General features: G+C 43.5%; 10 protein-coding genes across 32 annotated transcripts; 1 reads left to right on the plus strand and 9 right to left on the minus strand.

The window, feature by feature from the left end:
- Positions 1–21,185: 21,185 nt before the first annotated feature.
- SIAH2 (siah E3 ubiquitin protein ligase 2) lies at positions 21,186–46,162 on the minus strand. The gene is made up of 2 exons (XM_068280805.1): positions 45,602–46,162; positions 21,186–25,143 (listed from the first exon to the last, which is right to left on the minus strand). The coding sequence occupies exons 1-2, from the start codon at positions 45,995–45,997 to the stop codon at positions 24,586–24,588; spliced, it is 954 nt and encodes a 317-aa protein (XP_068136906.1). The 5' UTR covers positions 45,998–46,162; the 3' UTR covers positions 21,186–24,585.
- Positions 46,163–46,238: 76 nt separating this feature from the next.
- Positions 46,239–788,558, plus strand: MED12L (mediator complex subunit 12L). 13 transcript variants are annotated; one of them, XM_068280808.1, is made up of 54 exons: positions 46,239–46,344; positions 71,198–71,350; positions 113,102–113,410; positions 138,282–138,407; positions 167,843–167,948; positions 172,855–173,088; positions 191,543–191,654; positions 208,287–208,402; positions 217,970–218,455; positions 232,937–233,045; positions 250,872–251,050; positions 265,718–265,822; positions 268,946–269,137; positions 270,654–270,813; positions 273,772–273,941; positions 292,552–292,662; positions 313,971–314,240; positions 315,619–315,768; positions 321,494–321,593; positions 323,849–323,985; positions 336,118–336,249; positions 341,375–341,501; positions 347,987–348,195; positions 349,488–349,589; positions 352,562–352,726; positions 635,242–635,389; positions 650,888–651,006; positions 654,675–654,818; positions 664,143–664,306; positions 669,599–669,730; positions 672,992–673,219; positions 679,685–679,826; positions 683,162–683,282; positions 685,200–685,301; positions 696,034–696,147; positions 702,220–702,407; positions 702,498–702,686; positions 703,522–703,596; positions 703,717–703,907; positions 705,943–706,104; positions 720,045–720,156; positions 722,243–722,332; positions 722,564–722,673; positions 727,422–727,557; positions 733,763–733,924; positions 735,172–735,540; positions 740,651–740,801; positions 741,442–741,659; positions 749,158–749,241; positions 752,115–752,335; positions 764,869–765,022; positions 767,387–767,449; positions 779,327–779,408; positions 788,109–788,558. In XM_068280808.1, exons 11-54 carry the CDS (start codon positions 250,952–250,954, stop codon positions 788,159–788,161), a joined length of 6,453 nt encoding a protein of 2,150 aa, XP_068136909.1. In that variant the 5' UTR covers positions 46,239–46,344; positions 71,198–71,350; positions 113,102–113,410; positions 138,282–138,407; positions 167,843–167,948; positions 172,855–173,088; positions 191,543–191,654; positions 208,287–208,402; positions 217,970–218,455; positions 232,937–233,045; positions 250,872–250,951; the 3' UTR covers positions 788,162–788,558. The 13 variants fall into 13 exon arrangements, with proteins under 13 accessions (XP_068136909.1, XP_068136911.1, XP_068136910.1 ...); XM_068280810.1 differs by lacking the exon at positions 113,102–113,410 and adding an exon at positions 156,707–156,743; XM_068280809.1 differs by lacking the exon at positions 113,102–113,410 and adding an exon at positions 192,609–192,810.
- MINDY4B (MINDY family member 4B) lies at positions 73,022–159,816 on the minus strand. Of its 3 annotated transcripts, none has more exons than XM_068280821.1 (13): positions 159,676–159,816; positions 129,898–130,016; positions 129,746–129,773; positions 101,615–101,782; positions 99,736–99,855; positions 97,911–98,005; positions 96,089–96,254; positions 93,247–93,312; positions 86,089–86,159; positions 83,815–83,887; positions 78,922–79,092; positions 76,388–76,568; positions 73,022–73,487 (listed from the first exon to the last, which is right to left on the minus strand). In XM_068280821.1, the coding sequence occupies exons 1-13, from the start codon at positions 159,754–159,756 to the stop codon at positions 73,345–73,347; spliced, it is 1,482 nt and encodes a 493-aa protein (XP_068136922.1). In that variant the 5' UTR covers positions 159,757–159,816; the 3' UTR covers positions 73,022–73,344. The 3 variants fall into 3 exon arrangements, with proteins under 3 accessions (XP_068136922.1, XP_068136923.1, XP_068136924.1); XM_068280822.1 differs by lacking the exon at positions 159,676–159,816 and adding an exon at positions 147,252–147,601; XM_068280823.1 differs by lacking the exons at positions 129,746–129,773; positions 129,898–130,016; positions 159,676–159,816 and adding an exon at positions 122,322–122,518.
- On the minus strand, positions 165,703–199,406 carry CLRN1 (clarin 1). The gene is made up of 3 exons (XM_068280837.1): positions 198,932–199,406; positions 172,892–173,071; positions 165,703–167,898 (listed from the first exon to the last, which is right to left on the minus strand). The coding sequence occupies exons 1-3, from the start codon at positions 199,182–199,184 to the stop codon at positions 167,633–167,635; spliced, it is 699 nt and encodes a 232-aa protein (XP_068136938.1). The 5' UTR covers positions 199,185–199,406; the 3' UTR covers positions 165,703–167,632.
- Positions 362,036–373,532, minus strand: GPR171 (G protein-coupled receptor 171). The gene is made up of 2 exons (XM_068280835.1): positions 373,421–373,532; positions 362,036–363,311 (listed from the first exon to the last, which is right to left on the minus strand). Exon 2 carries the CDS (start codon positions 363,274–363,276, stop codon positions 362,302–362,304), a length of 975 nt encoding a protein of 324 aa, XP_068136936.1. The 5' UTR covers positions 363,277–363,311; positions 373,421–373,532; the 3' UTR covers positions 362,036–362,301.
- P2RY14 (purinergic receptor P2Y14) lies at positions 435,844–500,881 on the minus strand. Of its 5 annotated transcripts, none has more exons than XM_068280829.1 (5): positions 500,806–500,881; positions 469,246–469,303; positions 455,690–455,804; positions 446,036–446,162; positions 435,844–438,084 (listed from the first exon to the last, which is right to left on the minus strand). In XM_068280829.1, exon 5 carries the CDS (start codon positions 437,587–437,589, stop codon positions 436,582–436,584), a length of 1,008 nt encoding a protein of 335 aa, XP_068136930.1. In that variant the 5' UTR covers positions 437,590–438,084; positions 446,036–446,162; positions 455,690–455,804; positions 469,246–469,303; positions 500,806–500,881; the 3' UTR covers positions 435,844–436,581. The 5 variants fall into 5 exon arrangements, with proteins under 5 accessions (XP_068136930.1, XP_068136929.1, XP_068136932.1 ...); XM_068280828.1 differs by having other exon boundaries at positions 446,036–446,167; XM_068280831.1 differs by lacking the exon at positions 446,036–446,162.
- Positions 516,704–545,701, minus strand: GPR87 (G protein-coupled receptor 87). 2 transcript variants are annotated; one of them, XM_068280824.1, is made up of 4 exons: positions 545,530–545,701; positions 535,997–536,044; positions 533,570–533,669; positions 516,704–518,177 (listed from the first exon to the last, which is right to left on the minus strand). In XM_068280824.1, exons 3-4 carry the CDS (start codon positions 533,613–533,615, stop codon positions 517,150–517,152), a joined length of 1,074 nt encoding a protein of 357 aa, XP_068136925.1. In that variant the 5' UTR covers positions 533,616–533,669; positions 535,997–536,044; positions 545,530–545,701; the 3' UTR covers positions 516,704–517,149. The 2 variants fall into 2 exon arrangements, with proteins under 2 accessions (XP_068136925.1, XP_068136926.1); XM_068280825.1 differs by lacking the exon at positions 535,997–536,044.
- Positions 555,190–578,722, minus strand: P2RY13 (purinergic receptor P2Y13). Of its 2 annotated transcripts, XM_068280833.1 has the most exons (3): positions 578,653–578,722; positions 575,563–575,849; positions 555,190–558,602 (listed from the first exon to the last, which is right to left on the minus strand). In XM_068280833.1, the coding sequence occupies exon 3, from the start codon at positions 558,598–558,600 to the stop codon at positions 557,602–557,604; it is 999 nt and encodes a 332-aa protein (XP_068136934.1). In that variant the 5' UTR covers positions 558,601–558,602; positions 575,563–575,849; positions 578,653–578,722; the 3' UTR covers positions 555,190–557,601. The 2 variants fall into 2 exon arrangements, with proteins under 2 accessions (XP_068136934.1, XP_068136935.1); XM_068280834.1 differs by lacking the exon at positions 575,563–575,849 and having other exon boundaries at positions 578,653–578,684.
- On the minus strand, positions 620,344–631,462 carry P2RY12 (purinergic receptor P2Y12). The gene is made up of 3 exons (XM_068280826.1): positions 631,338–631,462; positions 625,514–625,766; positions 620,344–621,975 (listed from the first exon to the last, which is right to left on the minus strand). Exons 2-3 carry the CDS (start codon positions 625,524–625,526, stop codon positions 620,933–620,935), a joined length of 1,056 nt encoding a protein of 351 aa, XP_068136927.1. The 5' UTR covers positions 625,527–625,766; positions 631,338–631,462; the 3' UTR covers positions 620,344–620,932.
- Positions 788,559–811,110: 22,552 nt separating the features above from the next.
- On the minus strand, positions 811,111–974,233 carry IGSF10 (immunoglobulin superfamily member 10). 3 transcript variants are annotated; one of them, XM_068280839.1, is made up of 8 exons: positions 974,049–974,233; positions 933,441–933,853; positions 891,368–891,594; positions 880,520–880,649; positions 855,598–855,988; positions 841,373–846,481; positions 828,304–829,204; positions 811,111–813,294 (listed from the first exon to the last, which is right to left on the minus strand). In XM_068280839.1, exons 3-8 carry the CDS (start codon positions 891,565–891,567, stop codon positions 811,386–811,388), a joined length of 8,640 nt encoding a protein of 2,879 aa, XP_068136940.1. In that variant the 5' UTR covers positions 891,568–891,594; positions 933,441–933,853; positions 974,049–974,233; the 3' UTR covers positions 811,111–811,385. The 3 variants fall into 3 exon arrangements, with proteins under 3 accessions (XP_068136940.1, XP_068136941.1, XP_068136939.1); XM_068280840.1 differs by lacking the exon at positions 933,441–933,853; XM_068280838.1 differs by lacking the exons at positions 933,441–933,853; positions 974,049–974,233 and adding an exon at positions 913,165–913,608.
- Positions 974,234–1,153,433: the final 179,200 nt, after the last annotated feature.

Genomic DNA, 1,153,433 nt, shown 5'->3' on the forward strand with positions numbered 1-1,153,433 from the left:
TACCTGGTAACATCCTTTTTAGTAACCTCCAGGACAGGTCCGTAACCCACCCGGATAACGGGAAAAAATATATACATATATATGTTTACAGATTGATTTAGATGTGTATAGATATGTAGTATGATGATATTATGACCCTCTTTGATGGAAAACAGTTCTTGTGGTTGACTGAGGTTAGAGGGGTCAGTTGAAAATTTATAGAGTGCTCAATTGGTACGTTTCCTGTTCCTGGGAGGAGCCTAGGTCGTCTCATGGTGGACCTGTCCTGGAGGTTACTAAAAAGGATGTTACCAGGTAACTAACACTGGTTTCTAGTAGTGGTGCCGATACAATTTGAAAAAAAGTCAAATTGTTCCTGGACATGCTCCTCTGAATACCTCCGATCCTCGGAGGAAGGATACCATCACAGGGCTTTTTAACTTTTGGTTTTGCTGGACTTGAACTTTAGGGCCTGGTGTCCCCGAAAGACACTACCTGGGTCACAACCTTGTGCCTGTTGCACTGCACCTGTAGTCCTGCACCTGTGCCTTTGATTCCTCTTGTTCCTTACTTTGTTGATCCTAATCACTTGCACAAGACCCTTGGAGCCATGGGTGAAGGACACCTTCACTGGTCGGTGAGAGGCCTAGCCTTTTCACTGACCTGTGTCCTTCATCCATGGCTCAGAGGGTCCTGTGCCAGTCGTTAGGTTTTAGAAGCACTAATAATTTAGGGCCTGGTGTCCCCGAAAGACACTACCTGGGTCACAACCTTGTGCCTGTTGCACTGCACCTGTAGTCCTGCACCTGTGCCTTTGATTCCTCTTGTTCCTTACTTTGTTGATCCTAACCACTTGCACAAGACCCTTGGAGCCATGGGTGAAGGACACCTTGACTGGTCGGTGAGAGGCCTAGCCTTTTCACTGACCTGTGTCCTTCATCCATGGCTCAGAGGGTCATGTGCCAGTGGTTAGGTTTTTGAAGCACTTCAATTTTAGGGCCTGGTGTCCCCGAAAGACACTACCTGGGTCACAACCTTGTGCCTGTTGCACTGCACCTGTAGTCATGCACCTCTGCCATCGGTTCCTCTTGCTCCTCACTTTGTTCTTGTTCCTAACCACTTGCACAAGACCCTTGGAGCCATGGATGAAGGACACCTTGACTGGTCGGTGAGAGGCCTAGCCTTTTCACTGACCTGTGTCCTTCATCCATGGCTCAGAGGGTCATGTGCCAGTGGTTAGGTTTTTGAAGCACTTCAATTTTAGGGCCTGGTGTCCCCGAAAGACACTACCTGGGTCACAACCTTGTGCCTGTTGCACTGCACCTGTAGTCATGCACCTCTGCCATCGGTTCCTCTTGCTCCTCACTTTGTTCTTGTTCCTAACCACTTGCACAAGACCCTTGGAGCCATGGATGAAGGACACCTTGACTGGTCGGTGAGAGGCCTAGCCCTTTCACTGACCTGTGTCCTTCATCCATGGCTCAGAGGGTCATGTGCCAGTGGTTAGGTTTTTGAAGCACTTCAATTTTAGGGCCTGGTGTCCCCGAAAGACACTACCTGGGTCACAACCTTGTGCCTGTTGCACTGCACCTGTAGTCATGCACCTCTGCCATCGGTTCCTCTTGCTCCTCACTTTGTTCTTGTTCCTAACCACTTGCACAAGACCCTTGGAGCCATGGATGAAGGACACCTTGACTGGTCGGTGAGAGGCCTAGCCTTTTCACTGACCTGTGTCCTTCATCCATGGCTCAGAGGGTCATGTGCCAGTGGTTAGGTTTTTGAAGCACTTCAATTTTAGGGCCTGGTGTCCCCGAAAGACACTACCTGGGTCACAACCTTGTGCCTGTTGCACTGCACCTGTAGTCATGCACCTCTGCCATCGGTTCCTCTTGCTCCTCACTTTGTTCTTGTTCCTAACCACTTGCACAAGACCCTTGGAGCCATGGATGAAGGACACCTTGACTGGTCGGTGAGAGGCCTAGCCTTTTCACTGACCTGTGTCCTTCATCCATGGCTCAGAGGGTCATGTGCCAGTGGTTAGGTTTTTGAAGCACTTCAATTTTAGGGCCTGGTGTCCCCGAAAGACACTACCTGGGTCACAACCTTGTGCCTGTTGCACTGCACCTGTAGTCATGCACCTCTGCCATCGGTTCCTCTTGCTCCTCACTTTGTTCTTGTTCCTAACCACTTGCACAAGACCTTTGGAGCCATGGGTGAAGGACACCTTGACTGGTCGGTGAGAGGCCTAGCCTTTTCACTGACCTGTGTCCTTCATCCATGGCTCAGAGGGTCATGTGCCAGTGGTTAGGTTTTTGAAGCACTTCAATTTTAGGGCCTGGTGTCCCCGAAAGACACTACCTGGGTCACAACCTTGTGCCTGTTGCACTGCACCTGTAGTCATGCACCTCTGCCATCGGTTCCTCTTGCTCCTCACTTTGTTCTTGTTCCTAACCACTTGCACAAGACCCTTGGAGCCATGGGTGAAGGACACCTTGACTGGTCGGTGAGAGGCCTAGCCTTTTCACTGACCTGTGTCCTTCATCCATGGCTCAGAGGGTCCTGTGCCAGTGGTTAGGTTTTTGAAGCACTTCAATTTATTAGGGCCTGGTGTCCCCGAAAGACACTTGGGCAGCTATGCCCTACAACTCTTCCAGCACAAAGTTGGTGGTTGGTGTTCCTTAAAACTGACCGGGCTATACCATAGATATGTTATTTTTTTGTCTTCCATGTTGGAAGAATGTTTCCATGTTGGAAAGTGGTTGTTTTTGCAATAAAAAAATTTGTTTTTACATACCTCAGTGTGATGAGTAGTTGTTCTTGTGGTGTGACTGCTCTCCTGAACGTGGTATCCTTCTTCCTAAGGTCATCCTTCACCATCTCCAAAAGGGTATCAAACCTGTCAGGAGATGTAAAGGAAGAAGCTGTAAAGTATGTTGTGGGACAAGGTGTTGGGTGGAGGATGGGGGAGGTGTGTTTACAGAGGTTTGGAAGTGTTGTGGAGGGTGGGGGTGTAGTGTATAGCTAGGTATACAGGGATGAGGTGTTGTGGGGGTGAGGGTGGGGTGTTTAGGAATGGTGGGGGTTGGTGTATTTAGGCCTATATACTTACAGGGGAATAGACATCCGAGTGTAGCTGTAGAACTTCTGTGGGTGTCGTCTGAGGTCCCGGTAGAGGGCCTGGAACTCTCCCTTCCTCTGCCTCCTGGCTAGTAGAGGGTGCACCCACCATCTCCTGCGAGGAGCACGCCTTCTCCCCACATAGTAGTAGGTAAACAACAGGAAGGAGAGAATTCCCAGGTAATAAGCGTAAAAAATGACTGGATCCATGGTTCCAACTGCTGTCTCTGTATCCAAGGATGGTCTCCACACGTCCAGCTGTCTCCAACAATGACCCCAGAGCTTCTGCTGACCTCCCAGAACCCCAGGTATTTATACAGGTTGTTATCTCTTTAAGAATCCGGATCCGGACCGCAACCGTGTTCATACCGCACGAAAACCGTATGCAACCGGACCGGATCCGGACCGGATCCGGACAGGAACCGTACGGTTCAGGTCCGATCCGGCTCCGGTGCGGTCCGGACATCCGGTGCGGTTTTTGCAAAACCGCAAGTGTGAACGGGGCCTAAATGGGGTAAGATAAGGATCCTTGTTTACTCCATTGCTCACAGACCTGGTATTAGGATTGACCCAGAGGTATCGTAAATTCTTAGTTCACAAGTTCAGCTAGAGTGGCTGAGACAGTTCATATATCATCAATCTCATACCAATATAGAAAGTTGTTGTCCTTATTCAAACCCTTCTGCACAGCTTTGAACCAATTTATAAATTTTGTTTTTGCTATTAATCGGTCATTTGACGTTTTGAAGCTGCCCTTCAGGGCAGTGACACGAAGATCATCCATGCTGTGTCCGTTGGACCGAAAGTGTGTAGCAACTGGGAGTCCAGATTTGGTATCATTAATAGTGTGCCTGTGTTCATTCATACGTTTGCGCAGTGTTTGTCCAGTTTCTCCCACGTACATAACATTGGGGCATTTAGCACACATGATCAGATATACCAGATTGGTGGACCCACAGGAAAATTTACCTTGTACTCTGTACTCCTGTTGTGAACCTGGTATCATTACCCTGTCAGTGGAGTAAATGTGTCTGCAGGTCCCACATATTTTTTGTCGGCAGGGTGATGTTCCGTTTTGTTGAGGCCTATTCAAAGAGCTCCTGACAATCATCTGTTTTAGATTGTGTAGTTGCCGATATGACAAGAGTGGAGGTTTAGGGAATATCGTTCTCAGTCTGTGATCCTTGTGTAAAATGGGATGAAGTTCCTTAGCAATCCTCCTTAAGATTTCCAGGTGTGGGTTGTAGGTGACAACCAAAGGGACACGTTCCTCTTTCTGGTTTTGCTTATATTTCAGGAGTTCAGTCCTGGGGATGTTGCCGGCTTTCCTGATTTGGGTCTCAGCCATGGGAGGACTGTAACCTTGTTTAATGAAAGTGTTCTTAAGGTGATCCAGGTGCTTGTCTCTGTCCATCCTGTCAGAACAAATCCGGTTGTACCTTATAGCTTGGCTGTAAATTATAGAGTTCTTAATGTGCTTGGGATGAAAACTGTCATATCTTAGGTATGTGGGACGGTCTGTAGGTTTGCGATACACAGAGGTTTGTATGTTGTTACCCCTGATGTATATGGTGGTGTCCTGAAAGTTAATTTCTGTGTGAGAGTAGGTAAGTTTCAATTTGATTGTAGGATGGAAGGCATTGAAGTTCCTGTGGAACTGGAGAAGATTATCCTCACTTGCGGACCAGATGATTAAAATATCATCAATGAAGCGGAAGTAGGCCAAGGGTTTTATGCCACATGCATTGAGGTATTCCTCTTCGATTTTGGCCATGAATAGATTTGCATACTGTGGAGCGAATCGCGAACCCATTGCCACGCCCATCTGCTGTAAATAGAGGTCCTGTCCAAAAGTGAAATAATTATGAGTGAGAATGAATTTGATCAGTCCAGTAATAGGCTTTACAGGTATGCCCTGACCCTGAAGATATTTACGGCAGGCCGCAATACCATCATCATGGGGAATGTTCGTGTACAGGGACTCCACGTCCATCGTGGCCAGTATGGTTCCCTCAGGTACTGGGCTGATGGCTGTCAGTTTGTTCAGGAGGTGGGTGGTATCCTGTAAGTAGCTGGGTCTTTTACAGACAAGAGGTTTCAAGATGTTTTCCAGCCACCCTGAGATGTTCTCTGTAAGAGTTCCGCTCCCTGAGATTATGGGCCTGCCTGGGTTTCCCTCTTTGTGGATCTTGGGAAGCATGTAAAAGCAGGCTGTTCTAGGCTCTTCAGGGATAAGGGTCCTTACATGTAGTCTGATGTTTGCAGGCAATCTGTTAACCATCCTATTAAGTGCCATCCTGTAGCCTTTTGTGGGGTCCCCCTGTACTTTGGCATAGTGAGCGGTGTTGGATAATTGTCTTTGTGCCTCCTGGATGTAGTCACTGGTGTTCATTATGACTATGGCACCACCTTTATCCGCTGGTTTAATAATAATGTCCTTATTCTCCTTAAGGGATCTGATGGCCTGTTGCTCCTGTGGTGTTACGTTCTGGACCAGTGTCTTTCTTTTATTCAGGATCCTGTCAGAGATTCTGCGTCTGAATTTGTTGATGTATTTATCCAGGGCCGGTTTTTTCCTTCTTTGAGGGTCCATCTTTTTTTTTTTTTTTTTTTTTAGATCTGGTGCGTTTTGGTCCATTATCCATTATAATAGCAAATAAAGAATAGATATACAGAAGTAAAGAATAAGAGAAGAAAGATGCATCCCTCCAGAAGGAGGCCAAATGGAGGGAGGCTGTGTAAAACACACGAGCGGCCTGTTCTGTGCCTGGTGGGCACAGAAGGGGCCTGGTTCCCCACAAAGAGCTCCAGAACCTGAAGCATCAGCATGGCTAAACAAGGGTTGGTAGCCTCCCTCAGCCGCATCGTCTAACAGTAAAATTACAGAAAAACATAACATCTTTCAGAAAGTTATTCATTAACCATGTTCTGGGACTGCCTCGGCCTAGGCAATCCCGGGACATCTCATAGCTAACTATAACTGGATAGCAGTCCCTGGGGCACACCTGAGAAACACAAGAATATATTACACTTAACTGAGCCAACCTGATTAGCAGGACATCATATAGGCCAAATATAGGTGAACAATAGCCAGGTGAGCCTACCGCTGCTGAAGCAACTACCTGGATCCTCACTTGGATCAGGAAAACAGGGGGAGGATGGGAAAGGAGGGGATGGGGTTGAGTAAGGGATTCAGAGGGGGCGAGGGATGAAGAGAGGGGGAGGGGTGGGATGAAGGGAGGGGGGGGGCGGACAAGGGGGGGGGGGTAACTGGGATAGGGGGAAGAGAAGGTTCAGGGCAAACAGTTGTTAGACACCTCTTGTACAGGGGGACTGATGTCCGATTTCCAGTGCTACCCCCTTGTATGCAATTATAACTCTGTCAGTCCGTGTGTCTAAGAGACCTTGTGAGGTGGCAGAACAGTTAACTGGATAAGTTATGAGTGATCACAACCACTGGTGGCCTGGGGATCTTCTCAAACAAGAGGAGAGCCCAACAGTTTGTTCAGGTGGAGTTTGTTTGAGCACCATTAAAGCTTATCAGTGCTAAAGACCAAACAGTAAACTCAGGTTAGTTATTTAAAGCCACGAACACCATCTGGGCAGGTGTAGTATGAAAACAAAAATAACTATCAGACAGTATGAATGAGGGCATTTTCTCGTCCCCCATACTTATAACTCACACAGGAGAAGTCTTAGTTCAAGTTCCCCCTAGGCTGAGAGGGGTTCGGATGCTTCAAAAGCCAGGTAACCAAAAATAGACAAAAAATGCACAAGAGGCCAAAAAGAAAGGCTTAATACATAGTCAGTCTGAATACTTAGCCATCCTGACGTTTCACAGTTCTTCAGCCTGGATCCTATAACTGAGAGAGTGGGGCGAGATTCTTTCGGCGTCTGGGTTTGTTTCGGCGGGGTTTCACCGTGTCCCAGAGAGGGAGTGATCTCGAGGTGTGCTGACCGTGAGCGGGCGAGCTCGCTGGGAGACAGAGGCAAAGTTGTTCAAGTTTCTGCTGGGCCTCTTCTAGCGACGACACAGATATCGGTTCATCTTGGTAGGTAAAAATCAGCTTGAAGGGGAAGCCCCATCTGTATTTTATCTGCTTAGTAAGTAGGATCTGAATGAACGGCTTCATTGCTCTCCGACGCTGCACCGTTGCTGGGGCTTGGTCCGCGAAAAGTTGATAACTATTCCCTTGAAAGGACAACTCGCCCTTATCTCTTGCGGCTCGGAGCAGCGCTTCCTTGGTGTTATAAAAGGTGAGTTTGCGAATAATGTCTCGCGGAGGACCATTTTGTTTTAAAGGAGTCAGGGCTCTATGGATGCGGTTGAACTCTAACCGATCTATGGGGATGGTTGGGTCGAGCTCTTGGAAGAGCGCAGTGATCGTGGAGGTGAGGTCGGTCACTGTTTCTGGGATTCCCCTGACTCTCAGGTTTCCTCTTCGGGCCCTGTTCTCAAAGTCCTCCATCTTAACCACCCTGGTGTTCTATTAAGATCGCCAGGGCGGCTGCGGGAGGGTTTTTTTTAAATAAAAAAAAAACTATTTCATGCAGCCAACTGAAAGTTGGCTGCATGAAAGCCCACTAGAGGGCGCTCCGGAGGCGTTCTTCCGATCGCCTCCGGCGCCCAGAATAAACAAGGAAGGCCGCAATGAGCGGCCTTCCTTGTTTTGCTTACATCGTCGCCATAGCGACGAGCGGAGTGACGTCATGGACGTCAGCCGACGTCCTGACGTCAGCCGCCTCCGATCCAGCCCTTAGCGCTGGCCGGAACTTTTTGTTCCGGCTACGCTGGGCTCAGGCGGCTGGGGGGACCCTCTTTCGCCGTTGCTCGTGGCGGATCGCCGCAGAGCGGCGGCGATCAGGCAGCACACGCGGCTGGCAAAGTGCCGGCTGCGTGTGCTGCTCTTTATTTGATGAAAATCGGCCCAGCAGGGCCTGAGCGGCAGCCTCCGGCGGTGATGGACGAGCTGAGCTCGTCCATACCGCCCGGCTGGTTAAGTTGTGAAGAGTGAGCGTCGGTCTGTAGGGTCCCGATGTCTCTATCATGGACCTCTAGGTCTATTTCTGCCTTGTCCATTTGTTTCTCGAGTTCACGAGTCCGGGAAAGTAGCTCCCGGATTTCTTTCTTAAGTTGGGATGTAATGCGGGCTGTAGTCTCGTCCAGCCTACGCAGCATTTGCTCAAACTGTTCTAGCAGGGCTTGGTCGCGGGCTCGCTCACCTGCTGCATCCCGCGGGGTGGCTGAAGTTTTCTGCTTCGATCTGGTAGACAGGCGGAGTGAGGAGACTCGCCGTCATCTGAGGCTGGGCTCGGAGACTCGCCACGCTGGTTCTTCCCTGGCGCCATCTTGGGCGTTTTCCGTGGCTCGGGGAGAGTTAAGTATCAGCTTCTCGGGTGGTTTGGTCCGCTCGATATCGGTGTCCCGTGAAAGAGGGTTATCTTGCCGTCAGGTCCAGCGTGCTAGACTGGTTGTGAGATGCCTAAGGTAGGTCGGATTACTACGGATGCAGCTGAGGGGTGCAGAGCGAGGTTAGATTGCGGCCATTTTCCTCGGCTGCCGGCCAAGCCCCCAAAAAAATAAAACCTTCTGTGAACTCACCATACACCTAACAGAATACCTTGGGGGGTCTTCTTTCGAAAATGGGGTCACTTGTGGGGTTCCTATACTGCCCTGGCATTTTAGGGGCCCTGAACCGTGAGGAGTAGTCTAGAAAACAAATGCCTCAAAATGACCTGTGAATAGAACGTTGGGCCCCTTAGCGCACCTAGGCTGCAAAAAAGTGTCACACATGTGGTATCGCCGTGCTCAGGAGAAGTAGTATAATGTGTTTTGGGGTGTATTTTTACACATACCCATGCTGAGTGGAAGAAATATCTCTGTAAATGGCCAATTGTGTGTTAAAAAAAAAAACAAATCTAAAAAATTGGCATTTACAGAGATATTTCTCCCACCCAGCATGGGTATGTGTAAAAATACACCCCAAAACACATTATACTACTTCTTCTGAGTACGGCAATACCACTTGTGGCACTTTTTTGCAGCCTAACTGCTCTAAGGGTCCAATGAGCACCTTTAGGCTTTACAGGGGTGCTTACAATTAGGCACCCCCCAAAATGACCCCATTTTGGAAAGTAGACACTTCAAGGTATTCAGAAAGGAGCATGTTGAGTCCGTGGCAGATTTCATTTTTTTTTTTTTTGTCGCAAGTTAGAAGAAATGGAAACTTTTTTTTTTGTCACAAAGTGTCATTTTCCGCTAACTTGTGACAAAAAAATAACATCTTCTATGAACTCACCATGCCTCAGTGAATACTTTGGGATGTCTTCTTTCCAAAATGGGGTCATTTGGGGGGTATTTATACTATCCTGGAATTCTAGCCCCTCATGAAACATGTCAGGTGGTCAGAAAAGTCAGAGATGCTGGAAAAATGGGAAAATTCACTTTTTGCACCATAGTTTGTAAACGCTATAACGTTTACCCAAACCAATAAATATAGGCTGAATGGGTTTATTTTTATCAAAAACATGTTTGTCCACATTTTTCGTGCTGCATGTATACAGAAATTTTACTTTATTTGAAAAATGTCAGCACAGAAAGTTAAAAAAAATCATTTTTTTGCCAAAATTCATGTCTTTTTGATGAATATAATAAAAAGTAAAAATCGCAGCAGCAATCAAATAGCACCAAAAGAAAACAAGAAAAGGAGGTAAAATTCATTTAGGTGGTAGGTTGTATGACCGAGCAATAAACCGTGAAAGCTGCAGTGGTCTGAATGGAAAAAACGCTCTGGTCCTTAAAGCGGATCCGAGATGAAAAACTAACTATAACAAGTAACTTGTCTATATATGTTACCTAAAGTTTAGATGGTTTACACAGCAAATCTAGCTGCAAACACTTTTAATGGAATATGATTATTTATTCCTGTGATACAATGACAGCGGCCATGTTGTTTGTAAACCTTACACAGAGGCAGGCTTATCTGTATCTTGAGCCATCAGCCTAATCCCCCTCCTCCTCCCTCCTCCCCTCTGCCTCTGAAATCAATGGCTAGTATTACCTCCCCCTCCTCCTGCCCAGACTGAGCTCCCATGAGCCCTTGCTACTGCCTTGGCTCTCTGAAAACTTGTGGGCGTGGCTTTTTTAGTTTATAGGGAATTTGAGTATTAAAACAAAAACAAAAAGGTATTTGGCTTGAGGAATGCCCTATAAACAATAGGAAAGGAACACAATTATGCAATGTGTAAAAGTTCACCTCGGATCCACTTTAAGGGGCGAAAAGACTGTGGTCCTCAAGTGGTTAAATATGCTTTTAAAAGTAAGTATGCTTTGGGGGGGGGGGGGGGGGGGGGGGTTAAACTCCCCCCCCCCCCCCCCCCAACAAAATCCATGTCTTTTTTGGTTGTGGATTTTGCTGCCCATGGAGGCAGAGCTTAGGGCTGCAGCTCTGCTTCCATGCGCGTCAATCTGCCCGCGGATCTCCGCCTCTCCCAGTAAAGGAAGATTGAGAGGGGCAGGGAGAGGCGGCGATCAGCGAGGATTGACGTGCTAAGAGGCAGAGCTCTGCCTCAAGCAGGAGGCGCTCCCCGGACTGAGCAGAGGGGATTTGAGTGGTATAAACCCCTTGTTTTGCCGCGGGGATGCGGCGGTTTAGCAGGGCTTATAGTGCTTAACAGGATTACAAGTTTAAAAAGTGAATTTAGACTCGCTTCAGAGTCTCTTTAAAGGACAACTGAAGTGAGAGGTATATGGAGGCTGCCATAATTATTTCCTTTTAAGCAATGCCAGTTGCCTGGCAGCCCTGCTGGTCTGTTTGGCTGCATTAGTGTCTAATCACACCAGAAACAAGCATGCAGCTAATCTTGTCAAGTCTGAAAATTATGTCAGAATAGCTGATGTGCTGCATGCTTGTTTAGGGTCTATAGCTAAAAATATTAGAGGCAGAGGATCAGCAGGAAAAACAGAACAGAACATTTTTATCGCACTTTTCTCCTGGTGGGCCCAAACCACCAGAACTGCAGCCACTAGGATGCCCTCTATAGGCAGTAGCAGTAAGGTCTCCTACTGAATAGGTGCTGGCTTACTGAACAGGCAGAGCAGAGATTTGAACCCAGGTCCTCTGTGTCAGAGCCCTTAAAGAGACACTGAAGCAAACTTATTTTGCACGTTACCTTATAAGTCGCTTCAGTGCTCTCATAACAAGTAATCCACCGTGTCCCCGCCGCTAAACGAGGGCTGCAGAGCCCCCAAATCCCCGGGGGGCAATCCAGCCGGCATTTCCTGAAAGGGGCAAAGCTTTCAGCTGTAGCTCTGCCCCCCCTGATGTCAATTGCAGCGCATTGCCGCCTCTCCCCGCCCCTCTCACTCTTCCTTCACGGAGAGGGGCGGGGAGAGGCGGCAATTGACGTCACGAGGGGCAGAGCTACAGCTGGAAGCTCTGCCTCTCAGCGCAGCAAAATATACGACCAAGTTGGTTGTGGATATTTGCAGAGGGATTTGGGGGCTCTGCAGCCCTCGTTTAGCGGCGGGGACACGGCGGATTACTTGTTATGAGAGCACTGAAGCGACTTATAAGGTAACATGTGCAAAATAAGTTCGCTTCAACCATTACACTATCCTGCCATAGACAGCACAGACAAGACACAGGCAATTGGTATTGCTTTAAAGGAAATAAACTTGGCAGCCTCCATACCCCTCTCATTTCAGTTGTCCTTTTAATACACCAATAATTATAAATCCCAATAGGGGAGCAATGTAATGGTTAACAGTTCTTCCACTTTAACTACCGTATATTCCGGCGTATAAGACGACTGGGCGTATAAGACGACCCCCCAACTTTTCCAGTTAAAATATAGAGTTTGGGATATACTTGCCGTATAAGACTACCCCTCTTCCAGCGCACACCAAATTAAAATAAAAGTTAAAAAATCCTGTACTGGTGCGGTGTATGAACAGATACTGGTGCTGTACTGTATGTGTTACCCAGTATATAACAATATATAGTCAATTGACTTGTTGCATTGGTCAACTCTCCTTAAGTAGACTGGTCAGCTCTCCTTGTCTACCTGTTTATCAGAGCGGTATGGAAGAATAGATTGCGCTCAGCAGGGAGATCTGAGAGGCGGTAACAGGATAGGGCGTAACACCCCGCATCAATGACACCCGGCGTAAGACGACCCCCAACTTTTTAGAAGATTTTCAAGGGTTAAAAAGTAGTCTTATACGCAGGAATATACAGTATTTAATTTTTTGCAAATGAAACAAAGCAGCAAAGCTTTACTGAAATCCAGAAGGGAGGCATAATTTCTCTGCAAATAATTACAAGCCAAAATTATAAATTGACAACCCAGCAATGTTATCAATTAACTTCAGTGATGTGGAAGTGCTAATTAACCTGTCCAGTGACTTTACGCCAGTTTTTTATGCAGCGTTTAATGTTTTAGCACAGAGATGAAATTTCATACCACTTTAAAAACAAAAACACTTCCTCATTTTCCTTCCCATTGGCCTACTGTGATTGTTAGCTTTAACTTGAGAGAGCAGTTTCCAGTAGGGGAATTCTTGGTATGTTCTGGAAAAAAAAAAAAAAAGACTTCTGGTGGCCACAAATATTTTCACTCAATTTTTTTTAATCGTTTTAATCAAATTGGTGTAAAAGCCAAAAGAAAAAGGATAACGTGTGACCACCATTAGGTTCCTTACATGCTGTCTGTTGCATTCTATTACAAATGGACAATACCATTGCATTGTAACAAAATGCAGTGATATTCCTGTGGTGCTTCCACTTTGGAGTGCAGTGCAGCAGGTTCTGATGCAGTAACCTACAGCATGCTGTGCATTTACAGTGGCAGTGAAGCATACTTTAACCACTTCAGCACCACAGGGTTTTTTGCTTAAAAACCAGAGCAATTTTCACATTTCAGCGCTCCTCCCATTCATTCACCAATAACTTTATTGCTACTCATCAGATGTAAATGATCTATATCTTGGTTTTTTTTGCCACAAATTATGCTTTGTGAGGGTGATATTTGCTTTTAGTAATTATGTTATTATCTGTGCATTTTAAAGGGAAAAATGAGAAGAAAAAAAAAGTAAAAATACACTATTTCTCCATTTCCATCCACTATAGTTTTCAAATAAACAAGGTTACCATAGGTAAAACCCACACATTGTATTTGCTAATTTGTCCTGGTTATCTCAACATTTAAATAATGTTCCTAGTACAATGTATGGCGATAATATATTAGTTTCTGGTTTGTGTTTTTTGTTTTCTCATTGTACTCTATCAGTAATTAAAAGCCCTTATCTTCATGATTAACAGTAATACACTCTCTTGGCATACATATTTTAAAAGCTAAGTCCCTAGGGTAACTATGTATTCTCTTTTCAATGCTGTCACTTTTGTTTTTACAAGTATTTATTTAGGGGTATGGAGTACATGAAAATAACAGTTTTGCTTTTCATTCAGTTTTCCGGTAAAAAAAAAAATCACATGACTTAGCCCTCTGTTGTCAAACAACACAAAATCTATTCTCTCACTTGTCACGGTTAAAATGATACCCTATATACATAATCAGATAGCTTATTGGGCATACAGCACACTGTTTACCACAAGTACGCCTATCTACTCCCCTGAGCTTTAAGTGAAGTTTTGTGGGGAGTAGATAAGCGTAGCAAGGGATTCAAAGTGGTTAACTGTACTGTATGCTTCATTAAATAGTCACACCGCACATCTAGCACGAGGTGTGACTGTCAGCACGGTTGTGATGGTATTGCAACGCAAATGGCACCAAAGAGCTCATTAAGATAAACTGCTTCCACTGGTGAATTGGCAGAGAATGCTTCTCTTGATAAAATGTGTAAAATCCCTTCTAATTCACGACATCTGCATTCTGCCAGAAAACCAAGAACAAGTGGCCGGGGGAAGACTTCCACTTTGAAAACAGCTACTCCAAGTCAGCTCAATCTGACGACACGCAGTTTGGGTGTTGGAGGAGGGTGGGTGCATAGATGTTCCCGGACAGCACCAGGGCTGTGGAGTCGGTACAAAAATCTTCCAACTCCGACTCTGGGTACTCAAAATGGCTCGGACTCAGACTCCTCGACTCCAACTCCTTAGTCTAATACTTACCAGGGCTGTGGATTTTGTACAAAAATAAGCCGACTCCGACTCCAGACTCCTCAGTTTATGAAATCAACGACTCCAACTCAGACTCCGGGTACCCAAAATTGCTCCAATTCCGAGACTCTGCAGCCCTGGACAGCACACAGACAAGACACTGAATAGGTAATAAATAGCCTGGTACTACATGACACACATGATTTTAACTGGCGTTTTTTAATAGCTTTATCAACCAGGGCTGTGTAACCAACCAATACAAAAATACATATTTAAACATTCAACAGTAATGTACTATTCAAACTACATTTCTGTGTTTTATAGCAACTTTCATGTAATGTACATAGACTCAAATATAATGTACAAACAAACAGAACAAAGTACATTCTCCACAGTAATTCCGTAACACAATGAAAGTCATTAGGAACTAACTATGCTGTATGAAAAAAAAAAAGTATGCAAAGGTAATAGAAACACAAATACAGGAATTGCTGTATATAAATATATGGGGTTTATAAAAGTAACAGACATCCCTGCGTAAACTGTTCATACATCCACTGGTAGGTAGGACTGTCACAACTGGCAGGTGACAAACATATGGAAGCTATGGTACAGCAATTACATAAAGACTTGCCTCCTGGAGCACTGACTTCTGATTTTAGCCTGCTCTCTTCATGTAGCAGCTGGATGGAAGCAGATCCTGGAGCTGAACATGGTGCAGATAGAGGGTGCACAGCACAAGAGGACACATCTGCAGTAGCATAGTAAGCAGTGCAGTATGTATTAGAAAAATCAGTGTAATCCGTATCAGAAGTAAAACACATTAAAGTGCAACTCCAGGCACATCGTTTAACCTTGTCAGCACTCGGTGGCAATGCTCATTTTTAATCTAAGCATTATCTTCCTGATGGTATACAACCCATTTTGAAGTACTCGATCAGGAGTCCTTTCACCAGCTACTTACTGTAGCACAGACCTCCAGAAAGTCTGTCTCCGCCTCCTCCACTGTACCCACCATACTGAAGCAGAGCCAACTACCGTATAAACTCACATACAAGCCGAATTTTTCAGTCCAAAAAATGGGCTGAAAAGTCCCCCCCCCCGTCGTATGCGGGTCAGTTGCCTGTGCCCCCTGCTGTGTCTGTCCTCCCATGTCCCGCAGCAGAGCAAGTGCGGCTGTTAACAAGATTGATGTGCCCCAGAGCGTGAGGCATTGCAGAGAGCAGGAATCCCTTTCGTGTAGCTTTTGCCCTCTCTCCCAACAGGCTGCAGCCAGGAAATGTACACCCGCTTCTTGTATTCTGAATGCTGCATTGTCCTTGGCAAAGCTGCGCTGTTATGTGCCGATACATGCGTTTACGGACAGGCGGCCACACACTGTAATTATGCTCAGAGATGTATACGGACTGATAGTGAGCTGCAGCCATGTCCGTATACATCTCCGAGCATAATCACAGCGTGTGGCCGCCTGTCTCATAAACACATGTATCAGCACATAACAGCGCAGCTTTGCCAAGGAGGATGCAGCATTAAAAATACAAGAAGCTACATTTCCCGGCTTCAGTATGTCGGGAGGGAGGGAAGTAAACGGTGAAAGTTACAAGCACGAGTCTTCAAGAGACTACATCTCCCTGCATGCTTTGCTGCCATCTACTGGGCATGTGCAGAAGACAAGCAGAGAAAAGAAGACAGCTCATATAGTGCACATGGAGATCTGCAGAGATGGAAGGAAGTTATTCATGGCAGATGTGGGCTGTGTGTCTCAAGGCTCAGTTACATTCTCTGCAGCTTTGCAGATCCTGTGAGAAGCACCTAGTGCCCTGGTGGCGAGTCCGGCTTCACCTCACTGATGTGTCCTTTGTTTGGCTGCTGTGAATTATAATCTGCCATCATGGGGAAATTCTCCAACTCCAGGTAGCAACATTTGAGAGTCCAGACTCCAATATTTGCCTTGTTCCTGGTTGTCAGAAGGATTTGCGTCTAGAATAGGTTGGGAGCTAACAGATGTGAGGGGCAATTAGCAGAGACATGGATGCACATCTGGCTATGTGGAGGGGGCTGCTTTGGGGGTTATTTGGCTATAGGGAGGGGGACTGTCTCATACTGGGAGCACATCTGACTTTACTGGATATTGGGATGCCTCTTATTGGGGGACCATCTGGTTGTTTATCCTGGGGGAGGGGGCTTATATGCAAGTCAATCACTTTTTCCTGGTTTATGGGGGAAAAGTGGGTACCTCAGCTTATATGAGAGTCGGCTTATGTGTGAGTATATATGGTATTACTGTTTGAGCAGTGGATGGGAACTATAGATATGTTCCTGGAGTTGGCCTTTAACATCAGAACATCTACACAGAAGTATTCAAGACTGCTGTCAGAGACAGGAAGAAATTGTTTTGTTTTTTTTTGCAACAAGGAAGAAGTAGAAAGGGGTAGGGGGAAGATAATACTGAAGGCAATATCTTTAAACACACACAAATAAATAAAAGGAGAACAACCTTTGGCCTGCATTATATAAGTCAATGCTTTGGATGCAGGGGTTTTGCTCAATTTGTGATAACCAGTAAAAAAGAAAAAAAAAAACACACACAACACAAAAAACTAAGAATCTTGCCCCAAAGTGCTCCTATGTACCAATACGTACAAGTTGGTGTGGCGTATACATGCAAGTCTTACTTTTATTAAGTAAAAAAGGAATCCTACTGAAATGGTTTTCAGATATAGCTACTGGTATATTAAATGCTATAGCAGCTGAATGAAGAATGCTATGTGTACGCATCCACAAATTCTGTGCCAGCGTGTCTATATTTCGGTTTTGTGTATCTGTATGGACATTGGCAAATCTTGCATGCATGGCATACTGCCTTCTATATAGCATGTACGGTAACTTGCTGCTGCTCTTTGTATATAAATTTGGCACAGTTGTAGTAGTGCATTTATGAGTGCATCCCTTTTGCTTTAAAACTGCAAAATACATTTTTCATAGAATTGTACACACTTCTTGTACTGCTAGTATAGAGATGCAGCAATACTGCGAAGGACATTGCTTGCTTCTTTCTGTTCCTTCACTGATATTGTATGCAAAGCCCTGGAGAAACCTCATATACAGTACATAAATGCTGTCTTCTGATGGACTTTTTTTTCCCCCCCTGTACACACATCACCACACTAGTGTGTTATGTTAAAGAGTAACTGTCGGGCATAAAATCAATTCTTTTTATCTGGTAAACAAGTATTAAGGATGTTACCCAGGCAATCCAAAAGTTTAAAAATCACTTATTTTTATTCTCCATAAAATGTAAATTCCCCAGCCCTTATTTGGTACATCTGCAGCACAAAGAAAGTTGCAGGGCATGCAGGTTTTTTTTTCTTTCTTCATTACTTACCCTCAGACTTAACTAATGCAGCCTGATTGGCTGAAGGGGGGGGGGGGGAGGAAGAATGGGACAGGGATGGGCAATAAGAGAGTAGAGTAAGGGAGGAAATGTCAGGATTGGTTTCAAGATGGACACAGACAAAATGGAAAATCCTAAGGAGGATTTTTTTTTTTTACTATAGAACTTTCACTAAAATACAAATGTGGACAGTGCAATATGGTACGTAATTAGAGCAAGTATTTATCTACTTATGTGTTTTTTTTCTTTCTGAAATAGTTTGGCTGACAGCTCCACTTTAATGTACTGTAGACTATTTGTACCATCATTACTATAATAAAAAGCACAACTTCTGTCAGTGAGAAAGATCAATTGGCAGGCAAGTGCAAGCGTTGAATATAGGGCAAAAGTGCATATTCAGCACCAGTCTTTGGCAGATTTAGCAACATTAAACTCAGAGCTTAACTGCTTCTCAAACAAGCCTTATGTGAGAGAAATAGGCTTTTGGAAGCAGCGGTGAACTGAATGAAACAAATATAGGAATAGTCACTGCTAACACTAGTTTAAAAAAAGGTAAAACATACCAAGGCAATTATCCCATTCCTGACTTCACTACCTAGGCAAACTTGAGCAAGCAGCCAGTCAAGTCTGGATAGTCTGAAGTCACCTCACATACGTCATTTCATTGTCAGGAAATAAGTAGGCAATGGAGCCAGTTTTTCCCTTAACAGCCCTGGAGTTTGCACGTTTTATAAGAAAAGTTGCTAATCAGAATATAAGGCTCATGATAACTCCCCATGGGAGATGCCATATCAGTTCTGTGACTGCAAAAATGTTTTTCTGGAGTCTTAATTGCGTACATGGTCATAAGTGGCAACCATATCACAGCAATACAAGAGCATGCAGTTTTGGACCTGTTCCAAGGTGTATGCATATTGAGGTACCCATAAATGTATGAGGTGATCTGCATTAAACCACTTGACAGAAAATAGCACTGCTATATCAAGAGAAGAGAATCTCAATTATCAATTAACCCACGTTATGCAATATATATATATATAAAAAAAAAAACCAAAAAAACAAAAACAAAAAACACACTTGCACAATTACAAAGACTAAGCTTAAAGAGAATCTGTATTGTTAAAATCGCACAAAAGTAAACATACCAGTGCGTTAGGGGACATCTATTACCCTCTGTCACAATTTCGCCGCTCCTCGCCGCATTAAAAGTGGTTAAAAACCGTTTTAAAGAGTTTGTTTATAAACAAACAAAATGGCCACCAAAACAGGAAGTAGGTTGATGTACAGTATGTCCACACATAGAAAATACATCCATACACAAGCAGGCTGTATACAGCCTTCCTTTTGAATCTCAAGAGATCATTTGTGTGTTTCTTTCCCCCTGCAGCTATCTTCCACTGAAGTGCCAGGCTGTTTCTTCCTGCAGAGTGCAGACAGCTCTGCCTGTATGTAATTCCTCAGTATGTGAAAGCCCAGCCAGCTCAGAGGAGGATTTATCCAGCTTGTAAAAGATAAGAGAAGAGAAGAGAGAAGCTGCCCTAATCTAAATAACACACAGGCAGTGTGCAGAGAGGGGCCTGGAGGGGGAGATGCATCACAGAACCACAACACTGAAGAACTTGGCAGCCTTCCAGACACAGGCTGACAAGTCTGACAAGAGAGAGATAAGTTGATTTATTACAGAGATGGTGATAGTAGAACGCGCTGCAGTAAGCCAGAGCACATTAGAATAGCTTTTGGAACTTGTAGGATGATAAAAAACAGGATGCAATTTTTGGTACGGAGTCTCTTTAAACACATTTTATCTAACTTGGGCAGACTATATGCCCTGACAACAAATACACAGAGGATGATGGCAGTCTGCTTTATTTGCAGCAAACAGACCTGGAGGGGTTGGGGGATTAAGAGCAACACAAAACCTGATTACACAACCTTGACCAAGTATGGAAGGGTTTATCGAAATACAGCCCATCATAGTGGCCATGATCCATATCATGGTTGTATAATCTTACCACATTTACACAGTACTAAGGCAAACTGAGAAAATACTTTTAAAGTTCCTACTAGGTTAAAGAGACACTGAAGCGGAAAAAAAAATATGATATAGTGAATTGGTTGTGTACTATGAATAATTACTAGAAGATTAGCAGCAAAGGAAATATTCTCACACTTTTATTTTCAGGTAGTGTTTTTTCTAACATTGCATCATTCTATATTATGTGCAGATTACACAACACTCAGCATTTAAAATGAGTCTTTCAGAGATAATAAAAGTCAGATAACAGCGCTCTCCACCACAGACTTAGTCTGAGAGATTAATGGCTTGTTTGCACAGAGATAACAACTGGAGTTTCTTAACTCTTCCTGTACTGGAAACAATTAGACTGATGTATCTGATCTTAAAACATTTCTTGGCTGTACTACACATACAAATCATAATATAATTTTTTTTTCGCTTCAGTGTCTCTTTAAATACCTCTTTGGGACTCCTCAAGCAGGCTCAGGAGATGCTCGCATCCCTGAGTACTTCCAAATATGAACTGATCAGTATGGCACAGGCCCAGGCTTGATAATGCGCAGTATGGATGCACCAGTCTTCATAAACACTTGGGGACACCAGTACACCTACCTGTAGCCTGCTGAGGTGTAGCAAAGATGCATACAAAAACGTAAATTTAATGGGGGACATCGGCGGAACGATGAGAGAAAGGCTTTCCTCACTTCAAGTTAACTTTAAATGTAAGTTTACCAGTTTTAGTAGTCAGTCTTACATTTATATCCTCTCCCCTATAAAAACCGCAGTGTCTGTAGTTTGAAACATGGATTAGCTTTGTGGCATGTCACAAACTTTAATAGCTTCTTGAATTACTACCCTACATAAGTACACGTCTCTCTAAATGGCAGGAGAGTACCATTACGGCCACTTCTGAATTTTACTAGATGCGTACACAGAGCACATCAGCCACTTCCTGATTACTCCTTACAGAACCAGCCACATTGAAGCACAATGATTTAAAGGGAACCTGAGATGAGAAGTGTCTCATGTACCATACTTACCTGGGGGCTTCCTTAAAAAGGGATACTGTAGGGGGGGGGGGGGGGTTCGGGGGAAAATGAGTTGAACTTACCCGGGGCTTCTAATGGTCCCCCGCAGACATCCTGTGCCCGCGCAGCCACTCACCGATGCTCCGGCCCCGCCTCCGGTTCACTTCTGGAATTTCAGACTTTAAAGTCTGAAAAACACTGCGCCTGCGTTTCGGTGTCCTCGCTGCCGCTGATGTCACCAGGAGCGTACTGCGCAGGCACAGACCATACTGGGCCTGTGCAGTACGCTCCTGGTGACATCAGCGGGAGCGAGGACACAGCAACGCAGGCGCTGTGGTTTTCAGACTTTAAAGTCTGAAATTCCAGAAGTGAACCGGAGGCGGGGCCGGAGCATCGGTGAGCGGCTGCGTGGGCACAGGATGTCTGTGGGGGACCATTAGAAGCCCCGGGTAAGTTCAACTCATTTTCCCCCAAACCCCCTACAGTATTCCTTTAAGCCCCCTTAGGGCTGCTTGTCCTTTGCCGTCTCCACGGGTGGCTCTGGTCCCCGGCAATTCAGTCCGAAAGCCTGGCTGAGTTGCATTTTGTCGTGCATACGCGGCCCGCAGGTGCAGATTGATCCCAGGGAGCACAACAAAGCGCAACCCTGTCAGGCTTTCAGGGTGAATTGCTGGGGACCGGAGGCACCCTTGGAGAGAGCTAGGGACAAGCAGCCCTAAGGGGGCTTAAAGGATTATCAGGCAAATAGGGAAGCCAATTTACTTACCTGGGGTTTTCTCCATCCCCTTGCAGCTGTCTGTCCCACGCTGACTCCGTTCGCAGCCATTGGCCCAGGGTCCCCACACGGTGCAGAGGACGACCTCGAGGTCTTCCTTACTGCACCTGCATGAAGCGCCCTCAATTAAGCAGTACGCCGCGGGCACCTTCGAGATCAGTAAGGACCACTTCAAGGTCATCCTCTGCACCATACGGGGACCCCAGGCCGGCGGCGGAGCTGGCAGCATGGGACAGATACCTGCAAGGGGTTGGAGAAAGCCCCAGGTAAGTAAATCTACTTACCTATTTGCCTGATGATTCCTTTAAGGAAGCCCCAGGTAAGTATGGTACCTGAGACGCTTCTTGTCTCAGGTACACTTTAAGCACTTTCACATAAACTAAACCTTTTAGGAGGAAAATCTTACAAACATAAAATGCTTTAGGATGCAAGCAGATAGGCACATAGCCTAACAGGAAACGTGTATGTGAGCATCTAGGCTGACCGTAAAGTGGAGCGGTACACCAACATAGATCAGTTGTATCTTGATTTGAGTTGGTCGATGAGATACAAGTAAGTGATTTGCATGCAGATTTCACGCAAACTATACGCATCTTCTATCTGGGCCAGGTTCACTTGCTGATATCAATTAGCCCAGCTCCATGCTGCATACCATTTGCATGAAATATGCATGCAAGCCTTTTGTTTACCTTCTCTAGTCTTGATACAAGCCACATCGACATGTTCCACAAATGGCTACAGATGTGTAATATCCAGGGAAAGAAGCAGAGAGTCTGAACTGGTAGCCAATTTTACACAAAAACTTTTAAAGGGATCCCCTGGACATGAAATACCCTATACATATATACACATACCCAATTGTGACTGAATTACTCAAACCATAAAAAAAGGAGCCTATCCTTTTGATATACAGTCACATGATTAACTTTACCTGTTCACAGTTCTGTACAACTGGGTGCCCAATGTTATACATACACAAAAAGCAGGATTTTGCAGTGCAGCAAGAATGAGCTATTCCCATGTAAAATAAAACAGCAGAATCTAATGATGATAATAGCACAAGAGTGACAGGAAAAGGGTTGCAAAATTTAGACAACGACAATCTATTTTTCAAACCTTAAAAATAGCACGGCACCAGCAGAACTTTTCAAGGATTTCCAACGTTGGCGTGTGAACGTGCAAAAGCATTGGACTGAACAAGGCTAAATATACTGGTTAATACATTTCAATAAGGCTTCCTTCACACTGGGGTATTGCAAATCGCACTGCTAATGCAATGCAGTTATATTGTAATGGCACATTTACATCAGAGCAGTGTTCTCCCCAGGCTCTTTTAGCCGGGTGCTCCACCCGGCTAGATTTGGTGACCACCCGGCTGTCATCAGCGCAGCTCCTCACCTCCTCCTATGCTGTAAGCAGAGTTGCCCTGCATTTTCATCTCGCCCCACCCGGCTACTTTTTTATGCCACCCGGCTACTATTTCATGCCACCCGGCTAGAAACAAATTCTGGGGAGAACACTGCAGAGGATTCCACTGCGGTGGAATCTGCTGCCGTAATGCGAGGCATGCTATGCGGTACCAGACAACACGTGCATTTACAGTTGCAATGTAGCATACCTTTTATTAACTGTATGCTTCACCGAATACTTTGCAACGCACGCATACTGCACAATGCCAATTTTCCCCTCTGTTGGTATCCTGTTTTTGCAGGGTATGACATCCAAAACCCCAGTGTGAGTCTAACAGAAGACAGTATGGCTGGCCAAATAGGTACATTGCTACTTTAAATACTGTAGTCTGCTTTTTTCTATGGATCATTTACAAGGACCACGAGATCTCAATTGGTCTTTCAAATGGGGCATGTCAAACATTCACAGAAAAAAAGCTGTTTGGTAAGGCGACATTGAATATTGACTAAATCCTATCACAAAATTTTAGCTTTAGGTTACGTCTAAATTCTGGTGAAGAACTTGAGGGAAAGACACAGAGGTGTGACCTTATGAAGACAAATATAAATAAAATAAAAAAGACAAAAAAAGTAGAGTATTTACTTGGTAAATGAAACAATGATTCTAACTGGATACTCCAGCTGCCTAATTCTGCTCGAGTTATCAAGCATCTGGCTTGCTACATCAGTCTTTCATTCGACACAAGTCTTGTTCTACAGCAACAACTGCATATTGTATTAGCAAATATTTCTCATTGCACATGAAGAAAACGAGCATATTTCACATAAGCATTGCCCATGTGATCATTGGTAAATCCAGAATACATCAGTAGAAACCTACTTTAACCCTACACTCCACTCATGGTAGAAGGCTCAGCCCTCTAACAGTTATGCGCCTAGGGAAGTTTAGCTGCATACAAATCAACTTCCTGTTCATACAAATCAACTTCCTATGCAAGCCTCTACCTTTCAAACTGACAGGCAGCAGTGATAAGAGGAAAGCATATATTTCAATCTCTGCAGTTAACCTGCTGGGACAATATTTGCAATTCTTGTAACTGTGTTAAATCTCCTACTTGCAAGAGACAAATCAATATTCTTTGAAGCAGGAGGAATACTCACTAAAGTAAGGAAACACAAACGTGTTGCTCATAGCACCAAAATTACAGCCATCTTTCTATAGCTAGCATTTGTTTTTTTTCACTGTGCAAAGCTTTTGCTCTCTTCCAGTTATCCTACAGGTGGCCTAACATAATTAAAGCACTAGTGAACATACATTCTAACCTAACAAATGTGTTTAACCATAGACAAAGCTTGATTACAACATATTGGCCCAGCAATATTCCGCCGATCATAGTGCATATTCTCTATACACCAAAATGTTTAGCGGGACTGCATCATACAGCACTGCTACAAATTCAACTGCTGTACCGTAGCTTCAAGTTTTGGCAATCTGAAATCAGTGTACATCCATTTATTTTTGTCAGAAAATAATTTAAGTAAAAGATATTTCTCATCATAGCTCTTTTCAGGTTAATAATTCACAGTCTCGTTATTCTTATATACAAAAAGCCTCTACAAAAGAGATTGGCAATGTTTCTACAAGATGCTTGTTGAAAAAAAGTGTGTCCCTTGTAATAAAAATAAAATGTAGACAGCACAGATGAAGCTGCTTAAATAAGTCTTCTCTACAAAAGAACAATGAAATCATGGACAACAAGTAGATATGGTCACATTAATGCCCAAGTTCCCATTATCCGCGAAGAGGTGTGCAATTGCAGTATCAAAAACCAAGCAGTCACTGTTCATAATGGCAGCTGCTACACCATCATGAATGGACCTTGGTGTGGCTTCCCAGGTCAAACGCCTGCGGTTTCCATTCAATTCAAGTCTGTAAGCAAAGTTCTCAGCTTGTTTCCGCGTGCCGATCAAGAGCACAATGGCGAAGAATTGCTGGTGTCCCTCGTACTTTTCCTGTTTCTCCAGCACCAACATGAAGTGATGGCTGAAGCAGAACTGCATCATCACCCAATCGACTGCCCCGGGCAGATTAATGTCTGTTGCAAGGAAGACTATGTCTTCACCCTGAAGGGTGGTGATACTTTTGTGAGCATGCGTTAGGTGGGGCATGACTGCTTCCAGTGAACCCTGCCATTTGCAGGAGGCTCCAGGACAGGGACACGAGTATGGACGATATTCACAGATATCCTCATGTTCAGGTTTTTCAGTGTGATGGAGAGACAAGGAGCACCCTGTAGATGCATACTAGAAGAAAAGAAAGAAAAAACAAAAACATTGTTTTAAAATGTGTATACATGATTTGTCAATCAATAAAGTACTTAATACAGAGTCATAGTGATCACCTAATAGGTCATTTGCAAAAAGTAGCCTGTAATAATAATAAAAAAAAAATACTCGCTACATCTGCCTTCCAGATAGACCACTGATTTCACTCCATAAAAACTAGAGGCTACTTACCTTACCACCACACCGTAATTAAAGAGAACCCGAGGTGGGATTTAACTAGGTTAGTGGGGCACAGACGCTGGTTGTGCACACTATCACCAGCCTCTGTTGCCCCATGGTGTCCTCCAGGACCCCCCTGCGCGCCGCTATCCCCTCCGCAGTGCTGGCGACAAACAGCGTGTCGCTAGCACAATGTTTACCTATGCCGTGTCTGTCAGCGCCGCTCCCCCGCCTTCTATGCATCGGCGTTACCCGCCCGCGTCCCTTCCCTCCCGCTGATTGGAGGGAAGGGACGCGGGCGGGTAGCGCCGATACAGAGGAGGCGGGTGAGCGGCACTGACAGACACGGCATAGGTAAACATTGTGCTGGCGACACTCTGTGTGTCGCCAGCACTGCGGAGGGGATAGCGGCGCGCAGGGGGGTCCTGGAGGCACACCATGGGGCAACAGAGGCTGGTGATAGTGTGCACAACCAGCCTCTGTGCCCCACTAACATAATTAAATACCATCTCGGGTTCTCTTTAAAGATGGGAGAACAAGTTCCAGAAAATCTGCCGTGCCGGTGCACTTTTCCAAATCTAAGAAGTGGTTCAAAGCCATTTTTCCCAGTGCATTTGCAATTTTTTGAGGACTGTTTCACTGGCAATAAAAGATCCACTTTTTTGGCATTTTTATTACCTCAACCCTGACACAATTTCAGAGGGGGGGTTGGGGGGAGGAGAATGTATAGCACACACTGCATTAAAGAGGGGGGTGTCATGGAAGAAGAGAGGGATGAAAGAGACATCGAATCAGCAATGGCAGTGGAAGCTGCACAGGTCGATTTCTGTTATGCTGACAATAGGCTGTATTCACTAAAGTCTCATAAATGACTTATGTATCACCTAATTGATAAAAATAACCTTTCAGCACATTTACAAGCACAAGAGTCACTCAGAGTAAGTTGTTCCTGATTAACTTTATTTCAATATTACTTTTCTCTCCTTAATTATATTGTATTTTTGCTCTTTGGAAGCTCAAAAATGTAACATAGGTAAGGTGAAAACAGGTGAGAAAGCTTTGTGAATCATGCCCAAAGTCCTTGAAATGAGCCAAAGAAAATCTGTTTGGAACACATGCAGTGGAGAAGGAAGGGCCTAGTGTTTTACCCAGGGCTGTAAAGTCAGTACAAAAATCATCCGACTCCTCAGTTTATGAAACCACTGACTCCAGGGCCCATATTCAATTCCATTTTTCACTTGGGTTATCTCCTAGGAGATAACTTTCATATTCCCTTTAAAATAAATTTTAAGCATTTTACAATTGAAAAAGTACCCAAAAGTGAAGGAAAAAGTACTATCAAAAGGATTTGGAATATTTTCTCGCTTGCTGGTGGTTCAATAGGCATTGTATGACAAGGTGTGAAAATATCACGGAGGAGAAAACTCAGGAGAAAAATGGAATTGAATATAGGTCGAGGTACCCAAAAGTTGCTCGACTCCTCAGCCCTGGTTTTACTCATAAGCTGGCTCAGAAAGAGGCGTTATGAACAAGAACAGATGTGAAGTTTTCAGATTCCTCATAAAGATTGTTACCATTCACACCCAGTACATTATTGCACAGACTTTTTCTCCAGTATTTTTGAGGACTACTGAAATGACAAAGCAGCAGCCCGATCTGACACGCTAAGATCTTGGTCTTCTTACATGAACAGTTTTCTTTGGTTTAATAAGGATGCTTTTGAATATCTGAGCCTTTTCTATACCATTACTTCCAATGACCTTCACTGGATTAACAAACTTGTTTTCCTGTATTTGCACTCTATTCCCTAGTGAAGCATGCCTGGGAAATGCAAGAGTATTTAGTAGCAGACACACAAAGGGTATGATTGTGCAGGAGGCTGAAAAGTTAGGTAATCTGGTTGATTGTAAGATGCCCTACATTCTTAAAATACCTTCTGAGTACAGAACAGGCATTTACTGGAAACTGAATCAAATATCTGATATTTCCTCGGACCCCGAAGAACTGGATACTAATGTAGTAATCTGGAAAAATACAAAAAGCTATAAGCCCAGTTAGGCCTGAAAGATAAATCGAATTTAAATCGAAATCGCGATCACAATTTCAGAGTCATCAAAGTGGCGAATATCGTGATCACGTCATTTCCACATGAGGAAGTTTGAAGAAGCGCCTTCAAACTTTCCCAAAGTCCCAGTGCCCGCAGCGTTGAACATACCTTCCATCCTCTATTGCCCTCTGCCGCCTCTTGTGCTTGGCAAAACTTCGGAGTCTTGTATGTCACATGATATGCAGGAAGTATGCCGTGCATTAGAGCCTGCAGGAGGCAAAGTGGATAGACAGGCATCGCTGGACTCGTGCTTGAAGCAAGGACTGATGCAACTTGGGGGACAGAGGAGGCACAGAGAAAGACAGCGTGGGCACAGACACAAAGGAGGCAAGAGAGAGACCCAGAGGAGGCATGAAGAGGCAAAGGGGGCACAATGAGAGACGGTAACAGAGGGGGGGGGGGGGAAACAAAGCTTGATTTTAAGGAAATCGTGGATCGGAATCGTAATTTTGGACAGAAATCGCTTAATTCAGTTTTTTCCTAAAATCGTTCAGGCCTAAGCTCAGTCAACATCTCAATGTTGTACATATTTGTGCTCCATAAACTAAAATGTCAGTCAATCTTAAACAATACACTTATCACATCCACTAAATATTCAAATTCTAAAGGTGGCCATACATCAGACGACTAGACAGCCGATAGACCATCCAATTCGATTATTGTAATCAAATTGGATGAAAATCGGTGCCGCCAAGTGCATGCCCCGACCAACAAAGACAGAAATTGGTTGCATTGCCGATAGAGCAAGCTGCAAGATATCAGGCCAAAGTTGGTTGGTCGGGTGCGCAGTGGGAACAGCACACAATTTCCCAACGACTGACGAAACCATCCGCCACCTCGCCGATATGCCGTGCCAAAGTGTATACATTACCTGTCCGTGGCCTCCACTTGCCCCCTGCTGCTCCAGGCGCATTTTCCTTTCCCGCATACACTCACGCCCCACGTGGTTTCCTGGTAAAGACGCGCGTGTGATGCCACACACGTACGCCCTTACTAGGAAACCACGTGGGGCGTGCAAGTATGGAAGAGGAGAATGAGCCCGAAGCAGCAGGGGGCAAGTGGAGGCCACGGACAGGTAATGTATACACTTTGGCACGGCGGGCATTAGGGGGGGGGGCACAGTGGCGAGGCAGCACACCGGGCCAATTTCGGATCGATTTCAGCATGAAATTGAATGGTAAACGACCTGTGGTGTATGGTCAGCAGACAGATCTCTCTCTTATCAGATTCGATGAGAGAGATTTGTCTCTTGGTCGAATCTGCCCACACATCGCTAGACCTTTACTGTACTTATTTGTATGTAAATAATCCAGGTCAAGGAAGGAAGTGAAATGTGAAAGATTTACAATGAAGTTTTTTTTTTTTTTTATGCATGAACATGGATAAATAGTGCTTTCCACTAAGCATTGCATTTTTGTAATAGGGTTTAGAAACGATGCAATTGCAATCATCGAGGATTCCCAAGAACATCTCACCCAGTATTACAAATCCAACAGACATGTGCCTGACTGCCACTCCTCTGACAAGACAAACAAGTTCAGCTATTTTAATAAGTACTGCATCATCACTTTTCTGTTATAAACCGTAGCTATGGCTTAGGTGTAACGCTGCACACTGTCACACAAATACAATACACAACGTGCTCTACCAGACAATAGGGCTCAACAAATGACCTGTATAACAGAGAGCACAATAAGAATGCAATGCAAAGTATAAAGTAATGCTAGGTGCGCACACACTTGAATTTAATAGATCGAATGCTTGACCCAAAAAAAACTCTAACACATTAATCTACTGAAAGTAATTTTTGGTACATATTATACCATCTACTCAATCTGACTGGCCTGTTTAAAAGATATTTTCTCCCCTATGGTACCACAACTTACATTTACACCATTCCCTGTGTGAGTGCGATGCACTGTTCTTGAGTTAGCGGGTGTTGACCAAGTAGTGTCCATTGCGTCTGGCTGCTAGCAGCACTAACCTGGCGACCAGAGTGTCAGCTCGAAGCGAGCAGATGAGAGTCCTGGGGCCATTTTCACCTGAGTTTTCTTCCTAGGTAATATTTTCACCAGGGCTGTGGAGTCTGAGTCGAGGCAAATTTTGGGCTCCCGGAGTCGGAGTCGTTGATTTCATAAACTGAGGAGTCGGGAGTCTGATAATTTTGTACAAAATCCACAGCCCTGTTAAGTATTAGCTTGAAAATGGGGGAGAAACAGACAGCCCAATATGGTGCAGTATGTTAATATGGAGAGATCTGTTGTGAATAAATGAGATGATTATACTCACAAGGGTGGGTCGCCACAAAGGCAACCACTGGACAGGCCGGCGGGGAGAATTGTAACCTGACCCCGCTCAGGTTTAAAAAGTCGCTCTCTGTAGATAGGAGAAAATGGGGATACACCCCTCCACCAAGGGTGGACTAGGGAATATTGAAATACGATAACAGAGGCGCCAAGCAGAATAAAATTAGTTAAAATTGTTAAAAAAGGGGGAAGTGGGTGGACTCACCTCCCTTCTAAAAAAAAAAAAAAAAAAAAAAAAAAAGCCGGACAATGGACAGGTTACTTACAGTCTAAAGTAACATTTATTAGTAACTCCAGAGTAACCAAGCAGCTCAGGGGAGTTACTAATAAATGTTACTTTAGACTGTAAGTAACCTGTCCATTGTCCGGCTCTTTTTTCCAGAAGGGAGGTGAGTCCACCCACTTCCCCCTTTTTAACAATTTTAACAAATTTTATTCTGCTTGGCGCCTCTGTTATCGTATTTCACTGTTAAGCATTAGACAAAGGAGTCGGAGTCGAAGCCATTTTGGGAACCCAGAGTCGTGGTTTCATAAACTGAGGAGGAGTCAGAGTTGGAAGATTTTTGTACTGACTCCACAGCCCTGATTTTCACATATATTTTACACCCCCAGCAAGCAAGCATATACTCAATATAAATTCGACAGTACATCCACACATACTCTTTGGTACTTTTTCCATTGCAAAGTGATAAAACGTTAATTTAAATTGAAGATGAAAAATTACAGTATCTCCTAGGAGAAAAAAAAGTAATGAGAAAAAGTGACTTGCATATGGCCCCTGGAGTGCAATGTCCACTATCCAAGTGAACATAGAGTTGGACATCATTTTTTTTTTTCCCGAGTGAAGAGATGACTGAGCCCTCAGCCCAGCAATTGAAGTGAGCGGGAAAGGATACAGTAATTCAAGTTAAAGGATACCCAAATTGACATGTGACATGATGAGATAGACATGTGTGTGTACAGTGCCTAGCACACAAATAACTATGCTGTGTACTTTTTTTTTCTTTGTCTGAAAGCGTTAAATATCAGGTATGTAAGTGGCTGACTCAGTCCTGACTCAGACAGGAAGTGACTACAGTGTGACCCTCATTCATAAGAAATTCCCCTTTTTACCTCTTTCTTGCTCTTAGAAGCCATTTTCTGCTAGGAAAGTGTTTTATAGTTGGAATTTCTTATCAGTGAGGACTGAGTCAGCCACTTACATACCTGATATTTAACTCTTTCAGGTAGAAAAAAAAAAAAAAAGGACCACAGCATAGTTATTTGTGTGCTAGGCACTGTACACACCCATGTCTATCTCATGTCACTTCGGGTATCCTTTAAGTGGGGGCTATCACTTAAAAAAAAAAAAAAGTTGAGGGCACTCCCTCATTCAACACCTTGCAACGCAGATAAATGTATTACACCAATGTGGGGCGTAAAGAAAATGAAGGGCGAAGACTTAACTTTTCAACTATGTGTATGTTACCAAAGCAGAGTAAATATATTTTTTTTAAACAGGACAAAAGCGTTACAGTATAAAAATGTAAAGCGGACCTAAACCCAGGACTTCCTCTCTGCACTACAAGATCAGCAACAGCATAATACCCCTTACAGAAAAGCATTTCCTTGTTACAGCTTATAGAGCCCCTTTCAGAGATGCTGCAGCGTAGTTACTTAACCCCCTTGCCGTTCCAATTATTGCGGCAAGGGGGCAGCGCAGCACTTTATTTTTTTTTAAATCCTGTAGCTAGCCTAGCGCTAGCTACATGATAGCCGCTGACAAGCGGCATCCCCCTATCTTCTTTGATCGCCGCTGGCGATCTGCGCAAGCAGGAAATCCCGTTGAGAACGGGATTTCCTGCAGGGCTTCCCCCGTCGCCATGGCGGGATGACGTCACCGACGTCAGAGGGAATCCCGATCCACCCCTCAGCGCTGCCTGGCACTGATTGGCCAGGCTGCACAGAAGTCTGGAGGAGGAGGGGGGGGGGGGGGTAGCGGCTAATCGGCGGCGATCGCGTAACACACGCAGCGTAAAAAAAAAAAAAAAACCTATGCAAAACGCCAGAGCAATCCTCCTGCGCGAGTTACCCCGAGCTCAGCTCGGGATAACCGGCAGGGAGGTTAATGGTTTGCTGGGAGCGCAGAAAGGTTTAAACTCCTGTTCTTATATATAGCCTCTTCTTATAGATTACAACTCAAATGAAAGTGGCTCATTACTTCCAGATAAGGAAGAATTTGACAGGATGTTCTCTCTAAAAAGACAGCATGGGTTTCTCTGCGTTTTCCTTCTCTCCCACATCAATCATTTTGATGTTCACTGATCAGCAATTATTTTGTGCGATTAGGGGAGGGTGTTTGCATCTATAACAGGGAGAGGGTTGTTAGGATCTCTGCTAAAAGCTAATCTAATAAAGCAATGTGGCACAGGTTATTTAGCCATCTGCTAAGGTGGATCGCAAAACAATGAGGAAGCATGTTTCATTACTCATGTGGGGGCTTTGCAAGATGCTGTTCATTCTTCCCCCTCTCCACTAAGCACCTACAGCATTATCTGTATGGCGCCCTTTCCCCAAACTGCCAGCTTTTGCTCAACAGTGATTGACAGTGTGTGCAAACAGCCCGGTACTGGTGTCATGCAGTAAAGATACCTCCAAGAGAACATTCCGTCCTATTAGCAGGGATGGCAAATGAGATGCTAAATCCAATTTGCTGTATTTTTAATGCAAATTTACATAACTTAATTGGACTAATTTAAACAGCATCTGCATTTGACTGGTCTATTTTCATGCTACATACATTTGCATAAAGTTAGCATCAACTCGGAATTCTTAGCATTTCATTGATCATCCCCAGTTATAAAACACACTCTGGTCTACTACCAAAGTAAATTGCTGTAGATATATCTTTAGTCAAAGTTCACACTCTAAAAACATTTAAAGAAAATCTGTAACGGAAAAAAAAAGTTCCCCTGGGGGATACTCACCTTGGGTGGGGGAAGCCTCCAGGTCCTATCGAGGCTTCCCCGATCCTCCTGTGTCCCACGGTGACGGCGATAAAGCTCCCCGAACAGCGGGGATGTAAATATTTACCTTCCCAGCTCTAGTGCAGTATCTGCTCTCCGCTCGGAAATAGCCGATCGCCGTCGGGCCGCTCTACTGCGCAGGCACAAGTCTCCTGTGCCTGCGCAGTAGAGTGAACCCGTCGGAGATCAGGTATTTTTGCCTATCTCCGTGGGAAAAGCCGCAACAGCATCCCCGCTGGACCCAGAAAAGGTAAATATTGCACAGCCTAACAAATTGTCGGTTGTGCGTTCCGTGGGCTGCGAGACATAGGACACAGGAGGATGGTGGAAGCTTCGATAGGGCGCAGAGGCTTCCCCCTGAGGCGAGTACCCCCAGGGGAACTTTTTTTCGTTACAGAATCTCTTTAAGAGAAAAATAAGCCACAAAGGTTGGTAGGATTGATTTGTAATATGCATTGACAACACTTTTACTTAAGAGAACCTGAGATGAATGATATAAAGATGTATACTTACCTGGGGCTTTCTCCAGCCCTTTGACCACCGTTGCCTCCCTCAATGTCCTCCTGAGTGGCTCCATTCGCCTGCTATTGGCTCTAATAATTTTCGCTCTTCTACGTATGCGCAGCCTGACCTCGCAGAGCCATCGTCTGGAGCGTTCTAGTACGGCGCATGATGCATCTGGCACAGGAATGTGATGCGTGCGCACACCGCCAAGCTTGCACAGAAGAGCACAACTGAAAGAAGATTACAGAGGGCCAATAGAGGTCGAACACAGCTACCCGGGCGGACGGCGAGGGAGGCAACGGTGGTCATAGGCCTGGAGGAAGACCCAGAAACTATTTTACATCCATCGTTTCAGGTCACCTTTAAAAAAGGGAAGGTTCAAGCAAAAAAAAAAAAAAAAAAAAAAAAAAAAAAAATAGCCAATGCATCTTAAAATTACATCTAGTGCCTTATAATTTGTGCACCCTTTAACTTAAAGGGAAGGTCCAAGCAAAATAAAAAATGAGTTTCACTTACCTGGGGCTTCTACCAGTCCCATGCAGCCATCCTGTGCCCTCGTAGTCACTCACTGCTGCTCCAGTCCACTGCTGGCAGCTTTCTGACCTCGGAGGTCGACGGGCCGCATTGCGTACATTTTTACGCATTCCCGCTTGTGCAGGAACATTAACACATATTTTTACGCGTTACTGGTTCAATGCGTACATTTTTATGCATTGAACCAGTAATGCGTAAAAATGTATGTGTTAATGTTCCTGCACTAATGGGAATGCGTAAAAATGTACGCGATGCGCCCCGCCGACCTCCGAGGTTGGCAAGCTGCCAGCGGGGGACTGGAGCAGCAGTGAGTGACTACGAGGGCACAGGATGGCTGCATGGGACTGGTAGAAGCCCCAGGTAAGTGAAACTCATTTTTTATTTTGCTTGGACCTTCCCTTTAAGTTAAAGGGTGCACAAATTATAAGGCACTAGATGTAATTTTAAGATGCATTGGCTATTCGGAATCGTCATGCCCAGCTTCATATGTAAAAACGATCCTCAGCAAATATAAACACTGCCCTACATAAGCTGCCAAAATGCAAGGGTGGAAGGGTTATAGGGCCGCTGTCATAATCTAATACTCAGTTTTGTTATGTCTCACATTCATGAGCAACCAACTGAACAGAAGATTCCTCTTTGTAAATCCACAATATGAAATGGTGAAACGGGTGACTTCATGGAAAGCTGCTTGCAATTATACATTTGCAGAAATACCTAGTCTCAGTGTTAAGCAAGTCTCAATTCCGCCTTCTGGCTACTTCCTCCTGTGTGTCACAATGTACAACCACACATTTCAAAACAACTCACCACCCAGTGAACACGTCAGTTCTAGGTGCGCCTAGCTAGACAGTGTGACATCAGCTGTTATTGTAAACTTATTGAAAAGTAACATGTTCCATTACGGGCCTACAGAGCTTGGTAGTTAACTTATTACTACTCAGAATCAAGGTTATGGATTTATACCAGGGCTGTGGAGTCGGTACAAAAATCCACCAACTCCGACTCCTCAGTTTAGGATTCCACCGACTCCGACTCCTCTAATTTGCATATTACAATCTTGTTGATTGAAAGTATGTAACATGAAATTCGTCTCTTAACTACCAACGTTTAGGAATTTTAAAAGACAACCGAAGTTAAAAGGATATGGAGACTGCCTTATTTATTCCCTTTAGTCATAGACTAAAACTAGTCCTTGGTAAGAGTACTTGTAAAAGGTACAGGCCGGAACAAAGAACATCAGGCCCAAAGCAATGTAACTGGGTACATATAAGAGTGATGTGCAGGTACTTTGCAGGGGAATAAGGAGATTCTTCCTCTATTACACATTCTTCATGCACAATCTGAACCAAGTTTATGGGTGATAGACAACACCTCTGTGCTCAATGTGCACAACATTCTCAGAGGATTCCCTGCAGCTCTGTGGGGAGTGTATATGTAGAGTATAGTACTACTGTGTAACAAAGTAAACCTGAGACAGGTGAAATTAAAGTTGTATACATACCTGGGGCTTCCTCCAGCCCCCTTCAGGCTAATCAGTCCCTCACTGTCCTCCTCTGCCACTTGGATCTTCTGCTATGAGTCCAGGTACTTGAGCCAGTCTGGCGTAGTGCGCATGCACACACTCTGCCGCCGGGAGCGTACTACACCTGCGCAGCACTGTAGCGCAGGTGCAGAACGCTCCTGGCTGTGGAAGCGGCCGGACTGCGCCGACTAGCTGAATTACCAGAACTCATAGCAGAAGATCCAGGTGGTGGAGGTGGACAGCAAGGGACTGATTAGCCTGAAGGGGGCTGGAAGAAGCCCCAGGTATGTATAAAACCTTCTCAGGTACCATTTAATTTGTAGTCACCAAACCAAATACTAACATATCAAATTATTTGATTTCATGAGCAAAGAGAGTGCGTACACATTTGCATAAATCAGAATCAACGCAGAATTATTTACATCTCATTTAGTGACACGGCTACACATCAGGCTTTATACTTACAGCATAGATGTTTAGTGTATATGTTATGGCCAAAACCAGAAATCGGCCAATTCTAGAATTGGCCGGCCGTTTCTAGAACTGGCCGATTTGACGTCGGCCAAAGTCCAAAATGCTGGGAATTTCTGACATTGGCCGGCCAGTTCTAGAAACGGCCAAAGTCAGTCGGCCAAAGTCCAAAACGCACAAATCCCAGAACATCCTGGGTCCTGTCCAGCACCGTGAATGGCACTCGGAACTTCCTCTCTGCTCTGAAAGATGCAGCATAATAATCTTTTTAAAGAAAAGCATTTCTTAGTTACAGCTGATACAAATCCTGCAATAAATCGGCAGTGTGTCTACATCCTGCTTTCTTGGGAGCAGACATATTGATAACATCCTGTGCTTTTAAATTAGCTGCTCTGCTGTGGCAGTCAGGTGACACAGGGGAGAGATCAAATTACAGTGGTGATTAGTCATAGATGAAGGGGGCTTTTCTGGGTGCTTTGCTGGGCACTTTGCATGGCTGTGGGTGCTTTGCTGGGGGGCTGTGCATGGCTGGGGGTGCTTTGCTCGGGGGCTGTGCATGGCTGGGGGTGCTTTGCTGGGGGGCTGTGCATGGCTTCGGGGAGGTGTCTTTGCTGGGTGCTTTGCATAAATGCAGGTGCTTTTCTGGGGGGCTGTGCGTGGCTGTGGGTGCTTTGCTGGGGGGCTATGCATGGCTGGGGGTGCTTTGCTGGGGGGCTGTGCATGGCTTCGGGGAGGTGTCTTTGCTGGGGGGCTATGCATAAATGCAGGTGCTTTTCTGGGGGGCTGTGGGTGGCTGTGGGTGCTTTTCTGGGGGGCTGTGCGTGGCTGTGAGTGCTTTTCTGGGGGGCTGTGCATGGCTGTGGGTGCTTTTCTGGGGGGCTGTGCGTGGCTAGGGGTGCTTTGCTGGGGGGCTGTGCATGGCTGTGGGTGCTTTGCTGGGGGGCTATGCATGGCTGTGGGTGCTTTGCTGGGGGGCTATGCATGGCTGTGGGTGCTTTGCTGGGGGGCTATGCATGGCTGGGGGGTATTTGATGGCTGGAAATGCATGGTCGGGGGGGGGGGGGGGGGCTATGGGCTTTGCTGGGTGCCTTGCATAGCTGGGGGTGATTTGCTGGGCTGGGGGAGCTTTGCTGCAGACCTCCAATCAGGGCGACCAGAGAGGTGGAGAAAGGCAGAGCAGCGCAGCGCACTCGCTACCCGCCCGGACCCATACACTTCATATGCGGAAGTGTTCAATGACACTTCTGCATTGAAGTGTTCGGGTCCTGCGGGTCTCGCGTGAGCTGGCAGCTGCTCTGCCTCTCTCTGCCTCGCTGGTGCGGTCGCCCTGATCGGAGGTCTGAGTAGCGGGGGAGGAGAGGGGAGCTGAGATTTCTGGCGGTGGGGAGAGGAGAGCAGCTGGCCGGCAGTAAGGGGGACTTCGGGACTTGGCCGGCCGGGTGAAATCACAACGCGTTCTGGCCGGCCAAAGTCCGATAATCACACACATTTCTTACTTTGGCCGCATGAGCCGGCCACTTCGCATTCTGACCGGCCAGAACCCGAAGTGGCCAGACTTCGGGTTCTGGCCGTAACATATATAAGAGATTCCTGTGTACACATCATATATACAGTCACAATCAGATGTGTATATCTGACTTTAAAAATACGGGGACTGCTTTATTGAAGCAGCACAAGTAACTAATTTTGATTGGTTTATTTCATTTTTGTGAACTAAGCACAGCTATTACTGTATGTATAAATTATTTATGATGAATATTATCTGAGAAATAGAACATTTTATCATATTTTCTATTTTAATTACAGTTTAAATTTATTAGGAGTCGGAGTATTTTCTCTCGACTCCAGGCACCCAAAATTGCCCCGACTCCGACTCCACAGCCCTGATGTATACCAATAGTCTTGTTAAAGCACTTAGGGCCCATTTCCACTGGCCGCATTGCGGTTTTATCATTGCACTGCACTGCGTACAACTGCATGCACTTCCAGTCGCACCGCAATGCTTTTCAATACAACCCCTATGGGACCCAGATACGAAACTGCAGAAAACTGCAGCATGCTATCCATAAATTTAGGCGCACCGTATCTCATCGCAACAGGAAATTTGCAACAGTTCCATTAACAAATTGACTGCAATTTGTGTGCGTGAGGTGACATGGACATTTTCATGACTGCAGAAGACCCGACCTGTCCTGGGGTCTCCGATCTTCACAGGCTGACAGCAGGAGACAGGAGAGGACAAGAGTTGCAGAGAGGGACAGAGTGAGGCCCAGTGCACACCGAGCGGATCTTGATGCGATCCGCCGGCCGCATCCGCATGTAAAGCCGCTCAGGTAATGTATTTGAATGGGCTGGTGCACACCGGCGGTTTGAGGTTTTTAGCAAACCGCAAACGTGCCTCTTGCTGCACGTTTGCGGTTTGCTTGAAACCTCAAACTACCGGTGTGCACCAGCCCATTCAAATACATTAGCCACGCGGATGCTCAGGCGGATGTGGCCAGCGGATCACATCAAGATCCGCCCGATGTGCACTGGGACTAAACTCTGTCATCCTCACCCAAAACCGCTAGCGTTTTGTGGATCTGCTAGCGGTTTTGGTGTGCACTGGCCCTGACTTGTAGGGGCTTGAAAAAGCTCCAGGTAAGTAAAGATAAAGCAAAGATATTTTTAAAGCCCTCACCTATACGAATATGTCCTGTAGCCACCCTGGCGTTCAATTGTCCCAGGATTTCTGTGCAAAAAGTGGTTTAATTAATTTCAAATACCGTAATTTTCAAGGTTTTTTTTTTTGTGTAAATTTTTTATATTGAAATCAATCTAGGTTATTGTATTGATTTCTATAAAAAAAATAAAAAGTGTTTGCATTGAGATGTTGATGATGTTGTGTTACCTTGGTGTCATCAACGCCAATCGGCGGTGGACATGTCATTGCCGAAGGAGAAGAAAAATCTGCCAAGGGACATGGAAGAAGGCACTAGGGAAGCTATCACTGGTATGCGACGAGGGATCAGCACGCCAATGGTGAGTATAAAACCCAGATGTATAGCAAGGTATACAGGGAGCCAGATGTATAGCCAGGTTTTTAGGTAGTCAGATTTGCAGCCAGGTATATAGGGAGCCAGGTTTGTGGGTGGGGGGATCCCCATTCTATGTGTGCAGATGGCCTGGCCAGGTGGGGGATCCCCCTTCTAAGTAAGCGTGGGGGTTCCCCTTTCAATGCGTGCGGATGTCCGGGTGGGGGATCCCCCTTCTATGCAACGTGCTGTGGGTGTCCCCTTCCCCCACATACGATCTGCCCCCCCCCCCCTCCAGTCTGAAGCACCTTGAGGTGGGATCTACTCACCCAAGGGCTCTCTCCTGCTGCAGCTGGCGCACTTCCTCCTCTATTGCTGAAGTCCCGGGCTGTGTAGTTACAGTACAAGGCTTGATGACGTCACCAAGCCTCGTACTGTAACTACACAGAGAACGAGACTTCGGCAATGGAGGAGGAAGTGCGCCAACTGCCGCAGGAGAGAGCACTCGGGTGAGTAGATCCCACCCCAAGGTGCTTCAGACGGGGGGGGGGGGGGGGGGGGGGAAGAGATCGTATGGGAGGAGGGGGGGGGGGGGAGACACCCACAGCACGCCGCATAGGAGGGGTATCCCCCCGCTTAGAAGGGGGAGCCCCCACCCAGCCATCCGCACACATAGAAGGGGGATCCCCCACCCGCATAGAAGGGGGAGCCCCAGCTCGGCCATCCACACAAATAGAAGGGGGATCCCCCCACCCGCAGTGCCAGCACATACTCTGCCCCGCTGGCTGCACAGGGATTCCCCAGGGTGGCTGGATGCTAGTTCTACACGCTGGGGGTAGCACAGATCGCTACCCACAGCGTGCAGACAGGCATCCAGCCATCCTGGGGAATCCCTCTGATGAGGGAAAGTGGAGGCGGCGGCGCAGAGAAACAGGAAATCTCCCTGGCAGTATTGACGAGCCTGGCTCGTCATGACCACTTTCAGCAGGTTTCTGCTGGAGGAGCCAGGCTCGTCATTACCGCCAGGGTGGTTAAATTAATACTTGAACTGGGCTACTTTGCAATAAGATCATGACTGTATGCAAAGAGTACTAAACTGTCAATTTACCATTTTTCACTCATCTGTCTGGGTACCACAGTCTATAATCTGGTAAGTCTGGTTTTCTCCTGAACTGAGAGGGAAATAGAGGCTGACATATGCATTTCCTTCCCATGGCCAAGTTGATTGTTCCCCTCCTTACTTCTCCCGTGGAAGCAGGTCAGTTCCCATCATCCCTCTTGCCTTTTTCATAGACGCAGAATGCATAACTTGGCCATTGCCCAGTGACATGTCTGTTCAGCATTGAGACCCGCTGTGTGAACCACAAGATAATAAGTTTGGTCCTGGCAGGCAACACAAATGAAAGGGAAGCTGTGCACGTGAGCACCTTTAACCTCCCTGGCATTATGACTATTTCCAGATTCAAGGTTTAAAAGCCATACAATTTTTTCCACAAGCTTTTAGACCCTAAAAACAAGAAGAAAAAACATACTCAGATAGGTCTGCACCAGCTCCCGCATGAAACTCACTCAGGCACGGGACTACCACCCTATTCTGCGGCTTTCCGTCCCAAGCCTGACTCGGGATTACTGCTAAGGAGATTAAAGCAAAGCACTGTGCAGTTTCAGGCCTGGGGCCACTAGAGCGCTTTTTGGAGCTCCGACAATTGCCAGTGCTTTAAAAAACAAAAAAATTGCACTTGCAGGACATGCAGCATTTTGTTAGCCTTTGAGCTCGATACAATACCGAAATCGCTGAACCTGATCTTTATACAGGAAGTTACAGCCTAGTGGGACACCTCGGAGTACATATCGGCACCTGGCATCTCCATGGAGAAGGCAGTAGCAGGTATTTGTATGGGTATGTAATTTTGTGCCTTGTGAGCGCGCCCTCATCCCATTGTGATTGGTTGTATACCAGTTGGAGACAGGTCTACAGTAGGCATGCACACGGCATCTGTGCCCTTCCAGATCTTATCTCCAAAAGCTGCAAGCAAGCCTTTTAGCTCGAAATAGCCACCCCATCACCCATCTGCTTGGGCATCCTATGATACAGATGTAGATTAAAGTTTGCTGTGAGCACATTCATAGAATAAAGTACACAGCACAGGCTGGTACTTTTCACTACAGATGGCAACGCCCTGCCTTCCTATCCAGAGCAGCACACCAGTGCAGTGGCCACATTTAGGTTTGGACCCTGACATATTTGGTTGCCCAGTACAGACTCCCACTGTTAAATTTGCCTAAACATTTTAGCCCGCAACTTGTTTTTTTAGTTCATGTGTATTTTACAGACCAAAGACTTAGGAGTGATTACTGATTGAGAGACAGAGCGAGCGGGTAGCAGCATTGGCACGAACGACATGATTGTAAGTGGTATGAGTAAGTGGCAGTTGAAATCTATGCCCTGGCAGGGATACGCGGACATTAAGAGGGGGTAGATTTAAATTACAGCCGCCTGGAAGAGATTAAGATGTGTTTTGTGAATTAGACAGTCCCACTGATAAGAGAAACTAGTCAAGGAATAAAACTGAGGCAGAAGGGTAGTTATGGTTGTTGACATTTGGGATCTGCAAAAGCCTTGCAGACACTATGTAAATAAAAGTCTGTTGGTTAACAAAACAGAATATGCAAATGCATAAAGAAAACAGGTTATGCTCAACCTGTTGGGATCCATGATTCACACTAAGCTGAAGGCAACCATGCACTCGATTCTCCCATTTCATTCCTGGCAGATACAAAGTGTAACAGCCAGTCAAGCATGTGTATTAAGAGGACAACAGGTGGGAGTTAGGCATACGTTCATTGTCCTGTATGGTTGCAATGCAAACCTACTGTGCGGTGCAACTTTTCGGCTTTCGACTCCAGCCTTCAGTTTCTCAACATCTTCTGAGCAACAAGTCTTCCTCAACACTTAAAGGGAAATGGCCAGCATCCATTATTCCTGACCGACCTGCCCAATGGCTGAATCCAGACAGAAAGTAGCGCAATTTGCCAAGGATAACTTGTTATTGAAATGGCTACGTTTTCAGTTTTAAAAAGACAACTGAAGTGAGAGGGATATAGAGGCTGCCATATTTATTTCCTTTTCAGTAATACCAGTTACCTGGCTATCCTGCTGATAAGCTGCCTCTAATACTTTTAGCCACAGGCCTTGAACAAGCATGCAGCAGATCAGGTGTGTGACATTGTCAGATCTGACATGCTTGTTACTGATGTAATTCAGACACTCCTGAGCAACATGCTTCTCTTAATTTTTTTTCCCCCTTTTAAATTTTAAGCTCACCTCATTTGTAATCTACAACCCTTAAAAAAAAAACTCAGAAGAAATAAAAAAGAAAGGCTATCATCTTCCTTACCCTGTATGAAAAGGCCTTCCGTGTGGCTGTCCTGCTATCTCTCTCGGTTTCTGTATTATCTTAGTTATTTGGAACAAATATGTAGATACTTGTGACTCACTGAATTAGAAATAAGGCTTGGTTCACATAGCATCGGATTCTTTCCACGCATGGTAACAATGGATGTGCCGTCACTGTCCACAGCATGGAACCCTTGTCCCCAGCATCTTCGTTATGCCTGTTACATTAGACACATCATGCTATGTGTGACCTTTCAGATGTCTGGAAATAGTGTACCGCACAACAGAGTGATCCACTTACCACAATGGACATATATGAACAGATCTATACTTTACATAGGATCTGGCAGTGTGCCCATTGATCCGCTACTCTCTGATGCGGTAAACAATGATTTTCATTGCAGTGTGAACCAAGCCCTAGAATAGAACTAAGGGAATATATTGAAAAGTCAGCAATGGCACCTTACGTCATGGCAGGTTTCCTTTAACCTGCTGGGTGTTTAAATTTCCGTGGCCGCGGGAGGGTTTTTTTTTTTCGCCCGATTTTTTTTCTTCTCATCATGTAGCTAGCCTAGCGCTAACTACATGATTCTCCCCTTCCTCCTCTCTCCCTCCCACCCACCGGCGATCACGCCCATAAGGAAATCCTGTTCTGAACGGGATTTCCTTTAGGGCTTCCCCCGTCGCCATGGCGACGAACGGAGTGAAGTCGTAACGTTTCTGGGACTCCCGATCCACCCCAAAGCGCAGCCTGGCGGTAAGTCAGATACTTACCTACGTAGTGGGAAGCCTCTGGATGCTCTATCCTTTTAGAGTTTAGGACCTACAACACCAAGTTTTAGCATCACTAGGGATTAGGAATTGGAATTTTTTTGGGAGTCGGCGTAAATTTTGTTGCAATTTATAAGCAGACTAAGGGCCCTTTTCCACCAGCGCTTTTGCGCTGGCTGAATCGCAAAGACACAAACCGCTAGCGATTTAACATAGGAATCGCGGTAGGTCATTTCCACTACCGCGATTCGTTTTTTACGGGAATGCGAGGCGGAGCGATATTTGCCGCGATTTTGCTATTCAGTGCATACCATAATCGCAGCCGCAAACGTCGGGGAATCGCCGGTAATTGCGATTCAGCAATCGCTAGAGTTCAGCGTGAACGCTAGCGACTGCTAGTGGAAAAGGGCCCTAAAAATGAACAACTCAATTGCAAATCATATTGATTGGGTTAATGACAATCTGCAACTGGGAGTAACATATACACTGTCAATGTAAATTACAATTTTTATATATTTTGTTAGAATTCATGTCTACATTTTATCTAATGTCTAACTCCCTAAAGTGTAAATTATTATTTAGTGTATGTATATCAGTACAAGGGGCTAAATCAGAATGCTGAACAGCCTAGTGCAAAGATACAGCTTCTATATATCCTTTTATTAAACAATACCAGTTGCCTGGCGTCCTGACTCTTTAGCTGCAGTAGCGCGAATCACAAGCCTGAAGCAAGCATGAGGCCTCTTCCGGGATTGTCGCTGACAGCACAGAAGTGCTACCCGCTTACCACAGCAGATCCAATGCAGACTGTGAATGGCTCCTATATATAAAATTGGTGTCATTCACTGTCAGTTTTGCAATGAGCAGAGGGCAGACAAAAAAAACAAAAAAAAAAATTCTTGACTCAAGTGGGGACACAGACTCAGAGGCCAGCCAATCTGCACTGTTCAAAAGGAAATAAATAGGTCAGCCTTCACATCCCTCTCAGTTCAGGTGTACTTTAAAGACAACGATATTCTACAGACAAGACAAGACAAATAACATTTATATTGCGCTTTTCTCCTTGCGGACTCAAAGCGCCAGAGCAGAGCAGCAGCCACTAGGGCGCGCTCTATTGGCAGTAGCAGTGTAAGGGAGACTTGCCAAAGGTCTCCTACTGAATTAGTGCTGGCTTACTGAACAGGCAGAGCCGAGATTCGAACCCTGGTCTCCTGTGTCAGAGGCAGAGCCCTTAACCATTACACCATCAGCCAACTGCAGTCCAGTTCATATTTACTTGTTCAGTTATTGTCCATTGTGTGAAAAATGCAATATGTGCACTATCCCAAACAGCTGACTGTGAAACCATTTGATAAGAAACTTGCCTCCACTCCAGTGTGGCAGCAGGGCACTGCCAACAGTATAGCACATCCATCAGGCCACATTCACACTATGGTCCTTATTCAGTTCACTTTTTCTCCTACATGGTATTTTTGCCCTTACCATAATATGCTCTTTAAACCACCAGCAAGCAAGAACAAAGTCAGAAACTTTTGACAAACACTTTCAAGTACTTACTGACTTTTTATTGCATAGTGCTGAAAAATGTATCAGCGCTACCCTAGGGGACACAGCAGGAGGCCTCATGGGGAACAGTTCTCCACAGCATCCACTACAGCACAAAGCATCGTGATTGGCCGAATAGTGTGGGCAGTTTACTACAACCTATTTGAAACCTAGCAGTTTGAAAATGTGCTGTCAACTCAATCACGTTAGCGTAATTCACCTATGAGGATTCCAGCTGGATCCCCTAAACTAGACTAGCTCCAAATTTTCTACGATAAAACTTTGTAGAAAAAGTGAAGTGTATAAGGCACTATGTGCGCTGCTGTCAGTTATTGCACATGGGGCCAAGCAATTAACCTTTTGTCCAAAGTTTTCTCCCAAGTGATATGTCCATACTTAATCAATAAAATGAGTTTTAAGCCACCAGCAAGCAAAAATACCTGAGATGAGCAAATAGGAAAAAAAGTTATACACATACCTGAGGCTTCAGACAGATCACTCCCTCACCGTCCACCACCTGGATCATCCACAATTGGCCCCAGAAAGCCCTCCAGTCCAGCCACACACACTCCCGTCTCCAGGAGCGCTTAATAGTACCGTGCAAGCACAGAACACTCCTGCCTACGGGAGCACAACCAGGCCATGAATGCGCAGAACATCCCAGACCAGAGAACTTTCTGGGACCAATTGCAGATAATTCAGAAGTCAGAGAAGGATGGCAATGGAGCAATCAGCCTAGAGGGGCTGGAGGAAACCCCATGTATGTATCGTGTTTATATATTTTTTCTATTTACCACCTCAGATTTACCCTAATTTCTTGTTAAAAAAAAAATGAAATACGAAAAATAAAATCAATGGAAAAGTTGAAAGTAAACATCTTTAATGAAGAAAAAAAAAAAAAGTTGTGTTTTGCCCATATACTTTTACACCCTAGCTATGCACAGCTGTCAGATGTCCAGTCAGCATGGGCTATAGTAGCACTTCTTCACTGTCAGTCCTACAAGCGAAAAGCTGCACACTTCTGGGTGACAAGTTCTCACATACACGTCTATTAGGCGACAGGCAGACTGGCACCCACCTTACATGGGAAGAGGACAGCCGAGGCAACCTTCTCCATGGCCAGGTTCCTGATGCTGGGGGTGAGGGAAGCCCTGCAGGAGGGGCAGCAGCTCAGCTTCTGGCGACATTGGTTGCACACCAGGTGCCCGGCCTGACACTGCAGGATGGGGGGCAGCACATAGTCAAAGCACACAGGACACTCGAATAGAGAGGTCAGTTCGTGCTGCTGCTGGGACACCGGCCCGGAGATCGCTGCTGCCGCCGCCGGAGAGGAGGTGGAGGCCGCGGCGGGGCCGGAGGCAGCAGGGACCGTGCTGGTGAGCGCAGGAGACGGGGTGTGAGGAGGAGGCGGCGGGGGCTTCTGCTTCCCGCACGGCTTGTTAGCACAGGGCCCGGCTGAGGACGGGCGACTCATCGCTGCATGTAGGTCCCGGGACACGTCAGCTGCGGGCAGTAATCAGCAGCACACTTCCAGAGACAGCCCGCACCTCAGCCCGACACACCATACCAACACGGCCTGTAACACGCTGGGCCCCGCCCCCTACAGCAGCACAGACCAACAACAGCTCTGCCTACCTTCTGGAACATTGTCAGGCGTCATCTGCCTGACGTCACCTCGCTCGGCGTGAAGTAGACGGAACGTAGCAAGAAAGGCTGGGATAGGCGTGCTCTGCGTCATATGACCGCCGAGCCCTGATTTGAGTGCGCATACGTATTACCAGTAAGCGACGGCGGCATTGTGGAATACAGTCACTAGCGTTGGTATGCTACTAGAAATCCGTCTTGTGTGCAATTTAATTGTGTGCAGGTGTAATTGGGCAAATCAAAATTTTATGAAGTGTATCTCATTAGGGCCATTACTAGTTGATTGGAATTAAGTTAGCAAACATATCAAGACTGTGGGTATAGTTCAGCATCCTAGAATAAATTAGCATAATCAAGTTTAGGGGACCCAGCAGGAAAGTTTATAGAGCAATGGGTGCTCCCTGCTCCTGGCAGTTTACTGCTTTTTTTCACAGGTGGCTGAATTGCACACTGAAGGCCTGAGCGCTCTTTCACAGTAGCTAACGTATGTACGAACCTGGTGCAGGGCAGTTTCTAGGCGAAATTGCACCCAGGGCGAGGGTGTAAAAATTGCGCCCCATTCCCCCCACTCCCGTGGACTAGTGAAAACTTAAGGTGGCCACTAACAATCCAATTTCTAGCGAAAAATTGTTCAAGCGATCAGAAATTCTGATCGGAAGTGAAATATTGTAATACATAGTTCACACCACCAATGAACCAATCTTTGCTTCCTATCTATCACAAACAACAAGAAAATCCAAATTTTGGTTAGACGAAAATTAATTTGGCCGACATTTTTTTCACTCGTTCATAATCGATTGTGTCCACCAACTGAGATTATTTACAACCAATCTGATCAAAATTTCTGATCGCTCGAACGATTTTTTGCTAGAAATTGGACCGTTAGTGGCCACCTTTACTCTCTAGGGACAGTCGCACAGCCACAGGTCACAAGTAGATCTGCCTATTTACTAGTGACCAACCACTCATCCAGGAGGAAGCAGGGACCAGGAAAACACACAGGCGAAGAGAGCTCGGAAAGCCGACTCCTCCATTGGCGCTGCACACTGAGCCTGCAGTACCGCTACAGGACATCAGGTGTCATCACGCGGTAGTAACGTGATGATGACTTGACATCAGATGCAGGCATCCCAGGAGGAGTCAATGAAGGTGATTACGCTGGTGTTCTTCTTTGTTATTGCATTCGGCTGCACCGCGCGTCACCAGCTCCCTACCGCCTAGCGGTTATGTCCTTCTGCCTGCACCCCCTTCTTCAACTTGCCGGTCTGCGCCCAGGGCGGTCGCCCCGCCCGCACTGCTCAAGAAACAGCCCTGACCTTATGTCATGCACTTGTTATGACCTACAACATGACGTCAGGAAGTTGCCGCTCGCCGCGTATCGGTGGCCCTAGTTCCAATTCACCCAATAGGAAACCGCTTGTGCCATACAATTTAAAGCTCCCAGATGCACTACAACTTAACGTTCTGGAACACTTTGTCTAATGTGAAAGGAACATGAATCAGAACCCGAGGCGGGTATTTTAAATCTTAACAGAACACAGAGGCGTGTTCTGTGCATAATTACAGGACTCTTTGGGCTCTATTCACAAAGAGACAAAATTACCGCAAAAGTTTACCGCTAAATTTCCGCCAGCGGTAAACTCCACATTTTTTCCACATTCACTAATATTTTCCGCATGTTTTACGCATGCGGGAAAAAAGATTCGGAAACAGCCATTATTCATGCGGTAATCATGCGGTAAAAAGGTCGCATGAAAAAGTGTTTAAAAAAAAAAAAGTTAAAGTCCAGCAAGCACAGCCCTTAAGCCTCCACACTTCATTAAAGTCAATGGGATGCGGAATATATCACCTACTACTTGTAGGTGATAAAAATAAATAAATCGTTAAATAACGACGAAATGATGCGCCTGAACAGTTTTGAGAATTGACTTTCTATTGCGGAAAATACCGACTTTTGCGGAAATTTTTCCGCATGAATCCCGCACTTTTACCGCATGCGGAGAAAACATGTGGAACATTTTGAGAATGTGAACTTGACGGTGTTTTGGTCGCAAACTTCCCGCATGTACTTTACCGCATGCGGGAAGTCTTTGAGAATAGAGCCCATTGTCTCTGTATTGCCGCCTCTAGTCCCCCGCGGGGTCTGCTGTGCCCCCGAGAAAAAAGCGACAGGGTTTTCTTGAAGGTCAATACAGTTTCATGTTACTTTTCTTACCGCATTCAAGGCGCATTCCGTTAAAATGGATGGAAAAGCTCCTAGTGTGAAAGAGCCCTGAGCCCACTGCTGCATTTTTAGAAATTCATATGTTTTTCAAGCGTTTCAAAAACGCATGCTCAGACCCTCAAGTGAGCAGTTACCAAGCAGCAGCAAGCAATTCCAAGACAGCAGCAAGCAGTTGCTAGGCAGTAGCAAGCAGTGTGAGTTCAACTGCTTGCGGAAAAGGGCCAGGACAACTGAAACAAGAGGGATATGGAGTTGGCCATATTTATTTCCCTTTAAGCAATACCAGTTGCCTGGCTGTTCTGCTGATCCACTGCCTCTAAGGGCTGGTTCACATGGGCTTCTGCTGAGCTTCTGCTTAGCATTTCGTTCAAACGGTGTGGTTTATTTTTCAAGAATGCCAGCATTTAAAGAGACACTAAAGCCAATTTAAAATCGGCTTTTTAACTTTTATTTATGTAAGGCATGTTTGCACCTGCTAAAACGCCGATATCCCGCGTCCAAACGAGGGGACTTTACCCCCGAAATCCCCTGGGGCACACTGCTGGGAGCGCTTCCGTGAGAGGCAGAGCTTTCGGCTGCAGCTCTGCCTCTACATGCGTCTTTCAGTGCTTATCTCCGCCTCCGCCCGCCCCTCTTAGTCTTCCTTCACTGAGAGGGGCGGGGAGAGGTGGAGATCCGTGGCTGATAGACACGCATGGAGGCAGAGCTGCAGCCGAAAGCTCTGCCTCCATGAGCAGCAAAATCCACGACCAAGAATGTAGTGGATTTTTCAGGGGTGATAAAGACTGCCGGATTTGGGGGGTAAAGTTCTGCCGCAGGATAGCAGCGTTTTAGCAGGGGCAAACATGCCTCACATAAATAAAAAGGTAAAAAGCCGTTTTTAAACTGGCTTCAATTTTTTTTTGACAGCTTAGCTTTTAATGGCTTTTGAAGGCTTTTAATGGCTTTCAGGAGAGCGTTGCATTTTCTGGGCTTTTGGTGACTTTTATAGGAAGTATATGGAAAGGCTTGGGCTTTCTTTGGCTTTTATGGGCTTTCAGTGGCTTCTGCTGGCTTTCAAACGCCTTCTAGAAGCTGCATGTTAGGGCTGGTTCACACGGAAGCTTGGCAGTGTTTACCGCCAAGCGTTCTGGACTCGTTGGCTAAACGCTCCCATTCAAGTGAATGGGAGCGATTAGCATCGCGCGGTTACTGGCGATTGCAGTCGATTGCGCAAACGCGGCGTTCCGATCCCGATTTAACGTGACGTTTCGGCCGGCCCTAGAAGCAGCATGCGGCGTCCAGGGCCGGCTAGCCGAGGCGGCTTCATGTCCCCCTGCGGGGACGAGAAATGCTGATCGCGACGCAAAGCCGACAATCGCCGTACCGCCGCCCCCGAACTAGACGTCACATGACGCCGCGGCTTCTCAGTAGCCTGAACGCCCCATGTCGTCCGTCTGAACCAGCCCTTACTTTTCAGATGAGACGAGACGCTGAGATCAACTGCCAGGCTTTCATGAAAGCCTGCAAAAGCTTGTACTAAACGCTCCCATTCACTTGCATGGGAGGGCAGTAGATCCCTAAAAACATTACTTTTAGGGCTGGTTCACATGGCTTCTGCTGAGCTTCTGCTTAGCGTTTCGTTCAAACGCTGTTTTTTTTTTTTTTCAAGAATGCCAGCATTTAACAGCTTAGCTTTTAATGGCTTTTAATTGCTTTCAGGAGAGCGTTGCATTTTCTGGGCTTTTGGTGCCTTTTACAGGAAGTATATGGAAAGGCTGGGCTTTCTTTGGCTTTTATGGGCTTTCTTTGGCTTTTGCTGGCTTTCAAATGCCTTCTAGAAGCTGCATGTTGCTTTTGCTGGGATCAACTTCCAGGCTTTCATTAAAGCCTGCAAAAGCTTGTACTAAACGCTCCCATTCACTTTCATGGGAGGGCGGTAGATCCCTAATAACATTACTTTTAAAATGCTGCATTTAATGCCAGCAAAACGTCCATGTGAACCAGCCCTTACTTTTAGTTTCAAAAACTTTTTTATTAAGTAGCAACAAAGTCATATGAAGACATATAAAACCATAAAGTATCATGGGGTAACATAAGTACAGGTTACACAAAGTTAAAAGTTTCATTTTCTGATGTAACAGTTTCCAGGCATAGATAGGTGATCGTCAAGAGATGGGCTCAGGGTTTCAAGATAACAAGTGGAGTGCATTTTAGCATGGAGTTTTAATAATATTTAGTAACTAAGTATAAGAACATGAGGCTAAAGTGATCACCTGAGGTTGAGGTAGACAAACAGGGTCCGGGCCCAGATAGTTAGAAGGCCTGGAGACATTAACTTTGTGGTAAGTATACTAGAGTATAATAAGAATAATATGCTTAACAAAACCGAAATAAAAACATAATAGATCTAATACCGCTCATGTAGGGACACATAAAACCTTTGATCGATGACAAGCTGCTCATGGATGGAGGCAGTTAAAATGCCTGTAAAGCGCTTTGGACTCCAGAGGGTGAGGCCAACCGAATCCAGGGGTGCCATATTTTTTCAAAGTGGGGGGTCCTGTCCCAAAGATTGGCTTTAATCTTCTCGTTTATCATAGTGTTATGGATACGAGTAAGTACACATTGAAAGGACAGGGTCTGCTTAACCCCCTTGGCGGTATGAAAAATACCGCCAGGGGGAAGCGCAGCAGTTTTTAAAAATTTTTTTTTTTTTTTTATCATGTAGCGAGCCGAGGGCTCGCTACATGATAGCCGCTGCTCAGCGGCATCCCCCCGCCCGCTTCGATCGCCTTCGGCGATCACCGATCAGGAAATCCCGTTCAAAGAACGGGATTTCCTGGAGGGCTTCCCCCGTCGCCATGGCGACGGGGCGGGATGACGTCACCGACGTCAGCGACGTCGGGACGTCATTGGGAGACCCGATCCACCCCTCGGCGCTGCCTGGCACTGATTGGCCAGGCAGCGCTCGGGGTCTGGGGGGGGGGCCGCGCGCCGCACCGGATAGCGGCGATCGGGCGCGCGGCGGCGGCGATCGGGGTGCTGGCGCAGCTAGCAAAGTGCTAGCTGTGTCCAGCAAAAAAAAAATTAAGTAAATCGGCCCAGCAGGGCCTGAGCGGCACCCTCCGGCGGCTTACCCCGTGTCACACACGGGGTTACCGCTAAGTAGGTTAAACCACTACAAAGCAATGTAAGTTTTAGTGGCATTCATAATAAACTGTATAAGTTTATGCTGGGAGTGAGGCATTTTTTCAGGTTGTAGGCCTAGCAGGCATATAGCTGGATCATTTCGCAGATGTAGTGAGAGGGTTGAGTTAATTTTGCAGATCACCTTCCTCCGTAACTTTGCAACGATGGGACAGGACCACCATATATGGTAAAAAGATCCCGTGTTGACACATCCTCTAAAACATAGGTCTGATCTATCTGGATTGATTGCGTGCAGTTTCTTAGCAACAAGGTATGACCTGTGCAGTACTCTCAAGGCAACCTCCATGTCTGTCACACATAGGCTCCCTCTCGATAAGGTATCAAATGATTGGACCCATTGGTCATCTGAAAATGGTAGGCCAGTGTCTGTTTCCCAATCTACTTGAAAATAAAATTTGGAGCTTGAAGGGTTTGAATTAAGGATAGTATACAACAGGGATAGGGTGCCCTTACGCAGTGGGTCAGTGAGACATAAAAGTTCAAAGGAGGTTGCCTTAATTTCCTGCCCTGGTCTAGCTATCGATAGAATAAAATGATAGAGCTGATGTACTCTAAAGGATTCGGTAGCCGGTATGTGATAATGATCGCAGAGCACTCGTTTCGTAGGAACTATGCCTTTCATTAGCATCTTATGGAGACTTGTTAGGTCCCTTTGGGCCCACCTTGTGTCCTGCCCAGCTAGGAAGTCTGGGTTACCCAGGAACTCTACCAGCCGGGAGGGTTGCGATTGAAGAGGATATTTAAACCTGACTCTCTTCCAGATCCTCAAAGAGTGATGAGTGAATGGGGACACTGGTCCTTTCAAGTTAGAACTCGTAACCTTTGACCACAAAGCTCCTCTCCAATTCAAGGGGTGCAGTAAACTGTTTTCCAGATCTACCCATCGAGGAGTGTGGATTCCTGCATAAAGTGAGGAAAGTATTGCCATTTGCGCTGCAAGATAATATTTGTACAGATTAGGGACAGAGAGGCCCCCCTCTTTTTTGTGGAGCATCATTATGCTTTGCTTAATTCTGGGTTTTTTATTGGCCCAAATAAATTTAAATATCTGAGACTGGAGAGGAGCTAAGGAGCTCTCAGGTACATTAATGGGGAGAGTGCGAAAATAATACATGATCTTGGGAATAAGGGTCATCTTCACAGCAGTGACCCTGCCCGCCCAAGAAATATTATGGTTAGCCCAGGAGTGTAGGAGATTGTGTAGGGTCTTAAGCAGGGGGGTGTAGTTCCATTTATAGATTTGCGATATATCATGTGGGATATGGACCCCCAGGTATTTAATGTAGTGGGGTTGGTACTTAAATTTAAAAATATTACTGATATAGCTGCCCATGCCCCGAGGAAAATTACTAAACATTGCCTCGGATTTATCATAGTTTAGTTTGAGACCTGACATTGTTTCAAAATGTTTAAGTAGTTTTAACAGATTTGGGATAGAGACCACAGGGTTAGTAAGGGTTAAAAGCACATCATCAGCGAATAGGCTTATTTTATATTCTATTTTGCCAATTTTATATCCTTGGATGTCGGAATTGTGGCGTATGGCTGCTGCTAGGGGTTCCATTACCATAGCGAATATTGCAGGCGACAAAGGGCAGCCTTGGCGCGTGCCTCTTTGGATAGCTATTGGAGTAGATGAGGAGCTGGGTAGTTTTAGATGGGCATGAGGGGTAGAGTATAACTGTCTTATCAGGTGAGCAAAGGGTCCCGATATACCTGCCCTAGCTAATACACCTGACAGAAAGGGCCAAGAAATTGTGCCGAAACCTTTTCAATATCTAAGGCAAGTGTGATCAATTGCTGACCTGATTGAGACACATGATGGAGTATGTTGAGAGTTTTGCGAATGTTGTCTGAAGCTTGCCTGTACGGTATGAATCCCACCTGGTCTCGTTGAATTAGAGCTGGCAGGAAGATATTAAGTCGGGCTGCTAGGATGCTAGTTAGGATTTTGTAGTCTTGGTTCAGGAGGGCTATAGGTCTGTAATTTTTGGTATTTAAGGGGTCTCGACCTTCTTTAGGGATGATAGAAATATGGGCATCAAGAAATTCGGGGTGATTTAAAGGTTTAGTTCTCAGTACGTTAAGACACTTTGTTAGATAGGGGATTAGAATGGCTGAGAATTTTTTGTAATATAAGGCGGGAAGGCCATCTGGGCCTGGTGATTTATGTAGTTTGAGTTTTTTAATAACCTCCTCGACCTCCTCCAACCAGCCCTTACTTTTAGCCATAAACCCTGAACAAGTATATGCTGATCAGGTGTTTCTGAAATTATTAGCAGATTTGACAAGATTAGCTGCATGCTTGTATCTGGAGTCATTCAGACACTACTGAAGCCAAATAGATCGTCAGGGGCTGCCATTCTAAAAAATGATCACTTCCCTATTTCTTTTATTCCCCCCTCAGCCCCCTAAATTAGCCCTAGAATGTGATACATACACTACCCATACATAGGCATCAGGCTATGAAATGGATTGGATTGTTTATTTCAGCCTGTCAGCTTCAATTGTGGCTGGCAGGCTGATCGTGCGGCCCCGCTCTGTTTACTGGAGGGAATGCTCGTTCCCTGTACATCTCGCTCCTCGCAAGATCATGCCACTTGGCAGGACCAAGGAACAAGAAAACCGCTCTGCGACTGCCTAATGCAGGATGGTGGTCGCAGAGCGGCTCTCTTGTGGTTAAAGGGTCTCCGAGCTCTAATTAAAATAAAAATCTGAACTTACCTGGGGCTTTGTTCAGCCCACCATAGGTTGGGAGGTCCCTCGACATCCATCTGGCTCTTCTCCCAGGGCCTGGTCAGAAATAGCTCCAGCGACACTGGGCCCGAGTGTCAGGCTCCTCTTCCTGAAAGGTGACGTCAGTCGTCATCACACCGGCCGGCGTGAGAGTACTGTCATGCCGGGCGCGGTGATGACGCGAGGCGGCCGGCGTGGTGACGACTGACGCCACCTTTCAGGAAGAGGAGCCCGACACTCGGGCCCAGTGTCGCCGGGAGCCGCTGGGGAGCCATTTCTGACCAGGCCCTGGGAGAAGAGCCAGATGGACGTCGAGGGACCTCCCGACCTACGGTGGGCTGGAGAAAGCCCCAGGTAAGTTCAGATTTTGATTTTAATTAGAGCTTGGAGTCCCTTTAAAGATGATCAATGAGATGTCAATAATTTCATCTTAAATTTAAATTACAGTCAAATTTAATGTAAATGTTGTGCAGCTTGAACTTTGACCAATAAAAATTGACAGGATTTTTTTCTGATTGGTCCAATTTCAAGCTGAATATAATTTATATGAAAACTGAATGCAAGGAGAAATTATTTGCATCTCATTGTTAATTTCTATTCCATATATGGAAAAATGAAAACAATCCACGTGGTTCTCTGTATATGCTGAATCTTATTTCAGCTTGCTCTCTGTTTTTGTGTGCATATAAAACACATTCCACAGAGCTGCTTACAGTAACTTGGCAGATTGGGCAGCATGGTGGCGGAGTGGTTAGCGCTTTTGCCTTACAGCGCTGGGTCCCCGGTTTGAATCCCAGCCAAGTTAACATCTGCAAGGAGTTTGTATGTTCTCCCCGTCACTGTGTGGGTTTCCTCTGGGTGCTCAGGTTTCCGCCCACACACTAAAAACATACAGATAACTTAATTGGCTTCCCCCTAAATTGGCCCTAGACTATGACACATACACTATACCAGAGATGCCCACACTTTTTTGGCTTGTGAGCTACTTTGAAAAATTAGCATGTCAAAATGATCTACCCATCTACAATTTTAGGTGCCCACATGGATATACAGAATGGAAAATGTAGTGGGGTCGGGATCTACCTAATTTGCACCCCTGCACTATACGATACATACATAGACATATGACTATGGTAGGGACTAGATTGTAAGCCGCTCTGAGGGACAGTTAGTGACAAGACAATATACTCTGCACAGCGCTGCGTAATATATGTCAGGGCTATATAAATACTTAACTAAAATAAAAATAGATATAAAGCTCTCAGCATTTGTTAAGAGCATTTGTTACATTGGGCTCTATTCACAATCATTTTGCGGAAATGCACTTGCGGTAAATTCACGAATGAAACATCTTGACATTCACTTAATTTTACGCATGGTTATTTACTGCATGTGTAAAATTGTACGCATTGTTTTTCCGCAGGCGTAAAACATGCGGTAAAAGTCGGTAATTCGGTAAATTCACAAAGAAAAAGGGGTGCATTATTTCTGACTTAACTACTGATTTTATATCACCTACAAGTATTTGGTGATATATATTGCTTCCCATTGACTTAAATGGAGTCTGGACCCTTGAGTGCTGTGTTTGCTGGACTTTATTTTTTTTTTTTCTGTCAACTTTTTTTTCTTTTTTTCTTTATTTATTTTCTGCCCCTTTTTTAACACATGTTTACTACATAATTACGCATGTTTCCCCATTTTTTTACGCATTGTTCTCACATGTGGAAAACATGCAGAACATTTTTAGTGAATGTGGGAAAAAAAGCGGAAATTATCACTGCCGGTAATATAGCAGTAAAAGAATCTCTTACCACATGTGTGATTGTGAATAGAGCCCATTCTCTTTATAGTAGACACTGATATAGTAGAATTTCGGGTACAGTGAACCAAGTGTCCAGGTCCTGGCCAAGCACCATTATAAGTATACGGGAGTAATGCCTGGTATAGTAAACCTGGATATAATAGAACTTCTGTTATCCACAGCGCTCAGTGATCAGTTCAGCACCTGTAGTATCACCACAGTGCTCAAAAGTAGCATATCATAGTGACCATCACCAAAAAGCAATACAGCATCAGGTCACTTTTCATCCTTTTGACAGGGACCCTTAGATATAAAGCATATAGTGTATCACCAATACACGCAAAGATCAGTCTCGGTGTCAGACAAATACCCAGTCTCCAGTTCCGACCGGTTTCGGCCTTCCGCCATCATCAGGGAATGGGTGTCTGACACCGAGACTGATCTTTGTCTGTATACTATTGGTGATGCACTATATGCTTTATATCTAGGGGTCCCTGTCAAAAGGACCCTGGATGTAAGTTATTGTATACGAGATTTTTAATGCAGCTTGAATAAAAGCATTGTTTTATGGATGGAAAGTGACCTGTTGCTATATTGTTTTTTGGTGATGGTCACTATGATATGCTACTTTTGAGCACTGTGGTGATACTACAGGTTCTGAGCTGATAACTGAGCACTGTGGTTTTGTCTTGACATGTTACCGATTGTGGATATGGTTATTCAGAGCAGCTGGTGTATTCTACATTTCTGATTTGAGGCTGGAGCAGCGCCTGTATCTACTATAACCAGAACTTCCGTCATAGTAAACCTGTTTTTTGGCCCCTGTGCTATTCTGTATCCAGCTACATTGAAAAGTGGGTGGGCGGATTCGTCATATGTCAGTTGGTGACGTATGAGATGTGGGCTGGCTTTCAGCCACTTGTAGCCTGCTCTCTATTTTTACAGTATTCTGGGCCAGTGTGAAATACTTTCAAAGTACCAGCTGGTGAGACCTATGTTTCCTGTGTAAGCTGTTACCTGATTATTGAGGGAATTGCTTGTCAACTGTGATTTGCTTGTGCATGACTGCAATGCTCCAGTATGAGGTCTGGAACCCTCTTGGCAGCGTTTTGGGATCGCCCGACGATCGCCAGCGTTTCTCAAAAACGCTTTGCCAATGAAAGTAAGTGAGGGGGAACCCATTGGCACGATTGCGATTAGGGGCAATCACCATCGCAGGACATGCAGCATTCTGAGCGCGTTAGCATGCAATGCAAAGTATATAAGCTTATGAAAGCGATTATGCAGCACTTTGGGGGTCTAGAGAAGCACAGATGACTTCTTCCTTTAGGGGGCAGGGCTACAGATGGAAGAAGAACCGGGTAAGAATAATAAAGTTTTAGTAAAAAAAAAACACAATTGCAAATCAGAAGCCCTGTACAGTTTACTGTACAGCGCTTCCAAGCACCAGGGAATCGCAATCGCCCTAGGAATCGCTGCACACAGGTCTGCGGCCATTTTAAACCACTGCAGCGACCTAGTGGGTTCCAGGCCTTATACAGGTTGCACAGAAATGTGGACAGAGGAGCACACTATAAGTACTGTGCCAGCATTAACTGGTGAGAGGTATGCTTGCTGTGCAAGGTGTTATTTGCATACAAAATCCCTGCAGATTGAGAACTATATATTTTCATCTAGCCGACTGACACGGTCTGGGTTCGCTTGCTGAAACACTGAGGCTGGGAACACACTAGGCGGTGTGTGAAAGGTTGCGTTTTGCTGCATATGCGTTTGTGCGTTTTTTTGTCATAATGAAGTGCGTATTGAGTGCGTTTGTGTTTCACACATGTATTTTATTGCATTTGCATTTCACACATATGAATCCCAAGTTCAGTTTTGTGCAATTTCTATGCGTTTTTTGCAATATTTGGGAAATGTGGCCAGTATAAAAACATGCTCTTGCATCATTTCTCTTTTGGGTTGTGTAGGAGAGCTTAGACGTTTGTGGTTGTTGGAGTTTACACGTGTGTTTGAGATGCTTAGCCTGCACTTCAAAGATCAAACTCTCTACTGTAGAAGTTTTCATTTAATGATCAGCACACATTTTCAGTGTCCTTGGTTCATCATCTGGTACATCACTAGGACGTCAACAGGAAGCTGAAATACTGTAAACTTCTTTTTTATACAAAACACCCAAAAAAACGCAATAAAACGCTATACCTCTGCGTCACCATTGACAGAAATTATGCGCGTTCTAGATGCGTTTTGGAAGAATATGCAGCAAGTTCTGCATTTCAGAAATGCACATTGCAGAACGCAAACAAATGTGTTTTTTGACTAGAGAATGGAAACAGTTAAGGGCCCGTTCAGATCAGAAATGCGGATGGCCATGCGTGCGGAACGCGTGCGGACCGCAACGCGTACGAACGCATGGCCATCCGCGTTTGTGTGCGTTGCAAGGCTGATCCCATCACTGAAAAGTGAATGGGACAGCCATGCGTTTTTGCAAAATCTGCGTGCAGCATGCGTTCCCGGACCGCACAGGTCCGGAACGCATGCAGTGTGAACATCAGACATTGCACTCTATGCAATGCCTGATGTCGTGCGTTTTGGCCACCTGCACGCGTTTCCAAAACGCGGCTGGAAACGCGTGCAGTGTGAACGGGCCCTAAATGTATGTTACTAAGGGGGGGGGCACTCAGTGGTGGCGAAGTGATTCCCGGGTAGGGGGGGGCAGTGCCCCAACATGCCACAGTGTAGAGCCGCCACTGCTCCCATCCCCGCAGTCGTTCCTTCAGCCTCTTCCCCTCAGGCTGCTGGACCATCCCCACCAAAATTCCCAGGCTCAGGAACTACTCCTGAACTCAAGCTTCCTCTCCACCGTAACCTCAGAGACTCCCCCTCCAGCATCTCTGGAATCCTAGCGTACTGCACCTGTGTCTACTCCTGTATGCGTGTCCTTATGTCTTTTTATCGCCTGTTGCACTATGCCATATGCTGTTAATTGCACTAAATTAATTTCTGTGTGTACCACACATAATTCGGGGTAAGGACACCTGTTGCACTTGGCAAATAAAATTGATTCTGATGCGCCAATGCTGTTCCTTCAGGAAGAGAATTAGGAGGTGAGTTGCCGCCATCTAGTGGTGGCTTCAACACTGCAGGCTGAGCTATTGGTGTCCAACCTGACAATCCTTAGAAAATCCAAGGGAATCTTAATTGCACTTCTCTTATAGTCTACTAAAGCCCTAATCCCTTTCGCGACAGAATAGAGATGAGGCTGTACATATGTGTGATTAGCCTCCAGGCTAGAGACGTGCCTGTTGCTATTCTGAGGGAGAAGAGCGTTGTGCAACAGAGTGGTTTCCCACAGGCGTTGGAGTGGGGGGAACAATACGATCATGATCGTAGCAGTGCTCGGTTGTCGGGGATCGCTAAAGATCCAGCTTCTCGGATCTTTAGCAGTTATCATGCGCCACAGCCAAGTTCAGAGCAGCATGTGTGTGTAGCTGAAGGGTGTCCTTGCTGCAATCTAGCCTTGAATCTAATCCTATAGATCAGGTTTTCTCAAATGGGGTTCTCTTACTGCCAGCTCCATAGCCTAAATAAATGTGTGGGGAATGAGCAGGAAGCTGTATATTGCAGAGGAGGAAATAAGGAGGTATGAATTGGTGCAGCAGGTGTCTTTTTTTTATGTCTGCAAAAATAGGGCTGTACGATTAATCAGCTTAAAATCGAAACCGCAATGTGGGGCACGACAATTACGTAATCGTGAAAGCAGCGTGTTGGTAACAAAAAAAACGCAACACACAAATTAGCCACATGGAGATTGCCAGCATATCAAAAAATTACGCCCATCAGTCTTCAATGAGACACCATATATACAAGAAAGAAAAGAGAAGCCTGTTTGGGCTTTAGAAAATGATAATATCTTGGGACAAGTCAGATCTTTGGTGCAAAAGTATAAATGTCCTTTATTTAACAAACAAGCACATCATAAAAACAATTAAAATACAAATCTCCTGAATCATGCCAAATGTACTTGGCACTATCTCCCACTGGTAAATGTATCTTATATAGCCAATAACAATAATATTATATAGTGCATTCACTGGCAAGGCAGGGTGCTAAAAAACATAATAGTGGAAATGACCTAACACTGTCCCCTAATAGAAGAACAATGACACCAAATTTCCATCACTAAAAATTACTGTACATCCATACAAAGTGCCTAGTGCAGTAAACGATGCGACTGTGTGCATGCCTGCGCCCCCACCCAAAAATGCGGGCGCACGCATACCCACATAATGTGCAAAAAATCTTCCTTATTTGTGTGTCCACAGACGACACAATATACAGTACATATCACTCACAAAATACCTAAAAACTATATTCAAAATGCAAAACATAAAAATGCAAAGGTTGAACAAAAAATTCTGCAAGAGTAAAATGCAGCTGTATGTGAACCCATGGATACAGTCCAGGAAAGTGCTAAGTGAAAATATGCAGAGGAAATTGCACCTAGAGTTGTGAAGAAAAAGGCACCCGCTTACCAGGGAAGTTCCCAGCAAAAAATCCAGGAGAGCGCCTTGCGCGGTCGCAGCTAGCGGCTGCTTTGGGAGAGGCCTTGTGAGTGATATGTATATTGTGTCGTCTGTGGACACATAAATAAGGAAGATTTTGTGCACATTATGTGTGTATGCGTGCGCTCGCATTTTTGGGTGGGGGCGCAGGTATGCACTAGGCACATTGGCCTCAATTCACTAAGATCATGCTGGAGATAATAAGGCAAGAGAAAACTTACCTCCACACAGTGAGAGAGTTAACTTATCTCTTCATTCCTTAAGTTACCTCCTCTGTAGTTAATTTACCTCCTCTGTAGTTATTTTCACACACAGTTAATAAACAGCCTGTCTTCAACTCTGGAGTTATTTTAAGGATTGAAGAGTTTACTCAAAGACAGAAGAGTTAACTTTAGGTTTGCCTGAGGTAAAATGTTTCCTGAATACTACATGCCTTATCACCATGGTGATCACTCTAGAAAGGTTATTAAAGACAGGAGATAAGCTTAGTGAATTGAGGCCTTTGTATGGATGTAATTTTTAGTGATGGAAATTTGGTGTCATTGTTCTTGTATTAGGGGATAGTGTTATGTCATTTGCACTATTATGTTTTTTAGCACCCTGCCTTGCCAGTGAATGCACCATATAATATTATTCATATAGTCAAAAGCAGCAACTCGTTCTAAAATATATACCGTATTTTTCGGACTATAAGACGCACCCAGGTTAAGAGGACAAAAACAAGGAAAAAAAATATTTTCTAAACCTGATGCGTCTATAGTGCAGGGGCATCTTGTAGACATTTTTTCCCCAAGCTGTCTCTGTCTAAGCTACACTGCCCAGCTACACTAACCCTTGCTGCCCCCACTAGCTAGACTAAATAGCCTACACTAACCCCGATGTAACATTGAGCTACACCACATTATACTAACCCCTGATGCCCCCACCAGTTACTACATTACACACTACACTAACCCTTGCTTACCCCACCAGTAACACTTCACTACATTAAACTAATCCCTGCTTCCTGCACCAGTTTTACTACACTACACTAAACTAACTCCTGCTTCCCCCACCAGTAACACTAACTAAACATTACAGGGTGATTATCTCACCTATCCAGATGACCAGGCACCTATCCAGAAGCAGCGCAATCCAGGCATCTCCAGGCATGGTACTTAGGGCAGCATCAGCATGATCCAGGCATCTCCCCCCGGTACTTGGGGCAGCAGGGCAGCATCAGCACGACCCAGGCATCTCCCCCCCCCCCCCCTGGTACTTGCGGTGGCAGGGCAGGCTCAGCGCGTTGCAGGCATCTCCCCCCATGGTATTTGTGGTGGCAGTGCAGACTCAGCGCGATCCAGGCATCTCCCCCCATGTTATTTGTGGTGGCAGGGCAGGCTCAGCGTGATCCAGGCATCTCCCCCCTGGCACTTGCGGTGGCCGGGCAGGTTCAGCGTGATCCAGGCATCTCCCCCCATGGTATTTGTGGTGGCAGGGCAGGCTCAGCGTGATCCAGGCATCTCCCCCCATGGTATTTGTGGTGGCAGGGCAGGCTCAGCGTGATCCAGGCATCTCCCCCCTGGTACTTGCGGTGGCAGGGCAGGCTCAGCGTGATCCAGGCATCTCCCCCCATGGTATTTGTGGTGGCAGGGCAGGCTCAGCGTGATCCAGGCATCTCCCCCCTGGTACTTGTGGTGGCAGGGCAGGCTCAGCGTGATCCAGGCATCTCCCCCCATGATATTTGTGGTGGCAGGGCAGGCTCAGCGCGATCCAGGCATCTCCCCCCTGGTACTTGCGGTGGCAGGGCAGGCTCAGCGTGATCCAGGCATCTCCCCCCATGGGACTTGCAGTGGAGGGCCAGGCTCAGCGGGATCCAGGCATCTCCCCCCCGGTACTTGCGGTGGCAGGGCAGGCTCAGCGTGATCCAGGCATCTCCCCCCATGGGACTTGCAGTGGCGGGCTGGCTCAGCGGGATCCTGACATCTCTCCGTGGGACAGAAGAGGGTGAAACTCAGCTCTAGCTGCAGCCGCTATCAGGAGTCCCGATGCCTATGTACTTCCTGTACTTGCGTCCCACGTCATTAGGGGGCGCATGTAAACAAGGAAGTACATAGGCATCGGGACTCCTGATAGCGGCTGCAGCTAGAGCTGGGTTTCACCCTCTTCTGTCCCACGGAGAGATGTCAGGATCGCGCTGAGCCAGCCCGTCACTGCAAACACCTGGGGAGATGTCAGGATCGCGCTGAGCCAGCCCGCCGCTGCAAATACCGGGGGAGATGTCAGGATCGCGCTGAGCCAGCCCGCCGCTGCAAATACCGGGGGAGATGTCAGGATCGCGCTGAGCCAGCCCGCCGCTGCAAATACCGGGGGGAGATGTCAGGATCGCGCTGAGCCAGCCTGCCGCTGCAAACACCGGGGGAGATGTCAGGATCGCGCTGAGCCAGCCCGCCGCTGCAAATACCGGGGGAGATGTCAGGATCGCGCTGAGCCATCCCGCCGCTGCAAATACTGGGGGAGATGTCAGGATCGCGCTGAGCCAGCCCGCCGCTGCAAATACCAGGGGAGATGCTGTAATCACACTGAGCCTGCCCACCTCCGCAAGTACAGGGGGAGATGCTGTAATCACGCTGTACCTGCCCACCACCGCAAGTACACGGGGAGATGCTGGGATCGTGCTACCAGAACTTTGCAAGTACCTGCTGGTTTGAGGCACATTCGGACTATAAGACGCACTGACTTTCATATGATCTCCTATAGACCTCCTTAAGTCCGGACTATATCCTGTTTCCAGGTAAAAGAACCATATATGATCCAAGATAAGGATATCACAGTGGGCTGGATGTATGTCTCACAACTCCGTGGACTCCTTGCAGAGTAATATTGTACTATTTGCATACAGTCATTAGTGCAACTAATTGCCGTGTCTCCACTTGCCAAATAGTGCTGTGTTGTTAATATACAGTTAATCAGAGTGGCCGATTGCCTACTCCCCACTCACCAGATCCGTTTATGTCAGAAATCCAATCTGGACAGCTGGCTGCTGTACCGATCTCCGCTCGTTGCCTCACCAAGCTGGTTCCCCGTGGCGGCCTACGTCACTTCCGTCTGATAGGCTCAGAGTTCCGCTCGCCGCACATCAACTCAGCTGGTCTTCGGCTAGCTCTTGTTGGTAGGTGACGTCACCTCAGATCACTGGACCTTTGTATCCAGGCAGTCGCTGCGCGCTGATGCGGCTGCCTGAGTTCAGGATCCCACAGCGGATTTTTTTATATATAGATGTAAACCTCATAAACCTCTACGCGTTTCAGCCGATATATAGTTTTTAGGTATTTTGTGAGTGATATGTACTGTATATTGTGTCGTCTGTGGACACACAAATAAGGAAGATTTTTTGCACATTATGTGGGTATGCGTGCGCCCGCATTTTTGGGTGGGGGCGCAGGCATTCACACAGTCGCATCGTTTACTGCACTAGGCACTTTGTATGGATGTACAGTAATTTTTAGTGATGGAAATTTGGTGTCATTGTTCTTCTATTAGGGGACAGTGTTAGGTAATTTCCACTATTATGTTTTTTAGCACCCTGCCTTGCCAGTGAATGCACTATATAATATTATTGTTATTGGCTATATAAGATACATTTACCAGTGGGAGATAGTGCCAAGTACATTTGGCATGATTCAGGAGATTTGTATTTTAATTGTTTTTATGATGTGCTTGTTTGTTAAATAAAGGACATTTATACTTTTGCACCAAAGATCTGACTTGCCCCGAGATATTATTATTTTCTAAAGCCCAAACAAGCTTCTCTTTTCTTTCTTGTATATATGGAGTTGCGTTGGTAACAGCACCCCCTGTGATGACGTAACTGGAAGCCGTCACAGGGGGCGCTGATATTAACGTGATGGACGGCTGGGAGAGGAAGAAGGAAGAAGATAGAAGCTGCTGGTGTCATCCCGGAAGGTAAGTTGTTACTATGTCTGCTCTCCCCCGCTGCTACTCCTATGCTGCCTGGCTACCTATACTGGAGGCAGGCACCTACCTAGCTAACCTATGGGGCAAATATACTGGCAGCACCTACCAAGCTAACCTTTACTTGTGGCAACTATACTGGCTACCTATACTGAAGACGTCTACCTAGCTAACCTATACTGAAGGCAACTATACTGGCTACCTATACTTTTGAGGTACCTACCTAGCTCACATATACTGGGGGTATCTATACTGGCTACCTATACTTGAGGCACCTACCTAGCTAACCTATACTGGGGCAACTATGCTGGCTACCTATACTGGAGGCACCTACCTAGCTAACCTATACTGGGGCAACTATACTGGAGGCACCTACCTGGCTAAACTATACTGGAGGCATTGTGAATTTAGTGCTAAAGCTTGATTTGAATAAAATCGTGAAAAAAAATAAAAATCGCAATTTTTGAGAGGAAAAATCGCAATTTCAATTTTTTCCTAAAATCTTGCAGCCCTAATAAACTTTTTATTCTTAAAGGGACACTTAAGTCACCAAAAAAAATGAGTTTTACTCACCTGGGGCTTCCATCAACCCCCTGCAGCTGTCTGGTGCCCTCGCAGCCTAGCTCCGATCCTCCTGTCCCTGCCGGCGGCTACTTCTGGTTTTGGCGACAGGCGCCGGCAGGCTGGGAACGTGAGTGATTCTTCGCGTTCCTGGCCACAATAGCACCCTCTATACTGCTATTGCGGCAAGGAAGGCATTTGTGATGCCCACACACAGCATCTCTGCCTGTACACCGTGTGACTGCCTGCCCCAAGACTAAGTTGGTCCCCACACAGCATCTCTGCCTGCAGGCCACTTAAATGCCTTCTCCGCCACCACCAACAGGGTCCAGGACTCCAAGTGGATTCCCGAATTTTTAAGGGCGCTGCTAGTAGCGGCCGCTATATAATAATTTTTCTGGTGTGTATACATGCCTGCCTAATGTTTCTGGTTGCACTGCGGCTGCAACAACAAAACAAAAGGCATGTACATGTGTCAATTGCCCTTCGTGATCATTACCTTGCCGCGGTGAAGGGGCTTGCGTATCACAATGAAGCAATGACCGGCTAAATGAGTGTGTTGGGGTTGGGGGGCACACCTGACCCAAGAAGATAATAAAGTCGTTGCTTCATTGTGGATAGACCAAATTCGATCAGCTGGACACTCAGTCACTGTTGTTCTGTCATTGAGCTACCTCAGCCTGACCATATGGGCTTGAAAACTGCCATCGCTTGCACTCTCGCCATGGTGCGCACCAGTCCAGCACGGCCGTCACTACACAAACAGCTGTTTCCGGTGCGTTACACAGTGAGTTTAGTCTGTCAGTGTGAAGCAGTACACTAATTACACTACCTGATTGATGTATACACATGCAAGATGGTTTAAAGCACTTTAGGCCTGCAATTTAGCAATGCTATGGGATTTCTGCCCTTAAACCCTGCTGTACGTCAAATCCGGATTTTTCCTCGGGACTTTTGGCGTGTATCCCACTCCGCTATGCCTCCTACAGATGTTAGACCCCTCAAAACATCTTTTACATCACTTTAGTGGCCAGAATTAGTGTTTGAAGTTTTGAAAGTTCGCCTGCCCATTGAAGTCTATGGCGGTTTGAAAAGTTTGCAAACTTTTTTCGCATGTTCGCGTTTGAGGTCCGCGAACCTAAAACCGGAGGTTCGAGACAACTCTTTATAGGAGAAAAGTCATGTATGGCTCATTTTACTCTGGAAGAAATGTACTTCTTATATGTACCGGTATATGTTTACATGTATTTTAAATTTTAAGATTTTCGCGACAGAGGTCCTTTAAACTGATCATTGTGTTTAATAGATCTTATGCCACACACTGTCACCATTGCAGTCAAAACACACGCAATATAGATGTTTCTCATACTGTATGTTTAGCCAGGTAATAAAGCCTTCTGCTAAGTGAAACCTTAAGTGTACTTATGCAGTACTTGGAAAACAATGAAAAATACATTTACCTGTTCTGAACTGAAATGTAATGACTCCTGAGAATTGGAAAGAATAATAGATAGGCCCTTAGCATGCCAGTAAGCAACAAAACAAAAGCATACAGTGCTGCTTGAAATTTTGTTAACATTTACTAACTGTTCTTTTAGTCCTGCTCATCAGCAAGGAGACGTTTAGATCCTTCCTTTGTACAGTTTCCTTAGTTGCCAGGCAACTGTTATTGTCTAAAAGGTAATAAACATGGCAGCCTCCATATTCTTCTCACTACAGTTGTCCTTTAACCTCCTTGCCGGTTATCCCGAACTCAGTTCGGGGTAACCTTCGCAGGAGGATTGCTCAGGCCCCGCTGGGCCGATTTGCATAATTTTTTTTTGTTACAAGCAGCTAGCACTTTGCTAGCTGCTTGTAACTTACTTTGAGGCACCTGGCTCAGATGTCATCTATCCACAGGTATTAAAGGGAAGGTCCAAGCAAAATAAAAAAAAAATGAGTTTCACTTACCTGGGGCTTCTACCAGCCCCATGCAGCCATCCTGTGCCCTCAGGGTCACTCACTGCTGCTCCAGTCCCCCACTGGCAGCATGCCGACCTCGGAGGTCGGCGGGACGCATTGCGTACATTTTTACACATTCCCGCTAGTGCAGGAACATTAACACATACATTTTTACGCGTTAGTGGTTCAATGCATACATTTTTACGCATTGAACCACTAACGCGTAAAAATGTATGTGTTGCTGTTCCTGGACTAGCGGGAATGTGTAAAAATGTATGCAATGCGGCCCGCCGACCTCTGAGGTCGGCATGCTGCCAGTGGGGGACTGGAGCAGCAGTGAGTGACCCTGAGGGCACAGGATGGCTGCATGGGGCTGGTAGAAGCCCCAGGTAAGTGAAACTCATTTTTTATTTTGCTTGGACCTTCCCTTTAATGGAGAACTCCTTTTATATATTGATTGGCCACTTATCTGATTTTCTGTCAATCTCTTTCTAAGGGGGTCACCTCTATACAACTTGTGTACAGCTGATGATTTCCCACAATCAGAAGTGAGATACTATGCACCTGTAAGCTTCAGTTGTCTATAAACTGTTTGAAGGCATCCTAAATGACACTATACAAATTTTTATAGCACAGAATAGTCACATTTTGCATACATAACATGGGTTTACTAAAAATAAATCTTGTCTGACCAACATGTCTTTTATGAAGTGGTAAATGCAAATATAGATATTGACAAAGCAGTAGATGTAGGAAACATGGACTTTGCAAAAGCTTTTTATACTGTGCAGGAGCTGAAGTTGCAAGGATTAGGAAGAAATGAGTGTAACTGGAAGTGGATAGAGAACTGACATTTTCTAAAAAACACTGCTCACCCCAAAAGGAATGTCACATAGCAAAAAAAACCACTGCTGGATCCTTATGCTGGGCATACATGGCGTAATTTTGCCGCTCAATTCTCTCGCTCGATTGATTCCCTGCTCGATTCCGCAGGTGATTCTCTTATCTTCCACTTGTTTTTTTTATCTTTTTGCATTGTCTTCAATCGAGCGGCGAAACGATCGGGCTGGAAATGGGACATGTCGGAAATGATCTATCGAGCCATCTAAATGGCTCAGAACGGAGCTATGTATGACCAGCATTATGAGACACCACTCAGTGATAATGTCCAAAGGAAGTAAAAACGATCCCCACTTGTAATAAGATGCTACTTACCAGACTTATCCAGATAAAACAGGGCATAAACAACCACATTCTACAAGCTGGATAGAGAACTGGTTAATGGAAAGTAGACAAAGAGTAGTAAATAGATCCCACTCAAAATGTAAAGCTGTTAGTAGCGGGGTCCTGCAGAGTTCAGGAATGAGTCCAGTTCTCTTCAATTTATTTACTAATGACTTTGTAGATGGAATGGAAAGTAATCTTATTTATTAGCGGATAATACAAAATTGTAAAGCTTTTTCAACATAGTTGCATAGTCCAGTAGAATAGTGATTGTCATATTCTCTGCTCTGCTCCGAGTTCCACAGTTATGCATCCATATTTATTCCAAAGTTCAATTATACTGCTGCGCTCTCCAGTCCTGTAAATAAAAAAACAGACTCCACATAGGGTAATATTGTTCAGTCCTTTTGCTGCCTCTATTCCAACCCTTAACGGTCACCCGTGTTCCGTGCTCCCCAGGTGATAAATCACATCTATCTCCCTCGTCCCCTCTCACTAGATGCTCACCAGATTATGTCCACCTCAATTGTCAGGTGGATCTTAAGCATAGCATTATACTCATATCCAATTGTTTCTGTAAAGAAAGAGAATCTCCACATAGGGTAATACAGTTCAAGCAAAAAAGTTCAATTTTTTCAAACACCGTGCCTCCGTATTCACACCCGTTATCAGTGCCAATCCACCTCAATGCATGCCAAACTGCTCACCAGACGTATCCCACCTCTTTACACAGGTGGAGACTGCGCTTTTTGTGAATCCAATCAACAACACGATCCTCAGAGATTTGTAAAAAGCCTCTTGTAGGGACTTTACTTTATTCTTACTGTTAAAATTCCTCATAAAAATATAAAAAGAAAAAACCGCATATAGCGTAACACTGTTTAAACTGCCTCTGTGCGCAATAACATAATCTCACTTACGCTTTCCGAAGCACTTTGCGCATATCAAATACAGATGACTTCCGATGCCCATCCGTCTGGCTCCCGGGTGCGCCTCTATACACTTCCACGCTCCCCCGTTCCGCCTCCTCATCCAGTCGCAGAGTCTATCTCCGTGCGCTACCTCAGTTGACCGGCCGGTCCGTGCGCTTCCTGTATTCTTGCGACGTCAGACGCTTAGCTCCGCCCTACGCGGGTTTCGTCCTCACACCTGACTCATCAGGGAGCCCGGAACACCTGGGGAGCACGGAACACGGGTGACCGTTAAGGGTTGGAATAAAGGCAGCAAAAGGACTGAACAATATTACCCTATGTGGAGTCTGTTTTTTATTTACAGGACTGGAGAGCGCAGCAGTATAATTGAACTTTGATATCCATAAACTGGACTATCTGCAGCGAACCCACTGACTGTTGAATGCATTAAGTGGTAACTACTGTATGAACTCTGGCGCAGTGTTTATGATTTGATCATCCATATTTATTGCTTTAGTTGCTGCTGCTTGTCATTGAATTTGTAGCTTGACTTAATATGAACCAATATTCCTAATGCTACGTACACACTATTTCAGATCGATTATTTCCAACATGTCCGATTTCCGACCATTTTCTACTCGATTTCTGATAGAAGTGAATGGAAAACAGTCGAAAATCAATCGTAAAATGATCAGAAATCGACCGGAAATCAGATTGGACATGGTGAAAATAATCAATAGTGTGTATCTAGCAGTAGGAATATTGGTTAATATTAAGTCAAGCTACAAATTCAATGCCAAACAGCAGCAACTAAAGCAATAAATATGGATGCATAACATGGGAAATAAAAAGTTGGAATAATAATTTGCTACTGCCTTTGTAAGAATCACTTTGAGGCAAGATCTGAAATGTGAAACACAGGTTTGCAAATTGCACAAAAAGAATTGAAGATTTGGATCAGGTAGAACAATAGGCAGCTGTAATAATTAGAGGAATTTAAATTATCACTTAGTAAGAAAATCTAGACAAACTGGGCATATTTAGCATTGAAAAGAGATGGCTTGGAGTCAAGGTAATGAATATTTATAAATACATCAAAGGACAATAGAAATTCTTGCAAAAATTAGCTCGTTATCTCTGTCTGTAGGAAGGACAATAGGGCATGAACTACACATGGAGAGAAGGAGATTTTACCACCTGAAATTAGTTCTTCCCAGCAAGAGTGGTAAGGATGTAAAATATCTTATTGCAGGACATAGTTATGATGTATTCTAAATTTACAGTTAAAGGGGGCTTGTATGCATTCCTTACTTTTAAGAGCATCTACAGCTATGATGGTTAGGTGTTTGAAGGTGATACCTTAATCCAGTCAATGAGATCCAGTCAAGAGGCTTTCTGCTCTTTTACCATTTCTTTTCTCTGGATTGAGGTGCAGTGAGGCTCATGAGGTTGAACTTGGTGGACACAAGTCTTTTACAAGGAATACAATTTAATCTGTTTCTCTGCACATAAAGTGATGGTGGTGCACCAGGTCATCTGCTGCATTTACTGGGAGGTTTAGAAAGAGATCCCTCTGACGAAGAAGAACTCTGATCAATGAAAGAGCTTCTTTTCTATGCAGAACACTTCATATCAGTTTGACAATTCAGGTACATTGATTCAGAGTTATTCGAAAGTTAGGGAGTAAAAATGATCAAAAGAGAATTAAGAATTGAGCAGAGAGAGAATTGAACTTTGTCCATTAAAGCCATTAGCAACTGGCTAATTAACTAGAATCCGGGATGAAACATACATACAGACACTAGAATTTTGTAGCCCAAGGTGATTGTTTATGGCTTTCTTGGGTATTGCTAAATTACACAAATAACTGCTACTGTTTGTCACCTTTTGCTCATCTGCCTCTCATCCCTTCCCTTCTCCATAGGACAGAATAGGCTGCTTGGCTGTAACTGAGCATTGTGTATGCACAGCAATCATTCACAGAACTTCTATTTAATACAATCTCCAACGATTGTTTAAAAAGGCAACTCTTGAGAGTCTGCAAATACCTTCCGTGTGGATAGATGCATAGTTGCAGGTAAGCGCAGCTTCACACTGCATATCTGAATTTGTACAAATCAGGATGGAAGGAAATGCTTTTAATTTACACTTATCAACTTGTTTATTATGACAATTTCACTAATTCAGTTTTGGGTTTAGTTAAATCCGTCCATTGTAAAATGGTAAAATTTCACAGCTAATTTAGTGATGTGATGCAAGCACAGCAGAAATCAGCCTACATATGACCCTGCGTCACACTGCGGTGGTAGGGTCATTTGCGTAGCACCGCCCCCGGATAGTGATTTACCCCCTGCTGGGTAGGAAGCACGTCACTGGGAATTCCGGCTGTCCGCGCATGCGCGCCACATCGCACCACACTCCCATCATGCACGCTTACTGAGTCGCCCATTTGACTTGCATTACTGCATCATTTGTGTGGTAGGCTCATACGGTAACGCGCTGCAGACTTTACGTGGGGATTGCGGCAATTACGATACTTCAGACGGACAGCATCACATCTCGTGAACTGCCCTTGCAGCAGGGATGCAGCATGGAAGCGTACAGCGGGGTGATGCAGTGAGTACGTTTTCCAGGGGTCTAAAGGTGACAAAAATAGTATACCTGTAGTTTAAAAATGTTGACATAAAAATTCAATTTGTGAGGTTTACGGCAAACCATACACTGGTTGATAATAGAAATTGATTGGATACTGATCAGTTCTTTATCATGTTGTCCACTTACATCTGAAATCTAAAATCTGACTTCCCATGATCCTTTGTGGCAGTAAATTGATCTCTGTGTTGATAGTAGGTAGTATAAAGGTGCGTACACACGCACTACGGCCGCCAACGACGGGTCCGTCAGACCCTCCCACTGGGCAGACTTTCAGGCGACAGCAGCGCGTGTGTGCGCACTGTCGGCGGACTGATAAGGCTGTTGCTGAGCGATTCACTCAGCGGATCGTTCAGAAACAGCCTTATAAGTCCGCCGACAGTGCGTACACACGTGCTACTGTCGCCTTAAAGTCCGCCCAGTGGGAGGGTCTGACGGACCCGTCGTTGGCGGCCGTAGTGCGTGTGTACGCACCTTAAGTGTTTCCGATGCTGCAACCAGAATAATATACCTACAAATATGTATCCTAAATAAATGAGTACATTCGTCTATAAGTCGTTGCAGTGCCTCGTTATATTCCATCTATGATCTGAAGCATTAAATACAGCTTAAAACTAGGAGCTAAAAACTTGACTTTTTACTGGAGGGGTTGATAGCCAGACTTTTCTCTTCATTTAGCTGCTAATCGATAAGATTGCCCTTGCTATCCTGAATTATCAGATTGTCTTGGAAGTGTACTAGCAGGTATAAATAATGCAGGGGGGAAGCAGAGTGATCCCGGGGACCAGGTGGAACGAGGAAGAGAACTGACAAAGCACAGTGGTATGTGGATCCAGCACGAACATACCTGTGTACTTACCTTAGGTAGCTTTGCCTTAGGTCAGTTGTGCTTTAAAGGATGCACATCTATGGGAATACCAGAGAAGCTCTATATTAGCTGGATTGGAATGTGCAGGCCTTTCTATTTACTTAGATTGCCTTAAAAATCTTTATAGCATTCAGACGGGCAGAGGCTGAAATACTTTTCACCTTTCAACACAATTAGTTGTTCCGACTAGAACTATATTTTCAACAAAAGTGAAATTATATTTTAAGGTCAATAAAGAAGGAATTAGCTTCTCTTTTTATTGGCTGGTTGCTTTTAATAAAACGTACAAAAATGGATTAAGCATGCATCCAGTTTCCATGTTCAACGTCATAGTAATAGCATTGAAAATGTTCTTCTACACAGGAGTGCAATGAATGAATAATTGAATATTCTTATTATAGGCTTGTGATATTTCTAGCTAGTAGTGCATAAGAGTACATATAATGTAAATGTCACATGGATGTGAACTTCCTTCTGATTGGCATAATGCAAACTGACTGAATTCAAAGGGTTAAGTGAGAGATGTGTGTTTTTTACAGTTCATGTCTTCTTCAGTAAAATGGTATGGTCCCATTCCAATTAATGACAGCTCCCTCCCATTTGGTTCTAATGGTCATCTCTAGAGAGGGGAATCGCTTCTCGTGATCATCATCGTCTGTTTTGCAGCGTCCTTCCCATGGGTGTGATTGGGTGTCTACAAGTGAGAACAAGTCATAATGAAAGTCCAGCAGCAGTTATAAATAACGTGAAGCCCCATTATGGCTACAGTATGGTGCCTATTTATAAACATGACTATCCTGATTTCCAGAAAAAGTGCCAGATTACCTAATGTATAAAAGTGGCAATCAGTTTCAGTAATCGCCACTTTTAAGGGATCATTACTTCCGCAGTTAAGGCAAAATTATTTGAGATTTAGGCTTTTTTATGTTTCAAACACTTGTTTGCCACTGTGCTGCCGATCACCACTTTTAAAAGTGCCACAGTGCAAGCCAATAGGGCTACAGTTTGCCATTTTGGGGGCAAAATGTCTATTCAGCATCCATGAAATGGAACTCTATTAAAAAAAATAAATGGAGCTTCGCATTGTAGGTAATTACAGCAGGTAGGTGATCAGCATCTTTTGGCGTTTGATCCTGGTGGGTGACCCAACTTGTGTGAAAATTGTGCATGTTTACGCTCCTTTCCCCTCCCTATAGGCTACAGATAATAGTAAAATGTTTACAAACCCCGTGGCAGTGGGAGGTTTGGAGGGCAGCGGTCCTTGGCACTCATGGAAGTTGGACAATTGTCTCATTCAGACTCTGCCCCACCCTCTCCCTAGAACCTAGAATTCTACATTGTTGTGAATGTTTGAGGTTTAATGATTGTATGTAAATTGACCACTCCCCTCAGCACCTTCTTTTTGATTGAAACATAGTCCCAAAGCAGGATGAGCATGGCTACCCTTGCTTGTGTGTATATCTTAGGAGCCATTGTGGTTTGGCTGCAGGCTGTAGTTCTCCAGCTCCAGATTGTTTTATATGCGTGCATGTATTCCCTAGAATGGTAGAAACTGAGAGTCCCTCAGCATGACTCTTGGGTTCAAGAGCATGACATTTTTCCTTGCTCCAATCAACACCATGTAGAGTATGGCTCTTTCAACCTGTAACCCTATAGTGAGATTGACGACAGTCAGCGATCTCACCTGGGGGATGCTCTTGGTTACCACTAAGGAGGTTAACCCTCATAACACATCGTAGTTTATCATCTTAAGTATCATCTATCATCTTCACTAGTTAAATAGAGGAAAATCATAAGTTTGATTTCTTAAAACAGAAGGTATTTGAGTGCAAGTCTTCAGATTCATTACACACAACTGAAGTAGTTCAAGCCTTTTATTGTTTTAATATTGATGATTTTGGCATACAGCTCATGAAAACCCCAAATTCCTATCTCAAAAAAATTAGCATATCATGAAAAGGTTCTCTAAACGAGCTATTAACCTAATCAGCTGAATCAACTAATTAACTCTAAACACCTGCAAAAGATTCCTGAGGCTTTTAAAAACTCCCAGCCTGGTTCATTACTCAAAACCGTAATCATCGGTAAGACTGCCGACCTGACTGCTGTCCAGAAGGCCATCATTGACACCCTCAAGCAAGAGGGTAAGACACAGAAAGAAATTTCTGAACGAATAGGCTGTTCCCAGAGTGCTGTATCAAGGCACCTCAGTGGGAAGTCTGTGGGAAGGAAAAAGTGGCAGAAAACGCTGCACAGCGAGAAGAGGTGACCAGACCCTGAGGAAGATTGTGGAGAAGGACCGATTCCAGACCTTGGGGGACCTGCGGAAGCAGTGGACTGAGTCTGGAGTAGAAACATCCAGAGCCACCGTGTACAGGCATGTGCAGGAAATGGGCTACAGGTGCCGCATTTCCCAGGTCAAGCCACTTTTGAAGCAGAAACAGCAGCAAAAGCGCCTGACCTGGGCTACAGAGAAGCAGCACTGGACTGTTGCTCAGTGGTCCAAAGTACTTTTTTTGGATGAAAGCAACTTTTGCATGTCATTCGGAAATCAAGGTGCCAGAGTCTGGAGGAAGACTGGGGAGAGGGAAATGCCAAAATGCCTGAAGTCCAGTGTCAAGTACTCACAGTCAGTGATGGTCTGGGGTGCCATGTCAGCTGCTTGTGTTGGTCCACTGTGTTTTATCAAGGGCAGGGTCAATGCAGCTAGCTATCAGGAGATTTTGGAGCACTTCATGCTTCCATCTGCTGAAAAGCTTTATGGAGATGAAGATTTTTCAGCATTACCTGGCACCTGCTCACAGTGCCAAAACCACTGGAAAATGGTTTACTGACCATGGTATTACTGTGCTCAATTGGCCTGCCAACTCTCCTGACCTTAACCCCATAGAGAATCTGTGGGATATTGTGAAGAGAAAGTTGAGAGACGCAAGACCCAACACTCTGGATGAACTTAAGGCCGCTATCGAAGCATCCTGGGCCTCCATAACACCTGAGCAGTGCCACAGGCTGGTTGCCTCCATGCCACGCCGCATTTAAGCAGTCATTTCTGCAAAAGGATTCCCGACCAAGTATTGAGTGCATAACTGAACATAATTATTTGAAGGTTGACTTTTTTTGTTTTAAAAACACTTTTCTTTTATTGGTCGGATAAAATATGCTAATTTTTTGAGATAGGAATTTTGGGTTTCCATGAGCTGTATGCCAAAATCCTCAATATTAAAACAATAAAAGGCTTGAACTACTTCAGTTGTGTGTAATGAATCTAACATATATGAAAGTCTAATGTTTATCAGTACATTACAGAAAATAATGAACTTTATCATAATATGCTAATTTTTTGAGAAGGACCTGTATATGGAGCTGAGGAAGGAAAGTACCAGCAGTAAGGATCAATGCAGGTGTCTCAGTGCAGCATTTAGCAGTGTTTCAAAGTAATATAAATATGCTGTGTTTTTACTCATTAGGTTTCAAGCTAAAATATGTCTTTTTTTCATGAATCAGGTAAAATTGTCATTTTACATACAAATATTCCATTATACAAAAGGTTTTGCAACTGTTTTGATGGATATGCTACTGTTTCTTGTTACCTACCAACTGTCAGATGCACTGTTTTGGTCTGAGAAGATTGCCCAGTGTAGAAGTACAGGTCGAATATATGTTCCATTTTCCAGTCACGTAAGAGAAATGTATTTGTCCCGAACAAGACACTGTGTGTTCCATTAATATTGCACAGCCACACAGGATATTTTGGAGTCTTCAACATACTACCCACCTGAAAGTAGAGGATCCAAAGTGACTTGTACAGTTCAGCAGGCATTAACCACTTAAGCCTATCTGGATGAGTATTCTCGTCCTGATAGGTGCCACTAAAGGTGAATTGGATGAGTACTCTTGTCCAGTGTTTATGCTGCGGTGCGCACGCATGTGTGGGACTGCGGCCCTGTGCACCCCAGCGGTTTTCCATTTCGGCGATTGGGGAAGGGAAGCAAGGCTTCCCCAAACCAATCGCAGTGCCTGTCATGACTGGCCATGTCCATTCAAAAGAATGAACGTGAATAAAAGTGAAAAAAAAATGAATACACTTCCTGGTAAATAGGGAGTGTTTCTAGTGCCATCTAGTAGCGAAAATTTGAATTAACCACAACAGATTTTTTTTTATTAAAAAAATTTGTATAATTAACTCACTTCCAAAGCCCCTCCCCCCACCCCAGTTACCAAGCAAGCACATTGAAAAAAAGAAGTAAAAAATCCATAGGGACTTAGCTTTTTTTTTTTTTTTTTTTTTTTTTTAATATGTATGTCATGAGGGTATATTTTAGTACATAAGGGCTTACAATTGATGGGACACAACCCCCCCCCCCCCCCGGAAAAATACACCTTTATTTCCACATAATATATTGACACCATACATTGTACTAGGAAGATAATTTAAATGTTGTGATAGCAGGCACTATTGGGCAAATAAAATGGGTGGGTTTTATTTATAGTAGCATTGCTTATTTTAAAACTATAGGGGATGGAATTGGAGAAATAGTGTATTTTTTTCTTTTTTTGTGTGTGTATTTTCCTATGAAATGCATAGAAAATAAAGTAATTACTGAAAACAGCTTAATTTGTGGTGAAAAAAATCAAGATATAGATCATTTTCATGTGATAAGTAGTGATAAAGTTATTGGCGAATGAATGGGAAGAGCGCTGACAGGAGGAAATTGCTTCCATCCTGAAGGTGAAAACACTTGCAGTTTGAAGTGGTTAATTAAGTCAGTTTGTATATTACTGTACAAAAAGTTAGTCTTGCCTCGCACTCACTACTGGATCTAACCTTAAAGAGGAACGTCAGTGAAAATAATCTAATAAAAAAAGTGCTTCCTTTTTACAATATTTATGTAAAAATTTTAGTCAGTTTTTGCCCATTATAAAATCTTTTCAATCCCCGATTTACATTCTGACATTTATTACATGGTGACATTTTTACTGCTGGCAGGTGATGTAGCTGCTGCTTGCTTTTTTTTGGCAGTTGGAAATAGCAATGTTCACAGACAGGAAACTTCCAGGACCATGGTCCTCAGAGTTTCTTGTGGGAGGGATTTTACCACAATATCAGCCATACAGAGTCTCCTGATGGTCTGTTTGTGAAAAGGAATAGATTTCTCATGGGAAAGGGGGTATCAGCTACTGATTGGGATGAAGTTCAATTCTTGGTCACGGTTTCTCTTTAGGAGAGAGTGCTACAGCTGAAAAAGGGGGATGATGCCCTCTATAAATCTTCAAATAAAGCAGGAAGCTGGCACATCCAATATGCATCTTCATTCATTCTGTGTATAAAAATGTGAATGTTCTGAGCCACGTAGGACCCTTTATCAAGGCAACATTTGCTCGTAGGCAATCATCTGTCTGCTGCAATGTGTCAATCAATCTGCAATGTCAAATCGAAAAGAATGGGAATCGGAGTTCCTCTCCGCACTCGCAGGACGTGATAAACTCCCATTCTTTTTAATTTGACATTGCAGATGGGGCTCCCCATTGCTTCAGAGTTTTGACCAATGAGAATCCTCCCTGAGGAAAATTTAATTGGTTGCTGTAGCAGCCACATCCTCCAATCGGCAGTGAATGTCCTGCATGTGTTCTGCAAGGACTGCAGGATGATGACGTGGCCTTCCCTCCTCCAGAAGCTTACAAAGCCCATGCTGGAAGCCTTAGGGCCGGTTCACACTTGGCACTTGGAGCGCCGCTTGCCCGCGATCGCGTTTGGCTCTGCAGTCGCGATTTGCAGGCAAAATCTCGTGATTCAGCCCGATTTGCACTTGTGATTTCCGTTCAATAGAATGAAAATCACAGCGCAATCGCCCCCTAAATGCTGCATTCAGTGCATTTGCGCTTGATTGAAATCGCAAACGCTGCTGTGTGAATGTATCCACAGGGATACATTAGTAGCAGTGCTTTGCTGATCACCGGCGATCAGCAAAGTGCTGAAAAATTGTCCAGTGTGAACTAGCCCTTTGCTTAATGTCATCACCAGAACTTCAAGGGATCATTTGAGCATGAGAAGGAGTATTGAGGGTCTCTTCTTAGTGTTAGGTGAGGGTGGTGAGAACAATCGTATAGCTAGGCTTTAAATATTTTACCTGGGGTAGTTTGTCCTGTTCCATTTCTTCCCTACTCCAGCACAAGTATCCTACATCACTGCGTGTAACAACTCCATGAAGCTTCTGCTCCACCTTCTGTTCATCTAGTATCTGATCTCCATTGAAGACATGAGGGCTTGCCCTTCCTGTAAGCATCAGGTTTAATACAGCCTGTAGGTACATTTGTTTAAACATTAACAAGTCTGAACTGTTATAACTATTATGTGAAAGACAGCTTCTATTTAAACTACCCCTTCCACCAAGACTATCCCTTCCACCAAGTTCCAGTTTTATTTAAATGGCATGATAAGTCACTGGATTACTTAGGGGGGGGGGGGGGGGGGGTAAATCACATTTGGTATAAAAGATTTGGTGAAATATAATAATATACTAACGGAACGTAAAAGGCAGGATTTGCTGGCATGGAATAGACCAAACTTCTCTCGGTTTGGCAGGAGTGCCATAATTATAATGATGGTTATGTCATGGTTATTATATCTTTTTCAGGTCCTTCCCATACCAGTACAGGCTTTGTTATTTAAAAAACTCACTGGCTTGTTCACAACATTTATTTGGAGGAGACACAAATCTAGAATTAATTATAGGTTACATACAGCAGCAAGGTTGAAGAGTGAGCTGGCTGTGCCATATGCAAAGGTCTACTATACATCAGCTATTCTTACCAGGATAGTTGACTAGCATAAGCATGTAGAGCAGAAGAGATGGGTCCGGGTACAGGAGGAGCTGCTTGGTACCATAATAATTAATACCCCACTGATTAATGATTTTAGTCGAATAGAAAGGAGTGAGAAGCCAGGTTTAAAGGAATACTGTAGTTGAACTTACCCGGGGCTTCTAATGGTCCCCCGCAGACATCCTGTGCCCACACAGCCACTCACAGATGCTGTGGCCCCGCGTCCGGTTCTCTTCTGGAATTTGAGACTTTAAATTCTGAAAACCACTGTGCCTGCGTTGCCGTGTCCTCGCTCTCGCTGATGTCACCAGGAAAGTACTGCGCAGGCACAGACCATACTGGGCCTGCGCAGTACGTTCCTGGTGACATCAGCGGAAGCGAGGACACGGCAACGCAGGCGCAGGGGTTTTTATACTTTAAAGTCTGAAATTCCAGAAGTGAACCAGAGACGGGGCCAGAGCAATCGGTGAGTGGCTGCACGGGCACAGGATGTCTGCGGGGGACCATTAGAAGGCCCAGGTAAGTTCAACTCATTTTCCCTCTACCCCCTACAGTATTCATTTAAGCTTAATTGTGCACACTTTATTCAAGAAAGTCAGAGAATAGACTGAGATGTCACCCTGGCTTACTCTTCAACTCTCAATCTTGGATAATGTGAACTTCCCATTGGGGCTGCATCGAGCAAGCTACTCCAGTTGGAGGGGAGAACATCTGAGAGCTAGAGATCTGATAGCGGATGGGGATTGGAAAGCATTGCCGATAAAACTAATCGGTTGTTCCAAAAAACTGTACGTTTTTTTTTTATTCTATTTGATAGAGAAATCAACTTTACTGGTTTTCTTACATAGTTACATAGTTATTTTGGTTGAAAAAAGACATACGTCCATCGAGTTCAACCAGTATACCAGTGATATAAGTTGATCCGGAAGGCAGATTTTTCGGATCAATTTTTCAGACAATTGAATAGGATAGCTTGTCAATTACTGAGATTAAAAACCCAAGGAATTTTTTTCTGAGTTTCCAATTTTTTTTTCCTTATTAGGGAAAGATTGAACACATGTGGGTGATGCATTGAGATTTTTCAAATGTTACAATCAATCTAAAAATTGATTGCAGCTCTTAAACTAAAAAAAGGTCAATTGAAAAGTGTGTGGCCACCTTTGGTGTACTTTAGATGTTGCTTACATTAGGAACATTGCATGAAATGCTGCCAAGTGATCCTTCTCATTTTATTCTATGTGCCCGTTCACAGCAATATGGCACATTTAAAAGGAAAAGTAGTCTGGCAGCAGTGGCGTAGCAAGGGTATTTGACACCCGGTGTGGATGATTTACCAACCCCCCCCTCCCCCCCCCCCCCCCAAAAAAAAGCAAAGCGTGCCGCTGCAAATAAAAAATTGTGTGGCCATGACATCACATGGGCGGAGCTAACTGTAATGTAACTGTGTAACATTAAGGCAGTGGGCTAATATAGGTAGCCAGCCAGAATAGTTGCCCCCAGCATAGGTTAGATGGGTAGGTGCCTACAATATAGGTAGCTAGTATAGTTGCCACCAGTATAGGCTAGCTAGGTATGTAGGTGCCCCCAATACAGGTTAGATAAGTAGGTGCCCCCAGTATAGGTTAGATAGGTAGGTGCCTCCAGTATAGATTACATAGGTAGCTTCCCCCCAGTATAGGTTAGATAGGTAGGTGCCTCCAGTATAGGTTAGATAGGTGGCTGCCCCCCAGTATAGGTTAGATTGGTAGCTGCCCCCCAGTATAGATTAGGTAGCTGCCCCCCAGTATAGGTTAGGTAGGTAGGCAGGCAGGTGCCCCCCCCCCCATAATGGAGGGGGGAGTCAGCCGCGGGGAGGGCAGCCCAACCTCTCCCTCCCTTCCTCTCCCCGGGCCGCCCTCCGTGCTCCCCCCTGCGACTGCAGAGTTAGCGCAGGGAAGCGCTGTAAATAGTCAGTAACTCACCTCCCTGGCTCCAATCGCTGCTTCCTGCTAAACAGCAAGTATAGTGTGTATAAGCGTCTATGCAGAGGAGAAGACCAGCGGCAAGTGAGCACGATTGGAACCAGGGAGGTGAGTTACAGACCATTCACAGCACTTCCCTGCGTTAACTCTGCAGTTGGAGGGGGGAGCATGGAGGGCGGCCCGGGGAGAGGAAGGGAGGGAGAGGTCGGGCTGCCCTCACCGCGGCTGACTCCCCCCTCCATTACAGCGCCCCCCCCCCCTCCCTCAGCACTCAGGGCGGCTGCACGGCCCTACAAACGGGCCTCACCGTATATCACCCCTGCACTGCCAATCTATCATCCCACCTGGTGCGGGTCGCACTCCCCGCCCAAATCCTCCCCCCCCCTTCACGACGCTAGTGTCTGGTAGCGTTTTGGTGCACTAAAATGTTTGATCCTATTCAGTTAAATTGAATGGGACCACATCTTTGCAGCCATTTTCCATACAACAAGCTTCCTTTGCACATTATAGCGTGTAAATACCCCTTCAATGTCTACCTGTCCATTTTAAGTTTTAGCAGAGAAATCCAAGGGCCTGATTCACAAAGCGGTGCAAACACTTTGCACGCCTGTGAAAAGCCCTTTATCATGCCTAAACTTAGTTTAGGCGTGATCTGAAGGAATTCGCGCGAACTCCCGCGCGCAAAGTTTTGCGCGCGGTGCGCTACGCGCGCAGCGCACCGTACTTCGCGCGAAGTGCCCATTAAGCCCTATAGGACTTTGCGCGCGCGCGTACGCGCGGGAACTTCGCGCGAGTTAGAGCACAAAGCGGTGATAACTTTGCTGGTGCAAAGGTTATCACGCCTAAAGTCTTTTAGGCGTGATAACTGAGTTATCACCGCTTTGTGAATCAAGCCCTTAGTGTTAGGGCTTGTCCATACCAAACACTTTTGCATTCTTTTGTGCGAACGGAAATAATGTGTTTGTGTATTTGGTTTTCCAAATGCATTGCTGTATGCATATTTGGGTACATATTATTGTTGTTAAATGCTATGGGCCTGATTCACAAAGCGGTGCTAACAGTTAGCACGCTGGTGAAAAGCCCTTTATCATGCCTAAGCTCAGTTTAGGTGTGATAAGTTTAGGTGTGATAAGTTTAGGCATGTTAAGTTTAGGTGTGATAAGTTTAGGCATGATAAGTTTAAGCACCAACTGGGTTAGCACCGCAGTGCACAGCTGATCAAAAGTTTTGCGCTAGCAAAGTCTGGTGCACTTCGCATAGAGTTTAATGGCGCTGCTTTGCGTGCGGGACTTTGCATGAGATCTAAACTTATCATGCCTAAACTTATCACACCTAAACTTATCACGCCTAAACTTATCACGCCTAAACTGGCTTTTCACCAGCGTGGTGCAATGGTTATCATGCCTAAAATCTCTAACTGGGTTAGCACCGCTTTGTGAATCGAGCCCTATGGGTCTGTAGTATACTGAAAAGGCAAATGCACAAAAAATTGCATGGGACAAAATCATTAAAAAAGCGTGTTTTTCAGTGCATTTGTTGGTGTAAACGAGCTCTTGGAGTGTTCTTGCTTTGGCTGCCATTTAGGGGCCATATTAGCTACTACTCTAGTATGTGTACTATGTGATATCTATAATGCATTTTCTTATTTTAGCACTTTTTTGCACTCTAGCACTTCATTATAATTTACTCCTGACGAAGTTTCTAATTTAATGAAACGAAACATGTAGGGTTCTTGGTGTGGGGTTTATAATAAATTTACAATGGGAGATTAGTAGGTCTGTCGTTACGACTAACAACCTTATACCTACCAACCCAATTGTTTTCACGTTGTTCACTATTAGTAGTATTTATATTCGATCTATTTTAGCAAAATGAATTAAAAGTTACGTTTTATCTCTACTTTTCCTCTGAAAAGGTATCAATTGTGAATTGTTATAAATCAGGTGTGTTGTAAATAGTGTTCTTGCTACTAAGCTTTCACTGAGCATTCTTCTGTATTTTTTGGCTTTTCCCATGGATTTAAAGAGAGCCAGAAGTGACTTTAAATTTTTTTTTATTTGAAATAAAGATATTTACCTAAGGAGAGGTAAGGCTCTGGGTCCTAATGAGCCTTCCCGTTCCTCCTGAGTGGCTGCGCGGGCACAGAATGTCTGCCGGGGACCATTAGAAGCCCCTCATTTTCCCCCGACCCCCCCCCCCCTAAAGTACTCCTTTTAAATGTGCAAACTATTTGCTCACCTGTCTAACTGTGTAGTTCCCCAGACAGAAATGCAAGAGATGAGTTGTTGTCTGATCTAAGTCGTGTCGAACCCTGGGAAAAACAATATTCATACTCAGAGATACTATTTTGCCTGCAAAAAATAGAATTGTGTAATATAAATGTGTATTTTTGATTTTTATAAAAAATGTCTGTTTAAAACTATAGTAAATCTTTTGCTTTCCATGCAGACATAGAATGCTAAACCCACTTTCATATGTATTTAAAGTTGACCTCTGCAGTAAATTCCAAAGTGAAATAGAGCCAGAATGATACTTTCTGCGACAGTTCCCCTTCTTTCTATGACAGTTCCCCAATGCAGCAACAGCTGACTACGTTATTAATAGTGGGGAAGCATTGTGTCGGCTCTGGAATGCAACATAATGTGGCTGGGGCTGCATTTTGTCTCTCTTCATCTTCTCTCGCTGAGATAGGCTGTCTCAGTTGCACAGGTAGAGGCAAAGGACCCCTCAACCAACAAGCTCCTCCCAACCACTTATGATACAATCTCTTAGCAGTCATTGTAAAGGGAGAAAACTGCCATGGCAGTTTCTTAAAAATGGGGTGTGGTTTACCAACAAACCCTGGATTATATTGCGCAAGTGGACAGTTTGTAGAACTTTCTCCTACTACTCTGTAATAATCTGCTATTATCTGCTGCCTGCGCTGGTAGTGTGGGTATTCTTTTTCCACTGTAGGTCCGTTTTAAAAAACAGTGAGAGTGACTGTTAATTTTAACTGCCAGAGTTTCACGGGCACCTTAGTGCCACTTGTTATCTATGTTTATGGCTAAAAGAGAAGGGATTGTTATGCCCCCATAGCTAGGATGTTTCCCCATCTTTGACTGTTAAAGAGTAACTGTTAGCCCCAAAACTGAAAATGAAATCTCTCTTGCAATCTTTAATTTACTATTTAAATGAGCCAAAAAGGCATTGTAGAAGTTAAAAATCAATATAATTTTTTTTACTATGTATCCTTTTACCCCAGCTCCGGACGCAAAGCCGCATAGCAGATACTGCTGAGCATGCATAGCATGCCTAGCTCTGCCCGACCCCCCTCTCCCCCCCAGGTCCAGGTGCCAATATATGCTCACTCCAAACAGCTGACCGCTCTGACACCAAGAGAGAGCGGGAGCACTTCCAGCGCAGCCACCGCAGAGCAGCCGCCGCCGAGTCACATGTGAGAGATGCACGTGCATCTCTCACATGTGACTCGGCGGCGGCTGCTCTGCGGTGGCTGCGCTGGAAGTGCTCCCGCTCTCTCTCCGTGTCAGAGCGGTCAGCTGTTTGGAGTGAGCATATATCGGCACCTGGACCTGGGGGGGAGAGGGGGGTCGGGCAGAGCTAGGCATGCTATGCATGCTCAGCAGTATCTGCTATGCGGCTTTGCGTCCGGAGCTGGGGTAAAAGGATACATAGTAAAAAAAATTATATTGATTTTTAACTTCTACAATGCCTTTTTGGCTCATTTAAATAGTAAATAAAAGATTGCAAGAGAGATTTCATTTTCAGTTTAGGGGCTAACAGTTACTCTTTAAGGACATGCTGGCTGCAGTAAACTGTAGCTGTAAAGAAGTTTGGGGTGTTTACTTATCATTATAATTTTACAAATTTACCTTTTTATAAATTCCGCAGTGCCTTACTGTATACTTCAAGGAATGGAATGTGTGCTCTTGTGGCAGGAGAAAAGTCCTTGAGGCTCTGACTAAGGGCGTGCAGCCGAAACATGTTAGCCAATTTTAATATTCTGCTACTCTGGAGTACATTAATTATCAGCCCAGGCCATTTCGGCGCAGGGTGAAGCCAAAACATTTCTCCCCCTGCTCCTGCACAAACACCAGGCCCACGCTGCTTACTATTCCCCCTCCGAGTTGTAGTAACTCAGGGAACCATGTAATTTGGGCATCAGCTGTTGTTGGCGGCCGAATTACCTTTTCTTTTTTTTACTAATTTGTGCAGCACCCAGCTAAAACTCCAGGTGCCCAAATCAGGCATGCAGCGCTGGCGCTGAAATCAGCTGCCTCGTTCTGTTTTTGCCTCAATAACAGTAGACTTTTCTCCTACCCCAAGAGTGCGGATTCCATTCCTTGAAGTGTACCTGCTATTTTGTTTCTGCTGCACTGAATTGGAAGGCGGAGGTTTGAGCGGTTCATTTGTCCTACGCCGTAATGTATAATTTTTAAATATTCTCTGTTCCTAATCAGGACGCAAAAATCTGGGGTATGCCTCAAAACTTTGTTGCCCGACAGAGCTTACCTTGAAATTGTTCTGGAGAAAAGCAAACTGTAGAGTAATAATATCACTCCATGACTTCCTTCATCGTTGAACTAGGACAGAAATGTGAATAAACGAAGGCTATTCAAATACAACATTCACATACACTAGAATCTTATTGTACCGCAAAGTCCCCAGTATCCAGCACCGGCGGGATTTGTTGCTTGAGCAACCAGTCTAAAAAGCCCAATCCCTTACCCCTAAATACTTAGAGCCTCCAGTGACATCTAGCAATGGCTTCCCCTGTGCATGCAAGCTGGCGTGTCACCTGACTCGCCGACTTGTGTGCACAGACAACGGAAACTGCTAGGTGCTGCAGGAAGGCTGCTAGACGTCGTTGGAGGCTTTGTAAGTATTTTAAAAGCCTCAAATCTAGCTAAAAGCAAAGTCCTCGTTATCCCCTCAGGCTTACTGGTTAGTTGAGACATCTAGTTGCCTGAGTTCTGGATATTGGGGACTTTCCAATACATTACAAAGTATTCAAAATTAATTTTTCAATGACTTTATCTTATAGGCACATGTGCTGTGTAGTGCAGTTGTACATATTTACACTTATCCTGCATGTTTTCTAATAATACTGTCCTACATGATATTATAGTTATATTTTTAGGTGCAAACTACATTTCCCAACTACTTTTCAATTTGGGAAATATCAGTCAAACATATTATTTGGAAAGTATGGAATCACATAACATCATGTTTTCATATTAACCACTTGAGGACTGCGGTGTTAAACCCCCCTAGTGACCAGGACATTTTTTTTACTTAAATGGCCACTGCAGCTTTAAGACCTAGCTGCAGAACTCTGCACACAAGTGATTCCCTGTTGGTGGGGTCTGATTGCTCCCCAGTTGTTTGTTTATATTTTTTTATAAATATTATTTGTTGTATTTTTTAATAAAATGTGCTCATTTTTTATTTATTTATTTTTATTTCCCCCTCCCTCCCTCCCCCCGCCAGCCAATCAGCGTGATCGGCTGTCATAGGCTTCAGCCTATGACAGCCGATCACTTCCCAGCCTATGGAGGGGACAGCCGTGTCACACGGCTGTCCCCAGTACAGCACTGCCTTAGATCGCAGCGATGTATGGGGTACGCCGTTTAACAGTCTCCGAACGGATATCGACACTGGGAGACTGAAGGCGGAGCCCCATAGGATGTTCACACCAATCGGCATGGAGCAGTCCTGGGGCTGCCGCCCTGTCCGCGCCAATCTGCGTCGAGCGGGCGGCAAGATGTTAATCAGATGTGCCCTAGTCTATAATTTATTATTGATAGATTCAATGTCTTTATTAAGACACCTGAAGTGAGAGGAATATGGAGGCCAGGGCTGTGGAGTCAGAGCAATTTTGGGTGCCTGAAGTCAGAGTCGAGAAAAAATGTTCCGGCTCCTAATGAATTTAAACTGTAATTAAAATAGAAAATGGGTTGTCTGGAGTATATAAATAAACCTGTTGTTGTTAAAAAGCTGACAGTATCTTGTCTACTTAAAGGAGGCGAGTCCACCACCACGTCCTGAGGAGTTTTAAACTTTTTAGTACCTTTTATCCTGCTGGCGCCTCTGTTCACTCTTACTGTATATTATCAATATACACCCCTAGTGGAGGGGTCAATCCCAATCTCTTTTTTCCTGATCTACGGAGAGCGACTTTTAATCCTGAGTGAGGACAGGTCTAATCTCCTCACCTGCCTGTAAAGTGGTTACCTAGGAGGTAACCCACTTTTGTGAGTATAAACACTATATTCTTTTCAATTCCAACCTATTGTTTTGCTTACTACACTAGATTGGGCTCTCGGTGTCCCCACTTTTGTTTATCAGTATACAGGGAGTGCAGAATTATTAGGCAAGTTGTATTTTTGAGGAATCATTTTATTATTGAACAACAACCATGTTCTCAATGAACCCAAAAAACTCATTAATATCACAGCTGAATATTTTTGAAAGTAGTTTTTAGTTTGTTTTTAGTTTTAGCTATTTTAGGGGGATATCTGTGTGTGCAGGTGGTGACTATTACTGTGCATAATTATTAGGCAACTTAACAAAAAACAAATATATATCAATTTCAATTATTTATTTTTACCAGTGAAACCAATATAACATCTCAACATTCACAAATATACATTTCTAACATTCAAAAACAAAACAAAAACAAATCAGTGACCAATATAGCCACTTTTCTTTGCAAGGACACTCAAAAGCCTGTAATCCATGGATTCTGTCAGTGTTTTGATCTGTTCACCATCAACATTGCGTGCAGCAGCAACCACAGCCTCCCAGACACTGTTCAGAGAGGTGTACTGTTTTCCCTCCTTGTAAATCTCACATTTTATGATGGACCACAGGTTCTCAATGGGGTTCAGATCTGGTGAACAAGGAGGCCATGTCATTAGTTTTTCTTCTTTTATACCCTTTTTTGCCTGCCACGCTGTGGAGTACTTGGACGCGTGTGATGGAGCATTGTCCTGCATGAAAATCATGTTTTTCTTGAAGGATGCAGACTTCTTCCTGTACCACTGCTTGAAGAAGGTGTCTTCCAGAAACTGGCAGTAGGACTGGGAGTTGAGCTTGACTCCATCCTCAACCCGAAAAGGCCCCGCAAGCTCAACTTTGATGATACCAGCCCAAACCAGAACTCCACCTCCACCTTGCTGGCGTCTGAGTCGGACTGGAGCTCTCTGCCCTTTACCAATCCAGCCATGGGCCCATCCATCTGGCCCATCAAGACTCACTCTTATTTCATCAGTCCATAAAACCTTAGAAAAATCAGTCTTGAGATATTTCTTGGCCCAGGCTTGACGTTTCAGCTTGTGTGTCTTGTTCAGTGGTGGTCGTCTTTCAGCCTTTCTTACCTTGGCCATGTCTCTGAGTATTGCACACCTTGTGCTTTTGGGCATGTTGCAGCTCTGAAATGTGGCCAAACTGGTGGCAAGTGGCATCTTGGCAGCTGCACGCTAAACTTTTCTCAGTTCATGGGCAGTTATTTTGCGCCTTGGTTTTTCCACACGCTTCTTGCGACCCTGTTGACTATTTTGAATGAAACGCTTGATTGTTTGATGATCACGCTTCAGAAGCTTTGCAATTTTAAGAGTGCTGCATCCCTCTGCAAGATATCTCACTATTTTTGACTTTTCTGAGCCTGTCAAGTCCTTCTTTTGGCCCATTTTGCCAAAGGAAAGGAAGTTGCCCAATAATTATGCACACCTGATATAGGGTGTTGATGTCATTAGACCACACCCCTTCTCATTACAGAGATGCACATCACCTAATATGCTTAATTGGTAGTAGGCTTTCAAGTCTATACAGCTTGGAGTAAGACAACATGCATAAAGAGGATGATGTGGTCAAAATACTCATTTGCCTAATAATTCTGCACTCCCTGTATATGATGTGTACACAGGAATCTCTTATATATACTAAATAACATCTATGCTGTAAGAATAAAGCCTGATGTATAGCCGTGTCACTAATAGAGATGGTCAATGAGATGGAAATAATTCTGTGCTGATGCTGATTTATGCAAATGTATGCACTCTCTTTGCTCATGAAATCAAATCATTTAATATGTTGTTAAAATTTGGTTTGGTGACTATGAGTTAAAAGGTACCTGAGACAGATGAAAAGAAAAGTTTTATACATACCTGGGGCTTCCTCCAGTCCTCTTCAGGCCAATCAGTCCCTCGTTGTCCTCCTCCGCCACCTGGATGTTCTGCTATGAGACCCGGTAATTCAGGCAGTCAGCGCAGTCCGGCCGCGTGCTGCTCCTACAGCCAGGAGCATTCTGCACCTGCGCAATATTGCTGCGCAGGAGTAGTACGTTCCTGGCGGAGGAGTGTGTGCATGCGCACTACGCCCGACTGGCTCAAGTACCTGGACTCATAGCAGAAGATCCAGGTGGCGGAGGAGGACAGCGAGGGACTGATTAGCCTGAAGGGGGCTGGAGGAAGCCTCAGGTATGTATAAAACTTTAATTTCATCTGTCTCAGGTTTACTTTGTTACACAGTAGTACTATACTCAACATATGCACTCCCCACAGAGCTGCAGGGACTCCACTGAGAATCGTGCACATTGAACACAGAGGTGCTGACTGTCACCCATAAACCTGGTTCAGATTGTACCTGAAGAATGTGTAATAGAGGAAGAATCTCCTTATTCCCCTGCAGAGTTACCTGCACATCATTCTTACATGTACCCACAGTTACACTACCTAGGGCCTGATCCATGTTCAGATTGTACCCGAAGAATGTGTAATAGAGTAAGAATCTCCTCATTCCCCTGCAGAGTACATGCACATCACTCTTACATGTACCCACAGTTACATTGCCTCGGGCCTGATAGATGTTCTTTGTTCCGGTCAGTACCTTTTTCAAGTACTCTTACCAAGGACTAGTTTTAGTCTATGACTAAAGGGAATAAATATGGCAGCCTCCTTATCCTTCTCACTTCAGTTGTCTTTTAAAATTCCTAAACGTTGGCAGTTAAGAGACGAATTTTATGGAGTCGGAGTCGAGGAGTCTGAGTCAGAGTCGGTGGAATCCTAAACTGAGTAGTCGGAGTCGGTGGATTTTTGTACCGACTCCACAGCCCTGATGGAGGCTGCCTTATTTATTTCCTTTTAAACAATACCAGTTGCCTGGAAGTCTTGTTGATCTCTCACGCGTCAGTAGTGTCTTAATCACCCTCTTGAAACAAACATGCAGCAAATCCAGTCAAACATCTGATCTACGTGCTTGTTCAGGGTCTATGGCGAAAAGAATAAGAGTCAGATGATCAGCAGGACAGCCAAGCAATTTGCATTGTTTAAAAGGAAATAAATATGGTAGCCTCCAAATCCCTTCAGGTGTCTATTAAATCTATTATCTAAATCTATTATCTAAACTATTAAAATATCTCATAGTGTAGGCCTACTTTCATTTTCATTCTCATTGATTAATGAGAAATTCAAGAGAAATTTGATGATATAATTTGCAACTTTAGAAAAGTGGAGCATTAAAAATTAGATTGTAATAAACAAATAGTGAAAGATACAAACAGTATTTAATTGTAAATAGTTGAACTCTGTAAATTACTACTTTATGTGTTGGTGGTATATTAATACAGGTATAAATAAATTATATAAATAATCAGTGTTCATTATTCAGTACTTCCATTAGGTGGCGCTAATAATCCAATCCAAATCAAGGTTCCAAACTGACAGCTCAGTCATATAAACTTACTTGACTAACTAGCTCTGCAACCAAGGTTGTCAACACATGGCACACATTTCCCCCGGGGTACTAAGGTTAAGTCCAGAGGGTACTTGAACTTGGCACGGTGAGTTTGTTTTAGGGAATTTGGGTATTAAATAAGTTGTAAATCATTTATAATACAGCCTGAATAAGTATTTTGACTCATTAAAAACATAAATAAATGTTTGAAGAGCAATTGTACAAATATATTGAGTATGCTTAAAACTGCTCTAGAACCATAGCTAGAATATTTGTGTTAAATGTGAAAATGTAAGGTGTTACCTAGCAGTTCTGAAACGTGCAGGCGAAGTGTGCTAGTCCAAAGAGTGCTGGCAAACCAACAATATCCTTTTTTTAAAAATTAATTTAGGCGAGTTAGCCCTCTTAACCCCATTATCGTTATGCATTTTTATAGCTTTGTTACATTTTCCACAGCAATTATCCCTAGTCCTGATTTAAAATTAACATTAACCTTTTCAGTCTGCAGCCTGTAGGCCATATGTTTTTTTTAAGCAGGTCTCTTTTAACGGGTATTACATGTGGCCTACAGGCAATAACAACCCCGGTGCGTGCAACTCCACAATTTGAATGATGTGCGGTGGTGGATTGATGTGTGCAATCTTCATATTGTAATATTTCTATGGGTTGGGGGCTCGCTGAATATTGTTAATTCAGGAATATTCTTCATATTAGTTAACTGACTAAATATAATACATGTAGTGTACCGATGTGTAATTAGAAAATGGTGAACCGGCCCTTTGTTTAAAAAGTTTGAGACACTATTTTCCTGACCTTCCTGTACACTAAAGTGTGATCAAGGAAAACTGAAGGTTTGTGCAAAGGAGATAAGCTATTATATACCCTCATGGCAAGACTACTAACCTGTCTATCTCTACTGGATATAGAGAGAGAATGTGGCCAAATCAAAGCAGGAATAAATGGCGCAGGAGCCCATTCAGTAACAGTGGCGCCGCCATAGGTGTCTATAATAAAAGCCGCAATTTGCGGCATGATAGGGAGATTTGGGCGCAGGACAGTTCCACAAGCCTTTCTGTGAAAATAGCCCCCTCTTGTCACCAATCGGGCGCCACCAGGTGCCTAAATTTAACCTCATAGCCCCATACCATGGCTTTGCAGAAAAGGGGTGTTAGATTTAGGAGGGGGATTTAGAGTTAGGCACCACCAGGGGGGTTAGGTTTAGGCACCACCAGGGTGGGGTCTTAGGGTTAGGCACCACCAAGGAAGTTTTCTGTGTGAGAGTAGGGTTAGGGTTAGCCATAGTAAAATATCAGTAAATGTTACTATCAAAATGCAGTAGTAATATATAGCTAAATTTAGGGATATTTTTCTAGCATCAATCCGCTGTGCATTTTTTTCCATGCACCTTTTTTTTTTTTTTTTTTTTTTTTTTTTTTTTTACATATATGCTGACCAAATATGTATCATTCAATATCCAAGGACCATCAAAAGAGCAGAGCTTAAAGGCATAATCCACGCCATTGATATGCCATTGACGAGAAGATGTCCTTAAGACTGTGCTCAGTAGTGATGGTCATGTCTAGGAGAACTCGTGGAGAAGCATGTGATCTGTTTAATTCGCTCATAGATTTGCAAAGCTCTGATTAACTGTGATCACATCCTGATTTAGCACATGATCATGACTAGCAAATTTAGAAATGTACATATTTATCACCTGACCAAACTGATCACATGCTTCTCCATGAGTTCTCCTAGACATTACTATCATGAGTGCTCATAGATATGAGCACCACAAACTGAGCAGCATGTGATAAGGGCAAGGCTCACCACTTGGCTAACACCACTTGATTTGCGTACAGCTTTGGTTATGAAACAACATTGGCACTAACGAATACAATATGTGAGAACTCATTTGGACATATTTAGGAGACTTACACAGTGTATATGGGCACAAAGGAATTTCTCCAACTTGTCTTTATCCGTGAATTCAAATAGGTGGAGCTGTCAATTGAAGCAAACTTCTATTATATTACATATCAAAGCAAGTATAGAGTTAAAACTACTGTTTAGAGTAACATACACCCCCTGTTTATTACTGATGTTACTATAAAAGCGTAACTCCACAACTAGCAACAATATCAGTTTACTACAATCCCCTTCACAACATCGCCTAGACTGGTGAAGGGAGGGTGGCACTGGGAATCAGATTCCATTCCACCGCACAATGCTGTTACTGTACGGACTATGACACATAAGCAAAAAAAATCCTTTAAAGTGGACCTGAACTCAGAACTTCCTCTCTGCTCTAAAAGATAAGCAACAGCATAATAACATTTAAAGAAAAACATTTATTTGTTACAGCTGATACAAATCTTCCTACTTTCATGGAAGCAGACATATTGTTAACATCCCATGCTATGAAATGAGCTTATCTGCCGTGGCAGTCAGGTGAGACAGATGAGAGATCAAATTACAACTTATGATTAGACACAAATGAGGGGTAATTAAACAGGCGAAACGCTCTAAAAACATACAGAGTACATTTCATAAATATGGCAGCCTGTGTATTCCTCTCATTACAGTTGTCCTTTTGAAAATAAACTGATGAGACAAACAATTGTATATATCCTCCTACTCCTAAAAAATAACTTTTACAGTTAATGTTTTGAAAAACTTAAAAAAGTAGATTTAGTATTTTGTCTCAGCTCAATGACACATAGGCATAGATATTTGGATGCTTGCCACTGTACATACACATGTCTATCTAATCATGTCACACATCATTTAACCACTTAAGGACCACAGGGTTTTCTTTTGATCGGTGCTGCGTGGACTCTCCAGCCCGCAGCACCGATCAGGAAATAGCCAGGGCGATCAGACTTCCCCCCTTTTTTCCCCACTAGGGGGATGTCCTGCTGGGGGGGTCTGATCGCCGCCGGCTGCCTGCACTTTCCGGGGGGGGGGGGCTCTTCAAAACCCCCCTCCGCAGCGCTTTCCGCCCTCCCCGGCTTTCCCTTCCTCTCCCTGTACCTGTGAGTGGCGCAGGACGGAGTTCCGTCCTGCGCCGGATAGGACAGGCTTCTGCCTATCAGATGCCGGCGATCCCCGGCCTCTGATTGCAGCAGCGCCGTGTGATGTAAACAGCGGGGATTTCTTCCCCGGATGTTTACATTATGCGTGCGAGCCGCGATCGGCGGCTCGCACGCTGTTCACGGAGACAGTCTCCGTGAACTAGCATGGAAAGGCCGCTTGATCGAGCGGCCGTTTCCATGCTATACCACTAACGACCCGCCGACGCCTATGGGCGTTAGGCGGTCGTTAAGTGGTTAAGGTTCCCTATAATGCCTGCTGCCATGGACTGCACCCCTGTACATGCCAGGACAGTTTTGCATTTTGTGAAACTTTTCCTGCTTTTCCCATCTTGTTGGTCTTCATCAATGCAAGGCATGGACTAATATACATCTGTGAAGTAAGACTTTGGCAGAGCTACAGAGTACCCAGTAAGCTCATGGTAAACCAAAACCACTAGGAGTTTGTGAGGGACTTAATGAGACACTGAAGCGGAAAAAAAATTATGATATTATGATTTGAATGTGTAGTACAGCTAAGAAATAAAACATTAAGATCAGATACATCAGTCTAATTGTTTCCAGTACAGGAAGAGTTGAGAAACTCCAGTTGTTATCTCTATGCAAACAAGCCATTAAGCTCTCCGACTAAGTTAGTCGTGGAGAGGGCTGTTATCTGACTTTTATTATCTCAACTGTAAGTAAACTGTTTACTTTTTCTCTGCTAGAGGAGAGGTCATTACTTCACAGACTGCTCTGAAAGACTCATTTTGAATGCTGAGTGTTGTGTAATCTGCACATATTATAGAATGATACAATGTTAGAAAAAACACTATATACCTGAAAATAAAAGTATGAGAATATTTTCTTTGCTGCTAATCTTCTAGTAATTATTCATAGTACACAACCAATTCACTATATCATATTTTTTTTTTCGCTTCAGTGTCTCTTTAACCCTCTGGGGGATAATCCCGAGCTGAGCTCGGGGTAAGCCGCCACAGAGGATTTCTCAGGCCCTGGTGGGCCGATTTGCATAATCTTTTTTTTTTGTTGCACGCAGCTAGCACTTTGCTAGCTGCGTGTATATACCGATCGCCGCTGCTCCGCGCTGATTCGCCGCTACCCGCCGTGCCGCTCCCCCCCCCCAAGACCCCGTGCGCGGCCTGGCCAATCAGTGCCAGGCAGCGCTGAGGGGTGGATCGGGACTCCCTCTGACGTCACGACGTCGATGACGTCATCCCGATCGTCGCCATGGCGACGGGGGAAGCCAAACAGGAAATCCCATTCTGAACGGGATTTCCTGTGTGCTTTGATTGCCGGAGGCGATCTGAGGGGGTGGGGGGATGCCGCTGCACAGCGGCTATTATGTAGCTAGCGCTAGGCTAGCTACATGATTAAAAAAAATTAATAATTTAAAAAAAATGTGCTGTGCCGCCCCCTGGAGATATTATTGCATCACCCAGGAGGTTAAAGGAACCGAACAACCCCCTTACTGAAGAAGCTATACTAAATATAAATTTGTCTGCTTAAAACAGAAGGTGTTTGCTGTATAAGCGGAGAAAGCAGAGTACTGACAACTGAGCTATCAATGTTTATAAAGGACAGACTTATGTATATACAAAATGGAGCTCCTGTACAAAATCAGAGCGTTGAACCATTCCTGATTGTAAGAATTCACCATTTTAAGTGCATGTATATGCGGTGCATACCTTTTCTGTAAAATTGTCTGTTTTGTAGTTTGGACTTTCTGTGAAGTAGGATTCATTAGTGATGAGGCAGACAATGGCTTTTCTCAAAGTGCCTGCGGTCCAAAGAATATCGGCTAGAGATGCTGCTAAAGCCTTTTCCTGTTGTCTTTTGCTTATTTCAGATAAACTGGAAGTGCAAAAAAAAGTTGGGTAATCGATCATGAAGAATATAAATAATAATAATAAAAACAAAGCCATTAAATGAGTATTTTTATCTATTAATCCACTGATTATTGTAATCCCTCACTGGGTTAAGTGATTGGCATAAGGAAGGTGAAGGTGCCTGTGCTGACTTCCTTTGAACACAATGCCAGTTGGTTGTTGTGCTGAGCCGCTGCCTCCAGCGCTATCCAAATCACCATTTTAGAGTGTGTGACTGTGAATATTCACTCTCCATACTATAGTCAAGCACAGAATGACATTTCTGTAAATTATCATTCATGCTTATTTTGCATGACAGTCTCATGTCTATACAGACATCCTCTGCAACTGCAGCTCTTGCAATTATTTTAAGTTTACTATTAAAATATTATTTCACGTTGCTCCTCCTCCTCTTTTCATATAGCAACACATGTTACTTGTCAGAGAGCTAAAGAGTATATGTCTGTACAGTGATCAATGTGTACAGGAAGGGATTGTTAGATCATGCCAATCTGCTATCTCAAGTCTAAACCTAGCTTGACTTCACTGGCTGTATTCTAATGCCAGGTGTGATAGAAACTATAGCAAAATAAAAATCAGCATGACAGCCAGGCAACTGGCATTTTTTAAAAAGAAGTGAAAATAGCAACCACCTCTTCATTTAATTTCAGGTTTCAGTTGAACATGCTAGTAAGCTAAATCTTGGCGACTAAAGTAACTTCAGCACCATTTGGTTTTTCCCTACCATGACAGATATAAAATACAAGGTTTTCTGTTTGCACCGAAGCTTGGGCAAACATTTTTCAGTACCAATGAACAGCAGAGCTTCTATGTGGACTAATTTTTCCCATACTAAAACATCATAAGGGCCTATTTCCTCATTGGCCCCTCTACATATTTTTTATCCTTATAAATCATTTTCTTGTATTAATGGGGACGGGCCAAGGCAGAGGCGAGAGAGGCTCCAGCCTCGGCACAGTGTAGGAGGAGGCGCACAACTCATTCAGCTATCATTCCTCTGTCTTTGAAGCAGAGAGAAATAAGGAAAGGGGATACATGGCAGTGACTGCAAGCCAGATAACTAGAGATTAAGGGTCGGGGGCCCTGGGGTGCCTCTAAAGGTGGCCACTAATGATCCAATCTTTTTTTTCATCCAATTTTACCAAATCTATATAGTAGAAGGGTAAATTGAGTGAATATATAATACATGCATAATTTAGTCAGTTTGCTTATATTACATAGAAATGGTAAGATTGGATGAAAAAGATTGGATCATTAGTGGCCACCCAAAACACACCATACAATCTTGGTTGTACAGATGTACCAAATCTATGTAGTATAAGGGCCAACAGATTGAAAATATCTTGAATGATTGATTGGATAAGCCCTTACTACATGGAAGTGGTAAGATTGAACAACCAAGATTGTATGGTGTGTGTAGCAATCAGTGTGTGACAGCTGGGAGGGATGGAGGGGGGCACTTTGGTGTGTAAGCCTCGGGTGCTGGAGAACCTTGTCCTGGCTCTGAATAGGGGTGAAACAGTGAGAACTTAGTACTAACATTTAGCGATAGCTATATTTCAAACATTCCTCACTGTGTTCATAAACTTACAGAAGTACATCTATTTGCTTTATAGATTACCTCTTGAAGGAGCTGTGTTCTTGCTCATTCTTTGTAAACAATAGATGCTTAATGATGTGTCCCTGAACCACCATCTGAATGGCTCGTGTTCCACCCTTTAAACAGCAAAATATTAATTATTTTGAAATTTCTATATACTTTAAGCAATAGAAGTGGACTTTTAAGTGTAGATGGAACCGGGTGAGATAAGAATCTATGCCAAAATCATTAAAAAAATATCCGAGCCAAAAGGTACAATTTAAGCTTAGCTTACCTGTGGCTTCTTTCAGACCCTAGCAAGTCTGTCTGGTCCTTTGCTACAGTTCTGCTGCCTCCAGTGCGCAGCTAGACCTTCTGAAAGATCACAGACCTTAGCTGTGTTTGTGGGCTTCCTCGCATGCGCAGGCGTGTGCCTCTCCCAGTCTTGCTCCTGTAACCGGGAGCATTCTGCGCTTGGGCAGTTCTGAGTCCCCAAATCCTCCATCTCAGGTTTGGGGAAGTGGGCATGTAATCTGGAGGCACTCCAGAGGAAGTGTTTGTTCGAATTGTGTTATGCATGGGCCCTATTGTCCTTTTCCCTCCACCACGTGGCAACTTGAATTTAATCATTCAACATACCTGTGTCTAGTAGATAGATATCTAGAACTATGTTTGCTTTATTCACAACTGTTGTAGTGATATTTTCCAGCATATGTTTTTTTTTTTTAATAAGCACATTGACAATTGTTAACTCGCACACTGATTTTTTCCCCCTTTTATCAACCTTTTTTTGGGGGGGGGGGGGGGGGGTAGGACTTCCTAGTTAGAACACATTTCTTGTGGGCTTATTTGCTGTTTTTTGTACACTGATAATTTGTTGCCACCAGCCTTTCTGATGCCCAGTTCCAATATTTGACCTCAACAGTAACCTTTTGCTAATGCCTCACTGTAACCTCTATCCTTAACATTGACTGCTTTTGATCCTTAACCTTATTCTCATCCCCCTATTCTTAACATATTCCTGATGCCTAACCTTAATCTTCCAGTACTGACAACTAAAGCTAACCTCTTTCCCCTTCCATATCTCTTCAGAGTAAAGTTGGCCATACACTTATAGATTTGCAGCAGATTCGACCATAAGATAGATTCCTGTCAGATGCCTGTTAGGTCGAATCTGACAGGAATGTATCTGATGTGTGCAACACGGTAGAAACAGATTTCTAATAGATTTTACAATGAAATCTATTGAAAATCGATCGAAATGTAGTGTTGCACTATTCGATCCAATGCAACTCTATGGGCCATCGATTGCTGCCAGCAGCCAATCGACCTAGATCAAGTAAATCGTCAGAAATCGATCAATCGGCTGACTGATCATGCTTCCTGCTGCATCGATTTCTAGCTGAGTCGATCAGAACAATCGAATCGGTCATATTTAGATGGCAGAAATCGACCTGTGTATGTGCTCCTTAACCCTTCCACTCTTAGCCTCTTCCTAAGTGGTATTTGCCTTTTTTCATCTTTTTCAGTGCAGGGTGTTTTGGTTGTGCAACAGGCAAATGCCTAGTGCAACAATTAACCCTTCAGGACTGAAAAGTGTGCCAGGCATTATGGCTATGGAGTAACCAAACACCCAGCAGCAAAAATAACCCAGCAGTAGAAAATTGTGTACAGCTATATTATAACCAAACAGTAGCTTCTCTAGCAAACTCAACCAGCATTGATTACAACCATACAATTGTTTTGGTAACGTAGTATTTCTAGATTTATTAGGTATTAGCCATCTCTGGCAGATTTACTTGCAAACGCGTGAAGGTCTAAAAGGCAGGTTAGAAAGAAGGAAAATATACCGCACAGTAGTTCTTACCTTTTCTGCTTCCAGTGCATAAGCCAGCTCTGAAAAGGTTTCTCTGAATTTGAAAAAAGATCTTTTCCATTCATAGTTGAATGTTTGAAATGTATTTCCAAATAGAACTTTTCTCAGTTCCTTGAAAGAAAAATCCATTAGAAAGTGTCACTGAAGAAAAATAAAAAAACAGCTGACACTAAGTAAAAGTTAGGCAGAAACGTATTGACCTTTTATCTGTAACACTCAATGGGTATGCGGTTCCCATTTCGAGGCTCATAGTAAACCGAAGATATAATCCATATATTAATGCCTGTGACGTAAAGAGCTGGGCACTAGGATCCTACAACTAGTAGGATGAAGTTGAAAGAGTGCATCACACAAGCAGCAGATACAAAGTAGCAAAGAGTCATTTGTACCTGGCCTGACACCATGTCACTTGCTGGCACTGGAGGGTTGCAAAGTGACAGAAGCCGCTGCAGCCATGGAGAGTGGGTGCTTGACAGGAAGATTTAATATGTGCATCCTGTCACTGGATCCAACAGAGGTAAGTCAACTCTTTGCTCCACCGCGCACTCTGGCCCATATGCAATTACATTGTTCTCCTGACTTTTCTCCTAGGAGATAATTTTTCATCTTTGATTCAGAATAACTTTTCAAGACTTTGCAATAAAAAAAGTACCAAAAAGTAGGTGAAAAGTACTGTCAAAATTATTTTAGTATTTTCTTGCTTGCTGGTGGGTTAAATGGCAATTAACTGACAATTTCAAAAATACTCAGGAGAAAAAGTCACTTGCAATATGGTCCTGTGTGTGATGTAGGGCTCGGCTACTTAGTACTGGGGGCTTCTCTGTCTATCTATATGGGGGGGGGGGGGGGAGATATTGGCTACCTAATACTGGGGGCTCCTCTGGCTTACTATACTAGGGGTCATATCTGGCTACATATACTGGGAGCCCGGGTTACCTAATACTGGCCGCACCTTTAGCTACTGAATCTCAACAGTATTCCCGAGTCTGTGAGGGATGGGCGGATTTTTACACACTCGCCCTGAGAGCTATTTAGCCTGGACACTGCCCTGTGTTTAACACACAGTTGATAGTTGGCATTCACAGTCAAATGTATGTTCACAACAGAGACAGTGTACAGAGTAGATGGCAATTGGCTAATGTATCTAATTATCACTTGTTTGCCCTGATTTTCTCATTAATTGTATCTTTAACCACTTCACCCCCCCAGTGCTAAATTTCTCCGTCCCTCTGCGCACCGCTTCACCCCCAGGGACGGAGAAAGGCGCACTTGTTTGTTTACTGGCTGGGAGTGGGCGGGGAACTCTCGCGCACACTCCAGCCAGCCCGCACAGCAGGTTACTAATTGGATGTTAGGAACAAGCGTTCCTAAATCCAATTAGCCTCGCCGATTGCGAGTAGAATGAAGACGGCTTCAAACAAATGCCGTCTTCATTCAAAACAATGCAAGGTAAACAAACTTGCAGCCCGCGATCGCGCGCCCCCGCGACCCGCGCGCGCGCGCACACACCCCGGCTCTGCAGTACAATGATTGGTTATGGGGACTCTCCAGTCCCCAATAACCAATCATAGTACATCAGTACAGTAATGGAAGCAGCGCTGAAAGGGAAAAATCGCGCTGGTGTTTCAGGGGTAAAACCCCTCAGTTGTGAAATGGTTAAACATTACTGCTGTCTATATTGAATAACAAATATTTTTAAATGACATTAATAAATAAGTATTTGATTTTTATTGTCTTAGTAGAACATTCTGCAGTTACCGTGGCTTTAGTAACAGAGTGCTCTGTGCTGCACAGCAGATAGGATTCCTCAGGCCCTTTACTGACTACAGATTAGATTTCATGTGTTGTTTTATTGAGGAGCTCTACTTACCAGTGCCATGTCTATTGTGATAGGCTGGCCACCAAGATCTGAAGCGATAATCAGCTCTCTTGGAATGGAATAGAATACACTACCAGGGAAAATGCCATGCTTCTTACTGCTTGAGGTCTCGGCTCTCTCTTCAGCCTCTTCATCTCCTTTATGGTTATCCTGGTTTGTCTTAAAACATCAATGTAAATTGTTATAGGTTGTAGCAGAATTCTTATTTTTGAAGAGACTGAATTATTATTATTATTTAGTATTTATATGGCGCCAACATCTTCCGCATCGCTTGACAGAGTATACAGTGGAGGAAATAATTATTTGACCCCTCACTGATTTTGTAAGTTTGTCCAATGACAAAGAAATGAAAAGTCTCAGAACAGTATCATTTCAATGGTAGGTTTATTTTAACAGTGGCAGATAGCACATCAAAAGGAAAATCGAAAAAATAACCTTAAATAAAAGATAGCAACTGATTTGCATTTCATTGAGTGAAATAAGTTTTTGAACCCCTACCAACCATTAAGAGTTCTGGCTCCCACAGAGTGGTTAGACACTTCTACTCAATTAGTCACCCTCATTAAGGACACCTGTCTTAAAGAGACTCTGTAACAACAAAAACCTCCCCTGGGGGGTACTCACCTCGGGTGGGGGAAGCCTCCGGATCCTAATGAGGCTTCCCACGCCGTCCTCTGTCCCACGGGGGTCTCGCTGCAGCCCTCCGAACAGCCGGCGACAGAGCCGACTGTAGCTTCAATATTTACCTTTGCTGGCTCCAGCGGGGGCGCTGTGGCGACTTTCGGCACGGAAATAGACGGAAATACCCGATCTCCGTCGGGTCCGCTCTACTGCGCAGGCGCCGGAAACTTGCGCCTGCGCAGTAGAGCAGCCCCGACGGCGATCGGGTATTTCCGCCTACTTCGGCGCCGACAGCCATCAGAGCGCCTGCGCAGGAGCCAGGAAGGTAAATATTGCGTCACGGCTGTATGGAGGGCTACAGCGAGACCCCCGAGGGACGCAGGACGGCGTGGGAAGCCTCATTAGGATCCTGAGGCTTCCCCCACCCGAGGTGAGTACCCCCCAGGGGCCGTTTTGTCATTACAGTTCCTCTTTAACTAGTCACCTGTATAAAAGACACCTGTCCACAGAATCAATCAATCAAGCAGACTCCAAACTCTCCAACATGGGAAAGACCAAAGAGCTGTCCAAGGATGTCAGAGACAAAATTGTAGACCTGCACAAGGCTGGAATGGGCTACAAAACCATTAGCAAGAAGCTGGGAGAGAAGGTGACAACTGTTGGTGCGATTGTTTAAAAATGGAAGGAGCACAAAATGACCATCAATCGACCTCGCTCTGGGGCTCCACGCAAGATCTCACCTCGTGGGGTGTCAATGGTTGTGAGAAAGGTAAAAAGCATCCTAGAACTACACGGGAGGAGTTAGTGAATGACCTCAAATTAGCAGGGACCACAGTCACCAAGAAAACCATTGGAAACACATTACACTGCAATGGATTAAAATCCTGCAGGGCTCGCAAGGTCCCCCTGCTCAAGAAGGCACATGTGCAGGCCCGTCTGAAGTTTGCCAATGAACACCTGAATGATTCTGTGAGTGACTGGGAGAAGGTGCTGTGGTCTGATGAGACCAAAATAGAGCTCTTTGGCATTAACTCAACCCGCTGTGTTTGGAGGAAGAAAAATGCTGCCTATGACCCCCAAAACACCGTCCCCATCGTCAAGCATGGGGGTGGAAACATTTTGCTTTGGGGGTGTTTTTCTGCTAAGGGCACAGGACAACTTAATCGCATTAACGGGAAAATGGACGGAGCCATGTATCATGAAATCCTGAACGACAACCTCCTTCCCTCTGCCAGGAAACTGAAAATAGGTCGTGGATGGGTGTTCCAGCACGACAATGACCCAAAACATACAGCAAAGGCAACAAAGGAGTGGCTCAAGAAGAAGCACATTAAGGTCATGGAGTGGCCTAGTCAGTCTCCGGACCTTAATCCAATAGAAAACCTATGGAGGGAGCTCAAGCTCAGAGTTGCACAGAGACAGCCTCGAAACATTAGGGATTTAGAGATGATCTGCAAAGAGGAGTGGACCAACATTCCTCCTAAAATGTGTGCAAACTTGGTCATCAATTACAAGAAACGTTTGACCTCTGTGCTTGCAAACAAGGGTTTTTCCACTAAGTATTAAGTCTTTTATTGTTAGAGGGTTCAAAAACTTATTTCACTCAATGAAATGCAAATCAGTTGCTATCTTTTGTTTAAGGTTATTTTCCCAGAACGTCCCTGGGACAGCACCCCTCCTCTGAGACTTGTCTCCCTCCCACTTCTGGACAGGAAGCTATTAATAAAATAAATTTGCATAATGGACAGCAGACATAAATACAAGCCACTCACAGATGTTCTCCAGTTGTTTTTCCTGTCCCGGACGGAGGCGGTGGGGAGGTCTCTATGCTCCCATGTCAGGTGGCAGGTGCAGCGGTGGAGCAGGCAAATCGGGCTGAGCAGGGGACTCAGTGTGCCGCGCGTCCAGCGTATGGGAGACTTCTCCACGGAATCCGGAAGATTTATGGATGGCAGAGCGCTTTCCGGAAGTTCCGGTGGAGGCGCAGTGACGTCATGCGCAGGCGTCCCGCATGACGGAGATCACGTGACCGGGCTGAGTGCAGGCCGCGGCGGTGATTGGAGGAGCTGATGCGGAGAAGTGCGGACCAGCTGAGAATCATCAAGGAGGAGGAGCTGGAGGTGAGGGTAGGGCTTTTAAGCCCAAAATTGTTTTATGGTCTCAATGCTGCTGGTGACCATGGAGGACGCCGCAGGCCTTTCTAATCTGCAATCTGCAGAGTCTGGCCCTGACCCCTCTCTGGTGAGCAAATGTATGGTCTTTTGCGGACACTGCTCTTAGTTTACACTGAGGGGACTGATGACTTTTTTTCTGTTTGATATTTTTCAGCCCAAACCTGCTAAATCTGACAAGAGTGATAAAGATAAAGACAAGTCATCTTCTCAGTCCACTCAGAGTAGACATGCATCAACCTCCAAAGAAAGACGATGTGTTATATGTAGTAACCGTATATCTTCATCAGCTCCTACCTCCAGGAAATTATGTCAATATTGTACCGACAAAATTGTTAAAGACGAATCGCCAGTTGTTTTCAAGGATTTAATGGGGTGGATGCGTTCAGAGATGTCTTCTGCTATAAAGGATATAAAAGACTCAGCTATAGCCTCTACTTCTGCTGCGGCTGCTGCTGCTGTTGCTTCTGCTTCAACTTCTGCTTCTGTGCCTCTGGATAGCGATGTTCAGATTCAGGGGCCCCCCTCTATTACTGATATCTCTGTTCAGGCAGTTCCACCTCCTCCCCTCAGCTCAAAAAGAAAAAGGGGTGAGGAGTCAGAAGGATCGCAAATTTCTGAGGAGGAGGGAGAAATCTCCTCCTTTGAAGAAATATCCGCTGAGGATACTGTGGATAGATCTGATACGCATCAGAAATTTGCCTTTTCATCAGAACTTATGAAAGAATTATTGTCTGATATGCATATTGCCATGGGAATCACTATTGAAAAGAAACCTTTGACGCCCTTGGATCAGATGTACGAGAGCTTGTCAGACCCCCAGACTTGTTTCATCCCAGTCCATTCCTCTTTAAAAGATATGATTAGGAAGGAGTGGGATGATCCGGAGAAGAGGGCCTTTTGGCCCCGTTCCTTATGTCGTAGATACCCGTTTTCTGCGGAAGACCAAAAATTCTGGGGTAATTCTCCCAAGCTTGATCCATCTTTTTCGAGGGTATCAAAGAAGACAGATTTACAGTTTGAAAATTTTGGGAACTTAAAAGATCCCATTGATAAAAAGACTGACAATCTCTTAAGAAGGGCTTGGGAGTCTTCTTCCCTAACATTTAAACCCTCAGTAGCCTCTACGGCAGTGGGTAGGTCCTTAAGAACCTGGCTAGCAGAAACCCAGGATAAGATAGCTGCTGGAGTCCCTAGAGAAGAGATTCTTAAAGACTTCCCTAGGTTGTTTAATGCCACCAATTATCTCACTGATGCGGCGGATGATACGGTAAAGCTAACAGCTAGAACCACGGCCCTGGTTAATTCAGCCAGGCGTGGGGTATGGGTGAAAACTTGGCAGGGGGATAACTCTTCCCGTTCTAAGTTATGTGGTTTACCATGTGAAGGAGAATTCCTTTTCGGTTCTAAATTAGAGCAAACACTAGAAAGAACTGCAGATGCGAAGAAAAATGTTCCCGCGAAGAGGAGGCCCTTTCAATCTAGGCGTTCCTTTCGCCCCCCTAATAAACCAGATCCAGACCCTAAAACCTCCTCTAGAAGGAGATGGGGGCCCAATAAACCACAAAGAGGCAGGTCTAGCCTTGCCCAAAATCCAAAACAAACTAAACAATGACGCCAGGCTACCAGTGGGAGGAAGGTTATCCCACTTCTACGAGCTGTGGCGTCACCTCCTTCCTCACAATCAATGGATGGAGACAATTGTGTTAGAAGGTTATACCATAGAGTTCAAATCCCCACCTCCGCTAAGATTCTGGATAAATCAGGAACAGAGGTCTCGAGTACAGAGAGAGGCCCTACAAAAGGAAATTTCAGCATTGCTACAAAAAAGAGTAATCAGGGAAGTTCCAGCATGTCAAAGAGGACTGGGGTGTTATTCCCCGATATTTCTGGTAAAAAAGCCTCAAGGGGAGTTTCGATTTATTCTCAACCTAAAAATATTGAACAAGACCGTAAGGTACAGAAAATTCAGAATGGACAACATCAAATCAGTAGTAAATCTGTTACAAAAGAACTGTTTCCTGGCATCACTAGACTTAAAAGACGCTTATTTGCATATCCCGATAAATCTGATATCGCAACAGTTCCTGAGATTTGCCACCTGCGTTCAGGGAGAGGCAATGGGTTCGATCAGGTTGAGGAAAGCCATGTCGGTCCTAGGACTACTAACCTCCTCCTTTCCAGCAGTCCAATGGGGTCAGTTACATTCCAGAATTCTTCAAAAATGGATTCTCAGAAACTGGAACAAGGACATTGCTTCTCTAGAGAGGAAGGTATTAATTCCATACTCAGTGAAAGCATCTCTCAGGTGGTGGCAAGATCCTGTAAGACTGTCACAAGGTCGACTGTGGTGCTTTCCAACACAAAAGACTCTGACAACGGATGCCAGCTCCTGGGGGTGGGGAGCTCATGTGGACGATCTTCCAGCACAGGGTCCTTGGTCAAATCTGATGAGGGGGAGATCATCAAACAGCAAGGAGTTACAGGCTGTATGGAAGGGTTTACAACATTTCAGCAGTCACATCAGTCAGTGTCATGTTCTGATACGCACAGACAACAACAGCGTTGTAGCATATATCAACCGGCAGGGAGGAACGAGAAGCCAACTATTAGAAAAACAGGCGTCCAGAATCCTTCACTGGTCCGAGGCCAATCTGAAATCCATCAGAGCAGTGCATCTGAAAGGGACAAGCAACCATCTAGCGGATTATCTAAGCAGATCTGTGTTGAGGCAGGACGAATGGTCCCTGAATCTGGAAGTGTTTCAGATCATCAGTTCAACATGGGCTCAGGCATCTGTGGACCTGTTTGCAAGAAGAATAAACGCAAAATGTCCAAAGTTCTGCTCTCTGTACCCTCAGGACAAACCATGGGCAATAGACGCTTTCTCGCTGAATTGGGGGTCAGAGCAGATGTATGCCTTTCCCCCGCTATCCCAGATATCGAGGGTTCTCAGCAAGATTTGTCAGGACAAAGCACGAGTAATTCTGATAGTTCCCTTTTGGCCAAAGAGACCTTGGTTCAGTCTTTTACAGAGATTAACAGCAGATGCTCCATTAATGTTGCCTCAACGTCCGGATTTACTCCAGCAGGGTCCAGCGTTCCATCCGAACCTACAGCAGATGCATCTCTCTGCATGGAACCTGAATGGAACATCTTAAAGGCAAAGGGTTTCTCGGATAGTCTTTCGGAGACCTTAATTCAGAGTCGCAAGAAGGTCACTAGAGTTATATATCAGAAAGCCTGGAGAATATACAATGAGTGGTGTAGGGATAAAAAGATGGACATCCATTCATCCACTTCAGTATTGGAATTCCTGCAGTCAGGATTTAGAAAAGGTTTAAGTATTAGTACTTTGAAAGTACAAACGGCAGCAATTAGTGTTTTTTTACAGCGAAAGTTGGCTCAGGAAGAATTCTTTGTGCGTTTTTTTCCAAGCCCTGAAAAGACTACGACCTGTAGTTAGGCCAAAAACCCCTACTTAGGATTTGAATATTGTATTACAGGCTATGTGTGATCCCCCGTTTGAACCTCTGGATCAAATCTCCGAAAGAATGTTGTCTTTGAAGATCGCATTTCTCATAGCAATTACGTCGGCCAGAAGGGTAGGCGAATTGCAAGCTTTATCAATTAGGCCACCCTATTGTGTTGTCACGGATGATAAGGTTACTCTACGCCCAGATATAGCCTTTCTTCCTAAGGTAGTTTCAAAGTTTCACAGATCGCAAGAAATCTTTCTTCCTTCCTTTTGTGAAAATCAGTCAAATGATAAAGAGAAGCGTCTACATTGCCTGGATGTCAGGAGATCTTTGCTTCACTATCTGGATAGATCCAAAACTTGGAGAAGAACGGATGCTCTATTCATACTTTTTGGAGGAAAAAATAGAGGTTTACGTGCATCTAAAACTACTATTGCCAGATGGATAAGACAAGCTATTTCCACAGCCTATCAGTCGCAAGGAAAGACTGTACCAACATCTGTCAAGGCTCACTCTACAAGAAGTGTCTCGACATCCTATGCAGAGAGGGCTGGGGCTTCCATCAAGCAGATTTGCAGAGCGGCTACCTGGTCCAGCCAAAACACATTTGTAAAACATTATAGACTTAATCTTTTGACAAGTGGTGATCTGTCTTTTGGTAGAAAAGTTCTACAGGCAGTAGTCCCACCCTAGTTATTCATCTTGTTCATCGTCTCAGAGGAGGGGTGCTGTCCCAGGGACGTTCTGGGAAAGACAACACTTACTTTCGGTAAAGTCTTTTCCAGTAGTACAGGGGACAGCACCCCTACTTCCCACCCTATGTGGGATCTATTAAGAAAAGAAATTATGCAAGCACAGTACGGTGAGTCCGGGTCATCTTTTTTACTTACTGGAGAACATCTGTGAGTGGCTTGTATTTATGTCTGCTGTCCATTATGCAAATTTATTTTATTAATAGCTTCCTGTCCAGAAGTGGGAGGGAGACAAGTCTCAGAGGAGGGGTGCTGTCCCCTGGACTACTGGAAAAGACTTTACCGAAGGTAAGTGTTGTCTTTTTCGATTTTCCTTTTGATGTGCTATCTGCCACTGTTAAAATAAACCTACCATTGAAATGATACTGTTCTGAGACTTTTCATTTCTTTGTCATTGGACAAACTTACAAAATCAGTGAGGGGTCAAATAATTATTTCCTCCACTGTACATAGTCTTGTCACTGTCTTTCAGATGGGTTCACAATCTAAACCCTACTATAGTCATATGTCCACTCTAGTCTTGGGCCAATTTTTTAAGGGGAAGCCAATTAACTAATTTGTATGTTTTTGGGCTGTGGGAGGAAACCGGAGTGTCAGAAGGAAAACTACGCAGACACGGGGAGAACATACAAACTCCATACAGATAGTTGAGAGACCCAGTGCTGCAGGGCAAGAGTGCTCTTCACTACGCCACTGTGCTGCCCACAGACTGAAAAGGATTTGGAAAAAAAGAACGAGTCAAATGATGTAACAATGCACACCACTGTATTTTGAAAATCTTATCAGTTGTATACCATATTATATTGCTGAAATACAAATACCGGTATACGTAACTTGTACTGTAATATAAAGAAAAACCAGTAATCAGAATCATTTTATTTGCCAAGCTCACCTGGACCATGCTTTGAATTGGATTTGACACATACAGGACTCAAAGTAGGAGATAGGACACACAATGTACAGCAATCCTTAATGCTCTAGATCGCAGTCTGGAATTGTAGAGGAGGTCAAGTGGAGGGAGGGGTGTCCCAATGATCCTCTAGACTAATCTGATGACCCTCTGTATTTTGTGTCTGTCACTGGTAGAGGAGCCAGCGTACCATGGAAAGGATGGAAAAACAGAGGTCCCGACAGTTTGCTGTCTTTTAACCTTGTTGCATTGTGGGAAATAATGGCTTTTTTTCCAACTGCAAGCAAGCAATATCTCCCTTTGTGCATAGAACTCTCAGTAACAAACATTCCGTAGATATCACCTGGCAGAACTAAGGATATCACCACCAGTGAATGTAAATCAGACAGAGGAAAGATTTTACTATATGCAAACATTGATTAAATAATCTATAAATGAATATTGTAAACAATAAGCAATTTTATTCATTTTGTTATTTTCACTACAGTTCTTAAATACAAATACTTGCAAGGAAAATAAATATATCAGTACATAGCTGTGATGCATATAAAAGTACATATGCCTGTCCAATCAGCTGATCCCTTAGTAGTCCTAAATATCTAAATAAAAGCACCATATACTCCTTTGTGCTATGTCTTCATGAACTATGATACACAATAGGAGGAAACAGGGATATCATGCACGAATATGTAATCTTTATGTTCGCATGTGCAATGATTGTGTTTAAAAGTTGAACTGTTTTAACCAAATAATATCTTTAGTTTTAGTAGCGATCTGTTTCTATGGGCCACTTCTGAAGCACAGGGAAGGTATAAAGTAGAGTGTGGAAGGTATGAAGTATGGAATGTGGTATAAAGTATATAGTGTACTGTGTTTAGAGAAGTAACCGATCTGGGCACCGACTCCATGCGTAATGCAAAGTGTCACCTTTAATCCATTTCCAGCAACCTGACAGTAAAGTGTAAGATAAGCCTGACTGCCGTTTCGCATCTGCCTCTGACAAAGCAAGTGTATACTTACGAAATGGCTGTCAGGCTTATCTTACACTTTACTGTCAGGTTGCTGGAAATGTATTAAAGGTGACACTTTGTATTATGCTTTGAGTCGGTGCCTGGATCTGTTACTTCTCTGAACACAGTTCAATGCAAGTCCTTTATCTGGTGGCACGACCTTTGCACCTGTTTCTTCCAGCAGTGCCTAAGAACAGTGCCGATCTACTCTCTCTATATACCTGGATAAAATATATGGTGTGGTTGGTGTTATTGTCAGCTCAGCGTAATTGAATGGGATTTTTCAGTCACTCTACAGATGGTCCAAAAATGCAGAGCATGTGCAGAGGGAAAATTGTGTTCTTCTGTACTGCCTGGTACACACCATGCAATTTCCTGTTAGATAGACGGGTCAGCACTATAATTTCCGACAGGTCCTATCTCATTTCCAATCCTTTTTCTGATCAATTTTCTGATCACTTGTATATAAAATCAATCAGAAGAATGATTGGAAATCATATCAGACCTATCTGTCTGATGGGAAATTGCATGGTGTGTACCAGGCATAACTCTGAGCAGCCTAGACATGTTAAAGGTGGAACCTCACATTTATGGCAGATAACAACAGAATAACATACACAAAAAATGAGCACTGTCAATAAGAATAACAGACTTTGTAAATAAATCCTGATGCCTATTTTTACAATGTTTACTGTTACCAATTAAGAATGTTTAACCGCGTAACCCCACAGGCTATTTTACCTTTACCGCCAAGAGCCATTTTCTTTTGGCTATAATTTTGTCACTAATTATCACACCTAAATGATCTATAGCTCGTTTTTTTTTTTTGGTCACAAATTAGGCTATTTGTTGATGATACATGTTTTAAAAATGGCTCCTGATTGGGGTCATGTTCATTCATATACAGGCACTTGACTGATTCAGGGAACACATGTTCCTGTTCCCCATTCTCCAAAGTGTAAGTTCCGCCAAGTGGGAGGAGCATGTGTGCACACCAGTCTTAATTGACAGAACGCACAACCTGATTTTGTTAGGGAGACTCAAACTGGATGCATAAAAATGTCCAGTTTGAATTAACAGGTTAAGATGAGATTCTGCAGGCCCTATTCAATTAACTTTTTTCCTGAGTTTTCTCCCTGGAGGTATTTTCACACATAAAAAAAAAGCCAAATACTTACCTAAGTAGAGGGAAACCTCTGGATAGTCCTGAGGATTTCCATCTCCTCCACTGAACATACCTGACAAGAGCTAGTCTGATATGTTCTTGGGGCACCAATCCCTTCTGTGTATGAGCATGGCCATACTGCACATGTTGCCGCATCTGCGTAGTAACCCGAAGCCGCTCATACACAAAGGAGAGCATGGCCACGAATTAGAAGGGGGCCCCGGCCAGTGGCAGTAGGTTTAAAAGTGAACACAGGAAGCCTTGGACCATCCAGAAGGCTTCCTTCTCCTTAAAGAGACTCTGTAACAAAATTTTCAGCCTTATTTCTTCTATCCTATAAGTTCCTATACCTGTTCTAATGTGGTGTGGATTACTCCAGTCTTTTCTAGTTGCACTGTCTCTGTAATATATCTAATCTGCTTTTCTTTGTCAAGCTTTGTCGACCCAGAGAAGAATGGGCTGTCTCTGTTGTAATAGGTGCAAGTTATGCACACCCCCTGCATGCTTCCTCCAGGCTCTGTGTGTGTGCTTTGTTTATTGCAGTTCGTGGGGCTGAGGGGGAAGGGAGCTGCTGCCTGTCACATGCAAACTGTGACTAATCCCAGACTGGAGTGCAGATAATTCACTATGTAATAAATACTTGTAGTATACTGTAACCTGAGATATACAGTATTGGTGCGTTGCGGTTTAATGCACCCGGGAGCTTTTAATCATCTGGCGTGTTCCCCTCGTGAATTCTAACTACCACTGCTATCAGCGTCGCAACGCAACTTGCCACGTCACAGAAGTGTTTCAGCAGAAGACTATATGCAGAGTTCTCCCTTAAGAAATATATTCTAAATCTAGTAGATATAGATGATTCCGGTGAACATCACAACACTGAAATTTTAAACCGCACAGGTTTGCTTTACAAGCAAGAAAGTACTCATAAGTTTGATATTGCCTTTGTATTACCGACTCTTTGGTACTTTTTTCAATTACAAAGTGCTGAAAAGTTAATTTTTGTAATTTCACATCATTAAATTATTTTTCTATTTAAATTTGCAGCCAGGTATGAACTTCCAAAACTGAAAATTTAACTTTTTTTGCAGGCATAATAATGGTTAACGCTTTGACCTATGGGCTGCCTAGAAATACCAACTCCTACCTAAGTAGTTAGCTCCACATAGCTGGAGCCTTCTTATACATTTTTAACACACGGTCTACAGTAATCCAGTGACTGACAAATGGTTTTGGTATTCTCATTAGGAATATTGTGGAATGATTATTTAAAGATATCATGCACAAAGTTGAATAGAATTTCACTATAAATATCGCTTGCTGTCATTTGAACGCTGTGGTACCTATGTCATTTTTTTTTTCTGTACTAGCACTGAGACCGCTGTACAACAACTCACATGAAAGAAAAGAAACATTTCTGCTATGTAAAGCTATGTTGTGTGAAACAACTGATGAAAGATCGTTCCCCGATCAATTACAGAAAATTTTAAGTGATCTAATGTAAACAATGGCAGAAGTCTACAAACAAAATGCCAAACAATTGTTAACCAATGGGATCATTAAATGATGCAGGATCCAGGCCAAGTGTCATAGCCTTTGTAGACACATCGTCTAATAATTGTTTGTAGCTCTCCACACTCTGCTGCAATGAGGGATTATCTGGCGAAGTCATCCGTCAGGTAGGTTGTTTAAAATGTCCAAACACCATTGTGAATTGTTTATCATTCCTCTAAGCCATGCTTTGTGCTCTACATTCTTAAAGGACTAATGTAGTGGGCTCGGGGGGAAATGAGTCGAACTTACCCGGGGCTTCTAATGGTCCCCCGCAGGCATGCTGTGCCCGCACACCCACTCACTGAGGCTTTGGGCTACGCCTCTGGTTTACTTCTGGAATTTCCGACTTTAAAGTCGGAAAACCACTGTGCCTGCGCAGCCGCGCCTTCCCTCCCACTGACGTCACCAGGAGTGTATTAAGCAGGTCCCATATGGTCTGTGCCTGCGCAGTACGCTCCTGGTGATGGCAGTGGGATTGTGGACACAGCCCTGCAGGCACAGTGGTTTTTCGACTTTAAAGTCGGAAATTCCTTAAGTGAACTGGAGGCGGGGCCCAAAGCATCAGTGAGTGGCTGCGCGGGCACAGCATGTCTGCGGGGTACCATTAGACGCCCCAGGTAAGTTCAACTCCCTTTGCCCCGACTCCCCTACAGTAGTCCTTTAAATGGCATCTAAACAATGAGTCATTCATCCTTAGTTTTGGAGCAATTTGTCCTCCCGTGTGTACAAAGCTTTAAAAGGGAAATTTAGAGTGTCCGTGCAAGCGTCACAAAACACACCAGATAGTAAATGCTATTTACAGAGTTTATAATTTAATTATCCTGATTTACATGATTAAATCTGTCACAAAGGTGGCAAAAGGGGGCATTATGGCAAGATGGGGAATGATCCGGATATTGCAGGTATCGGTCATTTATCATATGTATGACGTACATGTTTAGCATTATTTAGTCTAAGGCATATAGTAGCCTGGACCATGTTGCAATATCTTTAGCCAAATCATTTTTCTAAAAGCCCTAATAATCTCCAGCATATGGCCTGTTTGAGACATTTGTGTACAAAAACCCCAACCCAATGGGTCGGTTACTTAGTATTACAAACTGTGTGCCATTATCTTCTAATGGAGAAATCATACATAAATATATGGAATAATATGGACTTTCAGAAAGCCGAGAAGGTTAGCAAAAAACCTTGCTTAAAGCCACAACTTTGCAGTCACTTGACTGCTCCATCCCTTCCAACATGTTCTTTTTTTGGGGGGAATCTAACAAGTTGTTAAAGGAGCCTATGGGAGAATGTGTGGTCTGTACCTCCAGACTTCCTGAATGTGCGAGAACGTGCTTGGCAGTCCAGACTCCAGGAGAAGGGAAAGCAGAGAGGCAATCATAGGACACAGTTATGTCCTGAATTAAAGTGAACCTCCGGACTAAAAATCGACTCAGCAGCACTGAAAAGGCCTGGTGTTTCTTTAACAGTTTCACAGCATCAGAACTTTGTTTCTTTTATACAAGCCTCATTTTTAGCTGCACAGAAGAAAACTGCCCGGGCTTTTTTCCCCTGATGCTGTGCAAAGCATGATGGGATTTCTGATGTTGTTGTTCTCGTTCTGCTGTTTTGGTGCAACTTTTTTTTTTTTTTACATTGTGAATTTGACATTTGAAGCCTAGTGTGTGCAGCTGGGAGGGGTAATCAGGACACAGGACAGTTGAAACTGTGTCTTCTGCTCCCTGTCACCTCCTTTCAACCAAAAAGATGGCAGCCCCCATGAATCACAAACATTTGCCTGTTCTTTTAAAACAGAGTGGGTAAGAGATTATATTACCTATCTAATCTAATTAACATAACTAATGCAACTTGATGACAGTATGTTTGTTTAGGCAGAAGTTCCCCTTTAAGAGTCACAAATTGCTTAGCAAGCTCATGGTGAACCGGAACTCCTAGAAGTGTGTAAGGGGCTGAAAAGAACTAAAAGCCCCCATTCTAAAAATGCTGCGTAAAACAGAATTTTGCTGTAACGGGCAGCGGAACCGCCGCCAGAACGCACGTGGCGGCGGGTTCCGCATCACAAGCGGTAGCCTCCGCATCCTTGCCGGCGGGCGGGGTAGTGCAGGCGGCGGAGTCCGTAAGCTCGGCGGACTCCGCCGCACAGTGGCTGCCTGGGGGGTCGTCCGCTCCCTCGCCGGCTCATAGTCTCCGCCTTGCGCGAGGAGACAGGAACTTTATGCCTCTAGAAGGGGAGTCAGTTGACCAGGCCGGTCAGCTGACTCAAGCAGGTCTTTGGATTGGCTGGGGCTCTGGGGCGGCGCTGGGCAGCTCTCTAGCTACATATAGGACTTGCTTGTCAGTAGCAAGTCGTCTGCTGTCGTGAATACTGCTGTGTTAGCGCTCAGACCTTAGACTAGATCCCAGGTGTCGAAACCAAGGACTTCACACCTCAGATTAGGATTGTATATGATTATTTACCTGTGTATGACTCTGGCTATCCCTGACTATCCTTTGCTCTAATCGTTATTGTGCTTCTGCCTATCTGATTCAAGTTGCCGACCCTGCCTGTTTACAGACTCTGAATCAGCCTTCTGTTTCTGTACTTTGCCAGCCCGTACCGTTATCGACTATTGGCTTGGTTTCTGACTATTCTCTCGTCTCACGTTTCTGTACTGTTGCCGAACCTCTATTTGTCTGACCTTTCTCCCTTCAGTGGAACGTCTCCCACTGTAGGGTTATCTCTGAGGCTTACCTCTCCAAGACGCCTGCCCTAGCAGACCGTTACTGCCAGAGGCCGAGACTCCACCTCTGCCCCATTGGAGGATCTCACACACGGGGTTCCCATTCAGAGGTAACCACACCTCTGAGGAATCGCCGTGTGGTGGACATTTCCACTACTTTGTGAATCTATACTGCATTAATTCCGCAGATTGCTATATAATCGGGTCTATCCTTGTATTATTGGTGATTCTGAGGATCCCCAATAATCAAGGCTCTGGGTGTGACACTGATCTTGTCTGATCGTTACAAGCACTAACATTGTTAGTGAGCCTTCCGCTGATTTACTATCAGGAAGCTACTGATTACTTTGCTCAAATATTTCTGCATTGGTGGTGATACTGCAGATCATCACGCAATCAGATATCTGTGCTCTTGCTGACAGATTGTTACATTTGCCTTCTTAAAACAGAAGGTGTTAAATTTTGTTGTGATTCCTAATTATTTAACAGCTTTCAGAATATCCAGGATCAACAAATAAAAGTGTTTTTGTTTTGTTTTTTTAGAACTTCTGTGGGGTTTGTATTGCTCCATGCTCTCCCATTAGACAAATTACCTTCATTTAGCGTTGGTGACTTAACCCGAATTGAATGAATGTCTCTAGTGGCACATTGGGAAGAGATTATCAGGTTTTTCTTGCTGCCTGTGATACCTTTGGAGGTATTCATTCTCATTGTGATATCTGGTTCTAGTGATGAGCAAAAAAATCTTATAACATGCTTATTTTTACTGATTCAGGAACGGAAATAATGTAAAGCGAACCTGAGGCGTCAGGAAAAAAGTTAGATACTTACGTAGGAAGAGGCAAGGCTCTGAATAGTCCAGGGGCTTCCCTTGTCCTGCCCCACCATTGCCACACACGGACCCTCTAAACATATCTGACAACAGCTTGTCATATATGTTCTCATAGTCATGCATGCACAGTGAATCGAAGCCGCTCGTACACAAAGGAGAGTGCGGCCACAAACTAAAATAGGGTTCCGGCCCGTGGTGGTGGGGTCAAGGTGGATGTGAGAAGCCTCTGAAGGAGCCAGAGTCTTCCCTCTTCATAGGTAAGTATCTAACTGTTTTGTTTTCTGGCACCTTAGGTTTGGTTTAAATCTGTTAAGGTCCGCAAATGCTGACTTGTTTGAAAACAGCTAGGTGATTAACCTCCCTGGCGGTTTATTAAAATCCGCCAGGGGGCAGCAAATACGTTTTTTTTAATTTTTTTATTCTTTTTCATGTAGCGAGACAATGTCTTGCTACATGATAGCCGCTGCCGAACGGCATCCCCCCAGCCCCTCCGATCGCCGAAGGGATCTCTTGGAGGGCTTCCCCCGTCGCCATGGCGACGGGGCGGGATGACGTCACCGACGTCGTGACGTCAAAGGGGAATCCGATCCACCCCACAGCGCTGCCTGGCACTGATTGGCCAGGCAGCGCACGGGGTCTGCGGGGGGGGGGGGGCTGCGGCGACGCGTATAGCGGCGGATCGGCGGCGATCGGAGGTTACACGCAGCTAGCAAAGTGCTAGCTGCGTGTAACAAAAAAAAAAATTATGCAAATCGGCCCAGCGGGGCCTGAGCGGTGCCTCCCGGCGGCATAGCCCGAACTCAGTTCGGGCTTACCGCCAGGGAGGTTAACCAGGGCTGTGGAGACGGTACAAAAATCCTCCGACTCCACAGTTTAGGATTCCACCGACTCCGACTCCTCTAATTTGCATATTACAATCTTGTTGATTGAAAGTATGTAACATGAAATTCGTCTCTTAATTGCCAACGCTTAGGAATTTTAAAAGACAACTGAAGTGAGAGGGATATGGAGGCTGCCATATTTATTCCCTTTAAACTAAAACTAGTCCTTGGTAAGAGTACTTATAAAAGGTACAGACTGGAACAAAGAACATCTATTAGGCCCAGGCAATGTAACTGTGGGTACATGTAAGAGTGGTGTGCAGGTACTCTGCAGGAGAATGAGGCGATTCTTCCTCTATTACACATTCTTCATGCACAATCTGAACTAGGTTTATGGGTGATATACAACACCTCTGTGTTCAATAAGCACAACATTCTCAGTGGATTCCCTGCAGCTCTTTGGAGAGTGCATATGTAGAGTATAGTACTACTGTGTAACAAAGTAAACCTGAGACAGATGAAATTACAGCAAGGGATTCATTAGCTTGAAGGGGACTGGAGGAAGCCCCAGGTATGTATACAACTTTTCTTTTCATCTGTCTCGGGTACCCTTTAATTCGTAGTCGCCAAACCAAATTTTAACAACATATCAAATTTTTGTTTTCATGAGCAAAGAGAGTGCCTACATTTGCATAAATCAGCATCAACGCAGAATTATTTCCATCTCATTGACCATCTCTATTAGTGACACAGCTACACATTTATTCTTACAGCATAGATGTTATTTAGTATATATACTGTATAAAAGATTTTTGTGTCCACATCATATATACTGTACAGTCAGAATCAGATATGTATATCTGACTTTAAAAATACGGGGACTGCTTTATTGAAGCAGCACAAGTAACTAATTTTGATTGGTTTATTTCATTTTTGTGGACTGAGCACAGCTATTACTGTATATATAAATTATTTATGAGGACTATTATCTGAGTAATAGAACATTTTATCATATTTTCTATTTTAATTACAGTTTAAATTCATTAGGAGTCGGAGTCGCAGTCGGTGCATTTTTTCCCGACTCCAGGCACCCAAAATTGGCCTGACTCCGACTTCACAGCCCTGTGATTAAAACAGCCACATGATTTAATAAGCTACATTTAAATGTATTCCCCTATCAATTGAAACTTGCATGTCCTGCCCTTATTCAATTTACTTTTTTTTTCTTAGTTTTGTCCTAAGAGATAATTTGTTTTATCTTCTGTAACTTTTTAGCACTCTGCAAAAAAGTAGGTGAAAAGTACAGTCAGGAATATTCTGAGTATTTTCTTACTTGCTGGTGGCTTAAAATGCATTTTATTGATAAGATGTGAAAATATCACCCAGGACAAAAGTTAGGAGAAAAATGTATTGCATAAGGCTCACAGTCAGCAGTAAATATGTAGCAAAGTTATGGTGCCCATACACGGTAAAGATTGTTTTCAATAAAAAAAAAAAAAACGATTATTTTCAATAAAAATCTGATCGGACATGTATGAAAAATCTTTATATTTGATGTAACGGAATAATCGAACTAAATGATATAATCGAAAAAAATGAAAAAAATTGTACCATGTATGGGCACCTTTACTAATAGTTCTATACACAATCCACAGCTATAGTAAAGTTTTGGCTAGAATTCTGCTTTAAGAAACATATTTTCAGATTAAAAATTATTTTATTGTGGATAGATCAGGAAAAAAATGGCTTTCTGTGCCTCCAACTGCTCTGATTTCAGTGTCTTCCAGGAAGGACTGATTTTTTTCTTCCTATACAGTGGGGAACTTTATCAGGACCAGGATCAGAAGATTCACATTAAATCTCAGCAACAGTAATTATGAGAAAATCCTAACCGTGCACAGCATGGACAAGCTGATTTCCAAATACACAAAGACATCTACCATGCACATGTTAAAGAGGATCTGTAACATGAAAAGATCCCCTGGGGGGTTCTCACCTCGGGTGGGGGAAGCCTCCGGATGCTAATGAGGCTTGACACGCCGTGGTCCATTCGTCAGGGGTCTCGCTGCAGCCCTCCGTGGAGTCCGGGCAGCGGTGACGTCAATATTTACCTTCCTGGCTCCTGCGCAGGCGCTCTGACGGCTGTCGGCTCCGAACTACACGGAAATACCCGATCGCCGTCGGGTCCGCTCTACTGTGCAGGCACAAGTGTCCTGCGCCTGCGCAGTAGAGCGGACCCGAATGAGATCGGGTATTTCCGTGTAGTTCGGAACGGAAAGCCGCCACAGCGCCCCCGCTGGAGCCAGCAAAGGTAAATATTGAACTGACAGTCGGCACAGTCGCCGGCTGTTCGGAGGGCTGCGGCGAGACCCCCGTGGGACAGAGGACGGCGTGGGAAGCCTCATTAGGATCCGGAGGCTTCCCCCACCCGAGGTGAGTACCCCCAGGGGATCTTTTTAATGTTACAGAATCTCTTTAAGTGCTGCAAACACAAAATTCTTTTAACCAGTTAAACGGTTTGGGAGATGAACGCATTGATAATCATTGACAAACTCACTGAGTATAGGAGCACATGACTACTGCGCTTGGAATTGTGGGTTACTGCACAATTTATTTATTTATTGTACTTATAAAGCGCCAACATATTACGCAGCGCTGGACATTAGTTTAGGTTACAGACAATATTTAGGGGTGACATACAGCAAAATGACAATACATGAATAGAAGAAAGACCAGATCATGCAGCACAGTATGAGTACAAGGTAATGCTTAGTCAGTATATAAAGTTAGCGCAGGTCTATAGTAATACAGCTTTCGTCATTTTCTGGTATACAGAATCTTCGAACAAAAGGGTAAAGAAGCAAGGCTTACTAGATTCCAACAACCCACATTATAAGGTTGTAAACGAGATTGATAGATGGTCTGCAGAGCTTTCAAATGGTGTTGTTTCACCAGCGATGTTGCACACCACAACTTCCTCTGGAATATAGTAGATGTCCTGAGGTCGCAGAGACTCGCCAAAGGAGAGTCCAGTAGGATAGTGACATGAAAGAGATGTACGGCACATCTAAGTGTAAACCGTCTTTATTACATAACAAGTAAAAATTTAAAAACAAGGATAAAAGAAACTCCCATACGGGGCCCGTGCACTGGGAACCCCGAAAAAGTAGCGCGCATAAAATGGTCTGCAGACCATCTATCAATCTCGTTTACAACCTTATAATGTGGGTTGTTGGAATCTGGTAAGCCTTGCTTCTTTACCCTTTTGTTCGAAGATTCTGTATACCAGAAAATGACGAAAGCTGTATTACTATAGACCTGCGCTGACTTTATATATTCATTGCTTGTGTGGACTTTTGGACATTGTCCTTCTCGGCTGCGGTCGCCTTCTGCCTTGGCGCTGACACTTGTTGTTTATTAATGCTTAGTCAGTCACTGGATGGGAGCATGGAGATTAGGCAAGTTAGGTTCACTCAGATGCATAGCATGGATTTACAGTAATGGAAGTGCATGATCAGGTAGGACACAAAAGGAGGAGGACCCTGCCCAAAGGCTTACAATCTAGAGGGAGAGGTAAGGACACAAATGGTAGGGGACCAGAGTTCAGCTGTGGGTTTTAGAGCACTTGTGAGGGCTAGTAGGCCAGAGTGAAAAGGTGAGTTTTGACAATATAAATCCATAATGGGCCAACAATAAGGGACACTAACCAAAAAAAAACCCAGCAAAGTGACCAACACAGGTAAAAGAATAAGCTTGTAGATGGCTAAACTAGCTGGAAGTTGGAATGTGATTAAAAAAAAAAAAAAAGCTGGTGTTTACATTTTAATTCCCGCCATTTTTTTGTTAAATTGTTGTTTTTGTTTTTTTTTGTCACAAGCAAGGAGACAACCATGTAGGCCACTTGTAAGTTTTACGGTTCTTTGCTATGAAAGTATAACATAAAAAAAAGTCTTGAATCTTGGCAGAATTTTTAAGTCTTTTTATCCTTTTACAAGTTTACTGTTGCTGTCTCCCATTTAGAAAAATTGGCACTTCTTTCTGTCATGATAGAAAGTGAGCAAAGTCGCCACATCAGCACACCAACAGCAATGAAAATTAAAATGTGTATTTAAAACTTTCTACATTATCCAAAACTAAAAATGTATCTTTTCCAGAACTCAGATTTTAAAGTTCTACTTTGCTAAGTTAATTTATCTGGGTTTTATAGAACAGTCCTATAATAAAATGATCTAACAAAATAATATAAATATATATATATATGGGCAGTATGGTGGCACTGGGTCCCCAGTTCGAATCCCAGCCAGGGTAATATCTGCAAGGAGTTCTTATGTTCTTCCTGTGTCTGTGTGGGTTTCCTCTGGGCACTCCATTTTCCTCCCAAATCCCAGAGGGAGAGAGAGAGAGAGAAAACTAGAACTTATGTTCTGTATAACATAAGGTTATCTGTCAGTGCATGTGTGTACATACATGATCAGTAAGTCTTTAACAATATATTGCTCGAGCTTGTAGTGATGGGTGCAGTTTGAGTATGGTATGACCTGCAGATCTAGACCAGCTAGCAGCACATACCCTTTCCTTACAGACATGCCATGGAAGATTCCTGTATCTGGGTTAAAGCATGAAACACAACACAGCACAAAAGACTGATTGCACTTACAACTGGTTTCTTCCTCACGTCTTCCTGAAGTAATTCAATATAGCTAAACCTTGAGATGTCTGCATTCAGAGGAGCATTTGGGCAAATATTCATAACAACAGTGTAACAGAAGAAGTCACAGACGAAGGCACTTGTGATGACTGATAGCGAATGTGCAGCCTCTATACCTCTCTCTGCCAAGATACCGCCCCTCTTGTCTCAATTACAGGACAAATGACTTACAATGATAATAAACAGATGCCTCAAGACCTATTAGCAAGTGAGAACATTTGTGAAAACTCACATGACAGTATGAGCATATCAAAATCAGATTAATGTATGAAGCACATAAAGAACTACATTCTCTTATTGCTTTAGTGGCAAGTACATTATTACAAAAGATAACATTAGTGTGTGTGAACCCAGTTGATATGGAAACTATTAGCTGAAATTTGACCTAATAAACTGCATTGTGGTTTCAGGTAAAAGTAAATAAATTCAGCTGCATATCCCATATCCGTTTCCTTGCTATAAATACTGTGTGTGCGTGCGTGCGTGCGTGTGTAGGTGGTGGTGGTGGGGGGTTAGATTTACTTACCTGGGGCTTCTTCTGAAATATCCCCAACCACAGCTGTAGTCATGGCTGCTGCCCATGTGTGGGCCCATCTGCCCACCTTTCTTCGTTGTGCTCCAAGGGCCAGGAGCATTCAACGCTTGTGCAGTTCACAAAGATGAATCAGCGCATGCGCAGAATGCTGCTGGTTACAGGAGCATGATTGAGATAAACGTGCGGACAGGCCTGCACATGCACTATAGCCTCCACCACAGCTGTGGTCGGGGATCTTTCAGAGGGGACAGCAGCACCCTGGAGGGCATCAGAACTACAACAAGGGACCTAATGGAGAGCTAGGGGCTGGAAGAAGCCCCAGGTGAGTAAATCTAATCTCATCCTCCAAACCTCCACCTCCCACATCAGATATCCTTCCAGAGTTCCCGTAGAATACATCCACATTTAGGAACTTCAGTATTACTATTTGAATGTAGTGGAGGCAATGTCAGAATCCACCTATAGGTCATTCTGGGATATTAAAGTGGGATTGTTGATCCATGGTTATTATGCAGTCTACACTCTGATCCTGCATGGCAAGCATTCCAATAAAAATATAAATGTTTATGCTGTAATAGATCTTATCTCAGTCAGCCTGGTTCTATTTGATACATTGCCGGGTAGGAGGAAGTTTATCTCCCCTCCCACATCCCCGGCTCCTCACTGATTGGCTGAATGCAGTTCAGTGTGAAACAAGGCAGGGAAGGGAAATGCACCTCACCCCCTGCATAAGCTGTTGAAACCTGAGTTATGCTGTGTGCAAGTGTGTTTACAAAGCAAGCTAGCTATTACTGTGCAGTTTCTAGGAGAAAAAAGAGTAAGGGAGGAAATAACATCAGGATTGGCTTCAGTCAGAGGTAGTAAAGATGGAAAATGCCTGAAAGAATTGTCTCTTTATTTACTATATAACATTCACTGAAATCAAATTGTGGACAATACAATACATATGTTATATAAGTAGAACAGGTATTTATCTACTTATAAATGTGTTTTTACTCCCTGGTATAGTATGGCTGTCCCTGCTGCTTTAAGAAATTCAGAGAAGAAGAAATTTAAAGCCTATATACACATACCCTCCAGTCTTTCTTCTATCTACAGAATAGTAAGAATAAAATCTTGATTAAACAGTGGACTTTCAAATAACTATAATAAAGTGTGAATATTGCTTATCAGCTTGAAATATTCCGAGCTGACTGATTGCATGCTACAGTTACAAATACATTGAAAGTCTTGTAATGACTTTCCCAAACCTTGCTGTGCGAGTCTGAAGCATCGTTTATCTTTCCCGTTTTAATTCCTGCATGAAACAGACATTTGTTATTATAAGTTATGCTTCCCTGCACAGTGTTGCAGTGTGAAATAGCTCTCTAAAGATTCTCAGATAGCAGCAGCTCCGCAGTGGGAAGCCTGTCCTCATTTGCCTCTGATGAGTGACTATTTATTTTATGCTTGCCTAGGAATTTTCTAATTGATGGAACTGAGTCATTCTATTAAGCGATGTTTAAAAGACTGTAAGGCATTTACACGGTCATAGTAAGAGGTCTGTGCTGCATTTTTAGAGCCAATTTATTGACTTGTGGATTGTTAAGGGTTACAAATAGTTTTTAAACCAGTTGTTTGTATGTATCAAATTGCATATGCACCTGTAAGCCACTTAAGGAGAAAAGCGCTTCACCGTTCAAAAAGTGCTATCTGCACTCGATAGGTTGGAGCTGCTCCTTCAATTCTTTATATACAATCAGTTCACACTGAAGGTAGCGCATACACAACCCTATCACATAGGCTATAAACGTTCGCTAGTCCCTCACACAGTTCAAATCTGCCAAAGTGATGCTTGTGCAATCTACACTGGTTCTTGCCAAATCTTCCTACTACCTCCACCAACACCCTGTAAGCTCACACTCACCGGATTGAGAGACCTCCACTCAGATCTATTCACACATTGGGACACTTCGGGCCGTCCCCCACCACACCAAGCAACTTGTTACCACCACTTCTCCTTTCCCTGATTGCTGCAGGTAGATCACCATGTATATAGGACCTCGGGAACAAAGCCTCACATAGTGTAAAACCGTATAAAATGTATTGTTATAAAATCATGTTGCACTTACAGATTTCCTTCTTGTATTCAACGCACAGAGTTTGGGTACTGGCTCTCCCCCGTTCAGTTGGGCCCGGACTGGCACTAGATGCTCCTACACTTCGCCCAGGATGGTGTGCGCTACCACTCCCACCGCTAATAGGATCGCCGCTTATCCGCCCTCGTGTCTCTCATATCTCTCTCTCACATCCGCGAAGCAAACCCCGCCTTATACAGTTTTACACTATGCGAGGCTTTGTTCCCGAGGTCCTATATACATGGTGATCTACCTGCAGCAATCAGGGAATGGAGCAGTGGTGGTGACAAGTTGCTTGGTGTGGTGGGGGACAGCCCGAAGTGTCCCAATGTGTGAATAGATCTGAGTGGAGGTCTCTCAATCCGGTGAGTGTGAGCTCACAGGGTGTTGGTGGAGGTAGTAGAAAGATTTGGCAAGAACCAGTGAAGATTGCACAAGCATCACTTTGGCAGATTTGAACTGCGTGAAGGACTAGCGAACTTTTATAGCCCATGTGATAGGGTTGTGTATGCGCTACCTTCACTGTGAACACATTGCATATGCAGTTTTCACTAAACAGGGGCATGTAATGTTGACATAGGAATCCATAAAATAGGATAAAACTCTGACATAACATTCAATAAAAATGTGTTTTCCTACTTTTTATTACCCATAAAGTTATTATATTTGCTTTTGTGCACAAATATTGTTGTCTGTCTACAAATTCCCAAAGTACAGTTTTTCTGCTCTGAAAACTGCCATTGCATTTTATTTCATAGCTGCTGTATTTGTATACTAAAATCTATCTAGTGACCACATCTCAGCTCTTTTCTCTTTTCTGCTCAGTACAGCTCAGTTTCAGGAGTTTTCTAGTGTTAACTAAATGTATCTGACAAAGGGAACAAAAGATAATTTTATCACCTCTTTGGATGTGGCCAGATGCTGCCCACTGAAGAAAAGAGCTTTTCACTGAAATGCTGTGCTTAACAGTTCAAATGCTGTTCTGCTACAATTTTTTTTGTGGTAGATTTTATACTGTAAATAATCTTTTAGAGAAAAGAGTAAATGCTGGGTTTTATACCATTTTAAGCAGTCTACTTATTTAAGATTATGTTACCTAGGGAGGCAGATCTAGATATTGAAATTTTCAATAGTTAAAATAAAACCACTGTTGCACATGACCCAGCAATCAGGTTATTCTAACAGAATCTTTCATAAAAATGTAACAGTCTGCATAACATACAGTATACTTGGTCCCTGGTTAACCGGATGTAAACAAATCAATTTCAGTACGTGTTTCAGAGTCTGCTGTACTCCTTGGGGGTATCAGCAGTACATGCTGGTGGCTAGGCACAGTGGTAAAGTACAGATTTGTGGAAAGGAGGCATTTGCTATGTCCTCGGTATATGTGAGTTTAAGGTGAACTGGTGCCCAAATCCAGTGTAACAAAGCAAACCTTAGAAAACATAATACATTCTGCTATTTTGTTCAGCTGTAAATTGTGCTTGCCTCTTCCTACCTCACTAACGTACTCCTATTAGTCAACCATCTCTAGTCATAGAAAATTGGGGACCCAATAAGTGAGTTGTAGGGACATATGCATTTAACTTTTTCTCTTGACTTTTCTCCTAGGTGATATTTTCACAACTTGCCAGTTATATGCCTTTAAACCACCAGCAAGCAAAAAAAGTAGTGTTGGTGTTTGAATCCGGTATAGTGAACTTGAACACCCAAATACTCCCGACAGCCAATATTCAGCACACGAATGCACAGACAGGATTGTTAGGAGTTCATATGACTCCAAGGTGGCCACACACCATACACTAAAAAGATCCAATTTTACACCAATTAGATAGAAAACATCAGTTGTGCAGAAAAATGTAAAGGTTTTTTTCTATTCTAGTGAGAAATCTGGTTGAATTTCCCGCATTTGATATGTCCATCGGGAGTGGTGGATTTTTCTGATCAGTTTTTCTGAAAATTGAATGGGGTAGGGTAGATTTCTTGATGTATAGACCCAAGCAATTTTCTCAAGAGTTTTTAGTCATTTTATTTCATAATTGGGTGAAAATTAAACACAGATGTGTGATACATTGGTCAGATTTTTCAAATGTTACAATCGACCATAAAAAAATTATTGTAATTCGCAGATTGAAATGAAATATATTAAAAAAATGTATGGTGTGTGGCCACCTTAATTCTTTTTTAGGAAAATATTAAACTGCAGCCTAGGAACTCGTGTGGGGAGAATTTGTTCTTGTTGCCTATAGCAACCAATCATATTTCTTTTTTAATTTGCAAATGTATTTTATAAATGAAAGAAAGCAGAACACATTTTTCAGGGGATCCAAAACAATGAGGAAGAGAGGACTGACCTTGTGTGCTTAAAGAACAACTGATTTGAGAGTAATATGGTGGATATGGTGGCTGCCATATTTATTTTCCTCGAAACAATACCAGTTGCCTTGCATCCTGCTGATCTTTTATGCATCAGTGGTGTCTGAATCACACACCTGAAACAAGCATGTGGCAAATGCAGTCAAACTTAAAACAAACATCTGAACTGCCTGCTTGTTCAGCGGCTATGACCAGTATTAGAAGCAGAGTATCAGAAGGACAGCCAGGCAATGTGCATTGTTTAAAAAGTTGCCTTTTAAGTAAACGAATTTGAGTTAAAACTTAAGTTTTAATACTTACAGGACACTAGGAAATACTTTAAAGGATGCATGAGGCGAAGTAGCCCCTAAAAGTCTCTGTGTCCTTCGGCGCACCTGCTCAGTCACCCACTCATCAGCTGTACCCTCCATAATTGCCGGCGGCCCCGCCAGGTTGGCTTCTGCACATGTGCGGGTGCCGACCCGATAGGGTCACCAGCCATTACAGAGGGGACAACTGACGAATGGGTGACTGCGCAGGTGTGCTGAGGGACACAGAGACTTCTAGGGACTGAAAGAAGCCCCTGGTGAGTCGCCCCTGGTGAGTCAAACATATATATATATATATATATAAGAATGATGTGTGTATATCAGAATAATGTGTGTTAAACGCTATGGTGATGATTTGATAAGGATTTTTTTTTACCGTAGTAAAAGACACTCATAAATGTTGCCTAGGAACATTTTTAACTGAAGTGTGGCCTTCCCTGTGGTAATTTTACTTTCACTCAAATGTAATGGGCTTGTCTGTTCAGCCTTATTCAAGGTCATTTTATAAGTAAGCACTGATGCTACTCCTGGAGGATAAATAATTAAAGAATATTGAATAGCTTTGGACATCCTTCTGACATCCCAGCTGTACCATGGCATATCAAACTGATGATGCTGGTGCAAACTTGATGAAAATGAGAGGAAACTGATCTTGTAATGACTTACAAAGTCAAGGTGCTCTAGCTGTTAAAAATACTGTGGAAAAGCCAATTTAGATTATTTAAATTGCAGCTTGAATACGTGTAGTGAAATACCTCATGCATATACTGTATATTGCCAACATTAAGGTACACCCAAAAAATAAAATGTTTATACAAGAACATTTTCCCACAATCGAGACATTCAGCCTTTACCTTTGAAAACTTGTATTCTTACCAATGAAAACTTGTTTCTTTCCTTGGCATATATTTAGCATAAATATGACCTAATACTATACTTGTTACTAACATATCCAGAGTTTAATACATCTATGTTGTATTTGTAACTATTCTAATAGAACCTTAAAACTAGCCCTCTGCAAACAGAAATTGGCTTTTCAACTAGCTACATTTTCTCAATAAAAGCTACTAAAAGTAAAATAGGAATGATTTTGTTCCTCAGTGACATGACTTAATATCAATAACTAGTAGATTACTATGTTTTAAAACACCTACGATACAATAGAGCTTGTATGACTTCTCCTGCCTGGAGTATGCTACAAGCAAGGCTTGTGGTTAACTTTTACTCGACTGGATGACATAATTGATCATTTAGTAATTTTGAAGAGGAGAAAACACAGTACCTGGCACCAAAATGCAGCAGGACAGACACACCGGACCCAGGACCAAGGAGCGTGCACATCCACAAATAGGTTATATCCAGCAGAATTGAAGATGAAAAGAAGGGGCACCGCTTCTTAAAATTCCTTTATTCCAGTGGGGGAAATAGCAGGTACACAGCAGTGGGGGTGGAAAGAGCCTGACAGCTGTTTCGCTGGTTTAAACCAGCTTCTTCAGAGGCAGAGTGTACACTCTGCCTCTGAAGAAGCTGGTTTAAACCAGCGAAACAGCTGTCAGGCTCTTTCCACCCCCACTGCTGTGTACCTGCTATTTCCCCCACCGGAATAAAGGAATTTTAAGAAGCGGTGCCCCTTCTTTTCGTCTTCAATTCTGCTGCATAATTGATCATTTACTTTTATTAATGCTTTTATAAATACTTTTATAAATCTTTAGATTGTAAACTGGCAAGGGCAGGGCTCTATCCCCCTTTTGTGTCTTGGTTTTCAGTATACATTTTATTTATCATGTTACTTTTGTCACTGTAATTACCAATTCTGTATTTTGGATCAATTCTGTATTTTGTCACCAATTCTGTATTTTATATATTGGTGTATTTTATTGTCTGTATAATTATGTGCCTCATGTTCGTTTCTTATTTTCTACAGCTCCATGGAATATGTTGGCACTTTATAAATTAATAATAGTACAGTATATTCAGAGTATACAAATCTGTCTTTTTTACTTTCCTAGCTATTATAAGTTAAATATAACAAATTACCTTTATGAATGGTCTGCTGATTTCCAACCTATAGGCAATAAAAATAAACAGTTTTACAGTCAGCTCTGCCATCTAACGGACTACTACAAATGTTTACTTCAAATAATTGCACCATATGCATTGCCAGTGGTCCATGGATCAGTGCATCTTACCCTTGGGAGCTGAATATTGCCCTCCATTTGTCAAGAGCTGAAATTTTGCTTGTGATTTCCTCTAATTCCATTGGTTTGAGGTTGGACTCTCTGTTTACAGGTCTTTTGTCCATCAGATGCTGGAGGAACATGGAGACAAAATAAATGAGTCCTTCTTTTATAATCCCCATTGCAGGGAGATGTTTCATTGCTAACAATGGCCAGGCTGAATCTTACTGACAAAGTGTCAACATTGTGAGCAGGCTGTAAGCTCACACCGTCACCTCATGATGAATCTTTTATCAGAGTTCAACAAACTTGTCTGGCTTTTATATCCTTTCCTTTTTCTCGCTGTATAAATATAGTTCACCCCATCGTTTAAACAAAATCATGGTTTAGATTGAGCCTATCATTACATATCTGGTTCCCAGCACCATGCATAATTTAGATGTGCGAATTGTACTCATTGAACTAAATAAATGTTTTCCTGCCTTATTATAGATCCTCCTTTATCAGCACTCTAAAATGAAGCTGAAGACTGAGATGTGTGGCATCAAAGGTTACACATTCTCCATTGTAATTTAGTCCATCTCTCATCTAAAGAAAATCTAGACAATCGCTATACTGTTTTTTATACATAAGGGCTGTATTTACTATGTCGTGATGTTTAGGTCAGGAGAACTCATGGCAAAGAATGTGATCAGGATGTAATCAAGAGAATCAATTTGTAATGTAGGAAGTGGACAAGAAAGTGGTATAAAATGCTTGCCAAATGCAAGAAACAGAGGTCAAGCCTTTGGAAGAAGCATCGACGAGCGAAACGGCCGTTAGGCTTGCCATATTTGCACCCTGCACCCACTGTCATCCATCTTACCTGATATAATTAGACCAACAAAGATAGAGCAGACATATTGCTACAAAAGATATTTGGTAATATAAACACAAGTGTGTATTAGGGAGCGGGGGGGGGGGGGGGGGGCAAGGTCATCGACCTGATAAACAACTAAAATGCATGGAAGAAAAAGGGGCACCCCCCTGTATAATGAAGGTACTTAACAAATGACTGGTGCTGAGACCAAGAAGTATAGGCAAAAAATCCACTTTATTGACCAATGCAAAAAGAATAAAAACAATTTAAAAACAAGGCAGAACCATGCCCCAGCCCAATGGCCCCAAATAAGTAATAATTATTGCCATAAGCCCGCCAATATAATAAAAGCACTGTATATGCTCACTCGTGGATGACTGAAGACAGCACCCAATAAGTGATGTCTGAGAAAGCACTGGTATAGTGCTATTCCAATTCCACAGGAGCAAAAAACAATGCAATTAACGTGCAAATCAGAATAAATAGACTCTCCTAAACTGAGCATCCATGCAATGTGCAATGGTAAACTACTGGTGAAAAATAATTATAACAATATGACCTCATAGAGGATAACAATGATGTTTGATACAAACAGTGCTAGTGCTGCTGAAAATAATACAGTTGAATCATAGTGAAATGACACAAAAAAGGTGAATACACAGTGTATATAAAAGGAGATGCAAAGGATGGGAGAAATGCGGCAAGGCTTACCAGATAAGGTGTCTGAATGGGACCGGGGACGGCTGCGTCCTCGCAGCCGTCCCCGGTCCCATTCAGACACCTTATCTGGTAAGCCTTGCCGCATTTCTCCTATCCTTTGCATCTCCTTTTATATACACTGTGTATTCACCTTTTTTGTGTCATTTCACTATGATTCAACTGTATTATTTTCAGCAGCACTAGCACTGTTTGTATCAAACATCATTGTTATCCTCTATGAGGTCATATTGTTATAATTATTTTTCACCAGTAGTTTACCATTGCACATTGCATGGATGCTCAGTTTAGGAGAGTCTATTTATTCTGATTTGCACGTTAATTGCATTGTTTCCCAGAACGTCATTTCGGACAGCACCCCTGGATGAGACCCATCTCCTTCCGCACTGTGGACAGGAAACTGTTAAAACAAACATTTGCATAAGCAATAGGCAGCAGTACATAAGATACATTCAGGCCATAGTACCTCAGTTTAGTTTCCTGTCCCGGACGGAATGCGTGGGGAGATGTCTCCAGAGGTGCCATCCATGTCAGGCGGCAGGGGCAGCGTTCTCAGGGCTCCAGGTGCAGCTGTACAGGGAGACAGTCTGGAGCCCTGCAGCGTGTAGGAGGCTTCTCCATTGGTGGCAGCGGATTTATGCGCACAGGCGCGCGCATGGAAGAAAGGTCACTTCCGGTTGAACCGGAAGTAGTCGCGCGCATGGCGTCCCGCGTGATCTGAGGTCTGAGCTATGCGGCAGGGGCCGCGGCGGTGATTGAAACAGCAGGCAGCTGTTTCCTGGAGGCGATATTTGCATACAATGAGCGGCAGCTGCCGCTTAATTAAGGAGGTAAGCAGCATCTATTTAAAGCATATCAGGACATGATTCAGTTGGTTTGTGACTTTGAATCATGGAGGACGCCGCTGGGTCAGCTTCTACACAATCTGTTAAGACTGCCCAGGAACCCTCTCTGGCAAGTAGATGGATAATGATATTCTACTTAACTAGATATACATTGATATACATATTTATATCTGGAGGGAATGATCTAATGGCTGGTTATTTCTTATTATGTCTTATAGCCTAAAAGACAAGATAAGAGTGATAAAGTTAAAGAGTCTGACAAATCCTCTGCTCATCCCAGCCAGCATGGATCTAGCAAGACGGATAAGAAATGTGCCTTTTGTAACAGCCATATATCTTCTTCTTCTACTAAGAAGTTGTGCCGACATTGTACAGATAAGCTTGTTAAGGAGGAGTCTCCTGTTATATTCAAGGACTTAATGGGTTGGATGCGGGCCGAGATGTCCTCAGCAATTAAAGAAATTAAGGAGTCAGCCATTGCCTCTACCGCTTCAGCTGCTTCAGATATCGCTGGAACCAGTACTGCTGTAGATCCAATACCTATAGTAATTAATCCGTCTTCTCCAGAGGTACCTGTAGTTCCTTCCGTACCTCCTAGGAGACTGAGAAGAGAGAGCGATATAGAGGGTTCGGGTTTATCAGAAGGGGAGATTTCACCTTTTGAGGAGATTTCTAATGAGGAGGATGATTTATCTAGGCCAGATAAACCTAAGTTTGCATTTTCACCCGAATTAATGAAGGACTTATTAATTGCCATGCATGACACGATGGGTATCAGGTCTGAGCAGCAATCATTGACACCTCTGGATGAGATGTATGAAGGCTTGGCGGATCCCCAGTCCAGGTTTATCCCAGTCCATAATACTCTTAAGCTTATGATTCAAAAGGAATGGGATAACCCTGAAAAGAGGGCCTTCTGGCCCAAATCCCTGTCCAGACGGTACCCTTTCAGTCCGGAGGACCAGGGGTTTTGGGGTGTTCCGCCTAAGTTGGATCCATCTTTCTCAAGGGTGTCAAAAAAGACTGATTGCTCTTTGAAGACTTTGGGAATCTTAAAGATCCAATTGATAAGAAAATGGACAATATCTTAAGAAGAGCATGGGAATCTTCTTCTCTAACATTTAAGCCTGCCATAGCCTCCACAGCTGTAAGCAGATCTTTAAGGACCTGGCTTTTGGAGGTACAGAACAAGATTGCTTCAGGAGTACCTAGGGAGGAGATTTTAAATGACTTTCCTAAAGTTTTGAATGCTTCTAATTATTTGATTGATGCCTCAGATGATACAGTTAAGTTAACTGCTAGAACTACAGCTTTAGTTAATTCAGCAAGAAGAGGAGTATGGGTGAAAACTTGGAATGGTGACACTGCTTCAAAGTCAAAGTTGTGCGGCATCCCATGTGAGGGAGGTTTGCTTTTTGGCTCAAAGTTGGATGATACCTTGGACAGAACAGCAGATAAAAAGAAAAATTTTCCAATTAAAAGGAGACCTTTTCAGAACAAACGTCCCTTTCGTCCTTCACCCAAAAACGAGCCAGATCCCAGGTCCTCTAAGGGTAAAAGATGGGCCCCTTATAGACCACAAAAGCCCAGATCCAATTTTGTTCCCTCAAAAAAGCCAGATAAACAATGACGCCAGGATCCCAGTAGGGGGGAGAATTGCAAACTTCTTCGAATTGTGGCAACCTCTATTTTCAAACCAGTGGTTGCTAAGGGTAATATTGGAGGGTTACAGTATAGAATTCAGTCATCTGCCCCCAACTCAGTTCTGTCTTACTCCCCGCCCAAAGAATCCAGAAAAAGCTTTTGCTCTGCAACAGGAAGTTCTCTCCCTTCTACAGAAAAGAGTAATTCGAGAGGTTCCAAGATGCCAAAGGGAACAGGGTTTCTATTCCCCGGTTTTTCTAGTAAAGAAGCCACAGGGCAAGTTTCGTTTTATCCTAAACCTAAAAAATCTGAACCAATCAGTAAAGTACAGGAGATTCAGGATGGACAACATCCAGTCAGTAATTCGTGTGTTACAAAGGGAGGATTATCTAGCATCCCTAGACCTAAAGGATGCCTATCTCCACCTGCCAATACATCCATCCTCACAGCAGTACCTAAGGTTCGCTATACAGATGGAGACAGAGGTAAGACATTACCAGTTCAATGCTTTACCTTTTGGATTATCTTCAGCCCCATGGTTATTCACCAAAGTGATGTCTGAGGTCCTGGCAGTTCTTAGACAGAAAGGCGTTAACATTATTGGTTATCTTGATGATTTCCTATTATGGGGTAGTTCACCTGATCAGGTTAACAGGCATATTGAAACTACGATAGACCTCCTACAGCATCTGGGCTGGATTATTAACTGGGAGAAATCTTCATTAATCCCTTCCCAGCTTATAGAATTTTTGGGGTTTGACGTATCTACTAGGGAGGAAAGACTGTTTTTGCCTTCCAGAAAAAAATGCACGATTTTTAATACTGTCTTTTCATTTCAGAAATCAAGAAGCATATCATTGAGAAAGGCTATGGCTCTACTAGGTCTTCTCACCGCTTCCTTTCCAGCGGTCCAGTGGGGACAGTTCCACTCCAGGTTCCTTCAACTGTGGATCCTCAGATCCTGGAACAAGTCACTTACAGCACTAGACAGGAAGGTATTAGTGCCTCACAGCATAAAAGTGTCTTTGATGTGGTGGCAGAACCACACTCATCTATCCACGGGACGCCTTTGGAGTTACCCAGTTCAGACAACAATAACAACAGACGCCAGTTCATGGGGCTGGGGAGCCCACCTGAATTTCCTACCAGCACAGGGTCAGTGGTCTACGGAAGTAAGTTTGCAATCCTCAAACAACAGGGAGTTAGAGGCTGTATGGCGGGCCTTACAACATTTCAGTACACAGATCAGAGATTCTCATGTCCTAATAAAGACGGACAACAGGAGTGTTGTGGCCTTCTTGAACAGACAGGGGGGTACGAGGAGCAGGAGTCTATGGAAGCAGTCCGCAAGGATCCTTTTCTGGTCAGAGGCAAACCTCAGCTCTCTAACTGCTGTACACTTGAAGGGGACGTCAAATCAGACGGCAGACTGTCTCAGCAGAAAAAGGCTGGACCAGAAAGAATGGTCCCTGGATCAAGGGATATTCCAGGAGATTGTTGCTCAGTGGGGACATCCAGAGGTGGATCTCTTTGCCAGAAGGATCAATGCAAAGTGTCCAAGGTTCTGTTCCCTTTACCCAGAGGATGCTCCTTGGGTAATAGATGCCTTCACGATCAATTGGGGGAATGCATTAATGTACGCATTTCCCCCAATTCAGTTAATCCCAAGAGTAATAAGGAAGGTTATTCAGGACAAAGCACAGGTTATACTGATTGCTCCTCTATGGCCGAAACGAGCATGGTACACAGGTCTTCAATTACTAGCAGTATCAGCACCAGTCACATTTCCACTTTTACCGAATCTATTGACACAAGGACCAATTGTCCATCCAGATCTGGGTCGCCTTCACCTATCAGCATGGAACCTGAATGGGAGATGTTAAAATCGAAGGGTTTCTCAGACGAATTATCACAGACTTTAATACAAAGTAGAAAGAAGGTTACCCGTGTGATTTACCAAAAGGCATGGAGAGTGTTTAATAACTGGTGTTTGGAAAGATCATCCAATACATCTTCACTCAAGTCTATTCTGGAATTCCTTCAGTGTGGGTACAAAAAAGGTCTCAGTGTCAGTACACTTAAGGTACAGGTCTCAGCCCTAAGTGTCTTTTTGGAAAGAAGATTGGCACAAGAAGATCTGGTGATCCGTTTTTTTCAAGCATTAAAAAGGTTGAAACCTACAACTAGATCTAGAGTTCCAGCCTGGGACTTGAATACTGTCCTTCAAGCCTTATGTGAGTCTCCGTTTGAGCCTTTAGAGCAGATTTCAGACAAATATCTAACGCTTAAAACTATTTTTCTTCTAGCAATTACTAGTGCTAGGAGAATAGGGGAATTACAAGCACTATCCATAAAGGAACCTTACTGCATGATTTCTGAGGATAGGATAACACTGCGACCAGATATGTTGTTCCTTCCAAAGGTAGTGTCTTCGTTTCATAGGAATCAGGAAATTTTCCTACCATCCTTTTGTGAGAATCCATCGAATGACAAGGAAAAAAAGCTCCATAATCTGGATGTCAGAAGGTGTCTTATTCACTACCTAGAGCGTACTGTTTCCTGGAGGAAAACAGAGGCAATTTTCGTTCTGTTCGCAGGAAAATCCAGAGGTAATAGAGCTTCCAAAACTACGTTGGCACGATGGATTAGGCAAACAATTGTTTCAGCATACCAACTTCAGGGAAAACAACTGAAGACAACTATTAAGGCTCACTCTACCAGAGGTATTTCAACATCTTGGGCAGAGAGGGCAGGGGCCTCCATAGATCAGATTTGTAGAGCTGCAACCTGGGCAAGTCACAATACATTTGTGAAGCACTATCGTCTGAACGTTTCTGCAAGCACAGATCTATCCTTTGGGCGAAAGGTGTTGCAAGCAGTGGTCCCACCCTAAACCTTTATCTCTTGTATATCGTCTCATCCAGGGGTGCTGTCCGAAATGACGTTCTGGGAAAGACCTCTTTACTTACGGTAAAGTCTTTTCCGGTAGTCATGAGGACAGCACCCCTGCAACCCGCCCTTAATTGGGTGGAAAAGAAGATAAGTATTTGTGTAAGCAGGATTTATGTCCGTGTCATCTTTTGTATTAACTGAGGTACTATGGCCTGAATGTATCTTATGTACTGCTGCCTATTGCTTATGCAAATGTTTGTTTTAACAGTTTCCTGTCCACAGTGCGGAAGGAGATGGGTCTCATCCAGGGGTGCTGTCCTCATGACTACCGGAAAAGACTTTACCGTAAGTAAAGAGGTCTTTTTTGCTCCTGTGGAATTGGAATAGCACTATACCAGTGCTTTCTCAGACATCACTTATTGGGTGCTGTCTTCAGTCATCCACGAGTGAGCATATACAGTGCTTTTATTATATTGGCGGGCTTATGGCAATAATTATTACTTATTTGGGGCCATTGGGCTGGGGCATGGTTCTGCCTTGTTTTTAAATTGTTTTTATTCTTTTTGCATTGGTCAATAAAGTGGATTTTTGCCTATACTTCTTGGTCTCAGCACCAGTCATTTGTTAAGTACCTTCATTATACAGGGGGGTGCCCCTTTTTCTTCCATGCATTTTATCCATCTTACCTGATGGTAGGACCATTTTTGCATGTTGCAGTCCAGTGCTCAAAAGTATGTATCTACTATTGGTGTCCTATGCTGAATAAATGACACTTTTGCACTGCAGTGCCGGATTTTATATTCTCTTGATTACAACCTACATCACTACTGTTGACTCCTGAGCACGCAAAGCTGGATATAAGTGAAGCTGCCCTGGTCATTTATTAGATCACGGGCTCATTGTTTAATTGGATATTGCCGTAATGCCGATAAGCTTTTTCTTTCACTGTGTGAGCAATGTGATCAGTTTGGTCAGGTGATAGATATGTTAGTCTCTGATTTGCTAGTCATGATCATGTGCTAAGAAGGATGTGCAAACGTTTAAAATCTAAATGTTAGGTTCCAAAATAACAACAAACCAAACATCATAGGTCCAGAAATATATCAAAATTTATTGAGGGGACTTACCCCTAAAAATAAAGCAGGATTTGATAACAGAAAATCAGTACGTTGCAAATCTATAAGCTGATCAAACACATGCTTGAGTTTTCCTAGGCATGACCATCACTATTACTAAGGTTCTTCAGGATTGGAGAACAATAGAGACCTCACTGCACAACTCTATTCACTCCAGTGGAATTTGTTGTTGCCAGTGCAGAAGCTCCTTGACTAGATAGTGTAAAATAAATTACTTTTTCTGTATCATAAATTGTCATTGCTATAGGCTGCAATCTTATCAGAGAAATTCAGTCTATGCTATTTTTGCTACTTTTCTTGCAGTTTGAACTGGAGGATGTTGGAATACAGGCAACAGCAGCTCCACCCACAGAGCCTTAATCCTGCCTCATTGTTCTCATGGCTTCTTTTGGTGAAAATTTGAAGAAAGCTACTGCATCATGCAAAAAGGTAACATTTAAGCACTCTGTTTACTACATTATTAGATAATCTTTGTAGATTTGTGACGAAGATGGGTTTTAAAACCACTTCACAGCTTTAGTACAGATTTCAGACTTCATTTAAACGCCCAGGGGAGTAAATAAACGTACCCCTGCTGCTACCACTGCTGTACGCGCTCCCGCTTATTTGTGCGCTCGTTCACGTTGCCATCTGCCCACCAGGAGATGCTACACATATCTACGCACCTTAAAACTTTACTTGAGCACCAGGGGTGTAGATATGCATACCTGTTTATTTACCTTGCCGATCGCATTCGCCGGCATGTTCCTGTTCATTTCTGTTGCCATCCTGCCGGTCTGTGATCAGTGAATAGGGACAGCTGTTCCCAAAGACGATCACACTGCCACACAGAGCCTGTAATGAATGAAAGCCGGCATCAGCAAAATGCCGGTATCCATTCACAAACTGAAAGTAAAGAACACACACACAACACTTCCTGTGTACTGTTAAAGAGAAACTGAAGCGAAAAAAAAATTATGATATAATGATTTGAATGTGTAGTACAGCTAAGAAATAAAACATTAGGAGCAAAGACGTAAGTCTAATATTGTTTCCAGTACAGGAAGAGTTAAGAAACTCCAGATGTTATCTATGCAAAAAAGCTACTGAGCTCCATGACTTTCAAAGTCGCAGAGAGCTCTGTCTTCTGAAGCTTGTTATCTCAACTGTCAGTCACTGTATTTTCTTTTTTCTCTGCAGATGACAGGTCAATAGTTCATTGGCCTGCTATGTAAGATAATTTAGAATGTTGAGTAGTGTGTAAACTGTAAATATTAGAGAATGATGCAATGTTATAAAAAACAAAACTATATAACTGAAAATAAAAATATGAGAATATTTTCTTTGCTACTATGCTACTATGCTACTATGTTGCTATGTACTTATGTTGCTACTATGTTAATTTCTGTGTGGACACCATCACTGTCAACAAAAGAATTACGGTTTACCCAAATCATAAACCATGGATAACAAAAGAACTCAAGGGACTTCTAAAGAATAGAAACAAAGCTTTTAAAATACAGGACAAAGACGCATATTCTTCAGCCAGAGCAAGTCTGAAAAAAGGCATACGAAATGCAAAACTTAAATACAAACAAAGGATTGAGGAAAACTTTGAAAATGACTCAAACCCAAGGAGGATGTGGCAAAGCATTCAACTATTCACAGATTACAAAAAGAAGAATAGCACTCAATATACACTGGACAATAACATCCCCAGCCTAGCAGAGGAACTTAACAACTTCTTTGCTAGATTTGAAAAAGACAACAATCGGCCTCCAGTCAACTTTGGGCCCACTACAGACTCACAGCCATTAATCCTTCACATACATGAAGTGCAGCAAGCACTCACAAATATCAACACCAGGAAATCTGCAGGTCCTGATGGTGTGCAAGGACGTGTGCTCCAGGCCTGTGCTGGTCAACTAGCGAAAGTTTTTACACAAATATTCAACCTCTCTCTGTTCTTGGGTGTAGTCCCATCATGCCTTAAATCTACAACCATTGTGCCAGTCCCAAAAAATCCTAGGATAACCTGTCTTAATGATTATCGACCAGTTGCTCTAACCCCTGTCATCGCCTAGTGCTTTGAACGACTGGTAGCCACACACATCAAGGCCTCCATCCCAGCAAATCTAGATCAACACCAGTTTGCTTACCGAACAAATAGATCGACTGAGGATGCCATCTGTGTAGCTCTCCATGCTGCCCTCTCACACCTGGAAAAGCCCAACTCCTATGTTAGGATGCTCTTTGTTGACTACAGCTCAGCATTTAACACCATTGTACCTAGCCAGCTGACCAACAAACTCCATGCACTAGGTCTTGCTCCCTCCATATGTACTTGTTTTTTGGACTTCCTTACTAATTGCCCTCAAACTGTCAGACTAGGAAAACAGACATCCTCCACCCTTACCCTGAGCACTGGCGTGCCACAGGGCTGTGTATTAAGTCCTCTCCTCTATGCACTTTTCACCCATGACTGCCAGCCTATCCATACCTCAAACGTAATTGTTAAGTTTGCAGATGATACGACTGTCATTGGGCTTATATCAGACAATGAGGAAGCTGCATACAGAGAAGAAGTTAGGAACCTGACTGCATGGTGCGACATTAACAACCCGTTATTAAATACAAAGAAGACCAAAGAAATTATTCTAGACTTTAGGACCACCAAAAAGACTACTCACCTACCGCTAATGATCAATGCAGAGGCTGTGGAGAGAGTTTCCAGCTTCAAATTTTAGGGAGTCACCATCGCAGAGAACCTGTCCTGGGCTGACAATGCTTTAGCTCTAACTGGCAAAGCACAACAACGCCTCTACTTTCTGAGAAAACTAAGGCGCGCTAACCTCCCACAGAAGCTGCTGGTTAATTTCTACAGATGCACTATAGAAAGCGTTCTGACCAATTACATGACGGCCTGGTACAACAGCTGCACGAAGGCTACTAGAGAAGCCCTGCAGCGAGTTGTTAAAACAGCAGAAGCCATTATTGGCACTGAACTACCATCACTGGAACATTTGTATAATACTCGCAGCTTGAGAAGGGCCAAAAACATTATCAAAGACAACACTCACCCTGGAAATGCCTTGTTTGAGCTTCTTCCATCAGGTAAACGTTTTAGATCAACCCGCACACACACAAACAGACTGAAAGACAGCTTTTTCCCATCCGCCATAAACTTGATAAACTCTGAATCCTTTCTGAAATAATTAACACTGTGTATATAGGTAGAAAAAAACGTTTTGTAAGAAATAATACCTTTTAATGGCTAACTAATAGAGTTAAATGATGCAAGCTTTCTGGGATCTAGTCCCCTTCTTCAGGCATATTTCCAGATGTAAGCTGAAGTAAAACACTGATGCAGATAAATGGTAAACACGAAGATGACAGATGACAGATGGATTTAACACTGTGTACAAATTGTTTAAACATCTGTAATACCTGACATACTTGTATAATTTCTTCTCTTCCTTGTTACTATCACTATGTTCCCTATTTGCACCGTGGGGTTGTCATGAAAAGTAATTTTGTTGTGTTACGCAATGACAAAGTGAATTGAATTTAATTGAATGTTCTAGTAATTACCCGTACTACACAACCAATTCATTATATCATTAAAAAAAATTCGCTTCAGTGTCTCTTTAAGTGTGAAAACATTTTGTGGCTATAAAGTAAAAATACACCTACATACACTATTTTATATAAAATAAATACATTTGTATTAGTTTTTTTTCCGCAAAATTTTTTTTTATTAATTTTTCAATACAAAATAGATAAACATTTCAGTTTTAAAGTGCGTCTTACCATATTGCGAATAACACAAATTTAGTACATAGTACAATAGGGTGTGCAAAAGCAGAAATTATTTCACATAAACAAATATTAGATGCCAGCAGCTCTGAGGCAACATGTACTGGCATCTTAACAGTCAACATTTGGCTAACCAAAGATTTCTGTATAAAAAAGCCACTATTAGTTTCAGTGGCTTATGTGCTCAAGACTACTTGTACCATACAGCAAATCAGATGGTCTGGGTATCTAAATATTGTTATTTTTCTTCATTAAGATTTAGGCCTCTTTCCCACCAGGACGTTGCGTTTTAGGGGACGTTATAGGTCGCATAACGTGCCCCTAACGCAATGCCTGGTGGTGTTGTAGGAGGACGCTACCAAGAGCCGCATTATGCAGGTCTTGGTGTGCCTTTTTCATGCTATGGGATGCGGAGTCCACATGATCCACATAACGTGGTCCAGTCGCCGTACAGAGCAGCCGCTCCAGGAAGTAAACGCTGCACGTCCCTGAGTGCAGTGAATATTAATTAGCCATGTGGCTGGCCACGGAGGAGGAGGGGAGACCTCCTCCTCCAACATTATTGAGCATGTGCAAACAATCCAATGTGGCTTAGCCGCGTATAACGCACAACATGCAGCACTTTGCTTGAACGTGCTGCGTTACAATGTAACGTAACGTGGCCACTGTGAACAGCCCATTGATTTTTTATTGCTGTGCGATGGGCTGCTTTACAGGCTGCACTAACGTGCGCCTGTAACGTCTTACTGTGAAAGCAGCCTTAACCACAGACTACATGAACAGTGCAGCTAGTGCGCTGCGCACTGTGGTAAACAGATGGGACAGCACCATCTGGAAGGAACTAGAAAATGAGAAGAGAAGAATAAGAAAGGGAAAGAGGGGTGATAGTAGAAAAGAGGAGGGGAGGGTTTACCGAGTCGTCTCAACTCCACCCAAAGTGTTGGACTTTATTGAACCTACTCTCTCGAATATAGGCTACGGCATAACCCTGCTGCCCTATACTTCAGTGAGAGAGGCCGGAAGCCAAGGAGTGTAATGTGTAAAATATGGTTTCCAATTTTTTTTGAATTGCGGTAGTGTATCCTCCACAATGGCCTTCATTCTATCAAAGCATAATGCGTGGCTAAGATTTATTTTAAAAGAACTAAAATGTACTGAGTGTGTCCTCCAGGAACATGCAATCACTCTCTTAGCAGCCAAACAGATATGCATTAACAGCTTATATTTGTATTAGTTTTTAACCCCTTTCAACCTTACTCCATAGTTAACAAAATAAAACACTTGTAAAAAAAAATATGGTTTAGAAAAAAAAATAATAATTACTTAAGGGACTTTGTTAATATGTATGTCATGAGGTTATATTACTATTCGTTTTGAAAATAAAGGCTTGTAATCATTGATATAGTATAAAAAACACTAACCAGAAAAACCACTTCTTTATTTCTAAATAAAATACGTTGTACTAGGGACATACGGTAAGTTAAATGTTGTAATATGTGTGTATTTTATGTACAATAATACATTTTATGTTAAAACTGGCTTAAAACCGAGAAATAATGTTTTTTTGTCTTGTTATTCTTTTTAAAGTGCATAAAGAATAAAATAATTCTTAGAAAAAAAAAGTACCACCCAAAGAAAGCTTAATTTGTGGCAAAAAAACAATATAAAGCTAATTTTGGTGTGAGTAGTAACAATAAAGTTATTGGTGAATGAATGAGAGGAGCATGATGTGAAAATTGCTGTTTTTTAAGCGGAAAAAAACTGTGGTTGGGAAGTTAAGTTAAAAAGATTGTTTAGCTGCGCTTCCATACATTGACTACTAGCACCTTCGTAGTTTCCTGTAGCCAGATTAAAGTCTAAAGGTGGCCATACACTGGTCGATTTGCCATCAGATTCGACAAACAGATAGATCCTTCTCTGATCGAATCTGATCAGAGAGGGATCGTATGGCCACCTTTACTGCAAACAGATTGTGAACCGATTTCAGCCTGAAGCCGTTCACAATCTGTGGTGGTGGGGGAGGTGGTGCTGCCGCCCCCCCCAACCCCCCCGCCCCCTGCATACATTACCTGCTCCGCCGACGCGAATCCCCGATGTCACTGCTGTCTTCTCCGCTCTGGTCTGGTCTGGTCTCCGGCATGCTTCACTTCTTCCTGCCCGGCAGGACGTTTTAAACAGTAGAGCGCAATACAGCGGGTATACATCACCTGCTCCGGCCGGCGCGAATCCCCGCTCACTGCTGTCTTCTCCGCTCTGGTCTTCGGCATGCTTCACTTCTTCCTGCCCGGCAGGAAGTTTAAACAGTAGAACACCCTCTACTGTTTAAACTTCCTGCCGGGCAGGAAGAAGTGAAGCATGCCGAAGACCAGAGCGGAGAAGACAGCAGTGAGCGGGGATTCGCGCCGGCCGGAGCAGGTAATGTATACCTGCTGTATTGCGTCGGTCGTCGGGCATTCGAACGCCGCTAACAACGCACTCCCAACCCGCCGGCGACCGAGAAAAATCTTCCGCACGGATCAATCGACGGGAGCGATCGATTCCGGACGGAAATCGATCGTTCTGTCAGCAGTGTGCGCGCTGATATTACAGCCGTTTCGATCACTGTGATCGAAATGGCTGTATATCGGCGGGAAAATCGTTAGGTGTATGGGCCCTGTTACTTTTGTTCATCACCTACTTCTTTCCAAGCACAAATCCAGCCTTTTCATGCAGACACATGGTTTTATGGTTTCCGCTGTAATAAAGGAATGCTGTGAAACGCAATCTGGCATAATCTGCCTACTTTGTGTGTCCTATAGTCACACCTGACTAATCCACCCACCAGCTGAATTCAGAGAGTAGAGGATGCTGCTGCACTGCAATGTCAGGTTCATTTGGCTCATAAAATAGGTATTGTGTTCCCCAGTTTGCTTCTAGGCACCATTATTTGGGTGTAGTTGGGCACTAAAGCTCAGTTCCCCAATATAAGTTTTTTTTTTTTTTTACAATATTGTAACAAAGGTTATCTGTGAAGCTTTGTTCTCTGGCTGCCAAAGTTTGAATGAATACCTATGACTCAGCCTTTATTCCAATCTGTCATAGCTGTGATAATGCCAACCCAACACAAAAGCATTGCAACAATGGTTTCCATGCTAATCGCTTCTCATGTTGCACTTTTTGTGTTCTGTTATCATTCAACAGCTTCCATGTAATGAAAACATCTGACTGTTCAGTTAGGAAGACTAAACACATTTCACCATCACCCGTTACTTATCTGCCTCATTGCCTGGCCTGTAACATTACCAAACAACTGCTTTGTGTACTAACAGAAAATATCTCTATAGATTTCCTGTTACAGGAGCCAGACAGGTCAGGTAATATGCATTCCAATGACACAGGATTTGCAGTTATGTTTTCAGCACAAGTCACTTCCTGCAAAACTGATCTGTCGCACTCAACACCATTAGTGATACAAATTACTCATTGGGTTACCTGTCTTTCAAGCACACCATTTGTAAGTTCTCCCTACAACAGTGTTATGCTAGGTACACACCATACAATTTTCTGTTACATTTTCTCTTAGATTTACCTGCCAGATAGCTTTTCTCCATGTTGTAGGTAAATCTAACAGAAGAATCTAACAGAAAATTGTATGGTGTGTACCTAGCATTAGAATCTACGGTGTTGGAATCTTTCTCTGCTTGTTGCAGCAGGGTGAGTTGCACCTCTGCACCTATGTTCATCATTATCTACCAGCGGACCGAGCGAGTATGAATCTACGGCGGGCAGGGGGCGCTGCGGTCCTGACCTGACATAAACTCTACGTCCCAGTGACCGTGCGCCCCCGCCCGTCCCCGTCGCTCGGTCCGCTCTGCCCCCGCCGCAATGTGCTGCCCTGCCGCCTCTATGACGGCCGAGCACTGTGAGCCGGGCAGGAGCCGTTTTCATTGGCTCCTGGCCCTGTCATTCATGTAAGCCGTTCCCATTGGCTTACATGGAATGACAGGGTCAGGAGCCAATGAAAGCGGCTCCTGACCGGCGCACAGCACTGCCGTCATAGCGACGGCAGAGAGAGCAGCCTGCGGCAGGGGACAGAGCGACGTGACCGGTGGGAGCGACGGTAACTTGCGGCGATTCGTCGGGAAGCGGCGGTTTGCTGGATCAGCACCCTCTGGTCCTTAAGGGGGCAGAGGGTGCTGGTCCCGAAAGGGTTAAACAGAGAAAAATAAAAAATCTACCAGTGAAAGTTTAGACCAACTTATGTTAGACAAGATAGGTCCGCTGATCCAGGGCCATATGCATAGAAGGCATTCCAAAAGGACCTGGGAGAGAAAGCTTTTGGGTTCATTAACTTACACTATCAACCAAAAACAAACAATTTAAAGGAAAACTGTAACGTGAGCGATATGGAGGCTGCCATGTTTATTTCCTTTTAAAGGACAACCGAGGTGACATGTGACATGATGAGATAGACATGTATATGTACAGTGCCTAGCACACAAATAACTATGCTGTGATCCGTTTTTTCTTTCTCTGCCTAGAAGAGATAAACATCAGGTATGCAAGTGACAGTTTCTGTCCGTCTCGGGACCAGTTCGGACTGGGTCAGACTATAGCAAAACCTTTACTGATAAGGAAATAAAGCTATAGAGTACTTTCCTGTCAGTAAATGACTTCCTGGAGCAGGAAAGAGATAAAAAGGGTCAAAAGTTCATAGATTTGAGCCCAGGCATACTTCAATGAATGTGTCATTGAGCAGAGGCAAATGAAACAGTAAAAACTTAAAAACTAGATTCAAATATAAAATAAAACTGTGGGATATCTAAAAAAGTCAGTTTATTTTCACCCCGGATCTCCTTTAAGTAATACCAGTTGCCTGGCTGTCCTGCTGATCATCTGACTCTAATACTTTTAGCCATAGACTCTGAACAATTGATGGCCCTTCCTCTACTTCCTTCCAGGGGACCTTGCCACCTGGCCGCCGGTGCTTACCCCCTGTGGTTCACCAATCCACAAACCGGATACAATCAAATAAATGATGAAGGAAGCACTCTTGATTGGCACTATGCCATATATTGTACACAACAGTACACAAATGTTTTCGAGCTCCTCGCTCTTCACCTGTACACCTGAGGAAGAGCAAGGAGCTTGAAAAACATTTGTGTACTGTTGTGTACAATATATGGTATATTGCCAATCAAGAGTGCTTCCTTCATCATTTATTTGATATACCCTGAACAAGCATATGAAGATCAGGTGTCTGACATTGTCAGATCTGACAAAATTTGCTGAATGCTTGTTTCTGGCGTTATTCAGACACTACTGCAGCCAAATAGACCAGCAAGGCTGCCAGGCAACTGGTTTTATTTAACAGGAAATAAATATGGCAGTGTCAGGCCTGTAGGGATGCCCCAATATACAATGCCTCAATATACCTCCACATGCTTCAAGCTATGTGGCGCGTCCCCGCTTGAACGAGAGGTGAGAGACAACACCTACCCGACTTTGGTTACACGCAGGCCTTTAGTGTGCAAGGTATTGGAGCTGAATGCAGGGTGAGCAAATAAACTTCCAGGCTTAAACAGGGATACAGAGTAGTAGAGTCCAGTAACAGTCCAAGATCATACAGGGGTAAACAAAGATATCGCAGTACAGGAGGACTAGGCAGTAGCGAGGTCAAGAACGGATCCGAGGTCAAACCAGGCAGCAAACAGTCGTAACGATAATACAGGCAATAAGTCGGTTCAGGCAGCAGACAAAGGAGGTCCAGTAAACGAGCAGAGGTCAAAGTCCACATAATCCAATATAATAACAGCAGGTAAACAGAGCACCCAGCTACCGGCAAGCTAGAGCTATCACAGGCAACATGCAACTGTCACAGCAAGGTTTAAATACTGACAGCATCCAATCAGTGGCCAGCCACATGCACACAACAGCCAATCACTGCCAGGCATTAATCCTGACAGAGAAATCAGCTAACACAGGTGGCAATACATGTCATCTGACTAACCAGAACAGACCAGCAAAACATCCTGACTGTGTGTCAGCTATAGCATACTGGCCAAGGGAATCGCCTCTGACGCAAGAGACCAGGGTTCAATCTCAGCCAGGGTCAGCATACACCATATTTATATTTATTAAATAAACCCCTGCCTAAGTGTCAGCTGACTATCCTGTCAGCTGACACTACCTCTGGCGCCGCCTCAGACCATACTGCTGCCGAGAGGAGCGAGACATCCGCCCGCCAGTATGTGCAGAGCAATCCACAGTGCGCAATCCCCAGTGCGCGCGTCACCAACGGAGGATGGCTGCCGATATGCAGAAGTGCCAGGACGCGACCCGCTCTTGGCAGAGATGGCCGCTTCGCTGGATCCCGGAGGTAAGTCTCTTACAGGCAGCCTCCATATACTTTTACTAAAGTTGTCCTTTAATGACATGAGATCCGGGCTGCAAAGTGTTTTATATTTTAAGTGTAGATGACAGGTTAATAAGAAATACTGTAGTTGCTGTACCTTCCTGGAGAGGCAATCCTATATGGAGATGGTACCATATAACAAGCAGTAGTGCAGGCGTCACCAAAGCAGCCATAGTGCCTGCTATGGGACCCGTAGCTGTGGGCGGCCCGATGTGCACAGGGAAGTGGGGGTCCGCAGCAGGCCTCATGGAGAACTGTGTTGGGGCTACTTCAAGTTACCTTTACACGGGTCATCTCTGGCTACTTATACTGGGGGCTTCCTAACCTGGGGGGTGCACTACTTCTAGCCTCTGGCTACCTATACTGTGGACTATCTGGGGCTATCTAATACTGCGGGATTCCTATGCTACCATTAATAGAGGGCTACTTAATAATGGGGGGCAGGGGCGCTCTGGCTAATTAAATTGGTGCGTAGTAATTTTTTGTTATATTATATAACAAAATAAACTGTACTTCAAAATGACTTTTATGTCTCAGTACAAGAATTTCAAATACCGTATATGTGGTTATTATGGATTTTTTAATTTTCAAAAATCAATACTGACAAAAGAAATTTGGAGTCTAATGTATTCAGATTTTACTAATGGTGCCCATACATGGTACAATTTTTTCATTTTTTTTTTCGATTAGATAATTTCTTTTGATTCCTCCATTAGATCAAATATAAAGATTTTTCCAACATGTCCAATCCTATTTTTTAATCGAAAATACGGGATCATTGTTTGCTTTTACTTGATTAAAAAAAAATAGATTATTTTCGACTTTCATTCGATTTGATGGTTTTGGTCAAATAAATGGGAAAATTGAATGTTTTTATTGTACCGTGTATGGGCACCATTAGATCTACTATTAGGTAGCACACAGTAGCTTATCTAAAGAGCTGTGGGCCCCAGTGCAACTTTTACTTTGTGCTCCCTCAAGCACTGCATAAATATTGATATGGAGCATCAAAACCTGCTAAAGGCCGCCACAGTGTCAGAGAGGCGTTAGCAGTGGAGGGGATTGGTTTGCTAATGGTTACCACTATTCAAAGCACATTGAAGGACCTTGGTGCAGTTGCACTCTCTACATCCCCTGTTGCTATGCCACTGCTACACCACTAGTAGCACAGGCAAAGGCTGCTGATCTGTATATTTTAATTTCCTGTTCATCCAACATGGATAAATAGAAATTTTGGTGGAAAATGAAGCCCCCAGCAGGACATTTTTGAAATAACTGCCAAGCATTGCCATTGGTCCATATGAATACCAATGGAGACCAGGATTCAGATAATGAATGCCCATACACACTGTGTATGTATGCAGCTGGTTTTTGCTTAGTAAACGAGGGATTGCCTGTAATTGTCGGGCACACATTTATTTTCTTTCTGTAAATCAGTCTCCAAGTGCTAGAGGAACCTGAAACATCCAAGGCATTCTAATATGCTACTACTAGCTTGGTAACACCTGCACCAGCTCATGAGCATCACAACTGGTTATAAATGTCACTCATTAAAGTAATGGGGAAATGGCAAGCCTTGGTTGATAGGAGGGGTAGAGCATGTCAGTAATTGCATAGCAAAGCCACTTTGTGATGATCCGCTCAGCTGGCTGCACAGGCAGACAGCTGTTTGTCCATTCCTCTAGTCTGTGGGCTGCAGGACTCTGGAACAGAGACCTGTCTTTCCATTGCAAGTTTCTGGTCTGTTCTCTTGCTGGGGAATTGCATACATTCGTTATGCAAATCCCCTACCTGCCTCCTTTGATGACTGGCACTATAAGAGCTTTATGTTTCCCAGAAGGCTTGGCTGGTCATTTCCTTTCCATGGTCTGTTCCTGATGGACACTGCTGGAGTGTCAGCCATTGCTATCTAGTATAGTTAATTCCTGGGGGTTGCTTTAGGCTCCCCTTCTAGCCCAGTCAGGTTGTATTATCTGTATTGCCTGTTCTGTCTTGTCTTGCCTGTTGCCATTGTCCTGTCCCAATGGTGGTCGACAGGAAATGGTTCTGATCTCTGTTCTTGGAGTATAGCTGGTGCAGCGGTTGCTACCAGCTATCTCTTCTGTTCTGTCTCCTGGGATCGCGCTAGCTACTTTTCGCTAGCGCTGGGGATCCTTCTGTTCTGCTACTCTGTACCTGGATCACGCTAGCCACTTTTCTCTAGTGCTGTGGATCCTATCTCTCGTTTGTCCCTGTTTTCGTGTGTCTGTCTTGTCCGCTACGCTTGCTGGAGGCTCGGTGAGGTATACGTTAAGCAAGCGCTCGCGTCCTCTGTTTCATGTTTGTCTGTTAATGGTTAGTTAGGCGTGCTTGTCTCTATTGTGCTTATCACGTGGAGATCGCGCATAACCGCGTGCACTTTTGCGAATGAGTGCGGTGTTCGCGGTTAGCTAGCGTTTGTTATTTTCCGTATCTCCTTATTGTATTATTTGCTGTGCCTTTGCTACCCTCGTATTCTATTCTGATCTGCCTTGTGTCACGTCTGGCGATCGCACCTCTCGCGATTGCGTTCCTATTTCGTATCTGCTGTTGTGTGTGCGCGGTCGCGGGGTGGCGACTGGATTGGCGCACACACATACAACCTGTCCCTTTGCTCAATCTCATTCGCAATCTCCTCTCTTGCGATTGCGTTCTGCGCTTCGTGCAATTCCTGTCTGGCACTTGTGGAGGTACAGAGGATTGGTTCCTCTGCACTCCCCAGCGCCATCTGCCGACAGGAATTTCCCTCTACAGGTGTGTAGCACCTTTTGCTGGGTGCCTCCAAAGATACGCTTGTGGAGGATTTCCGCCGTGTCAGCGCACGCGTTGTGCGCTGATCACGGAGAAAGTTCCACAATCGTTACACACTTGGGTTTTGTGGGCTTTTGGGGAGATCTTCGAGTTATACAAACATATGTGCTGGCACCAGTTAGTGTGTGCTTGTAATGCATGATTTAAAGCAGTGGTCCTCAAACTTAGGTCCGCGGGCCGAATGTGGCCCCCTGAGGCTTTTTTACTGGCCCCCCACACACAAAATGTATTATAGATGCAGTCAGCTACATCTTTAAATATTGGTGGTCCGCATTTAGAATGAAGCCAGAAAGCAGTAATTCACTGGTTTCCAATTAAATTTCACATCGGGTGACACTGTTGTCCAATTGGACTGAAGGTTGTCACCTTAGTATGCATCACTGTCTGGCCCGCAAAGACTTCTATGTATACTCCGGCCTCCCAGCAGTCTGAAATATGTTGACCCGGCCCTCGACCCAAAACGTTTGGGGACCCTTGCTTTAAAGTAACAGTTTGCTTGTAAACACATTTTACCATTGGCAGGAGGTCTAGGTAACACCAGAATACCATGAGGGTGACTTACAGCTAAAAAACTAACTTAGTCCACTCATGCACAGTGGGAAATGGAAATATTTCATTGGTTGTATTTATTATTTGTTATGACTTACATCAAGTTCAGGTTAAGCTTAGGCCAAGGTTAATAGTTGGTGTCAATTTAAATTGTATGACCAGATTAGAATGAATAATAGGTCTAGAGACAGGCTAGGGTCATAGATTTTTATTTTTTTAATCCAGTGTTAGTGGTAAGCTCTGATGAAAGGTAAGATTAGTGTTAGGCATATATATGTGAGGAAATGGTTAACAGTTAAAACCAAGGGTAAAGGTTAAGACTACTTTCACACTGGTGTGTTGCGGTGCTTTAGGATGGACAATATAATCCAATTAAATACTAAGGACTTGGTATAAAAAGGGGGCATGAGGGTAAGGCACAAGTCAGGGAATTAGCATAGGACCAATCTAAGCTGGGGGCCAGAAAGGGCCAACAGGAATATAAAATACATATGGGTTACTCATTTTACCCCACCATCCTTTGCACAATCATTTCCAATTTCAGGAACACACATACATAAACTGAGTGAGAACTGCATAGGCTTTGATGAAGGGATAATTAAACTGAGGCTAGACTGCTGACTTTTTTAATTCACTGTAGATCTCACACACCGTGTGCATAAGAGAGTACCTCAGAAATGTGCCAAACTTTCCTGATACATACTCATATATGTGATAAAACAGAAATAGGTTAGGCTTTTATGCACTGGTCTGAATATGAGAACAGCAGTTAAAGAGAAACTCTGACCAAGAATTTAACTTTATCCCTATCAGTAGCTGATACCCCCTTTTACATGACAAATCTATTGCATTTCACAAACAGACCATCAGGGGGCGCTGTATGACTGATATTGTGGTGAAACCCCTCCCACAAGAAGCTCTGGGTACCGCGGTACTCTGGGCAAACTGCCACAATGTAACAATGTTCACAGACAGGAAATGGCTGTTTATAGCTGTCTGTGACAGCCAGAACAGCTAGAAACAGCTACATAACCTGCCCACAGTAACAATGTCACCATGTAATAAATGTCAGAATGTAAATCGGGGAGAGGAAATATTTTACAATGAGCAAACACTGACTAAATCATTTATACATAATTATTGTAAAAATGAAGCACTTTTTTTATTACATTATTTTCACTGGAGTTCCTCTTTAAATTCATACAACACACAGGCTGGATCTATTTTTCCTCATCATAAAACTACCATTTCACAGTTATTTAGTAAAAAGAAGTGTCTTGAGGAGTTAACATGGGTGGTGGAGACTTGCATGTACAGGTGACTATAGCATTGAAATTCCAAGATTTTAAAGATATTTCACACATGAAAAAGTTACTTCACACATGAAAAAGTTTAAAGCTCGGTCCCTTATTCCACATGACTGCCTCAGTGGTAAACAGCCTGAAAGTGTTGAGTTTCAACAAAGATTTCTGTTGCTAGGAAACAAAGAAGCCAGTAACAGAGTATCCAGCTTGCTAACAGGCTCAGCTTAGTGTATTAAATTATTAACACCTCTCTTGTCCATTGCTGCTCATACTCTGACAACAGCCACCTGTATCAAATTAAAACTCAGAGCAAGAATATTATTTTACTTTACAAATGTTTGAAAACATACAGAAAGCATTGTCAGAATGTGTTTGTTTGAAATGCTTTTGTCAGACTGCTGTCTTTTGCTTTGCTGTTACATTTCAAGTTCCCGACTACTGCCTATGGCCTCAATTCATCAAGCATTACCGCATTCAGTAATGCTGAAACAGCTTAATTTACAGAGCACTTAGGAAAATGTCAATTCATGAAGACTGTTACTGCTTGAAAAGCTGAAATTGCCGAGCAATGAGGTAAATTACCGACTTGTGCGGTAAACACCTTAACAAATGTCAGTAAATGTCAATTCATAAAGACTAGATCATGCTGTAAAAGCCTGAAATTTTACCGGCACCTCCGGTGTGGCGAAATAAGAGCGCAGACTGTGCGAGTCTTTGGGAAGCCAGCCGTGACTCACACAAGCAGAGAGGCATCAGCTTTGACTGACAGGAGCAGAGCCAATAGAAACAGCCCTCTCCTGCAAGTCGGGATGATGCATTTTGATAGCACCCGCAGGCTTCTGGCAAGTGTAGCTTTTCTACTCCCAGGCAGTGAGCAGAGAGATCACAGAACAAAAGAGTTTTCCCCTGCCTTCCTTTGGCGGTTTAACCTCTTAGGTTCCTGTTTGAAGATGCAGAGTAGCTAGTGAAGAATTCAACTAAGCAGGGCATTTGTAATGTCTCCTGGAAGTTCATCTAAGCTGTGACAAATAAATAAAATGTTAAGAAACACTAATAGTCAGATTCAGAGTGAGCAGAGGCAGTACAACAAACAGTATAGCAAAACATGTACGTCTAAAGGGATGTCGGATGCCTCTTACTATTGTAATGCACTCTCTGCACTGAGTTTTTGTCTATTGAAGCCGGTAAATTACCAAACTAATGTTAAGAAACACTAATAGTCAGATTCAGAGTGAGCAGAGGCAGTACAACAAACAGTATAGCAAAACATGTACGTCTAACGGGAGTTTTTGTCTATTGAAGCCGGTAAATTACCAAATTACTACCGCACCTGTGAACATTTTTATGAATTAGCACACAAAAGTCTAAAATACAGAATGCGATGATTTACTGAGCACTTTACATTTGCCGCACTGTGCTCTATGAATCGAGGCCTATGTGCTTGTGGATCTGAGGAAAATGTGATGAATTCACCATATCAACTCTCACCTAAACCTGCTGAGAAGACAGCGCAATGAGAGCTAAGATGGTGCTTGAGAGCTACAGCAGGCTGTGCTAGCATAGTGACTGACAGAAATTCACACACTAAGCAGCTAAAGAAACAATGCTCCACTTGTGTCAATGTCTCCGCCCTATGCAACTATCCTCAGCTACATGTTTATTACTGTAATTTTGGGAAATGTAGTCTAGTCTCTATTATTCTTCCTATTACAAGAGTCATTTGGTTACTCATGTTTTCCCCACCCACCAACTAAGTCTGGAGGGCAGGAAACAAGCTGTAGTGCACTGGCAAGGATACGTAAATCATGAAAAAAGATGTACTTTGACCAGCACTTTGTCTGTAGACACAGTTTGTATTCAATTATCAGTCTGATTGTTATGAGAATTTGCTTAGTACAGATCTGGGGTTAGCTAGGCTTCCAAAATAAGCATCAAAAGGGAATGTGAGAGGGCTGCATTGAAAGTTTATCACATGGCCCTGCATAGCAAGGTTACTACATGGCCCCTCATAGCAAGATTACTACATGGCCCCTCATAGCAAGTTTACCACATGGCCCCGCATAGCAAGGTTACCACATGGCTCTGTATAGCAAGGTTACCACATGGCCCCTCATAGCAAGGTTACCACCTGCCCCTGCATAGCAAGGTTACCACATGGCCCTGCATAGCAAGGTTAGCACCTGGCCCCGCATAGCAAGGTTACCACATGGCTCTGTATAGCAAGGTTACCACATGGCCCCTCATAGCAAGGTTACCACCTGGCCCTGCATAGCAAGGTTACCACATGGCCCTGCATAGCAAGGTTAGCACCTGGCCCCGCATAGCAAGGTTACCACATGGCTCTGTATAGCAAGGTTACCACATGGCCCCTCATAGCAAGGTTACCACCTGGCCCTGCATAGCAAGGTTACCACCTGGCCCTGCATAGCAAGGTTAGCACCTGGCCCTGCATAGCGAGGTTACCACATGGCCTCTCATAGCAAGGTTACCACCTGGCCCTGCATAGCAGGCTTACAAATGGCCCCTGCTTAGCTTTCTTTTACAGATTTAGATAGTGTAATTCAGGCTTTCTAAAACAATAACACTACAATAACATTTAGTAATACTTTAGTATATTAAAAGAGAGGGGAATCTAATCATCAAGTCTATGCCCCTACTTCTTGCAGTCAGAACAACAGAGATGATGCAATCCAGGCACGAGAAGCCACGCCTAGAGCCTGAAGAGTTCCATTCATCAGTCAGGAGCCAGTTTCATTGGCTCCTAACCCTGTGAGTCAATTCCAATGATCACAATTTAAGTCTGAATAAAAAGGCTTTGGATGTAAGGAGCCACAGCATACGTGTCCGGAAAAGGTTAAAATGAATCAAAATTGTTTGCTTGTTCAGTTCCACAATTTGTTTGACTATGAATTTTTGTGACCATATGTAAGTAGTAGAAACAAATCCACAACTCTCCAACAGCTCCAATAAAACTCCACACTATTAATGATCAAGGCAGGACAGACAAAAATGGCTGACACATTTCAGACAGCATATATCGATTTATTTCTGCCATCAGTTACCTGGGGAGAAGGTCCTTTTCCAGCACCTCTATGGTTTTTCTGGAGTATGAGCAGTGTCATCTACCTTAAATCTTTTTGACCATGCACCATTTTTGCATGTCCGATGTGGCTGTCAACCACTGCTTCTTGCAGTTGTTGCTTAGACATGTTCATAGCTTCATATATGCTGTCTTTTCAGCTTAGCCTCTGCTGTCCTCTTCTTCCTTTGCCCCCAATTTTTACAAGCATCAAGGATTTTTCCAAAGAACCTGGTCTTCCCATTATGTGACCAAATATTATAAATAGTAGTATCAACCCTTCTAGTGAACACTCTGGCCTTATTTCTTCTAGCATTGACTGGTTAGATCTTTTGGCAGTCCAGGGAACTCTCAGTAGCTTTCTCCACACTGACAATTTAAAAGCATACATTTTTCTATGCATAACACTTATTTCTAGTTCAACTTTTACAGCGATAAGTGACTACTGGAAAAACCATAGCTTTAGCTATCCTGATCTTTGTTGGTAAAGTGACATCTCTATCCTTTAGTATCTTGTTCAAACTTGCCATAGCTTTCCTCCCAAGCAACAAAAATCTCCTAATCTAATGGCTGCTGCCACCATCTGAAGCGATCTTCAATCCTAGGAAGATGAAATCTCTTACAAATTATACTTTTTTCCCTATCTGCAAATGGTTCATTGGAGCAGACTTTAGTTTTTTTTTTACGTTGAGTAAACCAGTTTTGGCACTTTCTTGTTTGACATTCGTGATTAGGCTATAAAATATATACCTTCACCAAAATTCTTTTTTTCTTCTAGGCCCCGCAATCCTAACTGCAATAGACATATGGCTATGGTAAGGATTAGATTATGAGCTCCTCTGAGGGACAGTTTGTGACAAGACTATATATACTCTCTAAAGCGATCATGCGGCGCTATATAATTACTAAATAATAATAAAAATCCTTTTTCATCATGCTAGTAAAGCTATCGTGCATCTTTACTTAGCATTCCATGCCAATCTCCTCTCCTCCAGTGACATGCCAGCAGCCTGACATGCAGATGGCCTTATCGGCAGAAAAAGTATGGGCCAGGAGTAACAATTTGAAAGGTAAGAGGAGAAGACGGCACCTAGAGCAATTGTTAAGTAAGGGCTGGTCCACACGGGTGTCTGCCCAGCTTTCTGTGGCGTCGCATTTGGTGGCGTTGCAGCGGCGACGCATTCAGGCTTTCAGCAGCCTTCACATAGCTTTCGGATGCGGTCAGCAGTTTTCTTCCCTTAGGGGGAACATTACCCGTGGCGGTTAACTGCCCCAGGACACTACATGTAGCGTCCAGGGTCACCTTGAACGCCAGGGAAAATTGGGACCCAAACGCCGCGTTCGCATAAACACCGGTAAAAGCCTGGTACAAACGCTCCCATTCACTTGAATGGGAGCATTTAACGCCAAGTCCCGAACGCTGTCGGTAAACGCTCCGCAGACGCGCGTCTGAACCAGCCCTTAAGGGTACTACATTCAAATTAGTAATAGAAGTTATTGCTCAGAGACTCATTTTCATTTAGTATATGCACACTTTGGTAATAGCACTGAACACTAACACTCATACATTATTACTTGGCCTTGTTTCTGAAAAACATTTTGTAAATGAAAAATATTGTTTTATATAGGAGGAATAAAACAGAAACTGTACATGAGTATGAACCACCACTACAGACAGGGCCATTTCTGGGTATAGCCCATTAAAGTGTACCCGAGGCGACATTTGACATGATGAGTTACACATGTGTATGTACAGTGCCAAACATATTAATAACCAGGCTGGTGTCCTTTTTTTATTTTGCTGCCTGAAAGAGTTAATTTTCAAGCATGCAAGTATCTTCTTTTCTCTTGTGCAGGGAATATATTAAACCTCAGTGATAAGCAAATTACAGCCATAAAAGTTTTCCTGGCAGAATACAGCTTCTGAGGACAGAGTAGAGATATAAAAAGGTCAATGTTCTAATTCTCAGCCACTTAATAGGCTACCACTGAGCAGAGACAATAAAATATTCAAACTGCTTTGTAAATGTTTAAATATAAAATAAACCTATGGGTTATCTAAAAAAAAAAGTACTTTTTATGAGTAGGAAGATAAATACAATTATTTATCTTATCAGTTTATTTTCACCGTGGGTTCACTTTAAAACAAAGGCCTTGGGTGCCCTCTAGTGCAGTGTTCCCCAACCATGTTCTCAAGGCCCACCAACAGTGCATGTTTTATGGATATCCACACAGGTAATGAATCAGCTCTGCTGAGACACTAATTACCTCACCTGTGCTTGTTTGTGGTTTCCTGCAAAACATGTACTGTTGGTGGGCCTTGAGGACAGGGTTGGGGAACTCTGCTCTAGTGTACAGGGCACAAAATTTCAACCTCCATAGTTATTAAACTCTGTCAGTATTTTCCTGCCTTTGCAGTTCCCCTGTGATTTATCACAGCTTTCCTGCATCCCCTGTAGTGTAATCCTTCCCACATATCCTCTCTTCTTTCTATGGAGTGTGTATGGGGGGGGGGGGGGGAGGGGTGCGTTCCCTGAAGGAACCACATTGATCAAAAATTGATCACGTAAATATGTAAAAGGGGTGTTTCAGCGAGTGCCTTACTATTTACCACAAAAATGGTGAAATCATAGTCAACAGAACACGATTGTCATAATGTTTTACATTATTTTTAATGGTGCTGGAAGTCTTCAGGCTTCTTTCCCTGGACCCTACCATGATCTGCTCCTAATTCTGGTTTCTAGAAGTTTTCTACAATGTTCCTAGAAGAATCTTGCCATCTTGCTTGTAGCCAACATTGTTTAGTGCCTTGGCGGCTTGCTTGTCGCCAAGCACACACAACCGATATTTAGAAGTCTTCTGTCTCACAGTCTTCTTTTCTTTGCAAAAATCTATACTGATTAACATACTGTATGTCATAGCAGCTCAAACTTTTGTAACAGAATGCCACTGCATATTAGTTTTCACCTTCAAGTCGGAAGCTGTTATTACTTTTAGGAAGCTTGCTGGCACTCATAGCAACAGAATATGACTAAGCGTAAGATACCCAGAATTCTGCTGTCTCTGTTTATCTAATCGGTCCAGAGATGCCAGACCTGCAGAGGGGAGGATCATTGCTCTGGAAATATTCATACACAAGCCACATGCAAATGGAGGTCCTCAAATCTCTTCAGTGTTAGTGGTCAAAATCAATAATGAATGATAAAAGAATTATTAATCATAGGATAGTTTTGGCTTATCTAATCCAGTCACAAGTATACTTATCCTTTAACCTTTGCTATAATGACTTTTCATTATAATAAGTCAGCAGGGTGTTTGGTATAGAAACGTGTCTGCATTCCCAGAGTGTAACTAATATAGTTACAGTCATAGTGTCACATAATTACAGTCACATTGTCATGCTTTTCCCTTCAGCATATGGAGTTCTCTGAACTGGCATAGTGAGTGTGTGTGAAGTCTCCCTATGACCTCTGCTGTGAGTAAAGCAATATGTGACGGAGTTCTGCAGGTGGAAGGCACAAAGCACTCTCAGCCATGTGAAGTTATGGACTAGTTGCCTTGGAACAGTTCCCTGTACCTGTGGTAGCTGGAGCTCCGGTCATTTATCAAGCTGTGATTCACTGTTGTCAGGTCTGTCCTTATGTACATAATGAAACTGAATAACTGAAATGTGATTAACACTGCCTCCTCAAGTACAGCAACAAAAGCAGAATGCAATTTAGTTCAAATGTTCCATTGAACTCACACCTTTTCCAGTTTTTGATGTGGAGAATCTGTTTCATCAGCAGCCTCTCTCCCAGATCTGGGCTTAGTCCTGACTTTCTTCATTTCATAATGTGCTTCTTCCCGTGTGGTAATACAGACAATGAACTGCTTAACCACATTCTAGAGGGATGTCTCTGCACAGCATGTAAGTGTTTAGAGAGTGACAAGGAAAGGCCCTCCCCTATCACTATGGGGACAGATACTTCATCCATTTTTTTCTGCGTGTGTTTGCTAGTGTAAATCATGGGGCATGCCAAAATACAACCCAACCAGTTAAATATCCTCCTTGCTGTCCAAGTCAGCAGGTTACAGGACAGTGCCTTAGCCACAAACCACACTTAATTGCAGTCTTGAGACATGTTTTTCATGTTCCGTTTTGTTGAGGCCTATTCAAAGAACTCCTGACAATCATCTGTTTTAGATTGTGTGGTTGCCGATATGACAAGAGTGAAGGTTTAGGGAATATCTTTCTCAGTCTGTGATCCTTGTGTAAAATGGGATGAAGTTCCTTAGCAATCCTCCTTTAGATTTCCAGGTGTGGGTTGTAGGTGACAACCAAAGGGACACGTTCCTCTTTCTGGTTTTGCTTATATTTCAGGAGTTCAGTCCTGGGGATGTTGCTGGCTTTCCTGATTTGGGCCTCAGCCATAGGAGGACTGTAACCTTATTTAATGAAAGTGTTCTTAAGGCGATCCAGGTGCTTGTCTCTGTCCATCCTGTCAGAACAAATCCGGTTGTACCTTATTGCTTGGCTGTAAATTATAGCGTTCTTAATGTGCTTAGGATGAAAACTGTCATATCTTAGGTATGTGGGACGGTCTGTAGGTCTGTATGTGGGACAGTCTGTAGGCTTTTTAATCAGTTTTAACATCCGATTCCGATTACAATTTGCAGTTTGCTCCCTGCACACTGCAAATCAGAATCTGAATCGGATGTAAAAACCGATTAAAAAGTGGAATCTGAATCGGAATAGCTTACACTACAGTGTGCAAGAGGCCTTAAAGTGATTGGACCCGCAGGGGCTCAGGGCAGGACGAGTGGAGCTCTCGTCATTGCCAATTAGCAGGCATAGGTTTGTAGCGCTCGCTATGCTACTGTGATAAGGCACATTATCTCTGATAAGGCATGTTAACTCTTATAAGTCATGCTATTTGTTATAGTGAATCAACCCCTAACTGCTACTTGATCTTCATGACTGTTTAGTGGTTGTAATTTCTGTAGTTCTTGTTTGCTAGACCTCCTTCTATTTTCTTAAAGGAATACTATCGATTCACATATTTTTTTCAATTGACACAGGAATTGTTTGGGAAGTGCTGCTAAGTACTAGTGTATACATTTTAGGCCTCGTTCAGACTATACGCGCTGCCGTCCGCATTTTGGCAGCGCGTATAGTGTGCGACACGCAAGAACGGTAGAAGGGCATAGACAGCCCTTCTACCGTTCCCATCATATGCGCTGCGTGGCAGCGCGATTGCGCTATCGCGTGCTGCACGCATTTTTGGGAATCGCAGCGCAGATCCCATTCATTGTAATGAATGGGATCTGCAGCGCAGCGCATAGGAGCGCAGATGGCGTGCGATCGGACGCGTTGCGTTCCAATCGCACAGCCATCTGCGCTAAATGATGTGAACGAGGCCTTAGTAGCAACTTCTTTGTTTACTGTTAGCAAAATACATTCAAAGTTTACTGACGCCAAATCTGACGACTGACTGAGCCATGAGGAGAGGGGAAATTCCCCTCACACTTGATCAGTTAACTTTATGGGCCTGATTCACAAAGCGGTGCAAAGTGTTTGCACGCCAGTGAAAAGCCCTTTATCACGCCTAAACTTAGTTTAGGCGTGATCTGAAGCAACTCTCGCGAAGCTCCCGCGAGCCAACGCGCGCACAGCGCCCATTAAGCCCTATGGGACATTGGCGCGCGTGAGCTTCGCGCGAATTTCAGCACAAAGCGGTGATAACTTTGCTAGTGCAAAGGTTATCACGCCTAAAGTCTTTTAGGCGTGATAACGGAGTTATCACCGCTTTGTGAATCAGGCCCCAAGTGTAGCTTTGTGTGTGACAGAGAAGAGAGCTCCCAACAGCTGCAGCTCCTGTGTCCTGTGTTTCTGACTGAAGTGTCTGCAGAAAACAGAGGAAATGTAACTAATTGTCACAGCTTTTCATGCTGTTTTTGCTTACAGAGTTTGATATGTTTGCTATTTGCTTTCTGTAGTCTGATATGCAACACTGGCTGTGCATTGAAGCAGAGACCCCTTCTGCAATTGATTTGTCCCAATATAGCTAAATCCTACCCTCAATAAATTACAGCTTTTGCCTCTGATATTTAACATGAAAAGTAGGAAAATGTTTACACAGCTACTTAGACATTATTTGTACTGTCATTTTAGAACACTTGGGTATCGATAGTATTCCTTTAACTATCTATCTTCTCTGTGATAGGAGCACACACTTTAACCCTGTGGGGACCTTTATCCTTTCCTTACTTTTTTAAGGAGAAGTGTGATTTTGCTGATTCCTATGAAAGTGAGATGGACAATTAGGATTTAGATTCACATTCCCCCCCCCCCCCCCCCCCATGTTTTTGGTTTATCTTTTTCTCCCAATTTGTATGTAGGTTTTTTTTCCTCACCTAATTTTTAAGGGTTTCCCCACTGCCACTAATATGTGCAGACAGGAAACCAGAGATGAATGCTTTGGCACAAGATAAACATATCCCCAATAGATTTTACAAAATAAATACTATACCTGGTATTTTCACCGCTCTGGTGTGCTGTTTTTTTTTTTTTTTACAAAGTTTCTGTCTTGTATAGATCAAGTCTTTATCATAGTGACTTTAAATAATGACTTTATTCATACTTTTAATCCAATAAATACACAAGGGAATAACATTTATCACCAGAATGTTTGGCACCATGATTATTAGTGGGAAACATTTAATTATCTCTTTTTTTCAATTAATCATTTTCATAAAACATGTCAACCATATTTTAATTAACATAATTTCTAAGATATATGTGTCTGCTGATTGAAAGCATCTGAATAGTTTTGCTCCAAGAAGCTTGTCATTTTGACTGCCATTCAGATAGAAAATGGCTCATTTTAAGCCTGTACAGGAGGTTGAATCTGAAGCACAGGTCTGTAGGGCAAATCATTTGGCATTTGTTCAGGATGTCTATAGGACATTGTGTTCACAACTGAAGTCCTGCCTGGTTCTTCTTGCAGGTTGAATTGAGTTTGTTGACTTCTCAGGTCAAGCAGATGCCATTATGAAGTCTTGTAGCATCAAGTCCAAATGCTACATAGAATAGTTTATATGTTGTTAGTTGCTGTGGTCTTGTCAAACTTTCTGCTGGGATTTAGGATAGCAGCATCTACCAAAAGCTAAACAAAAACCCTTAAAAAAATCATATAATAACCCTCAGTCATTGTTGTACAGTTATCTTTGATAGACCTCATGACAGATTCCTGCAAGTGCTTAAAATGTAACTTGCAAGCACTGCAATTAGACAACCAACCTTTCAGTGCATAGATAAATCATTTTAAATTGCAACATTTTTGCAGTAGGTGAGACAAATTTCTATTTTCCAATACCAATTTTAAAATACAATCGCGTTTTGATGCGATTTTACTGAATGCTAGAAACACAAGAAGATGCAATTGCAAATTTGATGCAATTTTCACTGGATGTTAAAGAACACAAACAGAAAATGTAGACAAAATGCAGCATGCAGTACTTTTGCGATAGTAATTAATCTTTAATTTGTGTCAGACCTGAACAAAATCCAGTGAGTGCTAGCCTCCTTCCCCCTAAGGGACATAAGTCCCACCCACCTTAGCCTCATTTCCCAATAAGATCACATGACAAGGGAAGGCGGCAAGGATTTATGTGAATCAGGAGGAGGAGACCCATGCTGCATCTGGATCAGCTCCTTTTGACCTGCCATATGATTGGATAGGATATCAGATTACTGGAGAGGGTACCACTACAATACTAACACGGATGAGGGGAAGGATATCACAGATCAGAAGTACCTCCCCCATCTACCTGGGGTCACATATACATTACCACTTCTGTGGCTACTACAGGGTTCCTTTAATGCTATGCACTACTAAAAGAGGGATTCCGGAGGTTATCTTTCTCCAATAAGCAGTGCCTCCAGTACTGTGTTGCTTTTGTCAGCTGTGACAAGAAATAGTCACAATGACCGACTCAGAATAATGTATTGCACATTTGAAATCTTTATTATATGAACAACACTTTTTTTGCCCTCAATTCACTAAGCTTTATCAAACACTTTATCAAACATTTGATAATTTACCTCATGGGTAAAATCTAATTTTGAATTCACTAAGGTGTTATAGATTTATTGAATGTTTTATCAATAAATCATTCAATAAATACAGTGGGTTGCAAAAGTATTTGGCCCCCTTGAAGTTTTCCACATTTTGTCACATTACTGCCACAAACATGCATCAATTTTATTGGAATTCCATGTGAAAGACCAATACAAAGTGGTGTACATGTGAGAAGTGGATCCAAAATCATACATCGTTCCAAACATTTTTTACAAATCAATAACTGCAAAGTGGGGTGTGCGTAATTATTCGGCCCCCTGAGTCAATACTTTGAAGAACCACCTTTTGCTGCAATTACATCTGACAGTCTTTTAGGGTATGTCTCTACCAGATTTGCACATCTAGAGACTGAAATCCTTGCCCATTCTTCTTTGCAAAACAACTCCAGCTCTGTCAGATTAGATGGACAGCATTTGTGAACAGCAGTTTTCAGATCTTGCCACAGATTCTTGATTGGATTTAGATCTGGACTTTGACTGGGCCATTCTAACACATAGATATGTTTTGTTTTAAACCATTCCATTGTTGCCCTGGCTTTATGTTTAGGGTCATTGCCCTGCTGGAAGGTGAACTTCCGCCCCAGTCTCAAGTCTTTTGCAGTCTCCAAGAGGTTTTCATCCAAATTTGCCCTGTATTTGGCTCCATCCATCTTCCCATCAACTCCGACCAGCTTTCCTGTCCCTGCTGAAGAGATGCACCCCCCGAGCATGATGCTGCCACCACCATATTTGACAGTGGGGATGGTGTGTTCAGAGTGATGTGCAGTGTTAGTTTTCTGCCACACATAGCGTTTTGCATTTTGGTCAAAAAGTTCAATTTTGGTCTAATCTGACCAGAGCACCTTCTTCCACATGGTTGCTGTGTCCCCCACATGGCTTGTGGCAAACTGCAAACGGGACTTCTTATGCTTTCTGTTAACAATGCCTTTCTTCTTGCCACTCTTCCATAAAGGCCAACTTTGTACAGTGCATGACTAATAGTTGTCCTATGGACAGAGTCTCCCACCTGAGCTGTAGATGTCTGCAGCTCGTCCAGAGTCACCATGGGCTTCTTGACTGCATTTCTGATCAGTGCTCTCCTTGGCCTGTGAGATTAGGTGGATGGCCTTGTCTTGGTAGGTTTACAGTTGTGCCATACTCCTTTCATTTCTGAATGATCGCTTGAACAGTGCTCCTTGGGATGCTCAAGGCTTTGGAAATCTTTTTGTAGCCTAAGCCTGCTTTAAATTTCTCAATAACTTGATCCCTGACCTGTCTTGGACCTGTCTTGTGTGTTCTTTGGACTTCACGGTGTTGTTGCACCCAATATTCTCTTAGACAACCTCTGAGGCCCTCACAGAGCAGCTGTATTTGTACTGACATTAGATTACACACAGGTGCACTCTGTTTAGTCATTAGCACTCATCAGGCAATGTCTATAGGCAACTGACTGCACTCAGATCAAAGGGGGCCGAATAATTATGCACACACCACTTTGCAGTTATTTATTTGTAAAAAATGTTTGGAATCATGTATGATTTTCATTCCACTTCTCATGTGTACGCCACTTTGTGTTGGTCTTTCATGTGGAATTCCAATAAAATTGATTCATGTTTGTGGCAGTAATGTGACAAAATGTGGAAAACTTCAAGGGGGCCAAATACTTTTGCAACCCACTGTATATAACACCTTAGTGAATTCAAATTAGTTTTACCCGTGAGGTACCGGTAAGTTATCAAACATTTGATAAAGTGTTTGATAAAGCTTAGTGAATTGAGGACTTTGAGTCATTTTTCACTATTACTGATTTGTTGTGGTGATATTATCCTCATATGTGCAATGAAACTTTTGATCAGTAGTGCTTCCCTTTATACTTGTGTCTTTTCACCTTCTATGCTGCACCTTATAATTAGTCTCCTACATTGTGGTATTGCCTTCAATGACATTCAGTTCAGTCAGTTCTAGCCTCACAGCAACAAGTACATCAATACTTAGCAAGGTTGCCAATTGCAGTTTGCAGGACATGTATACCATATACATTACTGTGTATACTTGCAAAGTGGGTAAATAAGGGACGTTGAAGAACTCGTCTGCCATTTTGTTTCTGGTAAAACAGTTTATATCATGTAACAAACACTTGTTTTTAAATGTATTGCCTTGTTTAATAATGAAGTGCAAAGATTATTTGCAGTGCCGGTGAAAATGGAGTCAAAAAGGGTCGCAAGAGTTACTGCCATTTGCTTGTTGCCTTTTGCATTGCTGAATGAACCCATATGCTTTTGCATTATACAAGTATGAAGGCTATCTACAGAATTGTTGAGGAACTACTCACAGCAATCAGAGATCTTCTCACTGAGGTTTAAAAATGTAAAGTAAGCGCAAAAACTGCAGTATGCAGTGTGTTTGCCAATTGCAGAGAACGGGATCACACTACGTAGTGAAAACACACACTGTGATTTACATTTTCACACCTTGTGATTGGCAAACTGTGAAAGGGCCCTAGAGCTCCTTACACACACTAGACCGCGGTCGTGGTAAAACATGCAATCCCTGACGGTTACCAACGAGAACGACATTTTAATTTAGCAAAAGCACAACGACGGTCTGTCAAATGGATGGTTGCAGTAAGTGAAAGAATGAGGACCCAGAATTTCAAAATTCTCCATATGTACCGGTAAGTACTTTTAATTGGGTTGGTTGTTATCATTTGATACAAATGACTGTGATTATCGTCCAAACCTATCTTCCAGGATAGATCGGTCTACATGGACAATAATTGCTGTCTTTTGCCGTTGGCAGGACACTTTTATTTTACATGATTCTCGACTGCCTCATCGTTTGTTGTAAATTTCCAATGAATACGGTGTAGCGCATGTATGGAGCTTAAAGTATATCCAAGGTGACACTATGAAATAAACGTGTATGTACAGTGCCAAACATATTAATGACTAGGCTGTTTTTCTTTTTCTGCCTGAAAGAGTTAACATTCATGCATGCAAGTGACAGTTTCTTTTTTGTTGGACCCTCGTCGAATTACAGCTATAAAACGCTTACCTAGCAGAGAAGAGCTTCTGACTGCAGGGGATAGATAAAAAAAGTCAATAGTTCATGGTTTTTTTAGCTCTGGGACACTTAATAGACAGCTATTGAGCAGGGACACTGAAACATTAAATCTACTTTTTACATGTCTTAACCTAAAATAAAACTGTGGGACATATTAAAAAGTCATTTTTTAGGAGTAGGAGGATAGATACAATTGTTTATCTCATCAGTTTATTTTCTCTTCAGGTTCACGTTAAGTGTAGTTCACCTCACATTTATCACTTCTTCAGAGTATTGAGTTGATCTTTGATTTTGTGTATATTGACTTACAAATTAATTGACCTCTGTTTCTTGCTAAAGCTGCATAACATCTTCTAGGGTTAAAAGGCATGTTAATAACTCAACTTGACAAATATACTTCTGTGCTTTGGGTGAGCTCTATTCATGATCATGATTTTAGTTACTCTCTTTTAAGATCAGTGGGTCACCATAGTATTTTTATCAGTTAGATGAATTCCTTCACAGAAATTGATTTTGCAGCCAGCTTTACAGATGACAACCTCAGTACATCAGATCAATTGTTCCTGGGCTAGAATCCATGTTCTTTGATTTTGTGAAAGGAAAATCGTAACCTGCTAATCTAATGAGAAAAATGTTTGAAAAATGAATTAGTGTGCTCATCAACACAATCCAAAATGACTTCCCAAATTGCTCAGTCTGAGTTTTAAATAGGAAGCCTCCTTCTTTGTAATTGGCTATTTTCTCTGACAGATTGTGCATTTTGACTTCTGAAGAGAAGAGGATTAATACAAGACTTCCACAGGAACCTGCACACAAAGATAAAAACAGGTATTAGCTACAGGACCAAGGCTTTACAGTAAGTTTACACCTGCATTATATTTATATTTTCTCACAGTACATTGTTTGTGTTCAAGTATGTACTCCTCAGCATTATTCAGCATGTGTGGGTCAATTTGTATTCAGATCTGCTTAATGCTTGGTGAGCTAAGATGTAATGGTGGAAATGCTAATGTTCCCTGTACACCACAAGGAGTATGTTTATAGTGTAAACACAATTCTCACCCATACACAGGCCTACCATTACCTAGATTCAAAAAACAAATGTATTCAACAAGGGCCACCTCTAGAGTCTTAATTTTGAGGAAAGAGGGACTCAGTTTATCTGCTGGCCTCTGGCACAATTCAATCTTTGCACATGGGGAGCTCCCAGGTTGGTAAAGGGCTTGACACACCCCTATAGACATTCAATGAATGCAAAATAATTTCAACCAAACGCAACCCTTTCAGGAATAATTTTATATTTATTTGAGTATAGATAGCTTGTTTGTTGCTATTTAAATCTAATGTAACCCCATTAAAAAAAAAATCAGATACTCACCTAAGGAGATGGAAGGCTCTGAGTCCTAATGAGCCTCCCCTCTCCCGGTGCCCGGTGGATCATCTGTGCAAATACGCCGCCGCGGGGACATCGGAAGTCTTCGGGAGCACTCGGGATCCATACTGCGCACGTGTGAGTGCGTCATAGACACGCACGAGCGCGTCATAGAGGGCGCTCGCGCATGCATAGTATGGAGCGGCCGCGTCATCGGGAGCCCGAGTGCCCCCGAAAGCTCCTTTCGGCAAGCGGAAGTGGCAGTATTTGACCGAACTGGTCGAATACTGCTACGGGGGATCCTGCGCGGGACCGGGCATCGGGAGAGGAGAGGGAAGACTCATTAGGACCGAGCCTTCCCACTCCTTAGGTGAGTATCTGACTTTTTTTTTTTTTTTTTTACACGGGTTCCCATTAGCTTTAACAGCATCTATACTCAAATAATTTAGAAATTATTCCTGTAAGGGTAGAGTTTAAAGTAATTTTGTATTCATTAAATCAAGGAGTCACCCTTTTACGCCTAGAAAATCATAGCTAAAAATGTTTTTCAAAGTAAAGAAAGTACTGTATATTTTACATACTAAGCACTCCAAGAACCTCCTTCCAACCAGGTTGTAAAATCTCCTCTTCTACATGCCCACTTTCATATTGCTTTGGACAGGTCACTTCTGAGTCAACTTTAATACTAGCTTCATCTTTTTTTCCATCCCTGTGATTAATGTAGTTGCCCTTCTATGTACCTGTTATAAAACATCAATGTCTTTTCTGTAGTGTAATGGCAAAAACTGTACCCTATACTCCATGTAGCTACACAAGTGATTTATACAGAGGCAGTAGTGTACTAACACCTTGTAATTTTATCTCCCATTTTATGCATCTTAAAATCTTACTTGCTTTAACTGCTGCTGTTTGGGTTAAATATGTTTGCTTAAAGGACAACTGAAGCGAGAGGGATAAGGGGGCTGCCATATTTATTTCTGTAAAGGTTCCTGGCTATCATGCTGATCCTCTTCCTCTAATACTTTTAGCCGTAGACCCTAACCAAGCATGCAGCAGATCAGGTGTTTCTGACATTATTGTCAGATCTGACAAGATTAGCTGCATGCTTGTTTCTGGTGTTATTCCGAGACTACTGCAGCCAAATAGACCAGCTGGACTGCCAGGCAACTGGTATTGTTTAAAAGGAAATAAATATGGCAACCTCCATATTCTTCTCATTACATTTGTCCTTTAACTTATTATCCTTATTATCCACCATTGCTCCCGAGTCCTTCTTCAAGTCTGATGATCCCAACTGTATCCCATTTCATTTATATGGTGCAATGCAACTGGCGTTGCCACAATGCATGAACATACATTTTGCTGCATTAAATTTCAACATTAGCTATGCTGTCATGATCCTGCTGCGGTATGTCTTATTTTCATAACTTTGTATGGCAACTTTAGTTTCATTACAATTTTCTAGGTCAATAATAAGTTAATTTAATGAGAACTGGACCCAGCACTGACTCTTGCAGAACACAATACTGATTCTTGCAGGACCCCATTGATAACATTTTGAGTGTGATCTATTTACTACTAGTTTGCCTTCTGTCATTTAGTTAGTTCCCTATCCATGTAAACACATTGAGTATATTTACTAAACTGTGGTAAGCAGAATAAGGTGTGTAAAGTCTTACTCACGATGAATAGAGCGTGATGCATTGCATGTAATGTATTGCATTACACTCTACTCGTCATGCGGTAAGACTTTACACAGCCATTCTGCTTACTGTGGTTTGGTGAATGTACCCATTCTATCTGAGTTTTTGAACTATTCTGTCTTAGTTTTTGAACCATCATGAATCGTGGGAAACATTGGCAATCACTTTTGGAAGTTCCAAGTAAACTACAGCAATTGTTTTCCCCATATATAGATTTGCTTCCACCAATTCATAAAACCTAAGCATGTTGGTCAGACAAGACCTATGCTTTGTAAATTCATGTTGATTATTCTATGTCATATCATTTTGCATAACATACCTTAACCACTTCACCACTGAGGGGTTTTACCCCTTGAACACCAGAGCAATTTTCACCTTTCAGCGCTCCTTCCATTCATTCGTCTATAACTTTATTATTACTTATCACAATGAAATGAACTATATCTTGTTTTTTTCGCCACCAATTAGGCTTTCTTTAGGTGGGACATTATGCCAATAATTATTTTATTCTAAATGTGTTTTAATGGGAAAATAGGAAAAAATGTGGGAAAAAATTATTATTTTTCAGTTTTCGGCCATTATAGTTTTTAAATAATGCATACTACTGTAATTAAAACCCATGAAATGTATTTGCCCATTTGTCCCGGTTATAAAACCGTTTAAAATTATGTCCCTAAGGTAACTATGTTTTTTTTTTATTGTATTTTTTTTTTATTACAAAGTGTGTTTGGGAGGTAATGAGTTAATTTATTGTGTAAAACTAATGTATTTGTACATGTAAAATGCTTTAGGGAGTAGTTTTACTATTTGGCCACAAGAAGGCCACAGTGAGTTTGTTTACATGCGACCTGTAAGCGTCCGGAAGGACGCTTACAGGAAACTTTACGAGGCTGGGAGAATCACAATGATCACGCTGTTTCTCAAAGAAGCAGCAGATCATTGCGGGGGCTTAGATCAAGGAACTGGAATGAATTTTCCCGTTCATTGATCTCCGGGCGAGCGGGCGGGAGCGGCGTACACGAGCGGCGGGAGCGCGCGCACGAGCGGCGGGAGCGTGGACAGCGGCGGTAGCGCGGAAGGTATGGATTTCTCCGTCCCTTTTTCCCCCCTAAAAAACCAAGGGACGGAGAAATCCATACCTTCCGCTCGCTCCCGTACCGCAGGGGGTAAAGTGGTAAGATACATTTTAACAGTTTGAAGAAAATTGATGTTAAAGGGAACCTAAGATGAGAAACATGCTGTATGGAGGCTGATATATTTAACAGTAACATCTTCCGTAGTGCTGTACATAGTACAAAACTAATAGTGAGAAACATACATACAAAACTTGTATAAAACTTTGTTCTATGTTGTTTAACCTTGTTATGTCTGTCATCCTTGTATCGCTGTATATATTTATTGTCCAGCGCTGCGTAATATGTTGGCGCTTTATAAATACAATAAATAATAATAATAATAACTCTGTACAGTCAAGACATCCAGCAATAGAAATACAATGTTGATGAGTAGTTTGAGACATCACCAATACTGGCATATATTTAATTCCTTTTAAACAATGAACTTTGCCTGGCTGTCCTGCTGATCCACTGCCTCCAATGTTTTTAGCCATATACTCTGAAAATGCATGCAGATCAGATGGTTCTGGCAAAAATCTGACAAGATTAGCAGGATGCTTGTTTCAGGTGTGTAATTCAGATACTACTGGCCAGAATGAGCAGCAGGACTGCCAGCAGACAACTGGTATTGTTTAAAAAGAAATATATGTGGTAGCCTCCATATGTCTTTCATCTCGGGTTCCTTTAAAGCTTATTCTATAGTTTCCCTTTCCGTGAGACTTTTATGTGTTAAACCTGTTAGTGGCAGTCTGTGTTTCCACAGCAAACGCCTACTTATTAAGTTACGGATATGCTTACAGCCTGTTGCTTATATTAATTATATTGTTGCAGAACTGACAATTGCTTGATTGTTGTTCTGTGGTACTTTTCATTGTGTATTTCACCCTGATGGGCTACGTCAGTCTGAAGAGAATAAATATAGCACATTTTATTGGCGTCTGCAGGATTTTGAGAGAGAGTGCAACTTAGGGCCAGATTTACTATAAGGCACTGTAGGCTCGCTCCTACAGGCTCCTGGTGATGGAAAGGCGGCTTACTCCTCTCCTTGAGTGCCTCCCTCCTTTCCTATGGAGAGTCCGAATTGGAGCATAACTGAGAGGTTACTCACCCTGATCTCCGCATTCCACTGACAAGATCTCCCTTCAGTCAGGGGCACCTCTAGCTACCTAATTCCTGGGGGAACCTGTAGCTACTTAGTATTAGGTAGCCAGAGGTACACTCAGTACTAAGGGACACCTGTGGCTACCTACACCAGGCAGGGGAAGTAAGGGAGAAGTGACCACTGGACCAGCCAGCCCGTTTGAGGTGCAGTTTGGACGGGGTTTGTAGGATCACGGAGGGTGAAATGTAGGGTGCCAGAACATCTGTGCCTATAGGCCCCAGTGATGTAAATCCAGGCCTGGTACCACTAGTTGCAGTGACCACTGAGAGACACCTCTATTGGTAATCCATCAAGCCTATCATATAGTAAAAATCTCTCCACCTACCATCTAGCTAAATATTATGTATTGTCTGGTGATCTATTAACCCTATCATATTCTAAAAATATCTCCACCTTTTGTTTACTTTTAGAGTTAAAGCTTTAGGAAGGAGCTTAGTACTCACTCACATGAAATGAAGCACCACAGGTACAATCCCACTGGACCATGAAGGGTTTCATATGGGTTACCAAATGCATTGAACATGAAGAAGCCGGTTCCCACTAGAGCAAATACAATGAGTGCTGTTGTGAATATGACCACGCTGACATGGATGCTGGCTGGAATCACATTCAGCAAATCTGGAAAAACTGTACAAAATATAATGGTTAGTCACTGGATTACAATGCAACTTCAAAGGTAGCTATACATTTAAGATGGCCACACACCATACCATTTTTTTTAAATATCTGTTCAATTTAAGAGTAGCAATCAATTTTTCTGACTGATTGTAACAATTCAAAAATTGGACCAATGTACCACACACCTATGGTAAATTTTTCCCCAATCGTGAATAAAATAATTGAAAGCTCATAAAAAAATGTTTGGAACTGTACATCAAGTAACTGACAATCCATCACACACCATACAATTGTTGATAAAGATGGTCTGAAATTTCCAACATGTCCAATCCCCCCCCCCCCCCCCAACAAAACCCTGGGAAATTCGATTGGATTTATCAATCGAAAACAAATAAAAGCTCTTGATTTTTCGGGGCAACCGATGCAAATTATGGAATTGGTGAAAGATTGGATCCTTTAATTGTATGTTGTGTGGCCACCTTTAGGCTTGCAGAGAGGCACTGTGTGGACTCTCTATTTAGTTTAGCAATGGCCGTTGCCCAGGTCAGTTGCTGTACTGGAAACTGATCTTATGATCAAGATCAGATTGAAATGGAGTTGATTAACTTTTGCATAATTTCCTACCAGTGAAATAATTTGGTGAAACAGGAAGTGAAAGTTACATGTGCGACCAGTTCATCATCACTTCCTGATGGGGTTATCATAATCATGTGATTTTAGATAACTTCTGCATCCTGTTTTATCCTGCATGAGACAAGGTGTAAGATAAATTCATTATCTCTAGTTTAAAAGGAGTTGGTAAAAAAGGAAAATGTGTGCAACCAGTCAGGCCATTCCGTGACTCAAGTGATTATGTGAATAAGTAGAACCTTATTACTATAGGACCCTTCTGCTTCATTGAGGACCCAGTCACACAGGTGTTTCACTCTATTGCAGTCAGAATACCGAATATACTCAACTATAATTCTAGACATTTAGGTCTGACCACTAAATAAAACTATAAGGGTCGACTTGTACACAAAAACAGGCTGCAGCGGTGGAGGTGGACCTGCTTCCCTCTGGCAGCGGTGGTGATGGTATCCCCAGCATGTATTCCAGGCCTATTGGGGCCTCCTTGCAAGCCTGGAATACATGCTGGGGATACCATCACCGCCGCTGCCAGAGGGAAGCAGGTCCACCGCTACAGCCTGAGAGCCTGGTCCCCGGCTACCAAGTGGGACAAACGCTACTACAGGCTGTTATTCAAGCACAGCCACATCTTAAAGGGAACCTAAACTGAGAAGGATATGGATTTTTCCTCCTAAAATAATACCAGTTGTCTGACTCTCCTGCTGATCCTTGGTCTCTAATACTTTTAGCCACAGCCCCTCAACAAGAATGCAGATCAGGTGCTCTGACTGAAGACAGACTGGATTAGCTGCATGCTTGTTTCAGATGTGTGATTCAGCCACTACTGCAGCCAATGGGATCAGCAGAACTGACAAGCCACTGGTATTGTTAACCACTTCGTCCACAGGTAAGTAGATATACGTCCTCTGGGACTTCATCTAAGCCACAGGTCAGTAGATATACGTCTTGTAGCAGAAGCAGTGCTGTGCAGGATTGGGCTTGCTCCTGTGCATATTTCTGGCACTATCTGATGCAGGACTAATTGGTGAATGGGAATATAAGTTTCCTGAGCTAATGAGATTGATTTTTACTATTAACCACCTTAGCGGTATGGACGAGCTCAGCTCGTCCATTACCGCCAGAGGGTGCCGCTCAGGCCCTGCTGGGCCGATTCTTACCAAATAAAAAGCAGCACACGCAGCCGGCACTTTGCCAGCCGCGTGTGCTGCCTGATCGCCGCCGCTCCGCGGCGATCCGCCGCGAGCAGCGGCGAAAGAGGGTCCCCCCAGCCGCCTGAGCCCTGCGCAGCCGGAACAAATAGTTCCGGCCAGCGCTAAGGACTGGATCGGAGGCGGCAGACGTCAGGACGTCGGCTGACGTCCATGACGTCACTCCGCTCGTCGCCATGGCGATGAAGTAAGCAAAACACGGAAGGCCGCTCATTGCGGCCTTCCGTGTTACTTTTGGCCGCCGGAGGCGATCAGAAGAACGCCTCCGGAGCGCCATCTAGTAGGCTTTCATGCAGCCAACTTTCAGTTGGCTGCATGAAATAGTTTTTTTTTAATTTAAAAAAAACCCTCCTGCAGCCGCCCTGGCGATCTTAATAGAACGCCAGGGTGGTTAAAGGTACTTTATTTTCTCATTTCATAGTGAAAAACACACTTTGTAGCACTATTTCAGAATCAAATATCTTCACCATAAATTGTGACCCGGAACATAATCGAAGTTTTGTGATAAGCAGTAAGAATAGCCAAACAAAATGTGTGTTTTTTATCGACAGTAGCACTTTTTATTTTTACACTGGAATTGGTAAAACTGAGAAATACATGTTTTTTCTATTTTTTTCTTTGTTTTCCTATTAAAATTCATAGAAAACAAAATTGTTTAAGGGAAAAAATGGCATACAATGAAAGCCTAGTTTGTCTTGAAAAAAACAATATATATTTCATTTCTGTGTCATAAGTAGGGATAAAGTTATTTCTGATTAAATAGGGACATAGCTAAACTGTCAAAACTGCTCTGGTCAATAAGTTGAAAACAAGGTCTGGATGCGAAGTGGTTAAGGAAACATCCATATCCCTCTCAGTTAAGGTTTCCTTTAACCATTTCAGCCCACGGGTATTTTTCATCTTATGGATGAGAGGAATTTTCCCCTTTCAGTGCTCCTCCCTTTCATTCCCCAATAACTTTAGCACTACTTATCACAAATAAATGATCTATACCTTGTTTTTTCCGCCACCAATTAGGCTTTCTTTGGGTGGTACATTATTTTAAAAATTATTTTATTCTAAATGCATATTGGAATAATAAAAATGAAAAAAAAAAATCATTATTTCTCAGTTTTCGGCCATTATAGTTTAAAAATAATACATACTACCATAATTAAAATCCACACATTTTATTTGCCCATTTGTCCCGGTTATTGCAACGTTGAAATTATATCCCTAGTATAATGTATGGTGACAATATTTTATTTAGAAATAAATGTGCATTTTTTTCAGTTTTACATCCATCACTAATTTTGAGCCCATTATTTAATAATAAGATGCCCTCTTGACATGGATATTTTTTTCCCCTATAGTCAGTAGGTGTATTTTACTATTTGGCCACAAGATGTCCCCGCTGAGCAAAATTGTATGTACATAGGATTCAATGTATTGTTACATTGTAACAAGTGGAAGTGACATAGGCTTCCATCGGAAGCCTCCGATCACAGCGGCAGCGTGGAGATTATGAATGGAAACATTGTTTCCATTCATAAATTTAACGATCGGGCGATGGAAACCGGCGGAAATGACGGCGGGAGATCATTTACAGAATAAACACTGTTTTTGAACAAAAACTGTTTTTATTCTCAGCGGACATGCTCGGATTGGCACAGGGGACTTTTGTCCCCTGCAGCCAATCCCCCCCCCCCCCCCCTGCTAGCAGCAGCAGCGCGATCGCGGGCATCTGGCCGCAGGATCACTTGCAAACCCCCCAAACTGCAGGGACGTGATTAGCGCGTCCCTGCGGCTCTAGCACCTGCCGCTGCGGACGTGAAGCTCACGTCCGCACGGCTGAAGTGGTTAAGGAGGTGAGACCTGTCCTGGATAGGGCCCTACACCATATTTACACAATAGCTGAGAGCGCTTTTTTTCTTTTCTTGTTTTTGTACTAAAGTGGATACAGAGCTGCCCAGCTTAACATCACGCCTGATCGCTGCACCTAGGGAGACTATGCAACTCCTGCCATACACTGACTTGTACACAAGTCATACCTACATTTCTGACTCATAGCTAAGGGGGCGCACTTCTCTCTTAACCTTTGTGGATCAAGCCGCAGCGGCAGCATGCTTTACAACCTCCTTCGCACCACTTTGTATAGATTACTTTCGATATGAGAAGGTTTTAAATGCATCCATTACCAACCAATGGCTGTAACACTGAGCACACTGAGTAATGTGTGTACTGTTAGCGACTTTCCCATTTGCACTAACCACTTCAGGATTCTGCGTACACATAAGTACGCCCCTAAATCCTGAAGCGGTTTCCATGGAAACGAGCGGCCGTTCCATGTCAGTTCACGGAGGGTGTCTCCGTGAACACCCTGCGAGCCTCCGATCGCGGCTCGCAGGGTAAATGTAAACACGCGGGGAACATTTTTCCCGCTGTTTACATACATACGGCGCTGCTGCGCAGCAGCGCCATAAAGGAGATCGCCGGCATCTGATAGGCTGAAGCCTATCTGAGGCTGCGCAGGACGGATTTCCATCCTGCGCAGCCCATAATGAAGAGGGGAGGGAGGGAAGGAGGCAGAGGGAGGAATAGCGCTGCGGAGGGGGGCTTTGAGGAGCCCTGCTAGGCACAGCAGCGCGGCGGCGATCAGACCCCCCCAGCAGGACATCCCCCTACTGGGGAAAAAAGGGGGGAAGTCTGATTGCCCTGCCTGCTATCTGATCTGTGCTGCGGGCTGAAGAGCCCACGCAGCACAGATCATCCAAACCACCCGAAACCCGGAAGTGGCTAATTTACCCAGTCATTATTGACACTTTCTTAATAAAGGAAATGCCAAGAAAACACAGATCTGAATGTCTTGGACTCAACAATTAACATGAAACGGCATGGGGAAAGATACTGGATTGCAGTGCTTACTAACGAGAAGGAGTGCATAATTGCTCGCACTTGGTGACCTGTAGGAGTTATTAGCTGCACTTAAGGGCCAGGAGGGGTTAATGGCTGCAATACTTTATGCAGTGCAGGCATTAACCCCTCCTGGTCCCAAAGTACAGCTATTAATTCCTCCTGGTCTCCAACTGCTGCAATTAACTTTCCTCGGTAGACTTACACTTGGGTCAATGAAAAATTCTAGCCTAAGAGGGTCAAATTCTGGTGTCGACTTATACATGAGATCGATTTATATTTGAGGATATACAGTATCTTTGTCACTTTTATTGTTGCTACATAACTGCTTGTAAGCTTAGGTCGCATTTCTTTTCTTTTCTTGTGTGGAATCTGTTCACTGTGCTCAGATAGACGCTTACTACATGAGTAATTGTATGATCTGGGAAATGACTGGCTTATGTATGGCTAGAGTCATCAGCCACCAGTGTATGAAAAGACCCAGGCAACACCAATATGAAACGTGGTTAAAAAAAGAGGAATGATAGATAGTTAAATGTTATAATAATGAAAAATGCAATAAGAACACAAGTGTTAAAAAATAAACTTGCACTATAATAATGTGCAAGGAATGGGTGTTTGCATTAAACCCAATGCGGCCCAAAAGATAAAAACTGACTTAACCACTTAAGCTCTCAGCCGTTTTCACTTTATGCATCCGAGCAATGTTCACCTCCCATTCATTCGCCTATAACTTTATCACTACTTATCACGATGAACTGATCTATATCTTGTTTTTTCCGCCACCAATTAGGCTTTCTTTGGGGGGTACATTTTGCTAAGAGCCACTTTACTGTAAATGTATTTTAACAGGAAGAATAAGAAAAAAACGGAAACAATTCATTATTTCTCAGTTTTAGGCCATTATAGTTTTAAAATATTACATGCCTTCATAATTCAAACCCACGTATTGTAATTGCCCATTTGTCACGGTTATTTCACCGTTTAAATTATGTCCCTATCACAATGTATGGCGACAATATTTTATTTGGAAATAAAAGAGCATTCTTCCTGTTTTGCATCCATCACTATTTACAAGCTTATAAAAAAAAAAATAGAAATATTTCATCTTTAAATAGATATTTAAATAGTTTAGACCCTTAGGTAAATATTTATGTGTTTTTTTTTTTTTTAAATTGTAATGATTTTCTTTTTTTTTAATTAAACATTTTATGTGGGTATTTTTGGGAGGGGGGGAAGTAAATAGTGTTTTATTTAGGGAAATTTTTTTTTTTACTTTTAGATGTAGTTTTACTCTTTGGCCACAAGATGGCAACCTCGAGTTTGTTTACATGACGTCACTCTAAGCGTACAATGTACGCTTAGAGGGACATAGTCTCAGAAAAAGCGTAGCTTCCGAGAGAAGCTGTCGCTTTTTCAGCGGGGGAGAGGAATCAGTGATCGGGCACCATAGCCCGATACATTGATTCCTGGGCTACCGAATCCGCGGCCGGGAGTGCGCGTGCACGTGCGCGATCGGCCGCAGGAGCGCGCGGGAGCGAGCCTGTCCTCCTTGATGTTTTTATACGTCAAGGAGGACAAAGTGGTTAAACTTAATTAGGAAAAGGTAAAAATGTAACTTGTTAAAAAGTCTCAAATAAAGGAAACAAGACATAAGTTTGTTTTAATGCATACATGTAAAAAAGGCGCCAGGATACAAGGGTACTGGCGATAGCCGCTAATAGAATATTGGTAAAATTACCAATATTCTACTACTTAATTTTACTGTGGCCTAACTTAATCCTACTCTCCCACTCTCACACAGAACCCTATTTTCTTGAGTTCCTCTGGGCACCCAAATTACCATTTATAGTGGTTAATCCTATCCCAGCCTATTGGGCCAATCAAAGTGCGGGGATAATGTCCTTGAGGCCTCTTGCACACTGCAAGCGATTCCGATTCAGATTCCGCTTTTTAATCAGTTTCTACATCCGATTCCGATTACAATTTGCAGTTTGCTCCCTGCACACTGCAAATCAGAATCTGAATCGGATGTAAAAACCGATTAAAAAGTGGAATCTGAATCGGAATAGCTTACACTACAGTGTGCAAGAGGCCTTAAAGTGATTGGACCCGCAGGGGCTCAGGGCAGGACGAGTGGAGCTCTTGTCATTGCCAATTAGCAGGCATAGGTTTGTAGCGCTCGCTATGCTACTGTGATAAGGCACATTATCTCTGATAAGGCATGTTAACTCTGATAAGTCATGCTATTTGTTATAGTGAATCAACCCCTAACTGCTACTTGATCTTCATGACTGTTTAGTGGTTGTAATTTCTGTAGTTCTTGTTTGCTAGACCTCCTTCTATTTTCTTAACCTCCTGAGCGATAATCCCGAGCTGAGCTCGGGGTATATCGCGCAGGAGGATTTCTCAGGCCCTGGTGGGCCGATTTGCATATTTTTTTTTTGTTACACGCAGCTAGCACTTTGCTAGCTGCGTGTAACTTCCGATCGCCGCCGATCCGCCGCCGCTCGCCGTGCCGTGTAGTCCCCCCCCCTCCCCGACCCCTTGCGCAGCCTGGCCAATCAGTGCCAGGCAGCGCTGAGGGGTGGATCTGGACTCCCTCCGACGTCACGACGTCCATGACGTCGGTGACGTCATCCCGCCCCGTCACCATGGCGACCGGGGAAGCCCAGCAGGAAATCCCATTCTGAACGGGATTTCCTGCTTACTCTGTGGGTGGGGGGATGCCGCTGCGCTGGGCTCGCTACATGATTTAAAAAATAAAAAATTAAAAAAATAGTGCTGCGCCACCTCCTGGGCGATATAATTGTATCGCCCAGAGGGTTAAAGGAATACTATCGATTCACATATTTTTTTCAATTGACACAGGAATTGTTTGGGAAGTGCTGCTAAGTACTGGTGTATACATTTTAGTAGCAACTTCTTTGTTTACTGTTATCAATATACATTCAAACTTTACTGACGCCAAAACTGACGGCTGACTGAACCATGAGGAGAGGGGAAATGCCCTCACACTTGATCAGTTAACTCTATGTGTAGCTCTGTGTGTGACAGAGAAGAGAACTCCCAACAGCTGCAGCTCCTGTGTCCTGTGTTTCTGACTGAAGTGTCTGAAGAGAGCAGAGGAAATGTAACTAATTGTCACAGCTTTTTCATACTGTTTTTGCTTTCAGAGTTTGATATGTTTGATATATGCTTTCTGTAGTCTGATATGCAACTCTGGCTGTGCATTGAAGCAGACACCCCTCCTGCAATTGATTTGTCCCAATATAGCTAAATCCTACCCTCAATAAATTACAGCTTTTGCCTCTGATATTTAACATGAAAAGTAGGAAAATGTTTACACAGCTACTTAGACATTATTTGTACATTGTCATTTTAGAACACTTGGGTATCGATAGTATTCCTTTAACATTGCCGCATATGTCAGTGCCGATTTTAAGAGGGCGCCTCCAGCACCTGTTTTACCTGCTTCAGTTTTACAATCTGATGATATGCATTACACCTATGCCTATGTTTCCTCCTCCCTTTAAATCTATAGCTTATATATTACAGATTATATTGCTCTCCAATGTTTCCCCTGGAAGGCAGACCTTGAGCCCTATTCCTCTCTCGGGGTGTCAAACTCAATCAAGTTAGGGGCCCATATCTAAAACATAGCCTAAGTCACAGGCCAAATTGTGTGTGTGTGTGTGTGTGTGTGTGTGTGTGTGTGGTGGGTGGGAGGCTTTCCCCCGTTGTGTAGAGTAGTGCAGTGGAGCAGTTTAATGTTTACCTGCTCCAGTGCTGCTTTGGGTCACCATCTTCCTGACAGACACCTAATTTGCTGTATACCTCTGGCTCTTAATGTATGTCATGTGATCGTAAACTGGAGGCATAGGAGTGTAGTAGTATGAAAGTATACATCAGGCACCTGCTGCTAGAAAAAAACCCAGAAGAGACCTGATGCAGCACTAGAGCACTTCTCCTCTGTGCTGCTCTGCTTTGTGGGGAGAGGGTGCTGGGGGGGGTGTAGTTGTGAGTGTTTTATCAGACACACAATGATGTGTGGATCCAAGGAGGGGGGCTCATGCTAATTTTGCAGAGGGGCCCCGTGGGTAGTTGCTGCACTCAGGCTCAGACTGACAGTGGTGCGCTCCTCTGAAAGGTTAGGCAGTGTACTGTTCATTTCTTATTGCTTACAATTATACACATTTGACGCTCTCGAGGGCCACATAAAATGGTAGGGAGGGCCACATTCAGTGGTCCTGAGGTCTAGGCAATGGACGATGATGGAAGCTCCAGTGCTGTTTTTTCTATCTTGTATGTCATCAAACGGAACAAAAACTGGCAGAATAGGTCTAGTATATGCAGTATATGGAACTAATTAATGCATGCAACTTTTCGATAGGTCCACTTGGCCAGTGTATCAAGGGCTATGGCACCTCACTGAATTCTATTATCACATAGAGCTACAAATGTTTGAATAGTTGTCAGCGTGACTCCATAATGTGTCAATATGTTAGTAATCCTTAGTACAATAGCGCTGGGTATGAAATACTAAATAGCTGCCTCTTCATACTCTGTGTTTAGTCGTAAATTGAATTCTTTTATGTTCTTAGCCTGACATGACATTTTATTGGCAGAGCAACACAAGCTTCATTAAAATTTTATATGTGATTCATATGGTCCACTTCCCTGTGCTGCTTCAATGAAAATGAAACAGAAGCACACGAAACAATGAATAATTGTGTTTTGTGTATGGCTGCCGGTGACCTTTGTGAAAATAAACTGATGACCTAGAAACAGATGGGGATTATCAGTAGTAGCTGAGTCTGGTGGATATTCCCACAAGAGGCAGGTTTACTGACTGAGCAAATTCCTGTGTAATTAAAAGTGATATATGGGCCAGCATAGGAAGGCTTGGATCTCTGTTTGTGCTGTAATTATAATGTGTTACTGAAATAAGTCATACAACAAGTGAAATACAAATGAAATGTCATGCTGTGCACGGTGGTGTACTGGATATCTCTCTTGCCTGGCAGCTCTAGACTTCCTGGTTCAAATATAGGATAAAACACTATCTGTATGTGGTTTGTATGCTCTTTCTGTATTTGTGTAGGTTTCCTCACAAAACCCAAACACATTAGCTGGGTCGTGCATCCCATCCCTTCCCCACCTTCTGACATTTTACCTTAGACTATGATAGGGACTCTAAATCAGCCTTTCTCAACCTTTTTACCCTGGAGGAACCCTGCAAATAACTTTTGGATCTCAAGGAACCCTTGCAAACAATTTTTTAATCTCGAGGAACCCCTGCATCTATTTTTCCGGAGGCATGGTCTTTAAAAGTAGGGGAGGCTATTAATTTCCCTTACTCCTATTACACTGCCACTCATTATACTATGCTCATTATTATTCTGACCCCCAATTTAGTGCTTCTTTTTACCGTACCCCCTATTATAATGTTCTCTATTATACTTCCTCCACGATGGGGGAAAATGCCAAGGAACCCCTGCAGAGTCCTCAAGGAACCCTGGGGTTCCAGGGAACCCTGGTTGAGAAAGCCTGCTCTAGATTATGACTATTGTAGGTATTAGCTTGTCAGATAGACAGTGGCATGACTTTGTACTCTGTAAAGCACTGAGGTGTGGAAAGGGCACGACTATGTACTCTGTAGAGCGCTACGGAAGTGGAATGACTATGTACTCTGTAGAGTGCTGCGGAAGTAGCATGACTATGTAATCTGTAGAGTGCTTCGGAAGTAGCATGACTATGTAATCTGTAGAGTGCTTCGGAAGTAGCATGACTATGTAATCTGTAGAGTGCTTCGGAAGTAGCATGACTATGTAATCTGTAGAGTGCTTCGGAAGTAGCATGACTATGTAATCTGTAGAGTGCTGCGGAAGTAGCATGACTATGTAATCTGTAGAGGGCTGTTGAAAGGGCATGACTATGTACTATGTAGTGCGCTGGGGTAGTGGCATGACTATGTACTCTGTAGAATTCTGCGAAAGTGGCATGACTATGTTCTCTGTAAACCACTGTGTAAGATGTTAGCACTATATATTAATATGCAACAGTATTAATAATCTCTAGCGACAACATGCTACTTTCTGATGTACCTGCAAGGCTAATGAGAGATTCTCTAGCTATAGGCATGCATAGTGATCTCTGTAGGTATTGGCATGCATAGTGATCTCTGTAGGTATAGGCATGCATAGTGATCTCTGTAGCTATAGGCATGCATAGTGATCTCTGTAGGTATAGGCATGCATAGTGATCTCTGTAGGTATAGGAATGCATAGTGATCTCTGTAGGGATAGGCATGCATAGTGATCTCTGTAGGTATAGGCATGCATAGTGATCTCTGTAGCTATAGGCATGCATAGTGATCTCTGTAGGTATAGGCATGCATAGTGATCTCTGTAGGCATAGGCATGCATAGTGATCTCTGTAGGTATAGGAATGCATAGTGATCTCTGTAGGTATAGGCATGCATAGTGATCTCTGTAGTTACAGGCATGCATAGTGATTTCTGTAGGTATTGGCATGCATAGTGATCTCTGTAGATATAGGCATGCATAGTGATCTCTGTAGGTATAGGCATGATCTCTGTAGGTATAGGCATGCATAGTGATCTCTGTAGGTATAGGAATGCATAGGGATCTCTGTTGGTATAGGAATGCATAGTGATCTCTGTAGGTGTAGGAATGCATAGTGATCTCTGTAGGTATAGGAATGCATAGTGATCTCTGTAGTTACAGGCATGCATAGTGATTTCTGTAGGTATTGGCATGCATAGTGATCTCTGTAGATATAGGCATGCATAGTGATCTCTGTAGGTATAGGCATGATCTCTGTAGGTATAGGCATGCATAGTGATCTCTGTAGGTATAGGAATGCATAGTGATCTCTGTAGGTATAGGCATGCATAGTGATCTTTGTAGGTATAGGCATGCATAGTGATCTCTGTAGGTATAGGAATGCATAGTGATCTCTGTAGGGATAGGCATGCATAGTGATCTCTGTAGGTATTGGCATGCATAGTGATCTCTGTAGCTATAGGCATGCATAGTGATCTCTGTAGGTATAGGCATGCATAGTGATCTCTGTAGGCATAGGCATGCATAGTGATCTCTGTAGGTATAGGAATGCATAGTGATCTCTGTAGGTATAGGAATGCATAGTGATCTCTGTAGGTATAGGCATGCATAGTGATCTCTGTAGTTACAGGCATGCATAGTGATTTCTGTAGGTATTGGCATGCATAGTGATCTCTGTAGATATAGGCATGCATAGTGATCTCTGTAGGTATAGGCATGATCTCTGTAGGTATAGGCATGCATAGTGATCTCTGTAGGTATAGGAATGCATAGGGATCTCTGTTGGTATAGGAATGCATAGTGATCTCTGTAGGTGTAGGAATGCATAGTGATCTCTGTAGGTATAGGCATGCATAGTGATCTCTGTAGTTACAGGCATGCATAGTGATTTCTGTAGGTATTGGCATGCATAGTGATCTCTGTAGATATAGGCATGCATAGTGATCTCTGTAGGTATAGGCATGCATAGTGATCTCTGTAGGTATAGGCATGCATAGTGATCTCTGTAGGTATAGGAATGCATAGTGATCTCTGTAGGTATAGGCATGCATAGTGATCTCTGTAGGTATAGGAATGCATAGTGATCTCTGTAGCTATAGGCATGCATAGTGATCTTTGTAGGTATAGGCATGCATAGTGATCTCTGTAGGTATAGGAATGCATAGTGATCTCTGTAGGTATAGGCATGCATAGTGATCTCTGTAGGTATAGGCATGCATAGTGATCTCTGTAGGTATAGGAATGCATAGTGATCTCTGTAGCTATAGGCATGCATAGTGATCTTTGTAGGTATAGGCATGCATAGTGATCTTTGTAGGTATAGGCATGATCTCTGTAGGTATAGGCATGCATAGTGATCTCTGTAGGTATAGGAATGCATAGTGATCTCTGTAGCTATAGGCATGCATAGTGATCTTTGTAGGTATAGGCATGCATAGTGATCTTTGTAGGTATAGGCATGCATAGTGATCTTTGTAGGTATAGGCATGCATAGTGATCTCTGTAGGTATAGGCATGCATAGTGATTTCTGTAGGTATAGGAATGCATAGTGATCTCTGTAGGTATAGGCATGCATAGTGATCTCTGTAGGTATAGGCATGCATAGTGATCTTTGTAGGTATAGGCATGCATAGTGATCTCTGTAGGTATAGGCATGCATAGTGATCTCTGTAGGTATAGGCATGCATAGTGATTTCTGTAGGTATAGGAATGCATAGTGATCTCTGTAGGTATAGGCATGCATAGTGATCTCTGTAGGTATAGGCATGCATAGTGATCTCTGTAGTTACAGGCATGCATAGTGATCTCTGTAGGCGTAGGCATGCATAGTGATCTCTGTAGGTATAGGCATGCATAGTGATCTCTGTAGGTATAGGAATGCATAGTGATCTCTGTAGGTATAGGCATGCATAGTGATCTCTGTAGGTATAGGCATGCATAGTGATCTTTGTAGGTATAGGCATGCATAGTGATCTCTGTAGGTATAGGCATGCATAGTGATCTCTGTAGTTACAGGCATGCATAGTGATCTCTGTAGGCGTAGGCATGCATAGTGATCTCTGTAGGTATAGGCATGCATAGTGATCTCTGTAGGTATAGGCATGCATAGTGATCTCTGTAGGTATAGGCATGCATAGTGATCACTGTAGTTATAGGCATGCATAGTGATTGATCAGACTCAGATTTTGTGTGCTGTATTTGACAGATCAGGGGAAAATCAGGGCAAGACAAAAGATTTCAAAATAAGTAAACAAACTCAGACTATTTATATTACATTTTGAAGGAACATTTTTTTTTTAATTGTGACATGTTGTTACAATACTTGTGGCTGGGCTGGCCGTGTTCGTCCTCTTGCACACAGTACTTTTTAAATACAAGCATGAGCCTGGAATACTACCAGTCATATTGATCGTAGATTAACTAAATAGAAAAAAACTATTAGGTAAGGGGACTAGGGTCATCGACCCAACCACACAGTACTGTCGCAGGGTCCAGCCGCGCTCGCTTCTTGGGTGGCAGCGCTTACGCTGAATCCTGCCGCACTCACTCCCATACCTGCCTGGTCGCAGACTTATGCAAATTGCAGGTCTTGCACCAGTGCGCATGTCGCGCTCCCCCACTTCTGGTTGCGTGCAAATGCATGAGAGACCACGTAGGTGCAGTTCCTGGGCACCAAACTAAGGGGGTGTGTTCCTATTAAGGAACTTATTTAAACAGAGGCAATTTTGGAGCAAGTTGCTTACAGTTGTGACCAGCTTGCTCCAGATCTAGACACTTGCATATTACACTTCTGATTACCCATTACTGACATGGCTAGTTCCTGACCTTGTCTGATCGTCTGTTCCTGTTATCGATCTTGGCTAGTTATTTGACAATCCTGAATGCTGCCCTGATCCTTGGCCTGTTTCAACATTATTCCTGATTGCTGCCTGCCCTGATTCTTGGCCTTTTTCAACGTTATTACTGATTGCTGCCTGCCCTGATCTTTGGCCTGTTTCAACATTATTCCTGATTGCTGCCTTCCCTGATCCTTGGCCTGTTTTAACGTTATTACTGATTGCTGCCTGCCCTGATCTTTGGCCTGTTTCAATGTTATTACTGATTGCTGCCTGCCCTGATCCTTGGCCTATTTCAATGTTTGCCGCCTGCCCTGACTATTGGTTTGTTCATGACTTCATCTGCATTTCTCCACTGTGGGCTCACTTGTTCTCAGGCGGGGTGATTCCAGGGGCCTCGACCTGGTAGCCACTTGCAGCAAAGCAGTCCGCTGTCTACTAGGGGTAGTGACCCATCGTCCCTTGCGGGGCGCTCTGGTGAAGACCAGTGGTTGATTAGACTCTGCGCCCTGGGAGAACCCGTGCCAACCACTGGTGCCAGGGTCAACAGATCTGTCCCCTAACACATCTTCTCTATTTACTTGGGGATGGCTGCTTATCCTGAAGAATGCATAGGTAATTTTTTTTTTAACAGATAGTATGCATATGTAATTTACTGCTTATTTTATTCACTGACCTATCATTCATCATAGCATATATAGAATTAGGTAGATTATTCCCCGAAGAAGCCCTTTTTTATTTTATCCTGGTCATGTGTAACTTGAATGTACAGTATGTGGTTTACACATATAACAGGCCCAATTTGAGCCACATCACTAATTACCAAGAAAAATGGACTTATCATCAACTTGTATAATCATTTGTAGATAAGGAAACATAACAGTATGTCTACTGTTTGCAAAAGCCATTTGCTGCTGACCTAATGATATCAGGCCAGAAGACCAGTATATAATTACCAGTGTTGCATGAAAGTAGATAGAGGTAATAAATAATGAATATAGAGCTACTGCCAAGAAATGAGGCGTCATCTGTGCTATCCAGTAAGTAGACACATCACATTGCACTCTGTTCATGCCGCACAAAATGACTGTGGGTGTCTAACTGTAAAAATAGTGAATGTTTCATTATATTTGTTTAGACCATAAAAGAAGCATACATACATATTCTTTAAAAACTCTCTGAGCAGTTTTATACACATGTGTGCTATTAATGATTTTACCTTTCTTAAAAAAGAATGTATTTGCAGCTATTTTGCTTTATATAAGCCAGTAGGTATTCCCAAAATGTATCACTTCTGTTCAGTGAGTGAATATGCAAATAATGAATGTGCCTGAAAAGCCAAACATTAATAATAATAATAATGATACAATAACATTTGTAAAGCGCTTTTCTCCCATAGGACTCAAAGCGCATAGTTGTGTCTCAGATCAATACAGGGTTGCAGGCTGGACTGTGTTACAGAGGAGATAGTCAGGATATCATGAATGCCAGACTGAAGAGGTTAGTTTTCAGTTTAGACTTAAATGCTTCCAGGGATGGTGCTCTGTCTCCAAAGGTTTTGAGGTGGACTCTGGGGGTGACCGATGTGTTACATCCTTTTGATCTAAAATTGTGGGGGGTATGATGCAGTTGCCTCAAGTCCTTCAGGTATCCAGGGCCCAGATTGTGCAAGGATTTGAATGCCAATAAGCCAATCTTAAACAAAATTCTCCATTTTATAGGTAGCCAGTGGAGTGAGCACAGGGTTGGTGTTATGTGGCAATGGCGGGGTTGGCTCATTAACAGCCTTGCGACGGCATTCTGTACTAATTACAGGCGGCGTAGGTCTTTCTTATGAATGCCTGTGTAGAGAACATTGCAGAATTCCAACCTTTGTAGTGATGAAGGCATGAACTAGGGTTAGAAGATCCTCTGAAGGAATGAGGTGTTTAATCCTTGCAATATTCCTTAGGTGAAAGAAGAAGTGTTTCACAACAGCTGAGATTTGATTCCTGAAGCTTAATTTCCCATCAATCAGTACTCCCAGGCTGCACACGCAATCTGAGTTGTTCAGGTCTGAGCTCCCTATCCTTAGTGGTGCTGGTTGTGACTGGGGCGGTTTTGCTGTCGAGCCCTGACCTTCGATAACAAGAACCCGAGTTTTGTCAGCATTAAGTTTTAGCCAATTATTATTCAACCACTCCTGAAGCTCAGCTAAACATGCGTTTATCTGTGGAGTAGGGTTTGCAACCCCAGGTTTGAATGACAAATATAGCTGTGTGTCATCAGCATAGCAATGATATGTCAGGCCATGTTTTTGTATGATTTCTCGAAGTGGCAGCATGTATATGTTGAAAAGCAAAGGTGATAATAGTGTGCTCTGGGGTACATTCATTCAGAGCCTCTGGCATGCAGAATGCCTATATAGCTTTCTAATTTATAGAACTATATAAAGTGAATTGAAGACAGCTGTTTCAGGTCTTGTTGACATCCATCAGTGAAAGGTATCGATATACCTATCCATGGATAGGCTAGGTCTGATCTGTGCAGCATCTGCAAACAGGAGCCTGCACCTGATTTGGGCGCCGCCATAAGATGTAATTTTAACTGCAGTTATAGCGGTACAGCCCGAATTGCAATACATCACCGAATTACACAACCTCAGATTAAAATTAGGTAATCAGTAGGGGAATTCCATTTTTAGGATATTTAAGGCAATTCTGTCCTTTTCAGCTTTTTATTCTTATGTTACAACAGTAGTAGGATGTGAGAGGGAGTTATCAGAATAATAAAACTTACATCTGGAAGGGGGCTTTAACTTGTTAAAGAGAGACTGAAGCCTAATAAAATCCTTGTTTTTACCTACTATTTATGTTCAGCAATGTCAGGAGTCCTGAAACGCTGTACTCCCAGGGCTGAACGAGGGCTTTATACCCCCAAAATCCCGGGGCAAAAGTGGGGGAGCGCTTCCTGTAAGAGGCAGAGCTCAGTGCTGTAGCTCTTTCTCTACTAGAGTCAATCTGCGCTGATTGCTGCCTCTCCCCGCCCCTCAATCTTCTTTCACAGAGAGAAGTGGGAGAGGCGGAGATCCGCGCGCAGATCAACTCCTGCAGAGGCAGAGCTACAGCGTTCAGCTCTGCCTCCCCGAGCAGCAAACTCCACGACCTGGAAAGTCGTATTTTTTTCCCTGGGATTTAGGGGGTATAAAACACTCATTCAGTCGCGGGAATGCGGCGTTTCAGGACTCCTAATCCGCTCCGTCATCAGTTTCCCAGTCTCAGGAAGTGATCCGCTCTCATAGGCTGTCTATGAGAGCTGATCACTATGATTGGCTGGGGGGGTAGGGGGGGGGGGGGGGTAGGGGGAGGGCAAATAAGAAAAAAAAAAACATAATTTTTATTAAAAATAAATACTTACAGAAAAAAAAAACGCACCCTAGCAGTGATCAGAGTCCACCAACAGAAATCTCTGTTGGTGGGAACAAAGGGGGGGATCGCTTGTGTTCTGAGTTGTATGGCCCTGCATCGAGCCCTTAAAACTGCAGTGGCCTGTTTTGTAAAAAATAGTCTGGTCGCAAGGAGGATTTAAAACCGCAGTCCTGAAGTGGTTAAAGAGGATCTGCAACCACAATAATAAATATTTTCTCAATGTTTGACCATTGTAAAATCTTTCCTCTCATTGATTTACTTTCTGAACTTGATCACAGGCGGCAGGTGTCAGGTGATCTCTGGGGAATGCTTGGTTACTGAAAGTTCTGAAGCCAGTACAAAAACATAGTTGGTCTCCCAGAATGCTCTGGGAGCAAAATGCCTCATAATAAACAGTCTAGGATAAGCCTCAGTGAGAGGGTGATGCTACATATCAATATACAGCAATATATAGCTGTAGGAAGTGTTTCTGATAATGAAACCAGGATATTTATCGTAAAAGTGGGTATCCTAAAATATTTTACTGCATTCTACTATATGTCGTTATAGTTCCTCTTCCAGTTCCATTGCTTTCCAAGATCACCCCGATACTGTATTTTTGAATGTATGATTTCATTTTGACTGAAATAATGTTACAAACTAGAAAATAAATGGAAAAATAGAGAGTGTAATAGATTATATATCGACAACCTCTACACCAAGACATTTCATCCTTGGTTTTTAGAATGTGTTTATCAGAATTGATCTTTTGCTTGACACTTCAGAACAGGTGACTGTTGGTGATACATAATTTGCTCAGTAGCTCATTATTCTAATCCGGTGTGCGGTCTGTGTAATGAAATTGCCTGCACTATTAGCATATTGCATTTCATATAAACATGAAAAAATCATCTATGATCTGTGCTCTGTTTTAAATAGCCCAATGGAGCAATTGAAAACAAGATTAATATTGATCAGAAAGAGGAAGAGCTTTCAATCACTTGTGTTTTCCTGCTCCTGAACTGCCCCAGGGGACTCTTAACTCCTTACGGTGAGATTTTTTTTTTACCCCCTTTCCCCTACAACCCCTAGAATGGCTGTTTTATTCATGAAAATAATGAGTTAAGGGAAATGGGAGTATAGCTGTTTACAAATAAATGTTGTTGTTGTAATGCAAACCATTGATGAAAATAAAATCTAAAATCTAAAACAAAAGGTACCTAAAGTGGTGAGAATCTGGCAGACAGACCCTCCCTTTCCCTTAATTTGTATTATAATTGCACTTAATTAAAACCTGTCTCCAGGTAGAGATCTATATGTTCAATCTGATATCTTTGTAAGCAGAGGGCTCAAATGTTGCTTGTTTTGTGTGAAATGAGGCTCTGCAGGTACTAATCCTGTTTTGATCAGATGACCAGAAGCAGCTGACCTGATGGAGTTTCTAGCAGACACTATGGGCACAGGTGCAGCTGCTTGGGTGGCATTATATTACGGTACTATTCAGAATGCAAGGGAACTGGCACAGAATGCAATCTCTAATAAAGTTGTAGTCAATAACAATGACAATCTGCAGCATAGGAAGTGACTAGTATCTGGGGCATTAATTAGATACTTTATAAAAGGATTTATTTGAGATAAAATAATAAAGTGACATATACACAGACTATAGTGATAGTGTACGAAGGTCTAGGAAGTAATTTGGGAGAAGAGTGGGGTATTAATCAATAAATGCCTTTCCATAGTTCATAGATTTCTGACTGTGGAGCTGAAAGTTGGATAATGAAGCAAAAGAGAAAGGGTCACCCATATATATTATTATTATTATTATTTAGTATTTATATAGCGCCGACATATTACGCAGCGCTGTACAGTGTATATATATATTGTCTTGTCACTAACTGTCCCTCAAAGGAGCTTACAATCTAATCCCTACCATTGCCATATGTCTATATTATGTAGTGTAAGTACTGTAGTCTAGGGACAATTTTTTTTTATTTTTTTTTAGGGGGAGCCAATTAACTTATCTGTATGTTTTTGGAATTTGGGAGGAAACTGGAGTGCCCGGAGGAAACCCACGCAGACACGGAGAGAACATACAAACTCTTTGCAGATAGTGCCCTGGCTGGGATTCGAACCAGGGACCCAGCGCTGCAAGGCGAGAGAGCTAACCACTACGCCACCGTGCTGCCCCACGCACTACTTCATAGGTATAGCACTACTTCATAGGTATATTAAAAGTATCAATAAGTATACAAGTAAATAAGCATAAAATCAATTAATATGTAAAAAGAGAGCCCAATATAGTGTAGTAAGTATTGACAATTGGGTAAATGAAACGAGTATAATATATACTCACAAACCAGGGTTACCTCCAAGTAACCACTGTACAGGCAGATGAGGAGATTAGCCTGTCCTCACTCAGGATTAAGAAGTCACTCTCTGTAGACAGGAGAAAGAAAGGGGTGTCCCCCTCCACCAGGGGTGGATATCAATTATAACGTAATGAAGAAAAGGTGCCAATAGGATAAAATCAATTCTTAACCTCCCTGGCGGTAAGCCCGTGCTGAGCACGGGCTATGCCGCCGGGAGGCACCGCTCAGGCCCCGCTGGGCCGATTTGCATAATTTTTTTTTGCTGCACGCAGCTAGCACTTTGCTAGCTGCGTGCAGTGCCCGATCACCGCCGATCCGCCGCTATACGCGTCGCCGCAGCCGCCCCCCCCCCCAGACCTCCTGCACTGCCTGGCCAATCAGTGCCAGGCAGCGCTGTGGGGTGGATCGGAGTTCCCTTTGACGTCACGACGTATCCCGCCATGGCGACGGGGGAAGCCCTCCAGGAGATCCCGTTCTTTGAACGGGATCTCTTGATCTCCGATCGCCGGCGGCGATCGGAGGGGCTGGGGGGATGTCGCTGAGCAGCGGCTATCATGTAGCGAGACCTCGTCTCGCTACATAAGGAAAAATTTTTTTTTTTAAAAAACGTATTTGCTGCCCCCTGGCGGATTTTGACAAACCGCCAGGAGGGTTAAAGAGAATCTGTATTCACAAAATGAAGTATAAACAAACATCCCTGCCTGTTTGGGGTCATCTCCTAGCCCCCTCTGTATTATTTTTGCTGCTCTCCGCTGCAATAAAGAGGGTAAAAAAACTGTTTTATAAACTGTTTTGTAAACAGAAAAGATGGCCACCAAAACAGGCAATACATCAGCAGAGCAGTGAACTCAGTTAATACACAGTGAGTACACAGAGAATTCAGTGGGTTACACATTGAATTCAGTCTCCAGAGGTTATGTGCAAGTTTTTAAAGAGCTCTGTGTCAATGAAGCATGACAAGCTGTGTCTTTAGACATCTATCCCACACGAAGTGGGGTTGGAGGCCCTGAGGTTTTTCCTGTCTGATGCCTATCCTGATACACCAGTCCATAATGACTTTGTGGTACAGGCCATGAGGTATGTACTGGAGCACAATTGCTTCCTGTTCAAAGATACCCACTATAGGCAGGTGCGCGGTACGTCGATGGGGGCGTCGTGCGCACCTGCCTATGCCTGTTTGCATTTAGGCCTGTGGGAACGAAAAGACGTTTATACGTTACCTGATTTTGACGTTCATGTTAAAGTGTGGCTCCGTTTTATTGATGATGTGCTGGTGGTGTGGAGGGGGAGTGAGGAGGAGTTGGAAAGATTCCTCGACCGGCTCAATGTAAATGAGCGGAATATACATCTTACCTACACCTACAGTCCAACCAGTATATCCTTTTTGGATCTGAGTGTTGTTAAGGATGGCGGTGCTTTGCGGACTACAACATACCGCAAACCTACCGCGGGGAACACCCTCCTCCACGCCACCAGCCACCATCCTCCACACCTCATTAGGGGAATCCCTAGAGGCCAGTTCCTCCGCATCAGGAGGAACTGTTCTAGTGAGGTAGACTTCCAACGTGAGGCCGCAGAGATGTACGATCGGTTCAGGGATCGTGGGTATGGACATGAGGCATTGTGCTCTGGCGCTGAGAGGGCTATTCAGACCCCACGTTCTGAATTGCTCAAAAAACAAGATAGAAGTCTTGAGCAGGCTACAAAGGGAAATACACCTTGTCCCAGCTTCATTTCTTCATATAACTCAAATTGGTCGCGTATACGTGACATATTGACCCGACATTGGTCGGTGCTGCAGATCGATCCGGTATTTGGGTCCATTGTCGGTGAGAGACCACCTTTGGTGGCCCGACGTGCACCCAGTCTGCGGGACCGATTGGTACATTCCGATCTATTACCACAATCAAATTGGTTGGTAGAATTTAGTACGAAGGGAATGTATAAGTGTGGGGCATGCTCAATGTGTGAATATGTTGATGTAGCAAAAACGTTCCAGGCACCTAATAAAGAGAAGGAATGGAAGATACATTCGTTTATCAACTGCAATTCAGAATGGACAGTATATATAATACAGTGTCCGTGTCCCATGCTGTATGTCGGCATGACAACAAGAAAACTAAAAAAGAGGATTTCAGAGCATGTAAGCAATATAAACTGTGGAAAGAAGCTCAATGGGGAGTATCGTAGTACTGTTGCTGAGCATTTTTGTGAAGTGCATGGGGGTATAAAAAATGGTTTCTGTTTCAAAGGGATCTATAAAATCCAAAATAATAGAAGAGGTGGAGATAAAGAAAAGTGGTTGCTGCAGCAGGAGGCGAAATGGATTTATTTGCTGGACTCCCTGACACCCACTGGTCTAAACCAGGAACTGAATTATGCCCCTTTTCTATAGTTGTTAGTACTCGATACATATATAAAAGCCCTGTTTACATGGGACAACTATGTGTTCATCTGCTGAAAAAGATCTATGCGATGTCGCCTCTAAGTGGATAATAGATACCTGATTGTGGATCACTTGAAGGTTGTCACGGGATTGCGTGCGCTATAGCGGCATCCAAAAGGGAAGATTCCATAGTTGAACACTGTGACAGAAGTTACAGGTGACGTCAGCAGGAACGCCCAGTAACTGCGTCCGTAATGACGCATAAAACACTGACTCGCCCGCCGCGTCATACATCCTGACGAAGCTCGCAAGGGGCGGGCGCAACTCGTCGATGGGCGTGGCCATCTCATGCGTCTGAGCGCTCCAACCAGCCGGCCGGCCGTGCTACAGCAAGAAGACCCTGTGCCTCCCCTCCTCTCCCCATGAGCGTTCATTCCTACTGGGTTAAGACACACGCAAGTAGAGGGTTGAGTAGACAGGCAAACCAGCGCTGACGACTGGACCAAGGAATCATTAAAGATGCGCCTGGTCACCGGGTGGTAAGAGACTGTTACCCGAGAGAGATAGTCTGAAGCCCTGCTGGGGAACTGCATGTAGCGTGAAGCCTAGTAGACGGCATAACATACCAACTCAGCAACCACTTTATCTCCGCACCCTGGGAACATTTTAAAGGGAAGGTACCGGTACCAGAGTGCATGGAGAGTGTATGTGGTTGTGCTGACTTTGTGGTGTGATGGAGCGCTCCGCAGTATTTTAATTGTTTTTAGGGTGGGTTTGTGTTAAGTGCAATACAATAAAGGTTTATAATTTGTCTAAATCCTGAGCGACAGCTACTTTTTTGATAGCAATTCCTGAACTTATTTATGCAGTTGCTCCTGTCTGTGGTTATACAAACAGTTAAGGTTGACGTATATTGGTGAGTGAGACAGACAGTTATTGTGGTATTTCAAGCTGTGTCTTTAGAGCCTGTAGTCTCGGGTCTGCACTTGTGTCAGCCTGACAGGCAGCTTCCTCATCAGCCAGCTATTCTTTGTTCAGTTTATCAGTCTGTGTTTATCAGCCTCACAGATAGCAGACAAGCTGACAGTGAGAGCAGGGACATTGTCTGTGAGGAATAATCACAGGAGCACTGGAGGGGCTTGGAAGGAGTTAACTTGTTCACATTACTGAAGAGTTGGCAGCCTTCCAGACACAGCCGACAAGTCCCACAGGGGAAAGATAAGTTGATTTATTACAAAGACCGTGCAAGTAGAAAGTGCTGCAGTAAGCCAGAGCACAATGGAACAGCCTTAGGAACTTGTAGAATATGAGAAATACTGCTACAATTTTTGTTACGGAGTCTCTTTAAAACTTTTAGAATTGCTTAGGAGGCAGTGGTGGACTCACCCTCCGCAAGCAGACACAAAAACTGTGTATTCAAAACAATCAAATTTATTGGTACACTTCAGGGGTTTTTTTGCAACGCGTTTCGCAGGTATATTCCCGCTTCCTCAGGCATTACAAAATAGGAGTACAGTCTCAAGGTCACAATAAAGGCGCTTATCGTGACCTTGAGACTGTACTGTGTGTACTCCCATTTTTTATTGCCTGAGGAAGCGGGAATATACCTGCGAAAAGCGTTGCAAAAAACCCCTGGTGTGTACCAATAAATTTGTTTTTGTGTCTGCTTGCGGGAGAAAGTCCACCACTGCCTCCTAAGCAATTTTAAAAGTTTTAAGAATTGATTTTATCCTGTTGGCGCCTCTGTTCTTCATTATGTTATAAAATCAATTAAAAGCAAATACACTCTCCTTAAAGTGCAAAAGTTATGTAGATAATATCATTTATAGTATTAGGTAGGATACCATGTATTGCTGGTAAGTTAACACAACACTGTGTGCATTATGATACAGTGTGCATTTTGAACCCAGGTTCAGATTATAATACAATGTATTTAGTGAAGAGTGGCCCAAAAAACATTATTGTGCAGTAACCACATAAAATAAACATCAATAAATCAATCAATCAATCAAACAAACAGTAGTACACCTAATGGTCATATACTGAGTCTCTAGTAATGATGCTGGTGATGGCTAGTGATAGCAATAAAAGTGGATACAAATATGTCACCCAAAGTTATGCAGATCAGGAGGACCCAAGGAGAGTGTGGCGTCTCAAGTTAAAAGGGTGGACGAGTCCACCAGTTCCTCAGGCTTCACTCTGCTTTGTAACTCAGTTATACTCTTAAGAAATAAACTTTTTAACACCATATTTTAAAATGAAATCCTAATAAACTGGGAGTATCAGGAGGCAAGACTCCAGCTGGCTACATTTAGGCTTGCACAAAGTTTTCTGACCTATCTTTAACTCCCTGCTTAGCCTAACTCTAATCTGAGCAGGCCCCCCCTGAGTCACATCATTACCACAGTTTTTAACCCCGTAGTTACAAATACCGCCTAATATCCCAAACTTGTACTGGCTCCTGAATTCATGACATTCCACCTCATCTTAACATCCATCCCTAATGCTAGCCTATGTCTCAGTCATTGTTGCCCAGTCTATTACTTTCTGCGAACTGTAACTTAACCCTAACATTTCCCTAACATACCCCAAAACTTGACACCAACTCCCTTTAGCTCTAACTGCCTCTGAACTCCTTATCTTTCTAAGCTTTAGGTCTTACTTATTGGCATTGGGACTCCTGATTTTCATGATATCAGGTGCCCAAATCAGCAGGCATAAGTTCATCAGGGAACATTTTCTCTCCCAGCAAGATACTTGCAGTACACATTGGTTAGGTACAAAAATATTGGGAATAGAATGGGTCCTATCTAATTCACTTATTCTCCTAAGTTTTCTCCTAGCTGATATTTTCACATCTTATCAATAAAATGGCTTTTAAGTCACCGGCAAGCAAAACAATACTCAAAATAATTTTGACAGTACCTTTTCACCTACATTTTACTATTTTTTTTTCAATTGTAGAGTGCTGAAAAGTAATTGTAAAGATTAACAGTATCTCCTAGGAGAAAACTTAAGAGAAAGCATTAATTGCATATGGCCCTCTATGTATTATGCTGCCTCTTCTACCACCAAGTACTGAGTGCATTCTGCAACCTTCTGTGACATTAGCCCAATGAAGAGCAGGCCTTCTGGTTTATTGGAGGAGTTGCTATGTTAAGGTTGAATCTTTGATAAACAGCAATAAAGGTGTTTTGTAAGCATAGACATAAATACAGTAGAAAGCGGAGTGCTTACTTTGGCATTTGGCCTAGTTATTTCCTTCCCATTACACTCTGATCCTAAATCCACATAGCACACTAACTGATGAGAATGTATGACTCATACATGGTAAATAATGTATTGTCCGTACAACGGACTCTTGTTTACTCTTATTGCTCCCACACAGTTTATATATTTTCAGTTCATTGGGTTTTCACACAAACCAACTGAATACATTTACAATTTATCTAAGTGCAAAGTAAACAACAAAGCTTAATGTTCTCTTCTGAGCAGCAAGACAGCACATATCTTGTAAACTCATAATGATAATGTTTAAAAATAACACAACAATGTACTTAACACACTCACATGAAAATTCAGTGGGTCTTCCTCCGAGGCCGCAGTGTTTCACCCTTTGTCCGTAGAAAAGGCCATACTGGATCTCACCAATAAATTTCTGAAGCTCATCTCCTGTAGCATTAACTAGCATGGCTCCAGTTTTGCACAGCACTGTTCCTTTAATCCACAACTGAATGCCCAAGGCTGCTGCAATTGCCAGGGCACATGAGAAGCTCAGGACACCTGCTAAGCAAAAGAGAACTTTCTTCTGCACTTTAGGCATGACTGTCGTCAAGGTCTTCACATTGCGCAGGGACCGACTGGCTGAAGAAAGATCAACATACAGTTATTCAGTACCTCCCACGCTGAAGCTCCTTGTGTGAGCAGTGATCTTGCCATTTGTTTTCATTGATAAATATATTTTCAGATAATTTCCCTGTCTTTTTGACCATAGTGCACAGGCATAAAGAAAAGCAAGAGACAGAGAGCCTGAACAAGACACTGCTAAACTCAGGGCAGCAGATGGGAGCTCTGTGTAACCTAATAGATGCTTCTTCTATCACATAAACTGCATTCCGCCTGATTGGCTGAGATGAAATTCCAGAGATGGGCATTGTTCCCTGTTTAATTGGTTGTCTATTGGAAACACACTAACCTTCTTGAGATTTCTCAGGAGATGCACAAATCTTCATGTACTTCAATACCCATTAATTTTAGGCTCGCACAGCAAGTTGCACCTTAGGTCCGTATTAAAGGAGTATGTTTCTTCTAAGCAGGCTGACTTGGTGTTTATCTTGTATGGTTAGATGTTTATTGTCTATATTTTGTATCTAAACCTGCTCATGGGGACTGAGCTACCCGAGGGTTTGATAAAAGCTTGCAGCTTGCTGTATTAGGTTGGAATTGGCATATGGCATTTGCAGAACAGTAAATAAATGTAAGTGCTGCCTGAATGTATAAATGTGCACTATGCGTCAGTATTTAGTGTTTGAATTTGGATCTAAGGCTAGCCATGTGTGCTGACATTTGGTGGCAAAAGCAAAGTTAAGGTTTTCTTATCATGAACAACATTTTTAATTAAAAATGATTCACAAATGATGTTCTGAGAACAAGCCAGTATAGCTTCTTATTTTTACAAAAATCTTAAAGGATATCCTAACTGTAAAAAATAGTTAGAGGAACTTCAGCCTAAACAAACATACTGTCATTAAAGGGACACTTAAGTCAAACAAAAAAAATGAGTTTTACTCACCTAGGGCTTCCAATAGCTCCCTGCAGCTGTCCGGTGCCCTCGCCGTCTCCCTCCGATCCTCCTGTCCCCGCCGGCAGCCACTTCCTGTTTCAGTGACAGGAGCTGACAGGCTGGGGACGCGAGTGATTCTTCGCGTTCCCAGACACATTAGCACCCTCTATGCTGCTATATGGTATATGATATATGCTATAGCAGCATAGATGGCGCTATTGTGGCCAGGAACACGAAGAATCACTCGCGTCCCCAGCCTGTCAGCTCCTGTCACCGAAACAGGAAGTTGCTGCCGGCGGGGCCAGGAGGATCGGAGGGAGACGGCGAGGGCACCGGACAGCTGCAGGGGGCTATTGGAAGCCCCAGGTGAGTAAAACTCATTTTTTTTGTTTGACTTAAGAATCCCTTTAAGTTATATCCGTTATGTTAATTGAAATACAGGGAGTGCAGAATTATTAGGCAAGTTGTATTTTTGAGGAATAATTTTATTATTGAACAACAACCATGTTCTCACTGAACCCAAAAAACTCATTAATATCAAAGCTGAATATTTTTGAAAGTAGTTTTTAGTTTGTTTTTAGTTTTAGCTATTTTAGGGGGATATCTGTGTGTGCAGGTGACTATTACTGTGCTTAATTATTAGGCAACTTAACAAAAAACAAATATATACCCATTTCAATTATTTATTTTTACCAGTGAAACCAATATAACATCTCAACATTCACAAATATACATTTCTGACATTCAAAAACAAACCAAAAACAAATCAGTGACCAATATAGCCACCTTTCTTTGCAAGGACACTCAAAAGCCTGCCATCCATGGATTCTGTCAGTGTTTTGATCTGTTCACCATCAACATTGCGTGCAGCAGCAACCACAGCCTTCCAGACACTGTTCAGAGAGGTGTACTGTTTTCCCTCCTTGTAAATCTCACATTTTATTATGGACCACAAGTTTTCAATGGGGTTCAGATCAGGTGAACAAGGAGGCCATGCCATTAGTTTTTCTTCTTTTATACCCTTTCTTGCCAGCCACGCTGTGGAGTACTTGGACGCGTGTGATGGAGCATTGTCCTGCATGAAAAACATGTTTTTCTTGAAGGATGCAGACTTCTGCCTGCACCACTGCTTGAAGAAGGTGTCTTCCAGAAACTGGCAGTAGGACTGGGAGTTGAGCTTGACTCTATCCTCAACCCGAAAAGGCCCCACAAGCTAATCTTTGATGATACCAGCCCAACCCAGTACTCCACCTCCACCTTGCTGGCATCTGAGTCGGACTGGAGCTCTCTGCCCTTTACCAATCCAGCCACGGGCCCATCCATCTGGCCCATCAAGACTCACTCTCATTTCATCAGTCCATAAAACCTTAGAAAAATCAGTCTTGAGATATTTCTTGGCCCAGTTTTGACGTTTCAGCTTGTGTGTCTTGTTCAGTGGTGGTCGTCTTTCAGCCTTTCTTACTTTGGCCATGTCTCTGAGTATTGCACACCTTGTGCTTTTGGGCACTCCAGTGATGTTGCAGCTCTGAAATACGGCCAAACTGGTGGCAAGTGGCATCTTGGCAGCTGCACGCTTGACTTTTCTCAGTTCATGGGCATTTATTTTGCGCCTTGGTTTTTCCACACGCTTCTTGCGAAGCTTTGCAATTTTAAGAGTGCTGCTCTGCAAGATATCTCACTATTTTTGACTTTTCTGAGCCTGTCAAGTCCTTCTTTTGACCAATTTTGCCAAAGTAAAGGAAGTTGCCTAATAATTATGCACACCTGATATAGGGTGTTGATGTCATTAGACCACACCCCTTCTCATTACAGAGATGCACATCACCTAATATGCTTAATTGGTAGTAGGCTTTCGAGCCTATACAGCTTGGAGTAAGACAACATGCATAAAGAGGATGATGTGGTCAAAATACTCATTTGCCTAATAATTCTGCACTCCCTGTAGATAGGTAATATAATCTCTTACCCACCCTGTTTTAAAAGAACAGGCAAATGTTTGTGATTTCATGAGGGCAGCCATCTTTTTGGTTGAAAGGAGGTGACAGGGATCATGAGACACAGTTCCAACTGTCCTGTGTCCTGATCACCCCTCCCAGTTGCTAAGCGACGAGAACAACAACATCAGCAATCCCATCATGCTTTGCACAGCATCAGGGGGAAAATGCCCGGGCAATTTTCTTTGATGGGGCGGAGCTTAGCTTCTGTACAGCTAAAAATAAGGCTTTGGTAAAAAAAAAGTTCCGATGCTGTGAAACTGTTAAAGAAACTCCAAGCCTTTTCAGTGCTGCAGTTCAAGTCTTTGTGAACTGTGAAAGCACAGGATGCTCCTAGCTGCGGTAGCATGATCATGAGAGGCGAGCCCATGCATGCGCAGAAGCCTGTGACCCAGCTGTGGTTGAAGATCTTACGGAGTGGTCAGCGGCACCCTGGAGGGAAGCGGAACTGGAGTGCTGGACCATATAGACTTGTAGGGGTTACCTTTTTGTTTTTTTTACAGCTCGTATAACTTTTACACAGAATGTTTAAGCTCTTTGCTGTGAGGATTCAGGGGTATCGGGACTAACTGAGATAGCACGCAGTAGCAAACATAGTTGAACCTGATGGACAAGGTGTTTACTGGGCACAAAATATACAGCCAGCAAATGGCTACACCTTACGCTAGTTGCCACTAATTCCAACAACAGAGGATCAACAAAGTTACACATTAAATGAAACCAAATTCCCAAAGTCTCAGTAACAAGTTTAAAAGTATCCACAATCCATTTTCTTTTCAGCACAGCTGCTAATCTTCAAGTCCTGGTAGAGTTATAGTCTTCAGCACTGGATATAGAGTGAACAAGTCCCAGACATCCCAGTAACATAACAGAATCCCCTGACAATCTCAGCCCTCTCAAAGGCAAATTACATGGCCTTAACTCAGGACCTGTTAACACTCCCAACACGTTCCATTTGCCTTACAGGGAATCCCTTTAGTAAATTGGTAGTCTCTTGATAGAAAAGGCACTGCTTTATTTGCCTCTTTGAATAGAGTTTTGGAAGGGCGTAGTGCCTTATAGTAAACTATTACCCTATCTGCTAAGCTGCACTTAAGGCCCCCTTTCTTTTTACTACCTGCATCTCCTCTCAAGGCGGCAGCAGTATGGAAGATCCCTGGTGCTTTTTACATAAGCGGGCAGGATCAAGCTGGTAGCATTTTTATGGACAAGGAACCATGATGTACCAAACTATATGCCTGGTATTTATGTACATTTTGGGGAGCAGGTGGAAGATTGCAGTTCTTCTAATCTGTATTAAAGAAAAATAACTTGCTATACAGCGGAACATTAACGTTTCCAAACGCTTTTGTGCTGCATCGATGTGCCCTAAAATATAATTTGTTTTTCTTGTAAGTGTTAAAACTGGACACTGAGACCCCGTCAACAAATTAGTCTAGAACAGGGTTTCTCAACTCAGTCCTCAAGTACCCCCAACAGTGCTTGTTGTGTGGAAATTCTCAGAGGTAGTTAAAGCGGTATTAAACTCTGACATAATATTCAATAAAAATGTGTTTTCCTACTTCCTACATTTTATAACTCATACAGTTATCATATTTGCTTTTGCGCACAAGTATTATTATTCATTTAGAAATTACAAGTTCCTAAAGTATAGTTTATTTGCTCTGAAAGCTGCCATTGCATTTTATTCATGGTTACAGTATTTATATATTGTAATGTACACAGTGAATTTTTATGAGCTGTCTCTGATCTTCATATGTTAGGAGTTCTGCTCTGCCAGGGCATGTTTACATTACTCTCCTGGTACAATTAAGTAAACACAAGGTAATGTTATCAACTATTCGATTTTGGATCTCACTGCAGGGAGCTTTTTATTGAAAAAGTCCTGTGTTTAACTGTTTCAATGCTGTTATGCTAAAAAAAATTTGGTAGTATATTATATGCCGTAAATAATCTTTTAGAGCAAATAAGAAATGCTGGGCTTCATACTGCTCTGCTAAGACACTAATTACCTCACCTGTGAATATGTGCAGTTTTCTGCAAATCATGCCCAGTGGGGGTACTTACAGGACATATTCGAGCTAAATAATAAAAACAAGATCTACTTACCTGGGGCTTCCTTCATCCCCTGGCAGCCTACCTTTCTTTTGTTGCAGCTCCGCTCCCAGCCGGTGTCCTGGGGGTCCCCTCCATTGCTGATGTCATCTGCATGTGGTCATGCTGCTCGCAGTTTTTGTCCCTTGCCCGGGAGCGTTCTGTGCAGGCACAGTACTTCTGTACCTGCGTCGAACGCTCCAGGCTATGTGAGCGCGATCACAAATGGTGGGACCACACAGTCGTGCAGGCGTAGAAGACGTTGGCAACTTTTTAAAAAAATTTTTATTTTAGCTCAGATCTTCCCTTTAACAACTGAGTTGAGAAACCCTGATGTAGAACCTTATATACTTAGGAATGCAAACAGGCTGTCTGCACGTTGGATTGATGTGGCTCTGTAAATATAAAAGCTATAGGCTTATAATTTTTGTACTAAGTTGAGTTACTCTTTAAATACGCCAATAGACAGCGGAATGTGGTGGACTGACAATTGCCTTCTGATTAAACAAATTTTTTTTATGTTGACTTCCACAGGTAAATCATATTTTTCTAGATAAGGTGAAGGAACAGTTACAAGACATGTGGGCCACAGTGAAGAAGAACAATTGTGACAATATTCACTAAGCTTAACTCCTGTCTTTAATAACTCTTCTGAGCTGTTTTACAGTTATCACCATGGTGATATAATTGTGATAACTGTAACACAGCTCAGAAGAGTTATTAAAGACAGGAGTTAAGCTTAGTGAATTGAGGCCATTAATACCCCAAAACAACTGAAAAGCTGTGTGTTCAGGAGAGCATGACATTCCTTTGTTCACTTAGAGTTAACATGGATTCCCTATTATAGAAGTAAAAAAAACAAACACGTGGCTCTATGGCTTACTAATCCATATTTCATAGCCTGCACATACAGTTATTCTGTTGTTAGTGCTCTGAACAGACAAATAGGGGACATTGTACGTATTTCCATGGTAAATAGGGATAATTTGGGCATCGCCTGGCGGCGTCGGGTTAAGGGGGTGGAACGGTAAATTGTAGCTATGGTGGGCACCGGAATTCAATTCTGACTAAGATTCCTGTTACGTGTGGGTATGTGAGCATAGCTTGGGGGGTAGTGTTAGGCAGAGGTGTGTGTGTGTGTGTGTGTGCGGGGGGGGGTTAGTGTTAGATGTAGGCGGGGAGTAGTAAGTTTACTGATATTCTACTATTGGCAAAAAATATATAACAGAATACCAATATCCTACTAACTGCTAAATCTGTGCCTATTTTAACTCCCGCCTTTTTTAAATGTACACAGCCTCATGCCATCAGGTATTCTATGGAAAGATTAAATAACAGGTTGTGCGTTGAGGTTCTATGTTATTTGGGCCTGATTTCCTAAAGGTAAATGCACACTAGCATTTGAAAATAAGAATTGAATGCTAGTTAACGCGGTCTCATCGCTTAACATGTGTTGTACTGCAATGTCATATAACATCATGAGGTTATCCCAGCACTCATTTGGCAACAAGAGACAACTGTAAGGGGAAAATATCATGGAACAAGGAATTATGGGTAGTGGGGTTGTCACCCTGTTACAATGGCCCTTTGGGGTGGTTATCAAATGAGGCTTGGGGGATACTCCCATGCAAGTCTTTTATGGTTTTCGAGCCCAAGAAACAGTCGAATTACATCACATGCAGCAACACGGTGATGGGAACAACAGGAAAACCATGGCATGTGACGCTAGTGTGAACCTAGTTTACTGCCCTGACAGACTGAAGATCATAGTAGATCATAAATGACTCCACAGTACTCATCTGGATTTAATATAAACCATCTTCAATTAAGTCTCAGGATATTGCAACCTTATTACAAATATTATTGATCATATTGGGCCATAGTGAAAATTGCTGAAAGGTTAGTGAATTTGAGATGAATTTGAGGTTGTAAGTTTTCAGTTTCATGTACAAAACCACAACTAAAACCTATTAATGGAATGCTCCATATTGACTTACACAATAAGGGGCGCCCTGGTGTAATAAAAGCATCTAAAAGCAGTTTAAAGACGGGAAATACATTTGAGGTAGCTTTCCTCAGTGACGAAAAAATCTTTGTATTTAACAAAGGTTTTTATTAGTAGCACAGACAACGTGTTTCATGGGTCAGAGCCCGCTTCCTCAGGCCAATAACAGTGCCAAACTAAATGACAAAAGGGAGCCTCCCTTTGCTGAATCTGTCATTTAGTTTGGCACTGTTATTGGCCTGAGGAAGCGGGCTCTGACCCGTGAAACCTCAAATGTATTTCCCGTTTTTAAACTGCTTTTAGATGCTTTTATTACACCAGGGCGCCTCTTATACCCTTATTGTGCAATCATACCCCCTTACCTCACCCGTCTGAGGTGTGGGTACAGACCACACGTGGCTTCGACCATGGCGGACATCTGTCCCCTTTCTTTTACTAAGGAGAGCGACCGCATCCAGGTCCCTAGCAGGGGCATAACTAAGCCCCGCCGGGCCCCCCTGCAGAAATTCAGAGCGGGCCCCCCCCCTGGGGCCCGCTCGGGCCAGTTTTGTGGGGGCTGGAGGGGTGGCAGCATGAGGGGAAAGCCTTGGCCACAGTCGGCGGGGAGAGGGGAAGTTCCTCCCCTCTCCCTCACCTCGGGGCTCTCCCCTCTGCGCTCCCCTCCAGCTAGTTACCGTCTGTGGGCAGCGGGCAGCGGCGGCAGATACATACCTTCTTCCTTGCGTTCCATCGCAGCCTTCTCGCTCTAGCGGCTGACGTCACTTCCGGAAGTGACGTCAGCCGCTAGAGCGAGAAGGCTGCGATGGAACGCAAGGAAGAAGGTATGTATCTGCCGCCTCCGCTGCTGCCCGCTGCCCACAGACGGTAACTAGCTGGAGGGGAGCACAGAGGGGAGAGCCCCGAGGTGAGGGAGAGGGGAGGAACTTCCCCTCTCCCCGCCGACTGTGGCCAAGGCTTTCCCCTCATGCTGCCACCCCTCCAGCCCCCACAAAACAGCCCCGAGTGGGCCCCTGGGGGGGGGGGGGGGTCGGGCCCCCCCCGCGGGCGCAGGGGCTGCAGGGCCTATTGTTACGCCCCTGGTCCCTAGGGACCACCCCGAGTGGAGTCGGGTTTGTTGTCTCCACCTGCTTCCTGTGGTCGGTTGCCCCTCTGGAACCCACCTTTGTGAGTAGTGTCTTACTTTTATTACGTTCCATTGTTTTTGACATACTACACCATTGGGGTCCCAATTTTTTGTCTCCTGTATCTTTTCACTAGAGGGTGTTTTTGACACCCACATCCCACTATGTCCATATTGACTTGAATGTATTTATGCCCATGGTCAAGCACAGATGTTTTCTAGTTCTGTGCAGGTACATAGTTGCAGATCCGGTTTATATCTGTAGAAAAGCTCCTTGATTAGCTGATGCCACTTGTTGTAGCACAGATTATCATTGCTACAGGCTGCAGTTTTTGGGACGTCTGAGAAAACCATATTGGCTGAATTAAACCTATACAAACATTGGGAGAATATACAGGCTCCTTGCATATAGTTTTCTGGTCAAGGTTTAGGAGAGCTGATGCATTAGACCAAGATAAAATAATGTCCTCAATTCACTAAGCTTTATCAAACACTTTATCAAACGTTTGATAATTTACTCATGGGTAAAATCTAATTTTGAATTCACTAAGGTGTTACAGATTTATTGAACGTTTTATCGATAAAACGTTCAATAAATCTAGAACACTTTAGTGAATTCAAAATTTGATTTTACCCATGAGGTAAATTATCAAACGTTTGATAAAGTGTTTGATAAAGCTTAGTAAATTGAGGCCATTGTGATATGGAAAAAAGGGAAGAGAGAGCGGTCATACTAAAAGAGAAAAGAGATAAGTAATCAGAAAGAAGAAAACCCAGGCAAGTGCTTAGGGCCCTGTAGCCTAGTACAGCGGCTCACAGTACTAGACTACAGTGAGCATAAGGAAATAAGTGATTCAATCAATAATTTATCCCGTAATTGTGTCTTGTCTATAGCAACTAGAATAAATTATTTCAATTTTGTCTTCTAGACCCCTAAAGCATGCAACAGTGGTGGAGTTCTGAGGCAGAGAGGAACAGGAGTGCCCTAATGGAGCATTCACTTTATTCACTAAAAATGCAAACAATTGCACAACGAAAGTCGAAGGTAAAAGCACTTATAGTCTCTCAGCAGTAGTGTAACTTAGGAGCTCTGAACCCCAGTGTAGGTTTTACATTGGGCCCCTAAAGCACTCTGTACATAACTATTGATATGGAACACCACAGCTTACCAAGGACAACTGCAGTGTCAGAGAGGTGTAGGCTGGGGAGGGGAATAGTCTATTAATGGTTACAACTGATCAAAGCACATAAATTGCTCATTACTAGCTTAGCACCAATAAAAAGCTAATAAAGTGGTTGAAAGAGGGCCCCTACTGGGCCCCTCTGGTCCAAGGGCCCTGGTGCGGTTGCTCCCTCTGCATCCCTATTGCTACGCCACTGGCTCTAAGCGACACTTTTGCTGTTCCGATGAGTGGCCCAGGCTCTTGGATATGCTGCCTGCTGCCTGCAGTGTTACAATGCCAGTAATCTCAACCTGAGATCAGAGCACACAGACTAGAAAGGGAGTGACAGAGGAGGGACTCCGCCTCTCTTTATGTTCAAGCACTTTATTGTCATTGTGTAAGACAACAAAATGACTTTTAATGCCATCCTGCAAGATGCATTTAACCGGTTCGGGACTGGCCTTAGTTAAAACTACACCACACTTGTGGCTGCCTAAGTCTAATGCAGCGTGGTTTTAATGCCTCCCACTCCGCTACACCGCCATCCCTGCCATTCCAAAGCTCTGTAGAGAGAAATAGAGATGTTATCCAAAGTATGCCAAATATACTATATGCTGTAAACATGTTGCATACAGTGTTGAGTGATTAGCAGCATACAGTAATTGTTATTAGACCTATTAAGGAATAGTATATTTCACATTACCAATATAATTTATTGCACATGTTCATTTTAAATTAAAATGAACAATTATCTCAGAGAAGATTCAGAGTTTAGAATGTTTATTGTGTTGTATTTAACAGCACTATTACCTTAAACTGCAGTATAGGAAGACAACCACAAGGTGTCACTGTGTGTAAATGGTGATCTGATTTGGATTGTTATTTCCTGTATTCACTCTGTATTCTCTCTGTGCTAAGTAAGCTGCATTTCCTGATGGTAGTGTGTCATATATATCTGCATGTTCTTCTTCAGTAAAGAGTTCTAACTTGTTAGACTGGGTGTCTGTCTGCCTCTACAGACCACTCTGCTCCAACATATGGCATATGGGAAAAAGCTGTTTTCACTCTGTGTGTATGCAGATTTACCTAAAATGTCTACCCCTTGCATCCAAATAACAAGTAGTGAGCTATAGCTTCAGTATTACAGCTACAGACATGCAGGCATTGCTAAGATTTTTATTAGAAAGCTCAGCAAAATAAATATTACAACATGTTTAGTTATAAATAAAGTTTTGCCCTTATCTGAATAAATATTTTGTTAAGTTTTATATAAAGTGGTGGAGGCTTACACCAACCTATGTTGTGGTTCATTATTGCAGTTGCAGATAAAAGACATTGGTAACATCGCAATCTAAGAATCCTAGGGCACCCTAACGGGTGGGAAGCAGAGAGGGATGGAACTGAAATGCTTGTTCATAGACTGTGAAAGGCAACACCTTGTTTACAGTGTTTGCAGTCACTGGCTGAGAACAAGCGTTTTTTTACCCAAAATAACTGTACCGTTCCACCTCTCCCTGCCGCTGAATGTGATGTATCCGATCAGTGGCATAGCTAAACAGCAAGGGGCCCCAGTGCGAGTTTGTTTTAAATGTGGCGCCTAAACATTTTATTGATACTGAGAAGAGGGCCAGCGCATACCACAAAGGCTGCATCTGAAGTGACCAACAGCTCACATGTGCAGCACCTCTAATAAGCTATCTGCACACTTTGCATTCAATTCAGATGCAAATCATATGCATAACTTCTATTACTTACCATGCAAACGGGAAACTCAGGAATATGGGCTGGGAGCAGCTAACCTGGTGGTTACATACTAGCAAAATTATGAAAAAGAGGGTGGTTGCGCATCCTTAAAAACATGCTGCAATTGACTGATTAATCACTCAGGCATGCACCACCTCTATTAGGCTAAAAATGCATGCCCTGCGTCCAAAACAAATGCTACATTTATTATACTATGGAGGAACTTTGGCTTCCACTATAGTTTGCATGCAAAGTATAATATACTGGACACTTGCGCCACGGTGAGGCAGACCTTCGGGCAAGTGACCTAACCTAAATTGAAAACAACATATGTATAACCTTGGGAGCAGCTAAGCAAAAATGTGTAACTTACATTTTAATGGACAGCGAGGAGAGGGCCAGCGCATACCACAAAGGATGCATCTGAAATGATCAACAGCTCACATGTGCAGCACCTCTAATAAGCTATCTGCACACTTCGCATTCAATTCAGCTGCAAATCATATGCATAACTACTATTACTTACCATGCAAACGGGAAACTCAGGAATATGGGCTGGGAGCAGCTAACCTAGTAGTTACATACTAGCAAAATTATGAAAACCAATAGTATATTGCTAAGGGGAGGAGGCTCTAGAGGTCATAAAAAATTAAGCTTAAAGGACACATCCGAGCTAAAAAAAAAATCTACTTACATGGGGTTTACTCCAGCCCCTGGCAGCCGATCTGTCCCTCTCTGAAGCAGTATGCTCCAGGCTGTGTGGGCACAAGCGGCGCGTCCGCACGCTCGTGCTGCGGCGTGGGACAGATTGGCTTGCAGGGGCTGGAGGAAGCCCCAGGTAAGTACAGTAGATTTTGTTTTGTTTTTTTTGTTTTTTAGCTTGGACACTTAACAAAGGTATGAATTTTATCCCAATCAGTAGCTGATATCCCCTTTCCCATGAGAAGTATTTACCTTTTCTCAAATGGATCATTGGGAATCTGATATTGTAGTGAAACTTCTCCCACAGTGTGATGTCATGACCATGGTCCTGACAATTTGTTGTCTGTAAACCTCCTTGCATTGTGGGAAATAATTGCTTTTTCCAACTGCCAAGCAAGCGGTATGTCCCTTTGTGCATAGAACTCTCAGTAACGATCAGTACAGATCACCTGGCAGAACAAAAGATGTCACCACCTGTGATAAATTTCAGGATGGAAATCAGGAAGAAAAAAAGATTTTACAATTGGCATACACTGACTAAATAATCTTAAATTCATATTGTAAAAAATAAGCAATTTTATTTATTATGTTATTCTTACGTTATTCAATGTAATTGTGTTCCAGTAATAGTAATAACAGTAATAAAATAATATATATAAAAAGGGACTAGCAACACTACATAAATCTATACAAATGATGGCAATATAGTCACAGCATATGTTATTCCAAACAATATGTAAGAAATGTGACTAAAGTGTAGTCAGGGTCTGGCATAGGCTTTTTACATTTATTCATTTACATTACTGACTTGTGATTAACATTGCATTATTGAAAAAAATAACATGCTAATGTAATTGGGGCCGTATATACAGGTCTAGGCCCATATGCAATTACTTTTTCTCCTGAGCTTTCTCCTTATGACTTTCTCCTTATGACTTGGGTGATATTTTTATATAACTTCTTGACAATAAATGCATTTTGGGCCGCCAGCTAGCAAGAAAAAATTAAAAATAATTTTGGCAGTACTTTTAGTTTTTTATCTTCTGTTTCAAATAACTTTTGCACTCAATCTTATATTATTATACTTTCCTATTTCCTGCTGGTGGCTTGAAATGCATGTTATTTGCAGGTCATGAAAATATCTCCTAGGAGAAAACTTAGGAGAAAAAGTTAATTGGATTGGGCCAATTGAGGAAAATCTGCTGTCTTCTAGAGCAGGGGTCCCCAACCACCGGGCCGCGGCCCACTTCCGGTCCGTTGGCAGTTTCCAGCTGGCCCCGCGGCGGGTCTGTCATCTCCCCCCGCGGCCGCCGCTCCTGTCATGTTACCTTCCGGATTCCCCCCCAGGCGCCGCTCTCCTTCATCCAGCATCTCCGATAACCTGAGCAAAGACGCGCTGCTGTAGGAGGGAAGGAGGCGGGGAAGCAGTTTCCATGGTAGCGGCGATGCATATCGCCGGTACAGGAAGCCGCTGCCCCGCCTCCTTCCTTCCTTACAGCAGCGCGTCTTTGCTCATGTTATCGGAGATGCTGGATGAAGGAGAGCGGCGCCTGGGGGGGAATCCGGAAGCGGCCGCCGCCGCTCATAAGGTAACAGGACAGGAGCGGCGGCCGCGGGGGGAGGGGGGAGATGACAGACTGGGCACTTTACTAGCTATAGCTGGGCACTATACTAGCCATACTGGGCACTATACTAGTCATACTGGGGCACTATACTAGCCATACTGGGGCACTATACTAGCCATGCTGGGCACTATACTAGCCATGCTGGGCACTATACTAGCCATGCTGGGCACTATACTAGCCATACTGGGCACTATACTAGCCATACTGGGCACTATACTAGCCATACTGGGGTACTATACTAGCCATGCTAGGGCACTATACTAGCCATGCTGGGCACTATACTAGCCATGCTGGGCACTATTCTAGTCATACTGGGCACTATACTAGCCATACTGGGGCACTATACTAGCCATACTGGGGCACTATACTAGCCATGCTGGGCACTATACTAGTCATGCTGGGCACTATACTAGTCATGCTGGGCACTATACTAGCCATACTGGGTCACTATACTAGCCATACTGGGGCACTATACTAGCCATACTGGGTCACTATACTAGCCATACTGGGGCACTATACTAGCCATGCTGGGGCACTATACTAGCCATGCTGGGGCACTATACTAGCCATGCTGGGGCACTATACTAGCCATGCTGGGGCACTATACGAGCCATACTGGGGCACTATACTAGCCATGCTGGGGCACTATACTAGCCATGCTGGGGCACTATACTAGCCATACTGGGGCACTATACTAGCCATACTGGGGCACTATACTAGCCATACTGGGGCACTATACTAGCCATACTGGGGCACTATACTAGCCATACTGGGGCACTATACTAGCCATACTGGGGCACTATACTAGCCATGCTTGTGCACTATACTAGCCATGCTGGGGCACTATACTAGCCATGCTGGGCACTATACTAGCCATACTGGGACACTATACTAGCCATGCTGGGCACTACACTAGCCATACTGGGCACTATACTAGCCATACTGGGACACTATACTAGCCATGCTGGGCACTATACTAGCCATGCTGGGGCACTATACTAGCTATACTGGGCACTATACTAGCCATGCTGGGCACTATACTAGCTATACTGGGCACTATACTAGCTATACTGGGGCAACTAAACTCCCTATACTGGGGCAACTATGCTAGCTATGCCCTCGAACCCCCCCCCCCCCCCCCCCCACGGGCCCCGGAGAAAAATTTGGTCAGAAAGTGGTCCCTGGGCCGGAAAAGGTTGGGGACCCCTGTTCTAGAGGCCTCGCAAGTCTTTATTTTGATCATAAACTCAGTGACAACAAACAAATATGAGCGTTGAATGATTTTTACCTACTGTACTTCGAAGGAAAATGACAGACACCAACCCTGATCATATTGCAAAGTTACTGCTTTGAAATAGTTAACAGTTCATAAGGTCCAGCATACCTTGTGGTGTAGGTCAATTCCAAAGTAACGTAATGTACAATACATGTCCACATACAATCGGTAACCACTGATCGGTCTTCAGCCATCTCAACTTGTAGAGCTTAGCTTTTTCTCTACCTGTTTACATGCCTAATTTTTTGATTCTATGATTGTTTAATTGACATGTTATTTTGTTTATCATTACCACCTGTTTTATATAATTGCTTAATCATGCATGGACCAAGTGCTTGCAAAATTGTTACTTATATGAGAGTACACCTGGGATAATTACTGCTGTTTTTAAGGCATAGGGCAGTCACCCCAATTTTTTTATTTATGCTTGTTGGCATTGTAGGAGTGGCAGTAGAGTACTGCACCATGTTAGCCATCAGTTTGTAGGGTGATAATCGATAATTAAAAAATATTAATTACATGAAGTTGAACATATCCTCAAATACAGGTTCACAGTAGCTATTGCATTCCCTGCCACAGAAGGAACATAATTCAACAGATCTGGAAAGTAGTAGCACACGCTATCAGAGTGCTTGTTATGATCGCTGCTGCAGCAGGTATTGCTGGCAGTAGTAGTGCTGCTGAGGCAGTTCTGATCTCTTTCCATGCAAGCTGCATAGCTTTGTCTGCCTTTCCCTGCTGTCAGCTTGTGACTGATTATCATTCACCTGTGTGGGGATCTGCATGTCTGCTCCCATTGGATGACCTCAGTATAAAGATCTGCTTCCTGCAGGGTTTCCTTGGGCTATCATAGTTTCAGTGTAAGCTAGTCTTGCTGTTGCTCAGCCCCAGACCGTGTTTCTTGTTCTAAAGATACTTTGCTGGTTTTGCATCATATATTGGTTCATTGCCCATATATATGCATACCAGCACGTTTATTATTTTCCTTGTATTCGTGTTACGTTGATACATCAGTGACGCTGATGTATACGTGCACGAACTGTTTGTATCCTGTGTTCAGTTGGTCAGTTCCAGCACGTTTTGGTGGATGCGCGTATCGTGATCACCCGTGTTGAGCTAGTTATCCTGTTCCTGGTCTCGTTTGTGGATTGCGTTCATCTCTGCGAAGAGATAGCGAATCCTTCTGAATCCTGTCCTGTTTCCGTTTGTGGATTGCGTTCATCTCTGCGAAGAGATAGTGAATCCTTCTGAGTCCTGTTCCCTGTATCGTTCCAGTCCTAGTCAGCGTTCCTGCTTATGTCATATATCGGTTCATTGCCGATATATACATATGTTAGTCAGACGTTACAAATAGTTTCATTGATAGCTGTAATTGTAATACGCTAGGAAAACATACTTATTGTATATTTATCTGTGTTACGTTCATCTATCTTGATCCTGCTATTTCCTGACTATCCTGTCCTGTCTTTGTGAGGCACGCCATCGCTGCAAACGCATTGGCTGCCTCATTCCAGTCTGTCTTGTTGTGGACGCTTGCTGTCACTAAGTAGTGGCTAGTTAAGCAAGCGTTCATTCTGTCTACCTGCCCTGATCTCCTCAGTTCTGGTTTATGCGCTCAGCGCTACTTTGCGCTGAGACGTTTTCACGAAAGTATTGTTTGTGGCTGTTCGGATCTGCATCGGCTCTGTGCGCCACAATCTCCTATTGGAGTCAGTCCTCTCCTCCACTAAACTGGGGATATCCTGATTCCTTGTGCTGGTGTGTGTACCCCGACGCACTGTGAAAGTCTGATAGGTAGTGCATTGCATTACAAGGAGCTTGTTGTGCCGCACTGCAACGAACCATTGCGAGGGTAGTCTTAAACTTTGTGAGTGTGCATAGATAGATACATACAGGTAATATATATATATATATATATATATATATATATATATATATATATATATATATATATATATATATATATATGTATGTATATATATATATATATATATATATATAATGGAGGAAATAATTATTTGACCCCCTCACGGATTTTGTAAGTTTTCAATGACAAAGAAATGAAAAGTCTCAGAACAGTATCATTTCAATGGTAGGTTTATTTTAACAGTGGCAGATAGCACATCAAAAGGAAAATCGAAAAAATAACCTTAAATAAAAGATAGTAACTGATTTGCATTTCATTGAGTGAAATAAGTTTTTGAACCCCTACCAACCATTAAGAGTTCTGGCTCCCACAGAGTGGTTAGACACTTCTACTCAATTAGTCACCCTCATTAAGGACACCTGTCTTAACTAGTCACCTGTATAAAAGACACCTGTCCACAGAATCAATCAATCAAGCAGATTTCAAACACTCCAACATGGGAAAGACCAAAGAGCTGTCCAAGGATGTCACAGACAAAATTGTAGACCTGCACAAGGCTGGAATGGGCTACAAAACCATTAGCAAGAAGCTGGGAGAGAAGGTGACAACTGTTGGTGCGATTGTTCGAAAATGGAAGGAGCACAAAATGACCATCAATCGACCTCGCTCTGGGGCTCCACGCAAGATCTCACCTCGTGGGGTGTCAATGGTTCTGAGAAAGGTGAAAAAGCATCCTAGAACTACACGGGAGGAGTTAGTGAATGACCTCAAATTAGCAGGGACCACAGTCACCAAGAAAACCATTGGAAACACATTACACCGCAATGGATTTAAATCCTGCAGGGCTCGCAAGGCCCCCCTGCTCAAGAAGGCACATGTGCAGGCCCGTCTGAAGTTTGCCAATGAACACCTGAATGATTCTGTGAGTGACTGGGAGAAGGTGCTGTGGTCTGATGAGACCAAAATAGAGCTCTTTGGCATTAACTCAACTCACTGTGTTTGGAGGAAGAAAAATGCTGCCTATGACCCCCAAAACACCGTCCCCACCGTCAAGCATGGGGGTGGAAACATTTTGCTTTGGGGGTGTTTTTCTGCTAAGGGCACAGGACAACTTAATCACATTAACGGGAAAATGGACGGAGCCATGTATCGTGAAATCCTGAACGACAACCTCCTTCCCTCTGCCAGGAAACTGAAAATGGGTCGTGGATGGGTGTTCCAGCACGATAATGACCCAAAACATACAGCAAAGGCAACAAAGGAGTGGCTCAAGAAGAAGCACATTAAGGTCATGGAGTGGCCTAGTCAGTCTCCGGACCTTAATCCAATAGAAAACCTATGGAGGGAGCTCAAGCTCAGAGTTGCACAGAGACAGCCTCGAAACCTTAGGGATTTAGAGATGATCTGCAAAGAGGAGTGGACCAACATTCCTCCTAAAATGTGTGCAAACTTGGTCATCAATTACAAGAAACGTTTGACCTCTGTGCTTGCAAACAAGGGTTTTTCCACTAAGTATTAAGTCTTTTATTGTTAGAGGGTTCAAAAACTTATTTCACTCAATGAAATGCAATTCAGTTGCTATCTTTTATTTAAGGTTATTTTTTCGATTTTCCTTTTGATGTGCTATCTGCCACTGTTAAAATAAACCTACCATTGAAATGATACTGTTCTGAGACTTTTCATTTCTTTGTCATTGGACAAACTTACAAAATCAGTGAGGGGTCAAATAATTATTTCCTCCACTGTGTATATATATATATATATATATATATATATATATATATATATATATATATATATATATATATATATGTGGGTGTATATATAATTTTCGTCAATAGTCTTAGTTTCAGTATATATATATATATATATATATATATATATATATATATATATATATATATATATATATATATATATATATATATATATATATATATATATATATCTATATCACAAGCATCATCATCTGGATTTCTTAGTTGTGTTATGCTCCTGAGGCATTGGTTAGACATTAGAGACCACTGGGGAGCGCTGAGTTACATCATCCTGTTTTACTTGTATTTACAGTATATTCATTCTTCAGTACAATTGTATCTTGAAGCTAAGACTATTGACTTCAATCATCAACTAGTAACTGTTCTGCTCACACAATTGATTACAGAATAATCTTTACTTGTATATATTTTAGCATGCTTTGATATTCTCATCCTGTTCCTGCGTGCTTTGTCTGTAGATGCTTTGAAATTGATATACCCACAAGGCCAATTAAGAGAGCGCCTGTGAAGAAAATGCTGCCTGTCCCCTTTAATATGCCTGTGACGTGGCCAGCTGTGAAGTGGGTTGGAAGCCGGCAGCCTGACAGACGTCAGCCTGTGCAGCTGGAGGAGCAAGTGCATGGTGCTGCTTTGATTCTGAGATCCAGGACTCTGCAGCCACTGCAGCACTCATTGGATCCCTCCCAGAGCCTGCAGCACTAAACTGATCTGTGCATTGACCTGTTCTGAATATCAGCTGCAAGCCTTGTCATCACATCCCCAGCCATCCTGTCTGTGCTGATGCACTAAATAAAGGCTGAAAGCTTTAGCAGCCCTGGAGTGTCAGCAGCATCCCCGGAATATACCATATCACTGGTGACACCAACAAGTAACCTGGCCAGATCTTCACATCTCCAGGCACCCAGGACAGGCCGGATCCCAGTTCTGCATAGCCTGAGGCCAAGGCAAGTGAAAGTAAATGCCATATTCAGCAGGCTGATTAAATAGTTCACTGCTGTAGTGTAGGAGTTAAAATTCTGCCTAGCAACTGCAGTCAGAAAACTACTACGGCGCTATCACCGAAGGGTAAAGTCATGCATGATCTGTAAATGATTAACCCCTGCACTACAGGGAAAATGTGAGCCACTCAAACAAGGGTTAATAGATTCATATTGGTAATGCTTTAATTGCTGCACTTAGCTTGTAGAATTAGCAAACGTAGATAAACTGCGTTCGACAGTTTTGAGGTTTGTTTGTTTAAACAAATGATTATTGCATTGAAAATGTGACGGTATAAATCTGCATGCCGCTGCTAAATCACTAACGCTAATCCTGCAAGTTCATAACCGGCATATATTAGTCATGCATGTAATTGACCTGAAAAGACCCATAAAAATGGACATTAATGTTAAAGTTCATTGATGCATGACGTTGTCTAAATTATGCCAAATTAATATGAATTGTAATCCTGAACAATGTTTTAATGTAAACCAATGAGGTAGAATGTCTGGGTCTGACGGGAGGGATGTTCTTTATGCAGCCAATCAGATTTCTGTTTTGTTCTTGCAGTGAAATGTGGGATGAAAGGGTTAGCATAAGAAAACTTCTCCTTTAGTCACACAGAGAACCTGCTGAGTACATGCTGTAAGCAGCAATAATGGTTTATGTGGGTTCACAGCTACGAGACATTTGATTTTGTCACGTTTGCGAACACTGTTTAATAAAATGCTGAGCAAACATGCAAATGAGCAGGAACAGAAACTACTGTCCTATTCTTGTTAAGTGCAAGATGAATACTGTACAAATTTACATTTCTTTAAAAAAAAATTTACTTTGATGTACACGGCACCAATTAGGCCTTATTTCAATTTGCTTTGTGAAAATTCGCATTAGTACTGAAAGCAATTTGATTTCACTGGTATAGTTTCCACTGAATATACTTTTTTGTACCGGATTCCGATCTGAAAAGTAATCAAACAGCTTGCTGCAGCTTTTCACACCACACATGCGTTTCCCATGTAATGATTGTTAATTATTCAGGAGTGTCGAACTCACTTACACAGTGGGGCAAAATTGAAACTGGGACCAATTCGTGGGCCAACCTCAATGTCTAGTGGCCCCTTCCTGTGCTTATACAGTTTCCTGGTGTCTAGTGGCCCTCTCCCTCCCCTGGTGTCTAGTGGTCCCTCCCTTCCCTATACAGTTCCCTGGTGTCTAATGCCCCCATTCTTCCCCCTGTATAGTTTCCTGGTGTCTAGTGCCCCCTCCCTCCCTTATATGGTTTCCTGGTGTCTAGTGCCCCCACCCCTCTTTCCCCTATACAGTTCCCTGGTGTCTAGTGGTCCTCCCATCCTCCCCTATACAGTTCCCTGGTGTCCAGTGGGCTTCCTTCTTCCCCTATACAGGGAGTACAGAATTATTAGGCAAATTGTATTTTTGAGGAAAATTTTTATTATTGAACAACAACCATGTTCTCAATGAACCCAAAAAACTCAATATCAAAGCTGAATATTTTTAATAGTAGTTTTTAGTTTGTTTTTAGTTTTAGCTATTTTAGGGGGATATCTGTGTGTGCAGGTGACTATTACTGTGCATAATTATTAGGCAACTTAACAAAAAACAAATATATACCCATTTCAATTATTTATTTTTACCAGTGAAACCAATATAACATCTCAACATTCACAAATATACATTTCTGACATTCCAAAACAAAAACAAATCAGTGACCAATATAGCCACCTTTCTTTGCAAGGACACTCAAAAGCCTGCCATCCATGGATTCTGTCAGTGTTTTGATCTGTTCACCATCAACATTGCGTGCAGCAGCAACCACAGCCTCCCAGACACTGTTCAGAGATGTGTACGGTTTTCCCTCCTTGTAAATCTCACATTTTATGATGGACCACAGGTTCTCAATGGGGTTCAGATCAGGTGAACAAGTCATGTCATTAATTTTTCTTCTTTTATACCCTTTCTTGCCAGCCACGCTGTGGAGTACTTGGACGCGTGTGATGGAGCATTGTCCTGCATGAAAATCATGTTTTTCTTGAAGGATGCAGACTTCTTCCTGTACCACTGCTTGAAGAAGGTGTCTTCCAGAAACTGGCAATAGGACTGGGAGTTGAGCTTGACTCCATCGTCAACCCGAAAAGGCCCCACAAGCTCATCTTTTATAATACCAGCCCAAACCAGTACTCCACCTCCAACTTTCTGGCGTCTGAGTCGGACTGGAGCTCTTTGCCCTTTACCAATCCAGCCACGGGCCGATCCATCTGGCCCATCAAGATTCACTCTCATTTCATCAGTCCATAAAACCTTAGTCTTGAGATATTTCTTGGCCCAGTCTTGACGTTTCAGCTTGTGTGTCTTGTTCAGTGGTGGTCATCTTTCAGCCTTTCTTACCTTGGCCATGTCTCTGAGTATTGCACACCTTGTGCTTTTGGGCACTCCAGTGATGTTGCAGCTCTGAAATATGGTCAAACTGTTGGCAAGTGGCATCTTGGCAGCTGCACGCTTGACTTTTCTCAGTTCATGGGCAGTTATTTTGCGCCTTGGTTTTTCCACACGCTTCTTGCGACCCTGTTGACTATTTTGAATGAAACGCTTGATTGTTCGATGATCACGCTTCAGAAGCTTTGCAATTTTAAGAGTGCTGCATCCCTTTGCAAGATATCTCACTATTTTTGACTTTTCTGAGCCTGTCAAGTCCTTCTTTTGACCCATTTTGCCAAAGGAAAGGAAGTTGCCTAATAATTATGCACACCTGATATAGGGTGTTGATGTCATTAGACCACACCCCTTCTCATTACAGAGATGCACATCACCTAATATGCTTAATTGGTAGAAGCCTTTCGAGCCTATACAGCTTGGAGTAAGACAACATGCATAAAGAGAATGATGTGGTCAAAATACTCATTTGCCTAATAATTCTGCTCTCCCTGTACAGTTCAATGGTGTCTAGTGGCCCCCTCCCTCCCCTGTACAGTTCCCTGATGTTTAGTGGCACCTCTCCCTTCACCATGTGGCTTCAAAGTTTCAGGCTAATGAGCATGTATCCAATTTATGGATCAACACTGCTAGCCAGTGCACATTGCATTCAACAAATCATAACTGCCTTTTATTTTGTGTCCAATGATACACCAAGAGAGCTCTAGCTTATCATCACTTATTGTGGCTGGGATATACTTTACTTTCCATCACTTATGGTGGCTTTAACCAGGGTTCGTCTTTTTCTTTCTATTGAACAAAATAAATGTAGCTTTGATTGCTTTGAGTGGAACTGTTGCTCTCTGCCACCTGCTTCACCAAGGTGAAAGTCTGCAATATATACAGGATCATGAGGCAAGGTAATATGGCGTCCTCAGGCAGGGGCTGCAATTTTCATTATCCATTGGTCGCAGTATGATAGATATGTATTAGCTCAATATACAGTAAGTGAGCATCAATGTTTTTAGTTTTGGATGAGACAATTAGATGGTGCCTGCGATTCGCTCATACCATGTCCAGAATCAGTGACGTAGCTAAGGAGCTGTGGGCCCCGATGCAAGTTTTACAATGGGGCCCCCCAAGCACTCTATACATAACAATTAATACGGCGCACAAAAACCTGGCAATGGCAACTACAGTGTCAGAGGTGCAAGAAGGGAATGGGAAGTAGTTTGTTTATGATTACCACTGTTCAAAGTATCTATAGAAGTGATTATTATGAGCACAGGACCAATAGAGAGCTAATACTGTGGTTGAGGGAGGGTCCTCCGGGGCCCCTCTGGCCCAAGGGCCCCAATGCAGTCGCTACCTCTGCACCCCCTATTGCTACGCCATTGTCCAGAATGTATATGTGTGGAGGGGACAGAGGAAGATGCATTTCAAGGTTAAGCATAATAAGGATCCACATGATTTAAAATTCATGGGGATCCATGCACTTTAAAACAAGAAGTGGGCTATCTAATCAACAAAATTTCCCGCAAAGAGGTAGAATGGGTATATAAGTTGAAATCTTTGAAGCTGAGGGGTTTGAACGTCGATTTTGAATTAGCCTGCTTTCTGACAAAAAATGAACAAGATGGTTATATTCCCCTTTAAAGAGACTCCGTAACAAAAATTGCATCCTGTTTTTTATCATCCTACACGTTCCAAAAGCTATTGTAATGTGTTCTGGCTTACTGCAGCACGTTCTACTATCACCATCTCTGTAATAAATCAACTTACCGTATCTCTCTCTTGTCAGACTTGTCAGCCTGTGTCTGGAAGGCTGCCAAGTTCTTCAGTGTTGTGGTTCTGTGATGCATCTCCCCCCTCCAGGCCCCTATCTGCACACTGCCTGTGTATTATTTAGATTAGGGCAGCTTCTCCCTTCTCTCTTATCTTTTACAAGCTAGATAAATCCTCCTCTGAGCTGGCTGGGCTTTCACATACTGAGGAATTACCTACAGGCAGAGCTGTCTGCACTCTGCAGGAAGAAACAGCCTGACACTTCAGTGGAAGATAGCTGCAGGGGGAAAGAAACACACAAATGATCTCTTGAGATTCAAAAGGAAGGGTGTATACAGCCTGCTTGTGTATGAATGTATTTTCTATGTGTGGACATACTGTACATCAACCTACTTCCTGTTTTGGTGGCCATTTTGTTTGTTTATAAACAAACTTTTTAAAACAGTTTTTAACCACTTTTAATGCGGCGAGGAGCGGCGAAATTGTGACCGAGGGGAATAGGAGATGCCCCCTAACGCACTGGTATGTTTACTTTTGTGCGATTTTAACAATACAGATTCTCTTTAAGGAAATTATTATGCAAAATATGAGGAAGTTATTATGGTATAAAGGCATCCTGGAAGCCGGAAAAGCCATACTCTGAGGAAGGACCCGCAGTGATCCCAAACTAGTCAGGCGATGTCAGGCTTGGTGGTATACTCTTGGAGTCAGCGTATATGCCCCAGGCTAAAGGTCTCGCTCTTCACCTAGCTATCCCTAGGTGATGACGTAGCACGTCCTAACGAAGCTCCGGTGGGCGGGGCGAAACACGTAGACGTCATGCTACGCAGTACACTCTTGGGAGCCGTGATTGACTGAAACAGACCGCCGCCATTACCACATGCGGGAGTTCCGATTCAGCGGTATAACTGGAGCCATTGGAGCCACTATGAGCCGTCCCTCAGCTTATGCAACTTGCCGCACAAGGTGACACTACCGGATCAGATAAGTGTAATCTTCAGCATGCATGGAACACTGATTGCAATACAGTGACTGTATACCCAGCTGTCCATATGCGATAACTTTTAAATACTTCGCCACAGTTCAGGTGGTTTGATGTGATTGGGACTTTACCAGCTACTTCAACAAACTGTCTGGCTCAGCTAAATGTTATATAGCCAGTAACAGGTGACAGCAATATTTGCAAATCAAGGTGCATCTGGCTAGCAGCTCAAAAGCATGTTTCATTTACATGAAATATGACGGATGTCTAGCACAGATTGTTTTTGCATGCTTCAACAATAGGATCCTTAAATGAAATATGTTTTGCTCCGAATAGTCCTACTCTATATACACTGTCAAGCATTTGAAATTGGCTTATTCCAACTATTTTCTGACTGAGAACTTTGAGTCATATGGAATGACGCCACGGTTTGTTGGCATTTTAGCGGGGCCACTACGGTCTCATTAACTGTGTTGCGGCAGAACCTAAGTCTGTGGGTTTTGATGCTATACGCTACTCCAGACGATTGCTTTGTAGCTACAGATATATGATATTTTTATGGCTCCAACTGGCGAATCTCCTGCTTGATAATTACATGTGGTTTTGTCTTTATGCATATTAGGTGGCCTGTATACAATGGTATCAGTCTCCCGGACTCCCTATATTCTATGAATAGCATATTTTCGATCATATTGGTCACACCTTACTATACTCTGTGAGTGGTTATAACCATACTTTCTATAACCTTGGGTTTCCTCACAGTGATGGCTATGGTGGCCCCAATATCTTCAATATGATTGAATGGAAGAAGTTGATTGCATTTTTGTGGTACTGATAGCTCTGCACATTGACCATATTGGTTACACCAATTTTCTGCCCTCTGTGAGTGGTTATGACCATATATTGTTTAGACACTTGGGTCTCCTCACGGGAACACAGCGTTGGCATCACCAAGGTTGATCTTTGGCCTTATGGTAATAATATATACAACCGTATGGTCATCTGTTTACATAATTGTGCTCTATACATCTCAGTACCAGTGTTGTGGTTCTATTCTGATCATGGGGTGGTACTAGTCAGTTAGATGTGACCTGATCTATATATTTTTAGGAGAATTGCTATTCATAAAAGGACCTTTTTCTACTGTCCCCGACAATTGCAGCACATAGTATTGTACTCACCAATACACAAATTGTATGTCAGGGTATTTCCCGACAACTTTGCAGTATACTTGTGTATGCCTTTTTAAATTTATCTTTAATAAAGTGCAGTTTTCGAGCAGCATATACTGGTTTTGTTCTTTCCCCTTTTTTTCATAGTTTCTAGTTACCAGTGCTGGCACCTGCGCATAAGGCTACACCTTATATTATCTTATTCGCATTGTTTTTTCACCTAGCTATCCCTGCCTGGCACACCACTAGCTGACCCCTAAACTGTCCCTGCCTGGCACACCACTAGCTGGCCCTAATTAAGACTTAGGCAAGCAAGACATGCAAGCTGACGTAGAAGGCAGACATACCACCAAAAGCCACTAATGAGGCTAGTAACACAGTTCAGCAGTATCACATAGGTTATTACCTGGATTCAGAGGAATGAAGCAATAGCCGTCGTATGTCAGTAGTAGCAGGGATGACAGGCAAGCCCCCAGGTAATAGACGCTCCAGATAGCATGCAAGAGGTATTCAAGAACAGGCAATAATCGGTCCAGGTGGCAGACAAGGGTATCCGATAAACAGGCAGTGGTCGGTCCAGGCAGAAGGCAGAGAGTATCCAGTAAACAAGCAAGGGTCAGTCAATGCAGCAGACAATAGAGTATCCAGTAAATAAGCAAGAGTATCCAGGAAGCAAGCAAGGTTGATCACAGCAGACAGAAATAGTCAAATACAAGCCAAGATCAATATCCAGCAATCAGTAACAGTTAAGTGCGCACCCAGCAACTAGCCAAAGCTATATTTATCAAGGGCGATGACTGGGAGCACTCTGCAGAGTTAAATACAAGTCATCATCCAATCAGTGGTTGGCCACACTCCGCACATCCAATCACACAGCAAGGCCCTGCCTAGGTGTCAGTTGTAAAGTCAGCTGACACCGCTCTGTCAGCTGACCAGAGTCAGCTGAAGATTGTTTATCTTTGCAGAGGACATACTGGGAATGCTCCATCCGCCTATCAGAAAGTGCGGCCTGTGAGCCATCAGCAGCGTCTTCAGCGGGGAACATGCGCCGAGATCCAGAAGCGGCGGACTCCGCCCAGGTCTCAGTGGAATCAAGCCCATACAAAGGCGGATTCCTTGTGGTGTGGTGTGCCAGCTTTTTAACCAGTTTTATTAAAATCTGTTGCAACTTTTATCCAAAAACATGTTATTTTTTAATCAATGTTGTTGGAAGTTTTGGACTCCAAACTGTGATGATTTGCTCAGCTGCCTGTGCAGGCAGCCAGCCTTTTGACCATTGTGTAGGTTTGCATGCTGCAGGACTTCTGTCAGTTTTGCAGCTTGTGCTTGCAGAGGAATTTGCATACGTTGTCATGCAAATTGCCTGGCCACATTCATTGGAGGCGTGTACTATAAGTACTATGTCTTTCCCACAATGCTTCGCTGTTCATAAGGATTTCGTCCTATGTAACACTCCTGGTGGGGTGTCAGCCTTGCTCTCAGTTTGAACATCAGCTTAGAGTAATTCCTGAATCTGCGCTAGGCAGATTTCCCTAGTGCAGTTAGGATTGTATTATCTGTATTGCCTGTTCTGTCTTGTCTTGCCTGTTGCCATTGTCCTGTCCCTATGGTGGTTGACAGGAAATGGTTCTGATCTCTGTTCTTGGAGTATAGCTGGTGCAGCGGTTGCTACCAGCTATCTCTTCTGTTCTGTCTCCTGGGATCGCACTAGCTACTTTTTGCTAGCACTGGGGATCCTTCTGTTCTGTCTCCTGGGATCGCGCTAGCTACTTTTCGCTAGCGCTGGGGATCCTTCTGTTCTGTCTCCTGGGATCGCGCTAGCTACTTTTCGGGGATCCTTCTGTTCTGCTACTCTGTACCTGGATCGCGCTAGCCACTTTTCGCTGGATCCTATCTCTCGCTTGTCCCTGTTTTCGTGTGTCCGTCTTATCTGCTACGACCGCTTGCTGGAGGCTCGGTGAGGTAACCGTTAAGCAAGCATTCGCGTCCTCTGTTTCATGTTTGTCTGTCGATGGTTAGTTAGGCGTGCTTGTCTCTACTGTGCTTATCACATGGAGACCGCGCATAACCGCGTGCACTGTTGCGAATGAGTGCGGTGTTCGCGGTTAGCTAGCGTTTGTTGTTTTCCGCATCTTCTCATTGTATTATTTACAGTGCCTTTGCTACCCTCGTATTCTGTCCTGATCTGCCTTGTGTCACATCTGGCGATCGCACCTCTCGCGATCGCGTTCCTATTTCATATTTGCTGTTGTGTGTGCGCGGTCGCGGGGTGGCGACTGGATTGGCGCACACACATACAACCTGTCCCTTTGCTCGTTCTCATTCGCAATCGCCTCTCTTGCGATTGCGTTCTGCGCTTCATACAATTCCTGGCATTTGTGGAGGTACAGAGGATTAGTTCCTCTGCACTCCCCAGCGCCATCTGCCGACAGGAATTTTCCCTCTACGGGTGCGTAGCACCTTTTGCTGGGTGCCTGCAATTACACGCTTGTGGAGGATTTCCGCCGTGTCAGCGCACGCGTTGTGCGCTGATCACGGAGAAAGTTCCACAATCGTTACACAAACCTCTGCTGTACGGTGTTGTACCTGTGATATGCCTTTTGCAAGCTGAAAAATCTTCCCACTGTACCTAAAGCTGTGAGGTCACCTGACCACAGCAGGAAGGAAGCCGCTAGAGAAAACAGAGTGGAGGACAGAGCAGAGGTAACACTGGAAAAGAAACTGATCTGGCAGGGATGGTGAAAAGCCGGATGCGTATACACCCGTGGCAGGACCAGCAGGAAGAACCTGGCACAGTAAGGGACCCCGGAGCTTCTTTGAACTTTTGACAACATTTTTGAGTGGTTTGAGCCCAGTTTGGTCAGACCGGAGTTCCTGGTAGTAACAGTGTGTTGATGTGTCTTCAGGGAGGTTTTGGCCAGAGTGACCTGGAAACTTATGCTGATATTGGAGTGCAGGGAGAGCGCCAGAACCTTTATGTGACTGAAGTTTAATGTCTGCCTCAGGCACCAAAAAAAGTCTTGAGGCACTGCAACTACATAGATTTCATATTACAAACTTTTGTAATATCAGCAGTTGGTGCCTAAATATTTGTAGATGAATAATTGTGTAATCTATCTAAAAATTATAAATCATAGCTCTGCCCCCTCTCTTGCTTACTAGCGGCTACCTGTCATGAGCCCAGTGGACCTCCTTACCACTCACTTATACACATCAGTCATGGACCCACATTCCCGCTGACGTCTTGGAAACATTTCTGTTTATGATGGTCAACCATAAGAAGTGAACCTGTCCTGAATGCAAGGGAATGTCATGTGAGGCCCAACCTTCTCCCAATATATGCAAGCCCCAAGATCCCAAAGAGTCCAGTGAAGAGCAGCAGTTGCTAAACCACACCAGCTAGCATCCAGGACTGATTCCCACAAACCCAGACCAAATCTGATCAGGATTATAGAGCACTCCGCTGACTAGGAGATGAGCTCTCCAGATGTCGTACAACAACATTGTGGCAGACACCATTTACTTCACATTTGTCTGTCATTTTCTCCTGTGCTGGTTATTCTCTGATACACTGCTAATCACTGAAATTCTGCAGCATTCATGCTGCTGGCAGATACTGCCTTTCTAGCTTTGATTTTTAGATACATGAAAGTTATGATTTGTAATCTATGTTTTTAGTAATTTCAGCAACAAGTCTCTACTGGTAAGTTGCTGTGAATTGCTAGCATTAGGGAGCTCAGAATATTGCTAAGGATAAAATGTATTTGGGGTGTGGGCCTACACTGAGGAAATCCATAATTAGTGATAAGAGATGATGGGAATGGGCTCCTTGTAATAAGACTGAAGGCCAATGCAGGCTTCATTCACTGAAAGTTGGAGATGTCTGAACAAGGGGGCTCTAACTCATATTTTAAATGCTGTTAGCGTGCCTTTAAAAAACAGTATTAATAGTAATAGTTAAACCCAAGGGTCCTTACATATATGAGGACCAAATACTGTAATGGGCAGTGTTGCCAACTCATCCCTTTAATTACTGACACATGTGAATTATGCAGGTTTTGTGGCTAGGGAGATGCAGTTAAGGCACTGATTATTTGCAAATAGCCCCAGAACCTGTATAACTTCGATGTGTCAGTAATTAAAGGGATGAGTTGGCAACATTGGTAATGGGGTATGGGCTTGGATCTCTGCATAATTAAGGCCTCTTTCATAGTTGGACGTTAAAGTCGCACGTTATAAAAATGTATAACGTAGACTAACGCACAGCAATACAAAGTATGGGCGATATTCACAGTGCACACGTTGCGTTGTGTGTAACGTGTAGCAATATTTAGAAAGTGCTGCATGCTGTGCGTTTAGCAATACATTTGCTGCGTTATGTGTGTTGCACATGCTCAGTAATTTTTTTATTTTTTTTGTAAAATGTAACGCATGTGCCGTTTTCGTTCCATCAGTATGCGACAAAACGGCGCACCAAGAGACACATAACGCAGTGCAAAATAACGTCCTATTTCATAACCTACATGTGCTGCGTTAGGGGCACGTTGTGCGACTTTAACGTCGCATCAAACGCAACGTCCCACTGTGAAATCTGGACTGAGTTGCTAGAGCCACCAATCACATCACAAAACACGGACACACATTAACATTTTCCATTATTGCTCTTACACAAACCCTTCTTTTTATTACAAGTGTCTTATTTGAAAAAAATATTTATTGGATAAAAAAGCAAACAAAAAGCTTTAATTGTAACCAGCTTTTGTACTTGTGTTTTGTTGTTTTCATAGAAGTGAATGTAAGGGCTCTTTCACATTAGGGCAGATTTTCTGCGTTTCAACGCAACGGGTAAAGTTTGCGTTACCCAAGGTGAAATGAAAGTCCATAGACTTTCATTTTAGCTTTCACATATAACGCAGCCTTTTTGTGCATTGCGTTACACTGCACCCAGGCGCAGTTTTTCGGCCGACGCTAGCTTTATGCGTTACACAGTTAGTCAATGTAAAACGCACACTATGCGCGTTTTTAATCCGTTAACGCAGGCAATCAGTCCCAGAATGCAACAGAGGAACAATGTAGAAAGTTGAAAACTAAAAGAAAAAAAAAAATTACCTGCGTTTTTCTATGTGCTGTAAGGGCTCTTTCACATTAGGGCAGATTTTCTGCGTTTCAACGCAACGGGTAAAGTTTGCGTTACCCAAGGTGAAATGAAAGTCCATAGACTTTCATTTTAGCTTTCACATATAACGCAGCCTTTTTGTGCGTTGCGTTACACTGCACCCAGGCGCAGTTTTTCGGCCGACGCTAGCTTTATGCGTTACAATGTTAGTCAATGTAAAACGCACACTATGCGCGTTTTTAATCCGTTAACGCAGGAAATCAGTCCCAGAATGCAACAGAGGAACAATGTAGAAAGTTGAAAACTAAAAGAAAAAAAAAATTACCTGCGTTTTCCTATGTGCTGTAACGCATTGAAAACGGATTAAAAACGCACACTCACTGCAGTGCAACGCATATTAAAACGCATACAACAAAACGTATGCTTTGAGCGTTCTCCAACGCAAGCTCTGATTTTTTTGTGTTGTTCTGTAAGCTGTTCTATTTTAGCTATTTTTAGCTATCCAGGTGTAAAGTAATACCGTACTATTTTGACATCTTTTGAACTCATACTGGTAATAATAGCTCTAACAGTTGGTAGAGGGGGTATGGACACATAATGGTCCATCCACTGGATATCTGTAATTATAAAAGTTTATGAAGCCCTGCCTTAGCTTAGCTAATACTACTTCTTTGGTTTGGGGAATACTGAACTTTGATGAGTAAGGACAGATATTTGGATTCTATTTGTAGCTATGGCATATGTTTTGTGTCATAAACACTTGAATGACATGGAAGAAGTAAACATCAGTATGTAGGCCATGTTAAAGTGTATAAAGTTCCCTCACACAAGTTAATATAACCATATGTGTTATGCTGATGCAAAATTTAGAAATGGAAATGTTTTCTTCTCAATGTGATTATGTAGTATTTATTCTATTTATAAAGCGCCAACATATTACGCAGCGCTGGACAATAAATATATACAAGGGTGACAGACATAACAAGGTTATACAACATAGAACAAAGTTATACATGCAAATTGTACAAAATACATGATCATGCGATATGGGCTGGTTAGGTAGGCCCAGTAATACAAGTACAGGCTGTCATAGGACAGGAGCACATGATCCTGTAGATTACACTAGGGAAGGGAGGACCCTGCCAGAGGCTTACAATCTAAAGGGTGGGTCCAAGTTCAAGCTGCATATCATTTACACAAAATTTGCATGCAAGAAGAAATTATTTGCATCTCGCTGATCATCCCTACCGATAACATTGACAACAAAGATAACATCAAATGTTAAAACTGAGAAATATTATTTGTTTTGAATAATATATACTAATTTTGCTGGATAAATCGGATAAACTTGTGCATAAGCCACCCCATGGATAAGTCCACTGCCAACTTTGACTTTGAAAAGCTGGCAAAAATTGGTAACCTGCAAATAAGCCCAGCTCTCAATGTCTCCTTGTAGCCCACCATGCAGAGTGCACATTGGAAGGCTGTCCCTTCCCCTGGCAGCTTCACAACTTGCCATTACAGCTTCAGGCTCAGTCATGTGACTACTGTGAAGCATGGAAGTCTCATGCGGAGCTCAAAGCTGCAAGGGAGATGTGAAGACTGCTGCAGGAGCTGGGAGAGGCAAATAAAGCTATGGGTACACTTCAGTTGCATTCTCTGCATAGGTGGACCCTGCACATAAGCTGAATCCACAGAAAGGCCTGATGCACACCAAAACCCGCTAGATCCGCAAAATGCTAGCAGATTTTGAAACGCTTTTTCTTATTTTTCTGTAGGGTTTCAGCTAGCATTTTGCGGTTTTGTGAAGCGTTTTTGGTGTAGTAGATTTCATGTATTCTTACAGTAAAGCTGTTACTGAACAGCTACTGTAACAAAAACAGCCTGGCAAACCGCTCTGAAGTGCCGTTTTTCAGAGCGGTTTGCGTTTTTCCTATACTTAACATTGAGGCAGAAACGCATCTGCAATCCAAAATCTGCAGCAGCCCGGGAGTATGCGTTTCTGCAAAACGCCTCCCGCTCTGGTGTGCACCAGCCCATTGAAATACATTACCCTAGCGGATCCACACCCGCAAGCGGATCGCAAACCGCAGCAGAACCGCTCTGGTGTGCACTAGGCCTAAGGGACTTATTCCACTACACGCGGATTCTGGATGCAGAAAACTGACTCCAATGAATGCCGATGGGAAATTTGCATCAGAAAAATTGCGTTTAGTGGATACGGCCTGTATTGGAGTCTGCACCCAGAATCCGTGTGTAGCAGAAATAGGCCCTAACAGGTGATAAGCCAATCCCCGACTTTTTACCTATTTTTTTTAAAGGGGAAAATAGTAAGGTAGTCCACAAATAAGTTGTATTTTTGGTTTGATAATACCCCAAATATTTTCATTGGGTCACCACGCCAGTATTCAGTCAACACTTGGCCTCCTTATGTTATAATAAGTTCAAAATGTGATCTGGCATTGTATTTCAGATATACAAGCCTGCCCCCCAAAAAAGGTGTTATCTGGATGGTACGTTATGTTGCTACATAGCATGTATGCATCCTTCAGCAGGTCAGAGCACAGGAGCATATTACACTTCTCTTCAGTCTTATGGACTCATGCCTACAAAATACGGTACAGAAGTGTTTTTGGACCTTGTTTTTATATCTCTACTTCTTTGCATGATAACGATGTATCTTGCATTTCTAAATGCCAACTTAAGGTACACCTGAACTGAGAGGGATATGGTGGCTGCCATATTTATATTCTTTTACACAATACCAGTTTCCTGGCAGTCCTGCTGATCTCTTTGGCTGAAACAAGCATTTGGTAATGCAACATTTTTGTAATATGTTCAAATTGGGCATATATTTTACATAAAAAGTATCAGTTTCAACATCTGATTTCATTTGATATGTTGTCTTTGTCCTATTTCAATGATATATATTCACTTACTGTTTTATGTACATTTTACGCAGCTTCCCAACTGTTTTGGAAATGAGGTTGTAAATCACTAAGACAGAAACCAGGATGCAGATGAGATGTTCCAACCATGGCCTGCCTTCACTTGCTGCATGCATACCGCAGGTGAGTGACTCAAACCATCATAACAATCAGCCAAATGGTATTTGTTGAAAGGGAATAAAGATGGCTGCCTCCATGGTTGTTTGCTATGGGTTAAAAAAAATAAATGTAAAGATTTCTGAAAGCATGTGCAACTATGGTTGCCACCTTGTGACTGAAAAAATACTGGCTTTGGGGTGTGGCCTGGGGGTGTGGCCTAAAAGTGGGAGAGGTTTATTACAACCATTTTTCAAAAATAGCACAAGAAACATGAATACAGCATAATTTTGTTATAGTAAACTCCAAGGCACCAGGAAAACTGGTTTACTATATCAGAAAATGTCCTGGTATATTCTCTGCTGCAAAGGACCAACTTTGTCCTCCCATTGGAGGTAAAGTAGATGCACTGCGTACGAGAGATAACAGTGCTGGAGACTTGGGCGCGGGATTCAGCCGGTATATTACTGATCCTGCTGCCGCACAAGTCCCGGCCGTATTAAATACTATTCCCCCTCCAGGCCGCCATGGATAGTGAGGAATGAAATAGAATTATTATGTTTTAAAAACAACTTCAGCTCCGTCTTGTGACGGCGCTGAAGTTACTCCCTGTGCCTGCTATAGCTGTAGTTCTATGGTGGCGCCGGCTGCGCCCAAATCTCCTGCGCTGGTTTCAGCGTATTCAGATGCACTTGGATATTTAGTGGACTACAAGGTTAAGTATACCTCAGGGCTGCATAGCCAGGCTGGAAAAATTTTTTCACAACATAGGGCTGTGCAGCTTTGTCAGCTTGCTGCACAGCTATACAACTCAGCACACAAACAAAATGCTCCCATAGACTTATAATGGAGATTGGCCGGGACCTGGAGAGGTAGTTTACTAAACCCAAATGTTTACTATACCAGAGTTTATTATAACAAGATTATACTGTATATACAGCAATAGTTAAAAGACCACATGTAAGGGAGGGCCTCTGGTTCCTAATGAGGCTTCCCCCCATCTTACTCAGCATTGGGGATTCAGTGCTGGCAGCCCCGGAAAGACTGGTGCACTAGCGGCTTACCGCTCAGGATCCAGCGGAAATAGCCAAGCCCGATCGTGACCACTATACACAGTAAAGCGGACCTGTTCAGGCTCGGCTATTTACGCCAGAGTCCGAGGGAAAAGCCACTATTGCACCTGCGCACACCACCAACAAGCAGACTTTTGGGGGTTCTAGAGCTGGATCCCCTCTGCTGAGGATTGGGGAAGCCTCATTAGGATCCAGAGGCTTCCCCCTCCTGAGGTGAGTACCCCCAGGTGCACTTTTTTCCCTACAGGTACACTTTGAAGGTGCCCATTAATGACACGCTTCCACAGCTGATCAATCATTTCCAGTTACCCTGTAGTGTTCGGAAATGACCATTAAGGGCCGAATTACTGAAAGCCAAGTTAATCAGTTTAATGGAATCAACCTGTTTTTCGGATCAATCTCATAGAATTGACTAGCGGGATTTTGGCCATTAACGGACTTCCAAGGCGAGGGGAAATAATCTATGTTTACTCAATTGGGGCTTCTTCTAGCCTTTAGCAGTCATTTCAGTACCTTGCCGCAGCCCCGGTCCTCCGCATTGTCCTGCTGGCTGTCTGTAATGATCGTTGACCTGCCGGCGGGCCATCTCTTCTGTTGTCAGTGCATCCACATCATCTGGCACGTAATGCGCCTGCGCAGTAGTTTTGTGCAGGCGCAGTACCTGCCAAATGATCTGGAAGCATGTGTGCAAGTGCCCACGCAGACGACACAACCCGCCAACGGGGGCGTGGTCATTACAGACGGCCAGCGGGACATGCGGAGGACCGGGGCTGCGGCAAGGAACTGAAACGGCTGCTAGGGGCTGGAAGAAGCCCAAGGTGAGTAAAGATAGATTGTTGCCCCTTGCTTCGGAAGTCCCTTAAAGGGCATGACCAATCGTTTCTGACTGATTACCGCAGAAACGATTGATCGGCCGTGGAATTGTATCAATAATGGGCACTTTAATGCTAAAGTGCCCATACACCATACAATTTTCTGGCAGATTTACCTGCCAGATCGATTTCTTCCAACATGTCTGACCTGAATTTCAATCGATTTTCCGATCGATTTCCATTCACTTATATGGAAATCAATTGGAAAATTGATCGAAATTCAGATCGGATGTGTTGGAAAAAAAATCAGTCTGGCAGGTAAATCTGCTAGAAAACTGTATGGTGATTACCTAGCATATGAGTCTGGAAGAGGGTAGAGGAGCTGATAAAGGGTTGGAAAGAGAAAAAGAAAACAGAAGAGAGAAAAGAGAGAGTGTGTGGGTGTGAGTCTGCTACCTGCTTGTTTTTCACGCAGCACTTCAGCTGTACAAGGTTTGCCTGACCCTCTCTCCTCCTGACAGTGCTGGCTGCTGCCTGGAGGATGGGCTGGTTCGGCTCTGCCGTTTTTTACTGTGTGCACAATACTACAGCCATGACCACTCTCCTCTCTCTCCCCCAGCCTGCTGAAACTCTACAAATGCAGGGAATCCCAGTGCTGTGTGTGTAAGCTGCAGATTATATTTCATTTCTGCAGTATTGGGGTCTCCATGATTTAACACTTGTCAGGCACAGGCAGGGCTGCATTTACAACTCAGGAGCCTGTAGGCACAGGCGGTCCGGCGCCCTAAACCATGCCCCTCAGCACAGGCCACACCCCCAAGTAAAACATTCTGTACTCTAATCTCAACCTCATGTCACTAACAGTCTTTAGGATCTTGCATTCTGATACTGACTTATGTCATCGATGGTGACATGAGACAAGGAAGCCCCTAAGTAGGGATGGTCAATGAGATGCAAATAATTTTGAGTTGATGCAGTATTACGCAAATTTATCTTATGCAAATTGTGTATGGAAATGTTTGCTGCTTGAAAATTGACCAATCTATTTTTACCTCTGCAGGGTTTGATTGATTTATTTTCAAGCTGCATAATATTGCATACAAAAATTGCTGCATCAATTTATTTGCATCTCATTGACCATTCCTACTCCTAATGCTGGGTACACACAATGTGATTTCCCGCTCAATCGACAGGATTGATTATTTCTGACATGTCCAATCGGGTCTAAATCGATACAGTGGACGATTTTGCACACTTAGCATTAGAAAATCGATCGAGACCCGATCGGACATGTCAGAAATAATCGATCCCGTCGATCGAGCGGGAAATTGCATTGTGTGTACCCAGCATTAGGTCAGTGATATGAAACAGGGATTACACTGTAAGCACCTGAGATTTAGTGATGTCAAGCAGGGATTAAGCTGCAAGCTCCTAAGGTCAGTGATTTGAGCCAGGGATTAGACTGAGGACAGTTAGTGGCATCAGGTGGGAGGCCCCGATATTGCTGGCAGTCTAGTGGCCCCTAGGCTACCCTCCCTACACCCATGAAGAGTTGGGTCCCTATGCTGCACTCCCCTTCTTCCAATGGACATGTCCCCAGGCTCCGCTCCCCTCCCTCCGATGCGATATATGGTGCAGGCAGTGACACTCACCCTCCATCTTGAAAGTGGCAGCTCTGCTCTGCAGGGCAATGCAGCAGCTAGCAGGATGGAGGGTGAGTGCCACTGCCTGCACCATATATCTGCATCAGAGGGAGCAGAGCCTGGGACATGTCCATTAGAAGGATGGGAGCAGTGGTGTTGCTACTGACTTCTGGGCCTTGAAACATGGAGAGGAACAAGCTGGCACTGCTTTTCTGAAATATATAGAGTTATATAGTGAATAGGAGTATAAAGTGAATAGGAGTTCATGTGTTACAATACCTGTCACCGGCGGTCACGTGCGCGCATTCCTACGCGCGCGCGCGATCGCGCATTGTCTTTTATGATAGCTGGGCGTGTTCCTAAGAGCCGTTGCGCCGCGCGCACGCGTGCTGGCGTCCGCGTCAGCACGCATGCGTGCGCACGTGCGCGCACGTGGGCGCATGCGCGAGGCGCGTCATTCGGCGCCAATTTTGAATGTTGTATATAAGCAAGCTGCTGGAGAGGCCCAGTGCTGTTTCTTCTGATCAGCTTGGTGCCAGTAGACGCTGGAGCCTTGTATTGATTTATAATTTACCTTTTGCCGACCTTAGCCTGTTCCTGACTTACGATTATCGCCGCCTGTCCTGACCTCAGCTTGTTTATCGATTACGCCTGTCTTCAGCCTGCCCTGACCTCTGCTTGTGACCTCGTCTACGATTGATATCCGCCTGCCCCGACCTCGGCTTGTGACCCCGACTACGTGGCTGCCTTCAGCTCCTGTATCTGACGCACTGCAGTCTCATCTGTTCTCCAACCCACTGTGGGATTTACCTAAGCGCAACCTGGTGGGCACTAGGCAGCGAAGTTCCCACTTCCCCCTCAAGGGGTTGTGGTCCTGCTTCCCCCTCAAGGGGTTGTGGGTGAAGACCCGTGGTCACTTAGACTCTGCGCTTGGGTGGTCCATAAAACACAGTGGGGCGGTCAACAGCCTCCACGTTCAGATCTTCATAACAGCAAGAAACAGCCATAAAGATGTCCACAGGAGGGGCTCCTGCTAATACCACCATGGAGGATCTCTGTCGTTTGGTGTCAGAACTCTCTCTTTCTGTCCGTGAGGCTCAACAAGGTTATGCACGTCTCGAGACTCAAGTACAAGCTATAACTACCAGTCGAGTACAAGCTAGTCCTCCAGTACAACCTGTTCTGCATCCCGTTACCGTTGTTCCTGAACCAAAGATTCCGCTACCTGACAGATTCTCTGGGGATCGCAGCAAGTTCCGCCAGTTCCGCAGTGCTTGCTTATTGTACTTTTCCCTCAAGCCACGGAGCTTCTCTGATGAAACAATTAGGGTGGGCACTATCATCTCACTACTTCAAGATGAACCACAGGCCTGGGCCCTTCGTCTGAGAGATCTACAAAGCCCTCACCTGGCCAGTACAGACTCCTTGTTCAAAGCTCTAGCTGAAGTTTATGACGACCCCCGCCAAGCTGCTTCCGCTGAATCTGCTCTATGTAATCTTACACAAGGGAAAAGACCAGTCGAGGATTATGTAGCGGACTTTCGAAGGTACAGTGTTGACACCGACTGGAACGAGGCTGCACTTAAACATCAATTCCGCCTCGGTTTATCAGGACTACTGAAAGATGAACTAGCTCGAGTCGGCATTCCAGCTACCCTTAACGAACTGGTATCTCTGGTTATCCAGATCGACAGGCGCCTACGGGAACGCAGAGCCGAGAGGGCTGGGGGTCTTCGACCCATGTGGGGGCCAAATAGCTCGTATCTGACATCCAGTCCTCTGTCTCCAGAAGTCTCTACTCCCACTGCAGCTTCGGCTGATGAACCTGAGCCTATGCAGATAGGTCTGGCACGTCCTGCTCTTTCTAATGAAGAACGTCAACGAAGACGCCAAGCTAATCTCTGCCTTTACTGTGGGGCCTCTGGTCATTTTCTCCGCAACTGCCCTGTCAGGCCCATAGGTGAGGAACAGTCTCCATCCCTTGTTCTAGAGTGTCCTTTGCCTGCTTCTGGGTCTTATGTATCTCTTACTCTGTCGTTGCAGGCGCCAAGAAGAACATTAGAAGTTGACGCAATAGTTGATTCTGGAGCTTGTAGTTGTTTTATCGATTCCACCTTGGCTCACCAATTACAACTTCCTCTAAGAACTAAAACCAAGTCATTAAACATCTGCTTGGCAGATGGTTCAAAGATCAAAGATGGGCCTATAACACAAGAGACTTTACCTACCTTGATCACTACATCCTCCTCCCATTCTGAATATATCATCTTCGATTTGATCACTTCTCCGTTATATCCGGTTATTCTGGGTATGCCATGGTTACAAGCCCACAATCCTATGATCGACTGGCTCTCCGGCAAGATTTCCTTCCACTCTCGCTACTGTTTGCAGGCTTGTTTATCTCCTTCCTCTGCTGTGATGTGTTTGAAACAAGAGATTTTGGAGTTTGTTCCTGAAGTTTATAGAGACTTTGCCGATGTTTTTGATGAAAGGGGAGCTGATGTATTACCCCCGCACAGAATTTATGACTGTCCTGTTGATCTTCTTTCCGGAGCTAAGGTCCCGTTTGGACGAATCTACCCGCTAACTGAGCCTGAGCAAGCCACGTTGAAAGCATACATTGATGAAAATCTCCAAAAAGGGTTCATCCGTCACTCCACCTCGCCTGCTGGTGCCGGTATATTTTTTGTAGAAAAGAAAGACCACACCCTCCGTCCTTGCATAGACTATAGAGAACTCAATAAAATAACTGTCAAGAATCGTTATCCTCTGCCACTGTTTCCTGAGATTTTCCAACGCCTCCGTTCTGCTCGAATCTTTTCTAAGTTAGACCTTCGAGGAGCATACAATCTGATCCGCATCCGAGAGGGAGACGAGTGGAAGACTGCCTTTCGAACCAGATACGGTCATTTTGAATATCTTGTAATGCCGTTTGGACTCTGTAATGCTCCTGTCACTTTCCAACACTTCATTAATGATATTTTCAGGGACATTATCGACCAATATATTGTTGTTTATCTTGATGACATCCTTATTTTCTCTCAAGACATTTCCGAGCATAGACAACATGTTAAACGTGTCTTGACTCGCCTACGCACCCATGGTCTCTATGCCAAACCAGAAAAATGTGTTTTTGAACAAACATCAGTTCACTTCCTGGGACTTGTCATCTCCGCGGAGGGGGTGGCTATGGATCCTAAGAAAGTATCCGCCATCTTGGACTGGCCAGCTCCCATCGACCGTAAAGGAGTTCAGAGGTTCATAGGGTTTTCAAACTTCTATCGAAGATTCATTAAAGACTTCTCTGCTATTGTAGCTCCACTGACTCAACTTACCAAAGTCAACTTACCATTCTGTTGGAACCTAGAGGCCCAAGAAGCCTTTGCAAAACTGAAAGACAAATTCATCTCTGCTCCAGTTCTGACTCATCCTGATCCTGCCTTGCCTTTCGTGTTAGAAGTGGATGCCTCTGAAAATGCTATTGGGGCAATCCTGTCTCAACGTAATGATCCTAAAGCTATATTACATCCTGTTGCTTTTTTTTCTCGCAAATTGTTACCGGCTGAGAAGAACTATGACGTAGCTGATCGGGAGTTGCTGTCCATTAAAGCAGCTCTGGAGGAGTGGCGTTATTTGTTGGAAGGGGCCAATAATCCTGTTCTAGTTCTGACCGATCACAAGAATTTAGAATATCTTCGTTCTGCCAAACGCCTCAAACCACGACAAGCTCGATGGGCTCTGTTCTTTTCCAGATTTAACCTACATATAACTTACCAGCCAGGCTCCAGAAATATTAAAGCTGATGCATTATCCAGAATGTTTTCGGAAGAGACTATGCAAAGCAAACCTGAAACTATTCTCCCCTCCAATTGCTTCTTGTTACTACAGTCTGATCTGATAAATACCATCAAAGAAGCCTCTAGCAGTATTGAGCCTTGCAGAAAACTAGGTCTTGCCCGTAAGGAAGGTTTTTTTTTGCATAAGGATAAAATTTTTGTACCTGACCAGGCTAAGATTACTGTGCTGGGCCACTGTCATGACAATTTACTTTCTGGCCATTTTGGCATTACTAAGACCTATGAACTTCTATTAAGAAATTTTTGGTGGCCTAATATGTTTCAGGATTGTAAACAGTATGTGTTATCCTGTCCTGTCTGTGCCCGTTCTAAGTCTTCTAGGGAGAAACCTTGGGGTCTGCTCAAACCCTTACCCATCCCTTCCCGCCCCTGGGGTATGATATCACTAGATTTCATTGTAGAGCTACCTTCCTCTCAGGGGTTTAACTCCATTCTGGTGGTGGTAGATCGTTTGACCAAGATGGGCCATTTTATTCCGATGAAGGGCACTCCTACCGCATTAGAAACGGCTGAGGCGTTTATTAAGGAAATTATTAGATTACATGGGGTACCAGATGATGTTGTTTCAGATAGAGGGGTGCAATTTACGTCAAACTTGTGGAAAGAATTATGCAGATGTCTGGATATTCATGTGTCTCTCTCCTCTGGCTATCATCCCCAGTTTAATGGCCAGACGGAGAGAACCAACCAGACTCTAGAACAGTACCTTAGGTGTTTTACTTCTGCCTCACAAGAAAACTGGTCATCCCTGCTGTCTACTGCTGAATTTGCATATAATAATTCTACTCATTCTGCTACCAAGCAATCACCATTTTTTGCTAATTATGGGTTTCACCCCGTTTCTCTACCCAATGTGTTTCCTGAATCGTCTGTTCCTTCTCTACAGGATAGATTGTTATTTTTAAAGGATAATATCAAAAATGTTTCTAATGTTCTGTCTCAGACTCAGGTTAGAACAAAAAGGATTGCTGACAAATCCAGGAGGGAATCTCCTTCGTTTAAACCAGGAGATCTTGTTTGGTTATCTACTTGTAATTTGAAACTGCGGGTTCCATCAAGAAAGCTTGGACCTAGATTTATTGGGCCTTATCCAGTTAAAAGAGTTGTTAATCCTGTGGCTATTGAACTTGTGTTACCTGATACTTTGAAGGTTCATCCTGTCTTTCATGTGTCTTGCTTAAAATTGCATTTTCAGGGTTCCTGTTCCAATCCTCAGTCTCCTCCTCCGCCTCCGGTCCTGGTGGATGGTTGTGAGGAGTTTGAGGTCGAAGCCATTTTAGACTCCAAGATAAGATCTGGCCGATTGTTTTATTTAGTAAAATGGAAGGGTTATGGGGTGGAGGAGAATTCTTGGGAACCTGCTACTGGGATTCATGCTCCTAGGCTAATTAAGAATTTTCACTGTAAATTTCCGTGTAAACCGGCTCCAAAGGGCACCCGGAGGTTGCCCGTGGGGGAGGGGCAATGTTACAATACCTGTCACCGGCGGTCACGTGCGCGCATTCCTACGCGCGCGCGCGATCGCGCATTGTCTTTTATGATAGCTGGGCGTGTTCCTAAGAGCCGTTGCGCCGCGCGCACGCGTGCTGGCGTCCGCGTCAGCACGCATGCGTGCGCGCACGCACGCGGGCGCATGCGCGAGGCGCGTCATTCGGCGCCAATTTTGAATGTTGTATATAAGCAAGCTGCTGGAGAGGCCCAGTGCTGTTTCTTCTGATCAGCTTGGTGCCAGTAGACGCTGGAGCCTTGTATTGATTTATAATTTACCTGTTGCCGACCTTAGCCTGTTCCTGACTTACGATTATCGCCGCCTGTCCTGACCTCAGCTTGTTTATCGATTACGCCTGTCTTCAGCCTGCCCTGACCTCTGCTTGTGACCTCGTCTACGATTGATATCCGCCTGCCCCGACCTCGGCTTGTGACCCCGACTACGTGGCTGCCTTCAGCTCCTGTATCTGACGCACTGCAGTCTCATCTGTTCTCCAACCCACTGTGGGATTTACCTAAGCGCAACCTGGTGGGCACTAGGCAGCGAAGTTCCCACTTCCCCCTCAAGGGGTTGTGGTCCTGCTTCCCCCTCAAGGGGTTGTGGGTGAAGACCCGTGGTCACTTAGACTCTGCGCTTGGGTGGTCCATAAAACACAGTGGGGCGGTCAACAGCCTCCACGTTCAGATCTTCATAACATCATGCTTACAGAGGTGTAGTATGCATAGTCATATACACACATACTGAGGAAGGAGAGTGAGTGCTAGGTGCAGGGAACTGGATGCCCGATAGCCGTTTTGCAAGTATATATGCACAAAACAGCCAAGCATCCAATTCCCTGCACTCACCGCTCACTTTCCACCCCCAGTATGTGCATATATAAGAATGCATACAGTTGCAAACATGAAGTTTATGCACTTTATATTCATGAATGAATACATTTCAGTAAGCAGATCTGCCTACCACCAACTCCCCGCTATCCCTGTTTGGTAGACATGGCAAGGATGCTTCCTGGAGTGGGGAAGTGAGTCCTGCCGAGCATGAAGGCGAGCCCGATTTCAACCCGGGGGCTGCCGTTCCAAGTACAGTACTGTACATTATTGCTTACTGTGCAGGTTCCGACTCCCAGTGACAAGTCTGCTTACAGCACAGCGCCGCTCAGCTATACACTTATCCCCGCTGGTGTTCTCCTCTCCTGTTCGCAATACTCTTGCCCACTCCGTCCCTCCTCTCAACCATGCTTGCAAGGGAAGGGGCGGAGCGGGCACGAGTGATGCGAGCAGGAAGAGAAGGGAACACCAGCGGGGATAAGTGTATGGCCGAGCCGCTGTGCTGTAAGCGGACGTGTCACTGGGACCTGCACATTAAGCAAGCCAGTGTGCCTCTTTGTGATGCAGCAAGCGGCAGGACTGGGTGGGGGAGGCGAGTGTGCTTTCTGGAGCACGAACGTACTGGCCAGCCCTACACCACTAGAAGGGAGTATAACAGCTCAGCATCTCTGCACAGGGACAGGGAGGGGGCTGCCTTCTTCCACTTCCGGCGCCTGTAGGCACGTGCCTAGGTGCCTTATGGTAAATCCGGTGCTCCAACATTTTGTCCTACGCGTCGATTTTGCCTACATTCCCTTCTGCACGTGCTCAGTACTTTCCACGCCCACTCTGCACATGCGCATATAGGTGTTCTCATTTCCCCTCATCGTTTTACCCTACGGGTGTGCGGAGTAATAGCCTGTGGTTGGAGGGAGTGCAGCGGCAAGTGTGTCCTAATAAGCAGGCCCCTTTCTAGGGGCCGTGCAGCCGCCCTGAGCACAGATTAATCATCTATAACTGCTACATTTTCAAACTTATTTCCATTATTACTTTATTAGCAATAACATACAGTGAAACACATATACAATCAGCCTATTTCCATTGTAGGTTATTTCGATTTGTAGGCAGGGCCGGCCTTAGGTTTCACAGCGCCCTGAGCGTAACCAGATTTTGGTGCCCCCCATTAATCCTCCTCACACGTGCGCGCGCACACGCACACACGCACACAAGCACACACAGGCCCATATGCAATTCACCATTTATCCTGAGAAATCACACAATTCACAGCAGATGTGTGGGTAGTGGCTGGTGGCTCGGTGACAGATAAGTGCAGGTAGTGGGTGGTTGCTAGGTGACAGCGCAGGTAGTGGCTGGTGGCTGGGTGACAGCGTGAATAGTGACTGATAGTGGGTGGTAGCTGGGTGACAGATAAGTGCAGGTAGTGGGTGGTGGCTAGGTGACAGCGCAGGTAGTGGATGGTGGCTGGGTGACAATGCGGGTAGCAACTGGTAGTGTGGGTGGGTGGCTGAGTGAGGGTGGTGGCTGGGTGACAGTGCAGGAAGCGACGGGTAGTGGATGGTGGCTGAGTGCCAGATAGTGGGTGTTGGCTGGGTGACATTGGAGGAAGCGAAGAGTAGTGGAGGGTGGCTGCCAGGTACCAGATATTGGGGGTGGCTGGGTGACAGTGCGGGTAGTGCAGATAGTGGGTAGTGACTGGGTGACGGTGGAGGTGGCGACAGGGAGTGGGGGGTGACTTATGACAGTGAAGGTAGTGACAAGTACTGGGGGGTGGCTGGATGACAGGAAGCGACAGGTAGTGCGTGCAGGGGGCTGGGTGATAGTGGGGTTGTGACAGGTTCTGGGGGTGACAGTGCAGGTAGCAACAGGTAGTGGGGGTGGCTGGGTGACAGTGCAGGCAGTGGGGGTGGCTGGGTGACAGTGCAGGCAGTGGGGGTGGCTGGGTGACAGTGCAGGCAGTGGGGGTGACTGGGTGACAGTGCAGGCAGTGGGGGTGGCTGGGTGACTGTGCAGGCAGTGGGGGTGGCTGGGTGACAGTGCAGGCAGTGGGGGTGGCTGGGTGACTGTGCAGGCAGTGGGGGTGGCTGGGTGACAAATAGTGCAGGTAGTGGGGGTGGCAGTGGGGGGGTCACTTGGTGACAGTGCTAGGAAGGGGCATAATGGGAAACCTCAGAGAATAGGTGACCTGGTCCTACCTCTCTCTGGTGGTAGTCAGTAGTAGGACTGCCAGTGTGCCAGGCAGCAGTTAAAGTCAGAACCTCTTCTCCCCTCCAGCCTCACAGCCCAGCTCTTCTCCATGTGCAGGGGGCTGACCCTCTTTCCCCAGGCTGGAAGCTGGGCGGGCTTCACTGTTAGAGTGACAGCTCCCCGAATGCAGGCAGACATGAGGGAGGCAGAGCCTGATATTCCTTAGCCCCCCTCCTAGCCTGCAGTGTTACCCAATCACGCGGCAGGGGCGGGGCTTAGGAGGTTGAGCTAGCACCCGGGAAAGTGCAGATGGGTCTTCTAGAGGCAGCCGCAGCTCACAACAGTTTGATGGTCTTCGCCCCCATCACCCCCCGCGGCACCACGGGGCGGGGCGAGACGCGGCGATAGCGAGACGGACCCAGCCAGAGCCCGCGGCCAGGCAGATATGCGGCCAGGGCGGCAGGAGCGCCCCCTGGAAACCGGCGCCCTGAGCGATCGGTCCGGTCGCTCAGGTCAAAGGCCGGCCCTGTTTGTAGGTCTCCTCGATGGAGTTTCTATCATTCTGTCATTAGCGTAGGACATTTCGACAATGTAGGACAAAACGTTGGAGCACCGGCCCTGGGCACAGGCAGCTACTGAACTTTAATTCCAGGAGCAAACAAAACATAGTACATCAAATCTTAGTATCATCTTTAATACAGTGCGACAGCTGGTAGGAAGATGATGAGTTTTCTTTTCAAAAAGTGAGTTTCCTTTATCTCAGTGAGGAAGCACACACTGCTCGGCAGCACAGAAGCAGCAGCCACAGCACAGAGACTCCCACTCTCCTGTTGGCTCCTCCCTCTCCACGAGCCCTCACCAGCCAGCGTGTGGGGAGAAAAACAGCCTGAAGCACTTACTGATGATTGGCTGGCAGTGCCCGGCGGCCAGCCAATCCAAGGAGAGAGAGAGCTGAGTGACAGATTTACCGGCAAATGACGTGCCGGTACAAACATAATTCCGGCACCAGCTTCATAGACGATTTTTCCGGCCATGCCGGCCAGATACCGGCTGGGTGGCAACCCTATGTGCAACAGGAGTAAAGGATATTTCTATGTTTACCAATCCCTGCCGCTTATTGCTGCTGCCTGTCCATGTAGACAATGCAGTCATGCAGAAAGTGCGTTTAAGCACTAATTTTCCAGTATGTGCCAGAGCAGATGAGACCAGAGGCCCATTAAACCATCCCTAGAGGGGATGAGATGCTACATCTCATACCTGCCACAGGTGAGGCCATAGGATCCTAAGACATAAGAACCTGTTTATGCAAAATGTTTCTTCTGTGTGCAGCCAAAGCCCATTAAAACATAACAGTCAAACATGCTCAGCATAAGTGTGCAGCTGTACTCGCTTTTCATACAGGGAGTTTTTACTTTACATGTAATATATGTACTTTTGAAACGCATTGTGTCAGATGAGCCAATTAGTTTCAATTACACAAGCTGTTTAAAATGACAGATGAATTAAAGTATTACCGATCCAAGGCAAAGCTATGTAAGGTGAGCACAGAGGTGTGTACATGCTAAATCCACATACCTCTGTGCACTGTCCATTCCTCTCCTTGTTCCCCCCATCTCTGTAATCACTCCTTTCAAAAGGTTGACCTTAATAGGTACCTTTAGGCTACTTGCACACCAAGACGTTGCGTTAGGTGCCACGTTAAGGTCGCATAACGTGCACCTAACACAACGTATGGTGCTGCAAGAAAGGTAGGCGGCTCTATCCCTATAAGGTCTCCCAGAGTGGCGCTGATTGGCCGGCAGGACCACGTGATGCGGAGTGAGACACTCCGCATCACGTGGTCCCGCCGGCCAATCAGTGGCCGCCAGTGCAGTGAATATTAAGTAGCCATGTGCGCTGCTACTGTAGCTGGCTCTCCCCGCCTCCTCTCCGCCCCCCACTGAGCATGTGCAAACAGTCTAACGCGGCTATAGCCGCTCTAACGCCGTAGCATGCTGCACCTTCCCGACAACGTGCAGCGTTACATGTAACGCAACGTGGGCTGTGTGAACAGCCCACTTGTGTTACATTGCTGTGCGTTGGGGGAGCGTTACGTCCCTGTGTGTAAGCAGCCTTAGGCTTTGTTCACATTATAAATAGCCAGTGCAAGCTCTGAGTGCTTTTGTTAGAGCTTTTCCCAGAGCTTTCTCAGTGATTAGTGATTTTTATAAGTGCTTTACTAAGCACTTTTGTTAGGCGATTTGAGCTTTTCTTCCTGTAAACAATCAGGAAGTGAACTCTTTGACCTGGAACTGAAAACAACTAATGTACTATGTGAGTAAAAGCGCTCACAAAATCGCTTTTCCAAGCACTTTAGAGTGCTTAGTGATTTTCCTATACCTTCCATTGAAGTGCAAACGCTCTGGAAATGCTGCAGGACCCACGTTTGCGAATGGAAAAAAAGCTCATCGCTCATGTCAGCTCACACTGTAACTTATTGCAAAAGTGCTTTTAGGGCTTGTTCACGTTCACATTGCGTTCCGCTTGCGTTTGCTTTTATGTTGAGCTTTTTTGTCGCAATTTTTTTTCTGATTCCTGACACTTGGGTGGGTGTTGTGTTTTTGTGAAAAGCACTTTTGTAAGCGCTTTTCCAGAGTGTTTTTAATTCACTCCCTGACACAAGTCCTGAAGTGAACTCTTTGACCTGGAAAATAATAAATACAATGGGCCTGATTCACAAAGCGGTGCAAACACTTTGCACGCCAGTGAAAAGCCCTTTATCACGCCTAAACTCAGTTTAGGCGTGATAAGAAGAAACTCGCGCGAAATTCCCACGGCCGCACAGCACGATGCGCGCGAAGCGCCCATTAAACCCTATGGGCGCTGCGCGCGTAATTGGGACTTTGCACGCGATAAAGAGCACAAAGCGGTGCTAACTCAGTGATGCAAAGGTTATCACGCCTAAAGTAACTGAGTTATCACCGCTTTGTGAATCAGGCCCAATGTATTTATTCTTAAAAACGCGAACGCAATCGCTGCACAAATCAATTTTGTGAGTGTTTAGCGTTTTTCCTATGCCTTCCATTGAGGCAAAATCGCCCCAAAAATGGTTCTGGCCCTGCTTCGCTGAACGCACAGTGCATGAATCGCGCTGATATGAACCCTCTCATAGAGATTCATTGCACAAGCATTTTGTGGGCAATTTTAAAAATCATCTTATGCTTGAAAAAAGGCCAAAAATGCCCCTAGTGTGAACAAGCCCTTAAAGGGCTTTTTAAAATAGCCAGCACTGAAAAAAAAAAAAGCGTTCATAGTGTGAACAAGCCCTAAGTCTGATTTGAAGTCTCCGTAATGACTCCTATATTGCAGCCATCAGCTGTGGAAGTCTATAATGAAGGTAGAGGCTAGTACAGGTAAAAGCTAATTACTGAATATCAGTTAGGCCACGTTCACAGTAACCATCGCATTCCCTATGACAGCAGGAATGTAACGGATCGGGAAGGCGACACCATATGCTGCACTCATGCTTTGCGTCGCATACAGTCAGTGCGGTAACCCACTGCATGCAATGGGCCTGATTCACAAAGCGGTGCAAAGTGTTTGCACGCCTGTGAAAAGCCCTTTATCACGCCTAAACTCAGTTTAGGCGTGATAAAATGAAACTCGCGCGAAATCATGGTGCAGTGCGCGCGAAGCGCCCATTAAACCCTATGGGCGCTGCGCGTGGAGTTGCGCGATTGCGCGCGCAAAACTTTGCGCGCGGGACTTTGCGCGCGATAAAGAGCACAAAGCGGTGCTAACTCAGTGGTGCACAGCTTATCACGCCTAAAATATTTTAGGCGTGATAACTAAGTTATCACCGCTTTGTGAATCAGGCCCAATGTGTTACTATGCCGCACTCCGCTGCACAGCAACGTACTCGCCGCACCGTGAACTTCTCAAAGTTTGTGCAGCGAGCCGTGTTACAAAGCGGCACTGCAATGCACCGCTATGAATAGTTTAAGAAAACACTGCTTTTACTTCTCCACAAAGGACTAAGAAAACATTTGTGAGTGGAACTTTTAGCAGCTGCCGCACTATGAACATACAACAAACAATGCTTTCTGTATTTTTTACGTAATTTCTGATTGCACTTATGTAAATAAGAACATATCCTGCATGAACAGGTGTGTACTGTTTAGTAGAGATTGCCCGAACGGTTCGAGGCGAACTTCTGGGGGTTCACGATCACGGAGAACCACGGACTTTACCGGAGGTTTGGTTCGCCCCCATAGTGCACCATTAGGGTCAACTTTGACCCTCTACATCACAGTCAGCAGGCACATTGTAGCCAATCAGGCTACACTCCCTCCTGGAGCCACTCCTCCCTTATAAAATGCAGGCATCTCCGGCCATTTTACTCACTCGTGTGCCTGCAGTAAATAGAGAAGGGACAGCTGCTGCAGACTCTCTCATAGGGAAAGATTAGTTAGGCTCTTGTAGGCTTCTTAGCTTGCTCATTGCTGATTCTTATTGCTAAAATAGCACCCCACAACAGCTCTTTTGAGAGCTAATCTTGTTATTGTGATCTATTTTTTTTCTGGGTGTCCCACTGACACTTGTGTTGCATAGACTGCCTTGATAATTCATACTGTGTGTGCCACTTCCAGGCCAAGCACATTCAGTGACTACCTGTGTGTGTGAGAGGTGCACATTACCCATCACTGCATATACCTACCTGTTTTTCACTGTGCACCCACCTGCGTGAGCGCACGCAGTGTCACTGTGCCTGTCCCGCTACCTGTTTGTGTGTGACAGGGGCACATTGTAATACCCATTACTGCATATACCTACCTACCTGTTGTTTACCTACGTGAGCTGAGCGCACGCAGTGTCACTGTGCCTGTCCGCTACCTGTCTTTGTGTGACAGGTGCACATTGTAATACCCATTACTGCATATACCTACCTGTTGTGTTCAGTGCACCCACCTACCTACGTGAGTGCACGCTGTGTGATATACCACTCCGTGCATACCTGTTAACTGCACCTTTGTGACTGACTGCACATTGTATTAGTTAAGTCAGTGCATACCTTTCACTTCATCCCCCCCAATATGGACAAACCAAAAGGTAGAGGAAGGCCACCTGGCAGGTCTGTTCGAGGTCGCGCTGTTGTGATTTTGTGCGGCCCTCGACCAAAGTACAGCGTTCAGAAGAAGGCACGTGCCATTAACCCCCAATATTGTCAGGACGTAGTTGACTATTTAACACAGAACACCCCATCTTTCTCAGCTTCCGTACGGAAGCGTGACATATCTTTCTCCTCCTGCTCTGATTCTTGCACCCCACTTAACACTCAGTCGGCCGCCACCACCAAAGTGCCATCACCCCAGGGCTCAGCAGTGTGGACATTTTTGTGTGTGTCTGCCTCTGATGAGAGCAATGCCATCTGTACTCTCTGCCACCGAAAATTGAGCCGTGGAAAGACCAAGACCCGCGTAGGGACAACTACCTTACGAAGGCACATGATTACAAAGCACAAACTGCAATGGGATGACCACCTGAGGAAAAGCAGCACACAAAAGCAAAGCCACACACAGTGGAAGATAACAGGCCGCAATTTTTTCTCAAAAAAGGCAATACCTAAACTGTACCGTGATGTTGAAAGGCAAGTGGTGACATCTCTGGCACAAAGCGTTGGGTCAAGGGTCCACTGACCACAGATGTCTGGTCTGCAAAGCACGCTCAGGCCTGCCCCAAAGACTAAGTCAGTCCCCACACACAGCATCTCTGCCTGCATGCCATGTGACTGCCTTTGGGTTTGCTGGTCTGATTGCATTAATAACTTATTTTGCTGCCGTAATCACTGTTTGTCTAGTCTTTTAAACAGGACTGATATTAGATGAATTAGGGACCAATCCAATTCACTTTTTCTGCTAAGTTTTCTCCTAGGTAATATATTGCTATGGAGTGGTCTGTTGTTAACTGTCTCTTTCTTCTCTTCTGTTAGATTTAGTTGAAAAGCTGTCCTGTCTAATGAGGACAATGCTGTGGTAAATGTCATTCCAGAAGAAGTTACCATGAAAAGCCATGGCCACTTTGGGGATTCTTAGTTACGAAGAAAGACCTCTCAAAAGACCCCGTCTTGGACCACCTGATGTCTATCCACAAGACCCCAAGCAGAAAGAGGTTATTGTTATTCTGTTTATAACTATTGGGAACAATATGTGTTTGCAGTGTTTTGTTTCAACAACATTGTATTGAATCAGCTAAGGGTTCCATCCTCAGATCAGTTGATGTTGTGGCCACACTTGTTATAAGTGGGGAGATCATGATGAGGATCATGATGGCAAAACTTGTTACATGTATCCTGGCAGATGGGTTACCGAAGGGGAGCAGGAAAAGGGAGGTGTGCGTGTTGAATGGTCCAACCTAATTTTGATGGGGGAGGGGTCATTTGCTATGTAGTTATATGAGAACTTTTAACCCTTTCCAGTCCAATTTCTGGATCACCCATGCCCCACCACCAAGGGGGTGGAAGGGGGCGGGGCATGAGTGATCCAGAGAGTGCTGCAGAGGTGGGTACCTTTTCACACTAGAACAAGGAGAGCCAGGAGGTAACCTGGTATCAGGGGTGGGGCTGGTGCCTGCTCATGAGACGTAGTTCTATCCCCATTGCACGCACACCAGCGTAATAACGGTATTATGCGGCACGGCGTGGTAGATTCCTGGCAGAGACGGCCCCTGCCTGGATCGATATCATGCTTTACCAATTAACAATTATAGCCATGTATTTCATGAAATCATCCATACTCATTTTTTTTTTTTTTAACAGTAAAAATGTTATTATTTTTCAAGAGAACAGACAAATTACAGAACAGTGCACATACAGTTACAGTTGAACAGATGAAAATTACAGTACATATCCACATCAGTAGCTGTGTAGTTACAGTAATTAGGACAATAGATGCGGCTGATATCAGTGTAGTATAGAATAGCAACACATTGGTGTAAATAACCGTAGTAGCATTTCCGTTCTGCATTAGAGGAGAGAGTAAAGAAAAGTCCACGCCCGTCTCTAGCCCCGCACCCGCCCCGCCCATATCAGTATGCCGTTCACTCAATAATTGGAATACATTTTCCATTTGTTGGATCCAGTATCCTATTTTCCCAGACTCCCCATACTTTTTGAATTTCTTAGGACTTTTCCTATTTAAATAGGTTGTTCTGTATAGAGGAAGGGCATTGTTTATTGTTTTGGCCCAAGTACCAAGAGTCGGGATAGAGGCTTTTTTCCAATATTTTAGAATTTCCTTTCTAGCATAGAAACATAGTGTCCTCACCAACAGTTGTTTATGGGTTGAAATAATGTCCTTGCCGATTCTCCCTAGCAGTAACAGCCCTGCATCTAATTGGAAAGAAGTTTGTGCCAAATCATTGATAATTGAGAGTATATTCTCCCAGAAAGGGACAATTGTAGGGCATTGCCAGAAGATGTGGATAAAAGTACCCAGATCCACCGAGCACCTCCAGCATCTATCCAAATTAATATTACTCATTCTGTGCAGTCTCGCCGGCGTGAGATAAGTTCTGTGTATAAATTTCGTTTGGATGAGTTGGTCACTGGCAGATATAACCGTAGTGGGGAAATCTGCTAATATTTCATCCCATTCATCTTTGGTTGAGGTAGAGATATCCTGTTCCCATTTTTTTAAGTTTTTATCCAATCTGGCATTATTATGAGTAAGCAATTCGGTGTAGATAGCTGAAAGCGTCTTGGGGAGATTTTGGGTTAAGAGTAAGTGTTCTAGGCTGTCAGTTTGCATGTCAGGAGGCTGGGACCCGAACTGTGATCTAGCTGGAGATATCTAAATAAGTGTTTGTTCGGGAGGTCAAATTGGGCTTTAAGTTCGTTAAAAGTATAAAGCGAGTTGTCTTTTTGGATATGAGGTTTTTTTATCCCATAGCGTGCCCAAATGACTGGGTCGGGTATGGTAGAGAAGTGCTTCAGCTGTGGGTTTCCCCATAATGGTGTGTATGGGGATATGGAGTTAGGTTTAATGATAGGGGTTCTGGCGGTTGACTAGGCCTTCCAAGTTGTTGACATAGCCACTGTGGTTTGAGGGTTGGCCTTAGGTCCTCTGTAAGGTAGGTTTGTTAGTTGTTCATATGAACCCAATAGTGCTGCCTCGACATTCACCGCTTGGTTTGTCTCCTCTTGGGAGAACCACCACCTAATCGTGACTAGCTCCGAAGCCCAGTAGTACTTTTGGAAATGTGGGAGCGCCAGACCACCTCTAGATTTGGGAAGTTGTAGGAGGTCTAATGCAATTCTTGGTTGTTTACCTGCCCATATGAAAGATATAATTAGTTTGTCTATTTGTTTAAAGAGTGATGTTGGGAGCCAGACAGGACATTGCCGAAATACATAATTAAATTTAGGCAGAAAAATCATCTGAAGCAGATTGATCCTGCCTATTAGATTTAGTGGAAGTCTGTTCCATACAGTACATTTGCTTTCGAGTTGCTGGATGAGTGGGTCTATGTTAAGTGGTCTAAAACTCGTGACATCTCTGGTTATTTGGATTCCCAAGTATTTAAATTGGTTTACCACTATTAAGGGGGAGTTGGGGTTTGGTGGTAGAGAGGACAAGTCGTCCAAAGGAAATAATATCGATTTGTTCCAGTTGATTTTAACGTCAGACATCGCGCCAAACTCTTCAAATATACTCAGGGCTGCATCTAATGACAGGTAAGGGTCTTTTAGGTAAAGAAGAACGTCATCTGCGTAGAGAGACACTTTCTCATGCAGGTATCCGAGTTTTAACGCCTTAACCGTGGTTGATTGTCTGAGACAGGCAGCCACTGGCTCCATAGCCAACGCAAATAGGCTCGGAGACAGCGGACAACCCTGCCTAGTGCCTCTCTTTAGGGAGAAAAACCGAGAAAGTGTTTTACCTGTTCGTATTTTAGCTCTAGGGGAGTTATATAGCATTTGTACCCACTTAATAAAGTTCCCCCCAAACCCAAATTTACGCATTACCACCCACAAGTATTTCCATTCTACCGAGTCGAATGCCTTTTCGGCATCTAGGGAGGCTATCACTCGTTGACCAGAGTTAGAATGCGAGGCAGCAATATTCGTCGTCAGTCTTCTCAGATTGATGTCTGTGCTTTTCCCAGGCATAAATCCGGACTGATCATGATGTATTATTTTACTTATACAGAGATTACGTCTAGTGGCTAGTATTTTTGCTAGAATTTTGGTGTCCGTGTTTAGCAGGGATATGGGCCTATAAGCCGTGCATCTGGTAGGGTCCTTTCCTGCCTTGGGAATCACTATTATTAACGCGTCTGCCATAGACGGTGGTAGGGAGCCTCTATCAAACGATAACTGGAGGGTATTCTTTAGTTTGAGAGCTAAGGTTCGGGAATATTGTTTATAAAATTCAGTAGGGAGTCCATCTAATCCTGGCGTCTTGCCAGCCTGCATATCGGCTATAGCATCTAAGACCTCATCTAGTGATATAGGAGCTTCCAGAGCCTCTACATCCTCTGCTGACAGGGAAGGGAGGTCAATATGATCCAAGTAGTGTATAAGATCATTTTCTGAGTGTGTGAGTTTACTAGTGTATAGGGCAGAGTAGTAATGAAAGAAGGTTTCATTTATTTCCTCTGGATCGGTGGTGATGACTTGGGAATTATTCATCAGTCGGGGTATAGTGTTTATAGGTAGGACATCTCTTGATAACCAGGCTAGTGGTCTACCTGTCCTGTCGCCCTGTTCGAAAATTTTCTGTTTTTGTTCTAATAGGCTCTTCTTTGTGGCATCCACTCTGTAGAGTTCGAGTTGCGCTAAAGCTAATTGCCATTTATTATATGTTTCATCGTCCTTAGTAGTGACATATTCTTTCTCAAGTTCCGTGGCTGCTTTTTCTTTCCATTGAATGTATGCTTTAGTTTGGTCCCTGGCAAACTTAATGGCACACATATACTGCCCCCTGATGACCGCCTTACCCGCATATATATAATATATATATATATAATTTAATTTGGCGTTTTATGATATCGTCAATTGTGGGATCTGAAATCCAGTGTTTGGATAGTCTCCACACGCTATCACTGTGTCTAGGGCCAATTTGTAATAGTAGTTCTAATGGTGCGTGGTCGGAAATTCCCCTTGCTAGGAATTGGGAGGTTTTAACCAGTGTAAGAGATTCTTTAGAGGCTAGGGCGAGATCAATTCTGGAGAGGGAACCATGAGATGCAGACTGACATGAATATGCTTTAGTAGTAAGGTGTTTCCATCTCCATATACCTATTAAAGAGTAAAGGTGACCATACACTGGTCGATGTGCCATTAGATCGACCAGCTGACAGATCCCTATCTGATCGAATCTGATCAGAGAGGGATCGTATGGCCACCTTTACTGCAAACAGATTGTGAATCGATTTCAGCCTGAAACCGATTCACCATCTGCTGAGCTGTTCTGCCGTCTGTCTCCCAACCCCCGTATACATTACCTGAGGCTGGCTCCCGGGAGTCTTCTCCGCGCTTCACCGCACCGCTGTTCTCGCTCCATCCCGGCGCTTCCTGTGTTACTCCGTGACCAGGAAGTTCAAATAGAGCGCCCTCTATTTCAACTTCCTGGTCACCGGAGTGACACAGGAAGTATAGCGTACACTGGGACATGCGGAAATGCGGTGCAGCGAGGAGAAGAGGACCCCGGAGCCAGCTTCAGGTAATGTATACATGCGTCGCATCGGGCCCGAATCGTACGCCGCAAGCGACGCGCTCCTACCGCCGGGCGATCGAGGGTAATTTCCCGCACGGCGCGATCGACGGACCGATCCGATTTCGGGAGGAAATCGGATCGGCGGGTGCGTTTAGCGCAAGCGATTGGCAGCAGATTCGATCCCAGGATCGAATCTGCTGTCGAAACGGACGGGAATCGGCCCAGTGTATGGGGGCCTTAAGCCTCCAACCATTTTTTAAATTCCAATGTATCTCTATTATTGGTCTTAAGTCTATCAAGATCAGGATCGTGTACCAGGTTGAGATCACCACAGATGAAGAGTTTAATTTATGCGTAGGCATTTGTGCAGGGCCGGCCCTAGACTTTTTGCCGCCTGAGGCACATTTTTAAAAAATTGCCGCCACCGGGGGCCGCCGAGCTGGAGGGGTAGCTGGCAGGACGGGGGGTATTGGGCCTAGCGGCGGGGAGGGGGGTCGGACCCCCCCCTCCCTCGCCTGGGTCCCCCGTCCTCCGCTCCCCTCCAGCCTTAAATAGAAGCAGCCGCTATGTGTAAGAGGAACGGGCGGGGAGGACACTCACCTCTTCCCAGCGTGCGCTCCACTGACGTCACTTCCTGCAACGCTGCAGGAAGTGACGTCAGTGGAGCTCACGCTGGGAAGAGGTGAGTGTCCTCCCCGCCCGTTCCTCTTACACATAGCGGCTGCTTCTATTTAAGGCTGGAGGGGAGCGGAGGACGGGGGACCCAGGCGAGGGAGGGGGGGGGTCCGACCCCCCTCCCCGCCGCTAGGCCCAATACCCCCGTCCTGCCAGCTACCCCTCCAGCTCGGCGGCCGGCTCCCCGCACCCACGGACGGGCGCGTGTCGCCCCTGGAAATTTGCCGCCTGAGGCAAAAGTTTCACCCCGCCTCATGAGCGGGCCGGCCCTGCATTTGTGTGACAAGAGATATAATAGTATCCAACACCCCAATATCTGCCGGAGGAGGTAGATAGACATTGGCCAGTATCACCTCTTCTTGGTTTATAGTAGCTTGTAGTATAATATACCTACCGCCAGGATCAATTTTAATTGTGTTTAACTGGAAGGGGAGAGTTTTATTGACCAGTATAGCGACTCCTCTGGAGTATGATGAGTATGTTGCATGGTAGACATGAGCCACCCATGTTTTTTTTAAATCCATACTCATTTTAAATGGAGATAAAGAAAGTGCCATGACTACTTCCTCTGATAAGATATTCCACATCTTAGCCACTGTTACTTTGAAGATCCCCTTTCTAAACCATGTGCTAAAATTTACCATAGTCCATGCACAGTTCATGCATTCTTGTCCTTTGTACACAATTACATAAGGAGCTAATTTTCCAAGCTTCTATATTTTCCCTGCATATACTTATACATGTTAATTAGATTACCTCTAAACTGTCTCTTTTGCAAGTTAAATAAGCCTAGTTTATCCAGCCTCGCCTTGAAAGTGAGACCTTTCACCCCATCCATTCATTCTGTAGGTTTTATTGGTACCTGCTTGAAAAGTACAATGTCTTTCCTGTACGGTGCTGCCCAAAGCTATATTCCATATTCCAGGTCTGGTCTTAAAAGTTGATTTTACCAGGGCTGCAGCATTTATTCTAGGCTTTTATTTTAATTTTTAAGCGACCCAAAATGTTATTTGCTTTAGCTGCTTGATCCTGCTTATTGCTTTACTTATGGTCAACCAGTACTCCCAAGTCCCATGTGTTTATGTAACATTGACATCACCTACAGTAATTTAAAGGTGTATCTGAAGGAAAGCAGTGGCCGATTTTGATACTTACGTTAGTAGAGGGAAGTCTCTGGATCCTCAAGAGGCTTCCGTTGTTCTCCTCCATCTTGCTGTTCCAGCCCTGAATCCCCCCCAAAAACTTTTCCACAAGCCCTTGTTGAAGCAGCATGGCTGCACTGCGCAGGTGGAGATGGCTTGCGTCTGCACAGTAGCACGGAGTTGAACGGTATCTGCTTTTTCCACCAAGACCAAGTGGTAGTTTCCCTGCTACTGTACAGGCATGAGCTGTTCTGTGCCTGTGTAGTGCGTCTTGTTCAAGTACGGGGCGTGTCCGTGAGCTTCATTGGTTCCCAGTGCTGGAATGGCAAGGTAGAGTGAGATTGGGAAAGCCTCTGGAGGATCGAGCGGCTTCCCTCTACTGAGGTAAGTATCTTCATTTTTGCGCAAAGTTTCACACAGCTTTGCTTTAAACAACACATAATAGTCATGTCCCTCAGAGGAGCTCACTATCTAGTCTCTACCTCAATCCCGTTCTAACGCTGCTACCATAGTCTGAGTGCCAGTTACCTTATCAGTGGACAGTGGCAGGCAATAGGAAAACATTCAAGCTCCATACAGATATTGTCCTGCTTATGCTTAGTACACACAATGCAATTTTTCTGTCAGATTGACGGTCGACTTGATTATTTCCGACAGAACCAATCTAATTCCTGATTGTTTCTCCCATCAAATTTCTGGATCAGAAAAATGATCAGGAATCAGATCGGGCCTATCGGAAATAATCAATTTGTCTGTCAAATGGAAGATTGCATTGTGTGTACTAGGCATAAGACAAATTCCAGCTCTGACAGACAAGGCTACACCAATGTGCTACCGCTGGCAGGGCCAAGACGCATGGCCTTCCATTTTATGACTTTACATTTCAGCTGCCATCTTCTGATCCATATAGTCATCCTCTCAAAATCATTCTAAAGTAGAGGTGGTCAATAAAATGAAAATAATTGTGGTTTGCACGCAAATCTAATGCAAATTGTATGCAAATTGTATGCAGCTTGCAGCTGAAGCAGTCAAATTAGTCAGGTAGTGTATAGTTTTGGTCCAGTTCCATGTCGCATGCAATTTGTTTGATATTGGCATGCAAGTCAAAATTAATTACTGCATAATTCGGGACTATCTGCAAATATGGCAACACTACTTTCCATTTCATTCGCTCAGTCACAGTTTACTTGCTCTGGGCAGCTGCTCCATTTCTCTTTGCAGATGTCTGATAGATTTACGGGAATAGTCATTTAGTTGTAGAGCTAAGTGAACTCTTTGTTCTGCTTTAGAATAGCCACTGCCAGGGGACCGGCCCGTAATTCATTACAGTATAGCAGGAATCTGGTTATTTTCTATCACCTGCTCTCCATGGCACTGCACCTGTTTTTGCATTAAAAGCTCTCATTATAGAATACGTGCAGAAACTTATATAACTATATAAAAAAAGGATTCCAAGTAGATGTGTCTCCCTTGATTTATGCTGTATAATTACTGCTGTCACATGGGAAGCACATAGATTCCTCAGGTGACAGTTCTGGAGAGATCTGCATCACCATCTCTGCCAGAACACATGTAAGCATTTCAGCAGCTGAGCAGTAATTAGCTGTATGAATTCCCCTCAGTATGGGGAGTGCTGGTCCCATCAGTCAGTTTCTCTAGGGGAACGCCGCAGATAAACATAGCTTGTCTCCGGGAGGCCTGCAGGCGCCTCACTGTACAAAGAAAAACTGTATTAAAGTAGAACTCTGGACATTTTTTATTTTTTTGGCTAGATCAAGGAAAGTTTATGACCTTCTGTCTGCATACCCTAAGGCCTGGGGCTCACTAGAGATCACAAATCACCAGGGGCGTATCTGGGTAATACAGCATCTATGGCAAACACTGAAATTGCCCTCAGTATAAATCGCTAGCGTTAGCCCCCCAGTAGAAGTAGCACTCTAGTATAGGTAGCCAGAGGTAGTCCAAACAGTATAGGTAGCCCCCCAGGTTTCGTTGCCTTCCCAGTATCGGTAGTTAGAGATGACTCCCCTGTATAAATAGCCTCCTTTAGCATAAACAGTGAGAGGTGTCCCTCCCCCAGTTTAAGTAGCCCACCAGTATAGATAATGAGAGGTGTCCCGCAGTACAAGTAGTCCTTCCCCCCCCCCCCAGTATAGGTGGTTGGAAGTGTCCCCTCAGTATAGGTAGTAAGAGGTGTCCCCCAGCATAAGTACCCTCCCAGTATTGGTGGTGACAGGTGCCCATCCAGTATAATTAGCGCCCCCCCAGTATAGGTTGTGAGACATGTCTCCTAGCATAAGTACTCCTCCCCAGTATAGGTAGGGAGAGATGCCCCCCAGTATAGGTGGTCAAAGGGTTCCCCCTGTATACTGTAGGTGGTGGGAGGAATCCCCACAGTAAGTTAATGAGAGGTGTACCCTATTTTAAAAAGTCCCCCCTCCCTCCCCCGTATGACTAGTGAGAGGCATCCCCCAGTATTGAGGTGCAGCACAAGGGAGGAGTTGGCAGGCACAAGCCATGCCAACACCGCTCTAGATACGCCACTGCAGATCACTCTCAGAAGCTAGTGCTTTTCAGAGCGTTTTTGCTACTAAAAACAGAGTGATTTCCGGTGTGGCTTCACGGTATGCGGCCCCTGCATTTCCTGAATGAAATTGCTCGAAAATGCTTCAGGCACAAATTGCTGCTGAAACAGCTCTAGTGGGCACTAGGCTTTACTGCTGCTGAGCTCTTTGCATCCCATAAATCTGCCAGGATCTCATAGCAATTTTAATGCAAGTCAATGGGAATGTATTTTTAACAGATCGCAAAGCGCTAAGGCTAAGCCCTTAAAGAGATTCCTTTCATGCCCTGTTGCTCATGGAATGATAAAATGTGCAAAATGGCAAACCAGGCAGTGATAAGTACACAAATAGCTCGTGATGTCAGTTCAGTCCATTTGGTTGTCCTACCTGCGACAGTCCCAATATAGACTGTGGCAGACCTCAGTTCTCCTGGCAATCTCAGTGTACAACTTGACAGATGTAATTCGCCCTTGTTAATTCCAATATTCATTTTGGGAGACCTTAATCTTCTGTGGCAAACTCACCCGTGGCAATCCTAATGTGCAACAGGGCTGTTTCAGAAATGGAGAGTCACATACACTGACAGATCCTGTCCCGTGTATAGGCCCCAAGCAGAACAGTAACAGAGTTGCGTTCAGCTATCACTTGGTAGGCTACACTTCTGTAAGCCAGCAGGCAGGAGCTTAAGCAGGCATCTGTTTTAAGGTGTCCTTGAGAACAGTCAACAACCAGGCCTGAAGGTGGCCTGCAAAATGGAAGTCTCAATTACCACACAATTGCTGAAACAGTTTTCCAAAGGAAGCAACAACTGATGTATCTTTGGTTGCACCAGCTAATCCTGTAGCTAGAAATTCTCCCAGCACACCTCAGCCTTGATAGCCTCCCACAGTTTGGAGTTCATAGCTGGTCAACTGGGGGAAGAGAAACACCTTGCAATCCCTTGGATTCCAGGACTCCCCAACTTTAAATACCATGAATTAATGTCCTGTCTGCAGGTATCTCCCACATGGAAATGTTCTTAAAGAGAACCTGAACTGATAATAAAAGGTCAAAATAACCATACACAGGTCATACTTACCTCGTTTGTAGTCTATTCATCAATCTCTTTCTCTCCTGTGTCCTATTTGTCCACTGTGATCAGTGGACTTCTTAGTCCTCCATTTTAAAAATGGCCATTACCCCATAACAGCTTCCTGGTCAGCACACTGTTAAACTGTAATATCACCCATTAAGTCGAGCCATAGGGAAACATGGACATTACCTTGCAGATTCAATTGTAACTGACAGCTGCTGATATATAACTGATAGCAAATGGTAAATTTCAGTTCTGACAAAATATTGTCAGAAATGGAAGGGATCACTGTAAGAAGAAAATGGTGAGCTTCTGAGAGAAACTGATGGTGAGGTAAGTATGTAATTTTCATTTGCAGGTACATCATGTGTTTATTTTAAATTTTACTCGCTTCAGGTTCCCTTTAACCACTGTGGATGACTATGAGGACATTATGGACTATATTCACTAAACTGTGGTAATCAGAATAATGTACGTAAAGTCCTATGCGTGTTAAGCAGAGCATAAGGCATTGGCATTGTAATTGTACTGTACTGCATTACGATTTACTTATGGTGCGGTAAGACTCTTTTGATGACCGCAATTTAGTGAATATACCCCTATGTGTCCACACAGCACCATCTATTACACACGCTCCAATGGGGCAGATTTACTAATTGATATGCTCAATTGGCTCACGTAAATTCTACTGGCGTTTATTCAAGTTGCATACCATGCATTAATTACTAATAGGTGGAGTTCAAGAGGTATATATGGCATTCCAGCAGAGTGATGACTTTAGTTTCCAGGTATGCCTTAGCTGCATAATTTGATGTTGTTACAATGCACAGCCTATGGTAACTGAATAGCTTGTGGACAGTGGGTGGCTCCTTATGAGCCAGAGTTCTTTATTCAGAGGCTACCATTGTGATTGGCCGCATGCTTTTGCCTGAAAATTTGCACCACTGCAGACTGAAATTTCCATTTGATTGTATAAAACACAGACACACTACCTAGAAGGTGACAGATGAATTAATTACAGGAGAATTGTGATTATGAGATTAGGTCCATAATTAATATACAGTAGGTCCGTGACTGCTTTATTACAACTGAAATGTGTTGCAATAGAAAAGGGAACTGCAAAGGTACACAAAGATGTTTTCTTTGTTTGCCTGCACTTGGGCTTTCATTTGCCAGAGTTAGTATTGATCCTGCTTAGTGCTAGATGGCAGAGGCAGATGTGGTACAGCGATGTTCATTTCAATCAGAACTGTAGAAATCAGATTTATACAGCTGCAGATGAACTTGATAATGTCATTTCAGCTCCACTGAACTTATGAGAGCAAATCGGAGGTAATAATCCCATAGAAAATGCACTTAGTATGAAGCTTAACTAGAATTTCACTTTAAATAAACACAGCTGCAAATATCAATAAGGTATCACTCTTAACATACAATGCTGTATAGGCATACATGTTACATATTATATAGTTTACTTTCATGCATTTTACAGCTAAGCCCTTCCCAAGCTAAAATCATCACTGCCTGAATGCCATATCTACCACTTGCCTCTTTAAAGTGAACCGAGCACCTTTTTTTATCATTCAGGACATTTCTATAGCACATGAAAAATGCATGCCGACAATCTGTTTCATTATTAAAATAAACTTTCATTTTACCTTGTATTTTACATTCAAAGTAGATTAATTACCCTGTTTCAGCAGGGCTGCCCGGCCGTCCCCGACGGCAGAGCTTTCAGGTTCCTAATTGTTTTATTGGACTAATTACCAAGAGGTAAACAATGCTATTAGACAACAAAGGGGGTTAGTAATTAGGACTGTTTCTTCAAAGACCTAGTTTGTGTCAATGTGTCAAGATAGCCTCTCTGACTTCTGTAAATATGGAATGTGAGAAGGGGAGGGGGGAACATGGCAGCTTCTGTGCCAGGAGAGATTCCATTGAAAGAGAATGTGCTCAGTTCCCTTTAAAGAGACACTGAAGCAAAAAAAAAATGATATAATGATTTGTATGTGTAGTACAGCTAAGAAATAAAACATTAGCAGCAGAGTCTAATATGGTTTCTAGTACACAAAGACTTATGAAAATCCAGTTGTTATCTTTGAAAAAAAAGCCATTGAGCTCCACGACTTTCAAAGTCGCAGAGAGCTCTATCTTGTGAAGCTTGTTATCTCAACTGTCAGTCACTGTATTTTCTTTTTCTCCCCAGAGGGCAGGTCAATAGTTCACAAGACTGCTCTGTAAAAACATTTAGAATGCTGAGTAGTGTGTAAACTGCAAATATTAGAGAATGATGCAATGTTATAAAAAACACTATATAGCTGAAAATAAAAATATGAGAATATTTTCTTTGCTACTAATCTTCTAGTAATTATCCGTACTACACAACCAACTTATTATATCATAATAATTTTTTTTTTCGTTTCAGTGTCTCTTTAAGCCCCTTCTTGTTAGAAACACATTCTTTGCATTAAAACTGATGTCCAGCATTTATAGGGAGCATGTCCTGTAAATTAGAACGTGGGTCGTAATGGATTGGACTTTTTCGACCACATCCCAGAGATGCTCGATTGGATTGAGATCTTGAGAATTTAGGAGCCAGTGAAATGTAATTGATCAGAGCTGGCCGCCTTCTGCTATTGTTTCAAAGTCCAGTTCTGATTCTCACACTCCTATGGAATGCACTCTTTGATTTGGATAGGGCTTAGCGTGGGAACTCTTGACTGGTCTGTGGCTACACAACCCAATACGCAGAGGACTGCCATGCACGGTGTGTTTTGACAACTTTGGCCAGCTTTAAGCTGTTTAACACTTTGGGCTACAGCGGTTGTTTTGTGGGAGTGAGCCAAACCTTGCATGCATCATGAAAATCAGAGAGCGTTGGGCACTCATACACCTGTCACTGGTTGTCCTTTGGACCATTTGTTCATGATAATAACTACTGCATACTAGGGAAAAGACATTGATTAGGACCTGCATTTACTCAGTCATTTGAGAATCACAATTTGATCCAGAACCTTTCATTTTTTCCTGCATCCACAATGTAGTCTTCAGGATTGCTATGCAATATATAGTACCTGGCTTCTTGGCAGGTTCCACTGTTAGAATATAATCCATGCTATTTCAACAAGAGAAAACAAGCGACCCCCACTGTGGTCTCCAGCATTGGAGGGAAGCACCTTCAGGGATAGGTTGATAGGGTACTGCCTTCCGTGTGCTCTGGATTACAGAAAAAACACTCAATATGTCCAATCACCAGAAGAAACAGAAACATCCGGCACTACTACAAGGCTCTTCTCAGTTGGTTTAATAATAACACATGGTTAGATTCATCAATCCGTACATTCCATGTTCATTATTCTATAAACAAAGAACTGACATACCCTGGTGGTCCTTGCTGGGGGGCAATGTGGGAGTGGCGGTCCATGCTATTCACTTCACCGAGCAGGGGATTTACTGTCGTGGCTGATCAGTGTATATTTAAGTTAGCTTCAATGAAAAATAATAATTTATTCAGTCTTTGAAGTTGGGCATAGATTTGCCTCTAGTGAACTAAGAAATGAGAATGTACTTAGGGAATTCTTCTGAAATACTTTCTGTATGTGTAGACAGTACCATGTGTATTAGCTGCTGGATGTCAGGATCCCTCTTATTTCATGACAGTGTAAAGCCAATGATTTGCTTCTGTTCAGTTATCCTATATAATAATTCCCCTGTTCCTGTGTCCGTGCCAGCTGACTAACGCACGTGTGCAGTATGCGGGCAGGCTTCGGGCAGCAGTCATGGACAGGGCCCACACGAAAGGGCGCACAACTCACTGTTGCAGTTACCAACTGGCGCAATTTGCTTCCATCGGCGCATCCGTGCAATAGCGTGACTTGTGGGGGAGGGGGGATGTTGTTGTGTGCATGCCACTTGCCTAGCGCCCGTTATTAAATTGGCGGGGGCTTTTTACTAGTACAGTATAATTACTTTACACAGTTTTTCCTTCAGGTTTGCTTTAAAGGACAACTGTAACACGAGGGATATGGAGGCTGCCATATTTATTTCCTTTTAAGCAATACCAGTTGCCTGGCTGTCCTGCTTATCCACTGCCTTGAATACTTTTAGCCATAGCCTATGAACAAGCATGCAGCAGATCAGTTGTTTCTGACATTATTGTCAGATCTGACTGGATTAGCTGCATGCATGTTCCTAGTATTATTTAAACACTACTGCAGCCAAATAGACCAGCAGGGCTGCTGGGCAACTGGTATTGTTTGATGGGAAATAAATATGACAGCCTCCATATTCTTCTCACTTCAGTTGCCCTTTAAGTGTTTTCACTAGTTACTTGGCTGATCATGTGACTCTCTTTAGAGCTATATGAAGTCAGCAAGTTTTCCTTACAGCAGATTCTGCCATCATGATTTTATTTAGCTTGTGTGGAATTCAAACACAGAGTGAGATTTAGAGGAACTTTCTTCTTTCAATTTTTTATATATTCTGCTATGGATATTTGAAGTCAAAATATTCTTACTGGTAGATACAAATTTGCCAGGTAACGTAGAGAGGTTTAACAGAGATTAGATTGTATAACAAGACAGCGTATAACAAGAGAGAGAAGACTGTCATTGCATTTATTTGTCGGGTGACAAATTACCATGTTGATTGCTTTTGTCTTCTTCCAGGATGAGTTAACTGCAGTGAATGTAAAACAAGGATTTAGTAATCAGCCAGCGTTTTCTGGAGATGAGCATGGATCAGCCAGGAACATTGTCATTAACCCATCAAAGGTAAAATCACTGCAATTAAATGCTCTTTTGTCTTTAAGATGTGTTACTTGCATGACAAAATGTAGCAGAGACCAATATTCCTCAGTGAGTTGAGGATTTACCACCAGGGATACACACTTTCTAGCTTTATCAAAGCTAGAAAAAACACTGGAGAATATATGAATATAATGTTGCCTTCTTAAAGAGACACTTAAGCGAAAAAAAAATATGATATAATGATTTGTATGTGTAGTACAGCTAAGAAATAAAACATTAGGAGCAGAGACCTAAGTCTAATATTGTTTCCAGTACAGGAAGAGTTAAGAAACTCCAGTTGTTTTCTATGCAAAAGAGTCATTAAGCTTCACGACTTTCAAAGTCGTGGAGCTCTGTCTTCTGAAGCTTGTTATCTCAACTGTCAGTCACTGTATTTTATTTTTCTCTGCAGAGGACAGGTCAATAGTTCACTTGCCTGCTCTTTATAAACATTTAGAATGCTGAGTAGTGTGTAAACTGCAAATATTAGAGAATGATGCAATGTTATAAAAATCACTATATAACTGAAAATAAAAATATAAGAATATTTTCTTTGCTACTAATGTTCTAGTAATTATCCGTACTACACAACCAACTAATTATATCATAATTTGTTTTGCTTCATTGTCTCTTTAAAACAGAATGTATTGGTGATAATTCAGCTTTAAGTGAACAGCTGTGGTTTCCCATGATGCATCACCCCCAAACATGCAAATCATCTCTTTATGCCCCTGAAAGCAAGGCTGTACATTCAGAATTGCTGATGTATAGTGAGCCTCTAGCTAATAAATATTATGGAGCCACACCAGTCCAAAATGCATACAGCCTGTTTTGGACTTTCTGGTCCTCATCAGTGCATGGCATGGATTGATACTGGATAATATAAGTAGATTTATTGGCTCCATAAATGTGGTTCGATGACGCTAATTACAGCTTTTAGGTGGCAGCCAGGTAGTTTAGGGGGTTATGGTTAGGCACGGGGGCGAGTTAAAGTTAGGCAGTGGTTAGTCAGCTTTAGGCATGGGGGGTGGGGGGTTAGGAACCAGGGGGAGTGGTTAAGGTTAGGCAGTGGGAAAGGTTAAAGAGAACCCTAGGTGGGATTTAATTATGCTAATGGGGCACAGAGGCTGGTTGTGCACACTAACACCAGCCTCCGTTGCCCCATGGTGTGCCTCCAGGACCCCCCTGCGCGCCGCTATACCCCCCGCAGTGCTGGCGACACGCAGCGCGTCGCCAGCACAATGTTTACCTAAGCGCTGTCTGTCAGCGCCGCTCCCCCGCCTCCTCCGCATCGGCGCTACCCGCCCGCGTCACTTCCCTCCTATCAGCGCACAACCAGCCTCTGTGCCCCACTAACATAATGAAATCCCACCTCGGGTTCTCTTTAAGGTTATACACCAGGTGATAGTTAAAGAGAACCTAAACGGAAAATAAAAAGTCAAAATAACCATACACAGATCATACTTACCTCCTGTGTAGTCTACTCCTCAATCTTTCTCCTCTCCTGCGTCCCATTTGTCCACTGTGATGAATGGAATTCTCCGTCCTCCATTTTAAATATGGCTGTTACCCCATAACAGCTTCCTGGTCAGTACACTGTTAAACTATAATATCACCCACTTGAGCCATAGGGAAACATGGACATTACCTTGCACATTCAGTTGTAACTGACAACTGCAGATATATAACTGACAGCAACTGGTACAAAGGGATCATTGTAAGAAGAAAATGGTGAGCCTCTGAGAGAAACTGACGGTGAGGTTAGTGTGTAATATTCATTTGCAGCTACATCATGTGTTTACTTTAAATAATTTTCCTTGCTTCAGGTTCCTTTCAAGGTTAGACAGACTGGGGAGAAAAGGGGGGGGGGGGTTAAGGTTAGGAGTTGATGTTCTACTACCGGCAGTCTATGGCGCTATTTTTATCAGGCACCATTTTTATAGGAGTACTCAATGAGATTCTAATAATTTTGAATTGATGCACATTTTATGTTAAAATCAGGCAAATTGATGTAACTTAGAAATGGACCAGTTCAAATCATCAGCTGCTGTATTTGATTGGTCCACTTGCAAACGTCATACATTTGCATAAAATGAAAAAATTTGAATAAATGCAAAATTATAAATTCTAGTCTCCTCTACCTCCTGGGAGCCACAAGCTCTGTGCTGCCACACAATGGCTCCTGATGACATGACATACATCAGGAGCCTTAGGATGTCAGCATACAGCGTGCAAATGCCAGGAGGAGGCCAGATGGCGTATATGAAAGGAATCGGCGCGGGAGACTTGGGCGCAGGATACAGCCAGTATATGGCTGATCCTGCTGGTGCACAAGTTCCTGGCCGTGTTAAATTTTATGGATGGTGGGGAATGAAATAATACCGCTATGGATGGTGGGGAATGAAATAATTCGGCTTCCAGCAATTGCTGGAAGCTGAATTATTGTGTTTTAAAAGTAACTTCAGCTCCGTCATCTGACTGCGCCAAAGTTACTCCATGTGCACCCAAGTCTCCTGCGCTGGATTCACTGTGTTGGGGCCAGATGCAGTATGGGCTAGTTAAATCTAACAGAGCTTCCTGCACTTACTCTTCACAGGGATTAGGGGGGCCCTATAGCCCCCAGCCCCCCCCCCCCCCCATTGTCATGCCACTGGTGCCCCATTAAGAAAACACATTGGGCTTGATTCACAAAGCGGTGCTAACCTACTTAGCACGTCTAAAGTCTTTAGACGCACTAACTAGGGTGCTAAGTAGGTTAGCACCGGATTTCTCAATCAGATCGCGCGCTAACTTTGCGCGCGCAAAGTTTTACGCGCGCAAAGTTTTATGCGCGCTAAGTCCCATAGGCTTTAATGGGCACTTCGCGCGGAGCGCCCTGCGCTCTGTGCAGTACGCGCGTAAAGTTTTATGCGCATAAAGTTTTGCGTGCGTAAAGTTTTATGCGCGAAAAGCTTGTTTAGACGTGCTAAGGGGGTTTTCACAGGCGTGCTAACAGTTAGCACCGCTTTGTGAATCAAGCCCATTATATTTTATATGTCAGTGTAGCATTCCCTCACTAACAGTGTGATGCCTGCACATCATTATATTTTTGTTTTCTCCTATTTGCAGATCGGTGCATACTTCAGCAGCATCCTAGCTGAGAAACTGAAGCTGAACACTTTTCAGGACACAGGGAGGAAAAAGCCACAAATTAATGCCAAAGACAATTACTGGCTGGTGACTGCTCGCTCTCAGGGTGCCATTCACAGCTGGTTCACTGACTTAGCTGGAAATAAGCACCTCACTGTTTTAGCTAAGAAGGTAAGATTTGCGCCTAGGCACAGTAGGCATGTCTCAATTGGTGTAGTGCCTGTTGGACAGCCAATCAGAATCAACAGCAACTGCAATTATTTGTTTCAGTTTCAAGCTGCCTACAAACTACAAATTGTGCATCAAATTATAACAAAATACAGATGTTTAAACACCTTTACTCAGATTTTACTGCATAATACATTTTGATGCGGCAAAACTGCACAAAAGTGGACAAGTGTGTCCAGTTTTCCTGTTGTGCAATAGGGGTGTGGCTTGGGGTGTGGGGTGCCATGATAAGTGGGATTTAAGGGGCTGAATTGTTTTGTGCCTATAGGCTTCTAAGAGGTAAATCCAGACCAGCTAATGCATGCTTTTTATTAGTAAATTTTCTGTGCAATGGTGCACTATCAGCTGGCAGGGCTTTGTACCTGTATCCCACAATAGAAATTAGATTCCATGAGCAACTCACTTGTTAGGTAAAACTTCAAACTTTTAATATAGATCTTCATAAAATAGGCAGGTAATAAAAGACAAGCAATACTTATCAGCTTACACAGATGATTGAACAGCATAAAGTGCAGAGTTGAAAAAGAGGTGCGGAGGCTGGTTTGGTCGACGATCGTTTCGCTCCATGATTAGGGCTTTCTCAAGACCATGTATACCCTCACTTTGCAACCACATCTATTATATACCCATTACTCCTCCCATTAGGGATACCCCTAACCAATCAAAGGACGCATGACGCTTTATATGTACACGTTAGGCGGAAGCGTGAGGCAGAAGTAATCGCCGGCTTGCGTTCCAAACGTGACGCAACTTGCCAGAGGAAATTATGTTGCTCCCCACACTGGTAAGGGCGCAAAGTTTCATTAAGGAGCAGGTGAAAGGTGTCTGTGGGGGCCACTGTGATTGGTTAGGGATATCCCTAATGGGAGGACGAGATCTGTGTTGGGGGTTGATTAGTTTTCTCTTTGTACTCTTGGTATGTTCTATTTTGATTGGACCAGATCTGTGTTGGGGGTTGATTAGTTTTCGCTTATTGCTCTTGGTATGTTCTATTTAAACGATAACAAGTTTATTCAGCTTGAAAGATGGAAGAGGCCACTGATGTCATAAAACGAGCACTAACAACAGACTATCATCTGATGGTTGATGGTTGTGCTCTGCTGTGGTGAGATCTGTTAATAGGCTAGTTCCAGTGTATAGGGAATGCAGAAGACGAGACCACACCAGGGCCCTGGACCCTCAATTGCGGTAGCACTGTAGCTATGCTGGTAATGATCACCTCTGTATGTGCTTTGAATAGTGATAATCATTAATAAACTATTCCCCTCCCCTGCTTACTCCTCTCTGACATTGTAGCTTTGTGTGGCAGGTTTTGGTGCTCCAAACCAATTGTTTATATATATATATATATATATATAGAGAGAGAGAGAGCTTGAGAGGACACAATGTAAAACTTGTAGCATTGTTAATTCTTCAGTAAGCAGTGTTTTACTATTGATATATTGCATCTTGCTTCCAGGTACCTATACTTAGCAAGAAGGAAGATGTTTTTGGCTATCTGGCCAAATACTCTGTGCCACTCTTGCGGGCTGCCTGGCTGGTGAAAATGACCTGTGCTTACTATGCTGCTATTTCAGAAGCCAAAATAAAGAAACGCCAGTCTACTGACCCAAATATTGGTAATTCCTATCTCGTACTTTTCTATCCTTACTTCCTAGCAGAGTTATGAGTGGAGGCACAAAGCCAAATTCACATTTATTAAATGTAAGCAGTTAGGGTGCATTCACACTATATCCATTGTATTGCAGAATAATTCTGCATGTCAGCTCTCTGTCCATACAATTCTATGGGCCTGTCCACATCTCTGCATTGTAACTGATCGTGTTATTCTAACTCGCTGCATGCAGGCTTGGCTTTGTATTAACGTTTATGTTATAACTTGTGCAGTCTCCATTGCTGTCGTATTATAATGCATGCATTATGCAACAAGCACAGTGTGAATCCATCATTAGGGCCCGTTCACACTACACGCGTTTCCAGCCGCGTTTTGGAAACGCGTGCGGGTGGCCCGACACGCACGACATCAGACAGTGCATAGAGTGCACTGTCTGATGTTCACACTGCATGCGTTCCGGACCTGTGCGGTCCGGGAACACATGCTGCACGCAGATTTTACAAAAACGCGCGGCTGTCCCATTCACTTTTCAGTGATGGGATCAGCCACGCAAACCATACAAACGCAGATGGCGTGCGTTCGTACGCGTTGCATTCTGCATGCGTGGCCGTCTGCGTTTTGCAGTCTGAACGGGCCCTTAGGCTTTAGTTTAGGATTGGCCCTTATTCAGTTTACTTTTTCTCCGAGTTTACTCCTTGGAGATCATTTTTCATCTTCTGTTTAAAGAGAACCCGAGGTGGGTTTGAAGAATATTATCTGCATACAGAGGCTGGATCTGCCTATACAGCCCAGCCTCTGTTGCTATCCCAAACTCCCCTAAGGTCCCCCTGCACTCTGCAATCCCTCATAAATCACAGCCACGCTGCTGACAAACAGCTTGTCAGAGCTGGCTGTGTTTATCTCTATAGTGTCAGTCTGCTGCTCTCCCTGCCTCCTGCAGAACTCCAGTCCCCGCCTGCATCCCTTCCCTCCCTGCTGATTGGAGGGAAGGGACGGGGGCAGGGACCGGAGCTATGCAGGAGGCGGGAGAGCAGCTGAGACTGACACTACAGATGTAAACACAGCCTCACAGCACGACTGTGATTTATGAGGGATTGCAGAGTGCAGGGGGACCTTAGTGGGGTTTGGGATAGCAACAGAGGCTGGGCTGTATAGGCAGATCCAGCCTCTGTATGCAGATAACATTCTTCAAACACACCTCGGGTTCTCTTTAAAGTTACTTTTCGGCACTCTGCATTTGAAAAAGTACCAAAAAGTAGGTGGTATGGCAATGTCAAAATGATTCTTTCTGGTGGCTTAAAGGGAATTTTATTGATTAGGTGAGAAAATATCACCTAGGAGAAAACTTAGGAGAAAAGGGCCCATATGCAATTCATATAATAAAGGGGAACAGAGGGGCAGCAAGAGAGTAAGCAAAGCCGTCAGACAAAGTACATGTCTAGTGTGGATGAGTGGCTTGCAGCCACAACAAACAGCCAAGACAATACAGCGTGCAGGCAAATGCTCAGTTAGTTGCAGCATGATGCTGCTTGCCTGAAGGCAGCTATGAAGGCTGTGTTGAAATCAGTATAGTCGTCTGGCCGGCTGCTTGTTATAGTTCCATAGAGGTTTGAATACTGTGTTGCTGGAGCCACTGCAGATACAGCACTGGAACATTGGGCAACAGTGGCAGGCAGGAATACTACATCGTCCGCTTCCAGGTCACACTAGGAGTATGTCGGAGGCTCTAGACTCCGCCCACCAATAGAGATGAAAATATTAATTGCATATGGGCAAAATTGGATTCATGAAGGGCCATTTAGAGATCTCTCAGTATCCCTGGTGAACATTTCAAGAGATCCAAATAACAGACAAAAAAACCACCCTTGGACTGTATGAATTAAATATTATCAGCTAATAAGTGGTTAATATTTGTCCAGGGTGTGATTTTATTAAAAAAAAAATTCTCATTGCAAGCATTGTTATAAGATTGTAGTCGTGCAGCTGCAAATTTACAAACCAGTCAGCAACCTCCATAATGTGTGCATGTGACCCAGGGGAAGGTTGCAGTCTGTTATCCCATTGTGGCAAACAGCCATTAACAAATCAAGTTCATGTTTGCTGAATCACTTGTGATATTGCCATTGGAGATCTCTGGCATGAAAATCAGGCCCTGTGTGTGTTATATCCATAACATGATGGAATTGTGAATTGAGAAACCTTTATTAGAAAGTTTCAGAACAAATATGTATCAGTAATTTCAGAAAGGAGACAGCAATAGCAAAATATACAATTCTACTAGTTAAGGTTAGCTTTAACCAGCTCCCGACCGCCTAAAGCCGATGGGCGGTGGGAGCGTGGCTGCTGGGGGACCACCTAACGCCGATTGCCGTCAAAGAGCGGTGGGCGGGATTAGCAGGGAACACGTTAACAGTGTGGGGATGCGTTATAAGCTTGCAAGCTGCGATCGGAGCTGGCAGGCTGAATTAAAGAAAAACAAAGGCTATTTACATTTGTACAGCGCTGCAATCTAGCGCAGTGCTGTACAGGGGACTCCCTTGTCAAATAGCTGTCCCCAGAAGTGGCTCACAATTGAATCCCTCTCATAGGCTGATCCCTATGAGAGGGTACTGTAGTGTAAGGACCGCAGTCAGGGCCAATTTAGGGGGGAGGGAGGGTAATAAAAAAAATGATATTTTATTTTTAAAAATATATTTTTAAATTAATAAAAAAAAAATTGCAGCAGCAATCAGAGACCACCTAAAAATGCTCTATTAAGTGTAAAGAAAAGGAGGTAAAATTAATTTGGGTGGTAAGTTGTATGGCCGAGCAATAAATCGTTAACGTGTCGAAGTGCCGAATTGTAAAAAATTGCCTAGTCACTAGGGGGTATAAACCTCTAGTCCTCAAGAGGTTAAATAACCACATGGAAATGCAGCTGTTCTGTAATTTTGTCTGTTGTTTTTTTGTTTTGCTTTGTTAGAGTGGACTCAGATTTTAACTCGGTATCTCCGAGAACAGTTGATGAAGATTGCAGATTTTTACCACACAAATTCCAGTCAGTGCAGCAGCCCGGTGGCGGTGACGCAAGATGTGGAACAGGCCTTGAGACAGTGGGAGTACAATGAAAAGTTAGCATTTTACATGTTTCAGGTAAGTAATATGGCAGTAAAGCAGGTGGCATCAGCATTTTACAGCACACAGGTTTAGTACTGTTCACTGTAATCTAACGTATGTCTTGGATGAGGCAGCAGTGGGGAAACATACTGTATAAATGTTGAAATCATACATTTTAAGTATTAAGCACTGATCAAGATATAGAACAACAAAACCTTTATTTAAATTTTGCACTAGTAAGCATGGTGAAGATAACCCATCCATACTGCAAATGCTAAAACTGTACACTCAAGCCCTGTAAAATCTCACAATTAAACCATACACATGTATAAAGTGCATAGTATGCCACCATAGCTCAGTTAACCGCACACATGCAATAGAGGCACGAGGAAAAATGGGCACCAGATAATAACTACCGTATATACCGGCCTATAAGGCGACTGGGGGTATAAGACGACCCCCCAACTTTCCAGTTAAAATATAGAGGTTGGGGTATACTCGCCGTATAAGACTACCCCAGTGTCAGCCGGGTGTCAGGCTGTGGTCAGGGACGGATCTAGACCAAGTTGCCCCAAGTTGCGCCTGGGGCAAGGTCAGGTTTTGGCGCCTAAACTGCCATTCCCCATCCAAATTTTGCTGCCTTTTTAAGAATTCAACAAACTGCGCCTGGGGCAAGGGACCCGCTTGCCCCCCCCCCTAGATCCGTCCCTGGCTGTGGTGAAATTACCTAATCGTGCAGTCTTCCTGTGAATAGAAAAGTAGATTGCGCTCTGTGTTTAAAGAAAAGACTTGCTGTAATAGTTTCTTGCGAGCAGCCGCTCGCGCGGGTATCAGTGCGGCTTCCGGGGTCACCTGACTGGTGACGTGTGCGCTCTACTGATGCGATTTCCTGGCTGTATTGTGGAGCGCAAACGTCACAAGTCAGATGATCCCGGAAGCCGCACTGATACCCGCGCGAACGGCTGCTCGCAAGAAACTATTACAGCAAGTCTTTTCTTTAAACACAGAGCGCAATCTACTTTTCTATTCACAGGAAGACTGCACGATTAGGTAATTTCACCACAGCCTGACACCCGGTACCCGGCACTCCAACTACTGACACTACCTCCAGAGTGATACTCGGCGTATAAGACGACCCCCCACTTTGCAGAAGATTTTTAAGGGTGAAAAAGTCGTCTTATACGCCGGTATATACGGTATATTCTTTACCGATAGAATACTGATAAATATACCGATACTCTTCTATCACCACCAGAGAATATAGCAATGAAAGAAAGAAAGACTGGCAGTAGTTGTGGGTAGGGAGGTCATGGGTTTAACCGGATTGAGTACTCCATCTTGCAGCGTGCTCTCAGAAACAAACAATAATGATATGTAGCAGAGAAAGCCGAGGCAATGTTGCAATAGAAAAAGAGGTACCTTTAATCCACGGTATGAAGACACAGTGGGGTATACAGTGGGGGTGAGGGGATGTCATCCCCTCACCCCCACTGTATACCCCGCTGTGTCTTCATACCATGGATTAAAGGTACCTCTTTTTCTATTGCAACAGTGCTTCGGCTTTCTCTGCTACATACCACCAGAGAATATGTGTAATTATACTGATATTCTACTATTACTCTCTGACTGTACACCAATTTTCACACTAACCCACCCCTATCTATACCTAAATACTAAATTCCCACTAGCTACCCCTAACACTAAGCATGGTAATTAACCAGTCAAGCTAGTCCAGTGCCTATTTTCAGCACTAATGGTTATCAGATAGACTGCCATTGCCAGCCCACTGCCCTTCTGCCAATCTCCAGCCCTAATGGCTTTCAGCTACAATAGCACCTCCTTGCTGATCTCCACTGGTGCCAAACCGACAGTGGCAGTAGTGCAGCAGACAAGCACCAGCAGTCAAATCAATAGTGCCCAAACTACAGTGGGATGCGAAAGTTTAGGCAACCTTGTTAGTCTTCATGATTTTCATGTATAAATCGTTGGTTGTTACGATAAAAAATGTCAGTTACATATATAGGAGACACACACAGTGATATTTGAGAAGTGAAATTAAGTTTATTGGATTTACAGAAAGTGCATAATAATTGTTTAACCACTTGAGGACCTAGGGCTTTACCCCCCTTAAGGACCGGCCACTTTTTTTCCATTCAGACCACTGCAGCTTTCACGGTTTATTGCTCGCTCATACAACCTACCACCTAAATGAATTTTGGCTCCTTTTCTTCTCACTAATAAAGCTTTCTTTTAGTGCTATTTGATGGCTGCTGCGATTTTTACTTTTTATTATATTCATCAAAAAAGACATGAATTTTGGCAAAAAAATGATTTTTTTCTCTAATTGTCATCCGGGACAACCTGAGATCCGGTCCCGCCCCGGATCTGTGGAAACACGAATCCAAGAAGATTAAAAGCCCCCGCCCACCCTCCATCCTCAGTTCATCTGTGTTTCCGCCACGGAAACACCTTAGAAGCAAAGCTCCCGTTTTTTGTTTGTTTTCTGGACTCACCAGAGGGTGAGTCTTGAGTACGCTGGCTTGCCGGTCGTCCTTAAAGCCGTCGCTTTTTTAGCGGATGCGGTTACGGAACTGATTCGGGTATCAGCTCGCACTACGGCTCTCGTTAACTCGGCTAGGAGAGCAGTGTGGCTGAAGACCTGGGAAGGGGACCAGACCTCAAAGAACAGATTATGTTCTATTCCATTTGAGGGTAGTCTCTTGTTTGGATCTGGTCTGGAAGAAGTATTATCCCGTTCAGCAGAAAAAGGGAAGCAGTTTCCTAACAAAAAGAAGAGTTTCAAGGGAAAGAGACCGTTTGTTCCCAAGAAACAGGACTCTAACCTTCCAAAAAATAGGAATGTGCAGAGGAAGTGGTCCTTTCCCAAAGGGAAAGGAAAAGGGGGGTTCACTCTCGGAAAGACGGAGCCCCCCAAGCCGAGTAAATGACGATTTACCAGTTGGAGGGAGGCTAATTTATTTTCAAGTCGAATGGGAAAAATTAAATCCCGATCCTTTTGTTTTTCAGATAATCAAGACGGGTTATCGTCTTCAGTTTTCAAGCCCCCCTCCACAAAGAAAATTTGTGAATCCAACTCCAAAGGACCCAGAAAAGGCCAGGGGTTTGGAGATGGAAATTTTGAAACTTTTAGAGAAGAAAGTTATAATTCCAGTACCCCAGGAGAGATTATTCCAGGGTTACTACTCCCATGTCTTTCTAGTAAAGAAGGCAAATGGGGAATTCAGGTTCATCCTGAATCTGAAATCTCTCAACCCATTCCTGACATACAAGAAGTTCAGGATGGAAAGCATTTATTCAGTGAGGGCCCTATTACAGGGCATGGAATATTTTGTGTCAATAGATCTTTCCGACGCATATCTGCACATTCCCATTTATTCCAGCCATCAGAGGTTTTTGAAGTTCGCAATCAGGTCTCAGGACCAGATTCGACATTTCCAATTTCAGGCCCTTCCCTTTGGGATAGCCTCGGCACCCCGAATATTTACAAAAATATTAGCAGAGGTTATGAAGATTTTCAGGATACAGGGAATAGCGATTGTCCCATACCTGGACGATCTCCTCCTGTTTGCAGAAACAGAGGCTCTGGCCAGAGCTCACAGAGATACAGTGATTTCCCTCCTATCCCAAGTGGGATGGTTAGTAAATTACAAGAAATCAGCCCTGAATCCAGCACAGGAGATTGTGTTTTTAGGATACAGGATAAATTCGATAGAAAGGAGGATCTACTTACCACCCGAAAAGATTGCGAAGATCCAGGGGGAAGTAGATCTGCTATGCAGACAGCAAAAGAGTTCTCTTCGCCAGATCATGCGAGTTCTAGGATTGTTCTCAGCATCCATTCCAGCGGTCACCTGGGCCCAACACCACGGCAGAGGTCTCCAGTCTCTGCTTTTGGCAAATTAGGACAGGTCCAAACTTTCCCTAGACTCACAGATAGCTATCCCAGAGGTAGTGAAGTCCAGTCTGGTCTGGTGGTTGGACTCTCAGAATCTAACCAAAGGACGTCTTTGGAGACAGGAGGAACCAATAAAGATCTTTACAGATGCAAGCTCTTGGGGATGGGGCGCAACGATGTTGGGCCATCATGCTCAGGGGCATTGGACGCAGCAAATTGCAAAGAAATCGTCCAACTTCAGAGAGTTACTGGCAGTGCAGAAAGCACTTCTATCTTTTCAATCCCTGATAGAAGGAAAGCACGTGTTAGTATTTTCCGACAATATCACGACGCTGGCTTTTCTGGCAAAACAAGGAGGCACGAGATCAATCGAGCTCAGGCGCCTATGCTCAGAGACTCTGGACTGGATAGAACCTCAGGTTCTATCTTTGTCGGCGATCCACATAAAGGGGACTCTCAATGTAGAGGCAGATTTTTTAAGTCGTCATCAGGTGAATCAGTCAGAGTGGGAACTTCATCCGGAGGTTTTTCAGATGGTGATAAACAAATTCGGTATCCCAGAGGTAGATCTCTTTGCATCCCCGACGAATGCAAAGACGGACCAATTTTTCTCCCTGCACAGGTGCCAGAGATCTCTGGGGTTGGACGCCCTCAGCTTCCCTTGGGACTTCAACCTCTCCTATGCATTTCCTCCAACAGTACTGTTACCTCAGGTATTGGGGAAATTTCAAAGGGAGAGAGGGAACATGATCCTGATAGCTCCACTATGGCCGAAACGACCATGGTATGCGACCCTGCGGAGGTGGGCAGTGGCTCCGCCTTTTCTCCTGCCAGCTCGGCCAGATCTGCTAATCCAGGGCCCTCTCATCCACCCCAGGCCACAGTTATTCAGACTGGCCGCCTGGATCCTGAAAGGGTAATCTTGAGGAATAAGGGCCTTTCGGAGAAGGTAATTGACACTGTAATGAAATGTAGAAAGCCAGTAACTCAGAGGATATACCGAAAGGTTTGGAAGGTTTATCTAGCCTGGTGTGGAACTAGAACTAGAGATCAGAAATTGACTAGTTAAATTTTAGAGTTTCTTCAGGAAGGTGCAGACATGAAGTTGGCACTTAGTACCCTTAAGGTTCAATGTTCAGCACTTTCAATACTATTAGATAGGCATCTAGCGCAGGAAGAGTTGGTAAAGAATTTCTTCAAAGCACTACAGAGGTCTACACCAGTAAGACAGAAAGTATTTCCACAATGGGATTTATCCCTGGTCCTCAAGTGTTTAACAAAGGCACCCTTTGAACCCATTGAAGAGATTGAGATGAAATTCCTTACCTTGAAATTAGCATTTTTGATCGCAATTACATCGGCTAGACGTATAAGTGATTTACAGGCGTTATCTATCAAAGATCCCTTTCTAATCATTTGCCCTGATAGTGTCAGGCTCAGGACTGATCCGGCCTATCTACCTAAGGTAGTCTCTGAGTTTCATAGGTCTCAGGACATTATTCTTCCTTCCTTTTGTGGCAACCCTTCGGGACAGAAGGAGGAAGAATTTCACTGTTTGGACGTAAAGAGCTGTCTGCTAGTATACCTTTCGAGATCAAGAGAAATTAGAAAGTCAAGCAGCCTATTTATCTTATTTTCAGGGAAAAATAAGGGGCAGCAGGCATCCAGACAGACCATTGCTAGATGGATTAGACAGACCATATCTATAACATATGAGTGTAGTAATTGTCCCTTACCACCTAATATTAAGGCTCATTCAACCCGTTCTCTATCTACATCCTGGGCTAAAAGAGCAGGAGCCACCATTCAACAAATTTGTCAAGCGGCAACATGGGCAAGTGCATCAACTTTTATCAAGCACTACAGAGTGGATGTACTGTCTCAACAAGATCAATCGTTTGGCAGAAAGGTGCTCCAGGCGGTGGTCCCTCCCTAGGTTAGTCTTTTTTTGATATAAAGACTTTCTTGTTTATCTCTCAGGTTGTCCCGGATGACAATTAGAGAAAGACTCCTATTAGACCTACCGGTAATAGAGTTTCTGATTGTCATCCGGGACAAACATTATAACCCTTTCCCTATCTCGACTGCGCACCTTTCTTGTTACAGTTAAGATCACTGGGATCTAGTACATTCACCTTTTTTGGTGTTTTATGTCTTCCTTCATCTTGGTGTTTCTAGTCTTATATACTTTCAGACGCACTGAGGATGGAGGGTGGGCGGGGGCTTTTAATCTTCTTGGATTCGTGTTTCCACAGATCCGGGGCGGGACCGGATCTCAGGTTGTCCCGGATGACAATCAGAAACTCCATTACCGGTAGGTCTAATAGGAGTCTTTTTAACTTTCTGTGCTGACATTTTTCAAATAAAGTAAAATTTTTGTATACATGCAGCGCGAAAAATGTGTACAAACATGTTTTTGATAAAAAAAAAAACCCATTCAGTGTATATTTATTGGTTTGGGTAAAAGTTATAGCATTTACAAACTATGGTGCAAAAAGTGAATTTTCCCATTTTCAAGCATCTATGACTTTTCTCACCCCCTGTCATGTTTCATGAGGGGCTAGAATTCCAGGATAGTATAAATACCCCCCAAATGACCCCATTTTGGAAAGAAGACATCCCAAAGTATTCACTGAGAGGCATAGTGAGTTCATAGAAGATATTATTTTTTGTCACAAGTAAGCGGAAAAAGACACTTTGTGAGAAAAAAAAAAAAAAAAAGTTTCCATTTCTTCTAACTTGCGACAAAAAAAAATGAAATCTGCCACGGACTCACCATGCCCCTCTCTGAATACCTTGAAGTGTCTACTTTCCAAAATGGGGTCATTTGTGGGGTGTGTTTACTGTCCTGGCATTTTGGGGGGTGCCTAATTGTAAGCACCCCTGTAAAGCCTAAAGGTGCTCATTGGACTTTGGACCCCTTAGCGCAGTTAGGCTGCAAAAAAGTGCTACACATGTGGTATTGCCATACTCGGGAGAAGTAGTATAATGTGTTTTGAGGTGTATTTTTACACATACCGATGCTGGGTGGGAGAAATATCTCTGTAAATGACAATTTTTTAATTTTTTTTACACACAATTGTCCATTTACAGAGATCTTTCTCCCACTCAGCATGGGTATGTGTAAAAATACATCCCAAAACACATTATACTACTTCTCCCGAGTACGGCAATACCACATGTGTGGCACTTTTTTGCACCCTAACTGCGCTAAGGGGCCCAAAGTCCGATGAGCACCATTAGGATTTCACAGGTCATTTTGAGAAATTTTGTTTCAAGACTACTCCTCACGGTTTAGGGCCTCTAAAATGCCAGGGCAGTATAGGAACCCCACAAATGACCCCATTTTAGAAAGAAGACACCCCAAGGTATTCCGTTAGAAGTACGGTGAGTTCATAGAAGATTTTATTTTTTGTCACAAGTTAGCGGAAAATGACACTTTGTGAAAAAAACCTATAAAAATCAATTTCCGCTAACTTGTGACGAAAAATTAAATTGTCTATGAGCTCACCGTACTACTAACGGAATACCTTGGGGTGTCTTCTTTCTAAAATGGGGTCATTTGTGGGGTTCCTATACTGCCCTGGCATTTTAGGGGCCCTAAACCATGAGGAGTAGTCTTGAAACGAAATTTCTCAAAATGACCTGTGAAATCCTAAAGGTACTCATTGGACTTTGGGCCCCTTAGCGCAGTTAGGGTGCAAAAAAGTGCCACACATGTGGTATCGCCGTACTCGGGAGAAGTAGTACAATGTGTTTTGGGGTGTATTTTTACACATACCCATGCTGGGTGGGAGAAATACCTCTGTAAATGATAATCTTTTGATTTTTTTACACACAATTGTCCATTTACAGAGTTATTTCTCCCACCCAGCATGGGTATGTGTAAAAATACACCCCAAAACACATTGTACTACTTCTCCCGAGTACGGCGAGACCACGTGTGGCACTTTTTTGCACCCTAACTGCGCTAAGGGGCCCAAAGTCCAATGAGTACCTTTAGGATTTCACAGGTCATTTTGCGACATTTGGCTTCAAGACTACTCCTCATGGTTTAGGGCCCCTAAAATGCCAGGGCAGTATAGGAACCCCACAAATGACCCCATTTTAGAAAGAAGACACCCCAAGGTATTCCGTTAGAAGTACGGTGAGTTCATAGAAGATTTTATTTTTTGTCACAAGTTAGCGGAAATTGATTTTTATAGGTTTTTTTCACAAAGTGTCATTTTCCGCTAACTTGTGACAAAAAATAAAATCTTCTATGAACTCACCGTACTTCTAACGGAATACCTTGGGGTGTCTTCTTTCTATAATGGGGTCATTTGTGGGGTTCCTATACTTCCCTGGCATTTTAGGGGCCCTAAACCATGAGGAGTAGTCTTGAAACCAAATGTCGCAAAATGACCTGTGAAATCCTAAAGGTACTCATTGGACTTTTGGCCCCTTAGCGCAGTTAGGGTGCAAAAAAGTGCCACACATGTGGTATCGCCGTACTCGGGAGAAGTAGTACAATGTGTTTCGGGGTGTATTTTTACACATACCCATGCTGGGTGGGAGAAATAACTCTGTAAATGGACAATTGTGTGTAAAAAAATCAAAAGATTGTCATTTACAGAGGTATTTCTCCCACCCAGCATGGGTATGTGTAAAAATACACCCCAAAACACATTGTACTACTTCTCCCGAGTATGGTGATACCACATGTGTAGCACTTTTATGCACCCTAACTGCGCTAAGGGGCCCAGAGTCCAATGAGTACCTTTAGGCTTTACAGGGGTGCTCAAAATTTAGCACCCCACCCACTTGCCAGGACAGTTAACAAACCCCGCAAATGACCCCATTTTGGAAAGAATACACAACAAGGTATTCCATGAGGGGAATGGTGAGGTCATTGAAAATTTTATTTTTTGTCACAAGTTAACGGAAAATGACACTTTGTAAAAAAAAAAAATTCTGCTAACTTGTGACAAAAACTAAAATCTTCTATGAACTCACCGTGCACCTCACATAATACTTTAGGGTGTCCTCTTTCCAAAATGGGGTCATTTGTGGAGTCTGTCCTGGCATTTTAGGGTCTCTGCAATCATTACATGTTTGGCCAGTATTAGGAGTTTCTGCTATACTCCTTATATTGGGTATACGGGTAATGCACTCTGGGCTGAAAGGAAAAATGAACGGCAAACATACCTTGCTCCACATCAATGGCAGATCTTCCTCCACATCAATGGCAGTGATAACCTCAGGAGAGAGACACCCCGTGCCACCCTGCACTCAGGGTGAGCCACCAACTTATGTGACTGGGCCTCAGAACTTTAGTATACAGCATTATGCCTGTAGGATACAGCAATATGCCTGCCAATAGAGATGACTCTGTGTGGCATTAAAGCATCATCATAGGCCCAAATCACATATAAACCGGGGGTGTCCACACTCAAGGGAAATTCAAACATGCTGTCTTATATCGCCAACCCAGGACAGATCAGCAATATCAAGCATGGAAACCGATCCTTCTTCCGACTTTTATGCTTACCCGTTTGGTTTTCAAGCTTACCTCTCCTCTCCCTGCGACAATGTGCGAAAGACCACTGAGTGTGTGCCTACTCCTGTGTCTGGAGTTCCCTAGGTTCTAATAGTGTACCTGCTCGTGGTACCTCTCAAAACACTCCCCTACGCATAGGCCAGGCTGGTCAGGACATTTGGGACAATAAAAAACAGTGTCAGTCCTTCTTCTAGCACTGCTGCAGACACGACAACGTTTTCTTCGGATGCGTTGACCTGGGGTACTCGGAATCTGATAGGCGTAATGCCTTCCATGCAGTCGGCTAGTTGCATCTGGGGGGGGGGGGGGACCCTGGCACCTCCTGGATACAGGATGTCCAGAACGATCTGTTCCTGAAATTGAAGGAAAGATCCAGTTCTCCTAGCCTTACTGTAGAGAACAAAGCTGTTGTATACTGCCAATTGAATCAGATAAAAAGACACTTTCTTATACCAGCGTCTTGTTTTCCGGGTAACTAAATAGGGCGCTAACCTCTGGTCATTGAAGTCCACCCCTCCCATGTTGACATTATATTCGTGGACGACAAGGGGCTTTTCAATGACCGCAGTTGCCCGTTGAATTTGGACTGTCGTGTCTGTGTGAATGGTGGACAGAAAGTAAACGTCCCTCTTGTCCCTCCATTTCACCGCGAGCAGGTCTTCAGTACGCAAGGCGGCCCTCTGCCCCCGTTCAAGTCTGGTGGTAACGAGCCATTGGGGGAAGCCCTGGCGACTAGGCCGCGCAGTGCCACAGCATCGGATTCCTTCTAACTTTAAGTGCTGAAAGAGGGCCACACTTGTGTAATAATTGTCCACAAAAAGATGGTACCCCTTCTGGAACAAGGGTGACACCAAGTCCCACACAACCTTTCCACTGCTCCCCAGGTAGACAGGGCATCCGAACGGCTCCAATTTTGAGTCTTTTCCCTCATAGACCCTGAAATGACATGTATAGCCTGTGGCCCTTTCACAGAGCTTATACAGTTTCACCCCATACCGGGCGCGCTTGCTTGGGATGTACTGTTTGATGCCAAGGCGCCCGGTAAAGCGTAAGAGGGACTCGTCTACGCAGATGTTCTGTTCAGGGATATAAGCATCTGCAAATGTTGATGACAGGTGGTCTATGAGGGGCTGAATTTTGTGGAGCCGGTCATAAGCAGGGTGGCCCTTTTCATGACAGGTTTCGTCGTCGTTGAAGTGCAGGAAGCGCAGGATGGACTCAAATCGTGTCCTGGACATGGCAACAGGGTACAAGGGAACATGATTTACTGGGTTCGTAGACCAATACGACCGCAGTACATTCTGTTTCATTAGTCCCAAGTGAAGGATAAGGGCCAAAAAGATTTTAATGTCGGAAACTTGGACTGGTTTCCACCGGAAAGGCTGGGCATACATGCTCTCCGGGTGCTCGGTGATGAATTGTGTGGCTTTACGGTTGGTCTCAACCACAATTAAGTCCAAGAGAACCTGGGTGATGAACAGCTGCAAAAAGTCTAGGGCCGTTCCTAGATGAGCTGTCGCCACCTGGACTCCAGACTGGATGGTGAAAGGGGGCACTACGGGTGCGGCGGAATCAGGGGATTGCCAATCTGGTTGTGCCAGCACCTCTGGGAGTCTATGGGTACTACGGGCCCGTCTTCTTCTTGGTGGCTGCGATGGGGGTTCTACTGCACTTGCCACCGTACCAGTTTCAACTTCCATGCTGGCGCTCACCACTTCACCAGGGTCTACGGAAGTACTGGTACCAAGTCCAGGAGATGCTGCGCTGCTGGTGCCTGCCTCACCAAGAAAACTATCATCAGCGTTAGCACCAATCTGCTGCCCTTGAGGCGGATCCTGCGCCACCTGCGGTCTAACGACATGGGGTCTGGTACGCCTGGCTCTAGCCGGGACCAAAGCCTCGTCATCACTTTCGGCCAGGGAACCACTGCTTTCTACAGGTTCAAATTCGGACCCGGAAGATTCGACGGATGATTCTTCCCAAAAGAACTCATCCGACTGGTCCATGTACCTGTATACCTCGTCATCGGAAAGCCCCCTTCTTGCCATTGTGGATTGCTAAATTTATGGGGTTTTCCTCCGAGACTACCCAGAAAAAAAGAGCACCTACCTAGCAAAAAGGGAGTATTTGAGAGGTATTGGGGTTGGTGGGAAGTGGGGTCTCAGAGGCAATCAAACAATCACGGGACAATCAAATACAATTACAGCACAATCGACTCCAATCACAGCACAAGCAAATCTGATGCACTCAGAAGGTGGTGGTTGGAGGTGGTGGGGGGGGAGGGTGGGGTTGGGTGTGGTGGGGGGGGAGGGTGGGGTTGGGTGTGGCGGGAAGTGGGGTCTCAGGCAATCAAACAATCACGGGGCAATCGAAGCCGATCGCGGGACAATCAAATACAATTACAGCACAATCGAATCCAATCACAGCACAATCAAATCTGATGCACTCGGAAGGTGAAGGGGGGAGGGTGGGGTTGGGTGTGGCAGGAAGTGGGGTCTCAGAGGCAATCAAACAATCACGGGACAATCAAAGCCGATCACGGGACAATCAAATACAATTACAGCACAATCGAATACAATCGCAGCACAAGCAAATCTGATGCACTCGGAAGGTGGTGGTTGGAGGTGGTGGGGGGGGGAGGGTGGGGTTGGGTGTGGCGGGAAGTGGGGTATCAGAGGCAATCAAACAATCACGGGACAATCAAAGCCGATCACGGGACAATCAAATACAATTACAGCACAATCTAATACAATCGCAGCACAAGCAAATCTGATGCACTCGGAAGGTGGTGGTTGGAGGTGGTGGGGGGGTGGGGGGGGGGGGGTTGGGTGTGGCAGGAAGTGGGGTCTCAGAGGCAATCAAACAATCACGGGGCAATCAAAGCCGATCACGGGACAATCAAATACAATTACAGCACAATCGAATACAATCACAGCACAAGCAAATCTGATGCACTCGGAAGGTGATGGGGGGAGGGTGGGGTTGGGTGTGGCGGGAAGTGGGGTCTCAGAGGCAATCAAACAATCACGGGACAAACCAAGCAGATCACGGGACAATCAAATACAATCGCAGCACAATCGAATACAATCGCAGCACGATCAAATACAAGCGCAGCACAATCGATACAATCAAAGCACAGTCAAATACAATGCACTTGGACGGTAATTAGGGGGGGGGGGTCTGAGGGCGATTTGAGGGGGTGGGGGGTTGATCAGGAGCCCGCACGGGGCAGACTGAGTCCTGCCTGAGTCCTGATCTGATGAGAGGCAGACACATTATTATTATTATTATTATTTTTTTTTTTTTTTATTTATATAGCGCCAACATCTTCCGTAGCGCTGTACATAGTACAAACAAATAATAGGGAACAAATATACATAAGAAATACAAGACACTGTACAGTCATGACATTGAATAGAATAAATACAGATACATACATAGTTGATATGTAGTTGGTACATATGCATATGTTAAAATTACAGCAGTATGAGAAACACTAGGAGGAGGTCCCTGCCCTTGTGAGCTTACAATCTAGAGGGTAGTGGGGAGGAAACAAAGGGGAAGGAAACACCAGGATTAGTGGGTGAGCCAGTGTGCCTTCAGTGCTGCCTATAGCAAATTATAGGCTTTTCTGAACAGGTGTGTTTTCAGAGTACGTTTGAAGGTTTCCAGACTCGTGGCATGACGAACCGGCTGAGGGAGAGAGTTCCAAAGGAGAGGGACCGCCCGTGAGAAGTCTTGGATGCGAGAGTGAGAGGAGGTGACTAGGCTGGAGGACAAAAGGGTCTCCTGTGAGGAACGGAGGGTTCGAGCGGGGAGGTATCTGGAGATTAAAGAGGAAATGTATGGAGGCGACAGCTTGTGTAGAGCTTTGTATGCAAGTGTGAGAAGTTTAAACTGGATCCTTTGGGCAACTGGTAACCAGTGGAGGGATTGGCAGAGAGGGGCTGCCTCAGAGGATCTAGAAGAGAGGTGGATGAGACGGGCCGCAGAGTTTAGTAGGGATTGGAGAGGTGCCAGTCTGCTTTTTGGTAGACCACAGAGTAGGGTGTTGCAGTAGTCAAGACGGGAGATGATTAGGGCATGCACAAGCATTTTAGTTGCTTCTTGTGAAAGAAAGGGACGGATTCTGGAAATGTTTTTGAGATGGAAGTAGCAGGAGGTAGTTAAAGTGTTAATATGTGGTTTAAAGGAGAGCTCAGAGTCCAGAGTTACCCCTAGGCAACGAGCTTTGGGGGTTGATGCTATTGGGGTGTTCTCTACATTGATTGTGACAATGGGAGGTGGAACAGAGAGTGAAGGTGGAAATATCACAATCTCCGTTTTGCTCATATTGAGTTTAAGGAAGCGGGATGACATAAATGTAGATACAGCGGATAGACATTTGGGGACTTTTGATAGTAGTGTGGAGAGGTCTGGGGCAGAACAATAAATTTGGGTGTCATCAGCATAGAGGTGGTATTGAAACCCAAAAGAGCTTATTATCTGTCCCAGGCCATGGGTGTAAATGGAAAAGAGGAGGGGTCCAAGGACGGACCCTTGTGGTAGTCCCACAGACAGTGGGCGTGGAGAGGAGTTGGTATTGGCATAGGAGACCATGAAAGAACGTCCAGACAGGTAAGAGTTGAGCCAGGAGTGTGCTAGGCCCTTGATTCCCAGTGTTGAGAGGGTCTGGAGAAGCAGGGTATGATCAACAGTGTCGAAGGCAGAGGACAGATCTAGGAGTATTAGTACCGAAAATCTGCCTTTGGCTTTAGCAACTAGGAGGTCATTGGCAACCTTAGTGAGAACGGTTTCCGTAGAGTGTTGAGGGCGGAAGCCAGACTGGAAGGGGTCCAACAGGGAATTAGCAGAGAGAAAGTTAGACAACTCTGAGTAAATGTGGCGTTCCAGCAGTTTGGAGGCAAAGGGAAGGAGAGAGACTGGGCGGTAATTAGAAAGGGCAGTAGAGTCTAAAGAGGGTTTTTTGATTAGTGGTGTTATGATAGCTTGTTTAAATGAAGAAGGGAAAATGCCAGTTGAGATGGAAAGGTTAAACAGTGTTGTTAAAGCAGGAATGAGGGGGGAGGAGAGCTGGGGGATAAGATGAGAGGGAATAGGGTCTGAGGCGCATGTAGTAAGATGAGCTTTAGAGATTAGTGAAGAAAGACGCTGTTCAGTTAAGGCAGAGAAGATGGTTAGCAGGGAGGGGGTTTGAGTGGGTGAGTGGTTATGTGGAGAGGGATAGTTAATAGTAGGGGAGCTGCCAGGAGGAGAGGAAAAAGGAAGAGGTGATTGGACCGGTGAAGAGGGTTGCTTTTGAAAGCTGTTCTGTAGCGTTTCAATTTTGCTCACAAAATATGCTGCAAAGTCTTCTGCAGACAAGCTTGTGGTTGTAGGGGGAGGCGGGGGGTGGAGAAGAGAGTTGAAGGTGTTAAAAAGTTGTTTAGGGTTATCAGTAACACAGGGGGTTACTGATCGCAGATCAGTTAGTGATTGCTGGGGAGGACAGATGTAAACAAAGAGCAGGGGATGTAGTCAGGAGGGGGGTATGAGGGCAATCGAGGGCCTGGGCAGGTGATCGGTTACCCCCGCGGGGCAGTTAAGGTCTGCTCTGATGGGTGGGGGTGCTGAGGGGTGATGGACAGGTGATAGACAGGTGATCAGAGGGGGATCAGGGGGTAAGGTAGCTGTATACAGATGTATACAGTATACAGGGGGGTAGTCTGGGATGGGGTCTGGGGGTGATCTAAAGGTAGGGGGGGATCAGGGGTGACTAGGAGGCAGTTAGGGACCTAAACTAAGGGACAGCATCGCTAGTTAGTGGCAGGTGGGGGGGGTGGGGGTTTTATAGGGGTGCTAGGGTGCTGGGCAGGGGTCTGCTAGGGTGATCAGGGGGGGTAGGAAGGCTGGGGTGGGTGATCAGGGAGGCTGAGGGCAAAAAAAGCAGTGTAGCTGTATTACTTACAATATGCTTCCTCCTCGCTGGTGGTCTCTGCAACAATGAGACCACGAGGCGAGGAGGAAGCACGTATAAGGCACTTTGTTTACCTAACAAAGTGCCTTATACATTCTGATTGGCCCCATGTGCGGATTCCTCCGCTCGCCGGCGATGCTAAGTGGCCGGCGAGCGGAGACAAAATGCCGGGCTTCCGACTTCCGGCGGAGGATCGCGTCACGGATGACGCGATCGCTCCGCCCATGCCCCTACAAGGACCGCCGCCTTTGGGCATGAACTGGTCCTTGTGGGGTCCACTTCCCGGCCGCCTCTGTGCGTTAGGCGGTTGGGAAGTGGTTAAAGGGAATGTCCAAGCAAAATAAAAAAATGAGTTTTTACCAGCCCCATGCAGCCACCCTGTGCCCTCGTAGTCACTCACTGCTGCTCTAGTCCCCCACTGGCAGCTTGCCGACCTCAGAGGTCGGCGGGACGCATTGCGTACGTTTTTACGCATTCCAGCTAGTGCATGAACATTAACACATACATTTTTATGCATTACTGGTTCAATGCGTACATTTTTACGCATAGCGGGAATGCGTAAAAATGTACGCAATGCGTCCCGCCAACCTCCGAGGTCGGTAAGCTGCCAGCGGGGGACTGGAGCAGCAGTGAGTGACTACCAGGGCACAGGATGGCTGCATGGGGCTGGTAGAAGCCCCAGGTAAGTGAAACTCATTTTTTTATTTTGCTTGAACCTTCCCTTTAAACAAAATTAGGCAGGTGCATAAATTTGGACACCACAAAAAATAAATGAAATCAATATTTAGCAGATCCTCCTTTTGCAGAAATTGCAGCCACTAAATGCTTCCTGTAGGTTCCAATGAGAGTCTGGATTCTGGTTGAAGGTATTTTGGACTATTCCTCTTTACAAAACATCTCTAGTTCATTCAGGTTTCATGGCTTCTGAGTACGGACAGCTCTCTTTAACTCACACCACAGATTTTCAATTATATTCAGGTCTGGGGACTGAGATGGTCATTCCAGAACATTGTACTTGTTCCTCTGCACGAATGCCTTAGTGAATTTTAAGCAGTGTTTAGGGTCGTTGTCTAGTTGAAAGATCCAGCCCTAGTGCCCCAGTGCAACTTCAGCTTTGTCACTGATTTCTGGACATTGGTCTCCAGAATCTGCTGATACTGAGTGGAATCCATGCATCCCTCAACTTTGACAAGATTCCCAGTCCCTGCATTGGGCACACAGCCCCACAGCATGATGGAACCACCACCATTTTTTACTGTAATTAGCAGGTGTTTTTCTTGGAATGCTGTGTTGTTTTTCCTCCATGCATAACGCCTCTTGTTATGCCCAAATAACTATTAAGTTTCAGCAGTCCACAGCACCTTATTCCAAAATGAAGCTGGCTTGTCCAAATGTGCTTTAGCATACCTCAAGCGGCTCTGTTTGTGCTGTGGGCAGAGAAAAGGCTTCCTCTGCATCACTCTCGCATACAGCATCTCCTTGCATAAAGTGCGCTGAATAGTTGAATGATGCACAGTGACTCCATCTGCAGCAAGATGATGTTGTAGGTCTTTGGGGCTAATATGTGGGTTGACTCTGACTGTTCTCACCATTCATCGCTTCTGTTTAGCTGAGATTTTTCTTGGTCTGCCACTTCGAGCCTTAACTTGAACTGAGCCTTGTGGTCTTCTATTTCCTCAATATGTTCCTAACAGTGGAAACAGACAGCTGAAATCTCTGAGACAGCTTTCTGTATCCTTCCCCCAAACCATGATGGTAAACAGTCTTTGTCTTCAGGTCATTTGAAAGTTGTTTTGAGACCCCCAGGTTGCTACTCTTCAGAGAAATTTAAAAGAGCAGGGAAAATTACAAATGACCCCCTTAAATACTCGTTCTCATAATTCTCACTGAGCTCACCAAACCAATTTGAGTTCCAATAATTAGTTCTAAAGGTTTTGGAATCAATGAAATAACAACAGTGCCCAAATGTATGAACCTGTCTAATTTTCTTAAAACAATTATAGCACACTTTCTGTAAATCCAATAAACTTAATTTCATTTCTAAAATATCACTGTGTGTCTCCTATATGATATATTTAACTGACATTTGTTATCGTAACAACCAACGATTTATACAGGAAAATCATGATGATTAACAAGGTTGCCCAAACTTTCGCATCCCACTGTACCTGTTTTGCCACTGCCCTGTCAAACCTGTCCTGCAGTCCCATTGGCTGTGCATGAAAAGCTAGGATAGTTTAGCTTTATAGATCAATGAGGAATGTATCCTCTTTATGCTTGTTGGCGAGGTATGAAGACAACTTCTAAAGTCATTGCTATTGTGAGTGCTTATTGGAGCAGAGTATCACAATCCTTCCCTATGGAGGCAATCATAACAGCTGACTATTATTATTTTATATGGTGCCAATATCTCCCATAGCACTGTACAGATTATAAAACATACAATAGTGGGGATCATAGATACTTGGGTATTTCCACACACTGTACAATCAGGACATCCAGCAATAAAAGTACAAAATATATACATAGTTCATCTGTGCTTTAAAACATCAGCAAAATCAGTACCTGTTTGTTTTAAAGATAAGGTGTAGTAGAGGCAAGAACCACTTGGCTTAAGGCACTGCCTTTGTGAACATACAATCTGAACGATAGTGGGGTGGGGACACTAGAAGAGGAGAAGAAGAGGCTAGCAGTGAGCCTCAATGCCTGACTGACAAATTATAAGCCTGTTCAAGAAGGTGCCTATGAAGTGATTAGCCAAGGAGCTTTCATAAAGCAAAGGAAAGAGCACAACTCATCCCATCCAGCACTTTCTTACACACTGTCACTTCACAGCAATTTTTCATGGCTTCAATACCACCATGTTTTTGTCTCCAACCATTTGTTGGGTTGTATGTATGTATTTTGTACTTGTATTGCTGGATAACCTTATTGTACTGTGTGTTGAACTACCTACCAAGCATAAAGCAAAGGGAAGAGCACAACTCATGCTGTCCTGAACTTTCTCACACACCGTCACTTCACAGCATTTTTTTATGGCTTTACCAGCATGCTTTTTTTCTCCACACATTTGTTGCATTTCATGTTTTATATTAGTGTTGGAAAATATCTTGACTGAAAAATACAAAAGCTCCACAAGGGGGCACTGAAGATCAAGTTGTTCATATACTGCTTATCCCGAAAGACCGTATTGATGGAGATATTTTCATAGTACTGTACTGTATTTTCATTCCAGGAAGGATTACTAGAACGACATGAATACTTGACCTGGATGTTGGATGTGTTAGAAAAAATCCGCCCACTTGATGATGAGCTTCTAAAGATTTTATTACCACTTGTCTTACAGGTATTATCTGTGTTATACTAATGCATTAGTGTCACACACAGGTAGACATTGTTCTCTGACAGACATCTGCATCTTGTATTTATTTGTATGTATATAAGTTGACAGTACATAGCTTATAAAAAAAAGAATTGCACTCTCATGTTTATTACTAAATTAATATAACAGGTAGCCCCTGGGTAATGAATAAGATGGGGACTGTAGGTTTGTTCTTAACCTGAATCTATCCAAAGGTCGAAACATTGCGCCATCCTTTGGCCCACTGTGCCCACATTGCCCCCCTCTGTGTCACATTTGTCCCTTTGTGCCCTCAGTGTCACGCAGAAAAGTGTCATTTTAGCGGTTTAAAGGACATTGGATGTTTTCTACTAAGTTTTCTCCCAGGTGATATTTTCACACTATAAAAAATTGCCTTTTAAGCCACCAGCAAGCAAGGAAATCATTTTGACAGTACTCTTTTGCCTACTTTTGATACTTTTTCTATTGCAGAGTGCAAAAGTTAATTTAAGCGGGGTGTGGCTATGCAGCAGAGGGGAATGGAAGCTTGAGCCACTCTCTCTCCCTGCAAAGCACTTACAAAGCGACTTAAAGCAGCCTGGAAAGCCTTTACTTTTAGCCTAAAAGGTGTTGGAACTTCCCCTGACTACAATGGACTGGAGGAAAGCGAACCAGAAGGTTAAGAGAGGATCCCCAGGGCCAAGAAAGCTGACAGACTTTTATGAAGACATCAGCAAAGATGGCCACCGTCCTCTGCCTGAACAACAACAAGGACAAGATGGCCACACATTCCAGCATGACATGTCTCCTGGCAGCGCTCCCTTCCACACTCCTATGAGCCAAAGAAACAGATTTGCTCTGCTATCTACACCATATTCAAGAGGTAAGCAAAAAGGCTACCAATATGATAGTGAGGAGGAGAGGGAGGAAGCCATAGCAGGGGCTGATAATCGGGAGCGCAGCCCCCTGAAGCCAGCACAAAGTCCCCATGAGAAGCATGGTCACAGAGACCCTATAGCTGCACAGTCTGTCCCAGCGCTTTTCTCATCACCCATGCCTGCTGCACAGACCTTCCCTGATCCCTTTGCAGATTTACAAGCCACAGATGAGCCCATATCTCAGAATTTCTTTAAGAAATTCATGATTTCTTTCAGTGGAATGATGCAGAACACTGTTATGGAGATGAGAAGCGGGGTTATGGAGATCAAAGCAGACATGAGACAAATGGCTGGACAAATGTCACAATATGTCTGTGAGACTGATAGCAGAGTGTCTATGCTGGAAAAGAAAGTTGCAGACATCACCACTGAATACAATAAGATGGTGGACGCTCATCATTTAGTGCTGGGAGAACTTAAGTGGCAGAAGGAGAAGATCACAGACTCTGAAGATAGAAACAGGAGGAACAATGTTAAGATCAGAGGGATACCAGAGTCTGTGAAAACAGAAGCGCTGATGGATTATGTGAAGGATGTCATTAAAACTGCTTTGCCTGATATATCTGATTCTGATCTGGTAGTAGACAGGGCTCATAGGCTGGTTAAGCCCAGCTTCATAGCAGAACATCTGCCAAGGGATGTAATCCTGAGAATACACTACTACCACATTAAGGAAAGATTCATGGCAGTTACTAGAAGAGGACAAAAACTCCCTGATCCTTATAGACAACTGTCACTGTACAATGATCTATCTCAAATCACATTGAAGGCAAGAAAGGACTTTGCTGACATAACCCATACTCTAAGAAGCAAAGGCATCCCCTATGCGTGGGGATTCCCAACAAAACTGAGAATAGTCAACAATGGTACTGTCTTTATAGCCAAAGATCCAGCAGAAGGACTCGAGATGTTAAGGAGATGGGGAATCCCACTACTTCAAGCAAAGGACACCAGAGCTGAACAACTGAAGAGGCAATTTCAACAGTCCGCTATGGACACTTCCCAACCACTTTCAGAGGCAAACAAGTCATCAGAAGCTTCCAAAGGTGATGTTGACTAAGCAATGGTGCTTAGCCATAAACTTTCCCCCCAACAAGACTTTTCCCTCGCAGAGGTTATACCTTGCTTAGGAGGTGAATAGTCTTCAGACCACTGGATGGAACTGAAGACACTCTACCCCACCTTAACTTTCATATTTTTTTCTTCCTTTTTTGTTTGGTTTTTATATTTTTTTATTCTTTTGAGATGTACTGATTACATGTCTGTACAACACTCAGACTTTTTTTTTATTTTTTTTGTTTTTTCATTTAAATTGAACTCACCTTGGTTCTTAAGTAGCTTTAAAACTTATTTTATCCACTTTGAAATGTGCTTAATGTATGTTTTGCATGTAATTCTCAAAATTTCATTCTTTAGGAAAAAAGGCAAAATTTGGTCCATTAGAGCATCTTACAACAGAGTCGCTAAGAAGGAGTCCGGGTCGGGTGATTATGCTCATAGTAGATGGTTGATGATGTTTTTATGTATTTTAATATGGTTTAGCAGACTTAAAGATAAATATGTCACAAGAATTTAACTTACTGTCCATAAATGTGAGAGGTTTGAATTCCCATAGAAAGAGGTTTTTGCTTAACAAACTAATCAAGGAAGAGAATACAGATGTACTTTGTGTCCAGGAATCTCACCTGAATGCAAAGGGAACATCTAAATTCAAATTACATCAATTCACTCAGGTATATCATTCTGTGTTGCAGAATAAGAAAAAATGTGGAGTTTTCATAGCTTTTAAAGACTCTCTGGGGTTTGAATTGTCAGAGGTGTATGGTAGTCCTGATGGTAGACTGGTGATAGCTAGGGGTGTAATCAATTCAGAGGGATTCACCTTTGCTAATGTTTACTCACCAAACTGAAATCAAGCTAATTTTTTAAATAAAAAAATCAAAAAAGTAACAAAAATCTCTAGAGGCTCCCTTATAATATCAGGAGACCTTAACGCAGTAACTGATCCCAAAATTGACTGTTCTGCGGAAAAGAGAAGAAGCTCAGCTGTCATCCAGTCTACCTTAACTTCTAATGAGCTGTATGATACTTGGAGATGCCTGCACCCTGGGGACAGACAGTATTCCTATTACTCCCCCATTCACCAATCATATACAAGAATAGACCATATCCTAACGGATACCTTCTCTCTCCCATTATTCTCACAAATAACCATTGGCACTAGAGTTTGGTCTGATCATGCCCCGATTATAGCAAAAGTTAAATTAAGGAATACCCCTAATAATATAAACATTAATTGGAAAATAAATAAAGTAGTTCTCAACTCAGAAACTACAGCCCCAATTATCCAAAGCAGTCTAGAAGAATATTTTGCCCTTAATGATACAGTAGGAATGTCTAAGACGACACTATGGAATGCTCATAAAGCATATATGAGAGGAGTTTTTATGAAGCAGAATGCAATTTTGAAAAGGAAATATAGAGAAACAACAGATAAATTACTTAAAGAAATTCAGAATCTGGAAAAATTTATATTTATCAACAAGAAAATAGACTTAATCCCAAAACTAGAATCAATTAGGCAGGAACTAGCAGAACACCTATACTCACAATATGATAAATGGCAAAGCATCCTGAAAGAAAATTGGTATTCAGATAAAAATAAAGCAGGGAAGGCCATGGCACAAAAAATTAAAGGTAGAAGAATTAGGCAAAGAATTATTAAAATTATACACCCCTTAACAAAACTTAGTGTCCATCACCCTAAAGACATAGTCAATGCTCTGGCAACATATTATGAAAAATTATACAATTTAAATAAAGATACCCAAACATATTCCCCATCCCAATTAGAAATAGACCAGTACTTGAAAAAAATTAACTTACCCAGTCTCACAGAATTTGAACAGAAACAATTAAATATCCCCTTTCACCTCCAAGAAATTGAATTAGCCATAAAAATGTTAAAACGGGATAAGGCACCAGGAGTGGATGGCTTCATAAATGCTTACTATAAAAAGTATTCAAATATTTTGTCTAAACATCTGGTCAATATGTTTAATGAGATATCAACTCTTGGTGTCTTTCCTAAGGAAAATCTGACGGCATTAATCACCACAATTCCAAAAGAGGGGAAGGATCCATCTGACCCAGGGAGCTACAGGCCTATCTCCTTGCTGAATACTGATCTCAAGTTATACTCAAGAGTTTTGGCTAACAGGCTAACCCCTCTGATCCCACAACTGATCAAACCTGACCAGGTAGGCTTTGTACAGGGCAGAGGAACGAATGATGGTGCAAGGAAGGTAATGGCACTTCTACATAGGGTTGGTCTCTGTCGGACGCCTACTCTCTTCATCTCCTTGGATGCGGAGAAGGCGTTCGACAGAGTCAACTGGGCTTATATGTCTTCTGTACTCCAGAAGTTTGGATGTGTAGGCCAAATTCATAGATCTATAATGGCTTTGTATACGCAGCCCTCTGCAAGAGTTGTGTCATCAAACTCCACTTCATCATCATTTGATATTAATAATGGAACACGACAGGGATGTCCTCTATCCCCATTAATTTATGTGTTATCTTTGGAACCACTAGCACAAAGTATTAGAGACAATAACAAAATACATGGGATCCAATTATCTTCATCAGAGGCGAAACTAGGACTTTTTGCTGATGACATTTTGTTGTACCTCCAGAGGCCTATAGAGTTACTACCTAATCTCAAAATTGAATTAGAAAAATTTTCAAAAGTTTCTCATTACAAATTGAATGAAAACAAAACAACCATAATGCCATGCAATTTATCAACAAGAATGATAGACCAATTTAAAATTATTTGCCCATATTCTTGGGACCTTAAATCGATCAAATATCTGGGGATTCACTTGACCCCTACTATAAACAGGCTATACAGAGAGAACTTTGAACCTTGGATAGACAAATTAAAAACTCATTTAGAAAATTTGGCTAAGTTTGAATTTTCATGGTTAGGAAGGGCAGCAGCGTTTAAAATGCTGATTTTGCCCCAATTGCTATACCTTTTTAGAAATATTCCTATAAAAATTCCCCAAAAATTCTTTACAACAGCCCAAAAAATGATCAATAAATTTATCCTTATGAACAAATCCTCTAGATTTTCAAATAAAATATTAACCACCCAAACAACTAACTTAGGACTAGGTGTACCGGATTTAGAAAAATACTATAAATCAGCTGTTTTAGAGCAATCAAGGGCAATTTGGTGTAATGAAGATAGCAAACAATGGGTAAAAATAGAACTAGACCAACTTCCAGACCCCAATCCACTCCCATATTTGGAATCAAGACTAAATTGGAAGATTCCTTACAAAATTTCAAACCCCATAACAGCCAATATGATAAGAATATGGAAGGAAATGATAAATCTTAGTAACACACACCCCTTGGCCATACATATAGAAGTACCCTTACTTAATTTAGCCAAAGCATTAAAGAATTTAGATCTCGATAATTGGATACAAAAAGGAATAACTAGAGTAGCAGACATAATGACAGAAGACCAATTAAAACCATTCGAAGAATTAGTATCAACATTTAATATTCCCAAATCAGATAAGCCAAAATATTTTAGAATTAGGAAGTTTATTGATAAGCATTCACCTATCAATATATCTTACCTACCTCAAATTAAGAGATTATTAGACCCACAAAATTATAAACAAAAAGGTATAGCAATATTCTACAAAACATTTTTACAACTCAAGGATGATACTCCAAAATGGCAGTTGGAGAGATGGCAAGAATTATTTCACTTAGACATTGATCAAGAACAATGGGAGCGGGCCTATGGGTCTCTGAGAAGGTCAACAAAATGCGTACTCCATTATGAAAACTTCCTTAAAATTTTATGGCATTGGTATCTGACCCCTGAGAAGATCTCTAAGTTCGATGATAATACCTCTCCCCTGTGTTGGAGGAATTGTAATGGTACTGGGTCACTGTTACATATGTTTTGGTCATGCCCTAAAGTCACTAGACTTTGGGAGGAAATAGAAACATTTCTAAAACAACTTCCCGTTTTCTTGACTTCCATACCACCGGAAATGGCATTACTGCATATCAATACTATGGACCTTCCACCAGGCGAGAGATTTATCTTTAATCATATCTGTGTAGTAACTAAAATAGCCATAGCAGAGAATTGGAAATCCCAACATATACCCACCATAGAGGACATCTTGAAGAAAACTGACCTTAATATAAAAGCTGAAAGAGCATGGGCAATTAAAAATTGCACTATCAAGGCCTTTTGGAAAAAGGCGCATTTGTGGCCTATCATATATAAAGAATCGAAACTACAAGAATTTTTAGTATAGCTGAATAAATAAATGTAACATTATAACCCTCACATGGACCAATATTATGTAGCATAATTTTGTTATGTTTCATTTGTGATCAACCATAGACAGAACTGTAAGTTATGTTATCAAACCTGACCTGGACTCCGGATGGCGACTCTACTTATTCCTATAAGGACCACTGCTTTATCCAAGCAATTCATGTAAGTACTAAGCATACAAATAAGAACCTATAATAAGCAACCAGTTATTACTTGAGTAGTGTAGAATAGTTAGGTAGTTTAGGATAGACAATATAATTTTAGTTCAATAAAATAGTTTAAACAACAATTAATAAAATTTGGAACAGGCGCTAAGAGAGACATATATTTGTACACTAGAGATGTAAATTTACCCACCTTTGACCTATAATCTTGATCCATAGAATTCTGACTGGAAGCCTCCCCAGGCGATTTGTATTTTACCAATGTGTCCGGTAGCATAATGGGGAAGCATCCTTTGGAGTCTCAGTAGGGAGGATAGTATCCCCCATTCTCCAGAGGATGCTCCTTTAAATTTTTAACTCTAAGGTCATGTATACATATACATAATAATATAATGGGGATGGATCTAAAATAGGATCTATATAACCTTTACAGAATTATCCGGAGGTGGTATATAGATATCCTTAAAATTTTATTAAAATTTCTCCTTTTCTTCCTCTTTACAAATACATTTTATAAATAAATTAAAATTTGGAGTTCATATAATTACCCAGATACTTGAGCATATATCCTGTAATCTATGCAAAATTGTTTTTTTTTTTTTTATTATTTTCTTTAGCAAATTTGGCGTTTTTATAACATTTTTAGCACTTTAGCGTTTTTACCGCGTTTGTACCACGTTTTTGCCGCGTTTTTCGCGCGTTTTTGCCGCGTTTGCGCGTTTGTTTTTGACGCGTTTACGCATTTTTTTTTGACGCATTTGATTAGTGTACACGCGAAAATAGGTGTTTAGACGCATGTACCATGCGCGTAAGGATGCACATATATGTAAATTATGCGTATTCCATGCGTATTTTGAGCATATGGTTAATATAACTTAAAGTATGCCAATACGCATTAATTTAAGAACAAATAGTTGTTGAATAATACAATTGTTGGCCAAGCCATTTAGATAAATATCTTAGACTCTAAATTAGTTTTATTTAATGATCCTTTAGTTTTGAAATTTAACACCACAAGACTAGATATGCTCCTTCTACTTTTATTGTGGAGTATTTATATGTTTGTAATATTTTTACTTTCTGTACATCTATGCTGATTGTTAAGAGTATTTTCAATGTTGTTTTATGTTAATATTATAACAATGTTACTGTATGAATATGTCCGAAACATATTGTTTGTAAAAAAAATTTAAAATTCCAATAAAAACGATTGAAATCCAAAAGTTAATTTAAACAGAAGATGAAAAATGATCTCCCAGGAGTTAGGCTTTGTTTCCATATGTCCGCTTCTGTCCGATTTTCAGCAACATGTATCAATCTGTAACATTGATGTGCTGATAAAAAGTGGATAGAAGCGGATAGAAACGCACAGATGGTAACAAGGCCTAAAGTTAAGAGAAAAATGAATTGAATCGAGCTAATTTATTTTCTTTGAATTTTTCAAAGATTTATTTTCTCAAGAAGTACAGGGTGCCCGATCCAATTCACTTTTTCTCATAAATTTCCTCCTTGGTGATATTTTCACATCCTATCAATAAAATGCCTTTTAAGCCACCAGCAAGAAAGAAAATATTGACAGTACTTTCTCACCTTCTTTTTGGTACTTTTTTAAATGCTGAATTTTTAGTTTAAACAGAAGATGAAAAAGAATCTCCTAGTAAAAAACATTGGAGAAAAAGGTAATCGGATCGAATCCCAGGTCTTTACAAGAAAAAAAAAAACACTTGTTCCCACAGAATCAAATTTTCACATTTTTGGGCTGTTTCGCATCAGTGGGTCATTCATAAGTCAGGTGTTCTTAAGTCAGGGACTACCTGTATACAGGAGCAGGCCACCCATGATGCCAGATGAAACTTGTTCATCAGGCGGCAGGGACGCTGGAGTTGGCATTCCGCCGGTCCACCTCCCGCCACGCACCTGCCGCGCGTCTTAGCCATAATAGACCTCAGATCAGTGGCTACCCGCTAGCTACCTATACTAGCTACCTATACTGGCTAACCCATACTGGGGGCAACTATACTAGCTACCTATACTGGGGCAATTATACTACCTATACTGGGGGCAACTATACTGGCTACCTATACAGGGGCAAATATTGGCTACCTATACTGGGGCAACTATACTGGCTACCTATACTGGGGGCAAATATACTAGCTACCTATACTGGGGGCAACTAAACTAGCCACTTACACTGGGGGCAACGATGCTAGCCACCTATACTGGCGCAACTATACTACCTACACTGGGGCAACTATACTGGCTACCTATACTGGAGGCAACTATACTAGCTACCTATACTGGGGCAATTATACTACCTATACTGGGGGCAACTATACTGGCTACCTATACAGGGGCAAATATTGGCTACCTATACTGGGGCAACTATACTGGCTACCTATACTGGGGGCAACTATACTTGCTACCTGTCCACCAAACGAAGTTGCGATCACAATCCTGCCCTCCCAAAAGGAGCCTAGGATTTCCCTGTAAAAAAGCAGGAACTAGTGCAATACTGCCTTTTAAGAAGCACCGCGTGAGTCACTTCAATAATTTGTGTGAATCAAGGCCTCCACCCGGACTATAAGAAAACAAGGGGGATCTATATGCCCCCTCTGTGAGTCTCACTCACCAGATTTCTTCTTGAGTTTTATGCAAACAAGCCCTCCTTCCTGGGCAACAGCAGCAGAGAACACCTTCAAACACAGAGCGGAACTTGCATAGTGTAAAAAAGCTTTAAAATTTATTAATAAAATGCTTAAAAGATCTGCGTACCAGATTGAAGATCATACAAGCGCTTTCTATGTGTGCCAGCACCGCCGCGGTCGGATCTCCGCTGCACGCCACAGTCCCCGCTCTGATCAGTTCCCCCTTCCGTCCTGCGTGACTCCTAGCTCCGCCCTACGCGTTTCGTCATTCGACTCATCACTGATTTTGTAAGTTTGTCTAATGACAAAGAAATGAAAAGTCTCAGAACAGTATCATTTCAATGGTAGGTTTATTTTAACAGTGGCAGATAGCACATCAAAAGGAAAATTGAAAAACTAACCTTTAATAAAAGATAGCAACTGATTTGCATTTCATTGAGTGAAATAAGTTTTTGAACCCCTACCAACCATTAAGAGTTCTGGCTCCCACAGAGTGGTTAGACACTTCTACTCAATTAGTCACCCTCATTAAGGACACCTGTCTTAACTAGTCACCTGTATAAAAGACACCTGTCCACAGAATCAATCAATCAAGCAGACTCCAAACTCTCCAACATGGGAAAGACCAAAGAGCTGTCCAAGGATGTCAGAGACAAAATTGTAGACCTGCACAATGCTGGAATGGGCTACAAAACCATTAGCAAGAAGCTGGGAGAGAAGGTGACAACTGTTGGTGCGATTGTTCGAAAATGGAAGGAGCACAAAATGACCATCAATCGACCTCGCTCTGGGGCTCCACGCAAGATCTCACCTCGTGGGGTGTCAATTGTTCTGAGAAAGGTGAAAAAGCATCCTAGAACTACACGGGAATAGTTAGTGAATGACCTCAAATTAGCAGGGACCACAGTCACCAAGAAAACCATTGGAAACACATTACACCGCAATGGATTAAAATCCTGCAGGGCTCGCAAGGCCCCCCTGCTCAAGAAGGCACTTGTGCAGGCCCATCTGAAGTTTGCCAATGAACACCTGAATGATTCTGTGAGTGACTGGGAGAAGGTGCTGTGGTCTGATGAGACCAAAATAGAGCTCTTTGGCATTAACTCAACTCACTGTGTTTGGAGGAAGAAAAATGCTGCCTATGACCCCCAAAACACCGTCCCCACCGTCAAGCATGGGGGTGGAAACATTTTGCTTTGGGGGTGTTTTTCTGCTAAGGGCACAGGACAACTTAATCACATTAACGGGAAAATGGACGGAGCTATGTATCGTGAAATCCTGAACGACAACCTCCTTCCCTCTGCCAGGAAACTGAAAATGGGTCGTGGATGGGTGTTCCAGCACGACAATGACCCAAAACATACAGCAAAGGCAACAAAGGAGTGGCTCAAGAAGAAGCACATTAAGGTCATGGAGTGGCCTAGTCAGTCTCCGGACCTTAATCCAATAGAAAACCTATGGAGGGAGCTCAAGCTCAGAGTTGCACAGAGACAGCCTCGAAACATTAGGGATTTAGAGATGATCTGCAAAGAGGAGTGGACCAACATTCCTCCTAAAATGTGTGCAAACTTGGTCATCAATTACAAGACCTCTGTGCTTGCAAACAAGGGTTTTTCCACTAAGTATTAAGTCTTTTATTGTTAGAGGGTTCAAAAACTTATTTCACTCAATGAAATGCAAATCAGTTGCTATCTTATTTAAGGTTATTTTTTCGATTTTCCTTTTGATGTGCTATCTGCCACTGTTAAAATAAACCTACCATTGAAATGATACTGTTCTGAGACTTTTCATTTCTTTGTCATTGGACAAACTTACAAAATCAGTGAGGGGTCAAATAATTATTTCCTCCACTGTATACTGGGGGCAACTATACTGGGGGCAACTATGCTAGCCACCTATACTGGGGCAACTATACTACCTACACTAGGGCAACTATACTGGCTACCTACACTGGGGGAAACTATAATAGCTACCTATACTGGGCCAACTATACTGGATACCTATACAGGAGCACCTATACCTGGCTACCTAAATACCTATATTGAGGGTGTTTTCCTCTTGGTCGCACCACAAATTGCAAATTGTTAGTGGAAACTAACATCCTCCAAGTGGTAGACAGGTCATGTGTATGCTCATTGTGTATTTGAATCCCATGAGTGGGGTGTGCACTTTTTTGCAGGTAAGCACTCATCTGTTTTTAAGTAGCGCTGTTCATTTCTTTGCTATGTTTGATTGATTTATTTCTGGTCAGCTGCTCCCACTTAATAGTTTTCCTTTGGTGTATATGCAGAGCCTCTGTTTGGGTTCAAGGTGCGTTTGCAGTTTCTGGGGGGGCTCAGCGCATCTCTGAGCTGAGGCCATTCAGAGGCGGCCTGGTGATGCGCTGATCCCACTTTTTTTGCGCAATTCTCAATTTTACTGGTAGCGCGCCCAGGCTATGCATATGCATAGGTAGAATTTAGTTAGTGTTAGGTCCCCTCCCATGGAGGAAAGACTTATTCGACAGTGGGAGGGACGAGTACCTAACAAATTGCAAATTGTTAGTGGAAACTAACATCCTCCAAGTGGTAGACAGGTCATGTGTATGCTCATTGTGTATTTGAATCCCATGAGTGGGGTGTGCACTTTTTTGCAGGTAAGCACTCATCTGTTTTTAAGTAGCGCTGTTCATTTCTTTGCTATGCAGTTATATACCACTGACCTTTTCCATAGCACTATACTGAGTACATTATCATGTCTCTAAAAGCCCATTTCCATTAGTCTGAAAACCGCCTGTTTTTACTCACACAAATTCAAATGCGGAATTGTAGCCTATTGAAATGCAGGGAAACAAACTGTGGACAAATGCAACCGACCGTCTGATAGAAAAATGCACGTTTTTTCCCTTCGCACATAAATGGAACAGCTAGAGGGATTTGGATGCGTGTACTTCTCAATCCTAACTGTCTTCTCAGAGGTGTTCAGAACTGAATCGCTACCATATGCTAAAGACATTTTTACTTACCAGTGTTTTTTTGGGATATGGGTGGAAAATACCAGTGTTATGCCATCCTTCATAAAACACTATACAGCAAAGAAAAAAATACAAAAAAGAGGGTTTTACAAGGCATAATCTGTTTATATGTTAAAGCGTAAATGTATATAAATCCTCTCATGTCTATAAAAATTGGACAAAAACAAAGGGAGTATAATAAAACCATATACATCTTGGCTGCATAGTAGTAATAAGCTTAGCCTTACAGTGTTTTGTGCCCCTCTTCTTAATCATACAGTGTGAGACAATGTAAACCAAAATTATCTCCTTATTTCAGATTGTTATAGTAACACTGTTCTTCCTCTTTTATAGTGTCCTTGTTAAAGCATTCCTTTTAGTGCTCCCCTCCCTCCTGTGCTCCCCTCTATTATAGTGCTCCTTCTGTTATACACGTATTGCTTCTGTTATATTCCTCCCTCTGTTATCATGCTCTGATATATTGCTTATCTTTTATAGTGTTCACTGTATTATAGTACCTTCTCTATTATAGTGCCTCTGTTATAGCACCAGTGGCGTACCTACAGATGTGCAGGCATGGCTTGTGCCATAGGTGCTGCAGCACCATGGGCACCATGCCTGTACTGCACTTCTCCTTCTGTGCTGCAGCATCCATCTCCCTGACCTCACATGCTTGTAGCGGCAGACCTCAAATCAGCGGCAAGCAGTGGGCAGAAGCGCAGTCAGCACAGAGATCGGAGGGTTTCAAATGTGGAAGTGAAGTCATTGTGAGCGCTACAGAAGCAGAGACAATAGATGCTCCCCTATCATGCACACTCTTATAGGCTGCCCAACATGCCATGGTTTGTTTTAGTGAAAGAACTTTGGCCTTTATACAATGGACGTCATTGGCCTTTATACAATGGAAGTCATGTTGTCATAACATTTTTGGCTAGAGATTTCCATTTTGGGCTTACATGCACTGTAATATCATGAGAACTAACCAAGTTACAGTATAACCTTTTTACAGCCAAAGCCAGTTAGTGTAGAGTCTACATATTCCACAGCTACCGTGTTTCCCTGAATTTAAGACCTCCCCCAACAATAAGACCTACCATATATTTTGAGTATGCTCGAAATAGAAGACCTCCCCCTAATATAAGACCTAGTGGCAGACCTGCTCCTGCTCGCCTGGCCGCCCACTTGCAAGCCCGCTCTCTTTACCTCCCCTGCTCTTGCTCCTGGCCCTCTCCTTAAAGTCCGGAACCCTCTGCTGATTATGCATGGCATAATACACACTGCAGATTAGCGGTGACTTGCGGTGAAAGCAGCTACGGTAATGTATCCAGTAACAGCGCCGCCCTATACAGGAAGTGATCTCTGTTTACTTCCTGTCGGCACTGTTATTGGATACATTACCGTAGCTGCTTTCATCGTAAGTCACCGCTAATCTGAGGTGTAAATTATGCCAGGCATAATCAGCAGAGGGTTCCGGACTTTAACCACTTGCCGACAGCCCATGGGCGGCGGCAAAGTGGATGCCTTAAGGACCGCAATACGCCTTAGGGCGTTGCGTCCTTTTCCTATGCCGGGGGAGCGATCGCGTCATTGATGACGCGCGCTTCCCCCGGCAACTGGCTCCGCCCACCCGCCGTAACATCCCGCCGGCCATACGGAAGCGCCGGCGGGATGTTAACCCCGCGATCGCCGCTACAAAGTGTATAATACACTTTGTAATGTATACAAAGTGTATTATACAGGCTGCCTCCTGCCCTGGTGGTCCCAGTGTCGGAGGGACCACCAGGGCAGGCTGCAGCCACCCTAGTCTGCACCCAAACACACTGATCTGCCCCCCCCCCGCCCACTGATCGCCCACAGCACCCCTCAGACCCCCCCTGCCCACCCCCCAGACCCCTGTTTGCACCCAATCACCCCCCTAATAACCCATCAATCACTCCCTGTCACTATCTATCAACGCTATTTTTTTTAATCTCCCCCCCTGCCCCCTGCCCCCTCCTGATCACCCCCCCACCCCTCAGATTCTCCCCAGGACCCCTCCCCCAGACCCCCCCCCCTGTGTACTGTATGCATGTATCCCCCCTGATAACCTGTCAATCACCCATCAATCACCCATCAATCACCCCCTGTCACTGCCACCCAACAATCAGCCCCTAACCTGCCCCTTGCGGGCAATCTGATCACCCACCCACACCAATAGATCGCCCGCAGATCCGACATCAGATCACCTCCCAAATCCATTGTTTACATCTATTCTCTCCTCTAAACACCCACTAATTACCCATCAATCACCCATCAATCACCCCCTATCACCACCTGTCACTTTTACCTATCAGATCAGACCCTAATCTGCCCCTTGCGGGCACCCAATCACCCGCCAACACGCTCAGATTGCCCTCTGACCCCCCCTTATCAATTCGCCAGTGCATTAATTACATCTGTTCTTCCCTGTAATAACCCACTGATCACCTGTCAATCACCTGCCAATCACTTATCACCCATCAATCACCCCCTGTCACCCCCTGTCACTGCCACCCATCAATCAGCCCCTAACCTGCCCCTTGCGGGCAATCTGATCACCCACCCACACCAATAGATCGCCCGCAGATCCGACATCAGATCACCTCCCAAATCCATTGTTTACATCTATTCTCTCCTCTAAACACCCACTAATTACCCATCAATCACCCCCTATCACCACCTGTCACTGTTACCTATCAGATCAGACCCTAATCTGCCCCTTGCGGGCACCCAATCACCCGCCCACACGCTCAGATTGCCCTCAGACCCCCCCTCCCCCCCTTATCAATTCGCCAGTGCATTAATTACATCTGGTCTTCCCTGTAATAATCCACTGATCACCTGTCAATCACCTGCCAATCACCTATCACCCATCAATCACCCCCTGTCACCCCCTGTCACTGCCACCCATCAATCAGCCCCTAACCTGCCCCTGCGGGCAATTTGATCACCCACTCACACCAATAGATCGCCCGCAGATCCGACATCAGATCACCTCCCAAATCCATTGTTTACATCTATTCTCTCCTCTAAACACCCACTAATTACCCATCAATCACCCCCTATCACCACCTGTCACTTTTACCTATCAGATCAGACCCTAATCTGCCCCTTGCGGGCACCCAATCACCCGCCAACACGCTCAGATTGCCCTCTGACCCCCCCTTATCAATTCGCCAGTGCATTAATTACATCTGTTCTTCCCTGTAATAACCCACTGATCACCTGTCAATCACCTGCCAATCACCTATCACCCATCAATCACCCCCTGTCACCCCCTGTCACTGCCACCCATCAATCAGCCCCTAACCTGCCCCTTGCGGGCAATCTGATCACCCACCCACACCATCCGATCGCCTGCAGACCCGCAGTCAGATCACCTCCCAAGTGCATTGCATCTGTTCTCTCCTCTAAACACCCACTAATTACCCATCAATCACCCCCTGTCACTGCTACCCATCAGATTAGACCCCCATCTGCCCCTAGGGCACCCAATCACCCGCCCACACCCTCAGACCCCAGCCCTGATCACCTCGCCATTGCATTACTTGCATCTATTCCCCCCACTAATCACACCTTGAGACACCCATCAATCACCTCCTGTCACTACCTGTCACCCCCTAGCACACCTACCCATCAGATCAGGCCCTAATTTGCCCCGTGTGGGCTCCTGATCACTCGGCCAAACCCTCAGATCCCCCTCAGACCCCCTTCTGATCACCTCCCCAGTGCATTGAGTGCATCTATTTTCCCCTCTAATCACCCCCTGAGACACCCATCAATCACCTCCTGTCACCCCCCTAGCACTCCTATCCATCAGATCAGGCCCAATACAACCTGTCATCTAAAAGGCCACCCTGCTTATGACCGGTTCCACAAAATTCGGCCCCTCATAGACCACCTGTCATCAAAATTTGCAGATGCTTATACCCCTGAACAGTCATTTTGAGACATTTGGTTTCCAGACTACTCACGGTTTTGGGCCCGTAAAATGCCAGGGCGGTATAGGAACCCCACAAGTGACCCCATTTTAGAAAAAAGACACCCCAAGGTATTCTGTTAGGTGTATGACGAGTTCATAGAAGATTTTATTTTTTGTCAAAAGTTAGCGGAAATTGATTTTTATTGGGTTTTTTTCACAAAGTGTCATTTTTCACTAACTTGTGACTAAAAATTAAATCTTCGATGACCTCGCCATACACCTAATGGAATACCTTGGGGTGTCTTCTTTCTAAAATGGGGTCACTTGTGGGGTTCCTATACTGCCCTGGCATTTTAGGGGCCCTAAACCGTGAGGAGTAGTCTAGAAAACAAATGCCTCAAAATGACCTGTGAATAGGACGTTGGGCCCCTTAGCACACCTAGGCTGCAAAAAAAGTGTCACACATGTGGTATCGCCGTACTCAGGAGAAGTAGTATAATGTGTTTTGGGGTGTATTTTTACACATACCCATGCTGGGTGGGAGAAATCTCTCTGTAAATGGACAATTGTGTGTAAAAAAAATCAAACAATTGTCATGTACAGAGATATTTCTACCACCCAGCATGGGTATGTGTAAAAATACACCACAAAACACATTATACTACTTCTCCTGAGTACGGCGGTACCACATGTGTGGCACTTTTTTACACCCTAAGTGCGCTAAGGGGCCCAAAGTCCAATGAGTACCTTTAGGATTTCACAGGTCATTTTGCGACATTTAGTTTCAAGACTACTCCTCGCGGTTTAGGGCCCCTAAAATGCCAGGGCAGTATAGGAACCCCACAAATGACCCCATTCTAGAAAGGAGACACCCAAAGGTATTCCGTTAGGAGTATGGTGAGTTCATAGAAGATTTTATTTTTTGTCACAAGTTAGCGGAATATGACACTTTGTGAAGAAAAACAATTCAAATCAATTTCCGCTAACTTGTGGCAAAAAATAAAATCTTCTATGAACTCACCATACTCCTAACGGAATACCTTGGGGTGTCTTCTTTGTAAAATGGGGTCATTAGTGGGGTTCCTATACTGCCCTGGCATTTTAGGGGCCCTAAACCGTGAGGAGTAGTCTTGAAACAAAAATGACCTGTGAAATCCTAAAGGTACTCATTGGACTTTGGGCCCTTTAGCGCAGTTAGTGTGCAAAAAAGTGCCACACATGTGGTATTGCCGTACTCGGGAGAAGTAGTATAATGTGTTTTGGGGTGTATTTTTACACATACCCATGCTGGGTGGGAGAAATACCTCTGTAAATGACAATCTTTTGATTTTTTTACACACAATTGTCCATTTACAGAGTTATTTCTCCCACCCAGCATGGGTATGTGTAAAAATACACCCCAAAACACATTGTACTACTTCTCCCGAGTACGGCGATACCACATGTGTGGCACTTTTTTGCACCCTAACTGCGCTAAAAGGCCCAAAGTCCAATGAGTACCTTTAGGATTTCACAGGTCATTTTGAGAAATTTCGTTTCAAGACTACTCCTCACGGTTTAGGGCCCCTTAAATGCCAGGGCAGTATAGGAACCCCACAAATGACCCCATTTTAGAAAGAAGACACCCCAAGGTATTCCGTTAGTAGTATGGCGAGTTCATAGAAGATTTTATTTTTTGTCACAAGTTAGCGGAAATTGATTTTAATTGTGTTTTTTCACAAAGTGTCATTTTCCGCTAACTTTTGACAAAAAATAAAATCTTCTATGAACTCACCATACTCCTAACGGAATACCTTGGGGTGTCTTCTTTCTAAAATGGGGTCATTTGTGGGGTTCCTATACTGCCCTGGCATTTTAGGGGCCCTAAACCGTGAGGAGTAGTCTTGAAACGAAATTTCTCAAATTGACCTGTGAAATCCTAAAGGTACTCATTGGACTTTGGGCCCTTTAGCGCAGTTAGGGTGCAAAAAAGTGCCACACATATGGTATCGCCGTACTCAGGAGAAGTAGTATAATGTGTTTTGTGGTGTATTTTTACACATACCCATGCTGAGTGGGAGAAAGATCTCTGTAAATGGACAATTGTGTGTAAAAAAAATTAACAAATTGTCATTTACAGAGATATTTCTCCCACCCAGCATGGGTATGTGTAAAAATACACCCCAAAACACATTATACTACTTCTCCTGAGTACGGCAATACCACATGTGTGGCACTTTTTTGCAGCCTAACTGCGCTAAGGGGTCCAAAGTCCAATGAGCACCTTTAGGCTTTACAGGGGTGCTTACAATTTAGCACCCCCCAAAATGTCAGGACAGTAAACACACCCCACAAATGACCCCATTTTGGAAACTAGACCCTTCAAGGTATTCAGAGAGGGGCATGGTGAGTCCGTGGCAGATTTCATTTTTTTTTGTCGCAAGTTAGAAGAAATGGAAACTTTTTTTTTTTTTTTCCTCACAAAGTGTCATTTTCCGCTTACTTGTGACAAAAAATAATATCTTCTATGAACTCACTATGCCTCTCAGTGAATACTTTGGGATGTCTTCTTTCCAAAATGGGGTCATTTGGGGGGTATTTATACTATCCTGGAATTCTAGCCCCTCATGAAACATGACAGGGGGTGAGAAAAGTCATAGATGCTTGAAAATGGGAAAATTCACTTTTTGCACCATAGTTTGTAAACGCTATAACTTTTACCCAAACCAATAAATATACACTGAATGGGTTTTTTTTTTATCAAAAACATGTTTGTCCACATTTTTCGCGCTGCATGTATACAGAAATTTTACTTTATTTGAAAAATGTCAGCACAGAAAGTTAAAAAAATAATTTTTTTGCCAAAATTCATGTCTTTTTTGATGAATATAATAAAAAGTAAAAATCGCAGGAGCAATCAAATAGCACCAAAAGAAAGCTTTATTAGTGACAAGAAAAGGAGCCAAAATTCATTTAGGTGGTAGGTTGTATGAGCGAGCAATAAACCGTGAAAGCTGCAGTGGTCTGAATGGAAAAAAAGTGGCCGGTCCTTAAGGGGTAGAAAGCCCTAGGTCCTCAAGTTGTTAAGGAGGGGGCCAGGAGCAAGAGCAGGGAAGGTAAAGGGAGCAGGTGAGCTGGTGGGGGGAATCTACCGGTAGCTATTGTATACACTAAAGGGGATCTGGCTACCACCATAGAATATAAGACCCCCCCCCCCCCGAAAATAAGACCTAGCACAACTTTTAAAAGACAAATTAATATAAGACAGTGTCTTATTTTCAGAGAAACACTGTATATGTATGTATACTGTATATCGAATTAAACATTTTACATACACATATTTGTAGCAATGAGTAGGAAAGTCTGAAAAAAAGCTAAACATTTTTGCAGAGGAGTGTTTGCTTGCCTTGTGTATATCTAACTTCCATCACTTGGCAGGATTGTTGCATCTTTTCTTGGCAGTAAGTCTGTTTTTTTTTAATACGTGACCTTATGTCATGTTTTATCCGTGTCCAACTTAATATTAATTGGTCCAAGGGAGTGAATTTGAAAATAAGAATGTTTTTAATATTGAACATCATAAGAAGGATTGCACCACTTCTGATGACTATTCAACAATTAATGTGACTTACACAGAAACCAAAACACTGACCGTAAAAAGTTGGTAGTGCTGAACCTCACAAGACTTCCCGCTTCAGTTCTGCTTTGGTACTATATTGGTATTGTTTATTTGTGCATCTGTTTTAACGTGTTGTATTTCAGTACGTTTTCTTCTTTATTGTTCAGTTTATTAAAATCCAACAGTTCTTGCTGTAATAATTTACCATCTAACTTGCTCTCTGACTTGGAAACTTGTTTGCTGGTTCACACAGGACCAGGCATCTGTTTCCTATCAGATGATAGCGACTTCTGTTTTTTTTTTTCTGGGAAGTTCAGCGGTAATCACAGAGCCACTGCTGCTTCTAAAAGTACAACATCTTGACTGTATCAGTGTCTAATCGCAGACTTCCTGAATTTATTGCTGCTCTGTGGGGCCCGATTTACTAAGGCTTTCTAGTATAGAGTAGAGAGGAATGGCAGCGCATCTAAACCAAGCTGCACCTGACTGAACTATCTGCATAGGGCTGCAAGGCCTCTTAAAGACACACGTGTGCTTGTTACAGCTGAGCCAGGTGCTTAACACCTAATTAAGGATGTTTGCTTCCAAAATAATTTGCATGCAAAGGATTTCGTACTTGACCCTTTCACCGAGGTTAACCTGTGGGGAGGGTCCTTCGGGACTAACTATTAAAATGGAAAAAGGGGTGCATTGTGGAACGTGCACAACTCGAACCTCCATTTAAAATGACCCCCAAAAAACGACTTGGAAACATAAGTGTTGACCTGGGAGCAGATAACCATTAACATAGAGAAAGGGATGCAGTGGGGACATCGCAGACCCTTCTAAGTGTCAGTCCGGTGCAGCTTGGTTTAGATGTGCTGCCATTCCTCTCTACTGTGTACAATAACTGTACGTTCTATCTTTCTGGTATAGAGATCATTGAAGTACATTAGTCATTCTGTAGACATGGCCTGGATTCAACAAGAGCTACTGTATATGCTATTCAATGGCAAATGTTTACAACACACATCTGAGTCATAATACACTATACAATGGGTACAATGGTTAATTTGCATATATTCAGCAGTGGTGCCTGGGAGACATCTCGAGCTCACTCCAACCTGAATTATCGCAAATTCTTTCTGTTTTAGGAAAGCAAACTTTTGTTTTTATAATACACTATAGGGAGAGTTGTAAAAAAAGTGAGTCATTAGCTTGTGCATGAATATGTTTACCATTTTCATAAGGTCTTGGGGATATAAATAGTTCTGAGTTGTTGCTAATTTTATGCAAATGTAGCAGCTTGGTTGGGAACCAATCAAAAACAACAGATGCATAACATTTGCATATTCTTGCATTTATTAGCATTTATTTGACCATCCCTATTACTCACAGGTTGTTCAAGGTTTTTTCTATAAGGTCTTTCTTAGCAAAAGACACTAAGTAACGCCGACCAAAGATACTGGGCTTCCTTACAGTGGCAACACATTGGGTAAGGTCGAAGATACTTATTCTGTCACCGATTTATTTTCCACAATTGGAAAATTCAAATCTCTTTGGACTCTTGTCTTCTGAGAATGTAGAGGGTAATTACCCCGATAGCTAAGGAATTTGCAATCTATGAAAACCTGAGCTTTGATATTAGAAATGAGTGACCTGTGCTTTTTTCGATTTTCAGCACTCTGAGGAATTTGTACAATCAGCGTATTTGTCCCGACGTCTTGCATACTTCTGCTCCAGACGTTTGTCTGCATTGCTGAGTGATTGTGCTAGCCAGCTTGCAGTACACACTCCTATTATCATGATGGGCTCAAGCAATCCTCCTATAACTGCTCCAAGTGGCAGTTCTTCAGGACCTGGGATGTCCTCTGTTCATCTGCCATGCATCGATTTCCAGTCATGTCCACAACATCGCCCATTGGTATACGGTCTTAGCTGTATATTACAGGTAAGCACCCTTCACAATAAAATGCTGTTGTGTAATTACACTTGGCTTTTTATTTGTTAAAAGATAAATGTTTTTTAGCTTGTCTATATCTGCTTTAATGGTTCTTTAATTCCGTGAGTTCTTGTCACACTAATAGGCATAGCCAGTCCACTTCTGTAATTCCTATCTGGTTAGGATGTGGGGGAATAGTGTTGACTTTTTTTTTAGAAAAATTGGATGTTGAGGTATAAAAATAAAAGATCTAAAATATTGACTTTAATGGTCTATACTATCTTACTGCTATAATAATTAAAACATGACAAAGTCATAGTCTACTGGTTTTGTGTAATCGAGATACTAATTCTTTTTTTTTTTTTTTTTTTTTCCTTCTTTAAAATATGTTGTTACTCCTGATTATCATACACTTGTTATTGAGAAACATCTATGGAAAGCCTTACTTGTGAATATGAGAAGGGTGAATTGACCTGCAGCTTCATGTTGTCCATGTTTATCAGCTACTGGTAATTCTTCCCTCCACTAGAGTGCTGTTGGAGGATATGAAATCGACTTTGCATGCAGCTGCATAAGCAGGCCATCTTTTGTCTTTCAACAGCACACACTAGTGGGGAACAATTAATTAATAATAAGAACCAGGCAGCTACAGGCCACAAACTGTAATGTCACTCTTCCCCTCTCCATAGGTAATGCATTTCCAGGGACACATGGATACATGCAATTTTGTCAAAGCATAAATACAATTCAGTTTTACATCATTACACAGTCAGATTTCCTCTTCTATGCTTTTAGTGCAAAACTAAACTTTACCGGAACCTATTGCTCACAAATGATATCTCTTAATATATCTCCAAAATGGTGACTTGAAGGAAGTTTTAGACGGTTCATCATGTTACCATGTACAGTATTAGCCTACATGGTTCTTGGCAGTGGGTTGAAATCCCCCCCCCCCCTCTGTATTGTACATAGCCCTTTTCCAAGGGGATCCTCTGGTTCCAAGGTGCAGGTGGGAGAGATTACCCCATGCATGTGAGCGTAAGCCTTGGAGGTTGAGTTATGGAGGAATCTGAAAGCCCTCTCTGGCTTATCAGGAAGAAACAGTATAACTTTGACAAAGGTTTCTAACTTGCCCCTTTGTCTTCCACCCCATCCACCAAGGTGGCTCAGTAAGTAGCATATGAAGAGAACCCTATATACAATTAAGTCTCTATAAATACGGCCAGTTTGCATGCAAGGCCTGGGAACATGTGCACATTTTTGAGTAAAGTAAACCAGTTTCTGTAAAATATTTTCTGATATATATATAATTTTTAAAGCATTTTATAGGAAATGTATACTAACCCAGTGACAATGATTATTTTTATTTTTTAATCAATTCCTGCAGACCATTACACTCTGTTGTCCAAGTGCCTTGGTATGGAACTATTCCACAAATGAAAGCAAAAACACAAATCCAGGTTCACCTCTAGATCTGCTTCAGGTTCCGCCATCCAGCCTGCCTATGCCTGGTGGCAGCTCACCTTTTAATCAACAGGTAGGTTTATCTATCAGAAGGGAAATATTAACCTGACACATTTCCTGAGTTGAAAGGTCATCTGAACTGAGAGGGATATGTAGGCTGACATTTATTTTCTTTTAAACAAATCAAATTGCCTGGTTGTCCTGCTGATCCTCTGTCTCTTAAGGTGCGTACACACGTCTGATATTTCTGAACGAATTGTCGTTTGAACGACTTGTAGTTCAAACAACAAGTCGTTCATATATCATGTACACACTGACCAACAAGTTGTTTGATATGCTAATTTAACTAATTTACATGTCGTTTAACCAACTTGATAATAGACAATGGACTGGATGGAACAATGGACTAGATTACGTGACTAATCAAAAGACTTCTTATTTGAATGTGTTTTAGTGTCAAACTAATGTACTTTCAAAGAACAAGTCATTTGTACACATGTCCGGACCTAACTGTAGTTTGAACGACAGTTAGTTCACGAATCCGCCAACCGGATCAATCAAAACTGCTGCTATCAGTCTAACGATCATTTGTACACACACTAAACTGTAGATCAAACGACCGGTTTGAACGACAAGTCGTTCAGAAATATCAGACGTGTGTATGTACCTTAATACTTTTAGCCATAGACACTGAACAAGCCTGCAGATCAGATGTTTCTGACTGAAGTCTAACTATATTAGCCCCATGCTTGTTTCAGGTGTGTGATTCAGATACTACCACAGCTATCAGCAGGATGCCAGACAACTAATATTGGTTAAAAGGAAATAAATCTCTGTTCAGGTGTCCTTTAAAGCAAATGAAGATCTTTCCAATCTACCGTATTTATTGCCATTTAAGACGCACTTTTTCTCCCCAAAGAATGGGGAGGAAAAGTCCCTGCGTCTTATACGGCAAAGGCATGAAATCATCAACTTCCGAATGCCCGCCGATATGAACCGCCGACCTGCCACCATCAGGGATTCCCTGCCTGGCTCCCTGCTGTGGGATTATCCTGCCCCCCCCCCCCCCCCCCCGCTTATGTCTCCGGGTCCCCCGTGCAGTCTGTGCCGGCTGCTTACCTCCTCCATCTTGCCCGCGGCGATTGAAGACATCCGTCTCCTCTGTGCAGCTTCCTCTAGTGCCGGCTTCTAATGACGCGTCATCAATGATGCGTCATTAGAAGCCGGCACTAGAGGAAGCCGCACAGGGAAGCCGGATATCTTCAATCGCCGCGGGCAAAATGGAGGAGGTAAGCAGACTGCACGGGGGACCCGGAGACATAAGCGGGGGGCAGGATCAACACGCGGGGGAACCAGAGGACACAGGAGGGCGACCACAGGGGGGACCAGAGGACAGGGGGACGACCACAGGGGGGACCAGAGAACAGGGGGGGGGCGACCACAGGGGGGACCAGAGGACACAGGGGGCGACCACAGGGCACAGGGGGGAGGGACCAGAGGACACAGGGGGGGCCAGAGGACACAGGGGGACGACCACAGGACACAGGGGGTGACCACAGGGCATGGGGGGGACCAGAGGACACGGGGGCAACCACAGGGCATGGGAGGACCAGAGGACACAGGGGGGTGACCACAGGGGGGACCAGAGGACACAGGGGGGCGACCACAAGGCATGGGGGGGACCAGAGGACACAGGCGGGCAACCACAGGACACAGGGGGGAGACCACAGGATACTTGAGGTAGACAGGGCGAGATAAGAAGACACATGAGGTACACAGGAGGACACCATTTGAGGAAGGGCATGTACTGCGGGCAAGATGAAATATGACGCTCCTGAAATATGGACGCACCAGGTTTAGTTTATATATTTTTTCCCTGTTTTTTGCCCTCTAAACCTGGGTGCGTCTTATATTCCAGAGCGTCTTATAAGTATTCCATTCTTGCACAATAAATAGGACAGAAATTTAACATGGGACCTTTAGAAAGTTCAGGGCAAGACTCACAGGCCATGAGAGGGTGACAGGGCCACCAGAAGCAGTGGCTAACAATTTCACACTGACAATTTTTAATAAAAGACCTCTTGGGCCATATGCAATTCACTTTTTCACCTGAGTTTTCTCCTAGGTGATATTTTCCCAACTTGTAAATAAAATGCCCTTTAAACCATCAACAACCAAACAAATACTCAAAATAATTTTGACAGTACCTTTTCACCTACCTTTTAGTCATTTTTTCATTGTAAATTGCTAAAAAGTTATTTTAAATCGAAGATGAAAAATTATCTCCTAGGAGAAATCTCAGGAGAAAAAGTTAATTGCATATAGGTCATTCTCTGGGTAACAGTAAAAAAGGGCGCAGGAGGCTAGTGGACAAATCGGGCGCCGCCATTCACTCCCATAATAAATATTGTTTAATGGGCGCCCGATAGGAAAAAAGGGCGCCGGAGAAAAATAACGTTTTAAAAGCGGCGCACGGAGACTTAATGTTTTATTACTGCTTCTCATGATTACACATTATTTAATGATTTATACATTTTTTTAATATTATTTTTAAACGAAAAACAGTACAATATTTTTTTCAAACATTATTTTTAAACGAAAAACAGTACAATTTTATTTTTTTTACATTATTTTTAAACGAAAAAACCGCACAATATGTTTTTGAAACGTTATTAATGCTTATTACAGTGGGGTCTTAGGTTTAGGCACCAACAGGGGGGTCTTAGGTTTAGGCACCAACAGGGGGGTCTTAGGTTTAGGCACCAACAGGGGGGTCTTAGGTTTAGGCACCAACAGGGGGGTCTTAGGTTTAGGCACCAACAGGGGGGTCTTAGGTTTAGGCACCAACAGGGGGGTCTTAGGTTTAGGCACCAACAGGGGGGTCTTAGGTTTAGGCACTAACAGGGGGGTCTAGGGGTTAGGGGTAGGTACAGGGAGGGTTACTTAGTAATTCTTTTTTTAAACGTTATTATTCGTTTCACTATTTAAACGAAAGATTACTGTTTTTACAATTGCCGATTTAATGCACATTATTTAATGATTTATAACTTTATAAAACATTAATTTTAAACGAAATACAGTACAATACATTTTTAAACGTTATCCATGCTTATCGTTTAAAACCCCGCGCCCTTTTTTCCCAGCGCCCCTTTTTAACGTACGCCATTCTCTGGTTGGTTTCTCCTGAGTCTCATAAACTGGATTTCTGATCCACTGCAGATTACAAGAATCAGAGAGTATGCTGAACAATTTTTTAATTGTTGGTCCATTTTACTTTAGCGCTCAGGGAACAGTCTTTTAAGCTTTGCTGGAGAGACCTGATAAGTATACATTCTTGTGAGCAACCATAAAAGATAACTTGACTTAAAGAGGAACTGTAGTGAAAATAACGTAATGAATAAAATTGCTTATTTTTTTTACCAATATTCATTTATAAATTATTTAGTGTTTTCCCATTGAAAAATCTTTCCTCACGCTGATGTACATTCTGAAATCTATCACAGGTGGCAATATCTATAGTCCTGTCAGGTGTAGCTCTAAAGAATGTTTGTGAGAATTCCAAAGCCAGTGAAAATAATGCATACAAGTGCCGATTCCATGGAGGAAAGCTCCCAGGTAGTACACTCCTGGGCGTAAGCCGGCGCCAAGCCTCGACCGGATTGCTCTGACGGTCCAGGTACAACCAAAATGAGAAAAGAGGCGGCACGCCACTGGCTGCAAACAGTTGCTTGTATTGCGGAACAGAGACGAGTCTGTTTCGCAATACAAGCAACTGTTTGCAGCCAGTGGTGTGCCACCTCTTTTCTCATTTCGGTTGTACCAGTGAAAATAATGCCTGGGGAGGGGGGGGGGGAGAATTCTGCATAGCTAAACAGTCTGGGCTAAGAATTACTGCAAGGGTGGGACTACATACCTACATACATACAGCAATATAGATTTAGGGAGTGTTTTTGATGCTGAAACCAGGAAAATACTAAAATAACTAATACAATAATAAAAGTGAGTAAATCCTGAATAATTGTTTGCATTCTACTATATGTAATTACAGTGCCTCTTTAAGTACATAAGTGCAGTTAGTTTGGTAGAAAAAGACATCCATCTATTAAGTTCAACCAGAAAACAATGGCACATTACCGTTCTGGACCCCCACAAATTCCAAATGATCCTGGGCAGGTCTGGGCCAGTTAGTCTTAAAAGGGAAAATAAATCCTTTCTGACTCCAGATTACAGTCAGGTAAAATCCCTGGATCATCTCTGCTGGGAATTACCGAGTAATTATAGCCATGGATGTCCTTCATTGCAAAGAAAACAGCTTAGCCCCTTTAAATACAGATATAGATTTTTCCATAAGTTCTTTATGTTGTAAAATATTCCACATTTTAACCCCCCTTTCTGTAAAGAACCCCTTTCTAAATAGATGGCAAAAGCTTTTTTCCTCTATATGCTGTCCCCTTGTCCTTTGTACAAATCTAGGGACAAAAAGCTCACCTGCCAAGTTTGTGTATTGCCCTCTGATGTTTTTATACACGTTACTCAAGGCACCTCTCAGTCAAGGTAAATAAGACCAGTTTTTCTAACTTGCATGTCTATGATTCATTTAGTTGACTGTGTTTGTGCCTGTTCTAGAATGTCAATGTCCTTCCTATATTGTAGGGACCAAAATGGTATCCCATCCTGCAGATGTAGCCCCACAAGTGATTTATACAGAGGGAGTAGCATACCTGCGTTTCATGATTTTATTTCCTGTTTTATCCCAAAACTTCAGTTATATGCAGATCAGTATATTTATTATTTTGCCCTCCAACGTGCATCTTGTCTTGATACATCCAACCTTTACCTCTAGTGTCCCCTAATGCCAGCTGTAGCCTGTAAACAATAAATGATCACCTTTCTACAAAAATAAGTATGGAGGTAGACAGGCAGTGGGGTTTGTGCCTTATGTGTGTGTATATCACGTAAACCGGGTAGCACCAATGTCTCTCTCTTTTTTTCTCCCTATTAAAAATTATTATTTATTTTTTTTTACAATTAGATGTTTTTTTTGAAGCTCCTGCTGTATTTGGGCTGGAGAAGCAATTGCCCAGTATGTGCTTATAAATGGGTAAGAAGCTCTTCCATACAGCCCTATTATAGCCGGGTGCCGATTGGTTTCAGAGCACTTGCCATTTCCTACCTCCATGCAACATTAAAGAGAACCAGAGATGAAGCACCCTCTTGTATTTTACCTTATAAATCAGTGGGAACATGACAGTAAACACCTAATCTGCCCTTTGTTTCATTGTTCTCTGTGTAATCTGACTGTTATCACGTCTGATAAGAATCCCCGACTGAGAAGTCAGGCTGCTCCGTCTAGCTTTGCTACAGAAAGATTATAGCTAAGTCTGTATTCTGTGGTGTTATTTCAAGCCCAAGCCTGCCCCCTTGTGGCTTTGCTATAATGACTCAGCTATAATCATTCCCAGCAAAGCCAGATTTAATTGCTCAGTCTGGGATTCTTGTGACTGCTGTTAACAGACACTTTTAGCAGTGAGGAGGAAACAGAGAGCATGGTAAGTGTTTTCTCTAATGTTCTTACTGATATACATGGTAAAATACACAAGGGTGCTTCGTCTCTGGTTCCCTTTAATTACAAGAATGCTTCTTTCATTGCTGTATTCACCTCTAGTTTATTGAAATCGATGATGTAAATAATAAAGTGAGAAAATGCCATGATAACTTTTACAGTGACCATCCTCTATCCTGCTGCCATATAACAATACATCAGACTAAAATGGATATTGTTTTATTTATGTGTTTAGGTACGAGCTAAAATCTATGAGGTTGAACAGCAGATCAAACAAAGAGGTCGGGCTGTAGAAGTCCGGTGGTCATTTGATAAGTGCCAAGAATCAGCTGCAGGTAATGTATGGCCTTCCTGTTCTGTGGGATACTCAGCGCAGTATCATAAGCCTGTGTATTTCAGAGAGTTTCTATATTACTAGCTGTGATGTCAGCTGAAGTGGTTGAGAACAGAGAACTTTTAAAATCAGTTTACATGCTAGACGTTACCAATTCATTCATTTGTTTGCCATCTTTCATGCAGTATGTAATACTCCTCGGAATACCATTCATTTCATTAAAGGGAACCCATGGTGAGAGGGATATTTAGGCTGCCATATTTATTTCCTTTTAAACAATACTCCTGATCCTCTGTCTCTGACTCTAATACTTTAAGCCATAGACATTGAACAAGCTTGCAGCAGATCAGGTACTCTAGCTACTGGATTAGCCATATGCTTGTTCCAGGGTTTTGACTTGCACAACTTATGCCAGAAGATTAGCAGGGATGCCAGGCAACTAACATTGTTTACAAGGAAATAAATGTGTCAGCCTCTATATCCCTCTCACCTCGGGTTTCCTTTAAGCTACATACACACGGGGGACTATTGTCCCCCGTTGCATGCGCGCACGCGAACAGGGAGCGACAGCTGTCCACACGTCTCGCCAGAAAGGCAGAGACGCGGCGAAAGCTGTTTGTGAATGGAGCATCCCCCGGCCGGATGCTCCATTTACTCACGTAGGTCTCCTGTCGCTAGCCCGCGTACTCACGCGGGACTAGCGACAGTTCCGGCGAAGTTGCGGCGGCAGCTGTAGCTGGCGATTGAACATGTCAATCGCCTAGCGACAGCTCCGGCGGACGACGGTTCGGGGTGCGCGCGTCATACACACGGGCGACCTGTCGCCGCAACACGCGCGTGCCACGTGGTTGCGGCGACGGCCGTACCACGTGTGTATGGGCCTTTAAAGGATACCCAAAGTGACATGTGACATGATGAGATAGACGTGTGTATGTACAGTGCCTAGCACACAAATATCTATGCTGTGTTCCTTTTTTTCTTTCTCTGCCTGAAAGAGTTAAATATCAGGTATGTAAGTGGTTGACTCAGTCCTGACTCAGACAGTAAGTGACTTCAGTGTAACCCTCACTGATAAGAAATTCCCCTTTTTATCTCTTTCTTGCTCTCAGAAGACATTTGTGTTTTATAGTTGTAATTACTTATCAGTGAGGGTCACACTGTAGTCACTTCCTGTATGAGTCAGGACTGAGTCAGCCACTTACATACCTGATATTTAACTCTTTCAGGCAGAAAAAAGGAACACAGCATAGTTATTTGTGTGCTAGGCACTGTACATACACATGTCTATCTCATCATGTCACATGCCATTTCGGGTATCCTTTAAACATTTTAATTACATTTACATAGTATGAAGTCTTCGGAGATAACAGCGCCTACAATAAAACTGATATGCCTGAATGAATGAAATAGAAATAACCATACAGTACATAGAATTTATGGTTTAAAGGAGGCAGTGGAAGCTGTTAAGTGTTGTTGCCTTGCAGCCTATTTAGTAATATTTAGTAAGCCTATTCCAGTTTTAGATCAGCAAGCCACTGTGTTTGTAGCAATCATTTGATGCCATGTAAACTGTAGAAACATCATAATTCACTGATAATTGCAGGAGGGGAGAGCCCGAGGTGAGGGAGAGAGGGGACCGTCCCCCCTCCCCACCAATGTGCGGCCATGAGCCTGAGCGGGGGGGGGGGGGGTATTTCTAGTTACGTCCCTGCTTTAAGAGTGTGATAAAGATTCTTGTGACTCAGGGGATGTCTGAACAATGCGTACTCCATGTTTATCTGGCCCAAAATGTTTTTTTTCTGCTGTTCCTAGTGCAGGGCGGTAGCGGGGAAACCAACTACTACTTCACTCCCTCTGATCAGGTGTTTTTGTGGCTACACTTGTTATGGGTGTAAAGATTTTGATGTCCACGCTTCTTTTATGACCCTTACAAGATGGGCACCAGAGGTAGGCAAATAAAAATGTGAGAATATTGGGGGGCCCCATCAAAGTTTTGCTGGGGGCCCCATGTTTTGTTCTTGCGTCCCTGGTTCTTTGGGTGCTTTAACAAAAACATTAGTGTTGCAGGGCAGTATCAAATAAGCAGACATTAGATATTTCACTTTTGAAGATGAAATATAAATGCATTAAAGTTAACTTGGTTGGCTGCCGTACAAGCACAAAGGTATGGATTAAAAGTCTGTATACGTGTAAAATGTAGTTTGCATATCCATCCTCACCATGTTAATGTTACTCGTGCTCTGTCTCTTATTGCAGGTGTCACTATTAGCAGAGTTTTGCACACTTTAGAAGTTTTGGATCGGCACTGCTTTGACAGACTGGATTCCAGTAACTCTTTGGAAAGTTTGTATCATAAGATATTTTGTACGAACCAAAATAAGGACAGCCAAGAGGTAACTGCATAATTGGTTGATAAAAATGTGTGCTGATTAACCTAAAAAGAGAGATGTATAATATTGAACCAAATAGTCAGAATATAGTGACCTAACTTTGTGTGCATTATGAACATTTGAAATCAGGAAAAAAAAAACCTTTTTTTTAAGCTACTTTATTTTTTGTTCAGTTGCTTAAAGAGCCGATCTCACTTACAAAGCCTGCTGCAGTTTGTGTGGGATAGTTAAGGCAAGGATGTTGAACTCCAGTCCTCAAGGGCCGAGGGCATCACACAATTTAATTGATGGGACTGAATCAGGAAAGGTGTGGTTCATTAAAGAGAACCCAACGGTGGACATTACAGTAAAAAAACATACTTGCTGAAAGCAGCGTTCCTCCCTGAGAAGATCAAGCTGCTTATCAATGTCCTACATCGCTCCATTCGTCCACCGGCAAGTAGTTTCACTTTTGTGACCCCGGTGTCATGCCGCTGCACACACAGCTCTGTGTATATAGAGGACACAGAGGAGGGAAATGGGGCTAGTAGGATGGCCTGAGGGGGAAAGGAAGGGGGCGTTATGCAAGAGTGCCTCTTCTTCTAAGGACAACCCTTCCCCTCTAGGATAGCTGACAAGCTCCTTGTCGGTAGAATCCAGGGGGGCTTCGGGGTGCATTGGGCACAGAGAGTGGCGCAGAGGGGACACAGGAATGACCTGTAGATGGGAACATGCCTCTGTGTCCCATTTGTGCCCATTGTATCCGCCTCGGGTACACTTTAAGTAGAACACATTTCTCCATTTTTCAGTCCACCTAAGTACTGGCATGGGCATGGCCCTTGAGTGCTGGAGTTTGACACCTGTGAGTTAGGGCCTGGACACACTGTCGTATGGGTAAGCTGTGTGGTACACAGGGACATCAGACAATGCATACACAAGACATTTGCACATTGCATAGCAATGATTTTTCCAACAATGCCCTTGCTACATACATTTCTGTGCATGTCACACCTCTGTCCCATTCTATGTAGTTGGTAAAGGTCAACACTGCAATATATTTGGAACCAGTTGCTCTTTGTTGCAACTTCAGTATCTCACCCTAAATAATACAACTGTTTTACCTTGTCTGTTGGAGGGATATACTGTATATCCCAGACAACTGCCGTATGAGGTGGCTGAGATGACTCTTTGTTGGTCTGTGGGGGATCTGCATACAATAATGTGCTGTACTAAGGCTGACATACTTTTGTATAAATCCCAAAACTCTGTTTAATGGGTGATTGTCAAATATGGCAGATACAATATCCAGCGAATGGTGTCTGAAGTGTGGGACTATTCTGGTATATTTCTGAGCTAATACAAAATGTATGAGGAACACAGCTGTCAGCTGTCTCTTGTTTGTTAGGACTAAGGAATGTTAATATTTTTCCTGGTAATGTCTTTGCTTTTTAATACAAATAAACTCCACTGAAATCAGTTATCCTTTTTAAACAAATAGGTCTCTAAATTTGATGTGTATTTTAAAGCAGAAGGAGCCCAGGATTTCCTGTCATATGCAGGTGGTGACTGCATTACTTCACGCTTCTGAACACATATAGATGTGTTGTTAAAATGACTCAGATACAGTTTAAAGCACATTTAAACCTAAAATGTAACAATGAAAAATCTTAAAGCAATCACATTGATTAGTGAATCATGCACCAACCCATGCAGCACATTTAATATTCTTCATACTTTGTGAGCCTGGTGTTGGGCAAAGAGGTTGTGGTGCAGTTCTCTAGCTGCCCAGGGAACTAATAAGGTAGCGTTCAAGGATTTGTGAATGTGCAAATCTTGACACAAATGGGAGTTTGACTGCTGAACTGCACTGCACTGCATTTGTGCTGGTTGCCCTCACCCCCTACTTTGCCATGGCTCACCATTCTCAAGCCACTGATGTCACTGGCGGCCATTGGCTAACCCATACGTCAAGTCTCCTCCTCTGATGTGAAGCCCTCAGACAGCTCATCCATCGCCTCTCCTTTCTACTCCTTTGTCCATGGGTCATTCATCACCTGACATGAGCATAGAAATATGTATGAACAGGCTGGATGGATCCAGTTCTTATGATTCCAGGGCAGTGACCAAAGCATAGGGATCAGAATGGGCAGGCTATATGGGCAGTCCCATTCAGCCCACTTATCCAGCTCTTTATACTTTAGTAGTGTTTAAGTCACCAGAAGAGAAGTAATGGTCAAGAAGGTGAACAATCGGAGGAGAGGAAACGTCAGTTGATCGTGGTGGGGATGGCTTTGTGGAATGGGGTGAACATTGTGCTGTGAGCAGCTGAAAATCCTGATATGAATGCATGTTTACGAACCTGTTCTCCCCCCACCAAACTGCCATCTCTATGTGTGCTTCATAGTCGCATTTGAATGACCCATCCACAAGCAGAGGGTAGTCAGCAAACTATACTGAACTGGCAATTTTGCCCATGAAAAAAAGGAATTCTGCCCACACCGGGGATTGGAAAGCACTGCAGGATGCACTGTAGTGGGTTCCAGCCCTAAGAGGTATAATCTGCATTCCTGTTTACATCTGCTTTGATTGATCCTGTTGGTAGCAGGAGACGATGCTGGATATGGAGGCTGACCTGTTTATTTCCTTTTAAACAATGCACATTGTATGGCTGTCCTGCTGATCCACCATCCACCCCTAGCAAGCATGCATATCAAGTGCTCTGACCAAAGTCTGACCAGATTAGCCACATGCTTGTTTCAGATGTGTGATTCAGACACTACTGCAGCCAAAGAGATTGGCAGAACTTCCAGGCAACTGGTATTGTTTAAAAGGAAACAAATATATCATTCATAATTCTAACATTTGTATAGTGCTGTTGGACTCAATAAGCTTCAGAGCTGCAGCCACTAAGGGCATGCTCAATAGGCCACCCTGCAGTGTTAGAGTCTTGCCTAAGGACTCCTTACTGAATTGGTGCTTGTTTACTGAATAGGAAGAGCCGAGATTTGTACTGGTATCCTATGTGCCCTTAAAGCCAATGGGTACAGATTAAAAAAAAAAAGTCAGATACTCACCTAAGGAGAGGGAAGGCTCGGTCCTAATGAGCCTTCCCTCTCCCAGTGCCCGGTGGATCCTCCGTTCAAATCCCCCGCCACGGGGGACTTCAGAAGTCTTCGGGAGCACTTGGGCTCCCGAAGACGGGCCGCTCCATACCACGCACGCGCGCGTGCGTCATAGAGGGCGCTCGCGCATGCGCAGTATGGAGCGGCCCATCTTCGGGAGCCCGAGTGCTCCCGAAGACTTCCGAAACCTCCCTTTGGCGGCCAAAGTGGCAGTATTTGACTGGTCAAATTGACTGGTCGAATACTGCTACGGGGGATCCTGAGCGGGACCGGGCACCGGGAGAGGAGAGGGAAGTCTCATTAGGACTGAGCCTTCCCTCTCCTTAGGTGAGTATCTGACTTTTTTATTTTTAAAAGGGTACCCATTCACTTTAACCAGTACACTATCCAGCCACTTTGGCCGCCACCACATGCTTCTCACTTCAGGTTCCCTTTAAAGCCCACTTTACACTTGCATTGCATGTGTGCATTGCCTTACCTTGTTTTACAGCAGGGTAACGCAATGGCAATGCAAGTCAATAGGGTTTTTTACACTTACCGCATTGCATTGCAATTCAGTATTCATCCTGCTGCAACACAGACGCACAGCCTGCAGTGTGTTACGACAAGCTTGGGGTAATGGAAGTCAGTGGTAGACGCAGTAAGTGTGAACAACAGAGCATGGACCAACCGGAATCCCTGTGACATACTTCCTGTCTAGCAGGGAGTACGTCAATGAGTGGCTGATGGCATAAGGGCTGGTTCAGACGGACGTCTGCGTGGCGTCACGTTTGGGGACGTTGCGGCGGCTGCGCGGTCAGGCTTTCAGTAGCCTTCGCGTTGCGTTCCGATACGGTCGTGTTTTTTGTTCCAATAGGGGGACATTAGCCGTCGCGGTTGGCCGCCCCCTGGGAGCTACATGTCGCTTCCTGGGGCAGCTCGAACGCTCACGGAAATCGAGACCCGAACGCCGCGATCGTGCAAACGCGCGCAAAAGCTCGGTGTAAACGCTCCCATTCACTTGAATGGGAGCGTTTACCGCGACGTTCCGAACGCTTGCGGTAAATGCTCCGCAAGCGTCCCTCTGAACCAGCCCTAAATCAGGTGTAAATCTAGTCTAAAGGAAAACCATTTATTTTAGAGAAGTACATTGTTACGTTTATGGCCAGCAATGAAGATATGCTTGTGTTTTTCAACAGGTATGATTCTTTGTCCTAGAATCAGCCTGCTACCATCTGTAAAACTGATAGGAATTGGGACTAAACAATGCAAAGTATGGGGAGGTATGCAACTCATCTAAGGAGCTCCAAAGTCCTTTTTGCGTCAAAATTTACATTTTTGCTCAATGTGATTTTTTTTGTGCAAAAATAGAATAGATTTGCACAAGATATACATTTTTGCAAAAATTAGAATTTTCTTCAAAAGGTGTTTTCCTATACCAACTGACTTCAGTGCAGTTGTGTGTATTTCCATCTTTGCAAAAATGTTTTTTTTTTTTCATGCCCAGATGTTTCCAAAGATTTTCTCTTCTGTTTGAAAATGTAAAGTTTTCACAAATGTGATGACGAAAAGAAATCAAAGCAATATTCCCTCATCACTATCTGCAGCAGATTCTTCCCTTTTCATCAGCGTTGTAGGATTCAGAGTCAAAGCTCCTGTGTAACCCATCTTATACAATCCAGATGACAACAGCAGCTCTGACAGGTCTCAACATTTACAGAATATTGGCATCTAGGGAGCTGTGACTCTCCCTACAGCACATGCCTCAGTCCCATCCCTGTCACTTCTCAAGATAATGACAGAACAAATGTGGTGCTCTGGGTCACAAACCTTTTAAAACTAATGTGTGTATTTATTCCTGACAATGAATATAATAGTATGAGACATTCAAATGAAGGAGTTTTTTCAGAGTACATTGCACTTCAATAAAAGTATAGAAAATGGCTGGAATTTTAACTGCATTCATTAGAGTTGTGTTACAATATACCCAGTTAAAGGGGAACAATTGTGAAATATTAAAAATATAAAAATAACTACACTGCATAGTTCCGTACATGTTAGCAAAATAAAAATCATAATTAAAATAATACAAAAGGAAATATTTATTTATAATCTTTAAATTATCACAGTCATGACTTTCCGTTCCCAAAAGACTTGCAGAGGAATATCTCCCCACCCCCCCACCCCCCATTTTCACTGTTCTTCTTTGGCTCTTTGGCTGATAGGTTTAGTTTTGTACATAAAGCTGAATACTCACCCGTGGCAAAGGCCGGTGGAACACAGCGGCATCTCATGATGATGAGTGCTCACCGATCCATCTTCCCGCCAGCGGGCAAGCGCGACATCGCTTGATAGACGTGAACAAGACTTCAAGCGAGCGCGTTACTTTGTGCGGGGGTGGTCAGGGATCTTAAGTACCCACTGTGATGGTCGGTATCGCAGTGAAACGCTAAACAACATTCCCATTATCATGCGTCTGTACTCACATGGCGAGATCGCAGAACTGACCGCTCGTCGCTCAAAAAAAAGCACAGGTCGTTGGGAAAATTGTCGGAAAAATTGCGAGGTGGGCACAGGCCTTTACATACAGATGGACCATCAGATAGATCCCTCTCTGACCGAATCTGATCAAAAAGGGATCTCTTACCTACCCACACACTCCACACCGATTTCCAATAGATTTTAGCATGCAATCTATTGGCCCCCAGGTCCCCCCCATGTAATGCGTCCCCCCAGTAATGCAGTGCATACTATGTACAGCACTACAGAAAATGTTGGTACTATATAAATAAAAAGTAATAATAATTAATAATACCCCCCACCCTCCCGGTACAGCTATCTACAGATGCACCTCCTCCAGTGTCCAGAATCTTCACTCTATTGCCGCCAGGGGCCCCTGTGCCCTGTGACCTGGAGGTACGTGCAGGACCTCATACATGACCTGTCAGGTCATGTGGTACAGGCACCGGCAGTGATTTAGTGCCAGGATTTGAACTTGGACTGTTAGGCTACACTTCCTACCTGTATCCTGCCTAGAGTGATTCTGGTGGTTCTTCTGCTTCCCCCTTTCAGTTACTATACCTTGAGCATTTAAGTTCTGGGTTTAACCATCTGCTAAGACAACACATAAAGGGGTGTAAAAAGAGAAAAGGTGTAGACCGAGAGCCCAATATAGTGTAGTAACTATGATATTCAGAAATATATTGTAAAGAATATGTAATTATACTCACAAACATGGGTTACCCCATAGGTAACCACTGTGATTGCAGGTGGAGAGAATTGTGACCTGACCCCACTCAGGTTTAAGAAGTCGCTCTCTGTAGATAGGAAGAAAGGCGGGGTAACACCCCTCCACCTGGGGTGGACTAGACAACACTGATATTTTTGAACAGAGGCGCCAAAATAGAGTAAAAACATCTAAAATCAGTGTAAAAAGGGGGAAGCGGTGGACTTACCTCCTTCAAGGAAATACAGACAGGCATTCGTTATTTTATATCAAAAATAACATTTATTATAAAAACTCCACTTTGCAATGCGTTTTGCTGGCTCAGTCCCGCTTCATCAGGCAATAATCGGAAAAACTCAAAAAGTCTGTAGCGTGGCCGATCGCCTCTGTGTACATGAAGGGGTGTATGCAATAAACTGTGTTAAGCAGCATTACCATTCAATTAGAAGAGCAGAATGCAAAACATTACATGCAATACATTACGCTTTACTCATCCGTAAAACTTTAAGCATGTAATTCTGCTTAATGCAGTCTATTGCATATACCTCAAAGTCGTAAGAGCCTGTATTGGGACTAGCCAAACAGGGAGAAGGCTGGGGTGGAGAATTGGGCATAGAAACTGAAAAGAAAGAAGATCCGCCAGGACTTACCCTTTCATTCTGCATTCTACACTGAGTCCTGCAGGCTGCAAAGAGACCGTTGAATTTTCTGACCACGAAGCTTTCTGAGTGAACTGGATAGTACAACAATATGAAAGTTAAGTGTGGTCCAGTGTTAGTCGAGGAGTACAAATGCAGACATCAAACCAACAAACGTTGATTACGGTAATACCTTTAACCTCCTTGGCGGTAACCCCGAACGTAGTTTGGGGTAAGCCGCGCAGGAGGTTTTCTCCGGCCCTGCTCGGCTGATTTGTTTTAATTTTTTTTTTGCTGCACGCAGCTAGCACTTTGCTAGCTGCGTCAGCACACCGATCGCCGCCGCCCCGTGCTCGATCGCCGCTATCCGTCGTGCTGGGCGCCCCCCCTCCAGACCCCGTGCGCTGCCTGGCCAATCAGTGCCAGGCAGCGCTGAGGGGTGGATCGGGACTCCCAATGACGTCCCGACGTCGGTGACGTCATCCCGCCCCGTCGCCATGGCGACGGGGGAAGCCCTCTAGGAAATCCTGTTCTTTGAAGCCTGATCGAAGCGGGCGGGGGGATGCCGCTGAGCAGTGGCTATCATGTAGTGAGCCCTGGGCTCGCTACATGATTTAACAAAAAAAAAAAAAAACTGCTGCGCTGCCTCCTGGCGGAATTTTTTAGACCGCCAGGGGGGTTAATGATTAACTGTACATTTGTACAGTTGGCAAAAGGGCCAACAAGTGCTAAGCATCTCTGGGAACGCCTACAAGACTGTTGGAAGACCATTTCAGGTGACTTGTCTCTGTTGTGCGTAACACGCGGAGACCGCACACGATTGCGTGCACTGTTGCGAATGAGTGCGGTGTTCGCGTTCAGCTAGCGTTTGTTATTTTCCTTATCTTTCTCTTTGTATGATTTGCTGTGCCTTTGCTACCCTGGTGCTCTGTCCTGCTCAGTCTTGTGTCGCTATTGGCAATCGCCATTCTTGCAATTGCGTTTCCTACTTCGTTACCGCCGTTGTGTGTTCGCCGTTGCTGGATGGCGACTAGTTTGGTGGACACACATTGGTTCTGTCCCTTTGCTCTGTTCCCTGTGGGCTATCCAGCCCTGCCTGATTTTACCTTGTCCTGGATCTGTACAATTCCCATTTGGCATCTGTGGCTGTGCAGCGGCTGTGTTCGCCTGCACTCCACAGCGCCATCTGCCGGTGGGAATTGCCCTCTGCGGGTGCATAGCACCTAGCCTGGGTGTCCTCAATTATACGCTTGTGGAGGAAATCCGCCGCGGCAGCGCACGTCTGGTGCGCTGACCACGGAGACGATTCCACAATCGTTACACCTAGAATATGACATATGTTCAGTTGTTTCACACTTTTTGGTTATGTACTATACTTCCACATGTGTTAATTCATAGTTTGGATGCCTTCAGTGTGAATCTACAAAGTTTATAGTCATGAAAACTCATTGAAGGAGAAGGTGTGTCCAAACTTTTGGTCTGTACTGTAGGTAAAAAATAGTATTCAAAACAGTAGTTCTGCTTTAATTGTAACAGATACTATCTAATGTACCGGTATGTGTTGCTGTAAAACTGAATAGTTACTTTTGAACAAACATAAAATATATGTAAATCATTCCAATGGTTGGAGAAATAGGTTGCACAATAGTGATTTCCTGATCTTTAGTCTCTGTGATGTACATAGCAGCAATATGGAGGAAATTCCCAGCATGACACATTTCACTCCGCTGTTAAATACAGAAATTTAAAAACAGTGATGACTCAATGCATAAACCAATAATGACACATTTTTGTAGCTCATGTGGAGGAGAAAGTGTTTTATCACACACAAAAAATGAAATCGATGAAAGATTAGTTTAATTACTTGCAGCTGGTATTCAAATCATATAAACCAGGCAAGCAATATTTAATGAAAATGAAAAACACACACAACACACATTTCATATGCATTCATCGAAAACCGTTTCCATACTCTGTAGACGCCTCTCTGCAAAATACACAAAACTGTATATACTCGACTATAAATATAGAAATATAGGTCTCACTTACTAAATGAAAGTATAGGGTTCGACTTACAGTATATACGTGTCACAAACAACACTGAACTCACTGAACTATGCGTGTTCTATTACTGACATTCCCATTTGCAGCAAATTACCCAGTGGTTATAATACTTTCTTGATAAAGGAAATTCCAAGAAAACACAGGTCTGAAAGTCCTGGCCACAACAATTAACAAGGAAACAGGCAGGGGGAAGATACTGGGCTGCAGGAAGGGGAGTGAATAATTGTTGCACTTGAGGGCCTGGAGGAGGTATTGGCTGCACTTAAGGGCCAGGAGAGGTTAATGGCTGCAATACTGTATGCAGGACAGTCACCACGTGCAGCCATTAACTTTGCTGAGTAGACTTATACTTGAGTCAATACAAAATTACAGCTTAAGAGGGCCAAATATTGCAGTCAACTTATATACAAGGCCGGCTTATAATAGAGGATACAGTATTCTTCCATTGTTATTCATAAAAAAAAAACCTATGCAGTGCAGTTTACATAAAGTACCAAATGTTTCCTGTCTGTTAAGGCTTGTCGTCATCACCTAGGAACAATGGTGGCCCAGCCCTACATACAATGCTATCAGTTCCCATGCATTTTTTGTGGCCTTTCTTAGACAGCTTGCTTTACATCACACCGCAGTATTTCAGTAAGACTGAGGTCAGGCACTTGAATTTGTTATTTCAAATACATAATGTTTCCTGAGGTTATCTGCTGATTTGTCCCTGACCAGTTTAAAGTGAACTTGAAGTAAAAATAACCTTATGAGATAATGAATTGTACATGTATTATGGATGACAAATATAAAATTAGTAGTGTCTCATATTTTTATTTCTATTGCTTAATTTTTTTTATATTTCATCAGACTGTCACAGTAGTTTAGAAACCACACTCTGCCCTTTAAGATTAAAAAGAAGCAGAAGTAATGATAACCCTTTGAACTTTGCTTCAGTAAAACCTCATTATCTCATCATCTCGCTCATCATCTCACATGTCACTTTAGATAAGATGTGGTTCTGGGATCTGAGAGGATTTGCTTGTCCTTGTTAGCACTGCAAGAGATATGGAAAAAGCTTCTGGCAGCTCATTGTAACTACAGTCAGGCATAAAAATATATAATTAAAATCTTCCCCTCCAATTCTTCACTGCCTATATAGTTATCCTCTGCTTTGGACCTAAAGTAATGTTACGAAATTTTACCCAGCTAATGTGGAGGCTGCTATGTGGCTTAATAATATAATATGCAGCTCAGTCAGAAAGATTTTCAGTCTGGAAAGTACCATTACAATCAGTGTAACTTGCACACAGAAGGTCACTGCTATAAAAGTGGCTTTTACCTCCTTCAGTCAGAGCGAAAACATTTATCTAGGCACCTGGAGACCTTGAGGTGCCCGTATATAACTCGATTTGTGGCATATATATCTGACAGTTTCATTCATTATGATTGTGATTTCAACGGGTTTCTAGTCGCAACCGTTTGAGAGAGATTGATCTGGTATGATGGAAAGATCTCCTTGAAAGGGTGAAAGTAGCATTTGATTTTCCATTGACCAACGGACCACTGGCCAGTCAAACCAGCCACCCACCCTGGGGCACACCTATCTACCCACGCATATCATCCAGTGTCCCGAGTCCTCTGTAAACAACTGCCAAGGGCCTGTACCACATGACCTGACTGGGCATGTACGAGGTCTTGCACATACCACCGGGTCACAGGGCAAAGGGGCAAACAGGTGGTTTCGATGCATGGAGCTTACCACCGGGCGCCGAAACCAGGGGCCCCATAGCAGCATTGTAATACTGCGCAGAGCACGTAAGGGTAATTCAGGGCTCCGGCCGGACCCTGAATTACATCTCCCTCCGAGAAGGGGAATAGTATTTCCCGCCGCCGGGAAGTTTTGCGGTAGCGGGGAGAGACGTTATTCTGTACTCTTTTCTTTAGTTTTCACTATGTGTGCATAAACTGATGAGAAACAATTCACATCCTACACACTTCTATGTAATACAGTGATTTAGTAATGTCTGCACATTTTATCTGAAGTGCGGCAATGCATTTAAATACTGTATTTTGTAAAAGTGTATCAATACACAGTTAGTCTTTTTCTCTTCTTAAAATGTAGTGATAACCTACCTATCATTTATATAATGTATATGTGTGAGTTCAAATGGCCTAATTATAGGCTCCTGTATACTCTCACTTCGTACTGTTTTGCAAACATGTTGGGACCATGTCTCATTATAAAGATCAAAGGGCCTGATGCACTAATGCCGGTAAATTTGCCAAGTGCAGATAACACATGGCAATTTTACTGGTGCTAAAACCGTGAGAAACACTGCCCATTAACACATTGGTGCCACGCAAGTTACCAGCGTTAACCCGGAAATGCTCCTTGTGCTCATGGGTTACAGGCGGTGCTTTCACAGCGTTAGCACCAGTAAAATTGCCATGTGCTGCTTATGCACAGCAACTTCACCGTCTATAGTGAATCAGGCCCCATATAACAGAAGTGATCTGTGCCATACTTCTTTCAGGTAACTAGTCAAGTGGTTATTTCAAGTTTAAATACCTTAAAGAGAATCTGTACTCTAAAATTCTTATAATAAAAAGCATACCATTCTATTCATTATGTTCTCCTGGGCCCCTCTGTACTGTTTCTGCCACTCCTTGCTGCAATCCTGGCTTGTAATTGCCAGTTTTAGGCAGTGTTTACATACAAAAGACATGGCTTCTAACCAACTTGTGATAGGCTGAGAGGAGCTCAGTCTGTGACTCACACAGAACCTGCAGGGGCATGGAGAGGGTGTGTATAGCTTCTATCAGCAGCAGCACATTCCTGCCTGAGTGCCTGAGCCCGACAAAGCCGTCAGAGGAAAGAAGATTAGATTATATAACAGAGATAATACGGCCACTGTGCAACTAGGAAAGGCTGCAGTAAGACAGACCACATTAGAACAGGTATAGGAACTTATAGGATAGAAGAAATAAGGCTGAAAATTTTGTTACAGAGTCTCTTTAATATTCAAAATGTAGACTACTCTTTTACCCAGAAGATAGTATTTTGCACACTGGTAGTTGGTGGCATAACGTTTAACAGTTTTCTCTTGACTTGTTATAATGGAATTTTGTTTGTTTGGAATAGGTGCCTCCCAGTGATGAAGCCGTAGTCACATTACTCTGTGAGTGGGCCGTGAGCTGCAAGCGATTTGGAAAGCATCGGGCTATGGTTGTTGCTAAACTGCTGGAGAAGAGGCAGCTGGAGATAGAGGTGGAGGTATGTGAGTCTCTGGCACTGAATGATCCAGGATTGAGAACACTTTACCGCTTCTGGGACTATTACAGCTTTTCAAGATATGGGCATTATCTGTACACAGAGTGTTGTGTACTTAATCCATACCTTTTATTGTTTAATGTTTTTACTTTGACTTTGACACGTTCCCTTTCACCAATCTCCGAAGTGTAAGTAGCTTCCAGTTCTGAAAAGATCTTGTTAGACTTGACTCTCAGGAAATTTAAAGCCTTAGGGCCCATTTTCACTATATCGGTTGCTGTCAGTTATAACTGAAAGGACAACTGATGTACAAGGTAATGTCCATGTGCCCCTTTGGCTCAAGCGATATTACTGGCTAACGAAGTGTTGACCTGGAAGCTGTTTCAGGGTCATCACTATTTATGAAGTGGAAGACAGAGAATTCCACTGATCACAGTGGATAAAAAGGATGCAGGAGAGGAGAAAGAGATTGATAAGTATACTACACAAGAGGTAAGTATGATGTGTGTATGTTTATTTTACTTTTACTGTGACTTATTTTATTATAGTCCTGGCTCGCTGCTCTAATGTTGTTGCAGCTCTTTGGCAATTAGTCTTGGCATGGCTGTTCAGTCTATGCTGATCAGCTGTTCACACTCTGCTGGTCTGCTCCACCTTTCCCTGTGCTTCCTGGTACAGAGTGGTCACTCTATGGGAGGGACAGAAAGACCACAAACTCTTCTCCATAGCTGTGAACCTCTGTAGCCATTAGGGAAGTGTATAGCACAGAGGAGTGTGTAAGAACTCTGTATTTCCAAGCTGGAAGGCAATGTTTGCAAGCCAAGAGCACAGGGTTAAAGTGTAACTATCAGGCATACAATCAAAAATCAATTCTTTATTTTTAACTGGTAAACAAGTAATAAGGATGCTTACCAGGCAATCCAAAAGTTAAAAATCACTTTTACTTTTCTTCTCCATAAAACATAATTCCCCAGTTTCCCAGGCTCTTATTTGGTACATCTGCTGCACAAAGGAAGTTGCAGGGCATGCTGTATTTTTTTTTCTTCATTACTTTCCCCTCATACATAACTAATGCAGCTTGATTGGCTAAAGCCTCTTTCCTTCCTGTTTTCCCCTCTCACACCTGTGTTCGTCTCTGATTGGCCAATATTTCTCATGCTGAGACAATGCACTTTGTACTGCAGAGCTGGGTGGGTCCGAAGACTGGGAGGAGGGCAAGCAATTCTACACAGAGTAAGAGAGGAAATTATGTCAGGATTGGCTTCAAGATAGACAGTAAAAATGGAAAATCCTAAGAAGGATTTTCTTTTTTTTACTATAGAAAAACTCTAAAATCAAAATGTAGACAGTGCAAGACATATGTGGACAGTGCAATACATAAGTAGAGCAAGAACAAGAATTTATCTACTTATGTGTTTTTTTTCTGAGATCATATGGCTGACAGCTCCTCTTTTAGGACTTCTGATGAAGAGATAAAACTATTATTTTGAGATGTTGTAATGTAAAGGCTTATGACATTCAAATAATTTTTTGGGGAGTTTGAATAGTATAAGAAGGATTAATAAAACTCTACCTGATCTACCTCTGGATCGACAGGGATATGTGAGGGAACAGGCTGGTGTTGTACTTTGTTTTCTGAGTGAACTCGAAAGACGCATGTCTTTTTTCAACCCAAATAACTATGTAACTCTCTGGGTACAATTTGGGAAAAAAATCTCACCCACTTTCTTTTGCTTTAGCTGATGTCACCAAGGACAGAAAATGAGTTATAAATAGAAACACAGAGTAGAAATAAATTGACTCTCACGCAGGAAGGCTTTAGAACCTATGTCAAGTTTTTATTCATGCCTCTGTCCACTTAAGTAAATTTAAACTGCCTCCTGTTTCCATTAACTGGTCTCACCAATCTCCCTAAAGTGGACATTGCCAGCACATTGTTATTCTTTTTCACCTTCCATCACTCTTTCTAAAATGAAAAAATTTGTCTTAGGTGGAGTTTCGTTTGAAGTGTTTGTGAGAGCTTGATGTGTTTATGTTGTGACAAGTTCTCTTTGTCTGTTTCTGTCCAAACTGCCCAAAGCTGAGCACATTTTCTTTCCAACTAAAAGTTTTCCCTGATTTTCTGGGGCAACCAGGAGTATGTTTTTCAATCTATATGAAATTATGAATACCTAAAGGGACATGTTCTCAGTGACTCCCTCTGCACTTCCCATGATCATTAGTATGAGTCCCAGTTGGTATCAGCCCTTCAGCTGTGTTGATGGTGCGAGATTGTTTTGTGATTGTTGGATAAAAAGGCACTTGGTTGCTTTATTCCCAAGCATCATTCCATAGAACGTTTCTGAGCTGCGTAACTTGGAAAGTGACTGGAGGTCTGCTCGGGACTTGACTCTTTGACCACATTGGATGCGTGGCTTTATAGTTTTCTAAAATGTCATATAAACACTACTTAATCTGCAGCATGTTCTGAGGACTTCTACTCCTTATAATCCTGTGTTATGATAGAGTATGTTTGGCATGTAAGAAGTTTTACTCATCTCTGGGGTTCTATTTATTCGATTGCCATTCTAATGTTAAAATAAAATGCTCTATTTACTAACAAAAGTCATCCACTTAATTCTTATTCATTTGCAAAAAAATGTGTTTTCTTGGCCTTCTCTGTGCATTTTTGGATGGAAATAGAGCACTAAGGGCTTATTATGTGCAGGGAGACTAGTTACAAGGAACACATTTTGTTCCCACATATTCGAGACAGGAGGGGGTAGAATTATAAAAAAACAGTGCAAGAAAAATTGGATAAAACATGATGCAAAAATGATCTGGATATCTAAAAAATATGACCAGATAAAGGATTCTTATTGGTTTTTCTTAGCAACTGCTCCAGGTTTTACTCCAGATTTGCTGTAGATTTTGCTACACTGGTTTTGATAAATCAGTCTTGGATATAAGTGTTTGAGGTGTTTTGAATTACTCTTCTTGTACACCAGTTTAAACATTGCTACAAATTCAAAAATTACACAAGAAAATGGCTGTTGAGATGGGGTGAGATCACCACCAAAATCCAAAAGAAGGCTCAGCCTTCCGGGGACAATTGGAGGTTCGGTATGCCATTGGAGCTGCTGACCAGCTTCTACACTGCCAGCATCAAGACTATCCTCTGCTCCTCCATTATCCTCTGGTACGCAGGTGCAGCTGCAAGCGACTGGTACAAACTCCAAAAAGTAATCCACACTGTAGAAAGGATGATCAGATCACTCCTGCCACCGCTAGACCTCCTACACACATCTAGAATGATGACCATGGTCAACAGGATCGTGCAGGACCCCACCCACCCCTGCAGTTGTTTCTTCAACCCTTCAAGCTGCTCCTACAGAACCATCCTCACCAAAACCTCTAGGCACAGGAACACCATTTTACCCCAAGCAGTCGTCCTTCTTAACTAAAAACCCCTTCACAGCAAAACCACCTAGCCTCATTCTACTGCCTCTCCAGTATCCTTGCATTACTTATGCCTGTGCCTCATTATCTGCTGTCTTCTATGTTCATTATACACCTCAGCGGCATAACTAAGGGGAGCAGTTCCTGCAGGGGGGCCCAGAGCTGTAAGGGGGACCCAACTACTACTTTACTCCCTCTGATAAAGTGGTTCATCCTTCAGATCAGGTGTTTTTGCAGCTACACTTGTTATGGGTGTAAAGATTACGATATCCATGCTTGTTTCATGACCCTTGCAAGATGGGCTGTGAGAGTCACCAGGGGCAGGCAAGGCAAAGGGTATAAACATTGGGGGACCCATCAAAGTTTTGCTGGGGGGCCTGTGATTTGTAGTTACACCCCTGATACACTGTCTGTAAAGTCCAATGCCAGTTTGTACATAGCAAGGAAATGAACAGCGCTACTTAAAAACAGGCAAGTGCCTACCTGCAAAAGAGTGCAAGCCCCACTTGTGGGATATAATACACACCGAGCATACACATGACCTGTCTACCACTGGAGGATGTTGGTTTCCTGTAACAGCTTGCATGCAACCTATTAAGTACTCGTCCCTCCCACTGCGAAGAAGTCAATCCTCCATGGGAGGGGCCTAACACTAACTAAATCCTAACCTATGTATATGCATAGCCTGGGTGCGGCTAATCAAGTAAAATCGAAAAAATTGAAAATTGCACAAAAGGTGGATCAGCGCAACACCAGGCCGCCTCCGAATGGCCTCCATCAGAGATGCGCTGAGCCCCCCCCCAGGAACTACAAACGCACCTTGAACCCAAACAAAAGCTCTGCATATACACCAAAAGCATGGCTGTTAAGTGGGAGCAGCTGACCAAAAATGAATTAAATTAGTACCTATTAAGGAAATGAACAGCGCTACTTAAAAACAGGCAAGTGCCTACCTGCAAAAGAGTGCAAGCCCCACTTGTTATCTTTCCTCCAGCCAGGGTTGAGATTAATATATTTTTGTACGTGCACATGCTAGATTTCTTCATGCACAATAGCTTTTTTTATGTGGCCTCTTCTTCAGAGAATTTAAACGATGTTTGGCTGAGATCTAATGTAGTTCCTTCAGCAACATTCATAGAGACCCCTAATGCATACGCTCCCCTCTACCGCTCTCCATAAGACAGAACAGGCACAAAGTCGAGTAGCCTGCCTGTGCAATGTTTGTCAATCAACTGTCACTCAGTTTCTGCCCTGATTCACCAAAGTTCATTGGAGGTGATTGCAGTGTGAGGAAAGATCTAAAACATTTCCACATTCTGTAAAACTTTATCTTGACTAGAAAACCATTAATATTCACTGTAGAAACTATGTACAAAGTTGTGAAACCATACCAAGGTAAAAAAGAAACAAAGTTGTCAGAGGCTATGATGTGTTTCCCTAAAATGACCAATCAGAAATGTTGTTTTTATTTATCACCTTCTCTCTTGATTTTTAGTTATTGGCCCATCACTGCTATTGGCATCTTCCCAGCCTTGCAATATGCTGCCGTTACTAAGTCTAGTATCTAAAGTGGTGGCAGCTGATAATTATTAAAGTATTGTATGAAATATTGTATCCAGTTGTCATGAATAATTCCTGTTGATTAATTAATGAACAATGTTGTAACACAGTTCTTGTTTTATATTCCTAGCGATGTAGTGAGTCAGAGGTTTTGGATGAGAAAGAATCAATCTCCTCAGCTTCTCTTCCAGGATCCAGCCTGCCCATTTTTCAGAATGTACTACTGCGATTTCTAGACTCTCAAGCGCCATGTCTCAGTAAGTCCCCGTTAAATCTCTTTTTTATTGAGAATTTACATATACATACCTAAAGAACAAACCAATATGTGATATTGACATTAAGTATATGAAATAAATACAAAAGAACAAGGTATCATAGTAAATAATGCTTGTAAATAAGATCAATTGTCTCATGGAAATCCAAGAAACTTAGTATATCGTCAATCCACTATCATATTGTTTTACAAAATAAGAGTAAAAAAAACCCTTACAATAAGATTCTCATATTACTTTGCTGTCCTAGGGAAAAACCAAGGAGGCGGGGTGGAAAGGGGAAGGAAGGGATGTCTCAGACAGTTCAGTGTTCTCTATACTGTCAGATTCCTTCTAGACATCAGTTAAATAATTTAGAATCTGTATTTTTTCAAATCCTTCTTCCAACTCCCCCTACCCTGCACCAGTGGGCATCCTTCATTGTAGAAGTCCATCTCTACTCAATACCAACAGATCACTGTTCTGAGACAGAAGATGGTCGACTCATTTGGCCTGAACTAGCTATAGGACCTGGAAGCAGACAGCTGTCAATAATGTGTTAGCTCCTGCTGGTCCTGGGGGCTGGAAGGCCCACGTTTCTTTATCATATGTACCAAATATTATACTGATAGGTATGCTTTGAAGTTCTTATTGCATCTAAGCATTAAAAATAAGTTCCTGCACTGCTGATATATGATATGATCAAGTTGTCAAATAATAATCCATTTGGTTTACCTAATGTGAGATAAATAATATTAATTATAGCCATATTTATCATATTTTAGCATAGCGTGAGAGCATAATTTTATACTGTGCAAGCCTGTTTTCCCATACAAAAGTGTATGTTTGTTGTTTCAGGACTTTCAGAGAAGGTGTTGGTAGCATTGTGAAACATCATCATAGGCTTTAGTTTAAATTCATTCTGTGACAAGATCAGCATTTATAGAGAAGCTCAAGACAATTGAATAGCATTATTAGGCAGAGTGTGACCCTGAAACAGTTTAATTAAGTGTCTATCCATGCATCATAATCAGGCAAACATAAAAACACAATAAGACAAAGTGACCTCCAAATAATACTTAGAAACTACCCAAAATCACACTATGAAGAGTGATTACCAAAATAAGAATATACAGAGTATCTCCCAAAATAAGAATATGCCGAGTGTTTCCCAAAGTAAAAATATGCCGAGTGTTTCCCAAAATAAAAACATGCAGAGTGCCCCCCACAAATAACATTATGCAGAATGTCCCCTTCAAATAACTATAGGTAGAGTGCCACCCAACACACAAATATTGTGTTTTTTGGACTATTAGACTCCCCCAAAAGTGGGGGGGAAAACAGTCACTGCAACTTATAGAAAATGCTGGGAGTTCCTGACTTGTGAACGCCTGCCAATACAAACCTCCAACACGCTGCAATGTAGGGGACTCCCTGTACTGTGCCCATGCAAAGGAGGACACAGAGGGACACAGAAGGGCATAGAGGAGGACACAAGGGGGACACAAAGTTGCATAGAGGAGGACGGAGACGGACACTGGAGGTACAAAGGGGGCATACTCCACAAGATGCCCCTTCACTATGGATGCACCAGGTTTAGTATATTTTTTCCCCCTGTTTTTATTCCTCTAAACTTAGGTGCGTCTTATAGTCCGAAAAATATGGTAACTACTGAAAGAGTGCAATCACTAATAATAGGCAGAATGCCCCCTACAAATAATAGTCAGAGTGGCCCCCACAAATAATAGGTAGAGAGAACCCCCCTTCCCCCCACAAATAACCATAGACATCATGACCCCCACTAATAATAGGCAGAGTGACCCTCACAGATAAGAGGCATAGTGACCTCTCAGTCATTGGTGTTCTGTGGCTCCTTTAAAAGGAACTATACTTACCAGCTGTAACATGACTAATTCCTTGCTGCCAGAACACTGGTGCTCCCACACTTCTTGCTGGACTCATTTAAGACCTGGACGATGTTACAGTCCAGTGAAGAGCGAGGAGCTAGTTATGAAACATGGCATGTTAATGTGCCTGCCACATCATTACAACTAAATTGATCCATGTGTTGCTACAGCAACTTCCCGCAAGTCCCTTAAAATTAAATAATAAAAATAGCTTCAAGGGCCACTGGAAAAGCCTTGATGGGCCACATTCAACCCCCTGGCCCATACTTGGGACAGCACTGGTCTAAGCATTTTTGAATGCTATGCTCAGTAAGCTGCTGTGAAACTCCTTCAGTGTCATGTTCAAACTACACATCTATGCCACCAGTTCTCTTAGTATTCCACATCTAAAGAATGCATATAATACATTTGCACGTTGCCTGTGACCAACAGAGTTTAGTTACTGTTTAATAGGTCTTCATTCTCAGGTCTTGCCTTATATGCCAAAATGATTAAGGGTTTATTAGGATTTTTCTCTATTGCTAGCAACTATCTTTGCTTTATGAAATAATTTTCAACCCAATTTCTATTTTATGAGTATTGTTGTATTGTTTGTTAGTCTCAAATGATGAACAAGTTATTTCACATTATTCGTTTTGAACGTTTTTCCTTGTTGATTAAAGCCTTATTAACTTGAGACGTGAACCATATAAGGTTTGTTTATAGTCTTTTGTACTTGACCGATATGTTTATATAGAGCTCATTTATAAAACTCCTATTTCAGTTTGGTATTTTTCATTGAAAATCATTCCTATTCACCAGAGTGCGGCCCTGACCAGGGAAAACGTCTCGTTTTTCTTTTCCCAGCCTAGACATATTTTTATAGCTGAGATTAAAAGAGACCATGTAACGATCACTATATCCCAGATTTATCCTAATATGAACATTTCTAGGAAGTTCTGCATTGTTTGACATGAACAGATCCAACAGAGCATTATTAGTATTTGAGGCTTGTATAAACTGCTCCATTCATTTGTCTTGGAGTAAGTGTATACATTTCTGTTTTTTCACAAAAAACCTTCTCACTGATATAAGTTTGTGAATTCCTATGTAGCTGTATCTGTGATGCCTCAGCATCATCAAGGTACTTTATCCACAAGGTCAGAAAGTGGTATGAAACTCAGAATTTCATCTTTGCACTAAAACACAACATAAGAACCTCTAGGGAGAAAAATACTGGTATATAGTTACTAGAACGATTAATAACTCAAAGTTCCACTTCACTCAAAAGCTAATTGATAAGCGTGCTGCTCTACAAAATGATCAGATTGGGCTTGATTCACAAAAGAGTGCTAACTGATAGCACGGCAGTTTCCACACAAATTTTTGCATAAGGGCCTGTTTCCACTGCACACAGATTGGATGCAAAAAAACTCCAGTGAATGCCTATGGGAAAATCTGCATCACAAAAATCATGTTAAGTGGAAACAGGCCAATAGGCATTCATTGGAGTCAGTTTTCCTGCATCCAATCTGCGTGTAGTGGAAACAGGCCCATAAATGATAACTTTTTGCATGCAAACACGCATTTTCACACGAAACCAATATCGTTTGTGTGCGAAAATTCGTGATCGCGCAAAAACGTGAAAATGCACGCGAAAACGGCCGTGCTATCTGTTGGCACTCTTTTGTGAATCAAGCCCATTGTCTTGTTTTTAGTATTTGCTACCTATGAGCTTTCTCTCCTTTGTTTGATCTGCAAATAGGGATGCTCGTTCGGATTCCGCGGAAATGAAATTTCCTATTTTCCGATCGGAAATTGCATTTCCTCATCCAAATTCGGAAATCGGTAATGGAAGTGTGGTAGGCGGATTTTCGTGGAAATTTTTGCGGAAATCGCAGACATTTCTGCTGAATTTAACATCAATTTTCTCAAAAACTACAAGGTCTATTTGAAAGGTTATTTCCCCTCTTGTTCCTACTTTTCGGCTTAACATTCCATGAAAATGTGGTGTTTCTAGCACCTATGGGGGAATTGCTATTAACCTCTAAAGTCGGTATCATACCGCATATCGGTTCCAATGTGAATGTTCGCGGTAATTTCTGCCGATTTTAACATCGATTTTCTCAAAAACTACAAGGTCTTTTTGAAATATTTTTTTCCTCTTGTTTTCACTTTTCTGCTTAACATACCCTGAAAATTTGGTGTTTGTAGAACCTACGGGGGCTTTGCTATTAACTGCCAAAGTTGGCCGCTGTTGACTGAATGTAAAATGCAGAAAATTCTCATTACCAATATGCGTTATGATGGTGACTTTAGAGGTTAATAACAAAGCCTCCATAGGTGCTAGAAACACCAAATTCTCAGGGAATGTTAAGCAGACAAATGGAAACAAGAAGAAAAAAATATTTCAAAAAGACTGGTTTTTGAGAAAATCGATGTTAAATTCAGCAGAAATGACCACGAAAACCCGCATTGGAACCGTTATGCGATATGACACCGACTTTAGAGGTTAATAGCAAAGCCCCCATAGGTGCTAAAAACACAACATTTTCGGGGAATGTTAAGCAGACAAGTGGGAACAAGAAGAAAAAAATATTTCAAAAAGACCTTGTTGTTTTGGACAAAAATGAATGTTAAAGTTGGCGGAAATTACCACGAAAATCCACATCGGAATGCGGAATCGGTAGCGGTAATTGGCAATGGCAGAATGCGGATTTTCGGCGGAAACGGAAATTGCCATTTCCGGCCATCTCTAATAGCAAATTTTGGAATTTTGAGGTATTAACCCTTATAGTAATTTTATTTGAGTAATTTTCCATACAAGTTTTTGTGCTGTGTTTAATGTTTTAGAGCAGAGGTGAACTTGTGTAGTTGTAGAATGCTGTCAAAAGTAAAAATCCTATATAATAAAACTTCTGTGTCTCTGCATCCTGTCCCCGTGTGTGTGTGTGTGTGTGTGTGTGTGTGTGTGTGTGTGTGTCCCTGCTTCCAGAGTTGACAGTTTGCTGTCTGTGAACCTCATTGCATTGTGGGAAATAACAACCAAGCTAACAACATCTCCCTGTGTGCATATACTGCAAACAGCGGTGGAGGACGGGAAAGCGGGATGCATCCGTGCTCACGTTGCTGGGGGGGGGGGGGGGGAGCGGCTGTAGCCTAGCGCCCATTTTTTAATGGGCGGGCTTTTTTACTAGTAAATAAATAAATCCTAATGAGGTCGGATAAGTCACAGAACTCTGCTAGGACATTGTCAGCTATGCCCATTATTTTTTTTGTGTTGCTATGGTGATCACGGCTTTCACAAGCCAATTGCTTTATTTTCCACAGGTAGCCAGGTAGCAGTACTCACATTTATGTGTTCACAGGTGATCAGTGACTTTTGGATGCCCTGACTACTACATAGGTGTCAGTAAATGGGGGGGCTATGACATTGACAGTAGCTATATAATACAGAGCTTCAGAATTGTAATGAAAAATAAAACTTTGAACACTTAGGCCTCTTTCCCAGTGGGACATTGCGTTTTTGTGCAACGTTAAAATCGCACCGCAAACATACAACGCAACGCGCCCAAAAAGTCGCATCGTAGCGTTACCAATGCATACAGCATATACAGTAGAAAATAGGCTATGAAAAGTATGTCTCAAAGTCATTACTGAGCATGTGCAAACAGTCCAACGCAGCTAATAACATGTATAACGCACTGCATGCAGCACTTTCACTTAATGTGTAGCGTTAGACACCAACGCAATGTGTGCACTGTGAGTGGAGCATTGATTTTTCATTGCAGTGCATTAAACATTGTTTTAACGTGTGACTTTAATGTCACACTGTGAAAGAGGCCTTAAAGGGATACTGTAGGGGGGTCAGGGGAAAATGAGTTGAACTTACCCGGGGCTTCTAACCGTCCCCCGCAGACATCCTGTGTTGGCGCAGCCACTCACCGATGCTCCGGCCCCGCCTCCGGTTCACTTCTGGAATTTCTGACTTTAAAGTCTGAAAACCACTGCGCCTGCGTTGCCGTGTCCTCGATCCCGCTGATGTCATCAAGAGCGCACAGCGCAGGCCCAGTATGGTCTGTGTCTGCGCAGTACACTCCTGGTGACATCAGCGGGAGCGAGGACACGGGCGTGCAGGTGCAGTGGTTTTCTGACTTTAAAGTCAGAAATTCCAGAAGTGAACTGGAGGCGGGGCCGAAACATCGGTGAGTGGCTGCGCCAACACAGGATGTCTGCGGGGGACCATTAGAAGCCCCGGGTAAGTTCAGCTCATTTTCCCCCGACCCCCCTACAGTATCCCTTTAAGCATTAATGATAGTTGTCTTTTATAGCAGTTTGAAGATGGCAAAGAATAAGAAAATCTGTACAACTAAAAAAAAAAAAAAGTGAGCTCATAGGAGCAGGTATTACCATTACCTGTATCTTTCCACCATTCCCGAGTTAAGGATAGCTGCCACATTAAATATGATTTGATTAGCTTGGTTTTACAGCTAGTGCAGTAACTTTGTTTTATTCTTGTGTATTGAGAAACTGAGATTTGTCTGGGATTGATTCATACTCTAGAGACCCCCATAACATTGTATCCTTTATTTACGCTTTGCTTAGGTAATCCAAACAACGAACATGAAAAAGTGGAGTTTGTGAATCTGGTGCTACTGTTCTGTGAATTCATCCGACATGACATCTTCTCCCATGATGCATACATGTGCACCCTGATATCACGCGGTGATTTGTCTGCTGGTACTAGATCTCACTCACCTCTTGGAGAGAATATGGATGATCACTACGCTAAAGACCTGAATGCAAAGCTGGAGGTAGGAAGTATTTGCTTGGTTAGTCCTTATGAGGGTTATCTACAAAACTACGGAAACATTGCTGCCTGCAGACTATGCATATAATGCGTTATAGAGGCATTGTGTGTAGATGACATGATGTGCTATGTGTACGATTTTCAGTATATTATTTTCTAGAAGCCAATATTACTATCTAAGGCCAGTTACATGCATGTGAGGTGCGATTTGCTTGCAGCAGAAGAGCCACACCGCAGTGCATCGCACCGCACCATTGCAGGCAGATTGGCCTCTGAGGCAGATAGTACCATCAGTAAAGTCAGCATGGCCCCGTCCACCACTCAGAGTCAGGCAGCAAGGATGTCACGGCTACACCGTTTCCATAACAATTGTTTGTGGTGCCTTGACTCCCATGGAGTTTTGTGCCACACACTACCGCTCAGCAACATGCTGCAGCTTCTGCATTGCCCAGTTCTCTTCCGTCGCATCGCATTGCACCTTTGGTAGAGTGGCCTGTCTCACTTACTGTAGATCAGTGGCTACTGGGACGAGCTGTGGCAGGGGAGAGTACCGTGATGCAACCTGCAAGAGCTTCAACCTTACAGTGCAAACCACCCGGTTACGCTCACTAGTTCTACAGTGCCTTTAAAGCTCTCACTGCACAGCACACTGTTTCCAAATGTAGGGTTATACCTGATCTTCACTGCATAAACCGCGATTTCCCTACAGCTGGGATTGTGTCACCTCATTTACTTATAGTGCTTTTTCCAGCAGTAATGGCTGCCACAAACTAATGTTAGCTGCTGTGTGTGCATTCTAACAATCCTATTGTCTCGTGCCAGCCAGGATATTACATTTTTCCATACTTTATACTACTGTTTCAATTAAATACTGAAAAATTATTTTTAAAGATAAGATGAAAATTTGCCTCCTTGGTGAAACTCAGGAGAAATGTCTTAGACTAAAAAAAAGTTTGTAGTTACACTTTCAGAGGAAAATATTCGTTTTGCAATTTTAAACATACGAGAATTGTGTTTTAGCTTACAAATTTTCCCTTTAAACACTTCAACCCATTTGGCTTTGTCCCTCTATGAAAAAGAATCAGCAAATTAGGCTGACTGTAAAATATTGATTCATCGTTGTTCTGGCATTGCTTATAGTGTCCCATTTACTGGCAATGCTGTGCATGTGTGACCATTTGATAAAACTCCCATGATGAATAAAGTGAGTTGTGTAGTAAAAGCTTGCTAGCTCAGGATGTGTCGTTATAGCTTGTAGGAATACTTATCATATAACTTCTGTTTTTCCTGTCTTAGGAACATGGCTTAGACCAAATGGAGATTGATGCAGGAACAGCCCACCTCTTTGACGACATTGAGAAAAATGAATTCAAGGCAGATTTTGGGTCAGAATTTCCGGTATGTTTATCAGAACAATCACAAAAGACCATTTAATGTGTTTTTCTTTTGGTGCAGACAATCTGTACAGTTAATATAGTATATGATTAATATCTTGTTATCTAAGATTTCATACGTGAATGGCTTGATTTTTATTAATTATTTAAACAGGGATCGGTTTGCGAGAGCAGTGCTATTACTCATATGAACCTTTCTTAGTTTGGTAGTCATGGTGATATTACTGAATTGGGCCCCTAAGCCTTGCTACCATTCTTGTAACATAGATGGACGACCATGTTTTTTTCTTCAACCCACTTTTCATTCAGGGTCATGAGCCAAATGTGATTTTAAACTGATATGGGCCTTATGCACTACTGTAAGCACAGACTCCCATTCCACATGTGATAGGCAATGCTATTCACCCACTGAAATAACCAGTAATACATTTCTACGTAAGATGCTGGCACTATATAAATCAAAAATAATAATCATTTATTTAAAAAATACCAACCGTTTAACTTCTTGAGAGTAACATAACTTCTTGTGTGATAGTGTAATACCCGTACCATTGAAGTGAAAATATCTAGGCCCCATTCTAAGCTCAGCCTGTCAATATGAGCACACATGTGCCTTTGCACTTTGTCTCCTGGTCTCAGTATTAGAGTTTAGGCAATTCCTTGATTCACTTTTGAATGGGACCTTCACTGACAACATGTGATCTGTCTGTGACGCGTAATTGACAAAGGATAGATGCATCAAAAAACAAAATTAGCCAAATAAATATTACTAATGCCACCATGATAAGTGTTACCATGAATGAGGTATATTAAACTAATTAACGCAAGAAAAGGCATTCATGTCTATAAAGAATACGAGATGCCATAGCTAGCAATAATGTAAACTTTATTGAGGAACCAGTGTTATAAAAACAGTTAAACAACACACAAGCTGTGGGAAATCATAATACAAATACAATCAGATATGCGCTTAATACAAATAATCGGAATTGGGTATAATCCTCCGTCTCATCCTAATATACTGTATATGCCATCATAAGCGTAGTAGCACTTGCATTGCACTCTCTATGTAAAGAGCCTGGATGCACACACCAATGCACCTCTGCTAAGATATCCCTATACTAAATACAATCACTGTGCAGACAAGAAAAGAGCAAACAAGCGGGAAATGGATAAGGGGTACATTAGTAATCCTAAACCCACATCAGGAGTGGGCATCTGGGGGTTTCCTTGTTAAAGGCAACCTACAGATGCCACCATGCACCCCACCCCCAAGGGCCTACATCCACAGGCATTGGGGAAGTTACCCCACCACTTCCTGAGCAGCGGAGGTGGGGATGTCCTTGTCCATGGATTGGAGAGGAGGATGCTTTGCCATCCCTCTGTTCCGGAGCCCTCCTTTATCATGGACTGTGCGGGCTGGTATAGCTCAGGGTACATAGTCCCACAATATTTGGGCTGCAATTTCTCGCTATATTAGCCTGCATGGGCGACAAGGGGTTACAGAGGCTTCAGGGGAGGACCTCACTCTGTTTTGTTGTTTGTTTTTTTTTATTTATAAAAACTGTAAAAAATATTAATTTTACCCATTTTAAAAACATTTTTCTTTGGAATTTTTAAAATCCGTTTTCTAAAAAAACCTTCAAGGTCTTTTTTTAAAAAATTCAAGGTCTTTTTAACCTTCCTGGCGGTAAGCCCGAGCTGAGCTCGGGCTATGCCGCCGGAAGGCACCGCTCAGGCCCCGCTGGGCCGATTTGCATAAATTTTTTTTTGCTACACGCAGCTAGCCATGGCGACAGGGGGAAGCCCTCCAGGAGATCCCGTTCTTTGAACGGGATCTCCTGATCGCCGGAGGCGATCGGAGGGGCTGGGGGGATGCCGCTGAGCAGCAGCTATCATGTAGCGAGACCTTGTCTCGCTACATGAAAAAAAAATGCCTTTGCTGCCCCCTGGCGGATTTTGATAAACCGCCAGGAGGGTTAAAAAAAATGTTTGGCTTGTTCCCACTATTTCCCTTAACATACCTAGCAAATTTGGGATGATATGGAAACTGTTAACCGTTAAAGTCGGTGCTATTGACTTCAATCCAAATTATACATTTTTGCATATTTACATGTAATTGTGAATGGATTACGCAAAATCAATTACATTTCAAAAAATTAATTATGTGTAATTGTGATTGAAAAATGTTACGCAACATGTCATGTAAGCAAAATCAGCACATTACTATCATCGCTAAATATTAGGTAGCAGCCATGTGTGCCCATCAGATAGCAGCATTTGCACCCCACAGTTAGCAGTATTAGGTCTGCCCCCCCATATACCGAGTAAGCAGCAGCAGTGAAGTATTCAACTTACCTGTCCTGTCTCTGCACTTCCTTCTTCAGCTGATCATCATATCTGGCCTCCTGTATCTCCCCACTCACACCATGAAACTACTGCCCGCATGCACAAATTCACATGCCCGATGGGCCACATGAGCTGTCACTGTGAGATGCACAGCTTGCAACTAAAATCCTTGCAACTCCTGCTCATACACCCCTGGTCATATTAAAGTAAAACTATATCTATGCAATTTTATGCTCCCTTTGGCCATTTTTAGACTACTTTTGGCCATTCCCAACTCCTGGTCATTAGCTCTTTGCGTGGAGGAAAACCTTGCCTGATCCCCATTGTTATGTACCCCCACAGCTCACTCCTGCTCATCCCCTCTCTCCTCTCTATATTCAGTATACGGTATATAACAAATAATCATTCTTAGTGACCAGTATTGCAGGTCTCTCCTGGGTCGTAGTGGAAAATGCAGTGCTTTTTGCATAGGATGATGGATTGTACTAGTTGCCGGGAACTATTCTTTAGTACTCATTAAGACATTGAATTATGCTGGCATGATAAACTTACTTTGCCAGTTTTCATTGTTTTTAGTTTGATTAATATGACGTGTCCTTGTTCCCTCTTGTGTTTTGGGTCCATTAGATATTATCTCCAGTTCCTGGTGACTGCCACAGCTATGACCCGCCATCTGTGCATCGAAGAGTTTCCGGCTCTAGTGACAAATCGGTGAGAAGAGAGATCATTTTTCCTTCTAATTATGAGCTTGTGCGGCATCTACAGTACGCTACACACTTTCCCATTCCTCTGGTAAGTGCCGTGATGTGTTTATTTTGTGGGGGAGGTTCAATAGCTGTAAATGAAATGTGATGTTACATAGTCTACTGCTTCCTACCCACACTTCAGTGGTTTGCATGAAATGTCACAGGATAATGATGCTTCATAGCCAAAGCAAGTGAGCTCATTGCTTACTAATACTCCAACTGCACTTAATCTCCATTCCTCCTTCTTGTCTCATTGTTTGCACTTATTAAATTGTTTGCTTCAGTTCTATTTTTGTTCATAGTGCAAGCTACATATACAGTGGGATGCAAAAGTTTGGGCAACCTTGTTAATCGTCATGATTTTCCTGTATAAATCATTGGTTGTTGTTATAAAAAATGTCAGTTAAATATATCATATAGGAGACACACAAAGTGATATTTGAGAAGTAAAATTAAGTTTATTGTATTTACTGAAAGTGTGCAATAATTGTTTAAACAAAATTAGGCAGGTGCATAAATTTGGGCAACACAAAAAAGAAATGAAATCAATATTTAGTAGACCCTCCTTTTGCAGAAATTACAACCTCTAAACGCTCCTGTAGGTTCCAATGAGAGTCTGGATTCTGGTTGAAGGTATTTTGGACCATTCCTCTTTACAAAACATCTCTAGTTCATTCAGGTTTGATGGCTTCCGAACATGGACAGCTCTCTTTAACTCACACCACAGATTTTCAATTATATTCAGGTCTGGGGACTGAGATGACCATTCCAGAACGTTGTATTTGTTCCTCTGCATGAATGTCTTAGTGGATTTTTTTTAGCAGTGTTTATTGTCATTGTCTTGTTGAAAGATCCAGCCCCGGCGCAGCTTCAGCTTTGTCACTAATTCCTGGACATTGGTCTCCAGAATCTGCTGATACTGAGTGGAAACCATGCATCCCTCAACTTTGACAAGATTCCCAGTCCCTGCACTGGCCACACAGCCCTACAGCATTATGGAACCACCGCCATATTTTACTGTAGGTAGCAGGTGTTTTTCTTGGAATGTTGTGTTCTTTTTCCTCCATGCATAATGCCCCTTGTTATGCCCAAATAACTCAATTTTAGTTTCATCAGTCCACAACACCTTATTCCAAAACTAAGCTGGCTTGTCCAAATGTGCCTTAGCATACCTAAAGCGGCTCTGTTTGTGCTGTGGGCTTCCTCTGCATCACTCTCGCATACAGCATCTCCTTGTGTAAAGTGTGCCAATGGTTGAACAATGCACAGTGGCTCCATCTGCAGCACAATGATGTTGTAGGTCTTTGGTACTGGTCTGTGGGTTGACTCTGACTGTTCTCACCATTTGTTGCTTCTGTCTATCCGAGATTCTTCTTGGTCTGCAACTTCGAGCCTTAACTTGAACTGAGCCTGTGGTCTTCCATTTCCTCAATATGTTCCTAGCTGTGAAAACAGACAGCTGAAATCTCTGAGACAGCTTTCTGTATCCTTCCCCTAAACCGTGATGGTGGACAATCTTTGTCTTCAGGTCATTTGAGAGTTGTTTTGAGACAACCATGTTGCTACATTTCAGAGCAAATTAAAAGAGGAGGGAATCTTACAATTGACCCCCTTAAATATTTTGTCTCATAATTTGATTCACCTGTGCATGTAGGTCAGGGGTCACTGAGCTTACAAGCCAATTTTGAGTTCCAATAATTAGTTCTAAAGGTTTTGGAATCAATAAAATGTCAAAAGTGCCCACATTTATGCAGCTGCCTAATTTTATTTAAACAATTATTGCACACTTTCTGTAAATCCAATAAACTTCATTTTGCTTCTCAAATATCACTGTCTGTGTCTCCTATATGATATATTTAACTGTATAATCAACCAATGATTTATACAGGAAAATCATGATGATTAACAAGGTTGCCTAAACTTTCGCACCCCACTGTATGTTACAAAACTGTTTTTATAAGCCTGCCAAACACTAAGGACTCGTTTCCATGTTCATGCTGCAGGCAATGCAGGGGACGCAAAGCAATGCACTTCGTTGCTCCATGATTTTCCCCAATACGGATGCAATCCCTTTCAAAAAGGGCTGGTTCAGACAGATGGTTTGTCGGCATTTCTCGCAACGTTTTGGCTGCAACGTTTTTTGGGACAGAGTGCTGTCCCAAAGTGAATGGGCACGTTCAGAACCGGCTTTTGCAGGCTTTCATGAAAGTCTGGTGGTAGATCCCGGCTTCTCGTCTTGTCTCAAAAGTAACATGTTGCTGTCAGAGACATTAAACGCCGGCAAACTAGTGTAGGGACCCAGGGCGGGGTGAAACTTTTGCCTCAGGCGGCACTTCTGGGGGGGCGGCACCCGCCCGTCTGTGGGTGTGGGGGGCCGCCCGAGCTGGAGGGGATAGCGGGCAGGAAGGGGGTATGGGCCTAGCGGCGGGGAGGGGGGTCGGACCCCCCCTCCCTCACCTGGGTCCCCCGTCCTCCGCTCCCATCCAGCTTTAAAGAGTTAAGTTGCCGCCGCTATTGTAAGAGGCACGGGCAGGGATCACTCACCTTTTCCGCGTTCCAGGGTGCGCTCCACTGACGTCACTTCCTGCTACGCCGCCCACTGTATTGTAAGTGGACGGCGCTACAGGAAGTGACGTCAGTGGAGCGCACGTTGGAACGTGGAAAAGGTGAGTGATCCCCGCCAGTGCCTCTTACAATAGCTGCGGCAAATTAACTTTTGAAAGCTGGAGGGGAGCGGAGGACGGGGGACCCAGGTGAGGGAGGGGGGGGGGTCCGACCCCCCTCCCCACCGCTAGGCCAATACACCCTTCCTGCCCGCTATTCCCTCCAGCTCGGCGGCCCCTTACACCCACGGCTAGGGGGGGGGGGGGGGGGGGAGGGGCGATTTCTTCAAAGTTTGCCTCAGGCGGCAAAAAGTCTAGGGCCGGGCCTGTAGGGACCCTAACCGCTAGCCTTGACGGCTTCCCAAAAGCCTTCAAAAGGTAGCACTTGAACGCGGTGCTGAGCAAAAGCTTGGCAGACGTCCAGGTGAACCTTATAATGAATGGAGTCACACCGTGCTTGCACAAAAATTACACAGTAAATCGCAACGTACAAAAGGGAACATCAGACAGTGCAGTTTATGCAATCCTGATGTCCCTGCGGATTGCGTCGCATAGCATTGCTGAAAATGCAGCTGAAATCCTGCAAGTCGAAACAAGGCCTAAAATCCTGATGTTTCAAAAGTGGCAGTGCTGTTTTTCTAGGAGACATGTTTTTGAGCTTTATATGCTGGATGTAATGTGTCATTATCTTTGTTGTGGATATCCTTTGGATTATTTTTATATTGCTGATCCAATGTCTAAAACATCAAGTTGCTTTGGGTGCCCACTCATCAGATGGATATTATTGCAATATGTGATCAATATCTGGTTAATGCTGCAGACTTGAGATAAGCTATGTGAGCCTACATTCACCCTCAGGACACCAGCCAATCATATCAGCAACGAAACAACATTGTAGTGTATGTATGTTCTGTTTGTGGACTTTTAAGTAATGCTGAAGTCCTAAAGGTCTGGTTCACATTAAAAAATGGTCTATTTAGCAGACCATAACTAAACTGATCCTAATGGATGCAAATGGATCCTTTGTTAATTTAAAAAGTTATACCAACTTCGGTGGTGTATGAAGTGGTGTATGAAGTGTAACTTACCCTCAGAATCCTCCCGTGCACCCATTTCCGGTGCTTAGTCCTGACCCCTTGCAACTGAGTCCTGTGGTGTTCTCTGTATCAGAGATACAGAGTGCCACAGAAACGCCGCAGCTCTCGGCTGAAAGTGGGCAGGGCTAAGCACAGGAAGTGGGCACATGGGAGGAATCAGAGGATGAGTTACACTTCATATACTGCCAAAGTCTGTATAATTTTGTAGAAAAACTGCATGCGTAACATTTTTAGTTTTGACTTCATAGTCTCTTTAACTGAAAACCTACTGAAGTCTGAGGAAAAACTTAGGTACAGGATGGTCACTTTGACCATTTATGAATCATTCATTCATAAATCTGCCCAATGGAAGCAGAGAAGTGAGAACTTGCGTCATCAATCATAGAACCTTACTAATGTGTTGGCAAGCAAATACTGAATGATGCACGGTGGGTACCTCTGTACAAGCTATTATAATAATGAGCCCAAAAGACTATTTTAGAAGTATGGGCTATGCCCATTAGTCCTGTCACAAGTATCCAATGACAAGAGATGGGGACAGTTGGCCAATGAGAGCAGCTTTTTGATGGGAGGGGGGCAGATACAAATCACGACAGACTGAATACTCACTAATATACATGTATGTTATTTACACATTATTTTTAAGTCACATGGTTTAGCCACAGAGTGCAAGGTCATTGTACCCTGAAATACTGGCATAAACTGGGCCGGATTTACCATTAGGCACGGTAGGCACGTGCCTAGGGGCGGGCGGATCAGTGTCCACCCAAAGTGCCTGTTTCTCTTCCTCCCTCCTTCCCTGCAATGTGGCAGCAGGCAGCGGCTCCATCGTTCGGTGAGCGGCGCATGTAAAATGATGCTTCTTCGTGCGTTCCAGACCCAGCGCTTATGTCACTACTCAGCAGCGCCCCCTGCGACCTCTCCATGTCACGTTGCTTGTAACCATGGAGAGGACGCAGGGGGCGCTGCTCAGGAGTGATGTTAGCTGCCTGGAACACATGGAGGATCTTTGAGCAATGCATCCTCCCTGTTACCGCCGACACTTGGGCGGACGCCGCTCCTCCGGATCCCATTCGGTCTCCTCAGTCCTTCTTCTGCCCTCAAGTTCCCCTCAGCCGCTGTCCTGAGCCACGCGGCATAATTGGGTAAGGAGGGACTTGAAGTTTCTGTGGCTCCGCCCCCTCCGTCTCCTAGGAGAGTTGCCTGCCTGAACTCGTGCACAGGACAGAGGGTAAACATGAAGATGTGCACTGTATGTAGTAGAGAGTTCAGCCTGTCTAATTCCTGCTAATATGTGTCTAATCACAATTTCCCCCGTGTCACCTGACTGCCACTGTAGTTAAAGGAGTCATTAATCAGATAATGCTACCCCCAGTACTACTTACCCGGGGCTTCCTCCAGCCCCTGTAGCCACTATGTCCCTTGCCGCAGCTCCACTTTCCGCCACTGGACCCCAATCCCAGACCTCCGAGTAGTCCTCTACTGCACCTGTGTGAGCGCCGCTGTCAATCACCTCCACGAGGCCTGGGGTGTACTGCGCAGGCTCAGTTTTTTGCGCCTGCGCAGTATGCTCCGGACTATGTAGAGGTTATTGACAGTGGCACAGTAGAGGACGCTGGCGAGGCACCGTCAGGGACCGCGAGCCAGCGGTGAAGAGCGGAGCTGTGGCAAGGGACATAGCGGATGCCAGGGGCTGGGGAAAGCCTTGGGTAAGCAGTACTGGGGGTAGCATTATCTGATTGATGACTCGTTTAAGCTCATTTGAAAGCACGGGATGTTAAACCTATGTCTGCTTCCATGAAAGAAGGAAGTACACACATTGCAAATTTATTGCAGGATTTGTATCAGCTGTAATGAATCTTTAAATGTTATTATGCTGTTGTGTATCTTTTAGAGCAGAGCGGAAGTTCTGTGTTCGAGTCCACTTTAACCCTTCCACTGACTGCTCTCGGCATGTTGCTCTCTTTACCTACCTGGCCTGCTGTACTCTCCCACCTAACGACCCCCACTGACTCCTCTATGTATTCTCCCACCTACCTACCCCCACTGACTCCTCTCTGTGCTCTCCCACCTACCTACCTACCCCCACTGTCCACTCTCTGTGCTCTCTATACCTAACTACTGTACTCTCTCACTTACCTACCCCCACAGACTTATCTCTGTGCTCTCTATACCTACCTGGCCTGCTATACTCTCCCACCTACCTACCCCCACTGACTCCTCTCTGTGCTCTCCCACCTACCTACCCCCACTGCCTAATCTCTGTGCTCTCCCACCTACCTACCCCCATTGTCTACTCTCTGTGCTATCTATACCTACCTCAACTGAATTCTCCCACCTACTTCCCCCACTGACTCCTCTCTGTGCTCTCAATACCTACCTGCTGTACTCATCCACATACCTATCTGGATGTCTACATTACATTGTGTGGCTTTATTAAATAAGAAAAAGGGGCGTGGCATTAGGGGGTGTGGTATGTGTTAAGGGGCGGAGTTTGGGGCGCCAGAGCTTATGTGCCTATAGGTTCCTGAGCTGTAAATACGGCCCTGGGCATGAAGGTGGCCACACACCATACAACAAAATGAGCCAATTTTATGGCAATTCGATAAAAACGATCAGTTGTACAGGAAAATTGAAAGCTTTTGTTCAAGAAATCTGATTGAGTTTCCTGTTTGTCTTCGATAAAAGAAGATCAGTAGTGGGGAAAAATTTAACGTGTGTGTGTTACATTGGTGATTTTTAAAATTCACAATTAACTAGAAAAATTGATTATTATTCTTGAAGTGAAATATATATTTTAAAAAATTGTATTAAGTGAACACTGTAGACTTACTTTAAGTTATATTGTGGTATTTATAGTAATATTGCAACAAAATAGGTTTCCTGTCTTGTTTTGTAGCTAAGCATGGTTATTAGCAGGGTTATTATCCTTATATGACCCTGTCTGTAAGCAGCAATTACTGAGGGGTTGGCCGTTTCTTCTTATCTGAATCTGTTCATTAAATGCTTGTTGCTAGCTATTTTTTTACCAGGATTAATGAAACTGCTGTCTAAATCTTACCATATCAAGTAAAAACGGACATCTGCAGAAGCTTCTAACCTTGCAAATGTGTCTGCTACAATCTGTGGGGATCATTATTTTTTTTTTTTTTTTGTGGTATTTCAGGGGGGAAGTTAATACCTCTTCTAAGGTTCTATTGTTGCAGAACAGGAATTGATACTACTTAACATGACAGGGATAAAAACCCAGTCAATGAGGCTGGCACTTCCTAATTCTCAAAGTTTAATCCAAGCAGACATAATAGCCAACGTTTCGCTACCTTGTGGTCACAGCCTGTTCAGGGCATATGACTCTGTCCAATATATTTATCTGGGGTCTCAATGCAGCATTTTAGAGTGCTCCTACTTACTCGCAAGAGATGTGTATGCCTGTGCTGCTGCATCATACTCTATGGCCGTGAGGTCTCAAAACATTGGCTGTTACGTCTGCTTGCATTACAAGTTGGGAATTATAAAGAAGTGCCATGCTCATTGACTCTGGGCTTGTTTATGGACTAGCATTGGTGCCTTCAAACACTCCCTGTTGGCTTTGACAGTGGCGTAGCGATAGGGGTTGCAGAGGTTGCAACCGCATTGGGGCCCTTGGCCCACCCTCAACCACAGTATTCACTCTTTATTGGTCCTGTGCTGATAATATTCACTTCTATGGACAGGTTGAATAGTAGTAGTCGTTAACAAGCTGCTCTACATCCCCTTCTTGCACCTCTGGCACTGTGGTAGTCCTTGATAGCTTTTGGTGCGCCATATCAATTGTTCTGTATGGAGTGCTGGGGGGAGGGCAATGTAAAATTTTCACCGGGGCCCACAGGTTCTTAGCTACGCCACTGGGCTTTGAACACTCCACTATATTACCTAGTGTTATCACATTTTGTGGTTGAACTCAATGGCCTCAATTCACTAAGCTTTATCAAACACTTTATCAAACGTTTGATAATTTACCTCATGGGTAAAAACGAATTTTGAATTCACTAAGGTGTTATATTATGTTATATATTTATTGAACGTTTTATCAATAAAACATTTGATAAATATTTAACACTTTAGTGAATTCAAAATTAGATTTTACGCATGAGGTAAATTATCAAACGTTTGATAAAGTGTTTGATAAATCTTAGTGAATTGAGGCCAATGTCTTTTTTTTAACCCAAATATGTAACTATATTTGTGGCTGATACCAAAGGTGTGCAGGAGAACTTTTTAACTACCAGGGATAACAACCCAACACATGCTAAAGCTTTATCACTGAGTCCAAAACTAAAGTATAATGTTTTATGAAGCATATTCAGGTTCCATCTATACCTGTTGCAAATCATTAAGAGATATGTGGTGTAACTTACATTATAGTAGTGGAAGTTACACTTCTGGTGAGAAGAAACGATTGTCTCGTGATTAACCACATGCAATGCAAGGGCTTCCTAATTTTGTAAACTCCTTTTTGCAGTATTTTCCTACTTGTGAGCTCCAGATGCAGTGTCAAACTTAGCACTAGGCACTCTAGGCATAAGCCTAGAGGTCCAAAGAAGAGAAGTATGGATCCGCACACAGACTTATGCAGGAACAGTGAAACCTGTATTGTCCCATCACACATGTACAATAATCTGACCGTATGCTTACGATCGTTTCGGGCAGGAGAGGTCCCCTTTGTCAAAGCAAGGACAGACATATATGGATGAGCTTAGAGGTGCCAGTATGCTGAGAGGTGGCTATCGCGAGTTCGCAACCCTACACAGATGTCCCCACCCCCTGAGCATAAATATCTGAATGAGTAGACTGGGTGGGATTGCCAGCTTGCCTATCCAGTTCTTTATACTCACTTGGTGGGCTGATCTCTGCTGGGGAGGGAGCAAGACAACTGGATGGACAGTTCCATCCAGCCTGTGCATCCTGCCCTCTATGCTCCAGGGCAGTGACATCAGTGGGCTCCATGATGGTAAGCTCTGGCACACTGGGCAGGGAAAAGTAGGGTAGATGGCCAGCCTGGCCAGTGAATAGAGGCAGCCAGCACACTTTGAATATGGTTTGACAGATGAACCCCCCATTATTGCCAGGATTTGTAGGTTTGTGGGAGTGTAGAGTTTAGGCTGCAAGAACTCCTGCGCCTATAGGCTCCCGAGATGTAAATGGGATCCTGTCCAGATGTAAAAGCAGAGAGCCTACTGCACAGGTTTAGAACTCATTTATCATTGCCAGGAAGAACAACCTTAATGCTTTTGCAGACTGCTTTCCAGACTGGAGCTTCAGGTTCACTGCGGTCATATGACAGCGATCGTCTGGAGCGCTAGTGGCCAGTTTAAAAGCTTCACAGGCCACTTGAGGAAGCAAGCCAAAGAGAACAGGTAGCTATACATGTTAAAGCATGCTCATACACGCACACTGTACCCGTCACCACACAATAAATTGGCGCTGTGCATGGGGAGGGGGCCAACTGTGGCACAAAGGTGGGATTCGATTGATACATTTTCAAGCAGCATACCCTCTGCACACAACATTTGCATAATCCTGTATTAACTCTGCCTTGTTTGCATTTCATTGACCTGTTATGTCCTGTTACAATATAATGTATTAAATATATAATTTATAGCACTAATTGAAATGTTTTCTTTATATTGTTTATTGCTTAGTACTCAGAGTATAATAAATAATTTCTTACTTGATAATTACTTTAATGTGCATTGCTTTATACATTTAAGATACGTCAGTTCCATTAGAATATGTCTAGAACTACTATATATACTAGTTGAACACTTAAATAGTCCTTCATTCAGCTGAAGACATAGCTTCTGTGGAAGACTGTACACCGATGCACAACCATTTTACATGTGTGTGAAAGGGTATAATGTTGCATTTTGTTGGTTGATTTCCTACACAGTTGTTTCGGTACCCAAACCTTCATCAGTCACAGCTCGAACCTCCTTCTTTGTAGAAAATGTTTTGGTTACTTTGGTCCTGAAAGTTTTAGAAAAGTAAAAATATACGATGGGATCAAAGCAGAGATTCGAAATTGACAGCAACAGTGTGGACTCTTTAGCATGAAATAGCACTTGCTTCAGGCTACAGTCTGTGATGACATTATTCTGACTTAACGTGTACGGTATTCGGACAACGTGGTAGGGAAGGAAACATATGATGTACCCCACTGTTATTAGTAAGATTTTCACCAGGGTTGCTTTGATGTTGTTAAATTCTTCGCAATCCTTATTTTTATAAAGCTTTTTAATTGTGATGCAGTTAGAGACCAAGATTATACAGGAACAATGCAGAAATATGGCAATGCTGATGAAATTGCTGAGGACATGCCAGTCTTTTCCAACCTGCTGTTTGAAGTCGATGCACCCAATCCCTTCCTCTTCTGGAATGTCTTTGATCGGAATTAACATGTTTGGTAGCATGATAAACAGCACTAGGGCCCAAACAACTGCTGATAACATTCTGGCAAACCCTCTTTTCTGTATTTGATACAGTTTTGCACTTTGCATAGTCTGTAGACACCGATCCATACTGACAAATCCCAAGAATATAATGGATATATACATGTTGATATAAATGATAACAGCTGTTACTTGGCAGTGGAAGATCCTTAAAGTCCAAGAGGCCGCGCCCAAGTCAACAATAATCTTTATTGGCAGAGCCAAAGTCAGTAGCAGATCCGCCACCAGTAGGTTGATAAGGTAAACGCTGGTGCATTTCTGGGTGTTGTCATTTCTGGTGAATGCCCACAAAGCAAAGCAACTTCCAAAAAAACCTACCAAAAATATCACCCAGTAGAAATATGTAAAGGGTTCCAAGTCTTTGTTGATATTGCAGGTAGCGAGAGAACTGTTAGTGAGGTCTGTCATTGTACAATAGCCTTGCTGTCGCCTCCAAGCAAGTCCTGAAATATGACATGAGAGAGGGAGAGATAGTTTATTAGTTAACTATATGCCAAATATCTACTTATCAATACAAATCCCAACAGCCAGCTTCACTGCAGTGACAGCTACTATGACATAAAGGTATGCCCATCCACCGATATAGAGCTTTTTTTTGGTGGCATAGCACTGTGCCTTCTCAGATAAAGTAAATCATTTAACAGATCAGGAAGATGAAACTGTGTGGTCAGCCCTTTATTCTCTTTTCAAACCAGGCCTTATTCCTATAGGCTGCAGAAACAACAGTTAAAGAGTAGAGATGGGCCGAACCTCCGATTTTGGGTTCGCGAACTTTCGCGTAACGTTCGGTTCGCGTTAAAGTTCGCGAACCGCAATAGACTTCAATGGGGATGCGAACTTTGAAAAAAAAAATAATTATGCTGGCCACAAAACTGATGGAAAAGATGTTTCAAGGGGTCTAACACCTGGAGGGGGGCATGGCGGAGTGGGATACATGCCAAAAGTCCCGGGGAAAAATCTGGATTTGACGCAAAGCAGCGTTTTAAGGGCAGAAATCATATTGAATGCTAAATGACAGGCCTAAAGTGCTTTAAAACATCTTGCATGTGTATACATCAATCAGGTAGTGTAATTAAGGTACTGCTTCACACTGACACACCAAACTGTTCACTGAACACAACAGGTATGCAGTGGCGGGTTCACTGAACACAACAGGTATGCAGTGGCGGGTTCACTGAACACAACAGGTATGCAGTGGCGGGTTCACTGAACAGGTATGCAGTGGCGGGTTCACTGAACAGTACAGGTATACAGTGGCGGGTTCACTGAACACAACAGGTATGCAGTGGCGGGTTCACTGAACACAACAGGTATGCAGTGGCGGGTTCACTGAACAGGTATGCAGTGGCGGGTTCACTGAACAGTACAGGTATACAGTGGCGGGTTCACTGAACACAACAGGTATGCAGTGGCGGGTTCACTGAACAGGTATACAGTGGCAGGTTCACTGAACAGAACAGGTATACAGTGGCGGGTTCACTGAACAGGTATACAGTGGCGGGTTCATTGAACAGAACAGGTATACAGTGGCGGGTTCACAGAACAGGTATGCAGTGGCAGGTTCACTGAACAGAAAAGGTATGCAGTGGCGGGTTCACTGAACAGTACAGGTATGCAGTGGCGGGTTCACTGAACACAACAGGTATGCAGTGGTGGGTTCACTGAACAGGTATACAGTGGCAGGTCCACTGAACAGAACAGGTATACAGTGGCGGGTTCACAGAACAGGTATGCAGTGGCAGGTTCACTGAACAGAAAAGGTATGCAGTGGCGGGTTCACTGAACAGTACAGGTATGCAGTGGCGGGTTCACTGAACACAACAGGTATGCAGTGGCGGGTTCACTGAACAGGTATGCAGTGGCGGGTTCACTGAACAGTACAGGTATACAGTGGCGGGTTCACTGAACACAACAGGTATGCAGTGGCGGGTTCACTGAACAGGTATACAGTGGTGGGTCCACTGAACAGAACAGGTATGCAGTGGCGGGTTCACTGAACACAACAGGTATGCAGTGGTGGGTTCACTGAACAGGTATGCAGTGGTGGGTTCACAGAACAGGTATGCAGTGGTGGGTTCACAGAACAGGTATGCAGTGGTGGGTTCACAGCACAGGTATGCAGTGGTGGGTTTACAGCACAGGTATGCAGTGGTGGGTTCACAGAACAGGTATGCAGTGGTGGGTTCACAGCACAGGTATGCAGTGGTGGGTTCACAGCACAGGTATGCAGTGGTGGGTTCACAGCACAGGTATGCAGTGGCAGGTTCACTGAACAGGTATGCAGTGATGGGTTCACAGCACAGGTATGCAGTGGTGGGTTCACAGAACAGGTATGCAGTGGTGGGTTCACAGCACAGGTATGCAGTGGCAGGTTCACTGAACAGGTATGCAGTGATGGGTTCACAGAACAGGTATGCAGTGGCAGGTTCACTGAACAGGTATGCAGTGGTGGGTTCACAGTACAGGTATGCAGTGGTGGGTTCACAGAACAGGTATGCAGCCAGCCAGGAACAAGTTAAACCTAACTAATCTTTCCCTGAGAGACAGTCTGCAGCAGCTCGCCCTACTCTCACTAACGCAGGCAGCACACGAGTGACCGTAATGGCCGCCGCTGCCTGCCTTATATAAGGGGGGGTGGGGCTCCAGGGGCTAGTGTAGCCTAATTGGCTACACTGGGCCTGCTGACTGTGATGTAGAGGGTCAAAGTTGACCCTCAAGGTGCATTATGGGGCGAACCGAACTTCCGCAAAGGTTCGCCAGCGGGACGCGAACGCGAACCACCGAAGTTCGCGTGGAACCGTTCGCCGGCGAACCGTTCGGCCCATCTCTATTAAAGAGAACCCAAGGTGGGTTTCTGCAATCAATATTAGGACACAGAGGTACATTCTGCATACTATCACCAGCCTCTGTGTTCTTTTACTCTGCCTCCATCCGCCCCCGTGCTTTGCTGTCTCCCCCTTTTAAAACCCGCAGGCTAGCGACACACAGATTATCGCTAGTCGGCTGTTAACATTGAGGCTACCGCTCACTGCCACTCTCCCGCCTCCTCTATAGCGCGGCTCCCCGCCTGTGTCCCTTCCCTCCCCGCCTCTGTAAGCCGATTGGAGGAAGCTTACGGAGGTGGGGAAGGAAGGGATGCAGGTGGGGAGCCACGCTATAGAGGAGGGGGGGGGGGGGGTATGGTTGACCGGCAGCCTGAATGTAAACAGCCGACTAGTGACAATCTGTGTGTCGCTAGCGTGGCGGTTTTTATAAGGAGGGAAGGGAGGACAGCAGAGCACGGGGGGCGGATGGAGGCACAATAAAAGGACACAAAGGCTGGTGATAGTATGCAGAATGTACCTCTGTGTCCTAATATTAATTGCAGAAACCCACCTCGGGTTCTCTATAAAAGGAACCCAAGGTGGGCATACATGGCATCCCAGCGCCAGGGCTTTCTTGGTGCAGGGTGAGCTCGAATGACGGCTCACTCTGCTGCTGCACAATTTATTTATTTTTTTGGGTGGGGAGGGGGTAGATATAATTTGGGATGCAATTTCCGAATCCCTGAATTACCCTGTGTGCGGGACTATACCATTACTGCTATAGCCGTGCCAAGCTTTGGCGCTACTCGGCCTCGCAGCAGGCCCGAAAAGCACTGCTTCTCAAGGGCAAAGCTAGCATATTTATTTCGTTTCAAACAATACCAGTTGCCTGGAAGTACTGCTCATCTTTCTGATATCATCCGTATCTGAATCACACACCTAAAACATGCATGCAGCTAATCATGTCAGAATTTTATCAGAATCATCTGATCTGCATGCTTGTTCAGGGTCTATAGCTAAAATTATTCGAGGCAGAGGCTCAGCAGTACAGCCAGGCAATGTGAAATGTTTAAAAGGAAATAAATATGGCAGCCTAATCTCAGGTTCTCTTTAGAAGCTAGATATTTACAGCAGTTAAAGTTAACTTTCTTGAATGTTTGCTGAAAACTGTACCTGTGCTGTGTGACATTATGGTGAGGATACATCGCTTTACACATGTGCAGCATTCTTCCCCTTTCCTTTCCAGTAAACAAGTAGCTCTGTGGTTCTTGCGGTTTCTCTTTAACACGTCGATTGACGTAGTCGAAACAAGAGTTTTCTCTCATAAAGAAATTTAAAAGTTTCCCATTTAGCAATGGTGAATATGAAAAGATGACCTATTTTTACATTTCTTTCTCACATTGCGTGATCTGGTTTGCATGTATTCCTGTACTGTCTTATTGCTGTATGTCACCCTTAAATAATGGATTGTAACCTTAACTAATGTCCAGTGCTGCGTATTATGTTGGCGTTTTATAAATACAATAATTAAATAAATACATCAAGTAACAGTGTACTCAGGATGACATTCAGAGAGTGTGTATGTGCTTCTGTGACAGATGTATATTTGGCTGGTTTACTATACTTAAAGAGACACTAAAGCGAAAAATAAAATATGATATAATGATTGGTATGTGTAGTACAGCTAAGAAATAAAACATTAGGAGCAGAGACACAAGTCTAATATTGTTTCCTGTTCAGGAAGAGTTAAGAAACTCCAGTTGTTATCTATGCAAAAGAGCCATTGAGCTCCACGACTGTCAAAGTGCAGAGAGCTCTAAAGCTTGTTATCTCAACTGTCAGTCACTGTATTTTCTTTTTTCTGCACAGAGGACAGTTCAAAACTTCTTTCAGCTGGGGGCATCTCTAGCTACCTAATACTTGGAGTCACCGCAAGCTACTTAACCATTTACCGCCATCCTAACGTATTAAAACGTCATGCTTACCTCTATTAACAGCAACATGACGTTTTAATACGTCGCGCATTCCCGCCGCTGCTACCGCCGTGTGTCCGCCGCTACCGCCGCCATTACCGTCGGGATCCCGTGCTGGGCGATTGGGGAAGAGGACTGAACAGTCCTCTACCCAATCGCAGTGCCTGGAGTGAATGGACGTGACCGCGAACAGCGGCTACGTCCATTCACATAAACAGGAAATGTAACAGTTTAATAAAGTGTGTAAAAAAAAAAAAAAAAAAAGTGAACACGTCCTATGAGTGTTCACCAGCGCCATCTTGTGGCCAAAAAGTATATTACACTTACAAAATACATACATTTTCAAGTATATACACATCATTAATAAAATTACACTTCCAACCCTCCCCCCCAAAAAAAACACTTGTAAAAAAAAAATCAGCTTAAAAAAAATAAATAAATAGTTGCCTTAGGGACTCAGCTTTTTTTATTCTATATTTTATGGGGGGAAATTAATTTTAATTTATTACATAGGGGCTTGTAATTATGGCCAGAACAAACAGAAAAATAACCACTTATATTTCAAAATAATATACTGTCGCCATACATTGTGGTAGGGACATAATCTAAACGGTTTAATTATCGGGACCACTGGGCAAATAAAACGTGTTTGTTTTATCCACAGGAGAATGTTTAATTTTAAAACTATAAAGGCTGAACACTGAGAAATAATGATTTTTTTTCTTTTTTTTTCTGTTTTTCTCATTAAAATGCATTTAGAATAAAAAAATTCTTAGAAAAATGTACTATCCACAGAAAGCCTAATTGGTGGCGAAAAAAACGAGGTATAGATCATTTTCTTGTGATAAGTAGTAATAAAGTTATTAGGGAATAAAAGGGAGGAGCGCTGACAACTGAAAATTGCTCTGGTCCGTTAGGATAAAAACCCTTGGGGGTGAACTGGTTAACATTGATTACTATTAATTACTATTGATTAATATTGGTACTTGTTTTTACCTAATACTCAGAGCCACCTGTGGCTACCTACATCAGGCTTGTGAAGTAGGACAGAGGTGAAAGCTGGGCCAGCCAGCACACTTGCAGTGCGGTTCAGCGAGGCTTTGTGGGTTTGTGTGCAGTCTAGGGTACCAAAACATCTGTGTTCCTAAGGTCCTGTGATGTAAATCCGGGCCTGCGTATAACTGTTTTTTGGGTAGCTTTTTATGACCATTGATGTCTGGTAACTTTGCATCCCCTTCCCATGGGTCAGGGATGCGCAGCCTTCTACCTATATTTTGTTTCCACAGTTCTGTAACTACCAGGCTAGCAGCACCCATTGTGCTATCCTGTTTTGCATGGTAAGTATTTAGTTTTGCATATGTTTTGCATCTGTCTGATTGCTGAGTGTGCATTTGAGCTATTTAAGCGGTGCATATGAGGTGATGAGTCATTCAGTTGTAGCCCATGTTGGTGAGCGCTTGCTCTGTTTTCTGCTATCCCCTTCCCATAGTATTATTTTTTTCAGAATCTAGTAATTAGTTTTGTTACTGACCTGCTTCCACCTGGCCCAAGTGTGTAGCAATATTTGTGGCATAAAAGATGAATAGTAACATATGTTGGTGCACGCCACAGGTTCACTCTCAGACGGTGGCCTGGGGTCCACTCCGTTGCAGATGCCGACCACGGCTCATGACAGCGCTCACATAACCTGGAGCATTCTGCACAGATTTACGCTCCAGACTAGCAAGCAGTGCTCATGCAGGTGCAGAATTTGCCGACCTGGCCTGGCATCTGTAACGGAGGGGACCCGGGCCACCGGCTGGGAGTGGAGCTGTGGTGAGGGCACAGAACGGCTGCCAGGGGCCGGAGAAAGTCCAGGGTAAGTAGATTTTATTTTTTTATTTTGCTTGGACCTTCCCTTTAAAGAGAAATATTTGAGGAAGCACCAGGTAAGTAGATTTTTGCTTTTTAACCACCTCGGACCTTCCCTTTAAATAGTGCTGCCCTTTTCCGTTGTGTACAAAAAATGTTCTTCTGTGAGTCTAGGAACGGCACAGAACTAAATAAGGCATCCATACGTATTACCACCATTACATAATTTGAGTATTACTCCTAGTTCTATAAAGTTTTTAAATCCAGGATTCTATTCCCTTCTATATTTGGGACAATATTTTATAAACATTTTATTTATGTTTTGTTGACTAATGCACGTCAGTCCTGTAAAACACAGCACCGCTATATATGCCAGTCAGGGCATACTTTTACCCAGTTCCAATAGGCTTGCAACCTTCAGTGGGGCATACCGCCTATGTAGACTTGCAGAAATCACTTGCCACAGAACTCTTTTCATATGCCTTTTTTATTCCTAGGCGCCCATTTTAATAGCATAAAGCACCAACTGTACAACTTTAAAGTGTCATAAAACGAGGCAATGATCAATGATGCTGCATATTTGCATTATAGATTGTAGATCTATTTTAAAATACTGGCATTTGTCTCACATTATTTACACTAAGAACTGAAAAAAATGATATTTCCAATTTATTATCTCTTTAAAAATTTGCATATTGAGCAATTGCCCTTTAATAAAATTTCCTGCTGTGTTGTGACACTTAGGTGAGTATCTGGCAGCAAAGAGTTTACAACCAACCCCAGAGTCGCTCACCGTATAGTTTCCTACACCTACCTAACCACTGCTGTCCTAATAACCGAACCTGAACCTTTTACCTAAATATAGCTCTTTCATGAAATCCTAAAGGCCATTTGAGACAATGTACCAGCGGTTGTCTGGCGCAGTTCCTAGGCAGTTGATATCAGTACAATCACTGATTCACCGTCTGCCCCCATGCATTCCTAGGGAAGCATTTGAAATGTACTGTAGCTGGATTGGTGATTGCATTGCCTATTACCATTCTCAAATACTGCATGCATTGTCTTTCACATAGTTCAACTGCTGAATTGCTGTTATAGACTTGAAATGGAAAACTGAGTGAACAGCCACAAACACAGCTGTGCAAGGCTATGAAACAGCTTGTGGTGCTATCCAATGGTAAACATGCAATGCAGCACTAGTGATATGCCCATTACGCCTTTATAAATTGCATGGTGGCATTTTTTTAATGTCAATAATTTTTCTTAACAGTTCACTTTATTAACATTTTTGCATCAAGACGCTCACGTTTCAGATCAAGGCCCTAAAAGCAGTGCTAGATAAAGGTCCAACAATACTCAAACCTATACATGTATGAATGTATACTTAGCACTGAGCACTAACAGTCATCCAGCTGGTGCACGAGAGCAACTGACAGGTGGTGAATTCACTGCCTTCAGCTGCCCATATGAAAGAGCTCTTACTAGCAGCAGCTGCAGTGCTTCTACATGCAGACAGGAAGCACACTCTTCTGTGTACTTCCTCCTCTGTGGTTGCTGGACTCCTGCATGATGTGCTAGCAGCAACAACACTACATAAGGGTGCAATGCACACCCTAAGCACTGTGTAGAGCTCCAGGAACATAACTAGGTGGCCTATATGTAGAAATGGACTTGTTTTAAAATTTTACGTAATTGTGCAGTTGTATGCATAATGAGACTAATGAGGGTAATATGCATAATATTCTCAATATAACTGAGTAATACAGTATGTGAATGAGATAAATGAATTGGCTTCCCCCTAGATTGGCCTAAGACTATAATGCATACACAATACATACAAAGACATATGACTATGGTAGGGATTAGATTGTGAGATCTTTTGAGGGGCAGTTAAGTGACAAGACAGTATACTGTGTGCAGCGCTGCAGAAAATTTCAGGGCTTTATAAATACTAAATAATCATAATATTTTCTTAATATGTATTGAAATTTTGCATTTACTAAAGCCTTTCCTTAGCTATCCACCCTACTAGTTATATAAGGTGCGAGTAAAGTGTTAAAATTGATCTTAAATACCTTTAGAACCGTACATTTCTACAGCAGTCATGTGGTCACTGCTGTTGCATGTCTTAAATCTCCTTGGGTCCTTTGAAGGTGCAGCATTGTTTTCTGGGAAAGGGAAGAGAGGTGTGGCCTAGTAGTCACGTGCAAGAAGGGTGGTGGTTGGCTGAGCTCCCAACAATAATTTGCACTCTTCCTCTTTACAAAAAGAGTAATGATCTGGAGCTTTTTATGCTTGTCAAGGCTTAACTGGAAATTGCAATATATGAAGCCTCCTTACTATGTATGTAATGAGAATGGTAACGTTGTTGTTGTATAAAGCCCAAGCAGGGGCGTAGCAATAGGGGGTGCAGAGGTAGCGACCGCATCGGGGCCCTTGGGCCAGAGGGGCCCCGAAGGGTCCAACCTCTATCACAGTATTAGCTCTTTATTGGTCCTGTGCTGGTAAAAATCACTTCTATAGATGCTTTGAATAGTAGTAATCCTTAACACACTGTTCCCCATCCCCTACTTGCACCTCTGACACTGGGGTTGTCCTTGGCAGGTTTTGGTGCGCCGTATCAATTGTTATGTATAGAGTGCTTGGGGGGGGCCCCATGTAAAACTTGCACCGGGGCCCACAGCTCTTTAGCTACGCCACTGAAAAGCTGAGATGAATTTTAAACACTGGATACAGTATATAAAACATAAATCCATTTCTTCTTATTTGGCACTGCATCTATGGGCCTCCAGCCCAGCACTACTTTGTCTTTTATATACCTATGTACTGACAGAGTGAGCCTTGGTTTAGTTTTCTTACAAATTGTATCAGGCTTCATCTGGAAATAGTGTTGCTACCTGTTAGGCATAATGCCCTATTGTCATATTATCATCATCATCCTCATTATTTATATGACACTGTCATTTTCCATGGCTCAGATACATACTTAACTCCTAGTACAAATACATACTGTATATAGGTAAATGACAGATACATACTGTTGTAGTAAAGCATGTACTATAATGGCAAAACAACAATATAAGAAAGCCATAAAAAGTTGTCATCTAAAATAACAGTCGATAGGTAATGCTACGTAACATAAAAAATAAAATGAGAGGATTAAGGTAAGGCCGAGTAATACAATCTAAAGTACAAGGTGGTAGGTAACACCATCTAAAATAAGGGGATATGTAATTCCTTCGTGTCATCAACCCCTCCCTCTAGATTGTAAGCCTTTGGCAGGGCCCTCTCCCCTTGTGTATCTTACTTGACTGTGTGCACTTTGGAACTGGTAATTTTTACCACTACCACTCCAGTTTATGATCTGGTATGTACTACTATCTGCATTGTGTTGTGTATCTTATTGCTATTACCTGTATTGTTGTATCTATGGTCTGTTACCTGTATTGTTCTGTCACCCCAGTTATCATTGTCTGTAATCCTTTTATTGTACAGTGCTGCGTAATATGTTGGCGCTATATAAATCTAATAAATAATAATAATAGGTACCAAAAGGTAGACAATGAGTAGACTGTTGCTGTGGTGGAGTACTTTGTCAGCATGTGCAGAAGGAAGTTAAAGTGGATCAATGTTTGAAGAGTAACTAGGTCAGTATATAGGATTGCCTAGAAAGAGGCGTTTTTAGGGAACGCTTGAAGGTTTCAGGGCTCGGAAGTTGCTTGGCTTGATGGGGAAGAGAAAAGACTTCTGAATGAAGATGTGAATGAATATATAAATAACTTTATTAGGTCTCTCAAACACTCCATCTCCTGTAACCTTGCTTGTCAAAAAAAGCAATTATTACCATCTTATATAGACTCAATTGCAGTAATATGCTGCCTGATTGATGAGGATAAAGCATATCTCTGTGAAAAGTCACCTTACCTTTTGCCTTGCTGGGTAATTAGCTCTTCAGTGGTGGAACAGAGGTGTAAGACACATCATGAAAGCCGTGTTCTTTGATCTGTTGCTGCAGCGCTGAAGGCTAAGTAGAGTAAGGATGTGCACACGCTGAGAGGAAATTAATCTTATGACAAGAGGAACTAAAAATGAAAACCTCAGACACCCACTGTGATGTATTAGAGCTGATACTGGAAGTCTGCCTACACCTGTTCACAAATATATATGTGTCTGTGTCTATGTTATGTGTAAATGTAAAAAAGGCTCCTGGAAAAAAGGGTGCTAGAGATAGCCACTATCGATACGATAGTAAAATGACTGTAATAGTTATCATTTTTTTTTTACTATGACCTAACCTAATTTTACTCACACAGAGAACCCTCCCTCTACCAATGCCTAACCCTAAGGCCCCCCTGGTGGTGCCTAACTTTATCCCCTCCTCCCCGGGGCCTAACCTTAGTCCCCCACTGTGGTCCCTAACCCCTAAGGACCCCCCCCCCCCCACACACACACACACACTCCTTACTCTAAAGACCCCAGCCTTCTAGCCTTAACCCCAATATCTTCACTGCCATAAGTGGCAATGTTAAAAGCTACAATAAGTGGCTATGATCGGTAAATAGCAGCTATAAACCGCAAACTCCCAAATTACTGCTTATAGCTAGAGATGGCTCGAACCTCCGATTTTAGGTTCGCGAACCTCGAACGTGAACTTCTGCAAAAGTTCGGTTTCGCGCAAACTTCTCGAACCGCAATAGACTTCAATGGGGAGGCAAACTTTGAAAATTACAAACATTTATGCTGGCCACAAAAGTGATGGAAAACATGTTTCAAGGGGTCTAACACCTGGAGGGGGACATGGCGGAGTGGGATACACGCCAAAAATCAGGATTTGACGCACAGCAGCATTTTAAGGACAGAAATCACATTGCATGCTAAATTGGAGGCCTAAAGTGCTTTAAAACATCTTGCATGTGTATACATCAATCAGGTAGTGTAATTAGTGTACTGCTTCACACTGACAGACCAAACTCACTGTGTAACGCACCGCAAACAGCTGTTTGTGTAGTGACGGCTGTGCTGTGCTGGACTAGTGCGCACCATGGCGAGAGTGCAGGCGATAGTGGTTTTCAAGCCCATATGGTCGCCGGGCTGAGGTAGCTCAATGACAGAACAGCAGTGACTGTCCAGCTGATCGAATTTGGTCTGTCCACAATGAAGCAACGACCTTATTATCTTGGGTGTACCCCCCCGACACACTCATATAGCTGGTGGTCATTGCTTCATTGTGATACGCAAGCCCCTTTACCGTGGCAAGGTAACGATCATGAAGGGGAATTGACACATGTACATGCGTTTTGTTTTGTTGTTGCAGCCGCAGTGCACACAGAAAAATTAGGCATGTACACGCACCAGAAAAATTATTTTTGTTTAAAAATTCAGGAATTCACCTGGAGTCCTGGACCCTGTTGGTGGTGGCGGAGAAGGCAGTCAAGCAGCCTGCAGGCAAAGATGCTGTGTGGGGACTTACTTAGTCTTGAGGCAGGCAGTCACGAGGCGTGCAGGCAGAGATGCTGTGTGTGGGGACGGTCTTTGATCAGGCCTGACCGTGCTTTGCAGACCAGGCATCCATGGTCAGATGGACCCATGACCCAACGCTGTGTGCCAAAGATGACACCACTTGCCTTTCAACATTACGGTACAGTTTGGGTATCGCATTTTTTGAGAAATAATTGCAGCCTGGTATCTTCCACTGCGGTGTGTGGCTTTGCTTTTCTGTACTGCTTTTCTTCAGGTGGTCATCCCATTGCAGTTTGTGCTTTGTAATCATGTGCCTTCGTAAGGTAGTTGTCCCTACACGGGTCTTGGTCTTTCCACGGCTCAATTTTCGGTGGCAGAGCGTACAGATGGCATTGCTCTTATCTGAGGCAGTCACAAAAAAAATTTCCACACCACTGAACCCTGGGATAATGTCACTTTGGTGATGGCTGCCAACGGAGTGTTAAGTGGGATTCCAGAATCAGAGCAGGAGGAGGAAGATATGTCACGCTTCCGTGCGGAAGCTGAGGAAAATGAGGTGTTCTGTGTTAAATAGTCACCTACGTCCTGACAATATTGGGGGTTGATGGCACGTGCCTTCTTCTGAACACTGTACTTTGGTCGAGGGCCGCACAACATCACGACAGCACAACCTCAAACAGACCTGCCAAGTGGCCTGCCTCTGGCTCTGCCTCTTGGTTTGTCCATATTGGGGGCATGAAGTGAAAGGTATGCACTGACTTGACTAATACAATGTGCAGTCACACAGGTGTAGTGAAAGGTATGCAGTGACTGGTATTACAATACAATGTGCAGCTGTCACACACACAGGTGCAGTGAACAGGTATGCAGTGACTGGTATTACAAATGTGCAGCTGTCACACACACAGGTACCGTCAACAGGTATGCAGTGACTAGTATTACAAATGTGCAGCTAAAAAGTATAGGAAAAAAGGGAGGGGCGCTTTAAGCCTTCAGAAGACACAAGGAAAACTTCTACTGGTCAGGTCTCACCTGGTTCTATAGTGGCTGGCACAGCGTACACAGCCTCAGCACACTTGCATCCCGCTATGCCGAGCCGGGGACCGGGCTCTCCACAGTCGCGGGGGTGGATGTGACGTCACGTCCCAGGGTCCTCCTCTACCAGTAACTAAGGAAGCCAGAACGCTCGCATAGGATTACAGCGAGCAGTGCTTCCGTAATGCAATCAGGCAGCTACAGATACTCCATGGCTGGATTATGATTAAGAAGGTGCAAAGGCACTATAAAAGTACAAAACTTATTAAAATAAACAACACGTTTCGCGGAGGTAATCCCTCCGCTTTTTCAAGTTTGTCATATATGAATAAAATGCACCATTTGTTATATACCCACAATACACAGGCATGATTTAAAATGAGCCACTAGGCTTTGCATGGGCGGGAAAGCCATTACCTTAATACTCTTAATAGTGTCGGTCTAGTCATAGGGCTCCTAATACAGGAGCATGAGAGGAAAAAGAGAGAAATACTCAACATAGGTATATGTTTGATTATGTATATTAATAAGCGAGTAGGAACAGGAAAGGAATCGGGTGAAAATAAAATGGGAAAGATTGGGAATAATAAAGATAATCTATCAATTTTTTTGAGGGGCTATGAGAATGAATTATGATATTTGTATTTAATATTGCCTCCATTTTCTATATTATAAAAAGGACGATTGCGTGTACCTATCCACATGCAATGCCGATTGGCCTTACATCGGTTAGAGAATAATCAGCTACCCAATACAAAAATTGAATCATTGACCATAGTGACAAAAAAATAATAATAATAATAATAAAAAAAAAAAAAAAATTGGGACAATTAGTTAAAATGAAATAAAAAGAGTGAATAGGGAAAATGTGCAGCTGTCACACACACAGGTACCGTGAACAGGTATGCAGTGACTGGTATATAATATAACACTGCGTGCTGTCACGCAGATGCACTGTACAGGTACACAGTGACTGGTATCAATACAACGTGCAGCTGCCTGTCACATACACAGGTACCGTGAACAGGTATGCAGTTCTCACACACGTGCAGTGAAAAGGTAGGCACTGAATGTGCTGGGCCTGGCAGTGGCACAGTATAGGAATTAGCAAGGGCCAGCTGCGACTGACTGACAGGGCTGTATATGCAAGTGTCCGTTGCCCACATGAAAAAAAAAAAAAACATCACAAAAACATTAGCTCTCAAAAGAGCTGTTGTGGGGTGCTTTTTAGCAATAAGTATCAGCAAGGAGCAAGCTAACAAGCCTAACTAAGCTTTACCTATGTCTCTGCAGCAACCTCTCCCTTCTCTAATTATTGCAGCCCCACCGAGTGAGATAATGGCCGACGCAGCTGCCTTATATAAGGGGGGGGGGCTCCAGGAGGGAGTGTAGCCTGATTGGCTGCCCTGTGTCTGCTGACTGTGATGTAGAAGGTCAAAGTTGAGCCTAATGATGTAGTTTAGGGGACGGGTCGAACTCGCATATAGTTCGCGGTTCACCACGAACGCGAACCACCGATGTTCGCGCAAATACGTTCGCATGCAAACCATTCGGGCCATATCTACTTATAGCCACTAATGGCTTTAAAAATTGGCACCTATGGCAGCACTGTTTTTAACAGGGCACCTCTGGGGCCCTTCTTCATTTCCTTTCATGTCATTCCTGGCTGAGGGACATGAACAGCAGAGCATATGCAATGTAGCTTCGTGTGAGATTTTCTATGCTCTTGTACAGCATGCTCAGCACCACCAAACTTGTAGAAGGGTGGAAACCATTAAGGCATAGTCACGTATAAAAGCCTGTCTGATAACACATAAAAGATAATGGATTTCCAGTTACACAAATGTCAGCAGTCAGAGTCCTTTAACACTTAATATGTTGCGTTAAGTTGCATCACGTTGAGATGCAATGCATAAAGTGTAAAAGTGTAATACATTTTACTTTTTTTTTTTTTTATCAAATGCCAAAATATTCTTTAGATCACATCATAACTTTAAACAGTTTTTACAGCTGGTTACATTTATCACTGCATTTGCATTGTTACAAAAGCTGTGTTGCTGTATATTATACTCTTCTACCTGGTAAGTCATGTTCAGCATCCCAGGGCTGCAAGCTGCAATGGCATTGGAGTAAGCAAGATAAGTATGTGATCCTGCAGTATGTTGATACTTTAGGTATCTCAGGAACAAAATGATGCATCAGGATTCAACCCTAAATTAATATACAAGACCATACAGTATCTGCTCCTAAATCAAAATTCTTTGCGTCTTGCTTACAATGATCCATGTATTTATGCAACTTCATTAAATAGACCTTCCCTTTCTGATTTTAAATGTAAATTGGACCCTTTTACCAACTGAAATGGCCTGATGTAAAACATCTCATGGTCTCACATGGAAGAGTGGGGAATTGCCCAGCATGCACTTATGAAGATCTATTACAGACAGGATGATGCTGAGTCACTAGAGGTGACTTATCCTGATTCCTGAGTAAAGCACCTCCATTTTATGGACTATATACTAAATATGTATATGTAGGACGCAGTGCAAGTATGTACTGAGTCACATTTAAATCCAGACAGGAATGTGTTTGAAAGAGGTATATGGAAATGGTGTTCATGTGTTCAGGTTCTTTGAATCCATAGCCTTGTTCAGAATTCTTCTGATCAGAACCTGCATGCAGATAGTGTGTGTGTGTGTGTGTGTGTGTGTGTGTTGAGGGGGGGGGGGGAGGGGGTGTTAACTCACCCTTGTTGCCCCTTCTGTACCCTGTGCTCCACATCATGTTCCAGACCAGCTCTATGATACTTCCTCCTCCAAAGCCGGAAAGAGGAAGTATTGATATGACGTATGTCAGGTTTTGTTTGGTAAAATTTGTAACAAGATTCTGTATTCAAAGAACCCGAACACATCAACACTATAGGAAAAGTGAAATATCAGTGCACCAGAAGTGCAATATGCATTGCAGGAATTACCTGCTGTCCTGCAAGATAACAAATGCATTTAGTGAAGCGTTTTTCATTGAGTATTCCTCCAGTCTTTTATTAAACCTGCTGATTTCATAACAATTGTTTATAGATTTGCATTTCGTGATTTGGTACAATAATGACTTGCAAGTTCTTTGGGAGTACAGACAAGTGTTGAAAAGAACTTTTTCTCATTGGTGCTGTGACAGTCATACAAACACTGTACGGAGCAGTGTTAACTTGCATTTAAAATGTGTCCAGGGTTGTGTATGGAAAAACACATGCAGTGCTTTTCCAAAGGTGGCATGTTCCAATTTGCTGCAGTTTTAAGCTCAACACACACCATACAATCTTGGTTGTACAGATTTACCAAATCTATGTAGTACAAGGGCCAACACATTGAAAATACCTTGAATGCTTGATAGGATAAGCTCTTATACTACAAGAAAGTGGTAAGATTGAACAACCAAGATTGTATGGTGTGTGTTGAGCCTAAGTCCGTTCCTGATTGCTTTTGGCTCAGTGGGTGGTCAGCTGGCTGAGACTGAGCATCTGAAATGGATAGTTGGTGCACCCCAAACAGTGGACTGTTTGAATAAATGTGTGTGCAGAGCCAAATGCTATTTGAAGTAGAAGCCACTTTACCTAGCAGTAAAACAAAATATTCAGCTTCTATTTGTCACTTCTCTATAGCACATAGAGAAGTGACAAATAGAAGATGACTATTTTTCTTTGCCCGCAGTCAGCTAAAATTGGTTTATGCTATTGTTATTTTTATTCTTTACATTACCCTATTTAAAAGGGCTGATAAGTTATAATTATTCACAGATCATATTTAATTGTCTTAAATGCTCTGCAAAACTGATATGTGATTCATTGTCATTTCCGTACGATTGCGCTTTGCAACCTTTTCCCAAGTTTCAGAATTCCTATGTATATAAACATTGGGTATTCTCAGAGGAAGCATATTCGCTGGACATACAATCCCAGTTCAGAAATTCTCATGACTTGTCTTTACTGACATACAGAAAAGGAAGCGTTCCTGTATAGTTCTTCCACTTTTAAAACATATGGAAAAGGACTGACTGACAATGACACAAAAGGAAACATGATGACTATAGCCTAGAATTACACATTTCTGTTGAGAAAAATTGTGTTATTTTAGGTCACTATACCTAAGATTCAGGATCATTAAGCTTACAATTAAATTCCACTCCTCTTGAGAAAAAGCACATTTCTCCGTCTACATCTTTATATATTGCAAGACTTTTTGCAAACATTATCTCAGCTCTTTTACCTTTGATAAAATGATGAAAAACACAAAGGCATCCCACAGAGTTTTTTTTTTTTTATAGCAAAATGCCCCCCCCCCCACACACACACACACAAAACACACACACAACACACACACACACATTATGTTATGGCCTAAGCATTGACTGTCCAATACGGGAACTGGCCAAGGTCAGATTTAAGAGAATACATCATACCTAGGCCCAGGGCCGGATCTGTACTCTTTACCGCCCTAGGCCACTGTCACCAGCCGCCCCCCTTCAGTATAGGTAGTGAGATGACCATTCCCCCCCCTTCCCTCTAGTATAGGTAGCCAGATGACTCCTCCCCCCTTTCCCTCCAGTATAGGTAGCCTGACGACCCCTCCCCCTTTCCTCTAGTATATGTAGCCAGATGACTCCTTCCCCCTTTTCAATCCAGTATAGGTAGCCAGATGACTCCCTTAATCCCTCCTTTTCCCACCCCCGAACCTTTCAGTATAGGTAGCCAGCTCACCTTCACATCACAGCAGCCATCAGTGTCACTCATTTCTCTGCTCGACTCCATGCAGATGCTTCCTCCTCCTTTCCATCTCCAATGCTGCCCAAGTCCATAGCCGCCAGCCACAATGCAAACGTGCACAGAGAGCAAGGTGGCTGCTGCACAGGTTGCTAGCAGCAGAGTACCGCAGTCAGGCACTAGCCTGATCTACCTGCATTGCAGCATTTGCAAGCTTGCAAATGCTGCACCAGGTTAGCCTGCTGCTTTGGTGCCCCTGCTCCTGTGGTGCCCTAGGCCATGGCCTAGGTGGCCTTGGCCTAAATCCGGCCCTGCCTAGGCCTATTCTTAACACTAACCTTTACCTCTCTAATACCTAATTTGAGAAATGCCTGGTCAATACCCATTTTGGATGACTTCTGGTTTTGGCCATAACATTATATACAGGGTAATTTACAAGGTTCACTATAAGACCTGCCCAGAAATCCCCAGCTTACAGCATAAACAATTAGCTACAGGGGGCAGAAGGGTTTGTTTCAGATTTTTCTTTTTTGTACAGCTGCATTAATTTATTGCAATTTGGACACGCCTATATCCAGTTTTCTGTTTGAAACATAGTAGAATGATAGTGCTACATATGCCTGTGAATCAAGCTGAAATAATGTCTATCATTAATATTAGCAATGTATGGAGCCAAACTGAAAGTATCACGTTTTCTTAAAAAGTGGAATTTTTCCCCTCCTTTTGACAAACAAAAAGGACAAGTCTGGATCTGATTAGCTTTTACTATCCCACCCCTGCCCCTCTTACATATGAGGGGGGAGACCATGGTTTGTGTGCAGCATTTGTCATGCTGAGGAACACCTGGGCTGTTCTAGCACTTCTGTCTCACCAATGGAGTGGGAGAGTGATCAAAGAAGGTTTGGGGGTGGGCTAAGCATTGTTCAGTCATATGGGGTGCATCACGCACCCCATATGACTGGACAGAATTGGACAGAATTGCAGGATAGATTGGTACCTCATAACAATGGCAATAAGGACAAGGGAAGAAGGTGTGCATTAGCATTTTAGCTGAATCCTGAATCTAGAAGGAGTGGATTGTATTCTTGGTAAGGTTTTTCCAGTGGTATTATTACTATAACTCCCAGTTTTCTCCAGGCTATCTTCATTTGGTGGATCTTCCTGAATGTTTTTGACGATAACTATTTATTGTATAATAGATTAGAGGCCTTCAAATGCCTTGATTCAATAAACGTGTCACCTTTTGAAAATAAATGATGTGTAGCCTTTAACTAAGTGTTAGGAGCAGCAAGAAAAGGGGCAAATGTGTGTGCGCACTTCTCACCGGCTAACCAGTCGGGGGAGTCGGGGGTGAGGCGTGTGGGGTATATTTAAGGTTAGGCATGGGCGGTTGTTTTAAGTTGGGGGGGAAGGGCGGGTATGGTTAGGCATGTAGGGCTGTTGGGTTAGGCATCAATAGAGGGAGGGTTCTGTGCAAAAATAGGGTTAGGTTTATTTGTAGTAAAATATCATTTATCATTATTTTACTATCCAAATTACCACTAAAATAGTAGAATACATGTAAATATTACTGATATTCTACTATTGGCTATTTTTTGACGGCCACATTTCATAGTGCCTTTATTTTGCGTACACAATGGTATAGCCTCTGTGTTGCAAACAACCTTTGTCCCAATAATAAGGCACAAGAGACTCTCGACAATTTTTGTGTTCCTCAAAAAAGAAGTGAATGTAATCAAATAGGGGTGATCATGCCAATCCTGTCACCTTCACAGAGATGGATAAGTGCAAGAGGGTTTTTTCAGCCGCCTACATATTCACAAAGTTTAAACTTGAAAAACTATTGTAATAAAATAAAAAACATATATTTTATTTAAACACATTTTATTTTAATTTAGTATTGCATATTTACATCACTTTTCTAATTCTTCTTCATCATCTATGTTCTTCTGTTGTTAATCAGTGATATTCTTACTTGATAGAAGAAATAATAACGTTGTCCAATTTCCTCTAACCTTCCTTGTGGCAAACGACAGAGCCCTGGAACTGGCACATTTTCAATGATTTCAAAAATTTCCTCCTTGGTGCAATATAGTGACTGAACCAAAAATCAGAATAGAATGTAGCATACTTTAAATAATGTTTCCAGCTTATAAAGCATGTTTTTCTGAGTTTTTAACTGTTGCCTTTGTGAGGTACCATCCCCTCTGTGTTTGGAACTGTGCTGAAGTAAGATTGAATGTATTGCTACAAATGTACCTGGGGTCTGAGGGGATACATGCAGTATCCCCTCAGACCCCAGGTAAATTTGTAGCAATACATTCAATCTTGCTTCAGCACAGTTCCAACCGCAGAGGGGATGGTACCTCACAAATGCAACAGTTAAAAACTCAGAAAAACACGCTTTATAAGCTGGGCGCTGGAAAGGGCGCTGGGAAATTTGGGTGCATATTGAAGCCAAAAACACTACTGCAAATTTACCAGCAGCGTAGATTAATCTTCCCCCTCCAGCCTGCCATGGACATGGACAAGGGGTAAGATGGAATTTATCTGCCAGTTATTGTTGGCGGTTGAATTGCACATTTTATTTCGTAATTTGGGCTACGTCTTTTGCCGGCGCCCAAATTACCCTCTGATTGCCGCTATAGCCGTAATTCACATTACAGCCTATGGCGGCACCCAAATGTCTGTCGCTTCTTTTCCCTATCTCGGTCTGAGGCGTTGTCTACTGTTAGAACCAACTTAAAAAAGAATACTCATTGGGATGCAGTCGCAGCGTGATTGTGTCAGGTGTACTGGTTTGGGCGGAGTCAGTAAACCTGACGCAATAACGCTGAGAGAAGGAAGTAGCCAGTATCAGTACCACAACTATGGAGCATATTGCTACATCAATTAGGCATGTGTGGTTTTTTTAAAATTACCTTTTGAAAATAATAAAGTTTAAAGTTTTGTCTACTTTTTTTAACCTTCCCAAACAGTACACTTTCTGTATCACTCTTGTTGCCGTCTCTGTGTGCTGCCCTCTATGTTATGTTCCAGCTCTCACATACATCCTCCTTCATGAGGTAGTATATGTGAGAGGCGAGCTTGAACATAACATAGAGGGCAGCACACATAGACAACGATAAAGTGAGTAACCCCCCCATCCATATCGATCTTGGATGATCATTTCTGGTAACCTAAGTTGCAAGTGTGTAGAGACTTTAGCACACAATCTGACCCCACAGGTAGGTATCCCAAGAGGAGACACACACGGCACACACTAACCCTAGAAACACCCCAAGAGGAGATTTACACACAGTTGACTTTAATGAAGAGATAAAAAGTTATGCCAATTAGTTCCAATTTTATTTATACTTCCTGAATACAGGTAAAGATTGATTTTACAATTGTTTTGGGGGTCATCTAACCCCAGGATCCAGAAGAAGGCGAAAAACCCCCCAGAGGCAAGTTAGGTCTGATTTGTGCCTCGGAGGGGAAAAAATTCCTTCTTGACTCCTTTGTGGCAGTCGGCTTTTGCCCTGGATCCCGGGTATCTCTCCAGATCTTGCTGCCACGCGGTCTCTGCTGGGTCTGCTGGGCATCTTCTGTCTCCTCATTCTTCTTATCTTGCTAGGAGAGCCTCCTGTGAATCTTCTGTCATCTCCTCCTTCTTCTCTCACAGGGACAGCTGCCGAAGAATCTTCTTCTATGTCTTCTTGCTCCCTTCCATCTGTAGGAGAGAAGAAAGGAGCTGCGCTGCAGGGTGGTGGGGGTGGGGGATAGAGGGGGGGGGGGGAAGGAAGGAGCGGTGCTGGGGAGAGGAGAGGAGGATCTGCGGGGGGGAGGGGGGGAGTTACCCTGGAGGTGAAGGTGGAGTTGGCCAAGGAAACAGAAGCATAATTATCCCACTTGAAATAAGTCCAGCCCAAGAAGTTGACACTGGGTGTTGCTCCTCAGGGCGGAGCAACGTTTGCAGCTTGCAGCTCGCTCTCACAAGCGATCTTTAACGACTTAGTAAGTCTGATCAGAGCATCCAGCTCTGATCTATACAAGCGGGGTCTGAGCCCCTCAATGTGTCTACCACGGGGCTACAAAGCCAACCGTGGCCAAGCGGTGAAAAGAAGTCCAATCTGGTAATAGAAATCCATGGAGGGAAACCCAGGTGCACTTGTTATTGGTGGATGTTCTGCCATCTGCCTTAAATACAGGAAGCACTACTTCATCATGCACCGGTCACATCACCTCAATCAGGAGATCCATTATGTGTCTGATCAGAGCACCTAGGTCTGATCTAAGCAAGAGGGGTCTGAGCCCCACAATGTGTCTGCCACGGGGCTAAAAAGCCTCCCGTGACCATGCAGGAAAAGAGTCAAGTCCGGTAATATGGAAATCCATGGAGGGAAACCCAGGCACACTCGATATGAGCGGATGTTCCGCCATCTGCCCTAATCCAGGAAGCGCCTCTACGTCCTCGTGCGCCGGTCATCACCTCAACACGGAGATCCATTATGTGTCATATCCAATATAGAAAGCCAATATCAAGTGTTTGTGGCTGTGATGAAAATAAAGCTGTGAGAGCTCTCTAAGGCTGTTCCTGACCCTCACACTGGCCACACAGATTTCTGAGGTTACTGAGGACATGCCATTTTGCCTCTGCTGCAGCCCTAGTGGTGGAAAAGGACTGGCACCAGGGAGTCCACCCACTGATCACCTGGGAAAGAGCTGTAACTCCCCTGTTGTCAATGCTGCTCATCACCTCTTCCCACTGTCATCTCTACTCTTCACTTATAACTGCTGACACTGCTCATCACTCCTTGCTGCTGTTGTCACTGCTTGTCACCTCTTCCCACTGTCATCTCTGCTCACTTCCTCTTCCCGATGTTATTTCTGCTCATCACCCCTTACAACTGCCAATTCCCACTGTCATTGCTGCTCTTCACTCTTTGCTGCTGTCATCTCTGCTCGCTACCTCTTACTGCTGTTATGTCTGTTTGTCACCTCTTCCCACTGTAGTCTCTGCTCGTCATTCCAAACCGATGTAGTCGCTGCTTGTCACCTCTTCTCACTCCCCACTGACATTGCTATTCCCTCCTCCAACTGTTATTGCTGCTTGTCACCTCTTTCTGCTGTTGTCACTGCTTGTCACCTACTCTTGCTGCCTTTTATTAGAATCTACCTATCATTACCTGCCTACGACTAGAATCTTACAATCATTGCCTTCTGGCAACTAGAATGTAACACCCACTACCTGCCTGCTACTAAAACCAACAGATTACTACCTGCTGGTCACTTTACCTATCACCCCCTGCTGCTAATTTAGGGCCCATTCACACTTGGGCGATTACAGGGTGTTTACCGCTAATTGACGAATAGCCGGCGATTGATAGCGCTTTTTAAAGCGTTAGTGCAATGTAATCTATATGGCAGTGATCTCGCTGCTGCGATCGCTGGCGATTCATTAACACTAGACACTAATTCACTACATGCAGCATTTTTAGCATTTTTACAGCAATTGCGTTTACAATGTCTTTCCATTGCGAATCGCAATTGCTCAAAAATCATAAAAATGTCTTGTAAAAAACATGCAATTAACGTAAAAATTTTAAAAAGTTAATCGCTAGCGTATTGCAATCGTAAGTGTGAATGGGCCCTCAATTAATGCTTATTAGCAGACTGCTAATAGAGTACACCTTTCACTTCACTTCCTGCCAGTAGAATCAGCATTTGACTGTGTGGGGGGAAAGGGGTGGGGATGACACAAATTACCTCTCCTGGGATGACAGATGAGAAAAGGTCTTACAAGCTGGGAAGTCACTGTTGGTGTAGATCAGAAAGTTAGGTTAGGTTAGGTCATGAACAATATAAGATAAGTGAAATATATCAACACACAGTTCATCCTATTATACACAACTATTACATATACAGTATTTGTCACTTTAGTCACTAAGGGGCATATTTAGTATATCATGGTAAAATCGGCATGCAGATGAAGCGCACAGCAATCTTACCATTATGCCAGGTACATAGGGCTTGATTTACAAAGCGGTGCTAATCGCAGCACTTTGCGCGCGCAAAAGTCTGCGAACGGCACTTCACGTGCTAACTGTTTAGCACACCCGTGCTAAACAGTTAGCACCGCTTTGTGAATCAAGCCCATAGTGTGTGTTGCGCAATGTTACCTTAGACATGCACGTTATACTACTTTGCATAGGTATAGGTTTATATATACAGGTCACATGGGCTGTGCTCCACAAACTGGATCATTTTCCTTTTCTTCACCATTTTAAAATAATACCTTTTCAACACATCGCTAAATGAAATGTTAAATAAGTTTTGCCTGATTTAGTATTATGTCACCTTTTCTACCAGAGTTATAGAATTTTATCATTTGATAGGCATTGCTATAAAAATAAGGTAATAATATGATAAGGGGAGATGACTCGAGCATTTTTAGTGCATCTGGACCATAGAGTTGTTTGAATAGAGTGAGACACACCTGTGTCCTCTAAGGCCGCTTTCACAGTGGGACGTTGCGTTTGATGCGACGTTAAAGTCGCACAACGTTTCCCTAACGCAGCGCATGTAGGTTATGAAGTAGGACGTTACTTTGCACTGCGTTCTGTGTCTCTTGGTGCGCCGTTTTTGTTGCATGCTGATGGAACGAAAACGGCGCATGTGCAACACACATAACGCAGCAAATGTATTGCTAAACGCACAGCATGCAGCACTTTCTAAATATTGCTACACGTTACACACAACGCAACGTGTGCACTGTGAATGTTGCACAGACTTAGTATTGCTGTGCGTTAGTCTGCGTTAAAACATTTTCTAACGTGCGACTTTAACGTCGCACTGTGAAAGAGGCCTAAGACCCCATTTCCACTAATGTGTTGTAAAATGCATACATGTGTATGAGTTTTTGTGTTTTTATCAACATACTGTATATTTAAGGGTTTTAGTATTTTTTCTATTGAAGCGAGCAACACAGACATGCATGCATCAGTGCATTGTGTGAACGCTTAGAAGAGCAACATGAAAATGGAAACCTATACTAATGTTTACTGTGGATTTCAAATAGCCATGCAGGAGTGGCTGTTGATCGGCGGTCCATAGCCTTGCACTGCATTGAACAGTGGAACGCTGTGGTTCAATCAGATTTCAATACATTTCCTGCTGGAATCTATTGAAAATCTCTTATGACAGCTGCTGTGCTGTGGCCCACTACAGTAGCTCATGTGCTGTGCCCCATGTAATGATCCCTGCACTGAGGTGCTTGTGTCCCCCTGTAGTGGCACTCATTACTGTATTCCCTGGCAGTTTACTGATCCCCCTTCTTTCCAAGAAGTTTCCGTGGCAATGCCCTGTAGCCTTCCTTTTTATAGTTTCCTTGGTGGTTTAGTGATCCCCACCTCTCTTCCTTTTACATTTTCTAGGTAGTCTTGTTGTTTGCTCTCTCTATTATATGGACATCCATGGTGGTCTAGTGGTCCCTTCCCCCTTATGTAATTTTCTCTGGCAGCCCAGTGCCCCCCATACATAACTCACCTCTCCTATTTTCCAGCAACAGGCGGTGCTCCCCTGCTTGCACTCAGCCAGCCTCATGATGTCATCAAGCCAGGACCTGATACTTTTGGCTCTATGAGGCTGGATGCAGTACTGGATGAGGGAGAGTGGCAATTGCCAGGCGAATGGGGGAGATGTGAGATCATACTTACCTTGGCATTGCTTCCGGCCACCAAATTGAGTTGGTCAATGAAATGCAAATAATTGTGAGCTGATACAAGGTATGCAAATTTGTAAGCAAATTCATGAAGCTTGAAAATAGACATAGCAAATCCCACCAAGGTGGAACTCAGCTGATCTGTTTTGAAGCTCAGTAAATTTACAAATAAAAATGGCATAATCCTGCATCAACTATGAATTATTTGCATCACATTGACCATTCCTACTGATCTCTGCAGAGAGGGCAGGGAGCGGTCAGACTCCAGGGAGGACTTCCCTGGTTAGTGCAGTTAGGATCCTGGGGAGGGGGGGCAATGAATACATGTGTGCTGTGCTCATTAATTACAGCGGATGTATACCTACAACCTCATGCAGAAATTATATCCTTTCTATGCTATGGATACTGTGCTGGAATGGCAGAAATGGCAAATGACATATCAGAATGCAGACTTACCACCTTGATGTTCGAAGCCCAAATGCAAACCAGCTGGGCAGCCAACATGTCCACCTGTACTTGAGCCTCTGTAAAAACATAAGAAAACACATTGATCAATCATACTGCTGACACAAAATAATGTCTTCAAGATCAAGTAAGATTACATTTAAGTGGTTCTAGTTTTGTAAATGAAAATGTCATGCGTGACATATGGTGTCATCATAAAAAGTGTTAGTTTCCTTATACTTAACCCCCTCATGCCATGGGCTGACGGGTATAAATGCGCACGCACATAAGAATGGCAGAATACATGTTTATATTATAAATGCCGTATTTGCACTATATTGTCTCTGGGAGTATTATGTAACAATTGACACAACTTCGTTAATAACCTTTTTGTTCCTCCAGTTATCACATTACAATTGATAGTTTAAAAGTTGCATTTGCTGACTGAGGATGATGCATTTTCCACAATTAAAGGCTGATCCGCACTACAAGAGCTTTTTAAATGCTAGAGATTTAAAAAGCTGTAGCTAATGCAGTACTATGGGGGATTTTTACAAAATCACATCACTCCAGTGAGAACACACACATAGCGTAACATTAGCAAGAGCTTTTAAAATCATAAAGCGCTTACAAAAGCTCTTGTAGTGTGAATTAGCCCTAAAAGGGTTTTGTAAATCTTGCAGCTGTATGATATATTGCGTGAAATCTGTTGAACATCTATCGCCATGCAGCATTGACTGTTGGATGCAGTGCAATGCTATGGGCCATTGATCTACCTCCAAAACCACTGATTGATCAAGCAAAAGTCAATCACATTTACTATTATGTGGCATGTTGGGCTATAGATTGCCATTATGTGCATGGCCTGCTTTAGCATGGGTCTCTCAGAAGCAGAATACTACTAGACAGTGTGATGGAATTCCCTATTTATCACATTAGGGTATGTATAATCTTTGCACCAATTACATTTAGCTCTGGGAGAAAGCTGCCAGAGCGTAAGTATGTGGCAGTTACCAATACTCAACCATATAAGCTTTGTAAAACATTTTTCATGTGCTATTTTGGCACCCTTTCCCATTGCTCAGCTAAGCTTGCACAATCCTCTTATTAAGAGATCTCATTTCCCACACCTGACCCTAAACTCCCATCATAAGGGTTACCCTGTTTCCTAAAAGCTAGGACTGACTTTCTCCCAACATTAACCCCTTCCTGACCACCCCCCTAATATTAACCTCTTTCTGGTGGCTAACCCTAACCTTCCCCTCACCCTAAGTGCTGGTTTCCATTATGCAGTGTGGGAACCATGAGTCAGCGCGGCTCTGCGTTGCACGTGATTCCCCTGGGGTGGCGCTTGCAGTCCCATTCATTATGATGAATGGGATTGCGGGCGCAGTTACCCCAAAATGCGTGCAACCATGAGGTGTGATTCAGTGGTGAATGGCAGCGCATGTATGGAAACATCAGAGAGCGCAGTCTATGCACTCTCTGATGTACCTGCGATCGCGTTTCCATAAGCGCAGGTAAAAGCGCGCATATGGAAACGAGCTCTAACAGCTAAAGCTTACCACCTCCTACACTAACTGTTACACCAAAGGCCCCTTTCCCACTTGATCACATCAGGAAATGGAAGTGCTGATGCAAAGCACAGGATTTCCATTTCAGTGTGATTTTCGGCAATATATTGGGATCTCACTTATTACAATGAATTTGCGTATTTTTGACGGCAACACATGTGTTACAATTTCACAGTGAATTACGACGTGTGAATGAGGAGATCCGACAGTGCAGTCTATGCACTTCTGATGTCGGTGTGGATCACATTGCACAGCATTCCCGAAAACATTGGGAAAACCGTGCTATGGGGGTAAGGGGCCTAATACTTCTACCCTATAGCCTAATCCTAACCAATAACCAAAACATAGACTTACATTCCATCATCTGCAGTGTTTGGTGTTTCAGGTAAATCATAGCTGAAATGCCAACTCCAATGTCCAAATGTCCTTGTGTGGCATTTTAGCTAGAATAAACAGAAAAAAGGAATGGATATATTGGTCTCTTTACAAGCCTCTTACCTTGCCTAGCAAGGGCATCACGCAGGGCCCTTTTAGTTTTCTTCAATTCCCAAGCCTGCTGGATGGCCTGGGAAAGCTGAATCCTCCTGTCCAATGGCGTCAGGGCCCGAGGGTGGCATGGGCAGTCGGTGTTGTCCTTTCCGATGTCGTCTGGTCCTGTCGTCTGGGCCTTGGGGAGGTGGCTGGGAAAGGCGGTCTGCTTGGTCCTGTCCTGATGCCGAAAAGAGAATCACATATTCAATTATTAATGAACACAGAATGTAATTATTAATGAACACAGAAAACAATTGCCATTCTACCTGATTCGCACTAATTCCATTTAGGATGACCAGCTCAGAGCCAGAAAAATATTTTAGTTCCCAGTAAATATGTTCAGCATTGACTCCGCTATCCAGGTGTCTTCCAAATAAAGGGGGCATTTTCCCCAGACTCAGCAGGACATGGAGACCACCAGGAGACAAGCTGACACTTCACCGATCATGTTTGGCAGCCAGTGGCTTAACTAAGGAGCTTGTAGCCCCGGTGCACTCCCTGGGAAGGATCAATACAAGGCCAGCCAGCTTCCCAGTTTCCTAAACAGGACTGATAAAGACTAAACTCCTGGAGTCCTGGTGAGATATTGCCTTTTGCTTCATTTCCCCCCAATCTGTCTCTCCAGGCTGTTACTTTATCTTTTCATCTTCCCCTTTCCATCTGTCTCCATTTTCCCTTTTCAATTTTTCACTACATATATGAATTTATAATTATTATATTATCACTACATATATTAATTTACTGTATATACTGATAGCTCCCCCAGCTCTTTCCAAGGTATACATTCATGTCCCACTGTACCATTAGTGGTACAATTCTGCAACCATTCATTTCCGATCGCCACAATAGTTGAAACTATCAAACGTGCCTAATAATGGCCAATTTCCTGTTAGCCAATTTGATCAGATCATTGGAATTGATAATTTTTTTGGGATCGATTCCATCATTTAGATTTGGATCGATTCTTGACTAGTAGGGAATTTGCCATTCATGGGCACAACCAGTCGGTTACTGCAAAGATCAGAACTGATTGATCGGGCGTGGAATTGTACTGTTAATGAGCTCCTTTACATTCTAATCCCTACAATAGTTGTTGCCTGATGTCCTACCATATTTATGTTTGATGACGCCTGACAACTCCTGCCGAACTTAAGGAAGGGGGGGGGCGGTTATGGGTACAACTGGCCTAGGGCAGTAAACAGTAGAAATCCAGCCCTGGACCCAGCTGGGTGTTAGACTTTAATTGGGGTGAAAGCGGAATAATGAAGGGGACTCAGAGGACATTGAAGGAATTTAAAGACTGGGGGGCTGGAAGAAGACCCGGGTAAGCAAGAGTCTCAGGTTTATTGTAAACAAAAAAGTTACACAAAATAAGCTGTACCTGGTGAAATGCCTGTTCACAACAATAGAGGTAGCTGCTCACTACTCTGCAGTGCATTTTCTCTGCCCAGACTCCCCATTTAGTAAGGCAGTGCTGCTCATACTCCCTGCACCATAACAATGCACCTGGAGTAATGGAGATGGGCAGATTCATTCACTTGTATTGCATAGGGCTGCATCACCCCCCACTGCCCCGCTGCCTGTGGGAACTATTTTATTTACCTCATTTACACTCCTTTTTTATCACCAGGTACTGAAACAACGTTCTACAGATTACAGTACATAGTTAGGCTAAAAATAAGTTTTATTCTATGATGGTTTAACAGCACGGTGGCATAGTGGATAGCACTCTCGCCTTGCAGCGCTGGGTCCCTTGTTCAAATCCCAGCCAGGGCACTGCATGTAGTTTATATGTCCTCCCCTTGTCTGCGGAGGTTTCCTCCAGGTATTTCGATTTCCTCCCACATCCCAAAAACATACAGATAAGTAAATTGGCATCCCTCAAAATTGGCCCTAGACTACAATATATACAATACATACTGTACATAGACAAAAGACTATGGTAGGGAATAGGGATTAAATTGTGAGCCCTTCTGAGGGACAGTTAAGTGACAATACAATATACACTGTACAGCTAATGTCAGCGCTATATAAATACTAATAATAAGATGAAGTGAAATCCTGCATCCCAGCTGGTCTAAAGAAAGGTGATGACCCTCTAAAAGCAATAAGTTGCAGTAGGGAAGCACACTAATACTCACCAGAGATAACTGGACTTCACGGTGTGTGACAGCATCAGTGCTCGGGGTGTGGACAAGAGGACGTCTGGGGAAGAGACGAACCACTGCAGAAAAATAGGATCACATTAAGCATCAAGAAAATATACATTTTTTTTATTACACATTAACCACTTCACAACGGAGGGGTTTTACCCCTGAAGCACCAGCGCAATTTGTACATTGCAGCGCTGCTTCCATTCATTTTTTACTGTGATATGATTGGTTATTGGGGACTGGGGTCCCCATAACCAATCATTGCACTGCAGAGCGGGGGTGTGCGCGCGCGCGCGCGGGGCGCGCGATCGCGCGCTGCACGTTTGTTTACATTTATTTGTTATCAATGGAGACTGCTTCTGTTTGAAGCAGTCTCCATTGTGTCCGCAATCGGTGCGTCTAATTGGATTTAGGAACGCTTGTTCCTAACATCCAATTAGTCACCTGCTGTGCTGGCTGGCTGGAGTGTGCGCGCGAGGTCCCCGCCCACTCCCAGCCAGTAAACAAATAAGTGCGCCTTTCTCCGTCCCTGGGGGTGAAGCAGTGCGCAGAGGGACGGAGAAATTTAGCACTGGGGGGGTAAAGTGGTTAAGGTTGTTCAAACACACAAATACAAGAATCACAAAACAGTGTTCAGTGATGTCAGAGACCTTCTTAAAGGACACAGCCAGCTGTGCTGTGCCCTCGCCGCAGCTCCGCTCAGCGCTAGTGGCCCGGGGTCCCCTCCGGTGCAGGATGTCTACTGTGCCTGTGCAAGCGTCTCTCAGAGTCGCACTGACATCATCCGGACTGTACTGTGCAGGGGTAGGATTCCTGCGCCTGCGCTGTACTGCCGGATGACGTCAGCACGACCAGTGAGCCACATGCTGGAGTGCAGGAGAAGCTGACCTGGCGAGGTTGGCTTCTAAACCGGAGGGGACCGGGAGCCACCGAAGCTGCAGCAAGGGCACAGGACAGATGCAGGGAGCTGGAAGAAGCCCCAGGTAAGTGGATTTTTTATTTTTAAAGTAGTCGGACCTTCCCTTTAAGCAAATCAAGTTGATTTGGCAATGGTGGGTAAGGAACAGGCATCCACTTGCTGCAAAGGACACAACTGGCAAAACACAATGAGGCTGATTCACTAAACAAAATAGAGCAAGTAACCTCCTGTTACTCGCGCTATTGCCACAGCGTGCCTTAAATGTAAATGGCTACATGCGCTACTAGCGGTGTAGCTCGCATAATCACAGGAGCGCATGCTATGCTGCGGGTAGTGCAGCATAGTGAGCACTAGAAACTTACGCTGGCTTCCTGCAAATAACGAGCACTACACTTATCCCGCCCTGAGCCCTTTCAGGTCCAGTAACTTTAAAGGATGTAATCCCCGCACTTTGATTGGCCCAATGGGCTACCTGTCACTTGACAAGCATCGCATCACATTGGTATGAAAGTCCCCATAGACTTTCATTGCCCTGCGGCGTGATGGGATAGATAAAAATACTGCACCGTCCCAGTGTGAAAGGGCCTAACACTACTAACATGAAATGGTTACTACCAATTTCATTCGAATGTTTTTGGTATGACAACATGCCTCACTTACTGCTAGTGACATCAGACTATATTTGTTGCAATAACATCACAAAAAATAACAATTCCCTCAGTGACCACATACCTGTACAGATTGGAAAACACTAAATATATGAAAAAGAAAAAAAAACACACACACACACACACACACAAAAAACCCTTCAGAGGAGAGGGCCAGTGGCGTAGCAATAGGGGATGTAGAGGTAGCGACTGCACCAAGGCCCCTGGACCAGAGGGGCCCTCCTTCATCCGTTAATATTGGTGCTAAGCTGGTAATGATCACCTCTATATGTGTTTTACATTAGTTGTAACCATTAATAGACTGTTCATCCTCCTGCTTACACCCCTATGACACTGCAGCTATCCTTGGCAGATGTTGATGCTCCATATTAAAGGACCACCCCAGCAGGGAAGCTGGCTGGCTGGTATCTTAGTATTTTGGCAGTTGGACTTAGCAACAGCTGTTCAGAAAATGCAAAGAAAACTGAGAAACCCTATGATGAGATTTTAAATGCTTATTTTTTCACTGGGGTGGTTCTGTTTCGTTAAGAACGCTGGGAGGGGGGGGGGGGGAGGGGGTTTAGCTCCTAAGCTACACCGCTGGAGAGGGCATCTAGTCATCCCCTCCCTTGGAAAACCTCAATGGCTGATCTCATCAACATCTAGGGGAAATACAGGTATGTGGAAACATGTTGTGATATTGTGTGTGCTGCTGATACTTACAATGTCCAGCGAGTGTCCTGAGTCTGTGACAGACGACGGATAACCCCCAGGTAGCGTCCAGGAGTACCAGGCAGACCCAAACGCAGAAGAGTATTTGCCAAAACATGTTTCAGCAAGTAGTAATAGCCAAGGTTAGGGAGTACTCCAGAGATGCTGCTGCATTCACTGCTGCTCGGTCTGGAGTGGCAGGTGAGGTGAGGTGATGCCAGCAGCGTGTGACCATAACTGCCAGTGCTGGAGGTGGGCTCATGCAGCATCATTTGAAAAATAACTGCCAGTGCTGCAGGTGGGCTCATGCAGCATCATTTGAAAAATAACTGCCACTGCTAGAGGTGGGCTCATGCAGCATCTTTTGAAAAATAACTGCCAGTGCTGGAGGTGGGCTCATGAAGCATCTTTTGAAAAATAACTGCCAGTGCTGGAGGTGGGCTCATGCAGCATCATTTGAAAAATAACTGCCACTGCTGGAGGTGGGCTCATGCAGCAGCATTTGAAAAATAACTGCCAGTGCTGGAGGTGGGCTCATGCAGCATATTTTGAAAAATAACTGCCAGTGCTGGAGGTGGGCTCATGCAGCATCTTTTGAAAAATAACTGCCAGTGCTGGAGGTGGGCTCATGCAGCATCATTTGAAAAATAACTGCCAGTGCTGGAGGTAGGCTCATGCAGCATCATTTGAAAAATAACTGCCAGTGATGGAGGTAGGCTCATGCGACATTTAAAAAAACGCATATGTTTACGTTCTGCAATGTGCATTTTTAATACCGCTGAACTTATTGCATATTTTTCCAAAATGCATCTAAAACGCACCTAATGTAATGTATGTATGTATGTGTGGTGAAGCAGAGGTATAGCGTTTATGTGCGGTTTGTATGTTTTTTTTTTGTTTTTTTTTTAAACCAAGCTTGATGTATTTCCGATTCCTGTTGACTTCCTTGTAATTGAACTTTTGTCAGCTGTCATATGACAACTTAATCCCCCCTCTCGGGTGAGCACAATCGCGTCGGGAGCGGAAACGGCAGGTGGTATAAATCCTACGCCGCATCAGCCGAGGGCAGCCACAAGTGCGGCATAGGATTTACCTACTGCGGTCCCAAAAGGGTTAAAGGACCACTCCAGCAAAAAAGTAAGGAGTTAATATCTGACAGAACTGACAGGGGGATTCTCAGGGTTTTATTTCTTTACATAAGCATGTCCTGAACAGCAGTTGCTAAGTAACTGTGATTAGGGAAGCTGGCTGGCTGGTATTTTAGTATTTTGGCAGTTGGGCTTAGCAACTGCCGTTCAGAAAATGCAAAGAAAACACTGAGAAACAAGATTTTAAATGCTTACTTTTTTCGCTGGATGGAGTGGTTCTGTTATGTATAGAACACTGCACTGGGCCCTAGAGCTCTTAAGCTACACCACTGGAGAGGGCATCTAGTCATCCCCTCCCTTGGAAAACCTCAATGGCTGATCTCATCAACATCTAGGGGAAATACAGGTATGTGGAAACATGTTGTGATATTGTGTGTGCTGCTGATACTTACAATGTCCAGCGAGTGTCCTGAGTCTGTGACAGACGACGGATAACCCCCAGGCAGCGTCCAGGAGTACCAGGATGACCCAAACGCAGAAGAGTATTTGCCAAAACATGCTTCAGCAAGTAGTAATAGCCAAGGTTAGGGAGTACTCCAGAGATGCTGCTGCATTCACTGCTGCTCGGTCTGGAGTGGCAGGTGAGGTGAGGTGATGCCACTTATATAGAGGTGGGCTCATGCAGCAGCGTGTGACCATAACTGCCACTGCTGGAGGCGGGCTCATGCAGCTTCTTTTGAAAAATAACTGCCAGTGCTGCAGGTGGGCTCATGCAGCATCATTTGAAAAATAACTGCCACTGCTGGAGGCGGGCTCATTCCGCATCGTGTGACCATAGCTGCACCTGCTGGAGGCGGGCTCTTGCAGCAGTGTGTGACCATAGCTGCACCTGATGGATCGGGCTCATGCAGCAGTGTGTGACCAATCATAGCTGCCACTGCTGGAGGCGGGCTCATGCAGCATTATTTGAAAAATAACTGCCACTGCTGGAGGTGGGCTCATGCAGCATCATGTGACCATGACCGGATCAGTGAATAATGGCGCACAGCGCCTTTGCATAAAAATGGCGCCGCATTAAAAAGATACGCTTATCGCTATTTATAGTTAGTACTGCATAATAATGGCGCACAGGGAAAAAAGAAGAAAAACTGCACACACTAACGTTATTTATCAATAGCACCGTTCCTGTGCCAAACAGCAGACGTTATTGCGCACAGTAACGTTATTTATCAATAGCGCCCATACATACATAAGCCAAACTGCAGCCGTTATTTTACTGCAAAACGGATTTAATGTAACACTGTCAAGGTTAGGGTTAGGCACCACCAGGGGAGATTTAGAGTTAGGAACCACCAGAGAGGTGGTTAGAGTTAAACACCACCAGGGGGTGGTTAGGGTTAGGCACCACCATGGGGGTGGTTAGGGTTAGGCACCACCATGGAGGTTGTTAGGGTTAGGCACCACCATGGGGGGTTTAGGGGTTAGGGAGAGGTACAGAGAGGGTTCTGTGTGTTAACACTAAACAACGATAAGGCTTTAACACTAAATAACGATAAGGCTTTAACACTAAATAACTATAAGACTTTAACGTTAAATAGCAATAAGCGACAAAAGGATTAGCGGCAACACCATGCGCCATTATTCACAGGCGCCATTTTCTGATGGATCCACCATGACTGCCACTGCTGGAGGTGGGCTCATGCAGCATCATGTGACCATGACTGCCAGTGCTAGAGGCTGGCTCATGCAGCAGCGTGGGACCATAGCTGCCACTGCTGGAGGTGGGCTCATGCAGCATCATGTGACCATAGCTAATGACAACAGATAGCTAGTGTTGGGCGAACATCTAGATGTTCGGGTTCGGGCCGAACAGGCCGAACATGGCCGCGATGTTCGGGTGTTCGACCCGAACTCCGAACATAATGGAAGTCAATGGGGACCCGAACTTTTGTGCTTTGTAAAGCCTCCTTATATGCTACATACCCCAAATTTACAGGGTATGTGCACCTTGGGAGTGGGTACAAGAGGGAAAAAAAATTTAGCAAAAAGAGCTTATAGTTTTTGAGAAAATCGATTTTAAAGTTTCAAAGGGAAAACTGTCTTTTAAATGCGGGAAATGTCTGTTTTCTTTGCACAGGTAACATGCTTTTTGTCGGCATGCAGTCATAAATGTAATACATATAAGAGGTTCCAGGAAAAGGGACCGGTAATGCTAACCCAGCAGCAGCACACGTGATGGAACAGGAGGAGGGTGGCGCAGGAGGAGAAGGCCACGCTTTGAGACACAACAACCCAGGCCTTGCATGAGGACAAGAAGCGTGCGGATAGCATGCTTTGTACCACCATGCAGTCATAAATGTAATAAAGATAAGTGGTTCAATAAACAGGGACCACGCGGCAACGCTAACCCAGCAGCAGCACACGTGATGGAACAGGAGGAGGCGCAGGAGGAGAAGGCCACGCTTTGTGAGACACAACAACCCAGGCCTTGCATGAGGACAAAAAGCGTGCGGATAGCATGCTTTGTACCGCCATGTAGTCATAAATGTAATAAAGATAAGAGGTTCAATAAACAGGGACCACGCGGCAACGCTAACCCAGCAGCAGCAGCAGCAGCAGCACACGTGATGGAACAGGAGGAGGCGCAGGAGGAGAAGGCCACGCTTTGTGAGACACAACAACCCAGGCCTTGCATGAGGACAAAAAGCGTGCGGATAGCATGCTTTGTACCGCCATGTAGTCATAAATGTAATAAAGATAAGAGGTTCAATAAACAGGGACCACGCGGCAACGGTAACCCAGCAGCAGCAGCAGCACACGTGATGGAACAGGAGGAGGCGCAGGAGGAGAAGGCCACGCTTTGTGAGACACAACAACCCAGGCCTTGCATGAGGACAAAAAGCGTGCGGATATAGCAGCAATGCTTTTTGCCGCCATGCAGTCATAAATGTAATACAGATGAGAGGTTCAATAAACAGGGACCGGAAACGCTAAACCATCCCAGATGTTCATCGGTCATGTTACTTGGTTGGGGTCCAGGAGTGTTGCGTAGTCGTTTCCAATCCAGGATTGATTCATTTTAATTTGAGTCAGACGGTCTGCATTTTCTGTGGAGAGGCGGATACGCCGATCTGTGATGATGCCTCCGGCAGCACTGAAACAGCGTTCCGACATAACGCTGGCTGCCGGGCAAGCCAGCACCTCTATTGCGTACATTGCCAGTTCGTGCCAGGTGTCTAGCTTCATGCCCGGTTTCAGGTCCAGCGGTGCCAGCCACAAATCCGTCTGTTCCTTTATTCCCCTCCAAATTTCCTCCCCTGTGTGCTGCTTATCCCCAAGGCAGATCAGCTTCAGCAACGCTTGCTGACGCATGCCAACAGCTGTGCTGCACTGCTTCCACGATCCTACTGCTGCTGGTGCTGGGTTAGCATTTCCGGATGAGGTACAGCTTTGAGATGCGTTGGAGGAGAAGGAGTCAGAGAGGTAGGTGCTGCTGTTGTTATCCAGCTGTTTGCGGCGTGGGCAACACCCGCGCCGTAGCAGGTGAGGAATCGCTGCCAGGCTCCACAAGGTTCACCCAGTGCGCGGTAAGGGAGATGTATCGACCCTGGCCGAACGCACTCGTCCAGGTGTCAGTGGTGAGGTGAACCTTGCAGGCAACGGCATTCTTCAAGCTTCGGGTTATTTAGCTGACCACGTGCTCATGCAACTCAGGCACTGCAGAGCGCGCAAAGTGGTAGCGGCTGGGAACCACGTAACGTGGGATGGCCACTGACATCATGCCCTTGAAGCTGTTTGTCTCCACCACTCGATATGGCAGCATTTCGCAGGCCAGAAGCTTGGCTATGCTGGCTGGCTGTTACTGCCACGGCCCGGGGGTCATTTGCTGGCAATTTCCTCTTGTGCTCAAACATCTCAGAAACAGACAACTCAACCGTAGCGCTGCACACCGAAGGGCTGTTGGTTGTTGTGTTTGATGAACACTGGGAGACCTCAAGAGCACTAGTCCGGAAAGTGACAGTGTCAGCATCGTCTGATGTTTGTGAATGTTGTGAACCACGCAATGGCTGGGCTACTGCTGCTGCTGAGGCGGGTCTGGTGGTGAGTCTGGTGAACCCAAGGGAGGCAGTGTTGCTGGTGGTACCCTGTCCTGCCGCGTTTGCCCACAGAGTGGGATGTTTGGATAGAATGTGGCGGCTCATGCTGGTGGTGGAGAGGTTGTTAATACTTTTCCCCCTGCTCAGGCGGGTCTTGCACACCTTGCAAATCGCCATGGTAACATCCTCAGTGCAGTCTTCAAAGAAAGCCCAGACTTTAACTGGCTGAGGACTCGGACCTCGTGCGTGATGTGCTGGTGCTGCTTAACCCACTGCTGGACGCTTGAGAGGTCATCCAAGTAATTATCTGGTCCTGTTCTTTTGGATCTGTGAGGGTTGTTGTCCTGGACAACATGGGCAGTATTGAGTGGGTTTTCTTGGGTGCTCCCCTGTGGCCTGTACGTGAACCGTCAGGGGAAACACCTCTTCCCTTGCCCCTCCCTCTTTCACCGGATTTCTTCCTCATTTCACTTATCCTTAAAGTACACGCTGACTGGCAGCAGTACAGTGGCAGTACAGAAATGCTATACAGTGGTGGGTGAGCGGTGTACCACTATTGTCAGCAGTGACACAGAGCACAATGCTATACAGTGGCGGGTGAGCGGTGTACTACTGTTCCCAGCAGACACAGAGTGGAAGTAAACACAATGCTATATAGTGTGGCTGAGCCGTGTACACAGAGTGGCATTAAACACAATGCTATATAGTCTGCTATATAGTCACCCCGAACAGGGTGATGTTCTGCAGAACCCAAACAGTGGCAAACACTGTTCGCCCAACACTACTGGGAGGGAACGCAGATTTTAGTACCTAAACACACGATACAACATGTTTTCCGGGGTCGGACTCTGAGGCACATACAGATGGTCCCGATCATCATCCTCATCATACAACTCTTCTCCTGAGTCTGACCCACCCACCACCTCTGCCACCCCAACATCCCCAGACACAGACCCCTCATCGTCCTCAACATTAACTTGGGATGCTGGCCTGAGCCAGACCTCCTCCTCCACATCAGGCCCCATCATCTCCTCAATGGCAGCCCTCATTAATCGCTCTGGCGACGGACTGATGGACACAACGTTCTCCTCCGGGGAGGGCTGCTGCTGACCACTGGCTGCTGGGGTGGATGTTATAGCTTGCGTGGGGCGTTGGCTGTTGCTGTTGTTGGGAGTGCTGCTCACAGCGGAGGTCTCTGGGGAACTCATGTTGAGCTCATATAGTGGTTGACGGTGAGTGGAGTATTACTGATCCCAGCAATATACACACTGACTGGCAGAGTACGCAATGCTATATAGTGTGGCTGAGCGGTGTACACAGAGTGGCAGTAAACACAATGCTATATAGTCTGGCTGAGCGAGCGGTGTACTACTGTTCCCAGCAGAATCAGAGTGGCAGTAAACAATGGTATATAGTCTGGCTGAGCGGTGTACACAGAGTGTCAGTAAACAATGGTATATAGTCTGGCTGAGCGGTGTACACACAATGCTATATAGTCTGCTATATAGTGTCAGTAAACAATGGTATATAGTCTGGCTGAGCGAGCGGTGTACTACTGTTCCCAGCAGAATCAGAGTGGCAGTAAACAATGGTATATAGTCTGGCTGAGCGGTGTACACAGAGTGTCAGTAAACAATGGTATATAGTCTGGCTGAGCGAGCGGTGTACTACTGTTCCCAGCAGAATCAGAGTGGCAGTAAACAATGGTATATAGTCTGGCTGAGCGGTGTACACAGAGTGTCAGTAAACAATGGTATATAGTCTGGCTGAGCGGTGTACACAGAGTGTCAGTAAACAATGGCATATAGTCTGGCTGAGCGGTGTACACACAATGCTATATAGTCTGCTATATAGTGTCAGTAAACAATGGTATATAGTCTGGCTGAGCGAGCGGTGTACTACTGTTCCCAGCAGAATCAGAGTGGCAGTAAACAATGGTATATAGTCTGGCTGAGCGGTGTACACAGAGTGTCAGTAAACAATGGTATATAGTGTGGCTGAGTGGTGTACACAGAGTGTCAGTAAACAATGGTATATAGTCTGGCTGAGCGGTGTACACAGAGTGTCAGTAAACAATGGTATATAGTCTGGCTGAGCGAGCGGTGTACTACTGTTCCCAGCAGAATCAGAGTGGCAGTAAACAATGGTATATAGTCTGGCTGAGCGGTGTACACAGAGTGTCAGTAAACAATGGTATATAGTGTGGCTGAGTGGTGTACACAGAGTGTCAGTAAACAATGGTATATAGTCTGGCTGAGCGGTGTACACAGAGTGGCAGTAAACACAATGCTATATACTCTGGCTGAGCGAGCGGTGTACTACTGTTCCCAGCAGACACAGAACAGTAAACAGAATGCTATATAGTGTGGCTGAGCGAGCGGTGTACCACTATTCCCAGCAGACACAGAACAGTGAACAGAATGCTATATAGTGTGGCTGAGCGAGCGGTGTACCACTATTCCCAGCAGACACAGAACAGTGAACAGAATGCTATATAGTGTGGCTGAGCGAGCGGTGTACTACTGTTCCCAGCAGACACAGAACAGTACACAGAATGCTATATAGTGTGGCTGAACGAGCGGTGTACTACTGTTCCCAGCAGACACAGAACAGTACACAGAATGCTATATAGTGTGGCTGAACGAGCGGTGTACCACTATTCCCAGCAGACACAGAGTGGCAGTAAACAGAATGCTATATAGTGTGGCTGAGCGAGGTACACAGAGTGGCAGTAAACAGAATGCTATATAGTGTGGCTGAGCAAGCGGTGTACTACTATTCCCAGCAGACACAGAGTGGCAGTAAACAGAATGCTATATAGTGTGGCTGAGCGAGGTACACAGAGTGGCAGTAAACAGAATGCTGAGCGAGCGGTGTACTACTATTCCCAGCAGCGACACACAATGACTGGGGGGGACCCTGGCTAGCGTGGCTGGAGCGCGAACTACCCTGCCTGCCTACCCAAAGCTAAACCCACAGACAAATGGCGGAGATATGACGTGGTTCGGGTATTTATTTACCCGAACCACGTGACAGTTCGGCCAATCAGAGCGCGTTCGGGTCCGAACCACGTGACCCGTTCGGCCAATCACAGCGCTAGCCGAACGTTCGGGGAACGTTCGGCCATGCGCTCTTAGTTCGGCCATATGGCCGAACGGTTTGGCCGAGCACCGTCAGGTGTTCGGCCGAACTCGAACATCACCCGAACAGGGTGATGTTCTGCAGAACCCGAACAGTGGCGAACACTGTTCGCCCAACACTACAGATAGCACAGCAATAATAATGATTATCATGGTGATTTTTCTCTACTACGATATACAGAAGCAGTGAGTACAGTTATATTTATATACTATTTCTATTTAATCTATACACAGCTGCTCTGGTTTTTGAAGAATTTTCCCTATTTTTGAAGCATATACCTCTGCTCCTTAGATGTGCCTCTTTCAGGCTTTATATACAGCTCTGTGTAAATAAAGGTATACCGGTAATTTAGAGCCTGATTTCAGGATTTATTATTTTTTTTTAAATATTCACACATTGCACATTTACCTATAAAACACATGAGATCTGACAGCTCATGTTAATCAATAGGCTGGTTCACATTACTTGTGTTTTTCTGTGTATGGCAAAAAAGCTTGCAGCGTGTTTTATTTTCGATCATTCTATATGCAGTTTATAGTGGAAAGTGTTGTTCTGCTGCCATGCCTACATGTGTGTGTGGTGCAGGGCCGGCGCTACCATAGAGGCAAAGGGGGCAATCGCCCCAGAGCCTGTAGGGGCCCCCAAGGTGTCTTCCCCATCTTAACTGTTGCTCCTTGTGTCCTCTGCAGAGTCTTTGGCAGAGACTTACCTGTGCTGGTGGGGAGGTGAGACACTACACTGCCAAGGAGGACTCTGCATGGGGCCCCAGGGAGCACAGTTAAGTTGGGGGGTGATTGGGGGTAGGGTACAAAGCCATCTCAGGGGCCCAGGAGTGAAATCTGGCTGCAATAAAGGGCCCCTAATGCCACTTTTTTGGTCAGGGGGTGTCTGTTGGGGACCCCCAGGCTAATTTTGCTCTAGGGCTCCACTGTTACTAGTATCGGCCCTGGTGTGGTGTATGTGTCAGAAACATCATGCAAAAGTGGGAAAGTGGTAAGATAGTCTGAATGCAGCTTTAAGTTACAATAGTGTGAAAAGGGCAAAGGGCCTGTACACACTGGCACCGTTGCGGTAAGTTTTTATAATTGCAAAGGCTTTTAAAAAAATAATGAGAATCATGATGAACTGTACACAGTGGTGCCATGAAAATCTTAATCGCAGTGACTTCAGCGCTTCTGGAGTGCTGCGTTTGAAAAATTGCATACAAAAATGTGATGCAATTGTGTTGCTTTATTTTCGATGTCAAATCCCATTTCAAATTCTTGTTGAAGGATTTTTAGGCACTCGCCAGTCACAAGAAAAATGAAAATACTTTGAAAAATGCAGGCCCTAAGGGCGCTTTTACACTTAATGGGTTGGTATGCGCTAGTGTGCGTTAGTATGTGTCAGTACGCGTTGGTCCATGTTTTTTTCATAGCAGTGCGTTGTGAAAAAGATTTCAGTGCCATAAGAAAATATGGGCACTAATTTAAAAATCAGTTTTCTTTCAGTTATAACTGAGAGCAACTGATTAAGTGTAAAAGGGGCCTTAGAGACCTCGTGGGAATGACAATTTTTTGATTTTTTTTTACACACATTTATTTACAGAGATATTTCTCCCACCCAGCATGGGTATGTGTAAAAATACACCCCAAAACACATTATACTACTTCTCCTGAGTACGGCGATACCACTTGTGTGACCTAGGTCCGCTAACGGGCCCAAAGTCCTACGAGTACCTTTAGGATTTCACAGGTCATTTTGAGGCATTTGATTTCTAGACTACTCCTCACAATTTTGGGCCCCTAAAATGCCAGGGCAGTATAGGAACCCCACAAGTGACCCCATTTTAGAAAGAAGACACCCCAAGGTATTCCGTTAGATGTATGGTGAGTTCATAGAAGATTTTATTTTTTGTCATAGCGCCATCGATGCGTACGAGAGAGAACGGCGCCGGAGACTTGGGCGCAGGACACAGCCAGTATATGGCTGATCCTGCTGCCGCACAAGTCCGGGCCGTGTTAATTACTATTCCCCCTCCAAGCCGACATGGATAGTGGGGGAATGAAATAATTCGGCTTCCAGCAATCGCTGGAATCCGAATTATTGTTTTAAAAGCAACTTCAGGTCCGTCTTCTGACGGCGCTGAAGTTACTCCCTGTGCCTGCGATAGCCGTAGTTCCTATTACGGCCTATGGTGGCGCCGGCTGCGCCCAAGTCTCCTGCGCTGGATTTACCGTGTTCGCCATCGATGGGCGTATTGCGATCGTTCCGGCCCACACTTTGCCGCTGCCCATGGGCTGAAGCCGGTTGACAAGTGGTTAAGGTCCCTTTAAGCCTTCCTGCAACCTCTAAATTATTGCTGATTACTGCTTATTTGAAAGTGTGATTGGTTTTAGTTCTCTTATGTGACCCCTGCAAGGAGGTGGATGTATAAAAACACTGGAGGGATCTGTCATATTTCTGCACTAAATAGTTGCCTTATCTTCTCATTTGAGTAACAAAACAAAAAAAAGTCTATTACTACCGCAACGTTACTTGAGGATGCAGTTGATTTGGCGACATGGATAGATGCAAAAGTAAGCTGCAATTAATATAGTAACATGGAAAAGCCTTAGGGCTCGTTTCCATGCAGTGCAGAACCCCGTGGCTCTGCGCTGCACGTCACTCCTGGCAGGGGGCGGGGCTTGCTATCCCATTCATTATACAGAATGGGATCGCAGGCTGAAGCGCCCCGAAATGCAGCAAACCATGTGCACCGATTCAGCGGTGAATTGCCGCGCATGACTGGAAATGGCAGACAGTGCAATCTATGCACTGTGCTGTCCCTGCGAGCGGATTTTCCATAAGCCCGCATGAAAGTGCACTATATGAAAATGGGCCCTTAGTAACTACTACTTTACATAAGGATGCAGTTACTACATCTGCAGGCTGTTGCTATAGCTGCTAGCTCAGGGGCTGAGCCTCACACTGGTGGCCTCCTAATTCCCTGGAGAATACAAGCCTGTGGGGGACAAGGAGCTAGTGCGGAAGCAGGAAACTTGGGCACATATGGCACCTGAACTATTTGGGCACCACCATTCACTCTAATATGAAATATTAGGTAATGGGTGTCAGAGCAGAAATTTGGTAGCCTATAAAAAAAGCCGTCATTTAACATTTTAATAATCAACAATTTGAAGTGTAGTGTTTTTAAACCTTGATATGGCTACTTCAGATCAGCACTATTGAGGCACACCATGCATTACCATGCTAAAAGCTATTATTTATCACCGCTATTCCCATCACTGCACATCACATTACCCTAGGATATTTAGCCATATGGATTTGATTACCTCCACTGCCTCTTCCTGTACAGCCCAGCGCTACTCCCGAATACTGCTATACATGCACATGTTAACAGACTCGGCCTCAGCAGTATTCATTAAGTCTATGAACACCACTCCTCTCCAGCAGCTCCTGGGGTGTAGTCAGGCCCAGATTTACCTCACAGGAGCCTTTAGGCACAGATGTCCTGTAACCGAGACTTTGCCCTCGATGAACAACCTCCACCACACCACAGCACAAGTGTGCTAGCTGGCCCAGCTTTCACTTCTGCCTTACTTTTCTTGCCCATCATAGGCAGCTACAGGTTCCCCTTAGTATTAGGTAGCCAGAAGTACCCTCAATATAGTACAATCGGTCAATGATTGGCCAATCTTAATTGAAAGTGTGTACCAGGCTTAAAGAAGAATGACACTTTGGGGAGAAAATTGGCCTTGAATAAGCCGTTGGTGCTACCAAAAAGCTATCTGATTATGCAAATGGTGGATCATCTTAACTGTGACAAACAAGGGAATATAATTTGGGGTGTATGAAGGCTGAGGCCCTATGTCATGTGAATTATTTTAGTAACAAAGTGAAAAAAAATGTAAAAAAAACCCCACCATTTACAAAGTTATGGTAAAAATTCAGCAAAACCCCGTAAATCCAAATGTTACAAAATATGTATATCTGAGTAGGCCTGGGTCTCTAGTTTTTAGAATGGTGACATTTGTCACCTTTCTTGATTGTTCAAAAGCTCCATGGGCTATGCAAAGAAAGAATGACTGAATTACTTTTGGTGGAAAAAATGGCCTTGAAAAATCAAGTATTGCTACTTGTTGTTAACAGTGTGCCGTGTGCCCAAAAAGCTGTCTGATTATGTATATAGGGTATCATTCTAACCGTGACAAGTGAGAGAATATAATTTGGGGTGTTTGACAACTGAGACCTATATCATGGGATTTCTTTTAGCAGCAAAGTGAATGAAAGCAATACATTTGTTCTTTTCATAAATTTGTTCTTTTCATGTACTCAGAATCAGAATCAGAATAAGAATCAGAATCTTTTATTTCGCTATATGGTACTCTGCACCATAATTAAACGTTTGTAAAGAAAAACCCAAAAGTGACAGAATTGAAAAGAGAATACATAAATTGTTACCTGAGGGACTCAGATTTTTAAATATGTTTATCATGATGGTATATTACTGTTACTTTTGCAGATGAGGGCTTTTAATTACTGATAGAGTACAATGAGAAAACAGAAAAAATGTGCCTTCATTTCCAAATAATATATTGTCGCCATACATAGTTTTAAAATAAACATTATTTAAATGTTGTGATCATCGGGACAAATGAGCAAATGAAATGTGTGGGTTGTATCTATGGTATCTTTGTTCATTTTAAAACTATAGTGGATGGAAATAGAGAAATAGTGTATTTTTTCATTTTTTTCCCCTCTTTTTTCCCCCTTTAAAATGCATAGAGAATAACATAATTTCTAAAATAAAATATCTCCCTCGAAAAGCCTAATTTGTGACAAAAACAATATATAGATCATTTAGGTGTGATGAGTAGCAATAAAGTTACTGGTGAATGAATGGGAGGAGCGTTGAAATGTGAAAGTTTTGGTTTTTAAGGGAAAAAAACCTGTGATCCTGAAGTGGTTAAATAGCAACATTTACAGTGGTTTGCAAAAGTATTCGGCCCCCTTGAAGTTTTCCACATTTTGTCATATTACTGCCACAAGCATTAATCAATTTTATTGGAATTCCACGTGAAAGACCAATACAAAGTGGTGTACACGTGAGAAGTGGAACGAAAATCATACATGATTCCAAACATTTTTTACAAATAAATAACTGCAAAGTGGGGTGTGTGTAATTATTCAGCCCCGAGTCAATACTTTGTAGAACCACCTTTTGCTGCAATTACAGCTGCCAGTCTTTTAGGGTATGTCTCTACCAGCTTTGCACATCTAGAGACTGAAATCCTTGCCCATTTTTCTTTGCAAAACAGCTCCAGCTCAGTCAGATTAGATGGACAGCGTTTGTGAACAGCAGTTTTCGGATCTTGCCACAGATTCTTGATTGGATTTAGATCTGGACTTTGACTGGGCCATTCTAACACATGGATATGTTTTGTTTTAAACCATTTCATTGTTGCCCTGGATTTATGTTTAGGGTCGTTATCCTGCTGGAAGGTGAACCTCTGCCTCAGTCTCAAGTCTTTTGCAGACTCCAAGAGGTTTTCTTCCAAGATTGCCCTGTATTTGGATCCATCCATCTTCCCATCAACTCTGACCAGCTTCCCTGTCCCTGCTGAAGAGAAGCACCTCCAGAGCATGATGCTGCCACCACCATATTTGACAGTGGGGATGGTGTGTTCAGAGTGATGTGCAGTGTTAGTTTTTCGCCACACATAACGTTTTGCATTTTGGCCAAAAAGTTCCATTTTGGTCTCATCTGACCAGAGCACCTTGTTCCACATGTTTGCTGTGTCCCCCACATGGCTTGTGGCAAACTGAAAATGGGACTTCTTATGCTTTTCTATTAACAATGGCTTTCTTCTTGCCACTCTTCCATAAAGGCCAACTTTGTGCAGTGCACGACTAATAGTTGTCCTATGGACAGATTCCCCCACCTGAGCTCTGGATCTCTGCAGCTCGTCCAGACTCACCATGACTGCATTTCTGATCAGCGCTCTCCTTGTTCGGCCTGTGAGTTTAGGTGGACGGCCTTGTCTTGGTAGGTTTACAGTTGTGCCATACTCCTTCCATTTTTGAATGATTGCTTGAACAGCTTCGTGGGATGTTTAAGGCTTTGGAAATCTTTTAGTAGCCTAAGCCTGCTTTAAATGTCTCAATAACTTTATCCCTGACCTGTCTGGTGTGTTCTTTGGACTTCATGGTGTTGTTGCTCCCAATATTCTCTTAGACAACCTCTGAGGCTGTCACAGAGCAGCTGTATTTGTACTGACATTAGATTACACACAGGTGCACTCTATTAAGTCATTAGCACTCATCAGGCAATGTCTATGGGCAACTGACTGCACTCAGACCAAAGGGGGCTGAATATTTACGCACACCCCACTTTACAGTTATTTATTTGTAAAAAAAAAAATGTTTGGAATCATTTATGATTTTCGTTCCACTTCTCACGTGTACACCCCTTTGTATTGGTCTTTCACATGGAATTCCAGTAAAATTGATTCATGTTTGTGGCAGTAATATGACAAAATGTGGAAAACTTTTGCAAACCACTGTATGAGCAGAACCTCAACTTCTTTGTAAAGTTATAACCTCAGCTCCTTTTTCAAGGTACATCCAAATGCATATAAACTATATACAGTATTATCCCACTTATATATCATCAAAGGTAATAGGATCAGCAAGCACGCCTCTCAGTTTTAGTGGTTAGTGGTAAAGTTTATTTCTAATGTTTCAGGGCCCCTTTCTCAAGGCAATATTAATACCAGGTCTTTGTAGATAGTTTTCCTTCTGTCATCTTCTGACATTGGGCCTTGCATCTCTGGTGGGTTAGATAGCTCACCTGGATGAGTCTGGGTGATAGGTAGGGATGGGCAGTAAATATTACTGTTATACACATCTTCACTGCCCCAGGAAGTGGAAGCTGTGCTAGGAAAAGAAATTTACTAGCTACTAGTTAACTAGCTGCCAGCTGTGTTTAATAATCAGCTGGCCAACTAATTGATTGGCAGGTAGTGGATTATATTTACTAACATAGCTTCTACTTCATATGACAGTGGAGATTTGCATGCTGGCACTCTTATTTTAGTGATAAGTTGTTACAAACTTGTTATTGCTATATTCACATCATTGAGGTTGATAGACTCATGTCTCGTGATTTGCTCTACTTATTGATTCCCGAACCACCTAATTAACAGATCAACTTTATTCATTGCAAAGCATATGCATTTTATGAATACCTAGACACCAAAGGACCACTGTTGCAAAAATCTTAACAGTTAAAATATATGTAAATAGATAAATAAGAAGTGAGTTTCTTCCAGAGTAAAATGAGCCATAAATTACTTTTCTCCTATTTTGCCGTCACTTACAGTAAGTAGTAAAAATCTGACAGAACCGACAGGATTTGGACTAGTCCATCTCTCCATAGGGGATTCTTAGCATGGCCTGAAAAGGCTTTATACAAAGATGCTGACCAGCATCCCTGCTCGCTGTACAGTTTTTTGGCAGTAGAATGGAGCAACTGCCATTCACTAAATTATTTTAAGAATAAAGAAAAGCCTAATGCTGGGTACACACGTTGAGATTTCCCGCTCGATTCACGGGATCGAACAGATCGATTTGATTATTTCAAACATGCTTGATTGGATTTCGATCGTTTTTTTTCATGTTAAGTATGCAAAATCGACGGCAGGAACGATCGAAATCCAATCGAGCATGTTTGAAATAATCGAATCTATCCGCGAATCGAGCGGGAAATCTCAACGTGTGTACCCACCATAAGAACCCCCCATGAGAAGATGGGCTAGTCCAAAACCTGTCAGTTCTGTCAAATTTCTACTACCTACTGTAAAGTGACAGCAACATAGGGGAAATGTAATTTATGGCTCATTTTACTCTGCAAGAAACTTACTTCTTATCTATGTATGTTTATACATATTTTAATTGTTTTATGATTTTCGCCTAAGGTTATAGTCTTATTAGGGATTAGTTGCATAGTCAGTCAGTGGCACAAATGTCTGCTTGCCAACTTGGGGGCTAATTTTCAGTTAGATAGGTAATGTTGCCTTAAAGAGGAACTCTAGTGAAAATAATGTAATAAAAAAAGTGCTTCATCTTTACAATAATTATGTGTAAATGATTTAGTCAGTGTTTGCCCATTGTAAAATCTTTTAAATCCCTGATTTACATTCTGACATTTATCACATGGTGACATTTTTACTGTTGGCAGGTGATGTAGCTGCTGCATGTTTTTTTGGCAGTTGGAAACAGCTGTAAACAGCTATTTCCCACAATGCAACAAGGTTCACAGACAGGAAACTGCCAGTAGTACTACAGTCCTCAGAGATTCTTGTGGAAGGGGTTTCACCACAATATCAGTCATACAGCGCCCCCTGATGGTCTGTTTGTGAAAAGGAATAGATTTCTCATGTAAAAGGGGGTATCAGCTACTGATTGGGATAAAGTTCAATTCTTGGCCGGAGTTTCTCTTTAAAGGACCACTATCGGGAAAAATTAGGCAGTTAACATTTGACTGAACCGACAGGTCTTAGGCCAGTCCATCTCCTCATGGGGGATTCTCAGGGTTTTCTTTGTTTTCAACAGCATTTCCTGAACAGCAGTATAACTGCCAAAATAGTAAGGTACCAGCCAGCCTCCCTACTCACTTGCACACTATTTTGTAAGTTAGACTTACCAACTGCTGTTCAGGAGATGAAAACACAGAAAACCCTGAGGGCCCGTTCTCACTAGGACAATGAATGGCTGATTACCGCTGACCGCCGAAGCACTAGCACCTTTTAAAGTGCTAGCGCGATGGAAACCTAATGGGCGTGATCTCACTGCCGAGATTGCCGCAGATCGCAGGTATTTCACGATTATCGGCAATTGCAAAACGTGTTACCTACAGCATTTTACTGTGATTCTCGATCCATCGCAGTACAGTGCTTTTATAAGTGTGAATGGGCCCTGAGAATCTCCCATGAGGAGTTGGACTTGCCCAAAACCTGTCGGTTCTGTCAGATTTTAACTGCCTACTTTTTTTGTGATACTGGACCTTTAAGTTACATGTGTAATTTGTAAAACTGTTTCACAAACATTGATAAAAATACATTTTTGATTTTTTTTTTGTTGAGGTAGAAAGTAAAGAATACATTATATACAGTTTCACAAAGTGAAGCAAATTACTGCTGTGATTGCTGTGTTCTGTCATCTAGTGGAATAGAACTTGCATTGCATCTTCATATGTTCCAAGACGATCTGTGGTCATTTGTTCAATGAAAACTGCACTCTGACTAGTATGCTATCAGTCCTCACATAAATCCGTTCTTCTAATGAATTATTTATTATTGTCATTGGACTTTATTCTCAGAAATCTCACAGTTCCTGAAATAATGGAAACATGTTAGCTCAGTTCTATGATCGTCTCTCTCCAGTTTTTAGCAATCATTTAATTTCCTTGATTTTACCTAAAAGTGAAACAAAAACCTGTACAAAGAAGCATTACTGTATTTAATGATACAAAGTAGTTCCTAAATGGAATTGGAGACATTAAAACATTTTATTTGGTGTTTGACCATTGTAGGGAAACACTGGTGGACTTAAAGAGAACCTGTACTGAGTAAAAATATTTAAAATAAACACGAGGTAACTTGTGTGTGAACATTACATAGTTACCTTGCCATCAGTTCCTCTCAGAAGCTCACCATTTTCTTCTGGCAATAATCCCTTCCAGTTCTGACAATATTTTGTCAGATCTGAAATATATCAGTTGCTGTCAGTAAAATATCAGTTGCTGTCAGTTATAGCTGAGAGGAAAACTGCTATACCAGGTAATGTCCAAGTTTCCCTATGGCTCAAGTGGGTGATATTACAGTTTAACTGTGTGCTGACCAGAAAGCTGTTATGGGTAATGGCCATCTTCAAAATGGAGGACGGAAAATTCCCTTGATCACAGTGGACAAACAGGACGCGGGACAGGAGAAAGACACTGAGGAGTAGACTACATGGAAGGTAAGTATGACTTGTGTATGCTTATTTTGACTTTTAATCTTCAGTTCAGGTTTTCTTTAAAGATAACCTAAAGTCAAAAAAAAAAATGAGATGAACTCACCTGGGGCTTCCCTCAGCCCCCTGCAGCCGATCGGTGCCCTCGCAGCTCCGCTCCGATGCCTCTGCACCCGCCGGTGAACACTTCCGGTTTGGCCGTCACCGGCCGACAGGCATGGGAAGGCGAGTGATTGTTTGCGTTCCCAGCCTGTATATCACCTGTATATCGCCCCTATGCTGCTATTGTGGCCAGGAGGCCGCAATAGCAGCATAGGGGGCGATATACAGGCTGGGAACGCGAACAATCACTTGCGTTCCCATGCCTGTCGGCCGTTGACGGCCAAACCGGAAGTCGTCGCCGGCGGGTCCAGAAGCATCGGACCGGAGCTGCGAGGGCACTGATCGTCTGCAGGGGACTGAGGGAAGCCCCAGGTGAGTTCATCTCATTTTTTTTTGTTGCCTTTAGGTTCACTTTAAGGGAAACCTAAACTGAGAAGGATATGGATTTTTCCTTTTAAAATAATACCAGTTGCCTGACTCTCCTCTTGATCCTGTCTCTAATACTTTCAGCCACAGACCCTCAAAATGCATGCAGATCAGTGCTCTGACTGAAGTCAAACCCAGTGCACACTGGGCGGATCCGCCGGCCGCATCCGCCTGAAAATCCGCATGGCTAATGTATCTCTATGGGCTGGGGCACACCGGCGGTTTGAGGTTTTAAGCAAGCCGCAAACGTGCAGCAAGAGGCACGTTTGCGGCTTGCTAAAAACCTCAAACCGCCGGTGTGCACCAGCCCATAGAGATACATTAGCCATGCTGATGCGGATGCGGCCGGTGGATCGCATCAAGATCTGCCCGGTGTACACTGGGACTAAACTCTGTCATCCGCACCCAAAACCGCTAGCGTTTTGTGGATCTGCTAGCGGTTTTGGTGTGCACTGGGCCTCAGACTGTATTAGCTGCATGCTTGTTTCAGGTGTGTGATTCAGCCACTACTACAGCCAAAAATATCAGCAGGACTGACAAGCAACTGGTGTTGTTTAAGGCTTCTTTCCCACTAAGACGTTGCGTTAGATGCCACGTTAAGGTCGCATAAGGTGCCCCTAACCTAACGCATAGTGGAGTTGAAGCTGGACGTTACATTAAGCCGCGTTAAGCGGCTCTTCATGCGTCCTGTGATGCCGTGATGCGTACTCTTGGACGCATGCGGCATCACGTGTTCCTGCCAGCCAATCGCCGCACAGAGCGGCCGCTCCAGGAAGTAAACACTGCACGTCACACTGTGCAGTGAATATTAATTAGTCATGTGCCTGGCCGAGGAGGAGGAGGGGAGACCTCCTCCTCCAAAATCACTGAGCATGTGCAAACAGTCTAACACGGCTTAGCCGCTTATAACGCACAGCATGCAGCACTTTGTTTTTACCTGCTGCGTTACAATGTAACGCAACGTGGGCACTGTGAACAGCCCATTCATTTTTCATTGCTGTGCGGTGGGCTGCGTTACAGGCTGCACTAATGTGTGCCTGTAACGTCTAACTGTGAAAGCAGCCTAAAAGGAAACATCCATATCGTTCTTAGTTAACCACCCTGGCGTTCTATTGAGATCGCCAGGGCGGCTGCGGGAGGGTTTTTTTTTTAATTAAAAAAAAACTATTTCATGCAGCCAACTGAAAGTTGGCTGCATGAAAGCCCACTAGAGGGCGCTCCGGAGGCGTTCTTCTGATCGCCTCCGGCAAGCAGAAGTAACAAGGAAGGCCGCAATGAGCAGCCTTCCTTGTTTGGCTTTCCTCGTCGCCATGGCGACGAGCGGAGTGACGTCATGGACGTCAGCCAACGTCCTGACGTCAGCCGCCTCCGATCCAGCCCTTAGCACTGGCCGGAACTATTTGTTCCGGCTGCGCAGGGCTCAGGCGGCTGGGGGGACCCTCTTTCGCCGCTGCTCGCAGCGGATCGCCGCAGAGCGGCGGCGATCAGGCAGCACACGCGGCTGGCAAAGTGCCGGCTGCGTGTGGTGCTTTTTATTTTATCAAAATCGGCCCAGCAGGGCCTGAGCGGCACCCTCTGGCGGTCCATACCGCTAAGGTGGTTAAGGTTCCCTTTAATCTAAAGGATCTACCCATCCTAGAACCAGGAATTAGCAGGGTAAGAATATATTGGGAAGGTTAGTGTCAAACTTTTGGTTCGTGTTAGGGGTTAGGGGCGTACATCAAAAAAGGGCGTCGGGAAAAAAGGGCGTGTGGTGTAAACGATAAACAGTATTATCGTTTATTGAAATATTGTGTAGAATTTCGTTTAGAAATAGTCTTTTAAGAATTTATAAATCACTAAATAATGTGTATGAGATCGGCAATTCTTAAAACGTTAATCTTCCGTATTTGTAAACTGAAACTTATATTTACGTTTGTTAAAACCCTCCCTGTACCTATCCCTAACCCCTAGACCCCCTGTTGGTGCCTAAACCTAAGACCCCCCCTGTTGGTGCCTAAACCTAAGACCCCCCTGTTGGTGCCTAAACCTAAGACCCCCCTGTTGGTGCCTAAACCTAAGACCCCCCTGTTGGTGCCTAAACCTAAGACCCCCCAGTTGGTGCCTAAACCTAAGACCCCCCTGCTGGTGCCTAAACCTAAGACCCCCCTGTTGGTGCCTAAACCTAAGACCCCCCTGTTGGTGCCTAAACCTAAGACCCCCTATGGATAATAATGTTTTACAGACATTAATAAATAAAAAATGTAAATAAAAAAATGTAATTAATTTTTTTGAGTGAATAATAATGTTTTAGAAATGTTTTAGAAATAGTGATTTAGTATCTTTATAAACGTTATTCGTCACGGGCTCATTTTGTAAAGTTAAATCATCACAAACATAGTTATAAATCCTTAAAAATCTCCGGGCGCCGTTTGTTAAAACGTTAATAATCTCCGGCGCCTTTTTTTCCCTGTTCGGCGCCCGATAAACGATATTTATAATTGGAGTGAATGGGGCGCCCTTTTTGTCCACTTGTCTCATGCGCCCAAATCTCCTGCTTCCGGGTTAGGGTACGTTTCGACTAGAAGCATGCAATTTGAATGTAATTTTTCTGATGCGAAATTCTCATGCAAATTTGCATACAAATATGCATTTTTAATGCAAATTCTCATTTTCATATTTTTTTATGTCTGTTTTTTAACAAGGATACCCAGGAAGGTAGTCCTACTGACATATTTTATCATGAACTCGAAAACATGTGCAAAATTTAGCAAAAATTTGAATGCAAAAAATGCATGCGTAAATATCTTGTGACGTTCGAAAAATAGTAACACTGCTGTCCATTTTTTTCTGGATGTGAATTTCGCATCTAGTGGATAAAGGCATATAGGAATTCATTGGTATGCAGATTTGTGTGCCTAAAAAAACCCACACAAATTCACATTTAGTGGAAATGGGCCCTAAGTTAATGGGGTAGTGGTATGGTTACATAGAGGTATCTAGGTAAGTTATTTTTTTCAGTTAATGGAGTTAGGGTTTGGTGAATGACTAAGGTTTGAGGGTCAATTGTTATAATATTGGATGTGCCAAGATTACCTGGCGGATTACATGCAGTATAAGGGCCTATTCACACTTTTTAAAGCGCTAATCGCCAAATGCAAACGTGTAGCCTGCATCATTTTTAGGCAATTTCCCGGCCATCGCATTTCAGTGCTATAGAAGCGCTAAACACGATAAAAAATCGTTAAGTGTGAATGGCAATTTTTTTTGCGTTCAACGCAAAAAAAACCAGCGCAAAACACTAGCAAGATCGCTAGCGTTTTGCGATTTGCAAGTGTGAAGGGGCCCTTCAGATAGTTTTACATATTTAAGTTTGCGTAAAATCTAAACAGCAAGTTATGTCTCCTTGCAGACACCTCTTCCATTTTTTTTTCAAAATTGGTTATTTTAGGTTTTTAGAAAGAAGTAACCCCTGGCATGTGTACTTTATGGGACAGTGATTCACATTTATCTTCACCTAGGACTGTTGAACCTAAACAAGATTTTTTTTTCTTCATAGTGCCCTCTAGGGGCAACTTTTGTGAATATTCGCACTGCCTCTCAGCCTCTCGCTTTTCCAGTGGAGAAACATGCAAATTATTATTACATATTCCATATGTGCATAGGAAATTGTGCAGTTGTGATGTTATAAGAATAAAGTAAAAACAGAATTTCAATATAAAAAGGTGTAAACTTCCAAGTGAACTGTAGTTTCTTTTCCATCATTTCAGATGATGGCCCTTATTCAGTTAAAAATCCCACTAATGTTAAAGGAATCATCCGCGTAAAAAAAAAAGATCTACTTACTTGGGGATTCCTACAGCCACTGGCAGCTGATATGTCCCTCGCCGCAGCTCCGGTATCCCAGGATTCCCTCCGTTGCAGGTGCCAACTTTGCCAGGTTGGCATCCTCTACGCTTTCGCGCCTGAGCCGCTGGCGATCAAACTCACGGCCTTGAGCGTTCTGCACAGGTAGATGCCGAGCTGCCGAGTTTGGCATCTGCAACAGAGGGGACTCCAGAACACTGGAGCTGCGGTGAGGGACATGTCGGATGGACATGTTGACTGCCAGGGGCAGGAGGAAGCCCTGGTTAAAGGAATACAGTCAATGCCCAAGTGTTTTAAAATGCAATGTACAAATAGTGTCTAAGTAGCTGTGTAAACATTTTTCTTCTTTTCAAGTTAAATATCAGAGGCAAAAGCTTTAATTTATTGAGAGTAGGATTTAGCTATATTGGGACAAATCAATTGCAGAAGAGGTGTCTGCTTCAATGCACAGCCAGTGTTGCATATCAGACTACAGAGTATTTTTCTCAGAAAGCAAAAGCAGTATGAAAAGTTGTGACAAAAGCTGTGAGCTTTCGCTCTTTCTCTCACACGTTACGCACAGGGTTAACTGAACAAGTGTGAGGGGAATTTCCCCTCTCCTTATGGCTCAGTCAGCCGTCAGTTTTGGTGTCAGTAAAGTTTGAAAGTATTTTGATAACAGTAAACAAAGAGGTTGCCAGTGAAATGTATACACCAGTACTTAGCAGCACGTCCCAAACAATTCCTATCTCAATTGAACACAATATGTAGATTGATAGTGTTCCTTTAAATAGATTTTTTTTTACTCGGACCTGTCCTTTAAAGAGAAGCCAAGGTGGGTATTTTATATCTTAAGAGAACACAGAGGCATATCCTGTGCGCTATGACATGCCTCTGTGTCTCTGTATTGCCGCCTCTAGTCCCCCTGGGTCTGCTGTGCCTCACGAAAAAAGTGCCAGGTTAGCGACAATCTCCTTGTCGCTAGCCTTCGATTTACCTGCAGCCTGTCAATAATTGCGCGCTTCCTCGCCTCTGTCCCTGCCAATGCCCGCCTCCGTGTGCTTCTTCCAGGTCACGGTTTAGCTTCCGATTGAAGGAAGCACGCAGAGGCGGGCAGCGGTGGGGACAGAGGCGGAGAAGCGCGCAATTATTGGCAGGCAGCAGGTGAATAGAAGGCTAGCGACAAGGAGATTGCCGCTAGCCTGGCGCTTTTTTCGGAGGGCACAGCAGACCCCGGGGGAAGGGGGAGGACTAGAGGCGGCAATACAGAGACACAGGCATGTAATTATGCACAGAACAGGCCTCTGTGTTCTCTTAAGATATAAAATACCCGCCTTGAGTTCTCTTTAAGGGATATTGATGCAGTCATGCAAATGTATTTTTCCATGATTCAATTGAAACTGTTAACCTACAAAAGTGAGCTTGCCAAGTGAAGAAAAAACGAAGTACCTAACAAGAATAACATGTCTTTCATTGGTCTTGCCCTTTCACTATTAAATCGATAAGTGTTTTTTGATGTGGGAGTTGTTGTCTAACATTGAAAATGAGGATAAATGTTATACCTGCTCTTCTTAGAGGTCCACTATCTTGAAGAATTGCAAAATTTAAAGTACCAACATATAACATGCACATTTGTCTGAGTGAAATGCATTATATATTACTATTTCTATGTCACTACAGTGCTTACAGTAGGTAGTGAAAATCCTAGTTGATCTCCCCATGGGGGCTTCTCAGGGTGTACTTTATCTTCTAAAGCACTTACTGAGCGTCAGTTGCTCAGTCTCACTGTGATAATAGTGTGCAAATGGTTAAGGGGGCTGGCCGGAATCTTTGGAACAGTCCTTTCTAGGGAGTGTTTTTGTTTGTTTGTTTTTTTGTTTTTGTTTTTTTTAAAGAATTAAGGAAATGCTGAGAATCTCTCAGGAGGACATTGACTAATCTAAAACCTGCCAGATACGTCAGCTTTTTATGGCCTACTGTAAGTGACAGAGACATGGGAAAAGGTAATTAACCACTTTACCCCCGCACGTACGGATTTCTTCGCCCCTTTTTCCATCCTTTCACCCCCAGAGACGGAGAAATCCGTACTTTGCGCACTCCCGCCGCTGTCCGCGCTCCCGCTCGTAAACACGCCGCCCGCCGCTAGTAAACACGCCGCCGCCCGCTCGCCCAGAGATCAACGAACGGGAAAATCCATTCCCGTTCGTTGATCTAAGCCCCGCAATGATCTGCTGCCGCTCGGCTGAGCAGCGCGATCATTGTGAAAAAATAACAAAGTCCCAGCCTCTTTCTACTTCCTGCAAGCGTCCGGAAGGACGCTTGCAGGTCGCATGAAACAAATTGGTAATGTTGCCATCTTGTGGCCAAATAGTAAAACTACACCCTAACCATTTTTTACACACAAATAAACTTGTTTTACACAAAAAATTAACTCCTTACCTCCCACACTCCCCAATTTTTTTTTTTTTTTGTAATTACAAAAAAAAAAAAAAAAATTTACAATTTAAAAAAAATACATAAATAGTTACCTTAGGGACTGAACTTTTTAAATATTTATGTCAAGAGGGTATAACACTGTTACTTTATAAACTATGGGCTTGTAATTAGGGATGGACGCAAAACTGAAAAAAATGCACCTTTATTTCCAACTAAAATATTGGCGGCAAACATTGTGATAGGGACATAATTTAAACGGTTTTATAACCGGGATAAATAGGCATATACATTTAATGGGTTTTAATTACAGTAGCATGCATTATTTAAAAACTATAAAGGCCATTAAAACACATTTAGAATAAAATTATTCTTGGCATAATGTCCCACCTAAAGAAAGCCTAATTGGTGGCGAAAAAAACAAGATATAGTTCATTTCATTGCGATAAGTAATGATAAACTTATAGACGAATGAATGGAAGGAGCGCTGAAAGGTGAAAATTGCTCTGGTGGTCAGGGGGTAAAACCCCTCAGTTGGGAAGTGGTTAATAGTGTATGTGTTCTAATATTAGATTTTTGGTCATAGTGGGGCTTTAATTGAGTTTAGCCTTTACTTTTTTATTATTATTATTTTGTAAAACTATTTTAAAAATAGTATTGTGCCCCCTAAGACTTTTTAACCTATTATCTCTAATGCAGATTGTTATTGTTCATAAAGGCTGAACCCTCCTCTACCTGAGCAGTATAAACCAACAAGGTTCTTTATGTAATTCTGTAGTAGAAAGCAGTTTTAAAGGATTGTGATCACAGTGGGCTTGATTCACTAAGCTGCACTCAGAATAGAGACACGAGAGCCCAATATAGTGTAGTATGTACAGGTATATGGATATGACAAAAGTAACTATCTACCGTATTTATACTCACAAACATGGGTTACCGTCCAGGTAGTCCAGGTAACCACTATATCAGCAGGTGAGGAGGTTAGACCTGTCCCCACTCAGGATTAAGAAGTCGCTCTCTGTAGATAGGAAATAAGGGGCAACACCCCTCCACCAAGGGTGGACTCAGGAACTGTATAAGCATACAGAGGAGCCAAAAGGATAAAATATTCTAAAATGTTTAAAATGAGAGGAGGCAGAGGTGGACTTACCTCCTCCAAGCAGACACACACGAGTGTTGTGTATATTCAAAACAACAAAAATGTATTTATATACTCCAGAAAGTGCAAGTGCAACACGTTTCGCGAGCATCTCCCGCTTCATCAGGCAATAGAAACGGAGCATAAAACTGTAGGACAGAAAAGGCTGGCTCACTGAGATGTATAGAGTTTGACATAGTACATAATATGAGCATACTAAATCTTTTGCAAAATATAATTTCAGTTATTAAATTTTGTCTATAGGGAGGAAAATAGTTATTGGGGAACAAGAGGAAGTGGAAAGGGTGGTGGAAGAAGAAGAGAAAAAACAAAACAAAAAACAATACCAGATCAAGAACCATATCACCTGCTCCTCAAAATTCATCATTTATGTCATTTCCTGCCCCTGCCAACTACAATATGTGGGACACACCACACAATTGGTGCATAGTAGGGTTGGCCAGCACAAAAGGAACATTCTAAACAATTATCCCCTCTACGGCCTTTCACGACACTTCGGCACCACCACACGGCAACAATCCGGAGTAATTTCCGTTCACCTTGATTGAATCCATAAACCCGGCACGTCTGGGTGCTTTGGAGTTACTCAAAACCAGAGTACATACCTACTCTGCTTGGAGTAGGTAAGTCCACCTCTGCCCCCTCTCATTTTAAACATTTTAGAATATTTTATCCTTTTGGCGCCTCTGTCTGCTTATATAGTAAGCTGCACTGCTACAGCAGCTTAATGACAGCAGGGAGTGTTATAATCCCCTGCGCATGCTATGCAGCCATAGCATGCACAGTTACATTATGCTGGGCTCAGATAGTTTAAAGGACTTACGAGGTGAAGACGGTAAAAAAAAGTTAAATACCTATTCCGTTTTATGACCCTTAGGGGACGCCATCCGCATCCCCCCTATCATTCCGCCACGTTTGTATAACAATTCCCAGGCAGGGGGGGGGGACCTCGGGTCATCCTCAGCTTCCCCACTGAAGAGGACCGTAAGTGCAGCTGCGCAGCTTTAAGTCCTCCTCCAGGTCTGACCTCATTCCCAGCAGTCTAGCATACATAAAGCATGCAAGACTGCCGGGAATGAGGTCGGAGCTGGAAGAGGACTTAGAGCTGCGCAGCCGCACTTGCGGCTGTGAGAACTGCGCGGCCGGACCTGTAGGCCATCTTCAGTGGGGAAGCTGAGGACGACCCGAGGGATCGGGTAGACACCCCCCCCCCAGCCTGGGAATTGCTATACAAACGCAGCGGAATGATAGGGGGATGCGGATGGCGTCCCCTAAGGGTCATAAAACGGAATAGGTGTTTACCTTTTTTTTACCATCTTCGCCTCGTAATTCCTTTAAGGAGCGCTTCGTTACACTTAGCTAGCGCTCCACTGAACCTGCCCAGAGCCCAGCAGGTCCAGTAGCTTCAAAGTCCTGCACTTTGAATTGCCCTGTAGGCTACCTGTCACTTGATAGTCAGGCTATTGGGCCAATCAAAGTGCAGGAATATCGTACCTTGTAGCTACTGGACCCATCGCATTCCGGGTGGGTTCAGTGGAGAGCTTGTTAAGCGCAGTGAAGTGCGCTTTAAAGTATCTGAGCCTAGCGTAATTTAACTGCGCACACCATGGCTGCATAACGCGCGCAGGGGATTATAACACTCCGTGCTGTCAAGAAGCTGCTGTAGAAGCGCAGCTTAGTGAATCAAGCTCTATGAGAACGTTTTTTTCAGGACTGCCTGACTTCAATCATGCAACTGCCTATTCACTAACCTTTTATCAGCCATCACTATAATATGATATGAGATAACTTACCATAACTTACCTGAATGTTGCAAATAGTTGCCACCTAATAACAAACCATTTTCTAACAAGTCCCGGCTAGGATAACTAAAGAGCTTTGATGACTTCCAACCCAGAGAGGCCTTAGTAAATCAGTATGTCTGCCACGCTGTCATTTAGCCAGTTGAGACTACTAGCCAGCCATCTTGCAGAGGTTAAAATAGAGATTTTTTATTTATTATTTCTTTACATAATATTTAAATGCAATCATTTCAATTATCACTTATTTACAAAGATACAAACATTTCTGTACAGCACTTTATCATACATAAGCTGCAAAACACAGCAGTACAGGTAGTAAGGAGACCCATGTAACACTAAAGTGGTATTCATTTAAAAGCAGGTCATATTTAAAACAAAAATAAAAACAATGATTTGAAGACAGCAATTGAACAGGTACCGAATATTTCAGGATGAATTGTAATTAATGTGCAATGGAGCAAAGGGAGGACGGTGGGGAAGGTAGACCGGGCAGAAGAAGTCACAGCTTTACAATTGAAATATATAAATAAACATATCGTGGAAAAATGCTTATGGGACCTTCCAGGGGTGTAACTACAAATCATGGGGGCCCCCAACAAAATTTAGACGGGCCCCCCATGTTCATATTCTTTCCCTTGCATACACCCCTGGTGGCCCTCACATCCTGGGGGTCACATCTAGCAAGGGTCATAAAACAAGTGGGAACATCATAATCTTCACACCCATAACAAGTGTGTCACAAAAACGCGTACGTACAAAAAGGGCGCCCGGACAAAAAGGGCGCGGGGTGTAAACTCTAAATAATAATTAATCATTAATAGGGTTTATAAAAATAGTGTGCTATATTTCGTTTATAAATAAGGTTTAACAAAATTATAAATCATTAAATAATGTTTATGAAGTCGGAAATTGTGAAAACGTTAATCTTCCCTGTTTCTAAAGTTAAACTTATAATTACGTTTATGAAAAAAACAATAATATATGTTTAATTGTTATAATTCTATATTATTGTGAATAACCTTCATTTACGGTTTGTTCTTGTAATAAAATCTGAAAATATTCTTTATAACGATTATATAAATATAACTACGTTCGTAATAAGTGTTGTAAAACATTAGTAATTATTACTAAAATTTTACTAAAACTATACCTAAGCCTACTCTTACACAGAACCCTTCCTGTACCTATCCCTAACCCCTAGACCCCCCTGTTGGTGCCTAAACCTAAGACCCCCCCCGTTGGTGCCTAAACCTAAGACCCCCCTGTTGGTGCCTAAACCTAAGACCCCCCTGTTGGTGCCTAAACCTAAGACCCCCCCTGTTGGTGCCTAAATAACCCTCCCTGTACCTACCCCTAACCCCTAGACCCCCCTGTAGGTGCCTAAACCTAAGACCCCCCTGTTGGTGCCTAAACCTAAGACCCCCCTGTTGGTGCCTAAACCTAAGACCCCCCTGTTGGTGCCTAAACCTAAGACCCCCCTGTTGGTGCCTAAACCTAAGACCCCCCCTGTTGGTGCCTAAGTAACCCTCCCTGTACCTACCCCTAACCCCTAGACCCCCCTGTTGGTGCCTAAACCTAAGACCCCCCTGGTGGTGCCTAAACCTAAGACCCCCCTTTATTATGTGGATAATAATGTTTTACTAATTGTGGATGCAAAAAATATTTTGCAATTTACGTTACGTACTGATCGCTTTATTTTGTGAATAATAATGTTTTACAAACAGTAAGGGATAAAACTTTAAATAATGTTTAATTAGTTAAATAAGATAAATATGTTTAGTATTTTAATAAACGTTATTCGGCACGGGTGCATTTTATAAACGTAAATCACCACAAGCACACTTATAAATCATTAAAAATCTCCTGGCGCCATTTGTAAACGTTATTTATGTCCTGCGCCCTTTTTTCCTGCTCGGCGCCCATTAAACGCTATTTATTATGAGAGTGAATGGCGGCGCCCTTTTTGTCCACTAGCGGCATGCGCCCTTTTTTCCCGCTTCCCACAAAAACACCTGATCTGAAGAATAAACCACTCTGTCAGAGGGAGTGAAATAGTAGTTGGGGTCCCCTTACAGCTCTAAGCCCCCCTGCAGTCGCAGGGACTGCCCCCCTGTAGTTACGCCCCTGGATCCTCCACTATTATTATAAAAATAAAATGGTTATAAAGTACTGTCAGAGAACTCGGATTCCAGCAGTCATTTTCAGGTGCAGGGTAGGAGAGCTAAACATGATGAAACCGAAGAAGTCAAGTGTAGTAAAGTGAGCCTGTGTTTATGTCAGGGATCCAGTCATATGCACAGGATTTCAAAAAGAATAATTTTCCAGTATAAGATTTGGTTTCAAAGCAAATCTGTGGTGGTTTTCATTACAGTAATCACTTGGCAACTGGCAAGTCTGTACTCTGTACAAATCTTCCAATCTCAGCAATGCACGCTCCTCTCACCACTACACTTCCTAGGGGCACACCCTCTCTTGATATCCCCACACCAAAACCACCTTTGCAATGCCTCATTTGTTGCTGGTTATGCTGCTCCCAGCTCCCTGTAAACTGAACTCCAGGCAAACAACTATCGGTAAATACACTTATGATAGTAGTTCTGATGCTATAGCTAGCAGTAATTTTGGCGTGCACCCACAGCGCACTTTAGTATTGTACACACAAAAGTGTGGTAATATTGGCGTATGTAGACAGCGCTTGCCAATATATCCGTTACTACTGGCAGCTGGTACCACAACTTATGCTATTAGCACGTCCCACGGTACTCAACTAGCATTACTAAATCACCATTAGTAATGCTTATTACCATAGCAATGCTCGCTCTACTTGAGTAAGATCGGGGCTGATTAACTGCAAGACCAAACGTGCCAATTTTGCTCGGTCATCCCCACTAGTTATATACAGGTTAATTATGACCGATATGCCCAGCCCATTTATCAATATTCCATTAAAATTCAATTGGATAGTGATTGACTCCTATCACAGCAATCTCATAGGTCACAGCTGATTGGTGCAGTGATTGGCCCAATGGTGGCACTGTGGTACCGCCCGTGAGGCCATCGGCACCAGTTAGCAAAAGGAGCAGCGGGTGGCTGTGATTGGCCGGTCTGGTGCTCCTGATTGGTCGTGTGCCAAAGCTTCCCTCCTGACTGGCCATGGTGATCTCTCGCATGTGATGGGGTTTATATGGTGGGGGGGGGGGGGGGGGGGAGGATATATATGATATGAAGTATACAGTATATGATGGATATATATATTTATATGGATACACCTTATATATTGATACACCCCATATACCACACCATACCATCAAATTTTTGTTCCAACAGTCTTGGAGGGATCTATCCAATGTGGGCTAGTGTCAGACCAATAGCGGTGGTTTTGTTTGTTAACTTCACCATTCACATAAAGTGGTGTATCCATATAAATGGCCATATTAAGGTGTAATTCAACTATCACTTAAAACAACAGTAGTGTAGTTCCACCCCTCAAACAATGTCCTATACAATACACATACAATATAACGGGGTTTTAAATGAACAATCAGCGTTTATTCTTCAGTGTTCAAATTTCTTCTAGATTGCAGACAGGTACCACAAGAACCACATACAGAACTCCACATCAAAACATAGGACTGCCTGACACGTGTTTCACAGTCAAAGACCGCTTCCTCAGAGGCACCCGGTATATACACATATCAATTGTTGATTCATAGGTAAAGTCAAAACGCAATCTGTAAGGAACAGTAGATCTGTTCTCCTAAACGGAACCCTGGACGCTGGAGCGCATCCATGGAAAATAGCTATAAAATAGGTATAAAACCTATTTTCCATGGATGCGCTCCAGCGTCCAGGGTTCCGTTTAGGAGAACAGATCTACTGTTCCTTACAGATTGCGTTTTGACTTTACCTATGAATCAACAATTGATATGTGTATATACCGGGTGCCTCTGAGGAAGCGGTCTTTGACCGTGAAACACGTGTCAGGCAGTCCTATGTTTTGATGTGGAGTTCTGTATGTGGCTCTTGTGGTACCTGTCTGCAATCTAGAAGAAATTTGAACACTGAAGAATAAACGCTGATTGTTCATTTAAAACCCCGTTATATTGTATGTGTATTGTATAGGACATATTAAGGTGTATCCGTATAAATGGCCCACCCTGTATATATATATATATATATATATATATATATATATATATATATATATATATATATATATATCGGGGGGGGGGGGGGGGGCTCCAAAGTTTGCTTCAGGCAGCAGAAAATCTAGAACCGGCCCTGGCCGCCGTGTGAGTAGAATGTGTAAGTGCTGGTCACGCACAGCTAAAAACAAACTAAAGCAATATGTCATAGTAGGAAGAGCACCAAGATCACAAGAGTTATAATATGCCTGTGTTTTGCAGTGATTTAAATGTGTTACCTAATCCGTTCTCATTAGGAGACTGACAATTATTGTTTACCTAGGTGGCATTAGAATGGAAATTAATGACTTTTGTCATGGCACGCCTGGTAATTCTGTGGGAAGCATGAAAGCGTGACCGCTAGTCATTCTAATCTAATAGAGAGTCTACAATCCAGGTCTGTGTTCTTCCCCAGCTGTATTTACCCTGGACGTGTTCCCTTTCATAGCCATATCTGTGTCACTGAGCCCTGCATAACGAGGACCACTCCTTGGCACAAAGATTGCTTAATCTATTCATAGGGGAGTCTGGATACTTTGTTTTTCCATTTACCCGATATGCTTAGGGAAACTATTTACAAGCAACACAAAGCTTTTAGGGGAATGCTAAGAAACGTTCTGACTGTCTGTAACCGATAATTGTCCATCTGAGTTCAGTTTAAGGAGTTCAGATTAGCTGAGGCTTCCAGCATGTTGCATATCGGCATTGCTCTGTGCATTATGATGTACAAAATATACAAAAACACACCAACAGATCCCCAGTCACACCTTTAGTAACCAAGCAAATGGGGAATGCCAAATCAACTTGCACATCACAAGTTTTAAAGTGTTTAATAACCCGTTCGATTGAGGTAATTTGCCCTCTGACCAAGACCAGTCGTTAATTGTACTGGTAGGTTTACTGAAGCTGTGAGAAACAGAATAACAACAAAAGAACCCTCAAAACCCCAGTGCCCCAAAGTCAGAGCTTGGTGTGCATTGGAGTAAGTGAAAGAAGTATTTGAGCCCCTATCAACCAGCAAGATATCTGGCTCTCAGGTGTCTTCACTCTATGCAGTTGAGATTAGCAGAACCCTCTGGAAAGCCTCGTACACACGCTTGATTAAAGTCCTCTGAGGTGGATGATTACAACCACCTCAGCTGATAATCAAGCATGTGTACAGTGGCCCTCGATCATCGACCTACAAGCTATCCACCTGGCGGATCAACTCACCTCCTTGACTGACAGTTCCTTTGAGGACGCTGCTCCCCCGCCGCCACGAGACATCACGCACATCCCTCTGCCTCCCCGCATACCAACACGGCGTGTCATCAGCTATACAGCTGACTCGTGCCTGTGCAGCTCGACCTCACGATGTTACCCACGGGGATTGGGTCCCTGATCCCCAATAGGAGACTTTGCTTAAAGAGAAACTCCGACCAAGAATTGAACTTTATCCCAATCAGTAGCTGATACCCACTTTTACATGAAAAATATAATGATTTTCACAAACAGACCATCAGGGGGCGCTGCATGACTGATTTTGTGCTGAAACCCCTCCCACAAGAGGCTCTGGTACCGTACGGTACTCTGGGCAAACTGCCACAATGTAACAATGACACACACAGGAAATGGCTGTTTATAGCTGTCTGTTAAAGCCAGAACAGCTACATAATCTGCCCACAGTAACAATGTCACCATGTAATACATGTCAGAATGTGAATCTGGGAGAGGAAAGATTTTACAATGAGCAAACTCTGACTAAATCATGTATACATAATTATTGTAAAAATTAAGCACCTTTTTATATTAAATTATTTTCACTGGAGTTCCTCTTTAAAGGTGTGTATGCACCTTAAGGCCACCTGAACACTGCAAATCTGATTTGCGATTCCGTTTTTCCCTGGATGCTATAAAAAAAAACGCAGCATGCAGTATCGATTAAAAAACCCAAATCGGAATTGCATGTAAAATCAAATCGCACGTCCAAATCGCAAATCGGAATCGCATGTAGTGTGCAAGGCCTAATGCTGGGAATACACCATGAGATCTTTTGGCAGATAGATGGTTCGATAGATAATTTCCGACATGTCCGATTTGATTTTCAATCGTTTTTCTGATTGATTTCTCATAGAAGTGTATCGAAATTGATCGGAAAATCGATCGGATAGTATATCTAAAAAAAACTCATTGTGTATTCCCAGCATAAGGGAGTGCTCCTAATCCTAGCTTGTTTCAGGTCCTGCATAAAGGACTCCTGTCCACAGAAGCAATCAATCAGATTCCAGACTAGACCTACAGTATGTGTGAAAGGATCCTCAGGCTGAGTTTATGCTGTACTGGCAACTGATAACAACTGATTAACTGCCGTAATCAGATGTTCTGCACTTTCTCTTTCAGTTGCTGTGCGTTTTAATTCACATTTTATGTAGTCCACAACACACACAAAAATACTGCAGGGAGTGTGTTGTGAAGAAGCTTTTAGTTTTAATGCATACAGTAGATGTAAATTGACCCATAGGGAAACATGTAAAATTGCTTCCCATGCACTGCACATCGGTTGTCTGATATGTTGTAGCCAACAGAAACTGAATCCAGTTCTTACTGTTTTTGCCTTTTGTATATCTGTATTTGTGACTTTCAGTGTCACTTAGGTCTACCAATACATTGGACATTGGACATTTATTGCTAATTCTTATGGTGCCCATACACGATACAATAAAAACGTTCGATTTTCCCGGTTTTTTCGATCTAAATGATCGAATCGAATGAAAGTAGAAAATATTTTTTTTTCGATCAAGAAATTCGAACGACTATCCTGTTTTCTCGAAAAAAAAAATCTGATCGGACATGATGGAAAAATCTTTATATTCGATCTAACAGAATAATCGAACTAAATTATCTAATCGAAAAAAATTAAACATTGTACCATGTATGGCAACCATTATAGTTAATTCATTCTCTTTTCTTTGTTGTGGTCACTTTACAAGCAAGGTTGTGCTATTTGATTTGTATGACTGGGGTTGCAGTTTAAAGTCTGTCATGAAATGGAGTCTGTCATTGCTGGCTGCAATGTAAAATTGCTGCTTGTCTGGCTACTGCCTTTAATGAGCATCTATTGGTTATAATGCTTTGCTTCAACAAGATGATCACAAATCTGGTGCAATAAATCAGTTGTTCCTGAAACAAGGACTCTGATAAGTTGCTCCCTCTAGACAACTGCTCAAGCATTCTTTTACTTTGGACAAGGCTGCCTCAATGAGTCACAACAACATACATAGCATGCCTAAAAATAAACTATAACTTAAAAATAGTGCAAGTTTAATAAAAGCAATCCACTATTTATAGTTGTAACCCGAGTCCTCCTGAATGGCTGTTGCCCTGGTAAGTCTAGCTGAACCTTCTGCTGAACACAACTCTTTGGCTGATAATAACCTGAGAGCCTGTTCATTGTGCAGTTTGTTTCCTCTTGAGGTCAGGGCCGGATTTCTGGAAAGGCCACAAAGGCCTGGGACTTGGGCGGCTGCAGCTCAAGGGGGTACCTGAACATGAAAGAGAGGTTGCTACATATAAAAAAGGAGAGCAACACATGAAAAGGGGGAACTGATGCCCAAGGGAGATGTTCATAAAAAAGAGGGGATAGAAAACATGGATGATACACATGGAAGAGGCAGCTGCACATGGAATGGAGGGGGCTGCTGCACATAAAAAGGGAGCCCCAACAAACTCCACCTAGGGGCGCAAAAATGATAATTCCAGCCTTTCTTGTGGTGCCATTTTCCAACAGTTGATAGCAGTACAAGCTGTACACGTGCCAGTCCACTGATCCCCCCCCCCCCCCACACACACACACACACACCATGCATTACATAGAATGTGCTAAAAAATTTAGCTTAATCAGTGGTTACAGAGGCACTCATCAGCCTCAATAGCCAATTGCCGTTTTTGAACGGTGATTATGTCATCTTTCACACAGTTCTGCTAGTGAACCACTGTAATGGACTTGCACCAGAATGCAGTTGTGTAAAGTTGTGATGCATCTGATGTTGCTATACTACAGTAAAGATGGGATGCAACACTAGCAATGTGCCCATCACTTCTTTAGCAATAGCACAACAGCATTTTATGTGTTAACCCATTCGCGTTCCGTCGTTTTCACGTGAGAAATGTTCACCTCCCATTCATTAGCCTATAACTTTATCACTACTTATCACAATGAACTGATATCTTGTTTTTTCCGCCACCAATTAGGCTTTCTTTGGGGGGTACATTTTGCTAAGAGCCACTTTACTGTAAATGCATTTTAACAGGAAGAATAAGAAAAAAATGGAAAAATTCATTATTTCTCAGTTTTCAGCCATTATAGTTTTAAAATAATACATGCCTCCATAGTTAAAACTCACTTTGAGTTTTAACTCACACTGAGTTTGTTTACATGACGTCACTCTAAGCGTAACACACGCTTAGAGCGATGCACGGGGAAGGTGACAGCCAGAAAAAGCACAGCTTCCGAGAGAAGCTGTCGCTTTTTCAGCGGGGGAGAGCAATCAGTGATCGGGCACCATAGCCAGATTCACTGATTGCCTGGCTAACGCACCGCGGGCCGGGAGTGCGCGTGCACGCGCGCGATCGGCCGCGGGAGCGCGCGGTAGCGCGCATGGTTCCTGGACGTAGATTCTACGTCCAGGAACCAAAATAGGTTAAGGATGTGACCTGACAGATCTTAATGTTTTCCTTTTATAACTAGTCCCCTAAGTGTCACATTATGCCAAAAAGACAGAGCTGGGAAAATGTCCACTAATGCCTTATGGACATACACCAACCCATACTGTACACATGCATACATAGACATACACCATACATGCATTACATACCACTCATGCACACATATAGATTTGCATACATACATACTGATAAATATATACATAAATAGACAATACATTCAAATCTATGCTATGCACAAACACTGGCAAATCATATGAATATGCATGTACATACACTGATACGCTCATACACCCACATGCACAGATACTGGGAGACTTGGGCGCAGGATACAGTCGGTATATTGCTGATCCTGCTTCTGCACAAGTCCAGGCAGTGTTAATTACTATTCCCCCTCCAGGCCGCCATGGATGGTGGGGAATGATATAATTCGGCTTCCAGCGATTGCTGGAGGCCGAATTATTGTGTTTTAAAAGCAACTTCAGCTCCGTCTTCTGACGACGCCAAAGTTACTCACTGTGCGCCGCTATAGCCGTAATTCCTATTACAGTCTATGGTGGCGCCGGCTGCACCCAAATCTACCTGCGCTGAAAAGCACTGTTTCAGGGAGGGAGGGGAATTGCTACTGTAGTGACCAGGTTTATGCAGAGTGAGAGCAGAGACTGTTGTTTGTAAGCAACATCACAGCAGAAAGGTGAAGTTCACAGCCCTGGACACTTGGTGTCACTCAAACCATGTCTGGGTGGCCTATGCCTAGGAACCTTCCTGTCTCTAACAGAGCTTTTCAGCTGCATTTTTTTTGCATTTCCTCACAAGTATTTTCCTCAAAGACAGTAAGATTGAGCCAATATTCCTACACTGCAAAAATAGTATTTCACAAAGTGGAGGGGTACCTGCTTGCACTACCAGTTTGTTTGAGGACATTAGTCCTTCTTTAAATCCCCATAACTCTTTTTGTTCCTTTCACCTTTTAAGTAAGTTTATTATCTGCTAGGCACCAGAGGACCACTGTGGTTAACACTGAAACAATAGTATCCTCTTTTATGGCATCCTTTAATCTTTCTTTTACATACTTAGTCCTGCTGTGTGCATATTTCTATCTAGTGGAGTTTATATGCTTTGGAAACATTTGTTTACATTACAGGTTGGTAGATCCAAACTACTTTCTATGCAGATTTTAGCCACTCTGACAGCTTAGGTTACTGTGTGATGAAATTTGGGAAGACATATCAGGTTTAATTTACACACCCCAATTAAAATGGTCATTTAAATGCCATAAAACACTTACAGCTTATTTATATTATGCACACAACTGAATTGAACTGATACACAATGTTAACCTTAATGGAAGAGAGTAAACTTGGCATTTTGCTCCCCTGACAAAGCCCCCCACTTGAGGGGGTGAAAAGTAGTATTTTTGTGTGGGGAGGTATTTAGTTTACGTGGCAGTGTGAGTGTAGAAGAAATCCTAGATTTTGACAACTAGGATCAATTTATTGGACTTTTCCTCCAAACCACTGCACATTCAATCACTACGAATATTATCAACACTTGCATAGTTTTTATATGAAACAATTAAAAGTTATGTTTTCATTTGTACATTTTTACTCTGCTCCATTAAGATTAATATTGTGTTTCACCTTATTTATATTGGAAACAGCTGCCCATGTTATAGCTTTAAGTTCAGTGCTTATTCATGTTCAGATTTCACTTGATGCAAACCCATAACTTCATTAAAAGGAAAAGTTAGATATTTACCTCAGTAGAGCGAAGCCTCCAAATCTTCCAGGGTCTCCCTACATCCTCTTTGAGACCATGGCTGGATGCATGGACCCTCTGGAAGTTGGCACACTCCCATCACTGAACGAAGCACGGACATGCTTTGTAGGTGCAGGATAGCTCACAGCTGAGCAGTAGATCAGAACCGCCAATGCTTGGTGGAAAAAAATGATCCCGAGCTGCTTCTTGCAATTGGGCAGGCACAACCTATTCTGTGTAATGGCGCAGTACAGCCGCGCAAACCCTTGACGAGGCGCTTTGAGGGTCCCAGCACAGGGACATAGAGGTGGAGGGGGATGAAATAATTCTCTGCATTATCCAGAGGCTTCCCTCTACTAAGGTATCTAACATTTCTTGTTTTTAAAGTCACAAGTAGCCTTCAAGGAACAACAGGCAGCAAGATCTATGAATGATTTAAAGGACAACCTAGGTGACATGTGACATGATGAGAAAGACATGTGCATGTACAGTGCCTAGCACACAGATAACTATGCTGTGTTCCTTTTTTCTTTCTCTGACTGAAATAATTAATCATCAGGTATGCAAGTGACAGTTTCTGTCTGGGTCTGGACCAGGTTGGACTGGATCAGACTATAACATAACCCTCGCTGATAAGTAATTACAGCGTAAAACACTTTCCTGTCAGTAAATGGCTTCTAAGAACAGGAAAGAGATAAAAAGGGTCAATAATTCATAGATTTGAGCTCTGGTATATTTAAATGAAGGTGTCATTGAGCAGAGACAATGAAACAGTAAAAACTTAAAAACTAGATTTAAATATAAAATAAAGCTGGAATATCTAAAAGAAAGTCATTTTTAGGAGAAGTAGGGCAGATACAATTGTTTTTCTCATCAGTTTATTTTCACCTCGGATGTCCCTCAAGGAAAACCACAATAACCTATATGCTTAAATGTACATAGCAAACCTTACTTTGTAAAAAGGTGACATTGGTTGGGCCCCAGATAATAAGAAAGGAGGCGTACTTTCTCTTGAATCATAATTTTTACATTAACCTAGCATCTAAGTTTGTTTGGTAGAGATCAACACATACAATACTTGCTTTATGTTGTAAAAAATGTAAGAAATGTATGGCAATCTATAGCTAACATTGAGTTATGCAGCAAGCATTTCTATCATGAGGAAATTATATTTCCAGCAAGTAATACTGCCAATCTTGAGAGGGTCTGACAGGTAAAGGAAATAACACTGATTATCTTGTTACTATGGCACCAGTCAAGCTATGGTTACTTTAATCAGCAAGTGAACACTGTAATCATGCAGGGGACATGTTGAAAACAGCAAGAATGGGCAATTGTAAGGCTCTAAGCAACTTTCACAAGGGCTAAATTAAATGGCAGTCTAGAAAAATGACCAAAATGGCGGGCCAAGCAGCATACAGTGATTAGTATTGATTGTGTGTGAATTCGTTCAGCATGGAACGGCAGGGCGGGGTGTGTTTTATTTATCTCCAATACTTCTTATTGGAGTTAAATGAAACGCACCCCCTCTTGCTGTTCTGTGATGAAATGGTGCTGTGTTTGTTTGGGTTTTCTACCATGTGGTACTGAATTTGAACACCAGCACTGGTTATTAGTACCTACCAAAAGTAGTCAAAGTAAGGACAACCAGTGAACTGGAAACAGGCTTATGGTTTCCCATGCTGACCTCTGTCCACAGCCAAGAGTACCCACAATGGGCATGTGGCAATCAGAACTGTTATTTACTGACAGGGCATTTCCCAACATATACGGTACTCCTACTCAATTATATCTAGTTGAATTCACCTCAGTGTAATTGGTTTTTAACACACATTGCATAAATGGGAACTAAAAACAGAATATTGCAGCTCACAATGTGGCATAACTAAAAAATGCCATAAGTCCCATGTATGTATGTATAATTAGCATTAGCATATATTAGTATAATATAGCATGAAAAAGACCACCAAACTGGCTTTCCAAGAACAGCCACTGTGTGAGAGAGGTGTAAGCAGAGAAAAACAATGGCTTGTTTATCATCACCACTATTCAAAGCAAATATAGACACAATCATGACCATTAAATGTCACACCTTTAATTAGAGATGTGAGCTCAGGAGTAGGGATGATCAATGAGATGCAGATAATTTCAAATTCATGCCAGATTATGTATATTCTAGATGAAAGTAAATGCGGCTTGAAAATTGAGCAATCAATTCAAACCTTAGTGTGACTTGATTGGTCCATTTTCAAGCTGCATAAATAGGCATACAACGTACATAATCCTGCACAAACTTGCAATTATTTCCATCTCATTGATCATCCCTACTCAGGGTCATAACATCATGTCTACATTACATTTGCTTACGTGTCTCATCATCCATTGTATAAATGCCTCAAATATCGGTATGTCCTCATATGGATCCACCATGAAGCTCTGGCTTAAATTAAGCCTGGCTGTGAAGTTGACAGTTTACAAGTCCTCTCCGTTTCTTGAAGCTTGTCTTTAATGTGCAGTTTATTACAGAGCATCTGCCGAAAAGGTTGACACATAAAAAAGTATATAACGGGATCCAGGCAAACGTTGGCAGCTGATAAAAGCAATGTCACCTCTTTGACATAAAACAGAGTGTTTTTCTGTTGACAGCTGTAATTTTTGGAAGCAGTTTGGCTTAAGGTGTATGGAATTCTACACAGGTGATATGGAACGAAACATACACAGAACACAAATAAAATGAGGTATATGTTCCTTGTGGACTTTTTGCTAGCATTTGAACCTCTTCTAACCTTTTGGCGAGATTGGTATATTGTCCTTGTAATGGACATATAAAATATAACAAGCAAGGAAAACACCACAACAAAGATGCTTAAGGATATGTATGTAGTAGCTTTGTGCCATTGGATGCCGAGATCACTTTTTAGTCCAGCACAGGTTGTCTTTGCTTTCTCACTAGTCTGTTGGTCGGTTAGTATCATATTTGGGACGGAAATAAAAGCCATGAGTGCCCATACCAAAACTGAGACGACCTTACTGTAGAAGACATTCTGGAAGGAAGTGTTATTCATGGGCCTGACAACCTTATAGTAACGGTCAAATCCAAGAAGCCCCAGAAATATGATTCCAATGTACATGTTCAGGTAGAAGGTAACTGCTGAGTAGCGGCAGACAAACAGGCGCAACTCCCAGTCTCCAAATCCGGCATCGCTGGCTATCTTCATTGGGAAGGTCAGCGTCATTAAGAGATCCGCAATCACTATGTTTTTAAGGTACACAATAAAGTTCCTGTTACTGGGGAGGTAGAAGAAAATCCATAGGTTGAGCCCATTGAGTAAGATCCCAATAATGAAAAGAAAACTGTATAGAGTGGGCAGAACTTTAGTTACAACGTCTGCATTAGGAAAACATCCACTTTCCGAATTATTAGGATTCATTTCGGTGGAATTACTCATTTTTATTTGCAAGATGGAGATATTTTTAATTGACTATTTGATTAAAGCACTTGCTGTACTGAGATATATAACTGGAATTGATGCCTTCCTAATGGATCCAAATCTAATTTGTGAGCTTTTAGTTTGAAAGGTGGAGATAACAGTAAAATGCTGATTTATATCCAGGGTAGTTTGGGTCTCAGTTGCTTTATATATTTTTCTTTAGGGTGAGTCTTTTTCCTTGTCCAGGATTACATCCATTTTAAATAGTAACATGGCCACTATCCACATCCATGATCGCAGAGAACAAAAGTGTTTTGTTATAGTCGTGTTTGTGTGTGAAGCATTGTACAGTTAGAGGAAGTTGTTTGTGTTGGATGCACTGTGTTCAGGGGAAAGAGCAGCCAGTATTCCCGATAGATGGATCTTTGTCCAGGTGGAGAAATTTTGCTTACAGCTAATTTGTTTTCGCCCACTTGAATGTCTCCCGTGGTGTTTGATTGCTTTCAGTGGAAGCTGCAAAGACAAAGACATTATTATAATGTTTTCATGGAATGCTTTTTTCCTGGCCAAGCTAGGTTAGTCTTCTAAAGCATCTAAGAGGCCATCAGCCAAATTAACCCTGAACCACACCTGTGCACCAAAAACTGAAAATATGATAAAATACCACAGAATCAGAGGCTGCCTACAGCGAAGGCTATGTGTGTGAATTTTCAGTAGTGCCAGAGATTTGAGCAAATGTAAGTGGAATTGAGATTAAAGTCAGCTGAACTCTTGAGTTTCCCTGCTGGTAAGTAAAGTCCTTCATCATATTAAGGATCAGTGATGATGCTTGAAATATCAAAGGGGTAGGACTTCCTCTTCACAGTGGGTGGTTTTCTCCTGACATTCTTTTAGCAGCTGTGCATTTCAACTGGGTGTAGATTTGGTGAAAAAAATCATGTTAGGTTTTGCTGAACATAACTTTTGACTCTATGTTTATCATCATTTGCTCACCTTTTATTGCCCTAGTATAGTTACAGTTCACTTTAGCAGTATCTTAGTGTACTGGTCTTTCTAGAAGCAGTATATAATTTGATTTTAAAGAGAAACTGTCTCAAATTAGCATTTTTGAATTCTTCATTTGAAACAGCTACAATATAGAAGGCATAGTTGTCAGAGAGATTAATCTGCCTTGTTTACCTACTTGCTTTGCATCCATATGCAACCATTATGTCATGTCCCAATAAAACAATTAAAGCCAGGATGTCATGTTCCCCATATAATACGTATGGTACATCCATCATTCAATTTCTCCTTAGAGCAGGTGCAGCTACCATGTAAAGCACCAATATGCCAAGTGCAGCCATCATGTCCTATCCCCCCTATAACAATTCTCCCATATTAAAATGTGCAGATCATTCTATTCCTCCTTAACCTCCTTGCCGGTTTTCCCGACCTGAGCTCGGGGTAGAAAAAACAAGCTATTAGCGGTGATCCCGAGCTCAGGTCGGGGTAGGCATTGCAGAGCTTTACTTGAAGTTGTGGAGTCCCGCGCGCGATCTCGCTGCGCAGCGGGACTCCAGCCTCTCTCCCCGGCAGTGTGGGGTCTTTCCCTGGCCGCCGGGATCCCCCATGTCCCCGCTATTCTTCCGGGGACCCGGCAGCCAGTTGGAGCAGCGCAGCCGTGGTGGTGGCAGCAGAGCGATGGTGGCAGCGTGACGTTATCGGGGGCGGGGCTAATATTGAAAACGAACTTCTCTATATTAGAGAAATACAGAGAAGTTCGTTTATATGTATATTAGCGCCATCTTGTGGGCAAAGAGAAAACTGCAGCACAGGAGCCCAGGAAGGTACATTTTTTTTATTTTGCTGCAGATCTCCCTGCCAGAATGATTTTTTTCAGGTTTTAGGGTCTGAAAGAGTGAAAAAAAATTGCACCGCTTTTAGACCCTAAAATCCGGAAAGAATCAGACCGCCAAGGAGGTTAAAGCTAAAACAGTCATTATGCCATATCCCCCATATAACACTTTGAGCCCTATATAACAAGGTGCAGTCATCATGGCATTTCCCCTAAATAACAAGTGCAGTCATCCAGGGCTGGGCCGAGGCGAGAGAGGTTCCAGCCTCGAGCACAGTGTAGATGGGGGCGCACAACTCACTCAGCTATTATTTCCCTATTGTGTTTGAAGCAGAGAGAAATGAAGGGCCTGTTTCCACTACGCGCAGATTAGATGCAGAATGGATGCAGAAAAACTCCACTGAATGCCTATGGGCCTGTTTCCACTAAACGTGATTTTTCTGATGCAGATTTTCCCATAGGCATTCATTGGAGTCACTTTTTCATTCTGCATCCAATCTGTGTGAAGTGGAAACAGGCCCTAAGAAAAGGGGATACATGGCAATGACTTCAAGCCAGATAACTAGATATTAAGGTTTTGGTGGGATTGGGGGCCCTGAGGCACCTCTTAGTCTAATAGCAATAAGTGTGTGACGGCTGAGTGGGAGGGATGGGGGGGGGGGTGCACTTTGGTGTCTCAGCCTTGGGTGCTGGAAGACCTTATCCCGACTCTGCAGTCATCAGTGGCATAGTCAAGGAGCTATCAACGGCGGTGTGACTTTTACATTGGGGTCTTTTAACCAGTCTATACATAACAATTTATATTGAGCACCTAAACAAGAACAACTACAGGGTCAGAGAGGTTTCGACATGGGAAGCGAATAATTGGTAATGGTTACCACTATTAACAGTACTTATAGGGGTGATCATTACCAGCATAATATAGTGGTTGACTGTGGGCCCATGGTGAGCCCCCAGTGGGCTGCTCTGGTCCAGTGGCCTCCAGTGCAGTCACAGAACCAGCATCCCCTATTGCTATGCCATTTTAACAAATGTAGCCATCATTGTAGCACAAATAAAAGGCTAATTTTCTGGTCCTTGAGAGTTGAGACTATCTGTCTTCATTTGTATCTTACTCTTATTGACCAAGTAATCATATTTGTCTTACCTGTCTAATATTTACTATAGAAACATACTTTGGTATGTATTCCATATGGCTGGCTGAATATTGGTTCAAATTTTGAGGAAGATACCTGGACAAAAAAAAAAGAAGGCTTCAAAGCTGATACACTTTATTAACATGCTTCCATTTTCAATGCAGTCAAATATTCTGTATTATTCTAGCATAGACAAGAATTGATGTACAGTGGCAACAGACTAGTGTCCTTCACCATGGAACATCAATTTTGTCTATAGTGGAATAATACAGCTTATTTGGCTGCTTTGAAAAAAGGAGCTTGGAACTTTTTTAGTGTTAAAGCCAATGGGTACCGTATTAAAAAAGAAAATGTCAGATACTCACCTAAGTATTATGGTAGAGAACAGAGGCGCCAAAAGGATAAAAACAATATTTAAAAGTTTTAAAATTATTTATTAGATTATTGTACAATAATTAGCCACCTCTTCCCGTTAATTTAAATCACACCAGTGAATTCCATCATACAAATATTTATGTTTATTGATATGCAGTCTGTTCAGGATTTGTACAAATGTGTTGCCTCTTACCCCCAGTTGTGTGCTCCTTCCTGTAATTGCCTGATGAAGCGGGTTTGACCTGCGAAACGCGTTGCGACCTTATTTGGAGTATACCAATAAATGTCCCTTTTGTGAATACACAGTTGTTGTGTCTGCTTGTGGGAGGTGAGTCCACCACTGCCTCCTAAGCAATAATTTTAAAACTTTTAAATATTGTTTTTATCCTTTTGGCGCCTCTGTTCTCTACCATAATACTGATTGTATCCACCTTTGGTGGAGGGGGATACCCCTTCTTGTTTTTCAAGCCTACAGAGAGCGACTTCTTATTCCTGAGTGAGGACAGGCTAATCTCCTCACCTGCCTATACAGTGGTTGCCTGGAGGTAACCCTGGTTTGTGAGTATACAATTCATACTCTTTCTAATTATCCAATTACCTTGACATACTACACCATATCGGGCTCTCGGTTCTTCTCTTCTTCAGATACTCACCTAAGGAGAGGGAAGGCTCGGTCCTAATGAGCCTTCCCTCTCCTCTCCCGGTGCCCTCGGTGCTGCGCTGGCTCCCCCGTTCGCGTCCGCCGCAGCAGGGACTTCGGAGGTCTTCGGGAGCACTCGGGCTTCCGAAGACGGGCCGCTCCATACTACGTATGCGCGAGTGCGTCATAGAGGGCGCTCGCGCATGCGTAGTATGGAGCAGCCGCATCATCGGGAGCCCGAGTGCTCCCGAAGGCTTCCGAAAGCTCCCGAAGGCATGCGGAAGTGGCAGTATTTGACCGAACTGGTCGAATACTGCCACGGGGGATCCTGCTCGGGACCGGGCACCGGGAGAGGAGGGGGAAGGCTCATTAGGACCGAGCCTTCCCTTTCCTTAGGTGAGTATCTGACTTTTTCTTTTTTCATCCGGTAAACATTCCCTTTAATAAAGTATACCTGTTTTGAATGGGAGTTTCTTTTTTTTCTTTAGTTTAAATATCTCCCTCAAAGTTTTATTGCAATAAGTGAGTGTAGTGATCACCATTTGGGACTGCACTTCCCTCTACAATCAAGGGTGTGAATATTTGACTCAGGCATTACCTTATTAGAAATGCAACTGTTGCTCCTGCGGCAGTAAACACTGTTCACAAAATGTGTAGATCAGTTGCACTATGAACATATTACAGCTGCTTTCTTTGCCATCTATAATTGAAAGAGCACAGTGTTAAGGTCCAAGCAGTTGTTCAATACATTTCTGCTGTGACCATCTGTTCCTCCTGTGTAAAACCTATGTGTCAACATGTGCTATATGTAGCTTTCTCTCTCTCCCTCTCTCTCTCTCTCTCTTTCTATATATATATATATATATATATATATATATACTGTACATCTATAGATAGATATACTATATACATATATGTGTGTGTGTGTATATATATATATATATATATATATATATATATATATATATATATATATATATATATATACACACACACACTGTGTGTGTATATATATATATATATATATATATATATATATATATATATATATAGTGATGTTTGAGGGTTCACGGGAACTACTGCTAGCACGCAGGAGACAGATGTATCAGAAAGTACAGTTTATTTAAGCTCAAAACAAACAAAAATAAGCTTTTCTCCAGCAAAAGGTGATAATTGCAGAAAAACAAAGACGCTTACTTCAGCTTTGTAGAGAAACCGAGCAATATTATAGTTCAGAAAACAGTCCAGTTTTGGAAGTATAGTGGATAAATCCAGCAAGCTGTCCACTCTGTAATCCCAGCACAGGAGGCCAACACACATCCACCTTGCAGCACACCTGCTGCACTCCTAATCAGCCCGCCCCCATCTCAGAGCTCCAGATATCTGCTGTCGGGCTGTTTTCAAAACCAGGTATGGACTGGGGTGGAACAGGGAGGCCTGCCCAGTTACCTTCCTTCCCTGTTCCAGAGCTCCGGGCCCTGACAAACAAAACATAGCAAACATTGGTTGCTAAACTGCCCCAGGCTCCTTCCCAGTCCCTTCCTGTCTTAAAGAGAAACTCCGACCACGAATTGAACTTTATCCCAATCAGTAGCTGATACCCCCTTTTACATGAGAACTCTATTCCTTTTCACAAACAGACCATCAGGGGGTGCTGTATGACTGATATTGTAGTGAAACCGCTCCCACAAGAAACTCTGAGGACCGTGGTACTCCTGGCAGTTTCCTGTCTGTGAACCTTGTTGCATTGTGGGAAATAGCTGTTTACAGCTGTTTCCAACTGCCAAAAAACCATGCAGCAGCTACACCACCTGCCAACAGTAAAAATGTCACCATGTAATAAATGTCCGAATGTAAATCAGGGATTTAAAAGATTTTACAATGGGCAAACACTGACTAAATAATTTATACATAATTATTGTAAAAATGAAGCACTTTTTTGTTACATTATTTTCACTGGAGTTCCTCTTTAAAAGGGCCTAAAATAAGGCAGAATATACCTACCATCCAGGACCTATCACTGAAGTCCTGTACAATATATACTGTGTGTATATACATACATATATATATATTAGTAAGACGGTCTATGCTGCACTATTATCACTCTGCATTTTTTAATAAGATATAAAAGCCATTTATCATATTCAGCTGCACATAACAAAGCTTCCTGTGCAGAGTAAATAATGTACAGATGTCTCTGCTAGTCATTTTAAGAGAGACAGGCAAAGGCAAAGGGCGCATTGAAGAGTGACCTGGCCAGCCGGCCGAGGAAGGATCTCACCTCTATGTTGAACTGGCTAACCCATACAGGTGTACCAGCTCTCAGGCTCGTGTCCCTTTGAGCCAGGGTCCGGGCTCATGGCAAGTGATGATCTTGCTGTTACTCCTCTCCCTGCAGTTGGCCCAGATAAAGTGCCGCTGTACCCTGCCTCTACTTGTCACGATTGCTCACGAGTGCTCCGCATGCTACAGGTGCTCAGTGACGGACGCCTGGGGTGCGAAGTTTGGCTCTCCCCTATGCAGCTGGAGAGACAAACTCTGCACCCTGAGCCTCCGGCACTGAGCGCCTGCAGTGTGTGGTGCCCTCATGACAAGTAGAGGCAGGGCAGAGCAGCACTGTTTCTGGGCCAACTGCGAGGAGAGAAGGAACAGCAAGGTCATCACTTGCCATCAGCATGGTGCACCAACATTTTAGCCGACACAGCGAAATAGCCTACATGGATAGGCAAAAGAGGTTAGTATAGTGTTAGGCATTAGGTGGGGGAGGTTAGTGTTAGGCACTAGAAGGGATAGGTTAATCAAATGCAAAAGAAAGTATATCCGCTTTCGATAGTCTGGTTCAACCTATCATGAAATAACAAAGAATCACCTGGTCCTTAGCAGGTTTTAAAAGTCTTAAAATGTTTTTATTTATTTAATAAAAATTAAGCCAAAATGGAGAAACCGTATGTAAAAAGGCACACCCCATGGTTTGTTAGCTTGTAGATGTATTTATGTAATGTTTGCAGGCTGTTACCATGCAATGCATACAGTGCAGTCACTTGACGTGCAAAATGTTTTCTAATTCCCAACAGCTACATTTCCAGTAAAATCATTTATTCCCACTCGTCTTTTTTTTCTGAAATGGTTTCAACGCAATGTTCTTGACAAACTCTCTAAGGACCAGTGTCCAGTAAAATACAAGCACTATTTAGTATTCATTAAGTTTCCTATTTTTAATTCCTTGTATAGCCTAATAGCATGCCCACACAGAAACATGATGGCTGTTTTGCAAAAAAATCCCTAAACGCCAACAATTGCAAATTTTCAGCAATTTATCGTGATCACTTCCAAAATGCTACATGCAGTGATTTTGCGATCATAATGTGATTGCAACACTGCAGTGTGAATGCTCCCATGGCATCGCCAGTCACAGCACAATCACCCCCAGTGTGAAACAGCCCACAGGCATAGAATCATGAATGGGAGTTTTTTCAAATCTGGCATAAGTGTACATATTTGTAAGCCTCAACATTTCTTCAGTATAAATGTAAGAACGTGAAAACTGGCATATTATGAGCTTAAAAACATCAACATAATATATCACAACTGTAAATATTTTGACAATGTTTTGAAGGTCATTGTAATCCAGTTTTTCATGTTTTTAAGTTTATATTTAATAAAAGTTAACTTTTACAATTAAGGACACTTGTGAAGGTTTCTGTTTTCCTGACTGTCGTGCTTATCCTAAGGTTTTACTTTTGCTCCAGGCCAGTGACTTACTAACTGCTGAAGCTATAGGTTAAACACAAAAGCCAGGCAACCTACAACTTCCCAAAACAGCCAACAATAAACTGCACAGGAGAAGCACAGGAGAGTGTGTGCAACAATGCCAGGTATCACCTGACTTGTAACTGGCTGCATTAATGTCTCTCGACATATTTATAGGCACAGCACATGCAAATTGCACACACCCTGTGCGTTTCTCCTGTGCAGTACAGTCAGCAGTTAGACCACCAATATTACTGCTATAACAGATGGCATGCAAAGTCAGTCATACTTAAACTTAAAAAGTAAGAACTTCTTTCATTATAAAGATGGTCATTTCCTAACTTTCATGTTCATCGTGTGGTTTCATTACTTAGTGAGCCGCTGACTCAGAACACACAGGCAGGCAGTAAAGTCACAAGTCCCAGACTAGATACTTGAGGTTACTGAATTACTCACTAAATAATGGACCAATAGGGTGCATGTGACAGCCAGGGGAATTAACATTTCTATTAAAAACAAAATAACAACAAACATCAACAATAAAAGAAGTCATCAATGACAACATTACTATAAAGCCAGCATGAACATGTAAGTTATAATTCAGATAATTGGGGCAAGGACTGTTGAAAGTCTTTATAACAAAATTATGTTTCATCTGTGTGTGTGGAATAGTTTATATACTAACACTGGGTAAAAAAAGGGATATTTAATATAGTTATCACTTACCGGACTTAATCAGAGCTCCATATAGTTCTTTTCACTTCTGCGATAGATCTTTGGAATTTCAGCTTCATGATTCAGGCTTAGAAATATTCAGGAGGAGGTCTCGAAAAATCCCTTTCTAGCTGTGCATCTGCACTGTTTAAAAGGAAGTGTTTTGGTCATTCTTGCCAACATACTGCTTGAATGTCAAACTACAGATGTGCGTGAGTATTTATATGCATACGTAAAGTTATCTGTGCTATTTCTGTATCATCATGTCTTCTATGGAGAAGTCAGGGCGTAGTATCCCCTGGTTTTCTATAGAGCTGAATGAGGAGTATCTTTCCCATGTCTGTTCTTGACCTCTACACTTCTGTAATATCAACTTCCTACAAACTAACCCCAGTACACTGGATGATGCACTGTCCTCTGTAATGATTCCTCTGCTGTTAGAGGCTGGGATAGAGCTAAAGTAATGCAGTCGGGATATTTTTAATGTGATAAACGGGAAAATATGATGATGACTTTTTAGTCATTATTGTGCGGGAGCAGATTACATTAACAGACCACACGCTGAATTTAATTAGGAAATGCACTTATAATTGTTACAACTTTTCAGTTTCAAACTCTTCTTACTTCTGCTAATAACTTTTTGCTCCATGTGTTTTGTGAATAAACGATAGGTTGTGCCTAGGTGGGATGTCCTTCTTTTTAAGAATCTACCATGCTGAGAAAGGCTGATGTAGTGCGGAGTGCAGTATTTGGCTTCTGGTGTTCCATTTATTTGAATGAGCCATCAAACACAACCACACAAAAACTCCTAGCCAAAACAGTGAGTGCCAAGACTACTCTGCATTAGTGTAATATTCACTCTGGGCAATGGGCTATTCAGGTACCATAGTACCTGGGCTCCTTTAAGAGGTGAACATTTTGGCCCTTATTAACTTTTTGGTGTCAGGGGAGGCTAGGCTTAGCAGCTTGGAGTGGATTGCTAGGACAAGGCAGGGCAATGCTTTTCTATGATAGGGAAGTTACCTGAGAGAGTCCATTGGGACATGGAGAGAAATAGAAGAATGGGGGTGGGGGGTGGGGGGGGGGGGTTGTTAAGAGCCTAGTAATGTGCAATTCTTGAGATTAGGTCACCTGCTAATAAACTTGTTGAAAGGTATTGCTAAGAAACAGGCTTCTTTTGCAAAGGCTATCTATATCCAACATTCCATTTTGTTTCCCCCAACAGCGATGATGAGAAAAGTCAGGGTAATACGTCAGATACAGTAAAATATGCTTTTGCTGCTGTTAACCTCCTGGGGGATACAATAATATCGCCAGGGGGCGACGCGGCACATTTTTTTTTAAATTATTAATTTTTTTTAATCATGTAGCTAGCCTAGCACTAGCTGCATGATAGCCGCTGTGCAGCGGCATCCCCCCACCCCCTCCGATCGCCTCCGGCAATCAAAGCAAACAGGAAATCCCGTTCAGAACGGGATTTCCTGTTTGGCTTCCCCCGTCGCCATGGCGACGATCGGGATGACGTCATCGACGTCAACGACGTCGTGACGTCAGAGGGAGTCCCGATCCACCCCTCAGCGCTGCCTGGCACTGATTGGCCAGGCTGCGCACGGGGTCTTGGGGGGGGAGCGGCGCGGCACGGCGGGTAGCGGCGAATCAGCGCGGAGCAGCGGCGATCGGTATATACACGCAGCTAGCAAAGTGCTAGCTGCGAGCAACAAAAAAAAAATTATGCAAATCGGCCCACCAGGGCCTGAGAAATCCTCTGTGGCGGCTTACCCCGAGCTCAGCTCGGGATTATCCCCCAGAGGGTTAATAACAACATTTACTCCACTATCAGTTCTGACCTTGATCTTGCACCTCACAAAATATAAACCTATTATGATACGGACTGTAATATCTGGTGTCTGAATGGCTGTGAGCAGATAAACAATAGTTACACAAACTCTGCAAATCCATGCCTAAAGGTGCATATACCCCTGTGTCATAGGTCGGCAGTCAGGGATCGGGAGCCGACCCCTTGCGTGGCAACGCTCAGCTAACTGTGCAGACATGTGTCAGCTGTATAGCAGAAAACAAATTTGTTGGGGGGGGGGGCAAGTGATGAAGGAGTGCCACAAGTGTGATGTCACTCGGTGGGTAGGGGAGTGGCAGGATCAAAGAAACTGTCCACTGCTCAGGTCAGTTGATCTGCTGGGCGGCTCGCTGTCTTGGTTGGGGGTCGGGAGCTACTATATATACCACTGATTATTGGCTGAGGCGGTCGTTATTTAACAACTCAAGTGTGTGTTCAAGGCTTGAAGAAGACCAATATAAGAAAAAAAGCTACAAAAAAAAAAAAAAAACTACAAAAGCTACAGAAATTACAATAATATTACCTAGCTTACTACTCTACCATTGCTTAAAATTTGTGAAGTGGGTTGCAGCATCAAATTCAGCCATCATCTTTAAAAATACAAATTGCACTAACAACATACTGTAAATCACATAAAACACATAAACGAAAAACAAAAATGCGTATTTTCTGCAATTTTGTTTCCATGTGGCTAGAAGCACACTTGTTTAAATTCACATGTAATGAAAGTCTATGGGCCGCGCTGCAAATTGCAGCTGTATGCAGTTTGCATTGTAGCCTATTGGAATAAAAAACCCACACATAGGTTTGGCATGTGTTTTTGTTTTTTCAAAAAATATGATACTGTATTTTTCACCATTTAAAAAGCCAAATTATATAAAAAACCATGAAACGCTAATGCATGAAAAACGCATGCAAGTGCAAAATGCACCCGCAAACGCATATTAAAAACACAAACCCCCCACTGGAAAACGCAAACATATACAAGATTGCAATTTAAAAATTCTAAAACGCAAAGAAAATTGCATATGGCATCTGACTGTGAGCCTGTATAGTAGTTGTCCCATCCAATAGTGTAGAAAACAGGTTCTGGGCACTAGTAAGGTAAGGTTGCAATGCAAAACATAGATTTATTCCATCCTCAATGCAAACAGATACATAATCAGTGTAAGCGCTTACACTGACTATGTATCTGTTTGCATTGAGGATGGAATAGAACAGTGTTTAGCATTGCAACTTTACTGGTGCCCGGAAACCTGTTTTCTACACTATTGGAATTAACTTGTCTGCATGTGTGGGGACACAGTGAGTCACCAGTACCTTCAATTGGCTGTCTAGCCAGCATCTAGTGCCGACCCTACTTTTCCTTAGAGGATACCCGAACTGAAATGTGACATAATGAGATAGACATGTGTATGTACAGTGCCTAGCACACAAATAACTATGCTGTGTTCCTTTTTTTCTTTCTCTTCCTGAAAGAGTTAAATATAAGGTATGGAATTGGCTGACTCAGTCCTGACTCAGACAGGAAGTGACTACAGTGTGACCCTCACTGATAAGAAATTCCCCTTTTTTACCTCTTTCTTGCTCTCAGAAGCCATTTTCTGCTAGGAAAGTGTTTTATAGTTGGAATTTCTTATCAGTGAGGGTCACACTGTAGTCACTTCCTGTCTGAGTCAGGACTGAGTCAGCCACTTCCATACCTTATATGTAACTCTTTCAGGCGGAGAAAGAAAAAAAGGAACACAGCATAGTTATTTGTGTGCTAGGCACTGTACATACACATGTCTATCTCATTATGTCACATTTCAGTTCGGGTATCCTTTAATCCTTCTGTAGTAGTTGTCCCAGCACGCAACATGATCCTGCTGTGGCAAAGTAATGTTTATACTTGGAAAAAATGTAATGTGAATTATTGTGCAAGCATGATCAGATTGCATTCATTTGCAGAATGGCATGGGCCATCTGCAAGTGCATTTATAAATAAAACATACCCCGTTACATACGTTACATAATTTCATGTACCAAAAATGCTGTTTGCTACGGAAAAAAATTATATAAAATCAAAATGTTCGACCAAAAAAATTAGGAATTTAGTAAACGTTTATCTGATGCACACAAATGCTCTGGCAGTAGTGTATACTTTGAGGTCAGCATGTCAAAATAACGTAGCACCTGTTGTAATGTAGCACTGTTGTATTATGTTTTGCTGCTTACAAGCTCACTTTAACAAAGGTTCTTGTTGCAACACCAACTATTGGAAAATCGGTTAAGCAGAAAAATGCTCTGTACTTGTATTCTAATCTTATAAGAGGCTTTTCTGAGAAGTACACACCTATCAAAAGGAAGACATGGAGAGCTTGCATGCATCACTGTTGCTCAGAGCTCACTCCAAAGATATGTCAATTTGACCTTTAAACCTTCCTGTTGGTTATAGCACCATTTAAACATACACTATGCGTGGAATTCAAACTTGAGGCAGTATTTTTCCTTAGAATATGTATCTCAGGTTAATGCAAAATTGAGCCATTTGTAAAGGTGTGGCTTTGCTGTGTGCTGAATTTCCTAATTCCCTTCAATCATAGGTTGATGTATTCCATTGGGGAATGTACTTGACAGCTGGTTATATAATAAGGGCATCACTGTTCCCTAGGAGACACTGCATTAGAATGTATGGATAATATCCTGCACATGACAGCTAATAGCTCATCCCTGACAGGTGGGAGATAAGGAACAATCTACTTGCTACAATCAGGATACAGTTCTGTCACTGGGTCATGCCTTCATCTTACTCCACCAAACCTAAAACAAAAATGTGTTGTTTTTTCTACTCTTTTTAAATGCATTTGTAAGTAACGGCCATTTCCACTAAAAGTTCTTTGACACGATTTTTGTTTTGCCTACCATTTTCCAATTGCAAGATAATGGAAATTGCAGTGCCATTTTCCACTAATGCATTTTGATTTTTACACAAACACAGTGCATACTGCATTTTTTCTGCAACCGAGTTTCTGCCCCATACAGCAAACTGAATGGGGCTTTGCAATTGCAATTGTTCTAAGAAAGCACAGCCTGTGATGAGGAAAGACAATTGCAGAATGCAATCACATTTTCCATTTTCTCCAGTGGAATAGGGTGCTAAAAGATGCTCAAAAGATTATAATTAGTGACCACACATTCTCTAGGTAAGAATGCTGCCTGGAAAAAGGTTAGCTAGCATTGCGTGAAAATCCCAGTAGATAAGTAGTTTCTGAACTTGGCAGACCAGCCCTTCTGGCACCAGCAACCATGCCATGTTCAAAGTCACGTAAATACACATTCTTCCCCATTCTGATGTTTCGTTTTAACTTCAGCAACTTGTCTTCAGAAATGCATGGAGTTACTGCCATGTATTTGGCTGATTGGAAGTTTGCGTTAAGAAGCCAATGAACCACTGTATCTTATAAAATGGTTTGTGTATAAAGTGGTATATATATGTGTGTGTGTATATGTTACGGCCAGAACCCGAAGTTTGGCCACTTATCGTTCTGGCCGGCCACTTCGGGTTCTGGCCGGCCAATGTGCGAAGTGGCCGCTGCGCTGCGGCCAATGTGAGAAATGGAATGATTCCTGTAACATTAATGTATCTTCTGGCTGTCTCGCTGCAGCCAAATTTATCACAACTTAGTTAATTTAACGAAATGAAACCGGCTGCAATGTAAAAGATGAAGCCGCTGGCTTTTTCTCTGCCTCTCTCTCCTCCCCCCGCCTCTCTCTCTCTCCTATGGGCAGCCGGCGGGGACACGCGTGTCCCTGAGAGTCGTTCGTCTCGGCAGGGAATCCTGCCGTTCTTGCAGAGCGGGTGCTGCCAGAAGCAATGTCTGCAGCCTCCCCACTCTGCTTCCCTGGCACGACGAACGACTCTCGGGGACACGCATGTCCCCGCCGGCTGCCCATAGGAGAGAGAGAGAGAGGCGGGGGGAGGAGAGAGAGGCAGAGGAAAAGCCGGCGGCTTCATCTGCTACATTGCCGCCGGCTTAATTTCATTAAATTAACTTGTGATCAATTTGGCCGCAGCGAGACGGCCAGAAGATACATTAATGTTACAGAAAACATTCCATTTCTCACATTGGCCGCAGCGCAGCGGCCACTTCGCACATTGGCCGGCCAGAACGAGAAGTGGCCAGCCAGAACAAGAAGTGGCCAAACTTCGGGTTCTGGCCGTAACACACACACACATATATATATATATATATATATATATATATATATATATATATATATATATATATATATATATTGTATGTAGATATACAGTATGTATACAATATATATATATATATATATATATATATATATATATATATATATATATATATATATAACTCAGGCACTTGGCAGTCTCATCAACCAACTGGCATACCTGAGGGGAAGAATAGGGGCGGAATTTTAGTGGTTTGCAAAGCTGTGCAGAAGCAACTTACCAAACCTCCGGGTGCCGTCTTTTATACTTCCTGCAGCTCCCAGCTGCTTTCCTGCGTCCATGTACGGTTCTCAGTATGTCACCTGACCAGCATTGTGTCATATGAACGCTTCGGGAGCCATGCTTAGAGGACACAGGAAAGTAGCTGGGAGCTACAGGAAGTGTAGAAGATGGCGCCCGGTGGTTTGATAAGTGGTTTGAAACAGCCCCATTCGCTACCATTAGTTGCCAAATCAATGCAAATTTTCTGAGAGAAAATCTGACACAAAACGAACAAGTGGAAAACTAGCCAAGAGTTTCTAAACGTAATATACAATCTCAAAAGTATTTCACTGCTCACACATAAATACAGAATATGTTTTCTAGTATCTCTTTAGACATTTGTAGATATATAAATGAGAATTCACTCTTGCTCATGAATTTTTAATAGAAAAAATATACAAAACTAGCAGAATTGCAAGAGAGACCTCTAGTATTAAGGATACCCCTGTCAATCACACTCTAAGTGGCACAGTGAACAATTTTTTTATGTTAAGTTCCTGACCCAGCTGTGCTTCTTCGAGGAGAAAATGATCAGCAGGATATTTTATTGAATAAGTGCTGTTAATTTCTCCAAGACAGTCTGGTGCCATTGGAGATGCCAGCTCTGCCTCCTTCCGTAGAAATGAACAAGAACTCTTATGCTGGGCATACACGGCTGCTGGGAGGATTATCAATCGAGCCTGATGGCTCGATTGATAATATCGCACGTGTCCGATACCCCGCCGGATTGATAGTGTGCTCGATACCGGCGGGGAGAACAATAGAAGAAACGAGCGGCTGATTAGCAGCCGCCCGCGGGGACGAGCGGGGATCAATCCGCGCGGACGAGCGGAGATGCGCCAGCATCGAGCCAGCAGCTCAATCCGGCGCATAATCGCAGCCGTGTATGCTCGGCATTAGTTCAGCCAAAGTTGCTTTTTCATAGCTAATCTGCTTGTACTTCTTAGGACTTCTGAGATGAAGGGTAAGCTTTACTTACCTTTGGGTTCTTCGAGCCCCTAGTAGTTGATCTAGTCCCTCAGGGCCCTTTTCCACCTGCAGTCGCTAGCGTTCACGCTGAACGCTAGCGATTGCTGAATCGCAAAACCGGCGATTCCCCGACGTTTTGCGGCCGCGATTTTGCTATGCTATGCACTGCATAGCAAAATCGTGGCAAATATCGCTCCGCCGCGCGTTCGCGTTCCCGGCAAAAACGAATCGCGGTAGTGGAAATGACCTACCGCGATTCCTATGTTAAAAAGCAAACCGTAGCGATTGTAAAATCGCTAGCGGTTTGCGTTTTTGCGATTCAGCCAGCGCAAACGTGCTGGTGGAAAAGGGCCCTCAATGCAGTTTTGTTGCCCTCCAGTTCTCCTTTCGCCCCTACTAAGGGCTGGTTCACACGGGCGTCCGCTGAGCTTTTGCTTGGCATTGCGTTCAAACGCCAGCGTTTAAACGCCAGCGTTTAAAAGCTAGCTTTTGAAATCTTTTGAAAAGCGTTCAAGGCTAGCAGTTCTGGTCTCTGCTATTGTTTCCTCGCGTTTACTGCCTCTGAAAGCAGCATGTTGCTTTTGAGACTAGACGCAACGCTGGGGTCTACTGCCAGGCTTTCATGAAAGCCTGCAAAAGCCAGCTCTAAACGCTCCCATTCACTTGCATGGGATGGCAGTAGATCCCAAAAAACGCTGCGTCTGAAACGCTGCGTTAAACGCCACAAAAACGCCCGTCTGAACCAACCCTAAAGATACCGGACCACAGCTGTAGTCGCAGGCCTCTGCACATGCGCCACGCTCCATTACCATCCCATGGCCGGTAGCAATCTGTGCTTGCGCAGCTTAAGTCTTTGTGAACTGCACAAAGATCAAGAGAGGCACGCGGATGCGCCTGTGCATGCACAGATGCTCGCTACTACAGCTGTGATCTTTTGGAGGGGCTAGCGGTCCTCTGGAGGACAAGATAGACTGCTAGGACCAGGTAAGTAAAGCTTCATTTTTCCCCTACAGCTCAGAAGTCCCTTTACCTAGAGGGCAGTCAGGTGACACCTGGACATCCGATCACTATGCCATGCCTTTAAAGGGAACCTTAACTGAGAGGGATATGGACGTTTTCTTTTAAACAATACCAGTTGCCTGGCAGCCTTGCTGATCTAGTGGGTGAATGACTCACCTGAAACAATCATGCAGCTAATCCAGTCTGCCTTCAGTCAGAACAATCTACATGCTTGTTGAGGGGCTGTGGTTTAAAGTATTAGAGACACAGGATCAACAGGAGAGTCAGGGAACTGGTATTATTTTAAAAGGGAAAATCCATACCCTTCTCAGTTTAGGTTCCATTTAACAGGATTTACACTCATTAAGAGACAGCACAACTCTGCTTGCTGTAGCTGCATGTATTTCACTATTATTATTATTTCATATGTATATAGCGCCAACATCTTCCACAGCATTGTACAGAGTATGTTGTCTTGTCACTTAACTGTCCCTTAAGGCCCATACACACGGGCTACAACTGTTGCTGGAAACACAGGGCGCTCGCATGTTGCAGCAACAGGTCCTCCATGTGTATGAGGCGCGCGCAAGCAACTGTTGCTAATCAGAGCTGTCTCCAGGCGATTGACTTGTTCAATCCCCGGCAACAGCTGTTGCAGCAACAGTCTCTAGTCTCAAGTCGGTGCGGTCGTGTGTATGCTAGTCTCTAGCAACTCTTGTGAGTCTGACAGTTCATTGAACCTGCGACAGAAGTTGCTGAGCAACAGTTTCCGCTATGTTGCAGACAGGTTGTTGCCGCATGTATACAATCGTCGCTTGTATACAACTGTCGTTGCTGGAGACTTTCAACTGTTGCTTGTCTCCATGCAACTGCAGACATCCGTGCCTCGTGTGTATGTAGCAGAGGAGCTCACAATCTAATCCTTGCCATATCGTGTAGTGTATGTATTATAGTCTAGGGCCAATTTAGCGGGAAGCCAATGAACTTATCTGCATGTTTTTGGGATGTGGGAGAAAACTGGAGTGCCTGGAGGAAACCCACCAGATACGGGAAGAACATACAAACTCTATGCATATAGTGCTCTTGCTGGGACTCGAACTGGGGACCCAGCATTCAGCACTGCAAGGCGAGAGAGAGCTAACCACTACACCACTGTGATGGACTATGACTGCATATCACTAAGAACAAGACCAAACAGTGTATGTAGCTGGAGGAATGATCATAGCTAAACAACCACCAACATGTACTGAGATCAATTCAAAAAATTATTGTTTAGGAACTTTACAGAATAGAAGAAAGCAATACATAATGTTATATAAATGTAGAAAACCTCTCTTACCTTCCGTTAAGTTTTTTTTAATTGTGGTATTTTGTCTTGATTTGCTGGGTTCCAGAGATTAATCCCAGAGATACAGTAAATCAGGCGGTGTTGTTATTGCAAATGAAGATGAAACCTTCAGGGAAAAACATCACAATAGTCATAATGTGAAGAGTACCGTGGCGATTTTCAGAGAAATGTACAGGATATTCTCTCCTCCTGTTAGTTATGAGTAAGCTGCCTTATGCCACTGTGGTCAGCAACACGCATTACTTCAAGTCACAGACAAACCCTCTTATCATGAAAATCACAGCATACTCTATCAAGTCTCCTTTCATATATTTTACTGGATAGAAACGAGTTGAAAAATGTCCTTATGTGTAATTCTGAAGAGGAAGTTAAATAATAATGATAACCAGCAACATCATGTGAAATATTGTGCAAAAAACAAATGTACAGCTCTCTCATATCAGAGGATGGAATGTCTAATTTCACTTTGATGCGACACATACACACACACAATATATATATATATATATATATATATATATATATATATATATATATATTTTTAGGGTCCGTCTCCACTGTTGCGTTGCGGAATCGCCGGCGAATCACCGCAGGCAAATCGCATGCGGGTGCGATTCCGCATGCGTTTTTTGCCGCGATTTCGCATAGGTTAGGGTGATGCGATTTTAACCATGTCACTGCCTGTGTGAATTAACATGGGTACCTATGCGAAATCGCATGCGAATTCGCGGCAAAAAACGCATGGGGAAAACGCATGCGATTTCCCTATTAAATACATTGCGTGCGATTCGCCTGCATTCCACACGCAGGCGGATTCTGCGGGGTCTACCGTGCAGAAAAATCCTGCACAGAAAAACGCAAATGAAAACTGACAAGTGGAAACAGTCCCATCCACTTGTATTGCCTATGCGAATCCGCATGCGTTGTCTGCATGCGGATTCACGCTAGTGGAAACGGGCCCTTACACACAACACAATGTATATATATTTGTAACGCAATGGATATTGTAAGTTCATTCAGCTGGACTGTCAGGAGAGTCAGCTGGACTGTCAGGACTGCCAGAACAACTGAAGCGAGGGGGATATGGAGGCTGTCCTGCTGATCTTCTGCCTCTATTACTTTTAGCCATAGACCCTGAACAAGCATTCAGCAGATCAGGTGTTTCTGACATCATTGTCAGATCTGACAAGCTTAGCTGCATGCTGGTTTCTGTTGTCATTCAGACATTACTGCAGCCAAATAGATCAGCAGGGCTGCCAGGAACTGGTATTGGTAAAAAAGAAATAACTATGGCAGCCTCCATATTTTTCTCACTTCAGTTGTCCTTTAAAAACAGGATTGTTTAGCTACACTCAGACTACTATTAGGCAAGCCTCACACGTGCTGAAATCACTGCTGTTTTTCCATTTTGCACTGAACGCAAAGAGCTTCACATACAAGGTATTGCGATGGGCCACTCCCAACTCTGCAATTTTTGGGCGTTTCCATTCTCACATTTACGTTGCAAGAGAAATCTGCCTGCATTCAGCTTTTCTCCCCAAGTGCGCCGCCTGTTTTAATGCAATGTAATTTTAACACTATTTGTTAAATACACGCAAACACATTTCCAAAACTGACAATCACACACAACAAAATGTAAATGCTGTGAAACGCAGTTACAACAAAACGTTTGTGTTTTTGCACAGCTGAAGTGTGCGCCCAGCAGAAATGGATTAAGATGTAATGGGGCCTTAGGCAAGGTAGTAGATTTGGGGCCCCCTTGTGGTCCTTTTCACAAGCTGATGTGGAGAGAGGTTAAAGAAGGTGGCAGGTGGGCCACTTTACACCCACTAGGCACCAAGCACCTGACTAGGTTGCCTGGGGGGTGATCCTGCTCTGGTGCCCAGCCTTAAAGGGAAGGTCCAAGTGAAATAAAAAATAGATATACTTACCCGGGGATTCCTCCAGCCCCTGGCAGCGGATATGTCCCTCACCGCAGCTCCTCCTCCAGCCGGTGGCCCTGGGTACCCTCCATCGGAGATGGTGACCTCGCCAGGTCGGCATCTTCTGCTCCTTCTCCAGTGTTCTGCCGCACCACTCATGATCCCGCACATGTGGTCTGGAGCATTCTGCGCAGGCACAGTACTTCTGCAGAACGCTCCAAGCTACGTGATCATGAGTGGCGTGACCGAATGCTTGCGCATGCGCATTAGAAATGGAAGGGCCACCTGGTCACTGGCTGGAAGTGGCGCTGCGGCAAGGAACATATTGGCTGCCAGGGGCTGGAGAAAGCCCCAGGTAAGTAAATATTTTTTTCTGCTCCTCGCATCTATCCTTTAAAGGATACTCGAAGTGACATGTGACAGGATGAGATAGACATGGGTATGTACAGTGCTAAGCACACAAATAACTATGCTGTGTTGCTTTTTTTTTCTTTTTCTGCCTTTAAAGAGAACCCGAGGTGTGTTTAAAGAATGTTATCTGCATACAGAGGCTGGATCTGCCTATACAGCCCAGCCTCTGTTGCTATCCCAAACCCCACTAAGGTCCCCCTGCACTCTGCAATCCCTCATAAATCACAGCCGTGCTGTGAGGCTGTGTTTACATCTGTAGTGTCAGTCTCAGCTGCTCCCCCGCCTCCTGCATAGCTCCAGTCCCTGCCCCTGTCCCTTCCCTCCAATCAGCAGGGAGGGAAGGGATGCAGGCGGGGACTGAAGTTCTGCAGGAGGCGGGGAGAGCAGCAGACTGACACTATAGAGATAAACACAGCCAGCTCTGACAAGCTGTTTGTCAGCAGCGTGGCTGTGATTTATGAGGGATTGCAGAGTGCAGGGGGACCTTAGGGGGGTTTGGGATAGCAACAGAGGCTGGGCTGTATAGGCAGATCCAGCCTCTGTATGCAGATAATATTCTTCAAACCCACCTCGGGTTCTCTTTAAGCTTTTAGGGGAGATATTTTATCCATACCTGGATTGGAGCTTTAATGCAACTGAAGCAAATACTTTAGACGAATCAGAGGCGTGTCTAGGATCCTAAGAGATCCGGGGCACTTTTGGGCACTCCAGCCAAAAAATGGGTGTGGCCATGCACCAGAATGTGGTTGTGGTCATAAGTGGGACCAAATTTACATAAAATCAACAGCAGTCTAAGTAGGCCTGCCCAGCAAAACGTTGGATGAAGCCCCCCCTCTCCATTAAACAGAAAAAAAAATTAGAATGCAGCATATCTCATAAATAGGCAGTGTAACATAAACAAACGAGACATGCTGGGTGCTGTGTAGTGCCATGTCAGGCCATGTGGTGCCTCTATGAAGCATGCTGGGTGTTGTGGTGACATGCTGTAGCTGTGGTGCCTGGAGCCCCCATAGGGAGCATGCATCGTTGTGTGCGTCTTCACCATGCCTCCCCCTGACCAGCACAGCGGGAGGAACTACTCATCTCCTCCATCCGCTCTCCAAGTCTGGAGACAGCCTCTGTAAAAGCAATTCTCCTCCTAGCATCCGAGAATCAGACGCTAGGAGCTCTAGTGTCTGATTCATTCTCAGACACTAGGGGGAGAAGCCTGGAAGAGAAGATGACTGCAGAATCTGGAGACTAAGCGGCCAGAGACGAGTACTGCCGCCCGCTGCCTGGGGAGCATCCGGGGCACCCCAGGGACAGGAAGTTCTTATTAAAGTTGTACTGTATTCTGCAATGTTATTTTGTTGGTATGCATACCTCTCATGAGGTCTCTTGATAGGGTTATGGACCAAGGTATTCTATAGAAAATCTAAAATACATTCATGTGTTGCCTTCTAACTTCGCTGTTTTTTCCATTTTCATGAAGCTTTCTGACAAAAGCATTTTTGCAAAATAACAAATAGCACTTAGAGGAGATAACAGGATGAATGTGGTTTATGTGTACATGAATGGATATGTAAAAGCTTACAGAAGGAAGTCAGTACAGGGACTAATGTCTAAGTTCTAACTAATATACAAAATTTGGTGGGTGTACCAGTAACCATAGCAGCCATAGTGATTGCTGTGGGGCTTGGAGGAAAGGGCTAGTCAAGTCTACATTCATCATGTCACATGCTCTACTGTGTAATTTTATGTGAAAATGTATGTTGGTAGCACATTGGGAATTCTTTATGCAGAGATGCAAGGTGGAGCAACTGGACTGGGGCCATCCCAGCCTGGCACTGAGCTCTGAAATGTACCCGGAAAAAAGAACAGAGATCACAAGGTGGTGGCAAGAAAGTGGGAGATTATTATCAAGGCGGAAAGACTCCTTACATGGAGGCGGTATTGAATTGTCAGTTTGACGTCTTGGTTTCCAGCACAGAAAATTCAAATGGGTCATCAAACCTGGACCATTTTAAGTGGCTTCTGTTGGATGTCAAAAGTGTGCAACCTTCAGTTTGGTAATGTTTGCGGCCAGTAGAAAACACTTTTAAAAATAGGTTAGGGTTGCAGATTCACACCAGTTCTACACTCTTCTCTATTGTTGTCCAGCCTCAGCAAATCATGGGCTGAGTGGCTACAAGATCAGGTTCTCCAGTCTTACTCCACTAGTGCTACAACCGTCCCTGGGATTTTGGCACAATTCTTCCCCAGGCATTTTATTCATCAGACCCTTCTACCACCCTCTCACTCTTAGGGTTATATCACTAATCTTTACAGTGTGGTGATAGGCCACAGGGGCACATAAAGCTTAGCGGCATTATGTAGATAGTGTAACTCATGTTATACATACAACATATATGTTGTGGGTGTAACATGCATTACTGGCTGACTTGGTCATCTGACTTATTTGGAATGTGAAAATGCCATACCAACTTCGTATCTTGATCCAGGCAGACCATATGCCTAGGCATATTCACATACACACACTGTATTTTGTAAAACTGTAGCAAAGGGGATGAGTGAATAATGGCGCACAGCGCCTATGCATAAAAATGGCGCCGCATTAAAAAGATACGCTTATCGCTATTTATCGTTAGCACTGCATAATAATGGCGCACAGGGAAAAAAGAAGAAAAATGGCACACACTAACGTTATTTATCAATAGTGGCACACAGTAACGTTATTTATCAATAGTGGCACACACTAACGTTATTTATCAATAGCGCTCTACATAAGCCAAACTGCAGACGTTATTTAACTGCAAAACGGGGAATGGATTTAATGTAACACTTTCAAGGTTAGGGTTAGGCACCACTGGGGGGGTCTTAAGGTTAGGCACCACCAGGGGGGTCTTAGGGTTAGGCAACACTAGGGGGGTCTTAGGGTTAGGCACCACCAGGGGGGTCTTAGGGTTAGGCACCACCAGGGGGATGTTAGGGTTAGGCACCACCAGGGGGTTTTAGGGTTAGGCACCACCAGGCGGTGGTTAGTGTTAGGCACCACCAGGGGGGTTTAGGGGTTAGGGATAGGTACAGAGAGGGTTCTATGTGTTAACGGTAAATAACAATAAGGCTTTAACGTTAAACAACAATAAGGCTTTAACGTTAAATAGCGATAAGCGGCAAACGGATTAGCTGCAACACTGTGCGCCATTATTCGCAAGCGCCATTTTCAGATGGATGCGTAGCAAAGTGCTTCAATGCTCTGCTTATTTACAGGTCAACAAGAGAGTTCAGAGATGGTCGACACTACATTATTATTTTTTTTAACTGCCAATGATGCATATTTTTACACCATAGAAAAGTGCTTCCATGCTCTGCATAGAGAGAACTGACTGCTTATTTTATTTAAGAAAGTAGGTGACTCAAGCATGATTTCCCCCCCCCCTTTTATAATTAATATAGGGTGTAAAATACTTATATTGAATATACCCGTGTTTCCCTGAAAATAAGACAGTGTCTTATATTAAATTTTGCTCCAAAATATGTGCTAGGGCTTATTTTCAGGGGATGTCTTATTTCTAACAGGAAGTGTCTCTAAGTAGAACATTTCCTTTTCCTTTGGACTGTGCTGTTCCTAGGTTTGAAAGAATGCTACTGCACTGATCAGACACCTGCCCTGTCATCCCTACACCCAGCTGATAACCTTCTTGTGTGCTGGGAAGACAAAACCGCTGTGCCCGATAGGCACTGAACTTCTGTGTGCCCACTTGCTGGCTGACTCTTCCTCCTCTTTAACTGCCGATAGGGCTTATTTTAGGGGTAAGGCTTATATTTCAAGCATGCTCGTAATTCCAGTTATGATTTATTATCAGGGTAGGGCTTATTTTCCAGGAAACAGGGTATTTAATAATCATCATGCAGCTATTTTGCGGTAGAAATAAAAAATCAAGACCTCAGCGCTGCTTTGCCCAAGATAGATTAAAGTTCAGTCATCCTTTCAGTTGTATCCAGCTCTTCCCCACTCGTAAACCCTTTCCAGACATCATACTTTTCATGTCTAAAAGTTAACCAGTACAGCCCGCAGGTGTTTTCACTTCTAGGACAGAAACAATTTTAGGGTGTCAATGCTCCTCCCATTCATTCACCAATAATTTTATCACTACTTATCACACCTAAATGATCTATATCTTGTTTTTTTCCGCCACCAATTAGGCTTTCTTTTGGTGGTATATTTTGCTAAGAATTATTTTATTATTATTTTATTTTAATTACAGTTTACAGGAATAATAAGAAAAAAAAATATTGCAATGTTTAAAATATTTTTTTTTTAAATAAAGGTGCATTTTTTCAGTTTTGTATCCATCACTAATTACAAGCCCTTGTAGGCAAAAGATAACAGTAATGTACTCTCACAACATACATATAAAAAAAGATAAGTCCCTAAGGTAAATATTTATGTTTTTTTTCCCTAAATGTGTTTTTTTTTAAGCTATGGGGGAGGGTGGTGCTAAGCACTCTCCTGCTAATTACCAGGAAGTGCTTTTACATTTTTACTCGTTCCTTTTTGTCTATCAACATGCCTTGTGATTCAAGTCATGTTGATTCATTTACAGGGGATTGGTTGGCTTGGGGGAACACTCGTACCCCTTTCCCAATTTATACCCTGCAATACCCACCGGGACCCAGCCCCGTGCACGCGTGTATTTGCGCACACCTGCCGCAACCCCGCTGGACGAATATATCCATCCAGAGCGGCTCCTGCTAGACAAATATATTGTCCAGTTGGAATTAAGTGGTTTAAAAACACTTGTTCATAATCATTCTGATGTCTGTCCATGTATCCCCCATCTTCTGTGTCTTTTAATACATAGACAACCAGCTGTCAACTGAGGCATCATGTTTTTGCTGATTGCTTAGCCCGCAAACACAGTGGGAACACAGCAGGATCATCTACAAGACAACCCAGGCAGGTGCCTGAGGCCCAGTGGGTGTCAAGGGGCTTACCTTGCATCTTCTCTGACCCTTCTCCACCTCAAATTACCAAAAGGACCATGAGGGGGAGTGGGAAGATTATTGCTTCTCCTCTCCCTCCTCTCTTTCCTTACAGTACATGCAGCCCATGCCTGTGAGAGGTGACATGGATGTTAGGTTGTAACCGTCTTTTTATATCTACAGTGGTTTGTGTATCAGTGCTGAGTCCCTTTGGATGTTACTGTAAGATAACCAAGGAGAAGAACGGAGGCGTCAGAAGTATAAAAACAAGGGAGGCGCATGCGCGAGCCGCGGGAGATGGCCGCATAGGAGGAGAGCTCCGTCCACCGCCGCCGCTAACAGCGATTCCTTCCGCTCCCCCAGCCTCACAGACGGGCGGTTTCGTAGGGGACGATCCCCGCAACACCTCCAGCACCACATGACCGGCAAAGGGGCCCAGAAAACCGCGACCACAGCGGGGACCATGGAGAAATTTCTCCGCCCTCCTCCCAGCCAAGATGGCGCTGAGCACGCAGCCCTCCCAGAAACACATCCCTCTGATCAGGCAAGTGCAGGGGGGGACACACAGCCTCTCACAGCAGCCTTGCTGGAACAAACACTGGCCAGACATTACCACAGCCTCCATGATTCCCTACAAAACGTCATCCGCTCTGCTATACAGGAGGTGAGGGCTGACATATCAGGGCTGGGGGAGCGTACACAGGCACTAGAAGATAGGATGGAAGCCATAACTCTAAAGCAAGCCGACTTAGTTGAGGAGCAGCAACTTATGCAGAATGACATAAAGTCAATACGCACAGCACAGGAGGACATGGAAAACAGGGAACGGAGGCAAAATGTTCGCATTAAAGGGGTATCCATGTCTCTGAAAAGTGAACACATTGAGGCCCATTTGAAAGAACTGTTTCACACCATTCTTCCTGACATCCCAGAGGAAATGTGGAGGATTGACAGAGCCCATAGATCTCTAGGTGAACGACGCCCTGGCGCTCAAAGGCCTAAAGACATCATAGCGAAATTACATTATTATGAAGCTAAAGACGCCCTGTTCAGAGCTCTTAGAAATACAGCCACTATTTCATTTAAAGGAGATGATATTTCCATCTACAATGATCTCTCACTGATTACTTTGGCAAAGCGCAGAGCCCTCAGACCGGTTACACAACTTCTCAGAGACGCTAATATCCCATATAAGTGGGGCTTTCCTTTTCGTCTGATTGTAAACAAACAGGGCCTGATCCTCACTTTATCTGACTTTGATGATGCCCCTCTATTCCTCAAACAAATGGGGCTAAAACTTCCGAACACAGCTATATCTCGCTCATCACCTACGTCTTCACCCCCACGGAAGGTGCGACACATTTCAGAATGGTCGAAAGTTCCAGTTCGCAGTATCACCTACCCTGACAGAGCTGACAACATGGAAGACCAACCATCTGGAACTTGACCAAAGGCCTCAGCCTCTTTCCAATCTATATGTTTTTCATAGAAGAAATGAAAATACCTTCACCATGCCCACTTATTTTTTATACCTGGGCTCCCTGTTCTCCCCCTTTTATGACTTTTATACCTTAACTAAATGTCTACTCCTCAAATTCCACATTGAACTGATTATGCTTCTTATGCAGGCGGTGGAGTGAGTATTTCTTTTCCATTTGTGTTGATAATGACTGATGTTTATTGCCTTCTTCCGGGACTCCTCATGTACCTCCGGGGGACCCTTCCTCAATTTGATCAACCGCCCCCGCGGCTGGTCAACCTGAAGAGGTCTCCATATAGGCAACAGTTTTATGTTGCCCTTATACATCGCCACTGGAACAACGGTGGCATCTCTTACCAGCTCACTGCAATTGTTATGTTAAATGTTTCTCTTATTATTGTTATCTCTCCGTATATGCTAGTTTATGTTTTTAGGTCTACTAGGTCTGTCCTTGGATTATCGGCAATCTTTCACATTATCTTAGATTATGGTTAATTTTCTGACTCTGAATACTAAGGGACTAAACACACCTCAGAAAAGGTTCTCTTTATTTAAAGACTTAAAGAGACTAAATATTGACCTAGCTTTTATACAAGAGACTCATATATGCAAAAAAGACCCACCACGTCTCTATAACAAACTATACTCTGAGGTGTGTTTAGCCTCAGGTCCTAAGAAGAAAGCAGGGGTGGCCATTATATACAAAAAAACATTCCCCCTACAGATTTCTAAAATCACCCCTGATCCTAAAGGCCACTATTTAATTCTATCAGGCACCTTGCTAGGAAAACCCATTACTCTAGCTAACGTTTATGTCCCTAACCAGGATCAAATATCATTCCTAACAACTTTCTTTAGGAAACTATTTAAAGTAACTCAGGGCACTTTGCTGATAGGAGGGGATTTTAATTTAGCCTTCTCGGATATAAAAGACTGACATATCCCTCCCCATAAAACTACCATACCCTTACATAGCCGTAACTCCCGCAAATTTAGAACACTTTTGAGACAATATAGACTTTTAGATTTATGGCGGATCTCCAATCCCACCTCTATAGAATTCACCTTTTTCTCTCCACCTCATGCATCTCATTCCAGACTGGACTACCTGTTTTCAACAGCTACCATATTGCCCCTGCTGAGAGAGGCTGAAATACAACCCATTGCATGGTCAGATCACCAAGCAGTTGTCATAGAGATTGATTTATATTCCTATAGTCACAAGCCGAATTTCTGGAGACTAAACGAAACCCTATTACAAGACAAAGAGCTCTTATCCAAATTTACAAAGGAGCTGCAAGCATACTTTGATACAAATGATGGTTCGGTCTCCTCTGTAGGGACACTCTGGGAAGCACACAAGGCTTTTATTAGAGGGTTATTCATCTCAGAAGCTACTAAGCGTAAAAAAACAATGTCATCTAAACTCCTAAATCTTCATTCAAAACTCAAACAGGCACAAAACCTCTATAGGGCCGACCCCTCCCAAACACATTACACTGCCTTACAAACTGTAAAATATGAAATTCAAACTCTCCAATCCGCACAGTTAGAAAAAAGCCTGAGATGGACCAGACAACTTTTTTTTGAATGAGGCAATAAGCCCCACACCATTCTTGCTAGGAAACTCAACCCGAAATCATCCCAACCACTCATTCACTCAGTAAAAGACCCTCAGGGAATTACACATTTTCACCCTCAAAAGATTGCTCAAATCTTCACAGAATATTATCAGCAACTTTATAATCTCCCCCAACCGCCCAACCATTCTGCGCATTTACTTAAAATTGATGAATTCCTAAGCCAACTGTCCCTACCAAAATTAACGGAAGATAATATCCGGCTCTTAAACTCCCCTATTACAACAGAGGAAATTTCAGAAATAATTAAATTCCTACCCTCCTCTAAAGCTCCTGGCCCTGACGGCTTAACATACTCCTACTACAAAAAGTTTAAACACATCCTTGCTCCCTATTTGACCATATTAGCCAACACACTTATGGATGGACAAACTGTTCCTCAGTCATTCTTAAACTCCCTAATCACTATGATCCCTAAAGAAGGGAAAGATCCACAACTCCCACAAAGCTACCGTCCAATATCCCTCTTGAATGCTGACCTTAAAATTATTACAAAAACTTTAGCTAATCGCCTGAACCCGATCCTCACAACTGTGATCAACAATGACCAAGTGGGCTTTATAATGGGCCGTCAAGCAGGTGATAATACGAGGAAAGCAATCAATCTGATAGAACTAATGAACAGGTCCAACCGGCCCTCTCTGCTCCTGGGTTTGGACGCAGAGAAGGCCTTTGATAGGCTTTCCTGGTCATTCTTGTTCAAAGTTATGGAACATCAGGGATTTAGCGGACCTTTCCTAACCTTAATAAGATTCCTCTATTCTTCCCCATCCACCTCAGTTAAACTACCCTTTGCATCCCCAATACCTTTTCCCATTCTTAATGGTACACGCCAGGGATGCCCCCTCTCCCCTTTATTATTCGCCCTTAGTATCGAACCACTGGCGTGTGCAATACGACAGAACCCGGACATCACAGGAGTTAAACAGGGAACCAGAGAATATAAAATCTCGCTTTTTGCGGATGACATCCTGTTAACTTTGACTCAGCCTCTCACCTCACTCCCCATACTACATACTATATTAAGGAAATTTGAGTCCATCTCAGGCTTCAAACTCAATCAAGAAAAAACTGAAGCTCTCCCTATCAAGATCCCACAAAACTCACTTGATATCTTACAAAGCTCTTTCCATTATAATTGGAAGACACAGGCCATTAAATACTTAGGTATCAACTTAACCCACTCTTATTCTACCCTATATAAAGCAAATTTCCCATCTCTAATTCAGTCTATACTCTCAGATTTGCACAAATGGACTGCTTTTAAAATATCATGGATTGGCAGAATATATTCTCTCAAAATGAACATATTACCGCGGCTATTATATTTATTTGAGACCCTCCCTGTTAGAGTACCACCCTCACAACTCAGAATACTACAACGTGCCTTTTTAAAATTTGTTTGGAATAATTCCCATCCCAGAATTAACTCCACTATTCTAATGGCATCTCGGGAGCAAGGAGGTCTAGGATTACCCAACCTAAAACTGTACTACCAGGCGGCTCATTTAAGGCAACTCCCTGAATGGTCCGACCTCAAGGTATATACCAAATGGGGTCTCATTGAAGCAATGAGCATCTTCCCAATGTCCCTCCCAGCATTAATTTGGCCCCAGATTCCACCTAAGATCCCTACCGACCAGCTACTCCCTACCATCAAATTTACCTTACAAATATGGCGGGCAACTGCAAAAACGGCCAATCTTAGATCCCCCATATCTCCACTATATCCCATATTGGGAAATCCAGCCTTTATCCCTGGGATGGCAGAAGACTTTATGGCTAGATGGTATACTCTTAAATACACTAACTTCAGCAATTGGATAGATGTACTATCGGGAAATACTGTGACTAAAGAAAAACTAGAAGGCAAAATACAACTCACAGCTAAGCTCAATATGGAATATAATCAAACCTATCATTTTCTAAGATCCCTCTCCAAAGGCAAAAGTCACCTACTCGAATATACCCCATTTGAACGTCTATGTGATCACAAAGGGCATCAAAAAGGCCTCATCTCATCAATATACACTCTGTTACTTGATAAATCTGGTTCCATTAAACCCAAACATGTTTACATGACAAGATGGGAAAAAGCCTTAGGCCGACCCATAAGCTTGGAGGATTGGTCCTCTATATGGGAAAACGCCAAACATACTTCTATGTGCACACAGATAAAAGAAAACATTTACAAGACACTGTTTAGATGGTACAGAACCCCTGAAGTATTGGCTAAGATCTACCATGAACTCCCTAATACTTGTTGGAGGGGTTGTGGACATATAGGCACACTCGAACACATCTACTGGGCCTGCCCTGTCATTCAACCTCTATGGATAGAAATTCAAACCTTGATCCTAAACGTAACGGGTACTCATATTCCCATGGATCCTATATATATGCTGCTAGGTAAACCCATTCCTAAAACCAAAAAACACACCATGAGACTAATAACCCATATTTTGACGGCTACCAGACTCGCCCTGGCTTCACACTGGCGAAGTCTCTCTATTCCTTCAACTTCCGAAATTATGGCCAAAATTAGATGGACTAAACTGATGGAACTTTTAACAGCTATACTGCGAGACACAGAATCCAAGCATGATAAAATATGGGATCCATGGGAAACATACTTCCTGAACTACAACCCTCCATGATTATAATAGATATCTGCTCTATCAACCAGGACCTGAAGAAACTACGTCTTAAAATACCAGATAATAGACAAACGGACAGACCCACATAAATAGACCTATCTCTCTATCCCTTTTGTTTTTTTTTTTCTTCTCTTCTTACTCAGTTTTCTTTTTTTTCTATATTGCTCTCCCTTGAGCTAGAGTACTATAAGTCTCCATAGCTTTAAATATCATTTCGATATGAGCAGAAATAATTACTATTAGAATGATACCAATATGTCATAATCTTTTACTACTCACATTGCTTTCCCTTTTGTTTCTCATAAGAGGCATTTGTATGTGTTTAAAATACATTGATCATGCACTATCTCTTATCCAGTTGTTTAAGCTATGTGAATTTCATCAATAAAAATTTGTGTTAAACGAAAAAAAGAAGTATAAAAACAAGCTTTAAAATTGTTAAAGATTGCTCAGGAGGCAGTGGTGGACTTACCTACTATAAGCAGACACTAGAAACTGTCAATTAAAGAACAAGCGACACCCATGCTAACCTAAAAATAAAAAAACACATATATCAGTAGTTAAATACTACTTCTACTTACATAACAGATGTATTGTGCTATCCACGTAATGATTCCTGTGAATTTTATAAAGGAAAAGCAGAAAATCCTTTTCTAGGCAGTGGCCATCTTGCCAAGCTAATGCTGACATCATATCCTCCCTGACTCTTGTTTTCCCCCCTCCCTTCTCTTGCTCATTGTGTATTCATTAGCTGTCCTCCTCCCAGAGTCTTCAGACACTCCCACTGAGGTGTATACTAGCAACTGCACTGTTGTTTTTTTTATTTACACATCCAATCACTGAGTCACCTCAGCCTTGCTTGTAAACACAAGTGCTCAGAGGGTTTTTCTGATAAGCAGCTAGGCAGGGAAATAAATGGAAGAGGAGGAATATATTATAGATAAAAAGAACTCCCAGCATTCAACTCTTTGGCACTATTTGACACTAGGGCCAGTGCTTCTAAAGTATGTGATAACTACAAACCATAACAGCAGAAAAAGTTTTGAAAGTTTTGAATGCAGGATTAGCATCTTTATCACTTAACCTCCTGGGCGTTACGGACGAGTTCAGCTCGTCCAGTAACGCCGCAGGGCACCGCTCAGGCCCTGGTGGGCCAATTTGAATAATTTTTTTTTAAACACGCAGCTAGCACTTTGCTAGCTGCGTGTTTCTCCGATCACCACCGCTCGCCGCCGATCCGCCGCTACCCGCCGCGAAAGAGGGCGCCCCCCCTGCATACCCCATGCGCAGCCTGGCCAATCGCCGCCAGGCTGCGCTATGGGGTGGATCGGGACTACCTGTGATGTCACAACGTCGATGATGTCATTCCGTTCGTCGCCATGGCGACGGGGGAAGCCCTGAAGGAAATCCCGTTCAGAACGGGATTTCCTGACGGGCTTGATCGCCGGCGGCAATTGGACGGGTGGGAGGGATGCCACATGGAGGGGGGAATCATGTAGCTAGTGCTAGGCTAGCTACATGATAAAAAAAAAATTAGGTTAAAAAAACCCTCGGGAATCAAAATGCCAGAGAGGTTTACACTCAGACCAGTTGCTGTTGAAATGTGATTTTTATGGTGACAATACCACTTTAATATAACAAACAATTTATTGGCATATAGGGTTTTTTTTTCTCCCTTTTGGTGATTCTTATAAGGGCCAAGAATACCTAGGTGAGAAGTAGGGAGAGACCGGGAGCCCAATGCTGCAGTATCGTTAGGTATAGGGAGGATAAAATCATATAAATATATACTCACAAAGGTGGGTTGCAGTTCCTGCAACCACTGTATAGGCCTGCAAGGAATTAACCATCCCTGCTCGGTATTCCAGGTCCTGCTGGATACTGGATGGTCGCTCTCCTGTAGTACATTATACTTTCCAGAAAAACTGCAAAGCTGTTACCTCCAACGGAGGTCTGACTGGTAGTGGGTAGGGTGGAGGCGCCCAATGTATGTTCTATTTTTGGTATTTTTAAATGCAAATATATAATAAAAAGAGAGGTAATTGCTTACCTCTCCAGAAGATACAGACACCAGTTCAACTGGAAAAAAAGTTTTTATTCAAAAAGAACTTCTTCAGGTCATTACAAAATGCCTTGATAGCATAGGGGATAGGGATAGGCGCGAATACTATAGTATGGTCCCCTACTCTTAATTGCCTGAGGAAGCAGGAGATTGCCTGCGAAATGCGTTGCAACCGATTGTGGAGTATGCCAATAAATTGTTTGTTATATTAATTGACCGTTTCTAGTGTCTGCTTATAGGAGGTAAGTCCACCACTGCCTCCCAAGCAATTTTTAACAATTTTAAAACTTTTTTTGATTCTCCTGGCGCCTCTGTTCTTCTCCTTAGTTTTGCATCCACCCCTGGTGGAGGGGGGATCCCCCTTTTTTTCCTATCTACAGAGAGCGACTTCTTAATCCTGAGTGGGGTCAGGACAATCTCCCCACCTGCCTGCACAGTGGTTGCCTTGGAGGTAACCATGGTTTGTGAGTATATATATCTTGTACTCTTTACGTTTTCCATATTCCAGTACATACTGCACTATATTAGGCTCTCTGTGTCATTTCTTTACATATCATTACTGTGAGATAAGGCCATTTTACATAATGCCTGTGCCAGATCTGTTTTTGTGTATGTGTGCAACCTATGATAAATCATTTGTCACACCGTCTAACAAATAGATACTGTATATACTGTATATACTCCCCCAGCCCTCCACCTCTCTAAGTGAGTCAGGAAGAACTCTGTGATAATGCAAGAATTTCCATTTGGAAGCGGAATTGTGAAAAATTGCCGCTTCTGTTGCATTTTTACTTCACATAGCTTGAAAACATGTGGTCAGTGGCTTTTATATGATCAGCTGTATTTTGCAAGCACGGCAAGTCAGCCCCACAACCAAGTGCATGACTTCTACTACTGGAAGCTTAATCTGCTTTTTTCTTAAAACAAATGTTCAAAGCAGAATAATGGCAGAGATTTACTGGGAGCAATGCAGCTGAACTGTATTGCTTTGTGGTACTTTATAGGGATGTGTTAGTCTCTGCCACCTGGCTAAGACTGATTGAACTGGGTAAGGCCTGGGGCCCACTAGACATGGCGAAACACTTTATAGTGTACCTAAGATGGGGGGGGGGGGGGGCGGCTTCGTCCAGCCCACTTTAGGCTGTTCGTTCCCTCACTACCCTCCTCGACTGCCTGCATCCTCTGTTATCCAACCCTGGTAATTCCAGTTAGGGCCAGTTGGGCATGCACAGTCTGTCTGTACCCTCGCCCCTCATCATGCTCCCGTTGCTGGGAACATTCTGCCCCTGCACAGCAGTAGTACTGAGCAGGCACAGAATGCTCCAGGAGTCAGAAGCAAGAAGGGGGCGCGTGCTAGGGATGCTCATTCGGATTCTGCGGAAATGCAATTTCCGATCGGAAATTGTATTTCTGCATCGCAATGCGGAAATCAGTAATACAAGTACGGTAGGCAGATTTTCACGGATTTCCGACGGAAATCGCAGACATTTCCACCGAATTTAACATCAATTTTCTCAACAACTATAAGGTCTTTTTGAAAACTTTTTTTTTCATGTTGTTCACAAGATTCTGTTTAATAAAGCCTGAAAATTTGGTGTGTCTAGGTCTTATGGGGGCTTTGCTATTAACCGCTAAAGTTGGCGGATTTTTACTGTAATGTAAAATGCAGAAAATCTGCATTATCCGATATGCAGTAATTTTAAGCCAATCAGAAGACTCGGAATGAATAAATCAATCAGAGAATGGGGATTTAGGTGGAAATTGAATAAAACAAGATGAAAAAAAAAGTTTTCAAAAAGACTTTATAGTTTTTGAGAAAATCGATGTTAAAGTCGGTGGAAATTTCCGCGATTTCCAGCGGAAATCCACATCGGAATGTGGAAATTGGTAGCGGAAAGCAGAATCGGTAGCAGTAGCAGTAATTAGCAATGGCGGAATGCGGATTTTCCGCAAAATCGGAAATTGGGATTTCCGACCATCCCTAGCGCGTGCGCACGGCCAGGCTGCGGATGCACAGAACGCCCAGACTGAAGGAATTATTGGGGCAGCTCGGGTTGGATCCAGGCGGCCAGGGAGGATGGCGAGGGAGCAAACAGCCTGAAAGGGGCTGGATAAAGGCCCATGTATGTATAATATTTGTTTTCCCGCCTATTCAGCCTTTCAGTTTTCCTTTAAAAAACGCTAGCATTTTTAAGAGCAATTTTGTTACGAAAAACAGTGATTTCTGGAACAATTTCAGGGAATGTAATTGTGACCTCAGCATTTGATTAATTAAGTTGCTCCGAAAATGCTGCAGGCACTGCACTGCATTTTATGGTAAATTCAGCAATCACTTCTGTGGGATTGCAGCCATAGGCTTTTATTAGCAGGTGGCAGTACTTACCTTTAGCCGCTTGGTCTCCAGATTCTGCAGACATCTTCTCTTCTGGGCTTCTCCCCCTAGTGTCTGAGAATGAATCAGACGCTAGAGCTCCTAGCATCTCATTCTAACTGTCGATGTACTGTATGTGATATGCTGCATTTTTTTTATTAATGGAAAGGGTGGCTTGAACCAACATTTTGCTGGGCAAGCCTACTTAGACCACTGTTAAGTTCATGTAAATTTTGCTCCACCCATGGCCACACCCATTTTTTGGCTGGAGTGCCCAAAAGTGTCTCAAATCTCTTAGGATCCTAGCAATGCCCCTGACAGAGTTTAGGAGAACCAGAAATCCTGGATCGCTATTATGTGATAGATTGTTTCTTCTTAGTTTTCAGTAGTGCTGGAAGATTAATGGACTAGAGTGTGTGCTGTTATAGACATACATACAACAGCAATAACTTATTTAAAAAGTGTTCACTGCAGATAAATGCACATGGCTTCAGTCAAACAACGAATTCCTTAAGTTGGCCACACACCATACATTTTTTTTACATTTCTTTTCAATTTGAAAATTACAATCAATTTTGTTGATTGATTGTACCATTTGAAAAATATGGCCAATGTACCACACCCCTGTTCAACTTTTCCCCAATTATCAAAAACAAATTATAGAAAACTCTGAGAAATTTGCTTGGGTGTATGTATTAAGAAATGTACCTAATACCATTCAATTTTCATAAAAATTGATCAGAAAAATCCAACACTCCTGATCAACTTATATAGGAAAAAAATAGGAAATCCAATTGGATTTCTTGCTTGATTTAAAAAAAAATCAATTTTTGAAATCCGTTCGTTTTTATCAAATTGCCATAAAATCGGATCATTTTGTTGTATTAAGTGTTTTCACACTTTGATTTCCTACCCCCCATTCTGCGTGTTGTTTGAACATGTTAGGAAAATTCTGGGCTCCTCCATAATCCTACTGGTAGCACAAAAGCAGCCTGAGCTCTTCAACAATGGTACATTGTCAAGACTTGGCCTGCCATTTAATCAATACTGCATGCTGATGCTTGTAATTTACCAGTGATTGAGAGCTATAGGTTATTGGTGCATAGCAATGTAGGATATACATTTCAACCAGCTGCTAGGAAACTGAGCATGTCAGGGATTGTTTGGATAAAGCTTATTCTGAGGCACAGAGGGGGCATCAATATGGCTTTTCTTTCAGGTGCTCTACATAGAGTGTCCTATGGCTCGATAAGGAAGATCCAATCTTTAAAAAAAGCTTTTATCCTGTGTGCCATTTGATGTCCTTATAAAGATTGTAGCCCATATGCAATTCACTTTTTCACCTGCATTTTCTCCTAGGTTACATTTTCAAACTTGTCAATGCAATGCCTTTTAAACCACCAACAAGCAAACAAATACTCAGAAGCATTTTAACAGTACTTATTCACCTACTTATTGGTACTTTTCCATTGCAAAGTGCTAAAAAAATGTATTCTAAATCAAAGATGAAAAATTATCTACTAGGAGAAAGCTCAGGTTAAAAAGTGAATTGCATATGGCCCTGTATCTTTTTAATCAAGTAATCAGTGCAGTGGGATCTCTTTTCAACACCCATTGTTCAAGGCATCTTGTTTCCTGCTCCCAGTTGGACGAGTATGTGCTAGGTGGCTGCAGCAGACCCTTTTCCTTGTTTTGCTCCTAATGGGTCCTAGCTTTCTAGCACCTCTATAAGGTATCCAGGCTTTTAAGCATCGCATTGTGTGTTGCAGTTTTCCAAATATTCCAGGCAGAGAGAAGTCATTATTTGAGTGAATGTCTTCTCAACTAACAAAACTTGCTGCTTAAAGGACCTCTTTTAAATTTTAAAATTTAAAATACCGGTACATGAAAACATATACAAATAAGAAGTACGTTTCTCCCAGAGTAAAATGAGCCATAAATCTATTTCTCCTATGTTACTTTCGCTTACAGTAAGTAGTAGAAATCTGACATTACCGACAGATTTTGGACTAGCCTATCTTCTTGTGTTTTTTTTTAGTGTTTTCTTTATTTTCAAAAGCACTTAGTGAATGTCAGTTGCTCTGTTCAACTGCCCAAAAAGTGTGCAGCGGGCATGAAGGCTGGCCAGCATCTTTGTATAAATCTTTTTTAGGGAGTGTCTTTATAAAGAAAAAAGGCCATGATGAGAATCCCCTATAGGGAGTTGGACTAGACCGTGCCCCATCAGTTAAAGGGGTCAAATGGCATACATTGTTGTAGCAGAGCTCTGCCATACACATTTTTTGATAGTAACAACAATCACACCGAGATCAGTCAGTTACTTTCTGATCACAGAGCCAGTCCAGTAACTTTGGTACTGCTTCCCTGTCATTGTGTTTTAAAGTTCCTCTTACAGCAATTCAATAGTGTGTACAGAGTTCCCTGTGTTTAGGTAGCAAGAGAGTCTCTGGACTTGCTCTGTTATTAATAAGTAACACGCTTATCTTATTGTAATATTGTAGCTGGTGTAATGTAGTGTTAATGTTACCATGGTAAGGCACATGGGCTATACAGAGAATGCAGGCAAATCTATACGCTACAGTAGTATATAAATACAGGTTCTGCTGTCTTCTCATTCCTTCTCTTATGAACAGGGGCGCCTCTAGGCATAGGCAGTACAGGCCATTGCCTGGAGTGCCATTGGTCCTGGGGGGTGCCATGTTGCTGGATTTAGCACCACCCCAAAATTAAGCCCCACCCAAAATTAAGCCACACCCCTGTGGGTGTTCTATTACTTGCTTCTGCTGCATCTACTTAGCGTAAGTTGCAGGCAGCTGACACCTCTGTGCCTTGTGCATCCTTCTTTCATCCTTTGTGCCATCTCTGCCTCCTTCTGTGCCCTTTGTGCTTCCTTCTGTCCCCCTGTGCCTTCTTACGTCTTCTTTGCCTTTATTTGTCCCCTTGTGCTACCTCTGCCCCACTGTTCCTCCTTCAGTCCCACTGTGCCTCCTTCTGTCCTCCTGTGACTCTTTCTGTATCCCTTTGTGCCCTGCTTCTGTCTCCATGTGCCTCTTCAGTCCCCATGTGCCACCTCTGTCCCCTGCACCTTCCTCTGTCCACCTGTGCCTCCAACTGTGCCCCTTTGTGCCTCCTTCTGTCTCCGTGTGCCTCCTTTAGTCCCCCGTGACTCCTTCTGTCCCCCTTTGTGCCTCCTTCTGACCCATTGTAGAGGGTGCCAGGCCGACCAGGCAGTCATGAGTGCTGTGTGGGGGGGACCGCGGTCATCCCCCCCCGCCAGATGTTGTGTCCCCAGGTGGTGAACAGGCTTGCGGCGTCTAATAGACGCCGTGTCAGTTCACCTGCCCGCAGCCCGTAAGCTCATTTCCTGGTGAAACGCTGCCGCATTACGATTATTTTCATGGAAGGGTGCCACAGATTTTCTCGCCTGGAGTGACAAAATGGCTAGAGGCACCCCTGCTTATGAATAGTAACAAAGTCAATAATGTAGTATATTTACTTTATTGATTTTTCTACTTTTAAAGCTTTCAGTGAAGAAAAAAGGGTTCAAAAGAAGGTAATGTGAATATAATAATAGCCAACCAATATATTCGCCCTATCAGTAATGAATCAAGTAGTCACCTGCAACCAGTGGAGTGCAGCAAAACCTAATGCCAGAGGATGTAAGCCAGTGATTCCCAACCTTTTCCGGCCCGGGGAACACTTTCTGACCATATTTTTCTCCGGGGAACGGCGGGGGGGTGTTTGCGCGACCTAGTGGACAGTGCCGTGCTATCCGGGGGGGGGGGTGCATAGCTAGCATAGTTGCCCCAGTATAGGGAGTTTAGTTGCCCCAGTATGGTTAGTATAGTTACCCCAGTATAGTGCCCCAGTATAGCTAGTATAGTGCCCAGTATAGCTAGTATAGTGCCCAGTATAGCTAGCATGGTGCCCAGTATAGCTAGCATAGTGCCCAGTATAGCTAGCATAGTGCCCAGTATAGCTAGCATAGTGCCCAGTATAGCTAGCATAGTGCCCAGTATAGGTAGGTAGTGCCCCAGTATAGTGCCCAGTATAGCTAGTATAGTTGCCCCCAGTATAGCTAGTTTAGTTGCCCCCAGTGTAGGTAGTTTCGTTGCCCCCAGTATAGCTAGTTTAGTTGCCCCCAGTATAGCTAGTTTAGTTGCCCCCAGTGTAGGTAGTTTTGTTGCCCCCAGTATAGCTAGTTTTTTTTAAAAGAGATTTTTTTTATTGATTTTTCATAACACATATAAACATTACAACAATAAAACAAACAGTTTGGTGTTCATCAACCTCTTATTGTAATTGGTGTCATTACAGTTTATCAAAACTTATCTGGGTTATATATATATCCAGTCATTATTTCTTTCTTATATTCAGAAATAGCAATCTGGTATTTTTCCGATTTGTCAGGGAACTCAAAGGTGCAATCAACAGAGCATGTTTAGCATAAGTTTTAGCATTATTAGTGAATATCTTGTATCATAACCGAAATGTCCAGATGAGGAATTACTGTATCAAATGCATCCACCCATACTTTCCATACCTTATCAAATTTCCGAAATTGTGACCTAGCTTGGTAAGTGAGTTTATACAAGGGGAGTATACTGTTTACTGTTTCTTTCCATAGATTTAGGGAGGGCACCGTACTTTGCTTCCACTTGGAAGTAAGGGACTTCCTTGCGTAGAACAGCAATATACGTATTAATGTTTTCTTATGTCTGCCACAACTTATATCTCCCAAAACTCCCAACATGCAAGCTTGAAATGTCATAACCTGTGGGAGTTTAAGGTTATGTGATATGAAGTGAGTAACATTTTTCCAAAAGCTCTGTACTTGGGGACAGTACCAGACACAATGTAGGAAATTAGCATTTATTGCATTGCACTTAAAGCATGAATCTGTGGTCCCTCTTCCGATTTTTGCCAATCGGGATGGTGTCAAATAGGCCTGATGAAGCCATTTGAGCTGAATTACCTTGTCCCTTGATGCTATAACTGTCTTATAATAGTTATCCTGGAACTCCAGCCACTCTGAGTCAGTAAAATCCTCATCGCCAGACCTCCATTTGAGCTTATAATTATCGACAATGTTATTATATTTAGCTGATATTATAAAATTATAATATCTCGATATTTGCTTATCTGTGTCTGTTTGCAGGAGAAGAAGTTCCAGTGGCATTGGGGATAGGCTAACCCCATGCAGCCCAATCTGGGCTTGTAGCGCGTGTCTAATTTGAAAGTATCTAAAGAGCGAGTGTGGTGGGAGTTGGAATTCCAGTCTCAGAGTAGCATAGTCCTTAAAGGAACCCTCAACATATAGTTGGTTAATATATTTAATGCCTGCTTTGCACCAGAAATGTATATCCGGGATTTTTTTTAATTCCGGAAGCTGGTCATTGTGCCACAGGGGCAAGTTAGGTGAAATAGTGGCAGGAAGGGGATCACATAGCTTTTGTGCCTTTTGAAAGACCTTAATTGTGTGTTGTATTAAATATGAGCCTTCATCTCCAATTGGGATTTTACCTCTATAAATGGCAGAGCATAATGCTTCGTAGGAGGTGGCAATGTCCGCCTCTGTGTTCATATCTGAGTGTGTTCTTGCTGAACTCAGCCAGTTTTTTATGGGCACCAGTTGGGAAGCAAAGTAATAAGCTTGGAAATCGGGTAATGCTAATCCGCCGTTAGATATTGGTAGGCGGAGAGTTCGTAATGCAATTTTTGGAGTACCTCCCGCCCACAGAAAGCTAGTTATCATGGAATCTATTTTTTTAAAAATGTTTTGTGGTAGCCATCCTGGAGACATCTGCAGAACGTAAAGTAACCTAGGAGCAATGATCATTTTTATTGAACATACTCTGCCATATAGATTAAGTGGCAGGCTTGACCATCTTTTTAGTTGAGATTCAGTAGTTGTAATTATTGGATGAACGTTATTAGCTTCAAATGAGTGAACGTCTCTGTGTATCCAGATGCCCAAATATTTAAATTTGTCGACTATCATCAGCTTAGAGTTTGTGGTGATTATATTATGATCGAATATGTCTATGGGAAATAGTACTGACTTTGTCCAATTAATGGTGAGTCCTGATAATTGACCAAACCTGTCATATAATTCCAAAACAGCAACCAAGGATGGACCCGGATCTGCTAGGTATATGAGCATGTCATCCGCGTATAGCGAGATTTTTTCCACTATGTTTGTTATTTTAAGGCCTCTAATATTAGGGTCCCCCCGTACTGCTTGCGCCAATGGCTCTATCGCTAGGGCAAAGAGCAACGGGGATAGTGGGCATCCCTGCCTGGTGCCACGGTGTATTTGGAAGGGCTTGGAAATATTTTGGTTGACCCTGATCCTTGCTGACGGTTTGGTATACAGAATTTGGATCCATTTACAAAATCGAGGTCCAAAGCCAAAGCTTTTAAGGACCTGTCCCAAGTACGACCATTCGATAGAATCGAATGCCTTGTTGGCATCAAGGGACAAAATGATTCTGGTGTTAGAATTTGAGTGAGGGAATTGAATATTGGAAAAGAGTCTACGTATATTCATTCTAGTTGATCTCCCCCCTATGAACCCACATTGGTCAGGATGAACCATTCTTTGCATAACTTTTTCCAGACGGATTGCCAGTACTTTTGATAAAATTTTAGTGTCTATATTCATCAACGATATTGGTCTATATGAATCGCATGACTGCGGATCTTTTCCTGGTTTTAAGATAAGGGTGATCAGTGCTTCTCTCATTGTTTCAGGCATTTCCCCTTTTTCATATATAGTGGTAAGGAGTGAGGCTAGTCTAGGGAGAATTTCTGTTTTATTTTTAGAGTACCACTCCACTGGGATTCCGTCTGGCCCTGGTGTTTTGCCTTTATTTAAGCACGCAAGTGCTACTCCCAGTTCATCCTGACCAATGGGTAATTCCAATGGTTCCATTTCTCCCTCTAATAAAGTTGGTAGGGATAATTGTTCAAGAAAGGTTTCTACCTCTTTTTCATTGGCATACGTTTGGGATGAGTAGGTTTGCTCATAAAAGTTCCTAAAGGCCTCTGCCATATCTGCAGATGTCTCCAGCAGCACCCCATCAGGTTGTTTAATAGCCGCTATGGCCGTTGTATCAGATTGAGCCTTAAGAAAATAGGCCAAAAGCTTCCCACATTTATTACCGTGTTCAAATTGGCTTTGTTTGTGTATTATGTCTTTTCTTTTTATACTATTAAGTAACTCTAAATCCAATTTTCTTCTAGCAAGCTCCCAATTTGTATATCTATTTGGGCTAGGATCTAGTATTAATTGTGCTTTACATGCTTCTGATTCTCTCCTGATGTATTCTTCGTGCGCTGTATTATTATTCCTAATTATGGACATAGCTGAGCGAAATGATGCTCGTAACACTGCTTTTGCAGCATCCCAACACACTTCCTCACTTGCCGTACCCTCATTTTCCTGCCAATAATACGACATGCTTTTTTTGCATTCCGTGGTCACATTTTCATCCTCCAGCCACACTGAGCCCATTCTCCAGAGGCCTGAGCAACCTGATCCCGGGGCATTCATAGTACAGATCAGAGGGGAGTGGTCTGATATGCCATGTGGTAGATATTGTATGTCTGTGATATATGGGAGCATATCTTTAGACGTTAAAATCATGTCTATGCGTGACATTGTTTTGTAGCTGTCTGAATAACAGGAGAATTCTCTTTTTTGGGGATATTTCCATCTCCAAGGGTCATGCAATTGATAAGTTTTAATCCAATCAAGAAATGACACAAAGGAACGGTTACTTTTGTTTAATCTATCCAGTTCCGGGTTTAGTATAGCATTGAAATCGCCCAGTATCATGAGAGGGCCTTCAAGTATACTGTGAAGTTTTGATGTCATCTCCTCTAAAATTCGTATTTGGAATGGTGGAGGAATATATATAGATGCCATAGTAAATACTTGGCCTTCAATGCTACATTTTATGATCACATAATTGCCCCTTGGATCAGTAATAGCTGTCAGTATTTGGCCAGGGAAGGATTTACTGATAAGTATAGCAGTGCCCCTGGAGAATGAGGAGAAATGGGCGAGGTAATATTTAGATATCCATGGTTTTTTTAGTAGGAGGGCTCTAGATCCCATCACATGAGTTTCCTGTAGGCATATCACATGTGGCATCTTTTGTTTAAGGTATTCAAATACCAATTTACGCTTAATATTGTTATTTAGTCCCCTGACATTCCAGGTAATAATCCTCAACTGCATTTATAATTGTTTTTAGATTTGGACTGGAGTGATAACCCGTCATGGCTTGCAATGACCCAACTTAGAATGGCATAGCATATATGAGTGAACCACCAAAGACAATACAATTCAACAGAACACATAACCCAACCCCTGACCCTCCCTGCTCTCCGATCCCAAAACCCTCGGGAGCCTACATCCCTAACGTATCCCATTAAACCTGAGTGGAGCTCTGAAGTAAGGCCAGCTATTCAGAACCCGCATTACTTGTTGCTTAATATTACTTAGAAGTTTTGCGGACAGTTACATGTGAGCAGAATGTAGGAGAGGGAGAGATATTCACCCACACCCGACCTTTCCGTAGTGCCTGGCTACTGGGAAGGTCCCAACATGCACATTGCATCAATCTGATCATAGAATATACACACTATTGAGTATTGCCACAATGAGGTCTGTTGACTCTTCTCTACCTTGTTCCCGGGATGGGGGGGGGGGGGGGGGGGATGGGCAGAAGTGACCATAGGAAGGGAGTGGGGAAAGGTAAGTGGGGATAAGGGGAAGATGATATCGGTTAATTTAACCTGGGGTATAGATTAATAGCATTTATCGGTGAAGAGTCATAACCTTTTTATATCCCTAGTGACATTGTGGCAACCTTAATCTATTCTATCCAGTGCAGTAAATCATAACGTTCATTGAAAATGGTAACAGACAGGTACTAGATATATTCTTCTATTTTGAGATCCTTGCAGCACCAAGTTCCCTGGTACTCTACTACCACCTACTGGAAGGAAAATGTTAGTACACTGGTTATGTAATTATTACATTCAGAGTTTATCTATAGAGAGAGCTATTATCTGGATAATCTGATACCATATAATCAAGTCATTATCAGTGAATTATAACCAAAAGCTAATGCAGGACATCAGAGTTCTTCACGGTTATTTGTTAGCAGACTGGTTGCGAAAGGAGACAAAATTGAGAAAAGGAAAAAAAGAAAAAAGGAAGAGAAAAAAAAAAACAATTCAATCCTTTCCGCCTCCATGTTCTTTACAAAGTTCCTACTACACGCAAACGTGTTATTAGTGGCGGGGAAAGTAAAAATTGTCCCTGAAGCATTTCAATGCAATATCTGGGACCTTAATTCCCTCGGCCCGTTCTGGATTGTTATAAGTTACATGGTGACAGCTTAGGTTAATATTGCATTAAACTGATCGTCAGATCGATACCAACTTTGTATAACCAGGATAGTAAAAATAGAAGAGAAAAAAAAACCTTTTCCTGCTCCAGTTTTAGAAGACAACAATGGTAAGGCGTGGGTGCTTCTCCATCCATATTGATGGTGAGTTACGTTTCACCTGGAATTTAGCTGTAGAGTGCTTATCTTTTGGGAGTGCGGGGCTTCACTGTGGATATTTTCATTCCCTTTCCTTCCATCCATTTGATAGCATCATTTGCAGAAGTGAAAAAGTGTGTCTTGGATTCATATTGGACACGCAGCTTGGCTGGAAACAGCATACTGTATGGGATTTGCAAATCCCTAAGAGAATTCTTAACATTAAAGAAGGTGGCCCTTTGCTTCTGTATTTCTGATGAAAAGTCCTGATATATCGATATCTTTGCCCCATTAAACGTTAAATCTGGGGCGTCTCGTGCAGCTCGGAGAATTTCAATCTTATCCCTGTAGTTAAGGAATTTTGCAATGAGGGGTCGATCATTGACTCCTGGTTTAGGAGGACCCCCTGGAACACGGTGTGCCCTTTCTACCGCAAAAGCATGTGAGGGGTGCATATCTGGTAGATGATCCTTCAGCCAGTTTTCCAGGAAAATTTCTGGCTGCCTCCCCTCCACTTTTTCCGGAAAACCGATAAATCTGAGGTTGGATCTTCTAGATCTGTTTTCCAGGTCATCTATCTTCATTGTGTTAGCATCAGACTTTTCTGTTAATGTCGTTTGTGTACGTTGCATGGGATGTACAATGTCCTCTAACTGCCCCACTCTGCGTTCGGCCTCTTTTGTTCTATCTTTTAGCTTGCCAAAGTCGCTTTTCAGAAAGGACATCTCTGAGTGTATAGAGTCCAGTCTGGACGTTAGTGACATTTGCAGGCTGCGTATGGCTTCCAGCAGCTCTGCTCTAGTGGGCTCGGGCCTCTCCCCCTCCTCCTCTCCAGCGCCATCTTGGGCCTGCTCTCGGTCTCCCTCACCTCTTGGGCCCCGCTTCTCCCTCCCTCGTAGTGGGGATTGTGGTACCTGTGTCTGGGGTGAAGTTGCTTCTCCCTCAGTTTCCATCCCCTCCTTCACCGGTTGCGCTGGCAGCGGTGCCTGTGCAGAAGCTGTGTCGCAGGCACTCACGCTGCTCTCGGCGCCATCTTGGGGATCCGTCCTGGCGAATCTCGCCAGCCTCTCTGCGGCGTCGTACACGACTGGTGGCCCGTATTTTGTCATCTCCGGGTCCCGTCTTGGGTTGCCTCCACGAGTGGCTGTACGGGGAGCCCGGTGTCGGCGTCTCCTGCCGCGTTTAGCCAGGATTTTGCTGCGGGTTCCGAGGAGCTGAGGAGTAATGTGTCCTCACGCTTCCATAGCTGGCCACGCCCCCCCAGTATAGCTAGTTTAGTTGCCCCCAGTATAGCTAGTACAGTTCCCCCCAGTATAGATGCCCAGGAGGAGGGCAGCAGCGCTAGAAGGAGGGGCAGTGGAGGCAGCGGTGGGGAGGGGGGAAATATCCCCCCCTCCCTCACCTGGGATCCCTCCTTCTGCCTCTCTCCCCCTCCATTTAGCAGTGGCAAGTGCGGCTCGGCGGAGAGGAGACATGCGCAGAATTATTCACCACTTCCACGTTCCAAGCGCTGGCAACGTCATGTCGTCACACATCTCCGCCTTCAATGCCGCCCACTGTGCTTCCGCTAATCAGGAAGCACAGTGGGCGGCTTTGAAGGCGGAGATCTGACGACATGACGTTGCCGGCGCTCGGAACGCGAAAGTGGTAAGTAATTCTCCGCATGCCTCCCCGCCGTAGAGCCGCACTTGCCACCGCTAAATGGAGGGGGAGAGAGGCAGAAGGAGGGGTCCCAGGTGAGGGAGGGGGGGATATTTCCCCCCTCCCCACCGCTGCCTCCACTGCCCCTCCTTCTAGCGCTGCTTCCCCCCTCCTGCGCCCTACAGTAGGTACAGGTCTGGCAAGAGGCCAGACCTGTACGTCACACTAGGCAACATCCCGCGGCACACCGGTTGAAAAACGCTGATGTAAGCTATGGAGCTGGCTGAGAGGCAGTATGGTTATCTAACATTGGATCAGAGAGGTGCTGCATCAGGAGTGTGAATGCTGGCTATCCACAATATGACAAAGCATTATGACAAAGCATTATCTCTGCTGCAATGGTTAATGGAGATCAAAGGCGCGTACACACGCCGTATTTTTACAAGCGACGGATCTGACGGACCCGTCGTTTGTAAAAATACGGCATGTTTACATGCCTTAAGGAATGGGTTCAGGATTTTGCTATTAGGCAAGTAGCAAATTTGTGGATTGCCTAACACTGACCCCCACCTAATGCCTAGCACTTATTTAGTACATATTTACTTACAGTACAAGTACAACATAGTAGTTGTGTTATACTGTGTACATTGCCCACCCCAATTAAAAACTACCGTCATTTCATTCCATTTCGACATTATCACTCAGAGTGACTGACTGTTACGTATCTACAGAGAAGATGTACGGGCTATATACATATTAAATAATAATTAGCACTCCAAACATTAAACCTCTGAGCATTCTTTTATTTCAATATTTAGGACACTGACATGTTGGATTGAGTTGCATCAGCACTGATCTAACCACATACTGTAGGTGTAGCAAAAAAAAGTACATTTATTTCACTGTTTAAGACACTGATGTGTTGTATAGTCTTGTACCAGAAGTGATCGCACCAGCAGCAATTCACTAAGCTCATCCAAGTCAGAGAGACAGTGTGCAACATGTGCGTCACTCAGGTGTGTGGCGTGTGCTATCTACCCAGAAGTCCTTTGTGATCTACTAGAAGATCACAATCTACATAATGGGCACTCCTGTGCTAGAGCAACATTTAGGTGAACCAAGAGGGTTTGTACAACCCAGAGAGCAGCAATAACAATTTGGTCCAAACTCCATTGCTGTAATGTTAGATCTAGCTGTCACCTATTTCCTGATCACATAAATGTGTTAACTTCAGGCCTTCTAAATTTACACAACACATTTTCAGATTCTGTGAAAATTGAGAGTGCCTCTCAGCTTTTAAATTCTTAGCTACTCAGACTAGTTGTATCATAAAAGGCAAATCTTGTTTAGAGGAGGTGTTATGCTTTCCAGAGGCCTAACTATAGGGGAGCAGCCCCTGCAATTACAGGAGGGCCTAGAGCTGTGGGGGGTCCCCAACTACTACCCTTCCCTTCCTCCGATACAGGGGACTATACTGCAGATCAGTTGTTTGTTTGCTTTTTACTACACTTGTTATCGGTGTAAAGATGATCATGGCCAATTGTTTTATGACCTTTGTAAGATGGGCCCCAAGGCGGTGAAGGGCACCAAGGGGAGGCAAGGGGAACGGTGTGAACATTGGGGGGGGCCCCAATGAATAATACTTACTTACACCATTGGTACTCTCTTTTCTCATAGCTTCACCACAGATCGTGACAGGAAATATGAAGTAACATTGAAAATCCTTCTATTTATGTTAGCATTCTGCATTTCTCTTTCACGCCAAATCTGGATAATATCTTTAAGCGAGTTAAAGATGTGTTCACATGTCAAAACCAAATGAATAGTCTCTGGATTGTAACGCAAGTTTCCTGATTCATGTTAAAAGTCACTGTCCGATCATGAGACATTATGTTAGGTTTTTGGGTGTTACAAAAATGCCATTTCTCTTCTGTTCTAAAACTAATGTTAAAAGCTACTAATGCTGAATAGCAGAGCAGTGGTGTAATCTGTCTGTGGGTTCAAAGGGGTCGGTTTACTGTATATAGCTTTTTGATTTGTCCAGCATGCTCTACTTTACAGGATTTTGATTTCAGGTTCATTGAATGGAAAACTGTGGCCAAACTGAAGGCAAACGGAAGTGAAAGCTTTGTGACCTCTACCTTTGTTTTATAATCCCGATGCTATTAGAATCTTGTATTACTGTCTTCTGTTCTTGTACATCATCTGAACCTAGTGGCAAGATTTCATGAGCACTGAGAGGCTTTACGCAAGTACATTTCTCCTAGTTTTGAATTGCAAAAACAAAATGTAATACCAACTGTGATACCCTCTTCTTATCTTTCCCTTACAATATTGTAAAAGCACACTGTGTTATTGCACTAATGATATCTTGGTGCATTTTCCATCAGGACACTGCTTGAGCTAAGTATGTATGTTCTATCCATATGTGTCAGTTTTCTTCATTTCCCCCTGTGCCTGGTCCTCTTATCTCTGCAAGGTTAGAACAGAGGTGCCAAAAACAGGGTAAAATAGTTAAAATCCGTTAAAAAGTAGGTAGTAAGTGGGCACTGAAACAATGAAATTTATTTAAACACTCCACAATGCAAAGCGTTTCATGGGATCAAACCCACTTTATCAGTCAATAATGGGAGCAATAACTAGTACTGGTCAGTGTAGCAGCCACAGAGGCACTTGGCTGCTACACTGTTTCCAGAGATGGGAACCAGTGCCAGATTATATATATATTTTTCGGGAAACAATTCCAGATCATGTGCGTTTTGCGGGAAATGCTGCCAGATCATATGTATTTTGGGGGGAAACAATGCCAGATTATGTGTATTTTGCAGAAAACTGCCAAATTATGTGAATTTTGTGGGAAATGCTGCCAGATCATGTGTATTGTGTGGGAAATCCTGACAGATTATATTTATTTTGAGGGACACACTGACAGATCATGTGTATTTTATAGTAAGCAATGCCAGATCATGTGTATTTTGCAGGACATAATGCCAGATCATGTGTATTTCGAGGGAAAAGCTGCCAGATCATGTGTATTTTGTGGGAAACTCTGCCAGATTATGTGTATATTGGGGGGAAACAGTGCCAGATTATGTGTATTTTTCAGCAAACAATGCCAGATTATGTAATTATTGTGGGAAACACTGCCAGATCATGTTTATTTTGAGAGAAACTCTGCCAGATTATGTGTATTATGCAGGAAACATTGCCAGATTATGTTTATTTTGCAGGAAATGCTGCCACATTATGTGTAATTTGCGGGAAACACTGCCAGATCATGTGTATATTGGGGGGAAACAGTGCCAGATTATGTGTATTTTGCAGGATTCAATGCCAGATTATGTGTATTTTGAAGGAAATGCTGCCAGATCATAGGTATTTTGAGGGACAATATGACAGATTATGTGCATTTTGTGGGAAATGCTGCCAGATCATGTATTTTGAGGGACACACTGCTAAATTATGTGTAATTTGTGGGAAACCATGCCAGATCCTGTGTATTTTGAGGGAAAACTGCCTGATTATGCATATTTTGAGGGACACACTGACATCATGTGCATTTTGTCTGTGGGGCGAGGGGGAAGTCGCTGTCAGAATAAGAGTATTTTTAGGGTAAAATGATACAAAATTATGTTTATTGTTTTCTGTGAAGGACTTGCAAATCCACTTGTTATATCAGTCCTTTTGATCTATACATCTCATCCCACTATTGGTACTGCGGTAACCTTATTTATTATAGTTGGCCCTTCACCATGTAGTCTGAAGAAAAAGTGGCCCTCCATGTCTATGAAATTGGACAGCATTGTTCTAAGCCATGATTAGTGAGCAGTGGTCATAGGGTTTCAGACAATGATAAGCATCATATCACAGCAATTAAACTGATTATTTATATATACATTAAAGTTTCCATTCAAAGTGCTGCTGCTGTATTTGCAGCAATGTTTGAAAAGGTTGTATTTATACAGTCATTTTTATAAACCAGCCATTAATATTAAGTGAGCCCACACAAGTTTACATTTCTGTGCAACAGTAATATAAAGCCACATACATCACACCAAGTAGATTATTAATGGATGATGGTCTATATAGAGCAGAAGAAAAGTATTCTGCAGGATGTATTCACTTCTTCAGTACAGGAAATCTGCTTTACAAGAGCCTAGTGACACTCACTATCTTCGACTATCTATCTTGATATGTTGATTTTATCTGCATGAACCAGAGACCTGTAGTTAGCACATGGTGCCTCATGCTATAAAGTCCCGTGTGTTTCCTTCTAACTTTCTCAGAAAGGCCACGACATTTGCTAATGTGACAAATTCAATGTGAAGCATTGCAGAAAGCGTCAGCTCTATGTAAATATCCTCTATAATAAAACCCCTGTGTCCCTGCGTCACGCTGTCTCTGTGTAGCTGGGTCTGTACTTTTTTCTACTGTGCATGTGCGCAGCACGGACCCAGCCTCACAGAGACAGGAGGACGGGGCCAGGGGGCCGAGCGGGCAGCCGGGTGTCTGCGCGCGTGGCGGGTGGGCAGTAACATAAGGCGGGACGGCAAGAAACACAGACCTAGAGCCTGTTTTTAAATGGGCTTGGGTCTGCTAGTATAAACTAATACTAAAATAATGTTGTACAAATGCAGATCTTTTTTTGTTGTTGTTGTTGCTCTGTGTCTTGCGTAGAAGACTTTGTGGGCAGTTACTTATTTCCCCGTCAGCACTATGGCTTCCACATTGTGGTTGTTAGCAGTGCTACACTGTTTTTGAAAGCAAACATGTCATTTCATGGCACGAAACATGACCACATTACAAATATTGTTAAATGGCAGAGATCTTGTCATTCTGGCATGTGCCTGCTAAAGGTGAACATATATTACTCCATGTATGGCCAGATTGACCATTAGATACATCCCTCTCTGATTGAATCTGATCAGAGAGGGATCTGTTGACTGGCCAGTGGCCTCATGCTGCACAGCAGTTTCCAATACACTGTAAATTGTTTTTATACACATGAGGGGTGACCCCTCATATGGCGATGTAAGTGTCCTGCCCCTGTGCCCGTGCTTAGTGTTAAAGTCTTATCTCTCTGCTGGGACTCCTGGCCTCCTCCTCCTAAACATGAGTGAGTGCATGTATCACGTGACCCGGTACATCCCGGTGGTGGAGAGGTGAGGGCTTAACACTGCTTATAGGCACAGGAGGATAATTTACACTTGGGGGGACACAGGCCTGCCGGTAGTTGTGATATCGAATGCCGTTACCGCCATCCACCTGATCGAGCCCTTGCGACCAAGATCGTGCCAAAGTTCTCGAACTATCGACCTTCCGATTTGATAATCTCTGGATGGATAGTGTAATGGTTAAGGGCTCTGCCTCTGACACAGGAGACCTGGGCCCATATGCAATTTCACTTTTCTCCTACGTTTTCTCCTAGAAGATAATTTTTCATCTTCCATTTAAAATAACTTTCCAGCACTTTTAAACTGAAAAAGTACCAAGAAGTAAGTGCAAAAGTACTATCAAAATTATTTTAAGTATTTTCTTGCTTTCTGGTGGCTTCAAAGGCATTTTATTGACACATTTAAAAATATCACCTAGAAGAAAACTCAGGTGAAAAAGTGAATTGCATATTGCCCCTGGGTTCTAGTCTCGTCTTTTCCTGTTCAGTAAGCCAGCACCTATTCAGTATGAGACCTGGGGCAAGACTCCCTAACACTGCATACTGCCTACTGAGTGTGCTCTAGTAGCTGCCTCACAAGCACATTTGAGGCCGACAGGAGAAAAGCGCTATACAAAAAAAATGAATTATTATTATAATCTTATAAAATTGGTGCTGCAGCATGGCTGCACAATCGATCATTTGATCGATTCCATCTGAAATCAGTCTAATGGATCAATCAAGATTAGTCGCAAGGGCTCAACCGGGTGCCTTCGGTATAGCGACAACTGACTGACCCCCAATGTCCCCCCCTAGAGTATAAGTTTACCCCCCACCTAACCTCCTCCAGATCCCTCTCTATTTAAATTCAATCATACAGGGATCTATCTAATGGTTGATCTGGCTGTACATCAAGTAATGTATGGCCAGCTTTACACTTTAGAGTCCCCTCATTAATCTTTTCCTGTAGATTTGATCAAGCTGATCGAATTTGCAAGAAATCTATAGGGCGTCGATTGTAATTTCGATCCAATGGTATTAAAAAGATAATCAAAATTTCTGTCAGACTAGACAGAAAATGTTGGGCGATCAGAGGGGGCGGGGGTATAGCAGTAGATCAACTGTCCATCTAAAAATCTATTGAACTTCAATGTTGCGGTTCCATAGATTTCCAATAGATTTATGGTGAAATCTTTTGAAAATCTGAGTGAAGTGCATGGGGAGAATTCTCTCTCTGATCAGATTCAGATCAGAGAGAGATTGATCAGTTTGCCATATTTTTATTAGGTGGCAAAGCTAAATGTAATGTTGCCTTCTTAAAGTGGACCCACATTAAAAATACAACATTTCAGAAATAAAAATCTATTTTCTAACTTATAATAGTGTTTAGTTTGGGTCCGCTTTAAAACAGAATGTATTTGTGATAATTCAGCGGTAAGGGAGCAACTGTGTTTACCCATGATGCATCACCTCCAAACATGCAAGTCATCTTTTTATGCCCCTAAAAGCAAGGCTGCACATCCAGCACCTTTAGGGCCCTTTGCCACAGGTGGCTGAACTGTGTGCTCAGCAAGGAGTTACCAGGCAGCAGCAAGCAGTTACCAGGCAGCAACAAGCAGTTTCCAGGCAGCAGCAAGCAGTTGTAAGAGTTTGACAGTGTTTTCACTGTCTATCAACTGCTCGTGGAAAAGGGCCCTTAGGGCCCTGCTTAGTTGCCTGGTGACTGCTTACTGCTGCCTGGTAACTGCTTGCTGCTGCCTGGTTACTGTTTGCTGAGCACACAGATCAACTGCCTGTGGAAATGAGCCCTAAGGCTATTTTCCACAAGCAGTTGATAGGCAGTGAAAAGCCTCTCAAATTCTCACAACTGCTTGCTGCTGTCTGGTAACTGCTCACTGCTGCCTGATAACTGCTCACTGCTGCCTGGTAACTGCTTGCTGAGCATTCAGTTCAACTGCCCCTGGAAAAGAGGCCTACTACTGATTGAATGTGAGATTCACTGTCCTGTCTTTGCACGCTGTGTATCATATACAGTAATGTCAACAATTATCACCTGGCCTGAGGCAATTTAACCAGTAATAAAAATAAAGTTCTTTGAGCTGACACAAGCAGCCAACTAGTGGCGAAAGGAGATCATACACTGCTGAGCATTGCAGCACTTCAAGCTTCCATAGAGGGATCTACCGGTAGGTGTTTAAATAAACTGAAATCTCCATTCTGTAGAGTTGCTATATGCAGCAATGTCTGAAAAGGGCATATTTATGAATGTTATAAACCTGCCATGAATAATGAGTGAGCCCACACAAGTTTAAGTTCCTGTGCAAAAATATTATAAAACTACATACTGTATATCACAAGGAGTAAACTATTAATGAGCAATGTTCAGAGAAGAGAAGCAGAAATGTATTCTGGAGGCTGCATTAAATTCTTCCGGATAGAATATGGTATGTGCTTAAAACAAATCTATAAGAGACTTCCTGACTATGTGTTGATTTTTTTGTATTTATAATGTAAAATAGAAACCTGTAGTTAGGACAGGGCATTAGCTAATGTGTGATATATACGGTATATTTTTTTATTTCATTATCTTAGTTTCACTGTTCAGTATTGAAAACCTGTCTGCACTATAGATATGTGTACGATAAAAATAATGGCGTACTTACCCAGACATGTTGTCTGCATCTGGATTTCACTATTTGTGCTTTTGTCATACATGTATATAGTGCTGAACTTTCCTTCCCCTGCTCTTCTCATAAAGGAGTCAGGGGAGATTAGCAGATTAGTATGGGAGCTGGAAGAGAGACTGCAGTCTGCTTGGCAGTCACCTGGATCATAATGTCTAATTTCCTGTCAGATAGACGGCCCAAATCAATTACTTCCAACAGGTCCGATCTGAATTCGGATAGTTTTTCTTTTTGATTTTGTATAGAAGTGATTAGAAATTCAATCAGAGAAATGATCGGCTATCATATTAGACCTGTTGGAAATAGTCAATTCCACCCAGGGCCGGGCTGAGGCAGAGGCGAGAGAGGCTCCAGCCTCAGGGCGCAGTGTAGGAGGGGGCACACAACTCACTCAGCTATCATTCCCCTATTGTGTTTGAAGATAGAAATAAGAAAAGGGGATACATGGCTGATAGAAGGGGATAGATAACTAGAGATTAGGGTGTTGGGGGGGGCGCCTCTTAGTCTAATGGCAATCAGCGTGTGATGGCTGGGGTGGGAGGGATGGAGGGGCGCAATTTGGTGTCTCAGCCTTGAGGACCTTGTCCCGGCTCTGATTCCACCCATCTATCTGACAGGAAATTGCATGGTGTATATGCCTGGTACACGCGGTGCAACTTCCTGTTGGATCAGTGGGATCAAACTGATTGTTTCCAACATGTCTGATCGGCTTCTGATAGATAACGGGATCGGTTGTGGGAAGTTATCATCAGAAGATCTTTTCCATTATCGATCGGGAGCAGTTTGGACATGTACACACGATTCAGTTTCCTGTCAGATTACCCATCAATCTCATGGGAAATTGGATCATGTGTACTGAGCATAAGGTCATACTTTAGAGGAAAGGTAAACTTGATTGTAAAATTAACAAAATATATATCAATGCTACACAAGCCTTACATTACAGTGTGCATCTGACTATTATTTTCCAGACATGGCAGATTAATCAAATATTTTAATTGCATCCATGACAGCAGTACCTTGTTTGATGAACAGTGCACCCAAATTCATTTTAGAATTAATCTAGTGACAATCATGGAATTTGGTATTCCTTAAAACACCTGAACCTGCCATTGTGGGGAAGAACAGTGAGCACTCACCTGGTTCTTGACATCAGGCTGAAAAATCCCAGTCCTTGCAAAATATTGTCCATTATTAAGGACAAGGAAATCATGGTCAAAGGAAACCTGTACATAGTGCTCATAACTATATACAGTGACCCTAACAACACATAATCCTCAACATGTTTCACTCTGAAGGGCTTTGCCAGTAGGTGCTATACCTCAATGCACTGCTATATACAGTATATGTACAACCCCCCCACCAAATCTTACAAAAAAAATCCCCCAGCATAGATATAGCCCAAGCCAGACCTGTATATGGTTAGGAGCACCCCTTAAGTTGTTAATTGTTACTCCAGTTCATGTCTATTTGTTTGGGCCTGAAGTAGCGGCAACACCACGACTTATGCTGTGTGCCACATTTATATCACACAGAGTGAGCCTACCTACTTTGTATTTGCGACCCAATCTGTCGAGTGTGTGACACCAGGACATTGGGGGATAGCTGCACTCCACGCTGTATCTTTACTCAGTAGTGTCGGGGGATAAGCAATGACAACTATTTTGTCCTGGTCCAGACAAAATAGATTCATATAGAGAAGTGGCAGATACAGCCACCCCCTATTTTACACGTGTTTATTGATATGACCCATTAGTATGCTTTCTTTCTGACTATTCTCACTGTCATCATCAATGGACCAATGGAAAGCTCTGACAGCTTTTGAACCCTGTCTCACTGGATCTTAAAGTAAAACTAAACTAAAGGGAACCCCAGTAGAAACATCTTTGAATTTCCACTGATTTCACTTAAAGAAAATCTGTAATAAAAAAACTCCCCTGGGGGGTACTCACCTCGGGTGGGGGAAGCCTTGGGTCAAATTGAGGTTTCCTCCGTCCTCCTCGGTCCCACAACAGCTGCGAAAATCCTCCCGGAGCGCGGGGATGTAAATATTTACCTCTTGGGCTCCAGCACACCCGCAGTATCCGCTCTTCCCACAGAGGTAGGCGAAAATAGCCGATCTCCGTTGGGCCACTCTACTGCGCAGACGCAAGTCTCCTGCGCCTGCGCAGTAGAGTGGACCCGATGGAGATCGGCTATTTTCGCCTATCTCCGTAAGTAGAGCCGCAACAGCGCCCCCCGCTGGAGCCCGAAAAGGTAAATATTGCACAGGCTGTCGAATTTGTCGCCTGTGCATTCCGGGGGCTGCAGCGAGACTGCCGTGGGACACAGGAGGACGGGGGAAGCCTCAATAGGGTCCAGAGGCTTGAACCCTACTGAGGTGAATACCCCCCAGGGGTACTTTTTTTCAGCACAGGTTTTTTTTAAGTGTTATAGTTGTTTGGAAAGTCAAAGATGTTTTTACTGGTGTGCCATTTTTGTTCCATTTTGCAGCAGGTTGCAGTGAGACGGGAGCCTCAGCAAAAGTATATTTGTATTTCCCATCAGAGCTTTCAATAGTCCATTAATCTGACAAGTGGGAATCCTTTGCATAGAAGAGAGGGGGATGGATATCTTGATGCCCTTTATTAAAGGAGTAAGGAGATGGCCTATCGGGCACAGATAGGGATGAGCCCTTTACTCTTGACATCAAACAAGGGTGCTTTGCAGTAAGGAGAAGAAATCTGTCCCCATATTGCAAACTGCCTTTGAAGTCAAGAGAGAATGCCGCACTTGGAGGCTCAGAATTTGGGTGATGAAGAGTAAGAAGAAATGTATCTCCCCATTTGTTAGGGAAATATTAATTCAGCTCTGTATACTTCAACAGGTGCATCTTAAAGAGACTCTGAGGCGAGAATAAATCTCGCTTCAGAGCTTATATTCAGCAGGGGCATGGGTGCCCCTGCTAAAACGCCGCTATCCCGCGGCTGAACGGGGGTCCATCACCTCCCAAATCCCCTCGTGGAGTCCCGGGGATCTCTTCCTGGTGAGGCAGCGTGTATCCCGCCTCTCCCCGCCCCTCTCAGTCTTCCTTCGCTGAGAGGGGTGGGGGAGAGGCGGCAATGCGCCGCTGATAGACGCGACTGGAGGCAGGGCTGCAGCCGTTAGCCCTGCCTCAACAGCAGCAAAATCTACGACCAAGTTGGTCACAGATTTTGCAGGGGGGATTTGGGAGGTAAGGGACCCCCGTTTAGCCGTGCGATAGCAGCGTTTTAGCAGGGGCACACATGCCCCAGCTGAATATAAGCTCTGAAGCGAGATTTATTCTCGCTTCAGTGTCTCTTTAAAGGACCTCTTTCGCGAATGAGGAAAAAAATAAAAAGTGGTTTATGCATAAACTATTAAAGTGAATGTTTACCATTCTAAAAATAAAAAAGTCAGATACTCACCTAAGGAGAGGGAAGGCTCGGTCCTAATGAGCCTTCCCTCTCCCGGTGCCCGGTCCCGCGCAGGATCCCCCGTGGCAGTATTTGACCAGTTCGGTCAAATACTGCCACTTTCACAGCCGAAGGGAGCTTTCGGAGACGGGCCGCTCCATACTACGCATGCGCGAGCGCCCTCTATGATGCACTCGCGCGTGCGTAGTATGGAGCGGCCCGTTTTCGGAAGCCCGAGTGCTCCCGAAGACCTCCGAAGTCCCTGCGGCGGCGGACACGAACGGGAGAGCCAGTGCAGCACCGAGGGCACCGGGAGTGGAGAGGGAAGGCTCATTAGGACCGTGTCTTCCCTCTCCCTAGGTGAGTATCTGACTTTATTTTTAAATTGGTAACCACTGGCTTTAAACATCCTTCTAAAATAGTGTAAAAAGTTTTTTTTTTTTTTAAATGAATGGTTTCATCAATACAACATGTAATGTAACAGTGACGGATAACGGACTGTGAGGCTGATGCATTTGTTAGGGTTTTTGTTTTTTTTTACTTTCATTTCACAAATATAACTGCTGCCTACCTAGTTTTCATTGGTGTAATCCATTGCTGGCAGGAATCGCCGTTATAACGGCTCCGTATGTGTCTCCGGACATTGTTGCCTGGTAACCAGACTCCCAGTCTGTGCAGAGAGTCCGTCTGTGCAGAAAGTCGTCTGTGCAGAGAGTCATCTGTTATCAGCTGCTGGGAGAATCAGCCCCATCTACACCATAGGATTCTTTGTCTGATTCGATTCAGTTTGATTCATTGATTCGATTTGATTCAATCTGACATGTGCGATTCATGATTTGATTCAATTTGAAACAAATTGAATCGAATAATGAATTGGACAGGTCGGATTGAATCAAATCAATGAATCAAATCGGACAAAGAATCGTATGGTGTAGATGGGGCTGATTCTGGCTGATTCTCCCAGCAGCTGATAACAGATGACTCTCTGCACAGACCACTCTCTGCACAGACCGACTCTCTGCACAGGGCGAGAGTCTGGTTACCAGGCAGCAATGTAAACACATACAGAGCTGTTATTATAACAGCTGTAACGGCGATTCCGGCCAGCAATAGATTACACCAATGAAAACTAGGTAGGCAGCAGTTATATTTGAGAAATGAAAGCAAAAAAAAAAAACACCCCTAACAAATGCATCAGCCTTACAGTCCGTCATCCGTCACTGTTTACATTACATGTTGTATTGATGAAACCATTCATTTTTAAAAAAAGCTTTTTACACTATTTTAGAAGGATGTTTAATAGTTTATGCATAAAACACTTTTTTATTTTTTACCTCATTCGCGAAAGAGGTCCTTTAAGTCCAATAGAATAGCTACATTTCAGTATGAACTATTTCTTAATTGACTTAAATGCCAATCTTCCAGTCCATCCTTTGTACATATCATTTGCTCATGTCTCCAACTGACAGGTTTTTGAAAGCAAATAGTTTATTTCCTACACCAGAAAATGGGATATCCATTACTTCTGCCTTATAAGTATGCTTTTTAAGTATCTAAGATCCTGAGAGCTGAAACTGTCTTCATTTCTAGAATGATGATTAGAGATGTTGCGAACATCAAATTTTGGGTTCTCAAATAGCAAACGCGAACTTCCGCAAATGTTCACAAATATGTGAACCTGGCAAACCGCCATAGACTTCAATGGCCAGCCGAATTTTAAAACCTACAGGGACTGTGTTTGGCCACAAAAGTGATCGAAAAGTTGTTTTAAGTGGTCTAACACCTGGACTGTGGCATGCCGGAGGGAGATCCATGCCAAAAGTCCCACCAAAAATTACGGAGTTGACGCAGAGTCGGCTTTTAATCCCTTAAGGGCAGAAATCACAGTACAGTCCTATAAATAATGCACTGGAGTGGTACTGTGCCTGCAACTTAATGTGACCACAATAGCAGTAGTGTGCACAGCTATGGGTGTCAACGGGCTGTGGAGTGTCACACACAGAGAAATGCAATAGTTCTATCGGAATACAGTGGAAAAAAAAGCACTGGTGTGGTACTGTGCCTACAACTTAATGTGGCCACAATAGCAGTAGTGTGCACAGCTATGGGTGTCAGCGAGCTGTGGCGTGTCACACACAAAATAAAAAACAGGAGACCGATGTACTAGCCCTCAAAAGGGCTATTTGGGGTGCTTTCAGCAAGTAGTCAGTGAGGAACAAGAACACAGGCCTAGCTAATACTTTCCCTACCTATCTGCAGCAAGTCTGACCCTAGTCTCACTAACAGCAGCCAGCAGAGAATCAATCCAGTATGGTCACCACAAATGCTTTTTAATAGGGTGGTGGGGGGTCCAGGAGGGGGTACTAGCTGATTGGCTGCCATGTGTCTGCTGACTGTAAGGTAAGGGGGCAAAATTTTGCTCCACAATGATGTATGGGTGATTCGAAAATGCTAAATGTTCGCAGTTCGCCGAGAACGCAAACAGCAGAAATTCGCTGGGAACTGTCCACCAGTGAAGAGTTTGGGCCATCTCTAATGATGATGCCGACGTGGCCCTAATTCCAACCCAACATTATAAAAACTCATTCATATTTGCTGCTGCAACAAGCAGCAAAACATAAGAAGTTATGGGATATCTGGATAAACCATGACAACACAGTTGTGCAGCAATTAATCGGCCATTTACTCCTACTTTATCACTTGTATTCTTCCATTTAAATGTATTTCTGGCTGGAATCAATTGAAACGATCCATCAGGCATGCTGGAAAATATATGTCAGGTGCATGGTGGTTACAGCGCTTGAATTTCCCAAAGACCAATGGAGCCTCAGCCCTTCTCCTCCCAAGTGTATGTGTACCCCCCAGGCCTGTGGTGAGAGGTGCAGACTCACCTGTTACACTCAGGCATCTTCTGACCTCCTCCTGTTTCCAGCATCTTTTTGAATTGCCACCACAAGTGCCTGTACCATGTGACACCACCACCTGTATTGACGTCACTACATGTGGTATCACGTGGTACAGGTGCTAACAGTAGCAATTAAAATAGACACTGGACACAGACGGAGGCCTAGGAGTTGCGCCCACGTGACAGCTGAGCCTACAACATTTATTACAAGCCCAGGAAGGGGGTCACACATTACATAGGGTGAAAGGGCCAGCAGACAGGGACTGGGGGCGCTAGGATGATTTCCAATAGATGTATGGCAACCTTTACATCATGTGTGACCACAGTGGTGAGGCCCATGTCTTTAGATCTGTTCTGGCGGGGATGCACTATTGCGTCCTGTGCACAGGAGCCACTTGTGTTAAAACGACACCGCATCAGGCTTATGCTGGATACACACGTTTAGATTTCCTGTTCGATTCCCGGGATCGAACGGATCGAATCGATTATTTCCAACATGCTCGATTTGGATTCCGATCGTTTCTGCCGTCGATTTGCATGTTAAGTATGCTAAATCGACGGCAGAAACGATCAAAATCCGAATCGAGCATGTTGGAAATAATCGATTTGATCTGTTCGATCCTGGGAATCGAACGCGAAATCTCAACGTGTGTATCCAGCATTAGGCAGCCACAAATGCAGCATAGTTTTAACTATTGGCAGTCCTTAAAGGGGTTGTGTGGAGCCTTAAAAAAACCTGAAACTTACCTGGGGCTTCTATTGGCCCCCTGTAGCTCTAATGTCCCGCGCCGTCCTCCTACGATCATCCATTCCCCGCCGCCGGTCCCGGTCTAATTATTGATCTATGTAGACTGCAGCTTTGCAGACATGGCCGCGCATGTGCTCGCTCCCGTGCACGTCATCAGGAGCTTACTGCGCAGGCGTGGTACGAGAAATACTCGTACTGCACATGCGCAGTAAGCACACGGAGACGCGAGCGGGAGTGAGCATTATTCGTCTTGTTAGACGTATAATTAGACCAGACCGGCGGCAGGGAACGGAGGCTCGTAGGAGGACAACGCAAGACATGACAGCTGCAGGGGGCTGATAGAAGCTCCAGGTAAGTGTCTGTTTTTTTAAAGCCTCCACAGAACCCTTTTAAACAGTTGAATGATACAAAACATACTGTATTATATACTATACTATCTACCTGTCACCTGATACTATTGCTTTCTTAATCACTGTTGGGCCTTATTTAATAAAGCTGTTTTCAAACATTGCGAAGACTTTCCAGGCATAATATCATCATAACTGATCCAACAATCAAAATAGATTGATGTTGAGAACCTAGGCACTAGACTATTACCTGCTCTTTTTTTTAAGACATTTTATTGACTAGGTATGAAAGTATTACCTAGGAGAAACCTCAGGAGAAAAGATTAATTGAATATCACAAAGAAATACTCAAAATATGTTATTCCAAGTGATAATGTTTGACATTAGTTTTCTTATACTTTTTGGTACTTTTTCAAATCTTGGGTGCTGAAAAGGCAATTTGTAGATAAGATGAAAAAAACGTATTTTTTTTAGAAAACTCATTTTTTATGAAGAGGGGTATATAATGCTATAAAGTAAGACCTTTCCATGTTACTCATTTTATTTCCAATATCTACCATAATTAGATGTAGGAAATTGTCTATTCTTTATTTTTTGAGCTCTTCTGAGGGACAGTTAATGTCACTTATAAACGCATAATAATAACACAGATAAAAAGAACATACAACATACATTCCATTCATCAGGGCCACAGAAAATACAGCTTCCTTTTTATTCAGAACACTGTTTGAAATGTTAGTGTTATAATTACCTTTTTTTAGGCAGATTCTTGTTTCCCATTTTTGCATATCATTTTTATCATTATTTTCCATAAGATCGTAGCGGTTCAAAGCATAACCACTAGATGGCAATACAATATAGCTCAAATAACAAGTTTGTTGAAATATTTCTTTCCATGTTTGGATGAGAGGTAAATAATGGATATGAAGGGTTTATTTTTTTAATCTCATTATGTTTCTTTTTTGACCCACAATTTATTAAACGAGTAACAGAATCTGATTGATAATGCTTTAGAGCTAAAATAGTGAAGTAATTTAAGAAGATCCAGTTTTCTACTGCATTAAATGGGTAGTTTTTTTTAAGATAAGTGTTTCTTCTATTCCTTAATATAAATAAGATTAATTTTTAAAAAATGAGGCGTTTTACCTGTTCTGGTGTGGTCATCAGTCATTGTGATCCCCAGGCAGGTGTATGGTTGCCCTTCGCAGATCTGAGAGAGATCTCATCTATGAAATGCAGCTACAGTGTCTGACTGGAGCCCCAGCCCTCCCCTTTTGTTCATTGTTGTTGTGGCTACACTGTACAAACCATGAATATAGTACATGAGACCGAGTATAATAACTCTACTGTTTACTCATTGTGATTCACTAATGGCCAGATACCTGCAGGAACAATTCACTGTAATAGTCAAATCAGTTTGAGCTAATTAAGTTTAATTGGGAAATGTAATGGAGTAGTCTGTTACTGTGCTTTCTTTTTGTTTTATTATCGGGACTTAATTGAATGCAGATCATCATGAAACTAATGACATTATTTGCAAGGTAATCTTTCTTGTGCACATGTAAATTGGGCCCGATGTGCAGATGGTGTGAGCTGAGTCATAATAATTTAGCATGTATAGGTTTGTTGGGGAGTGCTAAACATTTGTAATGCCCATTATATCCCGGTACTTCCCATCATCCTAGTGAACAGTAAGGGCCGCTCCAACTACTAGCGGTATGGAGGAGTCCACACCACTCAGTAGTACTACTGCTGCCTGCAGTGGTGTGTGCTGCAGGGTGGGCATATATTCCATGTAAGTGAAGCGCGCACTACATTAAAATGCACCCAGTCTCTTATTTTTATGACACCACATTTCATTACTATCAAAGTGAATGGCACCTTGCCAGTCAAGGGGCAGCCCAGGCATGAGCTGGCTACCTTAGTAGTAGATCAGTTGAAAGGCTCAATGGGCTGCAACAAGGACTTTTCTGCCTGACTTAAAAGCTTTGCCCACTCTCTGCTCAGTGGCAAGGTGCATGAAAAGTCAGAATAAGCTCATTTTTACCTGAAATAACTTCACTTGCTAGGTGGTGAGAAAACATCTCTTGAGAAAAAACTAAAACATTTATTGATCTGGGATCTTGGTCAGCCAGCATTACTTCAGTAGCAGGGATGCCTCTTATTTTACCTGCAGACTCTGCAAATATAAATTTTACATGACCCCCATTGTTTGATTTGGTCTAAGTGAAATCTCCAGATTTCTGGAATCAAACTGTACGTATGGATCCAAATTTAAAAGGCCTTCAAGGCTGTTAGATGCACACTTCCAGTTTTTTTGAAATGAGAAAGAGGGACTCCTTTTGGTGTAATAATATTTAGGCAAACATGCCAGTGCACATCCTCCACCAACAGTTAGGACAACCAGGACGAATTTATAGGCAAATACCAAATTTTCATCCCACCCCAGATTTCAGTGATGACACAAGAATACTCTCCAGATTTGATCTGACTCATGGAACTGTTGAAAAAGATGTAATTAGTCGTTCTGACTGCATTTTCTACACTTCCATTTCTTTTTCCTTTTAGCTTACTTCCTTTTGTATAAGCAAGAAGTTTTGAATCAGGATGATACCATTTATTGGCTAACTTAGAGATGGACAAACAGTGAGCTTTCGACTTATAAAAAGCCTTCGTCGGACTGGTTCCTGACCAAAACTGAAAAACACAGCTTATATACACTGACATACAGAGGAGCAACATTCTTTAGCAAACATAAATGTAATTAGATGCCTTAACTGTTACTGAGGAGGCTTTCCCAGGCATCCTATCTAAATTGATAAGATCAATAGAATCCTCAACATGACATAAAGCAGACTCTAGTGATGAAGAGACATCGTAAATTCCGAATTCAAATGGTAACTGCCCTGGTTACATGCACCATTAATTCGAAGCTTAAAGTGTACCGAGCACCTTTTTTTCACTCAGGACATTTCTATAGCACATGAAAAATGTATGCCGACTATCTGTTTCATTATTAAAATAAACTTTAATTTTACCTTGTATTTTACATTCAAAGTTGTTAAATTGGCCTGTTTGAGCAGACCTGCCGACCGTCCCCATCCGCAGAAAGTTCAGTAACCTCTAATTGTTTTATTGCGCTAATTACCAAGAGGTAAACCATGCCTTTCATCAGCAAAGAGGGTGAATAATTAGGAGTGTGTTTTCAAAGCATGGCTTTGAAAACACACTCCTTATTATTCACCCTCTTTGCTGATGAAAGGCATGGTTTACCTCTTGGTAATTAGCGCAATAAAACAATTAGAGGTTACTGAACTTTCTGCGGATGGGGACGGTCGGCAGGTCTGCTCAAACAGGCCAATTTAACAACTTTGAATGTAAAATACAAGGTAAAATTAAAGTTTATTTTAATAATGAAACAGATAGTCGGCATACATTTTTCATGTGCTATAGAAATGTCCTGAGTGAAAAAAAGGTGCTCGGTTCACTTTAAGAGAATTGTGGCATTTAAAGCCAGCACCTGAAAGCAAATAAAATGAATAGTGAGAGTGAATTCCATCTTACACAGCATATGGCACAAAAATGAATGAAAAGATAGAAAAATTTAAATTAAAAGAATTGTGGCATTTAAAACCCATCGTACCAGCACAAGAAGTTAGAGTCCTTGTTTAAACCATCTTCTACAGTTTTGAACCAATGTATAAACTTAGTTTCTTGTGTTAGTCTCATGTTTCTCGATTTGAAGCCACCCATTAATACAGTGACGCGAAAATCGCTTAAACTGTGTCCAGGTAAACAAAAGTGTGTTGGTATTGGGAGATCAGTATATTTTGCAATATCCTTTTTCCTGCTGTTAATAGTGGATCTGTGGTGTGTCATGCGATCACGCAGTGGTTGACTTGTTTCTCCCACATAAATTCCTTTGGGGCATTTTGCACACATGATCACGTATACCACATTAGATGAGTCGCAGGAAAAGGTGCCTTGTACTTTGTATTCCTGTTGTGTACCTGGTATTAGTATCCTGTCAGTGGAATGGATGTGTTTACAGGTCCCACACTTTTTCCCTCAGCAGGGGAATGTTCCATTCTGTTCTTGCCTATTTAACCACCCTGGCGTTCTATTAAGATCGCCAGGGCGGCTGCATGAGGGTTTTTTTTAAATAAAAAAAAAACTATTTCATGCAGCCAACTGAAAGTTGGCTGCATGAAAGCCCACTAGATGGCGCTCCGGAGGCGTTCTTCTGATCGCCTCCGGCGGCCAAAAGTAACACGGAAGGCCGCAATGAGCAGCCTTCCGTGTTTGGCTTCTCCTGTCGCCATGGCGACGAGCGGAGTGACGTCATGGACGTCAGCCGACGTCCTGACGTCAGCCGCCTCCGATCCAGCCCTTAGCGCTGGCCGGAACTATTTGTTCCGGCTGCGCAGGGCTCAGGCGGCTGGGGGGACCCTCTTTCGCCGCTGCTCGCGGCGGATCACCGCAGAGCGGCGGCGATCGGGCAGCACACGCGGCTGGCAAAGTGCCGGCTGCGTGTGCTGCTCTTTATTTCATCAAAATCGGCCCAGCAGGGCCTGAGCGGCACCCTCTGGCGGTAATGGACGAGCTGAGCTCGTCCATACCGCTAAGGTGGTTAAGGCACTCCTCACTATCATCTGTTTAAGATTGGGTGGCTGTCGGAACGCTAGGAGGGGAGGTTCAGGGAATATCTTTTTCAGTCTCTGATCCTTGTGTAGAACAGGATGAAGTTCTTTTGCAATCTTTCTTAAGATTTCCAGGCGTGGGTTGTAGGTTACTACCAGTGGGACACGGCTCTCTTCCTGGCTCTGCGTGTACTCCAGGTGCTAAGTCCTAGGGATGTTGTTAGCTTTCTTGATTTGGGTCTCAGCCATTAGAGGATTGTATCCCTGTTTTATGAAATTCTTCTTCAGGTAATCCAGGTGTTTGTCTTTGTCATCCTTGTCAGAACAGATCCGATTGCATCTTATTGCCTGCCTGTCAATTATGGAATTCTTTATATGTTTGGGGTGGAAACTGTCATACCTGAGGTATGTGGGACGATCCGTCGGTTTGCGGTACATGGACGTTTGTAAGCTGTTCTCTCTGATGTATATGGTGGTGTCAAGAAAGTTAATCTCCCTGTGAGAGTAGCTCAATTTCAGTTTGATTGTGGGATGGAAGGCATTGAAGTTCCTGTGAAATTGGATAAGATCCTCCTCACTTGCAGACCAGATGATCAAGATGTCGTCGATAACACGGAAGTAGGCCATGGGTTTTATATGACAAGTATTCAGGTATTCTTCTTCAATCTTTGCCATGAAGAAATTTGCGTACTGCGGTGCAAACCGTGAGCCCATTGCCACTCCCATTTGCTGTAACAATGGGATATTGCAAAATATACTGATCTCCCAATACCAACACACTTTTGTTTACCTGGACACAGTTTAAGCGATTTTCGCGTCACTGTATTAATGGGTGGCTTCAAATCGGGAAACATGAGACTAACACAAGAAACTAAGTTTATACATTGGTTCAAAACTGTAGAAGATGGTTTAAACAAGGACTCTAACTTCTTGTGCTGGTACGATGGGTTTTAAATGCCACAATTCTTTTAATTTAAATTTTTCTATCTTTTCATTCATTTTTGTGCCATATGCTGTGTAAGATGGAATTCACTGTCACTATTCATTTTATTTGCTTTCAGGTGCTGGCTTTAAATGCCACAATTCTCTTAAGCTTCGAATTAATGGTGCATGTAACCAGGCCAGTTACCATTTGAATTCGGAATTTACCATGTCTCTTCATCACTAGAGTCTGCTTTATGTCATGTTGAGGATTCTATTGATCTTATCAATTTAGATAGGATGCCTGGGAAAGCCTCCTCAGTAACAGTTAAGGCATCTAATTACATTTATGTTTGCTAAAGAATGTTTCTCCTCTGCATGTCAGTGTATATAAGCTGTGTTTTTCAGTTTTGGGCAGGAACCAGTCCGACGAAGGCTTTTTATAAGTCGAAAGCTCACTGTTTATCCATCTCTAAGTTAGCCAATAAATGGTATCATCCTGATTCAAAACTTCTTGCTTTTACTCATGGCTAACACAGTACAACACTTTACTGCTTTCCTTTTGTATAGAGCCTCAAATATTATTTTTTTTATTACTGTGTTAACTGTTTCAAAGTCTCATTCATCTTTTATATCTGAAAATCAGAATACCAAGGGGCAAAAAATAGATATGTGTTCTCACCCTATTCTGACTTGTCATAGTAGGTTAGGTTTTCGGAAGGGTGGAAGCTTACTCTTGTTATGGTATTGTCACCTCTATGAAATGTCATTAGATTCATACAGTGGTGCCCACAGTGTAGCAGCACTATGGAAGTGTCGAGTTAAGACTCCATGTAGATAAATTAGTAAAGTAACAATGTGTTAGAGACAAATCTACCATAGGCCTGTAGTACCGGACATAGTGAGCTAGGTCTTACAGCTGGGCAGAACCGGATCATCCACAAGGCAAACCTAGGCAGCTGCTTAGGGCCTGGAGAGAGTCTAGGGGTCTGGCGGATGCTAGGTCCCACCAAATCTGCTATCTTGTCTAGTGCACCACTTCATCTTAATTCTTTTCTACAGCTGGGTATAAGGAAATTGCACTTTTGCTATAAGTTTGCCTAAAAACTATATTAGTGCTGCAAATTAACATTTGAAATTGGGCAGCACGGTGGCGTAGTGGTTAGCGCTCTAGCCTTGCATCACTGGGTCCCCGGTTCAAATCCCGGCCAGGTCAACATCTGCAAAGGAGTTTGTATGTTCTCCCCGTGTCTGCATGGGTTTCCTCCGGGTACTCCGATTTCCTCTCACATCCCCAAAAACATACAGGTAGGTTAATTGGCTTCCCCCCAAATTGGCCTTAGACTACGATACATACACTACACTGGGCATATGACTATGGCAGGGTTTAGATTGTGAGCCCCTTTGAGGGACAGTTAGTGACAAGACAATATACTCTGTACAGCGCTGCGGAAGATGTCGACGCTATATAAATACTAAATAATAATAATAATTGTTAGTAGACAGCGCTCTCCACGTAGATGAATCCTAAAAAGAGAATCTGACATAGTGTGATACTGTATTACAACAAGTCACAGTGCTCCACTATAACACCCAGTGCCACAGTGATCAGTTCATGCACAACACTCCACTGTGAGACAAGTAATCTTCCAATGAAAATGTTGGGGCTCACCAGATTGTAGCCACCTCATAAACCAGGTGGATCTAGCATTTAAACCATTGTCCTCATATGCAAATAACTCAGCTGGGTTTCACAATTATAACTTCACATCTTTTAATGCGGCTCAAAATAAAACAGAAGGCCATAGCGTAATATGTCTTTAACAGCCACAGATCACGCTAAGTATTGCACCTACATGTCTCTGATAAAAAAAAAACAGCATTGTATGCACTAAATGCTGATGTTCAACCCGGCACTGGTCGGGGAATGCTAAGGCCGCAGCGCCCCACTCTCAGATTTCATCAACACGAATCTCCCCGCGTCTGTAACCCTCCTAGGACTCCTGGAAGTGACTTCACATTGCACTGGGCAATCATTTTGTCCAGCCAATTTTTGGAGTTTTATGTGACATTATGTCCAATTTGCTTTTTTTCCCCCTTCTTTTTTTGTTTTCTTCCACACAAAGGGAGTAAACGTGTATAACAAAGCGTGTTACTGCAATACTTTCATGAATGATATATATGTGTACAGTATATATATATATATATATATATATATATATATATATATATATATATATATATATATATATATATATATACAGTGGGTTGCAAAAGTATTCGGCCCCCTTGAAGTTTTCCACATTTTGTCACATTACTGCCACAAACATGAATAAATTTTATTGGAATTCCACGTGAAAGACCAATACAAAGTGGTGTACACGTGAGAAGTGGATCAAAAATCATACATCATTCCAAACATTTTTTACAAATAAATAAGTGCAAAGTGGGGTGTGCGTAATTATTCGGCCCCCTGAGTCAATACTTTGTAGACTGTATTCATAGAAAGGACCAGATATATAAAGTACGAAGTCTCTCAGTTCTTGTGGTACAAAAGTATCAAAACATCTTTATTGACATAAGTACAAAAATTCTTGGTTTAAAAAAAGGAGGAAATCTCTGTAAGGTGCTCCTCATAGGATAGTCACAGGAATATTCAATAGTAGCAAGAGCTTAAGGTATTCAACAATATATCAATTAACGGTATATAAATTGGCAACGACACGCTCGTTTCGGGCAAAAATACCCTTCATCAGGCCACTGTATTAAGCAATTTCTATTTATCCTGTTGGCGACATATGGCAGGAGCAAGAAACAAAACGGCATCTAACTTAGCAGACGCATATCACACCATCCTGACGGCAGGTATAAAGAACCATGCGGCTAAAGGCAGGAGTGTACCTTTTTTTTAAACCAAGAATTTTTGTACTTATGTCAATAAAGATGTTTTGATACTTTTGTACCACAAGAACTGAGAGACTTCGTACTTTATATATCTGGTCCTTTCTATGAATACAGTGAATTGTCTGGGGTGAAGTGGATCACACCAAAAGGGACGCTATGGTTTTTTAGTCTTGCTTCCATTTGCCAAAAAGACACACTCCCAATTATAATATTATCATCAATACTTTGTAGAACCACCTTTTGCTGCAATTACAGCTGCCAGTCTTTTAGGGTATGTCTCTACCAGCTTTGCACATCTAGAGACTGAAATCCTTGCCCATTCATCTTTGCAAAACAGCTCCAGCTCAGTCAGATTAGATGGACGGCGTTTGTGAACAGCAGTTTTCAGATCTTGCCACAGATTCTCGATTGGATTTAGATCTGGACTTTGACTGGGCAATTCTAACACATAGATATGTTTTGTTTTAAACCATTCCATTGTTTCCCTGTCTTTATGTTTAGGGTCACTGTCCTGCTGGAAGGTGAACATCCGCCCCAGTCTCAAGTCTTTTGCAGTCTCCAAGAGGTTTTCTTCCAAGTTTGCCCTGTATTTGGCTCCATCCATCTTCCCATCAACTCTGACCAGCTTCCCTGTACTGCTGAAGAGATGCACCCCCCGAGCATGATGCTGCCACCACCATATTTGACAGTGGGGATGGTGTGTTCAGAGTGATGTGCAGTCTTAGTTTTCCGCCACACATAGCGTTTTGCATTTTGGCCAAAAAGTTCCATTTTGGTCTCATCTGACCAGAGCACCTTCTTCCACATGGTTGCTGTGTCCCCCACATGGCTTGTGGCAAACTGCAAACGGGACTTCTTATGCTTTCTGTTAACAATGCCTTTCTTCTTGCCACTCTTCCATAAAGGCCAACTTTGTACAGTGCATGACTAATAGTTGTCCTATGGACAGAGTCTCCCACCTGAGCTGTAGATCTCAGCAGCTCGTCCAGAGTCACCATGGGCCTCTTGACTGCATTTCTGATCAGCGCTCTACTTGTTCGGCCTGTGAGTTTAGGTGGATGGCCTTGTCTTGGTAGGTTTACAGTTGTGCCATACTCCTTCCATTTCTGAATGATTGCTTGAACAGTGCTCCGTGGGATGTTCAAGGCTTTGGAAATCTTTTTGTAGCCTAAGCCTGCTTTACATTTCTCAAAAACTTGATCCCTGACCTGTCTTGTGTGTTCTTTGGACTTCACAGTGTTGTTGCTCCCAATATTCTCTTAGACAACCTCTGAGGCCCTCACAGAGCTGCTGTATTTGTACTGACATTAGATTACACACAGGTGCATTCTATTTAGTCATTAGCACTCATCAGGCAATGTCTATAGGCAACTGACTGCACTCAGATCAAAGGGGGCCGAATAATTATGCACACACCACTTTGCAGTTATTTATTTGTAAAAAAATGTTTGGAATCATGTATGATTTTCGTCCCACTTCTCATGTGTACACCACTTTGTGTTAGTCTTTCATGTGGAATTCCAATAAAATTGATTCATGTTTGTGGCAGTAATTTGACAAAATGTGGAAAACTTCAAGGGGGCCGAATACCTTTGCAACCCACTGTATATATATATATGCATATATATATATATATATATATATATATGCATATATATATATATATATATATATATTACTATCTATATCTAAGCTAGCTATTCTGTGGCCCCTAGAGACATTTACTATTAGGTGTCCATAGTGCTATATGCTGTTATTGCTGTATGCATGAAGTGTTTAATTACTTGTTTTTATGACCTATTTAAGCATTAGTTGCTCCACAACTCTAATTTGAACTTAATGAGCGTAAAAAATAAATAGAGAAGGAGAAAGTCTCTCATATGGCAGCATTCAGTAAGAGCTGTATTTATTTTAGACTCTGCAGTTATGAAATCCATTTTTATCAAGTTTTAAAACATTACTGATTTATATCTTGCTATCTCTATATAGACATACTTTTTTGTTTATTTTTGCAGTGGAATTATATAATCTGTAAGTCTTTTGCACGATCTCTTAGCATGCTTAAAGTGACACTGAAGTGAAAAAAACCTTATGATGTAATGGGTTGTATGTGTAGTACTATTTAATAGAACACAAGTAGCAAAGACCTCAGTCTCGTATTTAAATTTTTAGATATATACCTTTTTTTTATAACATTGCATAATTTTGCCATGTTTGCAATTACAAGCCACTCTGTATAAAAACAAGCAGAACTAATGACCTTTTTAACTTTCCTGCAGTAAAAATCTTATCTAAACCTGTCTCTGTTTCTTTGATACATAAGTACTCCAGAAAACAGTGACCCAAGTTGGGTCCAAAGCTCAGAGAGGCTCTTTTGCATAGATAACAATTGAAGTTTCTTAACTCTTCCTGTACTGGAAACAATATAAAAGCGCGTACACACGCCATACTTCAGCAAAAGATGGGTCCGTCAGTCCCTCCCGCTTTGCGGACTTTCTGCCGACAGTAGCACGTGTGTACGGCAGACTGTGTACACACGCCGCTGAGCGGATCTGTCAGAAACAGTCTTATCAGTCTACCACCAGCGTGTACACATGTGCTACTGTCAGCAGAACGTCCGCCCAGCGGGAGGGTCTGACGGACCCATCCTTTGCTGAAGTATGGCGTGTGTACGCGCCTTTAGACTCATATCTGTGCTACTTATGTTCTATTTCTTAGCTGTACTACACATAAAATCATTATCTCATAAGTTTATTTTTACTTCAGATTCCGTTTAATGAACTTTGTACACAATGGAAATAGTACCTAGTTTATTGACCACTTTTTTAAACCCTTTCTCAACAAGCTCAAGAAAGAGCTACAAATAAGATGAAAAGAGTTTGGTAATATATAGTACACTTATATGCAGTACTAGCTGAAGACCTGGCATTGCTCGAGTTCGTATTTGGTTGTTGCTAGGTCTGGCCACTTTTTCTACCTTGACACACAGTCACTCAATGACCAAGTTTGTGAGCTTTGAGGTCTTTGGGATCATTAACGTGAGAATGATAGCAGTTTAAATTTTCCCGGTAAAATAAAGCAAACAAGTCTAAGAATGGCTGCAGTTTACATTTTCCCGTTTAAAATCAATGGCTGTAATTTAATTGGCTGTTTTATGCTCTGCCCACTTTCCCTGAATTATTAACCTCGTCACCAAGTCACCAACTGTGCAAAGTTTGGGGACTTTGGATTTATTACTGGCTGCCTTTCAATTTTTGGGTGAAATCTGACTGGCTGTTTGTGGTTCCACCCAGGTTTGTGGGGGATGGGGGGCATAAGACCCTCAGAACATGTCTCTCCAGTTAGTCAGGGACCGTTATACCAAATTTTGTTGAAATCGGTCAAGGAATTTTCGAGTGATGGCGGTACCAGAAAATTTGTAATTTGTAACACGGTAACAGTAAATTTGGGTCCAAATTACCAATCAATGGCAGAATTTCAATGGATGCCTACGGCATTGCCTGAAAAATTACGCTTTTGATTTTTCTTTGCGCGATTGGCAGCGGGGGGCCTGGTTAAGGTTAGGCAGGGGGAAGGGGGTTCAAGGTTAGGCATTAGGTAGGGTGTTTGGAGGGAGGGGGGCGGTTAGGTTTAGGTATCAGCAAGAGTGTCTGGGGAGGGGTGGTTATGTTTACGTGTCACACACCTAAACACACACACACACTGTTGCCCCAGATAGTCCCCCACTATTCTGTTTCCCGCACCAAACTGTTCCTGCCATCATTGGCCCCCTCCACTACATGCAGAGAGTGTCTATGGGCTGTGAGAGTAAGATTAATAAGTATAATTAATGTTATAAAGGCTAAACCTGCCATATTGCCATACTGTATAGTGGTAATGAACCAAGCAGCAGCAACCCTGCTGACATCCAAGAGCCTATTGTTACCTCGATCAGCATTAGGTCATGTGACCTAATTTAATAACAGGAGTTTGAGGTGTAGATGCTTTGCCATGAAATAGGCCAACGTTTCAGCATTCTGTTTGATGAATAATGTATATTTGTGCCGAGAGTTTGGCATCATGGAAATTCTTTCATTACAACTCTGGATTACTTTAATGTTCTATTTTGTAGTATTGCAAAAGAGTTACATTTCGGAAACCAGCCTCTGGAGGAAGGCATAAATGAACTCCCTAGATCAGCACATTCCTGCAGACCCATTTCTGCCTGGAGAAGGAAATGAAAGTAAATGTTGACAATTTTCGTGCCCACAAAATGGCAATTAGCCGACAGTGCAGGACATCATATGACCAGTTGGCTGCTACAACAGAAGAAAAACACAGATGTAAGGGTGGCAAAGGTTCAATGATAATCTACCAGTCTAACATGTGTGAAACTGGAACTGTCTGTATAAAGGTGTCCGTATGCACTGCATGATCGTGAACAGTCTTCTGTGAGTCTGGGAAGACTGAAAAGCTGGGCTGTACTGCTGCTGGTGCATAAGTATGTGCAACCATACATAGCACAAGGGTACTTCTCATGGCTTTATGGGGGACCTCTGCTTACCACGGTTATTGAAGCATAACAAGTGTTGAGTTTTATGAAAAACAAATATATATTGCATATTGCAATCATGGTGTGCTACCAATAAATGTATACGTGTCAAAAAGTACTTGAAATCATCTTACACATATCACTTAGCAAGCACTGATTTCCTAATGGGAAAAAATACTTAAATAATGTTGATAAATGCTGTTAGGAAAAACTCCTGAAGTAAAGAAATATGTTGGGAATTAAAGTAAACCTGAGACGAAAAGTGGTGGAGGGGAGGAATTATACATACCTGAGGCTTCTTCCAGCCCCCTCCAGGCTTATCACTCTGTTGCCGTCCTCCACTGCCTCCTAGATCTTCCATAATTGTCCCCGGAAAGTCCTCCAGTTCAGGGTATACTGCCCATGCGCTTCCCAACCTTTATGGAGCTGGAGGAAGCCCCAGGTATGTATAATCCCCCCCCCCCCTTGTTTGTCTTAGGTGCACAGTAAGCCCAAGAAGTCTACATTACCTGCTTCTGGTGTTTCTGCCATTCATCGTCTTCGCGGTCCCTCCCATTCTCTGTTCCTGACCTTTAATATTAGACTGGTCCCTCAGTCGTGTATTCTCCAGGAAGCTCCCATGGCTGTGTACAAGCGCTTTTGAACTGGGCAGGTGCGAGTATGAACCACGCACTCCCAGTAAAAGGAAGCACTCGTGCAGGAAAGAAGTGGTGCTCAAGAAGTTTCTTTCACTGGGCATGAGCGGTTTGGAAATCGCACATGCCCAGTTCAGAATCGCTTGTTCACTGCTTGGTGCATCCTGGAGGCTATGGGAAAAAAAGGTCCTGGAATGGAAGGGGCCGCAAGGCAACAAGCAGCAGGAGGGTAATGAGTATTTGGCACTCAAGCCCATCATGTTTAAAAATGTAAACTTTTGGCATAATGTAGGTATGCTTTAAGTGACATTCCCCATAAATTTAAGGCAATGTTTCCTAAACAGAGATTGTCAAAGTGATGCTAAATGTTCCGACTTGCATGTACATTTTATGCTTATTGCATGCAGTTTGTTAGGGCCCTTTCACACTAGAGGGCTTTTTCGGCGTTTTAATGCCACGGCCATAATTGGCGTTTTCCAAGGTAAAATGAAAGTCCATAGACTTTCATTTTACCTTTCACACTTAACGCTGCGTTTTGGAGCGTTGCATTTTGAAGCTCCCAGGAGCTTTTTTAGGGCTGACCTCGGCATTTCTCATTACAATTGATGGTAATGTGTTGCAGTTAAAACGCCCTCAGAACGCCTTCAAAACGTCTGCAGCCAAAACACAGCGTTTTAGCCTTTTACCGCTGCCTGTAGTGTGAAAGAGCCCTTATTGTTCAGATCAAATCAGCAGGAGGTGTGTTTGGTTGGTCTAAATCCAATTTGCATTAACTTTGCATGCAAGCTGGATTTATTATATGGGAAATACCTGAATTGAGGACATGTGACTCACATTGTGATCAGTTCAATGCCGATACACAGACTCCATTCCACACTTTCTGGGAGCCTAGCTGTACCCACACTAATAAAGCTCTACCTTTAGGTTTGTTTTTAAAAGCACTTGGAGCGAAACGCTGATGATGAGCCGTTTAGTGAGAGCGGATACTGTACATTCTCATAGGATAGCATTGATTCCGTCACCATCCATCACGTCCGGTCAATCCAGAATTATTATGCAGGACCCAAACTTGCATTTCATTTGTTAGAATGGACTGAGTGGATCCATTCCAAACCGACTGATGTGAGCGGATCCTATTGCATTGCAAATAGTCCATTCAAATCCACTCCATTTCATTCCGTTTTATGCAATGTTTATTTTTGTGCCAGTGTGAACTTAGACTCACTCTGTGAAGTGCTGCAGAAAATTTGAGTGCTTTAAACATAATAATAATTATTATTTGGTTTAAACAAATATCCAGGCACTTTTGCCATGTGTAAGGGTAGCCATAGACTTATGTTCCACAATAAACAAGTCATGTATCAATCCAGACAGAATCAGCACTTGTAAAGATGATTATCTGATTTCATGAACGTGTCTGTGTCGTGAAATGTCTGGCAGTGTACCACACAGACAAGAATCTCTACAATCTCCACATGCTTACTCAACACTTAAAGGAAACCTGAGATGAGCAAATTAAACTATTTTATACTTACCCGGGGCTTCCTCCAGCCCTATGAGCACCGATGCATCCCTCGCCGTTCTCCTGAGTGCCTCTGTTCTCTGGCTATCGGTCCCGGTAACTGGCTCAGCCGCACTAGACCGGCAAGTATAAAATATTTTAGTGTACTCGTCTCAGGTACACTTTTAGAAAAAGTTCATACATTTGCTTAAAAACTGACAGAGGGCAGAGCACAGTCAGAAGTGTCTCAGAAGGATATAGCTTGCAGCTCTGGATGTCTGTGATACAGAGAGTAGCAGGTGAAGGGGCTCTTCACCATTACTTTAAGTGAAAGCAATTTACTTGGCATCAGTTAAGGCACACATTAAACAATGCCCCTCAAATGAATAAGTAAACATTACATTAATAGAAAAAATTGCTGTGTAGATGAGCTTAAAGTACACCTGAACTGAGAGGCATGTGGAGGCTGCCATATTCATCTCCTTTCAGCAATACCAGCTGCTTAGCAGTACTGTTGATCTCTTTGGCTACAGTAGTGTCTGAACCACATGCCTAAAATTAGCATGCAGCTAATCCAGTCAGACTCCAGTCAGAAACATTGATCTACTTGCTTGTTCAGGGTCTGTGGTTAAATAAATTGGAGGCAGAGAATCAGCAGGACAGCCAGGCAGCAGATATTGTTTAAAAGGAAATAAATATGGTAGTCTTCATATTCCCTTTCAGTTAAGGTGTCCTTTAAAGGTAAACTTGGCTTACAGTCAGTTGTCTATAATCGCCTGGCAGTGTGCACTCCACTTTAAAGGGATACTTAAGTCAAAAATAAAAAAATGATTTTTACTCACCTGGGGCATCCCTCAGCCCCCTGAAGCTGTATGGTGCCCTCACAGCCTCGCTCCGATCCTCCTGTCTCCGCCGGCGGCTACTTCCGGGTTCCGCGACAGCCGCCGACAGGCTGGGAACGTGAGTGATTCTCCGCGTTCCCAGCCGCTATATCACCCTCTATGCTGCTATAGCGCATAACATATACGCTATAGCAGCATAGAGGGAGATATAGCGGCTGGGAACGCGGAGAATCACTTGCGTTCCCAACCTGTCAGTGGCTGTCGCGGAACCCGGAAGTAGCCGCCGGCGGAGACAGGAGGATCGGAGCGAGGCTGTGAGGGCACCATACAGCTTCAGGGGGCTGAGGGATGCCCCAGGTGAGTAAAAATCATTTTTTATTTTTGACTTAAGTATCCCTTTAAGGCCTGGAACCAACAAGCAGTACTTTTCTAAGCACTAGTGATTTTAAAAGCTCTTGCTAATGCAATGCTATGGGGGATTTTTTTTCAAATCACATCCCTCAAGTGTGATCACATCCATAGCATTACATTAGTAAGAGCTTTTCAAATCACAAGCGCTTAGAAATGGTTTTCGAAAAGCTAGTGGGTTCCAGGCCTTAAGAGACTATAAAGTCTAAAACAGACATGCATGGCGTTCTTCTAAAAAGTTATAATGACTTCAGCAGTGTTTTCAGTGTAACTCATCCTTGGAGACCCCTGTGCGCCCACTACTGGTGCTTAGTTACTTCCCCTTGCAGCCAATGTGCCATGTCACTCTCAGAGATACAGAGTGCCACAAATATGCCACAACACTCTGTTGCAAAGGGCAGGGCTAAACATCGGAGATGGGAGCACAGTGGGTCTTTGAGGATGAGTTACACTTAAAATACAGACAAAATCATTATAACTTTTTAGAAGAAAGCCGTGCATACCATGCCTGTTTTAGACTTTATAGCCTCTTTAAGTGACTGTAACATATGTATATTAAAGGTAAAATGTTCTGTCTTTCTGTCTTTTGATGTGCTCATTGTTGATTGTTGATTCTCAAGATGCATTTACAGACGGAACACTTTTCAAAAAATGTATCATAATCATTGTTATGAAATTTAATAAACATGTATGGAATCATGATAAAACAGTTGGAAAATGGTAGTATGCAATTCCACAAATTTCCTTCATTGTTCTCCATTGGCGGATTGATACATATGAACTTCTTGTGTTTCATTGGCGGATGGATACACATGTACTTCTTGTGTTCCATTGGTGGATGGATACAACTTTACTTCTTGTTTTCCATTGGTTTGTGGATGGATACAAATGTACTTCTTGTTTTTTATTGGCGGATGACTACACATTTTTTTTTATTGTTTTCCATTGGCGGATGGATACACATGTACTTGGATCATCTCCACCTATAAATAGGTGGACTTCCTTGTTCATAAAGTAATGCCCAAATTCAGAGAAAAAGTTTTCTGCAAACAAATGCTTTATGTATAATATTTACACATTCCAAGCCAGCAATGCTGTCTGTACATAATTACACCTCTGTATATTCACAGTATATCCGCACTTCTGATTTGCGCACGCTCTGTAGGGATTTTATGCTCTCGCTCCTCGATCTAATGCTTGATCTGTTGAAGAGTCTCTGAGAGAAGGATCTACACATGAAGAAATAGATGATGGGATCCAGGCACACATTGCAGGCTGACAGGAAAAGAGTGGCTTCCTTACAGTTTACTAAGACCTGGTATATGTCCTTACCCATCACGGTATCCAGTCGGCTGTATAAGAAGGGCAGCCCGCAGAGGTGATAGGGTAAGAAACAGACAAAAAACACAGCCACCACCACACGGATACTCTGATTATGTCTTCGCGTCCTGCTTGAACAGCTAACAAAAGGCTTGCTGGATTTCTGGATGTGCCGGGATATTGAAATGTAACAAGCAATTAACACCACCATCACGGTAAAGAATATGAACATATTAATGTATGTAGTTGCTTCATGCCATTTAGCGCCAACTGGGCTCTTGAGTTTTTTGCAGTCATCGATATTGTCTTTGGTTGGCTGGGCATTGGTCAGAACAATATTAGGCAAGGCAACAAAGAACATGGCCATCCAAACGCATGCAGAGACCATCTTGGTGAACTTGATACTGTACATTTTTGAGCTCCCAAAAGGTTTCACCACTTTCAGGTACCTGTCAATGCTAATCAGCCCGAGGAACACAATACTAATGTACATGCTTGTGTAGAAGAGGATGCTGGTGTAGCGACAGAGGTAAACATTGAAGTGCCATGGAGCAGCACCAGAAGTCTGGACGATTTTAAATGGAAAGGATGCAGTCATGAGCAGATCAGCAACCATTATGTTCTTGAGGTACAAAATGAAGCTTGTTTTATTCCTGATGTGGAAGAAAATCCAGACCGCGAGGCCATTCAGCATGATACTTGCCAGGCATATGACTAGATACAACACAGGGAAGATGATCCTTAGGAGTTCTGGAAGAGATGTAGAGTTCCCCTCTGGGCCTGTGGTGTTTATGTACAATTCATTTCTTCTGTCATCTGTAAAAAGGAAAAAGAAAATGATTAGGATGGTTACCTGAAGTTTGGAGCAGAACTTAATGAACATTAATCTTTTCCTCCAATCTAGCGGAACTTCACCCACCACCATGAACACATCAGACTGCAAATCACCAATAATGTGACAGAGATACCTCAGATATTCCCCTTGTACTACAACATATTGAGCCTTAATGCTGGTTACTTGACTTGTGCCTAGGCATAGGAAATGTGGGGAAATCTTTGTACAGGGTCATAGGGGTGTATACATTAAACTATTTTTACATAGTAAAGACGTACCACACAATGACATACCTATTTTTACCTCGTAGTTCGCTTCTGGAGTAAACCGCCGCATCCCCACGGCAAAATGAGGGCTTTAGACCCGCCAAATCCCTGGGGGAAAATCCAGGGAGCGCTTCCTGAAAAAGGCAGAGCTTTCTGCTTTAGCCCTGCTTCTACTGAAGTCAATCGCCGCGGATCTCCGCCTCTCCCCGCCCCTCTCTGTCTTCCTTCACAGAGAGGGGCGGGGAGAATTGGAGATTTGGAGATTGACGTCAGTAGAGGCAGAGCTACAGCACAAAGCTCTGCCTCCCCGGGAAGCAAAATTAATGACTTTGAAAGTTGTGGATGTTTGCCCCGGGATTTGGGAGGTATAAACCCTTCGTTTTGACACTGGGATGCGGCGGTTTACCTATACTGAGACTCCCGAAGCGAAGTACCAGGTAAAAATTGCATGTCTCTTTAAGACATGCCCTTGACAAACCTCTAACCATGCCTAGCCACACCCTTAGTCACCCATACCAGAAAGCATCCATTAGCAAAAGATATTGTTTTATAATTGAAACCACAGCGGTGCTTTCTATCATATCAATATAAAGGATGGGAATAAAGTTTGGAGTCAATTAAAAATATTTTTCAGTAGAAAAATACATATATTTACAAAGATCTGTACATCAGCCCTGAAAGAGGGACAAATGAGTAAGAAAGAGTGACAGAGGGATTTGGTTCCCCTACGAGGGACCGTCCCTCCAAAAGAGGACAGTTGGGAGCTATGCGATGAGTAGAGCAGAATGCAATGCACTAAATGCAATTCTGATTAACGGAGTTTACTGAATGCGTCCTATTGTTCCCAGTGCTTCTGTTAAATTGTAATGCTTGAGAAAGGGTTCACGGGAGCTTGAAACAGACTGGTGGCATTGCAGTTGGCTGTGCTTTGATGACTCAGTGTTGAGCAACTTTTGGAGTCTGAAATACAAGTATGTCATGGAGTCATGGTCCTAAATAAAACCACAGTATACACACACACACACACACACACACTAATTTCCCAGCTTTTACATGTTCACCAGCTAGTCCTAAATGCTGCTGCAGATTGTATGTTTAGTGAATGTGCTGATCACTAAACAAAGGCTGAAGGTTGGTTCTGCACTCCAGTTTCCACCTGTTTCCTTCTCCTGGTTTCCATTTATTATCATTGCTCTGTACATAGAAACTACAGAAATAGAGTAGTGAACAGGATCAGTATTCTTACCACATGTTCCTATATCAGGGAGAAGTATATGCCGAAAGCTCAGACTCTCAGCCTCATGTTGGGATGGAACATGGATGTTCCCCCTCCCTCCCAAATGTTGATGGTATTTTAGAGCAATTAACCATGCTGTTCAAAATGTGACTAATTTACTACTAGTTCAGGAGTGTACGAGAGATAACGGCGCTGGAGACTTGGGCGCAGAACACAGCCGGTATATGGCTGATCCTGCTGCCGCACAAGTCCGGGCCGTGTTAAATGCTATTCCCACTCCAGGCCGCCATGGATAGTGGGGGAATAAAATAATTCCAGCTATTGCTGAAAGCCTAATTATTGTTTTAAAAGCAACTTCAGTTCTGTCTTCTGACTGCGTTGAAGATACTCCCTGTGCCTGCTATAGCCGAAGTGCCTATTACGGCCTATGGTGCCGCCGGCTGCGCCCAAATTTCCTGCGCTGCTGCGCACAAGTCTCCAGCGCTGGATTTACCGTGTTCGGTTCAGGAGGCATATTTTAGCATTCTGAAATCACAGCTTTTAGCAGCTTATCCATTTAATCAGTTTGTTGTTCAATTATTTGATGACCCTCATGTATCCCTCTCAGGTGGAGGTATTTTACATGCTAAGAATTGTTCTCTAATTACAGGAGTGACTGTATACCATAATAGGAGGGGTCAAGTCTAAAGGCTGGCACCCAGGCTAGCAGGTTCTTGGCTGAGGTGTCCAACCAGTTAACAGCTGCCCCGATGCGCCACTGAAATATATGGAGATCATTGTGGTGAGCGCATTGTTCCCCATTTACCCCGCCAATTAGAAGGCATTGTGTTGTGTAATTGTGCTGTTGTCCCTCCTCAACCCTATATAGCAACAATGCATATGTACATACTCTAAGAAGGTTAAAATGTACCTTTCCTTGGTGTCCTTGGTGTACTGTGCTACCCGTGGCATAGCAATATAGGATACCGAGTTTGCAACCACACCTGGGCCCCTTGATTTGAGGGGCCCGAAAGGTCCCTGCTCCTGTCACTGCATTATATCATTATTGGTGCTATAGTGGTAATGACCACTTTTTTGGAGGATTTGAATAGTGGTACGGTAATCGTTAATTAACCATTCCTTAATCTATGACATAGTGGCTACCCTTAGGAATGCAATATAGTGCTGGAGAGGGGCCCAGTGTAAAGTGTGCACTGGGACCCATGCTTCTGTAGCTGTGTCACTGCATGCTACCACTGACATGGTGTGTGTGTTATCTATATATGTATTCATAAACACGGTCCTCTGGGAGGCAAATTGAGAGGGTCCTGAGCAAAAAAATGACATGGGACCCCCTGACCCACACCCCCCTCCCTAAATGCAACATTTGGTGCCCCTCCTTCCTGACCCGGATAGAATGCGGTGCCAAATAGGTGTCAAAGCACTCCCACCCCCAAAATAGCAGCCCCTTTGCAGTTGCAGTTTTATAGGACTCCATTACAGACAGTACTAAAAATCTATTTTTCTATCACAGCATACTAAATATTGTTCAGAAGTTAAAACAACAGCCCATTACCAGAGACGAGATACACAAAAAACATTTTAAGTGGCAGTATGCACTGTGAACTTAAAGGGGTTCCCGGGGAGGGGGGGGGGGGGGGGTGTTAGAAAATAAAAACAGCTAATTACCTGGGGCTTCTACCGGCCCCCTGCAGCTGTAATGTAACACGCCGTCCTACAACGATCCTCCGCTCCTGGTCTGATATTCGTCTAGCAAGATGAACAGTGCTCACTCCTGCACGTGTCATCGGGAGCATACTGCGCAGGCACAGTACAAAGTTTTCTTGTACTGCGCCTGCACAGTAAGCTCCCCATGGTGCGCACGGCTGCGCAGCCGCAGTTGGATGAGATGCCGCGTTAGACCGGGACCGGCGTCGGGGAACGACGGATCATTGGAGGACTGTGTGGGACATTACAGCTGCAGAGAGCCGGTAAAAGCCCCAGGTAAGTGTCTGTTTTTATTTTCAATCCCCCACCCCCCAGAGAACCCCTTTAAAGAGGAACTATAACCCAGGATTGAACTTCTTCCCAATCAGTAACTGATACAACCTTTCCCATGAGAAATCTTTTCATTTTCTCAAATAGAGCATCGGGGATCTGTGTGGCTGATATTTTGGTGAAACCCCCCCCCCCCCAGTGTGATGTCATGACCTGGTACATTATTTTCACAACAGTTTCTTTTTAGAAGGTACCGTCCAGATGGGAAGAACAGCTTTCTGAGTAAAAATTCACAATTGTGCCTTTACATTTGCAGTTATGTCAGTTACAGAACCTCCACCTTTTCAGCACTTGCTAATTCCATAATGGTTTGTAATGCAAACAGATTCATGCATCAACATGTGAGGTATTGCACACTTACAGCGCAGTCTGGCACACGGCAATGTAGATGCTTGGCAGCTACAAAAGTCAACAGGGCTTCCCACGCTGTGCCATTATAAAAACGAAACCATCCCCTCAACACTAGTCTGCAGAGAAGCTGAACATTACCTTCCTGAAAGCTACTTGTCAGTGCAGTAACTGTTTTGCAAACAAACATTGGGTAGGATCTTGTGGTATATGACTAGCTTTTGTGTAAAATGACTTTCCACAATAAAAGAGTTTGCTCGGAGCATAAAATAGCTGTAAAATGTATAACTAAAGTGGGTGTGGCTGCTTCGGTGCCTGTGAAGTAAAGGCACCCACATATATGGTATAGCAGGCACACCTTACCTTCTCTATAGGCTGTATCAGGTAATGACCTGTCTGCTGCCTGACTGCCCTCAGGATGTGATTGATCAGCGGGGTTAGAAAACTGGTACAAATCCTTATTCTGCCGCCCTGTTATGCCAGTCCTTCCTGTATGTTTCCTTTTGTTTTAATAATACAACCTGGAAGCCTCCACTTTATACGGTTTTATGGAGAATTCTGCATCACTCTATAGACCTCAGGGTGGTTTCTTATAATTTAGGAAATAAATATGCCTGCTAGTTTCCTCTATTTACGAGTAGTGAATTACCACGCATTCCATACAGAATACATCTGAATTTCCCACAGTACAAAATCCTCTTTCTGTTCTGCTATTTGCTGCACAAAGGCTATGTGGCAATGTTTTGTGACTGCAAGTGTGTTTTCAACAATCTCCTCTGCAGCACGTTGGTGTCGTTGTGGCATCATTTAGGAAATTACCAATAATTTTAGGGCTGGATTCACACTATACTGGATGAAAAACTGATCCTGTAAAAACTGATCAATTTTCAGTTTAAACTGATCAGTTTCTTACATTGTGTTTTTCATCCGGTTTTCCGGTCCGTTCTATACACAACCCGCTCACTGCGTTCCCACACCACTGCTACCACTGTCCATTTGCATCCTCTGCCACCGATGCCGCCATCCCTTCCATTCTGGACCCACACAAGTGTCCCAGGCTACAGCAGACCACACTGCACACCTTCAGGGGGGGAAACAAGGTGAATTGGTAGGGAAAAGGGAAGAAAAACAAGAAAAGGCCAGAATCCTGTGGCCATGGGTGCTAATTAATCTCCCTGGCGGTAAGCCCGGCCTACGCTCGGGCTAGCCGCAGGAGAGGATCACATGGCTCCCGGAGGATTTTTTAAAATAAAATTTGATTTATAGGCTTAAAGTGGATCAGAGATGAACTTTTACTCACTGCATAATTGTGTTCCTTTTCTATTGTTTATAGGGCATTCCTCAAGCCAAATACTTTTTTGTTTTTGTTTTAATACTCTAATTCCCTATAAACTAAAGAAGCCACGCCCACAGGTTTTCAGAGAGCCAAGGCACTTGTCTACAGTGACTTATGGTAAATTCGGCCCTGGCGAGATGAATAATTAGAAAGCCTGCAGCAGATTTTTAGACATCGTGCCCATTCTTCCTTTATTTTCTGTTGTGGTGCTGTACACAGATGCGCACATACTGTATTTTTGCATGCTAACATGCATGGTGTCCAAAATCCCACATTTGAAAATGCTTGCTTATTATGGGAGCACTCCTGTGTGAACTCTGGCCAAGTCATATTTTGCTATAATATAATCCACAGTGTAAGCCCTTCATATTCAGAAATACATAAATCCATGCTGCGCCTGTCAGTCCTGTTTATACAGTGCTCAGTACTGTTGCATTGAATGTATTCACTACATCAGGCAGACCATAACCACTTCCTCACTGACATGGTAAACTCCCCTTCTTACCAGCCATTTTACTTTTACACTGTGATTGTTTATCCTAACACATCTCGTTTAGAGGAGCTAAACAAATTTGTTTTCTTTTGTTATTTTATACGGAATAGGAGGAAATCCGCAAACTCTCTTATTTTATGCACCAGGACAGACAGGGCTTTTTCATAGCTCTTTAATTTTAATTTTAAACACTTGTGGAAATTCCTGATCATGAAGCCAGGAAATAGATAAACATGAAACTGGTAGTGAAGGGGATACAATTATTGAGGAAAGACTTAATTAATATATGAAACTATAAATGTGTAAAACAGCAGGTGTGCATACATCAGCCATTTAGAAAATTCCCGGTTTTGTTGATTAATGTTGTTAAAGGAAACCTGAACTGAAAATAAACTGTACAGATAATTACCGTAATTGTGTAAGTAGTAGCAATATTATAGTGGTATTCTGAACTTTCCTGGTGTGTCGCATTCCTATTTTCATTGTAAGAGGTACATTTTGACTGATATCTGCACAGGAGATCTTATTAAGTGAGCTCCCAACAAAAATAATTAACGTTGAGCTGTCACTTGTTATCCAGTTTGATTACCCAGGCAGATAAAAGCATTATGTTTCTGTTTACTTTTCAGGAGGCCCATGGCTGCATTCAACTGCAATTCGATTTGCTAACTTACATGCATAAAGCACTGGTCTATTAACTCTTAAGGTAGCCATACTGTACATTAGGCGACTTGGCGGCCGATTGACCATCCGATTCAATTAATATAAAATCAGTGCCGCCAAGGGCATGCCCGACCGACAATTTCAGGATGAAATTGGTTGCATAAATCAATCGCACATGCTGCAAGATGTTGGCCCAACTTGCTTGATCAGGTGCGCGGCGGTAACGGCGTGCACTTTCGGGACGATCGACGAATGCAACAAAACCCCCAATGCTGGCCCCCCAATGTTACATTTTCTACCGGTGCCCAGTGCAAGTTATACATTACCTGTCTGCGGCCTGTGCTTGTCCTCCGCTGCCTCCTAGATTCCTCCATTCTGCATACACGTGCGCCTCACGTAGTTGTGTAGTAAGGGTGCACAAATGTGACATCAGACGTCACACACGCGGCCACATTACTGATGACCACGTGGCGCACGTGTATGGTAAACTGAGGTATCCCGAAGGCAGCGGAGGACAAGCAGAGGCCGCGGTCAGGTAATGCATAGAGTGCATTGTGCACTGGGAGAACACTTAACATTAGGGGGACAGCGTTGGGGGCTGGGGCGGGGAATGAAGCATCACAAGGCCGATTCTGCATTGGCAATTGGCCTACGTTGTATGGGCACTGGGCAGCTGACAATGATTCGATCAGAGAGAGATTTGTCTCTTGGTCGAATCTACCTATCATCGCTAGATGTATATCTACCTTTACAAAGTAAAAAAGCGAACACAACCAAGTTTAAAGCGGATCCACGATGAAAAACTATAGCAAGTAAATTGTCTATATTTCTTATCTAAAGTTTGGATGGTTTACACAGTAAATCTAGCTACAACAGTATATGATTATTTCTTCTTTTGATCAATTGAGAGCGACCATGTTCTGCTTGTCATCATTACACAGCCAAGCTGCTCTGCATCTCCACCCCTCAGCCTTATCCTCCCACCCCCTAACGCCGCCTCTTCCTCCTCCTTCGGGAAAAGCCTCCTCCAGTGTGCTCCCATGAGCACTTGCTACATGGGACTCAGAATGTCTAGGCGCCGGAGGAGCTGTAGAAACATCTTGTTTAGTTTATAAGGAATTAGGGCATTAAAGCAAAAAAAATAAAGTATTTGTCTTGAGGAATGCCCTATAAAATATATGTAAGGGGCACAATTATGAAATGTGTAAAAGTTTATTTCGGAACCACTTAAGGCCCCCTGCACGCTGCAAATCCGATTTGCGATTCTGATTTGCGTTTCCGATTTTCACTGGATGCTATCAAAATAAGAAGAAAAATGCAGAAAAAACGCAGCATGCAGTACCGATTAAAAATCGCAAATCAGAATTGCATGTAAAATTGTGTCAGAATTGCAAATCGGAATCGCATGCAGTGTGCAAGAGCCCGTAACTATGCTTGGTACTGTATGTACCCATGTTTTTTCTCATCATGTCAGTTAACTGGAATATGAATATGTTCCATATATGAGCTTATTCTGGAGACAGCAATTCAAGCATAGCTCCTAACTGTCCCTTTTTTGGTGGGACAGTCCATCTTTCTTGCTAATTTGTCCCTCTTTTAGGACTGATTTACAAATCTGTGAAAATATGTGTATTTTTCTGCTGAAAATGTGTTTAAATGTGTTTAAATTGATGCATTTCTCATTTTTAAATGTTAAAATTAAGGAAAACTTGGCAGGGGTGTGGCTAGTGGTATGGCAGGGGCGTGTCTTAAAGTGTCCATCTTTTTGTCTCAAAAAGTTGGGAGTTATGATTCAAGACCCGGTATACTTCCTTTCACTCTTTAGTACACCCTTAGGCCTCATTTACACTTAATCAGTTGGTACACTTTTTTTTCTTATTCTCCATAGTAGTGCATTTTGAAAAATCTTTCAGTTAAAACACGTATAGTGTGAACTGAGCCATAGGAAAACATGGACATTTAGTTGTCCTTTCAGTTATAACTGAGAGCAACTGATTAAGTGCAAATGGAGCCTTAAAGGGAACCTGAAGCGAGGAAAATTATTTAAAATAAACACATGGCATAGCTGCAAATGAATATTACATACTAACCTCAATGTCAGTTCCTCTTAGAAGCTCTCCATTTTCTTCTTACAGTGATCCCTTCCAGTTCTGACAATATTTTGTCAGAACTGAAATATACCAGTTGTTGTCAGTTATATATCAGCAGCTGTTAGTTACAACTGAATGTGCAAGGTAATGTCCATGTTTCCCTATGGCTCAAGTGGGCAATGTTACAGTTTAACAGTGTGCTGCCCAGGAAGCTGTTGGGGGTAATGGCCATTTTTAAAATGGAAGATGGAGAATTCCATTGATCACAGTGGACAAATGGGACGCAGGAGAAGAGAAAGTGGTTGAGTAGTAGACTATACAGGAGGTAAGTATGACCTGTGTATAGTTATTTTAATTTTTTATTTTCAGTTCAGGTTCTCTTTTACCACTTCGTGTCCCTGGGGTTTTCCCCCTAAAAAAACAATAATTTTCTACATTTCACATTCCTCCCATTCATTTGCCAATAACTTTATCTCTACTTGTCATATATACATGATCTATACCTTGTTTTTTTCCGCCACCAATTAGGCTTTCTTTGGGTGGTACTTTTTGCTAAGAATTGTATTATTTTCTATGCATTTTAAAGGGAACAAGGGGTAAAAAATGAAAAAAAGTCATTATTTCCCAGTTTTCAGCCATTATAGTTTGAAAATAAAAGTTGCTGCTGTAAGTTAAACCCACACATTTTATTTTTCCATTCATCCTGGTTATTTCACCATTTAAATTTCAATCCTAGTACAATGTATGATGACAATAAATTATTTGGAAATAAAATGCATCTTTTTATTTTGTGTCCGATTTTTATTTAGTTATTTTTTCCCCCTTTATAATCTGATCCTTCCCCCAGTTAGCCAGATGTGCACCTACATACTCCTCCCTCCCCCATAGTTGGTCAGATGTGCCTCTGGATACCCCCCCCCCCCCAGCCAGGCCTTAGTCCCCCCCCCCTCCAGCTAGCCAGATGTGTATATTTGTCTATTCACACCCCTCCCCCAAAGCTGGCTGGATGTGTCTGTGTCCGCTGACAGCCTCTATGTGCAGAGTGGATCGGGTCCCGGCTTGATGACGTCATCAAGCCGGGACCCGATCCATTCTGCACAAAGAGGCTGTCAGCGGTACTGAATAGAGGGGAGCCGATCGCCGCTGCAGGAAGAAGATTAGATGATAAATCTTCTTTGTAATTCCCCATGCTGCCCGATCGCAGCATGGAGGAGGAGGGGGGTTGCAATTACAGGGGATCGGGCGTGGGGTGGGGTCTGAGATCGGACACCTGGGAGGGGATCCCTCATTAGTGTAGTTAGAGGGAGGGGGGTTGATGAGCCCAGGTGTGTGCTAGCACGCACGCTGTGCTCATTTAAAGGGGACAACTTATATTCACATCATGTGGCTTTCAGAAGCCACTTGCAATGACGTGAATATACTGTAGTTAGGACATGAACTGGTTAAGGTCTGTTTTCACTAGGTGTGGTGGCTGTTTTTTATTTGGCCGTGGCTACCGTACTGCTGTGAATCCCCAGGCCGTATCACTATGCCGTGCCATGTACTGCTATAGGGATTCAGGTGCGTGCTTGCAGTATGACATCCCGATTTGCACCACAGTGTGATCTGGACAGCAAGCCATTACAGAGATAGGCGGATTCAGCCTAGAACTGGATGTAGTGGAAAGGCTCTTAGATATATTCTATTGAAAGGAATTCTAATTTGACTTTGGGCATTGTGGCAACTACCTGGTAGATCCCAGCTGATGTATCATATCAGTAACATCCCTTGACTGAAAACACACAAAAAAATGAAATGTAGCAAATCTTGAGCCTTGCAGATCTTACATCTGCTGTGTACTCTAGCTTTCATTAGGACCGTGTAAAGTTCCCCTTGGCTTCATAATGTTCATTAATGTACATTTATTTCACCCGTGTGCCGTCATACATACAGCTTATGACAGTACTGCTTTCCTATAATCATTTATTCTCTGAAAATCACTCCGTTCATGTCACAACTCATCCGGGCGTTCTCTTATGTGCTTATGACGAGAGTGTAGGTGGCATTTTCTGCTGACTCTGGGTGTTGGAATGGAGTCAGACTCTACACTATATGCTAAGAGGATGCAGGACTGAATGCTGATCAGCTCTTGCAGCCATTGAATGTTCCCTAAACTCCAGGCTCAGGTGTAATGATAGCAATAGGAATATGTTTAGCAGTAATCAGTGCTTAAGTTTGTTTAATTTTACAGTGGCAGTATTTTTGTAGTAATCTATAAAGTGCTTTACCAGCTTCTGTTTTCTCTCAGTAAGACCACACCAGGCTAGCCAGACACAGATTGATATTGGCCCAATATGACAACAAATAATGGTTTGCTCCCTGATCAACAGTCAATTCAGTTGTAGAGAATCAATCCTACCACCCTGGCTACTCAAACTCAATTAGTTTATAACAGAAATCTAATTGAGAACTTTTAGAACCACTAGTGTTGTGCACATAATATAGTATAATGGGGTCAATTCATGAAAATGCGCTGCTTTAGCAGCACGAGTTAAAAAACAATCCGTGCTACGCACACTACAAATGGTCGTGCTGCGTAGCATGCATTCCTAAGTTAAGCGTGCTGTTTACTAAGTAATGTGCGCTCCTTTAACTGTCATGCGCTGTGAAGTAGCGCAATCGCAATACTTCACTAGCATGACCGCAACTACATTAATTAACATAGTACCGACCACGCTAGAAAAGTATCGCGGTCGCACTACTTCACAGCGCACTGCAGTTAAAGGAGCACATGTAACTTAGTAAACAGCACGCTTAACTTAGGAATGCATGCTACACAGCATGACCACTCGTAGCGTGCATAGCATGTGCACGTTGTTTATTATCTCATGCTGCTAAAGCAGGGCACTCTCGTGAATCGAATTGTTGCTGCGACCCCCACCCATAAGATGGAAGGTTTCCAACATGTCGTCACCATCTCCACTGATAAACTGCCTAAAATCAATCAAAAGCTGATGAGTCACATGTTGTGGTCAATAGAGTCCCGGCACGCTTATCCATACTGATGAAATTAGACATAAAAATCAATACATGCATGACTATCTAAGTGAAATCAATCTCAACCAGGCTCCTTTTATTGCAGAAGTCCCAACTGTCCCTCCTTTTAAAAGAAAACTCCCTATTTTTTGTACCAAGTACCTCTGTTCCTCTTCAGTGCTCAGTTGTCCCTCTGTTATATTTTATATATAAGTATAAATAGTTTAATATATTATTCCACTACTACAATTGATTATATATTGCATGCAACCTCAAAATTATGTTATGGCTTGTTTTAAAATTCAGTTTTCCTAATGTTGTTTTGTAACCATTGCTGTACCTGTGGTGGCAGAAAAAAATGTACTTTCCTTTATTAATCTCACCCTCTGGAATGCCCTTCCACCACCCATCAGACTTGCTCCCTCCTTCAACGCATTCAAGCAAGCCCTCAAAACGCACCTCTTTAGGATGGCCTACCCACCTCCTACCACACAGTAACTCTTTACCGAATATTTCACAGCCCCACCTAGTGTTTCCACCCCACCCTTTAGATTGTAAGCCTCTGGCAGGGTCCTCCATTCCCTAGTGTAATCTACAGGATCATGTGCTCCTGTCCTATGACAGCCTGTACATGTATTACTGGGCCTACCTAATCAGCCCATATCGCATGGTCATGTATTTTGTACAATTTGCATGTATAACTTTGTTCTATGTTGTATAACCTTGTTATGTCTGTCACCCTTGTATCAGTGTATATATTTATTGTCCAGCGCTGCGTAATATTTGGCGCTTTATAAATACAATAAGTAATAATAATAATAATAATCTTTATACATTTTTTATGGACTTCGGAACAGGAAATGTTGTAAGGTAGTGTTTGTTGTCTGAATATGATGTCCCTCTTATGTTTGCCCTTAAAGGTATCCCTCTTCTGTTCTTTGTTCAGAGGTGTCCCTTTTATGGCGGGGCATAACTACATTGGTCCGGACCCCTCCCCTTATAGGTAGCTGCACATGCGGAAGGTTAACATTAAACATAACTTGCTCCCAGCAGCAATACAGGACCCTCATCACTTTCTCTTAAAGAGACTCTGTAACAAAAATGTCATCCTTTTTTCTACCATCCTACAAGTTCCTAAACCTATTCTAATGTGCTCTGGCTTACTGCAGCACTTTCTACTATCACCTTCTCTGTAATTAATCAATGTATCTTTCCCCTGTCGGTCTTGTCGCCCTGTGTCTGGAAGGCTGCCAACTCTTCCGTGCTGATCTGTTATGCACACCCCTCTCCAGGCCCCTCTATGCACACTCCAGTGTGTGTGTTATTTACATAAGCCAGCAGCGTCTCTGCTCTCTTATCAGTGACAGAAGAGAGCAGGATAAAAATCCTCCTCTGTTAGGCTGTGAAAGGAGATGGCTGACACATACTGAGGAATTACAGACATTGGGCAGAGCTGTATGCAAGGAGAAACAATCAGCCTCACAGCCTGTCACTATTCAGTGCATGAGAGCTGCAGGGGACAGAAGGTAAACACACAAATGATCTCTTGAGATTCAAAAGGAAGGCTGTATACAGCCTGCTTGTGTATGGATGTATTTTATATGTGTGGACATACTGTACATCAACCTACTTCCTGTTTTGGTGGCCATTTTGATTGTTTATAAACAAACTTTTTAAAACTGTTTTTGACTACTTTTAATGCGGCGGGGAGCGGTGAAGTTGTGACAGAGGGTAATAGGAGATGTCCCCTAACGCACTGGTATGTTTACTTTTGTGCGATTTTAACAATACAGATTCTCTTTAAAGAGGAACTCCAGTAAAAATAATATAATAAAAAAGTGCTTAATTTTTACGATAATTATGTATAAATGATTTAGTCAGTGTTTGCCCATTGCAAAATCTTTCCTCTCCCTGATTTATATTCTGACATTTGTCACATGGTGACATTTTTACTGCTGGCAGGTGATGTCACTGGAAGGAGATTCTGCTTGCTTTTTTGGCAGTTGGAAACAGCAGTAAACAGTTATTTCCCACAATGCAACAAGGTTCACAGACAGAAAACTGCCAGGACCATGGTCCTCATAGTTTCCTGAGGGAGGGCTTTCACCACAATATCAGCCATACAGAGCCCCCGTTAATCCGTTTGTAAATAGGAAAAGATTTCTCATCAGCTATTGAATGGGATGAAGTTCAATTCTTGGTTAGGGTTTCTCTTTAAGTTTGCAAGTGCAGCCAGCCAATCACCATGCAGCTTCAGGTAGATGTCATGTGACAGGGACAGAAACCACATGGTGATTGGCTAACCTGTATCGCTGGTGGAGGTCATGGAGGCTATTGTTACACCACTGCTCTTATGTTTGACCTTAGTGGTGTCCCTCTTGTGTTTGCAGTTAAAGGTGTCCCTCTCTTGTTGATTGTTTAGATATGTCCCACTGACACTTGTACTTAGAGGTGTCCCTCTTGTGTTTGGACTTAGGGGTATCCTTCTTTCCCATTTTAAAAGAGCTGTGCAGTTTGGTATCACTGGGCTGGTTCTCTTTGGTGTGTTAACAAGTCGTGGCATGTATCTAGGTCACCTCCAGTAACAGATCACTGTATGTGTAATAGTGCTGCAGCAAGAATTATTTGACCTGAACTTTGAATTGAGACTAGCAAATAGGTGTGTGTTTGGGCAGGGGAAGGGGCAGGGACTTACCCAGCTCAGGCCCTTAATGCTTTCCTTAACCACTTGATGACCCAGCCTTTACCCACCTTAAGGACCAGCGCTGTTTTTTGTAATCTGTGCTGGGTGGGCTTTGCAGCCCACAGCACAGATCAGGGTGCATGCAGAGCGATCAGATCGCCCCCCTTTTTTTTCCCCCATGGGGATGATGTGCAGGGGGGGTCTGATCGCTCCTGCCTGAGGTTTGCGGGGGGGGGGCACCTCAAAGCCCACCTCCGCAGCGAAATTCCCCCCCTCCCTCTCCTACCTGTCTCCTCTGGTGATCGGGGCTGCACAGGACGCTATCCGTCCTGTACAGCCTGTGACAGGATGTCCTCTGTCACATGGCGGCGATCCCCGGCCGCTGATTGGCCGGGGATCGCCGATCTGCCTTACGGCGCTGCTGCGCAGCAGCGCCGTTCAATGTAAACAAAGGAGGCAGGCTATTCACGGAGACCCGCTCCGTGATCTAACAGGAAACGTGAGCAGCCTTTCCTGATTAATGAGGGAGGCACCTGGCGACGCAGATCTGCGTCGCTGGTCCTCCAGCTACCACTTTGCCGCCGCACGGTATGAGTGTGCGGTCGGCAAGTGGTTAAAAGCAGTTTAATGCTATATATCACGCTTCTTGCTATCTGCAATAAGGGAGTCTGTTGCTAGCAAAGGATAAAGTGACTGCATTTGTTATCTGCATAGTTTAGCATCCATATTAATTCTAAGATTCGACTGTGTATGGTTGTTTGTGGTGTGAGTGGGTTGTTATGTATGCTCCTACAGGAGGTCAACCCCTGCAACGTTATTATGTTGTTTTTAAAAGGTTTTATTATCTTTTGAGCAATCAAGGATTGAACAGATTAAATAAAGGCTATCTGCATTTTTTCTAACCTAATGCTGAATACACACGGTGCGTTCGCGCAGTCGATTTCCCGCTCGATTCCCGTCGATTTGTTTATTTCCAACATGTCCGATTTGGATTTCGATGGATCGTTAGGTCGATTCGGCATACTTTGCATGCGAATCGACCTAACGATCCATCGAAATCCAAATCGGACATGTTGGAAATAAACAAATCGACGGGAATCGAGCGGGAAATCGACTGCGCGAACGCACCGTGTGTATCCAGCATATAACCTGTGTGGCCAGCCCTTTTTCTTTTTTCTACAATTGTTAGTCATATTATTTCTTACCTGGAGAGTTGCTGAGTGGGTCTAAATCCATGCTTTTAGTTGCCATACAACTTAGGATGCGCTGGAAAATGAACCTACTCCTATGTTTGTTTCATCAGCTCTAGAAAGAGAGAATTGGATTATTATCTGTCCATCTCAGTTTGCAGCAAGCTATTCATTTCCAAATCTAACAACTCATACTACTCTTCATTGCAACCATGGTAACAGTTCTGTTTGTGAAGTACAGACTGCTCAGAAATTTCCACTTCCTGTATGAATGATTAGCTAAACCAAGTAAAAACTTTTCCAGCCCACCTGTCTCAAGATTTGCTTTCAGAAATCTGTGATTCAATCATCCAGAATTTTAGGTTAAAGCTCAACTTCAATCATGAGACAGAAAACTACAAGCTTCAAGATATTTATGAATGGTAACACATTTGTATGTCTTCACATTCTTAATATCTCTAATCACATGTTATAATTCTAATGTGCTGCAGACCATTCAAGAAAACAGGAATATATTGATTTCTGCAACCCTCTCTGAGGGCTGGTGCACACCAAAACCCGCTAGCAGATCCGCAAAACGCTAGCAGATTTTTAAACGCTTTTTTTTATTTTTATGAGGCGGTTTGCTAGCGTTTTGCGGATTGCTGCTGCGGTTTTCAGTATAGTAGATTTCATATATTGTTACAGTAAAGCTGTTACTGAACAGCTTCTGTAACAAAAACGCCTGCAAAACCGCTCTGAAGTGCCGTTTTTCAGAGCGGTTTGCGTTTTTCCTATACTTAACATTGAGGCAGAAACGCATCCGCAATCCAAAAAATGCCTCACCCAGGCATTTTTCGTTTCTGCAAAACGCCTGCCGCTCTGGTGTGCACCACCCCATTGAGATACATTGACCAAGCAGATCCGCAGCCGCAAGCGGATCTGAAAACGCCCAAAAAGCCGCTCGGTGTGCACCAGCCCTGAGTGAGCATACATCTTTTATTCTCTATGATCCAAGAAGTAATTGTTTCAGTTAAAGAGTTCTTCCCCCATAGCTATTATAAGCTTTAATCACAGACACAATAAGAACAGCACCTGCCACTGCACTGCAGAAAAAAACTGATACTGTAAGCAATCATTCAAAACTTTTTCATATGAAATGGAAGGATATCTGTTTGCAGCACTAGTTTTCTAGAAGGCGTAAGTTTCATTTTAAGAGTCCTATGAAATGGTTGTTTGCCTGCGCACCCGAAAATTGGATAAGCATGCTGGAGCATAACTTGCAATGTATAAAGCTGAATTGTATGAATTACGTTTTCTTTTAAAAATAAAAAGTGTGTCATTTCATGTGAACAGGATATTAAAACAGAAAAACAAACAATTCTTTTTAAGGACCATTCCATGATTTTCTTTACTGACTGATACCCCCCCCCCCCCCCCCCTCAAACAAACCTGACTTCACCCTTAAATTCCTTCCTCAAAAACACAGCAGCCTGAACGGAGTTCCTGATGATGACACAGTATTTAGAAGAAGGATGAGGATATGCAAGCTGGCTTTGAGATTAATTGACAATATGCTGCCGATGACAGCAGCCAGTATTAGATAAGATTGCTCATGGATCCAAACTGAGCTCTGCTGCAGACTCATTGGAAATTACCAATAATAAAAAAAAAAATATATATATCTGTCTTTTAATAATCATGCATGCTGGTAATTGTTGATCAGTATTGCAATTGCAGCCATTGATCGCCCACATCCGTTCACATTTTTGATCAACTGTCTGAATAAATCGATCAAAAGGGAATCGATTGTAAATGATGGGCTTAATAGATATCCGGAAGATTTGTTGAAAACGATTGAATTGGCCAGAAAAATTGATTTGTGTGTGTCTAGTTTCAGAGAACCAAGAGCAGTTGAAGCTTCTGTTGACTCCAAACATTGCAGGATATGAGAGATCCATAAGCCAGTGGCATCTCAGAGGCAGAGCAGGGAGAGCAGAGGGAGAGAAGGTTTTACCTGGCTGTGCACCATTTGTGAACCACAGTGCAAGTCTGTTCATTCTTTACTAATTTGATCTGCCTATCATCTTATAATGAACAGTTTCAAGATTCCATATTAAGCTTCCAGGGCATTACAGAGCCTCACTGAATTCCTTTGGGTCGCAGAGACTCAGAATTACTGTGATGTAAAGACATGAGTGGGCTTGCACAAATAGGACAGATGGTGAAAATGTATGATTTTAGCAATGACAAAAACTCACCAGTTTTGAATATCAATGAATTAGCAATGATCATGAACAGCCCAGCTTCATATTTTCATATTGGCAATGTATAAAGTATTAATGTCCAACTCTATTTTTTGGGGGGTTCTCTCTTTCACCCTTCGTGTTCAGAGTGTACTGTAGTTGCATGCTGTAACACTGGATGTCAGTACTGTTTATAGGAATTGTAAATGAGACGTACCTTTTCTGCCGCATGGAGCTGCCTTACTGTTCAGGAGAAGGACTGTGCCTGATATGTAAAGAATAAAGTGGATTTAGACGGGGGAGTCGAAGCACTTGTATGCATTGAGATCAGTCAGAGCAGAGCTCATGTGCGGCTCCTAATTGTTTGTTCACATCATGTCTTTTGTTTTCCCACCAAGTCTAAAGCAGCAAGTTGCAACATGAAGGCAGCAGGATACGTTTGAATTAAATACCCATCAACAGGACGTTACAAGATTGTTATTTTCCTGTGTACAAACTCAAGGAGCAGAAAAAAAGCTAAATTATATGTGCTATGAATTACAAGTATGAGGTCATGAAATATGATGTTACTGTAAGACAGATTAAGTGAAAACCGACAGACATTCAGTCTGCAGCACAGATTAATTAAGGATGACGGAATAACCCACCACTTAGCTGCAAAGACAAGGTGAATCTCAGCACATCACAGACCACTGACTATTGTTAGACAAGCCAGAACAGTAGGCTTTAAATGTACACTAATTGAGAAGAGGCTTAAAGTGTATCTAAAGTGACATTTTGGGGAACAAATTAGATACCTCTGGATAGTCTGGAGGGTTCCCTCATCCCTGAATAATCACAAATACCTTCTGTTTTAAGAAGGCAAACTTTTGTTTTGCATAACATTTTAGTAAGAGGGCTTTTTGGTCCTTTGTAGCCCCTTACACACTCCCCTTACACACTTCTAAGAGTTCTGGTTTACCATGTGCTTGCTGGGTTATCTGTAACCCATCCCACTGGAGCTCATCATTCCAGTGCTGGGACCCTTTGACCCTATTCAACAAGAGCTTGTTGAATAGGTTCATGCGGCAGTGCTTCTGTCCATGTACAAGCTTGGCTGTACTGCGTAGGCGCGAGATGTCCTGTACAGTAGCACAGAGCTGTTTGTGAAATTCCCTTTCCTCTTTGCATGAGCGACTTTGTGCTACTGCACGGGCATGGGCTGTCAGTGAGCCTCAGAGCGGCTGCGCTTGTTTATGAGCAAAAGAGGGTCCTGGCTACCAGTGGTGGGCTCAAGAAGGATTGGAGAAGCCACTGGAGGTTCTAGATGCTTCCCTCTACTTTTTTTCATTTTTAAAATCACAGGTGTGCCTATCTCCCCATATGCGGTGGTAGAACTACAAGTGGGTACGGAGGTCTTACACCTCTATAAAGGTCTCCGGTTTTACACCTTCTATAAAGAGGCTGAAGCTGATTATAAGATATGTGAAATTGGAGAAGCTATTCAGCACAAAAAATCATGATTTATCTTAAAGCGGAATATAACCCTGCATTTCAACTTTGCTCTAAAACATTATTTACAGTATATTATATGCAACCAGCATTTTTTTTTTTACTAGACCAGCATTGGAAGGGTTACACACAGAGCTTTAAAGTTCCTGGAGAGAAATGCAGACGCATCCAAAGCTTACATAGATACATTTTGTTTACTTAAATGTGGAATGTGGAATGTGACTCACTCTCTCTGACTGTGCAGGAGCTGGAGGACAGCCAAAGAGTGTGTAACATTCACCACTTGTTACATTCTGTTTATTTAAATGTATCTATCTGAACTTTGGATGAGTCTGCATATCTCTCCACGAAACTTTAAACCTCTGTGTGTAACCCTTTCAATGCTGGTCTAGTAAAAAAAAAAATGCTGGTTGCAAATAATATGCTGTAAATAATGTTTTAGAGCAAAGTTGAAATGCAGGGTTATATTCCGTTTTAAATCAAAACTATGCGGCACATTTTTCAAAACCAGCGCCAGGAAAAAAGGTGGAGCAGATGCTCAAATCTAGGATTCTGATTAGTCATTGTGAGCAACTGCTCCATGTTTACACCGATTTTCTTCCAATATTTCTGGCTTTACTAAGTCCCTCCAAATGATTCTGATTGGTTTATCTCTACAGCTGACGCATGACTATTAGATTGTGGAGGGATTAGAATGGGTGCTCCTCTGAGCGACAGTTAGTGAAACAGCAATATTTACTCTGTAAACTGCTGTGGAAGATGTTGGCTGTTATAAACACTAAATAATAATACAGCTGAATCACTTTTGCCATAGTTTGGTACCTGTTTTTGTAAATGCGCCTCAGAATGTAAAAGATGACCTTAGAGCCCAAGTTCCGTCACAGTTTTTATATGCATTCAAAAATATTAAATTTAATTCTGTATTTAAATATTTTTGTGAGAAAAAAAAAGTTTGAGTTCGTTTGAGTTCTTGCAAAATGAAAATCGGAAAATGTACAGAATAAACTTTTAAACCTGCTTTCATATGATCAGACATGTTGGTAATAATGGGTTTAGTGGCAAAGCATCCCCCAGCAAGCTACAACTCATATTTAATCACATGGACATGCTTCCAAAAGTCAGACAATGTGCTCAGTAAAGCAGAAGGAGGACATAGTATAGTCCAGGGCACAGTCACAATGCACAACACGTCAGTTTATTGATGAATGAAATAAGGTACAATGGCTCAGACAGCTGAGTACGGCAGGCACGGATTTACATCACAGGATCCTATAGGTACAGATGTCCTGGCACCCTAGACCTCTATGAACCTACAAACCCCCACCCAATTGCACCACAAGTGTGCTGGCTGGCCCCACTGTCACTTCTCTCCTACTTCCCTTGCCCGTCATAGGTAGCTACAGGTGCCTCTTAGTATTAGGCAGTCAGAAGTACCCTAAATGTTAAGTAACTAGAGGTGCCCCCGACTGAATGGAGATCTCGTTAGTGGAATGCTGAGAGCAGGGTGAGTAACCTCGCAGTTACGCTCTGTTGGGGACTCTGTATAAGGATGGAGGGAGGGAGACACTAGGCATGTGCCTACAGTGCCTTATGGTAAATCTGGTCCTGGAGTACGGTGCTACAGTCGCTCACCCTGGCCACTAATAGTTGTTTCTCTTCTTTCCTGCGGCACCCACCTGTCTTAGCAACAATTGACAGCTTTTCCTGAACAACCTCCAGCTGCCTGCTCACTCACTCACTTCACCCCCAGTCATTTTTAAACCATGATAAACTGTCATTCAGTAGGAATGCGTGTCTTCAGCTGGCAGAGCAATCACTATCCCCCTTCATGCCCATGTGTTTATTGGGGCGCTGTGAACAGGCAGATGTTGGTAGCTCAGTATCTTTGAACCGTTGGAGCACGTAGACTCATTCTTTGTTTTACAAGAACTACATTTTTACACAGCTTTTTGTGCATCATTAATCTTCTATTAAATGCATGTAAAAGCTATGCCTGAACTGAGCCTTGGAGGTGCTTCCTCTGCAATTGCAAGACAGGTAGTGATTCATCTGTGTAATGAGAGGCTACATGCTGTCATTTAAAATAGGAACATGTACCAGTATTGGTGACATCCACTATGTATGGATTTCTATATTTATTGCTGGATGTCCGGATTGTACAGAGCTTTGAACTTCTCATGTATCTAAGCTCCCCTGTATTTGTTATGTGCTATGTACAGCACTACGGAAGAAGTTGATGCTATATAAAAAAATAATAATAGTGGAATTAATAAAATAGTATAGATAATATATAGAATACCGAATTAGTACCAGCTCTTTATATGCTAGGTCTACCTGTCTGTAATGGTAGTAACCTCTTGTATAGGAGCCAGTATAGTGTATAGGAGCAAGTTCAGACTCTGCTAGTGCAAACACTTAGGCTATGTTTACAGTGGTGCGCATTGTATTGCGGGTTGCTGCACTGCAGTGACGCTCACAGTGCGGTGGGTACTTTGCAGTATAATGGCATGCGGCATGGTAACGCTCTGCATGCAGTGCGTTACCACAAAACATGCGCGTTAACAGCAGTAGTGAAGCATACTTCTAATTGACTGTATGCTTCACTGTACTTTCACTGAATGTAATGCAACGAATGGGTAACTTGCAATGGAGCTTTCCCGATCTGTTGCATTTCTTCTGTTACAGGGAACGCAATGCCCACTGTGATTGTAGCCTAATGCATAGGTATTATGGCGCCGCCAATGAGCTGGGAGCGCACACTGCTGCTGCTCAAATCCCTGGCAGCGCTAAATACTATAATACTATTCAGCCCCCCCAGTTGTAGCAGCTCGGAGAGAGGTGTAATTGGCGGTCGGGCAATCGCTGGATCCCCGTATTACTCTTCTGCGGAGTGCGCAGCATAGCAATAGTGCTATGACAGCACCCAGCTTCAGCACTCTGCGCTGAGCTGAGCACCAGAGTAACCTGCTTCGAGCCTAATGCCATCTAAACTCCACAGCAGATTCATGAAAGTTCATATTGACCTATATAATGTCGGCAGAAGAGGTCATCATTGGGGAAAAGCAGCTTGTAGTGCTGTGTGAGGTGTCTGACAGTGAGTGAGGAGGGGGGAGGCAGGAGAGCAGCAGCATAAGGGAGGAGGTGGCACTGCGGCCCTGACTGAGAAGAAGGAATGGAGTGGCTGAGGGTGACCAGACAGTGTGTTATTGTGTTGAGCTGCAGCGTGTCATGTGAGAACATTAAATGAAGCAAATAAAACGGTCTGATGCTGTGCGGGGGGGGGGGGGTAATCTCATGAGTTTGCCCCCTCAGGCATCATGAAATCTAGAACAGGCCCTGATTGCCTTGCACTGGTCAGTGCTATTGTAGGTAAGGTACTGTCCCCAGACACACAGATATAGATTGTAATGCAGACTTGCATTTACATTACAGCCAGCACTTCCCAGGTCTTACAGTAGTACTCTTGGTCTTCAGAAAAGACAGAGCTATAGTTCTGAACACTGCCAGTGAGCAGATTTTATTAATCTTAATATTAGATAAAGTGTTGCAGGCTTCATACTTTGGTCAAAATATTATTGTTGTCTAGTTTCCAATTGGAGATATTTCTAGTCATTTCCATATAGGGTCCCAGAGACCAGTGAGTGAGATGAAACCTCTCCAGTCACTGTACACACAGGAGAAGCCCATTTTCTTGTTTTTGCATTCAATAAAGGTTAGATGTGGTAACTGTGTGTCTATTAATAAGACATACGTTCACTGAAGGACAGGAAGAACAGGAGAGGAGGATACATTTCTCCAATAAAGGAGCAGCAAGTAACCAAGACCTTACAGAACTGCTTACAATTCACCATGCTATTCAAAACATAACTAAAGCTTTATGTTTATTTATTTATTTATTATTTATTTATTTATTGTATTTATAAAGCGCCAACATATTACGCAGCGCTATTATGTTAAAGCCAACTCTACAGGAAAATTTGAAATACAGTTTTGGATAGCATAAAAAGTGGTTACAGTCACTTTAGATTTTTTACTGCTGTAAACCCAGGTGGTCCTAGGGAGAGGAAATGAGGAACAGCAATCAAAAGTTGACATAGGATTCAAACTCAACAAAAAAAAGAGTGTTTGGGTTACATGGGGAAATGGGGAACATTTTCACAGATCAGAACATAGAGAAACTCAACAGAGGAACCAGTGGCGTAGCTAAGGAGCTGTGGGCCCCGATGCAAGTATTACAATGGGGCCCCCCATGCACTTTATACATAATTTATACAGCGCACCAAAACCTGCCAATGGCAACTACAGTGTCAGAGGTGCAAGAACGGGATGGGGAGCAGTTTGTTAATGATTACTACTATTCAAAGTATCTATAGAAGTGATTATTATGAGCACAGGACAGATTGAGAGCTAATAATGCAGTTGAGGGAGGGCCCTTTGGGGCCCCTCTGGCTCAAGGGCCCCGATGCAGTCGCTATTTCTGCAACCCCTATTGCTACGCCACTGAGAGGAACAAATTTCCACACTATCGCGCACAATCATCTGTTACTTTATCAATTCTTTTTTAAAATAACAACAAAGTACAGTAAAGTCAGAGGCCCATGAAAACCTACTGGTTACATAAATCAAATGCACTGAACACACTTAAGCTACGTACACACATACGACAACGATCGTTCGTTGTGAACGACAAACGAACTTTTAATTGACGAAAGAACGACCTAAGTAAAGTTAGTTTTTAAAGGTGTGTAACGATCTGATCGTTAGAACGAACATTACATCACGTAAAGCAACTAGTGCGCTTGCGTGTAAAAATGAAAAGTTCCATGGAGAAATAGTGAAGTGCACATGTCAAGCCTAGTACGAACGACCGTTTTCCAATGATGTACTATGATCGTCGTTGGAAAAAATCCGCCAAGCTAGATCGTTTGTTTTTAACGATCTAGCTCGTCCGTCGTTAGACTTAAAGAGGAACTGTAACGACAAAATGGCCCCTGGGGGGTACTCACCTCGGGTGGGGGAAGCCTCAGGATCCTAATGAGGCTTCCCACGCCGCCCTGCGTCCCTCGGGGGTCTCGCTGTAGCCCTCCGTACAGCCGTGACGCAATATTTACCTTCCTGGCTCCTGCGCAGGCGCTCTGATGGCTGTCGGCGCCGAAGTAGGCGGAAATACCCGATCGCCGTCGGGTCTGCTCTACTGCGCAGTAGAGCGGACCCGACGGAGATCGGGTATTTCCTTCTATTTCCGTGCCGAAAGTCGCCACAGCGCCCCCGCTGGAGCCAGCAAAGGTAAATATTGAACTGACAGTCGGCACAGTCGCCGGCTGTTCGGAGGGCTGCGGCGAGACCCCCGTGGGACAGAGGACGGCGTGGGAAGCCTCATTAGGATCCGGAGGCTTCCCCCACCCGAGGTGAGTACCCCAGAGGGGATCTTTTTGTTGTTACAGAGTCTGCTTTTTTTTAAACGATCGTCGTTCGAAATGATCGGGGAATGATCGTTTCAAACGACTATAGTCGCATGTGTGTACGCACCTTAACTATTTGACATTCCTGGACGTAAAACTCACGTCCAGGAAGCCATGTGCGCTCCTGCGCGTCCACGCGGCCGATCGCGCGCGTGCACGCGCGCTCCCGGCCGGCGGTTTGTTAGCCAGTGAATCAGTGAATCGGGCAACGGTGCCCGATCACTGATTCCTCTCCCCCGCAGAAAAAGCGACAGCTTCTCTCGGAAGCTACGCTTTTTCTGCTTCCTATGTCGCTCTAAGCGTACGTGGTACGCTTAGAGTGACGTCACTATAAACAACTCATGGCTGCCATCTTGTGGCCGAAAAGTAAACTACATCTAAATGTTAAATAAAAATAAAAATACACATATATTTACAAAAAAAAATACAATTTCAATCCCACCCTCCCAAAAATACCCACATAAAATGTTTAATTAAAAAAAAACAAAAACATTACAATTAAAAAAACAAACAAACACAAATATTTACCTAAGGGTCTAAACTTTTTAAATATCTATGTAAAGATGAAATATTTCTTCTTTTTTTTTTATTATAAGCTTGTAAATAGTGATGAATGCAAAACGGAAAAAATGCACTTTTATTTCCAAATAAAATATTGTCGCCATACATTGTGATAGGGACATAATTTAAATGGTGTAATAAACGGGACAAATGGGCATATACAATACGTGGGTTTTAATTATGGAGGCATGTATTATTTTAAAACTATAATTGCCGAAAAGTGAGAAATAATGATTTGTTTCCGTTTTCTTCTTATTCTTCCTTTTAAAATGCATTTACAGTAAAGTGGCTCTTAGTAAAATGTACCCCCCAAAGAAAGCCTAATTGGTGGCGGAAAAAACAAGATATAGATCAGTTCATTGTGATAAGTAGTAATAAAGTTATAGGCTAATGAATGGGAGGTGAACATTGTTCGGATGCATGAAGCGAAAAACGACTGAATGCGAACTGGTTAAAGAGTAACTGTTAGCCCCCAAATTGAAATTTAAATCTGTATTGCAATGTTTTATTTAGTATTTCAGTGAAACAAAAAGCCAATGCAGAACTTTAAAATCAATCTAATTTTTTTACAATGTAACCTTTTTCCCCGCTCCGGACGCAAAGCCGCATATCTGATACTGCTTAGCATGCAGAGCATGCTTATGTCTGCCCGACCCCCCTCTCCCCACCAGGACCAGGTGCCAATATATTCTCCCCACCAAACAGCTGACCGCTCTGACACGGAGAGAGAGCGGCAGCACTTCCAGCACCGTCACCGCAGAGCAGCCGCCGCCGAGTCACATGTGAGAGAATCACATGTGAGAGATTCACGGCGGCGGCTGCTCTGCGGTGACGGCGCTGGAAGTGCTGCCGCTCTGTCTCCGTGTTAGAGCGGTCAGCTGTTTGGTGGGGAGAATATATTGGCACCTGGTCCTGGTGGGGAGAGGAGGGTCGGGCAGACATAGGCATGCTCTGCATGCTAAGCAGTATCAGATATGCGGCTTTGCGTCCGGAGCAGGGAAAAAGGTTACATTGTAAAAAAATTAGATTGATTTTAAAGTTCTGCATTGGCTTTTTGGTTCACTGAAATAGTAAATAAAACATTGCAATACAGATTTAAATTTCAATTTGGGGGCTAACAGTTACTCTTTAAGTCTTCCACAAGCCACTAGCAGTTTACCAATTTATACAAAATGCAAAACAGCAACACTCATTTACTTTTTTGCCAAGTCCAGAAGTTCCACTTAAATCCAAAGTGCTCCTCAATAAGAAGATACCCAGCATCACACCACAGTAAGTTAGCATACTCTGCAGGTCTTGACACCTCACAGATAAATCAAAATCACACTCAAGGTCCTATTGTGGAAAGAATAGTGGTAACAGGGGCACCTTACAAGTACTCTATGCTCCTGTCACCTTGGATTCACCAAGCACATATAAAATCAGCAGAGGACACTTATTATGGTGTAAGATTAAAACATTTAAATACCTTCCACCACATGTATAACACAGGTTCAGTAATTCAGAAATGCATCATAAAAATAGCACAAGGAGATCTGTCTATAGAAGCGCTAATCGCGATCGCTCATCAAACGTGAATTTGTCCATTTATTTTACTGCGATAATCGCGTTAAAATCACCTGCGCAAGCGCTATCGTTTTGCCTTTTTCAAGTGTAAATGGGCCCTTAGACTGTATATCCTTCACACTATTCGTTTTATCGTTTCAACCTAACACTTTTCCAATACACTATACCTGTACCTGCATTCTGCTAATGTTGCCAGAAAAGTGGATGGCTGGGTAAGGCTGGGGTCACACTTGCTCAGAAACGCGCATATTGATTCACAGTGCACAATCACAGTGCAATGGGAACAATGTGCATTTTCCCACAGCGGCATAAAAACGGGTTTACGCACATTGCGATTCCCTATTGCTGACAGTCAGCTGCTCTCATCTGGCTGTCATCCAAGAACGCAGATTAGTCTGCGCAAAAAAGCTGCCGTTTCGCCGCGGGCTCAAGTGTGACCCCTTCCTGAATATAATTCAGGTCTGTAGTATACGGAACCTCCCTAAAGTTGAGGCTATGTGTACCCTGCAAATGTATGCAGTCCTTCAAAATCTATGCTTGCAGCCTCCCAGTGCTGTATATCCTACTCTGTATTTATTCAAAAAGTAAGAGTAGTGTTTAAATATACTTCACTCCTATGATAGCTGCATAATAAAAGCAAACAATGAGTGCATGAAATACATGGCTTTACCTTGTTCTGGAGAGCATGTGAGGTTTCCCTTGTCACACAGCCTGGTGTGAACACTTCTGATCTTGATTCCAAGCCCATAACCTTCGCTTCATGTGGGATTTACCTGTAAAGATTGTTTACATCTAAAGCTGAGGAAGAAGAGAGAGATTAAGCCTCTTTGGGCACCTGCTGGGAGAGTCTAAAATCTTTTATCCATAAAGAACCTGCATCTCTCATTAATAGCAGTGACTCATCCGGAAGTGTAAAGTCGACTTTTAAATTAATAGCTCATGTCAAGTCTAAACTTCTCCTTTAGAATTATCCAGGCTCTGGTAACTTGTGCTTGTCAATTACTGGATCACTGGGAGGATGTGAACGGAAAAATAGCCTCACCATTGTATATGAAAATCATATGCAGCTTGGAATTAACTCACCTGCTTTTCAAAAGCTTTCATAAATTGTCATTAAAACATTTATTTCTTGTAGTGTACATTAAAACAAACAGTGTTATTCTACTGAACAGAGCAAAGTAAGGATCCAGGGCAAATTCATCACTGTGTAAGGCCAAAAGGAAGGTGTAAAAGGTTTTTCCAATTGTGATTAAAGCAGGAAGCCTAGTCTGTTTTTTATTATGTATTATTATCATTATTATCATTCACTTTGGGCCCGTTTCCACTAGAGCGAATCTGCATGTGCTTCCTGCATGCAGATTCGCATAGACAATACAAGTGGATGGGCCTGTTTCCACTTGTCAGGATTTCTGAGCATTTTTCTGTGCAGAAAAAAATCTGCACGGTAGACCCCGCAGAATTCGCATACCGCATACCACTATGCGAATCGCATACAATGTATTTAATAGGAAATTCACATGCGTTTTCGTATGTGAATTGTACCGCAAATTTGCACACGTTTTCACATCAAATCAATGTAAAAGCATACAGCAATGACATGGTTACATTAGTATACTTACTAACATATGCGAAAACGCCCGCAAATTCACGGTAAAATTCGCATAAGTGTGCGAAATCGTTTTGCGTTTTCCACGACTAATTCGCTTCGCAGAAGTGGAAACGGGCCCTTTGAGGTTCCCACCACAGCTTTATTTCCCGTCCCCAGCAGATAGCAGTGTTAGTGGCCTCCCTAACCCAGATAGATGGTCTTTGCCTCCCCCCAACAATGCAGTGTAAGTATAATGGAGCTTAATATATCGGCTGTCCTGCGCCATACCCCCTCCTTCCATCCTCAGTGCCCTCCACCCCCTTGTTTCTCTTCACTGACACCTCTAATGCGTTATATGCAGTCATAGGATTTGAGCCCTTGACCAGGGTTTGAATCCAGGCTCAAGCCAGTAAGGAGTCTTTGGACAAGGCTCCCTTTTGATCCTGGTCATCTGTAGAGTGCGCCCTGAAGGGCTGCAGCCCTCAAGCGTTTTGAGAGTCTGCCACGAGAAAAGCGTGATATAAATGTTCTGTGTCTTGTCCTGTACACACTTGCATAATATGCTGGATGTCATCTGACGGTTATGGGGCAGAGACACTGCTGCAGGGAGCCATGAACACTAGATGATGCGCTGAGGAAGGAAGAGTGAGGAGCAAGCTGACCAGATAGATGGGATATTACACTCTGCTTTGCTTACTCTCCATAAACCCTCAGGCATCTCTCCTCTAATGGTGCATGCTGTGCCTCCCAGTGGGGTAGCAATAGGGGGTGCAGAGGTTGCAACGGCACCAGGGCCCTTGGGCCACAGGGGTCCTGAGAGGCCCTCCCTTAACTGCAGTATTAACTCTTTATTGCTTCTGTGCTGGTAATAATCACTTCTACAGTTGCTTGAATTAGTAGTAATCGTTAACACACTGTTTCCCATCCCCTTCTTGCCCCTAAGACACTGTAGTTGCCCTTGGCAGGTTTTGGTGTGCGTATCAAGTGTTATGTATAGAGTGCTTCGGGGGCCCCATTGTAAAACTTGCCCATAGCTCCTTAATACGCTACTGGTGCCTCCCCATAGTTATACCACAGAAAGGGGAAAGGCTGGGGGGCTCTGGGACCAGGGACAATGGCCCAGTTTGCCCTAATGGAAGTGCCAGCCCAGTTTCCAGGCTTGTGGTTGATTTCTTTAGCGCCTGTTTCACCTGCTGACGTCACTTGTCAATAATTTGTTGCCTGTTTTGGGGGGAGAGGCTATATATATCACTGTAATCTGTTCATTTATACAAAATATTACAGTCTTCAGGGGGAAGGTCTATTGATTTCTCTGTAATAATATAGTCTACAATGTGTACATATAAGTCTGACCACTAAGCCTTACTGTTCTTATTCTTTATTAAATATTGTTAACAATGCCTGACAGTTACTGGATTATGTAGAATGACTTATTATGTAAGTCAAGCTGCACTTCACATGCAAACATATCTTAGGTGTATTTACATTTACATATATGCTAGCGCCTTCCACATGTGTCTCTTTGGTGTTTGCAATGTGCACGACTCAGCCATGCCCTCTGTTCCTTGTTTTGTAACATTACATTGTAGTTGTGCCTACTAGTGTTATTTCACAATTTTGCTCTGTGACAAGTTGGTGGTGATGATAAGACATCTGATGACACACATTTAAGACTACTTTGGCTCATCTCCTATTCATTTGTCAGTGCATTTCCCCGACAAACCAGTAGAGCTTGTTTATTAAAACTTGCTCCACACTTTGGGTAGAATGAAATAGTGTTTGTCATGAATTAAAGCTAAGTCAGTGGTCACCAGCAGCACATCCTCCGAGTCTGCTCCCACTTCCTGTCACACTTGTGTAGTTTTTCAGTGTGATTTTTATTGTACTGAAATGCAAGCACAAAAAATGCAACATACTGTGCTCTGCAATTTAGTAAGAATCATATCACACTAATGGGAACAGCAACATAGATTTTCCATGTAAAACCCGTGTCACAGGAATTGTTTGATCACTTGCCCTCCCAAAAAATGGAGTAGATTATGCAGTGGTATACTAAGGAATGGTGTTTTCTTATCTTTTAAATGCCAATTCATGTGACCATTGTGCTTTACTAACTTCTTACTGCTTGCAATTGCAAATGAGTTTTAGTGCAGGGTGCACAGGTGATAAAATGCTGTAAATCAGGTGCCCATAGCTCCCACAGGTGATAAAATACTGTAAATCAGGTCCCCATAGCTCCCAACTGTCCCTCTTTCGGAGGCACAGTCTCTTTTTGGGAACCCTGTCCCTCTTTCCCCCTCATTTGTCCCTCTTTCAGGACTTTGTCCCTCTTTCTATGTAAACATATGTATTTCTCTACTACAAATGTGTTTGATTGACTCTAAACTTTATTCCCTTCCTTTAAATTGATATACAGTATTACTAATTTTAAAATGTTACTATGAAGGAAAATTAACTAGGATAGAAAGGACCAGTGTGGTTTGAATTATAAAACAATATATTTTTCTTCTGAAATCTTTATGGTATGTGTGACTAGGGGCGTGGTGGGCATGGCCAGGGGTGTGGCAGGGGCGTGGCTTAAGTGTCCCTTTTTCTCATTTCAAAAAGTTGGTAGGTGTGGGTCCCTTGTGTTATTGTTATGTGTGGTAAAGGCTGGTTCACATCAATTAGCGCAGATGGCTGTGCGATTGGAACGCAACACGTATGATTACATGCCATCTGCGCTGCTATGCACTGCACTGTTGATCCCATTCATTACCGTGAATGGGTCAGTGCTGCGATTTCCAAAAAATGTGTGCAGCAGTGCAATAGTGCATCGCACTGCGCATATGATGGGAAAAGTAGAAGTACTGTCTATGCACTTCTACCATTCTTGCCTGTCACACATCATACGCGCTGCCAAAATGTGCATGGCGCAGCGCATATAGTGGGAACATGACCTTTACTCCAGTTCCTCAGTTGTAAGGTGTGCTGTATTTGGTGAGACTTATTTGTACTTCTGCTTTGTAGCTGTTGCACATGGCATACAGGGAAATGCTGGTCTAACCACAGGTTGATGTGGTTGGCTGCTCACAGCAGCAGACTGTCTGGTTAGTCACTGATGCAAAGCCCAGGTTAGTAGCACAATGAACATATTGACTGAGGTAAAAATGTGCACTTTCCTGGGTTCCACCATGGTCTTCTTCTTTCACTCACTGAATGCCAACTAAGTGTGCCATAGCCTTTTAATTGTAATGCTGCAGATACACTATGCACTGTCTGGTAATGAAGGACAGAGATGGATATTTGCATCACAGAAGTGGAAGGGAATATAGGAAAGAATATCAATGTGAAATTCTACAATGATTAAACTACTTAATAGTAAACATAAACAAAATACAAAAATATTTGCTAAAGTGCAGGGGCGTAGCAATAGCCACTGAAAGGGATGCAGGTACAGGAGGGCCTGGGGGGGAGCCTGGTGGGGGACCCGCCCAGGTCCGTTTTTAGTGGGAGGAGGAGGGCACACCACAGGAGGGGGGCAGTAGACACACAGCGGGGGGGAGGGGGCACTACTCTCCCCCCCCTTGGGCTCTCCCTTCAGCGCTCCCGGCTCCACTCTCCAGAAATTATAGTAGCGCTAGCGGGTGAGGAACTCGCCTCTCTTTGGTTTCAGGTGGCCTCTTCTATGTCTCCAATGCCGCTAATCAGGAAGTAGAGTCAGCGGTATTGGGGAGATAGAAGACGGAGGCATGCAGAGCTCCATTGCCGCATGGAACCAGAAAGAGGTGAGTTCCCCGCCCACTACACTCACTTCTGGAGGGGGGATCTGGGAGTGCTGAAGGGGGCCCGCCTACTCACCGTTGTGTGCTCACTGCTCTCCCCTCCAGGTTACCTATACTGGGGGCACCTATAGACCTGGTTAACTTATACTGGAGCACCTATACCTGGCTACCTATGCTGGGGGCACCTATGTCTGTCTAAACTGGGGCACCAATACCCGACTAACCTATGCTTGGGGTACCTATACCTGACTAACCTATACTGGGGGCACCTATACCTGACTAACCTATACTGAGGGCACCTATATAAATAATCTATACTGAGGGCATTTATACTAGGCTACCTATACTGGGAGTACCTACACCTGCCTCCCTATACTGGGGGAAACTATAACTGGCTACCTATACTGGGGGCACCTATACCTGACTAACCTATACTGAGGGCACCTATATAACTAATCTATACTGAGGGCATTTATACTAGGCTACCTATACTGGGAGTACCTACACCTGCCTCCCTATACTGGGGGAAACTATAACTGGCTACCTATACTGGGGGAAACTATAACTGGCTACCTATACTGGGGGCACCTATACCAGGCTGCCTTTATAGAAGACACCTATACCAGGCCTCCTATACTGGGGTCACCTATACCTGGCTACCTATACTGAAAGTGTGTTGTTTTGTATTATTTTTTTTAAATACCCCGCCTGGCCACCTTTTTCAATTTCTGTTAGGTGGAGGGTCCCATCCAAAGTTTAACAGTAGGGGCCAGTGATTTCTAGTTATGCCCCTGCTAAAGCGGTAAACTATTATTATGTCAGTGTTCAGTCCCCTGGATCACCTGGAATATGTGAGGATGCAGGACAGAAATGTAACCATTTTTTTTTACTATTTTTTTCCCTTCAAGTAGAACTTGATAGACAGGTGTCTTTTTTTAAACCAAACTGTGTAACTATGGAATGATGTTCCAGCAAATGTGATTCTTTTTTTTTAAATTGGCTATATAGTGAAAGTGATATGATGGCTGCCATGATTACTGTAAATTCCTTTATGCCATGCCACATGCATTTCTGATCTGCTAATCATGGTTGCTTCACTAGTATATTTTAATCACACACCTGAAATAAGGATCTGGCCAGTGTGGTCAAACTTTAGGCACCTGATCTGAATACTTATTCTGGGTCTGTAGCTTAAAGTACTGGAGGCAGAAGACCAGCAGGACAGTCAGGCAGTGCATCTATCCTCTGCTCTTCCTGCACTGTACTTAAAACTGGTTAACATCTTGTGTACACCAAAAAAAACACAAATAATTTAGTATAAAAAATGTAATATCTGTCCATGTTCCAGTGAGGTTCAGAGCACCATGCAGTGGGGTATGGGCCTAAGCACACTTGCACCTTTCTGTGCTGATTTCAGCAGTGCCTATCAGTATGTGACAATCGTGTGTTGCACAAGTGTCCTGAGGTCCTAATAGCCTTCCTGTGGAATGACTCATTTTGCATTTACTATACTTGAGTTCTGGTCATTCACTTGCGTAGCAGGAATAAGGTGGCCAGAGTGTCAGTGCAGCAAATGAAAAGGGACAGAAGGCAAGATAAACCATTATTTTGACATGTGTTAAATTATTAAAGTCAACCGACAATCTCAAGTGAATCAATTTTATGAAAACACGTTATGTTCAGGTAAAGAGTATACTGTAGTATCTTTATTTCTTTGATTAATAAAATAAATGTTTCCTTCTGAGCTCTGACTTCTCTGAGTACATAAGGGGAAGTCCCATGGGGAAGTTTAGGTGAAGTAGGAGTCTTTCAACACTTTCCAGTTATGAGACACAGCAGGTGCCAGGCAGGCGTTTGGGGGATGAGGAGATCTGTGCAATAAGGCAGGCCTGTAGATCAACCATCAGCGCCCACCCACATCAATCTGAAAAAGGAATGGCCTTCCTGATCAATGTTCAGTTCATGCAACAGGTGGACATTGATCAAGAGAGCCTTCATTTCTCATAGATTTTCATTAGAGTGTATGTTTTTATTGACTCTTATGGTTAATCTATTAAAAATGTGTAATTTTGTATAGCGACCTTTAAATTTTGCCAGTGCAGTCATGATGTTGATTCTTTTTTGTCATGCTTTATGTTTCCTGTCCACTGTCTGCTCAATGAACATTTAATCAGAAATGCCAGAATACTGATACACTCACTATCTGATGGAGGGGATACAATATATAGCTTAAATATGTAAATAGTGTCACCAGTGTATGCCATGTTTTGCTAGGTATTCTGCTTAAATCAGTATATATTTTCAAATGTACGCTACACACCATACTTAGCAATGATCACAAAGAGCGATCTTGGCATAAAACAGGCCATATGTGACTTATGTTCCGCACACACGCTTGATGAAAGTCGGCTGAGACGGGCAATAACGACCGCTGCTCTGCAAGTGATCGGCCAGGTGGATCAATTTGGCCAAGCGACATCCGATTCCTTTGTGCCACTGCTTGCCACGCCCACCGCGTGACTTCACATATGAGCCACTCCATCGGCCCTCTGCTCCCCTTCCTCCGCACATAGCAACAGAGCACGTCTTTAATGGCTGACTTTGACTCTGTACAGTTCTGACCCTGCAATGTTGCCTGAGGAATCAGGTCCTGATTCCCAATGGGTGACATCAGTCACTAGTGTGTACGGGTCTTAACAGGACAGACACACATTTGCTATTTTTTAACAGCAACAACATATGCTATACCAAACAACACGGTTAATCTTTGAATTAGCGCTCTTGCTGGAAAAGAACAGGAAGTGCTAAATAAAGTATCCTCCTAGCAATATCAGTTTTACAATACATTTCTGAGTATTGTTTTTCCCTTGATTTTAATTTGCCTTAAAAGATCATGGAGTGAGTTTTAAATGGATATTTCACACTGGGATTTACACACATCCTCTGCTTTGGTAGCATTAGCAGCCATAAGCAGGCAGGTGACAGCATCTGTTGTCTTTATAGCACACCTGAACAAAAAAAAAGCTGATTTCGGTTTACCTGAGGACTCTTCCAGCCCTCATAACCTTTAGGGCCCCTCAATTTATTTTGGTCCCTTCCATTGTGTTGTTGTCGCCCCCATTAATAGCTCTAAACCAGCAGGGCCACAGGTATAGCACATCCTCTGTTCTGTTTACGCGCCTCCTCGATTGTGCTGCCGTGGCTGAGAGCGTTCTGCAAATGCAGGGTTACAAGTACTGATGCAAAATGCTCTTAGCCATGGGCCTGAACTCAGAATGAGGGGTAACAGCAGCACAACGGAGGGGCTTCAGAAGAAATTGAGGGGCCTCAAAGATTGGGGGGGGGGGGGGCCTGGAAGAAGTTCCAAGTAAGCCAATATCAGCTTTTTTCTGTTTCAAGTGTACTTTAGGGCCCTTTTCCACCAGCGCAAACTGACTGAATCGCAAAAACGCAAACTGCTAGCGATTTTACAATCGCTATGGTTTGCTTTTTAACATAGGAATCGCGGTAGGTCATTTCCACTACCGCGATTCGTTTTTGTCAGGAACTCGAACGCGCGGCGGAGCGATATTTGCCGCGATTTTGCTATGCAGTGCATAGCATAGCAAAATCGCGGCGGCGAACGTCAGGGAATCGCCGGTAATTGCGATTCAGCAATCGCTAGCGTTCAGCGTGAACGCTAGCGATTGCAAGTGGAAAAGGGCCCTTAAAGAAAACACTATCATCATTGTAACTGTAACAAAAAGAATCTGGTAAATCTGTCAGCTATCCAGGGAGTGTGATAAACTTGTTCAAATGATTTCCAGGGCTTCAAAGGGTTCTTAATATGTTGAAACAAATTAAGAGAAACTTATACTGAGAGTAATATGAAAGGAATAATTGCTGACTTCCCTCTAAAACAATGCTAGTTTCCTCAATGCAGCACTAACGGTTATATTTTGATTTGGCCCTGGCATGGCATTTTCACTATGTGATGATATTTTTGTCAATGCTTTTAATGATTTGCTGCCTGGCCATATCTGATTCCTGTACCTATATCCCCTCTCTTGACGCCTATACATATTCTCCTTTTAACATGAATCACTCCCTGATACCTAACCCTAACCTTCCACCTCCATGTTATCCTATCCCTAGTTTTCAACCAATAAGGATGCTTAACTCTAACCAATAAACAAAATACAAATAAAAACTAACAAAAAAAACAAATAATCTTTGGCAGCCATAATAATTGTCTCAGTTGATAAACCCTGTGAGGGCTGGTATCAGCTATGTAATAGATTATTATTATTATAGATTTATAAAGCACCAACATATTCTGTGGCACTGTACAGAGTAAGAAACAAACATGGGGTACATAATAATACACACAATGGCATACACATAATATTGACATTAATATATAATACAGAATTGGTTGACATAGTAATTACAGTGACAAATGTAACATGATCATGAAAATGTACAGCAAATTCCAAGACACAAAAGCGTAAGAGAGCCCTGCCCTTGCACACTTACAGCCCAAAAGAATAGTGAGGAAACAAGAGGTAGGGTAGTATACTATATATATATATATATATATATATATATATATATATATATATATATATATATATATATATATATATATATATATATATACATTTTCAGGTTATATTTGGTAAGCTCAGCTTGGCTAGAGGATGAAGGGCAATGGCCTAAGTTAGCGCGTATGCGTGTCTGAGGGTATTGAGGAAATGCTTAAAGGATACCTGAGGTAAGGGTAAGAAGGTAACATCAAACAACAAAAGAGACGGCACACCACTGGCTGCAACAAACTTGTTGTATTCACGAACAAGTGACACTACATGTTACGGAACATTACTTCCTTCATCAGGTTTATCACCTGATGAAGGAAGTAATGTTCCGTAACATGTAGTGTCACTTGTTCGTGAATACAACAAGTTTGTTGCAGCCAGTGGTGTGCCGTCTCTTTTGTTGTTTGGAGATTCCATTAGCCGTGGGAGCAATCCGGCTGAGACAAGGCACCGGCAGTTAATCAGGACTAGGACCTGATTCACGTATTCTCCGTGCACCAGTTGATGCGATAAGAAGGTAACATACCTGGGGCTTCTTCCAGGCCCCCGCAGTCCATCAGGTCCCTCACGGTGGTTTCGATCCACTCCAAGGTGCCATTGCTCCATCCTAAAGATCTGCAAGTCGTGAATCCCATGGTCAGGAGAATTCTGCGAATGTGCAGTTGAAAAATACTTGAGCTGCGCACTCCCGGATACAGAAGCATGATCAAAAAAAGATGCATGACCGGGGCTGTGCATATGCGACTTAGCGTGACTTGCAGATCTTTCGGAGGGGGCATCATCACACTGGAGGGAATTGGAACCAGAGGAGAGGAGAGAATTTAACGAAAGTGGAGAAAAGTCAGAGAAAGAGAGAGCAGTCATGAGGAGTGGTGTTATAGATGAGTGCCAGTGCCTAAATCAGTGGCACTGAGACAAATCCATCACCCTGATTATAAAATGTTGTTACTAACTCACTCTGAAAGAGTAAATGGAAGCTTTGACTTCTACTTGCTGCAGGCTTGCTGAAGGTGAGTGACTCTGACACTTCTAAAGCCAAAAGATGAGTATGTCTGCCAGGTACAGTAAGTAGTATCTTTATAAAGAGCTTAGCAATGGAGACCTTCATAATTTTTTAGAGCATTTTTCTTTAATATACTTCTACTCCTGCATGGAAATTACCTTTGCCTATAGATTTGACAATTTGATATCACAGTTTCTCATGGCTTTTTAAGTGTGAGAAAATGTATAGAAACTCTAGAGTACACAGATGAGCACTTCTTACCATATGAAAGGATAATTACCCTATAATCAGGATGAGAGTTGGGAGGATAGAAAAAGGGACGGGAGGACACCGGGAGCCCAATATGGTGCAGTGTCGTATGTAGATTAAGTAGATATGTAGAATATTTGCTAGAGAACAGAGGCGCCAACAGGAAAAAAGTGATAAAAACTTTAAAATTGCTAGGGAGGCAGTGGTGGACTTACCTCCAGAAAGCAGACACGAACAACTGTCTGAATCAAAAAATTGAATTTATTAAGAGTACCCCAAGAAATACAATGCGTTTCGCAGGCACCGCCCGCTTCATCAGGCAATAGAATAGGGGACAAAAAACAGTAGCTCGGTAGAAACACGAATAGCACCTCTGTCACAACCACTCCAATAAGCATGTGGGGAAATACCGCCCCCACTCGGCTTTTTTAAATATATTTTTTTGGCACATAATCTATTGCCTGAGTACTCCAAGGGCGCCTCCTACCTCTTTTCGTGTACTCTATAATCAGGGCTGGATTTCTGGAAAGGCCACAAAGGCCCGGGCCTTTGGCAGCCGAAGCCCAAGGAGCACCTGGACATAAAATAGGGCTTTCTACATATGAAAGAGAAGGCTGCAAATGGGGAGCAACACATGAAAAGGGGAAGCTGATGCTCAAGGGAGCTGTTCATGAAAGAGAGCGGCTGCGGTACAAAGATGTTACATATGGAAGAGGGCGCTGCCCATGGAATGTGACCCCTAACACACTTGGCCTAGGGGAGTAAAAAGTATAAATCTGGCCTTGCCTATAACAAGATATAATAAGCAAACAAGCAAAATTATGTATTTTACTAAAGCCTAGCAGGATGCACAGAAATTGTTTCACTATTCAGAAGCAGTAGAGTGTTGAACCATGTTAGCTATCAGTAAAAGCAAGAAGTTTTGAATCAGGATGATACCATTTATTGGCTAACTTAGAGATAAATGAGCTTTCGGCTTATAATAAGCCTGTGTCGGAATTGCAGGAACCAAGTCAGACGAAGGCTTATTATTAGCTTTTATTTATCTCTAAGTTAGCCAATAAATGGTATCATCCTGATTCAAAACTTCTTGCTTTCATATTTCAGATGATTTTAGTTCTATATTTTTCACATATAATTATAGTATCTTATAAACTGGTTGGTTTTCAGGCAGCTGGAGAAGTTACTTCTCAATACAACTAGTGGGGCTTAAAACTGAAAAAAAGTACTCAAGTGCAAAACTTAGTAAAAACCCATCACTAACTCTAACACCACATAACCAATGACCTTACTCATTAGGCCCCAGCTTTTTGCGGAGAAAACTACCATTGTGCCTCATTGCTGAAGCCTACTGAACTAACATGAGCTGTTACTGTTTAAGATGCATGATCTCCTACCTGGAAGTGGGTTAAACATGCATTGTTCCTGACCACAGCCTTCAATGATCTCTGAATTTTACCCTATTCCAGTTGTAATAATGACTGGCTATGCCATAACACACCACCCTTTCAGTTTTCATTACAACTACACACTTTTTTTTAACTAAAAGTTAAGGAGCCTTGGTCTACACTGTTGACTCATTGTTTATGGGTGCTTCTTGGCTGGAGTCGCCTGAATTTAAAAACCCTGGTAACAACTTTCTAAAGGGCTTACAGAGAATTATGTAGATGAGAGGGTCCATAAACACATTGGTGGCTGCGATCAACAGAGTACTTTCCTTAGCCAGGAATAACCTTCTTTTGGTGTTACAGTCATCTATAACACCACTCTGGCTGAAGGTATAAGGAAGTCTCATAAAGTGGTAAGGCGCAAAGCACACAAAGAATACTATGACAACAACAAAGACTTTTACTCTGGTGGTCCTTCTCAAATCTTTGTGCCTGCTACGAGATCTCCTGTAAGATTCATAAACCTTCTTGGTGATTATGGTGTAAAAGATGGTCAAGGCTATTAAAACAGACCAAAAAATAATTAGGCAGATGAAGTTGACAGCTACATGCCACTTGATTCCTAGTGGAGACTTGAGATCGCTACATTGCCGAACAGTTTTTGGTGTTGCAGTCTGATTGCTCAGTATCATATTTGGTATCGATATTCCGAATATCATAAACCACACCGCCACAGAAATCCGCTTTGCCACACTTAGCTGATCCATGCAACCTCTTTCATATGGTCGTACAATTTTAAGAAAACGGTCCAGTCCTATGAGTCCGAGCAGTATTATATTGATGTACATGGAGGCATAGAACACCACTGCAGAAAAACGGCAAACAAAGGCCTTCACCTGCCATGGCGCAGCCCTAGAATCCGTTACAATTTTGAAAGGCAGTGACAGAGTCATAACTATATCAGCCACAACAGTATTTTTAAGGTATATTATAAATACACTATTGCTGGGGACTCTGCAAAAGACCCACAAAGACAAGATGTTCAGAATGAGCCCCAAACAAAACACAAGTATGTATAGGATCGGGAACACCACTTGTGCAGTCTTGATGTCATAAGTACATCTTCCATGAGAGGGGACTGATCCATTGGATTTGTTGAAAAATTGTAAATCCATGACTGTAAGAGAAAAAAAAATAGGGTTACAAGAAATATACAAATTTTCAGGGTATTAATTTATAAGATAATGTAATGCAATTAAATATATGGATAATTGTGTTCAGGGATGTTCAGACATGTTCCCAGGCATCGTCAACACTTTACATTTTGTGAATCTCATTGTGAGAAGCCAGGAAAATGTAGGTACTAAGCAGTTTCTCCTATCCAAGTTCTCCTAGAGGAGAAATTATGGAGAACCGTGTGATCAGTTTGATCACATGATTGATTTGTAAGTCTCTGGTTGGCAGTGATTATATCACAGATCTGCTTCCTGCTTTATCCTAAATGGTATTTCTTTGCATGAATTTATGGAGAAGACATAGCAGCCATAATTTAATTTGTGATTGAATAATTATCTGACAACTGGGGACTTAAAGAAAATCTGTACTCTAAAATTCTTACAATAATAAGCATACCATTCTATTCCTTATGTTCTCCTGGGCCCCTCTGTGCTGTTTCTGCCACTCCCTGCTGCAATCCTGGCTTGTAATTGCCATTTTTATGCAGTGTTTACAAACAAAAAACATGGCTTCTAACCACTCTGAGAACAGCTTACTGTGTGTCTCATGCAGAGCTTGGAGAGGGTGTGTATAGTTTCTGCCAATGACAAGCAGTGCTGCACATTCCACACAGTCCAGCCTGAGCCCGACAGAGACGACAGAGGAAAGGAGATAAGATTTATTGCAGAGACAGTACATCTAGGAAAGGCTGCAGTAAGACAGACCACATTAGAACAGTAATAGGAACTTATAGGATAGAAGAAATAAGGCTCAAAATTTTGTTACAGAGTCTCTTTAAAGTAACACTATTGTGAAACATTGTTAAATTTAAAATACATAACGGTACTTATAAAATGTACATTTCTCCTAGTTAATATGAGCTATAAATTACTTTTTTCCTATGTTGTTGTGACTTTACTAGAGGTAGTAAAAAGCTGAAAGATTTGAAAGATTTTAGACTAGTCTTTCTTTTATTTTTTTGTCTGCCAGCTCCCCTTTTTGTTCACACACTATTTTGACATTTGGACTAAGCAAGTGTAAATAAAGAATATTATTGAGTAAATAAAGAAAATAACTGAGAATCCCCAATTAAGAGATGGACTAGTCCAAAACCTTGTATTTATACAGTTGGGAAAGTCCTTTCAAATGGAAGGAAAAAACGTTTTTAGTCTCACAAAGGGTGGTCCACCACACTCAGACTTGTCACTCAACAGATACTATAGAGACTTGTATGTCTCGTAGAAACCACAACGTTATTGCAGCAGCAAAACAGCTTAAGTTATTTTATTGACACAAAAAAATACTAAAAATATGTGATTATCTTCTAAAAAATTCATCCAAAAATTCAATATTCACAGGTATCACATTGGCACAACATATTCTTCAATACATTCTCTTTGTGTATTGAAGAATATGTTGTGCCAATGTGATACCTGTGAATATTGAATTTTTGGATGAATTTTTTAGAAGATAATCACATATTTTTAGTATTTTTTGTGTTTGTGCTTGACGTTATTAGTAGGTCATTATCATCAATTTAGATGAAATAGGCAATGACACAAGTTCGTTTCGGGCAGAGTTAGCCCTTCATCAGGCCATTGTGACAAAAAATTCTCATAAGTCCAATCTGGAACACAACCAGAAAAGTGCAATTTATGTGAAGAAGTGGAAGCATCCGACCAACCAGATCCATGCACATCAATTCTAGGCTGGAGATTAGATCCACCATGCTGCTACATGCACTCCTCATGTACCTAGCTACCAATACTGGGGACACCTATACCTGGCTACCTACCTATACTGAGGGTTTTTTTTGGGGGGGGGGGGGGGGCTCACCGCAGCTATAAGCTATGGTGCAAATTGTCCGGTGCTGTGCGCTCATTCCAATTTGGGGGAGGGGGATCATTCTCAAAAGTTTGCCTCAAAAAGTCTTGAACCGGCCCTGCTCGATAGCTGTGGTGACAAAGCAGTGAAGATTAAGAGGCCATGCTATCTTTTATTTATTGCTGCTTTTCAAATTGGAAAAAGAATGAGAAATACAAAAAAGCAATAAAACAGCAAAAATGTGTTGCTGTTGTACAAACTGGCTAAAAAAAGGAATTACAAAATAAATCCTGTTTTTGTGTGTGTAAATATTCCTTTTCTTATAACAAGGTGTGTATAAATATTCAAAGATTTGCCAATTCCTCCTGGCATGGTGCTACAAGGGAGCACAAGTCCTGCCATTGTCTCAGAATGTACTCAGATGTTCCTGTTGTTGGTCTGAAGGCATAGCAACCTCTATGACTTGTCTTGGACTCGACCCATTCTAATTCTTGAGATGGATTCAAATGAACTTAACATGAACTTCACTTGGTTGTGTAGATTCATTTCCAATGCTATTATGTTATGCACTACAGAATCTACAAACCTCTTTGAAACAATTCTTCAGCATTATATTTAAAAAGTTACAATTGTGTCTATACTGGCATGCGGGTTGAGTAGGAGAGTGCACTTGGGGGTTGGTCGGGTGTTGGATGTTGATAAAGATCTTTAGCTGGCATGGATGAATACTGTACATACGCTGTACATGTCGGTCCTTCTAGGCTGACTTGGCTCTTAATTCAGCATGTGTGCATAGCTTAATAGGGGCCATAAAACCTTTGTACTGTGCAAACACTAAAAGAGGAGCTGAACTGAAAATAACAAAATTAATAACATTGCTTAATTTTTTATTTTTTTTTTACAATATTTTAATTATTTAGTCAGTGTAAATATAATTGCACAATCTTTCCTCACCCCGATTTACATTCCAAAAGTGATCACAGTTGGCAACATATTTAGCGCTGACAGGTGCATTACTGTAGAATGTTTGTTTTCTTTGTGTTCTAGAAACCGGCAGAAATAGTGTCTCGTCTCCCAGAATGCTCTGGGAGTAGAATTCCACATAGCTAAACAGCCTAGGCCAAACATCACTGGAAGAAGGGGGGATACATACCAATATACTGCAATATATATATACAGTATATATATGGAAAGTGTTTCTAATGCTGAAACCAGGCTAATTAATGTGAACATTGGAAAATTCGGTATCCTGAATAATTTACTATATTCTATTTTATAGATCACTACAGTACCTCTTTAAATGGTAACATGACAGTCATATTAGTGTTAAACCCAAAATAGGAATATGAGACTCCAAGAAAGTTTCCTGCTTCCTCCTTCAGATACAACTACTTATCTCATATGTTTATTTTCAAGTTAGGTTTGCTGTTATGATGTAGTGACCTGGCTGAAGCACACAATTTAGAACTTATTACATGGGATGTGTGAAGGATTCTGTTAATATGCAAAATTTACATAACTGGAAAGTAGAAACCGTATTGGCAAATTGAAACCATCAGCTTCTGACAAGTCAGCTGATTAATCAACACAGCTGCTTGCTATCTGACTTCATTTGCTAGCATGGCCTTCACGTCTGAGTCAATGGAAATAGGATAGGAGAATTTTCCACTGATACCTGCATGTATCTGCACTGTCAGCAAATCTAATGGCCCATACTCACGGGCTACAATTGTCGCCGCAACCACGTGGCACGCGCATGTTGCGGCGACAGGTCGCCCATGAGTATGGCGCGTGCACCCTGAACCGTCGCTCGTCGCTGCTGTCACCAGGCGATTGACCGCGTCACCAGGCGATTGGCGCGGTCAATCGCCTAGTGACAGTTGCCGCCGCAACTTCGCCGCAACTGTCGCTAGTCCGCGTGTGTATGCGGACTAGCGACAGCAACCTAATAGCCAGTGTACTGAGTTTCCAGCTGGGGGGAGGAACGTCGGCGACAGCTTCCGTCGCATCACTAATCCCTTTTCCGCGGTGTGTATGCGGAGGGACCTGGCGATGAGTTGTCGCCGAACTGTCGCGCACATGTTCCCGTGTGCTAGCGACAAGCTACATAAGTAGCTCGTGAGTATGGGCCATTAGTTGCTGAAGGTTTGCATTCAATTTGCATCCAAGCCACAACTATTAGCATGTTATCGACCATGTCTATTAACCACTTAACCACAGGCTTAGGCGGCTTGGCAGACTGATCACGGAGCTCCGCTCTGTCACTCAGTGGGGATGCTTTTGGAGTTAGGCGGTCCTGGGGCTGCCACCTTCCCGACGCCTACGGTATTGGCGTTAGGCGGTCGGGAAGGGTTTAAAGAGGGATTGTCAGCCACAAAATCAAATTCTGTTTATGCACTGCACTGTGTTCGTTATGCAGCCTGAAACCGCACCCTGCATTGCAAGCACTCCAATGTAATCAGAAATGTTTCTGTTGTAATAAATCTTATCTTAGTCAGACTGGCTCTATTTGGTACATTGCTGAGGAAAAGGGAGGTTGTCATTACCCCTTCCGCATTCCTGCTCCTCACTGATTGTCTGAGGGTAGTTCAGTGGGAAGCTGATTAAATCTGAGCTTGCTGTGCTCACGTTTACAAAGCAAGCTAGCCATAACAGTGCATAGTCTAGGAGAGAAAAAAAAAGTAAGGGAGGAAATAACATCAGGATTTGCTTCAGTCAGAGGGAATCAAGATGGCAAATGCCAGGAACAGAATTCTCTTTTACTATATAATATTCATTTAAATCAAAATGGGACAGTACAATACATATGTTATGCAAGTAGAATAAGTAGGTATGTACTTACAGTGGCTTGCAAAAGTATTCGGCCCCCTTGAAGTTTTCCACATTTTGTCACATTACTGCCACAAACATGAATCAATTTTATTGGAATTCCACATGAAAGACCAATACAAAGTGGTGTACACGTGAGAAGTGGAACGAAAATCATACATGATTCCAAACATTTTTTACAAATAAATAACTGCAAAGTCGGGTGTGCATAATTATTCAGCCCCCTGAGTCAATACTTTGTAGAACCACCTTTTGCTGCAATTACAGCTAACAGTCTTTTAGGGTATGTTTCTACCAGCTTTGCACATCTAGAGACTGAAATCCTTGCCCATTCTTCTTTGCAAAACAGCTCCAGCTCAGTCAGATTAGATGGACAGCGTTTATGAACAGCAGTTTTCATATCTTGCCACAGATTCTTGATTGGATTTAGATCTGTACTTTGACTGGGCCATTCTAACACATGGATATGTTTTGTTTTAAACCATTCCATTGTCGCCCTGGCTTTATGTTGAGGGTCGTTGTCCTGCTGGAAGGTAAACCTCTGCCCCGTCTCAAGTCTTTTGCAGACTCCAAGAGGTTTTCTTCCAAGATTGCCCTGTATTTGGCTCCATCCATCTTCCCATCAACTCTGACCAATTTCCCTGTCCCTGCTGAAGAGAAGCACCCCCAGAGCATGATGCTGCCACCACCATATTTGACAGTGGGGATGGTGTGTTCAGAGTGATGTGCAGTGTTAGTTTTCCACTACACATAGCATTTTGCATTTTGGCCAAAAAGTTTAATGTTGGTCTCATCTGACCAGAGCACCTTCTTCCACATGGTTGCTGTGTCCCCCACATGGCTTGTGGAAAGCTGCAAACGGGACTTCTTATGCTTTTCTGTTAACAATGGCTTTCTTCTTGCCACTCTTCCATAAAGGCCAAGTTTGTGCAGTGCACGACTAATAGTTATCCTATAGACAGATTCCCCCACCTGAGCTGTAGATCTCTGCAGCTCATCCAGAGTCACCATGGGCCTCTTGACCGCATTTCTGATCAGCACTCTCCTTGTTCGGCCTGTGAGTTTAGGTGGACGGCCTTGTCTTGGTAGGTTTACAGTTGTGCCATACTCCTTCCATTACTGAATGATCGCTTGAACAGTGCTCCGTGGGATGTTCAGGCTTTGGAAATCTTTTTGTAACCTAAGCCTGCTTTAACTTTCTCAATAACTTTATTCCTGACCTGTCTGGTGTGTTCTTTGGACTTCACTGTGTTGTTGCTCCCAATATTCTCTTAGACAACCTCTAATGCCGTCACAGAGCAACTGTATTTGTACTGACATTAGATTACACACAGGTGCACTCTATTTAGTCATTAGCACTCATCAAGCCATGTCTATGGGAAACTGACAGCACTCAGACCAAAGGGGGCTGAATAATTACGCACACCCCACTTTCCAGTTATTTATTTGTAAAAAATGTTTGGAATAATGTATGATTTTCATTCCACTTCTCACGTGTACACCACTTTGTATTGGTCTTTTGTGTAGAATTCCAATAAAATTGATTCATGTTTGTGGCAGTAATGTGACAAAATGTGGAAAACTTCAAGGGGGCCGAATACTTTTGCAAGCCACTGTATATATGTGTTTTTTTTTCCCTGGCATCATATGGCTGACCCTGCTGCTTTAACCACTTTGTCCTCCTTGACGTATAAAAACGTCAAGGAGGACAGGCGCGCTCCCGCGGCCGATCGCGCGCGTGCACGCGCACTCCCGGCCGCGGAGTCAGTAGCCACGGAATCAATTTATCGGGCTATGGAGCCCGATCATTGATTCCTCTCCCCCGCTGAAAAAGCGACAGCTTCTCTCGGAAGCTTCGCTCTTTCTGAAGCTGTGTCTCTCTAAGCGTACATTGTACGCTTAGAGTGACGTCATGTAAAAAAAAATCGAGATTGCCATCTTGTGGCCAAAAAGTAAAACTACAAGTAAATTCCCAAAAACATTACAATACACCAATATTTTCCCAAATAAAACACTTTTATATCCCACCCTCCCAAAAATGCCCACATAAAATGTTTAATAAAAAAAAACCAAAAAAAACATTACTATAAAAAAAAAAAAAACATAAATATTTACCTAAGGGTCTAAACTTTTTAAATATCTATGTAAAGATGAAATATTTCTCTCTATTTTTTTTTTATAAGCTTGTAAATAGTGATGTATGCAAAACAGAAAAAATGCTCTTTTATTTCCAAATAAAATATTGTCGCGATACATTGTGATAGGGACATAATTTAAATAGTGAAATAACCGTGACAAATGGGCAATAACAATACGTGGGTTTTAATTATGGAGGCATGTATTATTTTAAAACTATAATGGCCGAAAACTGACAAATAATGAATTTTTTCATTTTTTTTCTTATTCTTCCTGTTAAAATGCATTTACAGTAAAGTGGCTCTTAGCAAAATGTACCCCCCAAAGAAAGCCGAATTGGTGGCGGAAAAAACAAGATATAGATCAGTTCATTGTGATAAGTAGTGATAAAGTTATAGGCTAATGAATGGGAGGTGAACATTGCTCTGATGCATAAGCTGAAAACGACTGAGATGTTAAGTGGTTAAACAACCTCTCTTTTTGCTGGACCTGCATGATCTATAAAAGGTGCTGGAATGACAAAAAATCCAACAGCTCACTGTTTGGCCAGTTTATTTGGGGTTGATAAATGGTGCTTTATACATTCCCCCCTGTGAAATGGCACAAAGAGTTTAGTTTGGCAATACACCCAAAAATTCTCACTGAAATATACAGTGTTTTTCACAACAAAAAAGCAACAACAGTAGCAAATCTGCACAGAACAAAGTGGTAGTATAAAGAAAGCTTTTCATGACAGTCTCTCTTATTGACTTGCATTGTCTGGAGTACAATTTGTGCCCCAGCAGTACAGATGGAATTAGAGAGCAGCAAGAAAATGACCTTCTGCTAATCACCATTTTATAGCTAGGGCCCCTTTATGTTTTGCATAGTTGTAATTCTCCTCAAATGGGACATTCATGGAGCTTAGGTAAGAGCCATGGGAGTCGGTTTGAGCATTTGTGGTGAACAACGATCTGGCTTATAACAATCTATTTGGCTTTTCAAGTCTGCTTTCCTTTTCCCTCAGTAATTCATGCATAAACTGAGCATGTATGTTCCTATGCTAATCCTTCAAGGACACCTGAACTGAGAGGGATATGGAGGCTGTGTCATAGGAGCCCAAGGGCTTGATTCACAAAGAGGTGCTAACCTACTTAGCACGTCTTAAGTCTTTAGACGCGCTAACCAGGGTGCTAAGTAGGTTAGCACCGGATTTCTCAATCAGATCGCGCGCTAACTTTGCGCGCGTAAAACTTTTCCCCGCGCAAAGTTTTACGCGCGCTAAGTCCCATAGGCTTTAATGGGCATTTCGCGCGGAGCGCCCTGCAGAGCGTGCAGTACGCGCGTAAAGTTTTATGCGCGAAAAGCTTGTTTAGACGTGCTAAGGGGGTTTTCACAGGCGTGCTAACAGTTAGCACCGCTTTGTGAATCAAGCCCCTAGTGGCTGACCGCACTTAGCCTTCTAAACGGTGCCAGCGCACGGATCGTGCGAACTCTGGTCGCAGTCAATGCGCAGGAACCGTTAAGAATTAGCCGCAGACAACTCAGAAGGGAGCCTGTGAGACACGGGTGATTACAACTTCACGCACTGGTTCAGAGTAAACTGCCACCACCGCGGTTACCATGGGACCGTGGAGCCCACTAACTGACTAGTCCTGCGAATAAAACGGTTAAACACACGATATTCTGTCTAGCCAACAACAAACAAACAGTAGCGTATCTTCAGAGACCCGGGATCAGTTCTGTGTGTGCTGATAAGCAGGGTAGCGGACAGTGAATGACTTGGAGAAAGTCGTTTATTCACGCAATATAAATAATTAATATATACAGACAATTAATAAAATCACAATTATTAAGACAGTAATAGCCAGTATAAAAAATAAAAGAAGGGAGAAAAATACTTAGTTCTTGGAAAGATGTCCTTTTTGTGGGAAAAATCAGAGTTCTGGGTTTCAATCAAGGTTCAGAGTTCAGACCAGGTGGATGCCAGCATATCCTCAAGCTGGCACCGATGAGTTCAAGATGTTTTCAGGGTGGAGGACCCTGAGTTTGGCTCCTCTGCCATTCTTATGCCCCTGATTCAGTAGGAGGGAGTGAGGGCGGGGAGCCACACACCCCCTTAGAAGATGAGATGAGCCCTCCCCTTGTCCTGGGGACTAGAAATCATATCTACCCATATATGGGCTCTATCTCACAGAACCGTACAGGTCAGGGCAGATTTATTAACATTTTCAGGTCTGTCTCGATTTACCCAGCGCCCTGATACCAGACATGAGGGGTGGGACCCCTGTGGTATCATCAGGGCACTTTAAAACTGCCTAACTGGCAGTCCTTACCTCAGAATGTTCTGAAACTTCCTTAGAACCAGCACCGGGGCTTATGCTACACTTCCCCCACGTTTGGCGAAGCTGCCATCTCAGGAACCCCAGAAATATGACAGATCTGGGAAGTTATGGATTATGCTATGAGACTCAGGTTTATTCAGGATGTGTTCTAGCTGCTAACAGCTGACTTCCCTTTGATCTTTACCAGTGAGCAAGGTGTCAAGACCTCCCGGAGATTCGTAGCCTGCCTGGCTGCACCTAGGCATCCTGATCACCCTTTGGTTAATTAACATCTAAATGAGATCAGCTAGGTGTTACCTGGTTCCCAGACCAGAAAGGGAAATTGTGCCTTCCACAGGGAAGATGTTCAAGCTAATTAACACCTCCCCCCCCCCCCCCCCAGGCTTTCACTCAGCTAAGACAGATCCCCCAGCTGTTCCTAGGCAGAGGGATACTACACATCAAATCTTGGTTCTATTGATCTGAAGCGCAATCGATGCAGGGAATCGAGTGCGATCGTTCTTTTCTTCACGGGCGGTTCCAGGACGCGCCTGCGGCCCCGCAACCGTCCGTGACAGCCCTCCCCCTTGTCTGCGGCTTAGCCACCCATCCGCAAGATGTGTGGCGGCGCCGCTAACCTGGCTGACGGGCCTCGAGTTGCCGGTACGGCGGGAAAACCTATTGGAGCCTGTGGCTCGGTTCCCCTGGACCGGTCGCGGTCTGCTACCCTCAGGGTTGACCCGACATGGACCGTTCTGGACAGGGCGTTTGCGCCACTGCAGTCGGACGTGGTGTCTGCTGGGACTGCTGACAACGGGCAGTGGGTTAGTTAGGTCAACAGCCAGCCCACGCAGGGTTCCCCTGCTAAGTGGCTGTGGACCTAAGGGAACCCCGCGGGAATCCCTGGACCTTCCCAGCTCCTGACAGACGGCACATGCCCTGCAGTAGTTTGCTACATCCCTGTTCATCCGGGGCCAATAAAACTGGTTCCGAATACCGGCAAGTGTCTTGCGGACACCCGAGTGCCCTGTCAGAGGATTACCATGTGCGGATTTCAGCACATGTCCCCTGAACGCACTCGGGACCACAAGCCATTTGGTATTCGCGTGGGATCTACCTGTAGGGGGCTGTACAGACTCACTGTACAGTCTCCCACCTTCCCAGTACACCTTGAAAGCGGCCCCGTCTGCGAGGGGCTCAGCGGCTTGCTGCCTGAGCATCTCCAGGCTTGGGTCGCTTTGTAGTGCTGCTGTGAGTACAGCGCTGTCAGTTTCAGCCAACTGGCTCATGTCACACGAGGCCAGCGGCTGAAAGGTCTCATCCCTGCGGTCAGAGGAGGGGGAGGAGGCCGGAACCCCCTCCACCTGTTCTGAGCTCGGGTTCTGAGCAGTGCAGCTGCGCGGTACTGCTAGCACAGGTACACTGTCAGAATGGCACAGACGGACACTACTCAAATCATCATTGCATGCAGTAATGACATTGACAGGTATAGACATTTTTTCATTACAGACAGGTTGTACAGTAAACTCAGGTACAGTTACAGCATCATCACAACAGACAGTCTGTACATCAAACTCAGGTGCCTTTGAAGCAGGCACTATTGAACCTGTTACCCTTGAACTGGGCACATTCAACCCACCTCCCCCTGGTGTATAAAGTACCTGGTGGTGGGTGGAGAGTCCGTCTCCTTCCGTGAGCGACAAGGCGGGCGTGGCAGGTTCATAGTAGGACACAAGCTTGCCCAAATCAGTCCCCAGCAACACAGAGACTGGGAGATCCTTCATTACCCCAACAACCCTTTCGTGGACCCCTCCTCCCCAATCCAGCTTCACTCTCGCGTGGGCTATGTGAAAAAGGGTGCCCTCTACTCCAGTAAGGGCAAGAGATCGGCTGGGGCTGATGCTCTCCTTTGGCACAAGGTGTGAGTGAACTAACGTAATGTCGGCTCCGGTGTCTCGGAATCCGGTGACAACTTTGCCGTTCACTCTAACCAGTTGCTGCTGGTCGGTTCGGTCGCGGATTTCCTTTCCGCGGGCAAACAGGACAAAATCTGATGATCCAGGCTGTGGTTCGCTGGCGGGTTGCCTCTGCTGTGGGTGAGGTACAGGTGATGCAGATGATCCAGGTGCTGGTGGTGTCTGTCTCCGCTCCGGACAGTCGAATTTCATGTGTCCGGGCTGGCGGCAGTAGTGACAGGTGACCTCTCCAGGGGCTGCAGCCCTGGGTGCAGAAGCTGTGCTGGGTGGCCTCTGTGGCTGACGGCTCACAGGGGCAGGAGAGTCTGCCGAGGTATTGGGCTGACCTCCTCTCCAGCTGGATGGGACAGTTCTGCAGGTATCAGCCACCCGGGTAGTTGCAAAAGTCTCAGCCAGGTCTGCAGCGACAGTGGCTGAAGCCGGCCTGCGTTCTAACACAAACTGTCGTACATCAGCAGGGCAAATGTTCAGAAATTGTTCGAGGACTATCAAGTCCTCCAGGACGCCATAAGACCCTTTGGTGAGGCCTAGAGTCCACTGGCGGAGTGTGGTGAGCAAGCTGCTGACCACATCTCGGTACGAATCAGAAGACTTTTTCTGCCAGGCCCTGAACTTTTTCCGATAGGCTTCTGGCGTCAGCTGGTACTTAGTAATGATAGCGTCTTTTATAGCAGCATAATCATTATCCTTCTCCACAGGCAATTCTGCGAAGGCATCAAGCGCTTTGTAGCGCAGCAAAGGTGTCAGATGTCTGGCCCACTGGTCTTGGGACAGATGATACTGACGGCATGCTTTTTCAAAAGACCGCAAAAACAAGTCAATGTCTGTGTCTTTCTCAATATTAGCAAATTTAAATTTTGCACTTACGGGTGCTGCAGCTCCTTCAGCAGGGAGACTGGGCGGTGAACTCCGGCTGGCCTGTTGCACTTTTGCCATGTTTAGCTCATGCTGTCGTTGGCACTCCCGTTCTCGCTCAGCGGCATCCCTCTCCGCGTGGCGTTCAGCAGCAGCAGCAGCTTGCCGCTCCCGTTCCTCCCGCATTTGGCGCTCTGTCCGCGCTTCTGCAGATTGGCGCTCCTCACGCATGTACTGCAGGTACTTGTCCAGGTCAGTGTCCATCAGCTTTTGTAATGCCTGCTGCATTAGCGGATCAGTACAAACGGACAGTCCAGTACTGGCCGGTTCCAGGCGAGTACTTTCAGAAACTCTGGGATTGGGGTCCATACTGACAGTCTCTGGCGTAACTGTTGCAACAGGGCCCGCAGGATGCTCAACCTCTGTACGCCTAGGATCTTCAGCCTCTGGTTCCCCTTGCCTTGAGTCAGATGGGGCAGCGTCTACTTCAGCAGACACATCCAGCTCCCGCGGTTGCTGGGTATCCCATTGAAACAAGTCATTTACCATGTCCTGTTTGTTCCTGCGGAGGGTGTCAATGCCCCGCAGCTGACAAAGATTTTCCAGGTCGGATACGGCCATGAGCTTGTAGTTCCCGGACATTTCCATGCCAAATAAAATAAAACTTTTGGGGAGGGGTACTGGCTACACAGTCTCTCTGTATATATAAAAAATATATTGCCTTCCAGATACACCAACGAATTAGTTCGTTTCTCGATAGCGCTAGCGCTATCGCAGATACTTTCAGCACAACACAGGTCCCAACCGCTGCCTAACACTGTCACAGGAGCCCTAGTGGCTGACCACACTTAGCCTTCTAAACGGTGCCAGCGCACGGATCGTGCGAACTCTGGTCGCAGTCAATGCGCAGGAACCGTTAAGAATTAGCCGCAGACAACTCAGAAGGGAGCCTGTGAGACACGGGTGATTACAACTTCACCCACTGGTTCAGAGTAAACTGCCACCACCGCGGTTACCATGGGACCGTGGAGCCCACTAACTGACTAGTCCTGCGAATAAAACGGTTAAACACACGATATTCTGTCTAGCCAACAACAAACAAACAGTAGCGTATCTTCAGAGACCCGGGATCAGTTCTGTGTGTGCTGATAAGCAGGGTAGCGGACAGTGAATGACTTGGAGAAAGTCATTTATTCACGCAATATAAATAATTAATATATACAGACAATTATTAAAATCACAATTATTAAGACAGTAATAGCCAGTATAAAAAATAAAAGAAGGGAGAAAAATACTTAGTTCTTGGAAAGATGTCCTTTTTGTGGGAAAAATCAGAGTTCTGGGTTTCAATCAAGGTTCAGAGTTCAGACCAGATGGATGCCAGCATATCCTCAAGCTGGCACCAATGAGTTCAAGATGTTTTCAGGGTGGAGGACCCTGAGTTTGGCTCCTCTGCCATTCTTATGCCCCTGATTCAGTAGGAGGGAGTGAGGGCGGGGAGCCACACACCCCCTTAGAAGATGAGATGAGCCCTCCCCTTGTCCTGGGGACTAGAAATCATATCTACCCATATATGGGCTCTATCTCACAGAACCGTACAGGTCAGGGCAGATTTATTAACATTTTCAGGTCTGTCTCGATTTACCCAGCGCCCTGATACCAGACATGAGGGGTGGGACCCCTGTGGTATCATCAGGGCACTTTAAAACTGCCTAACTGGCAGTCCTTACCTCAGAATGTTCTGAAACTTCCTTAGAACCAGCACCGGGGCTCATGCTACACTTCCCCCACGTTTGGCGAAGCTGCCATCTCAGGAACCCCAGAAATATGACAGATCTGGGAAGTTATGGATTATGCTATGAGACTCAGGTTTATTCAGGATGTGTTCTAGCTGCTAACAGCTGACTTCCCTTTGATCTTTACCAGTGAGCAAGGTGTCAAGACCTCCCGGAGATTCGTAGCCTGCCTGGCTGCACCTAGGCATCCTGATCACCCTTTGGTTAATTAACATCTAAATGAGATCAGCTAGGTGTCACCTGGTTCCCAGACCAGAAAGGGAAATTGTGCCTTCCACAGGGAAGATGTTCAAGCTAATTAACACCTCCCCCCCAGGCTTTCACTCAGCTAAGACAGATCCCCCAGCTGTTCCTAGGCAGAGGGATACTACACATCAAATCTTGGTTCTATTGATCTGAAGCGCAATCGATGCAAGGAATCGAGTGCGATCGTTCTTTTCTTCACGGGCGGTTCCAGGACGCGCCTGCGGCCCCGCAACCGTCCGTGACAGGCTGCCATGTTTATTTCATTTTAAAAATGCAGATTGCCCAGCTGTCCTGCTGATCCTCTGTTTCTAATACTCTTAGCCATAGACCCTGAACAAGCATGCAGATCAGATGTCTCTGACTGGATTAGCTGCATGGTTGTTTCAGGTATGTGATATTGATAGTACTGCAGCCAAAGAGATCAGCAGGATGCCAGGCAACTGGTATTGGGTAAAAGGAAATAAATATGACATCCTCCATATCTCTCTCAGTTCAGGTGTACGGTAGTTTAAGATCACTAACAGACAGATCATGGTTTCTGCATCTAGCCAGTGCCACTTTCTGACATCTGTACTATACACAGTGGTCATCTTGGCATCTATAATTAAGGCCCATTTACACTGCACTCTGCACTAGTGGCAAACAAGTAAGTAAGTAACTAGTGGCAAACAAGTTGACATTGGCATACAAAATGGTCCATTTAGCGGACCTTACCACAACTGGTCCTAACGGATGCAAATAGATCCTATGTTAACCAATGGATGCATTCACATTGCTCCCTTCCATTGGATCCATTTGGCACGTTACCCCAAGCGGACCACAAGTTTGGGGAAGCAGCGATTTTTCCCGGACAGCTGAGCCCAACGGAACTGAAATGGAGGCTGAAGCAGTGCATGGGGAGCCAATGACAAAACTGATGTACACAACACACCGGCTACAAGAACAGACTTCTCTAGCCACTTCCTGTGCTTACTGTTTTCAGCTTAATGTGCTGAAGTATCTTTCCTAAAAGGGCTATCTTTAGCATCTTCCGCTTTAAAATGGAACTGAAATGCATGCACTATGGATGCAAAACAGAATGTGTAACAACGGATGCCAACAGATCCGTTGGTATCTGTGTCCGTTCCCTTTTTACAGATCCATTTTTGTAAAGTGCTAGTGTGAACCAGGCCTAATACAATGCTGTGCATCACCACACATATTCCAGTTTTTATCTCCACCCCCCCCCAAGAGTAAATGGACTAATAGAAGAATGTTTATTTCATTTCCAGCGAGGATATTGGCTTGTGTTATATAGGGAAGCCTTAAAGTAACAGGAAATGTTGAAAACATCTCACTTCTAATACAGTTCTCATTAAGCAATACTGATCTCACTACATTTAAGGGGAAAAAAAGTATTTGAGTAGCCAAAGCTGAGCAGAATCTCTGTATTTACAATATTCATGCAAAATCCTGAAAACGTAAAAAAAGCTGATATTTATTGATTTATGGGGGCATTGCTATGTTTATAGTGTTAATTTATAGACATTTGTAGAAAGTGCTTCTATACATTACAGATCTGAGTGACATTATAGCTACAGCCACCCCACAGCTACTGAGATTACTGGTAATCTGTGTAACAATACAACCTAAGGAGCCCACCTATACCCATGTAACAGGCAATGCATTGTTTTGATCAACACAAATGCATTGTGAAATATCTTAGTAATGGTTATGCTGTTGATTTTTTTTTCTGTTTTTCTCTGTACTTTTTTATAACACAGCCAAAGTTTATTTAACATTCGAAAACCTACAAGAGTTAGCTGAAAGTCCATACCTATGGCAAGATTTCATCTGTCAAAATGACAGATAAACGGATCAAATCGGATAAATTAGTTAACGTTCCCCATGTCTACAGATCTTTAAACAACCTTTCCGCTAAAATCTATGGCACTTCCCTGTACATCCTTGTTTGTTTATCCATCCTATTGTTAATAATCTTCTTGTGGTCTATTCCTGTTGTCCACATCCCATTGCTAAAGATCTTTAGTAGAAAGATCTTGGAAACTTCAACCATCAGTTTCCAGCTATTCAGTCTTGCAGTTGGTATTTAAAGGACCTCTATCGTTAAAAATGGTAAAATTCAAAATACATACATACAAAAAATGTTCATTTTCCCCAGACTAAAATGCACTATAGATTACTTTTGTCATATGTCGATGTCTCTTACAGTAGGCAGTGAAAATCTGTCAGAGTTTTGGACTAATCCAATCCTTCATGGGGGGGGGGGGGGGGATTCTCACTTATTTCTTTACTTGCAAAGGCACTTACTGGACTGCATTGCTCAGTACACCTGCCAAAATAGTGTGCAACCAAGTAAGGAAACTGGTCGGCATCTGTCTATAGATCCTTACCAGAGAGTGCCTAAAATTAAAGGGAATACTGAGAAACTCCCATGCTGAGATGGACTAGTCCAAAATCTTTCAGATTTTTACTACCTACTGTGACAGTAACATAAGAAAAAAATAATTTATAGTGCACATAATACTGTGGGAGAAATGTACATTAAATATGTATGCATTTTAAATTTTACAATTTTTCAGAATAGTGGTCCTTGAAGTCTCTGTACTTTAATTTAATTGAAAAATAGTATTTTTAAGGACGAGAGGGCATAAGTGGGTTTCCCAGCACTGCATTATATGCTTCTCCTCCTTCTTCAATGAATTGATATTTTATGTATGTTTGTATAGTCGCAATGACATCACTCAAGCTTACAGGATAACGTAGATGCTCTACATACATACTATACATACTGTACCTCGGCAGCACCAGCACGTGACACCCTCACAGCTGGGATGATGATTGCTTTGCCTGAGGTGGCAGGATAGTCATAAAAGGGGAACTCATAAACAAGTGGTAAAAGGGTGAAAAGGAGCAGATGGGACAACAGTACAGTCATAAAATGAGCTTCTCCTTACCAGTGGTGAATTCACCCTCTCCTCTTTTATTGCTCCTGATGATTGTTATTGGTGAAGCAGTGCAGCATCTCCCGGGATGAATATTTTAACTGTCAGTGTCCTTCATAGCATACAGTGGCTGTGGTACCTTGTGTTGCTGGTACCTCCTCTGTACATCACACAGCTATTCACAGCAGACCCAGCACTGCTAGCAACGTCTCCCTCGCCGAATGCTTACACTGTGCACCCTTCAAGACAGTGAGGAAGACCATGAAACTCCACCACAAGCTGTGCATTCATACTGTACTCTGCAGGGTCAATCACAGTAATTAGCACAAAGAGGCTGGATGTCATGCATTATCTTAGCGCTTGACTGATACTAACTGAGCAGGCAACATTGCACAAAAAAATATCTCTAGGGATCACCCTGAATCATTAGTGAAAGAGTAACTGGAGGAAATATCCATTCTTTACAGAAATCCAGCTCATTTTCCTGATAACACTTCTGAGAACCGCAAAGAAAACTAAATATTTCAGTGTCAGTGGAAATTATTTGTAATCTAATGGAGGCCACTGTGTAATGTAATTTATACAGCTGACTCAGTGTTCTGTGGTTTGATTCAGAGGCTGTCCATGTGGGGGCTTAAAGTGAATGGGAACCGCATTTAAAAAAATGAGACAGATACTTACCCAAGGAGAGGGAAGGCTCTGGGTCCTATAGAGCCTTCCCGCTCCTCTCCTGGTCCTCTCGTTCCAGTGCTGGCTCGCCCGGTAGCAGTATTTGACTAATTTAGTCGAATACTGCTTTACCTCGCCGAAGGAGGCACCAGAGCCTTCCCTCTCCTTAGGTAAGTATTTGCTACATTTTCTTTAAAATGCGGTTCCTATTCACTTTAACTACAAATCAGGCCCCCACCCCAGCAAAACTTCAATGGGGCCCTCTTCTTGAGGCCTGTGGCCCATTAGAGCGCTTTAAGCCCTGCTTTGGAATGGCTGGGGATTGCTCGAACCCGCCATGTATGTAAAACTTATGGATGAAAACGCTGCACAAAGCACGAGCAGTGTGAACGCTGCCCCCAGTGGGCACCTGACCTTAGCAAAGCGAAGGAGGTTCCTGGGCATTTTATGTGCAGGTATTCCACAGGTTATGTGTTGTATAGGTCACAACAACATTATGGTCAGAATAGTACTAAAATATAAATGGTCTCATGTATATTCATTCCAGGGCTTCATTTTACCTAAACCCATCGCTGATCCTTAAAGAGAACCTGTACTGAGTAAAAATATTTAAAATAAACACATGAGGTAACTTCAAATGAACATTACATAGTTACCTTGCCATCAGTTCCTCTCAGAGGCTCACCATTTTCTTCTGACAATAATCCCTTCCAGTTCTGACAATATTTTGTCAGATCTGAAATATATCAGTTGCTGTCAGTAAAATATCAGTTGCTGTCAGTTATAGCTGAGAGAAAAACTGATGTACCAGGTAATGTCCATGTTTCCCTATGGCTCAAGTGGGCGATGTTACAGTTAAACTGTGTGCTGACCAGAAAGCGGTTATGGGTAATAGCCATTTTCAAAATGGAGGACGGAAAATTCCCTTGATCACAGTGAACAAATAGGACGCGGGACAGGAGAAAGACACTGAGGAGTAGACTACATGGAAGGTAAGTATGACTTGTGTATGCTTATTTTGACTTTTAATTGTCAGTTCAGGTTTTCTTTAAGCTAAATTCCCACTGGTAGATGTGGCGGCAGAAACAAAGGATTATTTACACAATTGCAACTGAAAAACCCGCGCAAGTCAATGAGGATCAACTTAATCAAACATGTCGATCATTCAAAACGAACAATCGCAGCGGGTGTCGCGTCGTTAAACATAGTTTAGTGAATTTTGGTTAATGTTGCACAATATCACGAAAAATCTTTTAGTGGGTATGGGCCTTTAGACACTTCCGATCATTAACATACAAAAACGTATTATTATGTACTCTCGTGTTTGCCAAGACAATTTGGAGGCAGTACACACCTTTAGTCAGGTACTTAAATGCTCTCTGCATAATAGTGTCATTTACCTACAGTGTTGCCTTAACTAAGTGGATCCCCTGTTCTTATAAAATCCCTAGGAATCTCCTTCACTAAGAACTGACAGAAAGCATGGCTGATTATGGATTGAGAGACATGCTGGCACCTCATAACTTTTACAAGTCTTGGTGGCTACATCTAGTTATCAGTTTAATTTACATTTAATGTAAAAACGTGTGGGGAAGGGGGCGATCCTCCCGGAACCCCCTACCACCCCCTAGTGGCGTAGCTAAGGAGATATGGGCCACAGTGCGAGTTTTGCCCCTCCAAGCACTCTATACATAACAATTGATAAGGCACACCAAAACCTGCCAAGGACAACACAGTGTCAGAGATGCAAGAAGGGGATGGGGAACGGCTTGTTAATGATCGTTATCATTCACAGCATTTTATAGAAGTGATCATTGCAAGCACAGGACCAATAAAGATCTAAACTGCAGTTGTCTCGGGCCCTACAGGGCCCCTCTATCTCAAGGGCCCGGTGCAGACGAGACCCCTGCAATCTCTATTACTACGCCACTGCCACCCCCCATGTGGTTGGAGCGGAAAGTTCAGGTACTGACACATATATTTTCAGAAACAAATAAATGATTCGTTCTGCTAACATCCACCCAAAACTAAGAAATTGTGTTCCAATTACTGCAACATGAGAATTATTACATCCTGTCTATTGTCTGCTGAGCAGATTGATTAAAACTAGTGCAAGTAAAACTGAAGCAAAAATGGAGCAGATGCCCCAGATCAAAAATTCTGATTGGTCACACCGAGCAACTGCCCCCTTACATCTGTTTTGCACGAATTCTCCTTGCACTGGTTTCTTTCGCCGTGCTCTTTTTCTGTCTCTCTCTTTCTTTATCTCGCACACTCACATTGACACACTCACTGACACGCTCTCTTCTCCCTCCTTCTCTCGCTACCTCAGTCTCTTTACCTATTTCTATTCTGCTCACTTGTTGATACGATAAGCATATGCTCACATAATTAAAGTAACATATCTACATAACAACAGACATAGATGCTCACCATTATCTTCCTACATGCTTGTCACCTTTCTCTAGACAGCTGAAGAAATGTGACATTTGCTTGTTCTCCTTATATTATTACTACATTGGCATACTTCTCCATTTCGTAAACTTCCTTTTTTGCCTTAAATCCTATTCTAATTAATGCATTTTGTGGTAAATTTGTATAGCCTATTAAAACATTACACTCTGTTTTACATGGTATTGAAGAACGTATGGACTCATGGCTTCAAAACTTTTTTTTGGGGGGGGGGGGGGGGGCGGGCTAAGTGTTCACGGTGTATACAAATTACCTTTGTGTGTGTTTGATTGTACACTTTACTGCATACAGTGTTGTCAGTGTTTCCTACAGTGTGCTGCAATTCAAGCATTATACAGTCAGTCAGCCAGCCAGCATAGTAAGTAAATACAGTTAGCTCATTACAGAAATCAAGCACATTAGTGACTGAAAGTATTTTTTATTCTCACAAACAGACATCCATACATCAAGTAGTTACAGATCCAGAACTGAGGTATTTTGGCACTGGATCTGTTTTGGCTCTGACTCTGAGCACTCCAGTCCTTTAAATGGGACACTGAAGACAGCCACGCCTTACAAACTGAACAGGCACTTAGCTTACTCAGCCATCAGTGTAATCTCTCCCGGCTCATTTCAGCGCTGAATGGTTTGGGTGCAGGATTTGGATGATTCTGGTGTTGGGGATGTACTTTTGAGAATCAGGGGGGGGGGGGGGGGCAGCGTTAGGTGCTAGGGTTTACAGATTGCTAGGACAAAGAAGGGTTGTCATTGTTTTAGGGGTACTTATCTTAGCAGGGGTGGTGTAGGTCATAGAAGGGGAAATAGTGCTGTACATTTTTCGGGAGTAATGTTGTGGAGGGTCATACTAGAGCATGATGAGGAAGAATAAAATTGAACACCATGGCCGTTATGCTGGGGGAAGGGGTTGTTACGTTATAGGAAGGTTTGCAAGAAAATGAAGCAAGATTGTAATCAGGATGATACCGTTTATTGGCTAACTTAGAGATAAATAACTTTGTTCTTGCATATACTGACAAAATGTAAAAAACTTATATATACTGACATACAGAGGAGAAACAGTCTTTAGCAGACATAAATAAATGTAATTAGATGTTTTAACTGTTACTTCGGGAGGCTTTCACAGGCATCCTGGCTAAATAGATAAGATCAACAGTTTCCCAAAACATAAAACAGATGGGGAGACATCGTAAATCCCGAGTTCAAATGTGACTGGGCTGTTTACATGCACCATTAGTTCTAAACTAAAGAGAATTCTGGCATTTAAAACCATCTTCCCAGCACATGAAATAAAACAAAATGAATAGTGATCGTAAACACCATCTTACCAGCATATGAAACATAAAATGAAAAAATAAAAAGAATTGTGGCATTTAAAACCCATCATACCAGCACAAGAAGTTAGAGTCCTTGTTTAAACCTTCTACAGTTTTGAACCAATGTATACATTGGCGGATCGCTCAAACTCACTCTTATCACGCGAACGACAGTCTGTACACACGCGCGATTTAACGGGCGAACGACTGAACGACGGGTCGTTCAAACGACCCGTCGTTCGCAAAAAACGGACGTGTGTATGGGCCTTTAGTCTCTGTTTATCTGATTTAGAAAACGAAGGAGGAATGGTATTTAAAGTGTACCAGAGCTGTTGTAAATAGAAGATTTGATACTCACCCGTGGCTTCCTCCAGCCGCATAAACACGTCTGAGTCCCACGCCATCCTCCTGCGGTTTGCCGTTCAGCCGCGATCAGCCCCAGTAACAGGCTCAGACAGGTCCAGTCTGGGTCTTCTGCGCATGGGCGGACCTCCTACGCATGCGCAGTAGACACGAACTGATGCCACGGAGCCAGTTACCGGGGCTGATCGCAGCTGAACGGCAGGGCAGGAGGAAGCCACGGGTGAGTATCAAATCTTCTATTTATGACAGCTCTGGTACACTTTAACCACTTAAGGACCGCAGTCTTTTCACCCCTTAAGGACCAGAGCCTTTTTTCCATTCAGACCACTGCAGCTTAAATGGTTTATTGCTCAGTCATACAAGCTACCATCTAAATGAATTTTACCTCCTTTTCTTGTCACTAATACAGCTTTCTTTTGGTGCTATTTGATTGGTGCTGCGATTTTTACTTTTTATTCTATTCATCAAAAAAGACATGAATTTTGGCAAAAAAATGATTTTTTTAACTTTCTGTGCTGACATTTTTCAAATAAAGTAAAATTTTTGTATACATGCAGCGCGAAAAATGTGGACAAACATGTTTTTGATTAAAAAAAACCCATTCAGTGTATATTTATTGGTTTGGGTAAAAGTTATAGCGTTTACAAACTATGGTGCAAAAATTGAATTTTCCCATTTTGAAGCATCTCTCTCATTTCTGAGCACCTGTCAGGTTTCATGAGGTGCTAGAATTCCAGGATAGTATAAATACCCCCCAAATGACCCCATTTTGGAAAGAAGACACCCCAAAGTATTCACTAAGAGGCATGGTGAGTTCATAGAAGATTTTATCTTTTGTCACAAGTTAGCGGAAAATGACACTTTGTGACAAAAAAAATAAATAAAAAAAAGTTTCCATTTCTGCTATCTGGTGACAAAAAAAAAATGAAATCTGCCACGGACTCACCATGCCCCTCTCTGAATACCTTGAAGTGTCTAGTTTCCAAAATGGGGTCATTTGTGGGGTGTGTTTATTGTCCTGGCATTTTGGGGGGTGCTAAATTGTAAGCACTCCTGTAAAGCCTAAAGGTGCTCATAGGACTTTGGGCCCCTTAGCGCACCTAGGCTGCAAAAGAAATGTCACACATGTGGTATCGCCTTACTCAGGAGAAATAGTATAATGTGTTTTGGGGTGTATTTTTACACATACCCATGATGGGTGGGAGAAATATCTCTGTAAATGAGATTTCTTTTGATTTTTTTACACACAATTGTCCATTTACAGAGATATTTCTCCCACCCAGCATGGGTATGTGTAAAAATACACCCCAAAACACATTATACTACTTCTCCTGAGTACGGCGATACCACATGTGTGACACTTTTTTGCACCCTAACTGCGCTAAGGGGCCCAAAGTCCTATGAGTACCTTTAGGATTTCACAGGTCATTTTGAGGCATTTATTTTCTAGACTACTCCTCACGGTTTAGGGCCCCTAAAATGCCAGGACAGTATAGGAACCCTACAAGTGACCCCATTTTAGAAAGAAGACACCCCAAGGTATTCTGTTAGTAGTATGGGGAGTTCATAGAAGATTTCATTTTTTTTTCACAAGTTAGCAGAAATTGATTTTTATTGTTTTTTTCACAAAGTGTCATTTTCCACTAACTTGTGACAAAAAATAAAATCTTCTATGAATTCCCCATACACCTAATTGAATACCTTGGGGTGTCTTTTTTCTAAAATGGGGTCACTTGTGGGGTTCCTATAATGCCCTGGCATTTTAGGGGCCCTAAACCGTGAGGAGTAGTCTAGAAACCAAATGCCTCAAAATGACCTGTGAAATTCTAAAGGTACTCATAGGACGTTGGGCCTCTTAGCGCACCTAGGTTGCAAAAAAGTGTCACACATGTGGTATCGCCGTACTCAGGAGAAGTAGTATAATGTGTTTTGGGGTGTATTTTTACACATACCCATGCTGGGTGGGGGAAATATCTCTGTAAATTAAAATGTTTTGATTTTTTTTACACACAATTGTCCCTTTACAGAGAGATTTCTCCCACCCAGCATGGGTATGTGTAAAAATACACCCCAAAACACATTATACTACTTCTCCTGAGTACGGCGATATCACATGTGTGACACTTTTTTGCAGCCTAGGTGCGCTATGGGGCCCAACGTCCTATTCACAGGTAATTTTGAGGCATTTGGTTTCTAGACTACTCCTCACGGTTTAGGGCCCCTAAAATGCGAGGGCAGTATAGAAACCCCACAAGTGACCCCATTTTAGAAAGAAGACACCCCAAGGTATTCCGTTAGGTGTATGGTGAGTTCATAGAAGATTTTATTTTTTGTCACAAGTTAGTGGAAAATGACACTTTGTGAAAAAAAACAATACAAATCAATTTCCGCTAAATTTTGACAAAAAATAAAATCTTCTATGAACTCGTCATACACCTAACGGAATACCTTGGGGTGTCTTCTTTCTAAAATGGGGTCACTTGTGGGGTTCCTATACTGCCCTGGCATTTTAGGGGCCCAAAACCACGAGGAGTAGTCTGGAAACCAAATGCCTCAAAATGACTGTTCAGGGGTATAAGCATCTGCAAATTTTGATGACAGGTGGTCTATGAGGGGCCGAATTTTGTGGAACCGGTCATAAGCAGGGTGGCTTCTTAGATGACAGGTTGTATTGGCACTGAAGTGCAGGAATGTTCTCAAATCATGACCTGGACATGGCAATTAAGTCGTACCAGCAGTGATCAGAAAAAAAATTTCTGTCACTGCGGTGGGGCGGGTGAGGGTTTGGCCGGGTGATCAGAAGCCCGCAGGGGGCATATTAGGGCCTGATCTGATGGGTAGCAGTGACAGGTGGTGACAGGGGGTGACGGGGTGGTTGATAGGTGATCAGTAGGTGATTACAGAGGAGAATATATGCAAGCAATGCACTGGCGAGTTGATCAGAGGGGGTCTGGGGGGCTAATTTAGGGTGTGGGCAGGTGATTGGGTGCCCGCAAGGGGCAGATTAGTGTCTGATCTGATGGGTAGCAGTGACAGGTGGTGACGGGGTGATTGATGGGTGATCAGTGGATGATTAGAGGGGAGAACAGATGTAAACAATGCACTTTCAGAGGTGATCTGAGGGTGGGTCTGCACGCAATCTGAGGGTGTGGGTGGGTGATCAGGTGCCCACAAAAGGCAGGTTAGGGTCTGATCTGATGGGTGGCAGTGACAGGTGGTGACAGGGGGTGATTGATCAGTGATTGACAGGCAGAGCAGGGACAAGGTCCTCCAGCACCCAAGGCTGAGACACCAAAGTGCGCCCCTCCATCCCTCCCACCCCGGCCGTCACACACTCATTACTATTAGACTAAGAGGGCCACAGGGTCCACAACCTCCCCAACACCTTAATATCTAGTTATCTGGCTTGCAGTCACTGCTATGTATCCCCTTTTCTTATTTCTTTATGCTTCATACACAATTAGGAATGACAGCTGAATGACTTGTGCGCCCCCTCCTACACTGCGCCCTGAGGCTGGAGCCTTTCCAGCCTATGCCTCGGCCCGGCCCTGTTGACAGGTGATCAGTGGGTGATTATAGGGAAGAATAGATGTATACAGTACACAGGGGGGAGGGTCTAGGGAGGATCTAAGGGTGTGGGGGGGGTGTGTTCAGGAGCCCCCAGGGGGCAGTTTAGGACCTAATCTAAAAAATAGCGTTGAGATAGTGACAGGGAGTGATTAATGGGTGATTAGGGGGGTGATTGGGTGCAAACAGGTGTCCCAGGGGTGGGCAGGGGGGGTCTGATGGGTGCAGTGGGCGATCAGGGGGCAGGATCAGTGTGCTTGGGTACTTACTAGGAGGGCTGCAACCTGCCCTGGTGGTCCCTCAATCACTGGGACCACCAGGGCAGGAGGCAGCCTGTATAATACGCTTTGTATACATTACAAAGCGTATTATCCGCTTTACATGCGGAAGATCGGGGGTTAACAACCCGCCGCCGCTGCTAATTGGCTGGCGGGTTGACGTCGCGGGTGGGCACATCCAGCGTGCGATCCCCGGCCAGCTAGTCCGCAACGAGCCGCCGCCGATCGGCGTATTGCGCGGTCGTTGCGGGCTCCACTTTGCCGGCAAGTGGTTAAAATCACAATCCAGTAATATATATATATATATATATATATATATATATATAGATATAGATATATATATATATATATATATATATATAGATCTATATAGATCTATATATATATATATAGATCTATATATATATATAGATCTATATATATATATAGATCTATCTATATATAGGTGGTTAGGAGGGGATCAAGGGATACATGGGGGGGGGGGGAGAGCTGGAAAAAAGTTTATTTTTACACTAAAATCGCACAGCCTGTCACGGCTGCAGGCTGTGCGTCTCTCCCTGTCACACAAGATCCACAGTGACAGGGAGAGGGAGGCGGAGAGGGAGGCGGAACGGCAACTATGTTGCCTTTCGGAGGGTGATCGCTGTGATTGGCTCACAGCGATCACACGGCAGGGAGCCAATCAGTGACGGCTCCTGCCGATACCCAGAAGCCTTAGCTGTCATAAGACAGCTAAGTGCAGCCGGGTCGGTGCGCGCGATCGCGGCGGGGAGCGGCGGCGCCGGTGATAGAGATCTACGCCCTGCCAGCCAGGAGCCCATTAAAACAGGGCGTAGATCTCTATCACTGCGGTCCGGAAATGGTTAATGACTGTGTGTGTATTGAGGGGTAATTAAAAGACCTCTGTCGCGAAAATTTTGAAATTTAAAATATATGTAAGCATATACAATTAAGAAGTACGCTTCTTCCAGAGTAAAATGAGCCATAAATTACTTTTCTCCTATGTTGCTGTCAGTTACAGTAGATAGTAGAAATCTGACAGAACCGACAGGTTTTGGACTAGCCCATCTCCTCAAGGGGGGTTCACAGGGTTTTCTTTATTTTCAAAAAGCACTTAGTGAATGGCAGTTGCTCCATCCAACTCCCAAAAAAGTGTACGGTGAGCAGGGAGGCTGCCCAGCATCTTTGTATAAATGTTTTTCAGGGAGTATCTTTATAAAGAATAAAGGCCATGCTGAGAATCCCCTATGGAGAGATGCACTAGCCCAAAACCTGTCGGTAATGTCAGATTTAAACTACTTACCGTAAATGCCAGCAGCATAGGAGACAAGTAATTTATGGCTCATTTTACTCAGGAGGAAACATACTTCTTATTTGCATGTGTTTTATATTTTAAGATTTTCGCGACAGTTTCTCTTTAAGTTGAAAGAAAGGGGGAGAACCGAGAGCCCAATATGGTGTAGTATGTTAATGAGGTGATGTCTGATGCAAACACACACAATGGTTATACTCACAAGGACGGGTCGCCTCCAAGGCAACCACTGGATAAGCAGGCGGGGAGAATTGTAACCTGACCCCGCTCAGGGTTAAGAAGTCGCTCTCTGTAGATAGAAGAAAATGGGGATACACCCCTCCACCAAGGGTGGACTAAACAGTTATGTGGTATAACAACAGAGGCGCCAAGTAGAGTAAAATTAGTTAAAATTGTTAAAAAGGGGGAAGTGGGTGGACTCACCTCCCTTCTGAAAAAATGGCCAGACAATGGGCAGGTTACTTCAAGTTTAAAGTAACATTTATTATGAGCTCCAAAAGTGCAACGCGTTTCACGGGTAACAGTCCCGCTTCTTCAGGCAAACAATTTTTGGAGGGAGCAAAGTCGGGTCAAGAGCCAGATATAGCGCCTCTGAGACAGAGGCGCTATATCTGGCTCTTGACCCGACTTTGCTCCCTCCAAAAATTGTTTGCCTGAAGAAGCGGGACTGTTACCCGTGAAACGCGTTGCACTTTTGGAGCTCATAATAAATGTTACTTTAAACTTGAAGTAACCTGCCCGTTGTCTGGCCATTTTTTCAGAAGGGAGGTGAGTCCACCCACTTCCCCCTTTTTAACAATTTTAACTAATTTTACTCTACTTGGCGCCTCTGTTGTTATACCACATATCTCTTTAAGTTGAGTTTGACTTTTCCTGTTTATACTGGTTTGTAGTCAGCCGAAAGCTCTGACACCTAAAATAATGGTGCACAGCTGTCAAAGATGACACCACTTGAATGCCTCCTAAGTAGCCAATACACACTGTACATTTATTTAAATGGTTATGGATCTGTGGTAACTGAAACATGTAAGCTGCCAGTAATAGCACTTTTTTTTTTTACAGACTGTTAACTTTTCACGGATTTATGAGCTAGGGCCTTTTTCCACTGCCCATCACAAGTACAGAGTGGAGAACACAATTGTTTTCTCTCTGCACTTGCTCTGTGTCTAATAGTCCAGTTGTGGTGTGATTGAAATGTCCTATTCAATAGCACTGAATGGCAATCACACCAAAAATGCTGCAGGCAGTGCGTTGGTTATTCACCTAGAATGGCATCACATTGCAATGCAAGCAGTGGACATCTGACTTGTCTGAAAAAGCAAGTGTCCCAAAACCATATTAAAGTCATTGGGAACTGTCTGAAAAAAAAAATAAAAGCCAGATACTTACCTAAGGAGAGGGAAGGCCCTGGGTCCTTTAGAGCCTTCCTGCTCCTCTCCCGGTGCCCTTCGGTTCAGTGCTGGCTCCCGTGTTTGAATCCCCGCCGCGAGGGACTTCGGGAGCCAAGTCCTCCCAAAGACAGGCGACTCCATACCACAGGAGAGAGGGTGCTCATGCATGCGCCGTACGCAATGGCCCATCTTCGGGGGAACTTGGGCTCCTGTAGACTTTCTGAAGCCTCCTTCGGGAGTGATTGGTCAAATACTGCTCCTGGGGACAGCGCTGCACCGAGGGCATCGGGAGAGGAGCAGGAAGGCTCTATAGGACCCAGAGCCTTCTAAGTATCTGGCTTTTTTTTATATATATACGGTTCCAATTGACTTTAAAGCACATGCAGAGCATCAAGACCCTTAGTAAGTCACTGTTCAAAAAACACAGCCTGTGTAAGCCCTGTATGCAGGGGCGTAACTACAGGGGAGCAGCTCCTGCAACCGCAGGGGGGCCCAGAGCTGTAAGGGGGCCCCAACTACTACTTCACTCCCTCCGATAAAGGGGTCCATCCTTCACCCTGGCTACTCTCAGGGGAAGAGTAAATTTAACTACCTAAAGACCACCCCACGCCAAGGGGCGTGGACGCGGCAGGCAGCCCCAGGACCGCCTAACGCCAATTGGCGTCTAATCCTGAGGCTCTGATTTTCAAGAGATCGCACGCAGGCTGCGCGAGCATCTCCTGCTCGGGGGGTGGAGCTCCACTCCCTCTTCAGTCTCGGGAGACTGTTAGACGGCGTGATCGCCGTCTATTTACATAGTACAGCGCTGCGATCAGCAGCAGCGCTGTACTGGGGACAGCCGTGTGACAGCCACAGCCGCGTGACAGCCCCCTGGGGGACAAGAGAGCGATCGGCTCTCATAGGCTGAAGCCTATGACAGCCGATCGCAGGATTGGCCGGCTGCAGAAAGGGAGGGAGGGGAATAAGGAAAAGAAAAAAAAAGTACATTTTTGTTTAGAAAACGACAAATAATATTTATTTAAAAAAAAATACACCTCGCTGCGATCAGACCCCACCAACAGAGATCTCTGTTTGGTGGGGGGGGGGGGGGGGGGGGGGAGGGGGGGATCACTCGTGTGCTGTGTTGTGCTGCCCTGCAGCTTGGCCTTAAAGCTGCAGTGGCCATTTTAGCTAAAATTGGCCTGGTCTTTAGGGGGTTTACCACTGTGGTCCTTAAGTGGTTAAAACCATGAAAAGCTGCTACTATTATTTTCTAAAATAAGTAGTGTTTTAGCTTCTTCTGCCCACTTACCGGTCACCCCTTTCCCCTGATGAACAGTAACATGAACAGTGGCATAGCAATAAGGGGTGTAGAGGTTGCGACCACATCGGGGCCCGTGGGCCAGGGGGGCCCTCCCTCTACCGCAGTATTAGCTCTCTATTGGTCCTGTGCTGGTAATAATCACTTATATAGATGTTTTAAATTGTAGTAATCAATAACTGTTCCCCATCCACTGCTTGTACCTCTGATTGTGGTTGTCCTTGGGAGGATTCGGTGTGTTTTATAAATTGTTATGTACACAACTCAAAGAGGTAGCATTCACAGTTAGGTTGATATATCACCCATATAAAATTGCATAGGCTATGGAACATGCAACAATAAAAAAAATATAAACAAATAAAGGTTTATAGGTTGAGGTTCATCTCATTTCAAAGAAAACTTCTGTTTCTGCCGAGGGCAATAGGGGCCTGCAGCTCTTCATACAGCAGGCATGGGCAAACTTGGCCCTCCAGATGTTAAGGAACTACAAGTCCCCCAATGCATTGCAGGAGTCTGACAGCCACAGTCATGACTAATAGAGTTGGGCCGAACGGTTCGCCTGCGAACGGTTCCATGCGAACTTCAGTGGTTCGCGTTCGCGTCCCGCAGGCGAACCTTTGCGGAAGTTCGGTTCGCCCCATAATGCACATGGAGGGTCAACTTTGACCCTCTACATCACAGTCAGCAGGCCCAGTGTAGCCAATTAGGCTACACTAGCCCCTGGAGCCCCACCCCCCCCTTATATAAGGCAGGCAGCGGCGGCCATTACGGTCACTCGTGTGCTGCCTGCGTTAGTGAGAGTAGGGCGAGCTGCTGCAGACTGTCTCTCAGGGAAAGATTAGTTAGGCTTAACTTGTTCCTGTCTGGCTGCATACCTGTTCTGTGAACCCACCACTGCATACCTGTGCTGTGAACCCACCACTGCATACCTGTGCTGTGAACCCACCACTGCATACCTGTGCTGTGAACCCACCACTGCATACCTGTGCTGTGAACCCACCACTGCATACCTGTGCTGTGAACCCACCACTGCATACCTGTTCTGTTCAGTGGACCCGCCACTGTATACCTGTTCATTGAACCCACCACTGCATACCTGTGCTGTGAACCCACCACTGCATACCTGTTCTGTGAACCCACCACTGCATACCTGTTCAGTGAACCCGCCACTGCATACCTGTTCTGTTCAGTGGACCCGCCACTGTATACCTGTTCAGTGAACCCGCCACTGCATACCTGTTCTGTTCAGTGGACCCGCCACTGTATACCTGTTGTGTTCAGTGAACCTGCCACTGCATACCTGTTGTGTTCAGTGAACCTGCCACTGCATACCTGTTCTGTGAACCCGCCACTGTATACCTGTTCTGTTTAGTGAACCCGCCACTGTATACCTGTTCTGTTTAGTGAACCTGCCACTGCATACCTGTTCTGTTCAGTGGACCCGCCACTGTATACCTGTTCAGTGAACCCGCCACTGCATACCTGTTGTGTTCAGTGAACCTGCCACTGCATACCTGTTCTGTGAACCCGCCACTGTATACCTGTTCTGTTTAGTGAACCCGCCACTGTATACCTGTTCTGTTCAGTGAACCCGCCACTGCATACCTGTTCTGTTCAGTGGACCCGCCACTGTATACCTGTTCAGTGAACCCGCCACTGCATACCTGTTGTGTTCAGTGAACCTGCCACTGCATACCTGTTGTGTTCAGTGAACCTGCCACTGCATACCTGTTCTGTGAACCCGCCACTGTATACCTGTTCTGTTTAGTGAACCCGCCACTGTATACCTGTTCTGTTTAGTGAACCCGCCACTGCATACCTGTTCTGTTCAGTGGACCCGCCACTGTATACCTGTTCAGTGAACCCGCCACTGCATACCTGTTGTGTCGCTCCCAGTCCCTCCACACAGCATGTCTGCCTGCAGGCCGCTTGACTACCTTCTCCGCCACCACCAACAGGGTCCGGGACTCCAGGCGGATTGCTGAATTTTTTAGGCCACTGCTAGCAGCGGCCGCTGTAATAATTTTTCTGGTGCGTGTACATGACTGCCTAATTTTTCTGGCTGCACTGCGGGCAGCTGCAACAACAAAAGAAAAGGCATGTACATGCGCCCATTCCCCTTCGTGATCATTACCTTGCCGTGGTGAAGGGGCTTGCGTATCACAATGAAGCAATGACCGGCGCCTAGATGAGTGTCTCGGGGGGCACACCCACGATAATAAGGTCGTTGCCTCATTGTGGTCAGACCAAATTTGATCAGCTGGACAGTCACTGTTCTGTCATTCAGCTACATCAGCCAGGCGACCATATGGGCTGTAAAGCCACCAAAACCTGCACTCTCGCCATGGTGCGCACCAGTCCAGCACGGCCGTCACTACACAAACAGCTGTTTGCGCTGCGTTACACGGTGAGTTTGGTGTGTCAGTGTGAAGCAGTACCTTAATTACACTACCTGATTGATGTATACACATGCAAGATGTTTGAAAGCACTTTAGGCCTGTCATTTAGCATTCAATGTGATTTCTGCCCTTAAAACGCTGCTTTGCGTCAAATCCAGATTTTTCCCGGGGACTTTTGGCATGTATCCCACTCCGCCATGCCCCCCTCCAGGTGTTAGACCCCTTGAAACATCTTTTCCATCACTTTTGTGGCCAGCATAATTATTTTTTTTTTCAAAGTTCGCATCCCCATTGAAGTCTATTGCAGTTCGCGAACTTTAACGCGAACCGAACCTTCCGCGGAAGTTCGCGAACCAGGTTCGCGAACCTAAAATCGGAGGTTCGGCCCAACTCTAATGACTAAAAGGCAAATGCATTGTGGGACTTGTAGTTCCGTAACAGCTGGAGGGCCGAGTTTGCCCATGCTTGTCATACAGGAATGGAATCCTGCAATCTAAGACCAAATTATTGGTCTATATGAGCCTTGGGACCGTTCCTGGGTCGTCCGCCACCTCTCAGGCAAGATAGTGTCAGGATTCTTCCTCCAAAAGCCTCTTCTAACGCTGCTATGTTCTTATCACCATACCTCAACAGAAAAACTCCACATAGGCCTCAATTCACTAAGCTTAACTCGTGTGCTGTGTTGTGCTGCCCTGCAGCTTGGCCTTAAAGCTGCAGTGGCCATTTTAGCTAAAATTGGCCTGGTCTTTAGGGGGTTTACCACTGTGGTCCTTAAGTGGTTAAAACCATGAAAAGCTGCTACTATTATTTTCTAAAATAAGTAGTGTTTTAGCTTCTTCTGCCCACTTACCGGTCACCCCTTTCCCCTGATGAACAGTAACATGAACAGTGGCATAGCAATAAGGGGTGTAGAGGTTGCGACCACATCGGGGCCCGTGGGCCAGGGGGGCCCTCCCTCTACCGCAGTATTAGCTCTCTATTGGTCCTGTGCTGGTAATAATCACTTATATAGATGTTTTAAATTGTAGTAATCAATAACTGTTCCCCATCCACTGCTTGTACCTCTGATTGTGGTTGTCCTTGGGAGGATTCGGTGTGTTTTATAAATTGTTATGTACACAACTCAAAGAGGTAGCATTCACAGTTAGGTTGATATATCACCCATATAAAATTGCATAGGCTATGGAACATGCAACAATAAAAAAAATATAAACAAATAAAGGTTTATAGGTTGAGGTTCATCTCATTTCAAAGAAAACTTCTGTTTCTGCCGAGGGCAATAGGGGCCTGCAGCTCTTCATACAGCAGGCATGGGCAAACTTGGCCCTCCAGATGTTAAGGAACTACAAGTCCCCCAATGCATTGCAGGAGTCTGACAGCCACAGTCATGACTAATAGAGTTGGGCCGAACGGTTCGCCTGCGAACGGTTCCATGCGAACTTCAGTGGTTCGCGTTCGCGTCCCGCAGGCGAACCTTTGCGGAAGTTCGGTTCGCCCCATAATGCACATGGAGGGTCAACTTTGACCCTCTACATCACAGTCAGCAGGCCCAGTGTAGCCAATTAGGCTACACTAGCCCCTGGAGCCCCACCCCCCCCTTATATAAGGCAGGCAGCGGCGGCCATTACGGTCACTCGTGTGCTGCCTGCGTTAGTGAGAGTAGGGCGAGCTGCTGCAGACTGTCTCTCAGGGAAAGATTAGTTAGGCTTAACTTGTTCCTGTCTGGCTGCATACCTGTTCTGTGAACCCACCACTGCATACCTGTGCTGTGAACCCACCACTGCATACCTGTGCTGTGAACCCACCACTGCATACCTGTGCTGTGAACCCACCACTGCATACCTGTGCTGTGAACCCACCACTGCATACCTGTGCTGTGAACCCACCACTGCATACCTGTTCTGTTCAGTGGACCCGCCACTGTATACCTGTTCATTGAACCCACCACTGCATACCTGTGCTGTGAACCCACCACTGCATACCTGTTCTGTGAACCCACCACTGCATACCTGTTCAGTGAACCCGCCACTGCATACCTGTTCTGTTCAGTGGACCCGCCACTGTATACCTGTTCAGTGAACCCGCCACTGCATACCTGTTCTGTTCAGTGGACCCGCCACTGTATACCTGTTGTGTTCAGTGAACCTGCCACTGCATACCTGTTGTGTTCAGTGAACCTGCCACTGCATACCTGTTCTGTGAACCCGCCACTGTATACCTGTTCTGTTTAGTGAACCCGCCACTGTATACCTGTTCTGTTTAGTGAACCTGCCACTGCATACCTGTTCTGTTCAGTGGACCCGCCACTGTATACCTGTTCAGTGAACCCGCCACTGCATACCTGTTGTGTTCAGTGAACCTGCCACTGCATACCTGTTCTGTGAACCCGCCACTGTATACCTGTTCTGTTTAGTGAACCCGCCACTGTATACCTGTTCTGTTCAGTGAACCCGCCACTGCATACCTGTTCTGTTCAGTGGACCCGCCACTGTATACCTGTTCAGTGAACCCGCCACTGCATACCTGTTGTGTTCAGTGAACCTGCCACTGCATACCTGTTGTGTTCAGTGAACCTGCCACTGCATACCTGTTCTGTGAACCCGCCACTGTATACCTGTTCTGTTTAGTGAACCCGCCACTGTATACCTGTTCTGTTTAGTGAACCCGCCACTGCATACCTGTTCTGTTCAGTGGACCCGCCACTGTATACCTGTTCAGTGAACCCGCCACTGCATACCTGTTGTGTCGCTCCCAGTCCCTCCACACAGCATGTCTGCCTGCAGGCCGCTTGACTACCTTCTCCGCCACCACCAACAGGGTCCGGGACTCCAGGCGGATTGCTGAATTTTTTAGGCCACTGCTAGCAGCGGCCGCTGTAATAATTTTTCTGGTGCGTGTACATGACTGCCTAATTTTTCTGGCTGCACTGCGGGCAGCTGCAACAACAAAAGAAAAGGCATGTACATGCGCCCATTCCCCTTCGTGATCATTACCTTGCCGTGGTGAAGGGGCTTGCGTATCACAATGAAGCAATGACCGGCGCCTAGATGAGTGTCTCGGGGGGCACACCCACGATAATAAGGTCGTTGCCTCATTGTGGTCAGACCAAATTTGATCAGCTGGACAGTCACTGTTCTGTCATTCAGCTACATCAGCCAGGCGACCATATGGGCTGTAAAGCCACCAAAACCTGCACTCTCGCCATGGTGCGCACCAGTCCAGCACGGCCGTCACTACACAAACAGCTGTTTGCGCTGCGTTACACGGTGAGTTTGGTGTGTCAGTGTGAAGCAGTACCTTAATTACACTACCTGATTGATGTATACACATGCAAGATGTTTGAAAGCACTTTAGGCCTGTCATTTAGCATTCAATGTGATTTCTGCCCTTAAAACGCTGCTTTGCGTCAAATCCAGATTTTTCCCGGGGACTTTTGGCATGTATCCCACTCCGCCATGCCCCCCTCCAGGTGTTAGACCCCTTGAAACATCTTTTCCATCACTTTTGTGGCCAGCATAATTATTTTTTTTTTCAAAGTTCGCATCCCCATTGAAGTCTATTGCAGTTCGCGAACTTTAACGCGAACCGAACCTTCCGCGGAAGTTCGCGAACCAGGTTCGCGAACCTAAAATCGGAGGTTCGGCCCAACTCTAATGACTAAAAGGCAAATGCATTGTGGGACTTGTAGTTCCGTAACAGCTGGAGGGCCGAGTTTGCCCATGCTTGTCATACAGGAATGGAATCCTGCAATCTAAGACCAAATTATTGGTCTATATGAGCCTTGGGACCGTTCCTGGGTCGTCCGCCACCTCTCAGGCAAGATAGTGTCAGGATTCTTCCTCCAAAAGCCTCTTCTAACGCTGCTATGTTCTTATCACCATACCTCAACAGAAAAACTCCACATAGGCCTCAATTCACTAAGCTTAACTCCTGTCTTTAATAACTCTTCTGAGCTGTTTTACAGTTATCACCATGGTGATATAATTGTGATAACTGTAAAACAGCTCAGAAGAGTTATTAAAGACAGGAGTTAAGCTTAGTGAATTGAGGCCATAGTATAGTACCGCTAAAAAAGTTTATTTTTAAAAAGCAATTGCACTCACATGTCCCGTGGGTTAAAAAAGCGCACAGAGTCATTTCTAAAACGGGCTCTCCCCCGTAATGGTGGCCAGGCTAGCAGGCTCCGATATTCGTATTGGCTCACTGCACCTCCGCTGCGCGCTGGGTAGGTGGTAGACTCCGTCTCGTGCCTTTCCTCGCCTTCACACTCCGCTCAGTACGCTAGTTCCGCTTCCGCATCAGGCTCCACACGATCGATTTCGTCACTCAGTGGCTCATCAGGGGCATGGAGCCTGATGCGTCTAGTGGGTTTATGTAGATCCACTACTCTTCCACCGCACCTAAGCCCCACCCCCCTTACGCAGCCTGTAAGCTCCCACCATCTTTGAGCGACAGCCTTACAACTTATTTCTATGTAATATATGTACTATTTCAAAGTTGCATATTGCCATATTACGTCACTAATTTAAAACACCTCTTATCAGCTTACAATCTCCTATGCCTGTACCAATACATTAGGTAAAAAAAGATCCTATACTATTAGATATGATATATTCGTGTATGTGCCCATTCAATCCAGCGCTAGCCCATATATACCAAATTCATTTCACCCTAATTGACCTATACCATTTCCCCTTATCTAGATCCTCCCATTCTATTACCCAGTTCCCCATGATTTTTTTGATTTTTTTTATTGTTACATGTTCCATAGCCTATGCAATTTTATATGGTTGATATATCAGCCTAACCGTGAGCTATCTCTTTGAGTTGTGTATCGTTTTGTATAAGAGGAGGCAAACTGGTGTAGGTCTCTTTTAGTGTGGGTACTGTACATTTAGAGCTGAGAGCGCTGACCTCTTATGCATAAGATTGATTGTTATGTATTGAATGCTCGTGGGGAGGGGGCTTTGGTCAATGTAAAACTTGCACTGGGGCCCATAGCTCCTTAGCTATGTCACTGAACATGAATGCTTGACCAAGAAGAAGATTCACTTTCAACTGTTAGTCTGTCATCTGTTTGTCATCAGGGAGACTGGACTAATTCCAAGCCTCCATTTAATTTCAACTTGCTGTAACTATACTGTAAATCAACTGCACAGAGCAGGAGCCCATGTCACTTTTTAGCACATCTCAACTAATCCAAAGATTGTCCTTGGTACTGGATAGAACCACCCACCATTTTCTGTAAAGAATCAATGCAACCTCAGTATTTCTATATGCACATAAATGAAGAAAGATAAAAGTAATGATTGTCAAAATCCTTGCAATGTATAGAATGGAACTGGAAGAAATTGTCTTTTTTCTTCCCCTAAACATAAACTTCCTTCAACCTCTCCAGCATTTGATTTTCTTACAATTTTTGTACCAAACGCGGGTAACATTTTTAAAAAGTATTTCCTTATAGTGTAAGAATTTTTGCTGACCGCAACAAACACAAAAGAAGAAGACATCGCACCTGGGGAAGAAGATGATGGGAATATGTGCGCAGGAAAGCCACTAGGTGCCAGCAAGGGATCCCGCATGCCAGCGACGCCGTAGTTGCAATTACTGGACGAGGCTGACTGCTTCTTACTGATAGTAGTTATTTGTTTATGATGAGTTAGGCTCAGTGCTTAATGGGCAGAAGGTTGAAGAAAATATAAGTTTTGCAATATGATATTTTCAGGACCCTTTCACACCCCGGGGCAGTGCGGTATTTTTAAGGCACCCCACTGCCGGGCAATTAAAGCCTATGGAGACTGCCACGGTATAGTGTGATGCGATGGAAGTGACATGTTCGCGGCGTCCCCGACGCTAGGACAAAACTCTAAGTTACTCTATGGCGACGTGGGAAATTTAAAAATGTTGGCGTTGTGAAATTGCAGTGTGCATGCGCGGAATCGTATTTTAACAATACGCTTCCGTGCACTTCTGCATACTGGAAGCAGGAAGTTATGGGAAGCATGCATCACTTCCTGCTTGGCTAGTAGCCAAACAGGGAACAACCCGTGCTGAAGGCCTGTTTCTGGCGGCGTGATGTGGTTTGGCGTGCGTGACGCCCTACATTTCTGTCGCCAGTTTGCAGTGTGAAACCAGCCTCAGGGTTCTTTCACACTATGCATGTTGCATTGTGATAAGATCGGAACACAACAGAAGGGAAACAGAGTAACCAAGCAGCTCACGGTGACCCAAACCACTGGGAATGTATAGGGGGATAAAAGAGACCAAAAAGCCCTCCTACTAATAAGCAAAGCTTGGTGGAATTTTCCTTCTTAAAACAGATGGAAATTTGCAATAATTCAGCTATAAGTGAACATTTGTGATTACCCACAATGCACCACTACTAAATATGCAAATTACACCTTTTCGCTCTTGTAAGTCAGGCAAGCATCCAGAACCTCTGGTGTATAGCAAGCCAATAGCTTTAAATATTACACAGCCACACTTAGAGCTAAATTATTGCAAATTTCCTACTGTTTTAAGAAGGCAAATTCCACCAGCAGAGGGGAAAAGTCACATTCTAGCATTGCAGTGTCACCGTACAGTGAGGCATACAGCACATTGAAAGCATTCTGCAATGCCATAGTAGACATGCATATTGCCCTGTAAATGGATTGCATGCTGTGCGCTACCCCAGCGGAATGTGCCGCACTGCAATCAAGGTCCTACAGATATGAACACATATAATGCATACATACCAGCAGTCTAAGATGCAGCATGCAGATTCAGTGGAACGTAGATGCAGAAACTCTGGCCTCAATAATAACAATATCCTCTAACACCTTGCTATAAGAGCAAAATGTGTTTTTAACTGAAACATGTGGTCAGTGAAAAATATACGTATATGGTTACGCTTTTATCAGAACGGAAAAAAAAAAGCTGCTGTGTGGCTACTGTTTCCTTTGTTTGTAGCATTACTGAAGGGCTTGAGCCTCTGAGTTGCATGTATTTTTTATTGTAAGTGTGTTGTTTTGTGTTTATTGTCTATCATTACAATTATGGTATTGTATATGTTTAGAGTGAAACAGATTTAGAGTGCCCTCTGCTGGACTCAAAGAAGATTAGACTAAAGTATATTGAGCAGGTTTTAAAACATGCACAATAATAGATTGCAGCAATACAAGGACATGTAGATCATTGTCATGATGACAGCATTCATAATATGGTAGATTTTATTGCATGATTATATTAATTCTGTCCAACCACCACCCATTACATTTCCCTGGCAGGGGCGTAGTAACAATACAGGCGGTGGGAGTGAGGTTGGTATACTGTAGGGAGAAATGACAGCTGTGTTTTGGTCACATTGTAGATTCAGAATTGTTTGAAACTGCTGTGTGAGAGATCACTGGGCAGCCACTACATTTTAATTTCAGCTATTCACCCAAAGCAGGGTATTACTGAGGCACTGTAGTGACATATAGTACAATCCAGTAAATTATTCAGGATGTGGTCATTTTCCTAGTCTCAGCATCAGAAGTGCTTCCTATATCTTTATATTGCTGTATATTCAACGTAGCCCCCCTCCCTTCCCAGTGATGCTTTGCCTAGGCTGATTAGCTATGCAGAATAACACCTCCCCCCCCCAGCATTCATTCAGGGAGAACAGGTATATTTTAAACTGGCTTCGGAATTCTCAGTAACCAAACGTTTCACAGAGATCACCTGACATCAGAAAAGATGTTGATGCCGGTGATACATTTTGGTAAGTAAATGAGGGTGAGGAAAGATTGCACAAAATACTAACACTTACTAAATAATTTAGAAATGAATATTGTAAACAAATAAGAAACTTTATTCATTGTTATTTTCATTATAGCGCCTCTTTAATTTATCGTCTTTGGGTATTTAAAAACTTAAAATGGTTCTTAAAATGAGGTAATGGAAGTGAGCACAGAGTGTAGTGGAGAGCACATGGCCATGGAGCCTTTTGTTATGAATGGGAAAAAAGCACCGAGGAAACAGCTGACTCTTGGGTGCATACAAAATTTACTTTATTAAACTCAGAACTACAAATGATGAACTATTTAGATAAGAACCTTGTACAAACATCACAAACCACACATAGGGATTGATTCACTAAGACAAATAGCATGCCTTATCAGAGTTAACACGCCTTATCAGCATAGCATAGCGAGCGCTACGAACTTATGCCTGCTAATTGGCAATGAAGAGAGCTCCACTCGTCCTGCCCTGAGTATCTGCAGGTCCAATCACTTTAAAGGACATTATCCTCGCACTTTGTTTGGCCCAATAGGCTGCCTGGCACTTGACAGGAAACTTAACAGGCAGCCTATTGGGCCAATCAAAGTCATTGCCAATTAGCAGGCATAAGTTCGTAGTGCTCTCTATGCTACTCTGATAAGGTGTGTTAACTCTGATAAGGCATGTTGATTTTGATAAGGCATGCTAACTCTGATAAGGCATGCTATTTGCCTTAGCGAATCAAGCCCATAGTCAATAAAATAGGTCCTAAATAGCCAGCCCTAAAACGTCCTAGAGGCTGAACTTTATACCGCACTTTATATGGAACTTTTGAGGTTAAGAAGCAACAGGCTTATGAAGAATTTTTTTCAATCCAATTTATACAATTTAGCAGTTGTGCTGTGTGATTTTTGATGAGCGAACAGGACTGCAACCTCTGGGTCTTTTTAGGGCTGGCGATTATTCACCTATTTTATTGACTATATGTGGTTTGTGATGTTTGTACACAGTTCTTCTTATCTAACTAGTTCATCATTTGTAGTTCTGAGTATAATAAAATACATTTTGTATGCACCAGTGGTGTAGCAATAGAGAATGCAGAGGTTGCAACCGCATTGGGGCCCTTGGACCAGAGAGGCCCTCCTCCATCCATCTTATTAGCTTTTCATTGGTGCTATGCTGGTAATGAACACCTGGATATGTGCACTGCATAGTGGTAATCCCTAACCACCCATTTCCTTACTCTAATTACCCCTGTCTGACACAGCAGCTGTCCTTGGTTGGTTTGGGGGCTAAATATCTATAGAGTGCTTGGGGCCCCATGTAAACCTCGCACTGGGGCCCCTGGCTCCTTAGCTACACCACTGGTATGCACCCATGAGTCAGCTGTTTACCGTGTTCTTTTTTCCTATGTAATTGCTGATATGATGCATACAAATATTTATCTGATAGCATGAATTGTGCATTTTCATTTTCTTTTTTTATTCATTGGTTTTGTTTTTCACTACTTTGGCACCCAATTTTCCTGTGGTAATATATTATTTTGTTATGAATGCTATAACCCTTTATATATTTATGATAGTGATGAGCTTTGGGTGATAATGAGCCAGTAGAGATGCAGATTGTGTAAACTCCCCTAGCAACTAAATCTGATTGGCCCTCTGTGTGGGCAGGTAAGCGCATGCTGACACAGATCTGGAGATAATTGTTACCTTAAAGGGGAACTTCCACCTAAACAAACATACTGTCATTTAGTTACATTAGTTATGTTAATTAAAATAGATAGGTAATATAACCTCTTACCCACCCTTTTTTAAAAGAACAGGAAAATGTTTGTGATTTCATGGGGGCAGCCATCTTTGTCATGGGGGCAGCCATCTTTTTGGTTGAAAGGAGGTGACAGGGAGCAAGAGACACAGTTTCAACTGTCCTGTGTGCTGATCACCCCTCCCAGCTGCACACCCTAGGCTTCAAATCTCAAATTCAAAGTTAAAAAAAAAAAACATTTGCACCAAAACAGCAGAATGAGAACAACAACAACATCAGAAATCCCATCATGCTTTGCACAGCATCAGGGGAAAAATGCCCGAGCAGTTTTCTTCCGTGCAGCTAAAAATGAGGCTTGGGTAAGATAAACAAAGTTCTGATGCTGTGAAACTGTTAAAGAAACACTGAGCCTTTTCAATGCTGCTGAGTAGATTTTTAGTCTGGAGGTTCTCTTTAACTTACTTCATAAGCAGGGCCGCATTCACCTGCCTTTTCTTCGCAACAACTACTCTTCATTTTTCTTTGTTGTTGTTTGAGGGAATGGTCAGTCAACACTAAGCTGTATGAACTTATGATCACTGGAGCTACTGTTGGTTGGGTTGTGCTAGTTAATTAATTTGGGCTACCCTGAGAAATAAACTACTGACCTCAACTACTAAATGGCCACCTCACACCAAAATAAATAGGCATTTAAAAAAAAAAATCAAAAATATTTATATAAAAATAGATAAACATCCCAGCAGGGATCACAGCCCACCAACAGAAAGCTCTGTTGGTGGGCAGAAAAATGGGGGAGGGGGGAGAATCACTTGTGTGCTGAGTTGTACGGGCCTGCACTTAAAGTGGATCAGAGATAAACTTTTACTCATTGCATAATTGTGTTCCTTTCATGTAGTTTATAGGGCATTCCTCAAGCCAAATTATTTTTTTGTTTTGTTTTATTACTCTAATTCCCTATAAACTAAACAAGCCTCACCCACAGCTTTTTCACAGTGCCTTGGCACTGTAGCAAGGGCTTATGGGAGATCAGTGTGGGCAGGAGGAGGAAGAGGTTACTAGCCAGAGATTTCAGAGGCAGAGGGAGGAGGAGAGGGGACTGAATTTACACACAGGCAAGCTGATAGCATCTCCAACCCTCAGTCTGTGACAGTGTGACATACAGAACATGGCTGCCCTCATTGTATCACAGGAATAAATAATCATAAACTGTTAAAGCTGTTGGCAGCTAGATATGCTGTGTAATCGTTATCTAAACTTTATATAAGATATATAGACAAGTTACTTGTTATAGTTACTGTAGTTTTTCATCTTGTTTTTCATCTTGGATCCGCTTAAAGCTGCAGTGGCCTTAATTGTAAAAAAAAATAGCCTGGTTAACAGGGTGGTGTTAGCCCAGGGTCCTCAAGTAGTTAAAATTCAAATTGTTGGTCTAGTGTTTTTCATTACAGAGTTAGTTTAAAGAGTAACTGTTAGGCATTAAATACAAAGTTAATTTTCTATTGCAGGCTGTTAAAATGTCCAAAAGAATGCTAACCAGGCAAATCAAAACTGTAAAATCAATCTTACCTTCTTCCAATTAGGTCTTCTCTCCCCATGCCCCCATGCTCTATACTCGTAAACAGACGCAAAAGAGAAGTGACATGGCATGCTGTATCAGCCTGATTGGTTGAAGCCTCTGTCACTCACCTCTCTGCGCTGTGATTGGCCGCCTGGTCTCCCCTTTACTCTCCATGTTGCAGCCACTGTTAGAGCACAGGGAGGGGGGCCAGAGACTTTCTCCTGTCACTGTCCTCAGCCCCCCTCCTCCAGAGGCATATCGGATCCCTCTCTGCCGCATCTGCTGCCCGCAGCATTCTCCCTCTTCCTGTGCTGCATATTGGGGAAGGATAAAGGAGGTGCACACAGACTCACCTAACAATGGTTCCAGGCGCTGCAGTTCCCCTCTATACTCTCTGCACTGCCGCCGGCAGTAGTGCAGAGAATAGATGGGAACGGCAGCGCCTAGATCCATTGTTAGGTGAGTCTGTGCCTGCTGCATTTATCCTTCCCGCTGTGCACAAAATTAGTGCGGGGAGGAGGGGGGGGGGGGGGATTCTTTAACCTGGAGGGCACAAGATGGCCCCTGCCAGGAGAATAATTAAAAGTGAAGAAAAAAGTAAACTAAAACGTGGACAGTGCAATACATCAATTATGTAAGTAGAGCAGGCATTTATCTACTTACATTTGTATTTTTTGTGGGGGTGCATATGATGCCTAACAGTTCCTCTTTAAGTTATCGTATGTTGGCTTCAATATCCTATTCCATAGACTGGGGCTAGATTTTAGGTGGCGAGTCTGTACCTTTGTTTACATTGACAGTGGACAATTTTTCTTTGTATACTAATGTAAGATGGCTTGCGAGTATTGAAGAGCATAAATTAATACAATCAGTACTTTTGGAAATAAACATAAGCATAAGTGACCAAGTAAGCACCCCCACCTCAGCTAATGTGTACAGGTATCTCCTGCAACTCCTTTACACATGGGCTCAAACTGTGTAAACATCGAGTCACTAAACACACTGTTTGTTAGGATAGTTTATTATGTGTCATTTTCTAGAAAACATTGTGGTAACCTTCTGGGACTTACATTTTGAGCTGCCTCTTTGATTAGAGTCTGACTCCTTTCTTGTTGTTTGCAGCCTTCTCCCCATGCTTATTGTAGTCTGGCTCCTGTCTAGTTGCTTGCAGTCTTCAGCTTGCTTGGACAGTCTCTGTAGGAGGTCTGATCTCTTTTACCTCTTCTACACAACTAGCCTCCTGCCACTGGAAACTTCACCCAGTCACTTCACCAGCATGGCCCAGTCGTTGAAAAAAGGGTGTTGCCATAGACCGCAGTGTAAATTTGCGGCTGTGGTGCAACAGGTGATTAAATTTGGCACCAGAGTTCAGTTAATATACAGCCCACCTCTGGCTATCATTGCAGTATGTGGTAGGGGTGAGAAAGTGATGTCAGGGTTTGGCTAATATGTAGCCAAACACTGGATATCAGTTCAGTTTCCTTGCACTGAAATACATCCATGGCTATAATTACTGGGTAATTCCTGGTGAATTTTGTCTAATTGCCATCTGGAGTCAGGAAGGAGATTTTTCCTATTAGGCTATTTTCACATATGGTTCGGTGTGATTGTCCTGCGGCATTAGAGCCTGGGGCAGAGCAATCACTCCATTCCCCCCGCATTACCCTGCGGCAAAGTGCGCCCACAGGGTAATATGCATATCTCCGCCACTCGAACAATGACATGGTTCCTGCTGGACAGGAAGTATGTCATTGTTTTTCACCCGAATGGCGCATGCACCGCATTGCCACTGCGTCAATCTAAATAGATTGTTTTGCGGTGCCATTGCGCAGTATCTTTCGTCAACGCACTGCAGAGTCTGCGTTGCCTCTACGTCGTCATAACCTGTCCCACCGCATTGCATTGCACTGCGGGTAGTGTGGCCAGTCTCATACAGACTAATGGCCACTGGAATGGGGATGAGGGAGCATATGGCGGTGTGATGCAACGCCTCAATTCACTAAGATCATGCTAGAGATAATAAGGCAAGAGAAAACTTACCTCCACACGTGAGAGAGTTATCTTACCTCTTCATTCCTTAAGTTACCTCTCCTGTAGTTAATTTACCTCTCCTGTAGTTAATTTACCTCCTCTGTAGTTAATTTACCTCCTCTGTAGTTAATTTACCTCCTCTGTAGTTATTTTCACATGCAGCTAATTAACAGCCTGTCTTTAACTCTGGAGTTATTTTAAGGATTGGAGAGTTAATTTAAAGACAGAAGAGTTAACTTTAGGCTTGCCTGAGGTAAAATGTTTCCTGAATACTACATGCCTTATCACCATGGTAACAACTCTAGAAGAGTTATTAAAGACAGGAGATAAGTTTAGTGAATTGAGGCCAATGTGTGAAAGGGGCCTTAGGGCTTATTGGTCCAAGCCTTGTAAAGGCTTTTTACCTTCCTCTGGATCAACTGAGATATGTGAAGGTGCAGGCTAGCATTGTACCTTATTTTCTGAAGTTGGTGGCCGTATTTTTTTTTCAACCCAAATAACTATGTAAAAAGCAATAACAATAGCAGTATGAAAATGTCCTGATGCTAGGCAAGTATTAAAATGTTGTTAAAAATATTCAACATAACTGCAATAACCGGCACCCAAATTTACATGTGACTACTTTAAATGTACACATGGCCCTGGCCCAGCCTGTATTTATTGACTCAGTCAAAGCTTGCAGTTGGCTGGCATTGCTGATGTAGCTGCTCACATCACCCACAGTGAGAAATTTAGATAAACACTTTTGAATTCCCTGCCAAGGATAACATAGCCAGCTTCCCATCAGCAAAGACTTATTCCACCATAGATCACATGATAATTATTCACATCACAATATCTTAATCTGTAACTTGCCCCTACAGTTGCCTAAATGACACCTGAAGTGAGAGGAATATGGAGGCTGCTATATTTATTTTCTTTAAACAATACCAGTTGCCTGGCAGCTCTATTTAGCTGCAGTAGTATCTGAACCACACACCTGAAACAAGCATGCAGCTAATCTTGTCAGATCTGACAATAATGTCAGAAAAACCTGATCTGCTGCATGCTTGTTCAGGATCTATGGCTAAAAGTATTAGGGCTCGTTTCCACTAGTGCGGTGCGGAATCGCCTGCATTCCACCGCGGAAGAAATCGCATGCGGGTGCGATTCCGCATGCGTTTTTGCCGCGATTCCGCATAGGTAAGGTATATGCGAATTTAACCATGTCACTGCTGGTGTAAATTAACATTATTACCTATGCGAAATCGCATGCGATTTCGCGTCAAAAAAACGCATGGTCACCCCGCATGCGATTTCCCTATTAAGATACATTAGCGGCGATTCGTGCACATTCCTTCTGCACGCGAAATCTGACAGCTCTGCCGTGCAGATTTCTGCCGCTTCAAAAAACGCTGGCGCACCCGCAGAAGTGGAAACAGCCCCATCCACTGACATTGCCTATGCGAATCCGCGTGCAGTGCCCGCATGCGGATTCGCACTAGTGGAAACGAGCCCTTAGAGATGGAGGGACAGCAGGATAGCCAGGCAACTGATATTGTTTAAAAGTAAATAAATATGGCGGACTCCATATCACTCTTGGTTCAGTTGTCCTTTAATTAGTTGAAGGTTTAGGACTCATCTTAGTGTAATGGCCTTTGTGGCATAATTTTAAGATGCAGCAGCCATATTCCAGATCCAGGAGTAGACAGGGTGAATGATGGCATGACTGCTTGTTATTTCAATATAAGATGAATGTTTTTTATTTATTTCATTATTCATTTATTTTACTTGAGCAGGGGATGAATTTTCATTACAGCATATACATTAACCATTTCAGCCCGCTGGATAACTTTATCACTACTTATCACAACAAAGTGATCTATACCTTGTTTTTTCCGCCACCAATTACACTTTCTTTGAGTGGTACATTATGCTTAGAATGATTTTCTTCTAAATGCATTTTAATGGGAATAATAAGAAAAAAAAATTGAAAAATACATTATTTCTCAGTTTTCGGCCATTCTAGTTTTAAAATAAAACATTCTACTGTGGGTAAAAACCACACATTTTATTTGCCCATGTGTCCCACTTTTTGCAATGTTTAAATTATATCCTTAGTACAATGTATGGTGGCAATATTTTATTTGGAAATAAAGGTGCATTTTTCAGTTTTACAGCGATCACTATTTTCAAGCTAATAATTTAATAGTAGGGATGCTCTCAACTTCAAATTCAGATATAATTCGAATAGGGTTATTCGAATTTCATCCTACTAATTACAGCAGCTGTGCGGGTGGCCGAGGAGGGGTTAATCTTACCCATCAGCCGTCTTCTAGCTTCATCCCTCGGCGCCTCCCACGCTGCGTTCCAATTCGGTGTCACGTGACTTTACACTTCCTCCTTCAACCCGGAAGGAGGACGTGTATGTAATCGCGTGACGCCGGATTGGAACGCAGCGTGGGAGGTGCTGAAGGACGGAGCAAGAAGATGGCTGATGGGTAAGATTAACCCCTCCTCGGCCACCCGCACAGCTGCTGTAATTAGTAGGATGAAATTCGAATAACCCTATTCGAATTTCATCTGAATTCGAAGTTGAGAGCATCCCTATTTAATAGTAATATACCCTCTTGACATACAGTACAGACCAAAAGTTTGGACACACCATCTCATTCAAAGAGTTTTCTTTATTTTCATGACTATATACATTGTAGATTCACACTGAAGGCATCCAAACTATGAATTAACACATGTGGAAGTATAGTACATAACCAAAAAGTGTAAAACAACTGAAAATATGTCATATTCTAGGTTCTTCAAATTAGCCACCTTTTGCTCTGATTACTGCTTTGAACACTCTTGGCATTCTCTTAATGAGCTTCAAGAGGTAGTCACCTGAAATGGTCTTCCAACAGTCTTGAAGGAGTTCCCAGAGATGCTTAGCACATGTTGGCCCTTTTGCCTTCACTCTGCGGTCCAGCTCACCCCAAACCATGTCGATTGGGTTCAGGTCTGGTGACTGTGGAGGCCAGGTTATCTGGCGCAGCACCCCATCACTCTCCTTCCTGGTCACATAGCCCTTACACAGCCTGGAGGTGTGTTTGTGGTCATTGTCCTGTTGAAAAATAAATGATGGTACAACTAAACGCAAACCGGATGGAATAGCATGCCGCTGCAAGATGCTGTGGTAGCCATGCTGGTTCAGTATGCCTTCAATTTTGAATAAATCCCCAACAGTGTCACCAACAAAGCACCCCACACCATCACACCTCCTCCTCCATGCTTCACGGTTGGAACCAGGCATGTAGAGACCATCCGTTCACCTTTTCTGCATCGCACAAAGACACCGTGGTTGGAACCAAAAATCTAAAATTTGGACTCATCAGACCAAAGCACAGATTTCCACTGGTCTAATGTCCATTCCTTCCCAAACAAGTCTCTTCTGCTTGTTGCCTGTCCTTAGCAGTGGTTTCCTAGCAGATATTCTACCATGAAGGCCTGATTCACACAGTCTCCTCTTAACAGTTGTTCTAGAGATGTGTTTGCTGCTAGAACTCTGTGTGGCATTGACCTGGTCTCTAATCTGAGCTGCCGTTAACCTGCGATTTCTGAGGCTGGTGACTCGGATGAACTTATCCTCCACAGCAGACGTGACTCTTGGTCTTCCTTTCCTGGGGCGGTCCGCATGTGAGCCAGTTTCTTTGTAGCGTTTGATGGTTTTTGAGACTGCACTTGGGGACACTTTCAAAGTTTTCCCAATTTTTCAGACTGACTAACCTTCATTTCTTAAAGTAATGATGGCCACTCGTTTTTCTTTACTTAGCTGCTTTTCTCTTGCCATAATACAAATTCTAACAGTCTATCCAGTAGAACTATCAGCTGTGTATCCACCTGACTTCTCCACAACGCAACTGATGGTCCCAACCCCCATTCGCGTAACAATAGGGGATGCAGCCCATGCGCCCGCGGGGGGGGGGGGGGGGGGGGCGCTTATGGCTGTTTTGGGGGGCTGGAGGGGTCGCACCATGAGGGGAAAGCTATGGCCACACTCGGCGGGGAGGGGGAAGGTCCCCCCCCTCCCTCACCTCGGGCTTTTCCCTCTGTGCTCCCCTCCAGCTTCTAGATATAGAAATGCAGCGAGTAGAGCGGCGGGCGACAAACATACCTTCCGTGTGTTCCAGCGCGGACACTTCTCGCTCTAGTGACTGACGTGACTTCCTGTATAAAACAGGAAGTCGCGTCAGTCACTAGAGCGAGAAGCGTCCGGACGCACGGAAGGTATGTTTGCCTGCCGCTGCCCGCCGCTCCGCTCGCTGCATTTCTATAGCTAGGAGCTGGAGGGGAGCACAGAGGGGAAAGCCCGAGGTGAGGGAGGGGGGGGACCTTCCCCCCTCCCCACCAAGTGTGGCCATAGCTTTCCCCTCATGGTGCGACCCCTCCAGCCCCCCAAAACAGCCACGAGCGGGCCCTGGGGGGGGGGGGGGAGGGGGGACCGCTCACATTTTCTGCAGGGGGGCCCGGAGGCTCTTAGTTACGCCCCTGCCAACCTCATTTATTAAAGGCAAGAAATCCCACTTATTAAACTTGACAGGGCACACCTGTGAAGTGAAAACCATTTCAGGTGACTACCTCTTGAAGCTCATCAAGAGAATATCAAGAGTGTGAAAAGCAGTAATCAAAGCAAAAGGTGGCTACTTTGAAGAACTTAGACACACTTTTTGGTTATGTACTATACTTACACATGTGTTAATTCATAGTTTGGATACCTTCAGTGTGAATCTACAATGTTCATAGTCATGAAAATAAAGAAAACTCTTTGAAAGAAAAGGTGTGTCCAAACTTTTGATCTGTACTGTACATATAAAAAAAAAATTCACCCCCTAATGTATGTAGGTGTAATTGTACTATTTGGCCACAAGATGTCATTGTGCATTATTTCCTATTAGCGTCCTATAAGTACACTAAATAAGAAGTAATGTGTGGCTATGTTACTTCAGAAGTAGCACCGGCATTTCATTGATTCCGGCAATCACGGGGACTTAGAGTGGAGATGAATGAATGAGAATAATTTAATGGTTAAGGGCTCTGCCTCTGACACAGGAGACCTGGGTTCAAATCTCGGCTCTGCCTGTTCAGTAAGCTGCAACTATTCAGTGAGGAGTTTCTTGGGCAAGTCTCCTTAACACTGCTACTGCCTACTGAGTGTGCTCTAGTGGCTGCCTCGCAAGCGCTTTGATTCCGACAGGAGAAAGGTGCTATACAAATACTGCAATTAATATTATAATTAATAAAGTTCTCATTTATCAATCTAGCAATCGGCAGTGGGAGCGGTGGAAACGATTGAGCGGAATAAACCACGGTGGCACCATAATGGTGGGCATACACCGTGCGATCCGGTGGCTCGATTAGCCGCCGGATCGACTCCCGCCGCGCGTCCGCTCGTGCGCCCGAATTGATTACCGTTCGTCCCCGCCGGCGCCGCTTATCTTCCGCTCGATTCCCTGCCATTGTCCGCGGGCGGGAATCGAGCGGGGAATCGATCCATTAGTGATCGGACCTGTCGGATATTATCAATCGAGCCCATCAGCGGCTCGATTGATAAGAAAGAAATGCACCGTGTATGCCCACCATTAGAGAATGATCACTGTTTTTGAACAAAATCGGAAATTGGCATTCCTGACGATCCCTAGCCATGAGCATGAACATGTGGAAACTATGACCCAAACAGCATACAAAAATCACATTCCAAACTTTATACCACAAACAGGCCCTAAGTCACATAAATTGACATATATAACTGTTTGTTCTCTTTATATCTCCATGTGTTTGAGGCCTAAATATGAAGTCAGTCTGAATATGTTATATTTCCTTTTCACTTTCTTGTCCAGCAAGACAATAAAACAGGTAATAATAACAATATACAGATCATCTGGAAATGATTTGCTGAAATATCTATGCCTAGTGTGGCTAGAGAGAAGCAATGTACGCTGGTGAAACATGAGAGACGTGCTTCTTGGCGGGTTGCTGTTCTGGCGTTCAGATCTTGACTTCAAAATAAAAGCTTTATTGCAATCACTTTTCCAGCAATACAAGATAACTATAAAACAATGACCCATGTGTGTTGTTGAGGGGAAGCTGGGATATTGCATTTGAAAATATAGTTATAAAAAATATAGTTACTGGTTCAACCATTCATGCACATATTCAGCCTGTTAGTTGATACAACACACACTCGCATCATGCACGAATGCATGCTGAAATCTAATGAATGTGTACTAGAAAAGTGTGAAAGAAATCGTTCACGCTCTGATCATAGAGGAGTCTACCTTTTGAGCATGTTGAGTGGTCATCTACCAGTGTATGGCCACTTTAAAGAGAATCTGAAGCTAAATAAAAAAAAAGGATAGCTACCTAAGGAGAGGGAAGGCTCTGGGTTCTATAGAGCCTCCCAGTTGCTCTCACGGCCCCCACGTTCCAGCGCTGGCTCCTCTGTTCAAAACTCCCACCGCATGAGGCTTCGGAAGTCTTCGGGTGCACTCAAGCAGCTTTGCACTGCGCATGCGCAAGTGCATGACAAAGCATGCTTGCGTGTGTGCAGTAAGGATTGTCCTGTCTATGGGAGCACTCAGGCTGCAGCAGAGAGCAGTTTCTGACCCATCGGTCACAGACTAACGGGGACGAAGGGACCAGAGGAGGAACGAAAACGCTCTATAGGACCCAGAGCCTTCCCTCTCCTGATTTACACTTCAGGAGCCTGTGGGCACAGAGATTTTAGCACCCTAAACTCCGCCCCTTAACAAAGGTCACACTCCCAATTCAGGCCCTTAATTTCTTAAAGTATATCACATAAAGAGCTAAATGTACATGAACCTATCAGCGGTGTAAATCAAAGAGTGGACCTGCCCAGCCAAATCTTGGACAAGGCCCCCTCAACGTTAATAATAAAAAAAATTGCAATAACTATATATATGGCCCTACTTACCATACAAAATAGGCTACACATGATCCGGGGGCTACCCAGAACTAAGTCACCACCTTACATTGCCTCAAGCCCACCCCCCACCAAGATGAGAAGAGCAGGGGGAAAATGGCAGTGTGTATGGCCAGAGTGCACAGCTGATCTGTGCTGCAGCCGGTGTGGTGCAGGGACAGAGGGAGGAGGATGCAATACCCACTACCCACCACGCTACTCTCACAAGAGGCACTGATTAAGCCTTGGATCTTCACCCCTAACTACATGCCCGCGGTTGTCAGACTGGAGCCGGGTGGCGAGTGACATCATCCTCCGGCTCTGCTGAAAGAGGTAACATTTGGGAAGAGAGGGGAGCCACCTCTGCCACATAAGGCGTTTGTAGGCATGCGCCTACAGTGCCTTATGGCAAATTGTGTAACACAATGAAATTACTTTTCATGACAGCCCCACAGTGCATCTAGGAAACATAGTAATAGTATCAAAGGTAGAAATAGAAGAATTATTCAAGTATGCCAGGTACTTAAGGGGTTTTGGTGGCACAGAAGAAGGTGACTGTGCATATATGGAAATCTGCAATAAGCGCAAGAAAAGCTACAGAATGGATAGTGGAGACCTAGGGGCACAGGCAAAGGTGGAGGTGACTGGGGGCCAGAGGAGGATGTGGGAAGTTAGAGCAATGAATGGGAAGTTGTCTAGTAAGGAATGAATGAGTATTGATGAATGGGAAGTTGTACTGTCACCAAGGGATTTAGACCCGATCCGTGCAAGCACTATTCTTGGTATGTGTGTATATGGCCTTATCAACCCTTTCAGATGTACTGGGTTTTCAGTTTTCAGCATAATTATTTCAGTGAGTGACAAAAACAGTTTGTACTGTCTCTACTGACAAAGAAAAACAACGAAGAACCCTCTCTTTGAAAGCGTTTCAAAGAGAGTCAACTTACTTCATATTTTTCAGTGTTTATTATGCTGCTGGTTCCTGATCTTGATTGTAGCTATGAGATATTATTTGTAGCTCAAACACCAGTCTCTTGTACTGCATGACGTTCTCAGAATAATATACTTCATGCCCTTACTAAACAATAAATTTTATCTAAGTTTGTACTTGTTGCTATAGTCACGTATATTCTGTAACAGATTTACAAAGTAGGAGCAAGTTGCTTTCCTGGAAATAATAATAATTCACCAATAATTTAAGATAAGATACATAAAAAAATACATAAAAATATGTGAAGATAAGTAGTAGCACCAGGTTCCATTGCATCAAATATCAATATGCTGGTGCTGTGCTCCTTCAAAACGTCACCCCCACATGTGGCCCACCTGCAGCATTTACAGAAGTCTTGCTCTGCCTCTAACCTGTAGTGCACTGGTGACTGGATAGTGGCTGGATTGTGTACAGGGATTTCCCTCTGACACAGGAAACCAGGGTTTGAATCTTGGCTGTCGGCTATTCCTGTTCAGTAAGGCAGCACCTATTCAGTAGAAGACTTTGGGTAAGACTTCCTAACACTGTTACTGCCTATAGAGCGCGCCCTAATGGCCGCAGCTCTGGTGCTTTGAGTCAGCCAGGAGCAGGGCCGGCCCTAGACTTTTTGCCGCCTGAGGCAAATTTAGGAGAAAATTGCTGGCGCCGAGCCGGAGGGGTAGAGGGCAGGTTGGGGGTGGGTCCCCCGATCTGCGCTCCCCTCCAGCTGTAATTACGAAGCAGCCGCTGCCCCATAGAAAGAGTGACGGGCGGGGAGAACTCACCTTTTCCGCTTTCCAGCGTGCGCTCCACTGACGTCACTTCCTGCATCGCCGTCCACTTACAATACAGTGGGCGGCGATGCAGGAAGTGACGTCAGTGGAGCGCACGCTGGAACACGGAAAAGGTGAGTCCTCCCCGCCCGTGCTTCTTACTATCGGGCAGCGTCTGCTTTGTAATTACAGCTGGAGGGGAGCGCAGATCGGGGGACCCAGGCGAGGGAGGGGGGGGGTCCGACCCCCCTCCCCACCGCTAGGCCCAATACCCCCGACCTGCCCGCTACCCCTCCGGCTCGGTGGCCGGCCACCCCGCACCCACGGACGGGCGGGTTACGCCCCTAGAAGTTTGCCGCCTGAGGCAAATGTTTCACCCCGCCTCATGAGCGGGCCGGCCCTGGCCAGGAGAAAAGCGTGATATACTGTAAATGTTCTGTGTCTTGCAGACTTGCACTATGCTCAAGTCTATCTCCTGCATCACTGTTTTGTGTGGCAGGAAAAGGTTCTACTGCCCAGAGGAAGCAAGAATTATTGCATAAAGTGATCATGGGTGGTCAGGTTTTAAATCTGTTTATTAAAATATGGGGTATAAGTAGCTACAACTCTTGCCTTTTATAAAAGTGGCCACTAACGGTCTTTTTTTTTTTATCAAAGAATTGTTCCAGCAATCAGATAATTATGATCAGATTGGCAGAAAATAAACTCAGCTAATGTTCCCAATCAGTTGGGAACGAATTTTAAAGTGATCATCCAACGGCAATTTTGTTGATCGGAAAGGTTTTTTTTATAATTGGTTGTGATGGGTAGGAAGCAAAGATTGGTTCGTTGAGGGTGAAATAATCAATGTATTACAACACGTTGCTTCTAATCACATTTATTTGATCGCTCCAAGGATTTTTTGCTAAAAATTGGACTGTTAATGACCATCTTAAAGCAAACCTGAACTGAAAATTAAGTCAAAGTAAATATACACACGTCATACTTACCGCTTGTGTACTCCCCAATCTCTTTCTCCTTGTGAGAATCCGCTTAGCTGCCTGCGCAGGCAGGCAGCCTTTTGACCATTGTTTAGGTTTGCATGCTGCAGGACTCTGGAAATGAGACCTTCTGTCAGTTTTGCAGCTTGTGCTTGCTGAGGAATTTGCATACGTTGTCATGCAAATTGCCTGGCCACATTCATTGGAGGCGTGTACTATAAGTACTATGTGTTTCCCACAATGCTTAGCTGGTCATAAGGATTCCTTCCTGTGAAACACTCCTGGAGGAGTGTCAGCCTTACTCTTTGTTTGAAGATCAGCTTAGAGTAATTTCTGAAACTGCGCTAGGCAGGTTTCCCTAGTGCAGTTAGGATTGCTTATCTGTTTTGTTTGTTCTGTTGCGATTGTCCTGTCCCAGCGGTGGTCGACAGGAAATCGTTCTGATCTCTGTTCTTGGAGTATAGCTGGTGCAGCGGTTGCTACCAGCTATCCCTTCTGTTCTGTCTCCTTGGATCGCGCTAGCCACTTTCCGCTAGTGCTGTGGATCCTTCTGTTCTGCCTTCCTGGATCGCACTAGCATCCTGCGCTAGTGCTGTGGATCCTTCTGTTCTGCTACTCTGTCTGTCTGGATCGCACTCGCCTAGCACTAGTGCTGTGGATCCTTCTGTTCTGCTACTCTGTACCTGGATCACACTAGCATCCTGTGCTAGTACTGTGGATCCTTCTGTTCTGTCTTCCTGGATCACGCTAGCCACTTTCGCTAGTGCTGTGGATCCTATCTCTCGCTTGTCCCTGTTTTCGTGTGTCTGTCTTGTCTGCTACGAACGCTTGCTGGAGGCTCGGTGAGGTAACCGTTAAGCAAGCGCTCGCGTCCTCTGTTACATGTTTGTCTGTCGATGGTTAGTTAGGCGTGCTTGTCTCTATTGTGCTTATCACGTGGAGACCGCGCATGAACGCAAGCACTGTTGCGAATGAGTGCGGTGTTCGCGTTCAGTTAGCGTTTGTTATTTTCCGTATCTCCTCATTGTATGATTTACTGTGCCTTTGCTATCCTCGTATTCTGTTCTGTTCTGCCTTGTGTCACTTTTGGCAATCGCCTTTCTTGCGGTTGCGTTTCTGTTTCGTATCTGCTGTTGTGTGTGCGCTGTCGCGGGGTGGCGACTAGATTGGCGCACACACATACTACCTGTCCCTTTGCTCGTTCTCATTCGCAATCGCTTCTCTTGCGATTGCGTTCTGCGCTTCGTACAATTCCTGTCTGGCATTTGTGGAGGTACAGAGGATTGGTTCCTCTGCACTCCTCAGCGCCATCTGCCGACAGGAATTTCCCTCTACGGGTGCGTAGCACCTTTTGCTGGGTTCCTGCAATTATACGCTTGTGGAGGATTTCCGCTGTATCAGAGCACGCGTTGTGCGCTGATCACAGAGAAAGTTCCACAATCGTTACACTCCTCTCCTGCATCCTGTTTGTCCACTGTGATAGAGAGAATTCTCCGTCCTACAGTATAAAAATGCCAATGTCCCTGTAACAGCATCTGGGTCAGCACACTGTTGAACTGTAATATCGCCCACTTGAGCCATAGGGAAACGTGGACATTACCTTGCACATCAGCTGTCCTTTCAGTTATAACTGACAACATGCAAAAACATGACTGACAACAACTGATATAAAACTGATAGCAACTGATATATTTCAGTTCTGAGAAAATATTGTAAGGAACTGGAAGGAATCAAGTTAGAAAATGGTGGGCTTGTGAGAGGAACTGACGGCAAGATAAGTATGTAATATTTTTTTGCAGGTACATCATGTGTTTATTTTAAATAATTTTACTCTGTTCAGGTTCCATTTAAGGCTCAGTTCCCATTTTTGTTTTTCTACACCTGTAATTGCCCATACTGCACTGGACCAAACCCGGGGCAGGTCCAGAAATAAGATGTGAGGCGCCTCTTATTTCTGCACAGTGTGTGGGCACCAGTGACGGAGGAGATTTATGGTGCAGGCTTCACTGAGATGAAAAATAGATCATGTTCAAACCTGACTTGTCAGATGATTGTCTGCAGGGAGATTATAAATATTGCCCAATATTTTCTTCTGGACAGCACAAGACAAAACAGAACACAGACACCAAGCAGTCATGCTTCTGGCTTATTTATTGCTGAACACAATGTTATGTCCACAGTTCTCCAATGAGTATAATACAGACACATTCTACTAAATCCACAGAAAACAAAAACATGTCACACATTTCAGCAGGGAACACTAAATCCTGGTCATGCAGGTGGCAGCAGGTCTGTTTCTGTTTAATAATAGGACAGCTGGTTGTTTGAATGATGTATCATCCTGTTGTATGGGCATCTTTGCACATGCTGCCAGTGCCAGCTTTAATCAAGATAATGTTTAAAACCAAAGCAATGTGTCTATTTTTGTCTATATAGCTCCCATCCCTTAGGGATGACGTATCGAGCAGATGTTCTCTTTAAAGGACCGCTATCACGAAAATCGTAAAATTGAAAATAGTTGTGAACACATACAAATAAGAAGTATCTTTCTTCCAGAGTAAAATGAGCCATAAATTAATTTTCTCCTATGTTGCCGTCACTTACAGTAGGTAGTAGAAATCTGACAGCACCAGCAGGTTTGAGACTAGCCCATCGCCTCATGGGGGATTTTGATTTCTTTATTTTTAAAAGCACATAGTTATTGGCAGTTGCTCCGTCCAACTGCCAAAAAAAGTGTGCAGCCAGCAGGGTGGCTGGCCAGCAATATTGTATAAATCCTTTTCAGGGAATGTCTTTAAAAAGAACAAAACCCTTGCTGAGAATACCCCATGAAGAGATGGACTAGACGAAAACCTGTCGGTTCTGTCAGATTACTAATACCTTCTTTAAGCAATAGCAACATAGGAGAAAAGTAATTTATAGCTCATTTTACTATGGAAAAGACATACTTCTTATTTGTATGTGTTAATAAGTATTTTACTTTACTTAGGAATTTCACGATAGTGGTCCATTAACAAAGCGTATGGATAGGGCAGCTATATGGCTGCCTGTGCATCTGATCTTCATGAAAATCTAATTTTTAAAAATCTTCATGAAAATCTAATCAGAAGTTTGCTAACCCTGCCCTGATCATATGAGATATTGTCAAGAAGGCTGCACAAGCATTAGTGAATTAGTCCTTTCAGTCCATTTAGTCCCTGGGCACATACCTGCAGTGACATCCTCTTTTTGTATATACTATATAGGAGTGAACAGAGGCGCCAAAAGGATAAAAGGGGTTTTAAAGGAGCTTAAAAGCCAAAAATTTGGTAATTAGAGGAGGAAGTGGTGGACTTACCTCCTCCAAGCAGACACAACACGACTGTACATTCAGTCTATTTATAACGAACTCCAGATAAAACAAAGCAACGCGTTTCACGGGTCAGCGCCCGCTTCCTCAGGCAATAGAAAAAGGAGTTACAGCATCTAGCAAAACAAACAACACTCGGCACCTCTGGGACCTTTTTGTACCTTTTTGTATATACTGTATATATAAAGCCAGGCAGCCCTGAAATTATTAAAAAGGATGATTTTTCTACAGGTGTCTGCATGTAGCCGCAATCATGCTACTGCTAATCCACTAGCAATTCAGCAGCCTTTGAGGTTGCTGGTGAGTACACAGCTTTAGTCTATTGCTGATGTAAGCGGAGTTGAATTTCTGCAAAGACCCCACTAGCTGTCTCCTATGGACAGGGCTATTTCTGCCCATTTTGGCACCCCAGGCAAGGCACCTTTTGTCTCCCTACATCAATCTAGTGAACAGGAGAAACATAAACTACATCCATTAGTTTTGTGGACAACAATAATACAAAAAAATAAAGTAATGATCGCTTACATAGAAATAATGTTGTTTCAAAGTAAAAAATACACAAATTATTCCCAGGCCATATGCATCTCACTTGCACAAACTCACAGAATCTATATAACAAACCTCTCCTATAACGGTTTTGTGGGCTGTGTATCCACTTCATAGACATGTTACTGATTATGTACAGCCAGGGCTTACAAGTTAGAATATTGTCCTGGAAATCCAATCAGAGTTGCAACAATCAACACAGCAGTGCCCATTTAGTTGTTAAAATTCCCATCCACCCTTTTCTTAATGGAACTAGCAGTTGGCTATAAGAATTCTATAAAATACAGTGTACTAAGACTAGCTCTTTGGTGCCCTCTCCTACAGTTATCATCCCAGGCATCTGCCTGGTGTGCCTCTGTCTAAAAACAGCCCTGCCTATGGGGGATTCTGAACATGGTGGTGGTGGGAGATTGGCTCACATTATAGGGAACGTAAAGCAGATGCAAAAGATAGTGAGGAGCAGTGCGGGGCAGCTCTAACCTTCAAATATAGGCTACACACTATACATTGAGGTACACACAGTACAGGGCTGCACATAAAGGTGAAGAAGATCCCTGGCCTAGGAGGACTAGCATTGTATGTAATTCCATGCCTGAATACATGGCCTAGCAATAGGGGATACAGAGGATGCAACCACACTGGGGCCCCTGGACCAGAAGGGCCCACCATGGTCCCTCTCTCAACTGTTATATTAGCTCCTCATATGTGCCATCCTGGTGATGATCACCACTTTTTGCAGCTCTTTGAATAATGGGAATGATTAATGAACTGTTACCACACCCAAGTTCCTCCTCTCTGATACTGTGGCGAGAGCTTGTGAGGGCCTAAAGTAAGACTGGCAGTGGGCGAGTTAGTTAGCTATGCCACTGGAACGAATGTAAGATTCCAGAAAATGTTAGGTTGCTGTCATTCAATACTTGTCGGTAGCCTTGATAAACCTTCCTTATGAGAAGACTCAATGCACTTATAATGCTGAAAAATGGTTCCCAGCTATGAGGACGTAGAGCTCTACATGGCTGCTGCATCCTCCTCTATGGCTCTGCATGTTATGATAATGTACAGACACATCTGCTGATTTTGCTGCATACACCCCTATTTGGGAATATTTCCCTTTTTTCCTTCCTCAGTAAAAATAATCAAAGAAAAATAAATCCACACGTTTCTGTTTTGAAATGGTTTTAATAAAAATAATTCAGGTTTCACCCAAACTACAAATTGCTCCAAATAGGGAATTGGGTACTTCTACAGAACTTTGTCGACTTTAGTTTAATAGCAGCTGACTGCTGCTTAATGAGGAACTCCAGTGAAAATAATGTAATAAAAAAGTGCTTCATTTTTGTATGTATAAATGATTTAGTCAGTATTTGCCCATTGTAAAATCTTTCCTCTCCCTGCTTTACATTCTGACATTTATCACATGGTGACATTTTTACTGCTGGCAGGTGATGTCACTGGAAGGAGATGCTGCTTGCATTTTTGGCAAACAGCTGTTATTTCCCACAATGCAACAAGGCTCCCAATGTGTGATGTAAGGACCTCAGAGCTTTGAGGTGCTGACATCACACTGTGGGAGGGGTTTCACCACAATAACAGCCATACAGAGCCCCCTGATGATCCTTTTTTTTAAAAGGAACACATTTCTCATAGAAAAGGGGGTATCAGCTACTGATTGGGATGAAGTTAAATTCTTGGTTACGGTCTCTCTTTAAAAACATTCCAAATAGTTCAATTATCTATTTATTCCCAACATGTCAGATAGTGATATTTGAACAAAATGCAGCAGACCTTCTTATTGACAGGACCCCAGTGCAGTGCGGATGGAACTAATCACACCTATAAATGGAAACACTGGGTCAGATGTTACAAAGCATTTGACTGGCCAGAGCCCAGACCAATCAGAAAATGATCTAGTATTACGTGATCCATGTGCATGCAGTAGCATCCTCCAGACTAGTTTAAATGCACCAGGATGAGGCCAAACCTGGCCACTAGCCTGATATATATTTTGCTTGCCAGAATGACAACATTTTTGTAAAAAACAACGTGAAAGTGAAAAAACACTTTTCCTCTGCAAATTTGAATTAGCTCACAATGGCAATATTGCTTTCTGTCATCCACAAATTGGTGTCTTTTGTTAAAGGATAAGTGATGTGAGGAATATGAAGGCCATATTTATTTCCTTTTAACCAATACCAGTTGCCGGGCAGCCCTGTTGATCTATTTGGCTGCAGTAGTGTCTGAATCAAACCAGAAACATGCATGCAGCTAATCTTGTCAGACCTGTGCAAAGTGTCAGAAACACCTGATCTGATGCATGCTCGTTTAGGCTGGTTTCACAGTTAGACGTTACAGGCGCAGGTTAGAGCAGCCTGTAACGCAGCCCACCGCACAGCAATGAAAAATCAATGGGCTGTTCACAGTGCCCACGTTGCGTTACTTAGTAACGCTGCGCCATAAGACAACGTACTGCATGCAGTACTTTATAAGCGGCAGAGCCGAGTTAGACTGCTTGCACATGCTCAGTAACGTTGGGGAGGAGCGGAGAGCGGCCAGGCACATGGCTAATTAATATTCACTGCACTCAGTGACGTGCAGTGTTTACTTCCTGGAGCGGCTGCTCTGTGAGGCGATTGGCCGGGCGGGACCACGTGATGCCGCATGCGTCCAAGAGTACGCATCACGGCATCACGGACGCCAGAGTGAGCTGCACAACGCGGCTCACTCTGACGTCCACCTTAGAGAGCACCAGGCGTTGCATTAGGGGCACGTTATGCAACCATAACGTCCCCTAAAACGCAACGTCCTGGTGTGAAACCAGCCTTAGGGTATTAGGATGGGAACACAGCGTTTTGCTGCATATACATTTGTGCATTTTAAGTACTTTTTGTGTGTTTTCAGTACATTTGCATCTTGCGTGTTTTCTGTCCACACATGCATTTTTATTACGTTTTCCGCGCGTTTTAATGCGTTTGCAGTATATATATATATATATATATATATATATATATATATATATATTGCATATGCGTTTTAGATATATGCGTGTTATGCTAATCACTAGGAAGTCAACAGGAAGCGGAAATACATCATTAAACTTGTTTTAAAAATGCATTAAAAAAACGCACTAAAAACGCACTAAAACGCAATACCTCTGTCATCATTGACATTCATTATGTGCGTTTTAGATGCGTTTTGGGAAAATATGCAGCAAGTCCTGCCTTTTAAACGCACAATGCAAAACGCAAACATTTGCATTTTTCCATGCGGCCCATTGACTTGCAATATGTGCGTTTTCAGTGCGTTTTCCACAAAGCTAGCGTTTCTGCCTAGTGTGTTCCTACTCTTAGAGGCACAGAATCAGCAGGACTGCCAGGCAACTGGTATTGTTTAAAAGGTATTAAATATGGCAGCATCCATATCTCTCTCACTACAGGTGTCCTTTAAATCTCTCTGTTTAGTTTTATAATTATTTAACATTATATGTAGTGTAAACTGTAAAAAATATCTGTATATTCATATCATGGTTCAATAGCCTACTGTAATTAAAAAGTAAATAGGTGTGTTATCTATCATTGCTATTCAATTACTTTGGTATTAAATAAAAAAAAACTGCATGTACCGTATGGTGAAGCTTACTATCCTTCAAATTATGCTAAATTTTAGTTTCTGCATGCTTTATATCGTATCGCTTTGAAACTTTGTGTTGTACAGATAAGGGGAGGCAGGCCTGCCGCTTCTTCAACATAGTGATTAGGGAGTTTCTGAATGATCTGCAAAGGAAGAAGTAAATAAAAGGATCTAGACATGCATTTAATGATGACAAAAATAAAGTACTCTCTTTAACATAGAAAAGAGTTTTCTGAGTCGCACACCTGAACACATCCCGCGTCTGGCTTATTGTGTACGGGACGCGAGCAAAGTGGTACGGCACAAAACATACAAAGAATATGCCAATGATAATAAACACTTTCACATTCACTCTTTTTCTGGACTGTGTTTGTTCCCTTCTAGTTTTTTTCATGGACTGGAACAATTTTTTGGTTATGAGCAGATAACACACCACTATGATGGCAAAATTAACCCAGAAAATGATCTGGCTTATAAAACTCAAAATTTCGTGCCAAGTTCGGCCAAACTCCGACTTGAGATTTACACAGCTTCGCACACTTTCTTGTGTCAGTGTCTTGTCAGTTAAGATCATGTTCGGCAGTGAGAGGGCAAACATGATTATCCATATTGCGGCCGACAAGATCTTGACGGAACGGAGATTTGTTGTACAGGCGTTGCTAAAAGGCCTCACCGTTTTAATGTACCGATCTATTGTTATAAGTCCAAGAAAGACGATGCTGATGTACATGGTAAAGTAAAACACCACAGAGGTAAAACGACACGCAAAACCCTTCAGAGGCCAGAGTCCAAGTTTGGCATCACCAAGAATCTTGAAAGGAAAAGTCATGATCATTAGAGAGTCCGAAATCACAGAGTTCTTCAAGAAAATTATGAAGTTTGATTTACTTGGTATCTGAAAAAACACAGTGATGGCCAAACCATTCATGACTGTCCCGACAATGAAGAGAATGGTGTAGAGCACAGGGAAGAGGAATTGGCTGATTCGGTTGTCTCTAGAACAACTGAAATTCCCAGTATTATTAGTAGTATTGTATAATTTAAAGTCTATTGGAAGCTCTCCAAATCCTACAACAGAAAAAAGATCATACAGTTAGAACACGATACCTATAGCTCAATATACAGTATATTCATAATCGGCTATCTTTGTGCTGCAATCTCTATTTTCTCCATCAAAAATGAGCATGTTTTTAGTGATAATTCGCAGAGGTATTGAAAAAACGAGTATAGGCAATCACACAAAGATTGCAGCATGCAGTGCATTAGCGATTGGCCAAAAAATGAAGCAGACTACTGGAAAAGGGGCACCACAAATAACATGCTAAACGTGGTCGGCAAAACGTGAGCGCTATGATAATTGAATTGGAGCGCAGCCAGTGGAAGAAGACTTAAAAAAAGCTCTGCTCTGTGCAATTTATTATTACTCATAGGTTTTACTAAACTAAATGCAGTTTATGATGTTGATGGTAAGAATCAAACAAATATAAAGGTACGAACCAAATAAAAGGTACAGTAACATACAACACAATGATGCTTCTGAGAATGTATTATAAATGTGTCTGCATAAAAACGGGGACTTACTGCTTCTGTATGAAAATGAGATTTCTTACTCTAAATGTTATTACAGTAACCATGTGAGCTGACCAACTGCGAAGGTGACCCCTTGTGTGACCAGGCCTTACCCTGGCAAAATATCTTACCTGTAACTTACCTGTAAATTTCTACAGCCTTAGAGATAAGTGGGATCATTTGCTCAAGGCATGTGATATGACAGCAATGAGTATGGAGCATAATGCCAAGTCCAGTCACTAACAATAGTATAACCATTCCAGATTAAAGCTCAACTAGTTAAACTCAAAACTGAAGTTATCAAATACTGAGAGCACACGTTATTTAGTGTAAAGTAGAGGGATTACTTTTTGGCAATGCATTTTCAAATGTTAAAGTCTGTTTTATACAATTTGTTCTGTGATATACTGATGGGGTTAGCATTTGCATGGTCATGTGTTTAACACTGTGGTAGCCCAAGGCCCTGCTTTCCTTTATATGTTTGGTTTCACATCTTTATATTTTGAACAGTGAGACATAGGTGTAGCTTATTTCTGTATCCCAATGTGCTATCTATTATAGTTGTGTACGTTTTTGTTTTTTTTTGCATTTTCTTCAATGAAACAGCGATTAGAACTAAATATCTATTTCCGAAATGCTGCTCATTGTCTCTTGCATTATTTTCTAAATCACTAGCTAAAGCAGATTCTGTAATTATGAGCACACACAAGGCCAGGCTGAATACACTTTAGAAAATAGAACCCATAATCCAATGATAAAACAGTCCTTTCACTATACAGCAGGATTATATGCTATACTTTGCAGATTTTATTCGACTATTGGACTTCCCATGAAAATTTTCCATGAAAGCAAAACTAAAGTTTTTGAACAAAGCAGCACTGGAAATAGGCCCCCCTCCATTCTGTGTGAAAATGCACAGGGTAGGATTTGTACTTTTTACTGCCCATGGCCCACTGTCACCTGCTGCCCTCTGACCAACAGCATGCTAACTCACCCCAACCCCCGACCAACATACACACACCTGTCCCCAAACTTCTGTCCTGGACCCTCTTCTACTTTGTGGCTGTGCTCCCACCTGTGTACAAGTGCAACCATATTGGGTATGTGTGAGTATGTTTTGCACATGCCCAGAAGCACGAAGCCACTCGTGCATGACTGTTTCCTCTGTGCTCATACAGCTTTGTGCTACTGGGCATGTGTGGACCGTACTCATGCATGCCCAGTACAGTTGCGCTTGTACTCTGGCCGGAACGCAACCATGGGGTATAGGGGCTTAGACAGCAGTGGTGGGGTCTAAATATGTTCATAACCACCCTGGTATAGGTAGCCAGATGATCCCATCTTTCTCATGGCTAATACTGTTAGTGTTGCCCAAAACACGTATCATTTTTTTTCTAGTGGATTCGAACGTGCCAGTTTTCTGTGACACAACAAGCCACATCCATCGTAATTTAGATCGATTGACGGCAAAAATCAATTGAAAATTATGATCGGACTGTAAATTTTGGTAGATTGGATGTGGCAGGGGAGCAGCGGTATATCAATGGCCAGTAGGAGTGCCTCAAAAATGTTTCTAAATAGCCAAGGGTTCCCTCACCCGGAGGAGTTTGAGAAGCACTGATGTAGTCATACAGATGTTGTAACCATCTCTTCCACGAGTTCTGTTAAAACAGCGCAGGAGATTTGGGCACAGCCGCCGCCACCATAGGCCGCAATAGGAATTACAGCTATAGCTGCGCTCAGTGAGTAATTTGGGTGCCGTCAAAAGACAGAGCTCAAATTACTTTTAAAACACTGTAATAGCTGGAAGCCGTAATACATCTTTCCCCACTATCCACGGGGACCTGGAAGGGGAATAGTAATTAGCGCCACTTTGACTTGTGTATAAGCAGGGTAAGCTATATATTGGCTTTATCCTGCGCCCAAATCTCCTGGCGGCTATTTCACAAGTATGCCTCTTCCGTGGCTTCCTCCTAGAACACAATAATGTACAGTTTTGCTTCTCATAAATCTGTGCTCCCTCATCCCTATTGCTCAAGCAGGAAGATATATTCATTCTATGCAGGCCATGCTCCACTACAGAGTACAGATTCCACACTGCACCCAAATCTTCTGGCGGCTATTTCACAAGTATGCCTCTTCCGTGGCTTCCTCCTAGAACACAATAATGTACAGTTTTGCTTCTCATAAATCTGTGCTCCCTCATCCCTTTTGCTCAAGCTGGAAAAGATATATTCATTCTATGCAGGCCATGCTCCACTACAGAGTACAGATTCCACACTGCACCCAAATCTTCTGGCGGCTATTTCATAAGTATGCCTCTTCCGTGGCTTCCTCCTAGAACACAATAATGTACAGTTTTGCTTCTCATAAATCTGTGCTCCCTCATCCCTGTTGCTCAAGCAGGAAGATATATGCATTCTATGCAGGCTATGCTCCACTACAGAGTACAGATTCCACACTGGTGCAACATCAGCTTAGATATGTTTTTCACTGCTAGCTGATGTTTGAAATGGAAAGATACTTTATATCATAGCATTAAATTGCATAATGTCTTGGCGAGCATGTTTGTAGCAATTGCTGATAAAAGTGGAGTTTCACTTTTAAAGTGGACCTAAACTCTTGCACAGGACACAGGGAAAACAGAGAGAAATGCACCCTGTATGTATTTAGAGAGTTTAGCCTGTCTAATTCCTCTGCATCTGTGACTAATCACAAGTTGTAATTTGATCCCTCAGCTGTGTCAGCTGCCTGCCACGGCAGATAGCTAATTGGTAAACACAAGATGTTAACAATATGTCTGCTTCCATGAAAGCAGGAAGTAGAAACACTGTAGATTTATTGCAGGATTTGTATCAGCTATAACAAAGAAATGTTTTTATTTAAATGTTATTATGCTGTTATTATGCTGTTGCGTATCTTTTAGAGCAGAGAGGAAGTTCCGAGTTCTGGTCCACTTTAAAAGCAGAGGATGTCAGTCAGTAGTGCCTGCCTCCATCTCCCTGTGAACACATTTATGAGCAGGTGGTTTACCTACCTGAGTATTCCATGTTTGGATTATCTGCTGCTTATGTTTCCGGTGCACAGATAACTTATCAGAGAGACAACATTATGCTTCCATGTAGCCATAGGATCAATGTGGCTTATCACAGAAGGGCCTCATTATCAGAGATAAGATTATAGAAATGCAGGACTCTTCATCTGTGCTATTCAGGACCTTGAAACTCTCTAAAAGGGGATATTTTGCATTCAGTCTTTGGTGGAATCATTGATTCTTCTGTTTTTCCCACCTAAAAGGATAAAGCAATACAGAACACAAGTTCCTTAATATTCACATCACACACAGAGTAAACATATATTTAAAGTAAAAGCACGAGAAGTAACCAGAAGCTCAATCTGTGATATGCATATTTGTCACTTGTTATTGATAACGCTAAATGAAAGTGTTGAAGCAAATCTTGCCAAGTACAATTTAGCCTTCCTAAAACAGAAGCCCCTTGCAAGTATTCCTATGAAGATAAAGTAACTCCCATGATGCATTGCATCAGATCAAGGAGTTAATTTGCAAATCAGCCTTAATGCCCGTACACAAAGCAGGATCATCCACAAGGCAACCTAGGCAGGTGCTTGGGCCCTAGTGAGGATCAAGGGGCCCACCTGCCACCTTCTTTGACCTATTTTTGCCTCAGCTTACCAAAAGGACTACAAGGGGCTCTCAAATCTACTACCTTGACTAGGGCCCCATTAAATCTAATTCCTTCATTGCCCGTACCCCCCCCCCCCCATAAAACTCAGCTGAGGAGTCCAATAACGACCACCTCTGCTAAGAATCGAGCCTGTGTACGGCAGCCGTCGATGTCCCCCGACTGCTGGTCCATGTGTTGGCAGATAGCATTGATCTCCCCACTTCCCCCTGCCCGCGCGATGTCACTTCCTGCATACAACAGAACACGCAGCTTGCTTGCAAGGGAGTGACGCATCTGCACAGCCTCGGCCCTACATTGTTGCCCAAGGGATCAGGTCCCTATCCCCGTGGGGCGTCACTGATTGAGCGTGTGTACGGGGCCTTTAGCCAAGAGTTCACTCCACAGACTGCATCAGAGATGACAACTGGTTAACTGATATATTGCCAGTCATTTGTTCTTCAGGACAAAACTGTATATGTTGAAGTACAGTATCTGCTTCCCTGGAGGCTTCCATTGTTTTGGCCACTCAGCTTGATAAACACGAGAGAACAGAGACTTCTGGCCCAGTCCCTGCAATTCCTCAGACATTAACTATGGTACAACATACAGGTGAACCATTCATGACCATTCATGACTCCATTCTGATGACTGTTATCTTATTTGTTCCCATGCTTACATTTTTTATTAACATACTTCAGTTTTAATATTTCGCTTTTAGTGAGTGAAGCTAAACTTTTATTGTTATTATCTGTAATTGGCTGTTCAAGATGTTTTTTTTCTGTATTATAATGTACCAGTTCAGTAAAGCTGTGTATGTCTTTTAGCTGAGGAGTGAGTTATTTGTTATGACACCTGCATGTGTTATGCAGGGAGAGACACTACTGAAATGATTACTTCCAGTAACTTGTAATCTTAAGCAGCTAGGACATAGGGAGGAGGATCTGTAGGCACTGCTGGCTCCTCTCTCACCACTAGAGTACAGTATAGGTGGCCATACACTCGTCAGATTAGCAGCAGATAGATCATCAGATGGATTTCTTATCTATCTGATGTGTTTTTAGAACATTTTTTACTAGGATAGAATTCCAATAGATTTCAGTTTGAAATCTATTGAAATTCGATCTGATGGCATTTTTTTGCCATCAGATTTCCATTAGGGCCAATGCAAAGTGATAAGCAATCTCAGCAGATCGACCTAGATTTTCCACCCTGCCAGTTCGATGGAAATCCATCGAAATCGGTCGTAGATCGGTCATTGGCCAACCGATTTGCGATTGATCGATTTTGATCGATCGGCCAGAAAATCGGCTGAGTGTATGGGCCCCTTATGTATTGTAGCCCCATCTAACCTATTCACTATTTCGTATGACCCAGAACACAATCCCAAGACTGACTTACGGTATATGGCTAGGTAATAACCAACACAGAAGATGAAATTAATTCTATTCTGAACTCCAAGATATTTTACAGAGCTATCCAGACCAGTGGGTATGTATGTGTGATGGTTACAGAGTATCAGGGTTTCCTCACCTCATTCTAACCAACCCTCTTAGCATTAACTCCTTTCTTACACCCTACCTAGAATTTCTAGCCCTAGCTTTTAAAGCTATCCTCTCCCTATCTTCTAAACTTAAAAATTCCAATCTTCCATTCTGAAAAAACTAACCAAACAAATTCAGCTGTCTGAGTTTCCACTTTTTCCAGTGGTAGCTCATGTGGTTGTTTTTAGACCTGCAGTATGCAGCCAGTTTTCCCTACAGTCTGTTTTAAGGTTTTCCCTTAAATTGTACATGAGGCCACGTGACATGGTTAGATAAACGTGTATGTACAATACAGAATATAATAACCAGGCTGTTTTACTGGTTTTATTTTGCTGTCTCAAAGAGTTAATTTCAAGGCATGGAAATGACAGCTTCTGTCTTGTCAGTACCTTGTGGGAAATATAGTAAACCTCACTGATAGGCAAATTACAGCCATAAAAGTTTTCCTAAAAACAAGAAAATTCAATGAACATTTTCCTGTTAAAAAAAAGTTTTCCTGGCAGGATACAATTTCTGAGGGCAGGGAGAGATAAAATACATGAACTATTGACATTTTTCTAACTCTGGGACACTTAATAGGCTGCCACTGAGTAGATACAGTAACATTTAACCTACTTTGTAAATGTTTAAATATACAAGAAAACCCTAGAATACTTTAAAAAGTCATTTTCAGGAGTAGGAGGATAAATATGATTGTTTATCTCATGTTTATTTTCACCCCGGGTTCACTTTAAACAGCAGCACATTTAATAACAATATCTCATTGACCTGTTCTGTAAAAAAATACTCATACATTGATAAATAGTACACATGAATGGATGGCTATAAACAATAATTCACCTTTATATACAAGGTAGATGTAGCCGTAAAAAAGTGTCATTTACTGGGCAGTTAATTGGTTCCTGAAATACCGGTTTAAACAAATGAGTAATTTATTTTATTTGCCACGCTAATTGGAATATTAATCATGGTGTAGTACAGAGCGCTTTACTTGCCAAGTTCAAGATGTTGCTCAATGTACAAGTTCAAGAAAGGACTTTGTGATTGTGAACATAACTATTCCTGAAATCAGGGACGGATCTAGGGGGGGGGGGGGGGGGGGGCAAGCGGGTCTCTTGCCCCAGGCGCAGTTTGTTGAATTCTTAAAAAGGCGGCAAAATTTGGATGGGGAATGGCAGTTTAGGTGCCAAAACCTGACCTTGCCCTAGGCGCAACTTGGGGCAACTTGGTCTAGGTCCGTCCCTGCCTGAAATTCAAATACTGTAGATCTATGCAGACATATAAACTGTAGATGCATGGAAGCAAAGAAGAGGCTACAAGGCAGTACAAGCTTGCTATAACAGGTCCTACTAGTGCATAGGACACACAGCGAGAGAGATCAACAGATGTCCTGTGCTGATGTTTACTTAGGCTGTGTGTGTTTTTGTACTGAAACAGCAATTAACCTAGGCAAATATCCTTTTATATAATAATCTCACTTCATATAAATACTGCTGCCTGTCAGAGTCACAGATTGTTGGTTAGTCCATTAGGCATGTATTGTTCTCCAGAAATGTTAGTTTTATGTATACAGAAATGTCCACAAGCTAAGAGCATTACAACATTTGCTATTGGCACTGTGCTTATCATGTAATATGAGAATAAATAATATGCAGCTGATTGAGAATTTCAGAGGTTATGTTCAGTGAAAACTGCATGTTAAATGATAAGTACTTTACAAGATAAAAACACCAGCAGCAGGTTTGGTTAAACTCGATTTGTGGTCAAATGATCATGCTATGCATCAAGGCTGTTTGATTTTACAGGCATGCAGCAACATTTTTCTCATTTAGATTCTGACAGGCCCAACAACCAGGCCCAACAACCAGAGTGCTTTAAAAATAAAAGTCAATAAAATGTAGGCGAGAGGGCATGTGGCAAAACCAATAAATAGGGTTTGAAAAGGTTCCATTGGCCACAATATGCTGCCCCAGACTTCCAGTGTTACAATAGCATATCACGGCTTTCTAGTGACTGCCTATAATAGGAGTAGACCAGTTTACCAGTGCCTACAAATGTGTTCCAGCTTTCCTTTGCTCTTGTACTGAGTCCCAGCATTCCAGTACCCTTATAGAATCCGTGGCTTTGTGGAATGCACATGTGTGTGTAATTACAGTGTGTACTCAACACTGTAAGGCCCCGCATTGTGTTTCCTCAGTGTTGCAATACCCTCCTCATAGTGTTTTCAGCTTTGTAGGGTCCCTCTAGTGACTCCCCAGTGTTGCACTGCAGTCTCCCTCATAATGTGTTCCAAGCTTTATTCATTATTATTTATTTATTGTATTTATAAATCGCCAACATATTACTCAGTGCTGCATATTACGCAAGCTTTGCAGGGCCACTTGTACTTTGTCCCTAGTGTTGCAGTATTTGCAGATTGCTGTTATAAATTGCTTACAAAAAAAATGGTCTCTGCACTTTGAGTACCTCTCTAATTACTTATCTTTTTATTAACTAAACCTGCCAGTAGATATTCAGTGGTTGTCTTCAAGAAGTGTAGTTATGGCAATGCTAACAACCCTTCACAAGTATAGTTTTAAACAATGGCTGTTTGTGGCCATTGGGTAACGTCGCCGTGTGTCAAAAGTGACACGCATGGTGTAAACAAACACCGTCATTCGGCTGCATGCAATTGCAGCTGAAGGTGCTTGTGGCCAGCAGCTGGGAGCAGTTCAGCCGTCTGTGGAAAAGAGGCCTTACTTGAATGTTATGGAGACAGGCAACTGCTGTGTGATGCAAGTGAACTGATTGAGCACCTGCACAGAAAGTGGTAATTGGGTGTATGTGGAGACTAAGAGAAAAAGGAATGCCATTCAACAAACAGTTGTCTTGGTTACACATATTTAATTGCCTGTCATATTTGGAACAGTATGGTCAGTTCCAGACCAATATGTAATGATAATTTTACTAAATAAATTAGAAAATGACTTAAGAAGCACTGACGTGTTACCGACTTATAGAATGAAGCCTTTGGGTTGAGGGGCTGATTGCACACTTATGTGTGCATGAGCATGTTTGTGGGTAGCTGATTTGTAGTCAGAATCATGGTTGTGGGAAGACGATTTCTCTTGCAGGAAGTTGAACAGGTTAAGCATCAGCATGATGCCTGTAGGTCAGAACATCCATAAGAGGGTTCCAGGTAAGAATGTCAATACAGTGGCGTAGCTAAAGAGCTGTGGGCCCGATGCAAGTTTTACAATGGGGCCCCCTAAGCACTCTACACATAACAATTGATATGGCACACCAAAACCTGCCAATGCCAACTACAGTGTCAAAGGTGCAAGAAGGGGATGGGGAACAGTTTGTTAATGATTACCACTATTCAAAGTAGCTATAGAAGTGATTATTATGAACACAGAACCAATGGAGAACTAATACTGTAGTTGAGGGGGGCCCTCTGGCCCAATGGCCCCTTTGCGGTGGCTACCTCTGCACCCCCTATTGCTACGCCCCTGTATCAATAAACCTTTGCAGACAGGCTTCTCATAATGAAATGGTGCATTATTGTCTCCCTTGCAAGTAGGTGCACAGATATATTAACTTAAACTAAAGTTAAGCTTTATTCGAAATAAGTTAGTGCTGCCTTTTCTCCTACCTGAACCCAGACACACAAGGTGAGGGTGCTGAGCAGGATGGGAACCCTGGGTGCTGAGAGATTGCTCTGATTTCTGACCGCTTCATATACTACGGTAGTAGCTTTTCCTTCAGCAGCAGCTCAGTTTCATAGCCTTGTATGACAGAGAAGATCCGTTCTATGTTATGCTTTCAATAAAACCATGCTTTCATTTTAGCTGGGACTTCCCTTATTTTGTTCGTAGTGTTAGAAACAGTACAACTGACATTTATCCAGTAGCTAAATTAATTCTCAGTTTCTTGTGCAATATCCTCAAAGTGCCACATTGGGATGCCGCCAAGTCTTTATTTTTGGTTATCACGGGGAAGGGTTAGACCATCTGCAAGATTACTGTATATTGTTTTCAGGGTCATATTTAGGGACATATTTCCCCACTTCCTATCTCAGTAACAGTGAGTGACAGAATCATCAAGAGCAATAAATATACCAAAGGGGACACAGATGGCAATACTTTTTTTTTTTTTTGGAAGGGTTGGAAGGTGAGTTACGAAAAGCAAATGGTAACGATCGGTGTCAGCACACAGAGATAATATGATTATTGGTGATCTGCAGTATCACCAAGAATACAGCTATATACCTGATTATTGATGATCTGCAGAATCACCGATAATCCAAGTATAACTAACCTCTGGACACCTATATAGTGTGAGTGTTTGGTGCAACAGTAATGACTTTGAGTTGGACCACCCGAGGAGCAGGTGGTCTTTGGTAGTATGGGCGATACCGCCCTCTGGGAAGTGCAAAAACCTTCCAGCAGCCTGAGACCTCCAAAGAGGTGGAGCCCCAGGCTGAAAGTAGGAAGGACCTGTGAGTGAGTGACACCTGAAAGGTGGATGTCGCTAGCAGGTCTGGAGACTATCTCTTAATGGAGCTTTCAAGGTCGGGCAAGCCAGGTCGGCAACATACGGACAGACAAGGTACAAAGACAGAAGGCTGATTCGGTATCCAAAGGCAGGCAGGGTTGGCAACAGATAATCAGATATGCGGAGGTACCGAATCAGAAAGCAGAGGGATAGTCAGAAATGCAATAGGTCATAACAGATATCAAAACAATGCCTAGTCTTGGGTGTGAGGTCCGTGGTCTCTACACCCTGGAACTAGTCTGGAGTATAATATGATGGTACACAGTATCTCTAGTCTTGGGTGTGAGGTCCATGATCATGACACCCTGGAACTAGTCTGGAGTATAATACAAAGATAACACAGAGTCCCTAATCTTGGGTGTGAGGTCCATGGTCTCAACACCCTAGAACTAGTCTGAAGTATAACACAATGATAACACAGAGTCCCTAATCTTGGGTGTGAGGTCCGTGGTCCCAACACCCTGGAACTAGTCTGAAGTATAACAGAATGATAACACAGAGTCCCTAATCTTGGGTGTGAGGTCCGTGGTCTCGACACCCTGGAACTAATCTGAAGTATAGCACAATGATACACAGAAGTAATCTGGCTCAGTGTGAATTCCCAGGTCCTTCTGGTTCTAACACACTGTAGGATCTGACTAAGGTCTGAGTGCTTTCACGTAAGTGTTCGCAACGGCAGACAACCTGAGACTGACCAGCAGTAACTATATATAGAGCGGCACTCTCCGGCGCCACCCATCAGTAATCAACCAATAGTCACTTGCTCTGAGGTCAGCTGACCAACCTGGTCAGCTGATCCCTCCTTGGTTGTCATAAAGGTTCTGCCTCTCAGCGCGCGCGCGTGTATTTCTCAATCTGTGTGAACTAACAGACCCAGCCACACCAGACGCACGCTGCTGCGTGCAAACCGCCGCGCTGGACGCAGAATCAGCCGCCTTGCTGTCAGTACACGCGGAGGCTTTTCCGCATTCTATTACACAAATAATGAGGGGAGCACTACCATTGGGAGCATAGACAGCAATAAAAATGTAACAAAATATCCAACCTGTTCTCACTGTATTCAAAACTACCATCAAACAGCATTTGTAAAGCGCATTTCTCCCGTAGGACTCAAAGTGCATAAGCATGGCTTAGCATCAGTTGGTTGATTGGTAAATTGTGGTACAGAGGAAGAATTCTACAAGTCTGCAAATGCCAAGCTAAACAGGTGGCTTTTCAGTCTAGATGTAATTAACTTCAGGGATGGGAGAAGAAACATAGAGACAACCAGGAGTGCCAATAGAGTGTAGTATATCTATTAAATATGAAACAATAAATACTAGGAAAGAGAAATACTCCCATTGTGTTGGACATGTGGGGAAATTCTGCCCCCACTCAGGTATGTGGTATTCCCTGCTGATGTCCATGGTCCCTTTCTAAGAAAAAAAATCTGCAGATACAAATTAGCCCTAGACCCTGCATTGACCAGAAGAAGCAGGAAATACCCGTGAACGTAAAACTGTTCAATAAATTTATATGTTTTCCAATATCCATAGTACATCATTGAGGTAAGCCACCTATTGCCTGTTTCACACTGTTTTAATGAGTTTTATCTACTTGAGGCGCATTCTCCCTTCCTATATTAAAATTTATATAAGTTGACTTGTATTATAACTCTTTTTTTTACCAGCATAATTACCATTTTCATTAATTATTCGTCCGTAGAACCTAATATGTGTATGTTTCCGGTAACAGCTTCTATTTGTGTTTGGTAAATAATGAGAGCTGCATGCCTTAACCTCCTTAGCGGTAACCCCGTGTGTGACACGGGGTAAGCCGCCGGAGGGTGCCGCTCAGGCCCTGCTGGGCCGATTTAAATAATTTTTGTTTTGCTGGACGCAGCTTGCACTTTGCTAGCTGCGCCAGCACCCCGATCGCCGCCGCCACGCGCCCGATCGCCGCTATCCGGTGCGGCGCGCCCCCCCCCCCAGACCCCGTGCGCTGCCTGGCCAATCAGTGCCAGGCAGCGCCGAGGGTTGGATCCGGAGTCCCAATGACGTCCCGACCATGGCGACGGGGGAAGCCCTCCAGGAAATCCCGTTCTTTGAACGGGATTTCCTGATCGGAGATCGCCGAAGGCGATCGAAGCGGGCGGGGGGATGCCGCTGAGCAGCGGCTATCATGTAGCGAACCCTGGGCTCGCTACATGATTTAAAATTTTTTTTTTTTTTTTTTAAAACTGCTGCGCTGCCCCCTGGCGGTATTTTTCATACCGCCAAGGGGGTTAAAGAGAAATCGTAACCAAGAATTTAACTTCATCCTAATCAGTAGCTGATATCCCCTTTGCCATGAGAAATCTATTCCTTTTCTCAAACGGATCATCAGGGGGCTCTGTATGGCTGGTATTGTGGTAAAACCCCTCCCACAGTGTGATGTCAGCACCTCACAGCACTGACATCACACTGTGGGAGCCTTATTGTACTGTGGGAAATAACAGCTGTATATAACTGCCAAAAATGCAAGCAGCATCTCCTTCCAGTGAATCACCTGCCAGCAGTAAAAATGTCACCATGTAATAAATGTCTGAATGTAAATCATGGAGGGGAAAGATTTTACACTGAACAAACACTGGCTGAATCATTTATACATAATTATTGTAAAAATTATTAAGCACTTTATTACATTATTTTCACTGGAGTTCCTCTTTAAGTACTTTTATGTATTAATACTATGCAATTTTTAACCAATAATAAGTCACATAAGTGTAATCAATGCAAATTTCTGCACATTTCTGCTATTGTACGATATTTTAGACACAGTTATCGGATTAATGTATCTAAATGTTGCATCAAGGTCCTCCCTAACTAAAGCAGTCTTTGATGATGTGATATGAAATGTTCTAGTCATCTGTGTAGAACAAATAATTCTGTGTGTAATTTGTTACATTTAATCACATACTCAAATTTGCTCTTTTATTTAATGTTAGCCCTTTTTTTAATACTTAGATATTTTTGAACTTATAGGAAGCATCGTCTAGTCATGAATGTAACCAGAGAATGATCCTTTTGTATGGCGTTGGAAGAGAGCGAGATGAGGCCAGACATCAGCTGAGGAAAATAACCAAAGACCTCCTGAAGATTCTCAATACAAATAGCTCTAGTGACTATGCCGGTAAATGTCATGTCCTGGTTTATACAATATAATTTGCTATGTTGTATGAAAGAAGAGAAAGGTTAACAAAAAGAAAAATGATCAGATTGTGCGTTCCTGCAGGAACCTTTCATGACACCGTTCCCATGGCCACTCATGCTTACAGAAGCTTAGTGTCTATATCTTTCCATACACACTGTGTGGGCATCTAATAACCAGTCATGATGCTCAGTAAACAGCGAGTGCTGATGAGTACCATAGGTTGTCATAAAGACTATTGATTCTCTGGTCATATAGACCTAATCAAGCAAAAAGATTGTCAGCTGACAGATGACACATCGCTTGTATGTATACGGAGGTGATGTTGGTGACAAATGGTTCTATGCATGGGTCGGCGAATGTTTCATTATTCAATGTAGTCAGATTCAGTGCAAACAATTTACCACAGTATATGATAATGGCAAAGTATGTCTAAAATCTTCCACCTTGCCAGGTTCCTGTGGTCAGCAATGAGCAATGAGTGCAACTGCTCATCAGTGGTAATTAAGCTCTAACCACAGGTCAACTACTGAGTGATCCTGAAATTCACAAGACCATCCACCATGTATCTAGATCAGGGGTCCCCAAACATTTTGGGTCGAGGGCCGGGTCAACATACTTCAGACTGCTGGGGGGCTAGAGTATATATAACATGATGCAGAAGTCTTTGCAGGCCAGACAGTGAAGCATACCCAGGTGACAGCCTGCAGTCCAATTGGACAGCAGTGTCACCTGATGAGGAATTTGATTGGAAACCAGCAAATTACTGCTTTCTGGCTTCATTCTATATGTGAACCACTAATATTTAAAGATGTAGCTGACTGCATGTATAATACATTTTTGTGTGTGTGTGTGGGGGGGGGGGGGGGGCAGTAAAAAAGCCTCAGGGGGCCACATTCGGCCCACGGGCCTTAGTTTGAGGACCGCTGATCTAGATCCTAGATAAATGTAACTGCTGAGTAACCATCATTTCTGAACATAGTGTTCTACTGCAAGAGGGAGGAATCCCTTCATACTAGTACACCCTGGGTCTTGTTACACACTTACTATGATGAAGCACTGCAGCAACATGCAGGTGCCTTTAGCACAACATGATACATAGTTATTTACGCTTGCCTTTAATAGTTGTTTTTTTTCTTTGTATGTATATTATTATATTTCGCTTGATGACTATACGTGAATAATCAGTCCTTTATGAATCTGTGTCACCGGATTTACAATTTGTTGTAAAAAGTGGAGTTAAAGAAAAAAATTGTTTTCCCAAAATCACTGTGTGTATGGTCATCAGAAGTACTTATTCAGATGCATGGCCAGTGTTTGTTACAGCAAAACTCCAGACAATAAATTAAACCTCACCTTTAGGGAGCAAAGCAGATACCCCTCGAGAAGGCCCCCCCTTCCCCTTGGTCCTTCTCTTCTTTACTCTGCAGCTCTCTTCTTCCTCAGCTGTACTGTGACAGCACTGGTGGGTGATCCACAAGACTCCTCTGTCACCATGGCCACCATTTGCTTCCACTTCCAGTAAAAAGTACTGTTGGAAAGTAAGGAGAGCAGCTTTGATTCAGATAGCCGCACTCACCTTTCCTGTGACCAGAAGTGACTGATGGACATTAGAGAACTGAGAATACGAAAAGACCTGCAAAATAAAGAATAGAAGGACCGTGATAAGCGCAGCGGCATCCCCCCACCCACTCCTTCGGCGATCAGAGTAAGCAGGAAATCCCGTTCAGAACGGGATTTCCTGCTGGGCTTCCCCGGTCGCCATGGCGACGGGGCGGGATGACGTCACTGACGTCATGGACGTCGTGACGTCAGAGGGAGTCCCGATCCACCCCTCAGCGCTGCCTGGCACTGATTGGCCAGGCTGCGCAAGGGGTCGGGTAGGGGGGGGGGCTGCGCGGCACGGCGAGCGGCGGCGGATCGGCGGCGAACGGCGGCGATCGGAAGTTACACGCAGCTAGCAAAGTGCTAGCTGTGTGTAACAAAAAAAAATTATGCAAATCGGCCCACCAGGGCCTGAGAAATCCTCCTGCGCGATATACCCCGAGCTCAGCTCGGGATTATCGCTCAGGAGGTTAATCGTACCTGATACTTTTTCATGGAGCATATTGATATTTTTGTTATAGTTAATTTATGCAAAATATATTTAACTACAGTGCTGATTTTATTTGTAAATATTTTAAGTTATGGAGAAGAAGAACACATTTTGATAGAGTAGTCAACTAGTTTTAGACAAACGTCTAATATAAAGCCTATTGTAATAAGTAAAAGTAAGGGTGGTAAAGAGTAAACCTCAGAATTCCATGACGTCTATGCATTGGCCATGGAGTAGAGTGAAAACCTACACTGTAGCTCGCCTTATACACAGTGGCGTATCTATAAGGGTGCAGGCAGTGGCGCTGCTAGGATCCTAAGAGACTCGGGGCACTTTTGGGCGCTAGAGCTGGAAAATGGGTGTGGTCATGCACCAGAATGTGGGTGTGGTCATGGGTGAAGCCAAATTTACATGAACCTAATAGCGGTCTAAGTAGGCCTGCTCAGAAAATGTTGGATGAAGCACCCCTCTTCATTATTACAAAAAAAATGCAGCATATCAACATACATAGGCAGTGCCACTTAAACATAACTAGGCAGAGTTACCAGGCTTCCTGGCTAGTTTGGCTTTTTGCTGGGTAGTCTGGCAATTCCCCCATAGCATTCCCTAACCTTCTTAGGACCCCTTTCCATGCTCCCACAGGCCTGCCATTGAGGCACCACATCTCCCAGCATGCCCCATAGAAAAACTACAACTTCCTGCATGCCCCCATAAAAACATCACAGCACCCAGCATGTAACCACAGCAACCAGTATGCCCACATAGGGGCGCCACAGCACCAACATACCCCCAATGAATGTACCACAGCTCCCAGCATGCCCGACATTGAGGCACCACAGCTGACTCTGCCTGGGGAATATCTGGAGAACCCCAGAATAGATCCGGGGCACGTGCCACTGATCTTTGGAGCTAGCAACGCCCCTGGGTACAGGCATGGCTCATGCCATGGGTGCCAATGCCACACCTGCCCCTCAGTCTCTGGGTTTGCCACAGGTGCTGTATTCTACAAATATGCTCCTGCATATAAAGCATTCTGATAAGCATATGTCCGAATGTTTATCAGAATGATATATATAGGTCAGCTACAATGAAGGTTTTCATTGTTGTTCATGGCCATATGCATAGAAGTCAGTAACATTGTCTCATCTTGGCATGTTTGGTGCATGTAAACAGCCCACATGCCCCTCATGTAAAGGGCTCTGGGTTAAACAACACGGTAAGCTAGCTCATCATTGTAGACTCAGTGGAGGACGCAGGGAGGTACCTGATACACTGGCACAGCAATAGCTCTGCTCTGCAGTGGCTGCTCTGTCCATTGATTATAATTTAGTTTTGTGATATCTAATACGCTTACATTTATGCTTAATGCAAAACAGTGCACAACACTGCACAACGTGCAGGGATTAAGGCTGGCAAAAGATCATTATAAGCAGTAAGCACTTATATCTCGTTAGGGATATGATTAGCCTTGGTGAGCTGGCTGACTAAACCAGAGGTCTTATTTTTAAAGATGTGCAAATAAAATTGGAGCCAAGATGTGGCTGTTGCCTAAAAGAGCCAATCTGGATCGCTGCAATGGATTTATGAAGACAAGTGCACAGAAAACTGGAGTAGTTACCCAGAGCAACTAATCAGACTACGTATTCCATTTAACAGTTAAAATCTGACTTATTCTGGTTTTCAGATGATTCAGTTTTGCTACAGCTTTCTGCACACCTACCTTCATAAATATCTCACCTTGTTTCATTCAGCAGCTGAAGCCAGATGGGTTGGTTTCAGTTGCAAGAAGGGGGGGGGGGGGGGGGGGGTCTATGTTCATCCTGCTAAGGGACCATGATTTTAAATGGAGTAGCAGGGGCTGAGGGGAGTGGTCAAATTTACATATAAACAATCTTTAACCCTCTGCACTCATGACACACATTTCAAGCTGAGACACTAAAAACAACTAGGTTGTCAAATTTTGTGATTGAAGAAAGGGGACGTTAGCTTCCAAAATGGATTGCATGCAATAGCATTGTGTACTAGACCCTTACACCAGCAATGAGGCCTCCCCGTTAATGGTAATAGCATCATTTTGCAACTTAGTTTTTAGTGTTGTTTTTAGGGACTATTCTACTTTTGCTCCAGTTTTTATTGCATCTGCATAATTGCAAGGGCCATTTCTGACTATTTTGGTGCCCAAGGAAAGGCATTTCTTGCCACATATATGTGAAAAGGGCTCCATGGTAATTTGGGTGCTGGAGAAATCCACTAGTAGAAAGATGGTAAAATTAACAATATTTTACTATTGGGCAGTGGCTAATCTGTATTTTTCGCCAATATTTTACTATCACCTAATCCTCTTGTCACATTAACTACTGCAATATCCACAGATATCAGCACTGCCTCCACTGCTAATCCCTCCCTCTGCCACCTATAAACACTTTATCAGGTGCTGCTGGCGTCCAAATTACACAGTGCATGCCGCCATAGCTGCAATTAATATCAGGGCCAGCGCTTCCATAGAGGCAAAGGGGGCAATTTCCCCAGGGCCTTAGAGCCTGTAGGACCTCCCAAAGGTGTGTGTTCCCTCGAACTATGGTGACCCCATAAGTGTCTGTAGGGAATGAGAAAGAGGCGCTGTGGGGAGAAGTCCAGAGTGTAGAGCACAGTGCTGCCTCCTGTGTCTTGTCTGGGCACACTCTGAATTTGTAAAGGAAAGGAAAAAGGGAATAATGGGATCCCCAACAATGCTTTTGGGGACACCTAATGATTTTGTGTGATGGGATTAGTCTTGGGTCAGCTCAGGGGCTGTGGGGGGCTGAGGGGGGGGGGGGGGGGTTATTGCTAGAAAGGCCCCCAAGTTACTTTTGCCCCAGGGCCCCATTGTAGCTAGAAACGGCCCTGATTAATATTGCGGTGTATGTGGCACCCTTTTTACCAAAAGGCTGCCAGGGCCTAACTTTCCGGCTTTGTCTCTTGCCTCCCCCAATCTATACATTAATTTAATTAGATTTGCAAGCAGGCAGCAATAAAAAAGTGGAAGGTTATATCCAGAAATTATGTTGTATCTTAAAATAAGTCTACAAAGGATAGACAAATCATCACAGGCAGCACGGTGGCATTGTAGTTAGCGCTCTCGCCTTGCAGCACTGGGTCTCTGGTTTGAATCCCAGCCAGGGCACCAGCTGCAAGGAGTTTTTTATGTTCTCCCCATGTCTATGTGGGTTTTCTCTGGTTTCCTCCCACATCTCAAAAACATACAGCTATGTTAATTGGCTTCCCCCTAAATTGGCCCTAGACTACAATACATACACTACACCAGCCTTTCTTAACATTTTTACCCTGGAGAAACCCTGCAGATACACCATACACCATAAGACATGTGACTGTGGTAGGGTTAGATTGTGAACCCCTCTGAGGGACAATTAAGTAGTAAAACTATGTACAGGATCTTCTCAAAAAATTAGCATATTGTGATAAAGTTCATTATTTTCTGTAATGTACTGATAAACATTAGACTTTCATATATTTTAGATTCATTACACACAACTGAAGTAGTTCAAGCCTTTTATTGTTTTAATATTGATTATTTTGGCATACAGCTCATGAAAACCCAAATTTCCTATCTCAAAAAATTAGCATATTTCATCCGACCAATAAATGAAAAGTGTTTTTTTTAAAAAAACAGTCAACCTTCAAATAATTATGTTCAGTGATGCACTCAATACTTGGTCAGGAATCCTTTTGCAGACTGCTTCAATGCGGCGTGACATGGAGGCAATCAGCCTGTGGCACTGCTGCTCAGGTGTTATGGAGGCCCAGGATGCTTCTATAGTGGCCTTAAGCTCATCCAGAGTGTTGGGTCTTGCGTCTCTCAACTTTCTCTTCACAATATCCCACAGATTCTCTATGGGGTTCAGGTCAGGAGAGTTGGCAGGCCAATTGAGCACAGTAATACCATGGTCAGTAAACCATTTAACAGTGGATTTGGCACTGTGAGCAGGTGCCAGGTCGTGTTGAAAAATGAAATCTTCATCTCCATAAAGCTTTTCAGCAGATGGAAGCATGAACCCACTTTTGAACCAGAAACAGCGGCAGAAGCGCCTGACCTGGGCTACAGAGAAGCAGCACTGGACTGTTGCTCAGTGGTCCAAAGTACTTTTTTCGAATGAAAGCAACTTTTACATGTCATTCGGAAATCAAGGTGCCAGAGTCTGGAGGAAGACTGAGGAGAGGGAAATGCCAAAATGCCTGAAGTCCAGTGTCAAGTACCCACAGTCAGTGATGGTCTGGGGTGCCATGTCAGCTGCTGGTGTTGGTCCACTGTGTTTTATCAAGGGCAGGGTCGATGCAGCTAGTTATCAGTAGATTTTGGAGCACTTCATGCTTCCATCTGCTGAAAAGCTTTATGAAGATAAGGATTTCATTTTTCAGCATGACCTGGCACTTGCTCACAGTGCCAAAACCACTGGTAAATGGTTTACTGACCATGGTATTACTGCGCTCAATTGGCCTGCCAACTCTCCTGACCTGAACCCCATATAGAATCTGTGGGATATTTGTGAAGAGAAAGTTGAAAGATGCAAGACCCAACACTCTGGATGAGCTTAAGGCCGCTATCTAAGCATCCTGGGCCTCCATAACACCTGAGCAGTGCCACAGGCTGATTGCCTCCATGCCACGCCGCATTGAAGCAGTCATTTCTGCAAAAGGATTCCCGACCAAGTATTGAGTGCATAACTGAACATAATTATTTGAAGGTTGACTTTTTTTTTGTTTTAAAAACACTTTTCATTTATTGGTCGGATGAAATATGCTAATTTTTTGAGATATGAAATTTGAGTTTTCATGAGCTGTATGCCAAAATCATCAATAAGAAAAACAATAAAAGGCTTTGAACTACTTCAGTTGTGTGTAATGAATCTAAAATATATGAAAGTCTAATGTTTATCAGTACATTACAGAAAATAATGAACTTTATCACGATATGCTAATTTTTTGAGAAGATCCTGTATACTCTGTACAGAGCTGCAGAAGATGTCGGCACTATATAAATACCAAATGATAATAATTACCAGGCCAGATACACCTCAGCGGCCCAAATTAAATTAAACCATTGGAACAAACCCTTTCTATAATTTTTATGAGGGCTTAGTAGCCACTGTATAAAATATGATACTATTTATGTCTAGCCTGAGCCTTTACAGGTTAGAAAATTGTTCTAGAAATCTATAATGGTTGCAACAATCAATACAGACAAAACTTAAAACAGTTACACGTTAATTAGCATATTAATCATTATTCTGCTATTTATGCCTCCAGTTGTGATACTTGGCAGTGCCCATTTAGGGTGTGAAATTACTATCCATCACTTTCTTAAAGTGGGATGAAACTCCATATCCCGTAAGTCCTGTTGTTTTTAGTGTTCACTGTCATATTAAGAGAAATTTGATATGAAAAAAGAAAATAATATTTCTGCTGGTTTACACCTTTACTGTTTCTCTGTGATTTCAAAAGAGACATCACTTCTGCCTTTTTCTTTCTTTAAACTCACCTCGGTGTTAATTTACTGCTTATTTTTGTGATGAAACGCGGAAAAGCCGCTGTCTCTCAAGGCGAGGCGGCTGTTTCCGCGTCCAGCATGGCGTCACAACGCGGAAAAAACGCTGCATGCCGCTTAGGCAGAGCGGCGGAATCCGCATTGGGAACGGCGGAATCCGCATTGGAGGCGGCTCCCGCACTCAGTTCACTGGATACATTGCAAGACAGTACTGGTGTGGCTGGGACTGATAGTCCACCAAGATTCAGACTTACACGCGCGCGAGCACAGAGGCAGAGTTTAAATAGCAGTTAGAAGGGAGTCGGCTGACCAGCTGGGTCAGCTGACAAATTCCACTGCTCCCATTGGACCAGCAATTAGGGAGGTCCTGGAAAGGTCCTAGAGTATATATACTGCTGGTTGTTCACTTGCTCTTTGTCTGGCGTGCGATCACATATGTGGGAGCACCCAGATCCGTAGTCAGATCCGCAAGTGTGCCGGGACCAGCTGGAGCTGTAATCCTACACTTAGCTAGATTCTGTTGATAGCTTAAGTACTAGTTTGATTGTGATTATCTGTTATGACTTTTGACTGCCTTGACTATCCTCCTGAACTCTGATCTTGTACTTCGATATTTCTGATACTCTGTTGCCGAACCCCGGCTCGTTCCTTGACTCTGCTTCTGCCTCCTGATTTTGTACCCCGAAATATATCTGATACCCCGTTGCTGAACCCTGCCTGTACTTTGACTCCGCCTTTGCCTCCTGATCTTGTACTTTATCTGTCCGTGTGTGTACTACCTGGCTTGTCCGACCTCGAGAACCGACCTTACTGTTAGAGGCGGTTCCTCGCTCTGTTAGCGACCCTTCCTCCTGAGGGTCACTTTCAGACTATCCTTCCTACTGTCAGTCTGACTCCTCCCGTCTTGGAGAGCTCAGGTCTGCGGAAGGAATCTGTGCAGTACTCCTTGCTGCACTGAGGCCTAGTCCTCAAACTGTTACTCTTACACCAAACACTACACTCTACTCAGGTGAACAGAGGTTAGCTAGTATATCGGATTATCAGTGATACTGCAGATCACGTATAATCTGGTATACATCTGTATTCCCAGTGATTCTGCAGATCACTGGTAATCAGATCCTCTCTGTGCTTCACCGATCGTTACAATTTTACAGTCACTCCCACAACAAACAGCAGCTAGATAACAGGTTTACATCACTGTGTAAACTCTTTAACCACTTGAGGACCCACCCTTTACCCCCCTTAAGGACCAGCGCTGTTTGTTGGGATCTGTGCTGGTTGGGCTCTGCAGCCCCCAGCACAGATCAGCGGGCACGCAGAGCGATCAGATCGCCCCCCTTTTTTCCCCCCTATGGGGATGATGTGCAGGGGGGGTCTGATCGCTTTGGTGGGCAGGCTTGTTGCGGGGGGGGCACCTCAAAGCCCCCCTCCGCGCCGAAATTCCCCCCTCCCTCTCCTACCTGCTCATCCCCGGTGATCGGGGCTGCACAGGACTCTATCCGTCCTGTGCAGCCAGTGACAGGACGTCCCCTGTCACATGGCGGCGATCCCCGGCCGCTGATTGGCCGGGGATCGCCGATCTGCCTTACGGCGCTGCTGCGCAGCAGCGCCGTACAATGTAAACAAAGCGGATTATTTCCGCTTGTGTTTACATTTAGCCTGCGAGCCGCCATCGGCGGCCCGCAGGCTATTCACGGAGCCCCCCGCCGTGAATTGACAGGAAGCAGCCGCTCGCGCGAGCGGCTGCTTCCTGATTAATCAGCCTGCAGCTGGCGACGCAGAACTGCGTCGCTGGTCCTGCAGCTGCCACTTTGCCGACGCACGGTATAAGCGTGCGGTCGCCAAGTGGTTAAAGGGAGGCGGGATTCAAATACCTTCTAGCCATAGTGTCATTATTATTGAAATGGGAAATTTTTGTTCTTTGCGATTTAAGATAAGCTTGTTGCTGTAGTTAAAAAGTTCAGCACAGTTCAGCAAAGGCACACAGGCCAAGGTAAAAAAAAACTTAACAAAACAACAAAAACAATTAGGTGACATATAGGGAACTTTTTTTGAAAAAACTTATATTTGGGGCACTAACTATTTTGGTAAATTTTTTATTTTGGGATGTTTCAACCCCTTGAATGGAACTAGCATTTGTGTATGACATTTATTTGCATGGCTTTGTTGAGCTACTGCTGGCCTACCATTATTTGGTTTGCACTGAGTCAGGGCTGGTTCCAGACAAAATGGGCCCCTTTGCAAAAAATAATATGGTCCGCCTTCCGTTCAACAATATAGCAATATTAGGTACCCTTCCCCCCCAGGTAGCTGCATTAAGTGGCCTTTTCTGCCCCCCCCCCCCCCCCCCCATATATCGGCATTAGGAGACCCCTCCCCTTTCAGATAGCATTAGGTGGCCCCTGCCAAGCTTGCAGTATTATGTAGCCCCTTTGTGCCCCCCAGATAGCACCATTAGGTGGTTCATTTTATTCCCCCCAAATTAGCAGCATTAGATAGCTTCTATGTTCCTTTAGCTTTAGGTGGCCCCTTTGCCTCGACCAAGTAGAAGAATTACATGACCCCTTTGTTCCCCCAAAGCCGCATTGAGTGGCTTTGTCCCTCCCCCCACAGATAGAATTAGGTTGTCCCTCAGACTACTACTGTGGGTCATGAGGGCAGAGATGCCACAGGGATGGAGATGGAAGGACTCTAAAGGAAGGAGGCGGAGCATGCTTGTCAGACAGGTAAGAATGCTCCATTCCAAGCGCTATGCAGTGAAACTGGACCTCAGGAGGACAACCTAATTCTATTGGGGATGAAGGGGTCATGAAGGGCCCATACATTTGGCAGGGCCCTGGGTACCTGCACTGAGCTTCCTAATGTGCATGGAGCTTCTTGCAAGGAACCCTGAGAGGAAGAAATATCTGGGAAGAGGGGACACATCATCTATGTTGCTGTGACATATAACTCTATTCAGGCTGGGAACCGCTGCATAAGAAGCTGTAAGGGTGAATTCCCAATACTGTCAAAAATCTATTGATTGCACACAATTATTACTTGGAAAGTCTTTATTAATGGAGCCTGGTTACAGAAGTTATTGGATAAACAAAGTTAAATGAGAACATTGATTGAGAATATGAACATTGATTTATAATGACAGTTCCTCAGTAATTCTACATTATTAAAGCTGGATATGATAACACATATTATCCATCTGAGTCTAATCTTTGTGGCTCTGTGATTACAGTGGAAGGGGAAAAGTACCCACAGAGAACAATACAACAGATGTGTATACAACAGAGAGGCAAATTACCAGACACGATTAGGACAGGCCAGCTATATGTGAGGGTCTATGCTAATATTAATGTGAAATTTTGTATGGATCTAACAATCATTACTTGGGAAACGGATGCGTGATGCAGAAATCTGTAGCATGCCAAACACATTTTTTTGATCTCACCACATGTAAAAATTTGCATTCAGTGGAAATATCTCCATTGTCATTCATTAGTTTCATTATCAATGCAATATTTTGCATTAGAAATTTGTACTTAGTGGAAACAGGCCCTAACTGGAAAACCGGACAGATGTGTGGAGGTCTCAGTGACAAACGTTTTTTTTTCAGTATTGAAGTGACCGACCCAGTTATGATCATTAGCAGTCACAAGATGGCCCATGGATGAGTATCTGAACATGCTTATTCTGCATTCACAATATCCGATGCATTTGCCTACACATTTTCCTGAAGAGCTAATAGAGTAACTAAAGGAGGGCCCTCTGGCTTAGAGACCCAGGTGCAGTCACAACCTCTACATCCCCTATTTCACATATTGTTACTGATAAAAAGCTATTATAATTTAGCTCCTTAGTGTGCTGCAATGTAGAATGCAGAAGAAACCAATATTAATAACACCTCATGGCTTACACCTCTTGGCTAGTAAACACCAAGAATAACAAACAAGTGTATTCACAACTTCATTTTACAGACACAGGACGTAGTAAGACCTCTGCTACTAAATACACACTGCCACCCTGTGGTTATAGCTGATAACGTATCGTATACACATAATAGACTGTTGTTGCTAAATACACATTCCAACAGTTACACCACTGGAACCATTCTTGGTCAGGGAATTAAAAACAGTTTGGCCAATGGCCAAGCTGTTTACAGTCCATTATAAAAAAGATGTAAGAAGAGAGTCCTGTCTTAACTTTATTAATTATCCAATGAAGATGGGCTTTCAATTAAATTAAGATGGTTTAGATGCCAAATGGTGCAATCTGGAATGAATGCACATAAAGGGCTTGATTCACAAAAGAGTGCTAAGTGTTAGCACGGGCGTTTTCGCGCGAATTTTCGCATTGCGCGCGCTCGCGAATTTTCGCGCGAAGCGATAACGTTTTCGCGCGCAAACGCGAATTTTACTGCGAAATCGATATCGTTGTCGCGTGAAAATTCGCGTTTGCGTGCGAAAACGTTAGCGTTTCACGCGAAAATTCGCGATCGCGCGTAATACGAAAATTCACGCGAAAACGGCCGTGCTAACACTTAGCACTCTTTTGTGAATCAAGCCCAAAAACTTCAAGACAAAAGATATGGGACAAAAATAAGGAAATCAAACCAGTTAAAACAGTTTTCACTGGAAACGTACTTTTAGGGGTTTTACTATTTGAGACTTTTTTTTTCCTGCAGAAAAAAGGAACTATGGTATGTTTTCACTGAAAATTGCAGAAATCACAAGGGTCATGTTAGCTGTGGTTGATCAGCTGTTGTTAGGAGGAGTGACACATTTTGATCTTCTGTTGCATTGAGCCTGATTTCCTGAGTGGAGCTGAAGAAGATTGGAGAACATCCAGCAAATCTGGCCTAAATTAATAAAGATTGCATTCAATCAAGGGGCTAAGCTTGGTTAATTCTGTTAAAATTGAAGGAGTAGTCAATGAGCACTGTGGCAACTGCTTCCATATGTATTACCTGCAGCCATATCTTGCATAGTTTAATATATTAAGGTCCTGGACATAGTAAAGTATAACCAGTGTCATACTTATTGTTGCAGCTGTTATGCTTCTGAGTGCTGTTAACCCTTCCACTAGAACGTGAAGTTTTACCCAGATGTAAGATCTAAGTAACCACGGGTCTTTACCAGAGCGACCTGCAAGGGTCGATGGGCTTTGCAGCCAAGTGCCCACCAGGTCACAACTGGGATAGCCCCTCACCAGAGGTCAGGAGATCAAAGACACCTCGATGTGCAGTAGACCAGGGATATCCAATGGACAATCCGAGTCAGGGCAGGCAGAGGTTAATCGTAGCTGAGAAATGGGCCCAGGTCAGAGGCAGGCAGACAAGTTTCTTAAAAGGGGTCACAGGCACAGATCGAGGCAGACGGCAGACAGGTACTTAGAGTCAGAGGCACAGATCCAGACATGCAGACGGGTACTCAGAGTTGGGGTCTCGTGCCACAGCCACTGCAGGATCAAGGACTCATAAGCATGACACCGATGGTGTTGGGCTGGACACGGGGAGAAGCCGAGAGACAGCTCTCCCTGTGCGCTGCAAAGTAGGAGAATATAACAAAAGTATCCCCCTACTGATTACCGAACTGGTCACCCGAATTACAGTGTTTTTTGTGAACTCCTCCCCAGTACTGATATAGCTGGAATAACATTATGGTCTATGGCAGCACCCAAAGCACTCATGGCGTGGCTCGGAGAAGACCTGGCTCGTATCCAGTGACCCATCATTCAATCGGAGAAACTGTCTAGACAAATGCAGATGTTGCTGGTTCAGAATCCTGACAGTATAGTCTGTTATGCCCCAGGAGAGAGTCGCACGAAGGGAGAACCAGGCCAATAGGCATGAAGGCAATTGTCCTTATGGCTGTTCCCTCCATTACATTTGGTTAATTTTTTTGTTCATTTTGCATAAAGTAGTACAGGATGTGCCCCCACTGGGAGAGGAGGGGATTTCCTGCAGTGTGTGTCCATTCTAAGCCTTGCACACTCTACCAAAAGAAAATATTTAATTATTACAGGAATTGAGTGAGTAAGGGGTAACCTCCGCAAGGAGAACCCGGACAGTAATACAATGGCCTCAATTCACTAAGCTTATCTCCTGTCTGTAATAATGTTTCTAGAGTTATCACCATGGTGATGAGGCATGTAGTATTGAGGAAACATTTTACCTCAGGCAAACCTAAAGTTAACTCTTCTGTCTTTAAGTTAACTCTTCAATCTTTAAAATAACTCCAGAGTTAAAGAGAAACTCCGACCAAAAATTGAACTTTATCCCAATCAGTAGCTGATACACCCTTTTACATGAGAAATCTATTCCTTTTTACAAACAGACCATCAGGGGGCGCTGTATGACTGACATTGTGGTGAAACCCCTCCCACAAGTAACCCCTACCATTGCCAACAGTAAAATGTTCACTGGAGTTCCTCTTTAAAGACAGGCTGTTTATTAACTGCGTGTGAAAATAACTATAGAGGAGGTAAATTAACTACAGAGGAGGTAACTTAAGGAATGAAGAGATAAGATAACTTTCTCACTGTGTGGAGGTAAGTTTTCTCTTGCCTTATTATCTCCAGCATGATCTTAGTGAATTGATGCCATTATCATTTGAGATTCCCCTTCACTCCCCCAGGGCCATATGCAATTCTCTTTTTCACCTCAGTTTTCTCCTAGGAGATAATTTTTCATCTTTGATTTTAAATAACTTTCCAGTACTTTTCAACTAAAAAAGTACCAAAAAGTTGCTTAAAAAGTACTATCAAAATTATTTTGAGCATGTTCTTGCCTTCTGGGGGCTTAAAAGGCATTTTATTGACAAGTTTAAAAATCTCACCTAGGAGAAAACTCAGGTGAAAAAGAGAATTGCATATGGCCCCAGGTCTCTATCAGTTAAGGTAGGAAAGTTTAATACTAAATAGTAATTTGTAGCATGTCATATTTTTCCTAAGTAAATAAAATGAACAATGATGCAATAACATTTAGTATTGAACTGAATAAATAAAATAAATAGTTTAAACAAATGATTCAAACAAAAGTATTCACACGTACACACGTCTGATTTTTCCGAATGACTTGTCATTCAAACCGGTCGTTTGAACGACAGTTGGAAGTGTGTACGTTCAATCGTTAGACTGATAGCAACAGTTTTGACTGATCCGCTTGACAGATCTGTTGGACTAACTGTCGTTCAAACAACCGCTAGGTCCGTACATGTGTACAAACTACTTTATGTATTAAATGACTGATCAAATGACTTGTTGTTTGAATGTCTATTAGTTGGACAATAGACATTCAAACAAGTCATTTGATCAGTCATTTTATCTAGTCCATTGTTCTATCCAGTCCAATGTCCATTATCAAGCTTATTAAATGACATGTAAATTAGGTAAATTAGCATATCAAATGACTTGTTGGTCAGTCTGAACGACATGTTGTTTGAACTTCAAGTTGTTTAGATGACTACCTAAACGACAACCAGGCGTAAAGTCAGGCGGCAAACCCCTGAACAAGCATGCAGATCAGGTTCACCATTTGCTTATTTCAGGGTGGGGACTCAGACACTTGTGATGCCAAAATATCAACTGGACTGCCAGGCAACTGATATTCCTTAAAAGGAAATAAATATGTCAGCCTCCATATAACTCTCACCTTTGGTTCACTTTAAGCTAAAGGAGTTTTGATTCTTTTGGATCATTTTCCAGAAAGCCTGGCAATCCCCTTTACTAGTCTAGTTATTGCATCTACACATGTTCTCTATAGCAGGGATAAAGAATAAAGGAAGAGATGATAGGCAGTTATAGAAACTATACAGTGCTGTAATGAATGAAAGTGTTTTGCTGATATTTTTAGTTGGAGATGACGGACACCGCAGCAGGAAGAGCAAGCAAGAATCCTTCCCTTCTCTGGAGGGCACGTTCTCCCGCCTGCAGCTCCTTTCCTATTTTGATCAACATCAAATAACATCACAGGTATTGTCTTTATTGTCATATACTGTAGCTGCAGACTGAATGAAATCAATGTTATACCAAACATAAAATCACATTGCCACACATGGTAGTGGAAACTAGCATTGCCTACTCACATAAAACCTGCAAACAAAGCTAGCCATAGACACTTATGCACTGGTTTAAAATGGGAAACAATAAAAAGTTATACACTTACATAGTGCATCTGCAGCTCATAACCGGAACAGAATGTGATTTTCCCTTCAGAGACTCAGCAGTATGCTCTCCCCCAACTGCTATTGTTGTGCTTTTTCCATTTCTGCAACAGGACACCTTCTGTTCATCCTCTACCCTCTCCTTTCCATAAAACAGGATAGGCAGCTTGCCAAAAAGACTGAGCAAAGTGTCTCTATAGCACTCCTTCCTAAAATGTCACGCAAAACGATGTGCAACATTCATTTGGGCAATTCTCTAAGGTGTGAATGTAGCATTCAAGGAGACCTAAGCACACAGCACTGTATAGATCCTGGTCATGTGTTTGTAACTGTGACTGGGAAATGTTCCCAGGCAACCTAGCTAGCAGTCAATATCGCTAAGCCTTACCTGCACCTGCAGTGACTTTCCTGTGCCTCTTTCTCTTATACAATTTATGCTGCACAAAAACTGGAATTTGAATGGTGACAATCAACTTAAAGGGCCAATTGATAGACTGAATCAGCACACATCAAATTAACAGCACCAGTGCAGTGCATCAGTTGTTGTGACAGATAAAGGGTACTTTAACCCTAACACAGACACTGTTTAATACACTGTAACGTGTTGTATGATTGCTATAGATTTTTTTTCACCTTCATTGGCAACAGTTTTCAAATAATATAATTTTTTTTGCACTTTGCAATCAAAGTGCAAGAAGTGCAGTATGATAAGCTTGTATTATTTAGAAGTCAGACAGCCAGTTCAGAAGATGCGTTTGATAGCGGCACCACTTTAATTTGGTGCTGAGAGAGGAGGAGGAGAAAGACAATCATGACAAACTGTCAGTCATTTGGGGGCATGGCTTAAGGCTTGTACACACATGCAACTTTTCCACCCAAGTATCGTCCAAACTTGATCTGTTGGACGATAATTAGGCATGTGAACGCTTGACAAACAGTGCAACAGGCGGATTGACTCACGCGACAGTTGGGCTGATATCCTGCAGTTGGCTGTGTGTACAAGTGGTTTGAACGGCTTGTACTTGTTTTAAATGTGGCCATATCGTGCAGTTTGTCTTTCTGCTTTTGTGCGCAGTATGCAAATGAGTTGGTCGCTCAGTTGGTTGGTGCAAGGAAAATACAAGTCGTGCAATTGCTTGGTCGTGCTTTCAGTCGTGCTGTCGGGTTGCTTGTGTGTATGAGCCTATAGACTGGCAAAGCAATCACTCCCAATAGGACTAAAAGTGTTTCAGGCTGATTACGAGTGAGCAGGAAGCTGTAGGTCACTGAGAAGGATATGAAAATCTACAGATTGGTGCAACAAGCATTTTCTTTGATTATTTTGCAAAAAGTTAAGTGTTATTAAGAAACCCAGATATGCATCAGATGCAGAAGTCTAAGCCATTTGAACTAATGGAGAAAGTGCTATCTATTACTGATTACTATTATTTTTCACACTCAAGTCAGTTGCGTTGCAATGGCCAATATCATCGTATAGCAATATGATGCAATGATATTCTTATGGGGCCTTCACATCTAGTGCAGTGCGGTGTGGCGGGTTCTGACGCAGTAACGGGGCGATGCGCACCTTCACACTGGCAAGTGAGGCAAACTTTCATTGGACTGTATGTCACATTTAATTATTCACTACAGCTCCTTTACATTGTGATTTGATTGCAATGTAACTTACACAGTGAAACGGCCTGTAAAGTGATAAACGGCATAAAGTGATATGGAGGACATGGAGGCTGACATATTTATTTAATTTTAAGGGCCCTTTCACACTAGTCTGTTGCATGGCAGAATAATTCTGCATGCCAACTGCCCATTACTATTCTGCTGGGCTGTTTAAACTTCTGTGTTGTAGCGGAACGCGTTTTTCTAACTCGATGCATGCAGGCTTTGAATTCACACTCATGCTAACATGCATTATGCACTGTACAAAGTGTCAATCCAGCCTTAACAATACCAGTTGCCTGTCAGTACTGCTGATCCTCTCCCTCTAAAGCCTCATACACACGAGGCACATATGTCTCACAAGAGAAAACTAAAAAAAAAAAAAAGCAGCACTGGCGCCTGGCGACAGCTCTGACTGGCGATGGTTCGTGGCGCGCACCTCATACACACGGGGGAACTGTCGCCGCAACATGCGCGTGCTATGTGTTTGTGGCGACAGTTGTGCCCCGTGTGTATGCGCCTTAACATGCATGCAGACTAGATGTTTCTGACAAAAATCTGACAAGATTAGCCACATGCTTGTTTCAGGCATGTGATTTAAATGCTACTGATGCCAGAATGATCAGCAGGATTGCCAGGGAACTAGTATTGTTTAAAGAGAATCTGAAGCGAGTATAAAACTCGCTTCTTCTTTTATATTCAGCAGGGGCATGTGTGCCCCTGCTAAACCGCCGCTATCACGCCGCACAACGGGGGTCCCTTACCCCCCAAATCCCCTCCGTCCTCGCCGGGGATCTCTTCCGCATTGAGGCAGGGCTAACTATAGCCCTGCCTCACGCGCGTCTGTCAGCGCGTATCTCCGCCTCTCCCCCGCCCCTCTCAGTCTTCCTTCACTGAGAGGGGCGGGGGAGAGGCGGCGATGCGCCGCTGATAGACGCGCTGTGAGGCAGGGCTGCAGCCGTTAGCCCTGCCTCTAGGAGCAGCAAAATCTACAACCAATTTGGTCGTTGATTTTGCAGGGGGGGAATTGGGGGGTAAGGGACCCCCGTTGTGCGGCGGGATAGCGGCGGTTTAGCAGGGGCACACATGCCCCTGCTGAATATAAGAGAAGAAGCGAGTTTTTTTACTCGCTTCAGTGTCTCTTTAAAAGGAACTAGGAAATAAACATTGCAGCTTCCATATCACTCTCATCTTGGGTTCACTTTAAAGGAAGCCTGGAGTTAGAGGAATTTGTTTACTTCCTATTCCTTGGCTGTCACACTTACCATATTGCTCTGTTCCAAGTCGTATGCCTGGAACAAGCATGCAGTTACAACAGCGGATCTGCATATCTGTTCTGGGTCAGTGGGAATGGAGTATGTATTAAAGGATCAGCTCAACAGCCAAGGAAGATGTGATATATACATTTCAGGTACAGTATAGTAGAATCCCTTTATAGTAAACGCCAAGGGACCAGGAAAAGTAGTTTACTATATCAGAAGTTTACTATTTCAGAATTGGTCATACATTGTATATTTATACAGGCACATTTACTGTGACCTGAGGGCAGAGTTTACTATATGCAGAGGTTTACTATATCAGAGTTTACTATAAGGAGATTCGACTATATTACATAATAATAATATTTCAACATGTGAAATGACAATGCAATTCAATACAGAATTAATGTAACAATACCACAATGCAGATCTTTGAACATTTGGAGGATGCAGACACCAGTCCATGAAAACTTTCCTAGAGAGAATGAACTATACTTACATGTCCATGTTGTGAAGCTTTTGTGTGTGCAGTAATTGACTCTTGTGCCGGTTGTGTCCACAGATATCCTGCAATGTGCTGGAACAAATCACCAGCTTTGCATCAGGCACATCGTACCACCTTCCTCTGGCTCACCATGTCCAGCTCATATTTGATCTCATGGAGCCAGCCCTGAACATCAATGGGCTCATTGATTTTGCTGTACAGGTAACACGTAATTCTCTGAAACAAATGTTGTTCTTGGGTGACTGGAGGTACCGGAAAGCAGCTTTGTTCCAAGGCAGTAAATAATATCATGGGAGCTCTGCCGTGTTTCTTGCTTAACAGATTGCGCCTGCAGGCTGACAGTAATCTCATTGTGTTTTCCATGCAAATAGTGCTCTGTTCCAGAAATCTTGTGTTCTTCTAGATATCCTGAGCTCAGGCGTGGAAACTTCAGGCTAGCTGGTTGGAGCTAATGGACCTCCTAATTGTAATGTATTCCAGATAAAACAATTATATGTGCTCTTCAAAGCGTGCAGTGTGTCTGTCGCAAATCTATTACAACTTTCAGAGTGTTTTGATGGAATATTAATTATCCAAACACAAGAGATGCCAGATGCCTTGTTGGGATTATTTAATAAAATGACTTAAAGGACAAAGCTTACCTACAGACATTAGGTGCCATGCACAATTTGATTACTGTCTTTCCTGTACAGATATACTTCCTTTGGTGAGAAGGCAGGGTTACAGACTACCCAAAAAGCTCATGGTGAACCAGAACTCCTAGGAGTGTGTAAGGGGCTACAAAGAGCCAAAAAGCCCTCTTACTAAAATGTTAAGCAAAACAAAAGTTTTCCTTCTTAAAACAGAAGGTATCTGTGATAATTCAAATTGGAGTGAGCATTTGATGTCTCCCACGATGCATCACTGCTAAATATGCAAATCATCCTATGTTGTCCATGTAAGCTAACCACACCTCAACAACCACTGGAATACAATGATGTGTCAGCTTGTTATTGTACCATGAGCTTCCTGGGTAGTCTGTAACTCTGGGTATTTCAAATTCTACTCCATATAGCCACATTAATCCATGCCATGCACTGATGAGGATCAACCAATCTGTCTGTATACATGTTGGATGTTTGTGGCTCTGTACAATTAAAGGTGGCCATACACTGGTCGATTTGCCATCAGACCATCAGATCGACCAACAAATAGATCCCTCTCTGATCGATTCTGATCAGAGAGGGATCGTATGGCTGCCTTTACTGCAAACAGATTGTGAATCGATTGCAGCATGAAATCGATTCACCATCTGTGAAGCATGACGCCGCCCCCCCCCCCCTTCCCCCCTCATACATTACCTGATCTGGCCGGTCCCTCGGTCTCCGCAGTCTTCTTCTCTGCGCTCGGCTCCAGGGCTCCAGCTTCACTTCCTGTCTGGGGAAGTTTAAACAATAGAGGGCGCTCTACTGTTTAAACTTCCTGTCCGGACAGGAAGAAGTGAAGCCTGCCGGAACCCAGCGGAGAAGGAGCGGCGGTGACAGCGGAGATACGTGCCGGCCGGATCAGGTAGTGTATTGCTGCTGTATTGTGTCGGTCATCAGACATTCAAATGCCGCTATTTATGCACTCCCGAGCGAAATCTTCCGCACGGACAGGAACGACGGGAATCGATTTTGGTCGGAAATCGATCATTCGGTCAACTTTTGCGCAACGATTTCACAGCAGATTCGATCACAGTGATCGAATCTGCTGTATATCGGCGGGAAAATCGTTAGGTGTATGGGCCCCTTAACAAGCTGACACATCATTGCAATCCAGTGGTTCTGGAGGTGTGTCTAGCTTACGGGGCAACAAAGGATGATTTGCATATTCAGAAGTCATGCATTGTGGGAGACATCATATTCTCACTCCAACCTGAATTATCGCAAATACCTTCTGTTTTAAGAAGGCAAACTTTTGTTTTGTGAGAGGACGGGAGAGAAACCAGAGACCAGCAGCATAAGTATCACTGAGGAATATGAGGTCTCTTTTCCATGGACGGCTGAACTGCTTGTTTATTGAGCAGTTCTGGCTATCAGCTGCTGGCCACAAGCACCATTCAGCTGTAATTACATGCAGCGAATGACAGTGAAAAACTCATGTCACTTCTGAGCAGGTGAACCTCCGTGATCAGATGCAACTACCTGGGGGAACCGCCTGCTTGTCACCTGTTTCCCGCCTGTGCTGAGCGCTAGAAAGCGGCACATCCAGCGATTGGATGGGAGCAACTGACAGGTGGTGAATTCACTGCCTTCAGCTGCTGGTGGAAAAGAGGACTTACAGATGTTGTACAACATACAACATCTAAAATGGGAGACTGCATTATCCACAGACACAAAAGTGAGGAACATTAAAGCAGATGCATGTACAGTTAGGTCACATGACAGCCACTGTATGTATGTTGTCAGTAGAGATCGTCAACTAGATTCAGATGATTCCAGCTTACATGCATATTGTATGCTGCTAGTAATTTGTCCAATCAAAACCAACAGGAAGTGCATTCAATTGGCCCAGTTCCAAGCAACATATAATTTGCATGCAATTTGCAAGTAACTCTAAATTCATTAATCTCAGTAGTAATCTATTTTTTATACACACATAAGTATTTTATTTGTGTTTAATCTACATGCCATACTCATCACACTGTGTTACAATATTGTTTGTTTAGAATGAGGAGTGTTTGTCCACTATTTAATACTCCCCACAGGTCTTAACACCCCTACACCCCCCACCTCCACATAGGGGCTTCTCCCCTTTAGTTACTCCTCTGCTTCTTCACAGTTCTAGGACTTTTTTTTAGCTGGTTACTAAACTACTATTGCTTCCAACAAAGCTATGCATGAATCGTGAACCACCTAGATCCATCTCATTCAGCTTACTGACTGAGGCCTCTTAGTGAAAACTTTTTTTGGGCCATTTTAAGAACCAGAGAGATTGCAATGATCCTGATACTAGATGCATATAGATTTGGTTAGGATTCCAGTGGTTTGGGTGCCGCATTCATGCTATGTGGTTTGGGTTCATTTTTGCTTTGTGTTCAGCAGCTGTTTCCCTCTGCAGTTTTGGTAATTGTTACCCTGTAGTCTGGATGACCCTAATAAATACCATTACCAAAATGATTTTTCCTGATATCTAACCCTAACTTACAAACTTAATGAAACCCTCTTTCCTGATAGCTAGCCATAACCTCCCTTTAGGATAAAACCTTAAAGGTGGCCATACATCTAGTGATTTGGCTGTATGATCTATCATTTGATTCAATCATTATATAGAATCGAGAGAGAATCAAGTGTGTTCCAGTATGCCCAATTGATGAAAAGTAACTGATATCATGTCAAATCGACCAGCTTAGTCGATCAAGCCGGATGCAAAATATCGTCGATTGCAGAAGAATCGGCTACTGTTCACATGTCAATCCCATCGACTCTGAATGAATTTTTGCATTCAGAGCATAGAGACAAATCGGTCAGATCGATAAGCGAAGGTGAATTGCATAGGATATTGCCTGTAGTGTATGGGCCACAAGTCGATCAACTTTCAATCAACCATACTAAAGTCGATTCCTTAATAAAGTCGATCGCTTTGTCGATTGAATCAGCATCATCAGATATATGGCTACCTTACTCACCTCCTTTTCCTTTCTGACGCTCGACTATTTAACTAAGGATGAAAGAAAAAACAAACATGAAATCTTTCTTAAATAATGTTCATAGAAATTAAATATTTGATTAGCTGCATTGGACTAATATACTGTACCTATGATTATTCTGACCATTCCTTTAAACTTCTCTGTAGGTTTCACAATCAGTAACTGAGAAAGCAACCTTACATTGTGTCAGCTGTTACTGCAATGGGAATGGTTACTCCCAAGTTATTATTGTTGTGTATTTATATAGTGATGACATCTTCTGCAGTGCCTTTACATAGTGTAGGTTCCCCCCAATATCAGGTACCTCCCAAGATAGGTAGTCCCCAGTAGTTTGCAGCCAGCCAGAAGGAGCCCCCAGTACATGTACTTAGATTTGTGCCCCAGCATAAGTAGCTGGCGTATCCCCTAGTATAGGTAGCCAGAGAGGGTACTTCCAGCATAGGTAGCTAAAGAGCCCCCAGTATAGGTAGCCAGAGAGGGTACTACCAGCATAGGTAGCTAAAGAGCCCCTCATATAGGTAGCTAGAGCCCCCTCCCTCAGTATAGGTAGCCAGACAGCCCCCCCCCCCCAATTAGAGGTAGCCCTCCAATTTAGGTAGACAGGGAAGCCCCCTTCGCCCCCAGTATAAGTAGTCGGGGAACCCTCACACCCCCCCCCCCCTTCCCCAGTAAAGGTTGCCAGATAGACCCTCAGTATAGGTAGCCAGAGAGCCCCCCCCCCCCAATTAGAGGTAGCCCTCCAATTTAGGTAGACAGGGAAGCCCCCTTCGCCCAGTATAAGTAGTCGGGGAACCCTCAGCCCCCCTTCCCCAGTAAAGGTTGCCAGATAGACCCTCAGTATAGGTAGCCAGAAAGACCTCTGCTCCCCCCCCCCCCCCCCGGTATATGAGAGAGGGCACCGCTCAATGCAGAGTGGACAGTGTAGGAGTGAAGAGAGCCCCCCTCAGTATAGGTTGCTAGAGAGACCTTCAATATAGGTAGCCAGAGAGACAACCCCCATGGGAAGATTTGATAGTAGCTAACATAGTTTTTACATACTGTATAAGCTTTAAAAATAACTGGATCTCCTATCACACATTTGTATATAGATTTTTGTAGGATTCAAATAAGGCACTTTACATGTCTGTATAATATATAATAACAAATGCTAACTAAGTTATGTCTGGCTTTCACTTTCCATGTACTGCAATAAGAAGGTTGTGGAACTCCGCTCAAACCTCCAACCACCGACAGTGCAGGGCAACAGGCCGCTCCGACCCAAAATCCAAGGCAATAGAAAGTGAAGTCCGCACGATGTCGGTATGGTCAAACCGGCTTTATTGTATCAAACACATGGGCTATAAACAACACCAAATGCTGACATGTTTCGGACGTCACACGTCCTTAATCATAGCCCATGTGTTTGATACAATAAAGCCGGTTTGACCATACCGACATCGTGCGGACTTCACTTTCTATTGCCTTGTACTGCAATAAGGATACAATACTGCATAAATCCTTAAAATACATAATAAAATACCACATGGATCTTTAAAATGAAAGAATTAGGTAAAAACTTGAAACACAGTTTTATTTAGCCGCCAGTAAAATACTTCCAGTGAAGAATAAAACACACCTAATAACATATACTTTGTGGTTTGTGCCTAATACCTGCTAAAACTGCCCAGCAATGCTAGCACTAAGGGACACCTGAAGTGAGAGGGATAAGGAGACTTCCATGTGTATTTCTTTTTAAACAATGCAAATTGTCTGGCTATCCTGCTGCTCCTCTGCCTCTATTAATTTTATCCATAGACCCTGAACAAGCATGCAGATCAGATGTTTCTGACTGACATTTGATTTGCTGCATGCTTCTTTCAGGTGGGTGTTTTAGACACTACTGATGCATGAAAGATCAGAATGATGCCAGGCAACTAGTATTGTTTAAAATAAAATTATTATTAATGTACTGTATATAGCGCCAGCATCTTCTGTGGCATTGAAGATCTGAAATAAATATGGAAGCCTCAATATCCTCCCCACTTCAGTTTTCTTTTAATATTGTTATTTTCCAGGCCTAGCGTATTAGGCTCCGATGTAATGACACGGATGGAAAACTGATCCTTGTAAAAATGAATCCATGGCACAGATCAGTTTTAAAAGTCTCAGTTTTACATCCATGACCCTCCGTTCTGTTATTGTGCACTGCAGTCAGTGCGGCGCATTTGTCTGTCTGGAAAAATCGCAGCAGACCCAAACTCGTGGTCTGTTTGGTGGAAAGTGCTGAACGGATCAGTTTGAATGGACCAATGTGAATGGATCTATTGGTAACATGGGATCTGTTTGCATCCCTTGCATCGGTTGTAGTCTGTTCCGTTACGGTCCGCTAAACCGTCCGTTGTTTAGGCTAATATGAACCAAGCCTAAGACATATGCCCCCTTCTGCACATTGACTTATCCCAAAGAAGACTGTTTAAGTGTCAAATCTGTCTTTGGAACAATATTTGCGAGTAGAAGTTAAGTAAGGACAACATGGTGTCAGCAGCCTGCCTGCTCTCTGTTACAGTCATACATGTATACAATTTTGTTTTGTGTTGATGATTGTGTGTTTCTACTAACGTAGTTAATGAATTATATATAAGCAAGAAAATAGCTGAAGTTGTACAGTATTAATATTTTAGAAACTTTAATCTTGTTAAGTGGGCTCTGAAAACATTCCTGCTTTGAAATTCAGCAAGTGCCAGTCTAGAGAATGTTTCTCAGCATGCACATAATACGTGTAATGTGAATATAATTGTAGATGTAACTGCAGGCAAGGCACAAAGCTCGGTCATAAATAACCAGTGAAATGTTATCTCTGTGTGTGTGTGTGTGTGTGTGTGTGTGTGTGTGTGTGTGTGTGTGTGTGTGTGTGTGTGTGTGTGTGTGTCTGCTCATGACCTGCTGTTGTCCTCCTCTACAATTGTACCTCATACGATTCACATATACAAGATTTTGCATGTGCTTCACCCCTCCTCTGGAATGCCCTCCTACAACACATCCGTTATTTTCCAACCTTTGATACCTTTAAACGCTCACTCAAAACTCACTTGTTCAAACAAGCATATGCTCTACCTTAGGCCACTTCTCCTTTGTTCTAAAGCCAAGTTGTACTCCTCACTAGATAACCTAAAACAAGATTTCACATGCGCTGAACCCCTCCTCTGGGATGCTCTTCCACAACACATCAGTCACTCTCCAACCATAAACGCTCCCTCAAAATTTACTTTTTCCGGTTAGCATACGCTCTACCTTACTAGATACTCTACAAACACACTGCCGCTAGCTATAAATAATGAATGCTACCTCACCTCTTTTCTGTCTCCTCCCCAAAGTGATGTACTTTAAAAGAGAATACATAAATTGTTACTTTATGGACTTAGATTTTTGTATATGTAAGCAATGAGAGTTTATCATTGTCATTTTTGCAAATTAGGGCTTGTAATTATTTATCGAGTACATTGATAAATCCAAAAACAGACAAATAAAATGTGTGGATTTTATCTACAGTAGTATTGTTTATTTTAAAACTATAGAGGTTGAAAATTGAGAAATTGTGTATTTTTTTTTCATTTTTTCCTTATGTTTCCATTTAAGCTGCATAGAAGATAAAGTAATTACTTTACTAAACGAAAAAAACCTATGAAATGGCGAAAAAAACCCCCCAAAATATAGGTCATTTCAGTGTGATAAATAAAGATATAGTTATTGTCGAATGAATGGGAGGAGCGTTAAAATTTAAAAATTGCTCTGGTCCACGAGAGGAACACAACCGGTAGTGGTCAAGTGGTTAAACAAACTGTTGTGATGACTCATGCTTGACATTTGTGAAACTCCCAAATACGCCTTTTTCTTTGATTTATCTGTACTTTGTAAATCATAATTATTTCCTAGACCAAGTTGCAAGCTTGAGCTGAACTGGAAGCATTTAAAATTAAAATTAGGATGTTGTGCAGTACTACAGTGTAATGTTTTAAATTAATAAAACATGTAATAACTAAAGGCAAGAGCTCCAGAACACAATCCATTTGGTGTTCTCCTTGGTTTGTCAGTAGTGGCAGGAGAGAGTCTTGCTTCTGCTTGGCTGCAGGTTCTTTGGGAAGTGTGACAGAGATCTATGTGTTATTTCAATGGTAGATGAGAGGAATCCTAGAAGTATAAGCTATCATTCCCTTTATTTTGAGAAAGAAGAGTAATTGTTGGAACACATTTTTCAATCATCTCATTTAGGCCTTAAGGGCTCGTTCAGATCACAAATGCGGATGGCCATGCGTGCGGAACGCAACGCGTACGAACACACGCCATCCGCGTTTGTGTGCGTTGCGTGGCTGATCCCATCACTGAAAAGTGAATGGGACAGCTGTGCGTTTTTACAAAATCTGCATGCAGCATGCGTTCCTGGACCGCACAGGTCCGGAACGCATGCAGTGTGAACATCAGACAGTACACTCTATGCACTGTCTGATGTCGTGCGTGTCGGCCTCCTGCACGTGTTTCCAAAATGCGGCTGGAAACGTGTGCAGTCTGAACAGGCCCTTAAGTATTATCATGAAAGTGATGACGCTGTATATATTCTCTTTAAAGTGTAAGTTACATTGTTAGTAAAAGGGCTTTTTGATCCTTTTACTTCTGGTTCACCATGAGCTTGCCGGGCAACCTGTAAATCTGGGTGTTTCAAGTCCTACTTTTTAGGGCCATATTAATCCACAGAATTGGATTAATATGGATTCACAGAAAGTGTGCAATAATTGTTTAAACAAAATTAGGCAGGTGCATAAATTTGGCAGCCTTGATGCCAATCTTGCAAGGGTTATAAAACAAGTATGGCCATCATAATCTACGCAAACATAAAAAGTGTAAGCATGAAAATACCTGATCTGAAGGAATGGCGCCTTTATCGGCGGGGGTGAAGTAGTAGTCAGGTCCCCCTTACAGCTCTGGGCCCCCCTGCAGTCACAGGAACTGCTCCCCTGTAGTTACTACCCCGGCCTTACTGATTTTCCTTTTCTTCTTGTTTCTTGTTTTACTCTGAAATATATTTTGTGTGCCCAATATTGCTCTGTATCTCTTCTGTGCAGTCTTGTAAACAGTGCTATTGGAACTATTGGACTATTTGGATAAATGCGTATGGCTTAAAGTGTACCTGAGTTGAGAGACACATGGAGGATGCCATATGTATTTCCATTTAAACATTTCACATTGGCTAGCTGTCATGATCCTGTGCCTCTCATACTTTTAGCTGTAAAACCTAAACAATCATATGCAGATCAGGTGTTTCTGACTGCAGTCTGTCTGGATAAGCTGCATGCTTGTTTCAGGCTGCTTACACACTAAGACGTTACAGGCGCACGTTACAGGCGTTATGCGACCTTAACGTAGCACCTAACGCAACGTCTTGGTGTGCAAGTAGCCTCAAGTGTGTTATTCAGTCACTACTGCAGTCAGAGAGATCAGTAGGACTGCCAAGCAACTGGTAATGTTTAAAAGAAAATAGATATAGCAGCCTTCATATGTCTCATCTTGGGTTCCTTTTCAGTTATGTCAGTCTGCTGGAAAATGATTCTTTGCAGCTGATTTTTCAACCAATATTTTCTGGATGAAATATCATAAGCAAGGGAGAAATACATGCAATCTTCCAAACATCATATGAGTTGTGCTCCTGTTAAGTGTAATTACTGTTGTTGAACCAATTTCAAGCGGAATATCTCAAATCCTGTAAAGCAGCTGGTGTGTATTTGGCAAGAGAAACTCTGTAAATAGGCATAATTGCAGTTTTGTACAAAATGCTGTGCATGTTTAGCTCATGTTCTAAAACCAGTTGGTTTCATGTTTTTCAGCTGCTAAATGAATTAAGTGTGGTGGAAGCAGAGCTGCTGTTGAAATCTTCCAGCCTCGCAGGAAGTTACACAACTCGCCTGTGTCTGTACATCGTGGCTGTGCTAAGACGATACCATGCCTGTCTAATTTTAAATTATGATCAGACCGCACAAGTGTTTGAAGGGTTTGTAGAATTTACTGTTCCTTTTCCTCTTTCTTTTGCAAATATTGTTTACTTGCTGTGTACGACTCCACTGTAGTGCAATGATAGTGGCAGAAGCTTTACTCAGAGTTTGTATGAGGGAGAGAGGGCTGGTACTTCCATAGAGTTAAACTAGACAATTGCCTAGGGCACCAAAAGCCTTAGGAACCCCACAAGTCAGAAACTGTAGAGGTCACATGTTTACTATCAGTAAAGTATGAAAATGTAAGACCTTACATTCATTTTTGCTCAGAGCCCCATTTTACCTTCCTGGAGACACCCTCCCTGGAGACAGGTCAGTACAGCTCTAGGGAAGCAAGCTGGATCCATAGACCGTTCAGAAACAAAAATACAAGGGGCAAAGGGAGCCAGGGCCAGACTTAGCACTAGGCTCATAAGGTATGAGCCAATAGGTGGCTGTAGTTTGTGAACCTGCACTCACCTTCCTGGAGTTGTGCTAATGTAATCGCCTATGGAAAATAAAGAGTTGGATGGGCCGTCCTATTCAGCCCAACCATCAAGCTCTCTATGCTTCTGGGAGGGCAGTGATGCCACCATGGCCCCAGGGTAGTAAGTGCTGACATACAAGGCAAGGGGATGGGGTTAATGTGATGGCTGGGTCAGCAGGTTCATGAGTTCGGCGGAAGGTAGAGTTGAGGGTACCAGAACTTCTGTTCTTAGAGGGTCCCAAGATGTAAATCCGGCCCTGACGAGAGCTAAATACAGTGTAGTAAGTCTGAGTTAAAGGGGAACTGAAGAGAGAGGTACTGTATATGGAGGCTGTCATGTTTATTTCCTTTTAATCAATACCAGTTGCCTGGCAGCCCTGCTGGTCTATTTCTCTGCAGTAGTATCTGATTAAAACCAGAAACAAGCATGCAGCTAGTCTTGTCAGATCATACTTATAAGTCTGAACCACTGAAACACCTGATCTGCTGCATGCTTGTTCAGGGGCTATGGCTATTTGTATTAGAGGCAGAGGATCAGCAGGGCTGCCAGGCAACTGGTATTGTCTAAAAGGAAATAAACATGACAGCCTCCATATACCCCTCTCTTCAGTTCCCCTTTAAAGACAGTACTGAGTAAAAGACGGTACGGTATATAAAGAAAAATGGGTATCCACAAACCACCACCAAAAGCACTTGTGGGGGAAAAACAGTCCCCACTCGGGTGTCGGAGGAATATCTCAGTCGTGGTGGAAGAATATCCCAGCCAGTTGCACTCCAAAAAATGATATTTATAAAAACATGAAAAAATAATCAAGGTTCCAGGAGAAATGTATAGATACAATAAACAGATAGATATAAAACAGTTCAAATATAAAAGTAGTTTAAAACAGGAGTTGCTGTAGGTGCTGGCTTACTCCCCACAAAGTCACTAACCAGCACTTCTGACACAGTCATTTTTTTAAAGGGAACCTGAAGCGAGTAAAATTATTTAAAATAAACACATGAATATTACATACTTGAATATTGAATATTACAAATTAATATTACATACTTACCTCACCATCAGTTCCTCTCAGAAGCTCCCCATTTTCTTCCTACAGTGATCCCTTCCAGTTCTGACAATATTTTGTCAGAACTGAAATATACCAATTGCTGTCAGTTATATATGAGCAGCTGTCAGTTGCAACTGAATGTGCAAGGTAATCTCCATGTTTCCCTATAGCTCAAGTGGATGATATTACAGTTTAACAGTGTGCTGCCCAGGAAGCTGTTATGGGGTAATGACCATTTTTAAAATGGAGGACAGAGAATTCCATCGATCACAGTGGACGAATGGCATGCAGGTGGGGAGAAAAAGATTGATGAGCAGACTACACAGGAGGTAAGTATGGCCTGTGTATGATTATTTTGACTTTTTATTTTCAGTTCAGGTTCTCTTTAGGCTTGGTTAATGTCTTTGTCAGCAGTCCTGGTTACTGACTTTGTGGGAGGGATGCCAACACACCTACCTTATGTTTGAAACTGCCGTTATATGTATTTTATTACTTTTGGGTGCCCCCAGCTGTTAATGGTACCTAGGGAAGCAAGGGCTTATATGAAGAATAATAATAAACAGCAAAAAGGGTGAGGGGTCGGGGCAATGACTGCTCACAAGATGAAAATTTGAGCAATCCCAGTAACAGCCAGTAATCAGTGACCATTATTCGGAATGACCTTGCAAAGGTGCAAATTTTAAAGTGATTATCTATAGGATTATGGAAACCTATAATTATGTTTAATCTTCATAGATACCATATGACTTGAACTTTTATGTGATTATTTCTGCTTTAAAGGGAACACTTAAATGCATGCAGACATCCTGCTGCAGCAGCTCTTCATTTGTTTACATAATACCATTTATAAGGATAAAATTCTGCCCATGCTTAAACACAGTGGCGTAGCTAAGGAGCAGTGGGCCCCGATGCAAGTTTTACAATGGGGCCCCCCTAGCACTCTATACGTAACAATTGATACGGTGCATCAAAACCTGCCAATAGCAACTACAGTGTCAAAGGTACAAGAAGGGGATGGGGAAGAGTTTGTTAAGGATTACCACTATTCAAAGTATCTATAGAAGTGATTATTATGAGCACAGGACCAATAGAGAGCTAATACTGTAGTTGAGGGAGGGCCGTTCAGGGCCCCTCTGGCCCAAGGGCCCCGATGCGGTCGCTACCTCTGCAACCCCTATTGCTACGCCACTGGCCATACATTATTTGATGGCCACCAGATCAAACATCAGATAGAGTTAAAAAAGAAAAGATCATGCCCCTCGAACCAAGTATTGTTTACCTCTACACCCCCATGCAAGCTGGTATTCTTCAGGTAAGTCATAGCCTATTAGTGTGGGGCACCTTCCCCTAGACAATTCCACTCAACTTGGTCCATAGTGTTGGGTGCTACTCTGCAAAAGTGAGGTGGAAAAGCTTCTCCCTGTGTCTGCAGGACACTTATCATAAAGGGACTCTTCCCCACCTCTGGTGCTTAAAAGGAGATGGGGCAATAGTATGGGGTGACACCTATAGTGGAGTCTGGAAGGCTAAGGGAGCCCCAGATATCTGCCCCTCTTTCACATAAAAGAGATCATTCTGATCCCTTAGTTATTGCTGGCAGTTTAATAAAGGCATGTGTAATTCCATACAAAGCATAGCTGCACATGTGACGAAGACATGCAACTGGAGTATGGCATTAGGGAGGAACCTTTGTTTGCATGTAATTAGGACACATGTCATGGTCTGATCATAGAAATAAGATAACTAAATGAGGATTACCAGTAACTTGGAAGACTGCACGTTATGGGACTGTTAAATGTAAATCAAAGTTTTGCTATGCCTTATATCTAGGGGAGTTTGTAAGGCCCCGTTCACACTTGCGTTTCGCTGCCAAACGGACCGGATGACCTGACCGGATCCGGATCAGAAACGTACGGTTCTGATCCGGATCCGATCCGGATCCGGTCAGGTTGCATCAGGTGTACAACAGGCTGTGATCCGGATCCGTTTGGCAAAAGAGAGTAGAAATAAATAAACATTTTGGGGTCTGGGAGGTCAGCAGAAGGTGCACCTGTGGAATCAGGTCCTCCGCTGTTTAGGCCTCACCTCCACCTTCGACATACTGCCATACTGCTGCTCCACTCCAAAATGCTTGCCCATGTGTCCCCATCCAAAACCACTGCTAGAATACGCATAGGAAGTGGGGTAGAATGTCAGGTGTTTGTAGCCAGTGTGTTCTGTGCTTCCGTTTCCCATTGGTTTCTATATTCCGGATGGTGCAGTCAGGCTCCGGTCCGGGTGCATGTGCCGGATGATCCGGACCCAAAAATAGCGCATGTTGGAAAAGTGTCCGGATCCGGCATCGTACTGTACGGAACGGACGCGTGTGAACGTCCGCATAGCTTTTGCATTGCTATGCGGAACGTACGTTCCGTTTGTACAGTATACGGTCCGGATCCGATCAGGCGGATCTGGACAGCGAACGCTAATGTGAACCAGGCCTAAGCCAAATACTTCTCAGGGATGAGAGATGACATTCCTTTCTTCACCTCTTCCACCGTGTGCAAAGATCAATACAATTATAAAGAGAACGAGCCTATTGGATCTACAGGGTGAACTATGCCACTATGGCTTGAGAACCTTTCCCCTGTATAACTTGCGTTCATTGTGAAGATAACTGTATTCATCCTGCTTGCTATTCTAATAGTACCTATGTTTTATATAATTTGCTACTGTATTTGTCTTTTCTTATTTCAATAAAAAATTGATTGACACAATTATAAAGAGAACGTATGGAGCGCATGCGGCATGGTGCACCACAATGAGGACACATGGTGTGCATTGCATGGCGTGGTTAGAATGGGTGTTGCCACAACAGATAGTAGTAGGGGCCAAATAAAGGGAACACTGTATCAACCTAGGTTACATCCTGTAGCCAGTGTATCAATGTGACACTTTCTTTACACATCCAATTTGTCTCATACATAGATACATGAGAACGAAGTTCAAAACTCTGAACAATCAGGACATCCAGCAATAAGAATACAAATACAGACATTTTTGATGGATGGTTTGAGATATCAGGATACATATAAGTGATTATAACTGTTTTTCTTTTGCTTCTGCAGTAGGCTGCTCATTTGACTTGTGATTTTCAACCCTTTATACAGGTGCCTTTACAGATGATGTATTCTAGCTAGTTGCACAGATGTGATTAGTTTAAAGGAGAACTGTAGTGAGAGGTATATGGAGGCTGCCATATTGATTTCCTTTTAAGCAATACCATTTACCTTTCTATCCTGCTGATCCTCTGCTTCTTATACTTCCAGCCATAGCCACTGAACAAGCATGCAGCATATCAGGTTTTTCTGACAATTTTGACAGATATGACAAGATTAGCTGCATGCTTGTTTCTGGTGTGATTCAGACACTTCTTCAGCCAAATAGATCAGCAGGGCTGCCAGGCAACTGGTATTGCTTAAAAGGAAATCAATATGGCAGCCTCTATCTGCCTCTCACTACAGTTCTTATTTAACTAGTTAAAAAAAAAGTCACGCTAAGCTCTCAAAACAGAAAGTAAAAAAACAGAAAGGCAGAATTCTTTCTGTTTTTGGTAAGAGAAGAAAGATTTAAAAAAAAAAAGATCTCAGAGAGATGTAAAACACACTGCCTCTGATATGTATTGTTGCCTGTAAAATGTAATAACTATATAAATATAGTAATACGATTATTTGTAAGGTAAATAAGAACTTGCTGTAAAAACTGATCCGTTATATCATGTGTTCTGTTTGCAGATTGTGTGGTGTGGTGAAGCATGTGGTAAACCCTTCGGAATGTTCCTCCCCAGAACGCTGTATTCTGGCTTATCTGTATGACCTGTATGTGTCTTGTAGTCATATAAGGAGTAAGTTTGGAGACCTCTTCAGGTGAGTAATATATCTTCCCATTTACAAGAGACACAACCCTCTATACCAGGCATGGGCAAACTTGGCCCTCCAGCTGTTAAGTAACTACAAGTCCCACAATGCATTTGCCTTTATGAGTCATGACTGTGGCTGTAAGACTCCTGCAATGCATTGTGGGACTTCATCATCAGAAGCAATGTAATGATGTTCCCCCTACAGTCAGGCAGGCTGTACTTTTGTTTGCTATTGTACTCTGGCAATTTTAATGTGACTTTCTGTTACAAGTAATATCTGCATTTTCTGGCCATAAAAACATATTTAAAGGAAACTTGAAGTGAGAGTGATATGGGGGCTGACATATTTATTTACTGCAATTTTAAACAACACCAGTTGCCTGACAGTCCTTGACAGTCCTACAGATCCACTGCCATATCCCTGAACAAGCATGCAGATCAGATGTTTCGACAAAAATCTGAAAAGATAAGCTGCAGCCTGCATGCTTGTTCCAGGTGTGAGATTCAGACATTACTGATGCCAGGTGGATCAGCAGAACTGTCAGGCAACTGGTATTGTTTAAAATGAAATAAATATGGCAACCTCCATATACCTCTTGCATTTTAAACAACACCAGTTGCCTGACACTCCTGCTTATTCTCTGCCTCTAACATTGTTAGGCATAGCCCCTGAACAAGCATGCAGATCAGATGTTTCTAACAAAAACCTAAAAAGATTAACTGCATGCTTGTTCCAGGTGTGTGATTTAGACACTACTGATGCCAGAGTGACCAGCAGGACTGCCAGGCAACTGGTATTGTTTAAAAGGAAATACATATGGCAGCCTCCATATACCTCTTGCTTCAGGTTCCCTTTAAAATCAGTCAATATTACGAAAGATAATTTCTGGTTATTCTGGTTATATAGAACAGACATTTGCAAAGAGGTTAATGAATAAAGTACAGTACCTTAATCGGAGTGTTATGTATGCCCCGTATGTCCGTATGCACTGTTCCCTCTGCACATAGCACCGCTAGTATCCTGCACATCATTGTGAGGGGTGCGCACGTATGAAGTGACATTTCTCTCAGTGCACCGCCAGAGGGTTGACATTGAGTTAATGGTTCTTTAGACGGGAACCAGCCCCCTTTTGTTTCTGACTAATGTGTTTTGGATATTAGGCAGTTTAATAAATAACAAATCCATCTTGACTTTTTGTCACATGCCTGGACTTTTAAAATGCTAGGTAATTAGAGTAATGTAATCAACAGTATTTCACTGCACTTTGTTTAAATATTTAATGCAAGAAGCCAAAAGGGCCTGAAGGCTTTCACATCTGTTCTCAGCTGTTTTTGAAACACAAAAATAAACATGCATTTCCCTGTAAATGCTGTGCTGCTGCTGTCAGTGTCAGCTTGTTGCACAATATACTAGTAGAGCGCCTATTCTACAGGGCTTCTCCACCAGCTCCAATTTTTTGACTAGTCTCTGTGGTTGAGCTTCTGTTTCCTGCCTCGTGGCTCACTCTGGCCCTCACTGTGAGCAACTCTACGGCTGTTTTATGTTTCATGTTGATGATCTCTTGCTTTGTTATAAAAGGTGCTGGAAATGTAGATGGAGAACCCACTTTATAGCAGAGTATTTAGCAAGCTCATAAGAAATCCAAAGATAGCACTTAGAAATTTAGAGGGAAATCTTCTCAGCAGTGAGCAGAAAATTCTCCTAGCATGCATTCATCTGATTCAGAAACTGATGAAGGAAGTGTAGTCAATCAAAGCCACTAGTTGCTGGTGCCAATTGGCAGAATTACAGGGCCACCTAGAGGAGGATGAAGACAGTAAGGGACTGATCAGCCTGAAGGGGGCTGCAGGAAGCCCCGGGTATGTATAGGGTTTTTTTTTTCTTGGGGGGGTAGGACCCTTGAAATAAATGCTTGCCTGTGGCAAAGGGGCTTTCAGTTAGGCACTTTTGGTTTGTTGGCTTGAATTCCTCCCCTCCCTATCATTAACCCGAACATAACCACTTCATTATCTGATCCCTAACTTTACCCCTTGACATATCCTCAACCCTTTTTGTAAAAAAATACATTACTGTAATCAAAGCCCTTGTATGATAAAATTTTAAATTCCAGTAACCCTAACCCCCATCACCCTAATCAATGAATATCCATAACTCATACTCAACTTTCATTTTCTTCATTTTGCCTCCAGCACCCAGTGTCCAATGTACTGCATCCCTTCTAATGCTGGGGATACACGGTACGTTTCTGTACCGTGTATCGACCAGCTGATCCAGCCAGCTGATAATATTCAGCCGGCCCGATCAAGCCGCTGGACTCCCGCCCGCTCGATCTCGGGGACGAGCGGCAATAGATCCGTGTGGACAAGCGCGGACGCGGCTGGGGTCGATCCGGTGGCTAATCGGCTGCCGGATCGACCCATGTATGCCCAGCATTAGACACCAAATGTACTGCTACATTGCTTATACAGGTGTCCAGTCTAATTCTGCACTGCAGACAGTGGTGATTAAGTGCAATGATTGTGCCCAAATTACTGGACAAATTCCATTTGCCTTCAAAGCATGCTGAACCCACCTATTCTACTCCAAGTCACTCTACACCCTCTTATAATAATGATATCAGAGGAAAGTGGTAGATCATATAATGATCTGCTAAAGCGTACACAGAACCTCCACACTGGTTCAAAACTATGAAGTAATCAATCAAGCAAAACTCGCTCCCCTGGCAAGAGAGAGGCCTGGTGCAGCAGGTCTGATGAACAGCCAGCTGAGAACTTTACAATATGTGCTCTAAACTACAGTATATGTGTTATAGAGGGTCAAGTTAGCTCAGGTGAACCAGAACCATTAGGATTTTGTAGAGTGCCTAAAGGAACCAAAAAAGACCCCACACTAATAAAAAGGGCATGCTTTATACAATCATATTGTATTTAGCAATGTAAACTGTTTTATGTGACACAGACAAAATGAAATTAAGACAATAGCTGACTGAAATTACCATATACTCGACCATATAACATAAATCAATAGATGAATAAATGGCCTGCATGCAGTTATCTTTGATGTATACATATTTGTGTTTCCACTGAAAAGATAACCTATAATGAGCCAGCATCAGGCATATCTCTCTTTTTATTGCTCGGTGCAATGATTGTTCTGAGATAATACATCACTGTAATGTCAATAATGGTTTCCCCTCTGTGTGAACAAACTAATTATCGCTATGTGAAAGCACTTTTGTGTGTTTATATTCTCCTTCTTTCTCTTCAGTAGTGCTTGTTCCAAGGTAAAGCAGACAATCTACAGTAACATACAACCATCTAATTCTAATGCGCTTTGGGATCCAGACTTCATGGTGGACTTTATCGAGAACCCATCAGTGCATAATATCAATCACTTTGTCCTGGGGAAACTCCTCAGTGAGAATGCTGCTAACCGCTATAGCTTTGTGTGTAATGTCCTCATGAATGTATGTATGGGCCACCAAGATGCTGACAGGTAAACAGCAAGCAGTTCATAATATTGAAAAACATTGTACTTATTTAATGGATGTTTGTTGCAAACTAGAATGTAGACTTGACATGATTTATCTATGACCACCAAATCTACACACATCACATGACCTGTGTAGGTCACATGAACAACATGGCTGGGGTCTTGTTTACTTTGTGAATGTACTGGATATCAGTCATGAGAGGGTAGGGATTTTCACCTTTTCATTATAAAAGAGTGGTGTGAAACCTAGGTTCTAGGAGAGTGTTCATCTACTTTAAATCTCAATTTAAGCTGTTTGCAAGATGTCAAAATCTGCTCATGTTGAAGGTATTAGTGACCCTGTAGCGCACTACTGGGTTACTAAAACTTTTTAGGCCAAGGGCCATATCTCTGTTCTTGAGAGTGCTAGGGGCCGAACTAGTGAAATTAGACACCATTTTTGCTGTTTGCAGTTAGGTACACTATGACTGTGACATTCTGTCAAATAAAAATGTGATAAGGATAAGGACCAGAGGCGCCAAAAAGAGTAAAAACAATGCTAAGATTAAAAATTGGGGGGAGACGTACTCACCACCCATCCAACAAACCAAGAACCAATATAAAACACAATGTTCAGTCAAAAAATCAGCAATTTATTGGTACTCCCAGGTGCTACGCGTTTCACAGGATAATCCCGCTTCCTCAGGCAATCAAACAGGAGCACAAGCTCCTGAAATGATGGACAATCGAGATTGTTCAAATCGCAAATAACAATTTATTTTGGCACTCCGCAATGCGTTTCGCAAGTACAACCCGCTTCATCAGGCAAGGAGTGCAAGCTGAAAAAGGTCCAATAGAGGCGCATTGCCACTATTGGACCTTTTTGAGCTTGCACTCCTTGCCTGATGAAGCGGGTTGTACTTGCGAAACGCGTTGCGGAGTGCCAAAATAAATTGTTATTTGCGATTTGAACAATCTCGATTGTCCATCATTTCAGGAGCTTGTGCTCCTGTTTGATTGCCTGAGGAAGCGGGATAATCCCGTGAAACGCGTAGCACCTGGGAGTACCAATAAATTGCTGATTTTTTGACTGAACATTGTGTTTTATATTGGTTCTTGGTTTGTTGGATGGGTGGTGAGTACGTCTCCCCCCAAGTTTTAATCTTAGCATTGTTTTTACTCTTTTTGGCGCCTCTGGTCCTTATCCTTATCACAAAACAATCCACCTATGGTGGCAAGGATTCTTCCTAATTTCTTTCTACAGAGAGCGACATCTTATACCTGAGTGGGGTCAGGTTCTAATTCTCCCCACCGGCACATGGAGTGGTTGCCTAGGGGCAACCCGTGTTTGTGAGTATAACTTTTTCTACTAATCTTTCTTCTACTGTTCTGAAATACCGCACCATTTGGGCTCTCGGTATTTTGTTTTTGTTTCTGAAGTGTCAAATAAAAATGTTCCACTGGGAAATACCCATATACCATGTGCAGTTAGCACAGTTGGCAGCTGCTAATCAGTGACTGTTACCGCTGATGGCCTCTGCATGTAACACCGCAGCAATGACCTGTGGGCTGCATGCAATTAACAATTGTAGAGAGCTTTGGGGGCCACCAAAAATGGCTCAGCGGGCCGCATTTGGCTCCCGAGCCAGGCTTTGGACATGCTTGCTGTAGAGAACCCATGCATATGAATCTATTATAACATTGTGAAAAGACTACTATAATAAAAAAAAATTGTAAAATTTAACATACATTTAAACACAGATATATAAGATAGTGTGGGTCTCAAATACCTGCAGACTTTCCAGAGAGAGAAAAACAAACAAACAGAAGAGACTGGGAGCCTCTTACAGTGTAGTATATCTGAACAATGAGACAATATGAAGGAAAAGAAAAGGGTACTCACAAAACTAGGTTACAGAAAAGTAACCACAGTAATGAGCCATGATGTGGTGGATCCAACCACCAAGCTGAGTGTATTTCCTTCCATAAGGGTAAGGTCACTCTCCAACCAAGGGATATAGATGGGGAAATGCAATCACAATGGCCCAAACTAAAAACTGCCCTTGTGGTGGATGGTGGTTAATATCACTGGGAGGAGGGCAACCCTTCCCCCCCCCCCCCTCCGAAGAAAAAATGTAAAAAGGTAAGTTAAATTACCGCTGAGAAAAGAACTACATAAATGGGTACTACACTTACCTGGAGACACTGTTTATTGACCTAAAGGAATAAATTAACTTAACCCTTAGATATATAGTTGGGTTTTTTTCTCAGTGGTAAGGTAACTTACCTTTTACATGTTTGTTTGTTTGTTTGTGTGCATGTACATTTCTCTCCAAATAAAATGCTCTATACATTTTTTTTCCTATGTTGCTGTTGCTTACTGTAGGTCGTAAATCTGATTTTGGACTTGTCAATCTCCTCATGGATGATTCTCAACATTTCCTTAATTTTTTACAATGCACTCCCTGGAACGAATCTATACCAAGATGTCAGCCATTCTCCCTACTTGTTTGATCACCATTCTGGCAGCTGGACTGATCAGCTACCGTTCAGCAAGTTCTTTTTTAATAGAAAGAATATGCTCAGAATCCCCCATGTTGGTGATGGACTTGTCCCAAACCTTTCAGATTTTTGTTATTTACTGTAAGTGACAGCGACTTAGGAAAACAGTAATTTATTGTATATATTACTGTGGGACAACTGTATATCTTATATGTATGTATTTTTAATGTTACAGTTTTTCATGATAGTGGTCCTTCCAACATAAGTGTGTGATAACACCTTATCTTTCTTACCATGCACATCTTTGCTTCTGTCATATATACAGTGGGTTGAAAAAGTATTCGGCCCCCTTGAAGTTTTCCACATTTTGTCACATTACTGCCACAAACATGCATCAATTTTATTGGAATTCCACGTGAAAGACCAATACAAAGTGGTGTACATGTGAGAAGTGGATCGAAAATCATACATCATTCCAAATATTTTTTACAAATAAATAACTGCAAAGTGGGGTGTGCGTAATTATTCGGCCCCCTGAGTCAATACTTTGTAGAACCACCTTTTGCTGCAATTACAGCTGCCAGTCTTTTAGGGAATGTCTCTACCAGCTTTGCACATCTAGAGACTGAAATCCTTGCCCATTCTTCTTTGCAAAACAGCTCCAGCTCAGTCAGATTAGATAGACAGCGTTTGTGAACAGCAGTTTTCAGATCTTGCCACAGATTCTCGATTGGATTTAAATCTGGACTTTGACTGGGCCATTCTAACACATGGATATGTTTTGTTTTAAACCATTCCATTGTTGCCCTGGCTTTATGTTTAGGGTCATTGTCCTGCTGAATCTTCCAATGTTCACCTGTCACACACCTTTCAGGCCTACGTCTAGGCCTCCGTGCCGGTGCTCGCCTCCTGCAGGTACACCACTCCTGCCTCAATGCAGTACAATCGGACAAACGGAGACAGCACACAAATGGCTTCAGTCAAATAACTGTATTGAATAGCATGCAGAGGCACACGTACGACATGTTTCGGGCGGAGCCCTTCCTCAGGTGTCAACCTCCGCCCGAAACATGTTGTACGTGTGCCTCTGCATGCTATTCAATACAGTTATTTGACTGAAGCCATTTGTCTGCTGTCTCCGTTTGTCCGATTGTAATTCATTGTCCTGCTGGAAGGTGAACCTCCGCCCCAGTCTCAAGTCTTTTGCAGTCTCCAAGAGGTTTTCTTCCAAGTTTGCCCTGTATTTGGCTCCATCCATCTTCCCATCAACCCTGACCAGCTTCCCTGTCCCTGCTGAAGAGATGCACCCCCCGAGCATGATGCTGCCACCACCATATTTGACAGTGGGGGTGGTGTGTTCAGAGTGATGTGCAGTGTTAGTTTTCTGCCACACATAGCGTTTAGCATTTTGGCCCAAAAGTTCCATTTTGGTCTCATCTGACCAGTGCACCTTCTTTCACATGGTTGCTGTGTCCCCCACATGGCTTGTGGCAAACTGCAAACGGGACTTCTTATGCTTTTCTGTAAACAATGCCTTTCTTCTTGCCACTCTTATATAAAGGCCAACTTTGTACAGTGCATGACTAATAGTTGTCCTATGGACAGAGTCTCCCACCTGAGCTGTAGATCTCTGCAGCTCGTCCAGAGTCACCATGGGCCTCTTGACTGCATTTCTGATCAGCGCTCTCCTTGTTCGGCCTGTGAGTTTAGGTAGATAGCCTTGTCTTGGTAGGTGTACAGTTGTGCCATACTCCTTCCATTTCTGAATGATCGCTTGAACAGTGCTCCGTGGGATGTTCAAGGCTTTGGAAATCTTTTTGTAGCCAAAGCCTGCTTTAAATTTTTCAATAACTTGATCCCTGACCTGTCGTGTGTGTTATTTGGACTTCACGGTGTTGTTGCTTCCAATATTCTCTTAGTCAACCTTTGAGGCCCTCACAGAGCAGCTGTATTTGTGCTGACATTAGATTACACACAGGTGCACTCTATTTACTCATTAGCACTCATCAGGCAATGTCTATAGGCAACTGACTGCACTCAGATCAAAGGGGGCCGAATAATTATGCACACACCACTTTGCAGTTATTTATTTGTAAAAAATGTTTGGAATCATGTATGATTTTCATTTCACTTCTCATGTGTACACCACTTTGTGTTGGTCTTTCATGTGGAATTCCAATAAAATTGATTAATGTTTGTGGCAGTAATATGACAAAATGTGGAACACTTCAAGGGGGCAGAATACTTTTGCAACCCACTGTAACTATATGAAAAGCCTGCACTTTAAATCAGCTGCTGAGTAGGAAAGGTAAAGGTTAACTTGTTGGAATTTACGGGATTGCTCCTCATCCCATTCTTTTTGGTGGAGAGCAGACAGCATCAGTTATCAGAAGGGAAGAGATGAGTTGTGATCATGTGTTAAGTCAGTAAGTAACCTGAAGAATATTTTGTATGACTGGATAAGTGAGAAGTAAAGATGTTCAGGGTAAAGAACATCATTTGTGCTTTTCTCTTAGGAAATAGCATGAATCCAGCACATGATCACATTAAAACGAAATTCTACTGGGGAAGCAGGATGATTGGAGGGGAGGTGGAGCATTGCAGGGCCCATATACAGTATCGGGGCAGCATTGGATTTCACATTTTTGCATGGTTATAGCATTTAAGTTGGCTTCGCACAGTTTGATAACGACTTAAAGAGAATCTGTACTCTAATATTCTTACAATAAAAAGCATACCATTCTATTCCTTATGTTCCCCTGTGCCCCTCTGTGCTGTTTCTGTCACTAACTGCTGCAATCCTGGCTTGTAATTAACAGTTTTCGGCAGTGTTTACAAACAAAAGACTGGCTTCTAACCGGAGTATCATAGGCTGAGAACAGCTTACTGTGTGACTCATGCAGAGCTTGGAGGGGGTGTGTAAAGCTTCTGCCAATGACAAGCAGTGCTGCACAGTCCACACATTCCAGCCTCAGCCCGACAGACACAACAGAAGAAAGATGATAAGATTTATTACAGAGACAGTGCAACTAGAAAAGGTTGCAGTAAGACAGACCACATCAGAACAGGTATAGGAACTTATAGAATAGAAGAAATAAGGCTCAAACTTTTGTTACAGAGTCTCTTTAATACCCAGTTGAAATGCGAACAGCAAAAAGGTCTCCAGGGATATTTGGACACCCAAAGTAGGTAGTAGAAATCTGACTGAACCGACAGGTTTTGGACTATCCCATCTCCTCAGGGTTTTCTTTATTTTCAAAAGCACTTAGTGAATGGCAGTTGCTCTGTCCAACTACTAAAAAAGTGTGCAGCGAGCAGGGAGGCTGGCCAGCAGCTTTATATAAATCCCTTTCAAGAGGTGTCTTTATAAAAAATAAAGGCCATGCAGAGAATCCCCCTTTTCACGATAGTGGTCCTTTAACCACCCTTACTGCTGACCTTAACCACTCCCCATTCCTAATCTTAACCTCCCATCCTCCATGCCTATCCTTAACCACTCCCCTCATGACTAACCTTAAACACCCAACCCCCATGCCTAACCTTAACCACCCTCCACGGCTAACCTCAACAGCCCCGCCCCACCACCTCCACCAATTGCCAGGAAAAAAGCACAAAAAAACGCAGCAGAAGTTTGGGCGTCGCCATAGGTGCCCATTGAACTTCCGTCATAGAGCAGTAATTTGGGGCGCCTGAGCGGCGGGCAGCCCCACCGCCCAATATTTATTGGTGCCACAGGTGCCCAAATTTCCCCCTATGCTGGTATTTCAATAGGCACCCCCGCTAGCAGGCACCCAAATTTCCCATCAACATTGAAACAACAGTTAAGAAAGGAACACATTTAGCATTGCCTTCTCTGACCAAGGTGTACTTCTATCTATCAAAGTAGATTCACGTTTATATAGTGTGATCTTCTCAATCAATAGATCTATGGCAAAAGCTTAGCAAAGCTGCTTCAGGTATTCCAAACTAATAATGTTTTTGTTGCAGAATCTACGATATATCCAACCTGTGTGCGGAACTGACAGCTTGCTGCACTGTGCTGAGCTCAGAATGGCTGGGAGTTCTTAAGGCTCTTTGCTGTTCCTCCAATCACGTCTGGGGCTTTAATGACCTACTCTGTAGTGTGGATGTAAGTGTTGTTTACACTATCAATCTGTTTGCAGTTATTCTTTGTAACACATATACAGTATACTATGCAATGAAGTAAAAGTGAACTCATAGATAACCAACTGTAAATAAAGAAATAACCCTAAATATGACTTTCCTGGATTCCTATATTCTTATTTTGGTTTAATTGGTGAAACTCTAGCTTTTAGGTTTTACCTGTTTGGCATCTGCTGCTGCCATTTATGTTTTTGTAGCTCCCATACAGAGAAACATGACATGGTGAACTTCTTATCTCTTTTCTGCTGTCTAGGATACAGTATGTATCACAGCTACACACAAGTTTTATGACCTTTAACTAGTTGTCAGTGAGACTTTGTCCCTGACTCCAAATTTGTCCATGACTCCAAAGACTGTGATTTATAGTTCTTGTTTACTAATACAGTGAAAGAAAAAAGGAAATCCAGACTCTTCTAAGATACACTTTAAGTGCAGGGAACGTCTTATTTTACATGGGTTTAAATCACACAGATATGAACTGACATGTCAGATAAATAATGTTGAAATTACACATTGAAAAAAAATTATATATATATATATATATATATATATATATATATATATATATATATATATATATATATATATATATATATATATATATATATATAGCACATTATTGTTTTTCCAGTGGTCAGTTAGAATTGCTATAGATTATGATTAGAATTTTTAAAGAATTTAATTCTCGAGTTGCTACAGAACTATCTTGTCTACTTGGGTTTGACAACAGTGAATTTGCTCCCTGAGAAAATATCATGTTAGAGAGATGCACTGCTTGCTTCTCCTCTGTGTAGTGTTGGTGCTGTTGAAATTCAGAAACTCAAATCTGCCCATCACCAAATTTCAGTACCCAGACAGAGTTGGGCGGGTGGGTGTCAATTATTTGACTCATGTGAAGCACAAATAAGTGAACTCCCCCAGACCCTGTCCACATCTCTGGGTGCTGAAGTGTGGTGACGAGTGGATTTGGGTTTCCAAATTTTAATAACATGAATTTGAGCACCAACAAGAAAAATTGGTCACAGAGTTGGATGGGATAAGTGTGAAGACAATAAACTCTTTACACTTTTTTTGAACTCTGCTGGGAACATGCAGTTGTAGTTTTGGAGCACATTTTGAGACAGCAAGCTCAGGCTCATATCTGTGTACAGTGGCATGTATGGGTGGGTCTCCTCTTATTTCTGCATAACTGATGGGAGAGGGTAGCAGAATGGGAGAGTTTTGAAACAGGCAGCACAGGGATGTAGAATACATGGCACAGCAACCTCCTTTGCAGAATGCTGGGCACTAGTGAGTCTTCCCTGTGATATTTGGCTCACAGGTATCAGGTTTATCTATAGATTCTGACCTGCATTTTAACCTGTGCTAGCAGTTTAAGGTAAATTATGCTACAAAGAACCACTTCTACAAGGTGTAAATATGGGAGCTGGGAAAAAAGGGCGCAGGCAGCTAGTGGACAAAAAGGGCGCCGCCATTCACTCCCATAATAAATAACGTTTAATGGGCGCCGAGCAGGAAAAAAGGGCGCCGGAGCTAAATAAAGTTTACAAACGGCGCCCGGAGCTAAATAAAGTTTACAAACGGCGCCCGGAGCTGTTTAATGATTTATAACTGAGCTTGTGTTGATTTACGTTTATAAAATGCACCCGTGCCGAATAACGTTTATGAAAATACTAAATAGATTTATCTTATTTAAATAATTAAAACATTATTTAAAGTTTTATCCCTTACTGTTTTTAAAACATTATTCACAAAATAAAGCGATCAGTACGTAATGTAAATTGCAATATATTTTTTTATTTAAAGTTTTATCCCTTACTGTTTTTAAAACATTATTCACAAAATAAAGCGATCAGTACGTAATGTAAATTGGAATATATTTTTTGGAGTCACAATTTGTAAAACATTATTATCCACATAATAAAAAACATTATTATTCACAAAATAAAGCGATCAGTACGTTACGTAAATTGCAAAATATTTTTTGCATCAATAATTAGTAAAACATTATTATCCACATAATAAAGGGGGGTCTTAGGTTTAGGCACCAACAGGGGGGTCTTAGGTTTAGGCACCAACAGGGGGGTCTTAGGTTTAGGCACCAACAGGGGGGTCTTAGGTTTAGGCACCAACAGGGGGGTCTTAGGTTTAGGCACCAACAGGGGGGTCTTAGGTTTAGGCACCAACAGGGGGGTCTTAGGTTTAGGCACCAACAGGGGGGTCTTAGGTTTAGGCACCAACAGGGGGGTCTAGGGGTTAGGGGTAGGTACAGGGAGGGTTACTTAGGCACCAACAGGGGGGGTCTTAGGTTTAGGCACCAACAGGGGGGTCTTAGGTTTAGGCACCAACAGGGGGGTCTTAGGTTTAGGCACCAACAGGGGGGTCTAGGGGTTAGGGGTAGGTACAGGGAGGGTTACTTAGGCACCAACAGGGGGGGTCTTAGGTTTAGGCACCAACAGGGGGGTCTTAGGTTTAGGCACCAACAGGGGGGTCTTAGGTTTAGGCACCAACAGGGGGGTCTAGGGGTTAGGGGTAGGTACAGGGAGGGTTACTTAGGCACCAACAGGGGGGGGGGGGGGGCTTAGGTTTAGGCACCAACAGGGGGGTCTTAGGTTTAGGCACCAACAGGGGGGTCTTAGGTTTAGGCACCAACAGGGGGGTCTAGGGGTTAGGGATAGGTACAGGGAGGGTTCTGTGTAAGAGTAGGCTTAGGTATAGTTTTAGTAAAATTTTAGTAATAATTACTAATGTTTTACAACACTTATTACGAACGTACTTATATTTATATCATCGTTATAAAGAATATTTTCAGATTTTATTATAAGAACAAACCATAAATGAAGGTTATTCACAATAATATACAATTATAACAATTAAACATATATTATTGTTTTTTTAATAAACGTAATTATAAGTTTAACTTTACAAATAGGGAAGATTAACGTTTTCACAATTTCCGATTTTATAAACATTATTTAATGATTTATAATTTTGTTAAACTTTATTTGTAAACGAAATATAGCACACTATTTTTATAAACCCTATTAATGATTAATTATTATTTAGAGTTTACACCCCGCGCCCTTTTTGTCCAGGCGCCCTTTTTGTACGTACGCGTAAATATGGTTGTACTGTAATCACGCTGGTGTAACCGTTATCGCATTTCCCATTGTTTGAATGAGAATTATTTAAATTTAGCAAATCTGAATTCTGTGCATGTTTGCAGGAGGTAGGCTTAGCTTAAATTGAGAATTCGATATGTTACAGTTTGTCATGCATTGTTTTCCTCTCATCTTGTAGGTCAGCGATCTCTCATTCCATGACTCTCTGGCCACTTTCATAGCTGTTCTGATAGCGAGGCACTGCTTTTCCCTGGAAGATGTGGTGCAGCATGTGGCCCTCCCCTCCCTCCTTGCTGCAGGTATTGTGTGTGAATAAAAGGACTTGGACACATTGCTAGTAGAACGTGGTGGATTAAACTTTACCAATAAATCACAGTCAATGTATTTTATAATGGTGCTACCTATTGTAGAAGGAGCGCCTGCTATGTAATGCTGCAATTTGCATAGCGGGAATTCTCGGCACCTGCAATTTTAGCAGGCTCCTCCATGTGCCCAAATTTCCCTTCTTTGCCGCAAATTGTGGCTTTGCAGCAGGGGGGTAGGTTGAGGTTAGGCGGCACAGGGTGGAGGGTGGGGTTAAGTGTTAGGCACAACTGGTGGGTGTTAAGTGTTAGGCACCACCTGAGGGGGTTAAAGTTTAGGCATAGGTAGAGGGAGGGTAAAGGATTAGGCAAAGGTAGAGAGAGGGTTAAGGATTAGGCAAAGGTAGAGGGAGGGTTAAGGATTAGGCAAAGGTAGAGGGAGGGTTAAGGATTAGGCAAAGGTAGAGGGAGGGTTAAGGATTAGGCAAAGGTAGAGGGAGGGTTAAGGATTAGGCAAAGGTACAGAGAGGGTTCTGTGTGACAGGTTATTAGGTTAAGACATAGTAAAATATCAGTAAAGATTACAGATATTTTACTATCAGAATTAAGTAGTAGAATATGGATAATTTTGCCTATATTCATGGGTGTAGCAATTACTCCTGCAACGCCTGCCATCGCAGGGGGGCCCAGAGGCTTTGGGGACCCCTCCACCTCCCTCTCCCCAACTGCAAGTGCAGCCAATTAGAAAAAAAACCTACCCGTTCACTCAAGAAAACTGTGTGCAGGAGCGTGTGTCATTTTTTTCTGCTTTCAGAAGCTGCTTCACAGCAGAACACTCTCTGCTGCCATTCACTGGCTCCCAATCCTATGCAGTTCGGGCACAAAGGGGGGCCCCACGCTATCATTTTTGCAGGGGGGGGGGGCTATTAAGTCTAGTCATGCCCCTGCCTATATTCTACTAGTGGCTATTCCCTGGGCCATTTTTTCAGGCGCCTTTATTACATGAATGCCTTTCCTGCTTTCCTAGTTGAATGATTTATCTGTCCTGATGCATTATTTTGCCAATTGATTTTTCTTTTTACATGTATACCGCTGCTGCCTGGGCACTCTTTCATTGACCTTATATGAGCTAGTAACTAGGGCTTATTTTTGGAGTAGGGCTTATATTTTGAGCATCCTCAAAAATCCTAAATTTTGCTATAGGCTCATAGTGTGCCTAGTGCTAAATCCAGCCCTATGGTACCTGATCTGTTAAGACATGCCTGTTTTCAGCATGTGTATTGTCACTGTTGTGGTAGCGGAACGCAAAATCCTGCCCTGTCGGACCTTTTTTGGAAAACGAGCATGCCATTGAAAGCAATGCACAAATCTCTTTACAACAGACACCAGTGGATGTGGATAAACATAAAACGGATCATACATCAGATCCACAGTGACCATCCATGTTGTGCTGTTGACCTAGGTTTATTCTGACATTCCTAATTCAGCACTTCTGGTCATGTGATCAAAATTTTAAAACAAATATTTATACTTAAGCAGCCTCGTTTCAAACAAAAGGTCGCATTTGAGCTCTGACTACCAAGCTACGAGATATTTGTAGGCCTGTGCCTAGAGATGGGCTTCAATAGTCCGATTGCTCCATTTCAAAGCATTATTGATAGTTTGTGTCAGTAGGGATAAGGAAACACAATCAAAATGACAGCAATTGAGGCTAATAAGCTCCATGAATAATTTACCTCCCAACGTGTTGCAATACAGTCCGAGAACAAATTAGAAATAATTACCTACTTCGGTGTGTCTCTGTATATATTTATCTTGAAAGTAGACTATAATCATGGGGAATGGTTTTGTACAATTTTCTTGGTTGTCTTCTAATTAGAAGTAATCACAACCGATAGATGCTTTTTCTTCCAGCTTGTGGTGACCCTGATGCAGAGCCTGGAGCCAGAATGACCTGCCGCCTTCTCCTCCATCTACTAAGAACGCCGCAGTTCTGTCCATTAGGGCTGACAAATGGTGAGCTTGTGAACTCTACTGTATTTATTCCATTAAAAGCCACAAAACAATGACTTTTCCCTTTATTTACATGTAGTGTGAGTGAATAATACTAATATCTGAAAACAATTATTCCCAGTACCTTAAATATCAGCTAGATATTCAGGACACATGATCTTTTCTGGCAGTAGCACTATTACAAGCTACACTGCATTCAGATCATGTGTATGCACCACTGGGAGTGACCAGATACATTTCTACATTTGTGAAGACACAGAGGACAATCAGCCCAGCATATTAAGATAGCCATACACTCGTTGATTTCTCCTATCGATATCCGGCCAGTTCGCTCACTCTGATCGAATTGGATAGAAATTGATGCAGTGTTCACTAGATTATTTTTTCACCCAAATTGAGCATGTAGATTGATCGGACCAGATGGAAAATCTAGGTCGATCAGTGGTGAGTCTAGAGCAGAAGATCAATGGATCAAACAGTGCAACACTGCTGTTCCATACATTTTTAATAGATTTCATCCTGGGTTCTATTGAAAATCTTTTCCTGTTGTGTGGCACACATTTGATTTGATCTGATGGGCATCTTATAGGAATCCATCTGACCGACATATCTGGTGGAAATTTACAAATGTATGGCCACCTTTAGACAGATGAAAGACACCATACATTAGGTCTGATTTTCTAAAAGTGTGTTCACACACAAAAACACCACACACACACACACACACACACACACACACACACACACACACACACACACACACACACACACACACACACACACACACACACACACACACACACACACACACACACAGACACACACACACACACACACACACACACACACAGTTATGCTCAAAAGGAATTCCTCTGTAGCCTTAGCACACACTGCAAAGCGGCTATGAAAATAGCATACATGTTAAACGAGCATTGTAACACAGGCATTACGTAGTGAACATAGTGTGATCTTAGCCTAAAGCCCACTTTTGGGGAAGCTAATTAAATTATCAGTATGTTTTATAGAGAGTGTGTGTGTGTGTGTGTGTGTGTGTGTGTGTGTGTGTGTGTGTGTGTGTGTGTGTGTGTGTGTGTGTGTGTGTGTGTGTGTGTGTGTGTGTAAGGGGGGGGGAAGGAGGGACACTAGCGAAAATAGTGCTTATTGAAATTTTAAAAATGCATCCACACACACACACAAACACAACCACAACCACCGCCAAGGATTAATGCCCTGTAAGCCTATAAATGGTGTTCTGCTATGTGACTGTAAAGTGTGTACCCAAAATTAAATGGTTTCGAACAAAGACAATGGAAGGTGCATATCGGCTGCAGCAATCGGTTAAAGTTAGAGTTAAGGGGTAGTGTCAGGGAAAGTTGGACTGAACAATCAGTGTTAAGTATACATGTACCAGATATATCACCCAGCAGGGATTGGAACCTGATCCTAAGGGTGACAGAGCCGAGGCTGTACAGACTGCATGGTAGTGACGTGTTCTGCTGCTATGTGAGGGAAGGGAGGATGGTGCTATGTAGATGTGATATTACATGAAAGCTAGCTGAGTGGAAAGAACAATGCTCTCGGACGGCGCTTGGCTGATCACTGGTTGAGGGGTCTGGGGTTGCTGTACACATGCTAGATTCTCAGCTGAGGCGGTTGTTATCGGGTGCTTTATATAACAGTCACTCAGTAGCGCTATGTGGTCCACATCAGGTTGCTCCCATATACTTCTTCCCCCTCCAGAGATCCCACATTCTTTCTCTACTGGAGTAGGACCCTCTGAATGTGAGTGTTTTTAGCTGCATTCTTGAACATTTTTACTCAAATAAAAGTGTCTTCTTAACTTTCCATTGAGAGACCCCCTTTTCATTTTTTCCTGTGCACAGAGTTGCACATCTAGGTATTTAAATAACCTATGTGGGATCTCTGGAGGTGGAAGAATATGGTAGCAACCTGATGTGGACCACATAGCACTACTGAGTGACTGTTATATATTGCATGTGGTGACAAGGTTACGCCTTTGCAGTAGCTGCTTAGTGACGAGTGGAGAACTCTAAAGCTACAACTTTGGGGCGCCTCTTATACAAAGACTGTTATCGGCTACTTTGGCCCAGTTTCATCTAGCGCAGGCATGGGCAAACTTGGCCCTCCAGCTGTTGAGGAACTACAAGTCCCACAATGCATTGCAGGAGTCTGACAGCCACAGTCATGACTCATAAAGGCAAATGCATTGTGGGATTTGTAGTTCCTTAACAGCTGGAGGGCCAAGTTTGCCCATGCCTGATCTAGCGTATGTACACAGGTTTAAGCATCAGAAACAGCTATTTCTCAATGAGAGACTCATTATAGTCCGTGAGACTTAGAACTATCAGCACCTTATGCATTAAGAGTTGTTGTGGAGGAGACAGAGATTATATAGTTTTATGTGAACAAGATTTTTTATAACCAATATAGAGGTTTTCCCCAATTTTTCATTTTTAATCTATTTTTTACTTTTTGAAAGCTCATCAGCACACTCCCAACGTGTGTGTGAAGGTTGGATGTGAGTGGAGTGTATCTGAGAATATATCAACTGCTTTACTCTTTTTATTGTAGCAACAATTGATAAATAAAAGGTGTTTATTTTTACGGTAATCTTTGGCACTTCTCACAATTTTCTATATTAGATTTAAGCATCAGGGAGGATTGTTTATTTGGAAGGTAAGTTTAGGGGCAGGGTAGTTTCTTGACAGTGTTGAAACAGAAGGAAGCAAAACACTGTGTCGGCACTCGACATTCAATGAAGTGAGTAAAGGAAAAATATCTCTATTCAATAGACGGTGCCCGTCCTTTTCTTCTTTTGTTTATGCAGTTTTTTTTTAAGATTAGCTATCACGGTAGAAAGAATGCTGAATAATGGACATAACATAAAATACATGATTTTAGGTTACTTGATGTGCGCACCATATTAAAGTTCATTGCGTTTTATATGAATAGAGCATTGATCACTACTCCTCAGGCTACAGTGTAGCACATGTTTCTAAAGAAAATGTAGAATTAACAGAAACAAAAAAACACACCAAAATACATCAAGAATGGAAGGCAAACTTCAGTGAATGTCCAGATATCAATGACATGTAGATACTACCAGAGCCCGACCTGTTGTGGTGACTTGCAGAGCAGCGGCAATAGGCCGTGATAGTTTACCTACTTTCAGCGGTGGTACAAGTCCTCTCATTGTAACTCTGCACCACACAGCCTATCTCCTTGCAGCTCCCAATGCGTAGCACAGGCACACACACACTTGTGCTTTTGTAAAGGGGGGGGGGGGGGGGTAGCGGGGCACAGTTCACCTGTGATTTTGGGGTTTTGCTGGTTGGCCAAGCATATTTAAGTTACGCCCCTACACAGGCCCAGATTTACATCACAGGAGCCTATAGGCACAGATTTCCTTGCACCTTAGTCCTCACCCTTCTTGAACCTACAAACCCCCGCCGAACCGCACCGCAAGTGTACTGGCTGGATCAGCTTTCATGTCTCCCTTACTTCCCTTGCCAGCAGGGCCGGCCCGCTCATGAGGCGGGGTGAAACATTTGCCTCAGGCGGAAAACTTCTAGGGGCGGCACCCGCCCGTCCTTGGGTGCGCCCGTGCTGGGGGGGGGGGGGCGGCCGCCGAGCCGGAGGGGTAGTGGGCAGGACGGGGGTATTGGGCCTAGCGGTGGGGAGGGGGGCCGGACCCCCCCTACCTCGCCTGGGTCCCCCGATCTGCACTCCCCTCCAGCTGTAAATAGGAAGCAGCCGATGCCCAATAGTAAGAGGAACGGGCGGGGAGGACTCACCTTTTCTGCGTTCCAGCGTGCGCTCCACTGACGTCACTTGCTGCATCGCCGTCCACTTACAATACAGTGGGCGGCGATGCAGGAAGTGATGTCAGTGGAGCGCACGCTGGAACGCGGGGGCGGGGGGGGGGGGGGCGGCGGCAATTTTTTTCTAAATTTGCCTCAGGCGGCAAAAAGTCTAGGGCCGGCCCTGCTTGCCAGTCATAAGTAGCTACAGGTGATCTGTAGCATGAGGTAGCAAGAGGTACCCTTAGCATTACCTAGCTAGTGGTGCCTCACTGATCTAATCAGTAGAATGCTGAGAGATGGGTGAGTAACCTCTTATATACACTCTGCTCAAGACTCTGCATAGGGAAGGGGGCAGGGAGGTGCTTGGGGAAGGGAGTGAGCCACCTTTCCATCATCAGGTGCCTGTAGGCACGTGCCTACAGTGCCTTATGGTAAATCCGGCCCTGTCCCTACAGTAATATAAACAAAAAATAACACACATGTGGATAACAATACTAATTTATGTTGAGTTCTATTTTTTATTGCTGCTTTGCTAGTGCTCACGTTCTTATTCCAATAAGTTCAAAGACCCATCTGTTTTCACTTAATAGAAGAGATAAAGAGTGAAGATGATGCGCACGTCTTTGGAAGAGTACCAAACAGTAACAGTTCAAAAATAGCTTTTAATTATTTTTCTTCACTTTTTCCTAGGAGTTAAAATAGGCAGTTTCATTAAAAAAATCTGAATGCCAGGAATTCTAGAAAAAAATACACAAGCAAAATATGCTGGAACCACATCCTTTCCCCCAGCTCACTAGCAGCCTGAATTAGACGTTAGGATAATATAGAGAATGATTCCTAAATATAATCTACTGGTGGTTAGATTATACTAACCAAATGGAAACTACTTTGGATTTTAATCTAAAGTGTGGTCTGTGGCAGGCTAAGAATTACTCTGTATAATAAGGAAGCGGTCCATTATCAGTTGTATTTATTCTTGGAACTGCCTTCTCTATATATATTGTATTTGCCTTTTGTTAGGCTTCAGGGATTAGGTTTTTAGGGGCAAGGGGATGTTTTTGACTAGAGTGACCCTGGAGTTAATCTAAGTAATTTGAACAGACCATCTGAATGTAATTAAGTATGTGATCATGTTACTTTCAGCAAAAACAGAAAATCACCAAACGCAATCACAAGATGCTCCAGAGGTTTTTCAGATGTCCACGACCCTTCCAATGCCATCCAGGACCCTCTTCCTCTTCACTGAGCTGAAGCCGTGTACGAGCGGCTTTGTGCTACCGCACAGGTGCAGACCGCCCATCAACTTCAATGTTGATGATTCTTTAGAGTGTACCTGTGCAGTGCAGGAGGGGGTGAAAGGAAGCCTGGAAGACACTGAACCATCCAGAGGCTTCCTCCTCTAACTTTTTTTCCTATTTTGGTTACAGGTGCCCTCTGAGAAAAACAAATCACTCTACAGGTAGTGTGAAAACTGTCCTAGGTCTACATAGTCAAAGGGCTTTTTGAATCGCTGTCGATCAGCGAATTGTTGAAGAGAGCACTTGCAGTATGAAACAGCCTTCAGGGTGTCAGGGGGAAGCACCCCCTAATCTGAGAAAGAACACCCTTCTTGTTGCGCTTTCAAGTTTGCTTACTGGCCCTTCAGTGCAATAGATAGTTTTATGATTAATAGAGACGCTCAGACGTTGATGATGAATTGATTAGCCTGTACATTGTCTCATTTCTGCAGATGACTAATTAATAAGCTTGTGCTTTTTGAGCATAAGGTCCCAACCCTTCCACTTTCAATTGTTTCAGTAGTTTGATGGGGTTATGATGTGACTACTGTGGCGTTATCATATCTTTTGTTTAATAGCAAACTTTTAAAACCTAAGTTTCACTCACTTCTTTTCTCTTCCATGTTCTACATATCTTTATAACAATGTTTCATTAATTCACATTACCATCATGTATGTAACATACCAGTATGTATGAGTGCAGGTTTTTACAAAATATTACAATGATATTACCTGCATATAACACTTTTTCTAATTCTAAAATTGGAATGATGTTAGGATCCCACAATTTCTGAGTAAATACTGAACACCATGAAAAACACAGTGAAACTATCTGGGAAGGGACTGAAAATAAATAGTCTCCAACCTCCATGCAGTGAAGTCAGCTCTCCTCTCAAACAATAATTAAAACAGTACATGAGATGTAATAAAAAAAAAAAAAACTGTGAATGTACTGTTTTCCACAACTACTACTCTTAGAAACTTAGACCATATTTAAAGGGAACCAGAGATGAACGTTTCACACAAAATAATCATATCAATCTATAGCTTGTAAAGAATAAATGCTCTACCTGATAATTTTGCCGCTCTGGTGGGCCATTTTAAATGTTTTTTATCCATTATTGCTTCAGGAAAAATCCAATATGGCCGCCGGCTCATACCCCTTCTGCTTCCGGGTTATGAGCTGTTCTAGATGTGCTGTCTAGGCTCTATGAAACTATAGACAAGCAGGGCTGCTGCTGCAGCCTTTCATCTGTGTGCTTTCAATTTCATTATTCTGGTATGCTGTGTGGCTGCCTGTAGGAAGTGTCTCTCGTAGGAATGAAACTGCACAGATAATGATGATGGTGACTGCACACAGATCACAGATGAAATACTACAGCAGCTACACTTGTCTATTGTTTCAGAGCTTCTTTCTCAGCAGAGCAGCCCCTCACATCAGAGCTCTGAAAATGCAAAGCAGGAAAGCTGAGCCAGGAGGGGGCGGGCTTGAAAAGACTTCATAGAAGACTGACTCAGCTATAATGATTCCAGGTCAAACCTAGACTGAATGCTCAGTCGGGGATTCTTATCAGTGCTGATAACAGGCAGACTAAGCAGAGAAGGATGAAACTAAAAGCAGTGTAGGTGTTTACTGTCATGTTCCCACTGATAAATGTAGTAAAATACATGAGGGTGCTTAATCTCTGGTTCTCTTTAAGCAGGCCTGTCCACCAAACAGCAATTCAATTAGGTAACATATTATCTGAATAACATAATTACACAGCAAGCCCATCTCCCCCATAACAAAATTAGGTAGAGTGCAACTCCAAACCACTTAATTAGGCAGCATGCCCCACAAACCTAATTAAACAGCAAGTGGTTCTCTAAATAACATCATTAGACAGTGTGTGTCCCCAAATAACATAACTAGGCAGCATGCCACACCCCCCCCCCCCCCCTACCAACAAAATACTACCACTATTTTCCAACATGAAGCTGTTGAAAACTGCACTCTTTTACCACATAGCAGTAGACAAATTTTAAAAAGAATAAAATCTAAATCAGGTTGGCTGAATGCTATCCGCACTGGGGATGTTTGGAAAACTCTGAGGATGCCTTAATAAGGCCTCTGTCACATGAGGCTGAACTGATCAGTTGTCAGTCAGTACAGCCTCTTATCTGCCAGCCAATGCAGCCAAATGGCAGCATTCATAACTCCAGGCATGTCAGCAGATGACAAGCGGTGCAGTTATGCTTTGTTCACATCTAAAATCACAATCGCTGACGGCAGCAATTTTTGATTTTGTGGGTGATTTTTATTTCCCCCTCCCTGCGCTCGGGTGGGCGCTGCTGTTTTTTTTAAAGCACTTTTGCACAGCGATTCGGCTTTTTTCACTTCCTGACGCAAGTCCGGAAGTGAACTCTTTGAACCGGAAATGAATAAATACAATGTATTTATTCATCAAAGCGATGGGGAAATCGCTATACAACGCGCTTTTTCAAGTGCTTTGTGATTTCCCTATACCTTTTATTGAGCAAAAACGCTCAGAAAATGGTACAGGCAGCGCTTTGCTGAGTGGATCAGAAACAAACCGTTCAGGTGAGAACACTCTCATAGGGAATCATTGCACAAGCTTTTAGGACGATTTTCAAAATATCCGGCGCTTGAAAAAAGGGCAACAAGCCCTTACTCAGCTACTAAAAAATCTTCATGTCCAATCTAAGTACGGCCGAGGCCATGCTTAGATGTGACTCAGTGTGCTGGTCCCCTCTGCACTGCCCATTCAGAGCACGAACAAGTGCCTGGCCGGTGCACAGGAGCAGCTGACAGGAGGTGACTTCACTACCGCCTTCACCACTTCAGCCTTTCTTGTTATAGAAGTAACGAAAAGTGTCCTGTGTATTTAGACAATTCCTCCTATTATAAAAACGTATTCTGGTATTTAATTGAACAGAACTTTGTAATTGCTCATTTAGCTGTTCAAAATCAGTGTGAGAGGATTACAGATTGTGTCAAAAACACATCCTTTACAGTATTTAAAAAAAGGCGTTGTAAATTGAAAACCAGATGTTCATTTACTTCATGCTTCTTTAATGCACTTAGACATGGTTTTATGCACGGTTTATAATCTTTTATTACATCTATAAAAAAGATCATCTATCACCTTGGTTTTATGTCTTTCACAGTAAAAATAGAGTGTCGTTTCCGTTAAGTGATAATTATTGTGCCAAACGCCTGTTATCTGGGGAGCGACTGTAGGTGTTATTGTGGTTAATAGGACAAATGTGTGATGATTAGATGCCAAATCTATGGCAGCTGACAGCCACTAATTGGCATGAGAAAAGAATCTACGTCTCTGGTAAAAAAAAAAAAATGCACATAGGCTAAAGTCCTAAATATAAATTTGGAAAGCATAGAGAAAGTGATTGGAGATTTGATGTTATAGTTACTGAAGCTGTGTCCTGATGAACTGTGTTTCGGTCAGACAATTTAGTGAGCAGAGTCCAGCTATGACCCTTTTAGGCTGTATCAGGCTCCAGCTTTCTGTCAGTGGGTTACTAAGAAGACACATTTTTTATCATGAATGTAACGCTCAACATTTACTTAGCAACAACAGTTTATAATGTGTATATCTATGCATTACCAGCTATAACCACATGGTGGCAGTGTGTTCTAGTAACATAGTTTTACAACATCCTGTGTCTGTAAAAGGAAGTTGTTTATTCTTCTTGCTGAGTAACAGTCAAGAGAGCCATTTGCCATAAGGCTGCTTAACATCTGTTTCTCCTACATTCTACATTTCAAGGCTGTGCACTTAGAAGTTAGTTTATACAGCCTTTCTAACACTACATCATTAAAGGGACTCCGAGCCCCTCTCATGGATGCCTTTAAGCATACCCATGAACAATTGTGTGTATCAGCACACTTACCAGCCACTTGTTTTATCCAAACTGCTCCTGGTATCTCCGCTATAAAATGCATGGGGCCAGACGACTTCAAACAAAGTTGTGCTATGACCCCTCTGGAGGAGCCTCTTGCAATGGTCGTGCGTGTCACTTCCTCTTCCTGCTTCATTCAGTGATGCACTTCTCTAACAGAGCTGTCTTCTCTGTTAGAGAAGTGCATCAGGGTGACCTGGAAGTTATAACATAGCCAAGATGGCAGCAGTGATATTTAAATTAAAATTGAACGAAAACTATTTGGTGTAGAACGGCGAATCAGGCATCAAATGAAAGAGGAGAGCACAAGCTACAGAAATGTATGCATCTTTAAGTACTTTGCAGTACTGGTCGGAGTCTCTAAGTCTTCAGAATCAAGAGTATTGTATAGTAAGTCTTCAGAATCGAGAGTATTGTATAGTATTTTCTGTAATAAACCGTTGACTGGGCCCCTCTGAGGGGCAGTTATTGACAAGACTATATACTCTGTAAAGTGCTTTGGAAGGTCTTGGCGCTATATAAATACTTAATAATTATAATAATATATCAGAGGTATTTATTAAAATCATGCTTATTTTCTTCAGTGAGATGGAAATCTTAGTCTGCCTACCAAAAACAAATGGCTTGCCAAGAGCAATGTACGGTGACAAACAATGCCAGGACCTACTGTGACCTCCCTAGGGGAATCCAGGGCACGTATTTGTACAGTTCTTAATCCCTTTTCCTCATAGCAAAAAAAGAAAATTGGCTTGATTTGCATCGCTTTTTTTGGCTCAGTGAAAAATCTGTGTGTGCAGTAGCTGTTTCCTCTAATACAGAAGCCTCATATGATTAAGTTCTCACTTGCTGCTTGCAAGCAGTGCTTGAAATGTTCACCTTACTTGCTTAGATCAGCTGCATATTTGGTCATTCTTCTTATGGGAATACACGTTCTCTTCATATACTGATAACTGGTAACAACAAAACTTGGAGAGGAATCTTTTTTCATTGACTCCAAATGTTTCAAATTCCATAGCCACCGTATCAACTGCTCCTGCTTAAGCAGCTTTTTTCAAAGTTTAAAACTTTATGGAAAAGAGAGTGCTTAAAAGTGAAAATAATATGAAATAATGAATTGTATGTGTAGTACAAATAATAAATTGAACATTAGCAGTGTAGAAACGTCTCATATTTTTATTTTCAGCTGTATAGCTTTTGTTTACAACAGATTGTCACAGTTGCAGTTTAGAATTCACACTCTGGCTTTTTAACATGAAAAAAACAAACAAACAAAAAAAACAGGCGTAATCACCCTTTGAATTTTTCTGCACTAAAACCTTATTATTTTATCTTCTCCCTGGCAGATAACAGGCTTTCAGTTTCTATATACTTTTCAGGAAACCAGGCTGAATGGACTGAATTCAAAAACTTTAACCAGTTCACACTAGCACATTTACATAGATAACAACTCTTGCTGTACTGAAAAACAGGAAGTGACTTCAAATGATTTCTTAGTGGGGCTAGTCTTATATGTACCTATATGCATCTCAGATTTATCACAGTGTGCCATATTTACTATTTATTTACTCAGGTTAGGCTTCGGCTTGGTAGAGCCTCAGCCAACCTGGCTTGAGTTTATAAAAAGTTGTATATTAGAGGTTTGCAATAGTATTGAATAAATGAAAGCTTACAATGTAGACAATACTGAATAAAAGCCTATTATTTGTCCTGCAGGTACGCTGGCACCTGGAATATGCTCATCCTGTGACAGGCATCTTTTGGCAGCAGCACATAACAGCATTGAAGTTGGAGCGGTCTTTGCTGTCCTCAAGGCTATTCTCATGCTAGGTGTGTTTTCATTTTCTTACTTCATAATGTACTTTATTGTTGTCAGTATTTTACTGATCTAAGCTGCCACTGAGTGGAGATAAATTATAAGAGATAGTGGAGGGATAAGCCAAGGCAGTACTACTCTAATGCCCTAAACATTACTCATGAGTTATCACTTCTCATATTTTTATGATGACCTTTCAGTAAACGCAAAAGTCCTTCATTAACTAAAGTCTAAAATTACTTTTTTCACTATATTAAAGCAATTAATTAACCTAGATTCTGGAAAAATAGTATATAGAACAATGATAAGGAGAGCATGTTCTAATCCATGCTGCAAAGCTAAGTCCAGATGGCTGCTAAACCAGGGCCTCAATGATTACAATAATACATCACAACAGGAGCGTAACAATAGCCGTGACCCCCGCCATCTCAGGAAGGGTGGAGGGGGGATAAGGGGACCCAATCCTGTCAGCAAATGCAGAGTTAAATTGGTCTGAAACTCAACTTCTTTGTTCTAAAAGATTACTTACAGCTTTAAACCTACTACCCGATAGTGTTGAGCTCACGAGTAGTGAGCTATGTGATTAAAATGAGGCTTGATTGCCTCACGTGTGCGGCTGGAAGAGAGGGGTTTACTTACCCATAAGTCCGCGGTCCTCTATGCGTTCCAAACATCTTGCACACGTCCTATTGGACGCGTTGCAAGACTCACTATGCGCACTTCCTTCTTCAAGCCAATAGGACGCGTGCAAGACGTTTGGAACGCATAGAGAATCGCGGACTTATGGGTAAGTAAACCCCTCTGTCCCAGCCACACACCTGAGGCAATCAAGCCTCATTTTAATCACGAATTCAAATAGATCACTACTCGTGAGCTCAACACTACTACCAAAAAAAAAATTGAAGCAGAACAGCATTCAAACAATTAAACACAGCATTTTGTTCTGCAGTGGAAAGCCCCTTCAGCTTATCCAGAGATAACATTATCTTTTGTTTACATTCCTATGTTGCTACAATTAGTTACAGCCAGCCACGGAACTGAAATTGAGCTGTACTGAGCTCACAAGCAGAGCCAAATGAGAAGTTTTCACTAGATAGCTGCTGTATTTTTATATTAAAATCTATGAATAAAATGCAATGGCAGCTTTAAGAGCAGATGAACTGTACTTTGGGAACTTGTAATTTGTAAACAGACAATATTACCTGTGCACAAAAGAAAATATAATTGTATGGGTAATAAAAAGGTGTATGAAAACACAATTTTATTAAAAGTTATGACAGAAATTTTTTCCACTTTAAATTCAGAGCAGCGGCAGCAGAGTGTTTTGCATTACCTGTTTTCAGAAGCGGGACAGGTCCCCCTTTTCTGTGTAGCTATGCGCCTGGCAAATAAATCACTATACAACTCATGATGCCTGTCACATGACAGGAGCTGCATGGTGATTGTCTGGAGTAGCGCTGAACTACACTGAAGAGGGAAGCAAAGAAAATCTGCATTGAAATCTGCATTTGCTGACTGGGTGGGCCCCCTTAGACCTGGGCCCCCTAGGAAGGGGGTGGAGAGATGGGGGATAGGAGCCTGACTGGCAGATCTTTGCTAGGGAGCCCAGTAGTTTGTAATTACACCCCTGTATCACGGAGCGTGTGCTGGCATGTGATCATTTTCCCAGGTGGTCATACAAGGACTAATCAGGGAAACTATCCCTGCCTCCCCCAGTAGAGATCAGCAGATGTAATCAATGCTAGGTAAGGTTGCATCGCACCTCTCCGCACTCGCTGTATGAAGCTGGTCTCCTCCAGCTGCATGTACTGGGTCCTAGCCTGATGACTTCACTAGTCGATGGGACCACTGACTAGACCACCATAAAAAACTATAAACAAAAGTGGCTTCTAGGCAAAATCATCAAGAGCATTACACAGAGGTTAATTTAAGGATGCACAGAACAGAACCTGTTATTAGGGGCACGGCAGGGTGGCCACTATAAGAAGGCACAGCTTAGGGGAGCAGTATATATGAAGGCACTGTGAAGGAGACACTCTAGGGGGTACTATAAAAGCAAGACACTTTAATGGTGGCAACTAGAAGGGAGACACATGGAATACGGACATGGAATGGGGCACCATAATAGAGGGGTAGAGGGGAAGCAGTGGGAATCAAATGAAACATGAGGCTATCACCCCCGGGCACTTCCTACAACCAGGCCCACTTCTGACACCCTTTATATTAACGTCTTCATTTCCATTTTTATACATTTAAAGGTGTTTTATGTTTGTTAAAGGAAGGAGAAAAAGTAAAAAGTACACAATGCAGCAAAAATATACTTTTATTTCATAATCAAACATCAACATTCATTGTACCAGCAAAACAATTTACATTTTGTGATAAACAGGATAAATAGCTCAATAGAACTTGTGTTTTTAATCTAAAGTAGCATTTTTTCTTATATTTTAAAACTATAATGGAGGGAAATTGAAGTACTATATTTCCATTCCCCCCATGTACCTAGAAAATGAAAACTAAAATAAAAAAAAATAGGAAAAAAAACTTGGATTGGACTTAAATGGTATATATAAATATTTTCTACACATTTCCTTATTTTTAAGTGACCACAATTTCTCAGTTAAAGTTTAGGTAAAAAATGATTTGGTGAAAATGTAAACTGTGAAGATACACTGACCCTGACTAGGTTACATACTCCCAAAACTTTCAAGTTTGCCCTAATGTAAATGTGCTACTGAATGAGAACCTGTCATGTAGACCATCCTGTGACCTTGTATGATTTGTTTAATACATTATTATTGTGTTTACCGGTACTCTGTAGGATACCTTGCCAACTAAGAGACTCTCTACTGATTGTAGTAGCAGCTGGTGTTTAGACAGCAGATGAAAGAGGATAATTTAATAAACGACATCTTTTTTCTAAAATCATTACAAGGACTTTTGGTCCTTCGTTTCTGTTGTGACACAATACAACCATCAACACTTGTTCTGTTCTGTTCTCAAATGCCCGACATGATGTTCTAATCACATTCATAGTTTTCTCGCACAGGTGCCAGAACAAAACAGATTAATTGAATCCCAATCATTATACTGAGCTTTTATTGCACGTTTGTTTCTGTATGCTTTCAGCATTATGCTTCATAGTAGACAGCCCATGAAGGAAATCTCACTTAAAAACAAAAAAGCAAGAGCACGTTGTGTCTCTAATGATGTGCATATGTTTGCCTTGAACTCTCTGAAGCACAACTTTTATTAATATTACCAGCAGTTCCATTGCTCAACCTGGCAGAAGTTCATATGTGGCATACATCGTTTTGGCTGAGCTTCTATTATCCTTCCTTCCTCCCTACCATACATCTTATGTACACTCGGTTCATTTGACTCTCATTGGTGGCTGGATAGTGTACTGGTTCTGCCTTTGACATGGGAGACCAGGGTTCGAATCCTGGCTAGGTTAAGTACCTATTCAGTAAGGAGTTCAAGGCAAGACTCCCTAACACTGCAGGGTGGCTTCTTGAGCGCGTCCCAGTGGCTGCAGCTCTTGAGCACTTTGAGTCCGACAGGAGAAAAGTGCTATATAAATGTTCGAATTATTATTATTATTATTATCTGTCTGTAGCACACACGAAGGATATCTCACAGATCATCTCTAAGTAACAATAATTCCAGTGCACCTTTTTATTTTAGCACAACTAATAATAAAACGTGTTACCCTTCTCTTTATTGCCCATACGGTTATCCAACTTAATGTTGTATAGGCAAAAAAAAGGGGGGAGAGAGCCAGCACTGCCGGCTGCCCTCCGAGCCCCCAGAGACGGCAGCCCTTTGTAGAAGCGCTTACGCGCGAAACGGCTGTAAGGCTATTGTTCACAGCCCCCACCACAGCTTTGAAAGTGGACATCACCTGGTATGTTTGTTATATTTTGTACCGAGATTATTGTTGTGCAGATGACTTTTACTTATGACGTCTACGAATAAAGCAAGACTACAGCAGTGCCGCCTCTCTCTTCTCCTCTTTTTTTGCCTATACAGACGTCTATGTTGGTCTGAGCACACTGGGAATGTCTTTCTAAAAACAAGTGATTCACACTGCCCCCCATTACACTTTTAACCAAAGCAGCAGCTTTTCTTTTTGTCTACATATACTTAATTTTGAACCAAAGTAATGTCATCTGGTTTAAGAATCACAAGTCACAAGTACAGGATACAGCAGGGCTGGGAAATGCCATTGCAATGGATGAATTATATCATATAAATAAAAAAAACTCTTACAGTGAGGAAAACATTCTCTTATCTGTATGGTTAAAGGGAACCATAGACGAAGCATCCTCATATATTTTACCATATATATCAGTGGGAACATTAGAGAAACCACCTACCCTGATCTCTGTTTCAATATTTACTGTTCAGATTGCTTATCAGCCCAGATAAAATCCCCGACTGAACATTCAGTCTGGCTTTGCTATAATGACTCGGCTATAATGATTCCTGAGCAGAGCCACAAGGGGGCAGGCTTGGTCTTGAAAATACAGTACAGAAGACAGACTCAGCTATAAAGATTCCTGAACAAAGCCAGACTGAATGCTCAGTCGGGGATTTTATCTGGGCTGATAAGAAGCAATCAGAACAGTAAATAATGAAACAGAGAGCAGGGTAGGTGTTTTCTCTAATGTTCCCATTGATATATATGGTAAAATACATGAGTGTGCTTCGTCTCTGGTTCCCTTTAATGGTTTGCTGTAGTGAATTGGTTCACAAACCAACATTTGCTTCAACATTGCCCCTTTCACTGACAAGCGTGCCTTTCACGCACACTGCAGGAGAGCCTGGTTGAGGCGGATAAGCAGTGTCCCCACCCCTGTCCTGATTGGGAGGAATGATAAGCAGATACTTGCTCACTCCTCCCCTCCTACAAGACAGTGCAACGCGTAGACCAGAGTTTGAGCTGCACATAGTGCTGAGCACTGCAAAATAACAGTATTAACATTATACTGTTAACATAACCTGGAGGAGGGTATAGACTTCATAAAAATGTTAAAAGTTCATTATCCTTTAACCAACAGATGCCACTTTCTTCAGCCACCTAAGTGAGAGGAGCCTAGAGGCAATGGCCCTGATTTACTAAGGTTGGTGAGCAGGGGAGAGCCTATAAAATACAGCAAACATTTTAAAATGTGTCAGATGCAGAAAAAACGACTCACCTTGGATATAAACCAACAATAAGTCGGCCAGCCTGTGCTCAGTGTCATGCAGGTACACCACCCCTGCAAACAATTAGACCACAACGAAAAGAAGACACGGCACTCAGGAGCTGTATGCAGCCACAAGCTGTATTGAAGCAGACAGTACACTACATGTTTCAGGCTTCTAGGTGGCAAACATCATAAACAGCCCTAAATGCTTGCACCGCAAGGTCAAGCAATCTGTCAGCACTGTGGATATTCTTGCCGTTCTCTAGAAGTTGTTGTTTTTTTAAAAGAAGTTAAGATGTGCAAACAAAGGTTATTTCTGGAACTGAGTTTTGTGGGTAGGAGACCTTACCCATAGCCTTTGTTTGCAAAGATGTTCAGGTAGATATGGAAAGTTTTTATTTTTTATTTATTTTTATTCATTTTTTTTGTGTGTGAATAAATATTCAACTTTTATTGCCTAGATACCAGTTTTACTCTGAATGTACGTTTCTTCTGACAGATTTTACAAGTCGGTCACATTGCTCTGTTTGCTCTCGATGACACATGTATTTAGGAATACTGTACAGAGCTCTGAGTATGTTGGCTGAACCTGCTCTCCAATAGCCTTTTATGGAGTACACAGGAGCAGCTTTTGGCCATCAGCAAATGTTTTGTAAAACACATGTACATTTTGTTATTCTAAGCATAACATCCAATGCAAAATAAGGAATGCTACGGTGCTCACATAACCTTTTGACTTTGAAAATGTGTTTGCAGTTGCACCAAGTTAATTTGTTCACTGGCTTCAAATCACCCAAAATAAATACATGTAGTTGTTTGGTCAGTTTTTTCAGACCCATACTGCCACCTAGTGGTAATATTTGTTATATCTTAGCTTGATGTCTTATTTTGCAGGAGATGCTGGAATTGGCAGTAATATTATCAATGCTTCTAAGCACAATAAAGAAGAAGAAGCAGCAACAGCAGTTGAGCCAGTTTTAGAAACTGAGACACCCTTGCCATCAACTGGGAAACCGTTCATAATTGAGACAGCGAGTTTAAGTGAATATGCCAAATATGTTCTAAGAACAATTTGCCAACAGGTAAATGAAAAACATTTCTGATTGCTTTGTGATGTGATAGTGAGTTGTGTGGACATTGCTTATACGGATTTGTTCTTGGATGGCACATAGGAGTGGGTCGGTGATCACTGCTTGAAGGAACCGGAAAGGCTCTGCACAGATAAAGATCTCATTCTAGATCCTGTTCTCTCTAATAAGCAAGCCCAGAAACTGCTACAACTTATATGTTACCCACATGAAGTAAGGGAGTCAATAGAAGGCGACAACATCCAGCGGCTCCACATCAAGCGAATCCTGCAGGTACTCTCTTAATATAAATCTTTAAACTTGGCAAGGTAAACACAACCTTTACATAACATGGTTTTCTACTGGCCACTTTTTGAACTGCATGTTTATATACAATTTACTTTAGAGTAGTATGCACTCAGCCCAAACTCCCCTTGGTGACCCTCACAGCCTGAGGGTCCATCTTACAAGGGTCATAAGACTATTGTGGCCACCAAAATCTTCACACCCATAATGTGTGTAGCCACAAAAACACCTGATCTGGAGGATCAGAAGGAGGGTGGGAAGTTTAGTAGTTGGGGCCCTCCAACACCTCAGGCAGGCTGCTCCCCTGTAGTTATGCCCCTGTTTTGGCAGGGCTGGTTTAAGCGGCATGGAGGCCCCAGGGCAAAGGTAACCTGGTAACCACACCTAGTCACTGCAAACTCAGCTACTTAGGTCCCAACCTAGATAATGCTCACCCAGCCTGCAACTTCACTCACCAAAAGATGCTGTCCAGGACCCACCCCTGGCGACAGCAGGGCACCTCTTCCTTCCTTGCAGGCATGTACATATTGACGTGACATCACATGCCTGCTTTACATCGGGGAGAGCACTAATGTGGCTGGCTGTAACAATACAAGGAAGAAAGGGAACCATGGCTGACGGCCAGCCAAATTGAATTTGAGAGGGATGAATGGTGGATACTTGGGGGGGAGGGGGCCTACAGAATCTGGTGGAATTGCCCCCTTTGCTTGTATTATAGCATCGGCCCTGTTTTTCTGTGCCCTGATATTATTGGACTAAATAAATGCATCTCTCTCTCTCTCTCTCTCTCTCTCTCTCTCTCTCTCTCTTTCTGTTTGCCTAGAACCTAGAGCAGTGGACGCTCAGACAATCATGGTTGGAGATCCAGCTGATGCTCAAGCAATGCATGAAGGAACCTGTTAGTACTTTATCTCTAGACTCCACATAACATTGTATGTAATGAGGATCATGACGTTTTACTAGTTAAAATTTCATGGAAGAAGCCTCATTAAACCATTTTTGTCTTGTGTTGTTACAGGCCTCCAACTCAGTGAATGAAATGAATGCTCTTTTAGATAATATTGCCAAGGCCACTATAGAAGTATTCCAGCAGTCTGCTGAACTAAACAGCAGTTCAAGCAATCCTGGTAATGGTCTTTTCAGTGCCAACTGCGGTGGACATACTGAGGCCAATGATGCGAGGCATAGTGTAAAGTCTGCTGTTCTTAGGTAATGAATTAACCTTTTAACCAGTGTGGAACCCCTTAGCAGTGCCCATTATATTCTAACCTATGAAGGACCCCTTGCTAGTTGATAAAGATGAGGGAAGAGCATGTCAACAAACTTGTAAATGGATCTGTCAATCCACTAACCTCGATTGGATGATCCCCTTTACAGCCAGCATCTAGTTACATAAATACAAAAATAATTGCCTTCATATTCAACCAAAATGAAGCAATATTTATACTAACTCATAATCTGCAAAGTGAGAAATACTTAATAGCCTTTCACTGTACAAAGAGGCAATTGCAGACATAAAGAGTGGATGACTAGTTTTGGCCTCAGGTGTATGCAATGGACGTAAATTAGTAAATCATAATCCTAATCCTAACATTTGTATAGCGCTTTTCTACTGTTGGACTCAAAGCGCTCTAGAGCTGCAGCCACAAAGGACGCACTCAATGCACCACCCTGCAGTGTTAGGGAGTCTTGCCCAAGGACTCCTTACTGAATAGGTACTGAGTACTGACCCTAGCCAGGATTTAAACCCTGGTCTCCCATATCAAAGGCAGAGCCCTTAGCTATGTTTTCAAAGGACTTAATCAGCATACAAATAAATCTTATTGCATCATCAAGAATGCAGATATACAATAAATTACCCGCACACCAGGCTTGAATGGTCAAGAAATCAGAATGTATTGAGCAAAAAAGCATAAAAATCACAATGCCATGAACAGTACATAACAATGCACAACAAGCAATGCTACAGTCAATTCACATCATTAACTGAGTTTTACAATAGGCAAATACAAAACATGTGGCTTACAGCAGCAAGTTCACACATGCAAAGCAGGCAGCTGAGTAAAAGTCCATGCACTAGGCAACAACACAAATGCTGTATGGAGCAAACAGCTTAGTGAAGTGAACCTTTAGCAGACATGAGTCCCTGACAGCGCTGTTTCAAATACCTTTTTCAAAGGGAACTGGAGGATCCTTTCAGGCTGCTGGTTTCACTTGACTTCACTAAGCTGTTTGCTCCATTCAGCATTTGTGCTGTTGCCTAGTGCATGGACTTTTACTCAGCTGCCCTGCTTTGCATGTGTGAACCTGCTGCTTTAAGCCACATGTTCTGTATTTGCCTATTGTACAACTCAGTTAATGATGTGAATTGACTGTAGCATTGCTTGTTATGCATTGCTATGTACTGATCATGGCATTGTGATTTTTATGCTTTTTTGCTCAATACATTCTGATTTCTTGATCATTCAAGCCTGGTGTGCGGGTAATTTATTGTATATCTATATCTGTTAGGACAAAGGTCCGATTTACTAGCCCAGCACCCACGTTGCTCACCCCATGTATTCTTATTTATGCACATGGTTGCATTAGGTGTGCAGACCTCTCTGATTTACTGTATCATCAAGAATGCAAACATCGTAAAACAGTATACAGGTGGCCATACACTAATAGATGGCCACCGGATTCACCCATAAGATAGATCCCGCCCTGATCTAATCTGATCTGAGAGGGCTTGAATCCTTCCACACACTGTACACGTGTTTTTAATAGATTTCAGCATGGAATCTATTGAAAATCTGTGAAGGTGCGCTCTGCCTGCCATGCCCCACAGGTCTACCCCATGTAATGTGCTCCCCCCGGGCCATGCAGAGTATTGGCAACAAAGCGTACGCTCATCTGTCTGCCGGCGCGCTCTTCCTGTGTTCCAGTTCTTTCCATCATCTCCAGGGCATGCTTCCTCTCCTGCTGTGACAACAAGCACTAGAGGCCGAAAAAGCGAAGAGTGTATGACCACTTTACCACTTTCCAACTCTATAGGAAAAATGAATAAAACATTCTGTCTGTTTTGTTTTCTTTTCCTAGCTATTAGAATCTAGAGTCCATATTGTTATTATTTTACATTCAGTACCAATTAAAAATACTTCATACTATCATTACGAGAGAATTAGTGTAGATGTAAACATTGAAGTATGCTTGCTTTGCCATTATCTGTATAACTAGCTTGGCATTTGTGTTTTGTATTTAGCTCATCTGAACGTAGAGGAGTGTGGTTGGTGGCTCCGCTAATTGCTAAATTGCCCACCTCGGTTCAAGGTAGAGTACTAAAAGCAGCAGGAGAGGAACTGGAGAAAGGACAACACTTGGGCTCTTCTTCAAAGAAAGAACGGGATCGGCAGAAGCAGAAAAGGTGAGAGTTAATGCAATCCAACATAAATTATGTAACTTTGATTACATGCTGACAGTGAGATCCATCATATTGCTAGAGCTTACTGTTCTGTAGGGTTGGCTGGTATAGGATTCACAATGCAACTAATAACTTAAAATTCAAATTGTAACATACAGTATACAAAAATATTTAAGACTTTTGCTAAGCCTTTAATTTGAATTTTATACAGTTATATTTATATTAGGAAATTATTGTTGGTAAAGTAAATTGGCCAGTTCTGTCACCAAAATAAGGAATAGGTCTTTGCTACATAGAGCTAGCTTACTACATACTGAGCAGCACATGTAAAGCATGTATGATGAAGTGATATTATTATAGTATCAGCAACAAATGCTTTGTAGATTAGTAATTTTCCATGAGACCACATCTGGGATACAGTTCTGGGCACCACATTATTAACTATTGCACTATGGTGCTATTTGATTGCTGCTGCGATTTTTACTTTTTATTATATTCATCAAAAAAGACATGAATTTTGTCAAAAAAATTATTTTTTTAACTTTCTGTGCTGACATTTTTCAAATAAAGTAAAATTTCTGTATACATGCAGCACGAAAAATGTGGACAAACATGTTTTTGATAAAATAAAAAAAAAACCCATTCAGCCTATATTTATTGGTTTGGGTAAAAGTTATAGCATTTACAAACTATGGTGCAAAAAGTGAATTTTCCCATTTTCCAGCATCTCTGACTTTTCTGACCACCTGACATGTTTCATGAGGGGCTAGAATTCGAGGATAGTATAAATACCCCCCAAATGACCCCATTTTGGAAAGAAGACATCCCAAAGTATTCACTGAGAGGCATGGTGAGTTCATAGAAGATATTATTTTTTGTCACAAGTAAGCGGAAAATGACACTTTGTGACAAAAAAACAAACAAAAAAAAGTTTCCATTTCTTCTAACTTGTGACAAAAAAAAAATGAAATCTGCCACGGACTCACCAAGCCCCTCTCTGAATACCGTGAAGTGTCTACTTTCCAAAATAGGGTCATTTGTGGGGTGTGTTTACTGTCCTGACATTTTGGGGGGTGCTAAATTGTAAGCACCCCTGTAAAGCCTAAAGGTGCTCATTGGACTTTGGGCCCCTTAGCGCAGTTAGGCTGCAAAAAAGTGCCACACATGTGGTATTGCCGTACTCAAGAGAAATAGTATAATGTGTTTTGGGGTGTATTTTTACACATACCCATGCTGGGTGGGAGAAATATCTCTGTAAATGACAATTGTTTGATTTTTTTTTACACACAATTGTCCATTTACAGAGATATTTCTCCCACTCAGCATGGGTATGTGTAAAAATACACCCCAAAACACATTATACTACTTCTCCTGAGTACGGCGATACCACATGTGTGGCACTTTTTTGCACCCTAACTGCGCCAAGGGGCCCAAAGTCCAATGAGTACCTTTAGGATTTCACAGGTCATTTTTGTTTCAAGACTACTCCTCACGGTTTAGGGCCCCTAAAATGCCTGGGCAGTATAGGAACCCCACTAATGACCCTATTTTAGAAAGAACACACCCTAAGGTATTCCATTAGGAGTATGGCGAGTTCATAGAAGATTTTATTTTTTGTCGCAAGTTAGCGGAAATTGATTTTAATTGTTTTTTTCACAAAGTGTCATTTTCCGCTAATTTGTGACAAAAAATAAAATCTTCTATGAACTCACCATACTCCTAACGGAATACCTTTGGGTGTCTTCTTTCTAGAATGGGGTCATTTGTGGGGTTCCTATACTGCCCTGGCATTTTAGGGGCCCTAAACCGTGAGTAGTAGTCTTGAAGCCAAATGTCGCAAATTTTTGTCACAAGTTAGTGAAAAATGACACTTTGTGAAAAAAAACCCAATAAAAATCAATTTCCGCAAACTTTTGACAAAATATAAAATCTTCTATGAACTTGTCATGCACCTAACAGAATACCTTGGTGTGTCTTTTTTCTAAAATGGGGTCACTTGTGGGGTTCCTATACCGCCCTGGCATTTTACGGGCCCAAAACCGTGAGTAGTCTGGAAACCAAATGACTCAAAATGACTGTTCAGGGGTATAAGCATCTGCAAATTTTGATGACAGGTGGTCTATGAGGGGGCGAATTTTGTGGAACCGGTCATAAGCAGGGTGGCCTTTTAGATGACAGGTTGTATTGGGCCTGATCTGATGGATAGGAGTGCTAGGGGGTGACAGGAGGTGATTGATGGGTGTCTCAGGGGGTGGTTAGAGGGGAAAATAGATGCAATCAATGCACTGGGGAGGTGATCGGAAGGGGGTCTGAGGGGGATCTGAGGGTTTGGCCGAGTGATCAGGAGCCCACACGGGGCAAATTAGGGCCTGATCTGATGGGTAGGTGTGCTAGCGGGTGACAGGAGGTGATTGATGGGTGTCTCAAGGTGTGATTAGAGGGGGGAATAGATGCAAGCAATGCACTGGTGAGGTGATCAGGGCTGGGGTCTGAGGGCGTTCTGAGGGTGTGGGCGGGTAAATTAGTGCCCTAGGGGCAGATAGGGGTCTAATCTGATAGGTAGCAGTGACAGGGGGTGATTGATGGGTAATTAGTGGGTGTTTAGGGTAGAGAACAGATGTAAACACTGCACTTGGGAGGTGATCGGACGTCGGATCTGCGGGCGATCTATTGGTGTGGGTGGGTGATCAGATTGCCCGCAAGGGGCAGGTTAGGGGCTGATTGATGGGTGGCAGTAACAGGGGGTGATTGATGGGTGGCAGTGACAGGGGGTGCTTGATGGGTGATTGACAGGTGATAGACAGGTGATCAGTGGGTTATTACAGGGAAAAACAGATGTAAATATTGCACTGGCGAATTGATAAGGGGGGGTCTGAGGGCAATCTGAGTGTGTAGGCGGGCGATTGGGTGCCCGCAAGGGGCAGATTAGGGTCTGATCTGATGGGTAACAGTGACAGTTGGTGATAGGGGGTGATTGATGCGTAATTAGTGGGTGTTTAGGGTAGAGAACAGATGTAAACACTGCACTTGGGAGGTGATCTGACATCGGATCTGCGGGCGATCTATTGGTGTGGGTGGGTGATCAGATTGCCCGCAAGGGGCAGGTTAGGGGCTGATTGATGGGTGGCAGTGACAGGGGGTGATTGATGGGTGGCAGTGACAGGGGGTGATTGATGGATGATTGACAGGTGATCAGTGGGTTATTACAGGGAAGAACAGATGTAAATATTGCACTGGCGAATTGATAAGGGGGGGTCTGAGGGCAATCTGAGCGTGTAGGCGGGTGATTGGGTGCCCGCAAAGAGCAGATTAGGGTCTGATCTGATGGGTAACAGTGACAGGTGGTGATAGGGGGTGATTGATGGGTGATTGATGGGTAATTAGTGGGTGTTTAGGGTAGAGAACAGATGTAAACACTGCACTTGGGAGGTGGTCTGACGTCGGATCTGCGGGCGATCTATTGGTGTGGGTGGGTGATCAGATTGCTTGCAAGGGGCAGGTTAGGGGCTGATTGATGGGTGGCAGTGACAGGGGGTGATTGTTGGGTGATTGACAGGTGATTGACAGGTGATTGACAGGTGATCAGGGGGATAGATGCATACAGTACACAGGGGGGGGGGGGGGGGGGTCTGGGGAGAATCTGAGGGGTGGGGGGTGATCAGTAGGGAGCAGGGGGCAGTTTAGGGAATAAAAAAAAATAGCGTTGTCAGATAGTGACAGGGAGTGATTGATGGGTGATTAGGGGGGTGATTGGGTGCAAACTGTGGTCTGGGGGGTGGGCAGGGGGGGACGGTCTGAGGCGTGCTGTGGGCGATCAGGGGGCAGGGGGGGGAAATCAGTGTGCTTGGGTGCAGACTAGGGTGGCTGCAGCCTGCCCTGGTCGTCCCTCGGACACTGGGACCACCAGGGCAGGAGGCAGCCTGTATAATACACTTTGTATACATTACAAAGTGTATTATACACTTTGTATGCGGCGATCCGGGTGCTAGTAACCCGCCGCCGATTCCGAACGGCCGGCGGGTTACAGCGCGAGAGGGGCGGAGCCAGTCCCCGGCGGAGGATCGCGTCACGGATGACGCGATCGCTCCGCCCATGCGCCTACAAGGACCGCCGCCTCTGGGCATGAGCTGGTCCTTGCGGTTTGTGTAGTGACGGCCGTGCTGGACTGGTGCACACCATGGCCAGAGTGCAGGCCGTGGCGGTTTTCAAGCCCATATGGTTGCCGGGCTGAGGTAACTGAATGACAGAACAGTGACTGTCCAGCTGATCAAATTTGGTCTGTCCACAATGAAGCAACGACCTTATTATCTTGGGTGAACCCCCCCGCCTTTTGTTTTGTTGTTGCAGCTGCCGTGCAGCCAGAAAAATTAGGCAGGCATGTACACGCACCAGAAAAATTATTATAGCGGCCTTAAAAATTCAGGAATCCGCCTAGAGTCTTGGACCCTGTTGGTGGTAGCGAAGAAGGCAGTCAAGCGGCCTGCAGCCAGAGATGCTGTATGGGGAGCGACTTAATCTTGGGGCAGGCAGTCAGTCACACGGCGTGCAGGCAGAGATGTTGTGTGTGGGGACTGAATTAGTCTTGGGGCGGGCAGCAGCCCTGGCTGTGCTTTGCAGACCACATGGTCAGATGGTCACTTGACCCAACACTGTGTGCCAGAGATGACACCACTTGCCTTTCAACATCACGGTACAGTCTGGGTATCGCCTTTTTTGAAAACTAATTGCATATCTTCCACTGCGGTGTGTGGATTTGCTTTTGTGTGCTGCTTTCCCTCAGGTGGTCATCCCATTGCAGTTTGTGCTTTGTAATCATGTGCCTTCGTAAGGTAGTTGTCCCTACCACGGTCTTTCCACGGCTCAATTTTCGGTGCAGAGACTACAGATGGCATTGCTCTCATCTGAGGCAGACTCACAAAAAAATGTCCACACCGCTGAGCCCTGGGGTGATGGCACTTTGGTGGTGGCGGCCGACTGAGTGTTAAGTGGAGTGCCAGAATAAGAGCAGGAGGAGGAAGATATGTCACGCTTCCGTGCGGAAGCTGAGAAAGATGAGGTGTTCTGTGTTAAATAAATAGTCAACTACGTCCTGACAATATTGGGGGTTGATGGCACGTGCCTTCTTCTGAACACAGTACTTTGGTCGTGGGCCACACGAAATCACGACATCGCGACCTCGAACAGACCTGCCAGGTGGCCTGCCTCTGCCTTTTGTTTTGTCCATATTGGGGGGATGAAGTGAAAGGTGTGCACTGACTTGACTAATAGAATGTGCAGTCAGTCACACAGGTGCAGTTAACAGGTATGCACGGAGTAGTATATCACACTGCGTGCGCTCACGTAGGTGATACAACAGGTAGTAGGTATATGCAGTGATGGGTATTACATGTGCACCTGTCACACACAGACAGGCACAGTGACACTGACTGACAGGGCTGTATATAATGCAAGTGGGCCACACACACACACACAAAAAATAGATCACAAGAACAAGATTAGCTCTCAAAAGAGCTGTTGAGGGGTTCTTTTTTAGCAATAACAATCAGTCAGGAGCAAGCTAACAAGCCTACAAGAGCCCAACTAAGCTTTCCCTATGAGAGTCTGCAGCAGCTATCCCTTCACTGATTACTGCAGGCACACGAGTGAGTCCACTGTCTGACGCTGCCTGCCTGTTATAAGGGGGGGGGGGGGGGCTCCAGGAGGGAGTGTAGCCTCATTGGCTACAATGTGCCTGCTGACTGTGATGTAGAGGGTCAAAGTTGACCCTCATGATGCACTATGAGGGGGCGAACCGAAGTTCCGGAGATGTTCCCAGTTCGTTGCGAACCACGGAAGTTCGCCGGCGAACCGTTCGGGCCATCTCTACACATTATAGGAAAGACACTGCCATTCAAGAACAGGTACAAAGATGGGCCACTAGACTAATCAGAGGGATGGACAATCTCATTTACCAAGAAAGGTTAGAAAACTGGGCATATTTAGCTTGGGAAAAACAGACAACTATTAAGTGACCTGAACAAGTAGAAATATAATTTAGAGGGCAATACAAAAGCTTGGTAGAAAAGCTTTTCACCATAGGCTTGTACAAAGGACAAGAGGACATGATCAGCATATGGAGGAAAACAGTTTGTGCCATCTTTTTAGAAAGGGGTCCTTCACAGTAAAAACGATTAAAATCTGCAATATCTGATCTTGAGAAGATTGATATTCCACATCACCTAATTATTTATCACATGTTGATCTTTGGATTTCCAGTATGAAGTTATGCAGTGCAGCACTGCATAACTTCATACTGGAAATCCAAAGATCCTTTTATGATAACCGATCTAGTTCCAATGGTTAAACACAACTTAATAAAGGATAATCACTATGAAATAAGGCTCTAAGTAACCACTCTAATTATCAATGACCGGATAGCTGGAAACAGTTCAAGTTCTAGTTGGTTTTAGGTAATTTCTCTTTACCTTCCTAAACTAGGTTAAACAGACAAGTACATATCAGTTGTTTACAGAGACATTAAGGAGTATATACACACACATACAGTGGGAGGCGAAAGTTTGGGCAACCTTGTTCATTTTCATGATTTTCCTGTATAAATCGTTGGTTGTTACGATAAGATAAGTTAAATATATCATATAGGAGATACACACAGCGATATTTGAGAAGTGAAATAAAGTTTATTGGATTTACAGAAAGTGTGCAATAATTGTTTAAACAAAATTAGGCAGGTGCATAAATTTGGGCACCACAAAAAATAAATGAAATCAATATTTAGTAGATCCTCCTTTTGCAGAAATTACAGCCCCTAAACACTTCCTGTAGGTTCCAATGAGAGTATGGATTCTGGTTGAAGGTGGTTTTTTGGACCATTCCTCTTTACAAAATATCTCTAGTTTATTCAGGTTTGATGGCTTCCGAGCAGAGCCGGATTAAGGCCAAATGGGGCCCTAAGCAGAGTTGCAGATTTGGCCCCCCCCTCCCTCAACCACCCTTTAAAAATGTTATTAGAAATGTACTTTATTTAAAAAAGGATGTCTTATGTGTGTATGGGGAGTTGTGCAGATAGCCCCTGATTGTAGACTGAGAGCCCCTGTTTGTAGACTGAGAGCCCGTTTGTAGCCAGAGAGCCCCAGTATGTAGCCAGAGAGCCCCAGTATGTGGCCAGAGAGCCTCAGCATGTGGCCAGAGAGCCCCAGCCCCAGTATACAGCCAGAGATCCCCGGTATACAGCCAGAGAGCACCAGTATGTAGCCAGAGAGCCTCAGTATACAGCCAGAGAGCCCCAGTATGTGGATTTGGCCAGAGAGCCCCAGTATGTAGCCAGAGAGCCCCAGTATGTAGCCAAATCCCCAGTATACAGCCAGAGAGCCCCTGTATGTAGCCAGATCCCCAGTATACAGCCAGGGAGCCCCAGTATGTGGATTTGGCCAGAGAGCCCCAGTATGTAGCCAGAGAGCCCCAGTATGTAGCCAGGGAGCCCCAGTATGTAGCCAGAGAGCCCCAGTATGTAGCCAGAGAGCCCCAGTATGTAGCCAGAGAGCCCCAGTATGTAGCCAGATCCCCAGTATACAGCCAGAGAGCCCCTGTATGTAGCCAGATCCCCAGTATACAGCCAGAGAGACCCTGTATGTAGCCAGATCCCCAGTATACAGCCAGGGAGCCCCAGTATGTGGATCTGGCCAGAGAGCCCCAGTATGTAGCCAGAGATCCCCGGTATACAGCCAGAGAGCACCAGTATGTAGCCAGAGAGCCTCAGTATACAGCCAGAGAGCCCCAGTATGTGGATTTGGCCAGAGAGCCCCAGTATGTAGCCAGAGAGCCCCAGTATGTAGCCAGATCCCCAGTATACAGCCAGAGAGCCCCTGTATGTAGCCAGATCCCCAGTATACAGCCAGGGAGCCCCAGTATGTGGATTTGGCCAGAGAGCCCCAGTATGTAGCCAGAGAGCCCCAGTATGTAGCCAGATCCCCAGTATACAGCCAGAGAGCCCCTGTATGTAGCCAGATCCCCAGTATACAGCCAGAGAGCCCCTGTATGTAGCCAGAGAGCCTCAGTATACAGCCAGGGAGCCCCAGTATGTGGATTTGGCCAGAGAGCCCCAGTATGTAGCCAGAGAGCCCCAGTATGTAGCCAGAGAGCCCCAGTATGTAGCCAGGGAGCCCCAGTATGTAGCCAGAGAGCCCCAGTATGTAGCCAGGGAGCCCAAGTATGTAGCCAGGGAGCCCCAGTATGTAGCCAGAAAGCCCCAGTATGTAGCCAGAGAGCCCCAGTATGTAGCCAGAGAGCCCCAGTATGTAAACAGAGATCCCCAGTATGTAGCCAGAGAGCCCCAGTATGTAGTCAGAGAGCCCCTGTTTGTATTAAGAAAGCCCCCATATACAGCCAGAGAGCCCCCGTATACAGCCAGAGAGTCCCCTGTTTTGTAGCCAGAGAGCCCACGTATACAGCCAGAGAATCCCAGTATATAGCATAGCCAAAGAGCCCCAGTATGTAGCCAGAGATAGCCTTAGCATATAGCCAGAGAGGATTTTTCACACTGGGTGCAACTAGTAGAAAGGGTGACATTAGGTGCTTCTTGCAACATGGAGTGGGTTACCCAAATACCAATACTTTTTCTTGTCGAGAGATGCCTCTTACAAAACAGGAGAACCTCTTTTGAGAAGAATATATATAGATTTGCCAGAGCCTTGTAATTAACACTGCTGAGCTGCTGAAAGGGTTAAGTACCACTTCCCCCGGAGAAAAGGGATGTCTGCAAAGCTCACCCCCTGTGTGTGTGTCTGACTCAGGGAAGAGCTGCTGTTTGAAGAGGGGAGGGAGCGAGCTTCAGCCAGCTCTAATCTAATCTACACCAATAAACAAACACGTGGAGAAAGGCTCTCATCCCTCCTGCTAGTCGCAGCTTAAATAATGAGCAACCCTTCAACTGTACTTTGCTGCTGGAGGTTCACTAGCTCCCTCGTAGCTGCCATATCTGTGAATTAAGCTGAATGAGAAGCAATGCCGCACTCACACTACAGTAGAGCTCTCTTCTTGTCTCGCTGGCCGGGATGGAGGCGGGGCTGGCTGACTTTCTCGCTTTCATTGGCTGAAGAGAGGTGCCAGCCGAAAAATGAAAGCTACTGACTGGAGGGGGAGAGGGAGAGGGAGGCAACGACAGGGAATGAAAGCTACTGACTGGAGGGAGAGATGGAGGGGGAGGCAACGACTTACTAGCTGTGTGTGCTATGCGTGCACACAAGAAAGTGCACTGCGGTGGACAAAAATCAATGCAAACGGACAGGCTAGACTCTTGGCAACCATGGCATGGGGCCCCAAGCAAGTGCTTTAGTTAACTGGTCGAAAATCCGGCCCTGCTTCCGAGCATGGACAGCTCTCTTTAACTCACACCACAGATTTTCAATTATATTCAGGTCTGGGGACAGAGATGGCAATTCCAGAACGTTGTACTTGTTCCTCTGCATGAATGCCTTTGTGGGTTTTGAGCAGTGTTTAGGGTCGTTGTTTTGTTGAAAGATCCAGCCCCGGCGCAGCTTCAGCTTTGTCACTAATTCCTTGACATTGGTCTCCAGAAACTGCTGATACTGAGTGGAATCCATGTGTCCCTCAACTTTAACAAGATTCCCGGTACCTGCACTGGCCACACAGCCCCACAGCATGATGGAACCACCACCATATTTTACTGTAGATAGCAGGTGTTTTTCTTGGAATGCTGTGTTCTTTTTCCTCCAAGCATAATGCCCCTTGTTATGCCCAAATAACTCAATTTTAGTTTCATCAGTCACAGCACCTTATTCCAAAATGAAGCTGGCTTGTCCAAATGTACTTTAGCATACCTTGACTAAGGTACAGTAGAGGGTAAAGAGGTGTCCAATGTATATAAAACACTTTGAAATCAAAGACCCTAGAGGCGCCCCGAATGCAGCATACAGACTGCTAGGGCACTTTTATTTGGCCTGAGGAAGTGGGCATAGTTCCACGAAACGCGTTGCCAGTGCTTAATATTCAATTAAACTTCTTTACTTAAAGTGAAGTTGTCGTCTGTGAGGTAAGCCACCTCAACCTTTTCTCATTTTATTGATTTTAAAGTGTTGTATATACATTGGGCGCCTCTTTACCCTCTACTGTTTTCCTCGGCATCACTCTCGCATACAGCATCTCCTTGTGTAAAGTGTGCCGAATGGTTCAACGATGCACAGTGACTCCATCTGCAGCAAGATGATGTTATAGGTCTTTGGTGCTGGTCTGTGGGTTGACTGTGACTGTTCTCACCATTCGTCACTTTTGTTTATCCGATATTTTTCTTGGTCTGCCAGTTCAAGCCTTAACTTGAACTGAGCCTGTGGTCTTCCATTTCCTCAGTATGTTCCTAACTGTGGAAACAGGCAGCTAAAATCTCTGAGACAGCTTTCTGTGTCCTGCTCCTAAACCATGATGGTGAACAATCTTTGTCTTCAGGTCATTTGAGAGTTGTTTTGAGACCCCATGTTGCTACTCTTCAGAGAAACTTAAAAAAGGAGGGAAACTTGCAATTGACTCCCTTGAAATACTCTTTCTGATAATTGGATTCACCTGTGTATGTAGGTCAGGGGTCACTGAGCTTACCAAGCCAATTTGAGTTCCAATAATTAGTTCTACAGGTTTTGGAATCAATAAAATTACAACAGTGCCCAAATTTATGCACCTGCCTAGTTTTATTAAAACAATTATTGCGCACTTTCGGTAAATCCAATAAACTTAATTTCACTTCTCAAATATCACTGTGTGTGTCTCTTATATGATATATTTAACTGACATTTTTTATCGTAACAACTAACGTTTTATACAGGAAAATCATGAAAGTGAACAAGGTTGCCCAAACTTTCGCATCCCACTGTGTATACAGGGAGTGCAGAATTATTAGGCAAATTAGTATTTTGACCACATCATCCTCTTTATGCATGTTGTCTTACTCCAAGCTGTATAGGCTCGAAAGCCTACTACCAATTAAGCATATTAGGTGATGTGCATCTCTGTAATGAGAAGGGGTGTGGTCTAATGACATCAACACGCTATATCAGGTGTGCATAATTATTAGGCAACTTCCTTTCCTTTGGCAAAATGGGTCAAAAGAAGGACTTGACAGGCTCAGAAAAGTCAAAAATAGTGAGATATCTTGCAGAGGGATGCAGCACTCTTAAAATTGCAAAGCTTCCGAAGCGTGATCATCGAACAATTAAGCGTTTCATTCAAAATAGTCAACAGGGTCGCAAGAAGCGTGTGGAAAAACCAAGGCGCAAAATAACTGCCCATGAACTGAGAAAAGTGCAGCTGCGAAGATGCCACTTGCCACCAGTTTGGCCATATTTCAGAGCTGCAACATCACTGGAGTGCCCAAAAGCACAAGGTGTGCGATACTCAGAGACATGGCCAAGGTAGGAAAGGCTGAAAGACGACCACCACTGAACAAGACACACAAGCTGAAACGTCAAGACTGGGCCAAGAAATATCTCAAGACTGATTTTTCTAAGGTTTTATGGACTGATGAAATGAGAGAGAGTCTTGATGGGCCCGTGGCTGGATTGGTAAAGGGCAGAGAGCTCCAGTCCGACTCAGACGCCAGCAAGGTGGAGGTGGAGTACTGGTTTGGGCTGGTATCATCAAAGATGAGCTTGTGGGGCCTTTTCTGGTTGAGGATGGAGTCAAGCTCAACTCCCAGTCCTACTGCCAGTTTCTGGAAGACACCTTCTTCAAGCAGTGGTACAGGAAGAAGTCTGCATCCTTCAAGAAAAACATGACAATGCTCCATCACACGCGTCCAAGTACTCCACAGCGTGGCTGGCAAGAAAGGGTATAAAAGAAGAAAAACTAATGACATGGCCTCCTTGTTCACCTGATCTGAACCCCATTGAGAACCTGTGGTCCATCATAAAATGTGAGATTTACAAGGAGGGAAAACAGTAAACCTCTCTGAACAGTGTCTGGGAGGCTGTGGTTGCTGCTGCACGCAATGTTGATGGTGAACAGATCAAAACACTGACAGAATCCATGGATGGCAGGCTTTTGAGTGTCCTTGCAAAGAAAGGTGGCTATATAGGTCACTGATTTGTTTTTGTTTTGTTTTTGAATGTCAGAAATGTATATTTGTGAATGTTGAGATGTTATATTGGTTTCACTGGTAAAAATAAATAATTGAAATGGGTATATATTAGTTTTTTGTTAAGTTGCCTAATAATTATGCACAGTAATAGTCACCTGCACACACAGATATCCCCCTAAAATAGCTAAAACTAAAAACAAACTAAAAACTACTTTAAAAAATATTCAGCTTTGATAGTAATGAGTTTTTTGGGTTCATTGAGAACATGGTTGTTGTTCAATAATAAAATTATTCCTCAAAAATACAACTTGCCTAATAATTCTGCACTCCCTGTGTGTGTGTATATATATATATAAAAAGTTATTGTGGAAAAAAAATCTGTAATATATTACCTCAGAGAGTAGTTATGGAATACTCTATATCTGAATGTAAAGAGTGCTTGGATGCTTTCCTTGCATTGAAGGACATCCAAGGCTATAATTACCAGGTAATTCCCAGCAGATTTGATCCAAGGAGGGTTTTTTTCCCCTTTTAAAGGGAACCTTAACTAAAAAAAAAAAAAATGAGTTTTACTTACCTGGGGCATCTACCAACCCCCTCCAGCCATCCTGTGCCCTCGCAGTCACTCATGGCTGCTCTGGTCCCCCGCTGCCAGCTAGTTTCATTTTTGCCGACTGGGAGTCGGCCGGCCGCCATGCGTACGTTTTTACGCATTCCTGCTGGTGCAGGAAGCTATTGCAGACATCAATAAGTACATTTTTACGCGTTACGGGCGTAATGCATACAATTTTACGCATTACACCCGTTAAGGTTCCCTTTAAGGCTAATTGTCCCAAGGTGTGCATATAATAAAGGCTTGGGTTAAAAAGGGCACCAGATATAAATGATATTGAAGTTATTGTTTAGTAAAATGGACGCCAGGATATGCCATAAAAGATTGTTTATAATACTGATATTCTACTATTCCCCACTGTATCTTCTATATATACATTTAGTAAAATAAGCACCAGTAAAATTAATACAATTTTGTTTAATTTACAGATATTGTACTACTTCATTCATATAGTAAAATATCCTTAATGCTCATTGATATTGTACTACAGCCTAACCTCTTTCTACTCACAGAAACCTGTGTTGGGGTGTTCCCCCCCCCCCCGGTGGTGCCTAACCCCAAGACTACCCCTGGAAGTGCTTAACCTTAAGACCCCTGGTGGTACCTAACGTTAGTACCTGTTGGTGGTGCTTAACCCTAAAACCACCCTGCTGGTGCCTAACCTTAACCCCCCTGCTGGTGCCTAATCCTATGACCCCCCACCCCTCCTGGGGGTACCTTAACCCTAAGACCACCCTGGTGCACTAATTTTTTGGTGTCTTTTTTTTTTGGGGGGGGGGGGGGGGGTTACAATACCCTTTAAAGGACAACTGAAGTGAGAGGGATATGGAGGCTGCCATATTTATTTCCTTTTAAGCAATACCAGTTGCCTGGCAGCCCTGCTGGTCTATTTGACTGCAGTAGTGTCTGAATCACACCAGAAACAACCATGAATCTAATCTTTTCAGATTTGACAAAAAAAGTTAGAAAAACTTGGTTTGTACCATGCTTTTCAGGGTCTACGGCAAAATGTATTAGAGGCAGAAGATCAACAGGACTGCCAGGTAACTGGTATTGCTTAAAAGGAAATAAATATGACAGCATCCATATACCTCTCACTTCAGTTGTCCTTTAAGTGTAGAGATTTCACAAGTAGAGTCTGTGGAACACAGCAGAATATTATGTGGTGAATTCAGTGTTTGCTTAATTTACTGTCATATTTCCCAGTGCTGAGACTGTAATAATATGTCATTGTCTACTAATTCTATTAAGCATGTCCCTGCTGAGTCAACACCCATTCCTGTCTCTGGTACTGACCTGCCTCAAGGGACAAGATGAACAGCGTGAAGGACTCCTTACATCACTTCAGAACCAGCTAAACCAGGTACCGTATTTAGTATCAATACTCAAAATATCACTTTAGATACAAAAAAAAGGCATTACATGAAACACCAAGTAGGTAAAAATGTAAAAAAGTGAGGAATATTTTCCCTACAGAAGGTGCTTTTGCGCTCTAGCTACGGTATGCTGCTTGTTAATATTACCTCATCAGGCCTCGTTCACATTAGGCAACGCGTATGGCCATGCGTTTGGGGCGCAAGCGCACCCGATTGCACGCCATCCACGTTGCCGTGCGCTGCACTGCTGATCCTATTCATTAGAGTGAATGTGATCAGCGATGCGCTTTACCAAAAATGCTGCGCAGCGTGTATAGTCTCTCTATGCACTTCTGATTTTCTTGCTGATCGCATACCATACGCACTGCCATATTGTGCACGGCAGCGCATATATTGTGAATAAGGCCGAAGGGTAAATGAATACTCTGGACACTGATAGACTTTGCACCTTTACACACTTTAGCACTTAGTCATGACTCTGTAACTATAGTCATCACCATTGTGCTCCTCACAACATTCCCAACCGTTTGGCTGTATCCCTAATTACACCACACAGTGGTAGGACTGTCACACACCTGCTACAGGCTATCATGTGCTGGGGATTATTACACCTCAAGAATGCTATTACAGAGTGAGGATTGGCACACCTTCACACGGTTTATGGATACTAAAGTTTTCAATTTGGGCTGAAAATTGCTTCACTAAACTAACATAGCATTAGTGTGGGGTGCAGAGCCATAGATAGAAAACAGAAAGATAAGTGGCGTTGTAAATATATCTCTAATTAGCTAAAGATGTTTTAGGATGCAATGTTTCAAAAACATTCAGTTCTCTTCATCAGGCAAGATGTTACGTCACTGGAAATCATAAACTTAATGCATCTCTTTGACATGTCAGTCGGTTTAATCAGTGCCTCCACTTTGATGTACACTGTGCTTGTGGAAGCAGGAAATTTGGGCGCTGCTATTAGTAGACATATTTTTAATTTTAATTGTGGGTAGCCCGGGGACATGTTCTAGCCAAAACTGGGAGGCCAAATTCCCTGGCTCCTCTTTTTCATGTGTGCTTGTGCCATACCCATGAGGATAATCTGCTTATGTTAATATTAGTATAAATATGGTTATTGTTAACGATAGTAAATTTAAGGTGCCCATACATGGTACAATTTTACTTTTTGTTCGATTAGATAATTTACTTAGATTATTCCGTTAGATCGAATATAAAGATTTTTCCAACATGTCGGATCGTATTTTTATAGAAAAAAACGGGATAATCGTATGTTTTTGTTAACCTTCCTGGCGGTAAGCCCGAGCTGAGCTCGGGCTATGCCGCGCAGGAGGATATCTCAGCCCCTAGTGGGGCGATTCACCCCATTTAAAGTGCTGTACGCGCAGCTAGCATGTCACACGGCTGTCCCCAGTACAGTGGTGCCTTAGATCGCATTGCTGTACAGTGTTATTAGATGTCGGTTTCACTAACTAACAGTTTCTTAGCTGAGCTGAGCTCCGTCAGCGTCCGCATCGGCGCGTGGGATCTCCTGCAAAACCCCGCCCCAGGACTTGACTCCAATTGGCGTTAGGCGGTCCGGGGGCTCCCACCGCGTTCATGCCTATCTGTGTACGCGGTCGTTAGGTTAATTTTATCGGATTGGAAATCTACCCGATTTTTGGATCGATTTCATTAATCTAATCGGGTTGGTTAGGAGAGTTTAGTCCTAAGGGGTTCCAAATAATCATTTACAGTCGTTCATACAAAGAATTGTTTATAAACGATCGTTCAGTAAATTGTATCGTTAGTGGCCACCCTAACCTGACTGACACCATTATACTTCTTTACCTAATGTATGTACCAGCTGACAGCACAGTGATGAAAACGATGGAATGGCATGGTGCGCTCAGCAAGACATGCTGGCTGGTCAGCTAATCTGACAGCTGGTAGTAGGATTCCCTACTACATCACTAAATCCATACTTGTTCCTCTATCTGCATGACAGTTTGGCTGTTTCAGTTACACTATTTGACTTGCATAAAACAAGAAGTAAATATGCTCACTAGAACTGTGTATTCCCTGCAGATTCTGAGTAACTGGAGAGAAGAGAAATACCAGGATGATGTGAAGGCTCGACAGATGATGCATGAGGCTCTCCAACTACGCCTCAATCTGGTAACACGTATCTCATGCCTACAATAATTTCATCTCTCGTGTAGATGCATTTATCTTTAGGATTTCTGATGTGCTGAAAACAAAATGAATATCTTTCCACATTAATATTATCTGTACTGTTTGCAACCTTAATTACTTTTCTGTTAGTGTAGAAGCGATTGATCAGTGTAAGCATCTTCTTAGTGTACTATTGCGGTTTACCTAGTGCTTATTTTTCCTGATTTGACATAGGTCGGAGGAATGTTTGATACAGTTCAGAGAAGCACACAGTGGACTGCAGACTGGGCTATTCTGCTACTTCAGATTATTACATCAGGAACTGTTGACATGCAAACCAACAAGTGAGTTTTCATGCATCTACTAGCTATGGCTTCTCTATAAAGACTGGTTCTGTTACAGTGTTGCCACTAGGGGGTAGTCTGAGGACACAGCATGGGTATTGTAAAGGGAGCAGAACAGGGATAGTGCTAAAGTTACATAATTCAGTCACATGGAACAAGGATACTCAGCAAGTATCAGTGGCGTAGCTAAGGAGTTGTGGGCCCCGATGCAAGTTTTACAATGGGGCCCCCCAAGCACTCTATACACAACAATTGATACAGCGCACCAAAATCTGCCAATGGCAACTACAGTGTCAGAGGTGCAAGAAGGGGATGGGGAACAGTTTGTTAATGTTTACCACTATTCAAAGTATCTATAGAAGTGATTATTATGAGCACAGGACCAATAAAGAGCTAATACTGTAGTTGAGGGAGGGCCCTTCGGGGCCCCTCTGGCCCAAGGGCCCCGATGCGGTCGCAACCTCTGCAACCCCTATTGCTACGCCCCTGGCAAGTATTCTCTATTTAGAAAACATTGCTAGGTCTATCTTTCATTTTACTATGCTGCTGTGCAAATTTGATCAAAAGTTTATTGTATTTAAAGTTTTAGTACATTAAAAAATATAATCATTTCAATCACTTACCAAGATGAGGCTGTGCACTGGGATTTCATCTACTAATAATCATAAAAGTGCAATGTGCAATGTTTAGTAACTCCTATCAACTGACAAGAACTTTGGAAATGTGTTCTGCTGTTAATCCAGTATGCCAGACAGCAGAAACTGTAGGATCCCCTATGGTCTCTTCAAAAGTTCATTTTGGCATTGCTACCTCTGATTCCCAGAATCCTGTCTGCTGTGCAGATTCCCTGTTTATGTGATTTTGCTAACATTATACTGTTTCCTTATTATGCTATGCTATGGTTCTCTAGTTACTTATTAAACCTTCCAGTCCATTTTCACGATTTTGCTGGAGGGACATGGGTGATCATGAAAATGCAGCAGCGTTGGGGATCTGGAGGGTCTCTTCCTTTTTGCAGTAGAGCGGGGTGGCAACCAGATATTAGGGGGACTGGGCGGGGCTGGCGCCAGCTCCTGTGCTGTACATCTCTCTCTGATCAAATCTGATCAGAGAGAGATCCGTTGCCAGCCATAAGCCACAGGCCAATTCCCAATCGATTTCAGCATGAAATCTCTCGAGAATTGGCCTTGTGATGCTGCATCTGCCGCCTCCATCTCTGCCCTTCTACTGTAGATGTACCCCCTGTACGTGTATTTATACTTTACCTGTCCGCTGTCATCCGCTGCAGTGCCCATGCATCTTCCCCTTCCTCCATTTGCGCCTGACATGCTGCCGATGTATAGCATGTGGACGTTCTGTCGCAAAATTTTGTGTGGAATTTCACAATTAAGGCCACACAAAATTAAGATTCGGAAATTCATTTGTTTTTGCGTAACCCATTTGTAATTTTGCATAATTACACATAATTTCATGCCGCCTTTAGCAGTTAATAGCAAAGCCCTCAAAGTATAGGTAGCTAGTAAAGTTGCCCCTAGTATAGTTTATACTAGGGGCAACTTTATACAGCATGTTTATCTCATCATGCAACATGTCAGCTTAGTTACACTTTAAATAGAGGCAGGAATGGTAGCAGGAAGTTAGTGGTATTGAAGAGCTTGAATAGGATAGACCGTTTTTCAAAAGCCATTTGAATCAAGCCGAGAAGATTGAAATCATCAGAACAGCAGACTACAAGTAACAGGAAAGGAGCCAGACTGCACTCAAGCCTTGGAGCAAGAATGGGGCTCTGGAGAATAACCCTAGAGTTTTCTAGAATAGGATTTCTCAACACAGCCATCAAGTACACCCAACAGTGTATGTTTTTCAGAAGGGCACACACATTCACAGTTGAGGTAATTAGTATCTCAGCAGCATTCACTGCTGTGGATTTCCACAAAACACTAATTTCACTATCTAAACCAGGTGTCAAACTCATATACAGTGGCCGAAATTGAAAACTGGGACTATCTTTCGTGCAAACCTTTATGTCTGGGGGCCCTCTCCCTCTCTTACACAGTTCCCTGTTGTATAATGGTCTCTTCCCTCACCTATACTGTTTCCTGGTGTCTACTGTCCACCCCCCCATACAGTTCTCTGTTGTCTAGTGCTCCCTCTCTCCATGTGCCCCCCATCCTATTCAGTTCCCTGGTATCTACTACCTCCCCCCTTTTCTCCCTTTATATAGTTCTCTGGTGTCTGGTGCCCTGCTTCCTCTCTTATACAGTCCCCTGGTGTCTCATGGGTTCCCCTGTCCTATACATTTCCCTGGTGTCTAATGGCACCCCCTCTCTTCTTTTTACAGTTTGCTGGTGTCTACTCAGTGCCCCGGTTTCTAGTGGCCACTCTCCCTTCACCATGTGCCCTCATAGTTTCTGCGCTTTGCCGTATAGGCTTAGCGCTCAGGTGTTCGTGGGGAAAAATATAATACAAAGTAGGGAATTCACTTGCAGGACATATTTGATGCCACTGTGGGCCAGAGTTTAACATGTATGATCTAAACTTATGATTTATTTATTTGTCTTGGTGTTCAGAACCATCATTGTTTTGATGTCACGTGTCTGTGGAAAAGGTTAAAAAAAACAAAACAAAATGAGTCTTGCGAATAAGTTGATGTTTAGCAATGACTTTTAAAATGTCAACTCTGTGAGGACGTTCTTGTTATGACTAACTGGCACTTTATATTTAAGATGCCTGATTTGCACAGTAAATTTTATTTAGGTTTAGCGAGAGAGCTTTGCAGTTTATCTGATAGCTCTTCATAACGACAAATGGTTTCAGTCTGTCTTTAGCTGTCAGTGTGATTAATGATCAGGGGTCCCTGGACTTACTGCTTTATCAATCACTAATTATATTTATGATAATTTGGGGAGACAATCTCCGTTCTTGGGGACAAGTTCGGTCTCTACTTTGGAAGGAAATTTACTAAAAAGGAAATTTCCATTATTTTGTTCATTGCCCACATTATGCCATTATACTGTCTGAAATATATATATATTTTATTTTCAAGCAAAGTTAGGTTTCTTTTACACTGCAAATCACATTTCTGAATTGCAATTTGCCATTCCAATTTGCGATTGCAATTTCCACTGCATGCTATCGCCACAAGAAGAAAAACATTTTTTTTTTTTTTATGGAATTCAATAAAACGATTGGTTGTCCTGAAAAATCAAAGGCTTCTTTTTTAATTTGTTTGAGAATTCAGGATTTCCTATTTTATTGGATAAAAGAAGATCAGAGTGTTACATTTTTTTGATCATTTTTTATGAAAATTGAATGGTGTATGGTAGATTGTCAATTACTTGATGTACAGAACCAAGCAATTTTCAATAATTTGTTTTTTCATAAGTGGATACAAATTAAACATGCCTTTGTGATACAATTTTTAAAATGTTACAATCAGTCAGAAAAATTGATTGCAATTTTAAAAATTGAAAAGATATTTAAAAAATTGTATGCTGCGTGGCCACATTTAGACTTGAGTGACTCTTCTGTCCTGTCCTATCAAATCTCTAACCGGTTATACAAGGTAGTCCCTGTACCTTTACTCTTTTCAGTCAGTTGAGGACTTGAGAGTTTATGCAAACTGCCATATGGGCAGGGAAACAGTATGCAGCTAGGCAGTGGCCATGGACTGGCTCAGTCAGCAAAATCGAAACTGAGCTGAGGCGAGGGACCGGAGGATCGTTGGGTACCGACACGGGCACAGGGCGCAATGGGGGAGCCTAACGGAGGATCCAGGCAGCGGAGAAGACGGCGAGGGAACCAAGCAGCCAGAAGGGGGTTGGAGGAAGCCCCAGGTATGTATTAAACATTTATTTTTATTCGTCTCAGGTTTATTTTAAACCAACAAGAAACAGATAAAATGTATAAACTATTGATAAAAGAGATGTACAGACAGTCCCCTATTTACAAACGACTCAAGTTACAATTGTCTTCATGTATAAAATATACTATACTGTTTTATTATGACATGTTGGAACATTGTATAAACGGTTGTAAGCTGTTTAAAACATTTTCAAAGCACATTGAACACAGCCAGTTTATTCTAAATGTGGAAATCTGGAATGGTCCAAAAGTAAATCTTTTATCCACGTTTCACTGTGTGTAACTCATAACGCAACTTACAAACAAATACAACTTGTGAATAATCTCTAGGAACTGAACCTGTTTGTATGTACAGGACCGCTGGTACACTATTGGGAGTCAGAAGGTTCAAGGTCTCTTAGAAATGATTTTATTTGTTTTATTAGGGCAACCTGGAGTTGATTTAATGCACTTATTTAATTTCTATTCATAATAAATGTTAATTTGGCACGTGTATTTATATGTATTTGCTTTTTGAATTGCTTTAGTGAATCCAATTGTATTATTTCTGTTCAGCAGGTTTCATGCTGTCCCTGAGTTAGCTGTGCTTAGCCTTGGCTTGGGCACGTCACCCTCTCATTTTTCCTTACCCTTTTGTTTTAGAGACCTGTATTGATTATAGAGTTTATTTTACTAAACCATTACAAAGTAGTCAAAGTGTATATTATAATTAGCAGATGCACAATTCACAGAAACATCTGCAGTAAATGAGCGATTACCTCATGTTTTGAGAGCATTTGAAATGTTCTGCCTGATTAGTTCTTCCTTAAGGCGGTGCTGCCATTAAACAATACACGTTTGTAGCTATCTCCATAAGAGACATCTCACATGTTTTTCTTTTGCAGCGAATTATTCACAACTGTTCTTGATATGCTGGGTGTCTTAATAAACGGGACCCTCGCCTCTGATCTCTCCAACGCGTCTCAAGGCAGTTCAGATGAGAACAAAAGGGCTTACATGAACTTGGTGAAGAAATTAAAGGTATAGTCATGTGCTCTTAGATCCTACTGCGACTACAGGAGTTTCCAGAGATAAAGGGAAGAATCTGCTAATGAAAAACATAAGCCTGGCACCTGATACAACTTTGTTTCACAATTCCTGGAAGTAGACTCACTTTTTTTCACTGACATAGGGCATAGATCCCCATTCTCAGATTTGGTGTGGCGTTTGACCCCAAGTATTATTAATAATATTTAGCATTTATATAGCGCTGACATCTTCCACAGTGCTGCACATAGCATATTGTCTTGTCACTTAAAGTAGATCCGAGATGAACTTTTACTCATTGCATAATTGTGCCCCTTTCCTATTGTTTATAGGGCATTCCTCAAGCCAAATACTTTTTTGTTTTTGTTTTAATACGCTAATTCCCTATAAACTAAACAAACCATGCCCACAGGTTTTCAGAGAGCCAAGGCACTTTCAGACAGTAGCAAGGGCTCATGGGAGCTCAGTCTGGGCAGAAGGAGGGGAAGGTATTCCTAGCCAGAGATTTCAGAGGCAGAGGGGAGGAGGAGGGGGGATTAGGTTTTTTTGCTCAAGATGCAGATAAGCCTGCCTCTGTGTAATGTTTACAAACAACATGGCTGCTGTCATTGTATCACAGGAAGAAATAATAATATTCTATTAAAGCTGTTTGCAGCTAGATTTGCTGTGTAAACTATCTAAACTTTAGATAAGATATATAGACAAGTTACTTTTTATAGTTAGTTTTTCATCTCGGATCCGCTTTAACTGTCCCTCCGAGGGGCTCACAGTCTAATCCCTAACATAGTCGTATGTTATGTACTGTAGTCTAGGGCCATTTTAGGGGAAGCCAATTAACTTATCTGTATGTTTTTTGGATGTGAGAAGTAATAGAAGTGCCTGGAAGAAACCCACACAGACACAGGAATAACATACAAACTCCATGCAGATAGTGCTCTGGCTGGAATTCAAACTGGGAACTCGGTGCTTCAAGGCGAGAGTTCTAACCACTACGCCACCATGCTGCCGCTACAGTACAGAAATGTATTGCTGTATTGCGACCTCTATTAGGGCCCGTTCACACTACACGCGTTTCCAGCCGCGTTTTGGAAACGCGTGCGGGTGGCCCGACACGCACGACATCAGACAGTGCATAGAGTGCAATGTCTGATGTTCACACTGCATGCTTTCCGGACCTGTGCGGTCCGGGAACGCATGCTGCATGCAGATTTTACAAAAACGTGCGGCTGTCCCATTCACTTTTCAGTGATGGGATCAGCCACGCAACGCATACGAACGCGAATGGCGTGCGTTCGTACGCGTTGCGTTCTGCATGCGTGGCCGTCCGCGTTTTGCAGTCTGAACGGGCCCTTAGGGCTGGTTCGCATGTTTTAGCAGCAATTCAGTGCTTTTCTGGTCACCGGCGATCAGCAAAGCGCTGTAACAATGTATCCATAGGGGACCGTTCTCACTGCAGCGTTTGTGATCTCTATAAATTGCAAATGTACTGCATGCAGAATTTCAGCAGCAAACACAATGTGAATTTCTTTCTTCCAAACAAGAATTTCTCAACGCAATCCCTGGGAAAATCGCTGAAAAATTGCACCACAAAATCAATCAATTTTGAGATCCGAGTGTGAACCTAGCCTTACAATTTGAAAACTTGGTAGTTACATAGATCTCTTTAGTACAAATGTTTTTTGTTTTTTTTAACTAGTAGCTATAGTCACACAATAACATACAGAAGTTACTACTAGAGATGGTGATAATTCTGGCTTGCATGATGATTAAATGCAAATTGTGTGCAGCTTAAAACTGGACCAATCAGATCCTTCTCTTGATCATTGCATTGCAATTGTCTATTCGCGATGGAATGCAATGGCTGCCGTGTGAAAGGACCCTTAGTGTGAATAATGCACTGTAACGCGCATAAGAGTAAATCCAGCCAAAAAAACAAAGAAAACAAGCAGAAGTGATGTTTTTAATTAATTGTTGCTGTATATAGAGCCAAACTGAAAGCAAAGTTCTACTCAATAAAAGCAATAATGCATTTTATTAAAGACCCCTCTGTTGGAACCAATATTGTTCTACAGCTTATAACGATTGAACGGCTTGAATCCTGGTTTTCATACTGAGAAAGTGCTGCTCTTTGTCTGCTGCGGGTGAAAATGGCCTGAAATAATATTTGTGTACAATATAGCCACTGCTTTATACACACCACAGAACAAACACATATACCCACAAGATAGGAAGCCAGTAAACTCTTGGAGCGGGGTAATTTCAGTATGTTTGTTGTAGAGGCCGGCTACTGTGCCATGATGTGGAGCTGTGGAACACATTTCTTCTAGGCAACAAAAAAATTAACCAACCCCAATCTTAGGGCCTGATTACACTAAAAAATTTTTTTTTCTGCGGTTCCCCATATTTTACAATGCAACAAAACTACGTGAACACAAAAATTATTTTGTTTTATTTACTCATCCCATCCCATTAAATTAAAACAGACCCGAACTCTTGCACAGCACACAATGAACAGTCTTTATTCCCAATATATAATTGCTGCAGAATTAATGTTCTCTCTGTTGTGTTTCAAAGATTAGATCAAAGTGTCTCATTAGTTCTTATCAGCTACTGTGAATAGACTGCAGTAGACCTCTGTCAAGGCATGTCTGGCATACAGTAAACACTTAGGCCCCATTCACACTTGCAAAATGCAAAACGCTAGAGCTTTTGCTAGCGTTTTGCTCGGGCGATTTTTGGCAAATAATGCAAAAAAAAGCCATTCGCACTTGGCGATTTTTCGCGATCACGATTAGCGCTTCTATAGCACTAAACTCGATCGCTGAGAAATTGCCTGGAAATGGTGCAGGATACAAATCTGCATTTGGACGGGCTCATAGGGTATTATGGCAATAGCACTTTAAAAAGCGATATCGCTTGATCGTTTTTTTTCTGATATCGCCGGCAAAACGCACAGATGTGAACGGGGCCTTAAGCCATATTCTATTCCAGGTGAAAAGGAGCTTGCAGATGCAAGCTACTTATAACCTTGCCATTACACGAGGATTACCGGAAAGTCCTATTGCCCATATCCTTCACGCGATGGCCGATTGTTAGGGAGCATTACTCAGGCGAAAGCTAAGATCGCTAAGCACTGGCGAGTTCAGCAATAGGATATGGCCCTGAGACTTAATCCTTTCAGTGCTCCCTGCAAAAGTGAAACCTAATCAGACTTAAAGAAAATCTGGCACTTTGAGTCCGCAAGGAGAAAAGCGCAATATAAATGTTATTTGTCTTGTCTTGTCTTGTACTCTAAAATTCTTACAATAAAAAGCATGCCATTCTATTCATTATGTTCTCCTGGGCCCCCCTGTGCTGTTTCTGCCACTCCCTGCTGCAATCCTAACTTGTAATTGCCATTTTATGCAGTGTTTACAAACAAAAGACATGGCATGTGATAGGCTGAGAGGAGCTCAGTCTGTGACTCATACAGAGCCTGCAGGGGGCGTGGAGAGGGTGTGTATAGCTTCAATCCTATCACAAGTAGAGCAGCACATTCTTGCCTGACTGCCTGAGCCCGACAAAGCCGTCAGAGGAAAGAAGATAGATTATATAACAGAGATAATACAGCCACTGTGCAACTAGGAAAGGCTGCAGTAAGACAGACCACATTAGAACAGGTATAGGAATTTATAGGATAGAAGAAATATGGCTGAACATTTTGTTACAGAGTCTCTTTAAGGGCTTTTTAGGATTTCCATACATTTTTATAAAGTTTTTTTTTTTTCCCACAAATGGTATTCTGTGGACTGGGGCTATTCTTTTAGAGCAGAGAAGACGGTTTGAGTTTAGTTCAGCCCTATACAAATACTAAATAAATATAATAGTAAGGAATCTGATTTATAGAAATATGTACAAAAATGCAGTAAGGTGTAACATATGTGCAATCAGTAAGAATCTTTGTTTCATTTAACACAAACCTGAAGTGAAAATAAAGTGAACGAGATAAACAATTGTATCTATTGTCCTAATCCTAAATAGACCTTTCCTGGTATCCACAGTCTTATTTTGAATTTTAAAGTTGTGAATGTCTCAGGTAAAGGAGGACAGTTTTTAATGCTTTTTAAGCTCCTGTAGAGACAAATCTTGAATGACTTTTGTGAGGATCCGCTCAGCTGGTTGCACTGGCAGACAGCTTTTTGACCATTCCTCTAGTCTGTGGGCTGCAAGTCTCTGCAAGAGAGACCTGTCTTTCCATTGCAAGTTTCTGGTCTGTTCTGCTGCTGAGGAATTTGCATACATTCGTTATGCAAAACCCCTACCTGCCTCCTTTGATGACTGGCAGTATAAAGACCTATGTTTCCCAGAGTCCTTTGCTGGTCATTCCTTCAGGGTTTGTAGTAAACACTCCTAGAGTGTCAGCAATGCTACTTCTTGTTAAAGTTAGCTTAGAGTAATTCATGGGACTGCACTAGGTAGTTTCCCTAGTGCAGTTAGGATTGCATATCTGTTTGTTTGTTTTTTGCGATTGTCCTGTCCCAGCGGTGGTCGACAGGAAATCGTTCTGTGTGTCTGGGTGCTAACCGGAACAGCGGTTGTTACTGGTAGCCCCTTCTGATCTGTCTTGCCTGGATCGCACTCGCCTTGCGCTAGTGCTGTGGATCCTTCTGTTCTGTCTTCCTGGATCGCACTAGCCTCTAGCGCTAGCGCTGTGGATCCTTCTGATCTGTTTTCTTGTTCCTGAGTTTAGATCGCACTAGCCGCTAGCGTTAGCGGCTGTGGATCTTTTTGATCTGTTTTCCTGCTTGGATCACACTTGCTCTGGCGGAAGAGCGGTGGATCCTTTCTGCCTAGTTCTTGTTTCTCGTTCGTCTGTCTTGTCTGATACGGGCGCTTGCTGTAGGCTCGGTGAGGTAACTGTTAAGCAAGCGTTCATGTTCTTTGTTTCGTGTTTGTCTGTCGGTGGTTAGTTAGGCGTGCTTGTCTCTGTTGTGCTTAACACGCGGAGACCGCGCATAAACGCGTTCGCTGTTGCGAATGAGTGCGGTGTTCGCGTTTAGTTAGCGTTTGTTATTTTCTTTATCATTCTCATTGTATTATTTGCTGTGCCTTTGCTCCTCTTGTGTTCCGTTCTAGTCTGTCTTGTGTCACTTCTGGCGATCGCCTTTCTCGCGATCGCGTTCCTACTTTTGTTTCTGCTGATGTGTGTTCACCGTCGCAGGGTCGCGACTAGATTGGTGAACACACATTCGTCCTGTCCCTGTGCTCTTTCTCTTTATGGGCTGTTCAGCCCCGCATTGTCTTGATCTGTACAATCCCCATCTGGCATCTGTGGCCGTGCAGCGATTGTACTCGTCTGCACTCCACAGCGCCATCTGCCAGTGGGGATTGCCCTCTGCTGGTGCCTTGCACCTAGCCTGGGTTCACCCAATTATACGCTTCTGGAAGGTTTTCGCTGTGTCAGTGCGCATCTCGTGCGCTGACCACGAAAACGATTCCGCAAACGCTACAACTTTGTATCGGTTTCCTGCACTGTGAAGTATTATTAAGCCACACATAAGTTTTATGACCTTTGTTTAGTTGTTAGAGTTGCGCTATAGTCCAACAGAAGAGAAACTGTTGTTTAACACACAGTCTAGTTTTTAGTAGGACTGTTCAGCACATACACGTTTATCTCATTATATCACAAGTCTCTTTAATAGCTGAAACCTAATTGATTTCTCTGCACACTTGCTGTAATTCTGCACCTAGTTTCTTTGCATGCAGGGCTGGTGATTCCATAAGGTCAAACTGGACAATTCCCCAGACTCCAAGCTTGCTAGGGGCTCACAAGTCAGGCACTGTAGAGGTCACAAGTCAGTACAGTATGAAAATATAAGGGGTCCCACATTCATTTTTGAATAGAAACCCATTTTACCTTTACCCATCCCTGCTTGCATGTGTCTGTAAATGCACTCAAACATCTCTACATGTTGTAGTATCCTGTTGAAGGTGCAGACCTGCCCCATAGCGACTGTTCATCATTCTTCCCTTGTTTGGTCTTATCAATATCGATGATATTCATTGATAAAATTATTTAATTTATAAAGCCCTCATATACATTAAACAGGCTTATAACAGCAGTGGCAATAACAGATTCTCAGGTAAGACTGAATCTATATCTAAAGAGCAAAGGATTGTGACCATAGCTTCTCATATGTCCTGACATTATTTTTTTCAGAAAGAACTTGGTGATAAACGGTCAGAGAGTATTGATAAGGTCCGTCAACTTCTGCCATTGCCAAAACAGACCTGTGATGTTATAACCTGCGAGCCAATGGGGTCACTTATTGACACAAAAGGCAACAAAATTGCAGGATTTGACTCTATTGATAAGAAACAGGTAAGAATAAAAATTATCAATAGCATATAAGTTATCTTTGCTTGTAATCCATGTAAATTTCTATGTTTTGTAATGTTAACAGCCATGCATCTATAGAACATATCATATACAGTATATATTTTTTAATTCTGTCAGTTATGTGGCAGATGTTAGCAGCCTTCAAGATTCATATAAGAGAATAGCGAGAATTGCTGAAAGGTTAATAAATTAGGGAAACTAGTAGTAAAAGGATCGGTAAAGGCCATGCTTTCTCAGCTGAATATAGCCCTTTATCCGATGAAGCTGCTTCTTACTAAAGGTATGATTCATTTGATGATCCTGAAGCTCTTTCTGACAGGTTTTGGGCTAATACATATCCTTATGAGGGATTCTGAAAGTTTTTTTCTTCCTCTCAACAGCCCTTACAGATACTGTCCAACCTGCTTACTCAGGCATGCACTAAACTAGTAGTTGGAGGTCTGCCATTCAGGGGATGCCTTTACGTCAATATAAAAGAAATATTGAGAATCCCCCGTGGGAAGCTGGACTCGTCCAAAACCTGAAGTTCAGAGCCATCAGATTAATTTTACTTAGTGTCAGCTATATGCATTTGCAGTGTATTTTCCTCAAATGCTCACAGTGATATACAGTATCTGGAATGGCAGATTGATTGCCTTTGGCTTTGAATTGTGTACCACCAAAAAATCTAATTACTGCTACTGTCTTTATACACTCACGGACCCTGTCAATGCAATCCAACTGTCTCCGTCTCTTCCTACAGCTAGAGTGAAAGCAGGGAACAGAATGAGAAACCCCCTCCACTCTCCATGTGTAAAAGGATAAGGTTAACTTAAGTCCTGTTCTTTACTAGATGCAGGTTCTATATGGTCTGAATTTCTTTGCAAAGATTTCTATGGACATGCGACTGGATGTAGAAAAAGAATTAGCCATTGCCGATCCCCCCCTCCCTTCCAAAGAAATTGGCCTCATAGAGATTTTTGGCTCCCAGGTTCTCAAAGAACTCGACTTAGTATCAACCACATTTCCTGTGAATATGACTTTGCGAATTCCGCCTGCTTATCCCTAGTTAGAACAAGTGGAAACAGGAATATGTTGTATATTTTAATTCGTTTTTAATTCCTACACATGACCTTAAGAAATGTTGACCTGGAATTCACTGCCTCCAATCCCCACTCTTAATTTAAAGGTTTAATTCCAGAGAAACATGTACGTACTAAGCATGCTTACTATTGTGCTTTTCTGCACAGGGCCTGCAAGTTTCAACCAAACAAAAGGTGTCTCCTTGGGACTTGTTTGAAGGGCACAAGAACCCAGCACCACTCTCTTGGGCCTGGTTTGGGACAGTTCGTGTAGACAGAAAAGCTATAAAGTATGAAGAACAGCATCATCTACTTCTCTATCATAAACATCCAAAGCCTAAACCTCCAAGTTATTACCTGGAGCCCTTACCACTCCCCCCAGAGGAGGAGGAGGAAGACGATGAGCCCAACACTCCCATGTCCACAGACCCAGAAGGCAAGACAACGGAATTATCTGATCCTATAAAGTCAGCAACTGATGAAGAAAAAAAGTCTAAGAGTAGAAAACGCAAGCCCAAACCCAACCCACGAACAGACGTATGTTTCTATTTAATTCTTTGTGTGCATCTAATTGCTTGCAGATTTTTTGCACGTTTTAGTGTGATGACCACATTTCTTTGAGTTATTCTTGTTATTGTTTACTTGATCAAATGTTTTATTTATGTCCTTTGAAGAAGACAGGGCTCATCATGATGGCATCTGTTGCAGGGAAAGTTGTTTGTTTTCTCTGCTGTTTCAGTGTGTAACTCTTTAGCTGTTGCCTCACGAGAGAATACAAGAACAGCGGTTGTGATGTGTGATACCATTATAACAATAAGAAATGCACACTTCAGCATCCTATAACCATACTATTATCATTATTTTATTAATAAAGCGCCAACATATTCTGTGGCACTGTACAAAGGGACACGCAAACATGGGGTACATAATAATACATACAGTGGTGTACACCAGGTATAGACACTGATACAATACAGGATTGGTAATTAGTGTCAAATGTAACATAGTGAATTAAATGTATAACAAATGGGTAAAAGAGCCCTGCTCTTTAAAGCTTACAATCTTAAAGGTAATATCAGAGCTGGGGAAAAAATGACAGCTACTTACTGAGGGCTTCCTCCAGCCCCTAGCAGCTGCTATGTCCCTCACCGCAGCTCCACTCTCAGCTGCTGGCTTCCAGTCCCCTACGGTGCAGAGGCCGACCTCGCCAGGTCATCCTCTACTGCGCTTGCAGGAGCGCTGCTGTCAATTACTCGCACGTGGTGTGGAGTGTGCTGCGTAGGCGCCGAACTACTGGAAGAGAACACTCCACACCATGTGCGAGTGAATGACGGCTGTTCTTCCTTGGACAGACTGTACATACACATATTAGTAAACAAACACACTACCAGTATATGCCGTTCAACCACCTGATATTTATTGAGAATCAAACGTTTTTTTTTACCTTGATTAAAATAGTTAAGTCTGTAAAAAAAGTTTTTAATGTAGCACACCATAATAATGCACAATTTTTCATTAAACGGGGTGTTACCCCACAATGTCTCAAACAGAAAGTCTCAGGGGACTGTGCACAGACCAGAATATAACCAGTTGACCATATCACTCCCTCAACATGGGGAGAGGCGGGCACGGACACCTACAATGCCAAAAGATTAAAGCATCTAATATGCTAATTGCCCGTCAAACGTGTCCGCATCACCCCATGCGCTAATATCACAGTGGTCAACAGCAGACTGAGCAAATGCTCAGTCTGTCCCTTTGTTGATGAAACAGACGTATTCTATGATTCTAGCAAGAAACAGCAGTTTAAAATTAACAGTAGGATTGATTGTGGTACTACGCATGTAGTTTATCAACTAATGTGTCCTTGTGGGTTATACTATGTAGGAAAAACCAAAAGAGAGTTTAAAACCCGTATACAGGAACACATTAGGAGTATTAATGATTCTATTAAGGAAGAGAAAAGGGACAAAACTCCTATTTCCACTCATTTTGCTGAATTTCACGAATCCAGCCCTCTTGGGCTGAAGGTTAAGGGTATATACTGTCTGAATCCAAGTATTAGATTTGAGAAGACTGATTCTATACTATACAGGAAAGAGAGTTATTGGATATATACACTGGACACACTGTATCCCAAAGGTTTAAATAGGGACCTAAATTTGAAGGTGTTCTTGAAATAATCCGATTAGGTTGGACCAGATAGGATTGGTATATGTGGTACAGACGGTTTGACTCATATGGACAGCAACTGGAAGCGATGGGATTTTTTGCCACCCGAAAGTATAACTTAAATGGTGTGAATGGGAGTGATTTAGTACTGTCTGCTATTTGATAAGTCACTAGGGGTTATTCGAATGATGCCCACTAGAGGTCAGCAGAGCATTAACTTTTTATTGGGCAGGTTTGACATATGGTCATATGTGAATATATTAAAAGATCCAGAAGATGTTCACATATGGATTTGTACCACCAGAGGGAGCTATGTGGACTATGAGGCCTACTGCGCATATGACCTATAATATGTGATGTCACAAAGGTGAATGGACTTGCGCAGTATGGCGTAGAAAGCCTAAAAGAAGTTCTGGCGGAAGCGACCTCTCGGTCGTATAAAAGGCGGTCATGTGATCCAGCGCAGTTGCGCAGTACGTCCTGAGGAAGTCCCTGGGCGGGGCGAAACGCGTCGACGTAGGCCTGAGATGTGCCTCTCTGCCCCCCTCTGCCCTCCCGCCGGATCGGAGCACGGTGCCCGGAATTATGGCGTATACTACCAAGGACTGAACTCCCGCTTGGCCGGGGTAATACAAGTCTGAGGCCCTGAGTTTGATACTCCCGCAGATACACATCGTGGACACTGCGGTCAGTTGGGCAGGCTAAAAACCGTCCATGCTAACACTGCATATCGCATCAATGGAGGAGGTGGTAACTATGTGAAACAGTGCATACGGCATCTATATCCGCAAAGTTCATGTGTATATCCAATTATGGTGAAGTATTACATGCATGGAAACTTCGTTGTCACGATATATGGCTTGGCTGAAATACTGAACTGTTTTGTCCGCATAGGCCTATAACTTTATATTACAGCAATTTGGCTAGGTGCACCAGCCTTAAATGGTCTGAAAAGACTCTTGAAGGAATATAGTGATCTTTCTATGACGATCTTCTTAATGTGGAACTTTATCTCATGCCATTGAATTTTGAAAGCAGGACTTGCCGTGGGATATTTTTCATATATGCCTCTCATGGACTGTGTTCTCAAGTGTCATGATTTTTCCGTGGGTGACGACCCATGTTAGTTGGTATCTTGATGTGGATGTCTGCATGCAGGGCATGGTGTTGTGATTGCGGGGGGGCATAGGGGGGCTTTTGGGGGGGCACATTTTTATTGCTGTTGACCACTGTGATATTAGTGCATGGGGTGATGCGGACACGTTTGACGGGCAATTAGCATATTAGATGCTTTAATCTTTTGGCATTGTAGGTGTCCGTGCCCGCCTCTCCCCATGTTGAGGGAGTGATATGGTCAACTGGTTATATTCTGGTCTGTGCACAGTCCCCTGAGACTTTCTGTTTGAGACATTGTGGGGTAACACCCCGTTTAATGAAAAATTGTGCATTATTATGGTGTGCTACATTAAAAACTTTTTTTACAGACTTAACTATTATTAATCAAGGTAAAAAAACCCTTTGATTCTCAATAAATATCAGGTGGTTGAACGGCATATACTGGTAGTGTGTTTGTTTACTAATTCTAGGTTTTTGACCAGTGCATGTACCCACTTGTTTAGCACACCCTAGCATGTACACTTTCTGTGTAGTAGGTTTTTGTACATACACATACCTGCACAAAAAAAGGGTTGGTCATGGATCTCACTACAGAACTGCTGCACTTTTATTTAAAATAATGGGGCAGACTACTGGACTGTGCAATCCATGGTAAAGAACATAGATACGTACACACTAGAGTAGTGCTTTTCATATTCTAATTTATTGGATCCAAGCACAGATGTTAATGCAGCCGGGCATGGCTCCTGATGTGCAGAGCACTCATCACAGTCAATTACTGCCCTGGTAGTATGCCATCACCTCTTACCTTGGGAACATTGTGATACTAATGTTAATAGTAAATATGTAATCCTATGACAGCCTCCATATCCCTCTCACTTCAGTTGTCCTTTAATGCCACATATGGTGTAGTCTGCTTTTACTCAGCATTACATATGAGCTCCATGAGCAACAATAGTCAGATCCGTAGACATGTATTTTGTCATTTTGAATGGCTGTCACCGGGTATGTACTAGTTAATCCCACTTAGCTGTAGTACAAATAAATAGCCTGTTGATTTCAAGCTTGCAGCCTGCACTGCTGAAACTTCTGAACATTAAAATGAGAAACAGTTGTGAAATAGCTGAGTACATTTTTTCCAATGTTCCTACATGTGCAATTGGTGAGAATCCGTCAAATGCCAAATACACTGTAAGATCTGAAGCTGACATGTGTATCAGATTACCTCTTCTTCCACTGTCTCTCCCCTCTGTATAACCACACAGACGTCTCTCATTCCTCCGGCAAGAGGTGAAAGTGGAGACCAGGATGGAATGAAAAACCCACAAATCTCTTTCCCCCAGACTAATAATTAAACTAGCCATTTTAAATAGGAAACAGAGCCAGATATAGAAGTTTCTTTTAAAATGTAACCCTCCAGACACTGTAAACTTGCGGTATTTAGAGGATGAATTGAAAAGCATGTAGTATCAAGCTACTGCATTCTGTCACACATCCATTAATTGTCTTGTCACTTTTTACAGATTCCTATATGTAGGATATAGCATTGTGCAAGATAAATGTGACTTTCCTCCCAGTGTCACATTCACTGTTTGCTAGAGGCATGGCCATTTCTGACATACAGTATTTAGTGCCAACAACCCCCCCCCCCCCCAAACCCATCTCCCAATATCCCAGAAAGTGGAGGGGTGAGAATGACTGGGATAGCATAAACAAACGATCAAGCTACAGGGAGGGTACACTAGAAAGCTGTAAGCCATCACAGGGGCAGTGTAAAAGCTAGAATATTCTACACCATGTACACTAGAGGGCACCTCAGGCCATTGCCTGATGTTTCTGATTCATATGTATCTCTAATCATCAGATCATGTTCTTTGCAGATACCATGAGCTCAGATCTATGCCTGGGATGTCACAGAGATGGAAAATGAGGGTCTCTGTCCTCTATATGGACAGAGACAATAGTAACCAATTGTTAAAGGGGACCTGAAGGTAAAGGTATATGGAGGATGCCATATTTATTTCCTTTTAAACAATACCAGTTCCCTGGCAGTCCTGCTGATCATTCTGGCATGCAGTATCTGGATCACACACCTGAAACAAGCATGCAGCTCATCTTGACATATTTTTGTCAGAAACATCTGACCTGCATGCTTGTTCAGGGTCTATGGCTAAAGGTATTAGAGGCTGAGGATCAGCACGGCAGCCAGGCAACTGGTATTGTTTAACATTAAATAAATATGTCAGCCCCATATCCCTCTCACTTTAGGTTCCTTTTATGTTCCTTACCCTTCCCTATTACAAACGAAATAAAGTAAGTACTGATCCTTATGATGATACGTCTATTTATTGTCTTTCAGGAATATCCTCAGAACACTCTCTATCGGGTGCCACCTAATATTTCACCTCTCTCTTCTCAAATGATAAATCAGACGCCTGGCACCACCTGGAGCTACAATATTGTAGGGCAGCAGCAGCCAAACTTCTATCTGCAGAATCAAGTCCTCACAAGTAAGAATTGCATTCACTCCAATATGAAAGTTTCCTAATACACGTACATCACGTCTGAGGGAAAAATAAATAGTCATTTGGTTTACCTGAAAAGAGATTGCTTGGTCCTCACCTTCTTTCAGTCTTTTTCAGCAGTCCTTCTCTATGCTGTTTGTGGTACTTGTTGAAGACCAAACATGAACAAACCATTAAGCTAGAGAATAATATATTTTAGAGATGAGCTGCTAGATCAGTTCTGACATGCAGGCAGCATTGAAGATTAAATCATAAAGTTGTAACTTCCATTTTGATAAAAAAAAAAAAATTATGAGCGATACTAGAAACAAAAGTATTGCTCACCTGGATAAATTGCAGTTTACTAAACAGCCACTAGGCGATGCTGTTCGGAGCCTGACATTATCCTCCTCACAGTACTGGCTTTGCAGTACTGCAAACAGACACTAGATAGTGCTGTCTTAAGGCTGGAAACTCAATTAAAGCCTATGTATCTGGTATTTTTTTTTCTGCTTCACTTTCTAAACTTCCAAAAGTTTCGTTACTATTTCTAAACTTGTTCCCTTTTTATTTATGCTACTTAAGCTTTAGATTCGTAAATACATCTTTCAGCATGTTTAGTGAATTTATTTTATTTGTCGTTTAGGTGGACACAGATTGGACCCAATGGGTACGTTTGTTCCTTCAAACACGAAACAAGCCCTATCCAATATGTTACAGAAGCGCTCGGGTGCAGTGATGCAGCCACCCTCCATACATGCCATCACCTCCCCCCAGCAACTACTGCAACTCAAACTTCTACAGCAGCAGCAACAGCAGCAGAGACTCCTCAGACAACACATCCAGGCAAGAACACTTCAGCAGGTACTCATGGGAATTTCAGCTTCATGTCTCTAGATCTTTCATAATATTAGCCAAGCGTTGTGCCTGTATTCATCATTCCTTCTAAATGATGCTGGCTTGACCTCCACTAGAGAGGTCAGGCCACATGCAGAAGACATGAAGCCTTTTTTTTTCTTTTTTACCTCATACATGCTTCCTCCTTGTGGTAAATGCTTTCATCGTAGGGGTGATGATGAACTGCACTCACAGCAGATAATGCCACATATTTATACACATGTCATTGTAGAAAGCTAAAGCCAATGAGCTGTTATGACTTCTATGAAGTTATAAACTGCCGTCTCCTGATTACTTTCAGATGTCAGAGAGCAGTTCATGCATCAGTGAGGGCATTGTGTGCAGCCATGTTTTTGTGCAGCTTAGCTAATAGCAAAATGGCTGAAACTGTATTTTTATCCTAGGAAACCTGGACATCTTTCTAATGTAAACATATGGCTTGTTACTCACGCAAAGACTGCAGAAGATGTATCGGGGAACTTCCCACGACCTGCAATCCGACAGACGCTTGTTCCTTGATCCATCTTCTGCAGTGTGTCCAAACGACAGCACACAATGGGTGTGATGCGATTGCTGTACTTTCGCTCTTAAAGGACCTCTGCCACGAAAATCTTTAAATTTAAAATATATGTAAACTTATACAATTAAGAAGTACGTTTCTTCCAGAGTAAAATGACAGTAAATTACTTTTCTCCTATGTTGCTGTCACTTACAGTAGGTGGTAGAAATCTGACAGAACCAACAGGTTTTGGACTAGCCCATCTCCTCATGGGGGGTTCACAGGGATTTCTTTATTTTTGAAATGCACTTAGTGAATGGCAGTTGCTCCGTCCAATTGCCAAAAAAGTGTACGGTGAGCAGGGAGGCTGTTCAGCATCTTTGTATAAATCTCTTTTAGTGAGTGTCTTGATAAAGAATACAGGCCATACTGGGAATCCCCTGTGGAGAGATGGACTAACCCAAAACCTGTCGGTAATGTCAGATTTCTACTACTTACTGTAAATGGAGAGAAGTCATTTATGGCTCATTTTACTCAGGAAGAAACATACTTCTTATTTGTATGTAGTTTAAATTTTAAGATTTTCGCGCCAGTTCCTCTTTAAGTTTATGGTGATCGAAATGATCGTTCACAAGACAGTCATTTGAAAACGAGCAATCACTGCGGTGGCTGCATTGTGCAACATTTTTTAACTAGGCTTTGTTAAACAATGTCACAAAAAAATTGCAGTAATCGTGTTGTGAGTACAAGACTTTTGTTGTGTGGAATGGAATTCAAAAACAGTTTAAAGCCTTTGACATTACTGTATGTTTGCTGGATGTCACATGAGGCTGCCTCCAAAAACATCTGTCACTAGAACACTACGGCATTTCAAGCTAGCTTAATATTTAAAAAATGGTCAGGACTAGACTTATATAATATTGGCCACAATTCACTAAGCTCATCTCCTGTCTTTAACAACGATTCTGAGATGTTTTTACTGTTATTACCATGGTGATAAATCATTTAGTATTAACTAAGCAATTTACCTCATGCAATCCTTAAAATAAGGATTCTGTCCTTAAGTTAAAGAGTAATCACTAACGTTAACTATTGAATCCCTAAATTAACAACTGAATCCTAAACTTAAAGACATGATGTTAATTCGCAGGGAAGTTTTCAATGATAACAACTGTAAAGTGTGCGAGGAATTATCACCTGGCCTGAGCTGTTGTTATGTGGAGTATTACTCAAGATTGCAATGTAAAGCGAAGGATTCTGAGCTGTCTCCTGTATTTTATTCAAAAGGGCACTCTATATAGAGAGAAATACACACAGCAGGCACACAGAGAGGGAGAAAGAGAGACTTCAAGCATATGTATACACACACACACTGACACTCACATACAGACACAAACACATACACACACAGCCACACACACAGACACAGGCACTCTATCTCTCTCCCTCTCTGGCTGCCATACACAAGCTCCAGGCTGGCTATATACTTGCTATAATCTGCATATGCTCCTCCCCTCCCTATCTACTGCATGTTTTCACTTGCCTTATTATCACTAGCGTGATCTTAGTGAATTGTGGCCATTGTGAAAAGTATAGGGGGTGGGGGCCTGTCATGCCAGAATATGTGTGCATCACAACTTTTTATAGCTTTTTAATTGCCTTTCTGTAATGGCATCAATGCACTTTTTCACATTTCTGCCATTGCAATAGCTGTTGCCATTGCTGACCTTCTAGACATTGCTAGTTCCTTGGCGGTCAAGCCCAGGCTAGGTTGGTTATAGACTTGGAACAAACATACAATTAATGAAGTGATCTGCATGTTTGTGCATGGCTTAATTAGTGGCAATGCCATGGGATGAACTTGAGTAATAAGAAAAAGCAGCACAAGCAGCTCTGACGTTTCTAAGAAGACACGCTCACTTTAAATATAGCTGACTAAATCTCTTTCACCTGTCCTACCAGTCACATTCTTTTCCTCCCCATGCTCATCCTGCATGGTCATCCTATGTGCTCCACCCTCCTGTGTTGATCTCCCACCTCTTCTCTAATCCTCACCAGGTGTCCACATTGTATAATCTGCTCACCCATTTTAGCCACTCCCACTATCCAATCTGATTGTTTGAATCCAATTGATGATTAAATGGCTCCAAGTCCAAGAATATAATGATTCATCAAGTCTGAAAGTAGGCTTGCACTAAATAGTAGGCTTGCACTATTATAGCATATGCTTTACCAGGGAAACAAACACATGCCTATTAAAAATCAATATTTAAATATTAATTGTTTAACCACCAATAACAATCAGATTATACCATAAAATGAATTAAATGTTGATCAGAATGCCACCACAATCACTAGCTTTATACTGCCTGATCCAGTGCAAAGCTGTGCAGAATTTCTATAGGCAGTAGCATTGTTAGGGAGTCTTGCCCAAGGACCCCTCACTGAATAGGTGCTGGCTGATCAGGAAGAGCCGAGTTTCAAACCCACGTCTCCTGTGTCAGAGCCTTAACCATTACACTATGCAGCCAAAACAATCAATTTAAATGAAAAACAATAAACTTTCAACTAATGATTAGCAAAAATGTATCCTAGCATGCTAATTCTCAGTGGGTGAGACAGGAATTTAGCCTCCATCTGTTGGTTACTTCACCAGCGGCTAGCTAATTGCCAGCTCCTGGCTTTGATTGGCTCAGTTTCTTTCTGTTCCTGGGTCAGTGTAGATTTTTATGTTTTATGAATTATAGTGCAGCTTAGATTTTAAACTGTATCAAACTGAATTTGTGTTCAGAGGGAAAAAAGTTAATTTCACTTATGAGTAAAGCTTGATTATCTGGAAATCACTGACAAACAAAATAACAGTTTTATCACCTTCAGGAGTAAAAATAATGGATTGCTTGAGGTCATTACATGGCTCATTGCTCTCCTCTTGGGACCAATGCTAACCTTTCAACTGCTGCCAATCCCAGACTTACTACTGTTCACACCCCTTGCTGTAGGTTATGCACAAGAGGGGATCCAATGCACAAACATATAGAATGTGTGACATGAACTGACCCCTCCGCATTTTACAACTCGATAAACAATAATAATCACAATGTTTGCATTGCCTAGTAACCTACATCCCTCCTGAGGTATTTTCAAGGACATATATTCCAGATGTAATTGCTAACAGTACAAACAACACAGTGGAATAATTCACGTCCCCCCCTTTCCCCCTAGTCTTAATAAAATATTATGGTAACTCAGTTTGTGGCCTTACACAGGATGTACTAATTCCGCTGACAACTTTCAATATCAAACTTTATTTGTACAACAACATTGCGTCAGATTGTGTGAATGGGGAGCCGCTATCATTATTTACTTAAGGCGCAGTAGGTGTTTCAATGAAAATAATAGGGTCAGACATACACCTTTGTTTTTAGGAAAGGATTATTTGAGGAATTCACTGTATAGGCGAGCATGTGTTACCAGGGCGTATGAAGAGGGTGCCAGCCACCAACATAGATGACAAATAAACAGAGCAGTCATTTGTCCAGTTATTGAAGCAGCAGGCTTAGCTTATTATCTCAGTTGTGGTCTGCATTCCCAAACCCCGTGTCCTGAGCTAAAATCAACCTCACACAACATGCAGTCACTCCTGTAGTATGAGAAGCCTCCAAAAAGGTTTCCTTTCCCATGAAGCTGACCATATACAGGCAATGGCATGCCATTGGTGTGTAACTGAGCTGAAATACATAGCTGACAATGCCACTGTTCACAGCATTTAACAAGCGTTCTGCACTGCTTTTGGCAAGCGGGACAAAAAAAAAATATGAGTTTTATAGAGTAGTAAAATCAGGATTGTTTTTGAGAGAATGTTTTGTTAAATGAACACAAAAAGAAGGGTGGATGAAAGAGTGAAAGGGAAATCCATGGGGAATGCTATGGGTCATTTGTAGCCACAGGGTGCTCTGCAAATCTTTATGTCTCACTAAGTATCGCCATACGTACTTCTAAGGAGACAATATTTTTGCCTATTGGCATTTTTTAAACTTGACAGGAGCTTGCAACCCTCTCCTGAGCCACATTAGTGCATTACTTTCTGTGCTATTCCTGTGACATGCATACACCCATAGCAAATTGTATTTGTAGTAAATAAATCTCGGCCTGCCAGGTTCTATTAAAGGAAAGTTGTTGTGGTTGTGTGCATGACTGCAATCTCCTAATTCACTGACATTTCAGCAACGGTCCCAAAACACAGACAAGGGTTGCAAATGGTACAGCCCCAATGACTGATATTTTTAGGTTTGTTTGCAGGATCAGTTTTTGGAAATCAGGTTTTATGTACTGATCCCCTTTTATACAATCTGGGGTATTTAGTTTAGGCATGCATAGACAATACGACGGTCAGCTGAAATAGCTGATACTGATTATTGTAGCTGACCTCTTGCTGTAATAAACTCCTTTCACTTGTTGAACAAAAGGTCTTTCTTGGCCAGAAACACAGTTCTCAGTCTTGGATTCTTTTGGCCAGGGGTCAGATTAGTATGACATTTTTATGGCAACATTGCCCAGTGAATGGGGAAACTCTTCTTACTGCTGCTTCAACACACCTTACTTTCTGCCAAAGTTTGCCATTTGAAACCCACGACAGAGTAGCCACACAAGAAACATGCATTCAATTTGGTTTCAGTACTAAAGGTGGCCACACACGATACAATAAAATGATCCGATTTTGCGGCAATTCGATAAAAACGATCGGATCTCCCGAAAACATCGAAAGCTTTTTTTTTCATTCGACTGAAAAATCCGATCGGATTTCCCATTTTCTTCGATTTTTATCTGTCCGGAATGCCAGATATGTTTCTTCAATTTCTCTAAAGATTGTATGGTGTGTGTTAGATTGTCAATTTATTAATATACACACCCAAGCAATTTTCTCAGTTTCCAATCATTTTTATCATAATTGGGGAAAAATTGAACATAGATGTGTGGTACATTGGTCATATTTTTGAAATGTTACAACCGTTAGAAAAATTGCTTGCAATTCTTAAATTGAACAGATATTTAAAAGATTGTATGGTGTGTGGCCACCTTAAGGCTCATCTCTGGGAAAGCTTTTAAAGCTTTTAAAATGAACATGTGAAGATAAAATTACCATACTCTCCAAAGGGTCTTCTTCATCGAGTGCATAGTCCTCTTCTTTCTGAAGGTCCTCTTTACTCGAACACTGTTAATCCAGCGCAGGAGACTTGGGCGCAGGCGGCGCCACCATAGGCCGTAATAGGAATTACGGCTACAGCAGCGCACAGGGAATAACTTTGGCGCCGTCAGAAGACTGAGCTGAAGTTACTTTTAAAACACAATAATTCGGCTTCCAGCAATTGCTGGAAGCCAAATTATTTTATACCCCCACTATCCATGGAGAGGGAATAGTATTTAACACAGCCAGGAACTTGTGCAGCAGCAGGATCAGCCATATACTGGCTGTATCCTGCGCCCAAGTCTCCTGCGCCCATACCTCTCGCATGCCTCTTTATTTGCTCCAAGTGCAGCTCATCCTAGTTTCTTTGGACAAACTGCAGATGTGACATATATTTAAATGTCCTTATCCAGTGATTGCTACGGAGCTGTGGGCCCCTATGCAAGTTTTACATTGGGCCCCAAAGTACTCTATACATAACAATTGATATGGTGCAACAAAAACCTGCCAAGAACATCCACAGTGTCAGAGCTGCAAGAAGGGGATTGGGAACAGCTTGTTAATGATTACTACTATTCAAAGCAACTATAGAAGTGAATATTACCAGCACAGGACTAATAGAGAGCTAATACTGCGGTTGAGGGAGGGCCCCATGGGACTCTTCTGGCCCAGTGGCCATAGTGCAGTCACAACCTCTGCACCCCCTATTGCTACGCCATTGTCCTTATCCTGTTACAATAAATGAGAATACTGGACTGAGAAGGACAGTATCCCTCTTTGCCTGCCTTTTCTTGGGATCCTTATTTGTCCTCAGCTCAGTGTGTTCTTTCATTCACATTCTCATTCAAATCATCTACATACAGAGGGCTGGATTTAGGGAGAGTTTGGTAAGCCCAGCACCCCCAGTGCGGTTTCTTTTACCAAAAATGGTAAGTATGCTAGTTTAGAAGGTTTATTCGGGGTATTTGGGTTAATGCAAAGTAGGGTTAAGCTGGCCACACAACTTATAATTCAATTGTACAATCTCTGTGTGTGGTAAAGGTGCATAGGTCACTTAACACTGTTGTTCGTGATTGCTTTTCAAAGTGTTTAAATGAGCACCCTAATGCCCACTGAGCTCTGATGCACCATTTTTCAGAAGGTTGGTTAACTAGGTATTTACTGTATAATGTAAACGTCTAGCGCAGGGGTGTCAAACTTATTTACAAAGTGGAAAAAATGTAGCTCTAAGACCAAGTCGCGGGCCAACCTCAATGTCTAGTGGCCATCTTTCTTCCTTTTAAAGTTCCCTGGTGTCTAATGGCCCCCTGTCCAACCCCTATATAGTTCCCTGGTGTCTAAAGCCCCCCCTCCCCCCTTCAAACCCTATACAGTTCCCTGAAGTTTAGTAGTCCTCCCTCCATTATACTGTTCCTGGTGTCTAGTGGCTCCCTCCTCCGCTATACAGTTCCCTGGTGTCTAGTGGCCCCCTCCTTCCCCTATACAGTTCCCTGGTGTCTAATGCTTTCCTCCTCCCCATATAGCTTCTCTGGTGGTCTAGAGTGGACCAAACATAATGCAAAGTGGGGAAACCACCCAAGGGACAAAACTGATGGCTTAGATGGCTGGATTTGGCCCACAGGCCAGAAGTTTGACATGTATGGTCCAGAGTAATAGTAATAGGCTACTGGATTTCAGCTTGCTGGAAAACAATACTATCCCAATGCACTAACCAGAAATGTTCTGTAACTATATGCAATGATATACAATGTGTTCTATTTCTCTTGTTTATTTACATGCAGGGTCAAACAATGGAACCAGCCACTATGTTTACCCAGCAGGTACGGCCACCGGCGCAAGCCTACCCTGGCATTCAGCAAGCACAGGTAACATGACTACAATATATCCCATTTAGCAGATCTTCCTTTCACTCACCCGCCTAACTGCATGGGACACTTTCCGTTCACAAGGAAAGCCTGTTATATTAAATTAAGGAAAACTATAACGAGAAGAATATGGAGGCTGCCATATTTATTTTCTTTTTAAGGAATACCAGCTGCCTGGCAGTACTGTTAATCCTCTGCCTCTAATACGTTTAGCCATAGACCCTGAACAAGCATGCAACAGATCAGGTGTTTCTGACAATATTGTCGGTTCTGACAAGATTAGCTGCATGTTTGTTTCTGGTATTGTTCAGACACTACTGCAGCCAAATAGATCAGCAGGACTGCCAAGAAACTGGTATTGTTTAAAAGAAAATACATATGGTAGCCTCCACATTCTTCTCACTACAGTTGTCCTTCAATGATTTTTATTTTTTAAACTTTTTTTTATTGTGAATTGCACAAAAATGAAATACAACAACGTATGAAAGAACTTACTATGATAGTACGCTATAGCAGAAATACATGCAAAAGAGGAACCATCATAAGGCAAAAGTCTGGACTCACAGGCTTGAACATATCCTAAAACAGTATAATATAACACAACATAACATCTCGCAATAATTACTGTATAGCAATCCAAGCTAACAGATCAACTAGCAGTATCCATTTCTGCTTCTGACAATTCAGAGTTTTACTTCATGTAATATGTATCCATCCTCGGGGTCTAACCCCAAGTCACCACTAGTCTCCTGTCCTCCAGTATCGCTGCTTCCTCACATTCCCCCCCCCCCCCCCTTTCTTAATGGTTTTATTATACACTAGATACCATTGGTGACAGTAGGCTGACACATTCTTTCTTTGATGATCTGAGATTAGAATAGGTGAGGGCAGTCTCTGCAAAAGTTGGGAAGGAGCAGAAACCCTTAAGGGGGCCACACACCATACTATTTTTAAAATATATGTTCAATTCAAGAATAGCAATCAATTTTTCTGACTGATTGTAACAATTCAAAAATCTGACCAATGTACCACACACCTATGAGTAGAGATGTACAGAGGTGCCAGTAGGATAAAAATCACTAAAAACTTTTAAACCGTTCGGGATGCGGTGGTGGACCAGCCAACCCAAAACAGACCAAAGTACTGTCGGTTAAAGTAGTAAACAATTTATTCACATACTCCTAAGACAAGTTGCAACGCGTTTCACAGGCAAAATCCCGCTTCTTCAGGCAATAAACAACAGGAGTAACACACAGCACGGAGTCAAATCTACGCTTGGCACCTCTGTGAGAGGTGCCAAGCATAGATTTGACTCTGTGCTGTGTGTTTCTCCTGTTGTTTATTGCCTGAAGAAGCGGGATTTTGCCTGTGAAACGCGTTGCAACTTGTCTTAGGAGTATGTGAATAAATTGTTTACTACTTTAACCGACAGTACTTTGGTCTGTTTTGGGTTGGCTGGTCCACCACCGCATCCCGAACGGTTTAAACATTTTAGTGATTTTTATCCTACTGGCGCCTCTGTACATCTCTACTCATCAAGCTATCCACCCTTGGTGGAAGGGTGTCACACCCTCCCTTTTCCCCTATCCACAGAGAGCGACGTCTTAATCCTGAGTGGGGACAGGCTTGTTCTCCCCACCTGCCTTTTCAGTGGTTGCCTTGAAGGTAACCCTGGTTTGTAAGTATACTACTTACGTTCTATTTCCTCTCACCAATCTTCCAATACATACTACACTATATTGGGCTCTCGGTTTTCTACTTTTTATATCACACACCTATGTTCAATTTTCCCCAATCATGAATAAAATAATTGGAAGCTTAAAAAAAATTGATTAGAACTGAACATCAAGTAATTTACAATCCATCACACACCATACAATTCTTGATAAAGTTGGTCTGAAATTTCCAACATGTCCAATCTCCAAAAATCGAAAAAATTGGGAAACTTGATCGGATTTATCGATAGAAAACAAAGAAAAGCTCCCGATTTTTTGGGACAACTGAAATCGAATTGGTGAAAAATAGGATCTTTTAATTGTATCACGTGTTGCCACCTTTAGGCCCCCTTTACACTAAATCAGTTGCTCCCAGTTATAACTGAAAGAAAACTGATTTTCAAAGTAATGTCCATGTGTTCTATGGCACAGTTCCCACTATATGCTTTTTCACTGAAAGCTTTTTCACAATGCACTGCTATGGAAAAAACGCGCATTCCAACGCATACTGACGCATGCTAAGGCATACCAACGCATTAAGTGTAAAAGGGCCCTAAGACAAACAGCCATTTATGCACATACATTTAATAATAATGCATGGTAACTTGGGCGCCTGCTGTTGCCTGAATATTCTACTATCGGCTCCCCCACCTATTCCAAACGCTAACCCACTCTATCTATGACTAAAACTAACCCCCTACACTAACCTAGTGTTCTGCTATATGGTAACCAAACTCCTGCACCCGTTAATTGCATTATTGCCCATATCCATAATTTGGCTATACTGTAACTCTAGTGCCGATATCCGCAGTTTGGCTAATATAGGCGCCCATTATCAACCCTCACCACCTGCTATTCCGGTTGCCAGACTTCAGCTATATAATAACTTTTCCCTGGTGCCCAGTTTACTCAGTTTTCGCCCTAGTCACCAAATACATTGCAGTCTGTGCAGTGCCTAATTTACCAATCACGCTGTGACCAAAATAAACTACTTTGGTTCATGCACCATCTTTAAAGATCTATCTATAGTAAACATAATCTACATATATACACATAATAAACACTTTAAAGACACATACACTCTAAAAACTTAGTAGGTTATAGACTTTCAACACTTTGTTGTAATGTTACTTATGTATATGTATTGTTGTGTATCAGCCCCTTCTACATGGGTATACAATGTATGGCACTCAGGTACCAGTACAGCAGAATCAAAGCGGGAATGTCCTACTCTCACCTACTTATAATCCCCGGACCAATCCCACTACTCCTCCAAGCTCCGCCTTAATAGAACGACTGCGGCAGATGCAGCAACAGAGCACCGGATATGTGCAGCAGCAGGGAGCTGCCTACATACAATCCATGGCAAGTTCTCAACGGTAAGGTCCTAATCAAATTACACCAGTACATGGCATGTGTGAACTGAAATTGGTTATATAATTTACCTCTGTGTATAGAGCATGAAACAAATGTTCTTCCATGTTTCAAATACCTAGATAACATCATTTTACTATTGTGCAGTGTCACCTTGCTGTGCCAGCTAGTGCAGCAGCATCCACTCGTCTTCCTACATTCTGCTATTAAAGGACCACTAGCGCGAAAATTTTAAAATTTAAAATGCATGTAAACATATACAGATAAGAAATATGTTTCTTCCAGAGTAAAATGAGCCATAAATTACTTTTCTCCTATGTTGCTGTCACTTACAGTAGGTAGTAGAAATCTGACATTACCAACAGGTTTTGGACTAGCCCATCTCATCATGGGGGATTCTCAGCATGGCTTTTATTCTTTATAAAGACATTCCCTGAAAAGGATTTATACAAAGATGCTGGTCAGCCTCCCTGCTTGCTGCACAGTTTCATGGCAGTTAGAAAGAGCAACTGCCATTCACTAAGTGCTTTTGAAACTAAACAAAACCCTAAGAATCCCCCATGAGGAGATGGGTTAGTCCAAAACCTGTCTGTATTGTAGCCATACATCATGCCCTTGGCGGCTGATCAACCATCCGATTTGATTATTATAATTGAATCGGATAAAAATCGGTGCCGCCAAATGTATGGCTGACTGACAGTGCAACCAATTTCAGGACGAAATTGGTCACATAAGTCGTGTGGCGGTAATGGCGTGCAATTTCAGGTTGATCGACAAACGTCACAAAAACCCTGGCGTTGTCCCCCCAATGTTAAGTGTCCCCCCAGTGCCCCGTGCATGTTATACATTACCTGTCCATGACCTCCGCTTGTCCTCCGCTGCTCCGGGCGCATTCCGCTCTACATACACATGTCCCCCACGTGGTTTCCTATTAATGGTGCATGTATGACATCAGCCGTCATACACACAGCCACGTCACTAGGCAACCACGTGGCACTCATGTATGAAGAATAGAATGCGCCTGGATCCAGCGGGGACAAGCGGAGGTCATGGACAGGTAATGTATAACATGCACGGGGCACTGGAGGGACACTTAACATTAGGGGGAATGCATTGAGGCGGCGAGGCGGTTGGATGCAGCATCACAAGACTGATTCCAGATCGATTTCAGCATGAAATTGATTGGGAATCGGCCTGTGGTGTATGGGCAGCTGACAGATCTCTCTCTAATCAGATTAGATTAGAGAGAAATTTGTCTCTTGGTCGAATCTGCCCATCATCACTAGATGTATGGCGACCTTTACACTTTTGCCTTCCAAGCCAGAACTTCCACTCTGAAGGGGAAAGTGCAATGCAGAACATCTTGCTTTCCGCAACAACGTTCTCTCTTATCCCTAGCACTCGATTAGCAGAGCAGCACAAACTTCTTTCTGCTCTCTACACTAAAAGTAAATGTTTTTGCACACAGGCAATGCTTTCAAATGTTCTTTTATGTACTTAAGAGGAGGGAATGGGAGGGTGATAGAAGGAACATCGTGGCAAACCTACCTCTTCTTGTTATGGAATGAGTGATTACTGAGACCAGGGAACGAGGAGAGAAATGGACAACACACTGAGGTATGTAGATCCAGCATGAACAGACCTCTGTGCTTACTTTAGGTTGCTTTGCCTTGGGCCAGGTATACTTTAAGCAACATCTTCATAAGCTCACCCATCATACACATGCACACATACATCCTGTAAAACTATGCAGTGCCGGCGGGACCGTTATTCAACACTTGGAATGCTGTTAAATGTCTAAATGCCGTCTGGGCCTGTAGGCTTTAGGATATTGTTATAATTGTTTTCAGCTGAGAAGTATATATTTATTCTTGTGTAAATCTAGAAAGAAGGCATGCGTTTGAACTTAAAGCAACTCTGCCATTAAAATCCCACTTCACAAGAGTCAGAAGGACATCTGTATGACTTGTTTGTCATGTATGAAATTTGCTACCCTGGCTTCAACTTGATAAAAGTAAAAAACATATGAGCAAAGGTCTAACTAGAAATCACAGGGCCTCTTTCCACATTTTGGAAAGGAATCTATTTAAACGATAAAGAGTAACTGTACACCATACAAGTAGTCACGTGGCATGCGGACTAAACTTTGACGTTTGTACTGCTTCACTGCAACCATTCACTGAATACAATCCTTCAAAGTGCCTTTATTCTCCCCAGTAAAGCTTCTGTTTTCATTGGTAGTCTTTGTCTCCCCCTAGTTAAATCTTTTGTTTTCATTAGTGGTATTTGTATTGCGCCAATAAGGATTTCAAAATGTAACAGTGGTGTAAGGCTTGACAGGTTATGTCCACAATCAGTTCCTATGCCCCAATCTAGTGCCACGGCTCTGAGCCCGGGCCCACGGTCTTCACCTATAGACAAGACCCTGCGTGATCATGACACTATTTGTCTCCTGACTACGGTTACCCCCAGGTCTTAATGTGCAAGGCATACAGACTGAAGTAGAGTGGATAATAACCCGCCAGAACCCCACTGGGGCAAGTATAGCAAAGTTCAACAGTTCACAAGTATCAAACAGGACCAGTACCTTTGATTTAGGAGGATGAGGCCCTCAACGACATTTGCCAGCAAGATGACAGATAGTTCAGGAAACAGGCAATGGTTGATCCAAGCAAGAGAGTACAAGCAAGGCCAGTTCAGGCAGCTTGCAAAAGTATCCTGGTATCAAGCAAGGGTCGGTCCAGGTAGCATGCAAGAGTATCCAAGTAACAAACAATGATTAGTTAAACTGCAGACAAACATGGTCAAATACAAGCCAAGGTCAATTCCAGATAATTCAGATAGTATGAGTGCGCACCCAGCAACTAGCCACAGCTATTGTAACGAAAAATCTGCAACGCCGGATGGATTGCGGAAATATGGTCGCATCCAGTACGGCAAGCGGACCTTCCAACGCGGGATGCGGAAATTCGTCCGCATCCGCATCGCACACCCGTCCGAGCACTCTGCTCCAAACTCACCAACATGCTGTTCACCAGGGTTCTGCCATCTTGCCTCTAGGGGGTGCGGCCTCACGCCAGACACGCCTTTATACTCTTAGAAAGCGTGTCAGCTGACCTGGAGGTCAGCTGACATTTTAGCCTGCTCTGATTGGTTGCTGCCTGGGGTGGAGACTTCTCTCCCAGGCAGTATATAAGGAAGTGCTTTTCAGTCACACTTCGTCTGTGTTTGCGATACCCTGTGTCAGCACTCAGACCTTAGACTAGATCCCAGGTGTTGAAACCAAGGACTTCACACCTAGACTAGGAGATTATTATTGTTATTGATTCTCTGTGTATGATTCTGTGCCTGTCTTGACTTCTCTTCTGCTTCCTGATTCTGTACTCTGCCAGCCCGTACCGTTAACGACTATTGGCTTGGTTCCTGACTATTCTCTCGTCTCACGTCTCTGTACTGTTGCCGCCTGTACTGTTGCCGAACCTCTTTCCGTCTGACCTTGCTCCCTTCAGTGGAACGTCTCCCACTGTTGGGTTATTATCTGAGGCTTGCCTCCCTGAGACGCCGGCCCTAGCAGACCGTTACTGCCAGAGGCTGAGATTCCTCCACTGCCACTTTGGGGGATCTCACACACGGGGTTCCCATTCAGAGGTAACCACACCTCTGAGGAATTGCCGTGTGGTGGATATTTCCACAACTTTGTAAATATTTACTGCTTTGTTTATTTCCATGTTGATCGTGTGTCCACTGCTTTACATCTACCCGCATTATTAGCAATTCCGCAGATTGCTATATAATCGGGTCTATCCTTGTATTATTGGCGATACTGCGGATCCCCAATAATCAAGGTTCGGGGTGTGACACTGGTCTGAGTAGATCATTTCAGGCACTTACCGTGTTAGTGAGCCTTCCGCTGATTTACCATCAGGAAGATACTGACTATTTCACTCTAACATATCTGCATTAGTGCTGATTCTGTATATCACCACTTAATCAGATATTTGTGCCTCTTGCTGACACCAATCGTTACAGAAACACAGACCATAAAGAAGTAAGATGGAGGGGGTGATAAACCAGCTTCAGACTGTAAGGGCAGAGTTAGAACAGCTGAAGATTACTGTAACTGCACAGCAGGCTCAGATTACTCAGTTAAATGAGACTGTCCAAAGGTTGCAATCACCACTTAACGTTCTACCTCCCCCGGCTCTTAGCGAGCCTAAAATGAACATTCCTGAGAAATTTTCAGGCACAAGGTCAGATTTCCAGAATTTCCGTCACAGAGTGCTGTCTTACTTTGAGATGAAACCTGTGTCCTCGGGAACCGAGGCTCAGAAGGTCACTCTTATCAAGACTCTATTGCATGCAGATTCCCAGACGTGGGCTTATGGCTTACCTGATGAGCATCCTGCTCTGTCTTCTGTCCAGGAGTTTTTTAAGGCCATGGCGGTCATCTACGATGATCCAGATAGTGCCGCCACGGCCGAACGTAAGCTCAAAAACCTTAGACAAGGACGCAGTACTGCTGAGGAGTATGCGTCAGAGTTTAGGAAGTGGGCTGTGTCCTCTAGATGGGAGCGATATGCACTCTTGGATAGATACCTAGATGGGTTGTCAGAAGCAGTAACTGACGTGATGGTTAGTCATCCGGAACCCAAAGATCTAGATGAGGCTATTACGCTGTCTATTAAAATAGATAGGCGTCTGAGGTACAACAAGAAGGGCAGGTACCCCATGTACTCTAGGACTTCTGGGGCCAGTAGCTCGGCAGCAGTTGAGACTGAGGAGCCGATGCAGTTAGGCCACGGGCGCCTCACGGAAGCGGAAAGGTCAAAAAGACGCAGAGAGGGTCTTTGCATGTACTGCGGGGAAAAGGGCCACATTGCACAAAACTGTGGTAGGAAGTCGGGAAACTCCTCGGCTTAGGTGTGGTAGGGGGTACCACCCTAAGCGGAATTGTTTTACCTCCAAAACAAGAAAAAATTTTATTGCCCTGTTCCCTAAATTGGGAAGGGCAGAACTTTCCTACCACAGCATTTGTAGATTCCGGGTCAACAGCTAACTTTTTAGATTTAAGCTTTGCTTTAAGTTTAAATATCCCTGTACTTCCGGTAGGAAAACATTTATATGTTACAGCGATTGATGACACTCCTTTGCAAGGAAAGTCCCCACTGTGTCAGACACCTCCCCTCTCGCTGCAAGTGGGAGCTCTGCACAGGGAGGTCATACAGTTTTTCGTTTTAAAGATGTCTACCTCTACGGTGATACTAGGGTTGCCCTGGTTACGATTACATTCTCCTCAGTTTGATTGGGGGAATGGGCAGTTGACTACTTGGTCGCCTTATTGTACACAACATTGTTTACAGAATGTAGTTTTGTGTACTACTAAGATTCAAGTGGAAAGAGTAGCTCCACAATATCAGGAATATGCTGATGTCTTTTGTCCTAGGGCAGCAGATCAATTACCCCCCCATAGACCTTTTGATTGCCCAATAGATTTGAAACCAGGAACCATGCCACCCAGGGGCCACCTATACAACCTCTCGTCCCCGGAAAAATTGGCCATGGACGAGTACATTCAGGAAAATTTGCAGAAGGGTTTCATCCGCCCTTCAAGATCTCCTGCAGGAGCGGGATTCTTTTTCGTTCAGAAAAAAGACGGTGGTTTGCGCCCCTGTATTGACTACAGGGGTCTAAATAAGATCACGATTAAGAATCGGTATCCACTACCGCTAATCGACGATTTATTTACACAGGTTCCCGGGGCTTCTGTTTTCACTAAGTTGGATCTAAGGGGGGCCTACAATTTGATCCGTATCAGGGAGGAAGATGAATGGAAGACGGCATTCAACACTCCCAAGGGGCATTACGAATACTTGGTGATGCCCTTTGGGTTGTGTAACGCTCCTGCAGTTTTTCAGGAGTTCGTCAACGAGATTTTTAGGGAGGTACTGGGTCGCTTTGTAATCGTCTACTTAGATGATATCTTGATATTTTCTAAAAATATCACGGAACACCGCCAACATGTAAAGTATGTGTTACAAAGACTCAGGGAGAATCAATTGTTTGCGAAATTAGAGAAATGTGTTTTCGAGGTAAAGGAGATTGCCTTTCTTGGTTACATTATCTCTACATCAGGGTTGTCCATGGATCCCAAGAAGGTCTCTGCTGTAAGGGATTGGCCACAACCATCTGGGCTTAAAGCACTACAGAGATTCTTGGGATTCGCAAATTATTATAGAAAATTTATCAAGGGGTTCTCTTCGGTGGTGTCTCCGCTTACTAATTTGACAAAAAAAGGGGCTGATGCCACTCATTGGTCAGAAGAAGCAGTTGTGGCATTTTCCTCTCTGAAAGAGGCATTCTGTTCTGCTCCCATATTACGTCATGTAGATGTTGCTTACCCATTTATAGTGGAGGTGGATGCCTCGGAGGTTGGAGTAGGAGCAGTATTGTCTCAACGTTCAGGACTTCAGGGCAAGCTTCATCCCTGTGCTTTTTTTTCCAGAAAATTCTCCCCTGCCCAGAGAAATTATGATGTTGGAAACAGGGAATTATTAGCCATCAAGCTTGCTTTTGAGGAGTGGCGCCACTGGTTAGAGGGGGCGGAGCATGTAATTACTGTATACACGGATCATAAAAATTTACAGTACATTGAAAAAGCTAAAAGACTCACCCCCAGACAGGCTAGATGGGTTCTCTTTTTCTGCCGTTTTAATTTTATAATTACATTCACACCAGGGAGTAAGAACGTTAAAGCGGACGCCCTTTCTCGTTGTTTTGAACCTGAAACTGCTCCATCTCCTTCCTCAGAAAGTATTCTGTCGAAAGAGATCATCCTGGCAGCCACTGAGATAGTTGAAGACCTTCCTAGCCTCTTAAGTCCTTTTCAATTAGAAGTCCCAGAAGGGAAACCAAGAGGGGTTCTTTATGTCCCTTGTACTTTACGTTCCAAAGTGCTGCAGTTGTTTCATGGACACAAGAATGCTGGACACCCTGGCATTACCCGAACCCAAGAATTGTTGTGTAGATCTGTCTGGTGGCCATCTCTACAACAAGATTGCAAGGAATTTGTTAAGACCTGTACCGTCTGTGCCAGGAGCAAACCCTCCCGACTGGCTCCAGTTGGAACTTTGCAGTCTCTGCCCTCCCCTCAGGAGCCATGGACACATATTTCCATGGACTTTGTGGGAGAACTTCCAGATTCCAATGGAAAGACTGTCATATGGGTGGTCACAGACAGATTCAGTAAGATGGCCCACTTTGTGCCTTTGAGTGGTTTCCCTACTGCTCAAAAACTAGCAGATCTTTTCATTCAAAATATCTTTAAATTACACGGCATTCCAGAGAATGTTGTCTCAGACAGAGGGGTCCAGTTTGTCTCTAGGTTCTGGCGGGCCTTCTGTAAGGGGATGGGTATGTCGTTGTCCTTTTCATCAGGTTACCATCCACAGACCAACGGCCAGACAGAGAGGACCAATCAATCTTTGGAACAGTTCCTGAGATGTTATGTGGCGGACGCCCAACACCAGTGGGCGGAGTTTCTACCATTTGCTGAGTTCGCACATAACAATCTCAGGAATGAGTCCTCTGGTTATGCGCCTTTTCAAATTGTCAATGGGAAATCTCCCAAATTTTCTCCTTTGCCAGGGTCGACCTCTCCATTCCCTGTCCTGGAGGAGTGGCAGGAATCTTTCAAGAGGATTTGGGCTAATGTCGGAGAAAATTTAAAAAAGGCTTTCATCATACAGAAGAGGCAGGCAGATAAGAGACGGTCTGCGGAGTGGGAGTTTAAACCAGGAGACAAGGTTTGGGTATCAACTCGTCATATAGCTCTGAGGCAGCCATCCGCGAAACTGGGGCCCAGGTATATTGGACCATATCCAATTTCCAAAAGGGTTAATCGTGTTACTTACAGAGTCAGGTTACCGCATTCTCTAAAGGTGGGGAAAGCCTTTCATGTGTCACTCCTGAAACCAGCTGTTCAGGTGGACTCCCTCCCGCCTCACCCTGTCATGGTTGATGGTGAGCCTGAATGGGAGGTTGAGGAGATCTTGGACTCCAGACGAGTTCAGGGTTCAGTGCAGTATTTGGTGCATTGGAGAGGGTACGGTCTAGAGGAAAGATCCTGGGTCAAAGCAGGTGATTTACATGCTGATAAACTTAGGAGACGGTTCCATGAGCTCCATCCTGACAGGCCAGGTGGGACGTGTCCGGAGTCCACGCCTAGAGGGAGGGGTACTGTAACGAAAAATCTGCAACGCCAGATGGATTGCGGAAATATGGTCGCATCCAGTCCGGCAAGCGGACCTTCCAACGCGGGATGCGGAAATTCGTCCGCATCCGCTGCGCACACCCGTCCGAGCACTCTGCTCCAAACTCACCAACATGCTGTTCACCAGGGTTCTGCCATCTTGCCTCTAGGGGGTGCGGCCGCACGCCAGACACGCCTTTATACTCTTAGAAAGCGTGTCAGCTGACCTGGAGGTCAGCTGACATTTTAGCCTGCTCTGATTGGTTGCTGCCTGGGGTGGAGACTTCTCTCCCAGGCAGTATATAAGGAAGTGCTTTTCAGTCACACTTCGTCTGTGTTTGCGATACCCTGTGTCAGCACTCAGACCTTAGACTAGATCCCAGGTGTTGAAACCAAGGACTTCACACCTAGACTAGGAGATTATTATTGTTATTGATTCTCTGTGTATGATTCTGTGCCTGTCTTGACTTCTCTTCTGCTTCCTGATTCTGTACTCTGCCAGCCCGTACCGTTAACGACTATTGGCTTGGTTCCTGACTATTCTCTCGTCTCACGTCTCTGTACTGTTGCCGCCTATACTGTTGCCGAACCTCTTTCTGTCTGACCTTGCTCCCTTCAGTGGAACGTCTCCCACTGTTGGGTTATTATCTGAGGCTTGCCTCCCTGAGACGCCGGCCCTAGCAGACCGTTACTGCCAGAGGCTGAGATTCCTCCACTGCCACTTTGGGGGATCTCACACACGGGGTTCCCATTCAGAGGTAACCACACCTCTGAGGAATTGCCGTGTGGTGGATATTTCCACAACTTTGTGAATATTTACTGCTTTGTTTATTTCCATGTTGATCGTGTGTCCACTGCTTTACATCTACCCGCATTATTAGCAATTCCGCAGATTGCTATATAATCGGGTCTATCCTTGTATTATTGGCGATACTGCGGATCCCCAATAATCAAGGTTCGGGGTGTGACACTGGTCTGAGTAGATCATTTCAGGCACTTACCGTGTTAGTGAGCCTTCCGCTGATTTACCATCAGGAAGATACTGACTATTTCACTCTAACATATCTGCATTAGTGGTGATTCTGTATATCACCACTTAATCAGATATTTGTGCCTCTTGCTGACACCAATCGTTACAGCTATGCTTATCACGGATGATGACTGGGAGAACTCTGCGCGTTTAAATACAACTTCCATCGAATACATCCAATCACAGTAGACACACCTGCCTGAGTGTCAGCTGAATAATCAGCTGACGCTTGTGCTGTCAGCTGACCGCAGTCAGCTGACTACTGTTTACCTTTGTGGAGGGCATACTGAGAACGCGCTCTCTGCCTATCAGGAGGTGCGGCCTGTGTCCCAGCCTGCACGTCATCAGCAGGGAACAAGTGGCAAGACCCGGAAGCAGCGGATTCTGCCTGGTTCTCGGCATAACCATCAGCATTCACAGATAAGTGGTCACTGTATTATGAAAAACCTCCTTTGCTTTGGTGGTCAGTGAGCCCCCTATACAAAAGTCCTGCCCACATTGGTGGGTGGTGTAATCTCTCTAATAACATCTGCCATTGATAATTGAAAGCTAGTGCAATCCTTCAAATATGCTCCCCCTGCCATAGTAAAGACCCTAATACACTGGTAGCAAGATAATATACACCTACTATTTGTGTTTCCCCCTAATAAAGCCAATAATATACTGTTTTGGTGCAAACCTCCAGCCCCCTCAGTCATTCACTAAGAATATTGTTAGTGTAGCACAGTGCAAGCAAACATCATATTTGTCACGTGTAGAGCTACGCAACTTCATAATATCTTTAGCTCCAGTGCCTGTGAAAGAGGGTTCTGTGCAGCACAGTTCTGCATGTAACAGTATTAGGCCCTGTTCACACCTAAAATCGTAAAAGGCTAGCGATTACCGCTAGCGTTTTGCGGAAGTGATTTTGCAGCGATCAACACAGAAAAATCACTGGACAGAGTAGCGTTTTGGGAGCAATCACGATTAGCAGTTCTATACATGCTAATCGCAATCGCTCCAGAATCGCCACCAAAACGCTGCATGTAACGTGTTTGTGATTACCGCTAATCACAAAACGCCCGCGATCGGAAACATTAGCTACGCGGTTTACAAAACCACTAGTGGTTTGCGGTGAGCAGAAATCGCACGATTCCCTCTCAAGTGTGAACGAGCCCTTAAGGTGGCCATTAACAGTACAACCCCGCGCCCAATCAATCATTGCGGTAATCGATCTGGAATTTGGCCGTTAATGTGCACCGCCAGTTGATAACTGCGGTGATCTGACATGGTTGATTGGCTGCAGGTTTGTACCATTAATGGCCACCTTTATAATCACCAGTAATATGCCACTTCCACAATAGTTCCAGTCAATGCATGCTGTGCATGGGCGTGGAAGGGAGCTTACACAAGCCTTAAGTATGTAGACATCTGCATTGTATTCCTGGAACACTGAGACATGTGACAGTGATGTATGCATAGTAAATAGTAATGCTAGCTTTCCCTCTTCCACTCTGACAAAGGACAGATCAGTGTCTGCTCACACAGAGCTTTTTCAGGAAGTTGAGTAGTAATAAACAACGTCTAGTAGCCTGAGATGACTGTTATACTCATAAGAGGTATACCCAGTGCAGTAGTAACAAGTGGAGCTTGAATCAGGAACATGGGACAGTACTAACATAAATTATAACTTAATTCTATAACAAATACACTAAACCAGACTGGCATTTTAATGGCCTTGGTTTATTACTTTGGGTAACCCAACACAAATTAACCAGCTGGCTCAGCCTAGCTTGCACAAGTCAACATAAATAGTAACCCCAATGACCATAAATCCATTACTGAACAACCAGGACAGCAGAGGAATACTTTACAAGAAGTGAGGGCGGGTGGGCACTGTTCCTCTGACAGATTCAAGTGGTGTGAGGTAAAGGCATTCTCCACTCTTATCCTCCCCTTTTATACACCTTCCCACTCACTCCAGGACAATCACCTCATGTTTGCAGAGGGACATTTTACACACAACATTCTTTACTGGCTCTAAAACAACCACAGGGGCAGGAGCTAGTTGTCAAGCAGAATCCCTAATATCCTAATGGCCTTATCTACAATCAGGGGCGTAGCAATAGGGGGTGCAGAGGTTGCGACTGCATGGGGGCCCTTGGGCCAGAGGGGCCCATAAGGGGCCTTCCTTCAACTGCAGTATTATCTTTCTGTTGGTCCTGTGCTCATAATAATTATTTCTATAGATACTTTGAATAGTAGTAATCATTAATAAGCTGTTCCCCATCCCCATCTTGCACATCTGACACAGTAGTTGCCATTGGCAGGTTTTGGTGTGACTTATCAATTGTTATGTACAGAGTGCATGGGGGGCCCCAATGTAAAACTTGCATCAGGGCCCACAGCTCCTTAGCTACGCCACTGTCTACAATTTGAGAATATTGATAACACTGGCCCCATGGTGCATGCCATATGTTTCCTACTATGAGCTGCAGTTACTTCCATTGCTTTCTCGTAGTAAAGAGGGGTATGGAGGCTGTGATCTTTGTGTTCCCTTTTAAAACCTCCTCCTGGACTGGGTTCTGTGCCGATCCTGTGGTTGTAACACTTAATGAGTCACTGAAACAAAATCAATATGCACATAAGGACCAGACTCAGCCAGGCCTGACTTACCTAGCTGCATGTTGTAGGAGATTGGCTCATGAAACACTGAAGTCAAATAACATTGGCAGGCATGCAATTGACATTTTTGTAAAGGAATAAATGGCTGTGGCCATATTCCTCTCACTATGTTTCCTTTAACTTCTCCTATAAGGACTGTCTGAAACTAGAGACCATGAAATGAGTCCACCTGAGGCAGGCTGCTTGTTACAGAAGGTATATCCATACCAATCCAACTCCCCTGTAGAAGGTCATGAACTGAAAGCTAAATGATTGAATCCCCCCTACTGTGTGACTAGATGGGAAGAATGTAACTCTTTCCTGAATCATCCTTTTATACAGTTAAAATATGCATTATAAATAGATGCCACATCACCCTGGAAATGTGTAAGTACAGTTGTGAGGAAGAAAGATCTGCTTTATTATTTAAGAAATTATTATATAACAGAAGACATTCCTATCCACTTCTGCTGTCAGACAGACAGTGAGTGGCAGCTTTTCTGAGGAAGGCCTGAGGTATTCTCTTAAGGCATGTTACATGCTTAGACACAGGAATTATGCTGAGCGTCTTTATTATTAACCATCACATATTTACAAGGCATGTTTTTCTCATTCAGGTTTACTCACCCAGCTTTGCAAAACTCCTTGATTGGAGGAAGTCTGGAACAAGGAGCCACCCAAGTCCCTCACTCCAACATTAATGCAGTGCAGCTGAACCAGGAGCAGATGAGACAAAGACAGCAGCAAATGCGTCAGCAGAGGCTTGTGCAGGTAGAGGGAGCAGACTGTTAACACATTAGGCTTCCTAAGCATGGTCATCCAACGCTTGTCAGCAAGAATGACAGCTTCATTGAAACCATGTGTTCTAAGCATTGATGTTTAATGTCAATCTCTTTCACTCACAGGTTTAAAACATTGTACATTGCTGACTGAAATGTACACGTGTGGATTACTGAACAAGGCGTACATTTTTCTACTTACTTAGTTTAAATATCAATGAGAAGTAAAGTTCAGTTTTTAGAGTAACCATATAGTACTGTATACCACTTCTACTAGGGCTGAAGCTAATGTGATCTTCCCAAGACATAACAAGTTGTATCGAATACTAAGTGACTGTCATCTGATTATCTGACCAATACAAATCATCAAAACAGTCTATTGGTGCAGTTTAATGCATGCTGTTGAGAAGGGCGTCCGCTGAAATAGTGGGCACTGGGGCCGCCCGTTATGCAAACTGTAGCGAAATGCAAACAGGATGCCGCGGCGCTAAGGTTTAGGGCCCACAGGGGTTAAAAGTTTGGTACCTGGGGGTTAAGATTAGTTGCACACTAGGTGAGGGGGGGGGGTTAAGGTGGGGGAGATGTTAAGGTTAGGCACCCACTGGGGGGAGGAGTTAGGCGCATATCAGGGAGGATTAACGTTAGGCACTGGGAGAGGGGTTAAGGTTAGGCACCTATGGGGTGGGGGTGGTGGTTCTGTATGAGAGTAGGGAGAGGTGAGGTCGTAATGAAATATTGGTAACTATTACCGATATTTTACTATTTGACTGAAGTAGTAGAATAGAAGGCTATTTCCTGCACCTTTTTTTCGACAGGCACCTTTATAAACTGTACTCACACCAGCTGAAGTGAACAAGAACACTTGCATTTACTTAGCATGCATATAGAAATTAGTTTGGTTTTAGTTTATACAGTAAGTCACAGTTAGTCAAGTACATAAATGATTACCCACAGACAATGGTCATATAAAATACATTCTATAATAAGACACTCTAGGCTGTCAGGTTAACACTCATTTTAACCCAAGCAAGCGGGTTCTGTGCCTGTGAAATATGCTGTTATTAAGTCAGTAAAAATGTACATCCTCGCTGTGGTCTTTTATTCTAGGAGGTAAGTCCACTGATTATACTCCTCTTTAAACTGTTTCTGATTGTTTTGTATACTGGCGACTTCTAGCTGTAAGGGAGCTCCACAGGAATTCAAGTTACTAACTGCAATTGAAAGAGGAAAAAATGTATTTGCTTAGATCCCCATTAAATGCATGTGTGTTTCTCTTCAAGTCGTTTTAGGGCTCTTTTCTACTGATGGCTGAACTGGTTGTTTGTCGAGTGTCACGCTTGACACGAGGCACTGTTACCCGGCAGCAAAAACATCTCATGTCACGTCTGAGCACGGTAACCGCCATGCTTAGAAGCAGCTACATGGGGGACGCCTGTCCACCGTCTGTGCTGATCGTAGGAAGTGCCCATCTCCCAGTGTATGGGAGCAGCTGACAGGCGGTGCCGGTGAATTCACCACCTTCAGCTGCTTGTGGAAAAAGAGGCCAAAGGGCATTTGCAAGTGAGGGGAGGTGGAAACATTAACATTTGTAAATTCGTTTTTGCATTTGGTGGTTAAAGAGCCATTAACCGTCAAGTGGCTTATCAGTTATGTAAAGCTAAACTCTAGGGACAGGAGTTCTCTTGATCAGTAATAGGTGCTCAGAGGCAGAGCTTGTTTTATCTGTGCATAAGTATCTTAATTAGGTGACTATAAATAAATCACTGCTTCCGGTGCCCCTTCAAAAGTCATTTCCTGCATCATAAACTGGCTAGTTCTCATAATCAAAGGGTGCAATCATCTCCGTGAGTTAATTCTGTGCTCTACCCTCTTATAGTCTGAAGAGTGTAATTGTGCTAAATCAGTTCATGCCAGGTACATGTATAGTCTGCAGTGGCAACTTTCAGCCACAGGAGAAGGTTCGGCTATCACTGTTTTTGGCTCCTTACTTTGTCTTATTTATTGTTAATTTTTTTACAAGAACCAATACCCTATAAAAAAGCCCATTGCTGATGCCCAACTTCAACCCCTTCCTGACACCTAACCATAACCTTCCCTTTTAGGATTAAAACCTTCCTGATCTTAACCACAGCCCTTAGCATTAATCTCTTCCTGAAGCCCACCCATAAAATAATGTGCCTCCTACCTTATACCTCTGACACCCCCCCCCCCCCCCCCCCCCCAAGTAGATGCCAGGCCAAGCAAATAACCCTGAACAATGCCAACCGTTTGCCTTTTTGTAATGGGAAATAAGACTATAGTAGTCTGTAAAGGCCATTCTTAACATATAGGTTATTTTCTGTTTCATATTTTTCAGCTACAGCAACAACAGAATCAACAGGCCCTCGGCATTCAAGCCGTGCAAGCACAACAAGCTTTGGTAAGTCCTATATGTAATACAATTTTTAACCTTTACACTGAAATAGCCTTACATCATATAGACTTTTAGTTATTTTCTGCTGACCTCGGTATACCTTTTGTATGCTAGTTTTCACCACAGTATGGCATTAGGAAATTGATTTTGTACTGTACACTGTACAGAGATTGCAACTTGTTTTTATTTTTTCATGGTATGTTTATAGAAACAGTGGGGTATATTTGCAAAGGAATGGTAAACTTAACGTGTGCAGACATAGCATGTTTCGCAAATTTCGCAACTCACTTTATACATGCAACAATTGCATTGCTTGTGTAACAGGCAATTTAAATCATGAATGTTTATAGGGAATCAAGCTATTTGTGTAACTCGCTGCATAAAAATGCCTAAGTGCCTTATAGGATAACTGTAGTGAGAGGAATATGGAGGCTGCCATATTTACAGTATTTCCTTTTAAACAATACCAGTTTCCTGGCAGCCCTGCTGATCTATTTGGCTGCAGTGGTGTCTGAATGACACCAGAAACAAGCATGCAGCTAATCTTGTCAGATCTGACAATAATGTCAGAAACATCTGATCTGCCGCATGCTTGTTCAGGGGCTGTGGCTAAAAGTATTAGACGCAAAGGATCAGCAGGACAGCCAGGCAACTGGTATGGTTTAAAGGTAATACATATGGCAGCCTCCATATACCTCTCGCTACAGTTGTCCTCTAAATAAAGCACCACTATCACGATTAATTGTAAAATTTCAAATACGTACAATAAGATATATGGTACATGTCTCTCAGAGAAACATGTATTATAAATTACTTATTTCTTATGTAGTTAAAATCAGACAAACCTCTAACTGGTTTTGGACTAGTCCATCTCTTCATGGAGTATTTGGAATATTTTCTTTATTCTTTACATTCTCACAACCTGAACACAGTCTATATAAAGATGCCGGCCAGCCTCTCTACAGTATTTTACAACTTAGACTGAGCAACTGCTATTCAGTAAGTGCTTTTGAAAATAAAGAAAATCCTGAGACTCTCCATGAACAGATGGACTAATCCAAAACCTGTCAGGTTTGTTTGACTGTAAAGTGACAATGACAAAGCAGTGCATTTTAATCAAGAACATACATCTTATTAGTATGTATGTTAAATGTATTTATTTTATTTTTTTTACGATAGAAGTGATTTAATGTGCACCGTCTGCACATTAGGTTTACCATTCTTTTGTGAATATACTCTAATGAATCCATGTTTTGGACCTGCTATCTAACATTAGCAATCCTGCCTCTGACCTTTATAACACTGGATAAATAAGCACTTATGGTTTGGATAAAGTCTGAATTTCTACTATTTTGAAGCATATAAGGACACTACTGTGCTTGGAGTGAAAGTTGACGACCCTTACAGGTAACTCATGGTAACTGGAACATCCCCTATCCACAATAGCAGATGTGGACTACTGTTTAATAATGCAAGCTCTATAATGACATCATCACTCTATATTAGCTTTGATAATATAGACATAATTAGCTTTGATAAAATATAATAATCTCATTCTAAACCCAGCACCTTCAAAGTAAAGTACCAGCACATATTTTAACACTTGGATGATCTCTTTGAAAATGGAAGTAAAGAGGGCTGAGCATAGAAATGGGAAAAGGGATGCAGGAAAAAAAATAAACCAAGGGGTTAAAAATGTACAAATCCAGCACAGAACACATTGGTAAACCCATCACTGGATTCTATTTGACATAGGATTACTATCAGCCTTTTTGAATGCATAGAATTTCCTCTCTAAAGCCTTGTACACATGCTTAGGGCCGGTCCTCTCATAAAGCAAGGTGAAACATTTGCATCAGATGCAGAGATTACAGGGGCAGAAGTTTTGTACTGTTTACGCTAACAGCATGCAGTCAGAGTAGGAGGAGAAGCGAGACTCACAGGGGGACATTTATCAAAAGTGTCTGAGACAAATTATTAGTAGGTTTTTAGAAATCCATGCAGAACTGTCTTAGACATCCTAAGAAATCACAAAATAGCGCAGTTTACCTCTTAAACTGTCCTTAAAGTGAACCTAAGGTCAAGTAAAAAAAATGAGATCAACTCACCTGGGGCTTCCCTCAGCCCCCTGCAGCCGATCGGTGCCCTCGCAGCCCCGCTCCGATGGTCCAGGACCCGCCGGCGAACACTTCCGGTTTCGCGTTCACCGGCCGACAGGCATGGGAACGCGAGTAATTCTTCACGTTCCCAGCCTGTATATCGCCTCCTATGCTGCTATTGCGGCCTCCTGGCAAGATTTAACGTAAATAAGTATATTATATAAATGTATTAGAACTGAAACAGTGTATCAATGCCCAGCACTGGAAGGGTTAAGCACAGAACAGCTTCACAGGACACTTGGCAGCAGGGGGGGGGGAAGAGCACTTTACAAATCATGTCTAGTCTACACTGCACAAGCTGTGAAGAACTGCTATTAAACTGTAGAAGTGCTATTAAGCACTTTTTAATCTGCAGCAGTTTAGGGATGGATTTGCACTTTTCTTAACTGAAGTGCAGATCTAGAAATTCAAGCTAAACTGATGTTATTAACCTTCCTGGCGCTACGAAGTGGGTGGGGGGATGCCGCTGCACACCGGCTATCATGTAGCGAGCCCTAGGCTTGCTACATGATTTAAAAAAAAAATTCAAAACTGCTGCGCTGCCCCCTGGCGGTTTTTAATAGACCGCCAGGAGGGTTAAGTAGAATTTAGGAATGTTCTTATTATCATGCAGAACTGCTCCTCCTGCTGGTTAGAACTGTTTAACCACTTCACCACTGAGGGGTTTTACCCCTTGAACACCAGAGCAATTTTCACCTTTCAGTGCTCCTTCCATTCATTCGTCTACAACTTTATTATTACCGTACTTATCACAATGAAATAAACTACCGGTACATCTTAGGCTTTAGGCTTTAGGCTTAGGCTTTCTTTACGTGGGACATTCTGCCAAGAATTATTTTATTCTAAATGTGTTTTAATGGGAAAATAGGAAAAAATGTGGGAAAAAATTATTATTTTTCAGCCATTATAGTTTTGAAATAATGCATGCTACTGTAATTAAAACCCATGAAATGTATTTGCCCATTTGTACTGGTTATAAAACCGTTTAAATTATGTCCCTATCACAATGTTTGGTGCCAATATTTTATTTGGAAATAAAGGTGCATTTTTTCAGTTTTGCATCCATCCCTAATTACAAGCCTGTAGTTTATAAAGTAACAGTGTTATACCCTCTTGACATAAATATTTAAAAAGTTCAGTCCCTAAGGTAACTATTTGTTTTTTTTTTATTGTATATATATATATATATATATATATATATATATATATATATATATATATTTTTTTTTTTTTTTAATTACAAAAAAAAATAATAATTGGGGAGTGTGGGAGGTAATGAGTTAATTTATTGTGGAAAACTAATGTATTTGTATATGTAAAATGCTTTAGGGTGTAGTTTTACTATTTGGCCACAAGATGGCCACAGTGAGTTTGTTTACATGCGACTTGTAAGCGTCCGGAAGGACGCTTACAGGAAGCAGTACGAGGCTGGGAAAATCACAATGATCGCGCTGTTTCTAATAGAAGCAGCGGATCATTGTGGGGGCTTAGATCAATGAACGGGAATGGATTTTCCCATTCATTGATCTCCGGGCGAGCGGGCGGCGGCGTGCACGAGCGGCGGGAGCGCGCGCACGAGCGGCGGGAGCGCGGACAGTGGCGGTAGCGCGGAAGGTACGGATTTCTCCGTCCCTTGGTTTTTTAGGGGGGGAAAAAAGGGACAGAGAAATTCGTACTGCGGGAGGTAAAGTGGTTAAGAAGAAAAAAACTGTTGGTAATGATTTGATAAATCTGGCCCACAAAATCACAGCCAGCCAGTGTGCTATTGGGTTGAGCTGAAGCTTTTCATGTGAGAACATTAAATGAAGCAGAAGAAATTGTCGAGTGCTGTGCAATCATTCCAAATTTGGGGGGAGCAGGGAGCGTATCCTCAAAAGTTTGCCTCAGGCAGCAAAAAGTCTAGAACCGGCCCTGCACGCACTTTACTAAAGTCGGCTGAGGCGGGCGATAGCGACAGCCTCAGATGATAATCAGGCATGTATATGGCAGCCCCAACCACCACCCGCAAGCGATCTGCCCGGCGGATCAACTCACCTGAATGATTCCGATTACTTTGATCCCGCCGCTCCCTCACCCGGCATGTGACATCCCGCATGCACTACTCCATCGTCCCTCCCCCCCCCCCCCCCGCATAGCAGGACCCCCGCAACAGAACGTGTTGTCAGCTACACAGCTGGCTTTGCGTCTGTACAGCCCGGCCCAGCGATGATGCCCAAGGAGATTGGGTACTGATCCCCGATGAGTGACATCCATCACAGGTGTGTACGCACCATAACAGATTGATTGGTTGATGAGATGCAAATTGTTCTGAGTTCATACAGGATTATGCAAATTCTGTATGACAATGGCTTAAAAATGGACCAATCAAATACTGAACAGGTGGTATTGGATTAATCCATGTTCAAAGTCCATACATTGGCATTAAAAATTGCCATAATCCTGTATAAATTCAGAACGATTTGCATCTTGTTTTCAGTTTTGCGTCCATCTTCAATTACAATCCTCTATTAAACACACGTATGTCTACGCTCCTGGTGGGGAAAGGGTGTTAAAAGGAGTGTAGATATATGCACCAGTGGTGGTAAAGTGGTTAGAGGTAGAAAATAACTTTTTATGGAAAACAAAATCTCTCACTCCGAACACAGAAGGTACGGATATCCATATTTACCCTCACATCCAGTGATGTGGAACATTAGTACTGAACTTGAAGATTGCAGAATAAATCTTCATAACATATTATACAGTTGCAGTCCAACATTGTTCATCTCCATCATTTCTCATCTTTGTAAACCATCTATGGCTGTGGAAAACAAGCTAACAGATTCTCGATTTTCTGAATAAGGAATGGAAATCTATACCTGAAATGTAATTATAATTTCAGAACTATATTTAAGCTTTCCTGTGCAATTTTTTAGAGGTTTTGTTTTACTTTGAGTGGGCAGGCTATGCTAATATTATCTTTTAAACTTTTATTGCAGCTTGGGTTTCTGCAAACGCATAAATACGCATAACTCTATGGTGGCGTCACGGTGTAGGAACGTTTGATCACCGTATTTCTCTCCATCCTGCTTACACTACACTATACTGCGCTATGATGCTTGTGCCAGTAATTCATCATTTCAATCAAGCCACACAAAATCAACAGCTATGCTTACATTTTCATTTGTGTTTCTGTCTGACATTTGGAATCATATAGACGTCTCAAAACTCCACTTGTATTTCAGCGCATAATCCATGTCTAGAGTGGTATCCCATGAATACTGCTCATGGTTCCCTTAAGGCACACTCAGACTCTTGTTTATGGAAGCTAAAACTAAGAAAATAAAGTTTCTTCTAATGTAGCGAGGAAAAATCAGATATTATGAAACATTCTTTGCAGGTACAGTGATTTAGAGTGTGTAAAGGGATAGACTGCATACCGATGTTATGTTTGTGCAAGACGCATGAATCTTCCCCCTGTGTGTAATTAGATCTACATGTGATATCTAATGACTTGATGTGAAATTTAGAAAGAGACAAAGTCTAGTGAAAGCTGCTGGTTTGGAGATCTGCGTTCCCATGTGTGTTCCCCCGCACTGACGTCTTCTCGTATTATGAGACAATTATTTAAACCTAAGTGAAGTGCTTGACCTGGGTCACTGCTGGGTGAACTAAGAGGTTAGACATTTCCATGGCTGAAGGACTAGAGCTACCATAACACATCTCTGTCAATGAGATCTTTGCATTAGATATGTCATTACAAATTTGTAAGATTGACTTAAGGTTGGAATCACGCTTGCAATACTTTGTGTCTAGCACTAAACCTAGGGGAGAAAATGGAGAAGCAATTCCTAGTTCAGGATCAATGTTATCTAAAGTGGACTTTTCTGAGCTAGACTGGGTGGCAGGATCTGAACCCACCAGCATTGAATGGCTCTCTGGGACCCTGACTGGGGCTGCTCCCCTAAAGCAGAACAAATGGAGCATTGTGACAAATGAAGTTTTGCTTTTCTGCAAAGTTTCTAGTACCAACTTATAAATGGATTCAAAGAAGTCATATACCTGTCTGTTTAACTGAGCTTCTTTTGGGCACTTGACACCAGAAACAGGCAGTTAACTTTCTCCCAGTTCCAATAATGAGAAGTACACTTTCTCCTAGCTCTAGTTACTGGCAGTACACTTTCTCCTAGCTCTAGTTACTGGCAGTACACTTTCTCCTAGCTCTAGTTACTGGCAGTACACTTTCTCCTAGCTCTAGTTACTGGCAGCAGAGCCGGGACAAGGTCCTCCAGCACCCAAGGCTGAGACAACCAAAGTGCGCCCCTCCATCCCTGCCACCCCAGCCATCACACACTGATTACTATTAGACTAAGAGGAGCCAAAAGGCCCACAACCTCCCCAACACCCTTATATCTAGTTATCTGGCTTGCAGTCACTGCCATGTATCCCCTTTTCTTATTTATTTCTGCTTCAAACACAATTAGGAATGACAGCTGAATTAATTCTGCGCCCCCTCCTACATTGCGCCCTGAGGCTGGAGCCTCTCCAGCCTATGCCTCGGCCCGGCCCTGACTGGCAGTACACTTTCTCCTAGCTCCGGTAACTGGTTGTACATGTTTCCTAGCACCATTTACTGGCAGTACACTTTTTCCTAGCCCTGGTAACTGGTTTCCTAGCACCAGTTACTGGCAGTACACTTTTTCCTAGCCTTGGTAACTGGTTTCCTAGCACCAGTTACTGGCAGTACACTTTTCCTAGCACCAGTTACTGGCAGTATACCCTCTCCTAGCTCCAGTTATTTGTCGTACACTTTTCCAAGCACTAGTTACTGGCAGTATACATTCTCCTAGCTCCAGCTATTGCCAGTACACCTTTTCCTAGCTCCAGTTACTGATAATACACTTTTCCTAGCACCAGAAATGGACAGTGCACTTGTCCTAGATCCAGTAACTAGAAGTACACTTTTCCTAGCTTCAATAGCTGGCAGCACACTTTTCTCCTGTCATCAGTAACTGACAGTGCACCTCCAATCAGTTAAAAGGGCAACAGAGGCACATTTTTTAACAGGCAGGCCTTTTCGATAGTCTATAAAGTGATGGCTAACCTTGGCACTCCAGCTGTGACAAAACTACAAATCCCATCATGCCTCTGCCTCCTCAAGTTATGCTTAAAGCTGTCAGTATTGCAATGCCTCATGGGACTTGTAGTCCACCACAGCTGGAGTGCCAAAGTTAGCCATCACTGGTCTATAATAATGGTTATGTTAAGAAAATAAAGGTAATATATTTTCGCCTACAATGGTAATGGCTTCAATTCACTAACATCATGCTGGTAATAATAAGGCAAGTGAAAACGTATCACCACACATCGATCGGTATTTTCAGTGTTAATTCACTAAAGAAGCTTGCCTTATTAAGGTGTAGTGATAGGTTTTCATAGTGAGAGTGTTGTCTTATCACTTCCATTCTTAAGTTATCGCCTCTGTAGTTATTTTCACATGCAATAGATAGGGAGGGGAGAAGCAGATGCAGGCAGGATGTAGCTCCGCCTCTCCTGCTGCCAGGATGATTACAGCTAGCCTGTGTGGGACAGCCATGAAAGGTAAGGCACCACCAGAGAGGTTAAGGTTAGGCACCACCAGGTGGGAGTTAAGGTTAGGCACCACCTGGGGGGGGGGTGTTAACTATAGGTGTGGGTGAGGTGGTTTGGCACCACCATACTTGGCGCCTTTTGTAAACAGAATCAAGTTCATCGCCACATCCAGTGCCCTTTATAGACTAAATCACGTTAATTGGTTAGTTCTGGCGCCCTTTATAAACAAAGTCACGTTTATTGGCTGCATCCGGTGCCCATTTATAAATGAAAGCACATGCATCAGCTACATTTGCAGCCCTTTTTTCAAGATGCCTTTTTTCCATGTACGCTCACTCCTGCCATTAGCAGTACACTGTTTTCTGGCAGGGGGTACTGGCACTACACCTGCTACTGACACTATTGCAGCAAGTTGTTTTTTTAAGTCTTGGAGGCAAGAAAATGCTATTTATAAGAGAGAGAGTGTTTTTAAGTTTAAGTGGCACCAATAAATGGAAATATACTAGATGCTGCAGTAAAAAAGTGATCATGTGCTAGTGAAATTATAGTCAGATTTGCCCCATTTCTTCTTCACAAGCAGTTCTGTATTCTCTTGAGCAGTTTCAGACTAATATACCTGTGAAATCCCATGATGTACATAGCTTCAGCTATATAGATAGCTATTCAGTTCCAAATATCTTGTTTTATGGGGAGTCTGTTTTACAGTGCTTAGGCATTTTATTTCACCAATTCCAGTTTAAATGAAATAAGTGTGTGTGTCTTGGCTAGTGGCTCCCCTGTGATTAGAAACAATCTTAAGAATTTCTGATACGCCGCTAGATCATCTGAATTCAATAAAATGGTGGCTGACATGTATTGGAGATGATTGTACGTTATTGCTGTCATTCCAGCATCTACTTCTGTGTGATTGGAAACAGCCACTTCATGGGTGGTAGATAGAATAGGAATGGGAGGGTGATTTAAAGTGGATATCTAGCCTGATAACTAATTTGGGGTCCTCCTGTAAGGAAACGTTATAATTACCTGCGCTGTTTTGTCCCCCAAAGTCATCCTCGAAGCCCTGAATCAGCCGGCTTCTGCCACATAGCCTCGGCCTATGAAAAAAGCCATTCTGTTTTCTCTCTTTTTTCAGGGGGTGGGGCTTGACGCTGGAAGCTGGCTGATACAGGGCTTTGGGGGCGACTTCAGGGAACAGCGCAGCTAATTATATCTTTGCCTTACAAGAGGACCCCTGAAAATAAGTTTTTAGTCTGGATAGCAACAAATATAGCCAAGCAGTTGTTTATTCAGTGCTTGTTCTGAAACTGTTAGCTTGAACATTCACTCAGCGATTGCTTAGGGGGGAGATCAATAAGTAGCATTAGACCTGATAAGTGGTACTGGGATAATAAGGTACAGTATCCACCATTCACACAAACAAACTCAATTATTAAAAATGTTCTGCAGTGAAAATCAGATGCTGATTCATTTAGATTTTCCTTAAAGAGAACATAAGTCATCCTGTAAGCCTCGTCTACGTTTACTAAAAACTGTCTGTTTGTATATAAAAGTTATCAAATATCTCAGATTGAAAGGTTAGTGGATGTGTTCTGCTGGTACAAAACATACAAACTCCAGGGCACTATCTGCACAGTTTGTATATTCACCCCGTGTCAATGTGGGTTTCCACTGGGCACTCTGGTTTCCTCCCATGTCCCAAAAACATTTAGATTAGTTAATTGGTCTCCTCCTCAATTGTCCCTAGACCACAATGGACAGGTGACTATGGTACGGTTTAGATTGTGAGCCCCTCTGAGGGACAGTTAGTGACAAGACCTTTACACTTTTGGCACTCTATTATTTATTTATTGTATTTATAAAGTGACAACATATTACGCAGCGCTGTACATTAGTTATACAAATAATTCTGGACCTTCTTTTTACTTGGTTCACTTTAAAACATTTAAAAAAAAATCAAGCACTGCTTTTGGACTCAGGACTACACTTCCCATAATCCCTAGCAGTGACTGCTTGCTGCCAATGGCCTCAATTCACTAAGCAGTTTAGACTAGTCTACAGATGGTTTTTAGTCTATTGATGGTTTGGTGTAATGTTTTAGACCTGTTTTTAGACCTGGTCTAACATTCAGTACACAATTCACATTCGCTGATTTGTGTTGGTAAAGTAATTTTCTGAGGTATTTTAGATGTGAGGATGGAACCTTTTGAATTAATTATGCAGGAGTTTAATTGTATGCAGAGGAGATGCTCATCAAATGAGAAGGATGTCAGTCATAGCTACTTGTTTGTGAATTGCATATTTTGATCATTTCCCCTGCTTTACCGACCTAGTTACCAAATGTTTTAGACCAGGTCTAAAAACAGGTCTAAAACATTTGGTAATAGTGAATACCCCTTTGATGAAACGGACCAGATCATCAGTAGACTAAAAACCATCAGTAAACTAGTGTAATCTGCTTAGTGAATTGAGGCCAATATATCTTACTGACAAATCTGATTTCCAGTGGCTGCTGTCAGTTTTGTTACTCAACTGGCCACCAGGTGACAACGAAAGGAGCAGAATCACACTAGCTATCATTGTTATTCCAACACACAAAGTACAAATATACTGTAAATTCAGTGGGAAAATACAAAAGATAAGAGAAATATAAAAGTATTATATCTTTATTTAAATTTACACATATTGTCAACATTTTTTTTTCTTTTAACATGCTGTGCTGTGCCAGGGGGGAGTTAACCACTTCACACCTAGAACTTTTTTCTCCTTATGGACTACAGCAGATTTTACTTTTTTGATATGCCTGTATTTAATCAGCAATAGCGTTATTACTACCGTACTTATGACCCTTTGGTGATATATAAATTATCTTTGGGGGAGAAGGTAGACTTTCTTTGAGTGCTCTTTTCCCAAAAATTAATTTATTTCCTATACATTTTAAAGGGAAAAATTTAAAATTTAAAGACACAGTTTCTCAGTTTTTACCAATTATAATCCTCTATAATAATCCCCTACTGTCGCTGCGTCCAGCAGCTGTCCCTGTTATTTTGTTACTGTGCATGTGCGCAATAACAAACAGCTGGATGGGAGCAGGGAGCGAGGTGGGTGGGCGGGCTGTTTCGTGCTCGTGGCGGGCGCGTGCAACAGGTACGCGGCGGGCGCACGCATTGCGCAGTGACTGGCAGCGGTGGTAGAAAAAGACCTAGGGCTTGGGTCTACTAGTTTTGAAATAAAAGTGCTATTGTCAGTGGCATAGCTACAGACTCCTGGGCCCTGATGCGGAATTTAAACCTAACTCCCACCTTTTCAATCCAGTTAAATTATGACTTAATTTGGCACACCCCCAACCCGACAATTGATAAAAAGAAGCAAGAGGCATTTTTCCATGTCATGCATCATGCATATGCATTCATTTAGCAGCAGGCTGAATTAGGCAATGTAAAGCAAATATAGAGTTGCAAACCATGCAAGATTTCGAGATGCTGGACCAGTATAATAGTCAAAGTATAATCCAAAAGGTCTGTCTGGCATGTTATGCGAATAAATAACCATATCATCTATTGAGTGGACGCGGCGGGGACGCGGCTGGGGTCGGTCCGGCGGCTAATCGGCCACCAGATCGACCCATGTATTCCCAGCATACCAGAAGAATCTAACAGAAAATTGTATCGTGTATTCCCAGCATAACGCTGGGCATACACGGCGGTGTATTTTCTTATCAATCGAGCTGCTGATGGCTCGATTGATAATTTCCGACATGTCCGATCACCACGTGAATCGATTCCCGGCTCGATCCGCGCGGGCGTACAATGGGCAAAAACGAAGCGCTGATAAGGAAGTGCCCGCGGGGATGAGCGGGAATCGATCCGTGCGGACGAGCGGTGACGAGCCGGAATCGAGCCGCTGGCTCGATTCCGGCGCATTATCTCACCGTGTATGCCAAGCATTAGACTGCAATGGAAACTGCAAGACAATGGCTGACTATGGTAGAGATTAGATTGTCAGCTCATCTGAGGACGGTTAGTGAAATGACTATGTACTCTGTAATGTGCTGCACAAGATGTTCAGATTGTTTATTGATAATGTCATGTGTTGATTTTATTTCAAATAATTAAAGAAAATTTCAATTGTAATTTTTGCAAAATATGTTTTCCAGTTCCCCAGGCAAGGCTTACAGCAAACCCAGCAACAGCAGCAGACCGCAGCCCTGGTCAGACAGCTACAAAAACAGCTTTCAAGTAAGTGCATAAATATCATTCATTAAACTGACTTTGAGATCTTTATTAAACCTTGTAAATTTCTTATTTTTCTTCAGCTGAACAGACTGTCATTTATCACAAGTAAAAGCTGTCTCTTATGGGTAATTCTACACAGTCTTTAACAGTCTGGCAATAATTTAACCAACAGGGTGCTCAGTATCTTTCCCTTCCTGCTGCTTTCCTGCATCAATCCGTGGCTTTGTGTAATTGTCTTGCTGATTATGGACAATAGCTACTGCTCCATTTTATATTGCTTAGTGACCTTCTCCAGTCAAAATTGAATTCTTCTCGATTTTTTTATTTTAAACAATGTAACAGCTAAATCTTAGACTTTAATATGTGTATCTTGTTTAGCAAAATATGAAGTGCTGTTTGCCTTGAACACTCAGTGGTTCCCGGAGATGGTGGATCAGTTGTTCTTGTTAGATTTTTGGAGCCGGGTATTTTTGACACCTTAAATAGTTAAGGAGGTTTATTTTGTCAAATATAACTATTGGGGTGATAAGATAAAATCAGCATGTTAGGTTACTAAGGTTACTGTGAAAATAGATCTGCCTACCAGGGCCCGATTTGTACTTTCCAGCACCCAGGGCCTGCTGGAAAGAAGCCCACCCAAAAGAGAGAACAGGTAAGAAGCAGATGTCCTGTTAAGACCCCCTTTGGATGTTCTGTTCTAATGACATTTATTTATATTTGCTGAAAATCTCTGTATCTCTTTCAGATGTTGAATGTACATATAGCTGTGTGTTCTAACATATTGTCAGTATACAGGAATAAATTCTGAAGAAGGCTTACTAGCCGAAAGTGTAATCTTTTTCTTTTAAGTATAAATGGTATCATCCTGACTCAAAACTTTCTGCTTTTGCTGATGGCTAAGACGGTACAATGGTCTACTACTACAGGAAAGTAGAAGGATCCCAAACTACACACGCTGGCATAGAAGTGTCCGTTCAGGTGTCCTTTAAACAGTGACAGTTTTGCACTGAAATGGAACCAAACTGCATTTTTTTCCTGCAGTTTGTCCTGGTTTCTAATAGCTGTAGGAGCTGAAGGACAGATCTTAAAATGAGTAAGGAAAGAGTTAATCTGAAATAGAGATTGGTGCTGCCATAAACATCCCTGCTAGCAAAAAAAAGGGCCAGTCATAAACTTAAGGTTTAGATAAGGTCATTAACAGTGCTGGAGTCAATCTGACAGCTAGAGGGGAGGGGGAGAGGAAACTATCAAAGCTCATATTCCTGCTGTGAATGCATGCCGTACTACTCACCCAAACACAATTCTGTTTGGTTTCTACTGTAAACCCCTGGCACTGGTCACAGCTGCTTGTATGTCCATTGTACAGAAGACTGGATCATCAGGTGACAGCAGATGCTGACTGTCATAACACACCAGTAAGTGAGAGAGATGCAGGGATTAGAAACTCTGGAATTCAGGCATCAGTGCAAAGCAGAGTGGCTGTGCTGTGGACCATAAGAGATGATTTACTTTAACATATGACCTCTTCTCTCATCAAGTCCTGCTACCCTTCTGATGTTATCTGATCTAATCGCCCAAGGCCATTGCCTTTGTGGCCTTTCCAGAAATCCAGCCCTGCTGCCTACATAAGACCAACAAATGCTGATTTAGGTTATACCTTTAATAGATGGCTATTCATAGTTTTCTTGCAAGCTTTTTAAACTTTTCTTCAGGCATGATAAAGAGTTGGATGAGGAACTGCTGGTTGTGTGGTGGTTCTAATCCAATTCCATATCATTCCTGAAGAAAAAGGGGTAATTTGCATATTCAGTAGTGGTGCATTGTGGGTAACCACACATGTTCACTTATAGCTGACTTATTGCAAATTTTCTTCTATTTTAAGAAGGCAAATTTCACCAAGAATTGCTTATTAGTAGGAGGGCTTTTTGGTCTCTTTTATCCACCTATACATTCCTAGTGGTTTGGGTCACCCCGAGCTGCTTGGTTACTCTGTATTCCTGAAGAAGAAAGCTTGCAGGAAAAGCTGTACAGTAAGGGCTCATTTCCACTAGGATCAATTTGAAATGATGCCCTGTGTGTGAATTTGGACAAGGAATCACAGTGTACTGAAATAAATAGGCGGCTTCTGAATTTGCTTGCGGAGAAAATAAGGGCGGCAGAATTTTCACGCAACACACATGTGCCCATGTGAATGCTGAAAGCTGTGAATGGCATGGCTAGAGGGATTCCAATGTGAACTCACATCAGAACAAGTACTGGTATTACTTTAAGGTTGCTTTCACAGTGGGACGTTACAGGCGCACATTAGTGCAGCCTGTAACGCAGCCCACCGCATAGCAAGGAAAAATCAATGGGCTGTTCACAGTGCCCATGTTGCGTTACATTGTAACGCTTCACGTTATTTCAAAGTGCTGCATGCTGTGCGTTCTATGCGGCTGAGCCGCGTTAGACTGTTTGCACATGCTCAGTAGTATTAGAGGAGGAGGTCTCCCCCTCATCCTCCTCGGCTAGGCACATGGCTAATTAATATTCACTGCACGGTGTGACGTGCAGTGTTTACTTCCTGGAGCGCCGCTCTGTGCGGCGATTGGCCGGCAGGACCACGTGATGCCGCATGCGTCCAAGAGTACGCATCACGGCATCACAGGACGTATGAAGAGCCGCTTAACGCGGCTCAATGTAACGTCCAGCTACAACCCCACTATGCGTTGCGTTAGGTGCACGTTATGCGACCTTAACGTAGCATCTAACGCAACGTCTTAGTGGGAAAGAAGCCTAAAAATGTAGTTAATGTTTTCCCATTGGACATTTTTTCTTCCACATTCTTAAATTTGTGGCGGCATCTTTACTGCTGGCGAGGTTCATCACCGTGGATTCTTTTTTTGTTTTGTTTTTTTAGTGCGTAGAAACGACGGAATGGTCTCCCAGAGTGCTCTGGGGAAAACTGTTGGGACACCATAGCCTAGGCTAAGCATCACTGGGAGGCTTTATAACAATATACAGCAAAATATACTGTAGATATAGGAAGTGTTTCTGATGCTGAAACCAGTATAACTGAGGTAAAATTGGGTATCCTGAATAATATATTACATTTATTGTTTTGTTTACTAATTGTTCCAAAGCCAGTAAAAATAATACCTGCTCTCCCAGAGTGCTCTAGGTGGAGAGTCTATCATAGCTAAACAGCATCACTGGGAGGGCGGGGTTACATATCAATATACAGCAATATATAGATATGCAAAGTGTTTCTGATGCTGAAACCAGAATAATTAACATAGAAGTGGATATCCTGAAAAATGTACTGCATTCTACTCACTTCAGTGCCTCCTAATGTAGATTATATGGGTGGAACGCCACTGTAAAGCTATTCTGTACAAAACATACAGAAAGCACATACTGTCTTTACATCTTTCTAGACTGTCATTTTTTTTCTTTAGAAATATGTGAATGTGGTCAGCATGAGAAGCGTTTCACTTGTTCGCAGTGTCTTAGCTTCTCGTAGCTGCCTAATATTGGATAGTATGTTCTGGAAATGAGCTCAACTATTCTTGGTTCTCTGTTTGAAATTATATCTAGACTCTTCCATAAACTGGGACAGGAGTTTAGTCTTAAGATTCCGGTGTATTTTTTGGCATTAGTGGACAGATAGTTCATGGAAACGCTACATTGGATGAAGATTGTGTGCATGCGCTACAGCCAGGGATAATGTGAATGAACTGCTGTCTCTGTAATTGATGGAAAATAACAAAATGGAATTTGTCTGTTCTGATGCCTTTTTGAAATTATTAAAATACTTAACAGTTCACATACAGTTATACTACCGCATACTTCTGTGCATACTGCTATACAACAGCATAATTCTGCATACACAGCTTTAGTAAAGCATAATTCTGCACATACAGCCAGTGGCGTACCTATGAGAGTGCAGGCATGGCTCGTGCCATGGGCGCCATGCCTGCACCCCCTCCGCATACCTCAGACAGCCGCCCCTGGGACTGTTGGTCAGCTGTTCATCAGAGGGGGGCCTGACTTTACTCCTCTCTCCCTCTCCTAGGGACTCTTCCAGTGCTGTCTGCCTTTAGTTCCTCTCCCTCTACACAGCTAAAGGCATCCCAGTGTAGGAAGATCTCCCCAGACAGAGAAGAGGATAAGATAGAGAGAGGAGAGAAAGGAGAAGAGAAGGTTATGCTGATCCCTACATATGGGATCAGCATTATTCATCTCGGATCATGGTGCTTCATAGTGATGTATACTAGGATCATATTATACCATAGCTAGGTTAAAGGAAAGGGTATTTGTAAAGTGATTGTTGTGATAAGGTGACCAAAAAGGTTCAAAGGTCTTAAGTTTATCGTCTTGAATAGATTTGAATCCATCAGAAACCACAGCGTGACTTATCCTAGCTTTGATTGGTCAATGCTAAGGGAGCTCTTCTTCCAGGAGGTCGCAATGACCTATCTGGCAGCCGTGAGAATGTATACAAGCAGAAAGCAGCTGAAACTGCCCTTTCACTTATTGAGGTGGCTTCATACCCAGTAGTGCAACCCCAGGGTTTTTTGGAAACTGGACACCAATGCTAGTATAGATTATTTGATACTGCCTGTGTTAGAACCTGCCATTTTTTTCCGCATGTCCACCAAATATATAAAAATAATCCCTCTCTGCTGCACCTTCAAAAATCACAATTATAGTCCTAGCAGGGGTCAAGTACCAGTACATTAGCACCTTTTGACAAGACTTCGCCACGTGTCTTTACAGATAGCACTGGTAGGAAACCAGTATTATTTTGAACAATAACATGCATAAGACTCCAGTGGCTGTGATACTGAAGATGCTGGACTGGTGGCTCCATCTACCAGCTGACCTACTAGCTTTTGTCTTCTGCCTCCCAGTGGGCCAGTTTCAGCTTACATCTCATTGTTCTGTGTCTTGGGGGGAAAAAATCTACTGAATTGCCCTAAGCTGGAATGTAGATGGAAAGGGAAGCTGCACTGTGTTATGATTATCTCTTACACTGGCCCTTATTCAATTCACCTTTTTTATCTCTGGAAATAATTTTTCATCTTCTATTTAAAATAACGTTTCACCACTTTGCAATTGAAAAATTTCAGAAAAGTAGCCAAAAAAAGTACTGCCAAAATTATTTTGAGTGTTTCCTTACTTGCTGATGGCTTAAATGGCACATTGACAAGGTATAAAAATATCACCTAAAAGAAAACTCCGGAGAGAAAGTTAATAGTAATCATCTAGCGTTTGTCGGTAGAATTATATTTATATAGATAAGGTATAAGATGATAAGGGCTTAATACCTCCAACGTATATACTGTACGTGGATGTATGTCTGATCAGTGTCTTCATTTAGGAAAAATGTAAAACTCCCTTTAACAGTCCTAACTAGAGCATTGGCAAGCCTGAAGATATTTAGTAATAAAGCAGCAGACATCATGTGAAAAAGCATTGGAGTTGATATTTGTGTTTCTCACTGTTAGCAATCATCAGCATATGACACGTCTGTGCTAGTTTGTAAGAATGTGTCACAATGAGTACTTGGTCTTCACTCATTCAGGAACTCAGGAGAGAAACATTCATCCTTCCTGGGAATATATCTGCACAGTTGCTCTACACATTAGTAACAGCACAATATTGTTTAGCAAAATAAGTGTACCTAGGCTTTCACCATCGTAGGTGTGGTTTGCATCACCTTAATAAGGAGGTATTTACAGCCACTGTTTGTAAATTTCACTGTATGTTTTCTGCCCATAGAGTATGTTATTTATGTTTAGAATGCAGCTTTAAAGGGAACCTGAGGTGAGAGCAATATGGAGGCTGCCATATTTATTTCCTTTTAAGTAATACCAGTTAGCTGGAAGTCCACCTGACCCAGTGTCTCTAATATGTTTAGCCATAGACCCTGAACAAGCATATGCAGATCAGGTACTATGACTCAACGGACTTAGTTTTTACTGGATTAGTCGTACACTTATTCTGGGGTTTTGACTTAGCCACTACTAATGCCAGAAGATCAACAGGGCTGCCAGGCAAATGGCATTGTTTACAAGGAAATAAATATGGCAGCTTCCATATCACTCTCACTTTGGGTTCCCTTTAAGGCTGGAAACCTCCTACACTCTGTGGATTGACAGACTCTACTCCACATTGAGTAAAATGGACACTGAAAACTTGGGGTGAATGGTTTAAACCTGGGATATCTCACTTGACCCTTCAGCATTGGTACCAAACTTGTAAAGACAAAATCAGGCAAGCAGCTATTGGGATACACATGGAATGTCTACATTATACACTAAAGCCCTACATGCTCTTCCATACAGCACGCTAAAGGTCCGTACACACGCCGGACTTTAGGCAACGACGGGTCCGTCGTTGCCTCCCGCTGGGTGGGCGTGCCAGCGACAGTCCGGCGTGTGTACGCTCTGTCGTCAGACTGATACGGCTGTTTCTGAGCGATCCGCCCGGCGGATCGCTCAGAAACAGCCGTATCAGTCTGACGACAGAGCGTACACACGCCGGACTGTCGCTGGCACGCCCACCCAGCGGGAGGCAACGACGGACCCGTCGTTGCCTAAAGTCCGGCGTGTGTACGCTGCTTAATAAACACAGACTGCAGAAATACCCCTTTGTTTATAAAGGAGTGGGTAATTAGATGAAGAACAATGGCTGAAGGTGTGTAGGGCTGCCCCTGTGTCCTATATCAGTACATCAAGCCAAGAAACTAACTTTAAGATGCTATCTAGATGGTACAGGGCACCTGCTTAATTGTCTGCAATATATCCTAAAACAATGGGCAGGTGTCGGAGGGACTGTGGAAGCATAGGCACAACCCTACATTTAATGTGGGAATGCCCCAAAGTTGCTCCGTATTGGAAAGATGTACGGAAAGGGAAAAAACATATTATTGCTATAGAATTGGAGTTAAATCCCCATGGATTTTCCTATTTCACCTCACCCAAGAGTTTAAACAATCCTTAATCACTTTATGCCATGGGCTGAGGGGTATAAATCATGTGTACTTCAGAGAGGTGTTGTGTACAGAAGCATTGGAGTCTCATGCTCAGTTCCCATTAGAGCAAATGCAAAATGGCATGGTAAGCTGCACTCTGTTGCATGTACGCCCCATCTGTTTTTCATTAGCTCTGCCCACTCGCTACATCCACATCGATCAGCGTGTTTGATCACTGATTTACTCATGTGTACACCGGATCCGCCAGTGCTGACTCCTCTGTTTGGTTCTGAAGCTCACAGATCAAAGGTTGGCATGAGTATGGGGCTTCCAATTACAATAGACCAAATCTTCCTAGCGACCCAGGAAGTACCTCCCAGGTCGTGGCTTAGCTTCCGATTGGAAGGAGCTCACGGAGGTAGGCAACAGCAGAGCCCAGCTAGAATGGAAGGGTTGATGTAAATACACGGATAGCGACTAGGAGATTGTCGCTAGCCTAGCACTTTTTACAGGGGGGGCACAGCAGACCCCGGGCAGGACTTTGAGGCGGCAATGCAGATACACAGAGGCATGCCATAGCGCACTGGATATGCCTCTGTGTTCTTTTAACATTTTAAATACCCACCTCGGGTTCTCTTTAAGTTCTCACTAATGAGAACATGTGTAGTAAACTTTACAGTTTATCAAAATTCCCCATGGACTCAACATTATTGTTTATACTGTTTATTTTACTTATTTATTTTACTTTTTAGGTTACTGCTCTTCCATTAAGTTGTTGGGACATTCCTTTTTTTGTTTTGGGCTTCGATAAATCATAAATAATAAATATCTCTGTAATGTATGTCTTGAAACATTCACATCATTTAAACAATGCTGATTCTAATGGTGGCCATACATGGTACAATTTTTTCATACAATCTTACCATTTCTATGTAGTATAAGGCTAGGTCCACACTAGGCACGGTTGCAGGACGGACTCTGCAGTTCGGGACCAGGGGAAGTACCACCAGACCGCAAACGGATCAGTTTTTAAAAAAGTGCATCAGTTTTTCATCAGTTTCCGTTCAGTTTTTTACCCCAAAAAATGGATAGAAAACGTGTCTATCATTAGGAAGGTAGTGGGAGGATTTTTTGGGCCAATAATAAAGTTCCGGCTATCTGTTTTTTCATCCGTTTTTGGTGCTATTTTGCCTGTGGAGATGGAGTTGCGTTTTCCCATTGCTTTTCACTACCCATCCGTGTATCCGTGGTCCGTAAAAATGCAGCAATTCCGGACCTTCCGTTCAGGTTTTGAAAACGGGTCCCTGCAAACGCAGACGGATACGTTCTTTTCTTGGGTGAGGACGGCTGCTATTTTTAACATTAGTATCCGGGACTCCATTTTTCATCAGGGCTGAAAAACGCAGCCACGGATACGTTTCCGGACCTAGTGTGGACTAGCCCTAAGGGTAAATTAAGTGAATATACTGAAAGAATAATTTAGGCAGTTCCCTTATATTGCATAGAAATGGTAAGATTGTATGAAAAAATTGTACCATCTATGGCCACCATAAGATTAAGAAATTATCACATGAACCATGATCTTTATATACATTTTTACAACTTTTCTGTAAATGTTCAATAATGTTAGGAATAGTTCTTAAAATGTTGTTCCATCCAATCTGTTACATTTTACAGCCACTAGTGTGCAGGGCTTTGCATGTTCATGTTACTTATTTTAATATTTCTTTTCTCTTATTACACAGATAACCAGGCACAGCAAGCAACAAATTTATATGGCGACCCCTCAAGTTTTTAATGCTGGACTTGATATTCTAATGTTTTGATTTTCATGACACTGTACATATTGGTCAGTCTGTAGTTAGAAAGTTATATTGTTTTTCAGTAGTTTGGATGCTTCTAGAGTATTGGCACTCACAAGCGCGTCTTATAAAAAAAGGTATTGGGAGAAAAAGTTATGTTTTGCCAACGCATAAATCCTAGCATAGATACGGTCTTTGTTTTATTTTGTTGTATTTTGCTGATGTTGAAGGGCATTGTAGATTTGCAACTGGTCATACAGTTGTGCTGGACCAAACAAATACTTTGATATTTAATTTAACATTTTATTGTATTAAAGTGTTTGGTTTTATTGTTGTTTCTTTACCCTTATTTAAAATGGTCACTGTTTAATTAAACATTTATAGACTTTCTAATGCTTTAGTTTACATTTCTGTTGACAAGATTGAGCCTCTTATTATTAAGAAGCATTTTTTTTAGGTGTTAGCATAGTTGTATGAATATAAAAGTAAAATACTTTGTATATAACATGGATTTCACGCGTACGTTAAAAAGGGGCGCTGGGAAAAAAGGGCGCCGGGTTTTTAACGATAAGCATGGATAACGTTTAAAATTGTATTGTACTGTATTTCGTTTAAAATTAATGTTTTTTAAAGTTATAAATCATTAAATAATGTGCATTAAATCGGCAATTGTAAAAACGTTAATCTTTCGTTTAAATAGTGAAACGTATAATAACGTTTAAAAAAAAAAAATTACTAAGTAACCCTCCCTGTACCTACCCCTAACCCCTAGACCCCCCTGTTAGTGCCTAAACCTAAGACCCCCCTGTTGGTGCCTAAACCTAAGACCCCCCTGTTAGTGCCTAAACCTAAGACCCCCCTGTTGGTGCCTAAACCTAAAACCCCCTGTTGGTGCCTAAACCTAAGACCCCCCTGTTGGTGCCTAAACCTAAGACCCCCCTGTTGGTTTTTTCGTTTAAAAATAATGTTAAAAAAAAAAAAAAAAAAAAAGTACTGTTTTTCGTTTAAAAATAATGTTTGGAAAAAAATATTGTACTGTTTTTCGTTTAAAAATAATATTTAAAAATGTATAAATCATTAAATAATGTGTAATCATGAGAAACAGTAATAAAACATTAAGTCTCCGGGCGCCGCTTTTAAAACGTTAGTTTTCTCCGGCGCCCTTTTTTCCTATTGGGCGCCCATTAAACGATATTTATTATAGGAGTGAATGGCGGCGCCCGATTTGTCCACTAGCCTCAGGCGCCCGAATTTACTGTTTCCGGATTTCACTGCCTCTGGTATCCAGAATGTAACATTAATTCAGATCCCAAGTGAACGGAACACACAACAACCACTACTTAAAGGGAACCTTAACTGAGAGGGTTGTGGTTGTTTTCTTTTAAACAATACCAGTTGCCTGGCAGTCCTGCTGATCTCTTTGGCTACAGTGGTGGTCGAATCACAAATCTGAAACAAGCATGCAGCTAATCCAGTCTGACTTCAGTCAGAGCACCTGACCTGCATGCTTGTTCAGGGGCTGTGGCTAAAAGTATTAGAGACACAGGATCAGCAGGAGAGCCAGGCAACTGGTATTCTTTTAAAATTGTATCCTTCTCAGTTTAGGTTCCCTTTAAAAAAGTTATTAGTTCCTAAGTGCACAAACTCTTGCCTACACTATGCTGTTGCACTAAAGGTGGTGCAGGTGCAATGAAGCAAATTGGTAGATAGTGATCCAAAGGTAGCCAAATAACTGGGTAGATACAAAGCTACACACCTTTCAGTGAAGCTATATACATCCAAGATTGAAAATGAGCAATCATATGAGGTGTATTTACCCAAGACGATAGATAGATAGATAGATAGATAGATAGATAGATAGATAGATAGATAACCACACTAGTTGCTTGGTTGTCGTACTGATCTCTTGGGCTTTAGTAGTGTCTGAATCACACACCTGAAACAAGCATGTGGATAATCCAGTCAGACTTCAGTCAGAAACATCTGATCTGCATGCTTGTTCAGGGTCTATGGATAAATGTATTAGAGGCAGAGGATTAGCAGGGCAGCCAGGCAATGTGCATTGTTTGAAAGGAAATAAATATGGCAGCCTCCATATGTCCCTCACTTCAGGTGTCCTTTAAGTGAAAACTTTATACTAGATGACACAAAATGGGAGGATGTGCCCCAATGTAGTATGCAATAAGTAAATATGGGCGATGAAGCAGTCTTACTTCAAGTAGGACCGGTCACAGGAAAGGATGACACGTTTCACGGGACCTGCCCGCTTCCGCAGGTCTATAGTACAGTGTCTTATGCAGCTGCACACATGGACTGGGAGCATCTTTTCCTGTGTCCAATTTTTATTACCTCCTACCTGAGGTACATTACCCACATTTACTCATTGCATATTACATTGGGGCACCTTATCCTATTTGTGTACAGTTTTTTCCCTCCCCCAGGGGTGTCCCCTGTGATAATTATCCAGTGGTCCCTATCCTTAAGAGGATACCCAATCCGTGTGGAGATGGAATTCTCCACCTGCCTGTGGTTGCCTATTAGCAACCCAGGTTTGTAAGTAGTATTTGTTTTGCACATTATTTAATTGCCTGGAAATACTAGAATATCTGGTGTTCCTGGTGTTTTCTGCTACCGGACTCCCCTCATTATTCCAGGTGAACATATATCACTCTCTGTTCGCATGATGAAGCAAAGTTTCTGGAACAAAGTTTTCACTTACATTTAGAGTGTGTGGATCTCTTCACGGTTTTTCCAAGAAAACTGGGTGCTTTGCCTATACCATGCATAGTAACACTGACAATTGTTTCAGTGGAATATGTAATTTTACCTTCTTTTCAAAACTTTACTTAAAACTCACTGCACTTTGTAGCAAAAAACAGTAGGCTGTGAAGGGCCACCAACCAACCACTAGGTACATGCCATGCTTGTGGCAACTATGCCTTAGTTCACACTTGCATTTTTGCAAAAAACGGAACGGATGTCCGGATCCGTTCCGTGCGCATCCGGACCGGATGCGTACGGTTGCACACCGGATCCGGTCTGGATCCGTTCCGTTTGCATACGTTTTTTCATCAGTAAGTGATCCGGTTGATATCCAGATCCGTTTTTTAAAGAGATACAGGCTATATAAATTCTTGGGGTCTGGGAGGTCTGCAGAAGCCCTGGGGTCATTGTTGGGGACAGCCTGACGTGTGGAGACCATCCTTGGATATAGAGACTGCAATTTGGACCATGGATCCAGTGTTTTTGTACTCATTTTACCTGGGTATTGTCTCCTTTTTTATTTTTACCTATTACTATGTGGAAAGAAGGCGTGCTCCTCGCAGGAGATGGTGGGTGCACCAGGCAGGTAGCTGCTGCACCTGTAGAATCAGTTCCTCAGGTGTGTAGGGCCTCACCTCTTCGTCCGACATGCTGCCAAATATCTCCAGCCACAAGTCACTGCTGCTCCACTCCTCAAACGCTGGGCCCATGTGTTACCATCCAAAATGGCCGCTATGACTATAGAAAACGCATAGGAAGTGGGTAGAACGTCCAGATTTTATAGCCAGTGTGTTGCCTCCTTTCCGTTTCTCATTGGTTTCAGCTGTGCGGATGGTGCAGTCAGGATCCGGTCCGGGTGCGGCGGCCGGATCCGACGTACGTGAAAAATAGGAGCAAGTTGGAAAAGTGTCCGGAATCTGTATCCGGTCCGGATCCGGTCTGTGTGGAACGGACGAGTATGTACGCATCCATACACTATCATTGGATTGCCAAACGTCCGTTCCGTTTGTACAGTATACGTTCCGGATCCGGTCCAGAAAATCCTGACTGCTAAAGCAAATGTGAACCCGGCCTTAGTCGCAGTACATCAAATCTGGGAACTAAAACATAGCAAAGGGATGGATTGCACTGTTACTTTTTAAGGAATACAGGATGCCCCATCATACACTCACCCCACCTACCTTCCAGGTATTAGTGCAAATCTATGCACCAATCATTACTTTAAATGCAAATATATGCACCAATCATCCAATTTACACACAAAAGGGTGCACCTTGACAAGATGTTTGAGAAAGCCCCGTGTATTCAGGGTGAAACGGGTCACATAAGGATCCTGTTGACGTGGTCTCACCCCTCGTCTGTGAACCTCCAGCTCCTTCCAGGGCCCCTTCATGCTAGGCTTACAGCTGTCACGCCAGTCTGCTTGATCAGTGATGTTTGTGATCCTGACAATTTATCAGGAAAGATCCAGAGATGGAGGTGGTGGGTCCACAATAGTTGCACATTGTATGCACGTAATGGAGCATGTGTCCACCGGGGCCGTTTGTATGACATAATAAGGTGAGCTGTGGTTAAGGTTGTGAGGGGTAAAGAGGATCTTTGCACCTCTATGTAGGTTGCAAAATGTATGCAGAGGGGTTCATTGGACTTTACAAGTCGGCCATCAGCTATTAAACCTGCTATTGGCTTTTTTTTTATGTCGGGTCTGATCAACGTGTCACTAGCATTGACACTTTGGACTCTTAAATTACTCTACATAAACGGGATGCTCATGTTTACAAATGTTTAAGAGTATTTTGCTGTTCTCTTTTTTTACTTGTCTAGATGCACCTTGTCATGTGTGTCGGTGGTCTATATGCGTGTGGATTAGATGATTGGCGCATAAGTTTGCATTCAAATTAAAAAAAAAAAATTCTGTATTGCTAAATCTGCTTGCTCTGCTGTGGTTTGTTTTTGAATTTGTAAGCTAAGCACTTAGGAATTTTTGAGCAACAAGCATAGATCCAAGTTAGATTATTGTTCTCCCTCTGCCTTATGTTTCTTATTAGTTAATGCATTATCCAGCCATGCAGGTTGGGTGGCCACGAAAGAAAAGACAGCAGTACAGCAGTCATGTTACGCCTCCTCATACATCTTAAAAACCCACATGAATTCTAACACTCGGTGTGATGTTTAAAAACATATAGTAAAACGTGCACAGTGTGTCAGAAGTGAGATATAAGATTTAGTTTAAATGTTGCTATTTGTTATTAAAGTAAAAAGTAAGCATACCATCCCTCAATCAACCCCTTGTCCCCCTATCAGACTGGTATAGCCCAGGGAATGAGGGTTTATAATATTTACTATGAATTGTTTAAATTAATTGTTATTTTGTATTGCGATATTATAGGAAAAGTGAACATGTCTATTCCTCTAGTTCCATTAATTCCTTGTCACCCATGCAATTCATATAACTTCCCCCTATACCATCCTCTGAGCAAAACTAGCCTCACAAAGAGCTTATTAGAATTCCTATTAACAACACTAGAAGACAAAAGAATAGACAAGAAGAATAGATGGACAACATGAGACATGCAGTAAAGAAAATGATGGAAGAATACAGAAAAATATGGCATTAAAAGATAAAAGTACTGTATACAGCAAAAAAGAATACAGATGTGAATAATCCAGATGGATACAGAAGTGTATGGATGAAAAAAAATGTTTTATACATTATTAAAAAAATAAAATATTTTGTTGCAATTCACATAAGTTGAAAGGATCCGCACCGTCTAAAAAATAGGTATTTATTAAAGCTCTTTAAAATGTCATAAACAAAATTGAAGTGCGCTCCGGATCACCATTGACGCACAGCGTTTCGGATATAATCCTTCCTCAGAATGGTTCCAGTACTGTGCGATCCCTGTGACTCCAGGGGTGATCCCGGCACGTCAATTATCCATCGGTGCAGATGTAACTATATTACTTGTTGCAATTCACATAAACATTTACATTTAGTGTTTATTATGAATATGTAGCGGATGAAAAATTACCCTCTTTGATCTATTTACTAAAGTGAGGAGAACGCTTTATTGAAGTACCGGTAGTTTCCCGATCCCATTGTAAGATTTTTCCTAGAACCAATGAACCTCTCTGGTACCACTTTAATTGTGCTCTGCACAGCTCAAAGCAGAAGGCAACATGTTCTGCTATTGAGCAGGACTGTTACTTTTCTGTTTTTATTGATTTAAAAAACTGGCCTTGTGTATAAAAATAGGTTTCATTTACTTTACAGCCTTGCAATGTGTAATTTAGAAGAAAATGTAAATAGCAGGCTGCGGGTCGGTTGTGGGTATCAGTTTCACCAGCAAAGCAGGTAGCAGGCTGTAGATACAGGTCAGGTGCTGGTCTGAAAAATTAGACCCGCATAGGCCTCTATTTTGACATACCGATTAATACACTGCTCAAAAAAATAAAGGGAACGCCTTAATGTAACACAATGTAACTCCAAGTGACTCACACTTCTGTGAAATCAAACTGTCCACTTAGGTTGTACATTTTTGCTACGAACACTTTCAAAAAGTTGCATTTTATATGCAGATAAAAACAACAGCAAACTGAAATAATGATTGGCATTCATGTTTACAATTTATAGTGCTAAACTGAAGGGTTTGCATTTTTCTCAACAACAACTTCCTTTAAAGAGAACCTGAACTGAAAATAAAAAGTAAAAATAACCATACACAATTCATACTTCCCTCCTTTGTAGTCTTCTCCTCAATCTCTTTCTTCTCTCCTGCGTCCCATTTGTCCACTATGAGCAATGGAATTCTCCGTCCTCCATTTTAACCACTTGAGGACCTAGGGCTTTCTACCCCTTAAGGACCGGCCACTTTTTTTCCATTCAGACCACTGCAGCTTTCACGGTTTATTGCTCGCTCATACAACCTACCACCTAAATGAATTTTGGCTCCTTTTCTTGTCACTAATAAAGCTTTCTTTTGATGCTATTTGATTGCTCCTGCGATTTTTACTTTTTATTATATTCATCAAAAAAGACATGAATTTTGGCAAAAAAATGATTTTTTTAACTTTCTGTGCTGACATTTTTCAAATAAAGTAAAATTTCTGTATACATGCAGCGCGAAAAATGTGGACAAACATGTTTTTGATAAAAAAAAACCCATTCAGTGTATATTTATTGGTTTGGGTAAAAGTTATAGCGTTTACAAACTATGGTGCCAAAAGTGAATTTTCCCATTTTCAAGCATCTCTGACTTTTCTGACCCCCTGTCATGTTTCATGAGGGGCTAGAATTCCAGGATAGTATAAATACCCCCCAAATGACCCCATTTTGGAAAGAAGACATCCCAAAGTATTCACTGAGAGGCATAGTGAGTTCATAGAAGATATTATTTTTTGTCACAAGTAAGCGGAAAATGACACTTTGTGAGAAGAAAAAAAAAAAAAAAAGTTTCCATTTCTTCTAACTTGCGACAAAAAAAAATGAAATCTGCCACGGACTCACCATGCCCCTCTCTGAATACCTTGAAGGGTCTACTTTCCAAAATGGGATCATTTGTGGGGTGTGTTTACTGTCCTGACATTTTGGGGGGTGCTAAATTGTAAGCACCCCTGTAAAGCCTAAAGGTGCTCATTGGACTTTGGACCCCTTAGCGCAGTTAGGCTGCAAAAAAGTGCCACACATGTGGTATTGCCGTACTCAGGAGAAGTAGTATAATGTGTTTTGGGGTGTATTTTTACACATACCCATGCTGGGTGGGAGAAATATCTCTGTAAATGACAATTTGTTAATTTTTTTTACACACAATTGTCCATTTACAGAGATATTTCTCCCACTCAGCATGGGTATGTGTAAAAATACACCACAAAACACATTATACTACTTCTCCTGAGTACGGCGATACCACATGTGTGGCACTTTTTTGCACCCTAACTGCGCTAAAGGGCCCAAAGTCCAATGAGTACCTTTAGGATTTCACAGGTCATTTTGAGAAATTTCGTTTCAAGACTACTCCTCACGGTTTAGGGCCCCTAAAATGCCAGGGCAGTATAGGAACCCCACAAATGACCCCATTTTAGAAAGAAGACACCCCAAGGTATTCCGTTAGTAGTATGGCGAGTTCATAGAAGATTTTATTTTTTGTCACAAGTTAGCGGAAAATGACACTTTGTGAAAAAACACAATTAAAATCAATTTCCGCTAACTTTTGACAAAAAATAAAATCTTCTATGAACTCACCATACTCCTAACGGAATACCTTGGGGTGTTTTCTTTCTAAAATGGGGTCATTTGTGGGGTTCCTATACTGCCCTGGCATTTTAGGGGCCCTAAACCGTGAGGAGTAGTCTTGAAACGAAATTTCTCAAAATGACCTGTGAAATCCTAAAGGTACTCATTGGACTTTGGGCCCTTTAGCGCAGTTAGGGTGCAAAAAAGTGCCACACATGTGGTATCGCCATACTCGGGAGAAGTAGTACAATGTGTTTTGGGGTGTATTTTTACACATACCCATGCTGGGTGGGAGAAATACCTCTGTAAATGGACAATTGTGTGTAAAAAAATCAAAAGATTGTCATTTACAGAGGTATTTCTCCCACCCAGCATGGGTATGTGTAAAAATACACCCCAAAACACATTGTACTACTTCTCCCGAGTACGGCGATACCACATGTGTGGCACTTTTTTGCACCCTAACTGCACTAAGGGGCCCAAAGTCCAATGAGTACCTTTAGGATTTCACAGGTCATTTTTGTTTCAAGACTACTCCTCACGGTTTAGGGCCCCTAAAATGCCAGGGCAGTATAGGAACCCCACTAATGACCCCATTTTAGAAAGAAGACACCCCAAGGTATTCCGTTAGGAGTATGGTGAGTTCATAGAAGTTTTTATTTTTTTGTCACAAGTTAGCGGAAATTGATTTTAATAGTTTTTTTTCACAAAGTGTCATTTTCCGCTAACTTGTGACAAAAAAATAAAATCTTCTATGAACTCACCATACTCCGTACGGAATACCTTTGGGTGTCTTCTTTCTAGAATGGGGTCATTTGTGGGGTTCCTATACTGCCCTGGCATTTTAGGGGCCCTAAACCGTGAGGAGTAGTCTTGAAACCAAATGTCGCAAAATGACCTGTGAAATCCTAAAGGTACTCATTGGACTTTGGGCCCCTTAGTGTACTTAGGGTGTAAAAAAGTGCCACACATGTGGTACCGCTGTACTCAGGAGAAGTAGTATAATGCGTTTTGGGGTGTATTTTTACACATACCCATGCTAAGTGGGAGAAATATCTCTGTAAATGACAATTGTTTGATTTTTTTACACACAATTGTCCATTTACATAGAAATTTCTCCCACCCAGCATGGGTATGTGTAAAAATACACCCCAAAACACATTATACTACTTTTCCTGAGTACGGCGGTACCACATGTGTGACACTTTTTTGCAGCCTAGGTGCGCTAAGGGGCCCAACGTCCTATTCACAGGTCATTTTGAAGCATTTGTTTTCTAGACTACTCCTCGCGGTTTAGGGCCCCTAAAATGCCAGGGCAGTATAGGAACCCCACAAGTGACCCCATTTTAGAAAGAAGACACCCCAAGGTATTCCGTTAGGTGTATGGCGAGTTCATAGAAGATTTTATTTTTTGTCACAAGTTAGTGAAAAATGACACTTTGTGAAAAAAAACCAATAAAAATTAATTTCCGCTAACTTTTGACAAAAAATTAAATCTTCTATGAACTCGTCATACACCTAACATAATACCTTGGGGTGTCTTTTTTTTCTAAAATGGGGTCACTTGTGGGGTTCCTATACCGCCCTGGCATTTTACAGGCCCAAAACCGTGAGTAGTCTGGAAACCAAATGTCTCAAAATGACTGTTCAGGGGTATAAGCATCTGCAAATTTTGATGACAGGTGGTCTATGAGGGGGCGAATTTTGTGGAACCGGTCATAAGCAGGGTGGCCTTTTAGATGACAGGTTGTATTGGGCCTGATCTGATGGATAGGAGTGCTAGGGGGGTGACAGGAGGTGATTGATGGGTGTCTCAGGGGGTGGTTAGAGGGGAAAATAGATGCAATCCATGCACTGGGGAGGTGATCGGAAGGGGGTCTGAGGGTTTGGCCGAGTGATCAGGAGCCCACACGGGGCAAATTGGGGCCTGATCTGATGGGTAGGTGTGCTAGGGGGTGACAGGAGGTGATTGATGGGTGTCTCAAGGTGTGATTAGAGGGGGGAATGGATGCAAGCAATGCACTGGCGAGGTGATCAGGGCTGGGGTCTGAGGGCATTCTGAGGGTGTGGGCGGGTGATTGAGTGCCCTAGGGGCAGATAGGGGTCTAATCTGATAGGTAGCAGTGACAGGGGGTGATTGATGGGTAATTAGTGGGTGTTTAGGGTAGAGAATAGATGGAAACACTGCGCTTGGGTGGTGATCTGATGTCGGATCTGCGGGCGATCTATTGGTGTGGGTGGGTGATCAGTTTGCCCGCAAGGGGCAGGTTAGGGGCTGATTGATGGGTGGCAGTGACAGCGGGTGATTGATGGGTGGCAGTGACAGGGGGTGATTGATGGGTGGCAGTGACAGGGGGTGATTGATGGGTGATTGATAGGTGATTGACAGGTAATCAGTGGGTTATTACAGGGGAGAACAGATGTAAATATTGCACTGGCGAATTGATAAGGGGGGGTCTGAGGGCAATCTGAGCGTGTAGGCGGTCGATTGGGTGCCCGCAAGGGGCAGATTAGGGTCTGATCTGATAGGTAACAGTGACAGGTGGTGATAGGGAGTGATTGATGGGTGATTGATGGGTAATTAGTGGGTGTTTAGAGGAGAGAATAGATGGAAACACTGCGCTTGGGTGGTGATCTGATGTCGGATCTGCGGGCGATCTATTGGTGTGGGTGGGTGATCAGATTGCCCGCAAGGGGCAGGTTAGGGGCTGATTGTTGGGTGGCAGTGACAGGGGGTGATTGATGGGTGATAGGTGATTGACAGGTGATCAGTGGGTTATTACAGGGAAGGACAGATGTAATTAATGCACTGGCGAATTGATAAGGGGGGGGGGGTCTGAGGGCAATCTGAGCGTGTGGGCGGGTGATTGGGTGCCCGCAAGGGGCAGATTAGGGTCTGATCTGATAGGTAACAGTGACAGGTGGTGATAGGGGGTGATTGATGGGTAATTAGTGGGTGTTTAGAGAAGATAACAGATGTAAACGATACATTTGGGAGGTAATCTGACGGCGGGTTTGCGGGCGATCTAATGGTGTGGGTGGGTGATCAGATTGCCCGCAAGGGGCAGGTTAGGGGCTGATTGATGGGTGGCAGTGACAGGGGGTGACAGGGGGTGATTGATGGGTGATAGGTGATTGGCAGGTGATTGACAGGTGATCAGTGGGTTATTACAGGGAAGAACAGATGTAATTAATGCACTGGTGAATTGATAAGGGGGGGTCAGAGGGCAATCTGAGCGTGTGGGCGGGTGATTGGGTGCCCGCAAGGGGCAGATTAGGGTCTGATCTGATAGGTAAAAGTGACAGGTGGTGATAGGGGGTGATTGATGGGTGATTGATGGGTAATTAGTGGGTGTTTAGAGGAGAGAATAGATGTAAACAATGGATTTGGGAGGTGATCTGATGTCGGATCTGTGGGCGATCTATTGGTGTGGGGGGGTGATCAGATTGCCCGCAAGGGGCAGGTTAGGGGCTGATTGATGGGTGGCAGTGACAGGGGGTGATTGACGGGTGATTGATGGGTGATTGACGGGTGATTGACAGGTGATTGACAGGTGATTGACAGGTGATCAGGGGGATAGATGCATACAGTAAACAGGGGGGGGTGGTCTGGGGGGGGGGTCTGGGGAGAATCTGAGGGGTGGGGGGTGATCAGGAGGGGGCAGGGAGCAGGGGGGGGGATAAAAAAAAAAATAGCGTTGACAGATAGTGACAGGGAGTGATTGATGGGTGATTAGGGGGGTGATTGGGTGCAAACAGGGGTCTGGGGGGTGGGCAGGGGGGGGGGTCTGATGGGTGCTGTGGGCGATCTGGGGCAGGGGGGGGAGAAATCAGTGTGCTTGGGTGCAGACTAGGGTGGCTGCAGCCTGCCCTGGTGGTCCCTCGGACACTGGGACCACCAGGGCAGGAGGCAGCCTGTATAATACACTTTGTAAACATTACAAAGTGTATTATACACTTTGTATGCGGCGATCGCGGGGTTAACATCCCGCCGGCGCTTCCGTATAGCCGGCGGGATGTTGCGGCGAGCGAGCGGTGACAGGCGCCGGCGGAGGATCGCGTCACGGATGACGCGATCGCTCCGCCCATGCCCTTAAATGGACCGCCGCCTCTGTGGGTGAGGCCGTCCTGCAGGGCTCCACTTCCCCGCCGCCCCTGTGTAGTGGGCGGTCGGGAAGTGGTTAAAAATGGCCATTACCCCATAACAGCTCCCTGGTCAGCACACTGTTAAACTGTAATATCACCCACTTGAGCCATAGGGAAACATGGACATTACCTTGCACATTCAGTTGTAACTGACAGCTGCTGATATATAACTGACAGCAACTGCTATATTTCAGTTCTGACAAAATATTGTCAGAACTGGAAGGAATCACTGTGAGGGCCCTTTTAAACTTAATCAGTTGCTCTCAGTTAAAACGGAAAGAAAATTGATTTTCAAAGTAATGCCCTATGGCATCTTTCACACTTAACGCGTTTTAACTGAAATATTCTTCCCAATGCACTGCTATGGAAAAAACGCGTACCAACGCACACTAACGCATAACAACTGATCAAGTGTAAATGGAGCCTACGGCCCCGTTTACACTTAATCAGTTGCTCTCAGTTATAACTGAAAGAAAACTTATTTTCAAAGTAAGTCCCATGTTTTCCGATGACACCTTTCACACTTATCGCGTTTTAACTGAAATCTTTTTCACAATGCACTGCTATAGAAAAAAACGTGTACGAACGCGTACCAACGTGCACTAACGCACACTAATGCACACCAACTGATTAATTGTAAACGGGGCCTTAGTGTGCGTTAGTATGCGATAGTACGCGTTAGTACGCATTAGTACGAGTTTTTTCCATAGCAGTGCATTGTGAAAAAGATTTCAGTTAAAACGCGTTAAGTGTGAAAGGTGCCATAGGAAAACATGGGCATTACTTTGAAAATCAGTTTTCTTTCCGTTTTAACATAGAGCAACTGATTAAGTGTAAAAGAGCCCTAAGAAGAAAATGGTGAGCCTCTGAGAGGAACTGACGGTGAGGTTAGCAGGGGCGTAGCAATAGGGGTTGCAGAGGTAGCGACCGCATCGGGGCCCTTGGTCCATTTTTTAAGCAAATATGTATTTTTTTATATGTATTTTTAGATTTTTGCTACTTTCCGCAAACAGGTTTGCAACAAGGACGGATGATCCTTGTAAATATTGCTCACGTTGTCCAGTAATCTCTTCCTCCTATTTATCCCCCTCGAATTTTCGGTGTTTTTATGCAATCTCACGTTCCACATGCACGTTTGAGTCACTGTACCTCACAGTTAGCCTCAAACGGCCCCTCTATTTTCTTGCGATTAATTTTGCAATCCGGAGAAATTTGCTCCCTTTAGATGGTGAATACGCCACTTTATTAGATTGCACGCGTACGGAATTACGCGTCCGCATGCGTTCCATGCTGTCATGCATGCTTCGCGTTTGACGCGCGTTTTTTACGCGTACGGTAATGCGTTTTTCTTTTGTACGTGTAAACGCCTGGTTATTGCCAACGTTTTTACGCATGCGGCCGGAAATGCGTACGTCATAGCGTACCCGCCCCCAGTTCATGACACAGGAAATAAAAGCCTGTGTTTTCATGTGTATAAACGTGGATCAGCCTCGGAAGAAGCACCGCCGTGCGAAACGGCCGTTAGGCTACCGTTTTTGCCCTGCACCCACCACCGCCACCTTCTGACATGGTAGGACATCCTCCTCTTGCAACTGTTTGAATGCACAAGATGTTTGCACCTGACGAATTTTGCACTTGACGAATTTTTCATTGATGATGATGTTCTGTACCTACCTTTTAAATGTCACAATTTTTGATACAACTATAACAATAACAATAACAATAACAATAATATTTATATAGCGCTTTTCTCCCTGGGGACTCAAAGCGCTGTGACCCTGCATTATGCAGTCTCAAAGGCTAGGGAAAAGAGGTGAGTTTTTAGCCTTTTTTTAAAGCTGTCCAGAGAAGGAGCCTCTCGTACTGATTGTGGAAGTGAGTTCCATAGAGTAGGGGCTGCATAGGAAAAGGCCCGAGCACCAAATGTTAAGTGTATCCTGGGAATAACCAGCTTCATCTTGTTGGCAGAGCGGAGGGTGCGTGGAGGGGCATAAAGTTCCAATAGATCCGCTATGTATTTGGGTCCCATGTGGTGTAGAGCCTTGAATGTCAGCAGGCAGATCTTAAAATTGATTCTCCATTTTACTGGCAACCAGTGAAGAGTTTGCAGTACTGGGGTGATGTGTGAGCTGCGGGGGGCATTGGCTAGGAGTCTGGCTGCAGCATTCTGTACTAGCTGTAAGGGGCGCAGAACCTTATCTGTAGATCCGATTAACAGGGCGTTGCAGTAGTCTAGGCGGGAGGATACAAATGCGTGAACCAGGGCAGGTAGGTCTTCAGCTGGGATTGGGTGTTTTATTTTCGCTATATTTCTTAGATGGAAGAAGGAAGACTTGACGGCAGCTGATACCTGCTGTCTGAGTTTTAGATTTCCATCCAGGATCACCCCAAGGTTTCGCACAGAGTCTTTATACTGTACAGTATCTCCCCCAATTGCTAGTTTGAGGTGGTGAGCGTTTTGAACTTTATCCATCATGTGTGGACCACCTACCACCAACACCTCTGTTTTGTCAGAGTTCAGCCTCAGCCAGCTGGTGTTCATCCAATTTTGTAAATCCACTAGACACGCATTTATGGATGCTGATGGGTCTTGGGTGCCAGGCTTGAAGGACAGATACAGTTGTGTGTCATCTGCATAACAATGGTATCCTAAACCATAGTTCTGGATTATTTTGCCCAGTGGGAGCATGTAGACTGCAAAGAGTAATGGTGATGGTACAGAACCCTGTGGAACTCCATAGGCAAGTGGCACTGGATTAGAGTAGTGTGTGCCCAGACATACTTGCTGTGTCCTGCCAGATAGGAAGGTCTGAAACCAGCTAAGAACAGTACCCCTTAGGCCACAGTAATTCTTCAGTCGCTGGATTAGTATTTCATGGTCCACAGTATCAAATGCTGCTGACAAGTCAAGAAGAATCAGAATTGAGCAATCACCCTTGTCCCTTGCAGTAAGTAGATCATTCATTACTCGGACTAATGCTGTTTCAGTGCTGTGCCTTTTTCTGAATCCTGACTGAAAAGTATCAAAGATGTTGTTATCTGTAAGCCTGGCTTCTAGCTGGTTGGCGACTGCTTTCTCGATAACTTTTGATAGGAATGGTAAGTTCGCCACAGGTCTGTAGTTGGTTACAGAATCAGGATCTAGTGATGGTTTCTTCAGGAGGGGTTTTATGATTGCTTTCTTTAGTTCTTCTGGGAAAAGTCCACTTTGCAAGGAGCACTGAGTGATTTTGTGAAGTGCTGGCCTGAACAGCGCTGGGCACTGCATTAAGGATCCAGTTGGGCCAGGATCCAGGTCGCAGGTAGTGGGGCGGAGACTTTGAATGAGAATTCCAAAATCTTCTACACTCAGAGTGTCAAAGACTTGCCATGGTGGTACGGTAGTAGGCATATGCAACGTCCAGTGGTCAATTGATGTTGTTGGTGTAATGCTGGCACGGATGGTAGACACCTTGTTTGTGAAGAAGGCAGAGAATTCTTCACACCTTTCCCTGGAGTATGTGGTTGGGGCTTTTAGGCAGGAAGGATTGCAGAGTGATTCCACTGTGTGGAAGAGTTGAGCAGCTCTGTTGTTGGCTGTAGATATTTTGTGCGAGATAAAGTCTGATTTTTTCTTGGTTATTGCTTGTTGGTATTGTCTGAGGTGTTGAACTAGGCTAGATTTGTGCTCCCCAGTCCCTGATTTACGCCACTGTCTTTCTAGTCTGCGCCCTTTCTTTTTTAGATCCATGATGGTTTTGTCAAACCAATTAGCTTTCTGCTTTTTGGTTGCTGATTTGGTGCGCCATGGGGCAATACTGTCAAGTGTTTCATATATCGTGTTGTTGTACTGGGTTACTAGAGAGTTTGGGTCCATTTGACTGTGGAGCAGATTTGTAAAATCCAGGTTGGCAGTTATCCTCTCCGGTGTTAATTTACTCAGGGGACGGGTTTTGATTGTTTCTTTAGGGAGCTGCTTGATAGGGTGATGTTCAATAGTAAACTGTATTATGTGATGGTCTGACCATACCACTGGGGTTACTGTTATGTTACTAATGTCCATTCCAAGGTGGAACAGTAAGTCTAGAGTATGCCCTCCTCTGTGGGTAGCTGATTTTACAACTTGTGTGAAGCCTAGTCCACCCATGAGATTTATTAGTTCATTTGCATCTTGTGATTGAGTGTTATCAGCCCGGATGTTGAAGTCACCAAGGATGATCCATCTCGGATAAGACAGAGCCAGCATGGCCAGAAGTTCTGGGAATTCCTGTAGGAAAGGGTCAGCATCTCCGGGGGGACGATAAACCACTAAAATTTTGAAGCCTTTACCAGCTGAGATCTGGGCACCTATACATTCAAAGGACTTTGTTGAGCCAACATTCAGGGCCCTGAGCTGCAGAGTTGTTTTGCCACAAATTGCTACACCCCCTCCTCTGCGGTCTCGTCTTCCCTCACTTAGGACTGAGTAATTGTATGGGATGGTTGCTTCCAATGTGGGGCCCGCATTGGCATCAATCCAGGTTTCAGTGATGCATGAAAAATCGCATGTCTGAATAAGGTCCGCAATAATGGCTGTCTTATTGTTTATAGAGCGGGCATTGCAGAGCAATGCAGTGACTGCATGGGGCTTAGCAATGGCGACTGGGTTCACTGCCGGGGTGTTACTGCATCTCTGACTAGGGACATGGTAACTTCTGCTACTTTCAGCCTCTGATTTCCAGTACACATCACTAGAGATCGCTGGAAAGTTCTTTTCTTTGAATGGACCTGGGTCCCTGAAGTTGGACTGAGACTGAGTGTGGCACTTTTTATGGGCCTGGCCGCCTTTTTTACCTCTGTGCGTTTTATTTAAAATCCCTAGAGATTCCAGCAAATTAGCTTGTTTTTTTCCAATGTGAGATGCAGCTCTCAATGGCCTGAGAGATAGTAAGAAGCTGGCTGTATAGATTAACATTGCTCTGCTGATTTACTTCAACCTGAAACACCATTAAAACAGCAATCACTGCAGTGCCTGACTCAACTGTTTTTCCTATTGATGCTTTACACTTAATCAGTTGCTCTCAGTTATAACTGAAAGAAAACTTATTTTCAAAGTAAGTCCCATGTTTTCCGATGACACCTTTCACACTTATCGCGTTTTAACTGAAATCTTTTTCACAATGCACTGCTATAGAAAAAAACGTGTACGAACGCGTACCAACGTGCACTAATGCACACCAACTGATTAATTGTAAACGGGGCCTTAGTGTGCGTTAGTATGCGATAGTACGCGTTAGTACGCATTAGTACGAGTTTTTTCCATAGCAGTGCATTGTGAAAAAGATTTCAGTTAAAACGCGTTAAGTGTGAAAGGTGCCATAGGAAAACATGGGCATTACTTTGAAAATCAGTTTTCTTTCCGTTTTAACATAGAGCAACTGATTAAGTGTAAAAGAGCCCTAAGAAGAAAATGGTGAGCCTCTGAGAGGAACTGACGGTGAGGTTAGCAGGGGCGTAGCAATAGGGGTTGCAGAGGTAGCGACCGCATCGGGGCCCTTGGTCCAGAGGGGCCCCGAAGGGCCCTCCCTCAACTACAGTATAAGCTCTCTATTGGTCCTGTGCTCATAATAATAACTTCAATAGATACTTTGAATAGTGGTAATCCTTAACAAACTGTTTCCCATCCTTTTCTTGCACCTTTGACACTGTAGTTGCCCTTGGCAGGTTTTGGTGCGCCGTATCAATTGTTACTTATAGAGTGCTTGGGGGGGCCCCATTGTAAAACTTGCATCGGGGCCCACCGCTCCTTAGCTACGCCACTGGAGGTTAGTATGTCATTTGCAGCTACATCATGTATTTGTTTTAAATACTTTTACTCACTTCCCTGTGAAAGTGTATTTCACAAATGCACAAAGGTCAAGCTATGAAGGGTCTGAAGTAACTGTGCTCCACCTGTAGAAAATTGTCACAACATGTTCCTCTTAGTTTTTATTTAGAGGAGCTGCATTCGTGAAAGGAGCTGTAATTTGCCATGAGAATGTGTATGTAATGTAAACTGTGTTAGTAATTTTCTATAGTTTTATAACTGTTTTACTGACAAGTCTAGAAGGGTAAAGATCTCCAAGCCCTTGTTTTCCTGCTGTTTTATTAGGTGCAAAGTGGCATTAAAACATTTATTGGGACTTTTCAACTAATTAGTATCTCTCCTCTAGGATCAGGACTTGTAAAACACAGGGAAGATTACAGTTAGGGCGTTATTGTTTGTCTGTTGGTCATTTTTAGTTTAGCCTAGTGCTAATTTTTAGTTGAAAAAAAGTATTGGGTTAGGTTACCAGAAATAGCATACAAAGAAGTAGGGATTGTTGTTAGGGTGTATGCTAAACTATGCTTAGGTGAAAGGTTAGGTTAAGGTTAGACATATGGAAGGTAAGATATTCAGGTTGCTGTAGGTGCAATATGATAGGGTGGTTAAGATGTGGGTGAGTTTAGTATTAGGCATGGGAAAAGGTGGAGGTTGGGATTAGGCTAGGTCAGGAGATGGAGCGGAAAGGTTATGTGGGGTTAGGTTGAAGTTAAACATTTGGTAACAAATAGGATAAGGCTGGGCACAACGTGAAAGGGCAGATAGGGTGTTTGTAAGTAAAGTGGAGAGAAGGAAGGGCAGTGTCAGGCTAGGCAGGGGCAGAAGCACTGACACAGCTACAGAGTTATAACTCTATAGAACATTTTACTTTGGGTCCCCCAGTATTGTATGTATAATAATCACGTGACACAGACCAACAAACCCATCGATCTAAATACAGCCGCAGCGTGAGAGAGGTGTAAGCAGAGGGAAATTAATGGTTTGTTAAAGATCACTACTATTCCATGCACAAATAGAGGTGATCATTACCACTATACCACCAATAAAGAGCTACTGCAATGACTGGAGGTTCCAGGGCCCCGTGCGGTTGCAAACTTGACATCCCATTGTGCTTCACCACTGGTGGAAGAAGTCATGCAAGGCCACCTGAAATACGAAGATCTGTTTTTTCTATTCTGTGTTGAGATAAATGGCTCTAGCAAAAAAATGGAGGCAAAACATCTGCCTCTTGGGACTTGTGATCAGGATTTCCAATGTGAAAGGCACTTTTTTCTGTACAGAAGTTACCCTGCAAATTATGAACCTCTTAAACGTTTGAGGTCAGGTCACATCATTTTGATTATGGCTGAAATACAGGCTTGCAGGGCTGGCTGACACACGCAGGTCCCAGTGGGCTGCTCAATGACTTGCTGACAGCAGCGGCGTGCTGTAAATTATTGCTGAATTCTTTACTTCTTGCTACAAATTCACCATTGTAGTGCTAACTAAAAATACAATGTTAATAGGCAGCTCTTCATGCTAATACATTTACAGCTTGTCACAGTGTTAGTTCATGCACTTCACAGTTATGTGTGACTTTGCACTGTACTTTACACACCTTCATGTAAAATGAAAGAATAGCTGTACTTTTGTCTTGGTTTATGAAAAGCACAATCACATACTGTGTTGCTTTCCAATTACGGCTCAGAAGATTAGGGTGGCCAACACAATGATTACTGAATATGAAGGCAACACAAATTCCCTATTGCTTCACTCATCCTCTCAAAGTAAAGGAAGGGACATAGTGTAACACGGGGCCCAGGGAGACAAAACAGCAGAGGACTAATTAGAGGCTGTTTCGCCCTATACTCTCTCTGCAAGAGGTCGGGTTTAAAACTCATGCAGGCATGCAATGCAGCAAGTTATCATCAAAATAAATATTGACTTCAGTACAATTTAATTTTCTTCACTTGACTTTGGTTTTGCTTGAAATGCTGGTGCACCAGAAGCTCCAGCTATGGCTGCTGAGCAGACCTGAAGGATCTAAATGTTTGAAAATAGATCCAAACTGTTCAGTGATGCAAGAGACAAAGTACAATGACCAGAAACCGTTATAAACATAGAAACCATCTTAAACACAGCTGTTACACAAATGCATCAACCTCTCCATTCATTTCTCTCTGCAGATGTATATTTGGCATATTAGGTATGGAACTACATCTATCAGTCCATGTGGATGTCAGCACTCATAAAACATTCCACAATTGGCTAGCTTCAAAGTCTTTTTCACTCTATAAAGACAACAGTAAGGTAATGCAACAACTTTAACCACTTGCCGACCGCGCACTCATAACGCGCGTCGGCAAAGTGGTAGCTGCAGGACCAGCGACGCACATCTGCGTCGCCAGCTGCAGGCTAATTAATCAGGAAACAGCTGCGCGCGAGCGGCTGCTTCCTGTCAATTCAAGGCGGGGGGCTCCGTGAATAGCCTGTGGGCCGCCGATCGCGGCATTGCAGGCTAAATGTAAACACAAGCGGAAATAAACCGCTTTGTTTACATTTGTACAACGCTGCTAACAGTAGCAGTGTTGTACTAGATCAGCGATCCCCGGCCAATCAGCGGCCGGGGATCGCTATCACATGACAGATCCGTTCCTGTGCAGCCTCCGATCTCCGGGGCAGGGAGGGAGGAGAGGGAGAGGGGGAATCCTGCAGTGGAGGGGGCTTTGAGGTGTCCCCCCCGCCAGCCACACGCAGGCAGGAGCGATCAGACCCCCCCAGCACATCATCCCCCTAGTGGGGAAAAAAGGGGGGGCGATCTGGTCGCTCTGCCTAATATTTGATCTGTGCTGGGGGCTGTAGAGCCCACCCAGCATAGATCTCAGTAATCAGCACTGGTCCTTAAGGGGGGGTAAAGGCTGGGTCCTCAAGTGGTTAAAGCAAAAAAGTGGCGCACAAGCAGTGTTACGTTTCAGCAATAAATTGTGATCTATAAACATATTGATCCAATGACTATTTCACATAACATATAAGAAGCTGTACTGCCATATACTCACACTACCTTGCCTATTATAATTGCTTTAAAATGGCCAAATATCTATTTTATTATTAACCATTAGAATGCCAGCTATTTTTTTTTAAAGCTACACGTCAGTGCCAGCTATGTTTGTATTGTGTTTAGTAAATGTCCTGCCCAAATCTACATGTACCAAAGTTCAAATTAGTCACTAGGGATGTCATTAAAGTGAATGTTTACCAATCTAAAAATAAAAAAGTCAGATACTCACCTAAGGAGAGGGAAGGCTCGGTCCTAATGAGCCTTCCCTCTCCTCTCCCGGTGCCCGGTCCCGCTCAGGATCCCCCGTAGCAGTATTCGACCAGTTCGGTCAAATACTGCTACTTCCGCAGGCGAAGGGAGCTTTCGGAAGCCTTCGGGAGCACTCGGGCTCCCGAAGACGGGTCGTTCCATACTACGCATGCGCGAGCGCCCTCTATGACGCACTCGCGCGTACGTACTATGGAGCGGCCCGTCTTCGGAAGCCCGAGTGCTCCCGAAGACCTCCGAAGTCCCTGCGGCGGCGGACGCGAATGGGGGAGCCAGCGCAGCACCGAGGGCACCGGGAGAGGAGAGGGAAGGCTCATTAGGACCGAGCCTTCCCTCTCCTTAGGTGAGTATCTGACTTTTTTATTTTTAGATTGGTAACCATTGGCTTTAAGGTACAAATACATTTGAAACAATAAAAATTGTGCTAATTGTTATGATACAGAATTATGCTTATTATTATAAAAATCTATTGCAACATTGACTAATCAAATCTTGCAGTGAAGGCATTTCATTGGTCCATTTTCAAGCTGCATAGATTTGCAGTAAGATTTGCATAATTCTGCATCTACATAGTTGTTTGCATATTTCAAGTAAAGTAGAAAATCGGCACTGAGCCAAAACCTTGTACTGAATGTCTTTTAGATGTCCGTGGCACAGGAATACAAGGGCTCAAAAACTTTTGAAATCAGTAACCCCTCAAATAAATATGTAAACTTTTGACTGTATCCCCAAAGCAAAGTAAGGCCAGAGACCTGACGAGAGCAAGATAGACAAAAAGGGCGCTGGACATTTGGGCGCTGCCATAGGCTGTAATGTAGATTGCGATTATAGTGGAACTCAGAGGGTAATGTGGGCGCTTGCAAAAGACAGTGCCCAAATTAGAAAAAAAAAAAACAGAGCAATTCAGCCAACAGCAATAGTTGACAGCCGAATTGCATCTTTCCCAAATCCATGGTGGCCTGAAGGGAGAGTAGCAATTAATGCTGCTGGAAAGTTTGCAATAGCAGGGTGATACATTTTTCAGCTTCACCCTGTGCCCAAATTTCCAGGCGCCGTTTTGCATGTATGCCACTAGTGCAGTATTTCTCATACCCGTCCTCGTGACTCCCCAATGGTGCATGTTTTGCATGCAACCTCCCCTATGCACAGGTGGGGTAATTAGTGTCTCAGCTACAGGAATTCACCTAGCTGAGACACTAATTACCCCACCTGTGCATAGGTTACCTGTAAAACATGCATCTTTGGGGAGTCACAGGGACAGGTTTGATAAACACTGAACTAGAGAGCTTTCAGCAGCGATTTATGCTTCCAAGAAATTGCCAGGGATTCCAAAAGCAGCGAAAGGTTGTGATCCCACAGGAGCGATTGTGATTTGTCAAAATTGCCCTGCAAGCAGCATTTTCAGAGTGATTATATAAGGGAAAGCAGGGACCAAAATCACTTTCCCTCAAATTACTCCATTTTGCAGTCATAAGGGGGTCCCATCTCTAAGTTTTAGAGTATTTGAGTTTTAAAAATAAACACCCAACACAGCTCATGTAATCTGTTCAGTGTACAATAATTGTAGTTGGTAGTACTGCCTGAAATGCATAAACCAACATTGCAAACCAAAAATCATCATTTTATACATTTTATTACAAGGATCAATGTCATTTTCTTTCTTTAAAAATTAGGTTTGCTTCTTTAAATTTGAAAAGACATAATGGAAAAATATCATATTTCCACAGTATGGATTTGAATAAAATATGTTTTATATATATATAATATGCAATTCTTTATTTTCACAGTTTCCTTATAAAGGAGGTTTTAGAAAAGTGCCTTAAATAGAAGTCCTTTGCTTTATGTAGATGTCTTACATCTGTAAATGGAACATTAGAGTCAATTAGAGTCAATTATCACCATTGCTCTTCACTTCCTTCCGTATTCATCTGTAAATCATTATTCCCTGTGGTTTTAGATTACTTTTAAATATGTAGAGCTGCTGTCCGTGCCAAGAGGATTCCTAGCAATACATCTGTACATCCCACTGTCTGAAAGCTTTGGATTCTGCACCACTAATGTTCCTTGGGGGTGGAGAAGCTCAGTCCCTGTGGGCCGTCCTTTACCAGCTGTTGTTAATACTGATGAGTCAGGTAGCTCCCAGGTTATCTCTGGTTTTGGGATTCCAATGGCTATGCAGTTTAGATGTATAGGGGAGCCAGCTCTTGTGTGAATGTTTTGGGGAGCTTTAGTTGTAATCCGTGGAGGATAGGCTATAATCATAACAGAAACACTTATGGATGTTTCACCAGCATTGTTTTTGACCTTACACAAATAGTTTCCACGATCATGTATGTTCACGTCTTGAATGACCAGTGTGCCATTCTCTACAACTCTATATTTCCCATTAAACTGAGGTCTGTCGATAACATATCCACTTGGGAGGGTCCATACAACACTGGGCTTTGGTATTCCATCAGAAAGACAATGTAAAGACAAAGTTTCTCCAATGTTACCCTTTATTGGTCCTCTTGGATGTGTAAGAATGTTTGGTTTCTGACCCACCTCCAGAATTATGAGCTTTTCAATGTATCCTACTTTATTTCTAGCTGCACATCGATATCTGCCAGCATCATCTTTGGTTGGACTGTAAATAACTAAAGTTCCATTAGTTCCAGCATGAAATTTTGAAAACTTTTGTCCAGTTATAAACTTAGAGCCATTTGGAAGAAGCCACAGTATTTCCGGAGTAGGGTTCCCATCTGCCAAACAATTAAGTATGGCCATTTTGCCTGGCTTGGCAATTATCCTCTCATTAAATGGATTTTTAAACATTGGTCTCCTAAGCACCTCTAGTACCTCCAGCTCAACCACTAGCAAGCTCTCACCGCCATCGTTTCGAGCAATGCAGGTAAATTCTGCTGAATCTGAGGACCGTACATTCCGAATATCCAAAGTTCCATTCTGGTGTATTGTAATTCTGCTGCCATGATAAGGGGCTGTTAGATAAATATTATCAGGTATGATCCACATTATTTGAAGTGGTGGAGTCCCTTCCGCCCTGCAGTGAATTAACTTTCTAGAATGTTTTAAAGCTGAATCCTTAATAATTGTTTTGTTTGTATGCAAACCATTAATAATAGGTGGAGTTGAATGAACATTCAGTTTCAGGAGTCTTGTGTCATCCCCTGCAGCATTCCGTGCAACACACATGTATTCCCCTGCATCCAGCAGTTTCACGTGGTTGATTGTTAAAGACCCGTTTTCATGCAATAAATACCTATCGTGGGATGTCGCTATCATGTCACTTGATGGGAGCAACCAGAAGATTTTGGGTTTAGGTTCTCCTATAGCCTCACAATCCAGAACCACGCTACCACCAGCTCTAACTTCAAACTTTGTTCTGGTGTTTATTTTAATACGTGGAGCAGCTGTAACCACGGTGACATGGACTTTCATTTCATCCCGTCCTAATGTGTTTTCAGCATAACATGTGTAATCTCCCTCTTCGGCCATCCCTACTTTATCGAGATACAAAGTACCATTGTCGAAGAGTACATATCTCCGTTTCCTTCTACCACTGTCATCGGCTTGCAGAACATTGTTAATGACTGTACCATCTGGTAAACTCCAGGATATTTCTGGCAGTGGAGAGCCTGAGGCCTTGCAGTCTACTTTGAAGTCTTTTCCATAAGGCACTTCCTTGATGGACTGCTGTTTCTGGACTATCTTTGCAGGTTTCATCGTTACGCTGACTTTCATGAGAATGACATCATCTCCCATTTTATTTCTTGCTACACACAAATAGTCCCCAGCATCTTTTTCATTCACAGAAAGTACAATGAGTGAACCACTAGGATCCACTTGAATCCGGCTTCCCATTCTGAAAAATTAAAAGAGAAATGATGAGATTGGGAATAATAATGTTATTTAAGTCAAATTTAGGAAACATTTTTAACGTATGATATTAACAACAGAAAGTGCTTCAACACTTAGTGGAACAAAGTAGTGAACAAACATGTAGCTGTTAGCACTAAAGTCAGAGGACAAGGGAGACAACTAGTAACAACTCAAATTATAGTTAGCAATGACGCAGTGGCCATGGCAATGTTTTCTTTATTACAAATTCACTTTATAGAACACTTGACATGGGAGGAATCTGGAGGCTGCTATATTGTTATCCCTCCATAAAAATGCCATCTGCCTTTCATGTTGATCTTTTGAAAATAGTTTTGAAGCCAAACCTGCAATAAGTATGCAGTCAATGGATTCCCAGGACAAAATCAGGACCCCTGATCTGCATACTTGGTAAGGAGCAAAAAGTTAGGAAATATTAAAGGCAGACAAGTAGCATGACAGTGAGTCAAGCAGTATATACAGTATTTTTTACAGTAAGTCAACAGTAACAGCCTTCATAGTATTCTCAAGTGACGTTTCCTATTAAGCAGTGCTTCCCAAGCCTTTACTCAAAACCCGCTAACTGTACATGTCAGGCAGGTAATCTCCTGCCTGAGGTAATTTGTGTCTCGCATTGTGAATTAGCTACCTGTGTCTGTGGATATATCTATAGAATATGCACTGTAGGTACAACCTGAGGGCAGCTTTTGGTAAAGGGTACCTCAAATAAACCTAACGTGGCCAGTTTAACTTACTTAGGGCTTCTAGCTTACTGTAATCCTTTTGTGCCCTCGCAGACATTCTGTGGTGATGCGCTCAGCAGCTGTGCCCCGCTGAAGTTGTGGGCTATTCTTTGATCATGCTCACGTGGCTGGGAGCATTTGGCCCATGCTTAGTTGCAATTTTTATGAACTGTGCAAGCATAGAACTCTCCTGGCGAAGGGACTGCGGACGAGGCGTGCAGCAAAGGCCACAGAGGCAGCCTTCAAAGGAGACAGCAGCTGAATGGATGGGCACGGAATGTCTAGTAGGTCACAGAAGGACTACAGGTGGATAGTAGAAGCTTTAGGTAAAATGCCCGCATTAGCTTTACATTAGGTTTCCTTTAACGTGTACCCGAGGAGACATGAGACATGATGAGATAAACATGTGTATGTACAGTACAAATCATATTAATACCAAAGCTGTTTTACTTGTTTTATTTTGCTGCCTGAAAGAGTTAATTTCTAGGCATGCAAGTGGCAGCTTCTTTCTTTGTCAGTACCTTGTCGGCAATATAGTAAACATCACTAATAAGCGTATTACAGCCATAAAGGTTTTCCTGGCAGAATACAACTTTTGAGGGCAGGGAGATATAAAATACATGAACTACTGACCCTTTTCTAACTCCGGGATACTTATTAGGCTGTTGATTAGAGACAGTAAAACATTCACCCTACTTTGTGAATGTTTAAGTATAAAAGAAAACCCTGGGATACTTAAAAAGGTCATTTTAGGAGTAGGAGGATTAATATAATTGTTTATCTAATTAATTTATTTTCCCCTTGGGTTCACTTTAAGTATTCTTGCAGGTAAGTACAGATATATATATCTTTTTTTATTCTATGTATTGCATGAAATAGTCTGCATAGATCATTTAAACTTCGTGGACTGCATGCTGAGAGCTACACAGGAAAATTGTCTCCTCAAAAAACAATTTTCATTCCAAATCTTTGAAATCCTGCAGATATGTGGAAATGTGTCGGCATGTACTTGTGAATATTACAAAGAAGGCTTTCATACGGGAACTTGTTGCATAGTAAATTTATTTTCCTTTAACCGAAAGCCAGGAGAAGGAAATGGAAGCATTGAGAAGTCAAGTAAATATAACAGCTGAGACAGCATAAAACAGGAATACATGCCAGCAGTGCTAAACATAGAAATATATTCACTTTATGTGCAGGAAATAGCAACATCATAAATGAACTGGATTAATATAAATCAAAGTAAGAAAAAAAAATGAAAGTGTCATCAAACCTGAATAGTATGGTGTGTTAGCACCTGTAAAGTCAGGATGAAAATTAAGCTGAAATGAAGTCTGAATACTGTATTTAGTCTGGTATTAAAATGGATGTTTACCTATATTTTAATTTCTATCAGGACATATAAAATATAACAAATGGATGTTTCATTTTCAGCACTCTATTTGCTTGTTTGACTGGAAAATGTAAAAAAGGTTGTTTGTTTTACCGCTCTATTATGAAACTTGATTATTGTTCTGCTACAGACTTTCCATATTTTTCGGACTATAAGACACAGTGGAGGGGACAGGGGGACAGGCACACCAGACACGGGGACACTGGAGGACAAAGGGTGCATGGGGACAGAGGACACAGGACAACACAGGGGGACAGATGACACAGAACCACACAGGGGGACAGAGGATACAGCTTGACACAGGGGGGGGGGGGACAGAGGACACAGGACAACACAGGGGGACAGATGACACAGAACCACACAGGGGGACAGAGGACGCAGTAGGACAAAGGACACGAGGATAGAGGAGGACACAGGTGGAAGGACACGAGGTACGAGAAAGGCAAAACGGGGACAATAATTGGGGGGGAGGGGGGAGGTCCATAAGGCACCCCTGCACTATGGACTCACCAGGTTTTGAATATTTTTTTCCTTGGTTTTTGTCCTCTAAACCTATGTGCATCTTACACTTCAGAGCATCTTATGGGCAAAACTGCCGTGAGGGCTGGGGGCAACTATAGGAACATGTCCCAATGTAAAACGTTTTAAAGGAAAAGTGATTTTACATTAATTTAATCTAAAATGTTGTCAGGAAAAGGCATTAGTAAAGGTGGTGGGGTGTGTTTTGTCAGCGTGTGTTGTTGATGGTGTGGGGAAGAAAAGGAAGGAAGGGGTTCAAACTGATGTACATTTTAATTTATTAGTATGCCAATGCTTCCATCCAGGGCTGGATTTACCATAAGGCAGTGTAGGCACATGCCTACAGGCGCCTGACGATAGAAAGACGGCCTACTCCCCTCCCCTCGTGCCTCCCTCCCATCTTCCCTGTGCAAAGCCCTGATGAGGTAGTAAATAAGAGATTACTCAACCTGCTCTCGGCATTACACTGACAAGATCTCCCTTCAGTGAGGGGCACCTCTTGCTACCTAATATATGGGGACACCTAACTACCTAATATTGAGGTTCCTTTAGCTACTTAATACTTGGGGGCAACTCTAGCTACTCAATGTTGAGGGAACATCTGGCTACCTAATACTAAGGGGAACCTGTAGCTACCAATGATGGGTAAGGGAGAAGTGACAGCTGTGGCAGCCAGCACACTTGCGGTGTGGTTCAGCGGCGGTTTGTAGATTCCTAGAGTGCGGAGTCTAAGGTGCCAGGACATCTATGCCTATAGGCTCCTGTGAGGTAAATCCAGGCCTGCTTCCATCTGCAATTGATTTTTCGTTGAGTTGGTTGGTGAAAGCTTAACACAGCACATGATTCACCTGAAATCAGCAGCAAGACCATTATCCAAACCTCCTTTTGTGTGTGAGAGGTGCATACATGTAGTCTGTTTATGACTTAGGAGGGGGAAGCCACATGCTCGCTGGCCTGCCTTTCCTAATCAGCCATACTGGATGATTTGATAACAGTCTGACTAGAATAGCTCCCCCCACACATTTCACCTGTTTTGTTTTGTTTCCTTTCCTTTTCTTTTTTTTAAATGTGCCTTGCTGCATTAGACAGGGAACTCACTTGCTGTAATTGTGCAGGTTTTGCCTCAGATGGCAAAACACGTACAACTGAACCGCTGAAGCCAATGGCCTCACTTGGGCAACACACAACATTAGCATTCATTTGCATTTTTGCATGGTTTTACATTGGGCAGTTTTCTGCTTTTTCTGCATGATACATGGGTTCCTAATCAAAATGTATTTGAATGTATTCGAGTAACAACAATAACAATAACAATAACAATAATATTTATATGGCGCTTTTCTCCCTGGGGACTCAAAGCGCTGTGACCCTGCATTATGCAGTCTCAAAGGCTAGGGAAAAGAGGTGAGTTTTTAGCCTTTTTTTAAAGCTGTCCAGAGAAGGAGCCTCTCGTACTGATTGTGAAAGTGAGTTCCATAGAGTAGGGGCTGCATAGGAAAAGGCCCGAGCACCAAATGTTAAGTGTATCCTGGGAATAACCAGCTTCATCTTGTTGGCAGAGCGGAGGGTGCGTGGAGGGGCATAAAGTTCCAATAGATCCGCTATGTATTTAGGTCCCATGTGGTGTAGAGCCTTGAATGTCAGCAGGCAGATCTTAAAATTGATTCTCCATTTTACTGGCAACCAGTGAAGAGTTTGCAGTACTGGGGTGATGTGTGAGCTGCGGGGGGCATTGGCTAGGAGTCTGGCTGCAGCATTCTGTACTAGCTGTAAGGGGCGCAGAACCTTATCTGTAGATCCGATTAACAGGGCGTTGCAGTAGTCTAGGCGGGAGGATACAAATGCGTGAACCAGGGTAGGTAGGTCTTCAGCTGGGATAAGGTGTTTGATTTTCGCTATATTTCTTAGATGGAAGAAGGAAGACTTGACGACAGCTGATACCTGCTGTCTGAGTTTTAGATTTCCATCCAGGATCACCCCAAGGTTTCGCACAGAGTCTTTGTACTGTACAGTATCTCCCCCAATTGCTAGTTTGAGGTGGTGAGCGTTTTGAACTTTATCCATCATGTGTGGACCACCTACCACCAACACCTCTGTTTTGTCAGAGTTCAGCCTCAGCCAGCTGGTGTTCATCCAATTTTGTAAATCCACTAGACACGCATTTATGGATGCTGATGGGTCTTGGGTGCCAGGCTTGAAGGACAGATACAGTTGTGTGTCATCTGCATAACAATGGTATCCTAAACCATAGTTCTGGATTATTTTGCCCAGTGGGAGCATGTAGACTGCAAAGAGTAATGGTGATAGTACAGAACCCTGTGGAACTCCATAGGCAAGTGGCACTGGATTAGAGTAGTGTGTGCCCAGACATACTTGCTGTGTCCTGCCAGATAGGAAGGTCTGAAACCAGCTAAGAACAGTACCCCTTAGGCCACAGTAATTCTTCAGTCGCTGGATTAGTATTTCATGATCCACAGTATCAAATGCTGCTGACAAGTCAAGAAGAATCAGAATTGAGCAATCACCCTTGTCCCTTGCAGTAAGTAGATCATTCATTACTCGGACTAATGCTGTTTCAGTGCTGTGCCTTTTCCTGAATCCTGACTGAAAAGTATCAAAGATGTTGTTATCTGTAAGCCTGGCTTCTAGCTGGTTGGCGACTGCTTTCTCGATAACTTTTGATAGGAATGGTAAGTTCGCCACAGGTCTGTAGTTGGTTACAGAATCAGGATCTAGTGATGGTTTCTTCAGGAGGGGTTTTATGATTGCTTTCTTTAGTTCTTCTGGGAAAAGTCCACTTTGCAAGGAGCACTGAGTGATTTTGTGAAGTGCTGGCCTGAACAGCGCTGGGCACTGCATTAAGGATCCAGTTGGGCCAGGATCCAGGTCGCAGGTAGTGGGGCGGAGACTTTGAATGAGAATTCCAAAATCTTCTACACTCAGAGTGTCAAAGACTTGCCATGGTGGTACGGTAGTAGGCATATGCAACGTCCAGTGGTCAATTGATGTTGTTGGTGTAATGCTGGCACGGATGGTAGACACCTTGTTTGTGAAGAAGGCAGAGAATTCCTCACACCTTTCCCTGGAGTATGTGGTTGGGGCTTTTAGGCAGGAAGGATTGCAGAGTGATTCCACTGTGTGGAAGAGTTGAGCAGCTCTGTTGTTGGCTGTAGATATTTTGTGCGAGATAAAGTCTGATTTTTTCTTGGTTATTGCTTGTTGGTATTGTCTGAGGTGTTGAACTAGGCTAGATTTGTGCTCCCCAGTCCCTGATTTACGCCACTGTCTTTCTAGTCTGCGCCCTTTCTTTTTTAGATCCATGATGGTTTTGTCAAACCAATTAGCTTTCTGCTTTTTGGTTGCTGATTTGGTGCGCCATGGGGCAATACTGTCAAGTGTTTCATATATCATGTTGTTGTACTGGGTTACTAGAGAGTTTGGGTCCATTTGACTGTGGAGCAGATTTGTAAAATTCAGGTTGGCAGTTATCCTCTCCGGTGTTAATTTACTCAGGGGACGGGTTTTGATTGTTTCTTTAGGGAGCTGCTTGATAGGGTGATGTTCAATAGTAAACTGTATTATGTGATGGTCTGACCACACCACTGGGGTTACTGTTATGTTACTAATGTCCATTCCGAGGTGGAACAGTAAGTCTAGCGTATGCCCTCCTCTGTGGGTAGCTGATTTTACAACTTGAGTGAAGCCTAGTCCACCCATGAGATTTATTAGTTAGTTAGTTAGTAGAACAAATGTGAAAAATTGCAGGCGGAAATCACGATCCCAAAAGGGAACGCACTGCAATGGAGACCTGGAAATTGCAGGGAAAAACACCCCTGCAAGTGTGTTCTCTGCCTTAGACTTTTTAACCTTCCTTGAGTGTAGTAACAAGTAACAACATTGTAGGATGAAGCATAAGGCTACTACTGAGCCTAGATCTTCCACCTCCAAAGTTTCAAAAGTAATTTTTTCTCAAAAACTTTGATTTATGAGGAAAATACTTTTTAAAATACATTTTTCATTTAGGAAATATTCCTGATCACCTCAACAATTTTGATAAGAATACTATGTTCAGGTCATTGCAATATACTTGGATAGGGGATGACATTGGATGTCCAAAGAGTTCAATGCAAATTGCTCAATTTATGATTTTTTCCCATAAATAATAAATGAAATCCGACATTATAAAATCAGACAAATTCAGGTCATATTTATTTCTCCTTTGAACTTTGAAGCTCATCTCCAGCGCTCACTAGATCTAAGCAGATCAGTTCACACTTTTCAGGAATTCTTTCCTACACACCATATGGTTCCTTCCTACCCTTTTAGCCTTCATACACAATCTAACATTGTTTCCACATGCAAGCTTAGCATGTGTTCTAACATATGTTCTCCTGTCATAGAACCAGCACTGCTTCTGTGGCTGCTTCTGAAAAGCCAACTCACGTGAAACGTATTCCTTCCCTTCCCTTTTGATTCTACCCTTTACTTTTTAGGATCTCTATCCTACAAATTATTAATGTTGATGTAGAGTTGAGTCCACCGTTCATTTTACTGTGAAGGATGGCTTTTTCCTTTCCCAGAATTTTGAACACACTTTTTTTTGTGGCCTATGTGGTCAGAACAAGTACAGCGGCTGCTGCCAAGGTGGCATGTCAGCAAGTCAGCAATGATTTTATATGGTAAAAGAGCAAGAAAACTTCTGAAAACCTAATTAACGAGACCTTGGTGACTATGATTTGTTTTCCAACACATAGTTCTCCAGAGCAGGCTCTCCAATCGCTCCATTGCACAGTTCTGATGCTCAGATGCCCACTGTAGGCACTGTCGATGGTGGACAGGGGTCAACATGGCACTTTGACTGACCTGTGCATACACAACCCCATATACAGCAAGCTGTAATGAATTGTGTTCTGACAGACGCGCACAGACAGGGATGAGGATCTACGCTCCTGGGAGCTCAAGTGAGATTTTCAGGGACGTAGATACTCGTCCCCTTTTGCCTTAATGGAAGCGCCGGACCTGTTAGAAAGGGGTGTGTAACTCTGCAGCAATTAGATACAATTTACATGTTGAGATCCTGTTTTTATAAAGCACAGTGTGATGCAGTCTTTGGTGTTTGCTGAACACTCTCAGGTATGGGAATAGTTTTTCCTGCACACACCGCTCTCAGGCCCACAGAATAAAAGCCTGCTTGTATTGATAGTAATATACCATATGTGGTCTATTTCTAACATGTTCTTGTGGGTTTCATTATGCTGACTACACCAAACAGATCCTAAGAATTTGAATCAGACCACATAAGTCTAGGAATATAACCAAATATGACAGATTAGCTGCTTAGCATTATCTAGGAATGTCAAACCGCTGGTTTAAATTAATTGGATTTGAAAATGTTTGTGTTAGTCTTAAAGGGGAGGAGTCACTAACTCTTGTTGTATAGAGATACAACTGTTTTTCTTACCACCTGTACAAATAATAAAGATGATATAGTGCATTGTTATACACACACACACACAACACACACACACACACGGATTTGAGTTATGCCATGGAGGGTTCTGCAGTAGTGCTACATGTGAAGACATACCATCTTCACATGTAGCACTACGGCAGAACCCTCCACGGCATAACTAGTGGGATGGTGGTGTAGTGTATAGGGCTTTGGCCTTGTGGCACTGGGATCCCTGGTAAACTCTAGGCAAACATTATCTGCATGGAGTGTGTATGTTCTCACTGTTCCTGTGTTGGTTTCCTCCAGGCACTTCGGTTTCCTCCCACATCCCAAAAACATCCCAAAATTGACCTTGGGCTATTATAAGAACAATAGACTATGGGAGGAATTTGATTGTGAGCTCCTCTGAGGGACACATAGTGACATGACTAAGTACTGTAATGTGCTGCAGAACATGTCAGTACTAAAAAAAATACACAATAATAATAAAGCTAAATAAGCACTAATTTTCAGAGAGCCATATTACTTTTCTTCCATTTCCTCCTCCTCTGTAGTGCTGATCTACAGTTCACCTGCCTCCTATGCAAAATCGGCATGCAGGCAATATATACGGGTCATCCAGAAAGTAACAGCTTTGTTTTTATCTGTCACACAAGGTATTCTTTCTGTGCAATTTAATTTAACTTCTCAGGTTCACCTCTTCTCTCTGCACAGTTTGTCATGTGATTGCAGAATGCTGGTAACTGTTTGCTCAGCACCTTCCGCGTGAAGCCCATTCCCCCATCAAATTATCATACCTATAGAGGAGAAGTGTGACACATCTGCAACAAAGGGATTGAAAACCTTGCAATATCATAAAATAAATGCTAAAATAAAAGAGGTGATTATGTGCAAAAATAATCAGAAGATAGTGGGCCATATGCAATTCTCTTTTTCTCTTGAGTTATCTCTTAGGAGATAATTTTCATGTTCTCTTTAAAATAATTTTTAAGCATTTTACAATTAAAAAAGTACCCACAAGTTGGTGAAAAGTACTATCAAAATTATTTTGAGTATTTTTTGCTTGCTGGTGGTATAAAAGGCATTTTATGACAAGGGGCCATATGCAATTCACTTTTTCACCTGAGTTTTCTCCTAGGTGACAAGTACATTTTACTCCACCAGGAAGCAAAAAAAATGCTCAAAATAATTTTGACAGTACTTTCTTGCCTACTTTTTGGTACTTTTTCAATTGCAAAGGGCTAAAAAGTTATTTTAAATTGAAGATGAAAAATTATCTCCTAGGAGAAAGCACTGGTGAAAAAGTGAATTGCATATGGCCCAAGGTATGAAAATATCACCTAGGAGAAAACTCAAGAGATACGGGGCCATATGCAATTCTCCTTTTCACCTGAGTTTTCTCCCAGGAGATAATTTTTTATCTTTGATTTTAAATAACTTTCCCGTACTTTTCAACTAAAAAAGTACCAAAAAGTTGAAAAAGTACTATTAAAATTATTTTGAGCATATTCTTGCCTTCTGGGGGCTTAAAATGCATTATACTGACGAGTTTAAAAATATCACCTAGGAGAAAACTCAGGTGAAAAAAGGAATTGCATATGGTCCACAGTGAATTGCATATGGCCCAGTGGCCCATATGCAATTCACTTTTTCGCCTAGGAGATAATTTTTCATCTTCTATTTAAAATAACTTTCCAGTACTTTTCAACTAAAAAAGTACCAAAAGGTAAATGATAAAGTGCTATTAAAATAATTTGAGTACTTTTTTGTTTTCTGGTGGCTTAAAGGGCATTTTATTGACAAGTTTAAAAATACCACCTAGGAGAAAACTCTGGAGTAAAAAGTTAATTGCTTATTGGCCAGTGTGTTTAAAATAAAATGTCTCCTTAATTTGTTAATTGGAGATGGTTGTTACTTTCTGAAAGACCCTTGTGTATATAGGAGTTACCACTGTACAGTACACAGAATTGATAACTTAAAATAGGGATGCAATTCTATTACATAAATCCTGTAGCAGTTTAAACTTCATATGGCACCTGGAAAACCCACAAAGCTCTTATTGTGAACTAATTTTCTCCCTTGTCTAATTGTGATTTATTACTATATATTGTATTGCATGGTTGCTAAATCATTGACGTCATTTTGTTTTTTATTCACTTCAACTGTCGAAAAAGAAAATTATGGACCAACAGTTTTTTTTTCTTTTATGAATATTAGCGCATAAATTCTACATATGGATGCAAAGAAAAATTTGTAGTAAATCATTAAGCCTAACAGAAAAGCCAGGCGAAAGTGAAATGCAGCTGTAAGCAGTGCTTTCAGGAGTCACATTTGACCAGGTCCTCTCTTACAAAATGGTTTGGTTTTCACACACATGGGCTCATATGTAAACTTTTACTCTAGACTTTTCTCCTAAGTAATAGTTTCCCACCTTGTCACTAAAATGCCTTTTAAAACCCCAGCAAGCAAGAAAGTAGTCAAAATAATTTCAATAGTACTTTTTCACCTATAAAACGTCAATTGCAAAGAGCTTAAAAGGTATTATAAAGATAAGCTGAAAACGTATCTCCTAGGTTAAAACTCAGAAGAAAAAGTGAATTGCTTATGGCCCCTAGGCCCTTATACAATTCACTTTTTCTCCTAAGTTAACTCTTAGATAATACGTTTTAATCCTCACTTTAAAATGCCTTTTCTGCATTTCACAATTAGGAAAAGCTGTAGGAAAATAAAATTATGTTGAGTATTTTCTTGATTGCTGGGGGTTTAAAAATAATTTTTATTGACAAGGTGTTAAAATATCAACTTGGAGAAAACTAAGGAGAAAAAGTTAATTGCATATGGGCCCTAGGCTTTTTCTCCTAGGTTTTCTCCAAGATGAAATTTTCCCATGTAGTCAATATAATTGCCCATATCTTTTCTCTTAAGTTTTCTCCAAAGAGATATTTTTAACCTCATCAAAAAAACCTTTAAAGGGATACTTAACTCAACTGGGAAAAATGAGTTTAACTCACCTGGGGCTTCCCTCATCCCCCTGCAGCCGATCGGTGCCCTCGCAGGCCCGCTCCGATGCTCCTGGACCCGCCGGCGGCGACTTCCGATTTCGCCGTCACCGTCCGACAGGCATGGGAACGCGAGTGATTCTTCGCGTTCCCAGCCACAATAGCACCCCCTATGCTGCTATTCCGGCCTTCTTGCCGCAATAGCAGCATAGGGGGTGCTATTGTGGCTGGGAACGTGATGAATGACTCGCGTTCCCATGACTGTCGGCCGGTGACGGCGAAAGCGGAAGTCGCCGCCGGAGGGTCCAGGAGTATCGGAGCGGGGCTGCGAGGGCACCGATCGGCTGCAGGGGGCTGAGGGAAGCCCCAAGTTAGTTAAACTAATTTTTCCCCATTGACTTAAGGTTCACTTTAAAGCTCCCACCAAGCAAGAAAATACTCAAAGTAAGTTTGATATTACATTTTTACTTTTTAGTACTTTTTAATTGCTAAGTGCTAAAAAGTTATTTTTTTTATATGATTAAATTATCTCCTGGGAGAAAACTCATGAGAAAAAGTTAATTGTATATGGTCCAAATGCCATTTAAACAACCAGCAAGCAAGAAAATACTCAAAATAATTTTGACAGTACTTTTTTCACTGGATAGGGAACTGGCTAATGGACAGAAAACAAAGAGTTGTGGTCAATGGATCATACTCAAAATGGGTGACTGTTAGCAGTGGGGTCCCACAGGGGTCTGTTCTGGGTCCAGTGCTCTTCAATTTATGTATTAATGACCTAGTAGATGCAGTAGTGAGCAATGTTGCTATTTTTGCAGATGATACAAAATTGTGCAGAATCATCAACTCTCAGGAAGATAGTGTCATATTGCAACAGGCTCTGGATAGGATGGCTATATGGGCACATACATGGCAGATGAAATTCAATGTTGACAAATGTAAGGTCATGCATTTTGGACGTACTAATGGTCTAGCACCATACAAAATAAATGGGATACAGTTGGGGACATCAAACTTGGAGAAGGACTTAGGAGTACTCATTGACAACAAGTTAAATAATCGTACTCAATGCCAAGCAGCTGCAGCTAAAGCTAACAAAATTTTGGGATGCATTAAAAGGGAAATAAAAACTCGAGATGCTAGCATAATATTGCTCCTGTTTAACTCTCTAGTAAGGCCACATCTGGAATATGGAATTCAGTTCTGGGCACCACATTACAAAAAAGATATTGCAGTTTTAGAGCAGGTGCAGAGACGAGCAACAAAATTGATGCGTGGGATGGAAGGTCTCACTTATCGAGAAAGGTTAGATAAACTGGGTTTATTTAGTCTAGAGAAAAGACGCCTTAGAGGGGATCTAATTAACATGTATAAATACATCAGAGGGCAATATAATACCTTGGCGGATGAGCTTTTTGTCCCTAGGCCTTCTCAAAGGACTAGAGGACATGATCTGCGCATGGAGGAAAAATGTTTTAGCCATTTATTTAGGAAAGGGTTCTTTACAGTAAGAGTGATTAAGATGTGGAATGCATTGCCACAGGAAGTCGTTATGGCAAACTCTATACCTGCATTTAAAGGGGGCTTAGATGCTTTCCTTGCGTTGAAAGACATCCATGGCTACAATTACTAGGTAATGCCTAATGATGTTGATCCAGGGATTTTATCTGATTGCCATCTGGAGTCGGGAAGGAATTTTTCCCTTTAGGGGCTAATTGGACCATGCCTTGTAAGGGTTTTTTTCGCCTTCCTCTGGATCAACAGGGATATGTGAGGGAGCAGGCTGGTGTTGTACTTTATACTGGTTGAACTCGATGGACGTATGTCTTTTTTCAACCAAAATAACTATGTAACTATGTAACTATGTAACTATGTACTTTTTGGTACTTTTTCCATTGCAAAGTGCTAAAATGTTATTGTAAAAAGAAGATGTAGAATAATCTCTCTGGAGAAAACTCAGGAGAAAAAGTTAATTGCATATGGGCTCAGTTGTGCTCTACACTTATGCCCATATGCAATTCATTTTTTCTCCTGAGTTTTCTCCTAGATGCTATTTTCAAATGTGTCAATAAAATGTTTTTGAAACCACCAATAAACCAAAAACATATTCAAAATCATTTTGATGGCACTTTGTCACTACTTTTTGGTACTTTTTCCATTGCAAAGTCCTGAAAAGTTATTCTAAATTGAAGATGAAAATGTATCTCCTAGGAGAATACTCATGAGAAAAAGTGAATTGCATATGGGCCTAAGTGCTCCACAGATAATCAGTGAGATGACATTTTTCAGACTTTGTTGTATGGAGCTTTAAACTGATCAACTAGGTTAAATGGTTGTTTTGATTGGGTGATATTTGAAAAAAGTTACGAGAAAAATTGGAAAACAAGCATCTCATTTAAGTGATTGGAGGGATGCTGGTAACTCGAGCCCTTAGTTCAGTGAATGAGAGGAATACTGACTTCTTTAGTAAGGCTCTCTTACACCATGGGACCTGCACTATAAATTTCCTTCATGGATCCAACACTAGAGTTGGGCCGAACGGTTCGCCTGCGAACGGTTCCATGCGAACTTCAGTGGTTCGCGTTCGCGTCCCGCAGGCGAACTTTTGCGAAAGTTCGGTTCGCCCCATAATGCACCATGAGGGTCAACTTTGACCCTCTACATCACAGTCAGCAGGCCCAGTGTAGCCAATTAGGCTACACTAGCCCCTGGAGCCACTCCCCCCCTACTAAAAGGCAGGCAGCGGCGACCATTACGGTCACTCGTGTGCCTGCATTAGTGAGAGTAGGGCGAGCTGCTGCACACTCTCTCTCATAGGGAAAGATTAGTTAGGCTTAGCTTGTCCCTGGCTGCATACCTGTTCTGTGAACCCACCACTGCATACCTGTTCTGTGAACCCACCACTGCATACCTGTTCTGTGAACCCACCACTGCATACCTGTTCTGTGAACCCACCACTGCATACCTGTTCTGTGAACCCACCACTGCATACCTGTTCTGTGAACCCACCACTGCATACCTGTTCAGTGAACCTGCCACTGCATACCTGTACTGTTAAGTGAACCCGCCACTGCATACCTGTTCTGTTCAGTGAACTCGCCACTGTATACCTGTTCTGTTCAGTGAACCCGCCACTGCATACCTGTTCTGTTCAGTGAACCCGCCACTGTATACCTGTTCTGTTCAGTGAACTCGCCACTGCATACCTGTTCTGTTCAGTGAACCCGCCACTGTATACCTGTTCTGTTCCGTGAACAGTTTGGTGTGTCAGTGTGAAGCAGTACCTTAATTACACTACCTGATTGATGTATACACATGCAAGATGTTTTAAAGCACTTTAGGCCTGTCATTTAGCATTCAATATGATTTCTGCCCTTAAAACGCTGCTTTGCGCCAAATCCAGATTTTTCCTGGGGACTTTTGGCATGTATCCCACTCCGCCATGCCCCCCTCCAGGTGTTAGACCCCTTGAAACATCTTTTCCATCACTTTTGTGGCCAGCATAATTTTTTTTTTTTTCAAAGTTCGCATCCCCATTGAAGTCTATTGCGGTTCGCGAACTTTAACGCGAACCGAACCTTTCGCGAAAGTTCGCGAACCCGGTTCGCGAACCTAAAATCGGAGGTTCGGCCCAACTCTATCCAACACATGGGACAGCTCTATGTCAACGTACACAGCTTGTTTTTTTAACCCTGTATATGGTAGTGTTGACACAAGGGCCTCACTTTACTGATGGTAGGTTCTTGCAAAGACACAAGTTATGTTTACCTGTGAAAAAGGTAATCCAATCCATGTGGATATAATTTACATGCACTCACTTCCTAAACATACACATTATACAAATATTTAACAAATTCTAACCATTAAAAGTAAAGTAGACATATCTTACTTGTGCCACTGGTCTACCACTGCTTTGGATGGCAGCCGCCATATAATTTTTGGCTTGGGCTCTCCTGTTGCTGAGCAGTTTAGCACCAGTTTGTCCCCATAACTTATTTCAGTGGCTTTTGGAGATGCATGTAGAATCTTGGGAATGGACTCACTTTGTTCCACCTGAAGACTGACCACCCTCCTCTCTGATCCAGTAGAGCTGGTAGCTATACATTCATAGTTTCCATTATCTGTAACAGCTGCATTTCTTACATAGAGTGATCCATTTGAAAAGAGGAAGAGCTTTGTATTAACATACTGTAATGGTTTGACTTTTGTTCCATCAAACGCTACCCAATGAACACTAGGCTGAGGATTTCCTTTGGCAGTGCAATGTAATTTGACGTTTTCTCCTGGGAGGGCGAGGACTGTCTGTCTCTTCTCTTCCATGATAACAGGTGGGGCAGAAATCACTTGAATCTTTACTGTGAAGGTATCAGCTCCAGCAATGTTAGTAGCTAAGCACTTGTAAATCCCCCGATCATATAAAGACACTTCTCTGATGGTCAGAGATCCATCCGACTGTACAAAAACTTTGTCATTATGCGCAGACTTCTCAGATGCAATGGTCTCATTAGCTAGTATCCAAGTAATGGTAGGGAAAGGTCTGCCTTCTGCCTGGCATTTCACATTGACAAAGCTGCCAGAGTGCACTGTGATCTCTCTTGATTTGCCTTGGAGGATCCTAGGAGGGTATGTGATAACAGAGAGACTGACGAGCAGACGGTCTGAGCCATACTGGTTTGTAGCTACACACAGATACTGTCCTCGGTCCTGGATGCCTACACTTGAGATAGAGAGGGTTCCATTTGCTAAAACTTCCATCCTATTCCCACGTCTTGTCTTTGTTACAAAAGTTCCTGTGAAAAACCATAATCCTGTTATTACCGGTAAATTCTTATTCTCAATCCACAGAAAAAAAAGTGAAAAACTAAAAACTATGTACAATCGTTTAAGCACACATCCTAAAATCACATAAAAGTCCACATAAGCAGTATCTTGATTCAGTGTGTCACCACCACCATGGACACCCAACAGCGTACAGACTCACCAGATGTATTGGCCACTGCTAGACTGGCCAACCATGCACAAATCCAGGAGCCTTGGTGCTTCAGGATCCTGGTGCCACTTTAGCAATATCCCTTTAAATCACCATCCTTCTCCACCTTTTCCATGCATGTTACCTCAAAGAAATAGCTTGCATAGTGTGACTCCGTTTAAAACTTATAAAATCTTTATTTTAAAATACACTCCCATGATCCGGAAGTTTAGTACACACATTGGGCTTGATTCACAAAAGCGTGCTAACAGTTAGCACGCTGGTGAAAAGCCCCTTATCATACCTAAACTCAGTTTAGGCGTGATAAGTTTAGGCGTGATAACTATAGCACCAACTGGGTTAGCACCACAGTGCACAGCTGATCAAAAGGTTTGCGCTAGCAAAGTCTGGTGCACGCGAAACGTCGCATAGAGTTTAATGGCGCTGCTTTGTGCGCAGGACTTTGCGTGCGATCTAAACTTATCTAAACTTATCACGCCTAAACTCATCACGCCTAAACTTATCACCCCTAAACTTATCACCCCTAAACTTATCACACCTAAACTTATCACGCTTAAACTGAGTTTAGGTGTGCTAAGGGGCTTTTCACCAGCATGGTGCAATGGTTATCACGCCTAAATTCTTTTAGGCGTGATAACTGGGTTATCACCGCTTTAAGAATTGAGCCCATAGAGTTTTGCGGGCTCTCCGCCGCTGCCAAGCAGGGCGCTGCTGATGTTATGTCCTCCTACTCCACATCCACTATGCCGCCGCCTCCCGCCGTTCACTTCCTGGTACGTCCAGCCCCCTGTGGACTTTTATGTGATTTTTGGATGTGCGCTTAAACGATTGTACATAGTTCTTAAAAGTTTGCCTGACCTTGTGGTAGCGCACTCCGCATGGACTTGGACTTGTGTGTTTTTTAGCTATAGCGTTTTCATATATTTTATATAAAAACTAAAAACTGCTGACTAGATGTAACTGCAACAACAAGATACATCTAACTTGCAGCAGAATCTACACTATTTCTGTTTACCTTATAAACTACAACGCTTGTGAACTATAAAGCTCATTCATACATAGGTAGAAAAATGAACACATACCTTACGCTGAGGGAAAAATCAGATGCATCAAATTCTGGCATTAAGTATTTTTGGTTTGATCTTTTGGCAGTTTCTCTATCCCCCATTATACAGCCAAACTATAACCATCCTTATTGACCTCTTAGCCTCATAATTTTGTTGATGATTAACCTATTACTAGAGATGGCCCGAACCTCCGTTTTTTGGTTCACGAAAGTTCGGTTTGCTCGAACTTTCGCGAACCGCAATAGACTTCAATGGGGAGGCGAACTTTGAAAACTAGAAACACTTATGCTGGCCAAAAAAAGTGATGGAAAAGATGTTTCAAGGGGTCTAACACCTGGAGAGGGGCATGGCGGAGTTAGATAAACGCCAAAAGTCCCAAGGAAAAATCTGGATTTGACGCAAAGCAGCATTTTAAGGGCAGAAATCAAATTGAATGCTAAATTGCAGGCCTAAAGTGCTTTAAAATATCTTGCATGTGTATACATCAATCAGGGAGTGTAATTAGAGTACTGCTTCACACTGACACACCAAACTCACTGTGTAACGCACCGCACACAGCTGTTTGTGTAGTGACGGCCGTGCTGGACTAGTGCGCACCATGGCGAGATTGCTCTTCCTCAGTGATATCAGGTAATGTCTGACTGCCTTATGAACTTTCGATGGTTCTTTCTCTACCATTGTTAAAGCTTACATCTATTTTTTTTTAAATTACATTTTCTGCTGGCTGTTCAGTACCTGCAACGAGAATCTGTTATGGAGGGCAAGTCTGCCATTGTGAGTGACCACGGGTAATGGCCAGGGAATCAGGGTTCGATTCTGGTCCAGAGTGGGAGCCTGAGAACTGGCTACCACCACCACACATCCAAGTAAGGACCCATTTGCTGTATAAGTAATGTACCTGCCCTGACCGTGCTTTGCAGGCCAGGCATCTGTGGTCAGATGGACCCTTAACCCAGTGCTGTGTGCCAGAGATGACAACACTTGCCTTTAACGAGAATCTGTTATGGAGGGCAAGTCAGCCATTCATTTAACTGTGTGAAACTTTCGATGGTACTTTCTCAGTAGCATGGTGGCCACGGGTAATAGCCGGGGAATCCATGTTCGATTCCGGTCCAGAGTGGGAGCCTAAGAAATGGCTACCGCCACCACACATCCAAGGAAGGCAGCAGGTATGCTGTGGGCAAAGGAGCAGGAATGGCTACCATACATCCAAGGAAGGCAGCAGGCATGGCATACACGTCCTGAGGTAGTGACCAAAAATTAACAATACAGCAGGATTTTCGAGGCCCTGCTGTATATGTGATGATTCAACTTTAAATCCTTTAATGAGAATCTGTTATTGAGGGCAAGTCTGCTATCCATTCAAGTAATAGGTATGCAGTGACTGCCAAGTATAATACAATGTGCAGTCAAAGATTCAGTGAAAGGTATGCAGTGACTGCAAACAGCTGTTTGTGTAGTGACGGCAGTGCTGGTGCGCACAATGACGAGAGTGCAGGTGATGGCGGCTTTCAAGCCCATATGGTCGCCGTGCTGAGGTAGCTGAATGACAGAACAGTGACTGTCTAGCTGATCAAATTTGGTCTGTCCACAATGAAGCAACGACCTTATTATCTGGCGTGTGCCCCCCCCCCGAGACACTCATATAGCCGGCGGTCATTGCTTCATTGTGATACGCAAGCCCCTTCACCGCAGCAAGGTAATGATCACGAAGGGGAAATGGCACATGTACATGCCTTTTGTTTTGTTGTTGCAGCTGCAGTGCAGCCAGAAAAATTAGGCAGGCATGTACACGCACCAGAAAAATCACTATAGCGGCCGCTGCTAGCAGCGGCCTTAAAAATTCAGGAATCCGCCTGGAGTCCTGGACCCTGTTGGTGGTGGCGGAGAAGGCAGTCAAGCGGCCTGTGGGCAGAGGTGCTGTGTGGGGAGCAACTTAGTCTTGGGGCAGGCAGTCACACGGCGTGCAGGCAGAGATGATGTGTGTGGGGACTGACTTAGTCTTGCATAGATCCCGGAGGGCAGTAGCCCTCCGGGATCCATGCCTCATTCATTTTGATAAAGGTGAGGTTCTGAACACTTTTGTGACTTAGGCGACTTCTCTTCTCAGTGACAATGTCTCCAGCTGCGCTGAAGGTCCTTTCTGATAGGACGCTTGAGGCAGGGCAAGACAGAAGTTGGATGGCAAATTGGGACAGCTCTGGCCACAGGTCAAGCCTGCGCACCCAGTAGTCCAAGGGTTCATCACTGCTCACAGTGTCTACATCCACACTTAAGGCCAGGTAGTCGGCTACCTGCCGGTCGAGGCATTGGTAGATCCAGAAGGGCAAAGGCGAGGCGTTGGACTAAAGAATGTCCGCGTGTCCGACATCACCATGAGATCGCTAGAGCGTCCTGTCCTTGCCTGCGTGGACATGGGAGAAGGATTACTGACAGTGGTACCTTTATTACGTTGTACTGTGACATCACCCTTAAATGCATTGTAAAGCATAGTTGCCAGCTTGTTCTGCATGTGCTGCATCCTTTCTGCCTTCAGGTGAGTTGGTAACATGTACGCCACTTTGTGCTTATACCGAGGGTCTAGTAGCGTGGCCACCCAGTACAGCTCATTCCCCTTGAGTTTTTTTATATGGGGGTCCCTCAACAGGCTGAACAGCATGAAAGATGCCATCTGCACAAAGTTGAATCCAGACGTACTATCCATCTCCTCTTGCTCTTCCTCAGTGACGTCAGGTAAGTCCTCTTCCTCCCCCCAGCCACAAACTATACCACGGGAACGTTGAGCAGCACAAGCCCCCTGCGACGTCTGCTGCGGTTGTTCTTCTGCCGCCGCCTCCTCCTCCTCCTCCAAAGAAACACCTTCCTCATCACCCGAGTCTGACTCCTCCTCCTCCCCACTCTGTGCTGCCGCAGGTTTTGAGGAAACATCTGGTTCTGATGCGAATTGATCCCACAACATTTCCTCCCGTAACTGTTCCTCTTCAGGCTCCTCCACAGCTTGATCCACTACTCTACGCACGGCACGCTCCAGGAAGTAAGTGTACAGGATCAAGTCACTGATGGTGCATCATAAGGAGGGTTGAATTCCAGCGAGTCGGGCTATCGCAAATGAGGCGTCTCACTGGCAACTTGTTTCTCCACTGAATCTCGGCAAGGTGTGCCATGGCCGTGTAAGACTGCCTGAAATGCCCACACAACTTCCTGGCCTGCTTCAGGACATCCTCTAAGCCTGGGTACATTGACACAAATCTTTGAATGACTAGATTCAGCACATGTGCCATGCAGGGTACATGTGTCAGCTTTCCCAAATTCAAAGTGGAAATGAGATTGCTGCTGTTGTCACAGACCACGTTGCCGATCTCCAGCTGGTGCAGGGTCAGCCACTGATCCACCTGTTTGTTAAGAGCAGCCAGAAGAGCTGCTCCAGTGTGACTCTCCGCTTTGAGGGAAGACATGTCCAAGATGGCGTGACACTGTCGTACCTGGCATGCAGCATAGGCCCTGGGGAGCTGGAGCTGTGTAGCTAGAGAGGATATCGCAGCACAAGTAGAGTTGAACTGACACTCAGCTAAGGAGGAGGAGATTGACGACAGCGAAGAGGATGTGGCAGGAGGCCTGCCTGCAAGCCGTGGAGGTGTCAAAAGTTGGTCCGCTGCACAGCCCCGTACTCCCCACTTGCCATCGGTCACCAGGTTGACCCAATGGGCTGTGTAAGTAATGTACCTGCCCTGACCGTGCTTGGCAGACCAGGCATTCGTGGTCAGGTGGACCCTTGACCCAATGCTGTGTGCCAGAGGTGACACCACTTGCCTCTCAAATTCACTGTACAGTTTGGGTATGGCCTTTTTAGAGAAATAATTGCGACCTGGCATCTTCCACTGCAGTGTCCCAAATGGCCAAAAATTTACGGAAGGCCTCAGAGTCCACCAGCTGGTATGGTAACAGCTGGCGAGTTACAGTTCCGCCAAGCCAGCTGTCAGACGCCGGGCAAGGGGGTGACTGGCAGAAATTGACTTCTTCCGCTCAAAGATTTCCTTCACAGACACCTGGCTGCTGTGGGCAGAGGAGCAGGAACCGCTCAAGGTCAGAGGCGGAGTGGAGGAGGGTGGCTGTGAAGGTGCAAGGGAGAAAGCGGCTGAAGAAGATGCACCTGAAGGAGGAAGAGTTGAAGGAGGGTTGCTTTTCTTTTGTGTGCTGCTTTTGCTCAGGTGCTCTTCCCATTGCAGTTTGTGCCTTTTCTCCATGTGCCTTCGTAAGGCACCTGTCTCTATGTGGGTGTTGGCCTTTCCATGGCTCAATTTTTGGAGGCAGAGAGAACAGATGGCATTGCTCCGATCTGAGGCAGACACATTAAAAAATGTCCAAACCACTGAGCCCCCCTGGGGTGATGGCACTATGGTGGCATGAGCAGCTGACGTTGAAGGGCATGTTGGCTGCTGTACACAGTGACACTGCGTGCGCTCACGTAGGTAGGTGGGTGCACTGTGAACAACCTGTAGGTATATGCAGTGATGGCCCTGGGTATTACAATGTGCACCTGTCACACACAGACAGGTACCGGACAGGCACAGTGACACTGCATGCGCTCACGTAGGTGGGTGGGTGCACTGAAGTGAACAACAGGTAGGTGTATGCAGTGATGGGTATTACAATGTGCACCTGTCACACACAGACAGGTACCGGACAGGCACAGTGACACTGCTGTGCTCACGTAGGTGGGTGGGTGTACTGAAGTGAACAACAGGTAGTAGGTATATGCAGTGATGGGTATTACAATGTGCACCTGTCACACACAGACAGGTACCAGACAGGCACAGTGATACTGCGTGCGCTCACGTAGGTGGGTAGGTGCAACGAAGTTAACAACAGGTAGTAGGTATATGCAGCGATGGGTATTACAATGTGCACCTGTCACACACAGACAGGTACCGGACAGGCACAGTGACACTGCGTGCGCTCACGTAGGTGGGTGGGTGCACAGTGAACAGCAGGTAGGTATATGCAGTAATGGGTAATGTGCACCTGTCACACACACAGGTAGTCACTGAATGTGCTTGGCCAGGCAGTGGAACACACAGTAGGAATTACCAAGGCTGTCTATGCAACACAAGTGTCAGTGGAACACACACACACACAAAAAAAAAAATAGATCACAAGAACAAGATTAGCTCTCAAAAGAGCTGTTGTGGGGTGTTTTTTTTAGCAATAAGAATCAGCAAGGATCTAGCTAAGAAGCCTACAAGAGCCTAACTAAACTTTCCCTATGAGAGTCTGCAACAGCTTTCCCTTCTCTAATTAATGCAGTCACACGAGTGAGCTCAAAGCCTGACGCTGCCTGCCTTTTATAAAGGGGGGGGGAGTGGCTCCAGGAGGGAGTGTAGCCTGATTGGCTACAATGTTCCTGGCAATGTGCTGACTGTGATGTAGAGGGTCAAAGTTGACCCTCATGATGCACTATGGGGGTGAACCTAGCTTCCGGAACGCGAACCCCGGAAGTTCGCCGGGAACCGTTCGCCAGCGAACCGTTTGGGCCATCTCTACCTATTACCATCCTTGTTGACGCCTAACACTAATGCCTCTTATTCCACCCCACTGTAATCCTCCTTATCTCACCTAACTATGCTGCTTCTCTCTTCTTACCATAATGCTCCTTATCCCACCCAACCATAATGCTGCTTCTCCCTCATTATCATAATGCTCCTTATCCCACCCAACCATAACGATGCTTCTCCCTCCTAACCATATTGCTCCTTATCCCACCTGACCGTAATGTTGCTTCTCCCTCCTTATCATAATGCTCCTTATCCCACCTAACCATAATGCTGCTTCTCCCTCCTTATCATAATGCTCCTTATCCCACCTAACCATAATGCTGCTTCTCCCTCCTTATCATAATGCTCCTTATCCCACCTAACCATAATGCTGCTTCTCCCTCCTTATCATAATGCTCCTTATCCCACCCAAACATAATGCTGCTTCTCCCTCCTTATCATAATGCTCCTTATCCCACCCAAACATAATGCTGCTTCTCCCTCCTTATCATAATGCTCCTTATCCCACCCAAACATAATGCTGCTTCTCCCTCCTAACCATAATGCTCCTTATCCCACCCCACCATAACTCTGCTTCTCCCTCCTTATCGTAATGCTCCTTATCCCACCCCACCATAATGCTGCTTCTCCCTTCTTATCATAATGCTCCTTATCCCACCCCACCATAATGCTGCTTCTCCCTCCTTATCATAATGCTCCTTATCCCACCCAACCATAACGCTGCTTCTCCCTCCTTATCATAATGCTCCTTATCCCACCCCACCATAATGCTGCTTCTCCCTCCTTATCATAATGCTCCTTATCCCACCTAACCATAATGCTGCTTCTCCCTCCTAACCATAATGCTCCTTATCCCACGCCACCATAATGCTGCTTCTCCCTCCTAACCATAATGCTCCTTATCCCACCTAACCATAATGCTGCTTCTCCCTCCTTATCATAATGCTCCTTATCCCACGCCACCATAATGCTGCTTCTCCCTCCTAACCATAATGCTCCTTATCCCACGCCACCATAATGCTGCTTCTCCCTCCTAACCATAATGCTCCTTATCCCACCTAATCATAATGCTGCTTCTCTCTCCTAACCATAATGCTCCCTATCCCACCTAACCATAATGCTGCTTCTCCCTCCTTATCATAATGCTCCTTATCCCACCTAACCATAATGCTGCTTCTCCCTCCTTACCATAATGCTCCTTATCCCACCTAACCATAATGCTGCTTCTCCCTCCTAACCATAATGCTCCTTATCCCACGCCACCATAATGCTGCTTCTCCCTCCTAACCATAATGCTCCTTATCCCACCTAATCATAATGCTGCTTCTCTCTCCTAACCATAATGCTCCCTATCCCACCTAACCATAATGCTGCTTCTCCCTCCTTATCATAATGCTCCTTATCCCACCTAACCATAATGCTGCTTCTCCCTCCTTACCATAATGCTCCTTATCCCACCTAACCATAATGCTGCTTCTCCCTCCTAACCATAATGCTCCTTATCCCACGCCACCATAATGCTGCTTCTCCCTCCTTATCATAATGCTCCCTATCCCACCTAACCATAATGCTGCTTCTCTCTCCTAACCATAATGCTCCTTATCCCACCTAACCATAATGCTGCTTCTCCCTCCTAACCATAATGCTCCTTATCCCACCTAACCATAATGCTGCTTCTCCCTCCTAACCATAATGCTCCTTATCCCACGCCACCATAATGCTGCTTCTCCCTCCTTATCATAATGCTCCCTATCCCACCTAACCATAATGCTGCTTCTCCCTCCTAACCATAATGCTCCTTATCCCACCTAACCATAATGCTGCTTCTCCCTCCTAACCATAATGCTCCTTATCCCACCTAACCATAATGCTGCTTCTCCCTCCTTATCATAATGCTCCTTATCCCACGTCACCATAATGCTGCTTCTCCCTCCTTATCATAATGCTCCTTATCCCACCTAACCATAATGCTGCTTCTCCCTCCTAACCATAATGCTCCTTATCCCACCTAACCATAATGCTGCTTCTCCCTCCTTATCATAATGCTCCTTATCCCACCCCACCATAATGCTGCTCCTCCCTGCTTATCATAATGCTCCTTATCCCACCCAAACATAATGCTGCTTCTCCCTCCTAACCATAATGCTCCTTATCCCACCTAACCATAACGCTGCTTCTCCCTCCTTATCATAATGCTCCTTATCCTACCCCACCATAATGCTGCTTCTCCCTCCTTATCATAATGCTCCTTATCCCACCCCACCATAATGCTGCTTCTCCCTCCTTATCATAATGCTCCTTATCCCACCCAACCATAACGCTGCTTCTCCCTCCTTATCATAATGCTCCTTATCCCACCCCACCATAATGCTGCTTCTCCCTCCTTATCATAATGCTCCTTATCCCACCTAACCATAATGCTGCTTCTCCCTCCTAACCATAATGCTCCTTATCCCACCCAACCATAATGCTGCTTCTCCCTCCTAACCATAATGCTCCTTATCCCACGCCACCATAATGCTGCTTCTCCCTCCTAACCATAATGCTCCTTATCCCACCTAATCATAATGCTGCTTCTCTCTCCTAACCATAATGCTCCTTATCCCACCTAACCATAATGCTGCTTCTCCCTCCTAACCATAATGCTCCTTATCCCACGCCACCATAATGCTGCTTCTCCCTCCTTATCATAATGCTCCCTATCCCACCTAACCATAATGCTGCTTCTCTCTCCTAACCATAATGCTCCTTCTCCCACCTAACCATAATGCTGCTTCTCCCTCCTAACCATAATGCTCCTTATCCCACCTAACCATAATGCTGCTTCTCCCTCCTAACCATAATGCTCCTTATCCCACGCCACCATAATGCTGCTTCTCCCTCCTTATCATAATGCTCCCTATCCCACCTAACCATAATGCTCCTTATCCCACCTAACCATAATGCTGCTTCTCCCTCCTAACCATAATGCTCCTTATCCCACCTAACCATAATGCTGCTTCTCCCTCCTTATCATAATGCTCCTTATCCCACGCCACCATAATGCTGCTTCTCCCTCCTTATCATAATGCTCCTTATCCCACCTAACCATAATGCTGCTTCTCCCTCCTAACCATAATGCTCCTTATCCCACCTAACCATAATGCTGCTTCTCCCTCCTAACCATAATGCTCCTTATCCCACCTAACCATAATGCTGCTTCTCCCTCCTTATCATAATGCTCCTTATCCCACCCAACCATAATGCTGCTTCTCCCTCCTAACCGTAATGCTTCTTATCCCACCCAACCATAATGCTGGTTCTCCCTCCTAACCATAATGCTCCTTATCCCACCCCACCATACTGCTGCTTCTCCCTCCTAACCATAATGCTGCTTCTCCCTCCTAACCATAATGCTCCTTATCCAACCCCACCATAATGCTGCTTCTCCCTCCTAACCATAATGCTGCTTCTCCCTCATCATAATGCTCCTTATCCCACGCCACCATAATGCTGCTTCTCCCTCCTAACCATAATGCTCCTTATCCTACCCAAACATAATGCTGCTTCTCCATCCTAACCATAATGCTCCTTATCCTACCCAAACATAATGCTGTTTCTCCCTCCTAACCGTAATGCTTCTTATCCCACCCAACCATAATGCTGCTTCTCCCTCCTTATCATAATGCTCCTTATCCCACCCCACCATAATGCTGCTTCTCCCTCCTAACCATAATGCTGCTTCTCCCTCCTAACCATAATGCTCCTTATCCAACCCCACCATAATGCTGCTTCTCCCTCCTAACCATAATGCTGCTTCTCCCTCATCATAATGCTCCTTATCCCACGCCACCATAATGCTGCTTCTCCCTCCTAACCATAATGCTCCTTATCCTACCCAAACATAATGCTGCTTCTCCATCCTAACCATAATGCTCCTTATCCTACCCAAACATAATGCTGTTTCTCCCTCCTAACCGTAATGCTTCTTATCCCACCCAACCATAATGCTGCTTCTCCCTCCTTATCATAATGCTCCTTATCCCACCCCACCATAATGCTGCTTCTCCCTCCTAACCATAATGCTCCTTATCCCACCTAACCATAATGCTGCTTCTCCCTCCTTATCATAATGCTCCTTATCCCACCTAACCATAATGCTGCTTCTACCTCCTTATAATGCTCCTTATAACTTTGTTGAGCTTTATGGAAAGACAGGTCTCATAGTTGTCCAGAAGATATGTCCTTCTATTGGCAGCCTTCAGATTAACTGTATAGTATCTAATTTAATGTGCACGTTTTAAGGCTTGGGAATTCATTTGCAAATCAAATCTTTTTAAAACGTTATGAAGACTGAGAGGTTTAAAAAAAAAATGTTTATTGCCATCTGTAAAGTATCACTCACACACACTTTGCGGAAATGTAATCTACCAAACAGTTTATAAAGTTAAGGAAGCCAGTGGCACTTGGATTACTGATTCACTAAGCCATCTCTGGAGAATTCCAACCACCTCCAGTGGGAATATCACAAGTAATTCAGCAAAGTGGTCTTTAAAAAAAAGTCTGCTTTGCAAGTTAAAGCATTGCACCCCTAACCTAGGTCATATTGAAGCATAGAGGTATACAAAAGATAGGTAAAATGTATGTGTGTATATACACTGTAATACTGGTCTTTACGCAATCTATGTAGTGAGCTTACACAGACGGTGTAACTCACTATTTGCATACGTAAACACCAGTAAACCTTACATTTGTTATATGTGCATGTACATTTTACGGATCTTTCGTGAATAATATACCCCATAGTGGGGGAAACTGAATAGCATTTAAAGGACCACTATCACGAAAATCGTAACATTTAAAATACATATAAGCACATACAAATAAGTAGTATGTATCTTTTTTCAGAGTAAAATGAGCCATAAAATACTTTTCTCCTATGTTGCTGTCACTTATAGTAGGTAGTAGTAATCTGACAGAATTGACAGGTTTTGGACTAGCCTATCTCCACATAGGGGGGTTTCAGGGTTTTGTTTTGTTTCAAAAGCACTTAGTGAATGGCAGTTGCCAAAACTGCCAAAAGTGTTGTAGAAATCCTTTTCAGGGAGTCTCTTTATAAAGCATAAAAGCCTTGCCGAGAATCCCCCATGAAGAGATGGATTAGTTCAAAATCTGTCAGTTCTGTCAAATTTCTTCTACCTATTGTAAGTGACAGCAACATAGGAGAAAAGTAATTTATGGCTCCTTGTATTCTGTAAGAAACATACTTCTTATTTGTATACGTTTCCATGTATTTTCAATTTTAAAATTTTCCGCGATAGTGGTCCCTTAATCCACATATAATATGCACTGTTTATTAACTGGTCTCACCTGAAGATACTTTAGTCCATAGAACAGTGGGTGTTGGATTTCCAGTGGCCTCACATGGAATAAATGCATCAGTGTTTGCAAGCACTGTGAAACTTGCAGCTTTTCCACCCATAATACGAGGTCTTGAGCGGACATCATTGGGTAGGGTTTCAGTCTCGCTGTTAATTGTTTTCTCCCTTATTTCTTGTGCTGTTGTAGAAGAAATGTTGTGTGGTGTTTTTTTCAGTACACTAGGAATCTGTGGTATTACGTGTATATTTCTGTGTGATGTTTTTGGATCACGTCTGATCTCTACAGTAGAAGAAACTATCTTCTTTATAGGTATGACTGGAGTTTGTGTTATAGTCGGGCTTAAGATGGGCAATGGATCAGTCAGGCTGCTAATGATTTTAGCAGTCACTGAAGATGGATATGGAGTAGTGTTTACAAAATCCTTAGGCTGTAATGAAGTCACTTTTGTTCTTGGTGTAGACGCAATCACTTGCTTAAAATGACCATTTTTGTTTAATGCTTGGACGGATGTGAATATATAATTATTGTCAGATAGTTTTTGGTGTGGAGTTGTTAATGTACTTGTGACATTTGTCAAAGGAGAGGTCTGCAGAGATAAATTGGGTAATTTTGAAGTACCGCTCCAGTAAAATTTTCCATTGATAGTTAAGGGAATGTCATTTCTTGAGTTCACCAATGTTGACTGTGCTTCATTTATTGTACTAGATGAGAAATCTACTGTTGGAGTTACTGTATAAGACTTAGTAGTTTCTTCTGAAGAAGTAGCTAGCTTGTTAGAATCTGCTGCTGATTTCCAGTGATTTTGCAAGATGCTGTAATGATACTTCTTCCGTGGTCTTTTTCGTCTCATTGATTTGAATCTTGTGGTACTATCAACAGGGGAAGATGTTACTGTTGCAGACTCTGCATGTTTGAGAGGGGGTAGACTTGCATCTTTGAAAGTCTTTTCCACAGTGGTATAGGCTGAGGTTCTTGCAAGACTGGAAGTAATTGGTACAATTTTTCGAGGACTAGTTGGATGTACAGCAGTTGTTGTTGGTGTGATAGTGGTTGGATAAAATGTTGTCCATTTTGTTGTGCCAGTTGGGAAAACTTGAGCAGATACTGTTTTAGTAATGGCAGAAGAATTAATAGCTATTGCAGCTGCAGCATATTTTGATTTAAATGCAGAAGTCACTGAGGCACTTGTGGGACTTTTTACAGTTCTAGTTGCTGCGGTTCTTGGATAAAGTGCTGTTGTACTTTTTGTTCTTACTAAAGGTGCATTGGTCTCTGTATTTAAACTAGTTGTAGTCTGCTGTGCCGATAAAATACTAGCTGTAGACGTTTGGGGAATCCAAATGTCAGGTGCAGGAGAGCGAGTAGTAGCTCCATAATTTAACCTAATATTTTTTCTAAGCTTCCTCAGTACCTCTCTTTGAGTTATTTGGTTGTTCCCAAACAATCTATGCCAAGGAATTTTTCTTCTGATCATTTTGGAGGTAACTCTAGGCCTGATAGTAGTCATTTGAGCAAGGGTGGTTTTTTGGCGGCCTTCATTTGTTGTGACAGGCACAGTTGTTGGAATATATGTTGTAACATCTTGTGCACGTACCATATCCATGTTAGACTTACTAGGAACCATCGTACGTAAAATAATTTCTTGGGGTGTGCTATGAGTTGCAGGCTGTGCAGAAGTAATGTAAGTGGCAGCTGATGGTTCACTTTCACTTGGTTTTGAGGTTGGTTGAATGGTAGCTTCCACATGTATTTTTCCTGGGACTATCCTGGGAGGCTGCTGTGTTGGTGAAGTAGAATAAGTCCTTGAAGAAACAGTGCTGTTTAACGGTCGGTTGTAGTCCCTAGAATCAGATGTTGTGCTGTGAGATGTGGTAGATTCAGTATTCTCTCTTATATCTGCCTTCCCAAACTTAAACTGGTGAATCCTACTGCTTGGAACACGCCCTGGTTTTATAATACGCCTCCTTCCAGGAATTCTCCTTCTCCCGTAATTTCTTAGAGTAGGTATTAATGGTGTTACATCTTTCACTATCTGAATTTGTTGATGTGAAATAATAGTGGATCCAGGTGATAACTTTGGTGAAATTATTTTTTGAGTGGTATGAATGTAAATTTGCCCAATATCAGTTTTAGAAAGGTAAACTTTTGTGCTTGACTTTGTTAAAGAATCAGTACTATGAACATTTTCTTCCCCCAATTTGTCTCTAGTATCTGAATGGAGTGATTTCCTTATGCTGTGAACATTTGGTTGAGTTGGTCGTCTATCTTGAGAATCTGTCAAAAGTTCAGATTCCTGCTTAGAATCAAATCTGTCTCTCGTGGTACTGGGGGTGGTAGTTTTTTGTGTGCTCATGGTTTTACTGGATGGTGTGGTAGCTATTTGGGAATTTAAAATGTCTTGTTGAGGAACTATTACTTTATTTGTGATGGTGGGTTTAAATGTAGTGGGTGGTTCTGCAATTTCACCTACAGCAGCAGATCTTAATGGTATTTTAGTAGTACTACTACTTTGGGGTTTACCTTGAATGCTTTGGGAAGTTACATGAACATATCTAGATGTGATTAGTGGGTCTGTGAAAGGTGTATGAGTTGACAAGTCATACGGTGGTATATCTGGGTTGGTGATGCTATTTGGAGGTGAAGTAGTCATAAAGTTAACTTCTGAAGGTGGACTAGAAACAATGTATTGTATCTGATTATTAAAATAGCTGGATGTAGTAGAAGGCCTTTTGGTATCATCATGAGTGGTAAATTGTACTTCATTTTCTGGAATGGTTGGTGTTAAAAGTTGATTCTGAGTTGTAACATAAAACTTACTGGATGCAATTGGTGATGCTGGTGATGGAGTTATAGCTTTCTGGGTTGTAGTTAAAGAAACACCACTGGTAGTTGTAGGCCCTGTGACAACTATTTGTGGAGTTGCAGTTAATGATTTAAATCCTGTGGTAGCATCTTGACTTTCCCCATTGAATTTTCCAGGACTAGTAAAAGGAGTTGGTTTCAGCAAAGCATTAGTAGTGGCATCACTTGATGACATGTGCAGTATTTTAGTAGTAGTTTCTGGTGCTGGTATTTCTACTACAGATGTGGTATTTAAGATACTGAGAGTTGTTGGCTCCTCATAGTTATAAATGTTTGTGGTGTCTGTAAAAGTATCGACATAATGAGGACTTCCTGTTCTCTTGGTTGAATACGCTAATGAAGTAGACTTTGTTATTGTGACAGTGGTTTCTTTGTTTATATTTTCTTTGGCTAAATTGTCTTGGTAAATTTTTGTAAAACTTGATGCTGTAGATGTTTCCTTTGCAGCCAGTGAAGGCGTATACCTCGGAGTGGCAGTTGGGCCTGTAGTTGTTGTAATATGCTTTTTTGAGGGCTTTTCTGACACTACTAAAAACTGTTCCTTTTCTGGAAGTAATTCTTCCCCAGATGCTTCATATGGTTCACCAGAAACATTTTCTGTGATGCTTTCTTCTTTAGCTGAACTTTCTGTGACTTGTGCTGGTGTTTGGCTGCTCACTGAATTCTTTTTAGTTTTTTCTAAGATCTCTGTCCAGCGTTGAGGATCAATCCTTCTTGTGTTTGGTGTAAATGGCCTCCGGTGTCCTTTAAGGCGTGGGTTTACTCTATTCCTTTGGTGAACCTCTGTGTTCAAATTTCCTTGGCTATCAAGTTTAGTGTTGATGCGTCTGGTTGGAAACTTTCGATGCGTTGTGATTTTCCCTGTTGCTAAGTAGTTATTTTCTTTAACTTCTTCAGTGCCTGACCCATCCTCAATCTTATCCTCAGTTTGGTCTAGCTGTAGCTTTCCACTGACCCTTCCATTTTCCCTCTCTTTCACAAACACCATGTGAGTTAGAACATCCAGCCCATACTGATTGGCTGCTATACACCTAAAATGTCCTCTGTCTCTTTGTGTAATGTCTTGTATTCTCAGTGTCCCATTGGAGAAAATGAATTTGTTCCTTAATGTCTCATGTAGTATGGAATGATCAGGTAGTATCCAGCTTACAGATGCATCAGGTACTCCACTAAAGCCACATGGAAGATACAGCACATCCCCGTTAAAGACTGAAAGTTCAGCTCCATTCACAGCTTCTTCTTCCACATCAGCACTTACCACTGTAATTCTGTAGGTGAGCACATCTGCATCCATGTAATTTGTAGCTATACAGTGATACACGCCTGTGTCAAAACTGTCAGCAGATTTTAAGATAAATTTTCCATCTTTTGTAATAGTTATCCGGCCTTCTTCGCTTACATACGGTGCTCTTATCTTACTTCCATCAGGAAGAACCCATTCTGTGATTGGTGTTGGTTCACCCCCAGCCTGGCAGTTCATCTCCACTGTTCCTCCAACGATGGTGCTATACTCAGTTTGTGTCTGGTTGCCTTTTGTTATCATGACCCAGTTGTTTTTAACAGCATGCTGAGCGGTATCGGGTATGGTCACATAGACGTCAGTTAAATACTGAATATGGAGCATGTTTAGGGTTGTTGCTGACCTATCAAGTTGCAATGTCACCAGGTCTTGCATTAACCAGTTCGGCTCTGCTCGTAGCTCTGCTTCAATGTCCGTGAACACGTCATCCCCCGACCCAACTTGCTTGTATTTGTAACTGATGAAAGGTGTTTTTGTCAGTAAAAGATCTCGTTTGAGTTTCATTGGAGAGTCACTGTACATGGCTAATATTCCCCACAGCTTTTGAATATGGTCATAGTCCAGGTTGCACACCAGAAAGGATGAAAATGTAGTCCTCAATATTGTATACTCCTCTTTCTTATCTAGCCTTATCTCAGACATTTTCATTGGCCTTTGTACAGTGCAGGCCAGGTTTGCTTCATTTCCAGACTGGTCGGTCATGTTTAGGACTAGAGACCCCATGGGTGCCACAAAGTCTTTTGCTGATATAGTGGTAAAGCTCCCTTCCTCTGGAGTGCTCACATTCTTTAGTTTGAGAACATTGTCTATTGTTGGCTTAGTACAGATGAGGTCTTGAGAAGATAGGTCGTTTAATGATTTCCCTTTATTCTTTTGAGGAGATGTGCAAATTGGACACTGGTGTCCTGAACGATCCCTCTTGCATTTGATCAAATCTATAAAAAAAATGAAGATATGTTGAATGCACTTTTATATGAATTTGGTGCATTTCAGTATATGATCACTGCTGCTTTAACTACATTCCTGTAACAGACAAGAACATGATCTCATTAACTCATTACATAATGGTTACGCTATGTCTATAATGTGCAGACATAATCATTGTAACACTGGAGCGCTGGAAGTTGGTGGACACAGAGATCCGGGGGTGATTTTACAAGTAGAAGACATGGTGTTTATAGCTTTATAGAAGAAAAGGACACAGTGAATATGTGATATACACTGGAGCTTTGCTTTAATGATATAATTCAGAAATGCATATTACTTTCACTATATAACTTGTGTATTAGAATTATTTACAGAAAAGCATAGTCTTTTAAGTCTTTTATGCATGAAAAAAGAATTGTAGCCAAAACATTTTCTAGAGGAGCAAATAAAAGGTTATGACAATACTTTGGATTTTATAGTTGTCTGCAATCCCACTGAGGAGATATCATAGTCACTATGAGACTACAGGAAGTGAGGAATTCTCTCGAAAAAAACCTTTTCAGTGGAGCTTTCTGTCAGGCTTATGTTACAGTGTTTTTGGGACAGACTCCCCATATTATGTCATTAGAAAAACGGTAGCAAGTGAGATGGAATCTGGTCAACTGGAACCCAAATGGTAATAAGCCCTGAATAGCAGTGTTAGGCATACAATAAGGATAAAAGTTATTGTTCGGCATACAGTAGGGTAAAGCTTAGTGTTAGGCATGCAGTAGGGTAAAGCTTAGTGTTAGGCATGCAGTAGGGTAAAGCTTAGTGTTAGGCATACAGTGAGGGTAAAGCTTAGTGTTAGGCATACAGTAGGGTAAAGCTTAGTGTTAGGCATGCAGTAGGGTAAAGCTTAGTTTTAGGCATACAGTAGGGTAAAGCTTAGTTTTAGGCATACAGTAGGGTAAAGCTTAGTGTTAGGCATACAGTAGGGTAAAGCATAGTGTTAGGCAAACAGTAGGGTAAAGCTTAGTGTTAGGCATACAGTAGAGTACAGCTTAGTGTTAGGCATACAGTAGGGTAAAGCTTAGTGTTAGGCATACAGTAGGGTAAGGCATAGTGTTAGGCATACAGTAGGGTACAGCTTAGTGTTAGGCATACAGCAGGGTAAAGCTTAGTGTTAGGCATACAGTAGGGTAAAGCTTAGTGTTAGGCATACAGTAGGGTAAAGCTTAATGTTAGGCAAACAGTAGGGTACAGCTTAGTGTTAGGCATACAGTAGGGTACAGCTTAGTGTTAGGCATACAGTAGGGTAAGGCATAGTGTTAGGCATACAGAAGGGTAAAGCTTAGTGTTAGGCATACAGTAGGGTAAAGCTTAGTGTTAGGCATACAGTAGGGTACAGCTTAGTGTTAGGCATACAGTAGGGTAAAGCTTAGTGTTAGGCATACAGTAGGGTAAAGCATAGTGTTAGGCATACAGTAGGGTAAAGCTTAGTGTTCGGCGTACAGTGGGGTAAAGCTTAGTGTTAGGCATACAGTAGGGTAAAGCTTAGTGTTAGGCATACAGTAGGGTAAAGCTTAGTGTTAGACATACAGTAGGGTACAGCTTAGTGTTAGGCATACAGTAAGGTAAAGCATAGTGTTAGGCATACAGTAGAGTAAAGTTTATTGTTAGGCATACAGTAGGGTAAAGCTCAGTGTTAGGCATACAGTAGGGTAAAGCCTAGTGTTAGGCATACAGTAGGGTAAAGCTTAATGTTAGGCATACAGTAGGGTAAAGCATAGTGTTAGGCATACAGTAGGATAAAGCTAAGTGTTAGACATACAGTAGGGTACAGCTTAGTGTTAGGCATACAGTAGGGTAAAGCATAGTGTTAGGCATACAGTAGGGTAAAGCTTAGTGTTAGGCATACAGTAGGGTAAAGCTTAGTGTTAGGCATACAGTAGGGTACAGCTTAGTGTTAGGCATACAGTAGGGTAAAGCATAGTGTTAGGCATACAGTAGGGTAAAGCTTAGTGTTAGGCATACAGTAGGGTAAAGCTTAGTGTTAGGCATACAGTAGGGTACAGCTTAGTGTTAGGCATACAGTAGGGTAAAGCATAGTGTTAGGCATACAGTAGGGTAAAGCTTAGTGTTAGGCATACAGTAGGGTAAAGCTTAGTGTTAGGCATACAGTAGGGTAAAGCTTAGCGTTAGGCATACAGTAGGGTAAAGCTTAGTGTTAGGCATACAGTAGGGTAAAGCTTAGTGTTAGGCATACAGTAGGGTAAAGCTTAGTATTAAACATACAGTAGGGTAAAGCTTAGTGTTAGGCATACAGTAGGGTAAAGCTTAATGTTAGGCATACAGTAGGGTAAAGCTTAGTGTTAGGCATACAGTAGGGTAAAGCTTAGTGTTAGGCATACAGTAGGGTAAAGCTTAGTGTTAGGCATACATTAGGGTAAAGCATAGTGTTAGGCATACAGTAGGGTACAGCTTAGTGTTAGGCATACAGTAGGGTAAAGCTTAGTGTTAGGCATACATTGGGGTAAAGCATAGTGTTAGGCATACAGTAGGGTACAGCTTAGTGTTAGGCATACAGTAGGGTAAAGCTTAGTGTTAGGCATACAGTAGGGTAAAGCTTAGTGTTAGGCATACAGTAGGGTAAAGCTTAGTGTTAGGCATACAGTAGGGTAAAGCACAGTGTTAGGCATACAGTAGGGTACAGCTTAGTGTTAGGCATACAGTAGGGTAAAGCTTAGTGTTAGGCATACAGTAAGGTAAAGCTTAGTGTTAGGCATACAGTAGGGTACAGCTTAATGTTAGGCATACAGTAGGGTAAAGCATAGTGTTAGACATACTGTAGGGTAAAGCTTAGTGTTAGGCATACATTAGGGTAAAGCTTAGTTTTAGGCATACAGTAGGGTTAAGCTTGGCATTAGGCATACAGTAGGGTAAAGCTTAGTGTTAGGCATACAGTAGAGTAAAGCTTAGTGTTAGGCATACAGTAGGGCAAGGCATAGTGTTAGGCATACAGTAGGGTAAAGCTTAATGTTAGGCATACAGTAGGGTAAAGCTTACTGTTAGGCATACAGTAGGGTAAAGCATAGTGTTAGGCATACAGTAGGGTAAAGCTTAGTGTTAGGCACACAGTAGGGTAAAGCTTAGTGTTAGGCATACAGTAGGGTAAAGCTTAGTGTTAGGCATACAGTAGGGTAAAGCATAGTGTTAGGCATACAGTAGGGTAAACCTTAGTGTTAGGCATACAGTAGGGCAAAGCTTAGTGTTAGGCATACAGGATGGTAAAGCTTAGTGTTAGGCATACAGTAGGGTAAAGCTTAATGTTAGGCATACAGTAGGGTAAAGCTTAGTGTCCAGCGTACAGTGGGGTAAAGCTTAGTGTTAGGCGTGCAGTAGGGTAAAGCACAGTGTTAGGCATGCAGTAGGGTAAAGCTTAGTGTTAGGCATACAGTAGGGTAAAGCTTAGTGTTAGGCATACAGTGAGGGTAAAGCTTACTGAAGGGCATACAGTAGGGTAAAGCATAGTGTTAGGCATACAGTAGGGTAAAGCTTAGCGTTAGGCATACAGTAGGGTAAAGCTTAGCATTAGGCATACAGTAGGGTAAAGCTTAGTGTCCAGCGTACAGTGGGGTAAAGCTTAGTGTTAGGCGTGCAGTAGGGTAAAGCACAGTGTTAGGCATGCAGTAGGGTAAAGCATAGTGTTAGGCATACAGTAGGGTAAAGCATAGTGTTAGGCATACAGTAGGGTACAGCTTAGTGTTAGGCATACAGTAGGGAAAAGCTTAGTGTTAGGCATACATTGGGGTAAAGCATAGTGTTAGGCATACAGTAGGGTACAGCTTAGTGTTAGGCATACAGTAGGGTAAAGCTTAGTGTTAGGCATACAGTAGGGTAAAGCTTAGTGTTAGGCATACAGTAGGGTAAAGCTTAGTGTTAGGCATACAGTAGGGTAAAGCACAGTGTTAGGCATACAGTAGGGTACAGCTTAGTGTTAGGCATACAGTAGGGTAAAGCTTAGTGTTAGGCATACAGTAAGGTAAAGGTTAGTGTTAGGCATACAGTAGGGTACAGCTTAATGTTAGGCATACAGTAGGGTAAAGCATAGTGTTAGACATACTGTAGGGTAAAGCTTAGTGTTAGGCATACATTAGGGTAAAGCTTAGTTTTAGGCATACAGTAGGGTAAAGCTTGGCATTAGGCATACAGTAGGGTAAAGCTTAGTGTTAGGCATACAGTAGAGTAAAGCTTAGTGTTAGGCATACAGTAGGGTAAAGCTTAGTGTTAGGCATACAGTAGGGTAAAGCTTAATGTTAGGCATACAGTAGGGTAAAGCTTACTGTTAGGCATACAGTAGGGTAAAGCATAGTGTTAGGCATACAGTAGGGTAAAGCTTAGTGTTAGGCACACAGTAGGGTAAAGCTTAGTGTTAGGCATACAGTAGGGTAAAGCTTAGTGTTAGGCATACAGTAGGGTAAAGCATAGTGTTAGGCATACAGTAGGGTAAACCTTAGTGTTAGGCATACAGTAGGGCAAAGCTTAGTGTTAGGCATACAGGATGGTAAAGCTTAGTGTTAGGCATACAGTAGGGTAAAGCTTAATGTTAGGCATACAGTAGGGTAAAGCTTAGTGTCCAGCGTACAGTGGGGTAAAGCTTAGTGTTAGGTGTGCAGTAGGGTAAAGCACAGTGTTAGGCATGCAGTAGGGTAAAGCTTAGTGTTAGGCATACAGTAGGGTAAAGCTTAGTGTTAGGCATACAGTGAGGGTAAAGCTTACTGAAGGGCATACAGTAGGGTAAAGCATAGTGTTAGGCATACAGTAGGGTAAAGCTTAGCGTTAGGCATACAGTAGGGTAAAGCTTAGCATTAGGCATACAGTAGGGTAAAGCTTAGTGTTAGGCATACAGTAGGGTACAGCTTAGTGTTAGGCATACAGTAGGGTAAAGCATAGTGTTAGGCATACAGTAGGGTAAAGCTTAGTGTTAGGCATACAATAGGGTACAGCTTAGTGTTAGGCATACAGTAGGGTAAAGCTTAGTATTAGGCATGCAGTAGGGTAAAGCTTAGTGTTAGGCATACAGTAGGGTAAAGTTCAGTGTTAGGCATACAGTAGGGTAAAGCTTAGTGTTAGGCATACAGTAGGGTAAAGCTTAATGTTAGACATACAGTAGGGTAAAGCTTAGTGTTCGGCGTACAGTAGGGTAAAGCATAGTGTTAGGCATACAGTAGGGTAAACCTTAGTGTTAGGCATACAGTAGGGCAAAGCTTAGTGTTAGGCATACAGGATGGTAAAGCTTAGTGTTAGGCATACAGTAGGGTAAAGCTTAATGTTAGGCATACAGTAGGGTAAAGCTTAGTGTTCAGCGTACAGTGGGGTAAAGCTTAGTGTTAGGCGTGCAGTAGGGTAAAGCACAGTGTTAGGCATGCAGTAGGGTAAAGCTTAGTGTTAGGCATACAGTAGGGTAAAGCTTAGTGTTAGGCATACAGTGAGGGTAAAGCTTACTGAAGGGCATACAGTAGGGTAAAGCATAGTGTTAGGCATACAGTAGGGTAAAGCTTAGCGTTAGGCATACAGTAGGGTAAAGCTTAGCATTAGGCATACAGTAGGGTAAAGCTTAGTGTTAGGCATACAGTAGGGTACAGCTTAGTGTTAGGCATACAGTAGGGTAAAGCATAGTGTTAGGCATACAGTAGGGTAAAGCTTAGTGTTAGGCATACAATAGGGTACAGCTTAGTGTTAGGCATACAGTAGGGTAAAGCTTAGTATTAGGCATGCAGTAGGGTAAAGCTTAGTGTTAGGCATACAGTAGGGTAAAGCTTAATGTTAGGCATAGAGTAGGGTAAAGCTTAGTGTTCGGCGTACAGTGGGGTAAAGCTTAGTGTTAGGCATGCAGTAGGGTAAAGCACAGTGTTAGGCATGCAGTAGGGTAAAGCTTAGTGTTAGGCATACAGTAGGGTAAAGCATAGTGTTAGGCATACAGTAGGGTAAAGCATAGTGTTAGGCATACAGTAGGGTAAAGCTTAATGTTAGGCATACAGTAGGGTAAAGCTTAGCGTTAGGCATACAATAGGGTAAAGCTTTGCGTTAGGCATACAGTAGGGTAAAGCTTAGCGTTAGGCATACAGTAGGGTAAAGCTTAATATTAGGCATACGTTAAGGTAAAGCTTAATGTTAGGGATACAGTAGGGTAAAGCTTAGTGTTAGGCATACAGTAGGGTAAAGCTTAGTGTTAGGCATGCAGTAGGGTAAAGCTTAATATTAGGCATACGTTAGGGTAAAGCTTAATGTTAGGGATACAGTAGAGTAAAGCTTAATGTTAGGCATACAGTAAGGTAAAGCTTAGTGTTAGGCATACAGTAGAGTAAAGCATAGTTTTAGGCATACAGTAGGGTAAAGCTTAGTGTTAGGCATACAGTAGGGTAAAGCATAGTGTTAGGCATACAGTAGGGTAAAGCTTAGTGTTAGGCATACAGTAGGGTACAGCTCAGTGTTAGGCATACAGTAGGGTAAAGCTTAGTGTTAGGCATACAGTGAGGGTAAAGCTTACTGTTAGGCATACAGTAGGGTAAAGCTTAGTGTTAGGCATACAGTAGGGTAAAGCATAGTGTTAGGCATACAGTAGGGTAAAGCTTAATGTTAGGCATACAGTAGGGTAAAGCATAGTGTTAGGCATACAGTAGGGTAAAGCTTAATGTTAGGCATACAGTAGGGTAAAGCATAGTGTTAGGCAGACAGTAGGGTAAAGCTTAATGTTAGGCATACAGTAGGGTACAGCTTAGTGTTAGGCATACAGTAGGGTAAAGCTTAGTGTTTGGCATACAGTAGGGTAAAGCTTGGTGTTCGGCGTACAGTGGGGTAAAGCTTAGTTTTAGGCATATAGTAGGGTAAAGCTTAGTATTATGCATACAGTGAGGGTAAAGCTTACTGTTAGGCATACAGTAGGGTAAAGCTTAGCATTAGGCATACAGTAGGGTAAAGCTTAATATTAGGCATACGTTAGGGTAAAGCTTAATGTTAGGGATACAGTAGGGTAAAGCTTAGTGTTAGGCATACAGTGAGGGTAAAGCTTACTGTTAGGCATACAGAAGCGTAAAGCTTAGCTTTAGGCATACAGTAGGGTAAAGCTTAGCGTTAGGCATACAGTAGGGTAAAGCTTAATATTAGGCATACGTTAGGGTAAAGCTTAATGTTAGGGATACAGTAGGGTAAAGCTCAGTGTTAGGCATACAGTAGGGTAAAGCTTAGTGTTAGGCATACAGTGAGGGTAAAGCTTACTGTTAGGCATACAGTAGGGTAAAGCTTAGTGTTAGGCATACAGTAGGGTAAAGCATAGTGTTAGGCATACAGTAGGGTAAAGCTTAATGTTAGGCATACAGTAGGGTAAAGCATAGTGTTAGGCATACAGTAGGGTAAAGCATAGTGTTAGGCATACAGTAGGGTAAAGCTTAGTGTTAGGCATACAGTAGGGTAAAGCATAGTGTTAGGCATACAGTAGGGTAAAGCTTAATGTTAGGCATACAGTAGGGTAAAGCATAGTGTTAGGCAGACAGTAGGGTAAAGCATAGTGTTAGGCATACAGTAGGGTACAGCTTAGTGTTAGGCATACAGTAGGGTAAAGCATAGTGTTAGGCATACAGTAGGGTAAAGCTTAGCGTTAGGCATACGTTAGGGTAAAGCTTAACTAGTTAAGGACCGCAGTGATTGAGATCTACGTCCTGTATCGGTGGGCTCCTGGCTGGCAGGGCGTAGATTTCAATCATTTTCAGCAGCGCGCATCCGCCGTTTCCGTCGCTACCCGCCGATCGCGCCGCTGAAACCCGACGATTCTCGCCGCATCTCCGAGGCTCTGCCTGTCTCTATGACGGCAGAGTCATGTGAGCGGGTCAGGAGCCGATTTCATTGGCTCCTGGCCCTGTCTTTCAATGCAAGTCGTTCCCATTGGCTTACATTGAAAAACAGGGTCAGGAGCCAATGAAACGTCATAGAGACGGCAGAGTCTATGTCCTGGGGGTCTCGGCGAGCGTCGGTGATGGCGGTTGCGGCGGGTATGTGCGGCTTTTTGACGGGATTCTGTCAGGATTGGACCAGCGGTCTCTGGGCCTTACGTGCCCAGAGAACGCTGGTCCTTAAGTGGTTAATGTTAGGGATACAGTAGGGTAAAGCTTAGTGTTAGGCATACAGTAGGGTAAAGCTTAATATTAGGCATACAGTAGGGTAAAGCTTACTGTTAGGCATACAGTAGGGTAAAGCTTAATATTAGGCATACAGTGAGGGTAAAGCTTACTGTTAGGCATACAGTAGGGTAAAGCTTGGCATTAGGCATACGTTAGGGTAAAGCTTAGCGTTAGGCATACAGTAGGGTAAAGCTTAATATTAGGCATACGTTAGAGTAAAGCTTAGTGTTAGGCATACAGTAGGGTAAAGCTTACTGTTAGGCATACAGTTGGGTAAAGCTTACTGTTAGGCATACAGTTGGGTAAAGCTTACTGTTAGGCATACAGGACCGTAGGAGGAAATCTGGTCCATGATGCTAATATGCAGCAGACCTAAATATGTGTCCACTACTCTGCTCTCACTAAGGTCAGGAGGGAGCAGATGTTTACAGAAGCAGGCCCCACGTGGGGGGGGATGCCAGTTTTTTTAAGCATGGGACCCCACAACATTTGTGTGTGTGTGTGTGTGTGTGAGTGTGTGTGTGGGGGGGGATCCGATGCACCCCATGCACCCTAGTTCCATCCTTGACAGCAGAGTAAAGGTCAGTGTTAGGCATACCGCAGGGTAAAGGTCAGTGTTTGGCTTTACAGTGTTGGCGGAGGTTAACATTAGATGTACAGAAGGGGTGAAAGTCCGTCTTACATATACAGTAGGGTAAAAGTGAGTGCTAGGCATGCAGTGGGCATAAAGATTGGTATTTGGCATATTGAGGAGCTAAGATCAACATTATTCAGCGCTGCGTAATATGTTGGCGCTTTATAAATACAATAAATAAATAAATTATCTCTCCAAATGATGTTAGACTCAGGATTGAGGATAGCGCAAGAAGGATCCAGCACCCAACACATCATGCTGATATTATTGGCAATGCCCCATCCCCTTTTAACACACATCTGATATATAACTAAAATGGAAAAAGAAATACCTCGGGACTGCAGCCCAAGTTCAGTAAGCCACTGCAGATTACAATCACAGGTCCATGGGTTTCCGTGGAGATAAAGTCCTTCCAGATCATTCAGATAGAAGAACATTTCCTTAGGCAGTGTAAATAGCTGATTGTCGGAGAGATAGATTTGCTTTATGGAGGAGGTTTTGAATATGTGTATGTAGCGTAGTGTCACAAAGCTGTCTGTGTGCAGCTGCCGCAGTGCATTCCCCTCCAGGTGAACCAGCTTCAGATTTGTGAGGCCGTAGAAAGACTCTGGAGCCAGGAATTCCAGTTTGTTATGATCCATGTGTAATCTGACCAGACTCTTCAGACCACGGAATGTGTTCCTGTGTAGTGTTTTCACTTTATTGTAGCTCATTTTCAATACCTGCATATCAAGGGAAAAGGTCATTAATTTCACTTCTTATATTATGTATTTAGAGCAATGTCATTTCTTACATAATATTATTATTTAGTATTTATATAGCGCCGACATCTTCCGCAGTGTATACAGTCTTGTCACTTTACTGTCCCTCAAAGGGGCTCACAATCTAATCCCTACCATAGTCATATGCCGAGGGCCAATTTAGGGGGAAGCCAATTAACTTATGTATATGCTTTTTGCATGTGGGAGGAAACCGGAGTGCCTAGAGGAAAACCCACACAGACACAGGGAGAACATACAGAATCTGGGATTCAAACCCGGGACCCAGCACTGCAAGGTGAGAGTGCTACCCACTATGCCACCATGCTGCCCATAATAGTGAACTATACTTATACTTTGCTAACAAAATTGTTAATACTGTATATACTCAAGTATAAGTCGAAACATTTAGGTTTGATTTCGCTTCATAAAAGTATAGGGGGTCAACTTATACACAAATCACGGGCAGCACTAAGCACACTGAGCAATGTGTGTACTAATAGTGACATCCCCATTTGCAGCAATTTACCCAGAGGTAAGTGATACTTTGAGGAAAGGAAATGCCAAGAAAACACAGGTCTGAAAATCCTGGCCACAACAATTAACAAGGAAAGGGGCAGGGGGTAAATACTGGGCTTCAGGAAAGGAAATAAATAATTATAGCACTTGGGGGCCTGTAGGAGTTATTGACTGCACTTAAGGGACAGGAGGGGTTAATGGCGGCAATACTGTATGCAGTGCAGTCATTAATCCCTCCTGAGCCCCAAGTGTAGCCATTAACTTTGCTGGGTAGACTTATACTTGAGTCAATAAAAAATCAAGTTTAAGAGGGTTGAATATTGGACTCGTCTTAAGTGCAAAGTAAGGCCATTCCCAATGGCAGAAATGTTGCAGTTAATTGTTCCAGTTGAAATCCCAGGTGGTGAATGCTACTTATCAGAGAGCAATATTGTTCCACATCTCAGTATTCAGAATTAATCTTTAGCAACACGCTGCAGAGTGATTCACCAGCCAGTAATCTGCTACATTGGCTTCCACCACAGGCAGGGTGCTTCCAAAGCTGGTTAAATACCTGTGCTCACAGTGCACAACGAACAGGGTGTAGGGAAGTATTTCCATTTTAGTTAGGCTGAATCATCCAGCCACCAATAGTGGAATTTTCAACCATGTAGAGGTCCAGAAGCTTCCCCAGGAATACAATGGCTCTATATTGGCTTTGACAAAAGGGTCTCTCAAGATTCATACTGAGGTAGACAATAGGGTCTGTCTATCTAACTGGGTAGGAGTGGGTAAATGGAGTGCTGTCTGTGCATAAAGAGGTACAACTAAGGATTTGGATGAGTTAATGGCTAGACCAACGTTATAGCAAGTGCTTTATTTAGAGATGGAGACCAGTGGTGCTCAGCAGAGCTCGAATATTCGAGTAGCTCGAATATTCGAGCTCTTTTCCAGCTATTCGAGCTCGGTATTCGAGCTCCGAATAGCTGTAGCTATTCGAATGGGCTATTCGCGTACACTCGAATAGCCCATTCACTATTCGAGCTATTCGAGCAAACGGCGCTATTCGAGCTCGGTACCGAGCTCGAATAGCGTCATAGCCCAGATTGATGTCCTTAGAGCCAATCAGAGGGCTCCCAGGCCCTCTGACGGCAGCCAATCACAGAGGGGGACCCTGGCCAGCCCCTACCCTATAAATAGCGGCCGCCATGTTACGTTTCTCCGTCCTTGCCTGAGACTTGCATAGAGAGAGAGTTGCTCCTTTGTGCTTTGGCTTAGCAAGAGCTTTATCGTGGTCATTTACCTAGCGTTTTTGCTCACATACACCTCCTATACACACCTATATTGTTGTTAGTTAGTTAGACATTGTATTTTAGTTAGTAGCTTTTGTGTTACATAGAGACAGGCCAGCTGCTGCAGGCTTACAGCTTTAGGCCTCAGGGCCTTGCCTGTGTGGGCAGCTGTCCTCCTGTCCTCTGTTTATTTCTCTCTATTCTATACCAGTATTTCTGCTGTCCTTTACTACTGATTGTATTAGTATTGTAGTTATATACTGTAACTGTACTAGGACACTCACTGTCACTGTTCATAGGCTACTAGCTGCTCCTGCGTGTGTGCACTCACTTTCTGTGTACACACTACACACACTCTATTTCCTTCTGATAACTGATTGATTATTGTAATTGAATATTGTAATTAGTTAGTTGTACTCACTGTTACTACTTACTGTACTAGGAGTCTAGGACACTCAGTCACTGTTCATAGGCTACTAGCTCCTGCGTGTGTGCACTCACTGTCTGTGTACACACTACACACACTCTATTTCCTTCTGATAACTGATTGATTATTGTAATTAGTTAGTTGTACTTACTGTTACTACTTACTGTACTAGGAGTCTAGGACACTCAGTCACTGTTCATAGGCTACTAGCTCCTGCGTGTGTGCACTCACTGTCTGTGTACACACACTACACACACTCTATTTCCTTCTGATAACTGATTGCTTATTGTAATTAGTTAGTTGTACTTACTGTTACTACTTACTCTTACTGTACTAGGAGTCTAGGACACTCAGTCACTGTTCATAGGCTACTAGCTCCTGCGTGTGTGCACTCACTGTCTGTGTACACACACTACACACACTCTATTTCCTTCTGATAACTGATTGCTTATTGTAATTAGTTAGTTGTACTTACTGTTACTACTTACTCTTACTGTACTAGGAGTCTAGGACACTCAGTCACTGTTCATAGGCTACTAGCTCCTGCGTGTGTGCACTCACTGTCTGTGTACACACACTACACACACTCTATTTCCTTCTGATAACTGATTGCTTATTGTAATTAGTTAGTTGTACTTACTGACTGTTACTACTTACTTACTTACTGTACTAGGGACACTCACTCAGTCACTGTTCATAGGCTAGCTCCTGCGCGTGTTTGCGCGTGCGTGCACTCACTGTCTGTAGTGTACACACACTAAATTTACTTGTGATTACTACTGATTATTGTAACTGCTAGTTGTACTTCCTGACTGTTACTACTTACTTACTGTACTAGGGACACTCACTCAGTCACCTCACCCACCAACCCACTCCATTAAAGTACCCCACTTTTCACCCGCCCTTTTAAAAAACTTTTGTCTATACGCCTAAAACATCGAAGATGTCTGGAAGTGGCAGCCAGCGCGGTTTGGGCAAGGGGAAGGGCAGCAAGGGAATCAGGAGGAGAGGGAGCAGCATTGTGGCAAGCCGCGGGCGCGGGCGCGCCACCATGCACAGTTCCGCAGCAGCAGCAGCGTCAGTGGCTAACATTCCTCCCATAGCCACTGGCCGTGGACGCCTTGGGCGCCGCCCAGCAGGAGCATCTGCAACTCACGCTGCAGAGACACAGCAGCAGCAGCGTGTAGCACCTGCTCCGATTTTCCTCCAGCCGGGTCGGAAACGTCCCATTGAGGAAAAGCATGCAGACACTGTGGTGCAACTGATGACGGAGGATGAGCAGCCCGCCATCAGCTCTGCATCCGAGGCCTCCACCCTCACCACCACCCCTGTTCGCAGCAGCCGCCCAGCAGGGCCTGGGGAGGAGGCCAGTTCACCGTCAGTTGGCGACCAGTCATTCAGCAGTCTTTTGACCCCAGGCATCATGAGTCAATTGTCTGCTGTTGTTGGCGATTTTGAGGAGGAGATGCTGATGGGCACTTTGGGGGATGAGGGATTGGACAGCAAGACTGTGGCGACAGTCAAGCAGCCCATCCATGCATCAGGAGAGGAGTTTGGGGGGTCCTCATCCCAGCAGGACATGTTTCAGGGGGGGGAGGATGATGATGACCCGGTGACAGACAGAGACTGGGTGCCACCACCTCCAGGGGATGTCGTCCTCAGCAGCTCTGAGGAGGAGGAGGAGGAGGATGCTCTTGTGGGCCTTGCAAGGAGGCGCATCATTGCAAGCATTGGCAGCAGCAGTAGGCAGGTCCCACAGCCTGCTGGTGTCTCAGGCTCAGCAGCAGCAGCAACAGCATCTGCCAGTACCACCACCAGCCGCACCCAAGCCCCCCAAGCCCCCCCCCCAACCACCACAGGGAGACAGGCAGCAGCGCTTCCATGCCGTAGGGGGATGTTTCTGTCACCAATCTGGCGCTTTTTCACCATGCCCACAGTGTACAGCAAGTACGCCACTTGCAACCACTGTCAGCGGAAGTTGAGCAGAGGTGCAGACCCCTTAAAGTTCTGCACTAGCTCGCTCATCAACCACCTTGCTGCGAAACATTTCCACCAGCATCAGGAGTTCCAGAGGCTGAAGGCATCTGGTGCTGGCAGTGGCACCACACCCATCACTGCACAGCCTTCAGCAGCAGCAGCAACAGCAGCCACCCGCCCTCCTGCTCCTCCAGCAGCACCAGCAGGAGTGCGGAAACGCACTGCTCCTCCCCCCTCTGCAACTCCTGCCGCCGACACTGAGGCCTGTTCTGGCAGCCAGTCCTCAGTGGCCTCCTCCGCTGTGTCTGCTGATTCCCGTGCCAGCAAAAGGCCACGCCAGAGCCTTTTGAGCGAGTCCTTCCAGGGGGTGGTTAGGGCTCTGCCTCCCAGCAGCCGTCGCGTGCGGCAGCTGAACGGCTTGCTGGCACGGGCCATGTGCTCCCAACTCCTGCCGTACACGCTCGTGCAGGAGGGGAGCGACATTCGTGCGCTGCTTGCTTGCGCAGCCCCAGACTGGCAGCTCCCCAGCAGACACTTTTTCTCCCGCAAGGCCATTCCTGCACTGCACCGCTTTGTGATGGCCAATGTGGAGCGAGGGCTGGAGCACGCGGTTGGTGAAAGGGTCCACGTCACCATGGACTCCTGGAGCAGCCGCTTCGGGACAGGCCGCTACCTGTCCTTCACTGTCCACTGGGTCAGCTTGGTGGAAGGGGGTGAGGATGGGAGAGCAGCAGCGGGCACAGCAGCAGCAGCAACACAGTGGGTGGTGCCACCCCGCAGGGTCAGGGGAACTGCAGCAGGTTCCTCCGATCCTCTGCCATCCTCCGGCACACCTGGCCAAACCCCCCGCCTCAGCAGCAGCGTGAAGGCCCGCCACTGCCAAGCGCTGCTGCACTTGGTCAGCCTTGGGAAGACCAAGCTGACAGCAACCCATGTGTTGGCCAAACTCCAGGAGCAGGAGAGGATTTGGCTGACCCCCAGAGGCCTCAGAGTCGGAGAGGTGGTGGCCGACAATGGGGCCAATCTGGTTGCCGCAATAGACAGGGGAAACCTGACCCACATCCCCTGTCTTGCCCACGTGCTGAACCTGGTGGTGCAGAAGTTCTTGCGCACCTACCAGGGGATGGGCGAACTGCTGGAAACGGCAAGGAACGTTGTGCGTCACTTCCGGCGCTCGGCTGCAGCCTGTGCGAGCCTGGAAGACGTGCAAAAGGAGCTGGATCTGCCACGCCATCGGCTGATCCTGGACGTTCCGACTCGCTGGAACTCCACCCTGGCGATGTTGGAGCGTCTGGTTGAACAGAAGCGCGCTGTCAAACAGTACCTTGCCCTGGCCACTGTTTCCGCCGCTCAGAGAAGGGACAAGACCAGCAACATCCCGTCCATCGTCCCCGATGATGACTGGAGGCACATGCAGCAGGTGTGCTTAGTGCTGGCTCCCTTTCTGCAGGCCACTAACATGGTGAGCAGGGACCATGCTATGGTCTGCGAGTGGGTGCCCCTGGTTTGTCTGCTGAACAGGGCCCTCGATGCTTTGCTGGAACAGGGAGCGGCAGCCTTGGACCAGCAGGAGCGGCAAGCAGCTGCACAGTCCACCTCTGAGGGGGAGGAGGAGGAGGACTTGGTGGAGGTCCCTGACCTTGCTGCTGATGAGGGGGATCAGCACAGTGCAGCTGAGTTGGTGCGGGGGTGGAGAGAGGATGAGGCTGACGAGGCAGAGGAGGAGGATGAGGACAGCAGCACTTCCGTCGATGTGCCAGCAGACGTGGCCCGCCTCTTCCCAATGGCAGCGCACATGCTGACGTGCCTGCGCAGAGACCCCAGGGTGATCCAGATGAAGCAGAGGGAGGACATCTGGATCAGCATGATGTTGGACCCACGCCTCAAGGGGAAGTTGAGCCAGTTCCTGCCGCCTGCAGGAGGAGACCCAGCGCAACAAATAAGGAGCTTGCAGCAGGCCCTTGTTGAGCGCTTGGAGGAAGCCTTCCCCCAGCCTTCCACCCCCACTGTCCAGCAGCCAGCACAGAGGCAGCAGCAGGTGCCTGCATCCAGCAGCAAGCGCCCCACAGACCTGCTGTCTCTCAGCCACGAGCTCTACAGGACTGTAGAGGCTCCGGCAGCAGTGACTAGAGAGGAGGTGCATGCAGCAGCATCCTCCACCGGTCACAGCCAGCGCCTGACCCGCATGGTGGCTGACTACATGGGGTCCTACAGCGGGCTTGACAGCGATGCCCCTGTTGATCCCATGGAGTATTGGGTCAAGCGCCTGGAGATCTGGAGCGAGCTGGCGCAGTACGCCCTGGAAGTGCTGTCCTGTCCCCCTTCCAGCGTGCTGTCCGAGCGCTGCTTCAGTGCAGCTGGTGGTGTGGTCACCGAGAAACGCTCACGTCTGTCTCACAAGTCTGTGGACAGACTGACGTTTCTCAAGATGAACCAGGCGTGGGTGGAAGGCGAGTTCCTGGCCCCTGTTGTCGGCGAGAGGGGGACATGAACTGGCTAAGAACCATCGTTAATGTGCCTTACCACCCTTTACCACCTCCTGGCTCCTGCTCACTAAGCCAGCCTGGTTCACTTTGACTATTACGTCGCCTGCAGCCACACATTTTACACCTACAGTGGGCTGCTGTGTACTGCCCTTCTGCTGTCTGTCTGTGTTTCCCACTGCCAGGGTACACAGATTTACCTTCTGCTGCCACTCTGCCACCAGCTATTACGTCAAAAAATAGCTATATCTGTGTAATTGGTTGTAAAACCAAAACTACAAAACCATTACAAAAAAAAAGGTTTAATTTTTCTGAGGTGCCCGGGTTGAAAACTGTGTTGTCCCAGTTGTGTATTGGACACGATGTGGGCTGCACGACCGCTGTCTGGGACCTCCTGTTGTGTTCATTTACGGCCTGGTATCACCGCTAGGTACCAGGGCTATTATGTCACGCTGCCTGCCTGCTGCCACACTCACACTACTCCTCCATTCCTCCTGCTGCTGCTGTCTGTCTGTGTTTCCCACTGCCAGGGTACACAGAATTACCTTCTGCTGCCAGTCTGCCACCAGCTATTACGTCAAACAATAGCTGCACACATAATTACTCCTCCATTCCTCCTGCTGCTGCTGCTGTCTGTCTGTCTGTGTTTCCCAACGCCAGGGTACACAGATTTACCTTCTGCTGCCACTCTGCCACCAGCTATTACGTCAAAAAATAGCTATATCTGTGTAATTGGTTGTAAAACCAAAACTACAAAACCATTACAAAAAAAAAGGTTTAATTTTTCTGAGGTGCCCGGGTTGAAAACTGTGTTGTCCCAGTTGTGTATTGGACACGATGTGGGCTGCACGACCGCTGTCTGGGACCTCCTGTTGTGTTCATTTACGGCCTGGTATCACCGCTAGGTACCAGGGCTATTATGTCACGCTGCCTGCCTGCTGCCACACTCACACTACTCCTCCATTCCTCCTGCTGCTGCTGTCTGTCTGTGTTTCCCACTGCCAGGGTACACAGAATTACCTTCTGCTGCCAGTCTGCCACCAGCTATTACGTCAAACAATAGCTGCACACATAATTACTCCTCCATTCCTCCTGCTGCTGCTGCTGTCTGTCTGTCTGTGTTTCCCACTGCCAGGGTACACAGATTTACCTTCTGCTGCCACTCTGCCACCAGCTATTACGTCAAAAAATAGCTATATCTGTGTAATTGGTTGTAAAACCAAAACTACAAAACCATTACAAAAAAAAAGGTTTAATTTTTCTGAGGTGCCCGGGTTGAAAACTGTGTTGTCCCAGTTGTGTATTGGACACGATGTGGGCTGCACGACCGCTGTCTGGGACCTCCTGTTGTGTTCATTTACGGCCTGGTATCACCGCTAGGTACCAGGGCTATTATGTCACGCTGCCTGCCTGCTGCCACACTCACACTACTCCTCCATTCCTCCTGCTGCTGCTGTCTGTCTGTGTTTCCCACTGCCAGGGTACACAGAATTACCTTCTGCTGCCAGTCTGCCACCAGCTATTACGTCAAACAATAGCTGCACACATAATTACTCCTCCATTCCTCCTGCTGCTGCTGCTGTCTGTCTGTCTGTGTTTCCCAACGCCAGGGTACACAGATTTACCTTCTGCTGCCACTCTGCCACCAGCTATTACGTCAAAAAATAGCTATATCTGTGTAATTGGTTGTAAAACCAAAACTACAAAACCATTACAAAAAAAAAGGTTTAATTTTTCTGAGGTGCCCGGGTTGAAAACTGTGTTGTCCCAGTTGTGTATTGGACACGATGTGGGCTGCACGACCGCTGTCTGGGACCTCCTGTTGTGTTCATTTACGGCCTGGTATCACCGCTAGGTACCAGGGCTATTATGTCACGCTGCCTGCCTGCTGCCACACTCACACTACTCCTCCATTCCTCCTGCTGCTGCTGTCTGTCTGTGTTTCCCACTGCCAGGGTACACAGAATTACCTTCTGCTGCCAGTCTGCCACCAGCTATTACGTCAAACAATAGCTGCACACATAATTACTCCTCCATTCCTCCTGCTGCTGCTGCTGTCTGTCTGTCTGTGTTTCCCACTGCCAGGGTACACAGATTTACCTTCTGCTGCCACTCTGCCACCAGCTATTACGTCAAAAAATAGCTATATCTGTGTAATTGGTTGTAAAACCAAAACTACAAAACCATTACAAAAAAAAGGTTTAATTTTTCTGAGGTGCCCGGGTTGAAAACTGTGTTGTCCCAGTTGTGTATTGGACACGATGTGGGCTGCACGACCGCTGTCTGGGACCTCCTGTTGTGTTCATTTACGGCCTGGTATCACCGCTAGGTACCAGGGCTATTATGTCACGCTGCCTGCCTGCTGCCACACTCACACTACTCCTCCATTCCTCCTGCTGCTGCTGTCTGTCTGTGTTTCCCACTGCCAGGGTACACAGAATTACCTTCTGCTGCCAGTCTGCCACCAGCTATTACGTCAAACAATAGCTGCACACATAATTACTCCTCCATTCCTCCTGCTGCTGCTGCTGTCTGTCTGTCTGTGTTTCCCAACGCCAGGGTACACAGATTTACCTTCTGCTGCCACTCTGCCACCAGCTATTACGTCAAAAAATAGCTATATCTGTGTAATTGGTTGTAAAACCAAAACTACAAAACCATTACAAAAAAAAAGGTTTAATTTTTCTGAGGTGCCCGGGTTGAAAACTGTGTTGTCCCAGTTGTGTATTGGACACGATGTGGGCTGCACGACCGCTGTCTGGGACCTCCTGTTGTGTTCATTTACGGCCTGGTATCACCGCTAGGTACCAGGGCTATTATGTCACGCTGCCTGCCTGCTGCCACACTCACACTACTCCTCCATTCCTCCTGCTGCTGCTGTCTGTCTGTGTTTCCCACTGCCAGGGTACACAGAATTACCTTCTGCTGCCAGTCTGCCACCAGCTATTACGTCAAACAATAGCTGCACACATAATTACTCCTCCATTCCTCCTGCTGCTGCTGCTGTCTGTCTGTCTGTGTTTCCCAACGCCAGGGTACACAGATTTACCTTCTGCTGCCACTCTGCCACCAGCTATTACGTCAAAAAATAGCTATATCTGTGTAATTGGTTGTAAAACCAAAACTACAAAACCATTACAAAAAAAAAGGTTTAATTTTTCTGAGGTGCCCGGGTTGAAAACTGTGTTGTCCCAGTTGTGTATTGGACACGATGTGGGCTGCACGACCGCTGTCTGGGACCTCCTGTTGTGTTCATTTACGGCCTGGTATCACCGCTAGGTACCAGGGCTATTATGTCACGCTGCCTACCTGCTGCCACACTCACACTACTCCTCCATTCCTCCTGCTGCTGCTGCTGCTGTCTGTCTGTGTTTCCCACTGCCAGGGTACACAGAATTAGCTTCTGCTGCCACTCTGCCACCAGCTATTACGTCAAACAATAGCTGCTCACATTACTCCTCCATTCCTCCTCCTGCTGCTGCTGCTGTCTGTCTGTGTTTCCCACTGCCAGGGTACACAGATTTACCTTCTGCTGCCACTCTGCCACCAGCTATTACGTCAAACAATAGCTGCACACATAATTACTCCTCCATTCCTCCTGCTGCTGCTGCTGTCTGTGTTTCCCACTGCCAGGGTACACAGATTTACCTTCTGCTGCCACTCTGCCACCAGCTATTACGTCAAAAAATAGCTATATCTGTGTAATTTGTTGTAAAAACAAAACAACCCCCCCCCCCCCCAAAAAAAAAGGTTTAATTTTTCTGAGGTGCCCGGGTTGAAAACTGTGTTGTCCCAGTTGTGTATTGGACACAATGTGGGCTGCACGACCGCTGTCTGGGACCTCCTGCCTGCTGTGTTTATTTACAGCCCTGGTATCACCGCTAGGTACCAGGGCTATTATGTCACGCTGCCTGCCTCATTGACTGCCTGCTGCCACACACTCATCCTCCTCCTCCTGCTGCTGAATTTACCTCCTGCTGTCTGTGTGTTTCCACTGCCAGGAAGCACATACAATGGCGCTTCCAACATGCGTGCGCCACCAGCTATTTGTTACGCTCAAAAATAGCTGCATTTCTTTAAAAAAAAAATTTGAAAAGAGAAATAAGTGAAGAAGAAGACGATATAGAAGAAGATGAAGAAGATGAAGAAGAAGAAGAAGAAGAAGATGAAGAAGAAGAAGAAGAAGAAGAAGAAGAAGAAGAAGAAGAAGAAGAAGAAGAAGAAGAAGAAGAAGAAGAAGAAGAAGGAGAAGAAGATGAAGATGAAGAAGAAGAAGATGAAGAAGATGAAGAAGATGAAGAAGATGAAGAAGAAGAAGAAGAAGAAGATGAAGAAGAAGAAGATGAAGAAGAAGAAGATGAAGATGAAGAAGAAGAAGAAGAAGATGAAGAAGATGAAGAAGATGAAGATGAAGAAGATGAAGAAGATGAAGAAGAAGAAGAAGAAGATGAAGAAGAAGATGAAGATGAAGAAGAAGAAGAAGAAGAAGAAGATGAAGAAGATGAAGAAGATGAAGAAGAAGATGAAGAAGATGAAGAAGATGAAGAAGAAGAAGATGAAGAAGATGAAGAAGAAGAAGATGAAGAAGATGAAGAAGAAGATGAAGAAGATGAAGAAGATGAAGAAAAAGAAGATGAAGAAGATGATGATGAAGAAGATGAAGAAGATGAAGAAGAAGAAGAAGACAATATAAAAGAAGAAGAAGATATAGAAGAAGATATAGAAGAAGAAGATATAGAAGAAGAAGATATAGAAGAAGAAGAAGAAGAAGATATAGAAGATAAAGAAGAAGAAGAAGAAGAAGTATATACAGTACTGAACAAATTTCTGGACACAACTTCTCTTTTCAACTTTTTTTTTTTAAAGGAACATCCCCACATAATCACTTGCTGTTGTTACTTGGAAAAAAAGAGGTTTCTTGCATCATTCACCCTCAAAACAAGTGTTGGAAGCTATTTAAGGCCATTTCGAATAGTCAGCTCGAATAATGAGCTCGAATACCGACTCGAATAGTGAGCTCGAATTCCGAGGTCGAATCGAATAGTAAAAATTATTCGACTCGAATATTCGACTGACCTCGAATAATTTACTATTCGAATTCGACCTAACTCGAATTTTGAAAAGGGATATTTGAGCACCACTAATGGAGACGAGTTGGCTAAAAATAGGATCATGTCCTCTGTGCATGTAGCTAATTTTTCTTCTGTATTGGGAGTGTAGATAGTGACAATTTTACTGTCAAGCTTAATATGGACCACTAGAGGCCCAGCTGAAATAGCCTACAATAGTGGGAACAAAGGACACTCTATCCTGTCACCCCTTCTCAGTTTGAATGAAGTGGAGATACAGCTAATGGTACAGACTTAGACTGGCCTGCAGTTTTTCTACACAGGAGCCAAACCCAAGAGATAAATTTAACACCAAAGTCAAATCAGGTTTATGCAGCATTCAGGACAGGTAGGACCACAGTACTGCATCAAATACTTGGCAGTGTCTAATAACATTGGATTGTGTTCCCTTTCTTTGTGTGCTAGCTCTGGATATTCTTAAAAACTCAACAGATAGTCATTGCTGTTTTTTTGCCAGCATAAATCCAGTTTGGTCCTTATGTACAACTGACAGGATAACTTTATTTAAACAAGTGACCAATATCTTTGCAAGGCTTTTAATATAAACAGTTAAAACAGGTATGGGTCTGTATGAGTTACGCATAGATGTGTCTTAGCCAAGTTTTGGTAACTCAACTGTCAAAGGGGCATTGTATACTTAATGCAAATCCGGGAAAAAAACTTTTGTAAGACTTTAAATGGGGACCTGATAAGACCTTAGGTTTTTTTGCTTGAGAAGGAGGCAATGGCATCTCTGATCTCAACTTCTGAGATAACTCTGTGCAGAAGCTCTCTCTGGTAATAGCCAAGGGTATTACGTGATACATTTAGTGCTATGCCTGGAAATGGGCTTTAAGAAAGAGGGTAGGCAGGAACACACTAGGCAGAATTGCATATGCATTTTCCATAGCACATAGTGGAAAACGCATATGTGATTCTGCCTAGTATGTTCCTACCCAGAGGGTATTATAAGTGTAGAGATTTTTCCTGTGCCGTCAGGCAGCTAATGTTACTGATTCTGTGGCAAGGCAGACAGCTGAGGTGGTCAAGTGGGGCGGGGGTTGTGTCATGCAGCTGGATCCATCAGATATTTAGTGATTTGCTAGGGTTACCTGGGAGGTTTGTATTTGACAAATGTTTTTAAAGGTAATTTTGTTATATATTAGTAATATTTCCAGACCAGTGCCACAAAAGCGTGTACAATGTCCACTTCCTACATTATATATCATGCTGACAGAGCAAATGTAGCACATAACCATGTGCAGGGCATAAAGAGGTTTAATCTTTTTTCTTGGTACAGGCTTACTGCTTACTACTGTTCTGAAGGTGTCACCACATACAGGAAGCCACATTCACCATACTTCCTTACATATACTGTACAACTAAACACCATCAAAGATAGTGGCCCATATGCAATTCCCTTTTAACCTGAATTTTCTCCTAGGAGATAATTTTACATGTAAGACTAAGGAAACAGGAGGAAATAAATTATATATAAAAGTACAAATTTTATTAATGACCAAAATACAAACACATGTATATGTAAATCTATTTAAAATTGACCAGAACACACAGGTGTGCCACCATGTCTAGGCCAGATGGAAAGATGTAGGGGATCCCCTAAAGAAAATATTGATAGTGCGCAATCCATCAAAATATCTTAATGCAAAAAGAGGGGGAAGCGACTCCTAGCAGGTAACATTGAAACAAAAAAAAATCAAAAAAAAAACCTTGGAGAAAAATATATCATTGGTTTTAACCACTTTACCCCCGGCGGTACGAATTTCTCCGTCCCTTTTTTCCCCCCTAAAAAACCAGGGACGGAGAAATCCGTACCTTCCGCGCTACCGCCGCTGTCCGCGCTCCCGCCGCTCGTGCGCGTGCACCCGCCGCTCGTGCACGCCGCCGCCCGCTCGCCCGGAGATCAATGAACAGGAAAATCCATTCCCGTTCGTTGATCTAGCCCCTGCAATGATCTGCTGCTTCTTTCAGAAACAGCTATATCATTGTGAGTCTCCCAGCCTCCTACTGCTTCCTGTAAGCGTCCTTCCGGACGCTTACAGGTCGCATGTAAACAAACACTCTGTGGCCATCTTGTGGCCAAATAGTAAACTACACCCTAAAAGCATTTTACATATACAAACATTACATTTACACAATAAATTAACTCATTACCTCCCACACTCCCCAATTTTTTATTTTTTTTTGTAATTAAAAAAAAAAAAAAAATACAATTAAAAAAAAAAACATAAATAGTTACCTTAGGGACTGAACTTTTTAAATATTTATGTCAAGAGGGTATAACACTGTTACTTTATAAACTGCGGGCTTGTAATTAGGGATGGATGCAAAACTGAAAAAAATGCACCTTTATTTCCAAATAAAATATTGTCGCCAAACATTGTGATAGGGACATAATTTAAATGGTTTTATAACCGGGACAAATGGGTTAATACATTTCATGGGTTTTAATTACAGTAGCATGCTTTATTTAAAAACTATAATGGCCGAAAACTGAAAAATAATAATTTTTTCCCACATTTTTTCCTATTTCCCCATTAAAACACATTTAGAATAAAATAATTCTTGGCATAATGTCCCACCTAAAGAAAGCCTAATTGGTGGCGAAAAAAACAAGATATAGTTCATTTCATTGGGATAAGTAATAATAAAGTTATAGACGAATGAATGGAAGGAGCGCTGAAAGGTGAAAATTGCTCTGGTGGTCAGGGGGTAAAACCCCTCAGTGGTGAAGTGGTTAAAGGCCAAGTGTCCAGGACCTAAATGGAAAAAGACATCCTAGTAAAAAAAAGCACAGGTGTATCAGATTCCGACTGTGTTGCTGCAATGTTTCATTGGTTTTAAAGGCCAAGTGTCCAGGACCTAAATGGAAAAAGACATCCTAGTAGAAAAAGCACAGGTGTATCAGATTCCGGTTGTGTTTCTTTAGCAACACAGCCGGAATCTGATACACCTGTGCTTTTTCTACTAGGATGTCTTTTTCCATTTAGGTCTTGGACACTTGGCCTTTAAAACCAATGAAACATTGCAGCAACACAGTCGGAATCTGATACACCTGTGCTTTTTTACTAGGATGTCTTTTTCCATTTAGGTCCTGGACACTTGGCCTTTAAAACCAATGATATATTTTTCTCCAAGGTTTTTTTTTTGTTTGTTTGTTTTTTTTTGTTTCAATGTTACCTGCTAGGAGTCGCTTCCCCCTCTTTTTGTCGGTAATGGCGATGGAAACCTCCTAATGTACTCCCCTAATGTACATGTAACACCCCCCCCCCCCAATGCCCCGTGCATTTATACTTTTCCTGTCTTGTGTCCGATACTAAGTCTGCACTCCTCTTCCGGATTTGCGCCCCACGTGGTTGCCAGCGTATTGTATGCAGGACGCGTGTGTGAGGTCATGCTATAACACTGGCAGCCGAGTCCGGAAGAGGAGCACAGACTTAGCAGCGGACACAAGACAGGTAAAGTATAACTCTACGGGACATGGGGGGAGGGGGACATGTACATCAGAGGAAGACAGCGGCCAAGGTGGCGACACAAGGCTGGTTGCCAAAAGATTTAAAGCTCAAACTGATCGGGAATTAGTCTGTGGTTTATGGCGGCCAACAGATCTCTCTCCGATCCGGCCAACAGATCTCTCTGCGATCAGAGAGAGATCTGTCTGTTGATCGACTGGCCACCAAAATCTGGCTAGATGTATGGGTACCTTTAGGGCTGGTTTCCATTATGCTGGCATGCGTCTGGCGAGACACACACCGGAGCTTGCACTGATGTGAGTACACACCAGAATCCCTGCAGCCCGGCCATGCATGGCTATAGAGATTCAGATGCATGCAACAGAAAACTGCAGCATGCTTACCAGAATCGCACCAGCAAGCAGTTCGGACAGCATGCAGGTGTCTGAATAGGCAGCGTTTCCCAGTCCAGCTCGCATGTGGGCAAACGCTGAGTATTTCGCTGTGGAAATGGGCCCTTAGCAGGCACTAGTTCAAAGAAGCCTGAGATGAGACACGCGTGTGCTCATTTATACTTACCTGGGGCTTCCTCCAGATTAGTCCATTGGCTCCCTCACTGTCACTATGATCTTCCGCTGCCGGTAATCAGACTTCTGCCTATATCTGGCCCTGGCTGCTCGCCTCCTTGATCGTGCTTCTGTGGCGATGAGTGTTTTGCCCCTGCATAGTTAGTTAAGGCTTATGACAGGGCTTCTGGCCACGTGAACACAACCAAGGAGGCATGAGACCAGGTCCATACATGTGCAGTAGTTCTCTAGTTCCTGGCTGGCTCAGTCAGTGTAATATTACCTGGTCCGTGCGCTCGACGCACTTCCGGGTCTCAGGCGGCTCACGCCCCCACGTGGTGATGCATGTGCGAGCACAGACTGGGAGTCGCAGAAGTAGGGCAGCCGTGTGCCCCCACTATGCTATGAGACGCCGCGCTAGTAGGAAGTGCTCAGGAGCTGATTGGCCAGTCGCAGCTAGGCTGCTGATTGGTGCAGGGGAGGTATTTAGGGTTGCTCCTTTGCCATTTTAAACTGCCCGTGAAAGCATTAGCTTCTGCTAAGTGGGTGTGATTACTCTTATTGGATTATCTGGTTACCGACCTTGCCTGTTATTTGACTTCTCTTTGATCGCTGCCTGGACTGAATTTCTGCTTGGAACTGACCCGTCTGTGATTGCTGCCTGGTTTGACCCCTTTGTGTTTTTTATTATTCTTGGATTGCCGCTTAGACTAACCTCTGCTAGTACTTAAGCACTTTTTCATCTGCTTTCATCTTGTGTCCTACGTGTATGACCCTTGGCTGGCCTGACCTCACTATGACTATGGTAGGGATTAGATTGTGAGCTCCTCTAAGTTCACAGTCCTACATAATGTCCTACCATATTATTATTATTATAGTACTGACATCTGCAGCACATTACAAAGTACATAGTCATGTCACTGACTGTCCTCAGAGGAGCTCACAATCTAATCCTACCATAGTCATAGTCTAATGTCCTACCATATTATTAGTATGTATTTATATAGCACTGACATCTTCTGCAGCACCTTACAGAGTACATAGTCATGTCACTGACTGTCCTCAGAGGAGCTCACAATCTAATCCTACCATAGTCATAGTCTAATGTCCTACCATATTATTAGTATGTATTTATATAGCACTGACATCTTCTGCAGCACCTTACAGAGTACATAGTCATGTCACTGACTGTCCTCAGAGGAGCTCACAATCTAATCCTACCATAGTCCTAGTCTAATGTCCTACCATATTATTACTATGTATTTATATAGCACTGACGTCTTCTGCAGCACTTTACAGAGTACATAGTCATGTCACTGTGTGCCCTCAGAGGAGCTCACAATCTAATCCTACTGTAGTCATAGTCTAATGTCCTACCATATTATTATCATGTATTTATATAGCACTGACATCTTCTGCAGCACATTGCAGAGTACATAGTCATGTCACAGGGGGGCTCTCTTGCTACCTAAAGGTGGCCTCTCTGGTTACCTACGGGGTGGGCTCCCTGTCTGCACACATAGTGGCCTCCATGACCATGGCCACATTCTAGTATATTACCACACCCATTTTCTCCGGGGCGTAGGGGGGGGGGGGGCGCAAAAACTGTCTTTGTCCCCGGGCGTTCAAAATCCTAGCTACGCCTCTGGCGACAGACAGGGCTGTATATGGAAGTGTCGGGGCACACACACAAAAAAAAAACACAGAAGAACATTCGCTCTCAAAAGAGCTGTTTTGGGGTGCTTTTCATCAACAAATATCAGCAAGGTGCAAGCTAACAGACCTCCTAACTATCGCTTTCCCTATCTCTCCAATGTCTCTCCCTTCTCTCACTAATACAGCAGCACACAGAGTGAGAACATGGCCGATGCTGCTGCCTTTTATAAGGGGGGGGGGGGGCTCCAGGAGGGAGTTCAGCCTGATTGGCTGCCATGTGTCTGCTGACTGTGATGTAGAGGGTCAAAGTTTAGCCCAATGATGTAGTATAGGGGGCGGGTCAAACTCGCTAAGTGTTCGAGGTTCATCGCGAACTCGAACCAGCTACATTCGCGCAAACAAGTTCTCCGGCGAACCGTTTGGGCCATCTCTACTAAAAGTATTAGAGGCAAAGGATCAGCAGGACAGCCAGGCAACTGGTATTGCTTAAAAGTAAATAAATATGACAGCCTCCATATCCCTCTCCTTACAGTTGTCCTTTAAATCAGTGAACGGTGTTTACCCCACCTGACCGCTCTAATGTAAAGTTCGGTTGTTCATCTAGAAGATTTTCCACTTTTTGCCATCATATAACCCACCGCTTGTAGATGCCATGATGTATAAGTACATAGAGTTCATGACCTATCGCAAGTCATTCTCTTGGACAGCCAGGGAGTACCCAGAAAACCATACTCCTATGCTGGACTGTATACTTTGCTGAGCAAAAGTCACTTGGCGTCCACACTACAGGCTTCAACAGAGATGAGTGGCAAATCATTATAAACACTAAGGGGAGGGGGCTGAAAAACCTACCTCAGCATGTTAGCATACTCACATGAATCTCATAACCCGGACAATCTCCATTAAAGGGTCATTTATACTTTTATTGCCGGAGACAATTACACAAAATGATTTAACATAACTTGGAATGAATATATTGCATGGTTTATATGCTGTTTAATGTAATCTTTATGATTGCCTGAACAGTTAACTGAACATTATAGGACAAGTGGTTGCAATTTAGAGACTTTTAGGTCATCCAGTGTGGAACAATAACAGTAACATTGGGATTTGGCTCATTACAACCTAATGACTGTCTAAACCAAACAGCATGCTGCATTTATTACAGCCAACTATCCGACCTGCAGCCATATTTCCATATTCATTTCCCTTTTCTTGTCCTTTGTTTCCTGCTTGTTTTCCCTCACGCTCCTGGCTTGCCTTAACTGGTATCAGACTACACATATTTATTACATTCTGTGTTACGCAGGATGAGCAAAATACAGTAAGCCATAGTGACCAGTCAGACATAATACAACTTTTTTTGTTGTTTCTTTCCTTTTATATCTGGATAGTTGTGGTTTTCTCTGTACCGTTCTTATCCCATCTGTGTTTGTTTACATGCTTCTCTTTTCACCTTGTGCCTATCCTGGGTTTATATGTACTTGTTTCTTGCCTTTCATATCTGGATAGTTGTAGTTTTCTCTGTACCGTTCTTATACCATCTGTGTTTGTTTACATGCTTCTCTTTTCACCTTGTGCCTATCCTGGGTTTATATGTACTTGTTTCTTGCCTTTCATATCTGGATAGTTGTAGTTTTCTCTGTACCGTTCTTATCCCATCTGTGTTTGTTTACATGCTTCTCTTTTCACCTTGTGCCCATCCTCGGTTTATATGTACTTGTTTCTTTCCTTTGCAATTGCTTTATTTCTGCTGTATGATAACTTTACCAATCTGTCCAGTTCTTTAGTACTACAATATAACATTGTCATGTGTTCAAAACCTATTATACTTATTAGCCACTACTGACTGTTCTCTCTCTAGTTTTCTATATTTTTTATCTGTTCCTTTATTTACAGCTTCAATGAAGCTTTTGGTGCTTCCATCAAAGACTATGGGACTGGAAAATATGGGCCAATGCCACCTGTAAAGTCTCTAAAAATATATTCTCTTTCTGTTTTTGAGCATGGAAAATGGCTTTCCATTACCCGAGCCCCAGGTTCATCTAAGTCTGGACACTATATGCAGGGACCTTGTATGTTTTCTTGTGTTTCTGGTAATTAGTTCTGGACACTCAGGTTTCTTGTCATATTTCAAAAACATACTTGTAGATTAATTGTGGGAGAGCATCGTGTCAGAGGTAGAGAGTGATTGTGCGCTCACGGTGGTGAGTAGGGGAGCACAGCAGGCCATCAATTCGGGATTCAGGAAATTAGAGCGACTATACGAACGGAAATCCAGGTTATGGTGGAATATCAAGTATAATAAGACTTACAGGGAGGATCATTTGGCACCAGCGTGGCTTAGGGTTCAGATCTTTCCCCATCGGAAGAATATAACTCCTGATTTTAAGAAACGATGGGAGGCGAACTTTGACAGCTGCGCCCAAGTCTGCCTTTCCCTCCTCGGCGAGTTAGACGAGACGGAATTGGCAGAAGTGGAGATTGAGATCAAAAAGATCACAGCCGAATTAAGTGAGTTTTCAGGTGATCCTCTTTATAAGAAAAGAAATGAGTCTTTGACCATTCACATCAAGAAATACAACCGTGATTTGATTTTTGTGAAAGATCGCAAAATTACTAGTGATAAATTGGCCTATAAAATTGGCACAGCATATCGTTGGGAAAATAAACCTAAACAACCCCGCCCCAGAGGCAGACCACCAAAACCTATACCTAGACAAGGACCCACCAGTGGAGAGTCAGATTCAGTGGGGGGGAGTGAAGACTCACAGCCACCTTCAGCGGGTGAAAATTCGGAGCAAGGCGGGCAGAAGAAACCCCGATATCCATTGAGATCGTTAAATTCCAATAAAACAGAGAAAAAAATTGAGAAAAAAATTAAGAAAAAGCCCAATAATAGAGAGAGAACGGACACTGAAGATTCTGACACGGGTAGTATATCAGGGGCAGGATGTGCATTAACCAACAATACAGGAGGCAATGCCTCCTGTTCACCCTCAGTCTGTGGTGGTTTTTTAGACCACAGGTGCTTCTGAGTTGCGACGGGGCGAACTCGGAGGCGGCCGGTGAACCCGCCACGGATGGTCTACAGGTAATCAACCTTACTGGATGTCATATACCCCCAGCAGTTGATTCATTGCTGAGTAAGGGTTTGGGATTTTGTCCTGTACAGAATCTTGATAAATTTGAGTTTATTGTCGATTTACAGTTGTTTTGTCGGAGATTGTTATTTGCGTCCTTCCGTGGCGGATCACGATCAGCCCCTGAAAATAGTACCTCCACAGAGTTTACTGAGGAGGACTTGGCCGCACTCAGGGACTTAGAGGAGTTATATATGGAAGGGTGTACTTTGGATTCATCTGCACAGGAGTCTTGTACGCAGGCAATGCCTCCTGCCCCCCCATATACCCATCTTAATTCACAGTTTAGAAATAAGTCCCAAAAATTTCCACCGTTAACCACGAATGTGGGTCTGAAATCATTTATTAGAGCAGTGGAACGCGATATTATGCAGTTTAGCGCCTGTGGGGGGACAGACCCCAATTTAACGAGTGAGGAGAGCGAAGCCCTGGGATGGCTACAGGACCATACAGAATGGACCATTAAGCCATCCGATAAGGGCGGGAATGTGGTCCTTATGACCACATTCAATTATCGAAAAATGTGCCTCGATCTCCTTGGTCGCCCGGGGTGTTATCGGAGGGTCTCCCCGTCCAGACTCACGCGTGCCATGGCGGAACTGGAGGTGCTGGTTGATGGAGCCCTGAGAGAGGGTGTGATTGATAAACAGGTCGGGCTATTCCTGAAGGTGATAGACCCCATCGTTCCCACATTCTATGCATTACCCAAAGTACACAAGCGGCTTATTGACCCACCTGGGAGGCCGATCGTGTCCAGCAGGGGCGCCTTCACTGAGAAGGTGAGTATATACATTGACAGGCACCTCCAGTCCCATGTGCAGAGTCTTCCATCATACATCAAAGACACCACCCAATTGTTACGAACGCTGGATGGTCTAAGTGTACCTTCGGGTACCCTTCTCGTGTCCCTGGACGTGGAGGCCCTCTATTCGAGCATCCCACATGACGGAGGGATCAGGGCAGTGGCTACTTTTTTGCGTGAACGGGCATGCAACGAGATCTCGCACAATGCTTTTTTGCTGAGTCTTTTGAGATTATTGCTCACCAACAATATTTTTGTGTTTGATGGGGCCCACTACCTCCAGGTGCAGGGGGCGGCGATGGGCACCACCTGTGCTCCGTCGTACGCCAACCTGTACCTGGGGGAGTGGGAGCGTTCCATCTTCGCAGACGAGGGACTTGCGATGTACCTGTGCCACGTGTTATCGTGGCACAGGTACATCGACGACATCCTCGTACTGTGGACGGGTACCCACCAGGAACTGTTGGCATTTGTGACTAGACTCAATGTTAATAGTCTAAATTTAACTTTTACCATGTCTTGTGATTACCGGTCGATCCCTTTTTTGGACATTAGAATCTCAATTGACCCAAAGGGTCAGATTATTACTGACCTGTATAGAAAGGAGACAGCCACTAACGCTCTATTACACGCAACTAGTTTTCACCCCTTTCATACCATAAGAGGCATTCCCATGGGCCAGTATATGAGAGTGAGGAGAAACTGTTCCTCGGAGACTGATTTTCGCAGACAAGCCGATATCTTACGTTCACGTTTTTTAAAGAGGGGTTATCCCGATGGTGTTCTTAGACGTGCCTTTAACAAGGTCAGAAGAAGGGATCGGCCGAGTCTCCTGAGACAGCGGTATCACAATCAGACCACTCAAGACGGTTCCGAGTTGCGTTTTGTGACTAGGTACTGTGCTGAACATTCTTTTCTTAAACATACCTTACAGAAGCATTGGTACTTGTTGCAAAATGACCCAGCTATTGGACATGTGGTCCCAGGACAACCACGTGTCACATACAAAAGGGCTAAGTCACTACGCGATAGTTTGGTGCACAGCCACTTTGACGGAGTCAACCCGAGGCGCCACTGCATAGTGTTGGGTACCTACACGTGTGGGGGTTGTTCCTATTGCAGATATATACATGTGGGCAGATCTGTCCCCCTCCCTAACGGTAGCATCTTCCAATTAAAACACTTTGTGAACTGTCAGACTGAATTAGTAGTTTATTTACTACTGTGCCCCTGCGGATCTTTCTATATAGGAAAAACGAAGAGACCATTATGGAGGCGAATATCTGAACACATACAGAATGTGAACAATGATGAGTCTCTCACTCCTATAGCTCGACATGTAAGACAGTGCTTGAAATGCACCGCTAACAAATTGCGATTTGTGGGTCTTGATAGAATCCACGGAACTATACGGGGGGGCAACTTTGACCGTTTGCTCCTTCAAAGAGAAACCAGATGGATTTACAACCTAAAAGCATGCCAAACTCCGGGTCTGAACGAGACTTTTAGTTTCACTCATTTCCTGCCTCATTGATTCTGCGTTGATGGCCTCCTGTATGTCTTCCATCCCCTCCCCTTTAACCCATTAATGGGTCCCCTGTCGGCTGCTTGAGCTTTTTGCCTGGGGCTGCGATGTTTTCCAACTTCTAGCAATTGATGGGCTTCTTTTTGTTATTTACATGCAGGTCTGTAGGCTATGGTGCCTCAGGTAGGCATGGATCTCCCATCCAGCCCCATTATTTTTTGTGGGTTGAGTTTTGGGAGTTTATATATATACATTTTCCATATAGTGCCCATCCAGCCCTCATGTTATTTATAAATTATATTTGTGTATATAGATGCATTCTATCTGATCCGTTCTCGAGTTTTGGTAGTTAACAAACACGGATACTAGTTACCTGAGGGTGACTGGGATGTCTGTATGCTGTTTGGATGTTTGGCCTTGTGGAGCCGCCGTAGCGCTGCTGGATCACGTCATTGTCGGTTGGGACGCAGCGGTGAGAGATATGCCACACTTCCTCCCCTTGGTCCGCATGCGTGACCTCCGACCGTGACGCGTACTTCCGCTGGGCTCGGATTGGTTGCCGCAATGGATATGAATGACTGCATAGCACGGCAAGACACGCCTTCTGATGACGCCGTGAGAACGGCGAAACATGTAAAGGACGTGCTTGCATGAGACGCCGTCCCCACCCGCAGCACTCCCCGCCGCCTCCGGTACAGGACTTACATGCCGTGGTTCCAGCTGGGCTATACACAGACGCCTGCCCTGCTTGCATCCTTCTGAGCAAGTCCACATCCACACCGGTCTAGGACGGCACGCTCCATACAGCAAATCAACAAGTGTTTTTGGAGACTTTGTTTCGGCTGGTCAGCTGTGTAAGTTTGCAGAGCAGCGGCTCTTGGGCAACTCTCAAACCACGAGTGGACTACTCAAGCTCCTTTCCCAAGATGGTGGAGTGGTGAGATATGATGGTTGCCATTTCCTTGTTTTTGATATGAACTGTCACTAACTATTGCTGCTGCACCTACTTGCATCTTGCATGTGCTGCTTTGCCTCTTAATGCATACTCAACACTACAGCTGGATGGAACTGCATGTTGCTCTTATTTCCCAAGCTTGAAGCAGCCTACTAACTAGACATTTGTTGTCGCCACTAACAACATCCACACTAGGTTCCTGGCCAGGAGCATGATTGCTGGTATGCGTGGTGAGTGCTAGCGTGCGGGGATGGCCATCTCATGTGGTTTTAATATATGTTTTTCCAGTAACTTGTATGTTTCAATAAACGTTACCTTTTTATAGATTAGTTGTAGGATTTTCAGATTAATTCTGTACATTAGTGAGCACCTGTAGTCTATTAATCGCTCTATTTTTTGTGTATGTTGTAGATTAATTGGCTTTCCCCAAAACGGGTTCTACTGTATCTTGTAGCTGTTACATTAAATTGTAATTCCTGGTGATATTACAATGGGCAAACACTGATCATAGTATATATGTGCTCATTACTAGTCAGTGTGTATTTCTATTTGTAATATAGCTCTTTTCTATAGTAATCATTTTGTCTCACCTGTAAGGATGATAAGTCGCGAAAAGCATCTTCATGGATAGTGTTTATTTCATTGCTATGCAACATCAGCAGCTCCAGCTTCTGTAGGCCAGAGAGGTCACTCTCTGTTAGTCTGCTTATGCTGTTGTACCTGCAGGTAGACACAAGACAGACACCTATTATTTGTGGAACAAGTATAGAAGAAAACATGTATGGTAGAATGCTGGTGTAAATGCCTATGAGACAAGACACAGGACAAATATTGCACTTTTCTCCTGGCAAACTCAAAGCACCAGTGCTGCAGCCACTAGGACGCATTCTATAGGCAGTAGCAGCGTTAGGGAGTCTTGCCCAAGATCTCCTCACTGAATAGGTGCTGGTTTACTGAACAGAAAGCCACGATTTGAACCCTGTCTCCTGCGTCAGAGGCAGAAATCTTAACCAGTGCAGTATCCAGCCACTGCTATTGCTACTGCTACTGCTTGTGCCTATACACGAGTACACTACTATTCAGGTCATATTAAATGCTTTCCTCTCTCTAGTGGAATGAGGTCATTCTTGAAACATACCTTGGAGAGACCTCTTGCCTAGAAAATCACTTCATAGATTTTCTGGGAAATAACATACTCTGTATTTTACAAGAGTTTTATTCTTTTAACTTCTGCATCCAAGTTTTCATAGTTCTCCGCTGTTGTATCTCATTACAGCCCCTACATGTATCATGAAGAGGGAATGCGCAATCATATACTGCAACCCACAGAAATCATATCTTGCTGCGATCTGCTTTATAAGAATAATCAATAGCGGATGTCTGTTGAAAGACACAATAAGTACACAAAGTTTTGCTGGAACAGAGAATCAGGCATCTAGGTGCTTGCACAAAGTTGTAAAAAAGCTTGGGAAATTCCGTATCTGATTAATTAAATTAAATGAATTGAATTAAATAAATCCTAAAATGAGCGCAGTTTAGGAAAGAAAATCTTATAGAACGGGCATGAGCCATTAGAGAGTGCCCCGCCACCCATGGGATTGTGGCAGTCTTAAAAATCTTGGTATCTCATTAGCACTTTAGTTCAGTTAGAGGTGAGATTTAGTTATTTAGCCCGTTGCTGACCTGAATCACCCTGCAAGAGGGGTGCTGGGGAATATTGGCCTGAGTAGCCTATGCATATTGCCTGTATTATGTTGTCTGTACACCTATTATCATTGTCTTATTTATTGCGCAGCGCTGTGTAATATGTTGGCACTATATAAATCCAATAAACTGCCTATGATTCCATAGCTGGGAAAGTCATTCAACTGCTGTACTTTTATGAAAAGCATTGTAGGCAGCTTCCTCCTTGGAGCGCATACAACCACTTATTCACTATTTTTCAGTTGACTATGGCCTAGGCAAGGGTTGCAAACTCTTATGACTTAATAGCAGATTATATTTAATAAATCTAGGCCATGTTTGCAGGGAGGAACACTTTTAATGATCTCTGGCCCACAAGTGCCTCTGATAATCAATCTCAAAATCAGCACCCCGGAGAGCAGATAACACTTGTTAAAGGGACCCTGAACAGAACAGAAAAATGCAATACTGAACCTGGGGCTTCCTCCAGCCCCTCCCCCCCCTCCCCCCCCCGTAGTCTGTGAGGTCCCTCTGCATGCTCTGTGCTCCCTCTGTTCTTCCGCTGGTGGCTCCATTAGCCATGCACTGTCACTGGGAGTCGTGCACAACTGCACATGCATGGTCCTTGCACGCCCATTGCCGTGAGCATTCTTTGTACGCGAGGTTCTCGAAAGAATTAACCGTGTGTGCACAGAATGCTCATGGCAGTTGGCAGGCAAGCCAGACAGACACAGTTGTACATGATTCCCGCCCAAGTCACGTGACTGAGCCGTTAGCAGAAAAACGGAGGGACCTCACGGACTACGGGAGTGTGCAGGAAGCCCCAGGTAAGTTCATTATGGCATTTTTCTGTTCTGTGAACAGTGTGAGTGAAGCATACTGTATATTTAATTGACTGTATGCTTCAGTGCACTTCACTGCATGCAACACAACGTGTAGATAAAGTGCAGCACCACCGTCCCGTTTCATTTCTGCTGTTAAGGGGAATGCACCACCACAATGCCCACTGTGAAACTAGCCTAAAATCTTCTAACTTTCCTGTAGTGAAAGATAACTCCGTAGTGTGCAATGGAACTTTACAGAGAACCACAAGATGTGCTAAGAAAGTGCCCCTAATGCCTGGTACACACCATGCAATTTCCCATCAGATAGACCTTTCGGATAATTATTTCCGACAGCTCTGATATGATTTCCAATCGGTTTCTGATTGATATTGTAAAGAAGTGATCATAAAATCGATCAGAAAACGATTGGACTTTAAATCCAAACTGTTGGAAATAATCGATTCGATCTATCTATTTAATGGGAAATTGCATGGTGTGTTCCAGGCATTACATATATCAGTTGTGATTAATCTTTGAATATTGTTCACAACTCTTCCCCTTGTAATATTTGAAATATTGCTGCAATCAGCGTTTTTGTTTGAAACGCTGCATACAGTGGAGGGAATTGAAAAGGACTTAAAAAAATAAAGGCATCTTAGAGCTTATGTATTACAGAGATTGCATAACATATATCTAAATATGGCTTACTTTTTCCTTTTCTTAGTTTCTGCTAGACCTAGCTAAAACCAATGTAGGTGTGTCTGCAGATGAGGTGTGCACTAATCAGGCATGACAGTTTCCCTGCAGCTGTGAGCTGTAAGAATGCTGACCTGTATTAATAAAGCACTGGCTGAACAGCAGTAGCTAGAATATGTCTCTGCTCATTTCATTTACCCAAACAGAACAAAATGTTCAGAAGATAATTAATCCAAGCACCAAATATGTTATTTGGAAAAGATGGGTGTTTTTTCTTTCAGGTCTCTGGAATTCAACTACAGCAGCCAAGTGCATCAAAATGGCACGAGAAGCCCACAACATATCAAAAGAACACGTACCTTTATTAATAAAGGCTAAATATCTGTACAGTAGTGGGTAAAAAAAAATGTAAGCTAGGTTCACAGTGGGAGCTGCATTTCCTGTAAAAACAGGAACCCAACACAATAGAACAATAAAATTGTACCACTAGTTATGCGACCTTTGCGTCACATGTAGTAAATCATACAGTCAATGAAAAGTATGGGCATTAAAACAACATGGGAAAATGCTAATGATTAATTGATGGAGACCATAGTAGACTTCACTAGGTTGCCACTTTGGTGGCTGGCACAGTTTATTTAAAAATCGGAATTATTACCGATATGCCACTGGTCTGCCACCCACAAGTCCATTCTTTCCTTTTGTAATTGTCGGTATTTGATCTAGAGATAACATATCTGTTAACCATCATGGAGAATCTGTGCATGGGATGGTTATCTGGAGCAAGGCCTGCCTATTGCTTCTTGAAACATATTTGCAGCAATGTCCACTACTGGTGGTGCTATAGCTTTTGCCTGCTTGTCCACCGTGCATATCAAAGCTGAAGTGATTAGCAGGAACATTCTTGAAACAAGCAATAAAGACACTTGTACTGGCACTTGTACAAGCACTTTAGAAGAGCCTCCTCACTCAGTGATATAGTTTTCACTTTTGTGTGGTGAGATATAACTGTTTATAATCTGCTGTTGAGGATCCAAGAGGGTGAAAAAAAAGTCCTTGGAGGGGTGTTCCCCAAAATAAGGGAGACATCAAAACAGAAATAGAGGGCCCTTAAATTGACTTCAATAAATTAAAAACATTACAATAATAACTACAGTACTTTAAACATTTAATATTTTTTTGAATAAATCTTTTCCATTATTCATTCCTTTATTGATTTTAGTGAGTCATAAAGTATAACAGGAAGATTAGCTCAACAGCCAGGCAAGAAACCCTTGTAGAGGCATCCAGAAATGGTTCCTTCCATATCCTTTGGAATTTTGGAGTTTTGTTTGGTTGTGTCCCAGATTCTAGCAGAAAAGTGATTTTCAGAAATATGTCTACGTGTGCCTTAGTAATATCAATCTAACATAAATAATATCAAGTTACAGACATAAGCAGTACAAGAGATACAGTAAGGTCCATAAATATTTGGACAGAGACAACTTTTTTCTAATTTTGGTTCTGTGCATTTCCACAATGAATTTTAAAAGAAACACTTCAGGTGCATTTAAAGTGCAGACTTTCAGCTTTAATTCAGTGGGGTGAACAAAATGATTGCATAAAAATGTGAGGCAACCAAAGCATTTTTTTTAGCACAATCCTTTCATTTCAGGGGCTCAAAAGTAATTGGACAAATGAAATAACTGGAATTAAAATGTTCATTTCTTGGTTGAAACCAAGGCAATGACAGCCTGAGTTATTGAACTCATGGACATCACCAGATGCTGGGTTTCCTCCTTCCTTTTTAATGGTCTGCCAGGCCTTTACTGCAGCAGCTTTCAGTTGCTGCTTCTTTGTGGACCTTTCTGTCCAAAGTTTAATCTTCAACAAGTGAAATGCATGCAAATTGGGTTAAGATCACGTGACTGACTTGGCCATTCAAGAATTTTCCACTTCTTTGCTTTAATTAACTCCTGGGTTGCTTTGGTTGAATGTTTTGGGCAAATGTCCATGTGAAACCATGTGTATCATGAAACACAACCCAATCAATTTGACTGCATGGATTTGAGCAGGCAGTATGTCATTTCAGTCTTGAATAGCAGTGTAAGAAATCTTCTCAACATAGACCTCTTCAAATACAATGATTCTTAGCAGCAAAACTGGACATCACACAAGTTCAGAGCTTTAGTGTATATAGCTGACACATTTTTGACCCTGGTGGTTCCTTAGTTTTAGCCATTTTACAGAGAATACTCAGTACAGATATATTAAAGGTTGTCACACCCACAGGTGCAATCCTCCAACCAATGTATCGCAGCAGCCCTAGCTAATCAAAAGAAGCTCACTGAGGAAATACAGGATCTTCTCAAAAAATTAGCATATTATGTTTATCAGTACATTACAGAAAACAATGAACTTTATCACAATATGCTATTTTTTTGAGAAGACCCTGCAAGGCACAGGAGGAGAGCACAAGGTAATGTGGCTAATAAATACATATATTTAATAACCTCAGAAAAATCACCTCAAAAGTCTAAAGTGGAGTGCCTGTTCTAGAACCTGAAATTTATGTACAGGAGGGAGAAAAAGTAGTAGGAGGAAATGGACAACACTGCACAATCCCTTACAGGACAATATATTGCACAATCCCTTGCAGGACATAATTCCTTGCACCACTGAACCCTGTACTGAAACAATTAGGAATCACTGAATTTCAAGAGATTTCTTGCTCTACTATTCGAATTATGGTACTTTTTCCTGCACCACCGAACCTTGCACTGTGATACAGCATTGCATCATGGGATTAAAGTGGACCTTTCTCCATTTGTATTATTCTAGTCTTGCTGAAGATAAACTGCTAATTTTTCTTCTGTTGATTGTGATATTTATTTAGGTTTCATCCTTCCAAATAGTGTACCAGTAGTTGTACAAAAAGTTAATGAAAATTGAGGATACAGAAAATGTATAGAGCCATGTTGCATAGCAGTAACCAGTAAGTATTAACAGTTAAAAATGTTATGAAGTGTGATTTTAAACAGATAGCTGGATTATACATGTTTCATCACTCCCGATCTAGGATGTTACAAAACACAGGGAGGATGCTCTTACCCAATGAAATGTAATAATAAGGCTACTATGTGTGCAGTTATATGACTTTGTATGTTATTCAAATAAAACAAATTATCACCAATTTCAGAATTGTTATAAAAAATGTTCACTAATTTCAGAATCACCCAGGCACAGTACACTTCAGTAAATGGAATGAAGTAACACCTATAAGCTGTTGTGACTTGCTACTGGTCCTCCTATGTGCTAGGCTGCCTCAGTGCCAAGGTGTTGGAAAGGATGCTACTTTGGTTACCACAAATGTGACTTTGGTTACCACAGTTGAGGTTTGCTTATCATGGCACACTGAGTTCTAGATATAGTGAAGTAGTTGTGAAAATGCCGTTAAAGTATGTGAAGATGTGTGTACTACACTCAGAATGCTTCTATGAGATCCACGTATTAGCAAGAGATTTTCTTTAAAGTGCACCTAGTAAATTATTTAAAATAAACACATGATGTACCTGCAAATGAATATTACATACTTACCTCACTGTCAGTTCCTCTCAGAAGATCACCATTTTCTTCTTACAATGATTCCTTGTCAGAATTGAAATGTATCCGTTGCTGTCAGTTATATATCAGTTGTTGGCAGTTAGAACTGAAAGAACAACTGATGTGCAAGGTAATGTCCATGTTTTCCTATAGCTCATGTGGGCGATATGACAGTTTAACAGTGTGCTGACCAGGCAGCTGTTATGGGTTAATGACCATTTTCAAAATGGAGAACGTAGAATTCCATCGATCACAGTGGACAAAGAGGAGGCAGGAGAGAAGAAAGAGATTTATGAGTAGACTACATGGCAGGTAAGTATGACGTGTGTATGTTTATTTTGACTTTTAATTTTCAGTTCTGGTTTGCTTTAAGGCCCTTTACAATTTGCATCATAAAGATCTCAGCTTCAGTCCTGCTAGAGTTTTAGCACTGCTTGTGCCACAAGGAAAACAGACTTCATAGAAAGTCAAATCAAAACAGAATGTTTTTATGGCACTAAATAATAAATCGCTATGTATAATGCTTGAGCAGAAGCTTACATCATTGCTCTTACTGATACAAATCAGGGGAATAGCCCTGGACATCTGTACATTATTAGCTACTTCTCAACTGGTCTTAGAGTTAAACCTTTATTTATTTATTAAGGGGGTCTGTCTTGCAAAGCGGTAGCAAGCCCATGGCTATTTCAGAAATGTTACTGCTAATGTATGTTTCCAAATTCTTCTATTAATGGTAAAAAGGAAGAAAAAGAACAGCAGGGGTTGAGTGCTATGTTTCAGTACTACAAGTTAAGTATGGGGCACCTCCATGATGTTTGAGACACAATAGCATTACTGCAGGAAACAGTTCCTCCCGCATAATTGAATTATTCTTTATCTGTAATTGTTTGCACTTGTAACTGATTGTTGTGGATGAGAGCAGCAGGCACGTTGGCCAACTAGAAACGTGGACTGTATATGGGAATCAGATAGCGAGATCCTCCTGTAACTCAATACGGTGTTAGTTTGCTGGATGCCCATAATGTTTATACACATTCATACCTGCCTTGTGAGAACATATATTATAGGTTTAGAAATAAACTGAAGTTTTTTTTCAAATGAAAAAGGGAAAATAAAGAAACAGATTCTTGACCTCATTGATGGACCAGAAATTGTATTCAGATTTGAACTGTAGAGGAACCTTGTATGACAGCTCATTCAGTTTGATGAAGCAAAGCAGTCATCATGTGGTCAGCAATGGAAAGTAACTGAATGATCACTGCCATGCTATGTGTGGTGCTAATATGGAGAAGGGGCAGATTGCTGATAAGGCTACAAAAGCCTGGGTCTTGGGTGAGAGCTGCCCAAGGGGGTGGCTGCACATAGATGAAGGGTTGTTGCATATACAAGAGGATACTGCAAATAGAATATGGAGGTTGCAAATAAGGAGCAAAAGGAGCAACAAATAGAACAAGGGAGCTGCGGTAAAAAGGGATGTACATAAAAGATAGGGGTTGGTGAGCATTGATGTTATACATGGAAGAGGAGGCTGTGCATGGGATGGGACGACTTGGTAACATAAAGGAAATTGAATACAATACTCACTTCTGGGTCCTAATGAAATCAGGACCCTGCTGTTTAAAATTCACCTTCTGCAACAAGTGGTACGAATGTCGATCAAAGACAACGAATACCCGCTCTCAACCCAGCTGGTTTTGCCCTTCAGGGATCCACAAGGTTATTGTAATAACAATACCCTTGAGAATGCCAGACAGGCGAAACCAGTTGGAAATAGAGTACATTGGTTTTGCATTACATTTGTATCACCTGTTGTGGAACATGTATTTTAAACAGCAGGGTCCTTGTAACGAATGTGGAAGTATCTCCGTGGTCAGCGCACAACCTGTGCGCCGACACTACGGAAACCCTCCACAAGCGTTTAGATAAGGGAACCCAGCTTTGGTGCAAATGCACCTGTAGAGAGGAATTCCAACAGGCAGATGGAGCTGTGGAGTGCAGAGGAATAAACCCTCTGCACAGCCACAGATGCCAGATAGAAATTGTATGAAATGAAGCAATACAGGGCAAGATAGACTCTCTCTCGAGAGAGAGAGAGTGAGCACAGAGACAGTATGTATGTATGTCCACCAATCTAGTAGCGACGGTAGACATACAACAGCGAAGACCAAAGTGAGAAAGCAATCGCAAGAATAGCGATTGCTAATAGAGACACAAGACTGATTAAAGACAGATCATAGGATGAATAAAGACAGAACCAATTAACAAACTATAATCCAACACGAAAGAACAGACAGGACTAGCTACACGCGGTCACCACACGTTAAGCGCAATAGCGACAAAGCGCGTGCAAGGCACGGTCACCGCATGTTAAGCATAACAGCGACAAAACGTACCAACCCTGACTAACAAATGAAACACAAAAAAAGAAAACAAACAAAGAAAGCGAACGCTTGCTAATCGGTTGCCTCACCCAGACAACAGCAAGCGTTCGTCCCGGACAAGACAGACAGAAGGAGTAACCTGTAGCAACCGCAGCTAAGGTTAAACTCCAAGGTTCAGACAAGAGAGATCTACCGCCTCTAACGCTAGGGCGAATGCGATCTAGGAACAGGACAGAACGATTCACTGTCAGCCACCGCTGGCGACAATACCATCGCACAGATGAGACAAGACAGACAGAAGGACTAACCAGTAGCAACCGCTGCTCTGGCTTCACTCCAAGACAGAGTACCGAGAGATCCACCACCTTTACCGCTAGGGCGAATGCGATCCCAACGAACAGGCAGATGGAGCAACCAGTAGCAACTGGTGCTCTGGCTTACACTCCAAGACAGAGTACAGAAGGATCCACCGCCTCTACCGCTAGGGCGAATGCAATCCAAACAGACAGAATGATTCACTGTCAGCCGCCATTGGAGAAAGTGCAATCGCAACAGATAAGACAGAACTAGGCAATACAGATAATAAACAACCTGACTGCACTAGAAGGAATGCTAGTGCACTCCCAAGGATAACTGTTCTAAGACAATATTTAGCAAACAATTTGCAGAGGGGCTGTAACTCAAGGTAAGTCCAGCAGAACCAAACCTTTAAGACCAGCAGGATATTCTGGGAGGAAATTGTATTTATACTGCAAGCCTTCAAGAGAGGCAGAGCAATCAATAGCCAGATAAGTGAATGCAAATCCCTCACCAGAACAGCAACTCTGAAACTTGCAGAGTGAAGACAGGTCTCCTTTCCAGGGACCTGCAGCATACAGACGTGAAAAATGGTCAAAAAGCTGCCTGCCTGTGCAGACAGCAGAGCAGATCATTACAGTCCTCATTTAATTAGGGCCTGGATGTGAGTGCTACCATTTCCTGGCGGAAAACTCTGACACTTCAGTTAATTTCAGAAATACTGTGGTGTACATATGCTATATCAAACAAATCAAGCATGGCTATAGAAGTTCCCCAAGCTCTATTATAGATCTCAAAAGAAATCTTTAACTTAAAGCTGTCCCTCCTTACCCTGCCCCACTGGAAGCCACTCCATCTTGCCCTATATCATTGCACCTCCCCCCCATCCCCATAGCAACAGTATCTGGGCAATACTCACTTCCTTCACTGCTGCCCCCAAGATTGAGCTCCTGACAGGTGACACTAATGGTATGGGTATACGTTCTTTAAAGTTAACCTCCGGACTAAAAATCTACTCAGCAGAACTGAAAAGGCTTGGTGTTTCTTCAACAGTTTCACAGCATCAGAACTTTGTTTTTCTTACAAAACATCATTTTTAGCTGCATGTTTAGCTAAGCTCCACTCAGCTAAGAAAACTGCCCGGGCTTTTTTTCCCTAAAGCTGTGCAAAGCATGATGGGATTTTCTATGTTGTTATTCACGTTGCCTAGCAACTGGGAGGGGTGATCAGCACAAAGGACAGTTGGAACTGTGTCTCATGCTCCCTGTCACCTTCTTTCAACCAAAAATGGCTGCCCTCATGAAATCAAACATTTGCCTGTTCTTTTAAAACAGGGTGGGTAAGAGATTATATTACCTATCTATTTTAAATAACATAACTAATGTAACTTAATGACAGTATGTTTGTTTAGGCTGAAGTTCCTCTTTAACCTTCACAATCTGCTCCTAGTCCTAACTGAGAGATCTAGGTGACACCTCCCATAATATCTTCAACATCATCTGCTCCGGCTATGTTTCTAGTGCTTGTGATTACTTTCTTAATAGGTGCCAAAACAAGCCCCTGCATGCCATTGAGTTTGGAAGCACAGCTCCTTAGCTTAACAATAGTATGCGCCAAAGCCTCTTGCTACTTTTTGGGCACAAACACACACACCCATGGCCTAAGGCAGTGATGGCTAACCTTGGCACTCTAGCTATGACAAAACTACATATCCCACCATGCCTCTGCCTCCCCCGAGTTATGCTTAGAGTTCTCAGAGTATTGCAATGCCTTATGGGACTTGTAGTTCCACCACAACTGGAGTGCCAAGGTTAGCCATCACTGGCCTAAGGTCTTTTATCAAAGGTATTTCTACATATTATATAATTAGCTTATTTATTTTGGATTCAGGAAGTATGTATACAGAGATGTATGAGATGTTATAGAGATGCATTTGTAAACAAGATCATATTCATTATGTGACTAGTGGACTCACCCTAGATTGATACGCTCCACATCAGTTTGAATGGCCTTGGGAATGGCACCGAGGTACCTAAAGGTGCAGTGGACTTCTGTCTTAGCATAACAGGCACATGGCTTAGGGCATGCTCTGCTAGGGTCAGTAAACCCCAGGATCCAGAGGATGACAAGGTAGCCAGGAAGACATGACGAACTTCTGCCCATTGCCAGCATCATTACCAGTTACTTTAGAGCAGCATCACCCTAAGACAAAAAATGAGAAAACACAAAGTATTTCACATTAGCATCTGTTTTCTATGAGACAAAACCACAAATGTAATAGCCAAAAAGCAAAAAAAAGTTGTATGGAATTTTGCAGAGAAGCTAAAAGGGCATTCAAGCTTTACTTCTAATGTGTGTCTCAAAAGACCGGCACTTTGTAAACAGGTTAATGGAATTTCTGGTAGAGCAGTTCAGGTTACCACAAAGATTTAGCCAAGAGACCAAGTGTAGTTTCTACACGTAATTTATATGTGTCAGATTAATTGCTAGAATGTAACCCGCTTAGACATCAGGGCTTCTTTAGTAAGGAAAGTGTATAAAATGAAGGTACGTAGCAGCTTCCTGTAACCAATAAGGACTTCATCTCTCTCCACTGTATAGAAGCTTACAAAATATAAAACATATTTTTAAATTATTATGGTAGTTTTTGTAATTCAGTTTGGTACATTCTTTTTGCTTGCAAAATACAGTAAAAGACTGTTTTTTATCCTAGTATAAATTCCTTGATGTAGGCATGGTTAATGAGAGGATAGTAATTCCGAATTGATGCAGGATTATGCAAATTTTGTATGCAAATATTTCCAGATGTCAAGATGGAGTTTGTATACAAAATGTGCATCAACTCAAAACCATTTGCATACCATTTACCATGCCTAATGAACTGGTGTCAGCCTAAGCATGATGATGATGATGATTTTTATTTATATAGTGCCAACATCCTCCGTAGTGCTGTACATAATACAAAACCAATAGTGGGGAGCATAAATACAGAAACGACATCCAGAAATACAAATGTGTACATACAGTAGTTGATGTGTGGTCTGAGACATCACCAATACATGTACATGTCCATATGATAAATTACAGCAGAATAAGAAACACTAGAACGAGGTTCCAGCTCTTGTGAGCTTAAAATCTAGAGGGTAGTGAGTTGGAGACTCAAGAAAAAGAGACACGGATTAGCGGATGAACCTCCAATGGTACCTATAGCAAATGATAGACTTGTCTGAACAGGTGTGTTTTGAGAGTACACTTGAAGGTTTCCAGGCTCGCAACATGACTGTACAGTGAATCACTGTTATATGGAATTATTTGAAGCAAAAGTACATGAACACTTCAATAAAAAATAAAAGTTGCCATGACCAATCAGTTCTGTTTGGACAGCCAATGGCATAGAGCTAGTTTGGAATGTCTTTTCAGTAATCTACTGGGTGATGCATAAACTCTCCTTTTGAATGTATCTTCCAGTTTTAAATAAAGTGACTCTGATCTTTGCTGTGATATGAGTAGGAATTATATGTTCTCCCTTCATTTATATGAAATTGCTAATGTTTTTTTCAACATTAGCAAACTAAAATTAGATTCCTTACTGATTAATGAGGTAGACCCTAAGCTCTGTGGCTTCCTACAGCTTCCATATCCTGAGTCACGCAGGGATAAATAATTTGGGGTCTGGCAATCGCTAGATCCCCCAATTACCCGTACGTGGGGCACAGACCATAGCATTACTGCTATAGCCACGCTGGCACTACGCGGCCGGTGGCTCGTGCCCAGATGGCCTAATTCATTCTGAATACCCAGACAGGGACAGATTTCTGTTAAGGCCACAAAGGCCAGGGTCTTGAACGGCTGTTACCCCAGGGGGGTGGCTGAACATGGAAAAGAGGTTGCTGCATAGGGAAAAGTAGGAGTAAGAGTAGGCAGAAATGGAAAAGGGAGGCTGCAAATAGGATGCAAAACATAAAAGATTGGAGCTTCTACACAAGAAAACTGGGCGCTAGTCTACTTTAGGGGACCCAGCGCAAATCCCCATAGACAATTGAAACTGTGCTGAAAACGGAACGAATTTCCGCTTTCAGCTTGTTTAAAACCCCACAAGTTGTATATCCATGGAAAGCTAAGATTCTGCTCTAACGAATTCTGGCACTTTCGGTGAGAAAAAGCTTAAACTCACCGTGCAGGAAGCGCCGAAAGTCCGCAATCGTGGCTCCGTCGGCCATCTTAGCTCTGCTGGTGATGTTTGTCTCCCTCCTCATTGGAGGGATTGTTAGCTGGGGGCGTGCCAGGAATAAAAAGTGAACTCCACATGCCACCTAGTGGCTGTGGAATACAAGTAATTCTTGAATTGAAAACTGTCATTGTAATTTAAAAATTGAAAAATACAAGAAATGGATTTAATAAAATAATAATAAAAAAAATAATGAAAATAATTAAGGTGTGCGTGCAATCTCCACTATCCATGTGGACATAGAGTAGGAATAAAAAGTTGTCCGAGCGAAGCGAGGACCGAGCCCGCAGCCCAGCGAGCGGGCAAGGGGACAGTGAGTCCACTAAAGCAGGTGTGCGTGCAATCTCCACTATCCATGTGGACATAGAGTAGGAATAAAAAGTTGTCCGAGCGAAGCGAGGACCGAGCCTGTAGCCCAGCGAGCGAAGCGAGCGGGCAAGGGGACAGTGACTCCACTAAAGCAGGTGTGCGTGCAATCTCCACTATCCATGTGGACATAGAGTAGGAATAAAAAGTTGTCCGAGCGAAGCGAGGACCGAGCCCGCAGCCCAGCGAGCGAAGCGAGCGGGCAAGGGGACAGTGACTCCACTAAAGCAGGTGTGCGTGCAATCTCCACTATCCATGTGGACATAGAGTAGGAATAAAAAGTTGTCCGAGCGAAGCGAGGACCGAGCCCGCAGCCCAGCGAGCGAAGCGAGCGGGCAAGGGGACAGTGACTCCACTAAAGCAGGTGTGTGTATATAAATAACATTATTTTAATAATAATGTATTAATGTATTATAATACATTATTATTCCCATGCCCAAGTTCAGAGCAACTTATGTTTTATTACTCAGCCACTGGGTGGCGTGTGGAGTTCACTTTTTCTTCCTGGCACGCCCCCAGCTAACAATCCCTCCAATGAGGAGGGAGACAAACAGCAGCAGCAGACAGCTAAAATGGCCGACGGAGCCACGATTGCGGACTTTCGGCGCTTCCTGCACGGTGAGTTTAAGCTTTTTCTCACCGAAAGTGCCAGAATTCGTTAGAGCAGAATCTTAGCTTTCCATGGATATACAACTTGTGGGGTTTTAAACAAGCTGAAAGCGGAAATTCGTTCCGTTTTCAGCACAGTTTCAATTGTCTATGGGGATTTGCGCTGGGTCCCCTAAAGTAGACTAGCTCCGAAAACTGTACATGAAAGAGAAAGGCTACTGCACATGTATGTAACACCTGGAAGAGGGGGCTGAACAAATGGTAGGGTGGCTGCTGCACATAGAAAGAGCCCACGTGAAGCAGGGTGGAAAAAGCATAAATTCAGCCTTGTGCCCACGTGGGTGGTGAAAGCTGTGACGCTCTTTGCTATTTTGGAAGTGTTGATTAGAGGCTAACGTTAAAGCTTTATGTAAAGAATAATGTAAAAGTAACTTTACTTTTTAGCTTGAAACTCCACATTAGCTGAGGGATATCCGATATAGTATTCAGCTCAGCACTAACTATGGAATGGAATGCATTAATGCAAAACAGTAATCCTGTACAAACTATGCATAATATACCTTAAAATGTACTGAGTCAGAAAGAAAAACCTATTCCTATTTTTAGCACTGAAAGTAGCTTCTTTATTTTTACTATATTTCATGGACAGAAGTGGAAAATGTATTATTTTACCTTTAATAATGGCCATACATGAAAACATACCACCATCCATGGGAAAACAAAAATATTTTCTCTTCATATTTTAGTAATCTTAGTAACACTTAGTAACACTTCACTCTTTAGTAATTCATCACTCAACCTCAAATGTAAAAGAAACCCAAAATACTTAGCTAAAGTCCAACAGCAAAATTCTCTAAGCATAGATTACCGGACACTTGCAAAACAACCCAGCATTACATTGAGAGAACTCAAATGTCAACTACTGTTGTATGTCTACTGCTCCATAGAGATGGGTCTGAAACATTTAGCAGCTCTGGCAGGTGAAGAAGCCAGACATTGGGGACTGCATATTTGTAATTAAGACTTCAATCGACACAGAGGATAGTGTTGCAAAGAAGCTGACTAGAGATTCTTCAAGCAGCTATGGAGGCTGCCATATTTTTTTCCTTGTAAACAATGCCAGTTGCCTGGCAGCCCTGTTGAACTTCTGGCATAAGTAGAGTCTGAGTCAAAAGCCTGGAACAAGCATATGGCTAACCCAGTAAAACCTGAGTCAGCTGAGTACCTGATCTGCAGTGATGCTCTAATCTGGATCCTGGAGACACCGGGATAGTTGCTATCCGGATATCTCCCAGTAAACCTGTGCGGGGTGGGCGGAGGGGGACCGCATCGTGGGAGGCGCCAGGAACGGACGAAGAACACGTCAGACAGGTAAGACTGACGCCCACCCCGCACAGGTTTACTGGGAGATATCCGGATAGCAACTATCCGGGTGTCTCCCGGATCCGGATTTGAGCATCACTATGATCTTATGCATGCTTGTTCAGGGTCTATGGCTAAATGTATAGAAACACAGGATCAGAAAGATAGCCAGACAACTGGTATTGTTTAAAAGGAAATAAATATGGCAGCCTCCATATCCCTCTCACCTCGGGTTCCCTTTAACATGTATAATATGTATTGTTTTCCTAAATTGGAAAGACTGTCTGGCGTCTGCTGTTTTTGGCTCTGCATGTATAAAGTGCTGAGTGCATGGCTAATGTATTTGCACTGGCAACAAAATTATTATTATCCTTGAATTACATCAGATACTGCTCAATGCTCTAGGGTACGTTTGAGAAAGATTTAGATTATAAACATAGGACAAACAATCAGAAAACTGGTCACAGGAGGAGAAGCGGGCCCTCCACCACCAGGCTTACAGTTCATCTCTGATGTCCATCTGTTCCCTGTCAGCCACTTGTTGTATGGGAGTCACAGGTCAAAAGTTTCTGTAGACAAGACCTCAACATTCATCTACAGAGCTAATTCAATAAATGTTACCTGAGTACTGGCATGTGTTTTGAATTTTATTTTTCTCAAAATTAGGATTTCCAATATACTGTACTGTAATTTTTTCTTTGCCTGAAATGAAGTGTTGGCGCCATCTTGCCATGGAGATCTCAGCTAACCTCTGTGTGAACTCAGCTACCAGTGAATAAGGGATAACTAAAGAGAGACTTGTTGCAAAGCAACATTATGAAGAAGCATAGAGAAAGCAAGTCAAGTGTTGCCTATAATATCCAGTGCATTTAAAGCAAGCATAGGAATAGCACTCTGTTTGGAACAGTCCGGTGCCTGGAAGATACCAAAAAATGTTACCTTCAGTCCACTATGGACTACAAGCATACAGACACATGACAGAAGATAGTCCTCACACGGAGTTAACTGCCACCACCTCACCCTTAGAAAGGGACACTCATCCTCTACAATTGAATCTCAGCAAGATGGGTCTATAGTGCTTTCTGGGTTGTTAGAAGCCACCCCCTACCTGTCACGATCCACAGCTTCCTCTGAACTCTTTCAAACATTACAAGTGCATGCCTTCATAGTGTAAAACCCTTCATTTTATTATACATTAAAATTGGCCACTCACATGTTGTACACTTCTAATTCAAACATAGAGTTTTTCTAGGATCTCACCAAATGTTAATAATATAATAATAATAATAATCTGAACATTTGGATAGCGCTTTTCTCCTGTCGGACTCAAAGCGCTCAAAAGCTGCAGCCATTGGGACGCGCTCAAGAGGCCACCCTGCAGTGTTAGGGAGTCTTGCCTTGAACTCCTTACTGAAAAGGTACTGACCCTAGCTTGGTCTCCCCTGGTCTCCCATGTCAAAGGTGGTGCCCTTAATTAGTACACTATCCAGCCACTACATGATGGCTACCTGGCAGGCTCAGGACCGCGCCGTAGTTCACAAGCCTCGCACCGCTACCTTGCTTCAGCTTGTAGTCCCACCCGACTGGTTTTGTCACTATAGTGACTCATCAGGGGCACCACCAAACTTTTATTTCCCCTGCTTTCTAGTCAGCGCAGTGTAAGGCCTGAGCGACATAATGGAGCAAGGGCCTCTTGGGACTTTGTGGCCACACAAAATACAGGTTGTGATATTGCTTGTATATTTGCATAGGTTCTTATGCACTTGGTTTCTGTGGTACTGCTCTTTCCCTCCTTTCTTTCAGGGGCCGGCTGGTGATATCTGAAGCTGTCAGGTATCTGGGCAAAAGAGCACCTGGAGATAATCCTGATTGGCAGCTGTCAGAAGGAGTGGGGTTATCGGCAGCCAATGAACTTTGAGCTCCTGTCACAGATCAGTGTGGGATGTCATTCTCTCCTCAGTTTCTGTCAGGACAAGCTGCGATCCAGTCGTGCTGGCAATTAGCTCCTGCTTAGCTTTTATTTGAGCTTTTCTGCTTGATTTTCGGTATTTATTTCTTTATTTCTTTCTTTATTATTATTTATTTATCATTTCATATTTATAATCCACCCTCACTTCGTGAATTTTATCCATTTTGGAACTTTTTCTGATTTTGGATGGATCAGACCCGTTGAGGCTGGCTGCCGTGGCCAGATCTGAGGGAGGAGAGGAACTTTTAAAGAGAATTTTGGATGCCATCTCACCTGCTGTCTTGCCTTCTGCGGGCTTTTCTGCTGCTTCTTCCCTTCCTACTCCCATGGACACTGTGGTTTCTCTCCAGCAGCCCTTACTGGCTCCAGCCCCCACCAACCCTGTACCTGCTACAGTGACTGTGGAGCGGCCGCCCAAGCCGTCAAAGGGTCGCTCCAGGAAGGATCTGCATCAAGAGGATCTTCTTTCTGCCGGTGCGAGCGCTGGTGTCCCGGAGGCGCCGCCGGCGAAGAGGCCAAAGAAACCCAGGAGGCCCTATTCTCCAGAGGTCCGGGGGGAGCGAATTCCCGGAACACCGCGCCCACAGGAAGTGTCCGCAGCAGTAAGGGCGGAAGTGGGCGCGGTCACGTGACCGGCGGGCGCCATCTTTCCGCGGATCTGAGGTCTGTTTGCGCTCCAGCGCTTTCCTCCGCCCCCTCTGCTCAGCAATCCGCATCAGTTCCGTCTGATGCCCCCGCACAGTGCGCACCTCAGCCCGCTTTCCTCCCCAACATCTGGCATCGTCATCTTCGGCCACAATTGCAGGCATGCTGGCGGCTCCTGCATCTTGGACACCTCCAATTCCCCCTCCTCTGGTGGATGGTCCCAGCTCCTCTTTCAGCACTTCTTCACCCCACAGCACACCTGCCATCATGCCTACTCCAGACCAACTTTCACTGCAGCGCTCTTCTGGAGTCCTCCCTGTGAGCGCTTGGGGGGCTGCCTGTCAATCAGGGGCCCCCCTTTCCACAGCCAGTCGGGATCCAGGATTTCCACCAGCATCCGAAGCCAGATTCGCTGGCACAGCGATCCAGGATGGACGTCTTCCTGCTGCTACAGGAGGGGCTGTCGCTGGCGACAGGGATTCCAGTTCCTCTGACGATGAGACATCTCTTCATAGACACGGTGAGAACAGGGGTGAAAGCAGGGAGGGTTTATTTGATAGACTAAATGTGGTAGTTGATTGCTTAAAGCAAGTGATTGAGAGATTGCCTGTTTCTAATGCTGTTCCTACTAGTTCTGCTTCACCTGCTGCTGTCTGGGTACCCCCAGGCACTCAAAGGGTTCACCCTGCTCCCTTGCCTGCAAATTTTCCTTCATCACTGGAGATTAGTAACAACCCTCCTCCTGTCATTAGGTCTGGCGTTTCAGAGCTTTTGTACAAGGAGTCTTTACCCTGTGTTTCTTCTCCACTGGGTTATCATTTACCTCTTGCGGTGAAGGAAAATATATGGCGGGGAGAGCATGTGGATCTGCTTTCTTTACTTCCTTTTAGTAAGGATTATCTGTCAAAAGATAAGAAAGAAGAAGAAGACAGGCGTAGACCTGTAACGAGGTCTTTCAATAATTGGTATCAAGCATTTTTAATTCTCGCTAGTGTTATAGTTGAAAAGCAGCCGGAGCTTGCGGCAGGTTTATTCCAGCACATGGATACTGTTTTCGAGGCCCAGCGGCAGTACGGAGGGATGGCGTGGTTTACTTATGATGACGCTTATCGTCAGAAGATGTCCATCTATCCCTCGCTGGAGGGATGTCAGCCTCTGGATCAGCATATTGTTACCACAGCGTGCGCAATCTCCTAAGTCTAACACACAAAGTGGGAATGCTAGCAATGTAACATTTAAGAAAGGCTTTTGTCATGCCTTTAACGAGTCACAGTGCAAGTTTGCGGCGAACTGCCGATACAAGCACGAGTGTGTCAATTGCGGCGGCCTTCACCCGGCGGCGCGTTGTTATAAGAAAGTAGCAGCTGCCGTGCAGGGCTCCTCCAAGGAGTCCTTTCTGCGGAGCGCGGACGCCAGTGAAGCTCATCGAGCTAATTCCGTGGCTCGAGCGCTTCCCAAATCGGAGGATCTGGCTGTTCATGGGTTGAGAACCTCTAATCGGTTAAAAATTTGTCAGCTGTGGTCCAATCTAAAATTGACAAGGAGATTGCAGCAGGTAGGGTAGCTGGTCCGTTTTCCTCGCCACCGTTTACGGATTTTACATTGTCACCCTTGGGAATTTTACCCAAAAAAAAAAGAGCCAGGCGAATGGCGTCTAATCCATCATTTATCTTTTCCCAAGGGTGACTCTCTAAATGATTCCATTGAAACGCATTTACGATCGGTCTCTTATTTATCCTTCGATCAGGCTGTATCGGTGTTCCGTGGCTTCGGTAAAGGTGCATTGCTAGCCAAAACAGATATTAAGTCAGCGTTTCGTCTGCTGCCGATTTGGCCGGGAGGTTTCAATTCCCTCGGTTTTCGATTTAACGGTCTTTTTTATTTCGATATGTGCCTCCCCATGGGCTGTACCCTGTCCTGTTTTTATTTTGAAATTTTTGCAACATTCCTCGAGTGGGTAGTTCAGCAAGTATGTCATTCCGGCGTTGCATTATTTGGATGACTTTTTATTCGTCGGGTCTACCGGTTCCGATGAGGCGTTTAACTTATTTTTAACTTTTCACGACATAGCGGAGAAATTTGGCGTTCCGGTTGCGGAAGAGAAATCGGTTTTACCGACCACGGAATTGATTTTTCTAGGAATTACAATCGACACAGTTTTAATGGAATATCGTTTACCCCCTGAAAAAATTTTGGTTTTAAAGTCATTGCTGAACTACCTTTTAGGCAAGTCAAAAGTGACAGTCAAGGAGCTGCAAGAACTCCTTGGCCGTCTAGCTTTCGCAAGCCACATTATGCCCATGGGGAGAGTATTCTCGCGGCGCACGGCACGATTGTTGTCGGGTTTGAAGAATCCTTCTTGGCACGTTCGCTTGACCAGAGACGTGAAGGAAGATCTGCTGGTGTGGCATAGCTTCCTGATCAACTATAACGGAAGGTCAATGTGGCAGGAGGAGTTTATAAAAGACGATCAGATGGATTTATTTACCGATGCAGCTGGATCGATCGGGTATGGTGCTTATTGGAAGGGTCACTGGAGTGCTGAGCAGTGGCCAGTGTCATGGATTGAGCAAGGATTTGTTAAGAACATCGTTCTTTTGGAGCTTTTTCCTGTATTGGTGGCATTGTCGATATGGGGTAGATCATTCGCAAACAAGCGGATTCTGCTCCAATCGGACAATAAGGGAGTGGTCTATGCAGTTAACTGCCTTACATCTAAATCCCTTCCTGTTTTGCATATTCTGAGACAATTAGTCCTGCTCTGTCTTAATTTTAATGTGTGGTTGAAAGCTGTACATTTACCTGGTAAGTCCAATCTGATAGCCGATGCTTTATCCCGGCAGCAGCTCTCCACATTCAGGGTGTTGGCGCCATCGGCGGACGAAGAAGGAATGCCTTGCCTGGCGCACTTATGGACCTTGATTCGACTTAATAACAGCTTCTGTTCGTAAATCACTGTCTGCAAAAACATGGGCTGATTATTCAGCTGCATGGCAGGATTGGTGCAGTTACGCTGGGCTGTTTCAAAAGTCGCCTTTCGCTGATGAAGTAGAATGGGTGTTGTCTTATGTTTGTTCCAAAGTGTCTTTAGGAGCCTCAATCCCATCGTTACAGCGTAAGCTTTGTGGTATCTCCTTTTTTAGGAAGCTTCATCGTTCGCCTCCGTGCACGGACTACTGTCTAGTGAAGCAGATGATGAAGGGCTTCCGTTCGGGTCTTTCAGTGCCGGATGGTAGACGTCCGATTTCCTTCGAGCTTTTAGGCGACTTGTTACTTATCCTTCCTTTGATTTGCTCTTCTGAATACGAAGTCCGTCTGTTTCGAGCGGCTTTTTCTTTAGCCTTTTTCGGAGCCCTGCGCATCTCAGAATTGGTTGCAAAAGCCAAATCTGAGCATTCCGGTCTTCGCCCCCAGGATGTATCGTTGTCGAGTACGGCGCTTCAAATTTTCATCAAAAAGTCTAAAACGGATAGGGCCGGCCGAGGGGTTTTGCTTACACTTTTTAAATTAGATGGTTCCTCGTCGTGCCCAGTGCGCTTGGTCAGCGAATTTTCCAGTATCCGTTCGTCGTCTCCTTCCTTTCTTTCCCATGCCGATGGGTCGGCGCTTTCTATTTTTCAGTTTAGAGCCATACTCGGTAAATGTATGAATACGCTGGGATTGCAGGCTTTTAAATTCTCAAGTCACTCGTTCCGAATTGGGGCAGCCACAGAAGCTGCGAGATTAGGATTGTCGGAATCTACAATTAAAAAGATAGGCAGATGGGAGTCCCATAGGTATAGGTTATATGTTCGCCCTTCTTTGGTTGTATAAAATAACTTGTTTTCTTTCCTAGGTCTGAAGCAGGTGGTGTGGATTATCGGCCACTCTTATCTTTTGAGCCGGTTCCTGACATCTTAATAATCCATTTAGGGGGAAATGACCTGGGAAAAGTCAAAACTTTAAACCTTTTGTCTAGGATGCGTCAGGATTTTTTGCAGATTCGCGAAATTTTTCCGAACACGGTTTTGGTTTTCTCCGAAATTGTCCCTCGTTTGTTATGGTACGTCTCACTCAGCAAGCGTTTTTTCGACAAAATTAGGAAGCGGGTAAATTGGGCCATGTGCAAATTTCTTTCTTCGGTCGGGGGTTTTTCCTACAGACACATTGACTTGGAAGGGGGGGTCTGGGGTTTGTATAGGAAGGACTTAGTTCACTTGTCCCCAATTGGTGTTGACATTTTTAATATGGAGCTTCAGAATATGGTTGAGAAGGCCGTGGGCTGGGGTGCCAGGCGATAGCCTGTCTGGTGGCGGTAAAAGTTGCCCACGGTGGTGGGCGGGCTAAGTACTTTAGAAGTTGTTCGACTATGATGTGTGTTTGGATATGCTTAACTTTGGATTATTTATGTTTTTTACAGTTTTAATAAAGTTAAGGTTGAATTAATATTTAAAGTATTTCATCGAATAAAAGTATCGAACAACTTTAATTTGAAAACCGCAATAAACAACGCCTTCGGCCAATTTTTATCCACTAAGTTGGTGTGTCTAGTTTTATATTTGATATTTTATTTTGGGTATGTGCCTCTTAAGTCCCATGTAAGGCCTGAGCGACATAATGGAGCAAGGGCCTCTTGGGACTTTGTGGCCACACAAAATACAGGTTGTGATATTGCTTGTATATTTGCATAGGTTCTTATGCACTTGGTTTCTGTGGTACTGCTCTTTCCCTCCTTTCTTTCAGGGGCCGGCTGGTGATATCTGAAGCTGTCAGGTATCTGGGCAAAAGAGCACCTGGAGATAATCCTGATTGGCAGCTGTCAGAAGGAGTGGGGTTATCGGCAGCCAATGAACTTTGAGCTCCTGTCACAGATCAGTGTGGGATGTCATTCTCTCCTCAGTTTCTGTCAGGACAAGCTGCGATCCCCCTCCCACCCTCCCTCTTCTTGGACTTTCGGGACTGTCGTAGGCTATTGCCTTTATTGGCGGTAAAAGTTGCCCACGGTGGTGGGCGGGCTAAGTACTTTAGAAGTTGTTCGACTATGATGTGTGTTTGGATATGCTTAACTTTGGATTATTTATGTTTTTTACAGTTTTAATAAAGTTAAGGTTGAATTAATATTTAAAGTATTTCATCGAATAAAAGTATCGAACAACTTTAATTTGAAAACCGCAATAAACAACGCCTTCGGCCAATTTTTATCCACTAAGTTGGTGTGTCTAGTTTTATATTTGATATTTTATTTTGGGTATGTGCCTCTTAAGTCCCATGTTTCATTTCTAACATAGTATCCAGTGAAGTGACTGATTGGTAGACTATTTTTCTTTTACCCTATTTTTCCCTTTTTCTTGAAGTCCTTCCTTGCTGGATGCTGTCTGTCCTCATTCTGGAATGAAAATGAAACCTGAACATGGCGAGATCCGTCCTCCCCCGGATAGTTGTGTCTTACAAAACACATTTCATCCATTAGCAACATTCTTCAATTGTAAATAGTCCAGTGCCAGAGAACACGTCAGCTCCCTGGTCGCCAAATAGTCCTTCCAAAAAAAACAAACCGTTTACACAAAATGGATAGTGTGGGCATAGTGAAATTCCAGAAGGAAATTTTGCTGACAAGGTTTTATTGCCTGTCACTTTGCTCCTCTGCAGAGCGTGGGTTACAGTAGGTGTTTTCTCCACTGGAGGTGAAACACGAGGCCTCAGTGCATTGCACATTGCAGGTACTAGCAGGATTTATAATATGTGTTATGTACTTCAGATTACATTTTTGTGTTTTGTTTTAATGATGATGACAGCTGATTACATGCCTTTTTAGTCTTCAGAAACAGCTCAGACTGTGTTTATGAAATTAATAGCAAGCACTGTGGGCAGGACTGCTGCATCGCATGGCTTGTATCATTATTCTGTTCAGACTGCAAGGGGCCGTGCAAAGACTGAACTATCTAAGAAAATTGGCAGGAAGCTACGATGGAAATCCTGTGTTAAAGGATGTGCCTGGTTCAGAGGGTACCTAAAAAGTGTACAGGTCCTTCTCAAAAAATTAGCATATTGTGATATAGTTCATTATTTTTTGTAATGTACTGATAAACATTAGACTTTCATATATTTTAGATTCAAATACACACAACTGAAGTAGTTCAAGCCTTTTATTGTTTTAATATTGATGATTTTGGCATACAGCTCATGAAAACCCAAATTTCCTATCTCAAAAAATTAGCATATTTCATCCGACCAATAAAAGAAAAGTGTTTTTAAAAAAAGTCAACCTTCAAATAATTATGTTCAGTTATGCACTCAATACTTGGTCAGGAATCCTTTTGCAGAAATGACTGCTTCAATGCAACGTGGCATGGAGGCAATCAGCCTGTGGCACTGCTCAGGTGTTATGGAGGCCCAGGATGCTTCGATATTTTACTATATTTTACTATGACCTAACCCTACTCTCACAGAGAACCCTCCCTTCACCAATGCCTAACCCTTAACCCTCCCCTTACTGATACCTAAGCCTTAACCCTCCCCCTACCAATGCCCAAAACTACCCCTACCAATGCCCAAACCTTAGCGTCTTTTATTTTAAGTGTTTTTTTTTTATAATGCACTGGATTGACAATCCTATAACAATCCCTATTTCTCATGCTTCCTCAATTGTATGCTAGGTGACTAGTGGTCCAGTTCTGATGCTCAAGCACCTTTTGTAGAAGTTTTTGCAGCGGACAGAGGCTAGTATGGATCCTTTGACCGCTCCTTTGCTATATAATTAAAGCGGTTTTAAACCCTGACATAATATTCAATAAAAACATGTTTTCCTACTTTTTATATGCCATACGGTTATCATATTTGCATTTGTGCATAAGTATTATTATTCATTTAGATATTATGGGTTCCCAAAAGTACAGTTTTTTGCTTTGTGAGCTGACTTTGCATCTTATTAATAACTGGTTTTATTCATTATGTAGTGAAGGCAAGACATGCTTTGACTCTCTGTCTGTGTTGAGCTGCGTCTCTATAGTCAGAGAATGTGTCACATTCCTCACTTGATACATTTAAGTAAACACAAGATAACATTATCTAAAGTTTGGTTGCGTCCACATTTCACTACACAGAACTTTCAAGCTCTGTGTGTAACCCTTCGAATGCTGGTCTAGTAAAAAAAAATGCTGGTTGCATTTAATATGCTGTAAATAATGTTTTAGAGCAAAGATGAAATGCTGGGTTATATTCCGCTTTAAAGGGAATCTGAAGTGAAAATAAACGTATGATATAATGATTTGTATGTGTAGTACAGCTAAGAAATAAAACATTAGCAGCAGAGATATGAGTCTAATATTGTTTGCAGTACAGGAAGAGTTAAGAAACTCCAGTTGTTATCTATGCAAAAGAGCCACTGATCTCTCACACTTTCAAAGTCGCAGAGAGCTCTGTCTTCTGAAGCTTAATATCTCAAGTGTCTGTCACTGTATTTTGTTTTTTCTGCAGAGGACAGTTCAAAAGTTCACTAGCCTGCTCTGTGAAGTCATTTAGAATGCTGAGTGTAATGTGTAAACTGCAAATATTAGAGAATGATGCAATGTTATAAAAAAAACTATATAACTGAAAATAAAAATATGAGACTATTTTCTTTGCCGCTAATGTTCTAGTAATTATCTGTACTACACAACCAATTAATTATATCATCATTTTTTCGCTTCAGTGTCACTTTAAATATGCAGCAAAGTCTGAGATACCTGGTGTCTTCTGACTGTACGCGTTCATAGCCAGTATTATGTTTTCAGCAGCTCTTTGGTGTGACAAGACCAGACAAGCTAGCCTTCATTCCCCAATGGGTCACTGAGCCTTGGGCATCCATGGCCCTGTCACTGGCTCTCCTTCCTTGGACCACCTTTGGTAAGTGTTGACAACTGTACACTAGGAGCACCCCACAAAACCTGCTATTTTAGAGATGTTTTGACCCAGACAACTAGCACCTAACTTTAACCCTTGTCAAGTTATTTAAATCCATTCATTTTCCAATGTTTCATGCTTCCAACATAACCGTGAACTGACAATTCACTTGCTTCTTTATATATCCCAACATTTGGCAGGTGCCATTTTAACAAGACAATCAATGTTATTCACCTTCACCTGTCAGTGGGTTTAATGTTTCAGCTGTTGCATAGTAAGCTTTTCCTCTAGGCGCTGATTTATCAAAGCTGTAGTCAGTGGCAGCAAATGACAGTAATCTGTGATCATACTATAAAAAAGCCCATTTATGGATTCAATACAGTCCCATGCTATTAGTATGCACACTGCATTTATAATAAGCGTCCTGGCCCTTGCTATGGAGCTTTCTGCTTCAGGCAAGCGCTACAGGGGATAGGGTTTTTTTAATTTCTTTATCCCGAGGACATAACTCATCAGTCATCAGTCTGTAAATAAAGGTGGAGCTCAAGCAGAGCAGGTGCCTCAAGCAGCATCTCAATCAGGACTTCAAGCAAGATGTCAGGGTTTTTTAAGCAATTCTAGAGGAAGACTCCAAGAAACTTTGAAGACTTCTAACAACCAGAAAAAAATGATGATCAAGATGAAGAGCCCAGAGGAGAACCCTGAAAACGTCTAGCAAAATTAAGAATGTGATGTAGTGATGTACTGATACCAATTTAGACATTTATGGTAAACAGCTTTTTGTTGTGGCTCCTGTTTGTTGTTGCTTTATTAAGTGTTTGACCAGACAGCACCTTAAAGGGAACCTGAAATAAGTTTAAAAAAAAGAGTTTCACTTACATTACTGCCAGCCCCCTGCAGCCGCCCTGAGCCCGTGCTGTCTTAACAATCCTCCGGGCCCCCGCCGTAGCGCAGTTTCGGTATCACCGACTTGCAAGTCAATGGCCACTGCGCCTGAGCAGCCCTGGCCGCGTGTGTCCTCATTCGTGCTCCCATAGTCGGGAGCGTCCTGCACAGGTGCAGTGCAAGAAAATCTCTACTGCGCCTGCGCAGGACTCTCCTGGCTATGGTAGCGCGAATGAGGATGCACGTGGACAGGGCCACACAGGCGCAGTGCCCATCAACTGCCTGAACTAAAAGTAAGCCATGGCGGGGAACCGGAGGAACCTTCAGTACCGGTGCGTGCACAAGGCAGCCAGAAGCGGTTGGTGGAAGCCCCAGGTAAGTGAAACTTTAAAAAAAAAAAAACTTATTTCAGGTTCCCTTTAAGTGCTCTACATTGTATTATCTCTGCTTTTGGGGGTAAATGGAGACAACCTTAAAATTGGAACACGCCACCTCCCACTTTTTAAGGCTGTCCCAGTCTAAAAGCCATGATGTTTGGCCAGGAGTTGGAACCCCAAACATACAAGCTCTATTCTCCTGCCCAATGCCGAATTGCATGGTGGATGAAAGAGGTTATATGTTGTACTGGAAAGAATACAGAGGAACAACCAGGAATTGCAGCAAATACTGATACTGAGACAAGTATATTGTGCAATAAGGTTTATAGCAAGACAATGCATATACAACATTAATGCAAGGAACCAACAATACAATGAAATCACAGTGTGCACACAACACCTCAGTGAACATATTTAACTTACTACCGGTAACTAAATCTATACAGATATACTATCAGTATAGAGGAAGCAGGCGAAAATCAATGTCAGGAACAGAATACAAGGTTCAGCAATGGATCGGCAGGGAAAGATCAGAGATCAGGATCAGAGGTCCAGATTTATCGAAGCATTACCAATAGTTTTTTTCTTCTTAAACAGTTCTAACCAGCAGGGGAACTGATCTGCATGTTAATAAGAAAGTTCTCAAATCCTACTTAATAGCGTCAGTTTAGCGTAGCTTTCTAGAGCTGCAATACAGTTAAGAAAAGTGCAAATCCATTCCTAAACTGTCACAGATTAAGAAGCTTAATAGCAGTTCTACAGATAGTGCAGCAGTGCAGGCTAGGCATGATTTGTGAGGTGCTCCTCTCCCCTGCTGAATTCCTCAGTCGGAGCCTGCCGGTATCAATACCACATATTTATTGGTTACCTCAGCAACAGCAATTTCCTTCACACATTGCACTGTCTGAGAAACCTCCCTAACTCCTCTTATTTTACAACAGTTTAAGAAGGAATCTGCACTATCTAGTGATTTCTTAAGATGTCGTAGACAATTCTGCATGGATTTGTAAAAACCTACCTGTATTTTGTCTCAGACACTCTTGAAAAATGTCCCCCTCAGTGAATCAAGGCTAGTAGCACTCAAAGTTCTGGCAACTTCATGGAGAAAAGACAGTCTTTGAAGCGTATAATCACCAAACAGTATGCAGCTGGGTGGTGTGTGATTCTGCTGAATGCACTCTTGAAACCACCTGCAGGCAGGGCAAGGAACTGCAGGTCTTTCCTAAAGTCAGTAAAAGGCCACCTGCTGATGAACAGCAGAAGTCCAGGGCGACCAGATTATACATAGAGCCACCTGCTGGTGGACAGCAGAAGCCCAAAGCAGCCAGAGGCACTGCTGCCACCAGCTGGCAGAAGGTGGCATGAGCTGATTTCTAACATTAATAAAGCTTGGGAGAAGGTGTGTTATTCTTTCTTCTTGTGTGTTGTTTTAGTTTTATTTTTCTTTGGTAAAAAGAGATCTTTTCAATGCCACTCCTTTTACACTCTACAGCAGCAGTAGCAAAACTTCACATTGATCGTAACTGAAATCTCTTAACCTCCTTGCCGGTCTAATTCTCGCCGGCAAGGAGGCAGCGCAGCACTTTTTTTTGTTTTTGTTTTTTTAAAATCATGCAGCGAGCCCAGGGCTCGCTACATGATAGCCGCTGAGCGGCGGCATCCCCCCGCCCACTCCGATCGCCTTCGGCGATCAGAGTAAGCAGGAAATCCCGTTCAGAACGTCCATGGTGACCGGGCGGGATGACGTCACCGACGTCATGACGTCAGAGGGAATCCCGACCCGCCCCTCAGCGCTGCCTGGCACTGATTGGCCAGGCTGCGCAGGGGTCTGGGGCGGGGGGGGGGGGGGGGGGGGCGGCTCGGCGCGGCGGGTAGCGTCAAATCGGCGGCAAGCGGCGGTGATCGCGTACTACACGCAGCTAGCAAAGTGCTAGCTGCGTGTAGGAAAAAAAATTATGCAAATCGGCCCAGCGGGGCCTGAGAAATCCTCGTGCGCAGGTTACCCCGAACTGAGTTCGGGATAACCGGCAAGGAGGTTAAAGGTTACCTAACTGACATGTGACATGATGAGATACACATGTTTATTTACTCTGCCATTTCTGCATAGCACAAGGCTGCCTTTCTTTTTTTCTAATTCTTGCTGTTAAGAATTCAGGAATGCAAATGGCAGCTGCTCTCTAGTTGGTTAGTCACTGTAGAACACTCACTGGTAACTAATTACAGCCATAAAACTTTTGCTTGGCAGAGAACAGCTTTGAAATGCAGGGAATAGATTAAAAATGGTCAATAGTTCATGATTGTGGGTCTGGAACACTAAACGACTGTGTCATTCAGCTGAGATAATAAAAACATTAAATCTACTTTTTCTAGCTTTTAAGCACAAGATAAAACAGTGGGGTTCTAAAAAAAAAGAAAAGAAAAGGACTTGGAGGATAGATACAATTGTGCATCTCATCAATTTATTTTCAGTTCAGGTTTGCTTTAAAACTTAAAAAGACCCTGAGCACAACTAAAAAATGCAATACTGAATACCTGGGGCTTCCTCCAGCCCCCCATAGTCCCTGAGGTCCCTTGGCGTCCACTGCGCTCCCTCTGTTCTTGCACTGGTGGCTTCATAAGCTGCGTAACCCAGCCGTAAGTCATGCACAACTGTGCATGCACAGCCCATCCACATGGCCCTGGAAAGCATGAATCACGCATGCTCACTGCGACAGGTGCGTGACCAAGACGGGAGCATGGATGGGCCGCACATGGACGGCCAAGCATGGATGGACTTAGGGAGCCCAGAGGACTACGGGTGGAGAGGGAGGGGGGCAGGGGCAGTGTTCTCCCTAGGCTCTTTTAGCCGGGTGCTCCACCCGGCTAGTTTTGATGAGCACCCGACTGTCATCGGCTCACCTCCTCCTATTCCGTAAGCAGAGTTGCGCACAGGAGCACTGTCCCTGCATTCTCTCATCTTGTCCCACCTGGCATTTTTTTTCCATGCCTCCCGGCTGGAAAAAAAATCTGCGGCGAACACTGGGGGGGTAGTGGTGGGTTAGGCGGGGGATGGGGGGGATCTGGCTGCAGCAAGCCCCCAAGTAAGTTCAGTATTGCATTTTTTAGTTGTGTTCAGGGTTTCTTTAATTAAATAAAATAAAGTTAAAAACCCTCTCTGCTAATTAAACTCTTGTACAGCCACATTTTCCATCCCTATTAATCAAGTCAACGTGTTGAAAACTAATTGACTGCTGCAGGTTATTACACTTTGCACTTCACCAGTAGTCATTGTTTGTACTGACAGATTCAATAAACCTGACAGTGTTACCTAAGATGTTATGTCTGCACAGCACATGTCAGCTATACTGGTAAAAGTTTACATCTGTGTCTTTTACCCTCTCTGGCTTGTATAAGAAATTGCAGAGCTCAGCTGTGATTTTCTGGGCACTCTAAACTGATGAAAGCTTAATACCACTAACTGGTCATCATCTTTGCACTGCCTTAGATTCATGGCACAGTTGTGATAAACAGCAGAGATCTGTAGAAGCTACAAGTTTCTGCTACCAGCAAATCATGGCTGAGTACACACTTGCTGTGTAAAGCTAGAAGGCAACTGCAAAATGTGATCCCCTTATTTCACAGAATAGCACAGAATACCCTCTTCAGTGCAAAAGGAAGTGTGTGTGGGGGGGGGGGGGGGGAGTAACAACGTGGCCATACTTATTATTTGTTATGTGGAGGAGAATGGTGGCTGCACGTGTTGTGTGGGGTGGGCAGAGAGGCAGAGAAGGGAGGATTGGCCGCTATTGTTCACATGGATTGGAGGGGGATAGGTGCAACCTAGGGAGAGGGGCCCCCATAAAATGTTGTCAGGGTGCCTGTATGGTTTGCAATTTTGTCCATGGTCTAAGGGGATTCTTGAGAAGGAAACCCCATTAAATTGTTGCGAGGGGAGGGGGGGGGGGGGGCGTGTTGCTCCATGGTTTGTAGTTATGTCCCGGGTCTAGGTGAAACCTAGGATGGGGACCCCATGATATTTTTGCAGGTGGGCCCATGGTTTGTAGTTTCGTACCTGGTCTAAGGACAATTTTCTGGCCTCTATGTTATTCGGGATGTGGTAGGAACTGTGAGTGTCTGGTGGAAACCAACACAAGGATGGGGAGAGCATACAAACTCCATGCAAATAGTGTCCTGGTCCAGATTTAAACCGGGCCCCAGTGCTGTAAGGAGAGAGTGATATCCTCTATATGCCACCATAGCATCTCTCTTCCAGCAGCTGCCATTCATGCAGGATCCTGAAGAAACTTGGTTGACATCAATGTAACAAGCTACATTGAAATAACTGGAGAAGATAATGGTGACTTACCACTGTGAGATAAATAGCAACAAATTGTCATTATAGTCTCATACAGGTGCCCAAATACTGAACAAGCTGCTGCACTCTGGTCATTTTAGTTAGTTCCAAGTTTTTTGTTTCTTTTTTTACAAATTGTCAGGCTAGGTTCACAGTGGTCAGTTGCATAATAAAAGCATTATAATGAGTGTGTACTGCAATGGAGACTGGACATAGACTTTATTACAAGCCTGTATGCAGCAAGTTAGAATTACGTGATCAGTTACAACGCAGTACTGTGAACAGGTCCATAGGATTGTATGGGCAGTGAATTGACATGCAGAATTATTTTGCAGTGCAACTGACCACTGTGAACTAGCCCTTAATTCTGAACTCAACATCTTATTTTAGTATCAGCTTACTGAATAGGAAAACAGTCAGGAAAATGTACAACTTAATGTCACATACCACAGAAAATTCAATAAAGCTGTATATTAAACTCATCTTTTTGTACTGTAAAATATGATATTATGCAAATGGCAATAATAAAACCACATCAAAGGAAAAGAATCCGCTTTTAGTAGACAAAAGAAAGAAGGATAAAGTTGGCCATCATCAATACAATCTCGATTGTACGATCTTACCGAATCAATATAGTAGAAGGGTAAACTGAGTGAATATACTTTGACCAGATATGTTAGTCCCTCATATTGCACAGGTGTGGTAAAATTGTACAATCAAGATTGTATTGTTGATGGGGACCTCAAGGGGGGACCAACTTTTAGTGGTTGCCATGAGTTACTTTAAACTGCTGCTTACTGAACTAGAAAGACATGCTTGTTACTAGTTGGTTGGACATACAGTAATTTGTAGATTACAGAGTGAGTTTATGTCACAACCTGTTCCAGTATTTACAAAGTGCCAGCATATTTATGACACAGTACTTTGTAGATGACAGATCATTGAAAGTGATGCTAAAGGGTATACTGGTGTGCTGATGAGCAGCAACTAACGACAAGATAATGTATGCTTGGTAGTTACATCACTAAATAAAGCCTTATATGTAATAAAATGATCACTGATGAATTGATTTCAGAGCCAGCATTTGCACCCTTCAGTCATGAGCTGCCAGTTAGACATGCATAGAGTAGCATGGTACCTGTTGGTCTTGCAAGTGGTTGGGTTCTTCTGTGTGTAGACTCTACTGCAGCATACACGTGCTGTGGTCAGTCCCAGTCCTATGCATGACCCAGAGTGAAGCAAGTTCAATTATACCCCTCCAAGATTCAGCTGAAAATACCAGTCATGTTCATAGTGGACTCTGCACATAGGTATTATAGCCTCATCCATGCAGTGTATGAAGTTACATTCCTATCAACTTCTTTCTTTTCCAAATGATCTGCAAGGTCCTTTTCTCAGCAGCACTGCTCGCAGGTCTCACTCCATCTGTTCCCAGTAAAAGCAGAAGTGGCTGGCTTTCTATCTCTTCCTATATTTTTGGCATTCCTCTGTTGAATCATCTGTCTGTGTCTCCCCTCTGCCCCCTGCAGTCGTCCTGCACAGTGGAGAGACGAAAGAGCAGGAGTGCACATCCTCTCCCAGCATTTCTCAGGAGTAGCACACTTTCTACATGCACAGCATTTGATGTCACTGACACCCGATCCCCTCACTGTATTTATGGTAACACAATGTATGTATGTATGCACCGTGCTACATGCCACACAATCCACATACAGCAGCTCTGTTTTGGATATGTATAATGGGGACATAAGAAGCAGAACTATACATGTCACTTTGGTGTGAATAGGGAGATTTCTCTCATACAGGCATCAGACAGGATGAACTAACAGTAGAATGTCACCCTGCTGCCTCTTATGAGCTGTGTAATACGGCCACATTCCCAGCAGAGGGTGAACATTCAGCTAGAGTAGCTGCTCTGTCCTGTTGGTGGTCTCAGACATCCTTGTGCTGCTATAAATCACAAACAGTAAATGGTTTTGACTGTGATAATGGCCAGTAAATGCTGACATGACAGCTGTACTGTACTTTGCTTCTCTGTAAAGAGTAAAAAGTGCACTAGTCTACACCCAATACTTCAGATGTTTATTTATTTTTATTTTAAATGGGATAAGTGGCTAGCACTCCTATATTGCCAGCGGTAGTGCCAAGTGGTGTGTCCTACTCGATACTGCTGCTGAACAAGTCTGGCACAAGAGGTTTTTTTTCTGTTTGCATGAAGACATCCTAGACAATAGATTGTGTACAGCGGCTTGCAAAAGTATTCGGCCCCCTTGAAGTTTTCCACATTTTGTCATATTACTGCCACAAACCTGAATCAATTTTATTGGAATTCCATGTGAAAGATCAATACAAAGGAGTGTACACGTGAGAAGTGGAACGAAAATCATACACAATTCCAAACATTTTTTACAAATCAATAACTGCAAAGTGGGGTGTGCGTAATTATTCAGCCTCCTTTGTTCTGAGTGCAGTCAGTTGCCCATAGACATTGCCCGATGAGTGCTAATGACTAAATAGAGTGCACCTGTGTGTAATCTAATGTCAGTACAAATACCGCTGTTCTGAGACGGCCTCAGAGGTTGTCTAAGAGAATATTGGGAGCAACAACACCATGAAGTCCAAAGAACACACCAGACAGGTCAGGGATAAAGTTATTGAGAAATGTAAAGCAGGCTTGGGCTACAAAAAGATTTCCCAAGCCTTGAACATCCCACGGAGGACTGTTCAAGCGATCATTCAGAAATGGAAGGAATATGGCACAACTGTAAACCTACCAAGACAAGGCCGTCCACCTAAACTCACAGGCCGAACAAGGAGAGCGCTGATCAGAAATGCAGTCAAGAGGCCCATGGTGACTCTGGACGAGCTGCAGATATCTACAGCTCAGGTGGGGGAATCTGTCCATAGGACAACTATTAGTCGTGCACTGCACAAAGTTGGCCTTTATGGAAGAGTGGCAAGAAGAAAGCCATTGTTAACAGAAAAGTATAAGAAGTCCCGTTTGCAGTTTGCCACAAGCCATGTGGGGAACACAGCAAACATGTGGAAGAAGGTGCTCTAGTCAGATGAGACCAAAATGGAACTTTTTGGCCAAAATGTAAACGCTATGTGTGGCGGAAAACGAACACTGCACATCACTCTGAACACACCATCCCCACTGTCAAATACGGTGGTGGCAGCATCATGCTCTGGGGGTGCTTCTCTTCAGCAGGGACAGGGAAGCTGGTCAGAGTTGATGGGAAGATGGATGGAGCCAAATACAGGGCAATCTTGGAAGAAAACCTCTTGAAGTCTGCAAAAGACTTGAGACTGGGGCGGAGGTTCACCTTCCAGCAGGACAACGACCCTAAACATAAAGCCAGGGCAACAATGGAATGGTTTAAAACTAAACATATCCATGTGTTAGAATGGCCCAGTCAAAGTCCATATCTAAATCCAATCGAGAATCTGTGGCAAGATCTGAAAACTGCTGTTCACAAACGCTGTCCATCTAATCTGACTGAGCTGGAGCTGTTTTGCAAAGAAGAATGGGCAAAGATTTCAGTCTCTAGATGTGCAAAGCTGGTAGAGACATACCCTAAAAGACTGGCAGCTGTAATTGCAGCAAAAGGTGGTTCTACAAAGTATTGACTCAGGGGCAGTGGCGGCTCCAGGAATTTTTTTTAGGGGGTGCTATGCAGGTGCTGGACCAATTTCCGGGGGAGCTGACGACCTGCGGCGCGCGAAGCGCGCCGCGCCAAAAATGGGTGTGGCTACAACCTGCGGTGCGCGAAGCGCGCCGCGGCGAAAAAATGGGCGTGGTCATGACCGGGTGAGGGCGGGGCTAACTGTAATTTAACGTGAACCCAGGGTGAGAGTGATATGGTGGCTGCCATATTTATTTCCTTTTAAACAATACTAGTTGCCTGGCAGCCCTGCTGATCTATTTGGCTGTAGTAGTGAACTGAATTACACCAGAAACAAGCCATGCAGCTAATCTTGTCAGTTCTGACAATATTGTCAGAAACCCCTGACCTGCTGCATGCTTGTTCAGGGTCTATGGTTGAAAGAATAAGAGGCAGAGGACCAGCACCGCAGCCAGGCAACTGGTATTGCTTAAAGGGAGATAAATATGGCAGCCTCAATATTATTCTCACCTCGGGTTCCCTTTAAAAGTGCAACGCAAAGACAGAGGGCCCAAGTTTTGGTGACCCTTTTCCCAGAAAATTCACATAATTGTGCAGGTTTTCTCAAGAAAATACACGTAATGTGAGCAGATTTTAACAAAAAACACGTCCAATGACCCCAATATGCACAATCGTTATCAGATATGGCCCCAATATGCACAATCGTTATCAGATATGGCCCCAATATGCACAATCGTTATCAGATATGGCCCCAATATGCACAATCGTTATCAGATATGGCCCCAATATGCACAATCGTTATCAGATATGGCCCCAATATGCACAATCGTTATCAGATATGGCCCCAATATGCACAATCGTTATCAGATATGGCCCCAATATGCACAATCGTTATCAGATATGGCCCCAATATGCACAATCGTTATCAGATATGGCCCCAATATGCACAATCGTTATCAGATATGGCCCCAATATGCACAATCGTTATCAGATATGGCCCCAATATGCACAATCGTTATCAGATATGGCCCCAATATGCACAATCGTTATCAGATATGGCCCCAATATGCACAATCGTTATCAGATATGGCCCCAATATGCACAATCGTTATCAGATATGGCCCCAATATGCACAATCGTTATCAGATATGGCCCCAATATGCACAATCGTTATCAGATATGGCCCCAATATGCACAATCGTTATCAGATATAGCCCCAATATGCACAATCGTTATCAGATATAGCCCCAATATGCACAATCGGTAGCAGATATGACCCCAATATGCACAATCGGTAGCAGATATGACCCCAATATGCACAATCGGTAGCAGATATGGCCCCAATATGCACAATCGGTATCAGATATGGCCCCAATATGCACAATCGGTAGCAGATATGGTCCCAATATGCACAATCGGTAGCAGATATGGTCCCAATATGCAGAATCGGTAGCAGATATGGTCCCAATATGCACAATCGGTAGCAGATATGGTCCCAATATGCAGAATCGGTAGCAGATATGGCCCCAATATGCACAATCGGTAGCAGATATGGCCCCAATATGCACAATCGGTAGCAGATATGACCCCAATATGCACAATCCGTAGCAGAAATGACCCCAATATGCACAATCCGTAGCAGAAATGACCCCAATATGCACAATCGGTAGCAGATATGACCCCAATATGCACAATCGGTAGCAGATATGACCCCAATATGCACAATCGGTAGCAGATATGACCCCAATATGCACAATCGGTAGCAGATATGACCCCAATATGCACAATCGGTAGCAGATATGACCCCAATATGCACAATCGGTAGCAGATATGACCCCAATATGCACAATCGGTAGCAGAAATGACCCCAATATGCACAATCGGTAGCAGAAATGACCCCAATATGCACAATCGGTAGCAGAAATGACCCCAATATGCACAATCGGTAGCAGATATCGCCCCAATATGCACAATCCGTAGCAGATATGACCCCAATATGCACAATCCGTAGCAGATATGACCCCAATATGCACAATCCGTAGCAGATATGACCCCAATATGCACAATCCGCATCACCTGAAAAAGAAAAGAAAAACCCATTTACTCACCTACAGCCAGAAGACCTTCTTTCCCGACCTCCTGTCCCGAGTCCCGACCTCATTGTGGCGCGCAGCGCCCGCGCGCCCACGATCCTCTTCCTTCCCGACGTCACCACGAGACTTCCTGCCTGCATGCAGAGAGCAAGGCTACGGGAAAATGGCCGCCCGAAGTCTGCAGAACAGGGCTCCGGGCGGCCATCTTACCGTAGCCCTGCCTGCTGCTCCGTGCTGCCGGTGTGAACTGACTTGGCGTCTTTTAGACGCCTGAAGTCAGTTCACTCCAGGGGGTGCTTTGGGGGTGCTTGGACAATTCTAGGGGGTGCTCGAGCACCCCCAAGCACCCCCCTGGCGCCGCCCCTGCTCAGGGGGCTGAATAATTACACACACCTCACTTTGCAGTTATTTATTTGTAAAAAATGTTTGGAATCATGTATGATTTTCGTTCCACTTCTCACATGTACACCACTTTGTATTGGTCCTTCACATGGAATTCCAATAAAATTGATTCCTGTTTGTGGCAGTAATGTGACAAAATGTGGAAAACTTCAAGGGGGCCGGATACTTTTGCAAGCCACTGTACATGTAGTACATCAAACACTGCTGTCACTATGCTTGTTTTTTTCATGTATGACTTACCCCACGTACATGTAATAAAGTCACCTGGGGAAAAGGATGGCGGATATTGCTGCTAGCAGAATATCGGTAAAATTACCGATATTCTGCTACTTAATTCCGATATTATAGTATCGGTAATCTTTATCAATATTTTATCTGACCTAACTTAACCCTACTCTCACACAAAACCCTCCCTCTACTGATGCCTGACCCTTACCCATCCATCTATCCATACTTAACCCCCCCTCTACCGATGCCTAACCCTTAATCCTCCCTCTACCAATGCCTGACCCTTAACCCTCCATCTATCAATGCTTAAAGAGACTCCGTAACAAAAATTTCATCCGGTTTTCTTCCATCCTACAAGTTCCAAAATCTATTCTAATGTGCACTGGCTTACTGCAGCACGTTCTACTATCACCATCTCTGTAATAAATCAACGTATCTCTCTCTTGTCAGACTTGTCAGCCTGTGTCTGGAAGGCTGCCAAGTTCTTCAGTGTTGTGGTTCTGTGATGCATCTCCCCCCTCCAGGCCCCTCTCTGCACACTGCCTGTGTATTATTTAGATTAGGGCAGCTTCTCTCTGCTCTATTATCTTTTACAAGCTGGATAAATCCTCCTCTGAGCTGGCTGGGCTTTCACATACTGAGGAATTACATACAGGCAGAGCTGTCTGCACTCTGCAGGAAGAAACAGCCTGACACTTCAGTGGAAGATAGCTGCAGGGGGAAAGAAACACACAAATGATCTCTTGAGATTCAAAAGGAAAGCTGTATACAGCCTGCTTGTGTATGGATGTATTTTCTATGTGTGGACATACTGTACATCAACCTACTTCCTGTTTTGGTGGCCATTTTGTTTGTTTATAAACAAACTTTTTAAAACTGTTTTTAACCACTTTTAATGCAGCGGGGAGCAGCGAAATTGTGACAGAGGGTAATAGGAGATGTCCCCTAACGCACTGGTATGTTTACTTTTGTGCGATTTTAACAATACAGATTCTCTTTAACACTCCCTCTACTGATGCCTAACCCTTTACCCTCCCTCTACCAATTCCTGACCTTTAACCCTCCATCTATCGATGCTTAACCCTTAACCCTCCCTCTACCGAAGCCTAACCCTTAACCATCCACCTATCATCAATGCTTAACCCTCAGCTCTCCATCTATCAATGCTTAACCTTCCCTCTACCGATGCCTAACCCTTACCCATCCATCTATCCATACTTAACACTCCCTCTACTGATGCCTAACCCTTACCCATCCATCTATCCATACTTAACACTCCCTCTACTGATGCCTAACCCTTTACCCTCCCTCTACCAATTCCTGACCTTTAACCCTCCATCTATCGATGCTTAACCCTTAACCCTCCCTCTACCGAAGCCTAACCCTTAACCATCCACCTATCATCAATGCTTAACCCTCAGCTCTCCATCTATCAATGCTTAACCTTCCCTCTACCGATGCCTAACCCTTACTTAACCCTCCATCTATCGATGCTTAACCCTTAACCCTCCCTCTACCAATGTCTAACCCTTAACCCCCCCAAACCGATGCCTAACCCTTAACCATCCATCTATCCATACTTCACCCTTCCTCTACCGATGCCTAACCCTTAACCCTGCCTCTACCATTGCCTAACCCTTAACCCTCTATCTATCGATGCTTAACCCCTTAACCCTCCCTCTACCAATATCTAAACCTTAACCCTCCCCCTACCGATGCCTAACCCTTAAACACCCCCTCCGCCCAGTGGTGCCTAAATCTTAACCTACCTGGTGGTGCCTAACCTTTGACACCTTCTGGTGGTGCTTAAACTCACCCTCCTCACCCGCTGCAAAGCTGCAATTAGCAGCATTACACAAAAATGTGGGTGCCCATAGGCGCCCAATAATATAGTGGGCACCAGGGTTAATCTATTTTATTCGTATCAGTGAATAATGGCGCACAGCGCCTATGCATAAAAATGGCGGTGCATTAAAAAGATACGCTTATTGCTATTTAACGTTAGTACTGCATAATAATGGTGCACAGGGAAAAAAGAAGAAAAATGGCACACAGTACCATTATTTATCAATAGCGCCGTTCATATGCCAAACAGCAGACATTATTGCGCACAGTAACGTTATTTATCAATGGCGCCCTACATAAGCCAAACTGCAGACGTTATTTAACTGCAAAACGGTGAATGGATTTAATGTAACACTGTCAAGGTTAGGGTTAGGCACCATCAGAGGAGATTTAGGGTTAGGCACCGCCAGGGGGTGGTTAGGGTTAGGCACCACAAGGGGGTGGTTAGGGTTAGGCACCACTGAGGGGGTCTTAGGGTGAGGCACCACCAGGGGGATGGTTAGGGTTAGGCACCACCAGGGGGGTGGTTAGGGTTAGGCACCACCAGGGGGGTGGTTAGGGTTAGGCATCACAAGGGGGGTGGTTAGGGTTAGGCATCACAAGGGGGTGGTTAGGGTTAGGCACCACCAAGGGGGGTCTTAGGGTTAGGCACCACCAGGGGGGTGCTTAGGGTTAGGCACCACCAGGGGAGTCTTAGGGTTGGGCACCACCAGGGAAATGTTTAGGGTTAGGCACCACCAGGGGGGATCTAGGGGTTAGGGATAGGTACAGAGAGGGTTCTGTGTGTTAAATAAAATAAACAGAGCTAAACAACAATAAGGCTTTAACAATAAATAGCGATAAGCGACAAATGGATTAGCGGCAACACTGTGCGCCATTATTTGCAGGCGCCATTTTCAGATGGATCCATTTTATCTGGTGCCTCCGAGAGCCCAAATTTCTGTGTGGTGTCATTAATCGCGGTTGTTTTAATTGCCTCATTCTTACCAGGGTACCTCTGGTGCCCTTTTTTCCTGTTTTACTTATCCCACTTAGCAATTGCTAAGACATCTCTGCCATCCAGTGCAGTGTGACTGCCTTCCTTATCCATCTTCACATCACGTCTTTCATGACAAGACTAGGAGAGAATGGATTAAGCCCAGTACCCATGACGCAATTTTCCTGAAGATTTTTCCAATGAACAGCTATACTTTGAACCATGAGCGATTGTTTCCGCAATCTGGCAACATGGGTACAGGCGGGCGATCACGTGAACCTCGTTTAGTGCCGCTCAGCAATAACTACCCTCATGGCGTATCAGCCGCACAAAATACCAGAATCGCTTGACTAAAAGGTGCCCCAGGACCCCCAAATCCCCCAACCCCTTAAAGAGACTCTAAATCTCGCTTCAGAGCTCATAGTTAGCAGGGGCATGTGTGCCCCTGCTAAAACGCCGCTATCCCGCAGATAAACGTGGGTCCCTTCACCCCCAAACCCCCCCCCCCCCCCGCAAAACTTGGTCGTATATTTGGTCGTATATTATCTCTTCCTGGAGGCAGGGCTAACGGCTGCAGCCCTGCCTCTAGTCGCGTCTATGAGACGCGCATCGCCGCCTCTCCCCCGCCCCTTTCAGTGAAGGAAGACTGAGAGGGGCGGGGGAGAGGCGGAGCTACACATCTGATAGACGCGCATGAGGCAGGGCTGCAGCGGTTAGCCCTGCCCCAATGCGGAAGTGCTCCCCGGCTGCACGGAGGGGATTTGGGGGTGAAGGGACCCCCGTTAAGCTGCGGGATAGCTGCGTTTTAGCAGGGGCACATATGCCCCTGCTATCTATGAAGTCTGAAGCGAGATTTATTCTCGCTTCAGACTTTCTTTAATCTCTAGTTATCTGGCTTGCAGTTACTGCCATGTATCCCCTTTTCTTATTTCTCTCCACTTCAAATACAATAGGGGAATGATAGCTGAGTGAGTTGGGCGCCCCCTCCTACACTGCTCCCTAAGGCTGGAGCCTCTCTCGACTTGGCCCGGCCCTGCGCTTGACTTCCCTTCCACAGCTGTTGTGTGATGTTGTGCATAGCCGCTGGCCAAAAGATGGATGTGGGACATTCGTTGTGAGGGAAACGTCGTTGGAGCTTTACAGAAGGGAGAACAAAGGCTTATTTGCAGACAAACGGATGGGATCCTGAGGCTTCCCTCTCTTTAGGTAATATGAAATTCTAGGTATATTTTATTGTAAAAATACACCCAGAAATTATTTTTTTTACGAACTCATAGCTACTGTGCCATCAACAGGGCTGGCAGGGTGATGGGGTAAGTCTCACTCATCAAGTTTAGTCTGTAAAGGCCATTCAGCTGTACACACAGGGGGAGATTTATCAACACATTACTGACAGTTTTTGTCTTCTTAATCTGTTCTAACCAGCAGGGAGAACAGGTCTGCATGATCATAAGAACCTTCTTAAATCCTAGGTAATAGTGGCAATTTAGCATGAATTTCTAGAGCTGCACTACAGGTAAGAAAAGTGAAAATCCATCCCTAAACTGGTGCAGATTAAGAAGTGCTTGATAGCAGTTCTACAAATGTAGAACTGCAGGCTAGACATGATTGCAGAGTGCAGGCTAGACAGGATTTGTGATGTGCTCCTCCCACCTGCTAAATTCCTCCTCAGAGCCTGCTGCTATCAATACAGCAGGTGTGTTGGTTACCTCAGCAACAGCAATTCCCCTCACATACTGCACTGTCTGAGAGACCTTCCTAGCTCCTCCTATTATACAACAGTTTTAGAAGGAATCTGCACCATCTAATGATTTCTTAAGATGCCTGAGACAGTTCTGCACGGATTTATAAAAAACTACCAATATGTTGTCTCAGACACTCTTGATAAATCTGGCCCTCAGAGCTGTGAGGCTTGTTAGATGAATGAATCCATGTGAGAAGGGGTATTCCCTGTCAGCTCTACTAATGTCAGAGGAGCTAGGAGATAATAAAAAAATGACATTTCTCAGTATATTATTAGCACAAAGTGTATTGACAAAGTTATTCAGTTGCTATTACATGTCCACAGTGGTCATTTTTTTCACAAGTGTACAAAATAATTAAATGGAGTACAGTTAGCAGAATTTTGAAACAGTGAACAAACAAATGCATATACCTCTGGGAAGGGAGATGCTTTTCTGAGAAAACCTAACAAACCCAGCATGTGAAGAACAGGTAGATATTTGCTTTGATATGACTATGGGTTATATACAGTGCTGACTGAGATAGATGTCAGTGTTATATAAATGCATAATGCTAATGAGAAAGAAAAATGGTGAAAAGTAATTGTAATAGTCCTAGTAAAGGGGAAAAAATATAGGAAACTATGCGTTTGGTGTTCACACTTCTGTTTTCCCCAAGTAACAAGCTTAGATGAAAGCCCTTGCTGTCCAAGAAAAGACCTTTGTGTGACTAGCTGTCTGAAGCTGGATCTGAAGACTGTAACATGTCATCATTTACATTGGTCATGAAGGTATAAAAGAGATGTTTAGCACAGCTAATATTAAAGAAGGACACGACACACCACAGGCTTGAGCACTATAGCTTGTACTTCACAGGAATTCAGGTGCGCACGCTATGTTATCGGGCGGAGCATTTCCTGAGGTGTGAAACTAAGTGTATGCAACCAAATTGCACTGAAATACAAGCTATCCTGCTTAAGGCTGTGGAGTGACATCTTTTTATTTAATATTTAACGTTGTATTAATTGCTTAACATGATTGATGGACCTGTGAGACGACTGCCACAGCTCTCTGACCAGTTTATATCAAGGTCAGTATTATACCTTTAATAGTGTGTCTCACAGTCCCCTAATATCATACCGTTAAAAATAATACAAATGGTTCTTTACTCCATATCATTTTTATTTTTAAACTTTCACCTTTTTCAAAAAATAAAACATTAAATATCGTACCTGTTGCAGTGGTTCACTATTTCACTGGAGCAGATTAATTTGCTGTTGGCAATCAGGTACCTGATCACCGCCACCTGCCAAGTTAGTCACATGGGGACTACAATGATGAGGACCACTTACAAGTAAAAGGAGAGAACAGCTGTGTGCTTATCCTCACCTCTATACTGTATCATGAATGATTGCCTTGGGTAGAGTGGATATGGTATAACTCAATTACTCAATTACCGGTATTCAGAGATTTCAGCCCCGAAGAGCAGCTTTAAGTGTAAGAAGGATATGACTGAACATCTTTCATTCCATTAATTATACATTTCAGGTACATTCCTGAAACAGCAAGCATGTTTTCTTAAAAAACGTATAAAGTTTTCTGTAGATAACTTATACAATGTTTATTTTTATGAAATTCATTTAGAAATTATTTAATCAATGTTTGCTAATTGTGAGCCCATATGAAAAGTCTGCTTTTGCAAACTGGCATGCATGTATATCCACTGGTCACTTAGTAACTTTTCCAGTTACTGTCTTTTTGTAAAGCTGTGGTCCTCCTGAGTGCTTCTATTGAGGGAAAAGCTGCATTGTTCGTTTTTTCAGTTAGATATTCTGCTTGAGCCCTTCATTCTTTCTTATAAAATTATTAAGTATATGTTGCCAGGAACAGTAAGCAGAGGGAGGTAGCAGATCAACACCCATGAAAAAAATAGAACAATTTTAGCAGAGTGCCAAGACCTGGCTATTTTTATGTACCTCTCGGACAATAACATCAAAAGTAGAAATTAGGTCGGCATGTACCTCCATGTAATCAAATAGCTCTTTAGTTCATCATATTCAAAATAGGTACAAAAACCAAGGGACTGCATCTCAACCACAGCTCGCTTTTCAGGTGGTCAAGCCATTCCTCAGGCTGAATAGACACTGCATGTGACGCCGGGCGACGCCCAGTCGTCCGAGGATTCGCGGCCGATTGTCCGATCGCAACCGTGATCGGAAAACTGACATTCTTTATTTTTAAAATAGAAGTTTTTCCTTCCTGCCTTCCCCCCCCCCCCTTTTGCCATGAGGGCTGAATGGGCCTGCGTTAGCATATGGCTAAAGCAACCTGGTTTAGCAAGAAATCCTGTTAAGGCTCCCGGAAAAGCTCTGGTGACACTAATGTGCTAATTGGGCAGAGCTGAAATACCAACAGAGTCTATTCAACAGGGGAAGCTAGCACAACATGAGGTCTATTGACACCTACATTCCTCCCAGTCTTGACGGCACCGACTAAACTGAGTATGGAATGCATGGTGTTGATAACTTTGTCACATTTTGCAAATACCATCCATGGGAGGAATATGAAAATTACATAATTTTGTTTCCCTAATTCTGTAGAATATGGTGATACTAGACATAGCCAGGTAACCCGAGCAGGGGCTGAGATATGAATAATGGGGTCCCCGTGCGCCCCAAATATTGCAAGTTTGATGTCCTATGAACGTGTATTCTCAGCCCAATCTGAATATGAAATCGGTTTGCATGTGCGACAAAACCCCGGCGGGGTATGAAATTGGACATATTTTGTGGATGGCTGGAAGTTCCTCCCCTGAGAACTCACTGCCTGACACGCCCCTGGGCTGAGCTTGAGACTCCGCCCAGAAATGTCAGTGCTCAAAACTGATTGCATGAGGACCCCCAGCCAATTCCCCCACTTTCCATCATACCGAAAAGACTGCCACTGCTTGGGGAAATAGCAGTGGCCATCTTGCAGGCGGAGCAACGGCCATGTGGTTCGGCCATATTGCGAACTAACTGCAACAAAGGAACTTTGTCTTTTCCCGAACGGACTTTCCACAGAATCATAAGTATTCGTTCTTTTTATCCCTTTTTCTTTTATGTACTGTGTTATCACTGTCTCTCATCGTTTAATTGTTCACGATTGTCTGTATATATTAATTATTTATATTGTAACAAATAAAGGCTTTTTAAAAGGTCTTTACCTCTCAGTAAAACCTTCTATTCAGTATACACAGACGAGACCTAAACTTCCGAAGGGACGCTACTGTTTTGATAGATAGATAGGAATTGCACAGTTTTAACCGGTTGTTTGTTTCACAGGTCTATAGCCAGTTAGCAGTTTTCTCTGGGCTGATAGAAAACAGAGATGGTGGCAAATCTACCCCTGGGTTGGAGTAAAAGTGTATTTTCGTAACCTCACAGGCTCCCTACTGCGTCGTGACGCTCAAACTCCGCCAATTCTACGCAGATTGCGTCCATAGCTCTCAATCTGTGTGCTAGAATCGGATCGGACGGTTTTGCGTGTTCACGGCCAGTGGGGCTCTTGTGACAGGTCGGCAGCGTTTGGGATCTGTGTGTGCTGATAGTATCTCAGGTAGGGCTATCGAATTAGCCCTATCGAGAAACGAACTAATTCGTTGGTAGTGACTGAGTGCAATATATTTTTCATATATACAGAGAGACTGTGTAACCAGTACCCCTCCCCTAAGTTTTCTTTTATTTGGCATGGAAATGTCCGGGAATTACAAGGTCATGGTCCTATCCGACCTGCAGAGTCTGTGCGAGGCGAGAGGCATGGACATCCGCGGCAAGAAACAGCAGGACCTGATAACGGACTTGTACCGATGGGATAGCCAGAATCTGCGGACGCTGGAGGTGTCCACTGTGGAGGACACCGGCTCATCTAACGCAAGTCGAGGGGAACCAGAGACTGAAGATCCTGTGCGTACCGAGGTTGAGCAACCCGCGGGCAATGCGGCAACAGATACGCAGGAGGCTGTCAGTGTGATCCCCGACCCCAGAACCCCTGAAAGTACTCGCCTGGAACCGGCCAGTACTGGACTGTCCAGTTATGTTGATCCAGTAATGCAGCAGGCATTGCAAAAGCTGATGGAAACTGATGTGGACAAGTACCTGCAGTACATGGCGGAGCAAAAGCGAGAGGAACGCCAATCTGCAGAGGCGCGGGAGAGACGACAGCATGAGCTGAACATGGCGAAAGTGCAGCAAGCCAGCCGGAGTTCAACGCCCAGCCTCCCTGCTGAAGGGACTGCCGCTCCAGTAAGTGCAAAATTTAAATTTGCTATTATCGAAAAGGACACTGACATTGACTTGTTTTTGAGGTCTTTTGAAAAGGCCTGCCGTCAGTATCGTCTGTCCCAAGACCAGTGGGCCAGACATCTGACACCCTTGCTGCGCTACAAAGCGCTTGATGCTTTCTCAGAGCTGCCTGTGGAAAAGGACAATGATTATACCGCTATAAAGGAGGCTATAATCACTAAGTACCAGCTGACGCCAGAAGCCTACCGGAAAAGGTTCAGGTCCTGGCAGAAAAAATCTACTGATTCTTATCGAGATGTGGTCAGCAGTCTGCTCACCACACTCCGCCAGTGGACGCTAGGCCTCACTAAAGGGTCTTACGGTGTCCTGGAGGACTTAATCGTCCTGGAGCAGTTTCTGAACATTTGCCCGGCTGATGTACGCCAGTTTGTGCTGGAGCGCCGACCGGCGTCAGCGACGGTCGCTGCAGACCTCGCTGAGACCTTTGCAACGACCAGGGTGCCGGAGACCCGCAGGACTGCCCCATCTAGCTGGAGAGGAGGTCAGTCCCACAATTTTGCAGACTCTCCTACCTCTGTGAGCCGTGCGCCCCAGAGGCCCTCCAGCGCAGCTGCTGCGTCCAGGCCTGCAGTAACAGAGGGCATCACCTGTCACTTTTGCCGCAAGCCCGGACACATGAAGTTTAACTGCCCGGAGCGGAGGCAGACAGCGCCAGCTCCTGCACCACCTACACCTCGCCCACGGCAACTGCCGCCAGCCAGCGCACCCCAGCCGGGAGCACCCAACAACGTCATGTTCGCAGGTGGGAGAGGGATCCACTCCGCTACGAGCAACCACCAGCTGGTTACAGTGAACGACCAGCTTGTTACCGGTTTCCGCGACACTGGAGCGGATGTCACCCTGGTGCGTGCGCACCTGGTCCCGACGGAAAATATCCTCCCTGACAAATACCTTACCCTCACTGGAGTGGGGGGCACTCTTTCTCGCATTCCCCAGGCTCGGGTGTCCATCGATTGGGGGGTGGGGGTTCAAGAGAAGGTTGTTGGGGTCCTGGACCAACTGCCGGTCCCAGTTTTGTTGGGGACCGACCTGGGCAAGCTTGTGTCCTATTATGAACCTGCCCCAAGCCCCTCAGACTGCCAGGAGGGAGACGGACTCTCCGCCCACACTAAGGTACTTTGCACCAAGGGGCAAGAACAGGGGGGAGGTGGGTTGAATGTGCCCAGTCCAGGGGTACCGAGTCCAATAGTACCTGTGTCACAGGTACCTGTGTTTGATATACCGATTGTTTGTGATGAAAATGTTGTTGTACCTGTCACTGTAATTCATGCATGCAGCCAGGATGTGAGTAATGCCAGTATGTGCCAGTCTGAAGGTGTACCTGTACTGGCAGTAACACGCAGCCGCGCTGCTCAGAACCTGGGCTCAGAGCAGGTGGAAGAGGTTCCGGCCTCCTCCCCCTCCTCTGACCACAGGGATGGTAGCCTTCAGCCACTAACTGCATATGCCACGGGCCAGCTGGCTGAGAGCGAGAGTGCTGCATTTGTGCAAGCACTCCAGACTGACCCTAGCCTCGAGGCACTCAGAAGGCAGGCTTCGGAGCCCCTCACGAATGAAGATACCTTCAAGGTATATTGGGAAGGTGGTAAGCTGTACAGCGAGCCTGTACAGCCCACCGAAGGTGAAACAAGTGTGGGTACCAAGTTGCTTGTGGTACCCAGTGCCTTCCGGGGGCATGTGCTGAAGTCCGCACATGACATTCCCCTGGCAGGGCACTTGGGAATCCACAAGACACTTGACCGTATCCAGGGTCATTTCTACTGGCCCAGGATGCGGATCGATGTGACCAACTATTGCCGCTCATGTACTGTTTGCCAAAAGGTAAAACGGGCTGGGAACCCCCGCAAGGCTCCCTTGTGTCCACTGCCAATCATAGGTGAGCCCTTTCACAGAGTGGCAGTCGACATAATTGGACCATTGCCCACTCCCAGCAGCAGTGGCAAAAGGTACATCCTGACGGTGGTGGATTACGCCACCCGCTATCCTGAGGCCATGGCGCTTTCCTCCCTGAGGGCGGACAAGGTAGCAGACGCGCTACTTAACATTTTCTCCCGAGTCGGGTTCCCTGCGGAGATGCTCTCCGATCAGGGATCCCAGTTTATGTCCGAACTCATGGAGGCCCTGTGCAAAAAGATACACATGACGCACATTGTCTCCAGTCCCTACCACCCGCAGACCAATGGACTGTGTGAACGGTTCAACGGGACGCTGAAGCAAATGCTGACCACGTTTGTTGAGTCGCAAGGTGGGGACTGGGAACGATACCTGCCTCATCTGTTGTTTGCGTACAGGGAGGTGCCGCAGGAGTCAACCGGGTTTTCCCCGTTTGAACTCCTGTATGGGAGGAATGTCCGAGGACCCTTACAATTGATGCGGGAGACATGGGAGGGCAAGGGCGACCCCACTGATGTCTCCGTGGTCGATTACGTCCTCAAGTTCAGGGACAAAATGGAGTCCCTGTCCGCAGTAGTGACCAACAACCTGGCCCAGGCTCAGGCCAAACAAAAAGCATGGTACGACCGCACTGCTGGAGAGCGGTCATTTGATGTGGGTGACAAGGTATATGCCCTTCTTCCCGTGAGGCAGAACAAGCTGCAAGCAGCCTGGGAGGGGCCTTTTACTGTAGTGCAGCGGTTAAACCCTCTGACGTATCTAGTGAACATGGGGGGCAGGAAGCAGAAGAGCTTTCATGTAAACATGCTGAAGGCCCACCATGACAGGACCCAGTATGCGCTGCCAGTGTGCAGCCGGTTAGAGCAGGGAGAGGCAGACCCCCTGTTAGACCTGCTGGCTGACGTACGAGATGTGGACGGCGACCTAAACGTCAACCCACAGCTCGCCTCAGCCCAGCAAGAGCAGTTACAGAAGGTGCTGGGCCAGTACCAGCACACCTTCTCCGGTATCCCGGGGCGGACCAGTATGGCGGTGCATGGGGTAGATACAGGTACCCATCCCCCCATCAGGCAGTCCGCTTACCGTGTCTCTCCCGAGGTACAGGCGGACATGCAGAAGGAGGTGAGGGAGATGCTGGAGTTAGGGGTGGTTCAAAAGTCCAGTAGTGCCTGGGCAGCCCCTGTTGTCCTGGTCCCCAAGAAGGACCAGACAACTCGGTTCTGCGTAGACTACAGGAAACTGAACGCCATCACCACTACAGACGCCTACCCCATGCCTCGCATTGATGAGCTGCTAGATACACTGGCATCAGCCAGGTACCTATCAATCATGGATCTGAGCCGGGGGTATTGGCAGATACCACTTGCACCTGACGCGAGGCAAAAGTCGGCCTTCATCACCCCTTTCGGCCTCTTCGAGTTCACGATGATGCCCTTTGGGATGAAGAACGCCCCCGCCACGTTTCAGCGGGCCGTGAACGACCTGCTAGAGGGAATGCAAGGGTTCGCTGTAGCGTATCTGGATGACATTGCGGTGTTCAGCCCCACCTGGGAAGAACACCTCAAACACCTGTCCCAGGTACTAGAGAGGCTGGCCATGGCCAATCTGACGGTTAAACCGAGTAAGTGTCAGATTGGCATGACCGAGGTGCAGTACTTAGGTCACCGGGTGGGGGGTAACACCCTGAAACCTGACACGGGAAAGGTGGACGCCATCCTGGCATGGCCTCGACCTATCACGAAAAAGCAGGTCCAGGCGTTCCTGGGGACCGCCGGCTACTATAGGAAATTTGTTCCCGCCTATAGTACACTGGCGAAGCCCCTGACCGATGCCACTAGCAAGAAGCACCCCAAGGTTGTTAGCTGGACCCCCGCTTGCGAGAATGCCTTCCAGGCCTTGAAGCAGGCCCTCGCAAGCGCCCCTGTGCTTCAGGCCCCAGACTTCAGTCGTCGGTTTGTGGTGCAAACCGATGCCTCTGACTACGGTCTCGGCGCAGTCCTCAGCCAGGTGGATGGAAAGGGGGATGAACACCCTATCCTCTACCTGAGCCGGAAGCTCCTGCCCCGAGAGGTAGCCTACTCCACAACTGAAAAGGAGTGCCTGGCGATCGTGTGGGCCCTACAGAAACTGCAGTCGTATCTGTACGGCCGCTCCTTCACGATCGTCACTGATCACAATCCCCTGAGTTGGCTAAACCGTACTGCTGGAACCAACGGCAAGCTCCTACGGTGGAGCCTGTCATTGCAGCAGTACGACTTTACGATCCAACACAAAGCAGGCAGCCGACACCAAAACGCTGATGGGCTGTCGCGGTGTCAGGGGGAACCCGACCCAACAGCGCCAATAGCTGCTACGGAAGGCGTCCTGTTGACACCTCCCTGAGCAGAGCTCGGGAAGGGGGAGGTGTGACGCCGGGCGACGCCCAGTCGTCCGAGGATTCGCGGCCGATTGTCCGATCGCAACCGTGATCGGAAAACTGACATTCTTTATTTTTAAAATAGAAGTTTTTCCTTCCTGCCTTCCCCCCCCCCCCCTTTTGCCATGAGGGCTGAATGGGCCTGCGTTAGCATATGGCTAAAGCAACCTGGTTTAGCAAGAAATCCTGTTAAGGCTCCCGGAAAAGCTCTGGTGACACTAATGTGCTAATTGGGCAGAGCTGAAATACCAACAGAGTCTATTCAACAGGGGAAGCTAGCACAACATGAGGTCTATTGACACCTACATTCCTCCCAGTCTTGACGGCACCGACTAAACTGAGTATGGAATGCATGGTGTTGATAACTTTGTCACATTTTGCAAATACCATCCATGGGAGGAATATGAAAATTACATAATTTTGTTTCCCTAATTCTGTAGAATATGGTGATACTAGACATAGCCAGGTAACCCGAGCAGGGGCTGAGATATGAATAATGGGGTCCCCGTGCGCCCCAAATATTGCAAGTTTGATGTCCTATGAACGTGTATTCTCAGCCCAATCTGAATATGAAATCGGTTTGCATGTGCGACAAAACCCCGGCGGGGTATGAAATTGGACATATTTTGTGGATGGCTGGAAGTTCCTCCCCTGAGAACTCACTGCCTGACACGCCCCTGGGCTGAGCTTGAGACTCCGCCCAGAAATGTCAGTGCTCAAAACTGATTGCATGAGGACCCCCAGCCAATTCCCCCACTTTCCATCATACCGAAAAGACTGCCACTGCTTGGGGAAATAGCAGTGGCCATCTTGCAGGCGGAGCAACGGCCATGTGGTTCGGCCATATTGCGAACTAACTGCAACAAAGGAACTTTGTCTTTTCCCGAACGGACTTTCCACAGAATCATAAGTATTCGTTCTTTTTATCCCTTTTTCTTTTATGTACTGTGTTATCACTGTCTCTCATCGTTTAATTGTTCACGATTGTCTGTATATATTAATTATTTATATTGTAACAAATAAAGGCTTTTTAAAAGGTCTTTACCTCTCAGTAAAACCTTCTATTCAGTATACACAGACGAGACCTAAACTTCCGAAGGGACGCTACTGTTTTGATAGATAGATAGGAATTGCACAGTTTTAACCGGTTGTTTGTTTCACAGGTCTATAGCCAGTTAGCAGTTTTCTCTGGGCTGATAGAAAACAGAGATGGTGGCAAATCTACCCCTGGGTTGGAGTAAAAGTGTATTTTCGTAACCTCACAGGCTCCCTACTGCGTCGTGACGCTCAAACTCCGCCAATTCTACGCAGATTGCGTCCATAGCTCTCAATCTGTGTGCTAGAATCGGATCGGACGGTTTTGCGTGTTCACGGCCAGTGGGGCTCCTGTGACACTGCATCTCAACTGCAGCCACTGTTTCAGATAGTCTAGCCCATCCTCGGGCTGAAAAGACACTGTATCTCAACTACAGCCCTCTGTTTCAGAGAGTCAAGCATTTCCAGAGGCTGAACAGACACTGCATCTCAACTACAGCCACTGTTTCAGGCAATCAAGCTCTTCCTCAAGCTAAAAAGACACTGCATTTCGACTATAGCTCACTATTTCAGACAGTCAAGCCTTTACTCAGGCTGAACAGACATGCATCTCAAGTACAGCCCGCTGTTTCAAGCAGTCAAGCCTTTTTTTCAGGTTGAACAAACCCAAGGGTGTGTTTAGCCTGAGGAGGGGTTTAACTGCGCGAAACAACAGGCTGCAGTTGAGATGCAGCCCCTTAGTTTTTATTCTTATTTTTAAATATGATGAAATAAAGAGCTCTTTTACTGAAATATAACCTATTTGATTACATGGTGGTACATAAACATGAACTTACCTTAGCAAGACTTCCCCTTTCCTTGCATTAAGGATGTTATAAGAAAAAGCTTCTGGTTCTCGACATTACGGGGCTTTCCTGCAGAACCTGACCAAACTAATTTCCAACATGTATTTTTCTATTCCTGTACTGCTTTCTTTACTCTCTACACTTTTCATTATCTTCATACATTTGAAATGTATCATTCATGTCCATCTGAGTCGTCCTTATTTCCACAAGTGCTCCCTTATCCTGTATGGTCATACCACCATAACATGGCCCGTATTTTTCTCCTTGTCTCTGACAAACAAAAACCACTTTTTGCAGAATTTGCTAGAATTTGTTTTGAATGTTACTTGTATCCCATCTAACTCCTCTGGCTGTCCTTGAAGTTTACTGATCTCTTCGTCAGCCACGTCTTGTCATAAACCTTGCTGATTAGAACAACAGAAAGTCATTTTCTCATGTGAAGGATTTTTTTTCCATTCTTTTTCAGTTTTAGTAATTACAAAATCTTCTCAATCGTGGTCTTACATCTTTGTATGTCCACTAAGCCCAGACCCTATACATGAGTCCTAAGCTGGGCTCACGTATAGTTAGCAGAAAGCTTCCAAAAACAGAGTAAAACTTACCACAAAAAGTATTAGACATATATACATACAAAAGTCTTTAGACTGCCCACCAATCATTATGAACATGATTTCTGTGACAAACATACATATTCTTGTGATGTATCTAAATAGTAATAATGGTAAGATGTGGATATAGACCTTATCCTGGAGGTAAGCTGCTTATCAATTGGACAAGGGCTTCCAACCTATTTAGTTTTTTCTTTGATTCTGATATAATTCACCTCTGATCAGACATGAGGTGGTCTTCCATTCTGATCATCTCTTGTAATAAAAAACTGTAAACATTTAACAGCAACCGTTTTCTCTTAGTGTTCATAATGTGTTCTGATTCTACCAGATAAATATTCAGGTATGCACGGTCTGTTTTTTTTTGTTGTTTAGGTTCATTATTTACTATTTGCATACTACTATACAAGTTAACTTGTAATTTAGATAGTCTGCGGTAATTCTTATCGTAGCACCAGCTCTAACATACTTGATGTTCAGGTTTCTACTGTAATGCTTTCAAATGTAAGCATCCTCTTATTGTTTGTTTGCTTATGACATTGTACATTGTTTACTGCTCATGCTTATATATGCATTATGACTGTGATAATTTCATTTTTCCAATAAAAACTTATTAACCCTTTCCACTCAGAGTTTTTTCCTAAAGGGAGTCATTTCTGCTCGGGAGTTTTTTTTTGTTTTTTTTACAGAAATGCACTCTCCCTCTTACTCTCTCTCCCATTTTAACATGGAACATAACATGGTATATCTTATTTTAAAGAACACATTATAACGTTTCATTTACCTTATCTGGACAGTTTGGCATCTTCTATTGGCTGGTAGCAGAGAAAAAAGCCAAGGTATGGTAAAATTTACAGCAATTTCCTGGATGTAACCCTGGCTTGCATGAGCAAGTTTCACAATAATAAGTGGTTTTATGCCTGCCACCCGGTGTCTTCATGTCACTACACACAATGCAATCTTTGGTATTTCGATTGGGAATTAGAGCAATGAAATGCTGGCTACTATTTAGACGCTCCTCCACGTCCATTGCATAGGATGCCATTGCTCCTCTATGCAACTTTGCAAGCAATCTGCAAGGAATCTGCATGGAATTTTCAGAAAGGAATCTGCAAGAAGGAATCAGCACGGAATCAGAAAGGAATAAGTAAGGAATCTGCAAGGAATCAGCAAGCAAAATGCAAGGAAAATTCAATGCATTGGTCACTTCCTGGTAGCGCTGATTGCGCACTTCCGGTTTTAGCCAGGGGGGTACTAAAGGTGTAGGCATGTAGTCTACATGCTGGGGCACACTAGGGGAGAGAGATCGGGCATTGTTGGGGGACCGATCTGCCTGCAAACCGCCGCTATATTAATGTCCCGCTCTGCGGGACATACGAGTGCAACGGGAAATTAGCGATGTCCGCTATGCGGGACATACGAGTGGAGAGGGTTGAGAAAAAAACCATTCAGCTATGCAAGGGTCAGTTTCCCTCCAGATGGGACCTAGTCAGCAGAGATGGGAAGGTCCTCCAGCACCCAAGGCTGAGACACCAAAGTGCACCCCTCCATCCCTCCCACTCCAGCCGTCACACACTGATTGCTATTAGACTAAGAGGTGCCCCTGGGCCCCCAACACCTTAATCTTTAGTTATGGCTGGCAGTCACTGCCATGTATCCCCTTTTCTTATTTCACTCTGCTTCAAACACAATAGAGTAATGATAGGTGAGTGAGTTGTGTGGAGCCTCTCTCATCTCTGCCTCGGGTCGGCCCTGCTAGTCAGACTATAGCGTAACTATCACTGAAATGGAAATACAGCCATAAAACTCTTTCCTGGCAGAGACCAGATTCTGAGTGAAGGGGCTAGTCATTAGTTCATCTATTTAAGCTCTGGGACACGGAAAGACTGTGTGAAAGACTGTGTCATATAATTGAGACAATAAAACATTAAACCTACTTTTTTATCTATTATACAGAAAATAAAACTGAATGGCTGATGACAAAATAGGAGACATGTGATGAATAGGAGACATACTAATGAAAGGGAAGTGTCTGTTTGAAAAAAATCACTGTACAGTAGTAATTCAGTTACTTATGATCTTATGATGAACAATTGTACCCAGGCCATTTTACTATCTCTTATTAGAATAAGCAATACTATATCTCTTTTTACACTTGTTTCACTTTACTTGATGATATGTCAACAGCATGCACGAATAATTGGGCCAATGCTTATAATTCAATCACATTTCAGGAGGCATAGCTGAGGATTCCAGCAAATCTGTCCATGTCTGTATCGTATTATATGCAAGATTAAAATGCTTCTAGGAAGTGCAAATGCATTGAATCGAAAGATTGTCTGATGTGAATGATACCTTGCATAAAAGAGCACTCAGAAGACCTGCGATTAAGAATTGTTGACTTGCATAAAGCTGGAAAGGGTTAAAAAGTATCTCCAAAAGCCTTGCTGTTCATTAGTTCACGGTATGACAAATTGTCTATAAATGAAGAAAGTTCAGCACTGCAGCTACTCTCACTAGCTGTCCTGTAAAGATGACTGCAAGAGCAGAGCGCAGAAGGCTCAATGAGGTGAAGAAGAATCCTAGAGTGTCAGCTAAAGACTCAGAAAAGTCCCTGACATATGCTAACAACCCTGTTAGCGAATCTATGATGCATAAAACACTAAACAAGAATACAGTTCATGGGAGGATGTTACAGAGGAAGCCACTACTGCCCCCCCCCCCCCCAAAAAAAAAAGAAAAACAACATTGCTGCATGTTTAAAGTTTGCAAAAGAGCACCTGGATATTCCACAGTAGCACTGGCAAAATATTCTGTGGACAGTTGAAACCAAAGTTGAGTTGCTTGGATGAAACACACAACACTATGTGTGGAGAAAAAGAGACACAGCACTAGTGTTGGGCGAACAGTGTTCGCCACTGTTCGGGTTCTGCAGAACATCACCCTGTTCGGGTGATGTTCGAGTTCGGCCGAACACCTGACGGTGCTCGGCCAAACCGTTCGGCCACATGGCCGAACTAAGAGCGCATGGCCGAACGTTCCCCGAACGTTCGGCTAGCGCTGTGATTGGCCGAACGGGTCACGTGGTTCGGGCCCGAACGCGCTCTGATTGGCCGAACGGTCACGTGGTTCGGGTAAATAAATACCCGAACCACGTCATATCTCCGCCATTTGTCTGTGGGTTTAGCTTTGGGTAGGCAGGCAGGGTAGTTCGCTCTCCAGCCACGCTAGCCAGGGTCCCCCCCAGTCATTGTGTGTCGCTGCTGGGAACAGTAGTACACCGCTCGCTCAGCCACACTATATATAGCATTGTTTACTGCCACTGTGTACCTCGCTCAGCCACGCTATATATATAGCATTGTGTTTTCTGACACTCTGTGTACACGGCTTAGCCTGACTAATATAGCATTGTGTGTACTGCCACTGTGCACCTCGCTCAGCCACGCTATATATAGCATTGTGTGTACTGCCACTGTGCACCTCGCTCAGCCACGCTATATATAGCATTGTGTGTACTGCCACTGTGCACCTCGCTCAGCCACGCTATATATATAGCATTGTGTTTTCTGACACTCTGTGTACACGGCTTAGCCTGACTAATATAGCATTGTGTGTACTGCCACTGTGCACCTCGCTCAGCCACGCTATATATAGCATTGTGTGTACTGCCACTGTGCACCTCGCTCAGCCACGCTATATATAGCATTGTGTGTACTGCCACTGTGCACCTCGCTCAGCCACGCTATATATAGCATTGTGTTTTCTGACACTCTGTGTACACGGCTTAGCCTGACTAATATAGCATTGTGTGTACTGCCACTGTGCACCTTGCTCAGCCACGCTATATATAGCATTGTGTTTTCTGACACTCTGTGTACACGGCTTAGCCTGGCTATATAGCATTGTGTGTACTGCCACTGTGCACCTCGCTCAGCCACGCTATATATAGCATTGTGTTTACTGCCACTCTGTGTACACCGCTCAGCCAGACTATATACCGTTGTTTACTGACACTCTGTGTACACCGCTCAGCCAGACTATATACCATTGTTTACTGACACTCTGTGTACACGGCTCAGCCTGACTATAAAGCATTGTGTGTACTGCCACTGTGCACCTCACTCAGCCACGCTATATATAGCATTGTGTTTTCTGACACTCTGTGTACACGGCTTAGCCTGACTATATAGCATTGTGTGTACTGCCACTGTGCACCTCGCTCAGCCACGCTATATATAGCATTGTGTTTACTGCCACTCTGTGTACACCGCTCAGCCAGACTATATACCGTTGTTTACTGACACTCTGTGTACACCGCTCAGCCAGACTATATACCATTGTTTACTGACACTCTGTGTACACGGCTCAGCCTGACTATAAAGCATTGTGTGTACTGCCACTGTGCACCTCGCTCAGCCACGCTATATATAGCATTGTGTTTTCTGACACTCTGTGTACACGGCTTAGCCTGGCTATATAGCATTGTGTGTACTGCCACTGTGCACCTCGCTCAGCCACGCTATATATAGCATTGTGTTTTCTGACACTCTGTGTACACGGCTTAGCCTGACTATATAGCATTGTGTGTACTGCCACTGTGCACCTCGCTCAGCCACGCTATATATAGCATTGTGTTTTCTGACACTCTGTGTACACGGCTTAGCCAGACTATATAGCATTGTGTGTACTGCCACTCTGTGTACACCGCTCAGCCAGACTATATAGCATTGTGTTTACTTCCACTCTGTGTCTGCTGGGCCTGGGAACAGTAGTACACCGCTCACCCGCCACTGTATAGCATTGTGCTCTGTGTCGCTGCTGGGAATAGTGGTACACCGCTCACCCGCCACTGTATAGCATTGTGCTCTGTGTCGCTGCTGGGAATAGTGGTACTGTATAGCATTTCTGTACTGCCACTGTACTGCTGCCAGTCAGCGTGTACTGTAAGGATAAGTGAAATGAGGAAGAAATCCGGTGAAAGAGGAAGGGGCAAGGGAAGAGGTGTTTCCCCTGACGGTTCACGTACAGGCCACAGGGGAGCACCCAAGAAAACCCACTCAATACCGCCCATGTTGTCCAGGACAACAACCCTCACAAATCCAAAAGAACAGGACCAGATAATTACTTGGATGACCTCTCAAGCGTCCAGCAGTGGGTTAAGCAGCACCAGCACATCACGCACGAGGTCCGAGTCCTCAGCCACTTACAAGGAGCCAGTGGGCACAAAGCTGACACAACCGGCAGCGACACCACGCACACAACTGCCAGATAACCAGTCCTATGAATTACCTCAGGACACAATGGGGTATTCACAGGAGCTATTCCCAGCCCAACAAACTTCCACCTATGAAAGGTCAATGGAGGAACAGCCAGAAATGTTGTGCCCGGATTCACAACCATTAACTGTGGGAAATGCACCGCGCACTGAAATACAAGGCGAGTCCGAGGAGGACTCGGAAACCCAAATCCCAGAGCAAGTTGGGCAGGAGGGGTTGCAATTGCAGGAGGTCGGCCGACAAGATCTGGAAGACTACGTTGGAGTGAGCTGCGCAGAGGTTGTTCTGGGGAGCTCTACTCCACGGCGGCGGCCCCCCACAATGACATATGACGAGTTTGAGGAGATGGAAGAGGAGGGTATGGACAATGTGGACAGAGACCCAGATTTTATTTGTGAACGAGAACATCGCCGTCGTAGCAGCAGCACAGATGAGTCTGTTGAAGAACCCACTGCTGCACGAGTTCGCCTTGTGCCACAAGGTAGGCGGCGCGCAATTTCAGGCACCACAAGCGTGGAAGTTCAAGTGAGAGGCAAAAGAGGAGGAAACAGAAATCGCCAGCAAGGAGGCAGGTGCTCCAAAGTCTGGGCTTTCTTTGAAGACTGCACTGAGGATGTTACCATGGCGATTTGCAAGGTGTGCAAGACTCGCCTGAGCAGGGGGAAAAGTATTAACAACCTCTCCACCACCAGCATGAGCCGCCACATGCTATCCAAACATCCCACTCTGTGGGCAAACGCGGCAGGACAGGGTACCAGCAACACTGCCTCCCTTGGGTTCACCAGACTCACCACCAGACCCGCCTCAGCAGCAGCAGTAGCCCAGCCATTGCGTGGTTCACAACATTCACAAACATCAGACGACGCTGACACTGTCACTTTCCGGAGTAGTGCTCGAGGTCTCCCAGTGTTCATCAAACACAACAACCAACAGCCCTTCCGTGTGCAGCGCTACGGTTCAGTTGTCTGTGTCGGAGATGTTTGAGCGCAAGAGGAAATTGCCAGCAAATGACCCCCGGGCCGTGGCAGTAACAGCCAGCATAGCCAAGCTTCTGGCCTGCGAAATGCTGCCATATCGAGTGGTGGAGACAAACAGCTTCAAGGGCATGATGTCAGTGGCCATCCCATGTTACGTGGTTCCCAGCCGCTACCACTTTGCGCGCTCTGCAGTGCCTGAGTTGCATGAGCACGTGGTCAGCAAAATAACCCGAAGCTTGAAGAATGCCGTTGCCTGCAAGTTTCACCTCACCACTGACACTTGGACGAGTGCGTTCGGACAGGGTCGATGCATCTCCCTTACCGCGCACTGGGTGAACCTTGTGGAGCCTGGCAGTGATTCCTCACCTGCTACGGCGCGGGTGTTGCCCACGCCGCAAACAGCTGCACCGCCGTCCCTCCCACTGGATAACAACAGCAGCACCTACCTCTCTGACTCCTTCTCCTCCAACGCATCTCAAAGCTGTACCTCATCCGGAAACGCTAACCCAGCAGCAGTAGGATCGTGGAAGCAGTGCAGCACAGCTGTTGGCATGCGTCAGCAAGCGTTGCTGAAGCTGATCTGCCTTGGGGATAAGCAGCACACAGGGGAGGAAATTTGGAAGGGAATAAAGGAACAGACGGATTTGTGGCTGGCACCGCTGGACTTGAAACCGGGCATGGTTGTGTGTGATAATGGGAGTAATCTCATTCGCGCTTTAAGGTTGGCTAAGCTGACACACATCCCTTGCCTGGCGCACGTGATGAACCTAGTAGTTCAGCGGTTCCTGAGGACATACCCAGGCGTGGCCGATCTTCTGTTGAAGGTGCGTCGAGTGGCCAAACATTGTAGAAATTCCAGTACTGCTTCGGGGGCACTCGCCAAGATGCAGGAGCGCTTCAATCTCCCCCACCATCGCTTGCTGTGTGATGTCCCTACGCGCTGGAATTCTACGCTGCACATGCTAGCACGCTTTTGTGAGCAGAAGAGTGCAGTGGTCCAGTACATGACGGCGCAGTACCGAGGCGCATCCGGACAGCTGCCAAGCTTCTGTGGATCCAATTGGGCCAACATGTTGGACCTCTGCCAAGTCCTCCAAAATTTTGAGCAATCCACGTTGCTTGTGAGCAGTGACAACTCTTCAGTCAGCATTACCATACCACTGCTGTGTTTACTGAAGAGGTCAATGTTGAAAATCAAGGAAACAGCTGTCATGATGCAACTGGGGGAATCTGAAGGAGAAAACGATCAGCGTGATGGTACCAACATCAGGCCATCCGCCTCAGGGAACGCTGGCCCCAGCAGCTATGACGAAGAAGAGGAGGAGGAACAGCTGGAGTTGGAGCAGGAATTTCATGCCACCACTGACGAGGGCCAGAGCGGTGCACGTTGGACTTCCACAATTCAACGCGAATGGTCAGCAGAAGCAGACCAGGAGGAAGGTGACGACTATGATGCATCACAACAACTATCACAACGCTCACAAGAGGATGATGAGGATTCTGGTAGGACTCTGGCACACATGGCTCAATTCATGCTAGACTGCATTGAACGTGACCCACGCATTGTGCGCATTCTGGACAACACCAATTACTGGGTTTATACCCTTCTGGATCCACGGTACAAACACAATGTTCCAAAACTGCTTGAAGAAAGAGTCAGACAGGTCAAAATGGAAGAATACCAGCAGGCCCTTGTGGAGACTTTAGAGAGGAGATTGACATCCTCCCCCTCCTCTAGCCAGTTGTACGCAGACAGACTGACTTCCGCAAACCCAGGACGACCAGGAGGGCAGCAAACAACGCAAGCCGCAGCTAGTGCCCAAAAGGGAATGGTATCGGCAGTGTCCTTGGAGTGGGAAAATTTTCTGACACCCATGCAGCAGCAGCCCACTGAACAGCAAGCGTGCAGATCCACCTCCAACACCGATCGCCTGGAGAAGATGGTCAAGGACTACATGTCAGATGACGTAGCTGTGTCGAACAATCCATCTGCACCCTTCAACTATTGGGTATCGAAGCTAGACACCTGGCACGAACTGGCAATGTACGCAATAGAGGTGCTGGCTTGCCCGGCAGCCAGCGTTATGTCGGAACGTTGTTTCAGTGCTGCCGGAGGCATCGTCACAGATCGGCGTATCCGCCTCTCCACAGAAAATGCAGACCGTCTGACTCAAATTAAAATGAATCAATCCTGGATTGGAAATGACTACGCAACACTCCAGGACCCCAACCAAGTAACATGACCAATGAACATCTGGGATGGTGTAGCATTTCCGGTCCCTGTTTATTGAACCTCTCATCTGTATTACATTTATGACTGCATGGCGGCAAAAAGCATTGCTGCTATATCCGCACGCTTTTTGTCCTCATGCAAGGCCTAGGTTGTTGTGTCTCAAAAACCGTGGCCTTCTCCTCCTGCGCCTGCTCCTGTTCCATCACGTCTGCTGCTGCTGGGTTAGCGTTGCCGCGTGGTCCCTGTTTATTGAACCACTTATCTTTATTACATTTATGACTGCATGGCGGTACAAAGCATGCTATCCGCACGCTTCTTGCCCTCATGCAAGGCCTGGGTTGTTGTGTCTCACAAAGCGTGGCCTTCTCCTCCTGCGCCTGCTCCTGTTCCATCACGTCTGCTGCTGCTGGGTTAGCGTTGCCGCGTGGTCCCTGTTTATTGAACCACTTATCTTTATTACATTTATGACTGCATGGCGGTACAAAGCATGCTATCCGCACGCTTCTTGCCCTCATGCAAGGCCTGGGTTGTTGTGTCTCACAAAGCGTGGCCTTCTCCTCCTGCGCCTCCTCCTGTTCCATCACGTGTGCTGCTGCTGGGTTAGCGTTACCGGTCCCTTTTCCTGGAACCTCTTATATGTATTACATTTGACTGCATGCCGACAAAAAACATGTTACCTGTGCAAAGAAAACAGACATTTCCCGCATTTAAAAGACAGTTTTCCCTTTGAAACTTTAAAATCGATTTTCTCAAAAACTATAAGCTCTTTTTGCTAATTTTTTTTTCCTCTTGTACCCACTCCCAAGGTGCACATACCCTGTAAATTTGGGGTATGTAGCATGTAAGGAGGCTTTACAAACCACAAAAGTTCGGGTCCCCATTGACTTTCATTATGTTCGGAGTTCGGGTCGAACACCCGAACATCGCGGCCATGTTCGGCCTGTTCGGCCCGAACCCAAACATCTAGATGTTCGCCCAACACTACACAGCACACCAACATCAAAACCTCATCCCAACTGTGAAGTATGGTGGTGGTGGCATCATGTTTTGGGGCTGCTTTACTGTGTCAGGGTCTGGACGGATTGCTTTCATCGAATGAAAAATGAATTCCATAGTTTATTAAGACATTTTGCAAGAGAACTTAAAGAACAAACGACACCCATGCTAACCTAGAAATAAAAAACACATATGTAAGTAGATAAATACTACTTCTACTTATACAGTATAACAGATGTATTGTGCTATCCACGTAATGATTCCTTTGAATTTTACAAAGGAAAAACAGAAAATCTTATTCTAGGCAGTGCAGACATCATATCCTCCCTGACTCTTGTTTCTACCCCTCCTTTCTCTTGCTCATTGTGTATTCATTAACTGCCCTCCTCCCGGAGTCTTTTTTTTTATTTACACATCCAATCACTGAGTCACCTCAGTCTTGCTTGTAAACACAAGTGATCATCTAGGCAGGGAAATAAATGGAAGAGGAGGAATATATTATAGATAAAAATAACTCAGCATTCAAAAGAACTCCCAGCATTCAACTTTTTGGCACTGTTTGGCACTAGGGCAAGTGCTCCTAAAGTATGTGATAACTCCAAACCATAACAGCAGAAAAGGTTTTGAATGCAGGATTAGCATCTTTATCACTTAATACACTCAGACCAGTTGCTGTTCAAATTTGATTTTTATGGTGACAATACCGCTTGAAGGCCATCTGTCCACCAGCTGAAGCTCAGCAGAAGATGGATGTTGCAACAGGACAACGACCCAAAGCATAGAAGTAAATAAACAACAGAATGGCTTAAACAGAAGAAAATACACCTTCTGCAGTGGGCCAGTCAGAGTCCTGACCTCAATCCGATTAAGATGCTTTGGCATGACCTCAAGAAAGCGATTTACAATAGACATCCCAAGAATATTGCTGAACTGAAACAGTTCTGTAAAGAGGAATGGTCAATGGTCCTGATCGTTGTGCACGTCTGATCTGCATCTACAGGAAACGTTTGGTTGAAGTTATTGCTGCCAAAGGAGGTTCAACCAGTTATTAAATCCAAGGGTTCACATACCTTTTTCACCTGCACGGTGAATGTTTACATGGTGTGTTCAATAAAAACACGGAAACATTTAATTATTTGTGTGGTATTAGTTTAAGCAGACTGTGATTGTTTATTGTTGTGACTTAGATGAAGATCAGATCACATTTTAAGACCAATTTGTCCGAAAATCCATATAATTCCAAAGGGTTCACATACTTTTTATTGCTACTGTATGTGAAATGTAATATGCTAGCTGAAATAGACCCATAAAGTAGCAGACCAGCATAAGACATAATGCTACTTACAAACCATTGCTGTAACAAATTATCCATGCAATGTGCTTGTGTTGACAGCTATGCATTATCCTCTAAGCCACAGAACATACTTCTGTAGGTGATAGAAAATATAATGCACTCAAATAACTGGGGCTTTTGGACAGCTGGCAATCCATCAGAATGTAATTTCCCTGTTTATTTTCATCAAAACTTCAGATCTCTGCAGGGGACAACTTCCAATACTCCAGGAAAAACACATGATTACACTTTCAAACTACTGCTTGATGCGTTTGATCTGCAGGCTGAATTGCAGCTGTCCTTTAAAATTCAGCTTCTTAAAGCTAACCGGAACTGAAAATAAAGTTATGAGTTAATTAATTGTTTGCATAGTATTTATTATTAATAGAAAGTTCCTGGAGTCTTATTTTCAATTTAAAATGTGTCTGAGATGGGGCTAATTTATACATACCTGGGGCTTCCTCCAGCCCCCTCTGGCCTCATTGCTCCCTCGTCATCCACATTCTCCTCCTCCTTCACACGCAACTGGCCCCAGAAAATCCTCCAGTTAGGGCCAGTCGGCACAGGCGCAGTCCAGCCAGGGGCACTCCCCTGTCTCGCTCCTGTCACTGGGTGGATTCTGTGCCTGCGCAGTAGTACTGTGCAGGCTCAGAATGCTCCCAGCGACGTGAATGCGGCGGGAGCACGCATGCGGCCAGGCCACCCATGCGCAGTTGGCTCCAGACCAGAGGACTTTCCAGGACCAATTGTGGGCGAACGGAAAGTCGGAGGAAAACAACGTGGCTGCGATCAGGCCGGAGGGGGCTGGAGGAAGCCCCATGTATGTATATTTTGTCTTTATATGACCATCTCAGGTTCCTTTTAAGGGCTGAAATTTTGTGTGAAATGTAAACAACAGCCATGTGAGTGTGATGTAAAATCTTGTGCAATTATCTCCCATACAGTAGTGTTGGTGTTCACATTCAGAACATCGTTCCGAATTCACCCAAACATCACATTCCGCACCATTCAGCACTGAACCTGCGGACAAGGTCAGAAGGAGTTCACTTACTTGAACTTCACAGTGCGTTTCACGTGAATCCATAGTTTCACCTTTTACAGCCAAAAGAAGGAAGTATCAGAGTCATGTGAAAAGCAATGTGAAGGGCAAGTAAGTAACTCCTCCGGCCTTGTCTGCAAGTTCAGTGCTGAAGTGTGGTGTTCGGGTGAATTCTGAATGATGTTCTAAACTTGAGCAGCAACGCTACAGAAATAATGAGCTTTTGAACTTGTTTTGCTAATGCTGTTATCAGGAGTGTTTGTTCAGCCAGACGTTACTGTTTTGGCTTCTATTTACTTTTCAAGAGAGCTGCAGTTTGATTTCTCTAACTGCACGGATAAAGCACTGGTCTATTAACCCTTGCAACAAATGGAATACAGGCAAGTTCTATGTAGGATGAAGGCTGTTTTTGTACCTGCAATCCTACTCTATATGCACGTGTCCACAAGGGGACAAAAATTTGTTCAGGGCAGACATACTTGGTAGCTGACAAACACCCCCTCTTGAAGGAAATTAACCACAATAGCATAAAGGGAAACCTGTTGACGTTGCTTACGATGAGATGTAAACTGATTAGGACAGACTTATGGTACATTTTCTTTGTTAGTTGGACTAATACGATGCATTGACAGGTTGATTCTGCAGCACTCACCACTTCTTGCCTGGTTTTATGATTTTTAGCATTAGCATCTAACCACAGAGTTCATGGGGCAGAATTCTAAAGGCCAATAAGAGTGTCCCAATAACTTGTACTAATCCTCAAAGCATGCCTAACATCAGTATTAACCCCTACCCAGACATAACCTTTATAAAGTACTCTATAATTTACCTAACCCTAACATTAAAACTTAAAAGCAAATCCCGGAAAACCTATTTTCTCCTATTCACTACCTCCTTTCCCCTCACGCACTACGAAATGTAATACTGTCTGATGCATGTTCATCATTTGTTCTCACTTGGAAGGGAATGGGGAAATGTATCACTTACTTAGAGTTTATTTTTCAGAATTCATGAATACAAGTTGAAACGTCATGTGATAATTTTTTTTAATATCTGAAATATAATATCTGGTGTGGATGAGGATGGGGCTAAAGAAAGTTCGCTTTTCTGGCTATTCTCCCCCAAAGGGAACCAGAGATGAAGCACCCTCATGTGTTTTAGCATATATATCTGTAGGAACATTAGAGAAAACACCTATACTGCTCTCTCTGTTAAATTCTTCACTGCTCAGCCTGCTTAACAGCCCTGATAAAATCCCGGACTGAGCATTCAGTCTGGCTTTGCTCAGGAACCGTTATAGCTCTGTCATTATAGCAGAGCCAGAAGGGGACAGGCTTGGGCTTGAAAAGACATCAGAAAAGATAGACTCAGCTATAATAATTCCTGAGCAAAGCCAGACTGAATGCTCAGCCTGGGATTTTATCAGGGCTTATAACAAGCAGGCTGAGCAGTGAAGGATGAAACAGAAAACAGGATAGGTGTTTTCTCTAATGTTCCCACTGATATATATGGTAATAATACATAAGGGTGCTTTGGTCTCTGGTTCACTTTAAACTAAACTTAACCACTTAGCAACTTCTGCCAGGATTTTCGACATTCCTGTTTATAAACACCTGTAAACACATGTAAACACTTGGTTCTGTTTTCTATTTTTAGAAAAAGGAGTTAGTATAGCACCATCTTGTGGCCAAAAAGTAAAACTACTTCCAAATACACCATTATACACTTACCATAGAAAAATTAAATACATTTTAATTATTTTTTAACTCCTTCACCCCTAACCCCAAATACAATATTATCGCCATACATTGTACTAGGGACACAATTTAAACATTGTAATAACCGGGACAAATGGGCAAATAAAATGTGTTTGTTTTATCTACAATAGCACAATTTATTTTTACACTATAATGGCTGAAAGCTGAGAAATGGTGAATTTTTTCATGTTTTTCTTCTTTTTCCATGTCAAATGCATATGAAATAATATAATTCTTAGCATAAAGTACTGCAGAAAGAAAGCCTAGTTTGTCCCACAAAAAATAATATATAGATCAGTTCAGTGTGATAATTAGCGATAAAGTTATTACCAAATGAATGGGAAGAGCTTTTGAAGGGGAAAAAACCTGTGGTAGAGAAGTAGTTAAACTTGAATTTATTAAAAATCCTTCATGCTTTCCAATGCACAGCTGGTATTATCATGTGTTAGTTTTGACAGCTAAGAGTGCAAATAAGCCAGGGCTCAATCAACTGTTACAGTATGGTATCAACCTTCATTTGTTTGCAGCAGAATATACAGAATCACTGGAACAATGTGTACATTACCAGAATCAGAGGATCCTGTAATGCAATAAGCGATTGGTATCTATCGCAGCCAACATATTGTGCCACTGGCAGGGTACAGGATGGGGTCTTATTGCACATTTTAATTTATAAGTTCACTATAAGCATCCAATCCATTCTTGGTTACCATAATAGTAACATCCACTCTGACTACAATGTTCGCACTATTTTAAGCCTAGATTAAGCCTAATACTGAGGCTCCTTTCACACTATGTTCATTGCGCCGCAACGGACAATAGCATTAGATCACAACATGCTGGAATGATATTCCTATGGGAGTATCACATTGATTGCGGTGTGTTTCATCAGAGTGACTCTCAGCAGGCAGAGTGTTTGCAGGGTAATGTGCATATTTACAGTGAAAGTGAGAAATTCTGTCATTGTACTGTGTGCCACAACACTATAATGCAATGCAACTTTTTATGCACAGCGTGAAACGAGTCTAGCTTTTAACCTCCCTTGTGTTTATCTGCAAAAAATGCCTCACCAGCAGCTCTGGGGATGGGTTGGTTGGCTTGCCTTGAGATAAGAGAACTACCATACAAAACATGGCAGCCCCCAAGCTGTCCTGTTCTATTGGGTATTAATACGATGCTGCCATATGGATGGGTGGCTTTCTTGTGGATCTCTGCTTTGACAGGAGATTTTTTTAAGCAACCGCTTCCTGCGGTGGCCACTAACAGTACAATTCGCTGAACGATTGTTTAAGAACGATTATTTGTATGAACAATTGGAAATAATTGCTTGGGACCACTAACTGACAAAAATCTCCTAACCAAACCCGTCAGATTGACGGGATCACTCAAAAATTCAGATCAATGTTATTAATCTGATTGGATTGGTAAGGAGCTTTTCTCCTGTCAGTGGCCCCAAACGATCATTTTAGATAGTTCATATGAATAATCATTCGTAAACTATCATTCCACAAATTGTATTGTTAGTGGCCACCTTAAAGAGAATCTGTACTCTAATATTCTTACACTAAAAAGCATACCATTCTATTCATTATTTTCTCCTGTGCCCCTCTGTGCTGTTTCTGCCACTCTCTGCTGCAATCCTGGCTTGTAATTAACAGTTTTAGGCAGTGTTTACAAACAAACTAACCAGCTTGTAATAGGCTCAGCTAAGCAGAGTGTGTGAGTCATTCAGAGTGTGCAGGGGGCCTGCAGAGGGTGTGTATCGCTTCTACCAATTACAAGCAGCCCTGCACATTCCACACAATCAAGTCTTAGCCCGACAGACACGACAGAGGAAAGATACATTGATTTATTACAGAGACAGTGCAATTAGGAAAGGCTGCAGTAAGCCAGAGCAGATTAGAACAGGCATAGAAACTTATAGGATAGAAGAACTAAGGCTGAAAAATTTGTTACAGAGTCTCTTTAACCACTTCAGTACCAGCGGTCTATTGCCCCTTAAAGAGGAACTCCAGCCTAAACAAACATACTGTCATTAAGTTACATTAGTTATGTTAATTAAAATAGATAGGTAATATAATCTCTTACCCACCCTGTTCTAAAAGAACAGGCAAATGTTTGATTTCATGAGGGCAGCCATGTTTTTGGTTGAAAGGAGGTGACAGGGAGCATGAGACACAGTTCCAACTGTCCTGTTTGCTGATCACCCCTCCCAGTTGCTAGGCAACGTGAATAACAACCCATCATGCTTTGCACAGCATCAGGGAAAAACCGCCCAGGTAGTTTTCTTTGATGGGTGGAGCTTAGCTAAAAATGCAGTTAAAAATGATGCTTTGGTAAGAAAAACAAAGTTCTGATGCTGTGAAACTGTTAAAGAAGCACCAAGCCTTTTCAGTTCTGCTGAGTAGATTTTTAGTCCGGAGGTTCACTTTAAGGACCAGAGACCGCTGGTACCAAACATCTGAGCTCACCAACGTCACGCCACACAGAATCACCGCTACCGCCGCTTACCCATCGCCTCAGCTTATCCACTCTGCCGTCTCTATGATGGTAGACCTCTGTGAGTCGGTCAAGAGCCGATTTCATTGGCTCCTGACCCTGTGATTAATGTGAGCCAATGAAATCGGTTCACAGTGATTAAGGGGTCAGGAGCCAATGAAATTGTCTTCTGACCAGTGCACAGAGCCAGCCCCGTTTCTATGGGCGTGCGATACGTGCAATCGCCCGGGGAGCTGGATTGTTGCGGCAGGAGCTGGGCGCAGAGGTAGTGGGAGCGGGTATAATAATAATAACTCACCTTCGTTCAGCCGATCCCACGCTGCTTCAATGTACTTCCTTTCCCGGCATCTGTCTCAGTAACAGTAACTGTGATGATGTTCCGCATGCTGAAGAAAGGTGAGTTATTACTATTATGCCCGCTCCCACCACCACTGCAGCACCTACCTATCTAAGCTATACTGCAGCACCTACCTACCTACCTAATCTACAATGCAGCCCCTTCCTACCTACCTAATCTATACTGCAGCACCTACCTACCTAACCTATACTGCAGCACCTACCTACCTACCTAACCTATACTGCAGCACCTACCTACCTAATCTATACTGCAGGCACCTACCTACCTAATCTATACTGCAGCACCTACCTACCTACCTACCTAATCTATACTGCAGCACCTACCTACCTAACCTATACTGCAGCACCTACCTACTTAATCTATACTGCAGCACCTACCTACCTACCTACCTAATCTATACTGCAGCACCTACCTACCTAATCTATACTGCAGCACCTACCTACCTACCTAACCTATACTGCAGCACCTACCTACCTAATCTATACTGCAGCACCTACCTACCTAATCTATACTGCAGCGCCTACCTACCTACCTTATCTATACTGCAGCACCTACCTACCTACCTAACCTATACTGCAGCACCTACCTACCTAACCTATACTGCAGCACCTACCTACCTAATGTATACTGCAGCACCTACCTACCTAATCTATACTGCAGGCACCTACCTATCTAACCTATACTGGCACCTACCTATCTAAGCTATACTGCAGTTACCTTCCTAATTAGCTATACTGCAATCACTTACCTACCTAACCTATACAGCAGTCACTAACTTACCTAACCTATACAGCAGGCACCTACTTATCTAAGCTATACTGCAATCACTTACCTACCTAACCTATACTGCAGTCACCTACCTAACCTATACTGGCACCTACCTATCTAAGCTGTACTGCAGTCACCTACCTATCTAACCTGTACAGCAGTCACCTACCTAACCTATACTGCAGTTACCTACCTATCTAACCTATACTGACACCTACCTATCTAACCTATACAGCAGTCACTTACCTACCTAAACTATACTGCAGTCACCTACCTATCTAACTTATACTGCAGTCACCTACCTATCTAACCTATACTGCAGTCACTTACCTACCTTACCTATGCAGCAGACACTTACCTATCTAACCTATACTGGGGGCATCTACCTATCTAACCTATACTGCAGGCACCTATCTAATTAACACATACTGGTGGCACCTACGTAGCTAACCTATTCTGTGGGCACCTATACCTGGCTCCATGGTGGTGGGGGAGGGGGGGGGGCGATTTTTACACCCTCGCCCTGGGTGAAATTTAGCCTAGAGACTGCCCTGCACAGAGCTGTGCCATCATAAAGATGGCAGGGCCAGTGATCTGCAGCAGAGCAGCACGATCGGCAGTAGCGGTGAGAACGTGCGGCGACAATGATAAAATCTGCGTCCTGTCAGAAATAAGCGCCCACAAACAGGACATAGATTCCAACTACTGCGGTCCAGAGATGGTTAACATAGGCGAACTGAGACTAAGAATTTGAAATAATCAGTTTACTGATTGCCTTGGAGTTCAGAGTACTTCTAGTTAATTCTAATATGAACACTCCTAACAAAAACAGTAACATTCGTTTTTTCATGTTTAGCTTTAGCTTTAAAGTGAACCTAAAGCCTCCTGGCCGCAATAGCAGCATAGGGGGCGATATACAGGCTGGGAACGCGAACAATCACTCGCGTTCCCATGCCTGTCGGCCGGTGACAGCCAAACCGGAAGTGTTCGCCGGCGAGTCCTGGAGCGTCAGTGCGGGGCTGCAAGGGCACCGATCGGCTGCAGGGGGCTGAGGGAAGCCCCAGGTGAGTTAATCTCATTTTTTTTCCTAGGCTTTAGGTTCACTTTAACAATTGGAGGAAAATAACGGACTGATCCACATGTAGCTAAATGCAGGAAGAGTCCTCCATCTTTAGCAAAGTAATTACTACTGGAAGGCTTAACAAGAGTCACCGCAGCTGTATTCAGGGTTCTGCTACCGTGATTATTGATGGCACTGCTAGTTCCTGTGTTAGAAAAAGTACTATTGTTCACCGTCCAGCGTTGAGCAGGCACTGATCCAGTCCAGATGCCATGCATATGCAGAGCAGCCCTCAGTGCACGTTCTACAAAAATAGAAAAAGCATTCTATTTGGCACAGTCTATATCCATCCATAGCAGTTTTGAAACATTTACTTTGTGATTGATAGAGAGTATTATGTGGCATATACAATCCTGTTGCCAAAAGAAGCATATTTGTACACATAATTAGGATTGTGCTCTGCCTGTTCCTTTTCACAATGTGTGACATTCTGTGTTTCTCTTCTAACTAAAACATCAATTCCAAGCACCAGTGAATTCCAGGTGACTTGTATATAAATACATTGATTATTATGACTTTTTGTACTGTAGATCTCCAAAGCTGCTAGGAAGTGATTCCAGAGACTTCTATCTGCAATGGTGTAGAATTACGGGCTGCAAAGGTTGTGACCGCACTGGGGCCCTGAGAGGCCCTCTCTCAATGGCAGTATTAGCTTTATTGGTCCTCTGCTGGTAATATTCACTTCTATAGATGCTTCAAATGGTGGTAATCATTAAGGTTGTATTAAACTCTGGCATAACATTCAATAAAAAATGTGTTTTCCTACTCTTTATCACCCCTACAGTTATCATATTTGCTTTTGTGCACAAGTATTATTAGTCATTTATAAATTACAAGTTCCCAAAGTATAGTTTATTTGCTCTGAAAGCTGCTATTGCATTTTATTCATAACTGGTGTATTTATATTGTAATGTACCCAGTAATGATTTCTGAGCTGTTTTTTCTGTTCTGGACACATTAGGAGTTCTGCACTGCCAGGGAAGGTTTACATTCTTCACTTGCTACAATTAAGTAAACACAAGATAATGTTATCACCAATTCAGATGTGTCTCTCACTGCAGAGAGCTTTCTATTGAAGTGTTTAAAGAGAACCTGTACTGAGTAAAAATATTTAAAATAAACACATGAGGTAACTTCAAATGAACATTACATAGTTACCTTGCCATCAGTTCCCCTCAGAAGCTCACCATTTTCTTCTGACAATAATCCCTTCCAGTTCTGACAATATTTTGTCAGATCTGAAATATATCAGTTGCTGTCAGTAAAATATCAGTTGCTGTCAGTTATAGCTGAGAGGAAAACTGATGTACCAGGTAATGTCCATGTTTCCCTATGGCTCAAGTGGGCGATGCTACAGTTTAACAGTGTGCTGACCAGAAAGCTGTTATGGGTAATGGCCATTTTCAATGGAGGACGGAAAATTCCCTTGATCACAGTGAACAAACAGGACACGGGACAGGAGAAAGACACTGAGGAGTAGACTACATAGAAGGCAAGTATGACTTGTGTATGCTTATTTTGACTTTTAATTTTCAGTTCAGGTTTTCTTTAACTGTTTGAATGCTGTTTTGCTTTAAAAAAAATTGTGGTGGTATATTATCTGCTGTAACTAATCATTTTAGAGCAAAGAAGAAATGCTGGGTTTCATACCACTTTAACAAACTGTTCCCTGTCCTCTTCTAGCACCTCTGACATTGTGGCTGTCTTTAGCAGGTTTTAGTGCACCATATCAATTGTTATTTATACAGTGCTTGGGGAGCCCAATGTAAAACTCACACTGGGGCCCAAAGCTCCTTAGCTACGCCACTGTCTATCTGTGACCTGCCTACTTGCAGGTGATTAGGGAGGAGTGCTCCAAATAAATAAGAAAATGAATTTCAAGCACAGCAGACCACAGCCGGGGGATTAACTCAGCCTTGATGCTGCCTCCGCACGCTGCCCGGCATTGTGAGTTCTGCTCTCCAGCTACTTCCTCCTTGCAGCTGTGAAGGAGGAAGTATTGAGAGCTGGAACACACAATGGAGGGCAGCGCATGGAGGCAGAGTAAAGGGTGAGTTTACTCCTCTGGCCGCTGTTTGCTGTGCTTGAAATGTGGGTTCTATGCCAATTCATTTGGAACAGCGTTCTGTTTTGGATTGCCACTCTCTAAAGCCTGGTACACATTTTACCTCCATGTAGTATGAGGGTTTACCTACACAATCTGCTCATAGTATTGAATATTTTTGACCCTCATACTACACAGAGGTGGTAAAATTAGTTAGTGATTGGCCAATCATAATTGAAAGTGTGCACCAGATTTTAAAGGTGTTTTACAGTAAAGGTGCATGCACACATTCAATTTTGATTGGCCAATGTTTGGCTAATTTTACAACTTCCATATGGTATGAGGGCCAACTGATTTTGTAAACTACGAAAAGGTTGCGTAGTTAGGTTTTCATACTACAAGGAGATGGTAACATTGGACAATCATTGGCCTATCAATCTTGGATATGTGTACAAACACTTAAGCCTGGTACACACATCCAATTTTGATTGCCCGACATTTGATTGCCCAACAATTTCCATGTAGTATGAAGGGTTACCTGCACGAGTTTCCTGCACTTTGGGGCTTGTGGGGATCTCTGTGTCACAATGACAAGGCTTGTGGGGGTCTCTGTGCTGGAACTTTCTTCCCTCTAGTAGAAGTAGCCTGATGACCCCCCCCCGTATAGGTAGCCAGATGACCCCTCCCCCTTTCCCTCCAGTATAGGTAGCCAGATGACTCCCTTAATCCCTCCTCCCCCTCCCCCCTTTCAGTATAGGTAGCCAGCTCGCCTTCACACCACAGCAGCCATCAGTGTCACTCATTTCTCCACTCGTGTCCAGTGCAAAAACTTCTTCGTCCTTTCCGTCTCCAATGTTGCCCAAGTCCATAGCCGCCGACCACAATGCAAACGTGCACAGAGAGCATGGTGGCTACTGCACAGGTGGCTGGCAGCAAAGTACCGCAGTCAGGTGCTAGCCTGATCACCCTGCATTGCAGCATTTGCAAGCTTACAAATGCTGCACCAATTTAGCCTGCTGCTTTAGTGCCCTTGCTCCAGTGGTGCCCTAGGCCATGGCCTTAGGTGGCCTTGGCTTAATTCCAGTCCTGTTTATAAGGCTGTAGAAAGACAGGAGGATGCTACTGGGAATTGTAAGAACTAGAATTATGTATCAGACAGTTGTATGTCATAAATAAATAAGTTAGTGTAAGCATAGCAATAGCCATAGAAGCTATAGCAACTGCTATGGGGCCCTGGAGAAGAAGGGGCCCAGATAGTACTTGATGTGTTTACTATTAACTTTGCTTTGTTGCTCCACCCTCTGACTTTGTCTCAGTGCCCATGGACTATACACAATGTGCATTGCATGAGAATGTAAATTGACCAATCAACCCATACTCATACGATAGGGGCAGGTGGAGTTGCTCAAGCATGCCTATAAGTGATGGCCCCATGAAAATGTTGCTATGGGGCCCCACAATGTCTAGCTACGCCACTGTAAGACATATAGAAATATGTGGACTTTTCTGTATTTGAAAAAAAACTGAGCTCTAATTAACTCCTTATCTAGATAGAAGGCAATAATATTAATCTCATATTATGGATAACTGCTGGAATGGACAGAGGGGGATTCAGACATTTTCATTACACTTATATTTTCCATTATGCATAGTATAAAATATATCAGAAATATATAGTACATAGCTGGATGCATAAAATATTTCTTAGGGAAAATTCCATTTTCATTTTTTTTTTCTTCTGTGTCAGATCGACCTAACTTGATCTTGTGTGTGTGTGTGTGTGTGTTTGTGTGAGTGAGTGTGTGTTTTCAAATAAATTCTACTCTATATAAATAGTTTACAATGGGATTAGCATATAATAAAACACATATGACCTGCACTACGATATAAACTAGAAGTAAAACTGGAGACAACAGCCATGGCAGAGAATAGGGCAAGCTAATTCAATGCATGTGAAGCACAGAGAAAAAAGGAGTGCTTTTCATTATCTGTTCTGCTAAATATAACACAATAGGCTTCAATTGTTTTGATGCAGCAAATCCTTTGCGGTGGAGATTCCAGGCTGATTTATGCTGAAACCTATTTTGAAAAACATTTCAACATGCAGAAAGATACAACTTAATGTTGTTTAGCAGGCAGAAATTTGAGGGGGGCACTGCTTGTGTTCGCCCTGGTTTCCTCTCTGCTCTGCTTTGTATTTACTGAAATGCGCACAATCTGTTGGAGCATACCACAGCCTGTAAGTATTTTTTTTAATTTTGATTTCTAAGTCTTTAGAGTGTTTTTTGTTATGGCAAGTCAAAAGTGAAATGTTTGGTACATCATACATCATACATCATACATGATGTACATCATACATCATACATTACTGATGATCATACATGATGTACACCATACATCATACATTACTGACTTACAGTAAACAAAGCATCCCACAATAAGTATAACTCACCAACAGTAAAACATGGTGGTGTTGGTGGTGATGTAATTATCTAGAAATGTTTTGCTGCTTCAGGAATCTAAAGCTTGTCATTAAAGGAATGATAAACTCTGCATCGCACCACAAATTCTTAAAGGGGTACTGTAATGAAAAAAAAGACAGTTTAACTTACCTGGGGCTTCTACTGGCCCCCCACAGACATCCTGTGCCTGCGCTGGTACAAAACCATCCCCCGGAACCCCTGCTGCGGCTTACTTCCGGCGTTTGCAACTCTAATGTCGCAATACACTGCACCTGCGAGGGCCTGGCCGTGCGTGTCCTTGCTCCCACTGACATCGCCGGGACCTTCCTGCACAGGCGCAGGGGCCACGCAGGCACAGTGCCTTGCAACATAAAAGCCGCAAATACCAAAAGCAAGCCGCGGCGGGGGACCGGGAATCGTTTTGTTCCGGCGTGAGCACAGTACGTCTACGGGGGGGGGCATCAGTAGATGCCCCAGGTAAGTCAAACACTCCCTTTTTTTCTCATTACTGTGCTACTTTAAGAATTGAAAAAAGGGGAAATTCCCCAAAATGTCTTGGCCTTGTCCTTCAAAAGTGGCTGGTCAATAAACAGACCAACACACACATTTTAGGGGCAGAAAAAACAGTATGAAGTGGATTTTAACTATAAAGCATCAATAACAATGTGTTGAACATGGATTTCACAAACTGATATAAATTGTGGGCTAGATTTCTATAATTCTTGGCGGAATTCCTCTTTAATTAGAAGTGCTGGATTTATGAGGTGAAGGCACATGCTATATATAAACGAGAGATGCTGATTCAGACATAAGCAGGTTTTATGGGCCAATTTTAGTAGCGATAGTAAATTTTTACACAGAGAAAATATTGGCTAAAACCAGCTCTTTCATCTTCCATTGGAGCAGCCCTTCTCACTTTTAATATTTTACACAAGTGACAGTTACAATGCTGTGAAGTCCCGGCTCGTGTTTGATGTGGTTTCAAAAAGCTTTTTTATTTTTCCGCATATGGCTTTCCCTCCCTGCATACCAACCAGGCTGCTTTTCCTTCATGGAAGTTGTTTGTTCCCTGCAGCATACTGTGTGCAGCTCTCACCAACAAGACTCCTTTGTATTAGTGTCACTAAGACTCTTCTGTGCTGGTCACTGGACAACCATGATAGGAGACCTTTTGGACCCCAACTGTTGCACATTTCCCAGGATTCAAAGACAAGAAACCAACTAATCATCACATCAAGAAACTATCTATCTATCTATCTATCTATCTATCTATCTATCTATCTATCTATCTATCTTTACCCCCTCTACACTCCTCTCTCTGTATAACTTATGCCACTTTAAAGAGAACCTGAAGTGAGAAGTATATTGAAGCTGCCATATTTATTTCTTTTTAACAATACCGCTTTACTGGAAGCCCTGCTGACCTATTTGGCTTCAGTATCGTCCAAATGACACCAGAAACAAGCATGCAGCTAATCTTGTCAGATTGGACAATAATGTCAGAAACACCTGATCTGCTGCATGCTTGTTCAGAGTCTATGGCTAAGAGAATTAGAGGCAGAGGAACAGCAGGACAGCCAGGTAACTGTATTGTTTTAAAGGAAATAAAAATGGCAGTATTCATATCCCTCTCACTTCAGGTTCCCTTTAAGTGCACCTCATTAGTGAAAGGGTCACGTCAACATTACCAAAAAGAATGGTAAGAATAACTTTTGTTGTCTTATAAAAAGAAATCAATATTTGAATCATCAATCACATCAATGAACCTGGTGACAGTGCCCACCCCATGTGACTGCATTTATATTAGAGAGCACAAATAAGGGTTTATTCAAAAACCATTTTCCCTTTTTACCTTATATCTAAACTAAATGTAACAGTGTAGAGAAGAGTGGGCAGCAGCTAACCAAAATTGAGGCGACGTCCCTCAGGTCATTGTCCCTTAACCTGTCAGGGACAGTTCCAGAGTCTTGCTTCCGATGGTTTATTAAGGCCTCTTCAGTAGCACAACAATAGGGCAGGCATTTCACATTGAAGACAGTGCTGAGTCCTACTTCTTGCTGTCTCTAAAATAAGAGTCTAGCACCCAAAAACCAATACATACTAAAAGCAAGAAAATAAAAAATTACACTAAATTTAGATTAATTTTTTGTTGTGGGTGGGGGCTTTTTCTTTTGTGGGGGGTAAGATTGCTGAAAAGAAATACTGTATAGATAATGTTAAACAAATAGGTAAGGAGAGATGATGCGTGAGATTACATTTGTGAATAAACCCATAGTCTCATATGGTTGCATGTCAAAATGGTCCCAGTTTTTTGCACAAGGGGGTCATATTTAGCAATATCATGTAGTACCTGGGCCAATGGGGTCTGGTCGCTACCACATCACATGACACTAAGAAATAACAGCGTTTTTTGCAGAAGGCTGGCTAGTCAATGTTATGTCTCAGGGTTCTAAGGAACAAAGATTTTAGATAATGAAAAAACGCATCAACCGCAGGCTGCCGCTGGAATTACAGTAGGTGTGGGGCATATTCATGAAACTATGTTAAAATTCTACTATCACTTATGCTAGTTATGTGGTGCATGTTGCACAAATAGCTCAACCCTATTTACCTGGGTAATGCATGTGTTCTGAGCGTTACACTACTTGTGTACCGCGGGTTACACTAGCAATGTGCACCTAACTTAGATAACATGGGTTCCGCTATTTGTGCAATACACACTAGGTAATTGCCATAAATAATGGTAAAATTACCCTACACTGCTTACATACATGTAGTGAAATATCTCCAGCAACCAGCAGGATCTGCCTAGTGACAGCATCAACATCAGGCCACTCCCCAGTACAGAACTGCAAACATTTCCAATAAAGTAACTGCAGTGGATAAAGAATTTTTATATTGCTGTCTACAGCAAAAGCGGTGTTTTCTGCACTGCTCTGCAACTGCTGCTTTTTGCAGCCATTCTTAGCTTGTGTCTTACAAAATAGAATAGCACAGACAGTTACACTGGTATAACTCAGGTGAACGCAGACACAGGAATTAGTTGTATTCAAAATGGCCTATAACTGACTATTCCAGAAAAGGTCACTTTGAGTTTACTGGAGAAGGAAACAGTAGTCTAGATTTTGACAAATGAGGTAGGGGAACGACTGTATAAATCACGTGCAAATAATGCTGTGATTCCCATGTTATTTTGTGAAGAAACTATACAGGAGCATTGGAAGCACAGTATGTTGATTTGTTGAAATTAAAAGGAATGACCTGGATGATCATTAAATGTGGATCATACTGGCCACAGCTGAGGGATGTGATCAGTTGACACTGGTACAGCCTTCACTTGGAGCCCACTGTAAGTAGTGTAGTGGGGGTGGCCCTGCCATCTAAGGTAGTGTCCCATTGTAGCCATTGTAGTGAGTAGTATAGTGGGTTGCAGTGACTTTTTTTGGATCAGCGCTCATGTACCAAGGACCAGGAGTAATATAAAAGGTGTGCTATGACCTAAAACCTTGTGGTATTGCAAATTTCTAAGCAACAAAAGCAGATGTTTCCAGCTGTATTCTTGATGGTATTTTTTATATTTACAAGAAAGTGTTTTTAATTATATCAGCTAGTGCCGACCTCCCATCGGATTTAGTAGTGTAGTGGGCCACAGCCTTGCTATCACAACCCAAAGTGTCCAGTGATGAGCCACTGTAAGTATTTTAGTGGGTAGTGTTGATCATAATGAATCATTTTGCTTTTTGCGTCATTTTGCAATCATTAACCGGATCTTAATTACAATCTTGCATGTAATCTTGATTTCTTGATTTAATTTTTGCAAGTTACACAAAATTACTGCATTTTTTAAAATATAAGAAACACTTTTTCTCCCTCAAAAGATTGCGGCCAGGTGTGCACCCCCCCCAACACACACACAAGCTCTTACCTATCCAGTGACGCGCCTAGAATCCTCCGTCCATCTTTTGCAGCTGTAATCAGAAGATTCTACCGCTAATTCCTGGTTCACTGGCGCCCTCTATCTGCGCACGTCATGCATGACCCCGGTGCACTTGCACCATCAGGTAATGCATGACGTGTGCAGCTAGAGGACGCCAGTGAACCAGGAAGTACAGAAGCCATAGAGACTATCATGTACAGCAGTGGAATCATCTGATTACAGCCGCTGGAGATGGACGGAGGAGACGGATGTAGAACACTGAGCGCATCGCTGAATAGGTAAGAGCATGCATTGTAGCTGGCAATATAGTTAGTGTAGCTGGCAGTGTATCTGTGAGTGTAGCTGAGAGTGTAGTTAGTTTATCTGGGAATGTAGTGAGTGTAGCTGAGAGTGTAGTGAGTGTAGCTGGGAGTGTAGTGAGTGTAGCTGAGAGTGTAGTGAGTGTAGCTGGGAATGTAGTGAGTGTAGCTGGGAGTGTAGTGAGTGTAGCTGGGAGTGTAGTGAGTGTAGCTGGGAGTGTAGTGAGTGTAGCTGGGAATGTAGTGAGTGTAGCTGGGAATGTAGTGAGTGTAGCTGGGAGTGTAGTGGGTGTAGCTGAGAGTGTAGTTAGTTTAGCTGGCAATGTAGTGACTGTAGCTGGGAATGTAGTGAGTGTAGCTGGGAATGTAGTGAGTGTAGCTGGGAATGTAGTGAGTGTAGCTGGGAATGTAGTGAGTGTAGCTGGGAGTGTAGTAAGTGTAGCTGGAAATGTAGTGAGTGTAGCTGGGAGTGTAGTGAGTGTAGCTGGGAATGTAGTGAGTGTAGCTGGGAATGTAGTGAGTGTAGCTGGGAATGTAGTGAGTGAAGCTGGGAATGTAGTGAGTGTAGCTGGGAGTGTAGTGAGTGTAGCTGGGAACGTAGTGAGTGTAGCTGGGAATGTAGTGAGTGTAGCTGGGAGTGTAGTGAGTGTAGCTGGGAATGTAGTGAGTGTAGCTGGGAATGTAGTGAGTGTAGCTGGGAGTGTAGTGAGTGTAGCTGAGTGTGTTGTGAGTGTTAGTGAAGAGCACGAATTTCGCGTAGATGTAATTTCGCATCGTAATTCGCTATTATAATGCAAAATCGTAATGTGAAATTTTGTGAAAAATCATAATTAATTTTGTGTGTAAAAATAATCACGGACCGCAATTTCTCATAATTGTCGTATGATTTTGTGCCAATTTAAGCAGTTAATAGCTAAGCCCCCATACATGCTATTGTCACCAAAATTTCCATGTATGTAAATAGCGGGAACAAGTCAAAAAAGGAATTTCTCAAAAAGACATTGTAGTTTTACAGATAATCCATTTTGAATATGCAAAGGAGAAATGTTTTTTTAAACTGTAATTTTTCTGAGTTTGAAAAGCATTTTGCCCTTTGAATTTTTAAAATTGATTTTCTCAAAAATTACAGGACCTTTTTGAAATGTTTTTTTTTTTTTTTACTAATTTCTACTATACCCCTTAACATACTAAACGTGTTTCCCCCTAAATAAGAAGACACTGTCTTATATTAATATTTGCTCCAGAAGATTTTCAGGGAAACACGGTACCAATTTTGGTAACAATAGCATGTATTGCTTGAAAAAAAAGTCAATGGGAGAAGTCAATCGGAATGACAAAACACATTGCAAAATACCCTTTCTATTGACGATTACATGCAAAATGTATTTTGCATTATGATTTTGCACTATAAGTGCTGCAAAATTTCTACTATGTGAAATTCGAGCTAATGGCTATTAGTGGGAGACAGTCTTGCTATGGGAGCCCAAAGTGTCCCAAATTCCTTAGTGAGATAAGTTAGGATTTTAACAACCTTGAATACACAGAGCTGCTATCTGTATGTGATTTTAGTTCTACTGTGGTCAACGCATAACTGCTTTTTGCATAGCAGCCTGGAGTTTGGCATTAATGGTACAAAACAGAAAGCCGCATTTGGATTTTGTAAAAGAAATACAGAGACATTCCGCAGTAGCAGCAGTTGGAGGCCAACCAATGAACTCATGCTGAACGTCACAATGTAAAACTTTGTTGCAAAAGAGAAAAAAAACATTCCTGTTTTTCCTTCTAAACTGGAAAAGCATCCAGCTACAAAGCGGAATAATGGTGTATTGTGCACCCATGTATTGTAAACAGGGGTCGATGACTAGAAATGAAAAACACAGATGGCTATATACATGCCCCATATGGAAATGATCATTACAATGGCTGGCCATGTTTACATTTCTTTACTACACCATATAACATTGGTGTATAAGTCACAAGAGGTCACAGACAAAGAACAAGTTGCTGATGTTAAAGTTTCCCAAAAATATATAATAAAATGTAGTGTCTGGCAAACGGAGAATGGTGAGTCCAGATCAGTAAAATATGAAAAAAGCTGTGTTTTGAATCTTGCAGACTCACAGCTTGGTCTCCTACAAGTGTAACTTTGATTCACTGTATGTCTAATTTTACATGTGTTCACTACCAGGCCAGCTATTTAAGGTGGGGCACCTAACCTTTCCACTGACTTAACCTCATAAATACTGGAGATAATAACTTTCAGGGCATGTGCTTATCACACTCTTACCTAAAATCAGGGCTGGATTTATATCTGAGGAGCCTATAGGCACAAAAGTTCTGGCACCCTAAACTCCGCCCCTCAGAAAAAGTCACACCCACTCAATTTTTCTTATGAAAAAAAAGCTATGCAAGGTAATGCAGATATTACCAAAGACAAGTAGCAAGTACCAACAATATGCAGATATTACCAATGCCATGCCTCGTTTACCAAACAAGGCGTGGCTATATATAAATATTATAATATAGCAATTAGATACATTTATATAGCATCTGGAAAGTTGACAACGATGACCATTATACATACAGTAACTATGCCTCAAAAATTCTGAAAAGGTGCACAACATGAACACAAAATAAAGTGCACCAAAATTTGTATACACCACTACAGCTATGAAGCAACTGAACGGATTAACCAAACAGCAGGAAGTCAGAGACTGAGCAAGCATTGAATAGCATAAAAGCCGATTGCCAGAAACTTACACTCTCACTTGCTTACATGCAAAGATGAGGAGGAAGATGCCAAGGAATAGGATCACTGATCAGGACGGCTACTGGCATTTTAGGTATGCAGTGCATTATATGAAGAGGAGAGGAGACAGCAGGGGCGTTGCTAGCCCCAAAGATCAGTGGCACGTGCCCCGGATCTATTCTGGGGTGCCCCAGATGTCCCCCAGGCAGAGTCAACTGTGGTTCCTCAATGGCGGGCATGCTGGGAGCTGTGGTGCATCAATTAGGGGTATTCCGGGTGCTGTGCTGCCTCTATGTGGGCATACTGGGTGCAGTGGTGCCATACGGGGTGCTGTCATGCCTTTATGGGAGCTAGCAGGGGGCTGTGGTTCTTCTATGGGGCATGCTGGGAGTTGTTCAGCCTCAATGGGAGGCCCGTGGGAGCAGGGCCGGGCCGAGGCATAGGCTGGAGAGGCTCCAGCCTCAGGGCGCAGTGTAGGAGGGGGCGCACAATTCATTCAGCTGTCATTCCTAATTGAGTTTGAAGCAGAAAGAAATAATAAAAGGGGTTACATAGCAGTGACTGCAAGCCAGATAACTAGAGATTAAGGTGTTGGGGAGCTTGTGGGTCCTGTGGCACCTCTTAGTCTAATAGCAATCAGTGTGTGATAGCTCGGGTGGCAGGGATGGAGGGGCGCACTTTGGTGTCTCAGCCTTGGGTGCTGGAGGACCTTGTCCCGCCTCTGCGTGGGAGCATGGGAGGGGGTCCACTAGAAGGTCAGGGAATACTTTGGGTAACTGACAGATAACCTGTTGGAAGGCCAGCCCACCCAGCAGAAAGCCAGACCAGCCAGCACAGAAGCCAAGTAATTCTGCCTGTTAAGTGAAACTGCCTATTTATGTGATATGCTGCATTTTTTTTTGTATTAATGGAGAGGGGGCTCCATTTATCTAACATCTTTATGGGCAAGCCGACTTAGACTACTATTAAGTTCATGCAAATTTGGCTCCACCCATGACCACACCCACATTCTGGTGCATGTGAACACCCATTTTCTGTCTGGAGTGCCCGAAAGTGCAGTGGATCTCTTAGGATGCTAGCAACGCCCCTGGGAGACAGAGGTGGAGATCGGCACATAGCTCTAGTGTAGCTGCAGCCTGAGACTGAGAACAAGCATCCACCAGCCAGAGAGAAGTTGTGAGTCAGACAGTGACTGCAGTGGCAGGCACACTAATTTGGCAGCTGGACTTTGCTGCTACCTTTCAGGGAGTGCTTTTAAAATAAACAAAACCTTCAGAATCCACCTGAGCTTTCCTTGCACTTGAAGCCCCTTTTGTACTTGAGGATGAAACCTGCATTGCATTACCCTATTTTGAAAATTGCGCAAAAAGTGGATCAGCGCAACACCAGGCCGCCTCCGAATGGCCTCCATCAGAGATGCGCTGAGCCCCCCCAGGAACTACAAACGCACCTTGAACGCAAACAGAAGCTCTGCATATACACCAAAAGCAAGGCTGTTAAGTGGGAGCAGCTGACCAAAAACGAATTACATTAGTACATAGCAAGGAAAATGAGCAGCGCTACTTAAAAACAGACTAGTGCCTACCTGCAAAAGAGTGCAAGCCCCACTTGTGGGGTCGAATACACACCGAGCATACACATGACCTGTCTACCACTAGAGGAGGATGTTAGTTTCCATTAACAGCTTGCATGCAACCTATTAAGTACTCGTCCCTCCCACTGCGAAGAAGTCAATCCTCCATGGGAGGGGCCTAACACTAACTAAATCCTAACCTATGTATATGCATAGCCTGGGTGCGGCTAAACAAATAAAATCGAAAATTGAAAATTGTGCAAAAAGTGGATCAGTGCAACACCAGGCCGCCTCCAAATGACCTCCATCAGAGATGCGCTGAGCCCCCCCAGGAACTACAAACGCACCTTGAACCCAAACAGAAGCTCTGCATATACACCAAAAGCATGGCTGTTAAGTGGGAGCAGCTGACCAAAAACGAATTACATTAGTACATAGCAAGGAAAATGAGCAGCGCTACTTAAAAACAGACTAGTGCCTACCTGCAAAAGAGTGCAAGCCCCACTTGTGGGGTCAAATACACATCGAGCATACACATGACCTGTCTACCACTAGAGGAGGATGTTAGTTTAAATTAACAGCTTGCATGCAACCTATTAAGTACTCGTCCCTCCCACTGCGAAGAAGTCAATCCTCCATGGGAGGGGCCTAACACTAACTAAATTCTAACCTATGTATATGCATAGCCTGGGTGCGGCTAATCAAATAAAATCGAAAATTGAAAATTGCGCAAAAAGTGGATCAGCGCAACACCAGGCCGCCTCCGAATGGCCTCCATCAGAGATGCGCTGAGCCCCCCCAGGAACTACAAACGCACCTTGAACCCAAACAGAAGCTCTGCATATACACCAAAAGCATGGCTGTTAAGTGGGAGCAGCTGACCAAAAACGAATTACATTAGTACATAGCAAGGAAAATGAGCAGCGCTACTTAAAAACAGACTAGTGCCTACCTGCAAAAGAGTGCAAGCCCCACTTGCGGGGTCGAATACACACCGAGCATACACATGACCTGTCTACCACTAGAGGAGGATGTTAGTTTCCATTAACAGCTTGCATGCAACCTATTAAGTACTCGTCCCTCCCACTGCGAAGAAGTCAATCCTCCATGGGAGGGGCCTAACACTAACTTAATCCTAACCTATGTATATGCATAGCCTGGGTGCGGCTAATCAAATAAAATCGAAAATTGAAAATTGCGCAAAAAGTGGATCAGCGCAACACCAGGCCGCCTCCGAATGGCCTCCATCAGAGATGCGCTGAGCCCCCCCAGGAACTACAAACGCACCTTGAACCCAAACAGAAGCTCTGCAGATACACCAAAAGCATGGCTGTTAAGTGGGAGCAGCTGACCAAAAACGAATTACATTAGTACATAGCAAGGAAAATGAGCAGCGCTACTTAAAAACAGACTAGTGCCTACCTGCAAAAGAGGGCAAGCCCCACTTGTGGGGTCGAATACACACCGAGCATACACATGACCTGTCTACCACTAGAGGAGAGGATGTTAGTTAGGTAGGCACTAGTCTGTTTTTAAGTAGCGCTGCTCATTTTCCTTGCTATGTACTAATGTAATTTGTTTTTGGTCAGCTGCTCCCACTTAACAGCCATGCTTTTGGTGTATATGCAGAGCTTCTGTTTGGGTTCAAGGTGCGTTTGTAGTTCCTGGGGGGGCTCAGCGCATCTCTGATGGAGGCCATTCGGAGGCGGCCTGGTGTTGCGCTGATCCACTTTTTGCGCAATTTTCAATTTTCGATTTTATTTGATTAGCCGCACCCAGGCTATGCATATACATAGGTTAGGATTTAGTTAGTGTTAGGCCCCTCTTATGGAGGATCGACTTCTTCGCAGTGGGAGGGACGAGTACTTAATAGGTTGCATGCAAGCTGTTAATGGAAACTAACATCCTCCTCTAGTGGTAGACAGGTCATGTGTATGCTCGGTGTGTATTCGACCCCACAAGTGGGGCTTGCACTCTTTTGCAGGTAGGCACTAGTCTGTTTTTAAGTAGTGCTGCTCATTTTCCTTGCTATGTACTAATGTAATTCGTTTTTGGTCAGCTGCTCCCACTAAACAGCCATGCTTTTGGTGTATATGCAGAGCTTCTGTTTGGGTTCAAGGTGCGTTTGTAGTTCCTGAGGGGGCTCAGCGCATCTCTGATGGAGGCCATTCGGAGGCGGCCTGGTGTTGCGCTAATCCACTTTTTGCGCAATTTTCGATTTTATTTGATTAGCCGCATGCAGGCTATGCATATACATAGGTTAGGATTTAGTTAGTGTTAGGCCCCTCCCATGGAGGATTGACTTCTTCGCAGTGGGAGGGACGAGTACTTAATAGGTTGCATGCAAGCTGTTAATGGAAACTAACATCCTCCTCTAGTGGTAGACAGGTCATGTGTATGCTCGGTGTGTATTCGACCCCACAAGTGGGGCTTGCACTCTTTTGCAGGTAGGCACTAGTCTATTTTTAAGTAGCGCTGCTCATTTTCCTTGCTATGCTCATTACCCTATTTTGCCGCAAAGAAAAGCAAGGAAAGTCTATGGAGACGTTCACACTAAGGGTCCTTTCAATTGAGCAGTTGATAGGCAGTGAAAAGACTGTCAAACTCTAACAACTGCTTGCTGCTGCCTGGTAAATGTTTGCTGCTCAGGGCCGGATTTAGGCCAAGGCCTCCTAGGCCATGGCCTAGGGCACCACAGGAGTAAGGGCACCAAAGCAGCAGGCTAAACTAGTGCAGCATTTGCAAGCTTGCAAATGCTGCAATGCAGAAAAATCAGGCGAGCACCTGACCGCGGTACTCTGCTGCTACCCGCCTGTGCAGCAGCCACCTTGCTCTCTGTGCACGTTTGCATTGTGGCCGTCGGTTATGAACTTGGGCAGCATCGGAAATGGAAAGGAAGAGGAACCTATACTGGAGGGAAAGAGGGAGAGGTCATCTCGCTACCTATACTGGAGGGAAGAGCTGAGGGGTCATCTCGCTACCTATATTAAAGGGGGGTGGCTGGTGACACTGGCCTTGAGCGGTAAAGAGTACAAATCCGTCCCTGTTGCTGCTGCTTGGTAACTTCTCACTGAGCATGCAGTTCAACTGCCCATGTAAAAGGGCCCTTACTGTGGTCTCTTGTGGTGCGCCAGAAGTATCTGAGCCGATGCAAGGGCAACAGCACCTTACCGCAAGCACGTAGTGTAAATAATGGAGTGTGGTGGGTTGCAGCGCACATGCCCAGACTGACGGGAAACCCAGTGATGTACTTCCTACCTAGCAGGAAGCTGCAGGGTCATATGTTTGTCATTTTTTGTGTTGGGATGCGGCAGGAGAATTACCTCCCTACTACAACGCAAAAAGTAGATGTAAAACGGCCTAAGGGCCCATTCACACTGTGGTCATTTGCAAGCGTTTTCCACAGATTTTGGAGTTGCCGGTGATTGCTAGCACTTTGAAAAGCACTAGGGTATTTAACCACTTAAGCCCACAGGGTTGAAATTCTTTTGCATCTGAGCAATTTTCACCTCCCATTCATTTGCTAATAACTTTATCACTACTCGGCACAATGAATGGATCTATATCTTGTTTTTTTCGCCACCAAGTAGACTTTCTGTGGGTGATACATTTTGCTGAGAATTAATTTATTGTAAATCCATTTTAACAGGAATATTAAGAAAGAAATGGAAAAAAATCATTATTCCTCAGCTTTTGGCCATTATAGTTTGAAATTAATACATGCTACCATAATTAAAACCTATGTACTTTATTTACCAATTTGTTCCGCTTATTACACCATTTAAATTATGTCCCTATCACGATGTATGGCGCCGATATTCAATTTGGAAATAAAGGTGCATTTTTTCAATTTGCGTCCATCACTATTTAGAAGCCCATAATTTAATAAATCATATTGATATACTCCTTTGACATGCATATTTAAAAAGTTCAGACCCTTAGGTAACTATTTATGTTTTTTTTTTTATTATTATTGTAATTTTTTTTTTTTTATTTAAACTTGTATGTGGGTATTTTTTGGTGTGGGAGGTAAACGGGTTTTTTAATGTATAAAAAAGTATTTATTTAACACAGTTTGTTTTTGGTGTAATTTGCTATTTGGCCACAAGATGGCCAAAGTCAAAAAGTCCTGGGATCGATCTCGCTCCCAGGCAGAAGAAAGGAGACCAGAGCTCAGAAAAGCCGCAGCGTGTGAAGAGACGCTGTCGGCTTTTCTCCAGGGAGGTCCGATCAGCAAAAGGGTTTTATAATCCCTTTCACTGATCGGGAGTGTGCGCAGCCTAACTGGACGAACATTTTCGTCCAGTTAGGCTGAAGTGGTTAAAGTATATGGCAGTGATCTCACTGCTCGATTTGCAGAAAACGCGAATGCGTTGCATGCAGCGCTTTTTTACGATTTTAGAGTGATCGTGAGTGTAATGTTAAAAAAGGTGAATCCTGACTGCTCAAAAATCACAAAATTGTCCAGTAAAAAAATATGTGAAAAAATTCCCATCACAAAACACTAGCGATTTTGCTAGCGTTTTGCGATACCCGGTGTGAACTTACTAAGAGTAAGTTCACAGTGAATTTGTTGCAATGTGCATGGGGCACACCAGATTTCAAAATGAGTGGCTTTTAGTAAGGTGTGCCATTACGCTTTATTTGTAATGCAGGCATAAGGGCCTGTACACGCTGAAAATCGCCAAGCGCAATCATAAACACAATACTATTTTAAAATCGTATGCTTGTGTTTTTGCAATGCGTTAGCGTTTTTGTTTGCATTTTTCAACGCATTTTCATTTTCTTGTTATTAGTGATTGTCTAAAAGTCCTTCAACAAGAATTTGCAATGGGATTTGACCTCGAAAAAATGCAACGAAATTGCATCACATTTTTGTATGCGGTTTTTCAAACGCAGCACTCCAAAAGCACTGAAGTCACTGTGATTGCGATGTTCATGGCACCACTGTGTACAGTTCATCATGATTTTCATTATTTTTTAAAAGGCTTTGCAATTATAAAAATGTAACGCAACACAGCCAGTGTGTACAGTCCCTTTGCCTTTTATTGTAAAGTCGCACTATTTTCCCACTTTTGCATGATGTTTCTGACACATACAACACACACACATGTAAGCATGGCAGCAGAACAACACTTTCCACTGTAAGCTGTATATGAAATGATGGAAAATGAAACACGCTGCAAGCTTTCTTGCCATACACAGAAAAACGCAAGTGATGTGAACCTGCCTATTGATTAACATGAGCTGTCAGATCTCATGCGTTTCCATATTCAGGTAGTCCCCGGTTAACGAACGAGATAGGGACTGTAGGTTTGTTCTTAACCTGAATCTGTTCTTAACTCGGAACAATGTGCTATCTCTGTCCCCTGTACCTCCTCTGTGCCCCCTGTGCCTCCAGTGTCCTGCTCTGTGTCACCTCTGTCCTCTGTACCTCCTCTGTGCCTCCTGTGCCTCCAGTGTCCCCCTCTGTGTCACCTCTGTCCTCTGTACCTCCTCTGTGCCCCCTGTGCCTCCAGTGTCCCCTTCTGTGTCACCTCTATCCTCTGTGCCCCCCTGTGTCTCCAGTGTCCCCCTCTGTGTCACCTCTGCCCCCTGTACCTCCTCTGTGCCTCCAGTGTCCCCATCTGTGTCACCTCTGTTCCCTGTACCTCCTCTGTGCCCCCCTGTGACTCCAGTGTCCCCTTCTGTGTCACCTCTGTCCTCTGTGCCTCCTGTCCCTCCAGTGTCCCTATCTGTGTCACCTCTGTCCTCTGTACCTCCTCTGTGCCCCCTGTCCCTCCAGTGTCCCCATCTGTGTCACCTCTGTCCCCTGTACCTCCTCTGTGCCCCCCTGTGCCTCCAGTGTCCCCCTCTGTGTCACCTCTGTCCCCTGTACCTCCTGTGCCTCCAGTGTCCCCCTCTGTGTCACCTCTGTCCTCTGTACCTCCTCTGTGCCCCCTGTCCCTCCAGTGTCCCCATCTGTGTCACCTCTGTACTCTGTACCTCCTCTGTGCCCCCTGTGCATCCAGTGTCCCCCTCTGTGTCACCTATGTCCTCTGTACCTCCTCTGTGCCCCCTGTGCCTCCAGTGTCCCCCTCTTTGTCACCTCTGTTCCCTGTACCTCCTCTGTGCCTTCTGTGCCTCCAGTGTCCCCCTCTGTGTCACCTCTGTCCTCTGTACCTCCTCTGTGCCTCCAGTGTCCCCCTCTGTGTCACCTCTGTCCTCTGTACCTCCTCTGTGCCCCCTGTGCCTCCAGTGTCCCCCTCTGTGTCACCTCTGTCCTCTGTACCTCCTCTGTGCCCCCTGTGCCTCCAGTATCTCCCTCTGTGTCACCTCTGTCCTCTGTACCTCCTCTGTGCCTCCTGTGCCTCCAGTGTCCCCATCTGTGTCACCTCTGTCCTCTGTACCTCCTCTGTGCCCCCCTGTGACTCCAGTGTCCCCCTCTGTGTCACCTCTGTCCTCTGTACCTCCTCTGTGCCCCCTGTGCCTCCAGTGTCCCCCTCTGTGTCGCCTCTGTCCTCTGTACCTCCTCTGTGCACCCTGTGCCTCCAGTGTCCCCCTCTGTGTCACCTCTGTCCCCTGTACCTCCTCTGTGCCTCCTGTGCCTCCAGTGTCCCCATCTGTGTCACCTCTGTCCTCTGTACCTCCTCTGTGCCCCCCTGTGCCTCCAGTGTCCCCCTCTGTGTCACCTCTGTCCTCTGTACCTGCTTATACATGTTTAAAAGCCATTTTTTCTTTGAATTTTTTAAAATCGAAAGTCCAATTTGAAAAAAAAATTGCTTGTTCCCATGGAAACACTGAATACATGCCGTTCGTATCGGCGGGTCGTTCGTAAGTCGGGCGTTCATAAGTCGGGGACTACCTGTATAGGTAAATGTGCAATGTGTGAATATGTAAAAAAAAATAATCCTGAAAACGGGTTTTAAATTATACCTTTATTTACACAAAGCTGTATATAAAGCCTGAAAGAGGCACATCTGAGGAGCAGAGGTATATGCTTCAAAAATAGGGAACATTGTTAAAAAACCAGAGCGGCTGTGTATAGATTAAATAGTAATCTCACTAATATTATACCTGTAAATGCTGGTTTGGATGTTTGTTACTCAATCACGCAACAATGGCTGAACTGATTTGAATGAAATTTGGAACACACATAGTACATTGCCTGGAATAAAATATATGATACTTTTTATCCCCATAACCAAAAAAGTGGGCGGAGACAAATCCAGATTTCACTGGGAAAATGTAAATTGCAGCCATTCTTACACTGTTAATGGCAGGGTTCTCAAACTTTGCACAGTTGGTCACTGGGTCACTGCGATTAATATTCAGAAAAGTGGGTGGGGACTACAAAAGCCAATCAAAATTCACCTATTGACTAGGGGGAATATTTAATTGCTGCCATTTTTGCACTAATAATGACACAAGCCTCAAACCTGGTACAGTTGGTCATTGGGTGACTGGGGTTCAAATTCAGAAAAGGGGGTAGAGCCACAGCCAATCAGATTTGTTTCATTTCAATACAAATTATTGATGTAAAAGACCGCAAAGCTCACAAACCAGGTCATTGAGTAATTGAGTGAGGGCTCAAAACCACTAGAGCGATTTTGTGAGCGTTTAGGGAGCAATTCAAAACACTAGCAATTTCCCTAAATGCTCAGCTAATGTTAATGGATGGGCCAAATTCCACTGGAGCGATTGCGATTACCAAAATCGCAAACGCAGGATATGCATCAATTTTAGCTTTAGTGATTAGCGTTACCGTTTCTACAACTATATAAACTATATAAACGCTGGCATAATTGCTCATCAAAACCTACACAGAGCGATTTTACTGGCGTTTTTACATTACTGCACACTGTAACAAAATTAAAATGAATTGAAAGGACCAATCAGAATTAAAAACCCTAATCCTTATACAATCGCTGGCAAAAAGCTGAAACTTTTTAAAAATGCTACCAAAATCGCCAGCAATTGCTCATGAAATTGCTTAAAAAACGCTCATTAAAAACGCTAGCGATTGCGATTAGCGATAGCATTTTGTAGTGGGTTCTAGCCCTGATCGTGTGTTAGGGTTAGAAAAAGTGGGCGGAGCCAACACCAGCCAAATACATACCCGGACAATGCCGGGCTTTCAGCTAGTTTTCTACAAATATAATTGTACTCACTGCTTCTGTATTCTGTATATCGTAGTAGAGAAAAAGCACCATGCTAATCATTATTATTGCTGTGCTATCTGTTGTCATTAGCTATGGTCACATGATGCTGCATGAGCCCGCCCCCAGCAGTGGCAGCTATGGTCACACGCTGCTGCATGAGCTCCCCTCTATATAAGTGGCATCATCTCACCTCACCTGACACTCCAGACCGAGCAGCAGTGAATGCAGCAGCATCTCTGGAGTACTCCCTAACTTTGGCTATTACTACTCGCTGAAACATGTTTTGGCAAATAGTCTTCTGTGTTTGGGTCATCCTGGTACTCCTGGACGCTACCTGGGGGTTATCCGTCGTCTGTCACAGACTCAGGACACTCGCTGGACATTGTAAGTATCAGCAGCACACACAATATCACAACATGTTTCCACATACCTGTATTTCCCCTAGATGTTGATGAGATCAGCCATTGAGGTTTTCCAAGGGAGGGGATGACTAGATGCCCTCTCCAGTGGGGTAGCTTAGGAGCTCTATGGCCCAGTGCAGTGTTCTCTTCATAACAGAACCACTCCATCCAGCGAAAAAAGTAAGCATTTAAAATCGTGTTTCTCAGTGTTTTCTTTGCATTTTCTGAATGGCAGTTGCTAAGTCCAACTGCCAAAATACTAAGATACCAGCCAGCCAGCCTCCCTAATCACAGTTAGACTTAGCAACTGCTGTTCAGGACATGCTTATGTAAAGAAATAAAACCCTGAGAATCCCCCTGTCAGTTCTGTCAGATTTTAACTCCTTACTTTTTTTGCTGGAGTGGTCCTTTAACCCTTTAGGGACTGTAGTAGGTAAATCCTATGCCGCACTTGTGGCTGCCCTCGGCTGATGCGGCGTATGATTTATACCACCTGCCGTTTCCTCTCCCAACGTGATTGTGCTCACCCGAGAGGGGGGATTAAGTTGTTATATGGTAGTAACCATTTCATGCTAGCAGTTTTAGGGCCCTGTCCCACTGGGAAGGTGCGGTGCGGTATTTTTACCCCACTACACCGCAGAAAGTCTATGGGGACTTTCATACCGATGAGGTGCGATGCGACGGAAGTGGCGTTTTCGCCATGTGAGGTCAAACCTACGTGTGGTTATGCGGCGACGTGCAGCAGACCGGAAGTCATGTAAATCTATGGTGATGCAGGTTTTTTTAAATTTCGTCACAGTTTTTTTTACATTGTGCATGCGCAAAGGTTGGTTGGTTGGTTGGTTAAAAAAACCGCATACAAACCGCGCATAAACGATATACCTCTGCGTCCCCATAGATACATACATTACATCATGTGTGCATTAGATGCATTTTGGAAAAATATGCAGCAAGTTCAGCCAGCAGTTTTAAAAATGCACATTGCAGAATGCAAACATATGCGTTTTTGTAAAGCTGCATGAGCCCACCTCCAGCAGTGGCAGTTATTTTTCAAATGCTGCTGCATGAGCCCACCTCCAGCACAGGCAGTTATTTTTCAAATGATGCTGCATGAGCCCACCTCCAGCAGTGGCAGTTATTTTTCAAATGATGCTGCATGAGCCCACCTCCAGCACTGGCAGTTATTTTTCAAATGATTCTGCATGAGCCCACCTCCAGCAGTGGCAGTTATTTTTCAAATGATGCTGCATGAGCCCACCTCCAGCACTGGCAGTTATTTTTCAAATGATGCTGCATGAGCCCGCCTCCAGCAGTGGCAGTTATTTTTCAAATGATGCTGCATGAGCCCACCTCCAGCAGGTGCAGCTATGGTATGTATGCAATTTGTAAGCATTTTTTATATGCATTTTATGCAAATTGCTAGGAAGTCAACAGGAATTGGAAATACATCATCAATCAAGTCTGGTTTTTATAAAAATAAATCTTACAAAACGCACAACGCCATGGCAACTGCACCCTTATGTCAAGAAATGTTGGCCTTTCACTTTTGCAAATGTACCCTTTTGCAGGGGCGTAGTAATAGGGGTTGCAGAGGTTGCGACCGCATCAGGGCCCTTGAGCCAGAGTGTCCCCAAGGGGCCCTCCCTCAACTGCATTATTAGTTTTCTATTGGTCCTGTGCTCATAATAATCACTTTTATAGATGCTTTGAATAGTAGTAATCATTAACAAACTGTCCCTCATCCCCTTCTTGCACCTCTGACACTGTAGTTGCCATTGACAGGTTTTGGTGCACCATATCAATTGCTATGTATAGAGCACATGAGGGCAAAAGGGCAGAAGCCCACAGCTCCTTAGCTATGCCACTGCCTTTTTGCACATTAGTACTTATTGAGACCATTCCCATGTTACTATATCAACTTAGCTTTTTAACCTTAGCATATTCCCTTCAGTAAAGTCGTAATTTCTTGAGGCCTTTCCATGTTGTCATAGCATATGAATCCAAAAGTACAGTAGTAGAAACTTGGGCAGCTTCTGCACTTTATGGGGGGTTGTAGTTAATGGGCCTTTCTATGTTGCCAAAGCAACTACATCCTAAGGGCCCTTTCACACTGAGGCGGTGCAGCACCCCACCGCAGCCTAATGAAAGTCTATGGGGGAGCTCACGCTTCCCACGTTGCCGTACGCTGCGCCAGAAGAGTCCTATCTAACATGCGTCCATACCTAGATTACCATGCGTCGGACCGGAAGTCATGTAAGTCTATGGTAACGCGCATGAAATTGAAAAACCTGCCGCAGTTTTCAGAGTTGCGCCTACTTGGAAGCGTATTTCAACAATAGACTTCTGCGCATGTCATCAATTGCCCAACAGGAAGTGAGCGTCACATCCTGCTTGGCCGGATGCCAGACGGGGATTACCGCATACTAACTAAGTAATCCCAGAAGGCCTATTTTTGGAGGTGCAGTGTGGTCGCTGCACCTACAATCTGCAATTTGAAGCCGGCCTTAGGGTAAAGTAATAACTAGCCTATTGGGCCAATAAAAGTGCGGGGATCATGTCTTTTAAAGTTACTGGACCCGAAAGGGCTCAGAGCGGGACAAGTGTAGTGCTCGTTATTTGCAGGAAATGAGTAGGGATAAAGTTATGGCTGTTTAAATAGGGACATGTCAAAACTGCTCTAGTCCAGAAGGGGAAAACAAGGTCTGGATGCGAAGTGTTTAAGGCACGCTGTGGCAATAGCACAATTAACAGGGGGTTACTCACGCTATTTAGTTTATTGAATCAGCCCCATAGTCTTTTGCCAGTTGTGTCCTTTGCAGCAAGTGGATGCCTGTTCCTTATCCACCATTGCCAAATCAACTTGATTTGCTTAAGAAGGTCTCGGACATCACTAAACATTTGTTATTCTTTTATTTGTGTGTTTGAACAACCTTAATGAGAAATAAAAAAAAGTGTCGAATTTCTTGATGCTTAATGTGATTCTATTTTTCTGCAGTGGTTCGTCTCTTCTCCAGACGTCCTCTTGTCCACACACCGAGCACTGATGCTGTCACACGCCATGAAGTCCAGTTATCTCTGGTGAGTATTAGTGTGCTTCCCTACTGCAACTTATTGCTTTTAGAGGGTCATCACATTTCTTTAGACCAGCTGGGATGCAGGATTTCACTTCATCTTATTATTAGTATTTATATAGCGCTGACATTAGCTGTACAGTGTATATTGTATTGTCACTTAACTGTCCCTCAGAAGGGCTCACAATTTAATCCCTATTCCCTACCATAGTCTTTTGTCTATGTACAGTATGTATTGTATATATTGTAGTCTAGGGCCAATTTTGAGGGATGCCAATTTACTTATCTGTATGTTTTTGGGATGTGGGAGGAAATTGAAATACCTGGAGGAAACCCCGCAGACAAGGGGAGGACATACAAACTCCATGCAGTGCCCTGGCTGGGATTTGAACAAGGGACCCAGCGCTGCAAGGCGAGAGTGCTATCCACTATGCCACCGTGCTGATAAACCATCATAGAATAAAACTTATTTTTAGCCTAACTATGTACTGTAATCTGTAGAACATTGTTTCAGTACCTGGTGATGAAAAAGTAGTGTAAATGAGGTAAATAAAATAGTTCCCACAGGCAGCGGTGCAGTGGGGGGTGATGCAACCCTATGCAATACAAGTGAATGAATCTGCCCATCTCCATTACTCCAGGTGCATTGTTATGGTGCAGGGAGTATGAGCAGCACTGCCTTACTAAATGGGGAGTCTGGGCAGAGGTATGGAACATGCACTGCAGAGTAGTGAGCAGCTACCTCTATTGTTGTGAACAGGCATTTCACCAGGTACAGCTTATTTTGTGTAACTTTTTTGTTTAAAGTAAAGTAAACCTGAGACTTTTGCTTACCTGGGTCTTCTGCCAGCCCCCCCCCCCCCCCCCCATAGTATATACATTGTCTCAGCCACGCTTCCTCTCCTGTTCCTGGGAGCGTTCTGCATGTACACAGTTAGATGTTTCTATAAATGCTCCCTGACATGGGAGTGCGATGAAGGAAGCATGCAGCTGGGACCACCCCCTCCCATGGTCAGTGACTCAGCCAGTCAGGGGGCTGGAAGAAGCCCCAGTAAGTAAAAGTCATCTTTTCCCCCATCTCTGAGGCAGCGTGCACTTTAAGGTCCCTTTCACACTATTTTGTTGTGGTAAAGTTGCATTAAAGATAACTATTGTGAAAAAGTGTAACATTTTAAATTCATACATATAAATGTACATTTTTACCAGAGTAAAACAACTATATATTACTGTTTTCCTATGGCACTGTCACTTACAGTAGGTAGTAATAATCTGACAGGTTTTGGACTAATTCATCTCCTCATGGGGGATTCTCAAGGTTTTATTTATTTATAAATGCACTTAATGAACTGCAATTGCTCAGTCTGTCAGAATAATGTGCAATCTAGTAGGGAAGCTGGCCGGTATCTTTGCATTGATCCTTCCCAGGGTGTGCGCTATGGCCACAAGCTCCATTGTTTTGCCACTAGCTGCCAAACATGATGGGTGAAGTGTCAGCTTGTCTCCTGGTGGTCTCCATGTCCTGCTGAGTCTGAGGAAAATGCCCCCCCTTAGTTGAAAGACACACCAGGTAGCGGAGTCAATGCTGAACGTATTTATTGGGAACTAAAATATTTTTTGGCACTGAGCTGGTCATCCTAAATTGAATTAGTGCTAATTAGGTAGAATAGAGATTGTTTTCTGTGTCCATTCATAATGCAATATGTGATTCTCTTTTCGGCATCAGGACAGGACCAAGCAGACCGCCTTTCCCAGCCACCTCCCCAAGGCCCAGACGACAGGACCAGACGACATCGGAAAGGACAACGCCGACTGCCCATGCCACCCTCGGGCCCTGACGCCATTGGACAGGAGGATTCAGCTTTCCCAGGCCATCCAGCAGGCTTGGGAATTGAAGAAAACTAAAAGGGCCCTGCGTGATGCCCTTGCTAGGCAAGGTAAGAGGCTTGTAAAGGGACTAATATATCCATTACTTTTTTCTGTTTATTGTAAGTAAAATGCCACACAAGGACATTTGGACATTGGAGTTGGCATTTCAGCTATGATTTACCAGAAACACCAAACACTGCAGGTGATGGAATGTAAGCCAATGTTTTGGTTATTGGTTAGGATTAGGCTATAGGGTAGAAGTGTTAGGCCCCTTACCCCCATAGCACGGTTTTCCCAATGTTTTTGGGAATGCTGTGCAATGTGATCCAGAGGAACATCAGAAGTGCATAGAATGCACTGTCGGATCTCCTCATTCATGCGTTGTCGTCAAAATATGCAAATTTATTGTAAAAAGTGAGATCCCAATATATTGCCGGAAATCACACTGAAATGGAAATCCTGTGCTTTGCATCTGCACTTCCATTTCCTGATGTGATCAAGTGGGAAAAGGACCAGGCATGCTCAAATAAGGAATTCAGATGAAATCCGAATAGGTGTTATTCAGATTTCATCCTGCTAATTAAATCACCTGTGCGGGTGGGCGAGGGGGGGTTAATCTTACCCATCAGGCGTCTTCTTTGCTCGTCCCTCGGTGCCTCCCATGATGCGCTCCAATCCGCTGTCACGTGACTATACACTTCCTCCTTCAACCCGGAAGGAGGAAGTGCTTGTAATCACGTGACGGCAGATTGGAACGCATCGTGGGAGGCGCCAAGGGACGAGTGAAGAAGACGCCTGATGGGTAAGATTAACCCCCCTCGCCCACCCGCACAGGTGATTTAATTAGCAGGATGAAATCTGAATAACATCTATTTGGATTTCATCCGAATTCGTTATTCGAGCATCCCTAAAAGGGACCTTTGGTTTAGGAGTTAGTGTAGCAGGTGGTAAGCTTTAGTTGTTAGAGTTTGTTTCCATATGCGTGCTTTTAGCCGCACTTATGGAAACGCGATCGCAGGTACATCAGAGAGTGCATAGACTGCACTCTCTTATGTTTCCATACATGCGCTGCCATTCACCACTGAAGCGCACCACATAGTTGCACACATTTTGGGGTGATTGTGCCCGCACAATCACCCCAGGGGAACCACGTGCAACGCAGAGCCGTGCGTCCTGCACTGCATAATGGAAACCAGCACAGGGTGAGGGGAAGGTTAGGGTTAGCCACCAGAAAGAGGTTAATATTAGGGGGGGTGGTCAGGAAGGGGTTAATGTTGGGAGGAAGTCAGTCCTAGCTTTTAGGAAACAGGGTAACCCTTATGATGGGAGTTTAGGGTCAGGTGTGGGAAATGAGATCTCTTAATAAGAGGATTGTGCAAGCTTAGCTGAGCAATGGAAAGAGTGCCAAAATAGCACATTATTATTATTTATTGTATTTATAAAGTGCCAACATATTATGCAGTGCTGGGCAATAAATAAGGATACATACATTGTAAACAAGGGGTGACAGAGAGGTAGCAAAACATAGCACAAGGTTATACATACAAACAGGGTATAAAATGCGTTTTACAGAGACCCAGCAAATCAAGTCCCAGTTAGTCCATGTCATGTTAGTGTGTCATTTCTGGGGTAGCAAGATTAGGAAGGACACACAGAGGGAAGGGGGGAGGGGGGTCGAAGTGCCAAAGGCTTACAATCTAAAGGGTCTGTTTTACAAAGCTTATATGGTTGAGTATTGGTAACTGCCACATACTTACACTCTGACAGTTGTTGTCCCAGAGCTAAATGTAATTGGTGAAAGAATTATACATACCCTCATGTGATAAATAGGGAATCCCATCACACTGTCTAGTAGTATTCTGCTTCTGAGAGACCCATGCTAAGGCAGGCCATGCACATAATGGCAATCTATAGCCCAACATGCCACATAATAGTACATTTGATTGACTTTTTCTTGAACAATCGGTGGTGGTGGAGGTAGCTCAGTGGCCCATAGCATTGCACTGCATCCAACAGTTGCATAGCGATAGATTTTCAACAGATGTCACGCAATATACTGTATCATACAGCTGCAAGATTTACAAAACCCTTTTAGGGCTAATTCACACTACAAGAGCTTTTGTAAGCGCTTTATGATTTTAAAAGCTCTTGCTAATGTTACGCTATGTGTGTGTTCTCACTGGAGTGATGTGATTTTGTAGAAATCCCCCATAGTACTGCATTAGCTACAGCTTTTCTCTGGCGTTTAAAAAGCTCTTGTAGTGCGGATCAGCCTTTAATTGTGGAAAATGCATCATCCTCAGTCAGCAAATGCAACTTTCAAACTATCAATTGTAATGTGATAACTGGAGGAACAAAAAGCTTATTAAAACGGTTTAAAACCCCGACATAATATTCAATAAAAACATGTTTTCCTACTTTTTATATGCCATATGGTTATCATATTTGCATTTGTGCAATGTGCATAAGTATTATTATACATTTAGAAGTTATAGGTTCCCAAAAGTACAGTTTTTTGCTTTGTGAGCTGACTTTGCATTTTATTAATAAGTGGTTTTATTCATTATGTAGTGAAGGCAAACATGCTTTGACTCTCTGTCTGTGTCAGCTGCTTCTCCACAGTCAGAGAATACGTCACATTCCTCACTTGATACATTTAAGTAAACACAAAATAACATAATCTACAAACTACAACTTCTGATGTGTTCACATTTCTGCACTGAACTTTCAAGCTCTGTGTGTAACCCTTTGAATGCTGGTCTAGTAAAAAAAAAATGCTGGTTGCATATAATATGCTGTAAATAATGTTTTAGAGCAAAGATGAAATGCTGAGTTATATTCCGCTTTAATGAAGGTGTGTGAATTGTTACATAATACTCCCACAGACAATATAGTGCAGATACAGCGTTTATAATATAAACATCTATTCTGCCATTCCCATGTACGTGCGCATTTATACCCGTCAGCCCATGGCATAAGGGGGTTAAGTATAAGGAAACTAACACTTTTTATGATGACACCATATGTCAGGCATGGAGTACTTTGTCAGTGAGGTAGAGTTCAGTGACTACAAACTGAGTTTGCCATAACAGGGAGGAGACATTTTCATTTACAAAACTAGAACCACTTAAATGTAATCTTATTTGATCTTGAAGACATTATTTTGTGCCAGCAGTATGATTGATCAATGTGTTTTCTTATGTTTTTCACAGAGGCTCAAGTACAGGTGGACATGTTGGCTGCCCAGCTGGTTTGCGTTTGGGCTTCGAACATCAAGGTGGTAAGTCTGCATTCTGATATGTCATTTGCCATTTCTGCCATTCCAGCACAGTATCCATAGCATAGAAAGGATATAATTTCTGCATGAGGTTGTAGGTATACATCCGCTGTAATTAATGAGCACAGCACACATGTATTCATTGCCCCCCCTCCCCAGGATCCTAACTGCACTAACCAAGGAAGTCCTCCCTGGAGTCTGACCCCTCCCTGCCCTCTCTGCAGAGATCAGTAGGAATGGTCAATGTGATGCAAATAATTCATAGTTAATGCAGGATTATGCCATTTTTATTTGTAAATTTACTGAGCTTCAAAACAGATCAGCTGAGTTCCACCTTGGTGGGATTTGCTATGTCTATTTTTAAGCTTCATGAATTTGCTTACAAATTTGCATAACCCTGTATCAGCTTACAATTATTGGCATTTCATTGACCAACTCAATTTGGTGGCCGGAGGCAATGCCAAGGTAAGTATGATCTCACATCTCCCCCATTCGCCTGACAATTGCCACTCCCCCTCATCCAGTACTGCATCCAGCCTCATAGAGCCCAAAGTATCAGGTCCTGGCTTGATGACATCATGAGGCTGGCTGAGTGCAAGCAGGGGAGCACCGCCTGTTTCTGGAAAATTGGAGAGGTGAATTATGTATGGGGGGCACTGGGCTGCCAGAGAAAATTACATAAGGGGGAAGGGACCACTAGACCACAATGGATGTCCATATAATGGAGAGAGCAAACAACAAGACTACCTAGAAAATGTATAAGGAAGTGAGGTGAGGATCACTAAACCACCAAGGAAACTATAAAAAGGAAGGCTACAGGGCATTGCCACGGAAACTTCTTGGAAAGAAGGGGGATCAGTAAACTGCCAGGGAATACAGTAATGAGTGCCACTACAGGGGGACACAAGCACCACATTGCAGGGATCATTACATGGGGCACAGCACATGAGCTACTGTAGTGGGCCACAGCACAGCAGCTGTCATATGAGATTTTCAATAGATTCCAGCAGGAAATGTATTGAAATCTGATTGAACCACAGCGTCCCACTGTTCAATGCAGTGTAAGGCTATGGACCGCCGATCAACAGCCACTCCTGCTCTGGCTCCAATCAACTTACATTTTCTGCCAATTGGAAATGAGTGGGATGTGATCTGCATGGCTATTTTGAAATCCACAGTAAACATTAGTATAGGTTTCCATTTTCATGTTGCTCTTCTAAGCGCTCACACAATGCACTGGTGCCTGCATGTCTGTGTTGCTCGCTTCAATAGAAAAAATACTAAAACCCTTAAAAATGTGTTGATAAAAACACACAAAAACTCATCCACATGTATGCATTTTACAACACATTAGTGGCAATGGGGTCTTAGAGGACACAGGTGTGTTTCACTCCATTTAAACAACTTTATGGTCCAGATGCACTAAAAATGCTCAGTAGTCATCTCCTCCCCTTATCATATTATTACTTTATTTGTATAGCAATGCCTATCAAATTATAAAATACTATAAGGTGACATGATACTAAATCAGGCAAAACTTATTTAACATTTCATTTAGCGATGTGTTGAAAAGGTATTATTTTAAAATGGTGAAGAAAAGGAAATGATCCAGTTTGTGGAGCACAGCCCATGTGACCTGTATATATAAACCTATACCTATGCAAAGTAGTATAACGTGCATGTCTAAGGTAACATTGCGCAACACACACTATGTACCTGGCATAAAGGTAAGATTGCTGTGCGCTCCATCTGCATGCCGGTTTTACCATGATATAGTAAATATGCCCCTAAAGGCCTGTACACACGCCTGACTGCAGGCAACGACGGGTCCGTCATCACCTCCCGCTGGGCGGGTTTTCAGCAGACAGTCCGGCATGTGTACAGTCTGTCGGCGGACTGATAAGGCTGTTTCTGAGCGATCCGCCCGGCGGATCGCTCAGAAACAGCCTTATCAGTCTGCAGACAGACTGTACACACGCCGGACTGTCGCTGGAATGCCCGCCCAACGGGAGGTGACGACGGACCCGTCGTTGCCTTTAGTACGGCGTGTGTATGGGCCTTTAGTGACTAAAAGTGACAAATACTGTATATGATGCATACATTCTTAAGTACGTATGTAATAGTTGTGTATAATAGGATGAACTGTGTGTTGATATATTTCACTTATCTTATCTTGTTCATGACCTAACCTCCATGTTGGCTTTCTGATCTGTTACAGCAACAGTGACTTCACAGCTTGTAAGACCTTTTCTCATCTGTCATCCCAGGAGAGGTAATTTGTGTCATCCCCACCCCTTTCCCCCACACAGTCAAATGCTGATTCTACTGGCAGGAAATGATGGGTATATTCTATTATCAGTCTGCTAATAAGCATTAAGGGACCATTCACACTTACTATATCAAAATGATAGCGATTATCGCTATGGTTTTGTGGTGGCAATTTTTACGTGATAATCGCATATTTTTTACTGGACATTTTTGAGAGATGGCAATTTGCAATTGAAATACATTGCAATTATGATCGCTCTAAAAATGCGAAAAAATGCTGCATGTAGAGCATTTGGGTTTAGCACTAATTACAAATCTCCGGTGATTGCAACAGCGAGATCACTGTCATATAGATTACATTGCACTAATGCTTTTAAAAGCGCTATCAATCGCCGGCTATTAGTCAATTAGCACTAAACACCCAGTAATCACCCAAGTGTGAATGGGCCCTAAATTAGCAGCAGGAGGTGATAGGTAAAGTGACCAGCAGGTAGTAATCTGTTGGTTTTAGTAGCAGGCAGGTAGTGAGTGTTAAATTCTAGTTGTCAGCAGGCAATGATTGTAAGATTCTAGTGGCAGGCAGGTAATGATAGGTAGATTCTAATAAAAGGCAGCAAGAGTAGGTGACAAGCAGTGACAACAGCAGAAAGAGGTGACAAGCAGCAATAACAGTGGGAGGAGGGAATAGCAATGTCAGTGGGAAGTGAGAAGGGGTGACAAGCAGCGACTACAGCAGTTAGGAATGATGAGCAGAGACTACAGTGGGAAGAGGTGACAAACAGACATAACAGCAGTAAGAGGTAGTGAGCAGAGATGACAGCAGCACAGAGTGAAGAGCAGCAATGACAGTGGGAATTGGCAGTTGTAAGGGGTGATGAGCAGAAATAACATCGGGAAGAGGAAGTGAGCAGAGATGACAGTGGGAAGAGGTGACAAGCAGTGACAACAGCAGCAAGGAGTGATGAGCAGTGTCAGCAGTTATAAGTGAAGAGTAGAGATGACAGTGGGAAGAGGTGATGAGCAGCATTGACAACAGGGGAGTTACAGCTCCTTCCCAGGTGATCAGTGGGTGGACTCCCTGGTGCCAGTCCTTTTCCACCACTAGGGCTGCAGCAGAGGCAAAATGGCATGTCCTCAGTAACCTCAGAAATCTGTGTGGCCAGTGTGAGGGTCAGGAACAACCTTAGAGAGCTCTCACAGCTTTATTTTCATCACAGCCACAAACACTTGATATTGGCTTTCTATATTGGATATGACACATAATGGATCTCTGTGTTGAGGTGATGACCGGCGCACGAGGACGTAGGGGCGCTTCCTGGATTAGGGCAGATGGCGGAACATCCGCTCATATCGAGTGTGCCTGGGTTTCCCTCCATGGATTTCCATATTACCGGACTTGACTCTTTTCCTGCATGGTCACGGGAGGCTTTTTAGCCCCGTGGCAGACACATTGTGGGGCTCAGACCCCTCTTGCTTAGATCAGACCTAGGTGCTCTGATCAGACACATAATGGGTCTCCTGATTGAGGTGATGTGACCGGTGCATGATGAAGTAGTGCTTCCTGTATTTAAGGCAGATGGCAGAACATCCACCAATAACGAGTGCACCTAGGTTTCCCTCCATGGATTTCTATTACCAGATTGGACTTCTTTTCACCGCTTGGCCACGGTTGGCTTTGTAGCCCCGTGGTAGACACATTGAGGGGCTCAGACCCCTCTTGCATAGATCAGAGCTGGATGCTCTGATCAGACTTACTAAGTCGTTAAAGATCGCTTGTGAGAGCGAGCTGCAAGCTGCAAACATTGCTCCGCCCTGAGGAGCAACACCCAGTGTCAGCTTCTTGGGCTGGACTGGGATAATTATGATTCTGTTTCCTTGGCCAACTCCACCTTCACATCCAGGGTAACTCCCCACTTGCAGAGCAGCTTCCTTCTCCAAGTGCAGATTTCCATTCCCTCCCCCGCAGATCCTCTCTCCTCTCCCCAGCACCACTCCTTTCTTTTTCCTCCCCTCTATCCCCCACCCCCACCACCCTGCCGCGCAGCTCCTTTCTTCTCTCCTACAGATGGAAGGGAGCAAGAAGACATTGAGGAAGATTCTACGGCAGCTGTCCCTGTGAGAGAAGAAGGAGGAGATGACAGAAGATTCACAGGAGGCTCTCCTAGCAAGATAAGAAGAATGAGGAGACAGAAGATGCCCAGCAGACCCAGCAGAGACAGCGTGGCAGCAAGATCTGGAGAGATACCCGGGATCCAGGGCAAAAGCCGACTGCCACAAAGGAGTCAAGAAGGAATTTTTTCCCCTCCGAGGCACAAATTAGACCTAACTTGCCTCTGGGGGGGTTTTTCGCCTTCTTCTGGATCCTGGGGTTAGATGACCCCCAAAACAATTGTAAAATCAATCTTTACCTGTATTCAGGAAGTATAAATAAAATTGGAACTAATTGGCATAACTTTGTATCTCTTCATTAAAGTCAACTGTGTGTAAATCTCCTCTTGGGGTGCTTCTAGGGTTACAATGTGTGCCGTGTGTCTCCTCTGGGGATACCTACCTGTGGGGTCAGATTGTGTGCTAAAGCCTCTACACGCTCGCAGCTTAGGTTACCAGGAACAATCATCCAAGATCAATATGGCTGGGGGGGGGGGGTTACTCACCTTTGTCGGTGCCTGTATGCTGCCCTCTATGTTATGTTCAAGCTCGCCTCTCACATATACTTCCTCATGAAGGAGGATGTATATGATAGCTGGAACATAACATAGAGGGCAGCACACAGAGACGGCGATAAGAGTGAGACAGAAACTGTACTGTCTGGGAAGAATAGAGGGAGGTGCATACCAATGAAGACAACAGCACTTATTTAAAGTAGAAAAAAAATTAAACTTTATTATTTGTTATTTTTTTAAAGGTCATATTAAAAAAACCTCACCATGAATCATAAATAGCCACCCCGCATCCTCCCACTCACACCCCCATACACTGCTTCCACACACACACGCCTAATTCATGTAGCAATATGCTCCGTAGTTGTGGTACTGGCCAGATTGGTCTCAAGTACAGTTATCTGCCTGAACCACAATTTGAATAGAGACTCGTTCAGTGATGAAGCCTAGAAGGCATGGGCAGACCAGTATATACAATAACACGTGATGGTTCAATGTGCAATTGTCCACTTAGATGGTATGCAGCATAGCTGTTAGGCCTGATTGGAACCCACTACAAGTCGCAAATGGCTATCACTAGCGTTTTTTATTAGCATTTTGTAAGCAATTTCATGAGCATTTTATGGTGATTTTGGTAGCAATTTTAAAAAGTGTAAGCTTTTTGCCAGCGATTGTGATTTGCAAATAGCGATTTTAAGTCTGATTCTTCATTGCAAATTATTATTATTTTTTTTACTGTTTACAGTAATTCAAAATCACACAAAAATCGATATGTGTAGTGATTCAATAGCGATTAGCCATCACTTTACTTTATGTACTTTATGTGCTTGAATGTACTTTACATTGGAGTGAAAACGTTCCCAAAATGCTGCATGTCCTGCGATTGCAATTTCCCTAATCGCGATTGCTCATGTGGAATCTATCCCATCCATTTACATTGGCAGAGCATTTAGGGAAATCACTAGCAATTTAAAGCAATCCTAAATGCTAAAAAAAAACCCGCTTTTGTGGGTTCCTACTCTTATAGATGATAAACCAGCGTAGCACAGGATGACACATATACAGTCCATGCAGGTAGAATACTGAGCTGTCAAACATAAAGCATATAGTACAATGCTAAAAGTTCCATACAGCTTGCCGGCATACAGGAAGAGCAGGGCCGGATTTAGCGCTGAGGAGCCTATATATTACCAATGCCATGCAGAATTTACCAAACAAGGCGTGGCTATATATAAATATTATAATATAGCGATTACAGTATTTTTCGGACTATAAGATGCTCGAGACTAAAAGACGCTCCTAAGTTTAGAGGGCAAAAATCTGGAAAAAATATATACTACACTGTGGTGTGTCCATGGCCCAGGAGTATCTTATGGACCTTTCCTCCTCCCAATATGTCTCTAAGATACACAGCCAAGCTACACTAACCCCTGCTGCCCACTTCAAACTATACTACACTACACTTCACTAACCCCTGTTCCCCCCACCTCTCTTCCAGCTGCACTGCACTATACTACACAATCCTCTGCTTCCTCTTCCTCCCTCCCTCCCAGCTTCACTGCGCTACATTACACAATACCCATCCCGACCTGCTACACGAATTAATTAATACAAATACATTTTTATATCTGACCAGCCTGGGTGACAGTAGCTGGTTCTCGTCTGGGTGTCCATGATTCTGAGGTGCACAGTGGGTGGTGGCAGGAGCAGCAGCGTGATCCACAGTGTTTACAGCGGCATTGGAGCAGCCGCTGTAATGTCCTGCAATGCTGGCCCTTTGATCCTCCTCCTCCATTATGTCTGACGTCAGCCCCCAGCAGCGCTATTCACATTTTTATCCTCCTTCTCCTCCATTGTCCTGTATCAGTCCCCGATTAGCGCTATTCACAGCGCTTCAAAGCGACATTAGCAGCCGTGGTAATTGCCCGCAATGCTGGCCCTTTGATCCTTTGTTTAGTGCCCGGTAATCAGCGTGATCTCAGCCCACAAGTAAATTCAGCCGCGATAACGGTAGAGTCCTCTGAGGCTTTCGTACAGCCTTGTTAATGTCGCTTAGAAGCGCTGTGAATAGCGCTAATCAGGGACTGATACAGGACAATGGAGGAGAAGGAGGATCAAAGGGCCGCTGTGAATAGCGCTGTTGGGGGCTGATGTCGGACATAATGGAGGAGGAGGATCAAAGGGCCAGCATTGCAGGACATTACAGCGGCTGCTCCAATGTGCCAGGATGGGTAAGAATGCTACATTCGGACTATAAGACGCAGTCACGTTTCCTCCCCACTTTTGGGGGAGAAAAAGTGCGTCTTATAGTCCAAAAATACGGTAGAAACATTTATATAGCATCTGGAAAGTTGACAACAATGACCATTATACATAAAGTAATTATGCCTCAAAAATTCTGAAAAGGTGCACAACATGAACATAAAATAAAGTGTACCAAAATTTGTATACACCACTACAGCTATGAAGCAACTGAACGGATTAACAGCATGAAGACTGAGCAAGCATTGAATAGCATGAAAGCCGATTGCCAGAAACGTACACTCTCACTTGCTTACATGCAAAGATGAGGAGGAAGATGTCAAGGAATAGGATCACTGATCAGGACGTCTACTGGCATTTTAGGAATGCAGTGCATTATATGAAGAGGAAAGGAGACAGAGGTGGAGATCGGCACGTAGCTCTAGTGTAGCTGCAGCCTGAGACTAAGAACAAGCATCCACCAGCCAGAGAAAAACTGTGAGCCGGACAGTGACTGCAGCGGCCAGATCTGCATTACAGGACTGCAGCTCATCATGTGAAGTGAAGTGAAGTCCTGTAGAGCAACAGTGGGCAAATCCATCCGCTACAGTCAGTGACTGGCTCACATCTTCTCTCTGGCTGGTGGATGCTTATTCTCAGTCTCAGGCTGCAGCTACACTAGAGCTACGTGCTGATCTCCTCCACCTCAGTCTCCTCTCCACGTGGTGCGCACACACACTGCTAGGCAGTCTCCTCTCCTGTTCTACTTCATCGTCTTCCTCTTGGCTCCTCCTACACTCTGGAACAGGCTTGTTAGCGCAGGCCTGGGATGCGCGGTACGCCGGAACAGAACTGTAGATGCAAATGCTTAACTGCCAGTCAGGGCCGGATGGATTGCAGAGCGGGGTAGATGCAGTGATATCATCGGCACCCGGATCTGAGCACATGGCGCTTGTAGGCACATGCCTACAGTGTCTAGTGCTAAATACGACCCTGCCTAAATTAATAAAGAAAATCCCATACATGAGTACTTATGCACTATCACATTAGCCAATAAAAGAAACAAATAAATAAAATATGTAAATATGTGCCATAAAAATACTGCAAAACAATGTACAATAATTTTAAATATATCTTGAAACCTGTTTCCACTATTTATTTGCTATCCCCTCCTAACCCACCTCACTGTGTGCATGCATACCCTCTCCCATATTGCCCTCTCAAAATCTTTACCTTGGGGGTTACATAACCTGACCAAAGAACCCACAGCCACTTTGGTTATAATCTATGATGTCCTGACTCGTACCCCCACAAGCCTTGCACACAAATCCCTCCATATCATCACCTTCCCAAAAACCTGCTGCTTTAAATGCTGAAACTATGCTTCCCGACACTTAGGGAGAGAAGGAGTGGCATGGATGCTATGCTCCCTTTAAAAAATCACTGTGGAAGGACTGGTCAGTGTGAGTCAGTAACCCCCCTCCAGGAGTTCACAGGGATCGATGGAAGCCCCAGTGTGACATAATCACTGGGAGTCCTGTGTTTATGAAGCGAAAGAAGTTTGATGGCAGGGTAGCAAATCTGATTTTGGTTGGTGTATGGGGGAGCAAAAAATAAACCAGGAGATGTAGCCCATCAGTGTGACTTTATCTCCAGGTTGGGAGATATAATCACGCTGATGGACTGCATCTCCCCGAATATATTGTAGCAGCTAGGGTCGTGTGATATCCCAGCAGGCACTGCAATCTGCAACAGCTGCAGCATGAACAGACAAGATGGAGGCCCAGATTTACATGGGGGATAGGGAGTAGCCCCCATAAAGGTAAAAAATTGCTGCCCCTCAACAGCCCACACCAAATAAAAACTTTCCATGGGGGGGGGGGGGATTTGTTTTAAATATGTTACTGTTATGGTGCTTAGTCTACTACTTAATGGTCACCAATAAATAAGAAAAATTAACAGATGTTTGTAGCTTGTAGATTGTTTGCTATGGTTGTCCAAGCAGTGACACAAGAGATCACAACAGTAGCATACACTAAAAATGGGACCAAACGGTATTGCAATATGTCTTTATTGAAAGAAAGGCAAATCAGCTACCATCCTCCCTTGATCATTTTGGTGATGGTGCATTGGTGAAGCTATTGTATCTCAGAATGAGCAGCAGTGTCAGTTTAGGAACACCAAACCTAGACAGCTCCACTTTAATGGAGCAACAGCTTTTTCTGTATATACTTTACTTTTACTGCATGTTTTTAAACATCTATTATTCAGCATTTTAAAGCCATGAGATCAGGACACAGATTTTTATAGATTCCATACTGAGATGCACAATAAGGGAAAGAGGCGCCCTGATTTGAATAAAAGCTTTTAAAACCAGTTTAAAAACGAAAAAGAAAAATGAGGTATCTTACCTCATTTTTCTTTTTCTTTTTCTTTTTTTTCTTTTTCGTTTTTAAACTGGTTTTAAAAGCTTTTATTCAAATCAGGGCGCCTCTTTCCCTCATTGTGCATAGTTATACCCCCGTACATGTTTGTTCGAGGGGTGGTGACAGAACACCCGTTGTTTTACCACGGTTAATGTTTTGTCCATCCTTTTTCATCTAAGAGAGCAACCGCAACCTGGTCCGTCCAGGACCACCCCGAGTGGAGTCGGGTTTATGGTCTCCACCTGCTTCCTGTGGTCGGTTGCCCCTTGCAACCCTCCTTTGTGAGTAGCCCTTTCAATCAATTGATTTCTCCACACACCTATTATTGACATACTGCACTATTGGGCTCCCTTTTTTGTCTCCTGTATTTTTTCCATAGGGTGCCAAGACACCCCAACCACGATTCCATACTGAGATGTTAATGGTTTGAAGCACGGCCTGGATTCAGATAACTTCTCTGCATTTTTGATAAATGACAGAGTTATATGGAAAACAGCCAAACGACAGAGCATTACAACAGGATCTGTGGTTTATTTCAAATTTAGACATTAAATTGTTAGTCTACTTATACTTAAAGGGACCCTGAACAGTGGATTAAAATGAAACTGGTACTTACCTGGGGCTTCCTCCATCCCACCGTAGGACGCGAGGTCCCCTGGCATCCTCCTGGCTCCTCTCTGGGTCCTTTATTGGCGACTTTCGGGAAGAGTGTCGGCCCAACACTACCTGGACCGGGACGCTTTATCATGGCTGCCGGCGTGAGAGTCCTGCGCATGTGCTGTTCTCTAACTCAGAACCGCGCATGCGCAGGACTGTTACGCCGGCCGCCATGATAACATGATAACACTTAGCGGCCGGCGTGATGACGCGGAACGTCCTGGCCCAGGAAGTGTTGGGCCGACACTCCGCCCAAAAGTCGCCGGTAAAGGAGCCGCCAGCGAGACCCGGAGAGGAGCTAGGAGGATGCCGGGGCACCTTGCGGCATATGGTGGGCTTGAGCAAGCCCCACGTAAGTACTAATTTCTTTTTTAGTCCACTGCTCAGGGTTCCTTTAAGTGTGTTTAAAGAGAATCCGAGGTTGGTTCTAAGAATCCAATTAGCATACAGAGGCTGGGTCTGCATATAATACCCAGTCTCTGTTGCTATACTGTTCCCCCCTCTGCGCTCTGCTGTCCCCCATTAATCAATTGCCTGTTAAAACAGAAACACAGCTCAACGTCCCACTGTTAACCACCTAGCCTGAATCTTTTGATTAGGACCTTTAACAATCTTGATATGTCCATTAACAGGCAGTGGAACAATGATGAGGTGCCCTTTCTGGATCACTCTTTAAAGAGAATCTGTACTCTAAAATTCTTACAATAAAAAGCATTCCATTCTATTCCTTATGTTCTCCTGGGCCCCTCTGTGCTGTTTCTGCCACTCCCTGCTGCAATCCTGGCTTGTAATTGAGAGTTTTAGGCAGTGTTTACAAACTAACCAGCTTGTGATAGGCTCAGACTGTGACTCACAGTCTGAGTGGGTGTGGAGGGGGTGTGTATAGCTTCTGCCAATGACAAGCAGTGCAGCACATTCCACACATTCCAGCCTCAGCCGACAGACCTGACAGAAGAGAAAAGATTAGATCATGTAACAGAGATAACACAGCCACTGTGCAAGTAGGAAAGGCTGCAGTTAGACAGAGCACATTAGAACAGGTATAGGAACTTATAGAATAGAAGAAATAAAGCTGAAAATTTTGTTACAGAGTCTCTTTAACCACTTCCCGACCACCTAATGCACAGAGGCGGCCGGGAAGTGGAGCCCTGAAGGACCGGCTCACCCACAGAGGCGGCGGTCCTTCTAAGGGCATGGGCGGAGCGATCGCGTCATCCGTGACGCGATCCTCCGCCGGCGCCTGTCACCGCTCGCCCGCCGCAACATCCCGCCGGCTATACGGAAGCGCCGGCGGGATGTTAACCCCGCGATCACCGCATACAAAGTGTATAATACACTTTGTAATGTTTACAAAGTGTATTATACAGGCTGCCTCCTGCCCTGGTGGTCCCAGTGTCCGAGGGACCACCAGGGCAGGCTGCAGCCACCCTAGTCTGCACCCAAGCACACTGATTTCTCCCCCCCCGCCCCAGATCGCCCACAGCACCCATCAGACCCCCCCTGCCCACCCCCCAGACCCCTGTTTGCACCCAATCACCCCCCTAATCACCCATCAATCACTCCCTGTCACTATCTGTCAACGCTATTTTTGTTTTTATCCCCCCCCTGCTCCCTGCCCCCTCCTGATCACCCCCCACCCCTCAGATTCTCCCCAGACCACCCCCCCTGTTTACTGTATGCATCTATCCCCCTGATCACCTGTCAATCACCTGTCAATCACCTGTCAATCACCCGTCAATCACCCGTCAATCACCCCCTGTCACTGCCACCCATCAATCAGCCCCTAACCTGCCCCTTGCGGGCAATCTGATCACCCCCCCACACCAATAGATCGCCCACAGATCCGACATCAGATCACCTCCCAAATCCATTGTTTACATCTATTCTCTCCTCTAAACACCCACTAATTACCCATCAATCACCCATCAATCACCCCCTATCACCACCTGTCACTTTTACCTATCAGATCAGACCCTAATCTGCCCCTTGCGGGCACCCAATCACCCGCCCACACGCTCAGATTGCCCTCTGACCCCCCCTTATCAATTCACCAGTGCATTAATTACATCTGTTCTTCCCTGTAATAACCCACTGATCACCTGTCAATCACCTGCCAATCACCTATCACCCATCAATCACCCCCTGTCACCCCCTGTCACTGCCACCCATCAATCAGCCCCTAACCTGCCCCTTGCGGGCAATCTGATCACCCACCCACACCATTAGATCGCCCGCAAACCCGCCGTCAGATTACCTCCCAAATGTATCGTTTACATCTGTTATCTTCTCTAAACACCCACTAATTACCCATCAATCACCCATCAATCACCCCCTATCACCACCTGTCACTGTTACCTATCAGATCAGACCCTAATCTGCCCCTTGCGGGCACCCAATCACCCGCCCACACGCTCAGATTGCCCTCAGACCCCCCCCCCCCCTTATCAATTCGCCAGTGCATTAATTACATCTGTCCTTCCCTGTAATAATCCACTGATCACCTGTCAATCACCTGCCAATCACCTATCACCCATCAATCACCCCCTGTCACTGCCACCCAACAATCAGCCCCTAACCTGCCCCTTGCGGGCAATCTGATCACCCACCCACACCAATAGATCGCCCGCAGATCCGACATCAGATCACCACCCAAACGCAGCGTTTACATCTATTCTCTCCTCTAAACACCCACTAATTACCCATCAATCACCCCCTATCACCACCTGTCACTGTTACCCATCAGATCAGACCCTAATCTGCCCCTTGCGGGCACCCAATCACCCGCCTACACGCTCAGATTGCCCTCAGACCCCCCCTTATCAATTCGCCAGTGCAATATTTACATCTGTCCTTCCCTGTAATAACCCACTGATCACCTGTCAATCACCTGCCAATCACCTATCACCCATCAATCACCCCCTGTCACTGCCACCCATCAATCACCCCCTGTCACTGCCACCCATCAATCACCCGCTGTCACTGCCACCCATCAATCAGCCCCTAACCTGCCCCTTGCGGGCAAACTGATCACCCACCCACACCAATAGATCGCCCGCAGATCCGACATCAGATCACCACCCAAGCGCAGTGTTTTCATCTATTCTCTACCCTAAACACCCACTAACTACCCATTAATCACCCCCTGTCACTGCTACCTATCAGATTAGACCCCTATCTGCCCCTAGGGCACTCAATCACCCGCCCACACCCTCAGAATGCCCTCAGACCCCAGCCCTGATCACCTCGCCAGTGCATTGCTTGCATCTATTCCCCCCTCTAATCACACCTTGAGACACCCATCAATCACCTCCTGTCACCCCCTAGCACACCTACCCATCAGATCAGGCCCCAATTTGCCCCGTGTGGGCTCCTGATCACTCGGCCAAACCCTCAGATCCCCCTCAGACCCCCTTCCGATCACCTCCCCAGTGCATTGATTGCATCTATTTTCCCCTCTAACCACCCCCTGAGACACCCATCAATCACCTCCTGTCACCCCCCTAGCACTCCTATCCATCAGATCAGGCCCAATACAACCTGTCATCTAAAAGGCCACCCTGCTTATGACCGGTTCCACAAAATTCGCTCCCTCATAGACCACCTGTCATCAAAATTTGCAGATGCTTATACCCCTGAACAGTCATTTTGAGACATTTGGTTTCCAGACTACTCACGGTTTTGGGCCTGTAAAATGCCAGGGCGGTATAGGAACCCCACAAGTGACCCCATTTTAGAAAAAAAGACACCCCAAGGTATTCTGTTAGGTGTATGACGAGTTCATAGAAGATTTTATTTTTTGTCAAAAGTTAGCGGAAATTAATTTTTATTGGGTTTTTTTCACAAAGTGTCATTTTTCACTAACTTGTGACAAAAAATAAAATCTTCTATGAACTCGCCATACACCTAACGGAATACCTTGGGGTGTCTTCTTTCTAAAATGGGGTCACTTGTGGGGTTCCTATACTGCCCTGGCATTTTAGGGGCCCTAAACCGCGAGGAGTAGTCTAGAAAACAAATGCTTCAAAATGATCTGTGAATAGGACGTTGGGCCCCTTAGCGCACCTAGGCTGCAAAAAAGTGTCACACATGTGGTACCGCCGTACTCAGGAAAAGTAGTATAATGTGTTTTGGGGTGTATTTTTACACATACCCATGCTGGGTGGGAGAAATTTCTATGTAAATGGACAATTGTGTGTAAAAAAATCAAACAATTGTCATTTACAGAGATATTTCTCCCACTTAGCATGGGTATGTGTAAAAATACACCCCAAAACGCATTATACTACTTCTCCTGAGTACGGCGGTACCACATGTGTGGCACTTTTTTACACCCTAAGTACGCTAAGGGGCCCAAAGTCCAATGAGTACCTTTAGGATTTCACAGGTCATTTTGCGACATTTGGTTTCAAGACTACTCCTCACGGTTTAGGGCCCCTAAAATGCCAGGGCAGTATAGGAACCCCACAAATGACCCCATTCTAGAAAGAAGACACCCAAAGGTATTCCGTACGGAGTATGGTGAGTTCATAGAAGATTTTATTTTTTGTCACAAGTTAGCGGAAAATGACACTTTGTGAAAAAAAACTATTAAAATCAATTTCCGCTAACTTGTGACAAAAAAATAAAAACTTCTATGAACTCACCATACTCCTAATGGAATACCTTGGGGTGTCTTCTTTCTAAAATGGGGTCATTAGTGGGGTTCCTATACTGCCCTGGCATTTTAGGGGCCCTAAACCGCGAGGAGTAGTCTTGAAACAAAAATGACCTGTGAAATCCTAAAGGTACTCATTGGACTTTGGGCCCCTTAGTGCAGTTAGGGTGCAAAAAAGTGCCACACATGTGGTATCGCCATACTCGGGAGAAGTAGTATAATGTGTTTTGGGGTGTATTTTTACACATACCCATGCTGGGTGGGAGAAATACCTCTGTAAATGACAATCTTTTGATTTTTTTACACACAATTGTCCATTTACAGAGGTATTTCTCCCACCCAGCATGGGTATGTGTAAAAATACACCCCAAAACACATTGTACTACTTCTCCCGAGTATGGCGATACCACATGTGTGGCACTTTTTTGCACCTTAACTGCGCTAAAGGGCCCAAAGTCCAATGAGTACCTTTAGGATTTCACAGGTCATTTTGAGAAATTTCGTTTCAAGTCTACTCCTCACGGTTTAGGGCCCCTAAAATGCCAGGGCAGTATAGGAACCCCACAAATGACCCCATTTTAGAAAGAAGACACCCCAAGGTATTCCGTTAGTAGTATGGCGAGTTCATAGAAGATTTTATTTTTTGTCACAAGTTAGCGGAAATTGATTTTAATTGTGTTTTTTCACAAAGTGTCATTTTCGGCTAACTTTTGACAAAAAATAAAATCTTCTATGAACTCACCATACTCCTAACGGAATACCTTGGGGTGTCTTCTTTCTAAAATGGGGTCATTTGTGGGGTTCCTATACTGCCCTGGCATTTTAGGGGCCCTAAACCGTGAGGAGTAGTCTTGAAACGAAATTTCTCAAAATGACCTGTGAAATCCTAAAGGTACTCATTGGACTTTGGGCCCTTTAGCGCAGTTAGGGTGCAAAAAAGTGCCACACGTGTGGTATCGCCGTACTCAGGAGAAGTAGTATAATGTGTTTTGTGGTGTATTTTTACACATACCCATGCTGAGTGGGAGAAAGATCTCTGTAAATGGACAATTGTGTGTAAAAAAAATTAACAAATTGTCATTTACAGAGATATTTCTCCCACCCAGCATGGGTATGTGTAAAAATACACCCCAAAACACATTATACTACTTCTCCTGAGTACGGCAATACCACATGTGTGGCACTTTTTTGCAGCCTAACTGCGCTAAGGGGTCCAAAGTCCAATGAGCACCTTTAGGCTTTACAGGGGTGCTTACAATTTAGCACCCCCCAAAATGTCAGGACAGTAAACACACCCCACAAATGACCCCATTTTGGAAAGTAGACCCTTCAAGGTATTCAGAGAGGGGCATGGTGAGTCCGTGGCAGATTTCATTTTTTTTGTCGCAAGTTAGAAGAAATGGAAACTTTTTTTTTTTTTTTTTCTCACAAAGTGTCATTTTCCGCTTACTTGTGACAAAAAATAATATCTTCTATGAACTCACTATGCCTCTCAGTGAATACTTTGGGATGTCTTCTTTCCAAAATGGGGTCATTTGGGGGGTATTTATACTATCCTGGAATTCTAGCCCTTCATGAAACATGACAGGGGGTCAGAAAAGTCAGAGATGCTTGAAAATGGGAAAATTCACTTTTTGCACCATAGTTTGTAAACGCTATAACTTTTACCCAAACCAATAAATATACACTGAATGGGTTTTTTTTTATCAAAAACATGTTTGTCCACATTTTTCGCGCTGCATGTATACAGAAATTTTACTTTATTTGAAAAATGTCAGCACAGAAAGTTAAAAATATCATTTTTTTGCCAAAATTCATGTCTTTTTTGATGAATATAATAAAAAGTAAAAATCGCAGGAGCAATCAAATAGCACCAAAAGAAAGCTTTATTAGTGACAAGAAAAGGAGACAAAATTCATTTAGGTGGTAGGTTGTATGAGCGAGTGGTCTGAATGGAGAAAAAGTGGCCGGTCCTTAAGGGGTAGAAAGCCCTAGGTCCTCAAGTGGTTAAAGATTCTCGACATGATGGGTGATTTGTAGATACTACTGCAATATGATTATTTCAAACTTTATCCTGCACACAGAGTTACCATCCTGAGCAACAGAGGTCTTCAGTACCTTACTGTCATTTGCTACACTCGTGTAGAACAACTTGAAGGTTGGAGACCAGGCAGTGCATCTTAAGAAGGAATGTGAAGGGAGGAATGTAGATAGTATTGATCTCAGCTCAGATTTAGGTAAAACAATGAAAAGTACCTGAGATAAGTTTCTGTTGACCTTGGACAAAATACCTGTGGCAGAGCATATTCAAAGAACAATTAGGTATTTTCTGGACTTTTATTGTGTTTCCTGAGCAATGCCTACCTCATCAGGTGTAAATGTAAATGTAAAATGTCTGAATGTTACCAATGCTGGGACTTGAGGTGCTCATATCTCAATAATGGCAGCAATCTGAACCACTTACTTTTATTTCTGTTTCATCCATGCCAAGTACCTACATTACTTTTACCAAGGCAAAATCCTATTCCCTTGTGGAGTCTGACACAAATGTGTACCTGCTCTAGTAGAATCTGTAACTGTAAAGGCAATTGGTCTATGTGATACATCCTTGGCTAAAGTAAAAGCAAGCACAATGGATATCTGAATCTCTACTCTAATGTTATAATTCCTTCTGAGACAGCCAAAATGAGTGCTACATAGAGCAGATAAAGCAAAGAAAATGAAACTTACTGTAGATTGCACCAGGGCCAGATTTACCATAAGCACTGATAATGGAAAGGCGGCTCACTCCCCTCCCCCAGGCCTCCATCCATTCTTCCCTATACAGAGTCCAGAGCAGAGCGTAAATGACAGGTTACTTACCCAGCTCTCTGCATTCCATTGATGACATTTCCCTTGAGCTGGGGGCATCTCTAGCTACCTAATACCCAGGGCTGGATTTGTACGCTTTACCGCCCAAGGCCACTGTCAGCAGCCGCTCCCTTCAGTATAGGTAGCCAGATGACCCCTCCAGTGTAGGTAGCCTGATAACCCCTTCCAGCTAGTATAAGAATCCAGATGACCCTCCCCCTTCCATATAAATAGCCTGATTACCCCCTCCCTCCAGTATAGGTAGCCAGGGGATCCTTCCCCCATACAGATTTCTGCCCACCCACCCTTGATCCTGTGGTGCCCTAGGCCATGGCCTATGCGGCCTTGCCTTAAATCTGGCCCTGCTAATACCTGGGGTCACCTCAAGCTACTTAATATTGAGGGGACTTCTTGTTATCTAATACTAAGGGGCATCTGGGGCTACCTATGCCGGGCAGGGGAAATAGGGGGGAGGAAAAAGCTGGGCCAGCCAGCACACTTGCAGTGCGGATCGGTGGTGGTTTGCAGGTTTATGGAGGGCAAAGTCTAAGGTGTCAGGACATCTGTGCCTATAGGCTCCGGTGATGTAAATCCGTGCCTGACTGCATCTATAGCAATTCCTACCTTTTTAAATTGCATTTCATTCCAGTGGTTCTGGAGGTGTGTTTAGCTATCTCACTCCAACCTCAATAATCACAAAGACCTTCTGTTTTAAGAAGGCAAACTTCTGTTTTGCATAGCATTTTATTAAGGAGGCTTTTTGATCCCTTTCAGCGCCTTACACACTCCTAGGACTCAGGAGTTCTGGCTTTGTAATCCAATAAAAGAAGCCTAGGATCATCCCCCCACTCCTCAGCATCCATACTGCAAAGACAATAGCTAATACTTACCTGGATCAGGTAAGCTGTCACTGCTAATGTCGACCTCCTTTAGGACACATTAGTGGTGACAGGAAATTTGGGCGCATGAGGCAGGTGGACAAAAAGGGTGCCGCCATTGACTCCCATATTAAATATTGTTTGACGAGTGCCGAACAGGAAAAAAAGGGCGCTCGTGATAATTTACGTTTTCAAACTTCATCCGTGATAATTTATGTTTCCCAACTTCGCTGGCGACCAGTAACGTTTACACATAAAGTAATACTAATTTATAGTTTTTAGCTAAATCGTAATGTAATTTTTAAATAATAACTTTTCATAAATCATTATTTTCAACATATAAAGCCGACAACAAATCAATCATAATATACGTTTTTTTAATTAACACTCTGTAAAACAGGGGTCTCAAACTCAATTTACCTGGGGGCCGCAGGAGGCAAAGTCAGGATGAGGCTGGGCCGCATAAGGAATTTCACAATCGCGGCGCATCGCCGCCTCTGCCCGCCCCTCTCATTCTTCCTTCACAGAGTGGGGCGGGGAGAGGCGGCGATCCGTGCGGCGATTGACGTCAGGAGGGGCAGAGCTGAAGCTGAAAGCTCTGCCCCTTCCAGGAAATGCCGGCGGATTGCCCCCTGGGCGATTTGGAGGCTCTGCAGCCCTTGTTTAGCGGCGGGGATGCAGCTGATTACTTGGGAGCACTGAAGCGAACTATAAGGAAGCTTTTGCCGGCGAGGGCCACAAAATATTGTATCGAGGGCCGCAAATGGCCCGCGGGCCGCGAGTTTGAAACCCCTGCTGTAAAACATTATTATCCACCAAATAAACTGCGCAACAACAAAATCATAATATATTGTTTTTCACACTTAATACTTATAAAACACTATTATCCATCTGATAAACTGAGCAATAGCTAAATCTGATGAATAATGTTTACAAACATACTAAACATATCCATCGTATTGAACTAAAATGTTATTTAAAATGTAATCACTTACTCTTTGAAAAACATTATTATCCACATAATAAAGCGACCAGTAAGTACATTGTAATATATTTTTTATAGTCACTATTTGTGAAACATTATTATTCACACAATAAAGCGATCACTAAGGGGGGATTTAGGGTTAGGCACCACCAGTAGAGATGGGCCGAACCTCCGATTTTAGGTTCGCGAACCCTGTTCACGAACTTCCGCGAAAGGTTCGGTTCGCGAAAAAGTTCGCGAACCGCAATAGACTTCAATGGGGAGGCGAACTTTCAAAGTTTTAAAAATTTTTATCAACTGGAAAAATGATAGAAAACATGTTTCAAAAGCTCTAATACCTGGAGCCCCACCTAATTGAGTGAAATACACATCACTGCTGGAGGACCCGCCCACCCTCCCTCCTCCAAGCAAGGTCCTTTATACCATTTGCCTACCTACACTAATTAGTTATGGGACAGCTGCTACACACTCTGCTAGGGAAATTTTAATTGCCCTCCTGCCACCTCCCCTTCTCCCTCCTACTGGAGGGAGGAGGGTCTCTTCTGCCAGGGAATTATACTATTTTAAAAACCAGTATACATCATACCATAGCTGGTACATCATACCATAGCTGGGAATACATACATGAGTATACATCATTCCATAGCTGGGGATACATACATGAGTATACATCATACCATAGCTGGGAATCGAACCCAGATCTCACTGTGTGGTGGGCACGTCACCCTAAGCACTGTACCACTACAGAAGTAAGTGAAGCTAGCCTAAAATTTAACATTTATGCTCAATGCAATAGAACCATTAGGTTGCTTAAAGGAGAACTGTAGTGAGAGGTATATGGAGGCTGCCATATTGATTTCCTTTTAAGCTATACCAGTTGCCTGGCAGCCCTGCTGATCTATTTGGCTGCAGTAATAATAATAATCCAAACATTTGTATAGTGCTTTTCTCCTGTCGGACTCAAAGCACTCAAGAGCTGCAAACCACAGGGACGCGCTCAAGAGGCCACCCTGCAGTGTTAGGGAGTCTTGCCTTGAACTCCTTACTGAATAGGTACTTGACCTAGTAAATTTTAGGCCAGCAATTGCAGGCCAGCTTCAGTTGGTATAGTGGTTAGTGTGCTTGTCCACCATACAGTGAGACCCAGTTTCAAATCCCAGCCAATATGAGTTGGCTTTTATGCTACAAATCCTTAAAGGGAACCTAAACAGAGAAGGATATGGATTTTTCCTTTTAAAATAATACCAGTTGCCTGAATCGCCTGCTGATCCTGTGTCTCTAATACTTTTAGCCACAGCCCCTGAACAAGCATGCAGATCAGGTGCTCTGACTGAAGTCAGACTGGATTAGCTGCATGCTTGTTTCAGGGTGTGATTCAGCCACTATTGCAGTCACAAAGATCAGCTGGACTGCCAGGCAACTGGTATTGTTTACAGGAAACATCCATATCATTCTCAGTTAAGGTTCCCTTTAAAGGAGAACTGTAGTGAAAGGTATATGGAGGCTACCATATTGATTTCCTTTTAAGCAATACCAGTTACCTGGCTATCCTGCAGATCCTCTGCCTCCAATACTTTTAGCCCTAGACCCTGAACAAGCATGCAGCAGATCTGGTGTTTGACATTTTTGTAAGATCTGACAAGATTAGCTGCATGCTTGTTTCTGGTGTGATTCACACTACAGTGGCTGGATAGTGTACTGGTTAAGGGCTCTGCCTTTGACATGGGAGACCAGGGTTTGAATCCTGGCTAGGTCAAGTACCTATTCAGTAAGGAGTTCAAGGCAAGACTCCCTAACACTGCAGGGTGGCCTCTTGAGCGCGTCCCTGTGGCTTGCAGCTCTTGAGTGCTTTGAGTCCGACAGGAGAAAAGCACTATACAAATGTTTGGATTATTATTATTACTGCAGCCAAATAGATCAGCAGGGCTGCCAGGCAACTGGTATAGCTTAAAAGGAAATCAATATGGCAGCCTCCATATACCTCTCACTACAGTTCTCATTTAAGAAACCTAATGGTTCTATTGCATTGAGCATAGATGTTAAATTTTTTTGGGCTAGCTTCACTTACTTCTGTAGTGGTACAGTGCTTAGGGTGACGTGCCCACCACACAGTGAGATCTGGGTTCGATTCCCAGCTATGGTATGATGTATACTCATGTATGTATCCCCAGCTATGGTATGATGTATACTCATGTATGTATTCCCAGCTATGGTATGATGTACCAGCTATGGTATGATGTATATTGGTTTTTAAAATAGTATAATTCCCTGGCAGAAAAGACCCTCCTCCCTCCGGTAGGAGGCCAATTAAAATCTCCCTAGCAGAGTGTGTAGCAGCTGTCCCATAACTAATTAGTGTAGGCAGACAACTGAGTCAAATGGTATAAAGGACCTAGCTTGAAGGGAGGGTGGGCGGGTTCTCTAGCACTGAAAGCAGTGTGTTTGACAATAACATGTCTGCTGACAGTGAAATGGAGGGTAAAAATTTTGCTCAATACAGCATTATGGGGTGAATCGAACTTCCGCAAAAGTTCGCCTAATGCAGGCGAACGCGAACCCCCAAAGTTCGCCTGGAACCGTTCGCAGGCGAACCGTTCGGCCCATCTCTAACCACCAGGGGGGATTTAGGGTTAGGCACCACCAGGGGGATTGAGGGATAGGCACCACCAAGGGAGATTTAGGGTTAGGTACCACCAAGGGGGTCTTATGCTGGATACACACGTTGCGTTTCCGCGTCGATGCGGCGTTCGATTCGCGTCGATTCGATTATTTCCAACATGTCCGATTCGCAGGTCGATGGATCGTTAGGTCGATTTGCCATACTTTACATGGCATTCGACCTAAAAATAATCGAAATTCGCTCGGAAATGCTCGGAAATAATCGAATCGACGCAAATCGAACGCCGCATCGAACGCGGAAACGCAATGTGTGTATCCAGCATTGGGGTTAGGCCCCACCCAGGGGAGTTTTAGGGTTAGGCACCACCAGGGTGGTCCTAGGATTAGGACCCCCAGGGGGGGTCTTAGGGTTAGGCATCTCCAGGGGAGATTTAGGGTTAGGCACCACCAGGGGGGGTCTAAGGGTTAAGGATATGTAGAGGGAGGGTTCTGTATGAGAGTAGGGTTAGGTTTAGTTGTAGTAAAATGTTAGTAATATTTACTAATGTTTTACTGCAGTTATTACGAATGTACTTGATGATTTGATTTTTTGAAATACCGTATTTTTCGGAATATAAGACGCTCTGGAATATAAGACGCACCTAGGTTTAGAGGGCAAAAATCTGGGGAAAAAAATGTATACAGAATATACTAAACCTGGTGCGTCCATATTCCAGGAGCGTATTGTACAGTACATGTTCTCCCCATTGTCCTCTTGTGTCCACTATGTGTCCCTTTCTGTCCCCCTGTGTGTGGCATCCCTTCCTGCCACCTTGTGTGATCCTCTGGCCCCATGTGTCCCCTCATGTCCTGTGTGTCTCCTCCAGGCCCCCTCTGTGGTCCTCCAGGCCCCTTGTGTCCACTCCTGTCCCCCTGTGTGTGTCTGTGTCCCCTCCTGCCCCCCTTGTGCGTGTTTCTGTGTCCCCTTCACCCCCCCCCCCCCTGTGTGCTGTGTGGTCCTCCAGTCCCTGTGTCCCCTTCACCCCCCCCCTGTGTGGTCCTCCAGTCCCTGTGTCCCCCTCCTGTCCTCCTGTGTGTGCCCCCTCCTGTGCATGTCCATGTGTGTGCCCCCCAGTCCCCATCCTGTCCTCTGTCCCCCCCCCCCCATGCCGAGCTCTCCCCCGGTAACAATAACTGCAGAGCAACTCACCTTTCTATGGATTCCAGCGCTGTGTAGTCTGCTGTGTGGTCCTCTGCCTCCAGCATGTCAGCTACACCTGTAAATGAAAAGTTAGCGCAGAGACACTCACCTACTCGGCGGCGGCACGATCTGCAGACATCTCGGTCCCGGGAGGCCGAGATGTCTGCTCACCTACTCGGCTGCAGCCGCGGCTGTGGCAGCACGATCTGCAGACATCTCATCCCGGGAGGCTTCCCCTAGTGACGGCTCCTGCTAATGACTCATTGAGTCATGGGTAATGACTCATTGAATCATTCACAGGAGCCGTCTCTAGGGGAAGCTGCGCGGCTCCCCCTAGTGGCGGCTCATGTTAATGATTCAATGAGTCATTCCCCATGACTCAATGAGTCATTAGCAGGAGCCGTCACTAGGGGAAGCCTCCCGGGAGAGATGTCTGCAGATCGTGCTGCCACCGCCGCGGCTGCCGCTGAGTAGGTGAGCGTCTTTGCGCTAACTTTTCATTTAGAGGTGTAGCTGACATGCTGGAGGCAGAGGACCACACAGCAGACCACACAGCGCTGGAATCCATAGAAAGGTGAGTTGCTCTGCAGTTATTGTTACCGGGGGAACGGACCCGGCAGACCACACAGGGGGACAAGGCAGGGAGTCCCTGACAATGCGGCGGATCGGCGGTTGGCATCGGCAGGCGGTTCTGAAGTCGGGGATTCTCTGCCTTTGGAATTTAAGATGCAGGCACTTTTTCATCCTATTTTTGGGGGAGAAAAAGTGCGTCTTATATTCCGAAAAATACGGTAAGTGAATTAAGTTTTAATCTTTACTAACTTACTTTTTTAATGTTTATCAATTTTATAATAACAATTGTTACAAAATATCATTTAAATACTTTATAGTAGTATAAAATGTAAAGATATGTTTTTGGATCCTGATCTGGTTAAACCATTAAAAAAAATAATTAACCAACAGTAGAGGAACGCCAGTGAAAATAATGTAATAAAAAAAGCTTCATTTTTACAATAATTATGTATAAATTATTTAGTCAGTGTTTGCCCATTGTAAAATCTTTTAAATCCCTGATTTACATTCTGACATTTATTACATGGTGACATTTTTACTGTTGGCAGGTGACGTAGCTGCTGCATGCTTTTTTGGCAGTTGGAAACAGCTGTAAACAGCTATTTCCCACAATGCAACAAGATTCACAGACAGGAAACTGCCAGGAGTACCAAGGTACTCAGAGTTTCTTGTGGGATGGGTTTCACCACAATATCAGTCATACAGCGCCCCTGATGGTCTGTTTGTGAAAAGGAATAGATTTCTCATGTAAAAGGGGGTATCAGCTACTGATTGGGATAAAGTTTAATTCTTGGTTGGAGTTTCTCTTTAAACATTTTTTATGTAAAATCAGTTTTAAATCATATTAATTACAATCATCATTGTGTTAGTATTGTTGAAACATCAGCACTCCCACGTGCAATAGGCGTGCGATAATACAGGAGAATTTTTTATTCAATACAACCAAAGCGGAAAGAACCTGTACATAAACTCTGCACCACCAACTAGGTATACAAAGATATAAGCTTTTATTGAACAATAGAAAGATTCCTTTCATAAAAACATGTATAAAGAGGTAAAAACCACTAGAAAACACCTATATAGACACATGATAATGCCATAAATAATAACCTTACCTCTGACATATGAGAGATACCCTGCGCTGCAAGGGGCTCAAACTGAGGCTCAAAAAATGAACCCCAAGTTTGAGCAAATGACCCGGGTTAGACTAAAGTGATTAATGCCTGTAAATAACCAATGCTAGTGCTCAAGAAAGTGTGAAAACCCAATAGGGAGTGAGTTGATATGCTCAAAAACAGATCATATATGAAATTAAATAAGTGACAAATAAAGCATGATGAGCAGGCACACAGTAACTGGTGAAAGGTAAGGATAATAGCATACTATACCTGCCCAGGGTCACAACAGTAAACAAGTGTGGCAGAAATAGTTGCAGGCAGAGGGAGGCACAGGAACGCTCCACATGACCACTTCGTCAGGAGCTAAGGATTGTGGGTATTTTCATTGTATATATATCCACGGGTAGATAGTAGGATTGGCCAAACCCTAAATAGTATCACTTGCGCATTGTAATGTATATAAGCGCGGTGTTGGCGTGCTTCCTGGAGCTGGAATACACAGAGTCAGCGTCCGATAGGATGGATTGTCCAAAGCGGAAGTGCGTCACGGCGCCAGTCAGGCTGGAGCGCCTTCCAGCTCAACTACGGTGGCCCATGGTAAGGGGTTGGACTAAGCGCCGCTCTACAATCATCATTGTGAATATACAAAGGTTATTGTAAGTTTCCCTCTATAATTACAAAGAATAGCGTTTTACCAATACAGCATTTCATATACATTATTTAATAATTTGAATTTGTAAAACATTATTGTGAGCGAAATATTAAAATATGTTTTTATAAACGATATTTCAGATTAACGGTTACACCAGGTGCCCTTTTTTCCTGGCGCCCTTTTGCATGTACCCCACATTAGTGTCCCGTGCAGGGATTCAACCACATGAAGGAAGAACTAGGCTCAAGTGTTGGTAATTTCATAAGACTGTGACTATTAAAGTTTTGCCTCTGTCAACAGATAGGGCCCAGTTGGAAAAGTTCCAGTGTCATTGTTATGCTGGGTCCATGTAAAATATCATAAGTATACCCCACTATAGTATTAACAATTATTCTTCAGCAATAACCCAATCCTTACAATAGGGAAGACCATACTTAGTACCATTACCACAGCATGTATTTCATCACTCATTCATATAACACTACATCAGACTCATTAGTATTCCAAGCATGAGACAGGAAAATACACTCACACATGGCTGGGTATTTGTGGAAGGAATTTCCATGTTATTACTTCTGTCTGTTATTTCCTAGAAGTGCAATAGGCGTGCGATAATACAGGAGAATTTTTTATTCAATACAACCAAAGCGGAAAGAACCTGTACATAAACTCTGCACCACCAATTAGGTATACAAAGATATAAGCTTTTATTGATCAATAGAAAGATTCCTTTCATAAAAACATGTATAAAGAGGTAAAAACCACTAGAGAACACCTATATAGACACATGATAATGCCATAAATAATAACCTTACCTCTGACATATGAGAGATACCCTGCGCTGCAAGGGGCTCAAACTGAGGCTCAAAAAATGAACCCCAAGTTTGAGCAAATGACCCGGGTTAGACTAAAGTGATTAATGCCTGTAAATAACCAGTGCTAGTGCTCAAGAAAGCGTGAAAACCCAATAGGGAGTGAGTTGTTATGCTCAAAAACAGATCATATATGAAATTAAATAAGTGACAAATAAAGCATGATGAGCAGGCACACAGTAACTGGTGAAAGGTAAGGATAATAGCATACTATACCTGCCCAGGGTCACAACAGTAAACAAGTGTGGCAGAGATAGTTGCAGGCAGAGGGAGGCACAGGAACGCTCCACATGGCCACTTCGTCAGGAGCTAAGGATTGTGGGTATTTTCATTGTATATATATCCACGAGTAGATAGTAGGATTGGCCAAACCCTAAATAGTATCACCTGCGCATTGTAATCAGAGCCGGGACAAGGTCCTCCAGCACCCAAGGCTGAGACACCAAAGTGCGCCCCTCCATCCCTGCCACCCCAGCCATCACACACTGATTGCTATAAGACTAAGAGGCGCCACAGGGCCCACAACCTCCCCAACGCCTTAATATCTAGTTATTTGGCTTGCAGTCACTGCCATGTATACCCTTTTCTTATTTCTTTTTACTTTAAACACAATTAGGAATGACAGCTGAATGAATTCTGCGCCCCCTCCTACACTGTGCCCTGAGGCTGGAGCCTCTCCAGCCTATGCCTCGGCCCGGCCCTGATTGTAATGTATATAAGCGCGGTGTTGGCATGCTTCCTGGAGCTGGAATACACAGAGCCAGCGTCCGATAGGATGGATTGTCCAAAGCGGAAGTGCGTCACGGCGCCAGTCAGGCTGGAGCGCCTTCCAGCTCAACTACGGTGGCCCATGGTAAGGGGTTGGACTAAGCGCCGCTCTACAATCATCATTGTGAATATACAAAGGTTATTGTAAGTTTCCCTCTATAATTACAAAGAATAGCGTTTTACCAATACAGCATTTCATATACATTATTTAATAATTTGAATTTGTAAAACATTATTGTGAGCGAAATATTAAAATATGTTTTTATAAACGATATTTCAGATTAACGGTTACACCAGGTGTCCTTTTTTCCTGGCGCCCTTTTGCATGTACCCCACATTAGTGTCCCGTGCAGGGATTCAACCACATGAAGGAAGAACTAGGCCCAAGTGTTGGTAATTTCATAAGACTGTGACTATTAAAGTTTTGCCTCTGTCAACAGATAGGGCCCAGTTGGAAAAGTTCCAGTGTCATTGTTATGCTGGGTCCATGTAAAATATCATAAGTATACCCCACTATAGTATTAACAATTATTCTTCAGCAATAACCCAATCCTTACAATAGGGAAGACCATACTTAGTACCATTACCACAGCATGTATTTCATCACTCATTCATATAACACTACATCAGACTCATTAGTATTCCAAGCATGAGACAGGAAAATACACTCACACATGGCTGGGTATTTGTGGAAGGAATTTCCATGTTATTACTTCTGTCTGTTATTTCCTAGAAGTACTTACTTTGCGTTCTGCTATAATTCAGGAAACCACCGCCTTCTTTAATAATTAATTGCATCCATACATCCCAAACAGCAAACTGGAGACCCTATGTGTCAGGAACCGGCCCGCGGCACGCCTGCGTATACGGTTCCCGACTGCGGGTTTGACCAGACTGAGAGGGGAAGCAGCCTTAGTCAAGCTAAAACAAGGCTGGGACCCCTCAGAACACCTCTCACTGCCACCACTAGCGGTTCGCTAGACACTTCCACTCTGCTGTCGAGTCCTCAGCGCGCACTCCGCATTTTCGTATTTGGGTCAGCTTTGCGCTTAGGCCAAATACGGGAACGCCACGCACCCACACACACCCACAGTTGCAATCTTACACTGTCGTGAAGCAAAGACCCACTAACAGTCGTTCCGAACGATACTGTTAGCCACTCTGCTGTCGCTACTCGCACTGGCGTTGTTCGTACGTTGGGTCAGCTGCGCGCTTAGGCCAACGTATGACAAACGCCCCCACACACAATGCAATTACAATTTCATACGGTAGTGTTGCTCAAACATACAACTAGGCATGAATTTATACACGGTTACACTTCAGTCTCTTCTAGGCTATGAGTGTTAGTTTAGTACAGCAGAAGTCAAGCTTATTAAATAATAATTTAATATTCCAGAAAAAACATAGAACAGTGCAGAACTTAATATATACAAAAAGATTACAAAAAACAAAGTAAAAATAGTTACAAGATAAAAGTTACAAAGATAACACACCAAGCAATTTGCTTACCAAAAATATAGGAATCCAGATAGAAGAACCTTGGACTTTTGTGGACGGACACAATTCTGGTTAGACCAGGAGTTCACTAGCTTGGGCCAGGAGACCGGCTGCCACTACCGTCAGAAGAGAACTGATTTGAGGTAGATGTCCCCTGGTTTTTATAATGAAATATTCGCCTCGAGGCTGTAAGCCTGTGTGAACGGGGGGAAGCTAGATTTAATTACATCCTCAGTCATAATTGGATCTCCAGAGATCTAACATCCACCTGCGAAAAATGTACTATATCCCACATACATGAAAAGACTTCCAATAGATGTAATTTACAGGTTATAGCTTGCACCTCCAGGCAATAATTCAATTTCCTCACAATGAAATAGTGTTTAACACACATGCCAACTTTTGGTGCAGCTACTCTTCCTGACTTAGCCTACAGTTCTTCACTTCCTCAACAGAAGTGTAAATGTTTCAAGTGTCAAGGACTTCAACACACTTCACTTCTGCCATTGTCTTATTACCCCAAGCATTATTCACTGAAGTCCTCTTTAGATGCAAATGTAGGTCTTTGAAGTTCCCTGACTATGTCCTGATTGGTATAATGGGACAATAGGGCTTCTAATTAGCTCCCTGCTCTCCGAGGAACTGAGGGTAATTGTATTCCACACTGTCACACAGACAAGTACAGCTTCCCCCAAAGCCAGATGATGACCCATACATACGCATCTGAAGTACAGTACATAGCAGTCAGACAGGCAAATGAAAATATTATCCTTACATCATAAGCACCCCAGTATATTCCTGACACGCCCCCTCTTCCAAATGGCGCCGGCAGATGATTCTAACGAATCGTCCTGCCAAAGCCGACACTGACGGCCGGGCCTGGGGGGGTAATTCCTTAGCTCCAAGCTACAGGACTGGAAAGCTAGGTCAGGTTGCTGCAATGTGTCATTGCCCCTGACCACCTGACGTAACCAACCAGGGGAATGAGGGTCAGTGACAACCGTGAATTCGCGACCATAGAGACAGTGCTGCAGCTGGGGGAGGGTTCCAACCGTCGCTACACGCACTTTCTCTATAGTGGCAGGAGCTATCTCTCGGTCCCTTTGGGGATCGATTATCTGCTGGTCTGCCTCTTCCCCTTCGGACAGCTCCGAGGGAATAACTTCCCAGAACCCTCTCAGCCCGCCCCTCCCAGCTGGTGACCTGCTGGCTAGCCCCCTGAGCTCTTCCAGGCTGCTGTCAAATTGAACAGCCCCAGAGAGCTCAGTGCTGCCTGTCACACATTCTAGGAAGGCTGCAGACGGAGAGGCTCCTGGGCCCTCAGGGCCAGGTTCTGAATTAGATGTGGCTGACCCAGCAGCATTTGCCACTTCGGTGGACAGTCCCTGTGCTGTAGACTCGCTAGCGCTGCGGGTTACCACGGCAGCTGAGGGAGCGCCCACATTACACACATCGTAAATCACATCGCCTTTGGTCTTGAAACCATCTGAAGGGGGAGGATCTGGCCTGGTGCCATCTGCCCCTTCAGTGGACAGTCCACCTGCTGCAGCCCAGCGAGCGCCGCTGGTTACTCCTGCAGCTGACGGAGTGTCCACATGACACACAGCATTATGTAGCACAACACAGGTGACATCAGCATAATCAGCCCTACATATATGGTCATTTGGGCCCTCACATAAAACATCAACATTATCTGCAGCATTATACACAGTGGTACTCAGCACTTCACCAGTAGCATCAACAGTTCCTGCATCGATCGCATCGATAGTCCGGGCGTCATAAATGACATTATCAATTTCTGCATTCTTTGTATCAACATGTCCCACTCCAGGCCTAGGCACTGGAGACTCACTAGGGCTGGCTCCTAGCATACAGTCCGTAGCCCCTGGGGCCTCGCCAGCACTCCCCACTTGCACAGCATTATCAAACAGTACCTCGCAAGAGTCCTGAACTTCTGCTGGGGAGGCGGGCTCCACAGGGTTTGGAGCAGGCTCATACCGGGCCACTAACCGTCCCAGGTCAGTACCCAGCAAAACGTTGGTGGGGATTTTGTCAGTTACCCCAACTTCTTTCAGTCCGCTGCCGGCCCCCCAATCCAGGTGGACCAAGGCGGTGGGTATTGCTGGGGTGACACCCCCAATTCCTCTGACAGCAATCATTTTCCCAGGTATGTACTGCTCCGGGTTCACAAGCTGGGGATGTATGAGAGTCACTTCTGCTCCAGTGTCTCTCAGCCCAGTGGCAACTGTACCCCCAACCGTGACAAGCTGCAGATTCTCTGCATAGCCAGTGGCATTCCTGGTAGCACACAAAGCCGTTGTGACTTCACTGGGGTTTGAGGCCTCACTGGATTTTGGGGCCTCCCTCTTCCTCTCTGGGCAAGTCGTGCTGATATGACCCACCCTGTCACATACAAAGCATTTCCGAGTGTCAGGTTGCTTGAATCCAGGAGACAGCGGTGCTTGCCTCCTCTGGGTGCTGGGTGAAACAGGTTTAGCCATCTGTTCTCCTCTCCAGCTGGGCGTAGTAGTCCTCCGGGACTCAGGTGCTCTATGGGCGGTGTAGGCATCGGCCATTTCCGCAGCCTCATCCACTGTCTTTGGTTCTCGATCCAGCACAAACAGCCGGACCTCAACAGGACAGGTGTGTAGGAACTGGTCTTTTATCATCAGCTCCTGCAGGGCATCCAAGGTTTTGACTGACAGTCCTTTTAACCACTGCTGGAAGGCAGTGCGCAGGTTGCACGCATGATCCAGGTAACTGTCATTAGGACCTCGCTGCACTGTCCTGAAACGTTTGCGATACACCTCTGGCGTGAGGTGGTATCGCGCAATGATGGCTTTCTTAATTGCCTCAAAGTCTGTTTCTTCCTCCTGGGGGAGACTCACAAACGCCTCCAGGGCCTTGCCTCTCAGCCCTGGGGTGAGGTATCTTGCCCACTGCTCACGGGGCACCCCATACTGCCGACAAGTCCTTTCAAACCCCTGTAGGAAAGTGTCTATGTCAGAGTCCTTGTCCATAGCGGGGAACTTATCCAGGGGGATTCTGTGGACTCGCTCACCTTCGCGTTATGCGGGTCCAGCAGACCGGTTCTGCTGCTGAAGTTTAGCCAGCTCCAGCTGGTGTTGCCGTTCAGCTCTTTCCCTCTCGGCCTGGTGTCTTTGTGCAGCTTGTTCCCTCTCGGCCTGGAGTCGCTGTGCCGCTTGTTCCTTCTCTGCCTGTCGGTGCAGTAGGATCAGCTTTAGGCGCAGTTCAGGATCAGCCGAGTTCAGTAGCTGTAGATCAGCTTCCAGAGATGGCATCTCCCTGCTCGGTGGATCATCCAGGACATCGTCTCCACTCGCATCCTGTAGCGGGAGCGATTCCTCCTCTGGCATGTCGTGAGCTGCATCCGCTGACGTTGAAGCACGGGCTTGCTCTGCCTCATCATGCTCCTCGAGGGCACGAACCAACTGCTCCTTAGTCTGGCCGCTCACCGTCTCGATGCCTTTGTGCTCACACAGGTGGAGTAGCATCTCTTTATTTTGCCTTGCATAGCTGGATGCTTTCTGAGCCACCGTGTTGCAAAAAAGAAAAAGAAAAAAAAGGGGGGAAGGGAAAGCAAATACCCAGTGTGTATCTTTGAACAAAAAAAAACGTATATAGATTCTGCACTGAGTAGACTTCTGTAGGCTAGTTGCTTCTAGCAAACTTCCAACCTTTAGTACTCAGAATAGCGAGCTAAACTGCGTACTAATGTACCAAACGATGCCACCACTGCCAGCCAATTATGTCAGGAACCGGCCCGCGGCACGCCTGGGTATACGGTTCCCGACTGCGGGTTTGACCAGACTGAGAGGGGAAGCAGCCTTAGTCAAGCTAAAACAAGGCTGGGACCCCTCAGAACACCTCTCACTGCCACCACTAGCGGTTCGCTAGACACTTCCACTCTGCTGTCGAGTCCTCAGCGCGCACTCCGCGTTTTCGTATTTGGGTCAGCTTTGCGCTTAGGCCAAATACGGGAACGCCACGCACCCACACACACCCACAGTTGCAATCTTACACTGTCGTGAAGCAAAGACCCACTAACAGTCGTTCCGAACGATACTGTTAGCCACTCTGCTGTCGCTACTCGCACTGGCGTTGTTCATACGTTGGGTCAGCTGCGCGCTTAGGCCAACGTATGACAAAGCCCCCACACACAATGCAATTACAATTTCATACGGTAGTGTTGCTCAAACATACAACTAGGCATGAACTTATACACGGTTACACTTCAGTCTCTTCTAGGCTATGAGTGTTAGTTTAGTACAGCAGAAGTCAAGCTTATTAAATAATAATTTAATATTCCAGAAAAACATAGAACAGTGCAGAACTTAATATATACAAAAAGATTACAAAAAACAAAGTAAAAATAGTTACAAGATAAAAGTTACAAAGATAACACACCAAGCAATTTGCTTACCAAAAATACAGGAATCCAGATAGAAGAACCTTGGACTTTTGTGGACGGACACAATTCTGGTTAGACCAGGAGTTCACTAGCTTGGGCCAGGAGACCGGCTGCCACTACCGTCAGAAGAGAACTGATTTGAGGTAGATGTCCCCTGGTTTTTATAATGAAATATTCGCCTCGAGGCTGTAAGCCTGTGTGGACGGGGGGAAGCTAGATTTAATTACATCCTCAGTCATAATTGGATCTCCAGAGATCTAACATCCACCTGCGAAAAATGTACAATAGCCCACATACATGAAAAGACTTCCAATAGATGTAATTTACAGGTTATAGCTTGCACCTCCAGGCAATAATTCAATTTCCTCACAATGAAATAGTGTTTAACACACATGCCAACTTTTGGTGCAGCTACTCTTCCTGACTTAGCCTACAGTTCTTCACTTCCTCAACAGAAGTGTAAATGTTTCAAGTGTCAAGGACTTCAACACACTTCACTTCTGCCATTGTCTTATTACCCCAAGCATTATTCACTGAAGTCCTCTTTAGATGCAAATGTAGGTCTTTGAAGTTCCCTGACTATGTCCTGATTGGTATAATGGGACAATAGGGCTTCTAATTAGCTCCCTGCTCTCCGAGAAACTGAGGGTAATTGTATTCCACACTGTCACACAGACAAGTACAGCTTCCCCCAAAGCCAGATGATGACCCATACATACGCATCTGAAGTACAGTACATAGCAGTCAGACAGGCAAATGAAAATATTATCCTTACATCATAAGCACCCCAGTATATTCCTGACACTATGCACTAAGTGTATTCAAAGACCTTGTGATATCTTGGTTTATTTAACCTGCTGAGCGGTCTGGACGAGCTCAGCTCGTCCAACACCGCCAGAGGCTGCCGCTCAGGCCCTGCTGGGCCGATTTTTGTCAAATAAAAAGCAGCACACGCAGCCGGCACTTTGCCAGCCGCGTGTGCTGCCTGATCGCCGCCGCTCTGCGGCGATCCGCCGCGAGCAGCGGCGAAAGAGGGTCCCCCCAGCCGCCTGAGCCCAGCGTAGCCGGAACAAAAAGTTCCGGCCAGCGCTAAGGGCTGGATCGGAGGCGGCTGACGTCAGGACGTCGGCTGACGTCGATGACGTCACTCCGCTCGTCGCTATGGCGACGATATAAGCAAAACAAGGAAGGCCGCTCATTGCGGCCTTCCTTGTTTATTCTGGGCGCCGGAGGCGATCGGAAGATCGCCTCCGGAGCGCCCTCTAGTGGGCTTTCATGCAGCCAACTTTCAGTTGGCTGCATGAAATAGTTTTTTTTTAATTTAAAAAAAACCCTCCCGCAGCCACCCTGGCGATTTAATCAGAACGCCAGGGTGGTTAAATAGCAGGCAGGCATTTTCCAGACAGTGATGTCTTATTGGGTATTAGTGACATCTACGTACAGTAAATACATTTATTATTAAAAAAGTTTTCTAAAGTTAGTTTACAGACCAATAAGCCGATTTGTTGGTCATAAAACTTAATAATGTGTGAATACAGGATTATTTAATGAAGCAGTGAAGTGGTGACTATGTGCAAAGTGCAACAATGCATAGGTTATAACATACTAAAATGTGCATTTCCTGTTTTGCGCAAACTTAGCAGGATCCTGAGAGGGACAAATTTCTGCTGAGCTCGGGCAGGTGAAAGACAGCTGTAAAGACCAAAAGCACAGAATCAAATAAATCATCAGAAAGCATTCTAAGCTGAGCATGCATAAATTGTTAGACAGGCATGTTAAAGTAGACTCAGAGTGACAGGGATATAGCGGCTGGCATATTTATATCCTTTTAAACAATACCAGTTACCTGGCTGTACTGCTAAGCCTCAGGCTAAATGTATTAGAAGCAGAGTGCCATTTTTTCTCTCTTTATAGAGAAATAAGTTAGTACTACAAAGAAGCAAAGGGGGGGGGGGGGGGGGGTGCTCTTACCGGGGGCCCATGACCAGGCAGAGGCTCTCTTTCTCCTCTTTCCAACGACACATAAACCGCCGCCCTACACCTTTTAGTCTTCATTATTTTGACGATCGAAATCGCGTTTGCCGCGATTTCGATCGCGAAAATAGCAAAAACCAAAAGGCGTAGAGTGGCAGTTTATATATTGTTGGAAAGAGGAGAAAGAGAGCTTCAAAATGGTATGCATCTTTCCGTAGTTTCTGCACTGCTCGGAGTCCCTTTAATAATTTTGATCAATTTTGGTCATTAATCAATCGGGATTACAATCAGGTAGCCATATTGTGGCATTGATCTGCAGCAGTTTTGATCACAGTAATTTAATTTGCCAGGGAAATCAATTATTGCATGGGCATCTTAACATACTTTATATACTCAAAACTAGATTTAATGTTTGAAATGAACGCAATGAGGGCTCGATACACATTTGCGTTAGTAAACCACTTGCACGTTATATTTGGTTTGTCTAATAACAATCTGCCGGGTCAGTGTGTCAGTGTGTGTCCACTGGCCAGCATAAACGTGTAGAATATTCCTTGTGTTTCCTATCTGTACTTCAGACCACTGCCTATTACATTACTGTATTGCTGAGTCTATGCTACATTCAGCTTCTTGTTTCACTGAATGGAAACAGAAATCACTAAATTACTGCTGGATTAATTTGTAAGACTAATTTTCAGTAGTGGTAAGCAGTTCACTGTAAATCTGTGGAAAATTAAAACGGGCTCAGTAGCATGCAGCTACGCATATATAGCAAATCTGAAAGCCAGGAAAACCACAGATTAAATACACAGATGTGAGTTATCTTACCTGCTAATAGAATTGTGATTCTGTCCAGTCAGTCAGGGGCCTCCTACAGCCCCAACACACTGCACTGGCAGGCTAGGGAGCGCAGAGTTCTCAGCAGTCAAGCACTATGGCTCAGTTACACACCAATCCCAGTCTGCTGATCAGAGTGGAGATCTGGGGCCTGATTCACAAAGCGGTGATAACTCAGTTATCACGCCTAAAAGACTTTAGGCGTGATAACCTTTGCACTGCTGAGTTAGCACCGTTTTGTGCTCTTTATCGCGCGCAATCGCGCAACTCCGTGTGCAGCGCCCATAGGGTTTAATGGGCGCATCGCGCGCACTGCACTGTGCGCCGTGCGATTGAGCGCACAAAACTTTGCGCACGGGAATTTCGTGCGAGTTTCATTTTATCACGCCTAAACTGAGTTTAGGCGTGATAAAGGGCTTTTCACAGGTGTGCAAACACTTTGCAGCGCTTTGTGAATCAGGCCCCTGGTCTCTCTGCTTTCCCTTCCTTTCCACAAAACTGATTTAAAGTACACCTGAACACTTTTTTAAGTTAAATGCATCTATATGTTACTTTCTGAACCAAGATTATACTTTCACTTTATGTACTACTTCTGAGATGTCTTGTATATGTGTGTCTTGACTGCAGACCAGTTAAGCTGCGTACTCACCGCTCGATAGGTCCTGCGATGTCTCCTTGACGACAGTTGCTAACAACACCTCTTCCTCTCAGCGAGATAAGCGCGAGGTCATAGATGTACACTGCGGCGTGAGAGAGACTTCCAGTGATCTCGGTGTCGTCAGGGATCTTAAAGATCCGATCCGCCATGTCGGTCTTTAGTCATCGCGCGACGCTATGCGACGTTCGCAAACAGGCTTCTGTACCCACCTGGCGATGTTGTATAAAAATCATCAGGAAAATCCCTGGGAAAATCGCCAGGTGGGTACATAGCTTTAGAGGCAGCTGGCAGCTCTCTGCACTACCCTTATGTATCATACCTCTAATGTAAACACTGTTATCTCAGAAAAGTTTAAAAGCAGAGATTTAAGCCTTGTACACATGGAGCATACCATTTTGAAGCTCTCTTTCTCCTCTTTCCAACAATATGTAAACGGCCACTTTACGCCTTTTGGTTTTTGCTATTTTCTCGATCAAAATCGCGGCAAACGCGATTTCGATCGCCAAAATAATGAAAACTACAAGGTGTAGGGCGGCGGTTTATGTGTCGTTGGAAAAAGGAGAAAGAGAGCTTCAAATGGTATGCATCTTTCCATAGTTTCTGCACTACTCGTAGTCCCTTTAATCACTCTAAATGGAAAGATCTCAAAGGGGCATATGGCGGTATATCTAAGGCTGGCTGATGGCCCCCTTGGTCCCCCCAAGTTTTACTAGTGCTCCTGCATAGTGCTCACAGCAGAGCGCACTCACCTGTCTACCGGTGCACTCCCGGGGCTCGATTCACAAAAGGGTGCTAACTCAGTTAGCACGCCTAAAAGCTTTGGGCGTGCTAACTAGGGTGCTAAGCATTTAGCACACCCAAAGCATGTCACCATGTGACGTTTTGGTCGCACCCGGTGCAACGTTGTGCGCGCACAGCGCAGCGCTTAAACTTTGTGCACACTAACCTAGCGTGGGAAACTTTCCGCGTCCTAAAGGGCTTTAGGCATGCTAAGGGGCTTTTAGGCGTGCTAATTAAGTTAGCAACCTGTTGTGAATCAAGCCCCCTGTGTCCTTCTGTCTGTATCCCTGCTGACCTCCTGTTCTCCATGGCCTGGAGTAAATTCTGATGATCTGACAGATCTCTGCCAAATCAGTCCGCCAGAATGTAGCCAGCTTTAAAAGCTGCATTGACCATACTTATAAAGTGTGATTGTTTGATAGCTCTTCAAACAAAAAATACATTCTTTATATAATGAGTAACTAAATCCATAGATATAGTAAGATTTCTTAGGGTACAATTTGGAACTGGTATCGTCCTTTTCCCTCATGTAACCCTATTTTTTGGCCTTATCTCACACCTAGGTTTAGAGGACAAATATCGGGGAAAAAATATACTAAGGCCCCGTTCACACTGCACGCGTTCACATCCGCGTTTCGGGAACGCGTGCAGGAGGCAGACACGCATGACATCAGACAGTGCATAGACTGCAGTGTCTGATATTCACACTGCATGCGTTCCGGACCAGTGCGGTTCGCGAAAGCATGCTGCACGCATTTTTTGCAGAAACGCGCGGCTGACCCATTCATTTCAGTGAATTGGATCAGCCACGCAACGCATAGAAACGCGGATGGCGCGCGTTCATATGCATTGCATTCCGAATGCACAGCCATCCGCGCTTCATAATGTGAACGTGGCCTTATCCAGGTTCGTCTATGGTGTAGGGGCATCTTAGTTACATAGTTACATAGTTATTTTGGTTGAAAAAAGACATACGTCCATCGAGTTCAACCAGTACAAAGTACAACTCCAGCCTGCTCCCTCACATATCCCTGTTGATCCAGAGGAAGGCGAAAAAACCCTTACAAGGCATGGTCCAATTAGCCCCAAAAGGGAAAAATTCCTTCCCGACTCCAGATGGCAATCAGATAAAATCCCTGGATCAACATCATTAGGCATTACCTAGTAATTGTAGCCATGGATGTCTTTCAACGCAAGGAAAGCATCTAAGCCCCCTTTAAATGCAGGTATAGAGTTTGCCATAACGACTTCCTGTGGCAATGCATTCCACATCTTAATCACTCTTACTGTAAAGAACCCTTTCCTAAATAAATGGCTAAAACTTTTTTCCTCCATGCGCAGATCATGTCCTCTAGTCCGTTGAGAAGGCCTAGGGACAAAAAGCTCATCCACCAAGCTATTATATTGCCCTCTGATGTATTTATACATGTTAATTAGATCTCCTCTAAGGCGTCTTTTCTCTAGACTAAATAAACCCAGTTTATCTAACCTTTCTTGGTAAGCGAGACCTTCCATCCCACGTATCAATTTTGTTGCTAGTCTCTGCACCTGCTCTAAAACTGCAATATCTTTTTTGTAATGTGGTGCCCAAAACTGAATTCCATATTCCATATGTGGCCTTACTAGAGAGTTAAACAGGGGCAATATTATGCTAGCATCTCGAGTTTTTATTTCCCTTTTAATGCATCCCTAAATTTTGTTAGCTTTAGCTGCATCGCCTTGGCATTGAGTACGATTGTTTAACTTGTTGTCGATGAGTACTCCTAAGTCCTTCTCCAAGTTTGATGTCCCCAACTGTATCCCATTTATTTTGTATGGTGCTAGACCATTGGTACGACCAAAATGCATGACTTTACATTTTTCAACATTGAATTTCATCTGCCATTTATGTGCCCATATAGTCATCCTATCCACATCCTGTTGCAATATGACACTATGTTCCTGAGAGTTGATGATTCTGCACAATTTTGTATCATCTGCAAAAATAGCAACATTGCTCACTACTGCATCTACTAGGTCATTAATAAATAAATTGAAGAGCACTGGACCCAGTACAGACCCCTGTGGGACCCCACTGCTAACAGTCTCCCATTTTGAGTACGATCCATTGACCACAACTCTTTGTTTTCTGTCCATTAGCCAGTTCCCTATCCATGCACACAAACTCTTCCCCAGTCCTTGCATCCTCAACTTTTGCACCAGACTTTTGTGGGGAACAGTGTTGAAGGCCTTTGTAAAGTCCAAGTATATCTTGTGGACCTTCTCCACCTGGAAGCGTATAGAATGGAGCTGGCCTTTGGTATCTCTTACTCCTCCTGATTGCAAATGGATGCAGCATGGCTGTTAGAAGGGACACTGTGTTTGTAAATGTGCCCTCTGAATGCTGGGTTAGCTTTACCAAGTTCCAGTGACCCCAAGTCTTGTGCACACTGCATGCAGATGCAGGCTGGAATGGACAGGCTCGAGAGAGCACAGAGGTGGATGGTATAGGATCAGCCAGATGTGCCAGTGCAAGCAGCTGTTGGCTGCTGCAGCGCTGAGTTCAGCTGCTGGTATGGGGCCACATGTTGGGCTGGGGCAGGTCACAGAGAGATGGAGTGAAAAATGCCTGGGGGTGGACTCCTGGACACACAGGATCACGGTACTTGTGGCAGCAGGAGCAGGGAGTCTGTATAGACTCGCTAGCAGGGGGTCTGTACAGAAGTCAATGCCTGTACTTACCGTACTCTGTGGCAGGAGGTGGGGTTGCATGGACGTCCGAAACAATCTAAGAAAAGGCAGCCTAGTTGAGCTGCTGAACACATGGCCTCACATGATTTCGCAGTCCAGGTAAAAGGCGGAGTCAGCATGGTAGTCCACTTAAAGTGTATGGGGAGATAGGTGATTGGAGGGTGACCTCTATGTAGATGGTCCCCCATGGAGAAGGTGCTGGTAGCTGTGGAAAGGTGATACCAATGCGGCGGCTGTGGGAGATCCAAGAGCTCAAGCATCCATCATCCTTAATTCCAGGCCACGCCCCCAACCGTACATTCCGCTATAAGATGCATAATATTTTCCGGGATATTATTAATGTATAAATGATTTGGTCAATGTTTGCCAATGGTAAAATCTTTCCACATCCTGATTTGCATTCTAAAATGTATCACAGGTGGGGACATCTGTAGTCCTGTCAAGTCCTGTCAAGTGGAATGTTTGTTTACTGAGAGTTCTGAAGCCAGAGGAAGTAATACCTGGTCTTCCAGAATGCTCTGAAAGAAGAACTCCACAAAGCTAAACAGCCTAGGCTAAACATCACTGGGAATGTGGGGTTAAATCTATACTTCTGGCAGGTGCATCAAAGCAGAATGTTTGTTTATTGTGTGTTCCAATGCCAGCAGAAATAACACCTGGTCTCCCAGAATGCTCTGGGAGGAGAATTCTACATATTAAACAGCCTAGGTGAAACATCACTGGGAGGGTGGGATTGCATACCAATATACAGCAATAGATATAAGAACTATTTCTGATGCTGAAACCAGGAAAACTAACATAAAAGTAGTTATCCTGAATAATTAAGTACAATCTATTATAAGTCACTGGAGTTTAGTGGTAGAAGTTTTGAGTGGGTACAGGGCGAGATATACAAATGAGAATGGCAGTGAGCAGGTTAAGAAAAAACTGGGCCCCTTAACAACCACTACTAAGGCAGCTATAGCTATAGGTACTTCTCTATTAGTAAAACATATTTGTCTGGATTTCATTTTCCAGCTATGGCATAATAAACCATATATCAACCTGTTTAAACAGTTTGTACAAAATCATAACAAAACAAGCGACATGATATGTCATCTATCATATTGTTGTTTTACCCATAAATGTAGTGATTGGAAACGGGTGTGTACAGAACAATAACTCCATTTTCCTTTCAAGGATGGCAGTTCTCAGAAATAATTGCAGTTTGTAACCACTTTGAATACTGTGGATTCATGCAATCATTTTCTTCCTATTCAGCAGTATAGCAAATTGAGAATGAGCGGACATTCCATAACATTCTATTTCTTGAAACATGCTGTAGTTTCCCAGCTTGTCAAAAGAATATTTCTACTTTACTGTAAATCAAAGGCACAGGCAGTCTGATCACTTGCGGAACCATTGGAAAATGTTCTACACAACACAGCTTGCAACGCTCTGTTTGTTAACGGGGGATGGAAATGTGGCTGGTTAGTAATGAATGGTTGCGAGGAAGATGGGTAATGGAGTTTACTGCTGTGGTTTTGGAGTCTTGTGTTACAGGAAGAAGCAATCCTATTGGGACAAGGGATGGAGTTGCAGAGAGACAGAGCAATTCTAGAGAAGTTTTGGAGCTGCTCCATTGTGCACCTTGCGTCGGCCCTTCTCTCCCCTCCATAACAACAGATGCAAGCAAATGATGCAGCTGTACACAGTTCCAGATTCCCCATAAGGCACTTTAGGCTCGTGCCCACAGGTGTCATATTTGGGACAGGCAGCCCCCATCCCTGAATATCCCAGGTCCAGCCTTCTGATGCAGTAGATGTCCATGTATGAACCATGCAGCGGCATGTGCATGGGACAGGCGCACAGTGGATTGCTGCTTCAATAGACAGCATGGCCCCAGGTTCCGGTCTGCTCCACCCTCCTATGCAGTAAATGTTTTGTGCAGGCAACATGACTCACCATCCACCCACTAATGGTGATTCTGCATTGCTTTACACTTGCGGTGCTCTACTGCATTGTTTCTTTGCTTGTTGAGGTCATCAAGTAGAAACTTTACAATATAGAAGTTCCCTGCCTGTGTTGCAGAGCAGAGCTGCTGCTAGGGAGACTGGTGAGTGATGCTGCCTGCACCATACATTTAGGGGAGTAGAGCGGAGCCTGGGGTCATGCCCTCCATTGAAGCAGCAGTCCGCTGTGGGCCTGTACCCTGCACACACTGCTGCACGGTCTCTACCCAGACATCAAACACAATAGGAGAACGATAGCTGAGTGAGTTGTGCACCCCCTCCTACACTGCGCACTGAGGCTGGAGCCTCTCTCGCCTCTGCCTCGGCCTGGTCCTGGGCCCGCAGGTAACCCCCCCCCCCCTTTGCTCCTTTGTAGCACTAACTTATTTCTCTATAAAGAGAGAAAAAATGGCACTCTGCATCTAATACATTTAGCCTGAGGCTTAGCAGTACAGCCAGGTAACTGGTATTGTTTAAAAGGATATAAATATGCCAGCCGCCATATCCCTGTCACTCTGAGTCTACTTTAACATGCCTGTCTAACAATTTATGCATGCTCAGCTTAGAATGCTTTCTGATGATTAATTTGATTCTCTGCTTTTGGTCTTTACAGCTGTCTTTCACCTGCCCGACCTCAGCAGAAATTTGTCCCTCCCAGGATCCTGTTAAGTTAGCGCAAAACAGGAAATGCACATTTTAGTATGTTATAACCTATGCATTCTTGCACTTTGCACATAGTCACCACTTCACTGCTTCATTAAATAATCCTATATTCACACATTATTAAGTTCTATGACCAACAAATAGGCTTATTGGTCTGTAAACTGTTTAACTTCAGAAAACTTTTTTTTAATAATAAATGTATTTACTGTACGTAGATGTCACTAATACCCAATAAGACATCACTGTCTGGAAAATGCATGCCTGCTATTTAAATAAACCAAGATATCACAAGGTCTTTGAATACACTTAGTGCATAGGGTCTCCAGTTTGCTGCTTGGGATGTATGGATGCAATTAATTAATAAAGAAGGCGGTGGTTTCCTGAATTATAGCAGAACGCAAAGTAAGTACTTCTAGGAAATAACAGACAGAAGTAATAACATGGAAATTCCTTCCACAAATACCCAGCCATGTGTGAGTGTATTTTCCTGTCTCATGCTTGGAATACTAATGAGTCTGATGTAGTGTTATATGAATGAGTGATGAAATACATGCTGTGGTAATGGTACTAAGTATGGTCTTCCCTATTGTAAGGATTGTGTTATTGCTGAAGAATAATTGTTAATACAATAGTGGGGTATACTTATGATATTTTACATGGACCCAGCATAACAATGACACTGGAACTTTTCCAACTGGGCCCTATCTGTTGACAGAGGCAAAACTTTAATGTCACAGTCTTATGAAATTACCAACACTTGGGCCTAGTTCTTCCTTCATGTGGTTGAATCCCTGCACGGGACACTAATGTGGGGTACATGCAAAAGGGCGCCGGGAAAAAAGGGCACCTGGTGTAACCATTAATCTGAAATATCGTTTATAAAAACATATTTTAACATTTCGGTCACAATAATGTTTTACAAATTCAAATAATTAAATAATGTATATGAAATGTTGTATTGGTAAAACGCTATTCTCTGTAGTTATAGAGGGAAACTTACAATAACCTTTGTATATTCACAATGATGGTTGTAGAGCGGTGCTTAGTCCAACCCCTTACCATGGGCCACCGTAGTTGAGCTGGAAGGTGCTCCAGCCTGACGGGCACCGTGACGCACTTCTGCTTTGGACAATCCATCCTATCGGACGCTGGCTCTGTGTATTCCAGCTCCAGGAAGCGTGCCAACACCGCGCTTATATATATTACAATGCACAGGTGATACTATTTAGGGTTTGGCCAATCCTACTATCTACTCGTGGATATATATACAATGAAAATACCCACAATCCTTAGCTCTTGACGAAGTGGTCACGTGGACCACTCCACGCGTGGAGCGTTCCTGTGCCTCTCTCTGCCTTTATCTATCGCTGTCACACTTGTTTTTGAGCATATCAACTCACTCCCTATTGGGTTTTCACACTTTCTTGAGCACTAGCACTGGTTATTTACAGGCATTAATCACTTTAGTCTTATCCGGGTCATTTGCTCAAACTTGGGGTTCATATTTTGAACCTCAGTTTGAGCCCCTTGCAGCGCAGGGTATCTCTCATGCGTCAGAGGTGAGGTTATTATTTATGGCATTATCATGTGTCTATATAGGTGTTCTCTAGTGGTTTTTACCTATTTTTACATGTTTTTATGAAAGGAATCTTTCTATTGTTCAATAAAAGCTTATATCTTTGTATACCTAATTGGTGGTGCAGTGTTTATGTACAGGTCCTCTCCGCTTTGGTTGTATTGAATAAAAAATTCTCCTGTATTATTGCACGCCTATTGCACGTGGGAGTGCTGATGTTTCAACAATACTAACACAATGAGGATTGTAATTATTATGATTTAAAACTGATTTTACATAAACAATGTTTAAAGGGAAACTCCAACCAATAATTAAACTTTATCCCAATCAGTAGCTGATACCCCCTTTTACATGAGAAATCTATTCCTTTTCACAAACAGACCATCAGGGGGTGCTGTATGACTGATATTGTGGTGAAACCCATCCCACAATAAACTCTGAGTACCTTGGTACTCCTGGCAGTTTCCTGTCTGTGAACCTTGTTGCATTGTGGGAAATAGCTGTTTACAACTGTTTCCAACTGTCAAAAAAGCATGCAGCAGTTACATCACCTGCCAGCAGTAAAAATGTCACCATGTAATAAATGTCAGAATGTAAATCAGGGATTTAAAAGCTTCTGCAATGGGCAAACACTGACTAAATCATGTATACATAATTATTGTAAAAATGAAGCTTTTCTTTTATTACAATATTGTCACTGGAGTTCCTCTACTGTTGGTTAATTTTTTTTAATGGTTTAACCAGATCAGGATCCAAAAACATATATTTACATTTTATACTACTATAAAGTAATATTTTGTAACAATTTTTATTATAAAATTGATAAACCTTTAAAAAGTAATTTAGTAAAGATTACAACTTAATTCACATATTTCAAAAAATCAAATCCTTAAAAATATAAGTACCTTCGTAATAACTGTAGTAAACAGTACATTAGTAAATATTACTAACATTTTACTACAACTAAACCTAACCCTACTCTCACACAGAACCCTCACTCTACCTATCCCTAACCCTTAGACCCCCCTGGTGGTGCCTAACCCTAAAGGTAGCCATACACTGGTCGATTTGCCATTAGATCGACCAGCTGACAGATCCCTATCTGATAGAATCTGATCAGAGAGGGATCGTATGGCTGCCTTTACTGCAAACAGATTGTGAATCGATTTCAGCCTGAAACCGATCACAATCTGTTGAGCTACTCCTGCCGCCTGTCCCCCCCCCCCCCCCCCGTATACATTACCTGATGCTGGCTCCCGGGCATCTTCTCCGCGCTGCACGGCTCTGTTCCGGCTCCATCCCGGCGCTTCCTGTGTCACTCCGTGACCAGGAAGTTCAAATAGAGCGCCCTCTATTTGAACTTCCTGGTCACGGAGTGAAACAGGAAGCGCCGGGATGGAGCCAGAACAGAGCGGTGCAGCGCGGAGAAGATGCCCGGGAGCCAGCTTCAGGTAATGTATACCTGATCGGGATCGGCCGCCGCTAGCGACGCACTCCCTACCCGCGGGCGATCGAGGGTAATTTTCCGCACGGCGCGATCGACGGACCGATCCGATTTCGGGAGGAAATCGGATCGGCGGGTGCGTTTACCGCGAACGATTGGCAGCAGATTCGATCCCAGGATCGAATCTGCTGTCGAAACGGCCGCGAATCGGGCCAGTGTATGGCCACATTAACTCTCCCCTGGAGAAGCCTAACCCTAAGACCCCCCTGGGGGTCCTAATCCTAAGACCCCCCTGGTGGTGCCTAACCCTAAAACTCCCCTGGTGGTGCCTAACCCTAAGACCCCCTTGGTGGTATCTAACCCTAAATCTCCCCTTGTGGTGCCTAACCCTCAATCCCCCTGGTGGTGCCTAACCCTAAATCCCCCCTTGTGGCGCCTAACCCTAAATCCCCCCATAGTGATCGCTTTATTGTGTGAATAATAATGTTTTACAATTAGTGACTGTAAAAAATATATTACAATGTACTTACTGGTCGCTTTATTATGTGGATAATAATGTTTTTCAAAGAGTAAGTGATTACATTTTAAATAACATTTTAGTTCAATACTATAGATAAGTTTAGTATGTTTGTAAACATTATTAATCAGATTTAGCTATTGCTCAGTTTATCAGATGGATAATAGTGTTTTATAAGTATTAAATGTGAAAAACAATATATTATGATTTTGTTGTTGCGCAGTTTATTTGGTGGATAATAATGTTTTACAGAGTGTTAATTAAAAAAAGTATATTATGATTGATTTGTTGTCGGCTTTATATGTTGAAAATATTGAGTTATGAAAAGTTATTATTTAAAAATGACATTACGATGTAGCTAAAAACTATAAATGAGTATTACTTTATGTGTAAACGTTACTGGTCGCCAGCGAAGTTCGGAAACATAAATTATCACGGATGAGGTTTGAGAACGTAAATTATCAAGGGCGCCCTTTTTTCCTGTTTGGCACTCGTCAAACAATATTTAATATGGGAGTCAATGGCGGCGCCCTTTTTGTCCACCTGCCTCATGCGCCCAAATTTCCTGTCACCACTAATGTGTCCTAAAGGAGGTCGACATTAGCAGTGACAGCTTACCTGATCCAGGTAAGTATTAGCTATTGTCTTTGCAGTATGGATGCTGAGGAGTGGGAGGATGATCCTAGGCTTCTTTTATTGGATTACAGATTACTTAGCAATCTTATGGTGAACCAGAACTCCTGAGTCCTGGGAGTGTGTAATGCTGGGAATACACGGTTAGATAGTTGCGCCGGATCGAGCCGCATCCCCGGTCGTCCCCGGCGGCGCCTGGATCAACCTCCGCTTGTCCCCACGGGCGCTCCTTAACTCCCGCTCGATTCCCTGCTATTGTCCGCCTGCGGGGATCGAGCGGGGTATCGATCCGGCAGGTCATCGGACCTGTCGGAAATGATCAATCGAACCATCAGCGGCTCGATTGATAAGGGGGAAACGAGCCGTGTATGCCCAGCATTAAGTGGCTGAAAGGGATCAAAAAGCCTCCTTAATAAAATGCTATGCAAAACAGAAGTTTGCCTTCTTAAAACAGAAGGTCTTTGTGATTATTGAGGTTGGAGTGAGATAGCTAAATACACCTCCAGAACCACTGGAATGAAATGCAATTTAAAAGGTAGGAATTGCCATAGATGCAGTCAGGCATGGATTTACATCACAGGAGCCTATAGGCACAGATGTCCTGACACCTTAGACTTTGCCCTCCATAAACCTGCAAACCACCACCGATCCGCACTGCAAGTGTGCTGGCTGGCCCAGCTTTTTCCTCCCCCCTATTTCCCCTGCCCGGCATAGGTAGCCCCAGATGCCCCTTAGTATTAGATAACAAGAAGTCCCCTCAATATTAAGTAGCTTGAGGTGACCCCAGGTATTAGCAGGGCCGGATTTAAGGCAAGGCCACAAGGCCATGGCCTAGGGCACCACAGGATCAAGGGCGGGTGGGCAGAAATCTGTATGGGGGAAGGATCCCCTGGCTACCTATACTGGAGGGAGGGGGTAATCAGGCTATTTATATGGAAGGGGGGAGGGTCATCTGGATTCTTATACTAGCTGGAAGGGGTTATCAGGCTACCTACACTGGAGGGGTCATCTGGCTACCTATACTGAAGGGGGCGGCTGCTGACTGTGGCCTTGGGCGGTAAAGCATACAAATCCGGCCCTGGGTATTAGGTAGCTAGAGATGCCCCCAGCTCAAGGGAAATGTCATCAATGGAATGCAGAGAGCTGGGTAAGTAACCTGTCATTTACGCTCTGCTCTGGACTCTGTATAGGGAAGGAGGGAGGGAGGCCTGGGGGAGGGGAGTGAGCCGCCTTTCCATCATCAGTGCCTATGGTAAATCTGGCCCTGGTGCAATCTACAGTAAGTTTCATTTTCTTTGCTTTATCTGCTCTATGTAGCACTCATTTTGGCTGTCTCAGAAGGAATTATAACATTAGAGTAGAGATTCAGATATCCATTGTGCTTGCTTTTACATTAGCCAAGGATGTATCACATAGACCAATTGCCTCAGTTACAGATTCTACTAGAGCAGGTACACATTTGTGTCAGACTCCACAAGGGAATAGGATTTTGCCTTGGTAAAAGTAATGTAGGTACTTGGCATGGATGAAACAGAAATAAAAGTAAGTGGTTCAGATTGCTGCCATTATTGAGATATGAGCACCTCAAGTCCCAGCATTGGTAACATTCAGACATTTTACATTTACATTTACACCTGATGAGGTAGGCATTGCTCAGGAAACACAATAAAAGTCCAGAAAATACCTAATTGTTCTTTGAATATGCTCTGCCACAGGTATTTTGTCCAAGGTCAACAGAAACTTATCTCAGGTACTTTTCATTGTTTTACCTAAATCTGAGCTGAGATCAATACTATCTACATCCCTCCCTTCACATTCCTTCTTAAAGGCCCCCGGCGGATCTCTCAAACTCACTCTTATCACGCAAACGACAGTCTGTACACATGCCCGATTTAGCGGGCGAACAACTGAACGACGGGTCGTTCAAACGACCTGTCGTTCGCAAAAAAACGGACGTGTGTATGGGCCTTTAGATGCACTGCCTGGTCTCCAACCTTCAAGTTGTTCTACACGAGTGTAGCAAATGACAATAAGGTACTGAAGACCTCTGTTGCTCAGGATGGTAACTCTGTGTGCAGGATAAAGTTTGAAATAATCATATTGCAGTAGTATCTACAAATCACCCATCATGTCGAGAATCTTTAAAGAGTGATCCAGAAAGGGCACCTCATCATTGTTCCACTGCCTGTTAATGGACATATCAAGATTGTTAAAGGTCCTAATCAAAAAATTCAGGCTAGGTAGTTAACAGTGGGACGTTGAGCTGTGTTTCTGTTTTAACAGGCAATTGATTTATGGGGGACAGCAGAGCGCAAAGGGGGGCTGGGGGGGAAACAGTATAGCAACAGAGACTGGGTATTATATGCAGACCCAGCCTCTGTATGCTAATTGGATTCTTAGTACCCACCTCGGGTTCTCTGTAAACACACTTAAAGAAACCCTGAGCAGTGGACTAAAAAAGAAATTGGTACTTACAAGCCCACCGTAGGCCGCGAGGTGCCCCGGCATCCTCCTAGCTCCTCTCCGGGTCCCGCTGGCGGCTCCTTTACCAGCGACTTTTGGGCGGAGTGTCGGCCCAACACTTCCTGGGCCAGGACGTTCCGCGTCATCACGCCGGCCGCTAAGTTATCATGGCGGCCGTCATCATGGCGTCCCGGTCCAGGAAGTGTTGGGCAGACACTCTTCCCGAAAGTCACCAATAAAGGACCCAGAGAGGAGCCAGGAGGACGTCGGGGGACCTTGCGTCCTACGGTGGGCTGGAGGAAACCCCAGGTAAGTACCAGTTTCATTTTAATACACTGTTCAGGGTCCCTTTAAGTATAAGTAGACTAACAATTTAATGTCCAATTAAATTATATTTGAAATAAACAACAGATCCTGTTGTAATGCTCTGTCGTTTGGCTATTTTCCATATAACTCTGTCATTTATCAAAAATGCAGAGAAGTTATCTGAATCCAGGCCGTGCTTCAAACCATTAACATCTCAGCATGGAATCTATAAAACTCTGTGTCCTGATCTCATGGCTTTAAAATGCTGAATAATAGATGTTTAAAAACATGCAGTAAAAGTAAAGTATATACAGAAAAAGCTGTTGCTCCATTAAAGTGGAGCTGTCTAGGTTTGGTGTTCCTAAACTGACACTGCTGCTCATTCTGAGATACAATAGCTTCACCAATGCACCATCACCAAAATGATCAAGGGAGGATGGTAGCTGATTTGCCTTTCTTTCAATAAAGACATATTGCAATACCGTTTGGTCCCATTTTTAGTGTATGCTACTGTTGTGATCTCTTGTTTCACTGCTTGGACAACCATAGCAAACAATCTACAAGCTACAAACATCTGTTAATTTTTCTTATTTATTGGTGACCATTAAGTAGTAGACTAAGCACCATAACAGTAACATATTTAAAACAACCCCCCCCCCCCCCAAGGGAAGTTTGTATTTGGTGTGGGCTGTTGAGGGGCAGCAATTTTTTACCTTACGGGGGCTACTCCCTATCCCCCATGTAAATCTGGGCCTACATCTTGTCTGTTCATGCTGCAGCCATTGCAGATTGCAGTGCCTGCTGGGATATCACACGACCCTAGCTGCTGCAATATATTCGGGGAGATGCAGTCCATCAGCGTGATTATATCTCCCAACCTGGAGATAAAGTCACACTGATGGGCTACATCTCCTGGTTTATTTTTTGCTCCCCCATACACCAACCAAAAATCAGATTTGCTACCCTGCCATCAAACTTCTTTCGCTTCATAAACACAGGACTCCCAGTGATTATGTCACACTGGGGCTTCCATCGATCCCTGGGAGCTCCTGAATTGGGGTTACTGAATCACACTGACCAGGCCTTCCACAGTGATTTTTTAAAGGGAGCATAGCATCCATGCCACTCCTTCTCTCCCTAAGTGGCGGGAAGCATAGTTTCAGCATTTAAAGCAGCAGGTTTTTGGGAAGGTGATGATATGGAGGGATTTGTGTGCAATGCTTGTGGGGGTACGAGTCAGGACAGCATAGATTATAACCAAAGTGGCTGTGGGTTCTTTGGTCAGGTCAGGTTATGTAACCCCCAAGGTAAAGATTTTGAGAGGGCAATATGGGAGAGGGTATGCATGCACACAGTAAGGTGGGTTAGGAGGGGTTAGCAAAATAAATAGTGGAAACAGGTTTCAAGATACAGGATCTTCTCAAAAAATTAGCATATTGTGATAAAGTTCATTATTTTCTGTAATGTACTGATAAACATTAGACTTTCATATATTTTAGATTTAAATACACACAACTGAAGTAGTTCAAGCCTTTTATTGTCTTAATATTGATGATTTTGGCATACAGCTCATGAAAACCCAAATTTCCGATCTCAAAAAATTAGCATATTTCATCCGACCAATAAAAGAAAAGTGTTGTTAAAACAAAAAAAGTCAACCTTTAAATAATTATGTTCAGTTATGCACTCAATACTTGGTCGGGAATCCTTTTGCAGAAATGACTGCTTCAATGAGGCGTGGCATGGAGGCAATCAGCCTGTGGCACTGCTCAGGTGTTATGGAGGCCCAGGATGCTTCGATAGCGGCCTTAAGCTCATCCAGAGTGTTGGGTCTTGAGTCTGTCAACTTTCTCTTCACAATATCCCAAAGATTCTCTATGGGGTTCAGGTCAGGAGAGTTGGCAGGCCAATTGAGCACGGTAATACCATGGTCAGTAAACCATTTACCAGTAGTTTTGGCACTGTGAGCAGGTGCCAGGTCGTGCTCCATAAAGCTTTTCAGCAGATGGAAGCATGAACCCACTTTTGAACCAGAAACAGCGGCAGAAGCGCCTGACCTGGGCTACAGAGAAGCAGCACTGGACTGTTGCTCAGTGGTCCAAAGTACTTTTTTCGGATGAAAGCAACTTTTACATGTCATTTGGAAATCAAGGTGCCAGAGTCTGGAGGAAGACTGGGAAGAGGGAAATGCCAAAATGCCTGAAGTCCAGTGTCAAGCACCGACAGTCAGTGATGGTCTGGGGTGCCATGTCAGCTGCTGGTGTTGGTCCACTGTGTTTTATCAAGGGCAGGGTCAATGCAGCTAGCTATCAGGAGATTTTGGAGCACTTCATGCTTCCATCTGCTGAAAAGCTTTGTGGAGATGAAGGTTTCCTTTTTCAGCACAACCTGGCACCTGCTCACAGTGCCAAACCCACTGGTAAATGGTTTACTGACCATGGTATTACTGTGCTCAATTGGCCTGCCAACTCTCCTAACATGAACCCCATAGAGAATCTGTGGGATATTGTGAAGATAAAGTTGAGAGACGCAAGACCCAACACTCTGGATGAGCTTAAGGCCGCTATCGAAGCATCCTGGGCCTCCATAACACCTGAGCAGTGCCACTGGCTGATTGCCTCCATGCCACGCCGCATTGAAGCAGTCATTTCTGCAAAAGGATTCCCGACCAAGTATTGAGTGCATAACTGAACATAATTATTTAAAGGTTGACTTTTGTTTGTTTTAAAAACACTTTTCTTTTATTGGTCGGATGAAATATGCTATTTTTTTGAGATAGGAAAGTTGGGTTTTCATGAGCTGTATGCCAAAATCATCAATATTAAAACAATAAAAGGCTTGAACTACTTCAGTTCTGTGTATTTGAATCTAAAATATATGAAAGTCTAATGTTTATCAGTACATTACAGAAAATAATGAACTTTATCACAATATGCTAATTTTTTGAGAAGATCCTGTATATTTAAAATTATTGTACATTGTTTTGCAGTATTTTTATGGCACATATTTACATATTTTATTTATTTGTTCCTTGTATTGGCTAATGTGATAGTGCATAAGTACTCATGTATGAGATTTTCTTTATTAATTTAGGCAGGGCCGTATTTAGCACTAGGCACTGTAGGCATGTGCCTACAAGCGCCATGTGCTCAGAGGCAGGTGCCGATGATGTCACTGCAGCCACCCCGCTCTGCAATCCATCCGGCCCTGACTGGCAGTTAAGCATTTGCGTCTACAGTTCTGTTCCGGCGTCCCGCGCACCCCAGGCCTGCGCTAATAAGCCTGTTCCAGAGTGTAGGAGGAGCCAAGAGGAAGACGATGAAGCAGAACAGGAGAGGAGACTGCCTAGCAGTGTGTGCGCACCACGTGGAGAGGAGACTGAGGTGGAGGAGATCAGCACGTAGCTCTAGTGTAGCTGCAGCCTGAGACTGAGAATAAGCATCCACCAGCCAGAGAGAAGATGTGAGCCAGTCACTGACTGTAGCGGATGGATTTGCCCACTGTTGCTCTACAGGACTTCACTTTACATGATGAGCTGCAGTCCTGTAATGCAGATCTGGCCGCTGCAGTCACTGTCCGGCTCACAGTTTTTCTCTGGCTGGTGGATGCTTGTTGTTAGTCTCAGGCTGCAGCTACACTAGAGCTACGTGCCGATCTCCACCTCTGTCTCCTTTCCTCTTCATATAATGCACTGCATTCCTAAAATGCCAGTAGCCGTCCTGATCAGTGATCCTATTCCTTGGCATCTTCCTCCTCATCTTTGCATGTAAGCAAGTGAGAGTGTACGTTTCTGGCAATCGGCTTTCATGCTATTCAATGCTTGCTCAGTCTCTGACTTCCTGCTGTTTGGTTAATCCGTTCAGTTGCTTCATAGCTGTAGTGGTGTATACAAATTTTGGTACACTTTATTTTATGTTCATGTTGTGCACCTTTTCAGAATTTTTGAGGCATAATTACTGTACGTATAATGGTCATTGTTGTCAACTTTCCAGATGCTATATAAATGTTTCTACCGTATTTTTGGACTATAAGACGCACTTTTTCTCCCCCAAAAGTGGGGAGAAAACATGACTGCGTCTTATAGTCCGAATGTAGCATTCTTCCCCATCCTGGCACATTGGAGCAGCCGCTGTAATGTCCTGCAATGCTGGCCCTTTGATCCACCTCCTCCATTATGTCTGACATCAGCCCCCAGCAGCGCTATTCACAGCGGCCCTTTGATCCTCCTTCTCCTCCATTGTCCTGTATCAGTCCCCGATTAGCGCTATTCACAGCCCTTCAAAGTGACATTAACAAGGCTGTACGAAAGCCTCAGAGGACTCTACCGTTATCGAATTTACTTGTGGGCTGAGATCACGCTGATTACCGGGCACTAAACAAAGGATCAAAGGGCCAGCATTGCGGGCAATTACCACGGCTGCTAATGTCGCTTTGAAGCGCTGTGAATAGCGCTAATTGGGGACAGATACAGGACAATGGAGAAGGAGGATAAAAATGTGACTAGCGCTGCTGGGGGCTGATGTCAGACATAATGGAGGAGGAGGATCAAAGGGCCAGCATTGCAGGACATTACAGCGGCTGCTCCAATGCCGCTGTAAACACTGTGGATCACGCTGCTGCTCCTGCCACAACCCACTGTGCACCTCAGAATCATGGACACCCAGACGAGAACCAGCTACTGTCACCCAGGCTGGTCAGATATAAAAATGTATTTGTATTAATTAATTTGTGTAGCAGGTCGGGATGGGTATTGTGTAATGTAGCGCAGTGAAGCTGGGTGGGAGGGAGGAAGAGGAAGCAGAGGATTGTGTAGTATAGTGCAGTGCAGCTGGGGGGGGGGGGGGGGGGGAAACAGGGGTTAGTGAAGTGAAGTGTACTGTAGTATAGTTTGAAGTGGGCAGCAGGGGTTAGTGTAGCTTGGCTGTGTTTCTTAGAGACATATTGGGAGGAGGAAAGGTCCATAAGATACTCCTGGGCCATGGACGCACCACAGTGTAGTATATATTTTTTTCCAGATTTTTGCCCTCTAAACTTAGGTGCGTCTTTTAGTCTCGAGCATCTTATAGTCCGAAAAATACGGTAATTGCTATATTATAATATTTATATATAGCCACGCCTTGTTTGGTAAATTCTGCATGGCATTGGTAATATATAGGCTCCTCAGCGCTAAATCCGGCCCTGCTCTTCCTGTATGCCGGCAAGCTGTATGGAACTTTTAGCATTGTACTATATGCTTTATGTCTGACAGCTCAGTATTCTACCTGCATGGACTGTATATGTGTCATCCTGTGCTACGCTGGTTTATCATCTATAAGGGTAGGAACCCACAAAAGCGGGTTTTTTTTAGCATTTAGGATTGCTTTAAATTGCTAGTGATTTCCCTAAATGCTCTGCCAATGTAAATGGATGGGATAGATTCCACATGAGCAATTGCGATTAGGGAAATTGCAATCGCAGGACATGCAGCATTTTGGGAACGTTTTCACTCCAATGTAAAGAACATTCAAGTACATAAAGTACATAAAGTAAAGTGATGGCTAATCGCTGATGAATCACTACACATATTGATTTTTGTGTGATTTTGAATTACTGTAAACACTAAAAAAAAAGAATAATAATTTGCAACGAAGAATCAGAATTAAAATCGCTATTTGCAAATCACAATCGCTGGCAAAAAGCTTACACTTTTTAAAATTGCTACCAAAATCACCATAAAATGCTCATGAAATTGCTTACAAAATGCGAATACAAAACGCTAGTGATAGCCATTTGCGACTTGTAGTGGGTTCCAATCAGGCCTAACAGCTATGCTGCATACCATTTAAGTGCACATTGAACCATTATGTGTTAAGCTGGCCATACACTAGGCCGATTCCAGCCAGATCGACAGCAGATTCGATCACTGGGATCGAATCTGCTGTCACATCGTTCCCGCTACACGCCGAATTTCGATCTATTTCGTCCGATCCCGTCGATCGCTCCGTGCGGAAAATTACCATCGATCGCCCGCGGGTAGGGAGCGCGTAGCTAGTGGCGTTTGAGTGCCCGACGACCGACGCAATAGAGCCAACATACATTACCTGCTCGGCCGGCGCGACTCACCCCGGTCACTGCTGCTCCGTCTCCGCACTGGTCTCCGGGTCTTCACTTCTTCCTGCCCGGCAGGAAGTTTAAACAGTAGAGGGCGCTCTACTGTTTAAACTTCCTGCCGGGCAGAAAAAAGTGAAGCATGGCGGGGCCGGAGACCAGAGCGGTGACGGAGCAGCGGTGACCGGGGTAACTCGAGCCGGCCGGAGCAGGTAATGTATGCGGGCGGGGGGAGCGGCAGCAGCACCACGCCAGATTGTGAACGGTTTCAGGCTGAAATCGGTTCACAATCTGCTGTAAAGGTAGCCATACGATCCCTCTCTGATCAGATTTGATCAGAGAGGGATCTATCTGTTGGTCGAATGTGATAGCAAATCGACCAGTGTATGGCTACCTTTATTGTATATACTGGTCTGCCCATGCCTTCTAGGCTTCATCACTGAAGGAGTCTCTATTCAAATTGTGGTTCAGGCAGATAACTGTGCTTGAGACCAATCTGGCCAGTACCACAACTACAGAGCATATTGCTACATGAATTAGGCGTGTGTGTGTGGAAGCAGTGTATGGGGGTGTGAGTGGGAGGATGCGGGGTGGCTATTTATGATTCATGGTGAGGTTTTTTTTAATATGACCTTTAAACAATAATAAATAATAAAGTTTAATGTTTTTTTTCTACTTTAACCTTTTCGGGACCGGCCACCTACCCCCCCTTAAGGACCAGGCATTTTGCGCGGGAAGGGGGTGCGCGCGTTTGGGGGGGTCAGGCGGCCGGATCCCGTGTGTGGCTGGCTAGAGTGGTGTTCCCCATGGTGGCCTGTGCCTCCCCCTTCTGCCCGCAGCCTTCACTTACCTTCCAGGCTCCAGCGATGAGCCGCACGGGACCCTCTTCTCCGGCCGGCATCTCCGTTCTGTCTGACGAGCAGTTCCGGGTCGCGGCTTGATGACGTCATCAAGCCGGGACCCGGCGCTGACGTCAGATGAAGCGGAGATGCCGGCCAGAGCGGAGGGGGGCGCCGATCGTCGCTGGAATGGCAGGGAGGTGAGTGGATCCTCTTCTTTCCCCCCCTGCCGCCGCAGCTGTCAAACAGATCACTACGATCCGACGGCGATCGTAGTGATCGTGTGATCAGCAGCCATACGCGATGGATCGTAGTGATCGTGTGATCAGCAGCCATACGCGATGGCTGCTGATCACTCGGGGGAGATGTCGGCTGTCATATGACAGCTTAATCTCCCCCTCCGGGTGCGCACGATCGCGTCGGGAGCGGAAATTGCGGGCCGGCGTAGATCCTACGCCGCATCAGGCTAGAACAGCCACAAGTGCGGCGTAGGATCTCATTCACATGGTCCCGAAAAGGTTAAATAAGTGCTGTTATCTTCATTGGTATGCATCTCCCTCTATTTTTTAGCCTTCCCAGACAGTACAGTTTCTGTCTCACTCTTATCGCCATCTCTGTGTGCTGCCCTCTATGTTATGTTCCAGCTATCATATACATCCTCCTTCATGAGGAAGTATATGTGAGAGGCGAGCTTGAACATAACATAGAGGGCAGCATACAGGCACCGACAAAGGTGAGTAACCCCCCCCCCCCAGCCATATTGATCTTGGATGATTGTTCCTGGTAACCTAAGCTGCGAGCGTGTAGAGGCTTTAGCACACAATCTGACCCCACAGGTAGGTATCCCCAGAGGAGACACACGGCACACATTGTAACCCTAGAAGCACCCCAAGAGGAGATTTACACACAGTTGACTTTAATGAAGAGATAAAAAGTTATGCCAATTAGTTCCAATTTTATTTATACTTCCTGAATACAGGTAAAGATTGATTTTACAATTGTTTTGGGGGTCATCTAACCCCAGGATCCAGAAGAAGGCGAAAAACCCCCCAGAGGCAAGTTAGGTCTGATTTGTGCCTCGGAGGGGAAAAAATTCCTTCTTGACTCCTTTGTGGCAGTCGGCTTTTGCCCTGGATCCCGGGTATCTCCCCAGATCTTGCTGCCACGCTGTCTCTGCTGGGTCTGCTGGGCATCTTCTGTCTCCTCATTCTTCTTATCTTGCTAGGAGAGCCTCCTGTGAATCTTCTGTCATCTCCTCCTTCTTCTCTCACAGGGACAGCTGCCGAAGAATCTTCTTCTATGTCTTCTTGCTCCCTTCCATCTGTAGGAGAGAAGAAAGGAGCTGCGCTGCAGGGTGGTGGGGGTGGGGGATAGAGGGGGGGGGGAAGGAAGGAGCGGTGCTGGGGAGAGGAGAGGAGGATCTGCGGGGGAGGGAATGGAAATCTGCACTTGGAGAAGGAAGCTGCTCTGCAAGTGGGGAGTTACCCTGGAGGTGAAGGTGGAGTTGGCCAAGGAAACAGAATCATAAATGGCCCACATGAAATAAGTCCAGCCCAAGAAGTTGACACTGGGTGTTGCTCCTCAGGGCGGAGCAACGTTTGCAGCTTGCAGCTCGCTCTCACAAGCGATCTTTAACGACTTATTAAGTCTGATCAGAGCATCCAGCTCTAATCTATGCAAGAGGGGTCTGAGCCCCTCAATGTGTCTACCACGGGGCTACAAAGCCAACCGTGGCCAAGCGGTGAAAAGAAGTCCAATCTGGTAATAGAAATCCATGGAGGGAAACCCAGGTGCACTCGTTATTAGTGGATGTTCTGCCATCTGCCTTAAATACAGGAAGCACTACTTCATCATGCACCGGTCACATCACCTCAATCAGGAGATCCATTATGTGTCTGATCAGAGCACCTAGGTCTGATCTAAGCAAGAGGGGTCTGAGCCCCACAATGTGTCTGCCACGGGGCTAAAAAGCCTCCCGTGACCATGCAGGAAAAGAGTCAAGTCCGGTAATATGGAAATCCATGGAGGGAAACCCAGGCACACTCGATATGAGCGGATGTTCCGCCATCTGCCCTAATCCAGGAAGCGCCCCTACGTCCTCGTGCGCCGGTCATCACCTCAACAAGGAGATCCACTATGTGTCATATCCAATATAGAAAGCCAATATCAAGTGTTTGTGGCTGTGATGAAAATAAAGCTGTGAGAGCTCTCTAAGGTTGTTCCTGACCCTCACACTGGCCACACAGATTTCTGAGGTTACTGAGGACATGTCATTTTGCCTCTGCTGCAGCCCTAGTGGTGGAAAAGGACTGGCACCAGGGAGTCCACCCACTGATCACCTGGGAAAGAGCTGTAATTCCCCTGTTGTCAATGCTGCTCATCACCTCTTCCCACTGTCATCTCTACTCTTCACTTATAACTGCTGACACTGCTCATCACTCCTTGCTGCTGTTGTCACTGCTTGTCACCTCTTCCCACTGTCATCTCTGCTCACTTCCTCTTCCCGATGTTATTTCTGCTCATCACCCCTTACAACTGCCACTTCCCACTGTCATTGCTGCTCTTCACTCTGTGCTGCTGTCATCTCTGCTCACTACCTCTTACTGCTGTTATGTCTGTTTGTCACCTCTTCCCACTGTAGTCTTTGCTCGTCATTCCTAACCGCTGTAGTCGCTGCTTGTCGCCTCTTCCCACTGTAGTCTCTGCTCGTCATTCCAAACCGATGTAGTCGCTGCTTGTCACCCCTTCTCACTTCCCACTGACATTGCTATTCCCTCCTCCAACTGTTATTGCTGCTTGTCACCTCTGCCTGCTGTTGTCACTGCTTGTCACCCCTTCTCACTCCCCACTGACACTGATATTCCCTCCTCTCGCTGTTATTGCTGCTTGTCACCTCTTTCTGCTGTTGTCACTGCTTGTCACCTACTCTTGCTGCCTTTTATTAGAATCTACCTATCATTACCTGCCTACGACTAGAATCTTACAATCATTGCCTGCTGGCAACTAGAATTTAACACTCACTACCTGCCTGCTACTAAAACCAACAGATTACTACCTGCTGGTCACTTTACCCATCACCCCCTGCTGCTAATTTAGGGCCCATTCACACTTGGCCGATTACTGGGTGTTTACCGCTAATTGACGAATAGCCGGCGATTGATAGCGCTCTTTAAAGCGTTCGTGCAATGTAATCTATGTGGCAGTTATCTCACTGCCGCAATCACCGGAGATTTGTAATTAGTGCTAAACCCAAATGCTCTACATGCAGCATTTTTTCGCATTTTTAGAGCGATCATAATTGCAATGTGTTTCAATTGCGAATTGCCATCTCTCAAAAATGTCCAGTAAAAAATATGCGATTATCACGTAAAAATTGCCACCACAAAACCCTAGCGATAATCGCTATCATTTTGATATAGTAAGTGTGAATGGTCCCTTAATGCTTATTAGCAGACTGCTAATAGAATATACCTATAATTTCCTGCCAGTAGAATCAGCATTTGACTGTGTGGGGGAAAGGGGTGGGGATGACACAAATTACCTCTCCTGGGATGACAGATGAGAAAAGGTCTTACAAGCTGGGAAGTCACTGTTGCTGTAATAGATCAGAAAGACAACATGGAGGTTAGGTCATGAACAAGATAAGATAAGTGAAATATATCAACACACAGTTCATCCTATTATACACAACTATTACATACGTACGTAAGAATGTATGCATCATATACAGTATTTGTCACTTTTAGTCACTAAAGGCCCATACACACGCCGTACTAAAGGCAACGATGGGTCCGTCGTCACCTCCCGTTGGGCGGGCGTTCCAGCGACAGTCCGGCGTGTGTACAGTCTGTCTGCAGACTGATAAGGCTGTTTCTGAGCGATCCGCCGGGCGGATCGCTCAGAAACAGCCTTATCAGTCCGCCGACAGACTGTACACATGCCGGACTGTCTGCTGAAAACCCGCCCAGCGGGAGGTGATGACGGACCCGTCGTTGCCTGCAGTCAGGCGTGTGTACGGGATTTTAGGGGCATATTTACTATATCATGGTAAAATCAGCATGCAGATGGAGCGCACAGCAATCTTACCATTATGCCAGGTACATAGTGTGTGTTGCGCAATGTTACCTTAGACATGCACGTTATACTACTTTGCATAGGTATAGGTTTATATATACAGGTCACATGGGCTGTGCTCCACAAACTGGATCATTTTCCTTCTCTTCACCATTTTAAAATAATAACTTTTCAACACATCGCTAAATGAAATGTTAAATAAGTTTTGCCTGATTTAGTATTATGTCACTTTTCTACCAGAGTTATAGTATTTTATAATTTGATAGGCATTGCTATACAAATAAGGTAATAATATGATAAGGGGAGGAGATGACTACTGAGCATTTTTAGTGCATCTGGACCATAAAGTTGTTTAAATGGAGTGAGACACACCTGTGTCCTCTAAGACCCCATTGCCACTAATGTGTTGTAAAATGCATACATGTGTATGAGTTTTTGTGTGTTTTTATCAACACATTTTTAAGGGTTTTAGTATTTTTTCTATTGAAGCGAGCAACACAGACATGCAGGCATCAGTGCATTGTGTGCGCGCTTAGAAGAGCAACATGAAAATGGAAACCTATACTAATGTTTACTGTGGATTTCAAAATTGCCATGCAGATCACATCCCACTCATTTCCAATTGGCAGAAAATGTAAGTTGATTGGAGCCAGAGCAGGAGTGGCTGTTGATCGGCGGTCCATAGCCTTGCACTGCATTGAACAGTGGGACGCTGTGGTTCAATCAGATTTCAATACATTTCCTGCTGGAATCTATTGAAAATCTCATATGACAGCTGCTGTGCTGTGGCCCACTACAGTAGCTCATGTGCTGTGCCCCATGTAATGATCCCTGTACAGTAGCTCATGTGCTGTGCCCCATGTAATGATCCCTGCGCTGAGGTGCTTGTGTCCCCCTGTAGTGGCACTCATTACTGTATTCCCTGGCAGTTTACTGATCCCCCTTCTTTCCAAGAAGTTTCCGTGGCAATGCCCTGTAGCCTTCCTTTTTATAGTTTCCTTGGTGGTTTAGTGATCCTCACCTCACTTCCTTATACATTTTCTAGGTAGTCTTGTTGTTTGCTCTCTCCATTATATGGACAACCATGGTGGTCTAGTGGTCCCTTCCCCCTTATGTAATTTTCTCTGGCATCCCAGTGCCCCCCATACATAACTCACCACTCCTATTTTCCAGCAACAGGCGGTGCTCCCCTGCTTGCACTCAGCCAGCCTCATGATGTCATCAAGCCAGGACCTGATACTTTGGGCTCTATGAGGCTGGATGCAGTACTGGATGAGGGAGAGTGGCAATTGTCAGGCGAATGGGGGAGATGTGAGATTATACTTACCTTGGCATTGCCTCCGGCAACCAAATTGAGTTGGTCAATGAAATGCAAATAATTGTGAGCTGATACAGGGTTATGCAAATTTGTAAGCAAATTCATGAAGCTTGAAAATAGACATAGCAAATCCCACCAAGGTGGAACTCAGCTAATCTGTTTTGAAGCTCAGTAAATTTACAAATAAAAATGGCATAATCCTGCATCAACTATGAATTATTTGCATCACATTGACCATTCCTACTGATGTCTGCAGAGAGGGCAGGGAGCGGTCAGACTCTAGGGAGGACTTCCCTGGTTAGTGCAGTTAGGATCCTGGGGAGGGGGGGGGGGGAATGAATACATGTGTGCTGTGCTCATTAATTGCAGCGGACGTATACCTACAACCTCATGCAGAAATTATATCCTTTCTATGCTATGGATACTGTGCTGGAATGGCAGAAATGGCAAATGACATATCAGAATGCAGACTTACCACCTTGATGTTCGAAGCCCAAATGCAAACCAGCTGGGCAGCCAACATGTCCACCTGTTCTTGAGCCTCTGTGAAAAACATAAGAAAACACATTTAAAAATCATACTGCTGACACAAAATAATGTCTTCAAGATCAAATAAGATTACATTTAAGTGGTTCTAGTTTTGTAAATGAAAATGTCTCCTCCCTATTATGGCAAACTCAGTTTGTAGTCACTGAACTCTACCTCACTGACAAAGTACTCCATGCGTGACATATGGTGTCATCATAAAAAGTGTTAGTTTCCTTATACTTAACCCCCTCATGCCATGGGCTGACAGGTATAAATGCGCACCCACATGGAAATGGCAGAATAGATGTTTATATTATAAACGTCGTATCTGCACTATATTGTCTGTGGAAGTATTATGTAACAATTCACACACCTTCATTAAAGCGAAATATAACTCAGCATTTCATCTTTGCTCTAAAACAATTATTTACAGCATATTATATGCAACCAGCATTTTTTTTTTACTAGACCAGCATTCAAAGGGTTACACACAGAGCTTGAAAGTTCAGTGCAGAAATGTGAACACATCAGAAGTTGTAGTTTGTAGATTATGTTATTTTGTGTTTACTTAAATGTATCAAGTGAGGAATGTGACGTATTCTCTGACTGTGGAGAAGCAGCTGACACAGACAGAGAGTCAAAGCATGTCTGCCTTCACTACATATTGCATAAAACCAGTTATTAATACAATGCAAAGTCAGCTCACAAAGCAAAAAACTCTACTTTTGGGAACCTATAACTTCTAAATGAATAATAATACTTATGCACATTGCACAAATGCAAATATGATAACCGTAAGGCATATAAAAAGTAGGAAAACATGTTTTTATTGAATATTATGTCAGGGTTTTAAACCGTTTTAATAAGCTTTTTGTTCCTCCAGTTATCACATTACAATTGATAGTTTGAAAGTTGCATTTGCTGACTGAGGATGATGCATTTTCCACAATTAAAGGCTGATCCGCACTACAAGAGCTTTTTAAACGCCAGAGAAAAGCTGTAGCTAATGCAGTACTATGGGGGATTTCTACAAAATCACATCACTCCAGTGAGAACACACACATAGCGTAACATTAGCAAGAGCTTTTAAAATCATAAAGCGCTTACAAAAGCTCTTGTAGTGTGAATTAGCCCTAAAAGGGTTTTGTAAATCTTGCAGCTGTATGATACAGTATATTGCGTGACATCTGTTGAAAATCTATCGCTATGCAACTGTTGGATGCAGTGCAATGCTATGGGCCACTGAGCTACCTCCACCACCACCGATTGTTCAAGAAAAAGTCAATCAAATGTACTATTATGTGGCATGTTGGGCTATAGATTGCCATTATGTGCATGGCCTGCCTTAGCATGGGTCTCTCAGAAGCAGAATACTACTAGACAGTGTGATGGGATTCCCTATTTATCACATGAGGGTATGTATAATTCTTTCACCAATTACATTTAGCTCTGGGACAACAACTGTCAGAGTGTAAGTATGTGGCAGTTACCAATACTCAACCATATAAGCTTTGTAAAACAGACCCTTTAGATTGTAAGCCTTTGGCACTTCGAACCCCCCTCCCTCTGTGTGTCCTTCCTAATCTTGCTACCCCAGAAATGACACACTAACATGACATGGACTAACTGGGACTTGATTTGCTGGGTCTCTGTAAAACGCATTTTATACCCTGTTTGTATGTATAACCTTGTGCTATGTTTTGCTACCTCTCTGTCACCCCTTGTTTACAATGTATGTATCCTTATTTATTGCCCAGCGCTGCATAATATGTTGGCACTTTATAAATACAATAAATAATAATAATGTGCTATTTTGGCACTCTTTCCATTGCTCAGCTAAGCTTGCACAATCCTCTTATTAAGAGATCTCATTTCCCACACCTGACCCTAAACTCCCATCACCCCCCTCGCCCACCCGCACAGGTGATTTAATTAGCAGGATGAAATTTGAATAACACCTATTCGGATTTCATCCGAATTCCTTATTTGAGCATGCCTGGTCCGTTGATCACATCAGGAAATGGAATTGCAGATGCAAAGCACAGGATTTCCATTTCAGTGTGATTTCCGGCAATATATTGGGATCTCACTTTTTACAATGAACTTGCATATTTTTGATGACAACGCATGAATGAGGAGATCCAACAGTGCAGTCTATGCACTTCTGATGTCCCTGTGGATCACATTGCACAGCATTCCCAGAAACATTGGGAAAACCGTGCTATGGGGGTAAGGGGCCTAACACTTCTACCCTATAGCCTAATCCTAACCAATAACCAAAACATAGTCTTACATTCCATCATCTGCAGTGTTTGGTGTTTCTGGTAAATCATAGCTGAAATGTCAACTCCAATGTCCAAATGTCCGTGTGTGGCATTTTAGCTAGAATAAACAGAAAAAAGGAATGGATATATTAGTCCCTTTACAAGCCTCTTACCTTGCCTAGCAAGGGCATCACGCAGGGCCCTTTTATTTTTCTTCAATTCCCAAGCCTGCTGGATGGCCTGGGAAAGCTGAATCCTCCTGTCCAATGGCGTCAGGGCCCGAGGGTGGCATGGGCAGTCTGCGTTGTCCTTTCCGATGTCGTCTGGTCCTGTCGTCTGGGCCTTGGGGAGGTGGCTGGGAAAGGCGGTCTGCTTGGTCCTGTCCTGATGCCGAAAAGAGAATCACATATTGCATTATGAATGGACACAGAAAACAATCTCTATTCTACCTAATTAGCACTAATTCAATTTAGGATGACCAGCTCAGTGCCAAAAAATATTTTAGTTCCCAATAAATATGTTCAGCATTGACTCCGCTACCTGGTGTGTCTTTCAACTAAGGGGGGGCATTTTCCTCAGACTCAGCAGGAGATGGAGACCACCAGGAGACAAGCTGACACTTCACCCATCATGTTTGGCAGCTAGTGGCATAACTATGGAGCTTGTGGCCACAGCGCACACCCTGGGAAGGATCAATGCAAAGATGCCGGCCAGCTTCCCTACTAGATTGCACATTGTTCTGACATACTGAGCAATTGCAGTTCATTAAGTGCATTTATAAGTAAATAAAACCTTGTGAATCCCCCATGAGGAGATGAATTAGTCCAAAACCTATCATTATTACTACCTACTGTAAGTGACAGTGCCATAGGAAAACAGTAATATATCAGTTTTACTCTGGTAAAAATGTACATTTATATGTATGAATATAAAATGTTACACTTGTTCACAATAGTTATCTTTAATGCAACTTTACCACAACATAATAGTGTGAAAGGGACCTTAAAGTGCACGTTGCCTCAGAAATGGGGGAAAAGATGACTTTTACTTACTGGGGTTTCTTCCAGCCCCCTGACTGGCTGAGTCACTGACCATGGGAGGGCGTGGTCCCAGCTGCATGCTTCCTTCATCGCACTCCCATGTCAGGGAGCATTTATAGAAACGTGTAACTGTGTACATGCAGAACGCTCCCAGGAACAGGAGAGGAAGCGTGGCTGAGACAATGTATATACTATGGGGGGCTGGCAGAAGACCCAGGTAAGCAAAAGTCTCAGGTTTACTTTAAACAAAAAAGTTACACAAAATAAGCTGTACCTGGTGAAATGCCTGTTCACAACAATAGAGGTAGCTGCTCACTACTCTGCAGTGCATGTTCCCTACCTCTGCCCAGACTCCCCATTTAGTAAGGCAGTGCTGCTCATACTCCCTGCACCATAACAATGCACCTGGAGTAATGGAGATGGGCAGATTCATTCACTTGTATTGCATAGGGCTGCATCACCCCCCACTGCACCGCGGCCTGTGGGAACTAATTTATTTACCTCATTTACACTACTTTTTCATCACCAGGTACTGAAACAACCGTCTACAGATTACAGTACATAGTTAGGCTAAAAATAAGTTTTATTCTATGATGGTTTATCAGCACGGTGGCATAGTGGATAGCACTCTCGCCTTGCAGCGCTGGGTCCCTTGTTCAAATCCCAGCCAGGGCACTGCATGGAGTTTGTATGTCCTCCCCTTGTCTGCGGGGGTTTCCTCCAGGTATTTCGATTTCCTCCCACATCCCAAAAACATACCGATAAGTAAATTGGCATCCCTCAAAATTGGCCCTAGACTACAATATATACAATACATACTGTACATAGACAAAAGACTATGGTAGGGAATAGGGATTAAATTGTGAGCCCTTCTGAGGGACAGTTAAGTGACAATACAAGATACACTGTACAGCTAATGTCGGCGCTATATAAATACTAATAATAAGATGAAGTGAAATCCTGCATCCCAGCTGGTCTAAAGAAAGGTGATGACCCTCTAAAAGCAATAAGTTGCAGTAGGGAAGCACACTAATACTCACCAGAGATAACTGGACTTCACGGCGTGTGACAGCATCAGTGCTCGGTGTGTGGACAAGAGGACGTCTGGAGAAGAGACGAACCACTGCAGAAAATAGAATCACATTAAGCATCAAGAAATTATACACTTTTTTTTTAGTTCTCATTAAGGTTGTTCAAACACACAAATAAAAGAATAACAAATGTTTAGTGATGTCCGAGACCTTTTTAAGCAAATCAAGTTGATTTGGCAATGGTGGATAAGGAACAGGCATCCACTTGCTGCAAAGGACACAACTGTCAAAAGACTATGGGGCTGATTCAATAAACAAAATAGCGTGAGTAACCTCCTGTTAATTGTGCTATTGCCACAGCGTGCCTTAAACACTTCGCATCCAGACCTTGTTTTCCCCTTCTGGACCAGAGCAGTTTTGACATGTCCCTATTTAAACAGCCATACCTTTATCCCTACTCATTTCCTGCAAATAACGAGCACTACACTTGTCCCGCCCTGAGCCCTTTCGGGTCCAGTAACTTTAAAAGACATGATACCCGCACTTTTATTGGCCCAATAGGCTAATTATTACTTTACCCTAAGGCCGGCTTCAAATTGCAGATTGGAGATGCAGCGACCACACTGCACCTCCAAAAATAGGCCCTCAGGGATTACTTAGTTAGTATTCGGCAATCCCCGTCTGGCATCCGGCCAAGCAGGATGTGACGCTCACTTCCTGTTGGGCAATCGATGACATGCGCACAAGCCTATTGTTGAAATACGCTTCCAAGTAGGCGCAACTCTGAAAACTGCGGCAGGTTTTTCAATTTCATGCGCGTTGCCATAGACTTACATGACTTCCGGTCCGACGCATGGTAATCTAGGTATGGACGCATGTTAGATAGGACTCTTCTGGCGCAGCGTACGGCAACGTGGGAAGTGTGAGCTCCCCCATAGACTTTCATTAGGCTGCGGTGGGGTGCTGCACCGCCTCAGTGTGAAAGGGCCCTTAGGATGTAGTTGCTTTGGCAACATAGAAAGGCCCATTAACTACAACCCCCCATAAAGTGCAGAAGCTGCCCAAGTTTCTACTACTGTACTTTTGGATTCATATGCTATGACAACATGGAAAGGCCTCAAGAAATTACGACTTTACTGAAGGGAATATGCTAAGGTTAAAAAGCTAAGTTGATATAGTAACATGGGAATGGTCTCAATAAGTACTAATGTGCAAAAAGGCAGTGGCATAGCTAAGGAGCTGTGGGCTTCTGCCCTTTTGCCCTCATGTGCTCTATACATAGCAATTGATACGGTGCACCAAAACCTGTCAATGGCAACTACAGTGTCAGAGGTGCAAGAAGGGGATGAGGGACAGTTTGTTAAAGAGGAACTGTAACGACAAAACGGCCCCTGGGGGGTACTCACCTCGGGTGGGGGAAGCCTCCGGATCCTAATGAGGCTTCCCACGCCGTCCTCCATCCATCAGGGGTCTCGCTGCAGCCCTCCGTGCAGCGGTGACGTAATATTTACCTTCCTGGCTCCTGCGCAGGCGCTCTGACGGCTGTCGGCGCCGAAGTAGGCGGAAATACCCGATCGCCGTCGGGTCTGCTCTACTGCGCAGGCGCAAGTTTCCGCCGCCTGTGCAGTAGAGCGGACCCGACGAAGATCGGGTATTTCCGTCTATTTCCGTGCCGAAAGTCGCCACAGCGCCCCCGCTGGAGCCAGCAAAGGTAAATATTGAACTGACAGTCGGCACAGTCGCCGGCTGTTCGGAGGGCTGCAGCGAGACCCCCGTGGGACAGAGGACGGCGTGGGAAGCCTCATTAGGATCCGGAGGCTTCCCCCACCCGAGGTGAGTACCCCCCAGGGGATCTTTTTAATGTTACAGAGTCTCTTTAATGATTAATGATACTATTCAAAGCATCTATAGAAGTGATTATTATGAGCACAGGACCAATAGAAAACTAATAATGCAGTTGAGGGAGGGCCCCTTGGGGACACTCTGGCTCAAGGGCCCTGATGCGGTCGCAACCTCTGCAACCCCTATTACTACGCCCCTGCAAAAGGGTACATTTGCAAAAGTGAAAGGCCAACATTTCTTGACATAAGGGTGCAGTTGCCATGGCGTTGTGCGTTTTGTAAGATTTATTTTTTTAAAAACCAGACTTGATTGATGATGTATTTCCAATTCCTGTTGACTTCCTAGCAATTTGCATAAAATGCATATAAAAAATGCTTACAAATTGCATACATACCATAGCTGCACCTGCTGGAGGTGGGCTCATGCAGCATCATTTGAAAAATAACTGCCAGTGCTGGAGGCGGGCTCATGCAGCATCATTTGAAAAATAACTGCCAGTGCTGGAGGCGGGCTCATGCAGCGTCATTTGAAAAATAACTGCCAGTAATGGAGGTGGGCTCATGCAGCATCATTTGAAAAATAACTGCCAGTGCTGGAGGTGGGCTCATGCAGAATCATTTGAAAAATAACTGCCACTGCTGGAGGCGGGCTCATGCAGCATCATTTGAAAAATAACTGCCTGTGCTGGAGGTGGGCTCATGCAGCAGCATTTGAAAAATAACTGCCACTGCTGGAGGTGGGCTCATGCAGCTCTACAAAAACGCATATGTTTGCATTCTGCAATGTGCATTTTTAAAACTGCTGGCTGAACTTGCTGCATATTTTTCCAAAATGCATCTAATGCACACATGATGTAATTTATGTATGTATGGTGACGCAGAGGTATATCGTTTATGCGCGGTTTGTATGCGTTTTTTTTTAACCAACCAACCTCTGCGCATGCACAACGTAAAAAAAACTGTGACGAAATTTTAAAAAACCTGCATCACCATAGATTTACATGACTTCCGGTCTGCTGCACATCGCCGCATAACCACACGTAGGTTTGACCTCACATGGCGAAAACGCCACTTCCATAGACTTTCTGCGGTGTAGTGGGGTAAAAATACCGCACCACACCTTCCCAGTGGGACAGGGCCCTAAAACTGCTAGCATGAAATAGTTACTACCATATAACAACTTAATCCCCCCTCTCGGGTGAGCACAATCGCGTCGGGAGTGGAAACGGCAGGTGGTATAAATCCTACGCCGCATCAGCCGAGGGCAGCCACAAGTGCGGCATAGGATTTACCTACTACAGTCCCTAAAGGGTTAAAGGACCACTCCAGCAAAAAAAGTAAGGAGTTAAAATCTGACAGAACTGACAGGGGGATTCTCAGGGTTTTATTTCTTTACATAAGCATGTCCTGAACAACAGTTGCCAAGTCTAACTGTAGGGAGGCTGGCTGGCTGGTATCTTAGTATTTTGGCAGTTGGACTTAGCAACTGCCATTCAGAAAATGCAAAGAAAACACTGAGAAACAAGATTTTAAATGCTTACTCTTTTCGCTGGATGGAGTGGTTCTGTTATGTATAGAACACTGCACTGGGCCCTAGAGCTCTTAACCTACACCACTGGAGAGGGCATCTAGTCATCCCCTCCCTTGGAAAACCTCAATGGCTGATCTCATCAACATCTAGGGGAAATACAGGTATGTGGAAACATGTTGTGATATTGTGTGTGCTGCTGATACTTACAATGTCCAGCGAGTGTCCTGAGTCTGTGACAGACGACGGATAACCCCCAGGTAGCGTCCAGGAGTACCAGGATGACCCAAACACAGAAGACTATTTGCCAAAACATGTTTCAGCGAGTAGTAATAGCCAAAGTTAGGGAGTACTCCAGAGATGCTGCTGCATTCACTGCTGCTCGGTATGGAGTGGCAGGTGAGGTGAGATGATGCCACTTATATAGAGGGGAGCTCATGCAGCAGCGTGTGACCATAGCTGCCACTGCTGGGGGCGGGCTCATGCAGCATCATGTGACCATAGCTAATGACAACAGATAGCACAGCAATAATAATGATTAGCATGGTGCTTTTTCTCTACTACGATATACAGAATACAGAAGCAGTGAGTACAATTATATTTGTAGAAAACTAGCTGAAAGCCCGGCATTGTCCGGGTATGTATTTGGCTGGTGTTGGCTCCGCCCACTTTTTCTAACCCTAACACACGATCAGGGCTGGAACCCACTACAAAATGCTATCGCTAATCGCAATCGCTAGCGTTTTTAATGAGCGGTTTTTAAGCAATTTCATGAGCAATTGCTGGCGATTTTGGTAGCATTTTTAAAAAGTGTCAGCTTTTTGCCAGCGATTGTATAAGGATTAGGGTTTTTAATTCTGATTGGTCCTTTCAATTCATTTTAATTTTGTTACAGTGTGCAGTAATGTAAAAACGCCAGTAAAATCGCTCTGTGTAGGTTTTGATGAGCAATTATGCCAGCGTTTATATAGTTTACATTGTAGAAACGCTAACGCTAGTCACTAAAGCTAAAAATGCTGCATATCCTGCATTTGCGATTTTGGTAATCGCAATCACTCCAGTGGAATTTGGCCCATCCATTAACATTAGCTGAGCATTTAGGGAAATTGCTAGTGTTTTGAATTGCTCCCTAAACGCTCACAAAATCGCTCTAGTGGTTTTGAGCCCTCACTCAATTACTCAATGACCTGGTTTGTGAGCTTTGCGGTCTTTTACATCAATAATTTGTATTGAAATGAAACAAATCTGATTGGCTTTGGCCCTACCCCCTTTTCTGAATTTGAACCCCAGTCACCCAATGACCAACTGTACCAGGTTTGAAGCTTGTGTATTATTAGTGCAAAAAAGGCAGCAATTAAATATTCCCCCTAATCAATAGGTGAATTTTTATTGGCTTTTGTAGTCCCCACCCACTTTTCTGAATATTAATCGCAGTGACCCAGTGACCAACTGTGCAAAGATTGAGAACCCTGCCATTAAGAGTGTAAGAATGGCTGCAATTTACATTTTCCCAGTAAAATCTTTATTTGTCTCCGCCCACTTTTTTGGTTATGGGGATAAAAAGTATCATATATTTTATTCCAGGCAATGTACTATGTGTGTTCCAAATTTCATTCAAATCAGCTCAGCCATTGTTGCGTGATTGAGTAACAAACATCCAAACCGGCATTTACAGGTATAATATTAGTCGCCGCATAACCACACGTAGGTTTGACCTCACATGGCGAAAACGCCACTTCCGTCGCATCGCACCGCATCGGTATGAAAGTCCATATAGACTTGCCAAGTTGCCTGGCAGGGATTTGGACTGGATCCCTCAGGGCACAGTGCAGGGCAGAGGCTGTACTGACGTGTTGCTAGCTTCTAGGCTAGCGATGTGTTCTGTTGCTATGTGATATATACAAAGAAGGGGAGCTATGCTCATCCTGTTTAGGGATCCTGATTTTAGGGAAAACAGTAGGTGCTGAGGGGAGTTGTCAATTTACATACAAACAATCATTAATCCCCTGCACTCAAGACACTAACAGCAAGCTGGAACACTACAGTAGTGAGGGAGAGGAGGAATAACAAAGCGGCACACAAAAAGCATCACGCCGCAAGCGGGTTAAATGGGGAAAACTATGCTCTTGGCCAGTATGCTACTCATGGTAAATTCTTGGATGAGGCGGTTTTTGGTCACCTCAACCAAGTATTCTATAGCATGTGTACAAGGCTTAGCTATTTACAGTCAGAAGAAGAGTGTCCGATATAGATAGTGTAATATCATTTCCATAATTCTATAGCTCTGTCTAGCAAGATTAGATGAAAATATGTCACTTATCAAGTGTCACAACTGAGGAATCTCGCCCCTCGTGTGCTACGCTGACTCAGTCACCACAAAGACTTGTTAAAAACAGCATGCTCCAATCCTTCATACAGCACTTATTAATAATATTGGATCCAAAACTGATAGCAACCTGTGTAATGATATTGGACCAGGCCCCACATAGAACAGAATAAAGCTTAGGACAGCTTAGGACAGTGAAGTAGCTTCTTAAAAAGTTTATATCGCACACTACAAAATTCTACAACACTGTGGTCATTCAGGGTCATACAATTAAGAACATCATTTAGAGAGTGATTACCTCCCCTCAATCCTTGCGCAGGTGCAGTTTTACAGAGTATATAATATGTACTATAAAGGACATGCAAGGTTTTTTAGGGGTGTCAAAACAAGTTTATAAATGCTTCGCTCTCTCTGAAGACCCAGTAATTGTTCATTGTGAATATATTAACCTGTTAAATCTTTCTGCCTAGCCATGTTTGGGATTTAATCTGTTGCCGACCACCTAACGCAGATTGGCAGCGGCAGAGAGGATCTGTTATTCCTCAGCGCCGCCATATGGTGTCATCACGCAAAGTGCAAGATTAGACGGGAGCTTGCGCTCGCACACTGTGGGAAGGGTTTCACCACAATATCAGCCATACAGAGCCCCCTGATGATCAAGGGGCTCTGTATGGCTGATATTGTGGTGAAACCCCTCCCGGTGTGTGATATTAGCACCAGGAAGCTGAAATCACACTGTGGGAGCCTTGTTGCATTGTGGGAAATAACAGCTGTTTCCATCTGCCAGAAAAAGCATCATCTCCTTCCACAGACATCACCTGCCAGCAGTAAAGATGTCGCCTTGTGATAAATGTCAGAATGTAAATAAGGGAGAGGAAAGATTTTACAATGGGCAAACACTGACTAAAACATTTATAAATAATTGTTGAAAAAATTAGGCACTTTTTTTCATTACAATATTTTCACTGCAGTTCCTTTTTAATTTTTAAAGGGCAAATTACTATTATTGTCATGGATTTATTTAACACCGTCATCTTATCTTCCGTGGCATTGACAAATTGTAAAAATAAGGAAACATATAGTAGATTGTATGAAAATTTAATTTGTTGATTTTATTAAAACTCCACAACAGACATGATCCATGTGATCGGATTCTGTGGTTGGTCAATGCTAATGAGTTAGTAGTATGAGTGTACACCTAATCTGAAAATATTGGTGGAAGTATTATAGTGGAGCAGGGTATACAACTACTATGGGCAAACTGACTTGAGTGGTAACCTTCATACTGAACGCCTTATCTATATATTACCAGCACTGGTAGACTCTCCACATGCCAGCAGTGTTCATGGCGAGCCTGATGTTTCATGGAACCACTTATGTTTGGGAATATCAAGAAACAGAAGTAAACCTCTGATGCCACTGCATAATGTCCTGAGAGTTATTTGTTCCAAGAGGTGTGTGTGTGTATGTTGGGGAAGGCGGGGTGGTAGAGCAATGAAAGACGACACCACCTATGACAAAGAGGATACTGAACTATTGATATAAGGCTAATGGTGGCCATACATGGTACAATTTTTTCATCCAATCTTACCAATTCTATGTAGTATAGGGGAACTGCTTAAATTATCCTTTCAGTATATGCACTTAATTTACCCTTATACTACATAGAAATGGTAAGATTGGATGAAAATATTGTACCATGTATGGCCACCATTACACCCCTGGCCACTCCAACCACACAGCAGGCACACAGTACCTGTGTTAGATGGGTCCTGCTCTTGTCCAACTTCGGTGACACCAACAACCTCCAGTGATACACATAAACCAGCAGTATAATGCTAAGCATTTTTATTGGATCCAGAGACCCAGCAATAAAGATGAAATTAACAATTAACCTTCTAGCAATATGTTCTAACAGATAGGTCATAGCATTTGAACTCAGTTATGGCAATAACTAAATAAAAACAGTTGCTTGCAAAGGAATGCAATAGAGAATGACACCTCCAAAGTCTCTGGAAAGGGTTTGGCCCAAAGAAGCAGCAGAAAATTCAGAGATGTCAAATCCCAAAATCACAGTAAATAATTAAAGGAATACTGTAGTAGGGTCAGGGGAAAATGAGTTGAACTTACCCGGGGCTTCTAATGGTCCCCCGCAGACATCCTGTGCCCGCGCAGCCACTCACCGATGCTCCGGCTCCGCCTCCGGTTCACTTCTGGAATTTCAGACTTTAAAGTCTGAAAACCACTGCGCCTGTATTGCCGAGTATTGCCCAGTATGGTCTGTGCCTGCGCAGTACGCTTCTGGTGACATCAGCAGGAGCGAGGACACTGCAATGCAGGCGCAGTGGTTTTCAGACTTTAAAGTCTGAAATTCCAGAAGTGGAAATACCAGAAGCGGGGCCGGAGCATTGGTGAGTGGCTGCGTGGGCACAGGATGTCTGCGGGGGACCATTAGAAGCCCCGGGTAAGTTCAACTCATTTTTCCCCGACCCCCCTACAGTATTCCTTTAAGTGCACTTTAAATGACAAATGTATATGCGGCCTGTTATAATCAAACTCAGATAAACATTTAAGCTAATTTCTCCTAACACTGCCCAGTGTTAATCAAAGTAGTAGGCCGGCAGTTGGAGCTCATATATAAAACAGTATTTGTAATCCACTAGGAGCTCCACTCAGGAGAGCAACAGCAGGAAGATTACACAAGCTGGATTATTAGATATATATTGTATGAATGATCCTTTTCTGATAGGCCTAGACATCCCAGAGCAGATTGTTAGGTCAATATGACAGTTTTTGTCTCTAGTCACCACTACAAACTGCATTGCATAAGACCCTGGGAGGCCTGATTATGTGAAAAAATCCAATCCACAGAAAATCACTCACTGAAAGCTGGCCTTGTGAATCTGCAGGCAGAAGATAAAACATGAAGACAGAACACACACCTGATTTTTAATTTAACTTTTAATTTATTATTTTCCTCTTTCAAGGCTAAACCGTGTTTACATGATAAAACATACCAACAAACTGGATTCACTATCAGCCAGTTACTGTAGTAGTAAAGAAGCTTGCTAACAGTTCCTTCAGATGAGGCAGAATGAAGCAGTCATGTGAAGTAGTCTGTCACACTCCTTCAGAAAGGATGCATTCACAGGACCCTGGTGAAAGAATTTCACTTCACAGACACCTCAATAACTTTGAGTAATGCTCTCCTCTTCAGATCTCTATCAGTTCTTTTACTTCAGGCCTTCACGCAGTTCTCTTTGCTGCAGGCTCTCTGCAGTCTCAAACACATTCTCTGTTCTCTGAACTAAGACTTTCTCTCCTTGGCTTAAAAATCTCCACAGTATAATAGCTGCTTTCCTATTGGTGAGAGGAATTCTCCACCTAGATGTAGGAGGGAAAACTGCAAAAAGCAAACTATTTAGCAATTAACTGTTTCAGAGCTGGTTTCATAGAACCACAAATCCAGCAATATGATTATACAGAGAATATACTTTGTACAGGGACTGAATAGCCATGTATGTTAGCACATACTTTGGTCCTAATGATCTGGCTACATGCCACAGAATGGCTGTGTGTTTGGGGGGGGTTGGGGGTGTTTGGGGCTTCTAGGTAGGGGTTTTTGGAAATCTTGTTGTGTGATTTCTCTGAATGATGTGTTGAGTGCTAGTCTATACTATTACGTATCAGTAGTAGCCATATTTTTTATCTGCAAGAAAACCCATAATTTAAAAAAAACAAAAACGTTGTAGAGCAGTCAGATGTAGTATTTTTTATGTCCATCTGGTTTTGTCAAGCCTGCAAATTCTTCCAGATGATATGACAATGGCAGCTTTATTGATATACAGCCAGGAGTTCTGCAAAAATGAATCAACTGGCTGGAATCCCAACACACAGAGGCTGGCGGTTTCACTGTGTAAGCTTGAGAGTAGCTGTGTGTCTGAGCCAAGAAGCACAGAGTGTGACTTGGCAATTCTTTATATTCAATACAAATAATATTTCCTAAGTCATCCAGCTACTTACATTGAATGTTCTGCCTATTCTAAGCTGCTGAGACGCTGTGTTTCTTTGCACGGACAGATGTAACTTTCCTGCCTTTGTTTGATAATATGTAACAGTGCATGGCCGAAGTCAGAAATATTGATATAATGTTTATTTAATGTGTTTTGTGGGGTTACATAGTCAGGGGAAATGAAATAGCAGTATATGGCGGGAAGAGGTATGTTAATGTGACGTGAAACATCTGGAATGAGTTAAACATCAGAACGCATATCAAAGTTACTTTTTGCCTGGCTTTAATATAGATCTTTTGACTCCTATATTTTGCATTACTGACCTGGAACAAGCATGCAGCCAACTGTGTCAGTCTATTTAAGAACTTGCATTCTGCATACTCTTTCTTGATTATAATACTCACCTGGTCTCGCCATCACACTGACAATGGAGTGATCCTGGAGTCATGACTTGTCAGTCTTCAGCAGAAAATATCCCTTGGTAGGTGCTCAGGGAAACCTTGCAAGGCTCCACGGTCTGCAGAGATGGATCATCCACAAAGCAACCTGGGCAGGTGCCTTAGGCCTGTTGGGTGTCCAGGGGTCTGGCTGCTATCTCCTAGCCTCTGCATCACCCCAACTTGATCCATCTCTTGGTGAGCCCACGTTATCCATGGCTGGACTAAAAGAATATTGGTCAGTGATACATAGATGACACATGGATTGGGTACACACAATCCTGTAATTCCATCACAGAACTTTTTTGTACAATGAACAGTCATGACCATGACCAGCACCTTCACATGAGGAAGCAGGAGGGAAGTCCAGACTGTGGCCAAGTGCAAAGTAGTAGCATAGGGGAGCCTGGTGTTTGTAGTGACCTCACCTTCCCTGGCAGCATACCCTGGCCTATACCATTTGGTTAAGTGTCTGGGTCTTCTCGTGGCTCTCCTTCACATACGTGTCACTGTTCCTGATCCCAAATTAACAAAAGGCATCAAATATTCTGCACTTTTTAGGGACCAGAGCCTTATTGAGTGGTACTAAGACTCAAAGAGGTAGATGGAGCCACAAAATGCGATAGTAAATATGCATCTTCTGCTAGTGCTCTGCATTGGTGGAAGGGGAAGGGTGGGAGGGGTTAGTGGTCTAGTTGTCAGGTTACCTGGTTACCTGTCACTTTACCTGGTTTGATATGGGCAGCAGTGGGAACTATTGTAACAGCAGGCAGTGTAGGGCACTTATATAATCAATGGGGATGACAGAGGGCACTTTTGAACCAAGTAGCAATGGAGGGCACTATTATAAGGGAAGCAAAAGCAAAACTTTTCTTTTGGGGGGCAGGGAGGGAAACTAGTCATTGTGTTCCTGTAGGCGTTCATTGATGACCAGGGACATAGGACAGCTGGGAGGAGAATGTTTCTCTGAGGGTAGGAACACACAAGGCAGAAGCGCTAGTGCTGCAGAAAAAGTAGCATTAACGCACATAATGCAAGTCAATGGGTCGCATGAAAAAACGCATGTTTGCGTTCTGCAATGTGCGTTTTAAAAAATGCAGGACTTGCTGCATATTTTTACAAAACACATCTAATGAATGTCGAAAAATACAAATGCACTCAAAATGCACTTAAAATGCACACATGCATATGCAGCTAAACGCTACCTTTTACGTCACTGCCTAGTGTGTTCCCACCCTCAAGGTAGTGAGACCCTTAAGTACGCTCCCTGGAATGACTGCCTTTGGCTAAGGTCCCACTTCTCCATGCAGAAAACCATCAGTTTTCTGCTATGGGTGTTTTTTTGCGCTTTTCCTGTGTTTGCGTTTTTCCATGTTCGTTTTTACGCATTTTGCATGTGTTTCCATTTTTTCATTTTTCTTCATATTTAACAAGTAAAAATAAATAATTTTTAAATTAGTTTTAACCTTATTTGGGCAAAAATGCATCTAAAACACAAGTTTTTTCACCATAGGAAAGCATTGCATGCAGAACGCATGCATTTTGCATACAGTATCCGGAAAGAATGAACTTATTGAGCATTTTAAAAATGCATCTAAAAACGCATCTGCACTGATCCTGAGTCAGGGCTGGTGCACACCGAGCGGCTTTTTCCGCGTTTTCAGATCCGCTTGCGGCTGCGGATCTGCTTGGTCAATGTATCTCAATGGGGTGATGCACACCAGAGCGGCAGGCGTTTTGCAGAAACGAAAAATGCCTGGGTGAGGCATTTTTTGGATTTCGGATGCGTTTCTGCCCCAATGTTAAGTATAGGAAAAACGCAAACCGCTCTGAAAAACGCCTGTTCAGAGCGGTTTTGCAGGCGTTTTTGTTACAGAAGCTGTTCAGTAACAGCTTTACTGTAACAATATATGAAATCTACTATACTGAAAACCGCAGCAGCAATCCGCAAAACGCTAGCAAAACGCCTCATAAAAATAAAAAAAAGCGTTTAAAAATCTGCTAGCGTTTTGCGGATCTGCTAGCGGGTTTTGGTGTGCACCAGCCCTCACAGACGCACATGCGTGCATTTTTGTGCAGCTCATAGACTATCATTATGTGCATTTTCTAAAACGAATGCGATTCAAACAATTGTGACCCTGGGCATTGGCTGGAGACCCAAGCAACATATAATTGGGATCCCCCCTATCAGTGTATACGGCAGTTGTGCCTCTGTGCAGTGTGTAGGATGACTTTTTCGGCTTTTGGGTTAAAACTATGTACTACTACTTAATTACAGGGGAGCAGCCCCCGTGACTTTGGGGGGGCCCAGAGCTGTAAGGGGGACCCAACCACTACTTCACTCCCTCTGATAGAGGGGTCCATTCTCCAGATTTGGTGTTTTATGGCTACACTTGTTATGGGTGTGAAGATTACAATGTCCACAATTGTTTTATGACCCTTGCTAGATGGGCCCCCAGGTTATGAAGCTCGCCAGGGGTAGGCAAGTGAAAGGGTGTGAATACTGGGGGGCCTCATCAAAGTTTTACTGGGGGGGCCCATTTGTAGTTACACCACTGATTGTGAGGCCTGAGGGCACGTTTCCACTTGTGCGGTGGGAATCGCCGTGGTAAAAATTTGCATGTGGATGCGAATTTTGCATGCTGTTGTATGCGAATTTCGCATGAAAATTTGCATGCAAATTCGCATAGATGACGATGTATGCAAATTTAACCATCGCAGTGCCTGTGTGCTTTTCCATTGATTCCATGCAAATTCGCATTAAAATTCACATACCAAAACCGCATGCGAATTCCCTATTAAATACATTGTATGCGAATTGCATAGCGGTATGCGGTATTTCTGCACAGAAAAATGCTCAGAAATCCTGACAAGTGAAAACAGTCCCATCCACTTGTATTGTCTATGCTAATCTGCATGCAGGAAACGCATGCAGATTCGCTCAAGTGGAAACGGGCCCTGATAAGGGACAGGGCTAGATTATACTACGTCCATATCAGTGCTGCACATTGTTTTTACGCAAATTTCAAGAGACTGTGCAGAAGTGACCCATGGTTTCAATGGTGCTCTTCATTTCACTTCTGAGGTTACAGCACACGGTGCACTTCTGCACAAATTTTAAGTGGATTGCGCTTCTGTTACCATTCAATAAAAGAAATGCCATCAGTGTTGCGATGGGCAGGTTGAACGCTATGTTAAAAACACAACATGCAGGCTAAGCAATCGTCTCCTACATTCCTGTGATGTGAAACACTCCCAAATCGACTTCCTCCCCTGCGTTTCCGTCATTTTCTTCTTATTCCTGCTCATATTTAGCTTCTTATGTCAAAAAGAGCCGAAACGTATGACAAACCAAACCTCTCTTACTACTACAGAGGTCATTTATTTTCCTCAAAGTAAAAATACATTGGTTAATCGGATTTGCCCCATGCTGTTCTGGAAAGCATAAATCTGCTTTAATATTGCATTTTAGGGCTTATTCACAGTGGGACGTTGCATTGTAATGTGACGTTAAAGTCACAACACAGCATTACAGTGCAACCCAAAAAAAAAGTGGTAACGCACATAAATGCTGCGTTATTGTTGCATACAGTAGATACAGTAAAGCGAACAGGCAATGAGAATTATGCTTTCCTGTACCTGGTAACGTGTGCGTTTAGAGGTAATGCATTGCAGCAGTGCGTTATCATAACGCTAAACGTTACAATGCAACACTACCGTCGCACTGCGAACCTCCCATAGGATTATCATTGCAGTGCGGAAAGCTGCGTTATAAGAGTGAATGTAGCCTCAATAACCTCTGCATTAAGTAATTTAACATATCAAATTGAACTAGCGTAGTGAGACTGGGTCTATGTTTAACAGCAAACACAGAAAGAGCAATTATAATGACTGGGTGGAACTTCAGTTTAAACCTTCTTGCTAAACTACTATATTTTTTAAATTAAGAATAGTGTTGAACCTTGCAGTGAGTGCATTACACACATCCGCTAATTAAAACCAGAGCCCAAATTCCCTGCATTCCATAAAGATAAATGAGACAATATATTACACATTGCATCATGTATTATTCTGTGTCTGCTCATATGGAAGCATAACATAGATCTTATCAATGGCGATAATTTAGTTTGCTTGTTTATAAAACAATTGCTTGATGTTAATTGCTGGCACTTTATAAATGGCTTCAAGCTTTGTGGCCTTGTTTAAAATGTGTATCATAAGCATGATCTGCTATGAACCTAACAGAGCAAGGTACAGTGAATTTCTTACAGCTCTGGCATTTTCAACTTACAGTATAGGGCCCAATCCAATGCACTTTAACACCTAAATTTTCTCCTAGGAAATAATTTTTCATCTTCTGCTTAAAATAACTTTTGCAACTGGAAAAAGTACCAAAAAGCAGGTGAAAAAGTATTGCCAAAATAATTCACAGTATTTTCTTGCTTTCTGGTGGCTTAAAGCTACATTGATAAGATGTGAGATTATCGACTAGGAGAAAACTTGAAGAAAAAGTGAATTGGATCGGGCCCACAGTATCTAAGGCCCCGTTCACATCTAAAAGCACAAAATGGAAGCACAAGTGATTTTACTGTGATTAGCGCGGTAAAAATCACTGAGAGCGATCGCTGTCAGCGCTTTATTAGCACTGTAACGCGATCGCTCCAGAATCACCCAGGAAATGCTGCAGGTAACACGTTTGTGATTGGCGCTCATCGCAAAATGCCTGCAATTGCCATCAATTGTGGCAGTGAGAACACTTCCATTAGGTAACATAGCACTAGCGCTTTAGCGATTAGCGGGGATAGTCTGCTAATCGCTTAAGTGTAAATGGGCCCTTACTAAAGCCTTTATATATTGTTCAGAGGTTTCATTCAAAAGCTTCCTCTAGTTAAAGAGAGAAGTTTTGAATCAGGATGATACCATTTATTGGCTAACTTAGAGATGGATAAACAGTGAGCTTTCGACTTATAAAAAGCCTTCGTCGGACTGGTTCCTGACCAAAACTGAAAAACACAGCTTATATACACTGACATGCAGAGGAGAAACATTCTTTAGCAATTTAGATAGGATGCCTGGGAAAGCCTCCTCAGTAACAGTTAAGGCATCTAATTACATTTATGTTTGCTAAAGAATGTTTCTCCTCTGCATGTCAGTGTATATAAGCTGTGCTTTTAAGTTTTGGTCAGGAACCAGTCCGACGAAGGCTTTTTATAAGTCGAAAGCTCACTGTTTATCCATCTCTAAGTTAGCCAATAAATGGTATCATCCTGATTCAAAACTTCTTGCTTTTACTCATGGCTAACACGGTACAACACTTTACTGCTTCTACTAGTTAAAGAGGTTAGAGTAACTGCAGTGAAAATAACATAATGAATAAGATTGCTTATCTTGTACAATATTCGTCTATAGATTATTTAGTCAGTGTTTGCCCATTGTAAAATCGTTCCTCTCCCTGATATACATTCTGAAATGTATCATTGGTGATGACATGTTTAGTTCTGCAAGGTCATCTGCAGGGAATGTCCGTTTACTGAGAGTTCTATGCACACAGAGAGATATTGCTTGCAAGACAGTTGGAAAAAAACATTTCCCTCAATGTAATGAGGTTCACAGACAACAAACTGTCAGGACCTTTGCTACTCTCCTCTGATGTACAAAAAGCAAAATATAAGCTTATTTATTTAATTGTATCTATTTTAAATAAAAGAAAGCGGGAAGTTCTGTTTGACATCTGCGTCGATCCTGACTAGCAGACTGCTTTTTTTTTTTTTTACTTTTGTGTACAGCTCTTTCTTTTTTTACTTTTGTGTGCAACCCTGTAATATTGTTAGTTCCAGTACTAACTGGAATCTGATGAGGGGGGGGGGGGGGGTTAGGGAGCAGAGTAGAATTAGTAATTTACACGAATGACATTACTTTGTTACATAGGCAGGTAGTATGACCACGTGGGCAATAAAGAGTTTTGAGATGGGATTTTCATTATATGTTATGCCAGACTGAAAATCTGCTGTAAAGAATGTTTTTGTTGCTTATATCATACCTTCACATGTAGCCACTCCCTAATGTATGTTCAGGCCTTTAGCAATAGACTTTTTATAGCCCTAGACTGGGTGCTTTCTTTCTCTACATGTGGTGAATCAATGATTTTACGTTATTTTTAATTTGACAAAATATTTTTATTGGCTTGAAGCTTAGCCTTATAAACATTTTTTTACAGGATTGGGCATTGTGCCATATTGATCTGTAATACCATTACAAATTCACTTCAGAGCCGCACTGCTATTCTCATTAATTGTAAACAAGGAGTTCTATGTTTAAGTTACAGGCTTTGGTTTAGAATGTAAAGTTTTATCCTCCACTTAATACAAATAATACTACTCGTTCAAAGTTTGGTAAGGAGCATTGGGGCATTAACTACTGTGGTTGCGTTTAACCTTGCGGCAGTTCACATGGTTTTATGGGAAAAACATTCTTTGCAAGGGTTTCTTTGTGAACATAAATATCAGGATATTAAGATGTTTTGTCTCCACTGCTGAACTTTCAACGTTTGTTAAACATTAGTGTGACCCAATGACACTCTCAGAAATCCATGACGGCTTCCAATAGCTGTGTCTCCACTCCAGAGACCTATGGAAGACATATCTTTCAGTTCCCGGAGATCCAGCCTTTCAGGTTATGCCCTTTTTAATGATGTATCTCATCAGATTTTACTCCCGACACCATCCTGTCTCCTTTTTAATAAGCAGATAATATTTCACTGCCAGAATGGGCTATGTTGTAGCTATATTAGTCTAGAACACAACCAGTGTAGTAAATTCAATTACTCTTCTTGTCTTCAGGGATTCTTGTTCAACGCACCGGTTGTATTTCACACTGGAAACTTTGTGAAGTTGTAAATTAGGTTCAAGTGTGCTGAAATCTCAGTACTAGTGAGGCAAAGCTATAGAACAAAACACAGTTTGGCTGCAATTCTGGACACATCTGAGGAAGCTATACACACTACTGTAATGCACTAAATCAATGTACTTGTCAAGACCTGTGTCTTTAGTATCCTGCTGTTGGCAACAAGATCCCCTTTGGAGGTGCGAACAGGCAGTCCCAATATAGGCAGCTCTATGTTCCACTATGTAAGTCAAAGGCAAAAAAAAAAGAGAACAAGCTCTATGAAAGTTATGTCAATCTGTATACTGTTCTATCCAGGACAGGTCTCACCTGATTGTGGCTGCTTGCAGAAACCAGCCAGAGAATGCATGTGTCCCTTTAAGGCCAGCCAGGGACCAGGCTCTCGTGGAGGCGACCAGATGTAGAGTCCTCCAGGGGAGGCGGCAGACTCCTTTGTTGGATGGTGTTGGTCCAGGTTTGTACAGGGAATGCTGACTCAACCCAAGTGTGGCAGTGATGGGGAGTGGCGTCCTCATTGCTATAGCTGTTAGCGGCTGTAAGCAGGGGAATGCACATCGCACGGTTGCTAAGCAGTGCCACTGCGACTGAAATATTTAAACAGCGGGAGTTGGTAGGTGGCTTGGAAGAATTTATAGGGCATACAGGGTAAAGGGGGGAGCAGACAGCGTGTTTCTTGAAGGATCAGCCTCTGTTTCCTCAGGTCTCCTCATATAGGGAACTCTGCAGTTGGCTCACCTGCAGATGGAACTATGTGGACATTCTGAACTGTCACCTGATCAATGTGCAGCATATATAAAGCTGCTTCTCCCATTCATGAACTGTTAGATCATTGTGCTAAGAGCCTTGTAATTCTGGTCATTGGTCCTAGTTCCCAGTGTCTTGTTCCTTGCTATTGATATTTGAGTCCCTGGTATTGACTTACTGTCTGTATTATCTGAAATCCTGGTAATTGACCCTTGCCTGTCTGATGATTCTCTGGTGTACAGAATATGCTTATACATTCCTGTATGTATATTGTCTGATCCGTGTATATTTGCCATTGTATGTATATTTTATGTCCCGTGTATATTTACTGTTGTATATATTTGTTTAATTATTCAGGGTGGTTAGGCTGGAATCTGCGGTGGACCATGTGTTTCAGACTGTATGTATATATTCATTTTGGTTGCATGCATATTGATGAGTATATGTATATATTCCTTCTGCGCTCCTATAAATAAACACATTTATTCACTTTGAAATCCATTGTGCAGATCTCAGTATTTTCTTGCAAGTCACCGTCTGTTCTTATTTAGTCACATTAAAGAAACTCTGTAGCAAAAAAAAAGTTCCCCTGGGGGGTACTCACCTCGGGTGGGGGAAGCCTCCGGATCCTATCGAGGCTTCCCCGTCCTCCTGTGTCCCACGGCAGTCTCACTGTGCTCCTCCGAATAGCGGGAATGTAAATATTTACCTTCCCGGCTCCAGCGCAGGCGCAGTATCGGCTCTCTGCTCAGAGATAGGCGCATGTGCATGTGCGTGACGTCATAAAGGATAGGCGGAAATAGCCGTTCGATGTCGGCCCGCTCTACTGTGAAGGCGCAAGCCTACTGCACCTGCGTAGTAGAGCAGACCCGACAGAGACCGGCTATTTCCGCCTATTTCTGAGCGTAGAGCTACAACAGCGCCCTCCGCTGGAGCCAGAAAAGGTAAATATTGCACAGCCTGACAAATTGTCGGCTGTGCGTTCTGTGGGCTGCAGCGAGACCGCTGTGGGACACAGGAGGACGGGGGAGTCTCTTTAACAATCTGTATGTGCAGATCGTCACGGTGTCATAGTCTGGTTTGTATTGTAAGAACACAACTGCAGTAGAGATGTCGAACCCCTCACCCTTTACTACTTCCGGGTCACTATGACCCTTAGTAGTACCGCTGCGCTGGGCCGGCAGTGCACGTCCTTGATCATGTGCCTGTTGCTGGGCACTTTCTGCGCATGTGCGTGACGTCATGAGTGACATCACGCTCATGCGCAGAGAATGCCCGGCAACAGGCAGCGATCAAAGATGCGCACCGCCGGCCCAGCGCAGCCGTACTACTACGGGGCATTGCGACCCAGAAGTAGTGCGGCCACATAGAGATTCGCGGGCGAACTGTTCGCTCACATCTCTAAACTTCAGTATAATAGATTGCTGTATGTATGGTATATGGGTATAATATAACTGCAGGATATATGACACAGTATTAACAATCATTTTTGCATAATGCTACCCTATAGTATTTTATGTCACAGCAGCAGCACAAATTATTATCCATGTATGACAAAAATGATGAGAAGAAATATCACTTGTCAATATCTAAACCTCTCACCAGGGGCCATATGCAATTCACTTTTTCACCTGACTTTTCTCCTAGGAGATAATTTTTCATTTTCGATTTAAAATAACTTTCCAGCACTTTTCAACTAAAAAAGTACCAAAAAGTTGGTAAAAAAGTACTAACAAAATTATTTTGAGTATTTTTGCACTTTCTGGTGGCTTAAAAGGCATTTTATTGACAAGTTTAAAATTATCACCTAGGAGAAAACTCAAGTGAAAAGGTGAATTGCATATGGGCCCAGAAGTGATAGTCATGTCTAGGAGAACTCATGAAACGTGCTCAATTTGGCCGTGTGATAGATATGTAACGTCTCTGATTTGCCAATCATGATCATGTGCTAAAGCAGGATGTAATCACAGCAAATCATAGCTTTGCTAAGCTATCAGCAGATCAAACAAATCACATGTTTCTCCATGAGTTCTCCTAGGCATGACCATAATTACTCACCAGTATGCAGAGCTGCTGATGGGGTACATACTGTATTCACCCATTTTGTTTGGTCTTTTCTGTAAAAAGAGGCTTCAAGTTGCATTCCATTTGCATGAAATGTTCATGCAAGCAATAATTGTTTGCATTTCATTGACCATCACTATTCATCTGTTAGGCCTGAAACCCAGTAAGAGCTCTTTTCTAAGCGCTTTGTGATTGGAAAAGCTCTTGCTAATGTAATGCTATGGGTGTGATCCCAGTTGAGCAATGTGATTTTATAAAAATCCCCCATAGCATGGCATTAGCAAGAGCTTTTTCAAATCTCTAGTGCTTAGAAATCGCTCCTAGTGGGTTTGAGCCCTTTAAGTGTACCGAAAACGGGGAAAGAAAAAAAATATACATACATGGGGTTCCTCCTGCCCCCTCCAGGCTAATCGCTTCCTTGCCGTCCTCCTCCGCCTCCTGGATCCTCCGCAATTGGCCCTGGAAAGTCCTCCTGTCAGGACAGTTGGCCTCCTGTTACAGAGAGCGATCTGTGTTGGCACAGAACGTTCACAGCAATGGGAGCGTGATGGAGGCAGGTGTGCAGCTGGGCTGCGCATGCACAGAATGCCTCAGATTAGAGGACTTTCTGGAGCCAATTGCAGACGATCCAGGCGGAGGAGCAAGATGCAGAGGGAGCGATCAGCCTGGAGGGGGCTGGAGGAAGCCCCAGGTATGTATATATATTTTCTCTTTTCAGGTTTACTTTAAAGGGACTCTGTAACAAAAATGTAATTGTGTTTTCTACCATCCTACAGGTTCCTAAACCTATTATAATGTGCTCTGGCTTACTGCAGCACTTTCTACTATCACCATCTCTGTAATAAATCATCTTATCTTTCCCCTGTCGGACTTGTCGTCCTGTGTCTGGAAGGCTGCCAACTCTTCAGTGTGATCTGCTGTGCATGCCCCCTCTATGCACACTCCCCTGTGTGTGTGTGTGTTAATTACATTAGCCAGCTTTTCTCTGCTCTCTTATCTTTTACAAGCTGGATAAATCCTCTGTTCACATACTGATGAGTCACATACTGCAGAATTACAGACAACCGGGCAGAGCTGTCTGCAAGAAGAAACAAACAATCAGCTTGTAACTCTTCAGTGAGCTGCAGGGGGAAAGAAACACACAAATGATCTCTTGAGATTCAAAAGGAAGGTTGTATACAGCCTGATTGTGTATGGATGTATTTTCTATGTGTGGACATACTGTACATCAACCTACTTCCTGTTTTGGTGGTCATTTTGTTTGTTTACAAACAAACTTTTTAAAACTGTTTTTGACTACTTTTAATGCGGCGGGGAGTGGCGAAATTGTCACAGAGGGTAATAGGAGATGTCCCCTAACACACTGGTATGTTTATTTTTGTGTGATTTTAACAATACAGATTCGCTTTAAGTAATATAAAATACTGTCAGCTGCAGAAATATCATTATTTCAGGAGCAGAATACAAGTAGTTATATATATTTCCAAGCCATTTAATGTTTGTTGTGCGGTAGGCTAGGTTCATATTGGGGCATTGCGTTATATTTCCTGTAAAAAAAGGACACACAACAGAGGGGAAAAGTCTAAACTGCACTTATAGTTTAAGATGAAATCCTCTCAATAAACCATGCAGTAAAAAAAGCAATAGAACAACACCAAAAGAATTCAGTTTAAACTGATGATTTATAAATAAACGTACTTAGCGCGATGCCAGATGGGTGTTTATGCTGCTAATGAAATGTTTACACAGAACTTGAATGGTGAAAAAGATAATATGCTTTAATTTTTTAAGTTTTGCTTTCAATTAAGCTTTAAACAAATATTCATTTATCTTATTCAAGAGCCCTCTTGAGATCAGTAGAGTGAAGTAATAAAATACATCTAGTACAGCCTGTAATGAAGCGGATACAGAACTGACATTATGTAATGTGGAGTGGACAATTATACATATGACGTTCATTTGTAGTGCGATGCCTTGAAAGCTAGCCAAAAGCAGTTTTCTGCAATCAGTTCAACTTACTCATAGTAATTACCCCCGTTTTTAAATATCATAAAAATATTGCTAGGCTAACAGCCAAAGAGTATCGGTATATACTGTACAAATATCAAAGCAGAGCCGGGACAAGGTCCTCCAGCACCCAAGGCTGAGACACCAAAGTGTGCCCCTCCATCCCTCCCACCCCAGCTGTCACACACTGATTGCTATTAGAGTAATGGTGGCCACTAATGATCCAATCTTTTTCATCCAATCTTACTAAAGCTATGTAGTAGAAGAGTGAACTGAGTGAATATATTGAATGGATACTATAGGCAGTATATTACATAGAAATGGTAAGATTGGATGAAAAAGATTGGACCGTTAGTGGTCACCTTAAAAGTGGCCATACATGGTACAATTTTTTCATCCAATCTTACCAATTCTATGTAGTATAAGGTAACTGCCTAAATTATCCTTTCAGTATATTCACTTAATTTACCCTTATACTACATAGAAATGGTAAGATTGTATGAAAAAATTGTACCATGTATGGCCACCATAAGAGGCACTCCAGAGCCCCCAACACCTTAATCTCTAGTTATCTGGCTTGCAGTCACTGCCATGTATCCCCCTTTCTCTCTGCTTCAAACACATTAGGAGAATGATAGCTGAGTGAGTTGTGCACCCCCTCCTGCACTGCGCCCTGCGGCTGGAGCCTCTCTCCCCTCTGCCTCGGCCCGGCCCTGTACCAAAGTAGGAATTCAAGAAAATGTTGAATTAATTATTTCAATGCTGAGTATAATTTAGCCTCTTATACTTCCCTAGTGGTTCTGGTTCATCATTAGCTATCTGGGTATTCTGTCTATATTTCAAGTAATAGTGCTCAGATTATATAAAAGTGTGGACTATCATTTGGAAAACATTGTCAGCATTCTAACAACACTAAAGCCTGGTATACACTCTAAATTATGAGTGGCTAATCAGTGAGCAATTTTACTACCTCCATGTAGTATGAGAGCTTACCTACACAATATGCTCATAGTATTCAATCTGTTGACGCTCATAAAATTAGTCAGTGATTGGCCAATCATAATTGAAAATGTGTACCAGGCTTTCCTTTTATGCACAAGCCTTGTGAGACTGTAAAGTGAGGGAAACCTACTCAGTGGAGTATTATTGTCACACTGTTTCTGCCTGTGTCGCTCATCCACTCACAGGTGTAACCAAAGTAAGTGCATAGGCATAGCATCCATAGCGTATGCTGATACAGGAGCAGATACAATACAGCAGATAGTTACTGTATATTGCAATGCGACCTTCCGCGTTCTAATATGGCCGTTACACCACAACGCATCACCTAACTCTAAACCTATCCAAAAGAATCTGTCTCAATTAATCAGGAAAAAATGATTTATTAGTTAGGTGAAGGATTGAATGGACAGCACATATTCAAGCTGAAGTGACTGATACCAGCTATTTCAGGTGACCAAGGTGTCATGACTATGGTTAGTTTATGAATTAATAATCAGACTACAGCAAAGTCCCCAGTATTCAGCACTGACGGGGATCGCCTGGTGCCGGATGCATGTGCTTGCCGGTTGCTTGAGCAACTGGCCGAAAAAATAACAATCCTCCCCCCATGCAAAATAATTACTCACCGATGGCCCAGCAAGTGTCCAGCAAATGTCCAGTGATGTATTCTAACCTTCCTGTAACTCATAGTGGCTTTCCGAGGTCCCCTGTTCACGACTCTCGGCATGTCACCTGACCCGCGCTGGGTCACTTGACATGCCGGGAACTGTGCACAGATTTTGGAAAGCCGATAGGAGCTACAGGAAGGTTAGAAGACCGCACTGGACAGTCAGTGAGCATATTCTGCCCTCCAAAACTCATGCAAAACCGCAAAATCATAGTTCCTTCAGGCATGCCAGTTAGTTGAGAATTACGGTTGCCTGAGTTCCAGATAACGGGAGCTTTACTGTAGTTTTAAATGTAGCCATTGGCTTATTGTGTAAAATATTTTTGATTTCTAACTGCTCAGACAGCATACACATTATCAAAGTAACAAAGTAAAAATGTGCCTGTTATTTTCATAGCATGAACAATTGCTATGCATTGTGGGTGTTTTTGCACATTCTGACCAGGAACGCTCTGTAGAAAGTGCATTAGGATAACATGGTTCATTACAACAAAGGGGTGAGAACATGCCATACGACCTAGTGACGGCTCAGTAACAGCAACAGTAACATTTTGTATTTTGATGTCTTTTCTACACTGCAAGCTGTAAGAGGATCTGACATCCTGTTTTTTCTGAATTTAGCAGAGTGAAATATTTTCTTAGATATTAAACATTTTGCCTTTAATAGGGGAAAATGACCGGTTTCCTTTCTGCTCTCAGCACTATTTTGCTTTGTCTAGAAGTCAGCCATGGAAAGTGTCAGAAATATGATCAGCTCTGGATTTTACAAGACCAATAGCTAATGATCCATACACTGCCGGTTGTCTAATGACTTGTTTTTGTATCTGTGCTGTCCACAGTCCTACAGCAGAATTTACATGCATATGTCCAGTGTTGGCCTGGCACAAACAAACAAAGGATGCAATAAAAGTTTATCATGGGGCATATTTATAAAGGTGTGAAGACATTAACCTGACAGATGTTGTAACCCCAAATTGCACTATCCGGAACAAAAAAAACACAAACATTTTACTGTACAGCAGATATATACTCAGATTTCGCTTTCTGTCCCATTCCAGCAATCCACAATGATTAAAAACAGTTTTTGACTATAGACTCTTCTCAAAATACTAACCTTTCCTCCAGGAACAGCGACTTCATACATTTACAACCTGAACTGAGTATTTGGAGTGACACAGAAGGTTTTCGTTTTGCTGTAAAAAAATTATTTTTAACAAATGAGTTCATTTTAGCAGATGCCCATTTGGCACGGAATAAGAAGGCATAATACAATACAAAACACTGTGTCGTATACCGTACAGTGTAGAAGCACAGTGGTCATCATCAGCAGGCAGCAAAGTAATTGTTTTCAGCACCTAATATTAATAATTATAATAAATATAGAATGTCTATCATTAGTTCTTATCAAACAGAAGAAAGAAGACATAATATCAAATAGGTACCATATTAAAGTTATGGTGCAGTCAATATTTGATGACTCATTGTTTAATCAGGGGGCCACCGAGCCCCTGGGAGCCAGATAAGGGAGTAGAAGAAGAAATGGAAGTGGAAGAGAGAAGAATAGGAAAAGAAAAAGCTCTGGACTCCCTTCCCCCGCCACCCAAGAACTGACCACCTGATCCACCTCCATGTGTCAGGAAGTAAGGGCTGAGCATGAACAGAGGAGGACCACATAGCCAGGTATATTAATGAATATTCCTATTCAGGGTCTGCTGCAGTTATGTCCACATTCCTCAGCCAGGGAGACCATACTTTGGCATTTACGTTAGGGAAGTTTTGACTTAAATATGTAAATCTGTATAATAAGATGACCTCTATTCCCACACCTGAAGTATCTCTTTACCAGCATAGTGACAGTGCAAATGAATTATATATGGAGAGTATCTACGAGGAGGAACACCATCCAGCAATGCCAGCAGTGCCACTCTGGGACTGCAGGATAATTACAGGGACAGGATATTATTGATTATCTTTACATGAAAAATCTGCCCCCAGGATCAATTAATTAATTTGTAGAGCTACTTTCTAAATCCTTGTGGTTATCAAGATTGTTACATCAGATCTTCTTTTTCCCTTCTCCTTTCTCTTTTTCTCTCTTTTCTTTCTCTTTCCTTCTTCCCTTTTTCACTTAACTTCTAAGGGCTTGTTTCCACTGTTGCGACGCGATTTCGCCGGCATTCCGACGCTTGTAAAAATGCGTTTTTACCCGCGATTTCGCGTGCGATTTCGCATGGCAGGGTGCCATGCGAAATTAACCATGACACTGCCAGGGCAAAATAAAATTGAAAAAGGTGCGAAATCGCGGGTAAAAACGCATGTAACAAACGCATGCGTTTTTACTATTAAATACATTAGCGGCGATTCGCATGCATTCCACTCGCAGGCGAATTCGTTGGCTCTTTTGTGCGTTTTTTTACCGCTGAAAAAACGCACCTCAACAACGCTACAGTGGAAACAGGCCCATCCACTTGCATTACATGTGCGAATCTGCATGCGTTGGACGCATGCAGATTCGCGATAGTGGAAACGAGCCCTAAAAGTTCTGTAACTCTTCTAATTAAATGGAAAGCAGCAACTCTGTATTTACTTGTATTCATTTGCAAAACTGACACAACCTACGGATCTCTGTCTCTGGGACTTTATACACATTTCTCTTGATATAATAACTGTAAGAGGTGTTAAGATGCTACATTACCTGTGTCATGCAATGAGATGGTTGCAGAATCTATGTATCTTTCTAATTTGTACATGTTCTTGCTTATGATGGCCTTTGGCCTTGTTTTGTTAAAAAATCATTAATAAAATGATTTGTAAAAAAAAAAAAAAAAAAAAAAAAAGATTGTTACATCAGAACTTCACACATCCTAACAAATAAGTATCCTGAAGCCGGTGTCACACTGGGGATTGGCGGCAGCGGTGCGGCCCCAAGTGTACAGTTTACAGTATAAACACATTACAGGAAGTAAAACATTTTTTTTATACATTCTTTTATTTTTGCATTTTCAAAAGAAATATAACAACAGTAGAATAACAGTAGGGATGCGTCTATAATCAGTTTACATAGGTGGAACCAGAGCACATCTAGAAAAAGAAAGAAGAATTACAATAGGTGGCCATCCAGCACCACCCCAAAATATATAAATTGTATCCAGCCAAGTAGAGGAGCCTATAATAATGTGCCAAGGGGGAACAATGGAAATACAGTGAGTTGCAAAAGTATTCAGCTCCCTTGAAGTTTTCCACATTTTGTCACATTATTGCCACAAACATGCATCAATTTTATTGGAATTCCACGTGAAAGACCAATACAAAGTGGTGTACATGTGAGAAGTGGATCGAAGATCATACATCATTCCAAACATTTTTTTACAAATAAATAACTGCAAAGTGGGGTGTGCGTAATTATTCGGCCCCCTGAGTCAATACTTTGTAGAACCACCTTTTGCTGCAATTACAGCTGCCAGTCTTTTAGGGTATGTCTCTACCAGCTTTGCACATCTAGAGACTGAAATCATTGCCCATTCTTCTTTGCAAAACAGCTCCAGCTCAGTCAGATTAGATGGACAGCGTTTGTGAACAGCAGTTTTCAGATCTTGCCACAGATTCTCGATTGGATTTAGATCTGGACTTTGACTGGGTCATTCTAACGGGATCAGTGAATAATGGCGCACAGCTCCTGTGCATAAAAATGGCGCCGCATTAAAAAGATACGCTTATCGCTATTTATCGTTAGTACTGCATAATAATGGCGCACAGGGAAAAAAGAAGAAAAACGGCACACACTAACGTTATTTATCAATAGTGGCACACACTAACGTTATTTATCAATAGTGGCACACACTAACGTTATTTATCAATAGCGCCCTACATAAGCCAAACTGCATACATTATTTAACTGCAAAACGGTGAATGGATTTAATGTAACACTGTCAAGTTTAGGGTTAGGCACCACCAGGGGGGTGGTTAGGGTTAGGCACCACCAGGGGGGTCTTAGGGTTAGGGATAGGTACAGGGAGGGTCCTGTGTGAGAGTAGGGTTAGGTATAGTTACAGTACAATATACACCACCAGGGGGGTGATTAGGGTTAGGCACCACCAGGGGGGGGGTTATGGGTTAGGGATAGGTACAGAGAGGGTTCTGTGTGTTAACGCTAAATAACAATAAGGCTTTAACGTTAAATAGCGATAAGCGGCAAACGGATTAGCGGCAACACTGTGCGCCATTATTCACAGGCGCCATTTTCAGATGGACGCCATTCTAACACATAGGTATGTTTTGTTTTAAACCATTCCATTGTTGCACTGGCTTTATGTTTAGGGTCATTGTCCTGCTGGAAGGTGAACCAGCAGGACAATGACCCAGTCTCAAGTCTTTTGCAGTCTCCAAGAGGTTTTCTTCCAAGTTTGCCCTGTATTTGGCTCCATCCATCTTCCCATCAACTCTGACCAGCTTCCCTGTCTCTGCTGAAGAGAAGCACCCCCCGAGCATTTTGCTGCCACCACCATATTTGACAGTGGTGATGGTGTATTTAGAGTGATGTGCAGTGTTAGTTTTCTGCCACACATAGCGTTTTGCATTTTGGCCAAAAAGCTCCATTTTGGTCTCATCTGACCAGAGCACCTTCTTCCACATGGTTGCTGTGTCCCCCACATGGCTTGTGGCAAACTGCAAACGGGACTTCTTATGCTTTCTGTTAACAATGCCTTTCTTCCTGCCACTCTTCCATTATTAAGGCCAACTTTGTACAGTGCATGACTAATAGTTGTCCTATGGACAGAGTCTCCCACCTGAGCTGTAGATCTCTGCAGCTCGTCCAGAGTCACCATGGGCCTCTTGACTGCATTTCTGATTAGCACTCTCCTTGTTCGGCCTGTGAGTTTAGGTGGATGACCTTGTCTTGGTAGGTGTACAGTTGTGCCATACTCCTTCCATTTCTGAATGATCGCTTGAACAGTGCTCCGTGGGATGTTCAGGGCTTTAGAAATCTTTTTGTAGCCTATGCCTGCTTTAAATGTCTCAATAACTTGATCCCTGACCTGTCTTGTGTGTTATTTGGACTTCACGGTGTTGTTGCTCCCAATATTCTCTTAGACAACCTCTGAGGTCCTCACAGAGCAGCTGTTTTTGTACTGACATTAGATTACACACAGGTGAGCTCTATTTAGTCATTAGCACTCATCAGGCAATGTCTATAGGCAACTGACTGCACTCAGATCAAAGGGGGCTGAATAATTATGCACACACCACTTTGCAGTTATTTATTTGTAAAAAATGTTTGGAATCATGTATGATTTTCGTTCCACTTCTCATGTGTACACCACTTTGTGTTGGTCTTTCATGTGGAATTCCAATAAAATGTATTCATATTTGTGGCAGTAATATGACAAAATGTGGAAAACTTCAAGGGGGCCGAATACTTTTGCAACCCACTGTACATACTTAATGATTTAGTAAAAGCAACTGAAGAAACAAGGAGCAGTGGTGCTCAGCAGAGCTCGAATATTCGAGTAGCTCGAATATTCGAGCTCTTTTTCAGCTATTCGAGCTCGGTATTCGAGCTCCGAATAGCTGGAGCTATTCGAATGGGCTATCCGAGTACACTCGAATAGCCCATTCACTATTCGAGCTATTCGAGCAACTCGGCGCTATTCGAGCTCGGTACCGAGCTCGAATAGCGTCATAGCCCAGATTGATGTCCTTAGAGCCAATCAGAGGGCTCCCAGGCCCTCTGACGGCAGCCAATCACAGAGGGGGACCCTGGCCAGCCCCTACCCTATAAATAGCGGCCGCCATGTTACGTTTCTCCATGCTTGCCTGAGACTTGTACAGAGAGAGAGTTGCTCCTTTGTGCTTTGGCTTAGCAAGTGCTCTATTGTGATCATTTACCTAGCGTTTTTGCTCACCTACACCTGCCATATACACCTATATTGTTGTTAGTTAGATAGACATTGTATTTTAGTTAGTAGCTTGTGTGTTACATTAGAGACAGGCAGCTGCTGCAAGCTTACAGGTTTAGGCCTCAGGGGGGCCTTGCCTCTGTGGGCAGCTGTCCTCTGTTTATTTCTCTCATCTATACCAGTATTTCTGCTGTCCTTTACTAATAGTATTGTAGTTATACTGTACTAGGAGTAGGACACTCACTGACTGTCACTGTTTATAGGCTACTAGCTAGCTCCTGCGTGTGTGCACTCACTCACTGTCTGTGTGTACACACACTCTATTTCCTTCTGATTACTGATAGATTATTGTTAGTTAGTTGTACTTACTGTTACTACTTACTCTTACTGTACTAGGAGTCTAGGACACTCAGTCAGACAGTCACTGTGTTCATAGGCTACTAGCTCCTGCGTGCGGTCACTCACTGTCTGAGTGTACACACACCACCCACACTCCATTTCCTTCTGATCGCTGATTGATTATTGTAATTAGTTAGTTCTACTTACTGTTACTACTTACTCTTACTGTACTAGGAGTCTAGGACACTCAGTCACTGTGTTCATAGGCTACTAGCTCCTGCGTGCGGTCACTCACTGTCTGAGTGTACACACACCACCCACACTCCATTTCCTTCTGATCGCTGATTGATTATTGTAATTAGTTAGTTGTACTTACTGTTACTACTTACTCTTACTGTACTAGGAGTCTAGGACACTCAGTCACTGTGTTCATAGGCTACTAGCTCCTGCGTGCGGTCACTCACTGTCTGAGTGTACACACACCACCCACACTCCATTTCCTTCTGATCGCTGATTGATTATTGTAATTAGTTAGTTGTACTTACTGTTACTACTTACTCTTACTGTACTAGGAGTCTAGGACACTCAGTCACTGTGTTCATAGGCTACTAGCTCCTGCGTGCGGTCACTCACTGTCTGAGTGTACACACACCACCCACACTCCATTTCCTTCTGATCGCTGATTGATTATTGTAATTAGTTAGTTCTACTTACTGTTACTACTTACTCTTACTGTACTAGGAGTCTAGGACACTCAGTCACTGTGTTCATAGGCTACTAGCTCCTGCGTGCGGTCACTCACTGTCTGAGTGTACACACACCACCCACACTCCATTTCCTTCTGATCGCTGATTGATTATTGTAATTAGTTAGTTCTACTTACTGTTACTACTTACTCTTACTGTACTAGGAGTCTAGGACACTCAGTCACTGTGTTCATAGGCTACTAGCTCCTGCGTGCGGTCACTCACTGTCTGAGTGTACACACACCACCCACACTCCATTTCCTTCTGATCGCTGATTGATTATTGTAATTAGTTAGTTCTACTTACTGTTACTACTTACTCTTACTGTACTAGGAGTCTAGGACACTCAGTCACTGTGTTCATAGGCTACTAGCTCCTGCGTGCGGTCACTCACTGTCTGAGTGTACACACACCACCCACACTCCATTTCCTTCTGATCGCTGATTGATTATTGTAATTAGTTAGTTCTACTTACTGTTACTACTTACTCTTACTGTACTAGGAGTCTAGGACACTCAGTCACTGTGTTCATAGGCTACTAGCTCCTGCGTGCGGTCACTCACTGTCTGAGTGTACACACACCACCCACACTCCATTTCCTTCTGATCGCTGATTGATTATTGTAATTAGTTAGTTCTACTTACTGTTACTACTTACTCTTACTGTACTAGGAGTCTAGGACACTCAGTCACTGTGTTCATAGGCTACTAGCTCCTGCGTGCGGTCACTCACTGTCTGAGTGTACACACACCACCCACACTCCATTTCCTTCTGATCGCTGATTGATTATTGTAATTAGTTAGTTCTACTTACTGTTACTACTTACTCTTACTGTACTAGGAGTCTAGGACACTCAGTCACTGTGTTCATAGGCTACTAGCTCCTGCGTGCGGTCACTCACTGTCTGAGTGTACACACACCACCCACACTCCATTTCCTTCTGATCGCTGATTGATTATTGTAATTAGTTAGTTGTACTTACTGTTACTACTTACTCTTACTGTACTAGGAGTCTAGGACACTCAGTCACTGTGTTCATAGGCTACTAGCTCCTGCGTGCGGTCACTCACTGTCTGAGTGTACACACACCACCCACACTCCATTTCCTTCTGATCGCTGATTGATTATTGTAATTAGTTAGTTGTACTTACTGTTACTACTTACTCTTACTGTACTAGGAGTCTAGGACACTCAGTCACTGTGTTCATAGGCTACTAGCTCCTGCGTGCGGTCACTCACTGTCTGAGTGTACACACACCACCCACACTCCATTTCCTTCTGATCGCTGATTGATTATTGTAATTAGTTAGTTCTACTTACTGTTACTACTTACTCTTACTGTACTAGGAGTCTAGGACACTCAGTCACTGTGTTCATAGGCTACTAGCTCCTGCGTGCGGTCACTCACTGTCTGAGTGTACACACACCACCCACACTCCATTTCCTTCTGATCGCTGATTGATTATTGTAATTAGTTAGTTCTACTTACTGTTACTACTTACTCTTACTGTACTAGGAGTCTAGGACACTCAGTCACTGTGTTCATAGGCTACTAGCTCCTGCGTGCGGTCACTCACTGTCTGAGTGTACACACACCACCCACACTCCATTTCCTTCTGATCGCTGATTGATTATTGTAATTAGTTAGTTCTACTTACTGTTACTACTTACTCTTACTGTACTAGGAGTCTAGGACACTCAGTCACTGTGTTCATAGGCTACTAGCTCCTGCGTGCGGTCACTCACTGTCTGAGTGTACACACACCACCCACACTCCATTTCCTTCTGATCGCTGATTGATTATTGTAATTAGTTAGTTCTACTTACTGTTACTACTTACTCTTACTGTACTAGGAGTCTAGGACACTCAGTCACTGTGTTCATAGGCTACTAGCTCCTGCGTGCGTGCACTCACTGTCTGAGTGTACACACACTAAATTTACTTGTGATTACTACTGATTATTGTAACTGCTAGTTGTACTTCCTGACTGTTACTACTTACTTACTGTACTAGGGGACACTCACTCAGTCACCTCACCAACCAACCCACTCCATTAAAGTACCCCACTTTTCACCCGCCCTTTTACAAAACTTTTGTCTATACGCCCAAAACATTTAAGATGTCTGGAAGTGGCAGCCAGCGCGGTTTGGGCAAGGGGAAGGGCAGCAAGGGAATCAGGAGGAGAGGGAGCAGCATTGTGGCAAGCCGCGGCCGCGGGCGCGCCACCATGCACAGTTCCGCAGCAGCAGCAGCAGCGTCAGTGGCTAACATTCCTCCCATAGCCACTGGCCGTGGACGCCTTGGGCGCCGCCCAGCAGGAGCATCTGCAACTCACGCTGCAGAGACACAGCAGCAGCAGCGTGTAGCACCTGCTCCGATTTTCCTCCAGCCGGGTCGGAAACGTCCCATTGAGGAAAAGGATGCAGACACTGTGGTGCAACTCATGACGGAGGATGAGCAGCCCGCCATCAGCTCTGCATCCGAGGCCTCCACCCTCACCACCACCACCACCACCACCCCTGTTCGCAGCAGCCGCCCAGCAGGGTCTGGGGAGGAGGCCAGTTCACCGTCAGTCGCCGACCTCTCATTCAGCACTCTTTTGACCCCAGGCATGATGAGTCAATTGTCTGCTGTTGTTGGCGATTTTGAGGAGGAGATGCTGATGGGCACTTTGGGGGATGAGGGATTGGACAGCAAGACTGTGGCGACAGTCAAGCAGCCCATCCATGCATCAGGAGAGGAGTTTGGGGGGTCATCATCCCAGCAGGACATGTTTGAGGAGGGGGAGGATGATGTTGATGACCCGGTGACAGACAGAGACTGGGTGCCACCACCTCCAGGGGATGTCGTCCTCAGCAGCTCGGAGGAGGAGGAGGATGCGCTTGTGGGCCTTGCAAGGAGGCGCATCATTGCAAGCATTGGCAGCGACCCACAGCCTGCTGGTGTCTCAGGCTCAGCAGCAGCAGCAGCAGCATCAGCCAGTACCACCACCAGCCGCACCCAAGCCCCCCCCCCAACCACCACAGGGAGACAGGCAGCAGCGCTTCCATGCCGTAGGGGGATGTTTCTGTCACCAATCTGGCGCTTTTTCACCATGCCCACTGTGTACAGCAAGTACGCCACTTGCAACCACTGTCAGCGGAAGTTGAGCAGAGGTGCAGACCCCTTAAAGTTCAGCACCAGCTCGCTGATCAACCACCTTGCGGCTAAACATTTCCACCAGCATGAGGAGTTCCAGAGGCTGAAGGCATCTGGTGCTGGCAGTGGCACCACACCCATCACTGCACAGCCTTCAGCAGCAGCAACAGCAGCCACCCGCCCTCCTGCTCCTCCAGCAGCACCAGCAGGAGTGCGGAAACGCACTGCTCCTCCCCCCTCTGCAACTCCTGCCGCCGACACTGAGGCCTGTTCTGGCAGCCAGTCCTCAGTGGCCTCCTCCGCTGTGTCTGGTGATTCCCGTGTCAGCAAAAGGCCACGCCAGAGCCTTTTGAGCGAGTCCTTCCAGGGGGTGGTTAGGGCTCTGCCTCCCAGCAGCCGTCGCGTGCGGCAGCTGAACGGCTTGCTGGCACGGGCCATGTGCTCCCAACTCCTGCCGTACACGCTCGTGCAGGAGGGGAGCGACATGCGGGCGCTGCTTGCTTGTGCAGCCCCAGACTGGCAGCTCCCCAGCAGACACTTTTTCTCCCGCAAGGCCATTCCAGCACTGCACCGCTTTGTGATGGCCAATGTGGAGCGAGGGCTGGAGCACGCGGTTGGTGAAAGGGTCCACGTCACCATGGACTCCTGGAGCAGCCGCTTCGGGACAGGCCGCTACCTGTCCTTCACTGTCCACTGGGTCAGCTTGGTGGAAGGGGGTGAGGATGGGAGAGCAGCAGCGGGCACAGCAGCAGCAGCAGCAGCAACACAGTGGGTGGTGCCACCCCGCAGGGTCAGGGGAACTGCAGCGGGTTCCTCCGATCCTCTGCCATCCTCCGCCACACCTGGCCAAACCCCCCGCCTCAGCAGCAGCGTGAAGGCCCGCCACTGCCAAGCGCTGCTGCACTTGGTCAGCCTTGGCAAGACCAAGCTGACGGCAGCCCACGTGTTGGCCAAACTCCAGGAGCAGGAGAGGATTTGGCTGACCCCCAGAGGCCTCAGAGTCGGAGAGGTGGTGTCCGACAATGGGGCCAATCTGGTTGCTGCCATAGACAGGGGAAACCTGACCCACATCCCCTGTCTTGCCCACGTGCTGAACCTGGTGGTGCAGAAGTTCCTGCGCACCTACCAGGGGATGGGCGAACTGCTGGAAACGGCAAGGAATGTTGTGCGTCACTTCCGGCGCTCGGCTGCAGCCTGTGCGAGCCTGGAAGACGTGCAAAAGGAGCTGGATCTGCCACGCCATCGGCTGATCATTGACGTTCCGACTCGCTGGAACTCCACCCTGGCGATGTTGGAGCGTATGGTTGAACAGAGGCACGCTGTCAACCAGTACCTTGCCCTGGCCACTGTTTCCGCAGCTCGGAGAAGGGACAAGACCAGCAACATCCCGTCCATCGTCCCCGATGATGACTGGAGGCACATGCAGCAGGTGTGCTTTGTGCTGGCTCCCTTCCTGCAGGCCACAAACATGGTGAGCAGGGACCATGCTATGGTCTGCGAGTGGGTGCCCCTGGTTTCTCTGCTGAACAGGGCCCTCGATGGTTTGCTGGAACAGGGAGCGGCAGCCTTGGACCAGCAGGAGCGGCAACCAGCTGCGCAGTCCACCTCTGAGGGGGAGGAGGAGGAGGACTTGGTGGAGGTCCCTGACCTGGCTGCTGATGAGGGGGATCAGCACAGCGCAGCTGAGTTGGTGCGGGGGTGGAGAGAGGATGAGGCGGCAGAGGAGGAGGATGAGGACAGCACTGACGTCGATGTGCCAGCAGACGTGGCCCGCCTCTTCCCAATGGCAGCGCACATGCTGGCGTGCCTGCGCAGGGACCCCAGGGTGATCCAGATGAAGCAGAGGGAGGACATCTGGATCAGCATGATGTTGGACCCACGCCTCAAGGGGAAGTTGAGCCAGTTCCTGCCGCCTGCAGGAGGAGACCCAGCGCAACAAATAAGGAGCTTGCAGCAGGCCCTTGTTGAGCGCTTGGAGGAAGCCTTCCCCCAGCCTTCCACCCCCACTGTCCAGCAGCCAGCACAGAGGCAGCAGCAGGTGCCTGCATCCAGCAGCAGCAAGCGCCCCACAGACCTGCTGTCTCTCAGCCACGAGCTCTACAGGACTGTAGAGGCTCCGGCAGCAGTGACTAGAGAGGAGATGCATGCAGCAGCATCCTCCTCCGGTCACAGCCAGCGCCTGACCCGCATGGTGGCTGACTACATGGGGTCGTACAGCGGGCTTGACAGCGATGCCCCTGTTGATCCCATGGAGTATTGGGTCAAGCGCATGGAGATCTGGAGCGAGCTAGCGCAGTACGCCCTGGAAGTGCTGTCCTGCCCCCCTTCCAGCGTGCTGTCCGAGCGCTGCTTCAGTGCAGCTGGTGGCGTGGTCACCGAGAAACGCTCACGTCTGTCTCACAAGTCTGTGGACAGACTGACGTTTCTCAAGATGAACCAGGCGTGGGTGGAAGGCGAGTTCCTGGCCCCTGTTGTCGGCGAGAGGGGGACATGAACTGGCTGCCGGAACCATCGTTAATGTGCCTTACCACCCTTTACCACCTCCTGGCTCCTGCTCACTAAGCCAGCCTGGTTCACTTTGACTATTACGTCGCCTGCAGCCACACATTTTACACCTACAGTGGGCTGCTGTGTACTGCCCTTCTGCTGTCTGTCTGTGTTTCCCACTGCCAGGGTACACAGAATGACCTTCTTCTGCTGCCACTCTGCCACCAGCTATTACGTCAAACAATAGCTATATTGGTTGCAAAACCGAAACCAAACAAACCATTAAAAAAAAAAAAGGTTTAATTTTTCTGAGGTGCCCGGGTTGAAAACTGTGTTGTCCCAGTTGTGTATTGGACACAATGTGGGCTGCACGACCGCTGTCTGGGACCTCCTGTTGTGTTTATTTACGGCCCTGGTATCACCGCTAGGTACCAGGGCTATTATGTCACGCTGCCTACCTGCTGCCACACTCACACTACTCCTCCATTCCTCCTGCTGCTGCTGTCTGTCTGTGTTTCCCACTGCCAGGGTACACAGAATTACCTTCTGCTGCCACACTGCCACCAGCTATTACGTCAAACAATAGCTGCTCACATAATTACTCTCCTCCATTCCTCCTCCTGCTGCTGCTGCTGTCTGTCTGTGTTTCCCACCGCCAGGGTACACAGATTTACCTTCTGCTGCCACTCTGCCACCAGCTATTACGTCAAAAAATAGCTATATATCTGTGTAATTGGTTGTAAAACCAAAACTACAAAACCATTACAAAAAAAGGTTTAATTTTTCTGAGGTGCCCGGGTTGAAAACTGTGTTGTCCCAGTTGTGTATTGGACACAATGTGGGCTGCACGACCGCTGTCTGGGACCTCCTGTTGTGTTTATTTACGGCCCTGGTATCACCGCTAGGTACCAGGGCTATTATGTCACGCTGCCTACCTGCTGCCACACTCACACTGCTCCTCCATACCTCCTCCTGCTGCTGCTGCTGCTGTCTGTCTGTGTTTCCCACTGCCAGGGTACACAGATGATTTACCTTCTGCTGCCACTCTGCCACCAGCTATTACGTCAAACAATAGCTGCTCGCCTACTCCTCCATTCCTCCTCCTGCTGCTGCTGTCTGTCTGTGTTTCCCACTGCCAGGGTACACAAAATTACCTTCTTCTGCTGCCACTCTGCCACCAGCTATTACGTCCAAAAATAGCTAAATTGGTTGTAAAACCAAAAACCAAAAAACCATTAAAAAAAAAAAAAGGTTTAATTTTTCTGAGGTGCCCGGGTTGAAAACTGTGTTGTCCCAGTTGTGTATTGGACACAATGTGGGCTGCACGACCGCTGTCTGGGACCTCCTGTTGTGTTTATTTACGGCCCTGGTATCACCGCTAGGTACCAGGGCTATTATGTCACGCTGCCTACCTGCTGCCACACTCACACTGCTCCTCCATACCTCCTCCTGCTGCTGCTGCTGCTGTCTGTCTGTGTTTCCCACTGCCAGGGTACACAGATGATTTACCTTCTGCTGCCACTCTGCCACCAGCTATTACGTCAAACAATAGCTGCTCGCCTACTCCTCCATTCCTCCTCCTGCTGCTGCTGTCTGTCTGTGTTTCCCACTGCCAGGGTACACAAAATTACCTTCTTCTGCTGCCACTCTGCCACCAGCTATTACGTCCAAAAATAGCTAAATTGGTTGTAAAACCAAAAACCAAAAAACCATTAAAAAAAAAAAAAGGTTTAATTTTTCTGAGGTGCCCGGGTTGAAAACTGTGTTGTCCCAGTTGTGTATTGGACACAATGTGGGCTGCACGACCGCTGTCTGGGACCTCCTGTTGTGTTTATTTACGGCCCTGGTATCACCGCTAGGTACCAGGGCTATTATGTCACGCTGCCTACCTGCTGCCACACTCACACTACTCCTCCATTCCTCCTGCTGCTGCTGTCTGTCTGTGTTTCCCACTGCCAGGGTACACAGAATTACCTTCTGCTGCCACACTGCCACCAGCTATTACGTCAAACAATAGCTGCTCACATAATTACTCTCCTCCATTCCTCCTCCTGCTGCTGCTGCTGTCTGTCTGTGTTTCCCACCGCCAGGGTACACAGATTTACCTTCTGCTGCCACTCTGCCACCAGCTATTACGTCAAAAAATAGCTATATATCTGTGTAATTGGTTGTAAAACCAAAACTACAAAACCATTACAAAAAAAGGTTTAATTTTTCTGAGGTGCCCGGGTTGAAAACTGTGTTGTCCCAGTTGTGTATTGGACACAATGTGGGCTGCACGACCGCTGTCTGGGACCTCCTGTTGTGTTTATTTACAGCCATGGTATCACCGCTAGGTACCAGGGCTATTATGTCACGCTGCCTGCCTCATTGACTGCATGCTGCCACACACTCATCCTCCTCCTCCTGCTGCTAAATTTACCTCCTGCTGTCTGTGTGTTTCCACTGCCAGGGAGCACATACAATGGCGCTTCCAACATGCGTGCGCCACCAGCTATTTGTTGTTACGCTCAAAAATAGCTGCATTTCTTTAAAAAAAAAAAATGAAAAGAGAAATAAGTGACGAAGAAGACGATATAGAAGAAGATGAAGAAGAAGAAGAAGATGAAGAAGATGAAGAAGAAGATGAAGAAGATGAAGAAGAAGATGAAGAAGATGAAGAAGAAGATGAAGAAGAAGATGAAGAAGATGAAGAAGAAGATGAAGAAGAAGAAGAAGAAGAAGAAGAAGAAGAAGAAGATGAAGAAGATGAAGATGAAGAAGATGAAGAAGAAGATGAAGAAGATGAAGATGAAGAAGATGAAGAAGATGAAGAAGAAGATGAAGAAGATGAAGATGAAGATGAAGATGAAGAAGATGAAGAAGAAGATGAAGAAGATGAAGAAGAAGATGAAGAAGAAGAAGAAGATGAAGAAGAAGATGAAGAAGATGAAGATGAAGATGAAGATGAAGAAGATGAAGATGAAGAAGATGAAGAAGAAGATGAAGAAGATGAAGAAGAAGATGAAGAAGAAGAAGAAGAAGAAGAAGAAGAAGAAGAAGAAGATGAAGAAGATGAAGATGAAGAAGATGAAGATGAAGAAGATGAAGAAGAAGATGAAGAAGATGAAGATGAAGAAGATGAAGAAGATGATGAAGAAGATGAAGAAGATGAAGATGAAGAAGATGAAGAAGAAGATGAAGAAGATGAAGAAGAAGATGAAGAAGAAGAAGAAGAAGAAGAAGAAGAAGATGAAGAAGATGAAGATGAAGAAGATGAAGAAGAAGATGAAGAAGATGAAGATGAAGAAGATGAAGAAGATGAAGAAGAAGATGAAGAAGATGAAGATGAAGAAGATGAAGAAGAAGATGAAGAAGATGAAGAAGAAGATGAAGAAGAAGAAGAAGAAGAAGATGAAGAAGATGAAGATGAAGAAGATGAAGAAGAAGATGAAGAAGATGAAGATGAAGAAGATGAAGAAGATGAAGAAGAAGATGAAGAAGATGAAGAAGAAGATGAAGAAGAAGAAGAAGAAGAAGAAGAAGAAGATGAAGAAGATGAAGATGAAGAAGATGAAGAAGAAGATGAAGAAGATGAAGATGAAGAAGATGAAGAAGATGAAGAAGAAGATGAAGAAGATGAAGATGAAGAAGATGAAGAAGAAGATGAAGAAGATGAAGAAGAAGATGAAGAAGAAGAAGAAGAAGAAGATGAAGAAGATGAAGATGAAGAAGATGAAGAAGAAGATGAAGAAGATGAAGATGAAGAAGATGAAGAAGATGAAGAAGAAGATGAAGAAGATGAAGATGAAGAAGATGAAGAAGATGAAGATGAAGAAGATGAAGATGAAGAAGATGAAGAAGAAGAAGAAGAAGATGAAGAAGAAGAAGAAGATATAGAAGAAGAAGAAGAAGATATAGAAGATAAAGAAGAAGAAGAAGAAGAAGTATATACAGTACTGAACAAAATTCTGGACACAACTTCTCTTTTCACCTTTTTTTTTTTTTAAAGGAACATCCCCACATAATCACTTGCTGTTGTCACTTGGAAAAAAATATGTTTCTTGCATCATTAACCCTCAAAACAAGTGTTGGGAAGCTATTTAAGGCCAATTCGAATAGTCAGCTCGAATAGTTAGCTCGAATACCGACTCAAATAGTGAGCTCGAAGTCCGAGGTCGAATCGAATAGTAAAAATTATTCGACTCGAATATTCGACTGACCTCGAATAATTTACTATTCGAATTCGACCAAACTCGAATTTTAAAAAGGGGTATTTGAGCATCACTAACAAGGAGGCTCTGGAGAGCATCCCAGCCCTAATGAGGATTTGGCCATTCATTATGACCGCGCCAACTCAACTTGCTGCTGAGACATAGAGGAGCACCCCCAGGCCCATAAGGGATCATACAACGGGATACTCCTAGGGAATTAGACTGAGAGCATGCACAACCCTCAATCGAGTAGCAATCCCCCTAGGCAGGTCATAGAAATAATTAGACCTCGGGAGGAAGTAAAACATTTTAGTGTATAAACATAGCATAAATAATGCAGTACTGATTAATTAAACTTATATCATGTCATTGTGCACTGTAAATGTTTGTACAATAAAGCTCTGGTTATCCAAAACTCAACTAACCAGCATTCTCTAACAACCAGCACAAATAGCCAGCAATACTCACAATGGTGAAGGCCAACTTCTTAGGCTGTTTGTGGGCACTGCTGTGCTGAAAGACTGGGTTTTATGGCTCCCCCAAGGTTAATATACTTTAAATGCTATATTTTATCATTTAATACAGAGTTTATGGTATGTATATAGGGTGGGGTATAGTACTGTATTAGCTGGGGCTTTTTTAACATTGAGTCCCAAGCAACCAGAAAGCACACTTATGCGGCATCAGGCGATCCCTGGCGGTGCTGGATAACCGAGACACTGCTGTATTATGCAAAATTAAAGTATTATTTCTTTTTCCATGGGGTGGGAGAAAGGTGATGATGGAAAGAAAAATGACATTAGTCATCAGTAAAAGAAGCAGTCAGAAGTGACGGAGAGAAACTATAGCATGTAGATAATTATCAGCAGAAATGTGGAGGATGGAAAAGACAGGAGGATTTTGTTTCACTTAGAAATCCAAGATATCCCAATAATAAATCAAGTTACTGGAATATGTCCAAAACACTTTTCTCTTACATGAAGGAGGAAAAAGCATAGCCCTCGGAAAGGAGGTGATATTTCCCATAGACTCCAGCATGCAGGACGGGACTGGAGCCTAAGAGCTCCAAGAAGAGCCTGGAAAATGTAATATGTTTAATTTCTATGTCTTTATTACTCTCTCAATATCCCTGAGTTATAGATACGTACTTGAAAAAGGGTGCCTGGAGATTTGGGTGCCCAGACAAGCCAGTAGTAGAATATTTATAATTTTATCTGCTAACCTTAACCACCCCCCACAGCTAACTTTAACCACTCCAGCACAGCTTAACTTAACCACTTCCACATGGCTTACCTTAAGCACCACCCCATGGCTAACCTTAACCACCCCACCCCATGGCTAACCTTAACCACCACCCCATGTTTAGCCTTAACCACCCCCCCATGGCTAGCCTTAACCACTCCCCCATAGCTAACCTTAACCACCCACCCACAGCTAACCTTAAGCACCCTCCCACGGCTAACCTTAACTACCCCACTACCCCATGGCTAACCTTAACACCCACCGCCACTCTGGTGGTGCCCACATTTTTGCCACCCAAATTTCTTGCTTCATTTACTGGAGGCTGATAGACTTTAAGGCCAGCTTCACACTGCGTATTGGCGGCGGCCCAGGTGCCCCAATGCACCACCATAAATAGGCCTCCAGGGATTACTGCGTTAGTATACGGTAATCCTTGTCGGGCATCTGGCCAACAGGAAGTGACGCTCAAACCTAAAACCCTAGGAGAGAAATAGTATATGAACAGTAACATTTTATTTTGATTAAGTATTTAAATAAGGCAGACATCTTCCAGAGCACTTTACAAAGTCTTTATTAATGTCACTAAGAGAAGCTCAAAATCCAATCCCTACCATAGTCACAGTCTGGTGTATTAGACGAGTAGTTACAGGCAGCACCCAACCATCTAGATGCGACGTGCTATTGGTCGTTGTCCCTCTGTCTCCAGGAACAGCAAGCAGAAACTCCAAGAGAAGAGACCTAGCACCGTCTTCAAGTGTATTATAAGCTCTTTTATTTATTTAAAGCATCAGAAAGACAATAAGGGCAAGTCTGTGCGACGTTTCGAGAGGAGACTCCTTTCTTTCTCAAGCTGACAAGCCCTCTGAATACATGAAACACAATCAGCCTTAAAGTGGAGCAAGGACTTTTTTTTTGTCTTTTTGTCTTTCTGATGCTTTAAATAAATAAATAAAAGAGCTTATAATACACTTGAAGACGGTGCTGGGTCTCTTCTCTTGGAGTTTTTACAGTCTGGTGTATCTGTCCTAAGGTCCATTTTGGGATGAACCAATTAAATTATCAGTAATTGTTTGTGATATGAGCACATCTCTTGTCTGCCCCACGATGCTGACCATCACTCATGTTTACATGCTTTTTTTCATTAAACATTGGGGTCCCCACTGTCAGTGTTTTACAGAGTACCTTCTGTCTATGGAGACAGATTACTTTTCCACTCCATGCCCATTGCTGACTGATCTTAAAAAAAAGTACTTTGTGTGTTAATTTAAGTTTAAAATTGTGATCACATCACTGCAGGTGTTGCTCTTGCTTGCCTGCTGTATGAATTGTTTATCTGCTCCAGTTCTGCCTTCACCTCCTCCTCTTTGATCCCCAGGACTTAATGGGGTTATATGTTACATAGCAGGTGTTTTGACACAGACTCTCTGCCAGGAGGAAGTGTAGGAGGAAGCAGTATTAGCATATATCTTGCAATATTTCACCTGTCCCGGCGGAGCCCACACTGGGACAGGTGAGATATTGTAAGGCAGCTTAACTACTGAACATATGGTAGCCATAGGGAGCAATCACGGGGTGGTCACCTGGGGAGGTCTGGCAGTGCAGGGGCCCTGGGAGCAGACTTTGATGGGTGGGGGATGTAGTCAGGGGGAGGCCACCTGTGGGGTCCGGTGACATGGAGCCCTCAAGGCCCTGGAGCAATTGCCCCCTTTAGCTCAATGGCAGTACTGGCCCCGCGTGCTGCCTCTTTTTCATGTGTAGTCTACAAATTCAGCAAAATCCTCTCCTCTGTAAACCCCTCCCCCCCTCCCCCTGTATTGCCACTGTGGCATCATCTTTCCAGGAATGCACCATTTTGTACTAACGATGAATTGACAGCCGCCATGTTGAGAGCTATAGCTATTTTGTAGGGGTTTTTTTGCACCACTTTTGGACTCCATTTTGTATGGAAATGTTCATTTGCATCCAGGGACCTCTTTACAACTTGTTATGACTTGAGTTACAGAGAATTTCCAGCTGCATGTAGGCACAGACTAGATGACCAGATACATGCGCATACTAAATGACTCATAAGCCATTAACCTTTATTGATCGGATAAGGTCGGATTGTTTCACTGTATGAAGCCCGGACTGTGGTATAGAACTTGTGACCTTGGGCACTAGGGAGAGGGACAATTTTAATCAGAGAGGCGGCTAAGAAGCCTGGTCTGGTTCCAGCCATTATATTCTGGGATCTGAAATAAATCACAGGGGTTGTCGTAGTCCTCTGTGGCTTATGAAATGTATAAAGATAGAAAGGATCAATGAGTAAATAAGATATCTCTTGGCTTCAGTCAGAGTGGACGCACCCCCCACAGACTGACCACATTGTAAAATGCTCAGGACTCTATCTATTCATGGGAAAGAAGCCATTCCATGGTTTAGGATAGATGCGGACTGCAACTCAAGCAGTGTCTGACATGGTGATCTGTTATTGATTTTACTCTTATTCTTTCTCATGTTTCTTTTTAATTTTGTATTATCAATAAACTTGTTATTTCATGCTCTTAATCGCATCTGGTGTTTGAGGAATGACTTATCACCTGAGCAGGTGCTGTTTCAGTAGCACCACCTTCTCCCTTAGCAACACAGCCCTACACACACTTTGGTCGGTATCTTTCCTTTTACATGGGCAGCCCTCTATCTCCAGCCTAAAGGTCTGTACCCACTACACAATTTTCAGCGGTATTTTTATGACTACAGGCGATTTTTTGAGTGACGAGCGATTGTTTTCGCGATCTTGCAACGTGGGTACAGGTGCGTGATTACACAAACGACTTTTGTTGACTTGCGGCGATAACGGGCATCATGACGGATTTTTAAGATACCTGACAACTCCTACACAAAGTACTCATAATCGCTTGACTTGACTATTTGCACCTGTCAAGTGCCGTCGTGTGTTCCCGCAGGTAGGTAGATGGATAGGGAATCCTTGTTTGTTGGTAGGCGTCGCTGTGAGGTTCCCTGATCCTTCTTGAGGTGAGTATACAGCATTACTGTTCTATTTACATCCTAATATTTTATGTTTCCCCAACCTGCTCCCTTAGGCACTAGCCTGTGTTGCTTTTGCAGAAATCCTGCCCCTGGGTGGTAATCTACAATATCAGTGTTTATTAAGGGAACTCTCTTTTGTGTGGATGCTGTTCTTTATCTTGTTTCGTGTAATAGACTGCAAGTTACAACTGTATTTTTAATGTAATAGAAGCATGGAAAGGTAATTTCAAGTCCAGCATACCAAGTTTATGCTGCTGAAAGGTGACATTAGTGGTGCTGGAAAGTATAGACAAGAAAGCTACATTTTCCAATAAAAAGCCTGCTGCTTATGATTAATCCTGAACAAACAGAATTGGATATTCTGATCTGGAGCTGATTAATTATAACTATCATCACATGGGCAATATTGAACCAATTATAACCTTAACTCTCTAGGAGAATCTGATAAATATGTTTTTAATAGAGAAGAATGGCTTATTTACAATATCATCTACTTCTAATGAAGTCCGTATGTCACTTATTTCATATAACTCTGGGATATTGCATTACCACAAATGTCCATTGAAAGATGGCCCGTAGAACAGGTCTGTATAGAGATGGTCAATAAGATACAAATCATTATGTCTTGCATGCAAATATCAAGCAAAATGTATGCAGCTTTTAAATGGGCCAATATTATGATCTTCCCTTGGATTCTGAGATCTTCCCTTGGATTTTGATTGGCCTAATACTAAGCTGCATACAGTTTGCATGACAATAGCATGCAAGCTAGAATTGTATGCATCTCCATAACTATCTGTACTTTGCATCTATCATAAGGGTCAGAACAAATGCATCTAATTATGGATATGTCTGTCTCAACTACCGGAAATCATTTGTTTCACCCCTTGTGTTACTCCAGTGTGGTCTGACAGCTTAGCTTCGTGTAAAATCTGTCATTCTTATAGCTCAACTTCATATAAACAAATAAATAAAAAAAAAAGAATTTTAGAATTTTAACTCTGTCATTCTCATAGCCCAACTTCATGTAAAAAGAAAAAAAAAAAATTTTTTTTTTAGAATTTTAACTGACAGTGGTATAAAATGTCTAGTTAGAACAGTATGGACATCATGTGTTTCTTGAAATCTGTCTTCTGTTCTGGTATGTGCCAAGGGTTTGCAACCCATGTCAGGGTCAACTGGGAATGTTACTAAAATAATGGTTACACACACACACACACATACACACACACACACACACACACACACACACACACATACACACACAAACATACACCCACAAACCTAGAGCAAAAGGCTCTAATACCTTGGTCACCCCCAGAGTCCACCTCAAAACCTTTGGGCACAGAGCCTTTTGCCATGCTGCCCCTACACTTTGGAACTCCTTAACACACCCATTCAGGACATCTCCATCCCCGAAATCATATAAGTCCAAACTGAAAAGCTACCTGTTTAGTCTGGCATTTATAAACCCCTGACTATTTCCTCTGTAACACTGTCCAGCCTGCAACTTTGTATTGATCTCAGACTTATCTATGCGCTTTGAGTCCTATGGGAGAAAACCGCTTTTCCCAAATGTTATTGTATTGTATTGTGTTGCATCTGCATGTACTTGCAGTGAGCAGTAACAGTATTGGAAGCACACTAACATATGCCCCATGCAATCATTATATCTAGCCTGGACAATAGTAAGGATGATAATCTCAGGAATCAGGAATGTTTATTTCGCCAAGCATGACTGGGTCATGCCCGGAATTGGGTTTGGCACAGTACATTTGGCTCAGAGGGGAGGAACAGAAAAATGTACACTTACACATGTCAGTAGCAGACGGTTACAATTACAATTACACATGTCAGTAGCAGACGTTTACAGTTGCTTTCCAGTTGCATTTACATTGTACATTGCATTTGCGTTTACAGTTTGCATACTAGGGCAGCAGTTGGCTCTGTCCGTGACAGTTCTATATTGCATGGGGGTGCCCTGGTGGGGAGTATGTTGAGGAAGTTCAGGAGGCTGACGGCTGAGGGAAAGAAGGAATTACTATGCCTAGCCGTCTTTGTGGAGATGGCCCGAAGCCTTCGTCCCAGTGGCATCGAACTAACGTAGCAGTGGCCCGGGTGAGAGGGGTCGTTAGCGATCTTCAGGGCCCTCGATCTCAGTCTTTTGTTGTGTAGGAGGGCAAGTGAGGGGAGAGGTCTCCCAATGACCCTCTCCGCCGCTCTGATGACCCTCTGAAGTGAGTGCCTGTTGCTGGCAGTTGCACCTGCGTACCAGACCAGGATGGATGAGCAGAGGATCGACTCAATGGTAGCGGAGTAGAAGTTGGTCAGAATCTCTTGGGTCATGCCGAACTTCCTCAGCTGGCGGAGGAAGTACAGTCTCTGCTGGGCTTTTCTCTGTATCGCTGTGATGTTGGGCCTCCAGGTGAGGTTACTGGAGATTGTGGTGCCCAGGAGGCGAGCGCAGGGTACTCTTGCCACCTCCGTACCATCGATGTGAATTGGGGGTGGGGTGGAAGCGGACCTTCTGAAGTCGACAATTAGCTCGACGGTTTTTGCAGTGTTTAGCACCAGCCTGTTCTCCTTGCACCAGAGGGAGATTCTCTCCACCTGCTGACAGTACTCCTGGATATTGTTCTTGGTGACAAGTCCAATGATAGTAGTATCATCGGCGAACTTGATGACCTTAACTGACTCTGCCCTGGATCTGCATTTGTTTGTGTAAAGGGAGAACAGCAGTGGAAATTAAGAAATTATAACATGCATTGGGGAAACTTGCTTTAAAGGAATCTTCTTTCATGAATCCAAGGTAAAAGGCAAACAGTGTAACGGACATCAAAAGATAACACAATGAATACAGACTGCTGTTTCAGGCAACAAACAGCCCTTTTCAAGCTAGAATATGCACTCATAACATACATCGCCTGATCTCTTGTAATATTCTTTACTTGCCACACCCACAAACCAGTAACTATATGGTCTACAATTTCCAAGACTCTGTGCTGATGCCAATCTTGAGACCTGATGGGGAACGTCTTACAAAGGAGGGGATTCCCTTCTCTTAAATATTCGCAAAAACATTCCCCTGTGGCCAAAATCCCATTACACTACTTAACACCCCTATCCTCCTCAATATCCTACATAACGACATGGCATGTCCTCATCAGCATCATGTGACTCCGCCAGCACATGATGTGAAGGTTGATGAAAGTCCAACTAGGAAATGTGGAACAAATAAATAGGATACAAAACAAATCATAATAAAGATTAGGATTAATTTTCCTTAGTGTGTCTAGTACTGTAGCTACCTTTTTGGGCGTGCTATTTATTTAATAAGTACAATTTCAATTATATTTGTTGTTATAAATTATTACTGGTTTGCTCTTTTAATACTGTTTGTCTTTTACCTTAGAATTATAAAGTGATATTTACTTTAAGAAAAAATTGCCATTGCAGATTACAAAGTAAAACAAATGCAACATGGGCAACACGGTGGTGCAGTGGGCAGCACTCTTGCCTTGCAGCGCTGGGGCCCCAGTTCAACTCCCAGCCAGGGCACTATCTGCATGCAGTATGTATGTTCTCCCCGTGTCTGTGTGGGTTTCGTCTGGGCACTAAATTCCTTCCACATCCCAAAAAACATACAGATAACTTAATTGTCTTCCCCCAAAATTGGCCCTAGACTACATTACATACACTACATGATATAGACATATGACTATGGTAGGGATTAGATTGTGAGCCCCTCTGAGGGACAGTTAAGTAATAAGACAATATATACTCTGTACAGCGCTGTGGAAGATGTCGGCGCTATTTAAATACTAAATAATAATGATAAAAATGCACCTGCTATGAGAACGTTTTTAACAAAATATACTTAAGGAAGGTATATGACCATAAAATAGCACTCCATGTATTAGTATTCAAAAAATATAACAATGTTTATTAGGAACAATCATATAGCACCATACATATAAAAACATTAAAAAACACCAAAAGGTCAACCTCATCAATTGCAGTCGTATAGTACTGGCACCTCAATTCAGTGATCCAGCATTTAAATATAATGACCAATAATTATCATCTGGGTGGCTCAATAAGAGCCCACCCAGTGATAGAACCCGGGTTCTGCAGTACTCAATAAGTGACTGAAAAAGTGCATACATAAATATATATATTAATAAAGTGCAAAGTGCAATATCCCACCTGAAAAGAAATTCATATATTAACTTTTTTAAATTTTAATAAAATGTAACCTTATTGTATGTGGTTTGTTTATTTATTTATTTAACCACTTCAGCCTACAGTGTTGTTTATTTTATGCATCTGAGCAACTTTCACCTCCCATTCATTCGCCATTAAATGTATCACTAATTATCACAATAAATTGATCTATATCTTGATATTTCCGACACTAATTAGCCTTTCTTTGGGTGGCACATTTTGCTAAGAATTATTTTTTTCTAAATCCATTTTAACAGGAAGATTAAGAAAGAAATTGAAAAAATAATTATTTCTCAGATTTTGGTCATTATAGTTTGAAATTAATACATGCTACCGTAGTTAAAACCCATGTATTTTATTTTCCCATTTGTCCCAGTTATTACACCATTTAAACTATGTCCCTATTACAATTCATGGTGCCGATATTTTATTTAGAAATAAAGGTGCATTTTTTCAATTTGCGTCCATCACTATTTACAAACCTATAATTTAAAAATATATAATAATATACTCTCTTGACATGCATATTTAAAAAGTTCAGACCCTTAGGTAAATATTTATGTTGTTGTTTTTTTTTAATTGTCATTTTTTTTTATTAAAAAATGTGTTTGGGTAATTTTTGGTGTGGGAGGTAAACAGCTAATTTTAAATGTAATGTAATTTAATTATTTAATAAAAAAAATTTATGTGGGTGCAGTTTACTATTTGGCCACAAGATGGCCACAGTCAAAAAAGTCCTGGAAGCATATGATCATGCTTCCAGGAACTAGAAAGAGGACGGGGGGAACTTTTTTTTTTGCAGAAAGACCGCGGTCTCTGATAAGAGACCATCGGTTTTTCTGCGGGGGACTTAAATGGGGGAATGGGAACTATATTTCCATTCACTGATCGGGGGTCTAATGGCAGGCGGCGGAGGCAGCAGGAGCTGCACAGTCTATCTGGATGGATATATCCATTCAGATAGACTTAAGTGGTTAATAAACAGATATCAATGAGTGTTTACAGTAAAAATAAAGTGTGTTAAATGAAGTTTAATGTAGCAATGTGGTGTTCATTGGTAATTGTAATGCTAAATAGAGATTGATGATGGCAAAATATATTGATAGATGTACAGAGATGTAATAGGTTAAAAATGTCACAGTGAAAAAGGTAGACATTTTAACAAGCAAAAAGATCAAAAGTTGATTTTTAAAGAGCAACTGAAGTGAGAGGTATATGCAGGCTGCCATATTTATTGCCTTTTTAAACAATGCCAGTTGCCTGGCAGCCCTGCTGGTCTGTCTGGCTGCAGTAATGTCAGAATCACACCAGAAACATGTATGCAGCTAATCTTGACAATAATGTCCAAAACACCTGATTTGCAGCATGCTTGTTCAGGGTCTATGGCTAAATGTATTAGAGGCAGAGGATCAGTAGTATAGTCAGGCAACTGGCATAGCTTAAAAGGAAATAAATATATCAGCCTCCATATCCTTCTCAATTTAGTTGTCCTTTAAGTGAAATGTTTTAGCAATCCAAACAATTCTCACCATTTAGCTTCCCCCCCCCCCCCCAATTGTGGCAATCTTAAACACCACACTTCCAGTCATCCGAAACATTATATCGGATAGGTTGAATCAAATCAAAATACAGTAGAGTCCTGGTTATCTGAAACACAACTAACCAGTAGTCTCAAGCAACCAGCACAAATCACCGGCAATACTCACCATGGAGAGGGCCAACTTCTGGGTTCCATGGCTCTCCCAAGGTAAATATTCTTTCAATTACTGTATGTTAACATTAAAAAAAGAGTTCATGGCATGAATATAAAATGGGGTATAGTATTGCATTAGCTGGGCCTATTTTTAACATTGAGTCTCAAGCAACCACAAAGCACAATTATCCATATCAGCCAATCCCCATGGGTGCCGGATAATCAAGACTCTACTGGAAAAAAAATTGTAATATGTGTGGCCACCTTTATGAAATGTGTGCAGAGACTGCTTCTCTTGCTCCTAATCCTCCTATACAAACAGGCCTCCAGTAATGGCGTAGCAGAAACTGAGACTGTTGCGAGGACTTAAACATGAGCACCGGCACTTGTATGTACATAACTCTACTGAGCAATCCAAGAAAAACAGGCTGACATCACTTTATCATTTTATACCAGTGTGAAAATGTGCTTTTACTTATGGTATAGGAGGTCCAATTCCCAAAAAGTATGCATTCAACAGATCCAAAGAAAGCACTGAGTGTTATGTAAGTTGTGAGGCTTTACAGTAGCTGAATTAGTGTTTTCCAGCAACGCTTTTTTCTTTCAGCTGGTAACATGTTACATAGTCACTGTGTTGCCCGCCTGTGATTGGATCTACTGAACTACTAATATTTTTATGGAAAGAGCTGCGTGCACGGGCCAAACCACTGGCTTTATTTTGACTAGACCTACGGCAGCACAGGAAAACTAAGAGACAGCGAAATCAGCTCATAAACTTGTTCTCATTAATTCCATGCTATTTCCTCATTACTATCATATGTTCTGGCCTGGCCTAATCCCTCCCCCAAGGTCGTTCTAAATGAATAAGCCACTGGATGAGTTTCAAGTTGTTTCATATTTTTCCACAGAGGGTATATTCTATAATATTATTAATGTTGCTAAATTATCCACTGACCAAAAAATATTATTGCAATTTGTTGTCTTTCTCTTTTCGTTAGCAAGGCATGGATCTAATTAATGCACCATGTCCGCCAGGGAATCCCACTTACATCTCCATCAGGCACTTTGTTTACTATGATTTTAAACCGCCACAGCAGTGACATATTGTAGAATGCATTCAATTGTTCCCACTTTAACTGTGATTCTCTTGGTTTCAACATCAGAAACACTTCCTATATCTTTATATTGCTGTATACTGGCAGCGCCAACGCGCTGTCACATTTCTGTGAAATCCTCAAAAGTAGGCAAAAGCTACTGTCATTGGATAAGTTATTCAAACCACACAAAAAAAAGGTTCGGGCGAGTCAACAGATAGCAATGATTCTGTTAGGCCCCATTCACACTTAGAAGCGCAAAACGCCGACGATTTTTGGCGGCGTTTTGTGGGAGTGATTTTTCCGCGATTTCACGTGGAAAAATTACTGGACAGTGCATCGATTTCTCTGCGATCACGTTTAGCGGTTCTATAGCACTGAAACACAATCGCCGGGAAATCGCCTGAAAATGGTGCAGGCTACGCGCTTGTGTTTCACGATTTTGTGCAATTTGCAGCGATTCGCGCAAATCGCCCAAGTAAGAACGGGCCCATAGGGATTTATTACACTAGCGCTTTTAAAAGCGCTAGCGTTTGTGCGTTTTGCTGAAATCACCGGCAAAACGCTCAAATGTGAATGGGGACTCATAGTGAAAGTCTTTTTTACTTTATAGTACAGTACAGTACTTTGCATTACATATTTTTATAAAAATGTTTTTGGATTCTGGAGCAAATCATCTGAATTTCCATGAATCCTTATTGGGAAATTTGCTTTGATATAAGAGTGCTTTGGATTTAACCACTTTACCCCCCGCGGTACGGATTCCTCCGTCCCTTTTTCAATCGTTATAATACCAAGGGACGGAGAAATCCGTACCTCCCACTCTACCGCCGCTGTCCGCGCTCCCACCGCTCGTGCGCGCGCTCCCGCCGCTCGTGCACGCCGCTGCCCGCTCGCCCGGAGATCAATGAACGGGAAAATCTATTCCCGTTCGTTGATCTAAGCCCCCGCAATGATCTGCTGCTTCTATGAGAAACAGCGCGATCATTGTGATTTTCCCAGCCTCATAGTGTTTCCTGTAAGCGTCCTGCCGGACGCTTACAGGTCGCATGAACAAAGACTCACTATTGCAAATAGTAAAACTACACCCCTAAAGCATTTTACATATACAAATACAGTAGTTTTACACAATAAAATTAACTCATTACCTCCCATACTCCCCATTTTTTTTTTTTGTAATTAAAAAAAAATGCAATAAAAATAAAAACATAAATAGTTACCCTAGGGACTGAACTTTTTAAATATTTATGTCAAGAGGGTATAACACTGTTACTTTATAAACTGTGGGCTTGTAATTAGGGATGGATGCAAAACTGAAAAAAATGCACCTTTATTTCCAAATAAAATATTGGCGCCAAACATTGTGAAAGGGATATAATTTAAATGGTTTTATAACCAGGACAAATTGGCAAATACATTTCATGGGTTTTAATTACAGTAGCGTGCATTATTAAAAAACTATAATGGCCGAAAACTGAAAAATAATGATTTTTTTCCCACATTTTTTCCTATTTTCCCATTAAAACACATTTAGAATAAAATAATTCTTGGCATAATGTCCCACCTAAAGAAAGCCTAATTGGTGGCGAAAAAAACAAGATATAGTTCGTTTCATTGTGATAAGTAATAATAAAGTTATAGATGAATGAATGGAAGGAGCGCTGAAAGGTGAAAATTGCTCTGGTGTTTCAGGGGTAAATCCCCTCGGTGGGGAAGTGGTTAAAGCATGCTTCAGGAACAAATTCTGCTCATAACCCAAGGTTCCACTGTAATTTGTTAAAATCCCATTAAACTCATCCATTTCAGTAGGTAGCCATGATTTTACTGATGTAGCAGATGATTCAAAACATGCTTACCTGAAACCACAACTATTGTATACAGTTTAGTGAATGACATCACCAAAGTCTCCATTCCATACATTCTTAAGCCCCGTCTACACTATAAGATGTTGCAGCGATCCGGCGGCTTGATTAGCCGCCGGATCGCCTCTTCCGCGTGCCCGCCGCGTTCCCGCTCGCTGCGCGTGCGCCGCATTCGATTCCCCGCTCGTCCCCGCCGGCGCCGCTTACCTTCCGCTCAATTCCCTGCCATTGTCCCCTCGCCGGGAGCGAGCAGGAAATCGCCGGTCCGGAGATCCGTCCTGTCGGATCTTATCAATCGAGCCGCATCAGCGGCTCGATTGATAAGGAGCATCGCGGCCGCATCTACTCGTGTAGATGCGGCTTAAGGTAATCATCTCAGAGCCATGACTGTCCACACACCAACTGCAGAGAGCTGCTGTTTTTCACCTGTGGAGCTGATTAAAACAGCTGTTCCAAATTAATCAGAGTAATTAGGATGCTTTAGAACAGCTTGGATTATTTGGAATGGTATAGAACTTTGGATTTTCCCACAGACTGTGACCGTTTGTGAAGGGTATGTATAATTTTGGACTGGACACTTTTTGCTCAAATGTAAATAAAAGCTGAGAAATGTTTTTTTTTTTCACAATACTGCCTCTTGTACATTGTCTTATTGTCTTTTGGGAGACACTGATGTCATTTCCTGTCAAAACATTACTTGCTGGTTGAATAAAAGTAACTTTAAGTCAACATTTTCCAGTGGTATGAATAATTGTGGGCAGCACTGTACAATGAGCTATGTGTTTCTTACATGTGCTCAATCATCCCCCCCCCCCCCTTGTCCACATGTCTGTCTCCACAGCATGCAGAAATAAGAAATGCAATAACGTGTTGAACTCATTGCAATATATAGTCATCTTACAGGGAGCCCTTTTATCCACAACAATTTAGATACTCTTTAAAGTGGTTGTAAAAAAAATCTGCATAAGGCAAGGATGCATTTTAGCTACCTTAATAAACCCCTCACATTGCTCAGCACCACCAGAGTCCTGGTTGTGTTACCCTCCCATTTGGGTACTTCCCTCCATGTGCAGTCAATCAGACCCCACTCTCTGTACTAAGAGGGTGGGGGCATAGCCATATGGCAAGAAGTGTTGGGTGGGTCACATTGGGTGATGGACGGGGCTGTATGGCAATCCCAGACTGAGCACCTCTGCAGCAATGTGAAGACAATGGAGGGTGAGGGTAAATAATGGTTTATATCTTATGATTAGAATGCATCTTTTTATTTAAAATTTGCCCCTATCTAGTATTAACGCCCATAGCTGGAGCTGTAAATGCATTGTAAACCATGCATGTTCAGTTACATGTTAATTAGTACATTATCTCCTCATGCATGCTAGATGATTAGGGACACATGATAACCGAGGGGTGTCCAGTCAGTTGGTCTGTTTTGTTTTTACCCCTTAGTTTGGTGTCCTCCAACCTCTAGTGGTTGCAATATTGTATTTTATTTCTTAAGGGAGAAGTGTGAAAAACATGGGACATTGGCAAAGTGGAAAGTCGGAGGGTACTGACAGATGCAAGGGGGGCTAAATATAGTGGCAAATGATATGTCTCCATGTCCATGTGCTTTATATATAAAGGGTAACTGAAGAGGACTACTGATGGTCATGTCTAGGAGAGCTCATGGAGCAGCATGTGATTTGTTTGATCAGCTGATCGATTTGCAAAGCTCTGATTTGCTGTGATCACATCCTGCTTTAGCACATGGTCATGACTAGCAGATCAAAGACTTACATATGGTATCACCTGACCAAACTGATCACATGCTTCTCCATTCTCTTAGACATGACCACCACTATAGCGCACCATGTCCACTCAAGATGGGAATGAGTATGTCATTGATCATGACAGTCTTCTTTTGGGGGCCCCAGTAAAACCATTAGTGAATGTTACAAATTACAATACAGACATATAGTGAATATAACATGCAAGAATCTGTGCGCACAAAGGCATTCGAACTAGAAATCTCTTTCATTTGTTTCTTTCTGGAAATAAAGACAATCAAATTCCAATTTAATAGAAAGTATTATTATGCAATTTGCCATACTGAATATATTAGCAGAGAGACAAGTGGGGGATTTTTTGCAGCACAGCAGTGACTGTCAGAATAATGTGTTAAAGATGTGAAGTTACAGTGTGTCCAAAGCATTGCTAAGCACATGGACATTCTGGCAGCCAAACAACATAAATGTACATGTATTAGAAGCAGGCATCAACTGTAATTTCTGTACGATAAGAGTTGAGTTTCCTCCACGCAGAAGTATTTTGCTTCTGTTTTCAAGCAATGTTCAGTTCATACAGCTCACAACTCCTGCACTAGGTAAAGCCTTAGTTCAGGCTTGTGCTGCTAAAGCAGCGCAGCTTAATGTTCTGTAGTGCATGCTATGCATAATGCATGCCTTACATAGCAGAGCTCGCTGCCATGTAGGGAGATCCCTGTCAGATCAAATCTGACAGGGATCTATCTGATTGATGGTGCACCAAATTATGGGTGCCAGGTCAGAGCATTCCTAGATGAATAGTTTCCTGGAAAGTGGATTGGTCGTCGTGGGCCAGTTGAATGGCCCCCAAGGTCTCCCGATCTGACACCCTTAGACTTTTATCTTTGGGGTCATCTGAAGGCAATTATCTATGCTGTGAAGATACAAGATGTGCAGCACCTGAAACTACGGATACTGGAAGCCCGTGCTAGCATTTCTCCTGCGGTCTTGCTATCAGTGTGTAAAGAGTGGGAGAAGAGGGTTGCATTGACAATCCAACACAATGGGCAACACATTGAACACATTTTATAAGTGTTCAGAAACTGATAAATAACTCATGAAAGAACAAAGTTATGTTAAAACCAAGCACACCATTGTTTTTCTTGTAAAATTCCCAATAAGTATGATGTGCAACATGACCCTCTTCCTATTGAAAAAACAAAAGTTGGATTCAAAATGGCCGCCATGGTCACCACCCATCTTGAAAAGTCCCCCCCTCCCTCACATATACTAATGTGCCACATACAGGAAGTTAAAATCACCAACCATTCCCATTTTATTAAGGTGTATCTGTGAGAAAACGCGGAAAAGCCGCCGCGGGTGCTCAGTGCAAGGCGGCTGATTCCCTGTCCAACACGGCAGGTTGCGCGCGTGGGCCTGCATCTGAACGCGGAGAAACCGCCGCATGTCCTGAGAACAAGGCGGCTGATTCCGCGTCCGACGCGGCGGTTGGCACGCATAGGCCTACATCTGGCAGTATGGCTAAATGCAGAGGAACCGCCGCATGCTCTGATAGCGGTGCGGCTGGTTCCGCGCTCAGCACAGCGGATGATTTGCAGCACAGGTCTGGTGTGGCTTGGACTGATAGTCCACACAGGTTCAGAAGGACGCGCGCGCGCGCGCTGAGAGGCAGAGCTTTTATGACAGCCAGAGGGGAGTCAGCTGACCAAGCCGGTCAGCTGACAATTCCACCACTTCCCATTGGTCCAGCACTTAGGGGAGGCCTTGCTATATATACTGGGTGCTGGTCATTCTCTGGTTGTCTGCCGTTGCGATCACTACGTGGAAGCACTCAGACCTTATTGTCAGATTCTGTGTTATTGTTTAGACCAGTTCCAGGGTGTTGATGATCACGGACCTCACACCCCAGATTAGGAATACTGTGTATTACCTGTGTTATTCTTCAGACTAGTTCCAGGGTGTTGATGACTACGGAGCTCACACCTTTAGACTAGACAATTGTATATTATTTGTTATGACCTTCTGCTTTTCCTGACCTCTCTTCTGACCTCTGATTTGGTACTTCGCTATATCTGATACTCCGTTGCCAAACCTTGCCTGCCTTAGGATTCCGTATCAGTCTCTTCCTTCTGTATCTGATCTATCTGTCTGTTGCCGATCTGGCTTGTCCGACCTCGAGAACTATCTCTTCTGTTTAGAGATAGTTCACAGATCTGTCAGTGACACTCCACCATTGGTGTCACTCACACTCTGGTCCTTCCCACTCTCAGCCTGACTCCTCCCCTTGGGGAGCCTCAGGTCGTTGGAAGGAGCTTGTTCTTAGGGCAGTATACCTTACTGCCTTGCACCCTCTATACGGGGGCTCTCCTCAAAGTATTACTGTTGCACCAAACACTCATATTACTCAGGTGTCCAGAGGTTAGAAATATATCTGATTATCGGTGATACTGCAGATCATCAATAATCGGGTATATATCTGTATTCTCGGTGATACTGCAGATCACCGGTAATCAGATCCTCTCTGTGTTACACCGAGTGTTACAGTATGCATATAAATGGCCCACCCTGTATTATTATTATTATTATTTAGTATTTATATAGCGCCGACATATTACGCAGCGCTGTACAGTATATACATATCTTGTCACTAACTGTCCCTCAAAGGAGCTCACAATCTAATCCCTACCATTGCCATATGTCTATATTATGTAGTGTAAGTACTGCAGTCTAGGGCCAATTATTATTTTTTTTTTTTAGAGGGAGCCAATTAACTTATCTGTATGTTTTTGGAATGTGGGAGGAAACCGGAGTGCCCGGAGGAAACCCACACAGACACGGAGAGAGCATACAAACTCTTTGCAGATAGTGCCCTGGCTGGGATTCGAACCAGGGACCCAGCGCTGCAAGGCGAGAGAGCTAACCACTACGCCACCGTGCTGCCCTGTATAGAGCATTGCACTGTTAGATCCAGTGAAACACCATGGGCCATCAATCAGCTGGCGCTCTCAACCCACCACCAATTGATCGATATCTTCCATACAGAGCAATCGACCGATTCAATTCATTTTGGCTGAACATTGATTGATCTAGCTGTTTGCTACACCAGATTCGACCGGAGTGATCAAATCAGCTGGATATCAATGAGAAAAATTGATGAGTGTACCTTGAAAGCCCTTTCACACTGGTGTGGTGTTGCCTGTAATTTTACCCCACCGCAGGGCAATTAACATCTATGGGGATTTTCATACTGACGCGGTACGGCGTGATACGATGGAAGTGACGTTTTTGCCGCATCCCAGACACTCGGACAAATCTACGTTACTGCGCGGTTATATGTCGACCTGCGCTGACGTGCAGCGGAATGGAAGTTATGGAAGTCTAAGCTGACGCAGGGATTTAAAAAATGACAGTGGTGGCCAGTGCGGCGTGCATGCGCGAAAGTGTATTTTTTACAAACCCTTTCATGCACTTCTGTATTTCCAAAACAGCAAGAGAGCGCAAGCTAGCGCCACTTCCTGTTTGGCTGTCGGCCAGAAGGGCAATCCCTGAAGGCCTGTTTTTGGAGGTGCCGCACTGCAACGTTAACGTTAATCTACAATCGGAAACCAGCCTCAGGCTTCTACAGTAACCTACTTTAAAGTCAAATGCTTTCTCCTGTTCTGTAGTGTACAATGACACCTTAGTCCTCACTAAACTACTGTATGTATGATGTGTGCCACATTTTCAAACATAGATTTTTCAAGTGTCCCATATTGCCCGGCCATAACTCTTACCAGTGGCACTAATTATTTTACCTGCATGGTACACAGATTTATGATCGGTAAAAATGTACTCGGGCAGTTTGAAATGACTGATATTTTACAATGGTGTCAGCACAGCTGCGTGAATTAAACATAAGACTCTGAAGGGACCATTCAGGTATGATTTACAAAAGGAACTATAGTAGCCATCATTCAAGCTATGTGTCAGTATGTATAATGGTATAATAAGGGTTAGCATTCCTGCACATGGACAGCTTTGAGGAACCTACAGCGAACATTCTAAAAGGACAGTTGGAGAGATGCAACTGGAGAGAATTGTAACAACCGTAAACCACACTTCCCTGCTAACCTGGTGAGCAAATGTGGATTTAGCAATGCATGGGAATTATGGACATTGTCAAAATAAATTGTGAGTGGGGCAAATAAGGGAATATGAGCAACAAATGAGTGCTATGCTTCGACTTCTCTTAAAGTGGACCCAAGATTAACTTTTACTCATTGCATAATTGTGTTCCTTTCCTACTGTTTATAGGGCATTCCTCAAGCCATATACTTTTTTGTTTTTGTTTTAATACTCTATTTCCCTATAAACTAAACAAGCCTCGCCCACAGATTTTAAGAGAGCCTTGGCATTTTCAGGCAGTAGCAAGGGCTCATGGGAGCTCAGTCTGGGCAGGAGGAGGGGGAGGTAATACTAGCCAGAGATTTCAGAGGCAGAGGAGAGGAGGGAGGAGGGGGGATTAGGTTTTTTTCACAGTTTGAGTGCTGAAAATGCAGATAAGCTTGACTGTGTGTAATGTTTACAAACAACATGGCTGCTGTCATTGTATCACAGGAAGAACTAATCATATTCTATTGACGCTGTTTGCAGCTAGATTTGCTGTGTAAACTATCTCAACTTTAGATAAGATATATATACAAGTTACTTGTTATAGTTCGTTTTTCATTTCGGATCCGCTTTAAGGCCTTTGTGGCTTGCCTATTCCAGTTTATCACCAATGGAGCACACTGTTCCTAGATTAGCCCAATCTAATTATTTTAAGTAGTGTTGTGTACAGAAGCGCTCAACTTCCAGATCTTTGTCAAGTTTTCCCAACCAGACAAAGGTCCATGTAGGTCCATGGCCAGGTTAGCAGAAGGTAGGAAATGACAGCCCATGCTGTCCCCCTTTGTCTAGCTGTATCTGATTTCAAAAGGTGATCACATAATGCATAAGAATAGATTCTATGCTGTCAGCAATAAGCTTTTATGTTTTTCTGGCAGCATTGAGTCTTTATCTAAAAAACGGTATCACTTCTAGGCCGAACGTGTGGTCTATGTTAGAGCACAGAGATGCAACATTGAATGTGGCCCATCTGTCACCTTTCTCTGAACATACTAAATGGAGTTTGGACAATAGGCGTGAAAGTCTAGGAGAAAACAATTGAGATTTCTAACATTTTTGTAGATGCATGATTATAAGTTGTGAGATTGCTTTGTGAAGGATTTCTGGATTTTTGGGAAATAGTAGAAGCAGGAGCATAACAAAAGCTTTAACCCGCCCCCCAAATCCTCATGGAGCACCATACATATCCACTTTCTCCCAGGTGTGTAGTAGCCATTCAAAACTCAACCCCCAACTCCCTGGGCAGCAGAGTAGAGCAGGGAGCTGCATAATGTTTACCTGCTTTCGCTACACTTGGTCTTCCTGGCATCCACTCGCTCTATGCTGCATACCTGGCTTACCTATCATGTGATATGCAAAAGGCGCCAGAATATGGCAGCATAGAGCATGTGGCAGGAAGAACAAGAGGCGCAACACAGCATAACATACTGCTCCCTGCACTACTCTGCAAGGTGGGAGGAAGGATGAGTGATCCCCCATAGCCCCCATCTCCTCTCCCCGTAGGTCACTGAGGCTATTGTTACATCAATGAGTAGACGTGTGGGGTCTTTCATCAGAATGTCTTCTCTATGGACTGTGAGGATCAGATCCTGAAAAATATCCTAATAAACCATTGGGATCTTTTTTCAAGTTGTTTATTGTCATTTCTGTTGCCTAGGATACTGTTCCCCTTTTGGATGTAATCATATCTGTTTAACATAACAATTCCTGTTTTATTGCTTATTTTTTCAGCACTAAAAGAAAACTGGCAATATATAATTTCATATTTTAAAGAAAAGACTGCTGTTGTTAGATAATGCATGTGGTCTCTGGCCAAAAGTGCATATTTGGTGATGTAGAGTTACTAAAGCAGCCAGTAACTATCCAGGAAATGAATGAATCATGTCCCAGTACACAGCCTTCAGAACACTTATATCTGAAGCAGATTGCTACTGATCTGCTACTGTCATTAGCAAAGGAAACCAGGAGAAGAAAACTCAATATAACGACATGACCTTTTATACTGGGTGGGCAAAACTGTGTTTGAGGTTATATTGCTACTCTATGCAGCTGTGTCATGCTCTTCAGAAAACAAAGGTGTGGGTAGAAGACCCCATTAACTTTTACAGGGGAAGCAATCAGATCGATATAATCGAATTGGGAATGTCCCACATGGAGATTGGTGCTGGTCTTTTGTTCACCTCGGTGACTATGGAGGAATCTGTAGGAGGACACAAATGGAAAGCGCACTCAGGGACTGAAGTGTGAAGGGAGGCTGGTGCAGGAATAATCTCACCTGATCTGATGGCTGGCAGTCTAATACAGGAGAGGCCAGTAAAAGAGGCATGGATCTCACTAGCCAGGGACCAGGCTTGTTGTAGCAAGTTGTCCGTCTCCTCAGGGTGGTGATAGGCACCAGGGTAGCTGGTTAATCTGCATAGCTACCCGCTGCCACGTGCTATCGCCACGTGCTATCGTCATGATAGGCAGGCGCATTGGCGAGTGGGTGAGCAGTGTGCTCAGAATGGTATGCTGAAAAGAGCAGCTATGGTGCACCAAACAGTCTTCCTACTCTGCTTGACTGCACTATGCAGCTCACAGATACTTAGGCTAGGGGAGAACGGAAGAGGAATACAATAGTGATTAAGTAAAAGTGCAGTAAGCTCAAATAAATGGCATCCACCATTTATAGATAACAATTTACTTTACTGAGCTATAGCAAGCTTAAAAAGGGCCAGTATAGCCTTTTTTTTTAAAAGTGTACCTGAGACTAAAGGGTTAAAAAGTTTTATACGAATGTGGGGCTTCCTTCAAACCCCCTCCACGCAGATTGCTCCCTCGGTGACGTCCTCCACCTCCTTGATGCTTAGGTAGATACGTTATCTTTGGCCAGTTGGTGCAGGCACAGTTTTCCCGCACGCGCTCCCCTGTCATGACAGGAGTGCAGCAGAGCGCGGACGGCTGGGCCATACATGCACAGCATGCAGTGACTGGCTGAAGATATCAGGGTTCCGGAGTGCACTCTCCATTTGTGTCCTCCTATAGATGCTTTTCAGAAGCCTCTGTAAATGTTGTATGCAGGCTTACATGAACCATCACCAGAGAAGGTAAATATATCAGTCCACTTGCCAAATGTGATTTAGCCCCTAAACAAAAACGTATCCAGTGCTTTTGCAACTCCATCAATTCGGTTTTATTTTAGAACTTCACACTCAGGCTACACATGGCATTTGGAGACTGGTATGACAACTAGTGCTGGCCTAAGTATGGCACTCAGGTAACATATGGCATCTGGAGCCTGCCTAAGTATGGCACTCAGGTAGCATATGGCATCTAATGCTGGCCTACACATGGCACCAGGTACACATGGCATCTACTGCTGGTCTAAGTATGACACCAAGGGAAAAAATGGCATCTTGTGCTGGCCTAAGTATGGCACCAGGTAACATATACCATCTAGAGCCTGCCTACGTATGGCACATACATAAGAATACTTGTGCACATCCCTCGATAATACAACTGCGTCCTTTTCTAACTTATGTTACAATTTTGAGGAGTTACATAACTATTTGCATTTGAGTATTAAAAACAATACTGTGTATATAGACAGTGAGAAAAAGATGATCTGTCACTTACCAAGTTGCAGTGTTCCCGTATGTTACCACAGTTTAGAGAGCTACCATGGTGCCCACTCCATTGTGACTTATGTGAGCAAACTGTTAATAAGAAGCCCTCTCCTAATTATACTTCCAGATGCCCAAATCAAAGAACAGCCACAAACGCATCAAAGTCTTACTATAAATAGAAGATGATATACTTGGTGATTATTTAGTTACCCTGGTGACAGTACAAGGCAGTGAGACAAAATGGGCATGTTTTCTTAAGGCCAGCTTGAGATAAAACTCATCCAGAGGCTTCCCTCTATTTAGGTGAGTATCTATTTTTTTCTTTGAGGAGGAGAGAGCTTTATAGGTTTGCTTTAAATCCTGAACACACATACTACGTGTCCGCTGAACTGATCTTTTTTGATCATTTTGGCTGACAGTCAGCCTAGCAGTATTTCATGCTTCCTCAGTTTGGCTGTGTGTCATGTGCTGTATTATGGGGAAGGGGAGACACCTCCATTCTTCTCTCACATGTGGAGACAAGTGGATGAAAATATTACACCCAACTGATTGCTTGTTGCTTTCATTTAGTCAGCTGTATAAAATGCTAGATGCCCATAGAGACAGCAGAATGACACCAAACCAACTACTAGTAATCATATCAGATATTAGAAGTCAAAAGCCTGGTACACACATGCAATTTTTATTGGCCAAGGATTGGCCAATTTGACCACATCCATGCAGTATGAGAGCTTACCTACACAATCTATTCATGGTGTTCAGGAACTGTTGGCCCTCATACTACTTGGAGATGGTAAAATTGGTCAGTAATTGGTCAATCAAAATTGGATGTGTGTATGCACCTTAAAGAGACTCTGTAACAAAATTTTGAGCCTCATTTCTTCTATCCTATAAGTTCCTATGCCTGTTCTAATGTGGTCTGTCTTACTGCAGCCTTTTCTAGTTGCACTGTCTCTGTAATAAATCTTATCTCCTTTCATCTGTCGGCTCTGTCGAGCTGAGGCTGGAATGTGTGGAATGTGCAGCACTGCTTGTCATTGGCAGAAGCTTTACACACCCTCTCCAAGCTCTGCATGAGTCACACAGTAAGCTGTTCTCAGCCTATCATACTCTGGTTAGAAGCCATGTCAATTTGTTTATAAACACCTAAAACTGTTAATTACAAGCCAGGATTGCAGCAGGAAGTGGCAGAAACAGCACAGAGGGGCCCAGGAGAACATAATGAAGAGAATGGTATGCTTTTTATTGTAAGAATTTTAAAGTACAGATGCTCTTTAAGTGCTTCTTTTGATGATGGCATATTATGAGGTTGATTCTACAATATAGCAGCAGAGGTATTAATCTTTTTTTTTTATTTTTTTTTATTTAAGCATAATAAAACCCTTGTGTAAATTTGCATTGGGAGGCTGCATCATGCAGACCTCATAACTAGCTGAGCACCATGTGTTTTTTCCCTCACAGGATTAAAAAGGGAAGCAATAGTAATCCTAGGAAAAAGCGTGTAATAGTGTCTGATCTGTAAAAGGCTTGTCCATTATGTTACTTGCATAATGTCAGCTGTTTTCAAGATGTAAGACATAGGTCTTAATGATTTCCAGTGCGTTTGCTTGTAGTAACCATAGAGCCACACCATAGGAATCAAACACAAGTATTCCTGCTATTATTTATGGCTTTCCATTGCTTCGCTTATCTTACTACCTATAAAACCAGGATGAAGTTGCTGTTATGGGCACATCTGCCTTATTACATGGTGCTGGGAAGTTATCATGTATCTCATAATATTGTAGATTCACTTTTTACCACTATAGCATTATACGGTCTAAGTTTTTCACATTCCACATGTAAAATGTTTGTCTTGCTTTATGAAGGCAATATGCTACTTGTAATAAGAAGAGATCCTTGAGGAAGGTGAGGCCATTTTATCTTTTCCAGTTCATTCAGCAAATTGGGGTATATTCATAAAACCTCTGTAGAATTTAAGTGTGCAAAGAACGCACACAAGTTTACCAGGCTTTACTCAATCTCTGTAGCATGTAACGCAAATATAACTTGTGTTATACAAGCAAGTATGTATAATGTGATTTATGTGCTACGTAACGTAATGTGCTACATAGATTGCGTTTTTTTTTTGTTTGCGCTTACTACGCACGTTCATTTTACCAGGCTTTTGTGAATATGCCTCAATCCATTATTTTAGAACTACCTTTGTTTATAAAACTTCTTTTTAGTACTTGTAAAACAAGCTTACCATTTTCTTTAGGGTTTGAAATTTCCAAAAAGTCAGTAATGAGATCAAAACAATAAGCAGGGAATTGTAAAAGTTACAGTCACAGAACTAAATATACCATCTTATAGCTTAGTATTTGATCCCCAAATATTATTTTTTGTGTTACATGAGGATGCTGTAGTTAAAAGTGCTATTTTCAGAATCATAATCTTTATTGTCATTGTATAGAGTGGGCCATTTCTATGGATACACCTTAATAAAATGGGAATGGTTAGTGATATTAACTTCCTGTTTGTGGCACATTAGTATATGTGAGGGGGGAAACTTATCAAGATGGGTAGTGACCATGGCGGCCATTTTGAAGTCGGCCATTTTGAATCCAACTTTTGTTTTTTCAATAAGAAGAGGGTCATGTGACACATCAAACTTATTGGGAATTTCACAAGAAAAACAATGGTGTGCTTGGTTTTAATGTAATTTTATTATTTCATGAGTTACTTATAAGATTCTCTTTGTTTACAGCCATTGACATGCCGCCGAGGTAAACACGTGAGGAACGGATAGAAATTGTGTTGATGTCTGGTGAACGCAGTAACCAGGTCATTGCAGCAGATTTCAATGCAAGACACCCTACGAGACCACCCATCTCCCATGCTAAGTTTCGTGAAACTGGTTCAATGTTGGATTTGCCAAAATGTGGACGCATGAAATCTGTCACTAATGAAGAAACATCAGTGACTTTCCTAGCTTCATTCAGCAAGAGCCCACAGCGTAGCACTCGCCGCATGTCACTGGAGAGTGTCATTAGACGAACATCCCTTCGGCGGATATTAGCTACTCACAAATGGCACCCTTACAAACTCCAGCTACTGCAGCATCTCAGAGAGGATGACCCAGATCGGCGCACTGAATTTGCAGAATGGGCAAACCAAAAATTGGAACAGGACCTTCAGTTTACGCAGAAGATTTTGTTCAGTGATGAGGCAAACTTTTTTGTGAATGGTGAAGTTAACAAAAAAAACCACCGCTATTAGTCTGACAATAACTCACATTAGATAGATCCCTCCAAGACTGTTGGAACAAAAAAACTGATGGTATGGTGTGGTATATGGGGTACAAAGATAGTGGGGCCATTCTTCATCAATGGAAACCTCAAGGCCACTGGATATGCGAAATTGCTACATGATGATGTGTTTCCCTCTTTATGCACTGAAGCTGGCACGTTCCCTGAATTTTTCCAGCAAGATGGTGCACCACCACATTATGGGTGTCAGGTCCGAGCATTCCTAGATGAACTGTTTCCTGGAAAGTGGATTAGTCATCGTGGGCCAGTTGAATGGTCACCAAGGTCTCCCGATCTGACCCCCTTAGACTTTTATCTTTGGGGTCATCTGAAGGCAATTGTCTATGCTGTGAAGATACGAGATGGGCAGCACCTGAAATTACGAATACTGGAAGCCCGTGCTAGCATTTCTCCTGCGGTGTTGCTATCAGTGTGTGAAGAGTGGGAGAAGAGTGTTGCATTGACAATCCAACACAATGGGCAGCACATTGAACACATTTTAAAAGTGGTCAGAAACTTGTAAATAACTCATGAGAGAATAAAGTTACATTAAAACCAAGCGCACCACTGTTTTTCTTGTGAAATTCTCAATATGTTTGAGGTGTCACATGACCCTCTTCTTGTTGAAAAAACAAAAAATGTTGGATTCAAAATGGCCGACTTCAAAATGGCTGCCATGGTCACCACCCATGGACGCCACAAACAGGAAGCTAATATCACCAACCATTCCTATTTTAATAAGGTGTATCCATTTAAATGGCCCACCCTGTACAAAGAACATTGTACAAAAACATTTTTTAATGCCAATTACCAGTACAAAATAAACAAGAAAAAATAAAAGCAAAGACAACATATATGCATTGTATTGCCCTTGCCCCTTATCCTCCTAATAAAAGCCCTGGAATCTGAGTCCATGGGCTGTGCCTGTGTCAGGAGGCGGGTGTGCAGGTGCATAGCCGTGGCCTTTGACACACCAGCAGGCGATTGTGTACGTGTGTTGACACATTTGGGCACACGCGCAAATGTGGATGGAAAGGGTTGCACGCACAGGGGCGTTTGTGGCCACAAGCGTGACGGTCGCTAATTCTGGCACCCATTTTCCTAGTCCTAGTGCCTAATTTGCCTAGTCCAATATATTACACATCAATTTTATCCCTTAGCAGCATTTAACATAGTGATAGCTAGGGAATATAAACTATTCCTGAGCCTATTTCAAACAACAAATATTCTGGGTGAGAGCGGTCTTGTAAGGTTTTCTTAATGTTCCTAACATAATTGTTTGTAATTCTTTCATAATTCATAAGTGTGTAATTCTTTTAGTGGAAAAAGAGGACAACTGACTATCTGCTGGGTGAATTGGAGCTCCTTCTTCTCTGCTACCGTGCAAATGGAAATCCACGCACAGAGACAGTAAACCAGGACACTCTACTGTACAGCAGTAAAAGGACCACAATAGTTTCTCATTGACGTTGTTTTTCCTGAGCACCCTCAAAAAGAAGAGTCTCTTCTGGGCATTCCTCACCATCTGTGATCCTCTCAGTTAAAAAATTAAAGAAAGAAAAACACAGAGACACCAGGAGACCAATCAGTTGCAGTATATAACTTGTAGGGTATACTCACAAGTCTGGGTTGCCAGTTCAAGCAACCACTTGAAATAGCATGTAGGGAAAAACATCTCCACTCGATCTTGGTATTAGGGTGGTCACTGCTCCATAAAAGGGAACCTTATGGTATAACATAAAATTCCAACCCCCCCAACGGCAGTGACAAAGTAAGAAAGCACATGAAGCACCCAAAAAAAAAAAACAGTTAAAAAAAAAGTCTACATAGAAGCAATGGTGGGTAGGGAAAACCCTAGAAAAAAACACAGAGACACCAGGAGTCCAGATGGTGCAGTATGTTCAGAGATTATGGAGGTATAGGAAAAAAACAGCTCAGTACTCACAAGGATGGGTTGCAAGATTAGCAACCATCAACTGCGCCTGAGGAGGATAACTGCCTCCAAATGGGTACAGATTGCCACCTGTACAGCTCACACTCTGCATAAAGAACCTGGAGCCAAGGAGCCCAGAAGGACTCCTCTCAAAGAAGGGCGTGATTGTGACAAAACATGGTGGAGAGGCTCCCAAGAGTATAAAAAAGTTAAAATATAAAAACAACTTTAGGCGGCTTATCTCGAACAAAGAACTCACTTACGGTACAGTAAAACAAATAATTTATTGAGCACGAGGCTCGAAAAAGAATTCACTTACGGTACAGTAAGAAAAATAATTTATTGAGCACAATAACAACAACAATAATTTATTGAGCAACGAGTGCTCAATAAATAATTTTTCTTGCTGTACCGTAAGTGAAATCTTGTTCGAGGTAAGCTACCTCAAGTTGTTTTTATATTTTAACTTTTTTATACTCTTGGGTGCCTCTTTACCATGCGTTGTCTACATAGAAGGAAAGTGTTGGATTACCTTCGGGTAGCAAGCTCTGAGTACCTTTAACCCTGAAATGTCAGCACTGTCAGAGGCAGAAAGTTGTGAAACTCGTCTATTTCTGTGCGATAAAAGTATGAAAAATTTCAGTGAAGGTAACACCTTCTTTTTAAACTGTTTTAATAGTTTTATAATTTTTTTGGGGTGCCTCCAGTCCTGTTCTTTCTAATTTTATAAATCTGGTCACAAGGGCACTACAAATCTAATATCTATGGGCCCCAGTGCAAGGTTTACACTTCATTCGTCCTTCTTCCCTTCCTAACACTGTACATTTAAAGAGGAACTCCAGTGAAAATAATGTAGTAAAAAAAGTGCTTCATTTTTTACCATAATTATGGATAGATGATTTAGTCAGTGTTTGCTCATTGTAAAATATTTCCTCTCCCAGATTCACATTCTGACATGTATTACATGGTGACATTTTTACTGTGGGCAGGTTATGTAGCTGCTCCTAGCTGTTTTGGCTGTTAGAGACAGCTGTAAACAGCTAATTCCTGTCTGTGAACATTGTTACATTGTGGCAGTTTGCCCAGTGTACCGCGGTACTCAGAGCTTTTTGTGGGAGGGGTTTCAGCACAAAATCAGTCATACAGCCCCCCCTGATGGTCTGTTTGTGAAAATCATTATATTTCTCATGTAAAAGGGGGTATCAGCTACTGATTGGGATAAAGTTCAATTCTAGGTTGGAGTTTCTCTTTAACAGTTGCATGACAGAGACCACCAGAATCTGCTTTCCAAAAAAAGCCACAATGCTTGACATGTTAAAGCAGAGAGAGGGACATGCTTGATATCATTAAAGCACATAGAGATGTTATCATTACTGCTACCACCATAGCACTGATGAAGCACTTATACTGTGGATGTAAGAAGGTCCCTGATCTAAGGCCATGGTGCAGCAACAAAACTCTACATACCCTATTACTACAACACCAATTTTTACCACAATTGTTACTTAATAGCTAACAGTTTTAAATAAATCCAGACCACCAGGTTACTTAAAAGCTGACAGTTTTTAATATATCCAGACCACCAGGTTTGCAAGATCCTTTATGTCCTCTGGTGATTTCCAGTCTTGGAAGAGTTTAGCGAATCAGGCCCTGAGTTTGCACAAACACTTGGGCTACATCCACAACAAGGACTACAGACAAAGATAAACTGGAGAAATGTAATGTCTTTGCCAAGACAAGGAATTGTGGTCATGGAGACACATGGATGAAGAATGGAGTCTGTACAGCCCAGAGAAACAAGACCAGAAGTGGACTGGCAGGATATCATGGAAACTTGTTGCTGCCTATTAGCCACATACTGGTGTTTAGAATGCTCTTTCCAGGCATTTGTCAAGTTTCAGATTCTCAATGTGGTTTGAAAAATTAAATCACATCAATGTGACCTATCCTGGCAGACTGCACAAATGCTCCACTCTCACGGAATGTCTTTAGCTTAATGTCAAATAATTTGTGGTCGCTATGAATTAATTTATTAAATGTCTTGATGTAGTTAGATTAACATTTGGTGATGATTATGTCAATAGAGAAATGAGAAGAAGGCATCTTTGTTGATGGGTAAACATGTATAATGTTCTCTATTCTAAAATAGATCACATTCTTAACAACATATAGTAAATATTTGTTACCAGCACAGAACTGCTTCCAATTTTGATAATTTCAGCTCCCAGAGGACAATAGGTTAATACTTATGCAGGGCCGGGCCGAGGCATAGGCTGGAGAGGCTCCAGCCTCAGGGCGCAGTGTAGGAGGGGGCGCACAATTCATTCAGCTGTCATTCCTAATTGTGTTTGAAGCAGAAAGAAATAAGAAAAGGGGATACATAGCAGTGACTGCAAGCCAGATAACTAGATATTAAGGTGTTGGGGAGGTTGTGGGCCCTGTGGCACCTCTTAGTCTAATAGCAATCAGTTTGTGATGGCTGGGGTGGCAGGGATGGAGGGGCGCACTTTGGTGTCTCAGCCTTGGGTGCTGGAGGACCTTGTCCCGCCTCTGTACTTATGTATAGAGATAGTGTACTCGCATATAGTGCTAGCTGAAAAATTAGCCAGAGTGGGATCTTTTCCCCAAGGGAGCAAATCTCAGTTTTTGTTCAGACCACCACAATATGCTGTGGCAGTGGTCTGAATATGGAACAGTGGAATCTAGCACTACGCCAAAGAACTGACTCTGCATCTTCCCAGAAACCGCCTTAGCTTCCCTATTCCAAGATATTCAAAGGAATCCTGAACTTATTTTCTTTAAAGGGACATTGTTAAATTTATTGGCAGGGCCATTCTTAGGCATAAGCAAACCAGGCAGATGCAAGGTGTGATAACTGTAGGAAGGGGTGCAACAGAGCAAGTCTTAGCACACTGTACTTTATGGAATTCTTATAGCAAACTGCTAGTTCCATTAAAAAAGGGGTGGATAGTAATTGGGCACTGCTATGTTGATTGCTGCAACTCTGGTTGGATGTCCAGGACAATATTCTAACCTAAAGACCCAGACTTATAAAGTAGATACACACCCCATAAAACCATCACTGGTTTGTTAGATGGGTTCATCAAGTTTTGGCCAGTGAGATGTATATGGCCTGGTAATAATGTGTATCCTTTACAAACCTATTTTTTTTCCCACCATATTTTATTTGTTCCATTACGGCACATGGTACAACATTTTCTTTCTCAACACATAGTCGTACACATGCAGTTAAAAATAGACAAATGGCCTTGCACACTAGGAAAGAATAATCGCAAAAAAAAAGAACAAAAAAAAAAACCTCCCCCATGGATAAAACTTGATTTGACAGACAACATTTTTTCCATGTAAACTATCAGTCTTGGCCTGCATATTTACTCCTCCTTTTATTGGCGCCCACAAAACAAATTGATGTAGGTTATGATCTTCCTGTTTATGAGATTAGAGTAGGGAGACAAAAGGAGCCTTGCCTGGGTTGATAAAATGGCCAGAAACAGCCCTGTTTGTTGGTCCCACTTCTCAAAAGACAGAATTTTATCTGATATAAAGGAAAATGGAAAACAAGATGACTACATTGTTCAGTCTTTATTTTATTTTTTAAATAGGCTGCTTTAGAGCTTTGATATGAAAGAACATTTCAAATAGGAAGACAAAAATTGGCAAGGTTAAAAATGATGAATGCTTCCTCTGCAGGCTGGTCATCCTCACAGGGAGCATAGAGTGCTGGATGGGCTTACTAGATGGGCAGCCCTGTCCAGCCCCCCATCCAGCTCTGTATGCTACATGCACAGAGCTGGGCTGGTCACCAGCAAGGGAGCATAGTGAGCTAGATGGGCAGCCCCAGAGCAGGGACAAGGTCCTCCAGCACCCAAGGCTGAGACACATAAATGCGCCTCTCCATCCCTCCCACCCCAGCTGTCACACACTGATTGCTATTAGACTAAGAGGGCCACAGGGCCCACAACCTCCCCAACACCTTAATATCTAGTTATCTGGGTTGCAGTCACTGCTATGTATCCCATTTATTATTTCTTTCTGCTTCAAACACAATTAGGAATGACAGCTGAATGAATTCTGCGCCCCCTCCTACACTGCGCCCTGAGGCTGGAGTCTCTCCAGCCTATGCCTCGGCCCGGCCCTGGGCAGCCCCATTCAACTCACCTATCCCGCTCTTTATGGTCTGGGTGGTGATGCTAGCACAACTCTTTAATGAGCGAAAGACATGCTGAGCAGGGAGGAGGAGTGTGGGGTTAACCGGCAGGTTGGCTAGGAAATGGAAGCAGCCAGCACACTTGTGGCTCATTAGAGGGCAGAGTTTAGGATGACTGAACTTCTGTGCCCTACTTCCTTGACAAACTGTTCCAGCTGTGTCACATTTGAATGGCTCCTAGAATACCACTTAATAATAGACTAATGTTTTGTTCTAAGCCATTTTTGGTTGCTTTTAGCTGTGTGTTTGGTGTCCTTTTCCTATTAAACGATCCATGTCCTGAAACTAATTCATAGCTTCCTGACACTGGGCAGTCATTTCGCTCCAGATTACCTTGATTAGTTTTTAGTTTTCTTCATAGACTCAATGCACCCTGTGCCAGATGCAGCAAAGACCCTCCAAAACATAACAGAGTTTCCACAGTAAGTATGGAGTTCTTTTTCCCCAAAAACATTGTGGCTTCTGAATATTCAATAAAGCAACTTTCAGCCTAGCATTTTTTTGGTTTCAAAGATTTTATTGAGAATAAACACCAAAGTAAATACAAACAGTTACAGTAGATTGTAGTCCCCACGGGGGTTCTCATCACACTCCTTTAGCAAAATATGGTAAAACTGACAAAAGGAAAGCTAAACAAGCAGTAAGAGTATGCATAGGAAACATACAACATATCAACAACATACTGAAAACAATAGCTATGCAGATATGCTTACATCATGCAAACTTGAAAGAAAGTCCAGAGGCATTGAAGAACTGTCCAATAGACGAGATGGCCTCCAACTGAAGCGGGCATACTTATAAGAACAGGGTAGGCTGTAAACCAAATTATTTAGAGAGCTTATCCTGGGTGACCATGTCCTATGGAAGTTGAACATGGTAATATCAACCAACTTCCAGGTCTGTGAGCATGGTGTAAACAAAGATTCTTATCTCAGCTAACAACCTCCCACCCCATTTAGATGTTCTGTTTCACTTAAGGCATATTAATGACATGTATTTATGCTTGAAAAAAATGTATGTATCTCCTTTTGATGTTGCATGTAAAAAGCTGCCCGTACCATCAGCCTGCAAGCAAACAGGATTTAAGTCAGACGAAGGCTGCAAGGCCCGAAAGCTTGCTTATTCTTATTCTTTTTAGTTAGCCAATAATTGGTATCATCCTGATTTAAAACTTCTTGCTTTAACCTTAGCAAGGATGCTTTCAGAGGTCATAACCTCCGTAACTCTTGCAAACATTGCAGATGGGTTGAGGGAGGGTTAATATACTGCATTAATGTATTGTGCCCACACCCACATTTTTCTTCATGAACCTCCTCTCATCTATCCCTTCTTTGGAGTCCAGAGGGGGGCTAGACATACTGGGACCATGGCAACAGGCTTGTCAAATTTTCAGAGGACAGTGCTTGCACTGGGAAAGGTACCTCTTTTTGTTACATTAGCTCTTTATTCTATTTATTCCATAGAAATGCATTTTTTATACATAAGCAGTTGCCCTATATTAATAGAATACTCTGTGTCTGTGTGTCTGTGAAAGTGTGTGTGTGTGTATGCGGGGTAGGGGGGCTGGACTATCTCTCAATGATATATCTTACCTTCGTATTGCCTAACCACTACCTCCTATTTTAAAATTGTTCCTAATGCTCATCCCTAGCCTGGGGATGGCTTCATTTTAAATGCCTATCCTTAACTTTCTCCTAGAGTAAACCTTTTCTTCATAGTTAAACCTAAAGTCCTTCCTAACATTCAGTCTTTTCTGACATCTAACCCTAATCACCTTAACCTAAGTTTTTAAAAGTTACCTCCCTCATCCCCTAACACTAACCCTAGCATCGAATTGTAAATACCATCCCTACCTTCTGACGGCTATGTTGTTTGGGTGTTGGCACTCGGTTATCAGTACTGCTAACTCAGGGTAGCAGATAAACACTATCATTGATAAATGGCTATATGATGTAATAATGTGGAGAATCACTGCTGTAGTAGTTAGGTTCAGCTGTTGTACAATATGAGCTTGCAGACCATGAGCTGTGTCACAACCACAGAACAATCGAAAAGGGCGCAACTTGCGCCTTGTTTAAAACGACGCCCACTATAACAGCGGGTGCCGGGGTGCCCACCATACAGATCACAGTGATAAAAAGTAAGCATGAAGCACCCACTAACCGCATATTGAGTGTCCCTGGCCCCCTTTATTATAGTGGGCACAAACATTAGGGTTAAGGTTGGGGATGTTAAAGTCAGGTATGAAGGATTAAGGTTAGTTGCCCAGGCATAGGGGAGTTAAGGTTATGTGCCAACCGGTGGGGGATTAGGCACCATTAGTGGGGGTTAGGCACCCCCAATAGAGGGTTCTGTGTGAGAGTAGCGAGAGGTTAGGTCATAGTAAAATATTGATAAATATTACAAATATTCTACTACCAATATTTTGTGCCCTCATACACAGGCGCCTTTTTAAAATGTACGTGTGTAAAAATGCTAAAAATCATACCTTGCTCCTTTCTTAACAGACACACAAACCACTGCAAAGCTCCCTTGGAAGTGGTTAAACCCATGAAAAAGGAATATTTATATTATCTATCTATTAATGTCACATTTCTAAAGTTTTATCATCTTTTAAGTTACAAGCCTAGCATATGTACAGGAAGTATGCTGTGATTTCAGCCTTCTCCGTTTGACCCCACTGGGGAATAGTGGAGCACGCTTTGCATAGAGTTAGCCAGACTTGTATATTTTTCTAAAAAGCTGAAAATCAGTCAGATTTTGAGTAGGTATTTATTTATGGAAGAAAAAAAAAAACAATTGTCGCCTTAGAGGTTATTTAGACAGAGTACAATAAGCCATTTATATAAAGACAATGAAATCATCCCTGTTGCAAAGGTTCCCAGCTTCCGCTTTCAGGGTTGGAAATGCAGTGCGAAAACGCTGTACTTCATTGACTAAGACCGCGTACACATTTCTAACGCATGTCTCCCTTGAGCAACATCACTGGGCTGCACACACACGTCAGCTGTGTAGCTGATTACGCGTTTTGTTGCTATGCACGGGGAGGGGGAGAAAGGGACAACGGAGGGCCGACGAGCGGGGTGTGTGGGACATCACGCGGTGGGCGGGGGAGAGGCACAAACAATAGGAACGCCTGAGGATTGGCATTGCTGGGGGGGGTGAGTAGATAATTTTAGCGAATAGCTCATGGGTTGGGGGTCGGGGTCGCTGGCTGCCGTACACCCGCCTGAGTATCGGCTGAGGCAGTAATCATTGGCCGCCTCAGCTGACTTACTGTAAGACGGGCGTGTGTATGAAGATTAAGTCTGTATCCGTTGGACCGTTGCATCGCTAATTACAATATCGTCGCATCACAACGCAATGTTATTATATTCCTATGGAGCTATCACATTGATTGTGGTGTGTTCCATTGGGGTAACGCACTGCATGCAACATGCACGTTAACTGTGGCAGGGAGGTATACTTTCATTGTACTGTATGCCTCACTGTATGGTCAGTCACACTGCAACGCTAGCAGAATGAGACTTTTCAGCTCTGTTGCGTTGTAATATTATCACAGTGCAACATGCATAGTGTGAAAGGAGCCTTAAATGTCCTACTTCAGTATTATCAGACAATTACTGCAGTATTTTAAAATAAAGGGAAATAAACAGCTTCGACTTTCTGATTTAATTCCTACAAATACCACAGAGCACTTTTCTGAATGTATTTATTATTATTATATGTTAGTATTTATATAGAGCCAACATCTTCCACAGGGTTTCACAGAGAATATTTTCTTGTCACTTAACTGTCCCTCAGAGGGGCTCACAATCTAATCCCTACCATAGTCATATGTTTATATCGTGTAGTGTAGTGTAGTCATGTACGATCCTCAGCATAGAGAAGAGGGGAGCTGTACGGGGAGGCTGCGGCGATCGGTGGATCCTGGCTGGGTAAAGTATAAGTGGACTGATCAGGGGGATCGGAGGCAATCGGGGGGGAAGGGGGTGGGGATGGGGGGAGGGAGCCGACCACATGTACTAGCTAGCCTAGTGCTAGCTATGATCTTATACAGCCGGATAACCTTTTAGTTTTAGTGGGGCAGACTCAGGCTAGCAAAACCTCCTGAGCAGTGTAAAACTCAGGAGGTTAAAAATGCTTTTGTTTTCTCAGTTCATAGTGAAGAATACACACTGTACCATTATTTCAGAATCAAATATCCTCACCATAAATTGTGTCAGGAACATAATCTAAGTTTTGTGATGAATGGTAGTAATAGCCAAATAAAATCTGTTTGTTTGTTTTTTATCCACAGTAGTGCTTTTTATGTTTTAAACTAGAATCGGTAAAACTGAGAAATGTGTTTTTTTTTCTATTTTTTTAAGCCATACAATGAAACCCTTGTTTGTCCTGAAAAAAACCCAATATATATTTCATTTAGGTGTCTTAAGCAGGGATAAAGTTATTGCAGATTAGTGACATAGCTAAGATGTCAAAACTGCCTGGTCCATAAGGGGGAAAACAAGTTCTGGATGCGAAGTAGTACAAAATTACTCACAGTTGCGCTCTCCTACATGTACGAGCGTGGCCACACTGTGTAGGCGCAAAGTACAAGATTGCTCAGTCGCGCTCCCCTACATGTACGAGCTCAGCCACACTGTGCAGGTGCAAAGTTACAGACCAAACCTGTGAAGTAGCATGGAGCAGCACGTGCAAGTTTTTTTTCTACATGCATGACGGGCTCTGTGCTGCTGTGAAGGCCCAAGCCCACTGGCACCTGCACAGTGCGGTTGCACTCCTACATGAGGGGACCACGAGGATCCCAGAGGATCGGGGAAGCTTATGGAGCATTAAGAGGCTTTCCCCTACTGAGGTACGTATGTGACTGTTTTATTACATGTTTACTTTAAATAGAAAATAAATCAGTTTTAGAAGCTCCTTTAGAAGTAAGGAGCACAGTGTTATTATATGTGTGAAGCTTTTTTATCCAAAGGGAAATTCACTGTATAAACAGGAAACGAGATGAACAAGGCCTGTGATCTGCAGAAATCATTACTTCTTGGGGCTGTTCTCATGGGATAAACAGGTGTGCTGATTGGTAATATGCACCTTTCAGAAACCTGCTGATTCATTAATCCCCCTGTGCATTGTACTCATCCTAGATATGAAGACACGTGAAAACCATTAATGTTATCACTGGAACAGTAGCTTTAACACGTAGTGAAATTCGATAAATTGCTCCCGTGGTAACAACAGGTCAGAAAACAATTCTCATTTTTCCAGATGTCTGCAGCTAAACATCCAGCAGAAGAGTGACTAACCTTCTAGAGGCAGAAGGTTATACTGAAGCTTGTCAAGTTCAACAAGTAATCTCAAAGTTGGAACTTCAAACACAGGCATTCTGTTTCTAAAAAACATCTTAACCAATTTGCACTGTTTCACTATTAGAATGCCTTTGTTTCAATTAAAATGCTGTGAATTTCTCTTTTACACAGCGTTACACTATACATTGTCATGCTTCAGGTTTGTGAGGTGCGATGATCCCACAACAGGGGCACCTGCCACGGGATTACACCACAGGAATCTGCAGTTCATATGACCCTGCAGCAGAGTGCGCCGACAGGGATATATGCCCGTGAAGGGGGAGCGTACAGCACGGTGATGTGACACGGGATATGTGAAAGTTACCTCAAGCTGATTGGTTGTGGCTTCAGTCCTGAAACAGTGCTCAGTCCCAAACTGTTGCCCAGGGGATCAAGTCCCATTTCCGTGGGTGACAATAATTGTCAGTGTGCACATAGTTTATGACCAGGGATGGTGCTACCATAGAGGCAAAGGGGGCAATTGCCCCAGGGCCCCACAAGTGCTGCTAGGCCCCCCCCCCCCCAGGTCTCTCCTTGTCTACAAAGCAGCTTAACTGCCCCGGTGTGCAGTGTCATCCATTCTCCCCATCTTCATCCCCACTCGCTGCCTCTTCTCCATGACCCATCGCAGGTCATTATGCAATAATATGCGCCAGGTTACTGAGAAGCGACAGCTCTGTGAGGATGAAGACGAGGACTGGGCAGGGCACCAGGACAGGTGAGTCGCTATACTGACAAAAACAGTGCAAGGGCCCAAGGGAGTTCAGTAAAGTTGAGGGGGGATATCTAAGGCAAGGGTGGCAGTTGACTCAGGGGCCCAGGAGGGGTATATATGCTGCATGAGTGAGGGGGGGCATATCATTTGCATTCAATTTTTATACAAGCTGGAAAAATTGCATCTCATTATCCATTTCTATTAATTTAATTTTTAATTTTAATTAGACTGTCGATCAATAAACTGCTCAAAATAAATTGAAAGTCAATTGACTGAAGTTGGAGAAATAGATTACTGACAGATTCAATAAAGGTATTTGAATATGAAAGAAATCAATAAGAAAAATTGATGTTTATGCCCATTGGCATGGGAGGGGGGGGGGGGGGGAGAGCACCTTTTCTGAGTGCTACAGACATCAAGAACAATCTCAAAGATGTTTGGCCCTTTGCCAATTTTATTTATCAGAAAGGAGAACTTGACTTATGTTCCACTTCATTACTTGAGCTGTATTTGACAAGACAAGTGTAGTTCTCATTTCTTCTGCCCCTTTTTGGCATAGGCTAACAGGTCCATTATCGATCTCTAGAGGGTCGAGGAGGAGACATCATTAGTTTGTTTATCTGAGAGCGTAATCTTCTCTTCCTGCAGTCGCAGAAGCTGTTCCCCTATACTATATTTATACCTCTGGTTCTGAGTAAAGTTGTCTCAGTTGTCCACATGCTGTAATGCCCTAGAAGATTTGACCATCAAAAAATGGAACTTGTGCTAAATTTCCCTGCATTAGTCATTCCTTTCTCATGTTATTACGCGTGAAGTGCTGCTTTTAAAATTAGAATAACATGAATTAGAATATTTGACCAATTTTGACTTCACACACTGTGGCACCTTGGTAACTTTTATTTGGTCTGTGGAAGAGAAAACTTGTAAAACTTTATTAACAGCCACACCTGAAAACAGCAGAAAATGTAAATATTCTGGCACCTGTGATAATATTTAGACTTTTCACCTACAGGTTCTATACCGGTCCAAATGTTGTTGACTGGGATACAGGACTGGAGACTGGGATCTGTTTCAAGCCAAAACAGAAAAACTATTCGGCTTAGTTCCGTGCTGTATGTCATGTCATATCTTTTTAATGCATTAAGCTATTTTTTTTTAATTGCCATCTATTTAATGGAAGGGCAAAAATGCTCATTCCAACTGCATTCAGGTACTTGTAATGCTTAAAGGGCAACTCTTAAAGGGGAATGCCACTGTCATTTAAAAAAAATACTATAACCATTTTTCTCTTCTGCAATAATCTTTTTGGAATTTAATATTGTTAAAAAAATTGGTCCATTTCAGATGGATAAGAATTTCCCTGACAGTAAGCTTAACATGCTCCCTTGCAGCAGTAGTCTCTGTACTCCTTTAGGAGTAGGTATGGCCAATGAGTTGATAGCAATTTTGACTTTCAGTAGACCACCCTGGAGTATTAGACTCCATTCACACTCGAAGTCCATTGCCCAATACAATGTTATGATATTACTATGGGGCTTTCACATCGAGTACGGTGGGTTTCGATTAGGGCAGGGGCTAGCTACAATGGGGCCCCGGGGCAAAAGTAAACTAGGGGCCCCCTGCCCCATGAAACGTTGTTTGCACATCCCCAGTTTCCCCCAGAAAAGTTGCATGCGTGTGCATAGACCCCCCCCAGCAAAGTTGCATGCATATCGCCATTCGTCCCCCTTCCCCCCAGCACAGTTGTATGCATATCCCCAGTTCCCCCAGAAAAGTTGTATGCACATACCCAGTCCCTCTCCACCCAGCAAAGTTGTATGTGCATCCCCAGTCTCCCCAGCAGAGTCATATGCACATCCCCAGTTTGTCCGCGCCCCCCCCCCCCTCCCCACCAGCAAAGTTGTAGGCACATCCCCAGCCCTCCTCCCCCCAGAAAAGTTTTTGGCACATCCACAATTTCGCCTCCATCTCAGCAAAGAAGTAGGCTCATCCCCAGCCCCACTTCCCCCAGAAAAGTTGTAGGCGCATCCTCAGCCCCCACTCCCCCCCATCAAAGCTGTAAGCACATTCCCATCCTCCTGGCAAAGTTTTAGGCACATACCCAGGCTCCTCCCTTCAGCAAAGTTGTAGGCACATCCCCATCCCCCCAGCAAAGCTTTAGGCACAACGGCCCCCTCCCCCCAAGTAAAGCTTTAGGCACATTCCCATCCCCCGGCAAAGTTTTAAGCACACCCTCAGCCAAGTTGCAAACTTATACCTATGCCTTTAAAATAAAACAGCCTGCAGCATAAAACTGCCTGACTAACCACCAGTCAGGCATTTCCGTCCTTCCGTAGCCACTTAAGTGTCCACTGCCGATCAGACGTTGCACCCGTTATATAGCAGGGTGCCCCTTCCCTCCTCACAGGCATGGAGGTACTGATGTGACGTCCATGCCTGCGTCATGTCGAGCGGAAGCGCTGCTGCAGCCAAGTGTGTGTGAAGCAGTGCAAGGAAGAAACCAAGGAAACCAGGACACGTTACCAGGAACCAGGTAACATATGGTCCCAGCCTCCCTCCGCTGTCTGCTTCTTTCTCACCTGCGCCAACACCAGCCCTCTGCACCACAGACCACACATACAAACACGTGAAGGTGAAAGCATCTGACGGCTGCGGACATAGTTAACCTACCTGGGATGGTAAATTGGGAGATGCTTGGCTAGGGGGTTCCCAGGGGTTCTGGGGCCCGGGGGTAATTGCCCCCTTTGCCATATTGCTAGCACCAGCCCTGGTTCCGATGCACTAATTTAACCCAGTAACACATGCGTTTACAGTGTACTGTTTGCACCACTGTGCCTCGCAGTATAATGGCACTCCATGTTTAACGCGTGGTGCAACTTTTCAGCAGTGTTGCATTGAGAACGTATCACAATGCAACCTACACAGTGTGAAAGGACACTTAAAGAGACTCTATAACCAAAAAATGTCCCTCTGGGAGATACTTACCTGGGGGGGGGAGCCTTTTTTTTGTTACAAGTTTTCTTAAAGGACACCCGAGGTGAAAATAAACTAATGAAATAAACAATTGTATCTATCTTCCTGCACCTAAAAATGACTTTTTCAGATATTTCAGTTTTATTTTATGTTTAAATCTACTTTTTAAGTTTTAACTGTTTTATTGTTTTTGCTCAATGACACATTCATTGAAGTATGCCAGAGCTAAAATCTATGAACTATTGATCCTATTTATCGCTTTCCTGCTCTCAGAAGCCATTTTCTGCTAGGAAAGTGTTTTATAGTTGGAATTTCTTATCAGTGAGGGTCGCACTGTAGTCACTTCCTGTCTGAGTCAGGACTGAGTCAGCCACTTACATATCTGATATTTAACACTTTCAGGCAGAGAAAGAAAAAAAGGAACACAGAATAGTTATTTGTGTGCTAGGCACTGTACATACACATGTCTATCTCATCATGTCACATCGGGTATCCTTTAACCACTTAATTCTATCTGGACAGATACTTCCGTCCAGATAGCCTGCACTGCTACCGCTGAGCCAGGCACGCTCCCGCCGCCTTCCTTTAGCCCGGAGATTAATGAATGGGAGCACAGTTCCCATTCATTGATCTAAGTCTCAGTATGAAAGACCGACGCCGTCAAAGAGACGTCTCCGTCTTTAACAAATCCCCTTATGTCCCACATTCACTTTACTTTCACTTTGCGTAGTAATACTACACATGCAGAAGTGAGCTGCTAGGGCATCTTGTGGCCAAATAGTAAAATAACATCTGGAAATAAAAATTTCCAGATAATGACATTTTTTTACTTTTAAAATTAGCCCCTTACCTCCCACACTCCCCAATAGCTACACATTTCTTTTGTAAAAAAAAATAAAAATAAATAAAAATATATATATATATATATATATATATATATATATATATATATATATATATATATATATATATATATATATACACAATATAAAAAATACATAAATAGGGACTGAACTTTTTTTAATATGCATGTAGTAAGGTATATTACTGTTATTTTTTAAATTATGGGCTTATAATAAGTGACGGACGCAAAACTGAAAAAGTGCACCTTTATTTCCAAATAAAATATTGACGCCATACATTGTGATGGGGACATATTTTAAATGGTATATTAACCGGGACAAATGGGTAAATAAAATACATGAGTTTTAATTACAGTAGCATGTATAATTTTAAAACTATAATGGCCGAAAACTGAGAAATAATGAATTTATTCAATTTTTTTCTTAATCTTCATGTTAAAATGGATTTAGAATAAAATAATTCTTAGCAAAATGTACCACCCAAAGAAAGCCTAAATGGTGGCGGAAAAAACAAGATATAGATCATTTTAATGTGATAAAGTAGTGATAAAGTTATTGGCGAATGAATGGGAGGTGAAAGATGCATAAGGTGAAACAACACTGAAGGCTGAATTGGTTAAAGAGGAACTCCAGTGAAAATAATGTAATAAAAAAGTGCTTCATTTTTACAATAATTATGTATAAATGATTTAGTCAGTGTCTGCCCATTGTGAAATATTTTAAATCACTGATTTACATTCTGACATTTATCACATGGTGACATTTTTACTGTTGGCAGGTGATGTAGCTGCTGCTTGCTGTTTTGGAAGTTGGAAACAGCTGTAAACAGCTATTTTCCACAATGCAACAAGGTTCACAGACAGTAAACTGCCAGGAGTACCATGGTCCTCAGAGTTTTTTGTGGGAGGAGTTTCACCACAAAATCAGCCATACAGGGCCCCCTGATGATCCGTTTGTGAAAAGGAATAGATTTCTCATGTAAAAGGGGTATCAGCTACTGATTGGGATGAAGTTCAATTCTTGGTTACGGTTTCTCTTTAACCAGTTCACCCCCAAGGGTTTTTATCCTAACGGACCAGAGCAATTTTCAGTTTTCAGTGCTCCTCCCTTTTATTCCCTAATAACTTTATTACTACTTATCACAAGAAAATTATCTATACCTCGTTTTTTTCGCCACCAATTAGGCTTTCTGTGGATAGTACATTTTGCTAAGAATTTTTTTATTCTAAATGCGTTTTAATGAGAAAAACAGAAAAAAAAGAAAAAAAATCATTATTTCTCAGTTTTCAACCATTACAGTTTTAAAATTAAACATTCTCCTGTGGATAAAACAAACACGTTTTATTTGCCCAGTTGTCCCGATTATTAAACCGTTTAAATTATGTCCCTATCACAATGTATGGCGACAGTATATTATCTTGAAATATAAGTGTTATTTTTCTGTTCTGTTTTTCTTTATTCTGGCCATAATTACAAGCCCCTATGTAATAAATTAAAATTAATTTCCCTCCATAAAATATAAATTAACAAAGCTGAGTCCCTAAGGCAACTTTTTATTTATTTTTTTAAGCTGATTTTTTTTTACAAGTGTTTTTTTTTGGGGGGGGGGGGGGGGGGAGGGTTGGAAGTGTCATTTTATTAAGATCTGTATGTACTTGAAAATGAATGTATTTTGTAGGTGTAGTATACTTTTTGGCCACAAGATGGCGCTAGTGAACACTCGCTATTGGAAGTGTTCACTTTTTTTTTCTTCACTTTATTTAATTGTTACATTTCCTGTTATTGTGAATGGACGTAGCCGCTGTTCGCGGTCACGTCCATTCACTCCAGGCACTGCGATTGGGTAGAGGACCGTTCGGTCTTCTTCCCCAATCACGCAGCACAGAAGCCCGACGGAAACAGCGGCGGTAGCGGCGCACACACGGCGGTAGCAGCGGCGGGAACGTGCGACGTATTAAAACGTCATGTTGCTGTTAATAGTGGTAAGCATGACGTTTTAATACGTTAGGATGTCAGTAAATGGATAAGGTGTACTGGTCAAGGGCACTTTACAGGATAGGTATTGGTTTCAGCACAGAACATCTGGTTTTCTTTGTCAAAGATGGTGGACTTAACCAATAAATAATCCAGTTGGGCTACCCAAATATAGTTTCTGTTCAATTTTCTCCCATTTCCGAACTGCTTACAATTTGCATTACATTTGCATGCAAAATAAGCTATTGAAACGTTTTTATTAAGGCGGGTGCAAGTGCAACCCCTGTATCCTACTGGCTACTCCCATGGCTTTACATAGCAAGAGGTTTTGTGACACCTAAACTTGAGTGGAAAAAAACACTGAAATGCTAGTTTCTGTATAAAACACTTTAGAATGCTTATGATTTATATCTAAAAACAGTCAAGATGAAACTATTGTTTGCTATTTATCCTTACAATGTATGAAGCCAAACTAAGAACCATAGAGAAAACTTTGAGATTCCCAACTAAAGTGGATTTTCTTTTTAAATATAAAGTTTACTGGAGGTCTTTCACCAAATTAGGTCAATAGCTACAGTTAAAAAAAACAACTGAAAATAAGCTCATGAGATAATTAATTGAATGTGTACTAGCAATAGTATATACTGTAGAACCTCCCTGTAGTCTCATATTCCTACTTTCAATTTAAATAAATACATTTTGGCCCATATGCAATTCAATTTTTCACCTGGGTTTTCTCCTAGGTAATATTTTATCAAATTGTAAATAAAATGCTTTTTATACCACCACTTAAAACAGGGGTGGAGGCGCCCAATGCATAAAAGATAGGCTAATAAGCTATCAATCCTATAAACACAGAGGGAATCTTACCTCTCTTGAAGAATTTGGACCAGTTGATTGAAAAAAGGTATTTTATTCAAGCACATAAAATTGACAACGCGTTTCACGGTACTTGCCCGCTTCCTCAGGTCAGTGAAAAAAACAGGTGCCTATAATAAATTGTAGAAGTCAGAATGGTGATGGAGGCTGGCACATCCAGAGTAAAAAAGCTCTTTATTGTGAAGACATTAATGAGGACCAGAGCAATTTTCTCTGCCCATTCATTTCTCATTAACTTGCATAGACGAATATTTACGGCCCTGGAGCATCAAGTGGTCAAAAACAGTGGTAATACAGCGACAGCCCGCTGTTTCAGGTGTCAGCCCTTTCTCAAGCTGTTTCAACCACAAATACTGAGTCAAGTACGCATACTTAAATACTGCCCACCCTCAGTAATATCCAATGGATTCAAATCCCCAACAGCCAATTAGTTACCTGTATTGCCCTGCGGACCTGGATGAAAACATGTCTCTAACATGCAAGCGCAGCCGCTATGGCATTCACCGGATGCCCTGTGTCGTCATTGCGATCAACAGACGCACCACCCGGCTTCCTATTTGCCGCTGCAGGTACACGTGACTAAATATCACGTGACGCTACCACGCCGGCGCCACGTAGGGTGCACTTATGCGTCATGCGTATACAAAGATATGCTATAGACCCAAACGTACCTGGATGCCGGGAGTGGAGGTCTCAATCGTGAATATGAGTTAGGTTTCTGTATTTAATGTTTAGTCATATTTTTGCTGTATGTTCTGATATATATTGTGCTCTTTTTTTTACAGAGCTTTCGGTTTCCTGTATCTGCGGGCCTTGATGTCACAGACCTACTGACATTTGATTCGCCGCTGAGGGACGTGGTGAGGTTGTTTATGTTCATATGTGGGGTTGTCATGGTGACGCCGCGTTTGGGTTCGCTTACTACTGCCGTTGATTGGGCAGTTTTGTGTTTGCATATTACGTGTGGATAGTTCCGCCCAGTGGGCGGCATCCAGGTACGTTTGGGTCTATAGCGTATCTTTGTATACGCATGACGCATAAGCGCACCCTACGTGGCGCCGCGTGGTAGCGTCACGTGATATTTAGTCACGTGTACCTGCAGCGACGAATAGGAAGCCGGGTGGTGCGTCTGTTGATCGCAATGACGACACAGGGCCTCCGGTGAATTTCCATAGCGGCTGCGCTTGCATGTTAGAGACATGTTTTCATCCAGGTTCGCAGGGCAATACAGGTAACTGATTGGCTGTTGGGGATTTGAATCCATTGGATATTACTGAGGGTGGGCAGTATTTAAGTATGCGTACTTGACTCAGTATTTGTGGTTGAAACAGCTTGAGAAAGGGCTGACACCTGAAACAGCGGGCTGTCGCTGTATTACCACTGTTTTTAATGTCTTCACAATAAAGAGCTTTTTTACTCTGGATGTGCCAGCCTCCATCACCATTCTGACTTCTGGATAGGATTCCTGGGTGCGAGGATCCATTGAGGCTTGGGCACCCACTTCTCCAGCTACGAGTGCCACTCTTTTTACCAGTGTACTAGAATAAATTGTACACATATTCTAAAAATTATTATATAAAAAGTTATTATACAGTATAAAATATAAAAACAGCCATTACAGTTAAAAAAAACTTTAACGTACCCTCTATAATAATAAATATGCATAACTTATGCATTCAAATCTATAAATAGGTGTAGTCAATTAAGTATTTTTGGGGTTAATCATACCAGCTTTGCATAGATTTGATAAATATGACATTAAAATAATTTACTTGCGTAACATTATATTGCAATTGAAATATGAATGAAATTTGTATTTAATCTTAAATCTGTCTATTATTATAGAGTACACGTTAAAGTTTTTTTGAACTGTAATGGCTGTTTTTATATTTTATATAATAACTTTTTATATAATAATTTTTTAGAATATGTACAGTATACAATTTATTATAGGCACCTGTTTTTTTCACTGACTTGAGTAAGCGGGCAAGTACCCGCTAAACGCGTTGTCAATTTTATGTGCTAGAATAAAAGACCTTTTTTCAATAAGGGCCTGTTTCCACTACACGCAGATTGGATGCAGAAAAACTGACTCCAATGAATGCCTATGGGAAAATCTGCATCAGAAAAATCGCATTTAGTGGAAACTGGCCCATAGGCATTCATTGGAGTCAGTTTTTCTGCATTCATTCTGCATCCAATCTGCGTGTAGTGGAAACAGGCCCTAAACTGGTCCAAATTCTTCAAGAGAGGTAAGATTCCCTCTCTGTTTACTAGATTAATAGCTTATGCATTGGGCGCCTCCACCCCTGTTTTAAGTGTCTTGTCATACCTCTTTTAGAGGCGATAGTTTTTTAGTTGTCCAAAAGAACTTCCGGAGTGCGACCACCCAGTTCCTGTCAATAGACCTGAAGAACCGAGCAGGGACGGTTAATTTCCTGCCTGCTCTGATGGTGGTTGCAAGGATTTGCAACCCGCCTTTGTGAGCATATACATCCTTAGCAATTTGCTTTCCCGAATCTTTCACAATTCTGCACCATTGGGCTCCTGGTCTCCTTTTGTCTTTTAGATGAACCTGAGGTTGTTATAATCACAGGAATCATCGACATAAGTGATCTTCTTTTACACCAACAAGTTAACAAATACTCAAAATAATTTTGAGAGTAGTTTATCACCTACTTTTTTCCATTGAAAAGTGCTAAAAAGTTCATTTAAATTGAAAATAAAAAAATATCTCATAGTAGAAAACCCAGGAGAAAAAGTGAATTGCATATGGCCCCTTAATTCTGAAGTTTGCACGGCAGCCATTTCAGTGTGACCTGTGATCTGTGTAAAAACAAGAAACACCAAGAGCCCCAATAGTGTAATATGTACTGATAAATGGTTACTAGATAGAGTAAATATTAATACTCACAAACCAGGGTTACCATTAGGCAACCACTGTAAAGGCAGGTGGGGAGATTTTCCTGACCCCACTCAGGAATAAGAAGTCGCTCTCTGTAGATGAGAAAAAAGGGGGTTCAACCCTCCACCCAGGGTGGACTCAATATTATGCAGGAGAACAGAGGCGCCAAAAGGATAAAAGGCAGCTAAATGAGCTTAAAAACCAAATTCTTGGTAAATAGAGGAGGTAGTGGTGGACTTACCTCCTCCAAGTAGACACACAACGACTGTAGTAAAGACAGTCAATATATTTTATTTATGAACTCCAAATATGCAAGGCGTTTCGCAGGTTTGATCCCGCTTCATCAGGAAATAACAACGGAGCAAGAGCATATGTGGTCAGTAGAAGAGCCAGGCACCTCTGTGATCTGGTGTATTCAGCTGCCAACATAAAGAAATAATGAACATTTTAACTTGTCAGCTCTGTTTTGTTGTCAGCAGTGTTTGTTGACCCAGATAAAACTAGCCTGTCTGCATTTGACTTGCTGTTTGCTTAATCTGCATCCATAAAACACTGCCTGATTAATAATTGCAATGCAAAAAATATAAAAGTGTGCACAGACAGGTTCCAAGTAAGGGCTCTTTCACACCAGAGCCCTTTTCTGCGTTGTAACGCAAATTTATTTGCGTTAACCAAGGTAAAATGAAAGCTCATAGACTCATTTTACCTTTCACACCCGACGCTGCGGTTCGGTACGCTGCGGTTCCGACGCACCCGGGAGCATCGATCCACCGGGAGCCGGCGTTTTCCGTCGGGTTCAATTAATAGCTACCGCAGCTGATTGCATCGCACCGCAGATACCCGACAACACGCCGCAGGCTATCAACGCGTGCAGGAGCCGTTCTCTTTCTGGTGTGAAAGGAACCTAAGCTTTGTACTATTTGTACCCATGTTTATCTTATCATGTAACATGTAATTTCAGACACGCTTTAGGTACTATGAAGATCCACAATCAACCACAGCCCCTGGCTAAAATATCTAATACAGTGGTCAGCATCATACTGTCTGCATTGCATAGTCCTTAGGCTGGTCATCCTTCCACTGTTGACATTGGTATTTAAAGCATCTTTGTGCCTTGAGCTTTGGGCTGGATGATTGCACTTTTCTATCCATTTATCCATGGTACTGAGTGCTTGAGGCTCTGATTGCAAATTTCTAATTTCTGAATATTAGTTTAACCTGGCTGAAATCCTGCCTACCGCAGTTTAGCAATGACTGTGCTTGACCTGATCGTCTGGTACCAGCCAGCTTGCTATAACCATACCTGGACTGAATTGTGATCCAGCTTGGCAAGACCATGCTGCTATTGCCCTTCTGTTCCCCACCCTGCAATTCTTTTAATATTTATCCTGGAGGGATAACTCTTGGATAAGCACAGTATCATTATTGGGTAATTTATTATGCATATTTTAGCTGGTAATAATAATAATTCCTATATTTCCTATATTACTAATGATTAGCCTACACAGGAAGCAAGGCATGATGACATGATTAGGGCAAGCCAATCACAGCACACAAATCAATCATTGATAAATTAGTTGCATGCTTGTCCATGAGTTTTGCTTTGAAAATAAATTATTCTAGGATAATTTATTACCTTAATTTGTCATAATTATATACTGAAGGTTATTATCATTGTTAAACCTGCACCAACAATCATGTGTGTTGCTTTATGGAAGGAAGATAAATCCTAATGATTCCACTCATAATATTTTAGTGCTTTATACATAAAGTTTAATAATAGTAATGGCTGTTTTTACAAAAGGCAGTTAACAGCTGTAACGTCTCCATGGGTAAAGACTTTTTCCAAATAATTACAAATACAGAATTTTCGTTAAAATGCAATTTTATTTGCTAAAAAACATTTATTCAATGATGAATGTATATTTACCACTTGAAAAGTTCTGATGGCCACCAGAAGTACCCTGTAAGTATGCATTACAGATGATGAATACATGTGGTCTGGCTGAAGGTTGTCACACACCATACAATTTTTTAAATATCTGTTCAATTCAAGAATTGCAATCAATTTTTCGGACTGTAACATTTCAAAAATATGACCAATGTACCACACACACTTATGTTACATTTTTCCCCAATTATGATAAAAATGTTTGGAAAATTGCTAGGGTGTGTATATTAACATATTGACAATCTAACACACCACTATACAATCTTTAGAAAAATTGAAGAAAAATTTCCAGCATTCTGGATTGATAAAAATCTAAAAAAAAAGGAAATCCGACCAGATTTTTCAGTCGAATGAAAAAAAGCTCTTGCTTTTTCGGGAGATCCGATCATATATATCGAATTGCCGTAAAATCGGATTATTTTATTGTATCGTGTGTGGCAACCTTTAGGAATGGTGGTTCACATGCAAATGTACCAGGATGTGTGTGTTTGTATGTGAACTACTGTACACTTTCACTCAGGGCAAACTTTTTCTCCATAATGCTCAGCACAACCTTTGAACTAAGATGGAATGGCCAATACAAATGTAATTCAACGTGGCGAACTTGTATACATATGTGTTACATAGTTACATAGTTATTTGGGTTGAAAAAAGACATACGTCCATCGAGTCCAATCAGAGAACAAAGTACAACTCCAGCCTGCTCCCTCACATATCCCTGTTGATCCAAAGGAAGGCGAAAAACCCTTACAAGGCATGGAACAATTTGCCCCAAAAGGGAAAAAAATTCCTTCTCGACTCCAGATGGCAATCAGATAAATTCCCTGGATCAACATCACTGGGCATTACCTAGTAATTGTAGCCATGGATGTTTTTCAACGCAAGGAAAGCATCTAAGCTCCCTTTAAAAGCTGGTATAGAATTTGCCATAACTACTTCCTGTGGCAATGCATTCCACATCTTAATCACTCTTACTGTAAAGAACCCTTTCCTAAATAAATGGTCTAAAACGTTTTTCCTCCATGCGCAGATCATGTCCTCTAGTCCTTTGAGAAGGCCTAGGGACAAAAAGCTAATCTGCCAAGCTTTTATACTGCCCTCTGATGTATTTATACATGTTAATTAGATCCCCTCTAAGGCGTCTTTTCTCTAGACTAAATAAACCCAGTTTATCTAACCTTTCTTGGTAAGTGAGACCTTCCATCCCACGTATCAATTTTGTTGCTCGTCTCTGCACCTGCTCTAAAACTGCAATATCTTTTTTGTAATGTGGTGCCCAGAACTGAATTTCATATTCCAGATGTGGCCTTACTAGAGATTGTATACAAATGTAAGCAGAGTGGCGTAGCGGAAGTGTGCTGGGTCCATAATCCAGAGGTTGATGGATCGAAACCATCCTCTGCTAGGTGTACTTTATTTTTTTACACCTTGCTTTACCACATGGGCCAATCGGCGGCCATAGCCTCTGAAGAGAAAGTGTCATTAGGGCCTTGCTGTAACATAGATTGTAGTGTAACTATTTCAACTAATGTACCCTTCTTAAACTTGAAGATTGTATACAAATGTAAGCAGAGTGGCGCAGCGGAAGTGTGTGGGCCCATAACCCAGAGGTTGATGGATCGAAACAATCCTCTGCTAGGTGTACTTTATTTTTTTACACCTTGCTTTACCACATGAGCCAATCGGCGGCCATAGCCTCTTAAGAGAAAGTGTCATTAGGGCCTTGCTGTAACATAGATTGTAGTGTAATTACCGTATATACTCGCAAGCAAGCCGAATTTTTGACCCCCCAAAAGTGGGCCAAAAGTTGGGGGGGTCGGCTTGCTTGCGAGTCACGGGTGGATGGGTGGGTGGGTAGGTGCTGTCCCTCCCCGCTCCCCCCGCGGCCGCCGCTGCTATTACCTTAGGCGGCGCCGCTTCCTCTATCCCCGTCCTCCTCCGGTAACTACTAATTCACAGCAGCGCGCCCCTCGCTGCTGTGATGACGGAGGAAACCATAGAGAGCGGCCGTTACTATGGGAACCGCTCTCTATGGTTTCCTGCGTCATCACAGCAGCGAGGGGCGCGCTGCTGTGAATTAGTTACCGGAGGAGGACGGGGATAGAGGAAGCGGCGCCGCCTAAGGTAATAGCAGCGGCGGCCGCGGGGGGAGCGGGGAGGGACAGCATCTACCCATCCACCCACCCACCCATACTGGGGCACTATGCTAGCTATATGGGGCACTATGCTAGCTATATGGGGCACTATGCTAGCTATATTGGGCACTATACAAGCTATACTGGGGCACTATACTGACTATACTGGGGCACTATACTAGCTATAATGGGGCACTATACTAGCTATAATGGGGCACTATACTAGCTATAATGAGGCACTATACTAGCTATAATGGGGCACTATACTAGCTATAATGGGGCACTATACTGGCTATACTGAGCACTATACTAGCTATACTGAGCACTATACTAGCTATACTGAGGCACTTCACTAGCTATACTGAGCACTATACTGGCTATACTGAGCACTATACTGGCTATACTGAGCACTATACTAGCTATACTAGGGCACTTCACTAGCTATACTGAGCACTATACTAGCTATACTGAGCACTATACTAGCTATACTGAGCACTATACTAGCTATACTGGGGCATTTTACTAGCTATACTGAGCACTACCTACCTATACTGGGCACTATACTAGCTATACTGGGCACTATACTAGCTAAAATGAGGCACTACCTACCCATACTGGGCACTATACTAGCTATACTGGGACATACTGGGGGGATCACGCGGCCAGCGTTTCCTACCCCCAGCTTATATGAGGGTCAATCATTTTTTCCTGTTTTTTGGGGTAAAAGTGGGGGGGTCGGCTTACATGCGGGTCGGCTTGCTTGCGAGTATATACGGTATTTAAACTAATGTACCTTTCTTAAATTTAAAGATTGTATACAAATGTAAGCAGACTGCAGAGTGGCGCAGCGGAAGTGTGCTGGGTCCATAACCCAGAGGTTGATGGATGGAAACCATCCTCTGCTAGGCATGATTTCATTTTTGCACCTCGCTTTATCGCATGGGCAAAATGGTTTCCATAGCCCTGTAAGAGAAATTGTAATAAGGGCCCTGTCGTAACATAGATATTACGGTAGCTAAGACTACTCCTGGGCCTTTCTTGTAGTTGAAGAGATGAGTGAACTGTGACACCACACTTAAAAAACAGCAAACAGAGAAGCTTCCCCATATTGGAGAATTGGATTTGGTAAAGTCTTAAGCCAATGTGTTGTAAGACACAAGTAAGCTTTAGGTTAGCAGGAATGGTTGCATGGCTACCTAGTTTTTCATCCTTCCCAGGCCAGCTAGGCTGGCTTCAGCCTGTAGTGTTGGTGGTATAGTGGTGAGCATAGCTGCCCTCCAAGCAGTTGGCCTGGGTTCAATTCCTGGCCAATGTATGTGAGCGTGCTTTTAACATCCTACAAATCCCTGGAAGACAAGATCCTCCTCCGGATGAGGAGGGGAGGAGACTGTTGTGGGGTGCTATTTGAGGAATGACAATCAGCAAGGAGCAAGCTAACAAGCCTACAAGAGCCTAACTAAGCTTTCCCTAGCAGAGTCTGTGAGCAGCTGATCCTTCACTAATTACTGTAGGCAGACGAGTGACTGTAATGGCCGGTGCTGCCTGCCTTTTATAAGGGGGGGGGGGGCTCCAGGAGTGAGTGTAGTCTGATTGGCAACAGTGTGCCTGCTGACTGTGATGTAGAGGGTCAAAGTTGACCGTAATGGAGCATCATGGGGCGAATCAAACTTCCGGAAAAGTTTGCCTTCCCCGGCAAACGCGAACCACCCAAAGTTCGCCTGGAACCATTCGCGGGCAAACCGTTCGGCCCATCTCTACTAGAGAGTTAAACAGAGACAATCTTATGCTAGCATCTCGAGTTTTTATTTCCCTTTTAATGCATCCCAAAATTTTGTTAGCTTTAGCTGCAGCGGCTTGGCATTGAATACGATTATTTAACTTGTTTTCGATGAGTACTCCTAAGTCCTTCTCCAAGTTTGATGTCCCCAGCTGTATCCCATTTATTTTGTATGGTGCTAGACCATTGGTATGACTAAAATGCATGACTTTACATTTTTCAACATTGAATTTCATCTGCCATTTATGTGCCCATATAGCCATCCTATCCAGATCCTGTTGCAATATGTCCCTATCTTCCTGAGAGTGTTCATGTCTGAATTTGTGCTTTTGCAAATGTGCCCTTTAGAGAATAGTCCTATGCATGATCACCAATTACCTGAGAAAAGGCACTACAGAAAGTTCACCCATCTCTAGCCTTGGGACCTCCATGAGCCCAGCAAGCACATTGCACTGAAAATCAAACTATCTCCATGGCTGAATTTCTGGAAAGGCCAAAAAGGCCATTGCCTTGAGCGCTGAAAAAGCAGAAGGGCAGAAGGACTTGAGAGATATGATACCACGGGCCATATGCAATTCACTTTCTCTCCTGTGTTTTCTCCTAGGTGATATTTTCACAATTTGTCATAAAACGCTTTTTTAAGCCACCAGCAAACAAGAAAATACTCAAAATAAATTTAAAAGTACTTATTGACCATTTTTTGTTTACGTTTTCAATTGTAAAATGCTGAAAATGTAGTTTACAGAGAAGATGAAAATGATTTCTTAGGAGATAACTCTGGTGAAAAAATGAATTGCATATGGGCCCACATATCAAAATAAATCATCTCTCCTGCTCCAAAGCCTTTCCAGCTTTGCTGCACATGTAGCCTAAGGCCTGGTTCACATTAGCGTTCCAGGTCCGGCTTCCCCGGACCCGGAACGCTCCGTACACAGCGGATGGTGAATGGATACATTGTTAATCAATGTATCCATTCACACTCGTGCGACCGTCCGGATCCGGATCCGATCCGGGAACGCAGCCTGGGGACGTTCCGACTTTTTTCCAACTTGCTGCATTTTTGCTGTACGTCCCCGTGCGGCTACGGACCCGGGCCGGATCCTGACCCGAACATGCGGCCATGCTGTGCAATGAGAAACGGATGTTTCTCATCACACTGGCAATAGGACCGGATGCTTCCAGCACCGGTCCTATGCCACTTGGGGGGCCCGACTACACGCCGGTATCCCTCATGCTTGCGATGCCTTTCCGGCAATGCAATGTATCTAGTTCCGGCTACTTTATTGTAGCCGGAACTGATAAATTCCGTATCCGCAACTTGTGGCCAGCGCAGAGACCCGTACGGTCTCTTTGCGGCCGCCGGACCCTTGGACACTTGCGGACTCGAACCGCAAGTGTGAATGGGGCCTAAATTTAACAGCTCTGTGCATCTTTCTTACTTCCTGGTGTGCAATGAGACAGTACTACTGCATCTCCTGATGATCCAGTGGGCCTTGGGCGCTGGAAAGTAAAACTCTTGCCCTGAGTGTCACCATGGAGTGGCTCACCATTTGCATTGGTCAGTAGGGTTCATTTATCTTTATCCATGATAACAAAATACTCTATAAGGGTGCCTGTAATGTTTTTGGTATTCCTGAGAGATAAAGTTACTCGGGATCACAACTGTTGGAATGTACTGAGGTTCCATACTGTGATAATCATATGAATGACATTTTAATAATCTCCTGTCACATAGCTTAGATATTTGGAATCCTCCCATCTGCTTTTCTTTCTATCGACAATCCCTCTTTATGCTGTTGTATTTTCCATGTTTTCCGCCCCGTTTCCCATGTGAATAGCCATAGGAAGGGGCTACGGTCTGCAGGATTCTGCAAGTGTATTTACATACTCTCTGCAGCTATAAACTACACCGATCCATCACCAATGTCCCTCCTCTGAGAAATGACAGAGCCGCAGCTTCTCACATAATATTTAACTGCTAATTACTGTCTCTAAGAAGATCTGTCAGAAATATTTTACACTCATCCATTGGTTTCCTTACTGCTCTCCTGTTATATGACTGCCTGGGCAAAATAAGACCTCTGGGAACTGGGGGTGTAACACGTATCATCAATGGAAAATTATTACTTAGAGAGTGGTAATAGAACACAGGAATGTTTTTTGATCGTATAATCCAAGTTTCCATTCCCATAGCACTGAATAGTGGACTGAGATACCTTGTTGCAGTGTATAAACTGATGGGAAAAATATATTCATTGTCTGGGAAAGGATTATTTACAATAATCAGATATTTCTAAAGTGGAAAAAAAAATGTTTCTTAATTATTTCAGCAATTCAGATGCAAGTGTCAAAAATACTTTAGAGCAATAAATATTCGCTGTTCTATTCTGACACCTGACATGTGGGTACTTAGCGGCTTATACCCTTAGCCAGTGTTTTACCGTTATAAAATTTTCAGTATCACTGACTCAGAAAGAGCATGCAGATTAGGTTTCCAGGCACCATTCAGACTCGCTGCATGTCTGCTGCTGCTAAAGTGTGATTCTGACTCTGCTGAGTATATTTTCCAGCAATAGATATTGCTATCAAACACTATGTAAACCAAACATTTTATTTAGGTGATTTTATTTGCAATATTTGCTGTTTGCAGTGCAGTTTCGAGGATTAATAGCACACAACCCCATCCTCCAACCCCCCCCCCCCCTACTCATGCACTGTGTTGCGATAGCCAGAGGTACCGCGTGTATCAAAAAAGGGCGACTGGAAAAAAGGGCGCGGGATATAGCCGAAATTATAGGTTATAATGTAAAACAATAATTTCCGTTTATAGCTTGTAAACGAAAATGTAGTGCTAAATAGGTTAAATAAACGGAGATTAAACTGCAAAATACCGTCTATAACAACAAACGAATTCTGAAATGAAACGTCAAATAGCGTCTATAACAAAAAACAATATTTACACTTGTATTAAGCATAGTAATACAATATACAATACAATAACATTTCTATAGCGCTTTTCTCCCATAGGACTCAAAGCGCTTAGGCTCTCTCAGATTCAGTAATTAGTAGGATGAAGACCAAAAGTTTCCAAGTGGACTCTGAGTATGACTAGATTATTAGAACCTGTGGATCTGAGAATGCGGGGATTGCTACGTAGCTGTAACATATCTTTCATGTATCCAGGGCCTAGATTATTCAGGGATTTAAATGTCAGTAGGCCGATCTTAAATAGGACCCTCTATTCTATAGGTAGCCAGTGAAGGGAATGCAGGACTGGCGTTATGTGGCAGTGACGGGGTTGGTTGGTTAGCAGTCTGGCAGCAGTATTCTGTATCAGCTGTAGGCGGTACAAGACCTTTTTTGGAAGGCCAATGTAGAGAGCATTGCAGTAGTCCAGTCGGGATGTGATGAAGGCGTGGACTAAGGTTGGCAGATCTTCTGGGGGGATGAGGTGCTTGATTTTTGCAATGTTCTTCAGGTGAAAATAGGATGATTTCACCACAGAAGAAATTTGAGTTCTGAAGTTTAAATCCCCATCAATTAGAACTCCCAGGCTACGCACATGATCAGAGCTGCGTAGATCCGTGCCTCCTATTCCCAGTGGTGAAGACTGCAAGTTAAGTTGTTTTGTTATCATGCTCTGCCCTCCAATCAGAAGGACTTCAGTTTTGTCTGCATTTAGTTTCAGCCAGTTGTCATTCATCCATTGCTGTAGTTCACGTAAGCAGGCGTTTATAGTTAGAGTTGGGTCTGTCACACCAGGCTTGAAGGAAAGATATAGTTGGGTGTCGTCTGCATAGCAGTGGTATGTCAGGCCATGTTTTTGGATTAGTTTTCCCAACGGTAGCATGTAAATCGTGAAAAGCAGGGGAGAGAGGATTGAGCCCTGGGGCACCCCATACTTAAGTGTTACAGGGGTGGACAGGAAGGGCCCCATAGACACTTTGTGGGTTCTGCCACTCAAGAAGGATTGGAACCACTGAAGTACTATGCCATCAATGCCGCAGTATTCCTGTAGCCTGTTTATCAAGATGTCATGGTCAACTGTGTCAAAGGCTGCAGAAAGGTCTAGCAGTATGAGGATCGAGCACTCTCCTCTGTCTCTTGCCATGAGCAGGTGGTTGCATATTTGGATGAGGGCAGATTCAGTGCTGTGGTGTTTCCTGAAGCTAGACTGGAATGGGTCATAACTGTTATTTTGTAGGATTCTGGCTTCTAGCTGGAGGTATACAGCTTTTTCAATTAGCTTGCCCAGAAAGGGGAGGTTAAAGACAGGTCTGTAGCTGGTCATTGCATCTGGGTCCAGGGAGGGTTTTTTGAGGAGAGGCCTGATGATTGCTTCCTTCAGTAAAGCAGGAAATATCCCTGATTGTAAGGAACAGTTAACAATTTTGAGGAATACCGGTACGAACAGGTCGGGCAGTTCAACATGAACTGTGTTGGGCCAGGATCCAGGTCACAGGTAGTTAGGCGGACGTGAAGGAGGATGCTTGATGTGACTTCTTCATCAATTTCTTTGAAGTTTGACCAAGGTGTTACGTTGTCTCTGCTAATAGTAGTAATACAATGGTAGATTTTACAGATATTTTACTGCAATTATACCTAACTGTAGGCTCACATAGATCTCTCCCTATCCCTAACCCCTAGACCTCCTCGTTGTTTGAATATAAATAATTTAATAAATTGTATATATTACATATATGGTGCTGTAACTATACCTAACCTTACTCTCACGCAGAACCCTCCCTGTACTTATCCCTAACCCCTAGACCCCCCTGGTGGTGCCTAACCCTAACCACCCCCCTGGTGGTATATATTGTACTGTAACTATACCTAACCCTACTCTCACACAGAACTCTCCCTGCACCTATCCCTTACCTCTAGACCCCCCTGGTGGTGCCTAACCCTCGGACCCCCCTGGTGGTGCCTAACCCTAACCACCCCCCTGGTGGTGTATATTGTGCTGTAACTATACCTAACCTTACTCTCACACAGAACCCTCCCTGTACTTATCCCTAACCCCTAGACCCCCCTGGTGGTGCCTAACCCTAACCACCCCCCTGGTGGTATATATTGTACTGTAACTATACCTAACCCTACTCTCACACAGAACCCTCCCTGCACCTATCCCTTACCCCTAGACCCCCCTGGTGGTGCCTAACCCTAAGACCCCCCTGGTGGTGCCTAACCCTAACCACCCCCCTGGTGGTTTCTAAACCCTAACCATCCCCCTGGTGGTGCCTAACCCTAACCCTCCCCACTGCACAAACACCCTTACACACATATAAACAATAATATATTTAATCCTTAAAATACTTCACTATAAATAACATGAATAGAATAATTTATATTTTTGTAATAGAATAAATAGCCTTAATATCACGTACACATTAATAATATTATAAATAGAAAAAGTTGTGTATATATACAGTATATATAAAAAAATAAATAGCCTTACAATAACGTACGCATTCGAATTCTTAAAATAACGGTAATATTAAAAGCGATATATTAGTAAGTTAATAAAACTATAATCGACGCATTACAAGTGTGAAAAACAAAGTTAATACCAAAAGCGATGAATTTCTAATAGAATAAGGTTGAAAACGATATTTAAGCATTATACATATGAAAACGAATTTTAAATGACAAAATAAGTGTAAACGAAAATTTACTTGTTACAGTCCTTTAACCACTTGAGGACCACAGTCTTTCTACCCCTTAAGGACCAGGCACTTTTTTTCCATTCAGACCACTGCAGCTTTCACGGTTTATTGCTCGGCCATACAACCTACCACCTAAATGAATTTTACCTACTTTTCTTGTCACTAATACAGCTTTCTTTCGGTGCTATTTGATTGCTGCTGCGAGTTTTACTTTTTATTATAGTCATCAAAAAAGACATGAATTTTGTCAAAAAAATGATTTTTTTTTTTACTTTCTGTGCTGACATTTTTCAAATAAAGTAAAATGTCCTATACATTTGAGCGCAAAAGTTATTCTGCTACATGTCTTTGATAAAAAAAAAATCCATTCAGTGTATATTTATTAGTTTGGGTAAAAGTTATAGCGTTTACAAACTATGGTGCAAAAAGTGAATTTTCCCATTTTGAAGCATCTCCGACTTTTCTGACCACCTGTCATGTTTCATGAGGTGCTAAAATTCCAGGATAGTATAAATACCCCCCAAATGACCCCATTTTGGAAAGAAGACATCCCAAAGTATTCATTGAGAGGCATGGTGAGTTCATAGAAGATTTTATTTTTTGTAACAAGTTAGCGGAAAATGACACTTTGTGCCCGTTAGCGCAGTTAGGCTGCAAAAAAGTGCCACACATGTGGTATTGCCGTACTCAGGAGAAGTAGTATAATGTGTTTTGAGGTGTATTTTTACACATACCCATGCTGGGTGGGAGAAATATCTCTGTAAATGACAATCTTTTGATTTTTTTACACACAATTGTCCATTTACAGAGACATTTCTCCCACCCAGTATGGGTATGTGTAAAAATACACCCCAAAACACATTATACTACTTCTCCTGAGTACGGCGATACCACATGTGTTGCACCCTAACTGCGCTAAGGGGCCCAAAGTCCAATGAGTACCTTTAGGATTTCAAGGGTCATTTTGAGACATTTGTTTTCAAGACTACTCCTCACAGTTTAGGGCCCCTAAAAGCCCAGGGCAGTATAGGAACCCCACAAATGACCCCATTTTAGAAAGAAGACACCCCAAGGTATTTTGTTAAGAGTAGGGTGAGTTCATTGAAGATTTTATTTTTTGTCACAAGTTAGCGGAAAATGACACTTTGTGGAAAAAAAAACTATAAAAATCAATTTCCGCTAACTTGTGACAAAAAATAAAATCTTCTATGAACTCACCGTACTCCTAACGGAATACCTTGGGGTGTCTTCTTTCTAAAATGGGGTGATTTGTGGGGCTCCTATACTACCCTGGCATTTTAAGGGGCCCTAAACCGTGAGGAGTAGTCTTGAAAACAAATGTCTCAAAATGACCCTTGAAATACTGAAGGTATTCATTGGACTTTGGGCCCTTTAGCGCAGTTAGGGTGCAAAAGAGTGCCACATATGTGGTATCGCCACACTCAGGAGAAGGAGTTTAATGTGTTTTGGGGTGTATTATTACACATACTCATGCTGGGTGGGAGAAATATCTCTGTAAATGACAATCTTTTGATTTTTTTACACACAATTGTCCATTTACAGAGATATTTCTCCCACCCAGCATGGATATGTGTAAAAATACACCCCAAAACACATTATACTACTTCTTCTGAGTACGGCGATACCACATGTGTGGCACTTTTTTGCACCCTAACTGCGCTAAAGTGCCCAAAGTCCAATGAGTACCTTTAGGATTTCAAGGGTCATTTTGAGACATTTGTTTTCAAGACTACGCCTCACGGTTTAGGGCCCCTAAAATGCCAGAGCAGTATAGGAACCCCACAAATGACCCCATTTTAGAAAGAAGACACCCCAAGGTATTCCGTTAGGAATACGGTGAGTTCATAGAAGATTTTATTTTTTTGTCACAAGTTAGCGGAAATTGATTTTTATAGTTTTTTTCCACAAAGTGTAATTTTCCGCTAACTTGTGACAAAAAATAAAATCTTCTATGAACTCACCCTACTCCTAACAGAATACCTTGGGGTGTCTTCTTTCTAAAATGGGGTCATTTGTGGGGTTCCTATACTGCCCTGGCATTTTAGGGGCCCTAAACTGTGAGGAGTAGTCTTGAAAACAATAACGTAATGCCTTCCATGCAGCCGGCTTGTTGCATCTTGGGGTTGGGCCCGGACACCTCCTGGATACAGGAGTTCCATAGTGATCTGTCTCTGAAATTGAAGAAACGATCCAGTTCTCCCAGCCTTACTGTAGAGAACAAAGCTGTTCGGGCCACTTCCTATACCCCTAGCTGGGAAAGAGCCTTATATACAGTTGGAATCTTTTCATACACTTAAAGAGGAAAATAAATAGAGTGAAAATAATAGAGTGAAAATAATGTAATAAAAAAAGTGCTTCATTTTTACAATTATTATGTATAAATGATGTAGTCAGTGTTTGCTCATTGTAAAATCTTTCCTCTCCCAGATTCACATTCTGACATGTATTACATGGTGACATTGTTACTGTGGGCAAGTTATGTAGCTGTTTCTAGCTGCTCTGGCTGTTACAGACAGCTGTAAACAGCCATTTCCTGTCTGTGAACATTGTTACATTGTGGCAGTTTGCCCAGAGTACCGCGGTACTCAGAGCTTCTTGTGGGAGGGGTTTTAGTACAAAATCAGTCACACAGCGCCCCCTGATGGTCTTTTTGTGAAAAGCATTCTATTTCTCATGTAAAAGGGGATATCAGCTACTGATTGGGATAAAGTTCAATTCTTGGTTGGAGTTTCTCTTTAAAGAGGAACTCCAGTGAAAATAATGTAGTAAAAAAAGTGCTTCATTTTTTACCATAATTATGTATAAATGATTTAGTCAGTGTTTGCTCATTGAAAAACCTTTCCTCTCCCTGATTTACATTCTGACATTTATTACATGGTGACATTTTTACTGTGGGCAGGTTATGTAGCTGCTCCTAGCTGTTTTGGCTGTTAGAGACAGCTGTAAACAGCCATTTCCTGTCTGTGAGCCTTGTTACATTGTAACAAACGTACCGCGGTACTCAGAGCTTCTTGTGGGAGGGGTTTCAGCACAAAATCAGTCATACAGCGCCCCCTGATGGTCTGTTTGTGAAAAGCATTATATTTCTAATGTAAAAGGGGGTATCAGCTACTGATTGGGATAAAGTTCAATTCTAGGTTGGAGTTTCTCTTTAACGCGTTTTAACTGAAATCTTTTTCCCAATGCACTGCTATGGAGAAGAAGAAAAAAACCGCGTACCAACTGATTAAGTGTAAACGGGGCCTCAGGCTCTGACAGGTTTCACAGGATTTGCAAAAATAGCATATATTCTTTTTCTCTATATCAGAGGAGAAAGACTGGAGGATGTGATCCCTAGTTTGTAATGGAGCAGGGAGGGGGCCTGACTTCCATCCTCCCTCCCTCCCCACAGGCCCCCTCCTGTCACTTTTCTCCCCCATTATATGCAGAGTTGCAGGCGCAGTGGAAGTTTGCTACATCCCCGAGCTCCAGCAGGCAATAGACATCCACGCTGTCTACTCTGCCGCTCGCACTGAATCAGGAAGTAGTGCGAGAGGCAGAGCAGAGGAGACAGTGTGGACCCGGAGCTCTAGTGTTTGCTGAAGCCTGGGGAGGTGATTGCATTGCTATAAATATGGCCTACATCTATCTATAGGCTTGTGCTTTTTTTTATTCAAAATACAGCATATCCCTGAAATTCATGAGATTTATCGCCTTCTTGGACACCTGGAGTTGGAACGGATATTTTTATTTCCTTTAAAGGTTAATTGGGCAAGCCTTGTAAGGCCACGTTCAGTGTAACACGGCTCACCGCACTGCAATGCACCACCTATGCGATGTTCACAGTGCAGTGGGTGCGTTGCAGTTCAATGGGTTGTGCTATAGTATGCAGTGCCTTATCATTAAACGCGCACATTAACCGTAAAATTTAAGCATTTTTTTCATTTACTGCATCCAATGCAACATGAGCATAACATGCAGGGCCTCTGTCCCGATCCATTGCTTTCTACTGTCACAGGGAACACAATGCAAGCGTTTCTTGCCTTCTTCCAGATCAACTGGAATATGCGAAGGTGCAGGACAAAAATATACCTAAAGCTTATTTATTTATTTTCTCATAGTTGAACCTGATGGCTGGATGTTTTTTTTTTCTTTAAACCAAACTAACATCGCTATGTAACTGATATGACTGTGAAAGAATTATTCTGAAGAATGCTAAAATATATTCCCCAGCTTGGCTACTATTTAGTGTGTTAAATAAGCAGAACATTCAAGTCAACTTGGGTAAAATGAAATCTGCTATATCAACATTTTTCTGAGAAAAACAGAGAAATGACTTTTGCGTGAAGCATTTTGGATTTTTTACGGGGCAACGGTTGGATTATGGCCATTGTAAACAGGACTTGACAGAAGTGCTAATGAATTGATTGATTGTTTAAAGTTGTGTGAATGGCTTTGAGGTTTGGATTTTTGAAAATGGGATAC

The sequence above is a fragment of the Hyperolius riggenbachi genome, chromosome 4 (genome assembly GCF_040937935.1).
Source record: "Hyperolius riggenbachi isolate aHypRig1 chromosome 4, aHypRig1.pri, whole genome shotgun sequence".
In the NCBI taxonomy this organism is placed as follows: domain Eukaryota; kingdom Metazoa; phylum Chordata; class Amphibia; order Anura; family Hyperoliidae; genus Hyperolius; species Hyperolius riggenbachi.

Excerpts from the sequence above, each read along its gene's own strand:
- SIAH2 (XM_068280805.1), bottom strand. The coding sequence starts at position 45,997 with ATGAGTCGCCCGTCCTCAGCCGGGCCCTGTGCTAACAAGCCGTGCGGG. Across the intron at positions 25,144-45,601 it reads CTGTCCTCTTCCCATGTAAG|TATGCATCTACAGGGTGCTC; the intron begins GTGGGTGCCAGT and ends CTTTTCTTCTAG.
- MINDY4B (XM_068280821.1), bottom strand. The coding sequence starts at position 159,756 with ATGAAGAAAGTCAGGACTAAGCCCAGATCTGGGAGAGAGGCTGCTGAT. Across the intron at positions 98,006-99,735 it reads ATGCACTGGAAGCAGAAAAG|GGTGGAACACGAGCCATTCA; the intron begins GTAAGAACTACT and ends TGCTGTTTAAAG. Across the intron at positions 96,255-97,910 it reads GAACACAGCTCCTTCAAGAG|TTTATCTGAAATAAGCAAAA; the intron begins GTAATCTATAAA and ends TTGCACTTCCAG.
- CLRN1 (XM_068280837.1), bottom strand. The coding sequence starts at position 199,184 with ATGCCTAAAGTGCAGAAGAAAGTTCTCTTTTGCTTAGCAGGTGTCCTG. Across the intron at positions 173,072-198,931 it reads AAGACCCACTGAATTTTCAT|TTTTTCCAGATTTGCTGAAT; the intron begins GTGAGTGTGTTA and ends TATTTTGTACAG. Across the intron at positions 167,899-172,891 it reads CCTGTGGTGCTTCATTTCAT|GTTCCTGTGGAAGTCTTGTA; the intron begins GTGAGTGAGTAC and ends CTTTGTGTGCAG.
- MED12L (XM_068280808.1), top strand. The coding sequence starts at position 250,952 with ATGGCCACTTTGGGGATTCTTAGTTACGAAGAAAGACCTCTCAAAAGA. Across the intron at positions 654,819-664,142 it reads TCATTGATTTTGCTGTACAG|CTGCTAAATGAATTAAGTGT; the intron begins GTAACACGTAAT and ends CATGTTTTTCAG. Across the intron at positions 669,731-672,991 it reads AAGTTTGGAGACCTCTTCAG|TAGTGCTTGTTCCAAGGTAA; the intron begins GTGAGTAATATA and ends CTTTCTCTTCAG.
- GPR171 (XM_068280835.1), bottom strand. The coding sequence starts at position 363,276 with ATGACAGACCTCACTAACAGTTCTCTCGCTACCTGCAATATCAACAAA.
- P2RY14 (XM_068280831.1), bottom strand. The coding sequence starts at position 437,589 with ATGAGTAATTCCACCGAAATGAATCCTAATAATTCGGAAAGTGGATGT.
- GPR87 (XM_068280825.1), bottom strand. The coding sequence starts at position 533,615 with ATGGCAACTAAAAGCATGGATTTAGACCCACTCAGCAACTCTCCAG. Across the intron at positions 518,178-533,569 it reads CCCACTCAGCAACTCTCCAG|ATGACAGAAGAAATGAATTG; the intron begins GTAAGAAATAAT and ends TCCTTTTTACAG.
- P2RY13 (XM_068280833.1), bottom strand. The coding sequence starts at position 558,600 with ATGGATTTACAATTTTTCAACAAATCCAATGGATCAGTCCCCTCTCAT.
- IGSF10 (XM_068280840.1), bottom strand. The coding sequence starts at position 891,567 with ATGATGCTGGCAATGGGCAGAAGTTCGTCATGTCTTCCTGGCTACCTT. Across the intron at positions 855,989-880,519 it reads GCGACTTATCATCCTTACAG|GTATTGAAAATGAGCTACAA; the intron begins GTGAGACAAAAT and ends CTTGATATGCAG. Across the intron at positions 813,295-828,303 it reads GTGGTAGACCAGTGGCACAA|AATGGGAAGCCGGATTCAAG; the intron begins GTAAGATATGTC and ends TTAATTTTTCAG.